The sequence below is a fragment of the Ambystoma mexicanum genome, chromosome 1q (assembly GCF_040938575.1).
Source record: "Ambystoma mexicanum isolate Mex_15411 chromosome 1q, UKY_AmexF1_1, whole genome shotgun sequence".
Classification (NCBI taxonomy): Eukaryota; Metazoa; Chordata; class Amphibia; order Caudata; family Ambystomatidae; genus Ambystoma; species Ambystoma mexicanum.
Window position 1 is genome coordinate 622,552,155 of NC_090922.1, and position 1,153,433 is coordinate 623,705,587.

At 46.8% G+C, this 1,153,433-nt stretch overlaps 1 protein-coding gene and 1 pseudogene across 4 annotated transcripts; one reads left to right on the forward strand and one right to left on the reverse strand.

The window, feature by feature from the left end:
* Positions 1–367,803: 367,803 nt before the first annotated feature.
* ANKRD45 (ankyrin repeat domain 45) lies at positions 367,804–875,986 on the reverse strand. 4 transcript variants are annotated; one of them, XM_069641185.1, is made up of 6 exons: positions 875,865–875,980; positions 848,121–848,376; positions 689,962–690,129; positions 487,995–488,089; positions 376,555–376,693; positions 367,804–368,183 (listed from the first exon to the last, which is right to left on the reverse strand). In XM_069641185.1, the coding sequence occupies exons 1-6, from the start codon at positions 875,976–875,978 to the stop codon at positions 368,152–368,154; spliced, it is 804 nt and encodes a 267-aa protein (XP_069497286.1). In that variant the 5' UTR covers positions 875,979–875,980; the 3' UTR covers positions 367,804–368,151. The 4 variants fall into 4 exon arrangements, with proteins under 4 accessions (XP_069497286.1, XP_069497288.1, XP_069497289.1 ...); XM_069641187.1 differs by lacking the exon at positions 875,865–875,980 and adding an exon at positions 875,767–875,833; XM_069641188.1 differs by lacking the exon at positions 875,865–875,980 and adding an exon at positions 875,701–875,784.
* A 26,430-nt stretch (positions 875,987–902,416) lies between these two features.
* On the forward strand, positions 902,417–902,564 carry LOC138565156 (5.8S ribosomal RNA; annotated as a pseudogene).
* The last annotated feature ends 250,869 nt before the right edge of the window (positions 902,565–1,153,433 follow it).

Consider the following 1,153,433-nt stretch of genomic DNA (forward strand, 5'->3'; position numbering starts at 1 on the left):
TCGGACTACCCAAAGACATCTAGCCCTCTATCAGGCTTGCTTTAGCACGGTCTCGATACAGCGTCAGGCCGTTTGGGTTTTGCGTGCTCCCATAACCCTTGTGGCTTCTCCAGCCTGGTGTGTCAATGTCTTTCGATTTTCCAGGGCTTGCTGCACCGGAAAACACGATGGAGCCTGCAGAGGAGGTGCTGATTTGCACTGTGGAAATGATTGAAGCTACTCATCAGGCATCACAGAAGAGGATTACTAGGTCATGCCCGCAGAAGATCTATCAAGAATTTAATCTGGAGGAAGACGGTAAGAGCTCTGAAAACTTTTTCTCTGTTAGAGGGGAACTTGCTCCCATTGCGGAAGGTTGTCTGCTCAGGGCTGATGGCCGAGCCTTAGATGTCTGTGCCGTGCCTTGGCCCAAAAACAATTGACCACATTGTGGCATCAATACAACCAGCTAAGACTGGCCAGCAATTGCATACTCTTGGTGGTGGGCATGGAGGGAAACCTCAGCCCTAGCAATCAGCAGCACCTCACTCGCAGCGAACAATCTGTTGAACTTAAGAAAGGCATGGGCGGGGAAGAGGCATTGACAAACTTGCCTCAAGAATCACCCTTTGCACCAGTTGACAGTTGTCCCAAAATCAATACACTGGGGAGTCAGATCCAAGGGTTACTCATAATGCTCTTTGTTAACCGTATTGACCTACATACTTCCCTGCACCTATAATGCTTCATACCTTGTCTCCTGCAATAGTCGACTGCTCGTTTGAAAGCAGTAATATCGATGAGGAGATTGTGGAATCTGCACCGGAGGATGTTGACGGTGGCAAACCTAACAACAGTAGTGTCAGTTCAAATGGCAATGGAAGTTGCTCCTCTACAGTGATGTTTGGTATTTTTGAAAACCTGCTGACTACACTGGTGGGAAAATGTGATAATTTGGCAGAGAAACTAGATTTAGAGGCAGAGCTACTAAAGGGCCTTTGGCATCATTATAACTCCATTGATACTAAATGCCATGACCACACTAATATGTTTGAAAACAATGTTCACCACTCTACAGACATGATTGCCCTATTTGCACAGCCGACTTCTCAGGATAGGTGCAATGGTGGGGTTATCAAGGGAGATAAGAACATCACTACAAATACCTTACCTAATGTTGTACGCACAGTAGCTAGTAATGGACAGTGTACCGTGAAGAATTGGCACAAGCGCAAACCTAAAAAAGTGACCAAACAGGCTATTATGTATCGGAACATTAAGATAAATAAGCTTAAATCACTGGCACATCCAGATGGGAATATGTCCACACTAATCGCTGCAAACAGAATTGATAGTCTGGGTGACCAATCACACAATGAGATCATTACCCTGTTGGGCTCTCCATGAATAACAGGGGGATCTCGATTGCTCGATCAAGACATTTAACACAGAGACTGGGTAGCGTGACTAATATTTCCTTCCCCATCGAAGATGGAGGCAGTGTTGCCACTATGGACTGTCCCATGGAACATCCCGATAGTGATAAAGTAAATGTGGACAATAGAAAGCCAACTAGGGGTAAGTATAGGGATTGTCGCGTTGTGACTAACACTGTGGTCAAAGCTGATAAAACAAGGTGTGGATCAGTAAGCGAGAAAGAGCTGGGGAGGACCAACAAATCTTTGTAAGAAATAAGAATATCCGTCTTTACACTAAGGCCCAAAAACACAGAAGTAACACGTCCTCTGGACAAATGAAGAAACAATGTGCAAAAGAGTGTAGCAATGAGATATTATCTGACCTTGATGGTCTATTTCATTTAGCTGACAGTCCAGAGGTCCGTACTGATGCATCGTCACAAACGGTGTCCAGTCATATTTTCGAATACAATATTTTCGAAAGTCAAAATGTCGAAAATATTTATTCGAAAATAAAAATGTCGAATTACAAAAATGTCATTTTTTTTCGATTTTTTTTCAAATTAATGTTTAAATAAATAATTAATAATAGTTTATTAAACATAATTTTTTTAAATAATTAAAGGTATATCCATGGTGGGTGGGGGACATGGGGAGGAGGGGGGTTGGGGTAGGGGTGTGGGATGGGGTTTTATAATAATTTATTATTTAATTAATGTTTTATTACATTTCTTTTTAAAAAAATTAAAGGTATATCCATGGAGGGTGTTGTGGGGGATGGGGAGGAGGGGGGGGGGGTTGGGGTAGGGGTTTGGGATGGGGGGTTGGGTGGGGGGACCCCCCATAAAAAACGTTAGTATTTGTGACATTTTACATAGTTATTTTAACATTGGTTTTTCGATTTTTTTTTCGACATTTTATTTTCGAATTAATGACTTTTTCTATTATATGTCTGTGTTTTCGACATTTTTGAATTCGACATTTTTGAATTCGACATTTTTGTAATTCGAAATTATGTTTTCGATATTATGACTATAAACCGTCACAAACCATCCCCTGCGCTCAACCAAATGGATCTAAACAGAGCCAGAAACCAAACCAGCAGCAAAAAGGTAGAAAAAGTAGGGTGCTTAAAGTTAGTAGTTTGTTTGGTACTAGCAAGGAATACTACATCAGTAGAACGAGGTTCCTAGCATTGATCCACAGGGTAATTCCTCTCCGCTGCATTAGCAATAATGACATACAAATCGTGGACAATGGGAAAGATGTAAACTTCAAATCGAATCCTTCATTGATTACGTAATGCAGTAAGATACTGCATTATTGAAGTTAGGCTATGAATGCTCCTCCATAGAGGTTGAGGACCCCCTCATCATTGGGCATAACTTAACATCTTGCCTAAGCAGCCAGGTAAATGTACGGGTAAAGGAAAATGTCCAACTCACGGATAGGGAGACAAGAGAAGTACAATCTGCTGGCAGACAGAGGACTAATGTTGCACTGCAACCTCGACTTAATGAATAAGTGACATGATTCTTGCGACCAACAACTAAGCAGGGAGGAGGACGGTTGGGAATGGTTGCTTGAAACATTACGTCAGAAACTGTCCTCTTGCTCCTAATCAATGTTTTCTTTTGCTATCATGGCACGCTAGGGAATGCAAACACCTATTTGCACAAGGGGGTCATTTTGAGGCTATTCACAGTTTCAGTATCATAGCCCTACAGGAGACATGGCTTGTAACTCTGCTTGTTGTAGATGGGTGAACATTTATTTCTAAACCGGCTACCCAGGGACCAAGAGGTGGGCCAAAGGGGGGACTTGTCTTGGGGGTTAAACATCCACTCCAAATGAATGAAGTCAACACCAATCCAAACTACCTACTGGCAGGTAAAATAAAACTAGCTGAAAAAGATGAGGCTGGGCACTCTAGGAAAGAACTTGTGATAATTACAGTATATGACCCCCATCTACAACTGAGCATCATAATATCTTCAAGGAGCTAAAACAGTATTTACTGTCCGAAATGGGTTTTTAACTGGTAAATGTATGTGGTGACTTAAATGTCAGGATCCCTAAAGATCTGGTATACAGTGGCTTGCTTATGCTGATGACGTAGCCCTGTTGGACATAACACTGAGGGGATTGCAGGCTTTGTTGAATAGTTTATTTAAATATGCAGTGCTCAATTCACTGAAGATCAACATTAGTAAAACCAAGATCATGGTGTTCACCCCAAAAAAACGCATTACTAAAGGGTGCAGGATGTGGAAGTGGACATTGACCGGTGACCCAATAGAGAAGGTGATCTCCTACAAATACCTGGGAGTGACCGTTGATTCAAAACTGGACCGTAATTTACACTTTCAACAGGTCCAGCTCAAAACTACATAGATAACGGATGCTATCAAGTCTCAAGGATATTCGGTACAGATCTTCATTAAGTTGTACCTCTCCAAGATTCTGCCAATCATACTATACAGGGTTGAATTCTGGGACTAAAGATGATCTCGAAACTAGCGCTACTGGAGAAATCTATCCTGCAGAGACTCTTGTGATTGAGCAAAAATACAACAGCAATTTATTTTGTTGGAATTGAACATCATGTGTATTACTGCCAAGATTAATCTATGTTGTTCACGGATGTACTGGAAAATAATGAATGCATTCCCAGGTACTTTGCAGTGGTTCCTGAGGGACGTATTGATGAATAAGAAAGCTTTTATGAAAACTAGCGTTGTTTTTAGACTTGCTGACAACTCTAGGCTGTGGATCCTTGGGTTTCCTCATTATATCCTGACGCTACCTTAACAAGGGTTTCAGAACAGGATGCTGGAAACACTACATGGACTACATGCACATAGCAGAGAGCAAAATTCTGTGGATCTTGCAAGCAAATCTTCTGCAGAATTGTACGTAACATACTTTCTTGAGCGTGTAGGTGCACCACAGTATGTTATACATTTCCTAGGCAACTATTACATCTGAGACTATTTAAGAGTTAAATGCAATGCTGTTCAAATGTACAGACAACAAGGAGCATACTTTGGGATACTGAGGGGTGAAAAGCAGTGTCGATTATGTGGTGAAAATTCCCTTAATGCTAAATTGCACTGCCTTGAGAGCTGCCAGGAGCAAGTGCTAACTTGGTATAAATATGAACAGTACAATATTAACAGTATTTGGGACATCTTCATGACTGGAAATAATGACGCATGTATCTTTTATTTGATGCAACTTTTGAAAACAATAGAAAGAATTCTGAGGACCATTAATTTTTGACAACTTTTCTACTTTTGTGAAATTTAAATTTAATGTAAATTACAACTGCGTATTGGAATTGTATTAAGACAGGGGTGCACAACTGATTTTGACAGAGGGCCGAAAGTACCTTACATGAGGGCTTTAGTGGGCCGAAAAGTAAATGTGGGCGGGGCGGTAGGCGGGGCGCGGCAGGAGGCTTTTTAAACCCCCAAGTTGTACTAAACACATGGAAAAAGAATGTTTTTGAGGGGTAACGATTTTTATTTGCATTTCAAACTTACATTTTGTACTACACATTTTCCATTGTTATAATTTATTTCTATTTAGTTATTGTATCTCGCCTGTTTAATTAACTTATATATATTTTATTAACCCTAGATTGGACATGCCATTATTTTGGACTGCTACAGTTTGCTATTTGGGTTGCCCAAGAGGAGTATGGCCTTCGTTGAGTCAGGTTTCCTCAAAAATCCAAAGATGAACATCTCCTAACTGTGCTTGTTTTAGCTTTATTATTGGGTTCACTCTTGGAGTGCAACACTATGCCCCATGGCCCCCTCACCCCAACCAAACACTATGCCCCAGGGCCCCCTTACCCCCAACCAAACACTATGCCCCATGGCCCCCTCACCCCAACCAAACACTATGACCCATGTCCCCCTCACCCCCAACCAAACACTATGCCCCATGTCACTCACCCCCAACCAAACACTATGCCCCATGTCCCCCTCATCCCCAACCAAACACTATGCCCCATGTCCCTCTCACCCCCAACCAAACACTATGCCCCATGTCCCTCACCCCCAACCAAACACAATGCCCCATGTCCCTCACCCCAACCAAACACTATGCCCCATGGCCCCCTTACACCCAAACCAAACACAATGCCCTATGGCCCCCTCACCCCCAACCAAACACTATGCCCCATGGCCCCCTCACCCCAGCCAAACACTATGCCCCATGTCACTCAACCCCAACCAAACACTATGCCCCATGTCCCCCTCACCTCCAACCAAACACTATGCCCCATGTCACTCACCCCCAACCAAACACTATGCCCCATGTCCCCCTCATCCCCAACCAAACACTATGCCCCATGTCCCTCTCACCCCCAACCAAACACTGTGCCCCATGTCCCTCACCCCCAACCAAACACAATGCCCCATGTCCCTCACCCCAACCAAACACTATGCCCCATGGCCCCCTTACACCCAAACCAAACACAATGCCCTATGGCCCCTCACCCCCAACCAAACACTATGCCCCATGGCCCCCTCACCCCCAACCAAACACTATGCCCCATGTCCCTCACCCCCAACCAAACACTATACCCCATGGCCCCCTCACCCCCAACCAAACACTATGCCCCATGGCCTCCTCACCCCCAACCAAACCCCCCACCCCATGCCCCCTCACCCCCAACCAAACCCCCACCCCCAAAATCAGCACACACAAACCAGCACCAATACAGACCCAGACCCCCACCCCCCAACTCAGCACACACACAAACATGCACCCATAAAGACCCGAACCCCCCACCCCCCTAACTCCAAACCCCCCACCCCCCAACTCAGCACACACACTCTCAAGCATGCACCCATACAGACCCGATCCCCCCACCCCTCAACTCAGCACACACACAAACATGCACCCATACAGACTCGAACCCCCCAACCCCCCAAATCAGCACACTCTCAAACAAGCACCCATACAGACCCGAATCCCCACCCCCCAACTCAGCACACACACAAACATGCACCCATAAAGACCCGATGCCCCCACCTCCAAACCCCCCACCCTCCAACTCAGCACACACTCTCAAGCATGCACCCATACAGACCCGAACCCCCCACCCCCCCAAATCAGCACACTCTCAAACAAGCACCCATACAGACCCGAACCCCCCACCCCCCAACTCAGCACACACACAAACATGCACCCATACAGACCCGAACCCCCCACCCCCCAAATCAGCACACTCTCAAACAAGCACCCATACAGACCCGAACCCCCCACCCCCCAACTCAGCACACACACAAACATGCACCCATAAAGACCCAAACCCCCCACCCCCCCAACTCCAAACCCCCCACCCCCAACTCAGCACACACTCTCAAGCATGCACCCATACAGACCCGAACCCCCCACCCCCCAACTCAACACACACACAAACATGCACCCATACTGACCCGAACCCACCACCCCCCCAAATCAGCACACTCTCAAACAAGCACCCATACAGAGCCGAACCCCCACCCCCCAACTCAGCACACACACAAACATGCACCCATAAAGACCCGAACCCCCCACCCCCCCAACTCCAAACCCCCCACCCCCCAACTCAGCACACACACTCTCAAGCATGCACCCATACAGACCCGAACCCCCCACCCCCCAACTCAGCACACACACAAACATGCACCCATACAGACCCGAACCCCCCACCCCCCAAATCAGCACACTCTCAAACAAGCACCCATACAGACCCAAACCCCCACCCCCCTACTCAGCACACACAAACATGCACCCATAAATACCCGAACCCCCCCAACTCCAAACCCCCCACCCCCCAACTCAGCACACACTCTCAAGCATGCACCCATACAGACCCGAACCCCCATCCCCCAACTCAGCACACAAACAAACATGCACCCATACAGACCCGAGCCCCCACCCCCCAACTCAGCACACAAAAAACATTCAAATCAAAACATTCATACACATCCGACAACCCCCCACCCCACCCCCGCATCTCAACATACACACAAAATACATTCAAATACAAACATTCATACACATCCGACACCCCCCCACCCCCGCATCTCAACATACACACAAAATACATTCAAATACAAACATTCATACACATCCGACACACACCCCCACCCCCGCATCTCAACATACACACAAAATACATTCAAATACAAACATTCATACACATCCGACACACACCCCCACCCCCGCATCTCAACATACACACAAAATACATTCAAATACAAACATTCATACACATCTGACACACCCCCCACCCCCGCATCTCAACATACACACAAAATACATTCAAATACAAATATTCATACACATCCGACACACCCCCTACCCCCGCATCTCAACATACACACAAAATACATTCAAATACAAACATTCATACACATCCGACACACCCCCCCACCCCCGCATCTCAACATACACACACAAACATAAAACAAAACAAACCCGACACACAAACACAAACAGAGCACTTACCGGAGACGTGCTGGAAGGCTGGAAGGCAGGTAAGCTGGAACGCTGGAATCGTACTACGGCTGGCGTGGTCCAAGGCTGAAATGCCTTCCGGCATCAAGCCTTATGGACCACGCCAGCCGTAGTGCTGGCCCTCCATTGGTGCAGCACACACGCATTACGTGGCTCGTAGGAGCGACGTGGTGCGTGTGTGTGCTGAGCCAATGAGGGCCAGTGTTTTGTCCGGCCCGGAAGACAACAAAGACTTTCCTAATCCTCCATTAGGAAAGTCTTTGTGCCTCGCGGGCTGGACAAAAGAGCATGGCGGGCCGCAACTGGCCCGTGGGCCGTATGTTGTGCACCCATGTATTAAGAGTTAACTTATTATGGTTAAGTTGCTGTTTCCATAGGAAGAGCACTTTTTGGGCGGCTTATAACTCTGCTCCCCCTTGACGAATCCACACCAAACTTTGTAAAAAAAAAAAAAGTGTATGGGCCACTGTGATTTCTTTTGCAAATTTTGTTGATGCTGGGTCCTGGAGGGGAAAAGTTATAGGTGGGGGTCCCAAAACGTCTTTTTTTCCCATAGACTGAATGGTGGAAAAACTTTGCGCACGTCTACAGCCCAAACCGCTGGATGGATTTTCATCAAATTTGCGGCAGGAGCTTGGTCCTGAAAGCGTGCTTTTGTAAATTTGGTGCCAATCCGTCCAGTAGTTTTCTTTAAAACGACCAAAAAGTATGTCTGAAAAAATTAGTGATATCTATGTCTGCTCCATGGACACACTTCCCTGTTCGCTCCACGGACAAGATATCGATTGGCTAAGGGGCTCGCGTCATGACCACGGACACGCAACGTGTCCTCTGATTGGCTGGAGTGAGGCGTGAGTGTGTCAGATTGTTTGGATGCGCCCGACATCTTGGTTCTGCCGACAGCGCGGCGCTGTCCAGAGGCGTAATGCTGTTTCGGGGAGTGTTTTGGTGTGTCAGAGTGCTTGGGGAGGTTCAGAGAGTAAGAGATGGGTGAAATACTGTATTTGTTTAGGCGGCAGGTGCTAATGATGTATTTGCCATGCCCGCCCTGTCCAGGATGTTTGTAATTACTGAAAATGAGGGGTCTCATAAGGATAGTACTTCCGTCCGTGCTGTGCGCAGGCAAGTTGAAACTGTTCTAAGGACACGCATGGTGTTAGCGAATATTAAAATTGAGTACTTGCCGTAGTTAACATTTTTGTTTCTATGGGTGTGGTACTGACTTATAAGCCGCCATGGGTGCAATATGCTGCGGTGGTTGTGGCCAGGGCCTAGAGTCTTGGGTGCATGGCCGTAGGCCATAGGCCGTAGGCCGAAGGCCATACTCCCAAGACTCTAGGCCCTGGCCACAACCACCGCAGCATATCACAGCAATAGATACACCCGTAGTATCGAATATCGATCAGGTGGTTGTGGGGAGTGCCTAGAGTCTTGAGTGCATGGCAGAAGGCCATGCACCCAAGATTCAAGTTATAAGCACTGCAGTTATAAGGCACCATGAGTTTTATATAGTGCGGTGGTTGTGGGCAGGACGTAGAGTTTTGGGTGCATGGCCGCAGGCCGTAGGCCATACACCCAAGACTCTAGGCCCTGCCCACAACCACCGCAGCATATCACATTCATACATCACACCCATACAATCAAATATCTATCTGGTAGGTGTGGGCAGGGCCTAGAGTCTTGGGTGCAAATTGAGTATATGCTGCAGTTAAAATGTTTCATTCTATGGGTGTGCTAATGACTTATAAGCCACCATGGTTCTGATATGCTGCAGTGGTTGTGGCCAGGGCCTAGAGTCTTGGGTGCATGGCCGTAGGCCGTAGGCCATATACCCAAGACTTTAGGCCCTGGCCAAAACCTCTGCAGCATATCACATCCATAGATACAGCCATAGAATTGAATATCTATCAGGTGGTTGTGGCCAGAGCCTAGAGTCTTGGGTGCATGGCTTAAGGCCATGCATACAAGACCAAAATTCTAGGTAGTAAAGTTATAAACCACAATGGGTGTGATAAGTTGCGGCGGTTTTGGCCAGGACCTACAGTCTTCGATGCATAGCCGAAGGCCATGGACACAAGACCAAAGTTATAAGCAGTGCAGATATAAGCAGTGAAGTTGGGTGCATGGCGTAAGGCCATGCACCCAAGACCAAAGCTATTAGCCCTGAAGATATAAGCTAACATGGATTTCATATACTGCACTGGTTGTGTCCAGGACCTAGAGTCTTCGGTGTATGGCCGAAGGCCATGCACCCAAGACCATAGTTGCAAGTACTGCAGTTATATGCCACAATGGTGTGATATGCTGCAGTGGTTGTGGCCAGGACCTAGAGTCTTGGGTGCATGGCCAAAGGCCAAAGGCCATGCACCCAAGGTTGAAGTTATAAGAACTGAAGTTATAAGTCAGCATGGGTGTGATGTGGTGCAATGGTTGTGTGCACGACCTAGAGTCTTAGGTGCATGGCCACAGGCCATGCAACCAGGACCAAAGTTATAAGCAGTGAAGTTATAAACCACCATGGTTTTGATATGCTGTGGTGGTTGTGGGTAGGACCTACAATCTTGGTTGCATGGCCGCAGGGTGTAGGCCATAGATTATACATCCAAGACACTAGGCCCTGCCCACAGCCACTGCACCATATTACAGCCATAAATCAGATGTATAGATTCGAATATGTATGAAATGTGTGAAATTATTCTTACTGTTTAATTTGTTGAGATTCGATATATTTCTTACATGCCTTTAGTACTTGGAGGAAATATTCTTTTTCAATTTCTGTGATAAAAGAAAATAAAAGAAAAGAGCATGTTAGTGTTTGTATTTTATAAAGACTTATTACATTGTATAATAGACATTTTAGCTTTTTTTACCTTCATATTTAGTTTACAAACCAGTGTACTGTGCATTTTGCTCAGTTTCTGTGTTTGTTTTTCAAATCATTTGGTCTGGGGGAAAACAATCCTTGTTGGATTAAAGAAACCCTTTCTTTGCTATGCTACAAACTATTTCTTTGTTTCCTTTGAGTGTTCATTTGTTGTTTCTGATGAATGTTCTGTATGTTGGCTTGTTGCAGATTTTTTAAACAGTTAGATACCTGTTGGCGTATTCTAACTGTGTTTTTTTGTAACAAATCAGTGGTATTTATTTATCTGTGAGGTTGTTATACAATCTTGGGCAGTTAGATACCTGTTGGCATATTCTAACTGTTTATAGTATTTTAATTGAATTTTTGTTAATGTTGACGTACACATTAGTTATTAAATTTTGGCTTTAAGAAGATTAAATACGTGTTTGTAAGATTTGCTGGTAATCTCTGCTTTAGAGCAATGCTACTATCATTACATTCGAACCATCCACATTTCTTTTTAACATATGCAGTGTAGTGACCTGCATTGGTTGTGGCTCCTGCGTGGTAGTTTATACCTATTGTTGTGAAGGTTTTCTTACCAAGTGACACTTGACCGTGTGTGAATCCAGTCAGCTTGCAGTTGTTTTTGGTACCATTTGCATTGTAACGTAGAAACATTAGTATTATGTAGTTACTATGTGTTTGCATCAGTAAGGTGGAGCGATTATCTGAATTGCAGATAGTACATAATCTGCCATGGTTTGCATTTTGTAGAAGTTGCTGATATGGAATGGATTCACAATTAGGTATGGATACATACACACATCGCTCATTAGGGATTTGTTCCTGTGTCACATTGTTACAGAGAGTGCATGTATGTTTCCACATGTATGAAATCTGGAAGATTTCATTTATAGGTTTTTTTTTGTTTTTGAGTACTTGTAGTAAGTACATTAGAAATTCTTGTGGATCTTCTTGTGAGTTTACAGTGAATCTCCCCATTCCAGCACAGTAGTCCAATTCTTGTCTTATTTCGTGAACACTATACGTTTTGTCAGGATTGTTTGTTGCGTTTCTATGAAGGACCAACATTTGCAAACACAATTGGTCTGTACTGTGTAAGTAAATGTTGTTAACAATTGGTGGAAATTGAAATAGAATATTCTTTGCTACATTTGCGTAGCAACTCACACCAGTTTCATTTGAAAATTTGAATGGACCAGATAGTTCTGTGTCCGAGTGATTTTTTTGGAGTTTCTGTTCCTTCTTTGAAGAAGTACCTGATTTACTGTAACGCTCACCTGATATCCACGGGGACGCCACTCAGCCTGTCCGGACTTCCGACCACTTTGAATCCTTCCCTGGACTTTGCTCAACCAAGCACTGGGCCTGTAACACAGGATTACCAGAGGTCAATTCCCTATTGGTCTTGCTTGTCTGACCCCCTTTCTTCCGTGGGTCCCAACCTTCCCCCGGTTCTCTCCTAACCTTGTTTTTTGATGTGGGGCACTCTCCGTCCTGCCTTCGGTGCAGGGGTGCATTGGGTGATGCGGGCTGGAGGGTGCCTAGTTGCTTCACTGGCACGGTCCCGGCGGACGGGGCTTGCTGCGACTTCGGCCCTGTCGGTAAGTGGAATGAGCCTTACAAAAGTTCTGATGGCTCTAGTCCCTTTAATACTGTGTCTTTCTTTCCTTAGGTGGTGAAGGTCTTGAGGATGGCGACGCGCTGCTGAGGTGGGTAAGAGTGCAGAGCGCAATGCTTATTGGCTTCCTTCGCACTAACCAATGTTTGCCTTTTCCGTGTCCTTTTAGGTGCCGCAGTAACCCAGCATGGAAGCGAGCTGAGGAGATGAGCGGCAGTGAGTAAGCGCGATATGCGGCGCCTCTTAAATGTTTTTGCACTAACCTGATGTGTCTTTTCCCCTTTTTCAGATCGGCAGGATGCTCCGGAACAGAGGTTGTCCGATCGACGGGAGTTCAGGTAAGGATCAAACTCTCTTTGCAATTTTGAGAGAATTGCTGAATGCTTACTAACGTCTTTTCTTCAATTCTTCTCCCCTTTTCGTAGGTTGCGGCGGGCCGAGATGGAGATGACTCTGCCGTAGGAATCCGCAAGACTGGGAAGAGCTGGACAGAAGTTGGATGCTCTTCAAGGTGAGTATTGGTAATGATGTTCTTGTTCTTGCAGGTGCGCTGGCGCTGAAGAAAGAAGTGGGCCTCTTTTAGAGATCCGAGCACAGTGAGTGTCACGCTGCAGGTGCAGAGAAACGCAAAGCATGTTTCTCAGGCCGGGCGTGGTTTAAATAGTCTGTAGGTATCCCAGGTATCCCTGGGCTGAGCCACACCCAAAAGGCTTGACTGCTCATCCAGTTCAAGGAACTGAATTACATGGGGGCATCCATTGGCCCATAATACATTGCATGTCCAATGCTAAGTGGATCTCAGGACTGTGTGTGAGATTGGTGCCAAAGGCGCCAAATCTGAGTCCAAGTAGGTCTCTGGAGAGATGGAGAGGCCCTTAGGGGCCGACTAGGTGATCATGACTTGGCTCCAGCCTGATGTGCCGGGGGGCTCGGGGCAGGAATCGTGACATTTACTTTCACTAATAGGGTCTTGTTTGCTTGTGGTAATTGATGAAGTATTAGCTTCTTTTGCTTTCTTTGAAGGATTTGCAGTCAGATCCTGTTGCATTTCTGTTTGAATTAGTTTTCTTTTACAATGTTTTCCTTTTTCTGGAACAGGATATGATTTCAGATGGGGAGTGTAAAGTGAACGCAGTCTATTGTATTCTAAAATGCAAGGAATATCAGCCTTCACTTTACTTGCATCAAAGTTGATTAGAAATAGACCGTCAAGTGTACGTAAGCGTGATAGTGCTTCGTAGCTCATTCCTTCTTTAAAGACTGTGTTTCCAATATCTATCAATGCTTTGTCTAGGGTAAGACCTTGGGATTTATGAATGGTGACTGCATATGCAAAAGTTAGAGAAAATTGTTCTCTACGTACATACATGTCTTTGAAGAGAAGGAATCAAGCTGTTGAGCGCCCTATCCTTTTTACTTCTGAAAGTTTGTCAAAGAGAATATTGACAAACTGAATGTTGTCACGTGGGTATGTTTGAAAGCAAACAACTGTACCCAGTGCCCAATTAACTAGTCCTTGCTGGACATCAAGGTTACGTTTAAGCATTACTCTACAATTTAAGGATAATTTTAATATTTTTTCCAACTCAGCTGTGTTGGAGATTGAATTTTCTAAGGTATTTAGTCTTGCTGTGGCTTGCTGACACATGGGTAATGGCATAGCATGTACGTCCAGTTTGTCTGTGGAGCAAATTTCAATTATTGGCTGCATTTCTTTTTTTTAAATTGTTTCATTGAATTTGGAACAGCTTGCATGAGTTGGCATTAAGGCCATACAATTGACATTTTTGTGTGCTAATTGTTCCATAACATCAGTAGCACATGGGCATGATGCCATAAAGTGCATGGATGAGCCGGTTTTTTCAATATTGCTTGTGCTTCTTGAGATAGTACACCAATTCTAATACTTTTTAAAATGTTGGCGTAAGTGAGGTCTGCAGAGTGACGCATGTTTTCTGTTAATTCTCTGTATTGGAAATGTTGCCAAAGGTTGACATTTCCTATGCTGCCAACAGTTTTACAGCAGAGTTTGTGTCCTAAGTTTTTAAAAATAGGTTCACCTTTCACTGGTGTCAATTGTAGAAGGTCTCCGAAAACGATAATGTGTTTTCCTGCAAAGAGTTCTTCGTATTTTGTTTTAAGTACTTCTTGCAATCTAAGGTGAATCAGAGCCAACATTAGGTTGGAGACCATGCTCACTTCATCTATTAGTAGCATTTTTATTTGTTTTAATACTCTGCGTAGTTCCATTGCAGCATCTGCAGAAAGTTTGTAATAGTCTAATTTGTTTTGGTGTTCTACTTGAAGGAGTAGTAATCGGTGTAAAGTGTCACCACCTATGTTGCAGGCAGCTAAACCTGTGGGGGCACTTACAACAGCTGACAGTTTGTTGTTTGTCAATTGTTGAAGGAACTTGCTGATGATTTTGATTAAGAATGTTTTGCCTGAACCAGCTTCACCACTGACGTACAGCAGTATAGGTTTGTAATTTTGGCAGGTACATTCTTTATTTTCGTGTTGTACACCATGTGCAATTTCTTTTGTTACTTCTTCAAAAATGGTGCTCTGGTCTTTGTTAAGTTTTGATTGTAGTATAGTTAAGTCTTCTGTATCTTCTTCATAGTGACACATGGGGCCTCATTACGAGGTTGGCGGTAAGGCAAAAACGATGCCGGTATGGTAATACCGGCATCGTTTTACCGCTCTGTTGTATTCCCACCCGCAAACCCGGTATTAGCGGCACCCTAAATAACGGTGCCGCTAATAGCGGCATAGGCGTGTACACGCGCCCCTTCAGGGAGCAAATACCGGCATGCTGGTAATAGGGGGAAATTCCAACCCACGCAGACATGTAAATACCGGCATCGCGAAGCCGGTAATCACGGTCTGCACGATGCCGGCCATACAGGCATCGCGGACCACCCGCAAACAGCAATCAGGATACAAGGCAACTGCCACAGGTGCACACAATTCCCACAGGTGTAGTCAATGGAGGCAAGGCCAGTATAAAATGAGCACACACACACCACACCCCTTCCAACACCAAAATGCTACCACTAGCTGTTGCAATCATGGCGCTGGAGGACATGCCCATACTGCTACAACTACAGCAACAACAGCAACAACAACAACAACTACAGCAGCAACAACAGGCAGCACAGAGGAGACGCAGGAGGAGAAGGAGGGTGAGACAGGCCCAGCAATTACCACCAGCGCAGCCACCAGTGCCTCGTAGGCAGCCACCAATCCCTCGCACCAGACCCAGCCCATTTAATCTAACCCCTGAGCAGATCCACACCCTGTACCGGTTGGACTGTGACACCATCACCATCACAGTGAACATGATACAGAACGACATTGCCAGCCTCATAGAAATTCGCACTGCCATCCCCCCGCTACTAAAGGTGGTGTCTGTGCTACACTTCCTGGCCAGAGGCACCTACCAACACACAGAGGGGCACCTGCATGGTATTTCACAACCACTATTTTCACGCATGCTGAACCAAGTGCTGGATGCCCTCCTGAAGCACGGAAGCACCCACATATCCCTACCACGTACTGCCCAGGAGATAGCCGAAACCAAAGTAGGCTTCCATGCACTGGCAGGCATGCCCAATTGTGTTGGTGCCCTCGACTGCACCCACGTGGAACTGGTAGTCCCCCATGCCATAGAGGCGGTGTACCGCAATCGCAAGCTATTTTATTTTCAAATCTATTTATTGGCATTTGTTATTTATTACAAACATAGGAAAATTACCATTACTGCCATCAAACAATAAATCACATAGCGTCTCATATTATTAACGTTTACAACTTAACATGAAACTTTAACTATCTCCAAACGTTTGTTTCTTGAGAGGCCGGTGCCGAGTGGGGGTACAGTGGGGGATTAGGACCTTCAGGGGGGGGAAACTTCCCTTGGCAGGGTTCACATGATGTAGTGATTGGGCTGCCTCGAGGACTCCAGTTCTATCCATGGGACTTCCTACTGTGGGTCTGTGGTGGTTCATGGGGGCTTATCGTCGGAGGGGTAGAACAAGGGGTCTGTGAGTCCCTTCCAGGTGTCTAAAGTCATACTCGAGGCATCTGTGGATCTAGCCACGCTCTCCTCCCAGGCTCTCGTTTCTGCCTGCACCCATCGTTTCAGTTCTCTGTGCCAGATTTTCTGTTGTGGTCCCGATGGTTTCTTCCAGGACATTGCAATTGTCCTCTTAGCCAGAATACACATAATGTCCATTAGTCTAACTAGATGCTTTAGCTTTGCTGGTCTGGGGTATGTGCCGAGTAGGCACTCCGCAGGAGTCCATTCGTATCTGGTCAGCCCCAGATTTTCACTTGTCTGCTGTATTGAAGACCACAGGGATTGTGTCCTGGCACAGCGCCAGAATGCGTGAAGCAGGTCCGCATTGTCCATTTCGCACCAGGTGCATTTGGAGCTCTGAGTTTTATGGAGTCTGGCCAGCCTGGATGGGGTTAGGTATGTCCGATGCAGAAGGTTCAATTGTATTTGTCTAAACCTATGGTTTCTAGATACTGTTTTAGGAAATGTCAGAGCCCTTTCCCATTCTCCGTCTGTTAATTCTCGGCCTATGTCAGCTTCCCATCTGGATTTGAGTCCAGCACTGCGTGGGTTGGGAGTGTCATTTAGGTGGCTATAGATCTGAGACACTGGTCTCCCTCCCTCTCCCAGTTCGTACAGTAGCGTGATCAGGGGGTTTGTGTCTGGTTCTTCTGGCCATGTCGACCATCTGGCACGTGTCGTGGATCTTAATTTTTGATACCACAGACACTGGCCTGTGTGGACCTCATTTTGTTCTTGAAACGTTTCAAATTCTTTGAACTCCCCTTCCGTGTATAGGTCCCCCCATGAGTATATCCCTTTCTGTTCCCAGAGTCTGAGTTGTAGTAGGTCCACGGGGGATTTGCATAAGTCCGAGATAAGCGGGATGTTCGGGGAGTATTGGTGTTTGACATGGGCGAGGGATTCGGTCCTACGCCAGATTTTGCGTCCAAGGGTGACCATTACGGGGGCATTTCTTATCAGGTGGGTGGGGGCCCAGGGAAGTTCTTTAATGTACAACGGGGAGACGAGTGGCTGCAGGAGAGGTGTCTCCGATGTGGCATCGTCCGCTAACCATTTGGTGACAAAGCTAAGCTGCGCGGCGGCCAGGTAGTATTTTTCAAAGTTTGGGAGTTGGATTCCCCCCTGAGTATACGGTAACGACAACGTGGTAAGCGCTATCTTACGTCTTCCCTTCCCCCACAAGAAGTCTCTAAGCATACTTTCCAGTAGGCGAAAGAAGGGCGCTTTGATGTAAAAGTGTACGTTCTGAAATCCATACAAGAATCTAGGAAGGACAATCATTTTAGTTATGGAGGCCCTGCCCATCATGGATAGGGGGAGTTTCGCCCAGAAAGCCATAGATTTCCTCAAGGTCGGGAGAGCAGCCTTAGTGTTGCGCTCATGCATTTGTTCGGGGGAATGCATTATGTGTATGCCTAAGTATTTGAACGAGGTGTGTTCCCACTGTATTCCCACCGAAGGAAGCTCTGATGTTTCCTTTCCCTTAAGGTTTGCCAGTGGGAAGAGACAGGATTTGGCTCTGCTGAATTTTATTCCGGAAACCTTCGCGAAATTGTCTAGGACATCTAGCAACGTAGGCACATTGTAGTATGGGTCCTTGACAAATAATAGAACATCGTCCGCGTAGAGGGAGATAATGTGGTCAGTGTCTCCCAGCCGGATCCCAGCATCAAAAAATTGCTTTCGAAAGTAGATAGCAATGGGTTCCAGGCCTAGTACGTAGAGCATGGGAGAGAGGGGACAACCCTGTCTGGTTCCTCTGCATATGTTCCAGACCTCCGATACGTGCCTCCCAGTTTTTACTCTGGCTCTAGGTTTCGTGTATAATATCTTGATCCACCTAATGAACCTCGGGCCGAAGCCGAACCCCTCCAGAACCGCCAATAGCCACTCCCAAAAGATCAAATCGAACGCCTTAATGGCGTCCAGGGACAGTAGTGCATATGCTTCTGTGCACGCTTCAGTTTGAGCAATGACATGCTGCACTCTGCGCAAGTTCATGGTTGTGTTTCGGGCTGGTATAAAGCCGCATTGGTCTTCGTGTACTACTTGCCCTATAACTCTAGCCAGTCTATTTGCTAACACCGTTGTCAGGATTTTGGCGTCGTAGTTGAGCATTGCTATCGGACGGTACGAGTCACACCTGTCAGGGGGTTTATTAGGCTTAATTATCGGGATCAGGAGGGTCTCTCTCATGCTATCAGGTAATATCCCTGTCTCGTGTGCTTCTTGAAAAACCTCGTGTAGCAGGGGCGTTAGGGTGGGCTCGTACGCCTTATAAAACTCCGTGGGCAGACCATCGCTCCGAGGCGTCTTGCAAGTGGCTAGCGATCTAATGGCTTCTGTGATATCCTCAGTTGTGATGTCTGCATCTAGGGCCTCCGATTGCTCTGGGGGCATCTTGGGGAGTCCTATCTCTTCAAGGGTGTCCATGATTTTTTCTATGGGGATCTGGTCGCTATGAGAGTAAAGGCGTTCATAGAAGCCCTTAAAGGTATCGTTTATGGCTTGTTGTGTCTGTGCTAGCCCCCCTTCCTCGGTTTGTACCCCGGTGATATTGTGCCTGGGGTGCTCTTTCTTGCAGAGCCAGGCTAGCATTCTGCCTGGTTTGTCCGCCTCCGTGTGTATTCTATTAGTTTTGGTGGCATAATCAAATTTGGCGAGCCTATTCCAAGCTAAGGTAGAGTTAGTTCTAAGTACTTTGAGGTTGTCTTCCCTTTGTTCTGTGGCAACCGGGGCTGCTTCCAATTGTTCTATTTGTTGCTCCCAATGGGTCAGCTCGCCCCTGAGTTGTCTTTTAATGCCCCCTGCCTTTGCTATTATTTCCCCCCTCGTCACTACTTTTAGGGCGTCCCACATCGTGCTTAAGCGGTCTACGCTTCCGGTGTTTCTTTCTATGAAGGATTCTATGAATTTGTGCAGGTCTTCTCTAAATGTTGGGTCTCCCAGGGCATCTATCGGCATTCTCCACATTGGAATAGGAGGTCTGGGGCCAGTGTGATTCCAGCCCACCAGGAGTGGCGAGTGGTCGGAAATGGTTCTGCCCAGATAATGGGCTTCTTCTATTTGTGGCATATGCTCATTGCTTCTGAAAACGTAGTCCAATCTGGTGTGTAGACCGTGCGGAGCGGAGAAATATGAGTACCCTCGAGCGTCAGGGTGACACTCTCTCCAGGTATCTGCCAAGTGTAACCTATCGACTAATAGGGAGAGAGCCGCTGTAGCCGCTGAGGGCCCTTTTGGGTGCGGGAGGGACCTATCGAGTATCGGGTTGTGGACACAGTTGAAGTCTCCCCCCCAAAAAAGGATTTCATGCCGATATGGCGCAATCTTAGCGTACATGGAGTTTAGGTACGATGGGATGTGGGTATTGGGGAGGTAGGAGTTCACTATGCAAATATCTGTTTGTTCTAGTCTGCCCCATAGTATTACAAACCTTCCCTCTGGGTCTGACTCGGTCTTAGTTATCTGGAAAGGGAGTTGTGGGTGAATCCAAGTGTATACCCCTCTTGCATACCTAGAGTACAAAGTTCCGACCCTCTGGCCTCCCCAGTGTTCACTTAGCCTCTCTAGGGATTCAGCCGTGCAGTGTGTCTCTTGCAATAACGCTATCTGTACTCTCTTTCTGTTCAAATAGGACTTGACTCTATTCCGGCGTAGGTATGAACCCAGACCCCTCACATTCCAGGTCAATATCTTAATATTTGTTTTAGCCGCCATGATATGGTAATTGAGTAACACTCACAGTTGTCCAACCCCTCTTGGCCTCGTTTGTCCTTCCGTCCTGTCTTGGTCTTCTCCCCACCTGTCCTCTCGTTCCGGGCCCAGATCTTTCGTTGGTTGGAGATTTTCGAACTTGTGTAGATCCCATTGTGTTGAATGGGGAAAAACTAAACAAAACTTTCCAAACTGACCCTAGCAGCTGCTTATAACTTGCAGCGCTCAGGGGCTCCTGAGCCTTCCAGGCCACTCCTGGCCTTCCGGATCAGGTTGTGTGTGAGCAAACTGCTTACACCTTTTCTGGTGGGGTGGGTTGTTTGTCCGCCGCTTGTATGCTCCGCCGATCTCGCGTCCAGTGTTGCAAGACTAGTAGTAGGACCTACATAATGGTTTGTTCGTCTACGGTTCATGTTCATTTCCTTTTGTTTTCTGTGGGGATTGCCCATTGCTTGCGTTCACCGGGGGTGGGTGGTCATCCCCGGTCTGAGTTCAATGATTCTTCCTTGTCGTCCGCCAGATTGTTATGCTCAAGCCACATGTTAGCTGCGGCTGGGGTCTCTAGGAACGTCGCTTTCCCTTTATATAGAATCTTGAGACGTGATGGGTATAAGAGCATATATTTCAAGTTGAGCTTCCACAACCAGGCTTTTATTGGAATGTAAGAGTTTCTGGCTCGTTGTACTGCAGGGGTGTAGTCCGGGTATATAACTATTATGGCGCCGTTTCTTTTTATCTCCCCGCCTTCTCTAGAGAACCGCAGTATGGTTTCGCGGTCTCTAAAATTCAAAATCTTTGCTATGATTTGACGTGGATGAGATCCAGGTGGGGGACGTTTCTGGAGAGACCTGTGGGCCCTTTCGACGGAGAATCCCTGGGAGAGGTTTGCCACCCCTATTTCTTGCTGTAGGAGCGTTTCAATGAAGGTCGTCGGATCTGGGCCTTCTAGATCTTCGGGAACCCCCAGTATGCGAATGTTATTGCGGCGCGCCCGACCTTCTGCGTCCTCAGAGCGGGCCTCTAGCCTTGCTACCTTTTGCTCCAGATCTCTGACCGTCGTCTGTAGATCTCGGGTGTTCTCAACATATTCCTGCAGGGCAACCTCGGTCTCCGTAACTCTTTCCGTTAGGTTGCGGGCGTCCTGCCGCATGAGCTGCATATCTGACTTCACCTCTTCAAGCCGTCCCTCGAGTGATGTGCGGAGGGCAGCTATTGCTTGGAGGACTTGCGTGTGTTTGAGGTCCTCCTCTTGTTGAGGCGGATCGTCAGGGAATTCTCGATCTTGTTGTGATGACTGCCTTTGGGGTCTGACTGTCGTAAAGGAGTCCATCGTGACTAGTTTCGGCTTGGTCCTGGGGGGAGACATCTCCTGGTTTGAGGTCTACAAGTGCAACCCCCTGCAGAGTGCAGATCTGTCGACGACCCCTGTATCAAGAGTTTTGTGTGGGCTACGAGGGAGCTATGGGCCCAGGGATCCCACCCTAGTTTTTCGGTTGTTTCCGGCAGCTGGTGTCTGCACAATTAGGTTTCAAAATCTTGACCAGTGGCTGTGGGCTCAGGTTGTGTGGGGAGCCTTGTTCTGGGAGTCGCTGTGGTGCCAACAGGTCCCGGGCTGCGCCTCCGATGAGCTGCCGGCAGGCTGATGTCGTCCCACCACCTATGGGTCAGGCTCCCAGGGGCTCCCAGTCACTGTAGTAGTCGCCCTTCTCCCTCTCGGGCCTTAGTGCCGTGAGTGGGTTCCTACCGCTGGGGACTGCCTCCCACGAGTCTTCTCGCGTATCAGGCAGCCTCTAGGGCGACCGCAGCCCCACAGGTCCAGGCCAGTCCTCCTCGCAGGAGCCGGTGATGGGCCCCAGGGCCGACCGAGCTTTGCTCCCTCAGGCTCCTGGGGGACCGTATGAGGCGTTTTCAGGTGGTCCCGTTAGGGAGCGTCGTGAGGGGGGACCCGGCCCCGCTTTTTGCGTTAGTGAGGGGCCCGCCGCCTTCTGTACTGTTCCCAGTAACTCGCTCAAGTGCAGGCTGTGAGCGTGGACAGTCTCACCTTCACGCCGCCGGGACTGCTAAGTGCTCCCAGTTCCAGCGTCCGCGGCGGACACGACCTCCTCCTGACTGCGCCCATGCAGCGGTTCCTCCGACTTCCGCGGCAGTCACCGGCGCCGGTCCCCCCTGTCGAGTATCCACCGGCGGGGCAGGGAACAGGCTCTTCCGCAGCGGCCACCCCAGCCGCAGCGGTCCGCAAGATGGCCCAGAGGGCCGAGGCTGGCTTTGCCCTACTCCACGGCGGGCGCCGCCATCTTGGAGTCCCAGGGGGCTCGGCTTCGAGCTTCCCGTTTTCCGTCGTCCGCACTCCGATTCAGCCCAATATTGTTGCCGGGTGTTGGCAATCGGTTCCCCCACGATATTCTGGCCTCAGGTCGAGTCGTAGACCTTAATTCAGCGAAAGTAAAGCATTAGTTTCAGGATCACGGACGGAGCTCCGTGGAGGTCTGTCTTTACGGCATGCGTGCTGGCCACGCCCCCTCGCAATCGAAAGCTATACCACTCCATCAATGTGCAAATGGTATGTGACTCCAGCAAGATCATCACCCATTGCTGCGCCCGATTTCCTGGATCCACACATGATGCCATGGTACTGCGCAACACCACGCTACCCCGTCACATGGAGCGCCATGCTGGACCACGTGCCTGGCTGCTTGGTGAGTTGCACAACTGTCCCATGGCTGTGCTGTGGGGTACTGATGTGTGCAGATGCAGAAGGGGGGAATAGCGCACCTGGGTGGGAAAGGGGGGGAATAGTGCACCTGGGCAGGAAAGGGGGGGGATAGTGCACCTGGGTGGCAATAGCCAGTGAGTGGAGAATGCATGCACAGCTAAACACTCCTCACCTGAACCAGCCAAACGGAACATGACACATCACTGGGCCACACATCACAAATAATGCATATGGATGACAACAAGTAAGAGGCAAAACCAGGCCACCATGGTGAGGGCAAGCAATGCATGACTGAACAGGATGGCAACTGTGGCAATGTGGCTAGTGTGACCATGCATTGTGACATATAGAGCATGAATTGGAGGCGAAACATTGTCGCATTACCACAGCACATCTGCCTCAGCATGCATGATTACACCCTGCATCATCTATTTAACCCCATCCAGTGTACCACACCTCATTACAGTATACATTGCATCTAGGTGACTATTTTGTATACGTACAGGGACATGTGCATGCCCACACCAAATAGCTGCCGCCATGACTGTGCTCCCTGAAGGTGGCAGTTCAGAGTGACACACACCTATTTGTATCTGCATGCAGGTGATGGAGGATATCCCTTGAGGCCGTGGCTACTTACCCCTCTGCGGAACCCGCAGAACAGCCATGAAGAGGAGTACAATCGTGTGCACACTCGTACCCGTGCTGTGATTGAGCAGACCTTTGGCCTGTTGAAGGCGCGGTTCCGCTGCCTAAGCAGGTCTAGTGGGGCACTCCTATATAGGCCTGAGAAGGTGGCAAAGATCACCATGGCCTGTGTCATGCTGTACAACATGTGCGTCCAGAGGAATGTACCTCTGCCACCTGACATTGACATGCATGGGCCGGGTGAGGATGAAGGGGATGGAGACGAAGGCGAAGGAGCCCCCCTGCCAGTACGTAATGCACGGGATAGCCATGCTGTACGCCAAGCACTAATCCACGAATACTTCTGAAACGCAGGGACCATGAAAGTAATGTGCCAGTGACACACTGGCTGCATGTGGACATGCACACTTGTTCAGTTAGAAGTTCGCCACTGTACACCATCACACATTAAATGTACATGCACAAAATGAAGTATGTCCAGCCATTGATTTTCTTGCAAACAACTGGTGTATTTTTCAGACACGTAATAATGTAAACATTCCCCTCACAACCCCCAGTGAACTCCCTCACCCACCCTAGAAACCCCAAAAATACCCCAGTGAACTCCCTCACCCACCCTACAAACCCCAAATGTCCCCAAATGTACACCAAACACTGGTCCCTTGACCAACGTCCATTTGTCCAATGGCATTGTCTGCCCACTCTACTTCTTCGCTATTTTTGGATCCGGGGGTGCCATGTCCAAGCGCCGTGCACTCCTCCGCGGCATCTGCACGGGGCTTGATTGGGCTGAGGTCGAAGGGGTTGTGGCAGTGGAGGTGTCAGTGGCTGGTCCCATGCCTGCCCCAAGGTGTGGGCGCTGCATTTGAGGCAGGTTTGACATCAGGGCTTGCGGAAGTGCCCCCAGACACTCCCTCAGGGCAGTTGTGGATGCCTCAACGGCAGCAGTGTTTGCAGCGATGGCTGTAGCGATGGCCCTCATGGAGTCATTACCATCGGCAATTTGTTGCCGCATTAGTTCAAACATCGACTCCTATTGTGCCTCAACCCTCGACAGGCAGCCGGGTGGTGGCACCCAGGGTGGTGGTAGCCAGCGTGGTGGCAGCCAGGGTGGTGGTAGCCAGTGTGGTGGTAGCCAGGGTGGTGGTAGGCAGGGTGGTGGTAGGCAGGGTGGTAGATGGCACTTGCGTGGGGCCCATGTCCAGGAAACGGTCCTCCTCAAAGAGGCATATGTCAGACTCTCCGAGGTCCGAGTCGTGGAGGCATGGATCGTCGCTGCTCTCGGCCTCTGTAGAGGGAGGAAGGCTGGTAATGGGGCTTGGGGTGTGTGTGGTGGACACGACTGTGTCACCCTCGTTCTCCACATCAGCATCCGCAACGTCCGCGGTGGTTGGCGGAGCGGGAACGGAAACGCCTCCCACTGTTGTAGGTGGCTGCTGCTGGACTCTGGCTGCAGGTGTTTCCTGCTGGGTTTCTGCCCGGTGTGGCACACTGCCTGTTGGTCTGGGCAGTTTCTGGTGCTGGGGGTAGGCGGTGGCCCTGGTCCCTTGCCATGAAGTAGATGCACTTGCACCCCTGTCCTTCCTGCCATCTTCCTCATCGGTGGCTGGGGGATAGAAGAGATGCAGGTCATCAGTGATGGTGTCACATGGCAGTGATAATCTATTGCGCTGTGATATGTTCATACATTCATGCATCCAATTATTACAGGGGTGTGGCATTTGGTGTTCTGAGGGGGCATGTGGGCAACCAATGCATGGCTGGTGGCATGGCATTGGTATGGTGTCTGTGTGGTGAGTTACATGGGCACGGTCGAGTCATGTTGCACATGTGTTGGGATTGGGATTGGCACTCAGCATGCATTTATGTGTGGCAGGGTGTGGCACACATTCTTGACTGGATATGTTGATGTGGGCCTGGGACATGCATTGCCTTGCCTAGTATCACTTCCTTGTCACTTGTGCCACATCATGGTTTACCCTACAGGGATGTGATGGGTCACTCACCTTCTTCTGGGGATGATGCGGCACCCACCTCCTGCTCACCGAATCCCTCTATGGACTCGGGATCTATGAAGGTACTGGCTGTCTCCTCCCATGGGATCAGCTTCACTGGTGAGTGTGGTCCCCCGCCTGTTGCCATGGTGGCCCTCCTGTTGTCTGCCAGAATGTTCCTCACCCTGTGGCGGAGGTCATCACACCGTTTGCGACAGTCGCGCACAGTCCTTGGGGTGGTTCCCACTGCCGACACCCTATGGGCGACCTCCTGCCAGACTTCCTTCTTTTTGATCTGGGCTGCATGCTTCATGTCAGTACACCTGATGATGTCCGCATGCTGGGCCAGGGTGTCAGCGAGCATATTAAGCTCAGCGTCTGAAAAACGCTGTTTGCGCTTCCTGGGGGTCATCTTCCTGGTTGCCTTGGACATCCTGGTTATTTTCGGCCACAGTACAACACAAATGGACTGGTGGTTGGGGAGGATGGCAATGGATTGTGTTTTTAAAAATGGCCGCCGCCCCATTTCCTGTTCCTGCACGATGACGTAATTTCCGTGTCTGTTTTTTTGCGAACACGGTATTACCACGGTGGTATTACTGTGCCGGTATTTAGGGGTTGGTATGAGGTGATACCGCTATGGGCGGGTCCCGCGATGCCGGTATAGGGGAGTTAGAGGCCCTTTAGCGGCATGGCGGTATTGCCATTACCGGCATGGGGGAACGCGCGAGCTCGCGATCTCGTAATCACCCGCTATTAGCGGGTTCATACGAGCACGGACCCGCTCATTCCGGCACACCGGTAATGAACCCGCTTTTACCGGGCTACTCGTAATGAGGCCCATGGTGTTTTCCACTTCTGTCATAGCTAATTCTGCCTCATTTGCTATTAGTGGCTGTCCTAGTGGTTCTTGACTTCCTGTTACACAAGGTTGACTACTGTCAGAAGTGTCCTTATCTAGTTGGGCCTGGAGTTCTTCTTCGTGTTGCTGTTCATTGTGCAACATTGTTTTGTACTGCGTAAAGTTCACATAGGTGATAGCGCTTTCATTTGCTTTGAAAGCGTCTTCATAGCAGTCAAAGTTATCTAGTTTCTCTTCCTCTTTTCTCCATGGTTTAAAAAGTTGTAGCAAGGACATGTAATATAGTTCTTTGTGTTGAGGAGTTTTTAATGACAATTTGACATGATTAATCAAGCTTCGTTTGATAAGTTTCACTAAGCTGCCTTCACAATCTGTCACTCTATATCTACCTTTGCTTTCATCGGGTTTTATATTATTTTTGTATGCAAAGTTTTGGGCTATGTGGTATAGACACATGGTTTGCAAAGTGGTACTCCTGTTCAGGTAGTATGTGTCTATTAAAACTTTTTTAAAATGTCTTGGCTGTTGGAATCATTTTTGTCTATTGTTTCTATGTCTTCATATGATTTGAGAACTCTTTTTCTAGATTTAGCAGGACCAAGATTTGGCCATATTATTTTTCAGATTTTCCATACAAAGCAGTACCGGTTAAACGATCTGCAGCTTCATAGGCGCCATATTCTCTATGAGAGAGCATTTTTATATCTAAGCTGTACAATTTCTGAGATAGTGTTTTGTCTGATGATAGGTCATTCCAGAGGTCTTGCAGCTCTGTTCTTTCTGCTTTTGTTAAGTAGGCTGTAACATATCGTGCAACTGCAGTGGAATTGTCTGCAATGTACTGCACATCTATGTTTGCTTTCCATAAGAGGGCAATGATTGCATTGTAATCAATGATATATTTTGATTCTTCTGTTCTTTATGTAATACGTGTTCTTAGGTGATTTACCTTTAACATGTCGAACTGAAGACATGAAGTTGTTCACTTCACCTGTTTGTGTAACTGGTCTAGGGAAACCAAAGCGGCATCTGCTGTAGTATTTCCCTTTGCTTTTGTATTTGCGACGACAATATTTGCCACATTTGTGTCTTTGAAATTGTACAATTTGTCCATGAAGGTCACTATGTGTCCTTTGTGAAGGGATTTCACAAATGACATATTTTTGGATGAGCTATAAAACAGTGGCATCACTATCCTGACCAAATTTAGGTGCACCTTTAATCCATAAAAGCATGTGGATATATGGTGCTCTTCTGGCTTGGTATTCTTTTCTCCAAAAAAAGTGTTGCACTTCTCCGAGGGGAGGAACAGTTTTATTACAAATAAAGTGTAGCATAGCAATGAAATGATGGTGGAAATATCTCGAAACATTAACAGGATCTAGAGAGCAAAGTTCTCCAGGTGTTAGTATATCTATGTTGGTTTTGTTGTTGTTTGATATGCATAGGAAATCATGTAAATCTTCTCATGCATATTCTGCACAACTTAATGTAACAAACCAAGTGGGTGGTCCAAGGTTTCTGATCATACAACGTACATCTCCGTGCCGTCGGAACCAGTATTCCTTCGTACCACGCATGTTTGCAAACAGATTTGTTATGCTTGATTGTAAAACCTCATTTTTTCTTGCACTTTTTGTATTAATTGCATAGCTGACATATTTTGAAAGTGGGTTCCAGATTTCAATATGTGTGCAACTCCGTAACATACGGTTGCTAGTTCACTTTCAAAGAGTAGGTGGAATATGAATTCCACATTTTGTCTAAATCTGGGATCTTCAGAATACATTCGTAATGAGCGTTATTCTGATGCTGTTATCTGAGTGGGTCTATCATCCTATCTTCCTCCTTTGCCAGTAGGAAATAGCAGTGGAAAAGCATGTGCTTCTATACTTTTTTCCCATATGCTCATTGGTGACCCTTTGGTTTGTCGCATTTGGTAAGTTTCTAGTGCATCATCTATGCTCTCATTAGAGTGCAATGGATGAATTGTATAATGGTCCAAAAGACTGGATACTGCAGCAGGATCCAGAAGTTCAAACTGATCAGTTTCCGATGACTCTTGAATTATTTCAGTTGTTTCCCTTAAGCTTTCTTCAATATTTATTTATTTGTAGTATTCATCTAGAGATGATATCTTTCAGATATTGCAAGGCTTGTCTAACTTTATGTAAGTCCACGAGTTGTTGCCAAATTTTTTGTCTTTTGTTGGTACACCATTTACCAAGACTATTAAAGAATTCTCTATTGAACGATTCAATCCTAGAGTGTGTAGATTTTCAGTTAGATCTAATGGCAAATAAACTACTTTGCTACAAATGCCTTTCACCAATTCAGAGGGAGCTCATTTTGCTGTTTTTGGTTGAAGGCGTATTATTGCTTGACATGGGTGTACTGTTTGAATTATGATGCTCTTATACAAATTGAGTTGTTGCATGTGTTTTGGTAGTGGGAATAATTCCAAATTATTTGTAATAGCACGTGAAGGAGTTTGGTTGTTGTCATGTTTTGTAGTGCCGTAACTGCAACATATTAGGGGTTCACTTATTTGGTATTTGTTTTCTGCTAAAAGGTAGAGAGCTAATTCAAACCATTTGGAATCTTCATTGTCTTCTATTGTGTATGTTACGGCTATAGTTTCACACACACACATGGCTTGGTACTACAGCGGATGTACTTTTAAATTTTAGTATTTCTTTTTTGTATGTGTGTAATAGAAGGTTGCCATGTTTAGAATTGTTGCTAGTCTGTTCTAAAACTATTCCATTTTGTAAGAGGCCTTCACTTACAAAATATTTTCTCTGGATACGGTTGATTTCGTCTTGTAGGTATTTGGGTGTACCATGCAGAAGAGTGTTATTTAAATTGGCTAGTTCTAAAGCTGGACTTTTAGCACTGTACAGTTTATACATACACTAGATTTCTTACATTTGAATGATATGTTGATATCATTTTGATATCATGGAGGGTGCTTTTGCAAATAGGTCCTGAAATGCAGGCTAATGAATGTCCTTGTAGTCCTGTGTATTTACGCACTGGACAGGTATCCATATTTTGCAGCACTTTCATTTTCATTTTGTCTTTACCTTTCACGTACTGATTGAGGAACTGGCGTAAAGATTTGAAAGATTTGTTACGAATGTTACACATTGACGTGCACAGCCATTTGTATACTGGACGGTCTGGTTCAGTTGAATGGAGAGGTAATTCTGAGTTTTCTGGGGATACTTTTGTAAGCAGTGTTTCTTGTTCCATGATGGTATTATTGATTTTTTCATATCCTCATCTACTGCTATGGATGGCAATTGTGTTTGTTTGATTTTGTTTGTGTGCTTCTTCATTACAATATGGTTCTGTGGTCGTTGTGTGACTCCATTCACCTCCACAAATATTTAAGAAGTTATTTTTGTTGACATTCCATTTATTGAGAAGTTTCTTTTGTAGTTTAGTACTTAGTTTTGTTAGTGGTTTCATCCTGTTTAACACTAAAATAAATAACTTCCTTTTGAGAAGGATTGCACTGTCTACGGGAGCTTCTAGGATTAATTTTCTACGGTAAGTTTTAAGGGGTGAGGATGATTTTGCTCCTCTTCTTATTAGATTTTGAAGGACCCTGTGGCGGAACATTTTAGCTAAAATACTTTTTTTTACTATGGTTTCTTGCTAGTCTATCAGGATTTATAGGAGCGGTGTTAGCAGTAGTGGTAGCCAAATTCTTGTAAAGCATTTTCTGTTTCGTGCCACATTTTGATAGAGGAGGCAAAGTTTCTGTAGTTGAAGCTTCCTTTGTTTCGCTAAATGACTGCATTAGCTGTTTTGTTTGAATGTTTTGTAGAAAATCTGGTAGAGATGGATGCTTACTTTGGACACTTTTATTTTCATTTGCTCTATTTCTGCATTCCTTTCTACGGACTTGCTTTTTGGTAGGCATTCTTTGGGGTCTGTTGAAAAAAAGAAGGTATGGGTTGGTCTGTTTTACAATGTATGTGTGCTGTGTGCATGCGTGTATGAGTTTGATGGGGAAGATGTTTGTGGTGCTGTGTAAATGTGCATTGGGCAGTTACAATGAGTTGGGAAGGCTATTTTTCTGTTTGTATGTTACTACACTGTGCTTCAGATGAGAGTAGAAAGTGAGCTAGTGGTGACGAGAAGCATTAATAATAAACGTAATGGTATAAAATGAAAACAGCTATTTGTTTTGTAGTACTAACTTTCTAAGGCTTGTGTATGTTATTTGTGTTCCAAAACCACAGGGATTTGTGTGCCACTCTTCCTGTTAATCTTTGTTTAATAAATGGGGATTTGTGGGCAGAATGGTTCAGAAATCGATGTTTTTTTTTGGTGCGCAAATTACATAAATAACCCACATATTCTCTTTGAGGAACAGTAAGAATATAAAGGTAGTACTGTACTTACTTTTTTTGTGGAATGACCAGGTTTCTTCGGATATGTTGTTTGTAGTGTAAATGCTGTTGATTTTCAGGAGAGTGGTCTTAACTGCAATTGTAAAAGGAAGACGTTAGTAATTTTGTGTGTTTAAAGCAGTGATGTTAATGTACATGTTCATTTTTCAGCTTTCGTGGGATTATTCTCGTTTGATACCTCAACACAGTGTATGCGTGCTTTTCATTTGACTATGTGCAGCCTTTATATCTTATTTGCAGTATGTTAGTTGAAACTGCTTCGCAAATGAGTAAAATTTTAAGTTCATGAAATTCCCTTGTTTTTTTCAGCTGTGTTGTACATAGCAGAGAGGTTTGGAAGTGATAGGTCGTTATAGTAGATGGGAAAAATTTGAATACTTTCATATTATAAGTAGAATTGCGAAAAATCGGGAGCACCTGAGAGGGAGATGTCACCACAGCAATCGAGAACGTTTATTTTTCTCATACGATCGCATTGGAAGTAGCATTAATTTAGGCGGAAGACAGTAAAAAATGGTGACATTTATTAATGGAAAATCGAGTTTTGCATGTAAATCGGGAGGGTTGGTATGTATGTATAGGTTATGCGGGAGATAGTAAGACATAGTGCGATTTTTCAATGAAAAATCGGAAGTCTCGCACTTAAAGTGGAGCGTTGGTTTGTATGTATTCGCTAAGCAGATTTAGAGGCATTCATTTGGTTAAATGGAATCATAAGAGTTGCACATGTACTCTGAATAAAATATGCATACATTTACTTTGTAATCATGCATGTGGGTATGCATGGAGCTGTAAGTAGAAATCCTCGACACTTGCACAGTAGTTTTTGTACTAGGTGCTTTGCAATGAAATGAGACTTGTATTCAGAGTGATCAACAGTACATTTGAAGTGCGGAACTCTGATGACGGAGTTAGATGTAGAGGTCTTGGATGTGATTGGTGGATGGTTGTGTGACTGCATAGCTGTGTCCAATGAGGGAATGGATTTGCGAGTGATGTGGAAAGGGTAGAAGGGCTGGCTAAGAGTTACGTGCCACACGGAGACCGCTCTTGTCCGCGGGTAGGGCATGCCACATACAGGGTTTTACAGCAAATCCAGCATGGAAAGGGGACTGTAGGCATCAGCCAATCAGATGTTGACATTGTTGATTTGTGTAGAAAGAGAGTGTGTGTAGTGAAGATGGCAGAGGTGGAGACAGTCAGAGTGTTGGTGTGCGGAGATATTTTTGTCCATGGTTTACAGCACTATTCAGAATGTAGGCATGTGGCAACCAATTTCGATGAGTGGAGTTGGTATGGAGCGCTGCGACTAATTGCAATGTAGAGGCAATTCTGCAAGTTTGCAGAGATATGCGTAGGATGACCAGTCACCATGTGGTAGTTTTGCACTATGGTGCTTGCCATTTGGGCTACATGAGTTCACCTACTTTGTTGGGAGATTTGGAACAGTTGGTTCAAGCAGTCATTAACATCTTTCCAACTGCAAAACTAATTTTTTCTGGCTTACTCCCTAGAGCAAAATGGGACAACAGTTCTGTTTTTTCTCCTTGTCAAAGTATTGGTAGGTGTGCCATCAATCGCGGCATGCGTGCTTTCATGTTAAGAGCTGGTATGTTTCTCTGTATCCAGAAGAACATTGTTTCCAGTAATGCGGCTTATTTTGAAGCAGATGGTGTTTCTTTATCTTTTTTGGGAAATGCCATGTTCTTTTTGAATGTAAGGCTTGCTTTGGAGAAGCTTATGTGATGATTGTAGGAGTAAACTAAGAAGAACCCCCCCCCCCCCAAAATACAAAATAACAGGTGTCTATCAGGCATCTGCAAAAAAGAAAAGGCTCTTTTCAGAGCCCACCTTAAAGGGGAAAATGGGAATACTATTTAAATGTACAGTCGTCACGCTCAGATCCTCTACATGTCCGCGGAGATTGCAGTAGTCTGCAGGCAGCGCGTATTACATACAGGGATTCTGGGGTGGAGAGGCATGCAAATGAGAATGAGCAGAGCTAGGGATTGGTCAGTAAATTTCAATGGCTGTGTTGTGAATGGTGAGATTTAGTGAGAACGTCTTTTTCCTGAGAGGAGAACAGACAGCTATGGCTGTGTGTGCTCGAAAACAGATTATCTGGATTTTGGGAGACTCCTGGATACATTGGTTGAAGGTGCGTGCAGAACGTTGCAGTATATCTGCAGATCTTGGATTCCCTCATGTGGAAGTGCACTGGCATGCAGTGCGTGGAATGAAGTGGCTGGACTTGGGACCTCTCTGTGCTACTTTACAGACAGAGCATCATCCTGATATAATTATCATTCATTGTGGAGGAAACAGTTTAGGGCATGTCTCTGGAATTTCTTTGCAATTTGCAATGAAAGAAGGACTTGAGAACGTCATTGAAATGTTTCCAAATTGCCAAGTAATTTATTCTCGTATTGCACAAAAACAAATGTGGCTGCATTCTGCTTTGTTTGGTCCACAAATGTAGAAAGCGAGGCACAATGTCAATAAGGCTGTTTGTGCCTTTCTAAGAGATGTTGGCATGTCCTCTTCTCACAATGAAAATATTATCTTTCGGGGCACATTCATTTTTCGCAGAGATGGAGTCCATCTTACATATGCTGGCAATCAGATTTTTCTTCGAAATGTACAAAATGCATTGTGAGCTTTTTTGGATTTCTAGTCACCTATTTTGCATTACATTTTCATGAATTCAAGTTTTTCAAAGACACAAAACACCACCAAAAGGCTCTTTTCAGAGCCACCACTTACTACCAGAGAAAAGTGCATTGGTTTTGCTGCGGTTGCACCCTAATATTTTGTGTCTCCTAGGACTGTCCACTGACTTTTTGAAAAATGTGCGGGGGCTAACACCTTTTACTTGATAGTTCCATTTTTAAACTGAGAAAAGCGCCTCTGAAAAGAGCCTTTTTTTAAAATGTTGGTTGTTTTATATTATTTTGGATTTTTTACACACAACACACTAGGAGAGGAAGGGAAAGGAGGGTAAGGAAGGGACACCAAGCACGGGGGTAAGAAAGGACAGGTGGAGAGAGAAAGATGTAGGGTGGGCCTTATTTAGGTAGGTAACAGTTCTTCTGGTGCTCTGAGACCGTAGTCTCGAAAGCACTTCGAAGACTCTCCCCCCCTGCAGAGTACTGCGTTGCAGTACATACACAATATTGTGACCCTCGAAAGGTAAGGGTCAACAGCATTGCGAATAGCCTGTGAGGCAGCTGGAGGAATGCGCTCTCCCACAGGAGTGTCTCTTGTGGTGAGAGGATCGGACACAGAGGATGATGCGGAGGAACTCAACCTACTATGTTCTTTACATGGTACCGCCTTGCGAATGTCTGCACTGTGGAACAAAGTCAGGTGTCGCACCAGGTCTCCCACGACTCAGCACCAACTTGCACTGTTTACAGGTGACCAGGTTCGCACATGCTTTTGGTACGTTACCAAAAACGGTAAACAACCGCCACACCCACGACTCCCGGCGAGTGCTGGTAGTAGGGAGTTCCTCCTCCTCATTCTCTTCATCCTCTTCCTTCTCGCTCTCTACATCCTCACACGTATTTCCGTCTGCAGGCCCTTGGGGAGGTGGTGGCGGTGGAGGGTTTGGGGGTGGTGCTGAGGCTGATGTAGCAACAGCAGCCATGGATGCGATTAGGGTTGGTGAGATAATCTGCGCTACAGCACTAAAGGCAGCAAAACTCAATCAACAATTGCCAGAAGTACAATGAAGAGGAGCTCGGGGGTGTGGCCTTTTATAGGGGTGGAGGGGTGCGCCTCGTGACCATATTGATCACTCAAAAGCTTTGAAAAAGTTCTAAACAATATGTTGAAAGCTAGGGCCATTGTATGGACATGTGAAATGGTGATTTTGTATTGTAAAATAATTTGGCATGTCTGCATAAGTTCTTTTGAAATGTTGCGGAAGTGGACAAAGTGCGCAAATTAGGACACACGCTCAGCGTGGGTGCGGTCACATGATGACGTCGTGAACACATCCGCGAAGGAAATGGGTGCCCGCAGGACACCACATGCACAGGAACGGTCGTGTGCATGCGCGCGATGTGTTCTTAGGACATTGTTCGGATCCTGAAACTAATTAAAAGTGCGACACAAGTGAGACGGACAGTTACGGACAGGCGCAATGTTCGCAAGACTTACGGGTGTGGTGCGCATGTGCGTAGATGTTCTTCTGACTGTATGGCCAGGTATAGTGTCCTTAGGACACCTCCATTTTGGTTGGCTACGGACATGCCGGACATCGTGCCTGTTCTACGGACAGTTCCATCTTGGCTGCGGACGGTACGGACAGGTATAGTGTCCTTAGGACACTCCCATTTTCTTCATTTACGGACATCCCGGACACCTGGTGTGTTCTAAGAACAGTTTCATCTTGGTAGTGAACAGTACGGAGAGGTATAATGTCCTTAGGACGCCCCCATTTTGTTGATTTACGTACAGCTTGGACAGCTGGTGTGTTCTAAGAACAGTTCCATCTTGGTTGTGAATGGTACGGGTAGGTGTATTGTCCTTAGAACATCCATATTTTATCAATTACGAACAGGCCGAACCGGCGCGCTGTCCGCGGACATTTGAACTCTTTTAAAAATGTAAAAAATTAGACCCAAACAATTCCTTTAAAACTAACAAAACATTTTTTTTATTAAATACATATACAGCAATTAAGAGAGAGAGGGGGAAGCAGACACTGAAACAAATATAAGGGAATTAGGGGTTTCCACAGACTGGTTGAGAGGGTATGAAGGGATGGAAGTTTCATCAAAATGTTTATGTTGTTCTTGAGGGTTTGGGGATAGTTCACTGGGAAATGGAGAAGGAGGACAGGTACAGGTAGGACAGTGATATCTGATTTTTCCTTTCACATGGTCCTCCACAAATTGCCTTAACCGATTAAAATTCTCTTTTAACATGTCCACTTTGTCTTCTATGCGTTTCAAGGTGTCTTGCACTGTGTCTTTTGGTGGATTTTCTTCAATTTTTACCTGGTCTGTTAAAAATAAATATATATATATTTTAAGTACCCATAAAGTAATGACTATTAATTTGCTTATGCAGGGAGGTGTGTACCATTATTATCACTATCTTCCGACATTTCGCCATGTGAAAAATTCTCCTCCAGCCACTCCAAAGTACTGCACATTTCTGTCTGAAAACAACAGAAATACATTATTTGTTCTGCACCTCATACAAAAAGTATTCAAACATATAAGAAAAATTAAGTTCACTTACTACTTTCTTGTAATTTGTCTTTGTTGTGTTGTGTTCGTCTACTGTCGCTCCAAGCTGTACAGTTTCTGTGAGGTAATTATGTTGGAGGCATATCTTTTTTTGTTATGGTATAATCCATTCCATTCTACATGGTAATTTAATGGATGGGTTATGTGTGAGATGTGTAGGTTCGAATGGTTATTTATTACTACTTATAATGTGTTTATGTGCTGCTTTTTAAACTTGTGCATTTTTTATATGGCATGATAGAAGGATTTCAGATACCCCCTGACTGTTTGGGTAGTGTTGATCTCGTCCGCGCCCGTCCGCGGACAGGCGCTCAGTCCGTGCCCTTCAAATATCATTAGCGAGGGGGTTCAGTATGTTCTATGTTACATGTATATAAAGTAAGGGAATCATAGTAAATATCTCCCAAATTCACATGATGAAAGTGTATATTCAGTAAAAAAAACTTTGTTAAAGGTATGTTATGATTAAGTTGCCCTAATAAAGAACTATGAAATTCAGTAAAAAAAACTTTGTTAAAGGGACGTTATGGTTAAGTTGCCCTACTAAAAACCTGTGAAATTCAGCAAAAAAACTTTGTTAAAGGGACGTTATGGTTAAGTTGCCCTACTAAAAACCTGTGAAATTTAGTAAAAAAAACTTTGTTAGAGGGACGTTATAGTTAAATTGCGCTACTAAAAACCTGTGAAATTCACGAAATTCACGAAGTAAAACTGAAAAAAACCCTGTAATTCGCCAGTTATGGTAGGCTAAACAACCATAACTCGCCCCACCACCGTGCACTGCTAACACTAACACCCAGGACATCAAAGATGACATCACAAATGTAAAACACCACTCTTGCACTGGGACGACTGAAGAAGCCAGTCTACTCAACAGACATGACCAGGCAAAGTCAGGCAGTTGAAGTTAAGCATGCCCACCTGCAGCCTATCAAACTCTCAGGAGAGTTTAAAAGCAGCAGAAACAGAAAGGGAATTGAAAGAGTAGCAGGGCGAGTTGGGAGAGCAGCTGAGATGCCAGAGTTTTCCAGGACCAGCCGGTGGAGGACGGGATGCCAAGACGCTGAAGTACTGCAGAGTGAGGCAGCGAGAGGAAGCGTGGCGAGGGAGCTGTGTCTCCAGGAAGCCGGAGAAGTACAGAGAAGGGAGCCGGAAGGCGTGTTCATACCTTTTGAAATAATTAAGGAGAAATTCTTGTTCCCCTGGGCAGAGTGGAAAGCCCGGGAGTGTCTGAGAGCCAGGCGGAGAGACCCTGACCTCAGAGGAAAAAGGCATTGCAACAGAATCAAGCAGAAAGCTAAGAACACAACCAGTGAGTTTCAGACAATGGGAAACCCGGTATGTGAAAGGTGCGAGTGAATAGATTGTAGCAGAGTGATCCCGTATATGTAATACACGTTTTGTAGAGTCTCCGAACAATTCTAAAGAATGAAAAGTGATCGAATGGAAAGTTAAGGAATACTAAGTAGCACAGTGGTCACGTGTCAATAAAGATACATTTTCAAAGGTCTCTGTATGAAGTAAGAAAGCCTTTTACAAGAAGGGGAGCTAGAAAGTGAAGAGTGAGCAAAATAGCATTTAACAAAAAGGGAGCTATGCGAGAAGGTGAAGTGTGTGCAAAATCTGCATGAAATACCATTAAGAGTGAAATTCCAGTAAATGTAAAATGAAAAATATAAGAATGATAAATTATGTATTAAGAAAAAGAAAGTGTTAAAGAAATTGAAAGCAGAAGAAAATCTGGTGAAACAGTGATTTATAAGAAAAAGCGAAAATTAAAGAAAGCCAATGAGAAAAGGTGACTAAGTTGAAAGCGAACGTTTAAAGTGAATTATATTTAGATAAAAGTGAACTTTAAGGAGAGGGCACATCTAAAGCCCAGGGCACCTGTTTGCCCGACCTGTAATGGGTGAACTGTGCGGTCTGACAACTGCACCAAGATCAGGGGAGACCCCAGCAAATGTGTGAACTTTGTAACAATTTGAAAAGGAGCAAGAAAGGAAAAGCCATTGAATATGGGGAAGGGATCCCCTAAAGAAATCAGTTGAACTTTTGTGTTTGAAAAGTGGAACTTTGCAAAAACAAGAGGGGTTTTGAGCTTGGGCAAGGGAAGCCTGAGAAACCTGTTGAAGTGTGTTAATCAGAGGGCTTTAAGTTCGGGAGAGGGAATCCGGAGAAGCCCATTGTACTTTGTGAACTAAAGTACTGTGAACTTGAAAGTGAATCTTGAGAAATCTGTGGAACTTTGTGAACCTGAGTACTTTGAACTTCGGGGGAGCTATAGAAGAGCTCCATTGACAAGCTATTTTTACGTTTGAACACTAATTTAGTTCATCAAGCTATTGAAGTCCCCTACACATTGTTAGTCTTTAGAAGTGAGGGCAAGCACATGTTTTGCCACAGACAGTATGTTGCTATGGACTGCCAAGACTTAGACGTCCCTTTACTTTCTTTAGGTAGGGATTAGTGTCACCCACCTGAGTTAGGGCAAGTTAGGCGTTACACCATCCTAAAAAGAAAAAAATAAAGGTTTTAAAACTATACTTCTGCTGTCCGTATCATCTCTTGATAACATGCCTGTCTCACAATATATATGAATTGAAATGTGTATTTTCCACACATCTTCTTGCTGTGCCACACTTATGTGTGAACAAAGTTTCACAATCACATGTGTTGTGATCCAATTAGTTTTGTTTATTGGCCCTTTCCGATTATACGTGTTTTGGCATTGACTATGCCTTTTTCAAATCAGGGCATATCCTTCAGCGTTATTCATATATGCATGTTTGTAGAGATGTTGAGCTAGTACTGGGGTAAATCCCAACTGCTGAAAATGTTTCTTTCTTGCAGCTCGCGTCGTGTGGGTTCCACAGTGATATCACAAAAAGCTCCTCAAACCAAAATATATGAATTTAATGCCACATTTTCAATTATCATTGCTAGACACCTGGCTGTTAAAGCAGTTCAGTTAATTCCTGTGTTGTCTTGTTATTCCTCAACTCGTCCCTGATCTTACAAAACATGGCAAAGTTGAAACACATGCAAAGTTACTAGCTGACAATGAAAAGAATGCAGCAACTGGGTGTTTTTCTGATGTCAAGAGGCGATTTCTAATATAATTTGCAACTAGCAAGAGGTTGTACTGTGCTCAGAAAAAAAAACATTATACACCAAAGATCTTAAAGCATGATCACACTCTGGCAAAACCTGAAGGTGTCTCACCCGCTAGTCACCCGAGATCTGTCGTCCAGGTGGTCAGGATACGGGCATGGGAGTGGACCAGTGGGGAGGATCACCTGGGCGAGGGGTCTTCAGGAGTTGAAGTGGGACACTGATGAGCGAGACGCGGTACACCATTCCCTGGAACACCTTTCCCCATCCTACTCTGTAGGATATTTAGAAGCTCTACCACCCCCTTCCCCTGCCCCTTTTCCGACACAAACACTTTCTTACACCATAACAGACAATGGACTAACACCAGAGCCGTTTACCTGACATGTCCCAACACACGGGTCAGGCAGAGTCAGGCAATTGACCATAACCACGCACACCTGAGAGCCCTTTACCTTCCCCACAGGGATAAAAGGCAGAGCACGAAAGCATACTTCGAGCAAGGCCAAACACACGAGGAAACAGCTACACTGAACTGACAGTTCAACCGGAGGAGAATGGCAGCGAGACCTGGAAGGACGACGAAGGGGAAACTATCCTTGCCCTTTTCACCTCAGACCTGCAAAGCCTCAGAGAGGGAAATCATAAGACCGAGAGTTACAGCTGGAGTGTGGAGGAGAAGACGTCAACAGTGTACAGGGGCCTCCCACATTGATAGCACAGGCGGGGAGGCATGCTGGCTACCGTGGTACCATCCTTGACTTCAGAGGCAAGACCAGCCAACGGGTTCAACACAGCCGGTGAGTCGGAGGAAGCTGATAGCAAACGACGTGAGTTGAGCTCAAGGTTGCAAGTGATAGCATTTGATGAATGTAAGAACTGAAACAAAGAACTCGTGTGTGTTTGAATTTTTGTGAAAGTCCAGAGAAGGGCCAGCTGCAGAGTCATCAGGCGCCGTAGGAGTGCTCAGTTGAAAGACTCTCACTGGTCTCTTTTGTGTTGAAAACTGCAATTACTAGAAGGCCCTAGGAAAGGGCAACGTGAGATGTCAGAGTGGTCCTACAAAGGTCACGTCAAATCCTATGTACAATCAAAAGTCTCTGACCCGTGGTTGAGAGAGAAAGCTAGGAGAAGGGAACCCTGCTTTCTGAGAAAATTCTAAACTGTGAAATAAGGCAAGCGTAAACCCGACAGAGGGATGCTGCAAGAAAGCTAGGAGAGGGAAACCCCTGCTTTCTGATGAAAATGAGCAAAACATGAATTGTGTTAAAGAAAGGCCGTAGTGAACCCGATGGAGGGAGACCCAAGTTGCAAGTTTGAAATATAGCAGAGTGAACTGTGAAATTGACAAGAGTGAACCCGACCGAGGGTTATCCACAGTGAGACGTTGTCCAAAAGGACATTAAAGGCCTCATTACAGGTCCGGCGGTAACCCTGCTGGTGCTACCGGCAGGTTGCCGCCGGTTCTGTAATATTTTACCAGCGCCTGACTTACCGGTGCCACTGGGAGTTTACAACTCCAGCAGCCCGAGAAGTCAAGCACCGGGAAAATGTAAGTCCCCATTCCCATAGAGTCCAACAGGACTCTATGGGAGTGGGGACACAGAGGCACTATTGCTAACGGTGCTGGTGCTTCCGTGAACGGGCTGCCTACCATGGCCGCTGCGCCCGGCAGGGTCAGACCTGTTGGGCACAGCGGCCATGCCAGGCAGACTCAGAGTTTGCCATCCTGGAAACAAGGGTGCCGTGAGCTTACCAGCACCCTTGTTTCCGGACCGGCAAACTCCTAATAAAGCCCTAAGACTCTACAAAATTGCAAGCTGCATTTGAAAGGCCATAGTGAACCTGGCAGAGGGAGGCTCCAGTTGCAAGAAAGATCCGGGCCCAACGGAGGGAGATCCTAGCGGCGAAGAGCAATCGCCCAAAAGTACAAGATTACTGAAGGAACATTTTGTTTGTTTGTTGTTTTGATACATCAGGCCTTCCGGTGCAAGAGACTTTGCAGAGAAGAGGCTTGGCCCTTGAAGATTGTGATATCTTTGAACTGGAGTTGTGAACCTTTTGTTGGAGAGGCCCAGGAGTGATATGATATGATATTTAATTTATATCATGCTCATACACAAGTGTTTCAGAGCGCGAGTGTGCTGTGCTCAGATGTCACACCTTGTCCATGCTAAAAACGTGGGGAAGGAAGACCCAGCCATACCATCCTGACTTATCATTTTGTAAACACAACTTTCTTTTCTGGTGAACATTACCCCACACTCTTTTTGTAACTCGGTGGTAAGGATTGGCAATAGGTTTTTTAGTATAAGCCCTTTTTATTTGCCAATACGCCACTAGAATTGCCTTATTATTATTTGATGGTCGTAGCTTGCTCCCATCTTAGATTTAGGTTTAGCTTAGGCCTTTTCTCACCCATTATAAAGTTTAATTAACACCCTTGAACTGTGATCACTTGTGTCTGTCTGTCTTTACTGTTGCCACCATGAGTTCCTTACACAACATGTTCCACCACTTCCATTACTGTGCCACTGATGAAATGGTCAGTTAAAAGGTATCAGCCAATTTGACTGAATTTAGGCTGTACGAAATGATCGTACAACCAAATATTCAGTGAAATGGGCCATACGATTCCATTATAGCGAACAAGGGGAACAGAGGTTGCGAGGTGTCCCCCCCTCTTCTTGCTTGCTATAATGGGAATGAGTGTTGCAGTGGGGTCCCCTGCTTCCTGGACACATTGGACTTTAAAAAAAAGTAATATAAAACAAAGTAAGGGACCCTGTGGCATCAGTTCCGACCTGCGTTGCTGGGACGGAACTGACACCTCAGGGTCAGATGTAAAACAGACGGTGAAAGGTAAGCGGGGGAGGGAGGTGGAGATGTATTGGGTGAGAGGGAGGGAGCGAGGGAGGGGGGACGATGGATTGGTATGATTTTGCCTGTGGCAAAGTTGGGGTGGCGGCGAAATTGACTACGGTCAAATCCACCGCTAGCAGTTATGCCAAGGTCAAAGCACACCAATCCAATTACAACAGTATGTAAATGTGATTATCCAGTTGGTATTTCGATTACACACATTACATACTCACAATTTCACCCTTGTTGTACAAATTCCTTTACCGATTAGCTCTTGTACATTTGACAAGCTTCTTTTCTATTCCGTAGCCATCTGTAACTCGCACTGTGTTTGTTGTGGCTGTATGAAATCTTTGAGACTGCTCACTGATCAAATCACACCAAAATATGTAGTTATCCCCACACCCTCCAACCAACCAAAGGTGGCACTGTTAATGTAATGGCAAGCAGTGAACCTACTGTGAAGGCATCATGAAGTTAGACACAGACAACAGACTTAAACTTCAAATAAAAAATATTTATTAACTTAAATGTTAGGATGGTGGAAGACCTAACTTGCCCAAGACTAAGGTGGGATTTCCCTACCTCAATGTAACTAAGGAATGTCTGAGTCAAATAGTTCAACTTAAAAGTCTGTCTGTGTCCAAAACCTATCCTTGCCCTCACAGCTAGAGCTAACAAGTGTGTAGGGATGTCAAGGTTAAAAGAAACAGTGTTCAACTCAAAGTGCTGCGCTTCTTCCAACTCACATCTTTCTCTCAACTCCCCTTCCTCAAGTTCAGGACAGTTCCGCAAAATGTCTTAGGGTTTGCCTTGTTCAGTTTCAAATAGTTCCACAAACTGCTCAGGGTTCCCTTCCCCAAGTTTAAAGTAACAGTTCAAACAAAAAGGGTCTTTAGGCCCAGTCCACCAACGGTAGTTAGAATTCATCAAGTCTCAGGGTTCCCTTCCCCAAGACTTCAACGTAGCAACAAACGAATGATTCACCTTATTCTGGGTCAACCTGATTCACTTGTTTCGCAGTGTCCTTTACCTTTCACCATTCAGGACTCTCTGGTTTAGTCACAGTTGTCAGACCACACAGTCCACCCATTACAAGTTGTGCAACCAGGATCCCTAGGCTCCTCAGCCCACACACACACGTTCCTTGTCATTTTCTCCTATGTACCAACTCATATTCACTTGATTCCTTTTATTGGTCTCTTCGCTTAATGTGTAACTTTGAACTCTTCTGGCTTCTCCTTGATAGCCTTGTGGCTCTGCCACCAAGTGTCACACACCTCTTGCCACGGGATCCTTGCCATATTGCATTCATTTATTAAGGTTCACTGTTTGGCTTCCTTTATCCTTTAATTTACTTGACTTCAAGGTTTGAGTTATATCATTGCGTAACATATATTCAATATTGTTTATTTTCAGTTTGTTGTTCAATGTACACTTATATTGCTTAATTATATTAGGTATTACGATATGCACTTGTTGATTTCAATGTCAGATTTCTGCTTAGTTTGGTATTCAATAAATATTTGTTTGCTTACTTTCACAGACTGTTGTTCCCTTGCAGTCCTATGGGAGCACTCCATTGTGTTAGAGTGCCTTCCTGACACTCACCAGTCATCGGTGCCTCTCCCCTGTGGTTCCCACGCCTTCCTCTAGACATTTGAAGCAGTGACATCCACTGGTGTGAGCTCCGCTCGCTCGCCATGTGTTTCCTTCCTCATGTCTGCACCTCCGGTGCTTCTTGATGGAAGCGGACGGCATCCTCTGTGCTTTGGGCTCCCCAGCAGCTCATGCTGCTTGCACTGGGCTTTGGAGGCTCCCAGGCTTGTGAGAAATACTCAGCCCACTCAGATCAGGTCCCACAAGTCTTCTGGGATAACGGCTGGCGTCCTGGCAATTTCTCAGGTCCCACCACAGCTGCCTCCTCACAAGGGTCTCCTGCTACTCGCGCTGACACAGGTCTCCCTGTTGCTTTCCCTGTTGCTCTTTTACTTGCTTGGAGTTGTCTCTTTTTATACACCTGCAGCCTCTTGACAGGATGCAGGTGTGCATGCTTCATTAGCTCTGCCTTACCACAACTAAAGGGACATGCCCCCTGGAGCGCTACGGATTTGTTTGATATTGTGCATTGGTTTCCAAAGATACGAGAAGCTCCTGTGAAGTTTCAAGGGGATTTTCAAGTCATAATAGATTGCTATCATCTGTGATGAATCAGAGGTGATCATCCCAAGGACCCTGGCCTGGGACCCTTCTCATGTGGGCAGAGAAAGGCAGACGTTTCCTGATCCTGACCCTCGGCGTGGTGTCCTGCGGGAGGATCACATGGGAGGATCACATCGGAGGGGAATTGGGGTCAGGAGAATTGAGAGAACCCGCTAACTAACTTCCCTAGTGATCCCACGTTCTTAATGGCCTATTGCAAAATCAAAGACTGAAGAAGTTGCAGCAGCAGTGAGTTGGGTGGATGCACTGGGAGAGACCGGTGAGTTGGCCTTTGTTAGGTGACCCCGAGCGCTCTGTAATAAACCACTGTCTGCTTGAAAACTTTTGGAATAATGACCTAATGAAAGAAAGAATTTTTGGCACAATACTCCTATTGAGAGGAAACGAGAGGAGAAAATTTGCAGCTATCATTGCCCAAGTGAAGAGGGGATAATATTGAGCCCAAACTGTAACCATCATGGCCAAAGTAAAGAGGAGGCAACATTTAACCAAGATTATTACCCACATTTCCAAAGTAAAGAGGAGGTCATATTTAAGCCAGATACCAACCAGCATTGTCTAAGCTCCTGTGAAGTTTCAAGGGGATTTTCAAGTCATAATAGATTGCTATCATCTGTGATGAATCAGAGGTGATCATCCCAAGGACCCTGGCCTGGGACCCTTCTCATGTGGGCAGAGAAAGGCCGACGTTTCCTGATCCTGACCCTCAGCGTGGTGTCCTGCGGGAGGATCACATGGGAGGATCACATCGGAGGGGAATTGGGGTCAGGAGAATTGAGAGAACCCGCTAACTAACTTCCCTAGTGATCCCACGTTCTTAATGGCCTATTGCAAAATCAAAGACTGAAGAAGTTGCACCAGCAGTGAGTTGGGTGGATGCACTGGGAGAGACCGGTGAGTTGGCCTTTGTTAGGTGACCCCGGAGCGCTCTGTAATAAACCACTGTCTGCTTGAAAACTTTTGGAATAATGACCTAATGAAAGAAAGAAATTTTGGCACAATACTCATATTGAGAGGAAACGAGAGGAGAAAATTTGCAGCTATCATTGCCCAAGTGAAAAGGGGGTAATATTGAGCCCAAACTGTAACCATCATGGCCAAAGTAAAGAGAAGGCAACATTTAACCAAGATTATTACCCACATTTCCAAAGTAAAGAGGAGGTCATATTTAAGCCAGATATCAACCAGCATTGTCTAAGCCAAAGAAGGAACATTACAAATAAAAGGGGAAACAACTTTCTTAAAGATAGAAACCTAAATAAGAGATATTACCAGCAACTACCTAATGTGATAGTAGGAACCCAAAGGTTGCAGGAGAGAAGCCCTCCTTGTGGAAGGTATCAATGGGGAGAGGAACATAACCCGCATTGCATGTGGCAAACAATTCAGTGGAACAACCAGCATCAATGGGTGTTGTATCCTTATGGAAGAAGCTGTGAATTTCAATGTTGTTGAAAGTCAAAGACTTTGCTAATATTTGTTATAAGCCTCACCACAGAGTACTTGTAGTAGTGACAGGAGTTTTATCCTGGCAGGCGAGTATACCAGGAAAGGGATTGTTAGTGGGTGGTAGACGTGGCAGGTTAGTGGACCAGGCAGAAGATATTGAAGTACTGCATTGTGGTGGAAAGAAAGTCACTAATGTGTTTAATTAACTGTGGTAAAACCATCCTGATGAAAACATTGTTGTTTATAAAGAAGAAATGTGAAGTAGTTGTCTTTTACAATGAGGAGAAGTCATATTGAAATATTCACTGAAAGTGTGAAGACAATGGGCCTCATCACAGCCTTGGCGGTATTCCAGCAGTAATTGTGCTGGGATACTGCCAATGCAAATATCGTTACTGCAACTTGCTCCGGCGCTATTAGCACTGGATCCCGAGTTGTGGTAAGGCTGTAATTCCACATTTTGTTCAGAGTCCATAGGACTCTATGGGGCTTTTCGGAGCTATTACTGCTGGTGGTAATAGCGCCAGAGGTAATAGCACCAAAAATGGGCCAAACGTTGGCACAATCACCAACAGCCCACAGCTTGAGGTAATTGCCCCGACCGTCCCTGAAACTCATGATTGGGCAGAGCGGTAATGTGGTGGTCATAACATGACCACCACATTTTTGCCACCCCGCCCAACCCGTGATGAGGCCCAAAGACTTTTTAATTTGACAAACAAGAGCTGTGGAAAACCTTATTCTTAAGAGTGATTTAAGACAATCCAAGTGCCGAGTTCAACCCTGAAGGAGGGAAGGAACTTTGTGTTGCCCTTGAAGCAGAACTTGACTATTGACTATTGAAAATAACTCTACTAATTGGAACTTTTATTTGGAAATTCCTGCATTAACCAGTTTACAAGGATACTTGGTTATAAAGTTTGTGTTTGAGTATAACTGTTTTGTTGAATTTGAACAGCCATATAAATACCCGTATGATATTGTTGTATGTATAAGTGTGAGGGATAGATAGATTTTGATGTTAGAGTGTTTTCCTTTAGTCTTAGTTTTACAGGCAGGGAAATCCTTGTTAGATTAGGAAAAGCGAGGCTGATTGGTCCACAATAAATGCGTGTAATCAAGCGAAGGGCAAATACCCAGCAGAATACCTTGAACGCATAAAACAAGGTTTTGAACAATACTCTGGGATTGTTGATGCAGCTATTATAGCACCACAAGCTATAGTGCCTCAGTTTGTCATGGGTTTGCAACCAAAGGTATCAGAAGGAATAAAAATGTTGTTAAGAGGATGGGAAGGAAAAGGTTTGGTAGAAGTTTTGTTGGCTGCACAACACTTTCATGAAAAGGTTGAAAGACAGAAAAAGACTACTGAAGCTAAGCTTATGGTCTTAGAAATACAGAATGTGCAACCTTCCCAGGGAAGGGAAGGGTTTTGCCCCATGCCAGGAGGGTGCGGGAGAGGATGGGGAAGAGAGGAAGAGGCACACCTCAATTGATCAACCGGGGCAAAATACTGAAAGGTATTATATGAACAAATTACATGAACATGTACAGTGATCAGTGCAAATATTGCAAAGAGTTCAGACACTGGAAAGCTGAGTGTCATCATTAGCCCCAGTATGACGGTTGAGGCAGACAGCCAACTGCGCCAGGTGAAGTAAGTAGGGCTCAGCCTCCTCCACCATCACTTCAGGTCAATAGTTAGGATTGCCAAGGGGATTCCGAACTTGTTGCATCACTCATATTGATTGATCCTAGTGCCCCGTAAGTTGATTGTGTTATTGCTAGCCAAATTATTTCATGTTTGGTTGACACAGGAACATCTGTCTCCACATTAAAAGCTTATGAGTTCCCACAATTGGTGCATTCCGATGAGATTGTTAATGCTTTAGGTATAGGGAATACACCAATACCCCATCCAGTGTCTTCTCCACTCATGGTTATGATAGGTCCCATTTCGGACTAACATGCATTTCAGTTCTTGTTCTCCAGTGAATCATTTTGGATTAGATTTGCTATGTATGCTAAATTACTCCATCAACTTTCCCCCTGATGGGGTATACTTTGACATTCCGGCTTATAGAGAGAGCATGAGGTGTTGGCTGAATTACAGGAAATCACTCATTTAAATCCTGACGACTGGCCCATCACTCCATGTTCGTGGCAGGAACTGCTGGACTGAGTCCCTGTCAAGTTATGGTCAGCGTATGCAAATGACGCTGGTTATATGGTTAATGTTGAACTAGCTAAAATTACTTTGAATCCTACCAAGCCTCTGCCATGTGTACCCCAGTATCCCATTTCCTGACAGGCTGAAGAAGGCACATGTCCAGTAACAGAGCAGCCTCTCCAACAAGGTATTATCGTACCAACTTGCAGTCCCTGCCATACTCCAATTTTGCCCAGAAAGAAGTCAGGTAAAGATGTTTATCATTTTATTCAGGACTTACATGCATCCAATGCAGCCTTGTTACCAGCTTTGCCTGTTGTACTTAACCCGGCAACGATTCTGTCTTGTATTCCTTACAGAGCCAAATATTTTACTGTTGTGGATTTGTGTTCTGCTTTTTTCTCTATATCTATTGTGAGAAACCTGACAGTGTTCTCCCACCTACTCCTCCGGGATCCTCTATTCAGGTATCCAGTGAAGGGCCATTGCTTTTGGATCTCGACCCTGGGGGTGGACAAGCGAGGGAGGATGACCTGAGTGGAGGGTCACAGGGGATTGGGAGGAGAACACCCAAGGGTGAGTGATGGTATTCTCCCTCTCCCCATTACACCTCAAAACCCTCTACATCAGCTTTTATGGGATATGTCCAATCCCATTCCATCTCCCCTCCCCATTTCCAACAAGTACTGGGACGAGGAAGAGGCAACTGGGAGCAGTCCAGATTACCCATGCACATAACAGTGAGAAACGGAGGGAGGCCTACCACATTACACCACTCGGCTGTCCCACTAATAGAGTCTGGCAAGGTCAGGTAGTTTACACCTGACTCCACTTGACTCTCAGTTAGGGTATAAAAGGTGTGGTTCTGCCCAAGAAGTTGAGCAAGCTGGGGTTGCTGGCTGGGTCGTGGAGGCTGCAGCACGAGAAGCCTGGAAAGACCAGAGGAGAGCGGGATGCCGGGACGCTGACCCTGTGTGGCTGGAGGGTTGCAGCGTGGTGAGGGACCCATGTCTCCATGGAATTGGAGTGAGGCGAGTTGCTATAGACTGGCCGTGTCCAGGCCATTGCTCGTTCTACTGGGATGTTTGTCATTCCCAGGGGCATCTGAGGGGCAGGTGGTAAGACCCTGACCTCGACCCACAGAGCCCAAGAAGCTGCCCACCAGTGCCACGCTATCCGGGTGAGTCTTGTAGCAGGAGAGAGAGAGGAAACCAGTGGCGTACGTGTGGCTGGAGTGGGAGCAGCAATTGGAAAGTGGAAGGGGCACGGAAAAAGGAAAGCAAGGAAAACAAGGTGCGTGAGCGGCACAAAGGGGCAGAAAGTAAAGAGAGGGTACATGCGTCCCGAAGAACTGAAAGATTGAAATTAAAGCAAGAGAAAACAAAGAGAGGGTGCAAGCAACCCAAAAGCAGGAAAAGGAAAGTTCAAGAGGCACGATAAAGCGAGAGAAAGGTGCAAGGCTGCACAACCAAGTAAAAAGAGTGTGCCAGGGCCACGATAAACCCAAGAGGAAGGTGCAAGAGGCACGGAAGAGTGAGAATAAGGTGCAGGTGTGCACAGTGAAAGGAAAGAAAGGTGAAAGTGAAACCAGAACTGAGTGGAAAGGGCATCAGAGGAAAAGATGCCAGAAAATATATATAAAGTGTAAGGAGTGGGGTCAGAAGTCAGAGTGGCCGCGCAGGGGAGGAGCAAATGCCTGATGTTTTCGAAAGTCTCTGACACTGACCCATGGAAAGAATGATGTGTTAAAAAAGGAACATCCTGACAAGGTGAACTTTTGTTTGAGACCAGAGGGGCCGAAGCTTGTGGAAGGGAACCCTGAGAGGCCCACAGGAGACATTTTCTGAACTTTGGGGGAGAGGCCTAGACTTGGGGAAGGTATCCCTGTGAGGCCTTACAAGAACTGTATTTTTGTTTGGAACTTGAAGGAATGAAGCTTGGGAACGTATCCCCAAGAGAACCAGAGACAATGGGACCTCTTAGTGACTTACTGCAAGAGCCCTACGTGGAAGGTTCTGAGGACAACCCTTTTGAGTTAAAAAAAAGTTTGGAAACTGGCAGAATCACACCTAATGGTAAGGCTACCTGAAACCAGTCTTGGTTTCCATTCCTTTTTTTCTGAGCCACCATTTTTTCTTAAAGAAAACCCCTGATCACATTTTTTGTAAGAGTGAAGGTAAGTTTAGGTTTAGATACAGACAGACTTTAGTTTTGGATTTATAGACATTGACGGCCCTTAGAAATATCAGTTGAGGGAACAATCCCTTTAGAGTTAGGGCCAGTTAGGTATTACACCAATCCAAAAAATGTTCTAAATAAATGTTTTCAAACAGTTACTTTTTAGTCTATTTCTCTCTTGATACCATGCCTGCCTCACACTATACATCCTGACAGTATCTGTTCACATTTACCCATAAATCCACACAATATACGTTCACTAGGCTTCCAATGGTATAGATATATACCCCTACTTTATTCTCTCAAATCTTAACGAAAGATCTTGACTCGGTCCAGTTTCTAGGAGGGTCAAAGCTAGTACAGTATGACAGCGCTTGCTGAAAAGGGTCACAAGACATCTAAAGACAAGTTACAGTTTTGTCTGTCCCGAGAGCAATACCTGGGCCATGAAATTTGAGCTGGGGAAAAACACTTATCCCAAGATTGGATTACCGTGATCCAGAAGGTCCCTAAATCCCAGTCTAGAAAGCATATGACAGGGTTGCTTGGGATGGTCAGTTACTGCAGAAATTGGGTCCCAGGATATGTAACTATAGTTAAGCCCCTTTAGAACCTCATGCATGATTCAATGTCTGGGCCCCTGCCATGGTCACAGGAAGCAGAAGCTGCCTTTGTCACCATTAAGCAATCACTTGCAATGGCTCCAGCTTTACTTTTGTTGGAATATAGTAAACCTTTGTAATGTTTTGTAATGTTTCACAATGAGCGCAACGGGTTTGCTCAAGGTGTTTTGACTAAGTTAAACAGTGATAAACACCAGCCCGTGTCATACCATAGCATAGCACTAGATGAGGTAGCCGCGGGGCTCCCAACTTGTCTGTGAGCCATCACTGCTTCTACTGTGTTGATAGAAAATACTGTTTCACTGGTACAAGATCATCCCATTATGATTGCTGTCCCCAATGCAGTATTATCACTACTGCTTAAAGGGAAGACACAGCATGTGTCGAATTCCCGTCTCACCGGGAATGAAAAGTTGCTTATTTCTGCAGCAAATGTAAGTTAGAACTGATGTTCAGTCCTGAATCCTGCTCCTTTATTGCCAACACTGCAGGATGGGGAACCCCATGATTGCCAAGTATCAGTTGAAACTCTCATGTCGTCCTGAACTGATTTGCCAGATGCAGCCCTGCTGAACCCCAATCTGATTCTCTTCATAGACAGGCCTTGTATCCGTATCCCAGAAACTGGGGAATTAGACTCTGGTTATTATGTATGTACTCCCCATGCTGTTTTAGAAGCATATTGATTGTCTGTGGCCAAATCTGCACAGGTTGTCGAGCGTGTGGCCCTTGTTCATTGCTGTCACCTGTGCCTGTACCTTGGCCTGGGACAGATAGGTTACGATCTACACTCACTCCAGATATGCACACACGGTTGTCCATGACTTTGGTATCCTTTGGAAGCAACATGGGAATTTAACATCCACAGGAACTGCTATACTGAATGGACAATATGTGGCAACTTTATTGAATGCATTGTCACTTCCTACAGCTGTAGGTATAATTTTTTTTACATAACACATTTTCTTGGTTTTATAATATACATTACAACTGAGGACTCCAAAGTAGTCAAACAATAACAGTACAACACAACAAGAGGTTATTTGATTCATGCAACTTGCTCAATACATACAATATGTTTGTTTACTTCAGCAACAACACATCACAATACTCCGCTTCATACCTGAAATAGGTTCGGTGACAAGGCAGATTACTGAGCCTCCTCCCATTTTTTACAGATCTCCCTGGCTTTTTTTGGACAGCCTCGGGCCTTATACACCCTCTGTTGTATAGCTATACAAACGTTTACATCTGCAATCCATTGTTCTACCTGCGGTAACACATCAGATCCCCATAATTTAGCTATATTTCTCTTGATCAGAGCGGTTACGGTTCAGAACAGTGCTTTCTCATATCATGACATCTCACCTTCGCCTTCCATTCCCAGTAGCAACAATTTGGGTTCTCTAGGTACTACATGTCCCATGACTCTCGTGAGCAAATCACAGCACTGCTGGCACTATTGACGAATAAGTGGGCACTCCCATAATATGTGAAAAAAGGTTCCCTCCTCCTGTCGACATCTCAAACAGTTGGGATCTGCACTCTTGCCCCAACGATAGAGCGCTACTCTCGGATAATACACTCTGTGTAGTATCTTGAGCTGAATGAACCGGAGTCTGGATAAAATGGCCGTTTCACGTGGCCGTAACCCATTGTTATGGTAGGATATCACCCACATCCCTTTCCTATTTGGCCTTAAAACCCAACAACTCTGGCATAGCAAAAGAGGTCATAACACTATACATAGTAGAGGTAACCTTGTTGTCAACCCTTTCCAACACAAAATGTTTCTCTCCATGGGGGTGCAATCTGGCATGTTAGATAAGACTGGAAGATTTTTTTGTAGCGCGTGTCTTAACTGTGTATAGTGGTACCTTTCATGTTCAGGGAGGCCGAACTTCACCAGCAGATTTTCAAAAGGCATTATTCTCCTTCTATCACATCCCCCACTTTTGTTATTCCTTTTGTTACCCAGCACGACCATCTCGGCAACTTGCCCACCTCAGATAGATTCCCATTCACCCACAGTGGCTGAGCTGGAGTTACCTTTTTGTCCCAACCAACAAACTTGTGTATCTCTGCCCATATCAGCGTCGATTGGGCCACCATTTTTCGAGGGATTAATACACCCAGTTTCTGGTAGAGCCCTTCCAGTGGGGGCGGTTTTTGTCGCATTTCTATCTCGGCCCTTACATGTGGAAGTAATTTGTCCCTGTGTAACATGTCATTGCCCACTTCCATCTGACTTGCCCAATAATAAGTCTGTAGACAAGGAAGCCCAACACCTCCCTCCAAGATCGATCTTTGAAGCATACCGAGCGCTATTCTCGGGTGCTCACCTCCCCATAAGTTTCCGTAGTATACATTCAATTTGCGGAATACTTCCAATGGGACATGCAGTGGGGCGTTCTGTAGGACATATAAAAAGCGGGGCAGTGCCATCATTTTGAACAATGCTGCTCTTCCCAAGAGGGTCACTGGTAAGGACATCCAGTGTTGTACAGCCTCTTTGAACCTTTCCACGATTGGCTGCAGGTTGAAGTTCATATATTCATCCAGATGTTTGGCAATGAGTATGCCTAGGTATTGAAGTGGGTTCTCTCAATTCGATACGGGCAATTATCTGGGATTATGTTCTCCATCTCTCTAACTGGGAAGAGTACAGATTTGGCCCAGTTCACCCTCAGCCCACGAAAGGATCCATATTGTTGCAGGATAGCCGTCACTATGGGGCAGGAAGTGCACGGGTCTCTAAGGTAGATCAGTAGATCATCCGCATATAAAGAGACTCTGTCTTCCCAGTCTACCGATCCTCGGAAACCTTTCCAATTCTGTGAATCTCTCAATAAACACGCTAAGGGCTCTATAGCCAATGCAAAGAGCAACGCTGACATGGGACAGCCTTGTCTCGTTCCCTTATCCAGCTTGAATGGTTTGGATGGCCAGCCGTTGACCCTGGTTTCCGCCTCTGGGGAGCTATATAGCAGTTGCACCCAGGCCATGAATTCTGTGCCAAATCCCATCCGACGCATTATCTCCCATAGTTAGTGCCTCCCAGTATACTGAATCAAACGCTTTTTCAAAGTCTGTTGCCAATAGTGCCAGGGGGGTCTCGGGAATCCTGTGCTCTTTCTAGTGCTGTATGTAATCTACGTATATTCATCTGTGTTGACCTTTTCGGCATGAAACCACACTGGTCTAGGTGCACTAATGACGTAATTACTTTCTGTAGTCTAATCGCTAATATTTTGGCCAATATCTTCGTTTCACTATTTATAAGGGAGATTGGTCTGTACGAGCTACATTGCTCCGGAGGCTTGTCGGGTTTAGGGATTACTATTATGCTGGCCTTTATAAGGTCAGCAGGTAGGTGGCCCTGTTCCTTTGAGTGCCTGTACATATCTAGTAGGTATGGGGCTAGTTCACATGGGCCAATACTCTTCAATGTTTCTATCAGGAAGTCATTTGGGCTTGGGGTTTTAGCGTTATGGATTGTGACATTGCCGCAATCAGTTCTTCTTCCTTAATGTCCTTTTCCAGGAGGGATTTTTGTTCAGCACTCAGGGTTGAGAGGGTTATCCTATCTAATATAGAGGTGTCCACAAGGCCATTTTGGGGCTTATACAGTTCGGTGGTGTAGGCGGAAAAACCTTCAGTAATATCTTTAGCTGTTAAGAGCAGATTCGGATTCGCATTCCTCTGTCTGATCACCCTGACCTGGTTATGTCCCTCATCCCTACGTTCCAACCAGGCCAACTTTTTGCTTGCCGTGTCCCCTGTTTCGTAAATTCGGGCTCTCATTGCCCTATGAGCTTGTTTGGCATTGTCTAACGCCACATTTTGTAGGCGTTTTTGCGGCACGACAAGCGTTCTATGTGTATCGAGTCGATCTTGGGTTAGATAGGCCTCTTCCGCTTGTTTAACTTCTAATTCCACTGCAGCCAACTACTCCCCATGTTTCTTCTCCGTAGCCGCGATCCAGGAGAGAATTTGTCCCCGGAGCACTGGCTTGTACGCCTCCCACAGCACCCCAGGGCTATCTACTGACCCCACACTCAGCTCAAAGTATGACTTGGTAACCAACTGTATATGCTGTTTGAGTTCCAGAAAACCCAGATAGTAGCTATTAAGGTGCCATGACCTGGGAGGGAGATGTCTTGACATTGCCACTTCCATTATTAGGGGGGAGTGATCCGATATACCTCTTGGAAGGAGCTTTGCTATATTTGCCCTGTGGATGCTCGTCGCTGGGAGAAAGAAATAATCTAGCCTTGATAGCGAGGCATGCACCCCAGAATGGTATGAACACTCTCTTGCATCGGGCTGCAAGTCTCGCCATACATCTCTCAATCCCGTTGCATCAGTGAAGGTGGGAAGTTTAGTATGAATTCTGGGGTTTCTCCCTCGTGAATGTGCCAATCTAGTTCCACATTCATCACTTCATTAAAATCACCCCCTAAGATTAACAGATCAGATGTGCCATTGGCAATCAGCAGGGTGATGTCGTTTACTAATGCTGTTAATTGCGCGGGAGGAGAGTTTGATTCCATAGTGTTCGTACAGAGAACGTGAATCTGCCCCCTGTGTCCTGAGTCACTGTAGAGAGGGTGAAAGGTAGTGATTTCTGTATCAGTATGAGTACACCCCGGGAGCCCATAATGAAGCCAGCATGTATTGCAGTGCGTTAGTTGGTACGCTTAAATAGGTTACAGGTTGTGCCCGCTAAGTGGGCTTCAGTGAGAAATGCTATGTCCGGTGCATGTTTGTTCAAGAATTGTATAACTAATCTTCTTTTGAGACTGTTACCTAGCCCGTTCACATTCCAGGTGAGGAGCTTAAGGGCACGGTCTTTGTCACTGGGCGTGTTCTGCCTATGTATAGTGGGTTCAGGACCGTGCTCTGCCATGTCATTTAAATATCATTATAATTGTGTATTCTCGGTGTGTTGCAAATTTAGGAAGACCTCCACGAGGAAGTACATGGATACATGCCTGAAGAATTACATTCCACATTCTATTCCAACCTTCTATTAACACTTTTAAAGAAAAACCTACACAAACATTTCCTTTCCACCTTCCCAGTGTCCCAGTGGGTTGGGGGTGTGGTTTCTTCCGTTCCAGCTGGCCCCTCAATTTGTGACCATCCATTTTGATCAGTTTTGTTCATACGTCTTCGTATGAGAGGCTGTCCGCACTCTCGTGGCACAAGGGTTGTAGGTTATGTTTCACGTCGACATTTCACATATCATTCCTCCTCCACACACGGCGGTATGTCACGCTCCTGCTCCTTTGGGTGTCCAGCCGGGGAATTACGTACCGGGAGGGCTCTAGGGATCCCGTTTCTATTGTTCCGTGTTGTTCTCCAGTCGCCCTCAATGTGCTGTTCTGCCCACTTTCAGGTTTCTTTCGGGTTCGTAAAGTGGACTGTCGTACCTTTGTGGTAGATCTTCAATTGTGCTGGAAACACTAGGCCATATTTTACATTCAGGAAGTGCATCTGTTTTTTAAGGTAATCGAATGACTGCCGTGCCTTCTGCACCTCGCTGGTATAGTCTGGAAAGAAGGCTATCATAGATCCGTTGTAGGTTATCGTGCCTTTAGTACGTGCCATTTGAAGTAGCGCATCTCGGTCTCTGTAATTTAGGAAATTTGCTATCACAGTGTGTGGTGGTGCACCGGGTATCAACAATCCAGTAGGCACGCGATGAGCTCAATCTATCGAGAAGAATTTAGAGAACACTTTTGGATCAAAGATATCCGCGAGCCATTATTCCAGGAACAATTCCACACTCGGTCCCTCTGTTTTTTCTGGCAACCCTAGGATCCAGTGTATATGTTGGGGTGTAGTGGGACCCTCTTTTTTGTTATAGGGTGGGCCTATGTCATGAGGGTGGGCTTAACAGGATATATGTATAAGGACTAAGGCTATCCCTCCCTTTAGACACTTACAGGGGTTAATCACCACACATTTAACAGATATTAGTATTTAATCTGTACATGTATTACAATAGATCACCACAATGTCATTTCACAAAAAGATTCTTTATTTTCAAGTATTATATAATAAAACCTACAGGAAGAAGTTAACATCTCTAGACATGTAGTACCAAATTTGTGCTTTTTTCGTGCCCACAATGGTTCATCATATATTTACAAACATGTCTTGTTACTTAAGATGTGGCTCAGACACTGTGAGAGGATTAGTATTGTGTAACTTAGAGTATAGTATAGTATATAAATCTTGTAGCACAAATTTGGTAAGACTCTTCCAGCACTGCTGGAATGAAACAGTTAACATCAGAGGACGAGGCCACTGCACACAATCATCAAGTATGTCCATGTGCTGAAGCAGGATCTTCAGTTTCTGAATCTTTTCCACATGATGAGGTTGCTGCGTTAGCTATTGCTAATACTCCTTCACCAGGCGGTCGAAGCCGTGCAGGGAACAACCCTGATTCTGGGCTCACTACTGGCATACCATCTTCTGTGTGTGACTGCCCTGGATCTTGCAATGCAACCCCCAAAAGGTACGCTTTGCAATCCCGTGGAAAGGTCCTTGAGAACCAGTAGCTCTGATCTGGGTGGCCACTGGTCAGGTCACATGGCCTTGGATTTTTCCTTTCAATGATGATGAATCCCCTAAAGTGGCAGTACACTGGCAAAGAGTGGGGGCCAACACTGCCGGCTCACCAATACCTGCAAGTTATGGCCCCTGCTGGTATCATCTGCTGGTCATTCTTTTCGTGTTGATGACCCTTGTATGCACATTGCTGTGGCATTTTGGATATATGTAGGTGGACTAAAGGATTTCTTCGTTCTGTACCTGATTTCTGTTGGAACTCTTGAAGAGTGACATTCACTTTGCTGTAACTTCACGTAGTCAGTAAAACTTTTAAAGTTCTTTTTATATCACTGATGTCCCATGCATCACCTGCTCCGATGAACTGGATGGAACTTTGATTACAAGCTATGAACTTTTGTGTAGATAGTACACCCCATGTCATGAAACTGAATATGTGAGGATTGCTCAAAGTATACACTATGTCTGGCTTTAATTCAGTTATCGTTATTATTGTCAGAATATTGATATATTACCATTTCACTGTGACTTCTGCTTTGCCCACATCCTGTCACAAAATGTATGGTCCCTCAGCACATCCCTGGGTTCACAGTGAAAGCACTTACCCAGACCTCTCTTGCTGTATGCCTGTATATTTGATCTCACCGACTGCTGGGTCTGTGCTCACCTGCCTCATGATCTGTCATCAAAATGTCCTGTCATGCCCATTCCCTTCCAGTGGGGGGGGATATTTGCCTGGATCTTAAGTTGGTTACACAGTCCCAAGCTCCAAGGACAGGGACTCCCACTTTCACACTTCAATGGGGGGCTGCTTAACACATTTAATCAAGGAGTGGGAAAACATCACCACCGATGAGTGCTCGACACAGTGCGCCAAGGACACACCCTGGAATTCAAACACAGGTGTCCACACATTCCTGCAGTGGCAAAGAGGGAGCTGCACATGGAACAACTGCTGCACGAAGTGCAGGCAATGTTAAAAAAAGAGGTGATAGAATACGTTCCCCCTCACTACCAAGGCCATACTTTCTAGTCCAAAAGAAATCAGGAGGATGGCACCCAATCCTAATGTTTCTAAAGTTCAGGATGGTCACATTACAACAGGTACTCGACCAGCTGGAAAAAGGGGACTTCATGGTGACACTAGACCTGGAGGATGCCTATTTTCACATTCCCATACATCCAAAGCACAGAATGTATCTATGCTTTGTGGCCTTGGGGCATCATTACCAATTCAAGGCACTTCCCTTGGGGCTAAAATCTGCACAGAGAGTGTTCATGAAATGCTTGGCATCGGTTGTGGCCCACCTGCTGTCACTTTCAAGGTTATCCTTTCCCGAGTCACTAAACACTCCCTCCTCCTTCTCCTCACTTGTATCAGAAAAATCTGTGCTATATTCTTCCTTCAGGGTTTTCCTCCAGGCATTGCAGTCTCTCGTGTTTTTTTTATGAGGATGTGGCTTACCCCAAAAGAAGACACTGTTACAGTCGTGAGCTGATTGCAATCACGTGACCCCCTTCCGGAATAGCAGGATGCAGAAAAAGCTGAATGGTGCAAAAAAAAAAAAGGAAGTAGTGTAGAAGCAGCTGAAGACTCTGCAGTGATAGATAGCAGGATTGGCAAAGGAGGCACCGGATGCAGGAAAGATACTCTATAGGACCGGTGCTGGAGGCTACGCAGTGAATGGTAGCAGGACTTGCAAAGAAGGTACCGGATGCGGGTAAGAGACTATGTAGGATCGGGGGTGTCCAAGAAGGAAGAATGAATGGGACAATAGGCTGGAGAGAACAGAGTAAGCTCTCGATGCACCAGTAAGGCAGGCACAGAGAGGAGGGGAAGAAGGAGGGGTGCCACGTTGGACGCGGACAAGGGAGTTGCACAGGGAGAATTGCAGCAAGCAAGAGGCTGGGAAAGTGCCGGGAGAGAAGCGCACAGCAAGCAAAGGATACTCAGAATGAGTAGAATGCATAGAGCACTAGCGTTAATGGAGCAGCAAGCAAAGTACAGCAGTTTCAACGCGGTGATCGGACGGAGCAGAAGTGATTATAGACCTCAGTCATTCTGTGAACAAGGAAAGACTAGACTGCGCACTGACAAACGTGCAGAACGTCATGGAAATTCTGTTCTGCCGGCTCCAGATGAGGACGCTACAAGAATTCCTTGATGCCAGGTAGCTCCAGGTCACAGGCAAGTGGACAGACAGGACTGCTCTCAACTAGGAATTCAGACAATCCATTCGTTGGATGGGGGTGCTCAGGCACCTCACCCAGGGGGCCCCGTTTCAAGCTCTACCGTTTCAAGCACCAGTCACCACAGACGCCTACCTGGATGGATGGTGGGCCCACATCCGCCAGTCTCATGCCAGGGGGCTCTGGCGTCCGGAGGAGAAGACCCTGCACATCAACATCCTAGAGCTACGGGCCATGTTCTGGGCTCCAAAATCCTTCCTGCCATTTCTGCAGGGGCAAGTGGTGAGGATTTTCACAAACAATATGACCACAATGTTCTACATCCGGAAGCAGTGCGGAACCCGCTTTCCATGGAAGCACAAGCCCTGTGGCATTGGGCCATTCTTCATTCTTCAGGGCATGCTCCTCAACCCTTTCCTCCTGGCTAGCATCAAGAACATTATTGTGGACTCGCTCAGCAGGCAGCTGCGATCCTGCCACGAATTGGAACTACAGCAAGCTCAGACATCATGTCTTTCCAGCATGTGGGCATTCCCCAGATCAGCAGCGAATACGAAATGCCAGATGTTCGCCAGCAGATTTCCCCAGCTGGGGAGCATGGGAGACGTGTTCTCTTTCATGTGGGAAGGCCTCTTCCTTTACTCCATTGGGACAAACTCACAGGTATGCCAGAGCGATGCTGGGAGTCAGCGGACTTTGGAGAGCCCAACTCCCTCCCCAGTACACACAGAGGGCTCCGTCAATGGCAAGTTCAAACTGCGGTTTACTACAAATAAAACCAACAGGGATCGATACAAGAACACAAGTTGATTCCAGTATGTCTCAATGTCTCCTGGCTCGCAGGCCAGTTTTACTCTAAACACATGTCATCACTCTGTCATTACTTGGGCCTCTCTCCAAAAACGTATCGGTATGAGGGATTGGCCACCGGGAGTCTAATAACCTATATGGTCACCTATAGGTGTTATTCTACTGGCTCTCGCATGTCAGGTGGCTGGCCTGTCCCATCGCATGACGTTATCTACTACATTGTTGCATAGTAGTGGGCCTACCATTGGTTCATTCTCTTTGCCCTCCATCCCTAAAATACTAAACTGTGATTGGTCAGCACTGCTTCCCCCAGGCCTGGGACTTGAACGGTTCTCAGCGCTCTGTGCACCTCTTCAAGGTGATTTGAACGACTATGTGTCTGTATTGCAACTTGTGTACACCACCTTTTGCATATGAGAATGTGCTTTGTTCATTGCAACAAATGTCGCAGCCTGCGTCTGCTTCTGCTGGAATCGGCTCCCTTTTCCTACCACGGAAGACTGTCCATTGTCCTCTTTGGTTGTACCACATGTTTAGAGACCACAAATTCGAGCTCTGCAGGTCCTAATTATGAGGATTTATTTCATTTTTCTGCAGCTGGTCCCTTTTTTGTCTGCAGATTGGAATGTCTCTTGCTATCTGTGAACTTGGCTGTGGGACTCGTCTCACGCTTCTTGCTCCCTGTGCAGCTGAAATAGCTTAGTTCGTCTCTTGCTGAATGATTTGAGGCCTGCTGTAATTTTCCTAAACCTTATAAGGCGGTTTCTACAGTGTCCATGTTATACTACATTCCCGATGGGTTTGCTATACGTGGTTTGATCAGGTTTCATATATACTCCTGTATGCTCACGCGACTATGGGCTTTAAGCATCAGCAAGCCCACTCAGGATCTCTTGTGCTTTTCGGTTTCTGTGTTAATGCATTTGGCTAATGACAAAATAATAAAAGCAATGACAGTATGTATATGTATCTGTCCTCTAACCATAGCACTGTGCAATAATGTTCTTCATGTTTGTGTGATGCAGTGCAGACTGCATGTGTGCTTCATGTCTAACGCTGTTGTGGTGCCTCTAATGACATCAGCAACATGGCTCCTTGGTGCTTAGACCAGGCTGTCCATATAGGTGTATCTGACCACGGCCTCTGGTTCTTCGCCCACACATGGATAGATTTGTACTGCACCTGGCCTGTATGGCTGACTGAGAGAGTGTATTAGACAATCATTGGTGCATTTGGGATTTGTCCGTATTAGAACGGGCAGTTGCAGGCTTTTCTGGCCTTCCATCGTGTCATGAACTTGGTGGGGGAGGTGGAGTGGTCTTAGGAGCCTGACTCCCTCTTCAGTCCCCCCTCTGGTTGACTTGTTGACCACATCCTTACGTCAATCCTATAGGTATTGGCTGCCATATCTTCGTTATTCCTCTGAGGTGTCCATAGTAATTCACATAATCATCGAAAATCCATTCCATATAACTGCACACTCCTTTGGGGTTGCACCACGCCCACTTCCTTCATAGTACTTTGCATGAAATGGGTTGTCCAGCTTTATTGTGCCAAGTGGGAACAACTCACAGGTCGCTATTCTCTCTCTCAGCTTATTTCTTTCTGCCACAATCTGGCCCTTTGCTCCTCCTATGTTCACATCTATCAGGACCTGCATTCCAAAAGCCTCCTCCGCCATCTTCTGACACCTTGCTATGCAAATCTTCACCCCACACATTGACACCCCTGCCAGTATCAGTGCACCCATTATTACTTTTAGTCCATCTGACAGCCATGACGGCATCCATGACCATAAGTACGCTATCCAGCTCTGGTCCTTTCCTGTCCCTTTTGCTTCTTCCTCCATTTCGGCATGCATCTGGGATAGTTGAAATACAGCATCTGACAAGGTACCATTGTCTTCCTCATTGGCAGGTATGAATGGGCAACAGGAACCCCCCAATTTTTGCGCAAAATCCTCCTTCCATTGCTTTGAGCAGATCCAGAACGTATCTATTCTGGAGCGCCGCCAACCTCAGTGCTTGGAGCTCTTCCTTTATTGCGTTGAAACAATTCACTGTGGAGTTGATCGTCACCATCAGTTCGCAGCGGGTAATCTGCAGCCATTTCGCATTTGTGTATGCCTGTACAGAACAGATGGTATGGTTGCTGCAAAGAACATTTGCATCCTACTGAACAACCTGTGTTCTGCCGGAACTTCATCTAGTGCTGTCTCTGATGCTTCTGAAAAGTAGTTACCTCCTCTCTTTACTCTGCTCAATTCAGCGAGCTTCTCGCTCTTGGCTGTTTGATCCCCTTCCACAGATCTCTTCTTCCTTTTGTTAGTGTGCATCTTCGTGAACTCATCGTGCTTCACATCTTTTCATGGCACGACCAATGACGGCATATTGATGTGTACCAACGAGGAAACTCCTACCTAATTGGGTGGCAGCTTCTTGTACACCTTTGATCCGCACATCCAGTAGTGGTCCATCAGTACTGCTGTGCCTGTCTTCATTGCTGCATGGTTTTCTATTCTTCTGCATCTGACATTTTCTCCAACTTCTTCTTCACCGTTATTCTGATAACAGAGTGCTGGTGTCTTCAGGGGTATTATCAGCATTGGTCTAGCTTCATTCTCCACCCATGCCAGTAACTTTGCACTTGCGTCCCACTCTTTCAGGCACTTGTCATTTTCTTCATGTACCTTGTTCACTGGTGTTTATGCTGGTGTCAGTGCTTTGTTTCCCACCACTCCATCCTTCCATCTGTCCTCTGTGTATATTTGGCCATACACAAGTATCTTCAGTCTTTCCCAGCATCCAGGCTCTCCTCCTGTCTCTTTCACTCTTGTCCACGGACATGCCAATTCCTTCAGTAGTATAGGGCCTCATTCCGAGTTTGGAGGTAATCACTACCTCCAATACCGGTAGCGAGCCCGTCTTCGTTCAATGGGAATTTACCGGTCTATTCCGACCTTTGCGGGATCGGTAAGTCCCCATTGAAAAAGCCATTCCCCATTCCCATTTGAGCTCCCATAGGGCTCAATGGGAAGGCGCTTATAACGGTACCGCAAATTGCGGTACCATTATTAGCTCTAAAGTCCCTTAACGGGTCCCGTCCTTAACGCCTGGTAAAACCAGGCGTTAAGGAAGGGACCCGCTAAGGGAACTCGGAATAGGGCGCAAAGGCATTACCGGCACCAGTGTCCTTACTGGTGCCAGTATCCCTTTGCGCCAAACTCGGAATGAGGCCCATAGTCTTTGTTTCTCCTTTGTAGGGCCCATCAGTGATATATTGTATCCCTTCGTCTAACTGCCAGTAATTGTTCACCATGTCTAATGTCTTCATGCAAGTTTCTTCATACGGGAACGTTGGTCAGGACATCCACCTCTAGCTTGCTGTTTTCCCCTGGAATCTTCCTTGAGTTGTCACCATCAATAGGTACATCAAGCACAGCTCTCCCCGGTGGTTTCCTTACCTCCGTGGGTCATGTGCTTTTACCACGTTATTAGACACTCGAGCAGTGTCACTGAGATACATGTTTAACCCCTTCATGTCTGTGTCAACACTGTGCTTACCTCGCCTTACCATGTCTGCAGTGCTCTCTTGTCCACCTATCATGGTTGTTCTACCTGCTTGGTTTGGGCGAATGTTAGTAGAGGATACAGCGGTAGCACTAGCAACGAAGGAAATCCTCCAAAATATAAACATGGCAACTACACTGGGAATAAGGAGACACAACAAGATAATCACATTTTTTATTATTTCACTCATCTTGACCTGTGCTGCTGATCCTTGTGCAGCCTGAAGATATAGTTGCCCACTTGAAATGCGCAAAGAAATGCATTATTGTTTTAGCATTGTGAGTAACTCTTTAAGCCCTGCATACTAAATAGTCATTAATAATGAATACAAACACTTCTTCCCACACTGCCCTCGCTGCTGAGTCTCTCAGTGTGGCGAGAATAGGGGGGTCACCGTGTTTGAGTTCTGGGTATGTTTGGGCCAAATATTCTACAAAGGCAAGATAATACACTCCATGAGATCGTGCTGGAAATCTACTGAGTCTCCTCACAGTGTTGACAAACTGGTTTGAGAAAGTATCAGGGTGATGGGCAGTGGGCAACATGAACAATCATCAACTGTTACATCGGCTTTCTTGTTGAAAGTGTGTACAAAATAAAATAAACAGACTTTGGGCCTCATTACAAGTTTGGCGGTAGCCTTGCCGGTAAAACCGGCAGGCTGCCTCCAAACTTGTGAATTTTTCCAGCCCCTGGCAATGGGGAAATACAGGGCCATTACAACCCTGGCAGACCCTGTATTTCCCCATTGCCAGGGGCCGGAAACTTTTACTCCCCATTCCCATTGAGCCCATTAGGGCTCAATGGGAATGGGGAGGTCGGATGCATTGGCACCATTCAGAATGGTGCCGGTGCATCCGACATGCTCTGCTCATGGGTGCCGTTCTGCCCGCCAGGTACGACCTGGCGGGTGAAAAGGCACCCGCGAGCAGAACTCGTAGTTTGCCAGTCCGGTAACTACAGTACTGGCAAGCTTACCGGTACCGTAGTTACCGGACCGGTAAACTTATAATGAGGCCCAGTGTCTCCTTCGTCTAAATCAATTACCAGTCCAATCCCTAACTCTGCTGCCTGTGAGCGAGTAACCATTGGGTGTCCTCCACTCTGCAGTGTAAGTTCATAATCGGCTTGTTGGTCTCCTTGCTGCTGATTATTGGCCCTGTTGAACGTGTTGCCAGGTAAGCCCGCTGCTTTGTAGGGCTTGATATCAGACAGGTGGTTCCAGACCGCCCTCCCCACGAGCCTGACCGCACGGTCTGCCACCTTCTCCACGGTGTGAGTACCAGTAAACCTTGGTGCATTACTGCAGCAGATAAAATTCCACAATAGCACTAGGTCCCCCACATTTACTTGTCCCTGGAGTTCTGAGTCTCTTGGTGCTTAGTCGCCGTTGCTCTCTCTGCTGCCTTGTGGGCCCCCCGGTGTCATATCTGGTGAGAGATAAAAGAGTTACTTGCAATCAAGGAAGTAATGTATTCGTACATCTCTTGTACTAACACATCTGCACTACTCCCACAGTATTTCAGTGCTCTTGTGGTGGAGCCAGTGGGAGTTGCATGCTCTGTCCTGTAACCACCTCATGGAGCGTTAAATAGTGGCCGGACCCAGGCTTATTGCGCAATGCAAACAAAGCAAGAGGTAAGCAGTGTAGCCAACTTTTGTTTGTGCTCTGCTGTGTTTTGGCTATGGCCTCCTTCAGGAGACCGTTCAGGCATTCACACATTCCATTTATTTGCGGGTGGTGCGCACGGGCAGATTTGTGTTGAATGTCCAGCAACGTGGTGATGTGCTTGAACATTTAATTGGCGAAGTAAGGGCCATTGTCAGACCACAGGGCCTCACACATGCCCCATCTTGGGAACACTTACTGGGCCAAAAATGTGGCCACCCTGAGAGCATCTGGGGGTGAACATGGACCTGCCTCAATCCACCTGGCGAATGAGCACATAACCACTATCATGTAGGGGTATCCTTGGCACACTTGGACCATGTCAACGTAGTTGACATGTAAATGCTGAAATGGGCCTACTAGCTGTGGTATGGCTCCTCTCACAACTCTCAATGTGTGCCCTGCTGTATATTGCTTGCAAGTCAAGCAATGACTTACAAATTTAGCCACGTGTTCCACCAAATTAGGACAGAACCATGTTTCTCCAAAGCAGACAGCAATTACCTCTTTTCCTTTGTGTGTTGGGTGGTGCAATTGTGTCAGTGCAGTGTTCAGTAATGCTAGTGGCATGACCACTTTCCTGTGTTATTCTGCCACCATAGGGCATCTGTTGGTGATACTGTACATCCCCTTTTATTCCTCACTTCTTTCTCCTCTCTGGGTGCAGCTCCCTGCAACTCCATAAACTATGTTTCTGGTAATGCATTATACCCCTCCTTCAGTACCATGTTCCTGACATAATCTCGAGCATTGGATGCTGTCTCCATTTCTAATAGCTCTCCAAAATATGCTGCGCATTTAACTTTAAAGTCTGCTGCTTCATTTCCCCTGGAGATAAGCTCCTACCCTCGAGTGTGTGCTTGGCACTTCACTATTGCTACCTGCGTAGGGTACTCAATAACATAAATCAATTTTCCCAACAGGAGTGCGTGTTGTACCGTTGACCCATCTGCCCGCCTGAAACCTCTCCTTGTCCATCTCGCCAACCCTGTGTGTACAGTTGACATCACACAGGCAGAGTCAGAGTAAATTGTCACTTTCTGTGCTCCAATGCTAGTACTAGGGACATTAGTTCTGCTGCGCGTGCTGAATAATGGGATGGTCGTCATCCACTGGCTACTACCTCACTTGTTCCATCGTCTCTCAACCTCACCACTGCAGTTCCTGTATCCCTAACCCCACCTGTCTGGTCGATTGTTGACGACCCGTCAATCTACAGCATGTCTCCACCTGTAATGCTCACCTCGTCTCTGCGGAGGCGTTGGGGCACGGTTGCAGCCCTCCCTGAACTTGAAACACCCCTTCAGTCCTCTCCCTCAGTAGAAAAGCTGTGAGCGGTGGTACATGGTGATACTGCTCCTGCGTGGGGATAAGAGTGTGTGAGTGCGCCAATCTGTGATTTTTGTACCTCTCGAACCCTTCACCCGAAAGTACGGTTTCTGTGAGCATATGACGGCCCATAAAGCTCACCTGTGAATTATGGAAAATAAGCTCTCCGTCCTGCTACTTCTGGCAGGGACAGGTCCCTGGGATCTAGTTTCTTCAATGACCCCTGATAAGGATTAGTCCAGACCAGCTGCGACTATGCTTCTCCTTATGATTGGTAAGTCTTTATTGAGCTCTGGTGATGCTGTTCATACTGTTTAATGTCTTTATATGTTGCTCCTATTTATGCCTGTAATAATGTCTCTCTTCTGTTTTTCTTCCCTTAGATGGAAATGCGGCCTAAATGCAGCTGTGAGACGCGGCCGGATGGAAGATGGATGATACCACAATGTTGGACAGCAGGTAAGTGATGGTTTAAGGAAAAACATGAAGTATGGCGAAGCACAACCTTAAACTGACTGTTTTTTATGTCTAACCTTGTCTTCTGTTTTTCCTTGCAGGCGCTGCTGTCGACGATGGAGCGTGTCGTGCTGCGGTGCCAAGATGAAGATTTTGGCATTCCGGAAAGTGTAAAGATGAATACTTGGTTCACCGAAGAGATGTACAGGTAAGAACAGCTTCCGCCAGTTGGTGAGTATGCTGGCAGGAAGCAGGATGTCCAGAAAGCAGGATCTTCAAAGGTAAGTCTGACCTCAGGCGACAGTGAGCGTTACGCTGCTTGCAAGTGCAGAATAACGCGAAGCATCTGTCTTGAGGATCGGGGCAGCTGATATAGCTAAGATTGTGGGCACGCCCATTAGGGCCGGCTTACCAGCCACACCCTGTCACTCCTAGAGAGTGAGGACGTGCAAAGGCAATCCATTAGCAGCCACATCCAAGAATACACTTGGGGCTGTTTAATGGATGGAATGTTCAAGGTTAATGCATCCTGCTTAATGGATGGAATGTTCAAAGTTAATGCATCTGAAGTGCTATGTCCATAATAAAAGCTTTTTGGTGTTAAATGGATGTTCTTGTTTACTTTTGTTCATGACCCTGGCGCCAAAGGCCAGTGTCCACCCAGGTCTCCTGTGAATGCGACCCCTGCATGCCTGTGCCCCTGACTTAATGACCATGACAGCACTCCCCCTCAAGGCCTCTGTCAAGGGTGGTTCTCCTCCCAGTCATGGTTTGGTGGGATTATAGCGATGGAACTGTCTGATAAAACGCAGAGCATGGATGTGTTCACTGGGTTCCCAAGTTCGGTCTTGAGGTCCGTAACCTTTCCATTCAGTTAGGTAATATAATTTTGATCGAACTAAGCTGTGTATTGGACTTCATTGGTTTGAGGAGAGAGACATGAAATACTGGATGAATTTTCATGTGAGATGGTAATTCCAATTTCATGGCGACAGGATTGATTATGGACTTTATAGTATAGGGGCCCAGGTATCTTGGGCGGAAAGCTCTAGGCCCCTTCAGGGGAATATATTTGGATTCTAACCACACCTTTTCTCCAATCTGGTAGGTGGGAGCTTCCTTCTGATGTCGGTCAGCGAACAGTTTTTGTCTTTCCTTAGCCTTGGTCAGATGCTCTGTCGCCTCCTTAAGAGCCTGAGTGATGGTTTTGTGCAAGTTTTTTATGGCTGGCATTTCCAGGGTATTGGGTGGATCAAATACTGATGTCCTCGGATGTCTTCTGTGCACAGTGTAGAATGGAGTTTGCCCTGTGCTTGTGTGAACTGAGTTGTTGTATGCATACACAGCTATCCAGAGTATATTTTTCCAGGAATCCTCAGACTGTTGCAACATACACCTGAGGTATTGCTCTAAAGTTTGGTTGGTTCTTTCAGTTTGCCCATTAGTTTGAGGGTGATGGCTTGTGGACAACCGGAGATTGATTTTGGCAATCGCACAACACTTTCTCCAAAAGGCAGAAACAAATTGCGTTCCGCGATCAGATACTAATATTGATAGAAATCCATGCAATTGAACAATTCTTTCTAGGAACACAGAAGCGAGAGTTGACGCATTTGGGAGTCCCTTCAGAGGGATGAAATGGGCCATTTTGGAGAATAAATCCACAATGACTAATATGGTGTTGTATCAATTGCAGGGTGGAAGATCCGTGATGAAGTCCATTGACAGGGTATGCCAAGGTGCTGGCGGTACTGTTAAGGGATGAAGTAAGCCAGCAGGGTTCTGTTTCTGAGACTTGTGTTGTACACAGACACCGCAGGTTTCAATAAAGTGGGCGATGTCTTTTCGCCAGGTTGGCCACCAGTAGTTTTGTTTTACCTTAGCCTGAGTTTTGGCTATTCCTGGGTGTCCTTCCACTAATGAATCGTGGTAATTTTTGAGGATTTGCTTTTGCAGTTCTTGGTCTTGGACATATAATCGTCCTTGGAAATACGGTAGATTGTCTTTGATGGTTTACTGGTCACCTTTTAACAGCCATTCCTGTTGTGTTGATTGATCCATCGGGGATTGCAAAATTGCAAACTGGTTCTTTGGTCATCCACACACGTGGTGGCAGCTATTCTGGTTTGAATCCTTTCCTCAGGAATTATGGCCACGGGGTTGGATGCTGTAAAAGCCTCTTTTTCTTCACTCATGCGCAATAGAGCGTCTGCTTTCCCATTGCGTACTCCAGGTCTATAAGTGATAATAAAATCGTATTCCGCGAAAAAGAGAGCCCAATGAAGTTGATGCGAGGATTGTGCTTTGGCGGTTTTCAAGTATTGCAAGTTACGGTGGTCCGTGATTACAGTGACCCTGTGTCTCGCCCCAAGAAGGTAATGTCTCCAGGCCTTGAATGCTGCTTTAATTGCCAGTAATTCCTTATCTGTGATTGCGTAGTTCAACTTGGGGGCTGAACATTTGCGGTACCAGAATGCGACGGGGTGTAGTTGTCCTGTTTCAGGGTCTCGTTGTGACAATACTGCTCCCATGGCTATTTTTGAAGCATCTATCTTAACTATGTAAGGTAGGCCTGGTCGTGGGTGTCGGACAACTGGTGCTATAGTGAATGCTAGTTTCAACTTCTGGAAGGCTTCTTTAGCTTCTGTCGACCAATGGAACTTTTGATTTTTCTTTACCAAGGAGGTAATTAGTGGCTTGGAGCGCCATCGATGTGGCTGCTCCCCTAAGGCCAGCCACGAGAAGCCCGCCATAAGAGCCAAAAACATGCAGCTTCCCATTATCCAGCTGGGGCCCTGCTAACACCCAGGGCAGTCGGAACACCCAAGGCACTACTAGTCCAAAGATGAGAGCATAACGCTCATGCTAGACGCAGCAATTCCGTCAGATCTCCACAGCACCGGACGGCGCCAGAAATCCAAGATGGCAGGCGCATTTCCACCCGAAGAGTAGAGGCAGCACTAACAGACTCCATGGCGGCCACCGCACTCTGAAGCCCCGGAGATGGCCACCCAACACTAGCGGATGTGGACCTGGGACCCAGGACCTCCGGAGACATGCAGCAACAACGCCAGACCTGAGCCGAGGGAGAGGAGCCCATGCAATGCCCCCGCACAACACCAGCAGTGAACCTGGCCCCGGCGTGGTGCCCAGCGGGGTCCGTGGTGCCCCTTTGGGCTGGGGGGACCCCCGCAATGCACTCTGGGCTGGCTCGCAGCTCCCGCGTGGTACGGCTCCTCTCCTGTGCTGAGACCCAGCATCAGCGGAGGAGGCGTCGCGGACGGTGCACACGCAGGTAGGGTCCGTTTTGGGGTTAGGGGTGGGGGCTGAATCACACCTGACCCGGGCCCCCACCGGAGGAGATTGCAGAACACGTTCCGAGGGTGGAGCAAAGAATTTGGTACCCTCCATTCTCCCCCACTGGCGGCCCCTGGGACTGCTTTCGGACCCTTCTAAGCATCGGACCGCGCCACAGAGCACGAGCGAGCACAAAGCCTGCATGCCCAATTCCTGGGGCGCCCCGGCCCATACCATCACGCAGCTCCTCTCCCCCGGCCAGGGGAGCGGTGGAACCACCTCTCCCTCTCCCTCAGCAAAAACGGTGGCCCCACTCCTTGCCCACCATAAACTGTGGCAGCCTCAGTCTGGCAAGCAGTGAAGGCCCTGCTGCACCTAATTCTGGAACCACGGCCCCTAGCCTGAAACCCCCACGATTTCAGGAACCCACAGCCACCACACAACAAAGGCAAGCAGATCCGACAGGCAGCTACACTACCCACTCAGGCCCTCCAGGCCGGTGGTAGTTCAAACAGTCTTCGGTGCAGGCAGGCTGTGCACCAGAACCGGCTACTCCGCTTCGGGCCCCTGCCCTCCCCTCCGAGGAGGAGGCACTGAGCCCGCATTTTTCCTAAGTCGGCACATACTTCGGCCATCCACTTCCAGGGGCGCCCTGGCCCACCTCCCCACTCAGGCTCCTTCCCTCAACCTTGGGTCTGAGGGGATCCAGCAGACCTCTCGCTTCACCGAGGCGTGGTGTCTTCCCTACGCTCCTTGCTGGGAGCATATAATCCACCTAAAGCCTCAGCGCTATCGGGGCTGAGCCTCTGCGCTTGAGAGCCCCACTCCAACAGACAACAGGACCAAGACATCCCGGCCTAAATTGGCGCCCCTGGAGTTAAATGCAAACCAGCCTCTCTGGCATCTCTTCTGCCCCACGAACCGGCACTATGTCCAAATAAACGAAAGCCAGCAAAAAAGCGGACATCGCCACCATGCTTACAGCACCGGACATAGGGAGAAAACCTGTCCTTGCCAAGCCTACCCCACAGGATCCCTAGGAGGAGGGAGACCCCCCCGGCCCACCAGGGGAGACTAACTAGCTTTTATGGCAGATATTAAGGCCGAATTTAGGTCCTGTATGACAGTACTCACCACCAAACTAGAGCAAACCGATTACAGGGTGACGGAGGTGGAGCAGAGGCTTGGGGAGGTTGAGGACCGCTTCCAAGACCAGGCAACTACGCTGGGGGACATTCAACAATCAGTTAAAGCCCTTCAGAATAGGTGTGAAATCCTGGAATTCAAGCAGGAAGACTTGGAAAATAGGGCCTGCCGCAACAACCTACGGATCCGAGGAATCCCATCCTCGGTCCCGGACAAAGATCTGCCGGAAAATGTGGGGGACTTCTTGCAAGCCCTTCTTCCGCAACTAGACAAACCCCAACTACTGCTAGACCGCACTCACAGACTGCGCCCAGGTCGGGTGAGGACTCGGACCTCCCTCCAGATGTCATCACCAGGGTCCATTTCTTCACCACAAAAGAGGCCACCTCCGCCATCAGCCGCTCACGAGATTAACTCATCTTTCAGGGCTCGCCTCTCCAGATCTACCAAGATCTCTCGCTCCTACCTCCCCAGAGGAGAAAAGCACTCCGACCCCTAGCCCTCTTCCTTCAGGAATGTCAGGTCCAGTACAGATGGCTTTTCCCAACGGCACTGCAATTTTCATACAATGGTACACTGTGGAGAATTAGCCAGCAAGATCATGCACCCGTCTTCCCCCAAAGAAGCCACCTCATCGATCTCAGAGGCGGCAGGGAACCTGGAGGCCGCCCTCTCCCCGCAACCCAGGAGGTCCTCATGGTCGAGGGCATCTCAAAACAACAGGAGGAGGTAAACAGACATCAGATTACACTACAGGAACCATAGCTGCACTTTCGGACCTGGCGCCCAGCCCTCTTCTACAGCAAATCGCCATTTCCGACCCAGCTGAAGATCATTACTATCCACTGCGGTGGGCTTCACCCACAGCCCATGCCCATTCCAAGGGACGTTCCACCTCTGTGTCCTTGGAAAGCCACGTTATTTCTATTGACTCAATTGGCCCACTTGGCTAGGGGTTCGGCCGTACCCACAATGTCGACCACCCCGCCAGTTAAAGAGTTGGCCTCCCGTTGGGGGCCGATGTTAAAACCCCAAGAGCAGGACAACACACATTGAACCCTCACCTATGACGGCGACTAATTCGCTCTCTTCTGACGACCCCCTAGATCATGGAGTGGATGGAACTTTAGCCAGAGAACACCAGACGTTACAATGCCTTTCGCTCAATCTTAATGGGCTGAACTCCCCCTCTAAGCGCAAGTCGATTCTACAGAAACTAAAAGACGAAGAAACTGGGGTGGCGATGCTCCAAGAAACTCACCTCCTTCCGGCAGACTTTGGGCGCCTACGATCCCGCCTATATCCACATCAGTTTCTCGCCTCAGGAGGCTCTAAGAAGGGGGGCAGGGCGTTCCTTTTTTAGGAAAGACCTAAATCTCCAGATCCTGGACTCAATTACTTGCCCAAAGGGTCAGTTTGTGGCAGTTAAATGCCTTGTACTGGGAGATCTGTATACCTTTGTCTCAGTGTACGCCCCCAATTCGGGGCAAGCAAGCTTCTATGACTCATTGGGCGCCTCCCTCTCGGGCTTTATAGAAGGCCAGACAATAATAGGGGGGGACTTCAACAGAGTGCCAGACCCCACCAGAGATAAATCCCACCCCCCCACACTCCCACCCCTGGAGACTTCACGCAAGCTGTTAGCCTCTTGCACCTATTCAGAACTTTGGAAGTAGTGGACTCATGGCGGGTACTCCACCCCACTGAGAAAGATTACTCCTTTTTCTCCTATGTGCATCAAAATTTCTCCAGAATTGACCTCCTCCTAACTTCGTCCCAGACCCTCGCCTACGCCAACGAGGTAACCATCGGCCCAAGGATCCTATCCGACCATGCTCCAATAATCATGGAACTCCGAATCCAGGACCCCAAAGCCAACTCCCCACGCAGATGGTCGCTCTACGACCTGATCCTCAATGACATATTAATCAGAGACAAGATTGCAACCACTATTAAGAACTTCCTCGAGGAGAACCTGGTTATAGACACTTCCCCCGCAAACAACTGGGACACAATGAAAGCAATGATCAGGGGAGCTATGATAGCACAAGGGGTGTCATTCCACCGGAATCCGCAACAAAACCGGCAAGCCCCGGAGAAGGAACTGCAAACAGCAGAGGAAGCTCAAAAGAAGAAAGGGTGGTCCCCCAGGACATAACGAGCCATCCGCACAGCCAGAAAGAAGCTAGAGGCCCACTACACCGAACATACTGCACAACTAATGGCCAAGACCAGGCAATTCTATTATGCTAAGAACAACAAGGCTAACAAGCTACTGGTAGCCAAGCTGGCCAAAACAAGAGGCACCAATACCATCACGGGGCTCTGCGATCCCCAGGGTGTGATTCAATACACTGAGCCAAAGAAACAACAACTGGCAGTGGACCACCTAACCCAAGTAATGAATGCACCTCCACGGGACCGATCCAAACAGGAGGAATACCTGCGGGGGGCAGCTTTTCCACGTCTGCCCGACCCAACGAGAGAGAGCCTGGAGGCACCAATCACGGACGAGGAGGATAACGAAGCCATCAAATCTCTTAAAACTCAGGCCCTGGGTCCAGACGTGTTCTCCTTGAGAGTCTACAAAATATTCAAACCCCAGCTGATTCTCCCTCTGGTGACACTCTTCAACTCATTCGAAGAAACAGGTCTGTGACCCCTTCAGCGCAAGACTCTACTACAATCTTCTTTCCCAAGCCAGGTAAAGACCTGAGAGACCCAGCGTCATACAGACCAATTGCCCTGTTGAACATAGACGCTAACCTCTATTCCAAGATCCTGGCCAATCGGCTATCGCACATACTTCATCCCAATCAAACAGGCTTCATTCTGAACAGAGCGGCAGGAGACAATATCCAGAAAACCCTGAACCTAGTAGACATCGCCCACCGAAACTCCCAGGCCCTCGCACTGATGGCCCTAGATGCCACCAAAGCATTTGACTGGGTAGACTGGTCATTTATCAAACTCACCCCAGAGGCCTTCGGCTTTGGTCCAGTGTTTCAGTCAATGGTACTGGCCAACTACAAATCCCCAAAAACCCTCTTGCGGATCAACGGCTCCCTATCAACTCCGATCCCCATGACCTGTGCGACGAGACAAGGCTGTCCGCTGTCACCCCTTCTCTTCGCTAACAATGGAACCTTTTGCCCAGAGAATCAGGCTGAACAAGCTCATCAAGGGTCCCCAGGTTGGCCCATCCCAACACAAAATTGTGTTATACGCCGATGACGTCCTACTGACGCTCTCAGAGGCTCGCACCTCAGCAAAGCACGCTCTGGCGGAAATAGCTAGCTTTGGGAAGGTCACCGGCTTCACCGTCAACTTCTCCAAATCAGTAGCCTTGGGCATCGGCTTCCACCGGGAGGAACGGGAGGCGCTAACCAGGCTGTGCCCAATTACGTGGAAGAGACAGTCCATCCCCTACCTGGGAGTTCACATTATGGCAAACCCAAAAGACACATACCAGGCAAACTTCCCCAGACTATTTCAAGAACTGGAAGGGGATCTGAAGCGCTGGTCCACACAGGAAATCTCATTAAGGGGACGAATCACGGCCGCCAAAATGAACTTGCTCCTGAGATTTCTCTATGCATGCTCCTCCCTCGCAGTAGCTGTCCCAGCACCAGCTCTCCAGGACCTGCAGAGGAAAATGCTGAAGTTAATATGGAGGGGCAAGAAGGCCAGAATCCCCCATAAAACACTGGTTGTTAGCTCTAGACTAGGAGGAGTGGGGGTCCCCGATCTTCGGGCTTATAGGGCGGCAGCACAGCTGGCACACATCCATGCATGACAGATAATCACAGACCGCCCCAGATGGGTGGAACTGGAGCAAGCTCAACAGCCGCTCCCCCTGTGATTCCTCCCACATATCCTGCCCTCCCTCAGAGAGCGCTGGAAGAGCCTCTTGTTGATGACCAAACACACGCTAAGCTCCTGGGACTGGGCTCTGAAACAAAAGGGAATCCCAAGAGGACAAAGCCCCCTCTCACCAATCTTTCACAATCCAAACTTCTTGCCTGGGACGAATCCCCATAACTTCCAGAACTGGATAGTCGGAGGCCTCGAGACCCTGGGACAGCTATGTGCCAGGAACATACCCCACACCTTCGAACAATGCAAGGAGGTGTTCCAACTCCAGGAAAGAGACAGATTTACATACTGCCAGCTCCGTCACTGGTGCTCTCATCCCCAAACCCTCCAGGCAGCCACTCGCCCCCTTACTCCCCTTGAACTAGCGCTTAAGGACCTACCATCTCGGGGCAGGATCTCGATCCCTATCCAGACGCTTCTTGGGTGACTTCCTAATTGCAAAAACTTAATGCATGGCCCAATGGGAGGCCGACCTGGGTCACCCGATTGACGACCAGACCTGGATGGATATCTGGACGTGTACCCATTCCTCATCTACCTGTGTCAACAACAAGGAATGCGCGTACAAGCTCATGCTGCGATGGTACTACCCCCCTCTTAGGCTACACCACATGAATCCATGAGAGGACTATTCCTGCTGGAGAGGGTGCGCCCAACCTGGCTCCTTCTTTCATATGTGGTGGGCCTGCCCAAAGATCTGGCAATTCTTGGAACGGTGCCTGTCAACTATCGAACAGATTACCGGGATTGCACTCCCATTGGAACCCGAAATCGTCCTACTGGGTCTACCCCCGCTCCGGAAATAGAGCAAAACTATTAACTCAATGCCTCCTGGCAGGCAAAACTGTGCTGGCCCTGCTTCTGGAAATCCCCGGGCGGCCCCTGTATGGCACACTGGTGGGGAAAACTTTGGGATATCCTGATTGCAGAAAAAAAGACCGCAGCAAGGGCGGGAGTCCTGCACCGCTTCCAGAATGTCTGGGCCCCAGTACTGGATTATGACCAGCGATTCCCCGCTTTAACATTTAAACCGATCAACACTCGATGGGCCCTGAAGGATCAAGATACCATCTGAGGGGGGAGGGCAGCGGGGGGATCCGCAGAACAGAAAACTGGGGGAGGAAGGCTCGGGACCAGAGGGGGGAGTTGGGAGGGGGAGAGAGAGTATGAGCTAAAGGGAACTGTCAAAAAAGGAGTAAAGTTGTCGTGCAATGCTATTTTTAAATTGTCCTGCCTTGGTTTAAAATAAACATGTTTTAAAAAAAAAACAAGGAGGTAATTGGATGTACAATTTGTGAAAACCCAGGTATAAACCGACGGTAAAAGTTGGCGAATCCGCGCACGCTTTGCACTCCTTTTGTGGATGTTGGTGAGGGCCATTGGGGGATTGCATCCACCTTATGTGTATCCATATGTACGCCTTGTGGTGTGAGCATGAAACTGAGAAACTCGTCCTTGGTTACATGGAAAAAATATTTTTCCAACTTGGTATACAGCTGGTGTTGTTGAAGCTTCTCTAAGACTGCCCGGACATGGCCTACATGTTCTTCCATGGAATTTGAGTAGATAAGAATGTCATGAATGTAAGCAAGAGCGCAAGTGTCCAGTAGTTCACGGAGTACATCATTCATAAAGAATTGGAACGTTGCGAGGGCATTGCATAGCCCAAAGGGCATGACCTGGTATTCAAAGAGGCCGTACTTTGTGCGGAAGGCCGTTTTCCACTAGTCTCCCTCTTTTACTCTTACAAGATGGTATGCTCCTCTTAAATCCAGTTTTGTTTAGATTTGAGAATGTTTCACTTGGTCCAGGAGCTCTGGTAAATTATATCGATTTTTTACTGTGATCTGATTGATGGCTCTATAGTCGATTCAAGTTCTTAAGTCCCTCTCCTTTTTAGGCACGAAGAATAAGGGGGAGGAGGCAGGTGACTTGGACGGGCGAATGAAACCATTTGCCAGGTACTGATCCAGGTAAGTTCTAAGATGCTGATTTTCCTGTTCTGTCAGAGCGTAAATTCGGCTGCAAGGGATCTGGGCTCCAGGTACAAGATCTATTTGACAATCATAGGGTCTGTACGGGGGGCAGAACGGTGGCTTGCTCTTCTTTGAAGACATCCTGGTAATCTTGGTATTCAAGCAGCAAGGAGCTGATGAGGCCCAACACGATTACTTTCTCCGGTTTCAGATTGGTGTCATCTTTTTTGTAACATGTGTCGGCACAATCATGAGGAAATGTCAGAACTCGTTTTCGCCAGTCGATCCTAGGATTGTGGGTCTCCAGCCAGGGCATTCCCAATATCATCTTGAACTGAGGAGCACCGATGATATCGAAAGTAATGTCCTCTTGATGCCCGTCCTGACACAGAAGCTTGACTTTCTCTGTATTGTGTCACCGGGCCGGATGATAGCTGAGAACCATTCACAGCAGTGACGTTTTCCAATTTCTGCTTCTGTCGGAGAGGAAGGCCTATTCGGAGAGCCAAATCTTGGTCAATGTAGTTACCCACTGCTCCACAATCAATATATGCCTCCAAGGCATGTATTTTTGATGGTTGCTTGTGATTCACCAAAAGCACTGGAAGGACTAGATGTGAGATCTGTATGGATTCCTTTTTCATGCTCGACAAGCAGGCCCCTACACTTGCCGGGCATTGGCGTTTCCCGAGTTCTGTTCTCCTTCTTCATCAGTTTTGTCTGTTGCCCCAACCGTTTTCTTGGGTGGTTTTACCGGGCACTCACAGAGGAAGTGACCTGCTTGTCCACAATATAAGCAAAGCTGTTGTTGTCTTCTTTTTTCCCTTTCTGCTTTGGTAAGGGGAATTTGTAATCCACCAATTTGCATTGGCTCAGACCGTTCATGTGGTTTAGTCTGATTCTCACGAAGTCGTATGTAAACTGACCATCCCTCTGATCTAGCTTGATCCATTTTCTGATTCTGCAACCTATGATCGAGTTGCACCGTCAAGTCTATATAGTCTGTACACCTCTCAGGGGGATTCACTACTTGCGCCAACATATCCTTAAGTTCTCCACGTAGCCCTCGGTAAAAGAGTATAGTCCTCTTCTCTTCTTGCCAGTTGGTCTGGGCTATGAGACGACTGAAGGTTGCAGTATAGGTTAATAGATCTTGACTCCCTTGTCTGAGTGACAACAACTCATTGTCCAGAGCTTGTCCTTGAGTATGATGGGCAAACAATTTCTCCATCTCATGTTGGAAATTCCCAAAGTTTCGGAGTAAAGGGTCATCTTGATTTACCAATTTACCAAAGGTATAGACAAGTCCGCTGCACTACCTCCTAAATACGAGAGTACAAACGCCACTTTGGTTTGGTCATTAGGAAAGGCTTCTGGTCATCACGAGAAATGAAGGCGACATTGGTTCATAAATACAGCTAACTTGTTTGGATCGCTGATGAAGCGTTCGGGAGGGGTTAGAGGCACTGCTCCTGGAAGAACCACCTGAACCAGTGTTGATTGTTGTGGTGTGGAAGAATGAGAAGAATGGGTCGCTCCAGGCAGTGGAACCTGTCCTGCTTGTGCTTGTAGCATTTGTCTTGCCAATTCGTCAGTTCTTTCTTGAGTTACAATAAGATCCCTCCGTAATGCATTGGTTTCCTGTCTTGAAGCATGTACTTCAGCCCGTAATTCCCCTAGTAAGAGGGCTAACTGATCTGTTTCTGAAGTTTCCATAATGCCCAGGCAGAGAGTATTAGAGGCTTCGCGTTCTGTTACGCTCACCTGGTCTCTGCGGAGGCGTTGGGGCACAGTTGCAGCCCTCCCTGAACTTGAATCACCCCCTTCATGCCTCTCCCTCAGTAAAAAAGCTGTGAGCGGTGGTACGTGGTGATACTGCTCCTATGTGATGGGCAGATGGGGAGCAGGTGCAAGGGGATCTAGATCACCTGGCCTAAGCCCCGCCCACCTGGTGCCTTCCTGCCTGCCGCTCTTTTTCACCACTTAGCAAGCCCCGCCCAACTGGTGCCTTCTTGCTTGCCGCTCTTTTTCACCTCTTAGCAAGCCCCGTCCACCTGGTGCCTTCCTGCTTCCCGCTCTTTTTCACCACTTAGCAAGCCACGCCCACCTGGTGCCTTCCTGCTTGCCGCTCTGTTTCCCTACTTAGGGAGCCCTCCAGCTTCTTTTCCTTTGCAGATGGGGAGCAGGTACAAGTGGATTTAGGTCACCTGGCCTAAGCCCCGCCCACCTGGTGCCTTCCTGCCTGCCACTCTTTTTCACCACTTAGCAAGCCCCGCCCAACTGGTGCCTTCCTGCTTGCCGCTCTTTTTCACCACTTAGCAAGCCACGCCCACCTGGTGCCTTCCTGCTTGCCGCTCTTTTTCACCACTTAGCAAGCCACACCCACCTGGTGCCTTCCTGCTTGCCGCTCTGTTTCATTACTTAAGGAGCCCTCCAGCTTCTTTTCCTTTGCAGATGGGGAGCAGGTGCAGGTGGATCTAGGCCACCTGGCCTAAGCCCTGCCCATCTGGTGCCTTCCTGCCTGCTCCTCTTTTTCACCACTTAGCAAGCCCCGCCCACCTGGTGCCTTCCTTCACCATTACCGTCTTGTGGCCAATGCTGGATTTGACTTTTATGGACTTCATTCATTCATGGTGTGTCACTCTTTCTCAACCCTCATGCTAGACTTCCTTTGCATCTTGTACTCATGGTGGCCCTGAATCATGCTGTTCCCATCTTCATCTTGTATCCTGGCTTGCAACATTATGTGTTACTACTGACTTCTGCAATTGCATTCGCTCTCCACTCTTGCTTCTCCACTCTTTTTGACTGCTTACTCTCTGTTCTCTACTCCTTTGCCTTCTCCCTTTTCCTATCTCCTCCCCTTACTTTCTTCTATGCACTTACTCTATCAGAATTGTCCCTGGACCTAATATGATAGCAACCTTGTCTGTTTTCTCCACCCTCCCTTTACTGTTTTTTCCCTCCTCACAACCCCTCCAGCACTATCTGAAATGTTGTCAGGCCTAGTATGATAGTCGCTTGTTTTGTTTCTCCCCTCCCTTTCTGCACCCCTCTCTCTCACCTTTTGTTTTCTCGGGCTCTACCAGAAATGTCGTCAGGCCTAGTACGGTAGTCGCCTGTCTGTTTCCATTTCCTTCCCACTCTCTCCCTCCCTTCCTTGCACTATCTGAAATGTTGTCAGTCTGAGTATGATAGTTAATTTCACATCCTTACTGTTCATGGCCTGTAAGAATGTGGTTGTATTTTCCCTTGTTCCCTCCCTTGCCCTGAAGCGCTTTGAAACACATTGTGTATAGGCGCTATATAAATAAACAATCATATCATATCATGTGGAGATAAGAGTGTGTGAGTGCGCCAATCTGGTATTGTTGTACCTCTCGAACCCTTCACCCCAAAGTACGGTTTCTGTGAGCATACGACGGCCCATAAAGCTCACCTGTGAATTAAGGAAGATAAGCTCTCCGTCCCGCTACTTCTGGCAGGGGCGCGTCAAATGGGATCTAGTTCCTTCACTGATCCCTGATAAGGATTAGTCCAGTCCAGCTGCGACTATGCTTCTCCTTATGATTGGTAAGTCTTTCTTGAGCTCTTGTGATGCTGTTCGTTCTGTTTAATGTCTTTAAATGTTGCTCCTATTTATGCCCGCAATAATGTCTTTCTTCTGTTTTTCTTCCCTTAGATGGAAATGCGGCCTCAATGCAGCTCTGAGACGCGGCTGGATGGAAGATAGATGCTACCACAATGTTCGACAGCAAGTAATTGATGGTTTAAGGAAAAGTGCGAAGTATGGCGAAGCGCAACCTTAAACTGACTGTTTTTTCTATGTCTAACCTTGTCGTCTGTTTTTCCTTGCAGACGCTGCTGTCGACAATGGAGCGTGTCGTGCTGCGGTGCCAAGATGAAGATTTCAGCATTCCGGAAAGTGTAAAGATGTGTCACGCTCACCTGGTCTCCATGGGGTCGTAGCACGTAGCCGCACGAATGATGTCTGCACTGGTGTAGCACTGCTTGAATGATGATGTCCTCTCCCTTGTTATCACCCCAGGATACTTTTGTCTGAAATGTCGAAACAAGATATTAGCTATTGAGTGGGGGTGGTTAGGTCCCACCTCCTTTAATCTCTGATGCCCAACTCCTCTTCTGTCTCACCTTGGAGTTTTGTGAGGTTGGCTCTCCGTCCTGCTTGTCTTTTTAGCAGGGGCGCAGTAGCACAGTCTTTCCCCAGACCTAGTTTCTTCACTGGTCCAGTGTGGCTGTCGCAGAGTCTGGAATATCTGGATTTAACAGGTAAGTCTCTATGCCAATGGATGCTTGGTATAGGTTCTCAAAGTCTTTATTGCCCCAGATTTAAACGTGTTTTGTCTTTTCTTTCAGGCGCAGTCTTGTGCAGAATTTGAGCAGGTTCCCTTCAGGTGAGTATTAGCACGAGTTAGTGGTGCTGAATGTATGAATAACTGTTTGTTTTCGTGCGCAACTAACCTGCTGTTTCTTTTCCTTCTGTGCAGGCGTGGCGTGGTTCCAGGACGACTAATGGAAGAACCACACCATATTATTCCGGAGGAATGCATACCCCTGGGTGAGTATTGGATGCCTGCACGGATGCCTTCTTCTCTGCAAGGACAGCGATCTGAAGATCAGCTGAAAGCGTGATCTATTGGATGAAAACTGCAGTTAAGGCCTTTGTTGCTGTACTAACTCATGTTCTCTTCTCTTTCTTCTTTCAGGTACTGATGGATGGAAATCTCAGAACGGGCGTGGCTGTAGAAGTTTGAGGATTGAGCAGACATGGTGAGCAGAATAACGCGAAGCGTGTTCTGCCTTCAGGGTGTGGCTTAAATAGCCTTGCAAGTAGTTCCAGGTAAAGTAGTCCCTTTACCACACCCTGCCTTTCAGGTAAGGTAGTCCCTCAGCCACACCCAGGGTATGCAGAAAGGCTCAGCCTCACTAGGCTGAATAAGTAGTCCCATGTAGTTCAATCCATTTTATGAGCCTGGCGCCAACGGCGCCAGGACTGAGTCCAGGAGGTTCTGGGACACTCCTTTGGGGCTTGATAAGCCCTTACGGGTGTCAATGACTGGGGTGGGCCCATCAGTTCCAGGGGTTTGGGAGCACGCATCATGACAGCACTCCCACTAAGGCCCCCCCCTAATGGTGGGTTCTCCTATTGGTCCCGGTTTGTTCGGGTGATTATGATGAAACCTTTTCAACAACCGTGGGGCATGAATGTGTTCGCTAGGTTCCCACGATCATGTGGTCCGTATCCTTTCCAGTCTATTATAGTTTTGATTTGACGATTTTTGAGTCCAGGATATCTTTAACTTCAAATTCACGTTCCCCGTCGACCATGATCGGTGTTGGTGGTTTCAGTACTCGGGTTCCCGGTTGCACTGGTTTCAAAACACGGGATGAATCCTCATGTGCAGAGGTAAATCCAGTTTCACAGCTACCGGATTGATGATGGCCTTAATGGTGTATGGACCTACGTATCTGGGATTGAAAGTGCGGGTTCCTTTCATTGGTATGTGCTTTGACACCAGCCAGACTTCATCTCCAATTTGATACTTTCGAGCTTCACGTCTATGCATGTCTGCCGATTTCTTGTATCTTTCATTAGCTTGTCTCAGATGGTCATTTGCTTGTTTGAAGGCTTGAGTAATAGTAGTGTGCAAACCTTTTACTGCTGGCATTTCCAGAAGTTGAGGCGGGTCAAGATTAGAGGTTCGTGGATGCAACCCGTAAATGGTATAGAAAGGACTCTGTCCAATGCTGGAGTGCAGGGAATTGTTGTAGGCGTATTCGGTTATCCATAAATGTCCTTCCAACTGCTTTCCGTTTGGTGTAACATACATCTTAGATATTGCTCTAAAGTCTGGTTGGTCCTCTCAGTCTGACCATCAGTCTGGGGATGATGGCTGGTGGAAAGTCTTATATCGATTTGAGCTAACTCTCAACATTATTTCCAAAACCGTGAGTTAAATTGGCTACCACAATCTTAAATCAGGATGGAAGGGAATCCATGTATTCGAACTATCTGTTCTAAGAATTCTTTAGCCAGGATTGAAGCTGAGGGTAAGCCCTTCAGTGGGATGAAATTAGCCATTTTAGAAAACAATTCCACCACCACCAAAATTGTGTTGAACCCATTACAAGGAGGAAGATCAGTTATAAAATCAAGAGACAATGTATGCCAAGGTGTAGGCGGAATATCCAATGGTTGCAGTTGACCTGGTGATCTCTTCTTTAGGGCCTTGTTTTGTGCACAAACTCCAGAGGATAGTACAAATTGATTGATGTCCTTACGCCTTGTTGGCCACCAAAAGTGTCGCTTGATCTTGGCTTCGGTCTTAGCTATCCCAGGATGACCTTCTACCAGTGATTTGTGGTAATTTGAGATGACCCTTTCCTGAAGTTCTTTGCAGGGTAGGTAGAGACGTCCCCGTAAATATGGTAAGTGGTTTGAGACTGAATGGTGAGCACTTTTGGTGGGCCAATCCCTCAGAGTATTAGTATCCATGAGATGTGTGATTTCCTCGTGAATGTCATCTAATGTTAGAGACGTTGTAATTCCTAAGATTTTTTCTCCAGGAATGATGGCCATTGGGTCAGGGTTGGTGGATTCCTCTTCTACCCCTATACGAGATAGGGCATCAGCCTTGCCATTTCGACAACCAGGTCGATAAGTAATCACAAAGTCGAATTCAGAGAAAACTAATGCCCATCGGAGTTGGCAAGTTGATTGAGCCTTCGCCACCTTCAGGTACTGTAGATTGCGGTGATCAGTGATTACTGTAATCCTATGCCTTGCTCCTAGGAGGTAATGCCGCCAAGCCTTGAAGGCCGCCTTGATGGCCAAAAGTTCCTTGTCCGCAATGGCATAATAAGTTCTGGTGCCATGAATTTCCGTGACCAAAAGGCCACTGGGTGAAGTTGACCCGTTTCAGGATCCTTTTGCGAGAGGACCGCTCCCATTGCCAAACTGGAAGTGTTGGTCTCTACCACGTACGGTAGGTCTGGACGCGGATGTTTTCGGATTGGAGCTGAGATGAATTTTTGTTTTAAGTCCTGAAAGGCTTTCTCTGCCTCCTCTGACCATTGAAAATGTTTGTTCTTTCGCAGTAGAGAGGTAATGGGATGTACTAGCTGCGAGAAGCCTGGAATGAAGCGACGATAGAAGTTTGCAAATCCGAGCATACTCTGAACTCCTTTAATTGAGGTTGGAGAAGGCCAGTTGAGGATGGCATCAACCTTCCGCGAATCCATACGTACACCATGGGGGGTTAGGACAAATCCAAGGAACTCGACCTCAGTAACATGGAAGAAGCATTTTTCCAGTTTTGTAAATGGTCTGTGTTGCCGAAGTTTGTCCAGAACAGCACGGACGTGTTTCACATGTTCTTGTTCAGATGGGGAATATACCAGAATGTCGTCAATGTATACTATGACACACACATCAATTAATTCTTGCAGGATGTCATTCATGAAATACTGGAACGCCGCTGGGGCGTTACAAAGGCCAAAGGGCATCACCTGGTATTCAAATAGTCCGTATTTGGTGCAGAAGGCAGTCTTCCATTCGTCCCCTTTCTTAATTCGTACCAGGTGGTAAGCTCCTCGGAGATCTAACTTGGTATAAATTCGGACATCTTTAACTTGATACAATAGTTCAGGCATTAGTGGCAAGGGGTTACATTTTTAACTGTAACTTGTTTCAATGCGCGGTAATCGATGCAAGTCCTAAGGTCTCCTTCCTTCTTAGGCACGAAGAATAAGGGTGTGGCTGCCGGGGACGGGCGGAGAAAGCCGTTAGCCAGGTACTGGTCTAGATACTTTCTTAGATGTAGATTTTCAGGTTCAGTGAGTGCATAGATTCGACCGCATGGAATCTGTGCACCATGTATGAGGTCGATCTGACAGGCGTACGATCTATGGGGAGGAAGAGTGTTAGCTTTATCCTTCTGGAAAACATCCTGATAGTCTTGGTATACCGGAGGTAGCGGGTTAGTCAGACTCATGATTGTTGTCACTTCCTTGACCAAAGGTTCCTTTGTTTGATAACAAGTACGAGCACATTCGACTGAGAAAGTCAGCCTCTTAGCACGCCAGTCGATGCAAGGATTGTGTGATTCTAGCCATGGCATTCCCAAAATTATTTGAAATTGTGGAGTCTTAATCATATCGAACACAATGGCTTCCCGATGTCCGCCTTGGCACAAAAGTGTCATCTCTGTCATTGAGTGTGTTACCGGACCCGAAGCAATCTCAGTTCCGTCGACAGTGGTGACTAAATCTGTTGTTGCCTTTTCGCAAAGAGGAGGATTCATCCTTGTAGCCAATTCTTGATCCATATAATTTCCAATGGCTCCGCTATCGATATATGCTCTGACTGCATGCATTCGAGATGGCTGTTGGTGACTTATGAGGATCATTGGCAAGGCTAGGTGCAAGGTGTGGGAGTCCTTCTTTTCGTTTGACAAGCGGACCTGTACGCTTGTCGGGCGAGGACGTTTTCCGACTCTGGCTCTACTTCAACTTTGCCGGCAACCCCAACTGCTTTCTTGGGTGGTTTTACGGGGCACTCTCGGAGGAAATGGCCGGCTGACCCGCAATACAAACACAACTGTTGTTGTCTTCTCCTATTTCTTTCTGCCTTGGATAACTGCCCTCGCACTCCTCCAATCTGCATTGGCTCAGCCAAGTCGGTGGTTTTGGATGCATTTTCGTTTGGGCGCACAAATACCTGAGTGTCCATTCTAGCTCGATCTGCCTTACGGTTCTGTAGTCTATGATCAAGCTGAACCACCAAATCTATGTATTCAGCACAATCACTGGGAGGGTTGACCATTTGAGCTAAAACATCCTTCAACTCCCCTCTCAAACCACGGTAAAACAGGGTTGTTCTTTTGTTATTTGGCCAATCGGTTTCCACTATCAGTCTATTAAAGGTTACGATGTACGTCAACAGATCTTGGTTGCCTTGGCGCAGAGACAAGAGTTCATTATCCAATGCCTGACCCTGGGAGTGGCGGGCAAACAACTTCTCCATGTCCAATTGGAACCTCTGGAAGTCTCGCAAGATGGGATCATCCTGATTGACTAGAGGTACCGACCAGTCCGCAACACTGCCACTGAGACACAAAAGCACAAAGGCTAGCTTAGATTGGTCACTTGGAAAAGCTCCTGGTCTACATAGGAAATGTAGTCGGCACCGATTTATAAAAACTGCATACTTTTTCGGGTCTCCTCTAAAGCGTTCTGGAGGTGCCAAAGGTACGGCTCCTGGAAGAACCACTTGAACTGGGTTGCTTGGTGTAGTCGGAACCGTTGACCCCAATCCTGGTAACGGTGTTTGCCCCGCCTGTGATTGAAGCACTTGTCTAGCGGGCTCATCGGTACGATCCTTGGCCACAATCAGTTTTCTCCTCAAAGCATTGGTTTCCTGCCGGGCTGAATGTACCTTGGCCCCGAGTTCCCCCAAAAGCTGGGCTAGCTGGTCTGTCTAAGAGGTTTCCATGACGCCCAGGTAGAGAATTTGTAAAAGGCTTCGTGTTCTGTCACGCTCACCTGGTCTCCACAGGGGCGTAGCACGTAGCCTCACGAATGATGTCTGCACTGGTGTAGCACTGCTTCAATGATGATGTCCTCTCCATTGTTATCACCCCAGGAGACTTTTTTCTGAAATGTCGAAACAAGATATTAGCTATTGAGTGGGGGTGGTTCGGTCCCACCTCCTTTAAGCTCCTGATGCCCAACTCCTCTTCTGTCTCACCATGGAGTTTTGTGAGGTTGGCTCTCCATCCTGCTTGACTTTTTGGCAGGGGCGCAGTAGCACAGTCTTTCCCCGGACCTAGTTACTTCACTGGTCCAGTGTGGCTGTCGCAGAGTCTGGAATATCTGGATTTAACAGGTAAGTCTCTATGCCAATGGATGCTTGGTATAGGTTCTCAAAGTCTTTATTGCACCAGATTTAAACGTGTTTTGTCTTTTCTTTCAGGCGCGGCCTCGTGCGGAATTTGGATGAAGAATTGACTCTTCCTAGGATGCTGAGCAGGTTCCCTTCAGGTGAGTGTTAACGCGAGTGAGTGGCGCTTAATGTCTGAATAACTATTAGTTTTCGTGTGGGACTAACCTGCAGTTTCTTTTCCTTATGTGTATGTGCGGCGTGGCTCGAGGACGGCTAATGGAAGAACCGCTCCAACATATTCCGGAGGAATGCAGACCCCGGGGTGAGTATGGATGCTTGCACGGAGGCGCGACCGATTGGATGAAAACTGCAGGTAAGGCCTTCGTTGCTGTACTAACTCCTGTTCTCTTCTCTTTCTTCATTCAGGTACCGATGGATGGAAATCTCAGAATGGGCGTGGCTTTAGAAGTTTGAGGATTGAGCAGACACAGTGACCTTTACGCTGCAGGAGTGCAGAATAACGCAAAGCGTGTTCTGCCTGCATGGTGTGGCTTAAATAGCCTTGCAAGTAGTTCCAGGTAAAGTAGTCCCTTTACCGCACCCTGCCTTTCAGGTAAAGTAGTCCCTCAGCCACACCCAGGGTATGTAGAAAGGCTCCGCCTCACTAAGCTTAGTAAGTAGTCCCGTGCAGTTCAATCCATTTTATGAGCCTGGCGCCAACGGCGCCAGGACTGAGTCCAGCAGGTTCTGGGACACTGCTTTGGGGCTTGATAAGCCCTTATGGGTGTCAGTGACTGGGGTGGGCTCATCAGTTCCAGGGGTTTGGGAGCACACACCATGACAGCTGAATACTTGGTTCGCCGAAGAGATGTACAGGTAAGAACAGCTTCCCCTAGTTGGTAAGTATGCTGGCAGGAAGCAGAATGTCCAGAAAGCAGGATCTTCAAAGGTAAGTCTGACCTCAGGCGACGGTGAGCGTTACGCTGCTTGCAAGTGCAGAATAATGCGAAGCATCTGTCTTGAGGATCGGGGTAGTTTATATAGCTGAGATTGTGGGCACGCCCATTAGGTCCGGCTTACCAGCCACACCCTGCCACTCGTAGAGAGTGAGCACGTGCGAAGGCAATCCATTAGCAGCCACACCCAAGAATACACTTGGGGCTGCTTAATGGATGGAATGTTCAAGGTTAATGCATCCTGCTTAATGGATGGAATGTTCAAGGTTAATGCATCTGAAGTGCTATGTCCATAATAAAAGCTTTTTGGTGTAAAATGGATGTTCTTGTTTACTTTTGTTCCTGAGCCTGGCTTCAAAGGCGCCAGGACAGTGTCCACCCAGGTCTCCTGTGCATGCGACCCCTGCATGCCTGTGCCCCTGACTTAATGACCATGACACCACCCTCAAGTGCGTCCTCATGTACTTTGCGAGTGTCACTGAATGCCTTATGTTTTCTGCGCAGTCGCGTCCATAGTCTCCTTCCTGTGGGACGTCTGCTAGAGAAATTGCTGAGTTGACAAGTCTGCACCTCACTACCTTCAATGAAGTGTTTGATAGTATCACTTCATACCCTGATGCTCTTTGTGTCGTCATTGTGCTCTTTGGCTTCTGCAGTTTCACAAAAAGGGTGTCCCCTGTAGTGGGGAATACTATTCCCTTGTCTGTAAATTAAATTGTCATGTTTAGTCTGCTCATATTGTCTCATCCCAGTATATTTACAGGTGTCTGTCGAGAGTAAAGTAAAGAAAGAGATAGATCATGTTCTCCTATAGAAAGTGAGATATTGTCTGTGAAAGGAACCACTTTCCGAGCCCCAGAGAATCCTTGAGTGTGAGTGTTCATGGCATCGCCTGACAATTTAAATGTTCCTTCCCAAATGCAGGACCCAGTCTCCCCTGTGTTTACTAGAAAGGAAAAGGTCTTGTCCACTATTGCCACCCCTTTGCAAGGTTCCTCTGCAGGGTTGGGTGTGATCAACAGGATAGGACACATCAAGCTCATCTATGGGCTGTCCTATTGAGGGTATAGGGACATCCCGTTCCCAGTAATGGAGTTGTTCCCCACCATGGTAACTCCTCCCAGTTGTCTAACGGGAACCGCTGCCACGCAGTCCATGTGTGCTACCGCATCATTGTTCTGTATCTGTGCCAATTGCTGTGTGTTCCCCTGAATCTGTGGTGCTTGTAAATGCTGTGGTACCGAGGCTTGCATCTGATGTACCCGTGGTTGCATTTGTCGTGCTTGTGCCTGCACTTGTGGCACCTGTTGTTGTGTGCTCTGAGTCTGTCCCTGTTGCTGCTGGTCCTGTGTATAATAATCATCCTGATCCCTTTGATATGGCTGCTGGCTCTGCGATCCCCAGTTCTGCTGCATTCCCCTGCTTCTACACACTCTCGAGATGTGCCCTATCTGCCCACATATCCAACAATGTGGTGGCTCCCTGCCCTGCCCATGGAACCCCCTGAAAAATCCCCTGGGCCCTTTTGGACATGCTGGCCATATCCCTGAAACCCTCCTGGAACGCCCCCTTGGTTGTGATATATCTGTGGTCCAAACCCATGTCCTCTCGACTGCCCCCCTCTTCCTCGAAAGCCTTGCTGTGTGTTCCCCTGCCCCATGAACCCTTCCCCCATTGGGAGTGTGAACTGCTGCGGCTGCAGCTGCTGCTGTGTCCCCTGCGTGGTTGGGCTAGTTAGTACAGCCCCTTCCATTGCGTACTTTGATAATTTTTTCTGTACTAGTTTTGCTTTGTCTATATTCATGTCCTCTGCCTTTTTCTTAAGCTTCTCTTGCCGTAGCCTACAATGGTGAACTACCATGAGCTGAATTTCGGGCCAAGCTTTTGCTTCCATTCCTACCAACTTCCTTAGGTGTTTCTGAACTGGCTCTGGCAGCCCCTGGACTAGTATGTGATAGAATATTGCTACTGTTTTGTCCCAAGGCTCTTGAGTTTCAAGGTGCCAAAGCTCTTGAATCTCCTGAATGTACTGTAAGGGGTCTTCATCTTCCCTCATTTTCCAGGACATAAGTGCCCCAATGTCTGATGTGTCTGGGTATTGTGTCCTAAGTGCTCGCCATACAGTGACTCTGCAGTTTGCGAACAGCGAACCATTGTGCGTCGTGTTTTGGGTCATCACTCCAGGAAACCCACCTTCTTCCATATGTCATCAGCAGCGTCCCTGAGTATCGCCACTAGTAGTCTCTTTACGTCTTCCACTGCTAACCCCTGTCTCGCTGTCATTCTTTCCATCTTGTAAATCCACTTCCCAGCCCCCTGCGTTTAACGATGGCAGCCTATGCCTCACATTTTCTTTATCAGAGTGTTTCCATGGTATATACTGAGGTTGCACCCCTCATCTCTCTAGTAAGGGCATCTGTATAAACCCTGCCTCCTCATGTGCGCTTCTAGTCATTCTAACCTGCCTTTTCTCGCTTCCGATGCCTGCGTACACGTCTATTGGTTCTGTTATGGGTATTCGCACATCATCATTTCGTCCCTCTGGGACCCTTACTCTGGAACACCCTATGGCCATTTCCCCCATGTTTCGTCCTGGGTTGTCTTTAAGACTGTCCACCTAGGTAGTGACGTCATTGGGGGTGCGCAGGTCAAGTCGCCAGCCGTGCCTGTTCGTCCATGCTGCCTCCTCCTGTTTCCTCTGTATGTGTCCTGTACTCCCAGGTCATCTGCTTGTCTGCCCCTGGCCCGTTAACTGGAGCCAACATGGCCCCCCCTCTCGTCCCCACTGTTCCATCCTTCGTTGTCAGACCACGAGCCCATGTTGCTGCAAAAGTCATCTAGGAAGCTCAGTCTCCTAGTTGTCATGTCAGTGTTGAATTTCATGTCAATGTCAAGATCCAGCAAATCATATCTGCTGCCTCCACGCCAGGCGCCTGGGCCTCGTCTGTCTCCTCCTGTGGTACTCCTGTCCCTTGAGGTTGTGCTATCTGGCTCTGTTTGCCTACTCTCCTCTAGTCTGCCGTTTCCCCTGTCCTCTGTCCATTCTATCCTTACAGCCCTTATTGCTTGCTCGTCCTCCTCCTTGTGTGCACACTCCTTTGCCAACCTGTCCACCTGTAACTTCCTCTGTTCTCTCTCAATCAGCTTGCGTTTTTCCTGCTCTGCTATCTCTCTCCACTTCTCGATCTCTTCTACTTCCCTTATCCTTCTACCCCATTGTTCCAGCTCCTCTCTCTTCCCTTCCCTGCGATCCCTCTCTATCCTCCCCTCTCTTTCTGCAACTGTTCCTTTTCCTTCTCTTTCCTCCTTTCTTTGTCTTCTCTTTCCAATTTCTCTTCTCTCCTCTCTCTATCCTCCTCTCTAGTCTCTCCTCTCTTTCCTTCTCCCTTCTATCTGCTTGCTCCATTATTTCAGCCCAATCTGATGCTTCACCGCTCCCGTTCATACCTTCCATTGCCTTAGCTGCTCCCACCTTCTCCCCCATCTCTCTTTCCTTCCAACTTCAGGATGATCTGTCCCCCTATCCACTCGTTCGTTGCTATGCTCCCTAGCCCTTCCTTTGCACCCTTCTGTGCCTCTCTGCTCGTCTCTCTTACACCACCTTGCTGTCCTGCATCTCTCTGCCCCTCCTCCTTAGTATATGGTGGTGGCTTGCATGTCGGATTCTAGTATCCCTATGCTGCTCTTAATACATGCAATGCTCTCACTTCTTGTAGTTTGTACATCCCTTGCTGATCATCTGTGCCATCTGAGGCCACACTCGGAGGGACATGAGGGGGAGCGGAAGGCGAGGTTGCAGACCCCGGCACCTCCTGCTGGCTCAGGATCAACTGACGCTTCGCAGCGTCCCCTTCTCCCTCCTGAAACATGCGCCACAACTCAAATATGGGCATGTAGCTTGCTAACATCTTCCCCTTATAGGCACTCTGTATGTGTGTCAGTAGTGATTGCTGCACGTCTTTGGAGAAACATCTGCAAGGTGGCCATGGCTTAGTTAACTTTCCATCGGTGCTTTTGGACCATTCTATGCTATATTTACAAATCTTCTCCCTATATGGTGGGAGTGTCTTGCACAGATGCTGTAGGGGTGTGTCACCCCTACACTTCCCCTGTTAAATTTTCTTGTTTATACCTGATCTCAAGTCGAGGGTTTCAACAACCCGCTGTTTAGGGAGAAAGGTACAACGTAATGACAATACTTTTCAGGTTACTACGGGCCTCTCTGGCTCCACAACTTATCAGGCGTGCCCCGCACACTGCCCCTTTACAAGCCATCACTGCCTCCTCAGGCACATCCACAATCTTGCGTATGGACCTTCTGCGCACCGCCACTAGTTCACCTCGTCTGCCAATCCCAAGTTTCCAATGCTAGCTCCTCACCGGCTCATGCTCTCTGTGTCCTATGTGCAAACCTATGGGTGACGTCACCAGTTTACTAAACAGGGTAATGCGGATAAATCAAATACCGCAAGCACACTATTATAGCCTGTGACGTCCCAAAATACACATACCCTACAGCTGTCTTCCTGCCTCCAGGCAGAGTATACCAATATCCTTTTGTGATCGAACTGTACCTGCTGCGTCGCCTAGCATGAAAAATGCCTCACTCCAGGAGACTTAACCAGTCGACTCACCTTCCGCAATCTAGGCCAGCTTCCCTTGCTAAACCTTATGGGGATACTATCATCGATGACCCGAGCTAAAACGCTCAACCCACAACAGGAAATCCACTATTTACATAACTTCTTTAATCTGCGCACTTGAGTCAATAGTCTAGGTTATTCACCAGAACCGTTTACCTCTAAACTCGAATGTTCCCTGGACATAGAAAAGGGACTTCTACCTCCACTCCTGTCCCTACTCACTTTGTCTATGCTAGACAACGATACTACACAATACACCACAATATTCAGTACCCTCCCTCACACCCAAAGTTGCTGTTCGCCTGGGTCTATACTTACACTTTGTGGTCTGCTGGTGCTGCTCGGCTGTCGTGTCCCCCTGAAAGTGCCCACTTCCCTGTCCTGGTCTGCCTGGACTCCACGCTGACTTTGGGCAGAAAAGCTTCCAAGCTGGCTCCTGATAGCCCTTCCACGGGTACACGTTCCCTGTCTTCTCGAAATATGTGAGGGTCCTGCAGCTTCTCAGGTTCTGCAGCAGAGGAGAATACTTTGTGCAGGGCTGGCGCAGCTAACAATCAGCTCTGCTACCAACTTGTTGGGACGAACTCCCAGGTTATGCCAGAGTGATGCTGGAAGTCCGCTAACGTTGGAGAGCCGGACTCCCTCCCCAGTATACACAGAGGACTCAGTCAACGGCAAGTTCAAACTGCGGTTTATTACAAATAAAACCAACAGGAATCGAAACAAGAACACAGGTGGATTCCAGTACGTCTCGATGTCTCCGGGCTCGCAGGCCAGTTTTACTCTAAACACACATCATCACTCCTTTATTACTTGGGCCTAACTCCAAAAACATATCAGTGTGAGGGATTGGCCATCGGGAGTCTAATAACGTATCTGGTCATCTATTCGTGTTACTCTACTGGCTCTCGCATGTCAGGTGGCTGGCCTGTCCCATCCCCATGACGTTGTCTACTACATTTTGCAGAGTAGTGGGCCCACCATTGGTTCGCGCTCTTACCCTCCACCCCTGGAATACTAAACTGTGATTGGTCAGTGCTGCAGCCCCCAGGCAAGGGACTCAAATGAATTCTCTGCACTCTGTCCACCTCTTCAAGGTGATATGAACGACTATGTGTCTGTATTATGTGAGAAACCCTGGGGATCTGTAATCCGGGTGGCCTGGACACGCTCATCGCTATTGGATCAAGTTCCTGGGGGTGGAATAGTGAGGGAGGATCACCTGGATGGAAGGTCCTCGGGGAGTTGGAATGGAACAACTTAGCACCTCATATTAGGCGACGGACTAACACCAGAGCTGTTACTTGACAGGTCACAATACAGGGGTCAGGCAAAGTCAGGCAACTGATCAGAATCACACACACCTGACGGCCCTTTCCTTTCCCTACAGGGATAAAAGGTGGAACAAGAGAGCACAGGACAGGCAAGGCGAGCACGGCAGACACCACAACAAGGTGACTAACACAGCGCTGCAGTTCAAGAGAATGAGAAAAGTGGTGGGAAGCGAGAGGGTGGCGAGGTAAGTAGAGACCTTGCCATCTTTGACCCAGGCCCACGGAACCTTTGTGGAGGAGGACATTCGACTGCAAACAGTAGCACAAGTGTCTTGCGGCAGATGCCAATGGTACATGGGGTAAATTTATGCTGATAAGCCGGAGCAGAGGAGGTTCCCACGACCCATTGTATTGGCCTTCACTCGAGGAAGAAGAAAAGCCAAGCGGTTCATCACAGCCGGTGAGTTGAGGGGACAACCAATAGGAACCGGGCTTTGATGATTGAGAGATCGCAAGGTGTCAAAAGTGAACCAAATGTGAAGAACTATAAAAAAGTGTTAAGGGGAAACCAGCTGAAGAGGGAAACCGGCACCACGTGGGTGCTAACTTGAGAGACTCTGGTCAATCTCCGCTTGAACAGAACTTCAAATACCAGAAGGCTGTAGGAAGGCTGCCAAGTTAAATCAAAGTGGTGATATGTAAGGGGCAAGCAAAATCCCTGTACAATCAAAAGACTTTGATCTGCAAGTTGGCTGAAAGCAAGGGAAGCAAATGCCCCATTGTGAATGAAAGTAAGGGGCGTGAATCCCATATACATTTGAAACCATCTGAAGATAGAGAAACGGCTATAGTGAACCCAGAAGAGGGATGCCAGAGAAGAAGGGTGAAGTCTAAAAGTCCCAAGAAAAAGTGTGTTGACAAAAGTAAACCCAGAAGACCGATTTCCACCACTATGAACTGTTTGAAAAGACATTGAGAAAACAAGGGATCTAAATCCCAACTGAGGAGAAGAGAGATCCATAGTGAACCGAGAGGAGGGAGGCTGAGATCTGAGAAGGGGTCCGACCAAAAGGGAGATCCGGGGTGCAGCTCATACCCAAATACTGACAATCGAGAGAGGTCTGAGCCCGAACAAGGGAGATCCAGGGATGAAGCCATCACCCAAGTACTGACAGCGAGAGAGGTCCGAGCCTGAACGATGGAGATCCAGGGAGTGAAGCTATCACCTAAAGTTCATTGAGGAATGAAAAATAAATACAAATTGTGTAATACAATAAGAAGGGCCAGCACCCGGAAGAGAGGGAACAAGGGGGGATGCATCACTCCACGTGAACTGTGATTAACGATTGAGAAACAATGGTGATGGGTCAGCGACCAGAAGCGGGGGGAACCAGGGGTGAACAATTACCACCCTAAAGAACTATCATTTGTTAAAGGAACTTTTGTTTGGTTGTTTTTTAACACATCAGGCCCTCGAGGGCAAGTGTCTTTCGGGAGAAACGAGACTTAGCCTTCCAAGAGTCTGAAAGCTGAAAAGAACTACTGTCGTCTCATGCTAGAGAAGTCCAAGACTGTACTGTGCTACACGATCCCACTGTACCCCATGCTCAAAACGTAGGGAAGGAAGACCCAAGCTACCACATCCAGACATATTATTTGAGAACACTTCTTTCCTTTCTTAAAAACGATCTTACACTCTTCTTGTTTTACTAGTTGTGAGGTTTGGCAATAGGTTTCTTAGTATAGGCCCTTTTTATTTGATTTTGACACAAATCCACGAGGACTGCCTTATTGTTTATTTGATGGTCAACACTTGCTCTCAACTTAGATTTAGGTTTAGAATAGGCATTTTTTCCAACATGCATACAACATTCATTGTTTAATAAACACCCATGAACTGTGATCATTTGTGTCTGTCTTACTTGTTGTCACCATGAGTTCCTCACAATTGTAACTTGTGTACACCACCTTTTGCATATGAGAATGTGCTGCGTTCGTTGCAACAAATGTCACAGCCTGCGTCTGCTTTTGCTAGGATCGGCTCCCTTTTTCCACCACAGAAGTCTGTCCATTGTCCTCTCCGGCTGTACCACGTGTTTAGAGACCACAAAATCAAGCTCTGCAGGTCCTAATTATGAGGGTCTATTCACCTTTTCTGCAGCTGCTCCCTTTGTCGTCATGGGATTATAATGTCTCTTCCGATCTGTGACCTTGGCTGTGAGCCTCGTCTCAAGCGTCTTGCTCCCTGTGCAGCCTGAAACAGCTTAGTTCATCTCTTGCTCAATGATTTGAAGCCTGCTGTAATTTTCCAAAACCTTATAGTGCGGTTTCTACAGTGTCCATGTTAGACTACATTCCCTATTGGTTTGCTATACGTGGTTTGATCAGGTTCCCTATATACTCCTGTATGTCCATGCGACTATGGGCATTAAGCATCAGCAAGCTTGCTCAGGATCTCTTGTGCCTTGCGGTTTCTGCATTACTGCATTTGGCTAATGACTAAATAATAAAAGCAATGATAGTATGTATATGTATCTGGCCTCTCACTATAGTATGGTGCACTCACGTTCTTCATGTATTTGGGTGTGTGTTTGTATGGTGCAGTGCAGACTGCATGTGTGCTTCATGTCTAACGCTTCTATGTCGTGGTGTCTCTAATGACATCAGCACCATGGCTCCTTGGTGCTTAGTCCAGACTGTCCATATAGGTGTCTCTGACCACAGCCTCCGGTTCTTCTCCCACACATGGATAGATTTGTACTGCACTTGGTCTGTATGACTGACTGAGAGGGTACCTCTCATTGTATTTGTCAATCATTGATACATTTGGGATTCGTCTGAAATAGAATGGGTGGTTGCAGGCTTTTCTGGCCTACCGTCTTGTCATGAACTTGGTGGGATGGTTTTAGGACTCCAACTCCCTCTTCAACACGTTCCCTCAATACCACTGCTGTCACGTGTGATCAGCATGCTCAAATGCTGCCGCAGCAAGATGATCCTCATCGTCCCGGTGTGGCTGCAGCAAATTTGGTACACAGAACTGCTCTGCATGGCGATAGCACCAGCTGTCAGCTTGCCTCCTCTTCCAGATCTCATGTCTAGGAAAGCGGATCCATCTTGCATCAGGACCCGACGTCACTGAACCTCACGACTTGGCTCCTGCAGCTCTAGTTTTTGGACACTATGACATCCCTGTTGACTGAAGGAAGGTCTTGGCAAAGGCGAGGGTGCTTCTACGCTCCAGTGTTACAGCCACAAATGGAAGCGATTCATGATATGGTGCAGAGTCCAAAGGATCTTTCCTCTCCAGGTTACAGCTCTATAACTTCTACCATACCTGCAATCACTGGCCAAGTCGGGCCTGGCTCATGCACCCATCAAGGTACATTTGGCTGCCATTTCCCAAAACACACAGGCGCCAGGCAGAGCGTTGTTGTGGTCGCATAGGCTAGTCACAGAGTTCCTAAAGGGCCTCTTCAGAAAGTTTCTGCCTGTCAAAGCCCCAGCCCCGGCTTGGGAACTCAACGTGGTGCTTATGTGTCACTATCCAAGCCCCTGACCCCCTCAGGTATAACAGCCCCCTGGCAGCAGTGGGGCTAAAGCCCTTCACACTGGCCCCAAGGGCCTTAAAACTCCCTCAGAAACATACATGGAGTAAGTAGGCTCATTAACAGGAATAAAGCAATACCAGTTTTGGACCTTAATCCCACATGGAGGCCTATTACACAGCTCAGTTCTTTAGAACCAAGCCATGCGGTCTAGTGTTTTGGGTGTGGCTGGGCCTGGACCTACTTGGCCTGGAACTACTTTACCTGGGCTATTTAAACCACACCCAAACAGCAGAACACGCTTCGCATTATTCTGCACTCCTGCAGCGTAACGCTCACCGTGTCCAGCTCCTGTTCATCTGCTTCTCCGGCGGCACGATCCTGAAGCCCTCGATCTGGATTCCATTAATAACCTGGAAGAACAAGAACAGCATTATCGAGCAAGAACACTTACCTGTGAAGTAACCGGTCTTGAATCCATCCTGCGCTTCGCTTACCTCGCCCATCTCCGGAGTTTGCTGCAACCTGCAAAGGTAAAGAAAAATGACAGCATTAATAACAATTCTTACATGGGCAAGCAGCGAGTCCTGGCAGCACCCTGCGCTTCTCTTACCTCGCCTATCTCTGGGTTTCACCGCAACCTGCAAGGGAGAAGGAACAAGGTCACCATTAACAAATCACTTACCTGAGCAACCAGCGCTTCGATCACTCATCACTTCGGAACATCACTGCAACCTGTACAAAGGGAAGAGAACAAAGGTTAACAATTAACACCAATAAACTGCGCAGCGCTCCATGCATCAATAACTCACTGTGGTCTTCGCCATCAGCGTGGCAACTCCGAGATTGCAACCATCCCTGTGAAAACAAAAAGAGACATTTTAGGGAACAGCGTAGTGGAGCAAGATACAGAGAAGACAGAGAAAATGGAGGGAAAGAAAGAGACAGAATAAAGATGAAAAGACATTGTAACTCACCTGGAAGACAGGAAGCAGAGGCGGAGTCACAGCTGGTCTGGACCCGACATAAGGGCACACGGACCAGTGAAGCAACTCGGTCCACGGAACGCCCGCACCAACCACGCGCCCCTGCAAAGAGACGCAGGATGGAGAGTTTAACGCACAAAAACCTAAGGTGCTACCCAATGTCTGGCACATAACCAAGCAGAGAGGGGTCCGGGATAGCGCTTAGACCTCCATCCAGTATCGTGTGGCACCCCCATGGATACCAGGTGAGCGTAACAGAACGCGAAGCCTCAATTAAAAACATCCACCTCGGTGTCATTGAAACATCAGAGACTGACCAACTAGCCTAGTTACTGGGAGAATTACGGGCCGAGGTGCACTCTGCCGGCAAGAAACCAACGCCCTTAGGAGGGAGTTGATTGTCACGAAGGACTGCACCGACTAATTAGCCAGACAATTGCTCCAAACACAGGCTGGGCAGGCTCTGTTGCCAGGAAGTATTCCGTCGATTCTAGCCACATCCGTCAATCCAGGGCAAGTGGTCCTCCCTGGGGCAGTTCCTTTGGCCCCACCGGAATGTTTTATGAGGGTCCCAAGAAAATATGCAGTATTCATGAGCCAATGCTGCCTCCATTTTATTTGTAGACCCGGAGCCTTTCCTAAAGATCAGTCGTGGGTTGGCTTTGTTCTGTCATATCTGACTGGCAGTGCAGCAGATTGGTCCATAACGTTAGTAAGCCAGGATGACCCACTCCTGTCGGATTTCAGGGGGTTTCAGCAGGAGATGGAGAAGCTATTCGCCCGACTTAGCCAGGGCCAAGCTCTGGATAACAAACTTCTGTCCCTCCGCCAAGGCAGCCAAGATTTGGTAACATTTATCGCCACTTTTAACAGACTTGTCGTTGAAACTGGGTGGCCTGAAGAGAAACGAACAACGTTATTCCATTGAGGATTACGGGGGGAATTGAAAGACATCCTAGCTCATGCGGTAAACCCGCCAAAAGATTGTGCAGAGTTCATCAACCTAGTGGTGCAACTGGACCACATGCTGCAAGATCGAAGGACAGATCGAGCCAGAACGGAGAATCAGACTGTGTATGTATGCTCAAAGAAGAACATTCCGCGTTCATCAGAAAACACTTCGGAACCCATGCAAATTGGGGGGTTATGGAGCCCATTAACCAAGGCCGAAAGAGACAAAAGGAGACACCAGCAATTATGCCTGTACTGCGGGAAATCAGGTCACTTCCTCAGAGAATGTCCATAAAACCACCTAGGAAGATAAGTTGGAGCTACAAAGAGAGAAGGAGGAGAACAAGAGTCGGAAAACATCCAGGCCCGGGAATCGTAGATGTCCGTTTTTCAAGCGAAGGAAAAGAGCCACAGACCTCATACCTTGCCCTGCCTGTGATTTTGATCAGTCACCAACAACTGTCTCGGATGCATGCTGTGGAGGCATACATAGACAGCAGAGCCGTTAGTAACTACACAGACCAAGGACTGGCAACAAGGATGGAGCTTCCCCTCTGTCAGAAAACGACAACTGAGAAGGTCACCACTGTCGACGGCACGGAGATAGCTTCTGGTCCTGTAACTCACGCAAAGCAAAATTGACCCTTCTGTGCCAAGACGGACATCGGGAAGCCATTGCCTTTGACCTTATCAAGGCCCCTCAGTTCCGGGTGATTCTAGGGATGCCATGGTTGGTGGCTCACAATCCTAACATCGACTGCGAGCCAAAAAATTAGCCTTCTCCAATGAGTGTGCTCATGCGTGCTACCAAGTGGAAATGCTAGCGTCTGACCCAGAGACACCTGTCCAAGATAAGGAGGTGTTGGTACTAGGTGTAACAAGTACACTACCAAGCGAATACCACGATTTCCAAGACGTTTTCCAAAAAGAACAGGCTAACTCCTCACCACAGGCCATATGACTGTCAGATCGACCTGGTACCTGGTGCACAGATCCTGTGTAGTCGAATTTATGCACTCACCAAACCTGAAAATCTCCACTTGAAATCATATCTGGACCAATTACTGGCAAGCGGTTTTATCCGCCCGTCCAAATCCCTGGCAGCCTCGCCCCTATTCTTTGTACCCAAGAAGGAGGGGGACTTGAGAACGTGCATCAACTACTGCACACTAAACCAAGTAACAGTTAAAAACCATTATTCTCTACCCCTTATCCCAGAACTGCTGGACCAAGTCAAGGATGCCCAAATTTACACCAAATTGGACCTAAGGGGCGCATACCATCTTGTGCATGTAAAGAAAGGAGACGAATGGAAGACCGCCTTTCGTACAAAGTATGGGCTGTACGAATATCAGGTGATGCCCTTTGGGCTTTGCAATGCTCCCGCCGTGTTCCAGTACTTTATGAACAATGTACTATGAGAATTGATCAACGTATGTGCCCTAGTTTACATCGACAACATCTTGGTGTACTCCTCTTTTAAACAGGACCATGTCAGGCACGTTCGCTCCGTTCTTGCAAAACTCCAACAGCACCAGCTATATGCCAAACTTGAAAAATGCTCCTTCCATGTCACTGAACTAGAGTTCCTTGGTTTTGTCCTCACTCCCAGAGGTGTCCGGATGGATATGCACAAAGTAGATGCCATCCTTAGCTGGCCATCACCGTCTTCCGTCAAAGGTGTCCAAAGTATTCTCAGCTTTGCGAACTTTCATCGCTGTCACGACCTTCGCCCAAAACCCCCTCTGGCAAACCCATTGGCCAGGTGGAGTCAGGACTCGGGCCTCTAGAGCCTGGCATCCTCTTCAAAAGCCCTCATGGGGCCAGTCCTGGCGCCTATGGCGCCAGGCTCATACACCATGAAAAACAATGTGCTTGGGAACTACTTTATTGTATTGTCAGCCAACATGGAGGCATCCACATAGCTTGGTTCCTGAGAACCAAGCGATGCGGTCTAGTGTTTTGGGTGTGGTAGACTAGGGACAACTTTACCTGGACTATTTTGTTGGGGCTATTTAAACCACACCCGAGCAAGACAACACGCTTCGCATTACTTTGCATCTTGCAACGTGACGCTCACCGTGTCCAGCTATTCCCTCGAACCCCGGAGAAGCAGAACCTGCAAGGAGACAAAAGGAACATCATTAGCAGCAGCATCTTACCTGCAGTCTTCATCTTTAAACACTCACAGCTACTGAGAACAGCTTCCTCGAATCTGCACGCCTCCCGGACAGAACGACCTGAAAGAGGAAGATAGAGGCAACATTAAAGAAAGCAGTAGAGACATTTACAAATTACAAACTGCTCAAAAGGCTTACCTTGCTGGTCGCCTCTCGGCTGGCACCACTCCGGACATTCCACTCGTGCTGAAGAACACCGCAACCTAAAAGGAAGGAAAATACAGGTTAGCAAAGGCAAGACTTCGCAGCGCTGCGCATAGCGCTTACTTACCGCATCATAGCGCTCTTAATGCGCCATTATTTACCAGCGGGACTCAACCAAGCCAGTTCGCGCACTGAAGCTCTGCATACCTAAGGGAGAAAAAAGAGACATTTTAAACAAAGAAAGGCATGCAGGATAGGAACAAAACTAAAGAACAGCAATAAAACCTACCTGAACAATATCAAACGGGCTGGCGTCTGTGAAGTAACTGGACTGCACTCGCCCATGAAAGACAACGCGCCCCTGCAAAGAAGGCAGGATGAGGAGCACGCCTAATTCTACCACAAGGTGAGGAGAGGGCGCCAGAGGGACTGAAATCATACGGGGGTGGAGGGAGGATACTTACTCCAGTCAGTCAGTCTTGAACACAGTCCTCCTGTATTTTCAGGCAGAACCTTCCCCGCAGACCACATCAGGGCAAAGCTGAGAAGCATACCAGCGAGTAACCCGGCTGGGTGGCGTCCCTGTGGATACCAGGTGAGCGTAACAGAACGCAAAGCCTACCATAACAAATCCACATGGGCACCATGGAGACATCAGAAATGGACCAATTGGCCCAATTACTAGGAGAGCTTCAGTCTGCCCGGCAAGAGACCTAATAGTGACCAAAGAATGCATTAAAGAGATTAGTAGGCAATACTTACAATCACAGGCAGGACAGACGCCTCTACCTGGAAGCAATCCAATGATGCAAAACCCTGCCATGCCACCCACTCCGGTACAAATCACGTTACCTAGAACAGTGCCCCTGGCACCACCAGAAAGGTTCTCAGGCGACCCACAGAAGTATGCGGCATTCATCAATCAGTGCCGCCTTCATTTTCTTTGTAGACCTGGAGCATTTCCAAACGACCAAGCTCGGGTAGCTTATGTCTTATCATACCTGAGTGGTAGTGCAGCAGATTTGTCGGTGCCGTTGGTAACCCATGACGATCCTCTATTACATGACTTTGGGGGGTTCCAGAGAGAAATGGAAACACTTTTTGCTTGCCATACCTAGGAACAAGCAGTAGACAATGAACTCTTGTGCCTCCGACAGGGGAATCAGCAGAGATGGGGCTTCCTTTGTGTTCTAAGCCAACTATGGACAAGGGAACCACTGTGGATGGGACAGAAATCGCTTCCGGACCAGTAACCCATTGCACAGCCAGAGTAACCTTGCTGTGCCAGGACGGACATCGGGAGTTTATTCCATTCGATCTCATCAAGGCACCTCAGTTCAGGCTAATACTAGGGATGCCAAGGTTGGTTGCTCACAACCCTTTGATAGACTGGCGGGCACGAAAATGAACCTTCCCCGGTGACTGCTCCCCTGCCTGCTATTACCAAGAGGAGAAACCCGACGTCTGTATCCCTATGACTCCCGGAGCGACAGTATTAACCCTGAGAGCAACTAATACCTTGCCAAGTGAATGCCATGATTTTCAGGATGTTTTCCGACAGGACCAAACCAATACATTGCCACCGCACAGGCCCTATGACTGTCAGATCGACCTTGTTCTTGGTGCACAAATCCCTTGCGGCAGGATCTACGCTCTCACAGAACCAGAAAACCTTCATTTGAAATCCTATTTAGACCAGTACCTTGCAATCAGATTTATCTGTCCTTCGAAGTCCCCCGCAGCCAGTCCTTTGGTCTTCGTACCGAAAAAGGAAGGAGACTTGAGAACCTGTATTGACTACCGTGCATTGAACCAGATCACAGTGAAGAACCGCTACCCCATGCCACTTACCCCTGAGATGCTAGACCAAGTTAAAGATGACCAGATTTATACTAAATTGGACCTTCGAGGAGCGTACCACCTGGTCCGAGTCAGAAAAGGAGATGAATGGAAAACCGCCCCTCAGTACTAAGTATGGCTTGTTTGAATATCAAGTCATGCCCTTCGGGTTATGCAACACTCCTGCGGCATTCCAGTATTTCATGAATGACGTCTTAAGGGATTTAACTGATGTGTGTGCCTTAGTGTACATAGACGACATCTTAGTATACTCAGCCTTGGAACAAGATCATGAAAGGCACGTTCGTTCAGTCCTCACCAAGCTCAGTCAACATCGCTTGTTTGCAAAGCTTGAAAAATGCCTTTTTCACGTCACTGAAGTAGAATTTCTTTGTTTTATCCTTACTCGAGGAGGCATCAGAATGGACCAGCACAAGGTAGATGCCATTCTTAAATGGCCTTCACCAATGTCTCTGAAAGGGGTACAAAGCATGCTGGGCTTTGCGAACTTCTACCGCCGGTTCATCCCAGACTTCTCTCAGGTTGTGCACCCAATCACAGTACTATTACGAAAAAACAATACAAAGTTTGCTTGGACCGAAGAACCAGAAGAAGCCTTTCAGGAACTTAAACAAAGGTTTACCTTCACTCCAATCCTGCGACATCCTCATCCAGACCTCCTTTATGTCGTTGAAACTGATGTGTCCAGTCTCGCAATGGGGGCTTTCCTTTCACAGAGAGACCTGGAAACCGGCCATCTACATCATGTGGCCTTCTGGTCGAAAAAGTTCTCACCTCCAGAGATTAATTATGCCATCACGGACAAGGAACTCCTGGCTATCAAATCCACCTTTAAAGCCTGGCGGCACTACCTTCTGAGGGCCAGACACACCATTACAGTCATCACAGACCACCGAAACCTGCAATATCTCAAAACAGCCAAGGCCCATTCCTCGCGCCAATTACGGTGGGCCCTTTTCTTCGCCGAATATGATTATGTAATCACATTTCGACCAAGAGTCAGAAACAGAAAGGCGGATGCCTTATCTCACATGGGCATAGATGAAATAGTATATACAACTCCAGAGCCAGTACCAATTATGCCTGAAGACAAACTCTTGGGTATCACGACAGCCTTAACACAAGCAGAACTATGAAAAGAAATCCAACGGACAATGAATCCTGATGCCTACCTCGCATGGCAAACTCAAGGAGAACAATATACCATCAAGGACCATCTACCCTTTCTTAGGGATCACCTATATGTACCCAAGAAGGAATTACAACAGCATATTATTTCAAACTATCATGATTCACTGATCGAAGGGCATCCTTCGATCAGTGCCAAAACCCTAGCTAAGGTGACAGAGAACTTTGGTGGCCTACCTGGCGTAAGGACGTCATTCAGTATATTCAGTCCTGCGGTGTCTGCACACAAAATAAATCACAGAAACAAAAACCATCTGGTCTCCTACAACCATTGGACATTCCTACAGTTCCATGGCACACTCTTTCCCTTGACTTCATCACTGATCTACCTCCAAGCCAAGGGTTCAACACCATCCTTGTAGTTGTGGACTTATTCTCGAAGATGGTCCATTTTATTCCTCTCAAAGGCCTCCCAAATACAGCCACTTTAGCAAAAGTGTCCTTGAAGGGCGTGGTTAAGCTACATGGCTTCCCTTCGGTTCTGGTCTCTGATCGAGGCAGCCAGTTTGTTTCAAACTTCTGGAAAAAATGTGTGCAATGGCACGGATCGACGTTCGGCTATCTACCAGTCACCATCCCCAAACGGACGGCCAAACCGAGAGAACCAATCAGACACTCGAGCAATATTTACGGTGCATGCTGCACCACGAACAAAGGAATTGGAAAGACCTACTATGGATAGCTGAAGATGCATACAACAATTCTTTGCATTCAAGCACGGGACAAATGCCCTTCTATACCCTTTATGGCAGACATCCACGTACCTCTGAACTAGACCTTCCAGCCAACTTGGAAATGCCAGCGGTAAAAACTCTACACACAACCATTACTCAGGCTTTCAAGGGCAAAGGAACACCTTATTCATGCCAAAGAAAAGCAAAAGAGATTCGCCGACCAACACCGGAAAAAGAACCCTGATTATCAAGTAGAAGACAAAGTTTGGTTAGCTGCTAAATTCTTACCCATCAAAGGAACCAGGACCTTTCATCCCAGATTCTTAGGACCCTATACCATTAAGGCAATTATCAACTCAGCAGCCGTGAGACTGGATTCACCACCTAATCTACACATCCACCCGGTATTCCATGTGTTCCTCCTGAAACCAATGCAACCCGGCACACGGATTGGTACACCACCTAAACCCATACTTGTTGACGGAGAACCAGAATTTGAAGTCAAGGATATCTTGGACTCTAAATACTCTAGGACCAAGCTATATTATCTCGTCGATTCGAAAGGATTTGGACCACAAGATAGATCCTGGGAACCCAGTGAGAATACCCATGCACCACGTCTAATCAGGAAATTCCATCGAAACTTCCCAACCAAACCTGGGCCAGACAGAAAGAACACCATGGCAGGGGCCTTAGGGGGGAGTGCTGTCACAACCCTCGCCCAAAACCCCCTCTGGCAAACCCATTGGCCAGGTGGAGTCAGGACTCAGGCCTCTAGAGCCTGGCATCCTCTTCAAAAGCCCTCATGGGGCCAGGCATATACACCATAAAAAACAATTTGTTTGGGAACTACTTTATTGTATTGTCAGCCAACATGGAGGCATCCACATAGCTTGGTTCCTAAGAACCAAGCTATGCGGTCTAGTGTTTTGGGTGTGGTAGCCTAGGGACTACTTTACCTGGACTATTTTGTTGGTGCTATTTAAACCACACCCGAGCAAGACAACAGGCTTTGCATTACTTTGCAGCTTGCAACGGGACCATCACCGTGTCCAGCTATTACCTCGAACCTCGGAGAAGCAGAACCTGCAAGGAGACAAAAGGAACATCATTAGCAGCAGCATCTTACCTGCAGTCTTCATCTTTAAACACTCGCAGCTACTGAGAACAGCTTCCTCGAATCTGCACGCCTCCCGGACAGAACAACCTGAAGGAGGAAGATAGAGGCAACATTAAAGAAAGCAGTAGGGACATTTACAAATTACGAACTGCTCAAAAGGCTTACCTGGATGGTCGCCTCTCGGCTGGCACCACTCTGAACATTCCACTCGCGATGAAGAACACCGCGGGCTACAAGGAAGGAAAACACAGGTTAGCAAAGGCAAGACTTCGCAGCACTGCGCATAGCGCTTACTTACCGCATCATAGCGCTCTTAATGCGCCATCATTTACCAGCGGGGCTCAACCAAGCCAGTTCGCCGCGCTGAAGCTCTGCATATCTGAGGGAGAAAAAAGAGACATTTTAAACAAAGAAAGGCATGCAGGATAGGAACAAAACTAAAGAACAGCAATAAGACCTACCTGAACAATATCAAACGGGCCGGCTTCAGTGAAGTAAGTGGACCGCACTTGCCCATGAAAGACAACGCGCCCCTGCAAAGCAGGCAGGACGGAGAGCATGCCTAATTCTACCACAAGGTGAGGAGAGGGCGCCAGAGGGACTGAAATCATGCGGGGGTAGAAGGAGGATACTTACCCCAGTCGGTCAGTCTTGAACACAGTCCTCCTGTATTTTCAGGCAGAACCTTCCCCGCAGACCACATCAGGGCAAAGCTGAGAAGCATACCAGCGTTTAACCCGGCTGGGTGGCGTCCCTGTGGATACCAGGTGAGTGTAACAATCGTCGATTCATCCCAGGTTTCTCCCAGATTGTGCACCCGATCACTTCTTTATTACGAAAAAACAACAAACTGTTCCAATGGACAGAAGAGGAGGAAAGGGCCTTCCAGGAACTCAAGAAAAGATTTACCTCAGCCCCGGCGCTACGACACCCCCGCCCAGATCTCCCATACGTAGTGGAAACAGATGCCTCCAGCATGGCAATGGGGGCTGTTCTTTCCCAAAGGGACCCCGAAACAGGCCAGTTACATCCCGTGGCCTTTTGGTCACGAAAATTTACTACACCTGAACTTAACTATGCAATAACAGACAAGGAACTCCTAGCAATCAAGGCAGCCTTTAAGACTTGGCGGCATTACCTCCTAGATGCCAGACATACCATCACAATAATCACCGACCATCGCAACCTACAATACCTCAAGATGGCAAAGGCTCAATCATCCGGTGAACTCCGATGGGCTTTATTCTTCGCAGAATATGATTACATAATCACGTACCGACCTGGAGTCAAGAACGGAAAAGCTGACACCCTATCCCGCATGGGCATTGATGAGAACGCATATTCAACCCCAGACCCGGTGGCCATTATTCCAGGTGACAAACTACTAGGACTTACAACAACGTTATCTCTGGACGAACTCCAAAAGGAAATTTGGCTCCTAATGAACACTGAGGCTCTACAAGACTGGACCACTCAAGGTGAACATTACACAACAAAGAACCAACTCCCGTATTTCAGAGGGCATTTATATCTACCTAATAAGGCACTACAAGAACAAGTCATTTCTGGTAATCATGACCCCCTGATAGAAGGACATCCAGGAATTGCCAAGACCCTAGCCAAGGTGAAAAGAAATTATTTGTGGCCGACCTGGCGAAAGGACATTACGCAGTTAATCCTGTCATGTGGCATTTGTGCACAGAATAAATCCCAGAAACAAAGACCTGCGGGCCTTCTTCAACCCCTGGAAATTCCACCTGCACCTTGGCTCACACTCTACCTCGATTTCATCACAGATCTGCCTCCCTGTCAAGGGTTCAACACTATGCTAATGGTTGTTGACCTATTCTCTAAAATGGCCCATTTCAGTCCGCTTAAGGGTCTACCAAACGCATCCAGTCTGGCAAAGGTGTTTTAGAGCAAATCGCACGATTACATGGTTTCCCCTCTGTCCTGATTTCTGACCGAGGGAGTCAGTGTGTGTCTAACTTCTGGAGGAAGAGTTGTGCAATTGCCCAAATCGATATCCGTCTGTCCACTAGTCAGCATCACCAAACTGATGGCCAAATGGAGCGGACAAATCAGACACTAGAGCAAAACCTACGGTGCATGTTATATCAAGTGGAAGAAAGCTGGAAGGATGTGCTGTGGATAGCCAAATATGCCTACAACAACTCGCTACACACCAGTACCGACAGAATCCATACTATCCGTATATGGAAGGCACCCACGTGCTTCCGAATTAGATACCCCTATGGCCTTGGAAATGCCTGCGGTGAAGACTTTACATACAACCATCATTCAAGCCTTCAAAATGGCAGCAGAACACTTGATCCAAGCCAAAGAAAGACAGAAAAGATTCTCTGATCAACACTGAAGAAAAGCCTCAGACTACCAAGTCGGAGATGAAGTCTGGTTGGCGTCTTGGCACGTGCCCATAAGAGGAACTCGAACATTTCGTCCCAGATATCTAGGGCCCTACACCATCAAGGCTATTATAAATCCAGTGGCAGTAAAACTAGCTATACCACCAAATATGCAGATACATCCCATAGTCCACGTGTCACTCAGCGTGTAACTCAGGTCAAAACACCACCAAATCCGGTACTGGTTAACGGAGAACCTGAATTTGAAGTCAAGGACAACCTAGATTCTAAACTCACCAGGTCCAAGTAATATTACTTAGTGGACTGGAAGGGATAAAGCCCTCAGGATAGGACATGGGAGCCTAGCGAGCACTCCCCCCCCGTGTAAGACGATTTCATCGGAACCCTCTGACCAAACCAGGGCCAGACGGAGGAAATACCTTGAGAGGGGCCTTAGGGGGGAGTGCTGTCACGATCCATGCCCCTGATCCTCTTAGGTATAACAGCCCCCTGGCAGCAGTGGGGCTAAAGCCCTTCCCATTGGCCCAAAGGGCCTTAAAACTCCATCAGAAACATACATGGAGTCAGTCCTGGCGCCTTTGGCACCAGGCTCATTATCAGGAATAAGGAAATGCCAGTTTTGGACCTTAATCCAACATGGAGGCCTATTACACAACTCAGTTCTTTAGAACCAAGACATGTAGTCTAGTGTTTTGGGTGTGGCTTGGCCTGGAACTACTTGGCCTGGAACTACTTTACCTGGGCTATTTAAACCACACCCAAACAGCAGACCACGCTTCGCATTATTCTGCACTCCTGCAGCGTAACGCTCACCGTGTCCAGCTCCTGCTCATCTGCTTCTCCGGCAGCCCCATCCTGAAGTCCTCGATCTGGATTCCATTAATAACCTGAAAGAACAAGAACAGCATTAGCGAGCAAGAACACTTACCTGTGAAGTAACCGGTCTTGAATCCATCCTGCGCTTCGCTTATCTCGCCCATCTTCGGAGTTTGCCGCAACCTGCAAAGGTAAAGAAACAATGACAGCATTAATAACAATTCTTACATGGGCAAGCAGCGAGTCCTGGCAGCATCCTGCACTTCTCTTACCTCACCTATCTCCGGGTTTCACCGCAACCTGCAAGGGAGAAGGAACAAGGTCAGCATTAAAAAAGCACTTACCTGGGCAAGCAGCGCTTCGATCGCTCATCACTCCGGAACATCACTGCAACCTGTTCAAAGGGAAGAGAACACAGGTTAGCAATTAACACCAATAAAAAGTGCAGCGCTCCATGCATCAATAACTCACAGTGGTCTTCACCATTGGCGCGGCAACTCTGAGATCGCAACCATCCCTGTAAAAACAAAAAGCGACATTGTTAGGGAACAGCGTAGTGGAGCAAGACGCTGAGAAGACAGAGAAAATGGAGGGAAAGAAAGAGACAGAATGAAGACAGAAAAGACATTATAACTCACCTGGAAGACAGCAAGCAGAGTCTGAGTCACAGCCGGTCTGGACCCGACATAAGTGCACACGGACCAGTGAAGCAACTAGGTCCATGGAACGCCCGCACCAACCACACGCCCCTACACAGAGACGCAGGGCGAGAGTTCAACGCACAAAAACCTAAGGCGCTACACAATGTCTGGCACATAACCAAGCAGAGAGGGGTCCGGGATAGCCCTTAGAACCCCATCCAGTATCTTGTGGCGCCCTCGTGGATACCAGGCTAGCGTTACATTATGAGGCACTTGGGGCATCCTTTTGCACCTTTGCACCAAGCTTCACTGAAGTTTCTTCCAGGGAAGACCGCTTTCCTGGTGACCGTCACGTTGGCCAGGTGGTTCACGGCGATCCATGCCTTATCCTGCAAACACCCATACCTATCCTTCCATGCTACAAAGGTGGTGCTGAGAACGCATCCATCCTTCATCCCAAATGTCCCTTCTGAATTCCATTTTAACAAACATTTGGGGCTTCCAGTCTTCTTTCCGAATCCTTCCTCACCCTCTGCAAGGTTGCTGCCTATGCTGGATGTTGTTTGTGCTTTAAAGTTCTATATGGCACGCACCAAGATTTTCTGGAAGATGTTTCAACTCTGTGTTAATTTGGTCCTGTGATTCATGGGAAGGCTCTATCGAAAGCCTCCATATCCAGGTAGCTCTTCATCGCTGCTACAACAGCATTTCTCTCTGGGTCCCTCTGCTGGACATTTGCAGGGATGCTACATAGAGGTCGACACACACACCTTCACGAGATTCTACTGTGTCGACAGGGATTCCAGGGAGGAGTTCAGAGTCGGCCAGGCAGTGCTGTGCAACTTGTTTGTGTGAGGTGAGTTTGTTCCAGGGGTTAGTGCACTGCTTCTGTTGAGCCTTGCCACCTCCTGTGGTTGTGTATATGTACTGTACTGCTGCGTAATCATATTCATGAGCATGTGAATCCATGCCAGACCCTATGCTGGAGCTGGTGAAGGAACCAGTTAGTTACCTGTAACTGTTGTTCTCCAGCATGGATCTGGCATGAATTAACATGCAGCCCTCCCTCATTCCTCGCTGTGGCTCTTCTGGGTTGATACCTGAAGATGGCTGCCAAGGGAGGGGCTTAGGGAGACGATTGCCATTGGATGGATGCAGTATCACCCAGCCTACAGTGATTGGTTATTGCTAGAAAGGCAGTTTTGATTTTTTTTTAAAGCAAGACTGTTTTCTTTTTTTACCAAGGATTCTCATCCTGACAACAGGGAATATTCATGAGCATGTGAATCCATGCCGGCCCCATGCTGAAGAACAACAGTTACAGGTACGTAACTTGTTCCTTATACCCAAAGGAACACATGCATTTCAATGGAAGGGGAGGTACACACTGGTCAAGAAATCATACTGAAACAAAGTTGCAAGCAGAGTCAAAGCTCCACTATACTAAGGCTTTGATACTAGCTACGTTCTTACATATTAGGACAGTGTTATCATGAAGGACAGCACACCATGATATATTTGGACGAGCTGAATATACTCCTTAACTATTCACACGCGGTCTGAGGCAAGCAAGCCGACTTTCAGTATGATTACTTCCTTCTAATAAAACATCTTTTCCTAAGAAAGTGGGAGCCTAAAACACACTTACATATGCTAAAAGGGAAACATGTCAGAAGCGAGGAATATGAAGTCGAGCATTTCTACACACAAGGCGAAGAGCTATCATTGCAAGAACATGCGCATTAAAGCACAGAGCCTCACTCCACACCAGCAGAAAACAATTCTTAAACATGGCAGGTTATAGTGCCTATTCAGTATTATAATGCAGCAGTATATTTGGGGAGTATAAATACAATTTTAAATTCTAGATTGCCCCCCCCCCAGAGTCCCCTCCTATAAGACCCTCAATCCATTCTCATGCCATACATCCTTAGTGGATCAAATTTCACATCCAGGCGTGCCACAACATATTATTCTTCAGCAGCATTACAGTAAAGTACTTGGGCAGCCTGTGAAATTTAATTGCAAGTTGTGCATGCTCGATAATAGAGACACTTGCAAGCCATCATTAAACAGGACAAATGTAGGATTATACCCAACGCTATGAGTAAAATCTGACCAATAGGCGTGCGCAGAGGTCCTAATAAACCAATAATCCAAGACTCAATGGGCCTCATTACACGGAAGGCGGTAAGGGTTAACGGTCACCGGTAAGGGTACTGGTGACCGTTAACCCTTACCGCCTTGCTACAAGGTCCCTTTCCGGGACCCGACCTTAACGGCTGGTGTTGACCAGCCGTTAAAGTTAGGACCCGCAAAGGGACCTTGGTGCTAATTACGGTGCCGCAATTTGCGGTACCGTAATTAGCTCCTTCCCCATTCCCTTGGGGCAAAAATGGGAATGGGGAAGGGCCATGTTACCGCCCCGCCAACCTTGGAATGGGGTGGTAATTCCCCTTTCCTCCATGGTGGTACCGATATGGTACCGGCGGCAACCATAGTGCTGATAGCACCATGGTTTACCGCCTACCGTGTAATGAGGCCCAATGTCCAGGAAGCATCAGGGCTAGTATGAAGGAGGCTTACATTGTGGCAAATCTGAGTAACCATATCAGTAATATTACTTGCATACCTGGGTATGTAAGTGCAGCATTCACTTTTCACAATTGCAAAGATGTCTCCTTGTGAGGCCAGAACAATATCTAGAGCCATACGATTCTGAAGCACTGTGGTTTGACTAGCCACTTGTTCTCGGGATAATACGGTCAGGGAAGATGATGTGGCATTTGCAATGTCCTCTACCAACCCTGACAATTAAGTACCGCAGTCTCTGTTTATCTTGATACCGTGGGCTGTTATGAGATATCCTACCTCAGCAACAAAATCTTCCCAGGTGGTGCATCTCCTGGGATAAGGCTGAACTGGAATAACAGAAGTATGGCACGGTGCAGGAAAAACATGCCCCATATAACAACTCTCTCCCCAATTAAAAGGCAACCAGAGGTATGTCTTATCTCCGCAAATGAAATATGTTCCAGAATATGTCGCATACCCGGATTGGGAGAATGAAAAATCGGGATCAAAGGCAAATGTGACATTGTTGATCACTGCAAAGTACCTGGATTGGTATAGCACACTAGACCAGTCACTGGGGAGGAAAGGTAAAATACTGCTCTTTTATTGCACACTTGATCTTGAGTAGGTACATTCGGAAAACAGTAAAACATCAATGAGATGGTACATCTCTACAACTCTTGAAACAGGATTTAGACCACATGCAGAAACATAGCCCAAAAACATTGCACAAATAGAACGTCCTCAACAGTCTGCCTTTGTTGCCTAACTAATCAGTCTGAGGTACCAGAAGTAAGGCTTGGAAACAAGGGTGGCATGTTTTTGGGTATAGACTTTTATTGCTCACAAAAGGTTGGGAAAAAGGCCTCTCTTCCCCTAAATCTAAGCGGGGTTTCCCTGCCTCAAAAGAACTAACGAAAACAGTCTGCATGTCCAAAAGCAAAGGTTTGTCCAAGTCACGCCCCCAAAACGTATTTCCTTCCCTCACTCTATAAGCTAACAAAATGGTGCAGCAATGATCTCACTCTAAAGAAGAGATTGTTCATGAAGAAAACATAAATGTTCTCAGCCAGTAGGCTTCAAAAGGATTAAAAAACAATGTTCAAGAAATAGTGTTTCAATATTAGAGGGTTGCTCCTTTCCCATAGACATCAAAAGGGACAAATGTCTTTCCAGACTCTTTGTATAAAACACAAAGTGGTCTTACGAGCAATACTACAACACACTTCTCACTCTTATGGTTTTTAAACCCCTTTTGTTCCAGCTTTCTATTTTGGGTACGAATCTCAGACTCGCAATACTTAAGGGGGTCTTGGTGGACTCTCTTGGCAAAACCCAGTTATTTCTTATATTCTCTTTCTTTCACATGTAGGGCTCCAGCCTCTATTATTTCAGATTATCTTTAGGGTCCCAGACCCTTTTATCTTTAGTCTCTCTTTTGGGTTTGGGCCCCAGACTCGCAATTCAACTTCAGGCTTGTTTGGTTTACTCTCCTGCCAGACGCAGCATTCCTTCTTTTCAAACGTCCCTGACTCCCTCCTGTGCTCTACTTCAATTGGGGTGTGGGTCCCAAACTTGCAATTGCTGTCCACAGTAGCCTGGTTCACTCTCCTGCCAAACTAATGTTTCTTTTATCTTGCGCTTATTTGTTATGCAAATTGCGGTACCGTAATTACCTTCAAGGTCCCTTTGCGGGTCCCTACTTTAACGGCTGGATAAGACTAGCCGTTAAGGTCGGGAGCCGCAAAGGGACCTTATAATTAGGCGCTAAGGGGTTAACGGCGCCGCAGCCTTTTATGGCGCCGTTAACCCCTTAGTGCCAGGGTCGTAATGAGGCCCAATGTCTCAACTCCCCCCCTTTTCTACACAAATACTGGGCCGAGGAAGAGGGCGACTGAGAGTAAAGAGGCTATCCCTTACCTATCTCATTGGACATGTCCCACTAATCAGGTCAAGGAAAGTCAGGCACTTGACTTTAAGTGCACACATTTGATACCAATTAGCTCTCCTCATATGGACAAAAGGCAGAATATAGAGAGATACACTCTGAGCAAGGTGGAACACGAGCAAGAACAGAACTTCTGGGGCGAAGATGAACCTACTGGAGCAGACTGACAGACTTAGGGACGAGAGCGAAGGGTAGAGATCCCCAGGAGTTCTTGCAGGAGGTTGTTGCCTCCAGAAGGCCGTGAAAGACATGTGGAGATGGCCAAATCGCAGACAAGAACACTGCATTGTGTTTCAAGGACGCCAGTGACCCTCTGTGGTATTAACCTTGACTATTGAATTAAAACGGCAAAGACAAGAAAGAAATGCATACAGCCGGTGAGTTAGCAAGCGACATGAAAGACTGGTGTGCGTTGAGGAAAGATTGAAGTTGCAACAATATATCGCACAATTGAAGGCTGCACGTGTGTGATGAGACGCAAAAGAAGGTGGGCCTGTGAAGAACATTGAATTAACAACAGCTGTGGAACCAGCGATACTGAGTAGTGGAGTGGTCTGGCGAAAGGAAGTAGCCCACTTGAAAGACTCTGTCAAAGGTGAAACAGTTTGTTTGTTATGAAGTAATAAAGTGAATGAACTACAAAAACGGGAAGTGATCAAAAGTAACCCCAGGAAAAGGGCAAAGAGTAAAAGGGGAACCTTGAGCTTTTGTGCTTATGACATCGAACTACCCAGACCAAGAGACACTGGGGCAAATGATACAAGAGTGTAAGCTGAAGGGAAAGTCGAAGTGGCTTGCGCTGAACTATAGCAAAAGCCAGGCACAGTCAAAAGTCTTCGACATTAGGAAAAGGTCAGAGCCCGACTGAGGGAGCCCAGAAGTTTAATAAGTTAGGGTAAGGGAACCTCTAAATGATGTGAGTTAAGCTTGGGGAAGAGAATCCCTGCAAGTGTTGTGCTTGGAAGGTCTGAGCCCCAACGAGGGAGACCTATGTGAACTTTTGTGCTCTGAAAGGTCCAAGCGCGACTGAGGGAGACCAGCGCAAACCTTTTGTTGAACTGTGTTTTGAAGGTCCGAACCCGACTGAGGGAGACCAGTGTGAACATTTTGTTGAACAGTCTTTTGAAAGCTGCAGAGACTTTAACATGGAAGGCCAGATGGGCCTCGCTCCACATTTTGAACTGCCATTTTCAGAACCTGAGCCAGAGTGCGTCATCCTGTATATGGGGACTGCCTTGCTCCGTGCTGTCCAACGTGGGGAGGAGAGCTGAATCAGTCACATTTATTATTTATATTCTATCACTGATTTTCCTTTGAATACATATTGTCCTTTATACCCTTTTTGTAGAAGGGATAGGGCAGGCATTAGGTTTTGCTTTAACATACTCAACTAGGATTGTTTTATTTATTATTTGATGGTCGAGACTACTCCCATCCTAGCTATAGTGCAAAGTAGGAGTTTTTTCAAACCCCGAAAATTGAATACAGGTTTTTATAAATTGTACCTTTTGTGTAAGTGTCATACGTGTGATACCATGCCTCCCTTACAGCTTGCAGAGGAGATCAATATCCCCTGTGGAATGCATGCTGACGGAGAAGCCTGAGGTGAAGGTAGGGAGACGTGTGTCTGAAGCGCCAAGGTGCTGCAGAGACGTTGCACTGAAAGCAGACAGTGACTAGCATTGTCAGAAGGTCTCCAGTGACAGGGTCAGGCTGCCGACCTCCAGTAGTCAGGAGGACTCCCTCTCCGTAAGCCTGAGTTGTTGGAGACCCAGGCGGAAGGGCATGTTGAGCCGGAAGCAGCTGCAAACAACTGACTGGGAGCGGAGAAGGGCACAAAAAGATAGCATACCCGGTGTGTCAAGTGAGGTTGAGGACCTCATTACAACCCTGGCGTTAAGGGGTTAACGGCGCCGTAAAAGGTGGCGGCGCCGTTAACCCCTTAACGCCTGATTACAAGGTCCCTTTGCGGGTTGGAGAATTTAACGCCTGCTTTTTGCAGGCATTAAAAACCAACCCGCAAAGGGACCTTGGTGCTAAGTACGGTGCCGCAATTTGCGGCACCGTACTTAGCGCCTTCCCCATTCCCATTGAGCCCTATGGGGCAAAAATGGGAATGGGAATGGGGAAAGGCCGTGGCGGCATGGGGAATTACCGCCCGCCAACCTCGGAATGGGGCGGTAATTCACCATTCCGCCATGGCGGAGTCGGTAAGTTACCGGCATGGACCATGGTGCTATTAGCACCATGGTCCAACACCAGGGGCGTAATGAGGGCCTGAGTGACTCCAGGACGCTGTGGTGCGAGCCGCGTGGTGAAAGAAGGTCGTCACTCTAGCCAGTGGCCGAACGACAGCAGAGGCAATGCGATTGCCGGTTCAGACATGGAAATACAGATGTTTGATGTGGTTTGTGAATACTGAACAGTAGTACAATTGGAAAGGCCGCGAAAGGGCCAAGAAAGCAGGAAACTTGAAAGTGAATGAGAAGCCTGTGAGCAGAGTGCACATTCCGAGAAGGCTAGTGAACTGGGAATTTACAATTACGTTGGTTTGGATATGAATAAACTGCAATTTTGAATACCAAATCAAAGGAAAGTAATGATGAATGAATGCCACGTGAGTGGAAAGCAGAAAGAATGTTCCCCTAATACAAAGAATCATAGGGCCTCATTACACGGTAGGCGGTAAGGGTTTACCGATACCGGTATTTTACCGGTACCGGTAAATCCTTACCGCCTTACTACGAGGTCCCTTTGCGGGTTGGGGAATTTAACGCCTGCTTTTTGCAGGCGTTAAAAACCAACCCGCAAAGGGACCAGTGGAGCTAATTACGGTACCGCAATTTGCGGTACCGTAATTAGCGCCTTCCCCATTTCCATAGAGCCATATGGGGAAAAAATGGGAATGGGGAAGGGCAATGGTGGAAGGGGGAATTACCGCCCCGCCAACCTTGGAATGGGGCGGTAATTCCCCTTTCCACTAAGGCGGTGCCAGTATTTTACTGGCATGAACCATGGCGCTAATAGCGCCATGGTTCACCGCCTTCCGTGTAATGAGGCCCATAGAAACTAAAGAAAGCAAGCATTGATAATGAAAATAAAGCACTGTAAATTGTACATATTGAGAGAAAGCAAGCATTGGCAAGAGCCAGAAGAAACAGAGGAACTCTACAAGTTGAAAGTTGAAACTCTGGCAACACTATGAGAAAATGTGACAATCCAACAAGTAAATGGTGGTAAAACCTGTGTTGAAAAGATCTGCAAGAATGTAAGTTCAATACCATTGTTGAGCTGAAGAAGTGGTGGAGCGACTGTGGAAAAGAAGCCAATCAGGTGTGCTGGTTGCGTGTCTTGTAATGGGTGGAGTGTGTGGTCCCACAACTGCGCCTGGACTGAATACATCCCCACCAAAGAGAAGCCACTTGACTCATTTATATGTTTATGGTTGAATATCCAGAGAAGCTTGTGCATTGTGAACTTACAGATTTGAACTTTATGATATTGATGAAAGAGCCAAAAGCCTGAAAGTTGGGAACAACACAGAGGAATTGCGTTGTTGTGAAACCAGTGAGAGACTTGAAAGTGTGGGGAAGGGAACCTCTTGTGATTAAAAGTGAACTATTTGGAATCCCTTTCCACCCTAGAGCTGGAAGAAACTCTGAACTTTTGTTTGACACTTTTTCATTGTATGCCGACATCCCTACACAGTTTGAATAAATAGGTGTGAGGGCAAGTATAGATTTTGGACACAGAAGGACATTTACTTTGGACTTCCTGACAAATGCTATACTTAGTTTTAGTTAAGTAGGGAAATCCCACCTTAGCATGGGGCAAGATAGGCCTTACTCCAACCCTTTTGAGATTTTAAATAAATGTTTGTCTCCCAAACTTTCCTCAGTTGTCTGCGTCTACTTCCTGATGCCTTCACAGTGTATTAGACCAAAGTGTTCTCAGACCCTCATTCGGTCCTTTCTGTGCTTTTTTCGACTTCCCCAGACTTCCTCTTCCTTCCCACCAGCCCGCGTACCTCTGTTCTTGGTTCGTGTCCTGGGGGCTTCCTTCCTGAGGCTCCCGTAGCACTAGTGCTTGTTTTAGCTTAGGTTTCTCATTTACAGCATTCCGTGTCCTTCTTTGCGGTCGGTCCTTGCCTCAGCAATGCTTTGGACACAGTAAGACGCTCTTGCATCTATTTGGTAAATGAGCTTCAGAGTAGACGGCTTCCAGGCTACGTTTGTTCTCTCTCCTTCCCCGGAAGACTGCGTCTTCTCTCCGTGTCAGTCTTGAGTCTCTGTGTTATGCTCTCCAGCTGGCAGCTTAACTTCTCCGGTCACAGCAACCCGGAGGGATATCTCTCTGTTTCTCAGCTTTACTGCATTTAAAGTCCTGTGTTGGGAAAGGGAGTTCTCCTGAAGCAATGAGATTCACAAAAGGACTAGACTGCTCTCTTTGGTTTACTGGAGTGATCCTTATCCTTGCAGTCCTCTTCCTCGTCTCAGTACATGGTCTCAGATATAATAAGTGAATACTGGTTTGCTTTCTACTCTGCATAAATGGATTAGTTGGATTTGTTTCACAGTAAAACATATCAGTCAAATCAGGGCAGATGAGAGGTGAATTTAATTCCTCACAAGGGGTAAAAGGACTTTAAATGGGATTACACCGCGTCTCCTAAAGATGATCATCCGCAGTCTCATAAAGGGGTTCCCTTCCCAGGTAATCCTCCCACTGGGCACCGCCCCCCAGGGGGGTAATTGTACTGTGGATGCACCTCCCTGGGCCCCTGTGAAAGGTCTCCCCTAGAGGAGAAGGGGCGATATCCTCAGATTCGTCACAGCAGCCAATTTAAATGAACATGTGGTGTGGTCTTTGTTAAAGTTTTTACTATGTTGTGGTCCCCAAAAAGTCACATTTACTTATCAAATCCTTCACTGTCTTTTGTGTATAATGTAATAAAGTTTGCATGTTCCTTAAATGAACTGATGTAGTATGTTTGAAATTCATTAGCTAACATATTAGCAGACAGCTATGTTGGTGGAAAGACATACTTTCTGAGGTGATCGTTGTTCTTGTACAAGACTTGTATTTTGTGTTTGCATTCTCTCAAAAGGATGGTACATAAGCATATGTAGCAGTGGCTTGTTGAAACGGCATTGAAGTCTTTTTGAATGATACAGAAGTACATGAAGTAGGCACACAAATTGTGAGGGTCAACCAAATACCAGAGTTACGCACAAGGATTCTTCTAGACCTCAATGTGCTGTATTCAGACACAATAAAGAGATCACATAAACAGTGCACTAGTGGGCTGCTGTCCGGATTAAACAAAAGCAAAAGTTAACTGAACATGTTTTCTTCAAAGGCTTTAATCAAGTGTGGCCAAAAGTCCAACATCGGAACAGCCAACACGTGTTTCAAACAACAACACATCAGTGAAATCATCGGTTCACACAAACGTATAAAAGGTCATATTGTAACAAACAGAATTAAATCCCATGACAAAATTGTCATTGCAAGGCATGTCCAAAAACAATGCGAGAAGAAGTAAAGATAGGGCAGTAACAATCATCATTTGAAAAGAGAAGGTTATCAACATGATAATGAATGCATACAAACAAGAGAGAACACAAGCATTGTTATTGAAAAATGACACAATTCAAATATATAATTTCAATGTGCTACAAGCAGGTTTCCTGTACAAAGAATTCTAAAGAATCTGTGAACCTACTGTAACCATACATGAGTTGAGAGAAAAATGTGCTCCACTCAGTCAGTGATACAGGAAAAATCAAAGCACCATTACCAATGGTTTGTGTTTAAGTGACTCAATATAGCCCCGCTGGGTGCTGAATGCAATGCGACAAAGATGTTGACCATCTCCAGGAGAACATGAACAGTCCTTGCTTAATTTAAACCTAGCTAGCAGGCCACATCCTTAAAGCTTTCTACCTGCTAACTTATGCTCGAGTCATGTTCATCACTGTATCTGCTTGAATTTTACCTACCTAGCATCTGTAATGCAGCCATGTAATTGATTCTGATTCAAGTCGCCTTTGCCTTGCGCAGTTGATGTAGCCCCTGCAACGCTGGGAGAAATCCTAGCTAGCAGGTCCCGTCCCTAAAAGCCTATTATGTTTTAGCCATGCACATCACTGTATCTTCTTGAATTACCTACCTTTGTGTCTGTGACGCAACCATGTAATTTGCAACCTGTAACTGCTTGCTTACTTACTAGCTGTAACTAGCACCTAAATGTCTGAGGGCTTTGTGTGCTGATATAAATGAAAACATGAATACAAAATAAATAAAACACCCTGAGTGGTCCCTGCCATCCATACCATCGTGCTGTAAATGGCATACCCTTAAACCAAAAGCCTATCTGTTGCTAGATGTGGAACGTTACCAAACGATTGTTCCACAGAACAATTCACCTCATCATTCATTAAGACCAAAGTCAGCACAATATTCTAAATTGAAAAAATACTGAGATTCCAGGCTCAGACGTCAATTGCAAAACCAGATGGGCACACCACACTCATAATAGAGAACTGCCGTACCTGATGTATTTCTTGAGTTTAAGCTCAAATAAGAAATAGCCAGATTAGGCAAGTGCACATCCTCATAACTGTTCGCTTCTAGCAAGTAATGTTCCTTTGAAAAAAGTAAAAAGATGAAGAGTCAAAGTGGTGCTAAGCAAGGACCGCAACATCCAAGATGTGGATAATCAAATCTCAAAAAACAAAATGATTATGGCGTTAGTGTTCAAAACAAAATCAAAAGACATACACCAGTTGTTGCCAACTGGTAGCCCTAAACTGCACTCTTAGGGGGGCATAGACCCCAAGATAATTTATACCTTGTGAGTCCAGTTCAAGTTCGATTGCGAAGTCTATCATTCCAATTTGGTATAATCCACATAGGTTAAACAATGTTCACTTAATAGATAGTCTATAATAGTCTCTATCAGTCTGCTTGTCTACAGACAGGAACCACACGGCTGAGATAACACAGGCATTAAGTAGAAAACAAAGTGTTTTATATTGGCAGCATAAAATGATACCACACTCTTAACATAGCCTCATTACGACCCAGGCGGTAAGTTACCGCCTGGGCCGTACCCTTACCACCATGGTGTAAACTACGTTTACACCATGGTGGATGGCGTATTTACCGCCCCATTCCAAGGTGAGTGGGGCGGTAAATCCCCATTTCCCATTTTACCCTTCCCCATTCCCATTTTTGCCCCATAGGGCATAATGGGAGTGGGGAAGGTGCTAATTATGCCACCGTAAATTACGGTGGCGTAATTAGCACCATGGTCCCTTAGCGCCATGGATTTTAACGCCTGCAAAAAGCAGGCGTTAAAATCACCATGGCGCTAAGGGACCTTGTAATCAGGCGTTAAGGGTCGGCGCCGTTTACGGCGCCGTTAACCCCTTAACGCCTGACACGTAATGAGGCCATAGTGTGGAGTACCGCTTCATCAACAGGGTAATTCATAGAATTTCGCAGAAAAGTGTCGCAAGCGGCTGGCGCAGAGTGTCCGCGTGCGATTGACTGCGCCAGGCACGTGCGCTAAAACCGATTTCCGCGCACAGCGTATTCATGGATTTTAGGCTCCCAAACCAGCCGTGGCGCAGAGTATCGCAGCGACCCTGCAGCAGCGCCAGTAACGTCCCCAAGAACGCCCTCGCGCAAGGAAAAGCCATCAAAATCGCTAAATCATCGCAAAGGGCTGCGCTAACCCTGGACCAGTTTACAGGGCTGCCAAACAAGGAACGCAAAGCGGGTAACGTGCATATCAGGGGTACGCGTGAAGTTATACACGCGATTAGCCAGGGTACGTGTATTACAGGGGTACGCGGGAAGTTTAACACGCGATTGGCCAGGGTACGTGTATTACAGGGGTATGCGGGAAGTTTAACATGCGATTAGCCAGGGTACGTGTATTACAGGGCTACGCGGGAAGTTTAACACGCGATTAGCCAGGGTACATGTATTACAGGGGTACGCGGGAAGTTTAACACGCGATTGGCCAGGGTACGTGTATTACAGGGGTATGCGGGAAGTTTAACACGCGATTGGCCAGGGTACGTGTATTACAGGGGTATGCGGGAAGTTTAACATGCGATTAGCCAGGGTACGTGTATTACAGGGGTACACGGGAAGTTTTACACGCGATTCGGCTGGGTACGTGTATTACAGGGATGCGATTTGGCCAGGTACGTGTATTACAGGGGTGCGCAGGAATTATCACACGCGATTTGGCTGGGTACGTGTATTACAGGGGTGCGTGGGAATCATCACACGCGATTTGGCTGGGTACGTGTATTACAGGGGTGCGTGGGAAGTCACACGCGATTAGGCTGGGTGGGTCCTCACAGGTGTTCCCTGTACACCCTCCACGGCCCCTGCAGGCAGCCTACAAAACAGGGGACTACCCTGCACACCTGCTCATGTCCCCCTGCACCCCCACCCCCCAGCAGTGCAGGGGCAGCCTCCACCAGGCCCCCACCCATGTCTCCCACCACCCCCACCCCCCCGCCACCAGGGGCAGCCTCCACCAGGCCCCCACTCATGTCTCCCACCACCCCCAGCCCCCACCATCCAGGGGCACCCTCCACCAGGCCCCCACCCATGTCTCCCACCACCCCCACCCCCCCCCCCCCGCCACCAGGGGCAGCCTCCACCAGGCCCCCACCCATGTCTCCCACCACCCCCACCCCCCCCCGCCACCAGGGGCACCCTCCACCAGGCCCCCACCCATGTCTCCCACCACCCCCACCCCCCCCGCCACCAGGGGCTGCCTCCACCAGGCCCCCACTCATGTCTCCCACCACCCCCAGCCCCCACCATCCAGGGGCACCCTCCACCAGGCCCCCACTCATGTCTCCCACCACCCCCACCCTCCCGCCACCAGGGGCAGCCTCCACCAGGCCCCCACCCATGCCTCGCACCACCCCCACCCCCCCGCCACCAGGGGCAGCCTCCACCAGGCCCCCACCCATGTCTCCCACCACCCCCACCCCCCCGCCACCAGGGGCAGCCTCCACCAGGCCCCCACCCATGCCTCCCACCACCCCCAACCCCCAGCAGTGCAGGGGCAGCCTCCACCAGGCCCCCACCCATGCCTCCCACCACCCCCACCCCCCAGCAGTGCAGGGGCAGCCTCCACCAGGCCCCCACCCATGTCTCCCACCACCCCCACCCTCCCGCCACCAGGGGCAGCCTCCACCAGGCCCCCACCCATGTCTCCCACCACCCCCACCCCCCCGCCACCAGGGGCAGCCTCCACCAGGTCCCCACCCATGCCTCCCACCACCCCCAACCCCCTGCAGTGCAGGGGCAGCCTCCACCAGGCCCCCACCCATGTCTCCCACCACCCCCACCCTCCCGCCACCAGGGGCAGCCTCCACCAGGCCCCCAACCATGCCTCCCACCACCCCCAACCCCCAGCAGTGCAGGGGCAGCCTCCACCAGGCCCCCACCCATGTCTCCCACCACCCCCACCCTCCCGCCACCAGGGGCAGCCTCCACCAGGCCCCCACCCATGTCTCCCACCACCCCCACCCCCCCGCCACCAGGGGCAGCCTCCACCAGGCCCCCACCCATGCCTCCACCCACCCCCAACCCCCAGCAGTGCAGGGGCAGCCTCCACCAGGCCCCCACCCATGTCTCCCACCACCCCCACCCCCCCGCCACCAGGGGCAGCCTCCACCAGGCCCCCACCCATGCCTCCCACCACCCCCAACCCCCAGCAGTGCAGGGGCAGCCTCCACCAGGCCCCCACACATGTCTCCCACCACCCCCACCCTCCCGCCACCAGGGGCAGCCTCCACCAGGCCCCCACCCATGCCTCCCACCACCCACAACCCCCAGCAGTGCAGGGGCAGCCTCCACCAGGCCCCCACCCATGTCTCCCACCACCCCCACCCTCCCGCCACCAGGGGCAGCCTCCACCAGGCCCCCACCCATGTCTCCCACCACCCCCACCCTCCCGCCACCAGGGGCAGCCTACACCAGGCCCCCACCCATGTCTCCCACCACCCCCACCCCCCCCGCCACCAGGGGCAGCCTCCACCAGGCCCCCACCCATGTCTCCCACCACCCCCACCCCCCCGCCACCAGGGGCACCCTCCACCAGGCCCCCACCCATGTCTCCCACCACCCCCACCCCCCCCGCCACCAGGGGCAGCCTCCACCAGGCCCCCACCCATGTCTCCCACCACCCCCACCCCCCCCGCCACCAGGGGCAGCCTCCACCAGGCCCCCACCCATGTCTCCCACCACCCCCACCCCCCCGCCACCAGGGGCACCCTCCACCAGGCCCCCACCCATGTCTCCCACCACCCCCACCCCCCCTGCCACCAGGGGCAGCCTCCACCAGGCCCCCACCCATGCCTCCAACCACCCCCAACCCCCAGCAGTGCAGGGGCAGCCTCCACCAGGCCCCCACCCATGTCTCCCACCACCCCCACCCCCCCGCCACCAGGGGCAGCCTCCACCAGGCCCCCACCCATGCCTCCCACCACCCCCAACCCCCAGCAGTGCAGGGGCAGCCTCCACCAGGCCCCCACACATGTCTCCCACCACCCCCACCCTCCCGCCACCAGGGGCAGCCTCCACCAGGCCCCCACCCATGCCTCCCACCACCCACAACCCCCAGCAGTGCAGGGGCAGCCTCCACCAGGCCCCCACCCATGTCTCCCACCACCCCCACCCTCCCGCCACCAGGGGCAGCCTCCACCAGGCCCCCACCCATGTCTCCCACCACCCCCACCCTCCCGCCACCAGGGGCAGCCTCCACCAGGCCCCCACCCATGTCTCCCACCACCCCCACCCCCCCGCCACCAGGGGCAGCCTCCACCAGGCCCCCACCCATGTCTCCCACCACCCCCACCCCCCCGCCACCAGGGGCACCCTCCACCAGGCCCCCACCCATGTCTCCCACCACCCCCACCCCCCCCGCCACCAGGGGCAGCCTCCACCAGGCCCCCACTCATGTCTCCCACCACCCCCAGCCCCCACCATCCAGGGGCACCCTCCACCAGGCCCCCACTCATGTCTCCCACCACCCCCACCCTCCCGCCACCAGGGGCACCCTCCACCAGGCCCCCACCCATGTCTCCCACCACCCCCACCCCCCCGCCACCAGGCCCCCACTCATGTCTCCCACCACCCCCAGCCCCCACCATCCAGGGGCACCCTCCACCAGGCCCCCACTCATGTCTCCCACCACCCCCACCCTCCCGCAACCAGGGGCAGCCTCCACCAGGCCCCCACCCTTGTCTCCCACCACCCCCACCCCCCCGCCACCAGGGGCAGCCTCCACCAGGCCCCCACCCATGCCTCCCACCACCCCCAACCCCCAGCAGTGCAGGGGCAGCCTCCACGAGGCCCCCACCCATGGCTCCCACCACCCCCACCCTCCCGCCACCAGGGGCTGCCTCCACCAGGCCCCCACCCATGTCTCCCACCACCCCCACCCCCCCGCCACCAGGGGCAGCCTCCACCAGGCCCCCACCCATGTCTCCCACCACCCCCACCCTCCCGCCACCAGGGGCAGCCTCCACCAGGCCCCCACCCATGTCTCCCACCACCCCCACCCCCCCCGCCACCAGGGGCAGCCTCCACCAGGCCCCCACCCATGTCTCCCACCACCCCCACCCCCCCGCCACCAGGGGCACCCTCCACCAGGCCCACACCCATGTCTCCCACCACCCCCACCCCCCCCGCCACCAGGGGCTGCCTCCACCAGGCCCCCACTCATGTCTCACACCATACCCCCAGCCACCAGCATCCAGGGGCACCCTCCACCAGGCCCCCACTCATGTCTCCCACCACCCCCACCCTCCCGCCACCAGGGGCAGCCTCCACCAGGCCCCCACCCATGCCTCCCACCACCCCCACCCCCCCGCCACCAGGGGCAGCCTCCACCAGGCCCCCACCCATGTCTCCCACCACCCCCCCGCCACCAGGGGCAGCCTCCACCAGGCCCCCACCCATGCCTCCCACCACTCCCAACCCCCAGCAGTGCAGGGGCAGCCTCCACCAGGCCCCCACCCATTCCTCCCACCACCCCCACCCCCCAGCAGTGCAGGGGCAGCCTCCACCAGGCCCCCACCCATGTCTCCCACCACCCCCACCCTCCCGCCACCAGGGGCAGCCTCCACCAGGCCCCCACCCATGTCTCCCAAGACCCCCACCTCCCCCCTGCCACCAGGGGCAGCCTCCACCAGGCCCCCACCCATGCCTCCCACCACCCCCAACCCCCAGCAGTGCAGGGGCAGCCTCCACCAGGCCCCCACCCATGTCTCCCACCACCCCCACCCTCCCGCCACCAGGGGCAGCCTCCACCAGGCCCCCACCCATGCCTCCCACCACCCCCAACCCCCAGCAGTGCAGGGGCAGCCTCCACCAGGCCCCCACCCATGTCTCCCACCACCCCCACCCTCCCGCCACCAGGGGCAGCCTCCACCAGGCCCCCACCCATGTCTCCCACCACCCCCACCCCCCCCGCCACCAGGGGCAGCCTCCACCAGGCCCCCACCCACGCCTCCCACCACCCCCAACCCCCAGCAGTGCAGGGGCAGCCTCCACCAGGCCCCCACCCATGTCTCCCACCACCCCCACCCCCCCGCCACCAGGGGCAGCCTCCACCAGGCCCCCACCCATGCCTCCCACCACCCCCAACCCCCAGCAGTGCAGGGGCAGCCTCCACCAGGCCCCCACCCATGTCTCCCACCACCCCCACCCTCCCGCCACCAGGGGCAGCCTCCACCAGGCCCCCACCCATGCCTCCCACCACCCCCAACCCCCAGCAGTGCAGGGGCAGCCTCCACCAGGCCCCCACCCATGTCTCCCACCACCCCCACCCTCCCGCCACCAGGGGCAGCCTCCACCAGGCCCCCACCCATGTCTCCCACCACCCCCACCCTCCCGCCACCAGGGGCAGCCTCCACCAGGCCCCCACCCATGTCTCCCACCACCCCCACCCCCCCCGCCACCAGGGGCAGCCTCCACCAGGCCCCCACCCATGTCTCCCACCACCCCCACCCCCCCCACCCCCCCGCCACCAGGGGCACCCTCCACCAGGCCCCCACCCATGTCTCCCACCACCCCCACCCCCCCGCCACAAGGGGCAGCCTCCACCAGGCCCCCACTCATGTCTCCCACCACCCCCAGCCCCCACCATCCAGGGGCACCCTCCACCAGGCCCCCACTCATGTCTCCCACCACCCCCACCCTCCCGCCACCAGGGGCACCCTCCACCAGGCCCCCACCCATGTCTCCCACCACCCCCACCCCCCCCCGCCACCAGGGGCAGCCTCCACCAGGCCCCCACTCATGTCTCCCACCACCCCCAGCCCCCACCATCCAGGGGCACCCTCCACCAGGCCCCCACTCATGTCTCCCACCACCCCCACCCTCCGGCCACCAGGGGCAGCCTCCACCAGGCCCCCACTCATGTCTCCCACCACCCCCACCCCCCCGCCACCAGGGGCAGCCTCCACCAGGCCCCCACCCATGTCTCCCACCACCCCCACCCTCCCGCCACCAGGGGCAGCCTCCACCAGGCCCCCACCCATGTCTCCCACCACCCCCACCACCCCCGCCACCAGGGGCAGCCTCCACCAGGCCCCCACCCATGTCTCCCACCACCCCCACCCCCCCGCCACCAGGGGCACCCTCCACCAGGCCCCCACCCATGTCTCCCAACACCCCCACCCACCAGCACTGTGGGGCACGTGGCCAGCAGGCAGTCAGGCAGCAGCAGGTGGGAGCGTGCTCAGGGCTCTGGGGGGCAGTAATTTGGCCTCCTGGCCAGGAGCGTGGTCTCTCGTGTGTGAACGCGTGGACAGCCTGATAGGGAGTGAAATCCCACACGTCAGCAAAGGCCCTTAGCGCGTAAACCCGTCAACAGCATATGCGCGCCTATAGTCACCTGCACGTGCAGGAAATTGTTGCGTGACACGTCCCAGTGTCAAAGCGTGTGATTGGTGAAAATGGATCTACACGCAGAAGTGACAAAGCGTGTGATTGGTGAAAATGGATCTACACGCAGAAGTGACAAAGCGTGTGATTGGTGAAAATGGATCTACACGCAGGAGTGACAAAGCGTGTGATTGGTGAACGTACACGCCGCGTAAGTGACGCTGTACGTGTGGGCCAGTATATAAGGTACATGTAGAACACCATTTCCTTGTACGTGCTTTTCGTGGAGAGCGAGTGGGTGAATTCTGTACTTCTTGTCGTTTCACACGCGATTTACTTCACGGCGTTTCCAGTTCGTATTCCCTGTTACCTCTGACAGCTTTTTCTCTTTTTTCTCTTTTACTGGTTTACCTGAGCCTGTTCCCTCAAACAGTGTCCCCTTCTACTGTTGTCCTGTCTTCTCAGACAGCGTACACATCTTCTTTTGGCGGGGGTTTAGCCAGCCAAACGCGCTCATTTTTCACGCTCTTTTACCTGGCAGACGGTGAGTCACGCACGTATCCAACTTCTGTGCTTGCCCCGTGTGTAGCCTACCCCTTCAGAGGTCATTCTAGGCTGCGTGTGACACGCATACGTTCATTCTTGTGTTACTGGGTGCCACAGCGTAGTGCAGGTTTTTCTTTCTGCACACGTGGTCTAGGAGGGGTTGCGTGCACGTCATCTCCCTTTTTTGGGCCTCCTGTGCGTTGCGTGACCCGTCATCTTTCCCCAGGGGTTACAATCAGCCGTGCTAGAGCACTAGGGTACAATTACCATCTGGTACCCAACCCCTTTGACCCCCAATTGCCCAGGACAATTGTCTACAGCCACTCCCATACGCACATTAATATCAGTGCCATGGCTGGTAGGCGAGGATTCCGTAAGGGTGGCAAAGGTGGAAGAGCCACAAGTGGTGGCCGTGGTGGATCCGGTAGGGGACGTGGTCGTAACTTGCAGGGTGAGCCTGTCCCCCCATGTGTGGAGGACCAGTCAAGGGCACCCATCATCCCCCCTCCCTCCCCCCCCCCCGTTGAGGCTGAAGTGGCTGACACCATCCATGCTCAGCCCTTGTTGGACCAGCCCATTGTGGCACCAGACCTGGCTGACTCCATGGCTGACTTCCAGGTCAGCAGGGCTACGACACGTGCGCTGGTGCACGTTGATGCCATCATGCCACGTGGATCTGGGGCAGCAAGGTCATCTGCTGCACCAAGGAGGCAGGGCGGAGAGGCTGCAGGGGCAGCTGCGGCTCCATCCACCCCAGCCCTCACACACCCAGCCAGGACAGTGTCGGTCCTAGTCCATGCTGCTGACATTCCCCCTGACACCATCACACTAGAGCCAATGCCTGCACCAACTCCCATGTTGAGTGTGCAATCCCACACTCCTGATACAGAGTCCACCAGGGCTCCTGCCCCTAGTGTCCAGAGCGGCGCAGGACACTCAGGATCACCACCACCTTCCAAGCGGAAGAGGAAGAGTGCTCGTCCGGCACAGGCTGATGCCCCAGACACGGCTACACAGTCCGGCCCGTCCAGGAAGCCCAGCTTCACGGATGACGAACTGAATGCACTTGTCGAGTATGTGTCCGGACATGACAACGAGATGGTCATTGTTGCAGGATCCAAGACCACACCTGCACAACGCCAGGCACACTGGCAGACTGTTGTGGACATCGTAAGTGCCCTTGGAATCGTGAGGCGCACAGCCAATGATTGCTATAAGCGCTGGAATGACCTAAAGCGCAGGGCAAAGAGTAAGCTGGCCTCAAGTCATGCCGCAACTCTAGTGACTGGAGGTGGGTCTCCAGTAGTAGACATGGAACTCACTCCACATGAGTCAGTCGCTGGGACCTACGTCACGGAGGAACAGATCCAAGGCGTGGGAGATCTGGCTGATTACGAGGCATTGTCCGGTGAGTGCAAATGCATGTGTGTGTCATCCATGTGCATGGTGTGTGTGTGAGGGCTTCTGTTCGGGTGCCAGGTGAGAGTGTGTGCGCCTGAGTCGTATGGGTCAGCCATGTGCTTCATGCAATCCTTCCTGCGCAGCTGCATTTGGCCATAGCAGTATCCCTTCTGCCAACAGTAGACATCTAGCACAACTGCACGCCAGTTGCCCTTGAAGTGTCACCTTGACCCAACATATTTGCTTCTTTTTCACTGTTCATTCAGTCAGTTTGTTTGCATTCCACCACTTTCACTAGGCATGTCGCTGTCCACTAGTCACATGTCTGACATGGCTATGGTAAAGTGGAGTGACTTTGTTACCTGGATATCATTTGTACACACATGTCCCTGTGCAATTTGACCATTTCAGACTGGCAGCTCCAGGTGAAAAATCTGACCTGTTAGAATTAGAAAAGCTATTACATGCGGGAACTGGACTGAATGAATAGGTGCTGCCCTCCTCTCCATCTTCACTCAATAGCAATGGTACATGCCATCTGTGTGATGGCATGTGTGTTTCACCTGCCAATCACAGGCCAATGTGTGATGCCACTGCCAGGCAGCATGCAAAAAATGTGTTCATCTTCCATCTTGGTGTCATCAGTGTGTGCCATTTGCCTGCACTTCATACGCAGTGAGGGTGCATGCATGGGAGGGTTTTAGTCATGTGGGACATGTGTCAATCAAGTACTGGTTCTCTTGCTTCTCAGCCCTCAATGTGTGCCATGGTGCTAATGCCTGTTTCCATTTCTTTGTTTACATGTCTTTGCAGGGGAAGACGCACCTGATACTGCTGGGGTTGTGGAGATGGCGCAGACCCAGGAGGTGTCCCAGGGCCGACCAACCACCAGTGAGGGACGTGGTGTGGTGGTGGGGGAGAACCCACAAGTGCTGCAGGTCGTGCTCTCAAGGGGTGTCTCTGGCTGCACCTCCCCCGAGCTGTACTCAGGTGTTGATTCGGATGAGACCTACGTGCCGTCGCAGGTGAGTGTTCCAGGGAGGGATTCTGTTCTGTCTCACCCACCTGCACCAGGGTCAGTACCCTCCATGGGGATGTCAGTGTTGGCAGCTACGCCTTCGGTGGTTACGGATGCAGGGTCACACTCCGCGACATCTGATCCTGTTCCTGGGCCAGCAGATCAGAGGGGGAATGCAGTCCTGCAGCCTCAGGCAGTGCCGGCACAGCAAGGCGCAGTTCGCCTTGCCCCAGACAGGTGTGGTGCCCGCCGACGTGGTGGCCGTACGCCACCCGGCAATACCGCATGGGAGCAATCCATTTACGGTATGGCTACCCAACAGGCTGCATCATCCGAGATGATGGCTCAGGCCATGGATAGGGTGGCCACTTCCATTGTCCCCCCAGAAAGGCTGATGGAGCGACTAGAGCAGGCAACTGACTCCATCTGCCAGTCACACAGGGAGGACATGTTGGGGTCCAACAGGGACAGGCGGGCGGCACTGGCGACTCTGCAGGAGGCCATCTCCATTGAGTCCCAGGGCCACAGGGAAGCCCTGAGGCAGGAGCTCCTACACCTCAGGACGACTCTTGTTGAGCTTGAGGCTTCAACACACCAAAGGACAGAACAGCAGCTGGAGCGTCTCACCCGTACGCTCTCAGCTGAGATGCAGGCAACGAGGGCGGAGGTCCGGGCATCCCGTGAGTTGTTGCATGGGGACCTCCGCACACTCATCCTCCAGAACCAGACCTACCACACCCGCATGCTTGCAGCCATGGAGGAGCAGACTAGGGCCTTGCGTGGGCTGCCTCCCATAGTGCAACCACCTCCGGATGCAGCTGCACAGGGTGATAATAGCGACAGCAGTGATACTCCCACAATAGGGTAGCCGTGTGGGCCATGAGCCCATGGAGGTGTTTTATCTTCCCAGGATCCACGCAGGTGGGTTCTGGTGTGCATCCTGTCCTCGGACCTCCTGGGTGGCCTCCCCAACCCCCCCGGGCCCATCAATGGCCATTTTTGATTGTTTCTTATTTTTATTTTTATTTTGATTTCTTTTATTCCCAATTTTTTTGGGACGATCTGTTGGCTTCGATCTGTTGGCTTCGATCTGTTGGCTTCGATCTGTTGGCTTCCGTGGTTCCTGTGGGCATACGCTGCATTGTGGCTGGGCACATGCAGGCTTGTAATGTATTTGGTTCAGATGCTTGGGTTTGAGTCACACACACCCCTCCTGCTTCCCGTTTCCATGGGCTTGCAAAGGGTGTGCCCAAGTGACAGTGAATTACACAGTGACGTTGGACTCCCATGAGCTGTGTGGCCAGTCTGTAGTCAATACTGTGTATACATTCATAGTGCATATTGCTGTTGTGTTGTACACTGCATGTTGCATTGATGTGTAACTCTTCTTCTGTGTCTACCTCCCAATTTGCAGGTCCCTTCCTCAAGTCCGCACAAGGACCTCTAGTCTGGAGATGGGGACCATGTTGGCAGCAGTGCACCTACAACTCTACATGGCGACAACACTGCACAGTTGGTAGTGGTGGGAGTGCAGGCATTTCCAGGTGGTGAGACTACTAATATGTACCATTTGTGATGTCATGTTAATGGTACTACGTGCTCAAGTATGTTGTTGGTCCGGCATTGCTGTGAGCATTTCAGGTGTTGCAGGTTTCTAATAGTGCCACTGTACATAGTGAGAGTGATGTCATGTTGTGGGGATTACTTTGTTTACCTGCAATTAGCATGACATGGCACGGTGTGTCGTGTGGCAGTGCTGGGGTTGGGTTGGCTGACATGGCACTGTCCTCTTGTTGCATTTTGCAAGTGGGTATTCATTTTAGCTGCTTCAATGTGTAACTTCACAAAACTGCATTGGTGGTGTCTGTGTGGGTAGGGATGCACACATTGTGACACTTCCAGGTGAACAATCTCAGGCTGACATGGTATTCCCGGTTCATTCTCCAGACATTCAGGATCAGTGTCAGGTTGAGTCATCATTGATTGTCAGATGGAATGTGCCAGGGCAGTGTGCACTCCACAGGGGTGTGATTTCTATGTGAAGTAATTAGCCACTAGCTGTGTACGGGCTGCCTCCCCCCGTGCCCTTTCCCCTCCCATGCGCAGCGGCTGTGCATGTGGTTGGGGATGTGGGGCCACCACCATGTCCACGGCCAGGCCCCGGCGTGTTGCAACGTTGTGCAGGACACATGCTGCCACTATGATCCTGCACACTACTGGGGGAGCGTATAACAGCTGCCCGCCAGAACGGTCAAGGGAGCGAAAGCGTGACTTTAGCACTCCGAATGTGCGCTCCACTATGCCCCTGGTTGTAATGTGGGCTGTGTTATATCTTACCTGGGGTGGCGTGGTGGGGTTCCGAATTGGCGTCATCATGTGGGGGCTGAGAGGGTAGGCACTGTCCCCTGTGGAGGTGGGGATTGGTATCATTGGTGAGGTTGTGACCTTGCTCAGTATCCAACATGCATGCATGTGCAGTGGCATACATACTCACCAAGCAGCCATGTATCGCCATGCCGCCCAGCTTCTAGGTCCCGGCTTAGGGTGGACATTCGGTAAATGAAGCTGTCGTGGGTGGAGCCGGGATAGTTGGCATATACTGAGGTGATGATTCCCTTGGCATTACATGCTACCTGCACGTTGATGGAATGCCAGTGCTTGCGGTTCCTATAGATGTGCTCAGATGCCCTGGGGGGACGTAGAGCCACATGGGTGCAGTCGATGGCACCTAGCACTTTGGGGAATCGTGCCACTGCGTAAAAATCCAGGGCGGCAGCATGCCTTTCTGCAGGTGTTCTGGGCAGGTATATGTGCCTGCGGACTGATGGGCGTGCAGTCATGATGTTCAAGACCTGGTGTAGGCAGCGTGACTGGGTGGCCTGTGACACCCCACCCACTATGGCACTTGTCCGCTGAAATGATCCAGTGGCTAAGAAGTGCAGTACATTGAGGACCTTCTCCAGGGGGCTGAGTGCTTGGGAGCACAGGGTGGGTGATGTGAGGTCATCCTCCCACTCAGTCACCAGGTCCAGTATGATGTGTGGTGGAAACCTGTACCTCCCATACACCTGGTCATCAGGCATCCCGAAAAGGCTGGTTCTGGGTGTGAATATTCTGGCCCTGACTATCCTCCTCCTCCTCCTTTGGTAGCCCACTGCCACTGCTGCTAGGAACGGTATGTTCATCCTGGCGTCTGAGCTTGTTATTGTTAAAGTCCGCAATTTTATGCTTTGCGCGTGTTCTAGGCGAGCGTGTGACCCGCGCACCCCTGGAATCCAGTTCCCAGTCCAATAGCGTGTGGAAATTCACACGCACCACGGGATACAGCGTGTGACCCGCGCACCCCTGGAATCCAGTTCCCAGTCCAATAGCGTGTGGAAATTCACACGCACCACGGGATACAGCGTGTGACCCGCGCACCCCTGGAATCCAGTTCCCAGTCCAATAGCGTGTGGAAATTCACATGCACCACGGGATACAGCGTGTGACCTGCGCACCCCTGGAATCCAGTTCCCAGTCCAATAGCGTGTGGAAATTCACACGCACCACGGGATACAGCGTGTGACCCGCGCACCCCTGGAATCCAGTTCCCAGTCCAATAGCGTGTGGAAATTCACACGCACCACGGGATACAGCGTGTGACCCGCGCACCCCTGGAATCCAGTTCCCAGTCCAATAGCGTGTGGAAATTCACACGCACCACGGGATACAGGTTCGCTGACGTACTTGCGTGTGTAAGTGGCCGCGCACCGATTAAATACACGTACATAGGCCAATCGCGTGTACGCGCACTTTTGTCCAATTACACGCGATGACACTCTGACGTGCAGTATCTCCACGTGTGCCCCGTCATCACGTGCTGAGTGGGGAACACCCGTGCGGGTCACGTCACAGACGCGCTTACGCGCTGAGGGACTCTGGTCCAATAGAATCGCGTATGCGTGCTGACGCGCTTACGCGCTAAGGGCCTTTCCTCGGATTTCACGCTGACGTGCAGGATATTCACGTGCCAAATCACTCCGTATCAAGCTGGCCACGCGAAAACACACGGAAGCCCACGCTCCTGCCCAGAAGGCCGAGTTACTGCCCCCCAGTGCCCCGAGCAGCCTCCCACGTGCCATCTGCTGCTGCCTGCCTGCCTGCCTGCCTGCTGCCACCGTGCCCTGCCATTTGGTGCCTGCACATCAGCCATCTGCAGGGGTCCAGTTGCTGTGTCCACCCCTGCTGGAACTGAAGACTCCCGACTGGGATTACATCGCTCCACAGCCCAGCCGCAGGACCCAGTTGCCCACCCACACCTGCCTCTGGGGTTGCCATGTCGGGCACTTCCACATCTGGCACCAGTGGCAACCCCAGTCCAGAGGGGCAGAGGGGCACCAGCTTCACTGTCACCGAAGTTGGTGTCCTGGTGGAGCATGTCCTGGGGCAGTATGATGCCCTCTTTGGATCGTCCCGCGCCAGCAAGGAAGGACGGCAGAGGATCTGGGCCGACTGTGTGGTTGCCATCAACGCGGAGGGGGTGGCAACCCGCGACGTCCTGAAGATCAAGAAGCGCTGGGAGGACTTGAGGTCCAGGACCCTTGTGAAGGCCCGGCGCCTCGTGGAGGGGGGCCGGGGCCGCATGAGTTCCATCCAGATGAGGGTCCTGGAACGCGTACGCCCAGCGCTCCACGCCCAGATCCTTGAGAGGGAGGCCCGTCTGGAGTTGAGCGGTAAGTGTCCATGCATTACTGTGTGAGACAGGGCATGTTGCGGTGTGCTGGTTCTATGATACTTGCCTGTATGTGTGCCATAGGCCATGTATGCATGTATGTGTGCAGGGACATCATGGTAATGCATGTGCGACCAGTGATGTGTGATGCACATGGTTGTTGCATGTGTTGAAATGCCGCATGGGGAGCCCTATTCAGATTTTGAACATGAGAGCATGCCAGTCTCTGTACCTGGACATGGGTGGGGGTGAGGGATGGGTGCTGATGCCAGGTACATATATGGTAGCCATGTCTGTGTGCCTGACCTGCGTGTCTGTGACTTGTGCATGCCATGGATGCATGACACATGTGTGTGACAATGCAGAGATTCAGTAAAGCAGCCAAATTACCCTTGTATCCGCTGTGTTTGGTGTGTTTGGGGCCAGATGGATGTGACTGAGGTGAAGTGTGTGCATGTGATGGGCATGAGCCATGATGCATGTGAGTTACATATCATTGAATGTTTCAAGAGTCCATTGGACATGCATGGAAATGTCCATGGCATGCACCATGCCTGTTACTGTGTGTGTTTTGCCTGGACTGACCCATGTGTTGTGGAGGGACATGATGGAAGTGTACTTTGACAGTGGTGCTCATCTGCTATTGCTTCCTGTCTAGGGGACCATTGTACAGTGCCCTGATGCTTGTGTTCTTTGTCTCCCTCTACGCAGCGGCTAGTGAAGAAGAGGGCGGAGACGGCGCTGTGGAGCAAGGCGGCGGGGATGCCCCCACGGCTGCAGCGGAAGGGGTGGGTGAGCCCCCACAGGGGCCTGCTACGGTGGGAGACGGTGAGGAGCCATCCAGGTTGGTGGTTTGCACAGAGGAGGAGGAGGCCGCCACTGGGGCACACATGGGGCCTGGTGGGGGCATCCCTGCTGGTGCAAGTGGTGCAGTCCAGGGCCAGGGGCAGGAGGCAGCACAGGTCACCGTGGAGGGGCCTGTGCATGTCGCTGTCCCTGACCCTGTGAGTGCACCACCATGCACCAGCAGGGATGCCCCGTCCCAGGCCTGTCCGCAGGTAGAGGGGATGTCCATGTCACCTGACTCCCCTCCACCTGCGGACGTGGGAACCCCTGGCCGTGCGGAGAAGGTCCTGATTGGGGTCGCGATGCGCACGGCTGTGATTCGTGATGCCGTGCGTGCTTCCCGGGAGGAGCACGCACGTCATCACGAAGTGCACCGTGCCGACGTGGCCCAATTGGGATCGGCCATGTTCGGGGGTTTCCTGCATGTGTTGGCCAATGTGGCGGCCCTCTCCTCCTCTGTGCAGGCTATCCACCAGTCGTTCTCCTTGCCGTCTTCCAGCCCAGATGCCACCAGGGCCCCCTGTGGACCTGCCCCGACCAATGCAGCCAGCTCGGTGGGGATCCCATCCCTGCCACAGTCGGGAGTCAGAGATCCAGCAGGGGTGGACACCAGAGCAACTGGACCCCAGCAGATGGAGGATGTGACGGCATCATCGGGCAGGGCACGTGCACGACGGCGTCGGTGGTTTCCATCAGCCTGGATGCCGTCGTGCTGGCACAGGCAGTTGCGTCGGAGGCAGCAGCAGGCTCAATGTGGGAGGCATCATGGCTCGGGGCCATCAACATCAGGGGTGCAGGCATCGGCCGGAGGGCAGGAGAACCCTGGAATGGGAGTGGCTTCCGTGTGGGAGAGGTTGTGCCAGCGGATAGGTGCGGAGCGGCAGCGGGCAGAGGAGGAACGGCTCACGATGGTCAGGGCGGAGGACTCCATGCGGAGGGCGCTGAGGCGGGCTGAGTGCCTCGAGGGTCTTCGCAGGGAGTTTGAGCTTGACACTGCGTTATCCCTGCGGGACCTCGGGGCCAGGGAACATGCCCGCCTCCAAGCCATTGACCAGGAGTTCGATGATGCCCTGGCCCATGACAACAACCAGTGAGCCGTCCGAATAGCCCGCTGCCTTTGTATATAGTTGTATAGTTAGGGTTAGGTTTCCTTTGTTTTTTTGAATTTTTTTTGGTTGCGATTGGACAATGCACCACTTTTTTGTATATAGTTCACTTTTTAGTAAGTAGTCAGTTAGGTTTAATTTGGTAGGGCTCATGGACCCAGGATGATCTTCTTCATTGGCTTATTTTATTTTTTCAGATTATTTTCTTGGACATTCATCTTGTTTAGTTTGATTTGCTTTGTGTTTTTTCTTATTTCATTTCCATTCTACTTGCTGTTAAATACATATTATTTTTTTAATCTTCAATGTGTCGTATCATCTCATTGCTTTCAGGCATGTCATGTTGGGTGTTTTGTCATTCACTTGCAGCCATTGTGTGTGACAGACATGTGTTAAATTGCATTATTTAAATTGGGGGTGTAACATGTAATTGCCTTTGATATGTGGGTGGGTGTGATAGTTGGTTGGGCCTTTTGGCAGGGGAGGATGGGCATTACTGACATGATTGGGGAATGTTGGGACCCAGGTGCAGGGGGGCATGGATTGGACATGGGTGGGGGCCTGCTGGCAGGTGCCCCACAGTGCTGGGGGGGTGGGGGTGGTGGTAGACATGAGTGGGGGCCTGGTGGAGGGTGACCCTGCACTGCTGGGGTGTGGGGGTGGTGGGTGACATGAGTGGGGGCCTGGTGGAGGGTGACCCTGCACTGCTGGGGTGTGGGGGTGGTGGGTGACATGAGTGGGGGCCTGGTGGAGGATGACCCTGCACTGCTGGGGTGTGGGGGTGGTGGGTGACATGAGTGGGGGCCTGGTGGAGGGTGACCCTGCACTGCTGGGGTGTGGGGGTGGTGGGTGACATGAGTGGGGGCCTGGTGGAGGGTGACCCTGCACTGCTGGGGTGTGGGGGTGGTGGGTGACATGAGTGGGGGCCTGGTGGAGGGTGACCCTGCACTGCTGGGGTGTGGGGGTGGTGGGTGACATGAGTGGGGGCCTGGTGGAGGGTGACCCTGCACTGCTGGGGTGTGGGGGTGGTGGGTGACATGAGTGGGGGCCTGGTGGAGGCTGACCCTGGTGGCTGGGGGGTGGGGGTGGTGGTAGACATGAGTGGGGGCCTGGTGGAGGGTGACCCTGCACTGCTGGGGTGTGGGGGTGGTGGGTGACATGAGTGGGGGCCTGGTGGAGGGTGACCCTGCGCTGCTGGGGTGTGGGGGTGGTGGGTGACATGAGTGGGGGCCTGGTGGAGGGTTCCCCTGGTGGCTGGGGGGTGGGGGTGGTGGTAGACATGAGTGGGGGCCTGGTGGAGGGTGACCCTGCACTGCTGGGGTATGGGGGTGGTGGGTGACATGAGTGGGGGCCTGGTGGAAGGTGACCCTGCGCTGCTGGGGTGTGGGGGTGGTGGGTGACATGAGTGGGGGCCTGGTGGAGGGTGCCCCTGGTGGCTGGGGTGTGGGGGTGGTGGGTGACATGAGTGGGGGCCTGGTGGAGGGTGACCCTGCACTGCTGGGGTGTGGGGGTGGTGGGTGACATGAGTGGGGGCCTGGTGGAGGGTGACCCTGCACTGCTGGGGTGTGGGGGTGGTGGGTGACATGAGTGGGGGCCTGGTGGAGGCTGACCCTGGTGGCTGGGGGGTGGGGGTGGTGGTAGACATGAGTGGGGGCCTGGTGGAGGGTGACCCTGCACTGCTGGGGTGTGGGGGTGGTGGGTGACATGAGTGGGGGCCTGGTGGAGGGTGACCCTGCGCTGGTAGGGTGTGGGGGTGGTGGGTGACATGAGTGGGGGCCTGGTGGAGGGTGCCCCTGGTGGCTGGGGGGTGGGGGTGGTGGTAGACATGAGTGGGGGCCTGGTGGAGGGTGACCCTGCACTGCTGGGGTGTGGGGGTGGTGGGTGACATGAGTGGGGGCCTGGTGGAGGGTGACCCTGCACTGCTGGGGTGTGGGGGTGGTGGGTGACATGAGTGGGGGCCTGGTGGAGGGTGCCCCTGGTGGCTGGGGGGTGGGGGTGGTTGTAGACATGAGTGGGGGCCTGGTGGAGGGTGACCCTGTACTGCTGGGGTGTGGGGGTGGTGGGTGACATGAGTGGGGGCCTGGTGGAGGGTGACCCTGCACTGCTGGGGTGTGGGGGTGGTGGGTGACATGAGTGGGGGCCTGGTGGAGGGTGACCCTGCACTGCTGGGGTGTGGGGGTGGTGGGTGACATGAGTGGGGGCCTGGTGGAGGCTGACCCTGGTGGCTGGGGGGTGGGGGTGGTGGTAGACATGAGTGGGGGCCTGGTGGAGGGTGCCCCTGGTGGCTGGGGGGTGGGGGTGGTGGGAGACATGAGTTGGACATGGGTGGGGGCCTGCTGGCAGGTGCCCCACAGTGCTGGGGGGTGGGGGTGGTGGGGGACATGAGTTGGACATGGGTGGGGGCCTGCTGGCAGGTGCCCCACAGTGCTGGGGGTAGGGGTGGTGGGAGACATGAGTGGGGGCCTGGTGGAGGGTGCCCCTGGTGGCTGGGGGGTGGGGGTGGTGGGTGACATGAGTGGGGGCCTGGTGGAGGGTGCCCCTGGTGGCTGCGGGGTGGGGGTGGTGGGAGACATGAGTTGGACATGGGTGGGGGCCTGCTGGCAGGTGCCCCACAGTGTTGGGGGGTGGGTGTAACGCTCACCTGGTTCCCCCGGAGGCGCGGGTCTTGATCTGGCGAGGATACTGTCTTCAGTGTTAGGCGCAGGGTTGGAGGGTGACCCTGCACTGCTGGGGTGTGGGGGTGGTGGGTGACATGAGTGGGGGCCTGGTGGAGGGTGACCCTGCACTGCTGGGGTGTGGGGGTGGTGGGTGACATGAGTGGGGGCCTGGTGGAGGGTGACCCTGCACTGCTGGGGTGTGGGGGTGGTGGGTGACATGAGTGGGGGCCTGGTGGAGGGTGACCCTGCACTGCTGGGGTGTGGGGGTGGTGGGTGACATGAGTGGGGGCCTGGTGGAGGCTGACCCTGGTGGCTGGGGGGTGGGGGTGGTGGTAGACATGAGTGGGGGCCTGGTGGAGGGTGACCCTGCACTGCTGGGGTATGGGGGTGGTGGGTGACATGAGTGGGGGCCTGGTGGAAGGTGACCCTGCGCTGCTGGGGTGTGGGGGTGGTGGGTGACATGAGTGGGGGCCTGGTGGAGGGTGCCCCTGGTGGCTGGGGTGTGGGGGTGGTGGGTGACATGAGTGGGGGCCTGGTGGAGGGTGACCCTGCACTGCTGGGGTGTGGGGGTGGTGGGTGACATGAGTGGGGGCCTGGTGGAGGGTGACCCTGCACTGCTGGGGTGTGGGGGTGGTGGGTGACATGAGTGGGGGCCTGGTGGAGGCTGACCCTGGTGGCTGGGGGGTGGGGGTGGTGGTAGACATGAGTGGGGGCCTGGTGGAGGGTGACCCTGCACTGCTGGGGTGTGGGGGTGGTGGGTGACATGAGTGGGGGCCTGGTGGAGGGTGACCCTGCGCTGGTAGGGTGTGGGGGTGGTGGGTGACATGAGTGGGGGCCTGGTGGAGGGTGCCCCTGGTGGCTGGGGGGTGGGGGTGGTGGTAGACATGAGTGGGGGCCTGGTGGAGGGTGACCCTGCACTGCTGGGGTGTGGGGGTGGTGGGTGACATGAGTGGGGGCCTGGTGGAGGGTGACCCTGCACTGCTGGGGTGTGGGGGTGGTGGGTGACATGAGTGGGGGCCTGGTGGAGGGTGCCCCTGGTGGCTGGGGGGTGGGGGTGGTTGTAGACATGAGTGGGGGCCTGGTGGAGGGTGACCCTGCACTGCTGGGGTGTGGGGGTGGTGGGTGACATGAGTGGGGGCCTGGTGGAGGGTGACCCTGCACTGCTGGGGTGTGGGGGTGGTGGGTGACATGAGTGGGGGCCTGGTGGAGGGTGACCCTGCACTGCTGGGGTGTGGGGGTGGTGGGTGACATGAGTGGGGGCCTGGTGGAGGCTGACCCTGGTGGCTGGGGGGTGGGGGTGGTGGTAGACATGAGTGGGGGCCTGGTGGAGGGTGCCCCTGGTGGCTGGGGGGTGGGGGTGGTGGGAGACATGAGTTGGACATGGGTGGGGGCCTGCTGGCAGGTGCCCCACAGTGCTGGGGGGTGGGGGTGGTGGGGGACATGAGTTGGACATGGGTGGGGGCCTGCTGGCAGGTGCCCCACAGTGCTGGGGGGTAGGGGTGGTGGGAGACATGAGTGGGGGCCTGGTGGAGGGTGCCCCTGGTGGCTGGGGGGTGGGGGTGGTGGGTGACATGAGTGGGGGCCTGGTGGAGGGTGCCCCTGGTGGCTGGGGGGTGGGGGTGGTGGGAGACATGAGTTGGACATGGGTGGGGGCCTGCTGGCAGGTGCCCCACAGTGTTGGGGGGTGGGTGTAACGCTCACCTGGTTCCCCCGGAGGCGCGGGTCTTGATCTGGCGAGGATACTGTCTTCAGTGTTAGGCGCAGGGTTCGTTTTGCTCCCGGACTGGGCCCCCTTCCCACCGACAGTTTAAGCTGAAGAGAGAGATGTCTGCAAGGGTAAACCAAGGTATTAGTGTTTGGAAGGTTCGGAAAGTTCCTAGCCCCTCTCGCCCTTTCTTTCCCCGTGGAACTGGGTTGATATTGCGCTTACCTTATATAGGTAAATGCCGGGCTCTCCATCCTGCGTCTTATGCAGGGGCGCTGGATCCAGTTGCTTCACTGGATGCGAGCTCTGCCTCTTGATAGCAGAGGATTTGCTGAGAGCGAAGACGCCGTTAATGCACAAGCGTGCCTTGTAAGTATTAAAGTTCCTTTTGCCTTGTTTTCTTCTCTTTCAGAAGTCTTAAAAGTCTATGTCTTTCCCTTTTCAGATGCTGTGACGATGAAGATTATCCTTCTAATGGCACGTAAGTAGAAAGACTGCACTAGCGCTGGAGAATGCTCCGTAATGTCTCTTTTGTCTTTGCAGGTGCTGAGGTGCAGCGCGAAAGATTGAAAGCGAGCATAACACAGGTAAGCAGTCTTGTAACTAAGCGTTACTAACCGATGTATCTTGCCTTGCAGGTGCCGGAATGCAGCGCGAGCTGAGTTGGAACGGGCGTAACACAGGTAAGCAGAACTTGTAGTTGAATATTACTAACCGATGTTCTCTCTCTTTGCAGATGTCGGATGCCGGAAGAGAAAGGCAGAAAAAGGCGCCTTGGATGCTGCCTTTGGATTAGGTAAGTAGATTCACTGCCTTTACTTAACCTAACCTGTGCCTTTGTTTTGCAGGAGCTGCAGAAGACTGAAGAAGACTGCAGATTGGATTCCAGCAGGTTATTTCGTGTTCACAGGATCTGGAGCTGGAGGTTTCCTGGAGCTGACACGGTGAGCGTCCTGCTGCAGATGCAGAATAACGCGAAGCACGTGAAACCAATCGGGTGTGGCTTAAATAGCCTTCTGTAGTGCTTAGGCGTCCCCTTCCACGGCCCCACCCAGGTAAGAAAAGAGTTCCAGATTTCTAAAAGAGTTCCTGTGTTCTGCTTCCAGGGAGTGGCTCCTGCTCCACCCAGACAGAAAAAGTAGTTCCAGGCAGAGAAGGATCAGGAGACCAGTTAGCTGGTAAGTAAGCAGCATGGTCTGCTACAGGTAGGTCCACCAAGCACTCTTATCCAATATGAGCCCGGCGCTTCCTGTGCCGGGACCAGTCACCATCATGAGCCTGTCGCCACTGGCGCCAGGACAAGGTCCAGAGGGTCCCTATAGGGACTGGCTGGTTCCTGGGATCAGAGTCATGGGCCTGCTTCCAAGGTCGTGGGGCAAGTCCTGACCCCTTGGAAGCAGAGATCATGACAGCACCCCCCCTCAAGGCCCCTCCCAAGGTTGACTTCTCCGGAGGTCTTGGTTTGTTAGGAAATGTCCGATGAAATTTCCTGATTAGTCGAGGAGCGTGTACATGTTCTGCAGGTTCCCAAGATCTTTCTTGGGGGCCGTAGCCTTTCCAGTCAATTAGGTAGTGTAGTTTTGATTTGGAGATCTTGGAATCCAGGATATTTTTGATTTCAAACTCAAGTTCTCCGTCAACTAGGATAGGTTCAGGAGATTTAGTCAATCGGGTTTCTGGTTGAACAGGTTTTAGTAGTGAAACATGGAAGACTGGGTGCATTTTCATGCGAGGGGGTAAATCCAACTTGACCGCTACTGGATTTATTATGGCAGTAACAGAGTAGGGTCCCAGGTATCTTGGGTTAAAGGTGCGTGGTCCCTTTAGGGGTAAATATTTGGTGGATAACCAGACTTGATCTCCTATTTGGTATTGAGGGGCTTCCTTTCGATGTTGATCTGCTCCTTTCTTGTATTGTTCCTTGGCCCTTTGAAGGTGGGTAGTAGCTTCCTTGAAGGCTTGGGTGATGGTTGAATGTAGGTGGTCCACTGCTGGTGTTCCAAGATCCTGAGGTGGATCCAGGTTAGAGGTTCGAGGATGATTACCATACAAAAGAAAAAACGGGGTCTTTCCGGTTCCAGAGTGGACTGAGTTATTGTAAGCGTACTCGGCTATCCAAAGGATGTCCTTCCAAGTTCCTCCTGTCTGTTGCAGCATGCAGCGTAGGTACTGTTCTAAAGTCTGATTGGTCCTTTCGGTCTGACCATCGGTTTGTGGGTGGTGACTGGTGGAAAGCCTCACATCAATTTGAGCTAACCGACAGCAACTCCGCCAGAAGTGGGAGATGAATTGACTTCCTCTGTCTGAGATTAAAACTGAAGGAAAGCCGTGCAACCGAACGATGTTTTCAAGAAATTCTCGAGCCAGGATTGCTGCTGACGGTAACCCCTTTAGTGGGATGAAATGTGCCATTTTTGAAAATAAGTCTACGATCACCAGGATTGTATTGTATCCGGAACAGGGAGGTAAGTCGGTGATAAAGTCCATGGAAAGGGTATGCCAGGGATGAGGTGGAGTTTCAAGTGGTTGTAAGAGGCCTGCTGGTTTTTCCTTAGGACTCTTGTTCTGGGCGCACACTCCACAGGACATGACAAAGTTTCTGATGTCTTTTCTCCAAGATGGCCACCAAAAGTGACGCTTGACCTTTTCCGAGGTCTTGGCCATACCCGGGTGTCCTTCCATTAAGGAGTCGTGATAACAAGAGATGACTTGAGTTTGTAAGCTGGTACAGGGTAGATAAAGTCATTCCTTGAAGTATAATAAGTCGTCCTTTACTGTGAAGTCTTCCCCCCGAAGTTGCCATTTTTGTATGTCCGTTGGAGTTACAAGTTGTTTAACCTGGGTTTCAATTTCTTCAATGGATTGCATGCTGATCAAACCCAGGATTCTTTGTTCAGGAATAATAGGTACGAGCTCGGGGTTAACCATGTGTTCCTCTACTCCGATTCGAGAGAGGGCATCCGCTTTACCATTCTTAATGCCTGGTCGGTAGGTGATTATAAAATCAAATTCGGCAAAAAATAATGCCCAGCGAAGTTGTCTGGAGGATTGAGCTTTGGCTGATTTAAGATACTGTAGATTACGATGGTCAGTAATGACAGTGACTGTGTGTCGGGCTCCTAAGAGATAATGCCGCCAGGCCTTAAAGGCGGACTTAATAGCCAACAGTTCTTTATCGGTAATGGTGTAATTGATTTCTGGGGCTGATAATTTGCGAGACCAAAACGCCACGGGGTGCAACTGGTTGGTTTTTGGATCTCTTTGTGAAAGCACTGCTCCCATAGCAAGGCTGGAGGCATCGGTCTCTACGATGTAAGGTAGTTCCGGGCGGGGATGTTTTAAAATCGGGGCGGAGGTAAATTTAGTCTTTAGCTCCTGAAAGGCTTGTTCTGCCTCGTTAGACCATTCAAAACGTTTGTTTTTTCTGAGGAGAGCTGTAATGGGTTGGACTACCCGAGAAAAGTCTGGAATAAACCTGCGATAGAAGTTGGCGAAGCCCAACATACTTTGAACCCCTTTTACAGATGATGGTGAGGGCCACTTGATTATTGCATCTACTTTCCTCGAGTCCATGTGAACTCCGTTAGGTGACAAAATAAATCCCAGAAATTCGACCTCAGTAACATGAAAGACGCACTTCTCTAATTTTGCAAAAAGTTTGTGTTTGCGGAGCCTCTCCAGTACTGCGGTTACATGTTTTCGGTGTTCTGCCTCAGAGGACGAATAAACCAGAATGTCGTCAATGTATACAACTACACACACATCAATGAGTTCACGGAGCACGTCATTCATAAAGAACTGGAATGCGGCCGGTGCGTTACACAACCCGAAGGGCATCACTTGATACTCGAACAGTCCATACTTGGTACGAAAGGCCGTCTTCCATTCATCGCCCTCCTTTATTCGCACCAAATGGTAGGCTCCTCTGAGGTCTAACTTAGTATATATGCAGGCGTTTTTGACTTGGTCAAGTAGTTCTGGGATCAATGGCAATGGATACCTGTTCTTAATTGTAATCTGGTTCAGGGCACGGTAGTCTATACACGTTCTTAAGTCTCCCTCCTTTTTTGGCACGAAGAACAGAGCTGAGGAGGCCGGGGACTTCGAAGGACGGATGAATCCGTTAGCCAGGTACTGGTCCAAATATTGCCTTAGGTGGAGATTTTCAGGTTCAGTAAGGGCATAAATCCGACTACACGGAGGAGTGGATCCGGGAATCAGGTCTATCTGACAGTCGTATGATCTGTGGGGAGGCAAAGAATTAGCTTGGTCTTTCCGAAAGACATCTAGGAATTCCTGGTATTCAGGAAGCAGTTGCGGACTCTCAGAAACAGTTGCAGCTAGTTTGGTGGAGAGCTGAGGGTAGCAGGTAGAAGCGCATTCTGGAAACCGGATTGTCTTTGCTCGCCAATCAATTTGAGGATTGTGTTTCTCCAACCAAGGAACTCCCAAGATGACTTGAAACTGAGGGGCCTTGATCACATCAAACACGATCTTCTCTTGATGCCCATCTTGGCTTACTAACGTTACTTCCATGGTGGTGTGAGTTACGGGTCCGGAAGCTATTTCCGTCCCATCCACGGTGGTAATGACGTCTTTCACCGTCTTTGGACAAAGAGATAGATTCATCCTGGCGGCCAGCTCACAGTCCAAGTAATTCCCGATTGCACCACTATCAATGTATGCTTTAATGGCATGCATACGATTAGGTTGTTCAGGACTCACGAGGACCATGGGCATGATGAAATGCGAGGTCAAAGAACTGGTTTTAACGCTCGGCAAGCGGACCTCTACACTTGCCGGGCGAGGTCGTTTCCTGGCTCAGAATTCTCAGTACCTTTATCAGACGCCCCTACTATCTTCTTCTTGGGCTTCACTGGACAATCTCGAAGAAAGTGCCCTGAGTTTCCGCAATAGAGGCATAATTGCAGTTGTCTCCTCCTTTCCCTCTCCTTTTGGGTTAAAGGTCCTTTTACACCCCCTATTTGCATGGGTTCCACGGAATCAGTTCCTTTCGTAGAACTTTGCGGCCTTGAAAAAGGTCGGGTTTCAAATCTGGATCGATCGGCTTTCCGATTCTGTAGTCGATGATCCAATTGCACTACCAGATCGATATATTCGGAACAGTCTTGTGGAGGATTTACCACTTGAGCCAGAACGTCTTTTAATTCCCCACGCAGACCTCTGTAAAACAGTGTGATCCTCTTATCCTCCGGCCATCCGGTTTCCACCACTAGTCTGTTAAATGATGCAATATAAGTCAGAAGATCTTGATTGCCCTGTCGTAGTGAAAGAAGTTCATTGTCCAAGGCCTGTCCCTGATAGTGCCTTGCGAACAGTTTCTCCATACTGGCTTGGAAGTCCTGGAAGTTATGGAGAATGGGGTCATCTTGAGACACTAAAGGAACAGACCAATCTGCGGCACTGCCACTGAGATAAGAGAGCACGAAGGCCACTTTAGCCTGGTCCGTTGGAAAAGCGGCGGGTCTGCACAAAAAGTGCAAGCGACATTGATTGAAGAACACAGCAAACCTTTTTGAATCACCTGAAAAGCGTTCGGGCGGAGCCAAAGGTATATTTCCTGGTAGATTGATTTGTACCGGATTTGAGGAAGCTGGAGGAGCGTGGCCCCCACTTGGGGTTGGTAGAGGAGTTTGTCCAGCTTGGGCTTGCAGCAATTGTCTAGCCAAATCGTCTGTTCGCTCTTTGGAGACCACTAACTCCCTCCTTAGGGCATTTGTTTCCTGACGTGCAGCGTGTACTTCCGCCCTCAACTCCCCAAGTAATTGGGCCAACTGGTCTGTGTCTGAAGTTTCCATTGCGCCTGGGCGGGAATTTTGTGGTGGTGCTTCGCGTTCTGTAACGCTCACCTGGTTCCCCCGGAGGCGCGGGTCTTGATCTGGCGAGGATACTGTCTTCAGTGTTAGGCGCAGGGTTCGTTTTGCTCCCGGACTGGGCCCCCTTCCCACCGACAGTTTAAGCTGAAGAGAGAGATGTCTGCAAGGGTAAACCAAGGTATTAGTGTTTGGAAGGTTCGGAAAGTTCCTAGCCCCTCTCGCCCTTTCTTTCCCCGTGGAACTGGGTTGATATTGCGCTTACCTTATATAGGTAAATGCCGGGCTCTCCATCCTGCGTCTTATGCAGGGGCGCTGGATCCAGTTGCTTCACTGGATGCGAGCTCTGCCTCTTGATAGCAGAGGATTTGCTGAGAGCGAAGACGCCGTTAATGCACAAGCGTGCCTTGTAAGTATTAAAGTTCCTTTTGCCTTGTTTTCTTCTCTTTCAGAAGTCTTAAAAGTCTATGTCTTTCCCTTTTCAGATGCTGTGACGATGAAGATTATCCTTCTAATGGCACGTAAGTAGAAAGACTGCACTAGCGCTGGAGAATGCTCCGTAATGTCTCTTTTGTCTTTGCAGGTGCTGAGGTGCAGCGCGAACAGATTGAAAGCGAGCATAACACAGGTAAGCAGTCTTGTAACTAAGCGTTACTAACCGATGTATCTTGCCTTGCAGGTGCCGGAATGCAGCGCGAGCTGCGTTGGAACGGGCGTAACACAGGTAAGCAGAACTTGTAGTTGAATATTACTAACCGATGTTCTCTCTCTTTGCAGATGTCGGATGCCGGAAGAGAAAGGCAGAAAAAGGCGCCTTGGATGCTGCCTTTGGATTAGGTAAGTAGATTCACTGCCTTTACTTAACCTAACCTGTGCCTTTGTTTTGCAGGAGCTGCAGAAGACTGAAGAAGACTGCAGATTGGATTCCAGCAGGTTATTTCGTGTTCACAGGATCTGGAGCTGGAGGTTTCCTGGAGCTGACACGGTGAGCGTCCTGCTGCAGATGCAGAATAACGCGAAGCACGTGAAACCAATCGGGTGTGGTTTAAATAGCCTTCTGTAGTGCTTAGGCGTCCCCTTCCACGGCCCCACCCAGGTAAGAAAAGAGTTCCAGATTTCTAAAAGAGTTCCTGTGTTCTGCTTCCAGGGAGTGGATCCTGCTCCACCCAGACAGAAAAAGTAGTTCCAGGCAGAGAAGGATCAGGAGACCAGTTAGCTGGTAAGTAAGCAGCATGGTCTGCTACAGGTAGGTCCACCAAGCACTCTTATCCAATATGAGCCCGGCGCTTCCTGTGCCGGGACCAGTCACCATCATGAGCCTGGCGCCACTGGCGCCAGGACAAGGTCCAGAGGGTCCCTATAGGGACTGGCTGGTTCCTGGGATCAGAGTCATGGGCCTGCTTCCAAGGTCGTGGGGCAAGTCCTGACCCCTTGGAAGCAGGGATCATGACAGTGGGGGTGGTGGGGGACATGAGTTGGACATGGGTGGGGGCCTGCTGGCAGGTGCCCCACAGTGCTGGGGGGTGGGGGTGGTGGGAGACATGAGTGGGGGCCTGGTGGAGGGTGCCCCTGGGGGGTGGGGGTGGTGGGTGACATGAGTGGGGGCCTGGTGGAGGGTGCCCCTGGTGGCTGGGGGGTGGGGGTGGTGGGAGACATGAGTGGGGGCCTGGTGGAGGGTGCCCCTGGTGGCTGGGGGGTGGGGGTGGTGGGAGACATGAGTGGGGGCCTGGTGGAGGCTGACCCTGGTGGCTGGGGGGTGGGGGTGGTGGGGGACATGAGTTGGACATGGGTGGGGGCCTGCTGGCAGGTGCCCCACAGTGCTGGGGGGTGGGGGTGGTGGGGGACATGAGTTGGACATGGGTGGGGGCCTGCTGGCAGGTGCCCCACAGTGCTGGGGGTTGGGGGTGGTGGGAGACATGAGTGGGGGCCTGGTGGAGGGTGCCCCTGGTGGCTGGGGGGTGGGGGTGGTGGGTGACATGAGTCGGGGCCTGGTGGAGGGTGACCCTGCACTGCTGGGGTGTGGGGGTGGTGGGTGACATGAGTGGGGGCCTGGTGGAGGGTGCCCCTGGTGGCTGGGGGGTGGGGGTGGTGGGAGACATGAGTGGGGGCCTGGTGGAGGGTGCCCCTGGTGGCTGGGGGGTGGGGGTGGTGGGAGACATGAGTTGGACATGGGTGGGGGCCTGCTGGCAGGTGCCCCACAGTGCTGGGGGGTGGGGGTGGTGGGGGACATGAGTTGGACATGGGTGGGGGCCTGCTGGCAGGTGCCCCACAGTGCTGGGGGGTGGGGGTGCAAGGGGACATGAGTTGGTGTTCATTAGTTCAAGGAGACATGTGCCTTTGCTGGGGGGCATGCCCATGGTGGGTGGGCTGCCTGCGGGACATGACCAGGGATGCAGGGTAGTCCCCTGTGGTGTGGGCTGCCTGCAGGGGCCGTGGAGGGTGTACAGGGTACACCTGGGAGGACCCACACTGTCAAATCACATGTGGAACTTCCCGCGCACCCCTGATATTCACGCGCCCAGGCTATTCGCGTGTGGAACTTCCCGCGCACCCCTGAAATACACGCGCCCCCAGCCTATTCGGGTGTGGAACTTCCCCCGCACCCCTGAAATAAACGCGCCTAGGCTATTCGCGTGTGGAACTTCCCGCGCACCCCTGAAATACACGCGCCCAGGCTATTCGCGTGTGGAACTTCCCGCGCACCCCTGAAATACACGCGCCCAGGCTATTCGCGTGTGGAACTTCCCGCGCACCCCTGAAATACACGCGCCCAGGCTATTCGCGTGTGGAACTTCCCCCGCACCCCTGAAATACACGCGCCCCCAGGCTATTCGCGTGTGGAACTTCCCGCGCACCCCTGAAATACACGCGCCCAGGCTGTTCGCGTGTGGAACTTCCCGCGCACCCCTGAAATACACGCGCCCAGGCTGTTCGCGTGTGGAACTTCCCGCGCACCCCTGAAATACACGCGCCCAAGCTGTTCGCGTGTGGAACTTCCCGCGCACCCCTGAAATACACGCGCCCAGGCTGTTCGCTTGTGGAACTTCCCGCGCACCCCTGAAATACACGCGCCCAGGCTATTCGCGTGTGGAACTTCTCGCGCACCCCTGTAATACACGCGCCCAGGCTATTCGCGTGTGCAACTTCACGCGCACCCCTGGAATACACGCGCCCCCAGGCTATTCGCGTGTGGAACTTCCCGCGCACCCCTGGATCTTCCCGCGCACCCCTGTAATACACATAGCCTGCTCCCCCAGGCCCGATCGCGTGAGGAACTTCACGTGAACCCCTGTGATGCACGTACCCTGCTGAAATCGCGTGTTAGACTTCCCGCGCACCCCGGTATACACGCACACGTATTTTTTGTCAGCGGGTGTCCGTGTTTGTGGGTTCCCCTTTGCACGGCATTTTTCCTGGAGGGCCACAGTATGGGACATTCATCATGGCAGTATATAGGTGCGATTTGTTGGCGCACCTTTTGGCGCACATTTCTTACAGCCGCAGAGACGCTACCGCCTGCTTTCTTGTGGCGGTCGTGTTTGTGCCTGTGCGCTGGTTTGAGCGTGCGCTTTTTTGCCCTATTCTATTCCATGAATACGTGTTGTAGGCGAGCGTGTGGGCGTTCCGCGCACTTGTGCCCTGTACTTCCCCCGTGACGCCCACGTTTTGGCAAGTTGTTCCCCATTCCGAGTGTTACGCCCGTGTTCCGCCTACTTTTGTTGCGTGCGCCGCGCTATGTGCGAATTTCGCTGTGGCCTGTGCGATTTTCGCTGTGACCTGGCGCACGCTGTTAGATGGCCTGTGCGCCAACGTGCGCCGCGCACTTTTTTATCGCACATCCGCTGGTTTTCTCGCGCACGGCCTTCCATGAATCGACGTGCGCTGCTTTTCGTGCGATTTTCGCAATTGCACTGCGATTTTCGCTATTCCACTGCGATTCGCACGTTTTTGCCCACTTGCGCCGCGCTAATTATTCCATGAATCGGCCTCCAAGTGTTTAAAGTCATACAGTTCCAGAGGCAATGTTAGTCATACAATCAAGCTGAAAACAACGCTCCCAGACAACATGACATGTAGGCAATAATGCGCCGTGGCTACCTCCAAAGTCGTAATGAGGCCCTTTGAGTCTCACTCACACCCCAAATCTGGCCCTCTGTGCAAAAAAAAGCGCATCCCGAATTCACAAATGGGATACGCTTTTAAATTAGCCGAAATTAGGGTAATCCCTTTGCAACAGGGATGGAAATGTTTTTTTTGGCATTTCACCGAGAAGGGCCCATCTCAGTGAAATGCAAGTATGTCATACAGTAGTATCAGGGGCGCGAGGGGCAGGACACAGCATCTTTCCACCACTGTCCAGTTCGTCCTTAAATGCTCAGGTAACGATTGAGAAAAAGGTGACTAGAGCCTTCTGGAAGTAGCGCAAATTAAACAAGCGCATTCTCTGCTCCTTTCCTTTGTGCAACATTTTGAGAATCTGGCCCTAGAAGTATCGTTTGACTCCTCTTTATCAATGCGCAAAAATTCACAATTTCAGTGTCACATCATGCCACCTGATACCCCTTTGACAGGTGAACCCATTCTTAATGCAAACCCATCTAGGAGATATTACACAGGCAATTGTAAGTTCAAGAGTTGAATATTGTAACTCATTATTTTTAGGAGAACCACTATATGTGACCAATCACTTTCAGATTCTTATTAAAGCTACTGCAAGAATCATTACCCACACAGTGAGTAGTCTACATATTCCTCCTATCTTAGGGAAAGAATATTGGCTGCCCATTTTATATAGAGTCAAGTATACACCCCTGACCCAGGTGCATAAGGTAATAAAAGGGACGGCCCCATTGTAATTCAAACCATATTATATTCACCCAATAGACCTACACGATCTCAGAGAAAAAACTGGTAGTTAGTCCAAAACTAAGCTATGTGCTCATGTTGGGGTCTTCTTTTTGGATACATGTAGCTAGCCTTTGAAATTCTCTTACTGCAGAACTTCAGCTAACTGAGAATTTGCTGGCTTTTAGGTGGAAAACCAAAACCTGGCTCTTCTATATCTTCCCTCGCTTGTTTTCTAGGCCTCTTCTGACCTATATTTTGAGGTTGTCATTCCATCTACTTCTCGATAAGCATTTTGATACCCGGCTGATTAGCGCCTGACAAATAATCAAATCAGAGTTTCAGTTGCTAGGTTCCATGATTCTAGTCCAGAGTTTGCCCATTGTTTCCTTCAGTCTACTTCAGAGTTTCAGTGTGTGAAGGGTCAGGAATGACAGTCGGACACAAGTTAGACATGTTTTTGGCTAAAGTCTTTTATTGATAAATTAAAGGGTTTGGGAAAATACCTCATTGTCCGTGTACTAGAAGTGTTTTCCTACCTAAACTCAAAATAAAGAGTCCGTCAGTGTCAGAATGTCCAAAACAAAACCGTCCTGTGTCCAAAGTACTATTCTGACCCTCATATTCTAATAAAATAAATCATAAGGTGAACAGGATAATGTCTTTAGCCTTCAATGTTTCAAAAGTGTTCAGAAATAAATAAATAATTCCAACATAAAGTCTCTCAAGGATATTGCAACTTAATCCAGAGAGTGTCTCCCTTCCCCTGGTTTCATCTTTACAATTTATTGACATTAATAGTTATGGTCTTTTCTCTTGTTCAATATCAAAGTCACATATATTTTTATCTTTGGACTTTCGGTTGTCAGGATACCTGTTATACTCTCCTGTCAGGATTTCTCTATTTCCCTATATTTCACACACTTGTGATTTGCCTGGTGTATTCTCCTGCCAGGGCTTTTTGTATTCACACACTTTTCTGTGCCTGGTATACTCTCCTGCCAGGGCTTCTTGTTTTCACATACTTTCAATTGCCTGGTGTACTCTCCTGCCATGATTTATTGTAGTTGTCCATTTCTACAACTCCACCTTCAATAGTTTACCAGATTAGCCCTTTTGGCTAATTCCTATAGTCCATAATATGTTGCCTCTTCAGTGTTTTGCTCACACTTCCAATCATTCACCGCCTTAGTATTGTGGGTTAATTTACATTGTCACTAAAGATTCCTTTGTGCTTTTAACTTCTTACTTTCATTATTAAGACATTATTTTCTCTCTTTATCCAACTTGTATTGTTCAATGTTTAACATATGGCATTGTTTGCCAATACGCCCGGTGCATCCTTCGTCCCAGCGTGGACTCACTGGCATTTCGTGGCACTTCCTGGTCTGTTTTCAGCTCGCCGATGACAGGTTTGGAATTCTTCTTCGCGCTGCTCGACTTTCGGTTTCCACATCCCCTTGGCTGTGGCTGGGCTTCTTCTCTCCTCGCACCTTTCCGGTAAGCTTCTTCTCATGGTTTTCCACACCAGCGAATGCTCAAGAGCACTGTGCTTGCTTCTGGCATTCCCACATGGAATCTTCTTTGTGTAGCCCTCTGCTGCTCACTGCATGAGCCGGTTGGCTCCAACGTTTTCCTTTTGGTTCTTCTGCAACACGGAGAGCTGCAGTCTGCTGCCACCAGCAGTCGGCCATTTCTTCTGGTGATCTTCTTTTAAACGCCAATAAACCCCGGTGCTTCCTTCATCCCAGCGTGGACTCACTGGCTCTTCGCGGCATTTCCTAGTCTGTTTTCAGCTTGCCGATTACAAGTTTGGAATTCTCTCTCCTTCGTGCTACTCGCCTTTCGGTTTCCACATCCCTGTGGCTCTGGCTGGGCTTCTTCTCTTCTTGCTCCTCTCTGATAAGCTTCTTCTTGGGGTTTTCCACACCAGCGAATGCCCAAGAGCACTGTGCTTGCTTTTGGCATTCCCACATGGAATCTTCTTTGTGTCGCCCTCTGCTGCTCACTACATGAGCCGGTTGGCTCCCACGTTCTCCTTTTGGTTCTTCTGCAACATGGAGAGCTGCAGTCTGCTGCCACAAGCAGTCTGCCATTTCTTCTGGTGATCCTCTTTTAAACGTCCCAGGCACAGGTGTATGCTCACAACAACTAGAGTCTTGCCTGTGCCCGGGGCTTCTTCTGCTCTGCATACCTCCGTTCCTCTTCCTTGTCGGGAGTGTTAAGGTGTTTCTGGGAAAGGTAGTTTCTCTTTACTAACTTGCACAAAAACATTGAAGGAATGATTCAATCATATTCTGAGGGCAAGTCAAAGTTTGATAGTTGTTCTGGAGATTCGGTTGAGAGAAAATCAGCACTCTCTCTAGAGCAGGGAAGGAATGGCAATATGCCTTTAGGATGTTAGGTATCGGGAGATTCATCCTCTAAGGGGAAAGGGGGATACCATGTCTCATCAGTGGACATCACCACTCCCGGAGGTTGTCTCCCCCCATGTGATCCTCCCTCATATAGCCGCCCCCAGGGTCACGATCAGGTAGAGGCTGCTGTCCCCATGCAACATGCGGGTAGGTCACCGCCGGAAAGGGTGTAATGATGCCATTGGATTCAATACAAGTGTCTAGTTCAGAGTTCTCTGTTCCTGATCTGTAGTTCAGTCAGTTCTTCCTTGATTCCAGTCCCTGAATTCCAATCTTGAGTTTTCCATTCCTCATTTCCAGCCCTCAGCTACATAGTTCTTAGTCTGCAGTGCTGTTGCTTTGCTTTCTCTGTCGAGAACATCATTTACTTGGACTTCTTGTTTAGTCTCAGATATTTTGGGAAGGTTTGTGTTAATATTGTTGTCCTCAATTGTGCTTATGTAATTCCTTTGTCTAGAGTTTGCCAGGTGGATTTTCCAGCAGGCAATCACATTCTCTGTATTGCCCATTTTGCCATATTTGTTAACATAGTGTTGGTTCCCATTTCAGTAGGCACTCACTGTTATGTTCCTGCTGGACCCATAAAGACTGCTGTCATGTGAGCATGGTTTACTTCTTCATGCCTGGAGGTCTAGACCCAGAGGTCCATACCTGCTGCTCCTGTCCACATGCATTCAGAGCGAGGAACTGTAATAGTAACTTGATCAGAAGGCTAGAGTTTCCCCTGACATCGTGTGAAACCGATTGCCAATTGTATACCCTCAGTGTGGACCAAGATTGTTTGTCTTTGCTGTATTTCATGCCCTTTTCTGTTTTCTGTTTGTTTATACTTAAAACCTACCCTCTGTGTGTGCTGGACTCTCTTCCTTACTGTTTCATCACCTTTGGTGTACCATTCCCCCTTGAAACTCTGACACTTATAATGTATGCAAAGTCAAAATAGGACAACAAATCTTTCTCGTCAAGATGTCAGTCTGCTTAGACTGTTATCTCAGGATACTTAGAGCAATGGATGGGTTTGATGTGTTCTGGTTCATAAGTGGGATATTCCACATGCCTTCTTCCTTTCACTGCATACACGGCAGGGATAGAGGAGTTTCACAATGCTCTACCTTGCCATAATGATTCCAGTTCTTCATCGGTTCTATGTTCAAAAACCACCCGATGATGGCAGCATACCGAACAGGCTGCATTTCTTGAGCTGATTTGGTGCGGCCTTCAATGGGTGAGAAAATTGCCATTTCTGGTGGGGGGGGGGTTTACAGCCACTTTTAATCTGGGGGCTTCTGCCCCTGAACCTCCTTTCACTTCCCTTTCCCGCCCTCCTCCATTCCCCGACACACACACAGCATGAAGCCTGTTTTTTAGGCCAATTTGGTGCATCCTTCAAAGGGTGGGAAATCGCTATTTCAAGGGGTTAATAAGTCAGTCTCACTACTGCAAATGCTCATTTGAATACCCCTTCCCCTCCCCATCACATACATTGTGCAACACACACACATGCATGCACAAACACACCCACACCCAAACACACAAACACACACACACACACACACACACACACACACACACATCGTTTGCAGATCTTCTCATGCCAACTCATTCTAATATTCACCCATCTCCTGTGACAAATCCTATGATGTCGTCCCTTCTTCCCAAGGGGGCGGTCCTTTCCATGAGGCCAGGGAGGGGAGGCCGCTACCCGATAGTCCCCCTGGGGGTGGTACTCAGCGGGAGGATATCACGGGGATGGATTCACCCTCTGGGATACAGATGAGCTATCTTGGAGGCCAAAAAAAACGTTTTCAACAATAGGATAGCAAATGCTCAGTAAGACACCAAGGAGCTTTTTAACATTTGAAAGGAGCAGGAATTAATGATTCACACCATTCCAGAAAGATCTATTAAAAACAATGTGGTTTGGTGTGACTTGAGGCAACAGGCTATGCATGACAAACTGCATAAAATCAGAGAAATTATCACAGAGAAAAATATTAATCTAGGGAGCAAGGAGAGTGAGAAAATAGATTAGGCCTTTGAGAGATGCCGTTGCATTCTCGTTTTTAACTTTACTGCAATTTCGACTAATGCATTGGACACAACAATTAAACAACTAAAAACTAACAAATGTAAAAAAGATGTACACACGGCTGTGATTATTAAAACCTGCCCTCCCACACTGCTAAGAGCCATCTGCAAGTTTATTAATGCCTCACTGAAAACCGCACCTGTCCCACAGGATTTAAAAAAGGCCTGGGTTATGCCCATTGTGAAAAAACCTGGTCTGTCAGTTGACCTGCCTAATAATTATAGGCCTATCACAAACACCGCCTTCCTATTGAAAATCCAAGATTGAGTGGCCTACGAACAAATACCACGGCACCTAAAAGCCAATCCTGTACTAAATGATCATCAATCGGGATTTAGAATGGGTTTTGGAACTGAGACAGCCCTCTTAGAGCTTCAATCCAAGTTACTTGCCAGCATGGATAAAAATGAAGCCTTGTTGTTGATGTTACTCGATCTTTTGGCTGCGTTTGACCAAGTGGACCATTCCATCATGTCCACCAGGTTGAAGGAGGTCGCAAACGTCTCACCATTAGCTACCCAATGGGTTACTTTGTTCCTCTGTAATCGAGAAAGCAGGGTCTTCTTTAGAGAGGCAGAATCTGTATCGAATAACGTTGGATGGGGTGTACCACAAGGTGCATGCACCTCACCTTGTTGGTACAATATTTTTACTGACCCGTTGTTTGCCAAATTGGATCATGAGGGCGTGATATTTGCTAACTACGCCAACGACACGCAATGTGTTATCCCCCTGACCGGATCTCATGATCAGGATGAAATAGTGATCAATAAGACCTTTGCTCTTATCGAAACTTGGATGATTTTCAATAAGATAGCCCTTAATAAAGATAAAACTGAGCTGATGGTGATTGGGTCACCTCATATGGTACAGAAACTGGGCTCTGCTTATGAAAGGTTTCATCTAGTAAACGAAAAAATCATTCCACTGATGAACGTCAAAACCTTAGGAGTAATATTTGATCAGCGACTCACTATGAAACCTCATGTAAGCAGCTTAGTGTCATTTGTGCATACTATATAAAACTGCTAGCTCACCTAAGACCGCTTATTTCCCAAGACAACGCAGAAACTATCACTAGAGCGATCATAGGGGCCAAGATTGATTACCAGCCTACTAATCGGTATTGATAAAGCTACCCGGAATAGGCTTCAGGTTTGTCAGAATGGAGCAGTAAGAGTGGTAATGAGGCTTAGGCGCAGAGACCATGTTACAGTGGCAAGACGTAATCTTCATTGGCTACCGGTCAGAATCTTAGTTCAAATCTTGACTATCATACAGAAGTGTAGACAGGCACAAATTCCCAGATATCTACAGCAATTGCTAGCCACAAGAACTTATGGCAGATTACTGAGATCAAATAATCAGAACCTCTTTGTGATACCTAAATGTAGATCTGTGAAAGTACCCAACACAGCTTTCTTTGCAATCGCTCTTAAGGCCTGGAACAAACTCCCCCCAGAGCAAAGAGGTGTGGAATCTACAGATATTTTCAAAAAGAAATTGAAGACTTATCTGTTTACCTAATCAATAAGACCCCCTGACCTCATCTTGAATCTGAGTCTTGTTGGCCCTCAAGTCCCAGGGTCCATAGCTGCGCATAATAAATCCTTTAAAGTAAAGTAAAAGGGAGGATATCATGGGCCAATACTGTATTTTCACCATTCTCCCACCTCTTTCACACCTTCTTCCTTACCTTCCTCCACTTCTACCAACTTCTCTATGTACTTATGCCACTATATCGAATATCTATGTCAAGATACTGTGATGAAGGAGCCCAGAACAACTGCTCTAAGAACTCGATTGAACATTCTAGTCATCACACCACAAGCAGCTTAAAGATCAAAGGACTAACAGAATGGTCATTCCCTCCCTGGAGGCACCGCGAGCGAAGTTCGAATACCGCAGACGGCGAAGCTGATCCTGCAGCTTCTGACTGGGAGAAGTTATGGCGCCCCTACCTGCTCTAGAGGAGACAGAGGAACTGAAGGGTCAAGCAGAGTCAGGCAATTGATCATAATCACTCACACCTGACAGCCCATTCCTTTTCCCACTGGGAAAAGGGTGAAGGGTGAGAGCACAGTACGAGCAAGGCAGAAAAGGCGAGCACGGTAGACAGAACGACAAGATGGTTAATACGGCGCAACAGTTCAAGAGGAGGAGAAAGGTGGTGGGAAGCGAGAGAGTGGCGAGGAGAGAAGCGATCTTGCCCTTTTTTGTCGCAGGCCCGCAGAACCTTTGTTTAGAAGAACTTTAGGCAGCGAACACCAGCACAAGTGTCTTGCGGCAGATGTCAATGGTACACGGGGCAAACATATGCAGATAAGCTGGAGCAGAGGAGGCTCCCGTGCCCATGGTACCGGCCTTGACTCGAGGAAGATGAAAAGCCAAGCGGTTTATCACAGCCGGTGAGTCGAAGGGGAGACCGATAAGAAACCGGGCTGTGATGATTGAGAATCGCAAAGTGGCAAGTTTGAACCAAGTGTAAAGAACTGTAAAAAGTGTTAAGGGGAGATCAGCAGAAGAGGGAAACCGGCGCAAAAGTTGTGGTTCTCTTTGTTATGTGGTTTTCACCCCCCTGTTTGGGAGGAGGGTGGAGGAGGTAGGTGGGTGGGATGGGTATGTTAAATGTAAAATGCTCGACATGTGCGACAGGGCGATCCAAGGTATACAGTCCCTAAAACTGTGTGTGATAGTGTTTTCCCCATGGGCCCGTCCTAAAACCATGGTTTATCTCCCACTATGGCCAGATGGCGACTGAGGTGTATGAGCTGGAACGTTATGGGTCTGGGCAATTATGCGAAGATACGCAAGAGCAACATAAAGCCCACATCCTATTCTTACATGAAACACATGTCCTGGCAAAGGGCTGTATAAGATTTGGCAGTAGCTGGGTGGCACAGCGTTTTTACACACAATACTCCACCTAGAACAGAGGCGTAATGATTCTTATTCGCAAAACAATACACTATGCACCCATCACCACTCGAGTAGTCCCCCTGGGGTGTTATGTGCTGACGCATGGCCTGCTCCTGGGCCTGGAGATTGTCATGCTCAAAATATATGGGCCTAATATAGACGACCCTGACTTTTTCACGTTGATAGCCGATCTACTTGCCGGTTATCCCTTGGTCCCTGTCCTCTGTGGTGGATATTTTAACACTATTGTAGATCTTAACCTGGACAGATTAGGGAACAGAACCCGACAACTGACCCGGGCTGCCCGGATCATACTGGATAGACTGTCTGTGCTTGGTGTGGAGGATGCCTGGAGACTTTTACACCCCCATTCCTGTGGGTATATGTCCTCCTCTTCCGTCCATGACTCCCACTCCAGAATTGATCGCTGGCTTGTCTCAGGGACTCTGATAGGCCGGATAGTTGATTCTGACATACTCCCTAGGACATATTCAGATCATTCTCGTATTACTCTACACTTGACCTGGGGTGCCCATCGGGCTCCCATATGCCTATGGAGGCTCAAACCACAGGCACTGTCGCACCCAGTGTTTAAATCCGAACTCGGGGATTGTATGAGTGACTATTTCAGAACAAACACTGTCACAGTGTATTCCCAGGCCATACTATGGGAGGCCTTCATGGGCTACTATCGTGGTATGGCCCTCACCAAGGGGTCGGGGATTCTTGGAGCAATCAGCCGAAATATTGAAAAGAGTGAGACCCTCCTTAAACAACTGGAGACACGTAAGGCCACCGACTCTGCCCCTGCCACCTTAGGTGAAATCAAAGAGCACTCAACAGCTTCTGAGTGCATGTAGAGAGGGAACTTAAGTTCCTCAAGGACCCGCAAATTCCAAGACAATATGGCGAGAGTGAACGCCCTGGGAGGCTGCTGGCTAGGGTTGTCCATCAGGAAGACGGCGGTCGACACATCCCATTAATTGAGGATTACATGGGTGACTTAACTCACATGGACTCTGGAGTTAACGAGGTCTTCCGGTCTTTTTATGCATCACTTTGCGCCAATAGTGATGTGGCAGCAGACTATGAAATAGACACGTTCCTTGACAGTCTCTCACTGTCGGTTCTCTCTGGCGACACCAGAGGTCGAAGTGGGCGGGAGCGGTTGGGAGCGGTGCTCCTATACTTTTTATTTTTCAGTTTCACTGTTCCTATACTTTTATTTTAAAAAGAAACTGTTCTGGAACGGTTTAGTTTTAAAATAAAAGTGTAGGAAGAAGTTGAAGCTTGCACTTCAGTGCACTGGACTGAACATTCCCTTAAATAGTAGGTGTGTTTGTTTGGGAGTTTGGACTGCGTGTGGGAGATGGCGCAGCAATGGGGTTTGTGGAGAGTGGGGCAGACGGGCGGGGAACATAGCTCCACTACTTCTTTTCGTACACTTCGACCACTGGGCGACACCAGGGACGCTCTCAACAGCCCGATCGGGCCAGAGGAAATATTACGAGCCATAGAGGCCCTGCCCGCTGACAAGGCACCGGGCCTGTATGGTCTCACTATGGATTTTTATAAATGCTTTTGATCCATCCTGGCGCCCCTTCTATCGGCCCTATGGGACGAGTCTTATTTGAAGGGGATACTCTCCCCACACTTAGGGAAGCGGTTATTACAGGGCTTCTCAAGCCAGACAAGCCCGCCAGTCACTGTGGCTCATACCGACCCTTATCGTTAATCAACAACCATGTTAAAATCTTTGCTAAGGTACTCGCCCTTCGACTCGCTCAATATATGTCCCACTTAGTGCACCCCGATCAGTGCGGTTTTGTCCCTGGTCACTGCACTGCTCTCAACCTGTAGCGCTTGTTTAATATACTGGCCCGTTAGAGGCGGTTGCCACTATGCTCGATGTGCAGAAGGCTTTTGATTTTTTCCTGGTGCTTCCTCTGGGCGGTAATCGAGAAGTGTAATCCGGACCCTGCTTCATCTCATGGGTGCGGCTGCTATACATGTTACCGGTTGCCAGGGTTTGCACCAATGGCTGGCTTTCCATGCCTCTAGATATCAGCAGAGGTAACAGACAAGCCTGCCCACTTTCCCCACTCATCTTTCCAGTAGTCATTGAGCCTCTAGCCGACCTGAAGCGACAAAAACACTCACACAAAGGGCTCTGACTTTTCGGCCCCTCCGAAATCATCTCTCGCTACGTGGGTGACGCATTGCTTTAGATCAGGTCCCAGAAAGGAACCTTGCCCCCATTATACAGGATGTCATCCACATTGGTAGGCTGTCCGGGCTTCGGGTCAACTGCTCCAAATCAGAGCTATTCCCCCTGACTGATGCCATCTCGGCTCCGACCAAATTCATGGGGTTCACCTGGGCCCCCAGCGAAATCTAAAATCTTGGGGTGGTGGTTACCAGGAATCAGGTCTCACTTTGCGATCGGAACTTAGGGTCCTACTTGCAACAGCTTAAATCAAAGGTTGGTGCTTGGGCCAAACTGCCCATAACACTTGTCGGTAAGGTGTCACTCCTTAAGATGATAGTGCTGCCGCAACTGCTTTATTGCTTCTTAAATGTCCCAATATGGCCTAGCGCATCGCTATTCATGGAACTCAAATCCGTCATAAACAAATTCTTATGGCACTTTGTAGCTGTGAGACGAAAGTGGACCACGCTTGTGAGACGATCAAGGTGGTATAGCAGTCCCCGATTTTGGGAAATACTGGTTACCATCCCAAGACAAATATGCTGCGTACTGGTTTGCAGATGGCCACCCCCTCCCACATGTCAGAATAGAGTGTTATGCGACTAGAAATAGGGATCTCTGCTTGTTGATTCTACCCCCGCTGTGGCGAGATCCGGGGGCACCCAGCCCAGCCGCCACTACTGTACTAGCCTGGGACAAAATTAGAAAGCTGACCAATAACCCTCATCCATTCCACTGGGACTTTCCACTGTGGAACTTCTATCCAGGATTCCCCAAAATAAGTGCATACATTGCAGACAGGTGGGCGACTGAGGGTTATTCTACCATGGGCAACATGTTTGATATGGGCTCTCTGATCTCATGACCTGACAACCAGGGGAGCAGTCCTCCCGCTTGCTACAGTATCTTGGGTTCCGCTAAGCATGCAAAAAAACATGGAGCGAATACCCCACGATACCCCTGGATGAAACACTGTTTGCATTCATGGCAGGCAGCACTGTGCCAGCGGGAGTGGGATCTGCATTATATAAGCTCCTTCAGGCCCGGATCAACTGCTTTCCAAACACCGAGAAGCATGGGTCGGGAATTAGGCACCGTCATCACCGACGACTGCTGGGAAGCTATGTGTAGGCGGACCCGCAAGGTTTCCCTCAATGTCAGATTCCTCCATATTCAATTTAAGGTGTTACATAGATTTCATTAACTCCTGCCAGGTTACACATTATGTCTCAGGAACACTCCTCTCACTGTCCCAGATGCCACTCACTCGAATCGGGTTACCTTCACATGATCTGGGCTTGTCCTAAAATCACTGGGTATTGGGATGGGGTATTTGCTATTTAAACCACAATGCTTGAATGTACTATTAACCCAATCACCTACCTGTTTCATGAATTCCCACCACTTAGCGGAGCCTATCGTAAGCTGGCCAGTCTATGTATGATCCTTGCTGTGTGCTCTATTCTGTTGCTGTGGCTGAGGCCTGCTACTCCCACCATACATCAATTGCTCTGAGATGTCACCGGGGCTTCTAAGGTGGAGGACTGCTGGACATCCCTACAACCTACTGGCTGTATTTCTCCAGACATAGGCCCCCCCTTCAGAACTTACCTCCAAAACATTGCTGCTGGGGTTGAGACGGGCCCTGACCCTCCCAACCCCCCTGATCCCCACTGAAGGCCCATACGTGAATTCATCGAAAATGTTTCACCAGCTGCTGCCCATTGTTCCAATGCCATACACTGCACTGTGCAGAACTTGTAGATGTTGTCACTGCCAAACTAATACAGTTTTTCTTCTTTCTTTTTTACCATGCTATGTATGTAATTGCCCTTGTTACCTTGTTGAGCACTCTGAACCAAGTGTAAAGAACTATAAAAAGTGTTAAGGTGAGACCAGCAGAAGAGGGAAACCGGCACCATGTGGGTCCTAACTCGAGAGACTCTGGTCCCCCTAATTTGAACAAGACTTTAGCTACCAGAAGGCCGAAGGAAGGCCGACAAGTTAAATCAAAGTGGTCATACGTGAGGGTCAAGCAAAAACCCCTGACAATTGAAAGACTTTGATCTACTAGTTGGCTGAAAGCAAAGGAAGCAAATCCTGTATTGTGAATAAAAGTCAGGGTTGTGAAACCCGTAAACATTTTAAACCATTTGAAGGTATTGAAATGGCTAGAGTGAACCCAGAGGAGGGATGCCAGAGAAAAGGGGCGAAGTCTAAAAGTCCCAAGAAACAGACTGCTGACAGAAGTGAACCCAGTAGAGGGATGTCCACGATGAACTGTGAAACGACATTGAGGAATCAAAGGAAGTGAAACCTGTACAGGAGAATAGAAAGCATAGTGAAGCCGGAAGAGGGAGGCTGAAATCTGAGAAGGGTCGGAGCCCGACTGAGTGAGATTCCGGGGGGAAGCGAATACCGAAATACTGGCTGTCGAGAGAGGTCTGAGCCCGAACGAGGGAGATCCAGGGAGTGAAGCTATCACCCAAAGTTCATTGAGAAAACAATTGAGATACAAATTGTAGAAATATAATGAGTAAGAAGGGCCAGTGCTCAGAAGAGGGGGACCCAGGGGAGAAAGCCATCACCCTACATGAACTATGATATGACATGATCATTTGTTTGTATCGCGCTCGTACACAAGTGTTTTAGAGCTCGACAAGGCAAGGGAGAGGAAACAGGGGAGAACAAAACAACTATCTTACTAGGCCCAGTGACATTGAGAACGCACAAGTGGATGGCAAAGGCAAAGGGCAAAAAGTGCATGGAAGGGGGAGAGTCGACAGTGTGGAGCAGAGGAGAACAGATAAATAATAATAAATACAAATATATAGATAATAGAGGCAATAAACAGTGGTAGTGCAGCCAGCAAGTGGCAAGTGGCAAGTGCTGTGTTTACGGCAGCAGACTGGGTAAGTCTAAATAAGTGCAGAAAAAGCAGAAAATGGGGAAGGTGGGGTACTGTATGGGTACAGATACAGTCCCCAGTGCAAACTGCATACTGTGGCTAAAAGTTGAGAAGAGTGAGTGCCCAGAAGAGGGGGACCACATCACCCTAAGGAACCTTTATTTGTTAAAGGAACTTTTGTTTTGTTGCTTGGAACACATTAGGCCCTCGAGGCCAAGAGACATTCAAAGGAAACAAGATTTGGCCATCAACGGTCCTAAGAGCTGCCATTAGAACTGTTGTCTCGTGCTGGAGAAGCCCGAAACCGTACTGTGCTCCACAATCCTACCTTGCCCCGTGCTCTAAACATGTGTAAGGGAGACCTAAGTTACCACATCCTGACATATTATTTGAGAACACTTCTTTCTTTTCTTGAAAACTATCCCACACATTTTTTGTATTAGTTGTAAGGATTGGCAATAGGTTTTTCTTAGTGTAGGCCCTTTTATTTTGAACCAACACCACTAGGACTGCCTTATTGTTCATTTGATGGTTGACGCTTGCTCCCATCTAAGATTTAGGTTTAGATTAGGTGTTTTTCCAACCCACATACAACTTTAATTGTTCAATGAACACCCTTGAACTGCGATCACTTGTGTCTGGCTTACTTGTTGTCAACATGAATTCTTCACAAGCGGTCCAACGAGCCTGAAATAGGAAGCAGGAGACATTCCCCTACTTTGTGGAACTGTGAGAACAAGCCTGAGAAAGGCCAGGGGAAGGAAGACATTTCCCTTACTTTGTGCAACGGTGCAAACAAGCCCGAGAAAGGCAAGTGAAAGGGAGACATTCCTCCTACTTTGGGGAACTGTAAAAACAAGCCTGAAAAAGGCCAGGGCAAGCAAGGGAGACATTCCCCTACTTTGTGGAACTGTGAAAAACAGCCTGAGAAAGGCCAGGGGAAGGGAGACATTCCCCCTACTTTGTTGAACTGCCAAGTGAAGCCTGAACAAAGCCAGGGAAGGGAGACCTTCCCCCTTTTTATATGGAACTGTGCCCGTCCAGAAGAAGGGAGTCAGTCTTCTGGACCAAGAGGACAGTAGACACCTTTAGTTTGTTTGCCAGTGTAAGGGATAGAAGTAGAATTGTGACACTGGATGGTGGACTCATTACTTCTGGACATTCTGGCATTTTCCTTAGTGTTTAGTTGAGGCAGGGAAACCCCTGGAGTTAGGGAAATATATGTCTTTCTATTTATTTCTTTAAGAATACAAGTCTTTGCCCAAAACATGCCACCTATGTGTGTGCCAGTCTCATCCTTACACACCCTTACATATGGTGTCAGGCGTGGGAAACTGATCCACCTGATAAATCATGGAGAACCCAGAGGTCGCCCTCCGAACATTAGGAACCTCCCAACCAGTCCATGCTAATAACTACTTAGGAACTACAAGGGACTGAAATCCAGTTACATGTTTCCGAAGAGAGCAGATATTCCCAATCAAACAAACAATTCTATAAAGGTTAAAGATTCCTATATACCAACAAAGACTCCTCTTCAAAGGAAGACCCTAAGCACACAGGGCACGACTCTCAGACTATGCGATTGGTCCCAAAAGCAAGATAAATCTCACCATAAGACCCAATAAAACTCTTCCTCCAATAGCTGGGTGTTAAACCAAGTTTAAAAAAGCCTAGCCTTACCACTTCTGGGAAAACTCTCTTGACTACTTCCTTGTCTAACACAAAGAAATACAAGAAGGGTTAACAGAAAGTATTCCGGAACACCAAGATACTGTTCAGACAGATTTCTGTAAGCCGATATATACTAGTGGTTCTTCTGAAGAAGAGATTTTTCTTTTTTGTTTTTAAACCAGAAGTATCTCTTTTGCCTCCAGTTCCCATGGGGGTACCCTTGAAAACCTTTCCATCATTAGAAGAAAAACCCCTATTACATTCTTGAACTACAAAATCAGTGCTTTGGAAGCATTGTTGGAAAGCTTGGTATTCCCTCAAATAGAGTCGGATGCACAGTTCCAAGAAGGACTAGAACAGGTGGTTATCGCTCAACAAAAGCCCACTCTTCCCCATGGGACTTTAGAACTGTACAGAACAGGGGGGACTTAGGACATTTTTTTTAAATGTGATTGTTTAGCTCAACAATGTAATTGGAGGGAAGAATTAAAAACTTGCTATCTCGCTCTCTTGCTGAGAGAAGAACTGAAAGCGTCTTATCAGACCGTAAATCCTTTGGGAACAACAGTCTTTGATGAGATTAAACAGGGCCTGTTACTTCAGGTGGGACGAACAAAGAATTTAACAGGGCCTGTTACTTCAGGTGGGACGAACAGAGAATTTCTATCAGAAATAAATGCTGGGAAATAAAGTTAAATCCTGGGTAAAACACTGGTTGAATTGGGGGCCTGAGTTCAGAATACTCTGTCCCTTTGGCTGGGAGAAAACACTTCCTGAGGTCATGGAAGCTCTAGCCTTAGAACAGCTTACCAACAACTTGCCCCGTCCTTACAGAGGGCTGGCTTGCAGGTGAATAAACCAACTGTGACTGCTGCGGGGGTCAGAAATGCGAGACGGACACAAAGGTATCGTTTTCTCACAAGTTGCTATTTTATTAAATAAGAAAGGGGTGAGACAAACACCTATCTTTTCCTAACCTAACAAGGATGTCAGCAGCGTAACAAACTAAGGCTAAAGAAAAAGGACCTAGTGGCCAAAAAGTATTTGACCCTCACACTAATATACACAACACAATTATTCAAGGTTTGTTTGACTGTCTTAAATTACACAAAACAACACATTGAGTCAAACTCAAAAGTCATAAACAGTAATCCTTGCGACTAGGGTTGGATTCCCTTCCCCTGGATCATTTCAGGAATATCTGGAACAAAGTTCAGTTTCAAGACCTTTCTGGATAAGAACAAAGTTCCATTCAAGGTAGCATACAAACTTGTTTCCATTCAATGTATCCTTTCACTTGGCAAAGTGAATATCTCTCTTCCAAAGACTTGTTTACAAATCAAAGCAATTGTTAATTTTTCCACAACCTCCTGCTTGATAAAACAAAAGTCTTTTCCTTCAAACAGAAATTCATAAATCAAATGCAAGTGTTCTTTTCTCAAAAGGCCAAGCACGTGTTAGCATGTCATACTTCTACTTGAAAAGAAACACTTTAGCCAGGATGTACAATAATGACTTTCTGAAATGCCACAGTTAAAGTTCAACAAGACAAGGTGATGGCATTGACACTTTTTCCCACCCCAACCTTTTATCACAACTTTAAGTCATCTTCTTATTCCTGGTATATTCGCCTGCCAGGACTAACTACAATTGGTCCCTTTGCTGGTATACTCACCTGCCAGGATAACACTCCTAGTACTTCAATTTGTACTCTGTGGTAATACTTGTTCCAAACTCTCCACACTAGTATCATAAATGAGGAGATTTGAACCAACATCTGCTTCTCTTGATAGTCTTTTGACTCTTTACAAAATGTGTTACATCTCTTTCCAAATTGATATTCCACAAAAGGATAATTGTTCTCTTGCTTGTCTTTTGGCTTTAGGCATTGCAGGTTGCCGTTCTCTAACCCTTGGTTTCTCATGTAAGAGGGCTTTGCTCCTGCAGCCTTTGCTTTATGGTTGTGCAACCTCTTGGCTGCTGGCAATGCAGGTTAACATTTTCTCCCAATTGACAGGTCTTTCTGGGAGAGTTGTGCCCCATTTGTCTTTGTATCACTCTATTACTGACTTGACAGTGCGGGTTACAATAGTCTCCTAATTGACATCCCTGGTTAGGAGAGTTGAGCCCAATTTGTCTTAGTCTCACTTTCGTCTCTGGCTTTGGCAATGCAGTTAACAATGTTCCCCTATTTGGAATCCCTCATTAGGAGCGTTGCACCCAGTTTGCATTAATTAAATTGTTCGGTAATCAAAATAAGCATCCTCACCTGCGTACACAAGGACTAGGAAGTTTATCATAGGTCTCTAGCAGTTATACACATTAGGGGAAGAGAAGTCACAATAAGCTCAGCAGTAATACCAGGGTTACCTGAAGAAATAATAATAGGAACCGATTTCCCCAAATTCAGAAAAATAATAATGGAAGTTAATCAGGTAATCTATGGTTTTCTCATTTTGACAACTGGGAAGAGGAAGAATTTTCCATTAATACTCCTCTTTGGAGCTGGGAAGATCGGAAAGGGGCCACCGGAGATGAAGAAAACCTCGCTTTACCCTATGTGGAAAATCCAGCAGCATTAGGGGAAGGGTATGTGATGAATCCAATGATGTCGTCCCTTCTCCCCAAGGGGGAGACCCTTTCCATGAGGCAGGGAGGTGAGGCCGCTACCCGAAAGTCCAACTGAGGGTGGTACTCAGCAGGAGGATCTCATATGGAGGGATTACCCCTCTGGGACACAGAGAGGATATCATGGGCCAATGAAGTATTTCCGCCAATCGCACATCTCTTTCACACCTCCTACCTTACCTTCTTCTACTTCTAAAAACGTCCCTATGTACTTATGCCAAACCTTTAATACCCATTGTACTGGAACGAGGAAGAACAGGGTCATGTCAAGATGCGATGACGAAGAAGAGGTGAGGAGCCCTGAACACTGCTCCATGAACTGGATTGAACATTCTAGTCATCAGACCACAACCAGCTTAAAGATGGAAGAACGGGTTTGTCTTGGAAGCAAGGTCCACGCTCAGAAACTGCTTCAGTATTAAGCGTGTTATAAAAAAACAATTATAATTATTTAAAAAAAGAAGGACTAACAGAATGGTCAGTCCCTTTCTGGAGGCAGTACGAGCAAAGTTCAAATACCGTAGACGGTGAAGCTCATCCTGCAGCTGCTGACCCGGACGTCACTAGAGAAGTTAAGGCGTCCCCACCTGCTGCAGACGAGACAGAGGAAGAGGCTGAGGGTCCAAGCGTGGAAGAGTGCTGCAGGAAACGATCCAGCAGGTACGCACACCTGGCTCCCAGGAAGTGCTGGGGAACTGCGTACCGCAGCACGCAAACAGGAACCAACTGCGAAGAACTGTCAGAAGACGCAGAGGAGCCCAAGGTCGAGGTGAGTGAATGGGAGCCCATACAGAAGGTACAGGGACATCCCAGGAACATCAAGGGGGCAAGGAAAAACCATATGAAGGATTCTTGGACCCGCAAACGAAAAAGCCAATATAAAGGGGTCTGGGACCCCAGAACAAAAAATGACTATAAAAACTGGGGTCTGGGACCCAAGAATGAAAAGTCAATATAGAGGGGCCAGGGACCCAAGAAACGAAAAGCCAATATAAAGGGTTCTGGGACCCGAGAACGAAAGTCAAAATAAAGGGGTCTGGGACCAGAGAACAATAAACCAGTGGGTTGGAGGCCCAACCAGAAAAAAACATATTGAAAGGGTTTGGGACCCAAGGCAGTACCTGCAGGGGAGTATGCCAGGTATGCCCAACAGAGCCAGTGGAGAGGCCCAACAAGCCTGAGAAAGGCCAGGGGGAGGGAGACATTCGCCCTACTTTGAGGAACTGTGAAAACAAGCCTGAGAAAGGCCAAGGGATGGGAGACATTCCCCCTATTTTGGGGAACTGTGAAAACAAGCCTGAGAAAGGCCAGGTGAAGGGAAACATTCACCCTCCTTTGTGGAACTGTGAAAACCAGCCTGAGAAAGTCCAGGGAAAGGGAGACATTTGCTTACTTTGTTGAACTACCAAGTGAAGCCTGAACAAAGCCAGAGAAAGGGAGATATTCCCCCTTTTTATGTGGAACTGTGATATCCAGAAAATGGGAGTAATTTTTCTGGACCAAAAGGACATTAAACCACTTTAGTTTGTTTTCAAGTGTAAGGGATAGAAGTAGGATTGTGACACTGGATGGTGGACTCGTTATTTCCGGACATTCCAACATTTTCCTTAGTGTTTAGTTGAGGCAGGGACCCCACTATTAGAGTTAGGGAAAGATAGGTCCTTCTCTTTATTTCATTAAGTATAAAGGTTTTTGCCCAAAAAAATTCCACTTGTGTGTCAGTCTCCTCCTTCAACACCCATACACTCCTCATGATCTTCTTCTGTCGCCTCTTTCTTCCCATCCGGTCTCCCACCTGCTTGCAAACTCCTTTCAACACTTCCTTCCCATATTGAGAAATCCATTTTGGCCCATGGGTACTTGTAATTCCCTACGCACTGGCCAGGGGCAACGAGCCGTCACTGTGGAAGGAAAGGAACTCTTTAAATGGCTCATTTTAAGTTTAAAAAGTGTACTTTGTACACCTAGCTGGCATTTTAAAAGCCTAAATTGTAGAATAGTCAATTTTCTGTAATTAAGTATGCTGAGTGTGGCCTATGGTGGCAGCATCTCAGAATGTAGCATTTTACATTTTGTGCTAAAAGGCCAAAGGACCACCTGGCTTTTTTCTGCTATGTTCCATTCCTTTGGGAGCTAAATCCCTCCCCCTCTTGCAAGTCTGTTCTGCCTAACTTCCAGGCACTAAGTGGTTATACGTGATTTTATTGTTGACCAAACTACTAAATAAATGTATAACTTAAAAAAAAAATAAGGACATACCTGTTACATTGCCCATATTATTTACATACATGTATATATCCACTTTTTCTATAGTCTGTTACTGCCATCTCGTGGACATTCTATGAATTACAATCTTGGTTTTGTGCTTTTTAAATGTCTTTTCACTTTTACCATATTATTTTTTGCCTACTTTTGCCTTGCTAATACCTTTACGGAGCGACACCCCCAACTCCAGGGTCCACCTATACCTATTTTTCGTGTCCACTGATACCTGTCTTTCCTCTTTTTCATCCACCCCTTTATATATTTTTTAACTGAAGTCTATTTGTTTTTTTACCACTTAAACCCAAACCTGCAATACTATTTCAGTATGTTTACATCCTGGCACTGTTTTTCACCCTCTTCATTTTTGTATTTCTTTGTTTTTACCCCTTTATTTATTGTGTCTCTATTTTTTTCCTGAAATGTAATCACTGGTTACTGCTCTAAGTCACCCATAGCTGGTAAGTGCCTTAGACAAATACAGCAATGTCGTAATTTGCTTTTTTGAAAAAATACAAACCCTATTTTAAAGAGTCTGTAAACCTTTCGTTCAAACTGTCCTCACCGTTTTCTCTGCAACTCAGGAGGAAGCTTTGTTGTTGGCATTGAAGCCCCACAAATCATACATTTGTACCAATTCGACCTTTATAATATCTTGTCTTACAAGCAAATGCATTTCAGGTTCGTATGTAAAGCTGGTAGGCGAAAATGATTGTTTTCTCATGGGTATCTGTAATTCCCTAAGCACAGGCCAAGGACCATAACTGTGTTAAGACAGGACTCTTGAAATGGTAACCTTTAGATTTAAAACCTGTACTCTGTACAACCAGTTGGCATTTTAAAAGCCTACATTTTGGAATCGTCCATTTTTTTATGTAGCATTTTACATGATGTAAATCTCTCCCCCTTCTGCAACCCTGTTCTGCTTGACTTCCAGGCTCCCAGTTATCCAGAGCAAGAAGGATGGTAATTGCCTTAGATAAATACAGAGATGTCTTCCTTTGCTTTTTTTCAAACATACTAGTGGTCATTTTGCTTTGTATGCTAATTGCATGCAGCGGACCACCAAAGCTTACACGTGTTGCTGGTCCTCTGCATGACATTTTAAACACTCACAAAGCAGGCTCTAATTGTGAAAAGTAAATGAAGGAAACTCGCCTTTACTCTTCACTTTTAATTTCTACTTTGAGAGAAATAAAACGCATCCTGCAAATCACGCTTTCAGGCAGTGTTTTATAATAGATTTCAATGGGATCCATCTGCTATTTACCAGTGTAAATGTAAGGCAAATTAAATTGGATTTCTTTGGTTTTACGCCTGCATGGCATGAAAATCTCATGCAGGTGTAAAACAGTGTGCTCTTCCAAGATGAATGAGGTAAGCAAAGTTGAGATGCAAATTCCATATTGCTGCCCTCCTATGCTTTGGAAAGGCACTAAATTGAGGCACGGAGCAAAATGAAAGCGTAAAGGTGCTTTTACGGTTTCCTTTTGTACTCCACTCAGTAGAAAATTACTCCCACTGACTTTCTTTTAACCATTCTTTATAATTTTCCTTCAAAGTTCCCTCACCATTTTCTCTGCAACTCAGGTGGAAGCCTTGTTGCCATTTCAGTCCACAAGTCATATATTTGTGCTAATTAAACCAGATATTTTGTCTAATGCCCAGAAAATGTATTTCAGATTTGCGTGTTCAACTGGTAAGCAAAAATGCATTCTTTCCCATGGATGCCTGTAATTTCCTAAGCACAGGCCGAGGTCCACAAGCCATCACTGTGTTTAGGGATGTCATTTGGGGATCACCAGGGGCCGCAGCTGCGACCCCTGTGTTCTCCCTTGTTACCCCTACAATCTCCCTTGCTACCTCTGTACAAAAAACCACACTGAAGCTATTAGAGTAGTTGGGGCCTTGCAGCCCCTGTGGTGTGGGGGTCCTGTCACACCAGATCTGGTGGTGCCCCGGTGCAGTACTCACCCATCAGGGTGAAGGCTGGGCCGAGGCTTGCAGCACGAGAAGAAAGCGCTCAGTAGGGGTTGGCGCTGACCATAACATGTGGCATGTGTCACATGCCATGTTCAGCTCCAACCCCCTTCTCCTCTAGTTTCCTTGTGGCTCATATACATGAACTAGGAAGCGCTCTCATTTTTCTGGTTCCTGTTTGTGAGCAGCACGGAGGAACCGAGGGTGGCCTGGACTGACGGACCTAAGCTGAAAAAACAGAAAAGGCGGATTTTTTTAATGAGATGTGTATTCTGCATGTGTGAAGTGCGTGCCAGATGTATGTATGTGCTATGGGTCCGTGAGTGGTGGGTGAATGAGATGAAATGTGATAGTGTGTGTGTTTGAATATTCTGGGTGGGAGTGCGTGTGCTTGTGTAGAGAAGGCAGTGAGAGCAGATGTAAGAGAAGGTTAATGAGTGAGTGACTGCTGGGTGAATGAGTAATAATGTGATAGTGTGTTTCAATGTTCTGAATGGGTACGTGTGTGTGTGGAGAATGCAGTGTGAGTGGCCGCAAGGTGTATGCATCAGTGAGTGGTGGGTGAATGAGTAGGAATGTGATAGTGTGTGTTTGAATGTTCTGGGTGGGTGGGTGCATTCCTGTGTGGAGAGTGAAGTGGACGTGAACGGTTTATGGGTGAGTAAATGGTGGTTGAGTGAGTAGGAATGTGAGTGTGTGTGTGTGTATATGTTCTGGGTGGGTGGGTGCCAGTGTAAGTGTATGTGAGAGAAGGTACATGTGTGAGTGACGGGTGGGTCAATGTGTATGAATGTGATTGTGTGTGTGAATGTTCTGGGTGGGTGGGTGGGTGTTTGCATGTCTGTGTGCGGAATGCAGTGTGAATGAATTTGAAAGGAGATGTATGGGTGGGTGAAAGGGGATGCCTGTGTGTGTAAGGCCTTTGGAGACTGGAGATCACTAGAGCATATTTGGCACATCCTTTATTGACTTTGCATGTTTTTATCAGGGGGCATGGGGGCAGGAGGCAAAGGGTGGCTGGCGGGCACTACTATTGGTGGGTTTGGGAGAACATGTGCAGCATTACAACTAGTAAAACCATATGTAATTCACAGTAGGTGCACCACTTGCCCTATGTGCAGGTGTGGGTCACTCAATACAGCAGAAAAAGACAGGAAAACACAGGCAACATGGAGAAAATCCATGCACATCATCATATGGGGACGCTGGGACAAAAACTACGATCCCAAGACCCTTCACAAGGCAAAACTCCATTGCAGGGCTACGCCCTGCCTGACCCTCATTCCAGGCCCTGCTGCCAGCAAGCTAAGTACTTCGGCACATCTGCTTGAATATTTTGACTTAAACAGCATGGGGATTTAACTACTGCAGGCTTGGGAAGGCTACCCATTGAACTTGAGGGTTTCTTTACTAACCTGCGACCCTGCTGCATAAATCATTACCAGTGGCGTAACACAAAATGTGGGGGCCCCCCTGCAAGCCATGCTGAGGGGGCCCCCCCAACTCAGCAACAAATCACAGGTCGCGCCACACTCTGGGCTGGAAGAGATTATCACGCTTGGCAATATGCACAAATGTGCTGTTGAAGGGGTATGCCACACACTGCACTAGGAGAAAGATATAAATATGTGTTTTAATGCAATATACAGCACACTTTGAGAAAAATTGGCTAAAAGGTTTGCAATGGTTTTGTAGGGTAACAACAATCCAATACATGCAAGTCACCAACAGTGCACAGGAACATTAATGCTTTGCTATTAAAAATGCCATGCCACAAAGAAAACATGTTGAACTGTCTGCACAATGTAGACCAGTGTAGACACATAATAACATTACAGTAAAGCATGCCAGGCCACATTTAGACATACCTAGACTGGTTGCACCAAAATGCCAGTCGAAGCAATAACACTCATCAAGAAGAGAACACACATTCAAGCCTGCATCTCTGTGGCCTCTAACAACACGGCCAAACTCTTTAAAATCTGCAAGTAACTGGTCAATCCTGTTGCAGTCTTTACCTCTACTGTTCCCTCCCAGGCCCTCTGTATGGCTCTGTTCTCTAATTTCTCCACTAAAACTCAGGACATTCTGTCCTCCATCTCCTCTTCCTCTCCCTCTTCCTCTCTTGGCCCCCCCTTTGGCCATCTCTACTTCTCATCTTCCTTTCTCCTCTTTCTCTGTGACATTAGGTGTCTAGACAAGTCCGATCTATGAAAGTGTTGTCCAAACAGGTGCTCCCCTGCTCCTCTAGAACCATCAAGGACCATATTGACTCCCTCGCTCCAGCCTTGCTTGATTTCTGCAATCACTCTGTTTCACTACTGGAACACTCCCCTCTCCCCTTAAGCACTCCTTTGTGCACTCACTCCTCAAGAAGCTGTCTGCCTTTCATGCCTGCCCGGCAAACTATCGCCCAATCTCCATCACTCATTTCCTGGGCAAACAGTTAGAAAAAACAGGCCATCTCCCAGCTTACTCGCCACACTGAATCTCTTGGTTGTCTCCATGACCATCAGTCTGGCTTCAGAGCTGCCAGAGGCATGGAAACTGTTCTCCTAAACACCTGTGAAGATCTGCTCTCTAACCTTGATTACAGCATTCCTTCTGTCCTCATCCTTCTTGATATTTCCTCTGCTTTCGACATAGTCAACCACGCCATCCTGATCAATCGACTCCATGAGAACCTGGGCATCATGGATCAGGCCCTTGAGTGGCTGACCTCCTTCCTCTTGGACCGCACCTCCCAGGTGCAACTTGGTCCCTTTCTCTATGCCACATCTCTCTATACCTGTGCTTGGTCCCTTTGGCCCCCTGATCTCTACCCTTTCCTCTTATGCGGAAGACACTTAGTTTTCCTTCAGGCTCCCTTCAGATTCCTCTCCTCTCTCTCTCATTCCTGACTATCTATCCGCGATTCAGTTTTGGTGTACCTCCAAAGATCTCGCTCCCTTAATTCCAGTAAGATGGAGATCCTTCTCATTGGGACCCCTGCCCCTGCTTTCCCTCTCGCACTCTGGCCGCCAGCCTTGGGCCCTCTTCCTTTGCCTTCCTGCAAGGCAATAAACTTTGTTGTCATCTTTGACTCCACTCTCTCTTTCTCTCCTCACATCTCAGGTGTCACCAAGAAGTCTCACTACCAGCTGCTCCACCTCAAAGGGAATCTTCCCTTTCTCACTTTCCCCCAGAAGCTCACTGTCTCCAGAGCCTGGTTCTCTCTTGGCTGGACTACTGCAACAGCCTCTTTTTCAACCTGCCTTTCTCTACTATCTGCCCTCTGCAACTAATCCAGAACAGGACTGCAAGTCTTATCCTTGGCCTCAAGCCCAGGGATCGTATGTCTCTAGTAATATGTAAAATGGGTTTTGTTACTGGGTAAGGCTAATTAAGCCAGCGACCTTAAATATTAATCCTTTCGGTCTGGTGTCGCGTTGGTGTGCAGGTTTAGGGAAGGACCAATCCCCTCCTTCCCTTGGTCTGAATATAGAAAGATTGGTACACACTTGGACTGCGCCAACCTCTTGAATGGATGAAACTTGCTCACACTTTATTTGCTATTGTCAAAACAATTTTTTATTTTCACTTGTTAATTAACTCCATTGCCGTTTTGTTCGTATGTCTCCAGCCCTGAAATCCCTCCACTGGCTCCCGGTTGCTGCAAGGATCAAGTTCAATACCCTTTGCATTGTCCACAAAGGTTTCTGGTCCCGGGCCCACACTACATCCAATGCTCTCTTCCAAAATACCTTCCCTCTCAAGCCCTTCGCCCAGCTGCCTCCAACTCTGTAAGGGTTAGACGCTTCTCAAGGAAGAGAGTGTGGGGCAGGGGTAGATCTCTCGCCTCTGCAGTTGCCTCCCCCTGGAAAGGCCTCCCTGCCCCTCTCAACTTGAGCCGGACCACCTGAAGATCTGGAAACAGCTCAAAACTTTCCTCTTCTCCTCTGCGTTCTCTCTCTCCCTCCCCTGCTGGCCTACCCAACCTACCTGTCTTCTGTACCAACTGGTTGCTTGGCTACCCTCAAGGTCTCACTGAGTCCAGACTCTTTTTTGAACACCCCTGCACTGCCTCTGGGCCTACCACCACTTAGGGGCTGTAACTGTAACCCTACAGTCCCTTGTTCTCCTGCACTACCCAGAGCCACGCTGCCCTAGCTGCACTTACTCAGAGCATTGCTGCCCTGTTTTTCCCTCCTCTCTCCCTTGCACTTCCCCCCTCCCTTTCCTCTTGCACTTCTTGTTCTCGCACCTGCACGATCTGAATGACAAAAGGCCTAGTAAGATTGTTTGTCTTGTCCTCCCTCTATCTTCCCTCCCTTGTTTTGTCGCACCTAGAAACACTTGTGTACAGGCGCGTTATAAAGGACTTATATCATATCATTTCATCACAGATGCCCAGAACAATATACGATGCCACAGTAAGAAACAGCTAGTCTGGTAACACCTAAATGCCAATTTAGCCAGGTAATTACACTTAGCAGGACTGCTTTATCATAAATGCCCAGTTATAAAAAACAAAAGTCATACCAAACTGAGGAATGACTAGACTGGCTGCACCAAAATGGCTCTCTAGCCACTAATACGACATATCAGGCCTGCTTAGCCTGGACATGGACAACCATTATGATTTGTCACACAATCCCACCCCCCAACACACATCCCCTCTCCCTCCCACACCCTCCCCGTCCCTCTTCCTTGTACCAGAGCTTACATATGAGACCCCTTGCCTCATAGGTAAGTAATGGGTTGAGGAAGAGTGGGACTAGTAGTAATGAAGATTACAGGTAGCTAAATCAGGCATTACCTCCATGTACCTCTCATACACAAGTACTGGGACGGGGAAGCATAGGGCTAGGAGCAATGAAGATTACCAATAAGTAATCAAGGCATTAAACACAAGCAGTGGTGCAACGAGTTGACTGGGATTCAGCACTCTCCCTAACCCCCTGAAATGTTGGGCTATGTTGACTCGACCTGGCTGACCTTCAGAGCAGTTGCCGGACAGAACAGGACACATGTTAAGCGGCACCTGGGTTTTGCTGTTAAGAAGAGCCCAACAATTACTAACATAAAGCATTTCACTTTTAGTACCTGCATTCAAATGCCACATTTTTTAGGCAATTGAAATCGTGATGTGGGTTTAGTACTTGCATGCCAGGGGAGTGATTGGAAGGGTAGAGAGGGAACAGGAGACCACTCATTCTCTCAGCAGTCCATAAGTGGGACCTTTCAACTTTAAAGGAGAGAGTTAACTGCTTGTAACATTGAAGCTGCACTAGGATAGTCTAATTAAAATGCGTAAAGAAATGAGATGCCCCGACACAAATACGTTTGCCCCTCCCCCACTGCCTGTGAAGTTAGCGCCTCTCCCAACATTTGAAGGATTAGCCCCACTGAAATGTAGGTTTTGTTGCACCCCTGAACGCAAGCACAGACACCATTCACGATATACACACATGCACACCCAGCAATCCATACATTTAAGTGTGCACTCTTTCACCATACAGGCACACCCAGGCAGCCAGCCGTACATTTAAGTGTGCACCCATTAACCATACAGGCACACCCAGGCAGCCATCCAAACATTTAAGTGTGCACCCTTACACCATACAGGCACACCCAGGCAGCCAGCCGTACATTTAAGTGTGCACCCATTAACCATACAGGCACACATATCCAGGCACCCACCCATACATTTAAGTGTGCACCCTTTCACCATACACTCACATACGTAAACGTCATGGGGTTAAGGGGAGCCCTATTACTTCAAAAAGAAATGATTTCCGTTAAGGACCAAACCATAACGGAAATAATTTCTTTATGAATGCAGAGTGACTTAAAAAATAAACTATTTCTTTTGAAGTCATAGGGCTCCCTCCCACCCCATGACATGGAGGCCTCCAGCCTAGGATCTTCCATGGCATGGGGTGGGGGATCTCTCGGACTTCAAAATGAAAGTTTCTTTTTGTAGTCACTCTGGCTTCATAAAGAAATAATTTCTGTTACAGAAATAACTTCTTTATGAAGGTATAGTGAAATCAAAAAGAAAAAAAAATTTTGGGGGGGAAAAATAATTATTTTTCTTTTTTTTTCTCTCCAAGTGGGGCCCGTGCAAGAACATGTGCTGGTGGGTTCACCCACACCATGGGGGCTTTGGGTGCCCCCAATACGCCAGTGCTCATTACCCAACGCATCGGCTCGTTCATTGTTAAACGATCTCTACAATCGTTGAATTATAACGTTTGCACGCATATCTGCAGCATCTAATTGTGGCTTTCTATAGACTTGCAGCGTAGCCACAGCGCTCACATCACCTGATCTCGCTGCTCCAGGGACCACGCAGAGAGCACTACGTCGCTCGGACTTCAGGAGAAAATGAAGCTAAGTGCATTTAACATATTGGTGGCATCAATAAGTGTATAGCCAACCATACTCAGTGAAGTAACTGGGACAACCTGTAAGTTGTATTAGTGAGAATTAGCAGACCTACAGGCAGAGTCTGTTTTCTTTGAAGTGCGTGCTTGTGAAGGCGTGCATGAGAACTAGTCATGAGAATCAAGCAAAAAGTGCTCAGCACATGCTGACAAGAGGCAAGGAGCATACCTTACCCTAATTCCCCCTACCCATCATTAACCTCTTCCTCTCCCTCTTTCCAGTTATCCTAACACCTGTGAGAAACCTAAGGGTATTCTCACATATAGACTGCGAGAATCTCCTATTCAGGTGGCCAGGGGAGGGCCATCGGTCTTGGATCCCAACCATGGGGGTGGACGTGCGAGGGCGGATCACCTGGGTTGGAGCGTCAAGGGTTGCTCTTGTGGGCGTACTCCAGGTGAGACACAGTATTCAAACTGGATGGCAGGCGAGGAGGAGTTAGTCCCGGGGTGAGTTTTAGACAGCAAGAGAGAAAGAAACCCTGTAGCATGCAGGTGGCTGGAATGGGAGGAAAAAGCAATGAAAGTTGCAAGCAAAGTGTTAACCGGAAAGCAGAAAGAAACTAAGAAAAGCCAGAGAAACATTGGTAATCGGAAAGCAGAAGAAAGTAGAGAAACATTGTTAATCGGAAAGCCGAATGGAAAGTAAGAAAAGCCAGAGAAACAATGCGCTGGTGGCGTGAAGATTAAGAAAGAAGGGGAGAGTGAAGCCAACTCGAAAGCAGGAAAGATGGCACGAGAACCCCAAAAGCAAGAAAGAGGGTGCAAGAGACTTGAAAGCAGGAAAAGGGCAAAAGCAACTCGAAACAGGAAAGTGGGTACGAGCAACCCAAAAGAAGGAAAAAGAAGGTGCAAGTGTGCACAAGCAAAGTAGAAAGAGTGAAAGAAGGTGTAGGTGTCCACAAGCAAATTGGAAAGAGTGGAAGAAGGTGCAAGTGTGCACAGCAAAGTGGAAAGAGTGAAAGAAGGTGCAAGGATGCACAAGCAAAAGTAGAGAAAGGTAGAAGAGAATTAAGAGCAGAGTGGAAAAGGCCCCCTAGGAGAAAGGTGCCAGAAGAGAGATTCAAAGTGCAAAGAGAGGGGCCAGAGGTCAGAGTGGTCGCGCAGGGGAGGAGTAAAAAGCCCTGCGTTTTCGAAAGTCTCTAACACTGCCCCATGAAAAAAATATGTGTTGAAAGGTACATCCTAACACAGTGAACTTTTATTTGAGACCAGAGGGGCCTGCACTTGGGGAAGGGAACCCTGCGAGGCCCACATGTGTTAAAAGGTACATCCTGACAAGGTGAACATTTATTGGAGACCAGAGGGGCCTGAGCTTGGGGAAGGGAACCCTGAGAGGCCCACAGAGACTTTTGAACTTCTGATAAGGTGAATTTTTATTTGAGACCAGAGGGGCCTGATCTATGGGAAGGGAACCCTGAGACGCCCACAAAGACCTTTTGAACTCTGCAGAAGAGGCCCAAACTTGAGGAAGGGAACCCTGAGAGGCTTCGAAGAAACAGTGTATTTTTTTGTGTTTGAGGCCTAGATTTGGGGAAGGGAACCCTGAGAGGCCTAAAAGGAATTATGTCCTTTTGCGTGAAACTGGAAGGATTGAAGATTTGGGAAGGGAACCCCAAGAGACCAGAGACATTTGGAACTTTATTGACTTACTGCAAGAGCCCTATGTGGAAGGTTCTGAGGGCAACCCTTTTAAGTTGAACTATTTTTTAAACCGGCAGAACTGGACCTGATGCTAAGACTACTTGAAACCAGACTTGGTTTACATTTTCTTTTGAGCAACCATGTTTTCCTTTAAGAAGACACCGATCACATTTTATCAAAGGGTGAGGGCAAGCATAGGTTGTGACACAGGCCGATTTTAAACATACAGACATCAACGTCACTTAGAAACATCAGTTGAGGGAACAAATCCCTTAGATTTAGGGCCAGTTAGGCATTACACCAACCCAACAACCTTCTTCAATAAAGGTTTTCAAACTGTTACTTTCGAGCCTGTGTCTATTTTGATACCATGTCTGTTACACACCCCTTACGCATCCAATCTGTGGACCCTAACAGTCTTTCCCCACAGGGGTTGCGGCCAACCTGTGATATGCTAGCGCAGGTGCCAAAAACCTCTGAGGGGAGGCAGGAGTGTGTACTGCCTCCACGAGAGAACCAGACTTGACAGAAATACAAACCCACGTGTCTCCTCAACTGAGTTAACCACTACACGGCAGAATTATTCTTCCCTGGGCTCGCGGGTGCAGGAATTGACTGTTCAAGGTACACCACTTCTGGCGCCAACAAGGCCACTGCTCCCTACCCCAGTGAATTTACAGGTCACGTCTGAGCCCCCATTACCCTTGGCTCCCCCCAAGCAATACCATGGTAATCCACGAAAGTAGCTACATTTATTACGTAGTGTCAGTTGCATTTTTTAACCAAACCAGCTGTGTTCCGGGCCACAGAGGTAAGAACAGCCTTTGTAATTTCCTATTTAGTCAGGGACACCCCTTCCTGGGCAACCCCATTAGTTCAAAAAGACAATGGGCCTCATTACAAGTTTGCCGGTCCGATAACAATGGTGCCGGTAAGCTACTGGTACCGTTGTTACCGGACCGTCAAACTACGAGGTCTGCGAGCGTGTGCATTTTTGTCCACCAGGTCTGACCTGGCGGGCGGAACGGCACCCGCTCACAGACCATGTCGGATGCACCGGCACCATTCACGAATGGTGCCGGTGCATCCGACCTCCCCACACCCATTGAGTGGAATGGAATTCAATGGGAATGGGGAGTAATAAATTCCGGCGCCCGGGACTGGGCAATTACCGGGTCTGCCGGGGCTGTAATGCCCTGGTAATTGCCCATTCCTGGGTGCTGGAAAAAAATGACTCCACCGTCAGCCACGCCAGACTCATAATGAGGCCCAATGCTATACTGTATACTGGACGGGGTTCCTGAAGGAATTTGGGAAAATATTTAATCGTAAGGCAGCATCACTAGTGAGAGACCAAGAAGTGTTCACATTACACCAGGGGAACAAGGATTGGTCACCTATGTGACAGCTTTTAATCGACTAGTGGTGGAAGCAGAGTGGCCCCAACAGAAAGGATTATCCCTATTATCAAAAAGGCCTTTGTGAAGAACTTAAGGACCTCATATCGCAGGTAGACCCGCAACCACCCGACTGTCCAGCCATGATGGACATTGCGTTACGTCTGCACCATTGCCAGAACGACCGAAAACAAGACCGTAGATGTTGGAATCCAAAGGCCAAACCAGCACGATTGGACTATCAGCGACTGGCAAAGGGGTCAGAAGAAAACTCAAGAAGGTGGGCCAATGCAGATTGGGACCATTCGAGGACCGCTTAACAAAGGAGGAGAAAGAGAAAAGACGACGGGAGAAGTTGTGCATGTATCGTGGCAAAGACGGGCCCTTCATCAGGGAATGTATGAACAAACCCAACAGAGCTTCTCTAAGGGGGTGGAACTCCAATGCTCACCAGTAGGGTGGTGGAACTGTCAAGCCAACAGAACAACAGCACCACAGTAAAGTATCTAGCCAACACAACACAGCCTACCATACCGCTTGTTGCCTTGCACGGTTGGCTACACCACCTCCATAGAAGGATCCCAGTGCCACTTATGTTAGATTCAGGGGCCATCTGCAATTTTATTGATAAAACATATGCACAAGAACTAGACTTGACCTGACGCCTGATGGCGCATCAGGGGGCAGTCTGAGCCATGGATGGCTCACCCCTCTCATCAGGACCTATCACCCAACAAACTGAACAAACTATTACTGTAGACGCCAGGGCATAAGGAAATGATCACCTTTGATGGCACAGCAGCTCTGCATTTCCGGTTTATACTTGGTCTTCTATGGCGGTACCTACATAATCCGGTTATTGACTGGGTTCAAAGAACCGTACACTTTCCAATCACACCATCGACAACCCATGGCACGCATGTAATGGACACAGAGACTACGCAGGTAGTTATTGGAACATTGATAGACCTGCCACCGGAGTACGAAGAGTACAGGGACGTATTCAGTAAGGCAAAAGCGGAAATCTACCACCTCACCGGCCCTTCGACTGCCAGATTGGCCTACGGGTGCATGCCATCTGGTGCGTGTGTGTGAAGGAGACGAGTGGAAGACCGCGTTCAGGATGAAATTCGGGCTGTACGAGTACCAGGTCATGCCATTCGGTCTCTGCAATGCACCTGCCACCTTCCAGCACTTCCTAGATGAGATCCTATGGAGGTACCCAGATGTCTTCACTGTCGTATACATTGACGACATACTCATATACTCGAATTCTAAAAAACAACATGTCCAACATGTAAAGGGCGTGTTGCAACGACTAAGGGAGCACCATCTGTTTGCAAAAATAGAACAATGCGAGTTCCACTGCACTACGGTAGAATTCCTGGGATATGTCCTGTCACCGGACGGAGTCAGAATGAATGGCAAAAAGATACAAGCCATACTTGGTTGGCCATCCCCCAAGACAGTGAAAGACGTACAGGCGGTATTGGGATTTGGCAACTTTTATCAGTGTTTTATCAATAATTTTGCTGAAAGGGGACTACCAATCACACATTTGCTACGAATAGGGGTCCAGTTTGCATGGATTCGACAGCAGAAGAAAGCTTCCAGCATTTAAAGAAAGCATTCACCACAGCCCAAGTCCTGTTACACCCGGACGCCCTTGCGACCTTTCACATTGGAGACAGACGCATCGAGTTATGCCATAGGGGCGATATTGTCTCAATGGGATCAAAACGGCCACTTACATGTTGCTTTCTAGAGACTCGCAGCTTACCCACGGCATTCACAGCACCTGATCTTGCTGCTTCCAGGTAACACGCAGTGTGCGCTAAGCCACTCGGACTGCAGGAGAAAACAAAGCTGAGTGCGTTTAACATATTGGTGGCAATAAGCAATCAGTGAATGTATAACCATACACAGTGATGTAAGTGGGACAACTTGTGAGTAGGGAAGGAAGGATAGCTCCGGGGCAACGTGTTTGTCTTGGAAGCAAGACAATGCAGCACAACAAAAGTTCAAATTCCGATCCCATGCTTAGAAACCACTCGCTGCACTCGCTGGTATTAAGCGCGTTATAAAAGAACAATTATGATAATTATAATAACTTAGGGCATTAGTGAACATTAGCAGACCTACAGGCTGTATTATGAAGGGTGGGAGCACACTTCTGGGACCAGCCCAAATAAACTCCCATCCCCTCTCAGGTTCGAACTTAATGCAACACACTATGAACTAATCCTGGAAGAAACTCAACCAACATATGGTATACTTGCATTTATTTGACAACACTCAGATAATATAAATTAATAGCAATTTTAGTAAAGTACAAAGAATACAAGTTATGAATCACGATTACATAGAGCACAAGGGCTTACGTTTCTAGGTATTCAGAAACCGGTATTCTGGAACACCGCCACAGCTAGGACCCACACCACTCTCTTGCCTGGCACCCCCTTCCTGGGACTGGCCTTGCCTCTCGCTGGAACTAGCACAGAGGTGGGATATGACTGTCAAGGAACCTCTGTAAGTGGGGCAGCTGTTAGTTCTGGGTGCTTCACACGTGCACAACAGCAAAGCCCTCGGACAAGTCCTTTACGATTAATGTGTGTCTGCACTCTTATTGGGCAGGCCTGTCAATCAGAATGATGCAACTTTCTAGAATTTTTGGGTGGTGCAAAACATGTTTTTGATGGAAAAATCCACTTCCGCACTGATCCAACCTGCTCTTACCCCTCCCACCTCCATGGCTGGGAAGCGTTCCTTAGGAATACAGCCTTATGTGCACCCGCCTGGATCAGTGTGCCTTCAGCTCTGCTTTCCCGTGCACCCCAGCGTCTGTTTACAGTGAACAGTGAAGCCTCTTGCTAAAGTGGAGGCTCAATACAAGTATTACGATTAACTCTGCAAGAAACTTCATGAGGGCTCATATTTTCTGTGATGGATATAGGTCACTGTGCTAGATGTTTAAGCGCTACTAAAGCTTTGCTAAGTCATTTTATAAGGCTATAATTTCAGCATTCAGTACACTCTTCGAATAAGCTATCAGTTCTAGATCCTAATGCTGCAGGCTATATGCTATATGGTTAGCTTCGTGGGTTTATGCACCTATGCATGTTTTTGTTCATTACACTGCATTCCAACCCCTTTCAAAGTGTGGACGGTAATGCTGGATTATTTCCATGATTTTGAAGCATATATGGTATGTTATAAGCCTATCAAATGCTTCTCTAGTTCAGCCATTCTATTGTGAAGGTAAGTCATTCTGCGCGACAACCCAATCAATGTTATAGCAATTCGCATTAGGGGTACAAACACCCACAGCAAGGGGTGCAGCACTATGTTTACTAGCTTTATAGAATTGGGAGACCAGCCAGTAAATATGTCCCGCCAGTCATGAACAGTGACAGATTCCAAATGGTCAGCTGTCTTAATTAGTTGGTCTTTATCTATTGTCATTTTACACTCAGCAGTAATAGCTGAGGTAGCTAAGACTCTAAAAGGTTTCAAGAAGTCTGAGCAAACTGTTTTATAGCGTAAAGCTGTGAGGTAATTATTCCATAAGGAAGAGTCCAGTTACGCATATTAGTAAGCTCTGCATGCAAGGTGGTGTGAGACCACTGTGTTAAAGAGTATAAAGTGTGGGCAGTGATATCTAAGATAGTCACAACCTCTACACAAAATACCCGAGGATTACCTTGTAACTGATAATTGTTAATAACTAATGTACGGTTAGTAACAATGCAAGCCTGATGCTGGCCAATCTGAAAAATGTCAGCTCCATTAATGTGGTACTGCATCCAGGTGCATTCACCTGTTATAGGATGCATACAGGGGTCCAGGAACCTTCCAGTCTGAGGGCACACCCACCCCTGGTCCCAGGGCACACACGTGTCACTATGGGTTGTGTAATTCTGGCTGTCCAGCCACCCACCCTCGTATTTGTGGAACCCACCAGGAACCATTTATGGGCAAAATTACAAAAGGGCACCATTTCTCTAAAGCATACGCAGTTCTACTAATTTGCATTAAGACTTGGTAGCTGCTATTTATACAATCAAAAGCAAGTGTTTTAATCCATATGTCTGCAGGCAAATGCAACTCTTTGTGCCAGTTTGCTGAGGATAGCCTTCCCCATTAAGATCGGAAAGCCAGCACTTGTTGATTTTCCACAAAATGCATCTAGTGTCCAATGCGGCTTTGTTTACCTGCCCTAAGGCTGAAAAGATGTCTTCATAGCTAAAATTCTGCCACCTCCAATTATTGGCTATACTCTTGGCAGTAGTTTTCAAAGCAGGATTCAATAAAGGGCCCCACTGCGCAGAGTTTTATCGGTGCACTAGCATCAGAACCCATAGCAGATGATTTATTGCCTATCTCTGTATCAAAAGCATTCCATGCTCCCGCCCCCACCCCTGCTGACCCATCAATTAATGAATCAAGTCCCCTGGCTACACGCAATTTAGTAATTGGCCACAAAAATGGACTCCATTTGGACCAGCTTGGTTGAAAAAGTGAAACATTCACTAATAATGGAAGCATGCATCACATTTCTGCAATTCAAATGTTGTCTCACTACTGGAAAAACTAGCATGCGTACTGTTTCAGTTTTCTGTGATTTAAAGAACCCTATTCGCCAATTGGCGTGTCTGCCATATGCAATATTAGCTTTGGCTACAAATACCATGTAATGGTTTCTTCTCCGCACAAATATACCTTTCACATTTAGTCAGGTTATAGTCTACAAAGGCTTGGCAGTCACAGTCTCCATAGTCCTTTGGACAAAAGAAACATGAAACATCAAACAGATTGTTAAAACCATTAACAGAAACATTTAGGTCCAAAATCTCATACACGCCCTAAATGTGTATCAGCGACAACAGATTTCCGACGATATGCCAAGCCAGCACCCTGGCAGTTCCGTATGGATATTGTTCTTTCGCAATCCTTTTACAAGCTGTGGTGCAGTTCTCATCATCATGCAGAACTGTGGCAATGGGTGTGGTGCATGCGATTCTCAGGGTCCATGTAACGTCCTGCATTACCTGTTTTTGACTGAGAATGCGTCTGCTTGACTGGTCAGGAGCACCCACAGCAAGAGTACATATATCCCCATTATGGAACGTTACGTTCTTGGTGTTAGCCCTGTAGCAGGAATATAAACAGGAATGTCAGAATTTTGCAACAATACAACATATGTACTTCTCACTCCTTTGCTTCACACCTCCCCAGCTTCAGGTTTATTTTTTTTATTTTTTATTTAAAATGATATAGTTTATACATACACTTTTCATTTACAAACATTTTTAAGAATCTTATACTGTCTGACTTAATATTTGTGCATATTATCTCAAATGCAGCAACAAAATCATAAAACAAGCGTCACCAGTAGATTTAGACAACATTGATATGCATTACTACAGTGGTTTGTCAAGATCCAGAATATGGCAAAGAAATTGCACAATGGTATATATTCGTTTTTTATCATGACCACTCAATATCATGGACCATCTGGAGTCGGCATCTGATTGCTAGGCGGAGATCTTAAACAACACTCCAAAAAGTCCTCTCTTTGGTGAGAGTGTTAGGCAGACCATGATGATATGATGCAGCGTTTCTGGCGCTTTCTGATCCAGACAAAAACGACAGAATTGGTCGGACATGAGCATTTGTCTTGTTTTCGCTAGTCTATACCGGGTTGGGATAGTGTTCAAGCGAATTTTCATAAACAATATGAATATGTTGATCCTCTGGAAAAAGTGACAAATACCAAGGAAGTTCATTGATGGCTCGGATATCACTGGCACATTGGAGATTCATGATGCACGTTGTTTTCTCATGTATTGTTTTAATCCAATCATTATGCTGGATTTTAACTTTAGCATGTTGAGGGCGATTTATAAGCATTTCTGCGGAGATATCTTCCTTTTTCAGTCGGAGTTCTAGCTCGTGTTTCCAAGCTTTCAATATGATGTTATTCATTGCATTGGGGATATAGCAAAGTATTTGGATGGCTGGCGTTTTGTCATTATTCATCAACTTACAAAGTAAGTCCAGTTGTTTCTATAAAACGATGGAGGTTAATGACTGAAGTGCTACTTCAAATCTTATTCTAGCAATTGGAAAGTTGTTAGGAAGTTTCGTAATCTTCCACCAGAGAGGCATTGATCATCGCTTCAGTCTCATATGTTATAATTGGTATAACTTTTTGTCGGTAATATTCAATAATGGCTTTAAGCGAAAACCTTCCGTATTGTCTATGTAACAGGCAGCCTTGTGTAGCTAGGGATAGCATCTTCCCTTCTATGCTAGTCACCCAATCCTTTTAGGTTCATTGGAATGCCGAGATATTTGAAGATGTTTACTTCTGCTAGGTCTTTGTCATCTAATGTAAATTTTAATCTCTGTTTTTTTTAATTGTGTGTTTCGTTAATTTCATTATTTTTGTTTTTTTTACATTGATTTGAAGTTCATTATGCTTCATCTAATCTTCCATCATTCGCTGAATGTTCTGTAGACCAGCTGGCGTTTTGTCTAGTAGCACGATCATCAGCGTACATCATGTACAGGATCGGCACAGAGTTGATTTTTGGAGGGTTCAGTATGTTGACTTTAATGTGATCTGCAAAGTCAGCAGTGAATAGATTGTAGAGGGTTGCAGCAAGGGGGCAGCCCTGCTTCATTCCATTCCATGTCCTTATTGGGGCGCTAGTGGCACCTTCTTTTGAAAGTCTGATGGTAACTGAGGTTTTAGAGTACAACAGTTTGATCGGCTCGATGATCTCTAAAGGACATTTCCAGGTCAGAAGTTTGTTCCACAGTTTTTGCCTGTTTACGGCATCAAAGGCCATATGGAGATCTACAAAGGCTACACATACCTTGGTGTTGTTCCGTATGGCTTCATGCTTTATTAGATTTAGAAGTAAAAGGTTCACATTGGTTCCAATGTTAACTGTAAATCCCGTTTGTCGGATATCAAACCTGTCTGTTTGGTTAGCCCACGCAGTGAGTTTTTGCAGTAGGAAGGTAGCAAACAATTTGCCCAAAGGGTCGAGAAGGGCCATAGGTCGATAATTAGACGGCTCATGCCTATCACCTTGTTTGAAAATCGGGATGAGCGTAGCTAATTTCCAGGTGGTAGGTAACTGCTGTCATCTATCAATTAAAGTTAAAAGATGATCCAACAGGTTCGCCCAGTTCTCAGGATCCTGTTTGATGATGGCTTTGGAGAGGCCATCTCGACCAGGAGCACGGGAGGCATTGTGTTTTATTATCATCTCCAAGAAGTCTTGTTTATCCCATACTAAATTCCATTTGTTAGAAAGGGAGGTTTCAGTAGGGATGGCATCTGAGGATCGAGCTTTGTATAAGACGGAAAAGTGTTGGATCCATCTGTTTTCAGGCACGTTGGACACAAGTTAATGCTGATTCTGAGAGTTGGTGTTAAGCAAATTCCACAAATCTCTCAGATTATGATTTTTGAATGTTGCTAGGATGGCTTTGGCATCCGTTTGTTGCAGTGTCATAGTATGAGTTTTTTCAAGTTAGAATAACTTTTTGTTTAGCTCTTTTAATTTTTTGAATATTCTCTGCAGTAATGTTTTTTCACCACTGGCGTAGGTTTTGCCGCAGGACTTTCTTTTTGTCTGCCAACTGTGGGTTATAATGATGTTTTTGTGTAGTTTTCCTGCAAAAATACCCTTTGTCCGGAAAGGGATCAGTAGCCAATCGTAATTCAGTTTATCAGTATCTTTCACGTTGGAAATGCATCAGGAGATTTATTAAATGTCTTTGGCTTATTCTCAGTCTAGAATTAACTCTAGCAAAGGTACAAGTTTTTTCTTACTCTGATTGGTCAGACTTATGCCACATATCAACATATGATGGTCGCTCTTCCTGGTTGGAATCGTTTCAAAATTCACTGTTAAGTTATTGACGCCTGGAGACACATAGATATAATCAATTATTGCACTAGAGTTACTTAGAGAGATTGGCCTGTCAGGATCAGATTTGTGATGATTATTTCTTTAGTCTATTGATGGGATCTTAACGAGAGATTGTCGTGAGCTACAGGCTGACCATTTGAAGCAAACATGTATATGTTAAGATCTCCGCAGATTATATATTTGATGTTCTGATATTTGGCGGCAGAACTGTCGATGGTCATGAAGATACCATCTAAGAAACTGTCGTCGTTTATGGCCACTGGGTTCCAGTAGAAGTTGAAAATCGCAATAAATCTGGTGCAAAAGATTCTGGTAGGAGATTGATGTGGTTGATTGGCATCCCTCTTAATCTTTATAATCGTGGTTTGAAATCACGGTATGATGTTTATTGTTTCAACTAGGCTCCAGTTTGGGTCAATTTTAATCATGATGAGGTGGCCGCAAGAGGCTCTTCCTTGCTTTCTTTGTATTGTGGGATTCAGAAATGTTAGGAAGCCGTCACAACTGGGCGTGTTAGTAATTCATGTTTCTTGGAAACATAAAATATTAAAAGATTCAAGTTCAGGAACTGGAAAATCGAACAGATGGGAGTGGCCTCCAGTATTCCATGAGCATAAGGACTAACTGGAAGTGTTTTGCGATTTTAATGGTTAAGAATTGTGATTCATATCTTTAATCTGAGTTGTGCAGTCTCTGTCGTATTCTCACCAAATGAAATGTTTAGTGTAGTTGGATCTCGAGCGGTATTGAGGGCTTGCTCACTGTAAATCTCATTCACCACTTGGGGCATTAACAGTACTCTTGGTCATAGATGTTCTTTGATGTTGAGTCTGACTCCATTGGTCTTCTCTGGTTAGATGCTCAGATTTGGGATTGATCGGTCTTTGTAATTCATGTGATTGATTTCCTGATTGTCGCAGACATGAGAATCCTAGCTTTGATGGAGGAATAGCCATCTGTAGAATCCGATTCATTACATCTATGTCGTGGAGTACAATCTGGACTTTATCTAGGTACCGTTCATCCTCAAATGTCATGATCTTGATATCCTCAGATCGAATTGTCTTGAGTTGGGGTATTGCGTGTAGAAGTCGGAGGACGTTAGTCCTATTGAGTGTTTAGGGCTCCTTTCTTTGGTCGACTCTTGCCAGTTTAAGAGTATAGTGCGTTCTCTGGATCCATGGATCGACAAATTGAGGTAACTTGTATGCCTCGGGCGCTCTGGAAGTCATTGGATCTTTATGTCGACCAAGCTGATCATTATGTGGGACATTGGTCTGATTTCTACTCAGTGAGCTCCAGGTGGTCATCGAGGAGTCATCTGCGTCATATCTCTCCTCCGAGGCTCCTGGATTGTCTAATGAATAATTTGAAGGTGAGTCTGAGATATTTTCACAAAACAGATTAGAGGTATAAGACGGGTCGGATGATTCAATAACATATTCATGAATTATTATTAGCAGGGATTCATTAGTGACTGATGAGATCTCCACTGGCTCCGGCATGTCCGTATGGGTGGAAAGATTAAGAAGCTCTTCTAGTTATGGTTCCGGTATTTCTTGAGGAGTTTTCACAGGACGAGTTGGAAAGTGCTGGTTGTTGGGGAGTCTCGTCTCTGAGATCTTATCTTTTCCTTCACTTGTAGTTTTGATTTTTTGTTGATTAGTTAAGGATTTTTGTTGAGGTAAAGTAATGTTTCTTAAGAAGGCCCTTGAGCCTGTTTGTTTGCTGATTGTTTTTTTTTTGTTGCTTTTCCTTTGGCAGGTTTCGATCCAAAATTGCTTTTATTGATGGAAAAAATTTGAAATGTATCAGCTTGTTTCAACAGGGGATTAATTACTGTTGTGACGCCTGGTGGATGGAGGAGAGAGGGGTTTTGTACCACAACTTGAGTAGCCTTTTCTGCTCCCACAGTGGCAGTTGTCTCTCCCGAGTCTGGACAATGAGCCGGCAGAGGGTTACGAAAAGCAGCAGTGGTATGCGTATTTGGCACTGTCTGCGTATGGGTTTTAATCCACGACATCACTTGTGATGTCAAAAGTAATTTCTCTGCTCGTTCAGACCTCGCCCTCTCAAAAAGTCTCGATTGCCATTGACGGGTTTGCTCTGCTCCGAAATCCAGTCGCTTTTCTATGTTGGTGATTGATGAAGGTCACAATATCAATCTGTTTCGTATGAATTAATGCTAATAATCTAGCTTGACCTTTGATGTTGTCATTGTTCATTTCATAAAGTTTTAAGAACGGAATCATTGATTGAGCCGTGATTGCTATTAACATGTTTTGTAAATCAATCATGTTAGTTGGAATCCTCTGATGGTATATTTCTTCGGGACCTTCACACTGACATTTGTTCTCTTGTGACAGGAAAAAATACCTTGAGAGAGGCTATCTGGAAAATGTCATAACGGCAGCACAAGAGAGATCCACCCAAAAATCAAGAGAAGAACTTTTGAGGAAGAAACCAGAACACAAGGAGACACCTTTTCTATACACTCTCAAATACTCTAGCCAGAGTCATCAGATCACCCGACTGCATGACTTGATTGCATACAAGAGAGGGAAAAACTTTAGGGATCAACTAGCAAAGGCAGAATGTACCCCAGACCAAGGACAGCTAACACTGAAAACAAAGAAGCTTGGAACCTTTGCGTGTCTACACTGCCGAAACTGTAATAACATCACCAAAGGAGACTATGTAAGACACCAACGAACAGGAGCCAGAATTAAACTGAGACATTATGCTACCTGCAATACTAAATCAGTAATATATGCACTGAGTTGTCCAGGTGGCATATATTATGTGGGGCAGACCTCACAGAAAATGAAAGAAAGATGCAATGAACATAAGAGTAACATCAGGACGAAGAATGACCGGTCACCAGTTGCAAGACATTTTACTGACAAAAGACATTCGGTAGCCCAGCTACGTTACCAAATCCTAGAAGTTGTACAAAGAGCCCCAAGAGGAGGAAATAAAGCTAAAAGGTTGGAAGAACATGAACTTTTTTGGATTGATAAACTTGACAGTACGAGTCCTTATGGGATGAATGAAGACTTCAATTTGGGAGCTTTCCTCTAAAAACGGAATCCTAACTTTAGAATATCTCAAAGGAACCATGAAGCTTTAATCCCACATGGCACACATTAATAACTGTGTACTCAACATCTTGAATACACACCATAAATTTACTAACATCAAATTAACACTTAGTTAACCGTTAACTGATGAGCTCTTTTGGCATCAATGAACAGCAACATCTGGTATAAGTAATATATACACACATGTTAGGGTTTGAATGTGTCTTAACCTTGGCTAGCAATAGAGGGTATTCTCATCTCCTATTGAGATTTTTAAAGATCATGAAGAGGGGTAATGGACACAACCAAGAAGCAACTTAACATACTATGGTATATAATGCATTTTGGTTACATGCATGCATTAAGTAAACTATACCAGTCATTTCATGTTACATTAATCTCAAAGTAATGCAGTTGCGAAGTACAAATGATTGTGATGATAACAAACATAATATGAAGCCTGGATGTTGTAAAGTGGAATCAGGAAATTAAGAGAGATTGTGAGCAGAGATGCCCTGAGGTCGTATTAATCTATACATCGTGATGCCAAAAATATAGTTCCTGAGATATTTCTAATCCACCAAAACTCTTTATTTCTGATCAAAGGACCACTACTGGTCTAGACAATCACTGTACTTCTTTATTTCACTAAGGATATTCAATATCACCAACATTAACGTTTAGTACCACGTTTGGGTTAGATATTCTGCAAGTTCCTGTAACATTCTAAATCTAATCCACTGGTATTGACATTATAGAGTATCATGAATGTACCCACGGGTGACGTGAGGACGTGTTAGGTGTCCTTCTGACGCCATTGCGGGCAGGCACCCTCACATAACGACATACAATGTAAGCCATTGATCATCTATCTTGATACGTCCTTTTTCTAAGAAATTATTTATTATCTGACTAGTTTTTACATCCTATACCTGATATTCCTGTCTGTGAGAGCAAACCCGCGTGATACGTGATGACGTCACAAATTATATGTTTACATGTGGCTTCATCACGCTCACGCACGAAAATACCATCTTAATTTCCTAGTCCTCCCGGCTTCCCGCGAATGCACTTGTTAGGTTCTATGTAAATGAAATGCAGGTGAGCTCAGTTCCATGGGGAATGTTCTTTTAGAATGTTTATTAATGTTTGGAGGGAACGTTCTTTTTAGATCAGTTGAGGGCTTGCTGTGGTTGTTACCAGACCGGTGGATGCCTTTCCTCTTGTCTCAATACTTACCCTTTGATCTGCACCGCTGTACTTTCAACATAACAACATAATTAAACGAAGTGTACATCTGAACTACGGACTGCGTGTCATATCTGTAATATTCGAGATGCACAACGTAACATTGGCGAAGAGGATGGGATCGAGCAAAGTGTCCCATCTTTGCTCGGAGGTAACGGCAACTACGATGTGTCGGGGTGCAGAGAACAGCAATGTGGAGGAACCTGGCAACTGCAGCTTCGATCGTGTGCGCAGAGAAGAAAACAAGTATGAGGTGAAGCGCGCATGTCAAGAGGAGCTGGCACTTCGGGAAGGCATCCACTGGGTCTGCTACCCGCCCCCTCATTCAAGTGAGGACTCCGCACAGGAGGGGGTGGATGGAGGCCATACTGGCCGAGTGATGGGCTGCGAGGCAGGCAACAGTGCTGCCTGGAGAGGAAGCCAGTGCACGGAGCTGACCGAGGTGTCAGGATGCGGTTTGCTTGAGTTGTGCACCTCGATTTCGTTTGAGTGCCAGACGTGCGGAGAGAGCGGAGTTTTGGCCGCAGTTCATAAGTCAAGCGTGAGTACATGCTTGATGTGGATTGATGACATGGGGAGTGTCCGTCTGCGTTGGGAGCTCCGCAGATGCGGATCGCCCAGAGTGTTATGGTGACGTCACTGGAAGGAACTTTAACTCCTTAATCCCACAAGAGTGATGGTTGGCCCGATGAGGATAGATTGCCTAATATGAATTCTACGGAAGCATGTTCCTTTGTTTCTAAGGATGTTTGGCCTTACATCACAGTTACCAGCGACATGAGAATGGATGTATCTGAGAGCTCATCAAGGGGCGAGCCCGGTTCTAACACGTGGCATGATTTGAAGAAAGGTCATGTTTTGCTTCCGGATGAGTCGGGCGAAAGTGAGGACACTGACAAGGGTTTGCCGAGGCGTTCTATGAAGAGAAACAAAGATATAGTGAGTGACAACAATCTTTTATGTACTGCATGTGAATTCTCTGATCAGGAGTGCAAGGCTGCAAAAGCTCAAGAGCCAGCAGGAGTGCGGCTGGACGATGCTCCAACTTATCTCAACTGGATTGATGACATTTTTGGAAATTTTACGGAGCCGCTCTCACGGGTTCATGATGACTCATTGACTGCTCAAGTATATCCTGTCATCATAGAAGAAATCAAATATTATATGTTGGCGTGGGTTGATGATTTCTTTGGGCATTTTAAGGAGCCTTTGAGGAAGAACATATTTTGTTAACTTGTGTTTTGCACCTAATAACGCTTTCTTTGCAGTAAAAAAAAAAAATAATAATAATTTTTTTTGGTTTTCTTTTAATTATTGAGTTGGGATTTTGATATTTGCACCAATCGCCTTCTTACAAGATGGGTGTTTTATTTTAATGTGTAATAGTAAAAGGTGCAGGTTTTAGTTAATCTGTTGACCTACGCACTACGTGCATTTTTGGAGTTTTGGAAAAGGTGCAACGGTTGGGTAAACCCATTGGCCTTCGCACCACGTGCATTTTTGGGAGTTTTGGTAAAAGGTGCAACAGTTGGGTGAACTCGTTGGCCTTCGCACTACATGCATTTGTGGGAGTTTTGGTAAAAGGTGCAACAGTTGGGTGAACTTGCTGGCCTTCGCACTACGTGCATTTCTTTTGGAGTTTTTGGGAAAAGGTGCAACGGTTTGAGTGAACGTGTTGACCTTCGCACTAGGTGCATTATGTAAAAGGTGCAACGGCTTTAGTGAACACGTTGATCTTCGCACTAAGTGCATTATGGAAAAGGTGCAACAGTTTTGTTGTCTTCGCACTACGTGCATTTTCATGTTTCTTAGGTAAAAGGTTCAAATTTGTTTTAAACTTGTTATCTTCGCACTATGTTGCATTTCGAAGTTTTGGGCAGACTATTGTCTTTTGCACCACGTGCATTTAGAAGTACTTAGGCGGTGAGATTTTTAGTTCTCACCTATTGTGTGGTTGGTTTGACATTGGAGTCAAGTTTGGAGTGATTGTGTGTCCCGGTTTTTGCCGTTTTGTGACGTAGGTCATCTGGATATGGATTTTCATCTATTTTGACAATGTTTTGTTGGGAGTATTTGCCCAGCGTATGTGAACGCACGTGTGTGTATTATTTTTGCGTCACACTTTTGTAACGTGCTCACCCCAGCATATTTATGCATTTTGATGTTGTTTTTTTAGGATGTCACAACGGTTGTTTATTTCTTCTACACATTGAGTTGGGATGGTCCTGTGTTACATCCTGTAGTTTTTGTTAGGACTGTTTTTTTTCTAGGGGTTGTACCGGGGTTAGGTTATGGGTTTAGCATGGACTGTTTTGGGGGGCTGGTTCCCGTATTGTGAGGATGTAGTGGTAATGGCCGGCCACAGCTCAGATGGTTATGGATACTCATATTGAAGGATATTGATGATATTGTGAAGGGTACAAGTGTTTGCTCTAATGAATTTGTTTTTATGCATTTTTCATCTGATTAATGCTATGCACTATACTAGATGAGTTCCATGTCAATGAAATGTTTATTATTCGTGTTGTACAGCTTGATGAATTTTTGCAATTTCGCATTTACATTGTTGTGCTTTATTGTTTCAAAAGTTAAAGGGGGGGGATGTGTTAGGTTCTAGGTAAATGAAATGCAGGTGAGCTCAGTCCCATGTGGAATGTTCTTTTAGAATGTTTATTAATGTTTGGAGGGAACGTTCTTTTTAGATCAGTTGGGGGCTTGCTGTTACCAGACCGGTGGATGCCTTTCGTCTTGTCTCAATACTTACCCTTTGATCTGCACCACTGTACTTTCAGCATAACAACATAATTAAACGAAGTGTACATCTGAACTACGGACTGCGTGTCATATCTGTAATATTCGAGATGCACAACGTAACAGCACTCCTGCGTAGCAGCGAGGATTCCTTTTTCCAAGACCAGCTAAGGTACATACAGGTTGTGTTTTCATCCTGAACAACACAGGCAACGAAATGATCCATAGACTTAGCCTTATAACATCCTTCAGTTTGGGTTACTTATTGGATATCTTTCCCTAGGTTAACCCCATGACAATCTCTAGATGGCATCACTGAGTGACTCCAACCACAGTGAAAAAGTGCAGGTAAGCCGCTGACTACTGCACTCGTAGTTCGTTCTTGAAAATCATTTTAGCAGTTAGTAAGATCTTTCTTTATAACTTATATCCATTAGGACCACTCGGCACCTAAGAGTGTGAGTTGTCACCAGTAGAACAATACATCCGCCACAGGAAAGATGCACTTCGTTCCATATTGAAATAATAAGGTGATTATTTTCACTCATAAAACGGATGTAAGAGTAATGTATTGACACATTGTGGGGAATAGGAGTAGTATACTCAGTAGTAACATATCTCTTGCAGACAAGTGGACCTTTGAAAGAGTATCGGCCTGACTATACCACAGTAATAATACCTGAAGCTGGTGGTAATCTTGGAGATGTCTCACTTAAAAGGTAGGCTAACTAACTTCTGAAGTATCCACAAACACGGCAATAATATGGTAGTGACCCCTTTATTTATAAATACAGCCATCACCTGAGCATATTGAAATTATCATTGTAGATGACTCTTGGTGTTATTAACAGAACCAGAGATTTGATTCCTATCATCGCTGAAATTGTAGTACTATAGAGGACCTTGGGGCACTGATGAGAGGTAGGGCACTGTAGAATTGGTGGATAAATGAATGATAATCGTTGATTTCCCAATAAGACTCTTGAGAGATATTGAATTATTTATGTTGTTTCCCCTAGATGCCCAGGAAGAATTTAAGAATATTATCAACTGATGTAAATTTGAAAAAGTCACGTTTTTAATCCTGAAGAAGGCAAAGGATTTCACGAAACGTGTTGATTTGTTGCACTAATAGTGAACATAATTATAGACAAAGTGATCAGTATATTACAATATGAAGGGAATATTGTAAAAATATGGACTATTGCAAATGACTTTTTTATGAAAAGTAACTGAGCTACAAGGAATGTAGCATGTGTGAATAAAACAGTGAACAATTTTGAAAGTTGTTGATCACAGATTATTTAATTATATGAAAGAAACGTTTTAATTTGACTTATTGAGCACTATTTATTTCCTTATAGACATTGAATAACTCGTAATTGTCTAATCTAATTAACTGTAACTAGTACATTGAAACTGCGTCATCTATTGTCTGTAATAGGACAGAAATTTAAATGCGCAGGGGACGCGAGGGTTCCACCGCTCGTGGACACCCTTTCTCTTTGCTTTTTTGAACATCACAACCCAGTGTCAGAGTTGTGTCTTTCTCCTCTGCACCTCCTTACTTTACCTAATTTCTCAAAAAGGCTATATATATATATATATATATATATATATATATATATATATATATATATATATATATATATATATATATATACACATTTAGATGTGCAGGTGTGTTTATTTTTTCTTTCATTTGTTCTCTTTCAGGCCATTCTCATGAGACAATAAAGGTGAAATCCCCTTCACGTGCAACTTGTTTCTCGGCGGGGAAAAAACATGTCTTCAGTTTCATATGTGTATTGCATTGGTGTTATTTTTGTATTTGTTTTTGGCAAATGCGCGTCAAGATTTGTACCAGGTAACCATTTGAAATTAACAGGAGTGGAGGTAACGGGAGAATCTTTTGCCCGGGTAAGGAGTAGGTTTCCAAAAACGTATTTTCTTTTTTCAAGATTACTCATTAAAGACTCGATTTTTGTAATGTCTAAGGAAAGGCGAGCCGCCCTGGTGTTTGGTCAGGGGGCGGGGGCCTTGCATAATCCTATTTTCAGAGGAGCTCTGGGCAGTATATGATTGTAACCATTTAAATTTGGCCAATTTGGCTTTGTCTTTTTTTCATAGATCAGATCGAGGGTTTCCATCGAACTTGCATTACAGGATTGTATTTGTTACTTGGGGAACGGCTGGTCAGATAGCACAGCGAGTAGAGCGCTTGCTTTGACATCTGTGCAGAGCCTGCTAATGCAGGTTCGAATCCCGGCAGGGCCAAAGTCAGCCTTTCATCCTTCCGAGGTTGATAAATGAGCATCACACATGTGGCAGCGCTCAGATACATGAGGGTTCGTAGCTATATAAATGCACAAACAAACGGCTGTCAGCACTAGAGCAAGATTAACTTCAATTGCCTGCTCAGTCTGCTGAGCACATTGGAGATTCATCTGTGGAATGCTCGAAACAGTCTAAGGTGCTGTCCCATGATAGGAACTGACTTGTGGTTGTAGGGGAGCATCGTTATTCTTCTTATTCACAGCTAGTTTCATTTCCTCGGACTGCACCCCAATGGGTGATGCAGCCGGGATGGCTTTTGGAAAGGGGTCACCGATTTGACTTTCCGGGTTAGGGTTGAGTGATGGGAGAGAGGAGTAACTCTGGATGGTAGGGGTAAGGGTCGGGCTGAGAAAGCCATAGATTTTAGACCTGGGATGGGCATTTGGACAGCTGGTCGTGGAGTTAGAATTTTCTGAGTTTCACTTGTCTCTGGCAATTTGTGGTTGGCACGGTCGCACCATGGGCTCTGTGTGCCACGGGGGTAACCCCTTTCTTGTGGTTGGATTTGAGGAATACCTGTTCAATGGTAGGTGGCATTGGTGTGGGAAGAGGGACAGTCAACGTTTTCACTCCGAGTTTCCCCCGCTGTCTGGTTCTTGGTCGTCATGTATTGGCAGAGTTCTGCACTTTGACAGTCGAGATAGAACTAGACCAGGAAGACATGCCATTGTTTATAGCACACTATGCAGCCTAGCAGTATCCCAGATCTCTGACCAGCAAGCTAGTGATCGTGTGTTAGAAGAACTTGGGATAAATAAAGTCAGCTGTTTGCCACGCGGGAACAAACAGGCACGCCCCCGCAGACTCCCATGCGCAGATCTTTAACACTTTATATAGCACTGCGGGTGGTAAGAGTTTGCTACAAAGACATTCAGGAAACTAACCGGCTCCCCAGAATCACGAGACCAGGGAACAGAACACTCCAAAGGGCCTCCAAGAGGATCGGTCACAGCAAGAGTAGAGAAGCCACCGCAGGCCAGCAGGCACCCCCGGCAGACACACCGGGCACACAACGGCGGGGGGGGGGAGTATCCGGAGGGAGAGTGCTCCACCAGCCGCGGTCACTGTCACGGAGACCACAATGGAAAGCTCGAGTTCATGGCCAACTCAGCAGAAGCGAGCCGGGTTTGCCAGGTTAGCTACAACAGCGATCAGAATGTATAAGTTTTGTTGAGCTTACCGCCGAAAATGTTCACAGAAGAATGTCCTCACTGGCAAGGGGGCTGACTGGTCGCAAGTCCTCGTTTTGGCCTCAGACGGGGTTTTAGTTGGTGGAACGAAAGATTAGACACATACTCCAGAGGGTGTGTCCCGGAGCGAGGCCGCGGAGCCCGGAGAGCCCAAAGACCCAAAGACTCTACAACCCGAATCCGCGGCCCGCTTTGCGGTGAGGCAGGGTTCTTGAGCTGGTAGGCAGTAGACAGAGAAAGAGGACAGTGATCCTTGGCAAAAACAGTGGAATCAGGCAGACCCAAAGACTCTGCAACCCGACTCTGCTGCCCGCTCGGTGGTGAGGCAGGGTTCTTGAGCTGGTAGGCAGTAGACAGAGAAAGAGGACAATGATCCTTGGAGGAAACAGTGGAATCAGGCAGACCCAAACACTCTGCAACCCGACTCCTTCAGGTTTCTTATTGGGATGGTGAACCTACACTTTTTTTCCAGTGCAACCAAAACCACCCTCCCGTCTCTGTGTGGTATCAGGGGCTTGTTTGTTTTCAATCACTTGGGGAATAACTGCCTGCTCACAAATCAATTGTGCAATGCGGCCATATTTGGTTAATGGTACCTCAGATGGACCTGTGTTGTGCAAGAGTACACAAATAGTTCCCTGGTAATCCGGTGACAATCACACCTCCCAGTATATCAATGCCTTTCTTTGCCAGACTGGATTGTGCAGCAATGTATCCATAAGTGCCAGTTGGCAACTTAATTCCAATGCCCAGCAATATAGATTGTGTTTGTCCTGCTGGTATTACATCATCTTCAAATGTAAAGAGATCAAGTCCAATACTGCCTGCTGTTGCTTGCACAGGCAGCTTGGCTCTTTTTCAGTCTTCCATGCAACAAGTGTTTTTGGAGTCTCTTGATTTTCACTTGTCAGTCTCACAAAGGCGGAGTGTGGCTGCGAGTGTGCAGTCTCTGGCAGTCTCTCTACTGTTTCTACGGTTGCTGTGGGTGGTGCTACTACCCTCCTGTACCTACAAGAACCCTTCATTCCGCGGAGCGGACCGCGGAGTGTGGCTGCGAGTGTGCAGTCTCTGGCAGTCTCTCTACTGTTTCTACGGTTGCTGTGGGTGGTGCTACTACCCTCCTGTACCTACAAGAACCCTTCATTCCGCGGAGCGGACCGCGGAGTGTGGCTGCGAGTGTGCAGTCTCTGGCAGTCTCTCTACTGTTTCTATGGTTGCTGTGGGTGGTGCTACTACCCTCCTGTACCTACAAGAACCCTTCATTCCGCGGAGCGGACCGCGGAGCGGACCGCAGAGTGTGGCTGCGAGTGTGCAGTCTCTGGCAGTCTGTGCATGGCTGCCATGGCGGCCGTCTCTGAAACTTCGCCACTTTTGGACATTGCCTCTGCTACCGTGCCAGACTCTATGGATCTTGAGGAGGGCCGTTTGCTTAGAAGCGCTCGGCCCCGAATTGCCCAAAAACAGCACCTTCACCCTCGAGGCGTCATGAGCCTCTTAACCTCGGATTCTTCACACTGCCAACTACAATCTCAAGCCCCCCCTCGGCGGCGGGCCGAAAGTAAAGAAAACAAAGATCCAGCCGCAAGAAAAATCCCCGCCACAATGGCGCGAGGAAGTCAGGCTGACACAGAAATTCAGCGCGATGACACACAGCGCGCCGCAGCTCCCCATTCACCTCCCGGTCCGGTGGCACCGCGACTCCCGTTGTCACTTCTGCAGCCGCGGATTCCTCCCTCACAGCTCCAAGCCTGGGATACCTCCGGAGGGAGGACCGAGGCCCGTGAGCGGGGGGGGGAGCCCGCAAAGTGCCCTTCAGCCGCCCGCAAATCGGACCCCATTCAGGGGGAGGTGCTTGAAGACGCCAAGGAGGCGGCTCCCGCTGAAGCATCGAGCACGGAGAGTAGTGGGGGGAGGGGACTTCTTCCCCCGCCCCCGGCAAAGCAAACGCCACCATCGCCCCTCCTCGTGGGTCAGAGGGAAAACAGAGAACTGAGAACTGAACAAAGTCCTCAAATTACTGTTGCCAACTCTCTGATACAAATTGAGGCACAAGTCCACTTGGGCTCGGACTCGCCAGCCCCTATTCTCCTGGAGGAAACCTGCCCCCGCCTTCCGGCGGACCAGAGGGGCGAGGCAACTCAAATTGTCAAACAACTCGATCCCATTTTACTTCCACTTGCGGGTATGAGCCCTTCCTCCTGCACAGAAACTTTAAATCCAAAAAAACGTCGCTGGAAGGAGGTGGAGGCACCTGATTCTAGAAAACCTCGTCTTCTCAGAAGAAAAGGCCTGCTGAAGCAAAAAACACAAAAAAAAATCTTTACAAGTCTAGCGTCGAACAAAACTAAACCTAGCGGCCACTCCGTTAAAAAACCATGGAATCCTGAGTCCATAAAGCCCTCAGTGGCAAGTCTAGTTACAGACTTTTTCCACGCCTTTGCTCCGGATTCGCGGAGCAGACAAGTGGACCTCACCGATGAGGAAATCTTGGAAGCAGTTAAAACGTGTCAACCCCCAGAAAAAACAAGGAAAAGGTCCCCGGCGCCAGATCAGCTGCCAAAGATGAAAGATGCCTCAAAGCCGCAAACGGCTCAAATCTCTCCAACTCGGCTGCCGCGGGCCCAATCCCCGAAGGAACCGTTTCTTGACCTGCCTGGCGAAGTCTTATCAGCTGAACCAAGTGACAAGGACGCAGTCGCCCAAACTACACCGACAAATTATAGTGGAAAGTCTCCTTTGGTCCTCACGGGAAAACCAGTCCTGGTCAACCAAACAAATACACTCGGCACGGTACATGGTTCTATTCATTCAAACAAGCAGACCAACAAAGATCTGCCGGGACGCTCAAGCCCAAGGCGGCCCCATTCCACTCACCCTTCAACAGCCTTAGACCAAAAGGTGGTGGCACCTTCAAAGGCTCGGATGCTTGAAACTACACCGCAAGTGCCATGCCAAGCATCTGCCGACATAAGGCAGCAATCCCCTCTGTATCAGGACAGCCTGTTGGCCGACCTTCAAAATAAACCGACTCACTCGGACAGAATCAGACGTGGATCCTTAGAGCTAGCATCCTCTCCTGTAGTAAGAAGACTTTTAAATGAGAGTCAAACAACAACTCCAAACCCGAAAGGCCCCACGCATCAACCAGTGTACCAAACGGACTCTCCTTCGCAAAACAAGAGGGACATTCTACCAATTATGTCAGCGGTCACCATAGCGCTAAATCCGTTTATTAAACTCTACGAGGGGATAAATGAGTCCTTAAAAGATCATACCTCGATTCAAGCAAAGATGTATTCAAAATTAACCTTTTTAGAAGGCTACATCACCGCCCTCGATGGCAAATTGTCAAGCCTGAAATCGGACGTAGTTAAAGGAAACAAGGCTTTCACGGAAGTTCACTCAAAAAATCAGATGGAAGTCGGGGCGGGTGGTCAAAATAGGCTGGTACAACCTCCTACCATAGCCTCCACCTCGGCTATTCAAAGGCCTACTACTGCGGTTGTAAATAGATTAACACCGGAAGAAGTAATTGACATCACAGATGAACAACCGTCACTGCCTCCTCTCCAACATTCTCCGGGGGGAACAGATGAATGTGCATATTCGATGTTCTCTCCAACGAGACCAGACCTCCACCCACAAAGAGGTGTGGTCCAAAAAATAAACAAAAAAGATAAACAAGCTACCTCGCGGATCTTTTCTCCAATCCTGAGAACAGAGGCAACTCAAAGTACGGCTCAAATTTCGGTTCTACCACCGGTTACACAAAACTTGAACAAAGCCTCTCCCCGTTCAACGGAGGAATTTCTGGCAGAGGCGGACATGATGAACCTCTCTCAGCATCTTGATGACCCTCAAGCCCAGCAACAACTGAAGGAAGGAAAGAAAGCATGGGGGTTTCGCGCTGCTGCTTCGCCAGTGGTTCAGGGCGCTTTGGCTGACTTGAACACTATTGAAGATTCATTAGAAGACGAATCATCCCCAAAGTTCAGCACCCTGGAAGATCGCAGGAAGAAAATACATCAGGGGTCCAGACACAAGCTCCCTAGTTCCCCTAACTTTCGAGTTGTGTCATTTGTGTCCCCCGGGGTCCAAGAGCGCACAAGGCGGATCCCCGGCATACAACAAGCGTGAGAAAAGGTTGGCGCTTCGGTTTGCGACTGGCATTCCACGTCACAAAGCTCCAAACATTCGAGTGGAAAAACAAATGACAGAGGGAAACACCCAAATTCCCACTTTTCCTCACAAACCGAACAATACCGAAAAGCCAACTTACACGTAAGAGCGTCTCCTATTAAGCTGGTCCAGCATCCCGAAAACAAAGACGACATAATCCTAAATAGAAGAGGATTACTTGCATTGTTCAGCCTCGTACCAGCTCTACGTGGAATTAAATCGTCTGACCTACAGTTAGTGGACCCTTACCACTCAAACTTCCGAGCAAAAGCCTATATTTACCTTGCCTCAACGAGTGCAAAAAAGGAAATCGTTCGAGCTGAAGAGGACTTGGCTTTCCTTGGTTTCATTTTGGAAAACCAAAATCAGAAATCTCACTCTCACCAGTCAGGAGACCGAGGGTGCAATTTGAGACGAAACGTCAAAGGTCGGGACAACGAAAACAGGAGTGAAAGGAAAAGTCACTCCGATCCCAAGCAAGTTTCTGAAAGCCACATTCAGAAGCCCCCAGCTTCCATCAACGCGTCTTCAAACCGAAAATCTGAACCGCTGGGTATAAAGAAAACCTTTGACTGCAAGGGGCCTTACTCGGCTAATTCGAAAGTGTCGTAAAGGTGACATATATACCCGATACTTCCACTGTTCCGAGTAACCCACACATTGTTCAGCTAACAAAGACCTCTCGGACAGCATCAATCAGCCAAAAGACAAACCTCAGAGTTTGTGGGCCTGGCTCCCAAAGGCTCTCACACTCAAGAAAAAATAGCAATGCGCAGGGCGGCCAAGAGGGCTTTCGGTCACTTTGACTGCCGACCCAACTCCACCCCCCCTCCGTCTCTGCTCTTGGAACACCCGTGGTCATTTGCACCTAACAATGCCGAGCAACGCAAACCTGGCTGCTTTTGATATCATTTGCCTACAAGAGACATGGCTCGAGAAATCGCCTGCTATGGACGGCTACAACGTCATTTTGGCACCAGCAAATAAAGGAATAATGGGCCGCCCGACATCGGGTCTTCTCATCGCCTACCGGCAGGGGAGGGGTCTGAAGATCAAGGCCACCCTCCTTTCCAACCTTTCAATCCTGGCAGTACTATTTGACTGGGCGGATCAACCAAATTGCGGGCCCTCCCAAACCGCAATTATCAACACCTACTGGAACCCAGCAGCCATAAACCAACAGTCATACTTAGCGACAATGGAAAATCTAGTAGATGAAATCCAAGCTTCCAATCAGGTCCCTTCGATCATCATTTGCGGTGACCTAAACGCCCACTGCTCGGACCACCGCACAAAGTCGGGCAAATCTTCTTCTTCGAATCCCGCCGCAAAAAGAGGGAGCCTGTGGTCAACACTGATGGCATCAAGAAAAATAGAAAATTTGGACTCAGTTTTCCCCAACGCTGACCATTCACCCACTTGGGAGCAAGGTGTTCACCACGCCACTATTGACTACATTTTTGCCACGCGCTACCTTCTTTCGAAGGTAAAAGACTTTGAGGTTCGCAAAACTAAAGTGAGCAACCATAACCAGCTCACCATGTCTCTGCAATCCCATTTTAATCCACCGGCACCGTATGTGGTAGGGGTTGACTCAAATTCACGAGGCAATCGCTTGAACCTGACAACGAAATCAGTCTCAGATTTGTCTGCAAAATATGCTTTGGGGCTACGTTCTGGCGAAAAAGATTTTTTGGACTACGTACCTCTTCTTCTACAATATAGGGCCAAATCAAAAACGTCGGCCCCATCACTTACTGCTCCGAGACATTCCTTTGATGCAACACTGGTTGCAAAGAGGCGTGAACTGCGCAGACTGAAACGGCGGCTTGGGTCCCTCCCACAAAATCAAGACCAACTAAAGTCAGAAATAAAGGCCTACACAAACTGGGTAAAAAACCACCGCCACAACTTGTACCAGCAGGACGCTGAATCCATGCTAAAACACTCTGCGGAAATAAAGCAAAAGATTTCTGGTCTCTGCTAAAAACTTTAACACCTTCTCTAAACAACACGACCATCAACGCCACGGCGGAAGCAAAATGGATCAGTCACTTCTCGTCCCTCTTTCAAGCTCCACTCTCCACAGGCCTGCCTGTTTCGAAATCGAAAAACGAAAATTGGGTGAAATTGGACGACCTGGCGGAAATCAGAGATCAAATTAAAAACCTGAAGAACTCCAGAGCGACGGGCCCGGATGGAATTTCGAACTTAGACTTGAAAAAAAACGCAGACGAATGGGCACCACTTATCCGGGCTATCTTCGCGCAGTGTGCCGCCCAGAAATCGCTCCCTCCATCATGGACGAGGGCGGTTATCGTCCCAATTTACAAGAAAGGTGACATCACCGATCCACTAAATAACCGCCCTATAGCCCTTTTGGATTGCATTGGGAAAGTCTACGGGAGCCTTCTTTTAAAAAGATTTGATGCCTGGTCAAAGTCGGCCCCTTGTAATGACAGGTTTCAAACGGGCTTTAACCCTTTAATTGCCAAGGGCGAGGTATCTCGTCCTTGGAAGTGCATACGCAGTGCCAAGGACGAGATAGCTTGTCCTTTTCGGCACCTTGTTTTGAGCGATCCCTGCAAAGCGGGGATCGCTCAAAACTGTAATCCAACCCCCGGGCTGTGTGAGGGGGGAGGTCCCCCCTCACTGCCAGGGGGCTGGATTACCTTCAGTTTCACGTCAGCGTGCGTAAAGCACGTCGGCGTGAAACCGTAAGGGATTTTCACTGCAGCAGCCATTTTGGGCTGCTGCAGTGAAAATACAAGGTGAGTCTTCACCTTTCTCCGCCTCGATCTCTGGCTGTATTTCAAGCTGGAGATCGAGGCGGGTATCATTGGAAAGGGGAGATTCTCCCCTTTACAACGATACCCATTGTGTGGCATTGCTGCCCGCGGATCGGGCGCAGGGCGCGCAATCTGCGGGCAGCAATGTCACTGGATCAAATGGAGATCCGTTTGTGATGGGGGGGAGGGGAGGCTGCTTACTAGGTAAGCGGCCCCCTTCCCCATGGCCCCAAAGCATGGGCCACAGCGCCAGAGACTCCTGGGGGCAGATGATCAATGCCCCCAGGTGTGAAAATAAAAATAAAAAAAAATAAAAAAATTCGAGGGAGGTGGGAGGGGGTTTGGGACCCTGGGGCCCACTGGGCCACCAGGAACAGAGGAACAAGTGGTGTCCCTGGAAAGGGGAGGTTCTCCCCTTTCCAAGGACATCCCTTATGAGGCATTGCTGGTCACGGATCGGCGCAGAGCGCTGATCCGTGACCAGCAACCACTGGACCACCAGGGAAACATTTGTGATGTGAGGGGGAGGAGGGGCTGCTTCAAGTAAGCAGCCCCCTCCCATGTGGCCCCAAAGCATGGGGCCACAGCGCTGGAGACCCCTGGGAGCATATGATCACTGCTCCCAGGGGTGGAAAAAAAAAATAGACACAAAAAAATAAAAGCCGAAGGAAGGGGGAGGTGGGAGGGGATTTGGGGCCATGGGGCCCACTAGGCCACCAGGGAGAGAGGAAAAAGTGGTGTCCCTGGAAAGGGGAGGTTCTCCCCTTTCCAAGAACACCACATATATGAGGCATTGCTGGTCACGGATCAGCGCAGAGTGCTGATCCGTGACTAGCAACCCACTGGACCACCATGGATCCGTTTGTGACTTGGGGGTGAGGGGGGATGCTTCAAGTAAGCAGCCCCTCTTCCCCCCCCCTCGGCCCCCAAAGCATGGCACATATGTGCACAACCCTGGGGGCAGATGGCTGATCATCTGCCCCCATGGAAGGGGACAAAAAAATAATCAAAAAAAAAAAACGTGATGGGAAGTGGGGAGGTGGTTTGGGGGCCCTAGCCACCAGGGATTTTTTCGGAAATGGTGTCCTTGGAAAGGGGAGATTCTCCCCTTTTCAAGGACACCCTTTGTGACAGCATTCCTGCCCACGGATCGGGCGCAGGGCGCGCGATGCACGGGCAGCAATGCACACTAGACACAAGGATGTCTTTGAAGGGGGGGGAGTGGGGGCTGCTTACAGTAAGCAGCCCTGGCCCTCCTCCTGGCCCCCAAAGCATGGGGGCACATGTGTACAACCCTGGGGGCAGATGGCTGATCTGCCCCCAGGGAAGGGGGCAAAAAAATAATAATAATAAAAATGGAGAAAAAAAACGTGATGTGAAGGGGGGAGGGGATTTTGGGGGCCCTAGCCAGCAGGGATTTTTTCGGAAATGGTGTCCTTGGAAAGGGGAGATTCTCCCCTTTCCCACAGGTGTCCCGACGAAAAAGGTACCTTACATGTGTGGTTGCACCTACCGGGGGCTCAAAAGGAAAAGGGTAACCCGCTGGTAACCCCAAGCTTTTCGCCACAGCACAATTTGTTCATGTGGGCAACCTACAGATTTGGGCCTAGGGTGTCGAAGCCAGCAAGGAAAACAGGGAACCCCATGCATTTCCCAAAAGAGGACACCCTTGGGAATTCGCAGAGGTCTGACTTGGCGCGAAGCGGCCCAGAATTTATTACCCAGAACCCAGACAAAGTGAACATTGTGTTTTTTCCCCACCAAATATCACACTTTGTCGGGGATTGTGGCTAATAAAAACTGGGGCAATTTGCGCAAGGCAGACCTCTGTGGATTCCCACGGGTGTCCTCTTGGGAAATGCATGGAGTTCCCTATTTTTCTTGCTGGCTTCGACACCCGAGGCCCAAATCTGTAGGTTGCCCACATGAACAAAATGGGCATTGGCAAAAGGCTTGGGGTTCCCAGTGAGTTACCTTTTTCCTTTTGCGCCCCAGGTAGGTGCACCCACACATGAGGAACCGTTTTTATTGGGACACCTGTGGGAACGCTGCACGGTAGGCCATGTGTTGTTGGGGGCGTGTTTCGATGGTTAAGCCGAGCGAAATGTGCGGAAAATGCGTTTTTTTCCCACATTTCGGACTTTGCGGGGGTGTCTGGATAATAAATTCTGCCGCAATGTGCGCAAATCATACCTCTGCGGATTCCCACAGGTGTCCTCTTTTCGGAAATGCATGGGGTTCCCTGTTTTCCTTGGTGGCTTGGACACCCGAGGCCCATATCTGTACATTGTGCCGGTCGGCAGAGAGTCTGAAATTCCGGTCTGAAAACAGGCTTGGGGTTACTTGTGTTTTAGGCTTTCCCCTTGGCGGCCAGGTAGGTGCACCCACACATGTGGGGTACCGTTTTCATCGGGACACCTGTGGGAACACGGGATGGTAGGTCATGTGTTGTTGGGGGCGTGTTTCGATGGGTGAGCCGAGCAAAATGTGCGGAAAATGCGTTTTTTTCCCCACATTTCGGACTTTGTGGGGGTGTCTGGGTAATACATTCTGGGGCGATTTGGGCAAATTATACCTCTGCGGATTCCCACGGGTGTCCTCTTTTCGGAAATGCATGGGGTTCCTTGTTTTCCTTGGTGGCTTGGACACGCGAGGCCCATATCTGTATGCTGTGCCGGTCGGCAGAGCGTCTCAAATTCCGGTCTGAAAACAGACTTGGGGTTACTTGTGTTTTAGGCTTTCCCCTTGGCGGCCAGGTAGGTGCACCCACACATGTGAGGTACCGTTTTCATCGGGACACCTGTGGGAACGCGGGACGGTAGGCCATGTGTTGTGTTTGTGTGGTTTTCATAAAGTTTTGACCCATTTGGTGGTGCCCTTTGTCACACAACCCTTTCATTTCCCAAATGTGCCCTACATTTAGTCGCTGCTTTAGGCACCATACACTTTTGTAACCTGCACAAGTCACCTACCCTTGAAAAGGTCTGCCTGTGCTCTTTCAAAAAATGTATGCTTGCCGTTCCTCACCACATTGGTTTTCCCGATTTACACATGCTAAGTGCGTCTGTTCAGGCCGTGAGCGTAAAACTCCTGTGTACCATGGCTCAGTGTTTGGCTTGTGGTATTGCTTGTTTTGTAAAACACTACAAAAAATGTGTGCTTTCCTAACTGCAAGAGTCGGGGGAATGTAGCGGAGCATTGCTTTTCTCAAAATTCATAGAAGCCATTGCCGTACCAAGCCAACCATGTCCAACACATACCTTTTTTCGGTCATTTTCCCGCTTTTCCCCCAATCTATGGCATTTTCCCCTACCTAGTGTTTGCCTGACCTACGCAAATCACCCCTTCCTAAACTTGGAATTTTGTCTACTTTTCAGAAATATATGCCTTTTCGTCCTCCAATTTGTCTTTCCTGCCCTTTTCTCCCATTCCGTCCATTCATGTCCAATAGGCAAAAATGGCCAAAATCGCCTACCTCTCACAAAACGGTTAATAATCACATCAAAATATTTTTTTGCCATTTCCACTCAACCTGTTCTTGAAAGCCAGGAAATTGAGGAACTCAGCACAGCAAACCATTTGTTCCTAGCGCTTACAAGGAAAAAAACACAGGCTTCTTTGTGCATCATTTTATTGGCATTGTTTGAAAAAACCAACATTTTCGCCCTTTTTGCTTATTTTCTCTCAACCCCCTACAGCAACCTAGGATTCCTGGGTGGCGTTACAACCGCCTACAGGTGGGAAAAAAAGGAGCCAAATTTGGCCGACATATCTCATGTAACAAAAAAGTTACAAGCCATTGAATGGCCACATACCGAAATCACCAAAAAAGGCCCTGGCAATGGGGAGAAATACCCATGGCACTTAAAGGGTTAAAAGAAATGTGGGAACAGCGGCTAACATACTTACCATCAGTGTACTGAAAAGCAAGGTCTTGGAGGGCAAACCAAGGATCTTTGTGGCCTTTGTCGATCTCTCCGAAGCCTTTGCCTTGGTTGACAGGCAGCGCCTCTGGTACAAACTCGAAGGCTGGGGGTGCCCTCAGGAGATTCTGCAACCAATCAAGGCTCTCCACTCAGAAACCACCCTCAGGGTCCGATTGTCACAAATGGGCAACTTGTCATCTGAAATCCAGACGGGTCGAGATCAAGGCTGCCCCCTAGCTCCAGCACTGTTTCTGGCCTATATTGGTGATTATGGTATCTCAGAAGATCCGTCAAGGACTTTTCCGCCTTCCCTGTCCACAGCAAAAATAAGCCACCTATTGTATGCTGACGACCTCATCCTACTCGACCAGACCCAGATTGGCCTCCAGAGGCAATTATCAAACCTCCTGCGTTACTTGTCTGAGAACAACTTAAAAATAAACAAAGAAAAAAACAAAATCTTGTCCCTGGAGTCCGGCCAGAAAAAAAACGCAGACAACTTCAAATGGTATCTGGAAGACTACGTGATCGAGAAAGTCACAGTATACAAATACCTTGGAGTCCTGATAGACAGCACCAAACAAGAAAGTTCAACGCAGGCAAACCTTCAACTTAGAATAAAGAAGTTGACATCTCAAGGAAAGGCGATTGACACAAAATTCGGTAAATTTTCTTGTACCCCTGTGATCGAATTCTACAGAAAGAAAGTCATCCCCTCCATCACTTACGGAGCCAAAGCCATGCCTCTGATTCCAAGTAAAATCTGGCAGAAACTGGAAAGTGTGTTTTGGAAAGGGGTCCTGTCCCTTCCAAAATCAACGTCCATAGCTGCTATCCGGAGAGAACTGAGCCTAGTGTCTCTAAAGACAACAGTTGACATTAGTTCCCTGAGACTGTACCGAAAATGCATCATGGATGGGAGTGATGATATTTTCGGTCTCCTAAATAAGGAGTTAAACTCTGGCAAGGTGCAAATGCTGGCAGTATGGAAGGAAGCAAACTTGGCTTTACTCAACTCAGTCGTCTGCTCGGAAGCCGACCTTACCTCACATCCAACTAGAGTGTTCAAAAAATTGAAAGAGCTTGACTGGATTCAAACCCAGGAGTCTGCTTCAAACAACAAACTTCTCCAGCACTTGCCTCCAACATTCCGTAAGCTCAACGAGCCAATGAAGTACCTTCAAAAATTCCCCAATAGGGGGGCTCGGAATGCCCTTCTAAGGATAAGGATGAACTTGGTGGCCACAAACGAAATTCGCAAGATTAGAGGTTTATCTGATACGAGCGCTTGTCGCTTATGTGAAAATAAAACCAAATCCATCAGACATTTGCTTCTGTCATGCCCAAAAAACCAGAACCTGAGAGGGGCTTACTTGAATCATCTAATTGTGGAGGATCGAGGGTGGGACGACGACACCTGGTGGAATAGACTGATCAGCGGAGACAGAATAACCTGGCTCCTGGCAACCGTGAAAATATTGGAACACACAATGAAAATGACAACCGCCACAGGGTCCCACCCTGGCTAGTTATCGTGCAATTTACTGCTTCGGTTCTTTTTGTAAAATTCTTTTGAATATACACAAATAAAAAAAAAATAATAATAAATAAAGGCTGTCTTTTTCCCAAAGGACGATTATTCATTTCAAACAAGGCATGTGCTAGATGCTTTCACCACCTCTTGAGAGTGTGAGTCTGAGTCACTTTCCTTCTTTGCTGTTTCAGTAAACCTTTCATTCTTTCAATAAGTCCTGAGGCTTCTGGATAATGTCTAATGTGTAATGTCCATTTTATGCCTTGCTCCAAAGCACATTGTGTTCTGCAAAATGGCTACCTTAGTCAGATTGGATTTAATCTGGAACGGCATAATGTATTATGAGATAATCCATCCCTTGTAAAGAAGCCCGCTGATTGGCATGAGTGACTGGCTGGGCCAACAGCAATCCTCTCTTCAGAGCGTCTTGAGGCTTTCTTTCAAGTGGATAGCACTTTACTATACAGCCCATGGGGCACTGGGCTGCAGCTTGCTTGGCATTGTCCATTGAGATGGCAGTTGTCTCTTCATTGCCCATTCATAAGTTACTAATTGCCCCAAATGTGTCAATGTTTGATGTGCCCACTCAGCCATTGCTTGTAGCACTTCATTTTCTTCAGGGGTTGTTATTGGACACATTTTTGCCATTTTATCTGCTTCATTATTAAACCGCGCAGCTGGCGAGGTGTCACAGGGCATGTGTGCATCTACATGTCCAATAAAGATATTGGGGGTCATTCCAAGTTTGGAGGTAAGTAACTGCCCTTACCGGCATGGAGCAAATACCGTGTCTGTGTAGGCAACAGCCCGCTAATAGAGGGCTATTACGACTTCGCGGGCACGAGCTTTGCGCCATGACAGTAAGGGCATTACCGCCATGCCGTAAAAGGCCCAAAAAAGGCCCTTAGCGGCATCATGTAAAGGCATGAATCAATACGGCATTCGCGGCCACCGCTAATAGCGGTCACCGCTAATAACGGTCACCGTAAATAAGCGGAATCGGAAATATCGTCATCGCACAGGAACAGGAAGGAGCACAGCTGCCATCTTTAAAAACACAATCCATTGCCATCCTCAGCAGCCAGGACCTATAGGATACTGCTGTGTGTGAAATCCTAAACACTACAACACCACAATGCCCAAGGCTGTGAAGAAGGGCGCCTCCTGCCAGCGCAAGGAGCGCTTTAATGAAGATGAGTTGACCATGCTAGCGGAGACCCTGGAAGAAAATGCAGATGTCGTTTTTGCCCTGAGTCTCAAGAGGGAGGCCGTAATCCGTAAGAAGGAGATCTGGGCACTGGTGGTGCAAAAAGTAAGCACGGTCGGTAACACCCCCCGCACAATAAAGGACTGCAGAAAGAAGTGGGATGACTTGCGTCTGCGAGTCCGCAATATCCTCTCGGCCAACAGGAGCCAGGCCATGTCAACTGGTGGAGGAGCAAGCTCTCCCATAAAGCTGTCCCGGTGGGAGGACATATGTGTGAGCCTGATCGGCATTGGAGGCCTTAGAAGGGGTTGGAGACATGGAGTGTGGTGCCATGACATCGGCGGATGGAGGTGAGTGTCCTAAGAAAACACTGTAATGCAGAGTCTGATGAGAGTCCTCCAATATGTCTGTCCAAAGAGGCAAGCCATGGCCCAATACACACACATTCCCAGCAAAGTTGTCGGACGCACCACAGACACATGCAGATGCCTGCAGCAAGGCAATGCCGTACCTAACACAAACCACACTAAGACATTAATGGCATAAGTCACACTGCATGCAGGCCCCAACAAATATGCATGTCACATACCATACGTCTGCCCCAACATGAGTGACCTCGACGTATGCCTGCATTACCCACACATGTAGCAAGCAACTTGATCATCCAAACTCAAATGCCTATTACCCTCTATTGTGTAGATGAGCAATTATACAAATGTATGCATGATGCCTATGAAACCATCACTCATGCCGTCCCTCTCTTCGACTCTCACAGGCTCAGACCATGACAGCGAGGCGCAGGACTCACCCCCACAGCCAACCACACCCCGGAAGAGGGCCTGGGATGAGGCCAACAGGATTTCGACCTCGAAGGCCCAATACAAGGCTTGCCATGCACCACCAAGGAAACCACCTCAAGATGCCACGGCACTGGTGCCGCCAAGGGCCGTCGAGACGGAAGCCGCAACCCCTGTCACACTGCCACAGGACACAGGTGAAGCTCCACACTCAGCAGAGTCCAGGTCAGTCGAGGAGGCAGCAGCCACAGCACCCCTGGCTGAGGAGGTTGCGCAGGAAGAGGTGTGGGTGCCAGTGGAGGACGAATCCTCCGAACTGCCCCGCACACCAAGTCCAGCACCATCCACCCAGATAACATCTTTAGAGCCTGACCACGCCACTACCCCAGAGCAGTCTGGGAGGGAGTATAACCAAGGGGCCATGAGTCCCATAGTGGAGCCCATTGAAGTAGAACATGACACCCAAGCACCCTCCACCTCCACAGGTGTACCGGCGGGGTCACAGCGGCATGAGGAGCTGACTGCCCTTGTGCGTCAATTTGTGAATGACAATGCCCAATGAAGGCAGGAGTGGCGTGAAAAAACTGCCTCTCTGGGCAAGATAATTGCTGATAACACTGCCTCCCTTGGCAAGATATTTGCAGACAATACAAATAGACTGTGCGAGGAGGTATCCGCCCTGCGGCAGGTCCTCAGCCGCATCGCTGATGCTATGGAGGCTGAACGTACAGCACCCCAGATGGAGCAGACGGCCACACATCCTCCTCCAGCTCAACACAGACCAGCCCACTGCGCAGGTCGGCGCGCATCCTGCGCCGCCCAGACATGCCGCCACCAGGTGCAGGGAGTGGCAGGAAGTAGACAGGCAAGCCTGATGAAGGCAATGGATACTTGTTTGGACATGTGTGGGGGAGTTCTGGGGGGATGGGGGTGAGGGTGTGTTGGGGAGTTATGAGGAAGGGGGAGGGGTGAGGGTGTGTTGGGGAGTTATGGGGGAGTGCAAGGGGGGTGAGGGTGTGTTGGGGTGGTATGGGGGAATGGGGGAGGGTGTGTTGGGGAGTTTTGGGGGGACGGGGGTAGTGGGTGGTTGGTGCACATTCTTCTTCATTATAAATTTCAATACACCCGTTGTGTAAAAAAAAAAACATCTTCAGTGGACATTCATCATTGCGCATGTGTCATTTATTCATATACAGTGCATAGTGTACATGTACTCCCACACCCAGTGCCCTCTGTCAAAATATCATGTCACCCTCTGCAGCCATGTGTGTCAGACATATTGTGCTATTACTGAATGACGCACATCACGTCCCTCCTGTGCATCGCCACTGCGATGATGTGCAGCCACATCTCCACCCGGTGGTAGCAGTTCAATATCAGGGGGCAGGGGCACGTTCCGTCGGATACACATATTGTGCAGCATTACACATGCCATGATGATCTTGGCCACCTTCTCATGCCTGTAGAGGAGTGCCCCACTCGACCGGCTAAGGCAGCAAAATCGTGCCTTCAACAGGCCAAAGGTCTGCTCAATGACCACACGGGTACGGGTGTGGGAACGATTGTAGTCCTCCTTGTGCCTGTTCTGTGGGTTGTGGACAGGGGTGAGGAGGCACGGCTTCAAGGGATAGCCACTGTTACCTGCATGGGAGGCAAAAAAAGGTACATGTCAGTCGAATCATGATGGACAGCTGTACTAGTCGCACATGCCTGCAGATTATCATTGGTCACATGCACATGTCCCTGGTTGTATGCACTCTATTTTCAGGTCCTCATTATGTCCTGTGCCATGGGCTAATGGTGTGGGCTGCATCTTCAAGATGATACACGGTGTGCACCGCCGTCTAGTTGCACATGCATTGTCTACACATACAGCTGTGTTCATGTCTAATTTGTGATGTGTTGTCTTCTGTAGGAATTGCTGACTTGGAGCGTTGGCAGTAGGCTCTGCAATGTTAGGCATTCAGCGCTGATTTCTGCCATGGTGACATGTTGCATTCCTGTGGTTGTGGCGGCCCTGTGACAGACTGTGGATTCCCTTGGTGTTTTGGTTCAATGCACTCACATGGATGCTTGTCCTGTGTGGTGATTTGCTGGAGACAGCAACATAGTGCATATTCACTGCATGTTGCTGGATGGTGTTGCGGAGGGTGAGGTCCGCTGATGAGTGGTGCACGTTTAGTGGGATGTGGGGGGGTTTGCTGTTTGTCGTGTTGTGATAGGTGTCGACCTTACTTCTGTCCTATGGGATTTGGATGTCATGTTCTGTTTGGGATTCTTTGGGGCACAGTGTTTAGTGATGTGAACATCATGCTGTCACATCAACATTGACACCATGGTGGTGTGTGCATCTCTCCTCCCAAATCAGTGCCATATGCCTTTCATGCAACTTACTAAGTAGGCAGGCACGTCGTCCAGCATGTCGCTCCATGTAGCGTGGTAGCGTGGAGTTTCGCAGGACCATAGAGTCATGAGTTGATCCGGGATATCGGGCACAACAATGTGTTATGATCTTGCTGGCATCACATACCATCTGCACATTGATGGAGTGGTATTGCTTGCGGTTGCGGTACACCACCTCCATGTCATGCGGGACCACCAAATCCATGTGGGTGCAGTAGAGGGCACCTATGCAATTTGGCATGCCTGCCAGTGCATGGAAACCAACTTTGGTATCAGGAATCTCCTCGGGAGTCCGTGGTAGGGATATGTAGTCCCTTGTGTGCTTGAGGAGGGCATCCAGCACTTGGTTCAGAATGCAAGCAAATAAGGGTTGTGATATGCCATGCATGTGCCGCACTGTGTGCTGGTAGGTGCCTGTGGCAAGCAAGTGGAGCACCAACACTACGTTGGGTAGAGGGGGATGGCAGTGCGTATTTTAATGAGGCTGACAATGTCTTCGTGTATCATGTCTACGATGATGGTGATGGTGTTGCGGTCCAGACTGTACAGGGTGTGGATCTGCTCCGCGGTTAGGTTGAAAGGACTGGCTCTGATGCGAGGGATTGGGGGCTGCCTGCGTGGTACTGCTGGCTGCACTGGTGGGGCATGCTGGGCCTGTCTCACCCTCCTTCTCCTCCTGCGTCTCCTCTGTGGTGCCTGCTGTTGCTGTTGTTGTTGTTGCTGGTGTTGCAATGCAAGCATGTCCTCCAGCTCAAGTATTGCTACTACTATTGGAATCATCTTGGTGTGGGAAGGGGTGTGGTGTGTGGGTGTGCTCTTTTTGAACTGGCCCAGACTCCATTGCCTCCACCTGTGCTGATTGTGTGCATCTGTGGTAGTTGGGAACACTGCACATAGCATTTTACGATTGGTTTGAGATGCCGGTATTACCGGCATGCCGGTATGCTCTATTGACGCCTTCATGATGCTGGTATTTGCTTGTCCGCCTGACTTGTGATTTCCTCCCATTAGTGGCATGCCGGTATTGCCAGTATGATGGGCCGCGTGCCCGCACCCATGCCACTATTAGAGGCACCGTTATTAACGGTGCCACTAATAGCAGGGTCTCAGGTCGGAATAGCCCGGAGCAGTAAGCGATGCCGGTAATCCTTTACCGGCATCGTTTTTACCTTACCTCCAACCTTGGAATGACCCCCATTGTCTTTTCCCCCTTGCACCACATTTCTTCCAAGATTCCCCCCCCCCCTCATATTGGAGTGTTCTTGCCTTGATCTTCCACTTGACTTGCTGCCATGCCGGCGCCCTATGAGTCAGGCCTTCATACGTAGCCCAACTGTCTGTCTATATGTATGCAGTCTCTATGTCTTTCACCTGATCAATCACGGCGGCCACTGCTTGAGGCTCACCACACTGACGTGAACCCCCTACTCCTTCCCTCTTTAGCGGTGTCTCTCAATGGGGTTGGAAAGCAACTGCTTGCTAGCACATCTGTCCTTTTTCATACTTAGGAGAAAGAATGGGTAAGTCCCAGGGTTTTTTGTTCAAGGGGGATTGAGCACTATTGGGACTATTTATATAGTGTTAAACAATGAGAAAATGCTCAATTACCTCTCTTTTAGTCTACCTTATAAGGTGGTCAGATAGAAACTTAACAAAAGGATAAAATTATTTACCCTTATATCATATGTATTGACAAAAATTTGTCATGCCAGAGAAGTACACATAAAAACACATTTTAATCAACAATTAAACTCAGTACATAATGTGGTATATGCTTTCCACAAGGCATTACCACTATTTCAATTTGTAAACAACAATTTTTTTGACAAAACAATTTGAAAAAAAACAAATTCTCAATGCTTCAGAATTTGTGCCAGTGGTGGCTGGGGTTAGTAAGTGACAATCGTATTTTCAATATACAAATAAGATATTGGTGCCAGAATTTTATACAAAGGAGCAGACTATCAGAGTAAAGATGGTAATTGAAAAAGAAGTTTTTTGTAGAAAAGACAACGTTGTTAAAGGTGTCTGTGGGAAGTCTACATATGTTTCGGCTAAACAGAATCTAGTGAACACCTTCCCTGGTGTTCCGCTGTTATTGTTAAAAGCCCTCTTCAGGACAGTACCTTGTTTAAATGGGATGACGATGCATTCAAAGGCTCCGGTCCCCGTTTTATCAAATGTCAAAGGGAAACTATAAAACAAAGAATAAATTGAAAGATTATTTTATGAATTGTCTAAAATTATGTAATAATTTAAAAACGGAAAAGTGTTAAAAGGACTTTCTTAGGCAACGTTCATATGTCTTCGGATTCTTTAAGTTCCTATATACAAAAAGTTTCACTGACCTTTTGGTCTTATTGTTGGTTAGACTAAAGTTTGTCAATTTTCTTCAGGCCCTTGATTCCTGATTACTTATTTATAAATTCGAGTAACTCATCCACTTGGTTGCTTTTGGATCTGTTTCCTTTTCATTTCTTGGTGGAGTTTTAATGCATGGGACCTATAGTCACAGACACATGGGGAGAGGCAAGCATTTGAGCAATATGTTGAAAACTTTGTTATTAGGTGGATTGCTTTTGTTTCAGAGATTCTAATGTTAGCCTACCTCTTTGCAGTCGCTTCTTGCACGTTTTTTTATGTGTGCCATTTCTTTAAGGGGACCGATCTCTTGCCCAGCGTTCAGCGGCTTTGATGCTGTGCTGTCATCCACCTGCAGATGCAATCAGATACATAATCTTGTAGTTCTTTTATCCCCAATGCGTGATAGATTATTGAATGGTTTTCGTACATAATTGGCTGTTTTTCCTTATCGTGCCTATCAATGTGGTTATCTGCATAATGTGCATAGTTTCCCTCTTGTGGATTCTTAATCTAGATTTAAAAAGTCACGCATGCTCCGGTGTCGTTAATTTACCTGTTTTCTTCTTGCTTTCTTAATTGCTGTGGACGGGCGTTGTTGTGGTTCCTGAACGCATCCACTTCCGAGTCCGAGTGATTCGTGGATGCCGCACAGCCACCGCGATTGTGTTTTTAAATGATCATGTAATCGCGAAATTGCGTGATGACATGTTGTAGAAGCGGCGCGTTCGGGGACGTCGAATCTTGGAGCCTGCTTCTTTCGACATACCAGTTTTCGAATCTATCTCAATTCCGCCATCTTAGAGTGGTGTTGGTTGGCATCTATGTCTGTCATTGTTATTCTGACAGTGGTGTAGGGATATGTTAGTTTCCAAATCTATCCCAATTCAGCCATCTTGGAGTGGTGTAAGTTGGCTTCTATTACCGTCATTGTTATTCCGACAGTAATGCAGGGATGGTTGAATAATTCCGTGTGTCATAAAGATTATACAGAAACTTGTCAAAATATTAATTTCGTAACAACAAGGTTCTAAATGCATTACGAATGTAGTGCTCTGGTGATTTCTCAAAAACAGACTGAAATCGATACTATATAACCACGAGTTCAGGCTCAGTGAAGCCATTTACTGTAATAATCATAGATGGATAGATTACAGTAAGCCTGTTGCATGTTTTATCTACAAGTGTTGTTAGGGCCCTTTCGAGAAGTGTGTTAATTAAAAGAAAATTCCCTATTCAACTGCTGAATTTAAACCGTGTTTAACGGTATCTAAGTCAAAAATCCATTTTTGTTCGCATTTGCGGAGAGCCAAATCTCTGTTTCCTCCTCTTTTTGATGCTTGGATAGTTTGAATTATGAACCAAAACATTTTATTGGGTTTGTGTTTGCACTGCATATAATAAGCCACCAGAGGTTTGTTAGGTGTTTGATTTCTGATATTACATGTTTGTTCTCCAATCCTGATCTTAATTTGTCTTTTAGTTTTGCCAATATAAAGTAATTGGCATGGACACTGGATGGCATACACAACCCATTGGGAACAGCAGTTTGTAAATGTTTTGAAAAGCCAAGGTTTGCCATTTAGTGTCATGTTGTTCAAATTTTTAGTTAGAGGGCAGACTGAACAATTGCCACATCTGAAATGTCTGATTACAGCTGGTAAATTCCACAGTGTTCGTTGTGTATCAAATTGTTTGTTTTCTTTGGGATATGTATGCACAAGATTATCTCTTAAGTTATTCTGTCTTTTGAAGGCGAATCTAGGTGGTGCTGGTGAAAAATCCTCCGTTTTTATAATGTGCCAGTTTATTTGTACTGATTTCCGTAGATGATGACTTATTGGACTGAAAGTTGTCACACAGGTCATTTTTTCCATTGTTGTTCGTTTGACAGGATGTAGACAAATCTCTCGATTTTGATTTTTTGCCCTTTTGTACGCCACATTTATTTGTTTTTTGGGATATCCCCTTTGTTTGAGTCGTTGTTTCAATTGTTTTCCATGTGTTTCGTAATCTTCCAGTCGGGTGCAATTTCTTCTGACTCTCAGGAATTGACCAATGGGTAGATTTGCTTTTAAACTAGCTGGATGAAAGCTTTGATATTCCAGCAAAGTATTTTGTCAGTTTCCTTTCTAAAAACATTGGTGATTAAGGTGCCATCATTTTGTGTTCTAATTTCTAAATCTAGAAAAGGGATCACTTCCATACTGTGGACCATTGTGAAACTGATGTTGCAGTTGCATTGGTTAAGCCATTGATGGAATTCTGCAAGGAGGGACACCGAGCCTCTCCATACTATGAAGCAGTCATCTATATATCTGTGCCAAGCTTTGATGTTGATAGTGTAGGGATTGTTACTATGGTAGATAGAATTGTTTTCCACATGGTCCATATACAGGTTGGCTATATCTGGTGCGAATGTTGCACCCATACTTGTTCCATGTTTTTGGTTGTAAAAAATGTCCTCATATAGGAAATAATTTGCCGTAAGAGCTAGCCTTGCGCATTCAAGAATGAAGGCGGTGGGCACAGTCTTGTCATTCATGTTTCTTTGATTGAGATATTGTTCTAGAATTTGAAGACATTCTGCTTGTGGAATACTGGTATACAGGGCTACTACATCAAGCGTGACCAAGATATCACCATTTTCGATTTGTATATTTTCCAAAGTATTAATCATGCTGGTAGTGTCTTTGATGTAAGATTTCATTTTTAGCACCCAAGGTCTTAGAAACCAATCCACGTATATGGACATGGGTTCAAGAATGGAGTCTATTGCAGACACAATTGGTCTTCCTGGCGGTTTTACACTATTCTTATGTACCTTTGGCAACAGATAGAAGGATGGGATTGGAATTAATCAGGAACAATTTTTCATCGTGATCTATCCACCCTTGTTCCTCGGCATGTCTCATCAGACTCGATATTTCATCTTTTAATCTTGATGTTGGGTCACCCTGCAGTTGTTTATAAAATTTTTGAATCGAAAGTTGGGACTTTGCTTCCTCGTTGTAAGCTTCTTTGTTCCATAGGACGATGCCCCCACCCTTGTCCGCAGGTTTGATGACAAACAAGGTGTTAGTTTGCAGGTCTTTAAGTGCTTGTCTTTCAGATGGACCAAGATTGTCTTGTTGGAAGTTTTTCTGTGATATTAATTTTTTAGTTTCATCGATAATTTTATTTTCGAAAGCTACGATGGCTGGATTTATCATTGCAGTCGTAGGGCAGAAGGTGGATTTTGGTTTCAGGCCAGTGATGCTTTTTTCTTTTTCTTTATCGCTGTTGGTAGAATTTCTGAAAAAATATTTTAAGCGGATGGTTCTGAAGAATTTTTGCAATTCAATTTGAGTTTTAAAATTGTCTGCTTTCTTAACTGGGACAAAACTCAGACCTCGACTTAATACTTGCTTTTCCCCCTCAGTCAATACATGTGTTGAAAGGTTGAAGATGGGTATTACCAATTCTGGACAGGTCCGTTCCAGTTGCGTGTTTGCATGCGTGGGGGGCCTTGAGTTCTGTTGCGACCCCCTCTGCCCCTCCCTTGAAAAAACTGTCGTTTATGGTTTTTTCCACCACGTGATGTATTTGCGTTTGTACTATTGTCAGAGTCACTGCTTGTAGTGCTGTTAGTGGTGTTGGAGAAGGTTACATATTGTTTTCTTTGGTATCCATTTCTTGTTCTTTGTGGGCCTGTTTTGTTAACGTTGTCATAGAAGGTCTCGACCAGGTAGGGATAGGTCTTTGTTTCTTTATACATCTCTATGTCTTTTTTCAGTTTCCAAATTTTTTTGTCTATCGGTTTTTTGAATTTGTTCATTTCTTCCTCTATTTTCTCCAGTTTCTGCTTAATTTCTGTAATGGTTTTGTTTGCTTGTATTTTTTCTTCCAAAAGATTGATTTCTGCTTGTTGTTCTTTTGCTTCTTCTTGTGCGATCTCAATAATCAAAATGAGCCAGTCTCTTGAGCACTTATTTCCCACGCCGCTAAATTTACCCTTAAACTTGGCGTTGTCTATGAAGACACAGGGAATGTTTCTGACCTGTAACCCTTCCGGGATGATACCGGCTTTAAGATATGCCAGCATGAGCTGGCCGTGGGATTCCGTCCTAATCAATTTCTTTTTCTTTTGTGTCAAGATTTCAAAGTCACTGCATGCTGTAGTGGGCATTGAAGTGGTATCTTCTAGAGTCATAGTTAATGGTAGATTTATTATCTTTTGATAGTATTCGTCCGTGAACAATACTAAATTAACAGTATCCATATTAATGTACTGTGAGTGTCTCAATTGGGCTGTGATTACCAAGTGAGGAGCTGTGTGAACAATCAGCCAACTCGATTTTACCCAACAACTGCCGGGTTGTCCTATATAGGAGAAAGAATGGGTGAGTCCCAGGGTTTTTTGTTCAAGGGGGATTGAGCACTATTAGGACTACGTATATAGTGTTAAACAATGAAAAAATGCTCAATTACCTCTCTTTTAGTCTACCTTATAAGGTGGCCAGATAGAAACTTAACAAAAGGATAAAATTATTTATCCTTATATCATATGTATTGACAAAAATTTGTCATGCCAGAGAAGTACACATAAAAACACATTTCAATCAACAATTAAACTCAGTACATAATGTGGTATATGTTTTCCAAAAGGCATTACCACTATTTCAATTTGTAAACAACAATTTTTTTGACAAACAATTTGAAAAAAAACAAATTCTCAATGCTTCAGAATTTGTGCCAGTGGTGGCTGGGGTTAGTAAGTGACAATCGTATTTTCAATATACAAATAAGATATTGGTGCCAGAATGTTTGACAAAGGAGCAGACTATCAGAGTAAAGATGGTAATTGAAAAATATGTTATTTGTAGAAAAGACAACGTTGTTAAAGGTGTCTGTGGGAAGTCTACATATGTTTCGGCTAAACAGAATCTAGTGAACACCTTCCCTGGTGTTCCGCTGTTGTTGTTAAAAGCCCTCTTCAGGACAGTACATTGTTTAAATGGGGTGACGATGCATCCAAAGGCTCCGGTTCCCGTTTTATCAAATTCAATGGGAAACTATAAAACAAAGAATAAATTGTTATTACCATTCCACCTCCGTGATTGCTGGAATCACCGGGGCATTACAACCCTGGTGACCCGGTAATTCCGGAGGCGGAATTCTGTTAATTCCCATTCCCATGGAGTCCCACGGGACTCCATGGGAGTGGGGAAGTGGAAACACTGGCATCATGCTGTAATGGTGCCGGTGTTTCCATGTCCGCCTGCAGGCGGGTGGTGTTAAACCCGCCAGGTCATACCTGGCGAGAGTGACACCTCCCGCCTGCAGGACTCTTAATCAGCCAGTCCGGAAAGAATGGTGGTGGCGGATTTACCACCACCATTCTTTCCGGACCGGCAGGCTCGTAATGAGGCCCAATGTTATCAATATGGTGCGCTATGCGCACATCATGCTGCTGCACCATTTTCATGTCTCTGGCAACCAATCCATGACACAGAGTGGGACTGTGCAAGTACCCCTGGGGCAATTTAGTGAATGTAAATTGTCTGTCCCCCCAAGTTACTGCAAATTGGTCCTGGGATGTCCTGGGATTGAGCATCAATAGCAATAAAGAAAAACACATTAGCCAAATAAATTACCACATGCCATTCATCTACTTCTTTAGTGAGTTTCTCAACCAATGTAACAATGTCTGGCACAGCCACAGTCAATGGTGGCACCTTTTTGTTCAATGCTCGATAATCAACAACCATCCTCCAAGAGCCATCCGGTTTACGTAAGAGCCACAAAGAAGAGTCATATGGACTAACTTTTGTCTCATTATGCCCGCTTTCAGTAGTGATTCAATAGTTTCATCAATCTCTGTGTGCCCTCCCGGCAACCTTTACTGTTTCATGAACACTGGCTCTGCAGGTGGAGATAAATGCAACGGGGTCCATTTAGCATGCCCAACTAGAATAGAATCCATGACTCTGGGGGAATAGGGCTAAAAGCCTGTTTCACTTTGTCAATACAACATGAGTGGTACAAAAGGGCGCCTGTCTCTGGGACTAGATCTCTTTATTAACTGCATCTTAGCGACAGAGCCACCCCTTCAGTCAGGGACTTCCCATTTACCCGTTTGACAAATCAGGGGTAACCTTTTGCTTGCACTTTGGGCTTCAACACTTCTTCCTCTGAGGGCACACTTGGATTGGTCCTTTCCTCCCCTCATCCCCTTCATTTTTCTATTTTTCAAGCAACACAGATGTCAGTTTTGCATCCATGTCCTCTTTTGGTAGCCCTGCTTTAAGCAAGTCAACTCACATTTGTCTGCGCGTTACTCTAATTATGTCAGCTTTGTCGTTACTTTTTGAATTTTTGCCAGAATTATTTTCAGAACTCTCTCCTGATACAATTAAACATGCAGGTTTTCTCTCATCCAAACCTTCTAATAGCCCAAGCAACAGTGCAACCTCACTGATAGCTCTGCCCTGCACTGGACCTAACAATGATAGCAATGCCCCTTTCATATGGCCAGGAGCGTTCCGCAATAATCAGGCTCTCATGCGTGCTGTATTAGTTCCATATCAGGTCCCGCAGAATTTGCTCGGCACAGTGTACATTGTAATCCCATCCCCCTAAGTTGATCTGTAGCTTCTAGCAATAAATTCTGTGCACCCCAAGTTTCCCCCATGTCCATTGAACTTGCATATAACGTTAAAGCAGTCTGAAGCCAATTAAATAATGAATGTGTTCCTTGCTGTCCTAACACTCCTCGAATGATCTGCCCAACATTACATTTGTATTAACTAATCCCATTTTTAAAAATCCTTCTGGGCACAAGAATACTCCATCGGTCCCACTATCCCATGTTCTGAGCAACCATTTAAAAATTGGTTCTCCTGCTCTCTGTCTGAATAGTTTAGCAATCTCTAGAAGTGTCGGGTTTGTCAATTCTTTCAATCTGTTTGCTTGATTCCCCTTCGTTCTCACCCGTCGTGGAGGCTGAATCCGACTGGTTGGAATCCTCTGCAGTGGCGTCCTTTGAATGTCATAAAGGATTTCCCTTCTTTTCAAAGACATAGGGTCTGTTCCGAGAGGACGCCATACTTTCCATGTTATAGACAAAAGGAATTAATGGCGTTACCTCTGGATACAGGCCAAAATCAGGGAAAAAGCCAAAAAGGCACAAAACCCCTGGAAGGTGATGTTCTCCAATGGTATGCGATATGGTAGTAAGTTGGTATAATTCCAGATAGGACTGTAATGCTTATGAGATCCGGCAGCAGATTGGACTGCAGAGATGCAAACAGTGAGAACTCAGTAAGCAGGCAATGAGAGAGGCTGGGAACGGAAGGTAAACAGGCTGGAAAGGGCTGCAGAAACGAGTTAGGAAGTGGCAAGTAAGGCAACAAGGGCAAGGGCCCGTTTCGGAAAGAGAGAATGGACCTCAGAGTGGAGGCAGGCAACAAGGAAGTAAAGCTGCTGTAAGGACGGCAAGGAGGAACAAGGAGGTAAAATTGTGCGCATAGGAAGAATACTCACAAGCATTGGTAAACTCAATGCGGAAAAGTTGAAATGCAAGGAAGGGGGCAGGAGTTGATGGATAAGTAGTGATGATGCAAAACGGGAGAAGGACTAGACCAACCGTCACGTTCGACGGGCGTGACATAACAGTCTATGGCAGCTCCTCCATCGGTCCCAGAATCTCCAGGCAGGAGGGCAGGAGTGTTCATGACAAGAACCTCCATCTCAGTGTAATCTCGGACGATTCTAGTATTGGGAATGTTAGCTCCTCCAGCTTGGACTTTTGATTTATTTGTAATTAATGGCCGTGCTGGGTAAGCACCTTTTTTCTGAGAACTCTCCTGTTCTTCCCCTTCAGTATCTCCAATTTCCGCTAATCTCACCTCTAGCCGATCATCCCAGTCAAAAGTCTCCTCCAACTCACTGTCGCTTATGTCGCCTGACCATAAATTTGGGTCACAATTATCTTTCCTAATCAGTGCTAGAATTCTTATCTTTAAAGGAGTACTTTTTACCTGCCTGTGTTTGGGTGTAGCAACACACAAGGCTAGAGAAGCACATTTAACTTTCATAAGGTCAGCCCTTTTAACTGATGATTAGAGCGTTTCATGCATAATGTTTTGTGGCTCTTTTTGCAGGGAAATCTCATCACTTAATTTTCGAATCTGGGCATCCTTAATGAATTTGTTCTCATGCCTTTTTTGGAGTGCCTACAGGAACAACCAAACCACATTGCCTGCTGCATTCTGCTCCCTTTTACTCTTCCTAAGCGGTAAGTCAGCCAAGCATTCACTGATTACCGCAGGGGAAACATCATTCTCCAGAATGTCCCATGCCATCGGGGCAGAGAGCCTAGGCAGAAAATCTGCCACGCATGACCGTGCATTTGTTGCTGGCCCTCCGGGAATGTAACAGAGGACCCCACCTTCATCAGTGTGCTCAACTTTTCCCTGGTTCTTCCAGAAGGGCATAGTGCTCACAAATCCGCTAGAACTATGCCAAATGTATTATGACGAGTGTGAGCTCACTTCTGGGACCAGCCCAAATACACCATCATCCCCTCTCAGGTTCGAACCTTATGCAACACACTATGAACTCATTTTGGAAGAAACCCAACCAACATATGGTATACTTGTATTTATTTGACAATAAGCCGATCATATAAATGAACAGCAATTTTAGTAAAGTGGGAAGAATGCAAGCTCACAATCATAATTACATAGAGCAGAAGGGCTTATGTTCCTAGGTATTGACAAACAGGTATTCTGGAACAACTTCACAGCTAGGACCCACACCACCCTCGCGCCTGGCACCTCTTTCCTGGGCCTAGCATTGCCCCTCACTGAAACCAGCATGGAGGTGGGATGTGACTGTCTAGGAACCTCGGCAACTGGGGCAGCTGTGAGTTCCGCATGCTTCACACATGCACAACAGCGAAGCCCGCGGATGAGACCTTTACAATTGTTGTGTGTATGCACTCTTATTGGGCAGGCCTGTCAATCAGAGTGACACAACTTTCTAGAATCTTTGTGTGGTACAAAACGTGTTTTAGATAGAAAAATCCTATTCTGCACTGATCCTGTCATGATCACAAAGGTCCCTGGCGCAGGAGTGGATTTAACCAACCACCCCCGCAGTGGTTTGGTGCCCGCAAGTCAGAGCTTATGCAGACATTCGTGACCAGAGCAGGGAAGGAGGATTAGGGTCTTATTGATTGAATGGGTATGGGGGAGTTAGGGTAACTAGAAAGAGGGATAGGTAGATTTTTTGGGTAGGATTGGGGAATTTTGGAGAGGGTTTGATTCTTGCGCACCTTTTTACCACCCACCAATCAAGGTGGTTCTAACATTCCTTAAGTACTGCTGCATGGTTCATAGAATTGCAACAAAAACTGACTTGCTTCACAAATGCTATACCAACAGAAAACTGGACGAAATGCAGGTAGTGCCAGTTAACATTCCACTGGCGCTACACATGTACACATATCTCTGCTGTATATATTTTTCACTGTATTTTGCTATTGCACACGTTACTTTATTGCATATCATATTGTATATTTCTGTAATTTCTGTACATGCCTAATTCTGCACAACTGTATATATGTGTATATTAGTGTATATTTCTGTAACATTGTAAGCTTCGCATTCTCTTTCCTGCTGCGCCCTGCTGCCTCTGGGTATGGAGCGCATTATAAATAAAGAATCAAACAAACAAACACATAATATGCATGCACACTTAGCTCTTGAGTAGTCCTAGTCCAGAGGTGTGGTCCTGTCGTCTCCAGTCGAGAGCTGTCAGTCTTGTGTCGTATCCTTTGCTTTTTGGGCAAGGTCCAAACTACAAAAGAAAAGTACATAGTTACTGCGTGTTCATAACGTTTGCGGTCATTCTTCCTTCATGCCACACTCGTACACCCACACACATTCTCGGGATTGCTATTAATGTGCGCTGCCGCATGTGGCCCTTTACCCCAATTTAGTTTTTTGCCAAGTGGGCTGTTGTCCCTAAACCCTTGCCGGCTAAATGCTGCTCAATAATGTCTGCATGAGCGTCGCTGTGCATGGCTTGCAGTATGTGTTTTGCCGTTCCGTCTCTTTGCGGCTTGCGTTTATAGAAGGCAGACAATACACGTGTCTACGCGTATCTTAATAAGAAGTTTCAGCTGTAGTGCGGAACATAAACCAAGCAATTAGCAACTGGTGCTCCGCCAAAGCCGCGGCTACTTAGCTTTGCATGCAGGCGCAGGGGCGATTGTACGGGCAAAATTGCCCCCCTGCGCTTCCCTGCCACCCCTCGGCGATGCTGCAGCACTTACCTGTAGCGAGCAGCGGGCCGGATTGCTGGTCTGGTGGGGCGGGGCCCCTCGCATTTGTTTTCGCCAGAGCTGCTCTGCGTATGTCCTTTCCCCTTGGATTCTCGAGCACAAGCCCCGTGCCTCGGGACTTGCGCATGCACGATAGCGCACCCACCCCGTCTGCTTCCTGATTGGCTGCCTATGCCCAAAGCATGCTGGGCATTGTAGTTTTGGTGTGCTTTAAGCCTACAGAGAGGACAAAGCAGTCTCCTGTAAGGCAGTACACCCTTCCACATAGGTTTCAAGACTTTAGCAGTGTTTTTGGTAAAAGCATGACTCAAAGTACCTAAAAATCTTTTGCCTTTTACTGTTTTTGAATGTTTTGTCCATTTTCTTTGCCCCTTTCCCAGTCCATCCCTGACAGATCCAACCGGCTCTTATCCCTCCCACCTCCATGGCTGGGAAGCATTCCTTAGGAATGCAGCATTATCTGCACCCGCTTGGGTCAGCATGCCTTCAGCTGTGCTTTCCTGTGCAACCCAGTGTCTGTTTACAGTGAACAGTGAAGCCTTGCCGAAGTGGAAGCTGAATACAAGTATTGCGATTAACCCTCTGCAAGCAACTTCATGAGAGCTCATGTTTTCTGTGATGACCATAGCTCACTGTGCTAAGCATTATTAAGTAATTTTATAAGTCTATAATTGTCAGCATTCAGTATTCTCTTCAAATAAGCTATCAGTCCTAGTTCCTAATTCAGCAGGCTATATGCAATATGGTTAGCTCAGTGGGTTTATGCACCTATGCACGTTTTGCTCATTATACTACACAAGCAGAGTCTGTTTTCTTTGAAGTGTATGCTTGTGTCTGTGAAGGCATGCATGAGAACTAGTCCTGAGAATCAAGCAATTAGTGCTCAGCACATGAGGCAAGGAGCATACCTTACCCTAATTCTCCCTACCCATCCATAACCTCTTCCTCTCCCTCTTTTTGATTACCCCAACACCCTATACCCATCTAATCCATGGACCCTAACCCTCTTTCCCCACGGGGTTTGGGGCCAGCCTGTGTAACTACTAGCGCAGGCACCAGAAACCTCTGAGGGGAGGTAGGAGTGCATGCTACCTGAACGAGAGAACTGGACTTGACAGCTTTACTGGTATTTTCGGGCAAAGCCAAGTTCATGTGTGTCATCACCTGGATAGAATGGCATTTTGGTACAGCCAGTCTAGCCATTGCTTACTGTGGTATGACATGTATTACTCATCTTTGATAAAGCAAGCACGGTAAGTAGTATTACCTCGCTAGACTGATGTTTTGGTGTAGCGGCCTGTGTATTTCTTACTGTAGCATGGCTTTTTATTAACTGAGCATCTATGATGAGGCAAGTATGATAAGTGTTCTTATGGGTCTATACTGGCTTACATTGGAACCAGTTTGGACACATTTCTTATTGTGACATGTCACTTTTAATTGCCAAACCAATGTGTGTATTTTCTTACATAGGAGTACTGGCATATATTGGCAGAGCCAGCTTTGTGCCTAGTGCCAGTAATGATACTACAAAAAAACATCTCAAAGCGAACATGAATATGTACTTATATGAGAATACTAGCATATGTGGGTGGAGCCAGCATGCACATGTTTTTAATACTGGCATATACTGAAGGCACCAGCATGAAAATGCATTGGGAAATGCACTTCAGCATTTTTGGTGACTTACATCTATAGTACTTTTGTTCCATGAGTTACTCTACGCCCTACACAACCGATTGCAAACTGTTTGGGCTCCTACCCAAATTTTCACAGACAGTGTGCTGTGTAATCCACCATTTTAACCCATTATTCTAAACATTTTGCATTGGGAGGGGGAAGAAACCCCATGCCCCCACCAAACATGTTTTAGTTAGTTCGGGCCCCCTCGCTATGCTCGGTCGCAATCGAATACTTGTGACAAATATTTATACCCTCCAATCAACAACTCACCAGCAACCATTGGTGGCTAGTATATTATGGGACCAAGCACCGCCACCTTCTTTCGATGCTAGATGAAACATTTAAGCTTTGATTACAAAACATGTTTACTTCTTTAACTTCGAGTAGTGCATGCCCCTGCAGCGACATAATGAACATGGACATTGTGCACGTGTGGTTGTCTGGGCTGGCCGGGGGTGTGGCGTGCCTTGGGCTTTGTTAAGGAGCTTGGGGGGCGCTTGATGGCTTGTAAGGGTGGGCAACCCTGTGCTACGCCACTAATTGGACTCTGCTCACCTTGAACGCATTCAAGTGTGATGTGAATGGTTGAGAGGGGCTGCAAACTCGACCAGGACCCTGCTCCGGTTCAATACTGTTTAAGAAAATAAGCGTTGGACACAGTGTTGTCTCTTGTGTTGTTCTGTGTATATTTGTCAGTTTGCTGTTATGTTTCGCAGGATAAAGCTATTATGACAGATTGAAGATGTATGATGCTTATATTGTTCTGTAAATTAAGTTGTGACGCTTTACTGTGAGACATTGTTTACTTTATTGGTAGTTGTTGTTGTTCATTGCAAACTTAATAAAGTGTTTTAAAAAAAAAAAAAGAAGTGAGAGCGCCATGGAGAGACCCACCCCTCCCACTCAAACTCCTTCTTGGAAAGGGCTTTGTAGAAGCTTCATTCACGGGCCGGTCCTGGAGGGGTCATTGAATAACATGCCTTGCACAGAGCTCTGAAAATTGTGCATTTTATTTATTTATTTTATTCATTGTGCATTTGTATGGCAAGTAAATTGTGTTTCAAAGCGCCCACAGGGTAACAGGGAGGGAAAATGTGAATGAAAGGCAAATGCACTGAGCACTATCTGGAGGGAAGTGCAGCACCCCCTCGCACAATTTACCCCATTAAAAAAGACTGAAGGAGAGTCATGTATCAAAGCCTGGGACATTAGGATGTTATGTTCGGCTCTGGGTTGTTGGGGACATGTGGTTTCTTGTCACATAACTTAAAGATAAATGCACACGAGACAGATGGCCCCCAACTTACACCCACACAATAGGCTTCTTCTATCGTAGTGGTTGCTGCCTCATAGATACATTTATAACCAGGGAATTTTGTTGGTGCTAAATCCTGGTCAATGATTTAATTTTCAGGCCTTGCTCGTGCAGCATATTTTCCCCTGGGTAAACAGACAGTGCACGTCTCCCCAGGTCATTGTTTTTTTTGGCTTGTTTAACACATCAATGTCACAGATAACGAGTGCTTCTGTGTCCATTGATCTATAGATGTTGCATAGACTAGCTGTAGCCTGTGCTAGAGATTTTGGATACCCTGTTACAAGTACTGCATTATATATGTAGGCTCCATGTTGAATCAGGAAAATAGCATTCCCCAAACGTGTGATCATGGACAAATCTCACCTCCCTCTGTGCCTCGTTTCTTATATCTGGCTGAAATGAGAGCGCCTAGAAACACAGGTGTTAGGGGCATCTGAACGTCGTGTGCCATCACTTCCTTTGATGCCACTTGTGGGTGGGGTCAAATGACATCACTTCATGTGATGTCACCAGAGGTCAAGGGTCATGTGACTCTGAAAAGTGCAAGTTTTAGATTTAAAACCTGTGCATTGTAAAGTCAGCAGGCATCACTGGAAACCTACATATTGGAGTTGTTACTTTTTGTGAGTTAGTATGCTGTGTGTAAAATGATGACTTCACGAGAGAATATAGCATTTCACATTTTATGCAGCAAAACCAAAGGGCCAAAAGGCTTTTTAAAGTAAATATTCAAATCATAAGTGACCTGGAGCCAACATGATGGTAAGTGCCTTGGAAAAATACTTAGATTTCCTTCATTGCTTTTTCTGAAACTATACTCACTTTATTTTAATTATGTTCTATAGTTTTCCTCCCTGCACCATTGTCTATGCAACACAGTTTGAAGCCTTGTTGTTGGCATTACATCCCACACATTACACATTTGTGCCAATTCAGCCTTTATAGTACAGTAGTCATTCAAAAAGCTCATTATCCATAACCATTACATTCAGTGGGAAATATATACTTTATACCAATATTTAGGTTGCCACTTACAAAATATTTAATACATGCATGATCATGTGAATGTAAGACCAAGGTGCAAGTGATACAACACTGAATATTGCCAAATAGTGTTAAAGATATCCAGAGATTCTTTGCATTTGTACTTTTTATAGGTGTTCGTACTGGCTATTATTTAAGTTTGGTGTTTCAATGTACCTAATTAAACCTAATAAAATATATATGTTTTTGTGCTGAGATTTTACATAGTATCATCTGATTAATCAATTTCGAATTTATAATTAAAAACTGTTAATTCATACATCAACTTCTTTGCTATAAGCTTCCATATGCGATGTCACAGCAAATAGATTATCATACTTTTCTAACAAACAGTTTAAAGTAAAGAAAACGGAAAAGGAAAAGTCATATTCATAAAAGAGCATTCATTGACTTATCATAGCAAGGATGGGATCTTGTAGGGATCTTAATACAGCTAGAGTTAATGGAATCTGTTCACCATTATACATTTCCGACCAAATAAAGTCATGAGTTAACAGTCTAAAATCTTCAAATAGTTTGTGCACATTAACATTGTCTTAGTTCCATAAGGACTGGCCACTCAATCTGTATATGTTTCAATGTTTCTATTACTGTCAAGTTTTTACAATGTCTACAGGCTCTTTTATTTACATACACATTAGATCTTGCTCCTATTACATCTTGCATAGGCCATACATTTAGCCTCAATCTTAGGAATAAATATCTATACCTCGGATCTGGGAATTTTAGCATGTATAACTTCATTGTATTAAGTGCTTTATTCACTACAACACCATTTCGAAAGCTCTTGTACTTTAAACACTGAGTTCTAGTCACCTGCCAATCAGGTCATCACAATTTAGACTTTGCTTTCTCTGGCTTGGTAATTAGTAAATCAGAAGTTATGTCAGCATTTTCCATTTATTGACTGGCAATCTTTATCTAACGCTTCACACAGATTTTGATTTGGATTCCATAATACATTTTCTATACATTGATAACATTTTCCACTCTACTATTATACTCAACGATAAAAGTCCTAATTCGTGTCTGACTATTGTAATTGGTTGACTCAGAGGGAGCTTTAATACACTTTTCCAATACAAACCTTCAAGTTTGGTCCAGTACCACAATCCTTGATAACCTTGTGATTCAGCAGCGTATGTAAAATGGGGATTTTTTTTGGTTTATAATAAATATTGAGAAGTTTAAATGAAACTTGTCCATATTTACGATGGATCAGTCTTGCTTGAGAAATAGCTGTCTGTATGTTTTTATTTAAATCCGTATGGTTGGCTAATTCAGTTTTGTTATTATTTACCATTACTCCAAGATAGCGATACTCGTTCACCTTACACACTGGGCTGTTATATATTTTCCAGTTAAAACCAACTCTTCTTTGCTTAGATTTAGATGGATTAAAAGTCATAACTCTAGTCTTTTCTAAATGTATGGATAGGGCCTTTTTTTGGCATACATCTCAAGTGCGCTTAAAAGGTTTTGTAGCCCTATCAGAGTTTTTGAGTTTTGATGGCCAACTTGGGGCGCAGAGAAACTGGAAACCTCTGCCTAGACCTCCAGGCCTGAGGTCCAGAAAAGTGGACTGAGCCTCCACTTGCATCCCCCCTTCCGGTGGAGAAAACAAGACTACTGGGTGTGGAAACCCACCTAGCACCAACTGTCCCAAGACTGAGAAGAATAGGCCTTGTGAAAGCAGAGAACGGGCCCAGTGTACATCCCTGAGAACGTGAAAGTAAAATCCCTCCTGCCTCTGTGTGGTGAGGGAGGAGGAGCGGACGGATCCCGGGCCTGCGGCACACCCAGACAAGAAAGCGAGGGGGCTTACAGGAAGCTTTGGTCCCCGGACCTGAATTGAGAAGGAGCAAGGTGGTCGTTCCCTCCCCCCCCTACTTGAAAGGAAGGATGATCTGTGCAGACCGAGTGGCGAGCTGAGACGCCTCGTGGAGACGGTACACAGTGCTGTGCGCCTGGAGAGGAGGCGGTGCGTACATCGCTGGCTTCCGGACTCCCGCCCCCCGCCTTGATCCCTAGGTGAGCTGTACCCGACGGGGGGGCTGAGGGAGGTGATGCGACACCCCCCACCGGCAGGAGCACTCCGATTCCGGCAGCCCATCACCCGCCATGGCCACCGTTACTATGTGCCTGCATGTCACGCGCTTCCCCAGGCAGAGGCATGCGGGGGAGCGACCCAACAGTGCGCTGCAGGCCGCGGGCGGACCGCATTAATCACCAAAAAACTCAACAGCACCGTCAGCACTGTGTGACACACCACATTGGTGAGCTGTTTCTGTCCCTGATATTGAGAGCTGGGCAGTTTAAAGCTCCGCAGACCTCCGGACTGCACTCACATCTGGGGCCATAAGGATCCAATATTGGCTCCCCACCGACACTCCGGAGCCCACACGTCTAACGAGAACGGTTCCCAAAGGGTGGAGAAACAGCAGTCTATTGGCGGCCCCCCAGTCAACCCCCAGGAGGGACGAGAACTACTTAACCGGGAAGTCCGCACTGACCAGGATACGCCTTCTATAAAGAATTAAACATAGGGTACCTACTGACCATCAGGACAACACGGAACCCAGGTCAGTGAAAGGGTTGGGGCCGCAGTTTTGAGGCGTGTGCCCTCCTCTGAGCCTTTGACCAGCGGAAAATAAAACCGAGTAAGAGTGCACCCCAGGAAGAGAGAAGCGAGGGTCCCACTCACAACAGTTCCTGTGGAAGTGAAAAGCCCCAAGAAGGAGCGGCTAATTGGCTTAGGCGGAGCATAGAGGCAAGACAAGCGACCAGAAAGGGTGGGTACCCAAATACCCCCCAACCCTGAACTGCTTCCTTGTGGGGGGACCACTCGCCACAAGACCTCCGAGGACACAATCTGCTCAGAGGGGCGGGACACCGCCTGCCCGCTGGCTTTGTGACCCCAATGTGGCGTGTGCCCCCGACATAGGGCGTGTGCCCGCCAAGGGACCAGCGGGACAAACCCCAAGAACAAGAAGAAGCCTGACTACAGGTTAGCCCACCGCACTGAGGGCTTCGACACTATACGAAGAGGTGAGGGAGCTGCAAGAAGAGAGCAGGGGGTGACACACACGCGCTGGAATTTGAGTGCATGGAAATAAGGCACAAATTGGCAGCATACAGATATACCCCACTTTGCACCAAGCCCGAGACCCTCCACAAACCCAGCATGGCGACCTCAAGATCTGACTCTGCGGCAATCAAGGGAGACGTGGTGGCCTTACTGGAGGAAATCAAGAACATGAGGGTGGACATTGGCGGGAAGGTCATCAGAATTACCCAGAGGATCGACAAGATGGAGGAGAGACTTGACGGCATTGAAAACATTCAGACCTCGTTGTCCATTCTTGAAACGCAAATGGATCAGAGAATAACCGAAATGGAGACCCGGGAAGAGGAATTCTGTCTAAAGATGATTTGGAAAATCGTGAAAGACGCAACAAGCTAAGACATTTTGGTATCCCGGATAGAGGAGAGTCTGAACAGGACCTGAAAAGGACGCTCCATGAAATGGTCAAGCTCTTATTTGGAGATGATTCCATTGATTAACCCAAAATTGAAAGGATACATAGAGCAGGAGGTGGTGTCGGAGGCCCGAGGACCCTTCTAATCCAGTTCCACAACTACGACGACAAGGCCAGAATCTTGGAGAAAGCAAAACGCTGTGGTCCAATCACCCTTGAAGCAGCGAGAGTGACGATCTTCCAAGACCTGTCATCACTGATGCTGGCTCTCAGATGGATGTGCATGCACCTCACAAAGTGGTTAAAGGAACAAGGAGTCTGCTATTGCTGGGGCTACCCTTTCTCACTAACATTTGAACTGGAAGGACACAAGGAGAGGCGGAGAACAGAGAGGGACATAAAAAACTGCATGGCTGAGATTTTGGGCAAGCAAGAGAATGGGCAGAACCAGGACGGAAGGCGAGACGATGACAGACAGTGGCATGTTCAAGGACGCATACCAGGCTCCAGGAAATACAGGAGAATGAATGCCTCCCCAGGGGCCGATGCTTGAGAGACTTTGGGAGCTTTGGTGCACTGGCTTAACGGAAGGTGGTATCCCTTACAAAGCTGGAAGTCGAAGGTGCAGAACCACATGTTAGTTCCGGGGGCTAACCCCCGAGGTGTAGCCATCTTGGGAATGCTCCAGAAATGACAGAAGCAGATTAGGCTCCGGGGGCACTCTGGAGAGAGTCACTGGATCCAAGGTCCTGCGGCTGCACAAACACCCTGTTATGTGTTGCCGCCCGGACCTCAAGTAGATACCGTGACATTGGGCTAGACCGGCGCTCGAGAATCCAGGTACTCAGGAATGGGTGCTGGTGGGCGCCCTGGACCTCTGCGGCCTAGGTGACTTATCAGCTAAAGGGGCATGTTCAGTGTGATAATTGTTGGGAAGTTGGGGAATGGGGGGACTGTGTGATGTTTTGGGGGGGATGAAAGGGGCTCAATGCTAATGTGATTGTTTCAGGAAGGGACTGAGAGGTATTCAGTCTCCACTGGTGGTCTGATCTTGGCCTGGTGATGTTAACCGGGCAGTATCGGACGCCTTTATGGGGGTTGGGAGGGAGGGAGGAGGGTAGGGGCGAGGGAAAAGAGTAGGAACGGGATCTTCTTCAGGCATAAAACGAACGGTGATGTGTGTGCTGAATTACACGCTTGGAAGCCGGGGCTTATCAAATGGTCGACAGGTGTACTGAGGAAGAAATGGCGGTGGACCTAGGCCCTCAAAGGGGGAACCTCCTCAGGGTGGGAACACTAAATGTTAAGGGGTTGAACTCCCCCACAAAAAGGTCCTTAGTGACCAGGGAGTTTCGAAGAGCAAGACTAGATGTTTCTCCAAGAAACCAAATACGCACGTGGGGTAGAACGTAGGATCCTGGGTCCGAGATTGGGGTAGAACATTGGGGCTCGGGCCCCCTGAGGAAAGCTGGAGTGGGGATTCTCATCAGGAAAGGATTGAATCTGGAGGTGACCAAGGTGTGGGCAGATGTGGAAGGTAGAGCTCTCGTGATTGTGGGCACTGCGCAAAAACTGACCTTCACACTGGCAACAGTGTACTCTCCTAATACGGGTCAATCCAGATACCTGCAGAGAACGCTCTCGAAAATAATGCTGGAGGCCTCTGGTCATGTAATCCTAGGGGAGGGATTTCAACCTCTGGGCCGACATCAAAATAGACAGACGAGTGGGTAACCCCGAAACTTGAGAACCGTTGGATAGGGTACGGGCCCGGGTCATGGAAATGTTAGAGGTCTATGGGTTACGGGATGCATGGCGGGGTTTCCACCCACCTTTTACTCGTCACCCCATGGTACCTTCACCAGGATTGACTATTTCTACGTCACGGGTGGTCTGTGGGAGGTGGCGATGGACTCCGAATTCTCGCCGATCACCAGGTCTGATCATGACATAGTTACGGTTGATCTGAACTGTGCATGCCTCCCGCACAAGGGATCCAAGTGGAAATGTAACAAGTCATTGTGGAAAGACCGAGATGGAGGGGGAAATAAGGGAATACTTCAAAATGAACAATACGGGAGAGATACCAAGGACGACGGTGTGGGAAGCAGGAAAGGCAACATATCGGGGGATCCTGATCAGAGAGGGGCCCAATAAAAAGAGAGTGAGGCATTTAATAGAAGGCAGACTGAGGAAGAAAATCGCACATCTGGATAGAGTGGTACGAAACGCCACACAGGAGAGGGAGAACAAGGTCAAGGAGGCCAAACAGAAGAGGGAGGAGCTCCAAATTCTAGAGGAATGTCAGATAATCCAGAAACTACAGCTTCTCAAACAGCAGTTTTACGAGAAGAGACACAAGGTGGACACTCTGTTGGCTGCCAGACTAAGGGGACAACGCGCAGAGAGATCAGTGACGTTCATAGAGGGGAAGGAAGGTGCCCAGAACTCAGGGACATGGGGAATCCCAGAAGCATTCGCAACATTCTATGAGACCCTATATACTTCTGAGACTGCCCATGTGCCGGGGAACATAGATGAATACATGGAAAACGTGGAGATGCCGGAACTCTCCCATGAAGAGGCTGACGAACTGGAATCAATGCAGAAGAGATTAAGAGGGCAGTGAAGAGTCTGCCTCCGGGGAAGGCCCCGGGAGAGGATGTGTATACAGCGGGTTTCTATATGTCTTTTCTCTCTTCTCTCCTCCCCTTCATGCTGGAGCTGTTCAATGATATTCTCGAGACGGGTGTAGCCCCTGATTGTTTCTTGCGGGCGCTCATCCTAGTGATCCCCAAGGAGGGTAGCGACCCCAAAAAGTGCTGATCCTACCACCCCATATCGCTACTAAACATCGACGCCAAGATTTACACTTGCAGCGAGACTTGAAACATACATGCCTCATTTGATATACTCGGAGCAGGTCCGATTCATAATGGGGAGACAGGGTGCAGACACAATGCGAAAGACATTGCATTTGATCCACAAGTCCCGAAATATGGAAGGGGACCCGGTCCTCTTCTGTGTAGACGCAGAGAAGGTGTTCGATAAGGTGGAATGGGGTTTCCTGGAGGCGGTCCTGGGCAAAGCGAGGCTGGGTACTAGGTTTAGAAGGGGGTGAAAGGCAGTATATACATCCCCTAAAGCGTTGGTCATGGTTAATGGTGATTGTTCCTGATGGTTCGACCTAGGTAGAAGGTTGCCCCCTCTCTGTGATATTATTTGCCCTCTCCCTTGAGCCCCTGGCCCATAGACTCAGAGGAGACCAACAGGTAGAGGGACTTAGGGTGGGCAGGAGAGAATACAAAGTGGCTCTATACGCGGATGGCCTGCTCTTACATGTACAGAGCCCTCTGACAGCCATACCAAGGGCAATCCAAATGATTGGACAGCATGGGGAGCTGTCTGACTTCAAAATCAATAGGGCCAAGTCGATTCTAGTCCCATTGCAGAAACACGACCAGGAGGAGACTAGTAGATTCACCCCATTGGTTCTAATGATGGGAGGTGATACTTTTCGCTATCTGGGAATAAATCTCACGAGGGACCTGGACGACCTATATGCTGCCAACTTTCTCCCCCTTCTCTCAAGTTTCCGGGCCGATCTGTCATGGCCACTGGTCCAGGGCCATTATCTTTATGACCTACAGGGTCCCCATGGACCCAGTCCTGGTGCCTTTGGCACCAGGCTCATTTGCACACTTCTCTTCAGTCTCTGGAGCTCCATCTTCAGCGCGCACCTACCTGATTCCAACTCTGAAGCTAATGTGCGCATCTTACCTGAGACCAGCCACACCATCGCTCGAAGCACTGCTTACCTGATTCGAACTCTGAAGCTACCGCGCGCATCTTACCTGAGAGCAGCCATGCCATCACTCAAAGCGCTGCTTACCTGATTCCAACTCTGCCACGTCCATGCGCATTTTACCTGTCTCTGCAAATTCAACGCCTGCAGCACCTCGCATCCTTACCTGTCCCGAACGCCCAGCAACACGGGAGACATCTTCTGGCTCAGCATCCTTACGGATCCATCCATCTGGCTGCCGACAGGTACTCGGATAACCGCTCGCCATCAACCACCGTCTGGCCGAACCTGCAAGGGAGACATAACGCACAAGGTTAGCAACTGCATAAACTTTTAACGCTTGGTCGTGCAACTTTCAAACCTTGCGTACCATCTGGAAACCCAACTTGCCTTCTAGTGGGGTCTTCTAAATCCCCTCATGCACCGTTTGAACTCCCTTCCATCACCGCAACCTCGCAGGGCCATCTTCATACCTATAGGGGAAAGAAAGGACATTACAACATAACGAACAATAAACATTGGGGAAAAATTCAACACAAAAGACACAGACAATAATCACTGCTACAAAAAATGTACGTTCAAGGTGGATTGGTCGCAGCCGGTCTGGGCCACCACGCACACGGCCCAGTGATGCAACTTGGTCCTTCAACGGTGGCCCTGCTGAGAGAAAGCAGGACGGAGAGCTCATCATTACAAAACACCAGGTGAGGTCATATGGGAAAACGCATGCTCAAATCATTCTGAAACGAAGGGTTCGAGGGGGAGCGCAATTCCACCGCAGCATTCTCATTGCCTCTTACCTTCTCCTAAGGGCATTACCAGCAACCAATGCAGTCCATACTACCGCAGCTGAGGGTAGAACCTGAACCAGAGGAGTCCAGTCCTAGGAGGGCTCCAACCGTGCCCCAACGCCCCCGCAGAGACCAGGTGAGCGTAACACGATCTAGAAAAATGGCAAAAACTCACCATATCCTGGCTTGGTAGACTTAACTGTTACACTCACCTGGTATCCACGGGGTTGCCACACAATACTGGATGGAGGCCTAAGTGCTATCCCGGACCCCTCTCTGCGTGGTTATGTGCCAGACATTGGGTAGCACCTATAACAGGAGAATGGAGGGTTAAGATACTGGTTCTGTGATGGGTGGACTCCCACCTCCCTCTGGTTCAAATCCCCTCCCTTGGGGTTATTGCTCACCTTAGGTTTTTGTGCGTTTATACTCTCCGTCCTGTGTCTCTGTGCAGGGGCACGTGGTTGGTGCGGGCATTCCGTGGACCTAGTTGCTTCACTGGTCCCTGTCCCCTTATGTCGGGTCCAGACCTGCTCTGACTCAGACTCTGCTTGCTGTCTTCCAGGTGAGTTATAATGTCTTTTCCGTCTTTATTCTGTCTCTTTCTTTGCCTCCGTTTTCTCTGTCTTCTCAGCGTTTTTCTCCACTATGCTGTTCCCTAATAATGTCTTTTTTTATTTTCACAGGGATGGTTGCGATCTCGGAGTTGCCGCACCGATGGCGAAGACCATGGTGAGTTATTGATGCGCGGAGCGCTGCGCTGTTTATTGCTGTTAATTGCTAACCTGTGTTCTCTTCTCTTCTTTGTACAGGTTGCTGTGATGTTTCGGAGTGATGAGCGATCGAAGCGCTGCTTGCCCAGGTAAGTGCTTTGTTAATGCTGACCTTGTTCCTTCTCTCTTGCAGGTTGTGGTGAAACCCGGAGATGGGCGAGGTAAAAGAAGCGCAGGGTGCTGCCAGGACTCGCTGCTTGCCCAGGTAAGAATTGTTATTAATGCTGTCCTTGTTTCTTTATCTTTGCAGGTTGCGGCAAACTCGGGAGATGGGCGAGGTAAGGGAAGCACAGGATGGATTCAAGGCCGTGTATCTCACAGGTAAGTGTTCTTGCTCGCTAATGCTGTTCTTGTTCTTCCAGGTTATTCATGGAATCGGGATCTAGGGCTTCAGGATCGGGCCAGCGGAGAAGCAGATGAGCAGGAGCTGGACACGGTGAGCGTTACGCTGCAGGAGTGCAGAATAAGGCGAAGCCTGTTCTGCTGTTTGGGTGTGGTTTAAATAGCCTAGGTAAAGTAGTTCCAGGCCAAGTAGTTCCAGGCCCAGCCACACCCAAAACACTAGACCGCATGGCTTGGTTCTAAAGAACTGAGCTGTGTAATAGGCCTCCAAGTTGGATTAAGGTCCAAAACTGGTATTGCTTTATTCCTGATTATGAGCCTGGCACCAGAGGTGCCAGGACTGACTCCATGTATGTTTCTGATGGAGTTGTAAGGCTCTTGGAGCCGGTGTGAAGGGCTTTAGCCCCACTGCTGCCAGGGGGCTGTTATACCTGAGGGGGTCAGGGGCATGGATCTTGACATTAACGTAGTGAAGATGGTGTGTCTGCCTAGATTCTTGTACCCGTTCCAAATGCTCCCGATTCGTCAACCGAAACCCTTCTTTGGTGAGGTAAAAAGGGTAATCATGAGGTTTCTTTGGCAAGGAAAGAAGGCTAGAATATCATATGAGGTCCTAACATTGCCCAAAGACAAGGGCGGTGTGGCCTACCGGACCTGCAGAAATACTATGAGGCGGTGCAGCTAAGAGTTCTTGTCCTCAACCTGAGAGGGCAGAAAGGATTCCAATGGGTAGACCTAGACAACCTCACCCTGACCCCAGCCACGGTTGCAGAATAGCTATGGGTCCCGAGAAGCAAGCTCGTACGTAGAATTAGAGACCACCCGATATTGGGCACCATATGGGAGATCTGAAGGGAGGGGGTAGACATGCGGGGGATCACTTCATGGCCATCTCCCCAGAGTCACATCTGGGCACCGGGAGTTCGAGAAGACATCCCTAATCACAAAAGATTTCAATCCTGGTTTGAAGCAGGTCTGGAGAGAGTGGGTCAACTCTGGAGGGAGGGGAACTTTGTTACAATTATAGAATTAGAGGAGGCATTGGGGATGGGCCCCCTACCGGTCTCTCCCTTCTTTCAGCTTAAAGGAATCTTTACGAGGGACAAATGGAATGAGAACATCCAGAGAGACCTTACCCCCTTTGAAGGGCTTCTGGATAAAAGGAAAGACTCTAAGGGCCTAATCTCCACCATGTACAGGGCTTTGATAGATGCTGGGAAGGGGTCACCTGTAAATCTAAGACTTAGATGGGAAAGAGATCTCGGATCCAAAATAGATCCCGACTTGAGGGGGAAAACATGCAAAGGAGCCTCACAAACATTGATAGCAAGCCAGTACAAAATACATGCCATTAAGCTTCTACACAGATGGCAGTATGATCCATATAGACTGTCAAAGATGTTCCAATCAACAAGTCCTCTATGCTGATGCCAATGTGGTGAGAGGGAAGATTATTGGAATACGGGGTGGGGATGCCCCCTCATTAAGGTGTTTTGGGATGAAGTCTTTGGATGGATCAGTTTATCCTTTTTGGAAGCTTTAGTTTCTATATTTGCCAGAGCAAAGCCTCCTTTTAGGCACTGACACCGCATAGCCGAAGGACCGAGTGTCACAGCAGTACTTCAACAATTGATTTAACAGTTGTATTTCTCATTGATTGGGCATCCAACTTATTTAATAGATCAGTGTGTAAACTCAGCTTACTATCCAGGGAGCCATATAGTTTAGCTAGTGCTAATAACGCAGTATTCATTGCGATCTGAGTTATTTCTGCACCCACACCATGAGCTCCAATTGGATTCGGAGGTCTACGCAGAGTAGGTTGTGCATTTGAGGCAGAAGAAGATGAGAAAATTTCCACTTCAGACTCATACACAATTGGGGATTGGGACAAATTAATAGGATGTGGGTTCAGTACAGGAGATGGACACTCTTCAGCTACAGGGAACCGGGTGCCAGGAACTAGCAAGGCATCCGTTTTATTTAAATTTGAAGTTGAGCATGGCAACAGTTGCAAATCAGTAGTAAAAGTACAATCAAGCTGCTTAGTATTTGGGGTCAGAGGTTTTTCTGTAATTGGAGTTCTGTCTTCATTGGTAATGCCACAACTAATAGGAAATTTGTCAGTCATGTGTATTTGTGCTATAGTAATTCTTTCCTTGTCTATAGTAACAACACCCGATATAAGGGAGGGTACTGTAACGGTTGGCAGTAAATTGTGTTCAATCAAGAATTGGGCAGCGATCAATGTCAAGTCAGTTAACTTATTACAATTTATCAAATGATCATTGTTTGAGGCCCTATTGCCAAGTCCAGCGAGCCACATGTTTTTTGTTCTGTCGCAGAGTCAGTAATGGTTGAATATTTCCCTAGACTACAGAAGGTTCTTATATCTGTTGTTGGAGATTTAGCCCATCTTCATTTTTGTAAAGTGATTGATAGTTGTTTTACCAACTTTATTTTACATGTTTCCACAGCTGTGGTAAAGTTCTCAGCTAATTGAAGCAATTTTTGATTAGTTGGCATGGTTGACTTTAGGCTGTATCTGTAGCTCATTTCACCTAAACACCCTCCTACGTTCCCCCCACCCTTCACTATGATGTTTCACATCCTTCTTCACCTTCAGATTTGTTTGAGGCAATACAAACAAATACAAAAAATACAACTGCGTTTGTGTCAAGTGGACAAGAGAGGATTTTACTTTATACCCACGAGGTGAGTAGACATGTTATTCTTGAGCGTGTCTGAGAGGCGAATGCAGTCGCCACTGAAGAAGACTTAAAAAAAGAAAATGCAAGCCTGTTTGGCAGACAAACAATATGTTCTATGAACCTACAGATGCTTTTGAAGCCAAAGGCCATTTTATTCATGAGCATGTTTGAGAGGCGGAGCCATTCGCCAGTGAACAATACTTATAAAATGCAGACCTGTTTGGCAAACAATAAACCTACAGATTCTTTTGAAACCAAGGATGACACGGTGCATAAGACCATAAAGATCTTCGGTCTAAAATACTGTGTCTAAAACAAGATGCAACAACTCTTTGAATTTAAAATGGATTACAACACAGGCGGACAGTGCTAGGAGTAACTACCATTAAGCAACACCAATCATCTGAAGGAGAACGAGGCAGTGGAATTCTGGATCGCAAAATTGATACACAGAGAGTAGATGTGAGCAAATTATGATTACATAAACAGATTAGCAAGTAACGCTTACTATTCACGTTAGGGAGCCCTCGCCCTTTGTACCCTGCAAACAGCACTCACGCTGCACTCCTGTGATGCGCGCGCGCTCATGCACACGGTGGGGTATTTTTATGCTGCTTACAGATAAAAAAAGGGGCAAAGCTTCAGTTGAGCCAGGAAATACTATAAAAGATAGATACACAGTATCAGTGGTAAGAATTACAGTCAATAGAGAGTTTTTGAAGAGTTCGTAGGCTCTTGAGCAATGTCACAGTAGTGAGGTACGCCACCTGATTTTAATCCATTTTATCGCACACAGTGAAAGTCGAACAGCGTCTCACAGCCTTCGAAGTAAACAGACCTCACGGTGCACTCCTGTGATGCGCTGGGGCTATTTTGATGTTGCTTCTGGGTACAAAAGGGGGCAGAGCTTCAGCTGAGCCAGGAAACACTGATTTGAACGCAGTTTATCACACAAAGTGAAAGTCTAACATCGTCTCACAGCCTTCACAGCAAACTGCACTCACGGTGCCCTCCCGAATAATAATAATAAATGCTGTTTAGATGTTGATGTTTCAACTCGTAGAGCCTCATTACGAGATTGGCTGCCAACCCTGTAACATTGAATCCGGCGCCTGACTTCCCGGTGCTACTGGAACATTACAAGTCCTGGCAGCGCGGGAAGTCAGGTGCCGGATTTTGTAGCTCCTCATTCCTATTGAGTGCAATAGGACTCTATGGGAGTGGTGAGATGGAAGCACCGGCACCATTGCTAACAGTCGCGGTGGTTCCGCAAAAAGTCTGCCTACTGGGGCCGCTTCCCCTGGCAGGTCAGACCTGCCGGGTGCAATAGCCCTGGCAGGTAAACTAGTAGTGTGGCGGTCCGGAAACAAGGGTGCCAGTAAGATTCCTGGCACCCTTGTTTCCAGACTGCCACACGTGTAATGGGGCCCATAGTCCTAAAATCAACCCAAGGAGATGGTTTGGGAGAGTTAAATAAATAAATACAAAGAGGGTGGTGTGCCAGTTTGAAGCAAGTGTAACATAAGAAGGCGTGTGTTGGAGGGGGTGAGTGAGGAGTGAGGAGAAAGTGACTTGGAGAGGAAAGGATGTGGGGGAGAATAGTGAAGGTGGCCTGGGAGCAGGAAGGAGGAGGGGAATAGCATCACATGAAGGTGGAGGAGATAGATACCCTAAAGGTTTGGAAGAGAAGTACTCCAGAGTTTGGGGAGAGAGATACCCTGAAGACCGGGGAAAGCAAGATCCCAGAGGTTGGGGAGAAAGACCCTGCAGGTTGAGAAGGAAAGAAAAACCAAGTTGGTTGGAGAGGAATCGGCGTGCAGGAAAGACTAGTGAAACAAAAAGAGGCTGCCCTGGATCGGGAAGGACTGGAGGGCTGGAGAAGCTATAACAAGGGGGTTGTCCTACCCTCTATGAATCTAAGAGGTGTACGAGGGGAATTCAGTGTACACTGATTTTTAGACCCTAATGGGAGCACATACATTATGGGCAACCATTATAGAAAGCAACAGGCTTGCTGATGCCAAACACATGACTCAATATTATATAAAAAAGAATGTTTTAATTTAGCTTTTTATTATTAGTGCGCTAATGCTTTTTTCTTTGTGCAGCATATTTAAAGGCATGGTCCAGTAAAAAATGTTATTGTCCCTACGGGTCGGCCATGTTTTTTTAAGCCTAAGTGGCTCAATTTTAGAAAACTTTCCTATGGACCTTACCCGAGTTTTCGTCCATTAAACGCATGTGAAAACAGGCACCAGGGAGCCGCCATTTTGTGATAATCCTATCACTTGCTCCATCGCCCTGGTTGACCTGCTTCTGCGGCACTAAATCAAATCCCCCGCCCCTGAGCCTGACATTATCAAAACATTCATATTCCCCGCCTCTCTCCGTGACGTTTCTGTGCTGCGTAGGCAAACGCGCCCAGTCGTCTTCTACGCGACTCTACACAGAACCCGGAAACCAACACAGACCATCTCACAACACAGCGTGCCACAATTCGGAATATGAAACTGTACTTTAAAATCAAACAGCAACACGGTACATTTGGTAAAGTACATTTATTTGACATTAAATGTTTAGAGAATATTCAGCAATTGCCATATGAACTCCGAAAGCCATTTATTTTCTTTTATCTGTATCTGCAAATCCGTCTAAGTTAATATTGAGTCACGCGCTGTTCCTTTATGGTACACAGGGTGTTGCTTTTCGTTAAAAGAAGCACTTTGGAAGCACGGTGAACCGAAAGGCTGTTCCTAGTCCACCGTAAAGGTTGATATGTTGCTTCTAGATAATAGTACAGCGTAAGGGCATGTGGGCCCTTGGCGATCGTCCCATATTATGGTTAACGTGCTCCAGTTGTTCACACGAAGCTGCAGGTGTCTATTGAAGAATCCGTCTGCCGGTGTCTCAAACCGCTGACAGAAGCAGAAGGGGAGCAAATACCTGTTATGAAAACAAAAAAATTATAATTAGTCTCGCCAGCCGATCTTCATTAATATTACTCATTTTATTTATTACGCCCGATCAGAAACTATTTGCTTGCAAGGATAGTTCAATGGAGTATGTTCGGCTCTAAAATCAATGCGAAAAGTAACAAAATAAATCGAGGCCAACACACAATGAGAAACGACAGTTAGTCTACATGCGTGTGGAATGATATGATATATGATATGGCATTTGTAACGCGCCTATACACAAGTGTTTCAAGGCGCGACGAGGCAGGGGGGGAACAAGGGCAGACAGACAACGATCCTACTAGGCCAGGTGTCTTTCAGATCGTGCATGGGGAAGGTGAGAGGGGGGTAAAAGTGCTGTACATGGTTAGTAGAACACAAGATAAATAATAGGGCCAGCTGGTGGCAAGTGCAAGGTAAATGCCGGGAGAAGGGGCTGAAGGATACAGAGACAGTCCCGTAGTGCAGGTAGGCAGTGCAGGGAAAAGTGGCTGGGCCAAGGACCAAGATTGGTGAGACCAGTGGACCTGCATGCCCATGTGCCCACTACGAACACGTTTCCCTTGCTTTTCCTAGCTCTTCATTCATTCATTTATTCATGCATCCATTCATTAATTCTTCATTCCGATATAAAAGCGTCTAAAGATTTACTCACATTATATTTGAAATTTCCATTGTGTCTCTGCGTAATGCAGTCTGTAAATCGGACCGTGCTCTTGACAACGATTTTTCGCATACTGAACTAAAATGAAACTCGGTCTAGTTTCTGAATTTTCTGCCTTATCGTCTCTTACGTTATTGCTCACCCCCTTCAAATGAAGTTCTTTCGGCATGGTCCCTGTCTCAAGGTCAAAAAACAATAGACCCTTATACTTCCAGTGCGACTTGTGGGCCTCTTCTGGGCGCGAGCTGAAAATCAAAGCCGCTGTCCTTCGCATTCTTTATTTGCAACATCCCGTAGTAAAGGCATCTGCGAGAACTTGAAGTTTAGAATCTCTCTATGTAGTGCGCCACAATGTGAAAATGCGAACTGGCTTCTCTCCCAAATGCCACGGCCCGCTTGGCGCGTTCTAAGGCCCCCAATTTTGTCCCCGTTGTCTGCGAGCTTTGCAGCCCAAATGGAGACATTTAATTTTTGGCAGAAGGTTAGGGAAAGTATAAAGTACCACAGGAGTTGAGTTAAAAGTGAGATTTATTGTTTGTTTGTTTGTTTTATTATTTGCAATACGCAAGACTCCCCTCCGTTAACAGTGCGCAACAGTGCACAGCATTTACATTTACATGATAAAAATATATACATACACATATATGAGGTGAATAGAGAGAATTCAAAGATGACACCCAGCTTGTTCGCCACCCATGATGGTGAAGGTAGGGGTTAGGGTTACAGGTACACTGTACAATAACATTTATTTACAAAAAGACAATCGTATTGCAATTATTTAAACCGGGATTTGTACTTCACAACCAGCTGTGCTTTTGGTGGACATGGCACAGTTGCAATGTTCGGTGGCAATGGATCACTGCTCTGCACAGAAACGTCCAAAATTCCATATCTGTGCTTCTCTAACACAGCAACAATAAGGCCTTTCACAAAGTCGAACTGCATTTCATCATAGACTGGTTTGATCACCCATTGCTTACTTCGTTTTGAAAACACCGTTATTGTAGCGAGGCATCCTTACTTTACCCCTAGTCCTAGACTGTTCACGTCCGACATTGCTGTTATGGGCCGAGACCGCTAGTAGAGAGCGATGTTTCATGCCCCGAAAGCTAAAATGCAAGCGCTTTGGCCTGTACTTTAGGCACATATTGTGGAACACCTCCAAATCTCCTGTGTGACAGAATTCTGTCAGTCCTCTCAAATCTCTTGATAGAGTTTTGTCGAAAACAATCTTCTCAATGGCTTTGTGTGTCGGTGAAGATGGAATCAACCACTTCTTCTTCCTTGCCTCCTCTGGGGACAAAGGGTCATGTTCACATTGGTGGAAATGTAGGTTTTCTGACCAGCGGTGAACGTTGGTACAGTCGTGCATCAGTGACCACCATTTTTCAAGTAGTATTTCCACAGACCCTTCACAAGTTTTTGAGCTCCACCAAAGATGGTTGGTGATAGACTGGGACCACTGCAAAATACTTTCAAAACCTTTTTTTTTCCTGCAGCCGAGATTTTCTTACTGATTGATTTAGCAAGATGCCATACGTCAAATTGATGATTAATAAGCGGGAACTGCTCTCTCATTGTCTTGGCAATTGAAACGTGTCTGTCCGTGGCTATGAGGTCGATGTGCATTCCCCTTGATTGTAGATATTCCACTGATTTTATAAATCCTAGTTTCTCCATGGCCACTGAGGATGTACATTGTGTTACCTGCACAACCACCAAACTCACAATTGTCTTACTATCCATGTCCTGAAAGTGGTAGGTGCAGTACTTGGCAGAAAATCCAGGGCTGTCGCACTGTCCATCGCCGGCTAGCCTGAAACGTTTCCCTTTGAATGTACTTGCTAGAGACAATTCTTCAATTTTCCAAGCATCACTAATGGCCGGAAACAGATAATCACGTTGGTATATGTAGTACAGCGATTTAGAAATGAAATGGAGTCCCACAAACTGAAAGAAAGCCTCTAACTTTCTAAAACTGGAGCCACTAAAAAGTGATGCAGCTGCACACAGTAGATTGCCTGCTGGCATTTTCCCCAGCATCGTTTGTGCAGACCATGAGAACCTATGATTTAATCGACAGGCGGCATTTATTTTGACGTTACTGCCTTTTATTTGACGAGTTACATTAATCAATGGCTTCCCACATACTTTCCCTCTAACTGAATGCCCACATTTCAGCATACTTATAATTTCCATCAAACAACTGTCGAATACAATGTATTTGCTCTCTTTCATTAGACTGTCATCCTGCGTCAACGTTGTTTCGGCCTGTGACGTTGCAGAGATTTCAACACATTGGAAAGTAATATCGCTGCAATCAAGTTCTGATGCGTCTATGGATGCTGCGGCTGGTTCATTCTCTGTCATTTCGACATCTGCTACTTCAACATTGATGGGAGAACACAACAATGTCGACATGTTTTTGGGTGGCAATTTTTTGGCGGGTGTAGATTGTGTGGATCGATCTGCAACTACTTCAGAGCTATCTTCAATACATTCAATATCATCTTCTTGTGGGTGTGCGGTCGCACTGTAGCAATGGTCCAATGCAACTTTGCTGTATTCTCCAAACACAGTTAATTCATGTTCTGGCCATTGGACATGAGTATCTCGAGCCTGAACACGCCTCGCCTCAATTAATAGTTCCTCCATAGTGTACATGGTCTGGCAAGCAACATCTCTCATCCGCTTCACTGTCTGTGTATGTATAGTTCTGACACCCACGGGTAACTAGAGGAGAGATTGGAAAAGGGATGTTCAGTTTAAACACAAGATAAAATGTAGTCCAATTGACTGGAAAAAAATATACAATAGTCCCCAGAACAAACATTTTTTTAAAGTTATTAACTGTTTGTAACTAACCTTTTTTTGGTTATTTTTCTTTGCAACTTTTTTGACTCGACCTTCAACATCCGCACGCTGTAGCTCCGATTCGTTTCCACATGTCCTCCCTTCCTCTTGCACTGCAACGACTATATTTTCTGTATCCGCATAGACAGCACGGAATGAGGCTCCATCGTCTCCCTGAAACACAGTACTTTCATTACTATGTATCAAAATATTGTTAGCATAAAACACACGTGAGGACGAACACACAGGTACATCTCAATAGCCAAACACGATTTAAACATTGTGTGCAACTATCAAACGACAAGTATTCGACCAGTGATGATCTATTTCGATGGAGCTGTCAGTAGCCATACCTCTGGCTCTGCATGGACTGCCATGAATGGTTGTATTGGAGAGGAGGCATCAGCATCTCCCTGAAACACAGTACTTGCATTAGTATGGTTTTCAATATTGGAAACATAACACACACTTGGGGTCGACGGCACAGGTACATATAAAGAGATAACCACAAATGATGCATTGTCTAAAACAATCAAGGAAAATATAAATATGCAGATTTCATCGACTTATTTCTCCGATTCCTTTACATCTGCATCATCAAAATGGGATGTTGTGATTGTAGTGGAAGCTCCGTCGTCTCCCTGAAACACAGTACTTGCATTAGTATGGTTTTCAATATTGGAAACATAACACACACTTGTGGTCGAACGCACAGGTACATATAAAGAGATAACCACAAATGATGCATTGTCTAAAAGAATCAAGGAAAATCTAAATATGATCACATTTCATTGAGTTATTTCTCCGATTTATTTACATCTGCATCATCTAAATGGGATGTTGTGATTGTAGTGGAAGCTCCGTCATCTCCCTGAAACACAGCACTTGCGTTAATAGGGAAGAAAGTATAGCAAATGGAATCACGTTATATGATCACGCATGATGGAGCTGTCAGTATCCATACCTCGTGCTGCTGAAGAATATCTATGGATGTTGCAAATGTAGTGTGCACTTCCGAAAGCTGTTGCGCTGATTCGTATACGCATGGTCCCGCTTCCACTTCCCCTGGAATTTCTTGAATGTCTGGCTCCGCATCAAGTGCAGGGGTTGACGCTCCAGCAACTGCCTGAAACATAGTACTTGCATTAGTGAGGATTACAATAGTGAAAACATAACACACACCTGGGGTCGACAGCACAGGTACATATCAACGGCTAACCACGAATGAAACATTGTGTAGAACAATCAAACAACAAGAATTCCAGCTCTGATGATGACGCTCGATGGAGCTGTCAGTATCCATACCTCCTGCTGGTGGAGAACATCTAGAAATGTTGTAGATGTGGCGGACACTTCAGCATCTCCCTGAAAGACAATACTTGCATTAGTATGGATAACACTAATTATAACTGAAAACAAACACCATTGGACGATAACTAAGGTGTATATCAATTGGAAAGCACTAACCAAACATTCGGTAAAATAATAAAACGATAGAATAAAACTATTACTTGACATGCATAAAACAAGTCTGTAGCGGATTAGCCTAGTAAGATTACTTGATACGCGCTAGAAGTGGTTGATAACTGCGACCACGTCAAGGATGTAGAATGTTCTTGCTTCAGATTCAAGGGATAGTCAAGAAGTTGTAAAGGTAAATTAATGATTGATAATGAAATGCCAATATTAAAAATAGCCATGTAAGGCGACAGCATACTTGAAAAATGCTCAATACAGCACAGTTCCCTGTTCCCATATATATATATTTCGTTTGTGGGTTATGAAATCGAAAAAGAATATATTGATAAATGTCATTATTCAAAAAGCTATACACTCATATCAATATCGAAATTATTACAAGGGATAGAACACCTACAATATCAATCAATCCATTCGGCTACCTACACACTACCGCAAGGCCTAAAGCTAAATCCGGACACTTGACTCACCGGTGGCGCAATGTGGAAGAATAGAGTGGGAATAGCGTTTTCGAGCAATTTCCGTGTCGTTCGCTGTTTATTCTTCTTTGTTACCCAAGATGTTGTGTACATGTCCAAGGAAAAGTGCCGGCTGCAGATGCGGTATCGATCACCCCTCTTGTCCTGTAAGACTTGTTGGCCTCTACTTTCCAGCTCATCCAGTGGATATCCGCAATGTCTGACCCATTCTCTTATTCGATCAACAGTTTTCGGGAATACATGCATTGTAGTGCCTTCAGATTTCGCATGGGTCTTCGTAGGGCAACCGCTAATCGAACAGGCAGGCATTGTTGATAAATCTGAAAAGTAAATATCGACATTATTATACAATCTTCATGAATAAAGATTTGATACAAAAGTAAATGAATCATGCAATGATCAATGCAAGGTTTGTTTTGGTCGCCGGAACTATACCAGTTCATTATGTGCGGTTTAGTATTTGCATAAGTTGCAGAAATGTATAAATGATGTGACTAAAATCTGAACATGTGACTCGTCCCTTGGATGTTCTGTCTTGCACGAGAAGGAAACATGCTTACATTATAGACTGGACCCCCGAAGGATGCAATTCGATGACAATAGACAAAGATGAAAAATATCTATTGATAGCATAGCAATGGAAACTCAAGTCAATAGCAATGAGACCAATGCACATAGCACTATTGTGTACTCTACTCGCAAATAGATAGAAATTTAAAAATCTGCGAAATATGACTAGGATACATGGCCTTACCTGGACCAACAAACAGTTGGATTCAGCAAGCAGAGCAGTATGTTGCAGGAGAATAGGTGGGTGGCCACAGGTAGCACACTGATGGGTTTGCTCTAAGCGGTCACAGAAGTTCACAGATAGCACGACGACCAGCAGATTAGCGTAGATCTCAGTGGTTGCCAGGTAGCACGTTCAGGAGTTGACTTGCAAAGCACAAAGATGTTCTCATGAGACATATCAAGTGGTTTATAAAGTATTAGAAACAGGGGTGTGTTTGTGAATGAATGACGTATGTATGTCGTGGTCTTAGGGGGGCGGCCTGCTTCAAGGGGAGGCCTGGCTGGAGACACCGGGTCTGAGGAGGCCATGTGACCGATGGCCCCTTGGCGTGGGATACCTTTTGAAGTGTACATGTAGTTTGGCACCTTGGCATTTCGCGCCCCTGACAGCGCGCATCCACTGGCGCAAACCGCCTTTGACAGAGGGTGGGTGGGATGGAGGGGCCTGGGGCGTGCAGATAAGGCACAGGAAGACTGCTGAATGGAGACACACTTATGTGGATTGCAGGGGGGCGGCCTGCTTCAAGGGGAGGCCTGGCTGGAGACACGGGGTCTGAGGAGGCCATGTGACCGATGGCCCCTTGGCGTGGGATACCTTTTGAAGTGTACATGTAGTTTGGCACCTTGGCCTTTCGCGCCCTTGAGAGCGCGCATCCACTGGCGCGAACCGCCTTTGATAGAGGGTGGGTGGGATGGAGAGGCCTGGGGCGTGCAGATAAGGCACAGGAAGACTGCTGAATGGAGACACACTTATGTGGATTGCAGGGGGGCGACCTGCTTCAAGGGGAGGCCTGGCTGGAGACACGGGGTCTGAGGAGGCCATGTGACCGATGGCCCCTTGACGTGGGATACCTTTTGAAATGTACATGTAGTTTGGCACCTTGGCCTTTCGCGCCCCTGACAGCCCCACATGCCAGCGCTCATCCACGGGTGCGAACTGCCTTTGATAGTATATCGTTGCTTATCAATAACAAATGCCACATACCGGAGATTCTTGTGAGCACAGACCCACACTTCAACCGGTGTATTATAGTGGTCAAGACCCTAAGGCCTGTATAATCCAATGGTAATTGTTAGTATAGATATATGTGTGACTTTTATAGAGACATAAACTACTGAAAGACCTTGAACAAGTGTTATTTAGTGCATGCATTATCGAGAATATGTTATGTTAGCTTAGATAGATAGTGACCACCCTCCTTCACAGCGACCAGACCTTCACCCATTCGGAGCACAGATGTCTGACGTCCATCCTTGAATGGAGACACACTTGATTCATTTAAAAAATCGAAACAACCGTTGTTAAAATATATGTGGTGTTTTATTTTGTATCTTATTTTCATGACACAAAAATACAAGACTTTAAAGATTATACAGACAGGTTGCAGCACAGCAAGAGAAAATCCCCTGTACTGACCGCTGTCACTCGGGGACGTTTCTCTTATGGCACGAACGGCACAGGCGGGTATCACTCTTCGAACGCGGTGTCCAAGCCTCCCGTTGAGCCACCATGTAAAGGAACGATAGGCCACCAGCCTGTACCACCTGTGAAAAGGAATGAAACAAACTGTTTTTAAATGACCAAGATAAGTTTAATAAACGTTTGTTGTCAATGAAAATTCTTGTAACTAATGGCATTCTGCACGGACAAATGCTATCTAGACAATGCACACTATTGAACGACTTTCATGCGTTCTATGATATGAATATATAATTTTGGATATAGTAGAAGACCATGAAATAGGAGTGGCATGACAAGCAGAGTATACTTACTCGTTACTCGGATTACGAGGACGAACAGTTGCGCGAAGTTCGTGCATAAGCACCATCATTATTCTCAACATGGCCCGTGTGAGGCAGGCTGCCCTGAAGTCTGGCAGCTCGGTGATGCATTGCGGTCGTGGCTCGCCTTCCGAAATGTAGGCCAGGCATCCCGAGTTTTCTCGGCAGCAGCAGTTCTCGTCCTCGGTTGGCATTAACTCGCACTGATTGCATGTGCACCAGGTGGAGACGCCGTCCATGCGACTAGGCCCAGGCTCTTCATCTGTTGAATCGTCCTCCCAACTGCCGTCCGAATCCCCATCGTTTTCGCGTGCTTCCCTTTCCAGTAGTTCCTCCTCGCTATACTCGGGCTCGTACATGTAGGGCATTATTGTAGCCATTGTGTGGTAAACAAAGTAAAATAATTTACAGAGATGATACAGGTGTTCACACGGGCTACAAGCGGCAAAGGTAGCTGACCAGAGCACAGAAACGAGTCACAGAATACTCAAAGTAACACAGAGAGAGGAATGGAATCGAAAATCTGCTGCTGTGTGTTGGGAAACAGTCTGTTTATACTTATTGAGGAAAGAGGCGTCCTGCCATTTCCATGGCGACACGTCATTAGCTGAGACGCAGCGATTGTTGACACGAGACGTGCTTTGGCGCTGGGAAATGGGCGGTACGAGTCTGCTGATGACAGGCTCAGGGGCGGGGGATTTGATTTAGTGCCGCAGAAGCAGGTCAGCCAGGGCGATGCGGCAAGTGATAGGATTATCACAAAATGGCGGCTCCCTGGTGCCTGTTTTCGCGTGCGTTTAATGGACGAAAACCCGGGTAAGGTCCATAGGAAAGTTTTCTAAAATCAAGCCACTTGGGCTTAAAAAAACATGGCCGACCCGTAGGGACAATAAAAATATTTACTGGACAATGCCTTTAAGTTATTTCTTTGCATAACAATACACGATATCCATTGATGAAAACAAACACATAGTTGAAAATTCACTATGGCAAAATTGCAAATGGCATGGGATATTGATCAATCATTTATACATGTGACCAACAGCTTGTAAATAAAGTGTCCCATGTCATTGGATGTGAAGAACACACTGTGAGAGTGCAAGTAGAGGAGACGGTGAAGATAGGTCTCCTATGCCCGGCTAAAGTCTGACCTTATATATATATATGCAGGAAAGACTAGACAGGTAGAGACAGAGAGGATCAAGCAAGCAAGTACACAATACATCTGGTGGACCAGTGTGGAGGGTGGAGGGATGAGCATGCACTGGAGCATGGCAAACGTTCTAGGAGTCCAGCACAAGGAAGTAGTACAGAGAGGGGAGAAGGTTAAGCCCATTTAGTGAGACCAACAGGTGGCCAAGAGGCGGGTAGCACCAGCATCAGAGGTAGTTCCTCGCACCAACACCACAGCCTGCTGACTAAAAGCAGAAACAAAACCAACACGACTTGGTAACCACAATACTCTTATCATTGCTGGTCCTGATTTGGAGAGTAGCTGGGACTGGCCGCTGGAGCCTTCTCCATCTGCAGTCAGTAAAGAAGATGACAATAGAACCGGTGCGCACTAGTATTAACTCACCTCAGACTGACAAGACAACGACCTCCTGGTGGACCATGACACTGAGACGGTTTACACCTAGAGATAGTGACTTATTACTTACTTGTTGTCTAAGAAGAAGCCACCTTATCATTTATTTGTTTTCCAAACCTAGTTGAGTACACCCTACTATTTCCTAAATTGAGCCTTTTTCTTTTGCTGGTTATGTGATGAAGTCCTGTGCATGACTCTGAGGACCACAAGGGAAGTGACTCAGGGGACTGGGTGACTTGCAGTGCGAGTGGATGATGGGCCTAGGGGTTGGAACAGGAAGGAATGCTTGTCCCTATTTTTAGGTTCCTGTCTGTGGCAAAGGATGGTCATATTGCCATCACCAAAACCCCTTTCACAAGGAGGAACCCTAAAGTCCAAACTGCCCTTCCCAGAACATTCCAAGAATCTGGCTACCTGACTTGCTGTGGCCCATTGGTCCACAAACAAGGTTTTCGCTGGTCATGCCCGGGTGCTGATCCCACCAAGTCTGCAGATCTATTTGGGCCTGCAAACCTGTTCGTGGTGTTTGCAAACATGTGGATTCACCAAATAGGCACAGCAACTACCAGGAATCTAAAAGCAGGCTTAAAAGCACTCCTCAAAACACTCAAACGGTATTTATCTGCACAATAGCTACACATAGGCTTACTCCACTCCTGGGAAGCTCTCCCTGGCCCTTCATATACAAACACATAGAATCCAAGATGGTCACCAGACTAGAAAGAGGTATATATCAACCTCCTCAGCCTCAATCAGTGGCATACCGACTGCATATGCGGGGGGCAACTTGCCCCCCCAGTGGCTATTTTAGAGCCAGACCAGGACATTTGGCAGTGGGACATCTCCCCCGTTCAGCACCTACGGGAAAGGTGTCCCACTGCCAGGACAATGAGGGTGCCGGGCATGGTGTTTCTGCTCAGCGCCCTCATTGTTCTGGCACAGAGCATTACAATGAGAGCCATTAGACATTGATGGGAAACCGGGGGCATCATTAGTAGGGACTTTCGTCCCTTAATAAATGTGAATGTGGGTGATCAGAAGTGTGAAGGGTGCATAATGCTGCATGCTTTAAGAAAAATTACTATGGGCCTCATTACGAATCCGGCAGTAGCTGTGCCGGTAAAACCGGCAGGCTGCTGCCGGATGCATGGGATTTACCAGCTCCGGACTTCCCAGAATTACTGGGGCATTACAGCCCCGGTGATCCAGTAATTCAGGAGCCGGCATTCTGTAAATCCCCATTCCCATGTAGTCCCATAGGACTACATGGGAATGGGGAAGTGGAAACACCGGCACCATGTCGTAATGGTGCTGGTGTTTCTGCGTCCATCTGTGGCCGTGTGGCGTTACGCCTGCCAGGTCAGACCTGGCGGGTGTACCACCACACGGCCAGAGAACTCGTAGTTAGCCGGTGTGGGAAACGGTGCCGGTACAGTTTTATCAGCACCGTTATATCCGGACCGGCTAACTTGTAATGAGGCCCATGACTTTAAAACCGAAGAGGAACTTTTTAGGCTCACATTAATCTGCATGATGCTATTGTGACTTTACGTGCAGGAGGGGGAGAATACAACTAAAGCCATACTCTTATTGCTCAACATATTTCTATGACGATGTATATAGTGTATAGTTAGTTTATTATGAAAGGCTTGTTTATTATGTAATGTGGTTTGCTTCCAAGGCATTGCTGTAAATAAAGTATTATTTAAGCACATGAAATTCAAAGCAAAACTTTAATAAATATCTATATCAACTACACCTTACATTGTCCACATGCCAGTTTCACCATTTAACCAAAGTGTGTGATCCTGGGCTAATCATGTAATCGAACTATGTCTTATCTGCTGCTCTGTAAGGTATTCACTTCATAGCTTATGTTAATATATCATGCTATTATAAAACAAAAAAGCCCAATGACTATAGAGTTGCTCCATATATAATAATACTGCAATTTGGGTATTTTGCACCACAAAGTAATTTGCCACTTGGCTTACTTATGGCAACTTATTCTAATGCCACTTCCCATGGTCCCTCCAAGTATCAAAGACTGATGATGCTCCTTGCAATGTCCTTTTCTGTGAAGTCACTTCTGTTGGTGAAATCCATATGAAAATTAGGAGGGTTGCATGTATTTTGACCCACAGAGCTGTAATAGATGAGTTTCCTACATCTGTAATGGCCCTGCAGTTTTATTTGTTTCTTATGTGTATGTGTTGAATGCCATCTGTCACTAATGTTACCAAAAAAGTTGATTGGGTGAGACTGTATGGGATCGCGCGCACAGCATTTGGGGGGAAAAGTAACAGGACTTTTTTTCGTGGCCAGCCCTCCCACCGCCAAACTGTTGCTATGCTGGATACTCCCCTCACTTCAATCAAACCCACTGTGGCTTTAAGAAAAAAGAAATGCAAGCCCCCATCCGTTGGGAATCACAGGTGCAGACCCTCACCCTGAGTTCCACCAAAGTACAAAAGCCATGCAGCTTAGTCTCAGAATGTGCAAGCCGAAAGGGGTTTGAGAGAGTGTGGCAGAGAGGGTAACATCTGGAGGAGACAGTGAAGAGTAGGAGGAGGTGATTACAGGAGGAAGTGGTGGTGGGAATGTGGAGAAGGGGTTACTATCTGGAGGTGGTGGTGAAGAGTTGTGAAAGGGGGAAACATCTGCAGGAGGTGGTGAGAGTTGGAGGAAGGGATAACAGACAAAGGACTGTGATGACGAGTGGGAGGAGCTAATTAAAGTGGCAGGAGGTAATAACATCAGGAGGAGGTGGTGATAGTCTGGAGGAGATAGTAACAACTGAGGAGGGTTGTGGCAAAATTAGCAAGAGCAGGAAGGAACAAGGAGGCCATGCTGGCCCGAGGCAGATAGCAGAAGCAGCGGGAGGGAGCACAGAGAAGAGTGAGAGGGGAAAGATGAGCAGGGTGATCAACCAAGTATTTGTGTCCCAATAAAATAATTTATTTCTTGGCTGGAATATATTGTAAACCGTTGAGCAACATCCAGTTATAGATCTTATCTAGGCAGTTGGACACGCTGGAAAGATCGTCACTTGGTTCCGCAGTCTTAAGGTATACCTGGGTGTCATCTACATAAGCATGGGCATATGGCATAGGAAATGGGGGTGGGGGGGCAGGGGTGATAAATACTCCCCCATCATGTTAATCAATATGATTAATCCCCTCCAGAATCTGCAGCTACTGAAAAGAAAGGCTGTTTATTTTTCAAATTGCGAAGCATGGTCTTCTTTTTAGAAACCTGCATTTCTTTTCCCAAGTGCTAGAATTGTAAATATACTGCGCTTTCCTTCCTTTGACTTGCCCATTAAAGTCACTGTTCTGTGGAGTAGGGGGTGAGTGGGTGCATAGCTGGATGCTGTCGCACCCTCTCCCAACTTCCTGTCAGAGGCTGGAGGGCAAATCTGAGAAATCAAAGACATTCTTCAGAGCATCTTTTCAAAGATAGTGAAAAGATTTTAATGTTAAGCCCACAAAGTCACCAAGAAATGTTTTCTTAGTATGATTCAGAGTTAAAAGATATTAATGTGGCTTTCATCCCCGCCTTCACTCTGGCCTTGTTGAGGGCTGTGGGCCTTTACCGGCCATGTCGGCCCCCCCCCCGTGTGGGTGAAAGCCATTTGCACACTAGGATTTCACTGAGATGCAAATGGTTTTCTTTTTTTTCCCAGTCGGGAGATGAGCTCATCACCAAGTACGTGAGCCCATCTCCTGACGAAAAAAAAAGAAGGTAAAAAAATGGCCCTGTATTAAAATGGAAAAGGGACTAGGTCTCTTTTCTTAGGACGGCAGCCAATAAAAAATATGTTAATAAATGGCTGTCGTCATCCGAAAAGGGACTTAGTCCCTTTTCTTTTTTATGCCGGGGGTACGGGTGGTGATTATAGAATTGCACCCAGGAAAGACAGATTGCGATTGGTCAATCTGTTTTTCCGTTTGCAAATATTCTAATAGAATGGCTGTAATTTTGTAATGTATTAAAAGCAAATACAAGCCATTCAACCCCTTCTTGCCCCTACCACATCCACTGATCTTTGACAAAAGCACAGACGGGAGTATTTTTTCTGTACCAAATGATTTCAGATTGGTCTGCCCCCATTTACTGTTAATTGCTTTATATAGATTTAGCAAGGTGAGAATTGCTCTCCTGTTAAACACATACAGGTTTTTTTTATGTATGTGATGGGTTGGAGAGGAGACCTGTGCTTTTGTACCAGCAGGATACAAAAACGTCACACTTTAAGAAAGAGGGTGCTTTATTAGCAGTTCATGCTGAAGGCTTGAGCAGAAATGTGTTGCAAAACTGCTATTTCAGAGTTTGCCACAGAGAGAGGATGTGACCATTGTCACTGTAAGAAACATTTTTAAGAAGAGGGGTAACTTTTCCTAACCATTTTGGTTGGGAGGGCTAGGTAAATGGGCAAAGTTTCCTCTAAAAATCACAACACAGGTACAAACCAGGTACAGAATGAAAGAACAGATAAAAGACAGATGCTTGAGTAAAACGTCATTCACCACCTGAACAAGAGGAGTCTTGGCTGAGCTGCAGTTTCCCAACCTGAACCTGCCTTTCATCTGAAGGAGTTTTTCAGTCCCCAGCCCTGGAAATGATACTTCTTGGTCCCCTTTCCTACTGGACCTACTTGCTTGCCTCTGGTGGAGAACTGTTTCCTTATGACTTCGCCACTCACCCCAGAGCAGGGATGGTACCAGTGCCTCTACATTTTTTCAGTTAAAATGTGTCATGGAGTTTTGGTGGCAGAGAGCAGGTGCCCCACGGGTTGGAAGTCTTATAAAACAGAAACAAACCCCTTTAATTTGGGACATTAAATGTGCTCAGCATGCTCATTGCAGACCATCACCTCCTTCTGGTAGTCTCTAGCCATGTTCTTAGCGCCTTGTTGCCTTTCTATTCAGAATTCCCCATCATTAGCACTTTGCTGCCAAAGAGCAATCAATAGCTTTTCAGGGGATATTTAGTGTTTCAGTCCCCTGCTGGCTTCCTTTCCCGTAATAATACGCAGCTATTAATAACCTAGCTGCATTCTTTTAACTATTATAATTTAAATTGCTAATGGATTTTAGCAGTTGTAACGCTGAACATCCATATCAGCCCTGATCTTTAACTGGCCCTACCCCAGAGCCACCTGCCAGACTGACCCAAATTCTACTAAACCCAGCTTTGCAACTTTGCTCATAAACACACATAAATACACTCAGCAAATGTGTGCTTGGACAATTTTGCTGGCAATTTACTAAATTGACATGATCTAAGTGGTAAAGTAGCTTAATGGGTTGATGCACCAACTGCATTCCATCTCATCAGAGCCAACTCAGACTTTCATCCTACTGAATGTGATCAAATGAGTGCCATTGTGTGGGTCTTAGAAACATTTTTTGATTACAAGAGTGCTAGGAAGCTGCATGATTGTGTCAGGAAGTGATAAAAACAATGTCATTTTTTGAATATACATACTTTTATTTTTGGCTAAAAGTTGGACAAGCAAAACCTATTTAAAAAGCGTGAGAAAGGCTTTTCCTTTCGATTTGTTTAGTAAATTGAAAGGAAATGTGTTCGGAGATGTGTTTAGCATAAAGGACCTCCTTTAATTATAAAATATGAAGCAGGTACAACATTTGCCCAAATGTGCTTTGGCAATAAATATGCTACAACTGACCAGGGAGATCACAGCACTGCACATTCACAAACACCAACACCAGCTAACACAAGCCGCTTGCCACAAACACACACAAACCTCTCCAGCATTCTGTATACACCAATGCACTGCACTGCACACCCACATTGCCCCGCACTGCACATACACCCTATTCCATGGCACATCTGCACCACCTAGCACTGTGCATACACACCTCCCCAATGCACTGCACACCCCATAGCCAAGCACTGTACATATGCACCACCCCACTGAACTGCACACCCACAGTGCTCTACACTCACACCATCCACTGCACGGCACACATGCACACAGCCCCAGCACTGCTCTGCAGTCCCATCATCAACACAATTAATGAATATGCACAGCCCCAACCCTGCTCTTATCACACTGCCTCCAGCCCTGCACTCACACAGCCCCAAATTGCATGTAGTCTCACAGCCCAAAAATTGCTGTGCACACTGTGAGGCAGGCATGGTATCACAAGTTAGACACAGACACAAAGATACACGTTTCAACACCTTTATTAAGCTTTGAATGGGGCTGGAGACTTCCTAGCTGGCCCTAATTCTAGAATGGGAGTAGTCTCAACCATAAAAGTAAAATAACATAGTCCATGTCAGTCAAACAAAGAAAAAGTCTATGTTAGAAACCTATACTTTCCTTCATGCTATACCATAACTAAGAGTGTGAAAATGTATGAGAAATAAACAAGTGTATCAAAAGAAAGTCAGAATGGAAACAATGTTGTTCACAACTCCCTTGCTGAAGTTTAAGTCAATGGGGCTCTTTAAGAGTTCCTTCAAATTAGGTAGTAGGCACAGTTCAAAGGATTCACACAAGTCTTTCAGGCTTCCCTTGCCTGACTCGACATTAGTTCAATATGTATCACAGTTCTCTTCAGGCTTCCCTCGCCTATTACACAAAACACAATTCTTCTCAGACTTCCTTCGCCTGGTTCCCATAAGTTCTCGCAGGCTTCCCTTGCTTGGTTCACATAACAAAGTTCTCTCAGGCTTCCTTCTCCTGTATCACATTATCAATATAACACAGTTCCGGTATAACAATATTTCAAGCCTAGGCCTTCCAAAACTTTAACTTCTTTCACTTCATCGTGGGTCTCCCTTCCCCAATCTTCTTGGGTGTCAACTCACTTTCGCGTCGAAGACTTTCGAAACTGCACACCCCCACTTGGGCCTATGCATGACCACTTTGACACAATGCATCTTGGTTATTGTAGTTCCTTATATTTACACATGCTCTTCTTAGCACCTTGGTTTCATGTCCGTCCTCTTGGTGCTCTCTGGAAGTCTCACTTTCTTCATACTTTAAACATTCACTTTCTTCATTAACGAGCCCTTTCAGGATCACAGCTTATTTCCTTATCAGCCTCCCTGTTCAACTTGCTTCCATCATCCATTTAACACAATCAGTTTTCTGCTCCCTTTTCTGAGGGAGATTACAGTTCAGAGAGACCTTTGATAATGCGTCTTTCTTTCTCCGCAGGACCACTGTGCTACTTTAAAATTTCAAAACAACAATCACATTTTTCTCTTCCCGCGTCTGCCGTCAGACGCATCGGCTTGCTCCCCACAATGTTCATATTCGTGTCTTCACTAATTGGGCTCTGCCTTAATTCAAGAACTCACCGGCTGTGATTAACTGCAACTGGTTCTTCTCTGCTATCGCGCACGAGGTTAGGGTCTCTTCCCTTCTCTTCTCAGACCTTCCCGGCTCTCCTGTCGCTCTGGGGTAATGAGTAATCTTCGGGCACATCAAAGAGAGGATTCCTCCAGCTGCTAGGCTTTCCTCTCAACACCTCTTTGGCTTCTTGGAGTTACGACTCCCTCGCCTTGCTTTCTCTTGCTTGCAATCTGTCAGCGTCTCGGCCATCCGTTCTCCGCAGCCTGGTGTTCAACAGCCCTTGCTCAGTTGTGCCTTCTCGTACCCGATCACGTTCTGCAGGTTTTTCTGTGCTCTACCTCTTATACTCTTTGTAGCCGTCAATGAGTTGTGGGTGTGTGTGATTGTGACTGAGTGCCTGACCCTGCCTGGTCTCTTTAGTGGGACAGGGCCATTGCACATTACCAGTGGTAATCTGCCTAGTCTCAATCATCCTCGTCTCAGTAGCTGGGCTGACAAAGAAAGGAGTGGAATTGTGGGAGTTATAGTATCCCATAAAGGTAGAGGGAATTGGGGGTAAACAACTGTCAGGAAATGGGGGGTACTATGTCTCACCTTCTGGTATTTCTTCCACACTCCCCAAGGATCTTCTACCCAGGTGATTCACCCTTGCTTGCCCACCCCTAGGGTCAGGATCCAATAGCTATGGCCCTTCCCTGGACACCTGAATAAGGGATCCCAGTGATTGAGTAGTGAAACACCCTCAGGTTTTTCATAGCCCATTGTCTCCAGCACTCACATACAGACTCTTTCACTGCACACAGGCTCACACACTGCCCATAGTATTGTACTGTACACATAAATCAACCTCACCACCACACACATTGTACCCAGCAGTTCATTGTAGTGTACAAAGACACACTAACCCCAGCATTGCACACACATACTGCCCAAACACTGCACACAGAAACTGCCCCAGCACTGATTTCACACAGCACTGCTTCAACATGGTCTCAGTACTAATCTGCATGCACACACCACCAGCCCAGCACTGCATTACACACACCACATTGCCCAAGTACTGCACAGACACCATACACAGTACTGAACACTGACCCCCCAAGGCTCTGTGCACACATCACCCTCAGAACTGCACTGTGCACACACATTCTTCCTTCACCGGCATCCACACAGCAGCAGAATTGGATGCCTCCCCTGGACCACAAGGCTTCATCCATCATTTTATTTGCAGAAGACCCTCAGTTAAGTCCAGCAGGGCTTTATGTGAATTTGCCAGCGCTTCTTGCACACCAATGACTTTTTTCGGCTTTGGCTTTCCTGTTGTTTTTACCTCTCCTACCTCATTTACACCTGAGCAGCTTCAGTGGGGGTGTGGTGCTCATGTGCTGTGCTTTGTATTCCAATATGGTGGTCGCCATATTCAACAACAGGCTGCCTCACCAGCCCGGTCTGACTCTGCTCGGATTGTCATCAAGAGCAGTCTTAAGGGCAATTAGAGAGCCGGAAGGCTTAACCGGCTCCCTCTCCAAGGCCCACCACTAAGGCCCCTGTCTGTGCCTGTCTGTGCCTTGAGAGGGCTCAGAGGGCCCCCCATCTCCTCCCTTGCAGCACCTTATGCTCTACCACCTACCACCTCATGGAACCGTTACCCAGCATGCAGCTGGCAACTTCCAAAAACGTGTAACTCTCCTGGAGCCTGGTTCTCCCATTGCAAAGCACCTGTGAGTTATGTTCTACTACCTGTTGTTTACTCACTAACCCACCAATATTGAATGACGTTGGCGCTCCTGAATTTGGTGATGGTGATCTATGGGATTCTGGTGCAATTGGACATAAAAGACAGTCCACACCATGTTGAACCCTGTGGTCCCGGTTCCTTCTGCTCTTATTCTGAGCATCTGAATCTTTGAACTGTGAAATTCTATATCGTAACTGCAACAGAGTTTTCTTTTCTCAAAAAAAAATGTTTTCTATTTTTTTTTTACTGATGTTATTCTAACTTGGTGTGTATGTGCCTTGCATCTAAGGTTTTGTTTTAAATCAATAGATGCTAAAAAATTGAATTGAGCTGTGCCATAAGCCTTTTATTTTCCTGCTGTTGCACTTATGCCTTCTATACCTCCTTCATTCTACTACTTTATGTGTTGTTTGGGCAATTTCAAATCAAGGTGTGTTTAACAACTGTAACTCCTCCCTCCCCCCACACACATTTTGCACTGCATTCGTGGACTGTGTGGACAATTTTGAATATAGGTGTGCTACCAACTGTATGACCCCCCATCCTGTACCCAAGTGTGTTTTTTACTGCATCTGTTGCTCCTTTTCAGCTACTAGACCACTTGGTGAGTCTGTGCTCTTGCCATGCAGTCTCCCCTTCTATCTTTCAGCCTATCTCTCTGCTACCCCTATGGCACTCACTATCTCGCCTACCTATTCTAACTGCTTTACTATCAACTATCCTCCTTCTTACATGAAGTCTGGAAGAAACAAGTTTGAAAAAAAGAGTTCCTGACCACCAACCCTGGTCTACCCATTGCAGACACCTATGTCACCACAACTTCCAGACAGATTGTCACTAATATCCTCTTTTCTGCCCCCTCTCCAGATCTCTGGACCCCTCATCCTATCTCTACTCTCTCCTCTCCTATCCCCACCCATTAATGGTGGCACTAGATGGGACATACTCTTAGCAGGCTTCTCATCATCCAGGTGTTTCCTTAATGTCTATCACAATGGCCCTATCATGGTTCTGGTTCCTCAACCCAACCTCCTCCTATTTGACTGGTGCCTGCCGTCCCTCAACTTTCTTCCTGCGGCTGCTACTCCTTCTGCCTCTCCCTGCTCCTCTGACTGGGTCACCACGCCCCTGTACCCCTCCTCAGAAAAACTTCAAAGGAAGAGACCTGCTTGATCTAGCCACGCTTAATACTCGCTCTGCTATGAAACACTCTGCTCACATCTTCCTCCTCCTTGAAGACATTGGGCCTCATTACAAGTATGCTGGTCTGGAAATAGCGGTGCCGGTAGCACTGTACCGGCACCATTTTCCGGTTCGGCACATTCCAAGTCAAAAGTGCGGAAACACTGTCACTGCAAAGTAACCCCCACGGTGCTACTGCACCCGGTAGCAATGTGACCATAAACAGCATAACGAGTCACCAGACGTCCCTTAATTACCGGCACGGTGGTAATACAGGCACATTCAGAGTTCTGCCTACACAGAAACACCACCATAGAAATGGTGGTGGAACCTTGACCACTGTGCCTGTACTACCAGAACCGCAGACCAGGTGTTAAACAGTACCAGGTGAGCAGCAACAGGCCCCAGGTGGAGTAAATTAGCCCAGCTGCACACCATTTACCACTTGGAATGTACAGAAGGACCACACCCAACACAACCATGCTTGCAGTCGCCGTGGCAGCAATGGGGCAGGGGAACCTGCAAGGAGCTATTGAGGATGAAGCAGCAGAGAGGCAGAGGAGGTGGCATGGGTGCAGGTAGCGAATGAGGAACCAGTTGGCCATGCCTAACATCAATGTGCAGCACATAGCACCCCACAGGCAGCCACCAATACCCTGCATCAGGGCCTCACGCTGGAACCTGACCCCAAGAGAAATCCACACCTTGTACTGGCTTGACAGGGAGACCATAATATCTATAGTGACCCTCATAAATGACATCAGCAGCATGATAAAGACGCGGACTGCAATTCCACCCTTGCTTAAGGTGGTGTTGGTACTGCACTTCCTTGCAACCCGGCACATACCAGCACGCCGTGGGTGAGCTGCATGGGTTGTCACAACCCTGTTTTTCCAGGATTCTGTTCCAGGTACTGGATGCAATGCTGTGCTATGTGGCAGACCACATTGCCCTACCCCGCACCCCCGCAGGTTAATGCCACCAAAGTGACCTTCCATGCCCTTGCAGGCATGCCCAATTGCATTGGTGCGTTAGATTGCACCCATGTGGAGATGGTTGCCAGACATGCCATTGAGGCAGTGTATAGAAATCGCAAACAATTCCACTCCCTCAACGTGCAGATGGTCTGTGATGATGAACTCCTCATGACCCAATGCTGTGCATGTTTTCTGGGATTGACACATGACTCAGTGGTCTTGTGGAACTCCATGTTGCCAGGGTACATGACACGTCACATCAGAGAGAGCACTTGACTGTTGGGTGAGTAGAATGACCAATGCTTGACCGGTGTGTAGTGGGGGGTAAATAGGCACTCACCAGAGTGAACCTGGCTTTTGGGTGACTAGACCGACCAATGCTTGACCCCTATGTAGTGAGGAGGGGGGTAAATAGGCACTCACCAGAGTGCACCCAGCTTACCGCTGCATGAGGTCCATAACAGTTTTCCATGTCACAGGAATCCGTGTATTGGCTAATTGAAATTCGCCCTAACCATGGAGTGGCACACTATGCATGTGACGTACATGGAAGTACATGGAAGTATTGCCACCAGTGACAAAGTAGCAAGTGGTCCCATGTGCACAATGCCTATTCGTCCCGCTGCACACCTTGACTCTTGTGCGCTGCAGAACGCAGATTGCTAGCACCATACAAGACATGAGGCTCTTAGTAGGCACAAACACACCATTGTGTACATTGAAAGGAATAAGACATGTAGTAGCATTGTAGGCCATATCATGACTGCAGACATTGAGCAGGCCAAACAGTCTCAGTATGAATGAGTGACCAAAGGTTGGAATATAGAAAGGTTGTGACATTCAAATTTAGCAAAATGCATTGGGTCATCTGTGGCATGTACTATGTTGTGTGCTAACCAAATCGTGAGAATGTGTAAATGCTATCATCATAGACAACACAGTTCGACCACAAACATCCAATCACCTTTCTGTCACTCTCATGCAGGGGATGCCGGATACCCCTCACGCCATGGCTGATGACACCCGTTAGACGACCACAGTACAGGCCTGAGGAGGCCTACAACCGGGAACGCATTCGTACACGGGGCATCCAAGAACAGACTTTTGGACTGCTCAAGGCCAGGTTCCGCTGCCTGAGCAGATCCGGCGGAGCACTAATGTATAGCCCCATTTAGGTTGCCAAAATTGTCCTGGCATGTGCCATGCTGCACAATATGTGTATTCGTCAGAACATTGCACTGCCCCCAGACATGGACCCAGCAGATGAGGAGGATGGGGATGACGACGATGATGGGATGGGAGTGCGACCCCAGTGGGATGCCATGGATGGTCAACATGCACGGGATGAACTGATCCACAGTTCTTTTTTAGCAATCCTCACAAGCACATGGAGCACAATTTCACACACGTAATTTGTAGCACTTTCATAAAATAATTAATACACACACAGAAGAAGAATATCCACTCGTCTTTCAGATGCACAACCCAGTGTATTATGATTAAGACAAAAGAAAACAGGTGCAACAACAATACCCTCCCAAACATACCCTCCCACCTCCCAGGCCCTAACTATCTATCCCAACTATGGACCCCTCCTCCCCCTCCCAAATGTACCCTCCCACCTCCCAGGCCCCAACTATCTATCCCAACTATGGACCCCCCTCCCAAACGTACCCTCCCACCTCCCAGGCCACAACTATATATCCCAACTATGTACCCCTCTGCCCCTCCCAAACATACCCTCCCACCTCCCAGGCCCCAACTATCTATCCCAACTATGGAACTCCCCTCTGTCTCCTATGTGGAGCAAGTGTCAATGAATCAGCACTACTTCCTGCCACGCTTGACGGCATGTTTGTCCCTCTGAGCTAAGCCAGACAGGCGCATTGATCTTCTCCTGGGGCTGCTTGCCTGGGAGCTTGCAGTTGTGGTGCTGGTGGAGGGTATTGGGGTGTTTTGAGGCGGTAGGCGTGACATGATAGCCTGTAGGGCCAGTGCCATTATTTCAGCAATGTTAGATTGAGCACTATTGCCCCCACAGACCCTCTGTGACATGAGGACAGTGGCACAGGTCGAACGCCCAATGGCACAGGCAATTCAATAGCCTGGTTGCTCTCCCTCTGAAACCATGACTCCTCTAAGTGGAGACGCGCATTGAGCTCCCGGAGTGATGGGTTGGGCGAGTGCATGGGACTTTTGGGGCTGAATGTGCTCCGTACATCTGGGGTCTGCTCAGTGTCCTTGCCGCTGTTTCTGCCTGCCTCAACAGCTCCACCCCAGCACTGCTGTCTGTACAATGAGACTCGGCCTGGTGTGGTAGTGGTGCTGCACGTCCCAGTGGGAATGCACATGTGGCTGCGTGTGTCACGGGGGCAGCAGGTGGGACAGCCAGAGGTTGCATTGACTCAGCTGCAGGCACTGTGCGGATTGTACATTGGGCTGTGGGTAGTGCCATGCATGTCTTCCTGTGTGCAGATATTTGGGATGTGTTGCAAAGGTGTGGGGGGGGTGGCTGGAGTCGATGTGTGACCTGGTTGCCTGACCAGGATGTGTGAGGTGTTTTCATGGTAGTACTGTCAGGTTTATATGAGTAACATGAACTCCACAATCAGTGTGTGCCCATGTGTTTGTGCAGGTGAGGGCGTACTAGTGTTGTGATGAGCTGGCAGTGGCAGAACGGCAGACACACATGCAATACTTGTGACCAGGATGCACTTTGTCGCCTTCGTGTGTTATGTTTTCTGCTATTGTCATTTGGGCCTGTTGAAGAGTTGTTCTTCTGTGTGGGTTAGGGCTGAGTGCCTGTAATGCTCATCTGGTTCCCACGGAGGCGCGGCGTCAAAGGCGCAGAACTCTGAAGATGGACAGGAAGGGCCCCTCTATTCTGGCTTCCCTGGCTCGTTGGATACCCTCCTGTGCGTGAAAAGGGAGTATTACCAACTGAGGAACAATGCTCAAGCCTCCCACTCCCTTCCAACCCTCCACGATACCTCCTCCACGATTCCCCGTGAAGCCTCACCTTAGGGTTTGGAAGGATGAGCTCTCCATCCTGCTTCTGATGCAGGGGCGCGTTGAAACCCAGTTACTTCACTGGATTGAGGATTGATGGGAGTTCAGGTAAGCTTGACTGTTCAGGTAAGGCGCTGTAAAAGTTCTGTTCAAAAGTTCAAGCTTAATAATGTTCGTTGTCTAATTGCAGCAAGCGCTAATGCTTATGTCTTTTTCCCCTTAGGGGCCGGGGTTCGGAGTGCCGGAGATATGGCGTCGACCCGAAGTGAAACAGTTCTGGATGAGCGCTCAGGTAATGTCTTTGCATTCGCTCATTCAATGTCTTTGTCTTTTTTCCCCATAGGGGCCGGGGTCCGGAGATGCCAGGAAGCGGCAGGACCCGAAATGCAGTGGGAATAATCCAACAGGTAAAACTTAAAAGGAAACTGAGCTTTCCTTATTCCTTTTCTCCCTCTCACCTTTGTTCTTGTCTTTTTTCCTCTAGGCGCCGGGGCGTAGCTGAATCCGGAAGATCGCTGCTGAAGATGGAAGCGCCTTGCAAAGGTGAATAAAATGCAGCGCTGCAGCGATCGAAACGAAATGCCTTTAAAATGATGTCTTCCTTTTCAGGGCCGTTGGAGAAATGACTCCGGGATGCAGATTTAGCAGGTAAGGGCTTTTCTTCACCTATTCTCTTCCTTTCTCCCCTTGCAGGTGTTCCAGGGTGCTGGCAGGCGTGGCTGAAGTCAGGATGCAGGAGCTGACACGGTGAGCGTCCAGCTGCTAGGTGCAGAACAACGCGAAGCATGTGTGGCTGTTCGGGTGGGGTTTAAATAGCCTTGGAAGAAGTTCCTGGTATGTATCCTTCCACCAATCAGGTATGTATCCTTCCCCGACCACACCCGGGTGGTGAAGTAGTCCTACAGGTTAAGTAGTCCCATTCAGGCCTCAAGAGGGCCTGGATGAAGCAGCAAGGTCTGCATCAGGTAAGTGTGCACCCAAGCACTTAAACACATATCCTCTTCTATGAGCCTGGCGCCTAAGGCGCCAGGACTGGGGTCCGCTATGAGCCTGGCGCCTAAGGCACCAGGACTGAGTCCAAAGGGCCCCGACTTGGGCCCGCTGAGACTTCCCTGGGGAAAATGATGTCTGCCTCTGGGGTTGCTGGGCCCGGCCTGGCTCCTTAGAGGTAGGCATCATGACAGTACCCCCCTCAAGGCCCCTCCCAAGGTCTTTTCCTCCGGGGGTTTTGGTTTGTGCGGGAATCTTCGATGGAATCTTTGAATTAATCGTGGTGCGTGAACATAGTTACTGGGTTCCCAAGATCTTTCCTGAGGTCCATATCCTTTCCAATCAACAAGATAGAAGAGTTTCGACTTAACTATCTTGGAATCTAAAATGTCTTTCACTTCGAATTCTAATTCTCCATCAATTTGGACAGGGCCTGGGGGCTCAGACAGTCTGGTTCCAGGTTGTACTGGTTTTAGAAGAGATGCGTGAAAAACGGGATGAATCCGCATGTTGGATGGTAAATCGAGTTTAAAGGCCACTGGGTTGATAATAGCTTTGATGGGGTAAGGCCCAATGAATCTGGGATTAAAAGTTCGCTGACCCTTGAGGGGTAGATGTTTAGTTGCTAGCCATACCTGATCTCCTACTTGGTAAGGAGGAGTTTTACTTCGGTGCAAATCAGCGTTTTCTTTATACTTTTTCTTGGCTTGCTGTAAGTGGGTTGTAGCTTCTTTGAAGGCTTGGGTTATTGTGGAATGTAGGTGATTTACTGCAGGCATCTCCAGGGTCAGAGGTGGATCTAGGTCAGAGGTCCGAGGATGGTGACCATACAGGGTATAAAAAGGAGTCTGTCCGGTTCCAGAATGCACTGAATTGTTGTATACATATTCTGCAATCCAAAGGATGTCCTTCCAATTCAACTTGGATTGGTGTAACATGCACCGCAGATATTGCTCGAGAGTCTGATTGGTTCTCTCGGTTTGTCCGTCGGTCTGGGGGTGGTGGCTGGTGGATAACCGCACGTCTATTTGTGCTAGTTGGCAATATTTCTTCCAAAAGTGGGAGATAAATTGACTTCCACGGTCTGAGACTAATATGGAAGGGAAACCATGTAACCGCACTATATTTTCCATAAATTCCTTGGCCAAGGTGGAAGCTGACGGCAATCCTTTTAAAGGGATAAAATGGGCCATTTTGGAGAATAGATCCACTATTACGAGAATCGTGTTGTAACCACCACAAGGAGGCAGGTCAGTTATAAAGTCCATTGACAAGGTGTGCCAAGGTGCTGGTGGAATGTCCAAAGGTTGAAGTAGGCCGGCTGGCCTTTTCTTTTGACTCTTATTTTGGGCACAGATTCCGCAAGACAACACAAATGACTTTATGTCTTTTCTCCAAGAAGGCCACCAGAAGTGGCGTTTGATCTTTTCTTCTGTTTTCGCGATACCGGGGTGTCCTTCCATTAATGATTCATGATGACGGGTAATGACAAGTTCCTGCAATTCTTTACTTGGCAGAAATAACCGCTCTTGAAAGTAGGGTAAATCATCCTTAACGGTGTAGTGAGGACCCTTTTGACTCCATTCCAGTAAGGCAGAAGAGTCAAAAAGCTGTTTTACTTGCGCTTGGATGTCCTCAATGGTTTGCAATGAAGTCAAGCCCAGAATTCTTTGTTCCGGTATAATTGGCACAGGTTCTAAACTCGAATTGGGTTCTTCCATGCCTATCCGGGATAAGGCATCTGCCTTACCATTCTTGCAGCCAGGGCGATAGGTAATTACAAAATCAAATTCCGCAAAGAATAAAGCCCATCGGAGTTGTCGCGAAGATTGAGCTTTGGCCGTCTTTAAATACTGCAAATTTCTGTGGTCCGTAATTACGGTGATGGTGTGTCTTGCACCGAGAAGATAGTGACGCCAAGCCTTGAAAGCTGATTTAATAGCCAGTAGTTCTTTGTCGGTAATTGCGTAATTGAGTTCAGGTGGAGAGAATTTTCTGGACCAAAAGGCTACAGTGTGTAGTTGGTTAGTTTCTGGGTCTCTTTGCGACAGGACAGCTCCCATGGCCGAACTGGATGCATCGGTTTCCACGATGTAAGGGAGATCTGGGCGCGGGTGCTTCAATAGAGGTGCAGAGGTGAATTTGGTTTTCAGGTCCTGAAAGGCTTGTTCAGCCTCAAGAGTCCATTCAAAGCGTTTATTTTTCTTTAGGAGAGCTGTGATGGGTTGAACAGTTCGAGAAAATTCCGGGATGAACCTTCAATAGAAATTGGCAAAGCCAAGCATGCTTTGCACTCCCTTCACAGAGCTAGGAGATGGCCATTTGAGAATGGCGTCCACTTTCCGCGAGTCCATTCGGATTCCTTGAGGTGTCAGGATGAATCCGAGAAACTCCACTTCTGTGGTATGAAAAACGCATTTTTCGAGCTTGGCAAATAATTTGTGCTGGCGCAATTTCTCAAGAACTGCCCTAACATGGTTTCTGTGATCAGATTCTGAGGAGGAATACACCAGGATGTCGTCAATATAAACGATGACACAAACATCGATAAGTTCCCGAAGAACATCATTCATGAAGTACTGAAAGGCGGCAGGTGCGTTGCACAAACCGAAGGGCATTACTTGATATTCGAAGAGCCCAAATTTGGTGCGGAATGCAGTCTTCCACTTGTCGCCCTCTTTTATACGTACCAGGTGGTAAGCTCCTCGGAGATCGAGCTTGGTGTACACACGAGCATCTTTTACTTGGTCGATAAGCTCAGGTATCAGGGGCAAAGGGTAACGATTCTTAATCGTTATCTGATTTAGGGCGCGGTAGTCAATACAGGCCCTAAGGTCTCCTTCCTTTTTAGGTACGAAGAACAAAGCGGAAGAGACTGGTGACTTTGATGGGCGAATGAAACCATTGGCCAGGTATTGATCCAAATACTGGCGCAAATGCAGGTTCTCAGGTTCAGTAAGAGCATAAATCCTACTACAAGGTAGTTGTGCATTGGGTACCAAGTCGATTTGGCAATCGTAAGATCGATGGGGAGGTAAGGTGTTAGCCTGCTCTTTCTGAAAAACGTCTTGGAATTCTTGGTATTCAGATGGTAGCTGTACAGGGGTGGAAGTTACAGAGGCTAGACCCATAGCTGGATTCCTTGGGTAACAGGTTGGTTCACAATCAGGAAAAGTTTTCTTCTTTGCTCGCCAGTCTATTCTCGGATTATGTGTTTCTAACCAAGGGATTCCAAGAAGTACTTGAAATTGTGGGGCCTTGATCACATCAAACACGATTGCTTCCCGATGTCCGTCCTGACCCACCAGAGTGATTTCAACTGTGGAATGCGTTACAGGCCCTGAGGCTATTTCGGTTCCATCAACTGTAGTAATTACATCTTGGGTTACTTTCGGGCGGAGAGGAAGCTTAATCCTGGAAGCCAATTCACGGTCTATGTAATTTCCAATAGCTCCACTGTCTATGTATGCTTTTATAGCATGCAACTGCTGAGGCTGTTTTGGGTTCACAAGCACCATTGGCATGACAAAATGCGAGGTCAAAGAGTTTGTTTTCAAGCTCGGCAAGCGGACCCCTACGCTTGTCGGGCTAGGTCGTTTCCCGAACCAGGTGTCAATAACTCGTTATCAGTGGCTCCAACCACCTTCTTGGGTGGTTTAACTGGACAACTTTGAAGAAAGTGACCGGAAGTTCCGCAATACAGACAAAGTTGCATTTGTCGCCTTCTCTCTCGTTCCTTCTGCGTTAATGGTCTTTTAACACTGCCAATTTACATAGGTTCGGAAACGTCAGTACTCTTGGAGTTAACGTGGGTCTTGATAGGTACTCTGGTTTCATACTTGAGCCGATCTGCTTTTCTATTTTGAAGTCTGTGATCAAGTTGAACCACTAAGTCTATGTAGTCTGCGCAGGCCTGGGGTGGATCTACTATCTGAGCTATAACATCCTTAAGCTCTCCGCGCAGGCCTCGATGAAACAATGTGATCCTTTTATTTTCAGGCCATCCGGTTTCCACAACTAGTCTATTAAAGGTGGCGATATAGGACAAAAGATCCTGATTACCTTGTCGTAAGGATAGCAGTTCGTTGTCAAGGGCCTGTCCCTGCGAGTGTCGAGTGAACAATCTTTCCATGCTGGCCTGGAAGCCCTGGAAATCCCGGAGAATGGGATCATCCTGATTTACCAATGGAATAGACCAATCGGCAGCACAGCCACTGAGGTAAGATAGTACAAAGGCTAATTTGGTCTGGTCGTTGGGGAAGGCCCCGGGCCTGCATAAAAAGTGTAAACGGCATTGGTTCATAAAAACGGCATATTTCATGGGATCCCCCGCAAAACGTTCCGGCGGGGCCAAAGGCATGTGTCCAGGTAGATTGATTTGTACCGGGTTATTCGAACCCATTGTTGTAGAAATATCTCCGGAAACAGGTAAAGGAGTGTGCTCTGCCTGGCCCTGCAATAACCTTTTGGCCAGATCATCAGTTCTTTCCTTGGATAGGATTAGTTCCCTTCTGAGAGCATTAGTCTCCTGGCGGGCTGAGTGCACTTCTGCCCGTAATTCCCCTAAAAGATGGGCCAGCTGATCTGTCTCGGAAGTCTCCATAGCGCCCAGGTGGGAAATTGTGGTAAGGCTTCGCGTTCTGTAACGCTCACCTGGTTCCCACGGAGGCGCGGCGTCAAAGGCGCAGAACTCTGAAGATGGACAGGAAGGGCCCCTCTATTCTGGCTTCCCTGGCTCGTTGGATACCCTCCTGTGCGTGAAAAGGGAGTATTACCAACTGAGGAACAATGCTCAAGCCTCCCACTCCCTTCCAACCCTCCACGATACCTCCTCCACGATTCCCCGTGAAGCCTCACCTTAGGGTTTGGAAGGATGAGCTCTCCATCCTGCTTCTGATGCAGGGGCGCGTTGAAACCCAGTTACTTCACTGGATTGATTGATGGGAGTTCAGGTAAGCTTGACTGTTCAGGTAAGGCGCTGTAAAAGTTCTGTTCAAAAGTTCAAGCTTAATAATGTTCGTTGTCTAATTGCAGCAAGCGCTAATGCTTATGTCTTTTTCCCCTTAGGGGCCGGGGTTCGGAGTGCCGGAGATATGGCGTCGACCCGAAGTGAAACAGTTCTGGATGAGCGCTCAGGTAATGTCTTTGCATTCGCTCATTCAATGTCTTTGTCTTTTTTCCCCATAGGGGCCGGGGTCCGGAGATGCCAGGAAGCGGCAGGACCCGAAATGCAGTGGGAATAATCCAACAGGTAAAACTTAAAAGGAAACTGAGCTTTCCTTATTCCTTTTCTCCCTCTCACCTTTGTTCTTGTCTTTTTTCCTCTAGGCGCCGGGGCGTAGCTGAATCCGGAAGATCGCTGCTGAAGATGGAAGCGCCTTGCAAAGGTGAATAAAATGCAGCGCTGCAGCGATCGAAACGAAATGCCTTTAAAATGATGTCTTCCTTTTCAGGGCCGTTGGAGAAATGACTCCGGGATGCAGATTTAGCAGGTAAGGGCTTTTCTTCACCTATTCTCTTCCTTTCTCCCCTTGCAGGTGTTCCAGGGTGCTGGCAGGCGTGGCTGAAGTCAGGATGCAGGAGCTGACACGGTGAGCGTCCAGCTGCTAGGTGCAGAACAACGCGAATCATGTGTGGCTGTTCGGGTGGGGTTTAAATAGCCTTGGAAGAAGTTCCTGGTATGTATCCTTCCACCAATCAGGTATGTATCCTTCCCCGACCACACCCGGGTGGTGAAGTAGTCCTACAGGTTAAGTAGTCCCATTCAGGCCTCAAGAGGGCCTGGATGAAGCAGCAAGGTCTGCATCAGGTAAGTGTGCACCCAAGCACTTAAACACATATCCTCTTCCATGAGCCTGGCGCCTAAGGCGCCAGGACTGGGGTCCGCTATGAGCCTGGCGCCTAAGGCACCAGGACTGAGTCCAAAGGGCCCCGACTTGGGCCCGCTGAGACTTCCCTGGGGAAAATGATGTCTGCCTCTGGGGTTGCTGGGCCCGGCCTGGCTCCTTAGAGGTAGGCATCATGACAGTGCCTTGGTGTGTGGCTAACATGTAGCCATGCTGTACATGCAACTGTATATGGGTGTCCCTGCATGGGTTTGTGTTCTGCAGTGTGCAGGGACACTGTGCCTCATTATGGGTCCTGTATTAACCATGCCAGTGCTACCGGCACCTTGCTACTGGAGGCATTGCCAATGTACATATGCTGACTTAACAGTGCAACTGGGATGATCTAAGTCCAGGGACCAGGAAGTCAGGCGGCAGGATGTTCTTGATTCACATTCGCATTGAGTCCCATACAGTCCCATTTGGGTGGGTAGGCATTTGCAGTGTCAACGTTGTTGACGTTGGCAGTGATTAAATGGCAACTCAGCATGCCAGGACCGCAGCACCCGCCACAGACAGGCATGTTGGCTGCTGCAGCCCTAGCAGCCACTGTAATGGGCCCTCCTCATGTGTTTGCTGGACCTGTCACATGTGTGGCGGTCTACTTATATGAACCATAGTGTCAGTTCACATGCAGTCATGTGTGGTGCATTGTCATGTGGTTGTGTATGGGTCATACTTGGGGTCAGGGCATGTGACTTGCTTCGCACTGCATTCAGTGAGGGGGGGCATGGGAGTACTGGGTGTGGTTGGGGTGATGTGGACAGTGCTATGGGCCTATATGTGCATTGATGGTAGAGGGGGGCAGGATTTGCTTGAGTGAGCTTTAAATTTGTGCACTTTCAGTACTCACCAGCCTCGACAGGTGTACCAGCTCCTGCCTCTGCTGCACTGACTCCCTCGATGCCCGCCAGATGTAGTACACTGCTGCACTTGTCCTCCCATGGAAGCAGCTTCAGGGGTGAGAGTGGTCTGCCACCAGTGGATGTCCATTTGCACTGGTGTGCAGTCAGAAGGTTCTGCAACCTTAGCCGGAGGTCATCCCACCGCTTGTGGTAGTCTTTTATGCTCCGTGCTGTCACAAGAACCCACAGCTGTCACCTTCTGGGCTTCTTCGGCCCATATAGCCTTGCGACAAAGTTGCGTGCTGCGCCGCTGATCTGCGGAGAAAAGCTCCCCTGTATTGGCCACTGTGTGCTCCACCAGCATGGTGAGCTCTGCCTCACTGAAGTGTGGCTTCTGCTGGAGGGTTTGGGGAATCCTTGAAGTCGTGTCCCTGTATGTGTTGGGCCACTCACTAAGGCTGGAGGGCTTCTGGTACAGGGAGATTGCAGTGGATTGTGATTTTTGTAATGGCCTCCGGGCTCTTTCTGGTTCTGGCGATCACGTTATTTCCGGTTCTGGTGTTTCCGGCTCCACATACGCAGTGCTACTCGGTCTGGCATGCATGCGGCAGAGGTGGATGCACCGCCATAATTGGTGACGGTACATCCGTCTATACCAGTGTTACCGTAATTAGGCTGTCACCTGTTCCGCGGATAAGGGATGCATGCACCCGAAAAGCCGTAATCCTACCTCATTTCCGGCACCATGCAATGGTGGACTCAGTAGGACCGCCATCACGGTAACACCAGATTTTTAACGCAAGACTCATAATGAGGCCCATTGACTTTGATATCCTCGCTCTTATAGAGACATGGTCTAATGCCAGCTTAGTCACTGCTTTTTGACTCCCTTCTTCCTTATGGTTACAAGATCATCTCTAAGCCTTGCCCTAACCGTTCTGGCGGTGGGGTTGCCCTGATCTTCCCTGAGTGGGTCCCTTATTCCCTTGTACCAACCAAGCTATACTCCTCTTTCGAGAGCCTGGTCTGCAAGCTGGTCATCTCTCCTACCTCCTCCCTGACCATTGCCACTATCTACAGGCTACCAGGCTCTATCACCCTGTTCCTTTCTGAATAGGCTGATTTCTCCTCTTTCCTGACATCTTGCTCTAAACTCCTTCTACTGGGTGACTTCGACATCCACCTTGACTGACTCCTCAAGCACGGCACTCAGTCTCTTCTGTGACCTCTGCACCTCACTCTCCCTCATCATTCTCCCCTCTGGTCCCACCCAGTCAGCTGGACACACCCTTGATGCCTTTATCCACACCAAGCTTTCGCTCTCCTCCCCACTCGCCACCCAGCTCTCCTGGTCAGACCACTCCCTCCTCTCCTCTCACCTGGGCCCTCTCAATCCTCTGACTGCGCCTCCGCCAACTCTGCCAACCTCATTCACGGACATCCACCTAACGAAACGAGGGTCAGTTACTGCCTTTGCATCCACCTTCATCCAAACCTCACTTCCCACTGCAGACTATACCTATGACTCTGCTCTCTGCAACCTCTACCATGCCATCTCTAATACTGTCGACATTCTTGCCCCTGTCCTGAGGATCCACCTGAAACATGCCACAAAGCGGAACACTTGGTACAACTCTGATCTAGCAAATCTGAAACGCAAATGCAGTGCTGCAGAATGGAAGTGGAAGACCACAGGTTAATCTTCTGACAAACTGGCCTGTCACCTTCTCCAAAGGCAATATTCTCAGCATTTGTTCTAAGAAGAGGGCCCGCATCCAGGCCTGAGTCTCTGGACCATCCAACAACACAGATGAACTCTTTAAAATCTGCAAGGAACTAGCCAATAATTTCTGAAGTCTCCACCTCGCCTCTTCCCTAGCAGGCTCTCTGCACGACACTGGCCACCCACTTCAATGCAAAAACTCAGGACATCCTGAGCACTCTTTCCTCCTCCACTTTTCCCTCTAACACCCCTGTCGCCCTTGGCCTCACATCCTCCCTCAGCCTTTCTATCCTTCTATCACATTGGACGAGGTCACTAGGGTTGTCCACTCTATGAAGGTCTCCTCCAAGCAGGTCCTCCCCTGTTCTTCCAGAACTATTGAGGACAATATCGGCTCCTTTGCCCTTGCACTTGCTGACTCCTGCAATCCCTCTCTTGCTACTGGCTCTTTCCCCTCTTCCCTCAAGCACTCTCTTGTGCATTCTCTCCTGAAAAAGCCTTTCGCCGATCTCTTGTGTCTGGCTAACTACCGCCCCATCTCCATCACTCCCTTCCTAAGGAAACTCCTGGAGAATCTGGTCTTCCCCCAACTGGCCCAGCATACTGAGCTCATTGGTTTCCTACACGACCATCAGTCTGGATTCTGAGCATCCAGAGGCATGGAAACTGCTCTTCTGAACACCTGTGAAGAACTGTTCACATCTCTTGACACTCACTCTCTCACTGTTCTCATTTTATTTGATCTTCCCTCTGCATTTGATACGGTCAACCACTCCATCCTCATAAAACGGCTCTATGATACCCATGGTATCTCGAAGCAGTAACTGGACTGGCTGACCTTCCTCACTGACCATCCCTCCCAGGTCATCCTGGGTTCTTTCTCCTCTCTTACCTCTATCTCCACCTGTGGCGTTCCCCAGGGCTCTCATGTCTCGCCCTGCCTCTTTGACATCTATCTCGCTCTGCTTGCTCACCTTATCTCTACTTTCTCCCCTCACTTCCAGTGTTATGCAGAAGACACCCAACTCTTCTTCAAACTTCCCTCTGATGCTCTCACTATTTCTTCTACCATTGCTGACTGCCTATCTGCTGTCCAGTCATGGTGTGCTCCAATGATCTCTGCCTCAAAGCCAGCAAGACTGAGATCCTTCCTATTGGAACTCCCACTCCCTCTTTCCTCCCTTCACTCCAGCCATCCTCTATGGCTATCCCCCTTCTCCTGCATCTGAAGCCAGAAACCTTCGAGTCATCATCGACTCCTCTCTCTTTCCTCTGTCACATCTTGGACCTTGCCAAGAAGGCCATTTTCTACTCCACTTCCTCAGAGGTATCCTTCCTTTCCTCACTTTTCTCCAGAAGCTCGATGTCTCTAGAGCTCTGGTACTCTCCAGGCTGGACTACTGCAACAGCCTCTGACTTAATCTACCCTCTTCCTCTCTAAGCCCCGTCCAACTTGTCCAGAATAGGGCTGCAAGACGTATCTTTGGCCTCAAGCCCAAGGACCGTATCTCTCCAGCCCTAAAATCCCTCCACTGGCTCCTGGTTGCTGCAAGGATCAAATTCAAATCCTTCTGCATCATCCATAAAACTGTCTGGGGTTGAGGACCAATCTACCTGCTCTCACCAAATACTTCCCTTCCAGATCTTTATGATCCTCCAGCTCCACCTCTCTGTGTGTCAGGTGCTTTTCTAAGCAGCGATCTGGTGGCAGATCTCTCTCCTGGGCTGGCTCCCTCCTTTGGAACAGCCTCCCCCTTTCTCTCCGTCTTGAGCCGGATCTCCTCAAATTGCAGAAGCTCCTCAAGACTTTCCTCTTCAACTCCTCCTTCCCTCTGTCACTCTCATGCTTACACTCCACAGTCACTGACATTGGTGGCCTGGGCCCCTAAGCGTCCTTCGGGGTCCCAGCCTTCTGCCCAATCGCACCCAGCCTTCTACCTCATCCCAGCACTTGCCTTCGGGCCCCCACTAGCTTGTGTTCTCACAATCATGTACTTATTATTGGCAGGTGATCACTCTGTACCAAGCAGTCTCTGCCAGGCACTTACTGTTGCACAGAACTTGGCACTTCCCTCTGTGATCTCCTAGCCCTTATCCCCTTCCCTGTCCCTTCTCTCTCTCGCTGCACTTGCACGTTCTGAATGTTCACAATGCCTAGTAGGACCGCCACTTTCCTGTTCATCAGTTTATTCTATTTGCCTTTGTTACCATGTTCCCTCCCCAATGCCCTGTGGGCACTTTGAAACACAAATTCTTGATGTATAAGAGACTTACAAATGCACAATAAAATAAATACACAAACACAACATTCCAGCAGTGCACTCCACATGTCACGGCTCCTTTGGTTCTTATGCAGAGCTAGCACAAACTCCTGCCTCCCTGTAAGGTCTTGGCGTCTGCATTCCAGAAGTACACAGACTACAGCAACCCATCGAGGAAAGAGGGTTAGGGTCCACTGGATTGGATGGATACAGGGAGTTAGGGTAACCAGGAATAGGGCAAGGTTATGCACGGGTATGTGGGAAGTAGGGTAAATGCTCCCCCACTCCTTCTGTGCCTCTTTGCTGCGAAGGATGTTGATACTTCTTGCCTCTGCACCTGAGGGTGCAGACATTCACACTCTGTTCACTATATTGCACTAAATGTCCACACACGCATTACCCAAACAACTTGAGGGGGAAGAAACCTTGCATTAGCCCATGCAAGTTACATTGGTGTTATAATACTTACATTACCTCATACTGATTCGGTTGGTGTGCTGAGAAACCAGGTACAAGCAATTGCATTACCTCATAATTATTACATTGTGTACAGCAAAACCGTACACATAATACCATGAGCTTTGCATTACCGCATGCAAGGTTCACTGGTGCGTTGGTATTTATCCCTGCAATTACCCCATGCAAGGTACATTGATGTGTTGAGGTACATATCCTTGCATTACCTCATGCATGGTACACTGGTGTGGGATATATTGACCCACTCAACAGTTTTTCACCACATTACCAAGCTGCATGTGCGCAAGAAACATCAAATGGCTGAAGTAGCTCCTGTGCGCACCAGGACCTCAAAACTGCGTTTTTGCAGCAACAAAAAGATGGCTGCACCATCCTGCCAAGCACACTTCAGGCAGGATGGAACCAGGGGACACACTGAAGGAGCGTGCCTGCATGTTCTGAAACATATAAAGGGAATAAAGTGAAAAGGCAGCACTGCTTTGCTGAAAACCCAAAATTCCCCTTCAAAATGAAACTTTTTCACCCTTTAAAATACTGCTTTGATGCTAATTCCATCTGTTCTGTCTCAAACTACTGTGATTAAAAAGGCCCTGCCATGCCCAGGATATCGCATTGTGCCTCAGCAAAACCTGGCATGATTTCTGAATGACAGGCCCTGTCAAACCAACTCTGAGAGAAATCAACAAGAAACTTCACTTTCTGCTGTGCACGGGAAACGCTTTATTTTGTGCTATAAAGTGTCAAAGGAATGAACCCTGCAAAAGAAATCATAGCTCTATGCACATGTCCATTCCAGGAGACCTTTGCCTTGTACAGACTGTTGTGTACAAGAAACTAACTATGGCTGCAAGGCAATATTGTGAAGTCAGATGGTAAAATCGAATTTGAAAGGAAATGCTAGCAGTTTTCAACACATGTGTAAAAATGGGCTTTTTCAAAACTAAAGGAGAAAAATGCCCATTTAAAAAGTAAACTGTTGAAGGAAAGCCTGTCATTACCTATCAATGTGAAGGGGTGCATTGTTGGTGATAATACACATAGGGGCTATTTTTATTCCACCAGTTTGTTTTTTTAAGTCAGGACCCAAAATAAGAAAATAAAGATTTTAAAACACATGGGCTGAATTTGCAAGCTCTCAAAAAAACAGTTATTCCAGTTGCCAGCCCTGAAACTTCCCCCTAGGAAGGGAGACACACCATAAACTTTCAGGACACGAAAGTGATAATTGCCAGCTTGAAAAACTCTGAATGGGCAAGGACAAAGAAAGTTCACACGCTTGTCAGACATTCGTCTGTGCTCCAGGCTAGGACAATAGAAGTCCTGGTACACTAACCTGTCAAGTGGAGGGGGCCAGAAAACCTTAATTAAACTGGGAACCCAACCCCACACAGGGCTGAAGTGACAGTTGGTTACAGCTGAAAAAGAAAAAAATGGTCCAGTGCAGGACAAAGGACTGCCATTTGCTTTCAAAGACTATTGTAATGCTCACCTGGTATCCACGGGGACGTCACTCAGCCTGTTCTGACCTCTTACGACCTCGAACCATTCCCTGGAGGGTATTCGACTGGAGACTGGGCCTGAAACACAGGATTGGTAGAGTTTAACTCCCTATTATCTCTGTGTGCTTGAACCCCTTCTTCCCCGGGGTCCAACCCTTCCCTTTGATCCACAGCTCACCTTATTTTCTTGGATAGTGTGCTCTCCATCCTGCTTTCAGCGTAGGGGCGCGTTGATTGATGCGGGCTCGTTGCTGCCTAGTTACTTCACTGGCAAGAGTCTGACAGGTAAGTATAATGGGTCTTTTGAACAGTTCTCTAACTTCATTCCTTTCCTTCCTTTGATGATGGCCGGCTTCCGGGGATGGCGGCGTGCTGCTGAGATGTGTAGCGCTGTAGGTGAGTGAGCGCGTGATGCGCAATGCGCCCCTTTCGTATTTGCATTGAACCGAGTTATTTTTCTTTGTCTTTTAGGTGCTGCAATGTTTTCAGCGTGGATGCCGGTTATGAAGAACAAATGCGGTGGGTAAGCGCGGTATGCAGCGCCTCTAGATGTTTCCACGCTAAACTGGAGTGTCTTTTCCCTCTTGCAGATGGATGAGAAGTTCCGGAGACAGAGTTCCCCTACAGCGGCTGGGATTCAGGTAAGCGTGTGAAGCTCGTACAGTATTTAAAAATAAGCAAAGATTTGCAGAATGCTTACTAATGCCTTTTTTCTATTCTTTTCCCTTTTCCTTAGGAAGCGGCGTGCCGGGATGGGAATGATACTGCCGAAGATGACTGCAGAACAGAAGGAGCGATGAATGATGGGTAGAAGCGCCGCAAGGTAGGCTGTTCCTAGCGGTGTTCTTGTTCTTGCAGGAGCTGAGCGCAGAAGAAAGATGCAGGCCTACTGGAGACCGATCCAAACACGGTGAGTGTCATTCTGCAGGTGCAGAAAACGCAAAGCATGTTTCTCAGCCTGGGTGTGGCTTAAATAGTCTCTGGGTATCCCAGGTGTCTCTGGGCTGAACCACACCCAAAAGACTAGACCGCACATGCAGTTCTGGGAACCGAAATATGTGGGGGCATCCATCTTGTCCCAATCAATGCACTACAAGTCGAATCCCCAATGTTATCCTATGGGAGTGAGTGAGTCTGGTGCCACAAGCGCCAAGTCTGACTCCAAATGGGTCTTTGGAGGGATGGAGAGGCCCTTGAGGGCCATGTAGGTGATTGTGGCCTGGCTCCAGCCTGACATCTTGGAGGGCTGGGGACATGAAGGGCAGGAATCATGACAACTATTTTATAAACAAACTTTAAAGACTTTTTATCTCTTCAGCAAGACGTAAACATGTAAGATTTTCGCAGTGTAAAAGTGAATTTTTGGGCTTTCTTTTAAGACTTGGTAGAATTCATTGACACCTTGGGGACAGAAATGGCAAAATATGGCAGATTACGAGAAAAGCATCCATGTTGCAAATGCACATTTTTGTACATACATCCCTTATGATAATCCACACCCATGTATAAAGTTATAGAATGTTCAGTAATATAAATCCCATTGAAAAGTGTGAAAAACTGGTAGAAGGGCCAAACAAGGTCTCATAGACTGGAGGATTGGACTGCAATGTGCTGCACCAAATATGTACCCTGTGTATATAATTTGCTAAGAGACTGCAATTGTATAAATGTATGTTTGTGGCAAAATCGGATTTTAGTTAAAGTAACTAAGGGAGGTTTTTGGACATTGTAAAACTCACATCATAAATCTGACATTTTCCAAAAATCCACCCAGCTGAGAGCGAGGCAGAGACTATCACCCTTGTCCAATCCCGTTGTTAGAGGCGTGTTTAGTTAAGCCTGCCTCAGTCATATACTTTGAGGATGTCACTAGGAATTATGAATAAAAGTCCCTGACAAGACACAGACACACACACTTCCTGATTTTCCTGCGCCGGCGTCCTGTTCCTGTTCCATCAATCCTGATTCGAGATCCCAACTGCAAGGCCAAAACATTGCTGACCCTACTCCAGGGCCCACTGCAAAACCAAGCAAAAAGGGTACACTGCGTGAAGGGTTATAACTGCAGCATAACTTTTGATATTCACGGGTGGCGTTCCTCTTTTCTTAGCCATTAAATCTAGTTTAAATGAGATTTGCCTTTCAATTTTAAAGCCGATTCCTCTACCTTCCATATCTCTCTTATTTTACCAGCTAGAGACTTACTTTCACTTCCATATTGTACCCAAGATATATAGCTATCCCCCAACCAAAAAAACCACACTCCAAATCAGTTTATTTCACCCGTTCTTATTAAAAAACCGTTTGGTTAATTTTAGGCAGGAATCGAAAAAATGCAACTGTCACACATGTCATTTTGCTGCAATCTTTTTTAAACTTGCCACTCATTTTCGAACTGTATGCTTTTGGTAATCCATTATTTGTGATTATTAGTGGCTTTGCATTGTGGCTTTAGTGAGGAATTATATTTGCTTCAAGGTTTTTAACACACATTCATTATTTATTTGTCCATTTCCGAGTGTCTTTTTATAACATTGAAAGTGGTTCAAAATCTGTTTTACTCTCTTATTTGGGTAGGGAAGTTCAGATTTTGATTCTGTTTCTTGCCTCTTATTCCTAATTACCTGCTGTGTCTGTTTATCCACTCAGATTTGATTATTTGTGGGTTGAGGGAACATTGCAGGGGGAAATTCTAACTTGGGTGCTATCTTTCCTAAGTCAAAAAGTGCTCCGATTCCGCTGCGCTGTGTATACGTTTGACTAGCAGGTCAAACCCAGTGCATTGCTCACATTCTCATTATAAATATCACCCCATTGGTGATTGCTGCCCCATATTAACCCCGTAAGTGTCAAGGACGAGGTATCTCATCCTTGGAATTCCCTGCAGGGCGCCAAGGACGAGATAGCTCGTCCTTTTTGGCACTCTGATTTCAGTGATCCCTGCAAATCCCCCCTCACTGCCAGGGGGCTAGATTACCTTCAGTTTCACATCGGGCTGCTGCAGTGAAAATGATAGGTGAGTCTCCACCTTTCTCCCCCTCGATCTCCGGCTGTATTTGAAATACAGACGGAGATCGAGGGAGGTGTTGTTGGAAAGGGGAGATTCTCCCCTTTCCAACAACACCTTTTGTGAAAGCATTGCTGGGCGCGGATAGGGCGCAGAGCGCTCGATCCGCATCCAGCAATGCCCACTAGACACCAGGGATGTCTTTGAATGCAGGGAGGAGGTGGGGCCCTGGCCCCCAAAGCATGGGGGCACATATGTGCAGACCCTGGGGGCAGATGGCTGATAATCTGCCCCCAGGGAAGGGGGAAAAATGAAAAAATGCAATGTGGATGGGGGGTGGAGGGGCCCTAGACACCAGGGATTTTTTTTGCTCCCGTGAAAGGGTGGTGGCCCTCCCCCTCCAGCACCAAGTGGAAAGGGGGGCCACCCCTTATAGCCCTCCCTGGGGACAGATTGCTGCCCCCAGGCAGGAGTACATGAGGTGGCCCCCCATCCAATTGGGGGGAGGGCACCAGGAATAAGTGTGCAGGCCCCACAAAGGATGGGGCTTGCAGGTTAGGGCCCACCTGGGGGCCGATGGCTGATCATCTGCCCCCAGGGAAGGGGGAAAAAAGAAAAAAAAGGGGAGATTTGGGTGGGAGTGGGGGTCACTAGCCACCATGGATTTATTTTATGGAAAAGGGGGGTGGCCCTTACCCCTCACTCCAAGGGGAAATGGGGCACCCCTTGTAGCCCTCCCTCGGTTCAGATATCTGCTCCTAGGAAGGGGCATCTGACCCCAGGGAGGGCTGCATGAGATGCCCCCCCTGCATTTAGTGTGGGGGGGAAAGGGTCACCACCCATTACATTAGAAAATTACCTGGCGGTTTAGGGTGTCCTTCAGCCCCCCTAAAGTGCAGCCTGCCATTTTCAATGTTTTTCTTTGTTTCCCAAACTTGCCTTGGCGCAGAGGTGGCACATTGGTGTGTCAATCTGGCCCCAGGGTGCCCAAACCTTACTGTCCCACCCACTGGGGGGCCTGTCCCACAATTTTTGGTGGCCCTCTCCCCCCCAACCCAATATAAATACAATAATACCAAATATCACACTTTGTCGGGGATTGTGGCTAATAAAAACTGGGGCAATTTGCACAAGGCAGACCTCTGTGGATTCCCACGGGTGTCCTCTTTTCGTAAATGCATGGGGTTCCCCGTTTTCCTTGCTGGCTCCGACACCCTAGGCCCAAATCTGTATGGTGTGCCCGTCTGGAAAATCGTGAAATTCAGCTGTTTGAAAAGACTTGGGGTTGGGACTGTTTTCGGCTTTCCCTTTGGTGCCCAGGTAGGTGCACCCACACATTTGATGTACCGTTTTCATCGGGACACCTGAAGGAACGCAGAACGGTAGGCCATGTGTTGTTGGCGGCGTGTTTCGGTGGGTGAGCCAAGTGAAATGGGCAGAAAATTGGTTTTTTGGCCACTTTTTGGACTTTGCCAGGGTTTCTGGGTAATACATTCCGGGCCGATTTGTGCAAGTCAGACCTCTGTAGATTCCCACGGGTGTCCTCTTTTCGGAAATGCATGGGGTTCCCTGTTTTCCTTGGTGGCTTGGACACTCGAGGCCCATATCTGTATGGTGTGCCCGTCTGGAAAAATCGTGAAATTCAGCTGTCTGAAAAGACGGGGTTGGGGGTGTTTTTGGCTTTCCCCTTAGCGCCCAGGTAGGTGTACCCACACATGTGAGGTACCTTTTTCTGTGGGAATGCAGGATGGTAGGCCATGTGTTGTTGGCTGCGTGTTTCGGTGGGTGAGCAGAGTGAAATGTGCGGAAAATGGGTTTTTTCGGTCACATTTCGGAATTTGCCAGGGTTTCTTGGTAATAAATTCTAGGCCGATTTGCACAAGTCAGACCTCTGCAGATTCCCACAGGTGTTCTCTTTTCGGAAATGCATGGGGTTCCCTGTTTTCCTTGGTGGCTTGGACACCCGAGGCCCATATCTGTATGGTGTGCCCGTCTGGAAAAATCGTGAAATTCAGCTGTCTGAAAAGACTTGGGGTTGGGGGTGTTTTCGGATTTCCCCTTGGTGCCCAGGTAGGTGCACCCACACATGTGAGGTACCATTTTCATTGGGACACCTGTGGGAACGCCGGAAGGTATGACGTTTGTTGTGTTTGTGTGGGTTTCATAACGTTTCGAGCCATTTGCTGGTGCCCTTTGTCACACAACCCTTTAATTTCCCAAATGTGGCCTACATTTAGTTGCTGCTTTAGGCACCATACACTTTTGTAACCTGCACAAGTCACCTATGTTTGAAAAGGTCTGCCTGTGCTCTTTCATAAAATGCATGCTTGCCATTCCTCACCACATTGGTTTTCCTGATTTACACTTGCTAAGTATGTCTGTTCAGGCCATAAGCATACAACTCCTGTGTACCATGGCTCAGTGTTTGGCTTGTGGTATTGCTTGTTTTGTGAAACTCTACAAAAAAGAGTCAGGGGAATGTAGTTCATAGAAACCATTGCCGTTCCAAGCCAACCATGTACACCGCATACCTTTTTTTGGTCATTTTCCTGCTTTATCCCCTACCTAGTTGTTGCCCGACCTGCGCAAATCACCCCTTAACAAACTTGGAATTTTGTATACTTTTCAGAAATGTATGCCTGTCTGTCCTCTAATTCGGCTTTCCTACCCTTTTCTTCCATTCCGTCCATGCATGTCCAATTGTCGAAAATGGCCAAAATCGCCTACCTCTCACAAAACGGTTGATAACCACATCAAAATATTTTTTTTCGTTTCCACTCAACCTGTTCCTGAAAGCCAGTAAATTGGGGAATTCAGCACAGTAAACCATTTCTTCCTAGCTCTTACAAGGAAAAAACCACAGGCTTCTTTGTACATTATTTTATTGGCATATTTTGAAAAAACACAAAATATTCCCCCTTTTTGGTTATTTTCTCTCACCCCCCTACAGCAACCTGGGATTCCTGGGTGGCGTTACGACTGCCTACATGTGGGAAAAAAAGGGGCCACATTTGGCCAAGATATCTCATGTAACAAAAAAGTTACAAGGCATTGAATGGCGACATACCGAAATCACCAAAAAAGGGCTTGGCACTGGGGGAAAAACCCATGGCACTTAAAGGGTTAAAAGTGCATGATTTCTTTTGAATTTTAAAATGAATAAATATTGTATTTTACCAACCAGCCTGGTTCATGGTCCATTGTGACCCGGGGTATTTGAAAGGGTGTGTGATATGAGTGGTGTACCATCTCAATATTGAATCAATATAAAAAGATAAGCATTTCAGTCGTGCGCTGCATACTAGGTCGAGACCAAAGTGTGTGTCGCCTGATTGAAATCCTTAACACTGGTGTACTAAGTATCAAACAAACATAGCACAATGAGCAGCAAGAAATAAAAATGACTTGGCACTAGCTCGTAGAGGGTTCTGTCCTGTGCTGCTTTTGTTTCTGAAATGCCCCCCCCCCACAAGCAAAATATGAAAATAAAGATCACAATCAGAATACATTCGAAATGCGATGAAAGTTTGTGATCAGTACTGCTTTTCTCATCGTGAGAGGTTGACCACTTCTCAGAGTTAGTATAGCAGTGATCTGAGCGCCGGCAGAAAAGAGTGTTCGCTGCAAACAGGAGCTGACATGCACACAGAGCGGCTGTGCTGCATTACTTATCTTTGTATGGTCCAGGGCCTGGTTGGGTTCAGGCGTGGGCTTGGGGGGCATAGGCTGCTGCCGGTCCCCTGCTGCATCTGCAAGGAAAGCAGGCATGGCATCTGCATTGATGTGCCTTTAGTTTTATTTTAATACCAGTGCCCAGCGTATTCCTTAGTATTGTGGCTGACATGATACTAGTTCCCTGCTGTTTCTTGACCCACACATATCCCTGCAGCTCACACTGCCCCAGGACAAGACATATTCTTCCCACTGCCCCACACACACCTACAGGATATGTGTTTGCGGGCTAACGGACATACAGAGGCTTGGGCTTACTGTGCTGGTGGTCATAATGGTATCTTGCTTTACTGTGATAAATGCAAATAATGGAATTTGGCCTCACTGTGCTAACTTAGTACATTTGAATCTGCTGTGGATTTTGATAACCAGGCATATTGGTATCTGGCCTTTCTGTACAAAGTGGGCATAATGGAACCTGCCATTGATGTCCAAGTTGGGTGCAATGGGATCTTTCACTGCTATGCTTTCTAGACATCAGGGAGCCTGGCACTGCCTCCTAATTGGAATGATGTAGATTGGCAATCCTGTACAAATCGTGCATCGCCTTGACAATGGTGTGGATAGCTGGGTATTGAATGGTAGTGGTGCAAGAACCTGTTTTATTGAAGGCAGTGGATGGTAATTGTTTGCCTACCTTGAATTTCGATACGAAAACCTTGAAATGGTGAGTGGCAGGGCTTTTGATGTCATTACCTGGTATAGGGTAGCAAGATATGGTACATGGTGCGAGTACCAGAGAAAATCATGACAATACCTGACAAATTGTGGTACTCTCTGGGGTCATGATAGAAATAGCTGGTAATTAGCGTTAGTGCCTAGAGTTATGATGACAATGCCTATAAAATGCTTAAAGATGAGTCAAAACGGTTGGCTTCCTCAATACGTGTTCTAAGTGGTGTCTAAAGTATTACAGCAGGCATGGGAATAGGCAAATGAGTAATTGGATCTGACGACCTTTACTGTGCTCATTATTAAAAAAAATGGGGTTCTTATATCGCGCTTCATGTCGGAGTCCAGCCCTTAAGCGCAGGAGCATGTTTTGAAGCTGTGCTGCTCAGCGTTGTCTTCCTTCCAAGACAGAGCGTTGCCCCTGAATTATCTTCCATGCCCTAGTATCTGTGACTCCTCTCCCGCTCTTAAATGCCCCTCCACCCAGATACTCTTCTTTTTCCACCACTCTAAATCTAATTTAACAACTCTCCTCCTGTCTACTCCGTTCTTTCACACTCCCCCACCTACCGTTCTCTTCCATTCAACTCTTCCACCAACCAGTGCAAGACTCTGAAATGATTGTTAAATACCCAGAAATCAAATATTTCCTTCTCTCTGGACAATTAAAAACATTATCCAGGATCAACAAGTATTCTTCAGTCTCAGAACAGGTAGACATTTTTTGGAATGATCCTTCCCACAGAAAGAGCTTTCTTTGGCACAGGTGAAGCCACTGCAGAGCCTCTTAACTGGTCTAGCTTTGTCCTGTAATGCTGATAGATGCTTTAGGGCTTTGTAACGACTGAAACCCTTGCTACGTTCAACAATGTCTCAGAAAAGACAATCATATTGCTGTGTGCAATATGCATAAAGATAACATGGATCAGGTAGAAATATAAGCAATAGCAAAATAATGTGTCATGCATAGTGAATGCCACAACAAGCCTAACACATGTTCATGATCCTTACTGACTATGAAATAATTGGCTCTTTTTACTATGTAGTTATTCTTCCAAAGAGTGAAGGAGAGGGCAAACAGCGGTCAAGGGGATGGGTCTGATAAATGGAATTTCATGTTTATCCCATTTGTTGTATTTTATATACTTGTATTTCTGACTTCTGGTTCTTTATACCCTTGTAAATGAACCAGTGTGTGTTATGTAGTACATTTGAAAACAATATATATATATATATATTGTGAAACACAACCTATTTTGTGGTTCAGGTTATTGTTTATGGATAAGTGAGATGTTTTATCAATACCCAGATCAGCACACACCACACTCTTAAAGTTGCCCTTTAATGTTGGTGACAGTGTGAATGATGTATGCTTGTGAATGCTGTGAGGATGGGTCTGCCTTTATCTCCTCTCACTCACCATGTGTTATCGCCAGCATTCTGAGCGAGCTTCCATCAGTAGTGCCCAGTTAGTGCTCTGGGGCTCTAGTACTCTCATCTTCCCCAGAAGTGTAACCCCATGCAAAAGAAATCACACTATGTGGGTTCCTTCCAACTATGCCACCTTAGAGCCATACCACACCGGCAGTGTGGCTTTCCCCACCAATGTATTGTCAGTAATATAAGGCTCCAAAGTATTTTTGGTAGCAATACCTCAGAAGGTACATTTTAAAAAACGCATTTGGACTATTTGATTGATGAATCTAAAATTGATTTTTTGAGACAACCGTAAGCTTCTTCCTCCTGCACCCAATGTTACAGGAGTCCAGCAGCACAGAAACATATCTCTGAACTTTAGTTTCTCATTTGGAGGAACTCATTCAAATATTGATGTTTACCTTCTTTTTGCATAAAAGACAACCAATTGTGATCCTCTGTAAAACATTCAAGTCCAACACATCAGTTAAACAATATAACAATATCAAATCCCCCTTTAAAGAACTTTGTTTCCTTAAAATCCCTGTTGTTAGATTTGAAATGTTTGAACATTTGTTTTAGCAGTGCAGCCATACTGTATTTCTAACTGTGCTGATAGAAATGACAATCATCTTTACATGAATTGCGAGAAACCTTCAACTTATTTGAAGTGTATCTGTGTTTTTAAAACTACTACTAGGTGTTCTTTATTAAAATAAATTTAACACATGCTTATAGGGGTTTTAACACTTCAGCACTTAGCCCTATGGCAGTTTGGATTGCGTCTGTAGCAAAATCCCAAGGTGTCCCCCCTCCCCACCCCCAGGATTAGGAGCGTCTCCTATGCCCCTGTATATAGGTGTGATAGTTAAGTCCAGAAATATTTTAAGAAAAGAGCCATCAGCAGCTGGACATAGATGTTAAACAACAGGGACAAAAGTGTGCTCCACAGTCCACGCTGGTAGGACTGGAAAGCAAATGATCCAGTTTGATGGCCTGGGAAATTTGTGACAGGGTCAGTGGCCTGACCCTGTCCGGTGACACCTGGGACCCCTCCTGACCTGGGACGGGGGTGCTACCTGGACATAGGTCAGAGGCAGACCTGTTCTGGGGGGATTGGGAGGTGGCTCAGAACTTAACCCCCCTCATGTGCCATCCGTGGTAAGCCCAGTTCCATCCTCTGTCTCACGATATCTCTCTGTTCTGTTTCTGGCCAGTGTTCTCTCTTCTGTTCATCAGGACCAAAGGACCAATCATTTAATGCAAAGGCAGCAAAATAACCAAATGAATTGGAAAACAGAAAAGCTACAACTAACACAGACTACGAACATTTACCACCAACAAACAGTGTCCAGCACACCAGAAAAGCAAACAACTCACAGAGGTGAAAGAAAAATGTACTTCCAGACCCACAGCAAGCCAGAGAAACAGCAAAGAACGCATGAGAGATCGCAAACAAAACCATGCTGGAAAAGGGGGAGGGACTTAAGAGTTTTTTTTCAAAGCTTTTCACCCTTGTAACTAAGCCCCTTGGGAAAAGACAGGCACAGAGCACTGGAGTCAGTGGAAGGGGAAGGGGAAGGGGGTGGGTGGCCAGAACCAGTAAGAGCACAGTATATAAGGGGAGTGAATGGAAGACAGCATGGTAGGTGTACGGCTAAAGTCAGGAGCTGTGAAGGTGGATGGAGAGCAGAGGAGAGTGCTGAGGAGTGGATGCAGAGTACAAGTGAGGTACTGATAGTGAGAGAAAGTAGTACCAGTTTGTGAGATTGAAGCAGTGACTGGGTGTTTTGTGAGAGTGAAGGTAGTAGTGAGGGAAGAATGGAAGACAGAATTAGGGGAGTGAAGATAGCAGATAGGAGTGGATGCTGGGGGAGAGCAAGGATAGTAAAGAGCATTGTAGCCGAGGGGCGTGAGTAGAAGTGTGTATGAGAGAAGTGGGGAGTGCGTGTATTAGGTAGGTTGAGAGAGGGCTTTGTAGAGAAGGGCGAGCAGGGTACCATATCCCTGGAAGGAGGGAGCATGGCACCATATCCCTGAGTAGTGTTTGTGTTGGGGTGATAGTTGCAGTGTGGGGGAAGCAGTAGCGTGAGGATGGCAGAGGGGAGCGGAGATGGAGTGAGAGTGATGTGATTTTGAGTAGTCCACACATCATTTATATCCTGCTGGGGCCTGTGGGGGAGGGGGTAGAGGTTTATATTGATGCGTTTTCCCTCTGTATGTCTAACTCTGGGTCCTCCTCACAGTCATTCTCACATTCCTCAGGGTTCCTGCCTTCATTTTCTGTACCCATAAATGGTTACTCGGTTGAACCATCACTATACAAGAGCTTCCCGTTTATATGTTCTGCTGATACCTCAGAGAAGATGTACAGACCGCAGAGCCTCACAGTGGGGACAGGAGATGTATGTAGGGCCTCACAGGTGTCTCCAAGGCCTGGTGGTGGCAAGCAGCCCCTCCAGACTCCACCTTTAAAGCCAGGAAGTATGCAGGGGATAGCGGATGCTCCCTTTGAGGTCCCCATTGGGGCGGGCAAGAGCCACCACACAAACTGGCTGTTCCAAGATCCAGCCCCGATTCTAAAAAAGTGACAGTGCCATGTTTTTATATAGCATGTCTGGTCAGATTAATCCTGCTTCTAGGAGCGATAATCAGTGTTTCTATTACCCAATATATTGGTACTCAATGTATCGATCTTGGGAAGATGAAAGAAAAAGCCAGCCAATCATCTGGTGCTTTAAAATTAACTTTTAAGGTTTTTAAAAAAGCACCCTTTTTTCAAAATGTTTCTGAGTAGGGATTCCCAAAGCATACATATATGCGTTGGGCATGCTTTCAGTACTTTCTTGGACCAGACAATATAGGGCCATTTTGATCAAAATTTCCAGGACCACTTTTGGTTCTCATGTGACCCTTGCAAACAACTTCCTAAAGAGGGACCAGACCCCACATTCCCTCACTTACCCTGCTGAACCTAGGGAGCACAAAGGGCCCGGTTCTAGGAAGGAATTTTCTTCGTCTTGAAGCGAAAGGACCCCTGCCTAAGATTAGCCTTTCATGATGAATCTCAGCTGAGGTATGCTGTACGTGAATGGAGACTTAATTTGTTGTGAAACAGGGCTTCACTACAGGGTGATTAATATTGTACAGGGTGATGGACAAACCCCTTATCAGTTAAATGGCTCCCTGAGTTCAGAAGGGTGATCTTGCACTTGACTTGAAATATTCCAACCTCTCCAAGTTCACAGTGGGATTACTAAAACCCAGGAGCATGTCCTTACTAGGATTATCTGGCTAGGCATATACCAACATATCCAGAAGTTCTTCTCTAAATGCCCCGTGTCCCAGAAGACCTCACACCACAGTGTAGGCATTGATGTGATGGAAACCCTCATTCTATCAAAGTCACGGAACCATTATATTTTTGTCATCCTTGACTAAGGCACCCATTACCCTAAAGCCATTCCCATGAGAAGCAATACCAGCGAAAGCAGAATCAAGCATTTGATGCCCAACTCATTCTAGGTAGTATTTCCTAATAAGATCCTTACCTAGTAGGGAACACCTTTCATATCCTCAGTCACGACCGAGCTGAAAAGGCTCCTACAGAATCTTTCGCACCACCATTCATCACCCCTGGGCGTATGGCTTAATCAAGCGCTTTAACCAGACCTTAAAAGAACTTTCTTCAGAGGTTGGTCTCTGAAGATGCAGGGAACTGGGATGAGCTACTTACCTGGTTCCTACTCACCACTAAGAAAATACTGCACCTACCAGCATGATTCTCCCCTTTTGATTTGGTTTACAGCCGGGAGCACCATGATATCTGGATATCCTAAAAGGGTGGGAAGCTGGTGTTGAAGAGGGAGCCAAATATGGGGAATTCATCCAGGGCACTCAGAAAATACCTATCCACCACCTGGACCAGCAGGAGAAGCAGAAACTCCTTTGTGACCGGGGATTGCAATTCAGGTGATTTGAAGTTGGCGACCATCCAGGGCACTCAGGAATAACTATCCGACACCTGGACCAGCAGGAGAAGCAGATATACCTTTGTGACTGGGGATTGCAATTCAGGTGATTTGAAGTTGGCCACCTAGTGCTCACACTGTCGCCTAGCTTTGAAAACAAAGTTACTGCCATATGATATTACCCTGGTACTAAGAGAGTACAGCAATGGGGTCAACTCAAGACCAGTCAAGTATACCACATGAACTGGCTGAAATTGTGGAAGAATCCAGTGGAACCCTTCATGATGGCCTGCTACTCCTGACCTCAACTGAACCATTGGCTCTAACAGAACTGATCCCTGAAGATCATCCAGCACAGCAGAAAAAGGATCTCTGGCCCTATCTGAACAATTTTTCAGATGTTTTCTGGGAGGGCACATGGTTTGGTCCATCAAATTGAGTCCATTCCAGGAAAGTCTGTCAGACTTCACCCTTATTGCCTGTCTGAGGCAATCAGGCAGGTCATTGAGAAGAGGCGCAAAAAGGTGCTCCAACTCAGGGTCACCAAGCTGTCCTAGAGGCACTGGTTCTCGCTGATTGGTCTGGTTTCCGAACTCCATGGAAGCTGGTGCTCCTACGTCAACTTCCTTAAGGTTAATGAGCTATCGAACTTCGATGCCTACTCCATGCCAAGGGTGGATTAAATGTAACAAACTGGCCCACCCAAGTATATTTTTACTCTAGAGCTCAAAAAGGGACATTGAGAGGTCAGTTAGCCCCAGAAGACCAAGAGAAGACAACCTTTGTCACCCTCATTTGTTTGTACCAATTCAATGTGTGCTCCAACCTAACCAGGTATATTTGGGGGTCTCATTGACAATATTAGTTACAACCCTACATGGCATAGTTCTGCATACCTATTCATCCTCCAGATAGATGAGTCACAGGTGTGATTAGGAGCTGTGTTATCCCAAGTCAGGAATCCAGGTCAAGCAGCCCATGTTACTCATTACCAGGAAGCGCCAACCAGGGGTGAAAAATCACATCATCATGGAACCTGAGTGCCTGGCCATCCATTAGGCCAAATGCTTAATATCAGCAGCATTTAATACCCCTAAATTACATAATTTGGCCTGGTATGAAATGATGCTACAGTGGTATTATATCCCTAGTAAATTACACAGAATGTATGGCTCAGCTTTTTCCGAGTGCTGGGGGGGTTGCAAGGGGAATGGGGTTTGGAGACATATTTGGTGGGGGTGTCCTAAAATTAAAGGGTTTTGGGAGGAAGTCATGAGACATTTTCAGGAAATTGTCCGGAGATCCTGCCTCTCTCATTAGCAGAGAACCTATGTAGACTGATAGAACCGGAGCGATATACTATTTCAAAGCCACAGAAAAGTGCATTGGTAACCTTACTAATAGGGACCTGGATGATAATTGCAAAAGACTGTAAACTAAAAAGCCCACCTACGGTGGCAAGCTGGCTCCATACACTCTGGGACATAGTAGCGATGGAGTGGATCTTATATACGATCCAAGGGGATGCAGAGAGATTTCAGAAGGAATGGGGAGAGACTATTTGCTTCTTGAAAAGTGACTTTGTACAACAATGGTGTCCACAAAATGTGCGGGTGTTGGATATTCAGTGACTGGTTTAATACCCGATGTGCTCCATTGATAACAAATCTTATGCTCCCGAAGGTGTATGGTTCGGACATGCGGTCCCTCAGGGGGTTGAGGGAGGGCGCGGGGTGGAGTGGTTGTGGTGGGGGTGCTACTTAGAAAATGTTTTGACAAATGCCAATAAAGAAAATTTTAAAAAATGACATAATTTACACCAAGTATGGTTGGCCTATACGGATGACTCTTCTTTTTGATTGCACCCAGGTGGGTCTCCAACATTTACTCAATGCCTTTTCTGGTTTTTCGACTAGACACTCTTTGACAGTGAATCCCATCAAAACTAAAATGATTCACTGTGCAAAGTCTCGGAAAAGGATTGGGTTTACATGGCAACTAGGCTCCGAACCTGTGGGTAAACGTAGGTCTTTGATATATCTGGGCTTCTTAATTGCTTCTAAGGCTTATGTTTCGCAGATCTGCTCCTGGATTAAGAGTTGCACGGTTGCCTTTGCTACACAGACTCAGAGGATTGACTCTAAATATGGTAAATTTACCTTGAAGTCTACTATAAGGTACTATGAGAAGTCTACTATGAGGTACTATGAAGGGAAGGTCGTCCCTTAACTGCTGTATGGGATAGATACATACCTCATGGAAGTACTCTAATATTTGTCTGTGGTTGAAGCCCTGGTCTGGAGAACTGTTTTGAGGTCACCTTCTTCTATCCCAGTTACAACTTTAAGGTACAAGTTGGGTGTTGCATGTCTAAAAGCTAGAGCTCATTGGACAATTCTATCCTTTGAAAAATTCAGTGTCTACCTGATAATTCCTTGTATGTGGGCTTTAAAATGATGCTAGAGGTGAGAGGCAACACCTGACTGCCTTAAATGCATGATCTTTGTAGCAGTCTTTTGTAGGAGATGGGTATCTCGATCCAAGATCTTATTTATTATCCAGCCAGAGTTAAATGTAAATTGTATGAGATAGACTGGATATGTACTATTGAGATCATGCACACATACCCCTCCTTAGACCATCTTTGGGAGGATCATAAGAAATTGAGGTCCTTGGCACCATTTCTGGCTATCTATCTGGATAGACTTACTTGGTCAATATTTCTTAGTTTTTGGTGGAATTTGATCTTGACAAAACACATCTTGGTGAGGTATGCTATGATGCTGCTTTTCCAATGAATTGCATTTATTTTGATTGAATATGTATTTTTATATTAATTGATTCATGTTGGTTGTAATATTGTCCTTTGACTGTTTTCATCTTTTTGTACGTCAACATATTTAATCGATGATTGTATACAAATGTTAAAGGTTGATTTTTTTCTCAACCAAATAATAAAAACAAATTTAAAAAAAGAATTATGCCATTGAGGCACTAGAAATACTGGTTGACAGGGCAGACGCTTACGTTGGGCACTGATCATGCATCTTTGGCTTGTCTAGACAAGGCCAAAGATATCAACCAAAGGTTCATGAGGTGCTTCCTGGCTCTACGGTCTTATACCTTCTGGGTAATCTATCAAGAAGCCCACTAGCAAGCCAACAGGGATTACTTCAGCAGGTACTCTGCTGAGACACCTACAGGTGTCGGGTGCCTCCATAAGCCAGTGGATGAGGATCCGGGGGGCAGAATGTGAAGGATCACTTTCCATAGGTCTCTGTCACATGGCATGGGACAGGCACAGTACCACCACCAAAACATATTACCAAGAAGGTAACTTAAAAGTCCTGCTCCCCTTCTCAGAATAGCCCAGGGAAATGACTAGCTGACTCTCTGGGGTTCTATGGGTCCACAGACCATATTGTTGTGGTTCCCATGTGGTTCATGGACCTGTGCAAGCGGGCCAGACCAAGAATTCCACAAATGTGTAGATTTCTCAAACAGGCTCAAACACCTTGGGGGAACCTGAAAATAGACTTGAAACCACCCCCACACCTCCCAAACGGTGTTTACCTGCTCAGCAGCCGAAGCCAAACCCATGTGTGCTCCTCTCCCTGGCACTCCATACATGGAATCAAAATGGCCATATATAGGTTTAGGCCGATCCTAGAAACCTCAATGGATCCCAAGTAAAGTTGGATGCAATCAATCCCCACCATCCAACAGTTGGGAATCACAAGTGCAGACCCTCACACAGATTCCCGCACAGCTCCTCATATTAGTCAAACAGCTCAGTGTGAGAGTGTAGGTTGTTACAGCAAGTTGTGATTGGCAGTTGCAGGAGGTTGTGAGAGTTTGGAGGAGTGTATGACATCTGAAGGAGTTGGGGAAGTGGTGGAGGAAGTGGTTAGAGTAGGGGGAGTTGGTGAGTCTGGGTAAGAGGGTATAGTTTGTGGAGGTGGTTACAATAGGAAGAATTGGTGAAGCCTTGGCGGTGGTTACAATAGGAGGAGTTGGTAAAGCCTTGGAGGAGGTGGCTAGAGTCTTGAGATGGTAGTAGCAACTGAAAGAGGGGGTGGTGAAAAGCAGGAAAGAATGAAGAGGACAGGCTGGCCGCAGGTGGGCCGAACAGGTGGGAGGAGGTATACGAACCCAGTAAGGAGCTCAGTGAAGTGACGAACCTAGAAGAAAGGTGGACTAGGGGCAGAATCCCGAATGTGGTCAAAGGGTCTGGATAGTAGAGGTGTAGCAGCGACTCCTGGTTCCTGCTCCTTGAGAAGCTTGAGTTGTATCTATGGCTAGTACAGGCGAAACATAAGTGCATCGACCAGGGGTGCAAAGAGCTGACTTGGACTTGGCCTTATTGGAAACCCTTGTTGTTAGTTAGCTGTAGGTATTGATTGGTTATTTATAATGTGCCTATACAGAAGTGTTTCAAGGCGCAACCAGGCAGGGAGGGGTAAAACAAACGATCTTACTAAGCCTAGTATCATTTAGATCGTGCAAGTGCACAGACAAGCAGTGCAGGGGCGAGGAAGGGGGAGAAGTGCGCCCAGTGCAACAGTTCTCATGGCTAAGTGCAAGGAAGGCAGGGCCTCCAAGGGGAACAAGCCCCAGAAGTGCAAGGAAGGCCAGAAGGCAGTGCAGGAGGGCCCGAAGGCAAGTGCTAGGGACTGGCAGGGGGGGGTGGGCAGGTGTCCTATATGACCCAGAGGAGCACCAGGCAGCCAGTCAACGTAACTGCGTGGGAAGGATAGCAGAGGGAAGGCACAGGAAAAAGGAGGTGGGGAAAGGTTAGGAGGGGAGAGGCAGAGAGAAGGAAGGTCTTGAGGAGCTTCCGGAACTGAAGGAAGTCGGCTCAAGGCAGAGAGTGGCCAGGAGGTCATTCCAGAGGGAGGCACCTGCAGAGGAAAGAGATCTACCACCCAATCTCTGCTTGGAAAAGTGACACACCTGCAGAGAATTGGAAGTAGACGAGCGGAGGGCTCTGGAAGGAAGGTACTTCAGAAGAGAGCATTGGAGATAGTACAGGCCCCGGACCCAGAAAGCCTTGTGAACAATGCAGAGGGTTTTGAACTTGATCCTTGCAGCCACCTGGAGCCAGTGGAGGGATTTCAGTGGTGGAGAGATGCGGTTCCTGGGTTTGAATCCAAAGATAAGTCTTACGGTCCTGTTTTGGATGAGTTGCAGAGGGCGGAGGGTAGAGTTAGGTAGATTGAGAAAGTGACTGCTGCAATAGTCAATCCTAGAGAGAACCAGAGCTCTGGAGACAGTGATCTTCTGAGAGAAGGTGAGAAAAGGTAGACTACCCCTGAGGAGGTGCAGTTGAAAGTGGGACCTTTTGGAGATGTCCGTGATGTATGGAAAGAAGGTGAGAGTGGAGTCCAAGATGACCAAGTTTTTTAGCCTCACAAGACGGTGAGGACACAGGGCCAAGGGAGGCTGGCCAGAGTGTAAGGGGGTTAAGTCGGAGCAGGGGTCCCAATGAGAGGGATCTCCATCTTACAGGCATTAAGGCAGAGATCAGTAGAGAAGTACATGCCGAATAGCGGAAAGACAGTCGGGGGTGAGCGAGGAGGAGGGGGTCGAGGGTAACCTGAAAGAGAGCTGCGTGTCATCCGCATAACACTGAAAGTTAGAGGAAAAAGTAGAGATCAGACGGGCCGCGGGGGCCAAATAGAGATTGATAAACCAGCGCAAGAGGATAGATCCCTGGGGAACCCCACATGTTGAGCGTGTGATGGAGATGGGGAAGGACCCAAGTTCAACCTGGGAAGGTTGGTCCAAGACGAAGGAGGATAGCCACACCAGAGTCTGATCCGTGATGCCCAGGGTATCTCAGAGATGGGTGATCAGGAATTGGTGGTTCACCATGTCAAAAGCAGAAGAAAGGTTGAGGAAGATGAGGACTGAGGGAGAGTTGGAGTCAAGGTTAGAGAGCAAGTCTTCACGGGTGTTTAGGAGACCAGTTTCTGTGCCTCTGGCTGCTCTGAAGCCAGACTGATGGTCACGGAGACAACCAACAGATTCAGTGTGGCGGGTTAGCTAGGAGTTTGCCCAGGAAAGGAGTGATGGAAATCGGGCAATAGTTTTCCGGGTTGGAGGGGTCGGCACAAGGGAGTGCTTGAGAGGAGAGGGTAAAACTCCAGTGGCAAAGGAGTGGTTGCAGAGATCGGTCAAGGCTGAAGCGAGAGAGTCAATTTTGTCCTTAATGGTTCTGGAGGGGCAGGGAGACACCTGTTTGGATGAGACTTTCATAGACCGGACTTGTCTGGAAACCTCATCAGGTGTGACAGGAGAGGAGATGGGGAGGAGGGGAGAATGGGCAGCCAAGGAGGGCCTGAGAGAGGTGGAGGGACGGAGGGGAAGTAGATGAGAGTGAGGGTAGGATGTCCTGAGTTTTTGTGTTGAAATGAGAGGCCAGGGCCAAGCAGAGGGTCTGGGTGGGTATGGTAGAGGAATATACTGCAGTATGATTGGCCAGCTCCTTGTAGATGTTTAAATGTTTGGCCGCGTTGTTAGATGCAGGCTTAAAAGTAGACTATTTTTTTTTAGAGAGGATGGAGAGTCGATATTGCATTTAGAGTAAGCGGCAGGCCAGTTTGTCAGAGGGTGAACCCTAAGCCTGCCATTTCCATTCAGCTGCTCTGCACTTGTGTTTCAGGGCGGCCAGGTCAGAGTCATACCAAGAGTTGCACTTTTTGGCTGGCTTCAGGCAGATCCTCATTACAGGGACAAGGATATCAAGAGTGTTAGAGATGAAAAGGTGAAAGTTGGAAAAGGCTGTGTCAGGATGGGAATCAGCTGCAGGAGTAGGTGTAGAGCAGGTGGAGACAAAGGCTGCCACTGACACTCTCTTCATGGGTCAGATGACTGTGAAGGAGGGTGGCAGTGCAGGGTGGGCCATTGCCAGGGGACCAGGAAGCTTCAAGTGAGAGGAGAGAACAAAGTGGTAAGTCCAGGAGAGAGGAGTAGTGAGAGGGTTAGAGAGAGCGTGGTCAGAGGAGATGAGAGCATCCAAGGTGTGTCTGGCAGAGTGGGTCAGACCAGTGGGTAGAATGGAAAGGGAGAGAGAGATGCAGAGGTTGCGGAAAAGTCCTGAGGAGTCAGGAGAGTCCAGGTGAATGTTGAGATCCCCAAGGAGAAGAAGCTGGGAGGTAGGTATGGGACCCAGGAAAGCCCACATCTAATTAGCTGGCAAGGAACAACAATCCTGTTGGTAAGAGAGGGTGGGACACTATATTCAGTTATCTAGAAGACTTTTCCTGTTGATCAGACCTGGATGTTTTGTCTTTATCCTGTGCACTTCAAAATAAATAAAGACTATAAACACCACTTCCTGAGTCCATCACCTTGTGCTTCCCACCAAGGTTAGTGTTGGCCCTTTTGTGAATTTTCACACATGGTACAGTAGCTTTCTGATCCACTACTGTACCCAATCCAAAACCATCTTCAAAAAATTAAACAAACATAAAATGCAAATTTGCAAAAGTAATGCCTACAGTATCCAAAAAATTCCAGGTTTTTCCAAAGCCAGTCTCTAAGATCTCCTCGAATGATGTGCTAATGGTATTTACTGTCTGCAGACATTATGTCAAAAACTGTGCATTATTCTCAATGATCCCTGAATATCCGGTAGGCGACAGTAACTCCGTTATAGCACCTGTTATGGCAGGTAAGGGCCAGTGACACAAGGGTGTAAACGAAGCAAAAGTGCTTAATGCAGCACGATTATCACCATTAGCAGTTGCAAGTTAAAAAGGCAATAATGTGAAAAAAAATTAAATGTACTTTAGGTCATGTGGTTGTCTTCATTGACATATCCATGATGTCTTAGTTATTTTTCAGCTAAAACTAATAAAACCTATATCAAAAAAGGAAGAAAAAAAGTGTTAAACATAGAAATCCAGTTTACTTAATAGCATTGAAATGTGGGATCCCAGTCCCCAACACTATAAGTGTAAAAGCTACAAGCTAGTAAACATAGCTTTCATGGGGGTCACAGGTTTTGTTTTGTTTGAAGATGGCTGTAATGTCACAGCAAGTGCTTATGAGACATTCTGTTCTTTGGGACAGAACCTGAGATTTGCCTGCTTAATTCAACCTGGGGCTTGCCTGACTAATTCAATTAGAAAGCAAAAGGTGCCAGAGTGCATATGCAGCCATGGCCCTAGTGGGACATGCATCATGCACAATCCTAACCATCAGTCCTACCACTTGCACGAATTGCAACCTAATTGGTGTTCTAATAGGCAGCACAGTTCCTGGATTCGAAGGAATTCGTTTTTTGCCTGTTTTGGAGAGCTGGATGACATAGGTCACAGAAGGGGGTAGAAAGTGAACTGCATATAGGCCGTGGAGATAACATCGCAAAGGGCTGATGGCAAGAACTGAATAGAAAATTATTTGTTAGGTTTTTATGGCCGGATTGGGTTCTTAGATGCAAAGTGTAATTTCCCTGGGAGCACAAAGGCTTGTTTTTTTGATGACCAGAAAGATCTGGTTACATGGAGGGTTAAATTGAGGGCTGATTATGAGTTTGTAGGGAAATAAGTAGAATGTACGCCAAAGGCTATGATTTGAATGGTAGTAGTAAATATGATTACGTGCAACAATGCAGGCAAAATGGTATTGGACGGATGGAGCATCTGGAAGATAAGGATTTTTACTGCTGCTTCAAATTAATGCTTTTTATTTTCTCTCCCTCCCCATGCTTTAAAGCGTTTATGGAAAGCCTTGCCCAATCATCGTTTGAGTTAAATGGGTTTCTGTCACATGGTCTGAATAATAAACTAAGTTAGTCATAATGATAAATGTATTATGTGGCGTACGTCATGACTGACGAGGGAAGATCATCACGTGTCAAAAGGGTTGTACTTTGTGAATGTATCCAATGGGGTTTTATAGCTAGGGAGAAGAAATTACTTGTACTAGAGTTAACCAATGGGGGTTGGGGAATGACGTAACAAAACATTTGTGATTATGCACATTTTCTACCTGGGTATATAAACTCCAACTTTGTTGTCATCCAGAGAGAGCCCAGTTAGTTTTCAGCTCAAAGGAACTGACCAACTCCTCCCGGTCGTTAACATGCAATAAACATGCTTTTCTGACGAATAATGCACGTGTTTCTTTGCAGAAGCCATTCTTTCACATTGGAATGCTTGAGTTACTTTCTTTTAATTTGGTGACCAACAACGTGGTGTCCAGGCTTTTTGCGGTTGGTTGTCCTTCTGCTCACTGGACTGCGGCTCTCATCTGTGGAGTGATCAGGTTTTCTGTACACAGTAAAAGAAATGGAGAACATCTATCTTTTTACATGAGTGCATTCTGGCCAGAAAAAACAAGGGGGAAGATAAAAGAAAAACTTATTTTTTTATTTCTGGGATTGTACAAGGGTGGTGTAGAGTCAGAGAGGCTGAGTTTTGTTTGGAGTCGGCAGGTTAATTGAATTGCATTAAAGTGAGCGATTTTACGTATGAGTGTGAATGAACCGTTTCATGTTGCAAGTCTTTTGTATTTATATTTTACCTAGTTTGTTATTTTAGAGGTGTGAGGTAGTATCCCCACCAGCACGCCCATTGTGAGTTTTGCCCCAATCTCCTTCAGTTTGTGTGTCTGGTTGGCTGGAGCCATCATCTAAGAGTGAGGTGGCATCTTTATAGTAAGTCCACCCATAGATACCTTTCTGGAGTATACCCTTGGCACCCCTCATTCTGTATTGACTGTGCAGATGGAGCCCTCACCTCGCTTTTCTTGATTAGTCAAAGAAGGGAAGGGTATCTTCCTGTAGTCAGGAAAAGATGGTATTGTAGTAGAAAATACCATACTAGTGATGAAGAGAGCAAGAGCAGCGGTGTTGTAGTGAAAAACATTGCGCTCCTATGCATGAGTGAAGGAGATATCTTACGGATTTGGCCGGCTTTGTGATTTTTTGATAATATGCTGTCTTTTGTGTAAGCGTGAGAAGTATAATTAAAGTGAATAGCTAAGTGAGGTGTTTGTGGTATGAGTCAGAATTAGATGAGTGATTGTTGAAGGGTTTAAAAGTTGGGGGAAATAATTGGCTTTGTGGGGGAATTCTAGTATTTTTGGTGTGCTGCAGGATCGGCTTTTGTGAAAGGTTTATTTGTTTTAGTAAAATAGAGATTGTACAGAGTCTAGAAACTAGAGAATAAGGGCCAGTCATTTCGGAGAGATAAGGACATTATTTTCAAGTTGGTGCCCTGAAGCCTATCGGTATGTGGTGCCTCGATATAAGTATTACAATAAATAAGTACTACAGAGAATAGGTACACTGAATTAAAATACAGGATGTTTTAACCTTTGCACAAAGAGGGCATGCATGACAGGGGTGCTTTGGGGAACATGCAAACCTATTTTGATGGCAAACTATAAGGGGAAGGTATTGGAAAATATGGGTCCTGATTCAGTGATCATGAATATCTGATCACAGATATTCAGTGATCATTTTTCGGCTATTTCTTTAATTATTACGAAATGTTAGTATAAGTACCCTTAAATGACGGGGAAAAGGCTATTATGAAGATAGGCCCATTGCTCCAAACGGTTACTCATGTATGCGTAGGTATTCAAGAGGGGCATAGGTTTAAACAAACATACACATGCATAAGGGGGCGCACACACACACAAACACACACACACATATATACGCATACACACAGATATACTCGTAGCAGCACACTTATGCAGACATATTCGATAGTGTGGGTATTGAACCAGTGTCACAATGGCGCCGAGTTGGTTGTTAGTTTCCTTTATCTTAAGGTGTTCTCTAATCTTGAAGTCCAGTTCTGTGTCTTTAAAGAAACACAAAATAAGTTCAAATGCTCAATGTTGTGGTACATACTGGTGATTTTAAATGGCACAGATTAGCTGACGCACAATTTGACTCACATAGGGTCTTTTTTTAAGGCATAGTTGTGGGTGCAGGGTTTGCTGTAAAAACCCATATTGTGGCATATGACGACATATTTGCATGCCACATATAAGGGAAACAAGTTACAGAAAAGGCTGGCCGTTTTAGAATTATCGAAAATGTGCCAGAGTTGAGAAAGAAGATCCAGCTGAGAGGAGTGGATGCTCAATCTGCATAGAGGGGAGGATGTAATGTCTGTGGCTCCCCTTTCCCCACCTGAAGATAACAGTTTAGATACAGAGGAGAAGGGATTTTACCCTTAAAAGGAATTAAAAGCAGCAGCGGGGTATGCTATTGCAAAGTACGCGTCTCACGCTTATAGCATCGAGGATAGTGCAGAAGAGAGCAAAAGTAGAGAACGCAAAGATATATCAACACACGATGAAAGTAAACAGTGTGATGAGAGACACGCCAGACAAATGGAGATAGAGGAAAATGCAGGGAAACAAAGAAAGGCTAAAGCTAAGGGAATAACAATAGCAGAGAATGAACAGATGGGAGGACAAATATAACGTAAGCTAGACGATAAGGGCATTGATGGGGTTCGAGAAAGAAGAGTGGGAATAGCAAGAAAAGGAAGCGGAAAGAGCATACAAAGAAGAGGGGGAAAAAGAATGCAAACGAAGGGAACAACGAAGAAGATATGAGGCAAGGAAAGAAAAGTAAAGATTAGAAAAGAAGAAACAAGAAATAGAAGCTCAAAGAATGAAAGTACGTAGGTTGCAAAGAAGGAGAGAGGGAGAGGAATTGAAGGGTAAGAGAAGAAGAAATGAACAGGAGTAGGGCATTAAAAGATAATGAGATAGAATATTCATGTCATAGGAGCATAGTGCCGATTGATGCATGAGAACAATTAGAGGAAGAGAGAGGGTCACAACAGCCCCGCATTGAGCTGCAAGGAATGCTGAGATCAGCATGGGCTGATGGGCAGGACACATAAGACATAGTGCAAAGACTCGGGAATGACTTGGAAAGGTATACAGGCAAATGATAGATCAAGATGGACATGAAACCAAAGAGAACACAGAGTTGGGGCATAATGATGTCAGACAAAGAAAGGGAGGAGAATGAAAGGGCACGGAGAGGGCGCATGCAGATTTTTAAAAGAATCTAGCATAGACAAAAAGGTAAAATGGTCAGATTTAGAAGACCCCAAAGAAAGAACACAACAACCAACACCATATACTGAGTGACCACAAGCACGATTACGCAGTACAGGGGATGTATCCCCGCCATATGTAAACAGATTAAGATTACTGCCAGGAAGGAGACAAACGGGTGAGGTTAGCTGCGCCTTGAAGACAAGGAGTGTAGGCAAGTAAGATTATGGACCGGGATTTTCACAATTCCCATTATTGGAGAAGGGGGGAGGACGACCACAACATATACCTTGGCCACAGAATTTAAGATGTAAATTGCCGAGTTTGACTTCTGGTGCGGGAAAATTGATTTATGAGTTAGAGAGAATGACGCTAGCTATAGGTGATGTAAAAGGCTTGCTAGCAGCCATTCTAGGGGAGAGAGCTGATGACATTAGGAAGCAAGCAGGATACGTATGTGTGACTGCACAAAATAGGACACACAATTGAGCAGCATTTTTTAAATAATTGCAGGGCAGACATATGGCAGGTGCTCAGAGTGCAATATCCCGATACATCAGACATGGGCGCGATCATGACTAGGAAAATGGGGGGTGGGGTGAAGATCCTGTTGCTTACATTCAAGATATTCAAGATAGATGGCGGCAGGAGACTCGTGAGCCATGGGATAAAACAGTAGCATTATTTTAGCATATTGTGTGTCAGGGACTGCCCGAGCCAGTGCAACAGCAATTGAAGAAACAGGTGGGAATGGAAGCGAAGCCATTGCCAGAAATACAATTTACAATCATGCACCCATGCCGATTAATGCAAGAGAATAAAAAGAAAGCTGAGAATAGAAAGCAGGAGGAAACGAAGTTAGTTCAGAAGAAGTTGTCAGAGATAGCCATAGAGGGAGCAGTATTGACGAGTAATGAAGCATGGGTGACGCAAGAGATGCAGTCAGGACAGCAAAATAATGCAGGGTATCCCACGGACCAGAGTGGGTACAACTTTTGGCCAAGAGGAAGAGAGAATGGGTTTAGAGGAGTAGGAAAAGGTGGATTTCAAAATCCTCAGGGAGGAGGATTTAATGATGGACAACCGCAACATGCTGGAATTGTGGAAGAATGGCACATATAGCTAGGACATGCAGAAGCAGCGTAGTCTTGCAACAGAATCAGCAAGCTCCAAGAGGGGTTGATGGGTTATGTTCCACAATATAATACAGAACCACAGGAATATTATGGAATATTATGCCCAAGATCATACGCAGGTCCAGACATATGTGCTGCAAACCCCAACAGATGCAGCCAGCGCCGCTGCAAATGCAAGTACCACAAGGGCAATCACAGCAAGTACCCATGCAAGCACAACATGTACAAACGCAGCAAGCATAGAGCAGGCTATGGTACCACAATGGAACATGACCCCAGGAGCTCAACAGGCACCCTCACCCAAATTTGGAAGTGTGACTGTAAAATCCTTTCACAGGTACAGGGATGAATTTATACCCACAATAGGACAGCCCAGAGAGTGACCTGATGTGTTCAGTACCATCAGTGACACCAGACACCCAAGAGGAACCAAGGGTCAGGGTAACAATAGGACGCAAGACATTTTCATTTGTAGTAAACACTGGAGCCACTCATTCTTCTGTCCGCGAGGGAAAATACCCAATGTCAGGTACTGCAATGAGTGCTCAAGGATTCTCTCCGGTAATGAGTTAGTTCCTTTTACAGATGAATTGCCAATCTCTATAGGAGAACACAACATGTTAATGTCATTATTATATCCTAGGCAGATGCCAGTTAACATATTAGGACGTGATCTGATGACAAAGCTTAACATGATGATATCTTTTACTGACAAAGGAATAGTGTGTTCTACTCCAGGGATACACTTTATAAATGTGGGAGAGTTTATACTAGCCTTTACAGGCTAGAAGGCATTACGAGGAGTCCCTTTAGATCCAGAAGTATTTTTGTATGGAGTGACGAATGTTTTATTATCATGGTTACCCATATTAATAGCTAAAATATTGAGAATACCTTAGACCAGAGATTCTCATGGACGATGATGTATGCAGATTATCCCCTTAGAGTTAGAAGCAGCAGTGGTCTGAGATGAAAGGGTGATGCTTCATCGGACGGACGATGAAGGAAGAGGATGGAGGACAGTGATAGCCCTCAGTGAAGGATATAGGCTGACAGATTTGACAGACGAAGAACTGTTCAGAGATGATTACTCTGACGATGAACTAGTGTTTTTATAAGGCTCACTTATTGGATTTAAGTAGAGATTATAGAAATACTGCAGAGAATGGCTTTGGTAAAAAGAAGTCCGTCATTCTTTCAGGAAGACTTAGAGAAAGTGCCATATATTTTATGGACCACAAGCCCATATGATGTGGGTCTATTAAAAGGGATAGGTGCAGTTAAAATTAAACAAAAACCAGGCACCCTTTTACCACGAGCGAAGCAATATCCCCATTTTCAGTGAGATGGATGAAGGTATATTTGAGATCATTTCTGCTTTAATGAAGCAATGTGTTATGTATGCACGTAACCCCACGTGCTGTTTATTTAGTTACATGTTTAGTTCATTTAGGTACATGTTTGGTGTATATACATATGTACATAGTTTGTATGGATTGTAAATAGTTCTGTCAGAGGAGTAGTGATGTATTAGCATTCCAGCATGGAATTGGAACCAGAAGGATGTTAGGTTTTGAAATGATTAACTGATGGCCCTGTTGTAGAGGTTGGGGCTGCTGCACGCTGCTTGAATAAAAGAAGTTGTGTCCTGAGACTCGCCGGCTCCTTTGTGGTCTGTGCGGCATAATACAAGGCATATTAGTTTCATTAGATGCATCATGTAACACAGTTGTGTACCCTGTGAGGAAATCAAAGGGCGGGCCATGGAGATTTATACAGCTGAGTTTCCTTTAGCTCCAAATCCTGCGACAATACTGTGCAACATCCGATCTACGGCCAAATATTTCACAATTATAGATTTGAAGAACGCGTTCTTTTCAATTCCCCGTCAAAAAGACTCACAAGATTTAACTTCCTTTTTGTATAGAAATACCCACCTGAAACATACTCGTTTGCCCCAGGGGTAGGTACTATGAGTACCTTCAATTTTTAACAGAGTCCTCCAGATGGACTTGGGTAACGTCCAACTCGAAAGTGCAATAATTCAGTATGTGGATGACGTTTTGGTGAGCAGTGAGACAGAAGAAAGATGTGGCGAAGACTCAGTAAAACACATGACTATACTATCAGAGAAAGGATACAAGGTAGACAAGGAGAAGTTACAATATTGTCAGGAAGAGGTCTTGTACATAGGACAGTTGATCTCTCACAAAGGGAGAAAAGTGACACCCGAGAGAGCAGAAGCAATCATGAAAACTATCACTTAAAACAGGGAAATGCAATAGTTTCTAGGCTTATGTAACTATTGCAGGGCCTGGGTTTTCGATTACAGTACATATATTCAATCACTTTTAAAAGGACTTAAAGAAGCACAGGCGGACAAGAGTACAATAACATGGACAGATGAATGATATGAGGAATTAAAAAAGGCAATCAGTACAGCCCCTGTGTTGGGATCCCTATTACAATGAAGAATTGTAGTTATTCTCCCATTCAAATGGAGAAGTTATGACTGAAGTCCTCACACAGAAAAGTCATTAGAACATGGACACAAACCATTGTCCTATTATAGTGGGATTTTAGATCCAGTTATGAAGGCACACTATCCCTGTGAGCAATCTTTAGCTGCTGCTGCATTCACAATTGAAAAGGCTTCAAGCATAACAACGGGGTGCCCAAGAATGTCATTTGTAGAACATGCATTATTTTCAATTGTAGAGAAGCCCAATAGTACATTGACCACACAAAGAGCATCAGGGTATGAGGTGATTATTTCCAACCCTGAAATTACAATTGTTAGATGTAAGACAGTAATTCCAGCAATATTTATAGCAGAACTGTTAGGAGAGGATGATTTGTTTTTTTAAACTCTTTATTGATTTTTAACAACACAAAAAAAACAAACACCAAACATACATCATACTACATCTGGCATTACATGTTGGGTTCGCACTGTGTCGTCCATCTTCTTTGGGTGCTGGCTTGGCCCTCTCAGTCTGTCCCCAATGTTTAACCATTTATTGTCCAAGACTCTTAGGTCAGGTCCCATCCAACGTCCTCTGGCTTCCCTCCCCGCTGTGTGCCCTCACCCGCATTGCAGTCAGCAGTTCACTCTTCATCCGGCTCACTAGGACCTGTTGTGCCATGCCCTTCTGTGCTCTCGAACAGGTCTTGTATGAGGGAGTTCCATGCCAGTAACTTGGCCCTGCTCTCACCCTCTCCCCTTTGGTCCACTCTGATGTTTCCGCTATTGTCCATTTCTTCAGGTCTGCCCACCACATTTCTATCGATTGTACTGTACTTGTGTTCCATGCCATCGCTATGCGGCGCTTCACCAGTATACACATTAGGGCTTTCATTTTTGCTATATGTGTCCTTTGTTTGCCGCCCCTCGGGAACAGCCACAATAGGTAGGATTCCAGCGACCACGCCTGCATGTGGATCCCTCCTGCCGCCGCCCTGTTTTTAACCATCTCCCAAAAGTTAATTATCACCGGGAAGGACCAGAACACATGTAGCATATCCGCCTTATCTGTCGCATAGCGTGGGCAGCTATGGGTCTGTTTGTTTGCTTAAATCTCGCATTCCTGAAGACTTTCTTGGCATACCGAAGTGTCCTGCTCCACTCCTCATCAGTGAAGGTTCTGTGGAGTTCCTCCTCCCATTTTTCTCTTGCCGGCAGCTCCCTCTCATTGTTGCTGCGCAGGGGCTGTTCGTAGAGTCTGCATACTGTGTGTCCTTCCTCCGACACATAGTACCACGCGTCCAGTTCTCCCTCATTGTCTTCCCCCTCAGGTAATGTCCTCCACCTCGCCTGGATCCTCCGGACCATACTATTATACAACAGAAATTGTCCTCTGTGTACGTCCTGCTCCTCCCTTAAGGTCGGAAAGTTGACTAATCCAGCGAGGGGAATTTGTCTGGAATAGGGGTCTTGTGTTCCTTGTGTTCTCCACACTCTCCTCCACAGGGTCAGGCCCAGTTTAACCATGTTAGGGAGTGGCTTGGCTAGAGCTTCGCCTATCCATAGGAGTTCCCTCAGGTAGCAGTGTCATATTGCTGGCTGAAAAAGCAGTATGTCTATGGATGTGTCATCCCCGAGCCACCTTACCACAAATTGGAGTTGTCCTGCCAGGTAGCAACGTTCAAAGTCCGGCAACCTGATCCCAGCCCATTCATAATCCCTCTGCAGTGTGTTCAGCGCTATCCTGTTGCTCCCCCCCGCCCGACAGGAATTCCCTTGCCATTGTGTCTAGTTGTCTAAAGAAGGGCCCAGGAATTTTGTGTGGGATATTAGTAAAGTAATATAGTAGGCGGGGCAGTACCGTCATCTTCAGTAAGGCCGCTCTTCAGTAAGTGGGAGCGTCTTCCAGAACTTCATTGCTTTCCCCATTTTGACTAGGGCCGTCTGTGTTAGCTGTATGTGTTGCCATGGTGCTGTGGTGTATGCCCACTCCCAAATAGCGGAAGGTGACTGGTGTCCATGTGAGTCCTACATTTGGAAACTGGTCAGGGGCAGCCCTCCTCAGGCCCACCAGGCGGAACAGCAAAGATTTCTCCTTATTAATTGTGATTCCCGACAGTTTGGCAAATGCTCTCAGGGCTTCTAGTAGGGCTAGCATGCTTTCCCATGGGTTCCCGACAGAGGAGCATGTCGTCTGCGTATATCGAGATTTGGTGTACCACCCTATCTATATCTATTCCAGCGTCCTTGTACTCTGCCCTGAGGAAATCTGCGAATGGTTCCAAGGCCAATATGTATAGCATCAGGGATAGTGGGCAAACCTGCTTTGTGCCCCTGCCAATTGTCCACCCCTCTGAAATGTGTCTGCCGTTTTCACCCTTGCTCTAGGATCCCCATAAAGGAGCCTTATCCAACGGAGGTATCCCTCCCCTATCCCAAAGTGGTTAAGCGCTCCAAGGAGCCAGTCCCAATTCAAAGAATCAAATGCCTTGATAGCGTCAAGTGACGCCACTGCGCAAGCTCACTGTTCTAGATTTGTGCTATCTACTACATGGTGGAGTCTGTGCAGATTCCATGTTGTGTTCCTCCCTGGTATAGGAGAGGATGATTATGTACATGATTGTACAACGTATACTGAGAATTATAATATTACCCAGGCTAGAAAATATGCCCTCAGGAGTGGGTGGGGGGAGTTGTTTTTATTGATGGTTCTTTAAGAATTGATCAGACAACTGGAAAGAGGCACACTGGATCAGCAGTGATAAAGCTGAATTGAGAAGTTGAATTTTAGGTAGTGACGAGTATGTGCTGTCTTAGAATTATTCAGCACAGGCTGCAGAATTAGTGGCACTCATTGAAGCGCTGAGAGGATGAGGAACTGACGCTGTACTCTGACTACGCTTATGTGACATCAACTGTGCATGCAGGTTTGTCTCTCTGGAAAAGGAGGAGCTTCTTCCGTGCAGACAGCACTCCAGTGCAATTTGCAGACCTATTGGATAGGCTTATAGAAGCATTAGGTCTTTCAGTGACCCTAGCAGTCGTAAAATGCTCAGTGCATTCCAAAATAACAGATTTAATTTCCTGTGGAAACAAAGCTGCAGATTTAGAGGCCAAAAAGGCTGCCTATTATTTGCCTATGTCAAGTTTGGAAATAGAAGATGTTAAACAAATGACAGGACGATGCATGTTGGTAAAGGAGGGCTTTAACATGCTGTCTCTTGTCCAGTTAATTGAGATACAAGGTCGAGCATCACAAGAAGAACAGGATTAATGGAGAAAACAGGGGTATTCTTTATCCCCCACTGAGGCAATTTGGAGACAGGATAGCACTGGAAAGCCAGTTAAGCCTCTAGCATTATTGAGAGTAGCGCTGGAACAGCTTCACTACCCAGCACACACAACTCAAGAGTCTTGCTGCTGCAATTGCTTGGTTCTCACCCAATCTATTAGAGCATGTGGCACAGTTCATTGTAAATTGCATCGTGTGCCAGAAATGTACTGGAGGGTACACTTTGAGAACAGTAAGAGGAGCAATTCCAAGACCCAATGGCCCATTTCAGCATCTATCTATAGATTATATGGATATTCTGCAGACATGCAACGGCTACAGATATATGTTGGTCGTAGTGTGTCGTTTTTCTAGATGGATCGAGGCAGGTCCATGCACACACCCTGATGCCTCAAGTGCCGCCAAGTTCCTTGTAGAAGAGGCGTTCCCTAGGAGGGGAGTGTGCGAAGTTTTGCATCTGACAATGGACCGCATTTTGTAAATGAGTTGCTTAAGCAGATGATTCTTCTATTCGACATCAAACATACGTTTTCTTCTGCTTATCACTCACAGGCGAATGGCGTCTGTAAGAGATTAAGGAGATTATTAAAGGAACGAATAGCAAAGCTTAGGATAACTTTAAAAAAGAGATGGCTACATTGTCTGCCCCTTGCCCTAAATGCTCTGAGGAATCAGCCTGGCTCAGATCACCTAACTTCTCATGAGTTGGTGAATGGCCACTGTTTGAGAACCCCACTTGCTCCTCCAACTAGGGTAAGAACTGATGCCCACAGTGTAGCTAAGGCATTAGGTGTTGAGATGCATGATTAACTAACAACAATGATTGCAAGTATTTCTTTCCTGTCTCAACAGATCAAGAACCGAAGGGAGGGGTCAAAAAGTAGTGACAAAGATAATCAACCTCTTGAAGCAGAAGAATTGCTAAAACCCCTAAAGTCTATATCCGGGCGACCAGTTGCTGGTGCACAAACTTGTATGCACCTGGAGCAGGCCCTGCTTTGAGGGGCCATATGAAGTGGAAGAAGTTAGTCACACTGCTGTGAAATTAAGGGGACGGAGAGCGGGGCTACCTCTACACGACATCGAACCCTATAAAGGGGAAACATCGACCCCTCCTGCATATGCCCACAGCGAAACAAGAGAAGAAGTTCCGCGCATGCAGACTTGTTCAATAGCCAGAAGCAAGGATAAAGACAATGAGTGTATCAGTTCTTTAGATTAGGGATTGACATTCTCCAAATTGATAACGAGAAAATAGACTTAGAGCTATCCTAGAGGTTTTTTTAGCTGGGATCAAAGAGACAATGATAGAAGAATTCGGAGTCTAAAGAGTATAGAAGAGCATCATCCATCGTTTATGCTACCTATTATAGTAACAATACACACAATTTGGTATGCTGTTTTTTCCTACATATTACACTCTTATCCAGCCCTAATACGAAGAGGAGTAAATATTACTACGTTTTTTTTTCAGGGATCCCAGGAATAATTGTATTGTTTGGAGAGTGATAATAGCAATTATGTTACAGTTTCTGATATAAAACCGATTAAAAAAGATTACAAATATGCATATTAAAGTAAACACAAAATGGAGAGGTTTCAACATTTCTGAGATACACTACCATCCAGAAAGTCAATATTTTTTCATGGAATATTGATGGTGACATAATTTGGTATTATGATTTGTTTTATTCTCCTTATTATTATGACATTTCGACATGTTATAAAAAGTGGTACAGATGTGGAGGGTGTTAATGAAACATATATTATTGGCCCCACTAAAGGTACAGAACTTGTTTTACAATATAACTAGGGTTCTATTTCGATATAAAAGGGATTTTTAGAAGAACCATGAAGGTATAAATACGTATCTTGACAATTCGATTAATTTAAAAAATAACCTATGGTACCAGCACAAGAAAGAGGTGGACGAAAGAATGTCAAATGAAAGCTGTTATGTTTGTTCCCTAATACCGTATGCCATGAATGCGGCAAGAACATTTATTGCAAGAGAAATGTCTACATATGATGCAAAATGCCTCAGTCATCTAGCAGCATGCACAACCAGAGGACAATTTGAAGCAAAATGGGCAATGTTACGATGGCAATCAAAAGTAGCATTTCCATATGAAGACACCTATGTGAGAACAAGAAGGATGGAAAATGGACTGGGATGGACAAACAAGAAACGTATGTAACCATCTCAGATTGGAGAACCAATAGAGGTTGTCCAGATGAAGAAGCTGAATTGCTCAGACATAACTGAAAAACCAGGAGAGCCAAGATGCAGAGAGAGACCTCAGCTAGTGATATATGGACGTGTTTTCACTAGTACTGGATGGGAAGAAGGACTATTGGCTTGCTATGCACACTTACTGAACATAGAATCAGCAACCACAGTGCAGATAGTGAGTGACAAATGCCTAGGATCCTGGGCCAAGTACTCAAAGTTACTCACATGGGTCGACAATGAAGCAGGACCTGTATCTATAATACCACTAAGGAATGCAACAACATGCTTCAGGAATAATGGCCTGATCCTGGTTGGAGAAGAGGATGTGGACAGATAATTGAAGTCCCAGGAATTCATGGAGGAACTGCAGTACTGATGGACCGATATTGGGCCTGTGGATCCAGGGCCTACATGCAGTTGCCCAAGAATTGGAGAGAAATATGTTCCATGGTGATACATTTTCCAGCATTGGTGATCCCCCAAAGTGACCGCCAGATTGATGAATTTACAAAGATGGATGAGCAGCTGAGGATGAAGAGGTCGCCTAACTTCTTCGGCAGAAGAGCGAGAATTATTTCTCAGCAAAATCAATGGAGGCCTATGACAATACTCTAGATGAGCATAAACTGTTCAGCAATACGGCAATGATAATGACAGCTATATTCTTGCCATGACTTCAAGCTGCAGTAAACGACAAGTCACTGCAGATTACAAGATAGGAACTTCTGCAGACGATCAATGCGACAATAAAAGGATTCAATGCAATCAGAGAAGAATTAAGAGCCATCAGGCTGATGACCCTCCAGAACAGATATGTCCTAGACATGATTACAGCAATGAAAGGAGGCGTGGGCACCAAGATCGGGCCTTCTTGCTGTACGTTCATACCATCTCATGATGGAGGAAATGGAACCCTGACAGAGGCAATAACTATACTGACTACCCGGTTGATAGAAGAGGGCGTGGCTTGGCGGCCATGCAGTAGGAGGCACGACTGAGAAGCTCCTTCGAGATCCTGAAGAAGATCCGATCAAACTGGTACCAAAACGTTGGTGATTTATCTGAAAGTGACAGAATAGACGTCAGAATATCTGCAGAACATTCGCTGAGTCTCCTGAAGGAAATCAGAGGTCAGATCGCAGAGAAAAGGCAAAAGAAGAAGCTGCCTGCGCGAAACAAAATGGCGGGTGCGAGTAGCTGAACAGCCGTGGAGAACGCCAGAGCCTTGTGAGCGAGGAAACCACAGGTGCGTAGCTGCGGGCCGGAGATAAACAACATCCAGCTTGATCAGGGGTCTGCCGGAGAGGGGATCGACGATCGGCACAGGCGACCCAGCAACGAGCCCGGCCACTCATAAAGACACTGCAGCGGTGAGAGCAGAGAGAGCATGCCGGGGGCCCCATCCCCGATACAGCGTGGCGGTCCACGGACTGTATCGCCCTCCCGCAAGCATCACAGCCGCAAGGCGGGAAGAGGCAGCAGTAGGAAGGGGACCCGCATAGACCAGTAATCGGCGGCAGACAGCAGGTGCACACACGGCCGGGAGAGCGGACTCTAACTCGGCAGACAAGATGCCGGAACATCCGCATAACAAGCGAGGAGTTCCCCGGAACAAATAGGCGCTCTGAGCCCGGGAAGAAGGGGAAGGGCCGGCCTGAAAAACAGGCAACACCGGGGGAGTGGAGGACCAGCCGGAGCAGCAGCTGGAGACCCAGGAAGGGAAACCGTGCGCACAGAGGGGACACTCACCGATAGTGGGGACATCCAGGAATCGATGGCCCCGGGCACTGTCGGATCGGACCAAGTGAGGGCCGGACTGCACCAAAGTGAGCCACGACGATATAATGCCAAGTCGAAAGACAGAGGGGAAGGCAAAGCAAACCAGCATAGAAACGATCACTACACCACCTGGAAATTAACAACCTGCCCAGCCTACTACGGCAATGGCCTCCTCAGCTACTGGACAACAAGCAGGAAACACTACGGAAGGACCGATCCTGGAAGCTATAGCCACTCTGCAAACATCCCTTGAAGCCAAAATGGATGCGGCGATAGGGGCCCTCAAGGCATCCTTAGAGAACAAACTGGACACTGTCATGGTTGACATGGGCCTTCTTCGGCAGGATGCCAGAAACTTGACAGAAAGAGTAACAATGGCAGAACAGCAAGTGCAGCAAAACACCACGGATGTTGCGGCCACACAAACACAAATGTCGGAGGCAGTACAGAAGGTCAAGATCCTGGAACAGAGGGCCGAGGACGCGGAAGGAAGGGCACGAAGGAATAATATTCGCATAATCGGGCTTCCGGAGGGCGAAGAAGGCAGAGATCCCACAGAATATGTCGAAACTATGCTGCTCCAAGAGATCAGTGCCGGATCATTGTCCCAGGGCTTCGCGGTTGAGAGGGCACACAGGGCATCGACCAAAAGACCACGGCCGGGTGCCCCCCCAAGAGCGATGATCACCAAGATCATGAACTTTAGGGATAGGGAGAAGATACTGACATTCTCAAGAGAGGGGGGAGAGATTATAAGGAATTCCTCTAAGATCACTATTTACCCCGACTATGCGGTCATGGTCCAGAAACAAAGAGCAAAGTTTGGTCCAACCAAAGAGCGTCTCAGGACAGCAGGATTGCGATACATGCTCTTATATCCTGCCAAACCTAAGGTACTACACCAAGGGAAATCATGGTTCTTTGACTCAACTGAAGAAGCCCACATATAGATGGACCAGCAGGGCCTCCCCCAGCAGGGACGGAGAAACTTGAACAATAATGAGAATCAGCCCCGGTGAAAAGGAGCACCGACCCCCAGGAACAAGACGTCAAGGTGATTTGACCAGGCCAGATGTATAGCACAAAGGAGCGACTCGCTCTAACCCAGCTGGGATGGCACAGGAAAACCACCCCCCAATAAAGAAAGTTCTACAAGTTCGGATGTCAGTTTGGAGGCATCACGCTGCGGCGAGCCAGTCCCTCTTCCAGGGACAGAGCAAGAGAAGCGGCGAGGCCTGAGCAGGGGGAGGGTAGCTGGGTGTTAGTTTGAAGGTTATGGTTTATGTGTTGGTTGGCTGTAGGCAGGGCCGGCTGGCCACGCCATCAAGGGTGGAAGGAACAATGTATATGTACATGGAACAGCTCGAGTGAGCGGGTATCTGGTCGACAGGCCGCAAAGTAACAAAGGAAATCACCCCAAGCGCAGAGGCAAAAACGACATGGGGGAAAGAGGCACGGCCCGAGGACCGGACTGAAAGAGAAGAAACGGGGAAAAACACAAATGGAAGGCTATGGGACAACGCAGCCAGAGTAAACAATACAAATATGGGCCCTGACGAGATAACTATAGCAACCTGGAATGTGCGAGGACTTAACGCTTATGTCAAAAGACTCAGGGTGTAAGCCTGGCTGAACAGAATGAAAGTCAAGATAGCAATGCTACAAGAGACCCATCTGACAGCGGATAAACAGGTGAGGGTGAACAAGAAATGGGGAGGACAAGTATACAGCACAACATACTCGACATATGCAAGCGGAGCATTAATATGGATTGCACCGGGAGTACCGTTCCAGCTAATAAAGCAGGAAAGTGACCAGGAGGGGAGAATGGTGCTGGTGCACGGGATGCTTGAAAGCAGGGAAATATGTTTGATCAACACCTACGCCCCAAACCACGACGCCACTGTTTTCTTCAGGAATCTAGCGCCCAAACTGGCTCAGTACAGGGGAGCCACGTTTATCTGGGCCGGAGACTTTAACTGCACCTTGAACCCGCTTCTCGACAGGTCTGATTACAAACACAGGAAGCCAGCACCCCCTGCCAGGGAGCTCCAAAAGACCCTCACATGATTGCAGTTGGTGGATGTCTGGAGGCAGGTACATGGAGACGGGGGAGGGTACACACATTATAGCGCACCCCACGGGGTATTTACATGAATAGATTACCTATTCACGGGCAGTGACTCTCTGATAGAATTCACGGGAATCGACATTGAACATGGGCGCACACCTACAGGAAAACCCCAATACCAACATGGCGCTTCCGAGGAGAAGCACTAGGAGAGGGCGAATTTGAGGCATATCTGCAGGAGGTGATAGAAGATTATTTTGAACAAAATGAGGGGAGCGTGGAGAGCAATGCCACGCTCTGGGACGCTTTCAAAGTAGTGATAAGAGGGGTGGCAATTGGGAAAACGGCAGGGTTGAAGGGTGCAATCGTGGCTGACCTGGACGAAATAGAAAGGGAGGATAAAACAGAGGAACGAAGGGCGGAAAGGGTGGGCCGGGAACCCAGGGAATTACGGGAGCTCAGAACGAGATGCATAGTACTCTGGGAGAAACTGGGGAAGCTGAATTATGGGAAATACTTACAAAGATTGCACGCAGAAAGGGATAAACCCAGTAGACTACTAGCGTGTCTTACCAAACAGGAAAACAAGAGGGACCCCATAGCAGTATTAAATGATGATACAGGAACAGAGGTTAGGAATCAGGAAGATATAAATAACCTAATCGCCAGCTTCTATGAGCGGCTTTATGCTCCTAATCCGGAAGTGGAGCCGGAAGACATCCCAGACGCCCTAGCAGAGATTAGGTTACCAAAGCTAACAGCAGACCAGGCCCAACTATTGGACGCCCCGATTACCGTAGAGGAAATTGAAATGGTGATCTCCGAGCTCGCCTCGGGTAAAACCCCGGGCCCGGATGGGCTCCCAGGGGAGTTCTATAAGACATATAAAAGTACCATTGCCCCAAAACTGCTAGAAAATATCAGGAGGCATACGAGAAAGCACAATTGCCAAATAGCATGTCGGAAACGATAATAGTCCCGATCCTTAAGCCAGGGAAATCCCCAGTAGAATGCACGTCATATAGGCCGATCTCCCTCATCAACCAGGACACCAAAATACTTACAACGGTACTAGCGAACCGTCTGAAATCGGTTATATCCACGTTGATCCACTCAGACCAAACGGGCTACGTCCCAGGGCGAAACACGTCATGGAACCTTGCAGATTACACTATGTTATAGAACAGAGGAATCAGAGATGAGGGGAATGCGCAGTAGTGTCATTAGACGCCGTTAAGGCCTTTGATTCTGTGAGCTGGAAGTAGTTGCTGCGTGTCCTCGCCCACTTTGGTTTGGGGGAGGGATTTCTCAGATGGATTAGACTGCTGTACAGGGACCCTAGAGCAAGAGTAAAAATGGGAAGGCATATTTCAAAAGCTTGGAGAATATACAGAGGAACCAAACAAGGCTGCCCACTGTCACCAATGTTGTACATAGTGGATTTGGAGCCGTGGGCAGTCTTCCTCCGGGCAGAGTATGGGGACACAGGGATAGACATAGACGGGGTGGTCCACCAGATCTCGCTGTATGCGGATGACATCCTTCTTTTCGTCGAAAATCCGTGCGCCAACCTAGCCTGCCTACTGGAGGCAGCGGACGCATACGCCAGACTCTCGGGGATAGCCATCAATAGGGAGAAATCGGTCTTATTCCCCTTGGCCGACTTAAAACAGGTCCCCCAAGACAGACTCCCAGATATGGGGCTAGCTTGGGCTCAGGGCTCCTTCCGATATCTGGGAATAGAGATCCACCACAACACTGCAGAGTCACACGAATATAACACACAGGCAGCCCTAGATAGAATACAAAAGGCCATGGGTTTCTGGGAGACACTCCCATTGGGGATGATAGGGAGAGCGGCCATCCTAAAAATGGTAGTACTCCCACGGCTATTATACTATTTCACGAACATTCCCCATGCCATACCCAGAGCTTTCTCCATGAAGTTGAACACAATAACACGGAGGTTCCTATGGGGTGGGGAGAGGTGAAAAATTGCCATGACAACATTGCAGAGGGACCACGAGGAGGGGGGCATTAGAGTACCAGACTTCGAAAGATAGTACCTGGCAGGGCAACTGCAATACGTAGTTAAATGACTGGGAGAAGATTAATCAATAGACAAAATACTCTTCCAACCAGCACTGAGATCCTTTTACCTACGGGAAATCCCATGGATAGACACACCTCTGCTCAAGACCCTACCCCACACGCTTAGGTTAGCAGCAGAGCTCTGGTCGAGGGCGTGGAGACTCCAGGGGACCAAAGACCCTTGCTCGCGGCAGATTCCACTAGCGGGAATAATAGGCAAGGACACAAATATACTTGCAATGTATAGATCCCACTGGGAAGCCAAAGGAATAGCGCAAATAGGAGATTTGAAGAGGGAAGAACGATGGGCGGAGTTCCGAGATATGGTGGAAGAATATGACATACACAAAGGCCAATTCCTCCTATATAATAGAAAGATGCTGACAATCAAGAAGAGGTGGCTGGAGTGGCCAGAACAAGAGGATACAGGAGGAGAACTAGATGCATGGTACGATATATCGGAAGGGTTGACACACAACCTCCAGGCTATATGAACAGTTGCTAAAATCTAAGAATTCACAAGTCCTACAAACAAGAGGGAGATGGGAGGACGAACTCGGAAGACCCCTCAGTGATCATGAATGGACTAGGGCGCTAAGATACCCCAAAAAAGTATCAAGGAACGCAAGGTTCAAGCAAGCACAATTATATACTACACATAGGGCGTACCTCACACCTAAGAGAATGAATAGGATGAAGCTGGGAGATCACCGCACATGCCCCCACTGCCCGGAAGAGGAAGCGGACATGATACACATGTTCTGGACCTGCCCAGTGATACAGGTCTTTTGGGATGGAATCAGAAGCAAAGTGGCGGGAAGTGGACTCCAAATACAAACAGGAAATCCTGAAATGTACCTGCTGGGCCTCTTCCCAGGAGGAGGCAAGAATAGGTTGCACCTCGCAAAAATGAAAGACTTGATATGCATAGTAGCCAAACGGCGGATAGCAATGGCATGGAAATCGAGAGAGGGCCCGAGGATAGACTCATGGTGGGCAGATTTTCAGAAATGGGCGATGACTGAAACGACGGTGTGGATGAGGGCGGTACAGAAAGGTGAAGGGGAAATGGGACAAAAAATAACGGCATGGAACTCACTGATGCAGAGCTTATTTGAACATAGGGAGGAGAGCGGAGAGGAAGAGCCGGGAGGGGAGGAGGAGCAGTAAAGGGAAAAACACGTCAGACCTCCAAGCATGGGTGGCCATTAACTAAGACACTTTCAAAACCACTACAGGGAAAGAGACAGCTTAAAGCGAAGTGATTCCTTGCTTACTCGAAGACGGAACAGGTGGAGGAATACCCGTGCTTGGGGCCGACAGCCAGCTTTGTTTTGTTTATGTTTGTTTATGATGTGTTAGTTTGTTTGTTTGTAATGTTATCTAAAAACCCAATAAAGAGTTAAAAAAAAAAACTATACTGACTACCCTGCATACAAAAAAGGAGGCTGAAGTTGATGAGACAACAGGAATTGATTGGTTTTGATCACTATTATCGTGGATTCAAACCTGGCTGGCCAATGCTGATAAAATACTTGGAGCAATACTAGTGTTTGTGTTACTAGCATTCTGTCTCTGTAACGCTCACCTGGTATCCACGGGGACGTCACTCAGCCTGTTCTGACCTCTTACGACCTCGCACCCTTCCCTGGAGGCTATTCGACTGGAGACTGGGCCTGAAACACAGGATTGGTAGAGTTTAACTCCCTATTGTCTCTGTGTGCTTGAACCCCTTCTTCCCCGGGGTACAACCCTTCCCTTTGATCCACAGCTCACCTTGTTTTCTTGGATAGTGTGCTCTCCGTCCTGCTTTCAGCGCAGGAGCGCATTGATTGATGCGGGCTCGTTGCTGCCTAGTTACTTCACTGGCAAGAGTCCGACAGGTAAGTATAGTGAGCCTTTTGAACAGTTCTCTAACTTCGTTCTTTTCCTTCCTTAGATGATTGCTGGCGTCCGAGGATGGTGGCGTGCTGCTGAGATGAGTAGCGCTGAAGGGGAGTGAGCGCGATGCACCCCTTTCGTATTTGCATTGAACAGAGTTCTTTTTCTGTGTCTTTTAGGTGCCGCGACGTTTTCAGCGTGGATGCTGGTTATGAAGAACAAATGCGGTGGGTAAACGCGGTATGCAGCGCCTCTAGATCTTTCCACACTAACCTGGAGTGTCTTTTCCCTCTTGCAGATGGATGAGAAGTTCCGGAGACAGAGTTCCCCCAGAGCGGCTGGGATTCAAGCGTTTGAAGCTCGTACAGTAATTAAAAATAAGTGAAGATTTGCAGAATGCTTACTAATGCCTTTTTTCTGTTCTTTTCCCTTTTCCTTAGGAAGCGGCGTGCCGAGATGGGAATGACACCGCCGAAGATGCCCGCAGAACAGAAGGAGCGATGAATGATGGGCAGAAGCGCAGCAAGGTAAGGCTGTTCCTAACAGTGTTCTTGTTTTTGCAGGAGCTGAGCGCAGAAGAAAGATGCAGGCCTACTGCAGACTGATCCGAACACAGTGAGTGTCACGCTGCAGGGCAGGTGCAGAAAACGCAAAGCATGTTTCTCAGCCTGGGTGTGGCTTAAATAGTCTCTGGGTATCCCAGGCGTCTCTGGCCTGAACCACACCCGAAAGACTAGACCGCACATGCAGTTCGGGGAACCGAAATATGTGGGGGCATCCATCTTGTCCCCATCAATGCAGTACAAGTCCAATCCCCAATGTTATCCTATGGGAGTGAGTGAGTCTGGTGCCACAAGCGCCAAGTCTGACTCCAAGTGGGTCTTTGGAGGGATGGAGAGGCCCTTGAGGGCTATGTAGGTGATCGTGGCCTGGCTCCAGCCTGACACTTGGAGGGCTGGGGACATGAGGGGCAAGAATCATGACAGTCTCATAAGGGTTAGCTTGGGACAATGTCAGAAGACGGCCAAAAAAAGCAATTGGGATGAAGATCATGATTGATATAGACTCTGGAACCGGTGAGCAGATGCAAAATGAGAGAAGTACCCATGAGAACATAAAGAAAAGTTCTCTTGCACCTCCAGGAACCAAGTTTAACTACCCCTAGGATCATTATAAATATGTAGGACGTTGGATCTTCTGTACACCATCTGGAGAGTGCCGTCACATGACCTGGAGTGTGGATGAACATATAAAGAATGCAGGTCACCTGAGAGGGGTGACAAAGATATGTGTTCCCAAGAAACGATTGTATGAAGAAATGATAAAGGAGAATGAAAAAGAAGTATGAAGATGAAGACAAATGATGAAGAGAGGATGAAGACAATGGAAGAAGAGAATTTGGTCGAAAATTTGACCAGAGGTGGGAATGTAGAGGAGCAGGTGGACGCTTCCTCACTAGTTCCCACCCCCTCACTGCCGTCATACTGGAATAGTCAAAGAAGAGCAGTAAATGGGACCCCCTGTATTGTTCCAATACCCCATTGAGTGTATGAGACATTATGCAATCAGACAGCCATACAGAATGTATCCTCGCATTGAAAGTGTGGAAGAATGCTGCATGGAAGAATGTCAGTATGCACCTATGGACATCATGGAATGTTAAGTGAAATCAGACGAGGGAAGAGTGATACTAACTATCCCTCAGATCAATGTGGTCTCACTAGATAGCGCTGCTGTGTCGCCTGTCTAGGCAAGAAAAAGAGCCCATAACATACTGAGGGAAATCACGCTAACACAAAACAAGAAAAGACAACACAGAGAAGACCAAATAACAGCAGTCTTCAGTCACTCACCACCGGTGAATATATTGAGGAAAAAGGTCAAGACACTTTGGCACATTTTAAATGTTGGACAAACTTCTCTGGAGGTCCCGATTTTTGCATAAAAAGAAGAAGGAATATACGGGATGCATTGTTGAACACATACAGGGAAGATTCCGAAGGAACTGAAGCAGACCAGACTAAGGGGTCTACCAAAAGTAGTGGGACACATCCCATGTGGACAATACTATGTATGCCCCTTCACGAAACAGACAACAGAGATAGATATAGGATGGTTGTCACCATGGGAACAACAATTGTTTACGAATAGTAACACAACAAACTTTGTGTATATGATCAAATGCCCATGTAATAAGAGCTACATTGGCATGACCACAAGGGCCATCAGAGTCAGGATCTGTGAACACAGGTCCAATATAAGGAGGAAACGTATCAGAGCACCACTGGTGGAACACTATATCAATAAAAAACACTGAGAATTATATAACATGGACAATCCTTGAAAGAATGAAGGTACCGAAAAGAGGTGGCAATATAGGAGCAATGCTCCTAAAAAGAGAGCAACTGTGGATATTTCGGCTTACCAGTCACAAGGATGGCCAGAACTAAGACATTTGTTGGCAAACATTGGCTACCCTACGAGTGATAAAAATCACATATGCACCACTTTAACATGGACATTTAAGACCAAAGAAAACAACTTATGTGCCACTTCACCATACATGTGGAATCCTGAAAGAAAAGCGCAAAAAATAAAAAATAAATACATCATAATTGGACAGAATTACATAGCATGACAAATGTGTAGAAACACCTATTGTAGGATGTGTTCCCCATTACTAAACAAAACACTGAGCCCTAATCGCGTCCAACAAAATAGCGGCTATCTAATCTCCTTGTCCTGTAATTACTACATTGACCAGCATGCATTGAGGAATCAGTGACTGTGCCTGCCCTAACCACATCTATTAGTATGCTGATACACGAGTAAACAATTGGTGGATTACGACTGAGCACCCACAAGCCCACACAGTTAGGCATAAGTATGTGGCCCATCCCCAATCCACAGAGTTGCATACGCCAATTTGAAATGATTAGGAGATCAATTATAGCATTATCCTAATATAAGTGAACCATGGATAACAACAGAGGACAAGTGAACAAATGAAAATCCATTTCCCGCATTGCGAGCGCAATGAAAACACAGAAAGAGGACAAATGCAAAGGTAGGGAGTCCATCGAGGTCACGTGACTCAGCTGATGCCAAACATATTTGTAGCTTGAGTCGTGCGTGCCCCAGAACGATTCTAACACACAACTAGAGTAAATGAGGGACAGACCTGTGCAATACAAGCAGCGAGGAAAGGAAGAGGAATAAGAAAACCTTGACTAATCTTTACAAGGTAAGTATGTGGTCACAATGGTGATTCTAGAGCAGGGGTCCCCAACCTTTTGTCAGCAATGAGCAACATTCCACTGTCAGATAAAATGCTGAGCAACTTCAGTACTTTGATGATGTAATTTATCGGCATTCAGTCGGTGGTAAAATGATTGGAACAAATCGTAAATGTACTGGGCTCAATACTGCTAATAGCACTGTTGATGTCAGTGATTAACAGTAATTTCACCCAGGTGTAAACCTAGTGCAGGCAATTCATAATGGCCTTAAACATCATTTGACATTATATTGGTAAAGCAATACAATCTTTAGTAAATTAATTGGCAAATAGTGCATTTTTAATCACTAGGCCAGCAAAATTATTAAAAAACATTCCAGGATGTAACATATTTGAGTGCTTGGAGTTCTCTCGCAGGAAATGTTCAAGCGATTTAATGCCAAATGTTTTTTAAGCATGTTTCAACACTAGCATTTACTCAAAAATATAAAGGTGTATTTTGGTGCTGAAAAAAACGTAGATATACCACTAGCTACCCACCTCTAACACACCGAAAGGTGGCTACTTGTCAGAAATTTACCTCACAGTAGGAATTTCATAGGATTATATCCCCCACCATAGACAAAAAAATGTGTTTAGCATATTTTAATTATTATATCAAACATGGTAAAACAACATAAAAAACCTATTTCCAGCGTTCGTTATTTGTAGAAACACAAATGGGCAGAAGAAGCAGACACCAAAACATTTGCAAGTACAATTTGCGTGATGTTAGTAATGGTGTATTTTGATCGCATTTTCAATTATACAACAACATGGTATAATAGCGTCAACATTTGAATATGTTTCTAGGGAGAAGGACAACACTGTTGCAGTTTAAAGCTCGTCAGTAAAGTCCAACGCCCCGTCTTCAGGACGCGATAGGTTAAAGAAACACGTTACACTGGCAACATGGCGCGTATGTGTCAGTGTAGTGACCTAAAAAGATAAATAAAAATTGTTTTACTCAAACATGATAAAAACGGTGATGGTGGTGTTTGTGTGCATACAAAACAAGTAGCCAGGTTGCTAACCTTAAAAGTGATTTCTTTTGGTGTGATGGGCAAAGCGATTGCATGAATCAATTTAATTGAGGTGGCAGACCAGTCCGTTTTAAGAATTCAAGCTGTAAATCAATACGTACATTTATTTAGATTTTTGTTGAAACAAGTAACATATTGAACCAACAATAGTTACATTTTGATATATGAATCAATCATATTTACCACTTTATGTGTAAGGCAGGGATTTTTGTTTCAAATACTGCAGAGAAATTTCAGTGGTGTACCGAGTTCCTATGGTATTCCGGATACTACATGTCCCACAATGCATCACGGAATCTAAAAGAAATGCGAAAAGCCTTGCAATTTCACAGCCTTCACCTGATTTGCGTTTCTTTCAAGCATTTAAGTGGCAGGGAGTAACACTTACTTGGCCATAATTATCCCCAAGGCTGTCTTGCATTGTTATATATTGGGTTAGATATTTTAAACCGCTCGCGTGTCAGTGAATGGCTCTGTGTGGGAGACAAAGGCACCAGAGAGTAGTATTAGACTCTCTGTACGTTTTTGAGCAACAATCAAGTGTGGCATGGATTTCAAAGCAGGCTTACCTGTCGTGTGTGCATTCGCCTTCACAGAATCGCTTTACCCCGTGGCTTTTTCCTTGGTTGAATACTGGTGCAAGCCAAATGTCATTCGTTGACATCGAAAGAGGACTGCCAAGTCCAGTCCATTTGTGTGTGTAATAGAGGAAGGACTTCCCTCAGTATTAGAAAGGGGTCGGCCATTTTTGAGTGTATATGGATCCTATGAAGGTATACTTAACACTGCAGTAAATAATGATCTGCTTGCTAGTTCTCAGTAAGGGGGTGTGTATAGTGTGTCAAATACATTTTTTCTTATAGAGCAAATTTGTGCACACAATGGTTATGCATTATATGACAATTTTAGACAAGGCATCACCCTCCAGCAGACATGATAGACATAAATGGCAATGAGATCATATTTCATTAACCCCCCACTGGTTATCTGAGCTATTAGTGGATAAACAGACTCCACTCTATGGCAATATTTAGACCGGACTGGACTGTATTGAGATTATAAATCAATTTTTGCTCCATTTTTTTAAGGAACAGATCTCTATTCCCTCCCCGTGGGTGAGCTTTAGATGTCTCAATAACAAACCAAAATATATCTTCGCATGTGTGTTTCGCTTGTAAATAATGGGCCACCAATGGTTTATCCGGAGTACCATTCCGTATGGCTGAGCGATGTTCGCCAATTCGTAATTTCGCTGACCTGATCGTTTTGCCGTTTTGCCTATATAGATTAACCCACAAGGGAATTTTATCCCATAGATCACCCATTTAGTCAGGCAATTTGAGAAGGATTGGTATTTCCATAGCCTGTCATACAGATCAATCTGTTTCAAATTCTTGGTCAAATGGCAGACTGAACAATGTCCGCATGCATAATGACCACTGACTGGTGGCAGACCCCATAATGTAGATAGAATGGGTGTCTCAATGTTGTTAATAGGGTAAGTGTGTACTAATTTATCCCGCAGATTAGGCATCCGCTTGAAGCCAAATCTAGGACAATTGGGTTGAAAATCATCGGTATGAATGATTTTCCAATTTTTTAGTATCACCCTTCTTAGGTCATTACTCAGGGGCGAAAAAGATGACACATGTAATTCTATCATCTTGTGGTTTTGTATGTTTCTGAAGGATCACTTCGCGATTTGCGTTACGTGCTCTCTTCATAGATCTCTTGATTATTTTCCGAGGATATTGTCTCTGTTTTAGTTTTTCGCTCAAGAACTGGCTATTGATTTTAAAGTCAGCCAATTCACTACAGTTCCGTCGGATTCTAAGAAATTGTCCGTAGGGTAAATTTTCCCATAGACTAGACAGATGGAAGCTGCTGAACAATAAAAGCGTATTCTTGTCTGTGGGTTTTTTGAATAATGTAGTACCCAGTTGGTTTTCTTTTTTGAAGATTTTCAGATCAAGAAAGGCTATATTGTCAGTGCTTGATGACATGGTGAATTTGATGGTTTGAGTTTGGCTGTTGAGCCACATTAAAAAGAGATCTAGTTGGTCCTGGCTTCCGTGCCAAAGCATGAACACATCGTCTATGTAACGATGCCATGAACTAATGTGTTCATAGAAGGGATTAGTTGCCGTGTAGATGAAATTAGATTCGTAGTGATCCATGTATAAATTTGCTAAGTCTGGTGCAAATGTAGCACCCATTGAGGTCCCTTGCCTTTGTTGGTAAAAGGTTTGATTACACAAGAAAAAGTTTTTTGTCAGTGCCAGCCTCACGCATTCGATGATAAAATTGGATGGCACTGTACGGTCAGCTCTTGTCTCTAAATATTGATGTAATACTTCAATGCAGTGGTCCTGGGGGATGTTAGTGTATAACGACTCTACATCCAGGGTGACCAAGATGTCATCGGCCCCTGGGTGTAGACTGGCAACGATGTGTATCATAGCTGTAGTGTCTTGCACATATGATTTCATCTTAGCCACAAATGGTCTCAGGAAGGAGTCTGCATAGATGGACAAGGGCTCCAACAATGAAGCCTATAGCTGAGACAATCGGGCGACCAGGTGGATGAATCGCATTCTTATGTATTTTGGGTAATAAGTAAAAGGCAGGAGTGGTCGGATTGGGTCTAGTCAGGAACATCAGCTCATCCTTACAGATCCACTTTTGATCGTGTGCATGTTTCATAAGGCTCAGAATTTCTTCAGTCAATCCCGTAGTAGGGTTGCCCACAAGTTTCCGATAACCGAGTTGGTTATCTAACTGTTTTTCAATTTCCAGATTGTATGCATTCACATCCCACAGTACGATACCCCCCCCCCTTGTCAGCGGGTTTCACTACAAAGGAGGTATTGCTTTCGAGATTTTTTAGAGCTCTTCGCTCTGCTTGTGTTAGATTATCTTTTTGTTGGTTTTTGTTTTTAAAAAGATAAATTTAATTCTCTTATTATTTTGTTTTCGAAAGTGAGAATTTCTGGAGAGATCATGGCTGGTGTTGGTGTAAAAGACGAAGGACATTTAAGTCCTGATATATTATCGTCTGGAGTCAGCCCCTCTTTCGGATTGTGGAAAAAATACTTGGGCCTTATCAGTCTGAACACATTTCTCATCTGTGCCTCAGTGGTAAATTTATCGGCAGCTTTGGTTGGAACAAAGGATAGTCCCTTACTTAAGACACTGGTTTCTGTCTCAGTGAGATGGTGGGAACTAAGATTGAAAACCGGGATTACCAGTTGTTCTGTGGCGGTTGCCACTGTCTGGTCGGCATCGTGCGATTGCCCCATTTGTCTGTTCTTCCCGCGTTTCCCCTGTCCCTGAAAAAACTGTGGTTGGGCACCTCTTTGCGCTAAGCCTCCACGGCTAGTAGAGGGTTGTGCTGTAGAGGAATCAGAGTCACTGCTGTTGGATGAGTTAGAGAAAGTGACAAATTTATTTACACGGTTTCTATCATTGGATGGACCCCTCCCTCCCACTTGGTTGGCATTTTGTTGTTGAAAAAAGGTTGGGTTTAGATAGGGATAGGTGGACTCTTCCTTGTAGTTAAGTATATCTTTTTTTAACTTCCATATCTTTTTGTCCAAGGTAAATGTTTTACATTTTTTAATTTCGTCCTCTATATTTCCCAATAGTATTTTTATGTCTGGAATGGCAGATTCATCATGAATTTTTTTCTCTAAAGTATCCAGGTCTTCTTTTTGTTTCTTTGACTCCTCCTCAGCTGTCTCAATGACTAATATCACCCAGTCTCTGGAACATTTATTAGCTACCCCGCTAAAGGTGCCCATAAATTTCGGATTATCCAGAAAGACGCAGGGGATATTTTTGACCTGAAGGCCCTCTGGGATCACTCCGGCCCTCAGGTATTCAACCATAAATTGGCCGTGTGATTCAGTGCCTATCAGCTTTTTCTTCTTTTGGGTCAGGAGATCAAGATCATTTGTGTTTTTTGGAGCTGTTACTGCTGTTGTTGGTCCTGGGGATGGACCTAAGATTGAAGGTAATTCCAAACATCTTTTGTATAAATCCTCTGAAATTATATATAATTAACTTTTTCCATGATGTGAATTATGCTCAACCGACCAAAAGGGTCGTCCTAAAAGGGATAAGCAAGTATTGTGAGCACAAGGGTTTCCTCAATTTTTTAAGGTGGCTGTGGTATGTGAGGAGAGATACAGCAGAAAAAAACATACATATACCACTAGCTACCCACCTCTAACACACCGAAAGGTGGCTACTTGTCAGAAATTTACCTCACAGTAGGAATTTCATAGGATTATATCTCCCACCATAGACAAAAAAATGTGTTTAGCATATTTTAATTATTATATCAAACAACATGGTAAAACAACATAAAAACCTATTTCCAGCGTTCGCTATTTGTAGAAACACAAATGGGCGGAATGAAGGTGAGCCCGCATGTGTAATATTGTGCTCACACTTGGAGTTTTGTATTTTTCACTATGTGCGCTAAATGAATGTGCGTTTATAAAAGAAAAGAGGCTTTCCTTTTGATGGCGATACTTGCAGATGCCGAGACTAGCATGAGTTGTTGAGAATGTCCATATAGGGATAGTAATTGTAAATTAGACAGAGGCCTGTTTAACCTGACAAGAGCTTGTTTTGCAGAAGGATTGTGCTTGGTCCATGTGTGTCGAAATGAGCTGAGTCTAACTGAAACTGTCTGCAGGATGCGGGTGGGGGGAAGGAATGAGTAAGCACAGCCTCGTGCACAGAGATAAGGACACAGAGGTGCACGAGAGAGAGCGAATAACAGATAACAGGAAACCACAATAGCAGATGTTGAACTGTTGACCGTTGATGCAAAGTCATGACTGGGAGGAACCGCCTTGTGGTGGACATAATCTATGTGCAGCAATGTATGACAATGTAAAACAGATGGGTATAAAAGGACCACGATGTGCAGGGGAAAGGGCGGCACTTTGACGACTTGCTTTGCGAGACGGTTGAACTTGTGGCCCATTCGCGAATGCTTGTGTGTTAATAAAGCAATTTTTACTCAACTCTTTTCTGTTTGAGTTTTTATAGGGTCCCTCTTGTACTGGTTATGGTGACGGCGAGAAATCGCACCCACAATTTTGGTGTTAGAAGTGGGATGCGAAGGAGCGACAGTCCGTCACTGGGTGAGGAACGCCGCGGCGGAACCGGAGAAGGAATTGATCACGGGCCCCAACAACTGAATCCGCACCTTTGATTGCAACCAACGCGTCATCCTTGTTTTTCCTGCTCCGTCGGCGGTGGAACAGCAGGCTGTCGCCCTTCGGGTCCGGAACACTCTGGCGGGACCCTTAAGATAAGTGGTATGGACGGATGCATGATGGAATAAGGAAATAATGATTCAGGGTTTGTGAAGAGGACGGTGGTAAGTCCGTCTATGAAGAAGTAATGTTGAAATGATGATATGATATGTTAGATACGCCAGGAGGATGTATTATTATTGTTAGCCAATAGGTGCATATTTGGGAAAGGTGAGTGTTTTAGGCAATTGCGGTATACCGCCAAGATGGGTCAAACGGCTTCCCACAAGGGAGGTATAGGCAAGAGACACTATGCCCCCCTTGAAGGAACCCCTGCATTTGATATGTTGATTAAACATGGATTGAACTTGACATTGTTTTTAAGGGAGTGGTCTGAATATACAAAAGATTCGATTGAACATAATTGGCCAGATACCGGGTCCTTTGACATAGACCGCATATCCAAAATAGAAATAGAGTTAGTAAAAAGACGCGTTAGACCCGCACAGTTTGAGGCTATACGACTATGGAGGGTAGAAGCAATGTGCAGGCGCAATGCTCAGAATAAACAAAAAGCAAAGGAGCAGAAGAGAACGGTAAATCAAAAATTACATGATCTAGAGATAAAAGAGAAGGGTGAGAGGCTAGATCAGTTGGATAGACATATGATGATTAAGAACAGTGGGGGTATGTATCCTGCCGTGCCGGTGCCTCAATATGAAGATGTGATAGGGCTAGAAGCAGAACAAACAACGACTGAATTATTGTTTCCAGGAGCTACAGCTCCACCGGCAGACAGTGAGGGTGAAAGGGTGGAATTCCCAATGAAGTATGGAGACCCAGATAGGTTGATAGACCATAGGAGAACGACTACTGTAGAAAAGGATAGAGATGGAGACTTGCAAATCCTTAAGACCGGGCTGTATGGCACACCCCTCAATGACAGCCTACGGGACCAATTGGGGCGTTTGACACCTTTGGAATTTAGGACAGTGGCCACTAAACTATATACCTTTCATGAGGGTAACTGTAAATTGAGAGGACAGAGTACTGCGGATCTGCCCTCAGCATATCAGGACGCTGTCGCGTTACTACCAGTGACTGCGTCCAGTGTTCAGTTATGGGGATGTATGTCCGACATAATAGCGGAAGTCATAAGGGGAGGTGTTGAATGGGAGAAGGAAAAGAGGGCATGGGAAAGAGAGGTGAGGGAAAGAGAGGCTAAACTCAAAGATGCAGACCAGGCGGGCCAAAACGTAGCTAATCGTATGATAGCATCCATACACTCGCAGTCCATGTCCACCCTGGTGAGTCTGATGGAGGGCCTTGGCTGGCCTATACAAGTAAACGTAATTAAATATCTTCTTATTAGGGTGGATGATATAGAAGAGGAAAAGGAGCCTAGATATGTGTCCCAGTGGAATAGGATTAGGACGGAATTGGATAAGAAACTGCTATCTAATATAAGAGTGGATGATTCAGGGGCGGAAGAATGGAGGATGGCTAAGGTGGAGAAACTATTAAAAGATTATAAAAAAATAAAAGAGAAAGCTCTTAGTCATCAATCCTCTGTTTCGCCACCAGCGCAGGCCCCTGTGAGTGAACAAACAAATACGGAAAAGTTACTATTAATGCCAATGAGAGAGTGCCAACCCACCATAGAGGCAGCCACTGGTAACATGATGCGCACCTATGTGTATGTCCCTTTATCCCGAATTGAATTAATGCATATCACCAAGTCCATCCCCGACCCCCGTATAGACCCGGCAGGATTCTACAAATAAGTAGGAAAGTTATTCAGACCAGGGTTATTTACCGTAGAGGATGTAGATAACATATTGTTAGCCATTGTCCCAGAAGAAATATGGACCCCCTTTAGTGCCAAAGACAATGAAACAATAAAATGGAAAGATGTAATGGATGCGAGCAAAAATAGAAAACTGCATGTGGAATATCCTGAACCCCTAAGGGGCATGGCATGGCAGTCCTGAGGGCTCTAGAAAAGGTGTTACCCCCATTTGATGTGAATGTGGAGAAACTGTCCGCTGTGATACAAGGTGCAAGTGAGGAAGTAGCACAGTACTTTCTGCGTTATGAAGCAGCATTCAAAGCACACAGTGGGCTAGAGATAGGGTCTGAAACGGGCCAACGGTACTTTGCCACAAACTTTGTAGAGGGGCTCCACGGGCCAATTCAGGAGAACATTAGGAGGGCAGAAAGTACATGGATGACTAGAAACCCCCGGGATCTCCTCGAAATGGCTAGGTATTACGAAAGAGGGGAAAGAGTGAAGGGACAACAAAAGGCACGACAAGAGAAGGATCTAAAAACCAAAGTGTTGATGCAACAGTTGCATCAAGGGCCCCAAGGCAGGTATAACTACAATAATAATGGCCCGTCACAGGGCTATAGTAGCAACATGATAGGGGGCCAAGGGACAGGTAGAGGTACAGTGCAAGGAGGTGCGCTATATGGGAGGAGGGATGGGCTACCCCAAGATGTATGTGCCTTCTGCAAGAGACCCGGACACTGGAAATCCCAGTGTCCCCAGAGTGGTGGGAGAGGAAGGGGCGTACGGCCCCCTTCACAGACAACATTTGCCCCAGGAAATAGGACTGGTGGGTACGGCAATCAAGACAATAGAATGTTTAAACCCCCTCAACCCAATGCCTTTGACGGACAAGCAAGAGGAGATGTTCCCTGGCCGGCCCCGCCTCCCCCCAATCTACTGTATCAGCCACGACAAACGACACAAGTACAAGGTGTATGCCAGGGTGAAGAATGTGGAGAAGGGGTATACTATAACGATGATTTTCAGGATAACACAAGCGATATGTCCTGAGGATGCCGGAATGAGATAGCGGGAGTGGTGCAGGTTCCTATAGACCAAAGGGGGCCTTATGCCTCTATTAGGATCGGCCCCCACCGAAACTTGAGATGTCTGGTAGACACGGGAGCTGGAAACAGTTCCGTGAATATCAGAGCCGTCCCCGCTGTCCCATTATCGGATAAAAGCAAGGTATCAGTTGGATTTGGGGGAAATCCAATAAAGACTCCTGTAAGTGAAATAGTAGAAGCGGAACTTCATGGGGTAAAATGGGAGAATGGGTGGCTGTTGACCAATCACTGCCCAGAAAACTTGTTAGGTATTGATGCATTAAAAACGCTAGGGGCCACAATATATTGCTCCCCCCAGGGAGTGAGAATGACCATAAGCAAACCTATGAGTATGATAGGAGTAATGCAAACCCTGCCCCCGGAACTCCAAGAGATCCCGAATGAACTATGGGCCACTCATGGGAATGATGTAGGAGTGTTGGATGTTTCCCCAGTAGTAATCAAACTAAAGCCCGGTGCCAGGTTGCCCAGGATAAAACAATATCGCATATCACACGAGGGAGAGCAGGCACTATATCAAATAGTACAGGACATGATACGGTTAGGGGTGGTAGAGCCAACAAATGATAGCCCTTGTAACTCTCCGATCCTTCCAGTACACAAGAAAGGTGATGAAGCCGTACCCTATCGTTTTATTATTGATTTGAGAGAAATAAACAAAATAGTAGAACCCAGATATCCAGTTGTCCCTAATATTTCAAGTGTACTCACTTTAATTCCCAAAACAGCGAAATGGTTTACGGTAATTGATTTGAAAAATGCCTTCTTCAGCATTCCTATTGCCGAAGAAAGCAGGTACCTGTTTAGTTTCACTCTTCGAGATAGACAGTATCGATTTACTAGAGCCCCGCAGGGATATACAGAAAGTCCCGCCATATTCAGCCAAGCACTAAAAACACAGATGGATAACCTAGCCCTACCCGCTAACACTGCTCTGATACAATATGTTGATGATTTGCTATTATGTGCAGCCACCGAAGAGGAATGCCATTATGTGACCAGATTGGTGCTAATGCACTTAGCAGAGAATAAGCACAAGGTAGCCCTAGCCAAAATGCAGTATGTAAAACAAAAGGTCCATTATTTAGGCTTTGAGCTGTCCGAAGAGGGGCGAACCCTGTCTACTGATCGCATTGCTTTGATACAGTCCATAAAAGGTCCAGACACGGCAAAAGGTCTCCGAAGGATAATTGGTGTTTTATCCTACTGTAGGCACTGGATTCCTGAATTCTCTGTATTGATCCAGCCCATGCTAAAAGCCTTAAAAGAAGTACAAGAAAACGGCCCATTAGAATGGACACCTGAGATGGAAAAAGCCGACAGCTATGAAAGATGTTCTATGCCACGCACCGGCCTTAGGCACACCTGATTATACTAAGAGATTTTGCCTTTTTGTTGATGAACAGGAAGGTTGCGCTGTGTCAGTCTTGACACAGGAACAAGGGGGTAAACAGAGACCATGTGCATATTTTTCTAGCACTCTGGACTCAGTAGCTCGAGGCCTACCCCCATGCATGAGAGCAGTAGCTGCAGCAGCGACAGCCCTAAAACAAAGTGCAGGTATCATCCTAGGGAGTGAAGTAACAGTAAAGGTTCCACATACGGTAGATGTTCTTCTGAATAGAGTGCATACACAGCATTTGACTACAGCTAGACTCACACAGTATGAGATGATCCTGTTTGCCAGTAATGTAAAAATTGAACGGTGTAACACTTTGAATCCAGCGACACTGCTTCCTTTGCCCACCTCACCTGATGACATTAGGCATGATTGTGTGATCCAAATGGAAGAACACACTAAGGGTACAGCAGACCTGCAAGACACCCCGCTGGTTGATAATGAGGGTATATTATTCTGTGATGGTTCCTGTTTCAAACTGCCAAATGGGGAGACAACAGCAGGGTATGCAGTAACTACAGGGGAACGGTTGATTGAGAGTGGGAAAGTGTGTGAAAAATCGGCCCAGGCAGCAGAATTGATTGCGCTAACGAGAGCATTAGTGTTAAGCAGCGGTATGAAAGTGACAATTTATACTGATTCAGCCTACGCGCACGGGGTGGTTTCCAGTTTTGGTAAACTCTGGGGAGAGCGTGGGTTTTTAACCTCCCAAGGTGATACTATTAAACATGCCCGATTGATTGCTGAATTATTGCAAGCCCTTACGCTGCCCAAAATGGTGGCCGTAGTGAAGTGCTCAGCGCATAAAAAAACACTGGATTATGTCACGCAGGGAAATTCTTTGGCTGACCAGATGGCTAAACTAGCTGCCACAAGGGACACTCGGTGGGAAGCCCGACAGCTCGTAGTGGGGAGGGATGTGACTATGGAAGGGACGAAGGAGCGCGTAAAGGAAATCCAAGCAGATGCAACCATTGAAGAAAGACTATCTTGGCACAAGGATGATCAATATGAGGAGACGGTAGATGGGCTATGGGCACATACCAAAACGAACACCTGGGTACTACCTGATGCATACTTACCTGTGATAGTGAGTGTGGCTCATGGTCCAACTCACGTTAACGCAAGGACTATGGAAGAAGTTTTGAGTGCTGTGTGGTACAACAAAAGATTGGGAATGTATTGTCGTCAATGGGCAAAACAATGTGACTGAAATGGCCGGATGCATTGCCTATTGCATTATTGAGTATGCGTACTATGCCTAAGCGTACACATGGTTTATCTCCTTTCGAAATTGTTATGGGGCGTCCACCAAGTATTGGGACCCCCATATCACCTAAGAGATTGTCTGAGCAAGCATGGCCTGCATTACAACAGTATTGTATTGGGTTAACTAATAGACTGATTTCTATTAATGCACAGGTGAACGCAGTAGCTCCATCTCCTCTGATAGGAGAAGGTCACGACGTGCAGCCCGGTGACTGGGTTGTTATAAAAGCCTTCGATCGCACCAGCGGACTGCAACCCAGATGGAGGGGCCCGTTTCAGGTGCTCCTCGCGACACAAACTGCGGTAAAAGTTGATGGCAAACCGCACTGGTACCACGCAAATCATATTAAGAAGACGCTGCCACTATTGATTCCTCCAGAAAAAGGAACCGACAAACCGCAGGTTGCAAGTGTACTGCCAGATGCCAGTGACAGGTGTGCCCATCGCCTCCGATCCCGTGACGTGTATGTGCCAAGCAACGTGTAAGGACACTGTTTTGAACTTTGATCATTAGGGAGATGAACATTTGGACTCTCTTGTTGGTTTTAGCAGAATTGTGCCTTACTGAAGACGACGGGCTTGTAGCCTGAAGGGCCTTCGGCGTTCCCTTCCTGGGACAGGCACTACGAGACGTGGGACAGATCGGATGAAGGTTTTCGGTGAGACCTACCACTAATAGAGTAATAAGGACTCTGGTGCTTTAAATAGGGGATATTGCTATATCGCTAGGTTGCAACTGATATACGCTGTATACTGAGCCATATACTGAACTATGTCTACACCCGTGTATGCTGGTTTAGTCCCTGAACGGATAAGTGTATGCTCCTCAAACACAGAAGGTAAGAGGAAAATACCAGTTTGTACCACAAGAGGCAAAATTTTGTTTTCTGTATGCACGATAGTAGTACTAATAGCATTTGCCATAATATTCTGGTATCTGGAACATCCATCTAGATATGAATTAAAGAACCTGTTGCCCGAGTCAAATGAAACAGGGAGAACAGATTGGGTCAAGAGCAGGAATCGAGATGCCTATGACCAACACGACCCGGAAGACTATGCTAAAAATGAATACGTGAAGATAATAAACACAACATATGGGGTAGTGAATAAAACTGATTGCTGGATCTGCACCCACATGCCCCGACATAGCAGTGAAGGCATCCCAGTGTACGCATCGCCAGTTACTGAGGATGCCGGGTGTACATTAAATTACATGAGAATAGTGTCAGCACAGCAATACATGATACCGAATACCGCTTGTTATGTTAGAGGAGAGAACAAAACCCTTCTAAAGGAAAAGATACGCTATAAAATCAAAACTGAGGGAATCGGGCTTGCATCTGCTATGGTACAGATAGTAAGAGAACCTCCTCCCCCTATCACCATCACACAAGAGTTTAGGCCAAAGAATATATGTTTTAAGAGGAGCGCAAGAGGTAATCAAAGAATGATCTCGGGGTGCAGTCAAATGGTGAATCTAAATAACTACACAAAGGGATTGTTACAGATTGAAGGACATGCCTACGTCTGTAACAAGAGGGCTTATTTGTGGTTAGCCAAAGATTTTGTTGGGGTATGTTATATAGCCAGAATAATGCCGGCTGTGATGGTATATGCCCCGTCTACTCTGCATAAAGAAATACACAGCAGAAATAAACGAGCAGTAAACCCAAAAATTCCTACGTATCAACCTACAGGATGGGAAACGTTTATAGATCTGATGGGGGTCCTGGTTCCTCCAGCGGACATCTTTATGAACAGTCAAGAAATCCAAAAGCTAAACAGGGCCCTTGAGTTCGTAATCGAAGAATCTGCAGACCTAATGGAAAACATCACTTATGAAATGAAAGCAATTCGGCTAGTGGCTCTCCAAAATAGGTATGTCTTAGACATACTCACTGCAGAAAGGGGCGGAGTCTGTTTTTTGGTGGGATCCCAATGCTGTGTTTACATACCAGAAGGGAGTACAGGAATCCTGGATGGAGTAAACAAACTGCATAAAGTGGCGGATAGCATCCACCAGGAGGAAGGGTCAGGAGATAGCTGGTGGATGAAGCTCCTGAAAGAAATTGGATGGCAACTTCTTACGCCTATACTGGTTCTAGCGGCAATAGTTGTAGGAATTTGTCTCTGCATCCAATGTTTCCCGGTATGTGTGTCGTGCTGTGTTTCCATGTGTTCCTCCACCGTAACACGCCTAAATGCAACAAACAAAAGCCATGTACAACAGGAATGCCTGGACATGGGAGGCCTGGAGAAGATTATGGTATACACATTATGTGATGATTAGAAATGCCTAAATTGATGCTCAAGTGTGAGCAAAAGGGTGGATTGAAGGTGAGCCCGCATGTGTAATATTGTGCTCACACTTGGAGTTTTGTATTTTTCACTATGTGCGCTAAATGAATGTGCGTTTATAAAAGAAAAGAGGCTTTCCTTTTGATGGCGATACTTGCAGATGCCGAGACTAGCATGAGTTGTTGAGAATGTCCATATAGGGATAGTAATTGTAAATTAGACAGAAGCCTGTTTAACCTGACAAGAGCTTGTTTTGCAGAAGGATTGTGCTTGGTCCATGTGTGTCGAAATGAGCTGAGTCTAACTGAAACTGTCTGCAGGATGCGGGTGGGGGGAAGGAATGAGTAAGCAGAGCCTCGTGCACAGAGATAAGGACACAGAGGGGCACGAGAGAGCGAATAACAGATAACAGGAAACCACAATAGCAGATGTTGAACTGTTGACCGTTGATGCAAAGTCATGACTGGGAGGAACCGCCTTGTGGTGGACATAATCTATGTGCAGCAATGTATGACAATGTAAAACAGATGGGTATAAAAGGACCACGATGTGCAGGGGAAAGGGCGGCACTTTGACGACTTGCTTTGCGAGACGGTTGAACTTGTGGCCCATTCGCGAATGCTTGTGTGTTAATAAAGCAATGTTTACTCAACTCTTTTCTGTTTGAGTTTTTATAGGGTCCCTCTTGTACTGGTTATGGTGACGGCGAGAAATCGCATCCACAGGAAGAAGCAGACACCAAAACATTTGCAATGTACAATTTGCGTGATGTTAGTAATGGTGTATTTTGATCGCATTTTCAATTATACAACAACATGGTATAATAGCGTCAACATTTGAATATGTTTCTAGGGAGAAGGACAACACTGTTGCAGTTTAAAGCTCGTCAGTAAAGTCCAAACCCCGTCTTCAGGACGCGATAGGTTAAAGAAACACGTTACACTGGCAACATGGCGTCTATGTGTCAGTGTAGTGACCTAAAAAGATAAATAAAAATTGTTTTACTCAAACATGATAAAAACGGTGATGGTGGTGTTTGTGTGCATACAAAACAAGTAGCCAGGTTGCTAACCTTAAAAGTGATTTCTTTTGGTGTGATGGGCAAAGCGATTGCATGAATCAATTTAATTGAGGCCGCAGACCAGTCCGTCTTAAGAATTCAAGCTGTAAATCAATACGTAAATTTATTTAGATTTTTGTTGAAACAAGTAACATATTGAACCAACAATAGTTACATTTTGATATATGAATCAATCATATTTACCACTTTATGTGTAAGGCAGGGATTTTTGTTTCAAGTACTTTGGTGCTGCCTCACCCATCCCTCCAAAGGGATTGTCAGGATCTTAAGAGGCAAATTGTGAATTTTTAGAAGAACAGGATGAATAACACTGGACAGAACATGGTGGAATGTAATGGTAATTTCAACCAGACTTGTGTGAGGAGAGGGTTATCCACCTAAGGAATCTAATGGAAAATAGTGCTTTTCGTAGCACTCAAGGTCTACATTGAATACAAGTGATTAGGAAAAAAAACATTTTTCTGGTCAATTTGGGTACTTTTTCCCCAAGCAATCCCCTGGGAAATATAGTTGTAAGTGGTGCATTTCTAAGCATGCTAGTGGGTTAGTAAAATTGTTCACAAATTAGAACTTTTTAAGACCACTTTACAGAAGGGGTGGGTTTCTTCTTTCCTAATGTAGACATGATCCATTTATGGTGGTATACCTCACTTGTAAAGTGCACTCCCTTGACATGGGGTCAGCCTGCACTTCGCAAGTTCAAACCTGTGGCTGGGTCGACTTAGCCATTCATTGATCGAGGTTGATGAATTCAGTATATTACATTGGGTAGTATCTGATCTTAAAGAATTTAGAAACAGGAAGAATCTAGCAAGAAACGCTATATTAAAGTAAAAATAATTACTATGTCACTAAGAAATTATTTTCAGTAACTTAAGTGAATTGTAGTTGGTAGCTACACTAATTATTTGTGCACAATTTGGAACTCATTCCCCTAAGCAAACCATTAGTCACATGCCAGATAAGCAAAGCATCATACACTGTGAGTGTTCTCACCAGGCACTGCAATAATAGTAGTAGGTAACATTTGTGCAAATTATGATGCATAGGTCCCGCAAACACAAACTTCATATGTAAAGAAATTGGCATAAGCAAATTGTTTAAGAAGGACATTTTGAGCATGCATGCCACTTATTTGCCCAATATGCAGGTACCAGCTGTATAAAGGCACAGAAGTTGGCAATTGTCACCAGAACATAAACATGGGCATATGGTTCGATTATTTTTCCCATTAATGCACTTCCTTACTGTAAAGAAGAACCAGAAATGAAAATGTCATGACAAACATTATGTAATCAGTGTGGAACATTCTGGACAGAAAGATTGCATTTCGGCAACATACTCAAATCATACTTGTACAAAAGAAGCTTATTGGAACTCCTTTGATAGTTGGGCATTCAAGTCACTTATTTTCTTACTTATTTTCGTACTATTCGGCAACTAGCCCCTTTACTGTCTACCTGAGTGCAGCAGGGGAAGGCTCAGTTGGCGGCAACATTATCTTCGTAGATTGTGTACTTGATCCAGCCAGCAATGCACCTCATACTGTACTAGAGCTCCAAGTGGCATTGACATTTTAGAGTGCTAAAACAGGTATTGTCTCAATAAGGGTGGGTTCAGTGGGGAGCCATTATACCTCTGATTACAGAGTAGTACAATGGGTGTTCACATGGATGGCCAGGCCTGCCTAGTTTCTGTGCTTCAGGTTCTCTTCAATCACTGGGCACCGTCTCACCTGAATCCCCAAGAGATTAATTTCCCTAGCCACCCTCTTACACCCTGCACCCATCTGGCCTGCCTCAGACTACTCTACTGATGCCTCCACACCTAATGCTTCAACAACTAACAGTATGCCATGTGTGTTAAGGAGAGCAGGCTGATTGGCTAGCCTTACCGTGAAGTTCTCGCTCAGGGTACACTGCCATTGATGTCCCATTCCTGAATGTCCTTCTTAGCCTCCACACAATGGCCCAGAGCAACTGGCGAGCAACATTTCCGCGAGCTACATGTTGGGGATCACTGCGGTAGAGGGATAATGGCACTGGTAGAGCTGCCGGCCCCGTTATCCCTCTACCAACCCATTACGAGGTCTGCTGGTGGGTGCTGCTAAGACCTTAGCGGGATCGACTAGCAGAACAGGATGCTAACAACTGGCCCATCATTAACGGGCCCGTTGTTAGCATCCTCCCCATTCCCATTGAGCCCTATGAGGGCTCAAATGGGAATTGGGATGTACCGGATCCGGGTTCCTGGAATGGGGAAATGTCGGGCCCTCCAAGGTCGGAATGGCCCGGCATTTCCCCATTCCAGGAACCCGGAGGTATTTAGAAGAGGGAAGAGTGATGCCATAAAGAAGATATATGAATCTATGCTGAAACGATATGAGAATACTTAGGAGTGACGATGTAACTGAAGCACTAAGAGAAACTAAGAGAAACATGTACCTAAAGCTAAAGAAATCATGAATACAAAGAAGATGAAGTAACTTACTGGTCAATAACTGTAAATACACAGTAGTGCAAGGTAGAAAGGTAGAAAGGAAACATATAGAAGCTTGCTATAGAGGAATATATAACGTGGCTAGGACAGCCATAATAGGAAAACGGACAAATTCAACCAAGCTACCTCAGAAGACAAAGAAGGCTGTACAATCAGGAGACAAAGAAGAATAGTCCCGTGTGCAAAACCGATGATGAGTCAATTTGATTACTTGATTCACAAAAGTACTTGCTGGCAGGTTCAAACCCTAACATCTGCCTATTTCCATCATGACGACTTGGCTTACCTCTTTACCAATCTTGGTTGAGCTTTATTTGATTTATCTTCTCCCCGTGGGACCCTCAACCAGGTACTCTTGTTTGCTCAGCGTTTCCACCGACCTCTGGACATTCAGCACTCATCTCTCCACCCACGTACCTGTTTCTTTGGTGTGCACCGGTCGGGAGCGTTTGGGTGCCTTCTGCGGTTGGTGGCTTCTCTGCTGCTTGCCTCTGATTCGGTTTTCGACCTGCGTTCGGGTGCTCGGATCCAGCTGTCTTTGCCGCTCCACCCACGTCTGAGTTCTCAAGTGTAGCTATCTCTACTGCTCGTTTCCCGCTCACTTCTCCACCCACATCAGGGTGCTCAGATGTGGCTGTCTTTGCCGCTTGTTTCTTTCTCCTCGGATCTCCCTCTTGCCTTCCTTCCCTCTCAGCGTTGTCACCTTCATGGGACTCCTCCAGCCAGCGTCCCTCCCAGCCATGCTGGATGTGGTTTTTAAATGTCCCAGATCCTAGCAATTGTTCCTAACAACTAGACTCGATCTTGTGCTTTTCACATTCATTGATCTTCATTGCTGCTTTCAGCTTTCTCGTCACAGTACTTTCACATGCATAGAAATGGTAGTCATTGCCTTGTAACCTATGCACAGATTCTTTTTTTTGTATAACCAAACTTTATCATTTCATGTCAACAACACATATAGCTTACTTTATCTGCACATAATGTGTGTTACATTTCCTTCAGTTTCTCAAACTACGTCTGTAACCAGTAACGCCCCCAGCCCCCACCAGTCCTCACGGCCAATCCTTACAGTCATGCTGTGCCTATTCCAGCTCATTCCTCTTCTTCCTCCAGAATTACCAGTGTCTGTAGTCTCTTCGGGATGCATAGGTGCATCGTGTCCCTGATTGCGTCTTGTACAAAGGGAGACCAGACTTTAGTGAATGCCCTCAATGTCCCTCGTATCGTTGCTGTCATTTTTTCCACGTCTATAGTGTCCCAAATTGCATAGTACCACTGTATAGTGGATAGGGTTATCTAGTCATTGCAGCGAATGAAATAGCATTGAATGCCTTACCATAGAAAAAAATGCATCGAAAAAAGCATTGAATGCATTCTTTTTTAAAGGTAAAGTGTTTATTTTAATTATAATGGGTTTTAAAGGTTAAACATGGGGGACTGGGTGGTGACCCCCCCATTAACAAAAAATGAAGAAAATAAAAAAAATGCATTTGCTGCTTTTTTTCGATGCATTTTTTTCTATGGTAAGGCATTCAATGCTATTTCATTCGATGCAATGACTATAAACCGTGGATGGGGGATCCTTCTGCTTCCATTGTCTCTCTATGCACCTTTTCGCAGCCATCATTAAATTAGCCCACAGTCGCCCTGCATTCCCCCCTACCCTTTGTTGTTGGTCAAACGTGCTGCTTAGAATTACCTCTGAGCCCTCAAATTCCCTATTTCCAGTATCTCCCGCATTTTGGATTTTACCTCCTGCCAGAAGTGTTTCAATCACTGACATCCCCACCATATGTGCATCATCGTTCCCTTTTACCCACACCCCCTCCAGCACTGATCCGATCTTGTGGGTATCATTTTATGAAGCTTCTCTGGTGTGTAGTGCCAGTGATGTATGAGCTTGTATTGTAGTTTCCGTTATTGTACCGAAGTATACGTGGTGTGCCATTCCATCATGACTCTGTCCCATTCCTTGTCACTGAACGCGTTCCCTTTTATCCTTTCCCATTTACCCCTCACCTCCCTTCCTTCCGCATTCTCCCCTTTCATTAGGATTTTATATATTGCTGATACCAGTCCCCTATTGCACTCTGCAACAGTATCAATTTTTCCCACTCTGTGTGTTCCCTCGTGGCTCCTTCCATTATCGGGGGGTTCCCTGCCCAATACCTCAGTTGTTGGTACGCAAATCTATCCTCGTTCCCGAGACCCAGCTCCCTTTTACAATCTTCAAACTCCCGAAACCGTGTCTCTTCATAGAGATCACTAATCACCCTCATCCCCCCTTCCATCCACTTCTTGAATCTGCCATATTCTTTACCCGGTGGGAAGGCGGGGTTCCCAAATACGGGCATGTGTGGGGACAGCCACGGTGACAGTTGGAGCCTTCTGTTAACCTTTTCCAAAATCTTCAGAGTGTTGCTCGTGATTGGGTTTTCGAGCAGTCTCGCCAGCCTGTCCCCCTTCTGCAAACCCATCACCTTCCATAAGTGTTCTCCTGCCATCGCTTGCTGCATGTCCACCCATTGCTTCCGGCTCTCCACCCTTCCCCACTCTGCCAGTGCTCTCAGTTGAGCCACATGATAGTATGTGATTATGCTTGGGCACGCCGCTCCTGCCCCCTGTTCCTTGCTCCTAAATAGCGTTTTCCTCCTTATTCTCGGCTTCTTCCCACCCCAGATAAAGTTCATAATACACTCTTGGATGTCCTTCATCAGTTTCACTTGAAATAGGTACAATAGCCGAGGTAGAACATTCATCTTAATCACTGCTATCCTTCCAAACCAAGATATATATATATAGTTTCTTCCATCTTGCTAAATCAGACTTCAGTTGTTTATGCAGCAGTTGGTAGTTGGCCCCTACTATCTGTTTGAAGGACGTGGTTAAATTCACCCCTAGATATCCGACCGGTCGCTTTGCTCACTTAAAGGGATTATTTCCCCCCAATTGGCTCTTTTCCGGTTCTACTACCTACACGTTCAGGATTTCCGATTTCCCAAGGTTAACTTTAAGGCCTGACACCTCGGAGTATGACCTTAACTCTTCCATTATTGCTGGCAGGGATCTCCTTAGCTCTGTAATCATTAGGATTACATTGTCCGCAAACAGCCCTATTTTGTATTGTGTCCCTGCCCACCTAAACCCTCGGATCTCCTCACTCCCCCTTATCCAGTGCGCGATGGGCTCCATCGCTAAAGCGAAGAGGTGTGGGGAGAGCGGAGACCCCTGCTTTGTCCCCCTTCTTATCGAGAATGGGTTCGTTAATCCCCTGTTGACTTTTACCCTACCTTGCGGGTGCTGGTAGTTCGCCTGTATCCTTTTTAAAATTGTGGGTCCCATTCCCACCGTCTGTAGTGTTTGTTCCATAAGGGTCCAGTTGGCCTGATCAAAAGCCTTCTTGGAGTCCAGCATCATCAGGCATATGGGACCATTACCCCCTCTCCCCGCTTTGTCTATTATGTGTAGAACCCTCCTTATGTTGTTGAACGTATTGCGCCCCTGTATGAACCCCATTTGATCCTGCTCTATGAGCCCCAGCAATAACCCTTCCAACCTTGCCGCCAACACCCTTGTGTATATCTTGGCGTCCACGTTGAGTGCTATGGGTCTGTATGAGGAACACTCATGGGGGTTCTTCCCTGCCTTACTTAGGGATCAGGGAGATATGCGCCATGTTCATGGACTCAGTTATTTCCCCTGTATCTCTAAAGTGGTTAAATAGATTTGTGAGGATTTGGGCAAGAGAATCCATGAATGTTGTATAGAACACTGAGGTTAACCCATCCTCCCACGGGCTTTTATTTGCCTTCGATCTTGCTTTTGCCCTCTGTACTTCCTCCATCTGGTCCCTCTGTTCGGGTGTTAGCCTCGTCCCTTACCATCCCACCAAGTATTCCGCCTGCTTCCCTTCCTCCACTGGGTACTCCGGTAAGGTCCCCATAAAAGTCCCTCACAATGTGCCTCTTAGCTGCCTCTGCCCCCTCCCGCTTGCCTCCCTTATCCTTCAGTGCCTCCATAAATTCTGTCTGCTCTCTAGCCCTCAGCTGCCTTGCCAGCGTTGTCCCCACTTTATTGCCCTGTTCATAAAACCTTTGTCTGTTCCTCAGCAGCATGCTTTCTACCACCTTGTTCGTTATCTGCCTCAACGGACCCCTTGCATGCGCCAGTTCTTTGGCCACTTCATTTGTACTCTTTTCCTTATGCCTTTTTTCAAGTTCCTGTCTTTCTTTCTGTAACCTCTCCTCTGCCACCCTCCTCTTCTCCCGCATCTGCTTTGCCGCCCCTATGAAGAATCCCTTCATATGTTGTTTGAACGTGTTCTATCTCTCCCCCGGGCTTCCCCGATCCCCTTCATATTCCCGTATCTCACTCTCAATCTGTTGCTTCACTTCAGGGTCCCTGATCAGGTAATCCTCTAATCTCCATCCCCCTGTACCTCTCTTGGGTGTTATCCCCCTCCCACTCCAGCGTGACCGGGGCATGATCCGAGATTGTCATGTACCCTATACGTATGTCACTGGTAGCTTGAACCACCCCTCCCCCCCCCCCCCGATTGCCATCACAGTCTATTCTATAGGTTTTGTGGACATGCGAATAGTAGGAATAATCCCTCTCCTGTGGATGCCTTACCCTCCATACATCACTGAGCCTTCTTCTTAGAGTCTGTCAACCAGCTGTCTGGACATAGTCCCCATTGCGTGTCCCCTTAGTCCCCCCGACCTGTCCCACACTGGATCCGCGGCCAAGTTGAAGTCCTCCGCTATGATCATCTCTACTTCCCCAAATTTACTTTCAGAAATCCCCCCAGGAAGCCTTCTTGCCCATGGTTGGGGGCATAGACTGACGCTCATGTATATGACTGGCCCTTTATTCTCTCTGTAATCATTATAGATCTTCCTTCCGTGTCCCTCCTAACCTTGGTCCCTTCAATGTGGATGCTTTTATGGATTAAGATTGCCACACCTGCGCGCTTAGAGCTTGCTGCTACGGGATATTGCTGTGTGTAGTTCCCACTACGTAGGTGCCCCTCATCTTCTTTCAGTAGGTGTGTCCCCTGCAGACATACTATTTTTGGTCCCTCCTTATCCGACTCTCTCAGGACTGATACCCTTTTGCTGGGGCTGTTCAACCGCCTCACGTTCCAAGTCCTTAGTCTATACATCCTGCACCGGTTGAGTTACCCCTTGTATCATCTGGCACTGTACTAATCATCTTCTCGAATGAGGCCTCACCCCCTTGCCCCTTCCCGCCCTTCGGACTGGTTATATGATCCCCTCCGGTAACTGTCCCTGGATCCTCGTCCAGGTTCATGACGTGGTCCCCCTTGGTAAACCATAATTGGCATCACCCCTCCCCCCCCACCGACTGCCCACTATTTCTTACCGAGCATCAGGCTATGCCAGAGTTCTAGAGTCATCTATACTGTAAGCACCAGCTTCCATTTCAGTCTTCGCTCTCAGGTCTTCCTTGTCTTTTTCGATATCCATCCCTGCGGTCCCGATCGGGCTCCTGTCGTTGTGGCTTTCTGGTGGTCTCCCAAATTATCGCCTCCTGTCTCCTTTGAGGCCATCCCAGTGCTTTCAATTCGTCCTAGACCCAGGTGGCTACCTTGTCCTCATTGCCCATGCAGAACTGGATCCGTGTCGGAAAGAGCCACCTATACCTCAGCTTCTTATTAAGCTCCTCTGTTAGAGGCGTGAAGGCACGTCTCCTCACTAGCGTAATTTGGAACAGATCTTCATACACCTGCACTTCATGTCCTCTCACTTGAAACTTGCCCTTTGCTCCGTTAGCCCCCATCAGTTGAGCCTTGTCCTTATATTTGTGCATTTTGACTAAAATGTCACGTGGTCTTGCCTATGTGTCCATTTTCCTGCTCCCCACTCTATGCACCCTCTGTATGCCCATACTTCGGGCCACCTCTCCGTCCACCAGAGGCTCAAACGTTTCTTGCATGCAGGCCTCTAGGTGGGAGTACTCGGCTCCTTTCCCCAGGTTTTTGACCCGAATGTTGTCCCTTATGGACCTGTTTTCCAGGTCTTCACATTTCTCTTCCAGCACCCTCATTCTGTCCTACATTTGTCGTTTGTTGCACCCATTCGGGTCCTTTCGCATCCAAATCTATCAGGCGTTCTTCCATCGCCATCACTCGCTCACCCAGTGAGTCTATGTCCATCCTGTTAGTATTCGCTTGTGATAGATCTTCCCGTATGCTCGCTCCCTCTGCCTTTAAGCACAGAATATTTAAAGGTATCCTCAACAGCTTCCATGGGTGGATGAAGGGAGTTATGACAATATCCCATTAAGGCATGCAGAATGGACGGGGCATCTTTAAAAGGGAAAGGGGTATACCATGTCTCATCCGATGATGTATCACTCCTCTGAGGTTCACCTCCCCCCCCCCCCCCCCCAAGTGATCCTCCCTCAAATATGCGCCCCAGGGTCAGGATCAGGCAGCGGCTGACGTCCCCTGGCCACATGGGGAGAGGCTTGCCACTGGGAAAAGAGTGGTGGTGACATCAGATTCATCACATACCCTTCCCCAAATGCTCTGGCTTCCCACCCAAGGGCTCCTTTGGTTTTGACTCAGGATCTCCTCTGAGAGAGGGGTTTATACCTCAAATTCAGTTCTCCACTGCCAGATAGGGCTCTCTGATACAAATCCTTTTTCTTCTCAAGAATCAAAAGGCGAATAGGAAAGGGAGGATTTGCTAACCTTCCCTAGAACATCTTTTCCTTCAAGGAGACCTGGTAGGGGCTCTCCCACCTGAGGGTGAGTTTTTTATGGACCGGGAGATTCACCCTGGTTGGTTCTCATTTTTTTTGTACCATCTGCAAGGCTTATTGGTTAAATTGAGGAATGTTACTTCCTTTAATCAACTGTGCAGGTAGATTAAGAATCGCAGCCACTGTAACATGTAGTTCATGTATCTGGATGACATTAGGGATGTGCATCGGTGGGTGGTTCTCAATGTAGCCATGGACCGAACCTATTCTCCGTTTCCCAATTTTGTTGCATCCCTGGGGAAGTAGTTCTGTCCTGATGGCACACCCCTTACTTTCAGTATCCAATTGGGCGCAGGCAGGTTTCTCATTTAAGATGGCACAAACTTTATATGTGGTTTTGCCTCCAGTTTGTGTACAGGGGTGGATGTTCTCCCTGATTTTATTTACTTTTCCCTTAAGGAAATGTCTCTCTGAGTTCTTTTACCATTCTACTGTTTTCTCACTAGACTGGATACAGAAGACATTCGCTTATGATGGCCCATCCCTTGTTTTCAGACTTGGCTCATCCTGACCGGGTCCCTCCAATCATTAGTATATTATGAAATGTAGCCCTGGTCGATGAGTAATGCATACCCGGATGATCACTGTCTCTGCAAAAGAAGCAGAAGCATTGGTCCAAGATAGTAGACTGGGTATACTAGATGGTATCATTTCATCTGACTTGCTGCTTTTAAGTCCTTCTGATATTTTTGATTCCTGCGGGTCCCTCAGGGTTGTTTCCGGGATAGTTGTCTCTTGCTCTTTCTAGTGAAGGGAGAATACTCCTGAGGGAATTTACATTCTACACATGAGGGATTTAATTCATCTCGTGTAGAAGATGATAGTTGGGAAGGAGGTATTTCATAAACTTTTCTTTCTATTTTGATGGTTTCTTGTTCCTTAGGGGGAATGGACAACCCTAATTATCTTGAATTTGGGAAGTTTCGTAGTCCTCGATCTCTGAAGGACAAGAAATCACCCCCAAAAGGGTGCCAAATCGGGAAGGCTGTTATCGTTAACAGGGATTGTATTTAGAATTCTGGTATTTTGGAGGGTTGGATGAAATACAGGTACTGGTTGTCCGAATGCCTTAATGTCACCCAGGTGTCAAGTTTTTTTCTTGACCTCAAGGCCTAAAAAATGTTTTCCTGACATTAAGGTATTGGGAGGTTTGTTTTTTTCCCTCAAGTACTCACCCAGGGATTGTTCATGATTAACTTCCCCGTCCAAGAGATATTTTGTGGGGCTCCCCTCTCGTCCGATGGGTTCTCAGGGTATCCTCCTTTAACCTCCCTAGCGGTCTCATGGGAGGAAGGTCCCCACAAGGTCTCATACACTAGATTACCAATCAGCTCACCCATTCTGATTTTAATTGGGGTTAAAGAAAAATTCAAAAGAGCACATTTTAGTTTGCCTCCATAGGAGAGGAGGGGCAACATCTTTAGCTCCTTCGTTTCCTGAGGCAAAATGTAAATGGCCCAGCCATTGGGGAAGCTTGCCTGCAGTCCAGATGGGAGTATACCTTTATCACTTTCAGGTATCCGACAAACCTGGGGGCTAAAAAGATGATAGGTGTTCCCTTCCACTACTTTCCTCTTTGTAAAAAATAGCCTGATATGTGAAAGATTGGAAAATAACCCCATTCTAAAGTTTGAATGTGCAAGGGGCTTAGGTTTTCTCAACAGACTCCGTTTTCTTGTACTTGGTTGCTTTCTGTTTCTTGGGTTCTTTGCCTGTTGTACTCTCCTGCCAGGACTTTCTCATATGCTTCACTTGCAAACTTGACTTTGCCTGGTATACTCTGTGAGGAGTCAGAAATGAAAGCCAGACACAAAGTTGTCATGTTTTTGGTTAAAGACTTATTAACATAGACTCCTTGGGAAAATGCCTCTTTGACCCTGTTCTAAGAGGAACTTCCCTACCTAAATCCAAAAACTAAGGATCTTTCTGTCAGGATGTCAGAAATCAAAAGCCGTCCTTGTGTCCAAACATTCTATCCTGACCCTCACACTACAAACAAAAATAAAGTAAAAAGGGAAATGTCTTCAACCTGATGTTTGCAAAAAAAGTGTTCAAAAATATAAATAGAATAGCTCCAACATACAAGTACTCCAAGGTAACAGAACCTTTGTTCCAGAGGGTGCTTCCCTTCCCCCTGGATACCTCAATGGTATTGCAAGGTCTCTTGGTCGAACAGGTCTTTGTGTCTATTCGTGGCCCACAACAATCCTTTTGGGTACAAAGCTGCTTAGCCTTGTAATTTCTTCTTCAAAAAGTTCCTACTTAACGTGAAATTCATCAAGAGTAACAAGCCTTAATTCCAAGGGTTTACTCCCTTCCCATGGATTCTTCTCCAACATAAAAGACTCTTTCTCGGGAGCTCCTATAGGTTTTGCCACTGCCTGGTATACTCCCCTGCCTGGACTATTTAAGCACCTGTGATTACCTGGTATTCTTTCCCACCAGGATTTCTTATACTTTATAAACAGTTCCTCTTTTACTTTCACAATCTTTTATTCAACAAACACTATCCTTTCTTGGGATCTTTTTGTAGGTTAGCAGTTTCCTTTTTATGCACTTCCAACTGTCTGGTATACTCCCTTGCCAGGACCTCTTATGCACTTGCAACTGCCTGGTATACTCAGTTCTATGTCACTTTTCCGTTTTTTGAAGGATGCACATAAAAAAGACAGATTTATTTTGGTTGATTTTGTGCAGCCCTCAAAAAGTGCAAAAAGCACATGGCAGATGTTTTTTTCTTTTTAAGATTCAGAGGGTTGGTTGTTTCATTGTTCGCCTTAAGTTTTCTGCATATCTGCACTCTGTATACTCATATTGTTGGGGGTCATGTTTGTATTCTGCTATTTTTGGCTCGCAAACAATGTTCTTATTATTTCTGTCTCTGCAGCTTTACAATGTTCAAACTATGTATGGCGCGGTCGGCGAAACGCCCCGGGGATTCCCACTTTGCTGGGGTTGACTCACCGCCTGTGTGTGGCATCTCCGGTCCTGTGCGTGCTTACGTGGCATAGCTTTGCCGCCTGCTTTCCACTCTGACATCTCTCCGGCTTCTCTCGCGGCTCTGCTCCTGCACGCCTGCTTTCCTTCAAGTCTCAATGAGGGTAACGCTGCTTCCTCAAGCTGCCGAATGCCCAGGAATCTTCTCGTGGTTCCTGGCGTCTCTGTGGCACATTCTACTCGCACAACGTTACTTTCCCTTTCTGCTGGTGAGCCCCTCTGCTCCGCTACACCGACACATGCCTCCAGCCTCCAAGCGCCTCTGACGGAGATGCAACGTCTTCTCCCAAACAGCTGCTTCCAATAGTTCGGTTTCCATTTTTAAATGTCGTGTGTACCAGTGCTTTGAGAACTAGCACGCACATAGAGCTGCTTGAGGCTCATTTCCTTCATCCTCCTCGTCCCAGTACTTAGGTGGTTGTAGGAATTGGAGTCCTTGGAAAGTCTCTCAATAGTTCCATATGAAAAACCAGTTCTATAGGAACGGGAATTAGAACTGAAAAAGGTATTCTTGGAACTTTTACTTTTTACACTAGGGATGGGAGTTTGGCCTGAAGGGTGTTGTGAAAAAGTTTCTCTATTTTCCCTAAAGGGGAGAACAGATGCATGGCAATAGGCTATTAGGTTATTGGGTATCAGGGGGTCTTTTTCATAAGCAAATGGGGGATACCATGTCTAATCCAATTAAGTCATGACATCTCCCCGGTAGGTGTCCCCTCCCATGTGATCCTCCCTCATATAACCGCCCCCAGGATCAGGTAGCTGCCGTCCCATGGCCACATGGGAAGAGGTTAACACTGGGGAATCTGTGATGACTACATTGGATTCATCACAAGGACATAATCATATGCTTCACTTGCAAACTTGAATTTGCCTGTATACTCTCCTGCCAGGACTCTCATTCGTTTCACTTAATACACCAGAAAACTTGACTGTGCCTGTTTTACTATCCTGCCAGGGCTTTTTATGGGACTTACACATTTGATTACTAGATTCACAAAAGTACTTGCCGGTGGTTCAAAACCTAATGTCTGCCTATTTCCGTTACAATGATTTGGCTTCCCTCTTTGCCAATATTGGTTGTGCTTTATTGGGTTTAATTTCTCCCCATCATTCTCTCGACCCGGTACTCTTGTTTGCTCAGGGTTTCCCGTGACGACATGGACATTCAGCACCCATCTCTCCACCCGCATACCTGTTTCTATGGTGTGCGGCCCTCAGGGAGAGGTGCTTCCTCCTGTCCGGTCGGTAGCGCTTGGGTGCCTTCTGTGGTTGGCGGCTTCTCTGCCGCTTGCTTCTCGTTCAGTTTTCCACCTGCGTCCAGGAGCTCGGATGCAGCTGTCTTTGCCGCTCCACCCATGCCCAAGTTCTCGAGTGCGGCTATCTCTACCACTTGTTTCTCGCACGGTTCTCCACCAATGTCTGGGTGCTCGGATGCGGCTGTCTTTGTCACTTGTTTCTTGTTTGAATCCCCACCCACGTCTGGGGAGCCAAATACGGGGATGGCCGCTTCTGCTGCTTGCGCCTCACTCTGGGATATTGTTCCCCTTCCACAGACAAAGCAGAGCTTTACCGGAAGGTGTGTCCAGGAGGTGGTCCTCTTCAGATTTCCCTCTCGCTCTTGCCTTCCTTCCCTCTCTGCATTCTCGGCTTCATGGACCCCTCCAGGCAGTGTCTCTACCAGCCATGCTGGATGCAGCTTTTAAATGTCCCAGCACCTATCAATTGTTCATAACAACTAGACCGCATCTTGTGCTTTTCACATTCATGGATCTTCATTGCTCTTTTCAGCTTTCTCGTCACATTACTTTCACATGCATGGAAATGGTGGTCAGATCCATGTTAACCTATGTACAGCATTTCAAAAGATATCCTCAACAGCTTCCATCAGTGGATGAAGGGAGTCATGAAAATATGCCACTAAGGAATGGGGAGTGAAGAGTTATCCCTAAAAAGGAAAGGGGGCTACCATGTCACATTCAATCATGTATCACTGCTGTGATGGTCACCTCCCCCCATGTGATCCTCCCTCATATAGCCACCCCCAAGTTCAAGATCAGGCAGTGGCTGCCGTCCTCCGGCCACAAGCGAAGAGGTTTCCCTCGGGAAAGGAGTGATGACATCATCAGATTCATCACACTTACCAGAGTCTGCTCAAGATGTTCAAGGATCGAGCCAGGTGCGTGGCCACCAGAAAACGCCTGTTCTGTAAAGCCCATATCCAAAGTTCCTGTGCTAAGATGCAAAGTCTGGTTGATCAATAATCCCTGGCTTGTTCAAATAAAACATATCCCTAGTGTTGTGCATTAGAATTCACACTGTGGCACACTTTATCTAGGGTTCACCTCATGTATAGCCTGGCACAAGGAATCTTCATCAAGCAAGAGTACATAAGTCCCAGAAGCCTCTGAAACTTGATGGCTGGAACCATGCTTGCTTGACTGAAGTGTAAGCCTAGCTTTAGGAAAGCTTCAATGTTATCATTTGGGGGAAATACTCTCCTTGTTAGAATCCTAAAGGAATCCAATGTAACAAATGCACTGGGTAAGGATAGGGAGTGATTCCTTTGACTGGACAGATATCCCAGAGGAATACACCAATTGCAATGTTCTGTTCAGGGAGAGAATGGCTGATTGTGGGGAAGTTGCCTGAAGGAGCTAATTGTCCAAGTAAGAGTAAATATGTAATTCCTCCAGGTGCAGAAAGGCTGCCACTGAGGACATGACCTTCATGGGACCTGGGTGATGAACAGACCCCAAAAGGTAGGGCCTCGAGTTGAAAACAGCCTCAGTTAGTTGCAAACCTGATGAAATTTTCAGTGCTGGATAAAAATGGGATGTGCATATAAGCATATTGAAGGTTGACTACACACAGCCAGTGCCCCTCCTCCACCACTCTCAGAATCTGCAATGGAGTGATCATTTACAACTTAAAGGAAGAAGAGTGTTAAACTTTGAGAGATCCAGAATCTTGTTTAACCCCAGCTTGTCCTTGTTTGCGATCGCAAAAAATCTGGAGTTAAAGCCCTGTAGCGTTTTGGCTGTGGGAATGCCCTTTAATCATCAGCAACTGGTTTCTTAATCTCTCCAAATAGATTTGAGGAAAGCAGTTTGGGCAGGTGGGGGGAAAAAGGTGATTTAGAGGGGGGTAGAGGGAAATCCCAGGTGATGACTGACCAGACTGGGTCTTTGGAAAATGATTTCCATATTGTCACGACGAAAGCCATGTGGCCATCTACTAAGGTGGTGTGTTGTTTGAGTGCAACCCATTAGTTCTTGGTTCTTTGGGGTGGAAGGGATGCCTTTGTTCTTGTTTTTTTGGCACGAGCTTAGAGAATGGAGAGTATCTATGCTACCATCCCTCCTGTGTCCTATCCTGGAAGCCTCAGAAGACCAGATAGGGCCTACATCGATCCTTAATAAAGAATGTGCTATTGGAGTATGTTTTGAAATGGACGATGGCGACTTTGCTGTTAGAGAACGGACATTTTCTTCAGTTTGCGTATCATCTGTTGATGAATCGAAAAGATGAGTGCCATCAAATGGTAGGTAGAGCACATTATCCTGAACATCTGGTAGCTACTTAGTACTCTTCAGCCAAGAAACGATCATTATGTCACAGTTTTAAAGTGTCCTCTTACATTAACTAGAATGTCTAAAGACACCTTTATGTCCATCTTTATGATAATGTCTATCCCCGTCAAGAATTGGTCCCCCTTGTCCGACCAGCAGAAAATGTGCAAAGTTGGTTATTTGTCACCTGAAACCCAAGCTGTAAGGTGCAAAAACTCTGTCCACATAGCCTGCCTTAAACAGAGAGCACTGTTCTGGTAGATCTTTTTGCCCTGGAGGTGCTGAGCCTTCCCGTCTTTACCAGCCCCGGTTACACTTGAGGATCAACTGGAAGACAAAGAACTCCTAGACTGCGTTAATGCCTCCATTACCACAGCCATTTAAGGAGGACCACTGCTGCTCAGATACAGCTTTCTCTTCCATCAAGAGCTTGAAAAACTATGGTCTTCAAAGGAGCTGGTGGGGCAATTTCAGACTAAATACATATCCTTGTGTGGATGAATCGAAGTGGCCTCCAAGACACCAGAGGTGGTAGAGACTAGTGAAGGCCTGCGAGACTGAAAACACTACTCCATGGGGATGCTCCAAAACACTCCACTGTTCATCCTGAGTTATCCCGCTGGAGCCACTTTTCAGAGAAAACTCTGGAAGAGTATAATGAAGCACCCCCTTCCAGGGTGAGGATATGGAAGCTGCCCCACCGTCATCCCATGCAGGGAAGCCTGTGAAAAACGAGGTGACCCTTTCACATGACAAACTCCATAAATGCTGCAGGCGGCAGTGTGTGGAAAAGTTCTTCACAGTGTGTGGTTCTGCGTGAAAAAAGAGATCATCTTGTGAGAACGTCACTCAACTTACAGTTGGACCAGAAATGGTGTAGGCCGAGGCACACAAGGCAGAGATAGTGTGGGTCCATGAGCGTAAAAAGGCCTGTCACATGATACAAACGTTGTACACACCAAAGTACAATTTCCAGTTCAATATTTCTGTGTCACATCATGTTCTTGTCCCTGAACTCCAGGACAGAATGCCTTAAAAGTATGGAGAAAAGGGAGGGGTGTTGGAGTAAACGTGTGTAGGGAAGAAGAAGTCATACGTCCCCTGCCCATTTTGCCTTCCACATACTCGATCACACAATTCTTGCAGACCTGTGTGATTGCTCTCTCCCCCCTCCCCCACGTGTTTCTATTTCTGGGCAAAGTATGGAATGATCCGGTCACAGCCCCAGCAGTCTCGTTGCTGCGGAGTTCTGAACTTGAGTGCTTTGTCTGGCACTGATACTGGGCTGCCAGTGTCATTGATATTCACATATACTGCAGTATTTTCTTCTTGTAAGCAGGTACTAATGTTCCCAATTTGATAAAAGTTATACTTAAGTAATATAGCACATAATATCAAATTAATGTATCTCAGCAACTCAGTGTTGCCAGTGCCCAAAGGCCACTGTACAAACTCAAATGACTGGGGTAGTGATTGGGCAGTGAGAGACGCTCTACCATAAAGGCTTTATTTGGGCCTACTTGGTCGGAGATCATTACCAATCAGAACCACACATCTTCTAAACCACTGGCACCCAACTCCACCTACTGGAAAACAATCAAGTAGTATATCACGCTCGTACCCCCATTCCCAAGGATCTCGGCTTCAAATGTGTATGGTCCCACTGCAGATACATTTACTTGCCAGTAAATTGCAGCTGCCCCCAAGGGATTCCTCTAGGCTACTTAGAAAGACCAGTTGTCTTCCCCCAGTCATAACAGGTTTTGAACCCATAACTGGGAGTTTCCATATTCTTCATTAACGGCATCAGGTGGCTGCCATGGTGCTGTATTCATGCCACTGCCAAGAGGACTACAAATGAAGTCTATGTGCTGCTGCTGTTTGGCATCTTCTGAGGCTCTGAAGCAAGGGAGGGCATGCACGGGTCTGGGACTTTTAATTTCTTATTGAGGTGTTCCTCCTTAAGTATTGCTAAAAGAAAAGTCAATTTAGAAATAAGGGGAGGGAAATTGGTGTTGTTTCCATTTGAACATAATCGGTGGGGAGCACAATTGACAACCGTCTGGTGAAGTAATCCCTAGTCCAGTGTTCTCATTTCTTAGGAAGACAGCGGGGAAGCTTTGAAAAAGGTAATATGTTAAAAAGTGTCTCCCTGATAAACAGATATATGCTATTTGCCTCAAAATCTACACACCTATGTTCCTCATGCCCTCCTATTTTTCACTCTGCCATTTAAAAGCCAAAAGGTGCATTATGGTTTAATGTGTGCACTTTATTCTTGCTGTGACTGCCCAACCTTTTATCTACGTGGGGCAGGGAGAATCACTGGTGATAGAAGATGCAGTCACCTGGGATCTGTGCTATCACAGCAGGCAAGAAGATTGGCAATCAAGGAGGGTCTGATGGTTCTGTCTGATTTGCCGTCATTTTCTACACTGTGGTGGTTACAGCCCACAAGGAAAACTACAAAAAAAAACACAAAAAGAAAAAAAACACATGACAAAAATGATATTACTACCATACATGTTGGCATGCTTTATTCACAACGGTCACCAGGAAACTAGGGCTGTTACTCATGGAGCAGCCAGTTTGACCATTAGTGCAGTCCGGTCTTCATCCATGCTGACGCGGTTTTGGTAGTTTTTCCAACCCAAAAGTCTCCAGATGCTGTGAGCAATAACATGATCATGTAGTCTTGCACGTATATTGTCTTACATTACGTGGTCCAGTAATGTTTCAGAGGCCCATTCACAGGGTTTCCTTTATCGGGAAGATCTGTATGTAAGACAGCAAAGATTCAGGGAGGAAAACACAAGTAAACAATTGGACCTGCAACAGTATTCCCCCTTTTTCTTCAGTGTTTGCTTTTTTTCCCTGTTTCCGGACCTGAAAGTAGAAACAAAATGTAAGCAAGCGGAAGAAGACCGAGGAAGAGACTTACGGGCCTGTACCCACACTTGGCGGCCCACAGCACGATTAGAAAGAACATGAGCATGCCTATTTATCAGCACGACTTGGGTACACCTCACACAACAACCCTGCCCATGTGCTTGATTAGGAGGTTTCAAAAAGTGCAGAACAAAGCAGCTCTAATGTGGAGACAAGGCTCTCCCTGCAAGTATACGTTTCATCTTGTGCAATTTGATCTTTTATTTAAAGTTCACGTTGGACATAATGACCTTGAAAAAACGTAGTGTAAACTCGCCTCTATCCAAAGACACCTTGAAACTTACTTTTCACTTTGCACGCTATTGTTCATGTTGCATGTTTCTCAGATTCCCACGCATCCAACCCCAACCTTCCACAATCACTAACCATCATCACCTCTTTACCTTATTAGTTTGTCTTACTTGGTTCATCTTGTATTTGTAACTCTCTGTTTACCACTTCCTCTTTCCCCTTCTTTGCAAACTATAGTCTGGAAACCTCTGGTGGGGGCACAGTACGCCTCTTTTTTTCAGACAAGCCTAGTGCACTGAGACTACTACAGTGGTGATTTGGCAGAGTGTAAAAACTTCATAACATACAGTATGCTATGTAATGTCATATAGCAAGTGTGTGGTACGAAGGGATAGTACACCAGCGGAGAGGCATGGGACTCCTGAGAGGAAGCATAACAGAGGATGACCCAGACAGAGGTTGAGAATAACTGTGAAAGAGTGCTTGGTGCTATATTTCTAGATGGGCAGTGGGCTGGATAGTATATCCCTGAGAAGTGTGCTGGGCACTATGAGGACGCCCCATGCTTTAAGCCTGGTGATGGAGCTGGAATAGCCTTGGAGCTGGGTGCCACCACCAACTCCATGATGCAGGCCCTGGAAACGGCATACAGAATTTCCCAATGGGCCCAGCTAACCACCAGCTTTAGGTACATGCCCCATGTCTAGGGACTATTGCAACCCTTGACTGCCAGAGTCGTCAGATCCACCTCAGAAGTTAGTGAGGCTGAAGAACTTCCTAAAAGTTAGCCTGCCTAAGGAAGAGGGGTGAGTTCTAAAGGGCTGCTAAGAAAAAAGGGAGAGGATGACACACTTGTCTGCCCCAACAGGGTACCCGGTGAATCTGTTTTAACACTAACAGTATCCAAGGGTAGGTGACTGTGCATTACAGGTCCCTATGGAGCAAGGAACGACTGTGGCTCGAATAGACCCCTTGGCAGTCCTAGAATCTTCTTCCCTTATAGTGTGGAGTCTCCTTGCGTAGGTCATCAGGCCATTTCAGGTCTGCTTTAATCAGACCATTTCAGGTCTGCTTTAATCAGACCATTGCCAACTGTGATCTGGGAGAGATTTCTGGGGAAAAGGGCTGTAGTGTTTGACATCGGAAGGAATTGTGTTGATAACAATGTAGAAAATCATGATTTGAGTTTCACAAAGACAAGTGGGATCAACAAACAAGTGTCAGTGAGGGTTCCTGTCAACATTCTTTTATGTCAGGAAAAAAACAGGATGAATGTTTTTATAAGGCGACTTATCAACAATGAATTCACCTACCACCCCTCATTTGTTCTATTTTGCCTCTCCCTTCCTTTCTTACCAGGGAAGTAGAACGAGGTATTCCCAGGGCTGTTAGGTTGAATGTGAAAGTTTGACAGGGAGGGACACTATTCAAAAATTGGCATTACATGCTGATGACTTGATATTCTTGGAGCAAGTTGAAACCTCGATCCCAGCCCTAACCGCAAACAATCACACGCTTTCGGGAGCTTTCAGGTTTCAAGATAAACATGACTAAATCCATGGCACTGAACATTTTGGAATTTCCTGGAGCAAATTGACATAATATGTGATGCATTCCCATCTAAGCGGGCAGAATCATCCGTGGAGCACTTGGGGGTCCGGATCACACGTAAATATAGAGATTTGTATCAAAAAATATCCCTTCATTATGAGCACAGGCTGAGGAATTATTGGAGAAATGAAATTTCCAGTAAACATTGTGGCAAGGGAGAATAGCGACAGTAGAAATAGCATTGTTCCCAAAACCTCTGTACGCATTAGCGATACTGACAGCACCTAAGTGGTGAAGAAAATGCAAGGGGCTAAATTTACAGTGTCGAGAAAGGTCTTAACTTCCTTAGAGCAAGTCGTCAGTGAGAAACAGGCCTATAACTGTCGACTAAGACTGTTCTGGCCCCCTCCCCCCACCCACCCGACGCACAGACCAATTCTTTTTATTTGGATAATTTGTATAGTTAAGTTGATTATAATTTCTATTAAGAATTGCGATTTTGATATATTACACTGATCAATCAGTTTTGAATGTTTGGAAAATTGGAAATAAAGCTTGCTAAAAAAAGAAAGTTTGACAGGGGCCTTCTTTATGGTACATGGGAATACAAAAACGGGGCCTGTCACTGGGTGGACTGCTACTGGTCTTTCGTTCCCACCAACCAAACAAGGGCAACCAGGATGGATTATCCCTGGCTTTCAACACAAGTAAACCAAAAGAAAGTTAGTCTCCTTAAATTCCAACAAAAGCAGACCAAAAGAAAGTTCTTAGGCTTTCAACAGTAACATAAATCTAGGCTCCCTCCCAGCAATCCGTAGCAGGTATTCAGTAATTCATAATCTGGGGTGTTTAAGTGTACCATGTACTTCTGTCCAAGTATCCGATCATCATGGTTAGTGTGAAGGGTCATGAATAAAAACTCTGACACATTCGATTTGTGTTTTTGGCTATAGATTTTTATTGCTGTTAGTCTGCTCGCTGTTTGCTTTGCATTTTTAGTCCTATGATTTTAGCGTATCTACGTATTTCCTGAAATCTAAGATGTGTTGATTGTTATTACTTGGGGAACTACAAACCTCAGCATTCTTGTAGTTCTTGACGTGCATTTTATTTATTTATTTTGTATATGTAGAGCACAGTACAGCCCACAGGCAACTAGTTCCCTGGTGCATTAGTGCCGACATGTTAGGGACTAGATGGCAAGTGCCGGTATTTAAGCAGTTCTCGCTTCACTCGGCTCAATGCTGTTAGTCTGCTCACTGTTTGCGTTGGATTTTGATTCATTCTATGATTTTAGCGTATCTACTTATTTCCTGAAATCTAAAATGTGTTGATCGTTATTGCATTTAAACTTTCTCCTGGTAGCATTGCACTCAATCCTGTTTCACATCATCCTACCTATTACGTAGGGAACTACAAACCCGAGCATTCTTGTAGTTCTTGAAGCACATTTGATTAGTGCGCCTGCGTGCTAGGAACTAGCTGGCTCAGCGTCCAAACCTTTCTTGCATCTCAGGTATATGAATTTTGTTCTTACTATGTCATCGGTCCACAATACATTATCTCTTCTGAGTAACGCGGACCCCTCTACGTATATACATGAATGTGCACTGTACCGTAGAAGGCTCACAGATATACATTTAAAATACCTTGCGACTTCCTTTGCAACTACCTCGGATAGGCTCACTGCTTCCCACACGCCCTCTGTCCGTGATTCAGGAAATTCGATATTGAAGCAGGCTCTGGACAGGGTGTCCTAGTTGCAGCTCCATATTTCAGATACCATTTCCACAACTGGCATTACAGAGTTAGTTACCGTCACTCCGGATCCAAATAGTTCCTGCATCGGTAACCTCAAGCCTCTTTCGAACCCAGGCTGTCCCGTACCATAGTCTCTATTCTAATTTCCAGCAAAATATTTCCAAAATCTGCTCCAATCTACAGCACACTACCATGCGTCTATCTCTACCGAACACGCGGTCCCTACTAAAACATGGTACCGAGATCTGCAACCTTATCTTGGAGACCGGCTGTGATGTTATGGCCATTACGGAATCATGGCTCACGCCGGACACTCCATCCTCAGCTCTATTAGCCATCCAACTTGAATTCACAAATCGGAGAGCAGATCGTGCCAGCCGTAGAGGTGGAGGAGTGGCTGCCATTATAAATAACCGTTTCATCTCATGTGAATCCTCACACCCCCTTAGATGGCTGTGAAAGCCTTTTATTCAAAATTAAGCTGAATGAGAATAGTTCCCCGACTATTATTATCATATACCGTCCACCTGCAGACACGTCATCCTTTGAGGAACAACTCATTAATCTGCTTACGTCAATCACCAAGGCAAACACGCCTGTGATTTTCCTTGGTGACTAATTTATGGGCAAATGATGTTCTGGGTAAGGCTCTCGTAACCGGGACTAATGTCCGGCAGAGGGACCCCCAGTACCACCCTTGTTTCTTGCATAATTTAAGTAACTTTGGGTCTCACCCTAAGTCACCAGGGAAATCCAGACGTGGACCCTTGCTCACTATTCTTAGAGAGGCACAGCTCCACCCTACTGATGAGGTCCAACCAGACCGAAACACGTGTCTGAGGTTGCTGTTGGTACTCTTGTTCAGAGGAGAATTGCCTAGCATTTCGGTGTTGGACTGCCCCAGGGCATGACAAAGACTGATATGTTTTGGATATTTTTCATTTGTGAAAGAGAGTGAGCTAAAGAATCTGGGTAAGGCTCTCGTAACTGGGACTCATGTCTGGCAGGGGGACTTCCCAGGAATCCCCCCCCCCCTTGTTTTTTGCAAATGATGTTAGTGTCAAACAAGCGGCCTCCCATTTATCAGCACTGAATTCCACTGGTTTCAATCAGACACACTCTGCTGGTGAATTTCCCTATCTCAATAGCAGCCACCCCATCCCACCTGAAACCCACTGCTAAACAGCCTGTCACCATAAGGCATTTAAAGAAGATGACGCCACAATTCTTATCGTCTCAGCTTTTAACTAAACGTAGACCAGTGGATACCTTTTAATAATTCGAATAGTTAGCCTACCATCTCACCAACACCATTAACGCAATTGTGGAAGACCTTGCCCCAAAAAAACGTCGATTGGTGAAATCTAAAACCAGCAAAAGTACTTAGTTTAATGATTCCATTGCTGAACTACGTCATTGAAAGAGGAAAGCTGAGAGAGAGTGGTGAAGGAATTCTTCTCCTCTCTCACTTTCTATATAAAAAATCTGTTCTTAATCTGAAGAATGCAGTAATTGATGCTAAATCTCAGTCTCAATGACAGGATCTCTTCTGCAAAATCTAATACACACAAGTTATTTGTAATTCTTAAGGAAAATCTCCACTTGAAACGACATTAGTGAAGGACTCAGCCTGGTGTCAAGTAATACACAAGGAGTTCAACCAGAACATTTTGGGACACCTACAATCCATAGCAGCTCAGCTAGATCCTGATCATTCCTCAATGCCTAACTCTTCCAATGCCACCAATATTCCAGATCACATCCTAAGCAAGGAACATGTTCAAGTTTTATTTCAATTCAAGCAATGCTCAGAGCAACACATCCTTAAAATTGTTGCAGGAATGAAATGAACATCCTGCTTAGGGGACAGTTGTCCTTCCAGTATCTTTAAGGCCTGTATGAATAAGCTTGTACCATGGGTGACACATCTGGTCAACCGGGTCCTGGCAAAGGGCACCTCCATCACCTGTTTGCCCTGGGCGCCCCAGCCAGGCCCCCCAAAAGCTATCCGCAGACAACTCCAAGTAAGAAAGGAATATTTTGGTGGCATAGCCAGTGCAGCATTTTTAACTTTTGACACAGTCTTGTATCTGCCGAAACTATTGTATTACCACAGTAGTTTCTTTAACCCCTGCTGCACTCATGATTTTGCCATTGTGTCAAATTTAGCTTCATTTTTTAAGTATAGCCACTGTGTTGAATTTTGCTGCGTTTTTTTTAGTATGCCCACTGCTTTGAAGTTTTAGTATAACCTCTGTGTTGAATTTAACCGCATCTCTATATATAGCCTCTGTATAAATATCAGCTGTATTATTTCTGAGTATAGCCACTGAATTTAGCTGCATCTCTGAGTACAGTGTGACGAATCCCGGGAGGGGGACCCTTCCCCTGGGGCCAGGGAGGTGAGGCTGCTACCTGATAGTCCCCCTGGGGGTGGTACTCAGTGGGAGGATCCCCTGGGTGGGGACCCCTCTCTAGGAGGAGTGAAAACTGTCGAGGGAGAACACGGTATGCACATCATCATGCTGTTAGACATGAGGTATCCAGCTCTATATGTAGGACTCAGATACACCCATCCTCTATTTCTTCTCTTGCTTGCACTAATGTCCTTATACATAGTAATTATGTTTATCAGGCAAACAACACTATGACGAGGAAGAGGGAGAGAAGAGTGAATATGGATAACTTCAAAAGTACTGTCACGAGGAAGAGCAGGGCTATGCAGAGCCCTATACGGATCCGATACTAGCATGCTAGCTATTGGAAGTTAGAATGCAGTCAAGACCAACACTCACAAGGGTCCCCCCCTCCCACCCCAAGAGTCTGTCCTGCCCCAGAGCACCTTCCCGCCGGGAAGCCGAATGCCGAGGAATCCCCTTGGCAGACCTGGCTGCCTGGAACAGAGAGGCAGAGAACTGCATGGGGGGGGGAAGCATCACGACTTACATGTTTGTGGGATCCGGGGTCGGGTGGCAGAAGCAAAGCCACCTGAGTGGTCCAGGCAAGACCTGATGCGCAGGGATAAACCAGCGTGATACAGCTGCTGAACACTGAATGAAGACCGCAAGAGCCGAGGGGAAGCTGTCTGGTGTTGCTGAGGACCGGAACCCTTGCAGACCAAGTACAAAGGTATGCAGAGGGGGACCGGGAAGGCACAGGGATACGGAGGAAGTGCAGAGCCATCTTCCTCGTCCCAGTGGGACTGAAGAGAGACAAGTTGGCATACCACTGGTGCTCCGAGATCAGTTTGTGTAGTGGCACTTGTACTCACCCAATATCCATGTCCGTTGGCCTCTGTGCCCTTTCATGAATGAAGGCAGTGTGCTGTTCCGCAGGATGATGGCATCGTGGGTGGAACCAGGAAAGCAGGCACAGCAGTGTGAGATGACGAGGTCAGGATTGCACGTGACCTAGACATTTAGGGAGCGATACTGCTTCCTGTTGCGGTATACCTCTTTGGATGCCTGGGTGGCCACCAATGCCACATGGGTGCAGTCCAGAGTGGCAATCACATTGGGCAGCTGGGATACTGCATAGAAACGTGCCTTCATGGCATTCGCCTGTGCAGGGGTGGTGGGCAGGGAGATGTGCCGGCTGATGTGGAGCAGGGGAGCTGCCAGCACCTGCACAAGCACATTTGAAAATGTGGGCTGGGACATGCCATGCAGAAAGCCCATGGTGTGCTGGTAGGTGCCAGTTTCTAAGACCTGTAGGACCGACACAAGCTTCAGTAGCAGGGGTAAGGCTGTCCTAATGTTTATCCTGCTCTCTAGGTTATCAAAGGCTAAATCAGCCGAAAGTGTAAATACAATCTATCTATTTCATCATGGATCGGGTCAGTAGCTCAGCAATGGTCAGCAGGGTGAAGGCCTAACCTGGTGGAAATTGTGCGCTCGGCTTGCATGACATCTCTTGCTCCTCCTCTCTGCGCCAAGTGCTGCTCTTCCAGCCTATGCAGCTAAATGTGGAGCAGGAGTAGCTGCATGCCCCAGTTTGTAAAATCTAGTAGCAACATAGTGTTGGCCTTATGTACCCTTCCTGAGTGGATTGGGTGCACCTGTATCTTAATTCCCATCACCTGTATGCAGTTACCGCCACCTTCTAGGTGGAGGTAACTGCATTTTCTGGGGGTGGAATTACCACCCATTTTTGGCAGGATTTCGATGTTATTTTAACTTGTAATACGGCGGAAATACAGTTTTGAATCTCAGCAGTAATTGCGCCATATGTTGGAGCTAATTCCGCCGGTACTAATTCTGCCGGCGGAATTAGCACCGACTCCTAATTCAGCGGTATGGCACAAGTGGCAGTAATTACATTTACCATATACCGCCAAACTCATAATGAACTTCTAAACCTGTGAGTGCCTTTTTTTGTGAAGCCCCGGTTTCACAGAAAGCTAGACCCGAAAAACCTAAAGTTTACAATGCTGCAAATGTTGGACACAACATTGCTTCCAAACTGTGCATTAAGTAGGAATATTACTGTTTGATCCATGTCCTTGGGCCCACCACTTTTTGTGTACTTTCTTGAAGAAAATATCTAGGTCCATGATGCATAAGTTTGCATAACCATGATAATCAAAATAGGCAGGTTCACACACAAATCTTTTAAGATGAAAAAAAAGTTGAAGAGACCCCGAGTTGTGCACTTTTCTGGTGGCTGGCCCTTCCTGTCCCTGGTACACACATGATGCAGTTTATTGAATAAACCCCACTTCTCTAATACAGTAATTCTCGGTAGCTTTCCCTTCCCAGATACTCACGTGGTGCGTTCAATTTGTTGAATATGGGAAGCATGGTCGTCTCAAGTTGCTGCTTCTGATCTAGTACATCCTGAATCGTGGGATCCTTTACATTCTGCATCCAGTCAAATTTGGCTTTGCATGCATTTAGTACTGTGTTCTGTTGTAAAGCACAAAACAAGATACACATAAATGAAAGAGTAACTGTAAGAAATTTTAAAATGATGGTTGATGTAAAAGTATGTGCATCATTAATATCCACCAGAATGGCACTATCATGGCCCCGGGCTCACAGCCCAACCTCCTCCTTGACGGGCGTCTTCCGTCTCTCATTAACTTCCTCCCTTCTCCTGCCATTCCCCTGGCTGCCACACCTCTGGCCTGTTCGCCCCCCACCGACTGATTTACCCCGCTCCTGTACCCCGCCTCAGAAAACCTTTAAAGATGGCAACCGGCTTCACTTAGCCACCCTCAACTCTCGCTCCGCTGTCAAACATTCTTCTAACATTAGTCATCTCCTTGAAGACTTTGACCTGGATGCCCTCGCTCTCACGAGACGTGGTTCATTGCCAGCTCTGTCACTGCTTTTGACCCTCTCCTTCCTGAGGGCTACAATAGCCTTTCCAAGCCCAGATCTAACCAGGCTGGGCGCGGAGTGGCCCTTGTCTATCCTGAATGGGTTCCCTGCTTCCATCATACCTACTCCTCCTTTGAATGTCTTGTCTGCAAGCTTTGCATCTCTCCCACCATCTCCCTCACTCTTGCTACCATCTACAGGCCTCCTGGGCCGATTCCCTTCGCCCCCCCTCCTCTTGGAGTTGGCCGACCTCGCCTACTCTATGCTGACCTCTTCCTCTAAGCTTCTCCTCCTTGGAGACTTCAATATCCATCTGGATTCTCCTGATGCAGCCACTCTCCACTTCTGCGACTCTCTCTCACTATTCTTCCCTTTAGCCCAACCCACTCAGCAGGGCACACCTTGGATGTGCTCATCACTGCTGAAATCTCCCGCTGGAACCCTCTTTCTACTCCCCTCTCCTGGTCTGACCATTCTCTCCTCTGATATTGAGCTCCTCGACTCCCCGGAAAACCTCTTCCCTAACTGCCAGTCTCCTTCTCTGACACTCGACCGATGAAGCAAGTGTCAGTAGTTGCTTTTGCCACCTCTTTCACTCCTCCCTCACCCCTACCATGAGTTCTCACACTGACTCAGCTGTTGCTAACCTTCACCTCTCCATCTCCAACACTCTTGACATCCTTGCCCCTGCCATGAGGATTCATATGAAGCCTGCCTCCAAGTGCAATAGTTGGTATGCTTCTTGTTGAAACGCAAATTCAAAGCTGCGGAACGGAAGTGGATGGTTTCTAGCACATCCTCTGACAAACTTCCCTGTCGCCTTCTCCAAAGACAATACAGACTCTCTATCCGCTCCAGGAAATGGGCCCATATTCAATCCTGCATCTCATTGGCCACAAACACGGCAGAAATTTTTAAAAAATCAGCAAGCAACTTGCCATTCCTACAGCAGTTTCCCCTTCTCCTCTTTCCTCTCAGGCCCTCTGCACAGCGCTTGCCACCCATTTCACAACAAAATCTCAGGACATTCTATCCTCTCTCTCCTCTATGCTCTATGCTCCTCCCTCCCCTGCCTGCATGCAGGCCCCCCCCCCCGTTCCCCCCTTCTTTACTCCTTCTTACCCATAGCACCGAATGAGGTCACCAAGACAGTCTGCTCTATGAAAGCCTCCTCCAAACAGGTGCTTCCCAGCTCCTCTAGAACTATCGAGGACAACATTGCCTCTCTCTATCCCTCCTTGGCTGAGTTCTGTAACCACTCCTTTGACATTGGCTCCTTCCCTTCACCCCTCAAGCACTCCCTTGTGCATCCGCTCCTAGAAAAGCCGTCTGCGGATCCTTCCTGCCCGGCTAGCTACCGCCCCATCTCCACTACTCCCTTCTTGGGTAAACTCAACGTTTATCATCTCCCAACTAATCCATCACACTGAATCTACTGGCTGCAATCATAACCACCAGTCTGGCTTCAGAGCAGACAGAGGCACGGAAACTGCTCTCCTGAACAACTGTGATGACTTGCTCTCAAACCTTGACTCCAACTCTCCTACAGCCCTCATTCTCTCTATCTGTCCTCTGCCTTCGACACGGTCAATCATTCCATTGTCATAAATGGGCTCTCTGATACCCTGGGTATCACGGACCGGGCAATGGATTGGTTAACCTCTTTCCTCTCTAATTAGCCCTGCCAAGTTCAACTGGACCCCTTTCTCTCCTCTTCCTCACTCTCAACTTGATGCGTCCCTCAGGGCTCTATCCTCTCGCCACGGTTCTTCAACATTTACCTTGCCCCTCTTGATCTCTACCTTCTCTCCTCATTTCTAGTGTTATGCTGATGACACACAGCTCTCCTTTAAGCTTGGCTCCTCTTCTTCCTCTCTCATTCGCGATTGTCTGACCGCTGTTCAGGCATGGTGTGCTGCCAATGATACTAACGAGTATACGATAGAGAGCTTTCTCATTGGGACTCCTACTCCCTCCTTCCCTCCTACACTCTGGCCGCTGTGAGAAACCTGAAGGTGTCTCCCTTGCTAGTCCCCGGGGATCGGTCATCTCTATTGGCTCCCGTTCCTGGGGTGGACCAGTGAGGGAGGATCACCTGGAAGGGGGTCCTCTGTCGGGGAGTGGGACACCGACGGGTGAGATGCTATATCCCACTTCTTTCAACACCTTTTCGCCATCTTACCACGCAGGACATTCAAAACCACTGCCCCCCCGGACCCTTTTTCCGACGCGAACACTTTCGCACGACACATCAGAGTACGGACTAATAACACAAGAGCCATTTACCCGACATGCCGTTGATCAGAATCACACACACCTGACGGCCCTTTCCCTTCCCCACAGGGACAAAAGATGGAGCAAGAGAGCACAGTACGAGCAAGGCAGACTGCACAACGAGACAGCTATCCAGACCCGGCAGTTCAAGAGGAGGAGAAAGGCAGCAAATATCGAGAGGCTGATGAGGAGAGACACAACCTTGCCCTTTTCGACAAAACTCTGCGAACCCTCTGCTGAAAGAAATGTGAGACCTAGGACAATAGCCCAAGTGTGCTGCAACAGATGTCAATGGTACACAGAGCGTATCGACGCTGATAAGCCGGTTGGAGGGAGACTCCCGATTCCGTGGTACCGGCCTTGACTCCAGTAAAGTGGAAAAAGTTACACAGTCCTCTTTTTGTATCCAATGAGGTAGTAAGTGAGTCCCTTTTCACTGTTCGCAAACAGGAACAAGTCCGGGAAGGAAAGGAAACCGCCAGAGGAACGGATACGGAGAAGTGAATCTAAACACAGAGGCACGCTTTAGAACAGGCAAGTGGAATGCCCCTGATAAAAGGTTTGAATTAACAATCAGCGTGGTACTCACGATTACTATAAGAATAGCAAAAGTTATAGGTGAATGTGTACAATGCTAACAAATAATATGAAGCCATTCCCGGGAAGATGGCCAAAAGATAAGGCGTACAAAACGCACAAATCTATTACAAGGGAGAGATGTAGTTTCGGATCCCCAAAAGCAGGGAGAATAAAATTGACAAGATAGAGGCGGAATGATGCCAAAAACAGAGTGTTAGCGAAGGTAATATGGGGAAATAGTGGACGTGCATGATCTGATACGGTATGATGTCATTCTAGGGAGATCCCTTGGATGAAAGAATAACTACTGATTGAGTACAGAAAGTACAACAGTAATCCGCATGCAAGGAATACCGGAGAAAATACTAATCCGATCCTAAGGAATTGTTTGCAACAAAGGGACCCATACTGGGTGAGTCTTGTGTAGTGGAAACTGATTTACAATTAGGAGCATGATCCATTGTTTTGACACATATTGGATGACTGATTGGTGCCTGTGCCCATTGTGTTGCAGGAAGAACAGGCAAGAGGGAGATATACCTGCTGTGCTTCTGGATAATTTAATCCATGCAACGTAGAAACAGAGTTAAAATGTGATCCACATTGAATTTCAGGTACATGTGGACCGAGTCGTATGATTATATGTACTCATGAAAGATAACAACGAACTTAGTGATTATTTTGTATTTTCTACTTTGATAGGCCCGGAGGGAACAGATCACTAGCTGGACCTCTGGAGGGATTTATTCCAATTAACCTCAGCTTGCATCTCTTACAAAATACGTGGAGGTGAGTTGAGGTGTGGGCAACTAGGTATACAGTTGCATTCACACAATTGTAGTGCTTATAAAAAGAAATATGGATGACAAGATGAATGTATAGGATTTACAGGAGTATTTATGTGTTTCATGTGGGTGGAGTGGCTCATATCAGTCTACATCAAAGATAGAATAAAGTCTTTGTACAACGTCCTGAAGAAGGTCGAGCAATTGAGGGCTGCATCTGTAGAGCCCGCAAAAAGACTGAAACACAGGTCGACGATAAGAAAACTGCTCAAAATGAGATTTATCAGTGAATAACATCTGTATCTATGAGAGGGTTGAGAAAATGTATAACAAATATTATAACAGTGTCTAAAATTGATAATGTCACTGATAAACTGAAAAGAGCTTTTGCTGCTAAAGTGTATAACATGGGAATAAAAGACTGACTGAGAATAGTATATGTGCGAGTTGTATTGTGAATGCGAAAGATGTTAGATGATTAATGATCATTAGAAATTGGTAAATGAATTTTGAAAATTGTTTTTAAAACAGAGTTTTTTAAATTAAATTGAATAAAGAGTTTTAGAATAAACTATCAGATTATCGCTTGTCGTCCTGTACTCACTGGTTAAAACCTTATATAGTTCATTGCTTTAAACATACATTAACATGTTTTCAACTTTAAATATGGGTCATTTCGCTCCTGCAAACATTTTTAGCTATTTAAAAACAATACATATCGAATAATATATATCAATTTTAATGGATTTTAAACAGTCAAGATGGGATCTGATTTGAAAGTCTAGGGCAAGGTATACCCATAGGCCCTCTCGACACCGTACATTTGTGTGCACCTGTGTTTTTTGGTATTTATTTTCTAGTGTTTGGTAGGTTGCTCCTTTGTATTGATGTTTGACAGAATGGAATTCAATAAGATCGATAACCTAACTGAAAACCGAGCAGAAACATTAGGCTTTAGCTATGAGGAAGTGACAAGGATAATAAATGTAATCAAGATTACCCAAAAAGACACAGGTTTGACTACTACCCCTGAAACGACAATTAGAGAGATTAATAAGGAGGGAAATAAATCTGAAGCTACACCCATCAGCCTTAAAACAATACCATCAAGCACAAAGGATTTCTAAGCGATTGAGAATCTCACTCCAACCAACTTTGTGCAATGAAAATCCTAATTCTGTGAAGAAATGGAGACACATTTTAAATAAATCCTCATTAGACTTGATTTTACTAACATTTGAAGAGCTGTCCTATTCTATCCAAAGACTAGATACAGAAGAAAACATTGTTTTCCCCTGATAATGTTCTTTCTACTGGATGTTCCTCCCACGTATTCCTCATCTTTGATATATTCGTATTTTGCTTTGCAGCTTCACAAAACTTTTTCCATCAGCAGAAGGCGCTGTGTGTAGTCGACTCGTAGCCTTCAACAGCTTCCATCCCGCTCTTGGCAGTGACATTGACACCAGTATAAGTAGCATGTGCGGCGCCTGTTGCCTCAGTTCATGTTTTTCCTCCCTTTCCATTGCACATTAGTCTCAAATGAGACGAAACAAGACGTTGAAAGAGAGGAAGGCATAACAAAACGGAAATTCACTCAAGGATTGAGGGGCAGGTTGGGAGGGCGATGAGGAATACGTGGGAGTAACATCCAGTAGAAAGAACATTACCAAGGGTAAGTAATTTGTTCTTCTAATGAATTGTGTCCTCCCGCTTATTCCTCATCTTTGATAGACTCCCACAGCAATATGCAGCCGGAGGTGGGAAAGGGAGAATTTACTCCGGATTTACACTGTGAAGAAAGCTTTGTCAAATTTAGCCTCCTGGCCGGATACAGAAACCGGCAAGTAACTTTGTGTAAAGGCATACCATGAAGACTAGATTGCAGTACTGCAAATTTCCTGCACCGTCATCCCTCTTTGTAAAGTGGAAGAAGTAGCTACTCCTCTAGTGGAATGAGCTCTCAGACCACCAGGGACTTCCTTGCCAGCCTAAGTGCAACACTTGGTAATGCACAAAACAATCCATCGAGACAAGGTCCGTTTAGTAACAGCCTGCCCCAGTCTGTGACCTGAATGACCCACAAAGAGGTGTTCATCTTGGCTAAGCTTGGAAGGATGCGGAGGTGGATAAAAAGATGGTAAAACAATGTTTTGTGCCAGATGAAACGCTGAAACCACTTTATGCAGAAATGAAGAACAAACCCTCAACACAACTTTAGCTTTATAGAAGATAGTAACAGCGGCTTGCAAGACAAGGCTTGAAGCTCACACACCCTGCAACCTAGGGGTGAAAACTGTCAGAAAGTCTTCAATGTCAGCATACTAAGTGGACACGAATGACCAGACTCAAAGGGAGCTGCCATCAAGAAGTTTAGCACTAAATTAAGACCCCAAATCAGAACAATAAAAGAAGTCGGTGGGAAGATGTTGGTCAGTGCCTTCAGGAACTGGAGGACAACAGAATGTTTGAAATAAGAGCCTTTTTCCGACAAGCGCTTGAAAATGGAAAGCGCTGCCATATAGCCCTTTGCAGTAGAAATCTGCAGCTCCTGATGGGCTAGATACAAAAAGAAAAATAACACTGATGGTGTGTCACATGTAGAAGGGTCAATATCCTTGTCCCTACACCAGCTGCAAAACTTGTTACAACGGCAGCGGTGTAGAGCTTTAGTTGCTGGCCTCCTGACGGAAAGCAACAGCTCCATTGCATCTTCCGGGCAATCCAAATCCCTCATATCAGAAACCAGGCGTGAAGGTTCAGAGTTCTGATTTGTGTGTGGAGAATGCGACCTCACTCCCGAGTTAGCAAATGTGCTCTTTGAGGAAGACGAATCTGAGGGCAGATGGCCATGTCCAGAAGTTCCGGGTACAACATCCTCCTGGCCCAATCCGGAGCAATCAGGATCATGGAGTTCCTGAAAGTCCTCAACTTCCTAATGACATGAGGAATGACAGGGACTGGTCAGAATGCGTACAGGAGTGGGAATCCCCACTCCACCATGAACGCGTGCCCCAGAGCTCTGCGCTGAGGAAATGACCTGGAGAATAACAGGTCACACTTTGTTGATGCTGGATGCGAACAGATACACTCTAGGGGTTCCCCAAAGGGTGAAGATCTCTAGAAGGACTTCCTGAGCCAACTCCCACTCGTGAGAGACTATTTTGCCTGCTCAGAGCGTCTGCCGCCATTTTCTCTTGTCCGGCTACGTGAACCGCTGATAGAGAGATTCCTTCTTGCAGTGTCCAAAACCAGAGCTGCATTGCCTCTCTGCACAGTGGTAGTGACCCTAAACAACCTCTCTTTTTGACGTAATGATGGACACTGTGTTGTCTGTCATTATCAGGATGTTCTTCCCCTGCACAGAGGATAGAAAGGTAATCCGCACCAGTCTGATAGCCCTCAGCTCTAAAAGGTTGATGTGTAGTCTGGATTCCGATGGAGACCAACGACTGCTGATTGTCAGATCATTTGCATGAGCTCCCCAACCTGTGTGGGAAGCGACGTTAACTACTGTTATCTCCACCCATGGTTGCCAAAAGGGTTCTCCCTTCATCACATTCTCCTTGCACGCCTACCACATGAGATCCTGTGCAACCTTGCTTAGGACCTGAAGAAGGCCCGTCATCCTGCCGAAGAACTGTGACCATTGGGATCTGAGGGCCCTCTTAAGGGATCTCATCCTCAGAAGGGCCTCTGGGACCAGAAAAATGCAAGCTGCTATAAGACCGAGCAACCTCAGAAAATCAAAGGCCAGTAGATGTTGGGCATTCTGAAACTTCATGGCCATCTGCAGAATATGCTGAGCCATCACCTTGAGTGGCGAAGCTTTCCCTGAGGAAGCATCCAGGACAGCTCCAATAAAATGAATCTTTTGTGAAGGTATCATGTGGGACTTCTTGCAATTCAGAGACAAGCCCCTTTTGTGCAGGGAGTGGCAGGTGATGCTGAGATGTTTCAGGACCTGTTCGGGGAAACAAGTCCTGTTCAACCAATCGTCCAGGTATGGGTAGATGTGAATCCCTCCCCTCCTTAGATCCGGTGCCACTAAATAAGTTGCCATCAACTTGGTGAAGACCCTCAGGCGAAGGTGAGCCCGAAATTGAAAATGAGAACTGTCAGTAGCGAACCTGAGGTACTTCCTGTGCTTGGGATGTATGGGCACATGGAAGTAAGCATCCTGAAGGTCGAGTGACACCATCCAATCCTGGGCCTGAAGGATTTGAGAAGAACAAGTTACTTCTTACCTTGTAACGTTCTTTCGATGGGATGTTCCTCCGACGTATTCCTTATCTTTGATAGATCATCTCCCAGCTTGCTGGCCTCGGACATTTTTTTTCAGTAGAGGGTGCTGCGCAATGACGTCCCTCGAGCCGATGTCCCTCGACGGCCTCCGTATCGGCGCCGACGTCACCACGCGTATAAATAGACTTGCGCAGCGTCCGTTGCTCAGTTCCGTTTTGACGTTAATAGTTGTTTTACATGAATTGGTTATTGACCTTGAAGGAGCGTAAGCTGCAACCACAAGGGAAGTATTACTGCGGGGATGGATGGGAGGGGCGATAAAGAATACTTCGGAGGAACATCCCATCGAAAGAACGTTACAAGGTAAGAAGTAACTTGTTCTTCGAAGGGATTGTGTCCTCCGACGTATTCCTTATCTTTGATAGACTCCCATAGCAGTGGTGTGCAATTGGAGGTGGGAGTAAAACACCATGTTTCCTTTTAGGAATGAACCGACTGTAATACGGCTTTGCCAAACCTAGTCTCTTGACTGGAGGAGGAATCCAGGTTGTAAAATCTTGTGAAGGTATGTGCGGACGACCATGTGGCAGCCGCACATATGTCTCGAACCAGAACCCCTCTTTGGTGGGCCGAGGAGGCTGCAATACCCCTAGTTGTATGAGCCCTAAGCTTTTGAGGAGGCTCTTTCCCTGCCAGTTTGTAACATTCCAGGATGGCCAAAATAATCCATCTGGAAATGGTTTGTTTTGTTATCGGTAGTTCCAACTTGTGCCCTGAGTAGCCCACGAACAGTTGGTCTGCTTGCCTAATCCTAGCAAGTCTGCTGATGTAAAAGCTTAGAGCCCGCCTTGGGTCCAGCCTATGTAGCCTTTCTTCCTCTTTCCCCGGATGGGGAGGCGGATAGAATGAAGGTAATTTTCTGAGTGATGTGGAATTCAGAAACCACCTTTGGGAGGAAATTAGGCTTCACCTGTAGGACAACCTTGTCTTTATGAAAAATTGTATGATGGGGTTTACAAGATAGAGCTTGTAATTCGCTCACCCTTCTAGGAGATGTTAAAGCCACTAATAAGACAGTTTTAAGGGTGAGAAATCGTAGCAAACAAGAGTGGAGTGGTTCGAAAGGAGTACCCATCAGGAAATTTAAGACTAAATTTAAGTCCCATAAAGGAACCTGGAAAGGTTTTGGAGGGTAGACATTAGTTAATCCCTTTAGAAATTGTATTACTAAGGTTAATTTGAAATACGAAGGTTCCTCCGCAGTGCGCTTGAAGATCGATAGCGCTGTGAGATAGCCTTTGATAGTGCCAACTTGAAGGCCTGAATTTACCAAGTAGAGTAGAAAGGATAACACCGTTGGTGTACCACATGATAAGGGGTCGATATTCTCTTCTCTACACTAGCTGTAAAACTTGTTCCAACCGCAGCGGTATAAAGACTTTGTTGCTGGCCTTCTGGCCGAAAGCCATGACGTCATCAGAGAGGTCCCAATCCTTGTATCTCAACCTTTCAGAAGCCAAGCGTGAAGGTTGAGGGTTCTGATGTCTGGATGGAGAACCTGACTTCCCTTCTGTGAGAGAAGATTCTCCTTGAGTGGAAGACGAATTGGAGGGCAGATGGACATGTCCAGAAGGTCCGGGTACCACGTTCTCCTGGCCCAGTCTGGGGCAATTAGGATCATGGTTCTCCGGAATCTTCTCAACCTCCTGATCATTTGAGGAATGACAGGAACTGCTGGAAACGCGTACAGGAGTGGAACTCCCAGTCCACTACGAACGCGTCCTCTATAACTCTCTCGGGGGAAATTCCCTTGAACAAAACAGATCACACTTTCTGTTGGTACTGGTGGCAAACAGATCCACTTGAGGGGTTCCCCAAAGGGCGAAGATCTCCTGAAGGACTTCCTGAGCTAGTTCCCACTCGTGGGAGACTGTGCCCTGCCTGCTCAGAGCGTCTGCCGTCAAGTTCTTCTCTCCGGCTAGGTGGACTGTCGATAGAAAGATTCCTTCGTGGATTGCCCAAAACTAGAGCTGCATCGCCTCTCTGCACAGTGGTAGTGATCCTACGCCTCCTCTTTTGTTGAGGTAGTGCATGGCCACTGTGTTGTCCGTCATTATCAGGACATTTTTCCCCTGTACAGATGGCAGAAAAGCTTTCAGCGCTAGTCTGATTGCTCTCAGCTCTAACAGGTTGATATGTAGTCTGGACTCCGATGGAGACCAACGACCGCTGATGGTCAAGTCGTTGGTATGGGCTCCCCACCCCGTGAGTGAGGCATCTGTGACTACTGTTATCTCCGGCCATGGTTGCCAAAACAGTTCCCCCTTCAAGATGTTTTTCTGGCAGGCCCACCACTGAAGGTCTCGAGCCACCTTGTCCGGAATCTGAATGAGGTCTGTCATTCTCCCTGAGAATTGCGACCACGGAGTCCTCAGTGCCCACTGAAGAGATCTCATTCTCAGGCCAGCCTCTGGCACAAGGAAGATGCAGGATGCCATGAGGCCTAGCAACCTCAAAAAGTCGAAGGCTGGGAGACGTTGGGCATTTTGAAACTTGGTGACCATCTGCAGAATATCTTGAGCCCTCACCTCTGGTGGCGAGGCTTTTCCCAGGGAAGTGTCCAGGGCCGCGCCAATGAATTGGAGTCTCTGTGATGGTATCATCTGTGACTTCGTTAAATTGAGGGAGAAGCCCAGTTTGTGAAGGAAGTGGCGGACATAATTAGCTGGATCTGAGCTTGTTCTGAATACAGATACAGCTCTGATCAGCCAATCGTCCAGGTAGGGGTAGACGTGGATCCCTTCCCTCCTTAGACTTACCGCCACTACCGACATTAGCTTGGTGAAGACCCTCGGGGCGGAGGTCAGCCCAAATGGCAGAACTCGAAATTGATAATGAGAGTCGCCAATTGCGAACCTCAGGTATTTCCTGTGTTTGAGATGGATTGGCAGATGGAAATAAGCATCCTGGAGGTCCAGAGATACCAGCCAGTCCTGGAGCTGGAGGGCCTGAAGGATCTGAGAGAGAGTTACCATCTTGAACTTGTCCTTCCTGAGGAACTTGTTCAATTCTCTTAAGTCCAAGATAGGTCTCAGTCCTCCGTCTTTCTTCGGTATAAGTAGGGGGAGTACCAGCCCTTGTTCCTCTCCGCTACATGTATCGGTTCTATGGCACCTTTCTCTAGCAGGTCTACAATTTCCTGCAAGAGGAGCGGATCTGGAACTCTCAGAGAGCTGTTCCCCGGTGGTTGACTCTGAGGGATGCGTAGAAAAGGCAGGCAGTAACCTTGGGCAACTGTCTCCAATGCCCAAGCATCTGACGTAATAGCCTGCCATTCCGTCAGATGTTGAGTTAACCTGCCCCCTTACTGGTGTTTTGTGAAGAGAGTCCTCAGAGAGGTTTGGAGGCGGCTGATGCAGATGCCGAGGGTAAAGAGGCACCTGCTGCGGCTTTTGTGTTTTTACCCCGTCCACCTCGGGTGAATTTCTTCTGACCCCTTTGAACCAGCTGTCCTCTGCCCTTTCCGAATGCGGAATAGAAGCGAAAGTACTTACCTCTGCAAGAGGTTCCTGAGGGGCGATATGGTGTCTGACGGATTGCAGCTCCTAAGGATTTTGTTGCTGCCTTTGATGTTTGTAGTTTTTCTAAACTGTCGTCCGCCTTCTTACCAAACAAAGAAGAGCCGTCAAAGGGCATATTCAAGAGTCTGCTTTGCACATCTGGAGCAAAACCAGACTTTCGCAACCAAGCAAATCTTCTGGTTGTTGTACTTGCCGCCATGGCTCTGCTGATACTGTCGGCAGAATCGATGCCAGTCTGAAGGGATTTGCACATTGCGTCCTTACCATCCTTAATGATGTTGAGAAATGCTTCCCTTTCTTCTCCCTCCGGGAGGCAATCAGCCGCTGATGAAGCACACTCCCAAAGTGTGTGGCTGAACCTTGCGAGCGTACAAGTAGCATTGATGGATTTCAACGCCATGCTACATGCGGAAAATACTTTTTTGGCCATAGAGTCATATCTCTTATCATCCCTGTCCTGTGGAACAGTAAGGTAAGCCGATTTACTACCTGCTGAAGTAGCTGCCTGAACAACCAGACTCTCTGGAGTTGGGTGTTTGTATAAATATTCAGGGTCAGCAGAAGACACCCGATATTTAGCTGATAGTTTCTTGTTAACTGCCGGGATCACCTCAGGTGTTTCCCAGTTTGCCAATATTCTCCTTTGTAATGCCGCATGAAATGGCACTACAGGATCCTCCTGTGGACCTTTGACCAAGATGTCTGTAAGGTCGTCTTGCTGAAAAGCAGGTGTGGGTGTGGACCATCCCATAAACTCGATTATCCTTGCCATCAAGGTTCTATAAGGGGTTTCAGGATGTTCCCCTGGGTCTGGTGTGGCAAATTCCACTTCTGGGGAAGTGTCCAACCCACTTGCTTCCTGTAGGGTTTCATGGAGGTCTTTCAACCTACTTTCCTCAGAGGTAAATTTCTCTAGTGCAGGAGTTGCAGATCCCTGCAACTGAAAAGGCCTTTCCTGATCTGAATCCTCTCCTTCTTCATAAATAGATGATAAGATCCTGGAGTGGTCAGGTCTTGAAAATGGTATAAATCCCATTTCCAGAGCAGAAGGAGCCAGATTTGTCACGATTGGCTTTTAAAACGTCAACGTCGACGACGCAGACGTTAAAGGCTTCGAAGCATTCGAAAAAGGCGTTGAGAAAGGTGGTAGAGGCCTGGAACTCAAGAGTATCGGGATTCTACTCGAGGTTGTCGATGACATTCCCGTGCTCGAGGCTCTGGGTATGGCCACTGGCTGTGAGGTGGCCGTGGGTTTGTCCTTTCTAGGCGTCGAAGACGGCGTCGACTCGACTGACCTGTGCATCGAAGAACCCTTCGATAACGGCATCGACGACGCCGATCTATGAGTCGATCTGCCTTTACTCGAGGGTTTGTGACGCTCTCGAGTGGCTTCTTTCGCCGGGTACTGCGACTCGCGGCTTTTTGATTTTTTTGGTCTTTCACCCAGGGTATCACCCTCAGCAGTCTTCGAGGGGGTCGAGGCCGCTTTCTCAAAGACGCTTAGCATCTTTTTCCTGAATTCCTCCCACTCAGCCTGGGAGCTATGTTTTGTGGGACAGGAGACCCTTTTTGGGGAAACGGAAGAAGACGAAGACGAGGAAGGGGATCTTCGACGTCTCTTTTTTGAATGCTTAGATCTCGAAGAGTGATGGGATCTGCTTCGAGATCTAGAACGAGAATGTCTTTTATGATGGCGAGGAGACGAATGTCTCGACTCCGCCGAGGAAACTTTCGAAGAAGTTTTAACTGCCTTACCTCTCTCGAGCTTCCCCTTACGCTCCTTCAAGGCTTTCGCCGTCATGGACATGCAGTCCTCGCACTCTGAACAATGGTGCTCGATTCCCAGGCACCACAAACAGATCCTGTGAGGATCCGTCAACGACATTTTCTTTCCACAGTCTCGACATTTTTTGAAGCCGGACCGTGGAGTCGTCGGTTCGGGTGAGGAAGCCATCGAGTACGAGTCGGTATTTACGAGGAATATATCGATATATTTGACTGAAGAACTGAGCAACGATATTCCGAGGCCCCACTAAGCGCGGAAAAACGGAACAGAGCAACAGACGCTGCTCGAGTCTATTTATACGCGTGGGGACTTCGAGGGACATCGGCTCGAGGGACGTCGACGTGCAGCGCCCTCTACTGAAAAAAAAAATTCTGAGGCCAGCAAGCTGGGAGATCTATCAAAGATAAGGAATACGTCGGAGGACACAATCCCTTCGAAAGGGTGACCTTGTCCTTACCGAGGAACTTGTTCAAGTGTCTCAAGTCCAAGATGGTTCGCACTGCTCCGTCCTTCTTGGGAAATAAAAAGTAGGGGGAATATCATTCTTGATTCCTCTCTGCCGCAGGTACCAACTCTATTGCACCTTTCCCTAACAGGGTAATAACCACCTGTAAGAGGAGTGGATCTGGATCCTTCAAAGAATGGCCGCTTGGTGGGAAATTTGGAGACCTCTTCAAAGATGGAAGGCAGTAACCATGGGCTACTGTTTGCAGGGCCTAAGCATCGGAAGGAATGCTTTGCCAGTCTTCCAAATGCTGCATCAGGCTGCCTCCCACGCAGTCCTGTGGACAAAGGCCTCAGATAGGTTTTGGTGGTGCTGTGGCTGCCGTGGATGGCAAAGAATGTTTGGGCAGCTCTACCTCCACATCCTCGGGACCCACAAGGTAGTCTCCTCTGTTGCCTCTGAGTTTGAAGTTTCTCCAAGCTACCATTGGCTTTTGATCCAAAAAGCTGCAAGCCATCGAAAGGCATATGTAACAGCCTTTCTTGCACATCCGGGGCAAAATCTGATTTGTGCAACCATGCAAACCTTCTCATGACAGCACCTGCCGCCATGGTACAACTAACGCAATCCATGGTGTCTAAGCCAGACTGTAAAGACTGACACATGGCATTTCTACCATCTTGAATAATGCTGAAGAACCCTTCTCTTTCCTCACCCTCCGTAATGTGTTCTGCTGCCATTGCCACAACCTCCCATAAGGTGTAATAGAATTTTGCCAGGGCACAAGTAGCATTACTAGCCTTCAGTGCCATCCTGCATGCCAAACATACTCTTTCCTAGGGCATCTAACCTTTTGTCGTCCCTATCTGGAGGGATTGTGGGATAAGCAGCAGCCTTTGAAGACAAAGTGGCTGCCTGAACTATCAGACTCTCTGGAGTTGGATGCCTCACAAAGAATTCTGGAACAATTGCAGAAGGTCTATACTTCCGATTTAAGTCTTTGTATACTGCAAGCGTAGTATCAGGTTTTTTCCAATGTTCTACTACTCGGTTCCTCAGTACTGTGTGAAAGGGTAGAATTGGATCTTTTGGAGGACCCTTGTCAACGATATCAGTGAAGTCATCCATTTCATAGTCAATAGCAGGCCTATTCCATCCTAAATGTTCTGTTACTGAATGACCTGTATGCAGCATCAGCATACCCAGTCACATCTGGCGTGGCAAACTCCATCTCTGGAGACGTATCCGGACTGCTGGCATCCTTCTGGGCGTCCATCAGGTCTTTAAGTCTCGATTGCTCAGAAATCAGATCCTCTGGAACATTTAGAGTGCCATATTCCAGTACAGAGGACTTCTGTCCTCCACTGCTTCCTACTCCTCATAAATAGAGCTCATCGATGTAAAAAAGTCCTTTTTTGGCAAGGGCTTAAAAATCTTCTACTGATCTGTCGAGGATGTGGATGGCTTTGACGTAGACGGCCTGGAGGTCGAAGAGCACGACGCTGCTTCCTTCGACGGAGCTGCGGAGGAAGATGATGGCTTCGACTTGACTCTAGGTGTAGAGTGTCTCAATGCTTCTTGAGGAAGCTGAGAGCTTACCGTCCGGGCTTTTTTAACACTAGTTTTTATTAGCATTTGTTAAGGGTACAAGACAGAACAGTGTTTTCAATTTCAGAACCACATAATAATCAACATTGTTAGTCTCCCCTAACACCCCTCCCCCTGCATCCTCACCGATAGCTCACCACATATCCCTTTCCCTTGTGTAACAGAACCCCAATGGCCCCTACCCCCTGCCCCCCAAGCCCCATCTTAAAAACATGTCCAATAGTGCAGAAACTCATTTACCTAGGTCTCGGAGGAACTGTCCTTTTTGTGTCTCCACTGGCATGCATCGGCCCCCTCCAAGGCCCCCCTTACCGATACCACAACTGCTGAAGTGCCTATGTGACCTGCTGGGTTCTCCCCTTCCAGGCCCCATTTCAGCAGTAGCGCACTCCCCTCTGCACAGAACTCATTCAGCCTATCGTACACTATCGCAGTCAGTTTCTCCATCACCATCATCCTGTGTACCTTCCCCTTCCAAACATCTTTCGATGGTAGTGTTTCATTCTTCCAGCTCTGTGCTATAGCCAGTCTCCCCGCTCTCAGCATTGCTTCCCACTTCCTAGGAAGCCTGTATTCCTCACTGTCCTTTGCCGGGACCACCAAGAGCATTTGCAAAGGGTCCAAGCCCAACCTGATTCCCGTTACCTCCTCCATCCAGCTCAGCACCTCCTCCCAAAACACCTGCACCTTGGGGCACCACCACCACATATGGGCTAGAGATCCCCACTGCCCACACCCCCAGCGGCACATTGGAGAGGCTCTTTCGAACATCCTGGACAGCTTCAGAGGGTCCCTATGCCAACCCATCAACATCTTAAAATGATGCCCCAACGTGGAGGTGAACAAACTGCCCTGAAAGGCCACCTTGTAGATTCGTGCCCATAGCTCCTTATGGATCTCCTCCCTGCCAGGTCACCCAATACCTCTGGAATGTTTGCCTCCCCTCCAAGCAGGCCTCGTTCATTGCTTTATATAGTCTAGACAAGATAACCCTTCTTGTGTCAGAAACATCTACAAACTTCTCCACAGCATTAAGCCCTCTTGCCACTGAGCCTCCCCACTTTGGATCCGTTAATAGGTCCTTGATGCTGAGGTACTCAAACACTGAAACCATATCCTTTCCCAGGTCCGAAAAATCCCTGTCCTTAAACAGTTGTCCCACCCATTCCTGCACCCAGCCTGACAATTTCTGCGAGCAGGCAAATCCCTGACATCCGAAGCGAAATGGGGGTCCCCACACTGAGGACATTGGGGAGGGCCACATCAAAAAACTATGGTTACCCTTGTTGTCGCGCCATATGGACCAAAACACCCCCAAGGTAGGGCGAGACATGTGATGTTTCGGGATGGCCCCCGGTGGGGACCGGAAGTAGTCCCTCACCTTCAGTCGGTGAGCTGCCAGTTCTTCCTAATAGGTCCAATAGGTCCCCAGATCGTCCCTCATATGCTCGAGCATCAATCTCAGCGGTTCCGCCTTGTAGTACAGTCGCATCTCGGGGAACCCAAATCCCTCGGGAGCGTCAGAGTCACCATTTTTACCCTCAGTGTCTTATTACCCCAGATAAATCTACGGAGTTCTCCTATGACTCCTAGAAAAAAACCTCTCTGGCAGCTGTCTCGGGATGTCTGTAAATAAGTATAGCAGTCGGGGGGGGGGGGGGAAGAGTACATTCATCTTAATAGATGTCATTCGTCCGTACCAAGTCAGTGTAAGAGGGTCCCATCTTTTCAGATCTGTCAGCCCTGTACAGAATGAGTCATAGTTAGCTGACACCATCTCCTCCAAGTCCCTAGTCACTTGAACGCCCAGGTACCATTATGCCCTTGTCATCAACTCTCATGCCCTGGTATCATTTCTTGGAATCGAGAAGGGACTGTGCTTGAGAATATGCATAATGCATGATTTCCCTACATTCATTATTAGCTTCGCGAGGCTGCCACATTCCATGATCTACGTCATGAGCGCTGGAAGTGAATGCTGGCCATCGGTGAAGTATCCCAGTATGTCATCTGCAAAAAGCAATAGCTTGCACTCTATCTCCCCACTGCCCATGCCCTTGATTTGCCCATTAGAGCAGATCGCAATCGCCAGCGGCTCCATCATTAAGGCATAGAGTAGCAGGGAGAGGGGGCACCCCTGTCTTGGTCCCCTGGTCAGTGTGGAAACCTCAGAGTCTCCCCCATTGAAACAGACTCTAGCTCTAGGCTTGTTATAGAGCTCAGCTACCCATCTCAGGAAGTTCGGACCGAATCCCATCTTCTCCAGGACCTTCATCATGAAGGGCCATTCGACTCTGTCGAAAGCCTTCTCAGAGTCTAGCGATACCAAACAAGCATCCAGGTTGCCATCCTGTGCGCCATTAATCAAATGTATAGTCTTTTGAATGTTGTCGGAGCCCTGTCTCCCTCTGATGAAGCCCACCTGGTCTCCATGTACCAAATTTGGCATTTTCCCCTCTAGTGTCATTCCCAGGACTTTTGCTAGAAGCTTTACGTCACTGTTAAGGAGGGAGATGGGTCTATAGGAGGAGCACATACTTGAGCCCTTCTCCTCTTTCGGGGTAGCTTCCATTGTTGAAACCAAAATCTTCGAGGGCGGTTCTTCCCCCTGCAGACCTGCGTTGTACACCTTCACTAAGCATGGGGCGAACAGTGACCTGAACAGCCTATAAAACGCGACGGTGTAACCATCTTCCCCGGGGCTGTTCATGCCTTCATACCCTTAATGGCAATCAAGACTTCCTCCACACTTATATGGCATTCAAGGTTCTCCATTCCATTCCATCCTGGGGAAGCCCCGGAATGGGTAGACCCCTCAGCATCTGCATTCAACAAGTTGACAGACATGAGCACAGAAAGAGCCTTTAATGAGTGCTAAGGGCTGGTACCAAGTGGTACAGATCAATGAAGCCATTAGCACCCCATACAGGAATTTGTTTTTTGGTATGGGAAATGGAAAGTAGTTTTGCATGTAAACAAATTTCTTTTTAAGTATGGCTACCATGGAAATGCAAAGGGAACTTGCAGAGCACCCCTTTAAATTCTCTTGGCGGCCTTGAAGCAGTGAAGGAAATCGGGCACGCACCCTCGCAGGTATGTCTACTTTGGGAAGGGAGGATCGGTGGCAAATAGGGCAATGCTTTAGAATATCCAAATAGATTGGATCCAGCTCCCCAAAAGTCTATCCTAAGAGTATTGTCTAGTGGTAGTGGATGTGTTTCCCGGGTGGGTGGCGGCCTATTGCTGCATAAAAGCAGGCACTATTGCAGTGAAAAAAAGATTACTAAGCAAAACCGAATTACTGCATTTTAGAATTTAATTATTTCACATATTTTAGATATTTTACTCGCCTATATTTGAAGTGTTATGTGTGGGGGTAAATGAAATTAGAGTTTCAGTGAAATAGCTAGGAGTGTTTGATACATGGGAAGTCTTTCTTCCACAAGTCACGCTTGTGCGATTTTGCCAGTGTTTAAGACTGTTTTAAATAAAACCAAATGACTGCAATTTAGAATTTAATTGTTTCACAACTGATAGATATTTTACTCACCTATATTAGAAGCGTTTTTGTGTCTGGGTATATGAAATTAGAGTTTCAGCTTTGTTGTCACATTACTTACACATGCATGGAAATGGTGATCAGTTCCTGGTAACCAATGAAGAATTCTGAAAAGGCATCCTCAACCACTTCCATGGGTGGAATCATAACAATATGCCATTAAGGAATGGGGAACGGAAGGGGTATCGCTAAAAGGTGAAGGGGGATACCACGTCTCATCCGATGATGTATCACCCATCTGAGGGCCCTCCCGAGGTCCTTGTGTTACAGTTAGCGCGCAATGGCTATCGTTTTTGTGGGTTGCGCGAGACACTCCAACAAACGCTCTGTTCCTCTTCCTGGTCTGATGCACTTGGTCCCAGCTAAGTGGGTTATATGATGATTTCCACACAACTGAGAGCCCAATTCTGGACACCGACTCTTTTGCTGCAGTTAGTCTCTCTACTCGCTGCAATATGTTAACCTGTGTCCACATCACAATTTACTCAATGCAATATGTTAACCTGTATCCACATCACAATTTATTCACCTTCCTCTTAAGAGATGAACAATGCCCTGTCTGTGCGATACCTGAGGGAGTTCTCACATCTACTCCCTGGGGATCTCCTACTCAGGTGGCCAGGGAAGGGATCCCAACCCTGAGGGTGGAATAGTAAGGGAGGATCACCTGAGAGGAGGGTCCTTGGGGATTGGGAGGGGACATCCAAAGGGGAGACGTGGTATTTCCCCCTTCATATTTCTGATCTATTCTCTGGGAATAAAGTCTACTTCCCATTCCAAATTCCATTCTAACAGGAGAGCAGAGAAAGAGCAACCATGGTCAAGGTGGACTTCCTCTAATAACGTTTTTCCTCCTGAAATTGCAAAAAGTACTAAGAAAAGGAAGATGCCTCCAAGAGTAATACAGACTACCTATAGGAAACACCACTATATTACTGGGACGAAGAATAGGCACCCTGGAGAACACAGGGCCGACGGTCAGGCATGTCCCAGTAATTGGTCAAACTGGAATCAGGCAAACCAGGCAAGTGAATCACACCTGAAACCCCTTGAGAGGGTTCAGGTGTATTAAAGGTGGAGCACGAGTGAACTTGGGGAGTGAGCAGTAGGAAGGCGAGCCCAACCAGTGAAAAGCCAAGGGAGAACGGGACGCGGAGACGCTAAAGGACTGCACGGTGAAAAATAGTGCAATTGCGTGGCGAGGGAGTCGTGTCTCCAGGGAGCCAGTGAAAGTGGGAGAAGGGAACTGTGGAGAGAGTCGGTCCCTTCGTTGTGGCCAAGCAGTGCAACTCTGACCTCGAATACAAGAAATCTTATCAACCAGTAATCTACAGAAAAGAGCGGTATAACCAGTGAGTTTCTGAATGCAAGAAACCCGGTGCATATATGAATGTTGCTGAGATACATTGTCTTGGAGTGGTCGCATGCAATCAGCACATTCTCGGATGCCTCTGATCAAAGCGGAAGAAAGAACTGAAACAAATGCAATGTTAGAAGGGAAGTGTTTGAATGTTAGAGGGGAAGTGTTTGAAAACAATGCATCAGAGTGGTCACCTAAGAAGAAACATTACGTGTTCAAAAGTCTCTGATCAACTAAATGCACTGATAAAGTAATATGAACTGTCAATTCCATGAAAAGGAGAACAAAAGCTGTGAAATTGAAGCTGATGGGAGTCAGTGAAGTGTGAGCAAAATACTGAAATAACAAAACTAAGATGAACAAGTAGAAGTGAAGGCTGCGAATAAAAGCCAGCAAAGTGAAACTTGGAAAAGAGAGTCAAAGAAGTGCGAAGACAGACACATCATTAGTCAATGAACTTATGAGTCTTAAGTTGGTTGCGAACCGCCAAACCAACCCAAGTCAAGGTGGCTGAAAACTGGGCAAGGGCAACCGGTTGCGTGAACTATAGTGGGTGGGCTGTGCGGCCTTTCAACTGCACTTAGATCAGGAAGCCCCAACAAATCTAGAAGAATTGCAAAAGCAACCCGGAAACAAGATAAAGCTGAATCTTGTGAGATCATTTTAAGAACCAGTACTTTATGATATGTTTGTTTATTTATTTATTTATAATGCGCGCCAGATCCAGGGGGTATCAGGGCGCAGCAGTCACAGCAAATGCACGGCTTAGGTTACAATGTTTCAGATAATAAGCATAAGTACATGCTATACACAGAAAAAAATGCAGATATACTTATACAAGTATATATACAAATATACAACAGTCATGTGAAAAGGTACTACGGAGAAGGTATAGATACAATACTGAAGTGTGACACAAAGCATAACAAACAGGCCTACAAGTCAGATGATTTGAGCAAGTTAATGTAGTTGCATCTGAAGATCAAGCAAGGTAGATCCTCTCTGCTAGGGAGAATTCTCTGTAAAGGCTAATTTCCCAAACCTAGTGAGTCCCCCAGCAGCTTTGCTAGATTTTTGGGGTTTATTTTTTTTCTCCTGCTAAGAGTGAGACTCTTTTTCTCCCACTCTTAGACATGATTTGAGGTGTTCCTTTGACATTGTATGTGTTCTATGGGCTATGGGGTCATTTACCCCATAGGGGTTCATGTGTTTTTGATATGTGGGTTACACAGCACCCTCCGTGCAGTAACCCAGGGGTGTCGTAGCGACTCCCAAACCTAGACTCCATATCCTGGGACTGACTACTGTCTCCCAGGGCATGTAAAGTCACCATTGGTGAGCCGCCCGGCTCACCACTTAGCATGTTTGAGTGACGGGTAAGCTGAATGAATGGGGGTTTTCTTCATAAAAGCAGGGCTTTGGGGACTGGAACTTCAGAAGTCGCCACAGGACCTAAAGAATCCGAGGAGGGAGAAGCCGAGCCAACCTGCAACAACGACACCACCGGTGGAGCCCTGCTGAACCGTCTCACCACTTTTCCCAACGACAGAGGAGATCTCCAGTCCGGAGAGTCTTCTTCCTTTGACTGGTGGGGATAACCAGTTTGCCCCTCTTTTTGCCTTCCTGGACCATCTCGTGGCCGCGTTGCCTGTACCAAGCACCCCGGCAACCAGAATACCACGGTTTACCACTACCGCGAAGAAAAGGGTAGTACCTTGTAACCGGAAAACTCTGCGGCTGGTTTCTTCCCTGGCAGTGCAACGACCTTCATCTTTCCTCCACGTCGAGACCTCCTCTTCCTCTGGACGAAACACCAACTTGCATCCGCTGCCAGGAACAACTGCCCCCGCTGGAGCGTTCTTCCCATTTCAGGTACTGTGTCCCGCCTGGCTTCCCTTGCGACAGATCGTTCGGGGTGACAGTAAATCCTCGACTTTCTAACCTGGGTTGGCCTGGGGCCTGGTAACTAACTTTTCCTGACTTGATCTCAATCTTTTGTGAACTATCACATAGACTCTTTGGGCATAACCCCACTGTGTGATCCTGGACACATTTTAGCTTGCTCCAAGAGTGGGCCTGGCATTTGAACTTCCTTGCTCTCCAGTAGACTTTGCCTAACCTGCCTCACTGTGGTTCTTTGAAAAGTATTGAAATTGTGTGCTTTCATAACTCTGCCTTTTCCTCCCTTTTTATATAACTTATTAAAGTGCCATCTTAGGTTAAGCGCTCACCTCTGTCTGAAAATAAGTGGTGTTTCTCACTATGACTTGTCTAATAAGTAATTAGGGTTGTATATGTATAATAGTGACTGTGTGTTGAATTTACTTACCTCTTTTTGTGCTAGTGTAATTTACAAGTGTCTTTAAATAAATAATTATATACTTTTACACCAAAGCTCTGGTCAGTGTTTGCTTGTGCTACTGTATCTCTGTACCTATTGTGTATACTCTATATACAGCCTAACTCATCATGAAAGAAGTCTGACTGCTCAGCCACAGCTACCAGGTAAATCTGGGTGGTACAGACTGCTATCAATTGGGTTTACTGGTGTCTAGTCAATTGGTCGACAGACAAATGGTGGACAGACAAATGGTGGACACAATTTGGTTGACAAGTCAAATGGTCGAATTTTTTTTCGAATTTTTTTTCAAATTTATATATATTTTTTAGGTTTTCGTTTAGGGAAAAAAAAGGGGTTTTTAGCCAAAAAAAGGGAGTTTGGGAGGGACCGGGGGAGACCCCCCCCAAAAAAAAAAAAAAAAAAAATACAACCATTTGTCCTGTCGACCATTTAGATTCAACCAAATGACCTAGAACCGGGTTTACTGCCAACCACCTGTAGTCCTAAATCTTTTGCAGTGGTCCCTAAGGGAACTGCACAGGTTTCTGCCTAACACTCTCTGAGCTGGTGCGGGAGAGAGTTCCAGAGTTACGCAGCTTTCACAGGAAAACTGCTGCCGCCTGCCTTAGCGAACTTGAATCTAGGGATGGTAAGGCAGTTGGCATTACCAAGTTTCGTAGGTCTGGAGGAAGTTCTCCTATGGAATCTATCCGTGAGATAAGACTTTAAGCTTGGGGAAGGGAACCCTGAGCTCCTTAGGAACATTGTATACTGAAACCAAGTGTGCTTTGAACTTGGGGAAGAGAAACCCAAGCCCTGAAGGAACATTTGAAACGTATACTTGTTGGAACTGTATCCTGAAGTTGGTGAAGGGAGCTAGAGACTGCTCCAGACTTTCATTTTGATCACTTTTCAGTTAGAATAACCCTGCACTACATTTCAGTAGTAGGCGTGAGGGCAAGCATAGGTTTTTGACACAGACTTGGATTTGGACTTAAGGAAATAGTCTTTCCTTAGTTTCTTTAGGTAGGGAAATCCTGACCATAGTTTTAGGGCAAGTTAAGCATTACACCCATCTTGATACTTAATACAGATTCTATTGTTGAATTCACAATCTGTTACCTGTGTCATCTCTTGATCCATGTCTGTCTCACAGTATTCACACCTTTCCAGTCCCTTATGCTTGTTTGCATCACTGAAGTAGCCCCCCCGCACCATGAGGTGAGGCTTTTCCAGTCTGTGCACAGTTACCTACTTTGACTTTTATGCTTGTTTTCATGACCAATAAAGGGTTTTTCCCGTTTACTTGGCTGTGCGTCCCCTGGGCAGAGCCAAGAACCTGTTTCTAGTCCGTGGTCATGGTAGCTGCCCAGGGGACTGGAAGTCGCTCTCGTCCACAGGCATCGCTACCAAGTGTAAAGGTAAGATGCAATCTTGACATACAGCTCCTTGTGACAGACGGCATCTCAACAGCGTTCTTTTCCATGCGAAGCACATCAGGTCCCTTCTGTTGCTTAGTATTAGTTAGTGTACTCCATTGTGCACTTCCTAGCGGTGTCTAATTGTAGAAGTTTTCCCTGTAGTCACGACTTCAGTGTGGAGATATTTGCTGCAAACATCTTGTTTCAGGCAGTTCCTTTGCCAACCTTTTGGCTGCTCTAGGGACAGTAAATAATATCTTCTTCCATTCATATATAATTCTCATTTTCACTGGAAAGAGTATGGCATATTTAATTTCTGTTTTGCGCATGACAGGCTTGACCTCTTGGAAAGTCTTCCTCTGCACTTGCACCTTAGGAATGAAGTCAGGGAAGATCTTGATCGTCGCCAACCTGGATTTCAGGTCCCCTTTCTCTCTGGCGGCTCTGAGCAGCAGTCTCTATTGCATAATGTTCTTGCTATTATAGATCGTTTGGGGGCTCCCGGCGGTGATCTCGGGCCCAGAGAGCGATGTGCTCTCTCCACCATGAAAAAAGACACAATCAGTGGTCCTTCCAGTGTTTTTCTAGTAGTAGTTTTTCTACACATTTCTCAATGTAGTCGTTAACTGTTACACCCAGTATTTGTAGATGGGTACATTTGAACTTCCCTTCTGGGTCATCGGTCTTTGCTACAACCTTCTTCGCCGTTTGTTGAAGGTGTGCCACCTCGTTTTGTAATTTCATCTTCCCTTCGCCAATTCTCTGCTCCGCTTCAGACATTCTACCGCACAGTTTTTCAATTTGTATTGCCAAAATATAAACTTTGCAGGTGAGGGCATCTATTTTTGTACCCAGCGTATCTGTGCTGTCCTTCAGGGCTAATACGGTTTGATTTAAGAGAGAGACATCCAGTATAGTAGATTCTGAGGGAGCGTCAACTATTGCTGGTTGTTGTCCTGTTTTTGTGAATTGATCCATTTCAGCCTGTTTTTTAGGATTCACCATGCTAGCAGTCTTCGCATGGAAGTATAGTCGTTGCAATCAGGTGAGAGTCTCTGGTGTTGCCGGATGGAATCACTGTATGCCCATCCGTGAACACATTTGCCTGACTCCAGTCACCCGTGAAGTGGGTCCTTATTTATAGAGCTGGCAGCAAAAGGACCACACCACCTCTTCAGCAAAGCAGTCTCCTGTCACCTGTTATGTTATTGTGCATTTGTGTAGCCCCTTATATACCACTGGTATGATCTCAAAGCGATGTGGGTTGAACGCCCTCAGAAACCGTAGTGTAGGTCAGTGGAGAGAGTAGGATAGTATACAGTGCTTGGGTGCACTCAGTATATGTGCAGCCAGTATGTTGTGTACTTGCATTCCATTCTGAGTGGCGCAGTAGCTATGGGAGGTCAGAAGAATGTGTGCAGCAAGGCCGTTGACCTCGGAGTCTGCATTCTGGCGGCAGTGGCGTTTGCGTATGATATCATGTGTGCAGCTAGGCCGATATTTTTGTGGGGTATAGCTGCGTACTAAAGACTGTTGAAGTGTTCATGGAGGTGAGTAGGTATGTGTGCAGCTAGGCCAAATTGATCGAGGGTTATAGCTGCATTCCAATGTTTGTTGGTGTACAGGAGAGAGCAAGGATATTGATATGTGCGAGTGTGTGTGCGGATTGTTTGGAGATCCATGTTTCTGAATTCCTTCCAGTGTTCGCTGAGATGACTGTGTATATTCTAGAGGAGCATTGGTTCCTCGAGAGAATTCTCCGTCTAATTTCTCGCCTGCTTCAGAGCATCTTCACATGAGGGGGGACAGAGTCAGTCTGTTTCAGAAGCTCGGTTATATATGCTGGTGTGCCCATTTTCCAGATCCTGGGTAATATATATTTTTTTTTTAATTTGTTTTTATTTTTTCAAAACCAAACAAAACCTCACACAATACAATCATTTCAACATATATAATTATCATTAAACCATCACCTTGCACAGTGTAATTCCCCAACCTCCCCCCTCCCCCCCTTAAACTAGAGCTGGCTCATTAGTGTCATCTACAGGAGCATTGTCAGGTAGCGCAGTGCTTATGCGCTCATCATCCGAGTCCTCCGATTCGTTATCACCCTGGTGAGGGTTGGCCATAGAGGCCACCAATTGCCGCCAGGCCAGCAGGGGCCCTACTTCCTCCACACACCCCCTAGTGACCGCTTCAAACCAAACTACGGATTCCGCTTCCGCCCATCTCAAGAGGTCCGCCCACCATAGCTCCACCCTGGGTCTGTGGGCCGCTTTCCAGCTCATAGCAATGCTGCGCTTGGCCAGGACATAAGCTAAATCCTTCATCTTGCTTATATGTTTCAAGCCCCGGGGCCTGGGGAAAATCCCGAGCATGCACGACCAAGCCGATCCCACGTCCAACACCACTCCCCCACCAGCCAGTTTCGTTTTAACCTCCTCCCAAAATCTGTGCACCTCCGGACAAGCCCAAAACATATGCAGTAGCCCCGCTTCCACTTCCCCACATCTGGGGCATTTCTGGGTAACCGAGCCACCGAACCTCTCAACTTTCTTGGGAGTTAGATAAGCCCTATGCGTGACATACAGTTGAAGTTGTTGGAGTCTCGCAGATCCTGGGTAATAGTTTGCGGCAGGTGGGTAGGTATTCCTGTCATAGTCTATGGTTTAGATTGTGGAACTGTATCGCATTATTTTTCTTCTGGGACCTGCAAGTCCTCAAGAGCTCCTCGGATTGGAGGGCGTAGTGCATATCTGCAGGAGACTAGAGTACTTCTCAGAGCCAACTATTACTGCAAACTGCACCACCGTCTCATGTCCCTCTGGGGAGTTGCAATCAGTGGTGCCTTAGACTCAAGCCCCCACCAAGGCCAACCTTCGCTGTATTTGTATTGTAAAGGCGAGTGCTTGGATCACAATATTTTGTTCACATAACCCAAGTTTTCACTATTTGCCTTATATTACGAGAGTTTACTGCTCTCTGTGCGTCTGTCGCTGGGTTCTGTTCTGATCTTGATGGTCGTGCAGATTAATGAATACCTCCGTCCCCAAGTACCACACAGGCAGAATGGCCAATCGCTGCCTGTGCAATCTTTGAGGCCACAGGTGAAGTGAGCTGTCAATCTGGAACCAGGAACGCCGGAAGGACCGCCTGAGCGCTGTAATGCAATAAATGGTTATCAAACAAGGTGCAATGATGATAATGTCATATGAAAAAAAGTTGTAATAGGGCTTACCTAAGTGTAATGTAAACAGGGCCGCAAATGATGGGACATATCAGGGGATCAACAGCAGAGTGAATGGGTCGGTATCCAGTAGGCTTGGATGACAGTTCAACACCTGGGTCAAGATGAATTTGCACAAGAGTCCAGAATCCGAAAATGAGATCAAAAACCAATGGTTACAAGGCCAAAAAGTTCCAGGCAAATGGTAGTCCGTTATGCAGTCCGTTGAGAGTATCCGGGGTCAATACCAGTAGAAACAGGTCCAGGGCAATGGTAACAGATGCAAGGAGAAAGACGAAGACAAATCCGTGAAGCAGTCCGTGGTCGTACAGCCTAAGTATCCAATGAGATTCAAAACACCAAACAGTCCTTAAGAGGCAGCTGAGAAGCACTGACTTCGTGGCTTCCGATGCTTTTAACTGCTAACAACAGTCACATGATGCGCATCATAGAAGTGTAAGGAAAAATCACGTGCTAAGAGATGATGAATGCGATTGGTAATCATTCACCTCACGTGACGCTTGAATCTCCGTGTTCCTTGGTGGCAATGCAGAAGTTTCCATGGAAGTTGCCACAGCACTGAGGGTCGAAAAACTCCCGGAGTACCAGTCAGCGCTCTGCGTTGTCGAGCAAAAAGCCATTTCTTGGCGCCATGATGAGAGGCGACTGTCGTGCCAGGTAGGTACGGGCTGATCTGTGTAATTGTGGATTGTTTAGCAATGCGTGGACTGGGAGACGTGACAGTTCCAAGTTGGCCCGTGCACGTGTCTCTGGGCGTATCCAGGGGGGGGGGCAGAGGAGGAGAGCAGGGCTTGTGTGGTAGGTGTCGCTGCACTCACCGCCTTATGTATCTGCTGCGGGGACACTTGCACCAACCGCAAGTTGACAGTTTCTCCTCTTGTAGCTGAGAAGCAACGTCTCAAGTTCCCAACGCTGTCTTCCTGCAGGAGCAGATGCTAAGTCATCCAGACCCCCAAAGCTGGTTTCCTCAGCAGTTTGTCCTTTACTACTACTACTACTACTACTACTACTACTACTGAACTGACCAGGCCGGGGGGAAAGGGGAAGTGGATAAAACAACAAACGGTCAGGTCTCTGCAACAGCTTTCAACACCTGGCCCTCTCTGTCTTTGTTGAAAAACTTGCAAATTAAACATCCAGGTTAAACATCTAGATACTTCAAAACTCTTACCTTAATATTTAACTCTTAATTCCCAACCTTAACGGACTACCTCCACCCTATTGACAACACTTCTGCTCTCTTTCTGCTGATGTAAGAATTTCAAATGTTCTCTTACTTGTTCACTCTTGTCACCATTGACTGGCAGATCAATTCTTAATAGTTCTTGCTTACTTGGTAGTCACTTTTTAATCAATAGTCTTTTGTAGTTCTGTTGCTTAAAGTCTTCTTTCTCTTCCTTTTCTTGTCTTTTTCTTATTATTATCAGTCTTTTAAACTATCCTCATTCTGACATGAAAGAACTGCTAACATTGCTTTAAACAATTTTTTCTAAGAACTGGGATCCATGGCGTACTGTAACTGACAGAATCTCGTTTCTGTCTAGGTTTCAGGTAATATGCTTATCCCTCACACAGAGCCGGAATACTTCTGTGAAATTGACAAGATTCTATTCAGTGAAATAACATCCAAATGTTGCACTGCACTTTCACTCGCAGCCACGGCGCAGCGTGAATTTGACTGAAAATGTATTCAATACTACGAACAAACGCTACGCTAAATCAGCTGCGTATCACTGAAGAGACCGGGTCTCACACTCAATAGGAAATGAGTCTCTATGGATGCACTGCGTTGGGTGCATCCATAGACACTTAATGGTCTTTCGTATGAAAGAAACAACAAAACTATATACACTCGGATGCACATGCACTGGGCCTCTGTCAGCTGCTAGGAAAAGCACGCTACGCGGCTTGCGACTTCTCCGCAAGCTTTCTTTATCTCAAACTCAGCCACAGTACTGCTGGCCTCGCCTCACATTCCACGTTCCTTAAGCACTGGTCTTAAAAAACAGATCCTCATAACTTGAGTTTAGTTTTCTTGCGCAGAACTCATTTTATCAGAAAACATTGTACTGTTGCAAATATATATATTTCTTTTTCCTGGCACTTATCTTAAAAATGACTCTTCCTCTGACTTCCACTCTTGAATTACTGGATGGCTGCAGACTTCATGAATCCTAAGGTTCTTGGGAGCTTCCTATAGTCGAGTCCTCTCTGGTGTCTGGCTTGCATGAAAGGCAGTTGAGGACCCGTCCCAAGGTTCAAAACTATCACACCAGGCTCTCTGCCAATCACTGCTGTCCAGCAGCCTCACCATCTTGGATGGTGACAGAATCAGATGTGTGCTACTATTTTTAAAATAACATTCCGTTTAGCAGTCTAAACACCCTGTAAACCTAGAACCATGCCCCCTGTGCCAAACCCCTAGTCTCCTGGAAACTGAAGGTTGTAAGGGGATCCTGACAGTACCCTCCCCTTAATGCCCTGTCCCAGGGTCTAATTTCTCAGGTCTCAATTGATGAAATCTTCTAACCAAAATTGGAGCGTGCACATCCTTCTTATTCACCCAAGATCTTTCCTCCAGACCAAAACCTTTCCATTCCACCAAATACTGCAGTCTTCCACGCACAACCCGGGAATCCAGGATTCCCTCTACCTCATGGTCTTCTCCCGATCCCTTGATGCACACTGAGCCTGGAGATTGCTTCAATCTAGTACCTTCTCTACAGGGTTTCAAAAGGTTGACATGAAATGTGGGTTGTATTTTAAGACTGGAAGGTAATCTCAATTTAACATTCACTGGAGACAACACCTGCATAATCTCTAAGGGGCCAATATATCGTGGACTAAACTTGTTGTCACCCTTAAGAGCTATATTCTGACTGGATAATCAAACCAAAGCTCCTGCCAGATATTTTGGCGCAACCCTCCGCTTGCCGTCAGCAAACGTCTTGTAGTTAACCTTGCTCTTTTGTAATGCCTCCATTGCCCTCTTGATATTTTCCCTCATGAGTTTCAGTATTTCTTCTACCTCAGGCACCTCCATCTCAATCAGGCTCACCTCCCTAAGGAATCTTGGTTGAAAAAAAACAGGGACATAGATGTTGATTCCTTGAACGTATTGTTATAGCAAAATTCTGCTAACCATAATAGCTCCACCCAACCCTTACCAGATCTTAAGTAACATCGCAAATATGTTTTGAGTTCCTGATTAACTCTTTCAGTCTGACCGTTGGCCTAAGGATGGAAACTGGTAGTCAAATTTACTTCAATCTTTAATTCTTTACAGAACAACTGGCAAAACATTGATACAAACTAAGACCCCCGATCAGAAATCACCTGTGAGGGAATACCATGCAACCTTACAATGTTTTGTAGGAAGGCTTGAGGTAAAGAGGTGGCTGTAGCCGTCCTCTTAATAGGAATAAAATGACCAGCTTCAGACAACAAATCCACCACCACTAAAATTGTGGTACATCCCTGATCAAGAGGGAGATATACTATGTAATCCAAGAAAACCGTACGCCAGGGACGTGGTGGTACAGGAACTAACAAACGGGCAGGCTTTAGATTTTCAGACTTCACTCGAGCACAAGTCTCACATGTACTCAAAAATTTTAAAGTATCATTTTGCATTCCCTCCGACCAAAACTCTCTACGAAACAATTCCAGAGTCTTTCTATAACCTGGATGTTCAGCCAAAGGGGAATCGTGAACCTGTCTCAATGCTTCCTCCCGTAACTCTTGACGGTAAAAAGAATCTAAATTCCACAAATGGCAACCCTCCTTTTATCAGTCATGCTGGATCCTCTCTCTCCCAGTCACTCATTTGCTTTTCAGACATACATATATGAACCCGTTTCTCAAAACTCTCACTCTTTTGAACATCAGCAATCACAACATTTCTTTCTAGTAGTAATGGAACTGGTGTGAACAGATCTTTTTTGATGATTCCTGGATAACATCTAGATAAGGCATCAGCCTTACCATTTTGGCGTCCCGGTTTAAAAGGTAATAACAAAATCATACTCGGCAACAAACAGTGACCAGCGCAATTGGCACACTATTAAAGTCTTGGCTGAAGGCAAAAATGTCAGATTTTTATGACATGTGGGTAAAGTCACTCAGTGTCGAGCGCCTAATAAATAGTGCCTCCACTCTCCAAATGCCGCTTTGATAGCCAGAAGCTCTCTATCAGAGATGGTATAATTCTTCTCCGCAGCCGAGAATTTCTTCGAATAAAAAGCTACTGGATGATGTTGTCCAGTTACAGGATGCCTCTGTGACAATACGGGCCAATAGAGCCACATCCAAGGCATCCGACCTGCACAAAGAACAGTTGCTCGACATCAGGATTTAATAAAAAGGGTCCCGTGGTAAACTTCCTCTTCAAAGATGAAAAAACTTCCTCCGCCTCTCCTCCACTAACACATTTTGTTCCTTTCTTCAAAAATTGAGTAATGAGTGTCACCACTTGGGAAAAGTCTTGAATAAATCTTCCGTAAAAATGTGCAAACCTAATGAAACTTGAATGCCCTTTACACAGGTTGGAGTGGGCCAATCTACAACTGCTCAAATCTTGCCAGTATCCATTTCTAACCCAGCCGGTGAAATCACAAACCCCAAAAACTCTACCTTAGGCGTGTGAAATTGACTCTTCACGAGCTTAGCAAATAAATGATTTTCTCGTAACTTCAACAAAACCTTCCGCATACGTTCTTCATGTTAACTCTCTTCACGTGAAAAAATCAGGATGTCATTGATATAGATGACCATGAAAATATCAAGATATTCCCGCAGCACCTCATTTATAAAAAACTGAAATGCTGCAGGAGCATTACAAAGCCCAAAGGGCATCACCTGGTATTCAAACAGGCCAAAACTGATCAACAGGTATTCAAACAGGCCAAAACAGGTGCAGACGCTGTTTTCCACTCATCACCTTCTCTTATCCGCACTAAAGGATATGCCCCTCTGAGATCCAGTTTGGTAAATATCTTGGCACCTTGTATCCTTTCCAGCATCACAGAAATCAAAGGTAATGGATATTGGTTCTTCACAGTGATTTTGTTAAGGGCTCTGTAATCAATACATGTTCTCAAGGTCTTGTCCTTGTTGGGAACGAAAAATAAGGGTCATGCCGCAGGAGATTGTGAGTGACGAATGAACCCATTAGCCAAATTCTCCTGTGAATACTGCTTCAAATGTTCTTTCTCCTTCTCCGTTAACAGGTAAATTCTGCCACAAAGAATCAAGGCGACTTCTTCCAGGTCAAATTTGCAGTCATAAGGGAGATGTGGTGGCAACTCACAGGCTTCATGCTCAAAAAACATCTTGCAATTCCCGATAACATTCAGGCAGTACTTCCACAATATCCCCTACCACATGCTCCACAACAGCTCCCCTAGCCAACGTCTCCCCTAAACTCTCCTTCTCCAACGGACCAACTTCTTCTCCTCCCTTAGTACACTGCTCAAGACAATATTCATACTTAAACTCCGCTGTTCTCTTAGCCCAATCAATCAGAGGATTATGGAGGGTTAAGCAAGGCATTCCTGAATAATTTGTAACTGAGGGGCATCTATTAACTCAAATGTAATTTGTCCTTCTGCAATCTTTAGTCCCAACACTTCTGTCATCTGAGTAATAAGCCCTGAAGTTAGTTGGGTCCCATGAACTTCTCTAACCTGTTCCGGAACTTCCTTAGCTACTATTGGGACTCCCAGACGGATTGCCAAATTTCTATCCATGAAGTTTCCTTTGGTACCGGAATCTAACATACAAGGACCCCCACACGCAAAACACCCTTCCAATGCAAGGATAAGTTCAGGATAATATGAGGCACACAGGTCTGGATAGTGTTGGCCACCATTTGACCTCTTCCCAAGGATGCCGGAAATCTTCAAGGAGTTTGAGGACAATTCCCTACAAAGTGACCGCTATCCCCAAAATACAAAGATTTTCTTTTCGCCTGTTCTCCTTCTCCTCCTCAGTTAAAGGTGGCCTACACTGTCTCTCTCGCCCTGGAACCTTATTTTCCTTAGAAACTGATTCTACCCTGGGCCGTTCACTCCAAACCCAACTTCTCTTCCGCTCTAAATGTCTTTCAGACAACCTAGCATCCAGCTTCAACACCAACGCTATCAATACCTCGCAAGAAGTTGGTTGTTCCACTATTACTGCTAAAGCATCTTTTAGCTCCTCCTGCAAACCCCTCTATTACAGAGATGATCTCTTTTCTTCGGGCCACCCACTTTCCAGCACAAGAGCCCTAAATTGGGTAATATATCTTTACAGATCTCGACTACCCTGCTTCAACTCTAAGTTTACTGTCCACACTCTGGGTCAGGGTTCTATGATCAAACATCTTACTAAATTCAGCCTTAAACTGTTGCCAATTCTCCAACTCTCTGACTCTTCCACCCACTAAAGGCACTGACCACGCTGCTGCCTCCCCAGACAGATAAGAGATCAAAAAGGCCACTTTAAAGGTTTCACTTGGAAATGACTCCAGTCTGCACAAGAAATGCAACTTACATCGCATCAAAAAGGACCTACATTTTTGTTGATCACCGGAAAAACGCTATAGGGGAGGTCACTAAAGATATTGCTGATGAACCGCCTATTCTTCTCCCTGCTCCAACTTGTCTTCGGGACCTAGCTACCTCCTTCTCTGGATACAAAACTGGAGGACACTCACCAGGACTCCAACCAGAAACACTAGGTCTCTCTTCTTCAGTAACGCCCAGACTCAACTCCTTTATTTTATCATGTAACTCTGTAGTCTCCTTCCTAGACTGCTTAACATCCTCTCTCATCTCCTCTAACATCTTCCCCAAAGCTTCCAAAGATAAATCCGAACCTGACTCCATATCTGCTCGGGCAGGTATTGAACACGTGGGCTTTTCATTCTCTCAAGTTCCCAACGCTTTCTGCCTGCAGGGCAGATGCTAAATCCTCCAGCCCCCCCCTACCCCCCAAGCTGGTTTCCTCAGCAGTTTGTCCTTTATTACAACTACTGAACTGACCATGCCGGGGGGGGGGGGGGGGGTGTTAAGGGGAGTGGGATAAAACAACAAACTGGCAGGTTTCCTTCAACAGCCTTCAACACCTGGTCCTCTCTCTGTCTCCGTTGAAAAACCTGCAAATTAAACATCCAGGTTAAACATCTAGATACTTCTAAACTTTTTCCTTAATATTTAACTCTTTATTCCCAACCTTACCCGAGTACCTCCGCCCCTTGCTTGGAGTATTTCTTGGGTTATGAATTGACTTCATTTCTGCTCTCTTTCTGCTGATGTAAGGATTTCAAAAGTTCTCTTACTTGTTCACTCTTCTCACTGTTGACTGGCAGATCAATTCTTAATAGTTCTTTGCTTACTGGGTATTTACTTTTTCTTCAAGAGTCTTTTATAGTTCTGTTGCTTAAAGGCTTCTTTCTCTTCCTTTTCTTGTCTTTTTCTTCTCATGATCAAAGTCTTTTAAACTACGCTCAGTCTAACATGAAAGAACTGCTAACATTGCTTTTAAGAATTGGGATCCACAGCGTACTGTAAATGACAGAATCTCCTTTCCGTCTAGGCTTCAGGCAATGCGCTTTTCTCCCACACTGAGCCGCGGCGCTCTGTTAAATTGACAAGATTCTATTCAGTGAAAAAACTTCCAAATGTTGCACCGTGCTTTCACTCGCAGCTGCGGTGCGCCATGAATTTGACTGAAAATGTATTCAATACTCAAAAGAAGCGCTGCGCTAAATCAACTGCGTGTCACTGAAGAGACTGGGGCTCACACGCAATAGGAAATGAGTTTCAATGGACGTATGGCACAGCGTTGGGTGCTTTACTCTAACACGAGTGATGCTTTGAATACACACGCAAGAAAAAACCTTTTTACTTAACAGTCTTTCGTATGAAAAACAACAAAACTATGTACACATAGAAGTACGCGCGCAAGGCCTCTGTCAGCTGCTCGGAATGCATGCTACGCGGTTTGCGACTTCTCCGCAAGCTTTCTTTATCTCAAACTCAGTCACCGTACTGCTGGCCTCACCTAACGTTCCTTAGGCACAGGCCTTAAAACACAGATCCTCATAACTGGAGTTTAGTTTTCTTGCGCAGAACTCATCTTATCAGAAAAAAATCACAATGGTTAAGTTGCACTAATAAAAACCTATGAAATTCAATGAAAAAAACGTTGTTAAAGGGACGTTATGGTTACAGGTAAAACCGAAAACCCCCAGAAATTCTCTAGTTATGGTAAGCTAAGCAACCATAACTCGCGCCATCACCGTGCACTGCTAAGACTAACACCCTGCAACTGTAATGAGGGATGAAGGTCATTGGTCCCCTAGGTTCCCAAAGCGTTTTTGAAAAACTACTGGATGAATTTCCAGTAAATTAACAAAAGCATGCTTTCGGGACCAAGCCACCGCTCCTGCTGCAAATTTGGTGAGAATCCGTCCAGCGGTTTGGGCTGTAGGCGTGAGCAAAGTTTTTTCTACATTTAGTCTATGGGGAAAAAAATTAATTTTGGGACCCTCCCCTATAACTTTGCCCTCCCCTTGACGAAACCTCACCAAACTTTGCAAAACAATTCAGAGTAGGCCGTATACCTTTTCTGCAATGTTTGGCAAGGATTCGTCCATGGGGAGCAAAGTTATAAGCCGCCCAAAAAGTGCTCTTCCTTTGGGTTTAGCAACTTAACCATAACTACATGGGATTACTGGACAACTTCATGAATCCTAAGGTTCTTGGGAGCTTCCTATAGTTGAGTCCTCTCTGGTGTCTGGCTTGATTGAAAGGCAGTTGAGACCCCTTTCCAAGGTGCCAAACTACCTTACCAGGCTCTCTGCCAATCACTGCTGTCCAGCTGCCTCATTATCTTGGCTAGGGCCAGAATCAGATGTCTGATACTCTTGTTAAGGTAACATTCCATTTAGCAGTCTAAACACCCTATAAACCTAGAACCATGCCCCCACCTAAAACCATGTCCCCTGTGCCAAACCCCTAGTCTCCTGGAAAATGAAGGTTGTAAGGGGAACCTGACATGGCACAGGATCATTGCAGGAGGAGAAGTGCTCCATTTGGGCAGCCTGCCCCTGGGTTTCCAATCTTCTGCAGGCCCGACGATGTGAACGTCACTCCCCCTCCTCTTGTAACATCAGAGGTTTGCCAGATGACCTCTCACCCTTTGTGTTTTCCTTTTGTCCGTTTGTTTCCCCCCTGATTACTGCATCGGAGCACCCCGTCTCCACCGTTCAGGACCCAGCACCAATTGTCTGCCGTTAGGCCACCCACACCACAGCGAATTGATTGGTGTTGCACCACTGCAGAACGGTCTTGTGCCGTGATAGCACAATCTGTGAGTACTCCAGGGTTTCCGATAGGGTTATTACATTGTATGGATGCACCGCGGGAAGAAAGATATTTTAGAAGGATTTCGGTGCCGCCTGACAGAGCCTTCTCAGGCAGCTGCCATCTTGTAGCCAAGCAACAGCGCCCCACCTGACCCTGGTAAATATGGTTTCTTTTTAATAGCTAGTTATGTATTATTACTGGTCATTAAGAGGGAAGAATGTCTTCCATCAGAGGATTTACTGCCGGAATACTGCCAAACCCATAGGGAGGGCCTCAGTTTCAGTCTCAAAGTTTCAATCAAATGTCTTTACACAAAGCACTGTCCTTGTGTATAACGTGTTGGTTAAAAGTATAAATGTCTTCTCAACAGTTCTCTCTTCCCTCTCTCTGGGAAAAGACCAACTAGTCTTCCTCTATACTGCTTCTCTGTTTACCACTGTTTAAATCCCTCCAGGATGTCTTCAGCTTTTTACCAGTAGTAAAAATCCCCCCAGGATTACTTTGTATTTAGTTTTTGTATCCCACCTTTGGGGCATTGGGACTCCCCAAAGTCCAGTGTCTCTGTGGTAGGATTATTGGTTCTCAGTCAAACTACTCTTATGCATGTGCTGGCTTCCGCAGCCTTTATACGAAGCACACGTATAACTTCCACTCCCTGATTCACAGGACGTGTGTCCATACAATTCTCTCACTCTCTGCTACTGTGAACGGCTACCCCAGCCTTCAAAGACAGTGTTAACTTTTCTTTCAGTCTGATTCACTTGTGTCGCATACCCGTCCCACTCTTTCAGGCTTTCACACTCACGGTCGACTGATCCAGCTTTTCGTATGCAATATTCGGAATCTCTAACTCCATATTACCTGGGTCTTGCGCCCATTCCAGTGTCCCAACTTCTCGTACCAAGAACAGCTTTTGCAATCTTTGGCCCCACAAGTTACAGCGTTCGCTTCCCTCTTTGTGCTCGCCTCGCTAGCACCAGCACTGGCCGCATGGCGCTCGGGGACTCTGGCTCCTTGCTTTCCTCTGGTTTCGGCACTGGTTGCTGGGCACCCAGCCCACCACTGTGCTCTAGTGGTTGCTCCACATGGAAAGATGGTTTGCTTTCTGTCTAGGCTCCTTTCCTGACCAGAGCCTCCTGCTCGGTCAGTGTACCCGCTTCATAGCCTCCAGCTAGCGGGTCTCTCTTGCTACGCCCCCACTGGCTCCACGGAGCTCTTGTAACGCTCACCTGATTCCCACGGAGGCGCAGGTCTGGCTTCGAGTGCTGATGCTTCTTCAATGGTGAAGCGCAGGACTCTGAAGATGGACAGGAAGGGCCCTCTACTCTGGCTTCTCCGGCTCGCAGGAATATTCCCCTGTGCGTGAAAAGGGAGTATTACCTACTGACTGAGTTATGCTCAAGCCTCCCACTCTCTTCCAACCCGCCACGATACCCTTCCACGATTCCCCGTGAAGTCTCACCTTAGGGTCTGAAAGGACGATCTCTCCATCCCGCTTCTGACGCAGGGGCGCGTTGAACCCAGTTACTTCACTGGATTGAGGATGGATGGGAGTTCAGGTAAGCTTGATTATACTGGTAAGGCGCTGTAAAAGTTCTGTTGCAAGTTCAAAAGTTTAAGCTTTAAATAATAATGTTCATTGTCTTTTTTCATGGATTTAAATGAAGATTCCTTTGGAGACTTCTTGCAACAAAGCGCTGATGTTGATGTCTTTTCCCCATAGGGGCCGGGGTTCGGAATGCCGGAGATGGCGCCGACCCGAAGTGAAACGTGCAGTTCCAGTAAAGATCTGGTAAGTCCTAGATGAGCGCTGAGGTAATGTTTTTGCATTCGCTCATCTAATGTCTTTGTCTTTTTTCCCCATAGGGGCCGGGGTCCTGCTTGGAAGCAGCAAGACCCGAAATGAAATGGGAATGACCCAACAGGTAAGTCTTAGAAGGAAACTGAGCTTTTCCTATTCCCTTCCTTCTCTCACCTCTTATTCTTGTCTTTTTCTCTAGGCTCTGGGAAGTGGCTGTGTATCCGGATGATCGCTGCTGAAGATGGAGGAACCCAGGAAAGGTGAGTGAAATGCAGCGCTGCAGCGATCGTAACGAAATGCTTTTAAAAAATGATGTCTTCCCTTTCAGGATCGTCGGTGATGTGTCCGTGGTGCAGATTAGCTGGTAGGTCTCTTGTCTCCCTTTGCAGGTGACCCAGGATGCTGACAGGCGTGGCTGAAGTCCAGATGCAGGAGCTGACACGGTGAGCGTCGAGCTGCGAGGAGCAGAACAACGCAAAGCGTGAGTTGCTGATCAGGTGTGGTTTAAATAGCTTTGGAAGAAGTTCCAAGTGTGTATCCTTCCTCCGATCAGGTATGTGTCCTTCCCCGACCACACCCGGGTGGAAAGTAGTCCCACAGGTAAAGTAGTTCCTATTCAGGCCTCAAGAGGGCCTGGATGTGGCAGCATGGTCTGCATCAGGTAAGTGCACATTAAAGCACTTGAACACATGTCTAGCTTTATGAGCCTGGCGCCTAAGGCGCCAGGACAGAGGTCCAACATGAGCCTGGCGCCTAAGGCGCCAGGACTGCGTCCAAAGGGCCCCAGCTTGGGCCCGCTGGCACTCCCCTGGGGGAAATGATGCCTGCCTCTGGGGTTGCTGGGTCGGACCTGGCTCCTTGGAGGTAGGCATCATGACAGCTCTGTCCTTCCAGGATGTGTTCACAGAGGTGTGTATCGCGGATGCTCCTCCCTCCGTAGGAGTCATGCACAAAGTCTTCCTCCGAGGTCTCTCCCCATTCACAGTTCTTGTCGTCTCTAGGTACATCATCACAATCAAAAAAGGTATGTCGTCCTTCCTATGCGCCAGCCTTCAGATGGAAGTCAGCATTACCTGAAGCCAACAGGGTGGAAGGAGGATTGCTGCTATTTGCAGTTAAAATCTGAGAACAACCAGTTCTTTCACATCCCATATGGGCGCACAATATAGTCCATTCAGGGAGGTCCTCATTGGATTGGGAGTCCTTGTCCCTGAGAGAGGGTCTCTCACAGCGAGGTCCCACTTGCCCAGACCCCTAGGGAGAGTTTTGCAGAACAGGCTCATCTCTCTAGCCTCATAGGCGGTAGCTATCCTCTGAGGAGAAGGGACGAAATTGTACAGATTTGTCACACAAGTTATATATTATTGCTGGTCATTAATAGGGAACAATGTCTTCCATCAGTGGGTATGTCGGGGTGAATAAATGAGGGCAAATAGAGAAGGTAACTCTGCACAGGAATACACATGTAGTACACATGCAGAACAACAAATGGATACCCGGCTGTTAGTTGGGACGTTATGAAGATAGCATATGTAAAAATAAATGCCAGTATTGCCAATGTTACAACACACTCGTAATGGCTTTGCCTCAATATTGCCAGTATTTGCCCCTGTAAGGACACATATGTGATGACTTTGCTCTAATATGCCAGCATTTGCCCCTGGTAGGATAAACAGCATTTGTACATGTATAAATATGTAATAATGTCTTACAATAAGCAAAGCAAAAACAAAGAGGTGATGGCTGGAAGGTTTAGAATTAATCTTAACCACTGGCAATGCTCTGGGCAACCCTCCAGACCACCGTTCTTCGCCTGCCAAGCCATTACAGAAGGGAAATACCATATGCAAATCAGGCTTGGCCCCACCCCAAAAGGGGCAGTCCAGCCCGAACTGCTAGGCCACATCCCCTCTGCACGAGACCACAAGCATCCCCAAACATGTTTCGCCCTTGTTGGGGCTCATCAGTGAGGAGTAGCTTGGGTCTCTAGGCCCAGCAGGCACGGGACCCACGTCTGGGCATACCCGTCCCACTCGGGGTGACATAGCAAAAACAAAGAGGTGATGGCTGGAAGGTTTAGAATTAATCTTAACCACTGGCAATGCTCTGGGCAACCCTCCAGACCACCGTTCTTCGCCTGCCAAGCCATTACAGAAGGGAAATACCATATGCAAATCAGGCTTGGCCCCACCCCAAAAGGGGCAGTCCAGCCCGAACTGCTAGGCCACATCCCCTCTGCACGAGACCACAAGCATCCCCAAACATGTTTCGCCCTTGTTGGGGCTCATCAGTGAGGAGTAGCTTGGGTCTCTAGGCCCAGCAGGCACGGGACCCACGTCTGGGCATACCCGTCCCACTCGGGGTGACATAGCAAAAACAAAGAGGTGATGGCTGGAAGGTTTAGAATTAATCTTAACCACTGGCAATGCTCTGGGCAACCCTCCAGACCACCGTTCTTCGCCTGCCAAGCCATTACAGAAGGGAAATACCATATGCAAATCAGGCTTGGCCCCACCCCAAAAGGGGCAGTCCAGCCCGAACTGCTAGGCCACATCCCCTCTGCACGAGACCACAAGCATCCCCAAACATGTTTCGCCCTTGTTGGGGCTCATCAGTGAGGAGTAGCTTGGGTCTCTAGGGGATGCTTGTGGTCTCGTGCAGAAGGGATGTGACCTAGCAGTTCGGGCTGGACTGCCCCTTTTGGGGTAGGACCAAGCCTGATTTGCATATGGTTTTTCCCCTTCTGTAATGGCTTGGCAGGCTGAAAAACGATGGTCTGGAGGGTTGCCCAGAGCTTTGCCCGTGGTTATGATTAATTCAAAACCTTCCAGCCATCACCTTTCTGTTTTGCTAAAGTCACCCCGAGTGGGACGGGTATACCCAGACGTGGGTCCCGAGTCTGCCGGGCCTAGAGACCCAAGCTACTCCTCACTGATGACGCCCAACAAGGCTGAAACATGTCTGGGGATGCTTGTGGTCTCGTGCAGAAGGGATGTGACCTAGCAGTTCGGGCTGGACTGCCCCTTTTGGGGTAGGACCAAGCCTGATTTGCATATGGTTTTTCCCCTTCTGTAATGGCTTGGCAGGCTGAAAAACGATGGTCTGGAGGGTTGCCCAGAGCTTTGCCCGTGGTTATGATTAATTCAAAACCTTCCAGCCATCACCTTTCTGTTTTGCTAAAGTCACCCCGAGTGGGACGGGTATACCCAGACGTGGGTCCCGAGTCTGCCGGGCCTAGAGACCCAAGCTACTCCTCACTGATGACGCCCAACAAGGCTGAAACATGTCTGGGGATGCTTGTGGTCTCGTGCAGAAGGGATGTGACCTAGCAGTTCGGGCTGGACTGCCCCTTTTGGGGTAGGACCAAGCCTGATGTGCATATGGTTTTTCCCCTTCTGTAATGGCTTGGCAGGCTGAAAAACGATGGTCTGGAGGGTTGCCCAGAGCTTTGCCCGTGGTTATGATTAATTCAAAACCTTCCAGCCATCACCTTTCTGTTTTGCTAAAGTCACCCCGAGTGGGACGGGTATACCCAGACGTGGGTCCCGAGTCTGCCGGGCCTAGAGACCCAAGCTACTCCTCACTGATGACGCCCAACAAGGCTGAAACATGTCTGGGGATGCTTGTGGTCTCGTGCAGAAGGGATGTGACCTAGCAGTTCGGGCTGGACTGCCCCTTTTGGGGTAGGACCAAGCCTGATTTGCATATGGTTTTTCCCCTTCTGTAATGGCTTGGCAGGCTGAAAAACGATGGTCTGGAGGGTTGCCCAGAGCTTTGCCCGTGGTTATGATTAATTCAAAACCTTCCAGCCATCACCTTTCTGTTTTGCTAAAGTCACCCCGAGTGGGACGGGTATACCCAGACGTGGGTCCCGAGTCTGCCGGGCCTAGAGACCCAAGCTACTCCTCACTGATGACGCCCAACAAGGCTGAAACATGTCTGGGGATGCTTGTGGTCTCGTGCAGAAGGGATGTGACCTAGCAGTTCGGGCTGGACTGCCCCTTTTGGGGTAGGACCAAGCCTGATTTGCATATGGTTTTTCCCCTTCTGTAATGGCTTGGCAGGCTGAAAAACGATGGTCTGGAGGGTTGCCCAGAGCTTTGCCCGTGGTTATGATTAATTCAAAACCTTCCAGCCATCACCTTTCTGTTTTGCTAAAGTCACCCCGAGTGGGACGGGTATACCCAGACGTGGGTCCCGAGTCTGCCGGGCCTAGAGACCCAAGCTACTCCTCACTGATGACGCCCAACAAGGCTGAAACATGTCTGGGGATGCTTGTGGTCTCGTGCAGAAGGGATGTGACCTAGCAGTTCGGGCTGGACTGCCCCTTTTGGGGTAGGACCAAGCCTGATTTGCATATGGTTTTTCCCCTTCTGTAATGGCTTGGCAGGCTGAAAAACGATGGTCTGGAGGGTTGCCCAGAGCTTTGCCCGTGGTTATGATTAATTCAAAACCTTCCAGCCATCACCTTTCTGTTTTGCTAAAGTCACCCCGAGTGGGACGGGTATACCCAGACGTGGGTCCCGAGTCTGCCGGGCCTAGAGACCCAAGCTACTCCTCACTGATGACGCCCAACAAGGCTGAAACATGTCTGGGGATGCTTGTGGTCTCGTGCAGAAGGGATGTGACCTAGCAGTTCGGGCTGGACTGCCCCTTTTGGGGTAGGACCAAGCCTGATTTGCATATGGTTTTTCCCCTTCTGTAATGGCTTGGCAGGCTGAAAAACGATGGTCTGGAGGGTTGCCCAGAGCTTTGCCCGTGGTTATGATTAATTCAAAACCTTCCAGCCATCACCTTTCTGTTTTGCTAAAGTCACCCCGAGTGGGACGGGTATACCCAGACGTGGGTCCCGAGTCTGCCGGGCCTAGAGACCCAAGCTACTCCTCACTGATGACGCCCAACAAGGCTGAAACATGTCTGGGGATGCTTGTGGTCTCGTGCAGAAGGGATGTGACCTAGCAGTTCGGGCTGGACTGCCCCTTTTGGGGTAGGACCAAGCCTGATTTGCATATGGTTTTTCCCCTTCTGTAATGGCTTGGCAGGCTGAAAAACGATGGTCTGGAGGGTTGCCCAGAGCTTTGCCCGTGGTTATGATTAATTCAAAACCTTCCAGCCATCACCTTTCTGTTTTGCTTACAATAAGCAAAGACATAGATTAAATATATTTACTGGTTATGTGGACCCTATATAAGCACTCTGTTAAATTAGAGCAAATTCAGAGATGGTGACATCACCCTCTTAAAAGGACTGCAATTTGACAGAGCACTTAAACAAAGCTCTTTGACCAAGTAAACACCCTTGAATGCTTAATGTGTACAAGTATTATATTAAGCATATACAAAGTTGTTAGGGGAATGTTTCCTTTCTGTAACTTTTCCTCCACTGATTTCAATGCAACCTCTATCACATCGGTCATTCATTTTGTATCCTAACTGCTTTTTGGATAAGCAAGGCCTTTGAGCCCCACTCCCATTCTAACCCCATATTATGGGGGGGCACCGGTTAGTCTCCACGGCTAAACTAAACAGGTGTTGGCTCGAAGGTTTAGAATAAATCTTAACCCCTGCCATTGCTCTGGGGAACCCTCCAGATCATCATTCCTTGGCGTCATCACCACTTTTGTTTTGCTTAGTCACCCTGAGTAGGACGTGCATGCCCAGACGTGGGTCCCGCGCCTGCTGGGCCTAGAGACCCAAGCGACTCGTCACTGAGGAGGCCCAACAAGGATGACACCTGTCTGGGGATGCTTGTGGTTCCGTGCAGAAAGGATGTGACCAAGCAGTTTGGGCTGGGTGGGACCAAGCCTGATTTGCATATGGTCTTAACTTTTGTAATGATTTGGCAGGTGAAGGACGATGGTATGGAAGTTTTCCCAGAGCAATGTCAGAGGTTAAGATTGATTCTAAACCTTCCAGCCATCAATTCTTTTGTTTTGCTTACTACCCAAGGCTGCCAGGGACAAGGTGTTGGGGGTGGGGTTTACACCATTTGATTTTCTGTGTTTTTAAAAAGCTTTTTGACACAATCCATCAGTCCTTTTTTCATTTTGCCTGACTAGATTTATTATGCCTTTTTGATATGCATGAGACAGGCTTGTGGCAGTGAGCAATGTTTCGTCTTTTTTCGGGTGCGTTACTGTGCACCATCATTTTTACAGTGACAACATTTTGGGTACTATATGCTCAAAATGGCTGCTCCTCATGATTTTAACTCCTGTCTTTGCCATCTTGCTTTGGGGCTGTCCTCTTGCCCTTTGAGCTTGCAAACACCCAGATATGGGTATGCACGTTTGCGGGATCCAACCTTGAACTCCATGTCAGCTCTTTCTGAGACTGAAACTGCGATTGGGATACACAGTGCAGCCAGAGTTTGTTTGTTTGTTGCGCAGATGTGAGGCAACTGGCTGTCTATGATTGGACAGCCACTCCTGTTTGAATGGTGCAGGGCAATCCACCAGTCTGGATTTCCAAATAAGAGTGTCTACAGTCGACTGGAACCAAGATACCCAAGGAAGAAGATACCACAGAGAAGAGCCGAAACACTGCTGCAGAGAGAACCAGAGTTGCCAAGTCAGCCATTGGCGATCCTCTGGACCATCTTTAGTGACCAAGAAAGACCTTAATTTATGCCTTCTCCCCTAGACTAGTGGGCCAAACCAGTCTTGTGTCCTGCATTCAGTGGACTTTGGAAGTGCCCCAGGAGCCTCCTGGGGTCTGATAATCAGTTGAAGGGGCATCAACTCTGCAGCAGACACTCTCACATTTAAGACTAGGGGCCTCATTAGGACCCTGGCGGTCCCGCAATGAACGGTGCCGGTACGGGACCGGCACCGTTCATTACGGGCTGCCTTATTACGAGGACTGCTGCAGGACCCGTTAAGGAACACCTGGTCAGACCAGGCGTCCTTAGCAGGTCCTATTACAGTCCAGGATGCTAACAACAGGCCCGTCATTTTAGCATCCTTCCCATTCCCATTGAGCCCTGTGAGGCTCAAATGGGAATGGGGAATGTTTTTTTCCAGAGCACAGAAAAGGGCAATAACCGGGTCCGCCAAGGTCAGCATGACCCGGTTATTGCCCTTTTCTGGGTCCCGGAAAAAAATTATTACCGGCGGCAGCCGTGCGCTTAATAAGGGCACGGCTACCGCCAGGGTCCTAATGAGGCCCTAAGACTTTGAAGATTCACGATTTTTGACCCAGGAACATTGTCACATGCAGCAGCTTCACTCTACTGTGAAGTGGACATGTCTGGAGCCTGTATAGCATCACTAAGACCCAGGCCTGCCTGACCGTGACCGGGGTCACGTCTCCCACTCACAATGCCCCGTGTGTCCTGGGAGTAATCCTACTCCGTGAAAGTCAGCATGGTCATCATCCAAGGTTATCTGTCCTTCCAGCTAGTGGCGCCCTGGAACCACATCTGCTCCAGGAGATCCGAACTTTAGCTAATCAGAGCCAAACCCGACACCGAATTCAGGCCACTGGACCTGCGACCCCTCGTCCACCTGTAACCAGACGAATGGCATGACAAGTGGGCACCAACGATTGGTACTAACAAGGGCCGGTAGTTTAGTGAATCGGAGTTCAGGGCTTTAGTGTACAAACCACTTTTTTTGCCCCACTAGCCTCAGAGATTTCCTGGGCATAAAGTTCACTCTCAAACTCTACCCTTAGCTGACCATGGGAGGCCTGGTTGGTAATTCTCCCATGTGTGCCCCTCAGTGCATTGGAATCGCGAGTGACCCATTTTTCTACAAAAGTGTTCCTTCAACTTTGAAAGAACTTACCTGTAGGAGTGAGACCAGTCTTGTTTCTAGGAGACATTTGTGGCTTTCTAAACACCTATCCAGGTACATAGCAATCAACTTTCCTTATTATAACACTGGGACTCTAACGTACCTGACTAGGGCTGGACCTCTTAAGGTTACTCATTGAAAGACTTTTCTTCGCCCCTACTTCACTTGAAACAGGTGTGATACTACTCTGCATTATTCTTTAGAACTGTGTGCAATTGTAAATGTTTGTGTAGTCCCATTTTGGGTTATTTATTGTGTTCATATATATATTACGATAAATGTGTGTACAATTTAGTATCCTTGATTTTTCTGTGTTAGTGTTTTGGCCCAATAAATAGTATAGGTTTTATTTACCTGTGTGGACCTCAATTACTTGACTATCCCTGTGTAGTTAATTGTTCCTACATACCAAACCGCTTACTTCCTAAGTCTAAGCCTTACTTCTCAACCTATACTACTCCGGGGGAGATTGCTTAGGTCAAGTGTGTAAATCCATTGCTCATCTATTAGGTTGACCTTCCAAAACCCAGTGATGGTTTTGAAAATGCCTCCTAACAATTGTTTAAAAATCTTCAGTTCTTTGTAGTGAACTGAGGCGTTTTTACTATGTCCACATAATGTATTGGTGCTCAAACATGAATTTTTAAGCACATTTCTCACCCCATGCTCCTTACTTACCTCTACATGCATATTCGGGGTATGCTGCCTCATCATTAATAAGGTCCTTCCACCCATAGGATTCAAAGGTAGCTGTGATTTTACCATTGAATCCAATGGCTAGGAGGTTTTCAACATCTGTGGGAAGAAAATAGTGCACATCACAAAATAAGGCTCAAAAGCTTTGCTGTTGGCACCTAAAAATTAAAAAGACAATGGGGGTCATTACATGTTTACCGGTATCCTGCCGGTAATTCCGGTGGGATACCAGCAAACGGTATTACCACTTCCTGCTACCTGATATCTGAGAATTACCAAGCTATTACAGATGGTGGGAATACCGGTAAATCCCATTTACCGGTATTCCCACCATCTGTAATATTGGAATCCATGGAGGGGATTGCCGGTATTACTGCTAACAGTAATACCGCTGCTGGTAATACCAGCTGTATTTTGCCGGTGGGGGCCTGATCTACCTCCAGCTCTTGGCCGGAGGTAAACCAGGTAACCCCCACCGGCAAACGTGTACTCCGCCGGTCCAAAAAAGTGCTGGTATATGGAAATACCAGCACTTTTTTTCCCAGACTGGCAGAGTCCTAAAGACCCCCAATGTATTTTGATGGACCGTTGTGCATCAAGCACAATAGGGGTGAATATGAAAGAAGACTACACATGAACGCCCGTGGAATAACAGGGTAGCCATGCTGGCTGGCACAGGGAAGCAGGAAGGATTACAAGACATTGTATATAAATAGTGGCAGGGCCCATAAGGTACCCCAGTGATTTGTGTGTAGAGGGATTCCCAGAACTCAAATAGATGGAGGGAGGATGTTTAAGTGAGAGACGATGCACATTACCAAATGAAGTGGAAAAGTGCAAGCAGGAGGCAGACTAGGTTGATAAAACCTTACTTCTACAAGGTAATGAGAACACTATCATGCTTATGTAATGAAGTACTCCTTGTTCGTAAGTGTAATTAAAAAAATATAAAAAAGTGTCTGCTTTATTTGCTTTAGGCTTTACTTTTTCTGATGGCGATACTCTGGCTGTTTCCTTGCATTGTAAAGTAAATAAGCAGGCTCTGTTACCTGGTGCAATCATTTCCCAGAACACCGCGTATTACTTCTTGGCGGTGCGCTCCCTAGGGCTCTTGTTGTTTTGCTACCATGCCCTCCATGCCTTAACACACCGCCAATCACCTGTACTTTCATGTGAAGTCCTTCGCCTGGGCACCACCTTATTCTCAAAGCACTCTCTGGACCATCTTGCCGCCACTCTTCTGTATCTATGCCTCAGTCTTTCTTTTTTCAGGTCTCCTAGCTTGTCCCTTTCTGCTGTGTAACTTTGCATTTGAAACCTCTCCAGTTCGGATTACCAAGAAATGATTGAATGGAGAAATGACTGCATTTTCTTATTTATTTTTTTAATAATGTGGAGGGAGACCGCCCCCTTTCACCTGCCCACCTCTCTCCCCTACCCCTAACTATTACCTTTATCCCACCCACACCAATATGTTATTAAAATGTCCCAAGATTTTGAAAACAAATCAGTAAAAAAAATTCGGTCATTTCTCCATTTCGTAATTTTAAATTCGATCTTTTCTACAGATTGCTCAAATTCTCATCTCATTGATGGGTTGTTACATGACCTGTTCCCACTGGCCTCATTCGTGTACTGATATCTGGATCCTTATTAACAAACATTCTCAGATGTTTAACTCAAGTTATCTGGAACTAGCGTTCTAAAAGCTCTTGCCACCATCTTGGATATCAATACTATTTCTCTATGGAGCTACCCGGTGCAGGGTGAGTGCACTGTGGCTTACTAAGGGCAACTGCCTTTATTTCAACCCCCACTAATGCTTGCATGCAACAAATACGCCCACCCTAATGTGCGTTTGTGATGACACAGGAAGGCACTTCGTTATAGTATTTTGAAATCTGCCACCAATGTAAGGGGCAAGAGTTTACATAATCGTGCAGTATAGGACTTGATACTTCTTCACAATTTCTGATCTCAGTGCGATCTCATTGTTCGAATGGCAAAAAAACATACTGTAATATTACAAGAAAATGGATCATTAACAGATCACGAGATTAGAAAAAGAACAGCAAGAAAGTAACTTTAGAGAGTTAAATAGATTAAGCACCAAAAAGATGGGTCTGCACGTGGAAGATAAAAGTGTCTTGCTTGGAAGTCATTATCTGTGCAGAGGGAAATGAGGAATATTAAGACACCAACTACAAAACTAGAATACCAAAAATGTTAAGTTTGAGCCAATGTGTATTTAAAAGCTGTATAACCCTTGCTCAGGTTTCTAACGGTCTGCCAGAAATGTGGGAAACCAAAGACACCACTTACAATGGTTAGAGGGTTTATAGACTCCATGAAACCAAAAATCCCTTCTGTATTTAAGGTTCACCATTATCCCTGCAGATAAGCATCATTACCCTTAAAGATAAGTGGCATATCAGCCTCTTTGACACCCTAAAATCAGGCTAATACTCCCAAACAGTAACACAAAAAAAGGATGCACAGAAGCCTGGTGGCTGATTCCCCCTCACAGAGCTCTATGGGTAGGTTTGATCAGTAGCAATAGCTAAGTAGTCCCTAAGACTTCAAAAAATTGAGGCGCACGGTTTCATTGTATGTGTCAAAGTCATGCATAAGACTTTTACGCATTAGATTTAAGTTACAACTTATTTTCAATAATTTGTTTGGCGCAGAGGAGGGGCAGATTCTGCCTCACCCTTCCCTTTCAGTCATACAAATTCTCCAGTATTAGTCCCAGCATTTATTTTCTTGCTAGTGCAAATGGTGTGGATCCCTATGGAATACGCCTGCATTTTACACCAGAAAAAAGCAGGCGGATTCCATAGTAAACACTAACATTGTAAACGCCCAAATCGATTACGGTTACCGCCACTTGGTCCTGTGGGTTAAAAGTGCTGGCATGGTGGTGTAAATCACCATTTTCAGAACCCTTAGGACTCCATCCATGTTTTTTTAGCAAAACTACCACCGGCTGTAGTTCTGTCACAATAATTCCACTGAAAATTGGCAGTAGGGAGCTTTTGATGGAGGTAAATCCGACCCCCTTCCACAATCTCGTAGTTCCGCTGAGCGGAAATGCAGCGGTAACTGAATTCCCCCCGCATTCCTGCCGATTTTTCCCATACCGCTGACCATTTAATGAGGCCCGGTCTGCCATGAACAAATGACAGGCAGAGTTTACTCATTTTGCATTGCAGTGTGAAAACGTGTGGCGTAAGAGTACACCACCTTTTTACAATCCACGTTTGCACTCTGCATGCAAATGTGAAAGATTACATGGAGATTACATGGAGAGGGACCTAGCTTCACAAAAGTGTAAACGTAGTATGTCCCCTCCACGTAATTTACACAGGATTAAAAAATTAGCTACTGAGAGTCAAATAGTCCCACTTCAAAATCATCTAGCACCTTGTTAAACATGATGTCAACCAGTCTAACTAAAAAAAACAGAAATGCTTTAAGGTCAAGAGACAGAATATTTTAATGGTATGACCATTAAAAGGGGAGCTGGTGCTGCCAATTGAAAGAAGAAGCACAACCCTTGCATCTGTGCATCTGTGGTCCGAATTCTGCGCATCACGTTTGAAGAGGCCACAGCAACCCAGACCAGAGCCTCCATGGGAGCCAGGTGAGTGTTACAGAACGCGAAGCCTTCCTACAAATTCCCACCCAGGCGCTATGGAAACTTCCAAGACTGACCAGTTGGCCCAACTACTGGGGGAATTACGGGCCGAAGTACACGCCGCTCGTCAAGAGACTAATGCTCTCAGGAGGGAAGTGATTGTAACAAAGGAAAGAGCTGATGACCTGGCTAGACAGCTTTTGCAAGGTCAAGCTGGACAAACTCCTTTACCCGGTTCCGGAGGGAACCCCGCTCCTGTGCTTTCCAGTAACCCGGTGCAGATTAATCTACCTGGAAACATGCCGCTGGCCCCACCCGAACGCTTTGCTGGGGACCCCAAACGATTCACCGTATTCATGAATCAGTGTCGTTTGCATTTCCTGTGCAGACCTGGGGCCTTCCTTAATGACCAGACCAAGGTAGCCTTTGTATTGTCATATCTCAGCGGCAGTGCTGCCGATTGGTCAGTTCCACTGGTAACTCCTCAAGATGACCCGATTCTTCGTGATTTTCAAGGATTTCAAGCAAGCATGGAAAGGTTATTTGCTCGTCACTCCCAGGGGCAGGCTCTAGATGACGAACTTCTATCTCTGGAACAGGGCAATCAAGACCTCCTTTCCTACATTGCAACCTTTAATAGACTAATTGTGGAAACTGGGTGGCCTGAGGATAAAAGAATCACGTTATTTTATCGAGGTCTACGCAGAGAACTTTAAGATGTCCTGGCCCAAGTTGTAAATCCGCCCCAAGAATGCTCAGAATATATAGACTTAGTGGTCCAATTGGATCACAGACTGCAAAACAGAAAAGCAGATCGGTCCAAGTTTGAGACCCGGGTGTTAGTCAAGACCCACGCTAACCTCAAGGGGGCTGAAGCCTCTGAGCCAATGCAAATCGGAGGAGTTAAAGGACCTTTAACGCAAAAGGAACGTGAAAGAAGACGGCAGATGCACTTATGTCTTTATTGTGGATCCTCTGGACACTTTCTACGAGATTGCCCGGCAAGGCCGCCCAGGAAGGTGGTAGGAGCCGCTGATAAAATCCATGAAACCTCTGTATCGGGAAACAACCCCGCCCGACAAGCGTAGGGGTCCGCTTGCCGAGCTTGAAAACGAACTCTCAGACCTCGCATTTCACTGTGCCAATGGTCCTCGTAGATCCGGAACAGCCTAAGCGGTTGCATGCAATAAAGGCATACATCGATAGTGGGGCTATAGGAAACTACGTGGATCGTGAATTGGTCTCCAGGATTAACCTTCCCATGCGTCCTAAAACCCACAAAGATGTCATCACCACAGTTGATGGAACCGAAATTGCCTCGGGACCGGTAACACATTCCACAGCTGAGGTGACACTTGTAGGTCCGGATGGCCATCGGGAGGCAGTTGTGTTTGATGTAATCAAGGCTCCACAGTTTCAGCTTATTCTCGGAATCCCTTGGATAGAGACACAATCCTCGAATTGATTGGCGAGCGAAGAGAATAACCTTTCCGGAGTGTGCACGAACCTGCTACCCAGAAAATCTGAAGATCAGTCTAGCGTCAGTAACCTCTGTCTCCATGTAACTACCTCCGGAATACCAAGACTTTCAGGACGTCTTCCAAAAGGAACAGGCCAACACGTTACCTCCTCACAGATCGTACGATTGCCAAATCGATCTGGTGCCCGGTGCACAACCCCCTTGTAGCAGGATTTATGCCCTTACTGAGCCGGAGAATCTGCATTTGAGACAATATTTAGATCAATACCTAGCCAATGGTTTAATTCGCCCGTCAAAGTCTCCGGCATCCTCGGCTTTGTTCTTCGTGCCAAAAAAAGAAGGCGACCTTAGAACTTGTATCGATTACCGCGCATTGAACCAGATAACTGTTAAAAATCGTTACCCTCTGCCTTTGATCCCTGAACTCCTTGACCAGGTGAAGGACGCTTGCATATACACCAAGTTAGATCTCCGGGGGGCTTATCTGGTACGAGTAAAAGAAGGCGACAAATGGAAAACGGCCTTCCGTACAAAATATGGACTATTTGAATACCAGGTGATGCCTTTCGGGTTGTGCAACGCGCCTGCTGCTTCCAATTCTTCATGAACGATGTCCTTCGGGAACTCATCGATGTCTGTGTTGTCGTGTATATCGATGACATTCTGGTGTACTCCTCTTCGGAATCTGATCACAGAAAACATGTCAGGGCCGTCCTTGAGAAATTGCGCCAACACAAACTGTTTGCAAAGCTGGAAAAATGCGTTTTCCATACCACCGAGGTTGAGTTTCTTGGATTCATCCTGACACCTAAAGGGGTCCGAATGGACTCACGGAAAGTGGATGCCATCCTCAAATGGCCATCACCTAGTTCAGTGAAAGGTGTCCAAAGCATGCTTGGTTTTGCCAATTTTTATCACAGGTTTATCCCAGAATTTTCACAGGTGGTGCAACCCATCACTGCACTCTTGCGGAAGAAAAAACGTTTTGAATGGACCGAGGAAGCTGAACAGGCCTTTCAGGAATTAAAAGCTAAATTTATGTCCGCACCTATTTTGAAACACCCGCGTCCTGATCTCCCATATATAGTCGAAACCGACGCATCCAGCTTAGCCATGGGAGCTGTCCTGTCTCAGAGAGACCCCGAAACCAACCAACTGCACCCCATAGCATTTTGGTCCAGAAAGTTCTCGCCGCCGGAGATAAATTATGCAATCACCGATAAGGAATTATTAGCCATTAAGTCCGCCTTTAAGGCTTGGCGGCATTATCTTCTTGGCGCCAGGCATACCATCACCGTGATCACTGATCACCGAAATTTACAATATTTAAAAACTGCCAAGGCTCAGTCTTCACGACAGCTCCGATGGGCTTTATCCTTTGCTGAGTTCGATTTTGTAATCACCTACCGTCCCGGCTGTAAGAATGGCAAAGCGGACGCGCTATCTCGAATTGGAATGGGAGAAATGGACACAAACTCAGATCGTTTGCCGATAATTCCCGAACAAAGAATCTTGGGGATAACCACTTTACAAACCCTTGAAGACATTCAAGCACGGGTAAAACTATTCTTGGACTCTTCAGCCTTGCAGGATTGGATCAAAAGGGGGTCTGCCTTTTGTTTGTTTGTTTGTTTGTTTATTTATTTGGTAATGCGCTCCGAGCCCGTGGGCATCTGGGCGCAGCAGTACAAGAGGGCTCGAAACTTAGTTACAAAGTCTGACACAGGCTGTTACAGAGGAACAGTGGTTGGTTACAGTAGGTGATACAATGCATATAGAATATCAAGTTTAAGCGCAAAGAGAGCAGCATTATAACAGGTTGTGCCGTTACCACTAGGGTGAGGGACGTTGCATGTCGTTGTTGTGCAGCCATTTGAGAGCGTAGGATCTGAATCTTGTGTAGGGTAAAGGGCATCTAAGGTCGGGTGGGAGTGTGTTCCATGATTGTGCAGCTCTAACTGGGAAACTTGCACCGCCCGCTGTGGTAAGTTTGAATCTGGGGACTTCCAGTAGGAAGGAATTGGCAGATCTCGTCAGTCGGTTGGAGGGTCTCCAGTTGATTCTTTCCGCTAGGTAGGGGGGTGCTTGATTGTTGAGGCATTTAGAGGTGAGGGAGATAGTTTTAAGAAGGATTCTGTCCTTTATCTTTAGCCAATGGGCTTCAATCCGATGTTTGGAGATATGGTCTCTGCGTGGGATGTTCAGAGCTGCTCTAAGAGCGTTATTTTGCAATCTCTGGAGTTTGTCAGTGACCGACTTGTTGGCACCTGAGTATAAGGCGTTGCAATAGTCGAGTCTAGACATGACAAGGGCATTGGCCAAGGTGAGGCAGCTGGCACTGGACAGGAAGGGTCTGGCGGCACGGATGAGTTTACACGTGTAGGTGGTTGAGGCGGCGAGGGAGTTCACTTGCTTTTTGAGGGTGAGGGCTGAGTCAAGGTAAAAACCCAACGTTTTGACCTCGCGCATAACCTTGATAGGATTGTTATCAATGTTAAATGAGGTGTAGTCCGGGGTGAGTTTGGATAGTTTGTGGTCTGAACCGAGGAGCAGGATTTCAGTTTTATCGTCGTTCAGGCAGAGGCCATGTGTGGCCATCCATGCTTGAATGAGGATGTAAATTTTGTTCACCAGAGCCAGGTCCACTTCGTAGTTGCCCGAAAGGGGTATGAGGATCTGGGTGTCATCTGCGTAATTAGTGTAGGTGACGCCCAGACTGTCCAACTTGTCGAACAATGGCTTGGTGAAGATATTGTACATAGTGGGTGAGACACAGGAACCCTGTGGGACTCCACATGTGATTTGGATGGGGTCAGCACAGGTAGTTGAGGAGAACACTCTCATAGTCCGGTTGGCTAGAAAGGATTGGACCCAAGCTATAGCGTCTCCTGTGAAGTTGGCAGCCAGCTTGAGGTGGTTGCATAAGACTGCATGGTCCACCAAATCAAAAGCTGCTGACAAGTCCAGTAAGAGTAGCAGCGCTGTTTTCCCATTATCCTTAAATTCCTCAATTTTGGTTTTGAGGTCTATCAGGGCAGTTTCCGTGCCATGGAGCGGGCGGAAGCCCGATTGGCGCGAGCCTAGTAGATGATAAGCTTCTAGGTACTCTTGAATTTGGAGATAGGCTACTCTGTCGATAATTTTTAGTAGGAAGGGCACTGTGGTAATGGGCCTATAGTTAGTCGGGATAGAAGGATCGAGGGTTTGTTTTTTGAGAAGGGGGAGGACCCAGGATTCTTTTAGGTTGGCTGGCACTGTGTTAGATTTGAAGGATGAGTTAATGAGCTTTGAGATGAAAGGGGCTAAGTCTCTGGCAGCGTCCTTTATTATTTGAGCTGGGCAGCTGTCGCCCTTACAGTTAGAGGGCTTCAGTGAGAGGATGGCCTTTTCAGTGTCGATGATGGAGATCGGTTTAAAGCTAAAAGGGGGGATAGTGGTAGGTTCAGTTACTGGAGGCAGTTGTTGATCAGTGAGAGAGAGGGCGTCTTTTTTGTTCGTTATTTTAAGTTGAAGGGTGGAGATTTTGTTAGATAGGGCATTCTGTATATTAGCGCACCATATCTTGTCCTTTGGGACCGTGTCAGATGGTTGGATAGGGGATTCCATTTCCCGGAGGATGGCAAATAGTTCCTTGGTATTCGATTTGGCATTGGTAATTCTGTCATTGAATACATTTCTTTTGGTGTTGATGATTTCAGACTTGTAGTGTTTTGTAGCTTGGGTTAGCTTGGCTTTGTTGTTGTTAGTGGGCGAATTACGCCAGATGGTTTGGAGTTTTCGTTTCTGCTTTCTAAGGTCCTTAAGGTGGGGGGTGAACCAGGCGTTGAGGTGGGCTTCTTGCTTAGCCTTGCGTAATTTTGCAGGTGCAATGGTGTCTAGTGCGTGAGACATAGCTTTGTTAAAGGTGTCTACTAGTGTATCTGGGTCTGTGTTGTCCTTCAGACCGTTAATAGTGGGGAGGAGGAGGGGGATAAGTTTTTCTGTAGTAATATCTTTTTTATTTCTGGTGGGGAGTGGTTGTATCATTTTGATAGTCTTGGGACTGGGGAGGTCAAGTGTGGCAGTGAAATTTATTAGAAAGTGGTCGGTCCATAGTTGAGGGGTGATGGAGGTGATGACTATGTTACAGTTGAGTTCTGAGACCCAGTCAAGGGTTCTGCCTTTAGCATGTGTAGGGGAGAGAATTTTTTGGGTAAGGCCTTGGTCGTTTAGGATAGCTGTTATAGAAAGGGCATTTTTATTGCCCGATTCATTGAAGCCGATGTTGAAGTCACCCATCAGCAACATTTGCGAGTGTTTTTGGGTATTGTTCGCTATGAGGGTAGTAAGGTCATCTTCAAAGGTTCCCAGGGGACCTGGGGGCCTGTAGATCAGGTGAATGGCTAGCGTGCGGTTATTGGAGAGTTGCATTTTTGCTGAAAGTACTTCGCAGGAAGCGCAGGGGTGTGAGGTGGTGAGTCGGATAGGCAAGGTGGTTTTTGCGATGATTGCTAGGCCACCGCCTTTAGCATTAGGTCTGTCTACTCTGTGGATCTGGTAGTTGTCAGGTATGGCTAACATCAGTGAGGGTCCTGCTGCCTCATGGAGCCAGGTTTCTGTTACGGCAAGGAAGTCAATGCTACTGTTGTTCAGTATGTCAGCAATTTCAATTGCATGTGCTACCATGGATCTGGCATTGATAAAGGATCCAGTAAGAGTTAGGGTGTTGTTGGGAATGGGATGACTTGCGAGTCTTTTTGTGTGCTTATTTTGACTCTGGAGTATCTTTTGGTAGGGGTGAGTAGGAGTTAGGGTTGGAATTAAAGGTGTCGTAGCTAGAGTTTGCTTATCCATGTGTGTCTGTAAAGATGGAAGTCTAGCAGTATTGTTCGTACTGTTTCTTTTAGGTTCGTAAATGCAAGGTAGCCTTGCCCTGAGTCTCAGGTTTCTATCGATGGGGGGGCGAGAGCTGAGGGTAGCAAAGGTCATGATTGTAGCTAGGAGGGTCGAGGAGGTCAAATTTCTACACATGGTAGTTAGTGTGGTCCGCAGATGCACTTTACTTTCCTTGTTTGGTTGAGATGTCTGGCTAGGGTGGCACAAAAAGTATAGTGCAGGTGGCTGGTTGAAGCTGGGGCTACGCCTAGTGGTAGAGGGCGTGATATTCACGAAGCACAGTGTGGGCTAGAGTGCATGGTCTGTTAATGATGATGGGGCACAACACAATCAAGGTGGTCCGTTAGCGACCATAGGGCACAACACAGTTCAAGTGGTCCGTTAGCGAACCATGAGGCGCAGCACAGTTCAAGTGGTCCGTTGGCGACCATAGGGCACAACACAGTTAAAGTGGTCCGTTGGCGACCATAGGGCACAACACAGTTAAAGTGGTCCGTTGGCGACCATAAGGCACAACACAGTTCGAGTGGTCCGTTGGCGACCATAGGGCACAACACAGTTAAAGTGGTCCGTTAGCGACCATAAGGCACAACACAGTTCAAGTGGTCCGTTGGCGACCATAGGGCACAACAGAGTTCAAGTGGTCCGTTGGCGACCATAGGGCACAACACAGTTCGAGTGGTCCGTTAGCGACCATAGGGCGCAACACAGTTAAAGTGGTAGGTTAGCAACCATAAGGCACAACACAGTTCAAGTGGTCCGTTAGCGACCATAGGGCGCAACACAGTTCGAGTGGTCCGTTAGCGACCATAGGGCGCAACACAGTTAAAGTGGTCCGTTAGCAACCATAAGGCACAACACAGTTAAAGTGGTCCGTTAGCAACCATAAGGCACAACACAGTTCAAGTGGTCCGTTAGCGACCATGAGGCACGACACACTAAGAGAGACCATGAACACCTAGGTGTAAGTAGTACCAATAAAACTAGGGTCTAAGTACGAGGACACAGCAATAGTAGTAATGGTGGGTACGGGTGTGGATCAGATTATACAAACATGAGACAATTCATTAGCAGAGCAATGGGGGGCAAATTTGAATGCATAGGTTCATGGGTACCTAGGTCAGGTTTATCAAGAGGGTAGGTGCAGAGCAAGGGCATCTAGATGCGAAAAGGCACAATTAGGTAGCCAACAGCAGTGCAACACAATTTACTGGGCACAGTATAATGTTTTCTAGGTACAAAGTGGCAATTGGGCAGGCATTGCAGTCTGTGACAGGAGATGAGATGGGACGTATCCAGTTATATAGGCAGCAATTAGTTAGACAAGAGCGTAAGTAATGCGTTGTAAATTAAACGCTTCTAGGCAGCAGGTGGCTTACCTGGGGCAGCACGGGCAGAGTTTGTGGCCCCTGGCTCCTGTGGCTCCAAACAGGCACACAACAGGCCTTAGAATGGCCTTTGGGTTGGCCGGCGATCCGCCTGCCGGCGGTTCCTACGAATGAAATCGAGGTTTAGCCTCGATTTCGTGCCGCGATGCGCCCGGCATGGGCGAGTCAGGCACTTGTGGGGACAGGGTCAGGCAGGCCCTGTTCAGATGGCGCGCTCTCTTCCTGGATCCTCTTCCCTCCTCGGATCCTCCTCGGGTCCTCTGCTGGGCTGGGGGGCTGGGAGGGCTCCTGCCCTCACCCCTCTAGGTGGATGTTGGGAGTGGGGGACCTGGGGCACACAACAGGCCTTAGAATGGCCTTTGGGTTGGCCGGCGATCCGCCTGCCGGCGGTTCCTACGAATGAAATCGAGGTTTAGCCTCGATTTCGTGCCGCGATGCCCCTTTTCAATCAACAATGGCTTACCTTACTTCCAAGGACGTTTATTTTTGCCAGAAAAGGAATTGCAAGAACTGGTTATTTCCCGTCATCACAATACTCTGATGGAAGGACATCCTGGCATTGCCAAAACAGAGGAAAAAATTAAACGACAATTCTGGTGGCCGTCCTGGCGAAAGGATATTAAATCTTTTGTGATGTCCTGTGGATTTTGCGCCCAAAACAAAGGTCAAAAAACAAAACCTGCCGGTCTTCTTCAACCCTTAGACATTCCACCAACACCTTGTCACTAGATTTTATCACGGACCTGCCCTCTTGTAATGGATACAATACTATTCTGGTTGAGGTGGATTTATTTTCCAAGATGGCCCATTTTATTCCGTTGAAAGGATTACCTTCAGCTTTTGTTCTTGCCAAGGAATTCCTCGAAAATATCATCCGTCTGCATGGATTCCCGTCCATACTAATCTCCGATCGGGGAAGCCAGTTTATTTCTCATTTTTGGAAAAAGTGTTGTCAACTGGCACAAATCGACGTAAGACTCTCAACCAGCCACCACCCACAGACCGATGGTCAGACGGAGAGAACGAACCAGACCCTTGAACAATATCTACAATGTATGTTGCACCAATCGGAGGGTAATTGGAAGGATATTTTATGGGTGGCTGAATATGCATACAATAACTCGATACACTCTGGAACTGGTCAGAGCCCCTTTCATACCCTATATGGACATCACCCTCGTACTTCAGACTTGGACTCACCTTTGAGCCTCGAAATGCCCGCAGTGGACCATTTGCATTCTACGATTACTCAAGCCTTCAAGGATGCTACTGCACACTTACAACATGCGAAAGGGAAATACAAAAAGAATGCGGATCTGCATCGAAAGGAGGCGCCTCCATACCAAATAGGGGATCAAGTATGGTTGGCTACCAAACACTTATCGCTCAAGGGACCTCGGACTTTTAATCCAAGGTATTTAGGCCCTTACTCGATCAAAGCTATAATTAACCCAGTGGCAGTCAAGCTAGATCTACCAGCTAACATGCGGATTCACCCCGTTTTTCATGTGTCGCTTTTGAAACCAGGAACCAGAATAATAAAGCCACCAGAACCAATCCAGATAGATGGGGAGCCTGAATTCGAGGTGAACAACATTTTGGACTCTTAAGATCTCAAAATCAAAACTTTTCTATCTAATTGATTGGAAGGGGTACGGGCCTCAGGAAAGATCTTGGGAACCCAGCGACCACGTACATGCACCTCGGCTAGTAAAAGGGTTCCATCGGAATTTCCCGAACAAACCGAAACCGCCTTGGGGGGGGGGGGGGGGGGGGGGGGAGTGCTGTCATGATGCCTACCCCCGGAGCACCAGGCCAGGTCCAGCACCCCCGGGAGCAGGCATCACGCCCCCGGGTAAAAGCCCAGCGGCCCTTTATAGGGGCTCTTTGGACTCTGTCCTGGCACCGTTGGCGCCAGGCTCATGTTGGACATCAGTCCTGGCGCCATAGGCGCCAGGCTCATAAGGGGAAGTGTTTGGTGCACTTACCTGAAGCAGACCATGCTGCACACTCACCTGATGCAGACCATGCTGCATGAAGAACCAAGCCAAATGAGGCTTAGGAGGAACTATTTTGTTACTTGCGTGGGGCTGTGGAAGAATACTCACCTGGAACTTCTTCCAAAGCTATTTAAGCCACGCCCGGACAGCCACACGTGCTTCGCGTTGTTCTGCATCCCAGCAGCTGAACGCTCACCGTGTCTGCTCCTGCACCTGGACTCCAGCCACGCCCGCCTCGAACCTGGAACACCTGTAAGGGAATAAGAGAAGAGAAAGGTGAAAACCAAGAACTTATTCAACCTTCTTACCTGCATCCGGAATCTTCACGCCAGCATTCCTGAAGGAAGACTTCCATTTAAAAGAACCGCGTTGCTCGCTGCAGCGCCGCGCTTCACTCACCTGTTCCCGAGACGCCACCCGGCTCCATCGCGGCTCTCAGCACCGGTCGCCACATCTCTGCACCTAGGGGAGAGAAGAAGAGACAAAAGGTGAGCAAGGGAACACGAGGAAAGCCGAATTTTCTGCCATATTACTTACCGGCTTTTCTTGGTGAACCATTCTACATCTCGGGTCTTTGGCAGGCATCGCACCCCGGCCCCTATGGGGAAAGGACAAAAGACATTACTGGGGAACTATAAAGACATTTAGAGGGGTCGCCCTCATCACTAACTCACCTGATTTTACCACCAGCAATTTAACCCCTCAACGCATCACCTTTGTTCTGCACCTGAAATAAAGGACAGAAAAAACAACATAAAAGGAGGCTCACACTTGAACTTTTGCATCTTCATACTTACGGCGTATCGCTCAGAAAAGTCAAGTGGATGTGCCAGCGCGATTCTGAAAACCAGTGAAGTAACTGGACGAACGCGCGCCCCTGCACCAGAAGCAGGATGGAGAGTTCATCCTTCCGAACCATAAGGTGAGCTTAAACCGGGGGTTTTGGAGGAAGTCAGAGAAGAAGGAAGGGGGAAAGGGGGGAGCAAGCACACTACTCAGCAGACAGTTACTCCCCTTTCTCATCTGCAGAAGGATATTCCTACGGGCCAGACGAGCAAGATTTGGGGGTCCTGTTCAATCGGTGGTCCGAATTCTGCGCATCACGTTTGAAGAGGCCACAGCAACCCAGACCAGCGCCTCCGTGGGAGCCAGGTGAGCGTTACACTTGCCGGCTGCACTACCACTGTTTGTTGCCTTTATTATTTATTATTTTTGATCTGTTTCTCCTTTGCTCAGCACTTTCCACTTCTCCCCCCTTCCATGCACTTTTCCCCTCCCCCTCTCCCATGCACTTGCGCATTTTCAATGTCACTGGGCCTAGTAAGATCGCTATTTTGTTCTCCCCTGTTCCCCTCCCTTGCCTTGTCGCGCTTTGAAACACTTGTGTATGACGAGCGCAATATAAATAAAACATCAATATCAATCTGGGAGATCCTCCATACACCGCCTGCAAGGCCAGCATTGCAGATGAAGTTTCCCTAGCCCTCATCCCCTAGCCTCCTGACAGGTGCTTTCATTGTTGGACATACCTTTAGCCGTTGGGTCTCTGACAAGGGTCAGTTTGCTTCTTCCAAGCAGCAGGACCCAATGGTCTGGGCTCCTCCCCTCTTCACTGGCCTTATACCTTCCATACAGGCTCAACCGATTCTATGTCAAGACCGGAAGCTCACATTATTCTTCTCTTTCTTTTAATCATTTATACAAAGAAAGCTCAGCAGCAAGGTATTTATGCACTTACAAATAACAAAACTCATTCTGGAAGTGCATTGACAAAAATACATAACACAAAACTACTAAAGTTCATAACATCCATAGTATAAGGGAAAAACTTCAAATCCCATGATGCTCCAAAGGTCATCAGTGTCCATAGTCACGCGGTAGTGTCCCTCCAATGAGTGTACAGGTGCTCCCATTAACAGTCCTGAACAAGAAAAAACTTCCTCTTTCTTTGCTGCTGACAGCAAGAGATAAGTCATTTCTTATTCAGAACTGTTTAGTCTTTACAATATTTATCTTTTTTTAATAACCTTGATTCGCATGAGCGTATTGATTATATATATGATTTTCGCTATATGGGATTTACTATGTTTGACTGTCTCCTCCTCATTGTACACCGACGCCAGCTGCTTCCTGCTGAGGTCGGTGTCGATGCGGATAGAACAAACGTTTTGTGCGTGACAGATATAAATCTGTTTATTGTTATCGCGGCCTCTGTTACACCGCCGCAGCGCCGCGTTACATTTTATCCGCCTTCCCGGCCCGGAATTATATGCGCGGGCTCCGGGGAGGACCACACAACCCCCAGCTGGGTGCGACGCGCCGGTGCGGCACCAGGGGGAGCTCCCGCTCTCCCTGGTCCTTTTCCCGAGCTCTGGCGCTCGTACAAGCATTTCCATCATAATAGTCAACGGCAAATGCGAGTGCGAGCGCCGGAGAAAGCCTTTTATGTCATTTCATCAGAAATATTTTTTTTAAATTAAAAAAAGGAAAAAAGAGGATCGCTAGCAGCATCCATAGCAAACAGCTTGGTCTGTTCAGCTCCCATTTGCCAGACAGTGAGTGGAGGTGATACTCCTACACCATTATGAGTATTATTTAACTATTTAACAGATCTGGCACAATAAGGATCTAGGCCAGTGAGAGAAGGTGGTCAGCCCAGAAAAAGAAAAAAAAAAAAAGAGGGGTAAGGTGATTTTAACATGGCACCACAATACCACCCTCAATCAAATCAGGAATGGTCAGAGAGAGAGAGTACTGTTATATAGATGAAGTGGCAATGGAAAGGAGCCTACAAAAGGTCCTAGGATCCGCTGTTGAAAACAGCGTACAGAAAGCTGTAACAGGTTTGCTTCTACCAAGACAGCAGCGCTTAGAAGATATGGAAGCGCATGCGGGGTGCTTCTCCGAAGGGAGGTAAAAAGACCCAGAAAAGAAAACACCTTACCCAAGGGGGAAGTAGTCCGGCTCGTAAGAGCAAAAGCTCTGTGACCCGCCCCCTCCGAGCCAGTTGATGCCTGCCACTGCTGCACTATCTGGCACCTTCTCCAGGCTGAAATATGCCTTCATGACCAGGGAGGTAACCCCTTCCTTTGAAAGACCCTCTATCCCCGAGGAAGGAAACAGGGGTGTTGGACCCTCAAGCCCGGAGGGAGACAAGCAGGGCGCAGAAGATGAAGCAAACCCGGGATTATATAATGACGAATCATCACACACTTCTTCAGAAGAAGATACCGAGATTTGGGATTCAAAACCCTCAACCTCTGGGAGTGCGGCAGTCCCCATCCCCAAGGGAAACAACAGGGAACAACGTCCTACCGAGGGAATGTCCGACCCTGAGGATTTAATACATCCTAGGTCCACCGACTGGGAGCCATCAGTCAGCATAACGGAATACAGGTTTAGCAGGCTACGTAAGCCTCTAGAAAAAGAAACCAGAGCAAGACTCAGGGCTGAATGTCCACACCCTGAGATACCTCATAAGGTAGCGATGACACCGGAATTAGATTCCAAGATGATCGCATTCATGGCGAAACATGTGAAAGACTGTAGAAAGGGGATAGACAGAGCTTGGAAGTCATGCCAGGATAACGTTGCAGGTCCTCTCGCAAAAATATTAGATCTGGCAGAAGGAGCCTCCACCTCCTCAACTCCAATCGATCCGGTCATTTTCTCCGGGTGGGCTCAGAGAGCCATCTGCTTGCTGGGAAATGCGAGCTGCGCTATTTCTACCGAGCGCAGAAAAGGCATACTGTTCAAAATTGACTCGAATTGGCGAGCAAAGAGTCTGGCGCCGCCACGCAAGCGCTACTCTTTGGTGATCCTTTTATGAAGGAGATGTCCAAGTTCATAGGTATATTTATCGCTCTGGATAAAGCACAGGCCTCTATCAAGAAGGTTTTCTCATCTAAGGTGTTCACCAGGGCCGGTCGAGGTCGCTCTTTCGGCCGTTATGCCTTCGACAGAAGACCTCAATACCAACATCAGAACACCTGGCAAGACCGTGCCGTCACCTTCTTTCCCTCCAGAGGACGTAGCAGAGGCCGCTACTGGAGGAAAGGACCGATTAACGGAACTCAACAAGCCTCAGGTCAGTCTAGCGATAACAGCACCAGCGCCGCTCACGCCAATTGGCGGGAGGATAATATTCTTTTCAGAAGCCTGGAACGCTTTCAGTGATACAGCGTGCAGACTGCGACTAGAGTTCTTCGTGCAACCTTTTCAGTCCAGTCCCCCGGCCCCAATAATTATGTCAGAACTAGATCAGAGAGTGTTAGACAGCAAAATTCACAGTCTATTGCAGAAGAGAGCGATTCGGCCCTGCTCGACCCCGGGCGGGTTTTTCAGTCCAATTTATCTAGTGCGCAGGAAGGAAAAGGTAAGGCCTGTAATAAATCTGAAAGCACTCAACGAATTCATAGAATATTGGCATTTCAAGATGGAAGGCATCCACATGCTCAGGGACCTTCTCAGGCCGAGCGATTGGCCCGTGCTTCTAGATCTCAAAGACGCTTACCTCGCGGTGCCCATCCATCCGCGACACAGAGTATCTAAGATTTTCTTGGGATTACAAAGATTGGGAATTTACAAGTCTACCTTTCGGTCTCTCTTCAGCTCCCTGGGCATTTACCAAACTATTGAGACCCGTAGTGGCGCATTTAAGAGAGCAAGGCATCCGCCTGATAATTTACCTGGACGACATTCTCATGGCTCAATCTCGAGAGCTAGTGCAGGAACAAACCAAGCTAACCATAAGCTTGCTCCACAGTCTCGGCTTCCTCATCAACTGGGAGAAGTCGGTTCTTTGTCCTACCAGGAATCTGTAATTTCTCGGGTTCATTGTAGACACCCAGAATTCGCAGCTTCGATTTCCGGCTGCCAAGATACATTCAACCAAAAGAGAAATTTGCAGGCTCCTACAGAGGGATTCGATCTCGCTGCGGGAGCTAGCGAGAGTAATAGGCCTTCTAGCCTTGTCCATTCATGCAATCTTTCCAGTTCCCCTGCATTACCGGGAATTGCAAAGACTAAAAGGACAAGACGTGAGACACAGTCTCTCTTATTCTCAAAGACTGACACTATCACCTCAAGCAAGGACAGAGCTAAATTGCTGGCTTTCGCACATGGAGGCCTGAAACGGCAGAGCCATCTTCGGTTCCGCTCTGGATATCATCATAGAATCGGATGCCAGCCGTTCCGGATGGGAAGCAAGATGTGGCACAGCGGCCACTGGAGGGGCTTGGTCTCCGCAGGAGCTAGATATGCACATCAATGGTATAGAGCACCTCGCAGGATCTTTTGCAATACGCTCCTTCGCCAAAGACAGTGAGCTGTTGCATTTTACTAAAGATGGACAATGTATCTGCCGTGAGATACATAAATCATCTGGGTGGTACCAGGTCTTGTCCATTAGCAGAACTCTCCAAAGACTTTTGGCATTTCTGCTTGGACCATCAGATATCAGTCACGGCAGAATATCTGCCGGGTCTCAAGAATGTAATCGCAGATTGGCACTCCCGCCATTACGCCGACTCCAACGACTGGAGTCTTGACAAGAATGTATTTCTCCGCTTACAGCAGCACTGGGGCCCGCTATCCATAGACCTTTTTGATTCTCGGCTCAACACACAACTCCTTCTGTTTTACAGCTGGAGACCCGACCCAGCGGCCTCAGCGACGGATGCATTCCTGCAGCCTTGGACACAGCGGGTACTGTACGCGCTTCGCCCCCTTCTCCATGATAGCGAGGACCCTGGCGAAGGTCCGTCAGGACAAAGCAGAACTAATCCTCATAGCCCCAGTATGGCCTTCTCAGATCTGGTATCCAGTTATTCGGGAACTTTCCACGGACTTTCCAATCCTTCTACCCCGGTACCAGGATCTCCTGTTAGATCCGTGGGGACAGGCTCACCCCCTGCTAGTTTCCGGGTCTCTGACTCTGGCAGCTTGGAGGATTTCAGGACAAGATGGAGAACTCCGGGCATGTCCAGCAAGGCAATTCATCTCATTGAAGAGAGCTGGGCCCCTGCTACACGCAAACAGTATTCCAATTCCTGGAATACATGGAGGTTATGGTGCCAGGACCAGGGCTTGCATCCAGTTTCAGCGCCTTTAGAAGAGATCCTAAATGTTTTAGCCTCTTTAGTAGAGAGAGGCCTAGCCTACAGAACAATAAACGCATACCGATCGGCGATTTCTGTAGGTCACAATTTATACAAGGGGCTCCAGCTGGAGAACATCACCTAGTTTGCAGATTGTTAAAAGGTATCCGCTTTACAGTACCACCTTCGTCCCATTACAATAAACTTTGGGACGTTAATAAAGTGCTCAATCTTTTCCTTTCATGGCCGGTTAACGAAGAGTTATCGCGTACGGCACTCTCCAGCAAGCTTACTAGCTTGCTTTGTTTGGTTTCTTGCAGGAGAGTATCGGATGTTAGAGCTCTAGATCTAGAGGGTAGGTCTTTTTCTCCTGACGGTATCGTCTTTCACATAAGGAGGAGAACCAAATGTGATTCAAGGGTGATCTCTTACCCTGGTTTTAGAGAACAGCCCAAGCTTTGCGTGGTTCAGTGTTTAAAAGCTTATGAGAAAGTAACAGCTCCGCTCAGATCCTCTCCAAACGGGCAACTTCTCATAGCTATTCGCAAGCCCCATAAATCGGTTTCAGCCCCTACTTTAGCTCGCTGGGTGCATTGGACGCTAACCCAAGTGGGGATAGATACACTCCAGTTCGGAGCCCATTCAGCAGGGGAGCCATGGCCTCAAAAGCCTTTCAGATTGGCATCCGCCTGGAGGACATCATGAAGATGGCTGATTGGGCAGGCAAATCAATATTTAAAGAATTGTACTTGAAACCAGTAGAACAACCTGCTTCGATAGTGGTAAGTAAGCTTTGAAAGAGCATTATGTGAGCCTCCGGTCTTGACATAGAATAAAGATTTTCCATAATAACTTACTAGAAATTCTTGATTCTATTAAAGACACGGAGGCAAGCATTATCCCACCCTTCAAAGAAAAGCATGCTGTGTACTGCCTAGGAATGACTAGCATTGTTACAATCCGTTTGTCTAACTTCTTATATTGTGTAACAATAATAAGATGCTTTTCTCTCCCACCCCTTCAAGGGAACTAGAGTTGTTATATGCAAGGGCTAACATATTTTATTTTTCATTGACAGCCTCTACAGACAAGTCCACCTGATTTACGTGTCAACGGATCCTTATCTGGTTGAACGAGTTTTAGAATTCTATCATCAAAGACAGCAAGTTCGCAGCCTCGAAAGAGGAAGTTATTTCTTGTTCAGGACTGTTTATGGGAGCACCTGTACACTCATTGGAGGGACAGTATCACATGACTATGGACACTGATGACCTTTGGAGCATCATGGGATTTGAAGTTTTTCCCTTGGATGTTATGAACTTTATATGTACTTTAATAGTGTTGTGTTATGTATTTTTGTCAATGCACTTGCAGAATGAGTTTTGTTATTTTTAAGTGCAAATACCTTGCTGCTGAGTTTTCTTTGTATCAATGATTAAAAGAAAGAGGAGCATAATGCTTGCCTCCGTGTCTTTAATAGAATCAAGAATTTCTAGTAAGTTATTATGGAAAATCTTTATTATTGTGGCATGCCACAAGTTGAAAAACTCTTCCATTAATTACCTTCTGCATTTTGAACATCCTGGCAGACTACAGGTTGTGTTAGCTGATCACCTACATGGAAAAAAGACACAGACAGATCGTCTGTATGGTCCTGCGCGGAGAAAGAGTAACAAATCATCCCACTGGCCCTGGTGAACTGGGCCCATTAATGGTTGAATCTTGCAATCCCCTACCCCCTCGCCCAGCCACTGTGCTGAATTACAGCAAGAGGATTAGAGAGTATGTTTGTCTTCACCTTAGAAGGGGGCTTTCCTATTGCTACACTGGGCTATCACCTCTGTTGATGGGATCTTCATCTTGATGAGAATGGCTTCCTCTAAGGATGTTATTATGGGACTTCAACAGTTAACTGTGGGTAGTGATGGAGTAAGGTGGCTGCGAGGCGTTCTCATTTTGGCTATAGACGTTTATTTAAATAAAGCAAATAACCTGTCTCTCCTTATTCCTAGAGGGGTTTTCCCTACCTCAACACAGAATAACTTGGGTACTCGTCACGAGGGAAGTCAAAAACCAAAATACTGTCCTCTGTCCAAACCAACTACTCCATCTCTGCCACTAAGAAATAAACCAAAAAGGATTCAATGAACTTCTTATCAAAGTCACTAGAGGACTGGCCCGCCTCTGATTAAACAATCCAGTCTCAGGCTGACTTAACAGCCGTCTCTTGCAATAGAGTCTGATTTACTAAATATACTTGGACCATGATAACGACTTTTCTGGTCGTGTTCTGGAGGCTATTCTTTGATAGGCCTTTAAAAGTCTCTTTATTTTCTCCCAAGATTTTCCAAACAACAGAATTAAGGCTTTATGCACGCTTCTTATTGCTGGCACTTTATGAGGGCTTTTACATCTTGAAGTTTAGGGATATTACTCCCTGACAGTTCGTGGTCCTTTTGGTCTCTTTCCCATGTGTTGGTTTTCTCACTGTGACGAGGGAGTTATCTCCTGAGGCACTGTTGGAGTTATGGTTTTCCTCGTCACTACTGTGACAAGGGTGATTACTCCTGAGGCACTCTTGAAACATATGTTTTTTTGTGCAACTACTGTGACGAGGGGGTTACTCAGAGGAATGCTTGACTCTTGGTTCTCTGGGCATCACTATTGTGAGGAGAGAGATCACTTGACTCTTGGCTCCCTGGGTATCACTGCTATGATGAGGGAGATCACTCCAGAGGCATACTTGATTCTTGGTTCTCTGGGTATCACTACTGTGATGAGGGAGTTCACGCCCAAGGAATACTTGACTCTTGGGGCTCCCTGGACCCCACCGGCTTTCCTGCAGCTCCTGTTACCTGTATATTCAGTGGGGATAAAATACCAGTTCCTCCCGGGGTCTCAGGTCGCTGTTAGTTCTGTGCATTTAGCACATATTCCTGCTTTCCTCCTCTTTGGTATATGCAGATCCAGAGTCGTTGCTGCAGGGGTCTCAGCGTATTCTATGGACCACATGGTCCACCTCAGAGAGACCACACCACCGCTGGATTCTTCCTGCTTCTGCAGAGAGTCGGGTTGAGCCCTGGTCGCGCAGTTCCTTTTGGTTTCTCCTTCCGAGACCGACTGTCTCTCGATGATTCGGCAGAGTGGGTTCGAAAATCCTAGGTCCTGCAGGATGGACACCAGTTTCCCTCGCTGCTCTTCCTGGGCTTCAACTCCTCTAGACCACCTTTGGCCCCAGTGTAGCGTCAATGTTTGTTGCCAATGCCTCTGAAATTATCCTCCTACTAGCCACCTCGTCACAGTTCTTCGGTAATCTGTTCTCTACTGTTAGTCTGTAGGTTTCTTCGATTCTTCTTTGTTTCAGTCTTATATGCCGCTACAGATGAGATAGTAGAGACTTCACAATAACACACAGTAGTAGTTTCAGGTTGGGAGCGAAAAGGAGTTTATAAGGCCATATCTTCTGGGAGCAAGGGTTTAGGGAGGTCTTTCAAGGGACAGGAGTTCTTATCCCCATGAGGGGAGCCTCCTGCTTTTTACCACCCCTAGAGGGACTATTGGGTAGCGGCCTCACCTCCCTAGCCTCAAAGAGAAGGAATCCCCTCTAGCGAGAAGTGACGACATACCGTGAATCGTCATAGTAGCCTGTTTGGATCATCTCTGCATGAAGGCCGGAGGCACTCCTTTCTGTTTAGACCTATTGCCTTCAAGCACTCTGCTTCACTTTTCATCTTGTGGACCTTGACATCTGCATGGGATCAATAAGGGGACGTTGCCAGCAATGGCAGTTCCAGGTCTTCTGCCACATGTCAGATCCCAAGTTTATGAACTACAGCCAAGACATATCCATGTGATGAAAGGTGTCTGCTGTTGCATTTCTGGTTTGAAACACTGTTTCCTCGCTCTGTCTCTCTCATGTGACATTGTTCAATTCTCTTCTTTCACAGAATGAACTTCACCAAATGCTCTACAGATTCCCAGAAAGATCCATCAGAGTGGCCTATGATGTTTGTGGGGTTTGATGCTTTCTGAGCTGTACATTTCAACAGGCATACCTTTTACTCTATGGTGTTTATCCTTTTGTGCTTTGCGGGTCTATATACTGTGTTTCCTGGACACCACACAAATGAAACAGCCTAGGAAACAGCACTCGTAGAATTCTGTCAACAGGCTAGAGGAAGGGTGTCCAAGCCCAGAAGAATCAAGAGGAGAAAAATGGCACTGGATAGGCAAGCAGGTAGGTGTTGGGTGACGCTTGGGGCGGACAGGATGTGACCTTAGGTGGGGGGACAGACCAGGTGCCGGGAAGCTGTTAAGACTGATCTGGAAGGTTACAAGTGGGCATGTGGGGCCTGGGAGAAGGAGCACCAAAGGGGGCTTGGCCAGTGGCAGAGGCACTAGTGAGGTGGGCTGTTCGGGGGTGAAAAGAAGAAATGTGTCCTGGTGGCCCGTTTAAGGCTGTTATGGTGTGGGAACAAAAAAAGAGCATCTATTTTTCTAGCAACCTCAAACTGCCAACCTTTACACATTGAACCCATTTGTCTTAGGTTGATGAGGAAGGTAGCAAAGAATGTTTGTTACATTAGGCTGAGACTACCACAGTCCCAGGATATGAATTGTCTCGCCCAAAGAGAGGGGTTCTATCGAGTGGGCTGCATCTTTTAGTTTGCCTCTGGTGTGATGCACTGAGGTTGGTGTCTGGGATTATTCAAATGTCCTAGTGTCAAGTTTAGAATGTATGGATCCAAAGGGACCAAAAACACAGGATAGTTTTGAAAAATGACTGCGCTTTTCCCACTCGTCTCAGCTTTGGGTATGAGCTTCTTTGTAGCTCGTATCTCATTGCAAATGGTAATATCATCCAGTGTCAATGATCCTGATTGTGCAGAGGTTGAAGGAGATGGTGAAAACTCTCTCTTGTCTGAGCTTGATGTGCACTGAGTTTGGCGGTGAGGATGATGTGTCTGGTGTAGGTGGAGTAACACGCTGTGGTTGCAGAGAGTGGCAAGACACATAAGATCTATTAGGAATCTGTCTCTCTTATGTTTCACAGAGCTGTGATTTTCAAGCCCCCTTTCTCTTCCAATGGCCTTTTAGGGCAGGGCTAGATCAGGCTTTTAAGCCCTTGGGCACTGATCTGCTGGAAGGTCTGCCTCGAGCTATAGAGTCCTGGACTTCAGCAAAGTTGGTCTCATTGACATTGGTCTTTTCTATGACATAAGGCTGCTCCATGATAGCAACAACCTGCACAACTATTTGCTACATGTCACGTTTCTCAACAATGAATCCCCACAATTGTAAGTTACTAAAGAGTTATGTTATGTTACTTTGCATTTATATAGCGCCTTATATACCATTGGTATGGTCTGAAGGTGCTGGTAACTAAAGCCCTCGTAGGACAAGGCCACAATGTGGAGTGACGCAGGTGCGCAAAAGACGCTGCCCGATAACACATAGCACGCTATGCCATGGCCACGCCTCCGAGCCTTTAAGAACCGAGGATTGGACCCTCTACAGCAAAGCCCTCAGGATAAGGCTGCGGTCTTGAGCGAAGCAGGTACGCAGGAGACGCTGTCCGATTGCACTTAGCACGCTATGTACACGCCTCCGACCTTTAAGAACTGAGGTTCGGACCCTCTGCGACAAAGCCCTTGCAAGACAAGGCCACGGTGTTGAGTGATGCAGGTGTTTGTTGGTGATCGGGTAGCAGCGCAGATTGTGAGCGTGGACGACCGCCCCCTCCTTTCTGTGGCCGCACAGTAAGAAGGCGCAGGGAGCGTTAGATCTGCTACACTCCTCACCCCCCGCATGCTCTCTCCCCTGTCTATGTGCACTACCTCACAACTTAGGCTGCGTGCACTCCATCGCAACTTAGGAGGCGTGCGCTCCCTCGCACCGTAGGTTCACCACCCAGCGTTCCCCTCCTTTCCTCTCGCTTCAATCGCTGCTGCACTGTCTTTCCTATTGGTTGTCACCCCTTGCCTGGTGTTTCCCTGGCCATTCCATTCTTTTGTTTCACTACTGTACCTTGCTGTTCATTTCTTTACTGTATTGACATTGTGTTGTTCTCTTCGGTCTTGCATTGAATTTCCGTCTTTCTCTACTTCTACGTTCCTTGTGTTCTATGATTTGTTGTAGGCTTTGACATTGTGTTGTTCTCTTCCGGTTTTGGCATTCCTTTCCAGTGCCTGCATTCTTTACTTCTAGGTTCCTTGTGGTATTTTGGGCTATGTTGAAGGTTCTGTATTGCATTTGATTCGTAGGACTGCTGTGTCTTCTTCTGTGTTGTGCTCCCCTCCCTGCTGTGTCCCTCCATTGCCCTTTCCTCCTGTCCGCCCCGTGCAACCCCCACTCTGCTTGGGCTCCCCTCTGCCTTCTGCCCACCCCCCTCTCAGTCAGCACCCTCTATGGTGCTCTGTGTCTCACCTATCTTCTCTAACTGCTATTCTATCAACTATCCTATCCCTCTCTCCAAGTCTGGCAGGAAGAAGCTCAAAAGGAACTTCCTGGTCTCCAACCCATGCCTCCCTATCACTGATACCTACACTAGTGCTTCCTCCAGACAGGCCCTTACCGAAATCCTCTGTCGTTCCCTCTCGAGGCCTATGGACCCCCATATGGTCTCTGTTATCTCTCCTTATCCCTCTTCTCCCATTAATGGTGGCACCCGGTGTGAGGCCCTCCTGGCCCCCTTCCACTCCTGAGAACATCATTAATTTCTACTTAAATGGCACTGTCTTGGTCCAGGGCCCTCGGGCCAATCTCCTCCTTTTTGATAGACGCTTCCCTCGCCCATCAATTTACTTTCTTCTCCTGCTATCCCTACCTACCCCTCTCCAGCTCCTCTGCCGCCTCGTTGCTCTGCCACCTGTCCAACACCCTCTGACAGAATCTGAGCGTTCAGATGTGCGGCTCACCTGTGTTTTCTTACGTGTAGATTTACTTGGGCTTTTCTCCTTGCGTGGTTTCTGTTTGGTGCAGGTCTCATGAAGAAAGGGGTGTGCCTCCCCAGACGCTACCCTACCAGATGGGAAAACACTCTGGCAAGGGGACTTCTGGAACACTGCCAAAACAGGAAAAACCTGAGAGGAAAAAACCTGTAGACTGACCCGGCAGCAGCGGCTCGAGGAAATCAGCTGATCAAATGGCTGAATGGAAGAATCACCAAGGGAAGGAAGGAAACACCACAGGAAAACCAGGAGGACAGAGAAGAGGAACGGGGAGTGAGAAGGCGCAGCAATCAAGGAACAAGGTAAGGTAGCGCTGAGCTAGGTACCTGCATACCAAGCATTGAGACGCGCTTAGCTCCGGCAGTGTCTGACTAAGAATCCACAGGCGCCGGTGAATGAGCTAGGAGACTAGAACATTACACTAACTTACAGAAGTAGACATTGGGTGCCATCTTGGGTGGTAGAATGGTGCTGGCGAATCGTGAACAGTGTCTCCAGGCTGCCCACAAGGACCAGGGTGAAAAGATAAGACACCCTCTGCTGCTTCTTCAGCCACCCTGTTGCCTCCTTCCCCCACCACCATTCTGGCACTCTCTTCTTCCTCTCCGACTACCCATCTCTTCCTTCCTCCTCTGCCCATCCTCAGGCACCTCCAACACTTTTGCAGGGCGTACCTCTGCCCTGTACCCCTCCACGAAAATCCTTCAAAAGGTGGCAACCTGGTCCACATTGCTACTTTCAACTCTCGCTCTGCTGTTAAACATTCCTCTGACATCTGCCAACTCCTGGAAGAACTTGATTTGGATGTACTCGCTCTCACCGAGACTTCGTTCATGGTGTAACGCTCACCTGGTTCCCCCGGAGGCGCAGGTCTTGATCTGGCGAGGATACTGTCTTCAGTGTTAGGCGCAGGGTTCGTTTTGCTCCCGGACTGGGCCCCCTTCCCACCGACAGTTTAAGCTGCAGAGTGAGATGTCTGCAAGGGTAAACCAAGGTATTAGTGTTTGGAAGGTTCGGAAAGTTCCTAGCCCCTCTCGCCCTTTCTTTCCCCGTGGAACTGGGTTGATATTGCGCTTACCTTATATAGGTAAATGCCGGGCTCTCCATCCTGCGTCTTGTGCAGGGGCGCTGGGTCCAGTTGCTTCACTGGATGCGAGCTCTGCCTCTGATAGCGGAGGATTTGCTGAGAGCGAAGACGCCGTTAATGCACGAGCGTGCCTTGTAAGTATTAAAGTTCCTTTTGCATTGTTCTCTTCTCTTTCAAAAGTGTTAAGCCTGTAAAGTCTATGTCTTTCGCTTTTCAGATGCTGTGACGATGAAGATTATCCTTCTAACGGCACGTGAGTAGAAATACTGCACTAGCGCTGGAGAATGCTCCGTAATGTCTCTTTTGTCTTTGCAGGTACTGAGGTGCAGCGCGAACAGATTGAAAGCGAACGTAACACAGGTAAGCAGTCTTGTAACTAAGCGTTACTAACCGATGTATCTTGCCTTGCAGGTGCCGGAATGCAGCGCGAGCTGAGTTGGAACGGGCGTAACACAGGTAAGCAGAACTTGTAGTTGAACATTACTGACCGATGTTCTCTCTCTTTGCAGATGTCGGATGCCGGAAGAGAAAGGCAGAAAAAGGCGCCTTGGATGCTGCCGTTGGATTAGGTAAGTAGATTCACTGCCTTTACTTTAGCCTAACCTGTGCCTTTGTTTTGCAGGAGCTGCAGAAGACTGAAGAAGACTGAAGATTGGATTCCAGCAGGTTATTTCGTGTTCACAGGATCTGGAGCTGGAGGTTTCCTGGAGCTGACACGGTGAGCGTACTGCTGCAGATGCAGAATAACGCGAAGCACGTGAAACCAATCGGGTGTGGTTTAAATAGCCTTCTGTAGTGCTTAGGCGTCTCCTTCCACGGCCCCACCCAGGTAAGAAAAGAGTTCCAGATTTCTAAAAGAGTTCCTGTGTTCTGCTTCCAGGGAGTGGCTCCTGCTCCACCCAGACAGAAAAAGTAGTTCCAGGCAGAGAAGGATCAGGAGACCAGTTAGCTGGTAAGTAAGCAGCATGGTCTGCTACAGGTAGGTCCACCAAGCACTCTCATCTAATATGAGCCCGGCGCTTCCTCTGCCGGGACCAGTCATCATCATGAGCCTGGCGCCACTGGCGCCAGGACAAGGTCCAGAGGGTCCCTATAGGGACTGGCTGGTTCCTGGGATCAGAGTCATGGGCCTGCTTCCAAGGTCGTGGGGCAAGTCCTGACCCCTTGGAAGCAGGGATCATGACAGCACCTCCCCTCAAGGCCCCTCCCAAGGTTGACTTCTCCGGAGGTCTTGGTTTGTTAGGAAATGTCCGATGAAATTTCTTGATTAGTCGGGGTGCGTGTACATGTTCTGCAGGTTCCCAAGATCTTTCTTGGGGGCCGTAGCCTTTCCAGTCAATCAGGTAGTGTAGTTTTGATTTGGAGATCTTGGAATCCAGGATATTTTTGATTTCAAACTCAAGTTCTCCGTCAACTAGGATAGGTTCAGGAGATTTAGTCAATCGGGTTTCTGGTTGAACAGGTTTTAGTAGTGAGACATGGAAGACTGGGTGCATTTTCATGCGAGGGGGTAACTCCAACTTGACCGCTACTGGATTTATTATGGCAGTAACAGAGTAGGGTCCCAGGTATCTTGGGTTAAAGGTGCGTGGTCCTTTTAGGGGTAAATATTTGGTGGATAACCAGACTTGATCTCCTATTTGGTATTGAGGGGCTTCCTTTCGATGTTGATCTGCTCCTTTCTTGTATTGTTCCTTGGCCCTTTGAAGGTGGGTAGTAGCTTCCTTGAAGGCTTGGGTGATGGTTGAATGTAGGTGGTCAACTGCTGGTGTTCCAAGATCCTGAGGTGGATCCAGGTTAGAGGTTCGAGGATGATTACCATACAAAAGAAAAAACGGGGTCTTTCCGGTTCCAGAGTGGACTGAGTTATTGTAAGCGTACTCGGCTATCCAAAGGATGTCCTTCCAAGTTCCTCCTGTCTGTTGCCGCATGCAGCGTAGGTACTGTTCCAAAGTCTGATTGGTCCTTTCGGTCTGACCATCGGTTTGTGGGTGGTGACTGGTGGAAAGCCTCACATCAATTTGAGCTAACCGACAGCAACTCCGCCAGAAGTGGGAGATGAATTGACTTCCTCTGTCTGAGATTAAAACTGAAGGAAAGCCGTGCAACCGAACGATATTTTCAAGAAATTCTCGAGCCAGGATTGCTGCTGACGGTAACCCCTTTAGTGGGATGAAATGTGCCATTTTTGAAAATAAGTCTACGATTACCAGGATTGTATTGTATCCGGAACAGGGAGGTAAGTCAGTGATAAAGTCCATGGAAAGGGTATGCCAGGGATGAGGTGGGATTTTAAGTGGTTGTAAGAGGCCTGCTGGTTTTTCCTTAGGACTCTTGTTCTGGGCGCACACTCCACAGGACATGACAAAGTTTCTGATGTCTTTCCTCCAAGATGGCCACCAAAAGTGACGCTTGACCTTTTCCGAGGTCTTGGCCATACCCGGGTGTCCTTCCATTAAGGAGTCGTGATAACAAGAGATGACTTGATTTTGTAAGCTGGTACAGGGTAGATAAAGTCGTTCCTTGAAGTATAATAAGTCGTTCTTTACTGTGAAGTCTTCCCCCTGAAGCTGCCATTTTTGTATGTCCGTTGGAGTTACAAGTTGTTTAACCTGGGTTTCAATTTCTTCAATGGATTGCATGCTGATCAAACCCAGGATTCTTTGTTCAGGAATAATAGGTACGAGCTCAGGGTTAACCATGTGTTCCTCTACTCCGATTCGAGAGAGAGCATCCGCTTTACCATTCTTATTGCCTGGTCGGTAAGTGATTATAAAATCAAATTCGGCAAAAAATAATGCCCAGCGAAGTTGTCTGGAGGATTGAGCTTTGGCTGATTTAAGATACTGTAGATTACGATGGTCAGTAATGACAGTGACTGTGTGTCGGGCTCCTAAGAGATAATGCCGCCAGGCCTTAAAGGCGGACTTAATAGCCAACAGTTCCTTATCGGTAATGGTGTAATTGATTTCTGGGGCTGATAATTGGCGAGACCAAAACGCCACAGGGTGCAACTGGTTGGTTTCTGGATCTCTTTGTGAAAGCACTGCTCCCATAGCAAGGCTGGAGGCATCGGTCTCGACGATGTAAGGTAGTTCCGGACGGGGATGTTTTAAAATCGGGGCGGAGGTAAATTTAGTCTTTAGCTCCTGAAAGGCTTGTTCTGCCTCGGTAGACCATTCAAAACGTTTGTTTTTTCTGAGGAGAGCTGTAATGGGTTGGACTACCCGAGAAAAGTCTGGAATAAACCTGCGATAGAAGTTGGCGAAGCCCAACATACTTTGAACCCCTTTTACAGATGATGGTGAGGGCCACTTGATTATTGCATCTACTTTCCTCAAGTCCATGTGAACTCCGTTAGGTGACAAAATAAATCCCAGAAATTCGACCTCAGTAACATGAAAGACGCACTTCTCTAATTTTGCAAAAAGTTTGTTTTTGCGGAGCCTCTCCAGTACTGCGGTTACATGTTTTCGGTGTTCTGCCTCAGAGGACGAATAAACCAGAATGTCGTCAATGTATACAACTACACACACATCAATGAGTTCACGGAGCACGTCATTCATAAAGAACTGGAATGCGGCCGGTGCGTTACACAACCCGAAGGGCATCACTTGATACTCGAACAGCCCATACTTGGTACGAAAGGCCGTCTTCCATTCATCGCCCTCCTTTATTCGCACCAAATGGTAGGCTCCTCTGAGGTCTAACTTAGTATATATGCAGGCGTTTTTGACTTGGTCAAGTAGTTCTGGGATCAATGGCAATGGATACCTGTTCTTAATTGTAATCTGGTTCACGGCACGGTAGTCTATACACGTTCTTAAGTCTCCCTCCTTTTTTGGCACGAAGAACAGAGCTGAGGAGGCCGGGGACTTCGAAGGACGGATGAATCCGTTAGCCAGGTACTGGTCCAAATATTGCCTTAGGTGGAGATTTTCAGGTTCAGTAAGGGCATAAATCCGACTGCACGGAGGAGTGGATCCGGGAATCAGGTCTATCTGACAGTCGTATGATCTGTGGGGAGGCAAAGAATTAGCTTGGTCTTTCCGAAAGACATCTTGGAATTCCTGGTATTCAGGAGGCAGTTGCGGACTCTCAGAAACAGTTGCAGCTAGTTTGGTGGAGAGCTGAGGGTAGCAGGTAGAAGCGCATTCTGGAAACCGGATTGTCTTTGCTCGCCAATCAATTTGAGGATTGTGTTTCTCCAACCAAGGAACTCCCAAGATGACTTGAAACTGAGGGGCCTTGATCACATCAAACACGATCTTCTCTTGATGCCCATCTTGGCTTACTAACGTTACTTCCATGGTGGTGTGAGTTACGAGTCCGGAAGGTATTTCTGTCCCATCCACGGTGGTAATGACGTCTTTCACCGTCTTTGGACAAAGAGATAGATTCATCCTGGCGGCCAGCTCACAGTCCAAGTAATTCCCGATTGCGCCACTATCAATGTATGCTTTAATGGCATGCATACGATTAGGTTGTTCAGGACTCACGAGGACCATGGGCATGATGAAATGCGAGGTCAAAGAACTGGTTTTAACGCTCGGCAAGCGGACCTCTACACTTGCCGGGCGAGGTCGTTTCCCAGCTCAGAATTCTCGGTACCTTCATCAGACGCCCCTACTATCTTCTTCTTGGGCTTCACTGGACAATCTCGAAGAAAGTGCCCTGAGTTTCCGCAATAGAGGCATAATTGCAGTTGTCTCCTCCTTTCCCTCTCCTTTTGGGTTAAAGGTCCTTTTACACCCCCTATTTGCATGGGTTCCACGGAATCAGTTCCTTTCGTAGAACTTTGTGGCCTTGAAAAAGGTCGGGTTTCAAATCTGGATCGATCGGCTTTCCGATTCTGTAGTCGATGATCCAATTGCACTACCAGATCGATATATTCGGAACAGTCTTGTGGAGGATTTACCACTTGAGCCAGAACGTCTTTTAATTCCCCACGCAGACCTCTGTAAAACAGTGTGATCCTCTTATCCTCCGGCCATCCGGTTTCCACCACTAGTCTGTTAAATGATGCAATATAAGTCAGAAGATCTTGATTGCCCTGTCGTAGTGAAGAAAGAAGTTCTTTGTCCAAGGCCTGTCCCTGATAGTGCCTTGCGAACAGTTTCTCCATACTGGCTTGGAAGTCCTGGAAGTTATGGAGAATGGGGTCATCTTGAGACACTAAAGGAACAGACCAATCTGCGGCACTGCCACTGAGATAAGAGAGCACGAAGGCCACTTTAGCCTGGTCCGTTGGAAAAGCGGCGGTTCTGCACAAAAAGTGCAAGCGACATTGATTGAAGAACACAGCAAACCTTTTTGGATCACCTGAAAAGCGTTCGGGCGGAGCCAAAGGTATATTTCCTGGTAGATTGATTTGTACCGGATTCGAGGAAGCTGGAGGAGCATGGCCCCCACTTGGGGTTGGTAGAGGAGTTTGTCCAGCTTGGGCTTGCAGCAATTGTCTAGCCAAATCGTCTGTTCGCTCTTTGGAGACCACTAACTCCCTCCTTAGGGCATTTGTTTCCTGACGTGCAGCGTGTACTTCCGCCCTCAATTCCCCGAGTAATTGGGCCAACTGGTCTGTGTCTGAGGTTTCCATTGCGCCTGGGCGGGAATTTTGTGGTAAGGCTTCGCGTTCTGTAACGCTCACCTGGTTCCCCCGGAGGCGCAGGTCTTGATCTGGCGAGGATACTGTCTTCAGTGTTAGGCGCAGGGTTCGTTTTGCTCCCGGACTGGGCCCCCTTCCCACCGACAGTTTAAGCTGCAGAGTGAGATGTCTGCAAGCGTAAACCAAGGTATTAGTGTTTGGAAGGTTCGGAAAGTTCCTAGCCCCTCTCGCCCTTTCTTTCCCCGTGGAACTGGGTTGATATTGCGCTTACCTTATATAGGTAAATGCCGGGCTCTCCATCCTGCGTCTTGTGCAGGGGCGCTGGGTCCAGTTGCTTCACTGGATGCGAGCTCTGCCTCTTGATAGCGGAGGATTTGCTGAGAGCGAAGACGCCGTTAATGCACGAGCGTGCCTTGTAAGTATCCTTTTGCATTGTTCTCTTCTCTTTCAAAAGTGTTAAGTCTGTAAAGTCTATGTCTTTCCTTTTTCAGATGCTGTGACGATGAAGATTATCCTTCTAATGGCACGTGAGTAGAAATACTGCACTAGCGCTGGAGAATGCTCCGTAATGTCTCTTTTGTCTTTGCAGGTACTGAGGTGCAGCGCGAACAGATTGAAAGCGAACGTAACACAGTCTTGTAACTAAGCGTTACTAACCGATGTATCTTGCCTTGCAGGTGCCGGAAAGCAGCGCGAGCTGAGTTGGAACGGGCGTAACACAGGTAAGCAGAACTTGTAGTTGAATATTACTGACCGATGTTCTCTCTCTTTGCAGATGTCGGATGCCGGAAGAGAAAGGCAGAAAAAGGCGCCTTGGATGCTGCCGTTGGATTAGGTAAGTAGATTCACTGCCTTTACTTTAGCCTAACCTGTGCCTTTGTTTTGCAGGAGCTGCAGAAGACTGAAGAAGACTGAAGATTGGATTCCAGCAGGTTATTTCGTGTTCACAGGATCTGGAGCTGGAGGTTTCCTGGAGCTGACACGGTGAGCGTCCTGCTGCAGATGCAGAATAACGCGAAGCACGTGAAACCAATCGGGTGTGGTTTAAATAGCCTTCTGTAGTGCTTAGGCGTCTCCTTCCACGGCCCCACCCAGGTAAGAAAAGAGTTCCAGATTTCTAAAAGAGTTCCTGTGTTCTGCTTCCAGGGAGTGGCTCCTGCTCCACCCAGACAGAAAAAGTAGTTCCAGGCAGAGAAGGATCAGGAGACCAGTTAGCCGGTAAGTAAGCAGCATGGTCTGCTACAGGTAGGTCCACCAAGCACTCTTATCTAATATGAGCCCGGCGCTTCCTGTGCCGGGACCAGTCATCATCATGAGCCTGGCGCCACTGGCGCCAGGACAAGGTCCAGAGGGTCCCTATAGGGACTGGCTGGTTCCTGGGATCAGAGTCATGGGCCTGCTTCCAAGGTCGTGGGGCAAGTCCTGACCCCTTGGAAGCAGGGATCATGACAGCTGGCCAGCTCTGTCACAAATTTTGACACTCTCCTTCTTGATGGCTACAAGAATCCTTTCCTAAACCAGAACCAACCGTCCCGGCAGGGGTGTAACCTTGATTTTCCCGGAGTGGATCCCTGCTTCTATCATTCCAATGCAGGACTACTCCTTTGAATGTCTGATCTGCAGGCTCTCTATCTCTCCTGGCCTCTGTCTCACTATGGCCACTATCTACAGGCCGCCTGGCCAGGTCGCCCTCTTCTTCTCTGAGTGGGCTGACCTCTCCTCCTCTATCCTTGCCTGTACCTCTCAACGTCTCCTCCACAGAGACCTTAACATCCACCTGGATGCTACTAGCCCCTCTTCAGGGCTCTTTCGCAACCTTTGCAATTCTCTTTCCCTATTCTTCCCTCTGGCCCATCTCACTCTGCAGGACACAATCTGGATGTTCTGATTTCCTAAAACCTCCCCCCTCTAACCCTCTCACCACTCCTCTCTCTTGGAGTGACCACTTTCTCCTTTCCTCCCACCTCTCTCTCTCTACCCCTCAGGTCAAGCCGACCTCAGCACTGCCACCTACCTTCTCGGTCTTCCGACCCATGAAGCGTGTGTCAGTTTAGGCTTTCTCCACTACTTTCTCTCCTCCTCCTACACCTCATCTCTAATACGCTTGATGTCCTTGCCCCTGTCATGAGGATCCACCTGAAGCCAACATCCAAGTGCAACTCTTGGTACGATTCCGACCTCGCCAACCAACGCAAGTGTAGGGCGGCAGAAAGGAAGTGTAGGGCAGCAGGTGCACCCTCTGACAAGCTGGCCTACCGCCTGCTCCAAAGGCAGTATAGACTCTCTCTCCTCTCTAAGAACAGAGCCTACATCCAAGCCCGCGTCTCTGCAGCATCTAACAACTCGGCTGAACTTTTCAAAATCTGCAAGGAGCTGGCCAATCCTGTTGCTATTCCTGACTACTCTGTGCTCTTGTCAGAGTGCCGCTTCCTGGACATTGTTCATATCACGCCACCGTCCTGGTTGCGTGATCCCTGCACTGGTCTGCAATCGGAGCTGCTCCTTTCTGACTTTCGTCATCCCTGCAGTGGTGTAACGGGGCACCCTGCAGCCAGCGCGGTGCGGGGGGCACCGCCCGCACATGTCTTGGGGGGGAAGGGTCACTTGGAGGAAAAAAAAATGAAAAATAATATCCCCCCCAAAAACGAATTTCTTTTTTTCTTTTTGTATTACTTTGCCTTCAAAGTGACTACAAAAATAAAGTTTCTTTTTGAGGTCCAGGGGTTTCCCCCACCCCATCGCATGGAAGACCCGATGCTGGAGGCCTCCATGTCATGGGGTGGAGGGAGCCCTAGGACTTCAAAAAGAAATGAACAAGTTACTCTCTTACCTGGTAACGTTCTTTCGATGGGATGGTCCGACGACGTATTCCATATCTATGACAGTAATCACCACAGCTGTGCTGCTTCGGAAAATCTTTCGGCGTCTGCGTCCTGCGTTGATGACGTCGATACGCCGCCCTCGAGGACGTCCTCCAATGGCCGAAGTCACTGGATGTTATAAGTAGGACGCACGACGCCCATAGCCTCAGTTGTAGTTTTTTTCCCAGAACGTGTGGCACCAGTCTTCTGCCAGTCTGACCACACAAAGCTTTGCGGAAACGTAAGCTGCAATCGCATAAGAAATTCTGTAGCGGGGAAGGCAGGGAGGGAGTGATATGGAATACGTCGTCGGACCATCCCATCGAAACAACGTTACCAGGTAAGAGAGTAACTTGTTCTTCGAGGGGATTAGGTCCTCCGACGTATTCCATATCTATGACAGACTCCCAAAGCAGTACCAATGCAAGGAGGTGGGAAAAGAATTTAGAAAACAAATGTAGAATGCCCAATCAAATTGCGGAGTAAAGGACCGCATTGCAAAAGGCCAGATCCTGCCCACAGATGGAATCGAGGGAGTAGTGGCGTACAAAAGTATGTACCGAAGCCCAGGTGGCTGCATCACAGATGTTACGAATAGGAACACCCCTCTGTAGGGCAGTAGAGGCAGCCATACCCGTGGTAGAATGGGCATGTAAGCCGACCGGTGGGTCCTTACCCGCCAAGCGGTAACACTCAGAGATAGCCAAAATAATCCAACGAGACAAAGTCTGTTTCATCACAGCTTGTCCCAAACGCTTTCCAGCATAACCAATGAAGAGTTGATCGTCCACTCTGACCCGGGACATGCGTGAAATATCAAAGCTTAACGCTCTCCTAGGATCAAGGCTATGGAGCCGGAAGAACAACCTTCTGGCCTAAATGAAATTCCGACACCACCTTTGGAAGAAAGGAAGGACAAACTCTAAGGACAACCCTGTCCTTATGAAACACAGAGAAGGGTGGCTTAACTGAAAGTGCCTGTAACTCACTCACTCTGCGAGCGGAAGTGACTGCAACCAAAAACACAGTTTTAAGAGTTGACAGTCTCAAAGGGCATGAATGCAAAGGCTCAAACGGAGCACCCATGAGAAACTTGAGAACAAGTTTCAAATCCCAACCGGGCACCTGGAAAGGTGACGGAGGGAACACATTAGTGAGCCCTTTCAGAAACTGAGAAATTAAAGGAATTTTAAAATAGGAAAACTCTTCAGACGAGCGCTTAAATATGGACAGCGCTGCCAGGTAACCTTTAATGGTACCCACTTGAAGGCCCCTGTGAGCCAAAGAAAGCAAAAAAGACAGAACCATGGGAATGTCACCTGCAAAAGGATCCACATTCTTAACCCTGCACCAGTCGCAGAATTTACGCCAAAGGCAACGGTACAGGGACTTTGTTGCTGGCCGTCTGGCCGAGATCAACACCTCCATCACGTCTTCAGGAAGGTCCCAATCCTTATACCTCAACCTTTCAGAAACCAAGCGTGAAAGTTGCGAGATCTGACCTCTGGATGGAGAACCTGACCCCGCTACCGTGAGAGCAGATTGTCTCGGTAGGGAAGACGTCGTGGAGGGCAGATGGACAAGTGGAGAAGGTCCGGGTACCACGTCCTCCGTGGCCCACGCCGGAGCAATGAGGATCATCCGAGAACCGAACCTGCGTAACCTCTGCAGCACTTGCAGAATGATGGGGACTGGAGGAAATGCGTACAGCAGTGGGAATGACCACTCCACCACAAACGCGTTCTCTAAGGCTCCTTTCGGAGGAAATTCCCGCGAGCAGAACCTCTCGCACTTCCGGTTGACACTGGAGGCGAAGAGATCCACTTGAGGGGTCCCCCAAAGGGCGAAGATCTCCAGTAGAATCTCCTGAGCCAACTCCCACTCGTGAGAGATTGCGCTCTGCCTGCCAGATGAACTGCCGAGATCAAAACTTCCTGCTAGATTGCCCAGAACCAGAGCTGCATCGCCTCCCTGCACAGAGGAAGTGACCCTGCCCCCCCCCTTTTGTTGAGGTAGTGCATTGCCACCGTGTTGTCCGTCAGGATCAGGACATTCTTCCCTCACACAGTCGGCAGAAAAGTCTTCAGGGCTAGCCTGACGGCCCTCAGCTCCAACAGATTGATATGGAGTCTGGACTCCGGCGTAGACCAACGGCCGCTGACTGTCAACTCGTTGTCATGAGCTCCCCATCCCATGAGGGATGCGTCCGTCACGATCATCACCTCCGGCCAGGGTAGCCAAAATGGAGCCCCCTTCATCAGATTGTCTTCAACGGCCCACCACAGAAGGTCCTGGGTGACCGAGGACGGCACCGGAACAGGGTCCGACATCCTGCCGGAGGATTGAGACCACTGGAGATTGAGTGCCCATTGCAAAGATCTCATCCGCAACCTGGCCTCCGGCACCAGAAGAATGCAGGATGCCATGAGGCTGAGCAATCTCAAGAACTCGAACGCTGGGAGACTCTGGGCAAGCTGAAACTTGTGCACCATCTGCTGAATGTGATGACCCCTCACCTGGGGAGGAAAACACTGCCCCAGGGATGTGTCGAGCACTGCTCCCATGTACTGGAGCCTCTGAGTTGGTGTCAAATGGGACTTCTTTAAGTTGAGGGAGAAGCCCAGCTTGTGGAGGGAGTGGCAGGTGACTGACAGATGATCCAGGACTTGCTCGGGAGAGCGCGCCCTGATCAACCAATCGTCCAGGTAGGGGTAGACGTGAATCCCCCCTTTCCTGAGGTGCGCTGCCACCACTACCATGAGCTTGGTGAAAACCCTTGGGACGGAGGTCAATCCGAACAGCAGGACCCGAAACTGAAAGTGCGAGTCGCCAACCGCGAACCTTAGGTACTTCTTGTGCTTTGGATGTATCGGCACATGAAAATAAGCGTCCATGAGGTCGAGAGACACCAACCAGTCCTGAAGTTGAAGGGCCTGGAGGACTTGAGAGGGAGTAACCATCTTGAACTTGTCCTTCCTGAGGAGTTTGGTCAAACCGCGCAAGTCCATGATGGGTCTCAATCCCCCGTCTTTCTTGGAAATCAAAAAATAAGGGGAATACCATCCCTTGTTCCTCTCCGCTACAGGCACCAGTTCTATGGTGCCTTTCTCCAGCAGGGCTTGAACCTCCTGCACAAGGAGTGGATCCGGACTCTGCAACGAGAGATTCCCCGGTGGATTGTCGCGAGGCCTCTGCCAAAAGGGAAGACAGTAGCCGTGGGCTATGATCTCCAGAACCCACACATCTGAAGTAATGGCACGCCATTCGACAAGATGCTGCGCCAGCCTTCCCCCAACCGTCGAACCATGGGACATGGCCTCATGACTGAGCTGAAGCAGCTGCGGCATTGCCTGAGGGCAAAGAGGCAACTGCCCATGCGGCCTTGGCACCTCGAGTACCCTGCTTTCCACCTCTGGCACTCCTACAGTGGCCCCTTTGACTGGTAGCTCCTCTTGCTTTACCAAAGGATGAGTAATAATGAAAGGAACCTCGCCTCCATTGCTGTCCCCTAGGACGAAAAGGCAGAGGTTGGCGAACTGCAGCGCCCAACGACTTCGCTGCAGCTTTGGAGGTCTGCAACCTCTCAAGGCTCTCGTCAGCCTTGCTGCCAAAAAGATGTTCACCATCAAAGGGCATGTTGAGGAGCCGGGCCTGCACATCAGGAGCAAACCCCGACTTCCGCAACCACGCAAACCTGCGTATTACTGTGCTTGCTGCCATGGACCAGCTGACACAATCTGCCTTGTCCAAACCCGACTGAACGGCCTCACACATGGCATCCTTGCCATCCTGGACCATAGCAAGTAAACCATCCCGTTCGTCCCCTTCGGGAACATGTTAGCCGCTAAGGAAACACAGTTCCACAGAGTGTGCGTGAAACGTGACAAGGCACATACGGAGTTCGCCGCCTGAAGAGCCATACCCCCTGAAGAAAACACTTTCTTCACCCAATCATCAAAACGCTTGTCGTCCCCATCAGGAGGGATGGTAGGATACGACGCCTGCTTTGCTGGGGCCGTAGCCGCCTGCACCACCAAACTCTCCGGAGTGGGGTGCTTGGTCAAGTAGCAGGGGTCGCTACTGGCTGGGTGGTATTTTCGCGGCAAAGACTTGCCCACTGCTGGGAGACTCTCCGGAGCAGTCCAAGCCGCCGCCTCCCTCCTCTGTAGAGCCATATGAAACGGCAGTACCGGGTCAGTTGGTGGACCAAGGTCGAGGATATCCGTAAGGTCATCCTGAAGAAACTCCCCCGGGGGAGCAGACCATCCCAAGTACTCGGTGACCCTCGACATAAGGCGCCGGTACGAGGAGGCGGCATGAGTGCCAGGCCTACAAAACTCCACCTCCGGAGAGGTGTCCAGCCCACTAGCATTGTGCAGGGACTGCCTCAGGTCCTCAAATTGGCTATGGCCCGAGAGAATCTCGCCTGGCACCGTATTAGGAACCATGCCATCATCAGAGCCCTCATCCACCTCTGAAATAAACTCAAGATGGCGGTAAGAAGGCACAGAATGTGAACCAAAGCCATGCCTGACCTTGGCCAGAGCCTTTCTAGGGGGTTCCACCGAGCCTCGGGGTACCCCTGCCGACAGCCTTGAAAGGCATCTAGGGCATTGAGTGAATCGGCGTCAACACCGAACGCGGCACCGACAGCATCGATGGCGTCGACACAGGCCTCGAGGTCGGAGCCCCGAGCGTGTCCTTCGACAGCCTGGGGGCCAATGGCGCCGACGACTTCTTCGGAGGCGGGGCCTAGAAAGAGTCCGTCGACCTCGGCGCCACCGGCGATGTCTTCCTTGAAGACATCACAGGTTCACACGGTTTCGAGCGCGTCGAGGACCTGGACTGGGCATGACGAGAACGATTCCCCTTGTCCGAGCGGGACCTCTCCCGAGAATCGTGCCGACCACCTGAGCCTGAAGGCATGCAAGCGGTGTCTCTCGACGGATCACGACCGACCCCACTGGGAGGCGCGGACGGACCGGTGCCCTGCGATGCGAGAATCGCAAAAAATTTTCCCGAAGGAAGCCCATTCCTCCGGCGTCGTCTGCTTGGTAGGGTAAGCGACCTGCCGACGGGCAGAGTCCTCAGAAGAGGACAGGGAAGGCGACCAATGACGGCGCTTCCGGGAGTGCCTCAAAGAGGCAGAGGAGTGGCGGGACCGACTCTGGGACCGAGACACACTGGACTTCCGACGACGCGGAGAGTCACCTCTCGAATCGTCCGTCGAAAGCCCCGCAGACCTCGACTTCCGTGGCTTACACACCTTACCTACCGATAACTTCTTCTTGCGCTCCCACAAGGCTTTAGACGTGACCGACTGGCAGTCCACACAGTTATCCGTGTCATGGGCCTCCCGGAGGCACCAGAGGCAGGCGTTGTGCGAGTCCGTAACCGACATCTTGGACCCACAGTCACCGCACTTCTTAAATCCCGGACGCGTGGTGGAAGACGAGGTAGACATCCTTCACGAAGAGGAAACTTCACAAAACGAACAGGTTCGAAGAACCGAAAAACAACAGAAACTCCAAAGAGTCGAGGCGCACAGAGATCTCCGAAGCGAACACGTTTGTGGAAAAAACAGAACTGAGGCTACGAGCGTCGTGCGTCCTACTTCTAACATCCAGTGATGTCGGCCGTCGGAGGAGGTCCTCGAGGGCGGCGTATCGACGTCATTGACGCAGACGCCGAAAGACTTTCCGAAGCAGCACAGCTGTGGTGATTACTGTCAGATATGGAATACGTCGGAGGACCCAATCCCCTCGAAAGTTTATTTTTGAAATCACTCCTGCTGCACTGGTTCATAAGCACACGCAAACACTCCGATCCCATATCATTATGCTTACTCTCTACTCTACACCATCACACAACTAGATTGCAGATATACCCCTGATCAATTCGGCCTAGCTTTTCACATACAAACATTACCCCATGAACACCTCATCACTAATAAAACGCAGCTATCCCATGACATTCTGGCCTAGCTGCTCACATAAGCGTCCTAAAGGCCTAACGCTGCCAGAACCCAGTCTGGGTGTCCACCAACCAGACAGCACACATTCAACTGATCTCTTCACCACCACATCTAACGCTAGGATGCAGCTACCATCTGGCAATTACATCAGCTGCACAAATAACTGGCGCGCCCATGCACCCTACGACACCTTCTCTCTCTACTGACCTGGACTGCGGTTCCCGAGGGTGTTCAACCTACCAGCGCTTTGAGATCATAGCAATGATATACAGAGCGCTATATAAATGCCAAATAATATAACGGTCTCTACCTCTCCTGTTCCCCCCCCCCCAGGCCCTCTGCACGGCCCTGGCTTCTCATTTCATCACTAAAACTCAGGACATCCTGTCCACTCTCTCTTCCTCCTGTTCTTCCTCATCTAGCACCCCTGGCCCGTCTTCTGCAGTCTCCCCTCCTTCTTTCCCCTGCCCAACCCTTACAATGTTTCTAGACTAGTCCGATCTATGAAAGTCTCATCAAAGCAGGTTCTCCCCTGCTCATCCAGAACCATCAAGGACCACATCTACACCCTTGCTCCAACCTTGGCCGATTTCTGCAATCACTCCTTTGCCACTGGAACCTTCCCCTCCCCCCTTAAGCACGGCTTTGTGCAGCCCCTTGCAAAGAAGCCCTCTGCAGATCTTTCGTCTCCGGCTAACTATCACCCGACTCCATCACTTCTTTTCCTGGGCAAACTCCTGGAAAAGCTGGCCATCGTCCAGCTTAATCTGCTTACTGAATATGTTGGTTGTCTCCACGACCACCAATCTGGCTTCAGAACTGCCAGAAGCAAGGAAACTGCTCTTCTGAACACCCGTGAAGACTTGCTCTGTAATCTTAACTCTAATCTCCCTTGTGTCCTCATTCTCCTCGATCTGTCCTCTGCTTTTGACACGGTCAACCATGCCATCCTGCTCAATCGTCTCAATGACAACCTGGGTATCACTGGCCTGGTTGACCTCCTTTCTCACTGGCCGACCCTCCCAGGTCCAACTGGGGTCTTTCCTCTCTTCTATCTCTCTCTCAACTTGTGGTGTTCCCAGGGGTCTAACCTTTCTCCCTGGCCTTTCCACCACTACCTGGCACCTCTTTCCCACCACATTGTTACATTCTGCTCCAACTTTCAGTGTTATGCGGATGACACCCAGCTCCCCTTCAGGCTCCCCTCAGCCACCTCTGCTCCTTCTCTCATACCAGACTGGCTGGCTGCAATTCAGGAATGGTTTGCTGCCAATGATCTCTGCCTTAATGCCAGTAAGACCGAGATCCTCCCCATCGGGACACCTGCTCCCTCCTTTCCTCTCTCTCACTGGCCACCCACCCTGGGCCCTCTTCCTGCTCCATCCTGTGAAGCTAAGTACCTTGGTTTCATCTTCGACTCCACCCTCTCCTTCTCTCCTCACATCTCTGACGTCTATAAGAAGTCACACTATCAGCTGCACCTCCTCAGAGGTATTCTGCCTTTTCTCACTATCCGCGAGAAGCTCACTGTCTCCAGAACCCGGGTTCTTTCCAGCATGGACTATTGCAACAGCCTATTTCTAAATCTGCCTGTCTCGACCTTTACAACGTATCCAGAAGAGGACTACAAGACTTGTCCTTGCCTCAAGCCCAGGGAGTGTATCTCTCCAGCTCTGAAATCTCTCCACTGGCTCCCTGTGGCTGCAAGGATCAGGTTCAAGACCCTTTACATCGGCCACAAGGCTTTCTGGGGCCTGGGACCACACTACCTCCAACTTTCTCTTCCTAAACATCTTCCTTTTCAAGCTCTCTGCTCATCCACCTCCAACTCTCTTCGGGACAGATGGTCCTCCAAGCAAAGAGTGGGAGGCTGATCTCTTTCGTCGGCTGGGGCCTCCCTCTGGAACAGCCTCCCTTCCTCTCTCAAACTTGAGCAGAACCACCTCTGGATCCGGAAACAACTCAAGACCTTCATTTTTGCTCCCACTTTCTCTCTTCCTCTCCACTGCTAATGTCCCCGACTGCTCTGCGCACTGGTCACCTGGCCACCCACTGAACTCTGGCCCAGGCTCCTGCATGTCCACTTGCCCTTGCACTGCCTCCAGGCTCCCCCAGCAGGTCTGTATCTGCAACCCTACAGTCCCTTCTCTATGCACTTATGAGCCAACCTCCGGCTGCACTTATTGAATTACCTGAACTTCTCCCTTCCACCACACCCATGGCAATTCTCCCTTCCCTCTTCCCCTCACTTGCGTGATCTGAATGACACTTGCGTGATCTGAATGACACAAGGCCTAGTAAGTTTGTTGTTTTGTCCTCCTTCTGTTTCCCCCTCCTTGTCTTGTCACACCTAGAAACACTTGTGTACAGGCGCATTATAAATTACATATCATATACTTGATGTCTGAAGGGTCTTTGAGATCTTCCACCTCAACAATGATAATAAGCATCTTACTACAAGCACCCCATCTCTACAGGAGACAATGACATAGGAGGCCTCTAATATCTATAAGGGCACTCTTAGGGTATCAGATGGGGGACATCTTGGCTTGGTGTATGTCCTCCTAGCTCAATGGCGAGAACTAGAGCCTTCTGAGCTGGAAGTTGAGGAGCGCTAAGAAGGGCTTATGTATCTTACGTATCTTGCCTCTCCTGTTCCTCAGCCTATGATAAGGCATGTACTGACCAATTGGAATATCCTCAGTGCAAAGTTGTATGGAAATCAATAAATACAGTGTGTGATCATGCTATTTTGACATTTTACCCTGGATTTTACCCTGGAAACGTGGTTACTCAGCAAAGAGGGCTAGCATGCTGGCTAAATAAGCAAGCCCACAGAGAGAACAGACAACAAACCTGCATGTGTGCTGTAAATCTCAAAATATAAAGTGATCTGTGAGAACCATTAGAATTACACCATTTTATACTGAAAAAATAAATACAATAATACAAGCCGATTGTCCCTGTAATGCATGACTCTGGTTCTCTGGGTGCTGGTACTTAAAGAGACCAGGACTTCCTGCTGTAAAACCAAGAGCTGTCATTCTTCTATTACATTTTTTTTTTTCAGTTGAATCTAGAACCTGAAGCAGAGAGACCTTCAGAGATACAGAGGGGGGTACAAAGAAGGGGTTCTCAGATGATGGCAAGACAATCACTGAACCTGAATGTGAATTTTGGTTAGTCTGGGAGGATTTCATTGTTAACAGCAGCTGATGACGGTCCTATCACCTCCACAATGTTTTGGAGGGGCTCATGGATTAGTGTATTTAGGTTTTTGAAGCCCATTATGCCTGACTGGTACACCTTCCATGTGTATGTTTTGTTGAATTTGATAGAGGGCCTTCTTTCGCAGGGAACCCAGTTGCAAAATGCAGTGAAAGTGGTTTCTGAATGCGTGCTGCGGCGGGTCCGAAGAAGGAGTCGAACACTCAGAAGACATATTTCAATTTCTTTTAATGAAAAGTAGAAGACCTAACTTCCATCCACCCACAGCCTCCAAGCAGTTCCTAAGCCGAGCAGCCATATCGGGGCAAGACAGATCAAGATGTAAAATAATCTGCGTGTCGTCGGCATAGGAATAGCAGAGGAAACCGTGGGAGCGGATGAGAGCCAGGACAGGCTGGATGTAAATATTGAACAAGATAGGTGACAAGGTAGAGCCTTGTGGGACTCTGCATGACAGAGGCACTGGTTTGGAAGAAAAGGGAGAGAGAAAGATAGATTGAGTGTGACCAGAGAGAAAAGAAGAAAACCAGGTAAGCACCTGGCCAGAAATACCTGCGGAAGATAATCGGGCAACCAGAGTGGGGTGGTCCACGGTGTCAAACGCTGCTGAAAGCTCTAACAGAATCAGTGCCCCTACGCCACTCTGGTCAGCCAGACAAGCAAGGCCATCTACCATAAATACAAAAACAGATCCTGTGCACCGACCGGGGCGAAAGCCAGATTGAAAAGGGTCAAAAAAGAGAGAAGATTCAAGAAAATAACTCAGTAAAGGAAACACCAAGGATTCGAGCAGCATTATAGAGAAAAAAGTGAAATAGGATGGAAATTAGACAGAACTGCCGGATCCAGAGAAGGTTTTTTAACAGAGGGATCAAGAATTGATATCAACCAAAATATCTTTAATAACAGAAAGACGAATGGGATCGAGGGGGGAAGCAGATTTTAGTTCATTAATAGCAGACAGAACGGCTAATGGGGAAAAAGTTGGAAAAGTGGATCAGTTTGAATTCGGAATGATATTTAAGGAGGGCTCAATAGACATAGGAAGATGAGGGCAGGACCCAGCGTTCTTGCTCCGAATGGTGGTGATCTTTTTGTCAAAAAAGATTGACATGCAGCCACAAAGATCCTGTGATGGAATAATATTTTAATGTGACTGAAAAGATGAGGATAGAGACTGAACTAGACTAAATAGCGCCTTAGGTTGATTAATGGCAGCTTCAACCTTCCTGCTAAAATAAACTTGTTTAACAGAGAGGATGGCCTTCTGATATACCCCTGTGGCTTGGCGAAGAAGGGCTTTGTCAGGTGGCCCCTAGCTAATTCTCCACTTCCTTTCCACCTGCATGCGAGATAGCCTAAGAGATTTCAGGTCATCAGTGAACCAAGGTTCAGATGAACGGGTCTTTAATATGCAGCGCTTAATAGGAGCAATAGAGTCAGTTGTCTTAGTGAATGCAGCAGACAGAGTGTTCAAATTACAGAAATCGGACAGAGCGTAGTGAGAGACAATTTGAGTGACAATCTTGATCAGGCAGAATGCCAGCTGAGCTTCCTGGATGGTCGTCCAGGTTGCGGCGACAGAGTGGTCGCTGACTGCACTGAGAATGGAACAACATGATGGTCAGACCAAGAGATAGCAAGAGCCGGAGAAACAGAGATGGTAGTTACCGGGGCAAAAATAAAATCAAGGGTATTACCCAGCCGATGGGTCGGATGTGAACCGGATCAAACTGGCAGTCTGAATATGTGGTTCTAAGGAGGAGGGTTGTAGTATCGATCTTATCACCCGCCAGGCACTCAAGCCGGACATGTGGAGGGGGGTCCCCATACCAATAGGATGCAAAATGCGCATGGGGAGAGAGCCAGTAGTTCTCAAAATGAGGAGCAGCAAACTGGCTTCTTTCATATGGTTGCGCCAAATCTGCCCACTTTTTCCAGGCCGCACCTGCATGCACAGGAACTGCGAAAGGGACCGGTGAAGTGTGTTAAAATATACCTTACCCGGCCACAGCGGCCCATTAGTAAACAGGTACAGTAACTTGGGTAACATGATCATTTTCACTAGAGCTAATCTCCTGGCCAGCGAAAGCGGAACATTCCTCCATCTCTTCGCTTTGTCCAAAATGTATGTCTCCTGAGCCCCATAGTTTCGGGAGAGGAGGGACCTTTTTTATCTCTAGCTACCTAGATTCCTAGGTATTTGATACCCCTGGGGGCCCACTGCAGAGGATATGCACCCTGTGGCATGGCTGCTCCATCGGTCAAGGGGAATAGCTTGGATTTGATGTAGTTAATCCGAAATCCTGAGTGCTCCCACAATTATTCAAGCTATTTCACTGCAGATTGTGCCAAGTGACACTTTAGAGTATTTGGACAGAGACCTGCTTTCCTCAGAGCATGGGTAATGGAGTACAGATGGTGCAATTATTCTGGCCAGCTGTTGTTATGTATGATGATATCGTCGAGGTAGGCCCCACAGAAAGCAGAGTTTGGTTTCAAAACTTTATCCTTAAGTCACTGAGAGGTGTCAGGTGCTCCATGGAGTCCGAAGGGTAGCACCTCAAATTGGAAAAAGGCCCTACAGTGTTAAAAAGGCTGTCTTTTCCCTATATGCCAGATTCAGGGGAATCTGCCAATATTCTTTTCGTTAAATCGAGAGTAGAAATATACTTGGGTGTCCCTAGCGTCTCGATTAAGTCGTTGCAGGGTTTTGGAGAGTTGTCAAAATGGATATGGAGTTCAGCTTTCTAAAATCTATACAGAAGCACCACGTATCAGGCTTGGCTAGTTGGACAATAGGGGAGGACCAAGGACTCTCAGAAGGCTCGATAAGGTCAGCCTTGAACATCTCCTCTATCCTCCTGTTCAAATATCTTTCTCCTGGCCTCAGGGATCCTATGTGGTTTGAGGTTAACAGTTTTTCCATCCGGGGTATGGATGTAATGAAAAAACGATTAACCCTTACGTGTTTATCTGAAAACACCTCTGTAAATTGAGCCAGCCAGTCGCCACGGTCTTTCTGAAGGGATGATGGCAACCCTGGGGGAATCAATTTGTTCTCAACCTCTGAGTCGGTGAGGAGGGCGGTCATAGTGACATACTAGGGTCTACTTTCCACTCTTTCAGGAATTTACATGATAAATCTGGGTTTTCTGATGCCCATCTAGTTGTGTAATCCGATAATCTAGGGGACCTTTTTTTTCTAGGGCCTCATCGGTCCGTGCCACTTAAGAGATCATTTTATTGTTCGAAGTTGGCAGGAATACTAACACGGATTGCTTGAGAGAAAAGGGCCAGGTGACAGCATGTTTATTATCTGTGTTCTTTTGTTGTTCTTGAGCTTGACCCAAGTGTTTCTTGGCAATTTTCCTTGCTGCAGCCATATGGGCTTTTAATTTCTGGGCCATTTGTGAGATGGGTAATATAGCCTTGTCTCTCTCCTCCCAGGTTTCCTTCAACATTTCCAAAAAATCCTTGTGTTCTCTTCCATATAGTAATTCACAGGGGGAGTATCCCAGGGATCTCTGAGGCATTTTCTTGAACGCGAATAGGGTCCAGGGTATCATTAGATCCCAATTGTTCCCATCTGTTTCTACCAATTGTTGTAATATTTTGATTAAGGTCTGGTGAAACCGCTCTACTAAGCCATCGGTTTAGAGGGTGGTAGCCTGGTCAGTAAGGATCTCCTTTGGGAATCCCACCTGGGATAGGAGGAGTAGTAGGTGTGTCAGTATTTGTTGGCTTGCGTTGTTGCAGAGAAGAAATGCCTCGGGATACCTGGTGGCACAGTCTACATTCATTATAATATAGAGATTCCCTAACTTTTTCAGGGGACCTATTATGTCTATCGCTATCCTAGAGAATGGGACATTGATAACTGGGAGGGGACATAGAGGTGCTATCAGAACCAGAGAGGATGCTGTCTTCTGGCAGATGTCACACACCAGTACATAGTTTTTAACATCTGCAAATCCGCCCGGCCAATAGAACCAGTTTATCACTTGACTCTGTTTTTCCTACTACCTGATGGTCAAGTGGGCATGGGCCAATTCTAACAACTCCCTGGTCGGGGGGCTCTGGGGAACCACCATCCGACTTTGGCCTGAATCCCCTTTTGTTAAGTCGCCTCTATACAGTGAGCCTGTTTAATGAACAAGAAAGCTCTGGGTTAATTATGTCTGGCTTCCTCAGTAGTTGCCCTCACGAAGGCCTCTTTGAGGGCTGGATCATTAGTTTGTGCAAAAGCCAAGTCTGGAAGGGGGGCGGGGGGATTTCTTCTACTTCATCCTGAGCTGTTTCTGCTGTGTAGACATCAGATTCCCAGACAGTGGCGTAGTACAACATTCCCATCCCGCTGCGAGACATGCCAAGGGCCCCACCCAAGTTCTGCAATAAATAACGGGTTGCGCCACACACCGCACTGAACTAGACTACTATGCCCAGAATTACCCCTACGTCCCTCTTCCTTGTCCCAGTGCTTACATATGAGGCACCTTGCCTCATATTTAAGTACTGAGATAAGGGAGAGTGGGACTAGGCATAATGAAGATTACAGGTAACTAAGCCAGGCATTACCTACATGTCCCTCTGCCTCATCCCAGTACTTGTGTATGAGGCAAAGGGCCTCATACACAAGTACTAATACGAGGAAGAGTAGGGCTATGAGTAATGAAGGACTTAAACACAAGTGTACACAGCATTTACCATACAACTCACACACACCCAGCCACCTGTACATGTATATTTGCACCCTTTCACCATACAATCACACACACACGCAGACACCCCGCCATACATCATGCATTCACACACATTACATTATATACATATACACACACACACACACACACACTTCCATGCCTGCACACACATTTAAACAAAATACATTCTCTTACCTTTTTTAATCCGCTGGTCAGGGAAGGAGGCCTTCAACTTCCTGCAGCAGCCAGGGAAGTTCCCGACATGTGTAGATGATTTGGAGGCCTTCATGTCATGGAGTGGGAGGGAGCCCTATGACTTCAAAAATATATATATAATTTTTTGTTGTTCTGTCAACTGTGATTAATCTGATGATGCCATCACTCCTTTCCCAGGGATAACCTCTCCTCATGTCGCCAGGGGACGGCAGCAGCTACCGGATCCTGACCCTGAGGGTGGCTATATGAGGGAGAAGGGGGGAGGGAGGGGTGATAAGACATCAGGTGAGATGCGGTATCCGTGCCTGTCAAGGGATCATAGACCCCCCCTTCCTACAACCCTAAGAATAATCCCTAACCTAATGGACTCATGGGTTGTACTTACCATTCCTCATGTCTTAATGGCATACTGTAACACTCTCCCTCAATCACTTACCAGACCCACTCTTAGTATTCCCCAACCTGACGTAAAGGCCAGTATATCAATTACTGAGATGAGGAAGAGGCAGGGAGCAGTAATGATCACTCCCAATAAGATCTCATACCAACTTCCTCAACATCATATAAAGAACAATATGGTAACCACTGAGACGAGGAAGAGGGACAGACTAATGAAGATCACTAAAACCGGTAAACTCACACAGCGGTCTAGTCTTTGCAGATTATTCAATCATGCCGGGAAGTTTAAAACCAGCACAGCTGACAGCAAGCAGAGTGAGCTGCAGACGCTAGGCTGCACAGCGACTTGCGCGGATACCGACCAGTATGCTGGGGAAGAGGACGCACCGGGAAACAGTGTCGAGGCTGACCCAAACAGCAGAAGAGGAAACAGGAATGCAGTCTGCTCACTGCCAGAGAGCGCAAGGCAGCAGGAACCGCATATAGCAGAGGCTAAGGCGCAGCAGCTGACAGGGTGCACGCCGAGCTAGCAACAAGGAGAAGAATGAAGCAGAGAAGCCTGAGGGACATTACAAGCAACCAGTAAGCCCAGGGAAGGCGGAAAGGTTATCAGGTTTCCTAAAGGTGTGTGCCGCTTCATAGAAACAACACAGGAACAACGTGAAGAGGTTTTCACACCCGTAAGCCATGCCACAAATGGGCCGCTGAGCCCATATCCCGAAAGACAGAATTGAGAAAGAAAGACAAATAAATATGAATGGACTTGGAAAAGGTACAAAAGCCCACTGTATGGGAAAGAGCTATTTTGAAATGAACAGTGTTAAACCAAGGAACAATACAGCAACATTGGACTAATATTGTGTCATGGCTAAAAGGGAAAAGTAACGGTGTGAAATACCTGGAGAGTACAACAGGTAAAGAGCATTGTTTAAAAGTCATTGTGTGAAAGCCCTGGCAGTAGAGCATACCAGGCAGAGTCAAGTGTGTGTAAAGGCTAAAGTGTGAAGTGTGTATAGAAGGAAATAGAATCTCAAAGACGAACAAGTTACTTTCTTACCTGGTAACGTTCTTTCGATGGGATGGTCCGACGACGTATTCCATATCTATGACATGTAATCACCACAGCTGTGCTGCTTCGGAAACTTTTTTCGGCGTCTGCGTCCTGCGTCGATGACGTCGATGCGCCGTCGTCGAGGACCTCCTCCGACGTCCAACGTCATCCGATGTGATAAGTAGGACGCACGACGCCCGTAGCCTCAGTTGTAGTTTTTTCCCCCAGAACGTGTGACATAAGTCAACTGCCAGTCAGACACAAAGCCTTGCGGAACGTAAGCTGCAATCGCAAAAGAAATTCTGCAGCGGGGAAGGCAGGGCGGGAGCGATATGGAATACGTCGTCGGACAATCCCATCGAAAGAACGTTACCAGGTAAGAAAGTAACTTGTTCTTCGAGGGGATTGGGTCCTCCGACGTATTCCATATCTATGACAGACTCCCAAAGCAGTACCAGAGCAAGGAGGAGGGAAAGAATTTAGAATTAAAATTTAGAATAGCCAATCAAATAGCAGAGCAAAGGACCGCCTTGCCAAAGGCCAGATCCTGCCCTCGGTTGGAATCGAGGGAATAGTGACGCACAAATGTATGTACTGAAGCCCAGGTGGCTGCATCACAGATGTTGCGAATAGGAACACCCCTCTGCAGGGCAGTAGATGCAGCCACACCCCTGGTAGAATGGGCCCGCAAGCCAGCCGGTGGGTCCTTACCCGCCAAGCGCTAACACTCCGAGATGGCTAAAATAATCCAGCGAGACAAAGTCTGTTTCGTCACAGCTTGCCCCAAACGCTTCCCAGCGTAACCAATAAAGAGTTGATCGTCCACTCTGACCCGGGACATGCGTGAAACATAAAAGCTTAAAGCTCTCCTAGGATCAAGCCTATGGAGCCTCTCCTCTTCCTTACCAGGATGCGGAGGAGGATAGAATGCCGGAAGAACAACCTTCTGGGCCAAATGAAATTCCGTCACTACCTTCGGAAGAAAAGAAGGACGAACTCGAAGGACAACCCTGTCCTTGTGAAATACAGTGAAGGGTGGCTTAACTGAAAGTGCCTGTAACTCACTCACTCTGCGAGCGGAAGTAACCGCAACTAAAAACACAGTTTTCAGAGTTAACAGCCTCAAAGGGCAAGAATGTAAAGGCTCAAACGGAGCACCCATAAGAAACCTAAGAACAAGGTTTAAATCCCAACCGGGCACCAGGAAAGGTGACGGAGGGAACACATTAGTGAGCCCTTTCAGAAACTGCGAAATTAAAGGGATTTTAAAGTAAGAACACTCTTCAGACGAGCACTTAAAGATGGACAGCGCCGCCAGGTAACCTTTAATGGTACCCACTTGCAAGCCCCTGTGGGCCAAAGAAAGTAAAAAGGACAGAACCAAGGGGATGTCACATGCAAAAGGATCCACATTCTGAACTCTGCACCAGTCGCAGAACTTACGCCAACGGAAACGGTACAGAGATTTCGTTGCTGGCCTTTGGGCCGAAAGCAACCCCTCCATCACGTCTTCAGGGAGGTCCCAATCCTTATACCTCAACCTTTCAGAAGCCAAGCGTGAAGGTTGAGGGATCTGACCTCTGGATGGAGAACCTGACCCCCTCCCGTGAGAGCAGATCGTCTCGGTAGGGAAGACGACGTGGAGGGCAGATGGACAAGTCGAGAAGGTCCGGGTACCACGTCCTCCGAGCCCACGCCGGAGCAATGAGGATCATCCGGGAACCGAACTTCCGTAACCTCCGCAGCACTTGCGGGATGACGGGGACTGGAGGAAACGCGTACAGCAGCGGGAATGACCACTCCACCACGAACACGTCTCCTAAGGCTCCTTTTGGAGGAAATTCCCGCGAGCAAAACCTTTCGCACTTCCGGTTGACACTGGAGGCGAAGAGATCCACTTGAGGGGTCCCCCAAAGGGCGAAGATCTCCAGGAGAATCTCCTGAGCCAACTCCCACTGGTGAGAGATTGCGCTCTGCCTGCTCAGAGCGTCCGCCGTCACGTTTTCGTCTCCGGCCAGATGAACTGCCGAGATCGAAACTTCCTGCTGGATGGCCCAGAACTCGAGCTGCATCGCCTCCCTGCACAGAGGAAGTGACCCTGCCCCCCCCCTTTTTGTTGAGGTAGTGCATGGCCACTGTGTTGTCCGTCAGGATCAGGACATTCTTTCCTCGCACAGTCGGCAGAAAAGCCTTCAGGGCTAGCCTGACGGCCCTCAGCTCCAACAGATTGATATGGAGTCTGGACTCCGACGGAGACCAACGACCGCTGACTGTCAGCCCGTTGGCATGAGCTCCCCATCCCGTGAGGGATGCATCCGTCACGATCGTCACCTCCGGCCAGGGAAGCCAAAATGGAGCCCCCTTCATCACGTTGCCTTTCGACGGCCCACCACAGAAGGTCCCGGGCGACAGAGGGCGGCACCTGAACCGAGTCCGACATCCTGCCGGAGGACTGCGACCATTGCGTCTTGAGTGCCCACTGCAAAGATCTCATCCGCAGGCGAGCCTCTGGCACCAGAAGAATGCAGGATGCCAAGAGGCCGAGCAACCTCAAGAACTCGAAAGCTGGGAGCGTCTGGGCATGCTGAAACTTGTGCACCATCTGCTGAATGTGAAGAGCCCTCATCTGGGGAGGAAAACACTGCCCCAGGGAAGTGTCGAGCACTGCTCCGATGTACTGGAGCCGCTGTGTTGGCGTCAAATGGGACTTCTTTAAATTGAGGGAGAAGCCCAGCCTGTGAAGGGAGTGGCAGGTGACGGATAGATGATCCAGGACTTGCTCGGGAGAGCTCCCCCTGATCAACCAATCGTCCAGGTAGGGGTAGACGTGAATCCCCCCTTGCCTGAGAAGCGCTGCCACCACCACCATGAGCTTGGTGAAAACCCTCGGGGCGGAGGTCAATCCGAACGGCAGGACGCGAAACTGAAAGTGCGAGTCGCCAACCGCGAACCTCAGGTACTTCTTGTGCTTGGGATGGATCGGCACATGGAAGTAAGCATCCTTGAGGTCGAGTGACACCAACCAGTCCTGAAGCTGAAGGGCCTGGAGGACTTGAGAGAGAGTAACCATCTTGAACTTGTCCTTCCTGAGGAGTTTGTTCAAACCGCGCAAGTCCATGATGGGTCTCAATCCCCCGTCTTTCTTGGAAATCAAAAAATAAGGGGAATACCATCCCTTGTTCCTCTCCGCTACAGGCACCAGTTCTATGGTGCCTTTCTCCAGCAGGGCTTGAATTTCCTGCGCAAGGAGCGGATCCGGACTCTGCAAAGAGAGGGTCCCCGGTGGATTGTCGCGAGGCCTGTGCCGAAAGGGAAGACAGTAGCCGTGGGTTATGTTCTCCAGAACCCACACATCTGAAGTAATGGCTTGCCACTCTACAAGATGCTGCGCCAGCCTTCCCCCAACCGGCGAACCATGGGACATGGCCTCATGACTGAGTGGGAGCGGCTGCGGCGTTGCCTGAGGGCAAAGAGGCAACTGCCCGAGCGGCCTTGGCACCACGGGTACCCTGTCGTCCACCTCTGGTAGCCCTGCGTTGGCCTCTTTGACTGCCAGCTCCTCTCGCTTTACTGAAGGACAAGTAATAGCGAAAGGAACCACCCCTCCACTGCTGTCCCCTAGGACGAAAAGGCGGAGGTTGGCGAACTGCAGCGCCCAACGACTTCGCTGCAGCTTTTGAGGTCTGCAACCTCTCAAGGCTCTCGTCAGCCTTGCTGCCAAAAAGGTGTTCACCGTCAAAGGGCATGTTGAGGAGCCGGGACTGCACATCAGGAGCAAACCCCGACTTCCGCAACCATGCAAACCTGCGTATCACGGTGCTCGCCGCCATGGACCTACTGACGCATTCAGCTAAGTCCAAACCCGACTGAACGGACTCACACATGGCATCCTTACCATCCTGGACCATGGCAAGGAAACCATCCCGTTCGTCCCCTTCGGGAATATGTTCAGCCGCTAATGCAACACAGTTCCACAGAGTGTGCGTGAAACGAGACAAGGCACAAATGGAGTTGGCCGCCTGAAGCGCCATACCACCAGAAGAAAACACTTTCTTCGCCCAGCCATCAAAATGTTTGTCGTCCCTATCAGGAGGGATGGTAGGGTACGACGCCTGCTTTGCCGGGGCCGTGGCCGCCTGCACCACCAAACTCTCCGGAGTGGGGTGCCTGGTCAAGTAGCAGGGGTCGCTACAGGCTGGACGGTATTTTCGCGACAAGGATCTGCCCACCGCCGGGAGACTCTCCGGAGCAGTCCAAGCCGCCGCCACCCTTCTCTGTAAAGCCATATGGAACGGCAGTACCGGGTCAGTTGGGGGACCAACATCAAGGATGTCCGTCAGATCATCCTGCACAAACTCCCCTGGGGGAGCAGATCATCCCAAGTACTCAGAAACCCTAGCCATAAGGCGCCGGTACGAGGAATCGGCATGAGACCCAGGCTCAGGCCTACAAAACTCCACCTCCGGAGGTGTGTCCAGTCCACTGGCATCATGCAGTGACTGTCTCAAATCGTCAAACTGACCATGGCCCGAGACAATTTCATCTGGAACCTGACTAGGACCCAGGCCATCAGAATCCTCATCCGCCTCTGAAATATAGTCCAGGTGGCGAAAAGAAGGCACCCGAGAGTGCTTGCTCTTAACCAGAGCCTTCCTTGGGGGTTCACCCGTGCCACGGGGTACCTCCGACACGAAAGGCGTCGAGCGAATCGGCACCAGCGTCGAGAGAACCGGCATCGGCGCCGAGAGGATCGGCGTCGAGGAAATCGGCGTCGACGTCAGATGCAGCGCCTCCAGCATCGGCGGCATCGACACAGCCCTCAAGGCCGGAGCCCCGAGCGTGTCCCTCGACGACCTGAGCGTCGACGGCTTCGACGACTTCCTCGGAGCCGGAGCCTCGAGAAAGCCTGTCGACGCCCTCGACGCCTCAGACGTCGATGTCTTCTTCGAAGACCTCACAGGTGCACACGGTCTTGAACGCGTCGAGGACCGGGACCTGGAACGGGTACGTCGAGAACATGTCTCCTTGTCCGAACGGGACCTCTCCCGTGACTCGTGCCGACCACTCTTGCGAGCGGTGTCTCTCGACCTCTCACGACCGACCCACTCGGGGGCGCGGACGGCTTAGTACCCTGCGACTCAAGAATCGCCAACATTTTCTTCCCGAAGGAAGACCATTCCTCTGGCGTCGCACGGCTGGTGGGGTAAGCGACGTGCCGGGCAGAGTCCTCCGAAGAGGACCTGGAAGACGACCGGTGTCGGCGCTTCCGAGAATGCCTCAAAGAGGCTGAGGAGTGGCGAGACCGACTCCTAGAAGGAGACCCACGAGACTTCCGACGATGACGCGGAGAGTCACCCCTCGAATCATCCGTCGAAAGCCCCGCAGATTTCGACTTCCGGGGCTTGGACACCCGACCTACCGACAACTTCTTCTTACGTTCGCGTAAGGCTTTGGACGTGAGCGACTGGCAGTCGATACAGTCATCCGTGTCGTGGGCCTCCCCGAGGCACCAGAGGCAGGCGTCGTGCGAGTCTGTCACCGACATCTTGGACCCACACTCCCCGCACTTCTTGAAACCGGGACGCGGGGTCGAAGACGAAGTAGAAGACATCTTCACACGAAGGATTTTCACAAAACGAACATGTTCGAAGAACCGAGAAGAACAGAACTCCAAAGAGTCGAGGCGTGGAACCGAGAAACACGAAGCAACACGTTCGCGGAAAAAACGGAACTGAGGCTACGGGCGTCGTGCGTCCTACTTATCACATCGGATGACGTCGGACGTCGGAGGAGGTCCTCGATGACGGCGCATCGACGTCATCGACGCAGGACGCAGAAAAAAGTTTCCGAAGCAGCACAGCTGTGATGATTACATGTCATAGATATGGAATACGTCGGAGGACCCAATCCGCTCGAAGCATGCCTTTGAGATTGTGAAGTGCTAAAAGAGTGAAGAAGAGCCTGGCAGGAGAGTATACCAGGCAACCTGCAAGTCTGGAACCCGCACCTAAATTGAAATACAGTAAAGAAGAGAACCCCTAGGAACTCGCATGCCTTTAGGATTTTTACAGTAGAGGAAATGTGAAGAGAAAACCTGGGGAAGGGAGTAATTTCCCAGAACTGTGAAGGAGCTTGATTATTCTTTGTTGGAACTTTTTTTTTTATTTGATTATGGTTTGAACAAAGAAAACCTTTACAAAATTGTAATGTGAAAATTAACACTTAGCAGAATACATTTTAAAAACAAATTTACAAGTTCACTAACCACATGAATAAGGAAAGATAGCATATCATGGACCTAAAAACTAGACAGGAACATAACTTACATCAAATAAAGTACCTTCTTACTACTGTTCCATGGAATTGATAAACCTCAAGATAAAATTCCATACTAACATCCAGCGTACATATTGTTTAGCTAAGGCAAAAATAAAATCTATCAAATATATGCCAAAACCATGGGCAGGGAATGGCACATTCAAAGGTACTTCACATTCCATCTAGGACTCTGTTGTTGAAATTCATAAAATCAACTGCATGTAATTTGTTATGGTCAATACACACCACCTATAATTACAAATAATCTGGTACAGTTAATGTTAATGCAATCTTCCAAAAACATTGCCTTGTGCCATCCCACAAACAGTTGATTATCAATACTACAGACATTATCTCAGGGAGGAAGGCAATAGAAAAGGCAAGAGTAGCACATTCAGGGTACAGCTATATTTATATCTGGAGCTATGGGGTGTACATTCATACAATCACTCCCATTTGGGTTATATTTGAGTTGGATCAGACCACATCTGTCCATCAGAAATCAAACCACAGCAGTTTTGAGCCTCACTGTATAGCCATGTAACATTTGCCACCATACTGAGTCAAGCACAGTTGTAACTTTAGTTGTTGTGGAATCTGGGGTAAGCAAGCTATTCCCTATAACTGTGAACATTTGTCCACTTGGAACTTTTTGGTTGGATTTACATCTTTATGTTGAACTTGAACATTTGTGCCCCTTGAGATCCAGAAACAGTATCCTTTGCACTTTAGAGTTAGTTTCAGAGCGTGAGGGCCAGAATAGGATTTCAGACAGAGGATTTATTTTTGCTTTGGACATCTTGACGAAGGACAGACCCATTTGTTTTCGTTGAGGCAGGTAAATACCTTCTAGATTAGTGATAGAGCAACATTTTCCAACCCCTTTATTAATCCAAATAAATATTTCTAGCCAAAACCACACATCCTCTGGGACCAAATCTCATTCCTGGCTCCTCACACTTCATAAAAAAATTATTTCCATTACAGTTCAATAATGGAAATATTTTTTTTATGAAGACAGAGTGACTTCAAAAAGAAATAACTTCTTTTTGAAGTTGGAGTGGTCCCCCTCCCAGGACATGTGGCAGCAGGGCCCCCTGTACCGGCCACCCTCCCCACCCCCCGCTACGCCACTGTTCCCTGGGTTTCTTCTAACTATTTAATTTCTTGTGGTATGGGGAATAAAGATTTCTCTATAATCCCTTGGGCAATTTTTTCACCTTCTTTAATAGTATAGGGATGACTTCTGTGGATGTGTAGTAGGACTTTAATGTCTCCCCTAAAGTCAGGGTCTATTAGGCCAGCCATGACGTCTAAGCCATGTTGCCAGGCTAATCTCGACTTTGAGGCTAGCCGGATATATGTACCTTTATGGGGTCCCACAATAAGTCCTGTGGGTATCAATCTTCTCTCATTGGAAGGAGTCACGATTTCCTCTGTACTGTGGACATCGAAACCTATGGACTCTTGCATGGCCACAGTAGGGGCTCTGGCTTTATGACTTACTTTAGTGAACAACATGGGTCCCCAACGTCTATCAGTTGGTTGACATCCCACTTCTAACACCTTAATGTGGCAGGTCGGAAGAAGGAGTCGGACACCCAGAAGGCATATTTCAATTTATTTTAATGAAAATTATAAGTAGAAGCCTATCTTTCCCTATCACTAAAGAGTACCCTACCTATCTAAAGAAACTAAAAGGTGCTGGTAATTTGTCATAAAGCCCAAAAGATAATATGTCCTTCGTACAAAACTATCCCATCTGTCCCTGTCACTAATATTAACCAACTTAAATAGAGCAATGGAATGATTTGCCTTCACCTTGTCTCTCCTCCAGTTCATTCAATATTGTCTTGAATTATACACCCTCTTGGTAGAACCGATAGTCTCTGTGACCCACTCTTTCAGCACCCCAAGAACACTTTTCTTTCTCGTGCTTTCCGTGGTCTCCTTTTTTAGAGATTTTTTAAAGATAATCTTTCTTGATACCCAGCTTATTATTTGTTGCTTCCTCCCAGGCCTTACCTTCGGTGATACTTGATAAGGGGTTGCCTCTGCCACTTTCTAAGCTTCTATTCTCATCATTCCTCAGTTTTATAATGTCTCTGAGCTGACTGGTTACGGCCCAGCCATATTGGTTAAGCGCCTCTCTTCTAGGCTTTTGACTTCTTACTTTACTTTTTCTGTACTGGGACAAGGCGACAGCATCATATAATACATCTCATCCCTCTCTCGTCATTCGTCATTTGTCTTCAAGTCCCTCTAATAACTTTATCCCTGCTTTCTAGTTCATGTGACTGGGACAAGTTTTCTCGGAGTGATAGCGATAGCCCACGTACCTTCCGCTTCTCCCATTTCCCCAGGTCCCTCTTACTAGGTAGGGGCCGGTGGTTGGGGTTGGCTCACGCTCCAGACTGTTCGCTCTGTCAGCTTCTCGTCTTCACATTCTCTGGTCCGCGTTGGACTCCTGTGCCGCACTGGTGCTGCTGGTTGGAAGTGAACCTCACTTCCTTCACAGGTGGTATCAATGTTGCTCTTGGTAACCACTGCCCACCACGTCCAGCTTGTGATCACACCACCACCGGGTTGCTTGCTTCTTTCTCGGTCGGCCTGAGACTCTTCCTGCATCGGCGCCAGCCGGTTCTCCAGCGTCTCGGGCTCACGTTATCTTACTTTCCACACGTCGCAGACTCAAAGACTAGCTTGCGCTACTGCCTGTGAAATTATGTCAGTGGGCTTCCCCTGGGAATCAGGTTGTTCCCTCCTCGGCACAGTTAAATTCGCAACTCGCATTAAAGAGACATCTTCCTTTTTCTCATGCATCCTCACATCTACTCCCCCTTTGGTCCTCTTCTCAGGTGGCTAGGGAAAGGCCATTACTCTTGGATTCTGACCCTGGGGGTGAAGAAGTGTGGGAGGATCACCTGGGTGGAGAGTCCTTGTGGAGTGGGGACAAGGTGTTCTCAGGTGAGAAGTGGTACTCCGCATTTCCCTTTCAGGGAGAACCCTATATCCCAGAGGCAGTTATGGGGTATTGCTATCCGTGGTCCACTAACCAGGAGCATGCCCAGGGATACTACTACTCTAAAAGCACCAGAAAGAGGGGGAAGAAGAAAAGGGTTAAGGAAGAGACCTGGTATCCCTCTTCTACTATGGAAGAGAAACCTAATTCTTCCCTAGCCTTTATAGGGTACTGCAAAACGTCTCGCTCATTTTCCAACAATTTTCATCTGACAGTACTGAGACGAGGAAGAAGCAACTAGGAGCAGTGAACACTAGTAACCTGGTTCACCACTCTAGTACTGAGACAAGGAAGAGGCGACATAGTAATGAACACTAAACTAAAACACATTTTACCACTCTAGTACTGGGACGAGGAAGATACCTGCAGAATACTGTGAGAGTCAGGCATGTCCCCTTAATTATGGTCAGGCAAGCCCCATTGAAAATGCACACCTGCAGCCTGTCAAGTGGTTGCAGTTGTATAAATGGAGAACCAGAGAACAGCACAGGGAGAAACAGGGAGGCCTGTGTGGGAGCGACCAGCAGGGGACCCTTACTGAGAGGGGGGCCGCTGTGGTGGGACCGGAGAAAGATCCAGGACGCTGGCCGTGATCCCGTAGGACCTGGGGAACCCAAGGCGGGAGAAGCTGTGAGGCTATCACAATTGTGGCAGCTTCCATATGCCAATCCTAGCAGCTGGAGCTGCGGATTACCAGGAGAGAAGAGGGGATACCATCTGCGTCCTAAGATATGTTGGCTTGTGCAGCTGGAGTGTGATCAGGACTCGCAGGAGCCGGTCTGTTGACCGGAGAAGTAGAAGGAAGCAGCGGGAACCGTCGGGGAGGACCCTGAGGCCTGGTGAGTGTTGGAGAGAGCCACACTAGACTGTGGCGCTCCTGGCGGGCTGCAGATAAGTATCGAATGAAATGAAAACTAAGGTGAATTATGCATCTCAAATACTGAATCAAGTGAAAACTTGCGACCAAGCTGCATTATGCATATTAAATACCGAACAGAATTAAAACTAGAAACAAAGTCGAATTATACATATTGAATATCGAACTGAAGGCAAACTTGAATTTAAGCATATTGAATACTACATTGAACACAACTTTATGGGCAAAGCAAATGGCACATGATAGCCCATGGGAAAGTGCCCATGTGAAAGCATCATAAGGAAAAGAGTTCAAGTGCGTAAGAAAGCCATACAAAGGTGGGGCACCTGAAAGTGAACTTTATTAACAAATACAGTGCAGCAAGGCCAAAGACTGGCAAGAGGGGTGTGACATGTGGTGGCAAAGCCAAGTGACTAACTAGGAGATGCCATAGGAGTGTAAGCTTGCACATAAAGTCAAGAGGCCAACAAAGAGGAGCTAAGTAAATGTGACTCTGAACACAGGGGCAAGTACAGAAGAACATGTAAGGGCTGAGGAGCCTAGGGATCCTGGCTGCACGACCTGTGATGGGTGGACCTTGTGGTCTGATAACTGCGCCTAGACCTGTGAGCCCTAAATTGTGAAAACTAAAGACATTGTGAAACAAGTCAAGAGTGGTGTTGAACCTTTTTGAAAAGACTAAAGCAAATACCAGTTGTTACGTTGAAGTCTTGGGCAAGGGAACCTTGAGACATGATGAACTGCAAGCATTGTCTTGAGGACGGAGCCTTAATACTCTCTTCTTTTGAACCGTGTTGCATTAAACTTGGGGAAGGGAACCGTGAGCTTTTCGTTTGAACTATGTTGCCATGAACTTGGGAAAGGTAATGGTGAGACTTTTATGGAACTTTCTTGAACTTGGGGAAGGGAGTTGAGGCAGCTTAGAGCTGGAAGAAGCTCAGAACTTTGTGTTGATCACTATTTCTTTGATTATGTACATCCCTACACGTTGTTTAGCTTTAGTTGTGAGGGCACGCATAGGCTTTGGACACAGACAGACTTTTAAGTTGAACTCTGACTCAGACTTGCCTTAGTTTAGTTGACGTAGGGAAATCCCATCTTAGTATAGGGCAGATTAGGGCTTCTACCATCCTGACATTTGAGTTAATTATTTCAGTTTGAACTTTGAATCTGTTGTCGGTGTCCTGCTTTATGATGCCTTCACACATGCCATTGGGTTTATTCTTGCATTGCCTTCAGGTCAAGACAAGAATGCCACATTCGTAGGCTTATCAGGTAGTTGCATGTATGCAATTAAATGTGTTGGTATAGGGAGTTCCTCAGAGGAAGGAGTGTCATTGTCCCCAAAGGAAGCGTCTCTCCCAGTGAGGTGCCACTTGCCTCAACCCCTAGGGAGGGTTTTGCGTCGCAAGCTCACCTCCTTAGCCTCACAGGGGTGGGAGGGCGGGGGATGCTCCCCCTTCGGGAGGAGAAGCAAATACCACGATTCATCACAGTGGTTGTTTTGCATAGCGGAACTGTGGTACACATTAGAGGCTGGTGTAAAAACATGTTAGGCAGTACAGGCCCAGCACCAATACATGTGGGTGCAAGTTTATTAACTTATGCTGCTAGCAGAATAATCTGTGACAATTTGTAAATGCAATATTGTGTCATTATGAGCAAGTGCTTTTTGTGAGCAAGAGGTCAACTAAGCAGCTTATAGTCATTTGGGCTAAACCCCATAACCGCACACACTGGATACCAATAGATGTGTAAGGGCATAGAGAGAGTTAGGACCAGCTGTGTTAAAGCATGTATGTAAATGGGAGATCCTTATCTGTCATTCCTGTTTACTTATTCATGAGTGCAAGTTAATCTATTTCTTTAGCTTGGAGTGCTTTGTGAGGGTCAAGACATAGTCCACACATCATCTACTCCATCCATTTCATCATTTCCTCCTCCTTCTATAACTTTACATTATTTGCATTCACGAAGGAGTCCTCTAGTATCCAGAACTGACTGGATACTAAAGAACTCCTTACAATAAAACTAGTGGCATTAGCCCAAATATTAAGGACATGATCCAAATACACTTTCAATGGATATTGCCAGGGGATGCAGAGGGGGGCTTGTCCAGTCCTGGCTTAATGATATATCTGATCCTAGCAGATCTTAAACAGGAGTAGGGCTCAACTACATTCCATTTCATTTCCACTTATAGTGTGCAAGGGCTTGGCCTTGGATTTCCTTCAGTTACCTTGTCTTCTTTGTTAAGCCTTCCATGCACCTTTTCCGGATCTGCAATGGTGGCCTGGATTTGTGTGATGTACAACCTCAGGGTCAGTTTGACCTCTGGAAAAAAAGAAAAGGTATGTCAGGCCCAATATAACAAGCTATGTCATGTCTTGCCACTTGTTGAGTATCCTCTGTATTCTTTGCTCTAAGATGTGCACTGTTCTGGTGATAAACATTAATGTTACTGTTGTCACCCTCTTAAAGCACCCTACCAATACTCTATGGCATCCAAAAAGTGGTGTATCAACATCTGGTTGTCAGTTTTCATATAAATTAAACTTCAAACTCAGAAAAAAACACCTCAGGCCATGCTAAGATTTTAAGCTTGTGAAATTGTTGAATATCGTTCCTTATTTACCCTCACCCTGCTCACATTAATGTGATAGTCAAATTTATCAAACAATACAAATCAAAGCAGTAATGCAAGTAAGTAGCATGTGCCAAATAATTTTATTCATAAACATTTTTCTTTTTTAATTACTAGTAATTTAATATTGCTGGTCACTTATAGGGCTCAATGTCGTCTATCAGAGATTATGTAACTCTGCACAGGAATAGAACTGTAGTATGAGTGAAGAAAAAGATATAAATGCCTGGGTGTTAATAATGTGTGTAATGTCACTGAAATAACACACTCATGATGGTTTTGCCAGTATTTACCCCTGTAAGAAAACAGTGGAATGGATTAATGCATATAACGGGAAACACTCCTGATACATTTTTCAGGCCCCTGTCAATTGTACCACAGAAAGGCTGAGGATTCAATCCTGTGCTGACATCACCCTCCGCATAGATATTTGGCGATTCAGGCCAGATAACATCTTCCACCCTATAACTTTGGGCAGGCTTTATTCTTTGAACCTACCCGCATCCTGCAGAAGGTCGCATTAAGTTTTTGGGCTCCTTTGTAGCCTTTTACGACGACCAAAACATATGTCGATTTTGCCAAATAAGCAGAGTGCTATTTGATTTGTACATGAACATCAATATAGAATGGAAATAGGCGTTAGGAATTGGTTTACTGTTTGAGTATTTTGGTCTTCTTGTATAACCCATTTGTGTAGATACGTTTAGTAGTGGTGTATGTGAATGAATGATGATATGAATGGTGGAATATATAGTGTAGATGTCAATTTTTTTCTATTGAAGTGAGATAGTGTATAAATCAATATTGTGGATATTGTATATAAATAAATATATTTTGTGATACTGATAAAATGAACAGTGTCTATATGAAGAAAGGTTTCAGTCTCATTTGCCTTTGCCCTGATATTGCCAGCATTTGCCCCTTTAAGGACATGCCTGATATGTCTTTACTGAAATACTGCCAGTATTTGACGCTCTAAGACACACAGGTGATGGTTTTGCCCAAGTATTACCAATTTTCCCCCTATAAGAACACAAATAATATGGCTTTGCCCCAGCGTTTACCAATTGTGGAGACACCAACGGGATCTCCCCCCACGTCCCCCGCCCCATGGACCTGGTCTGGGAACCTTATCATATGGCATGGGGAAGGCAGGCGCTCCGTGATCCCGACCCTGGCTGTGGTGCACTGTGGGAGGATCACATGGGGGGGTGTAATCAGACCAGGAAGAACCCCTTTTTACCTTTCCCTGTAACCCCACCCTTTTGATGGCTTTTTGCCCTTCTAAAGAAGTGGAGAAACTGTATTTTCCCACACTGGACTGCATTTCCCAGAAGCCATCAGGGACTGTGACGAAGAAGAGGGCTAAAGGGGACTGCAGGAGTCCTTGTCAGACAAGAAAGCCTAGCAGCTTGTGGCAGGGTGAGCCAATTAGGCCCAAGAGCCTGTACCTGAAACCAATTAATCCACCTGGGGGCATAAAAGGCTGCAGCAGAGAGGAACAGTAGAAAGAAGCTGGAGCAGGAGCTGGAAGGTCGGCAGTAGCAGAAGCAGAGCACAAGGCTGGAAGTTCACAAGGATGTTTGGGCACAGAAGGGACGCTGCAGCAGAGGAAGGGCAGATTTCACCTGCAGGCTCCGAGTTGGTCCTGTGCTCACAAATCCTGTTTGGCTGTGGCAGCATTGGAAGAGACTGGAAGAAACAGGTAGTCATTCCAGATACGCCTAGTTGCAGTGAAGGCAGAGCTGAAGTCGTGCATTCTCCCAAGTCCTGTGTGCAGAAGCAAGCAGAGGGAAACTGGAGAGTGGAAGACTCTCCCTTAATGATGCCGGATCGGAGATAGCCGTGCAGCAGAGGGGTGTGGATCCTAAGAGTGCCCGCAGCAGTAGCAGGATAAGAAACCAAGCAGGGAAGCAGAAGCAGCCCACAGTCGTTATAATTGTGGCGTTAGGAAAAGGAAGCTCCAGACTCCAAATTAACAGAAATATATTCCTGGTAACTGTAACCAGCTTTATTTGCACTTGCGTATACAACTAAGCAAGTAGAAGTTGTTCGTAGAAGTGGGACGTCTTTCTAATAAGGGACATGTAACATGCGCTACTGTTAAGAAGCTGAAGTACCTGTGTGTAATGAAAGCATCTCTTTTTCCCATTACTAGAAATAATTTGTTGTTGAGCGGTCGCATAGCTCCCAATACCGAGGTGAACGCTGCCGGTTAAGCTATTGAAGCAGAACTGACTTTCCCGAAATGTTACAAGCATTGTTAAAAGTGGCTGCACATGCAACAGTGTTTCCCAACACCTTGGAAGCAGAAAGCTGGGCGAAAGGTGGGAACTTGCATCGTTTGAAGTGGCAGTTCAAGAGTAAAATGAAATTGTGTGCCTAATTTCTTTTACATTAAGAAACCCACATCTTGTAATATACTGAATACTAGCAGTGGCAGAAGCTGAACCAAAGTACAAGCATTACCCAATGCCATAGATTAAAGGTTGCTAAAGTGAATCCCGCTCAATTAATAACGATATTCCATTATTCTGAAGCCGTTGTTATCTGAGAGTCTTCTAATATTAAGGTGACAAGGTTACCCAAAGCTGTAAGAGTGGCATAACAGCTTTGGGATAACCATTGGAGAACAAATGTACATGAAGCTGGAGAAGGGAGCTTGGTCCTTGTTAAAAGAAGTTTTTTTTAAATCTTCTTGGCTGACCACGTTTGAATGGAGGAGAAACAGTCTGGAAGCTAGCGGCAGATTGCATAGTAGCTGCAAGACAGAGGGGAAAGGCAAAGGGGCTGCCCTTTCTTGCAAACAAGAGAGAAGAGTGCCTTGCCAAGCAGTAGAAGTTGAAGAAGTCCTGCTGAAGTTGGCTAAAGTTGAAGTTGCAGTAGTAGCAGTACATTTTCCTAAAATTGGAAGTTGCTAGAGCAGCAGTAGCACTGTGGTCATCAACCTTTCTTGTCAGAACTGTATCAATTGAGGTAGAAGAAGCAGAAGTCAACTGTGGGGTAAGGGAGCATGCTTGCACAGTACTATTAGTAGAAAGGAGTTGCTGAAGAGAAAGCAAACCTTAAGGAGAAGTATCCTGACAAACTGTGTGTGAAAGACGCCGCAGAAGTTGAAAGCAGAGGAGTTGATGTAAACAGTCTTCATCTTTACCCCTTTCTTTCCTGGAAGGAAGTCATCCAGGTATCCCCATTGGTGCTGTTATTTTCTTTGTGGAACTGGGAAGGAGAATCTTTTTCATCAATCAGAGAATGAACTGTTACCAGTGGATTTTCTATTCATTTGAACTTTTGTTTCTTTGGAGGAAACCGACTTTGGGACATTCTTGGGGGAGCACAATCCACCTAGGACCATTAGAAGTCATCCAAGACACTGGTTGCTTGGTATCCTTTTTAATTTGTTGTTTTCATGCTGCTTTGAATGTTTATGTTGTTTATAGTGAGGATTAGTTTTGTGAATGTTAGGAGGTTTCCATTAGATCCTAGAATGGTAGGGAATTCCCTGGTAGAGTAGGTTTAGTTTGTGTATAATAAAATATTGAATATTGAGAAAACTAAACCCAGTCGTGAGTCTCACATTACTGACAGCGGTCAGTAATGTGGTACTCACGACTGGGTTTAGTTTTCTCAAGATTTTCCCTATAAGGATACACCCGATTTACCTTTGCCCCAATATACTAGCATTTCTCCCTGTAAGGATGTACCTGTGATGGCTCTGCCTCAAAATGCCAGCAATTGCCCATATAAGAATAACCCACATCTTACATTATGCACAGACATAGTAGAAAGACGTCCGTTTATCTCAAAGAAGTATGCAGACAGTGACATTGCACCCGACCAAAGTGAGTGACATTTTCCAATCAAGATATATCAACAACTGACATACCAAACAGAGCAATTGACGGATAAAAAACAATCTCAGAATGGCCCACCCTGAAGGTAACATTACCATATAACCTCTCAGGTAGAATACTAAGAGAAGTTAGACTGAGGTCCTAAACAAACAGTTTCCCTTTGCACCATGTACAAGAGCACATTTTGTTAAGATACCCATTGATTTATTCAAACGTACAAGAAAATGCAAACTCAAAAAATACTTTGCAATGAATTGTCTGCAGAGTTATACTATAGGGCAACCTTAAGCCATTTATGAATTCTTAAAGCAAGACATTGAACATGTGGATCTATTTGTATTTCTAACGGATGTGGGTTATGACGAAGTCCCGCGTTTTGGACTGGGAGATGGAGCTGAGGTGACTGGGGACAGAGGGTGTGAGGTTTCATTCTTTACTCTGAAATGTAGGGATTGGAGGAGGCAGACCAAGGATCCTCCAGGCTCCATAGCCTATCACCAGTCTTTGTGAATACAACCTGACACTAACTGGTAGGGATCCATGGGAAAGGTAAAACAGGAGGTTACCAGGAATGTGAGCCCCAGAAAAACAGAGAGGTGGAAATCCGATATATACTCTCTAAGAAGCCACCCTGCAAACACAAAAGACAGGTCTCCTAAGGATAGACATTTAGTGGACCTATACCATTCCAGACCCCTACTGCCCCAGGAGCAATAACCCACGGTGGACAGTCATAATGTCGAAAAAAAAATGTCGACAGACAAAAATGTCGACAAAAAAATGTCGAAAAAAAAAATGTCGACTTTCGTTTTTTTTAATTATATATTTATTTTAGGGGTTCGGGACTAAAAAAAAGGGAAAAATTTAAAAAAAAATTAAAAAAGGGGGGCTGGGGGGGAACCCCCCCATTTCGAAAAAAAAATGCATTGAAAAAAAAAGTCGACTTTTTTTTTCGACATTTTTTTTTCGACTTTTTGACTGTCGACATTTTTGTTGTCGACATTATGACTATAAACCATAACCCACATATAAGAAACTGCACTGTTGTGGCTGTGTCCATACCAGAGGTGAAAGACAAAAGACCTACTTGGATCACTACAGTAATTTGCAGTTTATATGGCTCACGGACAGTGTCTCAAAATCTGTAGTATATATGACTCACCTATAGTGTTTTCAACATTAAATACTTTACAACAGAAAATGCTAATATTACTGAAACTAACAAATACATTTCTTTCTTTTTCCTTTCTGGGTCATTGTACATTGGTAATTTTAGTTAAAGTGTGTTTAAGGTCTTTATAAGATTATATGTCAAGATTAAAAAAAATAAAGAATATACAGATTTGAGCTGGCAAGGAATCCGCATGGCTTCCCACCCCATTAATGCTCAGGATGTTTAGCAGTGGCTCAATAAGTAAAGTTACACATTGGTGGTTAACCTGCACAACATGTATGTACCTGCACAGAAATTGTAGGGAAGGATTCCAGTGAGACCCTCAGGGCAACAGGTCTAGCCTGTGGTAACACTCAGACAAATGTGATAACCAAACTGGTGGACAGCTCTTATCAGGCTCAGGCTGTGATCCTGTGTGTAACTGTGGAAGCAAGGATGGACAGCTGACTCAATCTGCAAGAGACATTCCACAAGCAAAGCTAATTTGGAGACACAGTTGATCGTGGTTCATTGAGGGGGGATATCAGGAGCAGGCCCACACCTGCATAAAGAGTTCTAGCAGCTTATACCTGGTTTGGGAGAAGACAAAATGAGTCATAACCAGACAGAGGTACAGACTAAAAGCAGAAACAAGGTAGAAGGAAAGAGAAATCAGAAGGGCAAGCAGGAGGAGAAGAGGAGAGAAGATGGTCCGGTATGAGGAGGGGAAAACAAATGATGGCAAGGAGGAAGTGGCAGAGATCTGGAAAGAACAGTGCAAAAGAAGGAAGAGAAGATAAGAAATGTATGAAAAAATTACCTTCATTGCCTTTCAGGTTACTGAAGTTCAAAATGTCCCAGACTCTAACATTGATTCTTGTAGCTCCATTCTGGCTACGCCAGATAAGGTTCCCAGATCTCGTGGAACTAGCAAGTACTTCCATGTAAGATCTCCTATTATCAGAGTGTCTATTGACTCAACAGAAGGGGCAGGTGCTTCACCCCTCCCCTCAGTTGCTGAACTTGAAAGCTTGGCTCCTGAGGGACTAACCTTTGCTCATCTTCATTTATCAGAACAGAACCTGAAGATGTCAGCCTCCAGGAAAGATTCAATAATAAAACAATATTGTAGCAAATGGCTGTGTTTCTGCCATTGGGCTCTAGACCAAAGCCTTAATCCTTCTAAAGGCTTCAATTGATAATGTTAAGTCCTTTATCTCCTACCTAGTGTCTACTGGAGTTAAAGTCGATACTTGCAAACATTACTTGTCTGCTATTGGAGCCTATTTGAATAAGGAGAAAACATTATTTTCTCTGTCAAATGAAGCTATTTGTAGACACTTCGAATGCCTTCTTCGTTTGCATCCTCCTTTTCGCGAACCTACGCCTCAGTGAGATCTATACATTGTCCTTTCGGCTCTAATACACAAACCCTTCAAGCCTATAGCCAACCACGATCTAGAGTTTTTAACTTGGAAAACAGCCTTTTTAATAACCATTAAATCAATTGGAAGGATTTGAGAGCTTCAAGTTCTTTCTTCAAATTAACCTTATTTAATTTTCCACAAAGATAAGCTTATCCTTCATACGTCACCCTTCTTTTTACCTACAGTAGTTTCAGATTTCCATTTAAATCAGGAAATGTTCCTTCCTGTTTCTCATCCCAGACTGCATGCTTCTGTGGCTGAAGAAATACTACATAATCTGGACGTTGCAAGAACTCGCAAATTTTATTTAGAGGGACCAACTCTTCTTTACTTATGGTGGTCCTTCCCCTGGCAGTAAGGCGGCTAAAGCTTCTATTGTCAGGTGGGTTGTTTCCTGTATCGCAAAGGATCATGACATGAAGGGGCTCGCAGCTCCACAGAGACTTTGGGCTCATTCCACAAGAGCCAAGGCAGCATCAGTAGCCTTTATTAGGCATTTCCCCATCGCAGACATTTGTAGTGCTGCTACTTGCGCTATTCCTCTTGCTTTTTGCAAGCACTACGCTATGGATGCATCCTGCAGACAAGATGCCAAATTTGGCCAAGAGGTGCTCTGCAACTTGTTGGCTTCAATTGCGTACATGCGGTCTCCACCCTTACTAATTTTAAAGCTTTTTAGTCTGGTGCCAAACATCTGGGAAGCAGGGAGAGCCAGGACGTAAACGAAATGAAATTAAAGAATTACCTTCATGGTGATTCAGGTTCTCTTAGACCAGGCTCTCCCACCTTTATAACGCCCACCCAAGCCATCCCCTCTTGTAAGCATATACTTAAATTCAACGCCAGTGTCAAAACCAGGTACTGGGTGTGGAACGTTGGTGACGTAGGGGTTAGGTGTGGGACTTGCGCGCGGTGGGACGCATGTGTGACATAGCCTCACCAACTTCAAGGTTCTTAAAGGGCCAGCTATCATTTGTAGCCAGCTTTTTCCAGTCTGCCTGCAAATGCAGGCGTACCAAACCAATTGGGAAGGAGGGAGAGTCAGGATGCAAGAGAAAATAAGTATGGACGAGAGGGGGAATCAAGGTGTTGAAAAAACAAAAGGAGGTGAAGGAGAAGAAGGAAAGAAAGTTAAAAAAGAGAAGGTTAGAACAGTGGACAGCAGCAAGAAACAGACAGGGAGGAGAAAAGAACAAGAGCAGAGGAGACCAGAGAAATGAACTACATATTGAAGGAGCGGGAGGGGGAGCAAATGGAGAAAACTTTTTCAAACTAGATTATTCACATAGGGAGGTCCGCTGACTGTTTTTCCACATGTATTGTTTGTCTTGTCCGTTTGTGGTGGTTTCCATGTAGCACCTGGATGCCTATGGGCTTTGGCGCTTTAGAAATATACAGATAGATAGATAGATAGATAGATAGATAGATAGATAGATAGATAGATAGATAGATAGATAGATAGATAGGACTGGAAGCTATGAATGAAGACAAGGAGGTGAAATAAAAAGTGGAAGTAGAAAGAAAACACATGGACAGTGGGATGGAGAGAGGAAAAGAAGAGTAAGGAGGAAGACAACTAAGAGGAGTAGTGAAGGGGCTTTGAGGAGGAAAGCACTTTGGAGCGGTGGGGGGAGAGATTCAGGGAAGCAAAGAGAAGGAGAGAGTGTCTAAGCCCAGAGGCATCCAAAGAATAGGGCACCTACTATCTCACTGCTGGTGAACACTGTAGCATAGTATGCCACCAGCACCCCCTCAGCCTGCACCTTGCAACTCAGGCCAAGGAAGGTCTAGCACCACTGCCTACAGGCATTGCACATTGTCCTATGCCCGAAGGGCACCTCAGGCCCTTAACTGGTGAAGTGTGGCATCAACGAAAGACATCCAGACGAAGACCATGAAGGAGGACCCAGACAGTCAAGCCAAGAAGCAAGTGTTGGGCACTTAACACCTCAAGGACTGTCAGTGACTGTCACTTGACTGCCAGATGTCAGAGCCAAAAAGAAGGAAAAAACGGTGTCCACGGGCTGTGGAGCACTTGCGTCCCATGCACACTCGGGTTTTGTAAATAAACAATCTTTGTAGAGATGGTAATCCAACGTTAAATCGAGAATTTCAAAAGAGATTAAAGAAAGCGGAAAATCCACCTATGCTTTTCAGACACAAAATTCAAATTCACATATACGGCCTTCACAGAAGTTTTTTTTTACTAATAAGAAATTATTAATCAGTTATATTTCATCATTGTCTCTTTACAATATTTCATTCATATTGTAAATTAGTATTGTACACGTTATCTGTTGCATAAGTCACAAAAGAATTGTATACATGGTAACCAATGGGGACATTCATAAGCTCAACGCTTTTTGGGATATAGGATCCCTTCTTCAGGAGCGTGATTTCATTCTAGTCCAATTTATCCTTTTCAATTCATACACTGGGTTAAGAGGGAGAAGATAAAAGAAACAGTGTAAATTAGATACTGTCTTCCAAAGAGGGATATTCCTTATTTGATAATCTTTAGGGGTTATATGTTCATACCTCACATGGGTGCCAACTGGAGGTCATTGGAAGTATCCCTACAGCTGGGTTCTTCGAGCAAAGCGAAACGTCACGCTATGGAGGGGTACCTTAAGGGAATATGCATATTTATATGAGGCAATGTCCCTGGATATAGAGTGCAATTGTAGGACTCAATTGACAACTTATGGTTGTATGGCGAAATATAGACCACGGTCCTACTTTAGATAAGGTAAAGGGGTGCGTGGGATCGTCTATGGAGAATCCAGTGTGGTCACTCTTTCACAGCAAGCATGTAAACGGGCACCAAGCACGCACTATTGCATTACTTGATACACCGTCTGTTGAAACAGTGATGAGCCCGTTATGGATAAATGGTAATACATTGAGGTGCTAAGTAATATATCTCACATGCGTAATGAGAAATAAAGGTCGTCATCCTACCTGAAAGTAAGTTTAATAATGGAATCGGACAGTAATCTATTCTCCCTGCCTCCTCGCAGAGGCTGCAGTATTTAGACTTCAAGCGAGGGTTCCACTTTTGTATGCGTTTTCCTTCTATGGTTAAACATACGGAAAAGTATCAGAGCTATGCTAAAAAGGGGTAGCGGATGCAACCGCATGTATCACGCAAAGAATAAATCATTACCGCAATGTTAGTCGGGAGATCTCTTCAATGCCAACCCGTTCGCGAGCAGCCAGACGCTGTCTTTACGATAGGAGAAGCGTGCAGTCAATGGCCAGTATATGATGCTTTCCATAGCGATTTGAACACTCCGCCAGAGCGGTGACGTCACATGTAAACAAGTGACGTCAGTGCATGGCGGGCGTGTACATCAAATGTAATTTTGGAAAATATATCTTGCTCAAGTTGGAAAAAGACTTCTTTAAGTATGTCAGTTCAGCTCATACAAGTGATTAAACACATGTGAGTTATTAAAAATATGAGGGGCTAAGTACAATAGATATATTGAGGGTACCCATTAATGTGCTACGTTTAAAGCGCATGTCCTTTACTTAACCATGAGGGATGGAGAACATCTGGCCTTGGACCACAATCGTGATTCACTCAGTTACCTGAAGACTATTTGATTGGTGCATTTTTCAAAGCAGACATAAGGGAACTATTAAGGTTTGAGATCTACACAATGTAACTACACGTTGCAATGGAATGCACAATGATAAATTATTTTAATTGACAGGATAATCTATGTTACATAAGCCTATAAACACAAGAACACAACTGGCACAAACTACTTTACATATACCCAACCTTATAGCTAGTTGCAAACCTATTACACAAACTTAACAAATGGTACTATGATGGCCTCATAAATTCAGACACGTGGAAATGTTGGAAAAACGATCCAACATTAGCCACAATCTACTTCTTGCCAAAAATAGATAAAACAGGCACACCTTTTCCTACTTGCTGCCTTATAAAGAGTGGTATTGGGTCATTGACCAAACATCTCTCAAATTACATTGATAAACGTCTGACGCCTTTAGTACAAACAATGCCATCATGCATCACCGCCATTGAAGCTGTTTTGAGCAAACTACAGAACGTCAATTGCCAACATTTTGTTTATATTTAATATAGCTGCATTATACACCAACATTGACTATAAATTTGGCATATGATCAGTAGTTCCAATTTAAAAAGAAATCTGTTTCTAAATGCAGAATGCCATGACTCTTGAAATGTTACACTGCACTCTATTTTTAGTTTTCAGCAACATTTCTGCATCCATGCAAATTAAAGAGACTGCCATAAGGACAACATATGCCCTTGATGATGCCAGTGAGCATATTGGAGACATACTATGTTTATAACCAATCGCCCAAAGCATTCTGGTCCTGATTTCAATACTGGGACAGATGGACAGTGTAGTCATGTCTCGCTAGCTCTACACCCAATTTAATTCCGATGTATCCGAAGTATATGCATGGCGCAATAGCGGCTTGCTCCCTTTTCCCTATGTTGATGTTTGCGCATATCTTCTCCTTACTTAAAAACAACTTGTAATGTATTCTATTATTATGTACTGCATAAGAACTATATATCCGAATGTATTTCAGAATTGAAATGTGCTGTATCCCAATCATCACTTTTTCACATTAGTCCTTTACCATAAATCAACAGTCCGTTATACTACCACCAGGTATGGCACAGGAGAAGCAGAGTCTAAGTGAAATGCGCCGATACCTTCTAAAACTGACTGGCACAGCACTAGAATCTCTGCCCGCCTCTCCCCTGCTAACCCATCATGGACACCAAAAGACCACTTAAATCAGACGACATTCCCCTCACCCAATTCCTGCCACCATTTTTCCACAAACCATCTATGCCCAACTCCACTTCCTGGTTCCACCGCATGCTTCACAAACTCGTTAGCCATTAGATTCAACATGCTTGGGAGCCGCACTAGACCCCCCCCCCATTTTAGCAAGCGCCCCAGATCAACAGGCACCAGAAACAAACATCTAGGTCAGAGATCCTGACATACCTCAAAATACAAATGTCTCAAAACTAGCTTACATTTCTCACACACCTTCGTGCCACCTTCTCAGGCTCCACCCTGCGACCCAAAGGTCTCCATGGCCACCCAGCCATCTAAACGCATTACTATAACCAAAGTTGAGCCAGGTCCTCTACAATGTGCGCTTATAAATGCTAGATCACTTCCAGCACATACGACTGAAATCCAACCCTCATTACCAACTTGGATCTAGAAGCTATAGCCATTACCGAAACATAGCTCCATGAAGCCTCAGGACCTGCCATCTCACTAGCCCTTCCACCAGGTTACACTATCTTCCAAAAAGACAGACATACTGCTAAAGTTGGGGGAGTAGCCCTTATAGTCAAAGAGACTTTAGCAGCTAGATAAACCTCTTCTCATCTAGGTGAGAATGTGTACTCCCTCTCAGTCAATATCTCCCTCTCTCCCCACACCACCACTGATATTCATACAGCCTACTGTCTACCAGGCCCACTAGCTGACTTTCATGACAATTTAATCCATCTCCTGGGGGATAATCTAAAAACCTCCACTAAAGCCATTCTTCTAGGGGATTTCAATTTGGGCTTTAATGACTCTAAAGATAAACATGCCAAAGCCCTAGCCAAAGGTCTACTGGAACTGGGCTTCCAGCAGAAAATAGACAATTCCACCCATTGCAAAGGGCGCACACTTGACTGGGTAGTAGACCACAACCGTGGTGTGGATATTAGCTCCAATACTCCGTTCTCCATGGACGGACCACCACCTTATCCACTTCCTCATCCCCAACAGGAATGCTGCTAAAACTCTTTTGCCTGTCCCACCTGCCTTAGTCAGAAGTTCACACAACCTAACCAAAGACAGGATCCTCCCTTACCTAGACATTCCAGCCCTGCCGCTCCCACTCTCCTCAGACCCCTCTGTGCTAGCAGAGGTTTACAGCACCATGCTCAGTAAAGCAGTGGATGCCATTGCTCCGCTAGAGGTAAAGAAAGCAAAAAAAAACAAAAAAACAAAAAAACAAATCCAATTCTTGGTTCTCTTCCGAGCTCAAAGAACTACGTTCCCTCAAATGCTTAGCTTTGAGCAAATGGCAAAGACACCACACGATTCCTCACTAACCGCATACAAAACTCTGGGAACCAATACAAAAAAGCTATCGTCCTAGCCAAGTCTGCACCCTACAACGATAGGATTTCTAACGCCACCTCTGAATCAAAGGAGCTGTTTTCCATTTTTAAAGAATTGGCTACCACGGTCACCAAGACACAAGAAGTCAAAGACGAATCCTGGAGCACCAATGTACAAGAAGCCATGATTAATACATTTGAAATCTTACAAAAGAAGATCAAGGATCACCACAACTACCTTTCAAAAAAACACGTGACTGCCTGCTTTACTGCCAGCACAGTCACTAAGGACAAAACACTCTTCTCCTTCAGGGAATTAACGGAGACAGAGGTACTGGACATCATCCGGAAAACCAAACCGTCTAATTGTAAAGCCGATGCCTGCCCAGTCAGTCTTGTCAAAGACTGTGCGGACTCATTAGCACCGTTCTTGACATCCTTCATTAATGCTTCCTTCAACACCAACAGAGTCCATTCATGCCTTAAAGAAGCGTGGGTTCACCCACTACTAAAAACAACCAGCTAGACCCTGAATCACCCAACAATTACAGACCTATCACCGAAGTCCCATTCCTGCTAATAAATGTGGACAAAGTTGCCTACACCCAAATTTAGCAGTTCCTGGAAGCAAATAACATCCTGGGCAAGAGGCAATCTGGGTTCCGCCGGGGCATGGGACAGACTGCCCTATTGGATCTCAAGATCCAACTAAGTGTCATAATTGACAAAGGCCAACCAGCACTTCTCCCCATACTAGAATTGTCGGCTACCTTTCATCTCGTGGACCATGATAGCCTGTGTAAACATCTCATAAATGCTGCTCATTTCTCCACCGAAGCAACAGCATAGATCTCCTCGTTCCTTAAGGGGAGAGTTTTAAGGGTCTTTGTTAGGCAGAAACCTGTGCAGTTCCCTCTGGGACCACTGCAAAATATTTAAGACTACAGGTGTTTGGCAGCAAATCCACTTGGTAGCAGTCTGTACCACACAGATTCACTTGGTAGCTGTGGCTGAGCAGTCAGACTTCCCTCAAGAAGAGTTAGGCAGTATACAGAGTATTCACAATAGGCCAAAAGAACACAATAGAACAAGCAAACACTGACCCGAGCTTGGTGTAAAAGAGATATAATTATTTATTTAAAACCACATCTAATAAAACACACAGGCACTAATATTAAGCAGTTCAAAAACACGGTCACTAAAATATATACACTCCCTTAAAAGAATATTAGACAAGTCTTTAAGTAAAGCCCCACTTATTTTCAGACAGCGGTGAGCGCTTGACGCAGATGGCACTCTAATGATTCAGTTTAAAAGGGAGAGAAAGGCAGAGTATAAATTGAAACAGATCCCAACACTTTCACAAGAACACAGCAAGAGAGGAAGGCAGAATCAAACCGTGAAGTTAGAGTTCAGAAAGCCGGATCCACTTTAAGAGGATCAGAACAAAATGTGTCCAAGGTCACACGGTTGAAAAGTGCACAAAAGTCTCGAAGAGGTTCAGAAGGAGTTGGACCAAAAGAAAGGGACCAGTTAGATGGTCAAGGCGGCCAGCCCAGTCCAGAAGGTTAAGGGGTTATTATTACGGTGTAGCAATATTTAGAAAGGGAGGCCTGGCGGACACAGTACCTTAAAGTGGTGAGAATACTCCAGCGGGGGCAGTTGTTCCTGGCAGCGGATGCAAGTCGGTGCTTCGTCCGGGGGAAGAGGGGATCTCGTCGGGGAGGAAGACAGGAGTCCGTTGCACTGCCAGGGAAGAAACCAGCCGCGTTCTCAGTTAAAAGGAGCGGTCCTTTTAATCGCGGTCCATTTGTAAGTGGCTTGGCACCGGCAATTCGACCCCAAGACGTCCTGGGATGCGAGGAAAAGAAGGTAAACTGGTTGTGCCCACCAGTCAGGGGAAGAAGACTCTCCAGCAGGGAGATCTTCTCTGTCGTCGGGAAGGGGCGAGTCGGTTCCGCAGGGCTCCACCGGTGGTGTCGTTGTAGCAGGTCAGCTCAGCTTCTCCCTCGTCGGATTCTCAGGTCCTGTGGCGACTTCTGAAGTTCCAGTCCCCAAAGCCCTGCTTTTATGCAGCACACCCCCATTCACTCAGCCTAGCTGTCAGTCAAACATGCTAAGTGGTGCGCCGGCCGGCTCACCACTTGGGCCAATAACACAAGAGTGCGACTTGAGTTACCAAGGTAACTCAGTCCAGGGTGCCTAAACCCCCTCCCACACCCCCTGTGGTACCCAGACAGAGTGGCACCACTTTTGGAGGCTTCTGTGGAGAAGCCCGCCAAAAGTGGAACAAAGGGCTCGACTTGGGTTGGAGTCACATAAGAGAACACAAACGCCATTTTAGAATCGAGTTCTGGCAAAAAATACCAACCGGTGAATTAATATTAAATAAATAAACCGGCGGTATGTTCGAGGCTATGAGAATTAAATAAAGTTGGTAGCCTTGAACAATGGGAAAATCCCATAGGGATATATTCGCAGTCGAATATAAAAAGTAGTATCCACTGCCACCAGCCAAAACTCGATCAGGGGGGACGGAGACGTGCCCCCTCGACTAACAGACCCCGGGGCAATCGAATTGCCCCGACCAGTACGTCCACAATATGATGGTTTGTACTGGTTTCTGTTCATAATTTGGGACTAGTAAAGCCAATGGTGACTTTACATGCCCTGGGAGACAGTAGTCAGTCCCAGGGTATGAAGTCTATGGTGGGGTGTCACTATGACACCCCTGTGTCACTGCACGGAGGGTGCTGTGTAACACACATAGTAAAAACACATGAGACCCTATGGAGTAAAGGACCCCATAGCCCATAAAACACATTAACAGTCAAAGGAACACCATAAATCATGTCCAAGAGTGGGAGAAAAAGAGTCTCACTCTTGGCAGGAGAAAAAAAAACAAACTCCAGAAATCCAGCAAAGCTGCTGGGGGACTCACTAGGTTAGGAAATTCAGCCTAAACAGAGAATTCTCCCTAACACTCTTCTCGGACCAGGCATGTGCAGCACCCACCACCATACATTGTGGTGTCCCGCAAGGATCCTGCACGGCACCTACACTGTACAATATCTTTACCCTACCCCTCTTCAATGACTTGGATGATCGCGGCATAGCATACTCTAACTATGCCGACGACACCCAAGTCCTACTCCCTCTCACCGGCTCCTATGAACAAGACGCTGCAGCCTTAGACAACATCTACGCAGCCATTCAGACATGGATGACAGCAAATGGTTTATGTCTCAACCGAGACAAAACAAACCTCCTCCTTGTAGGTTCCAAAGACACGCTTAACAAACTTGACCTGCAATACCAGACTTTGAACATTGATAATACACCTATTGCAGTGTCACAAGCAGTCAAATCTCTAGGTTTTTATTGACTCTCCTTTGTCAATGACAATGACACACCAAGGTTAGTGCAATTGCATCCTCCTCAGCGTTCACCACAAAAATCATTAACGCAGTCAAACCCTACTTGTCAAATACTAACCGCCTCACAATAGCCAAGGCTACAGTTGGGACTAAACCGGACTATTGTAATGCTCTGCTCCTGGGTACTTCTACTAAAAACCTCCATAGGTTACAAGTTGCTCAAAACAACACCCTTAGCGCTGCACTGCATCCTTAAAAGGAAACATCTCTCACAAGCTAGGAGAGAAGTACACTGGCTACCAGTCAAAGAGCACATTCTTTTCAAAACCATGGCCATCACACACAAGTGCATCTCCCGCACTGCCCCCCTTACTTATCAGAAAAGATTATTTCTCTCACATCTATCAGACCCATTTCGATCACACCTCTCTAACATGATGTACATCCCCGCCTTCAAAAGAACTAAAGCGGGAGGGTCCAGTTTCCAACATCTAGAGCCCAAAAACTGGAATGCCTGCCACAGCACGCAGAAATGAAGCATCATACACAATTTTCTGCAAAGCTCTGTTTACTTTGCAATTGTCTATAGCTTGTATAAACCTCAACATTGTACCACTGTAACCACGGAACATACTGCCAACCCTTTCCATCAACTTGTATATATACTGTGTGTTTGTATCATCATTGTATTCTATTGTCTTCACTGTCATTTCTCTGTACTACTCTCGCAACTAAGTAAGACTACTGCAACAGCGCCACGATGCCTAAGGGCCGTTTGTGCGCTTTACAAATGTAAATAAATAAAATAAATAAAAGTATATAGAAACTACTCTTGTGATCTGGAATGAAATTTCAAAACTAGAATTCTTCCATACATGGTTAAATTATAATCCCTCCAATATTAACCTGAACATTGCTTACAGCCCACGCTGTATTTGCTTTCTTGACTTCAAACTGTGTGCAGACCAAGACCCCTTACATACATGTCTTTTTTTTTACAAACCGGGTGTGCCAAAAGATATTGCACACCAAAAGTGTACATTCAAAAAATATTGCTACAATTATTCATTAGGGTGAATTCCTACGAATTTAGAGAACTTGTAGCAATGATGACGTTTTCAAATAGGAAATTGTAAACAGAACTAACAAACGTTACAAGGTGGTTGTAAGCAACCGATTATGGACATCGCGTTGAGAAAAACATAGCTAACAGAAATAAGTAAGGATGATAAAATTAGATTCATTATAGGATTTAACAACGAAAGTTAGAAAACTAAAAGAAATGAGGACACTGGCATCTATAACACATTGACTCAAATCTAAATGAATCCTTACACTGAATCCTTTAATTACCTCTCCCAAAGCCACAATCTGAAATCAATGTGGGCACCAAGTTGTCTATTAACACCCAAACAATGTCAACAGCAAACCGTGTACTCCTTATACTTGGTAGGTTCCACAAATGTAGGCACCACAAGATGTGTGTAGGGGAAAATGGTATGTTGAGAGAGTTGCTTAGTGCAAGAGGGTATACAACCTAAAAGCATTCTGGTTTCGGAAGGAAGAACTACATGAGTGATTATAAAATCGACAGAGATTCCTGGACTTATGTTGCAATGTTATGTTTACTTACATCGTGTTTACTTATATTAACTGATGGTCAGGTTATTTTCTTGATTGAACCCCTAGTGCTTCATCCCATCTCAAGGTGACAATGCCCATGGCTCTGAACGAGCAGCCTGCGTGCAGGTGAGGCAGCAAGCTTAGCCACAAACCCTTCTGCAAGCATCTTTCAACAATGGTCAGTTTAAAAGACAAAAGACTTCTGGGACAGAGGTAAACATTTCACCAGCCAGCCATAAAAAGTGACTCACCTCCTCAGTTCTCCAAATGCACACCGCACACCATTTCTTTCTTACCAAGAGTCAATTACCAATAGCCGATGGCTAGTTGCGAGTACACATTTTGAGGCCTGCTCTGGGTGAACACTGTATTTTTCTGGTTATCCCCTGGTATCCTCTCACTAAAGTAGTTCTGACATCCGTAGGAAGAGACAGCGTAAGGGTTAATCAACAGACCCTCAATCGCAAAGAAAAACGAGACCTTCCATCCAGCATTACAGAATGTACATGAGGTTTATTTTAGGGACAAGGGATATTTGGGGAAAAAGAAGTAGACCAGTGACAAAGAGGCTAGTCTTTGCTTGAATGATTGTTTATTTATATAGTGCTTATACACAGATGATGTGCTTCAAAGCGGGAAGGTGACAAGGGAATACAGTAATCATTGTTAGGCCTTCAAGATTCCAAATGATATAAACAGAAAAACTAGCATACTAGGTCTGACGACATATCTCCTAGTGTAAGTGCATGAAGTGGTACAGTTCAGACCAAAGCTCGGGAGGGGGGAGAGATAAAACGGTGGGGGGAAACAAACTAAATGGTCCTAGTACATTTAGGTCATGCATACATACAGATGGAGGTGCAGAAACGGGGGGGGAGGGTGAAGGGGAACAAAGAGTCCGGTCCAGCAGGGCCCTGGGTTAAATGCAGAAAGGTTGCCCTGCTCAGGGAGCATAAGCTGAAAGTACAGTAATGTTGAACAAAGTGCCACAGCCAAGTGCAAAAGACGGGCAGGGGAGCCTGGGACCTGTAGGCTCTGCAGGTGAACCAGGCAACCAATCAGTAGAAACTGAACAGAGTTAGGGAGGAGAGGAAGGTGGAGGGAAAAGAAAGGAAGTTAGCAGGCGAGAGGGAGAGAGGAGGAGGAGAATAGGAAGGTTTCCGGAACTTAAGGTGCTCCGGCTCAAGACGGAGAGAGGCCGGGAGGCTGTCTCAGAGGGAGGCAGCTGCAGAGTATAAAGATCTACTCCCAAATCTCTGTTTGTGAAAGCGGCTCACCCATAGAGAGTTGGAGGACGATGAGCGGAGGACTCTAGAGGGACAGTATTTAGGAAGAGAGCGTTGTAGATAGTGCAGGACCCAGCTCCAGAAAGCCTTGTGGATTATGCAGAGGGTCTTGAACTTGAGCCTTGCAGCCACGGGGAGCATTGGAGGGATTTCAGCGCCTGAGAGATGCGGTCCCAGGGCTTGATGCCAAGGATACGTCTTGCAGTTCTGTTATGAATGAGTTGTAGAGGACAGGGTGTAGAAGTAGGAAGATTGAGAAAGAGGCTGTTGCAATAGTCCAGCCTAGAGAGAACCAGGGCTCGCAAGGTGATGAGCCTCTGGCGGAAAGAGAGAAAATGTAGAATATCTCTGAGAAGGTGCAGTTGGTAGTTGTACTTTTTGGAAATGTCCGAGATGTGAGAAGAGAAGGAGAGAGTGGAATCGAAGATGACCAAGATTTTTTGCCTTATTGGTAGGTGAGGGCGCAGGGCCAAGGGAGGCAGGCCAGTGAGAAAGCGGGAGCAGGGGTCCCAATGAGGACGATCTCTGAATTACTTGCATTCAGGCAGAGATCGTTAGCAGCACACCACGCCTGAATTGCGGATAGACAGTCAGGGAAGAGCAAGGAGGAGGAGGAGGAGGAGGGCGAGGGTAGCCTGAAAGAGAGCTGCGTGTCATCCGCATAACACTGAAAGTTAGAGGTGAAGGTAGAGGTCCTGTGGGCCAAGGGGGACATGAAGATATTAAAGAACCTGGGAGAAAGGTTAGATCCCTGGGGGACCCCACAAGTAGAGAGAGTGGTAGGGGAGAGAAAGGGCCTGAGTTCAACCTGGGAGGGCCAATCAGAGAGAAAGGAGGCGAGCCACATCAGGGCCTGATCTGTGATACCCAGGGTATCACAGAGATGGTTGAGCAGGATGTTGTGGTTTACCGTATCGAAACAGAAGAGAGTTCGAGAAGAATGAGGACAGAAGGAGAGTTGGAGTCAAGATTTGAGAGCAGGTTTTCACAGGTGTTCATAAGAGCATTTTCCGTGCCTCTGGATGCTGTAAAGCCAGACTGATGGTCATGGAGACAACCAACAGATTCAATATGGAGGGTAAGTTGAGTGAGACCCAGCTTCTCCAAGAGTTTTCCCAGGAAAGGGGTGATGGAGATCGGGCTGTGGCGAAAGAGAGGTTGCAGAGGTCGGACTGTTTTTACGGCTTGTTGTTTCCTCTAGACAGCAAGTCCAAAGAGGAGTTTGAGTGGCTGGTGTCTTCTTTTATTTTACCCAAACCCACTTTTCCCAGACGCCCAATGTAGGTACTTATTATCGAGTAACTGCAGGTCTTGGGCTTAGGGAGAAGGGCCGAGCATAGCAGCTCCTACAGTGGACCAGAGGAAAATGCAATATACTATACAATCGGTTCTGTAGAGTAACATTGTTGTAATGAAAGATCTCTAAACTGCAGGAAAGCCATCAGGTAAGTCCCTTTATTATTTTACAACTTTACATAACAGGTAAGTACATGTACGTGGACCCACTCACCATCCAGGTCACTCACTCAATGGTCACTCCAAAAACACTAAGGGTAGGGGCATTCCACCTACACTCACATTCTATACATGACCTCACACATACACTTTGACATTATACATTATACACTGTGGCGAGCCAGAAAAATGAGTCGGACAAGTGAATGCTATATTCATTTTTTTTTTTTTTTTTTAAACGCACTATCCGTATTGCTATGATGGAAGTGCCCCAACTAATAAACTAAAGCTAAGGGTGAACGTTAAAGTCCAAAGTAAAAAGCCTGAATCCTAACCAAATAACTGGCTCTACCACTTTAGAAAAACAAACAAAAAGAGAAAAGGACCAGGACAAGGACTCTGCCTTGACCTTCTCCAAGCAGATTTTCATAAAGTTAATCAATCCTGTAGTACTTCTTCCCAGGAAGCAGGATTCTGACTAGATTCCCAAAGTTCCAAAGAGTTCTTTGGAAAGTTTATCACATTTTGCTAAAGTTCAATACTTTCATGTAATACGGTTATCATGCCCCTCCATAGGCTGTATATATCAGCCTCTCAAGTCTTGACATAAGGTTTCCTTCTTCTCACACACAGCAAGGTTTCTTTAATGTGGCTACACCATTCCCTCCTTGGCGACTGCTTGGGTTTCTCAAAGTCCTCTGGCCCTCGGTCAGGTTTACTCGAGTAGGCCCGTAACCTCTTCCCCCAGCCTTGATTATCAATGTTCATACCTTTCAATTGCATTCTCTTTTTGGGAGCATTTGCTTCCTTTTGGCAGCTCGTCTTTGCAGGAAATGTATTTCTCGTGCGAAGCTCGGGATTCTGGGCTCCCCTCTGCAGTCTGGTATCAGTGTCAGATTCCGGACCAACCACGGCTTCCTCGTGGTCACGCCACCGGGTGTGATGGTGGCTTTGCGGTCTCTCTCCTGACCTTGGCTTCTCAGTCAGTCAGGACGCCAGCCATCCGGCTAGTAACAAGTGTTTCGTTCACTCTCAATGCTACTGCTGGCTCTGTGGTGTAGCGTGGCACCGCCCCTCCAGGACATCTTTCTGAATGCACTTCTTGTGCAGAGCTCAGTGTTCCATGCTCTCCTCTGTAGTCTGGTATCAGCGATCAGCGTTGGTTGTCGGGCCCCAGGCTCACCAAAGCTTCCTTGTGATCACGCCACCAGATGAGACGGCTGTTTCTCCATCTCTCTTCCGATCTTGTCTTCCTGGTCAGTAAGAATACCAGCCTTCTGACATCCTAAGAGATACTTGCTCACTCTCCAAGCTACTGCTGGCTAGGCGGTCTAGTGTGGCTCTACTCCTCTAGGACGTCTTCTCGTCCAAGGGTCGCCTCTGCATAGGAGTCACTCCACTTGATTTAAAGTTCCTCTTGTTTTTATGCCTGTCATCTGAAACAAAGGAGGTGCGTCCTTCTTCTTGGACTGTGGCACTCAAACTAATTGGAAGAAATATCACTATTCGGAAAATTTAAATTAGCATCCCAAATAAAAGGGGTGTGCTGCTGTTCTTTGACTATGGAGTTCAGGCGAGATCCATCATTACCTGGAGGCAAAGAGATAGAAGAACTGTCACTGTTTGGTGGAGTCAAAACAGAAGTAACAACAGTCTTTCCAATTCTCATGTATGCAGACAATTTATTTCGGACTGGGAGTTCCTTATCGAAATGGGAGTCCTTGCCCCAAGAGGGGAGTCACTCCCTGCAAGGTACCACTTGCCCAGACCCATTGCGAGGGACTTGCTGAGCGGGCTCACCTCAATGTTGTCATATTTAGACAGTCTGACACAGCAACTTGCTATACAGTTGGTACCTCTGTAGGGTGAATTTGTCATGTTCTCCAAATTAAATTCAAATTAAAGTTTTCTTTTTAAAAAGTGTAGTAAGCAATAGGTCTTTCTTATTATTCATTATATGGCCACGACTGTGGATAGACATTCAGGTACAGGCACTTTGATATCTGTGGAATGGCGGAGAGACACAGGTCAGTGTCATTGTTGCCTCCAATGTACTGGCAAATGCAAAACGAAATCAATGGCTTTTACTAAGACTTTTGAGCTTGCTGATCAACCCTTTCCTGCCCCTACCGGGCATACAAAAACAGGTACCAGTGTAGTAGAGGCGATAGATGAGCAATGGGTACAATTTGGGAGTATTTATATACAAGCAAACAGCAGGATTTGAACGAACCTAACAATAAAGTCACCATCTATCAGTGAACTCTGAGCAGAAAAAAGGGATAGTGTGCCTGTGTGTGTTGTGGACAGGGTATGAGGTGCCTGTGCTTCAAACTGTATCCAATGACCAGGAGACATCTAGTAGCAAAATGATGGCCAACATCATCTACTGCTGTATACGCCATTAATTGGAGATATGTTTGGGGCCAAAACTAAGGAAAGATGCACATGAAATTGTCATTTCTGGCAATAAAAAAAAAAGAGCGATATATCCAGATGCCAATCTCAAGAACACTACAATGTCCTTTACAGAATGTTGCTGCTCTCCCATTATATGGATCATCCTGGATATAAAACCTCTGGCAGAGAAGTGGATTTGTCAAATGATCTCAATGTCCCCACTGCCGCGTCCTACGCAAAACCATTGCCCGCGCCGGCAAAACTAATGCCGCTCGTTACCTCGCAGACCGAGGGATTAGCTCACACTCCCCACTTCTGTGCTCATCTATTTGGTACGGCCTCAGCGACCGACTGTACAAACATACAGCCCCAACTCCCTTTATACCACGGTTTGAACTTGATCGGCTGCAGCAGGTGAGCGCCATCTTCACTCCGAACGCAAGCAGGGAATTTTAGAAATACCAATCTAAAAATAACCAGTAAGACAACGTACCTCTCTAGCCCCAAAGCACCACACTTACCAAATCTACCAAAACTTCCACTCACGCAAGCGCCCATACCCCCATACAGCAATAAACCGATTTTGCCGCTCCTATGTCCCACCCACATAACTACCTCTCGCAGGAACAATAGATTGTGCTAAAGATTCCCAGTAACTATACCATCCCTTCCTGCCACCTTTAACATGAGCCAGAACTCAGCACTTAGGTCCTGAAGCTGATCCCCGCTCCACTCAACAAATAATAGCTCTACTCCAACCGCCCATCTGGGGTACACAGCAATCCTGACACCCAACACCTGTCAGCATACCAAGCCACCTGCATCCCACACAGCGACCCACCACCCTACCATCGCAGTGAAGAGGCCTGACCGCCTCACGCCACCAACCAGCTCCAAACCACATAGCTCTCAACCATTTGTCTTGCAAAGGCGGGTGAAATCACCCGATTTTGTTTCTGGCGGGTGAGACGCCCATTGGAATGAATGGGCGTGCAGGAGGCCTGGCGGGTGAGTCAGCCCTTTGCAAGGCGGGTGACACCCGCCAAAAGCGGGTGAGTTGAGAGCTATGAAACCACCTCCAACCAGGAGGTTGCTCAGGCTTAGCCAGTAAAAGAATTCCAGCCCACCCACAACCAAGCTAGCCGCCAATAACCCAACCACTATTGGCCAAGACCCCCTCATCCTACGTGGTGCTCTCATTAACGCCAGATCCCTCCCCGCACATGCACTGGAGATTAATTACCTCATTGTATCCAATCATGTAGACATTCTAGCTATCCTGGAAACCTGGCTGCACCAAGCCTCAGGCCCAGCTCTATCCCTAGCCCTACCAGAAGGTTGCACACTACTTAGAAGCAACAGAACAGACTCCAGAGCAGAGAGTGTCGAGCTCATACACAGAGACTCACTTCAAATCAGACCAATAAAGAGCTTTATCAAAGCCAACTGCGAGATTCTCTCAGCTAAACTTACAGCATCCCCTAGAGACTCAATCACACTGCACATCTTGTACTGCATCCCGGCTCCCCTACAACCTTCGAGGAAGAACTCACGCACCGCATCACAGACAACATCGAGCCCTCTTCAAGAGTTATACTCCAAGGAGACCTCCACCTGGCTCTATACGACCCCATGGACACTACTGCAGCACCAGAAGCAAATGTCCTCACATATCTGGGCTTTACTCAGCGAGTTACGAACCCAACACACATCAAAAGAAAGATCCCTGGATTGGGTAGATGACCTGAACAGCCACATCACGACCAGCTCCAATACCCCCCGCCCTGGTCGGACCACCACATCATCAGCTTCACCTTCCCGTCGTTAAACTCACAACCACCCAACAGCTTTAGCCTACCTCCAGCGCTCACCCACAGCACCAAAAACATCACAGAAGACTCTATATCCCCACTGCTATTGGACTTGGATCACAACGTCTCAGAGGACCCTCCTGTCCTGGCAGACCTGTACTTCAGTATTTTAACCAAAGCTGTCAACTTGGTAACTGCACTCCGCCACAGAAAGGCTAAGCTCAAAGCTCACATTAACTCATGGTTCTCCCCAGACCTACTAACCCTGCGTTCACAAAAAAGGCAGGCAGAAAACCTGTGGAAGAAATATCCCAACCACACTACCAAAACCACCTTCAGTCTCAGTAGTATAGCGCAGCGGCAATGTGCTCGCCTTGGAAGCAAGACGGCATGGAGCCACACAGGTTCGATCCCCGGGTTCGTGCTTAGAAACCTCTGGTTATTAAACGCGTTATAAATAACCTATCATATCATAGCTAGGGTTTATAAATCACTAATTAGAGGATTGATGTGTCCTGAGGAAAGCCTCACATAGACGACCAACCAATATAAGAACAAGGACAAGTCGTTTTGCAAAACAAACACTGAGGTTGGAAACGGATTTACTCCTGTCGACACAACAAAATTGGGGGCTCTAAATCTAAGCAAAAAATACATATGCTAGTTTCAATTCACCCATGTGCTACTAACATCACTTATGATACAAACTGTCATGTGAATGAATGTAAAGATCAAAACTGTGGATTTATTGTCTCTTTTTACCAGATTTTTTTTAGATGTTGTCAAGATTTGCAAATGTGTACTACTGGTCTGTTTTATGACTGAGTTATACATAATAAATATATGAGATATTTTTGTTAAAATGGAGCCTCCCATCTCTTTAGATTTGCTAAAAGATTGATGGTGTGCCTGTACACTTATATGGTTTGAGACGCATTTTTGTTTCCTCTGGTGTGGATACTCGAAAGGTAGCTGGTTGGCATTCTCTCTGTTTATATATTGGGTTTATAAACAGGGCATCATCAGCGCTAAAGCTGCAGCCTACAACTCCAGGATAGCCAAAGCCAGCTCCAACTCGCATGAGCTCTTCAAAATCCTTCTAGAACTAGAAACCCCCCTCCCACCCTCCAAATACCATAACCAAGGATAAGGCCTGGTGCTTCAGCATTCAAAAGACCATGAGCATGAAAACCATCACTGTACAGCACAAAATTGAAAAGAAAAGGGCAGCCATCACCCCCACCTCCCTCCGAGCCAACTCAACAACTAACCATTCCACACCAGCCTTCAATTTTAAAGACGTCTCTGATGGAGATGTTTCCAACATCCTCAAAATCCTCAAAACCTCCAAATGCAATGGCGACATCTGCCCAGCCCCTGCCATTAAAGAATGCTCAGAATCAGTTATACCATTCATAACAAGGTTCATTAATGCATCCTTCACATCTAGCCAGGTTCCCACTAGTCTAAAATAAACTTGGGTTCTTCCATTACTGAAGAAACCCTCCTTAGACCCCACTGCCACCTAACAACTACAGACCCATCACCACAGTTCCCTTCCTCCTAATGATTCTGGATAGGGCTGCTTACCTACAAATACAACCCTATCTAGAAACCTACCATATCTTAGGCATGCGCCAATCTGGCCTTCACCCAGGTCACGGCACAGAATCAGCACTCCTAGACCTCAAAATACAACTTGACTCATTCAAAGACGAAGGCAAACCGGCCCTCCTGTTCCTCCTTGATTTATCTGCCACCTTCGATCTGGTAGAACACGACACACTCTGCCATCACCTCATAGACTCAGCCAATTTCGCCTAGAAATCGGCCGCCTGGATAGCTTCCTTCCTAGAAAACAGAATCATGAGAGTCTTCTTGGACACTGCACATGCTCCACCCATCCCCATTCCCTGCGGTGTATCCCAAGGTTCCTGCGTCTACCCATTTCTCTACAATATATTCACTAAACCTCTTCTTTCTGACCTCCTGGACTCCCTCTGTATTTCCTACACCAGTTACGCTGATGACACCCAAATCCTCCTCCCACTCACAGGCTCCTTCCAAGAAGACTCCATCACCATCAACAAAATATATGCCACCAATCAGTCTTGGATGGCTTCCAACCATCTATGCCTGAATGACGAGAAAACGGAGATCCTACTAGTCGGCTCGCCCACCATGCTCAAGAAACTCGGCACAGAATTCTCCTCCTTCTGCATAGATGGTATCCAAATCCCTGTCTCAACTGTAAAAACGCTAGGCGTCCATCTAAATGCCACTCTCTCCCTTACCAAACAAGTGAAAGCCATTACGTCCTCATCCGCCTACACAACTAAGCTCATCAATGCAGCAAGACACTTCCTCTCTCCAACCAACTGCTTAACCATAGCCAGAGCTATCATTGGAGCAAGACTGGACTACTGCAATGCATTATTTGCAGGAACCTCCAACCAGAACCTGGCAAAACTACAGGTTATTCAAAACAGTGCCCTACGAGCAGCCTTGAACATCTTTTTTTTATTATTTGTTTTTGGCTACTAACAAAAAACCTTTTCAAAAATATTTTAACAACAAATGCATTTTTCCATAAAATATATACAAAAATATTTAATCTCTCTACACAACTAATACTGTCTATATTAAAATTATAATTCTCTTAGATCATATTTCAACGTTTAGTTTGTTTAATTTCAAATAAAATCATTCATTTTTACAGTACAAGTTTGATATTTAAAACGACCACTGCAGGATTAGTTATGAGTTTGAAAGAGCCGATGTCCATTAGACCACATACTTTAGACAAGAATAGTACCACCGCCAATTTTAAAAGAGACCGATTTACCATGGAGCATATTCCACAAGATTACCTCTGGGAATACTACTTCTGTGTTAGACACACATTTACCGAAATGCTCTAGTCTTGTTACAGACAGGGACTCCCATTCCAATAGTAAGTGTCTAATGGATTCCTTGACAATTTTACTCCTACAAAACCGGCATGGGACATGCACCCCCAATAGGATCCTGAATCTCAATGATTTCCCCTGTTAGCAATACATTAAAGCGAAATCTCATAATAGCATGTCTCCACACTCTGTCTAGAAATCTAATCAGATATGGGTCCAAATTTAATAGACGCTTCCAGTTTGTTATCAGTTGCGAGTACAACAATGAATTGGAGACTTTCTCCATTGTTTCAGCCCAATCATAATATTGCAAAAGGCACTTCACCCGCTGTGGATTTGCTACCAGAAGTTCAATATTCACTCCTATTTTGTCTAATAACTTTCTACAACCTTCTTGCATTGATAATAACTGAGAATTCGAGTTACCTGCCCTTAATTCATGCCCTAGAACTGAATAATCAGCCCTGAACATCTCCAACAGAGACCACATCTCCGCAGCAAGGAAAAAGGCCATTGGCTCCCTATACGAGAAAGGATTATTTTCAAAACTCTTTCAATCACTCACAAGTGTCTCTCAAACACAGCCCCCCAATACCTAGTCCGGACAATTGGACGATCCAACTCATCCAGACCAGTAAGAACCGCCCAGGCACACCGGCTAGTACTTCCAAAGGTGAAAAGGATAAGAGCAGGAGGGGCCAGCTTCCCTACAGTAGCATCTACCCAGTGGAACGCCCTCCCCCCTGAACTAAGGGCAGAAACTGACTACCATCCCTTCGACAAGGCACTCAAAACTTGGCTCTTTGTGTAAGGACTGCCACCCACAACACTTTGAACCATAATCTGTCAAGGCTCACCACTAGGCCTCCCCCCGACACTATCTTGCTAAGCTGTAAGGATCTTATCCCTTTAACCTGTTATGCTCCCTTCCCCTAATTTATTGTCCTTTGCTGCCAAGATGAATTTAACAAGTCTGAAACAGCACCCTGATGCCCTCGGGCGTGGGCACTTTACAAATGCAAATAAATAAAATAAATAGTGTTGGTAAAACAAATGTAGCAACTGACCTGACCAACCAAGGTTGAAAAGGTGAGTTATTGTAACAGGCTAGTTTAGCTAAGTACATACAGGAGACAGTAGCTAGCTGTGGTTACTTTTAGAAACAGTTCTGTTAAATCGGAAAAATTCTTTGGTCCTCATTATAAATTAGCTTGGTGCGGTAATAATGTTCCAGTGATAATGTTTACCGCCACGTTATCGCACAGGCCGACTACAAGTTTGCAGGTGGGGCATCTGATTTAACTCCAGCTAGGAGCTGGAGGTAAGTCAGGCGCCTTAGTAGCAAACATCGCTGGTATTACCGGCAACGGTTTTACCAGCAACCATCCCCATGGATTCAAATAGCGCTAGGATACTGGCAAACTTGTAATGAGGTCACTTGTCTGAATTAAGAGGCAGGAGAATCACTCCACCGTTAAGCATGTGGTGTATTATAGTTAAATTCATATATGATGGCCATCTGAGCCGAAGACTTACAACAGATGTCTGCAAAAGAATTATTATTGGTGATCTGAAATAGGCACAGATGTTGAGTGGATGTTAATGGACTGTGTTGCATGTGGTAAGAGTTACAGGGTGCAGAATATATACAACCACCAGAGATGCAACCAGCCCAAAATGTGGGGGAGAAAATTACTCTATACATTATTGGCCTCATTGAAAGCCTGGGCAAAGACACTAGGTTTGCGTTAGTCGTGTTTTATTATACTTTGAAGCAAATGGAAGTTGAACTCGTATGAAAGGTGTGGGAAACCTGAAGGTGTCTCCCTGACTAGTCCCGGGGGACCTGTCATCCAGGTGGCCAGGACACGGCCATCGCTATTGGATCCAGATCCTGGGGGTGGACCAGTGAGGGAGGATCCCCTGAATGGGGGATCCTCAGGGAGTGGAAGTGGGACACCGATGGGTGAGACACAGTATCCCCATTTTTACAACACCTTCTCCCCAACCTACCACTTAAGACACTCAAACACTCTACACAAACACTTTTGAACACCATGAAGGACGACGGACAAACACCAGAGCGGTTTACCCGACATGTCCCAACACAAGGGTCAGGCAAAGTCATGTAATTGATCAGAATCACACACACCGGATGGCCCTTTCCCTTCTGCACAGGGAAAGGTGTAGCACAAGAGCACAATACAAGGAAGGCAGACCGCACGACGAGAGAGCTAACTCAGCACGGCAGTTCAAGAGGAGAAGAAAGACAACGCGAATTTAGAGGGTGACAAGGAGAGACGTGACCTTGCCCTTTCCGACCAAGGCCTCTGAAACCTCTACGGAAGGAATCTTAAGACCGCAAACAATAGCCAGCATGTGTTGCAGCAGATGTTAACGGTACACAGGCCCTCCTCCTCGCTGATGATCAAGCCAGGGAGAGATGCTTGCTACCAGGGTACCGACCTTGACTCCAGAGTCAAGCAAAGCCAAGCGTTTCATCACAGCCAGTGAGACGAGGGGAGAGCCGATAAGAAACCGAACTGTGCTGAACAAAAGTAGCAAGCGGCTAACTGAAGAAAGTACAAAGAACTGCTAATACAAGAGGGGAAAACAAGCAACAGTGGAGTCGGCACCACGTGGGTGCTCACTCAGGAAACTCTGGGCGACTACCCTACTGTTGAAACTACCGTTACCAGAAGGCCTAGAGAAAGGGATCAACGTGGTCATACAGGGGTCTAATAAAATCCTCTGTACAGACAAAAGTCTTTGACCGGTAGATGATCGTGAAGCTAAGGGAAGTGCATCCCGCATCGTAAAGAACCGTTCAAGGAATTGTATGATTGGCAAAGTTGGAACGAGTGAACCCGACAGAGGAATGTTCACAGTGAACTGTTTAAAAAGACATTAAGAATTGTGAATGTCACAGATGAGATTGTGTTGAAAGCCGCAGTGAATCCGATGAAGGGAGGCTAACATTCGAGAAGGGTCTGAGCACGGAGGTCTGGGACCCAAGGGTGAGAAGCAATCACCCGAACGACACATGAATATTGCAGATAAAAGTGTGTGAATACAAGCCATGGTGAACCCGACGGAGGTAGGCTGAGATTCGAGAGCGGTCTGAGACCGGAAGAGGGGACCCAGTGGTGAAAAATCATCACCCCACCGACATATGACTGCAATAGAGAAATCTTGTGAATACGAGCCGGAGTGAACCCGACGGAGGAAGGCTGAGATTCGAGAGGGGTCTGAGCCTGGAAGAGGGGGTCCCAGGGGTGAGAAAGCATCATTCAAGTGCGAACAGAACCAGAAATATTTGTTTGTGTTTTTGTAAAAGGGAACTGTTTGAGGATCCGAGTCCGGAAGAGTGCGATGCAGGGGTGAAAATATATCAACCAACGTACAAGCGGAAAGGAACTTTTGTTTATTATATTGGATACATTAGGTCCTCGGAGGCAAGAGACTTTGTAGAAAAGAGACTTAACCACTGGAGGCCCGATAGCTCACAGTGGAACTGTTAGCTCATGCTTGGAAAGCTCGAGCGTGTGCTGTGCTCCGGAATCCCACCTTGTCCCGTGCTCAAAATGTGGGGAAGGGAGAACCCTGGCTAACACATCCTGACTTATTATTTGTGAACCCTTTCTTTCTTGTGAACATTATCCCACACTGCTTTAGCATTTGATCCACCCTGCAGAGCTCCAAAAATCTTCAAAGAACCAGCCTTGGAGGCATACACAATGCTGCGGTCTTAGAACGCTGCAGTTGCTACAGTGTGTATAAGGACTTATTCACGCTATTATTTGTATGGACAATATATGAGCTTCTAAGGAATTTTGTTCTAATCTTTTGGGATTGCAGATTACTTACAGCAGATTTACTGTAAATGTTACGTGTTACACTGTACGGAGAATTTGGGCTTCATAGAAATATCAGGATAGTACCTTTGAGCATATTGTCCTGCTTGATGGTGAACTACAAATTCCAACTCTAATTACATTTTTTCCTACCCATAGGCGCTGCCGTTGCTAGGAGCATGTCCAAGCCCCGCCCCCAGTTTACGGCACCTTCTCCGTGCCTGTTTTCGCTTGTTCTCGCTCCGGGCAGCGTGGCAGTACGCTGATATAACACAGAGTACTGAGGAGAGCCGCGCTGTAGAGTCATCAGTAAGATACCATATTCTTGCATATAGTGTGGCTTTAGATAGGCAAAGCTAGTTCCTGGGCCCAGAGACTGGTAATAACCTTTGTAAACTTACTGACTGCCTCACACCGGAGAAATGGCGGGGCACAAGCCCATGCGGGGGCGAAAACGACCCTACACAAAAGTATCCGAACCAGGGAGGCCCAACGAGAGAAAGACGCAGGGATAGCGCACCGGGCAAAGAAGTCACACACATGTCCAAAGCCAAGGCGAGGCAGGGGTCACAGGCTGCAGCGACAAACAAAAAAGGAGCCAAGCAGGTACAAGATCTGACACACATTTGGGGAACTGGAAACGCAGGACAAAGACAACTAAATAAACAGAATAGTAAAGAAGCAGACCCAATAGAGCGTAGCGAAGAACTAGACATGGCCACTCGGGAAGACATGAAAACATGGTTTAAAGAATTCCAAGACCATTTCATCGCCTCAACTCAGTCACAATTCGATAAAATGAAAGGGGAACTGAAGCAGGCAGTACAGGAACTAAAAAAAGACATTGAATCCCTAGAGGAGAGGACAGACAACCTGGAAAAAGACGGTCCAGAACATGGACGAGGAGGCGACCCTACAAGCTGAGGCACAAGACCGCCTCGTACGCCTGGCGATGTAACTTGAATCACAATGCGAGGACTTGGAAAATAGATCGAGGAGATCAAAAATTTGCATCAAAAATATGCCGGAAACAGTAGAGGATAAAGATCTCCGCTCAGCAATGCAACAAGTATTTCATGATATTCTGGGGGATGTTCCCGGGGAAGACATCTGCATCGATAGAATACACAGGGTAGGCCCCAGGAGAACAGGGGATCCAGGATCCCGTCCCAGAGACGTCCTAGTGGCCATGACTAGCTACACACAAAAGGAACAGATATTGAGAAAGGCCAGGACTCTGGATCAAATGAGAATGAATGGCAGAGAAATACTACTGTTCCAGGACCTGGCTCAATCCACGCTCAGAAAGAGAAGAGAAATGAGTCAATTGACCAAAATCCTATCAGAAAAACAAACCTGGTACAAATGGACATTCCCCTTTGGCCTTCTATTCTCATGGGAAGAAAGGCAACATCGGATCACAACATGCGAAGAGGGCCTCAGGATTATGGGATGTCAGGAACTCGAATCTGATCATACTAAAACAAGAGAACCCCCAAAATAACAGACAACCAAGGGGATGGCAAACAGAGAAAAGAAGGACAAGACTCCAATCACGCAATCCAGAACAAAATTAACGCACCAGAACCAGTAGCTCCAATGCAGACTAGGAGGGAGTACAAACACCGGCACGAACATCCTAGCAAGGGCCAGTGCCGAAAAGTAGGTGCGGCAGAGCCACAGGACATCAGTGGAATTCGCACCACAAGCAGGGTTTAGGATCCCCTGCGAATAATGACCCTGAGACTTTAGAGGGCATGGAGCAAAGGCACCACACCGGAGCAACCATAGGGCCCAGAGCCCTCCTCAGGGACAATGTTGGGGGGGAGGGGGGAGAAGGGAGGTCAAGGGGAAGTTCGGGGGGGGGGGGGAATACTCACACTCCGATTTAAATGCACCCCATGGCAACCCACAGGAAGGTCCCAATAAGAAAACCCAAGTTCACGTGAAAGAATGTGGCTGAAAATCCTAACGTTTAACATTCGAGGGCTGAACACACCGGTGAAGAGGAAGAAAACTGAACACTTCTTACAAAGGGAAAAGTTCGACATAATATCGCTCCAAGAAACCCACATTCAGAAAAAGAGGAAAAGCCTACTCCAGATAAAAGGCTACAAACAAATCATCCAATCCAACGATGATGAGAAAAAAAAGGTGTACTCATAGCCTTCGCCAACCATCTGCAGGTCCAAATCAAGGAGACATTAGCGGACAAAACCGGCCGATACATATTTGTGAAGGTCCAAATAGACAACCGTAAACTAACCATTGCAACCCTTTACGCCCCGAACACGGGCCAGGAAGGATTCATCAAAGCAACAATAAACTCACTAGAAAATTTCGTGGAGGGAGAGGTGATCCTAACAGGAGACTTCAATCTAGCGTGGAATCTAACAGAAGATCGTTCGAATCCCAAAACCTCCCAACAAGGGGCTCTGTCGCACACACTCAGACAGACTATGCAGAATCTGGCATTAGAAGACGTGTGGAGAAGACTCAGAGGATCTACTAAAGGTTACACGTATCACTCACACATACACGATACTAGTTCTAGGATCGACTACATATGGGCCACAGCAGGCCTAGTCGGGGAAATACAGGACATAGAAAAAGGCACAATCTCACCATCAGATCATGCCCCACTATGGATTACCCTTCCTAAACTTCGAAAACAATCAGGCCTATGGCGCTGGACTTTCCCTAGAGAAATGATTCAAGATATAGCGACAAAAGAAATAATCAAAGAGAAAATTGAGGAATACTTTGAGAATAATGTTACCCCGGACGTCTCCCCGAGCACCACGTGGGAAGCCTTCAAAGCGGTGACATCTAATAGCGTGAAAAGCGCAAAAAGATAAACTTTTACACAAATGGGAAGACGAGTTGGGGGTCAAACTGGAAGAATTAAGGGAAGAAATGACCAAGAACACCTCAAGGAAAATGAAGAGAGCTTACCGTCACATCCAGAGCCAGATAGAACTGTTAAGAACAAAGAGAGCTGAAACGCAACTACTTCACACCAAACACTGGTACGCGATGAAATCGAATAAAGCAGACAAGCTACTAGCACGACAACTCAAAGGCAAACGGCAAGAATAAACATTGAAAACTCTGACGACGGACAGGGAGTTAAGAGAACACAAACGAAGGATATGAAAGAGGTTTTCCGAGAATTCTACCAGAATCTGTACACGTCACAGCATCCGAGCAAAGAGGCACAAGCAGCTTTTTTGTCGGGGATAACATTACCCACAGTGGCTCAGGGAGAAAAGGAAACTCTTGATCAACCAATCACAACAGAGGAGGTGCTGAAGGCAATAAGAGACCTTCCTAAGAATAAAGCTCCAGGGCCGGACGGTTTTATCGCAGCGTTTTACAAAACATACGCGGAAACTTTATCGCCCTATCTAACTATGCTATTTAACACCTTCAAGTCAACGCGCAATATAGCAATTTCCATGAATGACGCCAAGATTCTAGTCTTCCATAAGAAAGGGAAAGATCCAGGAAGTCCGGGCTCATATCGACCAATCGCCTTAATCAATGTCGCCGCCAAACTCTATACAAAAGTCCTAGCCAACAGGCTGGCACCCCTGCTCCCCAAATTAATTCACCAAGAACAATCAGGCTTCATCCCCAACAGAAAGACCCACGACAACATAAGACGAATAATCCACCTTCTAGAAAAGACCGGAATCATGGAAATCCCATTGGCAATAATAGCAATGGATGTTGAAAAAGCATTCGACCGGTTAGAGTGGTCGATGCTTTTCGCTATACTACGGAAAATGGGCATGGGGGAGGATTTTATTGGTATGATCCATGCAAATTACAACTCACCGAAGGCCAGGATTGCAGTCAACGGCGAACTCTCGGACCCAGTCATAATAGGCAGGGGAACAAAAAAGGATGCCCTCCATCGCCCCTACTTTACGCAATCTTCTTGGAACCCTTTTTAGCGAAGATCAGAGCGGCCCCGGACATCAAGGGCATAGAAATGGGAGGACATACGCACAAAACGGCGGCATACGCAGACGACATGTTGCTGACCATATCAGATCCAAGCAACACACTACCCCTCCTTATCCAGCAGACAGACTACTATGGAGCGATATCAGGGCTGAAAATAAACAAGCAGAAATCGTCGGTAATGGCCCTGGCGGGAGACACAAAGGGAATATACAAGACAACTAAAGACCTAAACCTACTAAAGGCCGAAGGAGGAGTGAAATACCTGGGAGTAACCCTGACCCCTAAGATAAAAGACCTCTATAACGGAAACTACCCTAAACTTATGGAAGAAGTAAGATCCGACCTAAACAGATGGAACCCTCTATCAATATCCTGGTGGGGCAGAATAACGGTCATCAAAATTACGATATTGCCCAGGCTCCTGTATTACTTCCAAGCTCTCCCCATCCGAATCCCGGCAACATTCTTCAAGACCCTCTCTAAAATCATTACAAAATACATTTGGCAAAACAAAACACAGAGAATGTCCCAACAGGTGCTTTCTGCACATAAATCAGATGGAGGAATGGCGCTCCCCAACTTCAAAAAATACTACGAGGCGGCACAACTGTGGGTCCTACATGAATAGATCACAGACAACTCAGAAAAATGGTGGGAGGCACAGGACGGAGCCGTCGCAAGATCAAATCTGCGCCACCTTCTATGGAGGAGACCCGAGCACAGACATCACAACATCAAACTTAGCAAAGTTATGAACACCACCATGGAAATATGGAACAGAGCAACCAAGAAGGAAACCCTAACGAAGGATCCCGCCCCCTTCACGCCACTTTTCGACAAACCAGACTCCCCCCCCCGGACTGGTGAAAGGATCCTTCAGGAAATGGCGCGAGGCTAACTGCACAAAGGTGGGCGATATGATAGAAAGCCAACAGATCAGAACCTTTTCAGATTGCCAGGAGCTGCTGGGCCTCACGGAAAGGGATAGATACCAATACGAGCAGCTCCACCACTGGCTTTCAACACCAAGAATAACAACAGCATGGACAAGGGACCTCACCCCATTTGAAACATATATGTTGACCCAAAGGGGGGGAGGGGGAAACATTTGTTTCCGCACTCTACAAATTTATAAACGCCCAAGAAGAAAACATCACGTGGCAGTACATGAAAAAGTGGGAAGTAACCCTAGGGAAACAAACTGATCGGGACCAGTGGACATACGTCTGGCTAATAATCCCAAAATGGACATGTGCAGTTCAAACGAGGGAAGCCTGGACGAAAGTGATGGTCCAATGGCACTAAACACAGGAGAGAATTCACAAAATGTTCCCAACAACGCAAGGGAAATGCTGGAGGGGATGTGATTCCTTGGGAACCTGGAGACACATCTGGTGGGACTGTATAGTACTGCAACAATTCTGGACTGAAGTGAAAGCACAGATACAGAAAATCTTCGAGGGCGCGGCCAACTTAGGAGAGGAGATATGGCTGTGTGGTATGTGGGCCCCCCCCCCCCCCCCCCCGAGATAAGTCCCTTACGAAAACTCAAAAACAGAACTTTATGCGCTTCCTAATAGCAGCATGGCTAGCCATTGCGCAAAAATGGAAACAGAACCCCCCCCCCCCCCCCCAACAACACAAGAATGGCTCAGGAGGATCTAGAACTATGTAGCCATGGAGAGGATCACCTATAACCTTCAAGGAGACAGACAGAAGTTCACTACAGATTGGGGAGACGCCATAGACTTCCTACAAAGCGATTATATTCTGCAATGGTGCCCACACAACATCCGCATTCTTGATATGTTTACAGCTTAAAATGAACACTTCCAAGGGTTGCAAAGACAATACATGGACATTAACCGGAGGAGAGGGAGGGGGGTGGGTGGGAGGGGATGGTGGGACTGTGTTGTGTCCCGATGTTTAAGTTTGAAGAAATGGCAATAAAAATATTTTTTAAAAAACAAAAACTTACTGACTGAAGCAGAGACTGACACCAAATTTCCACTAGCAATAGAGATAATTGACAGCTCAGTATTCCTTCACATTACGCTTCTAGGCCTTTAGTTTAATCTAGAAAGCGGGTCCAGCTGCATTCCAGAAATTTGTTTAAGGTAATCATGGTTAATGGTTTGAGGAGTGGGAGAAAGTTGACCGTTAGGCTTGTGAATGCGCCGGCTGAGCTAAACATTCCCACCATGAATGCTCAGAGGGTGGTGTTAGGATTACTAAACTCATCTGAACTTCAAAATAGCGGGGAGGAAGGTGAGACAGCACTGGACGGTAACGAGAGCATAGCTGACGCAACTCCTAAAGATAATCAGCACACCTCTGTACTATAGTCAGAAAGCTGTCCTCCAGCTCTTGATTCAAGTGGCACCAGTAATGGGCATGAAAAAGCAAGCACAACTCTACCCAAAAGCAATACACACTCGCACGTTGGGGTCTCCCACAAATCATGCAGAAGTATTGCCAACCTGACGGATGAGGCGATTATTCCAAACAAATCTCCCAACTGTCAGGCATGGATGTGCCAAATGCTAGTACCAGCCAAGTTGTAAACAACAGGACATGTACAAATGCAATTCAGAAAACCCCTAGGAAGTACACTGTTCAAGAAGCCAATGATTCGATTCAAGGATCATGGACGAGTGAACATGAAGAATCCAAAGAAATTCTCGATAGAGAGGCAATTAGAAGAGAAATGGGCCTAGAGCGATTCAATAATTACATAGCAGATTTTTCCATGCTAGCGCCCGTGGTAGAAGTGGAACTAGCAAAGCGCATATCGCTCTCCAATGATCACTCCACACCCATTACTCTACGGAAATTTGGAAGGGAAAAGGTTTACCTATTTAATAGCCTGCCTAAACTAGCAACTAAATTGTTATGCGACTTGTAGTGGGATGCAGACCAAAAAACGGATAACAACTGCTTAACAGAGTCTTCTGTTCAAACGCCCATGATATGTAACATCAATACAAAAGATGATAAAGATCCCGAACTCCAATTCAGGACAGAGCAGGAAAGGGTACAAAGTCCCTTCAGTGGGAAATCACCTGATGTACAGACGCAAGCTCCGAAAGAGACCTTACAGGAGGAGGTTACATTACCTCAGGAGGATTTTCCGGTCATTTCACGAATGCTCAATCTCTTAGACAAAGGCCATGATCGGACCCATTGGGAAATGAGAACAATCCAAGCTACTTTAAATGAAATCATTGGCAAGGTAAATATGATAGAGGGTCTGCTATTTGTGTGTGATGCAATTGCTGCTCTTACACATCCAATTACGAAAAAGGAAAGCATGATAGCTGCATCTACACAAACAAACTCATATGCAGATGTGGTAGCAGGGAAGCCGCCGCAAATTTGGGCCCCTATGGAGATACAAGAGCCACTCCTAATGCAAATACTGGCTGATAATTCATGTCAAATGAAGGAGCTGTCAAACCAGGTCAATATGTTGCTCTCCTCACATCGGCTGACTAACAGCAATAGACCATTGGAGGAGAGAGCAACTGATCCCGATTGTAGCCATAGTCTTGCATTGCCCGATAGCCCCACTGCTCTGACTGATCTTATTGATTTGTCAGAGGAAGGGACTCATTTGAAAGTAAATAAGGCTGAGTCTATCAATGCAACCACAAGCAATGAAGCCCTTCAGATAATACTGAGATGCAAACAAAAAAAATTGATAGCTAGAGCTGACAAACGCAAAGCTATGGGTAAGAAAAGCCAAGGTAAGACTGAGAAAAAAACGAAAAAACAGGATGAAGGTTGATCATCATAACTCATACCTGAAAGCGCTTCAAAACATCTCTGAATGCAATGTTATAGATCTTCAACAGTTGAACAAAGAGTCAAAAGCCTTATTAGATCTAAATTAACCTAATTGGCGTAGTGAAAAAACCCCTAACTTTACACCAAAAAAGAGTGATGAAAAACTATCCATCCCTCCATCAAAAAGGGCACCAAATCAGCAGACCAATGAGAGTCGGGGCATAAACTCGATTGTTGTCCCCTTTCCTGCTATGCAAATACAGCCTGTTTTATTGAGCTTCTTCCCTTCAAGAGGATTCAAAAGAACCACTAGAGCAAGTAATGATGGGTCACATAGACTTAGATCGATGAGTGAGCGGCCACGCCCACCAGATGTACCATGTGAGCAGAGTGCAATTATGTCTGCAGTGGGCCCATGTTGTGAAATATCCAAAAGTGAGCCTAACTTAGGAAGAGAACTACTGAAAAATATTGTACGGGCACTCCACGATACAGCGAGGGTACCGGAACCTGGGAGTGACCCTATTGTTAATGAAAGGGATTCATTGAGGTGGTCCATAGATACACCAACTATTATGGGATGGGTAAGTGATCGGGCGAGCAATGGTGATGCAAGACTAAACCGAGCATACATGCTTAAAGCTTTTTCAAGCTATCCCTGCTCTTCGGAATATCGGATCCGACGACATGGATTGGGTTAAATTGGCATCCACGAACAATAATGATCTGTGGTCTAAAATCTTGCGTAATCATGAAAATGATCTGGACACAAAAAGATGACTTTACTTATATTGGCCTGACCCTATTCATATTTAAAACCGATGAAGAAGCAACCCGTTTTTTGGAAACCCTGCTGTTCAATGGAGAAGCTGTCGGAGAGGTCTCTGACAGAGTTGTAAATTACTATATTAATGAAAATATAGTAAAACAACTAACAACATTCCTTGAAGCAGTTAAGGGACCAACAGCTCCGGTCAAACAGAGAGCTGAACCTGCATGTTCGCAATCGGCTGAATCAATTTAGCTGTGAAGCAAGCTTCACGATCCTTCGATGGAACTCATGTGGACTGAACAATTTTTTAAGATGGTATACGCAACATGATAATAATGATGTAATATTTCTCCAGGAAACTATGTGCACGGCCTCGTTTCAAATAGAAGGCTATCAAGCATTTATACAGCCTGCGAAACGAACTCTAGGCCGCCCCATAGGCGGGACGGCCATCTTAATCAATGTTGCATGTCAAGCAATGTCCATAGTGGCGTGCAAGTCCGATTATATTTTGGCTGTAGAGTTACATATAGGTATCGATCTCAAAACCTGCTTACTACTGGTATGTATTTACTGGAATACAAATAACATCCATTTAAGTCAGCCACATGACAAGCTCAAAGCTATTTTCAAAGATGCTTTCTCACAGAACCCCGCCATAAAAATAATTGCCGGGGGTGACTTATACGTGCTGCCTGAAGTTTGTATAGAACAAAGGGGAAATTATTCCACCCTTGCCGTTCGCAACTGGCAGAAATGGATCAACTTCTTTCTGGAATGGGATACACAGATGGCACATATGGGAGAAGGTCTCTAGCCTTATACATGGTCCCGAGGCAGCAGGTCCTCTTTTATTGATTACTTATTCATATCTACACAATTGTACTTTCATCATAAACCTGTTTCCATCTTAGCCACTGCATGTAGTGATCAGTTGGCTATACAATTGGTTATAAAGCTTTCATATAATAAATATAACCCGACTGCCATTATTTATCTGTAAGATGGACCCCAACTACCTGTGTGAGATTTCTTACAAGAATTGGGTCCGATGCAGAGTTCTGTCGGGTCATTGTGTACGAGGGACGTTCTCCTTTGGAAATAGAAGAACGCCTCAATCGACGCAACCAATTCCATCTGAGAGCTATGATAGTAGAATCCAAGGGGAGCTCACGTCCACCTGTACCCTGTCGACATTACTTCATCTTAACCTCGCCCGTTTGAAAAAAGAAGAAAACGATTCTGTTAGATATGTAAGGAGGCAAATGTTACCCCTTCGAGAGGCAATCAGAATAATCAAACAATCCTACAAAAATAAAATTAAGCATCTAAGAAAAACACTCCTAAACACAGATAACCAACAAATGATTAATCTACTTCTAAATCACGACTCCCGACAGGTATAGGCAACGCACTGCACGATCACTTCGCAATCTGAAAGGCTGATCGAACCTGCTGTCCCTGCTCAGGTGTGGACAGCGTACAAATACACAAAATATCGCTTGCCTGAAATATTTAAGTCGCGCTGCAACGTGGTGTCTGAATTTACAGGTGGCGAAAGGTCCCCTTGGACTACTGGGAACATAAGAGATGCAATCCAGCTAATGAAGAACTCTAAAGACCCTGGTCCTGATGGGCTCCCTGCATGCCTATATAAAGCAGACCCAGAGTTCTGGGCAGAAATATTGAAAGTGAAGTTTGACAACATCTACAGCTGCGGATTAATTCCAATCTCTTGGCGTTCTGCGACAATCATACCTATATACAAAAAGGGCCCATCTAATAGTCCTGCAAACTTTAGATCTATTGCTCTTACGGCTGTATCATCCAACATTTTCTCCATTCCGATGCTAGAACAGACCCAACGGTTTATAGAATAACACAATGTGCTATCCCATTTTCAAGTGGGATTCCGAAAATCAATGGCATTCCGTTAAATGCAACCATCCTTAAACATCTTCAAGCGCAGACTCACCAGTCTAATTCTGGGCCAGTGTATATGGCATCACTAGACTTAACGGCATCCTTTGACTCAGTAATTAGAGCTGTATTATGGGGAAAAATACTTGGATGGAGTTTCCCTAAAGCTTTGGTGACAATGATTGCAAAATTACATTAAAAAACCAGCTACAGGATCAGACTGAACTGTGAGGGAGCGCTTAGCGACAATGTAGACACTGCTGCAATTGGAGTCAAGCAGGGCTGCAATATGGCGGCAGTCTTGTTTAATTTGTATTTATCAGACTTGGACAAGGATTGGAGTAATTTAGTAATATAGCCTGCAAGACTGGGTTTGTTAAAACTTAACTGGATTGCATTTGCCGATGACCTGTTTTTTTCCTACAAAACACCATTTGGGCTTCAGCACAGACTTGATCAATTTGCTGTGTTTGCCCTGAATCATAATCTCGAGGTAAACCTGACAAAATCAAACATTATAATATTCGCTGATGGCAGGCGTAAATTTACAAAATTTACCTGAACAATCAGTGTCCTGATTGCTAATGCGCCCGCAATTCGATACCTAGGCTATACTCTTACTGGCAGGTATTCGATCAAGATGTGGAAAGATCTGCTGAAGTGCAAATTAAAACCACTTACATCTCAAATGAAAATCATTAGGCGCAAATATTGCATGTTCTCTCTCCTTTCCTTAATCCAATTTTACACTCTTAAAGTAGAGACGGTTTTTCTATACTGCTTAGATATATCTGGAAGTGAGATTGATGAACATTTAGATGTTATGCAGGGTTGTTTATGGAAAAACATGCTAGGCCTCCCACACTTGATCCCAAATTCCATTATATGCCATGAGATAGGTTTACTCCCTCTATCAGCAAAAAGAAACTGGCGTGCATTGATGAACTATACCAAAATAATGAATCCGCCTAAACACTATACCAAACTAATGAATCCGCCTAAACACTCTATATGAGGATCTATATCGGATTTCTAAAGAGAACAAAGTGCGGTCTATTGGAATATCGTGTGATAAACTAAATGGTATACTCGAAGAAATTAATGTCAGTATAGAAGATTTATGTGCATACTTACCTAGCTGTAAAAAAATAATTTCAAGAATATTATTGGTGTATACAATCCGATAAAGTAGGGACTAATCAGTCCTTTACAGAATACAGAGATCACCGTAGAAAATGGGGTGACAGAATAATGTACTAATCCAATTCCCACGTCCCAATGCTAGAAGAATGTACATGCGATTCAAACTCAACCAATGACCCACATTGGATGAGATTAAACATTGGAAAACTTTAGGGTGGGGTTGAATTGAATGGTCTGTGTCAATTTTCCAACAAGTGCAATTGTGATGAATCGTTGAAGCACCTTGTATTATATTGTCCTTACTTCAAGAAGGAAAGATATAGGATACTGAGGCTTTGAGTAATGAAGGACCATTTACCCGTGAGTCCATATGGAACCGAGGTATGAGAGGACACAGCAAGAGTCTTAATTTAGCCTTGGTAGAATTGCTCTACTCAATTGACGAGAAGCTTTGTGCAAAGCTGGAGGAATATGAAAGAATTTGATGAAATTAAAGATAGGTCGAGTGATCAATTGGAGCCGCAAACTGAACAAACCCCTGGCACAATATGTAGTATTTATCCGTGCAGATGGGAATGTAACTTGTTGAAATGAGACGATCAATAATTTTATTAAGGAAATATATTTTATTTTAGTGACACTTGACGAGCAATAAAAAACAAAATGTATGATATGATTTAATAGTTACCAAACTGATGAATTGTAAATAGGAATGTGTACAAACGAATGAAAATGTCATTCATCACAGGTGGAACTATGTGAAGAGATTTTATCTTTATCATTGTAATTTTTTTATCATTGTTAAAAAGAGAAAATGGTTATGCTCTTGGATCTGTTTTATAAGCATATATGTTGTAATGAAACACATACTTTTCTTTTTTGTAAATGTTTTTAACTGTGATAAACCAAACACAAATAAAAAAATAAAAAACATCTTTAACATTTAGCATAAGGATTGGCAATACATTTTTCTTAGTATAGCCCTTTTATTGGACAAGACGCCACTGGGACTGCCTTATTATTATTTGATGGTTGGAGCTTACTCCCATCTTAGAGTTAGGTTTAGATTAGGCGTTTTTCCAACCCGCATATACAGTTTAATAAACACCCTTGAACTGTGATCACTTGTGTCTGTCTTTACTGTTGCCGCCATGAGTTCCTTACAAAGGTCGCCACAGGTATAGTGATAAAATGTATGCAACCGTTTTTTCAATGAGAAGGTAACCTGAGCATTGTGATATCGGGGAAAGGCATCCAATTGACTTCTAAGAAGGTGGTACATTATCTCAAAGAGAGATACCCATCATCTAGGTGAATTGCTTTGAAATATCCTCGGAGCAACTGATTGGTAGCCAGAACCAGGAGAAGGAAAATAAAGGATGATTTGTTATTCCTGTTGAGCAGGTTAAATTGTAAATTACAGCTATTTCGGCATTGTATAGCAATAGCCCACATGTGGCGACAGTCCAAACATCTGTGATAATGAGGGGTAGGATGTTGGGGCCCAAACTGTGTCAGTGCTGTATGAATAATCAGGGAATGAGGTTGGTGAATGTGAACAAAGTTTCAGAAATGGTGAAACAACATCAAGAAGTGTTATGATGAAAGAGCATGTGGTAGTAGGTGTAAGGGGCATCAGTAGAGTGCATGAATCCAGAAGGTTGGTGGAAGGATAAGCTGTAGAACCGACATACGGGAAAGGCGGTGCGAGTGGGTCAAGGTTTTGTGCACTGGATGACAGTAAAATATGGAACAAGGGTTATATAGCTATAGCAATGGATAATTAGCCTATGCTGAGTCTTTTGGTGTGATGATTGGAAAGATCATGGTTATGGTAGAGGTAAGACCTTAATGTTATTAAGGATGTATGGGAAAGCAAATTGGTAGATGGACTTTTGGGAGATACTCCTTTCTTTTATCATTTACTCGTCAACTGACCTATGTAACTAAGAATAAAGCCCCAACATCTTTTCTCCGTAAGCCTTCTTCATGCTCATTGGGAGAGGCAGCTTTTGATGCCAGGGTGGGGCAATGGCTCTGGTGGGGGCACCAGGATTCTAAATGATTAATGACCGGTCATGACAGGTGAACATTTTCAGTGGAGGTGCCCAACTGTATCCCTAAATTAAACCGCGTGTAGAGGGGTCCAGGGTGTGTTTTCCCCAAGAAAGTCTTTCAAATAATGTGTTGAAATGGTACATTACTAAGTTAAATGAATTTTTATTAATGGGGTAAAAATGTACAGCTGGTTCTCTAGTGAAAAATATGAAAACATCTAGTAAATGCCATGTCATCAACAGTGCACAGGATCATTTTTAGTCACTTGGAGGAAGCTGGGGCCATCCACAATCAATCCATGGCAATAATAGTCACAGTAAATCATTTATGTGTGGCTGTGGCCACAATATATCTAATCAATTCATCTTTTGTAACTCACTTAATACCGGGGTCCGGTCTCTACGCGCAGGACCGGGATATGAACGTATGTTTCTCTGCGGTGTCTTGCTTCCAAGTAAAGCGTGTTACCCCTGAGCTACCCTCCCCCTGCCTCACAGGCCCATGCCAGTAATGGTCACTGTAAATCACTTTCATGAGCTGTGGTAACATTCTATCTAAGACAGTAATTGTGGCTTTAAATTATTTCTGTGAAGCTTTGGCCACAGCCTACACCATATGTCAATAATGGTGACTGTAAATCACTGGTATGAGGCTCCGGACAAAGTTTTTGCCAGTAATGGTTAATGTAAATTACATTCATGAAGCTGTGCCCATAATAAACATCAGCATTAATGCCCTGCCCCCATGCCATACAAACACACATGCACAAATTGCATTCACACTCACATGTACACACACATACAAACACACACACTCACTCTGACACCACCATACACTTGCGCACACACACACACACACACACACACCCTGTGACGAATACAGGGAAATTTCTCCTGTCCCTCCAGGGGGAACCCAAACCCTGTGAGGCTGGGGAGATGAGCCTGCTAAGCAAGACCGTGCCTAGGGATCTTGGCAAGTGGGAGCACACTGGGAGTGACTCCCCTTTAGGGCACAGTGAATACCATTCTGAGAAGGAACTCCCTATGGAAGGAACCCTATCTGCTTACATGGGAATCATTTGTCCTGCACTTACTGGGATAGTAATTTGATTTCCTTCTCTTTGGCATTAGGCAATGCTGGTCTTTACACAACCCAGGAAAAGAAGCTAAACGCCCCTTTAAGCAGGAGCAACTGAATAAAGGAGACGAAGAACCCAGAGAGAAGCAGAGAAAACCTTGCGCATAGGAGAACCTCTGATGAAAGTACATCCTGTAGGGGCAGAGCGCTGTGGAGCCACAGAGCCAGCAGCAGCATGGGAGCTGAGAGACAGAGACCAAGGTTGGCGTAGCGAGCAGTGGAGTAACTGCTGCTGGGACAGAGTCACGAAGACTATCCCGCTTGGTGGCATGACCACAGCACACCCATGGTGGGCCTGGAGCCCAAGAACTAATCAGAGATCAGGCGTTTTGGGAGGAACTCCACTCTGTTTGCATGTGCGGAGGCGGCCGAGACCGGCAGATTGCAGGCGAGAGAAATTGAGAAACCAGAGAGCTGAGGAAGCGAGAACAGGGGAGGATGCTCTGATGCAACGGGAAGCCCTATGAACCAGCCGCACACTTGAGAAGGTAGCAGAGTGGTTCAGGGACGGTGAAGTCAACAGGAACGAAACAAAGTGATTGCTAATGTCTGTTACGGGAACCTGAGAAAACCCAAAGTACGAGCCATGGTAAGGGCTATGAGACTTGTACATAAAGAATAAAGAGGGCCTAGACTGCCCCATAAGAGACATTGTGAAAACAAGTGTTGAAAGGCAATCTAGAGGATTCAAATTGATGAGAGATTAGACGAAGAACACCCACAGGGCTGAAAAAAGGGAACAAGAAAGAGCCCTATTTATAAAGAGATTAAGACTTTGAATGTGTGTCAGGAGTTACAGAATCTTGTGAGGATCTACCTTTACTGACTTTAACCACTGCCAAAATCTTATGAGAAACCCACACAAGGAGGATTGTGATTTATTTGTACTGAACCTTTCTTTACCCTTTTATTGGAGTAAAGAACTTTGCCCCGAGAGGAAGCCTAGTGAGCTCGCCAAAGGGAGAAGCGGACCAGAAGTGCAACATTCTGGTGCTTTTCTGTTACTTATCCATACTGGTAGGGCCAGTTAGACGTAGGTTTTTGGACAGAGAACATTATTTTGCTTTGGACGACTGACAAGTACTCTTAGTTTATCAGGTAGGGAAAATCCTCTTTAGCAATAGGGACAGCTATGCCTTTTTCTTATTATTTGAAATGTCCTCAGTGCGTCACACTCCTACTTCTGGTTTGTCACAAATGGTGTTATACTTGGGATGTCGACCAACCATATCAAAGTTGGGGTCCCTTGCTATTTACCAAATTAAACGCTTGAGCTAAAAGTCCCACAGTAGCCACATTATAGAGGACATCCCAATCTCCATAATGAAAAGCGCCAATACTGATGGGGCTTAGCCTCTCTCCTCCACTTGGTACGAATGTTAGGTTAGCCTATAAATTGGGACTCGCCTGGTGATGTGCCCTGGACGTCATGGTGTGTAGACCTAGACTATAGAGAAGAAGTAAGAATCTTCCTTCATAACTATGGGTCTATCCCATATATGGTCAGGGGGGGGGGAGGGAAGACTATAGCACAAGGGATTTTAGAGCAAGCCTTTTCCTCTATTCCCCAAAAGGTGGAGGAACTGACAGGAACAGAAAGAAGCTCACATGGGTTTGTGGAAGCTGATCTCCCTAAAGAAGAGATCGAACCAGTGGAAGCAAACTATCACACCCTTATTTGACCTTGCCTTTGTCCAAAGGAATGATCTTGCCCTGATGGTGGCCTTCGACAGGACTACATTGCAAGAAAATTGACAAATTCAGGCTGGACCTTTTTCTTTCTCAAAAAGGGATTACTATATAGAGGGCATCAAAAGAGTGCTGGCCTTCCCCGGACCCAGTTGATAGCCCCTCAAAGTCATCAAAGGATAGTACTTCAGCTCGCCCACTCCCATCTGACAGCCGCCCATCGAGGAGTTGGGAAAACACAGAGACAGGTAATCCCCAGATTCTTTTGGCCTGGGGTGTGTGCGGATGTGAAGAGCTATGTTATGACTTGTAATAGCTGCCAGAAAACCGCAACTACTCCGGTATCACCGTCTTCCTTACAACCTCTCCTGATCATTGATTTGTCTTTCTCATCCATAGCCATGGATATAGTCAGTCATTTAGAAACATACAAATTTGAGAAAACGTTTTTTCTGGTAACAGTAGACTATGCCACTCTGCATCTCGAGGCCTTCCCTTTTAGGAATAACACAAGGCAACACATTTTAAAGCATCTGTTACCCTTACTATCCAGAGCCGAATTCCCAAAGGAAATCCTTACGGACCAAGATACCATCTTCATGTCCCAGATTATGCAGAGTAAGGACATACTCCACATTAAAACATTACGTACGGTATATCATTCTCAGACTGATCGATTAGTGGAAAGGTTCAAGCAAACCTTGCAGAGAATATTGCATAAACTAGTAGAAACAGATGTCCATAATTGGGATGTCATGATTCCCTGGGCTCTCGTCACTGTCAGAAAAACACCTCAGGCATCTCTAAACTTCTCTCCTTAATTATTATACGGAAGGATACCACGATATGTACTGGACATGTTGGAAGAAACCTGGGAAGAAAAAAGAAGCCTCTCTGCCCATTTCCCGAACAGCACAGAAATTCAAAGAAATTGTGAAGAAGCATTTAGGCAAAGCCCAAGAACATCAGAATGATAAGCTGCACCCCAGTCGTTCTCCATGCATGAACCCATCTTGGTTCTCCTGCCCTGGTACCTCAGGACAAGATGATCTCAAAGTGGTATGGTATGGTCCTCAAAGTCCTAGAGAGAAAAGGTCCACCAAACTATTTAGCGTCAAAACCAGATAGATGTCAAAAGACACAAATATAACAGATTAACCTACTTAAAGAATGGAAGATCGACCCAGTAGAGGAAACTACTGTGACCATGGCCATCCTCCGCACCGATTCAGACCTAGAGAACAAGTTAATACCTAGACATCTCCCACTCTCCCAACAAGAAGACCTCAGTGATTTATTAAAACAATTTCCCAAGGTCTTTTCAGAACAACTTGGTAGAGTGAGCAACTTTTCCCACTACATTCAAATGCCTCCCAGACAAACAAACCTGAAAATCATTGAGACCGAAATCAATGAAATGCTCAAGGCTGATATCATTGAACCGCCCAAGAGTTCTGTTGTTCTTCCATCCTTTTAGTGGCCAAATCAGACAAATCGTGGAGGTTTTGCATTGACTTTAGGAAACTTCGATCTCCACTGTCGATAATTACACCATTCCACGAATTGATGAGCTCATTGAGAAGTTAGGGTCATCTAAATACTTCTCGATCATTGACTTAACCAAGTAATATTGGCTGGTGACTTAATATGCTGTGGATAAGGAAATAAATGCCTTTTCTATACCCCAAGGTTTATTCAAAATAAAGTTCTTCCCTTTGGCCTGCATGGAGCTCCTGCCACATTTCAGAAGCTGATGGATAAAGCTCTAAAACCATACTCTAGCTTCTCTGCGGCCTAGTTAGATGACATTGTGGTTCACAGTAAGAAACACATGCACCATATGTGATCTCACATGCTCTGAGGAAAACCGGACTGGGCGACATTCTACCAGGATGACATTTTAGTGTGGGAGACGGATAGGAAATAAGATGATGTTCGGCTCAGAGAAGTTTTGAGAAGGTTAGGAGATACAGGGCTTACACTCAGTGCAAGTTCAGGCAGAGTAACGTTGACTACTTAGGGCATGAGTTATCAGAGGGTGTGCGGCCAAAACCGATACACGATAGGGCAATAGATGACCTGCCTCAGCCTTCAAATAAATCTACCTTCATTTCTGATTTCTGGGCCTAATGGAGTAATGCTCAAAATTTGTGAAGAACAGGCCAAGTGGTTCTTGTTCTTAGATCACCATGTTTTTTGCAGAATATTTTCAGCCGAAAAAAGCTTTTTTAATTTCCCTTCCCTATTATCTAGTCCCTGTTCCCCCCACTCCCCTACCCCTTGCACCCCCTTAATCCCTTGAGTTTTTTCGGCTGAGAATATTTGGGAAAAAAATCCTGCCGATGTGATGTCGTCGTACTGGTCAAGTAAAACGGGCAGTTTGAGAGAACTTACGAAGAAGGGTGCTCTGTTTGTGTGGTTAGGACTGTGCATTAAAGAATTTCAGAAGATCAACAATGACATTGTAGAGGTGCTAGTGTTAAAGAGCTTCATGGAGGGGCGTGGCTACAGGGCCATGTGAAAGGACATGTTTCCAGACGAACTCCTGCTGATCCTGAAATGATCAGTGCAAAAGTTATACAGAATGATGCCTATGACTGATCAAATTAGGTGTGCAGACCTATGAAACTGTACTGCAACCCTGGAGTGCACATTGAACAGATTGACACCGGGATTCCAGCATAACTTGTCTCAAGAAGATTGCACTTGCTCGTGGACGTAGGGACAAAGATGGAAGCCAGCGGCAGACAACGAGATGAGTGCAGAGATAAGCAGTTTCGGAAAGACTGCTGCATATGGATGTGCTGGGAACCGAAGCTAACAAAGGAAACTAGAGGTGGCAGGGAGGAGCAGCGATTCCTCTGCACCGGACAGCGTGGGTTGCAGCGGGAGCCCAGTAGCAGAGTGGGAGAAGAGGCGGCTCTTAAAACAGCTGGAGGGTGCACACAAAAGGACGTGAGCAGGTATACCTGGACAAGAACAAGAAAGAGGACCCAAGATTGGAGTCCTCCCGTCCCTGCACACTCTGGGTGTACGCAATAAAGGCATACAGTTTTAGAAATACAATGTAGCATAGAATGTATGTAATACTTAATAGGAATTATATTCTTAGTAGTTCGAAAAAAAACACTTAACTAGTGCCAGTTTAAAGAGTAAAAGGAGAGTACACTCCCATTTATTCGTAGGGGATGTATGAAGCAAAGGCAATATGGAGTACAGCGCATTATTTACCTCATTAACAACAACTATAACAGAAAAATCCACTGTGTTTGGCTGATGCGTTTCGAGGTCTGTCCTCTTCTTCAAAAGCCTTTGTGGAACTGGTATTCAGTATAGTGTAATTAAAAGCAGCACAAAAAATAGAAGAAAGAAAGTCTCATTAGTTCTAGTCACACCAAACTAGTCAAATCACTATTTATAATCACATGAGTATCAGAAATGTATAGATGTAAATCTCGTTAGTTCTAGTCACACCAAACTAGTCAAATCACTGCATACACTCACATGAGATCTATATCCATAGTAACAAGGACAATGTGTTAAGACCCATCAAATCTATCTACTAAAAAACTCTCGAATAGTGCACATGATAGCAAAAAACATGTTACAAAACAATTAGTCATTTGTGGGGAGGTCTACTAGTAATCTCAGATATGGAGGGTGGTGGACCCAAATTCCAATAGGAGATGAGGAGTATATATGAACACTATTGGATGACGGAAAAGAGAAGTAAATGCAGTGTTAGAAGAAGGAAGACAGCTGGGACTTACAATTTATAAAAAATCTGAAGATAAGCCGGTGTAAGTGTGCGATTGCCCTCTGCCCATATGGAGTATGTCTGAAGGAGATCACTTATCGAAAAGCAGGAAACGAGGAAGTACTGGCTACCTGTAAAAAAATGTGTATACAGGGGATCACCTAAAGTGTTGCAGATAAAATGGTAGGTAATGTCTAAACTCAGGCAAATGGGTGCTCGGTAATGAAGTTAGGAAACTGACCTTGTGCCAGTCAGCGCTGGATCATGGAGTCTCTCTGGGTGTGGGGAGCCTTCCACATGGATCTAGAGTCGACACGTAGCTGCGTCTCAAGCCTTCATCAGCTTAAAGGAACCCAGTATCAACGTCAGTGGAAATCCCGCTCTGTAACGACAGAGGGCACGTATTGAAGGCAATATGTATGTCTGTGGGTTAAGTGTAAAGTGAATAAATCAGAGGGGGAAGTAAGAGTACCTGGAGTCTGCGAGGTGGATAGTCAGTAGCGTCCTGCTACGAGAACAGTGTCCATGGAGACTAGGGAATGTCACGAAACTTACGGTGCAAGTCTAAGTGTACAGGAAAAAGCAGAACAAATGCGAAAAATAGAAGGACTACGCTCGTCACAAGAATATGGCAGACATCTTGGAGAAGGGTCTGTATCATCCAATACCAATAGTGGCATATATAAACTGTCATACAAAACGTTGGATCCTAGTTGTAACACCACGGTTGGGTATATTTTGGAGAAAGAAACACTAACATAAGTGTTCAAAGTCAGTCCATTCTCAAGTTGAACAGTGTAACTGATAAAATCCTCCAGTGTACTGCTGACACTGCCACTCCCTGAGCCACTGCGTTCCGAAGTTCCGACCTCACGAGATACTTCCCGCCTTGGAATATCTCGTCCTGATGAAGGCCACACCATCAGAGCTCATCCAAGCTCACTTTCTGGCCGAAACACTGTCGTGTTGACTGTTATATTGTCTGCGTTGTACTGGTTCAACCCCTCATTGTTTTGATGTATATGTGCTGACTGTTACATGCTATCACCTCACTAAATCCACTGGTCTCCTTCCAAAGGACCACTCAGTGGATGTGTAAGCAGTGAAAAGACGTTACAAATATTTGAAATTTGTCACTCACAAACTGGTTACTATACCTTCAAAATGTGTAAATACTGTTGTATCTTGTGTTACTCTCAATCAAGTGTATCTAAAAACACGTAAACTGCAGTTTTATTAAAAATCTAACTGCAGTACGCAGAACTGTCCTGATATATTTTTGTCAGAAGTCATTCACAGTTACTTGTACACACTCACCAAGGTGTAACCCCCGTAGGTGTGTGTTCACCCTTCGTTAATCAGCCAGGTACCCTATGACCTTGCTCAATTTTGCTCTTTAATACCTAACCAAGACACTACTGGATATTTTAGGAACTTATATACCAAGTTAAGCTCATATATGGACGGGTCATTCATCTGAATAGGGGACTTCAACTGCACCCTAGACCCAAGTCTAGATAGGTCGGATGGGAAGGCCGGTAGCCACGCCCCGGCGACGAAGGCCCTGGGTATCTTGTTAAGGGATTCTCAATTGGTGGATGTGTGGAGAACACAACACCCAAAAGAGAAGGGATACTCACATTATTCTGCCCCACAAAACTTGTATACTAGATTAGATTATACATTTACTGGGCAGGAGTTAACACAAGAAGTGACACGGATAGAATATAAGGCTATGGTCCTTTTGGACCACACACCACTGATGGTAACATGGCAGAACCTACCTCCCAGGGCGAGAATCCCGGCATGGAGACTCAGGGCCGAGGCATTGAAAGACACAGTGTTTAGAGAAGACCTGAGGAATGGGATATAAGAGTACTTTGAACACAATACTGGTAGCGTAAAATCGGCAGGGACACTGTAGGAGGCATTTAAAGTGGTGGTGTGGGGGGGAGGCGATATCGAAATCAAAGGGGCTGCAAGGTGGCATAACACGGGACTTACACAATGCAGAGAAGTGTTTGGAAACAATGATGCGAGAGGGCACAGAGTCCCCTGAGGAGACCAAGATTATATATCGACTATAGCAAGAATGCAGGGACCAGTGGGAGAGGCTATGTAACTGAAATTATAAGAAATATGCGGAGAGGCAACATGCGGAAGGAGAGAAACCGGGACGGTTACTAGCTTGGTTATATAAAAGCAATCTGCCCTCTCCTTCGTCAATGTGGTCTTCCATTGCCTTAATGAGCGTCATCACTTTTGACATCTGTTGACCCATTGTGTGAAGCCCGTCCTCTGCCTCAGAAATGCGATGTTCCGCTTCTCACGTATGGGAGGACAATTTTTGGAGGTCATGGCGCAGAAGCGGCACATCCGCACTGATGCCGTCCATTTTCCTTTGCATGTATGAGCGGTTCTCTTCCATTGCAACAGTATCTCATTGCGATGCTTGATCCATGGGAGCAGTGGTAATAACTGTCGCATATTGATCCATTTTGCTCTGGGTGGGGGCCTTCTTCAGTTTGTCCATGACCATGGTGAGTGTGCACCTAGGAAGGGCAATGCTGGCGTTTGATGTACGATGTCAGCGTGAGCGCCCCAACACCACATAAACAGTCAATTAACGGGGCATCAGCTGTGTGTACTGGAAAGTATTACGGCCTTCAGTAGAGTGGTGAGCAGTGCGACGCGTGCGTTCTCAGGTGATCCAATACAGGGCCTGTGAGGGGTCTCGTGGGCGTGCTGCTACCCAGGATAGGGGCTTCTTTCTACAGGCAGGATAGAGCAGGTATAATTGCAGAACCAGTTTCAACGGGCCGCACATACTGTCTTACTATTCCAGTAATCAGATGTGTTGGTCGCATGTTGCAAGCCACCAAGTATAGCCCATTTCCAGCACGTACTGTGGTCAGTTTCGAGTGTAGGTCCTTTCCAAGGCCTAGTCTCTCGCTCAGCACAACAAAGCAGTCTGGGCCCAGTGAGCCCCTCACCCCAACCCCGCAGTAGTCCTTACCGGGTTAGTGCTGTCTTCTCTCCCATCGCAACCTGGCAGTTGTACTTAGTCGCCAGATCGTGGACTCCTTGCCTCCCCGACTTGTTTGTTTTATGGGGATCCAGACATAGCGGAGGTGTGTGTTGGGGTCTCCGTGGGCATGTTGGAACCCTGGGCAGGGGTTTCTCTTTATTTCCCGGATGTAGCAGGCATACCGCGGGGTCAATGTCCAGGTCTCTGACTATTTTATTACACAGGCCACAGTGAAGGGCCGTGCTCCAGCATGCAAATCTGATATAGCACGCCGTTTGGTCTAGGAGGTTGCTCAAGTGTTATTCCACGGAGGTCCCCGGCTAATGTTGCCTCGGGGTTCCACCTCTCTCCTAGCGGGATCAAGTGTCCAGGCTTTGGTGCGTCCCAAACTTCAGCTTGCCAGTCGATTGCCCGGGTGAACGCGAAGTTCCTTTCAGCCGCAACCCAGCAGTGGCACTCTATTCGCCTGGACTGGCGTGCCCACTGATTACTATGACCCGTACACTCAGAGGTTCGGGCTATGTTGTGTAGCGTTCTCACTTCCCGAACACGAGCTGTGAAATGCCGCCTAGTTCGCCACAGAAGGCTGTCCATGCTGTTTCACCGGCCGGGCCTCCATGCAGCTCTGCAAGTCAGTGGCAAGATAGCGGCCCGTGCGGGCTGATCGCCACGTCCAAAAGAAAGGTCCTCCACCCCTGATTTCAGCAGGAGACGCACAGTTTGTTTCACTGTCGGGTGTCGCTTCACCTGTTGCAGGGTTGTACACCGACTGGTGGGCAGAAAAACAGGATAATGAGTAGGATATATTCGTCTCCTACAGAGCTGCCGGCAAACACGTCCTCACTCTGTCACCTCGCAACAGCGCCCCCCCTCAAGATCTCTCTGTTAATGGTGAGGGTGCTTTCTGGTAGCAGATCGATAATAACTAATCTCAGGCTTTGATCAGAACCCTGACCCTTTAGCTGAAAAAAAATGTATTTGGTCATAATTGGCCAAATGTCTAACAATGTTAACAATGTTAAATGGTAATGATGAGCGGATCATGTGTGCAACAAGCAACATAATCTATTCCATTAAGTGCCCCTGTGGGCTGTACTACGTGTGTCAATCTAAACGCTCAGCGAAAATAAGATGCAACAAAAATCGATCCTGAATATGGAATCATAAGAATTCTACGGTAGCACATCATTGGGATGACAAGAAACGCAATCTATCGCAAAATAAAGTTCCAAATCCTAGAAGTGATCAAGAAGAGAGAGCCACATGCCAATATTCAAAAGAGACTAGACCAAAGGGAATCCTTTTGGATAGACAAATTGGGAACTGTAGCCCCTTAAGGGCTAAATGAAGAGATTAATTTTGCTTGCTTTCTGTGAATAAAAGGCCTAGAAGATATGCCACAGCATGAATATGATTCATGCTGCATGAGGAGCTCTGAATGTATGCATGTTTAGTCTATTGTCCTGACTTTTTCTATATTTCGCTAACTCTCAATCTAGAGGTTAATGGTTAAGTTTACATCAAACGTTACTGGTTCTTTGAAGAAATATCCCTAGGAGTCGAATTACAATGTGATTACGATACATGCTGGAAGGCGATTTATTAACACATGCATTTAGATGAGCTGTTGATTTTTTGTATGGAATACGAAAATAGGCATATGTTATTCTGAGGGTTGGGTACAAGTTAAGTGTAAAGAATACATTTAACGTGTCTGTAAAGACAGGTTATGCTGATCTAACAGCAGCCGATTCCCGCACGCTGCGGCGAATACGCAAGCATTTTAATACTGAGTGGCATCCCCGATGCTTGAAAACAAATGCACATATGGACAGATATAGATCCCTTTTTATGAATAATACATCTTCACAGCACAAATATACTGTGCTTTAAGTGTATACCGACGTTTCTGTATGTCACTGTGGCGACTACACGTCCCGCCTACCCGTTTCCATGGGGAGGCGGGACACGAGGCGTGTCCGTGATGGCCGCTTCCGGCCTACGGGGTTGCCTGGGGAGCCGCCATGGTGACAGATAAAAGCAACGCAACCCCGCACGCTCGCGTACAGAGGTTCGGCACTGGTAATGAAGACAGAATATACAACAGGTAAGTGCAGGAGCACTGTGCGGAAAGTCAGAAAGGAATGGTAATCGATCAGGACATTAAGTGGTATGTACCTATGTTTCAGGTAGATCTCCGAGCTCCATAATTATCAGATAAGGCGGATGTACACACAGCACATGAACGCTAAGGTAATCTCAAGCGCATTAGTTGGGGAAGCACAGGGTGATTTTACATTTGAACGCACTAGATGGTGGAACTGATCGCAATTCTTGTTCTGTTTTCTTTACGAACAATGACACGAATAAGGCACAACTTTGGGAACACGATGCAGGTATGTACATTTCATATTGTTATGCTTTGTGAAACAGCTTGATACATTAAAAATATACTATTGTTGTGATCTATGAACGAACAGCCCTGAAGATGGTGCAAGACACCGAAATGCATTGGCAAAAGCATAAACATGTTCATAAGAGACCATGAGTCTTCTTTTTTTCACCTCAAAAAAATCGTGTGAATAAAGAACAAAAAAAACTAATGAACTATCTCAATTACTATATAAGTGTAACGGATATTTAAAGTATACGAAAGAAATTAGCTCTAACAGAGAGCAACAGTGTGAGCGCTGGGACTTATTGGGTGGTTTCCACCCGATTTTTCGTTTTTGGCAATGATTAGCGTCAGGTTCCCCTTTGAATGGCCCTTTATACTTTTTTTGGCTAGAATGAAGAAACCAGTACATTCTGTCAGCGTGGGTTCTTCCAACATCCACGCTTCCTGGAGGGTGATGATGCCAAATTGTCTAACAAAGCCCAACCATTCCCATCTAGTATTTTGTCACGCAATCCATCAATGTTCCATGAGATAAAACTCAGCCCAAGGTCATCGAACTGTGCACGATCAAGAGCTAACGCTGAGTCGGGGCAACATGGCTTGCCAACTAAAGATAGGGTTGCAGGCAAAGTCGTGGTGTTTTCGCCGCACTTTAAAAGGGATTCAAGGAATGCCGGAATTAGATCAAGAATACAAGGGGGGCCAGTGGACGTTATGCATTCCCAAAGGTTACGACTGATTAACATAAACCAGAGCTTCAAGCAAAGTATCATATCGGTGACACTGTCTGGCCTGAACATCCAGAAATACTTTGATGCCAAAGCACATCAGAAACTCCCTGCATTGTATCATGCACAACCTTAAATGTGGATTATTACCCAAAACGTGCATTGCATCCCCCATTCCCCACAGAACATACAATTAGAAGATGTGCAGAGAGGAAAAAACCATGAAAGAAATATCAGTCACTCCCAAAATTGTGTGTAGTACACTGAGCAGAGAACGTTGGAATGAGTTTGACTTGCGTTTTACCCTAAAATGTTGAGAGGAGGTTAAGCAGTCTCCTGTCTTCATGGGGAACAGGGAGTGCAATTTCTGCCGGTCTTGAGGCCACCTTAGCTTCACTTTGGCTGGCGAAAGTTGGAACCGTTAATTGTGTGCTCTTTGCTGTGTCCTCGATGTGTTGGTGGGGTTCAATGAGGCTAGCCCTTGCTTAGCCATAAAATGTGTTTGAGGGCTCTTCAACCACTGCTTGCTTATAGCAACCAGAGGTAAGCCTTCAGGAGTAATAGTCTTGCAACGTCCCACCGTCTCTCCAGCAGGAATATTTACTGGAGGGAGAGTTTCAGCAACTGCAGATGTTATCAGTCCCAAGATCGGGATTGTCAGTGGCAGAGGGCCTCACCAGGTCATCCATTGGGTTTGTCACAAAGTACATAGTAAAATGGTTAGTGGTGTTAGTCACACTGTGCCAAGGGGTTGCCGACCTGCACACCTGAGCTTTAGCCAAGGGTGATGAATGCACACCTGCACTAACAGACGGAAAGCAGAATAGTTTCTCATAATTCTCAATAAACGTTCCAGTAGAGGCTGTTCATTCACTTTGCTATGGAAGAGACCAATGTCCCAAGCAAAGCTGTAAATTCAGCAAGTTTGGTGGACAAGAGTGCTACACGTGCCATAATAGCAACAGCAAACTCGCGGTTTGCCACATCAGAGCAAGAAAAAACAAGAGCTGGGGACTGGATATAATTGGGTGCATCTACTGTCGTATAGCCCTGTGGCAATGGGCTGGAGTTCGTCACCTGTGACAACCCCAGGCTCTTTTCAGTGCACTGCTGTTTCATCTGCAAGTGCAATTCTGGGGAGGGCGGAACCTCCGTAGGTCGATGACCAGAGCTTGGAGTCGTGATCTCCATAATTAGTGCCAAATTTTCTGGGATCGTTCGTATCCGTTCACCAACAGGGGTGCTGGTTTTAAACCAGTTAATACCTTGCGGGCTCCGGTTCTTCTGGCAATCAAATGGAGTGGATGTATAGTCCTGCCTGGGAGTATGTAATACCACCTGGGATGAGGTAGGCCAGCCATCTATCAAAGGGCTTACATCCATCATTCATGCAGCTGGCTGCAAACCAAGGCATCTTTCTTCATAGATCAGATCTATTGCTCGCTCCAATGTTTCCAGCAGAGATCTATCGGACCAGGCCCCCGAGAAGCAAGTCCCATAGTTGATGCAGGGTTGTGTGAACCTTCAGTAGTGGGCCCTTCATGCCTGAGGTCCAGGGTACCGGAATGTAAAACCAATGAGGTGCCAGGGAGCAAGTCACAAGGGGGAGTTGCCAGGCAGTAGGCCAATCAGCAATGTTCCATCTACTATGGGTCCACTGGCCCCTACCACCCATCCTCCGATGGTAGGTCTAGGCCATTGAGTGGATCAATATGCTCCCTTAAGGCAGGGTTGGGGGCATGCAACGCCTGACATAATTGTTGCGGCATAGACAGAAATAAACAATTGGAGCAGGTCTTCTGAATCTGAAGGTCATCAATAGGGAAGGCCAACAGATGGGTCAAAGTTTGGAGCCTAGCTACACCCTCCAAGGGGAGGGCTAGTCTGGAGCATTAATGTAGGCATTGTTGCCGGCAGCTTGACTTCTAAGAGCCCACTTAAAGGAGAACTGCTTGAGCCCCCTTGCAGCTAATATAGGCACAGGTATAGCTGATCTCAACGTCCTGGCGCCTTTAAGTATTTTAGCAGATTTCACACCGATCCCAAGACGAGTCAAGATACAAATGCCAAATACTGAGGGGCAGAAAAAAGCAGGAGGCTAATTGAAGTGAGTCTAAATAAACAATAGGCCAGGCAACCAACAGAGGTGGATGGGAGAGCGGATTGTCACCATATGGTCACAATGTTGTAGTGCGCCTAAAGGTGGTTACAAATGCAAAGGTACGGTGGATATCATTCACATAAGTGCTCTCATCCGCAAGACAAGCCATAAAACCCATTTGCTTCAAACAGCTTTGGGCTGTGGTGTGTTTAGTGGCTGGACGCTCAGAGCAAAAGAGGGAATATAAAATCAGTTACTGGTAGACTCACTGGAAAAAGAAGAGCAGGAGAGCAGAGCAGCAAACTAAACATAATTCTAACTTCTGGCATAGACGGCCCTGATTCTCCATGCTATCACAGGCGTCTGGCTCTGTCTGGCTCCATCACTGCTGCTGTCACTGCCATGTAATCAATCACTCCCTCTAGGCAAACCAGATCCTTCTCAGTAGCTAGAAAAACAACAGCACACAGCTTTCCCTCTCACTGCCTCATCCAGTGCTCATATGGTACTCTGTGTTGGGAGCTCCACGGACCGCTCGCTGTCTCGCTCACGGTGCACCTCAGAAGAAGGGACCCAGCAGCACATAGATGCCCATTGTCAAGCCCACCATCAAGCTGCATTGACTTAATTCTCACTCACTGCCGCTTCCGACAATTGTAATTCAAAATTGTCCAGAATAAGGTCACCCGCACTACTGCTATTACTTCACGATCTGCCCGTCTGGGTAAGATATTGGTGTGAATGCAAGGACAGTCTTAAGGGTACCGACACCACCAAAGATCATTCACCCGACACTGGAAGCACCATGGGATGATGTAGCGATGGACTTGCTGAGTCCATTGAATATTAAGGGGGCAAGTGATGTTTATATGTTAGCAATAATGGCTCTATTGTCAAAATGGATTGAAAAGTATTCTGAGAAATGTCTCGTCCAGAAACATCATCAGGTTATTGAGCAAATATTTTTGAGGGAAGGTACACCCCTTAAAAGGCTGTCAGCCAATGCCCCATAAATGGTTTCCAGGAAGCTAAATTAATTCTTTGACAAACATGTGATCAAACATGTTACCAGAGCACTTTTTCACCCCAAAGCCAATGGGTGTGCTGGAAGGTTTAACAAAACGGTGATGGATGGGGTTAGGATGACACGTTGCTGTAGGAGGCGATTGGATTCATGCCTTGAATGAATGGGTGTTTCAATATCGGATTATGCCCAGAGATGTCAGAAGCTTATCACCATTCGAGTTGCTGAGAGGGAGAAAGTTGAACACACGTGTGCCCTGCGTGGTTAGGAAGAACTAAAATGTTAAACATTGACATGAGCAATGTGATAGAAAGAATAGGAATAGTTTGACATTAAATAAAAGACATGATGAAAAACATTGATGTAGAGAACTAGTGTGCAGACCTGGCACTGAAGTCAAAATCAAGTTAGCCAGGCGAGTGAGGAAGGGTGAATCCAAATATTCCCAGAGGTTGTGGTGAAGCATCTCGGAAAAGCTGTCAGTCTGCAAGGGGTATGTATGTGGAACAGGAGTATATATATAAAAAAAAAAAAGAAGTCCATACTGTAGCATGTTCACTCCCTTATTCACAGACTTGTTGAAGGTGGTTATGAAAGAGAAGGTGGTGTGTTGTGTTTTACAATGCTTGTGTGTTTTCATGACTTATAAATTGTTATCTTTTGTTGGTATGCATTTAGAATGTCAGTGTGTTCAATATTTTTGGAAGCTCTAGGAGAGAATGTTATGTTTAGAAGTTCAGACAGTTGAGTGGCAGACCAGAACAAAGACTCAGACAATTATGACTCATGGTTCAAGGGTTTTATTAAAAATAAAACTATCAAAACGCCTAACTTGCCCTATTTTATATGAGGGAAGTTCCCTACCTAGCAAATAGCAAAACAAAAACTAAGGATGCATTTTAAAGTCCAAAATAAAGTCCTTTAATCCGAATCCTATCCAACGAGCTGGTTCTACTACTTTAGAAAACACCCAACTAAAAGAGAAAAGGTAAGGCTTTGTACACTAGCCTCAGAAAGGCTCCTGTATGGACCAATTTACACCTGGCTTGTTCTCAGTCTTCAAATGTCCTTTTTCACAGCAGGATATTCTTCCCCGCCTTGATACTAGGTTAAGGAGAATATATATATATGTATATATATATATGGTTCAACATGGTTGTTCAAAATTAGAAATGTCTCTCTGGCTTTCTCAGAGTTACTTCAAAAGTCTTTGTATCCCTTTTCTTCCCGGTTTCTAGGGTATTTGCTCCGTCTGGTTTTTCAGGCTCCTGTAACCTAGCTAGTTTCCCATCCATTAGTCACAGTGTTGATACTTCTCTCAGTCCCCCTTTCATAGGGTTATTTTTACACTTGGGTTTCTCAGGCTCATGTTACCTGAACATTTTTTCCCAGTGGTTTTTCACAGTACTTGTCTTACTCTTGCTCCCCCTTTCATAAGGGATTTGCACACTCAGGTTGCTTGGGCTGTTGTAATCTGGATAATTTCCCCATTCATTAGTTACAAGGCTTGTATTTCTCTCAATCTCCTTTTCATCGGGTTTTTGCACTCTTGGGTTTCTCATGCTTCCCTAACCTTGATACACTTTCCAATCATACCTTGTAGCTGTAGGTTTTTTGTTGGGGTTCTCAGGCTCCCGAAACCTTGTCGCCTTTCCTTGTGGCTATGCATCTCTGCAACCACGGTCTGAAGTTCGCAGAGTTCTGGGATTAGAGCTCCCTCGTACAGTCTGGTCTCAGCGTCTGTTGCCAGACTTCAAGGCCACAACAGATCCTTCATGGTCGCACCACCAGACAGGGCAGAGATCTTTCCGTCTCCGCTCCTCTTCCGACCTGGGCTTCTCGGTCAGATAGAATGCCAATCCACAAGCGTTTGGTTAGCATTTTCTTCCTCCTCCTTGCTCTGCCACTCCAGGACGTCAAGACTGTGGAGGCTCGCCTCTGCGTAGTAGTTCGCCTGCCTCCGTAGGAGTTCCCCCCTGCTTTACAATCTGTCCTCTGCTTATACCTGTCACAGGGACAGCTGCAACGGTGTCCTCCTTCGTTGACCAGGGCGTTTAGGCTGTGTTCTGCATTGCCTGCAGTCAAGAGAGGTAAAGAAGGATTCTTGTGAAATCCATTTGTTGTGGGAGATCTAAAACTCGTTTCCATATTCATATATGCAGTAAAGGTGGTCTGAACTGGGAGTTAAATTCTGGAATGGGGTTCCTTGTCCCCGAGACGGGAAACACTCTCAGTGGGGCCCCACTTGCCCAGACCCCTAGTAAGGGCCTTGCGTAGCGGGCTCACCTCCCTAGCATCAAAGGGGGTGGCTCTCCTCTGGGGTGAAGAGACAAATTGCTCAGATTCGTCACAGTTGGAACAACCAGGGGTAGAGGACTACAGTTGCATTCCTATGAGCTATGAGGGGTCAGCAATGAGAAGCAGATACAAAGCTGCAATGTTCTCAATATTCACCATATTTATTGAAAGAAAAATGGGTTTGGGAAAACGGCCTATCTTGCCCTAACCAAAAGAGAACATCCCTGCCTATGAAAAGAAGACTACAAAAAATAACCTTGCGTCCAAAAATGCACACTAACATACAAAATAAAAAGGTACAATATAGTTTTTATCGTCACTTCAACTAAGTTGTGCAAACACCATACATATACAGTTTCAAAAAACCAACCTTTGTCTGCAGGATTTAGTTTCCCATCACCTGAACTGTTTCAGGAAAAGGAATTTGAAATACTCTGGGTCACCAAAGTTCCATTAGAGGTAATGAAAATGTCTCTTTCCTGGATATTCTCCTTAAGATGGCAAGGCAAATGTTCTTTTTACAATATGGGTTGAAATATACTGAAAGGCAGTCTTTTATTGTCTTTAGGCTGGCCAAAGCAAAAATGTTCTGTTTTTAGGCTTGATATAACAAAGTTCTTTTTCAACAAAACATTGGAATTCCTGGTGTACTCCCCTGCCAGGAATATCCTCCTTTTGGCTCACACAGATCCCCTGGTGTACTCTTCTGCCTGGTATCTTTCCCCAAAGAAGGTTCAACTGAAAACTCTCCATATCTTGGTTTACTCTCCTGCCAGGAATATTCACCTTTTTTATTATCATATTATACAGTTGGCTGAAGAACAACCTTGACTATAACCTCAACAACATCAAAAAATCTAATTTCAAAGATAAAATATATGTTGTAGAGATCAATAAGGTGAACAATAATAAAAACAACATATAATATCAAACCTAGGTCACTACATATGCCGGACAGTATAAATGATAAACAGAGCGCCATTTTCTCATGACAATATGTCCAATAAGATTGCTATCTTCCGCCAGAAGATGGTGAAGAATACAATACACGCTTTCTGATTTACACTCATGGACATGACCCACATGGCGTCTGCCGAAGACATCCTCAAAAGACCTGCTGCGTTTAAGGGATTCAGCTGAAGGTTCTGGAGAGAAGGGCAGCTAGTCAGGAGGTGTCTGACAGACTGTAAACACTCTTCCCAACATAAGGGACATTGCCTACATTCCCTAGGTGTATTAGACCAAGCCCCCACTATCTCTTTAGTCTTTACGATATTGAATTTCAATTTTAAGTAATCCCAAACCAAACTGTTTCCCACAAAGTTTTGGCTGTATCGCAGTATAGATTCCCGATCCTGTATATATTTACACAAATGACGCTGCAGAATTTATTATGGCCAAGTTAACAAATGATTGTTCTTGACTCTGCTCAACTAGTATCTCTTTCATGTACCTTTTGTATTTAATAAGCGGCCAACACAATGCATGCTCTTGAGCCATGTAGAGCCATGGAGGTGCAGTTGACCAGATTTTAACTAGATTGCTGAATGGCATATTTGCTCTGAACAAGAGTACTTCATGCAATAAACCCATCGGTGTGTGAGCTGGGGCATTTCCCAATTTCCAAAAGCAGAGTCAAGCAACAAAGATGTAACTTTGCCTGAATTGGCACACCATTACATTCCAGATAAAAGTCTCTTTAATAAAGTGTGCTCCAATTTAAAAATCTCAAGGAGATTTGCAAAAATCCATGTTTTGCAAAACCCATGTTTCAAACCCGTACAAAATAGCGGGTAGAATCCTAGCATAGTACAACAGGATCAATGCCCCAAGAAAATATCCCCTGCCCTTGTGAGTGAGAGAACCAATAGAGCCAGCTAGTATAGCAGTTTTTAATTTCACTTGTTCCAAATGCTGTGCTCCACGTAATTTGTTGTCCATATTAATACCCAAGTATTTGTACTACTTCAACTGCTACCCCGTCCATGGGCCACCTCACCGTTTTTGCAATTTTATGCATTGGGCTAAAAACCATAATTTTCATTTTAGCAATGTTCACAATTAATTAATTATGGTTTGTATACATTTTTTAATTGTTCAAGGACGACTGCAGACATCCGGGGGTTAAGTCCAGTAGGGCAAGGTCGTTCGCGTAGCCCATCCATTGCAGTGGCGTGTTACCTAATTTTGGGGGAATAGAAAGCAGGTTAAGAATGGCGTCTCCCTGGTGGCAGCAGCCATGGAGTAGGACGGCAATCCTCGCAGCTCATCTGTTGTAGATCCATTCCAGAAACCAACAATTAATTCTAGCCGACCACATAAAAAGACGGCGAAGTGAGGGTGCAGGGACTTGACTGATTGCCTCTGCGGGCTACTAATCGCTAGACAGTGGCAACACATGCGCTGATATCGCTGGAATCCTTAACCGGCGAAGAAACAAGATGGCGCCCAAGGCATTCAAAGCAGAGCCGCATCTACCCGCGTAAGTGAGGGACAAGCAGACACATGCTGGCCGGTTTGCCCCCCAAAAAGCCTCCGGTACACAAGCTCTGGATTTCGTGGAAGACGTACAAGGAAGTTGCCAGATAAGACAGAAGCGCCAGCACACACAAAAGGTGAGAGCGCGAGGGGCGCTGCCCCACACTAATTGGGAACAGCAGACTATGAGCGCATTGGGCAGTACACATTCATATTGTAACCCCCTAAGTTCGCTGCATACCATAGCACTTAAGGCCAGCTGAGCCACGCACCAAAATGCCTGCCACAAAACTAAAGAGAAATCCGGCAGCAAGAACGCCGGAGCCGGAGAACAGCGGAACAGGGTGACCGCGTAAACCTATGACCAGCGAGAGACAATGACAGAAGCCTGTGCTCCACATACAAGTAGCACCAAATAACCCATTGGGCCCCATCTTTGAGAGTTCTCTGCTGCCTGCAACTGCGTAACCGCAGTGTGTTCCACATTACATAACGTGCTCCCTCAATTGATTAAGAGCACCATTGTGGTTGATCCGCCATTCTATGACTCCCTGGAATAGGGAATGAACTCGCACTGCCATCAAAGATTTGGAAGCTGGATCCCCCCATCCCCAATCAGACACACCCACTTGTTAAATAACGCTCTCGAAACGCTACTCTAGCTGAAAGTAACATACACGACCTGTGGCCACACGCACAAGCTCCAGCCTAACAGACAGAGGGCCGCATAATAATATTGCCCAAATAATAAGAGATTCAAAATCCAACAACCTGCTAGTTTAAGTCTGGACACGCCACAACAGGTGGTAGCAACTAACAATCTCGACCAGAGAGCAGTTCAATTCTTGGATCACCTATATTCCAAATGCCCTCAAAAGCATATAAACTGAGAGGCAACCAAACAACCATGGACGACTACACCAAAAACCGACATGGGTACCTATGGAAAATAAGGATCCCCTGTCACAAGGGACAGATGGAAGTGCTGTAGGAGAAGAAAGCCAGATCCTCGCAGCTATAGCGGAACTGAAATCCACCCCGGAGTCCAAAATAGATGCTGTATTATTATATGTTGGGCTACTGCGCCAAGACGTCCGGTCGTTGGCAGAGAGAACCACGACCATAGAAACGCAGTTAAGCAAGAACTCTTCAGATATCTATTCACTCAGATGTACACGTGCTGCAACAGAAAGTCCAGTTGCTGGAAAACAGAGCAGAAGAGTCTGAAGGCCGAGCGCGGAGAAACAACGTCCGCATTTTGGGCCTGCCATAGGAGAAGGTGGCACCGACCCTACATCCTACATTGAGAACTTATTTCTGCATGAGATAGATCCAGGTAATCTAACACAAGGCTTCACGGTGGAGAGGGCTCATAGAGCTTTGACCAAGAAACCACCCCCAGGCGCCCCACTGAGACTGATAATAGCAAAAATATTAAATTACAAGGATCGAGAGAAAGTCCTGGCCTTCTCAAGAACAAGTGGCACGTTACAAAGAGCATCCGCGCAACTGGCGATTTATCCAGATTACACTATACAAGTGCAGAAGCGCTAGGCCCAATTTTCATCTGCCAAGGAACGACTCCATAAGGTAGGCTTGAAATACATGCTTACTTATTCGGCCCATTTGGAGATTCTGTACAAGAATCTATCATTTTTTTTTTAGCTACCCAAAGAAGTGCAAGCATGGATGGACACGGAAAGAGTGGGGTCACCCGCGGACTGATTCCAGTAGTTTAGGAACAACAGGGTAGGGTACAGCAAGACCCCGTCACCGAGCAAAAATTGACGAGGCTGAATCTATTTAAACAAGCCCGCAGAGGTTCGAAAAGCACCCAATGACAAATCCATCATCTACTAAACTGGCTATTTACCCAAGACATTCAATAACTACCTGCATGGCAGGACCGAGCCCACATCCCGGAACATTGCATCTGATAGTGGGCGAACGCCCCCCCAACTTCTGCTACCCCACCACCCTCCTCCCTCTAGCGCACTAGTTTGAAGGGCTCACCCACTGCGTATTGACCTTGCAGTCCCGGTACTGGAGAAGAGGGCAAGAAGCGGACACGCCCGAGACAGAACTTTATAGCTGGGCATATGTTTAAAGTTGGGGAACCAACGTTTGCCTACGTTAACCTCTAAAAGCAGGAATGATTATGCACAAAGTAGCAAGACTACTGGCGTTGGAAACTATAGATACAGCAACACTACAGAAGGTGTCATGATGCCTACCCCCGGAGCATCAGGCCAGGCCCAGCACCCACCGGAAGCAGGCATCATGCCCTCGGGTAAAAGCCCAGCGGCCCCTTATAGGGACTCTTTGGACTCAGTCCTGGCGCCTTTGGCGCCAGGCTCATGTTGGACATCAGTCCTGGCGCCATAGACGCCAGGCTCATAAAGGGAGGCGTTTTGTGCACTTACCTGATGCAGACCATGCTGCACGCTTCAGGCCTCCCCGAGACCTGAAAGGGACTATTTTTTCATAGGGACTATTTTTTCACTCGGGCGTGGCCAGGGAAGGATACATACCTAGTTGGGGAAGGATACATACCTGGGACTTCTTTGGAGGCTAGTTAAGCCACGCCCAGACAGCAGCTCATGCTTCGCGTTGTTCTGCTTCCTGCAGCTTAACGCTCACCGTGTCTGCTCCTGCTCCTGGACTACAGCCACGCCCGTCTTGAACCTGGAAGACCTGCAAGGAAGGAAGAGAAGAGAAAGGTGAAAACCAAGGATTATTTCAAGCTTCTTACCTGTATCCGGAATCTTCTCGCCAGCATCCCTGAAGGAAGACTTCAATTTAAAAGCATCGTGTTGCTCGCTGCAGCGCCACGCTTCACTCACCTGTCCTGTCCTCGAGACATCTCCCGGCTCCATCGCGGCTGTCAGCATCGGACGCCACATCTCTGAACCTAGGGGAGAGAGGAAGAAACAAAAGGTGAGCAGAAGGACACACAGAAGGAAAGCCTGATTAACAGCCATAATACTTACCAGCTTTTCTTCCACATTTCGGGTTGGCGCCGCCCCGTTCGCAGGTACCGTACCCCGGCCCCTATGGGGAAAGGACTAGAGACATTTCAGAGGAATGATAAGGACATCTAGAGGGATCACCCTCATTACTACTCACCTCGGCAGGTTAACCCCTCGACGCATCGCCTTCATTCTGCACCTGAAATAAAGGACAGATCACAGGTGAGAAAGACAGCATAAAGGGGGCCTCACTTGAACTTTCATACTTACGGCGCATCGCTCAGGAAAGTCAAGTGGATTTTGCCAGCGCCATTCTGAAAACCAGTGAAGTAACTGGACGAACGCGCGCCCCTGCACCAGAAGCAGGATGGAGAGTTCAACCTTCCAAACCATAAGGTGAGCTTAAACCGGGTTTGGAGGAATAGAGAGGAACGGAGGGGGGAGGGGGGGAGGGGGGGAGCTAGCACACCATTCTGCAGACTGTTAATCCCCTTTCTCATCTGCAGAAGGATATTCCTACGGGCCAAGGAAGCACAATTTGGAGGTCCTGTCCAATCGGTGTTCCGGGTCCTGCGCATCACGCTAGAAGAGGCTGCAGTAATCCAGACTAGATCAGCGCCCCCGTGGGAACCAGGTGAGCGTTACAGAAGGGCAGCCAATGCCAGAGTTTGACCAAACTATTAATAGAGGGCATGGTAAGCCCAGCCCCATCGCTGAACGACAATCAATGGCGTCCAACCTCCAATTGTTAACCTGGAACATCCGGGGTCTTAATAGCTACAACAAAAGGAACAGGGTACACACATACTTGTGTAGATACAAGATAGATATAGCCCTACTGCAAGAAATGCATCTCACAGCAGATGGGCAAAACACGATCAGTAAGAAGTAGGTTGGACAACTAATAGGCTCTGCATATTTGGCCTATGCTAGAGGGGTCTTGATCTGGATAGCACCCTCAGTTCCCTTCAGAATAGTCCAAAGTAAAACAGACAATGAAGGAAGAATGGCACTCGTATATGGGCTCTTAGAAAATATAGAAATCTGCATTAACAACACATACGCCCCCCAACTACAATACGGCATCCTTTTTCCAATCACTAAACCACAGATTTAGCCCCATTAGGAGTGGAACCCTGATTTGGGGTGGCGTTTTCAACTGCACACTAAACCTGACACTGGATAGGTCAGACGACAAACTTAAGAGGCCGGCTCCCCCAGCCAGGGCCCTACAAGGACTCCTGAACTCGTTTAGTTTGTCAGACGTCTGGAGAGAGCTCCATCCACATACTAGACACTACTCGCATTTCTCTCCCCCACACGCAGTACAGACTAGGCTAGAATATCTTTTCACTGGGGAAGAAACAGTCAGAGTTTACAGAGGCAGAATACAAAAGTAGAGTCCTTTCAGACCATGCCCCACTCCATCTGACATGGCAATATGCTCCTCCCAGGTCCCCAATCCCGACGTGGAAACTCAGAAGCGAAGCGCTACAAGATGTTATTTTTAAAGAACACATTAGAGAGGACATCACATAATACTTCACGCAGAATAAGAAGAGGGTCCCCAAACAGAAACAATATGGGAGGCATTTAAGTTAGTCATCAGGGGAGTAGCAAAGGCCAAATCGAAGGGTACACAAGCAGACATCTGCAGGGAATTAACATCAGCCGAGAAAGAACTGGAAGGCATAGAACGAAACTACAAAAATCAACAGGACATTATCTCGAAAGGTTATAGCACTGAAGCAGAAATGCTTGAGATGTTGGGAAAGACTAGCCAGGCACAACTACACTAAATACATAGAGAAACAAAATGCTGAAGGGGACAAACCTCGTAGACTTCTAGCCTGGCTATACAATAGTGATGTAAGCCGAGAACCCATATGCTCCATACACAGTAGCTCTGGAACCACATATAATTCACAAGTGTATGTCAACAAGACCTGCTTTGAATTCTATCGTTCCCTATACCAAAACAATACCATCGTCCCGCGCGAAGACACAAGGAATGCTCGACCAAATTAGCCTTCCCAAACTGGATAGCGCCACATCAGAAAGTTTGGAAGCTACCATTGCCCTGGAAGAACTAACACGCACATTACGTTCCCTACCACGGGTAAAATTCCAGGCTCAGATGGCCTACCGAGGGAGTTTCACAAAGAAATGTATGCAAATCTTGCCCCACCTCTACATGATATCCTCACCCAAAGTGTTTGACATAAGGTTAAAAGCCCCTACCCTGAGAGAATCAATAATTATACCCCTTCTAAAACCAAACAAACCGTCGACAGACTGTGGGTCCTACAGTCCCCGGTCCATGCTAAATCAGGACAGCAAAATACTTACGGCATTACTAGCCAACAGGCTCAAAAAGGTTATTCATAAACTAGTGCACCCCGATCAGACAGGCTATTTGCTGGGCAGGAATATAACGTTGAATCTACATCACCTGCATCATGTTTTTGATAACACCAAATCCTAGGACTCACACTGTGCGATAGCTGCCCTAGAAGTTATCAAAGCATTTGACTATCAAATGGGAATGGCTATATGCCACACTCAAGCGTTTCGGGCTAGGACAGACATGCATACGATGGATACAACTAATATACACTAAACCGGTCGCTAGAAAAACGGGCAGGCACTTCTCAGACCCCTGGGAGTTAGAAAAGATGAAGACAGGGGTGCCCGCGCTCTCTCCACTACTTTACATCCTTGCCATGGAACCAATAGCAGCGTACCTTAGACATGACCACAAGGATGCAGGAATCAACATAGACGGGACGTGTCATCCAATATCTTTTTTTTAAACTTTCTTTATTGTTTTTTTCCAACAAAACAAACAAACCATGAGACCGAACGTCAGTCGTACTGTGAAAACTGCACCCTTCCCACCCACTCCTCCCCTCCTCCCCCCTCGCCCATCATGTTGAAAAGAGTAATTGTGCTAGAGGTTATCAACTAGGTGGCGCCGTTGCTGGGGCACTGGCGTTGTGTGTCAGGCTGGTATTTGAGTCCTGCGGTGGTTCCGATTGTTGAGAGTCAGCAGCGTCGGTCATTGAAAGTAGGTATGTGATGTACGGCCCCCATATGTCCGGAGGGCGTGCGTGTAATGGCATAGTCTTGGTGTCATCCAATATCTATGTACGCAGACAATACATTACTATATATACAGAACCCAAAAGGACAATTTGCAATAGATCCTAGATGTGCTAGCACGGTTCACAGCACTTTCAGGTATCGCGATTAGTACAGGCAAACCATGTCTATTCCCGCTGGAAAATCTGGCTGGGAAGACGCAGGATAGTCGGCCGGTCCTGACACTACAATGGAATACCGAAACATTTAAATACCTGGGGGTACATATATACCAGGAATCCGAGTGCGAACACAAGACCAACATATTGAAAGCCCTAGAGAGTATACGGAACTCCATGAGGTTTTGGACACGGTTACGGCTTTCTTTGATGGGCAGGGCAGCACTACTGAAGATGGTGGCCCTCCCCAGATTATTGCATTTCTTTGTGAATATCCTGTATAACATCCCCAAACCCTTTTTCAGAGCACTAAATACCTTGTGTAGGGAATTTCTCTGGCAAAATAAAAGAAGTAGAATAGCTCAGACCACCCGCCAGAGAGAATACGAAGAGGGAGGTATAAGGGTGCCACGGTTCGAACTATACTTTCTTGCCAGGCGGCTACAATTTGTGACGGGCTGGCTAGCGGACAAATCCACCCATGACACTCACTTGCTCCAACCAAGAATAGCACATTTTTCCTTGCGAGAACTATTGTAGATGAAACCGCCTGAGTTAGCCAGGGCCCACACCTCGTAACACTGGCTATTCAACTCTGGAATAGAGCGTTCAAACTACTCCAGAGACCTGACCCATTCTCCACCCATATTAACCTGGTCTCTGTAATCCCAGACAAGCCACAGATGTGGCTGAACATACACACATACTGGGAAACATATGGTATAACCACGATAGGTGACCTAATACAAAGTAACTCCTTCTTACCGTTCCAAGAACTCAAGGATAGCGCTGGCCTTGATGTGCATCAAGGTCAATTTTTACAGTACCACACTGACACGAGCGCAACAGCATGCAGATGGCCAACTTACAGAGAAATGGTTGACACAAATTCGATAGCGGAGCTCATGTGTGAAGTGGCAGAGAGTGGACAAACAGTGTCTAGGATATATAATACTAAACCTAATCTACTGACTTCCAGGTTCCATTTCTTTCTTCGAGGAAGACATTACAGACCTACTTACGTTAAACAGCAAACCTGGCTCTCAAATTATCTTGCTTGGGGATTTCAATCTAGGCCTTCATGACCCTAACGACTCAAACGCGTCTTCAGCGGAAAATGTGATTTCCCAGCTGGGCCTCAATCACCGCATCTCGGGGCCGACACACAACAAGGGCAGAAATCTGGACTGCCTAGCAGATCTAAACTGCACAACCACTATCATTCAGAATGAACATCTGGCATGGTCAGACCACCACTTCATTTCCTTTTCTATTCAGGAGAGAGCACCACCTAATCCCAGCGCTACCATTGCCCCACAAATACTCTCCAGAAACAACCGGAACATTACGCTTCAGAACATATGACCTCACCTCCACATTATCATGGTCCCTTCTAACTACACTGACCTAGACTCATAGAAATTGGTTGACCTTTGCAACGGCACCCTTGAACTAGCCATCAATCACATAGCTCCTATCAAACTAAAAAAAGCTAAACCGGAAGCCCACCTCAATAAATGGTTCACATCTGAAATAAAAAAAAAACCGCAATGCCAAAAGATCTGATGAAGCCACTTGGATAACATTGCTGTCCACTCCTAGTAAGGTTCACTTCCGCTGCTTCCACCTATAAATCGGGCATCCTCAACACCAAAAAAGAAACTTACAATAACAGAATTCTAAATGCTAAGTCAGGCACTAGGGAGCTCTTCAGTATTCTCAGGGAATTGGAGACCCCAGCCCAACCAACTGAAGCATGCGTTAAGGATGTGGACTGGTGCACCAAAATACAGAAAGCCTTATCTGACAAAATAATGTTACAAATCAAAATAGAGACAAAAAACCTAGTCTGACCAACAGTTCCAACTCCAACATACTAACAGATCCTCACCCGCCAGCCTGCCCTCCCTTCTCCTTCTCTCCAGTTACTTTGAGAGAAGTGGAAAGCATCATCCTGGGCCTGAAACCTTTAAGGTGCATGGGAGATATCTGTCCTGCCCAAGTCATCAAGGAAGGTGCCAAAGATCTGTCCCCCTTCAATGCCGCCATAATTAACTCCTCTTTTAACACTAGTTCAGTCCCCAACCATCTCAAGGAGGCTTGGGTCCTGCCACTCCTCAAAAGAAATTGAATCTAGACCCTAACATACCGACCAATTACAGGCCCATTACAACCGTCCTTTTAAAAATTCTGGATAGAGTGGCCTATGTCCAAATTCAGAAGCATCTGGAGGATAATAACCTACTAGGGCTCCGACAATCCGGATTTAGACCAAGACACGGCACAGAAACGGCTCTCTTGGATCTAAAAATCCAAATGGATGAGGCCAAATATAAAGGCCATTTGGCCATCCTTCTGCTGTTGGACCTATTGGCAGCGTTCGATCTAGTCGATCACCAGATCCTCACTGGACATCTAACCATGGACGCTGCTTTCTCCACCAATGCTTCCAACTGGATCCAATCATTCCTCACAAACCGAACAACCAGAGTCTTCGCACTGTCTGCTTCAGCTGACCCAGTACCCATCTACTGCATAGTACCTCGGGGCTCTTGCGTCTCCCGATGCTCTACAACATTTTCACAAAGCTCCACTTTGATCATCTTGATAACTTGGGTGGTCACCTATACGAATTACGCAGATGACACCCACGTTCTCATTACGCTGACTGGTTGCTACGAAAATGATTCCAAATTGATAAACAATATTTACCTCGAGATTCAGGCATGGATGGCTGTCCACAGACTGTGCCTCAATGATGACAAGACAGAGCTACTGATCATTGGATCCCAAGCACATCTAAAACTCGACCCACGTATGTTTCCTTTAACATCGATGGAAATACTATTATAGTTGCAAAGAAGGTCACAACAGTAGGCGTCTATATGGACACTACTCTCTCACTCAAGAAACAAGTGAGTGCCGCTGCCTCAACAACAGCGTACACCAATAAATTGATCAATGCCTGCAAACCCTACTTGTCTACCAAAAGCTGTATCACATTAGCCAGGGCACTTATCCTATCGAAGATGGACTACTGTAATACTCTTTTCTTAGGCTCTTCAGAACGGAATCTTAATAGCCTGCAGGTTCTTCAGAACAATGCCTTAAGATCAGCGTTAAACATCCCCAGATCCAACCATATCTCAAGCATTAGACGGGACTCACATTGGCTCCCTGTGGGTGACATAATTTCTCTCCGCACACTAGTTATCACACACAAATGCTTGTCTAATACCGCCCCCAAGTAGCTGGCTGACAAATTCTCAAGAAATATATCTGGCAAACCCACAAGATCATTCTATTCTCATTGCCTCACCATCCCAAGGTATAATCTCAAAACAGCGGGCGGAGCTTGCTTTCCATTCCAGGCCACCAAGCACTGAAACTCTCTCCCACTTAACATCAGAGCCAAGCCTTCCTTCTGGTCTTTCAGAACTAAAGTGAAAAACTGGCTCTTTGACAAAAAACCCTAATCGGCCTAGGATACCATCGACCGAACGCCACTGAACTCATTTCCGTAAACACAGCTCATTGTGTACTACAATATTTATTGCACTGCTGGTCAGACTGTAAACACTGGCAATAACATTATGCCTTTATTTGTTCAATTTGTAACTCGACTATCATGTAACCTCTGTCGATCTAATTCATGTACTCTTTATGTATGCTTCTGTAACTGTCATAAGCCTCAGCGCCCATTTACCTCAGGGTTGGGTGCACTTTATAAATAATAAACTAAACTAAACCGGGTTGCCCTAGATGCAGGCCAAAGAGGCAGGCATGTTACACATGTTCTGGACCTGCCCGGGTATACAGGGTTACTGGGACGAGATTGCAACCAGAATGAGCAGAGGACTTATATTAGACACCCTATCCCCAGCTGCAGGCTTATTAGGTAAATTGGCACGCCCGAAGAACACACGCTATATACATAAGATGAAAGATCTTGCGTACATATTAGCCAAGCTCAGAATTGCCATGTCCTGGAAATCCCTTAAGGGCCCCAGGATAGAATACTGGTGGCATGATCTACACAAATGGGCATTAGCCGAAAGAGTAGTATGGCAGCGAGCAGTGCACACTGGTTGGTCAGGATCCGAGGAGGATATTGTGTCTTGGAATGCACTGACACAGATTTTGTTTGCCCTCAAGGACACACACACTCTGAACCAGTAAGCCTAACTGTAGTAGCACCCTTGTGAATAAAGGCATGTATGCACCTTAGGAGGAACTCATACACTTTCACAGCTCTAGTGTAGCAGGCAAACTCATTTAGATAAAGGGAGGCAGGAGGGATTGGGAGGGAAAGGTGCAGGTATTGTTTTTTGCAGGCTCCACTGTATGGTTGGACAGCATTATTATAAATGCATGCAATCGCACATAGCGCTTGCACAGTGAATGGGTTGATTGTAACAATTATTCACAAAAGACAGTTTAAAAAAAAAACAAAAAACAATGGTGTCTCCCAAATTGGACAGATAGAAATTAAACAGCATAGGTGCTAAAATGCAGCCTTGCTTAAGGCCTGTTTTGGGTCCGTATCCAGTTAGTTCTCCTGCCAAGTTCATCCAAGCAGACCTTGACCCTAGTATGGTCGTGAAGATGGATGATAGTTTTTAATAAACCTTGGGGGGGTGGGGGGGGTCCCAGTCACGCAGCTTACTCCATAACATACTTCTGTCAACAGTGTCAAAAGCAGCACACAAGTCAATGAAAGCCGCGACTACCAATATTTTTTTTTCAACCATATATTTTATTAAGCATTCCTAGTTATGGTTACAATGACATTGTATCAGCATTTTCAGCACATATAAATCACAAGACATGATATTTGCAAGTGGGGGGGGTCTCTCTTGTAGCGTCCGTTGCTGTGGGGACCCTCTGTCTGTATTCTCCTGGGGCCTCAGATTACCTTTGCTCCTTTCCTCTTCAGCAGCTCTTTATTGGAGCCATCTTGTCAGCGGGGGTCTCCTGGTTATTCCTGACTATTTTTCTGCATAGTCCATAAACGGTGACTACGTGTTTCTGAATGCGTTCATGTTCCCTAAGCGGATCACCAATATTTTTCCGTCACTACGATTTCCAACATTTGGACCACCAGATTGGTATGGAGGGGCGCCCTGGGCTCTTCCGTAGCCGGGCCAATGCTACTTTGGCAGCTGTTACTATGTGCGTACACAGACGTGCCAAGTGTCCAGTGATTTCCCCCATTTCTCCTAGGAGTACTATTCCCGGGTCCCATGGGATAGACAGCCCTGTAATCCCTTTGATCTGTTCCAACACCCCCCTCCAATAGGCCCCCGCTTTTGGGCAGGCCGATAGTAAATGGAACAGAGTTCCAACCTCTGCACAACCCCTCCAACATTCCTGAGGGATGTTTGAATTGGATTTGTGGAGTAGTTCCGGGGTCACATAGTATCCGTAGCAGACCTTATAGCCCCTCTCTCTATTTGAGATGCATTGGGTGCTTTTATGTAGCCTTGTCCAGATTCTACCCCAATCCTCTATGTCTATTGTACGCCCCAGGTCTCTTTCCCAGCTTCGCATGTATTGTTCTTTTATAGTTGGGTCTATTTTGTCTAGTAGGCAGTAAAGTTTAGCGATTATCCCCCGCTGGGCTGGTGAGGTTAGAGTTCGCTCCAATGCCGTGAAATCCCTCGCTCCGCTTTCCCCGACTACTTTCTGCGACATCCAGTGTCGGAGCTGGGTGTAATAGAATAGGTCCTTCACGGTCACCTTGAACTTGGCCTTGCATTCCTCGCATGTGCATGGGTTTCCTCTTTCTAAGAAGTCTGAGATCTTCTGCAAGCCTCCCTCCCTCCAAGCCCTGAAACTGTGGGGGTGAAGTCCCGGTGAGAATTCTGGGCTATTCCAGATTGGCGTAAGCGGGCCTAGAGTACCTGTACAACCCCATTTGCGTGCTGCCCATTTGCAGTTTGACCGCGTGTTTTACGTTGCTGTGAGGGGGGCCTAGATTTGTCTGGGGTTTCGTAGTCGGAATGTGTGGAAGGTCGGCCAGAGGTGGGGAGGTCCATTCTGTTTCTGTCTGTTTCCTGCACAGCTGGTCTGTGTCTTGCATCCATGTGAATGCATTTGATAGTTGAACTGCCCTCTTGTACCTGGACACGGGGACTCACAGAACAGCTGGGGGAAATTGCACTGGTAGATTCGCAAAATGTGATTAGGCAACTGTACTCCCAGGTATCCCAACAAGTCCTTCACCCACAGGACCAGGAACAGACTATCACGGTCTTCCCTTTGGTTCCTTGTGAGGTTAATCACTAGAGCTGAGGATTTATCGTAATTAATCGTGAATCCCGAGACCCTGCCCAATGCCTCGATCTCGGTCCACAGGGGCCCCAGAGAGGTGTCCGGTTGAATTATTTTTAGAAGCACATCGTCTGCGTATTGTGCCGCTTTATACTCCTGTCTCCCTACCTTGAGTTCCTTGATCTTAGGGTTTTGTCAGAGCTTCTCCGCAAATGGTTCCATCGATAAGGCAAACACGAGGGGAGATAGGGGGAAGCCCTGTCTTGTTCCTCTTGTAATGTTTATGTTCCCCGGAGTTGTGTCGATGGGTTTGATAATTGGCCATCGTCCAGGTTACAAAGTTCGGACCTCGTTCCAGGTGTATGCGTGTGTTCCTGATGTATCCCCACTCTACCAGATCAAATGCCTTATGTGCGTCCAGCGAGATGGCTAGCATTTTTTCCCCCCAGTTTGTCGGCACTTTCTACGAGATCGATCGTACGCCTGATGTTATCATGCGTCCCCCTTCCCGGGATGAACCCGGTCTGATCATGGGCCATTATATCTGGTAAAAACGGTTTCAATCTGGATGCCAGCACCTTCGACAATATTTTCCCATTGTTGTTCATCAACGTTATTGGTCTGTAGGAGGCTACGAGTTCCGGGTCTTTCCCTGGTTTGTGGGCTAGTATTGTTAATGATTTGGCGATTTTTCTTGTGACACACACCGTGGTCAGGAAGGAGTTAAACAGTGAGGCTAGGCGTGGGGCTAGGATGGATTTGAGAATACGTTTTGTAAAATGTTGTCGTTAGCCCGTACGGGCCTGGAGCTGTGTTCTTCAGTGATTTTATGGCCTCCTCTATTTCAGTCACTGTGATTGGGGCTTTTAGGTGGTTTAATTGGTCTCGAACGGGGGGGGGGGGGGCAGTGGCGGTTCTCAGGTATTGCGTCTGGGGTTCAGACGGTATTCTGGGTCCTGCCATAATTTCTCTATGGTGTGCTTCTAGGGCTTCCATTTTTTCTTTATCTTTGTATAGTGCTTTGCCGTTCCCTCCCATCAGCCTCACTATGTTGTTTCTCCTATGGACCTTATGTAGCTTGTATGCTAATATGCGGTTCGCTTTATTGCTTTTGCTACAGTAAAATAATTTGTGTATGCCAATGATTTAGCCGATCGGTCTGCCCAGGGCATTTCTAATGCTATTTTGGCTTTTTTCAGTTCCCTTTCAGATCTCCTGACATGTCGGTTTTTAAATTCTTTCTCTAGGGCTGTTACCTTCGCTTCTAGATTAGATGCTTGAAATTTGGAGACCCTGTTCTGTTCGGCGCTTGCACTAATAAGTGCCCCCCTCACCACTGGCTTCATGGCGTCCCAGATTATGTCCATGGCTGTGTTTGCGGTGGTTTTTTCTGCAAAATAGTAAACTAGTGTTTCACCCGTTTCTCTTTTGATAACGTCATCTAGCAAATGGGAATCTCTAAGTTTCCAGTATCTTGGGCGGTCAGGGGCCAGAGGATCCGCTGATGCGCAGATCAGCTGACACTGGCGCATAGTCCAAAATCATTCAGGTTTGTAGTTCAATCAACCTTTTCCAGACAGTGGAATAGAGCGCCCGTGACCAGAATCAAGCCGATTCTTGAGAAGCCTTTATGTACGTAAGAGTAATGGGTGTAGTAGCTAGAGCTCTCATTGGCTAGTCTTCATGCGTCCACCATTTCGGTTTCCCTGAGGAGCTTGGCTAGGGCTAGCGCGCGGGGTAATCAGCCCTGGAAGGGGGAAGGTGGTAGCATCTTGTCCTTCCCTGGGTCCGGGACCAGGTTAAAACCTCCCCCTGTAGGGAGAAAACCTTCTGAGAATGTCAGCAGGATCAGAATGAGGTTGTCCAAGAATTTATCTGGGACGCTGTTGAGGCTGTATATGGCTGCAATGGTTATCGGCTGTTCAAGTAGGTGGCCTTTCATTAGGAGATACCTGCCCCCCGAGTCCCTTTTTACTGAGATATTCGTCAGTGGAATTTTGTCACTCAATATTGCCACCCCCCCTCTTTTTCTCCCCTGGGGCGGCAAAGAATGCTTTTTAAAATCTCTTAAATCTGATTCACCTCTTGTCATCTAGCAACAGGTGTGTCCCCTGGAGAAGAACAATGTCCCTCACCAGTTGATTCAGTCTATGCTCCACCGATCTACGTTTCCTTGGGAAGTTTAAGCCCTGAACATTCCATGTGATTATTCGAATTTCTTTCTCGTTATCCGATCCCATGGCGTCTCCTGTAGGACTTCGTCTCGGGCAAGCTTAGGCCGTACCAGTTTTGTGGACCCTCGATTGTCATGTTCCGAGTGAATGTGTATGCATGGATGTCATTGTGATACTAGTTCTAATTTTGTGGGGGATCAGGATTCTAACTCCTAACCCTGCCCCAGAACTTCTCCCTCCGCACCTCCCTCCTGCCCCCCAACCCCTCGTACCTTTAGGGTAGAGACCAGCCTCACCTAACGGGGTCATTGACTGCACCTCGCCACCTAACAATTGAGGCCAACCGGGCCTGTACGGTCGTCCGCTGGATGCGGTAGCGGATCTCTGGCCGTTGTTCTCCTTTCTGCATTGTTGGTTTCTCCCCCGGTGGGTTATCAGAGGGGCCAGTTTCTATTCCCCCTTAGTCCCCTCAATCATTCACCTCGAATTTCCCAATTCCCCAGAATGTTCAGTGTATTGGATTTTATTGGCCCCTGTTGGATAAATTACCCCAGGGTAAGTCCACTGACCTTAAATAGGCTTATACCTCCAATCCGGATCAGTCTGGATTGGGGTTATTCCGCGAGGGCCCTCGGATCCTGCGTCTTCTGTTGCCTCTTGTCCAAGCTGTTGTCGGTTGCTTCTAGACCTGATCTTGTGTTGTGGCCTCTGTTTCAGATTCACCACTTTCAACTCCTCTCCACAGGAATATTTCTGCTTCTTTCAGGGTGAGAACCTGCCTTTGGGCACCTTCCCAGGTGAACGTCAGGGAAGTTGGGTAGCCCCATCAGTACGGTATCTTCCTTTCCCGTAGCCAATCCGTGAGAGGTTTGAGCAATTTCCTCTTCAGCAGGGTTGAATTTGCCAGGTCTTGGTATAACTGGATATTAGCATCCCTGAACGAGATCTGTTGCGATGATCTTACCTCTTTAATGATTTCTTCGTTCACCCTGTAAAAGTGGGTCCTCGCCAGGACATCCAGAGGGGAGGTGGACGGTTGCCATGGGACCGTTCTGTGTACCCGATGAATTTCCAGCGGGGAGCTGTCTGACTGGGTCAGGATGAATCTGAACAGGTCGGCTGCACATCTCTTCAGGTCTGAGTCTGGGATTGAAGTGGGGACACCCCGGAGGTGGATGTTGTTGCGCCTCAATCTATTTTCTACATCTTCCTGTTTTGTTTCTAGGGCTTTGCCTCGCGCCTCTAGGGCAGCCATCCTGTCCAGACCTTTTTCCATTTCGAATGCCTGGTCAGATAAGTTGTTTTCAAAATCTGCCGTGCGGGTTTCTACCACTCCTACTCTTTTGTCTAGGGTGGCTATCTTCTTTGTAACTTCCTCTGTCCCCCTCTGGATCTCCTTTGTGAGGGCTATCAGTAAGTCTTTAAGATCCGACTTTGTGGCGGATTGGGCCTGCTCTGGGAGATCTGCGGTGTGGCCCGTTTTCATATTTTGTCCCCCGGCCTGGTCTCCTTTCTTGTGTTTCTCTAGGGTGGAGCTACTCATTGAAGTTGAAATGTCCACCTGTTTGATCGCTTTTTCCACTCTTGGCCATCGCTTGTTGCTCTGGATGGTGGGGCGTGTGGCCCGGGGACAGGTTGCTGTACTCTCTTGGTCTTTCTGGGCTTTGTAGTGTCGCTTCTGGAGGCCGTTGGAGTGGGTTGATAAGGTTCGGTGGTTTTTAGGATGCTTGGAGTTGAACAGGTACCGGAGCTAGTCGTGAGCACCCGGTGTGGCAGGTTCAATCTGTGTATCAGCCCCCCCTACCTCCTCACCCCTGCCCTTGGGGGTGGGCAGCCGTGTGGGTGGGGAACCCCTTCTTTGATGCTAGAGGGCCCTTAACGCCTGTTGATAGGAGCGGGCTGTTCCCCACACTGGCTCTCAGTATTTCGGTGCCTCTGTTTCCTCCTGAGGGTGCTTCAGTGCCGTGCTCTCCGTAGGGGAGGCTATTTTAGCCACTGCTTGTAAGATTAAGGCTCAATCAGGGGAATCCCATGTTCTCTGCAGGCTCAGGGAGCTTTATGGCTGGAGGTTGTGTTCTCTCCCCTCCCCCAGGCGTCCCTTATTCCAGCTACCTTGGCTCAGGGTAACCAGATCATACAGAGTCCAGAACTCCCCTGATGCAGGCTGGATTAATTGTGTGGGAGGTGCGGGGGGGACTGCAGCCCTAGATTCTCTGGGACTGCTGCTTTCCTTATCTGTTTTTTCCACCCCACTTACAGCGACAGCCAGTTGGTCGCTTCCTAGAGGGCCTCTGAATTCCTTTGCTGGTCCGGACGTCGATCATCTGTGTCGGCGTGGGGATGCTCTTCTGCCCCTGCTCCGATAGCTCCGGATACTCTCTGCTGCCTGTATGCAGCGGGCACTTCCCGCCGGTGCTCCCTTGAGTCACTCCTGACCCCCGTCAAGCTGGTCCCAAGCTCCTAGTGTTTGCCACTGACAGGACGCCTCGTCCCCGGGCTCCGCCACCCCAGTGGCCGCTCCCGTCTCCGACCAGCCTCTGCTAGGCGATTTCGTGTCGGCACCAGAGAGGGCTGCTTTCCAGCTTCCCCCCGACTACAGGGGTGACATCCGCTACTCCGGGTCCGCTCAGCCGCTGTGGTTTAGACTTCCTGGGGCTGCGGAGCCCGCACTGAGGTGAGCCTGTAGCAGATCTGCTATTGGGGGTCGGCTGTGCTCCCCACGGTAGGTCCAGGCTTTCCGTCCTGTTTCCGATGAGCCAACACAGGGCATCTTCAGTGTTTCTGGGGTGAGTCGCTAGAGCAATGGCCAGATATGCCACCAGCTTGGACCGCGTTAGGCATTGGTGCCTCTCATAATTTTGCAGCTCCTCCTCTCTGCTGCAGGTGAAGAGCTCCGGGACAGAGCAGCCGCCATTTTCCTCTCAAGCTTTTGGGTCGGGCCTTGGAACATACACCGGGCTTTTCCCTCTGATGCCAGTGTGCTAACAGCACGATTCTTGGCCAGATCCTGCTCCGCCTGTTCCTCACTCTTACTGCCAATTATTGTGAGTTAATGGAGCGTTACGCCGGCAGGATCACTCTCGGTGGACATCGCATACCAGGAGCATCTACAGAGCCATACCACTTGTGGCAGCTCCAAGCCACGCCCCCGAATACCAGTGTTTTACGTATCGTCCACGACTGCTGTATGATGGTAATCAGGGTCAGACTGTTGACAGTGGTATTTGAGCCATTACAAAACCTGGTTTGGTTAAACGGGATGATGTTATGAGTCTCTACCCAATCTTCGAGCTCAGCCAGAAGGACTTGAGCAAAGATCTTTGCTTGGGCATCTAACATTGCTAGAACGCGATAATTGTGTGGATCAACGTAATTTCCTTTTTTTTTCTAAAAACAGGGCTGATTATAATGTCCCGCCAAGATGTAGGAATAGATTGAGTTGCACTGATCCAGCGGAAAGGCAAGGCATTTGTCCATGTTAAAGGATCAATCTTAATTAGTGTACTGCAGATCCCGTCTGTCCCAGGGGCCCTGGAGGACTTACTGGCCATTATGATGCCATCAATGTCATAAGTAGTTTTCGAAAAATGTCCAACTAGTGAAAATCTCAGCCATAGTGGAATTTCCCACCTTGCCCCCCATCACGAAAATCAGCTTTACGTGGGATGCCCAGTTCGTCTCCGAGACACCATTGATGCCTCTGGTCTTTACAACGTTTCCATTTATAATCTTCCAAAACACAGTGGAATTTTTAGTAAGAGACGAGTATTGCAGTGCATGCCAACGGGAGCTTTCGATCGGAAATTTATATTGTTTAATCCACTTATAGTAAGTGTTTTTAATGGCTTTTGCCTCACGGGCATGATGTAACGAGTCTAGATTCAAATCAGTCAAGACTCTAAGTTCTCTTCGCAAGACACTTTTCACCCCTTTAATATCTTTACTAAATATATGTTGGTGAGATTTGCTGGAACCAATCCCCGCTCTACGATAGCAGTTGGGCATTACTATGGAGCAGTTGTTGATCTTGTCCATACGAGTTTCGAAAAGAGTTATAGCGGTAGCTTCGTTAGTATGCTTTACTTCTATGGATGAATAACCCTCGAGTAAACGTCAAGTGTTTTAAGAGCCACAGCAGACGCCCGCCCAATCCTACTGTCGCTCCAGGAGATCCGATTCAACAGTGCATTAACGTTCAAACACCCAGTAGAGATAGGACTAGGGGGCTCAGATTTCAAATTCAGGCAAGCAACTAAGGGATAGTGATTGCTTTCGTGATGTTGGCAAACGCAATTATCTCTAATAAAAAAGGGGGGAATTGGCAACAAAAATGTAGTCAAGTATGCTACTACTTTTTTCCCAATTCGTTTACATTTTGGAGGAGTGTCAGAGGGATAAGTGCCATTTACCATAGAATACAGTGCTGACAGGCCATCTCTAGTCTAACGGTTTACAAAGGAGACGAGAGTAGATCCAATTTCCCAACCTATGGGGGAGATCTTGTGGAATTCTTGCATTAAAATCTCCACAGATAACAACAGAGGGGGGATTGTGTATATATATCAACAATTAAGATGTATTTTCTGTACATGTGAGCAAGTTCCTGTGGGAGGATTATTCTACCAATAAGGATGTACTCAGATGCACAGGGGACTTCCAGAAGACCCAGTGGTTTCTTGGTGTCCAGTGCTAATCCTCCGTTCTGACGGCCCCTGGGCCCTTGAGTGGCTTAGAAGGTATTTCACCTGTCCATCACAAAAGGTTTCGTGAGCGAAGTCTCCTGGAGTGCGATCACACTGAATTTGTCAATGTGGTCCAAAAAGCCATCCTGTTCAAACAAATGACAATGGCTACGGGTATTCCAACTTAAAAATAAAAAATAACTAAAATCCCGACTAGGTTCGTGATAACCCCTGTCCCGCTCCACCATACTGGCTAACCATGCCCAATGTAACTCAACCCCATTTGTCCCATTTTCAGATGAGAAACCGCCTAAATTAGTGCAGTCACCTGCCTTGGGTTCTTCCATTATGTTAGTTGGGGCAGTGTTGTGCAAGGGATTAAGCGGCTCAGGACATCGCCTGCTACCCCCATTAGACCCTCCACTAGAATTACTGAATTTACACCTCTGAGTAACATCAACCTCAATGAGTGTACATTCATAACCCAATCTGTGAAAAGAGGAGCAATGATCAATTATATATGCAAGAGCACCATTAGCATAAAAAAATACTATAGAGGTAGCGTAATACATTTTTTTGCAAATGTCCACAATATAGATGTCATTACTACTAATGAAGCAGTGGGGAAAAACAGTGTGTAGAAGCTCCATCAGCCGAGACCGATTTAAGAAAAATCTTTCACCATCACAGGAAATGTTTTGGATTTTTAGGGCCTTGGATTTGACGCCATGTGTTGGGGTCACAGGTGCTAGTAAAGTGTTATGTACAATACTTCCCACAATACTTCCTGTGTCCGTCTGGCATAGCATATCCCCCTTTTACTCACACAGATCTTCTGGTGTACTCTCCTGCCAGGTATCTTTCAAAAAGGTTTCACTACCTGATGCTCTTATTAGGTCTCTCCGCAACATTCACATTTGTCTTAAATGTTCTCACAATTGCACCTCCTCAGTGGCACAACCTTATGGACTTCAGCTAGCACTTGCACCAAATTCCCCCATACTGGCATCCCTTATATGAGGGTTAGTTCAAGCTTCTTCTGTCAACCTCTTTTACAATGTCTTTTGGCAATGCTTGTTCCAGGTTTCTCCGAACTGACATCTGATGTCAGGAGAATTGTAAAATGTTTGCCTCTGTTTTTCTTATAGTATCGTCGTTTGGCTTATGGCAATGCTGGTTCCAACTGACATCTCATCAGGAGGATAGCACCGTGTTTGCCTTCTTGTTCTCTCTATAATGCCTTTTAGTTAATGGCAATGCTGGTTCCCCCAATTGACATTTCTTATCAGGAGAATTGCACCATGTTTGCCTTCTTGTACTTTACATCTACTTGATCAGTATTCAAAACCTTCACTTCAAAGTGTTTTCGCATTGTAATTTTCCAAGTTTCCCCATATTGGTATCCCATATAAGAAGAATTGCACCACTTTTGCTCTTGTACATTAAATCTACTTGGTCGATATTCAAACCCTTCACTTAATTGTCTGTGTGCCTGTCGTAACGCCCCAGGGTTACCATTTCCACTGGGCCAACTCACTGGTATCTCCTGGCGTCTCCGACCCATAGCACTTTGCAGCGGCACAGTCTTGCATCGGGAACGGCTTTGGTAGCCTGTCAAACCCTCTCTCAGCTCCTCTGCCTGCCTCGTGGTTCCTTGTGGGTAAGGTTTCTGCTGTTAAGTTTGACAGTGCCGTGGCTAAACCTTCTGTGGCTGCTGATGCCTTTGCATAGCTCTCAACCATTTATGTCGCAAAGGCTGGTGAAAACACCCGATTTTATTTTTGGCGGGTGAGAGGCCCATTGAAACGAATGGGTGTGCAGGAGGCTTAGCGGGTGAGTCAGCTGTTTACAAGGCGGGTAACACCCGCCAAAAGCATGTGAGTTGGGAGCTATGCCTTTGCGGTAATTCCCTTCCTTCAGCCAGGTTCACTCCTGTGCGTCTGCCCCTTTCTGCGGCTCCCCTTCCCGCTCGGCAGCCCAATCTGACTTCTCCACCGTTTCCCTCTCTTGTCTGCAGGTGTTTCTCTGATTTAAATGTCCTGCGCAGTCGATTTAGGCCGTAAGTTAGTCTTGGTATTACTGTTGATTCTCATTGACTCTTTACTGCTCTTCTTCGTCCCAGTACTTACAACTTTCTAGGAAGTTCTTTTGTTGAACACATATCTACATAAGACTGATCATCAACATCCGATGTCAAATGAGTTTTAGAGGGGTTATGCACATGTAAACGATGAATAATGTTCTGCTTAAGATTTTTAACAAAAGTAGGTTTTAAGACCTCACAATTAAATGGTTCTGAATAATGGTATCCAGTGATTTTAACAAACAGAAAATAAAGAATGAAAATTTTACGAAACAAAAAACAACGAAAGAATACTGATTTTAACAAATATATATGTGGGGGGGCTAAATCTGGTGCGGGAGGGTTGAGTGGGGATTTAAACATGGGGAAATGGTGGCCTTGAAACCCAAAAAAGATATTTTTTTGTTGTTTTTGTTACGTTCAAATTTCATTCTTTATTATTAAATTTGTTAAAACCACATAGATACCTGAATAATGACAGCAGGCCATTATAATCTCTAGGATTAGGGGTTCTTCTTCACAATCAAGGGAAGAATACCACGTCTCCCCTGTTGGAGCCATCCATCATCCCCCCGCCCACCCCTGACAGCCATCTCCTACCATGTGATCCACCCTCAGAATACCACCCTCAGTGTCAGGATCAGGTAGCGGCTGCCTTCCCCTGGCCACATGGTAGGAGACTTAAGGGCAGGGATCAGTGATGATTCGCCGTAATTCATTATATATATTAATAAATAATGTACTTAAGTACAGGAAGATTGTCTCTTACTTACCACTATAGTACTGTATGTGCACATTATAAAAACAGTAAGAAACAAAATGTTAAACTTTCCCAATGTGTGCGATATGTACACGTTTCTGTGGATGTTTTAATACTTGACTTGTGTAAGGTTCTTGAGGACAAAATGGTGTTGGGACGTTTTGCCAGAGAATCAAAAACTAGATGAATTCTATGGCAACACTGTGTGTATACACTTGTCGAAGTTAGGGCGTGGGGGCGAGACCAGATCTGAATCAAGGAGGAGAAGGACCAGAACAGGATGAGGGAAGTAGTTTAGAGGGAGGTCAGGGCAATAGGAGAGAAAGGTGACAGAGCCCTCTTAAACTCATCTATGAAAACTGGGTAAGGCAAACCAAGTTGACAGTGTCTTACGGTTGAAGAGAATCTCTACTTTTACCTACAGCTTGTGGAGGAGACATAGTGACATCCAGCGGCACTACAAGGTGACCTGGAGGTAGTTGATCCCACCAACAACCTCAAACAAGCAGAAAGAAACCTGAAGAGAGTATGATTGAGATTCAGTGACATGAAGTTACCCAGAACATTGTGAACTTTATAGGGAAACCCTCATCCTGTTGGATCTATTGAGAAAAGATTGCCCTGACACCTTATGTTTTTAGTTTGACCCAGGATAGAACATTTGTGTGTTAAAGAAAATCTGATTTAACCTAAGAATTGTTCTCAACCTCTTTAAGGGTCCAACTCAGCTATATGGCACGGCCTAAGACAAAACATAACAGTACTTTGCAATTTACTCTTCTGCCACACCAAGGTTGACCTGCCTGTAAATGGGTATCACAACCTAGAATCTATAATATGTTCAAAGTTAAGGTGGGTTCCATGTTCAAGGTGGCTGGTGGAGAGAGGTGGGGGGATGCTAGATGTCAAGCTGGACATCCCAAACGCTCAGGTCAGGTCAGGTGTTGGTCGACTCAGCAATTCACCACCTCACAGCCCCAGGTTGATAAATTGAGTACCACGAGTTGGTGAAAAATAATGACACTGATTATGATTAGAAGCTAGGGTAATCCGACATAAACTAAATTATTATTATACATTCATTCCCCTATGTCTCCAGCATGTAGTAGTACAGGATGGGTACATGTTCAATAGGCTTGGGTCTTCACAGATGCAGAACATGCCAGCAATTTCACAACAAACCCTCACAGCATGATCAGATTAGGGAATATATCCTTTGTTAGCAGTTATCAACCTCGGAAACATAGTAAGCAGAGCAAAGCAATATACAAATCTTGCCCAGCCTAGCTATGAAACACAGAAGAATATGAGGTTTTGCTTTACAATTGCCAGAACATGAAATTTCTAATCTACCTCCTTCCTAATGGAACATGGAAGTGAGAATTTACTATCAGATAATAGCTTGTTAGCAGCTTCATGTACTTGAGAGGCTCAACCCCCTTATACTCAGTGGGCACTTAATGTGCTATTCCTATCCAAACTCTGCGGTAACTGTGTACACTCACTGGTCTTCGTCAAGTATCCCTTGTACCTTAAAAGATGTTGTCTATTCTGCAGCCCGCCTAGTCATGGTACACATAAATCTGATCCCATTATACTCTTTGAATTTGTAACGCTCACCTGATTCCCACGGAGGCGCCGACCCGCTCTGGACTGCTACAACTTCTTCCACGGTAAAGCGTAGTGCTTGGAAGATGGACTGGACTGGACCCCCAAACCTCGTCTGTCTGGCCCGTAGAATAATCCTTCTGTAGATGGGAAAAGGGAGCTAACTGTCTGCTAGATTGTGTGTGAGATTCCCCCCTTTTTCCCCTTCTCACCCTCCTCGAACCTTAGCTGTGCCTTCCGCAGACTCTCACCTTAATTTCTGTATGGACGAGCTCTCCATCCTGCTTCTGACGCAGGGGCGCGTAGATTTCCAGTTACTTCACTGGATCTCGGATTTGGCGAGGGTTCGATGTCTGCTTGCCTTTACCAAAATGCTGCCGTAAGTATATAGTTCAAAAGGTCAAGTCTTATTTGTCCCTTGGCCTTTGTTTAATTTTCAGGGACTAGGTGAGGAATCCGTGTGGAGGAATGGATTCTCCGAGGTAAGCTCAGGCGAGTACTTTTAATGAAGGTGTGCCGTAGTGCTTTGCTCTGACACCTTAATGAGCGTGTCTTATTTCCCCATAGAGGCCGGGGTACGGAAAAGCCAGAAAAGCCGCTCCGACCCGAAAAGGGAACGGAGGTCACAACAAAATCCAGGTAAGACTTAAGGTGAGTATTCTGTCCTTTTGCAATTAGTTCGTTGCTCACCTTGTTTTGTCCTTTTTCTCCGTAGGTCTTGAATGCGACCGATGTCGCCTATGGGTGCTGAAAAGGTTGCCGGCGCCACGTGAAGGTAAGTGGAAGCGGCGCGGCAGCGTGAGAAGCGGAGCGCTTCTAACTATTGTCTTTCTTTTCCGTAGGTGCTGGGATGCGGCCGATGTCGCCTATGACCGCTGAAGAGCTAGACAGCGCCACGTGAAGGTAAGTGGAAGCGGCGCTGCAGCGAGCGATGAGATGCGTTTCTAACCCTTGACTTTCTTTTGCAGGATCGACGGAGTGAAGAATCCAGATGCTGGATGAAGGTAGATAATGTCCTAATGCTTGCCTTTCTCTCCTTGCAGGTGTTCCAGGTGCTGGCGGGCGTGGCAGGAGCCAGGATGCAGGAGCCGACTCGGTGAGCGTCCTGCTGCAGATGCAGAATAACGCGAAGCACGTGTGGCCATCCGGGCGTGGTTTAAATAGCCTTGGAAGAGCTTCAGGTGAGTGTTCTTCCACTGGCCCCACCCGAGTAAGAAAAGAGTTCCTGGAAGAAAATAGTTCCTCCCCAGCCTTAGTTGGCTTGGAGCTTCAGACAGCATGGTCTGCCTCGGGTGAGTATGCAGCATGGTCTGCCTCAGGTGAGTTCACCCAAGCATTACCATATGTTCTGCCATGATCAGCCTGGCGCCTGTGGCGCCAGGACAGATGCCTTTTATGAGCCTGGCGCCAAAGGCGCCAGGACAAGGTCCAAAGAGCCCCTATAGGGGTTTGCTGGGTCCTGCTTGGTGAGTATGAAGTCTGCTTCCGGGGACGCTGGGCCTGACCTGGCTCCTCGGGAGCAGGCATCATGACAGAATTTGAATCCACTGGCTGTCCTGGCTTTTAACCTTAAACTCACGACAACTCTCTTATCTCTGCAACAAACTATTGCTAAAGGTCAAAAAGATGAGGCGAGGCGCGCACTCCAATTCCTGGCCAATATACTACCTGAAGAAAGAAAAAATATATAACTGGGTTAAATCCCAAAAGTGTCCAATTCACTGTTAGTTCCCAATTGTTGCCAAAATGTTCACAGGGTTGGATCCCTTCTGCTGCATTTGTGCTGCTGTTCTTCTCCTCCTAGCGCTTTCGTGTCCCAACACTCTTCAGGGAGGCTGTGTTGCCTTGCTTTTCAGGTGAATCCAATTAAATTGCTAATGCAGTCTCTAAGGATTATGGGAGCTGTAGTGAAAAAATGTTGTTTAGTTCAGGTGCCCAAAGAAAGCCTCCCCTCCAGGAGCACACATCTTACCCTTAGCAGGGGGAGGGAGGAAAACCATAACTATGGTTCGCCACTGTAGGGAGAACCATATGTGCTCCTGGAGGGGAGTCTTTCCTTGGTTACCCGAACTGAACAACATTTTTTCACTACAGCTCCCATAATCCTTAGAGACGGCATTAGCAATTTAATTGGATTCACCTGAAGAGTGTTGGGACACAAAAGCGCTAGGAGGAGAACAGCAGCACAAATGCAGCATAAGGGATCCAACCCTTTGAACATTTTGGCAACAATTGGGATCCAACCCTGTGAATTGGACACTTTTGGGATTTAACCCAGTTATATACTTTTTCTTTCTTCAGGTAGTATATTGGCCAGGAATTGGAGTGCGCGCCTCACCCCCCTTTTTTATTGCTAAAGGTCCACATACTGCTAGGAGTATTTTACTCCTTGGTTAGACATTTTGCTGATCAGTAAAAAGGAATATGCTACCTGCAGAACTTCCACAATGCCCTTAACAAAATGTATCAAATCATCCAAGCATGGATGGCGCAACATGAACTTTGTGTAAATGACGCTAAAACAGAACTCTTAGTAGTAGGGACACAATCCTATCAAAACAGACTGGATAGCAAGTACAAATCCTTTACCTTAAATGGGAACCCCATCACCGCCCTGAAGGAAGTGAAAACGCTAGGGGTCTATCTCGACTCTTCACTCTCCCTAACCAGACAAGCCAATGCTGCAACAGCCTTTGGCAGCAGCCTACACAGCTAAACTAATTAACGCTTGCCGACCATTCTTGACACCAAACAGCTGCATTACGCTAGCTAGACCCCTTATTCTGTCCAGACTAGACTACTGCAATGCCCTATCCGCAGGATCCTATACAAGCAACATAAAAAAAGTCCAAATTATACAGAATAATGCCCTAAGAGCAGCTCTTAACATCCCTAAGAAAGAACACATCTCTGCCGCCAGATGTAATGCCCACTGGCTACCGGTCCAAGACCGTATCAAATTTAAAACCCTGTCAATGACACACAAGTACATCACAAACACAGCCCCAAAATACCTCACCAAAAAATTCACTAAGACTCACTCCAACAGACTACCCGAGCCATCACCTCCCACATCCTCACCACGCCCAAATTCAAACAAACTAAGGCAGGGGGCTGCATTTTTCCAGTAATGGCCGCCAAACAATGGAATTCCCTACCACTATCACTCAGATCCAACCCCTCGCTCTGGTCCTTCCGTAAAAAACTCAAAACCTGGCTCTTCACACAAGATACCTAGCTCATATTGTCAGGCTGTGACACCTTTTACTGCTAAACCTTACTATGCGACGTAATCTTCTCATCTATGTACTGCAACCAGCACCCAGATACCCTCGGGTTAGGCTTGCTTTACAAATGGAAATAAACTATTGCCTTTTCCATTCTGCACAAACTGCTGGAGGGGCACCTTCTCCTGACCGATCTCAAGCCAAAGTAGGGGACTATAAATCAAACTCCTTGTTCCTTGACTGCTTCTCCGACATCCCACCAACCAGATTACAAGGTGTTCCTTATTCGACTACTACATTGTTAACTCTGTTGTCTGTGCAGTGCTCGAATGATGAACTGGCAAACCTCCTGATATAAAAATACATGTATGAATAAGTAAATAAGGGAACAACGCTCCGTTGCTTCGCAGCTAGGTTCACGCTTCAAAAATCCCCAAAATCCATACAAAGGAACTATGGTGATGGTTACCAACGTCTATCCATTGAAAAGTGTTTGAAAATGTTGAAAGAAAATAATGTCAACTGTCAAACTTAAAGAACAACTATTAAAGATTTATCCTAGAGACAGACCTACAGATCATTACTTGAACAGAGTGCCAAGCTTTTGGTTGCTACATTAAAGAAAAAGGAATCAAAATATCCAATTTGTGGTTCTTAACCGCTGTAATTGTCTATGTAAATCCATAGGGACCACAATCAAACACATTTACCATCACTGCTACATTGAGAACCCCCCAAAAAAAAAAGAAATCACCCCCCAAAAAGTATATTACAAATATAAAAGAATGTTGATCAGATGATGTATGAATTTAGTCTTGTCGCTAGTGAAGTGTAGGCAAATGAGATGCATCCAAAGTTAAATTTCCACAAGATAAGTAGTGACATTTCACTACCTTCACACATGGAATTCATCCAGTAACTGATTTTTTACTCATTTTTTTAATTTGTGTATTTGGTTAACAAATAAACATTAACACATAAAATTAACATTAACATTATGAAATGCATACACTGAAATCCAAGTTATATAAATAGTAAATAGCAAAACCTCTTCAATCATAAAAAAAATACAATCTATCACAATGCAGATGATTGAAATCATAGTTAAAATTACAAATACTACCAATCTAAAAAGATCCAATAGTCTTGTCAGCTTTTGGAATCTAATATAGGGCCAAGGTGCTCCCACACATTAAATACAGCATTTAAAAAACTCAGCATAAATCTGGGACCAAAATTGATCTTCACCAATATTCTTGATATCACATACGTGCAGAGAATAGTCAAGACCATAAATAATTCTTAGCGCACTACATTGTATTAATAAATGCATCAAAGTTTCAGTCTCAATTCCACACAGTCTGCAATTACATTGGTGTAAGGGTAAATTAACTTTCCGACATAACCGTTAAAACAGCCACATATTAAACCTTTACTTCATAATAACTAATCTAAGATAATAATCAAGTGTGTTGATAATAATATCTGATTTTCATATCATCTAGGTAGTGTACTGCTAAAGGAAAAAATATCCACAAATAAGTAGGCAAAGGGTAATAATGGACCAAGTGGGTAGGAATCTTCAGGAAAAGTATAGAGGAAAATTGTATATTTGGGAGATAAGACTAATCTTTAACATCTGTTTATAATCGCTGCAAGACAGAATAGCAAAGAACGCCTTCTCCCCATCCACTGCAGTATCTCCAGCACCAAGCCATGGGTGATGATGCCAAAAGCACTTTTTTTTTTCTCTAAACGTACAGCTATTACTAGGAAAACACTTCCTAATGTCCTGATGTACGGCATCCTGATTATGATCGGTTCTTCCCGTCTTGAAACTGTACATGTCCTTCATATTTTTCTCTCCATACTTTTTCGTCCTGGGGAAAAGTGGCACCCATCCATTTTTATCAGACTGCAGCTGTATATTCTAAAACTCTCCAACACTTTGCAAGAACATCCGAGTTGCTGCATTAAATGGGTTTCTCGGATTGAGTGGACTGTCCACGCAGCAAAAACCTGATTTACCATAAAACATCAACAGGTTCTTCCTAGAGCCAGCAAAAGAGTTAAGTTCTTCATGGTTTGTGATGTCACCTGTGATCACCACTCCCCTGGCAACCAGCATCACTGGCTCTGAAGGACTTCGGCCTGTTGTACAGTGCACTAACAGATGCAAATGCGATCCAGGAGAAGTTATTAGAATCAAAAAGGCTATTCCTGCTGATCCTCACGTGTCAGCTCTATTTCGAAACAGGTCACAGAAACATCTAGAGAAAAGCAATGTTATTCTGTGCCCTGTATCTATATCTAACAGCAAACATCTGGTCTTTCTTCCTTACACAAGAAACTTTTTCGTATACCACACCTCCAGGCTGGGCCAGAATAATTTTTGAAGATCTTGAAAAACGACATCACCCAACACAGAATCAGGAACACAGCCTGCTCAATCCATTGAGCTACCTGTACTGGCCTGCAAACAATAGGGAACTGCTTGAGAGCTTTTTCTACATCCTTTTGTTTCCAATCATCGTCTTCGGCCTTGGGATGGTTGGCTGGTGTGTAAACATTGTCTGGATGCGCCTGTGGAGTTCCAAACAAGAGGTGAACACAAGAAGATATACTAGAGCTTGTGATAAGGTAAGTAGTGTCTCGTTAAATTATTCTATTGAATCCCTCATCAGGCTCCCCACTCTCAGACTCACTGAGACACTTGGAAATTGAAAAGGATGTGCACATGTATCATTTGTGGAATACAAGCCCCTAAGTTCTCTCAGCAACTGAAGTATTGTCTGGATATTGTCTGGGGAAGTATGTCTTTACTTCTTCTCCATTCACTTCACCATACATTCACTTTGCCACATTTACCTCTTCATGTCTTTACTTCTTCTGTCTTTCACTTCTTCTAAACTTCTTCTAATCTTCACTTTGTGATTACATGGAAGACCCCATGTAACCACCCTTCTTTTCTAACCCATATTCTTGCCCCTATACACCTTGACCTGTACCCTAATCTCACAGCTAACCTTACCACATCCACTGCCACCATGACACTGTGAAGATACAGAACAAGATAAATAGAAGTAAATGCATGAAGAAGTAAGTGTAGAAGATGTTTTTTTAGGCAAAGTAAAGGCAGGATACCTTTTCTGACAGTTTGTGAGAAAATGACAGTTTCACTTTTTATGCTCCCTTTTGTTCGCACATTTCCTTTTACATTTGGGCCTTGTTGCGATTTCAGGTGCCATTTCTGTGCCTTCAATTTTAACAGTATGTTTGGTGCTTTCCTCATCCTACTGGGACTAAGGCTGGAGGAGACCTTCCACATATGATAAAAGGAAGCTGTGTTTTTCCACAACTACAGCATATTGCTTCTTTGGGGGGCATTTTCAAAATAACGGTGAGCAAAAATCAAGTGAGCTTTGCCGTTAAATAGATACAAGAAAATATAGCTGCAAAAATACTCCCACACACTCTCCTCAATTAGTCATTGCATTAACAGTGGTAATTATTTCTGCTTCTTGGAAGAGTTTGTAACTTTAATTCTCTGGTTCTCCAGCTCTGAACTGGCTCATTTTGGGATCAGTGTGCCGATGCTGAGATATAGAATGAGATATTTTAAATGGTCTTTGGCCATGCCCTAGCACACTTAAACCACCCAACGCAATGGCAGGAGCCATGGTCAGTGGCAACTTTACCGAGGCATGATGTCCCGCCATGTCCTGGGCCACTACAAGTCATGAAAAGGGGCCTGTGAGCTGTCGACCGTGTAGCCTGTGGGTTGGACCGCTAACCCGGTGGCCAAAACTGCCATTTTCTTTTTTATGGGGACATAATTCACAGCTACAGGGCTGCAATATTTCCTATTCAAGGAAATGATTGCCCACTTTTGGCCCGATTTCAAACAAAATGCTGGATGGATTTGGATATTGACAAAGTTATAGGCATCTCAGAAATGTCTCTTTCTATGGGTAGTCCAATATAACTATAACACTATTTCTGGCCCTGTGTTATATATATCTGCTTGGATTTACATGCTGTGCATAGGCCGACATCTAGTGAAAGCTGCAGAGTATTACAGTTTGTTTTTCGAAACTCAAAAATGGGTGTCGACACAGGGCGTGCCAGTAATACTATCCCTAGTGTGACGCCCACTGTACCCATGATCCCTCACGCGTGTAGGACCCTCAGATTGTATTTTTTCTGACATGAGGTAGCATGAGGAGTAGCACGAGTACAGATTATCCAAGCAGATAGATAGGAAGATAAGACTACAAGCATCCATGCGCCTTCTCCCAGAGGGGAGAAAGGGCGGGTCGCATGTGAATCTAAGCAGATACAAGCATCAGAAATACGATTACGGTGAGTAATGTATCGCTTCTGAGGCTTGTGGAATCTGCTTAGATCACATGCTGTGCATAGATTAGCAAGCAGTGTTAGAAGAAGGAGGTGGGATGTGAGAAGGGTCCTGAGCAAACAGATGTCTTAGAACCGCTTGTCCCACTTGAGTATCTGTCTTGGAATGAGTGTCAATGCAGTAGTGCTAAGTAAAAGTGTGAATAGAGCTCCAAGTAGCTTCTTTGCAAATGGTGTCAAGGGGTACATTTGCAATGAAAGCCAGAGTGGCCCCAATGCCTCTTGTAGAGTGGGCTCTTGGCGTAAAAGGCAGAGTCTTTTCAGAAAGGGAGTAACATAGTTGGATACAATTGACTATCCATTTGGAGATGGCACCTTTGGAGACGCGATCTCCTTCTCTGCCTGTAGCTACGGAGACAAACAGTTGGACTGTTTTCCTTAGTGGTCTGGTCTTGTCTACATAGTAGAGGACTGCTCTTTGCACAGCTAGAGTGTGTAGTTTCACCTCAGCAGAGCTTTTGGGTTCTTGGAAGAAGGCCGGAATCTCGATGGACTGGTTAACATGGAATTTAGAAATAAACTTAGGTGAGAACCTAGGGTGTGTTCGTAGAACCAGTTTATTCTTATGAACAGTAAATAAAGGATCCCGCAGTGACAGAGCCTGAATTTCACTGACCCTTCTTATGGATATAATGGCTACTAAGAAGGCAGTTTTATAGGTCAGGTGTTTGAGACTGGCTTTATGCATGGGTTCAAATGGTGGGCCCATGAGCTTAGCAAGCACCACATTAAGGTCCCAACCAGGTGGTGGGTTTGACATTGGAGGGTGGAGTCTCTTCACCCCTTTCATGAAGGCTTTAACCACCGGTACTTTCCACCACGAACCCTTGCTGTGGGATGTGGTGTAGGCTTACAATATTGGAAAGAGTGCAATCAACTGGGTTGATTTGCTTATTCTGGCACCAGATAATGAATCTTTTCCATTTATCAAAGTAACAGTGCCTCGTGTTAGGTTTCCTAGATTCATTTAGGATGTCGATCCATCTCTGTGGTAAGTTGAGATGTCCAAACTCTATGATTTCAGGAGCCTAGCTGACAGGTTCATTGAGCTGGGTTGAGGATGCACTGTTTGACCTTGGTGCTGGAACAGTAGGTTGTACCAGCACGGGAGTCTGATGGGTTCGCACACTGCTAATCTGTGTATGTGTGGGAACCACGGATGCCTCGCCCACATGGGAGCAACTAGGATGAGCGTCATCGATTCCCTGTGCATCTTGTTGACCACCTTCCTCATGAGAGGGGTTGGTGGAAAAGCGTAGGCAAACATCCCTGACCAGTTCATCCACATGGCGTTCCCCTTGGAGTCTGGCTGGGGGAACCTGTATGCGAATCCTGGGCATTGCCTGTTTTCGCTTGTGGCGAATAGGTCTGTAGTGGGGAAACCCCACTGTGAGAAGATGTCTTCTACGACTTCTCTGACTAGACACCATTTGTGTTCTCTTGGGAGGGGATCTCTGCTCAGAGCATCCGCTAGCGAATTGAGATCCCCAGGAAAATGTTGAGATGACAGGTAAATGTTCCGTCTGAGTGCCCATTTCCAAATTTTCTGGGCAAGCTTGGACAGATTTGGTGAACGATTCCCTCCTGTTTGTTTAGGTAAAACATTGCTGTTGTGCTGTCCGTCAGGATCTGCACTGACAGGTTCAACAGGTGGGGCTCGAACGCCTGAAGCGCTCTGAATACTGCCAGAAGCTCTAGCAGATTGATATGATTCTTGGCTACTGTGTGAGACCAGAGACCCTGAGCTGTGTGGTGGAGGAGGTGTGCTCCCCACCCTGACAGGGATGCATCTGTAGTGACTACAGCCTGTACTTCTGGATCGTAAAAGGGTTTCCCCTTTGACAGGTTCTCTCTTGTCCACCAGTGAAGACTTTGTAAAAGTGTTGGCGAAACGACCACTAGATCGTCCCACTGACCACTTGCCTGAGACCACTGTTTCGCCAACCATTCTTGCATGGGACGCAGGCGCGCGTGGGGGACCAGGTAAATACATGACGCCATCATGCCTAGCAAACACATCGCTTTACGCTAGGGATGCAACGGTATAACGGTATACCGTTAAAGATACCGTGAACAACTTAATTGAACAATAATAACCGTCACGTTGTTTATACCGAATTACCGTTTATACCGTTAAGGGTAGCTTTTCAATCTGATTTGGAAAGGCTGCAGTAAGCAAGTGCTGCGCAGTCTTGGCCTTGCACTGTTGGATGTGCCGTCTGCCAAGGGGGCCTTGTTTGGCAGACAAGAGCATAGGGAAAGTGAGGCCACATTAGTAAATGCAGCTTTGCTGCTGTGATCGCTCTTTCTCTGTGATCAGTAGAGTCGGGTCAAAGATCAGCCGACTTTGCACAAGTTTTGTTGAAAGCTGCCCAGTGCCTCAACCTTTGTGTTCCCCATGCAAAGCTGGTAACAATGAGCTGAATAACTTTCTCTATTAGCATACCGGAGACTACAGTTCATAGACTCCACCAGACCTGGATTTCATGGGCAAACTAGAACAAAGTTATTTTGTTTCAGGCATTATTTATTTGAAAGGCAGCTTACAGATTTTAAACGTTTTCACACAGTCGTGCTGCTCCGCACTACAGGTCAGATCTTCTATGGTGATTGTCCCAATTTTGAATTTGCAATTAGCACGACCACAGGGACATCACGAGGGTGAGCTGAGGGCCTGAACTGAAAGTGAGCATTTTATTTTTCCTTTTGTTTGTATGTAAACAAATGTAATAAAACGTTCAGTGACTTGCAAAACAGTCGAAACAGGAGCACTTTGCTTAGCAACCACTCAGCCAGCAGGAGCAGAAATTATCGATTCAGCCTTGCCCGGCAACGTGTGCCATTAGTTCAGTAAGTTAGGGTCCTACTGCACTGAGTAAACACACATTGGAACAGCTTTTGCTCTGGCTGTGCAAATTGTAAAAAACAAAAAGGACGGCCAGTGAAGTCATGCATATCAAATTACTCTCCTCAAGGTTTAGATTCAAGGAATTTAAGTTTCTCATGGTTATGGATCGGATAGCCATCCAGTTCTGTTTTAGCTTAGAATTCTGGGATTTGTAATTTTCCCACCAAGATGAAAGATGGGGAACTACACATCCCATAATTCAAAGGGGGAATGAACTGGATGCCCTTCTGATGCATTTCCACAAACAACATTAGCTGTCTAGACCAGGCAAGGACTGGACCTTACGGCAATAGGCCCATGGCTGAACCAAAAATGTGAAATGCTTGTGTGGGCCAGTTTTTTGGGTCGAAGTGGGCCAGTTTTTTGGTCAAAGTGGGCCAGTTTGATGAGTGACTTCACTATGCGGCTAATAGTTTTGACCACTGTTGCTGAATAAATATTCTTTTAAATGTACAATTTGCATCACATTTTATCAAAAATCTCCCCCTTGGGTACTATTCAAACAGTGCTGCAAAAGGAATGATTTCCCATTTGCAACCGTGGGCCACTTTTATGTTGGTGCCCGAGACAATTTTATTCCCCAGTCCGACCCCGCTGTAGACTGTGTGAACACTGGGCCAATCAGTGCTTTCAGCTAGTAAATAAACTGCCCCCCACCCCCCACTGTCCTCTGTGTAGATTTGCACATTGGCACTAGAGTTGTTGCTTCGCTTGATCCTTCACCTACCTGCCTTCTGCATATGGCACTGGACTCAAGCAGGCAGGACAGATTCTACATTCAATTTGAAGTATCCAGAGTAATGGGGGTGAAATATTTCTTAGGTCAATTCACCCATGAAAGCATTACTCCCTCTGAACTCGCCTTACAGGGGTCCTAATGCACTCAGACCTTGACACCATCTTTAAGAAGGTAAATGAACATGTATTGCAAGAATCAAGAAAGAAATCAACAGCGCCCACTGAACGCTGTGCCTTTAGGATGACATGGTCAGACTCCGACATCAGACCTTCATAATACACCAGGCAGATGTTAAAGAAGCTATAGCGATTAGATCACTATGCAACCTTTCGGTGTGTGTGTTGGCTATGACATTTTGACAAAAGAAACACAATGACATGGGCTTTCAGACCGCACATGAGTGACTTTTCTCCCTTTAATGGAATAAAGAGTTGTCAAAACAAACTTTTTGCGCAGTGAGGAGTCATGATGCCCATGCCATGTGGTTACAAAAAAAATGCAAGTCGAGGCCAATTTTCAAAGCGATGACCTGTGACGGAGCAGCAAGCTCATTGCTCAAAATGTGCATTACAACACTTCCACTAGTCACTCTTTCATTCAAGGCGATCAACGAACGAGTGACCGCCATGAAAGACCAATTCTGCAGACGCCTTAGATTCCTGGAAGATCAGCTAAATATGTGCAGAGACAAGTTTCAAAATGCTACCTTGCTACAGCAGGAAAATCCTGCCTGTGTATTCGTAAGTCAACTAAAACGCATTAACTTAATGGTAAGTTAAAGAACTTCAAATGCAAAAAGGCAATGTAAAAAAAAAAGTTTTTTTGGTACAAGTAGTTTCAGTTGGAGCAGTTTTTAATGCCATTCCATAAACCACATGTATGTTGAAAAGCCCAATTCTGGCCCTGGGTGCCTGGTTTTGTTTGTGATGATAAATCTGACAATTTATGACCTTTTTAACAAAATATTTGTTAAGATTAGTTAACTCAATCTGCTATACCACGATAACCATGATATACCGTCATTTGGCAAGAAGGTTATCGTACCGTCATAAAACTAATACCGTGACACCCCTACTTTACGCACCCTTATCTGGCGACCGGGCTGATATAGAGGAATTTGCAGTAGTAGATTCCGAATTCTTTTCTCTGATGGAAAGGCCAACCCCTTGAGTGTATAAGACAGCTCCTAAGAACTGTTTGGAGGTGCTTGGCACCAGGCTTGATTTTTTCTCGTTTATGGAGAAACCCAATTCGAAGAGGAGGTGATCGTTCTCTGAATGTTTGATCTGCAATTACTGGGGTCTCCCCCGTGATGAGCCAGTCGTCCAGGTAAGGGTACACTGGGATTGCCTCCCTGCGTAGGTGTGGTGCCGCCGCCGCCAGTACCTTGGTGAATACCCATGGAGTCGAGGCTATACCGAAGGGCAGCACCTTGAACTGGTAGTGCTGACTGTCCACCTTGAAACGCAAGAATCTTCTGTGCGCTGGGAACATGGAAATATGAAAATAGGCATCTTTCATGTCCAATGTCGCCATGTAATCCCCCTTTTTTAGGAGGGGGATTACCTCTTGGAGAGTAGTCATGCAAAACTTTTGGGGCTTGACATACTTGTTTGCAGGGTGCAAGTCTAATACTGGGCGCATTGTCAGGTCTTTCTTTGGCACAAGGAAGTAAGTTCAATAAATACCCTTGTTTACCTGGTTGCCCGCCCGGGGCAAGTTCTATCGTGTCCTTTGCTAGAAGATTGACGATCTCCTCGAGGAGGATCTTCTGGTGGTCTGAGGAATGTATTTTTTGATGTGTGTGGTTTCGGGGACGCTCAAGTAGGTAATGCGTCCCCCTACTGGGAATGCGTGAGAAGGGACCCTGAACGTGGCATCACTGTTTTGCGGGAGGCATGCCGCCTCTGCTGTGGCTGCCTCTACCCTTACCACGGCCCCTCTTGTTTCCTCTGGTCTAACTCTGGTTAGACTGCAGGTTTTTACCCCATGATGTAGCCTGCCCCTGTGAATAGTTGGAGCCTCTTTGTGAATTTTGGCCGCGTGGGTGATGAAAATTACTATTGCCTCTTTGATTAGGGGGCTTGTTGGTCAAGTGTCCCAGGGATTTCAGAGTGTCATACTCATCTTTGGCATTCTTTAATGCGTCCTCTACCGCTTTACCAGACAGTAGATTAGGCTCCACCGGCATGTCGATTAGGGATGCTTGTGTCTCGGGTTTAAACCCTGGCTGTCTTAACCAAGCATGCCTCTTAATGACAGTGCTCTCTGCTATTAGCCTGCCGGCGTTATCTGCGGCAACAAAGGTTGCCTTAAGGATGCAACCGGACACGGCTCTCCCCTCCGACGCCACCTGGGCCAACTGGCCCTTTAAGGGTTTGTTCCGGTGCGGAGTCGATGAGGGCAGCTACTTGCTCCCACTAGTGGCAGTTGTAACTATCCAGCAGAGTGGTGGAGTTGGCAACCCGTAGATTTTCTTGCTCTCCTTGTCGGGGGAGCCTCAGATGATGATAGAGGCGTTCCCGCCCTCTTCCGGGTATTAGTAACTACCAGGGAGTCAGGCTTCAGTTGCCCCCTTATGTAAAGCGGGTCTGATTGGGCTTCCCTGAACAATTTTTCGACTCTAGGGTTTACTGCACTGGTGAGGTTAGGATTGAGAAGGGAAGGATCAATTCTCTTTTGAATGGACTTGAGAATTGGAATGGCCTGAGCAATGGGTTTCTTTTCTCCTACTAGTTCCTCAGCAAAGTCCCTCTCCTCCTGTGCCCCTGGTTGTCGATTGGAGAGTCGGTGACTTGAGGATCTTTGCCTACCGGGGAGTCTATTCTGTAGACTTCTGGGTCATCTTCCTCCTCCTCTTGGTCCTGGTCATCCCCATAATAGGCAAGCAAGCAGAGGTTACAGATGGCGTGTTTGTCAACCCAAGGATACTTGCGGTTGCACTTGGGGCAGAATTTGAAAGGGGTACCCTCCATACGCACCCTGTGGCAGCGGGCTAGTTTGTGTAGGAAAATATACACAAGTGTAGAGTATGTTAGCACCCCCCACTCTCCCTACTTGCAGGGCCGAGGCCAGAGGCTGAAGGCAAGTGTCCCCAAACAGCACGATCCTCCCCGCAATGAGAGACAATGAAGGACTCTCCCAAAATGGGAATAAGGCCAAGACAGAGTGCGGGTGAGCGTAAATGGGAGTTTATCAATCAGAATAGGGCATGCAAAGAACTCTGCAAACTCCGAGAGCGCTCTGTCTGACAATAGCAAAGACAGGCGTATATATTTACAGAAAACGTCATCAGAACCTACATACTATAGGGGGCACAAGTTCATTGGGATTGGGTGGCGACGACTAACTATATGTGCTGCTGCGGCGTGGTTGGTCTTGGCTGGAAGACGTCACTGGTCAGCCTCGTGGGTTGGGCTGGGCCTGGCAGGTCGGCTTGAGTTCATCCGGGCGGTGTTGGTGTGCCAATGCGGCCTGTGGCAGAGATGAATGCCTTTCCTGACTTATTTGCCCTCGGCCATGCACACCGCAGTCATTCAGTCATTACAGTGTTATTCTCTTTAGTAAATCTGTCAATAGGTTATTTTACAGGTTAAAGCAACACAGGAGGAATGCACCTTGTGAGGGGTCTGGTGGCCGTTTGTCAGAGCATGATTACCTGTGTCCTGTTGACCGGTATCATAGGTCGAGGGGCTGGGTCCTGGGGCATGGGACGGGTGGTACATGTCTTTCTGTCTTGTTAGAAGTTATTATGAATGGGCCGCTGTATATTACCCCAGCGTTGGGTGTCTCGATTACACGAAGTCATAGGTCTTAAGATGATCTGGTGGGTTGTCGGGTTTACGAGGGGGCGCTGGTGGATCTGTGTATTCAAACAGAGGTTTACTGCCGTGTTGTAAATAACGGAGGTGGCAGGCCGTGGCCTTGGATGCTGTAGCGGGACCTACAAATCTTTGAAGCGGCACCAGCCTAGTTGGGGGAGGTGGGGCAGCGCGGCGCAGGCCTCAGCTCTCTTGTCTGGCAGACTTCGCAGGGTGGGAGGGAGAATAGCCTTGCGCATATTTACAAAGGTATTTTTCCCGTGTGTTGCCAACTTTTAGGTAAAGGACATTTAATAACATCTGAACACTCTTATAATATTCACTTAGATCACTCGAATACATACATTTCAACTTCATTAAACGTTTCTTGGGTACAGTCAATCTGAGCACCTTGTAACTTGTATTGCATTCTATCAACTACAGCATTTAATTATTTATATATACATTTGCATTACGTGAGGTAGTGACCTGGTTGGTGGGACACAGAGAATGACGCCCGCCACCATGCGTGACGGGAATGACATATAAGGGTTGAGATGTCTACACAAGACTAGAGTGTTTGCACGTCTTTCTCATAAGCCTCATGTATAGTTGCATGCATCCTCCTCTGTAGTCTAGCAGCATTAGTTCAGTTATAGCGAGGGGCCGCGGGGTGTGGGTCCTTCATTGCTGGTGTCATATAAGCATGCGCTTCTACAATCATTACACAATTTTGCAGGTTAAGTAGTTTTTAACATTCATACTTGGGTTTTTTCTGCTTTTATCGGAAGGCCATGCTACAGTTCTCCCCATCGCCCCGGCCTCGCTGACCGGGTCATGCTGGGAGCAGTAATACATTGTGGAAGGTGAAATGTTACAGTGTTAGTATTTCGTGCTAGCTCATGTCCGTCTTGTTCGTGGGAACGCGCTCACAACGGATCTGCCAGGGTGCTGCGGCGACAGGGATAATTGAAACTCTCCAAGGGTGGGGGCCGCGCCACGGTGCGCTGAGCTCACACCATCTTTACCAGACAAAATGGTTTCTGGGCCTAGCTGGATTTTAATACATGTGGGCAATCGATACGTGTGGGCAATCAATACGTGTGGGCAATGTCTCCAGCGGGTGAACCCTCCATCACCTGGGCCCGGGTGGCATGAGGGGACGCCCAATGAGCCATAGCCCTCACCTGGGGAGAAAACGCAGGCGAGGGGGGTCTCCTGGACCAGTCCTCCCCTACATTTCCCCCCTTTCGTTACTTAAGTAACAAATTCTTTAAATCTTCTATCCTCCTACATTCTGCTTCGTCCACCACGGCCTCATCCCATGCAGGAGTTCCTTTTATGGGCATCCATGCTCTGCACACCCTCCTTAAGCTCTCACCGCTCCTGGCGTATTCATCTGGGGTACACGTTAGATATATACATCCACCATCTCCTTCCAAATCTACCCAAACTTCCTCGTACCATTCTAGTATACGGGCTCTTTGATGGTGGTGTGCCACAACTTATCTACAATATCCTTATCGTGGTACATAGGCACTAGTTGGTACCTGGGTGTGTTATCTATCCCTGTTTGTACTTGTGCTTCTTGCATCGTTTTTATTGTACCGTGTGAGTTGCCCATTGTCACCATCATCATTGCGCCATTGGGCGCTGCGTTAGCACAACATCGAAGACCCACCTGGCACAGACAAAAAATGACAAGGAGGAACACCACAGCTGGCATCAAAAATTTCACAGTCATTCCAAGCCACGAGGGGACCCAGGAAAAAATATTGTCAAACCACGTACTATCTTCCGCTCCACCTTCCATCTTCATTCTTTCACCTAGGTTGTGCACTGCTTCGATCACATGGGACAGGGAGCCATTTTCTGCGTCTTCAGAAGGTACGAAAGTGCAGCAGGCACTTCCTATTTTTCGGCAAACACCTCCATCCATTGCCGTCAACAGGTCCAGGACATACCTGTTTTGCATAGTCATCAGTCGTAGAGCTCTTAGTTCCACTTTTATGACGTTAAACCCCTCTTCAGTGTCATTCGCCAACTGGATCAGCTCCCAGCGTGTTATCTGGAGCCATTTTGCGTTTGCTCTTGCTTGAACATTTGAGATGAGTGAAGCAAAGAATGTTTCTGCAGAGCTGAATAATCGATACCTGTCTGGGATCTGTGCCAACAATTCAGATGACGCCTTTGATATGTAGTTTGATGCTCGTCTGTTTCGGGTCAGTACTTCTTGTTTACCTCCGGAGGACAGGACATAGATATGTGATTTTGCAGTTGGCTGGACCGCACTTTGTTGCACGCTTCCTGGTGCCCTTCTGTTCCCGTTAATGTGGCTTTCTGGGATCACCATTAGGGCCGAGTGCAGAGTGGCCATTGAGCAGCTGCCACTCCATGACTGGGGGAGGTGCAGGTATGCCTGGTTACCGCATACCCAGTATGTGTCCATTAGTGCCGCTGTCCCTTTTCTCAGATCTGGGATGGTGAGGGTCTTGTTGCAATTCTTGTTCGTCCCCATGGACGTTCTCCCTTCTCCTTTAAAACACAGTTCATAGTCTATTTCGCTCTGCAGCTTGAAAGGCTTTTCAATGGGTGTAACCCAAGTTAATTTTGAAATGTGTTCCTTCCATACTGGTGTGCACGTTTCTTCTATCCATTGCAACTTCTCTGGTGCCACACCCCTCAGTGCTTCAGCTTTACACATTACTTCGTCATCCTTCCACTTGTTGTCAGAAAAAAGTGTCCCTTGTATTACAAAAAATGGTTCCTTGAGCCATACCACTCCTACTGTCTTTGGATAACAGGTTTTCTCATTCTGCAGCATTGTAAAAGTTACTTCATGTGCCTGGAAGGTGTTCTTAATTCTGCATAGTGTGAGATGAAGGAGACATTGGGCATCCACAATAGGCAATTCTTTCGGTAACAATACTTTGGGTGTGCCTGAAGCATGGGGAATGAGGGAGCAGACATAGCAGCTCTCGTTTGTTGTTTGTTTGGCTGTTGCACTCATGTCTGCATACCACCTATTGGTTTGGTCGAGGGTCTTCCATCTTATCTAGCCCCAACCCATAGTACTCATCATACTTCCTCCTCCCTGCTTCCCTTTTCCGTCTGTTATTCTTGTTCCTTTGGTGCTTCCCAGCCTCCTGAGCAAGGGACAAAACAAACCCCCCTTCCTCCTTCCCGCCCCCCTTCACCCAGTCATCATATAATATTTCATGTGTTGCTTTCATTCTTTTATTTTCCTCCATTCTGTTATCCGATGATGTGTCTATGGCCATGGGGGCAGGTTGGCTGGTAGGGGTGTTATACAACCAGGATATGGCGGAGGGGTTTCGGTCGTTTAAGCTGTGAGCATTGTAATTAGACATCTCAGGTGGGGACAGTGTGTTATTTTGCATTTTACCCTCTGGCCCTCCATTTTGTGAGATGACAGCATTGGATGGTGTAGTATAATAGCCCCATACAAGTTTAGTTCCGTCCCATACCAAGAAATCACCTTCCTTTGTATTGACATTGACACTTGCAGTTGTATTGGTCCCAGTAGTCGTATTGTTCCCTCCCCCCTCGTTCATCTCGATAGAGATGAACGCTATGAACCAGTATGTAACCAGACCAAACATTAATGTAAAAAACAATATAATGCACGCAGATAGTCCACATTCTTACGAATATCTGCATTTCTCAGTTAACCACTCTCTAATTCTAGTAAATCTATCCGTTGCAGGCTGCCCGTTAGATGCCATGGTAGTTCCTGTTCGAGATATAAAAGTGCATTAAGTGCATGGATGTAAACATTTTGTTGGCACTACCAGTGCCAAGTATATATTGACGGGGAATGGAAGCGGGTAGGGTTTCAGGGAAGGGTATTGACAGACAAGGTAGTAAACGGGTCATACATTTAGTTACATCAGTAATTAGATATAAGTTCACATGTAAAAAGAAACTCTTTCAACGAGGAAAAGTATCATCTGTTTAGTCCAAATATATTTGTCAGCTACTTTTTCATTCACGTTCATCACTGTCATACGCACAAGCTTATATTCAGACATTCTTCTCCACATCTATGTTTGCTGTTGTCTGTGACTCCTCCTCTACCTCCTCCTGTACAGTGCTGTACGCTCTTCGTACGTCGGTCAAATGCACCCAATACTTCAGGCCCTTCACCTTTACTGCCGTAGGCGTGCAAAACACGACCTCGTATGGGCCATGAAATCGTGGTGCATTCCACCGACGCACAAAACTCCTGACATATATGAATTCGCCTGGCATCAGCTGTAGCTGTGGCTCAGGCTGTGTAAAAGGCTCTGTTGTGTTTCCCTCCTCCCTCGTGAAGGGCGGAGAAAGCTGCTTTGATATTGCGCGCGCAGCCCGTGTTAATTTCTTCAAATAATCTGTGAATTCCTCACCCAATATTGCGGCGCTCCTGTGTGCATCTGAGTGTTCGCGCAGTGGGGAGTGTGCTGTGTGCATTCGTCTCCCAGTTACGATCTCGTGCGGGGACAAATGGTGGTCTTTGCTCGGCTGGTTTCTTAGCTCAAAAAGTGCAAGGGGTAAACAGTAGATCCAGTTCTTTTTTTAATGAAAAGCATAGTTTGGATAACCTGCCTTTTAACAGTCCGTTCATCTTTTCCACTACGCCGTTACTTTGAGGATGATAAATCGAGCACAACTTATGTTTTATACCTAATAATGTCGTCACTTCCTTGAAGAGCTCATTGACAAAATGAGTGCCGTTGTCTGAGCGAATTACGTCACAAATTCCCCAGTGCGGGAACACTTCCCTCACTAAGAACTTTGCAGCGCTTTTGGCGTCAGGTCGCGCGCAGGGGCCTGCTTCTACCCACCTTGAAAATGGGCATACAACCACGATCATGTAACGTGCCCCATTGCACCTTTCTCCCATGTCAGCGTAATCAATATGCAGCTCTCTGAATGGACCATTGGGTTTTGGAATTGTTCCCCTGAGCGTACGTAGTGTCATACCTGAATTGTATATGTGACATGTTGTGCATTCTAGTGTCAGTCGAGTTATGTGCTCCTGGAGACAGGGCACGAACCATTCTTCCTGTATTTCTGCTGCAATGTGCTGCTTAGTATTGTGTGCCGGGAAGTGTAGTTGTTGGAATGCAATTTCCAATAATTTTACTGGCATTACCACTTTTCCTGAGTTATTTTGTCGCCACAGTAAATCGGTCGCCGATTTGCTACATCCTCGTTTGGTCCACATTAATTTCTCATCTACACTAGCCCCTTCCTGTAGTTCTAGTATTTGTGATATAGGCATCATATTGTAGCCTTCTGCGAGTTTCTTCGTTTGTTTTGTGTTGCAGCATGTACTCACCTATTTCATATTTCTGAAAGTAGGAGGCTTCCTTGGCGGCAGCGTCCTCTGCCGCGTTTCCCAAAGACACAACATCTGTGTTGGATGTATGGGCTTGGCACTTCACTATTGCTACCACTGTGGGGTCTTGCAAGGCCTCAATCAACTCCTTTAGTAATTCTGCGTGCTGCACTGGAGTTCCATCTGCTCGTCGAAACCCCCTCCGCCCCCATCTTGCCAAACCCCCATGTACTGTTGTTGTCATGTAGGCTGAATCCGTGTATATTGTCACTGCACAATCTTTAGCGGCATGTAGTGCTTCTATGAGTGCAATCAGTTCTGCTGCTTGTGCGGAGTAATGTGATGGGAGGCGGTATTGTACTAGTGTCTCATACTCACCGTCTTCTAACCTCACCACTGCCATACCCACATGTTTCTCTCCTGTGTCCTTGTCAATTGATGCTGACCCATCTACGAAGTAAACTTCCCCTTCACTTAGAGCATCCTCACACACCACTGGGTCTTCCCCTCTGTAAGTTGCACAGTCATGTTCCTGCATGTCCTTTATCGTGCAAGCTTCTGTGATAAATGTGACCGGGTTCACTGTTTTACATCTCACCACATGGATATTGGCACTGGATAGTATTATTTCATAAGCAGTCGCCCGCTGTGTTGTCAGTGTACTCTTTGACCTTTCTAGTATTGCAAATAATGAGTGTTCCACAAGCAATGTTACCGGGCATCCCATTACTATCGTGGCACTTTTCTCAATTGCGAACGCGGCTGCAGCCAGTGATTGCTCGCACGCGAAATGCCCTTGCATTACGGCATCTAAAGTGCCACTATAGTAAGCCAAAGGCTTGTGTCCTAGTGACGTCTTCTGTGTCAATACGGCAGTCATCAGTGTCCCTTTGCAGTGTGAAAATAGGTAAAATTCTCGTCCATAGTCAGGGTTTGCGAGTACTGGGGCGCTTGAAATTAAATCTTTTAATGCTTGGAAAGAGGAGCTCATCTCTTCCGTCCATTCCATCTTTTTGTTCTCCTGTTGGGCCACCTTTAATGCTTGTAATAGGGGTCTGGTGTATGCCGCATAATCTAATATCCATGCTCGGCAGTAGTTGCACATTCCCAGGAATTTCTGCATGTCTTTTACTGTTGTGGGTTCTCCTACGGATCTTATGGCTTCTACTCTGTCGGGTATTATTCTCTTCCCATCTTTTGAAATTAGCTGTCCCAGGTATAGGACCTCTGTCAGACAGTACTGTAGTTTTCCCTTGTCCACTTTGTACCCCTTGTTGGCCAGTAAAGTCAGTAGTGTTATGGAATCTTTTCTGCATGTCTCTTCGTTTTGTGCACAGACGAGTAAATAGTCTACGTACTGAATTATGGTGCTCTCAACTGATAGGTTTCCTAGGTCTTCATGTAATACGCGGTTGAAGATGCTCGGGCTCTCACAGTATCCCTGTGGTAATCTACAATGTTCGTATCTCTTTCCCCCTAGTGTGAATGCTGTCAAGTATCTACTTTCTTCAGCCAAGGGGATGGAGAAAAATGCGTTTTTCAAGTCAACCACCGTGAAATGTGATGCCTGTTGTGGGATGCTGCATAGTATCGATGCAGGATTCGGGACCGATGGGAACTCTTTCTGTATCACATCATTTAAGGGACGTAAATCCTGTATCATTCTCCAAGACCCTCCCTTTGCTTTCTTGATTGGGTAAATGCAGGTGTTGCATGGTGAATTTGAAGGCACTATGATCCCTTGTGCTAGTAGTGCATTTATTGTCTCTTTTATCCCTTCTTCAGCTTCACGGGATAATGGGTACTGTTTCACTCGGGGTAGAATTGCTCCCTGTTTCAATTTAATTATCACAGGCTGTACTCCATGCAACAGTCCTACATCATGGGGGCCTGTTGTCCACAAATTATTTGGTATGAGCCTCATGTCATCATCTGAGAACGACGGTGGTGCTCCCACCACCGCCATTAGTTGAACGGGGATTTCCCTTGCTTGAATCATTATGTCACAAGGCATTGCTATTTCCATCACTATTTCGCCATCCCCCTCTGCATCTGAGAAGAGATCCTCATCTATTAAGTCTCTTAGGGCGATGTTTGCATTTGTACACAGTACTGTCCGCCACTCACATCCATCCATGTCAATTCCAATCACACAGATCCTTTTCGCTGATACCTGCACAGCGTGCAAATCTAACGACACCACTGACCCTGGCGCTGTATCGGGGCACACTATGGGACGGAAGAGGAACTCCGCTGGAATCCTCCAGTCCATTCTCCTCAGCTCTGGGATTATGAGGGCCAGTGTTCTTAGCCCATCAACAAACATTTCCTCATTGGCTGGCAATCCTCGTATTTCCTGTGTAGTCTTGAGGGCCTGTACTACCAACATTGCGCGCAATGGGCATATTCCGGGTGTTGAGCACACTATGCCTCTCTCAGTGAAAGATATGGTCATGTTTAGTTTACTCAGGAGATCCCTTCCTAGTAAATGTATTGGTGAGTGTTCGTAATACAGTAAGGGTGTTTTTACCGTTTTACCCCCCACTGTTACATCCAATGCTTCTGTGTAAGGAACTTCAATTACAGCCCCAGAGAACCCCTGCGTCTCTAACTTCCGGTTAGATAACGGGAACCGGCCCTCTTTAATGCACGATTTCTCCGCTCCCGAATCCACCATGAATATAAATTGCTTGTCTCCTATCTGCGCTCCTACCAATGGTTCCTCTGATGCATCGTAGGTGGTAGACAGGACTGGACACGCAAGTGTTCTCTGTGGGCTGTCCTATGCGGGGTGTCTCATTGCCCCCCCTTGATTGAAGACGCTCCCTGAAACCACCGACACGCCACTATAGGGTGCTGGTGCGGGGGCCCCATTTGCTGTTGTGGCGAAGGGGTTGCCTGGCGCGTATTGCATAGCGTCATTGTTTTGTAGGTGGTTCTGTGTCCTATACTGATACCCTTGTGTTTGTTCATCGGGCCTCTGTTCTGCGTTTCTCTGCTGTTGTTGTCCCATCGGGAGTCCGTATAGGCTCCCTGGGTGTGGATGACCATAATTCTCCGCCTCCTGGAACCCATTGTTTTGTCTGCTTCTGCACTCCCTGGAGTAATGTCCCCATCGTCCACAGTTCCAGCAACTCCCCTGGGGGCCTCTGGGACCCTGCCATCCATTTCCTCCCATTCCCCCGTACCCCTGTCCACCCCCTCTCCGGCCCCTGTACCCACCTCATCCCCCTCGAGGGGTCCACTCTTGCCACTGCGGACATCCGCCTTGCTCCTGCTCGTTCCACTGCCGCTGTCCCGCTCCAGGCCCAGCCCAATTAGTTGCCACCATTCCTTGAATTGCTACCAGCCCCTCCTCCTCTTCATCTCCCTCCCTGCTGTGTGGGAGCGCGGCGACTGCTGCTGCGACCTTCACCAACTTTGTCTGCACTAGTTTCGCTTCGTCTGCCAATCTTTTCTGCGCCACCTCTTTCTCCCTTTCTTTGATCCTCTTACAATGGTGTACTATTATGCTTTGGATCTCAGGCCATCCCTTTGCTTCAATACCTGCTATCTTGTCAAGCGCCTTTTGCACCTCTTTTGGGAGTCCTCTTTTTATAATGAAGTAAAACAGAAATGTCGATTGATACCAGGGCGTGCCCATTTCTGTTTTCCACATCTCTTGGACCCGGAAAATGTAATCCATAGCATCTTCCCCGTCATTCATTGTACACTGCATTACTGACTGCAGGTCTGGTGTGTCTGGAAACGTTTCCCGCAGGGCATCCCACACCCTCGCACGCACTGTGTTAAAGGAGGCCCCATCATGACGATCGCAATCTAATGTTACTCCCGGGAAACCGGCTTTTGCCCACACTCTATCGGCCTGGTCCCCCACTGCTGATACAAGCAAGCTCTTCACATCACCTATTGCTAGGGGTACCCCGGCAGTGTGTTTCTCAAATGCATATATCCACTTGCTCGCCCCTCCTGATAGTGGGGGCAATAACTTCAATAAATTGGCCTTGTCCATTTGAGCCCATGGGATGTAGTTAGGCCTCCCTCCTCCCCTATGTATCAGCGGGAGCTGTAGCTTCCCTTTCACCGTGGCATCTGTTCCCGTCTTCCCTCCTGATGTTCCTAAAGAGGCCATTTTTCCCACCCTGTTCCTTAATCGCCCTGTCCATTCATCATCCAGTGTTCTTATTGAACATGCACCATCCACTCCTTCACTTCCCCCTCCCATTGCCATACTCAACCTATCGCTTTCTTCCACATCGTCTCTTATATCACATAGTAGTTCGTCTCTGCCCCCTATAGGCCTTTCTTCGTCATCGGTACACCCCCCTCCCATTCCTAGTTCAATTATTCGTGTTGGTTCTTCTTGAATTCTGAACAGTATCTCACCTTTTTTCCACCCTTCCTCAAGTGGTCTAATTTCGCTCTGTGCTCTAGACGTTTGTTCTGATCTTACTGCATTGTGTGCTGTTTGCTCACATATATTTTTTATCCTCGAGAGCTCATCCTTGGCTATTGAGAGCCTTGATTCCAGATCGTTTGTTAGCTTTTCTATGTCTACCCTTTGTGTACCTACAGTTGGCCTTTGGGGTGTAGCAGTGGTCGGGGGAGGCACATAAGTGGGGTCGCTGTACCCTTCCGCGGGCACAGTCTTATTTATTATCGGGTACAAACTTATCACCTCCACGGGTGGTTCTACATTTGACAGTTCCTTATCTCTCGGTATCATGAGTGGGTTGTCAGTGGTGGATGGTAGGTCAGGGTTTGTTACCGGAGCCTTGGGTGGTGGTATTTCTTCAAATAATCTCCAGAGGTCTAATATTTCCCTCCTGTTGTGCAGCTGCTTTCCTTTGTATTTTATGCAAATGCATGTGGCTACCATATCTAGAACGCTTTTGTCAAAGGACCCCCCCTCGGGCCATATCTGGGGCAACCCCTCTCCCTTCAACTCTTATCCATTGGTCATGATATTTCTTAATCCGCTCCGCGTACCCCGGTAGGTTCTTGCAAATATGTGATAAGGGTGTTTCTGCCCCCATACTTTGGGTTCTCCTGGCACTTGCGTGTCCCTGTGTATGCAAACTATCGCTCTGTGAGTCCTCGTGTTCTATGTGTTATTTAATAGTGGGCGTTCCAGTATTCCTCCCCCTTCCCGCACTCGACGGCAATGATCGTACACAATCTTTATTCTACTTTTTCCCTTTCTTTTTGGGGGCACATACAAGAGCAAACCGTCAGTAATATCGACCAAGTTAATCCAAAAATCAAAGAGTTACGCACTCACTTCACCTTATTATTCTTGTTTTCGTAGAGCTTCGTCCGACCACACTTACCATGGCCATTCACTCGTTATACATGTACAACACCTTACACACCTACACCACCAAACTAGCTCTTCAACATACACGATGTGCGCACACCTCACTGTACCACTCCATTCACAACTCACCCTGCCCTCCCTTTCCTCCCTGGCCGGCTGTCCCTGTCCCCTTACTCAGATATTCGTATGCACAGATATATATATATATATATATATATGTATTCAAATATTTAATCCTCACTCTTACAGTGGGACTCCCTGTCTTCTTATTTTATATCTGTGATTTCAAACTAGGCTTACTTTTAGTCCTTACCCCCAACCCTGAAGAAAAGAATAGAAAGAGTAGCAGTTACTAATATATTCTCCGTGTCCCCCTTTGCCAGACACTTAACTTATTTTTCACTTCTTCATATATTCCCAGTACTAGTCAAGATAGCACTATGCGGCGCCGTCTTCCACCCCCTTTCGGAGCTAGGTTCCCGTCACTTTTATCTCTTATTCACTTCTTAATCCTAATGGCCATATGCAAAGAATAAGGCAAAGAAAGTTTAAAAACGGTCTTTAGTAGACCCCTGTGCTCCCCCTTTCTACCCGTCCACGTTTTATCTCCTGAGTTTCCTCTCCCCACTCCCTTTATGATCGCTCGCACTCAGTACTCACGTGCCCGTCTTGAACCGATAGTCTCCGAAACTGGGTCCGTCCAGGCAGTGTTGCCGTCTGCTCAACAGTCAGCCCCGGCTCCGGCGAGCGGTACTCAAAGGGGATTTTTCAACCGGGATCCCGTACCCTCTCTCTGTTGAGTGCGCACCTCTTAGTGTACCGGTCGCCGTTGGCGGGCGGCTTCCCAGAGCCGGCGCACCGTGCGTATCCCTTTTCGACCGGAGATTCTCGTGCCAAAAGGGGACGGTTATAATGAGTTAGGAAGAAATAAATATCACGCTATCGGGGTCACCACTGAAGGCAAGCGTCCCCAAACAGCACGATCCTCCCCGCAATAAGAGACAATGAAGGACTCTCCCAAAATGGGAATAAGGCCAAGACAGAGTGCGGGTGAGCGTAAATGGGAGTTTATCAATCAGAATAGGGCATGCAAAGAACTCTGCAAACTCCGAGAGCGCTCTGTCTGACAATAGCAAAGACAGGCGTATATATTTACAGAAAACGTCATCAGAACCTACATACTATAGGGGGCACAAGTTCATTGGGATTGGGTGGCGACGACTAACTATAGGTGCTGCTGCGGCGTGGTTGGTCTTGGCTGGAAGACGTCACTGGTCAGCCTCGTGGGTTGGGCTGGGCCTGGCAGGTCGGCTTGCGTTCATCCGGGCGGTGTTGGTGTGCCAATGCGGCCTGTGGCAGAGATGAATGCCTTTCCTGACTTATTTGCCCTCGGCCATGCACACCGCAGTCATTCAGTCATTACAGTGTTATTCTCTTTAGTAAATCTGTCAATAGGTTATTTTACAGGTTAAAGCAACACAGGAGGAATGCACCTTGTGAGGGGTCTGGTGGCCGTTTGTCAGAGCATGATTACCTGTGTCCTGTTGACCGGTATCATAGGTCGAGGGGCTGGGTCCTGGGGCATGGGACGGGTGGTACATGTCTTTCTGTCTTGTTAGAAGTTATTATGAATGGGCCGCTGTATATTACCCCAGCGTTGGGTGTCTCGATTACACGAAGTCATAGGTCTTAAGATGATCTGGTGGGTTGTCGGGTTTACGAGGGGGCGCTGGTGGATCTGTGTATTCAAACAGAGGTTTACTGCCGTGTTGTAAATAACGGAGGTGGCAGGCCGTGGCCTTGGATGCTGTAGCGGGACCTACAAATCTTTGAAGCGGCACCAGCCTAGTTGGGGGAGGTGGGGCAGCGCGGCGCAGGCCTCAGCTCTCTTGTCTGGCAGACTTCGCAGGGTGGGAGGGAGAATAGCCTTGCGCATATTTACAAAGGTATTTTTCCCGTGTGTTGCCAACTTTTAGGTAAAGGACATTTAATAACATCTGAACACTCTTATAATATTCACTTAGATCACTCGAATACATACATTTCAACTTCATTAAACGTTTCTTGGGTACAGTCAATCTGAGCACCTTGTAACTTGTATTGCATTCTATCAACTACAGCATTTAATTATTTATATATACATTTGCATTACGTGAGGTAGTGACCTGGTTGGTGGGACACAGAGAATGACGCCCGCCACCATGCGTGACGGGAATGACATATAAGGGTTGAGATGTCTACACAAGACTAGAGTGTTTGCACGTCTTTCTCATAAGCCTCATGTATAGTTGCATGCATCCTCCTCTGTAGTCTAGCAGCATTAGTTCAGTTATAGCGAGGGGCCGCGGGGTGTGGGTCCTTCATTGCTGGTGTCATATAAGCATGCGCTTCTACAATCATTACACAATTTTGCAGGTTAAGTAGTTTTTAACATTCATACTTGGGTTTTTTCTGCTTTTATCGGAAGGCCATGCTACAGTTCTCCCCATCGCCCCGGCCTCGCTGACCGGGTCATGCTGGGAGCAGTAATACATTGTGGAAGGTGAAATGTTACAGTGTTAGTATTTCGTGCTAGCTCATGTCCGTCTTGTTCGTGGGAACGCGCTCACAACGGATCTGCCAGGGTGCTGCGGCGACAGGGATAATTGAAACTCTCCAAGGGTGGGGGCCGCGCCACGGTGCGCTGAGCTCACACCATCTTTACCAGACAAAATGGTTTCTGGGCCTAGCTGGATTTTAATACATGTGGGCAATCGATACGTGTGGGCAATCAATACGTGTGGGCAATGTCTCCAGCGGGTGAACCCTCCATCACCTGGGCCCGGGTGGCATGAGGGGACGCCCAATGAGCCATAGCCCTCACCTGGGGAGAAAACGCAGGCGAGGGGGTCTCCTGGACCAGTCCTCCCCTACAAGGCCTTCCGAGGCCCAAAGTCCGTCGTACAGCTCTCGACGATTATTTCTTCTCCGGGCCGGCGTCGAACTTCGAACCTTGATGATTCGACGTGGGAGTGGAAGAAACGGGGAAATATTATTGATTTTTAGCAAAATATGGCTGAAAGCCATGGAACTCCACGGAATGCTTCCGTCAAGTATGGCGGAAAAAAACAATCTGAGGGTCCTACACGCGTGAAGAATCATGGGTACAGTGGACGTCATACTAGGGATAGTATTACTGGCACACCCTGTGTCGAAACCCATTTTCGAGTTTCGAAAAACAAACTGTAATACTCTGCAGCTGCCACTAGATGTCGGCCTATGCACAGTATGTGATCTAAGCAGATTCCACAAGCCTCAGAAATATATATATACATACATATATATATATATATATATATATATATTGTTCATAAGCAATGGAAATTAAATGGATACAATAAAATCACCAATGGAACTTCCTCCAAGTCAATCCTGGAGATGTACAAAAACCCATACCTAAGCAAATGAATATCAGGTATCCTATACATGCCAGGGACCCTTTCTATTCATCATCACAAAATAATTTTGTCCAACATTCATGCTTTTTTTTTTATACCAGGAAAGACAGAAATCATGATCGTATCCAAAGACCAAGAGAACGAAACCACCATCCCATGGCCCACGGAAATGGGAAACGCACCAACACCATCAAAGGTAGTAAAAAATCTGGGAGTCCTAATGGACAACACCCTAACCGTGGAACCACAAATAAATGCAACAGTGAAGAGATGCTTTTTCCTCCTCCACACGACAAGAAGAATTCTACCTTTCCTCTCCTTCACGCACAAAACACTCACTATCATCGCCCTAATCATGTAAAAAAAAAAAAAAAAAAAAAAAAAAAATCGACTACGCAAACAGCCTCTACCTCGGAATACCAGAATACCTCCTGAAGAAACTGCAACGGATCCAAAATGCAGCAGCAAAACTACTCCTCAAACTATCCAGAAGCGACCACATCACTCCAGCCCTAAAAACACTACACTGGCTCCCAGTAAAACATCGCATCACCTTCAAAGCAATGTGCATAACGCACAGGGCAATCAGCGGACAAGGAGCAGAATTCCTACAAAAAAAATAAAAGTCTACAAACCAACGAGACCCCTCCGATCAAGCAATGAAATCCGCCTGGAACGCAAACCATACCTTAAGAAAAAACTTGGAGGCACCTCCTTCTACCACCTAGCCGCAAAAACCTGGAACAACATCCCAAAAGAAATAAACACTGAAGATCACATAAAATTCAGGAAATAACTAAAAACATGTCTCTTCAACACCACAGACTAAATCTGGAAACCAAAACCAGAAAAAGGATGACTAAACCGGAAAGGAGACGGACATCCCCGACCTGAGAGGGTAACTCACACAGCACCTGGACGGGTGACACCGGATAGACTGGAACACAGGCGGTACGCACAGAGACTGAGTCAACTACCCCAGACAATCCCACCAACAATTCGCCCGCCCTTAGTTACCGCCAGGTACCACAGTGGTAGAGAATTCTCGAGATATTGGCAATCAACACACCACCTAAGAGGCTGACACTGGCAGGTGCACTGACCACAGGAGTATGAAGGGAGGATAAGGGGAGTTATGAGAGAGCATGTTAGAGGTGGGGGCCAGAGGAGTAAGGAACCTATATGCCAGTCGGACCCAGATCTGGACAGAGCCGCATCAGGGGAGACCACGCAAGCCGAGCGCCTCAATTCGGGATAGAGACGCAAACTAACCAACCCTACTAACAATTTCCCTTTATGCATGCACCTCTCAAACTCCAAACCAAACACAACCAAACCTACAGCACAACAAACCGCAAAAACTTCACTACACTGCAACAACAAAACAAAAGCACACAGTCTTGCAAAACAGTACACGACTACCGGCCGCAAACACCCCAGGCGCAGCCAACGGACTCACCGGGCTGAGGCCGCCAACAGCACATCACTGCTCTCTTGCACTTTTCCTGCTTCCTCCAACTAACTCAACCTCCCCTCCTCTTTCAGAACCGCCAGAGGACCACTCCGGTGGTGATAGTGCGCGGTACAAATGTCCTTTAACATTAACAATACTGAAGCCCACGGTAATTCTAGTCTTTAAATGCACTTTCACACAATAAGTCTTGATCACAATACATCCTTTTTTTCCTTAACAGAATATAAATACTTTCTCGGTCCATGCACCCTCACATGGTATGTTATGCTCCCTGAGATTTGTATTACACCCCTCAGTCATTTACGAGACTATGGCACTGAAAGCATTTTGTGCATGATTTTTAGAAAAACAGTCAACAAAATATAAATATTAATGGTATTTGATATCATATAAGCTTGGCTAATAAATCCGAAAAGAGTATACGCAGAAATGGTAATCTGTTAAAGTGCATTTTCTAAGAAGAATCGCAAATAAAAATAGCCATGAAATTGACAAAAAACTTCTGTTGTGTGCTAAAAGGAAAATGAATGGGCATTAATTTTGTAAGCAACATGAGGAATAAAAAGCTCCAAGTGTTTTTACCACACATTTTTCACAGCAACATTTTGTGCTGCCGATTTTCTACCAGTTTTTTAACTGCAAAATGTGGGGGAGACCCCCTCCAACCCTTTTCTCTCAAACCCCACATCCATCCCCCACCACATACTGCCTTACCCAAACAACCCTCAGGCAATGTTTTGGTAAAAAATAAACAGTAGCGACTAGCGACAGTAAACAAAATGACAGCAGTGAAAATCTACAGTAAAAAGACTGGGTACTGAATAGAAAAGGAAGCGAGGTGGTTTTGTGTGCCAAGAGGAATGAATGAGCTTGACATACATCAGGCATTTTGGAGTACGTTCAATGAGCTGTACACATAGTTATATTGCTGCTACAGTGTTGATATTTTGTCTTCCCCATTTCTCGCAAGACATTTACCTTTCTGTTTTCATTTTCCTTCTATTTTTATACATGAAACATTAGCTGAGCTACATACTATAATCGGTATCATATTTCACAAGTTCCGGAGTATATTTGAAGTGCCTACATTTTCATTTTCGCGCCTGTGTTCTGCTGTTCATTATTTTGTGCTGCATCCGTATTTATTGATGCTGCCAAGGGATTCTGTTCTTTTGCACACAAGATGTAATAAAATGAGTTTTACAGAGTTGCCTAGAGGTGCAGTCTGGGCAGATTGCTTGGTGTTGTGCTGGTGAGAGTCTCTCTTCCCCTGCAGCAGTCGCGTGAGCAAGGAAGATACAAATTCCTTCTGACCCACGTAGCGCTGCGAAGCTGTGTAGAGGTGCACTCTGGGCAGATTGCTTGGTGTCGGTGCTGGTGAGAGTTTGTGGCAGCAGTCGCATGATCAAGGAGAAAGGAAGGACGATGTTACAAAATCCTTCTGACCCGCGGAGCAAAACTGCGTAGAGGTGCATAGCGGGGGCATCCCATTGCTGCGCCTCCACCCCTCCCACTCCTTATCCTGCCTGCCACATTCATACTCCCCCCTCCCCCCCTCCCAGTGATGCATTCCCTGGAATAAAGATCCAAACACAATTTAAAGTTGGAAATCACAATGCCACAGCAAGTTTTATTTGCATAAAGTCAAGGAGTTAACTTACTGCGAAGCCTGCTTGAAATACCTTGGAGAAGTACTTCAAGTACCTCCGAAATTCCGGGTTTGATTACCCCTATGCTTCACTAGACAACGTTAACTTGGACGGCAACGATCTCTGTAAATTACCATGGCAACATTCTCCATCAAAATCGCCTTACGTGATTAGCCATCCCGTTTAGACAACAGTACCTTAAGCTTTGTAACATTAATGTTTCAGTGGTGGCTCCGGTATCGTGGGCTGCCTGCTCCCCCCCACCCCCCCCACACACACACAATCCCAGCCCGTGCATGTGTTACTTCATTTCAATGGACTCCGCATGCAATGGAGCTGACGACGGAAAAACGTCCTCAAAATGGAGGAGGCAGCAGGGTAACCCCTGCGGGGTCATGCCGCCGGGAGCGGGGACCCTCACCCGGAAGGGCAAAGGACAAAGGGGCTGAACGGCGCCAAAAGCCGAATGGTCCAAAAGCCCGCGAAGGGCAAACAAAGGGAAAGGGGCGGGGTTTGCGGGATATAAGCAGGCGGGACCAGGACCCAGGCATCTCGCTCTTGCACTGGGACCCGGTCGCCGCTACCCGACAAGCGCAAGGAATTTCGTGGAAGAACAGCCCAGCTGATCAGGAGCCGCGGCAGGTGAAGGCGCGCTCAGCCCGGGAGCAGGAGCGGAGCTGCAGGGACCACGAGGAGGATCCAGCGGACAGGACCGCACGGCCGGTGGAGGACAGCCGGCGGGTGTGGAAGAGCAGCCCAGCTGATCTGGAGCCGCAGCGGGTGAGGGCGCGTCCAGCCCAGGACCAGGAGCGAGGCAACAGAGGCGGAGCTGCAGGGACCGAGAGGATCCGGCGAGCGGGACCGCACAGCCGGTGGAGGACAGCCAGCGGGCGTGGAGGAGCAGCCCAGCTGATCAGGAGCCGCGGCAGGTGAAGGCGCGCTCAGCCCGGGAACAGGAGCGAGGCAACGAAGGCGGAGCGGAGCTGCAGGGACCACGAGGAGCCAGCGGACAGGACCGCACGGCCGGTGGAGGACAGCCGGCGGGTGTGGAGGAGCAGCCCAGCTGATCTGGAGCCGCAGCGGGTGAGGGCGCGTCCAGCCCAGGACCAGGAGCGAGGCAACAGAGGCGGAGCTGCAGGGACCGAGAGGATCCGGCGAGCGGGACCGCACAGCCGGTGGAGGACAGCCAGCGGGCGTGGAGGAGCAGCCCAGCTGATCGGGAGCCGCGGCTGGAGCGGGCGCGCGCAGCCCGGGAGCAGGAGCAAGGCGACGAAGGCGGAGCAGAGCTGCGGGTGAGCCCGCCCAGCAGCAGCCGGAGGACAGGTGGGAAGGCAGAGGGCCGGGGGCGAGGAAAGTCGCTCGTGTCAGGGCAACCCCCCACCCCCCTTGTTCTTCTCACACACTGACACCGACGCCCTCCCTCCAAAGGGGAGAAAGCAAATAATGGATCTGGCGACTTTCATGGAGATGGCCAGGATGGCAGCAGCAACCCATGGCCCAGACTGGATGTCCAGGATGGTGGCCCAACCTAGCCAAGAGGGGCGCAGCCAGAGGGTGGAAAACTCTCCTCTGATGTTTCAGGACAGTGGCAGCGAGGCCACCGTGGTCGAGGCCGAGATCCACAGCCTTGGGGAAGAAGAAGAAGAGGAGGAGAACCAGGGGAACAAAAGGAAGAGGACAATGACGGCCAGGGCCAAAGCGAGCAAGGAGCAGGCCAGCAGCTCCAGGAGACCACGACAGAAGGGGAGGGCGCAGGAGGATGCGGCCTTAACGGCTCCTACACCTGCTGAGGCTCCAGGGAATGGGGTGTGCCCACCCAGCGCTCCAGCGACCAGAACGGTGGATGTCGCGGGTGGAGGAACAACATCCCTGGAGGCGGTAAAAGGTATGGTGATGGAATGCATGCAAGCATGGGGAAAAATGGGGCAAATGCCGAATGTTGCGTCCAGTGCTGGTTTGGTGGTAGGGGGAGTGTCTCAAGGAGGTATAGCCACGCAGCCGGGGGCGTCACAAGGGCTGGGAGGGCCGTGGTGCAGCGGTAGCACGCAAGGCTGGGCACAGTCGGGTGGACTAAGTCAGTTGCCTCAGATGAAGGGGATACCGCCCGGGGGTTTCTTAGCTGTCGGGCTGCCTAGTGTGGGCCCACCTATGGTAGGCGGGCAGCAGGTGCAGATGGCGGGGCTCCCTTGGGGTCAGGAATGGACAAACCAAGGCCCAGGGGCATCAGTAAGCACTGGGGGGGTCCAACAGTTGGCTGCGGGGTCACCTGCAGGGGTGCAGGGGATGCAGAGTGAGGCAGGGCCTGGAGCGGTCTCGACAGGGGGGCCGGGTGCGGCTCAGCTGTCAGCAGTGGGCCCGAGCAGCGGGGAAACAAGGGGGTTGTGGGGCCAAACAACCCAGTATGGGAGGCCAATGCCAGGGTTCGCACCCATGCGGGCTACGGTGAATTCCTTGGTGTGGCACATTCCGTGGGGGGTCAAGGAGAGGTTGTGGAGGAAGGAATTCATTGACATCTTCGACTTGCTGGGGATTGTTCCCACGGGGGGGGCCTTAAGGAACTGTCAGAAAAGGAAAAAGAGAAAAGGGACAGGGAGGCCACCAAGGTGGAGCATTCCATTAACAACTGGCTGAAGGCTTACAGGATGTATATGTCAGTAATGTTGGAGAGGTACCCGCAGGATGCACTGGCAATGATAGCATATGAGCAATACGTGCACGATTTGTGGCAGAAATATGGCGGTGAGGGATGGTTAGAGTATGACCGGGGCTTTAGATTAAAGAGGCAGATATGGCCGGCAATGTCATGGGACGAGATGGATGTCGGGGGGTACATGGACAAGGTGGTCCCCTGCAGGGAACCCCAGGAGGAGCCGCTAGGAGAGAAGTCTCGGGGTGGGAGAGGCAGAGGCGGGTTCTCGCAACGGGGGAGAGGGTCCTTTCGCGGGCCCCCCTCCTGGGGGTACCGGGCAGCAGCCTACCAGGGGGAGCAAGAGGTCTGCTGGAGGTTCGCAGAAGGGTATTGCTCATACGGGAAGACATGCAGGTACAAGCACCAGAGGGGCGGTGGTGCGGGCCCCCGCAAGGCCACCCCCGGAGAGGCTAAACCCAGGGAGGGTGGGAAGCAGAAAAATAAAGGAAACATTGAGTGATGTGCCGGCAAAACAAGGCAAGGCGGGGGAAACAGGGATTGACGTTTGTATGAGTAAAGGGGCATTGCCTACACCAGTTAGCCTTCGTGCCATGACTCCCTTTCTAAATGAGTATCACAACAAGGCCGATGCAAAATTGCTATGGCAGGGGTTCAGGTGGGGTTTTAGGATCCCGGGGGCGGGTACGCAAAAAGGAAGGGAGGCGGCCAACCTGCGATCTGCTTTGGAACAACCCGAGGTAGTGGAAAGGAAGGTTGACAAGGAGGTGGGGCTGGGGAGGGTGGCCGGCCCATTCTCTAGGCCTCCTATGAGCAACCTGGTGGTATCGCCGCTAGGATTGGTACCAAAGAAGGAGGAGGGTCAATTCCGCCTGATACACCACCTATCCTTCCCCGAGGGTCAATCAGTGAACGATGGCATCCCGGAGGAACAGCGCAGGGTGCAGTACGCCTCCCTGGAGGATGCGATACTAATGGTAAAAGCGGCAGGGGAAGGGGCATTGTTAGGGAAGGCAGACATAGAATCAGCCTTCCGACTATTACCGATCCATGAGGATAGTCACCACCTGCTGGGTTTTAAGTTGGGGGACAAATACTACTATGACAAATGCCTCCCCATGGGGTGCGCCATTTCCTGCTCATATTTTGAGGCATTCAGTTCCTTTCTCGAGTTTACGGTAAAACGGGAGGGAAAATGGGGGGGAATGTTGCACTACTTAGATGATTTTCTCTTCGTGGGGAGAGATGGGACGGAGGAGTGCAGAGCCCTGATGGAGATATTTCAAAATAGAATGGACCAGCTAGGGGTCCCCCTGGCACCAGGAAAGACCGTGGGTCCAGCAACGACATTGACATTTCTGGGGATAGAGATCGATTCAGTTAAGGGGGAATGTAGGCTCCCGCAGGACAAGGTACAAAAATTGAGGGGATTGATTCGGGAGCTGATGGGAAAAAACAAAGCGACCTTGCGGGAATTGCAAGCACTGGCGGGAAACCTCAATTTTGCAGGCAGAGTGATACCATCGGGGAGGGCTTTTGCCAGAAGTGTGGAGCTGAAAACTGTGGGTTTACAACATGCCGCACAACACGTCCGATTGGGTTCAGAGGTAAAAGAGGATCTCAGGATGTGGGACAGCTTCTTGACAGGTTCCAACGGGGTGGCAATCTGGAGGGCGGACTGGACAAGCAGTCAGAGGCTCAAATTGTTCACGGATTCATCGGGGTCCCTGGGTTTTGGGGCTATCCTGGGTGACAGATGGTGCGGCATGGCGTGGCCGGAGGAATGGCACAGGGAAGGGGTCACGAAAGATATCACACTACTAGAGCTGTTCCCCATAGTGGTTGCATTTAAATTGTGGGGCGGGCAGCTGCAAAATTCTAAGGTCACACTATGGTCAGACAACTTGGCGGTGGTGCAGATCATTAACGCAGGGTCGTCCAGTAACCCGAGGGTGCTGAGGCTCCTCAGGGAACTCACCAGAAGTTTGTTAGAATTAAACATTGAGGTTAGAGCACGGCACATTCCAGGGGTGAAAAACACGGCCGCTGATTGTCTGTCTCGTTTGCAGTGGGAGCGGTTCCGGGAGAGCTGTCCCGAAGCAAGGGAGGAGATGACTCCATTCGAGGTACAATGGTGGGGGATGATTGGGGCGATCTGACCGCATTGGTGGAAACCGCCCTGGCGCCCGGTACAACCAAGAGGTACAGGGCTTGTTGGAATCGGTTTTCACAGTTCCAGGAAGAGGTATTAGCAGGGGACTCCGGGGAGAACCCGGTGAGAGCATTCATAGGCTGGTGCTGGAAAACAGGGAAAACCCGGGCGTGGGTAGGCTATCACCTGGCGGCCATAGCACATCATGCAAAAGTGCGCGGGGAGAAGGACCCCACTAAGGAACATTACGTCATGCTGGCTATGAAAGGCTGGGCGAGGCAAAGCATAACAAAACCAGATGAAAGGCGGCCAATCGATATTGGGAAATTGCACGGTTTAATTAAATGTTTGGGGGAAGTATGTAAGGAGGAATCAGAGCGTGTGCTCTTCTCGGCTGCTTTTACGGTGGCATTTTTTGGGGCGCTCAGAATCGGCGAACTGGTGCCGGAAAACAAAAACGGCAAAGGGAATGGGTTCTTGCGCGTCAGGGACATCCAAGTGGGGAGCGCTCAGGTCATCATTTATGTGAGGAGGTCGAAGACGGATCAGAAAGGAAAGGGGGCGGCGCTGACCATACATGCCATTCAGGCAAGCAGGGTTTGCCCGGTGGCGGCAACGGCAAACTTTATGCAACAGAGGCGGCCATCAGGGGCAGAAGCACCGTGGCTCACGCACAAGGATGGGTCCGCGCTAAGCCGCTTTCAGTTCAAGAAAGTGATGTCACTAGGTCTGGAAAAGATGGGGCTGGCAGGGGGCCAGTTTGGGACACATTCTTTTCGGATTGGGGCCGCCACCTCAGCATCAGTCGGGGGACTGGGGGCGGAGGACATTAAGAGATTGGGGAGATGGTCATCGGGATGTTTTAAACGTTATGTCAGGCCAGAGAAAGTATAAAGATAACCATGCCGTTCCCTCCATGTCATTTAACAGCAGTGCACCGAAGGAAGCTACGCAGAGTATGGGTGGTGGGGCACTCATTCATCTCAAGGGCAAAGGCAAGCTGGAACCAGCAACAAGAGATCTTGGCAGCAGGAGAATTTAAGATCTTGTGGCACGGGGTGCCTGGGATGAAATGGGCCCAGCTGAAAGGGCAATTGCAGAGACTGCTAAATAGGCAGCAGAAGCCGGATGTGTTGGTGATACACTTGGGAGGGAATGACCTGACCAGCCTAGGGAGGGGGGTCTTGCTGAGAGACATCACAAACTCGCTACAGGGAATATCGGCGCAGGTGGGGGAGACCGAGATCATCTGGTCCGAGGTGATCCCTCGGGCGCAATGGAGAGGGGCAGAGAACCATTCAGCGGTAGAGAAATCGAGAAGGAAACTGAACGGGGCAGTTGCCAAATTCTGCAGGGGCAGAGGTTTCCATCAGATCAGGCATGGCCTGATTGAAGGGAAGAACCCCGAATATTTCTTGGCCGATGGGGTGCACTTGTCCCCAAAGGGAATGGAGCTCTTTTTCTGGAACATTTGCACCAAATTGCTGGAGTTGTGAGAAGGAAGATGGAAGGAGGGAGCCAACGGTGGGCGGGAACCCACCGGTTGGCGTGGCGGTGTTTGGGCAACCAAGCACAAATGATAGACTCCGGACGAGCCAGAAGGAAACGGAATGGGTCTTCGCCCTTCTGGACCAGCGCCTCTTGGGGGCCTAAACGGCGGGGGCGTCTGGTAGGAACAAATAAGGCTCAGCTTCCCCCCCAAAACAAACGGCGCTCTCCCCACCCACGGACCCCTGCACGGGCAGGATAGGAACAGGTACAATGGGTCGGGGGAGTTGGGGGCCTACTATACCAAGTATAGGGGGAAGCTAAGGAAATCCGGCAAGCATGCGCCACACGTACGGAATGAGGTCACTATTGTGTACAAATACTTCTGTTGTCATGGAAATAAAACTGCGGCCAATTTTGCCAATTGAAATCTTGTGTCATGCCAATTCATGGGGGATAAAAACTGTATGCATGCACAAAGATAATTGGGAGTGAAGGCAAATGGACGGCTGCAGGGGTTATGGAGCTGACGACGGAAAAACGTCCTCAAAATGGAGGAGGCAGCAGGGTAACCCCTGCGGGGTCATGCCGCCGGGAGCGGGGACCCTCACCCGGAAGGGCAAAGGACAAAGGGGCTGAACGGCGCCAAAAGCCGAATGGTCCAAAAGCCCGCGAAGGGCAAACAAAGGGAAAGGGGCGGGGTTTGCGGGATATAAGCAGGCGGGACCAGGACCCAGGCATCTCGCTCTTGCACTGGGACCCGGTCGCCGCTACCCGACAAGCGCAAGGAATTTCGTTTTCCGCCCGCCCACCCACGAAATACAAGGAGGAGGACACTTGGGCATCGCTGTCGCAGGGCGCCCAGGTCAGGGGATGACAAGTTGGCGGTGTTTGGGCAACCAAGCACAAATGATAGACTCCGGACGAGCCAGAAGGAAACGGAATGGGTCTTCGCCCTTCTGGACCAGCGCCTCTTGGGGGCCTAAACGGCGGGGGCGTCTGGTAGGAACAAATAAGGCTCAGCTTCCCCCCCAAAGCAAACGGCGCTCTCCCCACCCACGGACCCCTGCACGGGCAGGATAGGAACAGGTACAATGGGTCGGGGGAGTTGGGGGCCTACTATACCAAGTATAGGGGGAAGCTAAGGAAATCCGGCAAGCATGCGCCACACGTACGGAATGAGGTCACTATTGTGTACAAATGCTTCTGTTGTCATGGAAATAAAACTGCGGCCAATTTTGCGAATTGAAATCTTGTGTCATGCCAATTCATGGGGGATAAAAACTGTATGCATGCACAAAGATAATTGGGAGTGAAGGCAAATGGACGGCTGCAGGGGTTAGTGCCTGCCCAACGAAGCGTACCGCACGATAGCTGCACCAGTTTGAAAACACAGCACCCTCCACAAATAACATTTTAATTGTGCTGTGCGGGGTTGCACTGTAACTAATGGGCCCAACAAACAGTTGTGATAGAGGCAGAATGGTCCACCCAGCCCTCGCACCAAGCCACTGGTTAACAACACTCTCAGCATGGATGATACATCTCAACAGGATAAAACAAACCCGTGGCTGCAGGATTGATGCCCCCCCCCCTAGAGCAAAACGAGGTCAAACCCCCCCCCCCCCAAAATTGGCGAAACCGCCGCCGCGTGCGGACTGGCCGGGAAACAAAGCAACACGCCAACCGCGCTTAAACCCAGACAAGCCCATCATTGACCTTTTACACATTTTTTCCAAAGCAAGCAAGTCATACATTCAAGTGTCCTACCCGCCCTTGTTAGAAATCAACCCAGTGAGCGCAAACTGCCGCACCCCGAATGCTTTGCGGCCAGTGGCCTTCGACACTTGCCTGTGCCCCTTTGTAACCTGTCTGTGCCCGGCCCCTCGATGCCCCCCCTGACCAAAATACTCCACTCCCTTCCTATGCACCCACTGCTCGTTTGCCTTGAAATGGGGCTGACATCCCCACCGCATAATCTTGATGCCATGTGCGTGCCCGTTCTACCTTCCGTGAAGCGCGTTGGTCTACCTTCTCCCCGCATCTCCGACCTAAATCTCGCCCTGCCATGCACCGCCTGCCCCATCACTGCCGCCCCGTCCTGGAGTCCCTGCGCAACCTTGCACCCCCAAACACCTTTGGTCCCGCCTGCACCGTGCTCCCATATTCAACATCACGTGGCGGCCCAACTGGTGAACACTACTGCCTTTCCTCCCCATTGCATTAACCTGTGACGCACCTTCTTAGCGCAGCCCCCCGCGGCTGTTCCCTATGGGCCTTGTGCCGTTCCGCCCTTAATATTCGACCCAGCACCAACAACTAAATGCCCGGTGACCCATAGAGGCCCACTGCACTACCCGCTCCCCCTGAACCGTAACTCTTGTAAACCCAGCCCGTACCTTTACTGCCACTCTTCAACGACCCTAACGCTTCCGATTGGAACGGACACCCCTTCTGGAACAAGAGGCTTCGGTGACTCGAACTCTGGAAACTTCTCCGCCCCCCTGGAACGACCGCACCTGGATCTCAACGCAATTTTGATCCGATATCCTGTAGAATGCCGGAGACCGAGAGAGAAAGCCGCCAGCATGCAGGCTTTTATAGCCCCTTCCTCTCTCTTGGTAGCTCGCCAACTCCCTCTTCCGGTGTTGGTCACGCCCATTTCCAGGGGCAGGCCCCCCCCCCCTTTGGGCCCGCCGTGTTTCCCCGACGGAGGGGGGGAGGCTGGCCAGGAAAACCCCACTAAGGGGCGGCGCCCGCCATGCCTCCTTCGTCATATTTGCCCGCCAGTCTGGGCAGTCCATACAGATATGCTATTGTGTTGGTGCCACTCGGCTGTCACATCTGCTGCTTGTAAGCACATTGGTTGATTTATTACTGAAAGCGCTTTTTGGAGGTGAGATTCTAATCCTGCACATTCACATATGTACGATTTCAGGAGCAGCAAACGCAACATGTCCACCCAGCCTAATTCTAATACAGACGAGGAATTGTTGGCCGTAATTAATCTTCTGATCAGTTTGTTACTACACCATTCGGTGTTGAGATGTTGACTGGTCCTTCCACCGGACTCACATCCAAAGTGTCTTTTGTGAAAAAGCCTAACAAAAAACCTCCAATCAAGATCACCTCATTCTTTCCCACTAAAGGAGAGGTGACAAAGCTGCAAATGGGGCAGTCTCCTCTTTGTCGGCTCTCTACCTGTCTTAAAGGAGTTATTTACCCAAGGAGGATGACCATTGACCCCAAATATGGATATGAATGTTCAAAGTGAACATTTTCTGGATTCCCCGCTGGATATGGGGCAGTGATATGCCCTGGACTTTGATTCATCATTCACCAGCCCTGGGCTCTGAGTTTGTACCTGGAGTGCATGTGGAAATGCCACCAAGGCCACAGTATTTTAATGAGCCTTTATCTGCCACTGTTATGTCAGCAGTTCTGCCCATGGTTGTGGGAAATATGCTGCAGAACAACTCTGATCCTCAGCGGGGGTCTCTCGGCAGGCCTGCAACAACGTTTATTGAACTCATGCTCAAGAAGAAGCTCCAGTTTCATTTTAGGGGCAGTGGGTAGTGTATGTAATCGTGCTGCCAATATCAGCTCCCCAAAATTGCCAAAGATCTCTTGCTATCATTAAGAATGGTGGTGTCCCTTTGAAGCTTCGCCCACTAGGACCTAGGGCTCTGTTGACCACTGACAAACGTATTGAGGGCCATAGTCTGGAGGTTAACTACTTGAAAGTGTCTACCAGAAAACAGGTCTCTTGTTCTTAATCGTGCAAACATCCTTCGTTTACTTCTGTAAGTTCTCAATTTGGTTTGGTATTTCCTTGCATGACCTTCACAGCGTGGAATTCATGGACTTATACAGAACAGATGGGTCTGTTCTCTATCTTTGCTCTAAACCTAAATCATCTTGCAAGAACGTGAATTTCTACGGACATTTGCCTGTTGATCTCTCCCCCTATGTTGAGACAAAAATATCGGACGTTGTTAAAGGGAGTCAGAGTGAAACCACTTTAGGAGATGAAATACTTGCTTTAAAGGAATAGTGCGCTCAAAAATATTATTGGTTTAAAAGATGGTAAATAATTAAAAACAGATTAATAAAGTGGAGATGAAATACTTGCTTTAAAGGAATAGTGCGCTCAAAAATATTATTGGTTTAAAAGATGGTAAATAATTAAAAACATAGATTAAACATCTTTTTAAAGAACGTTCCTATGTAAACGTTTGAGCAAACGAGGCTCAAAGCATTTGCATGGTGGCATCCATTTTGGTGATTTGAAGCAGCCTCCTCTGCATGTTAAGCTCTGCTCTTGCGGCACTAATCAACCAGCAAAAGCCCCCTACTGGGAGATTATGCTTACTGCAGCCCGAGCAGACCTGAACATGGAGAAGAGGCTGCCTTCACTTTCATTTTATGTTTTCGGTGCTCCTCAAGCCCAGGGAAGCACAGAAAATGTAAAATGAAAGTCAAAGCAATTATAGATACGTTGCCGGCTGCTGGCACAGTTTTCATAATTGCTGCCACTTTCTTTTCTAATTAGAACAATTGTAACAATCGAACTGCGCCACTTAATATAGGGTCTGCCTGTTGGCTATGAATGAATCCAAAGGAGAGCCTTGGATTCATTCATAGCCGACAGGCAGACCCTATATTAAGTTTAGAATTACAACTGCAGGATAACGAAGTTACGTTTTTGACTCCGGATTCGGAGCATTTCATTTATAAACCTTACTCATTTGTGACTCAATTTGAACAAGACTACGTGCCTTAGAGGAAGAGCTATGCTCGAAACACGTATCAGGCTGTTCATTGCATTATTAAACAACTGTACACTTGTACTTTCTGAATCATTTGGTGTGTCGCAGTTCGATTGTTACAATTGTTCTAATTAGCTTTCACTGTGGGTGTTGGGCAAGGCACTCGCACACCAACAATTGACCGCAGCTGCTTAACTCCTTTAGAATTACGGCGCAAGCGCTGGGATATTTTTGCCCAATTCTCTTTTTCACTTTCTTTTCTAGTTTACCGTGCGCGGGAAATTAAAGAAGAAAGTTGCAGCAACTATGAAAACTCTGCCGGATGCTGGTGAAGTATTCATAATTGCCTGGACTTGCCTACAAGCAAAGGCACAACAAATATAAATACAACAAAGTTGTATTTATGATTGTGGTGGCTTCAGCTTTGAGTCTCCTCGGCTGGCCGGGGGAGCCGGGAGACAAAGCGAAAGCCAGCGCAGTCATAAATGCAACGTTGTTGTATTTATAAATGCTGTGGTTTTCTTTCTAATTTCCCTGGGCTCCTCCGAGTCGGGGGAGCACGGGAGACTCAAAGCAAAAGCCGCTGCAGTCATAAATACAACGCGGTTGTGTTTATAATTGCTGTGGTTTTCTTTTTAAGTTTCCTGTGACCTGGGGGAGCCCGGGAAACTTAGAAAGAAACCCACGGCAATAATAGCAGTGATTTGTTAAGAAAAAGAAAAATAAGCACTTACCTGCATGCAGCCTTCCTTCCTGCATTCTCTGCTCTCTGGCAATAATGAAGCAAAAGCCACCTACTGGTAGCTTTGGTTTATTACAGTTGGCTGGCTTTTGCTTCATTAGTGCTAGAAGGGCAGAGCTTAACAGAAGCACAGGAGGCTCTTCCATTAAACAAAATGGATGTCTCCCAGTGCTTAACATTTTCGAGATTGAGCCTCATTTGCTAAATACTTTATATAGGAACTTTGTTTAAAAATATTTTTTATATATATATATATATATATATATATATATATATATATATATATATTTGATTATGGGCCATCTTTTTGGCCAATAATATTTTTTAGTGAACTATCCCTTTAAGGTTGATAGTAGGTCTATACACTGACTAATATTCAAGCATGTCTGAAACAACAATGGATCTTTATCTCGTCATATTTCGACCTCCAGAGGAGTCAGGCAGGGATGTGTGTTTGCACCCTGCCTGTTAAATTTATATATGGCAGATCTAGGTGACTACTTAAAGCTGGCCTTCATTGTCTCCCCAAAACTTCACCACATGAGACCGTATTGGCTGGCTTATGCTGATATTCTCATTTTTGATTTCACGCCTGTGGGCTTCCAATTTCCGCATTCTCTGCATTTGTGGATAAACACACTTTGCAAATTAATCCTGCCAAAACAAATGTCATGCAATGTTCGAAGGGCAGGAAAGAGGCATATTCTATTCGAGCCAGTTGGTAAAGCGGACTCGCAAATTTATGTGTGTTTTCGGCTTTTCTGTAAACCTTGTTTAATCAAGCTTCAAGAGTGGTTAATAAAGAGGCATGCTCTGGCCCTTGCTAATCAATTGGTGAGGGTTGACTCCCGATATGGTAGATTCGCCCTGTAGTCTTGTATAAATTACAATGAAAACAGATTGTTCCTAGATATTATACGGAATGGACATTTATCCTTTATTGGTCTTGGGGTATTTGCCTACACTTGAAACCTTGATTTGGAGAAGGACATTACATCTTCCTAATTCAATCCCTGTTCATGCAATAAGATTTGAGTTGGGTATTGTCTCCTCGAGGGCCAGGGCTCACTAGTAGATTTTGTTGGTCTCCCCAAAAGATTTTATGTCCTTTGGATGGTTCACTGTTCGACAATTTGAAGTTGATTTGTGAAGAACAGGGGAGTACTTGGTTGGGTGACGTTCATAAATTGTGCTGTGATCTTCTGATGGAGTGTATTAGTACATGGACAGACTTAGTAGATAATCCGACAAAGGTTGAGAGGTCCCTATTTAGTTATGACTGGATTAGAACCATTGAGGCAATGCATTTGTATACATTTCTTAGCCATCTCCAGTTAGATCACAAGAAACTAGAAACACTAACCCCTTTTTTGGCTATCTACCCAGTCACGTTCATAAGACATACATTCCTTTGTTTTCGATGGAACCTGATTAGGACAAAACAGACTATAGTAAGGTTAGGGTATACTGAAGATCGATCAGGCAGGATACCGATTTTTGTAATGTTGAAAGTCAATGTGATACCTTTAAACATTTGATGTTATTTTGTCCTGCTGTACAAGACTTAAGGTGGAACCATCTTAAAAATGAATTCGGGGATGTTTGCATTGGGTGATGAAGAACAGATTTAGTCCAATTGCTTGGCTAGTCACACTACTTCTACAGTCATTGCAGTCATTAATGTTTTGAAATCTTTGAAATTGGAAGTACTCTGTAATAGTTCCTGTAACAGCTATAGGACTGCCTTATTTATTTATTTTTATTTATTTATTGTGCATTTGTAAGAAACTTATACAGCAAGAAATTGTGTTTCAAAGCACCGTAGTTTCTGTTTTAAAGAGAAGGTTTTCAAGTTGAGTTATCTGTTTAAGAGTTTTTAAGGTAAAATGTGTTAATGAATTTAAGAATATTGGACTGTTTACATTTTATGAATTTGTATTTTATGGATTCCTTTTCTTCTTTTTGCTCTCTTTTTCTTTTATTATATTGTTGTATTGAGTGCTTTTCTTAGCCAAATAACATTAAAACAATTTTTTTAAATGTGTTTTAAGAAAAGGAAACAGTAAGGAAATAAAGTTAGCATGTGACCTTTGCTAGTAAGCAGCTGAAAGAGGAATGCATTTTTACCAACTGGTTCAAGAAAAAAAAAAAGGAGTCAGAAAAGAATCAGCCTCTTCATCCACTGAGCTCATTGCCACACATCAATGTAATTAGATGGGGCATGGCTAAAACATTGCCTTTTAAAAAAAAGTTCCCAGTTACGACAAATGAATATAATTTGACATGTGATTGAAATAAGAAGCCAGGTAAACACTACAAAGCACTATAGCCCTCTAAAGTGTGCCACCCTACTCTGCAGTCCTCTACACCATTAGTTTATTCTTATGCAAATGTTGCTAAGTTGACAACTATGAACCAACACTAAGAACGCACTGAGCAGCTAAGTATATCTTCTTATCAGAGCAATAGTTCCAGAGTCCGGATCATGTGTGTAACAGTCCAATTTGCTGAGCATGCCCCTGCGCAGGATCACTCCACCACATATACTCAATATTGCCCATTTTAATGGATGTAGGAGATCTCATAGGCTTTCTTACAAACTTTCTCACCAGAGTTCTTCCCCGTATCACCATGAACACCACTTGTACAAACAATTGCATTTCCAGTTAATCATCCACAATCACTCCTCTGCTTTTTATGCATCAACTTCTCCTCAAAAGGACTCAGTTGCTGTATTGGTCCAGGTTGTATCTGATGTCATGTATTGGTTTTTTTACAGGAAATACAGACTCTTAGCACCACATCTTTTAAGCTCTATTGAAACTATTTTAGACATTTGTTTTAGCTAAAGTCCCAGAACCACTCAACAAAAATCTATTCAATATAAAAAAACAAAACCTCACATTATCCCAGAGTATAGAATTACAAAAGAAAATATCTGTTTTACTGGTATTGAAATATATCAAAACATTGAATAAGAGACCCACAGAGTGAAAGAAATTAAAAGAAAAATAACATCAAATCATGCAGTGAGTTGAGTGAATGATCCATCTTACTGCCCCTAGGAATAATGTTGATTTGGCCGCTACCCGATGTATTTCCCAGATGATAAGCAGGATCTTGTAGACTCTGCCTCTCCTCTGACATGGTAGTTTGCGGCCTCTTGTCAAGAGACTACTCCTGCATAAGCAAACAGAGGACTACAAGTCTCAACATCCAGTGGGACACATGGAAAGTGGAAGTAGAAAGCCACTTAACTGGCAAGCCATAGAAAACAACAAAAAAGGTGAAATAGGAAAGTCTTTAGGTCATAAGATGCCAAACCGCAGAGCTCGCTGCACCCATGAGTGATCGGAAACACTGAACGTGAAAATACAGAAATTCACATACCCTCAGAGGAAACAGCATACTTCTGGGCCCAGAGCCCAGACAGCACGTGATTTACTCAAAAACAGGTAGGAAAATTGGCCCAGCTTCAGAGATAAAATTAGGGTACTGTGGACCGTGGAACACCACTGAGCTGCATATCAGGGCTTCTAAATTGGCACGCAGGACTCCACCTCCATTTACAACTTCAGAGCCAATCCTTAACAGTGAGAGAAAATGCACAAGGCCAATCCAAAACACAGACCACTCTGGGTAACTGAAACCGTGCCAGCTGACATGGGCATCCCTCAGACTAGAACTATACAGACAGCTGGAACAAGCCACAAGAGGGCGGACAATGGCAGAAAGCAGACGGGCGGCTTTGGACCCTTCTGCTGAAACCTATTCAGAAGAAGCTGTCAGGAATGGAACAGAGACTGCATGTTTGAAGGACGTTTGATAGTAACGCAGGCAACAGAATAAAGGTCACACTACAAACAGAAGTGAGAATCGGAAGTGTGAAGAGGGTAAGAGTATCATGTGGCTGAAAAGGACCAAAAAATTAGCAGGCGAGAAATAACTATTTTGCTGAGAAACCCAAGGTATGGGAGGGACCCGAAGTGAAAGCTTAAAACTCAAGGTCTGAGAGAGACCTGATGTGAATACTGAGAAACCCAATGTCTGGAACGGGCCTGAACTGAATGCCAAGAAATCCAAGGTCTAGGAGAGACCTCAAGTAAACGCTGTGAAACCCAAGGTTTGGCGAGAACCGACGTGAATGCTGGGAAACCCACAGTCTGGGAGAAACCTGTGGTAAACAGAAAATGCAAGATCTAAAAAAAGGCCCAATGCAAATTATATAATATAAGGCACAGGGGAAGCGTGAGATGAGAAACCTGAGAAACTTGAAACCTGGAAAAGGTATTAAGAGACAACATGAAAGCAGGGAGACTGAAAAGGGGTCCAGTATGTGTGCAACTCCTAGAAGACCCTTCCCAGAAGACCTTTACTGTTTTGTTGGGTTAGACTAGAGTCAAGAGTTTTGAGAGTAGGATTTCAGAAGTCTTTTGATGGCCACTTCTTGGAACATTTGGGTTATAGTTTAGAGTAGCCGAGGCTAAGGATTGTTAAGAATAGGATTCAGGGGATTCCAAGATAGCCGCCGGCACGGAGTAGACGTGCCGATGGCACTCCCAAGCCCAGATAAAGTAACAGCATACCCACCACCCCGCCAGAAAACCCAGAGAAGGAGCAGATAGAAGCATTATAACGCTTGATTACCCGAGAGGAAGTGAGTGGCAACAAGGAACGAGAGGAAATCTCGCTTCACAGGCGAGGAAGAATCAAAACAGCAGAAGGAGCGCGATGTGGCCAGGCAGAGAGGCGGCAAAGCCGGCACCCAGGCACCCCGATTGTAAAATTGGGACCTAGGGAGGAGCGGATAGTCATGAGCGGGACAGAACAGCGTCTGGCAACCAAGGCAAAGAAGGAGCCAGGCAGAGCCCCACAGACCTAAGACAGCGGCGAGCCAGTGCGGACCGCTGCATAGAGGAGGTGCAGAGAGCAGAACTTCTGAGGAAGCGGGAGGAGAAGGAAAGGACCCCAAAGTCCCGGTATCCCAGCAGAAAGAAGGCAGTGAGTCCAGCTGGGCTCCCGAAGCACACGGGGAGGGGTGGTTGTAACACCAACCACACATAGGACACGCAGGCACCCAGGTGCAACAGGGAGGCTCCCCTACCGGGAAGAGCACAGTCGGTGTGAAAGAAAAGGAGGCAGAGCCCTCACCCCTCCCCCTTGATACTGAAACGAGCAGGGGAACAGAGCGACACCCCACGGAACAAGTGGCTGATGTGCCTGGCAGTGGAACAGAGGGGAGAAGGAAGCGGACAGCTCACCCCCAACGAACACACAGTGAGAGGAAAATGCTATATATCGCCCGGCAGACTAAGGAACAAATATCCCATAAAGTAAATACTTTACAGTGGGAGCACGCCTAGAAGGGGGCATCAGGAGGGTGAATTCAGCGCTATACCGTCTGGGCCAGAGAGAAGCTGGGGGAGTGGACAAGAAAATTATAAACCTAGCATTGGCAGAAATAGGAGAAATAGACCCTAAGTGGAGAGAGCCAAGGAGAGAGACAGCCTAACAAGGCTCCGAAGCAGGCAACCCTGGAAAGCGAAGAGGGACACCACCCAGGAGAGGAAGAGAAGAGCACTGCACGCCACGATCAAGGGGGAACCTAGAGGTAGGCAACACAAGAGAGGCAAATTGGGCTTCCAAGACACGGTACACAGAGCAAGAGGAGGGGAGAGCCCTGCATTAGGTGGAGAGAGGAAAACTGCCCTGGAGTGGCAGAAGAGGAGGCACATACGCTTCAGCCCACGGCAGGGGAGCACACCACAACGACCCATAAGGGCAGCCCCATCGACGGCAGAGACCCAGAAGAGACATGACCACAAAAACTAAAGGAAGAACAGTAAAGACGGGTCAGACACCGGGGGGTGCGCCGCAAACCCTCCCAACCATGTGACCCACACAAGAGGCCAAAGACAAACCCAAAAGCAACCAAGAGGGGGCGATGGGAAGCAGGACCCCATAGGACATAGAATCAACAATCCCCATGTCACGACAGGACCTCCGGGGGGAAATGCTCACCCTTCAGGCCACACTGGCTAAGACATTTCAAGAGCAGTGTCAGCTTATGAGGTCAGACCTAATCTCAGCCCTAAGGGATATACAACAAGAGATAGGGAAACTGGGCGAGAGAACGGACCTCCTGGAAAAGGTATTACAAGAGGTGGATAGATAAACAACAGCAAAGCTATAGAGCGATTAGATGCAGCCACACAGAATCTAGATTTCCAAATGGAGGATATGGAGAACCGATCCCGAATGAATCAACATTAGGCTGAAAATGCTACCAGAGTCGGTGGCGGACAAAGAACTAAAGGGAGTACTCCAAGGAATTTTTGCACAGCTCCAGGTGGTAGGGTCCCCAGAGTCTATCGAGCTAGATCGAGTGGGAAGAATTAATCGAAGCCAAACCGCAAGACCAAGAAATGTGTTGGCAGCTTTTACTAGGTATGCCCAAAAAGAAGCTGTCTTGCGAGCAGCAAGACAGCAGGAACCGGTGATGTACAAGGCAACAGATTGCGCTATACCAGGACCTGGCCCACAGCATGCTAATAAAGAGACGCCCAATGGCCCCAATACTTACAGTGCTCAATGAATGGGGAATAAGATATAAATGGACCTACCCCTTTGGTCTTGTCTTTGAGTGGGCAGGAGTGCAAAAACGCATAGTTTCAATGCAAGAAAGGGTTGACATTTTTGCAAGTGGACCTGGACCCGGGCCAACAGGATGGCAGATCATCAGTTACAGACAACAGGTCAAGACCTAGACCATAGGAATGGACCACGGTGGGCGAAATACTGAGAAGGAGAACGACGCTGCGTAGCCCACCGCACAAGGAGAGAGAGAAGACAGGGGCAGAAGAAGGGGAGGAGCGACACTGAAGACCCCAGGAAGTGCGAAAATAGGGGTGGTGAATCATAGGGGATGGAAGAGGAGCAGGGGGTTGGGGGGAGTAAACACCTTGGAGTTAGAAAAGGGTGGAGATGCCCAAGAAGGGAGAGAAGAGGTTAAACGAGGGACAGGTACACCCTCTGGAGGGAAAGCAGAATTTCAAGACGGAGAAACGGGAAAAGGCAAGGTTAAGTTGGGGAGGGGGAGAGTTCTGGGGAGGAAGGAAGTAGATAACATGAGAGACGTATGGAGGAGGGGCAGGGCAGGAAGAAGGGGGAATACTAGCAGGCAGGACACATACTGGTCTATACATTAAAATGGTCTACCCATAACGTAAGAGGGCTCAATTCTCCTCTAAAAAGGAAAAAACTAGGAGAGACTCACCAGGAAGGAGGGGCCAGATGTCCCGGGGTAACAGAAGATGGACCTTCTGAAAAAGGACCAGGGAGACTAAAACTACGAGGATTTGATCAGATATTTCACCCCTCAGCCTTGACTAAGACAGGGGGGGGTGCCCTAGCTATTAAAAATACATTGGACTTTAGGGTGGCAGAAATTTGTAGGGACAAGGGAGGCAGATATATAATAGTGAGAGGTGTACATATGAAAGCGACCTACACCATTGCATCACCATTGCATCAATTTATTCGCCAAACAGGGGCCAAGAAGCATTCTTGAAGGGATTTCTAGGAGTACTGGAGAAATTTGCGAGGAGGCACATAATATTCATGGGAGATTTTACTATGGCGTGGCATAGGGGAAAAGGACAGATCAGGGGGAAGCGGAGTAGGAGGAGGAGTAGTGGCATCGGCTGAAGTGCAGGATAGAACGGACAGAGCGAGGTTGCGGGGTGTGAGGAGGGGATTGAAAGGAGACACACAAGGATATACCTTCCTCTCGAGTGTGCATGGCACACAATCGTGAACTGACTATATCTGGGTGCCCGTGCCGCTGCTGGGCAGGGGGAGAGAAGTGGAGGTGGGATCCCTTTGGGATAGGTGACCACAAGATAGTCTATGATAAAAGCAAGGGATCTGGGGATGGAAATACCCGGGAAGCTTGTTTAGGGATCCGGTGATAAGAGAAGACATGGAAGGGAAGATAAAGGATTTCTTCGAAATTAATGATAACAGAGACAGGGGAGAGCATTAGATGGGTCACATTCAAGGCCATGATGAGGGGGGAGCTCATTGCTGCAAAAGCCTGTAGGGATAAACAGCTGAAGGCATTAAAGACAACTGGAGGCAGAAGTCGAGGCAACAAGGAAAGCAATGGCAGAAACCCCCACAAGGGCCACTCTTAGAACCTACAGGCGGGAGTTTGGACAACTCAAGGTTCTCAGAACAAAAAAAGCGGAAGGGGCTCTGCTCTTTGTAAGGCAAAGTTACTACACTAAAGCCAATAAGGCGGATGCACTACTAGCACGTCTATTGAGGGGAGCGGGGCAAGAAACTCTATAACAGCTGTAAGCGCCCCCCTTCCCTGTAATAGATGGGAAGGGGGGCACCTTACGTGTACTAAGGAAATACAAGAACACCTAGTGGGATTCTACAAGGATTTATACACGTCACAAAACCTGAGCATCAACAACAGGTAAACTTCCTTGAGAAACGTAAGCTCCCCCACATAAGTAAAGGCGCCCAGGATTCACTGAGTCGGCCAATAACGGAAGATGAGGTGAGGAGGATGGTAACAAATCTACCACAGAACAAGGCGCAGGGGGGCCGGATGGATATACGGAAGCCTTCTACAAGACATTCGCCACGGCATTCATCCCGCATCTGACGCAGCTTTTCAACACATGTAAGAACTCGGGCCACATTACCCCACCCATGGAGGAGGCAGAAGTGACCTTAATCCCGAAAACCTAATAAGGATCTCACGGAATGCACCTCATATAGGCCCATTGCCCTCATAAATGTAGATGCAAAAATGTATACCAAAATATTAGCAAATAGATTGGAGGGAATCTTACCTGAGCTAATCCACCCAGACCAGGCAGTATTTGTGGGGGGAAGACAGAGGGCGGACAATATCAGGAGGGTGGCACATCTAGAAGAAAAGGTGCGGAAAACAAACACTCCTGTGGTCCTTTTAGCACTAGATGTGGAAAAGGCATTTGACCGGGTGGAGTGGTCCTTTCTGTTCCAAGCTATGGAGACAATGGGCCTGGGGGGAAGACTTCCTCAAAATGGTGCAAGCAAACTATTGCGAACCGGTAATGCGTCTGGTGATTAACAGGGAGATGTCGCGACCCATCCACCTGGGCAGGGGAACAAAGCAGGGGTGTCCACTTTCCCCATTGTTTTACGCAATATATTTGGAGCCTTTCCTTCAGGCAATATGGGAAACTGAGGAGATACAGGGCATAACCTTTGGGAGGCAGCAAGGCAAAGTCGCAGCCTTTGCAGATGATATGATATCACTCACCAGACCCCAGGAATCTATCCAGGCAGTGAGGGTATTACTGGAGAGGTTTGGGGAAGCATCAGGCCTATGTATTAACATCAGCAAATCGGAACTGCTGAACCTCACGCTAGCAAAAGGAGACCGGGACGCATTGATGGCATCAACACCATTCGTGTGGTCACCAGGGGGGTGGGGGGAATCAGATACCTAGGAATCCACCTTACATCAACCCCAGCAGGATAGTACGCAGCAAATTACCTGCCATTACTGAAGGGGATAAGGAAGGAATTTTAGAGGTGGAGGAATCTTAGAATATCCTGGATAGGACAGATGGCGGCAGTAAAAATGGTTGTACTACCCCGAATCTTATACTTATTTCAGGCGATACCACAAATACGCCCAGCAAGTATCTTCCGGGAAATGAGGAAAATGACAAATTAGTTTATATGGGAAGGTAAGAAGGCTAGGATTAATAGGCGCCTGCTCATGTCCCCTCGGAGGGAGGGAGGGAGGAATGGCCCTCTTAGACATCCAACTATATTATGAGCCAACAAAATTAAGGGCGATTAGGGAATGGTTTCGAGGGGGGGGGGGGGACAATGGGTTGCCATGGATCGGGTAGTGGCACAGGGGGGGGGGACAATGGGTTGCCATGGATTGGGCAGTGGCACATGACATGACCTGAGAGAGGTGCTATGGCTCCTGAAGCAGCATAGACCTAAAACACAAGTATGAAAATACCATCACGGGGCTAGTTGCAGATATGTGGGATAAGATGGTGAGAATGCGAGGGATCACAACCTTCGCCTCCCCATTTACTCCCATCTTCCATAATGGCGTCTTCTCGCCATGGGCAGAAAAAGGAGCGTTCAAGCAGTGGAAGGAGGGAGGATGCAGGGTGATATGGGATCTGTTTCAGGGACAAGACACCCGCTCCTTCATAGAGTGTAAACAGGAATTCACACTGGGGGAGGGGGAGGGACTAAGATATGCTCAATTAAGACATTGGGTACTAAACACAAATATTAAGGAGGCGGCCACAAGAAAGGTAACGGCATTTGAGAGATTTCTATTGATGAATGATGGCTCTTAAAGGGATGATATCCAACTTGTATAACATTTTAGAAGACACCAACCCTAGAAATAAATGGCCGTATATGCATCGGTGGGAGAAAACACTGGGACAGGAGATTACGAAGGAAGAATGGGGTAAACTACAGAGAAAGATTCCCAAGTTAGCAAGAGCATCTCAGCTACAGGAGACCTGGTACAAAATCCTCTACGGATGGCACTATACACCTGCCCGCCTACACAATATGTACCCGGGCACGCCCGCAGAGTGTTGGAGGGGTTGTGGCAGGGAGAGCATTGCTGAACACAAAGTAGAGATGCCTCAAGATAAAGCCCTTCTGTGTGGGAAACTGTGGCCCTGGAATGGGCCACTTACGCAATGAACAATAATCTACAGAACTTTGCGAAAGACTGGGGAGAGATTTTGAACTTCCTCAAGGATGATTTTAGCATATAATCCTGCCCCAGCACCTCAGATTGTCAGACATGCACTGAACTCCTTGCACTGGATAAATGCGGTCAGAGAGCTGAGGGGACCCAGGTGATAGGAGAGGAGAGAATGGTTGGCGGTCAGGATGTCCTTTTTGTGTTTTTTTCTTCCAGACTTCGTAAGGGGAGGGGGTAGGTGATAGTGTAGCAGTTAGAGAAGATAGGAGAGATGGTGACTGCCATCAGGCTGGTAGAGGATAAAGGAGTGATTGCACTGCACAGTCCTAGCCCAAGCTCACCAAGTGGCCTAGTAGTTACAGTGGGACACAAAATGCAATGCAGCAGTGGGGTGCAAGATTTTAAAAAGGCACACACACCCAAATTTGAAAATCAAAATAGGCACAGAATTTAGTGAAGGTGAGAAGAGGTAGTAGATGTGAGCCAGGGAAGGCAGATTCCAGAGGGCACAGTTATGGTTCTGATTGTGAGTGGAGGAGGCAGTTCATTAGTTCAGACATCACTCACAGGTCGAGGTGCAAGGGACGAAGTTTGTGTGTAATGGCCGGCTGCATCATGTGGCTGCTTCATTGTTTGCAGGACTAAGGAAGGTGGGAGCCCTTCTGGTCCTATTTGGCCCGGACAGGCACAGACAGGGCTTTAGCTCTGGGCCTTTGCTGCACCACAGATTGGCCAAAAGCAGAGAAGCAGCCAATCGGGTCGATGCAGCTGGTTGGCTCCGAGACCCCAGAAAGGGTCAGCCATCTTTGAAATGAGAAAGTCTGCCTTGGTGAATAGACAAATAGCCATAAAGGAAGGCAATACACCTTCAAAATTACAGCCACAATCTGCGCTGGGCAATTAAAGCTGAAATTCGCCTCACGATACGATTTGCGGTCGTGTCATGCGCTCATCGACGCAGATTTGCAAAATTTCTTTTTCTTTGTTCCAGATGTCACCAACGCAATAAAAAGCCCAACCAGGACATACCTTTGTAGTTTCCATGCAGACGCTGCTCCACCAGCTTAAAAACGATTGTGGGGTGGTGGTGAGGGGCATGATGATACATCCCTGCCTCCTTCAGAGGCAATGTCGGAGTGCGGCATCCACAAAAGGACTAGCTGTGAGCCTTTGCTGGAGGGCAAACTAAGGTGGTCAACTCCAATTACAAAAATTGGTTGATGGGATACAGAATATTGCTGTTACAAAATGGAGGCCGAGAAAATGCTCGATTGTCTGGAAAATAACAATTCATCTGAATTTTGGAAACATTAACAATGTAGTTAGGAAGGCTAATGCACAAATCTCTCCTGTTTCTGAACTAGACTGGGTCATGTTTTATGAAAGAGCTTTCCACGATGAGCCAGGTGATCCAATTATTTTTCTTGGGTTACTACATAGGGAGGAATGTTTGTAGAGTTTCATCTAATCAGGAGTCTTTTTTTTTTTTTATAACACACTTTATTGGTTTTGCATTTTAAGAAAGTTAAGGCATTACACAAAGCATTAAGGCCATAATTGGTCTCTAGAGACTTTCCTTAAACTCTCACACATTCAAAACAAAACGAAAGCAAAAAACAAAGTGGGTCTAGAAAGGTTGTTCGCTGCTTACACAGCGTGTCCATCAGAGTGTCCTCAGTCACCATCGACCGACGTCTGACACACGGTCGTCTGCAATGTTCACTAAGCATCTTCCCATCTTTGCCATATTTTATCCGCTTTCTTCGGGCAACCTCTGGCTGTGCACACTCCACGCTCCATCTTCACACATATATTTAGATCAGTGATCCATTGCTCAAATTGTGGGCTTATTGCAAATCCCCATAGTTTTGCAATATTTCGTTTGATTAATGCTGTGGTTGTTTGAGACAAACAGTTTCTCATACCAGGACAATTCCCCCTCTTCCTCTATTCCAAGCAGCAAGAGCTTTGGGTCTCTATGTATCTCTTTCCCCAATACACTAATCAGGAGTCTTTTGAAGGTATTTTGGGCAAGATTAATTCCCCCATGTCCTGGGCCCAAATAAAGTTTCCAAAGCCTTGTTTAAAAGTGCCCAAAGAGATTGGTCAATCATTTTGACTATCCTATTTGAGCAGATACTGAAAAGTCAACAATTTTCAGCGTCGCGGTCTGTGGCACATATTGACGATCCTGGAAATTATAGACTAATATCGATTCTCAATGCAGACAGCAAAGTCTTTTACAGATGTTGCAGCAACATGGTGGCAAAGTGGGTCATCGAAGCGTTTGCCTCACCTAAAATGAACTTCCTTAAAGTAACCTGGCTGAGCTATGCCGACGATTTTCTTATTTTCAACAGCAGTGAAATTGGCCTTCAAGGGCTCCTCATCGCTTTTGGTAATTTTGTTTCCGACCACTCTCTAAAGATTAACTATAAAAAAACAAAGCTATGCAGTGCACATCAAAGATGATATTTAGTTCATTGAAATGGAATTTGCAAAAAGAGGCTTTGGAACAAGTTGAGACCTTTATTTATCTGGGCTTTCCTAAAGTGTCAGAACCACATACATCCCAAGTTAGAGAATGGCTGACTATGCAAACTTCTGCCTTATCAAATCAAGCGATTTGGGTGGATGCTCGATTTGGTACGTTTTCCCTACTTCCCATGGTCACATTTTATGAAGGAAAGGTCCTCCCTAGGATTTTGTATGGGACTGAGGTACATTTTCTTGGGGAGTTGGATGTTCTGGTAATATTGGAAGGCTCTTTCTGGGGCAGAGTATTACATCTTCAGAATTCTGTTCTCCTGGCTGCAATCTAATAAATATCAATTGAGTATTAACTCTATGACGAGTAGCGTTAAATGGTGGCTTCTCACACGTTTTAGGAAAATCATCTGCCTCATAACCAAGTCTTTATATTGTGACCTCCAATCCACTAAACAAATCATGACAAGGACCCCGCTGCCAATAGCTCCATGTCCATGGATAGCTGAATCAACTAAATGTAGATTCTGTGGTTTGAACGACTCAGTGGAAGATCTTCGACATTTGGTGACTGTCCAGCATTAACAGGGAAGAGATTGGTAAATTTTCGCAGATTTATTGATGGCCAAAACCCTGTTGGTAGCAAAAGCGTTTGGAATTACTATTTAGCAGGAAGAACTACTTTGATGGTGTTAGCTGTGGTGGGTTTTATAAAAAAAGTTTAGAGCTGAACGATTGTTTTACTGTATGAATTTATTTATTGAAAGTGTGAAATTGAGTGTATAATTTAGTGTGTTTTATCTTTCTTGGATTTCAGGGATTAGATAGTATGTCCATTTGTAATTTTATATACTTTGATAGAAGTGTTAATATTGTTGCATTTATATATATTTTTTATTAAAGGCTGAATAGCCGAACAACAATAAATAAAAATAAAAAATAAAATAACTCGCATTACGTTTTCGAGTCTTCTGTTGATCCCTCGGTCTGTGACAATACTGAGCAGCTTTCTTTCATCGGTCACTCACCTCTAGAGTTCCCATGTGCCGAGTTAGGGCCATTAATCATCGCAAATGATACGCTACTGTCCCAGTTACCATGCTCCATTATAAAGTTCCTTTGCAAGGAAGCACTTCCCTTTATAGAAGTATTGTGCCAGTAGTAAGTCTCCATTGGGCCATAATTGTTCAATTAACTAGGTCCCACTAAAGCAGTTATTCTACTATTAGTCCTCCCCATGTAGACCGTTATTGTGCTAGTCATCATGCCACACTGGAGTTATTGCACCAGTAATCATGCACCCTTTCCCTCGCATTATGCCAGTTTTATCACGCACCATTTAGAGTTAACTGTTGCAGTAATTAGAACGACCAGAGAAGTATTCAAGCATTAGCTAAAATCGCTAGATCCCCCAAAGTCGGGCCATCTTGGTCGTCGGGTGACCAGAAGCTCAACCTAAAGGCTGTGATCACAGCGAGGGCTGTTAAGGAGGGCACAATGCACTTAATGGCCACCAATGCCCACCCACAGGGGGATGTAACACTTAGCACCCATCGAAGGCCGATGGAAGGTAGGCAGACAAAACAAGAGAGAGACAGAAAAGAACAAAACATTTGAGCTGCACACACCAAGTGGCTGGGAAGCTAGGAATGAGTGATGGCACATTGAAGGGAAGGACAAACACAAAAGGAAGGAAGTGCCTAGGGAAATAGGAGGTGGCTGACATAGAAAACAAGCAATGGCAATGCCAACAGTTTTGGCTTTTGTGTAAGCATGGGAAAGGCATTTGCGGTGCACTGCCATAGTGAGAGCATTCGGGCTCTATTAGAGATTAGTGTCTGGAAGTCTGAAATCCTAATCTGCTGCACTGCTAGTAACATTCTGAAAAATGTGTTAATGCACAATTAATCAAGACCACTTTACACAGGTATTGTCGCATTAGGCTTGCCAGTATGCACACATATTGCAAGTTATGCATCCATTAGAAGGTTTTTGTGATGATTATCATTAATGACGTTACTTACTGAGCGTTTATGTGTTTAAATTTCTTTAAATGGAACAGGAACCTTAATTCTTACATTTAGAAAATCCAACGAATTTATGAAACCTTCCATAACAGATTTCAGTGCAGAGCTATGAAGTTTGATCTAAACGGTTCTTCTCTATCCTCAGCGTCTCAAGCCAACTGTGCCATCACGGAAAACGCACCATTGCGACCCCAACGCCGATCTAGACAACACTCTGTGCCATATGGTGGCCATTTCGTCACGCATGAGGCGGCAACTGGAGTCATTCGAGAGACAAGCATACAACAATCGGCAGAAAAAGGTGATGCACAACATGATGATAGGCTCTGTGTGGATGATTGGTTTGATTAAACAGTAATTTTCTTTCCAAAGGATGAACGCTTTCATTGAACCTCAGAAAGACCACAAATAACACAATTAGACACCGTGCTACTTCTGAAAGCTCAAATGGGCATTGCCTGCTAAATATAAAATGAGGAGCATATTTGGGAAGTTTACCCCAGGAATATTTTACAGAAAATCAGGTAAATCCTGGAGCGGGGTGTAAAATTCATGAACTCATTTTGTACCAGTAGCAATGGTTCTCACAGCCCAAAAATCCACCTGCTTATTAGATTAATCTGCCATGTCATGGGGCTCCAGTGCCCTTCACCCTCCTCACAGAACTCATGACTATTCCTTGTCCCTCACAATCTAAGCTCAAAAACGCGTGACACTCACTTCGTGTTTCCTCCCATCAATGTATTTATTCATTCACTTTAAGAAATATGTTTTATTAAATTACCTTCATTTTCTGAAATTAATTTATTCACAGTTGTTTAGTATATACTACAGATATAATTTATCATATGTTTTGTGATCTTTTTTGTTTAAGGTTCCATTTTTCAGCTTTTACTCTATTGACGCATTACACAAAAGCGCAAATTAAGCATTTTCTGTCATTACATCAAATAAATGCATTTCCCATTGTTTTATACCACAGCGGCTGGTCGTGCCACCGACATCCCAGTCACCATGTTGTTTGGAGTCTTCTCCTTCTTAAGAGTGGTGGCTGGTGATTTTTGTAAACTGGTAGGGCCTAAATATTTGCTCCAAATGATGTAAACCCAAGCCACCATGTGTGGATTGGGGAGTGGGGGCAGACAAATAGTGGAAGTGAAAGTTCATTTAACAGACAAAATCTTTCGGGAACATGGCAGCCGGCCAGAAGGGTTGGCAGTTTGGAGAGCAAGCCTGGAGGTGAAACCAGAGTGCTGTGCGGAATGCCTTTGATCCCTCCTACCCCCAGAATATGTGCTTAGCCCCCTTTGTTGTAGGGGGATGGGGAAATCAGGCAAAACAGTATGACATCACAACCTTGGCAGAGCTGCAATTCTCTCAATGTAATGTAAAAAGTGGATAGCTTGTAATAGTGTAAAGGGGATATCCTGATGTCACAGCCATCTAGGGATACTTAGGAGGGTAAAAGGCGTAACACTATTAAGATGGTACTGACCAAAGAAAACGAGGGGATTATACAGCAAAAAAAAGAGATGTAATGCAATGTTACGTAAAGTGGTCATGCACAGTGCATCTTCTGCCATTTTGGCAGACTTTTGGCACCTACAGTAGGGTGCAGGAGAACAGGTTGTAGTCGATTAGGATAACAGGTTGGCGAGGGATGTTCAAATGTTGTCTCAGATCATTTAATGCACATCACCTGTGGTTGTTTTAATTAATAAAATATTTTCATGAACTTGGTTATACATTCCCTGGCATTGCTAAAGACGGGTTGCTGAAATTGCCAGCCTGCCATGGTGGATGATCGAATACAGCAGAGTACTCTTCAGTATGCCAGGAGTTCAGCTGAATTTGCCAGCCTGACAGTTTACACATTTACACATTGCCTAGTCGTTTCAAACTGCACCAGTTATTCGCATAGTGTCAATTGCATGCCAGATGCAACACTGCATTTCCTCTGCCAATTCTAACTTAACATGCCAGCCTCATCTGCGTGGCTGGCTGCAACAGATTGCCTGTAGCATCACCTGTCAGTAGCGCAGGTAAGAAACAGACAGCGGAGACAGCGCTTGTCATGTAAGCCTTTACCTTATCGTGCCTCTTCCATGTATCATATGCAGGACTCAAAGGAACCTGCTGTGCAAAACCAAGGGCATGTAAAGGCACTGCGCATGCCTGGGCAATATACATTCCACAGAATAGCACCCAGTGTCTGCAGGCAGACAGTGATTGCGCCCTTTGTGGGTCAATGGGCTTGGGCAGGTCTGTGTTGTTCTGCACACAAAGATGGGCTACCAGCCCCCGTTCACTACAGAGCAGGCTCTACTACGGTCTCATCTCCTCTGTCATAGGCGAGGTGCCACCTCGCACAGACTAACCGCCACTGCTTTTATATATCATTGAATGTCCAAACGATGGAGGCAAAAGGCAGTTTGTCAAAAGAAAAACACCCCAGTATACCTATCAAAGAAAACAAACGCATGGGCATTTCAATAGCTATACTACCATTTTTGTGGATGTCCTTCATGATCTCTTTCCTTGATTGTCATAGTTACAAAGCAGATAAAAGTCACTATTTTGGTGGCTTCAAGGGTGTGTTTGTGTTTCATATTGCTGTAGTAATTGCTTTGATCAGATATGTATATAAACACACACACATGTCGCAGGACTTGCCCAATGGCGTTCTGCCTCCGTTTGTTGCTATCCTTTGTTTTTTTTTATATACTAATAAACTCGTATCTACCATGATGTGAGTTTCCTATATATATATTATTTTGCTTTGGAGATGTGTGCTTGCCCGCGGGGAGTGCCATTTTGTTTCTCCTCTTTTTCTTGCTGATATACATATACACACTTTAAAACATGTTTTGTTTCAATTTCAATAATAATAGACAAAGAAGAAACATCCTTGCCCCCAAAAAACACTTCTGGTATCTTCTGGTATAATAGCCATAAAACCTATTGACTGTCGTACATTTTACCTGTAGAGGTCATTAAATTCACCCCATATTTTGTATTTTTTATTATATTGTATTGAGATACTGGTTCAAAAAGAAACCATCAAGTGTGTGGGTGCAGAGGTAGATGACAGGCACAGGAGTGGTACGCTTGTTGGCATAAACCTTTATTCAAAAGAAAATAAGGGAAAAAACCTACCTAGCCCTATTACTAAGAGGGGTTTCTCTGCCTCAAACCAAATACCAAGGACTCTGTCAGAATGTCCGTAAAAAGTATATAGTCCAGTGTCCTGTGTCCAAAACCTATTTCTGTCCCTTATATCTTAACAACCAAACGAGAAAGGTGGTGGGTCTTCCTGATTGAGAAGAGTGAATTAGAGTTCCAATCAGGGTTCCTACTCGGGCGGGGGAAAAGTTCCAATATGTACCGAAACAAAGTTCCAAATGGTGCAAAATAAACAAAGTTCCACAGTAGCAAAGTTCTCTGGCACAAAAGGAAAGCAAAATTCCAACTAAAAAATGTTACTGCCAAGAGAATGGTTATTTTCTCTTGGTTTCAGGTTTCTCACTGTGGTTTTCCTGGCTTTCTTTAAGCTCCTTACAATGTCAAGAGAGTGCCTTCTCTTAACTTCTAACATGTAGTTCTCACAACACCAGGTAGGGTGTTTCCCTTCCACTGGTCTCTTCCCCCACAACACCAGGGAGGGTGCTTCCCTTCCCCTGATCGCTACATCTCTCGCGTTGTTCCACCTTGCTTTCAAACCTTTGGGATACGGATCTCAAACACGTAAGTTTCTTTCGCGACAGCTTGGCAGACCTGGTTCACTAGCCTGCCAAGTACTGTGACGTGATGATGTCATCTTCATTGGGATTGGTCCCAGACCAGTCTGCCTTGCTTTCTTTCTTGGGGCTCGGAAAGGGTACTTTGCATCCCCGGGCTTCCCTTCCCCTGTTAACTAGGTCATGGTATCCCACTGTTCCCTTCTGCCCCTCTCAACTGTCCCAGTCATCCCTATACCTTTGGGGTCTCTCGCTGTAATCTCCGATTGGTCTTGGGGTCTTTCTGCTTCGATTATAGGCTTCTGCAGTCTTCCCCCACTTTTGCGGTGTGTTGCAGCAACTCTGCAGCATGTCGTTCCCCTGGTTCCCCCCAAAGGAGGGTTAGGCTCTGTCAGGTCTTTTGACAAGGGTTTTTCCTGGGCTCCCCAGTCTTCAGCAATTCCCCCGCGAGCAAAGGGACCCCTCCTTCTGACAGAGCCTCTGGTCCAGAGGTTCTTTTGTTTCTACGTCTGCTTCTACTTCAACACAGCATTCCTTCTCCTCGCTCCTCCAGGAAGAGCTTCCGAGTGCAACTTCCCTTTTATAATGGCTCTGGCAAATAGGACTTGGGAAAACACTAGACTGCTAAATGTGGTTCTTGCAGGTAATCCTCGTGCCTCCATACCTCTCCCTCGTCACAGTACTGCTCTTTTCACTCCCTTGTGAGTCATTGGCGGGGGATCTTCCTCGTCACAGTGCTGGGAAAGGGATGTTTACTTAGATAACTCCTATTGTTCCTAGTCCCAGCATTTTTAAATGGGACAGATTCTTATGAAAAGGGACTCCACCTAGTGAAAAGGGGACAATATCCACAGATTTGTCACAAGATACAACAACAAACGAAAGTATACATAAAAGTCTTTATTATTCCGATTTGATCATATTTAGAATCCAGTCCATTTCATTAATACGCATGTGCATAAAACATTCTTTAAAAACAAAGACATTTTTTACAATAAGTAGCACAAAACACTGAATACATCCTATATTCTTTCATAGTTATCCATTTTCTCTTTTCTTTGATAAGAAACCTTTTGTCTCGCAGTTGGTAAAATCAAATTAATTCACCCAATCTTCATGGGAAGGTTGTCCAGTATTTTTCCCCAGTCTTAATATTTGTTTTTTCACAACAATTGGAGCTCTGTATTATCCACTTTTTCTTAAAACAGTTAGGCTCGGAACTTTAGCCAATAATCCCAATACATGAAAAATACATGAAATAGGAGTTCTAGGAAAGGGGAGGCCTAACACTATATCTACTTGATATAGCATTTCCTTCCAAAAATGTTTCACCTTTTTGCAAAACCAAGCAAATGTACAGTTGTACCCCCACAGTTTTACAAGACCAGCAATTATCCATTGGCATCAGCTTACAAGGAGACCAATACAAGTAATCCATTATGTTTCGCTGTGTATATCTCAAGTCCAAATCCAATTTCCATTATGATGGCCCAAACAGATTTGTTTGCATTGTTTTTCTAAAATCATCTGCTGTAGATCGCTTTCCCAATTTCTTTTTTCCCTTAAAATTAGATAATCAGGGTCACGAGTTCTAATCCTGTATATAGTCAATGCAGATAGCAGGGTCAAAGTCGAAAGTCTATACATTCCTGGTGCTTCATGTAAATTAGTCTTTAATACTTAAAACAGAATATTGAACAAGTCTTGTAGTTGCCTATATCTTGAGAATTCAGTTTATATTTAAATTTGCGAAATCCAAAATCCAGAGGTTTGCTACCTTTCAAAACTTGACCGATCGCCCAGATCCCTGCCCTCTTCCAATTTTTCCATGAAAGAATAAGATTATGAATTTGTATTGCAGGGTTCTTTGCTGGTGTTGTAGTAACTTTAAACATATTCTTCATCCATAACGCACAATTCAGAGGTATCGGATGAATACAAGCCTTTTCGATATTTAGCCAGCTTAGAGTCATTTTAGTATCCGTTGCTATCCAGTAATGTAACGTATGTAATGAGTATGCTCTATGATATTCTCTTATCTTGGGAAACCCAAAGCCACCCTGATCAACAGACCCTTGAATCCATGGGAATCTTCGCCTTCTTCCCACTTTGCCATAAGAAGGTATTAAAAACTTTGTATATCTCAGAAACGAGATGATCAGTAAGGGGTAATAGCAACATGCAAAAAATGTACAATAGTTTATGGAGAATCGACATTTGGATCAATCCTATTTTACCACAGTGTGTAGGGGGCTGAAATATGAGACAGACACAAAGGTATCACTTTTTATTTTTTTTTAACCTTTATTTTTCAGCTTGGCAACTTCAAAACAAAAAGAAGCAGGTGTCATTAGGAAATGGTGCATTCATATACCGAGGACACAGTGCAGGTACAGCTCACACTTACTCTCCATATTCGTATAGCTGCGGACATACAGTTGTGTGGAGAGGGGTGAGAAGTCGCAATTCATAAGGAGGTCCGGAGGTCCAAGGAGGAGGGGTGGGGATGGGGGATTCAGTATCCGAGTCAGTGTATGTGGAACTCATGTAGGAGCGGAACCTCGACCAGATGGCTCTAGGCCTAGAGTGCGTTGGTTGCTGATTGGTCCAAGATTCTTCAGTGTTTCATGGGAGGGACATGTGCAATGACAGCATGCCATTAGGTATTTGGGAATTAAGGACTCTCAGCCTCACAAGAAGATGAATACTGCACCTCTCACAAAGGAGTCACCACTTCCTCCAGACAGCCATCTCCTCCCATGTGATCCTCCCTCATCTCCTGCTTATCCAATCTTAATTTTGATCCCTGAAAACCCAGTCTGATTTATATTGGGGAGAATTATACCTTAGTCTTCTGGAGTAAATCTTGGCTAATAATTGTACATGCACACTAGGGGGGGCTCTGCTCCGCTGGCGCCTTCAGCACCCAACCTCCCTCCCCCAGTGACTGATGCACCTTGAACTTAGTGGCTTTGTCGCCTCTTACGACTACTCCATCAAGGGCTTGCTTGGTTCGCACCTTCCCCACCACCCCCCCTTCGGTTACTTGTTTACCGGGTTTATTTGCTAGCTAACAGAACTTGGAAAAAAGAAAACACTGGATCTACTTGGAAACCTCTTTATTTACAGCACTTCTTTCCAAACAATATTTTGCATTGCTTCAGAACTTTCAATTTGTATACATGGTTCTGTATAAGACACTCAAAAGATGATTTATTCATGTTAATTGTCATTCAAATCGAGAACAGGTTTTCTTGAGGATGCAATGTACCAGGTGACACAGGTGATTACATGGGATACAGACAAGAAATAAGATGAGCTCTAGACGTAAACAAATAAACATTATTTTACAAAGCTAACATTGCATTTATGATACCTACAATCTTACATTAGTTTATCATTTTAAAACACAATATGAGTTTGAAATTCAAACAGTATTCCATTAAAGTTCCATAAATGTATAAAGGAACGACACCAAACCCACATTATACAATAACCTCAATTTAAAGTATTACAAAATGTGTTACATAAAATCGTCATATCATATTTTATATGTAGAGTAGATTTAACAAAAATATTGGTCTATAAAATTTGCACAATCTGTGTGATTTTTCCCAGGTTGAGAAATTAAAATAATTAAAGCCGATTGTGTTGATGCAGTCGCCAAACCTCTTAGTATTATTTCTAAATAAACCTTTCTGAGAATTGGGAAAAGCTCTTGACTAAATGTTCTATAAAATCCAATGGGTAAATCATCCAAACCTAGGCGTTTACCCCCTTTCATGAGATTCATAGCTTACAATATCTCTTCCAAAGTTACTTCTTTGTCAAGGAGTTCACACGCCTCAACCTTCATTTTTGGAATTTCTACATCTCCTAAAAAGGCCAATATTTCAGACTGTTACAAACATTTTTCTGAAGAACAAAGATTTTCATAATAAACCCGAAACACCTCACAAATCTCTTCGTTTTTCCTCCTTAGTATATTTTCCCAGTCTGTTATCATTAAAACGTGTCTCTTAACTTCATTGTCTTTTAAACGATTTGCCAACAGAGAACCCTCTTTTTCGCCATGTTCCCAGAACGCCAGTCTTGTATAAATAAAATGTTGGTATGTGTTGTAAATCAATTTATAATCAAGTGCCTGTTTTGCCCTTTCAACATTTTCTCCATTCAGCACTATTGTATCATGGTTACAGACGTTTTCAGCTTCCCGGAGGTCCTTCTCCAATAATAATAATTGCCTTTCTTTGAGCTTTTTTCTGTATGCTTGTCACGCCACTTTTTGGGAGACCAGGGTCCGTGGCACCCGCTTCCTCTCCCATCTCCTGGCGGATCTACCCGCGCTTTCGCGCTCGGGCGTTCGCCGGAGGGAGAGGTGCTGGGGCCGGTGCTGGAGGGCTGCGGCGCATGCGCGGGAAACCACCGTCTCGGTTCCGCGCATGCGCCGTGGATTGGGCCTCCGCTCTGGGAAGGGCTTGCCTTCCAACCCTCATTCTGGGTCCGCCGGCGCTCGGAAACGAAACGGCTTGCATTTCAGGCCTCGCGAGTGCCGGCGGCCCATAAGAGGAGCCGCGAGCAGTTGCAATTCGCGTCTCAACGCGGTTGCTTCGGTCGTGTTGCTCGCTCCAGCCTCTTTTGGTTCCTGCTTCCCTGTGCCTGGTTTGCCTAGCACCAACCTGCTTCTTGCTCTCCCTGCCTTGTGGGTTCCCTGCCTGCCTGGTCCCAGTTTCCACTACCTGCCTGGGCCCTCCTTGCTCCTGTCTGTTCTTGAGCCTCCCTGGGGTCCGGGTTCCAGTTCCCTGCCTATCCCTGGGGCCTCCCGCTTTCTATCCTGGGCCTCTCCCTGGGTCTTTCTGGGCTAGCCTCTCCTCTTGCTTCCTGGGGGCCCTCGTTCACTGTCTTGGGACATAACTTAGGGATCCCTACTCTTGGTGGTCTCCCCTTCCGATCTGGTTCCCTCTTCCTGTTTGGTCCTGCCTGGTGCCTCATCCTTGGATCTACTATACCTCGAGCAGATCCGTCATTCCTAACCAGTTACGTGACTCTGCTGGAACTTGTCTCCCCGTGGATTGGGAGCCTTTTCCTTGTACTCATCTGAGAAGTAGCCCGGACTATCTCGCTTCTTCACTGGATCACAGACCTCTGGAAAAGACTCTTTGGACTTCACCAGTATCGAGTAACCTTCCATCAGACTGTGGCCTCTCCTGTCTGTGCTTGCTGTGACGCTGGGAGTTGGTCCATTCACCACCCTGTGTCATTAGGGTGGTGGAGAGGCTGGTTCCCCGAGTCACATGCTCGTCAATCCACTGGATGCAGCCTGGCGGTCCCAACTAGAACCACTGTCAAGAAAACAGGTACTCAGTTCTCACGCACTTCTCTGCTTGACAGATTGAGACGCCTGCCTTCAGATCCAGAAATGGAGGATTCGCAAGAGATGCGGAACGAATTACAAGCACTCAGGGCGGAGATGAACGCCTTACGCCAGGAAAATCAGACTCTACGCCAAATGATAACCCAAGGGGCGATGAGTACCTCGCAAGTTGAAGGATCCTTGGCACATACAACACCAATCAAGTTCGATTGAGATCCACGTCGAGTCGCTGAATTTTGTAACCACTGTAGAATCCATTCTCTTTTCAGGTCGACACACTTTAACAACGATAAAGCCAAGATTGGCTATATCCTGGGGAATGCTCTGGCCTGGGCGACCCCGTTTGTAGTAACAAACAGTCCGATTCTGAATGACTTTGCGGCCTTTGAAAAAGCATTCCTTGAGGTTTTTCAGACGCCAAACCTAGCCTTCGCTGCGCAGAATCAACTGATGGATTTAAAACAAGGGAGTGTCGACATAATAACATACATCAGTCGTTTCCGCCTATTGGCAACTGATTCCCAATGGCCTGAAATTACACAAAAGACTCTGTTCCGCCGTGGGCTTAGAGAGGAGTACAAGGATGAGTTACTCCACATTCCAGAACCAGAGTCTCTACAACATTTAATCGATCAGGTGCTCCGAATTGATCAGAGACTGGCAGAACGAAAGGCCGAGAGACGTCGGCTCGAGAGAAGCTCTCCCAGAACGACCAGTTTACCAGCCGGATCGTTTGGTTCCACGGAGTCTGGGCCAGAGCCAATGCAATTGGGTGCCATGAGGGGTCCGTTATCTGAGGAAGACAGGAGATGGGAGAGGAAGCGGGTGCCACGGACCCTGGTCTCCCAAAAAGTGGCGTGACAATGCTGCATAACTAATTATCTTACCACGAATTGTAGCCTTCAAAGCATCTCGAACGATAAACAAGTCTACATTTGGGTCTACATTAAGCAATACTGTCTTATTCATTTTTAATGGTTTCTATGAAGGCAGAGTCAAGCAATAATGATGTATTTAGTCTCCATCGATTTCTACCTTTTTGATCCGTCATGTGACTGTCTATAACCAGATCACATTGGGCATGATCCAATATTAGTATATTACCAATGTCAGCAGAGATCGAGTCTATGAACACACTTCTGGATACCAAAAACAGATCAATTCATGATGAGGTTCCATATGGGGGTGAGAAAAAAGTGAACAGTTTTTCTGCTGGATGTAGTCCTCCATACAACTACCAAAACCAAAGTAGACTTGACAAGCTTTTCCTAATTTAATTTTCTAAATAGGCACCGCCTTTACTGGATTAATCCAAAGTATTGTCTAGCATGGCAATTATACATAAACATAGAAAAAGAGCTTCACCATTAATATGGTTGCAGAAGACACCTTCATCTCGACCACCGGAACACTGCTTAGTCCCAGAGCAGGTAGGCAGAGAGATCACACGTACTAACGGGGTATGGAGCAGTCCTCCCTCTCTATCTGTCTTCCCAAGAGGAATACCTCTCTTTATGGGGGGGGGGGCAATCCCCGCCCCTCAGTGGTTACCAGACTGCCCTTGGCCGAAGAGCAGAAAATAAGCATGTGGAGCCAAGAGTGAAAAATTCCAGCTAGAAGTGGAAAAACACAGCTTCTCTTCCTTGCCTTCTTTCCCAGTACCCCTTATCAATGCACCTGCAGAATGCTCAGACTCCCTTTCTGGCTCGTCCTTCGGCAGACAATACAAAAACTATTCTCCACAGTTAATTTACGTGTCGTGTGTGTTTTCTCTCTCTCTCTCTCCTCCCACGCCCTCCATAACCCAATGGGTGAAAAGATGATTCGCAAAACGTACAGAACTCCTCCACAAATTTGGAATACATGAAATACAACAACAAACCAAAATAACTAAAACCCCAAAAATCCAAATAAAAACATAACACAATGCCTCAGGAATCCATGCAAAATCACTGACCCCACCAATTCCGTCCTGATCTTGAGTGACCTGGGCAATAAGATCTTTCAACACACCAATATATTTCTGAATGGAACGGGAATGATCATCCAAATTAAAACACATCCCCTTCCACGGCATCACACCCTAAATTATGCTTCAAAAACAAATAATCAATAGCAGCCCCGTTTTGCAAAATGGCCTTTCCAAAATTTCTATTATCTAACAACAACTCTGCTAAAGCTTGTTAAATCTTGTTAAGCCAGACCCCAAATCCCCACTAATGAAATGGCTAATGCCAAAACCTCAGCTTTAGACAATAAATGCACATCAGAATTACAATCAGGTGACAGGGCGGTATAATGAATGACTCTCGTAGACCGCCAAACAGCAGGCTGTAAGGGAAACATCATTAAACCAAGACGTGTTAAAGCACAGGGCTCACCCGAAATAATAGCAGGGATATATGAATAGGTATAGTGCCCTGCAATTGCGTGATCTCAACCCTGCACTTGCGCAATCTCAATGTCATCTGCCCCAGTAAGATCGTTGTCTCTGTCTTCCCTCTGTTCCCCCTCCCTTGCCACGTTTTGAAACACTTGTGTATAAGTCACGTTATAAATGCCATATCATATAGTTGCCACAAGTAAACAACAAATCCGTAGGAAGTTTCACATGGTTCAGGTGACTAGCAGTTAAAACAGTATGAGTACATAACATGTTACTTTCAACACAAACACTTATAGGTCGCGCACATAGGCACTGCTCAAAACCAGTTCTTCCCTCATTTTTGTTCAAATCCAACTGTTGACATCCACCGATATAGTTCAGATCACAAGTCATATGATAGCAAACATCAGCAGGAGCAGCATCGTGGATGATGATGCAAGCCATGTTCTTCGGTCTGAGTCCGCACAGAACTTACAATACTTATATATGGAAAAAGAACTCTGTACGTCAGAATCCTCTACCAGAGCATCCTCATACAATACCCTGAAAAGGTGTTGCATGGTAGACATTGGTATAGCCACAAGGCAAATTGAAATCAGATTTGCGGAATCATGTACATCCGTCAAACAGAAATGTGAAATGTTTAACACTTGTCGTGCCAGCTAAACCCATATATTCTCAGGTTGCCCACAAAGGACATAGAAACTGCAGAAGGGGCGAGGCATCACGCTTACGCCCTCGTCGTTTCCTCAAAGCACCGCAATACGCTGTAATGGACGCGTCCTCCGGTGCAAAGGTGGTAGCAGTCCTCATCCAGATTCCAGACTACATCTGTAGAATGGAGACATTTACCATCTCTTGCAGCATGTCCCCGGACCCTCCCGAAGACACTCCACCTCGCACCACACAGACAACCAGCACACTCAGGATCTAAAAAAATCAGAATTCAAGAAGAAGTTATCAGTGAAGTACATCACTCGCGCAAATAACATTTGTCAGCGGGAATATGAGTCCATTTCTTTTTTTCAGGTTCCATCACAAGAACCACTGGACCCGCTCCTGATGCTATTACATCTGCCGCGGCGGGCGGTCCATTGGGCTTTTCCACCCATATCTTGGCACCCAGAACCATTGTATCTGATGAACCAAAACCCTTGTCCCCACAAGTTGTCACTACCGTAGGCGGCTCCCCTTTTTTCACCATTGACAATTTTATGGGTACCAGTATCAGCTGTGCCACCCTATCTACCTTATGGATGGGCAACATTTTATCCACTATTCATAAGAATTAGCTTGATTTCTCCTTGATAGTCTGCATCCACAATCTCTCACAACACCTGAAAACCTCTCAGGGCTAATCCAGATCTAGGGGCAATTAATCCCATATGGTCAGGCGGAATTTGCACCCCAATCCCTGTCTCAATCACAGTAATGCCACTGGGCTCAAGTCGGATCTCTTCCCTCGCATGCAAATCCACCCAGGGGACATTTCCCACTATAAAAGGGTTTCCATAGCTCTGTAAGGTCTGACTTGTAAGGCTGGCATTACCATAAGAATAAATTGAGTCACCATTCGCAATGGGACGGTTGTTAAGAATCTGAAACACATCCAACACATGCTCTCGCCACCCTTTCAGGGTGCCCTCACTAGTTTTTCTGCAACTGTTCTTTTAACAATCCATTAATTCTCTCAATTAACCCCAAAGCCTCAGAGTGATATGAGACATGGAAGATCCATTCAATACCTTTTCCTGACAATAGTCCAAAACTAGCTTCCCTTTGAAGTGTGACCCATAACCACTTTGAATCGGTAAAGGAACGCCATAATACACAGCCACTTGATCTAACAATTTGATAGTGTTCAATTGGGTGGCTCTTTTGCATGGCAACACCATTAAATAACCAGAATACGTGTCCACAATAGTACAGGCATATTGACATCCTCGGCTAATGGGCATGGGACTGATGTAATCGATCTGCCAAATCTGTCCGTGCAATTTACCCCGCTTCAACGTGCCATGAATTATATGTGGAGTAGATCTTTGTTTCTGGTGCGGACACACGGGACATTGTAAAACCACGGTTTTCACAATCTCTAATGGAAGGCTAATTCCCCTGTCTTGCGCCCACCTGATGGTAGCTTTTTCTCCGAGATGCCCACTCTTCTGGTGGGCCTATTTAGCAATCCCCTCCAAATCATCGTCCTCAGCCCTCGTGTCCATGACCGAAATATTGACATGTTCATCTGCAACATAATTGAACCACTGTTCTAGTAAATCTGTTGCACAATGTGCGTCTAGATGTTACACAGTTACTGCAGTATGCATTAGCATTTCAACGATGTCTTGCCACAGTTCTTTTCCCCATGTTTCTTTGACATGAATTTTCCTTTTATTCTTTTTTCAGGTAGGCAGCCACCCAACCAACCCATTCGCAACGGACCATGCGTCAGTGTAAATGTAACACCACCCAGGCGTCTTGTTAGGGAGAATTCTCTGTTAAGGCTAATTTCCCAAACCTAGTGAGTCCCCCCAGCAGCTTTGCTGGATTTTTGGGGTTTATTTTTTTCTCCTGCTAAGAGTGAGACTATTTTTCTCCCACTCTTAGACATGATTTGAGGTGTTCCTTTGACTTTGTATGTGTTTTATGGGCTATGGGGTCCTTTACCCCATAGGGCTTCATGTTTTTTTGGTATGTGGGTTACACAGCACCCTCCGTGCAGTAACCCAGGGGTGTCGTAGCGACCCCCAAACATAGACTCCATACCCTGGGACTGACTACTGTCTCCCAGGGCGTGTAAAGTCACCATTGGTTTTACTAGTCTTAAATTGTGAACAGAACCAGTACAAACCATCATATTGTGGACGTACTGGTCGGGGCAATTCGATTGCCCGGGGGTCTGTTGTTCGAGGGGGCACTGTCCAGTCACCCCCGACCGAGTTTTGGCTGGTGGCAGTGGATACTACTTTTTATATTCGACCGCGAATATATTCCTATGGGATTTTCCCATTGTTCGAGGCTACCACTTTTTAATATAGCCTCGAACATAACGCCGATTTATTGTATATTAATATAAATTCACCGGTTGGTATTTTTTGCCGAAACTCGGTTCCAAAATGGCGTTTGTGTTCGCTTCTGGGACTCCAACCCAAGTCGAGCCCTTTGTTCCACTTTTTGGCAGGCTTCTCCACAGAAGCCTCCAAAAGTGGTGCCACTCTGTCTGGGTACCACAGAGGGTGTGGGAGGGGGTTTAGGCACCCTGGACTGAGTTGCCTTAGCAACTCAAGTCGCACTCTTGTGTGATTGGCCCAGTGGTGAGCCGCCCGTTTGAGTGACAGCTAGGACTGATGAATGGGGGTTTTCTGCATAAAAGCAGGGCTTTGGGGACTGGGACTTCAGACGTCGCCACAGGACCAAAGAATCCGAAGAGGGAGAAGCTGAGCCGACCTGCAATGACGACACCACCGGTGGAGCCCTGCTGAACCGTCTCACCACTTTTCCCGACGACAGAGGAGATCTTCATTCCGAAGAGTCTTCTTCCTTTGACAGGTGGGGATAACCAGTTTGCCCGCCTTTTCGCCTTCCCGAATCATCTCGTGGCCGCCTTGCCTGTGCCAAGCACCCCGGCAACCGGGATACCACATTTTCTCCAATACCGTGAATAAAAGGGTAGTACCTTTTTACCGGAGAACTCAGCGGCTGGTTTCTTCCCTGGCAGTGCAACGACCTTCAGCCTTCCTCCACGTCGAGATCATCTCTTCCCCTGGACGATGCTGCGACTAGCACCCGCTGCCAGGAACAACTGCCCCCGCTGGAGGATCCTCTCCACTTAAAAGGTACTGTGTCCGCCTAGCCTCCCTCGCAACGGTCTGTGTGTGGTGACTCTTAAAGCCTCGACTTACCACTTGGGTTGGCCCTAGGCTGGCTAACTGAACTTTTCTAAACTGAACTGATTCCTTCCTGAACTCTCTACAAGACTCTCCAAGCCTTTTAAACTGTGTGATCTTGGGCGCATTGGTGTTCTACTCTCTCCAAGAGGGAGCCTGGCCCCTGAACTCTTTGCTCACAAGTAGACTTTGATTTTCCTGCCTTGCTGAGTGCTTCTAAAGGATTGTGTTGTGTGCTGTTCCTAATTTCTGCCTTTTCCCTCCCTTTTTCTTAAACTTATTCGAGTGCCATCTTTAGTTAAGCGCTCACCTCGGTCTGGAAATAAGTGGTGTTAACTAAGACTTGTCTAATAAGGAACAAGGGATGTATATATAATAATAGTGACTGTGTTTTTGAACTTACTTATAATATTAGTGCTAGAGTGTTTCTAAGTGTGTCTTTAAATAAATAATTATATACTTGATACCAAAGCTCTGGTCAGTGTTTGCTTGTGCTACTGTATTTTGGTACCTATCTTGTATACTCTATATACTGTAACTCTTCTTGAGAGAAGTCTGGCTGCTCAGCCACAGCTACCAGGTAAATCTGGGTGGTACAGACTGCTACCAATTGGGTTTACTGCCAACACCTGTAGTCTTAAGCCTTTTGCAGTGGTCCCTAAGGGAACTGCACAGGTTTCTGCCTAACACGTCTCTTGCTTTAAAGCCTGATACACGGCATACAATTCTGGGAATTGGCTACTCTTCCCCTTTTCAGAGGTAGTGAACAACTTTTTCGGTTTAGGATTATATGCGACAGCTTTCCAGTGTTGCTCAGTTCCCACATATTTTGCTGAACCATCAGTAAACCAGGCATGTTCAACTTGCTCACTCGTTAATTCTCCATACAGAATACCCCATTTGACTGGAGATTCATCGAAGGTCTTTCTCTCCTCGTGCTCTAGACCCACTAATGGAAACTTTGCCACCTGCTCATGGAATTTCGCCACTTCACCCTTTCCTATTTTGGCACGATCTTGAATGTACCATTTCCATTTGATGATACTGGCCTCTTGTGCATGCCTTATTCAATGTGTTTTAGGGGAGCTCAGTACTCACTGCATGATCAGTATTTCCGGTCGGATCAATATATCACAACTCACCGTCATTTGTTCTGTATCCACAAGTGCCCATTAACATGCTAATAATTGTTTCTCAAAAGGAGTATATCCGTCACCAGCATCAGGCAACTTCCGACTCCAAAATCCTAAGAGCACCCCCGCTTCCTGTCTTGTTTTTGCCACAAACTTCAGTTTGCATAGGTATCCTGTACGGATACATTTAGCTCTACCTCCCCGTCCCTCAATGGCCATAAGTCCAGCACTTTCTGTATGGTGTCATTGGCTAGTTTGAACGCTCTTTCTTGCTCTTCACCACAATCAAAATTTAATTTCTTGTGTCACTTTGTAAAGGGGCGCCAGTATCTGCCCCAAATGTGGTATACTTTGTCTACAGAATCCCAACAACCCAATAAACTGCTGAGCTTGTTTATTAGTTCTGGGAGTGGATAACTCAAGGATCTTTTCCTTAGCATTTGGCACCTTTTTGTGATGCCCAATATGCCACAGAATTGCAGTCTGTGCCGGACCTTGGGTTTTGGCCTCATTAATTTCTCACCCAAGTCCTTCCGTAGTCCTTCCATGATAAGATTTAAGTGCATTCGTACGCTATGCTCATCCTTTCCCTGTATCAAAATGTCGTCAATGTAACGCACAATTTGCACATCAGTTTTGCACAGAATTTTATGCAAATGTTCTGCCACAAGCCGGTGACAGATTGTCAGGTTATGCATGTACCTCATTGGCAGGCGTTGCAAAGTATACTGCCTCCCACTCTAGGAAAACACAAACTGCTCCTGACATTCATCAGCAATCAGCAGGTTGAAGACATTAGCCAAATCTAACACTGCATACCAGGTACCCTCAAACATTTGTACATTTTCATCAAAGTCACTGCATCACGGACTGCAGGTAGTAATGGAGTATAATATTTATTCAACTTGCGATAATCAACAGTCATCCGGTAACCTCCATCTGCCTTCCTAATGGGCCAGATCAGATTGTTACAAGCCGTGGTTACTGGGCGTAATACACCGGCTTCTACATACCCTTTAATGGTGTTCAAAATTTCCTTCTGCCCCCAAGAATTTGATATTGTTTCATGGACACCCTTTTAGTGGCTATTCGATCCTGCACTGGGGGCATTTCCAATTTTCCTACCATCACCAGAGTACAAATTAGAGCACTCACCCCAAACTGATAAAGTTTACCTTCCAATCCGAGGGTTAACCCCTCTAAAAGGTCAAATCCAATAATATATTCAGGTATAGGAACAACCAACACCTGTTAGGTGTCCCTTTTCAAGCTTCCAATTTTCATATCAATTTTAGTTTCCCCCCCAAACCTGTGATCGTAAAATGTCTTCACTTAAGGCATGAAGGATTCCCACGTATCAATGAGGCCTCCGCCCTGGCATCAATTAAGGTGCGTACCTCCTGTATGTTTCCTGACTGCCAATATAATTTCACCTTTACATGAGGACCTTAAGTGGGCAGCTGTTGCCAGAGTTTGACCACTATCCTATTTATACTTTGAGTGTATGCGTTTAGACTCCATCTCCACCATCGCACTCACCATTTTCCTGAAATCCGTGTAAATTGGCTGGGATTGTGGGGACATTCCAGAGGATTCATCGTCTCCCTCCTCAGGAGGGGGTGGTGAAGGAACCTAATCCCTTCTGGTCTTATGTACCTCCTGTCGCTTCACTTGTTTATAATGCTCGTTCCCATCTAGTCCTCGCTTTTTATACCATTGATACATTTCCTGTGTCTCGATCCCATCGATGTCTTCCCTGGACACTCCATTTTTTAGCAGTGCCAACAACATATCCTTTCTAGATAAGCGAGAATCTCAGCTGTCAAACCTCTTCCCGGGAGTGCGTCTTTCACTTCGCCCCTCCCTTTCTTGCTTGCAGGGTTGTTCCTCTGCTTTTCCCCATTCTCTTAGGTCTGCCAATTGTCTAATAGCATCTACCACCTAATCGGTCATTTGACCAGTCATTCCCACCAAAAGGGTCATCATGACATTCTTATACACCAGTGGGGCAGTTCGAATGATGGTATTTTTAGCAGAGATAGATAATGCTGCGGAGTGAAGGCTGACGAGTGAAGGGCAGTCTGTGGCAGTCCTGCAAGTCTTTTCTTCGTGCAACCTGAGGAGGAGCCTGTTTTGCTGTGTGTTTCTATAATTACCCAACACGGGCGCAGAGCGGGCCACGTAGTGAAGGCTGACGAGTGAAGGGCAGTCTGTGGCAGTCTGTGTGAGGACTGTGGATCAGCTGGAGTCTCCAACGGCAGTAAGGACTCAATTGAAAAGGTATTGGGCTCCTCTTGTGTCACACAATCTGCTCTGAACTTGCCTTTCTTTCTGTATCCCTTTCAAATGACTTCACTCACCTAGTTGGAAAGTATATTGTCCCTCGTTTAACATCTAAAAAAACGTACTGCGTTGATTGCCTTTGGTATTTTCTCTTCCCCTCCACTACGGATCAGCTGTCGTGTGGGGACTGCAGGTAAAAGAACTTTGACCCACTCGACAAGACTGCCGATTGAAAAAACATTAGCAGTTTCGCTTGAGCAGCTCGCGTTCTTACAAGTCGGGGCTTGTGGGTGGTGCCTACTCTTTGTTTGGCTTGGCGCCGGGCCCCTCTGCTGTGCTTCCTGTGGTCTTTAACTTCAGGAAATTACCTACATTATTTTTTTGTTCAAGTCGACATCTGGAACATTGGATATAAAGGTCTGTGACCGGTGTTTTCTGCTATCTGTGGTAATGAGTATAATATGACTAAACTCTATAATTTGCGCAGTGCATCTGTAGGTGAAGACCCTAAATCAAACAACTGATGGAAATCAGGCGAGGGCCATAATTCCCATTTTAGAGGAAAGATTGACTTTTAAAGATTATCAAACAGTGGGTGGGGGTTGGGGGGTTGTTTCTATCCCCAGAAAGCATTTTTCCCCAATGACAAAGACCGGGGAGCTCTACAATGAGATGCCCCCAAACTAGATTAAAGGATAGGTTGGAATCAACCCCGACGCACCAACTCATTAGAAACACTCTCAATTCAAATTTGGACCACACATTGACTGCAACAAAGATGAAGAATGCAATTGTGAATCATTTTTCAATAACAAAAGCCAAGCAAACAGAAGAGAGTGAGAAGGTCATGCCTATTAGGGATCAACAATCACATCAACTTGGTGCGGAGGAGATTGAACATGAAGGCCCTACAATAGAGCTGCTAGATGATGAAATCCTAAATGCAGTGTCTTCCATGCCTGTTGATCTATCCCTTGAATTGAATGAGATTCCAGTTACAGTTGGGATTTCCGACAGGATTGGACTGGGCAAACATTCTACCTATGGAGAGATACGGCACCTACTGGAGCTCACATAACATTAGAATTAAAACATGACCAACACTTGGGTTGTCCAATAGAAGCTTTAAACTTTGTTTTAAGTTCTCTAGTAAAAGTTTTCGAGAACTTAAAAATTGAGGTGCAGCAATACTCAGGAATCCTATGGAAATTTCCAAGGATATGGAAATCAATGAATCTAACTTGGTGGCTTTAACAAAAGCGGTTAACGACTCTGTGGGCAAACTACTTGCCGAAATCCATTCAAATTCTAAAATTCAATCAGAAAAGACTGATCAACTATCTGATCAGTGGAGGGAGATGAAGGAGGTGATATCTATCCTGGAATACAAATGTAGGAGAATTAGCAAAGGGCGCTCCACAAGATAGATCTCCTTGTGCGCTACAAGCGACTTCCCTGTCTCCTGATGAAAATATTGGGAATTATACTCCTTTATCAGCTTCAGTAATGGATGAATTTGCTCAGCTTGCAAAATTGGCTGAGCAGTAGGACCCTCGCTTACCAACGACTGGCTATTTGGAAGGAAATGAGATTCTAGCTCCCATGGAACCTATAAGAAAAGGAGATAAAAAAACAAATGGGAAGACAAATAAGAGACTAAAAAAATGACCAAGGTACAAGATGAAAAATCCCCCACAGAAGAGAGGGATATAAGAATGACTGAGGGTCCCAAACCGAGAATAAAAAAGGAAAAACAAAGCACTGACACAAATAGATTTATTAAGAATCTTAAAAGACAAGAATTGGAACAACAACAAATAAAAAAAGGAAGGTTATCAAATCAGATTACAAGAAGATTGAAGGCAAAACCTTCTTAAATGGAGTCAAAACATCTCAGCCTGTGACCCCGGTTCTCGCTATAACAAAGGCTAAGATAGGGATCCAGACAGACTCAAATCAACCACCTCGAAAAATTGCTCCAAATTTTTTGTCTGCCAAACAAAAAGCTGAAATGACAAACTAAGGAAATAGATCCCCACAAAGTCATCGATTCGACAAAAATCTCAAAGGAACTTCTAGGATTTCCCCTTAAAAAAAAATTCTGCTGCTCAAGACGGTCCAACTATGGATAAAGTCGAGGATCTAAGAGAGATAGAAATTGCTTTGGAAACTTCAAATATTATAAATTATAAAAATAAAATGCTTCCTCAAATAAGGGGAAAATCTTATAAGCAAAATCAGGACTTAACTTTGTTTTATCAAGGTCTATTGAAACCCTTTCCAAAAAGTCTCCACTGAATATTCTGTCAATGATATATCTCTTAACAACTGATATTGATCGGGTTAATTTCCTGTTTTCGCCAAATACAAACGTTACGGAAATCAGACTGAAGTCGAGATTGTGCTTAGAAGCTATTCTAGGTGCTGAAGATGAATGGGTCAAAAGGGGTTTCATGATATCAAGGAATCCCCCTCTAATGAATGAAACTACAATATCAAAACCTCTATCTCAAGACTCTAGTAAAATTCAGGGGGAAGACGGTACCATCTACACCAAATGTTTGGGACATGGTCCCAGAGATTGTTTCACAGATCATTCTTAAAATTTAGCTATTCTCAACCGAAGCTCTAACCAATGATCTCATTCGCATTTTATCTTGGAATAGTAGAGGTTATAACTCTTTCTGTGGAAAATCTATGAAGTGCTACATTTTTAACAATTTTGACCTGATTCTTTTACAGGAAACTTGGCTTCAATTCCCTTTTGGATTAGATACGTTTTTCCATACATCATCAACTTGCAGTTGCTAATGGAAAGGGCCACCCGGCGGGGGGTTTGTGTATTGCATGCCGACAGAGGGTTTTTTCAGCCTCGAGATGGTTATCAGATGAGATTCCAGGTACATTGATGATTAGGGTGGAGAGGAAGGAACAAAAGTCTAAGTTTAACTGGCTGACAGGAGGCATCTACTGTAATCCTGCTTTGTGCTCTCTTTTACAATTTATTCAAAATTTGATGGATAAAATGTCTGATCGTATGTCCCTCTTTCCAACTAATGAAATCTTAATTATGGGGGACTTGAATACACAATGCATGAATACTGGTTCGACAGATTTGGGAAATTACAAATCAAAGACCAAGAATGGCTACCTATGGTGTGACTGAATGGGGGAATTTGATCTTCAGATGTTGAATGTAAATTTTGAGGGAGATATCCCCCCCTTCCTTTACTTGGAATCGGGGTATCTCCTACTCAACAACTGATTATATCTTTACTTCTAAGAGGATTTTTGATAGCTGTGTTGAGCTAAAATCTGTTAATGTAAAGTGCAGTGACCATACAATGATGAAAATGACTTTTGAATCAGATTGGGTTGAGCAGGTTTCCTATTACAATCAGGAGCTCTCTGTTAATAACTTCGGAAATCATTTGGTTAGATAATAAAGGGGGACGAACACTAAATGATAGGCTAAGAAACAGGACTAGCAACCTAACACATCAGGAGTTGTCGGAGCTGTGTAACCCCTCTCATTTTGTTGAATTTCTATGGGATCTTGGCCCTTTCAGCAATAAGATCCAAAATATGCATCATCCTCTTAAAAAGCCTTTTGACTCTGAAATATATGAAAAAAATAAAAGAACACAGAAGGCCATATTGAAAAAACAACTTAAGACAAAATAAAGTAAGAGGAGGCTGTTAAGCTAATCAACAAGAGCTATAGAAACTAGGTCAGATACACCCAAAATACTATTATTGAAGAACAAGCTTGGGTGGCTCATTTCACTAAGATCTATGGCCAGACTGATACTTAAGAACAAAAAAGTATATTATCTACCGAATGGGGATTATCTTTTGATCAGGAAGATATAATAGCACTCATTAAAAAAATTTCAGTCTCACATGCCCCGGGTCCATATGGACTCAGCAATGTGATCTTAAAGCTTAATCCAACTTTGTGGGCTAGAATTTTGAATCTATTTGATAACATAATCCAGTCAAAGAACATCCCGAAATCATGGAGACAATTTATTATTATCCCGATCTACAAAAAAGGGGACCTCTTGGTGGCTTCCAACTATCGGGCAATCTCTCTCCTAGATGCAGATGGAAAATTATTTGGGGGATTAACATTGAGAGACTTGGAGGTTTGGGCAAAGACCAGGGGGATCATTTTGAGGCAACAGACAGGCTTCAGGCGGGGCCAATCAACGGCTTTGAATGGTATCGTCTTTACCTGCCTGACAAGGAGGTCTCTCAAGAAGAATGGTACTCCCCTTTTCGGTGCCTGGATTGATTTATCACAGGCATTTGACACTGTAAATCGAGACCGGTTATGGAGAAAACCGAGGAAGTGTGCAACAACACCCAGCATTTTTTGATGAAGACAAGGAGAAAGTGCCAACCTCCTTATGGACTACAGACCCCTATGACGTAGGCCTATTGAGAGGGGTGGGAGAAGTTAAGATTAACTTAAACCAGGAGCAATTTTACCTTGAGCAAGGCAGTACCCAATGTCTCGGTGAATGAAGGTATTTTTAAGACTATCAGCTATGATGCAACAGGGTATCTTGGTGACATCAGCGTCACCATGTAATACTGCTGTGTACCCTGTGAAGAAATCAAAAGGGGGTGTCGTGGCGTTTAATTCAGGACATGAGGCCAATTAACCAGATTGTAGAGGCAGAGTTTCCTCTAGTTCCAAATCCTGCGATGATTGTATGTACTATCCCCACAGAGGCATGATATTTCACAGTGATTGGCTTGAAAAATGTGTTTTTCTCAATCCTGTTGCATAAGGATTCTCAAGACCTTACATCATTTACGTTTTGTCAGACTAAGTTGAAAAGTAAGAGAAAAGAGGAGAGTATTATAAGTACAACAATGTTTTTCTCTCATAACCTTAGTTGTCTGTTCTATTGCATTCCGTATGTAAATATCTACGAATTCTAGCACCACAGATTGGTAACTCCATATTGTGCTCTCAAACCTAATGCACACTGTTACTGTTTGCTTATTGTTATTACTCAATCTAATTATTTGATGAACATTAGTTGGGAAAGTTATATTGCATTTTTCTTTAGCGCATACTGTTTGTATATATCTATTTTATTAGACCATACAGTGCTTCATGCCTCATTTTAACTCATGATATTCCTGTCTACTTGGAATGCGTTATCCTTACCATCGTTTTCTTGTTTTGGTCTATTGCTTCACATGTGTTTATTTTTCGGGTTAGATCCCTGCAAATAAAATATGCGTAGAAATGTATTTAGTAACATTTAAAATTCTAGCCTATTTCCATATATTCTATGCGCGTATATATTGGGCCTTAGTTCGTGAGCGTGTTGTTTTTAGTATTTTGCATATCTCCATAAGTGTCGGGTCATATGCGCACTGCTTAGAATAATTTTCATTATCCCCATCCGTCCGTCCGTACACCAGTTTCAAGGGATCTAGTGTTGTTCCACGCAATCGCGGGTTGGATCGTTTAAGCTCCATTTCATAAATAAGTTTGGGCTTCATTCCTGAAACAATATGCTGTTCTAACCATATCTATTGGGTTCAGCACATCCTAATGCTAACATTCACATATCTGTTAAGATCCGATAAAGGCAGACGGTCTCTTACCGTCTCTACGTGTTCTGTAGTCTCATGCGTCGGATGTTAGGTCGCCAAACGGCATTGCCATTTGCTATATGTTGTCTGATGTTATCATGGCAGCACTCTAGTGCGTGTCCCCATCTTTCACTGATGGTGATGTATACTGGGTTACCTGCAAGTGTGGGCGCCATCTTTTGGGCATACTATCTCTTATGTATCTCGTTAATCAATGAGCGGAGTGCCCCAATTCAAATGCGATCTCGCATTTAATATGTTATTTGAAGACTATTGTTTAACTTTGGGGAGCTCCATTTGCTAAGTATTATATTAAGTTTTTCTTGGGTTTTTGTTAACCATGGCGCATGCTATTTATGAAATGTAAATTCACACTAACTTTACATGACCATTGTACCTGATCTTAAATATTGCCCTTAAAAATGGAATAAGAGTACCTCTTTAGTATAACTTTTAGTGTATGATAGAATGCCTGGTTTGACATTATCAATTCTACATGATATGATTCAAGTCTCTCCCTCTGGATATCTAGTTGTCTGACCTCATATTTTTAAGTCGGTGCTTGCTGCATGCAATTTCTTATGATAATGTTATTATACATGTTCCATCAATCAATTAAAATTATTTCCCAATCAATCTCTAGCTATATTCAAATGTTTTATCTTAGTTGTGTTATGCAAGTTTCATCAACTAATTACAATCCTTTCCCAATCAATCTTATCATTTGTTCATCCTAGCAGTTATTAGGTCATTATTAGGACCACATGACTGTATGCCACCTACAATTGTTTCTTAATGTCAAAATGTTCGACCAGCATTCCTACAAGAACGATACCATCTCATTATCTAAGTTAAGACCCATAGCTGTTGTGTTTAGTTTGCATATCAGTCTTGCCTCGGCCTGTCTGAGTGCTCTTTCTTTATTTTCCTCCTCTTTTAACAATTGTGATTTTCTGGAAGCCAATACATTTGATATCTGATTTTCTTTCCATTTGGTGTTTGGCTTGCCAATGTTGGGTGATGGGGAACCGCAGCTCTTGACTTCCTATCTTCGCCAAGTGTTCTCTGATTCGTATTCTTAATTCTCTAATGGTGCTTCCTATGTACACCTTGTGGCATACACATATGATGCCGTAAACCACGTATTTTGTTCTGCAATTTGTTCCTTGCTTTATTGAGATCTCTTTGCAGTTTTTGTCACAAAATGTGCTGGTCTTTTTGTGAGCAAACCGGCACATGGTGCAAGTGCTGCACTTTCTGAATCCAATTTTTTCAGTTGGTAGCCATGTGTTTTCCAATGGGCTTTTTACGTCTGGCAGTAGTGAGGAATTTAATTTGTTCCTGAGTGTATTCACGCTTTTGAATATTATTTTGGGTTTGTCATCCACATAGTCTCTAATATTCTCATCTAACTTGAGTAAGTACCAGTGTTTTCCCAGGATTTTGTTGATAGTCTGATGGCTACTGCTGTATTTAGTTACAAATCCTACTTTTGGTTGTAGTTCAATTGTCGTCTTCTTACTGATTGGTTCCAGTGTCTGTTTTTGGGTCAGTTCTTTGCTTTTCTTGTAAGCACGTCTGACACATTCCCTTGTATATCCTCTTTGAAGAAATCTAGACTTCAAAAGTGCACACACCTTCTCAAAATGTTCTTGCTTTTAGCAGTTTCTTCTCGCTCTAATGAACTCTCCTGTGGGTATGTTCAATATTGTGGGTCTGTGGATCTATAGAAAGGACTTCTAGAAAGGAAACAGAGGTACATTCAACACTCCACGCAAGTAGTTGCCACCACAGACCCACAATATTGAACATACCCACAGGAGAGTTCATTAGAGCACTCATTAGGGACTCACGGCGTAGGGGATTAGTGAGCAGACATAGCAGCTCTCCCCAGTGGTTTCTTTACCTGCTTTGGTCATGTGCGTGTACCACATATAGACACTCGAGCAGTGTCAGTGAGATATAGGTCCACACATCCCATATCTGTTTCAGCACTGCGCTTACCTCTCATTACTTTGCTTACAGTGCTCCCCTGTCCACCTGACATGGTCATTCCACCTTCTGGTGTTGGGGTAATGTTAGTAGAGGATGCAGCGGTAGCACTAGATACAAGGGATATTCGCCAGAAAAGTTACCTGTGCTGCTTGGATCCTAGTGCAGCTTGACGATATCATTTGTCCGCCTGAAATGCGCAAAAATGAGCGTTAATGTATTAGCATTATACTAGTTCAAGCCCTGTAGATCTTGTATTCTGTCATGGCAAAAATGAATAGTTGTTTGCACAAAGCCTTAATTCTAAGGTCTCCGAGGACTGCAAGGACGGATGGGTTTCCTCTTTCTAGTAACCATTGGTTGTCCTCTGCTCGGCAGTGCCGATTCCAAATTATTCTTCTAGTTTTCTTGCTGAAGATCATTGGCCCCGTCTATTTCGGTGCCAGGTGAGGCCACTGCTTTGTAGGGCTTGATGCACTAAGGCGATTCCAAACGTTCTTCCCAACTACTTTGACAGCTCTCTCAATTATCAGTTCCACTGTATGGGGCCGGTGAACCTTGGCGCATCCCACTTTCGAGAATAATTCCTCAAGAGAATCTGGTCTCCAGGGAATATGGGTGGCTGCTTAGTAAGTCCTCATAGCTTTCGATGCTGTTGCTTGCTTCTCTGGCTTCGGGCCCCTCCCGGTGTCTTTGCAGCTGGCAAGAAATAAGAGGCACTATCAATCAAGAATGACATATATTCATACATTTCCTGACCCAATACCATCAGCCACATTCTCAGCATCCTTGATTGCTCTAGTGGGAGGAGCCAGTGGAAGTCAAATGCGCCGTCCTGTCACACGGTGGTCGGACTTGGGCTTGTTGCGCAGTGCGAACAGGTCTAGGGTGAAGCAATGCAGCCAGCTTTAAGTTTTGGCTATAGCTTTTTTAAGCAAGCCATTGAGGCATTCACACATCCAGTTTGCTTGTGGGTGATAGGCACATGAGAATTTGTGTTGGATAACCAGCAAGGTTGTAATATGCTGGAACATCTCATTGGCGAAGTGAGGGCCATTGTCAGACCGCAGGACCTCTCACATACCCCATCTCCCGGACCAGGATTATCAATGCTCCAAGGGCATCAGGATGAGAACAAGGACCGGCCTCGATCCAACGGGAAAATGGACACACGACCACTATCATGTAGTGGTACCCTTGAAATGGACGCACTAGACTAGGTATGGTTCCTCTCACTACCCTTAATGTATGGCCTACAGTATATTGTTTACACACCAATTAATCATGAATTCGGCCACGTGTTCCTCCAAGTTAGGACAGAACCATGTTTCTCCAATATGGTCGGCATGCACCTCTTTCCCTTTGTTGGTTGGATAGTGTAGCTGCGCCAGTGCTGTGTGCAATACTGCAAGTATCATGAACACCTTCCCTGTGTTGTTATGCCGCCATAGGGCGTCTGTTGGAGACACTATACATCCCCCTCCTTAGCCACAGTTCCTTTTCCTCCATGGTGCATCTACTTGCAGTTCCATAATTTGAGTCACAGGTAATATGTTGGACCCCTCTTTTATTATCATAGTTCTTGCATAATCATGCGCGTATGATGAAGCCTCCATTTCTAGGTGGCGCATTTTGCCTCCACGTCTGCTGCTTCGTTACCCCCGGAGATAGGATCCTCCCCTTTTGTGTCTGCTTGGCACTTCACGATTGCTATTCTCTCTCGGAGATCCATGATGTCTACTAACCTGCCCAATATGAGTGCGTGCTGCACCAGTGACCCATCAGCTTGTCTGAAGCCACTCCTCATCCAACGTGATAGCCCGGAATGCACTTTGGATGTCACGCAGGTTGAATCTGAATAAATCGTCACTTTCTTCTTCCTGCTGCGCTCCAATGCCAATGTTAAAGCCACTAATTCTGCTGCTTGTGCAGAATATTGTGATGGCAGGCGTGTGCTTGTCACTACCTGGCTTGCCCGTCCTCTCTCGGTCTCACAACTGCAGTCCCAGTATATCTTTGCCGGTTTATAGTCATAAAATCGAAAACAAAAGTCGAAAGTCAAAATATTGAGAAAAGAAAATTCGAAAAAAAAGTCACATTTCTTTTCTATTACGTTTTACCCCCCCCCCCTTTTTTTTTACACGCGAGAGGCAAAAAATAAATATCATCTGGTCAATTATTGAAGACCCGTTAATATAAAGCACATCTCCCCCCTCAAATGCAGTCTCCTGTACTTTGCAAGTGTCACAGAATTCTTCTAGGTTTGCTGTGCAGCTTGTGCATAGTCACCCTTCTGTAAAGCTTCGGCGAGAAAGGTTGCTGGGTTGACAAGTCTGCAACCTCACTACATTGTGAGCTGGGTTAGATAGTAACACTTCATATGCCGAGACCATCTGTGTTGTCAGTGTGCTCTTCGATCTTTGCAGTATTGCAAGGAGAGCATGCGCCAAGTAGAGTGTGGTGCTGCATCCCATTGTAATACTCGCTGATTTGTCCACTGCAAACGCGGCTTCAGCCAATGCTTGTTCGCATGGATAGTGTCCTCTCATTACTGGGTCTAATTTCCTGCTGTAGTAGGATAGTGGCTTGTGCCCCAAACTGGTCTTCTGTGTTAGTACTGCGGTCATCACTACTCCGTTGGAGTGTGAGAACAGAAATAATTCATTTTGATAGTCTGGGATCCCTAACACTGGAGCTGTGCATATGGCTTCTTTCAGCTTGTTAAATGCCTCAGTCATTTCTGTTGTCCATTGTATTGTCTTCTCCTCTATCTGTGCTTCCTACAGTGCACTTAAGGGCCTAGTGTAGGTGCTGTAATCAAATACTCATGCCCTGCAGTAATTACATAGCCCCATAAACTGCTGCATCTTTCTCACTGTTGTGAGTTTTGCTGTCCTGCGTATTGCCTCTGCCCTCTCTGGTGTCACTCGTCGGCCGTTTTAGATCATCTGTCCAATGTATAACACTTCTGTCTGGCAATACTGTAGTTTGGCCTTGTCCACCTTGTATCCCTTTTCTGCTAGTACTGTCAGCATATGTACTGAGTCCTTTCTACACTGTTCTTCTGTCTTGCTGCAAATCAATAGGTCATCTACGTACTGTATAACCGTGCTTTCCATTTGTATGTTGGCTAGGTCCATTTGAAGGACCCTATTGAATATGGAAGGTGATTTGCAGTACCCTTGAGGAAGTCTTGTATGTTTCCACTTCTTATTTCTATCTAGAAATGAAGTAAAGTCTTGTGAGTCTGGATGTAATGGTATAGCGAAGAATGCATTCTTTAAATCTATGACTGAAGTAGGCAGCTGGGGATGCTGCACAGAATTGTTGCCGGGTTTGGAACTAAAGGATATTCTGCTTCTATAACATGGTTAAGAGGGTGCAAGTCCTATATAAAATACCATGATCCCACCATCGCCTTTTTGACAGGGTACACAACCGTGTTGCATGGTGATTCTGATGGCACTGGGATGCCCTGCTTCACTAGTGCTGCAATGGTCTCAAATACCTTTGTCTGCCACTCTTGAAAGTGGGTATAGTTTGACTTGTGGCAGAATGGCCACTGGCTTTAGTTTTATCTTCAATGCTCCAATCCCCTTCAGAAGCCCCATATCATAGGGACGTGTGGTCCATAAGATGCTGGGGACCTTTGCCAAATCCTCCTCGAGAAAGGTTGGCGGTGCTTTCAGCGACATTGCTGTTCTCTGTGGCACTTCACTGTAATGTAGTCTCACCCAATATGTGATGCTCATTTGGAACCCTATCTTGTGATCTGATCTGTTGTCTTTGAATAGTTCTTCGTCTGTGACTGTAGTCAACCTGTACCCTTCCGCTATGGCGATCATTGTTCGCCATGGTCGCCCTGAGTCATCTATCCTCTGCACTGCTATCCAGTCATCCCCCCACGATTACTGCCTCTATTTCTAGTGGCACTATCGTCCTTTCTTTCTCATCTAATGGCATCTCTGGCCTGAATAAGTACTCGTTTGGAAGGCACAACATTTTCCCATGAATCCCTGGAAGCAATGCTATTAGAATTTCAGTCCCATATTCAAACAGATCCTTGTCCACTGGCACCCCATCCTGTACCCTTCGCCCACAATAAGCTTGAAAGATTTCCCTCACATTTAGGTGTATCACCAGTGTGGAGCATACTATCCCCTTGTCGGTGAATGAAATGGTCATGTTAAGTCTATGATGTCTCTCCCCAGTATATTTACAGGGTATCTGGTCATTGCATCGAATGCCATTCCATCGAAATTTTTCCATCTGAAAAATCTCAATTTTTTGGGGGGTGTGGGGGGATAAAGGGTTAATTTTTGTTTAGGTGCATTTTTAAGTGTAAAAAACAGGGCTTTGGCGCCACCCTCCCCCCAAAAAATGTGCATTCGATGCAATTTTTTTAGATGGAAAAAATTCCATGCAAATGCATCTTGATGCAAGGAATTTGATGCAATGACCATACACCTATTTACAGGTGCCTGTCGATAAGAGTAAGGGAAAAGATAGATTGTGCTCCCCTATCGAAAGTGCAATATCATCTGTAAAAGGAACCACTTCTGTCGCCCCAGAGAACCCTGGAGCATTCATGGCATCACCTGACATACTATATTTCCCCTCCCTGATGCAGAATTGGTCGCTCCCGTTTCACCCCTGTGTCTACAAGAAAGGAAAAAGTCTTGTCACCTATCGTCACCCCTATATGTAGTTCCTCCACATAGTTGGGTGTAATCGATAAATTGGAACACATCAAGTCCGTCTGTGGGCTGTCCTGTTGAGGGTATAAGGACATTCCATTCACCAAGAATACTACTGTAACCCCCCCAGGTTCCAAATGGGAGTCGTCATGGAGTCTGTGCATGCCATTGTCCTGTCGTTCGGTTGTTTGCTGCTCTGTGTCTGCGGTATTTGCTGTGCCGTGTATGCATGTTGTGTGTTACCCTGCATCTGTGTTATTTGTGGTGCCTGCGAATACTGCTGCATAGGCGCTTGCGTTTGTGGTGCCAGTGGCATGGGCTGGTGCGTCTGTGGGTATGCATTCAGTGTTTGTCCTTGTTGTGGTGTCTGGCCATGTGTGTAATACTCATTCTGTTTCCCCTGGTATGCTGGCTGGTACTACATTCCCCCATTCTGTTACAACCCTCTCCTGCTTTTGCACACCCTCGAGATCTGTCCTATCTGTCCACACACCCAGCATTGGGGTGGCTTTCTCACTTACCTCTGGAACCCCCATGAAAACCCCTCTGGGCCCTTGTGCATTTGATGCCCATATCCTCGAACCTCTCACCCCCCGTTATCCCCAGTGGTTCTGCTGCATCTGATGCCCGTACCTGCGCCCTCTAGGTGGTCCCACTTTTCCTCAAAACACATGCTGTGCAACCCCACACCCTATGGCGTGGGGATGCACATTCCCAGTACAGTACTGGTACTGAGCGAGACCTGGCTAAACAAAACCTCTGGACCCCCCCTTGTCTTATCGAGAATTCTCAATATGTGCTAATTTCCCTTACCTTTTGAGACCCCTAGCAACTTTGCTGGATTTCTAGGATTTTATTTTTTTACCTGTAAAGAGTGTGAGCCTTTTTTCCCCACTCTTTCATGTATTTTGATGTGTGTTTTACATTTGTGTTCTTTGGTTATGGAGTTTTAAAACAACTCCGTAGGCATCATCTTTTTCTGCTTGTCACACGGCACCTTCAGTGCAGTGGCACAGGGTTGTCTTTCAGACTTCCCAAGGTTTAAATAACTTCTCTGGGACGGACTACCTTCTTCCAGAGCATGTAAAGTTAAATTGACTTTACTAGTCTCTTTAAATTTACTGACCCAGCACAGCTATATTCCTATAGAGTCCTGGAGGAGTTGCCTAGCTTCCCCTGAGTCAAAACACTCATGTAGCAGTAAAATGTTACCCGTTACTACTTTAAATGGCTGGTGGCAGTGGTTTAGATGAATCTACCATGATTTTTCCCGACCGCTAACAACGGTAGTTAAAAATCGGGTCAGCCATGTTTTTCAATATGGCGCCCAAGACCCATTGTAAAAACAGACTCTGGTCATCTTTTTTCACCATTTCTTTTAGGAAAGGTCCTTTCTCTGCGCGCCAAACCAGGTTTGGTCCCTTTGTTCGTTGGCCTTTGGTGGGCTTCAGTGCTGAAGGCCTCCTCTGGTGCCTGAGTGTCTGGGGTGGACAGGATGTGAGGGAGGTGCCCAAAACTCCCTGTGCTTGGTCTCCTAGGAGACCTGAATGCACTCTGGCGTGATTGGCCAGCTGGCTGTCCGGCAAGGACAGCCACCCTGCTGTGTGAGTGACAGCCAGGCTGGAATGAATGGGGGAAAACTGTTTAAAAGCAGGTCTCTGGGAATTGGAAAGCAGAGTCGACCACTGGAATGAAAGAACCGATGAGGAGAGGAAGGAAGAAGACTGCTGCAACTCCTGGATGACCGGTGAAGCCCTGCTACAGGTCTGAATTGCCTGAAACTCGGACGACAGAAAAGCCCTTCAAGGTTAACTTCTTCCCTTGAGTTTGGTGGGAACAACCAACTCGCAAGCCACCTGGACACCGTCCCCATCTGGTCGAATTTTCATTAGAGTGCTGTTGAAAACCAGATAGCCAGAGGGAAGGAAGCCAGCATGTGGACTTTAAGGCATTCACACCTTAAACCGACGTCTTGCCACAGCTTTTGGCCTCTTCCCTGGGCAGTGCAGGAACCTCGTGACGACCTCCTTGTCCCCATGACTGAAGCTCCGGAACAGCAAGATCTGCTCAAACTGCCAGGAACAACTGCCTCAGCTACAGCTTTCTTCATTGACAAGGTACTGTGCAAACGCGGTCTGGAAATCTTTTCGGCCATCGAGAAAGTGTGTGAAACTTTCCTCAACTATGAAGGCTTGTCCTTCCCTAAACATTTGTCAAACTTTTCGCCTAGCCAAATCCTTTAAAAATCTGTGGCAAAGACTTAACCATTATATACTAGAACAGTGATATCCTTTACAAAAGACTCTGAACCATTGACTTTGGTCCAGGCCTATTGAGAAGAATTGCTGGTTGTATTTAACTGAAACCCTTTGCCCTGCCTATTAATGTATTTGGGCTGTTTATTCTTATAACCTTGTCTTTTCCCTCCTTTATTTAGTATCTTAAGTGCCACTTTGCTCCCACTTCATTTTGGAGCTAAACTTGTTCATTTACTTACCGGTTGGATTTTTGTGGTGTATTAGTGTGTGAGCTGCTTTTGCTAGTGTAATGTTTTCTAAATTACTGAGTAAATAAATGTATATTCTTTCTTTTACCAAGAAACCTTGAGTAAGTGTTTGTTTGAATCACTGTATTAGTTGGTCCTTTGTGTAATATGTTCTACTGCTCATTTAAACTCTTGAGATAAGTCTGGCTGCTCACCCATCGCTACCACTTTACTGTGTAGTACAGGCTTGTACCAAAGGTGAAATTGTGCTTACACTTGTAGTCCTAATTGCCTGTAGTGTTCCCAAAGGCTACTGCAGGTGATTCTGCCTAACACCTTGTCTTCGCCATCCCTAACGGCTATACCTTCTACCGGCAAGATCGCTCCTCACAGAGGGGTGGAGGGGTAGCTGTCATTGCTAGGGAGTCCCTCTCTATCAAGAGGATTGAAGGGGAACATGGTAATAATTGCAATTACCTTCTGCTCAGTCACCGACTTCCAAGAAGCCCTACTTCGCTCACTCTCTGACAACTTGAAAAAAACATCCCAAGTCATGCTCCTGGGAGACCTTAATCTAGGCCTCACTGACCCCAACGTTGCCCACGCTACTGCCTTGAATAAAGCCCTATCCACTCTAGGCTTTACCCAAGCCATCTCTAAACCCACCCGCATTAAAGGTCGCATGTTGGACTGGGTGTCCCACCACAATTGCTCTCTGCTGATCACGGATATTTCCCCCCTTCCTTGATCTGACCACTATTGACTTAATACTTCTAAAGGACCCCCTAAGCCAACAATCCCTCTCCCTGCAGCACTCTCAAAAAGCTCTTGCCAGCACACCAAGGAGAATATCACTCCCTACCTCACGCTGCCTGCCCTCATGCCCCCTTTTTCCAAGGACCCTGAAATTCTCGCAAGCACATTCAAACTGGTCATCACCCAAGCTGTCGATGCCATTGCTCCTCTAACCCTAAAGAAAGCAAAGAGAGCTAAGCACTCTAATGCCTGGTTCACTCAAAAGCTTCTTGAGCTACGTTATAAAATAAATTTTAAAAAGTAGTGCTTTCATCTTGAAAACCAACCCCAATAACGCCTTGAAAGTAGCCTTCGAGGCTATCTCCAAAGAGTATAAAACTGCCATAATTAAGGCCAAAGCTGCATCCTTCAATACGTGAATAGCCAATGCTAAATCTGGGACAAAAGAGATCTTTGCCATTTTCAGAGAGTTGGAAAATCCCTCCACCCCGCCTCCTACTCCTTTGAAGGATGGAAACTGGTGCAACAGCATTCAATCTGCTATGCTTGATAAGCTTGACACCTTGCAAACCAAAATCCTATCCCATCAAAAGGCTCTCACCCTCCTTATTGCTAACAATCACAGTAACCTGGTCCCTGTAACTAACTCGGGTCTATCCCTGACCTTAGCATTTAAGGATATGAGTGAACCTGAAGTCATTGCCCAACTCAAATCCCCCTCCAATTGTAAAGGGGACGCATGCCCAGCCCAGCTCATTAAAGATTGCGCTCCCGGCCTAGCCCCCCTCATCACTGCATTCATTAACGCCGTGTTCCAGTCTGGCCATGTCCCAACTGGTCTTAAGGAAGCGTGGGTACAACTGCTCCTTAAGAAACCCTCCCTCGACCCACCGGTCCGAGGGAATTATAGACCCATTACCACTATCCCTTTTTTGCTGAATGTTTTGGACAAAGCAGCCTACCTGCAAGTCCAAAAATTCCTTGAAGACATCCACCTTCTTGGTCTTCGGCAATCTGGGTTCCGGCCACGACAAGGCACGGAAACGGCCTTGCTAGTTCTTAAAAATGCAATGGACGACCACAGAGACGCAGGCAAACCCGCGATCCTTCTGCTCCTTGATTTATCTGCTGCTTTTGATCTGGTGGATCACAAGACCCTCTGCCACCATCTCTCCACTGCGGCTCATTTTTCCCAGAGGGCATGTGCTCGGATCACCTTGTTTCTACAGGACAGGGCTATGAAGGTCTTCACTGACTCGTCTTGCGCCAATCCAAGTCACATCAAATGTGGTGTCCCACAGGGCTCGTGCAATGCACCCACCCTCTACAACATTTTTACGAGGCCTCTATTTAACATCCTGGACGCACTGGGCATCTCATACACCAACTATGCTGATGACAGCAAGTTGCTAATCACCCTCTCGGGTGATTATATGTCTGACTTGAACACCCTCAACTTCATTTACTCAACAATCCAATCCTGGATGGCAGAAACTGGTTATGCCTCAACGGCGAGAAAACCGAACTTCTGTTAATTGGTTCCCCCTCCACCCTGGGTGAATTGGACAAGCAATACAACTCCTTCACTATTGATAATATCCCTATCACTGTGTCCCAATCAGTTAAGACCTTGGGTGTCTACCTGGACTCTAACCTTACTATGAATAGGCATGTTAATTCCATTGCCTCTTCCTTAGCCTACCACTCCAAACTGCTTAATGCAGCCAGACCCTTGCTGTTCAAACTGAATTGCCTCACCATTGCTAGGGCAATTATTGGGCCCAGATTGGATTACTATAATGCCCTTTTTGTAGGGACCTCCTGCAAGAATATTGCTAAACTACAACCAGTACAAAACAACACTGTTAGGGCTGCCACAGGCATCTCAAAAAGGGAGCACATCTCTGAGGTAAGGAGACGGGTTCATTGGCTCCCTGTTAAAGAAAGGATTGTTTTTAAAACCCTCACCCTGATGCACAAATGTGTACATGACCGTGCACCCCCTTACTTGGCTGATGACTTATGCGGTAGGGCAGGGTACCCTGGAGTAACCACCCAGGACACTATGCATGATGGCGCGCCATTTGCTAACTGCCGAGCGCCCATGTGGTGAGCACTCCAGACACGTCAGACATTGGTGCGATTATGGCACGCAAAATGAGGGAAGATGAAGACCCCTTACACTACATTCAGACGATTCAAGAGCTTTGGCGCCTTGAAACTCGAGAGCCGTGGGACAAAACAGTAACATTATTCTACCACATATTATGCCGGGGGTTGTCGGAGCAAGTGCAAAGGCAACTGAAGAAATTGGTGGGGAGGGAGGCAAAGCCTTGGTCAGAAATGCAGCTCACTATAGTACACTACTGTAGGTTAATGCAAGAGAGCGAAGGAAAGGGGAGCTGGCAAAGGCAAGTACTGACATCAAAGACATCGAGAGGCCCGATAGGCAGATCAGGCTGACACAAGGGGTGAATGGGGAGATCAGGTTCACACAGTTGCCCTTACTGAAAAAGGGAGTGGGGCAACCTCAATACGTACCATGGAAACACAGACAAGGAAAACCTGAGGTGTAGGCTACCCTCATCAACTACGGGTGCAGGGAAATGGATATATGAGATGGAAAGGATGACAGTGGGACAGAAATTAGCAGTGGGGATGTAAAGGGGCTACTCGTGGCAATCCTTGCGGAAGCCACTGATGACTTATGGGGTAGGGGGTAGGGCAGGGTACCCTGGAGTAACCACCCAGGACACTATGCATTTACAAATCTTGTCCTTATATAGTGGAAGGGCCTTACATAGCTGCTGTAGGGACGTATCCCCCCCAAACCCGCACTTCCCTTGATACATTGCTTTTATACTTACTTGACCTAAGTCAAGGCTTTTGACACACTTATTACACAAGCATAATTAATATTTTCAGCTCAGATTTATGAATATCACGAACATCAGTTCTCAACAATTCTTCTCGAGCCTTTCTGTTCCCAAAACAACCGGTTGCACGTGCTCCGCGCACGCCCTTCTGCCACTCTCTGCCTCCTCATGCACACACACCAATCTCACGCATGCACCTTCTATGCACTGCCATCAAACAGCCTCCTCAACACCAACTTCTATAATCTCCTGTCTGATACTGCACTAGCCTTTGAATTCGGGCCCAGGTCCCTGCCCGCCCAGTTGCACTCCCACACTGCCACCTGGCAACCCCTGCACTTGATCTGCAACCCTACAGTCCCCTTACCTGCACTTATTGGACACCTACTGTCTGCACTTAACCCGCGCACTTGCCACCTGCTGGCCACACTACTTGTTGTGCTTGATCCCATGTCTGGCACTTGCCCATTCTACCCCGCATTCTACCCCGCTCTTGGCACTTTTTCCCCTCCCCTCTCCCCTGTACTTGCACATTCTCAATGTCACTAGGCCTAGTAAGATCGTGGTCTTTGTCCTCCATCTGTTTCCCCTCCCTTGCCTCATCGCGCCTTGAAACACTTGTGTATAGGCGCGTTATAAATGCCATATCATATCATAACTCCTCGTGCTCTCCGAGTCCTATGCACAGACCTGATGGGTGGCGCCATCACTTCACTAAACAAGGGAGTGCTAGAGATAATTTACAACGCTCACAAAGCTAATGTCCCATTACACAAACATTTACACAACCCCAACATGAACCCACAGCTGTCTTCCTGCCTCCTAACAGGGGATACCAATATTTTTTGTGTTCAATCTGTACCTACAACGTCACCTTGCAGATAAAATGCCTCCTTGAGACTTAACCAGGCGAACACCTTCCGCAATCTAGTCTAGCTCCCTTTGCTAGGCTTACCATCATCCATGACCCGAGCTAAAATGCCCAATCCACAGGGAATCCAATATTCACATAACTTCTGTCATCTGTGCCCTTAAGTTAATAGTCTAGGTTATTCACCAGAACCTTTGTCCTCAAGACCAAATGGGCCCTAACCACAGAAATGCCATCTACCTCCGCTCCTTTCCCTACTATGCTTCACAATACTCACCACTACTAGACTTACTCAGCAATACTCCACAATACTCATCACCACCCCGTCTCCACCATTACTTTCCCACTCCCCCTAGTCGCTGTGTGGCTGAGTCAATACTTACATGCCATGATCCACTGATGCTGTTCGGGTACTAGCTCCCCCAAAGCTGCCACGCCACCCTTCTGCTTTGCTGGACTCCTCACAGGCAGCATATTTCCAAGCTGGCTCCTGATGGTCTTTGTACAGGGGTGCACACCCCATCAGACTTTGTTCCCGCGAGGCGCCCTGGAGCCCTTCAGGCGCTGTGGCGGAAGAGGCGGCTTATGCTGAACGGGCGTAGTAAACCATCCTCTGCTACCAACTTGTTGGTGAGGTCTGGTATGCCAGAGGTCTGGGGGTTACCACAAGCTTACCCGTTCAGCTCCCAGGCCCAACAACCCTACCCCCAGAACAAACAGAGGACTCAGCCAAGGGCAAGTTCGATTGTCGTTTATTACAAAAACTGACATGTATCATACAGGTCATTCAAAAATCTCCAGAGATACCGCTCCCAAACTTGCGTCAAGTCTTTTAGTTGCAGAGTGTCGTCACAACATCGGCCCTTCCCCGAGAAACCTATCCCACTTTCTGGTTGGATGATCGGAGTGGTATACAGCATAGTTTGCCCCTATGGATCTCGGTTAATTGGCCCTCTCATACCAGGTGGCTGGCCTACCCCTTACCAAATAAACAATTACATTGTTGCAGGGTCACAGGATTACCATTGGCCCTTGCCCTCTGCCATCCACTCCTGGGTTTCTGTCCCCTGATTGGCTGGAACTTGTCTCCCCATGCCTGGGATCCAGCTCTGTTCTCAGAGCTCTGTGCACCTCTTCAAGGTGATGGGAATGACTATGTGTTCCCAATGTATCTGTTAGCAGTACCACTTTTGCCTCTGAGAGTGTTCTCCGCGTTGCAATGTTAACTTGTTCATGTTTCACTTCATGTCTGTGTTGCTGAGGACTGTTAGTCTTCCCACCGCAGGTGAAGAACCATTATCTAGCCGGTCGAGGACCACGAAATCAAGCTCTTCTGGTCTGCAATTTATGAGGATTTATTCTGCATTTCTGCAGATGGTGCCTTGCCGTTTTAGGTTTGGAATGTGCTGCTCAACTCTGACCTTGGCTGCGAGCCCTGGACTTCCTGCTCTGTGCAGCCTGGTTCTGCTTCCCCTCATCTCTCGTCCTGCAGCTTGTGGCCTTATGTGATCCACGTTATACTTATACTATGATTTCTACACATCGATATCATTCTATGTTTCCTATAGGTTAGTCGTATTTGGTCCTGTCAGGCTCCTTATGTGATCCTGTAGTTCCATAGGGTTAGTTGCCATAAGCATCTGCAAGCTTGCTCTGCATCTCTTTATTGCCTTGAGTTCAGAGTTTCTGCACGTGGCTAATGAGAAAAACAATAAAAGCTTTACACAGTATGTATATGTATCTGTCCTCTATCTAGAGAACTGTGCAAGCATGTTCTTCGGGTATTCACGTGTGTGTTTGTGTAACATTGTACATGGTTGCGAGTGCACTTCATGACTAACGTGGCTATGTCGTGGTGTCACTAATGACATCAGCACAAAGGTTTCTCGGCATTAGTCAACGTCATCCATCAAGGTATTTGGGTCCATGACCATTGATGAAGCACCTGTATCCATAAACACAGTCACTAGATAAGGTTTGAATGGCTGTCGGAGAGAATATATTTCTGCATATGTGTCAGTCACTGGGCATTCCAGGGACCCTCGCTTCAAAAGGAACTTCAGAGGGGCCTGATGCATTGGTTCAAATGGAGATCTCGTGAGCTTAATCAAAACCACATTCATCTCCGAAGCAGGGGCAAGAGCCTTCACCAATGGAGAAGTCCTGAAGTGGCCCTTGAGGAACTCTTTGACGAACCTGTACGACCACAGGGAGAGCTTACCTGACGCCTGTGTGTACTGGGATATGGCAGCCAGATGAACTTTGATGGAGGCGTGAGCCAGCCCAGCTTTAGCCAGTGAAAGCAGGTACGGGAAGAGCTGCGGATGTGTAATCTTCTGAGTCCTGCAACACACCATGAAGCGCTGCTATTTGTGACTGTAACAAGACAACGTAGAGGAAGCACTGGCCTTGGCCAGGATTTTCTGCCACTCCAGTGGCAGGGAATAGTGCCCAAATTCTAGGGCTGCAGGAGCCAGGCCATGATGCTCAGCAACGCTGTGTCCTGGTGCAGTATTGTTCTGTTTAATCTGGAGAGAAGGTCGGGAAGCAGAGGCAGCCGGATGGACAGAGCCACTGACAGATGGAAAAGGTCCGGGTACCAGACGTGCCGCAGCTACACCGGCGATGAGGATCATCCTGCAATGGCATCGTCTGACTGTGCTGATCACACGCAACAGGACTGGAATCGGGGCAAAGGCGTACAGGAAGAGCCCGTCCCACGGGAATGAGAAGGCATCCCCCAGACTCCTGGGCTGAGGATATCTGCTGGCAAACCTACAGCACTTGGAGTTCGCAGCCGTCGCAAAGAGGTTGATTTAGGGAGGACCCCACTTGCCGAAGAGATGAGACACTAGCGTCTGTTGAAGTTCTCACTCATGGCAGGAAAGCAGCTCCCTACTGAGTGAGTCTGCAATGGTGGTCTTGGTGCCTGCCAGGTGAAAAGTTGTCAGGGTCCCATACTATTCACGGTTGAGACACTCCATCTGGAGAGGTGGACTGTCTAAGATTTAAACACCTAACTAAAGGGAGAGTTTAGTTGTGGAAATGGCCTGGGTTACAGTGACAGATATTTCCTTAATGTATCCTTCAGGAAGCCTTCGTTTCCCCAGGGCAAGATGGAGGTGCTGTGCAGCAGCGTTGATTGGCTGAGGCTGCGTGTGAGGTAGTTTGGAATTCTTTTTAGAATTCTAAACTGCCTTTCATTCAAGTTACCATCAGAGTGGGTCACAGCTTTAGCAGCTCCAGCAATAGAGACATTTATCCTGTTAAGTAAAAGTTTGTTTCTACACTAGAAGAAATTCCTGAGAAAGCACTTGGAGGAACAGAAGTTAAATCTGCAACTACAGAAGAAAGAAGCTAAGTGAACTTTAACATTTCTGATTTAGTGTTACAGAAAGATATTACTCAGTCAAATGTATAATTTGTTTAAGGAATGGAACTGCAAGTGAAAGTTTGTGTGTAAGGCCATTTATTGTAAGTTTTTCAAACGCTAACAGGCCAGGAGTATTTGATTGTTGCAGCCGATTGCCACACGTTCATCTAACTAACCTAAGCGAGCGGGTAAATAGAGTCGCTTTTGTTTCTTTAACAAACGTACTAGAGTAAGTTAAGTTTGCATGAGTAACTAACTTTTTTTTTATTCACGTAGCGTTTCGTTCCATCGTGCTCCGGGAAGATTTTTTCCCCACCCCCCAACGGGCTTCTGAGGAACGGACCCGTGGTTTTGAAGTGTGCGCATGCGCAATACAACGTTGCTAGCCAAAACACTGTCAGCTGATCTCAGGTCAATTTCAAAGCACATTACGTCTTCAACTGAACGTGGCAGCGACGCCACAGCTTTTCAGTCTACACATCAGCTGTTCAAGTTATTTTTGGTCTAAAAGGCAAACAAACTCACGAAGTGAAGCGCTGAGCTCACATTGGGCAACCAGTTTATTTCTACCTTTGTTAAGCCGAAACTTCAGTTATCGTTGCGGTAAGGACACGCACGTTGCCTCAAGTTTGAAAGAGTTTTCAGAAAGACTTTGCTAATTGAGCTATCAATTTTAAAATAAAGACAGTGAAGTTGACAAAGACAATAGTTCAGAGGCTTTGGCTGGAAAGACTTTTTTGATTCAAAAGCAGAAAAAGACTAAGCAATAAGATGCCAAGCAGTAAAATGGTGGAAGACTTAAGTAAAGCAAGCACCACTTCTTCCTTCAACATATATAGGGCTTATCAGCCAAATAGCATAGGCAACAGGTTGGAAAGGGAGGTTTGGGAGGGAAAGGAGCGCAGAAAGGATTTGAGAAGACGCAGAACAATAGTAGTGTGTTTGTAATTATCATGTAGGTACTCTTCTGAGCAATCCAGTCATGAGGAGGTCGGGTTCAGAAGTCCAGGGCTTGAAGAAACCTGTGTTTGTTATTTTCTCCACTTCCCGTTTCCCCTTGGGTTTGCCAGCTTGATAGTTATTACTCAAAGACTGCTGGGTCGGCAGGCTTAGGGGGTCTGGTGGGCTATTGTCACTCCTGCAGGAATTCCAAAGCTGGACCTGAGCGAGTCTGCAATGGTGCTCTTGCTGCCTGCCAGGTGAAAAGGGACAAGGAACATGTCCTGAAGAATGGCACAGCGCCACAGAGATCGGGGAGCAGGTTCCGCCCTGCTTCCGGGTGTTGACCATGGTGGTGGTGTTGGCCATGATCGTCACTCTTAACCCTGAAGCGGAGGCTGGAACAACTTGAGGGCTCAGAAGACTGCTTGAAGTTTGAGAAGTTTATGTGCAAGTCCTTCTCCTACGGGAGCCAGAGACTTCTGCCGTGAGAATGTCCTCGGTGGGCTCCCCGATCCTCTAAAGAGGCATCCGTGATGACCGTGGCCTGGTACGGGGCAACCGATAGGGGGCTCCTTGAGTCAGATGCAGACAACACCCACCACTGCAGAGCCTGCAGGAATGCCCAATTGAGGGCAGTCTTGTCTGTCCAAGTGCCTGTAACCTGCTGCCACCTGGCGTCCAGGAATACCGGGAGAGGCCACATCTGGAGCCTGCAAAAGGGAACCATATGGATGCAGGAAGACATCATGCCCAACATGGATTTGATGGAGCGGACTATTGCGACGGATGCCGATGACAGCTACTGAACCTAACACAGGACGGCCTTCACCATCTCCTCCGAGGGGGTTGCCAGACATTCAACTGTGTTGAGAGGGTGCCTAGGAACTGAGCATTCTGTGATGGCACCACACAGGACTTCAGTTAGTTGATGGAGAATCCGAGTGAAGTCAGAAGGCGTATGGTCTCTGCCGTGTGCTGGGTCACCAGCGCATGAGAGCAGGAGCAAATGAGCCAGTCGTCCAGCTAAGGGTAGACGTGTATGCTCTTGCTGCACAGGTGCACCGCTACTGGGGCCAATCATTTTGTGAATAATCTAGGAACCAATTTCAGGCCGAAGGACAGGACCTTGAACTGAAAGTGCCTTCCCTGAATGACAAAAACGCAGGAACATTCGGTGCTTGCGAAGAATGGGGATGTGCAAGTATGCATGCTGCAGGTGGAGCATTGCCAGAAAATCCCCTTCCACCAGCATGTGCTGCAACTTGACCATCCTGAACTTCTTGGACTTCAGGTACTTGTTTAGGCGCCGTACGTCTAGGAGTGGCTGCCACCCTCCTGACTTTTTCCTCACTAGAAATTATCTGGAGTACACTCCAGAGCCCCAGGGGCGCTTAGGGACCAGTTATATTGCCCCTTTATGCAGCATGGTCTGAACCTCCTGTAGTGCTGGGTCATGAGAAGTTCTGGACACGCTACAGGAGGAATGTAGGGGAATCTGCTTTGAAACTCCAAGGTGTGCTCTTGCCAATGAACTCCCAGCATCCATTTGTCCATGGTGATCTTTCTCCACTGCTTGACAAAGTTTGATAACCGGCCTCCCACTGGTGTGCGAAAGTGGGAGCGTTGGTCCACGGCCAAGTCAGGCCTGCTTGGGCATCTGCGTCCTGGACGGAGGAAAACAGCAACGTTGGCCTCCACCGCTGTAGGCCTGGCCCAGTCCCTGTAGGCTCCATGGGTGGTGGAATGGGATGGATGTACTCCTTAGGAGGAGCTGGAAAGTCTTCCCCCATGGGGAACGAAATGACTGCCTCCTTTGCTGCAGGGTCCCTAGAGAGCATGCGGTCTCCATTTTGATGGTTTGCAGAGTCTCATCAACTATCTTCCCAAAAAGGTTGTCCCTGTCAACGGCATGTCCACAACCTTGGTCTGCATGTCAACATGGAAGTGTATGGCCTTCAGTCAACCATGGTGCCGGAGAGCCACACCATTCCCCATCTGGCAGAACTCTGCGTCCTCTATATGGCGTGATCAGATGCCACTTCTCCTTCCTGGAATAGTGTAGAAAGTCCAGGACGGGACAGAGCTGGTAACTAAGCTCCTTGTCGTAACGAGAAAGGATGGTGAGGGCGTTGGAGCCCTTGATGGTGGATGCTGCAGTGTAAATGAAGCGCTTGCCAGTCACATCCAGCTTCTTGCCCTTTTGGTCCAGAGGCAGCGTGGACAAAGGATTGGACAACCACTTCCTGGAAGCTGCCAACACTACCGAGTACAGAGGAGGCTGAGACCCGAGATACCCATGTGCTGGATCTGGCACCTGGTAGTTCTTCTCCAGCCTGTCACGCTTTGATGGTGTGATACTCTGAGTCTTCATAATAGCCAACCGGTCTTCTCAAAAGTTGTCCACCAATTGGAGCCAACGTTTGGAAGTGAAGCCCTGGCGGCTCGTCAACAGCTGGTACATATCTCCCGTGTGAATTGCAGTGGTATCAGTGTCAGTGCCAGTGTGTGCAAATTGGTTTCTCCTCCACCAGAGGCAAGCCCCCACCACGGTGTGATGGGGTACCTACAGGATGCCTAGGAGGCATGTGAGGACTCCTGGCTGGTCTGGGCAGACTCCTGACCAGACCAGGCACGAGAGCAGCCGGCAGCCACTGTTAAATTTCCACCACAAAGTATGCAGGGTGTTCAGGATGTGCAGTGACATATCACTCGGTGTCACTGGGGCAGGAGATGGGCCGACAGCTCTGGGAGGGCCAAATGGCTGGAATGGCTCACAAAGTGGTGATAGCTCATGCAACATAGGCCCCTGGTTTCCCCCATGGTCTGAATAGAAGTCTTCAGGAAGATCCCCAGAGCTGGAGTAAATATGCAGCGATTTTCTAGACTATCCCACGGAAACACTGCAAGACCCCTTGGTGGGTCTAGGAAGGAACTACGTCGGCGGAAGCAGGTCCCTCAATCTACCTGAATCCTTCAGGAAGGAGGCCACGATAGGGATCTGCAGAACAAGTGCCGCTGAAGACTAGGTCGTGGTTGGGACCGCCGACGGTGACCCCAGAGGTAAAGAGACTCTCAGCATGGTCGTCATCGTGAAAGTAGAGATGAGGGTCGCTGCCAAACCTTTTGTCGACGATGGAATATTTCCCGATTTCGTCGATGGAGTCGCAGACAAGGTTGTTAATGAGGAGCTTGTGGATAAAACAGTTGTCAACAGTGCAGTAGTCCTGGTGGATGGGGCTGTCGACGGGGCCCAATTCACTGACGGCGATGAAGACAGAAGAGCCGCAGACGGGTCTTCAGATTGCTTTTCGATTACTTGTTTTTCGATGGGGCCAAGGACTTCCTCGCAGACAGAGGACACCCAACAAAACCGGTAGGCTAACCGTCGACGGATATGGCGATGGTGACCGGCCGTTTCCCGAATCTGGTCCTGCAGCTGCAGCTACTGTTGAGGGAGCGACTTTCACCTTCTTTTGGATCTCCCCAAGAGGAGCATCCTGAAAGGACCTCAACCTCTTCTTTCCTGAGAGGAAATGCTCATGGGACCTGCCGGTCCTGGATGAGGCATGACTGCCACCAGAGGCTGCGTCACGTCAGAGGCCTTCTCCTGATCAAGCCAACCCACTAACCTCCTGTGACAATGTTTCTTGGTCTTCGATGAAAAACCACAGCATATGTTGCAACTTTCCACATCCTGATCTGGGTGAAGACAAAGGCACTTGAGGTGCCGATTCTCGATGAAGAAGTTCTTCAGGACGCAGGACTCACAGGCCCTGAAGAGGCTCTTCTTAGCCACATCGGACATGGCCGAGGTAAGATGTAGGCCCAAGCCTTGGCCTGCTGGAGTCACGGAGAGGAGCTCCAACGATGAAAAGATGATCTTCACCGACAACAGATGTCTGCTGCGGGTAGTCGACGCATGACGATTGATGAAGAAAAAAATCTCAGAAGAAGAACAAGTTACTTTCTTACCTGGTAACGGTCTTATGGGATGTTCCTCCGACCTATTACACATCTATGACAGTAAGCAGCACAGCTGTGGTGACTGTCATAGATGTGGAATACGTCGGAGGACACAATCCCTTCAAAGTAAAACTACTGCAAAAAATCCATGAATTTCGAGGAGCAAAGCATGAGGAATCCCATCACTAGAAACGTGCAGTAAAATCTGAAGATGGCCAGCAGGGGTGGTGCTTAGGAGGACACGTGTCATTGGCTGGGGGCAGTGTGACTCAAAAGGACTATGATTGGTTACAGAGGAGATTAGCAGTTTTCAGTCAAAAGCGAAACTGCTTTCTTTTTACTGAGAATTCCTAGCCTGACAACAAGGGCCTATTCATGAGCAGGTGAATCAATGCAAGACCCATGCTGAAAAAGCAAAAGGTCCAACTGGAACAGAGAACAGAAGCGGATGCACCTGCAGTCCCACCTTTGACACATTTCAACATTGACTTTACAATCAATGAAGTAGATTTCAACGTCCCAGCAGATTTTGCTACATTTCTTAGTAATAAAAAACAATCCACAAATGCATGGACGAGGATAAACGTAATATGTACTGTGATGGATTGCCATCTGGCAAGGATATATACAGCTCTAGCTTTTTTTCCATTAATACAATGATGCAGGTAATTCCATCTCTAAAAGGGTAATCTGCTGATCTGATTCCACTCTCCTAAACTCCATCCCAAAAGCATTGTGTGCATCTGTGTCCTGCTACATCAGCATCCAGATTTGCAGCACCTCCTCTACCCGTGGCACAGAGCAGGTTCAAAGGGCACAGTTGCCCATTTGACAGCTGCAGTGACAGCCAATACTCTGCAGAGCTGGGACTGCATTTAAGATATACATCCAAGTAGCAAAAGTATGATGATCATTAATAGCCCATGATGGTGTCTGGGGAACCTCTAAGAATAAAGCTATGCCTGTGTTAAGGCACGGCGTACAGCACTACTTATGATCATTACAGCCACATCCAATTTGATATCACACATGCGTCAGCTCCTGTAAGCCAGGCTCAGCCGTGACAGGTGATGTGTATTCATTATAGACAAGGCTCCCCCTGTCCACTGACAGGACTGTAGCCTTGGGGATTGCCTCTCCCTTTCCCCAGGTTCAGCCACGCCACAGGAGGCTGGCCTGGGAATGGGAATCAAAGGACACACCCATTCACAAAGGGATAGGCCTTACACCATGGTGCTGCATATCTAAAGGAGTTTGATTCTATTGAGAAGGGAAGACGGCAGGTTTAGTGTAGCCAGCGAGAGACCTGTACGGTTTGGGGAAGATTCTGCCAACTTGTTTCCATTTACCGCCCTCTCTTCTTCCGATCCCCTCCACTTCCTCTACAGCAAAGCACTTTCGATGTGATGTCAGAAGGGAAAAATCCACTTCTTTCAAGAACAGGAATTGTACCACTAAGTCAGAATAGCTTCAGTTCAATCATCTGCAGGCTTTTGCTTTAAAAGTAGGGGTCCCCCACCACTTCGTTGAATCATCCTGTAATCATCTTTTGAATCAACTTTTCAAGAAGATTTCATTGGATCTCTGTTCGGAGTTGAACTTTCAAATGTCCTCTGTATGTGAGGTAAAGTCCGAGAGTCCAAGGCAGCAGTAAGCTCTGTCCCCTAACCATACGAAGGATCCCCTGGGGTTGAACTGTTGCTGGAGGTACACCTACCTCTCTGCCAGCCACAGTGGTACCAAGGACCGCACTGTGTTGAAGGACCCCTGCAGTTGTGTTCCAGCCTCCCCGATGTTTGGGAGCATGGGGAAAGGACACATCTTGCCCATAAGCCCCTGAATTGGCACACACAGTACCCCAAGAGCCATGACAGCTGGGATCCTAGTGGTTTTGCCATTGAACTGCTTGTAGCAGTCTCTTTAAGAGCTGCTCAAAATATTCCACCCATCAGAACCCTATGGGCTGCCTTTCGCACTCTCCCGATCTTCAAATCGCATGCACAGCACCAAGATGTCTGGTTTGGCGCTGCCGAACCGCCAGGAACTGCAAAGGTTCTATTGACTATTAACTGTCCCCTGGGCCAGATCTGGGACCTACAGACTCGTTAGGTCTGCCCGAATAAAGGGCCCCATAATATTAAAAAGGGAAGGTTTGAACTAAAGTGGAAATTCTCCAGGAGGTGGTTATTGCTTGAGGAAACTAAAATAAAGTGTCTCTCGTGGGAGCATTGGCCCAACAAAACCTCTACAGCTATGGTGTCTCAGGATAATACAAATGAGACCAAACAAAAAGGTTCTCCCCTTCTCATCAAGTCCCGGGATCTCCTGGTGAATTATCACAATAGGCTTATAAATCTCAGGTTTCAGGAATCCGGCATTGGAAGTGTTTTCCCGAAATTGTGTACGATTCATGGTATTTTGTTTATTGCCATTTAAATGTTCCATTTGCAATTAACAGGTTTTTCATTTTTTGTATTTTTATTTTTGGTATTCATTTCCATTACTTTTTCTGTTTGGCAGTGAATGTAATATCTGGATTTTGTCCTAATTTTTACAATTCAGATGAACCTTTCTTTTGGTAGAGAATTCTAGGTATTTTCTATTTTTTCATACCTTCCCTTTAAAAGGAAGAGAAACCCCTTTTCTATCAAATTGGTTTGTTAGTATTAGCATTGCTGGTTGATTAGAAGAATTATTAATCTATTTAAATTATGAATAAGTGGGTACATGCAGGGTGGGTTTATAAGACTCTAAGGGATGAATAGAAGTGTTCTTGATATGTTTTTTTTCTTAGTTTGTAAAGGTAATTTCAGCTCCTGGTGAAGGTTTACTGAAACGTGTGTTTACTTCAAATGTATTGGGCACAAACTACAATTTCCCACAGCGTGAAGCAGTTTTTACTTTTGGGTATGCTTCCTCCCATCAATATCCAAGGTTTGGTCTTGAATATTGTTCTGTTTCTTTACATGGTGCCAAAGCACTACAGTAAGGGCAGCGCCTTGATATATTTTACATCTCTAATTGACTTGAATTGTGCAACGTTCTGAGTGCAGGGTCAAATTCAGACTGCACATTCTTCCTCTGGGTACCTACCTGTGCAGTCGCGGGTTTAAGGTGTAGTGCACTCTTCTTCATGCTTCTTAGGATGAGGAACCCCATCCCATGTCTCTGCTCCAGACTGGAGCCAGTTGGCGAGCTTTGTAGATTGTGTTCTGCTGAAGCTGGCCGTCAATCAATGTCTGAATCTATAGAAAGATATGAGGTGGTCCTAGGATCTTATCATCAGGTTCTCACTAGAAGTCTCTCCAGCTCTCTCAAATGTCTGGCTATCCAGGTCTCCAGCACATTCATGCTCTCCTTATCATTGTGCCTCAAGTTCGCTCCTCTGTCCCCCCCCCCCCTCCAGGTGTACTTTTTCCTCCTTGCTACTGTTCTTCCACCTTTCTGCGGATGCATAGTCCTCCTCCTGCTACTTAACAATATTTCACTCCTCTGCACTTCTCTCTGACAACTTGGTCTGTACACTTTTCTGGTTCCTCCACTTCGCCTATACACTTCATTCTTCCACCATGTATCCCCTTAATTTGTTTCTACTACATCATCCGTCACCTCCTTGACGTTCCACCAAGTTTCCCCTTCTTTCTATTACCGCCTTCTCCTTCTGGATGTTTTGTAACTCCTCCACCTCTTTTAACAGCTCTGCCACTAACTCCTTATCGAATTCTTCCATCATCTTTTTAAAAAAAAAACAATTTCTATTACCTTTTTAACATTTAACCATACAAAATATTAACAATGCTCATCGTTTAGAACTTCTTGTGTGTACAGTTACATGTCACTTTTCCTCCCTGTGTCCCCTAAACCCCCCTGGCCCAGGCCTACACCTCGCTTCGCTTATCTATTGTGCGCAATTCCAAGAGTCTGTGACTATTGCATTCTTATCATGGCCCGGTCTCCACCTGTGCTGTATCCAGTGTTGATATTGTGGTCACTAAATGTCTCCAAGCCCCCAGCGTTCCCGCTTCCGCCTCCCCTGCTTTCCCCATCACCTCTTGCCATACTTTTGTTTCCGCCTCTGCCCATTTCTTCAGTTCTTCCATCATCTTCTCCTTTCTTGTCCACTTCTCTCTGGCTAGTAATGCTTCCTTTTACTCCACCCCTCTAGGCCGTGCTATCCCCAGCCTTTGGGGCATTCTCTTTCAGCTCCCTGGGTCTTTCTTTTCCCAGCTCTCTCATCTGTCTGAGTCTCTTTCAGTCTACTATCTCCTCCTTTGTCTCTCTTCAACCAACCTGTCTTCAGCATTGTCAATGTGCCTGACCTGTGCTCTGTCTTTGCCACCGGGGCTAATAGCATTCGTCTTCCACTACTGCTCTTCTGGGGAAAACCTCTGGCCCATGTTACAGTAGGCAGAACATTACATGTGTGAAGAGGCAGAATTACATTCACAAGGGGTCTGACCTACCCTGCTCGACAGGATTTTTCCTAAAGTAACAATGGATTTCTGTCGCAATTATGCAATATTCTCGCATTATATGTAAATGGTCTGTGGCATGATGGGGCTGATGAAGAGAGCACATCTTAAGTGCTCATGGGCATCTCCTGATTTGCTTCCTTGCAAATATTCTTTTAGTCAGACTCCATCTCAATCAGATGCAAGGAAACAGTTCTTGCTAATTGTATAAGCGCCTAACAAATGACCAATAAATAATTAAGTCTCTCCATCCCCTTCATTCCTGTTCCACAATGTTTCCTTAAGAAACGAGCATTTCGACACCTGCTTCTATCTCCTTCAAATCTTAAAGTCTTGACTGCAGCCAGAAAACACCTGATTTGGGAACGGAGTAAGGGGATTAGGTGAAGGGCATATGTTTATGTTGCTGTGAAAATTGGCGACAAAAATTATGTGACAAGCTTTTAAAGCTATCTTCATTTGGAGCTCATATGTTCTCTGATCATTTTGAAAGAAAGGATGACATTTCTCCCCATTACAGGTTTTGGTGAACAATAGTATGTCCAACTAGAAGATACAACATTACACCTCCTGTAGAAACAGTTGATAACTTATCATGTGAGTCAATAACAGATGGTGCTCCTTAATCTTAATACTGAACTTTGGCTCTCAAGACAAATTCTTTTTTCTTGCCTCTAATAAAAAGGGGTCACTATTACATTGTTTAATGGTATACCTTTCTTTGGAGAAGAGTGAAAGACGTGAACCCACCGGAATTCTGACTTTTGGTGACTAACAATTGGCATAAACAAATGTGCTGCAGGCATATATATCAACACACTGTTCTTTTCAACCAGCTTTATGATTTGTTCCTTTCTAGATGATATAAGGTTATGGATGAGGTTTAACTTCTTGTACACCGCCAATGTAGCAAATGTAGCAAAATATTTCTACTTTATCTTTGACTGACAGTATTTGACGTTACAAAACTTTGAGTGGCATGATTATTGCTATAATGTGTTTATTCTCTTTTTCTTCTTAAAGCACACCTTACTGCCAGACAGGGAGCGATGCCCGACGTGCCGCCGAACCGTGCTCTCCCCTCACACTGACTCTCTCTTCACTGCCTCTCACACTTCCAGACTGTTGCTGGACCCGGACATCAGCCATGCCCCCATACCATCTGCGCCAGTTTCCTCTCTTCAAAAACAAGGGCACCATAAGAGACGCAATTAAGAATGACTAGAGCTCCTACATGGCCTGTAACCTGAGAGCGGGAGAAGCCTGACCTGTCGTCATGACACATCCCACTACCCATACACCATGTTGTATCTGACTCGCTCGTGCAGACACTGGGCCGCTTCCCAGTGATGTCACAGCCGCTGTGCTTTGAAAAGATGGGTGCATTAAGGCGATCCCAAGTCACCGGGAGTGGAGTAGAGGCTTGGTCTTCCACACCCAAAGACCTGCCAGCTAAAAATGCCATTAGAGTTCTTGCTTCAAAACAGATGATGCACAATAAGCTGGGAGAAGGCATGTATGCCTGCATGTCAGTGTAATAGTACTTGTTTCTAAATGTAATCTTTTTATTTATTCCATTTACTGTACTGCTTTCAAATTTGCATATATTTGTTTATTTGGGGTTTGGGGGTGGGTCCTCCAATAACCAAGCAGAATTATGTGGTTAACAAGCAACATTGTTTGTTAAGTGTTGTATCATAAATTCAGGGTCTGATTATCTGTAAACAAAAATTGTGTGGCCATTGTGGAGTGAACTATTTAGTTTCATAATAAATATGATTAACAATTAAATAAATACACTTTTGAATGCACAAAAAAGTAAATTGTAAAATCTCCAATTGAGTGAACTGTGATCTCACTGTACCAATCACATTCTGGAGTATATTCCTGTCCTGTGAAATGAGGAAACCACTGCAGTTAATGTCTTGCTCACCTTCTAAGTCCAAGAATTCCACACAGTCCATCTTGCCATATCGGAGGGCGACATCACGTGCCTTTTCACCCCGGAAGTTCATGCCCACAATGTCTGACCCCTGCTCCACGAGGGTCTTCAGGGTGTCCAGCTGGGCCCAAGCGGCAGCGCAATGTATGGGTAAGTAACCTGGTGATATCAAAGAGAAAAATATATGTCTGTACACTAGTGAAAATAACCAGGTGGTGGACACCGAGAGCAACGGTTTCAAAAAGGACACTACGGAAAATTTTCAAAATGATTTCTCTATGTATTATCTTCGCTGTAGGTAGATGAGGGGAAAACGTGTACAGAAATGGTTAAGTAAATTCCCTCATAACTTAAAAAGCTATGTGAGAGCAGTATTTAGGTCAATATATAGGGTTAACCTCAATGACAGGGTTTAATGTTCACCATTAATCAGTACAAAATCACAGTTCTCATGTATGAGCTTTCGATTAAAGCTGGTAAGGTCCTTGCTGGAATTGTAAAAAGGAGTAGGGCTTTAACTCGCACATGTCCTTGGTATTCCAGAAGCTGACCTCATTCTGGGATGATGTTCTGCAAAGAATAGAACTGATTATGGGAACATCAATCCCAACAACTACCATGCTTTGTATTTTGAGGTCCTTTGCCTGGGGCTGGGGCTTTCAGCTGCAACAGTATCAGAGCTCTGATTATTGCACAGATTTACAGACTTTGGAAATAAGTGCTCGGCCCAAAAGTGATATTGTTTTTGTTTACATTTCTTTATTTTACAACTCATAATGAATGCAATGAGCATCCTAGTACATACCAAGATTACAGGGAATTCTTGCATATTAAGAAAACAGCATACGCATGATTTTGCATTCTGTGCCCATAACTGTGCATTTTCAGTATACATCACATTAGATTACAAACTCTGAATACAATCCAAGTAATTTCAACCATACGATGGAGTATGAGGCCTCACAAACTCCACAGGCTCCAGCAAATGGTTCAGGAATTTTTATTGAACACAAATTAAGATCTTCAAACTTGTAAAGAATTGATCTGGGTTTAGGGCACACTAGTGGATGTCTCCCTTTCATCTTACTGTGTGCTCCCACCTCCATAGCCGAGGCGTCCCTAAATCGCGGACAGATTGTTAACTAGCAATCAGAGACCTCTACTGTGTAAAAAGGAGGTGATGTTAGGGCCTAAAGGCCTTAGCCTTCTCTATTTGGCTCCCTCTGGGGTTGCCTATCCTAACACTACAGATTATGGAAGGATGTTTTATCGATATTGTATCCAGCTCCTTTCTCTCTCTCTCCACTCCCTCTCTCTCGCTCCTATGCATGTTCCTTCTCTCTGCTCTATTCTTGCTCTTCTGCCTCTACTCTTATCTCAACCCACACCCCCCATCTGCCCCTCCAAGGTTCACACTCTCTCCTCTTTACATTTGTCTTCTATCCTTTCTCCTCTCTACTTACCCCTTTTTTCTCTCTCTTCTTCCTTCTCTCTCCTCTCCCAGCCCTGCCCCCTCCCATCTCTCCACTTCTCCTGTCCCCTTTCCCTTCTCTCCCGGTCTCTCACTCTTAACACTTCCCCCACTCACACACAACCCACCAAACACTCACTAACAGCCCACCACTTTCTAATACCACTCTATCTCGCTAACACCTCACTTGTAACAGACTCCGCACAAACTCCAAAATCTGCTCAACTGTTCATCCTCTACCTGGTCTCTCTTGGTCCAACACCCCTCTCCACCTGACCTCATCCGAACACAATTCAGTCTGTCTTTCCTTTACTGGCCTTTTAAACTCCTCCCTTCCTGTCCTTCTCCTTCCTCTTTATTGGTCTGCTGTCTCACCTAACCTTAAGGGCCAAGCTGTGTCTGCCTTTCCCCCCTGGGATTAGTTTTCACATTGCAAGTCTTTAAAATCATCTTTAGGCCCACCCCTTTTCATGGGTGTGGAATTAAAAAAATCTACTTGTCACTCTGTGGGTCCAGGTTTATTAAATATGGCCCACTGTCAGGAGCAGTATTTTAGGACATGGCGGCTCCAAGATGTGCTTGGGTCACTGAATGGCAGTTGCCATGGCGCCTTGGGAATCACAGTCCCCAGAGAGCAGTGCATCATGTGTCACTGTATTAGACTGTGACACCCTACCAATATGGGGCTGAGCGGCTCGGATGCCTGAATCCTGCAGGATTTAGCTCTGTCTACGCCGCACCGGGCTCCTCGATACGTCGGTTTCCTGTGACAGAACTCTGAATAGCATTTCTCGTGACACTTTTTTGGCATTTTGGACTTTGGCTTGCTGTTGTGGACTTACCTTCTCGGCTGTTTTTACCTCTGCATGTCTATTACCTGTGTATGACCTGGCCAACATGGAGATCGTGCTTTTGTTCTTACTCTGTGGTTTGTATACCTCAACTTGAACCCTGCTGACTTGTCTAGAATTACTTTGCGTTATCCCTTGCATCACCTCCCTTAAAACCATGGGCCTTTCCAACTGCTAAACTCAACGAGGGAGAAGAACAAGTTACTCTCTTACCTGGTAACGTTCTTTCGATGGGATGGTCCAACAACGTATTCCATATCTATGACAGTAATCACCACAGCTGTGCTGCTGCGGAAAATCTTTCGGCGTCGGCGTCCTGCATCGATGACGTCGATACGCCACCCTCTAGGACCTCCTCCGACGTCACTGGATGTTATAAGTAGGACGCGCGACGCCCGTAGCCTCAGTTGTAGTTTTTTTCCCCAGAACGTGTGGCACCTGTCTTCTGCCAGTCTGACCACACAAAGCCTTGCGGAAACGTAAGCTGCAAGGAAGGCAGGGAGGGAGCGATATGGAATACGTCGTCGGACCATCCCATCGAAAGAACGTTACCAGGTAAGAGTAACTTGTTCTTCGACGGTATTGGGTCCTCCGACGTATTCCATATCTTTGACAGACTCTCAAAGCAGTACCAATGCAAGGAGGTGGGAAAAGAATTTAGCAAAAGAAATTTAGAATGCCCAATCAAATTGCGGAGCAAAGGACCGCCTTGCCAAAGGCCAGATCCTGCCCACGGATGGAATCGAGGGAGTAGTGACGTACAAAAGTATGGACTGAAGCCCAGGTGGCTGCGTCACAGATGTTACGAATAGGAACACCCCTCTGTAGGGCAGTAGAGGCAGCCATACCCCTGGTAGAATGGGCCCGCAAGCCGACCGGTGGGTCCTTACCCGCCAAGCGGTAACACTCAGAAATAGCCAGAATAATCCAGCGAGACAAAGTCTGCTTAGTCACAGCTTGTCCCAAACGCTTACCAGCGTAACCAATGAAGAGTTGATCATCCACTCTGACCCGGGACATGCGTGAAATATAAAAGCTTAAAGCTCTCCTAGGATCGAGCCTATGAAGCCTCTCCTCTTCCTTACCAGGATGTGGAGGAGGATGAAATGCCGGAACAACCACCTTCTGGCCTAAATGAAATTCCGATACCACTTTCGGAAGAAAGGAAGGACGAACTCTAAGGACAACCCTGTCCTTATGAAATACAGTGAAGGGTGGCTTAACTGAAAGTGCCTGTAAATCACTCACTCTGCGAGCGGAACTGACCGCAACCAAAAATACAGTTTTAAGAGTTAACAGTCTCAAAGGGCAAGAATGCAAAGGCTCAAACGGAGCACCCATCAGAAACTTGAGAACAAGGTTCAAATCCCAACCGGGCACCTGGAAAGGTGACGGAGGGAACACATTAGTGAGCCCTTTTAGAAACTGAGAAATTAAAGGGATTTTAAAATGAGAACACTCTTCAGACGAGCGCTTAAATATGGGCAGCGCCGCCAGGTAACCTTTAACTGTACCCACTTGCAAGCCCCTGTGGGCTAAAGAAAGCAAAAAAGACAGAATCATGAGAATGTCACATGCAAAAGGATCCACATTCTTAACCCAGCACCAGTCGCAGAACTTTTGCCAATGGCAACGGTACAGGGACTTAGTTGCAGGCCTTCTGGCCGAAAGCAACACCTCCATCACGTCTTCACGGAGATCCCAATCCTTATACCTCAACCTTTCAGAAACCAAGCGTGAAGGTTGAGGAATCCGACATCTGGATGGAGAACCTGACCCCCCTCCCGTGAGAGCAGATCGTCTCGGTAGGGAAGACGACGTGGAGGGCCGATGGACAAGTCGAGAAGGTCCGGGTACCACGTCCTCCAGGCCCATGCCGGAGCAATGAGGATCATCCGGGAACCGAACATTCGTAACCTCTGCAGCACTTGCGGGATGACAGGGACTGGAGGAAACGCGTACAGCAGTGGGTAAGACCACTCCACCACAAACGCGTCTCCTAAGGCTCCTTTTGGAGGAAATTCCCGCGAGCAGAACCTCTCGCACTTCCGGTTGACACTGGAGGCGAAGAGATCCACTTGAAGGGTCCCCCAAAGGGCGAAGATCTCCAGGAGAATCTCCTGAGCCAACTCCCACTCCTGAGAGATCGCGCTCTGCCTGCTCAGAGCGTCCACCGTCTCGTTTTCGTCTCCGGCCAGATGAACTGTCGAGATCGAAACTTCCTGCTGGATTGCCCAGAACCAGAGCTGCATCGCCTCCCTGCACAGAGGAAGTGAACTTGCCCCCCCCTTTTTGTTGAGGTAGTGCATGGCCACTGTGCTGTCCGTTAGGATCAGGACATTCTTTCCTCGCACAGTCAGCTCCAACAGATTGATATGGAGTATGGACTCCGACAGAGACCAACGACCACTGACAGTCAACTCGTTGGCATGAGCTCCCCATCCCGTGAGGGATGCGTCCGTCACGATCATCACCTCCGGCCAGGGTAGCCAAAAAGGAGCTCCCTTCATTAGATTGCCTTCGACGGCCCACCAGAGAAGGTCCTGGGTGACCGAGGATGGCACCTGAACAGGGTCCGACATCCTGCCGGAGGACTGAGACCACTGGAGCTTGAGTGCCCATTGCAAAGATCTCATCCGCAACCTGGCCTCTGGCATCAGAAGAATGCAGGATGCCATGAGGCCGAGCAATCTCAAGAACTCGAACGCTGGGAGACTCTGGGCAAGCTGAAACTTGTGCACCATCTGCTGAATGTGATGAGGCCTCACCTGGGGAGGAAAGCACTGCCCCAGTGACGTGTCGAGCACTGCTCCGATGCACTGCAGCCTCTGAGTTGGTGTCAAATGGGACTTCTTTAAGATGAGGGAGAAGCCCAGCTTGTGGAGGGAGATGCAGGTGACTGACAGATGATCCAGGACTTGCTCAGGAGAGCGCACCCTGATCAACCAATCGTTCAGGTAGGTGTAGACGTGAATCCCCCCTTTCCTGAGATGCGCTGCCACCACTACCATGAGCTTGGTGAAGACCCTTGGGGCGGAGGTCAATCCGAATTAATGGCAGGACCCGAAACTGAAAGTGCGAGTCGCCAACCGCAAACCTCAGGTACTTCTTGTGCTTTGGATGGATCGGCACATGTAAATAAGCATCCTTGAGATCGAGAGACACCAACCAGTCCTGAAGTTGAAGGGCCTGGAGGACTTGAGAGAGAGCAACCATCTTGAACTTGTCCTTTCTGAGGAGTTTGTTCAAACCGCGCAAGTCCATGATGGGTCTAAATCCCCAGTCTTTCTTGGAAATCAAAAAATAAGGGGAATACCATCCCTTGTTCCTCTCCGCTACAGACACCAGTTCTATGGCGCCTTTCTCCAGCAGGGATTGAATTTCCTGTGCAAGGAGCGGATCCGGACTCTTCAAAGAGATTCCCCGGTGGATTGTCGTGAGGCTTCTGCCGGAAAGGAAGTGTAACGCTCACCTGGTTCCCACGGAGGCGCAGATCCTGGCTGGACAGTTACCGTGTCTTCAATTGAGAAGCGCAGGACTCGGATGGTTCTCTGGACCGGACCTCCTCTTATGGATTGTCTGACTTGTAGAGCAAGGTGTATGCAGGCGGAAGAAAAAGGGATTAATGGCTGGTTGTTGGTTGAGCTTCTCCTCCTTATTCGTTTTTTCCCTGAGGCCCAAAGTCTGAATGAGCTCTCACCTTAGATATGTAAATGCTGGGCTCTCCATCCTGCGACTGATGCAGGGGCGCTGGGTTCCAGTTACTTCACTGGGACTGCTTTAAGTCTCTTGTAGCCTCAGAGGTTTAAAGCTGCTGAAGAAGCGATGCCGTCGTTTCTGCACGAGCGGATGCTGGTCGGTTTGAAAGTTCGAGAGCACCTTTTAATGAAGTCTTTGCCTTTGTTTCTTAGGTGCCGAAATGCTATATGCTGAGCATACGGAAGCACGTAAGTATGAAGGTCCGTGCACGTGGAGGAGCACGTAAGTAATGTGCTTGCTGACAAGTTTATTCGCACCTCTTAATGTCTTTTTCTTGATTTGCAGGTGCGGAGATGCAGCAGAAGAGGAGATGGCGAGGAGCGCACAGCTCCGGTAAGTGAAAATATAATTGCGTCCAATTCCCCCCTTTTCTGCACTAACCGGAGTTCTTTGTCTTGCAGGTAGAGGCCGCGGGATTCGGAAGATGCCATGGGTTCAGGTAAGTAAGCGCGGCTGCTAAAGCGTTGACCAGAGCTTTGTCTTGCAGGTAAAGGCCGCGGGATTCGGAAGATGCCATGGTTTCAGGTAAGTAAGCGCGGCTGCTAAAGCGTTGCCTTTTGCTAACCTGATGTTCCTTTGCTGACAGGTGCAGCCGGAGACTGGATCCCTGGATGGTAAGTGAAGATCTGACTTCTTGCAGATGCAGAATAACGCGAAGCACATTCTTCCAATCGGGTGTGGTTTAAATAGTGTTGAGGTGATTAGGTGTCTTCCTCCTCAGCCTCGCCCAAGAGAAAAAGAGTTCCTGTGTTCCAGAGTCAAGGAGTGATGCCAGCCCCACCCAGGTAAGAAAGTAGTTCCAGATTCGGAAAAATAGTCCCACCCAGGAGAAGGCTGGGGCTTCATTTTGCCAGGACTTGTGAAGGTGAGTATGCAGCATGGTCTGCTACAGGTAAGTCCACCCAAGCACCTTTATCCAAAGTATGAGCCCGGCACCTCTGGCACCGGGACTGGTGATTCTTATGAGCCTGGCGCCAACGGCGCCAGGACATAGTCCAGAGGGCCCCGATAGGGGTCGGTTGGGACCAGGGGCGGGGGTTGTGAGCCTGCTTCCGGGGATGTTGGGCTTGTCCTGACTCCTTGGAAACAGTGCTCATGACAGCACCCCCCCCTCAAGGCCCCTCCCAAAATTGTCTCCCCCGGGGGTTTTGGTTTGTCGGGAAAAGTTCGGTGGAATCTTTTGATTAGGCGAGGTGCGTGGACGTATTCAGAGGGTTCCCATGATCGTTCTTGAGGCCCTTAGCCCTTCCAGTCAATCAGATAGTATAGCTTGGACTTGATGATCTTGGAGTCCAGGATGTTTTTAACCTCAAATTCGAGATCTCCATTAACTTGAATAGGTTCTGGAGCTTTAGTCAATCGGGTTCCAGGCTGCATTGGTTTTAGTAGAGATACGTGGAAAACTGGATGTATTTTCATGTGGGACGGCAAGCCCAATTTGACAGCCACTGGATTTATTATGGCGGTGACAGGATATGGTCCCAGATATTTTGGATTGAAGGTGCGAGGTCCTTTAAGAGTTAAATGTTTAGTGGATAACCAAACTAGGTCTCCAACCCGGTATTGGGGGGCCTCCCTTCGATGTCGGTCTGCTCCCTTTTTATACTGTTCTTTGGCTAGTTGAAGATGGGTCGTGGCTTCCTTGAAAGCTTGAGTGATAGCAGTGTGTAGATCTACGGCAGGTGTTCCGAGATCCTGAGGTGGATCAAGATTGGAGGTTCGAGGGTGAATCCCGTATAAGAGGTAAAAGGGACTTTTTCCGGTTCCTGAATGGATCGAATTGTTATAGCCATATTCGGCGATCCAAAGGATGTCTTTCCAATTACTTTCCGACTGTTGCAGCATGCAACGTAAGTATTGTTCCAGAGTTTGATTTGTCCTCTCGGTTTGCCCATCGGTCTGGGGGTGATGGCTGGTTGAAAGTCTCACATCGATTTGAGCTAGACGACAGCAATTTCGCCAAAAGTGCGATATAAACTGGCTTCCCCTATCTGAGATCAGAATTGAAGGGAAACCATGTAACCAAACAATGTTTTCGAGGAATTCTCGGGCCAGGACTGAAGCTGAGGGTAAGCCCTTCAGTGGGATGAAGTGGGCCATTTTAGAAAACAAATCCACGATTACTAAATTGGTGTTGTATCCGGAGCATGAGGGTAAATCAGTAATGAAGTCCATGGAAAGGGTATGCCAGGGGTGTGGCGGGATGTCTAGTGGGTGTAAGAGGCCTGCTGGTTTTTCTTTCTGACTTTTGTTTTGGGCGCACACCCCACAAGACATTACAAAGTCCTTGATGTTCTTTCTCCATGACGGCCACCAGAAGTGTCTCTTGATCTTTTCTGAGGTTTTGGCAATGCCAGGATGTCCTTCCATTAAAGAATTATGGTAGCAAGAGATTACCTGTCTTGGTAAATCAGTACCAGGTAAGTATAGTCGTCCTTGAAAATAAAGCAAATCCTTAGACACGGTGAAGTCCTTTCCTTTCTGTTGCCAATTCTGTAGATCTGAAGGAGTCACAAGTTGTTTGGCCTTTGCTTCGATATCTTCGATGGATTGCAAGGAGACCAGGCCCAGGATTCTTTGTTCGGGAATTATAGGTACGGGTTCAGGATTGACCATGTGTTCCTCCATTCCAATCCGGGAAAGGGCATCTGCTTTGCCATTCTTGTTGCCTGGACGATAAGTGATTACAAAGTCAAATTCGGCAAAAAACAGAGCCCAGCGAAGTTGTCTGGAGGATTGAGCTTTAGCAGTCTTCAAATACTGTAAGTTGCGATGATCGGTGATCACTGTGACTGTGTATTTGGCTCCAAGGAGGTAGTGCCGCCAGGCCTTGAAGGCGGACTTAATAGCTAGAAGTTCTTTATCAGTGATGGTGTAGTTGATTTCGGGTGCCGAGAACTTGCGGGACCAGAATGCCACAGGGTGTAACTGGTTAGTTTCTGGATCCCTCTGTGATAAAACCGCCCCCATTGCCAAGCTGGAGGCGTCGGTCTCAAAGATATAAGGAAGGTCCGGGCGCGGGTGTTTTAATATAGGTGCTGAGATAAACTTGGCTTTTAACTCCTGAAAGGCCTGTTCTGCCTCTGCTGTCCACTCAAAACGTTTATTCTTTTTTAAAAGAGCCATAATGGGCTGAACTATTCGTGAAAATTCCGGGATAAACCTGCGGTAAAAGTTGGCGAAACCTAACATGCTTTGTACTCCCTTCACGGAAGTTGGTGATGGCCACTTGATGATAGCGTCAACTTTCCTCGAGTCCATGTGGACCCCGTTGGGTGTCAAAATGAAACCTAAAAATTCGACCTCGGTGACATGAAAAACACACTTTTCAAGCTTGGCAAAAAGTTTATGTTGGCGAAGCCTTTCAAGAACAGCTCTGACGTGTTTCTGATGATCTGCTTCAGAAGATGAGTACACAAGGATGTCATCAATGTAGACGACTACACAAACGTCTATAAGTTCTCTAAGAACGTCATTCATGAAGTACTGGAAGGCGGCCGGAGCATTGCAAAGGGCATCACTTGGTATTCAAATAGTCCATACTTGGTGCGAAAGGCCGTCTTCCATTCGTCGCCTTCTTTGATCCGTACCAAGTGGTACGCTCCCCGAAGATCTAGCTTTGTGTATATACAGGCGCTTTTAACTTGGTCAAGGAGTTCCGGAATTAGAGGTAAGGGATACCTATTCTTTACCGTGATTTGGTTCAGGGCACGATAATCTATACAGGTCCTAAGGTCACCTTCTTTTTTCGGCACGAAGAACAGAGCTGAGGATACTGGAGACTTTGAAGGACGGATGAATCCGTTGGCTAGGTACTGGTCCAGATACTGTCGCAAATGAAGATTTTCAGGCTCGGTAAGGGCATCATTTCTACTACAAGGGGGAGTGGATCCCGGTATCAGGTCTATCTGACAGTCGTACGACCTGTGGGGAGGTAGAGTATTCGCCTGCTCCTTCTGAAAAACGTCTTGGAATTCCTGATACACTATAGGCAGTTGCGGACTTTCGGATGTTGTCGCTGCTAGTCCAATATTGGGTCGAGGATAACAAGTGGGGGCACACTCTGGAAACCGTATTGTCTTTGCTCGCCAATCAATTTGAGGATTGTGTTTCTCCAACCAGGGAATCCCCAATATTACTTGGAATTGAGGAGCCTTGATCACATCGAACATGATCACCTCACAATGTCCATCTTGACTTAATAACGTCACTTCCGTGGTGGTATGGGTCACTGGTCCAGAAGCTATTTCCGTACCATCCACTGTGGTAATAACGTCTTTAATTGCCTTAGGACAGAGGGGTAGGTCCATCCTGGAAGCCATTTCGTGGTCTACATAATTACCGATTGCTCCGCTATCAATGTATGCTTTAATAGCATGCAAACGATCCGGTTGCTCTGGATTCATGAGGACCATTGAAACTATGAAATGCGAGGTCAAAGAACTGGTTTTAACGCTCGGCAAGCGGACCTCTACACTTATCGGGCGAGGTCGTTTCCCGGCTCAGGCCTTTCGGTATTTTTATCAGAAGCTCCCACTGTCTTCTTTGAAGGTTTCACTGGGCATTCTCGAAGGAAATGTCCTGAATTTCCACAATAGAGGCATAACTGCAACCGTCTTCTCCTGTCGCGTTCTTTCTGGGTTAAAGGGCCCTTCATGACCCCTATTTGCATAGGTTCTACGGCTTCAGCTCCCTTGGTGGAATTCTGTGGTTTGGAGAACACTCGAGTTTCGAACCTGTAGCTGTCTGCCTTCCTGTTTTGCAATCTGTGATCCAATTGGACCACTAAATCGATGTATTCAGAACAATCCTGAGGAGGATTCACTACCTGGGCTAGAACATCTTTGAGTTCTCCCCGCAGACCTCTGTGGAACAGCGTGATCCTCTTGTCCTCGGGCCATCTGGTTTCAACTACTAGCCTATTAAATGACGCAATATAAGCCAGGAGATCCTGATTGCCTTGCCGTAGGGAAAGGAGTTCGTTATCCAAGGCCTGGCCCTGGGAATGTCTTGCAAACAGTCTTTCCATGCTGGTCTGGAATGCTTGGAAATCGTGAAGAATCGGATCATCCTGTGCAACTAGAGGAACTGACCAATCAGCAGCACTGCCGCTAAGATATGAAAGCACAAAGGCTACCTTAGTCTGGTCCGTCGGAAAAGCAGCTGGTCTACACAGAAAGTGCAATCGGCACTGGTTGATGAAAACCGCAAACCTTTTAGGATCACCGGAGAAGCGTTCAGGCGGAGCCAAAGGCACGTTTCCGGGTAGGTTGATTTGTACCGGACTGGCCGAGGCTGCAGGAATGTAGCTCCCTCCTGTAGGCAAAGGGGTTTGCCCCGCTTGTGATTGTAACAACTGTCTGGCAAGATCATCAGTTCGTTCTTTTGATACAATCAATTCTCTCCTCAGGACATTCGTTTCCTGGTGGGCTGCATGTACCTCTGCTCTTAATTCCCCTAATAGCTGGGCTAGTTGGTCAGTGTCTGAGGTTTCCATTGCGCCTGGGTAGGAAGTTATTGGACGGCTTCGCGTTCTGTAACGCTCACCTGGTTCCCACGGAGGCGCAGATCCTGGCTGGACAGTTACCGTGTCTTCAATTGAGAAGCGCAGGACTCGGATGGTTCTCTGGACCGGACCTCCTCTTATGGAATGTCTGACTTGTAGAGTAAGGTGTCTGCAGGCGGAAGAAAAAGGGATTAATGGCTGGTTGTTGGTTGAGCTTCTCCTCCTTATTCGTTTTTTCCCTGAGGCCCAAAGTCTGAATGAGCTCTCACCTTAGATATGTAAATGCTGGGCTCTACATCCTGCGACTGATGCAGGGGCGCTGGGTTCCAGTTACTTCACTGGGACTGCTTTAAGTCTCTTGTAGCCTCAGAGGTTTAAAGCTGCTGAAGAAGCGATGCCGTCGTTTCTGCACGAGCGGATGCTGGTCGGTTTGAAAGTTCGAGAGCACCTTTTAATGAAGTCTTTGCCTTTGTTTCTTAGGTGCCGAAATGCTATATGCTGAGCATACGGAAGCACGTAAGTATGAAGGTCCGTGCACGTGGAGGAGCACGTAAGTAATGTGCTTGCTGACAAGTTTATTCGGACCTCTTAATGTCTTTTTCTTGATTTGCAGGTGCGGAGATGCAGCAGAAGAGGAGATGGCGAGGAGCGCACAGCTCCGGTAAGTGAAAATATAATTGCGTCCAATTCCCCCCTTTTCTGCACTAACCGGAGTTCTTTGTCTTGCAGGTAGAGGCCGCGGGATTCGGAAGATGCCGTGGGTTCAGGTAAGTAAGCGCGGCTGCTAAAGCGTTGACCGGAGTTCTTTGTCTTGCAGGTAGGCCGCGGGATTCGGAAGATGCCATGGTTTCAGGTAAGTAAGCGCGGCTGCTAAAGCGTTGCCTTTTGCTAACCTGATGTTCCTTTGCTGACAGGTGCAGCCGGAGACTGGATCCCTGGATAGTAAGTGAAGATCTGACTTGTTTTCACAGGCTGGAGCAGAAGATATCACTAGAAGACTGGAGCTGACTCGGTGAGCGTCCTGCTGCAGATGCAGAATAACGCGAAGCACATTCTTCCAATCGGGTGTGGTTTAAATAGTGTTGAGGTGATTAGGTGTCTTCCTCCTCAGCCTCGCCCAAGAGAAAAAGAGTACCTGTGTTCCAGAGTCAAGGAGTGATGCCAGCCCCACCCAGGTAAGAAAGTAGTTCCAGATTCGGAAAAATAGTCCCACCCAGCAGAAGGCTGGGGCTTCATTTTGCCAGGACTTGTGAAGGTGAGTATGCAGCATGGTCTGCTACAGGTAAGTCCACCCAAGCACCTTTATCCAAAGTATGAGCCCGGCACCTCTGGCGCCGGGACTGGTGATTCTTATGAGCCTGGTGCCAACGGCGCCAGGACATAGTCCAGAGGGCCCCGATAGGGGTCGGTTGGGACCAGGGGCGGGGGTTGTGAGCCTGCTTCCGGGGATGTTGGGCTTGTCCTGACTCCTTGGAAACAGTGCTCATGACAGGAAGACAGTAGCCGTGGGCTATGATCTCCAGAACCCACACATCTGAAGTAATGGCACGCCACTCTACAAGATGCTGCGCTAGCCTTCCCCCCCAACCGGCGAACCATGGGACATGGCCTCATGAATGAGCTGAAGCAGCTGCGGAGTTGCCTGAGGGCAAAGAGGCAACTGCCCGAGTGGCCTTGGCACCTCGAGTACCTTGTTTTCCACCTCTGGTACTCCTACGGTGGCCCCTTTGACTGGCAGCTCCTCTCGCTTTACCAAAGGATGAGTAATAACCAAAAGCAACCTCCCCCCCCATTGCTGTCCCCTAGGACAAAAAGGCGGAGGTTGTCGAACTGCAGCGCCCAACGACTTCGCTGCAGCTTTGGAGGTCTGCAACCTCTCACGGCTCTCGTCAGCCTTGCTGCCAAAAAGATGTTCCCCGTCAAAGGGCATGTTGAGGAGCCGGGACTGCACATCAGGAGCAAACCCCGACTTCCGCAACCACGCAAACCTGCGTATTACGGTGCTTGCCGCCATGGACCTGCAGACGCAATCTGCCATGTCCAAACCCGACTGAACGGCCTCACACATAGCATCCTTGCCACCCTGGACCATAGCAAGGAAACCATCCCGTTCATCCCCTTCGGGAATATGTTCAGCCACTAAGGAAACACAGTTCCACAGAGTGTGCGTGAAACGAGACAAGGCACACACGGAGTTGGCCTCCTGAAGCGCCATACCCCCTGAAGAAAACACTTTCTTGGCCCAACCATCAAAACGCTCGTCATCCCCATCAGGAGGGATGGTAGGATACGACGCCTGCTTTGCTGGGGCCATAGCCGCCTGCACCACCAAACTCTCCGGAGTGGGGTGCTTGGTCAAGTAGCAGGGGTCGCTACTGGCTGGGCGGTATTTTCACGGCAAAGACTTGCCCACTGCCGGGAAACTCTCCGGAGCAGTCCAATACGCCGCCACCCTCCTCTGTAGAGCCATATGGAACGGCAGTACCGGGTCAGTTGGTGGACCTTAGTCAAGGATATCCGTAAGGTCATCCTGAAGAAAATCCCCTGGGGGAGCAGACCACCCCAAGTACTCGGTGACCCTAGACATAAGGCGCCGGTACGAGGAGTCGGCATGAGTGCCAGGCTCAGGCCCACAAAACTCCACCTCCGGAGAGGTGTCCAGACCACTGACGTCGTGCAGGGACAGAGGCAGGTCCTCAATTTGGCTATGGCCCGAGAGAATCTCATCTGGCACCGTATCAGGAACCATACCATCATCAGAGCCCTCATCCACCTCTGAAATGTATTCAAGATGGTGGTAAGGGGGCACAAAATGGGGAACAAAGCCATGCTTGACCTTGGCCGGAGCCTTTCTAGGGGGTTCCACCGTGCCCCGGGGTACCCCCGTCGAAACAGCCTTGAAAGGCGTCAAGTGAATCGGCGTTGATGCCGAACGCGGCGCCAACAGCATCGACGGCGTCGACACAGGCCTCGAGGGCAGAGCCTCGAGCGTGTCCCTCGGCAGCCACAGGTGCACACGGTCTCGAGCGCGTCGAGGACCAGGACCTGGAACGGGCATGACGAGAATGATTCCCCTTGTCTGAGCGGGACCTTTCCCGCGAATCGTGTCCGACCACCCGAGCCCAAAGGCGTACAAGCGGTGTCTCTCGACCGACCCCACTCGGAGGCGCGGACGGGCCAGTGCCCTGCGATTCGAGAATCGCCAGCATTTTCTTACCGAAGGAAGCCCATTCCTCCGGCGTCACATGCATGGTGGGATAAGCGACCCGCCAACGGGCAGAGTCCTCGGATGAGGACGGGGAAGGCGACCGATGACGGCGCTTCTGGGAGTGCCTCGAAGAGGCAGAGGAGTGGCGGGACCTACTCTGGGACCGAGACCCACTGGACTTCTGACGACGATGCAGAGAGTCGCCCCTCGAATCGTCCGGCGAAAGCCCCGCAGACCTCGACTTCCGTGGCTTGGACACCTTACCTACCGACAGTTTCTTGCGCTCCCGCAAGGCTTTGGACGTAAGCGACTGGCAGTCGACACAATCATCCGTGTCATGGGCCTCCCCGAGGCACCAGAGGCAGGCGTTGTGCGAGTCCGTCACTGGCATCTTGGACCCACAGTCCCCGCACTTCTTAAAGCCCGGACGTGGGGTGGAAGACGAGGTAGACCTCATGAAGGATATACTTCACAAACAAACAGGTTCAAAGAACCGATACAGAACAGAAACTCCAAAGAGTCAAGGCGCGCTGAGTTCTCCGAAGCGAACACGTTCATGGAAAAAACTGAACTGAGGCTACGGGCATTGTGCGTCCTACTTATAACATCCAGTGACGTCGGCCGTCGGAGGAGGTCCTCGAGGGCGGCGTATCAACGTCATCGACGCAGGACGCAGAAAGATTTTCCGAAGCAGCACAGCTGTTGTGATTACTGTCATAGATATGAAATACATTGGAGGACCCAATCCCCTCGAATGGACTTGTTTTTGCATGCTGTGTTTTTCTGCTGTGTTTTTGGAATGCTGGAGTTCCCTGGAAAACTCCATGCTTTGTGTGCCTTAGTAGCATCCTCGTGCCATGCGGGTTAGGCCCACCGCAAACTATTTTGCATCTGTTACGGCAATTCTATGGCGGGTGGGTTCTTCAGCGTTTAGAGCGATTTGACCTCAAGATAGAAGGTATCCTTCTCTGATACATTGTTCTAAATGCCTTTTTCCAGGTAGTTGTAGCGGAAGGAGCCCATGCGCATATAACAACTTGGAAAGTTAATACTGACCTTCCCCCTGTTAAACCCACGTTTGGTTATTACAGTTGACAGCGAGCCATTCCTCCCGCCTTTTGATCCAAGCCCTCTGTATCTTTGTGGTTCTTGCTTCACAGGTGCTTTGCTCATGTGAGGAAAGACATTTACCCCCAGGTCGGTTGAAGGGCCCCCACTGTGGGTTACATTCGGGCAGTGAGCTCCAACCATGACACACACAGGCACAACATGCAATTCTAGAATTGATAACTGTCAAATTTTCCAGATAGATACATGCTTAAGACATTAATGCAACACAACATGTTAAGCTGTAATTAAAGCAATACAGCATGCTCAGCTATAACTAAAACTTGGTTGGCAGAGGTGTGTGGATTTACACCACACTTAAAAGTAAATAAACGTATGGCTAAACGTATGGCTGGACAAAGTTTGGAACATCCTAGCCATGGAAAAACTTACTGCCAACACGAGGAACTCTCTTATGGCATTCATGGCTGTTTGGGCACCTTTCTTGATACACTTGTGCATAGGCGCATTATAAATGCCAAATCATATCATACCTTGAACTATGTACAGAGGGACTTCAATGTGTTCACATGCCTAACTCAGCTTAGAGTCCTTAACTTGGCTGGCTTGCCCTAAACAGAATCAGCTAATCTCCTTTGGTTTATGAATGTCCCCCAATTTGAATTGACTTGAATTGATGTTGTGTTGCGATAACAGATGTGTTGTGGGTCTCCTTAATTGGGGGTGGGGGGAAGGAACTCACAATGTTAAGGATGGTCTCCCAATATATCGCTACGGGATCCGGTAAAGGTAGTAAAAAGACTAATAAATACTCCAAATAGCAGGACTTTTAATATAATACCAATGCTAGTAGTAGCTGTGGCAGTACAGTGGTACTGGTGTAATCAGTGTCATTAATAGGAGTATTGGTCGTGCAGGGTCACTAGCACTTGCACTAGAGTCTGGAACCTTTGGCTCTCCAGATGTTTTGGACAATAGCTCCTATGATCCCTCACAAATTACTATATTGTCTAGGTCTGATGGGATGTGTAGTCCAAAACACCTGGAGACCCGAAGATCGCAGACCCCCGTTATACATCTTGGAATAAAATGACTATTGGTAGTAATAATATTCTTGATAAAATGTTCAGCAGTATAGACAGTTGTGCAACTTCTAGAGATAAACACACTTAACAGTGATGATAGTGGTTGTAGCAACACACCTAATATAGCTATGAGAGTTAGTGCTGGTAGAGGCAGTAGTAATGTCAGGCACACTTTAGGAACCAGTAATGGTAATACTACTGATAGCAGAAGTAACATTTGTTGCAACGGCAGTAATACTACTCATAATACTGTTCTGTCTAGTACCAGTCTTAGCATTGAATGCTTGAATTACTACCACCTTTGGGTACTTTGAAAGTGAGTCTATTTCAATGCTCTGGTATGTATGCTTCTGAGGGTGACCCATCTTGCTCAAACGCGGTTTTGTGAGAGTTGTGGAAAGTATTTTGCTGCACAGGCGAGCTTTGACCATTGAACATAGAAAGTCAGTCAATATCCCAATTGGGAACAACCACAAAAATTCCAAGAGGCCGTTTCCCGATTACCTGACTACCTTGGACAGGTGGAAAACTCCACTGTACTTATTATTTCGCCCACGTGATTGCTTTTCATACCGTAATGGTACTTCCTGAGATATACATGGTGTTGCAGATGTCGAATCCCAGAGGAACCAGCAATTATGCAAATGCCTTTGGAAGCACAAAGGTATGACAATTACAGACGCTGTGGATTGAATCTCACGGTCTCCAGAGCTCTTGTCCTCTCTAGGCTGGACTACTGCAACAGCCTCTTTCTAAATCTTCCTGCCTCTACTCTCCAACCTCTACAACTTATCCAGACCAGGACTGCGAGACTTGTCCTTGGCCTCGAGCCCAGGGATCGTACCTCTCCAACTCTGAAACCTCTTCATTGGCTCCCAGTGGTGGCAAGGATCAGTTCAAGACCCTGTGCATTCTGGGACTGCACTCGAACTCTCTTTTCCTAAACATCACCCATCTCGAGCTCACCACTCATCCACCTCCAACTCTCTGAGGGAGAGTGGCTTTTCCAAGCTGAGAGTTGGGGGCAGACCTCCATCTATGGCTGGGGCCTCCCTCTGGAACAGCCTCCCTGCCTCTCTCAAACTTCAGCAGCACCACCTTCAGTTCCAGCAGCAACTCAAGACCTTCCTCATCACTTCTGTTTTCTCTCTTTCTCTCCCCTGGCTGATGTCCCGACTGCTCCACGCACTGGTCACCTGGCTACCCTCTGAGCTTGGGCCCAGGCTCCTGCATGTCCAGTTGCACTTTGCACTGCCTCCTGGCTCCCCTAGCACTTGTGGTCTGTATTTCTCTGCACTTATAAGCCACACGCTGGCTGCACTTTTGATATACCTGCACTTCTCCCTCCCTTCTCCCCCCCCGGCACTTCTCCCCTTCCACTTCCGTGCGATATGATTGAAACATAGCCTAGTACGATCGTTGTTTTGTCCTCCCTATGTTTCCCCCTCCTTGTCTTGTCGCACCTAGAAACACATGTGTACAGGCGCGTTATAAATGCCATATCATATCAAATGCCCGAATAGACTCCCAAGGAGGGCAGGCGGAGGGGGGGGGGGGGGGGAGGGACGGGAAGGGCAAGAAGTTCAATTTAATGTTATGTTTTGCTGTTGGAGGCTGGATCGATCCAGCGGTTGTTGAGAACATCATAAAATGTAATAAAATTCTACCTTTAAACAAACAGAAAAAAGCAAAAGAAGTAGGGCCTAACATAGGTAAAATAAATGCAGAACTGAGTTGGAGAGAAAAATGAAGTAGTTAAGCTACACAAAGGAAAACAAACACATTATTTTTTAATTTCTAAATAAAACTATTGGAGTGCGGCAGCAGAGTACGGCAGACGCTGCAGACTGACCACGGAGATCCCTGTATTGCAGTCTTTCCACCAGGTCTACCGTGGGAAGGTGGAGTTAGCTGTTTGTGCTTAAAAACAGTGGGCGGCAGCAGAGTACGGCAGTTGTAGACTGTGCCGGCTGTGTTGTATGTTCGAAGAGGAGCCTGCTTCCATCGAGACGCCTGGAGGCGTGGGCGCAAGTACGAGATTGACTCGCAGCCTGAGACCAAAAGAACACGTTCTTTATTCTGCCATGGAAGAACAAGAAGTAAAACAACCTGGCTCCTCGACATCACCTTCGACGGAGGATCGCGCACCGGACGACTTGCCCTCCGGTGGCGGGTTGAGCCCGATTTCGAAGCCGTGTAAGGGCAGGACGGAAGACGTCGAAGGTAAGAATAAACCTGCACCTTCCTTACCCACCTCACTATCAGAGCCCTCTGTGGGTGTGGATCCTTACAAGCGTGTCTTGCGCTCATTGAAAGAACCGGTCCAAAGTAAACTAAAATTGGTCTGCTAAAAAGCGAACCGCAAGGCTGACTCTATCCAAATCCCCCACAGACATTTTACCTGCCAAGGCCCAAACAAAAAGACCAAAAGGAGGGGGGGGGGTCCCGTGGCCGATGAGGGGGTAAAAGAGATGAAACTACAGGGACCCACAAGGGGGCACGAAACAACGAGATCGCGTTTGCAGGGCTGCTCGGAGTTAGGAACAACACTCTTAGAGCCACCCGATTCCTGCAAAAGAGGGACCAAACAAGAGGCGGAACACAGAACAAACTCACCTGCTGACTCACCTATGGCCCAAGATCAGCCCGGCCCCATTCTCATTGGAGACGACGAACGGGTTATTTCTCCTAACTCCGATACCATTCCTGGGGCGGAGACAAATACGTATTTGAGTACTGACTCTCAGAAAGAGGTTGAACGGCAAAACTGTGGATGGAAGAGCGAGCAGCAAAATGCAAGTACAACGCCAGAAAGAGGTTTGTCCAACGTGGAAATGGAATCAGACTGCCCCCAGCAGTGAAAAGACTCTTATCTGGAGCAGCCACAGACAGGCCGGTGGATGAGTGAACCACTGAAAGTCCAGTCAACCTCAGCAACTTCATCGCCCGTGAGGGTGGAAACAGCTCGGCCAGACACGGTGGGGCAGTTAGTTACCGTGGAAATACACTATCTCCAATAAGGACTACCTGCAAAACTTGTCAGAAGCTCCACCTGCATTAGAGCAAACTCTCCTTGATCCACTTAACACACAAAAAGGGTCAAGCATATTAGAAGAAGAATTAAGTCCTATGCCCACGATAAAAAACGGGCAAGCACAACATTCCTCTCACAATACGCCTCATGTGGAACCAGTGGACACAGGAAAAGTACCGAAAGATCCGGGCGAAGATCCTCTAACAGAAAGAGGGCAAGATAAAAATAGCCTGCAACACACTCCACCAAGAGCGGAATCTGTAGAGAGGGAACCATCTCTAACAAACCAGCTAAGCAAGACAAAGGTAACATTGAAAGCTAATAAGCAACAGAACCCTAAACCAGCGATCAAAACAAAAAGATATAATGCAGGCAAAACTGCAAGCACGACTGTAGGGAAATCCAAGATAACCAAAAAGGTGGATCTCAAAACTGTTCTGTTGAAATTGGCAAAAGCAGACTCTTCGGACAAATTCTTTGGGATAAGAGATGCTTCTAATATGTCTAGAGCCGATGAAATATCAGATGCCGAACTATTGGATAGTGTGATACAAACTGGGGAATTGAATTTAGCATCGTCGAAAGAAAAAGCCAAACCTTTGGCTAAGCCCCCAGCAACGACAGTTTCACCAAAGGATAAAAGTTCAACACCAATTAGATGGCACTTTAAGAAAGTTCAGAACTTGCCTCTGGTGGAAAAATGGAAACAAGTATCCCCCATCACCTGTAGGGATAACTTAACGCCACATCTTTGGAGTAGTAACGAACAGCCCAATAAAATGCAGAACACAGGCCCTATGGGTTCAACTCACATGTTGAAGGAAAAAGAGGTTGGGACATCGACAAGGGTGGGGGCAACCTCTGAGGCACCAACTCTGAAAATTAGAGAGGTACCCCAAATTCAAACATCCTCAGTTAGGACCCTGATTGCACCTCAATGAATCATGACCCCTTTAAAAACAAACAATTTCAGTGGGAACACAGATCAATAGAAAAAAAGACCTGAAGGATTCAACACCAAGAAACTTGAATAGAAGTGATCTGACGCCTTTAGCCAAAACTTTACTACCTCCCAACATGCCTGTATCAAACAGGAGAATGAGCGACGTTGCTCTAGCAGAGACAAAAGACACACAGCAAAAGAAGTCAGACTTAATGTCCATCATGTCTACTGTAACTATAGCCTTAGCTCCATTTAATAAACTTTATGAAGCACTGAACGACACCATACGGGATCAGACCTCGCTGATTGCATTAATGCATACAAAGTTAAACTACTTAGAGGGCTATATATTAGCCAAAGACGACAACATCCAGAAGACCAAAGACCTTTGCATAGAGGACAGGGCCAGAGATCTCTTAAGATCAAACAGCTCAATGATGGGCAAAGATAGTAATGCCTCCTGTCCATGTCCTATAACACAGAATGGAAAAGTGGTAAAAACAGTACAAATAGGCACACAAACGCAAAGGGAGCTGTAGAATGAACTGCCTAAGCCTGCGAAAGAAATAGATCAAAACTGCCAGGCGACAAAGAGAAGACCAAGGCGAACAGCAACATCTTTTCCTTTGGCATATTTACTCATCAAAAACCACTTCTGGACAAAGAGTCAGCACTAAAAACCTTAAAGTCTGCAACGGTTATCCCTGGGAACAAAGGAGTTGCAGTGACAGTGCCTGTGGAAAATTCTAACCAGAAAAAAAAAATCAGTAACAACAACAGCATTAACATGGCGGATGAAGTCTCAGATTTCTCAGAAGAAGTCATGGATTGGAGTATATAAACAGTGGAAGAGTCAGAATCTGAAATTAATCCGGCCCGAGACAAAAAGAAAAGTAGTGACTCTAGACTTGATGAATCTGGGGGTTGAACCAAGGAAAAAGATATGTATAACGGAGCCTGCATCACCTGTCGATACAACTTCGCAAACAAAGAGGGAAAGGTCTGATCAGAAGTCAAAGATAGGTGAAGCAGAAGGAGCCAAGAAGCTGGAAGGGAGAAAACCAACATGCATAGATCACAAGGGGTCCGCAAAGTAAGACCTAAGAAAAAAAGGAGAACTTGTCAAAAAGAGTGGGCAAAGAGAGAAATTGGATTCTCCCATACCTAGAAAAGGGAACACGGAGGGGACGACTAGAGTAACCCCTGGGAGATGCGACAGATTGTTGAAAAGCAAAAAAAAAGACCCTTTTCCCCCCAAGATGGGAGCGAAGAAAGGTATCTGATAGGAATAAAAGACCAGCTACGCCTTAGGTACCGAAAATCAAAAGTGCATGTATTTTCAGACTGAAACGTACACGTGGTGTGAACAATGATCTGACTTTAAACAGAACCACAATAATGAATTTATTGAAACAGATACCTAGGCTGCGTTACATACAGAGCGCTGACCTATGGATAGTGGAACCCTGTGATACAGGACGAAAAGATTGTTCCTGCTTACACATTTGTTCACAAGTAATAAGAGATATGCTCTTGAGAGAAGAAGAAAGTTTAGCAATCCTGGGCTATGATATGAGAGAAATTAAGCAAGAAAAAGAGAAAGTCGGAGCGGAAATAAATGAAACACTAAGAAATAAAGAGAAAACACTCAGATTCAAACGCACAAATCCTGGTGAATCACCGGGAAGAGAGAGAACATAGGGGACAAACACCATGAAAAATCAGCCAGACAAGACCAGTGAAGAACCGGAAAGCAACCATATTCACTGAAACCACAAAAGGAGTGGCTTTAAGAGACGAGAAGGAAAAGACAACAGAAGACCAACTAGATCCAGCTAGGCGACCAAAGGGACCTGCTCAAAAATTAAAAAGCACTTTGGAACAAACACCTGCATTGTTCAATGATAAGAAGCATTTTACACCACGACGAAAGGACACTAGCAACAAATCCCCAAAAATATGGTCATGGACATCTTCCGCAGCCCAGTCACACCAGAAAAATTTGCAACCACAAACGGTGCTGAGGGATCTAACAGGGGACCCCATGTCAAAAGTCTACGCGCTTCCTGTAATTCAGAAGAATTATATTAACATGGCCTTGTAGAACACAACACCAGAGGTTTTGGACATTTGACTTTAAAGCGTGACGTTCATTTGGGCCTATTTGACACCCTTTGTCTCCAGGAGACGCGATTGCTCAACAGACCACAGATGGACGGATATACGATAATCAAATCAACTGCAGGAGGGGCTCGGCTGGACGTCCAACGACAGGCCTACTGACGGCAATACGCTCAGGCAGTGGCCTGGAGGTGGCAGAACTGATCCACTCATCCTACTTATTCCAGGCTTTTATAATCACCTGGAAATACTTAGACGAAATGCAAACCAAGGAAAAGGAGGAAAGGATCCTTATGATTAACGCATATTAGAACCCCGAAGCTATCTCGGACAAAGCCTACCTGGAAACCATGGACACTTTGAACGAGGCAGGTTGTTAGAGAAAACAATGGCGGTACAAGACCAGCACAATTTGCACTAGCTCCGAACAAAAGCTAACGCGGGGATTCCCTCATGGCAACGGGCAGGCCAATCTGGAACCATCGATTATATACGTGTCCAAAGAGCTTCTAAGGCTGATTGACTGTTTTAGAGTAGAAAAAACTCTACACAGCAATCACAATTTGTTAATCACAAGATGGGCTGCCCCTCAAAAACCTCAACAATGTTTAGATCATGAACTAGAAGTGTGTGGGGGAGGCACACGCCGGAAACTCACAGTGAATTCAATCAAACAATCTCAGGAAGATACACAACAGGCAGCTACAAAAGCACAGACAACTCTAAAGATCATAAGAGGGAAGTGGATTATACCACTCTCTTAACAACATATGCACAGAAAAGAAAACAGAACAAAACGCCACTCAAAAATCATCTACATACGTATAACTCCGAAGTGGTGATAAGAAGACGAATTTTGAGAAAAATAAAGAATGTTAAAGAAATCTGACACTTTGGAAAATAAAGTAAGATGGAAACAGGCTCAAAAAGAATACAAGCCCTGGATACTCCAACAGCGCCGATGTCTATACCAACTGGACTCAGAAACAATGTTAAAAACAACATGTGGCAGAAAAACCAAGGAGTTCTGGTCACTGATAAAAGGAACAAAGACCGAGTAACAATGCACTACAAGATAGTGTTGGTAATACACGGTGGGTGACACATTACACCCACCTATATGGTTCAATAGTAAACGAAACACACGGGACAACCCCCATCTGTGAGCCGACAAGCAGGGAGCTTACAAACTTGGAGCATTCCCTGTGATGAGGAAGAGATTGTGGCCAAAATTAAGAAGCTAAATAATTCAAGGGGTCCCGGTCCCGATGGGATATCAAATAGTGATTTAAAACAACACCGTACACATGGGCCTGTTTCATCAGCAAAATCTTTAAGAACTGCAATCAGGAACAAGCCATTCCACCATCTTGGCAAAAGGCAATCGTGGTGCCCAGCTTCAAGCGAGGAGATAGAGAGGATCCGTGTCATTATCGCCCTATATCACTCCTTGATGTCATCGGGAAAATCTTCGGTGGGCTGGCCTTGGAAGCATTTCAAACCTGGCTTAAGACAGAGAATTACATCTACCCATTTCAGACAGGTTTTGTTAAGAGCGCAGGAACGTCCACCAACATACTCTTGCTCAGCACAATTAAAGCAAAGGTTCTCTAGGGTGGCCTGACAGTTTACATGTCTTTTGTTGACCTGGTCCAGGCATTTGACCAGGTCAACAGGGAATTGCTATGGAAAAACCTGGAAACCAAGAACTGTCCTGTCTCAATATTGGGCCCGATCCAAGCCTTATACCAGGATACAACTATGAAGGTAAGACTTAGTCAAGAGGGCCTTCTGTCTAAAGAAATCAGCACAGCCAGAAGGGATAGACAGGGTTGCCCAGTAGCCCCAGCATTATACAATGCATACACTGATGACTGCACAGACACTGAAGACGATGTCAGAAGTTTTCCACCAACGATCGGAGGAACTAAGGTTTCACGCCTTTTATACGAAGACGACATCATTCTGATGGACCTGACGCCAATAGGCCTCAGTGGCAGCTGAATAATTTGGTGACTTATCTGAAGCAAAACAACTTGCACCTGAACACAACTAAAATGAAAGTGATGTCTTGGGAGGAAACTGCAAGAATGAAACAAGAAAAGGTAAACTGGTTTGTAGAAGGTTTAAAACTAGAAAAAGTTAATACCTTCAAGTACCTGGGAGTCATGATGAGTAGTAGCCCTGTAGAGACAGCAATGCAGGACTCACTGTGGACAAAACTAAAGACCCTAACGAACCAAGCAATGGCAGTCGATAAAAAATATGGTAATTTTCCCTCATTGCTGTAATTAACTTTTACAAGTCCAAGGTGGTACCATCTATGCTGTATGGGACTGACGCAATGTTTCTACTACCTGAAAAGATCTGGATTCAATTTGAGTTATTTTTGGAGGAAAGTATTGGGCTTGGCACAAACTACATCTATGCCTCATCAGACGAGAATTATGTCTCTCATCATTGAGATCAATCAAAGAGAGATGCACGCTGATGTTGTATCGAAAAGTGCTCTTAAACGCTAAACCAAAAGGCACTGGAGCTGGTCAGCTTCGAAATGGAAGCTGGTAAAAACCGAGCCCTGACAGAGGGAAAACGCAAAACGTCAGCCTACTGAAAGACCTAGATATTTCTGCAGAACTACTTCTAACAAATCCGGACAAGGTGACTAAGAAACTGTTTGATAATCACCGGAGAGAACGCGAACAAGTACTGTTTGACCAGATCATTCCCTATGTCGCCCCTGAAAGTAAACAAAGTTAGAAGTTACTTGGAAAAGTTTCCTGACAAAAGCCTAAGCAGGACCTTTTTACGATTCCGCCTGAATCAACTAAAAATGAACGAAATATTATTCACAAGGAAATTGTCATCCTCTGATAAGTGTAGATACTGCAAAGACTTGGAAAAGGTGGAAACAAGCAGACATCTTCTGCTACACTGCGAGGGGACTCAGTCCACGAGAGCAGCATTTCTTGGCAAAATACTAACCTCTTTCACCACATTCAGTGAAGACAATTGGTGGACGGCGCCGACAATTGGTGATAACAGCCGTTGTAGTTATCGGAGTGGCAGCTTTTATGAAAAACATTGATCTGGAGCAATTTGGGAGATGAAGACACGAAGGAACTTCCATTCGCCGGTTTTACATTTCCAGTGCTCTCGCTTTTCTTTTCTTTTTCCAGTCCTCAATCTTTTGCTGCCTTTTTTTGTTCTTCTCCTAAAAAGGACCGGATTGTACAGGATTAACTTCGTTCTTATTTTTGAAAAAATGTTTTATACAATTAAATAAAAAAAAATAAAAAAACTATCAAAACAGATCACACTTTCTAGCACATCCATGAAATAATCTGCAGTTGGAGGATGTTAGGTATTTCATTTTCAGTTCACTATGGTGGGTGGAGTGAGAAAGAGGTACATTGAGCTTTAAGGTCAGGTTGGTAGGTTTGATCCTTAGTGCAAAAACTGAGAATGTCGTACCCTGCGTCTTGTTGAAAAGAATAGAAGGATGGCATCTGCACAAAGATGAAACAAGCTTTACATTATTAGCACTGATCTGTCACACCGTTTTAGCATGACCACTACTACAGATGATGTGCAATTAATTGAAAAAATGAGGTGGTGCATGAATTCTCCAAGTAAACAGCTGCAAATAAATATAATTGCCACCTGAAGAATCTGCTCAATGCCAATAAACTATCACATGTTCTCATCACTTTTCCCCAGGGGGTAATCCTTCCCTATGAGGCTAGGGAGGTGAGGCTGCTACCCAATAGTCCACCTAAGGGTGGTAAATTGCAGGAGGATCTCACAAAGAGACTCCCCTCATGCTCCTCCTGTTACATGGCGGAACTCCCTTACCCTTGACTCCATCTCACAATAATATCTGCTATTGTGACCATTCTTCCCTTCGTTTTAGAACATCTAATGCTATATATTTCGGAAGTACGGAGAAGAAGAATGCTGAAGGAGTCAAAGACTACTCAGCTGGCAGGTACTAGGAAGAGGAGGCCCCAAGGAGGTCTAAAGAATACATCACAGAAAAAAGGACTTTCGTACTACGCTAGGAAGGAACCAGATGAGAGGTATAAAGAGAGATAAAGGACTGACCAGAGAGAGAGACAGGTTTGCATCCTGGAGAGCCTGGGAGTTTCAAAATACGAGAGGACCGGAGGGAAGGCTGTGCAGAGGATGCCAGCAGCAGGCCGAGGGAGTCCTTTGTGGTTGTAGCAGAATCAGACTCCACTGTGAGTGCTGGAAGAAGCAGTGGTGGTGTGACCTCAATGAGGTGGACTGTTTGGTCCAATAACTACGATGACACTGAAGCTGACTCAGAACAGCAGAAGTAAAGGAGAGAAGCCAGGGAGGTCGCCGAAACGGATCACAATCCCTGGAAGATCAGTTGACGTGTGTCAGGTCCTGCCCTTGAAGTTCCCCATGAGCTTCTGAAACCCACAGACCCACAAAGATGTTGCACGCTCAACTAGACTGAAAATTTGGCTGAGTTCGAAACACCCTGAGGGAAAGGGGAAGTGGATAAAATAAACTCACACTCTGGATCCTCCTCTTGAAAGGGAATCTGCATGGATGACAAGAAACAAACAAGATAAGTGTTTTTGCCTTCACCTGAAGTCCTTTACCCTCAAGGCACCAAGAGGGTGAAACAGTACCCTTCTGCGGAATGCCCAGAGGACATTTTTTCTCACTTTTAAATCGGTTAGATCACAAGCTCGGCTTCTAACTTTCTTCTTAGCTTGCTCCGGTGATAAAAGAATCTTGCTCAGTTTTTCTTTTTTTCATAAGTTCAACTGATGAATGCTGGAGATACTTTCATAGAGGATTGCCTAACTTCCAGCCTCTCACCTTACTATTAGTTTTCTCACGCAAGAGTTTGATTTACTTCCCGTCTCTTCTTTTAAACTTCTCTAGTGTTTAAAATTGAACTTTTTCCTCCTAAGTTATTGAATTTTAAACTCTAAAATGGCTTCAGCCAAAATCTTTTAATGTTCCTGGTCTAGCAGACTCTGAATCCTGCCAAAAATTAAAATATACTTGTTTATGCAGTTACCCTATTTCCTAACCAAAGAAATGGAATTGGTGTCTTTATTTACACTGTAGCCGCCGTGCCTCCGCTCAGTCTGGGATCCAAAAAGTAATTCACCACGGTCCCTCCGCTAAACAAACGCTGCGCGTCTCACCTCACAAAATGCTCTATGCAAGCTGCCTCCACGTCCTCCCCGCACTCGCCACATGGAACCCGCCGCTGGATGGATTCCATGTGGCGAACCTGCCCAGCAATCTCTGCCCGCTTCAGCACTGAATGTGGAGTCCGCTGCTGAACAACAACCGCCACTTGATCCAAAAGGACTTCAATTTCTGGAAAGCAGATAATGGAAATTAAAAAAAAGTTCACCAACGTCAGATTCCTAGTTATTCAACTAATGCAATCTTTTCCCCGAAACCTGCGGAAATCAGAAGATGGAATTACGCGAATTGCGTCCCACTAAAAAGGAAACTGCTGCACTGTTTATATTCTGCAGCTACGTATTATGCATACCAGCCTTCCTGCTAACTAAACCAACTATGCATAGAAGCATTGATGCCTAAGGCCCATCTAGTGTTTTCATGACATAAGGCTTCACTCCACACCAAAATAATATTTATAACCCAAAAGGTGATAACTAATATATTTTACTATTTAAACTATTTATTACTGGAATGTAAAATCATGCCCTTTGTACCTCTGTCATCCAATCAGAATTCAGTTCCTTTACTCCATCTTGGCCAGGGCAGATCCCAACATTCTGAATGGTACTAGTCAAGGCCCAAACCAAACTTGAAGCACATTTTCATTTAACTAAATTCCAGTGTAAAAATACATATAATACATAATGTCTGCCTAACAGGGGTGCATGCAAACAATTTCACGTGAAGATTACCAGGGAACCGGACAACGTGCCGCAGCACACATGATGGTAAAGCGAGGCACGAGAGACCCAGTGGTGATGGAGGAACATTGAGTTGTAAATCGGGAGTAGTCTCCCTCGTCCCAGTGGCAGCAACATGACTCTTGGGAAAAGGAACATGAAGTTGTGCATCGGGAGTAGTCTCCCTCGTCCCAGTGGCAGCAGTAAGGCTATTGAGGAAGGGAACATGGAGCTGTGCATTGGGAGCAATCTCCGTCATCCCAGTGGCAGCAACAGGGCTACTGGTGAAAAGAACTGTGTATTTGTAAAGAAACCACCGGTTGGGGGGGGGGGGTCTGCACTTCCGCTCTCTATATGGTAGATGGGAGGCACAGAGACCCCTGCCAAGATTCATTAATATTGGTAGTTGTAGTCGAGCAATCAAGGCCTAGCTTCTCAGGAGGTGATGCAAGCTGGTTCTTAAGTACAGTGTAGTCCCCAAGCACCCACAAAGGAATGTCCACACACTGTATCGGTTACAACACAGTCTTTATATAATTAATGTTCAAAAGGTATATACAATATCACGATAACTCACTTTGTACTCCGAAAATCAGCAATGGTAAATATACACAATTTCTAAAGTGGTACCACTAACGTTATTAGATCTCATTAAAGTGCATACGGTCAGAATGACACACAGATCAGAATAAAGAGGAAACCAGCAGTAGAGAGAGGCAGGAAAGCAAGATGGTTGAGCAATTAGCAGAATACTGGCCCTGTACCACTAGAAACAGTTGTGTGGCGATCCCCCCCACCTGGACAACCTGTAGAAGAACGATACAAGCCCAGTCCATATATTGTTCCCACTAGACTTTCCAATAGTTCTGCAACCCCAAAGTACCTTGGCGTTGTAGCGTTCCGCATCAGGGAATCAATGGCCCTTCTTGAGTGCCCTCCCTTTCAGGCAGGAGTCACGGGTCGAACATCCAATGGAGAAGAGGTTGAGCTACGACGGTGAAGTGGCCGCGTCGTTCCTAGCGGTGCTCGTAGACGGGGGAAGCGTAAACGTCCTGCAAGTAAGAGGCGTGCGGGGCACCTCGGTGTCGATAGTTCTGGACCGCAAAGAGTTTGAAGAACTGTGGCCCAGCAAGGGCGTCGAGTCATCAGCGTCTCTCTGGTCTTTGGGTGGCGGGAAACCCACCGGCGGTTGACGGTCAGGCCTTCTCCAGCAAGATACAGCAGCGACGATGCAGACAAGAGCGTCCATGGATCAATTAAATTCTTAGGCAAGCGGGAGCACGGCGGCTCCGGTCAGCGACGGCGGTCGTCCACAGTGGCAGACAACAGTCCGGACGCTTCTCCTTGGAGTTCCGCAGCAATCCCCGTATCGGGTCGGCAGCCTGTAGAAGGTCTGTCTACCAGGGAGCTTAGGCAAAGATCAGCTGTGCACAATGGTCCCTCGTAGCTCTGGAAGAGGGCGCCTTACCAGGTCCTCTTTGGGTCAGTTCTTAAAGCACAGCAGCTTTCAGATTGCGAAGGAGAGCAACAGCAATTCTTCTCGTCCAGCAGGGTTTCAAGATCAAGCTTCATTTACTCCAGTTACTCGTCGCAGTGGACTTCAGCTTCTGAACACGATTCCTAGAAGTGAGAGGTCCCCAGATACACTGTTGATCTCCCATTCATTCCGCTGGGTCATACTCAAGCATCCAATCACGACTAAGGGCATTCAGGCAGGCAGCCAATCAGGCACACGGTGCATTCAGGCCATTCACTTCTCCCCACTCACAGGTCATATGTATTGGGACAAGTACCCAGCCATTCAACACTCCAAGCTGCATTCATACCAGTTTCGGGCAGGGCTGTCTCAACCATTGTGTCAAACACCAGATACTAGACAGCCACAACATAGAATGCATATTTGTCACACACTCCATTCACCCAGGTCCCACCCACAGGCGTACCCACAACATACGGTCGTTGAGAAGGCTCCAGCCAGTCTGGTCGGCACTTCCCCACACTACCATATACGGAACTTCCACCCAACAGCCAGTCAGGGGGAAGGGACAGAGGCAGGGCTTCCCGGGACTTCGGGAAGATCAAGGTAACAGGCGATGGAAAGCAAGAGGCCATGGGGGCCATTTTGTCTCCATCAGGAATCTACCGATTCCAATGACAGGGAATCCGATTCCATCCCAAAATGGACGCCGATCAGGGCACCCGTTAATTCAGCACGGAGCTGCCACCGGCCCGTACCCTGCTCTGTGGGTCACACACAGGTGCCCAAAAACATACACTAGGGTATCCCATGGGTCTGTTCACCAAACCAAAAGAGAGAGCTGCACCGCCAGGAGTCCCACATAATATCCTGCACGGAGAAAATGACAGAACACATGATAAAAAGCAGTAAAGGACAAGGATACAGAGGCCCTGTCCCTCCGATGCATTTCCAGCATTGCAGTATTGTACCTCAGAAGTGATCTCCCTGATCCAAGTAACTCCATGGACATTACTGATCATGTTGGGAGTTGTTGAAAGATGTCAAGGGTGAGGTTACCAGTATATGCATCAGGAGTGATCCCCCCCAGTAACAGTAGTGGGTGGAGAAATGCTAAAGTTAAACTGACTGTAGAAGCCAAAAGAAACCTGAGTAGATACATTCCTCAGAGGAAGCAGGCTTGTATAACCTATAGGAGGAGCTTTCAAGGATGCCAAGAGAGAGCTACAAGAATTAAAGACAAACTTGGAAATTAGAGAAACTGAACCAGGAGAAGCTAGGCATTCTCCTGGTAATTTGTGATTTAAAAACTGCCAGAAAAGGCAAGAACTTTGCGAACCAGGAGAAGAAAGGCATTCTCCTGGTTGTTTCCGATATTGAAGAACTCACTTCTTTGAATGTTGTATTTGGGCCTGAGGGGCTATCTTTTCTTGTCGCCAGGAGAAGGGGGCGGGCGATTCTCCTTTTATTCTTTATGTTTTGTTCTTAGTGGCAGGGCTAGTGTTTGGACAGAGCACAGCAATATTGTGTTAGACATTAATCTGGACGACGAGCACCTTAGTTATCTTTTCTTTAAATAGGGATTCCCCTTTAGAGTTAGGGAAACTTACATTTTGGTGTAGTCATTTCTAAAAATGTCACCTCTGTGTCCGACTCTGCACGCCACACACGGTGTCAGGAATGGGATGTGGATAACCCGACAAAGAGTTGGCCCCACATCATGTTTTCGACTGGTATAACATCCCAGTAAAACGGGAAAAGATCCACTTTCCAACAGCTATTGTCCTTCAACAGCCTGAGTTACATAAAAACTATGTTCGCCATAAGGTTACCGGCCCTAGGTTGGGACTTGCCCTCATCCCCCTAACCCCAAGACAATGCTGCCTGTTAGAAGGAATGTGGAGGAGAATAGTTACCAGCTCCCGTGTCCCGCTGATTGTTGGATACCCGATACAGAGAAGACTATACTCTCTCTCTAGACCTTTGGTTAGTTGGCCTGACCGGAGCAGACATCTATATAGTACCGCGTGACAAGTCTTGTCGGAAGGGCGGTTTTAGGGCGTAACCCCTTCTTTCTGGTGGGGAAGACCTGAAAGCTATTTTGTTGAATTTTCCTCTAACCCTATTCAGATTCAGAGGAGGGACTTATTAGGATAATCAACCTGTGAGGTCCTCTGGGAAAATCTACCGCAGGACAGAGAGTAAGCCACAAATGACCTGGACATATCTCATGTCAGGAAAGAGCCCCCAATTAGTTTTGTAGTCTGCTCCGAGTTGGTGGCAGAGCTAGTCCCTAATCATGATATAAATAGGAAGGAAGATATCATTCCCTTAAGAAAAGGAATTCCTTCTAACTTTCACATACCCAGGTCGCGGTTTCTCATTTCACTCTGGGGCTCACGCATCCTTGTCTAGTATTGATTACTTTTGTATTCCCCAACTTGATACACAGATTGGTATCGGCTACGTTTTTGGCTACAGCGATTTCGGATAATTCCCCGCTTTTGTTGTAACTCAATAGTGACAAAATTAAACCCAAAGCAAAGTGGTGTTTAAACAGCTACTATCTCGGCTTCCCGAATTTGTGGACAGAATAACCTCTAAGATGACTGAATACTTCACCCTCAACAAGTGGACAGTCCGGTAACGCTTTTGGAGGGATATAAAACTGTACTTAGGGGGGAAATTATGTGACTGATAGCAGCGAAATGGAAACCCCAATCGCAAGTGATAAAGGATGCAGAAACTAGCAATCAAGGAAGAATTCCTTAGGACAGGGTCTCGGGCATCACACAATTTTCTTCTCAGAGCTTGGGAGGCACTTTGGAACTCCTCACTGGACAATGCATGATAGGCACACTGGGTTAAACAGGGCCAAATGTATGAGTCAGGTGACAAGGCGGGGAAAATGCTCACCTGGCTGGAAACGAGGGACGAAGGGAACAGGTATGTCAGGGAAATACTAGATAATGAAGGTAGGAGGGTCACTGATGACATGGGCATAGCAGAGGCATTCGCTCATTATTATGAGGTGCTCTATGAGGCTCCACTGGAACAAGTCTCGCCCATAGGAACAAAAGTCCTGGGTAATATTACTCTTTTCCGCCTACTGAACCAACAGAATCTAGATCTGGAAGCCAAGATTAGCGAGGAAGAGATGGCCACTGCCATCTTCCACCTCCACTCAGGTAAGACCCCAGGTCTGAATGGTTTCCCAGAGAGACCTGGAAGAAGCTAAGTGACCTCACTGTTACACTCTTACACAATCTATTCTGTCACAGCAGAGAGAGTGGTGCATTACCTCCAGATCTCTGGTGGGCCTGTATCGTGGTCCTCCCCAAGAAGGGCAAGCCTCCTGAGTCATGTTCTTCTTTTAGACCTATTTTTATCATTAGTGGGGAGGCCAAGGTTCTGGCTAACCGCCTGCTCAGGATAATACCTTCCCTGGTTCACCTGGATCAATTTGGATTCATACCGTACAAAAAAACCTTGCATGAATATCCGGCAGCTCCATCTAGCGATAAGTCAAGCTTCAGCATTCAGGGCCTGTTGGCTCTTCTCTCAGTCGACCTTGAAAAAGCTTTTGAATCAGTTACAAATGTTTGAGGGAAATCAAGCTGTGTATGGGCTTTGGGGATACTTTCCTTCATTGGGCTTGCCTGCTTTACAAATCGCAGACTGCAGAGGTTAAGGTTAATGGAGTGACTTCTATATCCTTTCCCCTGGATTGTGGGACCAGGCAGGGGTGCCCCTTTTTCCCTTGCTGTTCACTATGGCTATAGAACCCTTAGCAATACAAGCAATACCACTAAGAACTAACCCAAACTGGGTGGGTGCTCTTGGGGCTGTCTGGTGGGAGGACAGTCTCCTTATATGCTGATGACTTACTAATATATATTTTTGATATTTGATTTATATTGCGCTCGTACACAAGTGTTTCAGAGCGCGACCAGACAAGGGAGTGGAAACAAGGGAGAACAAAAACAACTATCTTACTAGGCCCAGTGACATTGACAGCGCGCAAGTGCATGGGAGAAGGAGAGCAAAAAAGTGCATGGAAGGGGGGAGAAGTGGAAAGTGTAGAGCAAAAGAGAAAACAGGTAAATAATAAATAAAGGACAACAAACAGTGGTAGTGCAGCCAGCAAGTGGCAAGTGCTGGGTTTAAGGCAGCAGACAGGGTATGTCTGATAAGTGCAGGAAGAAAAGGGGAGGGGTCTATGTTATGTTAAGACTACTTGTAAAGCGCTGCACAGTGTTAAGAAAGGAAGAAGGCATACTATGGCAAAAGGGAAAATGCACACAGTTGCACTGTGAACAACTCTGAATCTAACAACGTGTATATAATACCCAAGTCTTGTGTATATATGTAAACCCAGGAATGTCAATAAGGTAAAACAGTATTACCAATCTAGGAAAAGGGATGTAGGGTAAACACTTAGGACCTCCTTATGGTTGAAAGGAAAAGTCGGCAAACTCTTTACCCACTATGCTCTTACAGATACTGACAGCGCTAAACCCACGTAGCGGGCAAGCAAGGACAGATTCTGTGAACTGACAATCTGTAGAATACTGAATAAGGCAATTATAAACAGTACTCACGAGGACCGGAAAGACCACTTGAATGTCAGTGATTACACGAACCCTGTAGATCAAACAGGGACCCAGAAGGCTGTAAAAGCAAAGGGTTAAAGATAACAAAATACATAAACCCTAGTAAAAGGCAAGTCTGAATTGTGATAATAAATCGTGAGGAAAACAAAAGGGGAACACTCTGGAACTTGTAACAACAAACCCACACCTAATAATCAATGGAAAATGAATGCAGAAATGCAAGGGATAAATCGTGAGGAAAACTAAAAGGGGAACACTCTGGAACTTGTAACAACAAACCCACACCTAATAATCAATGGAAAATGAATGCAGAAGTGCAATGGAAAAATCGTGAGGAAAACTAAAAGGGGAACACTCTAGAACTTGTAACAACAAACCCACACCTAATAATCAATGGAAAATGAATGTAGAAGTGCAATGGAAAACATGGAGTGGAATCTCAATAAATTGGATCAGGAGCAGGGAAAATGATATCACAAAAGGAAACCTTTCCCACCCAATCCAAGGAGAAAAGGCAGTAACTAATTCTACGAAAGTAAATAATAATACATCATGCTTTTCAGTAACCAGGGCAGCATAAAGGGACAGAAAACACCGGCAAACTGGGCTGCATCAATTAGTAAAGTACAGAGAAAGGCTGTCTGCAGACAGAGAAAGACAGAAAGGGAAATTCAGAAAGCATAAATCAAATAAGCGCATAAATCCGCAATCCAGGACAGAGGAACAAGATACAGGAACTAGTAACTGGGCAGAAAGCTAGGAACAGGAATAGGAACAAGGCATGGAACTAGGAACAAGGAACTGGAACTAGATACAAGGCACAGAAACTAGGAACAAGGAACAGGAAATAGATACTTGGCTCAAAATCTATGAACAGGGTACTGGAACTAGGTACAAGGCACAGAAACTAAGTACAGGAAACAGGGACTAGTCACAACAGGAACACTGCTACAATGACCAGCGCCGGACTGAAGCAAACTGAGGTTTTTAAAGCTGCTTAACGAGCACACCCCCAGGCGTGTTGCCTGCTGCACCTGGAGCCACAGGTGTTGCCTATCCTCCTCCCAGCCTTGTGCTGCAAGGGAGGAGATGATGCAGTGAGCCAGGCATTCTGGGAAGCAAGAGGTGAAGCAGTGAGCCAGGCATTCTGGGAAGCAAGAGGTGAAGCAGTGAGCCAAGGCATTCTGGGAAGCGTAGTCCTTTGATTTGAGTAACATGCTGGCTGCCAGGGAGGAGATGAAGCAGTGAGCCAGGCATTCTGGAAAGTAGGAGGTGAAGCAGTGAGCCAAGGCATTCTGGGAAACATAGTCATTTGATTTAAGTAGCATGCTGGCTGCCAAAAACCTGGAATGGATCCGGAAGGGAAGTAACTTGGAAAATCAGGTTTAAACGCTCCCAATTCATCAGAGCACTGTAGCATAGGGTTCGAAGGAAATGTCCAGTAAGGAATAAACCCCAGAACATGCCCCCAAGTGGCGGGGACGGGAACGAAGGGAGCGAGCCGTGACAATATACCCCCTTCCACGGCCGACTCCAGGCGGCCGTTACTCGCACAAAACATCTTCCTTCCATGACTGGAGCGCTTCGTCTTCGGAGGTGGCACAGACGAAAACAATGATCCACGGGCAGAAGCAGAAGGACTGGAATGAATAGAATCAGGCTGCAGTCTATAAGAGTCATAGGCAGGTTTTCGGTAAGGAAAGGACTCATGGGTTGAAGAAAGGCATGAAGGACTGGCAGGACCCGAAGCAGAGTCGGAAGGTCCGGGAAGCTTAGTCACTGGAAGAGGATATGCATACATCTTTGGGGAGAGAGGCAGGCTGGTGCTACATGCCTTAGACAACGGTAGAAGTTCTGTTAGCCTCACTGCCGAGAGTGGACACACAGGAGGTGAGGAAACAGCAGGTTTCAGGAAATGTTTATGTTCGGAAGAGGAAGCTGGCGGCTGAGGTAGAGGTTCGGATACTCTGTCATCCATCTGGGTAAAAGTTTGTGGTTGAAAGTGACAAAGATTCGCCTGCATAAGTTCCATGCCTTGGAGGTCTGGAGATCCAATGGGTTGTACGAGGCTGGCACTCCCATTGACAGTCATGTAGCCAGTCAAGTAGCCACCTTGTTGCACGTGGGATACAACCGCAGGAACGTTTGGCATACTGATAGGAGTGTTAGACACAGTACTTGGAACATCAGGCATACTAGCAGCGGGAGCAAAAACAGGCACATCTTGAACTGCAGCAGACTTTCCCCTCCTTCGGCTACTAGCACCCAACTGGCGCTGCAGCTGGAGGGCCGTGCCCGTCCCTTCCCTCAGGCTCATGTGGGATCCGGCAACAAAAGGGTTGTCAAGCGGTTGATCAAAACCGGACTCCAAACGCGGACCGTCCAGCCCGCTATCTTGGTCGGCTACTCGTTCGGTGACTGGGCCGTGGTGGATGGCATCCGTTTCTCTCTCGTAATACTCCAGGCAAGTCCAGCGGCCTCGCATGTAAGGCCCTCCCGAGTCGTGAGCCGGCTTGATGTTTCTGAAGGGAGAGCTGGCAGAAGTCTCAGACTCAGATGTAGCATATGCGGGAGGTGCTAATTCTACAGACAAGCAGTTGGGAGAATTAGCTTGTGTAAAAGGCAGGCCTTCTGGTGATCCTCCTGAAGCATAGGATGGGCAGATTGGATGTTCATCCGTAATAAATGGCTGGGATTTAGGAGGTAGCTCTGAAGTAGATGAATCTGCAACATGATCAAACAGAGCAGACAGGTTCACCTCCGATATTGGCAGGGAGGCTGAGCAGGATACAGGTCTTTCATGAACTGAAGCCAAACTAGCAGTAGGCTCTGGGACCGGAGACAGGCACTCAGGATGTGCTACCAGAGGCTTCATGGTTGAAGGATAAACTGCTGGATGAGTCACTGTATCTGAAAACAGGCATGCCAGAGGAAATTCAGAGGCTGAGGGCATGCAAGCTGGAGCCGTCTCGTTAGCAGAAGACAAACTTGTCAAGGTCTTTGGCTCTGACCACGTACATGGTGAAGACTCTTGAGTGACTGGCAGATATAGCAATTGTTCATTGATTGAAAACACGTTTGACAATGATGACTGCAGAGCCGTGGACTGGGTAGTCGAAGAGTCAATAGTTGTAGAAGGACAGACTGAAGTCCCAGAAGTCGACAGACATATTTGTGAATCAGGAATGGAAAGCACCTTTAGGGCGGTTGACTCCATGACACCATTAACCAAAGACTGAGCTGGACCCATGCCGCACCTTTCCTTAGTGGATGACATAGAGTCATTTCCAAAGTCTCTGTTAATCAGGATTCCGTCAAGTGTCCATTCCTTTGTCTTAACTTCTGAAGGTGGCAGATTATCTATCAACAGTTCAGGAATCGCTTGCCTGGTCCTTGTTTTAGTATACTGTGGAATGAGTCCATCAAAACAAGAAATATGTACTGTCTTTGATTGTTCATTGTGACAATATTTGGCAGAAGGAGGAGTGAACACAGAGGTAGCATCGTTTTCCACATCAGCTTGAATGTTTACTTCAGTCTCAGCAGCTGGATCAAGGGCTGAACCTAAGCCTACAGTAATGACTGATTCTGTGTACGCATCCATTGTGGATTGTGTTCGGAATACAGAAGCATGTATGTGTTCAAACTCTGAATTATGACTGACTGCTACAGAGGAATTCTTAGGCAAAGGAGTGACTTGTAAATCTTCTACTAACAGCAATTCCTGACAAACGGTAGAACAATTGTCAGAATCTGTGCTCTGAATAAGTGCTGTGCAAGAAAGAGGACTCTCACTCCCAATAGGTTTTTCATATTGACAAGTATCATGACCTACTAAAACCTCCTCACTCAGAGATTGAACAGTATTCACTTCATCAACGGATAAAGTTTGAGGTGTAGTCAGAAACAATCGTAAAGTTTTATTCTCCTCTAGTAAACTGATGTATTCTCGTCTTAATTCCTCAAGTTCAACTCTTAACATGCCCAGGCTTAACTGTACATCCCTATCAGTAGTCACAAGGGAAGGCATGGTGGCATCGGGGCTGGAACCTGCCCTAGTCATCTGGACGTGTACTGATTGTACATCGTCATTTACTGCTTGCAGGTCTTGCGATCTATACTCTCGCTTACCGACTTGGTCTGTGTTACCCTTAAGTAATCTGACATCAGACCTCTTGACATTAGGGACTACAGTAAGTACTTGTGCAGAGGAGTAAGCAGTTGACTGAGGGCTGAAAACAGAAGTTATGTAATGAACCCCTTCATTCTTTATGTTTGAATCATGAAACTGTTCAATCTGAGGTAAAGCACAACCGGAATCATGGGGTTCAACAACAGATGTACTCGTATTTAGTAAATCTAACAGTGTTTTATTTTCCGCTGCTAAGGCTTGTGCGGACATATCTGAATCAAAATTAAAGACAGAACTAGGATCAGGCAATGTATGATGGGCCAGGCTGTGGGAAAAATATTTTGCACGTAAATACCCATTTGTGTCGAGGAGTTCATTTAAATCAGGATCAGTGATTTGATTATCACAGGCAAACGTAGTCAAAGCTTTATGTACACATTTTTTAGTAGCCTTGCTGCCTTTCTTTCTTAATCTGGCCGTATACAAACGGGAATAAGGGCTGGTCATTCTGTTAAGAAAGGAAGAAGGCATACTATGGCAAAAGGGAAAATGCACACAGTTGCACTGTGAACAACTCTGAATCTAACAACGTGTATATAATACCCAAGTCTTGTGTATATATGTAAACCCAGGAATGTCAATAAGGTAAAACAGTATTACCAATCTAGGAAAAGGGATGTAGGGTAAACACTTAGGACCTCCTTATGGTTGAAAGGAAAAGTCGGCAAACTCTTTACCCACTATGCTCTTACAGATACTGACAGCGCTAAACCCACGTAGCGGGCAAGCAAGGACAGATTCTGTGAACTGACAATCTGTAGAATACTGAATAAGGCAATTATAAACAGTACTCACGAGGACCGGAAAGACCACTTGAATGTCAGTGATTACACGAACCCTGTAGATCAAACAGGGACCCAGAAGGCTGTAAAAGCAAAGGGTTAAAGATAACAAAATACATAAACCCTAGTAAAAGGCAAGTCTGAATTGTGATAATAAATCGTGAGGAAAACAAAAGGGGAACACTCTGGAACTTGTAACAACAAACCCACACCTAATAATCAATGGAAAATGAATGCAGAAATGCAAGGGATAAATCGTGAGGAAAACTAAAAGGGGAACACTCTGGAACTTGTAACAACAAACCCACACCTAATAATCAATGGAAAATGAATGCAGAAGTGCAATGGAAAAATCGTGAGGAAAACTAAAAGGGGAACACTCTAGAACTTGTAACAACAAACCCACACCTAATAATCAATGGAAAATGAATGTAGAAGTGCAATGGAAAACATGGAGTGGAATCTCAATAAATTGGATCAGGAGCAGGGAAAATGATATCACAAAAGGAAACCTTTCCCACCCAATCCAAGGAGAAAAGGCAGTAACTAATTCTACGAAAGTAAATAATAATACATCATGCTTTTCAGTAACCAGGGCAGCATAAAGGGACAGAAAACACCGGCAAACTGGGCTGCATCAATTAGTAAAGTACAGAGAAAGGCTGTCTGCAGACAGAGAAAGACAGAAAGGGAAATTCAGAAAGCATAAATCAAATAAGCGCATAAATCCGCAATCCAGGACAGAGGAACAAGATACAGGAACTAGTAACTGGGCAGAAAGCTAGGAACAGGAATAGGAACAAGGCATGGAACTAGGAACAAGGAACTGGAACTAGATACAAGGCACAGAAACTAGGAACAAGGAACAGGAAATAGATACTTGGCTCAAAATCTATGAACAGGGTACTGGAACTAGGTACAAGGCACAGAAACTAAGTACAGGAAACAGGGACTAGTCACAACAGGAACACTGCTACAATGACCAGCGCCGGACTGAAGCAAACTGAGGTTTTTAAAGCTGCTTAACGAGCACACCCCCAGGCGTGTTGCCTGCTGCACCTGGAGCCACAGGTGTTGCCTATCCTCCTCCCAGCCTTGTGCTGCAAGGGAGGAGATGATGCAGTGAGCCAGGCATTCTGGGAAGCAAGAGGTGAAGCAGTGAGCCAGGCATTCTGGGAAGCAAGAGGTGAAGCAGTGAGCCAAGGCATTCTGGGAAGCGTAGTCCTTTGATTTGAGTAACATGCTGGCTGCCAGGGAGGAGATGAAGCAGTGAGCCAGGCATTCTGGAAAGTAGGAGGTGAAGCAGTGAGCCAAGGCATTCTGGGAAACATAGTCATTTGATTTAAGTAGCATGCTGGCTGCCAAAAACCTGGAATGGATCCGGAAGGGAAGTAACTTGGAAAATCAGGTTTAAACGCTCCCAATTCATCAGAGCACTGTAGCATAGGGTTCGAAGGAAATGTCCAGTAAGGAATAAACCCCAGAACATGCCCCCAAGTGGCGGGGACGGGAACGAAGGGAGCGAGCCGTGACACACAGTCGCCCAAGGGCATCATGCCGCAGGAGAGGAAAGGAGAACCCCGAAACACAGCCATCAGCAATTATCCACCATAATTAGAAAAGGTATGTTTTTAAAGTCTTCCTAAAGGCCAGATGGTTATAGATCATTTTCAGTTCAACTGGCAGCGTGTTCCATAGCTGAACTGCTGTGATGGAAAAGGCACGTGTACCCAATCAGGAGCAGCAAAATGATGGTACACAAAGCAAACCCGCCGACTCGGATCTCAGACAGCGTGTGGGGAGTTAGCGAAAAATTTCCGACCCAAGTATTCTGCTCCATGTCCATGTAGCGCTCGATGCACAATACAGAGTGCCTTAAATTCAATACATTGGCCCACTGGTAGCCAATTGAAAGACTATACAGTAAAACCAATGCTAATTCAACACCACCTGCCTTAAATGATTCACCTTGGGAACTGACATTTGCAAAAGATGAGATTACAGAGATAATCATAAAAGCAAAAAACTCTAGGGCTCCGGGACTGGATGGTCTTACAAATTTCACTATCAAACAGCATCCGGAGCTGTGGGCCGATATATGCTTGGAACGATTCGTAAGAACACATTTACAACGCCAGACCCCTACATTGTGGAAATCCACCATAATCGTGCCCATTTTCAAAAAAGGGAACAGAGCTTGCCCCAAAAACTATCGTCCAGTGGCACTGTTGGACGTTTTGGGTAAAATCTACGCAACAGTACTCCAAAGAAAGTTGATTGAATGGTCCATAAAAGCGCAATGTGTAGATGAAAGACAAGCTGGTTTTGTTAAAAATGTTGGATGTTCATTAAATCTCTTAATTTTGAACTTGTTGAAGATGGAGGCCCTACGTTCAAATCCAAAAGTCTACTTGGATTTATTGACTTCTCTTACGCTATCGACCGAGAAATCCTCTGGCAAAAACTGCAATCCTGGGGCTGCCCACTTGGCCTGCTAGATGCAATGAAAGAGTTGCACACGGGAACTTCGATCAGAGTACGCCTAGATCAATCAGGCACCTTGTCAGCAGAGATTAATACCCACAAGGGGGTGAAGCAAGGATGCCCCCTAGCTGCGGCAATCTTCAGCCTCTTCATATCAGACATTGGTGTGGCTATAAATTCTGCGTGATCCTTTCCACCTAAGTTACACACGTCACACGTCAGTTGGTTGCTATATGCGGATGACTTAATCATACTGGACGTAACACCAATCGGGCTTCAAAGAAAGCTTGAAGTAGTGCATAAATATGTGACCCTGAATCAACTAGAAATTAACACGACAAAATGTGAAATCCTGCTGCTTGAAAATTTAAGGACTGCCGGTCTTAAACGAAATAAAAAGATTGCTTGGAAATTGGGAGAAGAAAGCCTGCACATATCAAGCAGTGTGAAATATCTAGGCATGCAGATAAGCGCCAGTATTTGTGATGGCCCGTGGGTCGTTGAAACCAAGCGAAAATGTTTGCAATTGGCCTGTCAAGCATGTCTGTTGCAAGAAAGATTTGGGAAGTTCTCCTTAACACCAGTACGGAACTTCTTTCAACAAAAAGTGTCTCCAATGTTATCTTACGGAGCAGAAAATGCTTTGGGATGTTCTCATACGCTCTGGTCCATGTTGGAGAACACGTTTTGGTCAAAGGTGTTAGGCTTACCAAAGGGCATGTCAACGGCTTGTATAAATTATGAGCTAGCCTTAATATCCTTACATGCCAGAATTAATTGGAATTTGTTGGCCTTGTATCGTAAAACAAGAGCACGAGAGAAAATCCTGCCATTCCAAATCCTGCCTGGGACATCCTCGGCTGGCTGTAACATCGTTTCAATGTGGGTTATGCGCTGTGAAAGGTTGATGGCAGAGCCTGATATCAATCTGGAAACCTTACACGATAACCCGAACGCAGCAAAATAAAAAATTTGGCGTGCAGACTGGGAGGCGACATGTGCCGAGAGATCTGCGAATAGTCTGATGGTTAATTCGCCGATGGAAGCAAGGGGCTTTAATGTGCTACATAAATATATACAGTTGTTTCCGGACCCCAATGTAAGGAGACTTTTTTTGCTGTTTCGCTTAAATGCCTTCAAAACCAAAGAATGGCTCTGCACATGGACTTGCAATGCAGCTTTAGACACAACCTGTCGATTTTGCACAAGTGAAGTGGAGTCCCTCAAACATCTGGTGCTGTTCTGTAGCAAATTGAAAAATGTCAGATCGATTCATTTGGGTCCTTGTAGTGAACAACACCCATCTCTGTGTGCCGACGATTGGTGTTAGCAGTGATAGAACCATGTTAAAATCAGTGACAGCTTAGACCCAAGGAATGAAAAACAACAAAAGGGACCAGGCCCGAGTATGGGCAAGCAAATCTCAGAGGACTCAATGGGCTATGATGAGAAGAGATTAAAGCTCTGTAATATTTTAAAGGGCTGAGCATGGACTGGTAGCAACATGGAAAATGTAATGTGTTATGATGTGATGAATGATTTGTAATATTTTAAAGGTTTGTATTGAAACCAATAAAATTAATAAAACATTTTGTTAAAAAGAATGTGCCGTAGGACTGGGGAAATATGAACACCAAATGGTGACCCGTCGCTACCCAAGCTGAAAAATTTTGGGAGGTGCTGCAGTTGAAGGAACAGCCCCTTAGGCTGTACAAGATGGAGAAAATTGCAGTAATCGAGTCGACTGGATACCGTTGCAGCCACCACCAGTGGCCGCAAGGGAGGTGGTATAAGATGAAGGACTTGCCGAAGGATTTTCAAGTGGAAAAACCCTGTCTGACAGACAGATGATATCTGGACTTCCATCAATAGAGTGGCTGTCATTTTGACTCCCAGATTCTTTACCTTCGCAGGAGGCACAGGAAGAGGACCCAGGGAGGAAGGTCAAAATCCAAAGTGAAGGGTCAGGAGGAAAACTCACCACCAGCACCTTAGTTTTGTCCCCATTCAACTTTAGCCAATTAAGACCCATCCACTCCCCCACGGCCGTTAGGCACTTATGAAGGGATGACGACACCTCAGTCCGATGAAGATCTAACCGGATCAGGATCTGGGTGTCGTCAGCATACAAATAGCACCTGACGCCGAAGGAGCGAATGAGGCACACTAAGGCCCAGATGTAATGTTAAAGAGAATGGGTGATAGAGCAGATCCCTGAGGGACACCACAAGTGCAATAAGAAGATTTAGAAAGAAAAGAAGAGAGCAAAAGGGACTGAGATCTATCCTTGAGAAAAGAAGAGAACCAAGCCAAGACTTGACCTGATATGCCAAATTGAGCCAGGCGGGATAACAGGGTAGGATGGTCAACTATGTCGAAGCCCACTGACCGATCTAATAGTATCAGGGCTCCGACACCTCCTGCATCAACCAGCCTGGCCATGTCATCCTGCAGAAACTAGGACCCTCTTGGTACCCCTGCCGGGCCGAAAGCCAGACTGTGCTGGGTCAAGACAGTCAGAGAGCTCAAGAAATGAAGACAGCAGGGGAGACACCAGTGATTCCAAGAGTTTCATGAGGGCAGATAAGAGAGAAATAGGGTGGAAATTAGCTAGAATAGAAGAGTCCAGCAAAGGCTTTTTTTTTTTTTTACAAGTGGGATTACTGTTGCAGCCTTTAACTCAGATGGAATAAACCCTGTTTGGCAGGAGGCATTAACTGCCTCCGTGATCACCCCTAAAAGGTCTGGTGTAATCTCCTTCAAGACCATTAATGGCACCACATCAGAAGGTGCACTGGATTTAATATGGACAAGGGCCTTAAGAACTGACTCTTCGGTCTCCAAGATGGCCGCCATAGAGGGAGGACGTGTGTGAGCTGAGCTCCGTCTCCCCTCCCGGACCGCAGCAGAAGCCAGACAATGAAGCAGAACTATCAATGAGAATACTGCGAGTAAAAATCCCCTGAACCTGCTGATGAAGCCGACGGAGCCCCCAGCACAGACCAGAGTGGATCGGCAGCCCCCAGAACCGAGGAGCCGTCAGTTAGAGGAATGAGGGGCGGCACGAAATGGAAGCTGTTCCCGCCTAGTGCAATCCACACGGTGGAGGACCCCAGAAGCGACTCAGCAACGAGACCGCCCATCGGTGGAGAGGGGCATCAGAGATCGGGCCCCCAGCGCCTCCGGAACAGCAAACCCACGCCAAGAGGACGCTCCCCCTGCAGCAGCCCGGGCCAGAGTAAATACCCCGGGCGGCCCCGCGGGGAAACGAAGAGACTCGCCGCCCGAAACCAGCCTTCAGATAGCCAGCGGGACGGGGGCAGCGAATAAGGAGAGCCCCGCGTCGATCGGCAGGGGTCGGTGGGGAACAGATAGCAGCCCCTCCCCCGGACCGCCGGAGTGGAGACCAGGCGCCGGAAGAAGCACATGGGCCGCGGCCCGGGGGAATCTCTACACGACGGCGCAGAGGGCCAGCAGCCATATACGTGCAGCGTAGGGGCAAGGGGGCCACGAGGAACGGCTAGAAGTACAGGCACCTTAGGCCCACAAATGCACATCATACTGGACCCACCCTCCCCCTGCCCTCCTCATTATATGTACACTTTGAGAGAAGCACGGCCTGAAGCGAGGCACACGAAGAAGGGGACATAGAAGAGCGAAGGACGCAGGCAAAGCACAGAAGTTCTCCATGGGTCCAGCTGACGTTGACCCGAAAGAGAAGCAGGAAGAACCCCAGTCCTAGGAAGTCCCGGTGGTGTGCCAAGATCTCTCAGAAGGAAACAGGATGTGCGAGAGACCCAGAGGATGTTAGCACGGATTTCTAAACTTTGACCTGGTGGGCAGAAGTTTAGGAGGCCAACCTAGTTTAGTGGAACCTTATGGACAAGCCAGACCCATCATGGTAGCTTGGCAGGCGGTCAAGACTAAGTCTCAGGAGGGGTGAGAGTGATCGGAAGCCCACAGTGAGCACACACATGTAAAACTCCACAGAATGCGCTTAGACAAGTGTATATACATTTATTGTAGGCCTTATAATTAAACACAAATAAACCATACTAATATAAAACAGTTACCACACACGCCTTTCACTATTTACATTTCGCTTAATGCAGTAAATTTGAAAACACACCCACAACCTGTAACAGAAGGGTAGGCAAGCACATATAGATCATTAGGCACTTCAGAATCAATCCCTAGCTTAAGCAGTCCAGCCCTATGAAGCCTTGTGCTCAAAATTACAGTAGTGCATTAAAAACGCAAAGAGAGCGAAAGCGTGTCCTCTTCAGGGAGCTGTAGCAGTTCAGGAAGGTGGCTTGAGGTAATGAAGAACGGTGTCCTACTATTCAAGGAGGTTCTACCCTTGCAGGCAGAGCAACTTTTGAGTTTCGGGAATAGCTAGGGAGTGCAGGCTAGCCCAGCTAAGGGGAGTATCCTTTTAGGGATTCTCGTGCGTATAGAACAATGGCTGTGCCACGGGCCACCGTTAAGTGATGCAAGTACTCACTGACCCTCGACACAATCCGGGCCAAACCTTGCCAGTCTAGGCCAGGTCTCTTGTAGGTTCAACCCCTGCATTTGCACATCGCTGAGGGATGGGATGATCGTCCGTGGCGGGACAGTAGCCTTTTCTCAGCTCACGAAAAAGAGGACAGTTCCAGTGCAGCATGTCTTAGGGCACAGGGGTGCAGGCAGGCAAGGCTCCTACAATGACCATCACCACAGCAGGGCGACACAGGGACAGCAAATGCTCACGGCGTGGCACACTCTTAAATCGCGACCCTGAGGAGAGGGCCCAGGACCACAAGCTAGCGATTCCCCAAGTCTTGAGTGTCAACTCAGGACTGAGGTGCTCCTAGGTGATACCCCGGGTTCGAGCCGGTCAGTTTGCTGGATGGCCCAGGAACACTTCTGATGAGGCTCTTTTGGAGGGTAATCAGGAGGTGCAGAGAGTAGCTCCACTACTCCAAAGGGTCAAAGTGCCCTTGCAGGCCTTCTGTGATCGATACAAAAACAAGGGTCCAACGGGGCAACAGTGGGCTCAGGATGCCAAACCTTCCAGCACGTCTCCGGCGGTTCCACAGGTCTGCTTCCACGTTTCAGGAGACTTGGCTCCTTCTAATGTTCGGAGTGAACTTCAGTTAATTGACCTGGAATGGATGCAGAGCCCCTTTCTCTTATCCAAGATTCGGTTTGCGCTCAAATCTGGGATAACCAATAGAAGATCTGCTCTCTTGCATCCACACCAGGCGCTGGCCAATCACGGCCCACAGTGGTTCCAGTCATTCAGGCATACCAGACATACTGGCACCAGTAGTATGGATTGGGACCAGACAGTCTGAATCCTCTTCCTGGGCACTAGCACACGTGACATGCAGGAGCATGCTAAAGTTGCAGTTTTCACGGGAGGATGCGTGTCCAAATAAGGAAAGTCTGGGTCTGCTCGACCTGGAGGAATGCAGAGGGACAAAATGACCAAAGGACAGACAAAAGAATTTGTGGCCCAGCTATTTTCGGGACTGGCCACAGCCTTGCAATATAGTTCATTAAAAAGAAGTAAAAATACTATAAAAGTAAACTGCTGCCGCCAGTTCATCCTAGGCACACTTGTACAATCACCAAAAATCCTTGCAGGGTGTCTAGGGCCATAAAAGAAAAGGACCCCTAAGCGTGGTACTGTAAGGTACTTGGCACATAGATAAAAAGTTACCAAGAAATGGCAACATAGCCAAAGACAAAGGGGAACAGTTTCCCAGTACTGAGAGTCTGAAGGACATGTCAATTTCCCCATAACAGATGAGCAAAGGCCCAGAGGAGCGCAGCTGACGGCTGTGCTCCACTGGAAAAAGTCAAGTTAGGTTAGCCAAACAAAAGCAAAACGTTTGGGGTGTCCATAAATGGAGGGGAAATTGCACAGAAGGAAAATATTTCCTAACAGAGGGGACACAGGGTTGGAAGAGAGATGGGTCAGGGACCCTTACATTGGTATACCCAGCATCCAGGGAGAGCTTCCTCGTCACAGTGGTGACCATAAGCCCACTGACCACCAGTGTTGGGTCGATGACCCCAATCAGTACAAACCAAGCATTTGAGGAGAGCTTCCTCGCAGTGGTGACCATAACCCACTGTTAGGGAGAATTCTCTTATAAGGCTAATTTCCCAAACCTAGTGAGTCCCCCAGCAGCTTTGCTGGATTTTTGGGGTTTGTTTTTTCCTCCTGCTAAGAGTGAGACTCTTTCCCTCCCATTCTTAGGCACGATTTGAGATATGTCTTTGACTTATTGTGTGCTTATGGGCTATGGGGTCTTTTGCTCCATAGGGTATCATCTGATTTAGTGTATGTGTTACACAGCACCCTCAGTGCAGTAACACAGGGGTGTCATAGTGACCCCCAAACATAGACTCCATGCCCTGGGACTGACTACTGTCTGCCAGGGCATGTAAAGTCACCATTGGCTTTACTAGTCCAAAATTGTGAACAGAACCAGTACAAACCATAATATTGTGGAAGTACTGGAAGGGGTTAATTCGATTGCCCCTGGGTCTGTTTGCAAGGGGGCACTGTCCAGTCCCCCCCTTGTCGAGTTTCTGGCTGGTGGCAGTGGTTACCACGCAAAATATTCCACCAGAATATTTCCTATGGGATTTTCCCATTGATTTTAAACGCACCACTTTTGTGGTGCAATCTTAAAGATACCGCTGGTTTATTTATTTAATATAAAATCACCGGTTGGGTCTATTCACCAGAACTCTTTTCCAAAATGGCGTTTGTGTCCTTCTTTGTAACTCCAACCAAGGTCAGGCCCTTTGTTCCACTTTTTTGCGGGCTTCTCCACAGAAGCCCTCCAACTGGTGCTACTCTGTCTGGGCTCCACAGGATGTGTGGGTGGGGGAATTGGCACCCTGGACAGCGTTGCCTTAGCAACCCAAGTCGCACTCTGTTCGGATTGGCCCAGTGGTGAGCCGCACGGCTCACCACTTAGCATGTATGAGTGACAGCTAGGCTGTTGAATGGGAGTTTTTCTGCATAAAAGCAGGGCTTTTGGGACTGGAACTTCAGAAGTCGCCACAGGACCCAAGAAATCCGAAGAGGGGAGAAGCTAAGCCATCTGCAACGACGACACCACCGGTGGAGCCCTGCTGCAACGACCTCACCACTTTCCCGACGACAAGAGAAGATCTTCTGCTGTAAGAGTCTTCTCCCTTTGAGCTGGTGGGGAGTCTTCTCCCTTTGAGCTGGTGGGGACAACCAGTTCACCATTCGCCTTCCAGGATGTCCCTTGGTCGAATCGCCAGTGCCAAGCAACCCGGCACCCGGATAGCCAAGCTTCACCACTGTGACCGCAAATAAAATGAACGCAACTTTTTAACCGAACGAACTCTGCGGCTGGTCTCTTCCCTGGGCAGTGCAACGACCCCAGGTTTCCTCCTCGACGAGATCTTCTCTTCCCCTTGTCAAAACCACGAGCTGCACCCGCTGCCAGGAACAACTGCCACCGCTGGAGCTTCCTCACTCTTTAAGGTACTGTGTTCCGCCTGACCTCCCTTTCTACGGATTGCTCAAGGTGACCCTTAAATCCTTGGCTTTCCAACTGGGCTGGCCCCCAGACCTAACTTTATCTTTCACATCAAACCAACCTCCTTTGAACATTTCTGCAAAGACTTGAGTGCTTTTTAAACTGTGTGATCTTGGGCACATTTCGCCTTGCTCCGTTTAAAGTGGGCCTGGCCTATGAACTTTGGCTCTACAGTAGACTCTGCCTTCACTAACTTGCTGTGGTCTTAGAAAAGTGTTGGGAACGGTTTTACTTTCATGACCTGCCTTTTTCTCTCCCTTTAACTTAATTATTGGAGTGCCATCTAAGTTACACGCTCACATCCGTTTTTACAAATAGTGGTGTTTTGACCTAGACTTGTCTAATAATTATTAAGGGAGGTGTGTATACTTTTTCTGATTGTGTATGAACTTGCTTTGATCTATAGTGCTTAGTGTATTTCCTAAAGTGTGTGTTAAATAATTATATACTTTTGAAACCAAGCTCTGGTCAGTCTTTGCTTGCTCTACTGTGTTTTTAGCCCTATTTTGTATCCTCTGTATACTGCCCGACTCATCTTGAGAGAAGTCTGACTGCTGAGCCACAGCTACCAGGTAAATATGGGTGGTGCAGACTGCTACCAATTGGGTTTACTGCTTACTCCTGTAGTCTTAATCTTCTTGCAGTGTTCGCCAAGGGAACTGCACAGGATTTTGCCTAACACCCACTGACCACCAGACACAGGTCAGAGTCCGTAACTATTGGAAACCAAGCATCCAAGGAGAACATACTCATCACAGTGGCAGTAAGAAGGCCACTGATCACCAGAGAAGGGTCTAGGAGCCCCAACATAAGGGAACTGAGCAAACAAGGAGAACTTCCTCGTTACAGTGGCGACCCGAAGTCCAGTGATACACAAAGAAAGATCTGTGACTGTGCCAACACCAAAACAGAGTGGCAAATTGTACATCAAGCTGATGGTGAGAAAGAACTTTCTAGACACAAGGGGAAGGGAATCATCCTCCTGGAGAAGGAGCTAAAGCTATTGGAATATACTCCAAGGACAGCAGGGCTGGGGGTCATTCCTCCCTGGCCTTGCTGTGAACTGTGCCAAATAATACCAGGAGTAGGGAGTCATTCTCATGGCCAGGAACTAGGAGTTGTGTTAAAGAAGCCAGGGGAAGGGATCCACAACTAATCCAATTTCTGCCTGGTGAGTCTTAGATAAATCAAGATAAAGGAACAGTCTCAGAAGAAATATCTAAAACCACCACCACACCTCTCATGCCAATGAAGTAACCACATGTACCTGAAACCTAGAAAAAGAGAACAAGAAGTAAACCGTAACCAAAATGAAATATGTCATGCTAAGTGAAGATATACATAAACCCCAACAAAGTGCTCAAATATAAAACATGTAGTACCTTATGTAGAAAGTCTGATGGTAAGTCGACCGGAAGTTGCTTAAAGGGAGCTATGCAATATAAAGACAAATATAGAAGCAGTAAATCAATAACCATAATACTGGGAGAAAAAGGAAAAGAAGAGCTTGAATCTGAGTGCAGTCCCCTTTCCTGTTTTTGTGCTTGTTGTGAAGTGTGCCAAGTAATAACAGGAGAAAGGAATCATCCTCCGGTTCCCGAACTGGTAGTTGTGCTAGAGACGCCAGGGGAAGGGAGTCATTCCCCTTGGCTTTATCAGAAACTGTGCAGAGCTACACCGGGAGATGGAAGTCATTCTCCGCGACGTGGAATTAGATAAAGGCTGCGTAAAACCTGGAAGCCAGGGGAAGTGAGGCATTCCCGCTGGCATTTTTGTTGCAAGTGAACATTCTTTTTAACAGTATCCGAGTATCAGGAGAAGGGACACATTCTCCTGGAGAAGGAATTTTCTGTTAAATTATCCTTTAGTTGTAGTTTGAGGGATAGAAGTAGGTTGTAAAACAGGACGGTGGAGTTCGATTTGACGGACATTCTCACTGACCCTTTAGTATCAGTTTTGAGACGAGGACAAGAAATAATAATTCAGCTGTGGCACGACACTGGATCGAAAAGAGGCACGACATCTCACAGATTTGTTTCCAGGTTGTGGAGGTGGTGACTAAGAGGACACTATGATAATCTGGCTCTGAAATTGGACCAAAGAGAGACATTTTGGACTGAGCGGTTAGATTCTATGGCCCCAAACGGGATAAATGAAGAAATCTATTTCCTATGTTATTTGCGAAACAGATATTTTTGATATGGCATTTGAGATTATTGTTGGGATTAACTGCATTGAATGATGTCATATTTATGTGAAATTATGAACTGCTTGTAAGAATAATTAGGCATGAAATGCCACATAACATACCTTACCTAGTCCTTCATTTATAACAATGTGAAATAAGCTGTTTGCATGGACAACTGGGTAAGAAATGTCACATAATCACATGCAACACCAAGGGCAGCAAGCTAGATTTGTCTACAAAACCTAAGAATAGATGGAAGTAGGATGAAAAATACCGAGATGCATGGCATGTATTTAGAATGTTGCTATAAGTGTTTATGTTAAGAACAGACTTTACACCATACTTAACTCAGAATTTAAGAAGAGGTATATAACAACGCTACTACAGATTTGTATAAAATGAATGAAACCAGGATGCATGCTACATATACATCCTTGTGCTGTAAACGCTTTATTGTTAGCAGACAGAACTGCCCAGCTAAACATACATTTAGGGTAAACGTTTCCTTGAGAAACAAGGGCGCTAAATATATTTAAACAATTGTCTATCATCAAACAGTTGGTTAACGGGCATCTGTTTCCAGTTGATAATGATAATCTTTTCACTACAGTGCACGCTTCAGGAGTGATATTCCGGTTCATTTTTTACAAACAGTGTTGGTAATACGGTCAATAGTATCCACTTGGAAAATGTCATCCCCACATAAATACACAAACAAAATGGTGGTGAGGAAATCCATGTGTATTGCCCACAAAGGACGTGACATCCTTGCACAGCCAGCGCCACACAAGTGTGACATCATTGTGCACATGACGTCATGGGAAACAAAGAAAAACATGCACAGGTAGGGGCGGGACAGTAATAGCTGTCGTCGCTTAAGATTGGTGCGTTAATTTGCGCTGAGCCACAAGAGGTAAATTATGAACTATAGCATGAAGAGATTATGTATGAGAGCTAATTGATTTGAAAACATGATGGCAAGCAGAATGTGCTTTTATTTGTGTACCTTGCAGGGCGACTGTCATTTATACACTGGCTTCTAGCCAGTACACGTGAAGCACAGATGAATTATAGATGAATGAGTTCTTCAATGTTTGTGTTACTTTATAGACCATTAGCATATGGTTAACTTTGGATTTTGTGTATTTTTTTCATTTACAGTTGACTCTAGGAAAGAGTTACACAGAGGTACCAAGGGGTTATTATGTTTAATAGATTTGAAGTTCATGAGGGTGAAAATATATTAATGATACTGTTTTGTGTTTTTTCCCTTTCATTCTATTATTTTTATTCTCTTTGTTTGCCTTATTGAAACAAGGGTTCCAATGTACGAAATACATTGGCCAAGATAGACATGTGTATTAACACTGCTCCACTCAATCAATATATTATTGCACAGCCAAGCTAGTGGCTGTGTAATTATGGTTAAGATGCTGTTTCCATAGGAAGAGCACTTTTTGGGCGGCCTATAACTCCGCTCCGTCTGGACGAATCCTCACCAAACTTTACAAAAAAAGTATATGGGCCACTCTGAATTTTTTCGCAAAGGTTGGTGAGGTTTGGTCCAGGGTGGGGTTAAAGTTATAGGGGGGGGTCCCAAAACGTCTTTTTCCCCATAGACTGAATGGGGGAAAACTTTACGCACGGCTACAGGTCAAACGCTGGATGGATTTTCACCAAATTTGCGGCAGGTACAGGGGTTTTGTCCAGAAAGCGTGCTTTTGTAAATTTGGTAACCTTCCGTGCAGTACTTTTCATAAAAATGACCAAAAAGTAGGTCTGAACAAATTAGTGATATCTATGTCCGCTTTGCGGTCACACTTCCCATGGACAAGATAACGATTGGCTAAGGGGCTGGCGTCATGACCACGGACACGCGACGTTTCTGCCGATTGGCTGCAGCGAGACGTGTTCTGCATCAGATTGTTTGGATGCGCCCAACATCTTGGATCCGCGGATAGGAAAGGTTCAGACAGTAAGACATGGGTGATCAATGCATTTGTTCTGGCGGTCGGTCTTCATGATGTATTTTCTATGGCCACTTTGTACGCACAGAAAATGAGGGGTCCAATAACGGTAGTATTTCAGTCCATGCAGTGCACAGGCAACTTGTAACTGTTGGAAGGACACGGGTCGTATTAGCGACCATTGAAATTGACAACATGCCGTAATTGCATTACTTTTCCTATGGCTATTGTATTCATTAGTACGCCACCATGGGTGTGACATGCTACGGTGGTTGTGGCCAGGGCCTAGAGTCTTGGATGCATGGCCGTCAGCCGAAGGCCTTATTTCCAAGACTGTAGGTCCTGGCCACAACCACCGCAGCATGTCACACCCATGAATACACCCGTAGTATTGCGTATCGATTACCTGGTTGTGGGGTGTGTACACTCTTGGGTGCATGGGCGAAAGCCATGCACCCAAGAACAAAGTTATAAACACTGGACGTCCAAGCCACTGCACACCTTTCCCATGTAATATCTATGGACATACAGCTAGGAGTGCAGCCTCTGGCCAGAAGCACTGAAGGATACCACACCTATAGAAAAATGGCAACTACCACACATCAATGAGGTGGTGTGGGGAGACCCTGCATTCTTGGGTGCATGGCTGAAGGCCATGCACCCAACAACAAAGTTATAACATCTTCACTTACAAGCCAACATGGGTTTTATCTAGTGCGGTGGTTGTGGCCAAGATGTATACTTTTGGGTGCATGGTTGCAGGCTGTATGCCATACACCCAAGCATGTACACACTGCCCAAAACCACTGCAGCTTATCACATTTATACTTCACACCCACACAATCGATTATGTATCTGGCAGGTGGGTCCAGCTCCCAGAGTTTTGGGTACAAATTCAGTACATGCTACATTTACAATGTTTCCTTCTATGGGTGTGCTACTGATTTTTACGCCACCATGGGTGTAATAAGCTGCGGTGATTGTGGCCAGGGCCTACAGTCTTGGGTTGAAAGCCCGTAGGCCGTAAGCCGGACGCCATACTTCCAAGACTGTAGGTCCTGGCCACAGCCACCGCAGCATGTCACAGCAATGGGTACACCTGTAGTATTCATTATTGATCAGATGGTTGTGGGGAGTGTGTACAGTCTAGGCTGCATGGCCTATGGCCATGCACCCAAGAAGAAACTTCTAAGCACTGGAGTTATAAGCCACTTCACATCCATATATTGAAATGTATGGACATACACCTAAGATTTTAGGCCCGGCCCACAACCACTGCAGCATTTCACAGCTACAGAGACACCCCTAGTATTGAACATCACTCAGGTGGCTGTGGGGAGGTTCTGCAGTCATGCGTGCATGGCCGCAGGCCATGCACCCAACAGCACAGTTATATGTAGTGTACTCACAAGGCACAATGGGTGTGATATGGTGTGGTAGTGCATCACTCAGGCAGCTGTGGGGAGGGGCTGCAGTAATTGGTGCATGGCCGAAGGCCATGCCCCCAAAAGCACATTTGTACGTAGTGTTGTATGCCCCAATGGATGTCATATGGTGTGGTAGTAGTGGCCAGGATGTAGAGTATTTGAACAAAGTAATACGCACTGCAGTTGTAAGCACCTATGGATTTTATAAACTGTATACCCATTCATTGATAAATCTATGGCCTCACAATCACGTCTGTAGCCTGTGGCTACAAACTACTGCAGCATATCACAGCTGTAGGTACACTTGTACTATGCAACATCATTAAGATGGTTGTGGGGAGGGCGTAGCAACTTTGTACGTAGTGAAATTACAAGGCACAATGGTTCCCTTATGCTGTGGTGTTTCTGCCCCGGACCCAGAGTGTTGCCTGCATGCCCAAAGGCCATGCACCCAAGACTGAAGTCATAAGCAGTGGGGTTATAAGTCAATATGGGTGTGGTGTAATGCGGTAGTTGTGTACACGTCCTAGCGTCTTGGCTGCATGGCTGCAGACGATGGTCCCAAAAGTTAACTTAAAAGTAGTTCATTTACAAGGACCATGGTTTTCATATGTAGCGATGGTTGTGGGTAGGAACTATTCTCTTCGTACCTTGGTCGTAAGGCGTAGGTGGTAGGTTACACAACCAAGATGCAAGGGCCAGCCTACAGCCACAGCAGCATATTGCTACCATAGATTTGACTTGTAGGTTCGCATGTGTACAAAATGACTGCTAATATACTTACGCCTTACTTTTTTCAGAATCCATACATGTTTAAAATGCCTTTAGTACTTAGCGGAAGTATCCTTTCTTAATTTCTGTGATAAAAGAAAAAGGTATGTTAGTCTTTGCATTTTATGAAAACTTACTACATTGCATAATAGACAGTTAACTTTTTTTCACCCTCATATTTAGTTTACAAACCAGTGTACTGTGCTCAGTTACTGTGTTTGCTTTTCTAATCCTTGGGTCTGCGGAAAAAAAATCCTTGTCGGATTAAAAAAAACCTTTATTTGCTATGGTACGAACTACTTCCTTGTTTCCTTTGAGTGCTTCCTTCTTCTTTCTGATTAATGGTATGTTTGTTGCCTTGCTGCTGATTTTTAACAACAGTTAGATACCTGTAGGCGTATTCTAACTGTGCATTTGTTCTTACAGATCTGGGATATTAATTTGTGTCGTTGTTATATCCTCTTGGGCAGTTAGATACCTGTAGGCGTATTCTGTTTGTAGTCTTCACACAACTTTTTGGTAATCTTAAAGTACACATTATTTATTAAATTTTGGCTTTAAGAAGATTAAATACGCATTTGTAAGATTAGCTGCCAATCTCTGCTTTAGAGTAATGGTGCTATCATTACATTCGAAACATCCACATTTCTTTTTAATGTATGCAGTGTAGTGACCAGCATTGGTTGTAGCTCCTGCATGGTAGATAATGCCTATTGTTGTAAAGCTTTTCTTTCCAAGTGACACTTGACCGTGTGTGAATCCAGTCAGTTTGCAGTTGTTTTTAGTACCATCTGCATCATAACGTAGAAGCATAAGTATTATGTAGGCACTATGCGATTGTATCAGTAAGGTGGAGCGATTGTCTGAATTGCAAATAGTACATAATCTGCCATGGTTTCCATTCTGTAGAAGCTGCTGAAATGGAATAGATTCACAATTAGGTATGTAAACATACACAAATCGCTCATTTGGGATTTGTTCCTGTATCACATTGCTACAGAGAGTGCATGTATGTTTCCACATGTACGAAATCTGGAAGATTTCATTTACAGGTATGCTTTTGTTTTCCAATACTAGTAGTAAATACATTCGAAATTCTTGTGTATCTTCTTGTGAGTTTATAGTGAATTTCACCATTCTAGCACAGTGGTCCAATTCTTGCCTTATTCCATGCACACTGTACGTGTTGTCAGGATTGTTTGTTGCATTTTTATGCACTAACATTTGCAAACACAATTGGTCTGTACTGTTTAAGTAAATATAGTTAACAATTGGTGGCAATTGAAATAGAATATTCATTGCTACATTTGCATAGCAATTTACCCCAGTTTCATTTGCAAATTTGAATGGACCAGCTAGTTCTGCATCGGAGTACATTTTTAGGAGTTTCTGGTCCTTCTTTGAAGACGTACCTGGTTCACATTCCCTAATAGGTTCTTCTTTGTTTGTGGGAATTGATGAAGCTTTAGCTTCTTTTGTTTTCTTTGAAGGATTTGCTGTTGGATTCTGTTGCATTTCTGTTTGATTTAGTTTTCTTATACCACGTTTTACTTTATCTGGAACAGGATATTGTTTCAGATGGGGGCTGTACAGTGAACGCAGTCTATTGTATTCTAGAATGCAAGGAATATCAGCTTTGACTTTACTTGCATCAAAGTTCATTAGCAATAGACCGTCAAGTGTACACAAGCGTGATATTGCTACGTAGCTCATGCCCTCTTTAAAGACTGTGTTTCCTATATCTCTCATTGCTTTATCTATGGTAAAACCTTGGAATTTATGAATGGTAACTGCATATACAAGAGTTAACTGCATATGGCCCTCAACCCCCCCCCCCCCGCCCCCAAATGGAGGGCCCCACCTCATGCAACCCTCCCTGGGGGCAGATGGGGGGGCCCCACCTCATGCATCCCTCCCTGGGGTCAGATGCCCCTTCCTAGGAGCAGATATCTGCCCCCAGGGAGGGTTGCATGAGGTGGGGCCCTCCATTTGGGGTGGGGGGGTTGAGGGCCACCCCCCCGTTGCAGTACATCATTCGCTGCCAATTTAGGGTGGCCCTCAGCCCCCCCTAAAAAGCAGCCTGTGAATTTGTATTTTTTCTTTTGTTTACCCAACTTCGCTTGGTGCCGATGTCCACATTAGTGTGGCAATCTGCCCCCAGGGTGCCGAAACCCTACTGCCCCATCTATTAGGGGTACTGCCCCACCTTTTGTTGTGGCCCTCTCCCCCTCACCCCAAATGGCTGGGGGGGGGGGGGGAACACCTCATGCTGCCCTCCCTGAGCTTCCTAGGAAGGGCTGCATGATGTGCCCCCCCCTCCGTTCGGTGTGGGTGAGGAGAGGGCAGCCACAAATGGTGGGAAAGGACCCCCAATAGATGGGGCAGTAGGGTTTGGGCACCCTGGGGGCAGATTGCCACACTAATGTGGCCATCTGCACCAAGCGAAGTTGGGTAAACAAAGAAAGAATGGAAAATGGTGGAACGCTTTTTAGGGGGGGTTGTGGGGCACCCCAAAGGGTCTGGGAAGTTTCTAATGGGATGGGGCATTGACCCCCCCCACCCACCAACGGCAATGGAGTGGGTGCCATGTCATGCAGCCCTCCCTGGGACCAGATATCTGCTCCTAGGAACGGACGCCTGAGCCCAGGGAGGAGTGCAGGACAGCCCCGCCCATTATCTGCCCCTGGGAAGGGCTACATGAGATGGGCCGCCCCACTAATTTGGCCATGTGTGGGTTCCCACGGGTGTCCTCTTTTGGAAAATGCATGGGGTTCCCCGTTTTCCTTGCTGGGTTCGACACCCTAGGCCCAAATCTGTAGGTTGCCCACATGAACACAATGGGCAGTGGAAAAGGCTTGGGGTGACCAGTGGGTTACCCTTTTCCGCCCCGGTAGGTGCACCCACACATGTGAGGTACCGTTTTCATCGGGACACCTGTGGGAACGTGGGACGGTAGGCCATGTGTTGTTGGGGGCGTGTTTCGAATGTGCGGAAAAAGCGTTTTTTTCCCCCCACATTTCGGACTTTGCGGGGCTGTTTGGGTAATAAATTCTGGGCCGATGTGCACAAATCATACCTCTGCGGATTCCCACGGGTGTCCTCTTTTTGGAAATGCATGGGGTTCCCTGTTTTCCTTGGTGGCTTGGACACCCGAGGCCCATATCTGTATGTTGTGCCGGTCGGCAGAATGTCTGAGTTTTCGCTCTGAAAACAGACTTGGGGTTACTTGTGTTTTAGGCTTTCCCCTTGGCGGCCAGGTAGGTGCACCCACACATGTGAGGTACCGTTTTCATTGGGACACCTGTGGGAACGCAGGACGGTAGGCCATGTGTTGTGTTTGTGTGGTTTTCATAACGTTTTGACCCATTTGCTGGTGCCCTTTGTCTCACAACCCTTTCATTTCCCAAATGTGACCTACATTTAGTCGCTGCTTTAGCCACCATACACTTTTGTAACCTGCACAAGTCACCTACCCTTGAAAGGGTCTGCCTGTACTCTTTCAAAAAAATGTATGCTTGCTGTTCCTCACCACATTGGTTTTCCCGATTTACACATGCTAAGTGCGTCTGGTCAGGCCGTGAGCATATAACTCCTGTGTACCATGGCTCAGTGTTTGGCTTGTGGTATTGCTTGTTTTGTAAAACACTACAAAAAAATGTATGCTCTCCTAACTGCAAGAGTCGGGGGAATGTAGTGGAGCATTGCTTTTCTCAAAATTCATAGAAGCCATTGCCGTACCAAGCCAACCATGTCCAACACATACCTTTTTTTCAGTCATTTTCCCGCTTTTCCCCCATTCGATGGCAGTTTCCCCTACCTAGTTGTTGTCTGACCTATGCAAATCACCCCTTCCTAAACTTGGAATTTTGTCTACTTTTCAGAAATATATGCCTTTCTGTCCTCCAATTTGGCTTACCTGGCCTTTTCTTCCATTCCGTCCATGCATGTCCAATTGGCAAAAATGGCCAAAATCGCCTACCTCTCACAAAACGGTTGATAACCACATCAAAATATTTTTTTTCCATTTCCACTCAACCTGTTCCAGAAAGCCAGATTATTGGGGAACTCAGCACAGCAAACCATTTGTTCCTAGCTCTTACAAGGAAAAAACCACAGGCTTCTTTGTACATCATTTTATTGGCATTTTTTGAAAAAACCCAACATTTTCGCCCTTTTTGCTTATTTTCTCTCACCCCTCTACAGCAACCTGGGATTCCTGGGTGGCGTTACGACCACCTACATGTGTGAAAAATAGGAGCCAAATTTGGCCGAGATATCTCATGTAACAAAAAGTTACAAGCCATTGAATGGCCACATACCAAAATCACCAAAAAAGGCCCTGGCACTGGGGAGAAATACCCATGGCACTTAAAGGGTTAACTGGATCTAGAGAGCAAATTTCTCCAGGTGTTAATATATCTATGTTGTGTTTGTTGCTGTTTGCTATGCGTAGGAACTCATGTAAATCTTCCCATGCATATTCTGCACAACTTAGTGTAACACACCAAGTTGGTGGTCCAAGGTTTCTGATCATACAACGCATGTCTCCGTGCCGTCGGAACCAGTATTCCTTTGTACCACGCATGTTTGCAAACAAATTTGTTATACTTGATTGTAAACCTCATCTTTTTCCTGTACTTTCTGTATTAACTGCGTAGCCGACATATTTTTAAAGTGGGTTCCAGATTTCAAAATGTGTGCAACTCTGTAACAAAGCGTTGCTAATTCACTTTCATAGAGTAGGTGGAATATGTATTCCACATTTTTGTCTAAATCTGGGATCTTGCGAATACATTCGTAATGAGCGTTGTTCTGATGCCCCAATCTGAGTGGGTCTATCATCGTATCTTCCACCTTTGCCAGTAGGAAATAGCAGTGGAAAAGCACGTGCTTCTATACTTTTTTCCCCATTTACTCATTGGTGAACCTTTGGTTTGTCGCATTAGGTAAGTTTCTAGTGCATCATCTATGCTTTCATTGGAATGCAATGGATGAATTGGGGACTTGTCCAAAAGAGTGGATACTCTAGCACGATCCAGAAGTTCGAATTGTCCAGTTTCTGATGGCTCTTGACTTATTTCAGTTGTTTCCCTTAAGCTTTCTTCAATATTTATTTCCTTGTAGTATTCGTTATTGTCTTTTAGATATTGCAATGTTTGTCTAACTTTATGTAAGTCCACCAGTTGTTGCCAAATATTTTTGTCTTTTGTTGGTACACCATTTAACAAGACTATTAAAGAATTCTCTATTGAACGTTTCACTCCTCGAGTGTGTATACTTTCAGTTAGATCTAATGGCAAATAAACTACTTTGCCACGAATGACTTTCACCAATTCAGAGGGAGGTAATTTTTCTGTTTTTGGATGAAGGCGTATAATTGCTTGAAATGGGTGAACTGTTTGAAATATGATGCTCTCATACAAATTGAGTTGTTGCAGGATTTTTGGTAGTGGGAACAATTCCAAATTATTTGTAATAGCACGTGAAAGAGTGTGGTTGTTGTCTAATTTTGTAGTGCAGTAAATGCAACATACTAGGCATTCAGTTAGTTCATATTTGTTTTCTGCTAAAAGGTAGACGGCCAATTCAAACCATTTAGAATCTTCATTGTTTTCCATTTTGTATGCTATGTCTATATTTTTTGTGTTCCTTTTGTAAAACGTTCTGCTGCAACACACACACACATGGTTTGGTACTTCAGCCGATGCCCTTTTAAATTTTAGTATTTTTTTTCTGTATGTGTGTAATAGAAGGTTGCTATGTGCAGAATTGTTGCTACTATGTTCTAAAACTACTGCATTTTGTAAGTGGTTTTCACTTCCAAAATATTTTCTCTGAACATGGTCAATTTCTTCTTTTAAGTATTTGGGTGTACTATGCAGAAGAATATTATTTAAAATGCCTAATTCTGAAGCTGGACTTTTTGCATAGTATATTTTATACACTAGATTACTTACATTTGAATGATGTACCGATATCCTTTTGATATCATGGAAGGTGCTTTTGCAAATAGGCCCAGAAATGCAGGCTAATGATTGTCCTTGTAGTCCTGTGTATTTGCGCACTGGACAATTATCCATATTTTTCAGCACTTTCATTTTACTTTTGTCTTTACCTTTTACATACTGCTTGAGGAACTGACGTAAAGATTTGTTTGGAATGGCACACATTGATGTGCACGGCCATTTGTATACTGGACCGTGTGGATCTGTCGAATCATGAGGTAATTATGAGTTTTCAGGGGATACTTTTGTAAGCAGTGTTTCTTGTTCCATAATGGTATTATTGATTTTTCCATACCCTCGTCCACTGCTATGGATGGCAATTGTGTTTGTTTGATTTTGTTTGTATGCTTCTTCATTAAAATATGGTTCTGTGGTTGTCGTGTGACTCCATTCACCTCCACAAACATTTAAGAAATATTTTTGTTCACATTCCGTTTTTTGCAGTTTCTTTTGTAGTTTGGTACTTAGTTTTGTTAGTGCTTTCATCCTACTTAACACTAATATAAACAACTTCCTTTTGAGAAGGATTGCACTGTCCACGAGAGCTTGTAGGATTAATTTTCTACGGTAGGATTTAAGGGTTGAGAATGATTTCAGACCTCTTATTAGATTCTGAAGGACTCTGTGGCGAAACATTTTTGCTAAAATACTTTTTTTACTGTGGGTTCTTGTTACTATATCAGGATTATTAGAAGCATTGCTACCTGTACTGGTAGCCGATTGTTTGCCAAGATTTTTGTGTTTTGTGACACATTTTGATGGAGGAGGTTAAGTTTCGGTAGTTGACGCTTCCTTTGTGTTGCTAAACGACTGTATTAGCTGGTTTGTTCCTACGTTCTCTACAAACTCTACTACAGATGGATGCTTAGATTGGACACTTTTCTTTTTATTCTTCTAATTCTGCGTTCCTTTCTACGGACTTGCTTTTTGGTAGGTATTCTTTGGTGTCTGATGAAAAAAAGAAGGCATGCTTTGGTCTGTTGTACAATGTATATGTGCTGTGTGCATGCGTGCATGATTTTGATGGGGAAGCTGTTTGTCGTGGTATGTGAATGTTCACTGGACTCTTACAATGATTTGGGAAGGCTATTTTTCTATTTATATAGCACTACAATGTGCTTCAGATGACAGTACAAAGTGGCCTAGTGGTGACGAGAAGCATTATTTGTAAACAAAATGGCATAAAATTGAAACTGCCATTTCGTTCCTAGTACTAACATTCTAATGATTCCGTATGTTCGCGTTCCAAACACACAGGGATTTGTGAGCCATTCTGCCTGTTATTCTTTGTTTAACAAATGGGGATTTGTGAGTAGAATGGTGCAGAAAGTTAACAAATACTCTCATTGAGGAATAGTTAGAATATAAAGGTAGTACTGTACTTACTTTTTTTTTGCGAAAAGACCAGGTTTCTTTGGATATGTCGTTTGCAGTGTAGATGCTGTTGCTACCCAGGAGAGTAGTCTTCACTGCGATGGAGAAAAACAAAATTATTCACTTTGTGTGTTTAAAGCAGTGATGATACTGTACAAATTAATTGTGCATCATTGTCAGAGTATTCTCCTTTCGTATTGCAACACAGTGCATGTGTGCATTTCACTTCACTATGTGCTGTGTTTGTATGTTTTTGTAATGTTATGTTTTTGTAATGTAAACTTGAGTTTCGCGCTAAATAGGCATGCCTGTATCGTATGTATAGGTTATGCGGGAGACAATAAGACGTAGTGCGGTTTGCCAATGAAAAATCGGACATCTTGCACTTAAAATGGGAAGCGTTGGTATGCATTGCCTATGAAGATTTAGCAGCATTAATTTGTTTAAATTAAATCATAAGGGTTGCACATCTTCTGATTAAAATATGCATACCTGTACTCTATACTCATGCATGTGCGCATGCATGGAGGTGTACGTAGAAATCCGCGACACTTGCAGTCGTTTGTGAGGTAGGTGCTTTGCAATGATATGCGACTTCCATTCAGAGTCATCAATAGTAAATTTGAAGTGCGCAATGTTGCTGACGGAGTTAGATTTAGCGATGTTTAATGTGATTTGTGGATTTGTGATACTGCTTAGTTGTGTCCAATGAGGGACTGGATTTGCGACTGATGTGGAAAGGGTAGAAGGACTGGGTAAGAGTTACGTGCCGCACGTAGACAACGCTTGTCCGCGGGTAGGGCGTGTCACATACAGGTTTCTACAGCAAATCCAGCATGGAAAGGGGACTGTAGGCATTAGCCAATCAGACGTTCACATTGCTCTTTTGTGTCGAAAGACGGTGCGTATACTGAAGATGGCAGAGGTGGAGAGGGTCAGGCTTTTGGTGCTTGGAGATATTTTTGTCCATGGTTTACAGCACTATGCCGAGAGTAGGCATGTGGCACACCATTTCGATGTGAGAGGAGTGAAGGTGGTGTGGAGTGCTGAGGCTGATGGCGATGTTGCGCCAATTCTGTAAGTTTGTAGACAAATGCGTATGATGATCTCTCCTCATGTGGTACTTTTGCACTACGGTGCTTGCCATTTGGGGTACGCGAGTTCACGTACTTTGTTGGAAGATTTAAGAGAGTTGGTTCAAGCACCCATGAACATCTTCCCAACTGCGGAAGTAATTTTTTCCGGTTTACTCCCTAGAGGAAAATGGTACAACAGTTCTGTTTTCTGTCCAGATGAAAGTATTGGGAGATCTAACATCAAACGCGGCATGCGTGCTTTCATGTTACGAGCTGGTATGTTTTTCTGCAGCCACGACAACATTGATCCCAGTAATGCAGATTATTTTGCAGCAAATGGTGTTGCACTGTCTTCTTTGGGAAATGCCATGTTCTTTTGGAATGTACGGTGTGTTTTAGAGGTTCTGTAATGGTTGTAGGAGGAAAGTAAGAACAAAAAGTAAAAAAATAAAAACACAAAATAACAGGTGTCTGTAAGGCATCTGCCCAAAAATAAAAATATAAAACGGCTCTTTTCAGAGCCCACCTTCAAGGGGAAAAGGGGATTATTACTTAACTGTACAGTCGTCACGCTCTGATCCTGTACTTGTCCGCGGACATGGCGGTAGTTTGCAGGCAGCGCATATTACCAACGGGGATTCTGGGGTGGTGACGCATGCAAATGAGAAGGAGCGCGGCTAGGGATTGGTCAATACAGTTCAGTAGGTGTGTTCTGAACGGAGAGATTTAGTGAGACCGTGACAGAAGACCACTCAGCTATGGCTCTGTGTGCTCGAAAACAGATTATATGGATTTTGGGAGACTCATGGATACATTGGTTGAAGGTGCATGCAGACAGTTGCCGTCTATCTACAGATCTTGGATTGCCTCATGTGGAAGTGCACTGGCATGGCGTGCGTGGAATGAGATGGCTGGACTTGGTACCTCTCTGTGTTACTTTACTGACAGAGCGTCATCCTGATATACTTATCATTCATTGCGGAGGAAACAGGTTAGGCCACGTCTCTGGAATTTCTTTGCAATTTGCAATGAAGGAAGGACTTGCACAGATCATGGACATGTTCCCCAATTGCCACATAGTTTTTTCCCGTATTGCACAAATACAAATATGGCTGCGTTCTTCTGCATTTGGTCCACAAATGGAGAAAGCGACACGCAATGTGAACAAGGCTGTTTGTGCTTTTCTAAGAGATATTGGCATGTCCTCATTCCACAATGAAAACATTATGTTTCGGAGCTCTTTCATTTTTCACCGAGATGGCGTCCATCTCACATATGCTGGCAACCAAATATTTCTTCACAATGTACAAAATGCATTGCGCCCTTTTTTGGAATCACACTAACCTATTTGCCATTCCGTTTTTTCCCAATGTACAGTTTTTGAAGCAGACACACCACCACCAAAGGCTCTTTTCAGAGCCACCACTTACTCGCAGCATAAAGTCCATTGGTTTTACTCCGCGTGCACCCTCCATTTCTGTATCCTACGACTGTCCGCGGCCTTTTTCAAAAATGCGCGGGGCCCTACTATGGTCACTTGCTAGTTCTACTGTTAAACTGAGAAAGGCGGCTCTGAAAAGAGCCATTTTTTACATTGTTTTTATTGTTTTCCACTTTCCTGCTTTTGGGCACACGACACACTAGGAGAGGAGGGCAAAGGAGGGTAAGGAAGGGACACCACCATGGCGATAAGAAGGGGCAGGTGGAGAGAGAAAGCTATAGGGTGATCGGGTAGGAAGCAGTTATTCTGATGCTCCGTGACCATAGCCTCAAAAGCACTTTGAAAACTCTCCCCCCTGCAGAGTACTGCGTCACAATTCATACACACTATTGTCACCTTTGAAAGAAAAGGGTCAATAGCATTTCAAATGGCTTGTGAGGCAGCTGGAGGGAGGCGCTCTCCCACAGGAGTGTCTCTTGTTGTGAGAGGCTCGGACACGGAGGATGCTGTGAAGGAACTTAATCTACTACGTTCTTCACATGGCACCACCTTGTGAACGTCTACACTGTGGAACGAAGTTAGGTGGTGCTTCATGGTTGTAGTACCAAAGCTGTACACACCAGGACTCCCGCGACTCAGCACCAACTGGTACTGGTTACACCTGACCCGGTTTGCACGTGCTTTTGGTACGTTCCCACAAACTGCCACACCCACGACTCCCGGCGAGTGCTTGTAGTGCGCAGTTCCTCCACCTCATTCTCTTCTTCCTCCTCTTCCTCGATCTCTACATCCTCACCCATATATCCCTCTGCAGGCCCTTGGGGAGGTGGTGGAGGGTTTGGGGGTGTTGCTGAGGCTAATGAAGCGACAGTAGCCATGGATGCCATAACAATTAGTTTTTCTATTGGTCACTACAGCAGTAAAGGCAGCACAACTCAATCTGCTATAGCCAGAAACACAATGAAGATGCGCTCGGGGGTGTGAACATTTATAGGGGTGGAGGGATGCGCCTCATCACCATCTTCATCACTGAAAAGCGTTCCAAAAATTTTACACACCATGTCCACAGGTAAGCTATTGTTTGCGATATGTGAAATTATATTTTTATACTGTACAATAATTTGCCTTGTGTGTATAAGTTCTTTTGTACTTTTGCGGAAGCACACAAACTGCGCAAATTAGTCCACACGCTCAGCGTGGGTGACGTCCTGAACACATCCGCAACAGAAATGGGTGTCTGCTGGACAGCAAATGCAGACTAACAAACGTGCGCATGCGCGCAAGTATCCTACGGACAGTATTTGGGTTCTCAAACTAATTCAAAGTGCGACACAAGTGAGACGGACAGTTAGGGACAGGCGCAATGTTTGCTGTACTTATGGTTGTACTGCGCATGTGCGTACAAGATATGCTCACTGTACGGACAGTGTCCTTAGGACAACTCAATTTTGTTTGACTACGAACATGCCGGCCACCGCGCCTGTTCTACGGACGGTACCATCTTGGCTGCGGACGATACGGACAGGTATAGTGTCCTTAACACGCTCCCATTTTGCTCATTTACAGACATCCCGGACACCTGGTGTGTTCTACGAACATGTTTTATGTCGTTTGTAAGCGGTACGGCGAGGTATAATGTCGTTAGGATGCCGCTTTGTTTCTTTACGCACAACTTGCACAGATGGTGCTGCCAAACATCAATTCCATCTTAGTTGACATTAGTACAGGTAGGTGTGCTGCCTTTACAACATCCACATTCCATTCCTTACGGATAGGTCGAACAGGCGCGCTGTTCGCGAACATTTTAAGTCTTTTAAAAAAAACATTTATTACTCAAACTAACTACAACTGCTATACAAAAACATTCTAAACAAGCGCACACACTTCATTCCAAAGAAATACCGGGGAAGCAGATACTGACACAAATATAGGGGAATTAGGATTCAACACAGGCTGGTTATGAAGGGAAGATTTGTGAGGGGAAGAAGGGATGGATGTTTCGTAGAAACATCTATTTTCTTCTTGAAGGTTTGGGGATGGTTCACTAGGGAATGGAGAAGGGGGTGCAGGTACAGGTGGGACAGTGATAACGTACTTTGCCTCTCAAAGAGTCCTCCACAAATTACCTTAAACTTTTCAAATTCTCATTCAGTGTCTCCATTTTCAGTTCAATCCTTTTCAGCCTGTCTTCTTCTGTGTCGTTTGTTGCCCTTTCTTCTTTTCTTTCCTGGTCTGTAAAAAATAACTATATATCTATTAAATGCCCATAAAATACTGGGCATTACTTTGCATACGCAGAGTGCTGTATACCATTGTTACCACTATCTTCTGACATTTCCCCATGCGGAAAGTACTCTTCAAACCACTCCAAAGTACTCGTAATGTCTGTGTCAAAACACCAGAAAGGTATTATTTCTGCACCACATGCCCAAAAAAGTACACACACACACATAAATAAATGACCTTCACTTACTATTTTGATGTTATTTCCCTTCGTCCTACTGCGTGCCTCCACTGTCAGTCTAGGCTGCAGAGTTTCTGTGAAGTAATTACGATGAAGGCATCTTTTTTTTAAATCGTATCATCCATTTCATTCTACATGGTTATTAAATGCGTTGTTTCCATTTCACACGTTTAGGTTTTCATATTTATTTATTAATACTTATAATGTTTGTGTCCTTTTTCTACATTGAACATTTTTTGTGTAAGAGAATAGTACATTTTCAGATACCCCCTGCCTCTTTGGATACTGTTGACCTCGTCCGCCCCCGTCCGCAAACAGGCACTTAGTCCGTCCCTTTCTAATATCAATAGGGAGGGGGTTCTGTATGTTGTATGTTACATTTATATCAAGTACGACCATTATACTACATATCTCCCAAAATCACATGACAGTGTATATTCAGCACATCAACTTCATTAACACAATGTTATGATTAAGTTCCCCTTCCAAAAACCTGTACAATTCACTACAAAAAAAACTTTGTTAAGGGGACGTTATGGTTAGGTTGCCCTCCCAAAAAACCTGTAAAATTCACTACAAAAAAACTTTGTTACGGGGACGTTATGGTTAAGTTGTCCTACCAAAAACCTGTGCATTTCACAAAAAAAAAAACCTTTCCACCTCCCCATTATAGTTCAAATTAAAACCGAAAAACCGCTGAAATTCACCAGTTATGGTAAACTAAGCCACCATACCTGCCATCACCACTGTGCACTGCTAACACTAACACCCAGAACATGAAAGATGGAATCACAAATGTCATTGATGACATCACTGACATCACATGTTTAGCCCCTTTGTTTTCGTTCACTGCCATACATATATATGTCCATTCAGTAAAAAAACTTTGTTAAAGGGCTGTGTCATTGTTTCAGGAAAGGCTGATGCATATTTAAGTTACACTACTGGACTGAACCTTTATACAAGCGTGCATACTTTATGTTGCCTAATGAGATGTACCCAATCATAAGGTTTTCCAAAATCAATCAAATGTGTTCTAAAAAAAAGAAAGAAAGTTCTGGGCTGTCTTATTCCAATATCCTTTGTGCCCAGGCTGGACCCCGCAGGATTGGGAAGAGAACTCCGGTAATTCTCTCCCTAAAGGAAAGAAAACAAGGAAAACTGGCAAATGTAATCATTTCTATACTGAAAATCAACATAACTATAGAGTACCAGTCACCATTCATCAGAAAACAATTTGGGCAAAACTAGAAGGCGAAGGTAAAGGTTGCTCTATACACCCAAAGTTCCTACCCATAGGGTGGAAGAGAATCCAAGAAAATTAGGTTCAGGGCATACATGGGCACACAGAGACTTACCCGCAAACAAGAATACCTGTAACCATCTTGGGGAAGGAGCTGTGGATTACAGCAGCAGTAGTTCCCAATCTACCAGTCCAATTGGTTATAGGCAGTACTGTCCCTCAGTTTAATCAGTGGGTGTCTCAAATTGCCCAAATAGAGTTTAAAGTAAAATCCCTAGAGGGTATTAATCAACACGCCATCAATAGAAAATCTCTCATAAGAACTCTAGAAAACCAGTCCTCAATCTTAGAAAGGGAAGGCAGTTTCCCAAAGAGAAGGGTATGTGACGAGTCACAGGTTCTCGTCACTTCTCCCTAAGGGGGAGCCCTTCCCTATGAGGCTAGGGAGGTGAAGATGCTAGCCAATATTCTCCCTAAGGGTGGTACAATGCGGGAGGACCTCACAAGGAGAGGATAGACTCCCCTCATGAGGACATGTTTTCCCGTTTCATGGCGGAACTCCCTAATCCTCTAACCCTTGAGACTCCATCTGACAATACTACTATCTGCTATTGGGACCATTCTTCCCTTCCTTTTATAACATCTAATGTTATATCCTTTGGAAATACTGAGAAGAAGAATGCTGAAGGAGTCATAAAGAAAACTCATCTGTTGGGTACTAGGAGGAGGAGGCCCCAAGGAGGTCTAAAGAATGCATTACAGAAACAAACAAAGGACTGTCATGGGGAGGAACCAGCTGAGAGGTATGCAGTGATAAAATCGTGTCAAAAATGTCACCTGTACAAAATATCGTGGCATAAATGCTGTGGTTTGACCCGTTAAAGGTGTACCCCATTACACCATTTAAGGGGAGAGGGGGGGTGGCAGGGGTGTCCCCCGCATCCTTTGCATGGATTGCGGCAGCAAAACCACAGCCTTTTTGTCACAATATGTTGTGTCCACAGCCATTTTTGCTGCGTTTTAACACATGGAACCACAGAGAGCTATAAAGAGAGAGATGAAGGACTAACCAGAGAGAGAGACAGGTGTGTAGCATGGAGAGCCCAGGAGTTTAAAACTCTGAGAGAGGACTGGCGGAAAGGCTGTGCAGAAGACGCTGGCAGCAGGCTGAGGGAGTCCTTTGTGCGTCGAGCAGGAGCAGACCCCAAGGCGAGTACTGGAAGAAGAACGGCGGCATGTTCTCAACAAGGCGGACCATTTGGTAGTAGCCGGCCAGAGAGCTACTGGGAAGGAGGGAGCGGGTGTGCCGATGAGGAGAATCTCAGTCTTACTGGCATTAAGGCAGAGGTCATTGGCGGCACACCACTCCTGGATAGCAGACAGACAGACCGAGATGAGGGAAGGAGGGGAGGAGGCCGAGGGTAGCCTGTAAATGAGTTGAGTGTCGTCCGCATAGCACTGAAAGTTGGGGCAGAGAGCAGCAATGTGGTGGGCAAGAAGTGCCAGGTATTGGTTGAAAAGACAGGGAGAGAGGTTAGACCCCTGGGGGACACCACAGGTATAGAAAAAGATAGCAGAGAGGAAGGAACCAAGTTGGACCTGGGAGGGTCGGTCGAAGAGGAAGGAAGTCAGCCACGCCAGAGCCTGGCCATTGATACCCAGGTTATTACAGAGACGGTTGAGCAGGATGGCATGGTTGACAGTGTCAAAGGCAGAAGAGAGATCAAGCAAGATGAAGACGCACGGGGTGTCAAGTCAAGGTTGGAAAGCAGGTCTTCACAGATGTTCAGGAGAGTAGTTTCCTTGCTTCTGGCAGCTCTGAAGCCAGACTGATGGTCATGAAGACACCCAACAGATTCAGTGTGGATATTAAGCTGGGAGATGGCCAGTTTCTCCAGGAGCTTGCCCAGGAAGGGAGTGATGGAGATGGGGCAATAGTTAGCCGGGCAGCCGGGGTCAACAGAGGGTTTCTTAAGAAGAGGGTGCACAGGGGAGTGCTTAAGGGGGGATGGGAAGAATCCAGTGGCGAAGGGATTATTGCAGAAATCAGCCAGGGCAGGAGCCAGTGAGTCGATGTGGTCCTTGATAGTTTTGGAGGAACAGGGGTGAACCTGTTTCAACGAGACTTTCATAGATCGGACTTGTCTAGAAACCTTGTCAGCGGAGAACAGGGGAAACACAGAGAAGGAGGGAGGTGGGGTGGGTGCAGAAGGGCCAGAGCAAGAGCAGGAAGTAGGGGGGGAGGGGATAGGAGGAGAGTGAGGACAGGATATCCTGAGTTTTAGAGATGAAGTGAAAAGTCATTGCCGTGCAGAGGGCCTGGGAAGGGACAGGAGAGGTTGAGCCTTGTTTCAACCTAGTTCTGTGCATCCTGTCGAGTTCAAGTGGGGCTTCGTCTGTTAAGGTTAAGATGAAGTGGAATAGGTCCCACGTGAAGCGTTCCAGTTCTGCGTCTGTTACTGATGTTGGGATGCCCCGTAGGTGTATGTTGTTGCGCCGGGAGCGGTTCCCTGCGTCTTCCTGTTTGAGTTCCAAAGCCCCACATGTGGCCTCCAGCGGTGAGATTCTATCTACCCCCCTTCCCGATTTCGAAGTTTTGCCCGTATAGCGTGGTTTTGATCTCTGTTCTGCTTTTAATTTTGCCTATGCGTTTATCTAGGGTCGTGATTTTGCTCATCACTTCCTCAGTGCCCTTCTGATACTCTTTGGTTATGGCTGCCAGCAGTTCTTGAAGATCTGTTTTGGTCACTGCTTGCGCAGGGAGACCGCTTACGGACTCTGGGTTCACTACAGGGGCCATGGCTTCACTCCGATCCCCCCTCTTTACTTTTTCTGTGGTGGAAGATGTCAGCAATGTGGATATATCTGTTTAGCCGATTTTATTTTTGCCGTTCTTCCCCCCTCTCTCTTTGCTTCTGCAGGCTGAGTCCTTCATTTGCGGTGCACTCCACACTGCTTTGGTGTGGCGTGTGTGCGCAGGGGCAGTTGCTGGATCGCTTTTCCTCCTAGTAGCCGATGCTGAGACTATGCCATGGGCGCCTTTACTGAAGTGCGTGGTACTCTTTCCCACAAGGGCTTTTGGAAGTGCTCCGCAGATGTCTTGTTGGTACTGACCTCCCTGCTGGAATGTCTGCTGTGAGGCTGAAGAGTGTTAGTGGAGCTCAGGCTTCCATGCTTGCTATTGTCTTTAATCAACCCTGCCTAGGCTTCCTTGCAGTTGGGTGAGCTTTATTTCCTTCACTGGGGGTTGTGGGCGTCTGCTGCCACTCTGTCCGCTGTGCTTCGGGCTAACGCGGGAGGGGAGCTGCTGAGCAGGGGACTGTTGAGCCCGGCCGATCCCACCTTCTGATGGTGTAGGCGGTTTAGAGGAGAACAAAGGCAGAGAGGTCGCTTCTATTGTGCGTATCCCAGGGATTGTGGGCTGAGTAGGAGATGAGTAGTGGCGCTAGGGCTGCCTGTGCCGGGGCTAGCTGCTGAAACTGCTGCTGAGCGTGGGTGTGTGGCTTCCCAGCAGAAGCTGACCCTCCGCGTATTGTAGCTCGCTTTCCCTAGGTGTGGGAGCAGAGAAGCCAGAGGGGACCTGCTTTGCTTCGTTTGCACGGCACGCGCAATCCTACCTTCATGCCACTCACCAGCGGCACATCGGGATTGGGGTGGACCTCTCTGGGCATCAGATGAAAAAGAGGGGCATCTCTTGTGGCGTGCGGGTCGCTGCAGGGTTTCAGATGGAACGCCGGAGCTTCCTGTGCAGCTTTGGTGTCATACAGAGGGGTTCCCTCATTGCGATCCGTTGGTCTGACGCAGCTCCTCCTCCAATTTTGTTGGGGTCGGGGCTGCCAACGTAGTCAAGTCGCACATGCAGCTGCTGGATGCTAGATAGTGGATCCCATCACCTGGACCTACGCTCTCACCCCGAGGCGTTGGGAAGGCGGATTCAGGGCCGCCGTTTTGCCTACTTGGCTGGGTGCGCAGCGAGCTCCTCTTGTCGGGGAGATCTCCCGATTTAGGACATCATGCAGGACGGGAGCATGTCAATGCCTGCTGTGCATTTTGCTTGCCGATCCGCTCCATTTATTTGTATAGGTGAACTGTTTTACTGCTGTATTTCGGTTAGTTGCGTGGCTCGAGTCGGGAGCTCCTACGAAGCCGCTCTGACCGCCATGGCTCCAAGCCACGCCCCCCACTACGTGTTTTGTGTGAGGAACCAGAGGGCATATTCCCATCAACTGCCCTTGGATCCTCTTCTCAGCTCGCCAGGGAAAAGACATTGCAATTGGATCCTGACCCTAGAGGTGGAGATGCAAGGGAGGATCACCTGGGTGGAGGGTCCTTGGGGAGCAGATATCCGCAGGCGAGACATGGCATCCAACAAGAACCAACCTTGCCCTCCCCCCTGCCTTTATAGGCTGTTGCAAACCATCTTCCCGCCTTTTTCCTTATTCAGGCCATTATAGTACTGGTCCAACGAGGAAGAGGCGACTAAGAGTAGAGCATACTGACCTGCCATTTCACCACTCTGGTACTGAGACGAAGAAGAGTCCTGAGGACTGTTTTCCCAATAACTATGGTCAGGCAATGAGAATTAAGACCTCACTCCTGCACCCTGTAAAATGATTGCAGGTTTATAAAATGAGAAAGAAAGTGATACGGGAGGAAGTGGGGGACAAGATCAAGGGTTTGTTTGAGAATTATAGTAGCTCAGACACGAGGGAGCACACGTGGGATGCATTCAAAGCTAGAAAGGGGGGGGGGGACTTTATAGCGCTGAGGGTACAAAAGGGAAAACAGACGAAGGCCTTAGAGACCCAACTAGAGAAAGAGGTGGAGGTGGCATGCCAAAAAGTAGGGGATACCCCCACAAGGAAAACACTCAGGGCATATAGATGTGCAGTAGGACAACTGGGGGTTCTAAGACTAAAAAGGCAGAGGGTGCACTGTTCTTAGTGAGGCAGAAATACTATGCTAAAGCCAACAAGGCTGACGCTCTCTTGGCGTAGCTATTGGGGGGAGCAGGGAGCCAGAATGCAATTATAGCAATAAACAATGAAAAGGGACACGGTCTCACCCGAATGGAAGAAATTGGGGACTGCCTTGCCAGGTACTATGAATCCCTATACACTTCCCAAAACCCAGGGGTCCAAGTGCAAATAGATTTCCTGGGGAAAACACAGTTGCCCAGTGTACCCCCGGCACTCATGAGCTGTTGGGACAGGACATAAGGGAGGAAGAGGTAAGGTAAAAAGGACCCTGACTGCTGAGCAGCCAGAAAGACACTGAGGCCAGAGTGGGACGCGACAGGGTCTGGAGCAGAGCAGAGCCCATTGCTGTGTGTTGCCTGTCCGTTGCATGGCGTGTGATGGGTGGACTGTGTGGTCCGACAACTGCGCTTAGACCAACAAACCCTTCCTTGCAGGAAACCAAGGGAAGAGGTTAATGCTGGTTGGCCAAAAAATTGTTAAAGTGATAAAAAAAAAGAGAAGGCAAACAAAACAGGTTGATTTGACTGTGAACTTGAAGCCTGGGGAGCTGCTTTCTTGGGAACTCCGAGATCTTTTTGTGTGAAACAATGGCTAACTTGGGGCAGGTAATCCCAAGGCCATTTTGTGGAACTGTGTTGAACTTGGAGAAGGAGCCAAGAAGAGGCTTGGAGCCGGAAGAAGCTCAGAACTTTAGTTTGAACACGGTTTCTTTAGTTGTTGGAATGCCTACATATTATTTAGCTTTAATTGTGAGGGCAAGTATAGGTTTTGGATACAGACAGACTTAAATTGAACTTACTGACTCGGACTATCCTTCGTTTATTTAGGTAGGAAAATCCCACCTTAGTATAGGGCAAGTTAAGCCTGACACCATCCTGACATTCCAGTTAATAAATATCTTTTGTTTGAACTTTTAATCTGTTGTCCGTGTCTTGCTTAATGATGCCTTCACATATGTTAGATCTAAAAACCCTGCGGTAGGCTTTGGTAAGGATTCAATTTAGTATTTCTCGCTTAAGAATTGATACATTGGATCTACCGCAATGCAAAGTTTGCCAGAGCGGGATTACAATGCTCGATTCTACACTTGGTAGCAATACCTGTGTTTGGTTTTCTTTCTTTATTCTGCTCCTACAGTGCAACGAAGGGTCTGATTCACATAGCGTTTTCCAATGGTATTGTGCCATTATAAAATGCTTCTGTGAATCAGGCCATAAGTATTTTCGGGCATCCCGCAAACTTTAACAAATGTTTCCCCCAGCAGCACTGGATGAGGGCTAAACCTATCCAGACATTTCCCAGCCTTATAAAATGTTGCAAGCCATTTCCTTGAAGGGAAAGGAGTTGTTTACCTCAGTGCTAGTTTGGGTCTGACTGGAGGGAGATACAGGCTCTTTATGGCAGCTCTTTCTTTCGCGGCCCTCTGGCTCCAGTGGCGTTTGGGGTGCTCAAAAGGTGTCCCTAAGGCTAAAAATGACGGCCCCTGCCCTGTGGGCTTCATCAAAATTCCCACCCCTAATTGCGGTCATGGTGTGTACCACCTTTTCCCTTTTGACCAACCATCCCAACAGACGCCCTACCTTATCTTCCTCATCATGTGTGTTGAATACTTTAACCCACCCAGCCAGCCCTCCAGATAAGGTGCATATAAGGGCTTTTTCCAGATTAAAATATTGTAAATATGCCACATTTAATTTTGAATTTTTATACCATTTACACAGACTGGCCCACAGTACTTGTGTGAATTCCCCTTTTCTTTCTTTCCAGTAGATGGCGCCGGAGCACATCTTTAGCAAATCTCCCAACGTTCTGCAAAAATCTAAACCAAAAGTTTCCAAGTAGATTCTACCGGGAAACTTTCCCAAGGACTACACTAAATCTTCGCTCTACCAACTAGATCCTGGCAAAAAAGAGGCACAACAGGACACATTTACTGCCGATGTAATGATCATAACAAAGTAGAAAATTTGAAATATCTACTATTGGATTGTCAGGGTTTGGTAAAGGACAGAGAACTTCTTTTGGGACACCATTTCTCAGAGTACCCATCATATACTATAGAGGACTGGTGGACGACTCTGATGAAAGGAAAAAAGGACAACAATTGTGATAGCTGTGGTCTCTTTCTTAAATAAGATTCTTCCGCGTGAAGGGATCCAACTTGCATGATAAATGAGGACAAAATAAGAAAACTTTAGGTGCTGTTAAAAAGAATAAATAATTCTCAGACCCGTGGACTCCATTCCAATAAACCTATAACGATAAATGGAACACTGAATTGGAAAAAGTTTGTAAAATTTTAATTCTATTAAATCAAATAATATATTTTTTTTAATGCTAGCTTTGTGTGAACGGAGCAGGGCATTTAGGCGCCGCTGTTTTGCCACAGGTCCCATTTTGGCGCGCCCGATTGGCTGCAGCCCACAGGGCGCAAGGACCTTTAGGCGCATACTGGTCTGTGTTTGCGCTTTGGGGGTTTCACTTTATGTTGATTTTCATTGTGTGTTTTATCTATTTATGTGCTTAACTTTCACGTAATATTCAGCAGTCATATGCATCATGATGATGGTTGCAGATACATCACGGTGCCCCCTGAAAACCACAGCGTGCGCCCTGAAAGCCACAGTAGCGCTAGAATTGAAGGAACCAATATGGCGAACGCTTTAACGTTGAGTGTTGCCATGTTCCCACCTAGGAAGGGTTAGAGTCTTTTGCATGACAATATGTCCCTCTTTACATTTTGTTTGGGACATGATTAAAGGCAGGACTCGGGACCAGAGGCGTTGCTAGGGGGGGGGCTTAGGGTGCTATAGCCCCGCGTCTTTTGGTTGTAGCCCCGGATAAAAGCTCAGGGACTACAACCAAAAGACTATAGCTAGCCCCGGATCCCACCAGTCCCGACATCACATCTTGTAACTAAGTGTAACCACAAGTAATAGTGCCGCGATGCCCATGGGCTGCCTGTGCGCTATACAAATGTAAAAAATAAAAAATAAAATAAATTAGCTTAGCCCCTTTTCCAGACCTAGCAACACCCCTGCTCGGGACCAAAGAAAAGACTAGCAGATCCCAAATAATGGAGGAGTTATTCACCAGGGAATGATTTAAAGTATATTTTAATGCAAACTGGTCATCCACTGTGCCGTACAGCGCAGGCAGTTCAAAGACCACAAGTCGGGGTAGCCTATGCTCCCCTGTAATAGAGGCATATTTTTCCAAAATGGAATTTCCTCCTTTGGACCCAAAATAAGGGGGCTGTCTATGTGGCCCTTTCATTGTTAGTGGTTATGTCAACACTAGAGATGTCAATGTCAGACTAAGCAGTGTAGAGGCATTTTACGAATGCAGAGGCGAGAGGTGGCCTCCCTTTTCCTGTCTGAGATAAAAGTAGCCATTAAACCCCTTCCTCCCTTTTAAGGCTCCCTCCCATGATGGGACTTAGGTCACGTGCCTCCCTTCCCAAGTAAAGTCCTTGCATTACCCATTCTTCAAACAAGTGGCCCCATGGCAAGTGTCGAGCCTTCAGCAAGTGTTGCTATTTCAGCGGTTGCCAGACATTTGGTCGAAAAAAATTGGTCGACCAGACAAATGGTCGAACCAATTTGATCGAAAACCAAATGGTCGATTTTTTTTTTTTTTTTATTTTAACCCTTTTTCATTTTTTTGGGGGGTCCCCCCCCCCCCAACCCCCTTTTTTTCTCTAAAAACCCCTTTTTTTACTAAACGAAAACCCGAAAAATAAATATATAAATTAAAAAAAAAAATCGACCATTTGGTTTTCGACCAAATTGCGTCGACCAAATTGCAGTCGACCAGTTTTTTTTCGACCAGTTGACTGGACACCATTTCAGCTTAAGTCGCACTGAATTCTGTGGCTCAAAGTCCGTCATTTGTTCAGCAAATGTAGAACTGCAAATCCCAGAATGGCAAGCGGTATGAGCTTAAAGAAACACGATCGATTGACTAGATTCTCCCATATATACACTTATACATCTAATACATTTAGGCATTGTTTGCATCATTGAGGCATAATATGTAAACTGTTGCCTTCCTGGAACTTAATTGCCATGTGTGAGGAGTTTATTATATTGGTGAGAAACAAAGCAGGGACCTCTTGGCGCTGGTATGTTTTGGTGCCGGGATGTTATGTTGTTATAGGCATTGTACTGATACCGAGGATTATCATACTGGCTGGCAATATGAAGACACTGTGCACACTGGGAATACACTGCAGTTGTTTGAAGCTTGCATTTCTGGGCCCCCTTCAGGGCAGGTACATATTCTTGGCAATGGGGCCACCATAATGACCAGATTTGCACTATCGTAATAACACGATTTGCTTAGTTCGTGTGCTCACTGGGGCAAATGCTGTCATTGTCAGAGTGCCAAGACTAGCCCACATTTGGTGAAGTCGCTGTGTTTTAACTAGCAATGCAGGGGTAAGGACCCAAAGTGCTTTGCTCACACCGTTGGTACAAACAAAGGAATTGCACAGGTGTAAAGACAGATGCAATATTTGAGATTTGCGTCGCTGTAGACACTAGTGTTAACCCCAGGGTTGATCAAAGTGGTGAATGTGGCAGTGATTCTAAGGGTGCATGAAGAAAGTCTGAAATGTGGCCATTTTACTGATAGTAAGACAATGAATGCATGCGAGTGAAAAAGATTCCGCAGGAAAGGAATGTCGACCCCGGACTGCCTGAAAACCAACAGTATACAGAGCATAGAGGCAGGGACTAGGTCACACGCGTTTCTCGAGTGTCCAGGGCTTCCCTCTAAACCCCAGTTCCTGCATTAACCTAGACCAGCCCACAGGACCAAGCAACTCCCAACCGCTTCCAAATGGGAGCATGTACACCCAACTGCCTACTACCTATGACATAAGTAACCCTTAACCCTAACTGTATATTACACAAAATATCACAAACGAGCGAGGAGCTCTGTGCCTAAAGAGCAGAAGGCAGAGGTATTTTATAAAAATCAAAATGTACTTGATGGGGGTACATTACTTCATAAAAATACCTGAATTATAATGAATAGCCTCCTTTCGAAGGTATTTGCCTTGTTGTGTTAGAAAGGATGTTATTGATCTCACAACTCAACGATTCTACGGTGACTAACTGCAAGAACTTTTAATGATTACAGTTGCTATTGAAATAGTTTATTATTTTTTTCTCTTGGATTGAGCTGGGAAGACCATTGCAGAATTTGAACGGTGTCCTCGAAAGCATCGCGCCGGCAGTGAAACGAGTGGAGCAGGACATTTAGGCAGCCTATTTGCCGCCCTGTGAGCAGAGAATTATTTCCTGCAAATGCCAGACGTTAACAGGCTTTGTGCAGCACAGTACCTGTTCCCGTGGCACATTTGCAAAAAGAATCCATTTACCTTTTGCGGGAGGGCGTTTGACGCGGCTGCAATGTCAGCTGCGTCTAAACGTCCCTCGTGCCAAATCGCTGGGACCCAATTGGCTTTCGGACCACTGTGGCTGTGCCAAAAGGGGCTTTATGGCCAAAGTGGTGCCTCAAACCGGCAGGCATCGAATAAATCACGCCAAAAAAGGGCTGTACCGTTCTGTGAACACTGCTGTGCCATTGAGTTTTATGCGAATCAGCCATCTTCAGTAATACATGCAGGGCCTTTAACCAGACCACTAAGGGTGACCCTAGCAAACCCATTCACAGCCCTGCAACACTGCACAGTACAACTAGTCATACAAACCTGTGCATTTACAGCTGACTTTTAACAGTGCAGTACATCTCCTCAAAGGACGGCCAATTACAAAGAGTCAGACCCGACAGGCCTCACAAGTGGTATCTGCAAAACGTCCATGTGATGCAGATGCTTGAACATCAATAACAGGTGGATTTAGCCACTGTGTGACGGTTTCTCCCGGAGCTCACATGGACAGCAAAACAGCCCCTCCTCCTTCCTATAGGAAGAGCCAATCTTCCAGTAAAGTTGTGTGAACAGTTAACTGTTAAACACAGGCCCTTCAACCACCTCTAGTTTACTTTAATGTGGATTACGTGAAATGCTTTGTGACAACAGATCTCTTTTGCTCAGTACGAAAGAATAGAATGCTTACTATACTCGGTGGGTGCAAGTATTTATCTAGGCTGCAGCTCTGAAAGGTCAACGCTTTCCTTGTCTGAGAAAACACCACGGAGCCCCTATCACTCACAAAGAGAAGGGGAGAACACAACTAACAAAACAGGCAATTTCTGAAGGGGATTAACATAACAGTTAATTAAAATATCATTTAAAATGGAAGTGGATCACATTGCAGTCTAATCCCAATTACGTCATGTCACTATCAGGGAGCATCTCATTTTCATAAGCTATAATATAAATTACTTCATAAATAGAGAACACTTAGACCAAAGAGAACTTTTTATAATTTTTTTTTACATATGTGTAGTCAGCCCTACAGATAAGGGGTGTATCGGCCGCTTTTACTCCCTAAAAATAGGCAAATACTTCCAAAGAATAAAAATAGGAAGTACAAATATTCCTAACAAAAATGGGAAACAGACATATGACCTTGTGCCCCTGCTTTCGCTCACAAAGCTCCATGGATATGTTTGCACCAGCAGTGCACGTAGTACCACCAGAAGAAACTGCTATTATTACTGCGTGATTAGAATAAGTAAACGTGGATATTTTAACTTGTATGAATAAATAGGTGCAAAGAAATAATTATTACAAAAACATTTTTTTCCCCAGTTAAAAAAAACATTTCTACCCGCTTATAGAATAGACTCATTGGGAACTGGACTTCTATTTTTACTCACAAAAAAATAATTTAACTCACAACTTTAAAAAATAGGGAGTAAAATACTCCCATGTCAAAATCTTATCTGGTACACTGCACCCAGGCTTTCATTTGTTTCAAATAGTGTCTACCACAGTCTGTTCCATTCCATGTGCACTTCCGGTTGTCTTTCTTCCGGCCTCCCGAGCTCCATCACTCTTATTTTCAACCTTTTTAATTCCAGTAACAATGTTCTACTGACCACAATCAACAAGAACATTCAATAGCCCCTCACCAATACATTAAAAGCCTCCCAATCTGTCCTCATCGCATACACGTTGCCCACTAGTGATTTTGATTTCCTCTCCCAAGAAAGTTCTACAGGCCAAGTCCTCCAATCTGCACACAATAAATCTTCAAGTTGCCCTCTAAATGTACATATGATCAGTAATGGTGCATAAGCAAAGAGTCCTAACCAGATAGTATGCACTACTGAGCGTTTGAACAGCCTTCACCCTGGTCAATGTGAAGTCAAACCTTAAATACTACACATTGTGAGAAACCAGAAGGTGTATCTAACTAGTCCCCGAAGATCAGTCATCCAGGTGGCCAGGACACAGCCATTGCTTTTGGGTCCAGTTCCTGGGGTTGGATCAGTGTGGGAGGATCACCTGAGTGAGGGGTCTTTGTGGAGTGAGACGCATGATGGCGAGACGCTGTATCCCCCTTTTAACACCTTTACTCCATCCTACCAGGTAGGATACCTGGGAACTCTAACCCCGCCCCCTTCCCTACACAAACACTTTAACACAGCCAGCCCGCTCTGGGTGAAAACAGACTCACACCCAAGCATTGTACCGGACATGTCCCACTACTATGGTCAAGAAAAGTCAGGCAATTACTGCTAACTCACCACCTGACTTCCATTAAGCTTCCCCACACGGAGAAAAGGCATGCTCAGGCCGATGCAAAGGACACGAAGGAACAAGGAGAGAAAGGTGGCAAACTGAGAAGGGAGAACAAAGAGGGAGATACCCATGACCTTTCCGGCAAGAAAACATTACTTTCCAGAAACCTTCATATTAAAAGGCGTAAGGCCAGGAAACCAGACTGAAGAATCCTGCATTGTGTGTCGGAGATACCCAGGGCCCTCCTGCATGACTTCAGAGCAGCAGCTGCTGTGGTACCTTCCTTGACTCCAGGTTCAAAGCAGCGCCAGAGAGATCAACACAGCCGGTGAGTTGGGGAGACCGATGCAAGACCGGTATGTGTTGAAGTCATGGTTGCAAGCAGCAACATTGCATGAAGAGCGCAAGAGCCAAGAATATTAACGTGTGTGATGAGACGCAAATAAAGCTCAATTGTCAATGGATGTTTGAACTTTAATATGAATCAGAGAAGGTACGAGACAAAGTAACAGAGTGGTCTGGCACCACGGCTGTGCTCAATCGAAGGTCTGTGTGTGTTGTCCCTAGCCAAAAAGTGGCAGAAACAAAAGCAATAAACTGAAACTTATGGATGAATGAATCGAAGTGGTCTTGCGATGGTTTAAGAAAAATCCATCGCACAGTCGAAAGTCTTCGAATTTTGTTAGCAAAAAGAAAGCAAAGAAAGTGTGATTATAAGATCCGAGCCTGATCGAGGGAGACCCATGGTCCGAGCCTGATCAATGCGAGACCAATTCTGAACTTGTGTTTAAGGGGGTCCAAGTCCGACTGAGGGAGAGCTGTGATGAACAGTAAAAGTCAGAGAACTTGTGAATGTGAAAATCCTGAGAAAGGAACTTTGGTACTTGTTTGTTACGCCAGGCACTCTGCAATAAGAGACTTTTATTGGGAAAGAGACTTTGGCGCAGAAAGCCCATATACCTATATTTGAACTGCATCCTCGTGGCAGAGAAGCCCGAGTATGTGCGAAGCTCGAGTGTGCCACCTTGTCCCATGCTGAAAACGCGGGGAAGGGACGCCAACTGCTCAACTATCCTGAGATATTGTTTCTTGAACACTTTTCTTTTGCATACTTCGTTTTCCCAAACCATTTGTATTTAGAATAGGTCGATTAGTATAGGCCTTTTTATTTTGACAGAGACTCCACTAGGACTGCATTATTAATATTTGATGGTCGTAGCGTGCGCCCATCCTTAGATTTAGGGTTAGATAGGCGTTCAACCAACCCACTGAAGTTCAATAAACACCCTTGAACTGTGATCGCTTGTGTCTGTCTTCACTGTTTGAGACCATTCCTTCTTTGCAACATGCACTGCTGAATAAAATGCGAATTCCTCCTTTACATCGTGCAGAATCCACCATACATTATATAACGGCAATCCTTGGATAACTATCAACACTGCTTTAGTGGCAGTCTCTAATGGTCTACTCCCCCCACCCCTTAATCTATTCTGTCCCGATACACATCTTTCACATTATTAAAATTCCTATCCCGATCAGCATATGAACCCAATATCGGACATAAGAGTACACTTGTCCAAAGTAGTATTCTGGGAATCCCCACATACCTCCTATCATCATCCGTTATTATGTAGCCACCTGTAATGGGTAGGACTCAGGCATATATATCATAATGACCCTAACATTCATAATATGATGATATGAACACTTTCTCCTTCTATTTAAATTGTACCTTGGAACATTCAGCTGCAAATAAGCTTGTTTCCTACAACATGGCCTCTGCTATCTTCCTTTATTGAACTATGTGAAGATTTGACTTTTCTTTACCACTCTATTAACGCCTCTAACATTCCAAATTACCAAAATGTATTCAGCTGGATCTATAATGTGGGTAGCTTGCTCTACAGCATCAATGAACACTGGTGCCGACACACAAACAAGATGAGAATCTAATAGATACCCTCTGCCAAACATCCTCCTTTCAACCTTGCATCATATCCCTACCCATACAGTTGCAGCAACAGTAGTAACAGTTAAACTGTCAGAAATGGACACCCTTACCGCACCCAACGCCAAACTCAATACTAAAAATAATTGAAAAAACTCATCAACACAGTAATGTACCCGCAACTAGACCCCAGAGTTTGTATCCCAAAACACCTGTGCATCTAGGCTGACACCTGATGCTAGTTTATAAACTGTATGTACAAGGGTTTCGGAGCCCCTCTACTGAAAACGAACAAGAGTCCAATACCCTGTTCAATTGAATTTCTCCCACTCAGGTGGTGCAAGGGGGGGGCTGTTACAACCACGTTTTAGCTCACTGTACCCTTCACAGAGGAGAACCACCATGGGTTACTTACCTATGGTAAAGTTCTTTCGACTGAATGTTCCTCCCACATGTTCCTTATCTTTGATATTTCCAATATCCAGCTTGCTGCTGCAGACTTTTTCAGTAGAGGGCGCTGTGTGTCGATCACTGGTCGAGTTGATGTCGCTCGGCGACTTTCGGTCGTGGCCTCAAAGTCATCACGGGTAAAAGTAGCTCGCGCAGCGCCCGTTGCACAGTTCCGTTTTGAAGAGCTAAGCACTGTCTTGAATGGACGGTTACTAACTTTGAGGGAGCGCAGACTCTAACCACAAGGAAAGTTTTACTGCAGTGAAGGATGGGAGGGGCAATAAGGAATATGTGGAAGGAACATCCAGTCGAAAGAACCTTGCCATGGGTAAGTAACTTGTTCTTCGAATGGATTGTGTCCTCCCATGTATTCCTGATCTTTGATACACTCCCAAAGCAGTAATATAAGCAGGAGGAGGGAGTAAAATGTAAGTCATTAGGTATGCACAGAGTGCAGCACTGCCTTTCCAAATTTAGATTCTTGGCTAGTGGAGGAATCCAGACTATAGTATCTTGCAAAGGTGTGTGCAGACGACCATGTGGCAGCTGCACAAAATATCCCATATTGGTACCCCTCTTCGAAGAGCTGACGAAGCTGCGACACACCTGGTTGAATGAGCCCTTATATGTTTTGGAGGGTCTTTACCGGCCAATTTGTAACATTTTGCAATTGTTAAAATAATCCATCTATAGATGGTCTGTTTGGTGATGGCGAGGCCCAATTTATGACCCATGTAACCCACAAACAATTGGTCACTTTATCTCGGTTTAGCAAATCTGCTAATGTAAAAACTCAAAGCACGCTTTGGATCGAGTCGGCGCAGCCTTTCTTCCTCTTTTCCCGGATGCGGAGGAGGATTAAAAGACGGTAAGGTTATTTTCTGAGTGATGTGAAATTCAGAAACCACCTTGAGGAGGAAGTTAGGCTTCACCTTTAATACCAATCTGTCCTTGTGAAAGACAGTGTGAGGAGGCTTGCAGGATAAAGCCTGTAGCTAACTCACCCTTCGGGCAGATGTTACTGCCACTGAAAACTGTTTTGAGGGTAAGAAGTCTTAATGGGCATGAATGAAGAGGCTCAAAGGGAGTACCCATTAAAAGGTTTAGGACAACATTTAGATCCAACAGGGGACTTGAAAAGGAGTTGGGGGATAAACATTAGTTAACCCCTTCAAGAACTGTATTACCAGAGGTATTTTAAAATAGGAAACTTCCTCAGCAGTGTGCTTGAAGATGGAAAGCGCTACTAGGTAACCTTTGATGGTACCAATCTGAAGTCCCAGATTTGCTAAAGGCAACAGAAAAGATAACATCACCGTTGTATTGCATGAAAAAGGGTCAACATTCCTATCTCTACACCAGCTGCAGAACTTATTCCAACGGCAGCGGTATAAAGATTTGGTTGCTGGCCTTCTGGCCGAAAGCCAAACCTCCATTACGTCGTCCGGGAGGTCCCAATCTTTGTATCTCAGCCTCTCAGAAACCATGCATGAAGACGGAGAGTCCCGATATCGGGATGGACAACCCGACCCTCCTCTCGCGAGAGAAGATCCTCCTTGTGGAAGACGAATCGGAGGACAGATGGCCATGTCCAGAAGGTCCAGGTACCACATTCTCTTCACCCAATCCGGGGCAATTCGGATAATGGTTTTCCTGAACCTCCTTATTACGTGAGGAATTACGGGGACTGGAGGAAACGCGTAGAGGAGTGGGAATTTCCACCACAAACGTGTCTCCTAGAGCTCCTCTCAGGGGAAATTCCCTTGAGCAGTATAGTTCGCACTTCTGGTTGGCATTGGTCGCGAACAGATCCACTTGAGGGGTTCCCCAAAGAGTGAAGATCTCTTGAAGGACTTCTTGAGCTAGTTCCCATTTGTGAGAGACCATTCTCTGCCTGTTCAGAGCATCCGGCGTTGTGTTCTTCTCTCCGGCTAGATGAACAGCTGATAAAAAGATTCCTTCTTGTATTGCCCATAACCAGAGCTGCATTGCCTCTCTGCACAGTGGTAGTGACTCTACACCACCTCTCGTTGAGGTAGTACATGACCACTGTGATGTCCGTCATTATCAGGACATTCTTTCCCCATACAGAGGGCAGAAAGGCCTTCAGCGCCAGTCTGGCTGCCCTCAGCTCTAAAAGGTTGAAATGTAGTTTGGACTCCGATGGAGACCCGTGACCGCTGACGGTCAAATTGCTGTTATGGGCTCCCACCTCTTGAGTGAGGCGCCTGTCACTACGGTTATCTCCGGCCATGGTTGCCAAAAAGGTTCTCTCAAGATGTTCTCGCGACAGACAGGCTCACCAGTGAAGGCCCTGTGAGAGACTGTTTGGGAGTTATAGGAGATCTGACATCCTTCCTGAGAACTTTGACCACTGGGTCCTGAGATCCCATTGGAGAGATGCCATTCTCAGGTGAGCCTCTGGCACCAGAAAAATGCAGGATGCCATGAGACGAACAACCTCAAAAATCGAAGGCTGGAAGATGTTGGGCATTCTGAAATTTTGTCACCATCTGCAGAATGTCATGAGCCCTCACCTCTGGTGGCAAGGCTTTTCCCAGGGATGTATCCAGGACTGCGCCAATAATTTGGAGTCTTTGTGATGGTATCTTGTGGGACTTGAAGTTAAGGGAGAAGGCCAGCCTGTGGATAAAGTGGCACACATAATTTAGATGATCAAGGGCTTGCTACAGGGAATTGGCCCTGATCAATCAATCGTCTAAGTAGGGGTAGACGTGAATCCCCCCTGTCCTGAGACTTGCTGCCACAACCGCCATTAGCTTGGTGAAGACCCTCGGGGCGGAGGTTAGCCCAAATGGCAGAACCCGAATATGATGGCGAGAGTTGCCAACGGCAAACCTCAGGTACCATCTGTGCTTGTGATGGATTGGCACATGAAAGTAAGCATCCTGAAGGTTTAATGATACCAACTAATCCTGAAGTTGGAGGGCCTGAAGGATCTGAGAAAGGGTTACCATCTTGAACCTGTCCTTCCTGAGGAACTTGCTTAAGTCTCTTAAGTCCAAGATGGGTCTCAATCCTCCGTCCTTGATCAGAATTAGAAAATATGGGGAGTACCAACCCTTGTTCCCCTCACCTACATGTACTGGTTCTATAACACCTTACTCTAGCATGGTTAAAATCTCCTGCATAACGAGCGGATCCGGAACCTTCAAAGAGTTGTTCCTCGCTGGATGACTCTGAGGTGTTTGTAGGAAAGGCAGGCAGTAACCCTGGGCAACTGTCTCCAATGCCGAAACATCTGAAGTAATTGCCTGCCATTCTGTCAGATGCTGTGTGCACCTGCATCCTACTGCTGTCTTGTGATGTAAGACCTCAGAGAGGTTTTGGGGTGGCTGACGCAGAGGCTGAGGGTAAAGCAGCCCCTGCTGTTGCGGTCTTCTGACCTCTTTGAGCTGGCTGTCCTCTGCCTTTTCCGAATTAGGAATAATAGCAAAAGGACCTACCCCTCCAGGGCGCACCTCTGGGGTGGTTTGGAGTTTGCCTTATCGCAGATCAAAGGGATTTGGCTGCTGCCTTGGAAGTTTGTAGCTTCTCCAAACTCTCATCAGCTTTACTCCCAAATAGATGTGTGCCGTCAAAAAGCATGTTGAGAAGTCTGGACTGTACGTCTGGGGCAAATCCTGACTTCCGCAGTGGTTGCGGATTACCGTACTAGCTAACATGGCTCTGCTGATGCCCGGTTTAGAGGGATTCGTGCACAGCGTCCTTTCCATCCTTGATAAGGTTCAAGAAACCGTCCCATTGCTCCCCTTCGGGGATCTGGTCAGCCGCCATTGAAACGCAATCCGAAAGTGTTGGGTAAACCTTGCCAGCGTGCATGTGGCATTAGCAGACTTTAACGCCATACTACCGGCAGAGAAAACTTTCTTGGCCATGGCATCATATTTTTTGTCATCCCTAGCTTGCTGGATTGTTGAATAGGCATTTTGTTTGCCAGACGAGGTTGCAGCCTTTACTACCAGGCTTTCTGGTGTTGGATGCTTTGAAAGATATAAAGGGTCCGAAGATGATGCACTATATTTAGCTGTTAACTTTTTGTTAACTGCTTGGATAATCAAAGGTGTTTCCCAGTTGGAAGATACCCTTTTATGTGGAGCTTTGTGAAATGATACAATAGGGTCTTCCTCCTGTGGTCCTTTGTAGTGTATGTCAGTTACATCATCCTGTTCGAAAACAGGTCCAGCCCATCCCATGTACTCCATCACTCTAGTCATAAGCGGTCTATAATTGCCTTCAGCATGATCTCCTGGATCAGTTCTACTGAATTCAACTTCAGGGGAAGTGTCAACGCCACTTGCCTCATGCAGAGAGCCCTGCAGGTTTTTTTTTTATTCGGGATCCTTCTGACACAAGTTCTTCTGGAACAGAAGCTGTCCAATATTCAAGTCCAAAAGGTCTTTCCCAATCAGATGTTTCTGCATCCTCATATATTGAGAAGAGGGTTTTTAAATATTCTGAACTTGGTTGAGATGTGCAAGTCCTTTCAAAGGTGGAAGAAGGTGCTATAGACGTCATGATTGGAGCCGGAATCGTCTAAATCGTCGATGATGACGTCAATGGCTTCAACAAACTTGTCAACGGCTTCGACTTCTCCGAAGTCATCAATGTAATCAACACCGATGTCGACGTCTTCGTTGAAAGCGTTGTAGATACTGTCGTGTACGGCGTCAAGGTGGTCGACACGCGAGGCGTCATTGGCTTCTCCTTCGATGAAGGCGCAGAGGGCGTCGAGGATGCACTCTTCGGCTTTGCCGTATGGGTCGATGGTGATGATTTCTTGTGCGTCACAGAGGCTTTCTCTCGACCCGAGGGTTTAGCATGCTCTCGAGTAGTTTCCACAGCCGAGGTCGAGGACACACGGCTCCTGTGCTTCCCAGGTGTTTCGTCTGGGCTATCACCTCTAGTGTCTTAGAGGGGGTCAAGGCCACGTTCTCGAACACCCTTAACATACCCTTTCTGAATTCCTCCCACTGTGCCGGGGTACTGTGTTTCGAGGGGCAAACAGCCCTCACGGGAGAACTAGACAAAGAAGTGGATGGCGACCTATGTTGCCTTTTCTTGCCATGCATCGAAGTCGAGGAATGGTGCGATAAAATTTGAGAACGTGATCGGGAGTTTTTTCTATGACGAGGAGACGAAGGCCTCGACTCGTCGGATGATTTGCGTTTGAATGGGGTAATGGATTTCTGAGGATACCGCTCCAATCTCCCTATGCGCGCCCTCAAGGCCTTGGCCGTCATCGACATACATCGCATTCGGAACACGGATGCTCTGCCCATAGGCACCACAGACAGACCCTGCGTGGATCCGTCATGGACATCTTAGCCCAGCAGTCGCAGCATTTTGTAAAACCGGACCGAGGAGTACATGGAGCCGATGAGGAGGCCATCTTGTTGTGTAATTTCACAGGAAATTCGAAGAAATTCGATGAATTCACGGAACCGAGCATTACGTTACCGAAGCTGTGAAGCCCAGAAAAACTGAACTGGCCAACGGGTGCTGCGCAAGCTACTTAGACCGGTGATGACGTCAACATCACGACAGAAGCCGCCGAGTGACATCGACTCGACCAGTCATCGTCGCACAGTGCCTTCTACTGAAAAAAGATTTCTGAAGCAGCAAGCTGGATATTGGAAATATCAAAGATGAGGAATAAGTGGCAGGACACAATCCATTCGAATACCATTTGCATATCAGTCTTGTCCCACCCACAAGGGCAGTCCAGCACCCTCACTGTGCAATTAGTGGTGAGATACTTGCATATTGTCTCAGGGCTATGTGCATCCTGTGCATGCACATGGGGCTTCATCACATGGCATGTGCCTCTACAATGTCTGTGCATGCTGTGTCATTGGTATCCTGCATTATTTTGTCTTCACATGCACCCTGTTAAATTGCAGCAGGTGTTTCCTGGTATGTCTCTTGGTGGCATGTGTTCCTGTAGGTGGTTTTGTGGCTGTGTATTGCTCTCTTGATGTGGCAATCTGGATTTCCCATCTGCCTTCCCTACTCTTCTGGAAACAGTGGTGCAGAATTGCAGGGTGGGTGTACATGTGGCACTGGCAGGGCTGCAGTTGTGCGATGCAATGTTGCCATTTGTTAGGTATTGCTTTGGATCATGTCTGATGCATTGTGCTACCTGTAGTCATGTGTGTTTTGATTGCTGCTGTATGCGTTTGTCTGCATGTACATCCTGGTGTGTCCGGCATGTGCATGCTCCCTGGGCTGTACTCTGACTTTGGTGCCAGGGCTGTCCAGGTACTACATCTGAATTTACTTGTCATGCCATGCTTTGTGTCATTCCTCACATCACACCCCAATTCGGACAGGTGCTTCACAGTACAGAATGTGGGCTGTTCCATGCCGTTCATCATGGACACAGAATGCTGGAAGGTGCCAGTACTGAGGAATTGAAGTACTGACACTAGCTTGAGCAGTGGGGTCAGGGCTGTGCAGATGTTTATCCTGCTCCCAATGTCTTCCTGTATTGTACTGAGCAGATCTGTAATGGTATCCCTTTTCAGACGGTACAGAGTCACCAGCTGGGTGTCAGTGAGGGTCCAGGGTGAGGGCCTGAACCTGGGGATGGGTGCACGTCTTGCTTGGGCTGTCCTCCTCCTCCTCCTGCTCCTCCTCCTGCTCCTCCTCCTGCTGCTCCTCCTGCTGCTCCTCCTGCTGCTCCTCCTGCTGCTCCTCCTGCTGCTGCTCCTACTCCCCGCCCTTAACTCCCTGTGCCCTGGCCTGGTTGTTCTGCAGTAACTAAAAATGGAGTCAAAAAGGCGTACGCCTCCCGTCTATACCCCAGTATTTTAACACATAAATAACAGAAGGTTAATTTCTTAAAAACGTTATTCGTGACGCTGGGTCCCTAGCAAACAACTTTGTTTAGCCCTATATGTGAAAAATCTTGTGTCCAAGCATTACCAACCCTAGTTAGTGCTAGTGCGCCGACTACAAAGGGATGTCGAGATCCCGACCCTATCCTCTCTAGATCACTTTCCTATGTCTAAAAGTAAGTGCAGACAATGAGGGGGTCGGTAACTGTATTTAATATTTCCGTCTCCAGACCATGTGTCTTATCATTAAAATCAAAAAACACAATCTATGACAACTGGTCAATAGAGTAATATAAAAAGCTCATTTTCTCTCCACTATCCAGTGCATACAGGGAAAATGAGTGACAATACCTGAATACATTTCTTATTACGAGCCCTTATCTTAGTGTGTAAGGGTATCGGAGTCTGGGTTATTGACCAGTACTACTTTGACAACAGTCAACTGGTTTCAGCGGGATTTATAAGTGGCCGCTTTCTTCAGGACAAAATACTTATAAATATAGTATTCATTTAATAGTCTTCCATTCTATCAAGTTTTTGGAGGATATCTTCAGGTGTCCAAAAAGGGGCTTATCGGATCAATTCCTGATTTCTAAAGGACAAAAACAAAAGAGACAAAAGGGACTATTATCAATCTCAAAAAGTGCTTCTAAAACTTATATGGCAGAATTAAATTAATAGTGATTCCGCCTTTTAGTGGGTAGAGCTCCTCTTACCTCTATGTCAAGTCTCTTAGTCGTGCCTGTTAGGTGCTAAGCGTATGGCAAACTCAAAAACACATGTTCTTGGCAGAGGTCTGTACGAAAAACGGGAAATAGATGCTAGATCCCATTTCAAATATCAAATTTCAGAAGGAGGCTATATATAGCCAGTCTGTCTATTCACCCGTCTTCTCCGCTTGGTGTGGATGGTGGCAGATCCTCAATCCCTTCTTTTTCTCCTCCGGGTGTTATTCTGTAACTGAAACACACCTCCTTAGATCGGGATGTATGCCATTGTAATCAGAATAATATCACTCTGCTACTCAATAGGGCACTCCACTGGCCTCTCTAATGTGCCGTGTCCGCCTGCAACTCGTGCATTCATCGCACGGCTAAGTTTGTATGAAAAAAGCCCAGCTCGGGTTTCAGTTTCGTGTTTTTACTTCTACTATAGCTCCCCAGAGCTTCCCTTAATTACAGGATAAATCCTGTGATGGTATCTAAATTCTTGCATGGGGGTATATTTCAAATTAGAACGCAGCACGTAAACGCGCTTTCTTTTTCAGTCGCCTCTCATGCCGCGATCTGGGTACAGCGCCATCTTAAGTTGTTCTCCATTTGTTATACTTGCGTTGCGCTCACGTGATTGTTTCTGCTAGACGCACGAACTACAGTTCCAAATATGATTAGTAATATGATTAATCCCGGCTTCTAAATAGTTTAATGAAGCGTATTTAGGGCATGTCATTTTTTAACAATCTTAAGTTGTTTTCCATTTGTTATGCTTACGTCACGGCCACGTGATCGTTTCTACTTCACGTGCGGACCATAATTCCAAACTGAATTTGAAAAGTGAAATATGATTAGTCCCGGCTTCTCAACATTATAATGAAGTGTATTAAGGGCTTGTTATTTTTTACAGACATGTCTTGCTCGCAAACTCAAATTCATGCAAACTACCGATGTGTCCCGGGTGGTGCTGGAAATTGTGTTTTTTTCATCTCGCATAGTGTGGAATGTAAGTTTTTCTTTGTCTCTTGTCTCATAGTGCATATACTTATCTCACGGTTCGCCACCTCTTCCAGATATGAATATGGGCCATGTCTTAGTCCCTGAGAGGTAGTCCCGTTATGGGATTTGGAGTGCAGTTTTACCTCAAGAGTTGAATTCACGTATTAATTCCACATTTATCCCAAATGGATTATCAAACCTATGTTATACATACTTATGTAGCCATGTGTCTGTACAGAACAGTGCCACATGTTACTGTCTCACAATATATCTTATGTTTAACTCGAGGATATGGGCTAGTATAGTAATATTTGATACTGTGGTAGCTGTCGGCGAGTTGTGGGATGGAGATGCGATTGTTTTGGAAAAAACGGGAGAGAAATATAATCCTTCTACACTGGGCAGTTTTCTCAACTATATATTCATAATACTGCCAGAGCTTGCCAGCAAATTTCTTCATTTAGGCCTGTCAAATGACTGTGTCCTATAAATCCATTGTTGTTCCCTTCTCAATAGTAGAGCTGATAGATTCCCACCTCTCTTCGATATTTTGACCTTTTCTAATATGGTCCAAGTTAGGTCATTTTCAGTATGTGCCATTTCGATGTAATGTTCCACAAGTGGGGCAGTTCTTTTTTTGGTTCTAATATTAGATCTGTGTTCCCCAATACGTATCTTTATTGCTCTTGTCGTCATCCCAATGTATTTCTTATTACAAGGACACTGGATTAGATACACTACATTAATGGCATTACAGTTTGTAAGGTTTCTTTGTTCCCATGGATATTTCAAACCTACATCTATAGCTGTAGACCGTCGGGTAAATTTACATACAGAACAATTACCACATGGTGTATGACCAAGAGGTCTCGGTATATTCCAAAGTGTTGTTGTATCGTTAGAGGAGGTTATTTCTTTGTAAGTATGGACCAAAGAGTCCCTTAGATTTTTTCTCCTCTTTATGGCAAAAAGTGGTTCAGCTAGTTGGTTATCTTCAATATTTAACAAATGGCAGGCTTTTCGAATCTCTTTTTTCAGGCGGTTAACAACTGGAGAGTGACTAAATACAGCTGTCATTGTATTATCATCTCTCTTTCTTTTGCCATGTTGATTGAGGGTTATTTCTCTTGGTATATTTCGCGCCCTCTTTTTGGCCGGTTTGATTATTTTATGTGGATAGTTTCTATCCTTTAGATTATTGGAAAGTCTTTCTGCTTGCTGATCGTATTCAGTTTGTGTGGTACAGTTCCTCCTAAACCGAAGAAACTGGCCAAACGGTAGATTTTCTTTTAATGACCTTTGGTGGAAACTGGTATAATCCAGTAAAGAGTTTCTGTCAGTTGGTTTTTGAAACACTATAGTCTCAAATGTTTGGCCTGCCCACGTAATTTTTAAATCAAGTAACGTGGCTCTTGTTTTACTTGCCTCATGTGTGAATTTTAAGAAAGGATTCAATCCATTGATCCATTCAATGAAATTATTCAAAGTGACGACATCTCCATCAAACAGCAGGAATACGTCGTCGATATAGCGACGCCAGCTCACAATATTGTTAGCAAAGGGGTTGGTTTCAGTATATATATGTTTTTCCTCAAAATCTGCAACATATAGGTTTGCTAAGGGGGTGCAAATTTCGCACCCATGGCTGTTCTGGCTCTCTGTTCATAATAGCATTCTCCATTCAAGAAGTAATTCTTGGTCAGGGCCATTTCTGCCAGTTGCATTATTAATGGGACAGGCATGTTGGTTGTTTTTGTTTGCAATACACTTTCAATGACCTTCAGAGTTTCCCCTTGAGGATAAAGCTCCTCTATATCCATGGTCACAATGTAGATATCTTGGCTCTCAAGTATAAGGCTGTTCAGATATATCAAAATAGCTGTATCTTTTGTATAGGAGCGCATTTTGCTTACCTCTTCCCTTAGAAAGAAGTCAGTAAACTGGGACAATGGTTCTAAAATAGAACCAGTTCCAGATACTATTGGACGTCCAGTTATTGGCAGGATTCCTTTATGTATTTTAGGTAATGCATAAAAGGCGGGTTGCCTAGGATACTGTGGGCTCAGGAAAGCTACTTCCTTTGGGCTTATATGGCCTTCCGCCTCTGCCTCTTCAATAATTGGATTAATCATGTTTTTGAGTCGTTCTGTTGGGTCACTTCCAAGTTTTCGATATGTGGTCCGATCTTCTATCAAGGTATTCACCATACCGTCACAGTCTGTTTTATTCATAAAGACGATAGCTCCCCCTTTATCTGCGGGTTTAATAACTATATCCTCATTCGTTTGTAGTTCTTTAAGGGCCATGTTCTCCGTCTTAGTCATATTATGGAACACACTGGAGCTTTCCTCTGTTTCAATTTCCTCCAGTTTAAGGATCAATTTTCCAAATGTCTGAGATTCCACAGTTATTGCATGTGGTGGAGGGCAGTATGTTGATTTATTATGTAATCCTGTTACATCTGATGGTCCTGTGTAAATGTTTTTTGAGAAGAATTGCTTCAAACGTATTTTCCTCATTAATTGTGTAATCTCAATTCTTGTCTGAAACGGATAACGTGAGGAAGTCGGTACGTACAAAAGGCCTTTTTGGAGGACATTCAAGTGTATATTTGAAAGGGTAAAGGTGGAGAGGTTGATTACCAAAGTTTCTTTCATAGGTCTCTCCTGATCTATTCTTGTCCTTAGAGGTCGATCTGAGGGTAGGCGTTCTGCTGGTACCATCCTCTCCCTCTGTTCCTGGTGACCCTGGGTGATTGGTCTTGCCACCACCCTCTGGCTCTGCCACGTCCTCTTGGGGCCTGAAAAGCCTGAGTCTTTCCACCTCTATCTTGTTGTTGGTCCTCTAACCAGACATTGTTGTTAGTTCTACCTGTGTCTGGTTGTTCTGCAGCCCGCTCGACAGCGCATATCTGCAGCTCTTTCTTTCAGAGCCAGCACAGGTGCCATTTCGAGACGCCGGTCCCACTGCTGCTCGCCTAGACTCTGTGCAGAGTGAACGAGATGGAAATTTCATCCGAGCCACTCAGCCCTGATGACTTCGCTCCTGGCTCACTTGTGACTCGGCCCTCCTCCTGTTTTTGGCTGATTTCATTAATTAGCTCCAGGTTCGACATTCTCGGACCTCCACCGGACCTCGCACCCAGCTCCAGGGGTCCCTTACCTGCCGCCCATGGGCCGCCCGCCCGCCCGCATTCCGGCGGCCCTCTCTACCAACGCCCACACAGGCTATTCCTGTTTCTCCATCTGTCATATGATGAAACCCTCTGAGTTCATCTGCTCCAACTGGACGCACGACCAGTGAGTCTCCTGACTTTTTTGGCCCCCGAAGAAGGCTATCATCCATTCTGCCAAAACGTCAGCAGCACATTTACCCAGATTCTCAATGGGCTTTTACTTTGTGCTGCATTTCCATTTCTAACATCATACCCAGACGTAGACCAAATATGAGGTCAGACTTTAGCCGGGCATAGGAGACCTACTATCAACGTCTCCTCCATTTGCACTTTCATCTTGTGTTCTCTATACCCAATGGCATGGAACATTCCACTTACAAACAAGTTGTCTGTTAAATGTATAAGTGATTGATCCACACCCCATGCCATTTGTAATTATGTCATAGTGAATCTCTAACTATGTGTTTGTTTTCCACAATGGACATCATGTAAGGTCATGTATAAAAAACAACCTAAATATTTTGCATAAAGAAAAAAGCATCAGCTAACTAATAATAAAAAGCTGAAATGTTTATATGAGTTTGAGATATGTGTTTGGCAGCAGCAAGCATGTTGTTTCTAACAACGGTTGCCCAAATTGTACAGGCACCCAAAAGGGTCTAAAAACCAGTGCGCACCCCTTAGATTCATAGAGGGTAGGACAACCCCCTTGTTATAGCTGCTTCCAGGCACGGCATGAGCAGCTGCATGTCCCAGATCAGAATGGCTATTGGCAGCATGGTGTTGGAAACAGTGCTTGAGGAAGGGAAGTGCCTTTTGTACTCCTCTTAAGTTGATTGGGATCACCTGTGGCTAAATTTTTAGCACATGGGTACATTACCTCCAGGCGGAGGTAAAAGTCGGCAGTATTAGCGCTGGTTTTCAGTGCTAATACCACCATGCATGGACTTGTCATACGGCTGTAATTGCGCTTTGTGTTACTGTTGCTATTACCTTTGTCTGTTAAGGCGCTGGCTGCAATAGCACCGGTAGCGTTTGTGGTTGCGGTATTTGCGCCGGCGGAGCAGTATTGGCGGCGCTTATTTCGTTATCGTCACTTTTAAGGGTTACCGCCCAACTCGTGATGAGGCCCAAAGTGTTTTCTGTGCCATATGTGACACAATCCTGATTCACCGCTTGAAGATATGTTTATAAACTTTGCTGGGTAAAGAGACATGTGTCTGGGCTTTGAAACTTTTTTTCTGCAATTTGGCACTTCAAAATAAAAAAATGTATCTTATGTTTAGCCCTCGAAGAAATTCTTTAACCACCATGAAGGTCACCCTGCACATAGCCGGAGAATATCAATAACTTGGATAACTGGACACAATGAGGAATTCAGTTTACCGCTCAACCCGTGATCCAGCGGTAATACCACTGGACGGGTGGGCAGTAACGCAAATACAGCTGGGCACCATCCCAGTCGCGATACCGTGATGAGGTCTACAGTATTGCTCCCTTTCTTTCAGTGGTTTGGAGGTCCACAGCTAATTCTTTTTGAATATGGATTCTCATCACTATAGCCACTGGCTGCACACACATAGGTGATTTGACCTCTGGTACCTTATGCATTTTTTTTAAAGGAGATATGTTTTTAGATGGGCCACAGTCAGGCAGGTCACGCACACAAATATATCTTCTCAAGTGACCCTCTGTGTCTTCCACCATCCATTCCAGGTACCTTTATGTCATACCCAGCCTGTCCACCTGAGCCTTAAGGTCTTGCACTTAAGGTCTTGCACTGTGGCCTCGAGTTCATTCACATGCTCCTCAGACTCTGGCGCTTTGTCCGCAACGATTAGGTCTCCTCTGATTAGGGACACGTCACCCCCAACACTGCTTCAATCTTGTCAATCAGGGTGTTTTTAGATTCTTTTACCAAATTAAGAAAACTGCCTATCAAGATGTGTTCCCAAGCTTTACTCTGCTCAACGACACCCCGTCACTGTGCACTGGCTCCAGTATCCTACTTAATTGATGATGTGAACTGATCCATCTTTGTTGACCACTCATTTGACTGGTTCTGTACAACTGGCTGCTGCTTTTTCCTATAGTCATCCTTCTAAATACACCAGCCCCATAAACATCCAGGACTAGTATGCCTTAACCTGCTTTTAGAAACTAATGCAAGACCACAATCGCTTTCACATATCGCCACCGCATTAGTATTTGCATAGGAGCCCTACAGCGCAAAATCCCCTCCCCTGCAGTTAGACGTTACCAGACTCCCCTATCCAACCCAATTTGGATGCATGCACGAGGATGCCTTCACCCGCCTCTCATCTAGGACCGCACTGTGGGCTTCATCACGAGTTGGTCGGTATCCGGACTGGGATACTGCCCAAGTGTATTTGTGTTACCGCCCACCCGTCCGGCAGTATTACCGGCAGATCACGGGTTGGGCGGTAAACGTTATTCTTCATTCCCCATTGGGTCCAATGATTGGACCCAATGGGGAATTTTGAGCGCAATTACTGCGCAGCATTTTCCCAGCACATTTACCCCCACTTTAGAGATGTAAATGCTGCCAGACTCATGTTTGGGCGGACCCTTAAATGCAGCGGTAATAGTGTTATTGCCGCCTTTAAGGGCTACCGCCCAACTCGTGATGAGGCACTGTGCCTGGTGTAAAACAGTAGGGCCCACCATGTGGAGTACAAGCCATACACCCTGCCAACCAGCTGCCCCCAAATCGGCACTCACACTTTCTGATACCTTGGTAGATGGTTCCCACAGCTTAGTCTTGGTACAATATTTGGCACAGGATTGCTCCACAGAATCCCTCGTTTTAGGATGCCTTATGTCCACGGTGAGCCCCCCTCCGACAATGAGGGACTTTGACGTGAAGTTAACAGTCTCTAGAGGTTGTATGATAGCACTCTTGGAGATGGTAGGCAGGTTACAATGCTTTAATTCCTGGAAATATAATTGTTGCTTTCACTCAGTGTTATATTAAATTGGTGCTGCGAACACACAGGCCATTTTCTGTCCTCACTCTCTCAGTCACTCCCATGCATGTGCTTGCTTCTCTCGACATCAGATCTGTGGTGTGCTGGGAAACATGCGCATGCACGCGGCGTGGCATGGGGTGGAGCTCTGGCTTAAAGGGACAGAGATGATGTTGCATCATTTCCCTTTTTCAATTTAATAATAGTGACACGATATGAAGGCACATTTTTCTTCCTTGAGGTTTAGCTTGCAATATTCGGCTAACTGGTCGTTCCTCTTATTCCTTTTGTGTTCAGTTCACAACTTCTTGTCAGCAATCCTTGTGCTCTGTACTAATGGGTTACAATGGTTTGTTAACTCAAATTATGATCTTTCCGGTCTTAGTGTTCAGAGCAATCTCCTCCATCTTGTTGTTGCTGGGTACTGGTTAAGTCTCATTAGGTTTTCCACGATAGTCCTGTCCATACCCTTCTGATTCTTCCCCTCCACTTTCAAAGCCTGCATCTCTATTCCTCTGGTATATTGTAACCCTATCCATGTTCCATGAATGTCCTGTGACTATTGGGTTGTGATGTTGGAAGGTGTAATGAGTGAGGAGCCGTGGGCAGGTGGTCGATCTGACCCAATTGGGTCCGGACACTGCAGGAAAGGCTGCAGGAAAGGCTGATAGGAACTGATCATCTAGTTCCCCGGTAACCTTTGGTCTGCCAACCTTCATGTGTAAAAATCCCTTTCCCCCTCTGTCTACAGAGGGAGCAGTGCCTATGGAAAGAATAAGGCCTGCAGAGTCACTCCCAAAAAGTAATAGTTCCAGCTATGAACCAAGTCTGTTTACTCAAACTAACACAAAAAAGGGGGGAGGGGGCGTGGGATGGGCGTTCCTACATTTCAAATGAATAAGAGATGTATCTTAAAGGGGGCAAAGGGGTATGACCAGCAGCTGAATATATCAACGACTCGCCGTCCAGCTGGGCCTGAGGGACTCAGATATCGAGATCTCTTGAGTTCCGTGACTAATAAGAATGGTTCTAAAATAGAGCAATGTTAGGGAGAATTCTCTGTAAGGCTAATTTCCCAAACCTAGTGAGTCCCCCAGCAGCTTTGCTGGATTTTTGGGGTTTATTTTTTTCTCTCCTGCTAAGAGTGAGATTTTTTTGCTCCCACTCTTAGACATGATTTGAGGTGTTCCTTTCACTTTCCATGTGTTTTATGGGCTATGGGGTCTTTTACTCCATATGGTCTCATGTGTTTTTTTTATGTGGGTTACACAGCACCCTCTGTGCCGTAACCCAGGGATGTCGTAGCGAACCCCAAACATAGACTCCATACCCTGGGACCGACTACTGTCTCCCAGGGCATGTAAAGTCACCATTGGCTTTGCTAGTCCCAAATTATGAACAGAAACCAGTACAAACCATCAAATTGTGGACGTACTGGTCGGGGCAATTGGGTCTGTTGTTCGAGGGGGCACGTCTCCGTCCCCCCTGATTCAGTTTTGGCTGGTGGCAGTGGATACTACTTTTTCTATTCGACCGCGAATATATCTCTATGGGATTTTCCCATTGTTCGAGGCTACCAACTTTAATTATTTAATTCTCATAGCCTCGAACAGAACGCCGGTTTATTTATTTAATATTAATTCACCGGTTGGTATTTTCTGCCAGAACTCGATTCTAAAATGGCGTTTGTGTGCTCTTCTGTGACTCCAACCCAAGTCGAGCCCTTTGTTCCACTTTTTGGCGGGCTTCTCCACAGAAGCCTCCAAAAGTGGTGCCACTCTGTCTGGGTACCACAGGGGGTGTGGGATGGGGTTTAGGCACCCTGGACTGAGTTACCTTGGTAACTCAAGTCGCACTCTTGTGTGATTGGCCCAAGTGGTGAGCCGGACGGCTCACCACTTAGCATGTTTGATTGACAGCTAGGCTGAGTGAATGGGGGTGTGCTGCATAAAAGCAGGGCTTTGGGGACTGGAACTTCAGAAGTCGCCACAGGACCTAAGAATCCGAGGAGGGAGAAGCTGAGCCGACCTGCAACGACGACACCACCGGTGGAGCCCTGCTGAACCGTCTCACCACTTTTCCCCGACGACAGAGGAGATCTCCAGTCCAGAGAGTCTTCTTCCTTTGACTGGTGGGGATAACCAGTTTTGCCTTCTTTTCATCTTCCTGGAGCATCTCGTGGCCGCCTTGCTCGTGCCAAGCACTCCGGCAACCGGAATACCAAGGTTTACCACTACCGCGAAGAGAAGGGTAGTACCTTTTAACCGGAGGACTCCGCGGCTGGTTTCTTCCCTGGCAGTTCAACAACCTTCATCTTTCCTCCACGGCGAGACCTCTTCTTCCTCTGGAAGAAACACAGACTTGCACCTGCTGCCAGGAACAACTGCCCCCGCTGGAGCTCCCTTCCCACTTAAGGTACTGTGTCCCGCCTGGCTTCCCTTGTGACAGATCGTTCGGGGTGACAGTAAAGCCTCGACTTTCTGACCTGGGCTAGCCTGGGACAACCTAGCTAACTTTTCCTGACTTGAATTTCATCCTTTTTGTGCAAACTATCTACAAGACTCTTTGGGCATAACCCCACTGGACCCCTTCTGCTTGCTCTCTCCAAGAGTGGGCCTGGCAATTGACTTCCTTGCTCTCCAGTAGAACTCTGCCTATCCTGCCTTACTGTGGTTCTTTGAGAAAGTATTGAAACTTGTGTGCTTCTTTAACTCTGCCTTTTTCCCTCCCTTTCTTTTCTTTACAACTTATTAGAGTGTCATCTTATGTTAAGCGCTCACCTCTGTCTGAAAATAAGTGGCGTTTCTCACTAAGACTTGTCTAATAAGTAAATAGGGTTGTATATATACGATAGTAACTGTGTGTTGAATTTACTTAGCTCGTTTTTGCTAGTGTAAACTACAAGTGTGTTTTTAAATAAATAATGATATACTTTTACACCAAAGCTCTGGACAGTGTTTGTACTACTGTCTCTCTGTACCTATTGTGTATACTCTGCATACTGCCTACCTCTTCTTGAGGGAAGACTGACTGCTCAGCCACAGCTACCAAGTGAATCTGTGTGGTACAGACTGCTACCAAGTGGGTTTACTGCCAAACCCCTGTAGTCTTAAATCTTTTGCAGTGGTCCCTAAGGAAACTGCACAGGTTTCAGCCTAACATTGGTGGCAGCGGTGGGATTTGTATTGAGTATACATTTTAGTGTGCTTAAAGATACCTTAGTGCAACTAACCACAAAGCTTAGCACTAAAAGAAGTATTTTCTAAAACCTGTCAACTATGGAAAGTTATAGTCAAGAGTCCCTTGCTACAAAAACTGCTGATTGTTTAAGAGTTCTCTGTAAGCATAAGAATCTCCTGACTAAAGGCAAGAAAATGGAGCTAATAGAAAGGTTGTTAGCAAACCAAAGTCTGGATGGTGGTTCAGAGGAACCTACCACTCCAGCAACTGTAGATAACAGCAATGATATCGATATGAATGTTAGTATTGATAACTTTGAGTAAGAAGCAGAAGTGGAAGATGTTAGAGTTGTCTCCCCTGGGCCTCTACCTGGCCTGCCAGCTGTGCCTACTGGACCCTTACCAGGTCCCACACTTAACCCTCAATATATGGAACTAGAAAAAATGAAGCTTGAATTAGAATTCAAAAGAATTAATGCTCAAACAGAATGGCACCAAGAACTAAGGCTCAGAGAAATGGAGCTCAACCATGAGCTAGAAATGAAAAAAATGTCTGTGGAAAGTGCTTCTCTCTCCGAATCCTCTAGGAGTTCCAGTCCCAAAAGACCCCAGATGCCTAAGGAGTTGGTGGGTATGTATGAGCCAAAGTTGGATGTGTTGGACTGGTTGAGTTTGTTTGAATATAATCATGGGCTCCAGAACATTACAGGAAATTAGTTACTTTCCTGGTTGTTCTCTAGGCTCCCCCCTGTTGCAACTGATGTGGTAATGGAGTTGGGGGAGGAGGATACGAAGGATTATGAATGTGTGAAACTAGCTTTGATAGCTAGATTTGGGAAGACCCCTTCCCAGTACCTTAAGAGGTTTAGGACCCTCAAAAATCATGATGGTACCCCTTGGGCTACCTGGGTGAGTGAAACTTTGAAGAACTTAGATGGATGGATTAAGGGTTACAAGGTGAACACTTATGAGGGAATGAAGAATCTTGTAATGTGCGAGTCAATTTATGATGCCTGCTCTCCTGAGCTCAGACAGCACTTGGCTGATTCAAAGGAATTAGATTCCAGGAAACTAGCTAAGGCTGCTGACTTGTGGGTTGCCAACCGGGCTACTCACAAGGACTCTGGGGTAACTCAGAAAAAGGATGAGGGAAAGCAGCCAAAAAAGGACTCCAAAGAGAATTCTAATAATTCCAATCCCAAAGAGGGCCCCAAACAGAACAATAAGGGTAAACCACAAGGGAAACCAAATCAGAGTAGTGTACCCTCTGGTGGTAAACCAGAAGGAGGTCAGAGCAAGCCACCATTCCAGAAAGCATTTGATAAAATGTTTTGTTTGTGTCTCGCCTGACCATGTGAAAGGAGATCCCAGATGTAAGGGTAAACCTTCACGGGTCCAGCTGGTCTCCTTAGCCTTCGCTCCAGAGGAGGAAGTACAAATGGCAAGTGGAAACTTTCTACTGCTGGCCGATGAACCCATTGGAGTCTCAGCCAGTGTTTCTTTAGTGTCTCTGGGTCTGTGGGAACAACCGAATTTAGATGTCTATAACTCTATCCCAGATAATACTAAAGAGTATTAGAAGGACAGTGTCCGGGTGAATGGTCAGGAGACTCCTGCCATTAGGGACACTGGGGCCAGCATAACTGTGGTGGATAAATCTTTTTTTTAGGCTGAGGATGTTGCTAAGGCACCCAAACGCCTCACCAAGTTAGCTGGAGGGCCTCTGCAGATGCTCCCCCAATTACCAGTTCTCATCCAGTGTAATTACATGACTGTGAAGATACCTGTCAGCATACAAAGTGAGGTGCCAGGAAGGGTTCTGCTGGGTAAAGACCTGAAAACTCTTGAGTAGTTTCACATACCCCCAGACCTCCTAGTAAAAGGTTATAGGAGCTCACCAGACCTGCAAGGGAGAGAACCATGAGAGGTACTCCCCAGGAGAGGATGAAGAAAGATATCACTCCTACACCACTGGAATTACAACTTGCTATCACTGAACGGAAAGGAGCAAAGGGGAAACCCAAGACTTCCAAGAAACAGCCAACAGCAAGCACTCCAGTACTTCGAACAAGGACTTACCCTAGGTTGTCCAAAGTTACAACTGTACCTCCACCTCCAGCTGAGGCTGAGAGGGAGGTACAACCCTGTATGGTAGAACTAGACTCTGAAGAAGAGCTAATGGAAGGCCAGGAACTCATTGGAGATATGGATCCTGTTGACCATCCTGAGCTGCAGTCTTTACTGGCAGAAGGTGGACCCAACAGGGCAGACTTCAGTAAGGGACAGAGAGAATGTCCAACTCTGGAAGGTCTTTGCCAACAGGCAGCTTCTCAGGCTGATGGGCAAGAGCCTGGGAAGTATAGGTTGCACTGGGAAGATGGCCTCTTCTACAGTGAACCAACTGAGTCTGCACCTGGAGACTACAAGCGGCTTGTAGTACCTCAAGAAAACAGACAACAGTTCTTGCAACTAGCCCACGAGATTCCTTTGGCTGGTCACTTGAGTTTCAAGAAGACCAAGGAAAGGCTCTCACTCTACTTTTATTGGCCAAAAATGGGGGCTGAGGTAGATAAGTTTTGCAAGAGCTGCCATACCTGCCAGACGTCTGGTAAGGTTGGGTCCAAGAATGTGGCACCTTTAGTGCCTCACCCAGTAGTGGGACTCCCATTTGAGAGGGTAGGGATTGACATTGTTGGTCCCCTTGATCCCCCAACCTCCTCAGGCAACAGGTTTATCCTTGTTGTAGTAGACCATGCTACTAGGTACCCTGAGGCAATTCCTATGAGGACTGTTACAGCTCAGGCTGTGGCTAAGGCCCTCCTTGGTATTTTTACCACGGTTGGGTTTCCTAAGGAAGTAATCTCTGACAGGGGGTCAAATTTTATGTCCCACTACATGAAAGCCATGTGGAAAACCTGTGGAGTTACTTACAAGTTCTCTACCGCCTACCACCCTCAGACAAATGGGTTGGTAGAAAGGTTCAACAGAACAATGAAGAGCATGATAGGTGCTTTAGAGGATCCCCTTAAAAGAAAGTGGGACCTTCTATTGCCATGTCTTCTCTTTACTTATAGATAAGTCCCTCAGGAGGGAGTAGGTTATTCTCCCTTTGAACTTCTCTATGGCCATCCAGTCAAAGGTCCATTGGCCCTGATTAAGGAGGGGTTGGAGAGTGCTCCTTCCCCCAAGCCAGTCAGAGTGACTGACTATGTGATAGGTCTCTGAAGGAGAATGTCACAAATGATGGCAGAAGCTAGTGATAACCTGAAAGCTGGACAAGCATTGGCATGACCAGAAGGCTAACATGGTTGAGTTCACTCAAGACCAGCTAGTTCTAGTTATGATCCCAACAAGGCAGAGGGCCTTGCAAGATAAATGGATGGGAGCCTTCAAGGTTGTGGGTAAACTTGGAGAGGTGAACTATCTGGTGGACTTGGGCAATCCCAAGGAGGCTCCTAGAGTCTTCCACACCAACCGACTAAAGGCGTATGTCTCCAGACCTGAAGTAGGAGCCTTGCTTCTAGCTTCAACAGAAGAGGAAGAAGAGAGCAAAGCTCTACCTGATCTCCTCAGAGGCAGCTTACCCTTGGACGAAAAGATTGAAGGAGTAAATCTCTCTTCAAATCTGACACCTGAGCAACAAGAAGAGTGCAAAGCCATGTTAAATCAGTTTGCCTCTCTGTTCTCACTTTCACCAGGCTTGACCCCTTGGGGACAGCATGATATACTCACTGGTGACTGTCTGCCAGTCAAAAGCAGAGGATATAGAATGTTAGAAAATATAAGGACCCACATCAAAGGGGAGGTCAAGAAGATGCTTGATCTCAGGGCAATAGAGCCCTCTACTAGCCCATGGTCTAGCCCAGTTGTGTTAGTACCAAAGGCAGGATCCAAAGAATTGAGATTCTGTGTGGACTATAGAGCTCTTAATGCAGTCACCAAGACTGACGCCCACCCTTTGCCAAGGACTGATGAGTTGGTGAATAGGCTTGGTTCAGCACAGTTCCTCAGCACATTTGACCTTACGTCAGGCTATTGGCAAATAGCCCTGACAGACCATGCCAAGGAGAAGACTGCATTTTCTACCCCAGTTGGCTTATACCAATTTAAGGTTATGCCTTTTGGATTGAAGAATGCACCTGCTACATTCCAAAGAATGGTGAACCAGGTTCTGAATGGGATGGAGGACTTCTGCATGGCATACTTGGATGACATTGCAGTATTCAGCCAAACCTGGGAAGAACATGTGAACCACTTAGGATATGTTTTGCAGGCTCTTGGACAGGCCAATCTGACCATAAAGGCAAGTAAATGCCAAATTGGTCAAAGTAAGGTGGTCTACCTTGGGCACGAGGTAGGAGGTGGAGAAATAAGGCCTTTGCTCAGTAAGATTGAAGCTGTGCAAAATTGGACAACACCTACTACTCAAACCCAGGTGAGAGCCTTCCTAGGCCTCACTGGGTATTACAGGAATTTCATTGAGAACTATGGGACCATAGCTTCTCCACTGGATGTGATCTCCTCTCCAAAATTCCCCAAGAAGGTCAAATGGAATGAGGAATGAAATCAGGCATTTGAAAACCTGAAGAAAGCTCTTTGCCAAGCACCAATACTGAGAGCTCCTGACTACCACCAAACTTTCATTGTGCAGACAGATGTTATGTTATTTATGTTATTTTGCACTTATATAGCGCCTTATATACCATTGGTATGGTCTGAAGGCGCTGGTAGGTTGAACGCCCTTGGGAACCGAAGTTCTAGTCAGTAGAGGGAGGAGAGAGGGTCCAATAGGTGCGAGTGCGCATCTGGTATGTGTGCAGCTGGTGCGAAATTTCCTGTGGAAGCTGCTTCATAGCGGTAGGTGTGGTGGCTGAGAGGTCAGGAGTATGTGTTCGAATCTGGCAGGAATTATCCAGACCGAGAGTGGCAGCGTAAGGCCTGAGGAGAACGCCTGGCTGGGGGTGCGAGACCAGCAGTGATTACATAGAGTGATGTGGAGTGAGCGGCGTCAGATGTTGATATGAGAACAGTTATACCGAATGGTGTCATAGTATCTCTGTGTTCTAGTTGGGTGGTGGTGTAAGGAGAGAGTAAGCGTGGGGTGTTATATGAGGTATGATCTTTTAAAGGATCCATGCATTCTAGGTATAATATGGACTTCATGCAGTTAAGCGATTCGTCCGTTCTGCACATTCGTCGGCCCTCCACCCGTCTTCTCGCCACACACGTCCTCTCGCTACACATGTCGTTTCGCCACACACGTCCTCTCGCCACAACACGTCTTCTCTCCACACATGTCTTCACTCACTACACCCGGCCGTCCTCCACACCAGGCCGCCCTCCACACCTGGGCGCCCTCCACACCCGGCCGCCCTCCACACCCGGCCGCCCTCCACACCCGGCCGCCGTCCACATCCGGCCGCCGTCCACACTCATGGGCCCTCAACACTCGTCCGCCCTCAACACTCGTCCGCCCTCAACACTCGTCCGCCCTCAACACTCGTCCGCCCTCAACACTCGTCCGCCCTCAACACTCGTCCGCCCTCAACACTCGTCCGCCCTCAACACTCGTCCGCCCTCAACACTCGTCCGCCCTCAACACTCGTCCGCCCTCAACACTCGTCCGCCCTCAACACTCGTCCGCCCTCAACACTCGTCCGCCCTCAACACTCGTCCGCCCTCAGCACTCGTCCGCCCTCAGCACTCGTCCGCCCTCGACACTCATCCGCTCTCGACACTCATCCGCCCTCGACACTCATCCGCCCTCGACACTCATCCGCCCTCGACACTCATCCGCCCTCGACACTCATCCGCCCTCGACACTCATCCGCCCTCGACACTCATCCGCCCTCGACACTCATCCGCCCTCGACACTCATCCGCCCTCGACACTCATCCGCCCTCGACACTCATCCGCCCTCGACACTCATCCGCCCTCGACACTCATCCGCCCTCGACACTCATCCGCCCTCGACACTCATCCGCCCTCGACACTCATCCGCCCTCGACACTCATCCGCCCTCGACACTCATCCGCCCTCGACACTCATCCGCCCTCGACACTCATCCGCCCTCGACACTCATCCGCCCTCGACACTCATCCGCCCTCGACACTCATCCGCCCTCGACACTCATCCGCCCTCGACACTCATCCGCCCTCGACACTCATCCGCCCTCGACACTCATCCGCCCTCGACACTCATCCGCCCTCGACACTCATCCGCCCTCGACACTCATCCGCCCTCGACACTCATCCGCCCTCGACACTCATCCGCCCTCGACACTCATCCCCTCAATAGGTCGGTGTGATGGTGCTAGTTTGGAAGCCGGTTGGTTTTAGGAGAGGAGCCAGGTTTTCAGTAGTTTGCGGAAGGACGTTAAGTCCTCAGTTAGGCGGATGTGGGGTGGGAGCGAGTTCCACAGGGTTGGAGCTTGGGCTGAGAATGATGTTCCGCCTATCCTGATTGAGTTTGTCTTAGGAATAGTTAGGAGGCCGGCTGAGCTTGATCTTAGGGTGCGAGAGGGATGATATGGTATTAGTTTTTCTTGAAGATATTGAGGTCCAGTTTTATGCAGTGCTCGATGGGTGAGGCATAAGATTTTGAAAGCCACCCTACGGGCTACTGGAAGCCAGTGCAGTGTCTTGAGGGCTGGGGATACGTGGTCTCTTGGACCTAGCTCAAGCAGCATTTTGGCTGCCGCGTTTTGTGCTCTTTGGAGTTTATTCAGCTGGTAGGCATGGATTCCGAGGTATAGGGGGTTTCCGTAGTCCAGTCTGGATATAACGATTGATTGGACGGCAGAGACTCTGTTCGGAAATGAGAGGTATGGAAAGATGCGCCTGAGGGTTTTAAGGTGGTAGTGGCAGGACTTTGAGACATTATTGACTTGGCGCGAGAGTGTTAGGCCGGAGTCTAGGGTGCAACCAAGATTTTTCACTGTGTTGGAGGGTGTCGGTGAGTTGCCCATGGCGGGTGGCCAGGGAAGAGGGTGCGGAAGAAGATCGGAGTTGCCGCACACCATGATTTCTGTTTTGGCGGGGTTTAGCAGGAGGTGGCTTTGGGTCATCCAGCGGTCAATGTTAAGGAGGCAGGCTGCCAGGTCGGGTCGGGAGTTGGGCTTCGAGTTCAGGAATTTTAAGATTAGTTGGGTGTCGTCAGCGTAGTTGTAACATATGATGTTGTGTGAGCGAATTATTGGCGGGAGGGTGATCAGGTAGAGATTGAACAGCAGGGCAGATAGACATGCTCCTTGAGGGACTCCCGTGTCGACTGGTCGAGCTTGGGAGGTAAAGCTGGAGAGTGTAGTTATTTGGTGCCTGTCTTTGAGGAAAGAGGCTATCCATTTAAGAGCGGTTCCACGGATTCCTAGGGAGTGGAGGCGGTCTAGGAGGATTGAGTGATTGATCGTGTCAAAGGCAGCGGATAGGTCAAGGAGGATTAGTGCTGCGCATCCTGCGGCGTCTGCTGTCATTTTGAGGTCATCCCAGATCGACGTTAGGGTGGTTTCGGTTCCGTGACGTGATCTGAAACCTGATTGAGCAGGGTCTAGGAGGTTATTGGCTTCGACAAAGGCATTTAGTTGGGAGTAGACGGTTCGGTCAATGAGTTTGGCAAGGAACCTGGTGTTTGAGATTGGGCGGTAGTTTTTGACGTCGTTAGGGTCGAGCGAAGATTTTTTTATTAGAGGTTTGACGTATACCATTTTGAATGTCTCGGGAAATATACCGGAGGAGAGGGAGTCGTTTATGATAGATCTTGCGTGCTCCCCTGCGCAGGTAGAGGCAAAAATTCCTTTAAGAGTTTTAGCTGGGCAAGGGTCTAGTGGCGATCCAGATGGTTTGCGGGCAGATAGAAGTTTGAGAAATTGCTCTGGTGATAATGGACTAAAGGATTCGAACGTTGGTTGCGTTGAGGTCGCAGGTGAGGGGCTGGCCGGTGCGGGCGGCTGAGTGTCAGTTGGTTGTAGGAGAGCCAATTTGGTGTTTAGAGTTTTAGTCCTTTCGATAGCCGTGGTGTAAAAGTGGAGGGAGAGTGAATCACACAGTGATTGTGACGGGGTCGGGATGGTTGTGTTACAAGCTGGATTGGTGAATTCTGAGATGATTTTGTGGAGTTCTTTGCTTGGGTTTTTGGAGTTTAGGATTCGGGTGTTGTAGTGGGCTTTTTTTGCTTTCCGGATTTCGGCCTTGTACTGATACAATTGTCGGGCCAAGGTGGTCTTGCTCTCTTGGGTTTTCTCTTTCCGCCAATTGCGTTCGAGGTATTTGTAATGCCGTTTAGTGGTTTTTAACTCAGGAGTGAACCATCTGGGAAAAGGGCCAAGGCGTGATGATGGTTTGCACAGGGGAGTGAGTCGTGTCAGCGATGCATTGAGCCATGAGTCAAAGGCTTCAGGCGTTAGATGGTTGTGGGGACGGTAGGTAGGTGGTCGAGACTGGAGGAGTGCCTCGGCTAGGTCAGGGGTGATTTTTAGTTTTTTCCAGCACATGCGTAGGTTCGGAGGCTCAGATGTGCGTATGGGAAGGGGGCTGGGAGAGTGGATGGTGAACGAGAGAATAAAATGATCGGACCAGATGATAGGGGTGGGGGGCTTTAGGTGAATCAGGGTATTGGAGCTAAAGATGGCATCGAGAGTGTGTCCTTTAAAGTGAGTCGGGCCGTTTATGTGGGGTTGGAGGTTAATTGCATCTAGACCGTCAAACAGGGCGTGGGTCATAGGGTTGGTGGGGTTGTCGAGCCATATGTTGAAGTCTCCAAGGAGGGTGAGGTTGGGATGATTGATTTGGAGGGAGGCGATGGAGTCACAAAGGTTGTTTGCGAAATGACTATCGTAGCCAGGAGGCCTGTAGATTATTAGGAAGCTGTGTGAGAGCGACGGGGAGAGGGATAGTTTGACGAGGAGCGATTCACAGGATGGAATGGAGGTTTGGTTGTCCATGATTGTGGCACGGAAGTGAGATTTGAAGACGAATGCTATCCCCCCTCCTCTGGACGGACGGTTCAGTGGGATGAGGCAATAGTCGGGTGGAAAGGCTTCATTAGCGATTGGGCCGAAGTCATCAGAGAACCAGGTTTCAGTGATGAAAACTAGGTCCGGTTTGACAGAGGTGAGGAGGTCAAAGATGCAGTGTCTGTTTTTAGCTACAGAACGCGCGTTAAAAAGGATACAGTTTACATCTGCAGGCAGGGTTGGGTTTGGTGCTTGGGTGGGGGGGGCGGAGAGGCTGGAGGGAGGGGGTTAAGGTTGGTGATGCTAGGGAAAAGTGGGCGAGTAAAGAAGTATTTAGGCTTCGGGCGTGGTTGGGTGGTTGCTTGTGATAGGTTGATCGGGTTCGGGGTGGGGGATTTGGGGAAGGGGAGTGGGCGTTTGGGAGTTTCAGTTGCAGTCGAGGAGAAATCGAGGGAGAGGGGTTTCAGGAAAGGAGAGGCCACGGGGGAAGGAGGAGAGTGTGGGAGAGAGGTGCAGGGTCGAGATAGGGGAGGCGACGAGAGCTGAGAGGTTGAGGGGGACCAGGAGTGTTTCCTCTTTAGTTTCTTTGCTGTAACTGGTGTGTGAGAGAGGGTAGGGGGGTCAGAGGGGGAGAGGGAAGCGGCTTCGGTTCTTGCTAGTGCAAGGCGTGCGGTTTTTAGGGATGGGAAATGGTGCGGTCGGCCGGTGAAAGTGGTAGGGGTATGGGGGCAAGGAGGGGGTTGGGCGAATGGAGGGTCGGGTGTGCTAGATATGATAGTAAGGAGGGCGGGAGTGGGCATAGTGGGCACTGATGGCAGGTCGGCGGTGGGGTTTATGGGATGTGTGGTCTTAGGGTGGGTTGCTCGCCATCGTGCACCCCTGGCTTGGTGTTTGGAGAGGGTGGTGGCAAGGATTGCGGACGACGGTGGGCTGATATGGGAAGGGGGGGGCGGGAGGGAAGGCGGATCGGGGAATGGAGGTGGTCCACGGGAGTCGTTTCTGGCAGGAGTGGGGGGAGTGCCTGCACTCATGATTGGTGCGAGCTTTGGGTTGATTTAGGAGGGTTTCCGATTGTAGTTCAAGGGTTGATGATTAACGCTTTTTTGGGAGACTTTCGGGTTCAACTGGTCGACGACTTATTTGGTGCTTTCTGGATACAATTGGGAATACTTCTAATGCAACTTTTCTTAGAGAGCTGTTGGGAGCAGCTTCTAGATGTAATTGGGATTACTTCAAATTCAGCTTTTCAGGCTATTGGGCGCAACTTCTAAGTACACTTCCAAGTTCAACTTTCTCAGAGAGGCTATTGGGCGCAGATCTTAAATGCACTTGTAGATGCAGTTAGGACATTTATAGTTGAGTTTTTTCAGACAGGCTATTTGGGCGCAACTTCTAAATGCAATTGTGTATACTTCTAATACAACTTTTCCCAGGGAGGCTATTGGGCGCGACTTCAAAATGCAATCATGTGCACATCAGATTCAACTTTTCTCAGAGAGGTTATTGGGCGCAGCTTCAAATTCAATTGGGAAAATGTCTAGGTGCAATTATGACACTTCTAATTCGACTTTCTTAGAGAGGCTATTGGGCGTAACTTCTAAAAGCAATCGTGTACGCTTCCAAATTCGGCAATTCTCAGAGAGGCTATTGGGCGCAACTTCTAAATGCAATCATGTACACATCAGATTCAACTATTCTCGGGGAGGCTATTGGGCGCAACTTCAAAATGCAATCATTTACACATCAGATTGAACTTTCCTCAGAGAGGCTGTTGGGCGCAGTTTCTGAAGGCAATTGGGAACACTTCTAATTCAACTTTTCTCAGGGAGGCTATTGGGCGCAGCTTCAAAAAGCAATCATTTACACATCAGATTCAACTTTTCTCAGAGAGGCTATTGGGCGCAACTTCAAAAATCAATCATTTACACATCAGATTCAACTTTCCTCAGAGAGGCTATTGGGCGCAACTTCAAAATGCAATCATTTACACATCAGATTGAACTTTCCTCAGAGAGGCTGTTGGGCGCAGTTTCTGAAGGCAATTGGGAAAACTTCTAATTCAACTTTTCTCAGAGAGGCTATTGAGCGTAACTTCAAAAAGCAATCATTTACACATCAGATTCAACTTTCCTCAGAGAGGCTATTGGGCGCAACTTCAAAATGCAATCATTTACACATCAGATTCAACTTTCCTCAGAGAGGCTATTGGGCGCAACTTCAAAAAGCAATCATTTACACATCAGATTCAACTTTTCTCAGAGAGGCTATTGGGCGCAGCTTCAAAAAGCAATCATTTACACATCTGATTCAACTTTTCTCAGAGAGGCTATTGGGCGCAACTTCAAAAAGCAATCATTTACACATCAGATTCAACTTTTCTCAGAGAGGCTATTGGGCGCAGTTTCTGAATGCAACTGGGAACACTTCTAATTCAACTTTTCTCAGAGAGGCTATTGGGCGCAACTTCAAAAAGCAATCATTTACACATCAGATTCAACTTTCCTCAGAGAGGCTATTGGGCGCAACTTCAAAATGCAATCATTTACACATCAGATTCAACTTTCCTCAGAGAGGCTATTGGGCGCAGTTTCTGAATGCAGTTGGGAACACTTCTAATTCAACTTTTCTCAGAGAGGCTATTGGGCGCAACTTCAAACAGCAATCATTTACACATCAGATTCAACTTTCCTCAGAGAGGCTATTGGGCGCAGTTTCTGAATGCAACTGGGAACACTTCTAATTCAACTTTTCTCAGAGAGGCTATTGGGCGCAGCTTCAAAAAGCAGTCATTTACACATCTGATTCAACTTTTCTCAGAGAGGCTATTGGGCGCAGCTTCAAAAAGCAATCATTTACACATCTGATTCAACTTTCCTCAGAGAGGCTATTGGGCGCAGTTTCTGAATGCAACTGGGAACACTTCTAATTCAACTTTTCTCAGAGAGGCTATTGGGCGCAGCTTCAAAAAGCAATCATTTACACATCAGATTCAACTTTCCTCAGAGAGGCTATTGGGCGCAGTTTCTGAATGCAACTGGGAACACTTCTAATTCAACTTTTCTCAGAGAGGCTAATGGGCGCAGCTTCAAAAAGCAATCATTTACACATCTGATTCAACTTTTCTCAGAGAGGCTATTGGGCGCAGTTTCTGAATGCAACTGGGAACACTTCTAATTCAACTTTTCTCAGAGAGGCTATTGGGCGCAGCTTCAAAAAGCAATCATTTACACATCTGATTCAACTTTTCTCAGAGAGGCTATTGGGCGCAGTTTCTGAATGCAACTGGGAACACTTCTAATTCAACTTTTCTCAGAGAGGCTATTGGGCGAAGCTTCAAAAAGCAATCATTTACACATCTGATTCAACTTTTCTCAGAGAGGCTATTGGGCGCAGCTTCAAAAAGCAATCATTTACACATCTGATTCAACTTTTCTCAGAGAGGCTATTGGGCGCAGTTTCAAAGCAATTCTAGATTCGACTTTCACTGTTGGTGCCTTGTTATATCAGTGGTAGGGTAGTATGGCGTGAAGTAATTGCTTCTGTCCCCTTCCTTGCCACACTTACTTATTGTTGGCTTCTTGCTTCTCCTGCGGATACCTGCAGATACGATCTGGAGCCGCCACCGTAGGAGCCGTCCTTTGCCTCGTGGTCCTTAGCCTAGGGGGCTGCTCGGGCAGAGGGCTGCCCTGGGAGGGTCGTTAATGGCCAAGGTAGGATGGTGCTGGGACCAATCGGTGCACAGGGGGAGGGGCAGGAGGCAGGGAGCGGGCACGGACAGGGGAGGGCTGGGAGAAGGAATCAGGAAGCGGGATACTGGCGAGGGAAGGGGCCTACACGGACGATTTCTTCAGGATTTGGCCGCAATTTCACACAATGGCAGGGCTCAGGAGGCACTCACCTGCACCAGCAGTGGAGATGGCAAAGAAGGGGCAGGCCTGTGCAGCCGAAGCTAGGCTCGAGGGCCTAACACACAATGGCCAATCAGAGGAGGTGGGCGGGCACAGGGGAGGGCTGGGAGAAGGAATCAGGAAGCGGGATACTGGCGAGGGAAGGGGCCTACACGGACGATTTCTTCAGGATTTGGCCGCAATTTCACACAATGGCAGGGCTCAGGAGGCACTCACCTGCACCAGCAGTGGAGATGGCAAAGAAGGGGCAGGCCTGTGCAGCCGAAGCTAGGCTTGAGGGCCTAACACACAATGGCCAATCAGAGGAGGTGGGCGGGCACAGGGGAGGGCTGGGAGAAGGAATCAGGAAGCGGGATACTGGCGAGGGAAGGGGCCTACACGGACGATTTCTTCAGGATTTGGCCGCAATTTCACACAATGGCAGGGCTCAGGAGGCACTCACCTGCACCAGCAGTGGAGATGGCAAAGAAGGGGCATTAGATGCTTCTAATGTAGGTATAGGTGCAGTCCTTAGCCAACTGGATGAGAAGGGTAGGGAGCACCCCATTTGCTTCATCAGTAGAAAACTGAAGGATCCTGAGACAAGGTGGGCAACAATCGAGTGAATGCTTTGCTATTGTTTGGGCACTGAAGAAGTTTAGGCCATACTTGTATGGTTCTACTTTTGTCATTCACTGACTGACCACCAACCCTTGAGATGGTTAATGCAAACGAAGGGAGAAAATCCAAAACTATAGAGATGGTCTATCTGCCTACAAGGTTTTGATTTTACCATTGAGCACAGGTCAGGGTGTCACCATCAAAATGCTGATGGACTCTCTAGGATGTATGTCATCGACTAGAGGTATGAGGTTCATCCAGGAGTGGATTAAATCCTCCTGTCCCTTAATCTGGGGGGGCGGGGACGAGTGTTGGGGAGAATTCTCTGTAAGGCTAATTTCCCATTTTGGAATTATTTTTGGGGTTTATTTTTTTCTCTCCTGCTAAGAGTGAGATTCTTTTGCTCCCACTCTTAGACATGATTTGAGGTGTTCCTTTCACTTTCCATGTGTTTTATGGGCTATGGGGTATTTTACTCCATAGGGTCTCATGTTTTTTTTAATGTGGGTTACACAGCACCCTCCCGTGCCGTAACCCAGGGGTGTCGTAGCGACCCCCCAATATAGACTCCATACCCTGGGACTGACTACTGTCTCCCAGGGCATGTAAAGTCACCATTGGCTTTGCTAGTCCCAAATTATGAACAGAAACCAGTACAAGCCATCATATTGTGGACGTACTGGTCGGGGCAATTCGATTGCCCCGGGGTCTGTTGTTCGAGGGGGCACGTCTCCGTCCCCCCTGATTCAGTTTTGGCTGGTGGCAGTGGATACTACTTTTTATATTCGACCGCGAATATATCTCTATGGGATTTTCCCATTGTTCGAGGCTACCAACTTTAATTATTTAAATCTTATAGCCTCGAACATACCGCTGGTTTATTTATTTAATATTAATTCACCGGCTGGTATTTTCTGCCAGAAATCGATTCTAAATGGCGTTTGTGTTCTCTTCTGTGACTCCAACCCCAAGTCGAGCCCTTTGTTCCACCTTTTGGCGGGCTTCTCCACAGAAGCCTCCAAAAGTGGTGCCACTCTGGGTACCACAGGGGGTTTAGGCACCCTGGACTGAGTTACCTTGGTAACTCAAGTCGCACTCTTGTGTGATTGGCCCAAGTGGTGAGCCAGCCGGCTCACCACTTAGCATGTTTGATTGACAGCTAGATTGAGTGAATGGGGGTATGCTGCATAAAAGCAGGGCTTTGGGGACTTGAACTTCAGAAGTCGCCAAAGACCTACCACGACGACACCACCGGTGGAGCCCTGCGGAACCGACTCACCACTTCCCGACGACAGAGAAGATCTCCTGGCTGGAGAGGCTTCTTCCCCTGTCTGGTGGGCACAACCAGTTTACCTTCTTCTCTTCGGACCCCAGACCGGCTTGTGGTCGAATTGCCCGTGCCAAGCACCCCGGCAACCGGCTAGCCACTTACCACTGGACCGCGAATTGCAGGATCGCTCCTTTTACCTGAGAAACTCTGCGGCTGGTTTCTTCCCTGGCAGTGCAAACGACTCCTGTTTTCCTCCCCGACGAGATCTTCTCTTCCCCCGGACGAAGCACCGCCTTGCACCCGTGCCAGGAACAACTGCCCCCGCTGGAGTATTCTCACCACTTTAAGGTACCGTGTCCGCCAGGCCTCCCTTTCTAAAGATTGCTACAAGGTAATAATAACCTCTTAACCTTCTGGACTGGGCTGGCCACCTTAACTGGTCCCTTTCTTTGGTCCAACTCCTTTTTGAACCATTACAAGACTTTTGTGCACTGCAACCGTGTGACCTTGGACACATTTCGTTTTGATCCTCTTAAAGTGGATCCAGCCTATTGAACTCTAACTTCGCGGTTTTACTTTGCCTTCCTCTCTTGTGGTGTTCGTGTAAAGGTATTGGGACCTGTTTCAATTTATTCTCTGTTTTTCTCTCCCTTTTAAAAACGAATTATTAGAGTGCCATCTACGTTAAGCGCTCACCGCTGTCTGAAAATAAGTGGGGCTTTACTTAAGACTTGTCTAATATTCTTCTAAGGGAGTGTATATCTTTTAGTGACCGTGTTTTTGAATTGCTTACTATTAGTGCCTGTGTGTTTTTCTAGCTGTGGTTTTAAATAAATAATTATATCTCTTTTACACCAAGCCCTGGTCAGCGTTTACTTGTTCTATTGTGTTCTTTTGATCTATTGTGAATACTCTGTATACTGCCTAACTCTTCTTGAGGGAAGTCTGACTGCTCAGCCACAGCTACCAAGTGAATCTGTGTGGTACAGACTGCTACCAAGTGGGTTTACTGCCAAACACCTGTAGTCCTAAATCTTTTGCAGTGGTCCCAGAGGGAACTGCACAGGTTGACCGTCCACAAGCCCAGCAGCGCTTCGAGGGATCCCTGGCAGGGTCCCCGTCCTTTCCCAGAGAGAAAAGCTGTAACGCAGGCCAGCCAGAATTACAGGATGATTGGAGGTGATGTCTCTGGCCTTGGGCATCTGCCTCGCATGTGAGTCGACCGTCCCCAAGTCCAGTGGCAGTTCCGGGGGGCCCCAGCAGGGTCCCCATTCTTCCCTGGAGGGAAAATCTGCAAAGCAGCCCAGCCAGAGCTCCAGACTGGGCTTCGGATGGTCGACCCACATGGGAGACGGGTGCTCAATGCCTGGGTCATCACCCCCAACAATCCTTGAGCTGTGGCTGGGTTGTGTTAAACCTTCTGCCTCTGGGAAAGGACGGGGAGACTGCAGAAGCTCCCTGAAACTGCTGCTGGAGTTGTGGATGGTCAACCCACATGAGGGACAGCCACTCAAGGCCAGGGACATCACCCCGACATCCTGGAGCTCTGGCTAGGCAGCATTACAGAATTTACCTCAGGGAATGGATGGTGACCCTGCCGGGGCCCCCCTGGGACTGCTGTTGTACTTGTGGACGGTCGACACTTTTTCTTTTCCTCCCAGGTAGGTTCACCGACACGTGAGGTACTGTTTTCATCCGGACACCTGTGGGAACGTGGGAAGGTAGGACATGTGTTGTTGGCGGCGTGTTTCAGTAGTTTCCAGGTGAGAAATGTCTGAATATTGTGTTTTTTCCCCTAAATTTCAGACTTTGCGAGGGCTTGTGGGTAATAAATTCTAGGGCGATTCGCGCAAGTCAGACCTCTGGATTCCCACGGGTGTCTTCTTTTTCAGAAATGCATGGGGTTCCCCTGTTTTCCTTGGTGGCTGCGACACCTCATGCCCAAATCTATAAGTTGTCCACCAGAGCAAATCCCTGCAAAATCTGCTCTGCCGAAACACTTGGGGATACTATTCCCTTTGCGCCCAAGTAGGCGCCCCCACACATCTGAGGTAACGTTTTCATTGGGACACCTGTGGGAACGCAGGAAGGTAGGACATGGGTTGTTGGCGGCGTGTTTCGGTGGATTCCAGGTGGGAAATGTCTGAAAATTGTGTTTTATTTCCTAAATGTCAGACTTTGACGGGGCTTGTGGGTAATACATTCTAGGGCAATTCGTGCAAGTCAAACCTCTGTGGAGTCTCACAGGTGTCTTCTTTTCAGAAATGCATGGGGTTGCCCGTTTTCCTTGGTGGCTGCAACACCCCAAGCCCAAATGTGTGGGTTGTCCACAAAGCCAAATCCAGTCTTCCCCAGGGCATTTGATGTACCAGTGGTTCCCCATTCCCTTTGCGCTCAGGTAGGTGCACCCCCACATGTGAGGGACCGTTTTCGTTGTGACAACTGTGGGAAGGTAAGGCATTTGCAGTTTTTTCTTGGTTGTCTTAACGTTTTCATACATTTGCTACTGCACTTGTTACACAACCCTTTCCTTTCACAAATGTAACCTTCATTTAGTCGCTGCTTTAGGCACTGTACGGTTTTGTAACCTGCACAAGTCACCTACCCTTCAAAAGGTCTGCCTGTGCTCTTTCAAAACATGTATGCTTGCCATTCCTCACCACATTTGTTTTCCTTATTTACACATGCTAAGTACGTCTGTTTAGGCCGTCAGCATAAAAATCCTGTGTACCATGGCTCGGTTTTTGGCTTGCAACATTGCTTGTTTTGTCAAACATTACGAACAATTTGTGATTTCCTAACTGGAAGAGTCGGAGGAATGTAGCGGTGCATTGCTTCTTTCAATATTCAAGTCATTACTTTACAGGTCCAACTATGTCCAGCACATACCTGCATTGCAACCTCCTGAAACTCAGCCCCAATTACAACAGCAACTATACCCATTGCTTGAAGCTTAAAAACCATTGGTTTCTACATAGATGCCAACACCAACCTCTCTAAACAAATCAACATGACTGCCTCAGCCACTGCCTACACAGGTGAGCTGATCAGGGCCTGCAGACCTTTACTGTCCTCTAACAGATGCCTCATATTAGCCAGGGCACTTAAACAGTCCAAATGGGACTACTGCAACGGCTTGTATTTAGGCGCAAACAAATCCATAATCAACAAACTGCAGGTTCTCCAAAACAACGCACTAAATATTCCCAGGAGAGAGCACATTTCTACTATTAGAAAATCTTGCAAATGGCTCTCCATACAACAACAAAAAAAAAAGAAAAGAAATCGACCTAAAAACTATTTGCCTCACCTACAAAGCCCTCAACCACCAAGCCCCTCCATATCTCACTAACAAGTTTACCATGAAATCATCTACCAGAATCACCAGATCCACTAACACACTATGCCTGGTGGTGCCCAGATACACCCTAAAAAGAGCCGGCGGAACCAGCTTCCTGGTTCTAGCCTCCCAAGTTTGGAGTACACTTCCACTGGGTATCAAATCTATCTCAACCTTTCAATCATTCAGAAACCATGTCATTAGCTGGTTACTGAATAAAAACGAACACTACCTCGGGTCCTGTGGACACCACATACACATTCCCTAGCATTCACTCTTAACTGCCTATGCGTTTGAAGGTATTATTTTTGTATTATACCTGTATACATACTATATAAACTGTCTAAACTGTATAAATTGTTTAATTCTGCATAAACTGTCCCAATGTATAAACTGTATCCTGTAACCATAACCTTAAGCGCCCATTTACCCCTGGGACAGACGTGCTATATAAATAAATAAACAAACATAACTTTTTTAGCTGTCATTTTTCCATTTTTTCACCAAACTATGCGGATTTTACCTACATAGGTGTTGCCGGGCCTGTGCAAATCACCCCTTCCTAAACTTGGAATTTGTTCTACTTTTCAGAAATGTATGAATCTGTCTTCCCATTCAGCTTTCCTACCCTCCTCTTCCATTCCGACCTTGCATGTCCTATTGGAGAAAAAGGGCAAAATCGCCTACCGCTCACAAAACTGATGGTTACCTTACAGAAATATGTTTCTTTGGTTTCCACTCAACCTGTTCTTGAAAACCTGGAAAATGGCGCATTCAGCACAGCAAACCATTTGTTCCCATCTCTTACAAGGGAAAAACCACAGGCATTTTATGAAGAAAAAAAAAAGAAAAAAACACAAAATGTGCTCCCTTTTTGGTACTTTTTTCTCACCCACATAGCGGAAACTAGGATTCCTTGGGGGCGTTATGACCGCTGGCATGTGGGAAGAAAAGGGGCCAAATATGGCAGAGATATCACATGTAACAAAATGGTTACAAGGGATTGGATGGCAACATACTGAAATCACCAAAAAAGGGCTTTGCACTTAGGGGAGAGTTGGGGGGGGCGGGGGGAATCCACTGGCAGTTTAAGGGGTTAAGATGCAAGACTTTAATAAATCATTTTTACTGTAAACCGAGGCATCTAAGGTAGGGTTGGGTGCTGTACTGTCACAAAAACAAGAAGCAACTGAACGTCCATTATTTGCTTTTGATACTGGCACTTGTGTGGTGGCACAAAGGGCAAGAGGCGCTATCTGGAACTGCGCTGAGTGTCTGGACTTCCATTGAGGGTTATTGTCCCGTCTGGTCCTGGCCCCCCCAGCGACTGCAGTACGGGTTGGGCGAGTCTGCTGTTCGCACCTATAGCTTACTTCTGCCAATCGCCTTTTATGACTGCGAGCTGCGTCCACTATTGGCACTCTTCCCCTTCTTGCCGGATGTAGGGGTAGGGGTCTAAATTGCTGGTCCTTGATCTACTGTCTCCTGGATCTGCTGGTAACAGGGGTCCCTGCCATCCCTCTGTAAGATCGATTGGGGTACAGCGGGGAATACAGTGCCTAGAATTTATAAATGGTACCGGCAGAAAGCAAAGCTCCATAAATACGTTCACTAAATCCACCTCAAAAGGCTCAAGCTGATTTTTTGCGGCTCTACCTCCTCAGAAAAGGCTGCAGACCTATGTGAGCCTTGAGAAATGCACTGCATGACAACCAGCATGCAGTAGGGTTTCTCTGCTAGCCATACCAAGCTTGATGACATCAATGGCACAATTGGCTCCATCAAATTGTGAATTGAGAAGGCGGATCTATGACTCACTGAGGCAGAAAACAGAGTGGGAGTGGTGGAGGATGATATTGCCTCGCTGAAAGCTGATGTAGCCACATTAACTAAACTAGTTCAAATCGTTATAAAAAAATATGTTGAACTTGAATCCAGATCGCACTGCAACAATATTCAAATTATTGGCATCCCTGAGAACAACCTGGATGGCTCTATGGAGGATTTCATGCAACACACCATTTTGACCCTACTTGACAAGCCCAACCTGTTGCCGCAGTTTACTGTGGAGCATACCCACCGATCCCTGGCGCCCATGCCGAGAGAGAGAGAGAGAGAGAGAGAGAGAGAGAGAGAGAAAGAGAGAAAGAGAGAAAGAGAGAAAGAGAGAAAGAGAGAAAGAGAGAAAGAGAGAAAGAGAGAAAGAGAGAAAGAGAGAAAGAGAGAAAGAAAAAAAATATCCTACAGGGGGAGCTTCTCGTGGGTTCCAGTAAGATAATTTCACCCAGAATGTTCTGAAGCTGTGCAGCACGAAAGGAAAACGTTTCTGGCAGTGAAAAGGAGGCTCAGTGAGCGAGGTATGAAGTACTCCATGTTATATCCTGCCAAACTTTGTATTGAACATAGTGGCAATTTCTTACACTTCCTGAGGAGGACATGACGTTTCTAGATGAACGCTCTGCCGCACCATGAGGCACGTTGGCCACCATTCTACTTCTGGCATGTGGCGTTTAAGCTGTCCACTATAATGTTTGTTGCAGCTTGGTTAAGGCACGAATGCAGGTGCCCGTATAGATGGCTGCGACTACATTATATGTTCACCTTTGGTCCTCATTTCCCATCGGTTTTACATTTTTCACATTTTTAAAACAGGAGAAATATTACTGTTCAACACTGCATATTCCAATGGCTGTTGTAGAGCCCTGGCCGGCTCTCGTGCACAGGTCGCGCAATGCAATGTTACAATATTGGTTCGTTTTTTTGAGGGATTCATATTCCAAATTAGGGGGAAATTATGGGGGAGTTACATGGTGGGGTTTACAACGCACTTGGTAACACCAAAAAAGCACTATTGATTTGCAGACAATGTTTGGGGAATGACTGGAGATATGCTCTCTGGGGAGTGATTCACGGGAGGGAGAGAATACTGGCACTACTTGGCGGTGAATGATGAACTAACTTGTGAGCTGGAATGTGCGTGGGCTCAAGAACCCTATTAAACAATGGAAGCTTATGCTTTGCATTGAGCGCCACAAAGCTAAACTCTTGTTCCTCCAGGAGACCCATGCTCTGGCTTCTGGGTACGAGGAATTCACCTGGGGATTGGGAAAACATAGGTTCTACACAAAAGTACTCCATGCAATCCAGAGGTATAATGATATCGATTCATAGCTCAGTGCCTTTTAGTCATCTACATTGACCCACTGGGGTATGGTCTACAAGATTCTGGCGGGGAGAGAAATGATCTTGCTTTGAATGTGCATGGTCCGAATCTGGACGACCCAGAGTTCCATACCAAAATCATGGATATGCTGGCTCTCTAACCCCTGATACCCGTTATTGTGTGGAGGGGATTTCAATACCATCAAATGCCGAACTGGACAGACGAAGGCTGAGCAAGTGCTGCGCGACAGAATCGTTGATTTGTGCATTGTTGATACGTGGTGAGCTGGTTACCCGTGTGATCGCACATACTCATTCTCCTCCGCATGACACGATTCCTCTTCTTGCCTAGACATGTGGCTCATCTCGGACATCCTGCTTAGCGGGGTTACTGCTTTGCGTATATTGGCCAGGACATACTCTGACCATTCCCCTGTACTGGTTACCTTGCAGCTTGATGGGCTCCCCAAACCTCGTTTTAATTGGCGATTTAAGTCTCAGGCATGTGAGCAGTCAGAAATGGAAGCCGGACACAAAGTTGTCATGTTTTTGGTTAAAGACATTTATTAAATAAAAATGGTTTGGTAAAATGCCTCTCTGGCCTTATTCTAAAGAGGAACGTCCCTACCTAGAAACCAAAAAATAAGGATCTGTCTCTGTCAGGATGTCAGTAACTGAAAAGTCATCCTTGTGTCCAAAACATCCTCTCCTGGCCCTCACACTACAATCAAAACAACAAAGGGATGCAAGGAAATATCTTTAACTTGATTTTGGCAAAGGTATTCAAAACCAAAAGTATAAGCACGACTCCAACAGAAATGTTCTACAAGGTAAAGACCCTTGGATCCAGAGGGTGGTCCCCCTTCCCCTGGATTCTTAAACAGGACGGAAAATATGTCTCTTTAGCTAATAGTTTCTTTGTGCCTTCACTGGACTGACACAGTTCTTGTTTAAGCAATACATACTATAGCAGTCTTTCTGTAGTGTTGCTTGTAAATTTGAAGATCACCTTGTTAAAACTGATATAATATTGTTTCGTCCTCATTGTATATGTTGGCCTATGCCCAGTCGCTTTGCGAGGAAATCCGTATTGCAAGGTCGCGACCTTAAGTGAATCAAGCCTCCATTTTAAGTTGAAGCCGCCATTTTAGTTTATCGTGCAAAGTCACCCTGTGGCCTAAAATGGCCGACCTGTGTTCTCTTGTTCTTGCTTTAACCTCTTCAACCTCTGTAGGAGAGTTACTGTCCAACCTGCCTGTAGGCTACATGTTAGGGTCATGTAGACCTTGTCCTTTGTTGACCTCGGGATCAGGGGATTACTTGAATCGGCGATGTTAAGCTACAAGCATACAAGAACAATAACGCTATCTAAACACGACATGCGAAAACATCCGTTTGACCTGTATTAAAGCAATGTGTAAAGAGTGTAAAGTTAAACCTAGAGAATGATAGTGTGTTAGTAAATGTATTAAAAAGTAAACCGCGTGCACGAGATGTGTAAATTAGGAACGAACCTGGCACCACCCTAGCCCAGTACATGATTAACTTGTAGGAGGCTGGACATCGTTATAAAGAAACTGTATAAATGCGCTGATGTCCAGCTAGCAATTCCCGTTCACTGCTCACATTGAACCCTGCTGATGGTCTCTGTGATGTACTGACGGCCAAATAGCTATTTGTGTACTTTGTTTTGTAAACTGTACAGAATTGGAATAAAGATTCTGGGAATCTTTACAAGCCCGTGTCAGTGTATTTCTCTTTGCATGGTGTAAAAGCCTCAATATTGTATCTTCTGATTCCACAGATGGCGCCCGAATAGGGACCCTCAAGTTTGACTTTGTCGCGTTGAAGGTTGGCTCGGCTATCGGACTGGGATCGGACGGTGCGAACAAAACGGCCACTCTGGACGAGAAGTGAATTCCTCGGCGGAACAGCACGATCCGATCCCTGAACGGTGAGCTGTAGCACGAGAGGACGTCTTGTCGAGGGTCCATATATCGAGGTGGGTAAATTTGCCGAAATCACCAGACACGTGGGTCCTTAGAATTGTCCTTAGTAACCCGATCAGGCCTCCCAGTCCTTTGGTCAGGTGAATCGTGACCAGATTCTTAATTCAACCCTGACAATTTGAATTTGGCGCATTGTACTCGTGAGCACAATTATTTGACCAGGTAACACCAGAACTCTGATGTGCCTGGGAAATTGTCTGCCTGCTTCAGGGCATTATTCCGCAGCGACAGACAATCTTTGGAAGATAGCCGTCCCGCACCACAGGAGGGGTCGCCGGCATGTACTATGTACTGTAAGAAAGGCTTTGGTATTATAGCATTTAATGACATTTGGCACAGACAGACCAAACATAACTCTAATCTTCGGTGGCCAACCAATGTTAGCTTTGAAATCCCTCGTATAGAATATTTAGAGTCTGTATTGGTAAAGAAAAAGGCTAGACCTGCAGCATTTGACGCATTGTACAGTTGGAAAATAGAAGCTTTACAGCAACAAAAGAGTAGAGAGAAACATATGCGTCGACATATGACAAGTGTCGAAAAGGCAAGGCTATATGATCAAAATAAACAATTGGAATCAGTTAGGAATGCGGAATGAGCGTTTCAATTAGGCATTCAGAAAATCTACCCTTCGAAAGATTTTCATACGTCCGATGAATTGATTAACAACGAAGGCCCGATGCCTCTGCACCAACCCGTACGTCCCTCCTCCTGGTGCTTTGCCCCTTCCTGTTGTTATTCCTCCTCCTATAGTTCCTCCAGTCTTCCCTGTTGTTCTTCCCGTTGTTCCTCTAGCCGCCGCTCCTTTGCCTGCCCCCTTGCCCACACCTGTTGACATTCAGAATGTGCCTACTCTTCCTCTTCCAAGTGATTCCGTATCGCTTGTAGTAAACCAGGGAGCGGGATCAAGGGTTGTGACTCATAATACTGTGTCCCAAGATAAAAAGAATGAATCGATTGCTTGGGCTAATCATTGTATGGAGAAGGGTGAACAAGCTGATGTTTTTTCCACATTCGAAAATTTAAAAGGTATTCCTGATAAAAATGTTTTTATTGAAGGGTTAGGAATTCAATTGAGCATAATGTGGAATAGATTAAACGATGTAGATCTCCCACAAGGGTTACGCGATTTGAATGCCTTAGCGTTGTCTAGAGATACTGCGGAGAAAGTATATGAGCACGTCAAGAGGATTTTTGTATATAAGAAGGAGTTGGAAGAGTTACAGAATGAAGAAGTAGATGATGATAGTTTAGGTACTATGTTCTTACAGAAACGTTTTTCTCCTCACCGTGAATTGATAGGTGAGGAAGCAGGAATTTGTACAAAGGATGCGATAAGATGGATTTCGGATATGTCGATAACTCCAGATGAAGTATATGACACGTATGGTCAGTATACGTTAGAAATGCAAAAGAAAGATTTGTTGTCCCGCAGAATTGTTGAGTGTTTATAAGAGAGCCTTTTCGATGGATACCTCTTCGACTGCCTTAGTGCTTGATTTGGCTCTGTTGCTTAGTAAGCGTTCGGAGCTGCCTACTTCTCGGTTGCCTATGAGAGAGGTCCCTCCGACATTTGTCCCGAAAGTTGAGATTGCGGCCAATGCTGCACAAGGAATACTCGCGGTGGACATTCCTGCACATTACGTATCGCAGTTTGTTCACGTCCCGTTCTCAAGACAGGAAGTGAACACTATAAAGCAATCTATTCCTGATATAAGAAAGAATCCGACGGGGTTCTATATAGAAATAGAGTCATATTTACAATCATCGGTATTCACCTTAAGTGATATTGATTTATTATTTCCCGTGCTCCTGCCAGTTGATTTGTGGAAACAGATTAGGACTGTAGATGATGTACCTGGGTTAGGAGATACATGGGATAACATGGTTAGGATCGACAGAGAAAGACCAACTGGCGAGCGACCGCCTCAAGCGATATTAACTTTGCCTGATAGGATTATTGTAAAATTAAAAACTATAGTTTCTGAAAAAAGAATCATTTGGGACAAGCTTACAGCCTGTGTCCAAGGAAAGTCTGAGGGTGCAACCGATTTTTTCAGATTTCAGTGGACAAGACAGGCACAGAGTCAGGGAAAAGGCGGTTTGTCGACAAATTTGTACGTGGATTGCTGCCTGACATCCAGTTACAGATTATGTCCTCCGAAAGCGCTTGGCAGGCAAAGTCTCAATCAGAAGTACTGCACATGGCTCAGTACTATGAAAATCGTGTAAATAATGAAAAGGAAAAACTGGGTGACCTAAAAACAAAAGTCCTATTACAACAGATTGTTAGAAACCCTAGAGGGGATAATCAATTTAGAGGTCAGTATGTTCCACAGGGAAGTACGCCCCTGGCGCCGGTAACCATTAACCAGTGTGCCTATTGACGACAGGAAGGTCACTGGCGCGCACAATGTCCGGCCTTGCAGCAAAGGTCATTTGGGAACATGGGTAGACGATCCAGAGGTCGCCCAGGTGCAGGGGGCCCTGGCAGAGGTCAGTTTGCACCAGAATCACAGCAACCTCCTTCACAGGATAGACAAGTATCGAGTGTGGATAATAGAAACATTTTTGATCACCCTTCTGCCGCGTACCTCTCTGAAGAGCTTCCTTTTGACGACATTCTGTTTCGCTAGGATTGCCCGAAGCAGGATTTGGAACCGATGCCTATTCCCGTTCATCAGAAAGGTCCCTACGTTGAGATGGCAGTGGGAAATGGGAAGCATCTATTTTTAGTAGATACGGGAGCAGAGAAATGTTCCATTGACCATTCATGGGTTCCAAACATTCCCCTGTCGGGGCAGTCCAACGTTTCCGTAGGGTTTTCAGGCACACCTGTAGTTTGTCCGGTCTCTTTGCCGGTACCGATAACACTGCGTCCCTTCACGGAGCAGTGTCCATTTCTACTTACTACAAACTGTGGGAAGAATTTGCTGAGGCTAAATTTGTTGAAGGAATTGCATGCAGTAATACATTGTTCCACGGGCGGAGTTCGGTTAACAATTTCACCTCAGCAATCACTTGCCTCTTAGTTTTTGACTCGACCTTTACCGCCAGAATTCAGTAATATTCCGGAATGCGTATGGGCAATTGATCATAATGATGTGGGCATTCTTCAAATTGAACCTGTTAAAATTATTCTGAAACGGAGTAAAATTGCCTCGCATCCCGCAATATAAGATCTCAGTTGAAGGTGAACAGGCTTTGAAATGTATAGTCTCTGATTTTGTACATCGTGGAGTAATTGAGGAAATTACCGGTAGTTTGTGTAACAGCCCGATTTTGCCAGTATACAAAAAAGGTGATAATGCGATTCCCTTTCGGTTTATAATTGATTTGCGTGCCATTAACAAAATTGTGGCTCCTTGATTTCCTATTGTACGTGATGTTACAACAATACTAACCATGATTCCGGCTTCTGCCACTCACTTTAGCGTTGTTGACCTCAAAAACGCGTTTTTCAGTATTCCCATACACAAGGATAGCAGGCATTTGTTCGCTTTTACCCTAGGTGGACGCTCATTCACATTCACTCGTGCACCACAAGGGTACACTGAAAGTCCAAGTATTTATAGTAGGGCGTTAAAAGAGCAGCTCGATACCCTCGAGTTGCCTACTACTTGCACGTTACTACATATGTAGATCTCCTCTTGGCTGCTGATTCTGAGAGTGCCTGTAAAGAAGGAACCGTGTTGTTGCTTTGTCATCTAGCAAAACATGGCCACAAAGCTTCACTCAAGAAATTCCAATATTGTTGTCAGGAGGTCGCCTATTTAGGCTATCTCCTGTCAAAGGAGGGAAGAAGGTTGACACCTGAACGAATAAAAACTATTTCTGGCATGTCTGTTACAAATACGCAGAAGGAAGTTAGAGCCCTGATAGGTATGGCTTCTTACTGTAGATTGTGTATCCCTAACTATCCGTTAACGATTAAACCAATGCTGGCTTTGACAAAGAAGGACATTTCTTTGCCATTGCCATGGACTTTGGAACACCAGACAGCATTTGACTTGCTCAAAACTGCGCTGTGTTCGGCACCGGTTTTAGGAACTCCAAATCATGAAAAGGCCTTCGTGTTGTATGTGCATGAACATGATGGATGTGCTTTGGCTGTGTTAACGCAGGAACATGGAGGGCAGAATAGGCCGTGCGGCTATTTCTCATCCATCCTTGATCCTGTTGCATGCGCTTTGCCGAGATGTTTGAGAGCTGTCGCTTCTGCGTCTGTAAAACAGAGCGAGGGAATGGTCCTGGGTCATGCGTTAACCCTAATGGTACCTCACTCTGTAGATATTTTATTGAATAGGACTCAAACGCAACACCTCACTTCTGCACGATTGACAGGATACGAATTGATCTTGTTTGCTCCGCACATTCAAATTCAGAGGTGTTGTGTATTAAATCCGGCTGAACTTTTACCTGTCCCGCAAGATACTGTTGATGGTGACGAAATGTCACACGATTGCCTTTATAAAACAGAACAAGAGACTAAAAGGTAGAATCGATTTGAAAGACACGCCTTTGAATAGCCCACAAGGAGAGCTATTTTGTGATGGCTCTTGTTTTAAACTTCCGAATGGTACATCCACGGCTGCTTATGCCGTCACTACTTTAAGCACGATTGTGGAAACCAAAGGAATTATGCATAATTACGCGCAGGCCGCAGAAATTATAGCGTTAACTCGAGCTTGTGAACTTTCTGAAGGGCTTACAGTAAATATATATACCGACAGTCAGTATGCTTTTGGGGTGGTTCACAACTTCTTTCCAAAGTCTACCGAATGAGGTTTCTTGACCTCACATGGCACGAAAATTCAGCATGGCACTTTAATAGTGCAATTACTTTCAGCGCTCGCACTCCCTGTTCAGTTAGCCATTATAAAATGTGCAGCACATCAAAAGGTTACAGATGATATAGGAAAAGGGAATGCTTTCGCTGATCATATAGCTAAGCAAACTGCCACTGATTTTAGTTCAGAAATGTATGCTGTAAGAGAAACTGTAATATTTGCACTTTTGGTTAAAGTATCGATTCTGTAAAAGACATTCAAGCAGATGGTACTATAGAGGAAACCAAGAAATGGGCCGAGGGTGCAGGAAGATTGGATGATGATGGGTGTTGGGTGGACAATGTTGAAGGAAACTGGTTACTCCCCGACGCCTACATTACAATGATGGTCATTATGGCTCATGGTCCGACACATGTCTGCGCGCGTAAATTGACCAAAATGTTACACAGTGTATGGGTCAATGATAACATTTTCAAAATTGCAGAGCGCTTTGTCCAGGGGTGCATGGTCTGCTTGCAGCACAATGTAGGAAAAGGTACCTCGACTCCTAGAGGAAGTTTTGCTCCACCTTCCGTTCCATTTGAAGTTATCCACTTTGATTTTATTGAGATGGAACGTTGCAACAATCTTAAATATGTGTTGGTTGTCATTTGTGCATTTAGCAAGTGGATTGAGGCCTTCCCTGTTAGAGATGCAACGGCCATAACCACGGCAAAAACTCTGTTGAAAGAGTTTTTCCTAGGTTTGGGCTGCCGAGAGTCATCTGGTCGGATAATGGGCCACACTTTATCACTGCCGTAATCCTACAAATATGCAAAGGATTGCAGATTGATAAACGGTTCCATTCGGCCAGACATGCCCAAAGTGCCGGATTAGTGGAAAGGCACAACGGCATTATAAAGAACAAGCTCGCTAAGACGTGTGCCGGCACCAAGTTAAAGTGGCCAGACGCCTTAACGATCGTGTTGCTGTCGATGAGAACAACCCCTCAAACTAAGACTGGGCTCTCTCCCTTTGAGGTGGTAATGGGGAGGCCTGCTAATATTTGGGGTATGTCAAAAAGTCGCTCGTTGCGGCATATAGAGAATGTGCTTCTTTCAGATTACTGTAACCAGTTGACTAAAAATCTGTTGTCAATTTATCACCAGGTGCGAGAGGCATTACCTGTACGTTACGAGGGTCCTGGTCACAGTCTACGACCGGGGGGACTGGATCCTCACGAAAGTTTTCGAGAGGTCGTCTTGGCTTGCACCTCGGTGGAGGGGTCCCTACCAGGTCCTGCTAGTCACCCAGACTGCTGTGCGGATAGCGGGTCGTAAGAACTGGATCCACGCAACACACACCAAACGGATCCCGCAGCCCGTGCCATACGATACAGAAGACACATAATCCCTTTCCACTGCTGTAACCAACGTGCCCGAAACAGCAACAACTGACAAGAGAGTATCGGAGACCGTTCCAGAATTCGTAAGGCCAGACAAAACGGCCATCTTGTCTCCGCACTCTCCAACAGTGGTAGTTCCGGATCAATCATTTTTTGATCCCATTTCCGTTCACTCGCCACCTCCAGTGGGAAGTGACGACATAATGTTATCCGATCCTTCGGCACCAGAAATTGTGAAATATAATTTACGTCCAAGAAAATAGACGTACGGCATGGTTTGACTGTGCGATTGAGGAAATCATTTGAGGGCTTGCCTTTTGGCCCGACTGTACGAAAGGATTCTGTTGGCTAAGGGGTGTGGGAAAGACATTAAGAAGACGCGCGACTGGAGTCGCCAGCAAACGAACAATTGGTGTTTTTTCGATTGAAGACTACAATGCCTGCACCCGCTACCGCTCGTACCAAACTTTTAGATAAATATGTGACTAGCAGAGACAATGATCAAGCATGTAATGGGACCCCGAAAGTATATTGTTGCCTTTTTGTGATAATAACTGGGTTTTTAGCAACTATTGGTTTTGGGTTATGGTATCTGGAGGAAGCACATCCCCTAGAGGACTTTTTACCTGTTGAAAATGTATCTGTTTTCCCCACTCCTTCCGTGCAATTGCATACCTTGTCGCCTAGAGATTCTTCGCATAGACGGAATTATCAGAATAATACTCTTTTGTTAATAATGAATGCCACTCATGCAAGACCAACTGCTGGATCTGCTCACATCTACCGCAACATGGGGATAAGGGGCTAGGTTGGTATATTCATCCTTTACCGTTGACAACAGCTTGTTATGCTTCTCTTAGAGCACTATTCTTTGGCCGATGGAATGACAGCGTCTCAGGGAACTTTGATGGTACAAATTTGAATAGTTTTGAAAAACATGTTTTGATGCCCCTGGGATGCTCGCTTTTTGCAAATAGGAGTAAGCCAACTTTGCTTCCGTTAGGCCTTCTGATAGATTGTCTCGTTCTTTTCAGTCTTTGATTTCTTTCAAAATGGCTCCTATAGGCAATAAGGATGCCACGCCTCCATCTTATTCTGTTAACCATAGCCCCGATTCAGTATCCTTCTGCATACAGAGGAATGGAACACGGTCAATGGTTAATTTTAGTGAAAGCGCCAACAATGCGAATTTGACTAGTGAGAACAGACCTCTGTACGTAGGTGAACCTGTCCATTTTGTTTGCGGTAATGTGGCATTTCCATGGTTGCCCAGGGATTGGCAAGGAACCTGTTATTTAGGGATTCTATTACCTGGGGTATTTATTGCCAGTACTGCAGAAATTTCGAAGACTCGTCCACGGCGAGGTGTGAAGGAGGATACTCCAGCGCAAACTCTAGGAGACATCATGAAATCCTTTGTGCCATTTTTTGGGAAAATTACAAATTCAGAAGATATCAGGGGACTAGCGAGAGTATTGGAGAGAACCATCAACCGGACCACTGACATCCTTTATAATATGACTTTAGGACAGAAAGCGATAAGATTAGTAGCTCTTCAGAACCGGATGGCATTAGATGTCATCCTGGCAGAGCGTGGAGGAGTATGTAAATTAGTGGGCTCCGCTTGCTGCGTTTACGCACCAGACTCCTCTCCAACGATCTTTAGGGCTATCCAAAATCTACATGTTCTTAGTTCAGAAGTGCATGTTCCTAAGGGAAACTGGGAACTTAGTGCATGGTTTTGGGACCTCCTACGGTCATGGGGATGGAAGTTGTTTTCGGCCCTGCTGATTATCTTGGGTAGTTTTCTGTTCCTTTGTTGTTGTATACAGTGTCTCCCTGGTATATGTTCAGCATTAGGGGGGTGTTGCGCGCAAGCAACAAGTGTATTAGGGCATAAAATATACGCCCCAGATAAGGTTTCCAAGAAGTATGTGTTGAAAGAAACTCTAGTGTCTGATCTAATGGCAATAGATATGTCTGACAATGATTCAGGGTGTATAGACGTTGAAATGTGGAGTTAGTCGCAAAGCGATTGAAGGTAGTTTAGCGCTTGGCATAGGCCAAAAGGAGAGTTTGTTAAAACTGATATGATATTGTTTCGTCCTCATTGTATATGTTGGCCTATGCCCAGTCGCTTTGCGAGGAAATCCGTAATCCATGGATTAATGCAAGGTCGTGACCTTAAGTGAATCAAGCCTCCATTTTAGGTTGAAGCCGCCATTTTAGTTTATCGTGCAAAGTCACCCTGTGGCCTAAAATGGCCGACCTGTGTTCTCTTGTTCTTGCTTTAACCTCTTCAACCTCTGTAGGAGAGTTAATGTCCAACCTACCTGTAGGCTACATGTTAGGGTCATGTAGACCTTGTCCTTTGTTGACCTCGGGATCAGGGGATTACTTGAATCGGCGATGTTAACCTACAAGTATACAAGAACAATAACGCTATCTAAACACGACATGTGAAAACATCTGTTTGACCTGTATTAAAGCAATGCGTAAAGAGTGTAAAGTTAAACCTAGAGAATGATAGTGTTTGTTAGTAAATGTATTAAAAAGTAAACCGCATGCACAAGATATGTAAATTAGGAACGAACCTGGCGCGACCCTAGCCCAGTACATGATTAACTTGTAGGAGGCTGGACATCGTCATAAAGAAACTGTATAAATACGCTGATGTCCAGCTAGCAATTCCTGTTCACTGCTCACATTGAACCCTGCTGGTGGTCTCTGTGATGTACTGACGGCCAAATAGCTATTTGTGTACTTTGTTTTGTAAACTGTACAGAATTGCAATAAAGATTCTGGGAATCTTTACAAGCCTGTGTCGGCGTATTTCTCTTTGCATGGTGTAAAAGCCTCAATATTGTATTTTCTGATTCCACAACCTGGCATACACCCCTGCCAGGAATCCTTATACAATTTCAGATGCCTGGTGTACTTGTCTGCCAGGACGACTTATGCGTTTCAATTGTATATACTGTGAGGTGCTTGTTATATTGCTCTGTGATAACATTTGCTCAAACTTTTTCCCCACACTGGCATCTCATGCATGTGTACTTGATTGCGGTTTACCTTTGTACTGTGCCTTGTCTGCATTTAAACAGACTTCAGGTATTTTCTGCATCTGCAATCTCGTACCATTCAAACATTTGTTGGTGCGCTTGTCGGAACGCACTGGGGTCCCCAGCAGCTTTAGGTAGACTCACTGGTTCCTTCCAGCGTCTCCGATCCTGCTCACGCCTTTGAGGTGTGATTCCTTCACGCGCTTTCAACTTTGGAGTGTGTGGACATTCTTCCAGTTTCCTGCGCGGCGCTGCGGACACACACCAGCTTTCCTTTTTGGGCCGGACTGGAGAATGCTGTCTCCGAGTGGATGAACATCCAGGAGCTCCTGCGCGGCTCCTAGCGTCTCCATGGCCCTGCCTGCTTGCACACTGTGTTTCTTCTCCTGTCCTGGCAGCCTTTTCTGTTCCACCACACTTGTGCCTCGCAATTGTGACCCTCAGCATGGGGTTCAACGTCTTCTACTGCACTGCTCGATTCAATAGTGCGGTTGTCATCTTTAAATGCCCCGCGCACTGAAGACTTGGAAAAACAACTAGCATGCATGTTGTACTTCGAGCTCCTGTAACTTTGAACAAACTCCTTCATCCTCCTCCTCCTCATCTCAGTACCGGGTTGGTTATGGGAGTTGGACTCTTTTCTCAGAGGTTTCACATAAAGGCATATCACAAACAAAAGGTGTTGTGTGAGTTTTGGGTTCTTGGGTCAAAGGTGGGGGCCTGACCAGCAAGATAATAAGCCGTTAGGAACTTGGTTATTGGAGGGTCTTCCTCAGGGGAAAGGGGGGACACTGCATCTTGTCCAATGAAGTCCAAACATTTACCCGGTGGCTGTCTCCTCCCATGTGATCCTCCCTCAAAGAACCACCCCCAGGGACAGGATCAGGTGGCAGCTGTCGCCGTCTGGCCACATGGTAGAAGATCACGGCGGGGAATCCGTGATGACTCCATTGGATTAATCACACGCATTATTGGATGTTGCGTTTAAAGCCAGCCGCCATGACCATGTAATGCTTTACTTTGAAACAAATGTGGGATCGGTTTCATCAGTGGGCACTCTATGGGAAGCCTTCAAGGCATATATCCATGTCATAGCGATGTCCACAGAGTTTGGAGTTCTCAAGACAATTAGGCAAGATATTAGAAATTGTGAGGAGACTTCAAGATGGCCGCCGTGGAGGGAGGACGTGTGTGAGCCGAGCTCCGTCTCCCCTCCCGCGCCTCGGCAGCAGCTTGCTTTGCACAGAACTCTCGAATGACCCGGAATGGGCAATGAGCCCTTGACATAAACGCCGGGAATCCACCGATCCACCGTAACAGAAGTGGAACGACACCTCAAGCGCATAATCCCGAAAGCGGACGCATTACGACGCGGGAGGTTTTCCCGCCGACTACAACAGTCGGAGTATTCCATGAGAAGCAGCGAACGGAGCGGGAGAGCTCACCCACCTCCGACTCCCCCTCAGCCGGAGAATCTTAACGGGGACCCGCGGGGCTGAGATCACGCGTCGGGCCATGTCCTGCGACACCCCACAGCCAAGACCGGTAGTCGGAGGAGAGTTTCGCCCGCCCGGAAGAAGGGAAGCGAAAAGGAGACAGCGCCCCCCCACCCCCTGGAACGGAGGCGCAGACTTGGGGTTCAGGCCCATGAGTACGATTGCTCCGGTACGCCCTCCACCACCCCTCCCCCCCCGCCTCCCTGCCAGGAACTGACCAGACGAGGGAGAGTGCCCCCCCGCCTGTCGAAAGCATCAAGAGACGGGCAGAGACGGGCAGCATAACCAGGGCAAGACGGAGGAAGCCGTCAATAAAGGAGACGGGGGGAGTTCTCCTTAACAGTAGGGTGAATTGAGGGCCCGCGCTATCATCAGGAAGCCCTCCCGGGCGAAATAAGAACTTGTGTGGCCCTTGGCGCTATCCCGCTGGCCCTCAATCATCAGGAGGCAGGGGATCCGATCAGAGCAGGACCTTAAGCGCGTGGGACGGACACTCATGCAGGAAACCCGGAGTGCCGGGATCTGAAATATCGTGAGGCAAGCCACATATGGTTTAAACTCGCTCAGGCCCAGATGTCAAGGTCAAGAGGGAAGCAAGGACACACAAACCCATCGTCCCAAACTCACAAACAAGACCAGAACCTAGTTCACCTCTGGGGGGGGAGACAAAGGAAACCCAGATAAAGCAGGAGCGCATAGAGCATCAAAAGGCAGCCTGGCAGTAGACACTCCCCACGGCGAGATGGCCACGAAGGAAGATCTAAAAACGTGGTTTGGGGAGTTCCAGTTGCAATTCATGGACTCAATGAATTCACATCTAGATGCCATGAAGAACGAATTTAAATCAGCGCTCCAAGAATTAAAAACAGAAGTTGCAGGACTGGGTGAAAGGACAGATACCCTGGAGAGAGTGGTAGAGAACATGGAGGAAGAAACGCAACAAGTGGCAGAAACGCAGGAACAACTGGCCCGTCTAACGCATTATCTGGAGATTTAATGCGAAGATTTGGAAAATAGATCGCGAAGGTCAAACATAAGGATCAAAAACATGCTGGATTCGGTCGAGGACAAAGATCTCAAGTTGGCGGTGCAGCAAGTTTTCCTAGATATCCTCGACCTGCAGGAGGAAGACGAAATACCGATCGATCGAATACATAGAGTGGGCCCGGGGAGAACGAAGACCCAAGGTGACCGCCCGAGGGACGTGCTAGTGGCCCTCACGAGATACGCTCAAAAGGAGCAGATCCTAAGAAAGGCCAGGGCGATGGACCATATCCGAATGAATGGAGAGGAGGTACAATTCTACCAGGATATTGCCTTATCAACACTCCAGAAAAGAAGGGACATGGCCCAAATAACAAAGGAACTCACCTCGCGTCAAATTAAATACAAGTGGATGTTTCCATTTGGACTATTATTCACATGGGATGGAGTGCAAAAAAGAATTACCACTAGAGAAGAAGGTCAGACAATTTTGAATCTACAGGATCAGGACGATGACTCCCCACACGTAAGCGGCACAGTCCCCTCGGCAAGGAAGAGCAGGGGGGAGTGGAAAATAAACAGAAGGGAGAGGCACGCCAGCAAAAGGAAATGAAGACCAGAAGTGGGCAGAGAACGGTGGAGCAGAAGCACAATAAGGCGGAGCGCAAGGAGACTCGGAATCGCCAGCAGAAACTGAGAGTCAGATACTACAGGTGCCGGGAGGGGGAGGAGTGAGGACCTGGGGGTATCAAGTCATGTGGAAGGGTTTAGGAATCCCTTCAAAGTTATCCCTGAGAGTGTTGGAGGGTATGAAGCACACGGCGACACGCCTGAGCGATATTAGAGTATCATGCCATCCTCAGGGCAGTTGGGGGAGGGAAGAGGGCATCGCGCCAGTTGGGGTTTGCGCTAGTTTGGGAGGGGGGGGAGGGAGTTGGGGACAGGGGAAGACCGAGCATAACTCAACAACAGGGTATGGGAGAAGCGGAAGTACAACAAGCCTAATACCCCGCAATAGCCAATGGGGATAAAGATTCTGACACACAATGTCAGAGGCCTTAATTACCCAGTCAAGCGTACAAAAGTTGAACACTATCAGGCAGGGTGCATATGACATCGTAATGCTTCAGGAGACACACATTAAAGACCGGGATAAGCAGAAGGTGCAGCTTAAGGGTTTTAATCAAATACTCCAAGCGAATACACAAGATAAAAAAGCAGGGGTTCTCATAGCGCTTAAAGACTCCTTACATGCTCAGGTAAAGACTATATGGAGAGACAAACAGGGAAGGTGCCTAATAGTCACTCTAATAATCGAAGGTAGGCCCCTCACATTGGCCACAGTATATGCCCCAAATAAAGGGCAGGAGGGCTTCTTAAGAGATACCCTGAATAAAATAGAAACAGCAGGCCGCAGGGGACATTATATTGGGGGTGGGGGGCGACTTCAATATGGCGTGGGACCCATCCCTTGATAGATCTGGACCCAGACAACGAGAACAGGGCACCCCATCCAAAAACTTAAAGCAGAAGATTACGCACTTGGGGCTGTCTGATGCATGGCGGAATGGCAACCCCAAACAGAAAACCTCTTACTATTCACACGTACATAACACTGCTTCGAGAATAGACTACCTATGGGTCTCAGTGGGGCTTCTTGGTAAGATAAAACAGATTGCGATGGATCCCATTACACTCTCTGACCATGGTCCGCTGTGGGCAGTTATTAACTGGTCAAAACACCACCACCGGTTGTGGAACTGACGCCTCCCGGAGGACATCATTAGAGACCCGGTGATGAGCCAGACGCTGAGAGAACACATCCTAGAATACATGACCAACAATGATCTCCCCAGAACAAACAAAGATACACTATGTGACGCCCATAAGGCGGTCATAAGGGGACACCTCATAGCGCTTAAAGCTCAGAAAGAGAAAGCTCATTGCCAATGGGAAAATGAATTAGAAGGGAAAATAGGGGCGATACAAGCAGAACTGATAAAGTCGCCCACCAGGAAACTCATGAGAACGATGAGGCGTGTTCAGGGGCAGTTGGAAACACTCAGAATGAAAAAAGGAGAAATGGCTCTACTTTATACGAAACATTGGTATTATGTGAAGGCAAACAAAGCAGACAAACTGCTAGCTAGACAGCTGAGAGGGAAACAGCAGGCCCAGACGATGCGAGCTCTGAAAGATGAGTCAGGTCTACTTAAAACACAGACAGAGGAGATTGGAAGGATTCTAGGTAGATTTTACCAAAACTTGTACTCCACTGACCATCCGAAAGAGGAGCTGCAAGAGGCCTTTCTGGCTGGGGTTCACCTCCCTGGCCTGACAGAAGAGGATAAACAGGCCCTGGATAGGGACATCACCATAGACGTGGTCAATGCAGCAATACAGTCCCTCCCGAATAACAAAGCCCCGGGTCCTGATGGGTTTACCGCCATATACTATAAGACATACGAGGATATCCTTGCCCCGACACTTGCATCCCTGTTCAACACATTTGGGAGGGGAAGGGTGATGTGACACAGACAATGAACGAGGCAAAAGTGCTGGTATTTCATAAAAAGGGGAAAGAAGAACAACTCCCCACAGCTTACCGCCCGATAGCCTTAATTAATCTGGATGCCAAATTGTACACAAAGATTCTTGCGACAAGAGTGGGCCCAATCCTCCCTAGGATAGTCCATCAAGACCAGTCAGGTTTCGTCCCAAACCGCCAGACCCACGACAACATAAGAAGGGTCCTTCACCGTGTCGAAAAGATTGGCATTAAACAAACCCCGGCAGCATTGATAGCCCTAGACGCTGAGAAAGCGTTTGATCGAGTAGAATGGTCTTACCTGTTTCGGGCTCTTCAGAAAATAGGAATGGGCAAGAGCTTCATAGACAAGGTTAGGGCCAATTACAACTCCCCGTCCATCAGAATAGCGGTAAATGGGGGGTTGTTGGACAGGGTATACCTAGAAAGAGGGACGAAACAAGGGTGCCCGCTTCCCCCCCCCTTCTATATGTCATATACTTGGAACCACTCTTGGCGAGAATAAGGGATCGAACAGAGGTGCAGGGTATTGAGATGGCGGAGCAGGAACATAAAGCGGTGGCCTATGCAGATGATATGCTGGTGGCCATAGGGGACCCAGCGAAATCCCTCCCACACTTAATGGATATCAGAAAGATTTGGAGAGATATCTGGGTTGAAAATAAATAGGCAAAAATTGGAGATGTTGATACTGGCAGGGAATAGAGAGGAAATTACCACTGCGGCCACAGATTACCAACTGAAAATAGCCACCACGGGCATCAGATATCTAGGAATTACTCTCACTGACCAAATAGACAAATTGTATGCCCACAACTACCCTCAAATCCTAGAGAAAGTCAAAAATGATTTGCTAAAATGGAACCCGTTGATGATTTCCTGGTGGGGGAGAATCACGGCAGTGAAAATAACAATTCTCCCCAAGTTAATGTACTTGTTTCAGGCGCTCCCGATAAAACCCCCCAGGCTTTCTTCAAAGCACTCAGAAAGGCGGTCTCTAAATACGTCTGGCAGAACAAAACCCCAAGAATTTCAATTGCTGTATTGACAGCTCATAGAAGGGAGGGGGGGGGGGGGGGATGTGCCATGCCACACTTCAAGAAATACTACGAGGCGGCCCAGCTCTGGGTATTGAGGGACTGGATCACGGAACAGGGGGGAGAAAATTTGGGAGAGGCAGGATAGGTCGGTGGCAACAACATCCACCAGACACCTCCTATGGATCAATAGACAGTTCCGACACGCTAACACCACCATTAGCGAGATAATGAAGACGGCAATGGGGGTGTGGGACGCCGCCATGAAACATGAAACCCTGACCAAGGATCCCGTCCCGTTCATGCCAATGTTTGGAAATCCTGAATTCCCCCCGGGAATAGAAAAGGGATCTTTTCACAGGTGGGTCAAAGGGGGGTGCAAGATGGTGGGAGATATGCAACTTGACCGACAGATCAGGTCTTTCGAGAACAGCAAAGCACTATTGAACTTAACAACAAAAGATAGATATCAATATGAACAGTTACATCACTGGTTGAGCACTCCACGTATGAAGGAAGCAATGACTAGGGAACTGACCCCCTTCGAGACCTAGATCATGACGCACACTGGCTCTCGCAGGTTTGTCTCCAACACCTACAAATGTATAAATGCACTAAAGGAACCTACTGCTTGGCAATATATGAGGAAGTGGGAGAAAACCCTGGGCTACGCACTCCTCAAAGAAAGGTGGGAATACATATGGGGTCTAATGCCAAAACTGACAAGAGCCATCCAAACGAGAGAAATGTGGGTGAAAATGATGGTGCAATGGCACTACACCCCGGAGAGACTGAACTTGATGTTTCCTAACTCTCCGAACAAATGTTGGAGAGATTGTGGTGGGAAAGGAGATTGGAGACATATCTGGTGGGACTGCCCGAAGATAAGCCTATACTGGGGAGAGATCAAAAACCAAATGCTTGGGATGTTCCCGGGGACAGAAGACCTAGGAGAGGAAATATGGCTAGGGGGCTTTTGGGATCCAAAGGACAAAATGCTAACTACTCCGCAGAAAAGGAACTTTACGGGCCTCCTCATAGGTGCGTGGCTGGAAATCGCTAGCAACTGGAAGCACAAAAACCCACCATTGGTAGTAGATTGGACGCAAAGGATTTGGTCACATCTGGCATTGGAACTAATAACATCCAAGGAGATCATGGGAGATTTAGAAATGACTGGGGGAGGGGTACTAGAACTCCTCCAAAAGGACTATAAAGAACAATGGTGCCCACACAACATAAGGCTATTAGACTTATTTACGTGAAGGAGGAAAAGGACTCCCTTGATAAGACGTATACGAACTGAGTTATGTATGCTCGGGGGGTTTGGGAGAGGAGGGGGGGATTGTTTATTGTTTGCGGTGAGTGAATGATGCACAACCGTTGTATGGAATGACATTGAGCTAATAGAAAACCAATAAAAATATGTTTTTAAAAAAAAAAAAAGAAATTGTGAGGAAAGACTCCACCGATTGGAGCAGCAGCAGTCTGCTCACCCTCCCTCTTTCACAGGTAAAGGAAGCACTGGACAACTTTAAAGAATGCACTGAGGGAGCTAACGTTTTTGGATGCAACAGTGGTGGTGGCAAGGAGATATGGGGAGGGAGAGAAGCTGGGTAGGTTGCTGGCTTGCGCAGCTCGCCAGGTGAGCGATAGTTGCTGCATTCTACTTATTAGGACTGAATCTGGCTCATTGGTGCATACATTAACCGAGGTGAATAAAGTATTTGAAACCTATACTGAGTTGTATACGAATAAAGACAATTGCTTCGATATTGACAGACAGATTCTTGGAGGGTCTCCCACTCACAAAACTGTCGCCAGATGCTAGTGAACAACTGGGTCTCCCCATCTCGCAGGAAGATATTGCTCGGGCAATCAACGCTTTGCCTCCTGGGAAGGCCCCAGGACCTGATGGCTTCACAGTTTAATTCTATATACATTTCACGACTTCCCTAGTACCCTATCTTCATAAAGTATGGGTGGAGGCCATTGAGCTACACAAGCTACCCAAATACTATGAGAAAAGTGGTTATCACAGTATTACTAAAACCAGACAAGCCCACTGATCAGTGCGGCTCCTACCGCCCTCTCTCCTTGATAAATTTAGATATGCACATTTTTGCTAAGATTTTGGCTTCTCGCTTGACACCATACATGCCGCACATCATTCAACCTGAACAAGCGAGATTCATACCTGGTCGCTCCACAGCACTCAACTTGCGCTGTCTTTTCAATATTCTAGCTCAGATAGGTCTGGAAGTTCTGGCCGTGGCTGCCACGCTTGACATACAGAAGGCCTTTTATTCGGTCTCATGGCGTTTCATGTATGCAGTGTTAGAACAATTTAAATTTGGTCCCAACTTCGTGTCATATGTGTGGCTGCTTTACAACTCACGGGTTGCAAGCGTTTTTTCTAATGAGATGCTATCAGCTCCATTCTGCATAGCCAGGGGCACACACCAAGGGTGTCCGCTAACACCACTGCTATTTGCTATAGCTATTGAGCAGCTGGCTGATCTCATTCGACACAGACAGACACCGAGGCAAAGGAATGATCAGTGAGCCTTAAGTCATATCCCTTTATGCGGATGATGCTATAGCGTATGTTGGGGACCCGCACATTCACCTGAGCCTGATCATGCGCAATGTCCTCGCTATTGGGGACCTTTCTGGCATTCGTGTAAACTGCATGAAGTTCACATTTCTCCTCTTACGGACGCAGTAACTAAACCCTGCGATTTACTCAGCTTCTCATGGGCTCCATCTGAAATGTGATAATTGGGGATCAGTGTAACTAGACGTCACACTACCTTACTTGATTGCAATTATGCCAAGTACCTGGCACACCTCGCGCCTAGGCTTCCGGCTGGACGCGACTGCCATTGACCATTGTGGGTAAAATTGCAATTCTCAAAATGGTAGTCCTCCCAAAACATCTGTACTGTTTTTTTTTTTTAAACACACCCGTATGGCCTGGCATGAATTTCTTTAAAGAGCTGGAAGCTACCATCAATGATTTTGTGTGGCACTCTGGCACGATGCACCTCAAGTGGGACACCCTGAACAGACCTTATGGGCAAGCGGGATTCGGTGCCCCAGAATTCAAGTTGTACTTGCTGGTAGCACAGGTGCAGTATGCTGCTTTTTGGTTCGCACGGGACATACTAACACCACATGTCAAGATCGAAAGCTATTTAGTGGGAGGTTGTGATCTTAGATCTCTAGTGATGTCCCCCACTTTGGCTGACTCATGCCCATTTGACCCTGCAAGTACTACTGCCTTGACTTGGGATACAATGTGGAAATTGTTGGGGGTCGCTCATCCCCACTTCAGTGACTTTATGGAACTGTATTTTGAACTTTCCCAGGGTAGATGCCGTTACTGAGCGGCAATGGGCTCAGGATGTGTTTCATTATTTGGGGAACATGTTTCTGGGTGAAAATTTCATCTCTGCTAAGGATATACCCGCACACAGTATAAACATCACAATGACTTCAATACATCATAATTCGCTAAGCATTTAAAAGGATAGTGGGCGGGTTTCCCGGTTGAACCCGAGAATGACTCTTTGCTTGGGTATATCATGGCTACACGTGGGTCTCGTGGTATGGTTTCTTCATTTCATAGGTTGGCCCAAGACCAAGTCTTGTCGCGCTTAACCAAGCCTTGTTCCAGAGCAGGGGTGATGACATGTGCACACATACCCGAGAGGTCTCTTACAACTCCTGGTTCCATCTAATACATCTCAAATGTATTGCACAGGTATCACTACACTCCAGCTCGACAAAAACTCATCTCTCAAGCAAGCGCAGGTGGATCCCCTAGGTGTGGTAAGGACAATGCTGGGTATTCTCACATGGCGTGGGGCTGCCCTAGACTAGACGCATATTGCAAGGTCATCTGTGGTATTCTGAATGATATGACCACCAGTAGGCTGGATGCTACTCCAATGCAATGCCTTTTCCATGTATTTGAAGATATAACAGGGCGTACACGTAAACTTGTGAGTCCAGGTCTGTTAGTGATGCAATGTTTGCTGTTGCACTGGACTAATATACCTTCAGTGGATCAGTGGCTGCTCACCGTGGCCTGGGCTAGTGATGCCGAAGACCAGTGGCCTTCTATACAACGAGAGGGGAACTGCTCGAAAGACATTGCAGCCATTCAAAGCTTACCTGGCACGAATGCAAGAGACTTGACAGATTGACTAAATATGGCTATGCTTGGGGTCCCTGTGCTCACTGTCCAAATGATGCCCCTCAAGGTTCGAACCCAAGGGGTCGAGGAAAGTGGGTCCTCACCAGGAGAGACTCCCCCGTAGCGAACAAGGACTCCTGTTCCTGTGAGGAGCTCTCTAAAGCAGTACAGATAATGGCCTACATGGGACTCTCTGGAATGGCAGGAGGTTTCAAGCCTTAAGACCTGGATAAAAGAAAAGTTAGCATAGCATATGCAATAAGAGAGCTTGTCTCTTTAAATGAAAGTCTCCAATCCATGGGGACGAGGACATTGAAGAGCGAATGCATACTGAATGAGTAGGAAAATGAGAGGGAGACACGACACGTGAGCAGAGGACAGACCCTACCAACGTCATAGCGGAAGGAGGAGTGGAAGGGAAGCACTGAGCCCATGATGTTCTAACCTGTATTGAATCAAGGTAGAAATGCTGGAATCTATGTAACCCGACAAGAAAGCTAGAGGGGAGGACGCGAGAGATGCAGCAGAACTCCGAAAGCAGTAGCAGAGAAGGATAGAAGTTTAGCAGACGTGGTGGCATGGCCGCAAGGAAGTTGTGGTGGGCCATGGGTTTGGGGTACATCGCTGAGACCTCGGCGACAAACAGCCTGGCTGGGTGCCAGAGCACCGAGACAGAAGGAGAAAGAAGTCCGGAATGCAAACGTGGTTATCAGAAAAGGTGGTTATCGGAAAAAGTGAACCGATAACCAAGCAAGACAGAAAAGATGTTCCCAGAGGTGAGCCAAGTCCATAGATGTCTCCCGACGTTGAAGGAGGTAACAGGGAGAATGGGCGGCCAAACAGGGATTATTACAGTTGGGGAAACTCGTCCCAGTATATATTTTGAAGTTTGAAAAAACTTGATGAACTATGAATGCAGGAAAGTGAGAAAGGGGAATATGAAAGAGCCTGGAGAATAATACATTATTAAGAGGGAGAGACGACATATGGATGTACTAACTGACAAAGGTACAAAATAGAGAATGGATGTGATGAACAAAAAGCCAGAGAAACCGACAGGATAAACCATATCTCAGTCCGAGTATATGATATTAATGAGACCTGTTACTATCCAAGAGGCCCATTTCTTTACATAAGTGATATTTTGCAAAAATGCTTTGAGACTGTTGATAATCAGAGGAACCCAAAAAGCGCCAAGAAACTGAATATTCAGAGGGGGAACTGAATCAAGAATCCCCTGAGGCTACTTCAAGAGTTGATATAACAAGTAACCAGAGAATATATGAAAATTAATTATTGAAAGAAGAAACAGAGTGGTACAAGAAGTACAATTCAGGAGATGGGAGTCCGTCTGCTGACCTTGGTTATTACTCTAGTGTTCGGGTCAGTTAGCTTAGTGTTGGACGTCTGACAGTTTATTTTAGACATTCACCGACGACTGACGAGCACCCTAGTTAGTTTCCTTTAGGTAGGGAACATCCCATAGCAATATGGAGAGATGGGTATTATTCTTGTTCTTTAATAAAAACCCTTGAAATTGTCCAAAGAGTGTCTGTGTCCTTGTTCAGATCTGCCATAAAACCTAGCCAGCAAGCAACAAAGGTGCTGCACAGAAAGAGGGTGAATAGAAAGAGAGAAGGACAAAAAGATAAATGCTATCGGAGATTCAAAAAGGTGTCAAGGTGGTCCTTGAAACCTAGAATAACCATATAATGTATTTTCTCAAAGGTGGACAGTCTCGTAAATTCTTTTTGTACTCTTTTCAACTACCCCTTTGGGAAAGAGCAAGGGGAAAACAACATGAATGAGGTTTTCCAGCCTGATTCCTAGAGCTATAGAGTTAATTGTAAGCTGAATACCTTTTAACACCCCAGATAAAAGATCAAAGCAAGGATGGTGGAAAGTTACCTTTCATCGCTTAAGTAATTAGTTTGGGTGCACTCTAGAAAGTTGAAACTAAATGAACTAGCAGCATGATAAAAGGCAGCCTGGTACCATTTCCTCCCTTGACCAATAGTTATTTTGTATGTATTGATTCATCTAGATATGTATATAAGGAAGCACTGAACATGAAGCAGTTCACTTTCTCCTGTTCTTGCAACTTTTCTGCATTCCCTAGTGTATGGACTTTTTCAGAACCACTATTGGTGTAAGATAATGTGGGACGCACACCTTGGTGCACTTGCAAAGGTTTGACACAAAAGTGTGAACTCTCTCTTGGTATGAAGGGTGAGCAGTTCATTTAAGTGTTAAAACCTCAGGGATTTGGTGAATGGCAAGCACTAGATTGTCTACAAAAAGGTACATAAAAAGTATGTTATTTATTAAGAATACACTAGCTTGATGAATATGATACAAGAAGGTAAGTAAAACAATTAATACACATCTATGCAATACACAGTTTGGTGATCCAAAGTGTACACACACCAAACTTTAGTATTCACCCATTTCAAATGACCAGACTGTAAATGTGCGGAAGGTGGGGGTGGGGGAGGCTGTTAAAACAATATCACATACGCATTATATAATAAGGCAGCACCAACACCCAAGAAAAAGCTCAGAGTCCAGCTCTATACTAGCAACAATGTTCAGAAAGTGCTTAAATGTTCTCCCATAGGAAATAAAGGCATTGTGTGCAGTAGTAGTCCTAGGGTCAGCATAGTAATGTTTAATATGGTAAAGTTAGGTTTCCTATAACGGGATGTGACAGCTCCCTACACCTATGATCCAGGGGGACCTCAGATGGGATTGCCAGACTCGGGTTCCACCACCACAAGTCAGGTCAAGTTAGTTGCTGGAGTACACATGGTGCCTATATGAATGAATAGGGAAACGGGGTGAAGGGGGGGGGGGGGGTGGGGCGGTTTTAAAATAATTCAAATTAAACAAAACAGCAACCCCATGTACATATGTACATTGTGGTCTTTGGGAACATCTACTCATGACATTGGTTCTGCCATTGTAGGCCCAGGAGTCCGAGGACAGTGTCTTCTTCTGGTGACAACTTTGACACCTGTGTCTGGCGATTCTTGCCACTGTCAGCAACCTTTTAGGAATGGATCAACAGCTTGCTGGTCTTTCCTAAAGCACTGTGATGGCTCCATAATTGTAAGACCCTCAGGACACCCCAGACTCAGTGAGTAGTTAGAGTGACCCTATGCAGGGTCAGCAGGCATGAAGAAGCAGGACAGGTGGACCAGGCTCCAGGAAGGCTCCTTTCATGAACAAAGAACTGCACCAGCAGAATGATGAGATTTCAGTCAGACTACAAGAATGCCAGCAAAGTTTCTAGCTGTAGTGCTAGTTAATGTCCATGCAATGGCATAGTCTCTACTCTAGAGGATGCAAGTCCGGTACAGGCTCAGCGACTATTGCAAGTTCCAGGGGATGAGAGAAGAGGAGCCCCAGATCTGCATACTTTTGTCCACAGCTGTGTCCTGTGAACCACCCTTACTACCCCCCAGTTAGGCACAATGGTTTAAAAGAGGAAGGCACCATGACAGTCTCCTCTGTTGATGTGGAGCACAGCTTTGCCTAGCAGTGGATGGCCTGACCAAAAGGGGCACTAGCAGCAGTGATCTAGTAGCCTTTTGGGTTCTCTTAATTGGAATCTTGGCTCCGGTGGTTGACTGCAGAATGGCTACATCATGGTAAAAATATATGGGGGCACTGTAGCACACAGTAAATTGGCAAGAGGAGCTACTACTTACCTCAGCCTGCAATGTTCTAATGGAAAATGTAACAAATGCACTCAAAATAAAATAAAGGGAAACAAGGTTTCCCTGCACCACTCTCTGTAATAAGTAAGGTAGTCCTACTTTAAAAATATTAAAATGGAAGACAGAAGCCCCCCTGCACTGCCATCCACAAGGATTGAACAGTGCCCCCAGACAGGTGGGTTATACCTGGAGGGCAGACTGAAAAAGACCCCCCCCCCCCCCCCAACCTTGCAAAAATTAGCCTGGGATCAGGCAAACGATCTGCCTACTTAACACCTGGCTGAAAGGTGGTATGTCTGAGATTTTCTCTTCAAGGAAGCATCTACGCTTTTGTGCCTGTAATTTGGGTATTAAGACATTTCCATTAACACATTAACATTGTGATTGTGAGCGCATCCACAGAGTCAAATTCTCAATATATGTGCGGTTATGTGTAACATTATCACTATTGGCACTTACATTCCAGCTCAAAACAGATCCTTCATAGCATCTGATTTTACAGTACTTTGCCTCAGCTAGATGAAATTATACAGTGAAAAATGTCTAAGCAGGGGTGGTTTTACAGTAATCAAGTAATTTTTTTTCAGAATATTCAATGAATGGCACCCATAAGTTTCTATACTTTTCGTAGTTCCCCACACTTAATGCTCCATTAAAAGAATGTCCCAGATTTGTATCAACCACATATGAATGATTCAACCCTCAGGGTTTTTCCAATTGCATGTGATACTGAGTTTGAATGCTATCATTAGATGAGCGATAAGTGTTGCTTGGGGACCTCAAATGGGAATTATGACCTCCCTGGTATCATCTAGCAGTATAGCCTAGTAGATCAATAGGTAGTAATTTCTTTAATCTCTTTAATTTCTTTAATCTGTGATAGTACACCTCCTTCCAAAAATATCACACTTTACCACAGCAAATATATCAGTGAACCTTCCTCATTCCATCCTCTCCAATATTTTGGAGAGTAGGGCGTGTGCATCTTATATAGCCTATGGGCCACTCGATACCACTGGTAGCATAATTGAACCACACATTCTTTATCAGTTGTACATCTCAAGGACGGCTGCATAATAGCCCAAATTCGATTCCAGGATTTGTCATCGATAACTTTCCCCAAATCTTCTTTCCACCTAACCATATATGCCTAGGTCCCTAAGGGTGAAATCTGCCTAGTAATTTATACAGTGCTGAGACATTACCTCATTTAATACCTGTTTTACGGTCAATGGATTCCCTTCTTTATACAACTGCTCCAAGTATATAAGCCCTCCAGTGATCCATTCCTTAAATCTCTTTAGATTTGCCCGGTTGGAAATCTGGAGTATCCTAGATAGGACTCATCCCCGTTGGAGCACCCCATCTACGAGTAGCTCTATTCCAGTAGTATATTGTGTTTTTGGTCAAAGTAGGTATGGGAAAATCTTCCTTATGGGTGGTTATATTCGCAAAAGGAACCTGGGATAGGGGGTGGGGGACATTGCCTGCTCTATTTGTTTCCATCTTGGCCACAAGTCAAGGCATGAGATTTCTGCGCCGCACGGTTAGATCGATGAACATTCGGGACCCCCATGCCTCAATTTCATCGGTCCCCTCAGGATAACCTTCCTAGGTATACGTACTTTCTCCCCCTCTCCCCCATGTAAATTTAAAAATCTTTGTCTGCAGCATCTGTACGTTGGAGTCAGGGATTTTAACTGAAGGTGCCCGGCAGTGATATAGTATCCTATGGATCAGGTTCATATTCACTGCAACGATCCTACCAAACCATGGGATTTCCTGTTTATACCATCTATCCATATCCTCCATAAGCTCCTTAAATAGTGGCGGAAATTGCATTGATACATTTTATCCATAGTAGTAGGGATATCAACTACCAGATAATCTATTGCAACTGAGTTGCACTTCATCTGACAAAGCGCTGAGAGGAGCTTTACATCTAGCAGAGATAGGGAGATATTGAGGCCACAGGATTTGGAATAGATGATTATAAACCCGGATGCTAGGCCAAAGTCTCTCAGCTCATTTATCAAAGTAGTCAAGGAGGTGGGAACCTCCTGTATAGTTAGCATGACACCGTCCACATATAAGCGACAGTTTATACTCTTCCGTTCCCAGTTTTATCCATTTAATCATCATATTCCCTGTAACCTTCTTTGCTAATGGTTCCATAGTTAAAGTAAAGATTAACTGGGGTAGAGGGCAGCCCTGTGTGGTCCCTCTTGTGATTGTTATTTTTGGGATATCATTCCCATTCATTCTAATTGATGTTGTTGGCGTTTGGTCATTTGCCTGAGTAATCGTATAAAGGTAGGGGCGAATCTAAATGCCTCCAGTAGTAGTTGAATATAGGTCCAGTCCACCTTGTCAAATGCCTTATGGGCATCTAAAGATATTACACCCATTTCAATATCTTCTTTGTTTCCAATCTCTATAATATTGAAGATCCTTCTTTTATCATAATGGGTGTTCCTATCAACTATAAATCCTATTTGGTTCTCATCAATCAACCCATGAAGTGCTCTCATTGGTCTGTAAGCTAATACTTTAGAATCGATTTTTACATCATTATTCATTATTGTGATTGGCCTGTAGGATTCACAACACATATGATCTTTATTCGGTTTTGGTATTAATATAGTAGTAGATTCCTCTGTTGCTGGAGTTATTCTACCTGTACCCAAGATTAATTAAATAGTTGCGTTAGTGGGGGAATCAGTCGAGTTTGGAATTTCTTACAGAAAGCTGTAGTATATCCGTCAAGAGTCCAGGTTTTAATCCTTGAAGGATTTGATGGCCTTCGCCACATAATTCATCTGAATAGGGGTTTTGAGATCCTGATTAATATCCGGTGAAATACGAGTTAGTTCAGCCTGGGAAATATATTATGATTGGCCCTCTAGGTTAAGGTGATCGCTAGCCATCAAGACAGTGAAATATTTCCGGATAACCTCAATCATTTCATCATCACCATAGCATATTTTATTCTCATTGTCTTTAATCACCTGCATATTATTTTGTGTTTTGACCTTTAATCCGATTTGCCTTATTGCCTTTCACATAATAGTATTGCTTAGTTTTAAGTATATCTTGTGCAGCCAAGTATCTGCTAATTTAGCATTTGCTCATTTCAGTTTACGAAACTCTTTCCGCAATGCTGTAAATTTGTGTTCCTCCTCATTTTCCTGACTTCATTTTCTAATTGGGTCTGAATTATTTTGCAAGCTCTTGTATAAACTGACGTGTAATTCATCATTTCCCCGCTCACCACCACTTTCATAGCATCCCAAATTATCTTAACTGGGTGATTATTTGCATGAATTTCCTTAAAGTACTTAGTGACAGTGTTAGAGATGCCATGACACAGGACGCAATCTTTCAGGATATGATCATATAACTTTCAAATTTACAAATTGGAAGGGGACTGTCAAGCAACGGATATGGTTGCAATGATGGGCGCTTGATATGAAATTATACAGGGTTGTACATGAGCTCCCTCAATGCATGGGAATAGTGAAGCAGCCGATAGTACGAGATCAATCCTAGAAAATCCCATAAGGACATAAGAAAAAAAATGTAAAATCCCTAGCGTCTGTCATGACCACTGTGAGGGGGCACAAGTTGTGCCACAAGCAGGCTCCCACTAGAACCCTTAGGGCCTTAACACCACTGCAAAAGGGCTCCTGGAGCCAGTCCTAGCGCCTTTGGCACCAGGCTCATATGTAGGAAGGAAGGGCTGTTCAAACTAGGTCCCATTTATGTACATGGGCCTTTAAATCCAACATGGAAGCACCCACACAGTCTAGTTCTAAGAACCAAGCCATGCGGTCTAGTGTTTTGGGTGTGGCAGGCCTGGAACTACTTTCCCTGGTACTACTTTACCTGGGCTATATAAACCACACCCTGACTGCAGAACACGCTTCGTGTTATTCTGCAACCAGCAGCGTGACGCTCACTGTGCCCAGCTCCTGGTCTTCAGCATCTTCCTGTAATCCTGCAAGAACAAGATTATTCTGTTTTACCTGAGAAAACACTAGCCAGCACTCAGCATCTCAACTGGGCTGCAATCTGTGGAAACCGAGAGAAGAAACATAACTCACCTGTGAGTACTAGCTTAAGGACTTCCAGCGAACCGCTACCACAGCTGCTGTTCGAACATTGTGACCTGCAATAACGAGAAAGGGAAAAACAATATTAGAATGCGCACTTCCAAAACATCGAATTCCATCAGTCTTACCTGAATTCCACCGCGCTACGCCACGCTTCCATCCGGAGCACCACAGCAACATCTGCAAAGGAAAAGAGACATATTCAGGTTTGCTTTCAATATTAAACAACCGCACAGCGCTGTACTTACCTTAACGGATTCCGGGGGCCTGTTTTTCATCGCGCTCTCATCCACTCGCAGCACCACAGCGGCCTGTGAGGAGAAGAAGAAAACACAGGTTAGCTTTAAAAGACAATAAAGGCGCTGCGCTTCACGCTTTCTCTTACCTAGAAACGCGCCTCTCCATCCGGCATGCCAGCATCAAGACCTTCACACCTGAAAAGAAGGAGATAAAGACATTAACGAATTCCCACCATAAACAGAACAAAGACTTACAATTAACAAACCTACCTGCCTACCAGCAGATTCGGGGTCACAGCAGGCCAGGGCCCAAGGAAGGCGTACTGCACCAGTGAAGCAACTCTGGCAGCTCGCCAACAAACGTCAAGCGCCCCTGCACAAGAAATGTAGGACGGATAGCTCACCCTACAAATAACTAAGGTGAGAAAAGAACCCAGTGGGAAGGGAATCGGTCAGAGGGAGGTGGGAGGTTCACCCATTAGAGACAGCTATCACAAATCCTCCCTTCTGTAATTGCAGATTCATTATTCAGCACTGGGCAACTATGCATCCAGGGTTCCAGATCTCAGAGCCTTCAGGACGCCCGCGGGGATATCAGGTGAGCGTAACAGCGTCCCCATTTAAGAGCCTCCACACATCTACCAGCCGAATTTCCCTCAGAAGCCTAGCGAAAGAAACTGCATTTCTATAGTCTAATCTAGTAGCTAGAGTTGTTATGTCAGCATCTGGATAAGGGACCAAGTTAAAGTAGCTCCCAGTTATTGTTCGACCTTCTGCAAATGCTGCTGCTTGAGGGATGAAGGTGCTTATAAACTGGTTGTCTTTACAGATTGGTCCATATAATGAAATCAATGTGATCTGATGACCAAGCAGATACCCCTTTAAACAAATGTATCTTTCCTGAGAGTCTTTTAAGATTATAATTTTAATGACAGGCCATCAGAATAGCAACCCCCATTTTCTTCACCCATTCCACCAGAGGCAAATAATTGGTGCGCATTTTTCTTATGGGACATCCTATGTTCATCTGTCTTTAGTAGCTGTGTTTCCTGCATACATACGACTGCAGCCGATAGGTCCCATATAGAACCGATTTCCTGTTTGCGGGTTCAAACCCTGCACATTCCATGTAATAATGCAAATGGCGTCAATCCGTGCCCCGCTACGTGAACTTGCCATACCTCTTATGCGTGATCATCCTTTTTAAAGGTTTGTACTTTCAATCATGAGCCTTCTTACCCCAGCTATGCATTCTAGTTCTATGCATTCTAGTTTAGACCGTATCACAGTAAATCTTCCCAAACATACATAGGTCCCCACTCCCACCATTACCCCGTTCAAAACATTCTAACCATGTAACCCAGAACTCTGCTAAACAGGGATTACACACATGTAGGGGGGTGAGGTCCGGCATTCACAGTGTTTTTCCGCCTCTTTTAGACAATCAACTAGAGCTTTTCCATCTTCACTTCATTTGTATAACATAGCCAGAAATGGGTCTCTTAATTGAGCGATTCAGTGTCCTCAACGGTCTTCAATTTAGATGTTAATTTCCTTTTCTTTCTTTTGTGGGCAGGCCTATTGGCCTCCAAGACTTCACAATCTGGACCCAAAGAGTGGATGGTGTAGGTGATCTTGATATCATCCTGGTATTCTTCTCACCTACAATGTTTTCATCATCATCCGATGACAGGAGCGGTTCCTCTTCCTTCATCATCTCTTCCCTTTAATATTGAAGAGCAACGTTGTTGGCTATCCCCACCTTTACGCAAAGTTTTTCTCTCGCAACTGTTCCATCATTGGATGCAAAGCTCTTGTCTTTGTTAAGGTAGACAAAGCGCGATCCTGAAACAAAGATATTTTGGCATCTCTAAATTTTATTGCAAAGAAATGTACTCAGGTTACCACATCAGGAGGTTCTGCCTTTTGAAGTTGCACCCTTGGACGAGTGCACCGAGTTCTGTCTAGGTCTTGGTCAGCTTCTTCCGCCATTTGCCATTTTAAATAAATGACTAATTAGATGCTTCACAAATTCGGAGAGCTCCTCCTCATGGATATGGCCAGGGATCCCCCATATACGCACGGTATTTCTCCTGGAACGAAATTAGTGTTGTCCTGCTTCGCCTCAAGGGCTTCATATTGTGCTTCCGGTACTTGATTTTGTGTGACCATTTGCTGATTTCATAGGTTTGTTTGCAGCCTCGTCCACCAGTTTGTCCAAGGCGGTTATTATATAGGATAATTCAGCAATGCTGTTTTCGATTTCTTTTTTAATCTCACTCAGGAGCAGTTGGAGATCTGCCTTAGTTTCAGCTTGAGTGGGTCACTCCTGATGTGTATCCTTCACTTGAAATATTGGCAATGCCATTTCAGCCTTTTTAGCTTTATCTTGGGGATGGATCATTGTGGCAATATCCGCATACATCCCCGCTTTCAGTGTCTTGGCCGTGTTGCAGATGTGCCCTTTGTGATTTATCTCTATAATCTTAGTACAGAATTTGCCTTAGAGAGTAGGCACTATTGATATTCCTCGGAAAAAGCCTCTCAGGAGGTTAAAGGTTTTTTTGGGTGTTTCGCGCAGTCAGGCTTACCCTCGCAGAGAAGTGGTGCTACCTGTGCTAAATAAGTGTATCTATATTGAATACAAGCTTCTTTATTGCCTTCACTGCAATTCCACCAGGGCCTCATAGTGCACTGAGTACCACATGCACTCTAAACCCAAAGCACAGCAATCCCTGCAACAATATAAAATGGGAAACCTATGGCGATTCCAAACATATCCAAATATATCCTGTTGTCCATTTATTAAATCTTTGTGTCTTTAATAGAATGTTTCCATACCAAGTGGTAAAAGGGCAAGTGCAAGCAGCACTCATCCATTTATCACATAGGCCAGAGAAGTGCTTATGGCGCCCCGGGGAGCTACAACCTCTTTAGTATTGCATTGTTTGGGCGTGGTGGCGCCCTGTGAGTGAAGCCAGGGACGGCACCTGACCCGCGCCCTATCCCTCCGCTTACCGGGACTTATCAGCACTCTCCTCTGTTTTTGTTGGGGACCATTTTCAAAGCCTCCACAATCAATAACCATCTGGAAGGAGCTTTTACCCAACCTCATCCCTTCCCCGCTGAAGGCACTCAGGGAGCCATATCGCTGAATGGCTCATCAGGCCATGCCCCCGTAACTTGGGTATTGTAATGTTTATGCTAACCTTTTTTCATTTCTTTTTAGTTCCATTTTTATTTGTATAATATGGGAAAATACATGATATTCTTACTTTCTTTTTTTACCAGTGTCACTGTCCTCAATTTGTTTTTCAAATGACGAGTCTCTTAATAGCCTGAATCCCTCACAACTAAAATGCGAATGAGTTGGGGTGAGAATTATCCAGGCTTACCACCCTTGAATTAGTTGGGAAAGGTATCCAGTGATTATACCTAATAAAAAATAAAGAATGAATTCATAACTAATAAAGAACAATGCAAGAATACTAAAATAAAGAAATATATATATGTGGGGTGGGGTGGGGTAAGAGGTTAAATCGGGTGGGGTGGGGGTTGGGTTTTTAAACATGGGGGAAAATGGGGGTGCCCCCACCAAAAAGAAAATATATATATTCTTGTTTTTGTTATTTTAGGGTTTGTTAAAATGTAATTCTTGATTTTTTTGGTTAGTTAAAATCACATAGAACCAGACCCTATGCACTCTTGAATAACTTTGCCTGATGCTTAAAAGCCTGTATCAGTCCAACAGGATTGGCAACATCCACTTCGAGGTGACTCAAAAAGAGAAGCTAATCACTATCACAAAAGCCAGACAGATTCTGCTCCTAGCACCACCTTCATACCTATGCATGACTAATTGTAGGGGGACTTTCTTGATCACGGGATGGTCAAGCAGGACACTGCTACTCCCGACTGGTTATGGGAACCTGACTTTAATGTAAACTGACCCAATGGTTCTACATATAGACAGATAACAAGTGTCTTGGTTTTTACTCGCCACAACTCTAAGTCGATCTCAGTAGGTCCAATAATTATTTGGAGACGTTCTAGCTCACCCCCCACTCTCCAAGCTACCTATGATTGAAGACCATGAATGCTCGATTTACGCAACTCAGCAGTCATTACATTTACAGATATGGATCTGCTCTATGCAAACCTTTTCATGGCTCTATCATGTGGTCCATCAAAGCTCCTTCCCCAAAACCATCCGGCTTAATGTTTGATTTAGATCAGGACTTTGTGTAAAGCACACATCAATATGCACTTTTTATGGCGTTTATTGGAAAAGCAACTTTCATTGTGAATAGATTAAAACAAAATACAAATAAATACAAAGTATACCTCTGGGTGTCGGTTGGTTGAGGTCCACTCCATGCTTTGCCAGTTCTCTGACCACTTCACTGCGCCCAAGCATGCAGGCCAGGAACAGAGGGCTCCTCCCGACAACATCTTGTTCTGACAGTAGCAGTTTGACCTTTTCTTGGGCAGGATCTTCTGGGTTATCAAAAATCTTCTGCAGACCAGGCAAGTCACCAGCCAAAGCACAGGTAAGGACAGGATTATCAGTTTGTTCTGGCCCCATGGTGTCCATAGAATCCTGCACACATTGGATAGATTGGGGGTTATTAAGATATGACCCGTCTACCTTGCCAGACCTACTTGGGGTATATCTTGGGGCACTGAGGAAAAACATATTGGGATCGACAGTAATGACGAAAGCTAAGCATGTACATCAGATAATTTATGGGGGAAAACAACAAATACATGAAGGTAATATTCGTGAAATATCTTAAAGACATAGGAAGTGCAGAAGCATTGTTTCACCAGAGGTGAGTACCACATAAATCCAAAGGGAAGCTACGTAAATGGTGCAAGGTTTGTACCAGAGGTTTTAAAGAGAGATGCACACTCTTAAAGAAGGTTCTAGTGAAAATAACAAATGCATTAAACATATGGATTCCAGAATGCCCCTTTGTTTGATGCTGGGTTGGGTTTAGAGGTCTATGGTGAAATGGATTGACAGTATGACCAATAGATTCAATACTTACAGAGTATACATGTATATAGGAGAAAAAACAAGGATTGTGTATCAAAAGTGACAGTTTAAAACAATGTGTAAAGAGGAGGTAGGGCTCATGGGCAACATAAGAAAATTGTTCACGGGAAGAGGTAAAGCCATAGAATGCCGTTCTAGCAGAAGAGAAAGGAAAAATAAGTGGCATAATTACAAAGGGCCTAGGACAGGTATAGAGGAGTAACTGTGTGTGTGAAAAGACCGCGCTGTAGACTGAATATGGGATTTAGTGTTACAGCAGACAGAAATGGGCTTGATAGCTAGCTGGTCCTGGCCATCCTTTGCTGTCATCAATGGGCCTCATACAAGTTTACCAGCATATGGTAAAAGTGCCAGTGATACCATTTACCAGCACTTTTACCGGACCGGCAAAGTACAAGTTTGCCAGAACACAGTTGCCATAATTCCCAGCGCCAGTATCACCTCATCCAGAAATACCAGCAAAGAAAGTACCTGATGGCCCCCCACCCTTCGCCAGTCATACCGGCACAATGGTATCACAGGCATATCATGAGACAGTATTACTGGCAGATATTTGCCGGGAATGCCGGCAAAACCAAGGCGTAGATAACAATACTTCAGAGCAGCCGGTAAATGGACTCAGGTGAAGGAAATTAGGCGCCAGATGCAGGAAATTAGGCAAGAGGTGAACCCAATCCACCCAGGTTCACCTGTATAGAAGAGTACAAAAGGGCCCTACCTTCCACAAAAACCCATCCCAACACAACCATGCTGCCAATCACTGCTGCATACATGAAGCTGGAGGGGTTGCATGCCAACATACAGCTGCAGAGGCTGGAGTACCAGCAGAGGCAATAGGATGCCAGACAGAGAAGGAGGAGGAGGATGATGATGAGGATTATGGGGATGTAGGTGGCAAGGTGGAGGCGTGCAGCGATCCCTCACACAACGGCCACACCCTGGGCCCTCATTGACCGGCAGATACTAATCCTGTACCACCTAAACAGGGAACCCATACTTGACCTTCTGACCCACATCTAGGACGACATTGGGAGCAGGATCAGCATCCGGTCAGCCATACCACAGTTGGTAAAGCTGGTGCCGGTCCTGCACTTCCTGGCCAGTGGCACATTCCAGCACTCTGTAAGCCAGCTGCACAGCATTTCGCAGCCTGCCTTCTCCAGCGTGCTGGTGCTGGAGTCCCTCCTCCGCCATGTGGGCCTGCACATGGCCCTCACCACCACCCATACACCATACAACACCATCATGGCCTACTTCTATGCAATTGCAGGCATGCCCAATGTGGTGGCAGCATTGGACTGTACGTATGTTGAGCTGGCAGCCGCCCCACACCTCAGAGGAGGTCTGCAGGAAGCAGAATGAGTTCCATTCCCCGAATGTCCGGCCACCTGTGACGCCGACCTTACCATCACACATTGCTGTCCCCGATTCTTTGGATCAACCCACGACGCAAAGGTCCTCCTGAACAGCATGCTGCCAGCCTGCATGGAATTTTGCAGAAGACAAAGGACCTGCATGTTGGGTGCGTACAAGAATGCACCCCTCCACCTACAGACACCCAATATGCTATGACAGTGAATTGGCAGACATGACCATCTAGGGTCATCAGGTGCATGTTCTGGGGCACCCCAAGATCCTGGGTTGCAAGCCTGCAGATGACATGCGGCAACAACAAAGACCAAGGCCGAGGAACCATCACAGGGAACAACACAGTCCAGGGATGCACACGTAACCGTGTCTATCCAATGACGCGTCTATAACCAAACAGGTGGCGCAGGCCCACACACACTTGCCATGGCCCTGGGTCTCGGGCGGTGTAGGGCCCACATACAACAATGTTGCCCATGGCGTAGATGTTAGATGAGGCACCCAAACAGACCCCCAAACATAGGATGAGAGACTGCCAAACAACTACTGAGGGACACCACCCTGCCATCAGACCTGGCATGCACTCAGTCCTCAAGTAATGACACACACACCATCGTGGATACCACGTAGGCCATCTGCACATGGAACCCAGACTCCCATCAGGTGCCATGCATGGTAGCCATGCACAGGTCCAGATCCCCCTTCTCCCCCCCGATGGCAAGCCACCCTCACAATCAGATACCAAATTGCAATGCGTGGTGGCCGTGAGCAGGTGTTACCTCGTCAGACTGCAACCCACCCACCTCCAAACCCCCGAGCAGTGCAATAGGCATGCAAGGACTGGAACGTGAAACAATGTGGCACAATGGGACATGCAAGCATAGACTGACCATTGAGATGCTGCTATCACAGGCAACACCACTGCTGAACATCATTACTTACACCTGTGCCCTTGTAGGTGACTGGATACCCGCGGTCCTTCGGATTCTTGAAGGCACGTTTCAGATGACTACACCGGTCTGGGGGTGCGCTCATGTGCATGCCAGAGAAAGTGGGGCAGATAGTCCTGACTTGTGCAATGTTGCATAACATCTGCATCAGGCGCAACATACTCCTAACCCCAGATCTGGAGATTCCTCCACCAGTGGAGGAGGATGATGATGATGATGATGATGCAGCGCCAGCCGGGCCCATGCACGTGCGCATAGAGGTATAGGGTGGGCGCATGGCCTGCCAAGAACTACTTAAGGACTTTTTTTGCGTTTCCCCTCCACTCTGCACACCCCTTGCATCTTTGTAGTTATCATGCACCATCACAGTAAACACGTGTTTTGAAAAAAGTAATGTCCCGTCAGTGCTTCAGGTGAAAACGATGAATTTAGTACCAACGTGAATGCAAACAAGCCCTACAACCCAAACACCCCTCTCCCCAACACCCCTTTCCCCAAACACCACCTCCCTCCCTTCCCAAAGACCCACTGCCCCCTCTTCAAACACAGCCAGTGAAGCACCCAGTCAGTGTTCAGCGTCACTTGTGGCCCCTCTTTGGCATGGGGCTCTTTGCAGACTCCATTGGGGACACAAGTTGCTGTGAGAAACTCTGCTGGGAGCTCTGGGTGGTGGTGATCGATGTCGGTAGGTCAGACCCCTGGCCTCTCATGTGTTCCAGGGTCAATTGCATAGCATGGCCTATGGCCTCAGCTGTGGCAAAGGCAATCCTGTTGCCCTCACACTCTTTGGGCAAGGGTGAGGAGGCATGGCCTCAAGACATGGCACTCCTGCAGCTGGAGACCTGCATGCCTTTCCACATGAGTCTCATCTCTTCCAGCTGCTGGCATGCAATTCCAGTGAGTTCAGTGTGGCGAACCTCAATTGCATGCATGCATGCATCAAGGGAATGTATGCTGGGCAGTGGAGAGGGGCTGTGTGGTGTTGTGAGGCTGAAACATGCTGTTGGGTATGACATGTCGTCCACTTCCTCATCAGTGGTGTCCCTGCCATGATGGCCTGGTGGCTGTTGTTCCAGTGGTGGTGGGGACGCTACAGGAGGTACAGTGGGGCTACTGACCACAGGATTGGTGATGGCGGCAGCCACATGCACTTCTGCTGCGTCACTTCCAGCGGTGGGTGGCGATGATGATGGTGGGGCTGCCGCAGCTGCAGGTGGCAGGGCCGATGGTGGCTGCGATGGGCCAGAAGCCCTGCAGTTCAGCCTTGGCCTCCTGAGGAGTGGTGTGGCCTTCACAGGTCTGCCTGCAGCAGCTGGGTCTGACGATGACAGTCCGGCGCGCTGCTGTCGGATGACTATGTGCCTGTTGGGGAGAGATGAGCATGCTGTTAAGTCTTCTAGGAGGCATGACTGTGGCTTGCATCACACTCATGCTACACTGTGTGTCCTGCTCTTGTCATGCAGCTTCTTTGATCCGTTTGCTCCGATGTGTGCTTCTACATGTAGGTGGTGGCAGTGCACATTGGCTGTTGGTCTGCCAAGCTAGCGTGTTGTGTGTGCGGTGGGCCTGATTTCTGTCCTGTTCTCCACTGGCACACATGGGCGCTTATCATGTGTCCATGTGTGGTGCTGTACATTTTGGCAACAGTGCTTGCGCATGGCTACATCTACCCGCATCCCATGGCATGTATTTGTGAGATCTGGCCATTTTCTGTGACTGACACGTGTTGGACCTGATCCCTTGCCCTTTAGTTGTTTCTCTGCCTGGGAATGCATATATTTGGACTGAACATTCATTTGCAGGATGGAGCCACAACTCTCCTACCAGAGCATGAGGTTTAGGGGTGCCACCATCCCTCCTCCTGTGGCAGCAGATTCCCTCCTGTGTGTTGCGATGAGGTTGCGGACCCTCAGACACAGGTCATCCCACGGCTTATGGCAGTCCCTCTGTGTGTGGGAGGTAGTCCCCCACAGCCCTGACACTTTATGCCACTTATTTTCCAGATGGCAGTCAGTGTCTTGGACTTCTGTACCAGTGTGTCGGACAGTGCTGTCAGTTCCTAGAACTTTGGTTTCCGCAGGCCGATGTCAGGGACTGTGAGGATGAACTGAAGGACTCCAAGGGTGTGAATTCAGAGAGCAATGCACAGACTCTGATACAGAGAGGTACGGCAGGAACAACAAAACATACAGTGCAGTCTGTAATGGGTTGCGGTGAACATCGTGGAGCGATGGAAATGGGCATAACAGGGGAATCAAATCAACCCATGTCGTCGGTGGGAAAGGAGAATAAGGAATTTCCACAATGCGGTTCAATAACAGAGCCTTTTCATGGTTTACGGAAGACTACCAATCCCAGCATACCCTACCTACTTCACTAATTGTACATCAGTCTGAAAACCCATAAAAACAGAAACGGCAGGAAAACACTGCACTTGCCTTACATCCATGAGGGCTATGCATTCGGAACAGTGGGGACCCAAAAGGGGGGAAAAAGACATGGTGAACAGTGGGAGGAAGGGGGAACACAGAGGAACGGGGAAGAAAGGTGGGTGGGTCCACAACCAGAGTCAATGGGATTAGAAAGACCTGTGATTGAGAGGGGGCCCGGGGGGATATTCAAAACCTGCACTAACCTCTTCCTGGGCGTTCTCTTTTTATCTAACGGACTGCAGAATGAGGAGTGGATCGAGGATGCCGCAGGATTTTAATGGGCTTACTAGTACGGTGAGCACAAGAAGGCGGAGATGCCGTACTCACGCCCTGATAGCAATCAGCACCGGAGAAAGCCAGAAGAAGCCGTGCATGACTTTGGTTGAACATTTCTTTTCGTTTAACAAGAAGGTGAGCTCCAGAGAACGAAGGGGCTTGCGCTAACGTCCTGAGAGGCAACAGGACACTGAGCCACAAGAAGGACATGGTGTTTTCTTATTTTCTTTTAAACTATTCTATTTTCTTTGGACACTGGACGGTAAGCACCTGGCCACAGAAAGGCTGCACTCACGTCCGGACAACCACAGGGCTAACGTTCAACAAAGTTGTGGTTTATTGTGGACCTTTATTATCAATAAGAACCCGAGAAGTGTAAATCAAATAAAGGTGATTGTTTTACGTTCCACAACGTGTCCTGCCTTCTATTTAACAGTGGTGGCAGCAGTGGGATAGAGAAACGCCCAACCCATATCGAAAAATGGAAGCTGTCATTAAAGCTTTAGCTGAAGGCCAGCAGCAATTACAACAGCTGATACAGGTACAAGGGCACCAGGCACAAGCAGACCGCCAAGCCCTTCAGCAAGCCATCCAGGTACAGAGCACAGCACAGGACAAAGAACGAGAAGCACTAAGGATCCTGGGGGAGCGGTGGCCGCCAACAGAACCCCCTCAGCCATCCCTCCTATGGTCTTGCAGAAATATCAAGCAGGGGATAATCCCAGTTTTTTGAGTGGATTGCTAGAGCAGCCCAGTGGCCCCAGGAGCGATGGGCATTTTTCCTGGCCCCTCTGCTAACAGGAGATATGCAAAGGGCTTATCAAGCCACGAATCCCACAGGGGACACACTGTATGGGGAACTTAAAAAAACAATCCTGGAAAGGCTTGGGATGAACGAAGAATCCTATAGGATAAAGTTCTGAGAAACCCGGTTAAGACCTGGGGAGAGCCCTAGACAACGGTTTTACTGGATTCAAGACCTTGCAGAGAAATGGCTACAACCAAGCACCACCACTATAGGTCAGATAAAGGATAAAATGATGTTGGAGCAGTTTGTGGAGGCCCTCCCTAGTCCCATTCAGAGGTGGGTCAGACAGCACCAGCACGTAACAAGACCAGAAGCAATAGATGTGGCAACAGGCTACCAAAAAGCCGGCACACCCAGGTCTTTTATGATATCACCAGTAAAACAGATGTCTGAGCCCACTACAGTACGACACAGATCTTTCCGGGCACACACTTCTGAGCTTTGATTAAGACAAGAACCCAAAACGACAATGGGAAGCGGTATCCCAAGACCACAAGCCCCGCAATGTTTCGAGTGTGGAGAGTGGGGCCACATCGCCAGATTTTGCTCCAAGAAGCCTAAAACAGAACCCATGGAGATTGGGACACTGCAGTCACAAGAAATCAAAAGGAAACGGTTGCCATATGTAATAGAAGTGACTGTAGATTGAAATCCGGCGCAGGCTATGATGGACAGCGGAAGCAGCCAGAGAGCTATCTAGCCACATGTGAGCAACACAGACAACAACAAGGTGAGGAAAATAGAAGTAAAATGTGTGCATGAGGATATAAAGGAGTACGCCACACGGGACATCACATTGGGGCAGCAGTAATACCCACACTCCCAGCACCCGTGCTAATAGGCACAGACATACCTAAGTTTGAGAAATGGTTGCAAGAAGCCCCATATTCCACAACAGAACTCGAAAGACATCCCACCAGGATATACCTATCACAAGCTCAGAAAAGATCAAACAAGGCAGAAGGCCAAAAGCAATGTCAAGACATAGCCCTAGTGAATTGGAAAGTGGAAGAACATATACCATCCTTACGTACAGAAACAGGGTTAGATGATACCCTTAAAAGGGCCAGAGAACAAGCCCAGGGGATGTCAAACACTCCAGTTACAACTCCTCATTTTAAAGAAAAACAAGGCCTGCTATACAGGTTGACTAGAGGCCCTGACAACCAAGAGAAATAACAGCTGCTGGTTCCACAATCCTACAGAGAGAAACTGGTGCCGTTAGCTCATGATCACAATACAGGGGGACCATTTGGCTGAAAATATGACGTTAAAAAGATTACTGGATGGCCACCAAAGGGGGTGCGTGGATAAAGTCCACCTCCACGTGAACTCCCGGATCATAGGTCCTTGAAGAGGGTATGAGCCCCCACTTCAGACCCCCCCCCCCCCAACATTGAGATTCCTGTCCCACAAGGTGTGTAAACCTCCCACCCCCATTGGTGCAGGGAGAAAGAGCGAAGAAAATCCACTCTAGAACACGGCAGAAACGACCCCTGAAGAGGAGATCGAAAGTGAAAGTACGCCCTGCCTCCAGGCAGCATTGTATGCTTTGTCAAGATGAGGAAGTGAGCGTAGTTGTTCACCCCTGGGTCCCCCTCTTCTGGGCGTAGACCCCTTTCTCAAATGTCAGCCTCCCTCAGTCGGGTTCACAACTGCTTTCCTTCCCAGGGGGGCAATCTTCTTCCCCGGGTCTCTCTGTTGGGCTGGAATTGCTCTCAGGGTCTCCCTCAGTCGAGTTCGGACTCCTCTTGTGTAGTATTCAATATAACAAAAAGAAAGTTCCTTTCTTGTGGCACTTTAGGGTGATGGTGGTTCACCACTGGGTATCACCCTAACTACCATATGAAAGGAATTTTAAGTTGTGCGATACATCAGGTCCTCGGGGGAAAGAGACTTTTTGGTGCAAAAAGACTTAACCGTTGTAGAGTCTAATAATTGAAAGCGGAACTGTCAGCTCGTGCTGGGAAAGCTGGAGCGTGTGCTGTGCTCTGAAGTGCCACTGTGTCCTGTGCTCAAAACGTGGAGAAGGGAGACCCCTGGCTAGCACATCCCACCTTATTATTTGAGAACACTTCTTTTTATTGAAAACCCTATGCCACACTTTCTAGATTAGTTGTAAGGACTGGCAATCTTTTTTTTCTTTTTTTTTTTACTATAGGCCCTTTCACTTTGACCAGATGCCACAAGGACTGCCTTATTTTTCATTTAATGATCGAAGCTTGCTCCCATCTTAGATTTAGGTTAGATTAGGCGTTTTTCCAACCTGCATACTGTTTAAAATAAAGACCCTGGAATCAAGATCACGTCTGTCTTTACTGTTGCCACCATGAGCTCCTCACATGTCCCACATGCTTAGGCAACCCCTTAGGCCATTTCTGCCAAAAACTGATACTGCTACATGGGAATTATTTAAAGATTATCGCTCGTCACATTCAGAGCTCGTTCACCCGGCGGCCATCTTGCTCGGGCTCTCGAATGGCCCCCAGAGAACATTTAATTTTGATGGACACTACGACAACTCACTAAAGTTTTCCTAGTTTTAGGCAGGGCATGCCCCTTAAAAGTAGGGAGAGATAGCTTTCCAAAATGAATTAATAAACGTTTGTGGCCCACAAGTTGAGCTACTCTTGGCCTCTATGCGGTGAACCTCGGCTTCTGAGCCTCTCACAACGGTGCGTCAAGGAGCTTTCTTGCTTCCTGCTGCAACTTGCTTCCTCTCAGTTTCCTTACCCACGTCGGGAGTAATGGTTCTCGATATTTCTTGACACTTGATGTTTTCAAACATCCAAGCACCTATTGGATCCTTCAACAACCAGAGCGCATCTCTGGGTTCCCGGCTTCAGCGCTCTTTCATGCTCCAGTGCTCTTCCTCGTCTCAGTCATTCTACAAGGGTATGAAAGAGCCTTGTTGTCAGTTCAGATGGAAAGTATATTGCAGTATACCATAAGGGATTGGGAAATTAAGGGGTTGGCGTCATACCCTGAGTGGAAAGGGGGATAATATGTTCCAGATAGCCAGTCCACCTCACTCCCATGTATATTGTCTCTCCCATATGGTCCTCCTTCAGATGAATATCTGTGATAATTTCGAGAAAGAAAAAAACAAATAGAGAAATTACCTAATTTTTGGGACCGACAAATGAAATGTACTTTTTGCTTTTTAAACTTTTTTTGTCTAATGCGGGCAGAGTCCCCCTGTAACTCCACCCTAATTTATACCCTTACCCCACTCCCACCTATTATTTACCATACCATACCACACGTATACTAAAATACCTACTATTTTTGGTCAAATAAATTAGGTCATTTCTCATTTTTTTTTTTTTGCATTTGGTTATTTGTACGGATATGCCCTCAGATAGCCCGCGGGGTCAGGATATGGTAGCGGCTGCCTTTCCCTGGCCATATGAGGAGAGAGATTCCCCAGACAGGCAGTGACGACAACGCTAGATTCATCACAGCCCTTAAAATTGGTACAAGGTATTTCCTTCTGTGCTGTTTAAAAACTAGACAAAAAAAAGAGGAAAGTGCATCACAGCTGGAAACGTCTGAGGCTAATGGAAGACAATTTGCCCTGAAGTTAAACAAAAGAACCTCCTTGCGTGTCTCATGAAACCAACTACAGTAGTTGTCCGAATTATACCCGCGTTCGTAATCAAGGAAGTGCTTTACGGTTTACCACGTTCTTGATTAAAAAGATATTTGAGTTTAAGATTGGCATATTCGGGACAAAAGGATTTTATATTGACTGAAAGAGCCAGAGGAGATGTTAAGAATAGTTCACCACGCCCCATCAGAACACACTCATTTCTCACATATTGCAGCCAAGGACTGGTACATTCAGTATCAGAGAAGAACAGGTAGTGCAGGATCGAGCGGGTCAAAGGCTGCTCTCCATAGTTTGGTCCAAAATGTCCATGGTCTCAAGTTAATTATGTCAGCAATAAAACCAAGGCCAGCATCCAAGTGCAGTAAAAATGTATGAGCACCATTCAACACTCAAAATAAACCATGCAAAAAAAAATCATGTTCTTAGCATTGAATTGCTGTAATTGGGTTATCGCCCCAAACTTCAGCAACACAACTAGTAACTGCCACAGATTTTGCTCGATAAATCAGATCGAATCCATAGTACTCCCTCCTAAAGACTTGCTAAACTGCAAGATTGCTTCCATTACCGTGGGGCATTTTCTATAGCGCAATTAGAAGGTTGGTTACCCCAGTCCAGTTATTTTTTAAAGGCAACTCCAAGATAGGTAAATGATCGACCAGGACAATTTTGTGACTCCAGCTAGTATTGTGGGTAGCTTGTCTTTAAATCGACCCATAACGTTTGATTTTTTTAAAGATTTGGGAGGAGGACTCTTGCAGCCATAAAATCGGCAAATCCATTTACTAACTGCTGCACAGCTCTTGGGATGGGAGCAATTAGGACTTGGTCATCGTCATATGCGAGTGCGCACATGGGAGTGTTACCTTTTCTGCCATCTTTCTGGCCCCTAGTAAGACTAACAGGGCTGACTAACATCTATTTCACTACTTCCTTCTTTATCATTCAGTATCTTTTTTTCTTTCCTTTTAGGGAGCGTCGACTTGTAGAAAAGGATACAGGGGTCTCAAAATCCTTCAATATCTCAATCTCGCTTATTAGCTATTTTGCATCTTCCAATCAACTTCATTATTGTTGCTCTTTTGCCAATTGTTTCAATGCTGGTTCAGAAAATATTGGAGGGGGGCATCTGGCTTCCTATTTGGCCATAGTTGCACAAAGTTATTAGTTTGTGCTATTCTACTGTCCAACAAATGTGATCAGTGTAGTTCTGCTAAATAAGACTTTGTCATACTTATTTGGGGGAGACAGAACATACTGGTATCTTCGTTAACACCACATGAAAATAAGGGGGAAATAGAGCAATTAAACAGTTGCAAAACAATAAAAACAAATCTAAATCTATGATGAGACAATGTTATAACTACAAGATGAATCACTAGCTATATGTTTTCTTTCTTTTTCTGTGTGGAATACCCAACTGACTTAGTTTGCGTTGGCAAGTCCTTTCCCCATCCCTCTAGGCACCTTATCTAAACATTATTATACAATTAATCAACTACATATGCTAATGTAAAGTGAAAGTGTTACGTGCAATTATGCAATGTCTATGGCCATTATTCCTGTTCTGCAATGATGCGTCAATGCTTGCTCCAGTGACAAAGTGCTAAATTCTTATTACCACTAAGGGCTTAAGTGGAGTCATTATTAGAAAATATGAGGGGCCTGGGGAACGCTCGATTGACTTGGTGGGAGGCTGCAAGTCTGTCTCCCACCCCCGATTTCCAATTGTCTAAAACAATATCCTCAGGCCACTGGTACACAAATCGAACAGGAGGTGGGCGTACCGGATCCAATTTATGTTTATATTTGAGTTGCAGATGTGACTTGCTGCAAGTCTAAAGTTAGGCAGGCTGTAACTGTATTTATCAGATCTTCTATATAGGGATACATCAATCTTTATTAGGTATAAAATATTTCTCCCACTGGGCTTATGTCTGTAGTCGGTCAACTGCCAAACAGCTGTAAGGTTACTCAGACACTCATGGTCACGCAAGTAGTAGTAGACTTCGCTACAGGAGCCATTAGAATACCAGATAGCATAAATTAAAAACAAGAGCATCATTATCTCCTCCGCTTTGCTGTGGTGTCCATCAACAAACATGATCCAGGGTCCAGTGCAATCCAGTTTCCGTGCAGGCAGTCTAGATTGATTTAGTACACTGCTCATGGTAAGTCGGATGTTCAGGGCGAGAATATTGCTCAATGCCTTGTCATTAGGTGGGAGGCGGGCCTCTCTTTGGGCCCAATATTGGGCTAAGCCAGGTTCAGCATAGCATAGCAACACAACACCTAGGGCTTTGTGATAAGAGGCTAGCGGGGGCCCAACAGGGACCTTTTGGGGATCTGCATGGCCACTGCTGCTTTTCCGCAGACACTCACCACTAAAGCATTAAATAGGTTTACCATGGGGTATAAAGTAAAAGCATCCTATTCGCTCACTGCTGTTGCAGGAACTGACATTCACCCCTATACTAGTGTTAAATAAGTTTAGCGTGTCCCGCAAAGCAAAAGGCTCCACCTTGTTGCTCACTGCTGTGGGAACTGCTTGGCCGCTGCCTGGCAATGCTCACTCCCAGAGCGTTAAATATAGTAAGCATGGGGCTTAAAGTAAAAGGCTAACACGCTGTTTGTTGCCCGCAGATATAGTATTCAAAGACCAGAAAATAAGGGGCCTGGTGTACGTTACAGTAGAGGACACTCTGCTAGGATGGCAACACAAAGACCCAGTTTAATTTCTAGACTGCAATGCTGAGGAACTAGTTATGACAGTAAACATGTAGTGGTAGTAGAATGCAGACATACTAAAAGAGTATGCAGACATTTTCAAAGATTCCTTAGGAGCGTTAAAGAACTTCATAGATGAGATCAGAATATGAGAGGCAGCAGTACCTGTCAAGCAGAGAGTCAGACCGGTTCCCATCACCTCGATTGACACATAACTTACTGAGACAAAAAATAAGAGAGACAGTTGAGGCAACAGTGGTTGAGTCCTGTCATGATTAAGAGAAGAAATGGGTCAACCTCAGAGCACTCAACCAAGGGTTAGTGAGCAACAGCTTCCCGCTACCGCACACAGCCGAAATTATGCAGTCGCTCCAGGGAGCGAAATTTTCTTTAAACTAGATCTAACAAGTGCATATAACCAGGTAAAGCTACACTCAAAGTCGAGAAAGCAAACAGCATTCGGAACAAATGTTGCCACGTACCAGTATAGAAGAATGCCATTTGGGTTGTGTTCATCAGCCTCTGTTTTCCAAAGAATAACGTTAGAAAAATCATAAGGGAACATGACATGACCCTGAAAAGGGTACTAAAGAAGCTAAAAACTCAAGGATTCAACCTAAAATAGGGAGACATGCAAAATAAGCAGAGACAAGCTAGACTTCTTAGGGTATACCATATCAGTACCAGGACTGAACAGAAAGAAAGTTTGATGCAAGCAATAAAACATGCCCCTGAACTCCAGAACAAGTAAAAATTAAAGTAATTCATAGGGAAGGCATAGAATAATGCAGCATGAGTAAAAGACTTTTCAGACAAGACGAATGTCTAAGGAAACTGTTAATAAAAGGGGAACAATTTGAGTGGATGGCACACTGCAAAAATATGTGATCAAATACAAGCCAAATCGCAGGAGCACCCAGTATAAAGCGGTTCAACATCAACAATGAAACCACAATAGCCGTCGATGGCAGTGTCTCTGGCGTTGGAGCCACACTCATGCAGAGAGAAGGAAAGGAAGTGCACACCGTGGCATTTGCGTCAAAAGCCCGAACAGACACAACACTACTCAGTCATAGAAAAAGAGATGTTTGCCTGCACATAGAGTTTGTTGTCTGTCCAGAGCTTGTATTTTCTCCTCCAGAGGTAGGTTCCGAAATCATTTAAGGCATACGTGAACACTTTAGGGACCAGAAATACAGGAGTACAGACTCCTAAATTAGCCAATCAGCCTGCAAAATGCAGAACACCACATTCAAAATAGAACACATCGTCGGATGGCAGAACTAATGAGCAGAGTGTCTCTCTTGACAACTAGCAGCTCGAGAAGGAAATTCAACCTACATAAGAGAAGAATGCATGGTAGCCCAAGTGATGGATAATGCAAAACCAGGGGGGAAAAGCCATAGGATCCCTGATAGTGATGGAGAATGGAGTACAGTTTACAACTGAAGAAATGAAGAGGTACCTGGGGAACCACATCAAGCAACAGACACCCACCTTGTACCACCCACAAGGACAGGGACAAGTCAAACGCGTGAAGAGGTACATTAAAAATAAGTATACAGGCTACAGACAGAAGAAACCTGGGCTGCAAGGAAGAAGAAAAACAAAGGCATAGCAGTACAAACAAGACCCAACAGCGTGAGTGTCACTGTTCATCATGATGAGAAAAGGAAAAGCTGGAACAAAGTTGTCTCTGCCTGGGTACCCTGAAACAATGTTACAATTGAAGAATAGGCGCTGTGAGACACACTGGGTAGGGCCAGCGCTGAACAAAAATTCAAATACAAACTAAAATAAGAAAATGTAAGCACAGCCAAAACCAAAGTGAAGAAATTACAACAAAGGAGTAAATACATACACGATGCCAAAAAAGCAGGAAAGAACCAGACCATAAATCAAGGAGATTGGGTAAAAATACGAATGCCCCACAAGGACAGACAATGGGGGTCATTCCGACCCTGGCGGTAGGGGGTTAACGGCACCGGTAAGGATGCCGGTGCCGTTAACCCCCTACCGCCTTATTACGAGGTCCCTTAGCGGGTCCCACCAGGGCCGGCTGGTTTTACCAGCCGGTCTTAGTGGGACCCGTTAAGGGACCATGGAGCTAATAACGTGTCCGCAATTTGCAGGCCCGTTATTAGCTCCTTCCCCATTCCCATTGAGCCCTATGGGGGCTCAAATGGGAATGGGGAATGGTTTTCGAAATGGGGACATACCAGGTCCGCATAGGTCGGAATGTCCCAGTAAGTCTCCATTCCGACACCACGGACCCAGACCAGAGTTTGGAGGCAGCTGCCTCCAAACTCGGAATGACCGCCAATGTCTCATTTCTATGAATCAATACAAGTGGGGAAAGCACAAGAACACTGTATACAAACAGATGGGAGAAAATAAAACAGAGAGGGCCCTGCAAGAAACAGACAAAACACAGTAGAATACAGAGAGAGAAGAGAGTGTCAGAACAACAACTAAGAATGAATAGATGAAGTAGCACTTTAATAGGTGAGAATGAAGGGCAAAGAAAACTTGAACACACACTCAGGAAGAACGAAAGCCACACACAGGAATCGAGGGATGAAACTATCAAAGAGAAAATGGAACACGATAAGCAAATGCAGGGAGAAATCAAGATTCCCCATGGATCTTGCAGAAGCAAGAAGCTGCCTGAAAGATATAAAGACTTTGTAGTGGACTAATTTGTTGTATACAAAATGGGATAATGCAGTGACATGTACGTCACGCTTCAATCACTGGGAGCGTGAGGTGTGCGCGGGGTGAAGGCAGGAAGGGGGGGTGAACAGCCTGTGCAGAGGCAACACAGTCTAAAGACGCTCAAATCGCTGCAGCATGCTCCTATGTGGCTCAGCAGCATACATACTTGTATTACCAAATAAATATCAACACACTCAGCAGATTTTGGCACTCTTTATTTACAATAGCATTCCATACCTCTACGTCACTATTCCTTGTCCCAGTACTTACTTGTGAGGTCCCCGACCTCTATCTTAGGAATCCATTCCATCTTTTTATTAACACGCATACCTGTCCCACCCCTTCCCAGTAGTGTTGAATCGCGCCTGCTGAATGCAATTACAAATCTTAAGGAAATCGCTTTAGGCGACATCGATAGAATTGATCTTATTGATCAATTCAGAACAGATCGTGTAGTTATTAATTTCCGGTCAAGGCTGATATTTGATGTGGCAATTAATGAATGGCACACTGTGGGTGGACTTGGTTTTGATTTAACACCTTATTCGGATATGGGTTACAATTAGGATCAAATGTACGACAGAAATCAAGACATGCTCATGCAAAATTAAATTGTGGTTTGTCTGGACCATTTTAGGGGTCGTGACCATGTGATCCAGGTTTTAAAGAGTGATATAAATCTGGTAGAACAAATAAGGGATTGGTCATGGATAACGGAGCTTAATGCGCCATGAACCAAGGGCAGGCTATCCAATTACCCTAATGTTAGCTGCGCCCATTAACTTTTTTCTCCTGGAACATTCGTGGTCATATCCATCTGTTAACCAACCCTGCTGTCGGCAAACCTGGTTTATGAAAGCTCTGGTATTGGATGGCTATGCTTCCCATTTTCAGGCAGCCAAAAAGGGTGTTCAGGGTCGGCCCTTTGTCGGTCTACTAACAGTTGTGAAATCTTGCAGATTTGTATCCATTGTAGAATGTATACTTGTTAGCTCAGGCATTTTGGCAACCCATATCAGGTTCACTGCAGAGTGTGATTTAGATATTTTATTTGTCAATGTCTATTGGCATGCTGGTCTTTGTAATCTGAACGTTTTTATTGATCATATCTTGACGTGTGCCAACGATTGGTTTGACAAATGTGGATGGTTAAATTCTTTTCTCTGGTGACATAAACGCAACATGCATGCTTCCAGATGCTGTACAGGGATTATTTCCAAAGATGACTGGGAAAGAATATTATGGGTCTATGTGGCTAAATGTCCTCGGTGGCATGGGTCTCATTATGCTGAATGGCTCCATAGCCGGTGACATTCCAAGCAAATGTACCTGGTCCAATGGTACCTCGCAATCAACACTGGACTACATTTTTGTTAGAAAATGTCTTTTTGAGAAATGTAAATCTCGCAACATAAGCTCTTCAGAATTTAGTGATCATTGTCCTTTGGTTGCTGAATATAAAACTGGAATATTAACATATAAGGGGCAAGAGACTACTTCTTGTGGTCTAAGGGTAAAGGTCTCCGGTAACACATTGTTCTGGAATCCTAGTACTGTACAACATGTGAACAAACATTGCCACAACAGGCCTCTCGCCTACTATACAGGACTCTCAAATCTAGGTGTGTTTTTCCTTCCATAGCCATACCGTATTGTGAAACCTAGGCCTCTATCTCCCACTATACAGGGTTCTCAAACTTAGGTCTACCCCCATATCTGCCTATTATATTGTGAAATCTACTGTATTGTGAAACATAGGCCTCTCTCCTGCTATACAGGACTCTCAAACCCAGGTGTGTTTTATACCGTAGCCAAACTGTATTGTGAAACCAGGCCTCTCTCCCACTATACAGGGTTCTAGTTAGATGTATCCCCCATATCTGCCTATTATATTGTGAAACCTACTGCATTATGAAACCAGGCCTCTATCCGACTATACAGGACTCTCAAATCTAGGTGTGTGTTTCTTTCCGTAGCCAAACTGTATTGTGAAACCTAGGCCTCTCTCCCACTATACAGGGTTCTAGTTAGATGTATCCCGATATCTGCCTATTATATTGTGAAACCTACTGTATTGTGAAACCTAGGCCTCTCTCCCACTATACTGGACTTCACAAACCTATGAGTGTTTTCTCCAGTAGCCAAACTGTACTGTGAAACCTAGGCCTCTATCCCACTACACAGGGTTTTCAGAGTTAGATGTATCCCCCATATCTGCTTATCATATTGTGAAACCTACTGCATTGAGAAATCTAGGCCTTTTCTGCCTATTATATTGTGAAACCTGTATTGTGAAACCTAGGCCTCTCTCCGACTATACAGGACTCTCAAATCTAGTTCTTCTTCTCTGGTAGCCAACGTGTATTGTGAAACCTAGGCCTCTCTCCCACTCTAGAGGGTTCTCAGAGTTAGATGTATTCCCCATGTCTGCCTATTATATTGTGAAACCTAGGCCTTTTCTGCCTATTATATTTGTGAAAGATCGCTCCAGCTGAACAACTTCGAAACCTACAGCATGTATACCTCACACCACCTTTGTGGACACAGGCAGAAGGCACTGCCAAACATCCATGCACCGTAGAATGCAGCTATGCCTATGCTCATCCGGTCTAGCAGTGTATATAGCCGTCCTCACTGAAACACCTAACGTACCTCAACACCTCTGCCACGAGCATACAGCGACTACCAACGAGAAGAAATTTGGTACAGCTGCCCACACATCGACCCTCTCAACAATAGCACTCTATCGCAAACCACCAATCATCGCCCACGCACGTGACTGACTTGGGCTGCTTAGTCGAGCCAAGCCAGGAACCTAAGTCCTAGTACGGGCGAAAATGCACACATGCATCCCCTAATCTAAAACTCTTAGAGCTTCCAACATATTGACTACGGTCACCGAGGGCATTCCAAGCACAAGGCACATTGAGGCCATACAAATGGGGAAAGAGCGCTATATAAATAACCAAATACAATACAATACAATACAATATCTAGGTTTAACCTTGCTCGAATGGCAGTATAACACCTTATCAGTGGACAACTATGATATATTCATAGAAGCGCTTATTAAGTATAGTTTTCCGATTGATAAAATGTGAGTGAGGGATCCCGGAAAGTAAAGTAACATGTACACTGCTTCGACCCTGAAGTAGTCCAAAGAAAAAGAGAACACAAATCAGAGCTGTTATTAATGCTAGGAATCTATCACCACTAGAAATGCGCTGTAGCATCAAAAAAGTGAAGCAGGCCTGTAAAAACGGGCTGCAGGAAAATAGTGTTTTAATATGCCAGCGGGATGCAGAAAGCATGTTGCAGACTCTGCGAAACAAAAACTCCAAGGCATTCTGGAAATTAATAAATGATCTTGAGAATGTACAGCAAGTTGTCCAGTTGAACCCTGTATCCGAGCAGGATTGGGTAACACTACAAAAACCTATTTACACTTCCAGTGGGACAAGTTGTAAGTAAGACTATGGGAGTCATTTTGCCCAATAATGACTGGAAATTGCACATAAATTGTGGTCAGATTGAAGAAGTAATTAGGCTCATCAGTACTTCTCGGGCCCCACGGGGCGAACAAATGATCAATGATCAAATGATCAAATCTTCTGTTCAAGGGGAACCCAGGGACATAGGCAGTAATGTTGTCTATACTTTTTGAATTATTGCAAGATCTTATTGATTCCCAAAATCATGGTCAACTGCCCACATTCTGCCCATATATAAAAAAGGCCAATGGCAGGATCTGTGAAATTATAGACTTATTGCCATACTGGATGCAGACAGCAATGTCTTTAGGGCCTTGCTGTTGAATCATCTAGAGGAGTGGCAAACCAGAACAGCTTGGATCCAGACATGGCAGACGGGCTTTTGAAAACATTTAGTAACTTCCCTAAATGGATTTATTTTGAAAAGTAGAACGAGTCAAGCTTGGTTAAAAAAATATGATTCTGTTTATCTGGCAACCATTGATCTCTTGGCCACAGTTGATGCAGTCGATCAGAGATTACTATGGGCAAAATTAAGTAAATGGGGGATCCCTGAAGGACTCTTGCGCCTGATCATTGGACTATATGCAGAGTCCAATGTGCAAATTAGGTTAGATCAGAGAGGAACCCTCTCTCGTAAGATTGCAACTTTTAGAGGAGTCAGGCAGGGTTGTGTTTGGGTGCCCTGCCTGTTTAATGTCTATATGTCCGATACAGCCGACTTTTTAACCCGTCACATTTTCCACTCCTAAAATGTGCAATTTGAAACCTACGTGGATGACTTATGCAGATGATTTCCTCATATTTGATTATACGCAGCTTGGGATTACAACGCCTGATTACTGCTTTCTCCGATTTTGCAACTTCTCATTGCCCGAATGTAAACCCTGACAAAACCAAAGTCATGCACTGTAGTGCTAGGAAGAAAATCTCCAAACCTCGATTGCATGTCGGTTCTAATGCGATTGAGCAGGTTGATAGCTTTTTGTATCTAGGATTTTAAGGAATGGTTAAAGGTTTGTGTAGTAACACTTTCGAACCAGCTGTGTAGAGTTGACGCAAAGTATGGGAAATTCTCAATGGTACCCAACTGAGGTTTTATGAGGGGAAGATGGTCCTGAAAATGTTATATGGTATTGAGATCCGGACCTCTTGGGTTTTAAATACATTTTTTACCAGTTTTAGAAGGATTGATATGGAGAAAAGCCCTTATGGTTTCAATCTGCGTGTCATTGGCAGCTATGAGATTATCCTTTTATTATAAAATGTTATGCCCAAAAAAGGAATTTTTATTTTCGGATCTATTGCCCATTCTGAATATGAAGAGGACACATATGTAAGTGAGTTTTCCATGCTTTGCTAAACCAATTTCCCTGAGTAAGCCAATGCAGACAGTGATTTGGCCTCCAAAGTGAAAGGGAACGTGAAGCTGGCCTATTCAGAGCAGACTGGGTTGCCACCATAGATGGAATGCATGCTTACGAGTCTCTGAACTATTTGAGTGGTGAACATAAAAAAATCTAGTGTTCTTGCCCAGTATGTTGCCATATACCCTGACAAGAAAACTAGACGCTATTTTTGTGATTTAGGTGGAACCCAATATTGACCTGGGATGTTTTGATATTGATATTTTATTTGTATTGCGCTCATACACCAGTGTTTCAGAGCGCAACGAGGCAAGGGAGGTGAACAAGGGAGAAACAAAAACAACAATCTTGGTCAGATAGGGCAAGTGTGATGAATCAGTAATGATTCTTCCCAGAAACCTGGCCTGGGAACCTTCTCATGAGGCCAGGGAAAAGCATACGCTTCCCGATCCTGACCCTGGGGGTGGTGTACTGCGGGAGATTCACATGGGGTGAGGGGGAACAGGCAAGGAAGACTGGGAACCCCCAGTTTAACTTTTCCCATGACCCCACACTTGTAATGGCTGCTTGTACAACAAACAAAGTTGGAAAGTCTAACTTTGGTGTTGAGGACTTCCATAATCCCATAAGTACTGGGACGAGGAAGAGGGCTGAAGAGTCATGTTGTAGTAGTAGTCAGGCAATTAAGCCTGATGGCCCACACCTCGGGGAAGCTGAGAGGCTTAAAAGGCCCCCATGGGTGCAGGCAACAGAAAGGAGCAGAAACTGTAGCTGGAGTGTATGCAGTAGTAGTAGAAAGAAGAAGGCACAGTGTTGGCAATCCAGGCAGAAGTGGGAGAACCGAAGGGACACTGGGACTCTGATGCAGCATATTTCACCTGCTAGTCATGTGAGGGTCCTATTCCCCCAAACTCTGGGGTGCAGAGGCTGCGCAGCGGAAGGAATGCAGGAAGGCTGCCTGTCCCCATGTGAGCCTAATTGCAGAGATTGCACAGCAGGAAGCGTGTCATAGACCATGGTGAGCAGCTGTCGTGAAGCCATGGGTCTCAGGAGCAGGAAGAGCTCCTTAATTGAATGGCCAGACCGGAGACACCTTCAGCGAGGAAGGTTGTGGGTCCTAATTGAAGCCAGAAGTGAGAAAAATGTTCAGAAGCCGGTGAGTTAATCCGGGTGTTCCGATTTCTTGCGCGAGTACTGCCGGCAACAGTAGCCAGTTTAGCAATCACACACGTAAGAGTAGAAGCGATGCAAAGTTGTTTGCTGAGTCTTTACTTGAAATGCAGCACTCGCGTGTTATCGGGTATCCTCTCTTTCACGCACGTGAATAGCAAACGCCTCAGAAAGCAATTGTAAAAACTTTGTAAAACACATGAAAAAGTGGTAGTGTGTCCCTAATTAAGATTATGGAGGAAGAGTGACCTCTGAATCTTTATGAAAGCCGTCTACAATTGCTAACAAAGAGAAGTCAAGTGGTTAAACAGTGTTAGTTGGAGAGAGCAAGCATTGCCCAGGCCAAGAGTGAACCAGCTATTTCCCCAATTGAGACTGAACCCAGACTTTGCCAAAGCCAGAGAACAGTCTAAATACTACTGTGAGCCAAATAGAATATTAGCATTGCCTAAGATACAAGTGTGCAAGCATTACCTGATGCCAAGAAAGTGGCAACAAGGCTTCTGGGTAATTATTCTGGCAGAAGGATGAAGGCAAGGTTGGGAAAGGGAAACATTTTTTGAAGTTGTCACAACCGGCATTGCCATAGGAAGAATAGAGAAGTGTGTCCTAAAGGCAAGCCTAAGTTGTTGTTAGTTGCAAACAGACAAGAAGGCAAAGAGGCTGCACTTTGGAAATGGTATATTCAGAGGGCGAGTGCCTTGCCCATTTGAAGGTGTTGGAAGCATCTGAAAGTGAATCTTCTCATAACCAAACCTTGTTTAAAGTCACAAGGTACTGAAGCTGTGGTGGTGTCACAAAGTATTGTAGTTGTGGTGGTGTATTCGGTTATCAGTAGATTTCATACTACAGTAGTACAAACGAAGATGAAATGCCATGTGAAATGCTATGAGGCAAAGGAGTGGGCCCGCATAGTAAACTCTTGTAGAAGTTGTTGAAGGGAAAGTAGAAGTGCTGTGAAGTCATCCTGACAACGATAACTACTGTGATTCTGAATCTTGTAAAGAGAGACATAACTTAATCAAGAACTGTGTTTCACTAACATTTACATAAGTTGGATTTCCTTTGAATTGTGAGAATTGTTCTTTGACAAAGTATCTTGGCTGGGAATGACATTAATCCTATTTTGTTGAAGTGGAAAGTCATATCATCAAAGGGAGAAACTTTTATGTCATTGGAACTTTGGTCAACCAAACTTTACTTTGACATTGAAGACAACAAGAACCAAACTGAGACTGTATGAACTATGTGGATGTCCTGGTTTCGTTTTGTTGAATATTGGAACCGAGTTCACCTCGAATCCTGGGGAAGGGACGTTCACCCAGGGTTACTAAGAGGTTAGCAAGAGAGACTGAACATCAGTGTTGATATTTTAATTTCCATATATTTCCTTTTTGTATTTGATGTTTAAGTCTGACATCCTGTCTTAGAGTATTGGTAGTCAGGGAAATCCTTGTCAGAGCAGGCGTAGTGAGGCGTTGGATAACATATTAAAATTTTGTAAAATGGCATATTTTCAACAAACATCTAAAAGTTGTCCGGCTTGCATTGCTGACCCCTCACACATGATGCAGCTGAGCATGTACTCTGTCATTTTGTAAGGTGGAAAATCAACTTGAGACCTTGAAACAAATTGTGACATGCTGTGAAGCAGCGCAGGGTAAAATATCAATCTATTTTAAGAGTTTTTTGAATCTATTCAATCTAGGCAATGAGGAGATTGTTTGGCACTGTGGTCTGGCTGGTTGGAAAACATCAACAGTGCTGGCCGTAGTTGCTTTTATGAAATGTTTGCAATTGGGGCCGTCCAACTCTGACAATGCACTTTTAAAACGGTATTGCACATTACAAATTGCAGTGCATTTTAGAAACTGGACGGTAGATATGCTTGGTTATTTTTATTTTAGCATGTTTGAGGAATCCTAATTTTTTTAAAAAGAAAACGTTTGATGAAGTTATAGATGAAATGTTGATATTCCGAAGCTATTACCTTTATTGTTTTTATATGTTAATGTTAAAGATTATTGGATAACCATATAACATGATGGAGAGCAGAGTATGCTTACAAGGGGTCTTCAGGTGGATAATATCCTGTTGAGATTGGTGGGTAGCTAAATCGATGGCGGCTGAGTCTGGGATCCAGTGGACAAAAAGGTGGATTCTGCCCTGAAGAGGTCTTACATGTCTTTGCGGGCCTCAGCGTATGCCTCTTACACAGCTGAAACTGTTTTGGGTGGTTTTCAGAAGTTGGCTCAGCTTGTGGGGGAAGGGACGGACAGTGCTCCTCTTTTACAAACCATGCAGTCGCAGGTGAAGCTCCTGTCGGATTTGGCATATGATGGGGTTTGTGCTGCAGTAGTGACCATGGGAGCGGCAGTGGGGGGGCTGCCGCCATTTGCAACTAAGACTGGAATTCTGATGGGCATCAGAAGGTGGTGGCCATGAAGAATCCGTTCAGGAGCAAGATGGTTTTTGGTGATTCACAAGAGGACAAGATCCATCGTGTGTAAAAGTAGACAAACAGGCTGACAAGCTACGCCATCGCTCTGAAGTAAAGCCCATGGCTGGAGGTTCTGGCGGGCGCAAGAGTTTTCGCAGTCATACTATGTGCCAGAGGAGTTATTGGAAGCCAACGGGTGGAAGTCGGTCTAAGGTGGGCGGGGGTGCAGAAGTCTGAGTAACCCTTTTGTTCCGGCCGCTTCTTAGAAGTCCAGATGCCAAATGTGTTGGAGCCAGGCTCCTCTGGTTCTGGCCTGCTTGGAGGGCTGTGTCTTCCGAATTGTGAGTGTACAGGATTATTCGGTGGGGATACCAGATCAAGTGTTTTTTCACCTCTGCCATGCTTGGGAGCTTTGGCGACTGCTCTTCCCAGAAGGACAGAGTGCAGGCTGGCCAAAACAGTATCATCGAACTGTCGAAGGGGCGATCCAGGAAGTTCCCAGGAAGGAGAGCGCGATGTGTTTCTACTCTGTTATATTTGTGGTGTCCAAATCCAATGTCAAATTCTGACTGGTCATGGACCTCAAGAGGCTCAACAAGTTTGTGCAGACTCTGCATTAAAGATGGAGAGCCTGCAGAGGATCCTCCCATTTGTAGAGGAGTTGGATTGTTTGGTGTCCCCGGATGCGTACTTTCACGTGCTGATTCGGAGGTCACATCAGAAGTATCTGCGATTTCTCTTCCTGGGCAGGCATTTCCAGTTCCAGGCCCTTCCCTTCGGCCTGAAGTCAGCTCCCAAGGTATTTATTAAGATGTTGGATCCAGTGGTGGCTCTCCTCCATGCCAAGGGAATACAGGTATTTCCGTATCTGGACGACTGGCTGATCAAGGCTTCTTGCAGGAGACAGTTGCCTGTGGGTTATTGAAATCTCTGGGGCCTGATCAATTGGGACAAATTATGTTTGTAACCTTCACAGGATCTTCAGTATACTGGAGCCCGCTTCTAGATCGCACAGAGGCAGGTTCTACTGCCGATGGACTGGGCAGTCCGCCTGAGCGTCTCTTGGGGCTTCGGCTTAACAAGGACTGGGTTTCGGTGGTGGATGGTGCTTGTTGGCTCACCCCTCGCCAAACATTGTTACTACCGATGCCAGTGGCTTCGGGTGGGGAGCAGTGTTGTGCTCAGGGGCGCAGGACACCTATGCAGGCTTCTCATTCGTCCAATTGGAGAGAGCTGGTTGCGATCTTCCTGGCTCTGGAACCATTTTCCTGTTCCATCCTGGGGTCAGCTGTTCTGATACAGATGGACAATACATCAGCATTGGCACATGTCAATCTACAGCATGGTACTAAGTCACGTCGACTGAAGTCTCTAGCGTTCCAGTTGGGGTGCGGGCGGAGAGCAACCAGCTGTCATTACGAGCAATTCATGGCAAGGAGTGGGAAACGTCCAGGTCGATGGGCTGAGCAAGATTTTCCCTTCGTCCGAATGCAACTTGTGCAGGTATGTGTTTCGCTTCATCAGTCGGAAGTTTGGGACGCGGGTGCTGGACCTTTTTGCATTTCCGATGGATGCTCCACTGCCCCGGTTTTGCTCCAGGTTCCCGTCTCCGGGGTCTTGGGGAATGGGTGTGTTGACATTGGACTGGCCACAGGCACTTCTTTATGCATTTCCTGCAATTAAGCTGCTGAAGATTCGGGACTCATTCGTGAGTGGTGGTTCTGGTGCCGTTGGTGTGGCAGAGGCACTCCTGGTACCCTCTTCTTCCCGACCTGGCTGTGGCTCCGGTGTGGTTTCTGCCTTCGTTCCTGTGCCCGGTCTGGGTGGGGCTGGGTCCTTCTGCCTTTTGGATTTTGAAATTGGAGGGATTCAAATTTGAAAGGCAGGGTGTGCACACACAGAGCTTAACTCTGCAGTTGGCAATGGTGTTTCAGAAGTCCAGGCGGCCCTCGACTCTGAAGGTATACGAGGCAGACTAGGAAGTCTGTGTGGACTCTGGGCTGTTCCGTGCCCTTGATTTTGCAGTTCCTGCAGGATGGCTGGGGCATGGGTCTGGCGCTGATCCAGGCTTTCAGGAAGCCCTGGGTTCTCAGTTCCAGGTGTGGACCATTGGTCTCCCAGCTGTTGAAGTTTCCTGTTGGCCAAACCCATAGCGTGTTCTGGTGTTCCTCCTTGGGACTTACCCTTGGTTTTGCGTGCTTTTCAGGACTCTCCATTTGAACCTGTGGATTCTATCGATATCAAGTTTCTCAAATGGAAGATGCATGCTCTCAGGTGTGATCCATGTTTCCGGCCTAAAGTCATTTCCAAGTTCCATCAGGCACAGGCTATTGTGCTGCTGTCCTCCTTTCCCAGACCCACCTCTCCTGAGGAGGAACGGTGGCATAAATTGGACGTGAAAAGGTCTTTCTTGGCCTACCTGGACAGAACTGTGTCTTTCCGACAGTGGAATCGTCCGTTTGTGACATTTGAGGGTTCGAAGCCTGACGGCGTTGGTAACTTTGATTCGCCATTGGATAAGACAGGCTGTTCCCTTAGCTTATTCTGGGGCGCATTTCTCTTTGCCGGCTTCTGTTCAGGGTCATTCTACCAGAGGCATGGCAGCATCTTGGGCTGAGGCACAGGGAGTGCCCATTCAGGACATACGCAAGGTGACAAGCTGGGTCGCCCCATATAAGTTCACAGACACTATTGCCTCACTGTGCGCATGCAAGGTTCTTCCTCCTATCGGGGAGGGGTGTTGAATGCTGGTGCAGCTTATCATGGGTATTTGTTGTGGTGCTTGGAATAAAGGAGGTGATGCAACTGCACTCTGGTTGTTTTTGTGTTCATGGATAATTTTTTCACTGCTGTCTTTGGTATGCTCACAAGCAATAACTGAGACGAGGAAGAGGTACGTGGGGATAATGACCTGATGACCTGGTTACCTTACCATTAATCTTCATTACTCCTAGTGCTACTCTTCCCCACCACAGTACTTACAACCCTGTTTGCCTGCCCTGCTACGGCGTAAAAAACCTTCAATGTGTTAGGATGTATTGAAACTAACATATTGTGGGGGAGTATTGTACTCTCTGGGGAGGGGTGGGACAGGTATTCACAAGTACTGTGGCAAGGAAATGTAAGACTAGGAATAATGAAGATTACCGTTAAATAACCAGGTCCTTTACAGGGATCTCATATGCAAGTACTGGAACGATGAATATCGATAGGCTTATGGTTAAGACTGTTAAATTCACCTTCAAAAACGTATAGCCCAAAAGAAACTGTAGTAGGTTTGTGTGTCCATGAAACATCTGTACGAGTACATAAAACCTGCACCATACACATTTCAAAAGGGAGTTCATAAAACCTGCAGTGGGTAGGCGGCTGCTGGCCCATTTGAACTACCATGCAAAGTAAGGTAGGAAAAACAGAGCGGTTTGAAGTGTGAATGTCCGAGGAATCGCCCCCTCCGTGCACGTTCATTGGGAGGAAATTGAGGAGCGAACAAAAGAAAAACGCTTACTTTTCAAAGACAGGTTAATAAACGAACATCATCCGACACCACATTTAACACCGCATTCAGCCCTACCTTGTATCAAACTCTGGCATTAGGGGCGTGAAAGCTACGTCCGTCGTTGGCCTGACAACAATTTCAGACACAAAAAAAGGACTAAATGTACAACTCACCCTGGCGGCCATTTCGAAATGAAGCCGGTGTTGTATGATATTCTGCCTACCCATGGCATAATGAAAGTGTGGTCGGAAATCTTCGGGACCACGCCCACCGATACCTACAGCCATACACACAGGGTAGTGGCTAGTTCCCATCCGAGAAATGGACCATAGGAACGGCCCGCCTACTTTTCACGTGACTTTGTACGTCATCATTGTGATTTTTCCGGAGCAAAGAAGTGGCTCCAGAGCAATTTCAGTGAGGATTTAGGGAGCCGCAAGCGGGAAGGATGTGTATGCCGATGAAAGTGCAACCGGACTCTAGGTGCCTTTGGTTTGCAGTGGTTGTCCTGGTCATTTTTTTCGGAATACCGGGAACCATTGCTTTAAGTGAGATTGGAAATCGAGGGTGGACCCAAGTTAGGGGGTGTGCCCTAAGCATGAGCCCCCCTCTATTAAACGGGGGGTGGTGTGAGTGGCTGGTAAAAGTTGTAGCTGAGGCACACTGGCATTATTACCTTTGATGTGCCCATTCCCCCTCCTTTTAAACAAAAGGGGGGACTGGGCGCACCAAAAGGCGTGACACCAGTGTGCCCCAGCTCGCAGGTGTGGTGTCACGTGCCGGAGAGTAGCCGGTCACGTGACCGGGAAAACCCCCAGAAGTTAAAAAAATAAAGGTATCGCCGGAACTAGCGTCATAACACCAGTCCGGGTTTATGCATCCTAACAAGGTGGTCGTGTTTTCCTTAATGCGCAGCTACGCGCTGCGCCATAAACTTAAGGCCTGGGTTTTCCACGGTAAGAGGCTGTTCAGGAGGAGAGGAATTCACTGACGGGCCCATAGGTCAGTGCTCACCCTCTAGAACTTGTAAGACAAGATAGCTGCACCATGTGAGGACAGGGGGTGCTTCACTTACTCCAACACGACTCAATATGGAGAACTCAGTAAGTTGGCAAAGGGAAGTCTGTTTAATGACAAGTACATCAAACAGAAACAAATGGAAATCAGCAGCATTGCGATCACCTGTCTCGCTCCGACTTCCTCGAACTTCAGTTGAACAGCAATTCTTATAGGCAATATTCGTCATCATTGACATCTAACTCTACAAAAACTCATCATGCAATATAATTGGTTAGGAAAGGTAACTTAAGTATAGGTGTTATATCTGTATATGGTAACAGAGCATGTGGATTGGTTAACTCTTATCGAGTGGGCGTCTACGTCCATCCCGCTACATCACGCGTGATGGACGTCACTACAACTACAACGTCCTATTGGTTACATTATTTATAGGACCCTAGATTTAATGGTCCATTGTGATTGGGCAAGTTACACCCCTAAGCATAAATCTCCACTTTAATTAGCAGCATGCAGAATGGACACCCAGGTACCTAGTGTCCCAGGATTCACCCTGCCTCCTTTCCATCAATCAGTGTTTTAGGGCGATGTGTCAATTAGTTAGCTAAGGATGGCCTCGAAACTGTAGTCTCTTATCGGGAAAAGTTATGGCATCCTCGGGTTCTGGATGACATCAGGCGGTGGTACATCTTTGTGCCTGGCTGATCACGTGTTACTTCTCCATTAATCTGCTTCATTTTCCAGCGTTTCGTGTATTTAATTCTCCCTGTAGTCCCGCCACCTGCCCGGGGCCTCCTTATCTTGACCTTCATGAGGCAGGCTGGTATGCTCTGAAGTTTGAGTCTTATTAGCTGACGCTCTCCTCCCTTTCTCTGGTTGACCTCGATTTCTAGGCATGAGCCGCTCTTTGTTGAGTTTCAATTCCGCTCCTTCTCTTGCATTTGGCTGGGTTACGAAACTTGGCCTGTCAAGCCTCTGGCAGCCTGGGGGTATTTCTGCTTTTACAAAATGGAGTCGCACTTGTATAATGTGCCTTATTGAGGTAGATATATGGTTGGCGCTTGCCGCTCTAATCTTCTACTAAGCATTGCAAGCAGTATCGTTTCTTTTGCCTCTTGCGTTCCAAGTCTATTTACACACGTTTGACAGGTCGGTTGCTCCCATCTTGTCTCGTAGCAACGTTTCCTCATGTTTTAACATCGTCTCTTCTCTGTGTCCATTATATTTACTTTCATAGTTACTCACACTGGCGTGCTATCTTCGATAGCTGCTTTTGTTCATTCACGAGTCTGTTCAGGCCCTTGAGTCATTTCCACTGGCCTTCCATTAGGGCTCTTTGGGTCTCTTCATGGACCGTCTGTAGGTAGTCTTCATTTCGTATCAGCGGCTGGTACGGCTGTCTGATAGGGTACCGTGCTGCCCAGGGTTGTCTGGCTATGGGTGCTTCAACAGGTATGGATCTTCTGATGTATACTGGGCAGAGTCCCAGTGCAGCTCTTTGTTGGTTCATTTGCTCCTCATACGTCACATACCGTGGCAAGTACGCTCCTGGTACCTCGAAATGAGGGGAAGGGTTGCAGGCCATATCTGGGACCTCCTCTACAAGGCTTTTAAGATTGATAAAACGAATATCACATTGGCGATGATGGTGTTTAGAAGCGCGCGCGCGATATTTATAAACTGAACTTTCAATAAATGAAGAAAGCGTGAGGTGAAAGACTAACGGCAACATCGCGTATTAATACGCGTGTATAGTGAGAGCCTCGTTCTCACACCCCCAATGTTCTGTCTAACGTTTTGACTGTAAACAAAGCAGCGGAGCTTCAGGAGCCTCGTTGTCACACCCCAACGTTCTGTTAAACGTTTTTGAATGAATTTAAAGCAACAGAGTCTAAAAATAAATCAGCATTCTAACACGCGTGTGGATTCTTAGCCTCAATTTGATACCCCCAACGTTCTGAGCTTCGTTTCAACAACCGTGACAGCCTGAAATCATCAACAGGAACCTATAATTCACGATTCAATGTTTTTTTTATTATTAAAAGCCACAATATATGAATGCGAAGCATAAACTCAACAATCAACAAACTTTCCATTTATCACTGACTAAAAAGACAAAAGTGAAACTGTCAGTCGGACTATACAAACACCTAAAAGCACCAACCCCGGATATTGGTGGGTGAAATCTAGTCAGCCTGAGCTTATATCAAAACATATTTTTTTTTCTTTGGTTTTCTTCTTTTTTTGATGCTGCCATCAAAGTAAAGACTCAATTTGTAAACACCATAGCGTCAACCATGTCCAGCACTGAAGCCCTGCGAGGACTGGTGTGAGCTCATCAACTGGGAGAAATGCCAACCCAGACCACCCAGACCTAGCATTAACCACACTCTTGCCACCTTTTGACCCATTCACCACGGGTGCAACCATTCGGTGGGAAATTTGGTTACAACAATTTGAAATGCACCTGGATGCAAGAGAGATCACTTTAGCTAAGAAGAAACGCACATTTCTTCTACTGAACATCGGAGCGGCAGCACTACGCCTGTTCAATGCGACCCCAGACCGAGGAGATGAAAACAACTATGATGCTGCAAAGAACGCCCTAACCAACATGTTCAAGCCCAAACTCAATCCAGACTATGAACGCTTTCATTTCTGCGTGGCTAGACAGCGTGAAAAAGAGCCAGTAGACAAATTCCAAGCACGCTTACGTGAAATGTCAATCAGTTGTGAATTCCCCAACGAAGAATTCGCCATCCGTCTTCAAATCATAAATGGAATTTCATCTGAAAAACTGAGGAGGGCTATCCTGTCGGAGAAGAACGTAAGCCTGTCCCGAATCTTAGAAATGGCGCGCCTGCGTGAACAAACAGAAGACCAAGTGGCAGTAATTGAGGCGGCAATCCAAAGACTCCCGATTGACAACCCAAAACCAATGAAAGAGGTTGCTGCTGGACAAAACATCAAAATACCAGAGAACAGGGTGAGCGAAGAGGAAACATTAACAAAAACAAAATGTCACAAGGAAGAGACAAGACATGTAAATGGTGTCGAGGTCCGTGGCACAGGGGAGAATCCTGCCCTGCATGGGGATCGACATGCCGAAAGTGTAACCGGCTCAACCACTATGCAGCTGTCTGCCTGAACCCACCGAACAGAAGTGAAAGAGATCAAACACCGTGGCAAACTCATGGTCGCCGAAAGAAATTCGCCCACCGAGAAACATCTCGTCAACCAGGAGGGAAAGGAAGGGCGAGAGCAGTAGACCATTCCCAGAGATCACCCGACACCGGAAAGGGAAGACAGCGAAGACCGTGCATCCCCTGATAGAAAGGACCATGATAAATGAAGAAAACCAGCAAACAAGTGCACCGTATACACCTCATATCAGCTGTAGAGCCACAACGGTCCAGACAGCGGAAAAGACCATCGTGCACTGTCATTTCAGATGGAGAACCACTGCGCATAGTCATAGATACAGGCGCAACCGTCAATGTAATGCCAGTATCCGCATTTAAAAAACTTCACACAAAGCCCAAACTTCAAGAAAGGAAGGATTATATGCCTACGGTTGCAAGAAGCCTGTGCCGGTGCAAGGATCTTTCAAATCGAGTCTATGTTGTTGATGCTGGTTGTGAAACATTGCTAAGTTGCAGAACCGCCGAAAAACTGAAACAAATCCAATGCTTTCAATGTCCAGTGTAGAAAGATTGACGAGTTGCTAAAACAACATCACAGCGTATTTCAAGGCATTGGGTGTCTAAAGGACAGATCCATCAATCTCCACATTGACCCCACCATTGAACCAAAAGCAGTAGGCCATCGCCGAATACCATTCCCATGAGGGAAGCTGTAAGGAAAGAACTAGACAAACTAGAAGCGGCAGGCATCATAGAGAAAACATCACGGCCGATCCCATGGGTATCCCCCATGGTAGTTGCAAAAAAACCGAAACAACCTAACACAGTCCGAATATGTATTAACATGCGGCTTCCCAATGCAGCCATCGGAAGAGAACGCCACATTACACCGACCACAGATTAACTTATTGTTGACCTAACAGGAGCGACCATCTTCAGCAAACTTGACCTTAGATCTGGATATCACTAGCTTAAACTAGCCAAAGAGTCGAGACACATGTCATGATCACTGCTTCCAAGGAGTCAGGACCAGCCCAACGTCCTTGGAAGCAGGCCCCTAACCTTTATCCTAGGCACCAGCCGGTCCCCACTGGGACCTTTTGGACCTTGTCCTGGCGCCGGTGGCACCAGGCTCATCAAAGCCATCGGTCCCGGCACTGGAAGCGCCGGGCTCATAATATGTATAAAGATGCTTGGGTGGACTTACCTGCAGCAGACCATGCTGCTTACTTACCAGCCACATAGGAATCCTCTGTGAACAGGAACTACTTTCTTACCTGGGTGGGGCAAGCTCCACTCCCTGGATACAACACTGGAACTCTTCTGGAACTGGAACTCTTTTCTTACCTAGGCGGGGCTGTGGAGGAAGACGCCTCATCACTCCAAGGCTATTTAAACCACACCCGATTGATGAAACGTGCTTCGCGTTATTCTGCATCTGCAGCAGAACGCTCACCGAGTCTGTTCCAGCCTTTCTTCTTTCTGATCCTGAACCTGCAAGAATAATACTTACCATTCCTGTATCCAGTCTTCAGTGGCACCTGCAAAGACAAGAAACAACAGGTTAGCACGGCAACCTTCACACGCAGCGCTTTCCTCACCCGATCCATCGGCAGCGACCATTTCTTCACGCTGCACCTCCGCCTGTGAAGACAAAAGCATAGTTATTACTTACCGGCACTCCGCGAATTCCGTATTTCTTCAACGCTGCAACTCTGCATCTGAAAGACAAAGAAGAGACATTAGACAGGTATTTACTTACGCCCATCGCGCTCACCACAATAGAACGCCTGCAAATACTCCGGCGTTTTCCAGCATCTCTTCAGCACGAACTCACAGCTGCAAGGGAAAAGAGACAGTTAGAGCGCTTGCATTTACTTACGCATTTCCAAGCGCTTCATTCCAAGGCTCTGGCTCCAACTTCGGCTCTCTTCACACCATCTTCTATCTCAAGAGCCCTGCAAGACAAATAGGAAAAAGCATTATACAGAGTCCTGTTGTATATTAACGTGCCCACGCACCTAAAGACTGTAAGGACTAAAAAGGTGTCCGGAAACTCACCGCTCGTGCAGTTAACGACGGTAGCGATCCTCTGATGTCAAGAGGCCTACGTTTCACCAGTGAAGGAACTGGCAACGGCACCCTGCACCAGACGCAGATGGAGAGTCCAGCATTCACCTATCTAAGGTGAGCATGTTGACCTGGGGGCTCTACGGAGAAGCTAGGAAGAGAGAGAGAGAGGGACACTCAACAACCCAGATCATTAACCCCCATATTTTTTCACCTGCAGAAATCTCACTCTTCGAGTTCGACACACAGTGCGAAGAGGTTCAGCCCCAGAAGCCAATCGAGTCCTGCACATCACTTTTCGAGTCACAGACACCTTCCTGCCAAGACCAGCGCCTCCGTGGGAATCAGGTGAGCGTTACACACATCACTACATTCTCCTCCCACCTCGGACTGCGACGTTACAAACGGCTACATTTTGGAACATCATCAGCTGTGGAGGTATTCCAGCATGAAATTCGAAAAGTCCTCACTGGCCTGGAAGGGACGATGAACATTAGCGATGACATTATGCATCCAATGAAGGCGAACATCTCAAGCGCCTGGCAGCGGTTTTACGCAGGCTGGAAGAATCGGACTAACCCTGAACGCAGAGTTCGGAAAAGAAGAGTTACGTTTTTTCGGATACATTTTCAACGCACAAGGTGTGTCGTCAGATCCTGCCAAAGTCAACGACATCAAAAACACCAAGCCTCCAACATCAGTCACAGAAGTAAGGAGTTTTATGGGAATGGCGACTTACTGCGCGAGATTCATTCCAGATCTCGCCACCACTGCAAGTCCTCTATGTGAACTAACCAAGAAGGATCAAAAATGGGAATGGTTGCCTGTTCACCAACAAGCATTTCAACAGATCAGGGACACTCTATCAGCGTCTACAACAATGGCTTTCTTTGATATCAAAAGGCATACAGAACTTCTAGTTGGCCTAGGAGCTGCACTTACACAAATTGACAAGGATGAAAATGTGTACCCAATCGCTTTTGTCAGTCGGGCACTAACCAAAACGGAACTACACATAGAGAAAGAGGTCCTCGCTATTTTATGGGGACGCAGGCATTTTAAAGTTTACTTACTAGGAAAGCAGGCAAGAGTATTTTCAGATCACAAACCACTTATTCCAATTTTCAGAGGATCAGCACCTCATCCACCAGCACGTATTGAAAAGTGGATGCTTCAACTCCAGCCCTACAACATAGAGGTGGAGTACCGACCAGGGACAGACAACCCAGCTGATTATCTGTCTCGTCACCCACGACCCGCCACAGAAGAAGAAGAACATCATGCGAAGGAAACAGAGGAACATGTATGTCATGTGGTGGCCTGCGCCCAACCGCACGCTTTAACCCTGCAAGAGATAGCCAATGAAACTGAGACCAACACTATCCTAACCCACACCATAACCGCTATCCAGTCAAGAAATTGGAAAAACTTCCTTGCCTCCATGGCTCAACGCACTGCAGCGGCCCAGGTCAAACTTCAATCCCTTTTTGGAATTCGTCACGAACTTACTGTAGCTCCCGAAGGGGTAATACTAAAGGGCCACCGCATTGTACTACCTACCTAGTTAGAAGAGTGAGCCCTCAGATTAGCTCACAGCGGGCATCAAGGTGTCGTGAAAACAACAGCATACTTGAAATCCAGGATGTGGATGGCCAACATACAACAGAGGGTGATGGAGCTAGTAGGATCATGCGCAGCCTGCTAGGCCACCCGTAGAGCTGAGAACCCAGAACCTATTATTAGTACCCCAAGAAGCAGTAAACGATGGGAAGCTGTTGGCATCAATTTTTGCACAATTGCCAGAGAGCGTTACCTACTTGACGTAATTGATGAATTCAGCAGATACCCTGAAGTTGAATATGTGGCATCCACCGATGCTGAAAACTTGACTCTTGCATTAGAAAAAATATTTGCCATTCATGGCATACCATCAGAAATCAAAAGTGACAATGGGCCACCTTTCACCAGCCAAGAACTACGTCAGTTCTTTCAGGACCTGAATATACGGCACAAACGGATCACTCCATGGTGGCCACAGGCGAATGGTGACACCGAACGGTTTATGGGGTCACTCAACAAAGTGATTCGCATCGCCAAGGAAAAAGGATATTCATGGCTGAAAGCAGTGTATCATTTCCTGAGAACTCACAGGCAGACCACGCACTCTTCGACAGGAATCAGCCCAACAGCACTCATGTTTGGGGTACCCATACAAGCAGAACTCCCCATACATCCCCGATGGGTAGCACCTGAACCAGATCTTCCAACCATAGAGTCAAAAAGAGTAAAACGGAATGAACAAGAGAGCATTTCTCGACGAGCCAGCCATCGGGAGCTAATACCTGGAGACACAGTTATGGTAAAGAACCGAGCCACTCCCAAGAAGATGTCCCTCAATTTTGAATACCAGCCCTGGACAGTCAGTGCTGCGAATCACAGTTTGATTGCGGCTACTTGAGGAAGTGAGACTGTAACGAGAAACATTTCACACTTTAGGAAAGTACCATCTGAATTATGGGAAGAAAACCAGGAAACTGTGAGAGAAGGAACTGGATCGCCCTACCGACCTTTAAGTCAATCACCCTACCGACCACCAAGCCAATCGACACCTGGACTCTCTGAAAAACTCAGAAAACTCCCAGTCAACAAGAAGAAGAAGTCCAGCTCGAGAGCCCCCTGGCAGATAGCCCAGAGAGAAGCAATCCTCGATACCACCTAAGGGAAAGACCAAAACCATTGTCTCGTCTGCAAGGTTATGTGGTGGATGGGATCTACCAGCAAGTGAGCCTGCCCAGATAAAGCGGAGAGACTAGAATAGACTACAATTGTTTATGTTGATTATTACTAAGTATTGTTAAAACATTCTATGTTGGGGAGGAATGTGGTGTCACGTGCCGGAGAGTAGCCGGTCACGTGACCGGGAAAAAACCCGGAAGTTAAAAAAATAAAGGTATCACCGGATCTGGCTCCATAACGCCAGTCCGGGTTTATGCATCCTAACAAGGTGGTCGTGTTTTCCTTCATGCGCAGCGACGCGCTGTGCCATAAACTTCAGGCCTGGGGTGTCCACGGTAAGAGGCTTTTAAGATTGATAAAACGAATATCACAGCAGGTAGCAGGCAGTCCTTTCATTGAAGGAGCCCGCTTTAACCCCAGGCTCCTTGAATGAAAGGTCTGTACTTGAAACAGGAGGAGCGCTGGAGGGCACAGTCTCTCCTTTTGTTTTCCAGTAACTAGTCATCACCCAGCATCTGATGACGAGTTAGTTACCCGAAACAAAAGGAGAGCTAGGCAGTACAGCCCTCCTGTTTCGAGTACATAGACATCAGGCAGCCCGCACTGCACGGTTACGCCTGCTGCTTGCAGCTGTCAGTACTTTGGTTTCGAAAAATGTTTCTAAACCAAAGTGCTGACATCTTCAGGCAGCTTGTGTAACCGTGTACCCTCTACACCGGCTGCCTGAGGCTGGCCCGGCCTACTTAAAGCCCTGCCGGGAACGTTTCAGCAAGACCCTGGAGCATCCTACTTCGTCTTGTCCCTCGTCATTTTTCTGAGCAGGAACCGGGAAGGCACTGGCTGCCAGGCTGCAAGAGCAGCAGCAATCCGTGTTTGTTTGTTTTATTATTTATAATGCGCATCAGACCCGGGGGGTATCAGAGCACAACAGTTACAAGGATATGCGAAGCTTAGTTACAAGGAGTATGGTATAAGATACTTTACTTACAAAACATTAATTACAGGAATTACACGAATGGTCTATACAAGTGTTACAGACAGCTTACAGAAAAGGTATATACAAATGTTTACAGATAATACTGGGTAGGCATAGATATTTACAAATATTACTGACAATGTAAAAGAGTCGTGGTTACCACCGTGGGGGTAGCCAGTCGTGAGATGCGAGGAGGAATGCATTACATACAAGGCATAAATGTCGACTGTTTACAGTTAGCAGAATGTCATTGCTAGTTGCTATACAGGATTCAATATCATACATTTAGTGGTCAATGGATTTCAGCCCCGATGATGTTAGTTCTAAAATTTTGGTAAGATTGGTCTATTCTCAGTGTAGGAGGCAGGGAGTTCCATAATTTGGCTGCTTTTACGGGGAAGCTGTTGCCTCCGATTGTGGAAAGTTTGAATCTGGGGATGGACAGGCGATCTCTGTTTACTGATGATGGTCTCAGGGAGGTCTGTTTGTGGAATCTCTCAGCAAGGTAGATGGGGCAGCTTTGTTAAGAGATTTGTGGGTGAGCGACAGGGTTTTTAGAAGGATTTTGTCGTTAGTTCGGAGCCAGTTATTCTGACGACTGCTCTAGCAAATGTGATCTCTTCTGGAGATGACTAATGCCGCTCTAAGGGCATTATTTTGTAGGGTTTGGATTCTTCTGATGGTGGATTTAGTCTAGCCTAGGTAGAGAGCGTTGCAGTAATCCAGGCGGGACAGGATGAGGGCTCTGGCCAGGATGGTGCAACTACTGTTAGAAAGAAAAGGCTTGGCTGGCTGAGAATACAATTTGCATTTTCTTCGGGATACCGTGAACGTTCCTCCAAGACACCAGGCTAAGACGGGGAGCGGAAAATTACATTTACTTTAAATATCATGTTCAGTTATTCAACATGAAAGGTATGGAGGGCTAGGAAAATTAACAGGGACAGTTGATGGTGGTGTTTAACTGAGCAAAGTGGCTCCAGTGGGTCTGGAGGGAGGGATAGGGACATAGTGGTGTGGGTCTGGTGGGAGGGTTGAAGTGCAGTGGTGTGGGTCTGGAGGGATGGTTGAGGGACAGTGGTGTGGGTCTGGAGGGAGAGTTGGGGCACATGGGTGTGGGTCTGGAGGGAGAGATAAGGCACAGTGGGTCTGGAGGGTGGCATGGGTCGTCTAGGTCTTATGGGACATCTTGGTGTGGCTCTGGAGGGAGGGGATGGGGCACATTGGTGTGGGTTTGATGAGGGACATTGGTCTGTGTCGGGGAGAGGGATGGTTCATCTAGGTTGGGTCTGGAGGGCAGGATGGGGCCATCTTGTGTGGATGGTGGGATCTTGGTGGGGTCTGCAATGGATGGGGGCACATTGGTGTCGGTCTGGAACAGGTATGGGGCATCTGTTCTGGGGGTGGGATAGGGCATCCTGGTGTGGGTGGGATGGGGACCTCTGTGCATCAGGAGGGTGGGATGGGGACATCTTGGTGTGGCTCTGGAGGGAGTGGATATAGGCACATTGGTGTCGGTTTGATGGGAGGGTTGGGGCACATTGGTGTGGTTTTGATGTGAGGGGCGGTGCACATTGGTGTGGGTATGCGGGGAGGGATGGGGCACATTGTTTGGGTTTGATGGGAGGGACGGGGACATTGGTCTGGGGAGGGATGGGGCCAAATTGGTGTGGGTCTGGAAGATGGGGCACATTTGTGTGGGTCTGTGGAGGGCATATTGGTGTCGGTCTGGAGGGAGGTATGTTGGCATCTTGGCCGTGGTCTGCAATGGATGGGGGCACATTGTGGCAATCTGGAACAGGTATGGGGCCATCTGTTGGTCTGGAGCGTGGGATGGGGCATCCTGGTGTGGGTGGGATGGGGACATCTGTGTGCATTGTTGATCTGGAATGGAGGGACTGTGCATATGATGGGGCATGTCAGGGAATGATGGAGCATGTGGGTCTGAGTGAGGGCTGGAGCACTCTGTTGGGAAAGAAGAGAGGGCATCTGCGCGTGAATGGAGGGATGGGGTATGTATGTCTGGAGAGAAGGATGTTGGTTTATGGGAGGGGTGGGAGCATGTGTGTGTCGAAGGGATGGGGTAATCAGGTGTGGGTATAGAGGGAGGGCGGATGGCACCATCGGAGTGTGAGTCTGGAGGTAGAGGTGAAGCATATGGGTGTGGCTCTGAGAGGTGGAGCTTCTTGGTGTAGGTATGGAGGGACGGATGTTGGTGTCTGTGTGGGTTCAGAGGGAGGAAGGTGGCAATTGAATCTGGAACATGCGTTTGGAAGGAGAAATGGGGCATTTGAGTGTGAGTGTGAATTGGGGCTGGGGCACCTGCTTATGAGTGGGGGTATGAAGGATCATTAACAGCGGAGCAGCCACAGAGAGAGCCGCGGACCCGACCTCGGTTGCATCTCAGACGTGCACACCCACAGCCCAGGACACCTCTTGCAGAGCAGTCCGGGATGCGTGGGCAACCAGGCGCCGGGGAGCGGGATTCCCTTCCAGCGTAGGGGTGTCTGCAACCCAGCAGATGGACAGGGATGCCTGGCAGGGTTGGGTTAACCTGCTGGGGATGTCCCCAACCATGCACCGGAAAGGGAGCCCTGCGTGGCCCCCTCCTCACCGAGCCGGCCAAGGTGCTGGCCGGGGCGTACACTCCTCTCTCTGACCCGCCAGCGGGTGGGCATTGGTGGGCGCACCCTGGTCAGCAGGGAAGGCCAGAGTGCGGGCAGCTGGCAGCCAACGGAAACTCCACTGCTCTCAAGGGGCGCCTCCCCATGCTTACAGGGGCCCGGCACGCCAGGCACGAGTCCTGAGACATGGCGCAGCAAGCTTACTCGACGGGCGGGCATCGAGGTTCCAGCCGCACGTATCTGTGGGTGAGGGATGGCCAGTTCTGCTGGCACAGCGGGTGACCTTCCCTCTTGCCCAGGTACCTGGAGCTCGGCCCTGTGCAGCCAGGCTGGGCTTTGAAGACTCTAGCGGTCCCACCCGACCCCCTGTCTGTGCTGTCTCTGGCCTGCCTCGCCGTCTGCCCCTTAGCCCCCCCAAAAGGGGAGCGGAGGGGGTCGGAGAAAGATGAGTCGGTGGGCCGGTGGCGGAGCAGCCTGCCTCCATCCCCCTGGGAAGCGCTGTGCAGCTTTCCCGGGCTGAGTGCCTGGATTCATTTTTTTTAAAATCCACAATGGTCTCGGCCGAGCTAGACAGGGCCCTGGGCTGTCTCGTGTTAGGCAGAATTCTGTGCAGTGCCCTTAGGGACCACTACACACAATTAAGACTACAGGTGGCAATACAAGTTTTACCTTTGGTACAAGCCTGTACTACTATGTTAAAGTGGTAGCAGAAGCGGAGCAGCCAAGCCTATCTCAAGAGTATATGAGCAGTAGCAGGGATTACACAAAGGGACCACAATTACTGTGACTCAAGTAAACACTGACTCAAGGTTTCAGTTAAAAAATATAAGTACATTTATTTTTAAACCGTTTGTTATAAACACGACACTTCTATTAATTCAAAGCCACACGTAAAATATACTACAACCAACCAATTCACTTTGTACGGTATAACTTCATGGTAAGTACGCTATGTTTTATCGGACTAGTGTTGTGAACCAAAAGACGTTACCGGGAATACATTTGCGATCACTTTTTTGACAGTAATGACAGTTCGGTCTTACTAAAAAAACGCGTATCCGCGGCAAGAAATGTTACTGGGGCAAAAACACACTTAGCACCTGAGATAACCGGAGAGAGTTGGGGGCAAAAATCATAGGCAATACTTTTGTCAAGGCAGAATCAGAGAACACTCATGGACAGAAATTCAAGAGTCAATAGGCCGGAGCCAGTGTCAAGTGGAACCGGGTTCCTGTTGTCGAGGATCACACAGTCGGACAGTTCAAGATTCAACATAGCCAGGAGTACTTAGATATTGTCAACAGAGGAAGCAAAAGTTATAAGAAGGAGGGAAGACAAGGGCAAGCCTTGGAGGTGAAGAAAAGGGATTCACCCTAATTCCTCAAGCAGAACACAGTACCTTATTCAATGAAGAAGCTGGTGCCACAGCAGTTGTTCCTGGTAGTTTCCTGCAGATCCATGGTTCCTGGAGCTTCGATGCGAAGGAGGACATTTGGAGGGGCCTGCACCACACAGGGCTGAAGCCGACAGCAGCGACGGTGAATAAAAGGTGCACTCCTTAAAAACAGGAGAGGCTCTTCAGATGGCTTTCCGGACCACTACAGCAGGGTACAGCGATTTCGACCACGAAGAGGATCCTCTGGCTGAAGAAGATGAGCTGGTTATCCCCACCAGGCTCAAGGGAAGAAGACTCCGGACTGGATCTTCTCTGGTCGTCGAAGGGTAGATAGCTTAGGACTGCAGCAGGGCTTCACCGTGACGGGATAGTTGCAGCAGCCGACTTCTTCTCCGCTTCTCTTCGGTTCCTTGTAGTTCCAGTGGCAACTCTGACTTATAGCCCAAGAGTCCTGCCTTTTATGCGAAAATCCCCCATTCACACAGCCTGGCTGTCAATCACGCAACAGGGGGGTTGTCCAGCCCGGACAACCACCTCAGACAATCATGGCAAAGTGCGACTTGGGTTTCCTAGGATACCCTGTGCAGGGGGTGAGTACACCCCTCCCTCACATTCAGCCCACCTAGAAACTCAGGTGCCTAGAGGAGGGCTTCTTGGCAGAAGCCCGCCAAAAGACAGTGAACAAAGAAGGCAAACCTGGTTTGCTGCGCAAAGTAAAACACAAGAAGGACTTTCACAAAAAGAAATGGCGAATAAACCCGACCAGAGCCAAAAGAAAAAGTATTTGGTCAAGCGGGTTTAAGTTCGAGGCTTATATAATAGCCTAAAACAATACCACGCTTCTATAGTATAATCGCGGTAGAAAAGTTAGGGTAGATACCACTGCCACCAGCCAAGTCTAAATGTTAAAAGAGCAAAACAATGCTCTAGGAGGTACAGATAAAAAGGGCTATGGTTTAACCCTTTCCAGTACTCCATGTAAGATGGGGTGTACTGGATATGTGGTTAAATGACTAAGTAAAGTTAATGGCAACTTTACCCTTTTCTGGGGGACAGTAGTCAGCCCCAGAAATGGAGTCGGTGGGAAGTCTAAAAGACAACCCTGTGTCACTGCACTGAAGGTTCTGTGTAACACACAAAAGAAGGGGGCTACTGAAGTGGTGTACTCCAGAGTCCACAATCACAAAAACAGATGAAATACACATGGCAAAACACAGGTAAAAGTGAAAAAAAGAGGTACACTCTTACCAAGTGGAAAAAATAAACTCCAGAAATCCAGCAAAGCTGCTGGGCGACTCACTAGGTGAGGGAAATTAGCCATATAATGAGCATTCTCCCTAACACTTCCCCCCCCCCCCCCCCAGACTAAGGGACAGGAGGATTTAATCCACTCCTGGAGGGTTCTCATACCTCTAGTCGGTTATAAACATCCTAGAGAGACCATCAGCATTTTGGTGGCGACTTCCTGCTATGTGCTCAATGTTACAATCAAAGGTTTTCCTTTGTAAGCTATATGATCTACACACCCTTTGAGAGACATCTTTCTTTTTGAATCTATAGGGGATCTGGTTGACCAGTCCGTCAGAAGCTGGTATAACTCCTGAACCTGTGATAGGCTTTTTCAAGGGGTCCTTATAAAGGATTCCCTTAGATCTAGAGGGGCCTCCAGGGTTCCTCACCACCTCTCTTTTGGGAGCAGGTTGGGTATCAGGCATCTTGGTTGGAGGGGCTGGGGATAAGCAAGGTACATGCTTCCCCTTCCTCTTAAATCTAACCTTACCTACTTTAGGAGTTTTTCTCCTAACATTAGGATTTGGGTTGGAGTCTTCTGTAGAAGGTCCAATAGTCTGAAGTTTTTTGGCTTAGACCTTCCTTTTCTGGGGTTCCACCAGCACTGAGAATTACCAGTTCTCTTAGGCCCGGAGAGGGGTCCAGTTGGTCTATCCACCTCTTCCTCAGAAGCAGTGGGAGTCAAAGACTTTAAAACTGGGGGAACAATTATGGAGCAGCTTGGTTTGGGCTCATATTTCCCTAACATACTAGCCTGAACCTTTCCTGGGTTAGAGGTCAACTTACTAACACCAGGGCTTGTAGTGGGGTTCTCTGTAGAGGTTCCCACAGTCTCAGAGTGGTGCTTTAAGGTGGCCCCAGTGTCTCTCATGGCAGGGGTGTCCTGGCCATTGACAAGAACACTGTCCACACAATACTCCCTAGAGTTTTCAGGAATGGAGTCATACACATCTCTATGTTGTTTCTTACCCAGACCCTCGGACCTTAAGGATACAGTTGCTTGAAGAGCCAAAGGTTCTTCAGCAAACAAGTGAAAGAGGGCACTAGCCATCTGTACTTCTTCCTCTCGGGAGAAGGCTAAGGAGATAGTGCTGACCACTGCAGGGTTACCCTTGCATCTGGGATCTCCTCTCACATGGTCAGTTGATCCACAACTAAAGCATTTACCAAATGCTCTCTGGAATGACCTACCTCTGGTTTGGCACCAGGAGGTACACTAGCCCTATTTGGTTTCCCTTGTGGCTTACCCTGGTTATGTTTGGGGACCTCCTCTGGATGGGTGTTATTGGAATTCTCTTGGTGGTCTTTCTTTGGCTGCTTTCCCTCATCCTTCTTCTGAGGTGCCCCAGAATCCTTGTGAGTAGCCCTGTGACAACCCACACGTCAGCAGCCTTATCTAACTTCCTAGGATCTATCGCCTTTGAATCAGCCAAGTGCTGTCTAAGCTCAGGAGAGCAGACATCAAAAATAGACTCCAACATTTCAAGATTCCTCAAACCTTCATAAGTGTTCACTTTGTAACCCTTAATCCAACCATCTAAGTTTTTCAAACATTCACACACGCAGGTAGCCCAAGGGGTACTATCATGCTTTTTGGGGTTTCTGAACCTCTTAAGATACTGGGAAGGGGTCTTCCCAAATCTAGCTATTAATGCTAGCTTCACACACTCATAATCCTATTTCTCCTCCTCCCCCAACTCCATGACAGCATCACTTGCAACAGGGGGAAGCCTAGAGAAAAGCCAGGGAATCAGCTGATTCCCTGAGATACCTTGAATCCCATGATTGTACTCAAACCTTGCTAACCAATCCAAAACATCAAGTGTAGTCTCATACATACCAATCATTTCCTTTGGCATACAGGGTCTCTTAGGGCTGGAAGACGTAGAAGACTCTGGGAGAGAAGCATTTCCTACAGACAATTTCTTCATCTCTAGTTCATGATTCAGCTCCATTTCTCTGAGACTTAACTCATGATGTTTCATGGCAGTTTGTGCATCAATACGTTTTACTTCTAATTCAAGTCTCATTTCTCAAGTGCAATAAATTTAGGAGTAAGTGTAGGACCTGTGGGGGTCCCTGTGGACAGAGGTTGTGCTTTCTGAGTAGGCAAAGAGGTGTAGGGTTTCCTAACAAGGACTCATCTACTTCTAAAGTAACGTCTCAGAATCAGAAACATCAGTATCCAAATTTGCTGGAGGGGTAGGCCCTTCTGACCCACTCCGCAGACTTTGTTTTCCCATTAACTTTGCAATCAATTCAGATTTCTTTCCTTTACCAGAGAGACTCCTCTCCCTACACATCGTTCTCAAAACCTTAAAAGTGTAGTTCAAGAGACCCTCTTCAGTGCAGATTTCCATATTTGACATGCTTCTTATTTAAATCGAATTAGTAGTGTTAGCCTTGTGGTTAGTTGAACCCAAGCAATAGCAGCACTCTAAGTGTAATCACTCTACTTCCAAATCCTCACCGCTGTGCACCAGTGTTAGGCAGAATCCTGTGCAGTGCCCTTAGGGACCACTACACACAATTAAGACTACAGGTGGCAATACAAGTTTTACCTTTGGTACAAGCCTGTACTACTATGTTAAAGTGGTAGCAGTAGCGGAGCAGCCAGGCCTATCTCAAGAGTATATGAGCAGTAGCAGAGATTACACAAAGGGACCACAATTACTGTGACTCAAGCAAACACTGACTCAAGGTTTCAGGTAAAAAAAGTACATTTATTTTTAAACCGTTTGTTATAAACATGACACTTCTATTAATTCAAAACCACACGTAAAATATACTACAACCAACCAATTCACTTTGTACGGTATAACTTCAAGGGTAAGTACCCTATGTTTTATCGGACCGGTGTTGTGAAACAAAAGACGTTACTGGGAGTACATTTGCGATCACTTTTTTTTTTTTAAACTTTGGTTTTATTAGCATTTTCATAAACAAACTTTGGGGCACCAAACGCATTCACATGAAATCAAGTGACAGGCCCGAGGGCCTCCGCCCTCCCACCCCCCTGAAAAAAAAAAAAAAAAACCCACATCGGGGCTTTGAAAAACGAGCTTTCTTAATCTGGAGCTTGGAAGCGAGCATGAGCGTTGACTTCTAGTTTGGCCGTTTTCCGTCTGCCGGTTCCCGGGCCCTGGGCACCCACACCATTCCCAGTTCCACGATACGGATCAATGGGCATCCCATCCCCAAATCTGTTGCACCTCGTACCAGTTCGCTTGAAAGGAGGCCGAGTCATTGTTCACCATTGCCGTCAGTTTGTCCATCAAGAACATGTTTTTGACCTTCTGTAGCCATTCCACCTTGGAAGGAGTTTCTGGGCTCTTCCACTTTTGGGCGAGGGCAACCCTTCCCGCTCGTAGCATTGTTTCCCACATTCTAGGGTACCTCAATGTGTCCGTGTCCTCTGGGGGGAGGCCCAGCAGCATGGTCAGAGGGTTCTTGGGGAGCACTTCCTCCGAGATTTCAGCGATCCAGCCCCTTACCTCCTCCCAATATACCTGTACCTTCGGGCAGTGCCACCACATGTGTGCCCTCGAACCAACCTGGTCGCAACCCCTTGGGCATGCTGGGGATACACCTGGGAACATTTTTGACAACTTTGCAGGGTCTCTGTGCCATCCCTGGAGGATTTTAAAATTATGTTCCATATCCGCGGTAAATAAATTCCCGTGGAAGGCTATTTTAAAGATCCTGGACCAGGCGTCCTCCGAGATCTCTTCCCCTGCCAACTCGTTCCAAAAAGAGCGGAACCGCCTCCTCTCCCCCAAATTGACAGTGTTCAAAATTTTATACACCCCTGAAACCGCCCCCTTCCTGGAAGACGCTGTATCAAGAAACTTCTCAAAGGGGGTCAGTTGTCTCTTCAAGTCTTGGCCCCAGGCCTGGTCACATAGGATGCCCTTCAAGCGGAGATATTCGAAGATGGATAGTGACCTCTGACCAAGAGCATCCCTCAATTCCTCGTATGTTAGGAATTCTCCCTCCCTGAACATCTGCCCTGCCCATTCCATCCCCGAGTCGGACCAGGACTGTGCACAGCGGATCCCCCTACTGTCCAGCTTGAGGGGTTGGCTCCATAGAGAGGACATCGGGGACGGCCATGACGTTAAGTGTGCTGTCTGGGGGCCCTCCCGCCAGATTGCCCATAGAACGCCTAATGTCGGGTGCGACTTCAGTCTGTTCGGGATAAATTTTCGCGGGGCCCATAGAAGGTCCCGAACCTTTAGTGGATGGGTATCCATGTCCTCCAAATAGGACCAGTATGTGCCCAGCCCCTCTTTCATATGCTCCAGGAGGAGACGTAACTGGGCGGCGCGATAGTAAAGTTGGAAATCTGGCAACCCGAACCCTCCCTCCTCCCTGGGTAAAGTCAGGACAGTTTTTGCGGTTCTCGGTGTCCTACCCTGCCATATAAACTCACGGACCGCGTTTTGGAGGACCCTGAAGGTCTGGTCAGGGACGACCGCGGGAAGAGAGGTAAAGAGATACAACAACCGTGGAAGAATGTTCATCTTGACAGCCGTCATGCGGCCGTACCAGGACAGGATCATGGAGCCCCATCTCCTCAGGTCTGCCGTGATCCCCACCATCACAGGGTCGTAATTAATAGGGGCAAGATTGGAAAGGTCCCTGGGGAGGAGAACACCTAGGTATCGGATAGCGGTTTTCCCCACTGTTATCCCCTCCAACCTGTCCAGGGAGTCCATACCTGGGTCTAGTGTTCTCATGGGGAGGAGGACCGATTTGGATGCGTTAATTTTGAGCCCTGAGAAGCGCCCAAATGTGGTGATCAGAGACAAGAGGGGGGGAGCGAGAGCCGCGGGTCCACCAGGTAGGCCAGGATATCATCTGCGAACAGGGATAGCTTAAATTCCACCTCACCTCTCTTGATCCCCTTGATATCTCTATGAGCTCTGACTGCGATGGCCAGGGGCTCCATTGCAAGAACGCAGATTAGGGGGGAAAGCGGACATCCCTGCCTGGTTCCCCGCGAGAGGGAGAACGGATCCGATAGCCTGCCGTTCACCTGAACCCTAGCCTTCGGGGCCCTGTATAGTGCAGCCACCCAGTCCCGGATCTGTGGCCCAAAGCCCATTCTCTGGAGGGTGAGTGCCATAAATCTCCATTCGACCCTGTCGAACGCCTTTTCAGAGTCCAAGGATAGGACGCTCGCGTCAAGATCCGGCCTCTGTGCATGGTGGATCAAATGTATAGTTTTTCGAATGTTGTCTGAGCCCTGACGACCCCCAATGAAACCCACTTGGTCTCCGTGGACTAGTTTCGGCAGGACCCCCTCTATCCGCCTCCCAGTCACCTTGGCCAGGATCTTCACGTCAGTATTCAACAAAGAAATCGGGCGGTAGGAGGTACACTTCGAGGGGTCCCTACCGTCCTTGGGGAGCACCACTATGATCGCCTCCATCATGGAGTCCGGGAGAGACCCTCCCTCCAGCACTGCGTTGAACACCTTTACCAGATACGGAGCCAGGGTAGAACGGAACCTTTTGTAGAAGGCTACTGAGTAGCCATCCTCACCCGGTGATGTACCCCCCTTCATGCCGCTAATCACTCGCTCCACCTCATCCTCGGTCACTGGGCCCTCCAACCCCGCCGCCATTTCCCTGGAAAGGGCTGGGATCTGTATAGAATCTAGAAACCCCTCGATTTCCTCCTCATCCCCATTATATTCGGACGAGTATAGTTTTTCATAATATCTGCGGAATGCCTCTCCTATGTGGGATGCATCATGGCCTAATTTCCCCTCCTCATTTTTAACTGCTCTCACCATTTTACTTCTCTGGACCTCTCGCAGCTTCCAGGCTAAGATCCTGTCCGCCCTGTCCCCCTTCTCATAGTACCTCTGTCTGACCAGCTGGAGACTTCTTTCGGTTTTTTGGAGGAGGAGTTCCTTCAACTGGAGCCTGTAATCGGCCAGGGCGGCCATCCTGTCACCGTCTAAGGGCTCCGCAGGGGAGCCCCCTGGTTGAAATTGGGCAATTTTCTCCCTCAGGCGCCTTTCCTGGACGGCCCTTACCCTCTTTTCCCGGGCTCCTATTTTGATCAGGACTCCTCGCAAGGTGGCCTTGAAGGCGTCCCAAAGGGTGTGTAGTCCTACCTCCCCATTGTCGTTAAACTCAAAGAATTCAGTGATGGCCTCTAGTATCTCCTGCGCTAGTACCTCATCTTTTAGTAGAAAGTCATTGCACTTCCATCTCCCCCCGCGGTCACTCAGCCCTTCCCTCGCTATCGTAATCCTGCCAGATATAGATGAGAACAGGGATTCGTCCACCAAGATGTAATCTATTCTGGAAAACGATGTGTGGATTGCTGAATAGTACGTAAAGGAGGGGGTCTCGGATCTGGGGGTTGGGACCGTGTCTACCAAGCCTAATTTCGAATTGACCCTCTGGAAAGTTCGGGCCATGATTTCATCTGCTGCCCTGGGGATCTGGGGCCTGTTCTTTTCCTGTCCCGGATTGGGTCCAGGACCATATTAAAATCCCCACCCACCACCACCGTGCCGTGAACAAAAAGCTTTAGTTTATCCCTCATCTCCTCCCAGAACTGAGCTTGGCCTTTGTTTGGACCATAGATGACCGCCAGGGTGAGTGGGGCCCCCTGCAGGGCTCCCCGGACTAGCAGGTACCGGCCCCCCGGGTCTTTCAATATGGTTTCTTTTTCGAAGTTGACTCCTCTAGCTAGTAGTATAGCCACTCCTCGTTTCTTTCCCTTGTGGGAAGCGCTGAAGACCTCCCCAATCCCACCACCCCGCAATTTGGGTTCCTTCCCCAGAGGCCAATGGGTCTCTTGCAAGAAGAGGATGTCGAGCTTCGCTCTTCGGAACTCCCTACTAACCAGGGATCTTTTCGTGGGAGAATTTAAGCCCCGAACATTGAGGGAGCCCACACCCAGGGCAGGCAGACCCTCAGCCATAATTTAAGTAATCTTCCCTCACGATCAACGACTCAGTAATGCTCATTCCCGGATGCTCCTTGAATTGTGCTCTGAACTCCCCTCTTCCCCCCACCCTTCCCACCCCGGCGGACATGAAACGAAACCCCAACTGCCCCCCAACCCCAACTCCAAACTGAACCCCCTCAACTTTCGTGTACCCTCCCTCCCCCCTCCCCGGCGTCCAGCCAAATAGTTCTGCCAACACTGGCTTTTGGCCGAACCACCAGCCTGCCCCCTGCGGCCAGGCTAATCGCCCATGAAGCTGATCCTCTTGAGCCTCCCCAACCCTCCCACGGCTGCATTCCTTTTTATGAGACCCATATACTTGCTGTTCGTGGGGATGCAGTTAAAGAGTAAACCTCCGACTCCTCCGAATGCCATTTTAGATCATAACAGTTCGAGTCCGTTCTCAGTCCTCGGAATCGTTCCGCCCGCCTTCTTTTGCTGGCGATGGGGTGTTCATTTTCCTGAATTTACGCGTCCCGGTTCTCTTTCTCCTGTCCCTCGACGGGCCGGGGTCACCAGGTCCGCCTCCCCCTGGGCCCGATGGGCCCCTCTGGGGGTTCGTGTCCACCACGTATTCCTGGATCGCACCACGGATGTCTTCTTCTGTAATCAGGGTCGATCTTTGGCCCATGTATTCGAATGTCAGGGAGAAGGGATAGCCCCATCTGTAGCGTATCCCTTTATCCTTTAGCAGCTGCGTGAGGGGGCGGCACATTCTCCGCTTAGCCAATGTGTATGCGGAGAGGTCCTGGTATATGGAAATCTGGGCATTATTATAGGTGATTTCTCGGGCCTTCCTGGCCTCCTCCAGCACTTTAGTCTTTTCCGAGTAGTAGTGGAACCGGGCCAAGATCGAACGGGGGCCCCCCGCTCTGCCCCCTGCCCTGTGCACTCTGTCGAACGTAGGCTCTGTAGTCATCTCCTCCGCAAACAGGAGAGTAATGATGTCCTGCACCGCTCTGGTGACGTCCCTCTCCGTTTCCCCCTCCATTTCGGGCACCCCGAAAATCCTGAGGTTGTTCCTCCTCTCCCTATTTTCGAAATCGTCCATCTGGCGGGCTCTCTCCTCGTCCCTCTTTTCGAGGGCTTCTAGCCTCATGTTGAGTTGAATCTCTTGGGGTGCCGAGGTTGTTTGCTGCATCTCGACCTGGTGCAATCTGTCTTCGATATTTTCCACCCTTTGGTCAATTTTTTCAAACTTCTGTGCAATATCAGTGCGCATGTCTCTGATTTCTTGTAAGATTGAGGCGAAGCCCCTTTCCATGGCTGAGGAGGAGGGGGCTGAGTCTTCCGACTGGGCCATGGTTCTTTTCCGACTTGTACCTTTGTCACCGTTTTTGCCCTCCTAGAAGCGATATTCCTGCAGGGACTCCAGCCAGCTCATCGGGTGTCTCCCGTAGTCCACTGTCTGGGCCTCAATGTCCCTGGCGGGGGGGTGAGGCCGTTCTCCTGGGGACGTCCGCGGGGGAGCCCCCGGGACCGCCCACCGGGGCAGCCCCGTCCCGGGCTGGCACCAGCCGGGGTTGTAGAACGTTGCACGTTGTAGGGGGGCGGGCACACGCCCCACCGTCACCTGGCGGGGGCCTCACACCCCGTCCAAACTCCTCGTGGGGGGTCGGGGCCTTTGCTGGGTACCCCTTGGAGGGACGTCGGGAGCCCTGTAGCCCGTAGGGCTAGTATTGTGGATTTCTTTGAATCAGCAGGGGGGGAAGGGCGATCCAGAACCAGTGGTGGCCTAGCCGTTTGTCCGTGTCCTTTTATTTTGTTTCTTTCTTCTCTCCTCTCTTCTTTCTTATTTTTTTTTCTCCCCCCCCTCTCCCCTCTTTCCTTTTGATTCCCCCTCCTGGGGGTGGGGGTGGAGGGTCACCCCCGGGCGGGCACACGCCCCACCTGCGACCAGCGGGGGCCTCACACCCAAGTGACCCCCTGTCCATTGGTGCTATTGTGTTGGGGGGTGGGGGGGTGGCCCGTACCTCGGGCGCGCTCCGGGGGTCCGCACGCCCGCGGGGAGAGGTCCCCGGGCCTCCCCTGGCTCTGCTGCTTCACCTCTGCCGTTGGGCTGTGGCAGCCCGCGTTCGAAGATCCAGGGGGGAGCGGGGGCCTCCCACCCCCGACCCGCGCCGTCTGCCTCGATCACTCCTCGTGGGCAGGGGGGGAGGCGCCGGTCCCCAGAGCCCGCCTCGGGCCCCCGGACTCTGGGCGGGTCCCGCCGTCTTCTCTTCGGGGGCGAGTCCCCTGGACGTGTCTTGCCGGGCCGGGGAGAAGCACGCGGAGAGGCGGGGGCGCGTCCCCCGGACCGCGGCGGTGTCCTCGGGCTGCCGCCGACCCGGTCCCCGCCCCTGGTCGGAGAGAAGGGTAGTCGAGGGGGGGGGAGGGCGGGCCAGGCTATGGGCCTGCCAGGCCGCGGGAAGGGTCCGCCTCTCCTCCTGCTCCGCGGCCTTCCAAGCCGCGCTCCTCACCCGGTGCGGGGAGTCCCGGGTCCGGATCCTCCGTCTCCCGGGGGCCTCGAAGGCCGCTCCTTCGCCCAGGAGGTGCTCAGGGGGGGGCGCCCGGCGGAATCGTTGGAGTGGGCCCGCCGGGGGGGCCTGGGGGGGGCTCAATCCCTTGCCAAAGCCCGGCCACAGCGGGAACTACGCACTCAGGCAGCCATTGCCTGTGCGCCCCCTGGTGGCCTTCTGCGATCACTTTTTTGACAGTAATGACAGTTCGGTCTTACTAAAGAAATGCGTATACGCGGCTAGAAATGTTACCGGGGCAAAAACACACTTAGCACCTGAGATACCTAGAGAGAGTTGGGGGCAAAAATCATAGGCAATACTTTTGTCAAGGCACACAGAATCAGAGAACACTCATGGACAGAAATTCAAGAGTCAATAGGCCGGAGCCAGTGTGAAGTGGAACCGGGTTCCTGTTGTCGAGGATCACACAGTCGGACAGTTAACGATTCAACGTAGCTAGGAGCACTTAGATATTGTCAACAGAGGAAGCAAAAGTTATAAGAAGGAGGGAAGACAAGGGCAAGCCTTGGAGGCGAAGGAAAGGGATTCACCCTAATTCCTCAAGCAGAACACAGTACCTTATTCAATGAAGAAGCTGGTGCCACAGCAGTTGTTCCTGGTAGTTTCCTGCAGACCCAGGGTTCCTGGAGCTTCGATGCGAAGGAGGACGTCTGGAGGGGTCTGCAGCGCACAGGGCTGAAGCCGGCAGCAGCGACGGTGAATAAAAGGTGCGCTGCTTAAAAATGGGAGAGGCTCTTCAGATGGCTTTCCGGACCACTACAGCAGTGTACAGCGATTTCGACAACGAAGAGGATCCTCTGGCTGAAGAAGATGAGCTGGTTATCCCCACCAGGCTCAAGGGAAGACGACTCCGGACTGGATCTTCTCTGGTCGTCGAAGGGTAGATAGCTTAGGACTGCAGCAGGGCTTCTCCGTGACGGGATAGTTGCAGCAGCTGACTTCTTCTCCGCTTCTCTTCGGTTCCTTGTAGTTCCAGTGGCGACTCTGACTTCTAGCCCAAGAGTCCTGCCTTTTATGCGAAAATCTCCCATTCACACAGCCTGGCTGTCAATCACGCAGCAGGGGGGTTGTCCAGCCCGGACAACCACCTCAGCCAATCATGGCAAAGTGCGACTTGGGTTTCCTAGGATACCCTGTGCAGGGGGTGACTACGCCCCTCCCTCACATTCAACCCACCTAGACACCTAGGCGCCTAGAGGAGGGCTTCTTGGCAGAAGCCCGCCAAAAGACAGTGAACAAAGAAGGCAAACCTGGTTTGCCGCGCAAAGTAAAACACAAGAAGGACTTTAACAAAAAGAAATGGTGAATTAACCCGACCAGAGCCAAAAGAAAAAGTATTTGGTCAAGCGGGTTTAAGTTCGAGGCTAATATAATAGCCTAAAACAATACCACGTTTATATAGTTTAATCGCGGTAGAAAAGTTAGGGTAGATACCACTGCCACCAGCCAAGTCTAAATGTTAAAAGAGCAAAACAATGCTCTAGAAGGTACAGATAAAAATGGCTAAGGTTTAACCCTTTCCAGTATTCCATGTACGATGGGGTGTACTGGATCTGTGGTTAAATGACTAAGTAAAGTTAATGGCAACTTTACCCTTTTCTGGGGGACAGTAGTCAGCCCCAGAAATGGAGTCGGTGGGAAGTCTAAAAGACAACCCTGTGTCACTGCACTGAAGGTTCTGTGTAACACACAAAAGCAGGGGGCTACTGAAGTGGTGTACTCCAGAGTCCACAATCACAAATAAAGATGAAATACACATGGCAAAACACAGGTAAGAGTGAAAAAAAGAGGTACACTCTTACCAAGTGGAAAAAATAAACTCCAGAAATCCAGCAAAGCTGCTGGGGGACTCACTAGGTGAGGGAAATTAGCCATATAATGAGAATTCTCCCTAACATCTCGCCACAGGCGGTGCTGCCTCCCCGGCCTCTCCTGCACCGGCAGGGTCAGGCTAACGTCTGGAACAAAACAAAGTTGCCTGTGACTCTTAGCGGTGGATCAGTCGGATCGCACAGCGAAGAACGCAGCTAGCTGCGAGAATTAGTGTGAATTGCAGGACACATTGATCAACACTTTGAACGCACCATGCGGCCCGGGTTCCTCCCGGGGTCTACGCCTCTCTGAGGTTCGCTTGTACATCAATCTTCCCGGGGTTCCCTCGCACGGTTGCAGGATCCCTGGACCTGGCGCGCATGCTCATTGCAGGCGCGTACCGGCCCCCCCAGTTTCCCTGCCTCATGCGGGTTTTGGGTGGCCGGCGCGCCCCGGACATGGTGGCAGCGGTAGCAGGCCTTAAAAAAGCCTGGTGGACCTTCACCCTACCCCGGGGCACCTGGCCATGCTGTGTGCAGCTGTCTGTGCTGTCCTGCGGCTGCCGGCGCAGGATGGCCATGGAGCGTGGGCCCCGTGACCATGTTTGCTTCGGCCGCAGATCAGGACAGCGCATGCTCGGCTAGGGCAACTCCACATACGGGCCTGAGGCCAGCTGCCCCAAGCTTTGTGCTTCCCCCGACTATAGCCTCAGATCAGATGTGGCGACCCGCTGAATTTAAGCATATTACTAAGCAGAGGAAAAGAAACTAACCAGGATTCCCTCAGTAACATCCAGTGAAGAATGAAGAGCCCAGCGCTGAATCCCCGTTTAGCGGCAGGTGTGGGAAATGTGATATACAGAAGACAGACTCCCCGACTGTGATGCTGGAAATGCATTGGAGAGACAGGGCCTCCTTGTCTTTGTACTGTAGTCCTTTTTCGTGTATGCGCTGTGTTATTTTCTGCCCAGGAGTCCCCTAGTGTATGTTCTTGTGCACCTGTGTGTGGCCCACAGAGCAGGGTATGGGCTGGTGGCAGCTCCATGCTGAATTGGACAGGTGCTCTGAGTATCCTCCATTTTGGGATACCCAGGCCCTGCCATTGGAATCAGTTGATTCCTGATAGGAGACAAGATGGCCCCTGTAGCCTCTTGCTTTCTATTGCCTGTTACCTTCTTTTTCCCAAAGTCCTGGGAAGCCCTGACTCTGTCCCTTCCCCCTGATTGGCTGTTGGGTGGAAGTTCCATATATGGTATGTTTTGTGGGGCAGTCCAGGCCAGACTAGCTGGAGCGTTCCCAGTGACTGTATGTTGTGGGTACACCCTGTGGGTGGGACCTGGGTGAATGGAGTGGTGACCAATATGCACTTTATGGGTGTCTGGTTTCTGGTATGGAATACAATGAATGAGGCAGCCCTGCCCGAAAACTGGTATGAATGCAGTGTGGAGTGCTGAATGGATGGGTACTTGTCCCAATACACAATCCTTGTTGTGAGTGTCTGAGAGGGAGGAGAATGGCCTGAATGCGCTGTGAGCCTGATTGGCTGCCTGACTGCTGAATCCCATTCGGAGTGATTGGTTGCCTGAGTGTGACCCAGCAGAATGAATGAGAGACCAAACAGTATATCTGGAGACCTCTCACTGCTAGAAATCGTTCAGAAGCTGAAGTCGAAACTGATGCTTAACCTTGAAGCCCACTGGAAGAAGAACTGCTGCTGCTGTCCTTCGCTAATCTGAAAGTGTTAGGAATACGGATGGCCTTGCACGCGTTGTGTATCCGAAGAATTCCTCAAGGCAATAGGTCTCCTGTGTGAAGACAATTGTCGTACACACTAGGAGAGGTACTGTCCAGAAGATGGGAGCCAGTGGACGTGTTGGAAACAGGAAAACCCGGGAAGAACAACCTCTGTACCCGCAAACATGGCGCAGTATCTGTAGGACAAGAGGTACAGTTACCGGCCAAGGCCAAATTGAATACAATTTCCTCAAGGAATAACAGGAAGTGGAGAACAAACCTGTGCTTGAAACACAGATACAGGGACACAATCAAGAAATAACACGGAACCCCAAGTCGTCTCCTACAATATAAGGTTTGCAGAGTCAATTACCCAGAAAAAGGACTATAGGGAGAGCACATCAGTCAGAAACCTAATTGAAGGAAATGGGAAAGAACTTACCACTGTCCAGGTGATGTAAGCCAAGGCACTTCTAGTCTACCAGGGCACCAATATCGTGAAATGAGTCCATGAGAACACTAATCGTGGCCAGTCTCTAGTTCCCACAAAGCCACGGAGATCGACGGCACGAGGACGCCTAGTCCTAAGGTGGTCAGTTTGTAGTCCTCACAGGACCAATGGACACGACGACACAAGGACGCCTAGAAAAACTGATGATTCCTGTGGTAGACCAGAAGCGATGAGTGGAGTAAGTCTTTGGGTAGAGGTGGATGCGAACTCCCACGAAGTTACCAGGTACGTGTTTGCAGGCAGCAGTACTCCACATTGTAATGGGCAGTTTTTTCTGGTAATGCCCACGTTATCCAGAGGCACAGTATTGATGCTGGTAGTACATGGATGCAAAGGTGTGACAATGCATGTAAACGATCGTAGCGTCACAACAGGAGAGGACAAGACTATTGTAGTACAAGAAGAGGAGCTAGGGTTTGGCAATGTGCGGGCAGATCCAAAGACACAAAGGGCAGACAGACAGTAATCCAATAAACAGGCCAGAAGTCATAAACCAAGCAGGCAAGGACCTAAACAGAAGAGGATCGGGCAGAGCAAATCCAAAATCCATAACAGCAAAACCGAAGTCAGGATACCAAAGAACGCTAAACCAAGGCAGGAACACAGCACTCACAATTAGGAGCGCCGCGGCACAGTTCCGGGATATCTTAAGAGTCGGTGATCATTTGACGAAGCCCAACGCCATACGTGAGGGAAGCTTTGTTGCCGAGACCCAGTCACCCTAGTAACCTATAGCGTTCCACGAAATGAGTTCTGGCAGTCAAGAAGAAACGCCGGGCCAACGGCCGTGATCCGAAGGTGGAAGGTGATTTAACCCACACTGTACGTGTCATTCTGATATTTGTACTGTGCTTACTAGAAGTGTCAGCTGTCAACCTCTCAGTACAACATTTCCTGACAGAAAGCTGCTGTGCCTTCAAGGAACTGATCCAAGAGAGGACCTGGCTAGGAGACCTCTTCCCGAGCTACGAGGGACCATCGTGCACCAGCTGATCTTTGCCAAAACTCCCTCGACATCAGACCCTCGAAAGGTAGCCGGCCGGAGACGGGGACCGCCGCGGAATCACGAAGTGAAGCGCCTGGACATTGAAGTCCATCACCGTCGACGACCGCCGTCGCCGACCGGAGCCGCAGTGCTCCTTTGCCTAAGACATTTGATCCAAGGACTCCCTGTAATGCTCACCTGGTATCCACGGGGACGCCACTCAGCCAGTTTGCACCTCCTAAAACCTCAAACCCTTTCCTGGAATCTGTTTGACTGGAGACTGGGCCTGTAACACAGGATTGCCAGAGTTTAACGTTATGGTCTATGCTTGCTTGACCCCCTCTTCCCTGGGGACCAACCTTCCCCTTTGTCCACTCCTCACCTTGTTTTCTTGTGTAGCACGCTCTCCATCCTGCCCTTCGTTGCAGGGGTGCGTCGACTGATGCGGGTTCTATGCTGCCTAGTTGCTTCACTGGTGCGGGCTGGACGGACTGGGCTTGCTGTGACTTCAGACCGACCGGTAAGTAGAATGATTCTTATGAACTGTCCTTTTTGACTTTTGTCCCTTCTATAACGTGTCTCTCTTCCCTTAGGTGTTGGAGGGGGTTAGAGATGGCGTTGTGCTGCTGAGATGAGCTAAGCACTAACGGTGAGTGAGAGCGCAATGCGCAATGCTGCCCGCTCTTCCTTGTATTAACAAATGGTTGTCTCTGTGTCCCTTTCAGGTGCTGCAATATCCCAGCGTGGCTGCCAGCTGAGAGGATAAGGTGCGGTGAGTAAGCGCGATGTGCGGTGCCTCCTTATGCTTTCCGTGCTAACCTGGAATGTCTTTTCCCCTTGCAGGTCGATGGGATGCTCCAGAGCTGAAGTTACCCCGAGCGGCTTAAATTCAGGTAAGCATTTGACTCTTCTTACAGTTTTCAAGTAAGCTAAGATATGAAGAATGCTTACTAATGTCTTTTTCTTCTGTTCGTTTATCCTTCCCTAGGATGTGGCTTGCCCAGATGGAGATGACACCACCGTAGCTGCCCACAGGACTGGAGGAGCGATGGATGGAAGCTGGATGCTCTTCAAGGTAAGTATAATATTACTGCTGTTCTTGTTTTTGCAGGTGCGCGGGATGCGGAGGAAAGGCGAAGGCCTTCAGGAGACCGATCCGAGCGCGGTGAGCGTCATGCTGCAGGTGCAGAGAAAAGCAAAGTGTGTTTCTCGGCCCGGGTGTGGTTTAAATAGACTTCAGGTATCCCAGGTATCCCTGGGTTGAACCACACCCAAAAGGCTAGACCGCATACTTAGTTCAAGGAACTGGGTTATGTGGGGGCATCCATCTTGCCCACAATACATTACAAGTCCAATGCCAAGTGATTCTTGGAGTTGTGTGTGAGCCTGGCGCCACAGGCGTCAGGTCTGACTCCAAGTGGGTCTCTGGTAGGATGGAGAGGCCCTTAGGGGCCATATAGGTGATCGTGGCATGGCTCCAACCTGATGTCTCAGAGGGCTGGGGGCAGGAATCATGGCACTCTCTTGCTCATCCTCGTCGACCGCTTTCATCCTGCCGGAGAAAGTCAAGGCCGCCGGTGACCAGGGAGAATCTGCCCGCGGGTTTCCTGCCACCTGAAGACCGCAGAGACGCTGACGACTCGATGCCCTTGCTGGACCAAAGTTCTTCATTGACTCCTTGCGGCAATGAACACTCATCGTCGAGGTGCACTGCACGCCTTAGCTTGCAGGACGTTTTCAACCGATCGTCAATGAGCACCGCAAGAACCGAAGCTGCTGCCGCAACGACAGTGTTCCCCCTTTTTCCTCATAGGATCTTGACGATCTGTGGCTCCTGCCTTAAAGGGAGCCGCTCAAGAAGGATCCGTCGACGACCCGATGTCAAACTCTGCTATTCCAGGTACATTGGGGTGGTAGAACCATTTAGAAGGCAATAAGACTCATAGAAACAATATATGGACTGGGCTTGTACTATATCTTTATTTACACATTGCGCAGGTGGGGGGATCCTCATACAGAACTGTCCCTGGTGGTAGGGGCCCAGTATTCTGCCTATTGTTTTAACCAACCTGCTTTCCTCTTATGTCTATTGTTGGTGCACTTTATTAACTGATTTGTATGACATTTGAACTGAGTACAGTTGATGCATTTTAAAGGAATCAAAGTATAATTGTGGTACCACATAGAAATTGTAGATATTTGCCATTGTAGATTAGCCTGAGCACAAAGTGTCTTATTGTGATTGTTAATATAACATTTGCACCTTATTTATATAAAAACTGTGCTTTCACTAACAGTGTGTGGACAATGCTTTGTGGGTGCTTGGGGAAAAGACTGTACTTAAGAACCAGCCTGCATCACCGCCTGAGAGCTTAAGTCTTGATTGCTTGTCCAACGTTACCAAATAGAGAATCTTGGCTGGGGTACTCTGCGCTTCCACTCTGCCATATAGAGAGCAGGAGGGCAGACACCCCCCTCCAGTCTTTAGACCGCCATTGTGTGTTAGGCTGGTAGCGGCCTCTGGCACGCCGGGATCAGGTCTTCTTGGAGTCAGGTTGCTTGGGAATGCATCCCAAAGCATGTGGTAAACTCCATCGAAGGCTAAATACGGGCACAAGATGGATGGCTAACAAGTATCGTAAGGGAAAGTTGAAAAGAACTTTGAAGAGAGAGTTCAAGAGGGCGTGAAACCGTCGAGAGGTAAACTGGTGGGGTCTGTGCAGTCTGCCCACAGGGTTCAACCCAGCAGGCAGGTTGGTCGCCTGGAACGGTGGATGCCCTTGCGGGACTGCGGCCTGGGCAGACAAGGGCGCATTTCCTCTGGCGGTGCACCGTGACCAGCTGGGAAGGCCCCTGGGGGCAGGTGGCTCTCTGCTCTGGCATAGAGTGTTACAGCCCCCTGACAGCAGTTTTGCAGTGTCCACAGGGCCGAGGGAGATTAACTGCTGCTGTGCCCTTCTCCAGCAACCGTCCTGGCCCCTCTTGGGGGCGGCGACGGGAGACAGGGCTCCCGAAGCGACTGTGGTGGACTGCCCTCAGTGTGCCCCGACCACATCATGCCGCCGGGTGGGATGGCCCACAAGGGGCACCAGGGGTCTGAGGTGATGTCTGTTAACTACCCAACCTGCCTTGAAACACGGACCAAAGAGTCTAACACATGCGCGAGTCGGAGGGCCGAACGAAACCCTGTGGTGCAAAGAAGGTGAGGGCTGGCGTGTGCGAATTTCAGTGGGCTCCCGTCACGGTGGGCGCACCACCGACCCATTTCTCCCGCTCTGTCAGGGAGATGGAGCATGAGCGTGTGTGATAGGACTCGAAAGATGGTGAACTAGGCCTGGTGGACCCGAAAGATGGTGAATTAGGCCTGGTTTAGTTCCGTAGAGGTCCTGATGTGTACATCGGTCATCCAACCTGGGTATAGGGGCGAAAGACTAATTGAACCATCTAGTAGCTGGTTCCCTCAGGATAGCTGGCGCACGGAAACCCCAGTTTTATCTGGTAAAGCGAATGATTAGAGGTCTTGTGGCCAAAATGATCTCGACCTATTGTCAAACTTTAAATGGGTAAGAAGCCCGGCTCGCTGGCGTGGAGCCGGGCATTGAATGCAAGTGCCCAGTGGGCAACTTTTGGTAAATAGAACTGGCGCTGCGGGATGAACCGAAAGGCCGGGTTAAGGTGCCTGATGCCGACGCTGATCAGATCCCAGAAAAGATGTTGGTTGATATACACATCAGGATGGTGACCATGGAAATCAGAATCCGCTAAGGAGTAACAACTCACCTGCCGAATCAACTAGCCCTGAAAATGGATGGCGCTGGATCGTCAGGCCCATACCCGGCCGGTGCTGAGAGCTGTGACGACTAGGAGGGCTTCTGCAGTGTGCACGGAAGCCCAGGGTGAGGGCCCGGGTGGAGCCGCCACAGGTGCAGATCTTGGTGGTAGTAGCTAATATTCAAATGAGAACTTTGAAGGCCGAAGTGGAGAAGGGTTCCATGTGAACAGCAGTTGAACATGGGCCAGTCGGTCCTAAGAGATGGGCGAGCACCGTTCGGAAGGGACAGGCGATGGCCTCCGTTGCCCTCAGCGATTGAAAGGGAGTCTGGTTCAGATCCCTGATCCAAGAGTGGCAGAGACAGGCACCCTTGCGGTGTCCAGTACAGTAACACAAATGATCCCGGAGAAGCCGGCGGGAGCCCCGGGGAGGGTTCTCTTTTCTTTGTGAATGGCAGAGCACCCTGGAATGGGTTCGCCCTGAGAGAGGGGCCCCAGCCTTGGAAAGCGTCGCGGATCTGGCGGCGTTTGGTGAGCTATTGCTGGTCCTTGAAAATCCAGGGGAGATGGTGTAAATCTTGCGCCGGGTCATAACCATATCCGCTGCAGGTCTCCAAGGTGAACAGCCTCTGGAATGTTGGAACAATGTAGGTAAGGGAAGTTGTCAAGTCAGATCCGTAACTTCAGGGTAAGTATTGTCTCTAAGGGCTGGGTCGGTCGGCCTGGGGTTCGACGCGGGACTGGGCGCACGCAGCGGCTGGACGAGGTTTCTCACCTCCCCTGCCCCCAGAGGCAGTGCAGATTCTGAATGCGAGCCGGGCCCTTCTTGTGGATCACCCCAGCTGGGGTGGTCGCCTGTCTCCGTTCCCTTCTCGGGGTTCAGGGTTGACGTTCTGCCTCGGCCGATGCCTAGCAGCTGATTTAGAACTGGTGCGGACCAGGGGAATACAACTGTTTAATTAAAACAAAGCATTGCGCAGGCCCACGGTGGGTGTTGACGCAATGTGATTTCTGCTCAGTGCTCTGAATGTCAAAGTGAAAAAATACAATGTTTGTTTGTTTGTTTGTTTATTTATTCATAAAGCACCCCAGACCCAAGGCTATTAGGGCGCAGAAGAAGGAAAAGAGGATTGTTCAGCTTAGGTTACATTGCTGTGCGTTGCAGTACAAAATATCAATAAACAGTGCTGGCCTATATCATACAAATGAGCAAAAGGTAGCAGAGAGCATCAAGCAACAGTTATATAAAATATATACAATTATACAGATACAGATGTATATACAAATATACGCAGTAGTGGACAGTGTTGTGGCAGTGTGGTAGCGGGTCAAATGTCATGCTCCTTAATCCATTGGATGAGGTTAGAGCTGAAGCGTGGGTAGGGCATGTCTTCTCTTAAAGAGGGTGGGAGTGAGTTCCAGTTTTGGGCAGCTTTGACAGGGAAGCTACTACCACCAGTCTTCATACGTTTGAATCTAGGCACTTGAAGTAGGTTAGTATTGGCTGTTCTGGAAGGGAGGTTAGTGAATTGTCTCCGGAATCTGGAGGTAAGGTACTGGGGGGCAGCCATATGTAAGCATTCATGAGTTAGGGAGGCTGATTTGAGGAGAATTTTATCTTTGGTGGAGAGCCAGTTGTTGGATCTTCTCAAGTCAGATATGTGGGCTTTCTTGGGAATGTTGAGGACTGCTCTTAAAGCATTATTTTGTAAGATCTGGATCTTGTGGGTAATGAATTTGTTGCAGCATGTATAGGGTGTTGCAATAATCCAGTTTAGATAATACCAAGGCTCTTGCTAGAGTGATGCAGTTGTTTGTTAGGTGTAAGGAATGGTTTAGCTGCTCTAATTGTCATGCACGTGTAAGCGGTGGCCGAGGCCATGGAGTTTACTTGTTTTTGAAGGTGAGAGTTGAGTCTAGGTAGAATCCAAGAGTTTTCACTTCCTTGGCTGCTGGGATGTTGTTGTTGTCTATGGTAAAGTTAGAATATAGATGGCCTAATTTATTGAGATTAGCAGTGGTGCCCAGAATGAGGAGTTCCGTTTTATCATCATTCAGGCATAGTCCATGAGAGGCCATCCATGCCTGGATGATGAGCTATACTCTATTCACAAAGGCCAAATCCTTGTCATAATCTCCCGTCAACGGGATGATGATCGGTGTATCATCTGCATTGTTAGTGTAGGTGATACCCAGGCCATCTAGATCATCAAAAAGGGGCTTCGTTTAGTTTAGTTTAGTTTAGTTTATTCATTTGTATTGCGCACCAGACCCGAGGGTATGAGGGCGCATGAGCAGCAAGGTGATTCAAAGCTTGGTTACAGGATGCTTATACTTTACATTACATAATTATACATTACATTACATAATTACAGTGTGACGATGAAGGAACATGTGTACAGTTTGGCAGGAGAGAATGCAGTAGATGTATTTAAAGAATTACAAATATATACAAGTTTAGTATTACAAATTTACAGATTCTCTTAAAGCATGCAACGCGGAGAGCAGCCGTGTGGTGTTAGAGGTGTTAGTGGTTCGTGATCTTTAACCAATGGATGTAGTTGCGTCTAAAAAGTGAGTAAGGTTGGGGAGTTCTGAGCGATGGTGGTAGGGAGTTCCAGTGTTGGGGTGCTTTCACCTGGAAGCTGTTGCCACCCATTTTAGTGCGTTTAAACCTGGGGACGGTGAGCAGATTAGCATTGGAGGTTCTGGTGGGTCTGATGGGGCTGTGTTTGCATATTCTGTCTGCCAGATAGCGTGGGGCAGCATTATTCAGGCATTTGTGGGTGAGCGATGCTACTTTAAGCAGGATTTTGTCTGTTGTGCTGAGCCAGTTATGGGATTTCCTGATATTGGAAATGTGTTCCCTCCTGGGAATATTGAGTGCTGCCCTAAGGGCGTTGTTTTGTAGCGTCTGAATTTTGTTGGTGATTTGTTTGGTGGCTCCTATGTAGAGGGCGTTACAATAGTCCAGTTTGGATAATACCAATGCTCTGGCAAGTGTAGTGCAGCTGTGGGTGGAGAGGAAGGGTTTGGCTGCTCTTATGAGCTTACATGTGTAGGCCGTAGAGGATGCCATCGAGCTAACCTGTTTGTGGAAGGTTAGGGAGGAGTCGAGGTATATTCCTAGGGTTTTTACTTCTTTCGAAACCTTGATTAGGTTCCCATCTATGATGAAGTTGGCATAATTGTGGTCGAGTTTGGTTAGGTTGGACGTAGAACCAAGGATGATGAGTTCAGTTTTGTCATCATTCAGGCATAGACTGTGCGAAGCCATCCATGCCTGGATGATGAGATACACCCTGTTCACCAAGGCCAAATCCTGGTTGTAATCTCCCGTCAACGGGATGAGGATCTGTGTATCATCGGCGTAGTTAGTGTAGGTGATACCCAGGCCGTCTAGATCATCAAACAGGGGCTTTGTGAACACGTTGTACAGAGTGGGGGAGACGCACGAGCCCTGTGGGACTCCACATGTAATGGGGATGGGTTCGGCGGCGGCAGAGGAGGAGAAGACTCGCATGGATCTGTTGTTGAGGAATGACTCAATCCAACTGATGGCTTCTTGTGAAAAGTGGGCAGCTGAGTCTAAATGATTACATAGGATTTTATGGTCAACTAGGTCAAACGCCGCAGAGAGGTCTAGCAGGAGTAGTAATGCAGTTTTCCCGTTATCTCTAAGGTCGTCTATTTGGGCTTTCAGATCTATCAGGGCTGTTTCAGTTCCATGTTGGGGTCTGAAGCCGGATTGTCTTATTCCTAGAAGGTGGTTTGTTTCAAGATACTTTTGAATTTGTAGGTATGCTGTCTTGTCTAGTATCTTGAGCAGGAATGGGACGGTGGTAATCGGTCTGTAGTTGGTTGGGATGGACGGGTCAAGGGAGGGTTTTTTGAGGAGAGGGAGGACCCAGGACTCTTTAAGGTTACTGGGGACTGTTCCTGAGGAAAAGGAGGCATTGATGAGTCTGGTGATGAATGGTGAGAGGTCTCGTGCCGCGTCTTTAATGATTTGTGGGGGGCAGAGGTCACCTTTGCAGTTGGAGGGTTTAAGGCCAAGAATTATTTTTTCTACTTCGAGGGAAGAGACTTTGGAAAAGCTGAAGCGAGCAGAGTTAGGTGTGTGGTGTGAGGGTGGAGGGCTCGAGTGGGCGTTGATGGGGTTGGTAAGATTGGTGAGGGAGTCTTTCTTATTTTTAATTTTTGTTTGAAGGCCAGTGACTTTGTTGTTTAGTGCATTTTGGACACTGGTGCACCATTGTTTGTTTTTAACGCAAGTATCTGGGATTGTTACCGGGGTTTCCAATTCTTTCAGGATAGTAAATAATTCTCTGGAGCTGGAGTTGGATTGGGAGATTCTCAGGTTATAGGATTCTTGTTTGGCCGCTATGATTTCTTTTTTATAGTTGGCCGTTATTTTGTTGAGCAATAGTTTGTTGTGGTCAGTCGGAGATTGTCTCCAGACTTGTTCCAGTTTACTCTTTTCCAATCTAAGGGTTTTAAGATGGCTGGAGAACCATTGGTTGAGGTGCTTTTTTGGTTTGGATTTTCTAAGTTTCAATGGTGCAATGGCGTCTAAGGCTATGCGCATGGTGTTGTTATAGCCTTCTACGAGGTCATAGGGATTAGAGTCTTGGAGTTGGCTTAGTGTAGGAAGAATGAGTGGGATCAGTTTTTCTACTGTGATATTTTTTTTGGTTCTCGTGTGGATGGCTGGGGCTAGTGCCATGTTGGTTGTAGGGCTTGAGGCCTCAAGTGAGAAGGAGAGGAGGTGGTGGTCGGTCCAGGATTGGGGAGTGTTGTTAGTGATCGATACGGCACAGTTATAGTCTGCTATCCAATCAAGGGTTCTCCCTTTGTTATGGGTGGGGCTGGTTACTTTTTGTGTGAAGCCTAGTTCAGACAGGGTGTTGCTGATGAGAGTGGCTTGATTGTCTTTGGGGTCTTTGTAGCCTAAATTGAAGTCTCCTAAGAGAAGGCATTGTGAGGAGTTTTTTAGGTTGTCGGTAAGGATGGCATTGAGGTCTTCCTCGAAAGATCCCGGGGGTCCGGGAGGTCTGTATAGTAAGTGAATGGATATTGTTTGGGAGTTAGCGATGGGTAGTTTGGCTGTAAGTGATTCACATGATGGGTGGTGTGTGGCGGAATTGAGTCTGATGTTAAGGTGGGTCTTGGCAATGATGGCCAAACCACCGCCTTTAGCTTCAGTTCTGTCCGCTCGGATGATGGTGTAGTCAGTGGGGATGGCTAGCGAAAGGGCTGGGCCTGCGGCTGCATGAAGCCAGGACTCTGTTATGGCTAGGAAGTCTAGATCTTCAGCTAAAATGAGATCAGCGATGTCCGTGGCATGGGCAATCATGGAGCGTGCGTTGATGAGGGCACCTTTTATAGGTAGGGTTTTGGCTTTGGCAGGGGTGGGGGTGGTAGCTGTGATGAGCGCTCTATTGTTGGTTGTAGTGGAGTTGACGGGTTTAGGTTCGGGTTTTTTTAGCGTAAGGTTAGCGCAGGAGCTGATGGAGGTTCGGTGTGTGAGTATGGATTGTGCGGAGTCCCTGGCTCTAGGCTCGTGTATTTTTGGAAGTCTGGATCGTAATCTGGTCAGCCTGTCCGAAAGGCATGGGGGAGCGAGTAGGCTAAGCATGATTGTGGTGCTGGGCTCTGTGAGGGTGGGTGATGCGGTGCCTAGGCTGGTCAAGTTAAGGGGTGAGCTGGGCAGGCATGCGGAATTGGTGATGTGGAGAATGGTTCTCAGTAGTATAGAGTAAAGGCCCGGGAGGAACATTGTGTGAGGGGGGTAAGGTGCAGTGTGTGTCCTGTCTAGGGTTGAAATCTAGCAGTGGACAGTGCGGCCTGCTTGGAGTAGCCGAATACTACCTAATCCATGTAGTGCAAGGTTGCAGATTGGCATCTGACTCAGGTACAGGTAAGCAAAGTGGTCATAGTAAGCGTTTGTCAATTAGCACAGCATTAGGTTTAGAATTGTGCCAGTGTACCAATTACCATCTTGGATCAGAGTATCATGTATTCAGAATAGCGGCTGGAATGGGAATAGCACCTACGTTCAGAGTAACACTTAGTTCAAGATAACACCTAGAATCAGAATAACCCCTAACTTCAGAATAGCACATAGAGCAGATTAAGCACAACATTGAGTTTAGTGGCTATAAAAGTATGTTGAGCGGGGGCACATTGGGCTGCAGGTCAACAGATCTAGAGGCAGTTGGTGAGCAGATCAGCAGAACAGGGCAGATGGTCACAATGTGGTTAAAAATGGCAGCTAGAATTGCATAGGGTAGTCGAGCAGTAGTGAGGCACAGTGCAGTTATATGTGACAGGGATGATTAGCGACACAGTAGTCTAAATACGAATGAGCACCTATGTACTGGAAATGGCAGCAACTTTGGGCACAGATACAGCATGCAGTAAGGCCTGAGTGCACGAGAGTGGCAATAAGTAGCTTGTGGTAACAAAGCCTTTTCCAGAGTCTAGGCAGTTCAGTTTAAAAGCGAAGTGGTGTTTACCGTTCAGGTTGGTCTGGAATCCGGCAGGGGGTCCGGGCAAACGGCGAGGAAGGCTGAGGACAGGTGAAGACAGGTATTGGCCTTGTTATCCTGGGCCTTGCTGGGAGTGGGCCGGCTTCGCCTACCGGCTGGCGATAGGCTGCTTAAGGTGGCTCAATGGCCAATCGGATGCGAGGACAGTCGGATGTGCTCAGTTAGGCACTGGGGTTCCTTGAGACATGGCGGGCGGCCATCTTGGAAGTGTAAAAACCTTGTGGTGGCTAATGGTGGCAGGGGCAAACACAGCAGCCGAATTCGAGGGCAATTCAGGATGGATCCAGGAAAGGGAGACCACTGCTCCTGCAGGGTCCGGGGGAGCTCCTGCTCCTCTGGTGAAGGAGGGGGTCTGCTCCACGGCTGGGACAGGTGAAGATGTTGTACAGAGTGGGCAAAACACATGAGCCCTGAGGTACACCACAAGTGATAGGAATAGGGTCTGCGGCTGCTGAAGGTGCGAAGACCTGCATGGTTCTATTATCTAAGAAGGATTGAATCCAGCCTATGGCTTCTTGTGAGAAGTGGGTGGCAGAGTCTAAGTGGTGGCAGAGAGTCTTATGATCAACCAAGTCAAACGCCGCTGAGAGGTCGAGCAGCAGAAGTAGTGCTGTGTTACCATTGTCCCTCAGGGTGTCTATTTGTGCTTTAAGGTCAATCAGTGCAGTTTCCATTCCGTGTTGTGGTCTAAAACCTGACTGACGTACTCCTATGAGGTGGTTGGTTTCCAAATATTGTTGAATTTGGAGGTACGCTACCTTATCCAGAATTTTAAGCAGGAATGGCACTGTCGTAATGGGACGATAATTTGTGTGAATGGTTGGGTCAAGCATAGCTCCCAACCTTTTTTGTCATCAAGGCGGGTGAAAACACCCGATTTTCTTTTTGGCGGGTGAGGGGCCCATAGAAGTGAATGGGCGTATGAGGGACTTGGCGGGTGATTCATCCGCTTTCACGTCGGGTGACACCTGCCAAAAGCGGGTGAGTTGAGAGCTATGGTCAAGTGTTTGTTTTTTTAGAAGTGGGAGGACCCACGACTGTTTCAAATTGTTAGGAATGGTACCGGAAGAGAATGAGGCATTTATAAGTTTGGTTATGAATGGGGAAAGGTCCCTTGTGACATGCTTTATGATTTGTGCAGGGCAAGGGTCGCCGTGGCAATTGGAAGGCTTGAGAGTTAAGATGACTTTTTCAACTTCTAGAATGGATACTTTCTTAAAGTTGAAAAGGGGTTTAGGTAGTTCGGACAGGGTGAGAGGTGAGGTGTTCGAGGTCACAGGGGCCGTAACATTGTTAGAGTTAGAGGCGAGGAGGAGGGATTCTTTTTGTTGTTGATGTTAGCCTGCAAGGTCGTTATTATATTAGCTAGAGCACTCTGAATGCTAGTGCACCAGGTTTTGTCCTTGAGGCAGGTGTCAGGGGCTTGGATAGGTGTTTCTAATTCTTTAAGGATTGTGAATAGTTCTTTTGTATTGGAATTAGCTTGGGTGATGCGTGAATTGTACGATTCTTGTTTAGCAAGGATTATTTCTTTTTTGTATAGGAAGGCTAGTTTTTTTAGGTTGTTTTTGTTAGTTTCAGAAGGGCTTAATCTCCATATCTGTTCACATTTATGTTTCTCAAGTCTAATGGCTTTTAGGTGGGGAGAGAACCATGAATTAACATGTTTTTTCTGTTTGCATTTTCTGATTTTCAAAGGTGCTATGGTATCCAAAGCACGGTTAAACAGTGGGAGTAACTCTGACCCACTTAAGGTAGCCAAATGCCTCATCATCTAATTAGGGAAGCACATGAATGGATGAACTAGATTCCTACTGTCCCTACCTACTAGCTAGCAACACCACAGCCACAGGAACGGGCACTTTGAAGAGAAGTGTAGGCTAAGTGGGAGGCCCTCTGGCCTCTGGTGAAATACCACTACTCTTATCGTTTATTCACTTACCCGGTGAGGTAGGGACGAGTCCCGCGGGGCTCTCACTTTTGGCTCCACGTGCTCACCGCGAGCGACCTGCTCCGGGCACAGTGGCAGGTGGGGAGTTTAACTGGGGCGGTACACCTGTCAAACGATAACGCAGGTGTCCTTAGGCGAGCTCATGGAGGACAGAAACCTCCCGCAGAGCAGAAGGGCAAATTCCTCTGGATTACTATAGACAGGGTGAAAGGAACCTGTCTTGGTTCTCGCTGCACCCCCCTGTGCCAGGGGGGCGTGCCCCACGCGATGCCCCAGAATAGACTGGCCTGCTGGGGGCACTCTTCCGAGCACTCCATGGGATCGATTTGGCGCACTTGGTCCGTCTAGGGTTGGGCTGCCTGGCCAGCCTCAGCTGTTGTTTCAAGCAATTTGCTTCCACCCGCCTTGGGGCCGTGCCAAAGGTATCCCCCCCTCGGGGAGGGCTCCCTCGTGTTGGTGGCTCTCCCCTCTGAGCAGAGCTAAGGCCGAGCAGCCCGGCAGCTCCCTAGTGGTCAGATCATAGTGGATGGGGTCCCCCTGCAAGCCACGATGTGGCCCCTCCTCCACCAAGTATGTTTCTCCAGCAGTTTGCAACGCACGTTCCGTGGGGTGCTGACCCCTTCTGTCGCCACACTGGTGGCTGCATGCGGGCAAACCCCCTTACCGCTTTAAGTTGTGCCTGGGCCCATGTGACCGACCTGTCCACCCGACCCACACGCGTCGGGGGCGTTCTTTGATGCTCGGTTCCTGCAGACAGCCCCAGAGGGTGTGAAGGTCTGCTCCGAGGCCGGCACGCGGCTCCCCCCGTTGCCACCCTCCAGCAGGTGCGGCAAACCTGATTGTTCCTGCCAGTAGAATATGCTTGTCTGAAAGACGAATGGCTCATTAAATCCGTGATGGTTCCTTTGATCGCTCCATTTGTTACTTGGATAACTGTGGTCATTCTAGAGCTAATATATGCCGATGAGCGCAGACCTCTCGAGATGTGTGCATTTATCACACCAAGACCAATCCAGATTCGCCCGGCTGCTTTGGTGACTCTAGATAACCTCGGGCCGATCGTAAATCCCTCTGACGGCGACTATGTATTCGGATGTCTGCCCTATCAACTTTCGATGGGACTTTCTCTGCCTACCATGGTGACCACAGGTAATGGGGAATTGGGGTTTGATTCCGGAGAGGGACCCCGAGAAATGGTTACCACATCCAAGGAAGACAGCAGGCGTGCAAATTATCCACTCCCAACTCCAGGAGGTAGTGACAAAAAAAATAACAATACAGGACTCTTTCGAGGCACTGTAATTGGAATGAGTACACTTTAAATCCTTTAACGAGTACCCAATGAAGGGCAAGTCTGGTGTCAGCAGCCGTGGCAGTTGGATCTTGGGATCGAGCTGGCGGTCCGCCGCGTGGCAATCTACCGCCTGTCTCAGCCCCTGCCTCTCAGCACCCCCTTGATGCTCTTGACTGAGTGTTCTGGGGGTCCGAAGCGTTTACTATTGAAGTCTTCAAAGCAGGCCGGTTGCCTGAATACTTCAGCTAGGAATAATGAAATAGGACTCTGGTTTTATTTTGTTGGTTTTCGAAACTGGGGCCATGATTAAGAGGGACAGTCGGGGGCATTCGTATTGTGTCCCTAGAGGTGAAATTCTTGGACCGGCGCAAGACGAACCAAAGTGAAAGCTTTAGCCAAGAATTTTTTCAGTGATCAAGAACGAAAGTCTGAAGTTTGAAGGCTATCCGATACTGTCGTAGTTCCGACCATAAACAATGCCAACTAGCGATCTGGTAGCATTAGTCCCATGACCCACTGAGCAGCTTCCGGGAAACCAAAGTCTTTGGGTTCCCGGGGGGAGTATGGTTGCAAAGCTGAAACTTAAAGGAATTGACAGAAGCGCACCACCAGGAGTGGAGCATGCGGCTTAATTTAACTCAACACGGGAAACCTCACCTGTCCCGACACGGAAAGGATTGACAGATTGATAGCTCTTTCTCGATTCTGTGGGTGGTGGTGCATAGCCGTTCTTAGTTGGTGGAGCAACTTTCTGGTTAATTCCGATAACGAACAAGACTCCTCCATGCTAACTAGTTAAGCGACCTGCCCCAGCGGTCAGCTGCTAGGCCCTGAAGACCCTCCGCACATGGAAACTAAGGCACAATCACCATATACTAGTGAAACGACAGACACGAGGTTCGATTTTCCAAGTACTATGGTTTATTGCAAAAATATGCTCAGTCGGCCGACTGGGTCTAACGTCTTGCGACGTGTGTCACCCAGACCTCGTGAGACGCAAGAGAGCGGACATCATTCAAACAGTTACATATATAGCAAAAACAAGCCTTCAAGGCACATCAGAACCGCCCATAATGTATCTTCTTCAGCTAGGGTTCGGTGATTGACAATTGTGACAAATATGACACATTATGACAAGTTTCTTACACAATCTATTATACTTAGCATCAGTTGCAGACATAGGGCCTCATTACAAATCCGGCGGTAACCGTGCCGGAAATTCCGGCAGGTTACCGCCGGACTCATATTACCATTCCGCCTCTGTGATTCTTGAAATCACTGGGGCATTACAACCACGGTGACCCGGGAATTCCGGAGGCGGAATTCAGTAAATCCCCATTCCCATTAAGTCCCACAGGACTCCATGGGAATGGGGAAGTGGAAACACCGGCACCATCTAGTAATGGTGCTAGTGTCTCCACGTCCGCCTGCAGGCGGGTTGTCAGATCTGGCGGGAATGACTCCTCCCGCCTGAAGAACTCAAGATCAGCCGGTCCGGAAACAACGGTGGCGGCGGGTTTACCGCCACCGTTATTTCCGGACCGACTGACTCGTAATGAGGCCCATAGTTCTTTGTTATACAGAACATAAAGTACTTGTTAAGCAAGGATATCGTGTTCGCAAGAGAGACACATTCCAAAGCACTTTATCTACTAGTTTCTATTCGTGAACTAGGGGTCAGCTTCTTCTAAGGAAGATTCGCAAAGGAGGATCGCTAGAAGAGTATAAATCATGCTATAACTGCCTGTTTCTACAGCCTTAGTGAGACAGGCCGGCACCTGGGCCGCTGATTAAATGCCATTTCTGCTTGCTTTCAAGGACTCAGTGAGGGAGGAAAACAATGTATTTCTGTACTGTTTGGCATTCCTGTCTGGGCTGATCTTTCAACATGCAAGCTGTGGCCTCGTACTGTGTACGAGCTTTCAGAATATAATATGTTTTGCAAAGCATTCTGACAAAAAGGAAAAAGCAAATGGCGGATGTTACACAAGATGGACGCCCCATGGTTATACTGACGATTCTGTGTTTGTGATGTTGGTCATACGATGCGATTGGTTTTCGGCCAACATAATATACCCTCTATACTTGGTTAGGGTCGTTTCTGGACTTACAAACCCTCCTTTTGGCTGTAAGCCAAGAGCATTATCCATACATCTCATCTTCATCTGACCATGTATCTAATTCTGAACTATGCATGCTATTTTAATCATCATCTTCAATATTAATTGACATGAATTCCTTCATTGTTTCCATTTCATGATTTACACCCTTATTCAACATATGAGTCCATGTTTCTGTCATCGCATGTACTCATTTATTTGTAATTTCAGAGCAAAAGATTGGCAGGCAGTGTATGCAACAACAGCAGAACATGAGGATTCCAAGTAATGTTACTAAAATTGCAATCAGTTTCCATCCCCATGAACGCAGCAGTTCCTAAAACCATGTCCTTATATTCAGATTCCAACCACTTGTCAGGGCATGAATGTCAGAACTCGGGATGTGCAATTTCTTGATTGCTTCAAAAATCGTAGGGGAGGAGTCACTTTACAAAGACACAGCATGCTGACCCCAAGATTTTGAACACACCTCCACGATCGGCCAAAATTATATCAAGAGCCATTCTATTCTGAAGTGTCATTAATCTAACTGCCTTCTCTTCTAATGTCATGTTATATAATATATCGGTTGTTCCATTTATCGTTTTTTCTAACACCCTGGACAGTTTTCTTATATTCCATGAATTTATTGCTTGCCCCCTGAATGGTATAAATGATTTTGCTACGTCCTCTGCAATTAATCCTGTATCATCCCGTCGTGGCCTAGATCTGGATAATTTGGATATGTTGGACGTTTTGGAAAGGAATGCACTAGGAAAAAGGATCCCTAAGTAACACGTCCCTCCCCAATTTTTAGGTAACCAGGGACAAGCCTGTTTTCCACATATAAAATAAACAGGATCATCTACATATATTGGTTCTTCTTCTTTTTCAAGTACTGCCATATTCATGCATCTAGTGAATGTTCCTACTGAATAGGAACCCCTTTTTCGTAAACAAAATGGGACAGTACGTGGACTGTAATTGATAGTATAGGAGGGAGGCACAACGTCCTTATTCCCTACTGGATTCATGTGGAAAGTGATTACAGATGATTTCTAAGGCACAAAGAGTCTATCTACTGGTTTTACCATTGGTTTTTATTGTTTTTGCCCTGTTAAATATGGAACAACCCACTGGTTCCATTACTTCTCTTTCGAACTCTTCTATGTTTGTTCCATCCAATTGACCCGTATCACTCTTATTCCATTTCCCATAAAATAGTGCACTCAATGATGCATATCATGCCGTATTAAGCGGTAATGGCTGCACGTACCAACCCATTCCTTTTCCGCCATGCTGGGGTAAATGGGAGCAGACCCAACAATTCGTCCTATTCAGAATGGTTGGTGTCATATTTATAATCAAAAGCAATGTGTTATTATCATACCCTCTTCTGTGTCTCATTTCTAATGTGGGGAGAGTATAGGAGAGCATATGTACCGGACTGCTTGTGGCAGGGGGATTGGTAGCAGGCAAGAACGAGCTTAAAGGATGCACAGTTTCCAAATACCAAAATATTGGGATCAGTGTAATCAAAATGCAAAGTAGTGTTATAATTATTAACATATGTTTCCTACAGCAAATTCTTCTAGGTATTCTTTTAGTCTCTATCTCTATAATATCATCAGCGTTGGTGCAGGAGGGAGTAGGAGTAAGTATAGGCATTGTCTGCAATCTTTATCTCCGCTATGTTCGTCACAAAGAATTTCTTCACAGCAGCACACGTTAAACAGCAAAGCGTTCAAATAGCAGCAAAGCGCGCAGGCCAGTTCTCGTTAGCCTGCTTGATAAATGAGTAGCAAGCTAATGTAATTCTGCACAGTGCTCCAAAAACATCAGAGCAAGCATCAGTTGTGTTGGTACCATATGCCTCCCCTCTTGTCCGCACGGGCTCGCATCATCCGTTCACTTTCCAAAGGTAGCACCAGCAAGCCGTGTTTCCGAGCTTTCAATTTGATGCAGATTGATACAGCTCATACGCTCCACTTCCCTAGGCCTCCGATTCCCAATTCATCCATGTTGGGAACAGAGGCAAAACAAACACGTAGATCAGATCACTTCCGATTTTGAGAACGCAGGTTGTATCTTATCGCTCCAGGTACTGTGTGATCAATGAATAATGCATTTTCATTTCCGGAGGCAGGCTTAGTGTCAGCCTGTGATGCAATGAGTGATGATGCAGCAGCGGTCGGGCAAGGTTGAGGCACCTTTGGCCCTTTGATCCTTGTTGCAATCTCCCCAGGCCCTTTCTCGGGCTTAGGAAGCACTTGTAGCAGAGAACCGGCGATGGTGTCTTTGTGATCGAATGCAGCTGTTTCTCTTTCGGCGTTTGGATCAGGCAACTCTTTCAAAGGGAATGGAATTCTTTTCGTGTGCGTAGCATGGATCCATGCCTTGTGACCATCCACTCGAACTGCAGTCTGTGCTGCCAGGAGGACCTGGTAAGGGCCCTTCATCCTCGGTGCAAGTGAGGACTTTCGCTCAACATTTTTCATCAGCACCCAATCTCCTGGCTGCAGACAATGCCCCGGGCCGGTATATCTGACAGGAAGAGCCTACTGCACCTGCTTATGAATCAAACGCAAGTTCTGAGTTAACAGTTTCCAATAAGTGCTGAGCAAAGGGTATTCAATCTCACTCAGACACTTAGGCTGCGGGGCACTCCAAACATTTGCGAGTCTCCCCATACTATCTCATATGGGGAGAGTCCAGTCCTTGCCTGCACAGACATTCTCATACATAATAAAGCTAATGGCAACACATCAGACCACTTCAACTGACTCCCTGAGCATATTTTGCTAACTTTATTCTTCAAAATACTGTTCTGGCGTTCAACAAGACCGGCATTCATCGGGTGTCTGGCTGAATGGACTCGTTTATCAATCTGGCGGCCTGCACAAATTTGCAGTATCACGGCTGCAATAAAATGCGGGCCGTTAACTGACCATATGACACGTGGCAGGCCAAAATGGGAAAAGTACTCTTTTAGCATCACTTTCGCTGTGCTCATCGCTGTCCAATCTTTAAGCGGATAGGCCTCCACCCATTTGCTAAATGCACAGACCACTACAAGGACGTACTTGAAATTCTGACACCTTTCCATTTCTATGAAATCAAAATGGATCACTTCAAATGGCATAGAGGGGGGCGCAAAACTACCTACTGGAGTCGCTGTTCCTTTTCCAATGTTATGTTGCAAACAGGTCATGCAGTTTTGGGCTAGTCTGTCTGCTGTTTTTCTAATGTGCGGATTCTGCCATACTGTGTCTAGATACTGAATCTTTTTTTTTTACAACATATGTGTGTGGGGCTGTGGGCCATAGTGACCATCGCTGTTACATGGGCATTGGGCAACATCCATTTCTTACTCGTTTTGTCCACCCAGCAACCCTCTATGTCTAATTCTGCTGTACCCTCAGACCAAGCTTTTATTTCGTCTGCAGTTGCTTCTGTCTGCATCTCTTTAACTGTGGCAATTCCATTTTCTATCATGCAGGGCACCTCTTTTGACCTCTCAATACACATTTTTGTATGTAAATCAGTGGCAGTTTGTTTCACAATTTTGTCTGTAAAAGCGTTTCCTTTTCCAACGTTACATGTTACTTTTTTATGTGCTTCACATTTTATTATTGCTAATCATTTAGGAAGTGCAAGAGCAGGCAACAATCTTACTATCAAAGTGCCATGTTGAATCTTGGTTCCATGTGATGTCAGAAAACCCCTCTCAGCCCATAGTCGACCAAAATTGTGTACCACCCCAAATGCATACTGACTGTCAGTATATATGTTTACATTTAGGTTTTCAGAAATTTCACATGCTCTGGTTAACACCATTATCTCTGCAGCCTGTGCTGAATTTTTTGGGATTCTTTTGCTCTCTACAATACTCTTTAGTGTCGTGATGGTATATGCAGCGTTGATGTACCATCGGGTGATTTGAAACAAGAACCGTCGCAAAACAGTTCTCCATCTGGCTCTTTCTGTGGGGAATCTGTTAGATCAATTCTTCCTTTCGTTTCTTGCTCAGTTACCATTAAACAATCATGGGGGAATTCTTTTTCACCCGTTCTTTGATTGGGAGAGGGTATTAACTCAGCCGGATTCAAAGCGCAACACCTCATAATTTGAATATGCAGTGCAAATAGGACTATTTCATATCTCGTTAGCCTGGCGGATGTAAGGTGTTGCGTCTGCGTTCTATTTAAAAGAATGTCTACTGCATGAGGCACCATTATGGTTAAAGCGTGACCCAAAACCATCCCCTCGGTTTGTTTTACTGACGCGGCAGCCGCAGCAACAGCCTGCAAGCAACAGGAGTGCATGCAACAGGATCCAGCGCGGAAGAAAAGTAACCGCATGGTCTATTTCTCCCTCCTTGTTCCTGGGTCAAGACAGCCAAAGCACTACCATTGTTCTAATGCACAAATAACTTAAAATTCTTGCCATAATTTGGTGTGCCCAAAACTGGAGCTGAGCACAATTCAGCTTTGAGCAGATCAAATGCTTCTTGACATTCCATGCTCCATGGCAAAGGCAAAGCAACATCCTTCTTTGTCAATGCCACCATTGGTTTCACAATCATGGCGAAGTTTTGCAATCCACTGCCTACAATATGAAGCCATGCCTATTATAGTTCTGACTTCCTTCTGCGTTTTTGGAATAGGCATACCTGAGATGCTTTCTATCCTGTTTGGTGTCAGTCTCCTTCCCTCCTAGGAGGTAGCCCAAATAGGCCACTTCCTTTCGACAAATGTTTTCAATGAAGCTTTGTGCCCATGTGCTGCTAATGAAACTGTACTATCTTTGCAAATGTCTTCTGTGCCTGCAGCAATTAGTAAGTCATCAATGTACTGTAATAATACACAACCTGTTGGTAACTCTAGCATGTCTAGTTGTTATTTTAATGCTCTACTATAAATATTCGGGCTTTCAGTGTAACCTTGTGGAATTCGTGTGAATGTAAATGAATGTCCTCCTAGAGTAAAAGCAAATAAATATCTGCTATCCGGAATGCTGAAAAACACATTCTTCAAATCCACAACACTAAAATACGATGCAGATGCTGCAATCATAGTTAAAATGGTAGTCACATCTGGGACTAATGGAAATTGGGGATCAACAACTTTATTCAATCCGCGCAGATCAATTATGAAACGGTATTGTACATCATTACCTCCTTTCTTATATACTGGAAGAATTAGACTACTGCAGGTGCTACCTGAAATCTCTTCAATTACGTTTTATTTAATTAAATCAGAAACAATGCATTTTAATGCTTTTTCCCCTTCCACCGAGATCTTATATTGTGGAATGCGTGGTAATGTAATTTCTTCTTTTAAAATTTTTTTACTGGCTCTACCTTTAAACAGCCAACATCGTTATCATTCATTGCCCATATACAAGTTGGTACTCTACATTTTCGCCACAATTTTGTGTCAAAAGAAATGGGCAAGACTCAGTGAATGGACCTAGTGTTATAGGTACTGACTGTGACACTGGACTAATTACTGGTGTACCTGCAAACACTACTGAGACATTATTTCGCCCTGCCAGTGGTACATTTGGAACCAAGTGATGGTCAATTGAACATTTCTGTGCACCTGTGTCCACTAGAAAAGTGTGCTCCCTATTCCCAACCTTCATTTCTACGTACGGCCCTTTCTGGTCTACGGGAATAGATACTGGTTCCAACCTCTGTCTTGGGCTGTCCTAGTAAAACAATACATCATCAGATGTAAAGTTGCCAGAGTAGTATGCATTGGCCTAATTATCGAAAACATTTCCATCTCCCGTACTATTCTGCTGCTGCTAGTTTTGGTTTTGATTCTGGTTCTGGTTGTGATTCCCCTGGTTGTGCTGACTTTGTGGCGCTCTTGGGTTTCTATTCTGTCCTTGTGTTCCCGGGCGACCTCTATTCTGTCTTCTCGGGAAATTCCCGTTCCGATTCTGTATCTGCGGGCACTGTGCTCACCAATGGCCTTCTTGTCTACAATAGGCACATTGTTTAAGTCCAATTGGACCACCGTGCATGTTGAAAAAATTAGATCTGGTTTGTGCATTCCCGCCCCCTTTGTTATTATTTGCTACTTGCTGCATCAATACCCTTGTTTTCAAATTCCCTTTGTCCCTTATTTCTCTCTCCTTCTCTGCATTTACTCTATTCTCATAATATTGGGCCATGTGTCATTATTACATTTTTAATTTTTGGTAACAACCCCCGTACATACCTATCAACAAATAACCTCTTCCCGGGTTCAGTACTCAAATCTTGGCCACTGAAATCTGCGAATACTTCTTCAATTCGATTAAAGTAATCTGTCGCAACTTCATCTTTCCCCTGTACACAAGCCATTAATTTGTCTCAAACAATTCTTTTCTCAGGTATTCAAATTTTCAATTTCTGTACTATTCGCGCTGGTAAGGCCAACATGACCAGCGGCGGTTTCTCGCCAGCTTTTCTGTCTGCATTAATTCTAATCAAATTTTGCCATGTATCACCCAGAATATCAATGTCATCTATATTCCTAATCTGTTTCCATATGTCTCTACAGGAAGAATCACAGGAAATAATAGATCAATATCACTCATTGTAAAATCAGACGAATTCAAAACAGACTCAATTTCCTTATAAAATCCCGCCATATTTTTCCTAAGATCAGGGATCATTTGCTTAATATTATTTACCTCCTGTCTAGAAAAAGGGACATGCACGAACTGTGCAGTATAATGGGCTTCTATTACCTGTGCTGGATTTCTACCAGCGGCAGCAATCTCTACTTTCGGGACAAACATAGGGGGCACTTCTCTCATAGGCAATTGTAAAATAGGTGTTTCCTCATTTGTTCGTTTGCTAAGCAATAAAGGAGTGGGGGGTGGCAACTGAGGTGGAGGAGCAATGGGTAGAGGTGCAATAGGGTCAATACTACTTTGAGGAAGTTCATTTCTTCGTTCATTCAGAATTTTGTTTATTAGCTCATCTGATGTATGCAAATCTTTTTGTGGATATATTTTTTGTACGCCTAATTGAAAGGCCCTGTCCATTCTTCTTAGATCCTCTGTCACTTTAAGCTCATCAAGTTCTAGCACTTTCTCTGTGTTTGATTTGTGTCTATGTGCATGTTTCTCCCTACTTCTCAACCGGAGATTAGCTTCCTTCCTGCAGTCTCTTACGACATCGAATGCCGCTGGGCATGCTTTCTTGCGTAGCAATACTGATTCTAAGTGTTCTATGCGTGCCAATTCAAAAGTCTGTTCATTAGGCCACTGCAAGTCTGATACATGTCTGGTCTGCTTATGCCAAATTGCGTTAAATATTATTGCCCCTATTCCATACTTCACATACATTTCAAATGCTGGTGATCCTACAGGTGGCGCAACCTGGCCAGTTTCCAAAGATTGTCTACCACAGTGGAAAAATCCCACTAGACAGGAAGACAATTTCCTAGGCATAATTGATCTTTATTCATACCTTACCCTGGGCGTTTGATCTTGCAAGAGCAACACTCAATCTATATCAGGGTGATTAAGAATCCGGGCACGACTCACCTGATCAATCAGTTCGTCACTCAAGACGCAATTCGTCCGAATACAGACGCAACCAAGAATCGTCGTGACTGTGTATCTGGCTCAATCTGACTAGTTTCGGGACCCTCGCCTCGATGCTCTCTGGACACTGCTCGTCGATCAGGGACCCGCTGTGTACAGATCTGCAAAGGAGTCTCTCATCACTTTTACAGGGGAGCCCCGAACATCTTTTGATCCCGGCTTGATGGCCTCGTCCTTGATTCGTTTTTGCCTTCTTCAAACTTAACGTATACGATGGAGCAAAAGGGGGAGGGTCCCTATTCGGGCGCACATTTTTTGCTAGGCCCTGAAGACCCTCCGCATATGGAAACGAAGGCACAATCACCATATACTAGTGATACGACAGACATGAGGTTCGATTTTCCAAGTACTATGGTTTATTGCAAAAATATGCTCAGTCGGCCGACTAGGTCTAACGTCTCGCAACGTGTGTCACCCAGACCTCGTGAGACGCAAGAGAGCGAACATCATTCAAACAGTTACATATATAGCAAAAACAAGCCTTCAAGGCACATCAGAACCACCCATACTGTATCTTCTTCAGCTAAGGTTTGGTGATTTACAATTATGACAAATATGACACATTATGACAAGTTTCTTACCCAATCTATTATACTTAGCAACAGTTGCAGACATAGTTCTTTGTTATACAGAACATAACGTACTTGTTCAGCAAGGACATCGTGTTCGCGAAAGAGACACATTTCAAAGCACGTTATCTACTAGTTTCTGTTCGTGAACTAGGGGTCAGCTTGTTCTAAGGAAGATCCACAAAGGAGGACTGCTAGAAGAGTATAAATCATGCTTTAACTGCCTGTTTCTACAGCCTTAGTGAAACAGGCCGGCACCTGGGCTTCTGATTAAATGCCGTTTCTGCTTGCTTTCAAGGACTCAGTGAGGGAGGAAACCAATGTATTTCTGTACTGTTTGGCATTCCTGTCTGGGCTGATCTTTCAACATGCAAGCTGTGGCCTCGTACCGTGCATGAGCTTTCAGAATATAATGCGTTTTGCAAAGCATTTTGACAAAAAGGAAAAAGCAAATGGCGGATGTTACACAAGATGGACGCCCTATGGTTATACTGACGATTTCAGGTCTGTAATGCCCTTAGATGTGCGGGGCTGCACACACGCTACACTGAACGGATCAGCATGTGTTTACCCTTCCCCAACAGGTGCGGGTAACCCACTGAACCCCGTTCGTGATAGGGATTGGGGATTGCAATTATTTCCCATGAGCAAGGAATTCCCAGTAAGTGCTGGTCATAAGCTTGCATTGATCCCTGCCCTTTGTACACACCACCTGTCGCCACTACCAATTGGATGGTTTAGTGAGTTCCTCGGATCGGTCACGCCGGGTTCGGCAACGGCCCTGGTGGAGCGGCGAGAACACAATCAAACGTGACTATCTAGAGGAAGTAAAAGTCGTACGGGTTGGGTTAACCTGCCGGGGACGTCCCCCACTGGAGAGAAGGAGCCCCGAGCGGCCCCCATCCTCACAGAGCTGGCTGCTGCGCCAGGCGGGGGCGCACTCCTGCACCCTAACCCGCTAGCGGGCAGACATTGGGGAGTGCACCGTGTCGGCAGGGAAGTCCAGAGTGGGAGCAGACGGGAGCCGAGGGAATCCTGGCTTTTCTCGAGGGACATCTCCCCAGGCGGAAAGGGGCCTGGCTGGCCGGGCGAGCCCTGATCCATGGTGCAGGTGGCCATCGAATATTCTGGCCACCCACGGGTGACCTTCCCTCTTGCAAATATTTCAAAAAACCCCAGGTACCTGGAGCTCGGCCCTGTGCGGCCGGGCTGGGGTTTGAAGACTCTAGCGATCCCACTTGACCCCCCCTGCCTGTGCTGTCTCTGGCCCTCCTCTCTGCTCGGCCCCCAAAAGGGGAGCGGCGGAGGGGGTCGGGGAAAGATGAGCGGGATCGGGCCGGGTGGGCCGGCGGCGGAGTGGCCTGCCTCTGTGGGAAGCCTTGCCACTGTGCTGTTGCAGGCGGCGGGCAGGCTTCCCAGGCTGATCGCCTGGATTTCTATGGTTTTGTTTTAAAACCTTGATGGTCACGGCCAAGCCCCAAGTGGGAAACCTAGACTGGGCGCTGGGCTGTCATTCCGTGGCGGGCGGGACAGGCGGTGTTTCCTCCCCCCTGGCCTCTCCTGCACCGGCAGGTTCGGGCCGAAGTCTTTAGACCCTCTTGTCCTAGCTAATTTTCATCCCATTTTGCTTCTTCAATTCCTTCAATTTCTTATGAAGCTTTTTTTTTTTAAACGTTATTTTAATTGCCATTTTAAAGTTTTGAACATTAACAACCCCCATACCCCCCTGGATCACTGCGTTGCATATCTTCTGAGGCGAATGGACAGGGTATAACGGGTGGTAGTCCATAGTATATCCAATAGTTTTAGGGCCTCATCACGAGTGTGGCGGTATCCCCGGCGGTATTACCGCAGGGGCTATTAGCGTTACAGCCAAACCCCCTGGTGCTATTAGCGCCGGATCACGGCTTTGGCGAAACGGTAAGTCCACATTCCCCATTGGGCCCATTCGGGAATTCCCCATTGGTCCGAATGGGGAATTTTCAGCGCTACTACCGCCAGCGGTATTAGCGTGCGTTAATAGCACCGAATATCATCAAAATCACAGCGGATTTGCTCCCAGCTCAGAGCTGGGGCCAAATCCTGCCAAACCCATGATTTGGTGGACCCTTAAATGCAGCGGTAAAAGCATTACCGCCGCATTTAAGGGTTACCGCCAAACTCGTGATGACCCCCTTAGTCTCTTAGACATCATTGTTCACGGTAGTCTTTGTGCAGGAAGTTCAGGACAGCGTCTCACTCATTCTTGAATTTAGCGTGATCCCCCTGTATAGTGTTTGTTACCCATTCTAGTGAAGTGTAATGCCAAATTTGTGCTATCCATTCCTGTTCGCTGGGGATCGTGGTGTGTTTCCACTTTTTTGCAATTAGGGAAAGGGCCGCCACGCTTAGGGCCATATATGCTTTCCTCTGTGGTTTAGTCAGAAGTGTGTCCAGCACGTCACTCAGGCCCAGCATAGCTACTCCATATTCTCTCCATATTTGTGGACAAAGAAGGCTTTCATTTCTTTGTTGATCACTTCCCAGAACGGTTTTAGGATGGGCAGGACCACCAGACACGGAGCCACGTGCCTACTTCTTTGCAGCCCCACCAACACATCTGTGATACTGAGGGTTATATGTTATGTAGCTTCTCTGGTGTTAGGTGCCACTGCACCAGTATCCTGGTCCACATTTCCCTGATCTGCATCCCTCTCATCACTTTGGGGATTCGCTGCCACACTTCCCACCACTGTTCTTCGGAGATCGGGAGGGGCAGCGTGTCTGCCCATTGTTTCATATAGGGCCACTGGACCTGTGCCTCTGGCACGGTGAATAATTTGTACATTTTACTTATCATTTGGCTATCACCAGAATTTGTTAGCAAGTTCCTTTCTAGCGGAGTGAATTCTCTGGTGGTGGATTGTTTCATATCTCGAGAAGAGAGCCAGTGCCACAGTTGAGCATAGTGGTACCTATCCTCCTCCCGCAAATCCACGGTTTGTTTGCAGAGTTGGAATGATTTAACCTCCTGTCCCTCCATCATGTCACGAATTCTGTCTGCCTCTTCCCACCTGGCATTTGCTCCTTTCTGCAGCCTTGGGTAAACTGTGAGTTGCGGAATAGGGGACTGAACGTAGATGGGTAGGACGTGATCTTTACTTTTTTAACCATAGCATCCCATGTATCCCCCACCAGGGCTGTAATTTGGCTTCTGTACATGTTGGGGGGCCTGTCCACTCTTGGGCTCCACAGGACCTTGTCCAGGGGCCTTCCAACCACTGCCCTATCGCACCTTTGCCAGATGCTGTCGGGATTCCCATTGAACCAGTCTCGGATGACCCTCAATTGAGCTGCTCGGTAGTACATTTGAAAGTTTGGAACTCCCATTCCCCCCTCCCCGACCCCATGAGAGTGACCTTGACCCTCCAGCTCACCTTCTATCTTTTCCTTTGCCAGATGTAGTTACATACTAGTTTATTCAGGGTTTTGAAGAATTTTTGGGGGACTGCCAGTGGGAGACCCTGAAAGTAATATAGCGCTCTGGGGAGAATTATCATTTTAATGACATTGATGCAGCCCATCCATGATATGTTAAGGAGCCTCCTCTCTCCCAGCCAGGTCTTGATAGTTTCCAACAGGTGGGGATAGTTTGCTTGGTACATATCCTCTAGGGTACTGGTTATTGTCATCCCCAGGTATCGAAGGGATCCCTCTGTTCATGCAACTTTCCCTGTATCTGATGTTTCTGAGGGCGTGCCTTCTTGTAGCACCAATCTGTTCCGATTTTTGTTGGTCTTCAGGCCTGCCACTCTGCCAAATTCCCTTAGGAGTGCCGTTAACCTCGGGAGGGAAGTGTCCATGTCTGTTAGCACGACCAGGAGGCCGTCGGCAAAGGCCATTGCCTTATGGTCTCCCCCACCAAATGTAACCCCTTTTGTTCCCCTCTCCTGTCTAATTTTAGCTAGGAAGGGTTCGAGAGAGATCGCATATAGGACTGGTGACATGTGGCAGCCCTGCTTAGTACCCCTAGTGACCCTTATTTCCTGGGAGGCCCATTGGTAACTAGCCTGAGAAGTGGTGCTCCATAGTTGGCTTTGACCAGGCTGAGAAAGCCCGGGCCAAACCCCATAACCTCCATGGTAGCAAACAAGAATGACCATTCGACTTGGTCAAATGCCTTCTCGGCATCTAGTGCTAACACCCCGCCCTCAGGCCCGCCCTGTTTGACGCCTCTATCAGGAGGGATATTCACTTAATGTTGTCAAACATTTGTCTCCCCTTGACAAAGCCCGCTCGATCTGGGTGGATCATGTTGGGGATTACTCTATCCATTCTAGATGTTAGAAGTTTTGGAAAGATTTTGGCGTCAAGGTTTATTAAGGCAATAGGAGCTTGAGAGGGCTTGTTTCTTGTTTGGCTTAGGGAAAAGGATTACCTTGGCCTCCTCCATGGACTGGGAGATGCAGCCCGTATCGGAGAAGGAGTTGAACAGGGATGTCATTAGTGGGACTAATGTGGTCTGGAATGCTTTATAGAATGTGGTGGGGTACCCGTCCGGGCCTGGGGCTTTATTTGGTGGTAGCGATTGGATTGCTGTGCGCACCTCGTCTTCAGTAATGGTCCCTTCTAAAGCGTGACGCTGGCTCTGTTCTAATCTTTTTAGCCGGCAAGATTTTAAGAAGGTCTTTTGGAGGTCACTGTCCGGTGCCTCTGTAGAGCAGAGGCTCGTATAGAACTCGGTGAACACCTGCAGTACCTCCTCTGTATGTGTGGTTTCCTGTCCCCTCACCATCTCAATGTGGCGTATTGTACCTGCTGCCTCCTTCTGCTTAACCTGCCTGGGTAAGAGCCGGCCTGTCTTGTTTGCCTGGAGGTAATACTTCTGCCTCAAGAATAGGAGCGATTTTACTGCTTGTTTAGCTAGAAGGATATTGATTTGCCCTTTGATATGCCTGTACTCCCTCCTGATTGTTACCCCCTATCGGTCTCCATTCTCTCCATTACCCCATTTAAGTGCTTTTCTAGGTCCACCTGGAGGGCTTTCTCCTGTTTGGCTCGAGATGCCTGCTTTGCTATGAGCACTTCCCCCCCACCCCTCGCATGGTTGCCTTAAAGGTGTCCCATACTACATGTTCCTGCACCTCTGGGATCTTCTTTTCCCCAAAGAAGTCACAGATGGACTTGCGTATCTCGTCGCAAATTACTGCATCTCTCAGCAGATGGCAGGGGAACTGCCACTTCCAGAGCCACAACCTCCCCCATACTCCCCCCCCCACACCTCCTTCCCATTGGATTTCTAGCTGCAGGGGAGCATGGTCAGACAGGGCTATGGGGACCCTTTTCTATGTATCGTACTTGGCCAAGCAGTGTCACCGAAACCCAATATGTAATCAATTCTTGAGACTGATCGGTGCACATGTGAGTAGTAAGTATACCCCTTGGAGTCCCCTTTTAGTTCATGCCATGTATCCGCTTATGCCATTCTGTTTATGCTAGCTTGTAGTTTACTAGATGGGCCTTCAGCTGTGGGCGTCCAGTCCGCGCTTCTGTCTGTGGATGGGTGCCACGCCAAGTTAAAATCCCCTGTCAGTATTAGCTGGCCCGTTGTGAACTGGTCTAGCTTCTCCAAAACCCCCCTGCAAGTATCCATCCTGCCCTGAGCTGGGCTCGTACCCTGTGGCGATTGTGTGAGGTTTCCCCCACATTGTAGCTGGACGAAGAGGAATCTACCTTCCTTGTTGGCTTTTGTGCCTATTATTTGGACATCAGGTAGGTGTCTAAACGCTATGAGGACCCCTTGAGCCTTGCTCTTGTCGTTGGCCTGCAGAACCTGGGGGTTCCCTCTCAATTTCATTCTGTGTCTGTCTTGCTTACGGATATGGGTTTCCTGGAGCGTCACAATGTCGGGCTTGGTATCCTGGAGGAGGTTCTCTAGTTTCCGTCTCTTAGCCGGTGTGTTAAGTCCTCTAACATTGAGTGTTAGTATTGGATCCCTTTTCTGCTATCCATACCCTGGTACGCTCTGAGAGTAACCATGTTGCAGTGATCCCCTTCGGGCTGGACTTAGCTCAACTTCCCCAGGCTGTAACATTGTCCTAGGTTGCTGGGTCTCATTCCCATCCTGGAGAATAACTGTACGGGGAGAGCCATTCCTCTGCTCTCCCCTGTTCCCAAGATCCGTCACCATCCTCCCCCCGTCTTCCCGAGCTGACCATTAGGCTGACATTCCTCTTATAACCCCACTGGGTCTTGACCCTTGTCTCCTGATCCCTGCCGCTGCTGTTAAGTGGACAGCCTATTCAGCCTTGGGGCTTCGGTTGCTGCCCCCTTGTGCCCCGCAATTCTTTGCGTCTTGTCTTTGACCCCTCTACTCTTCTCCACTCTCATGGCTTCTCTTGGTGGCCTTCATGTTCTGGTCTCCTATTATGTCCTCCCCCTGCACCTCCTTCTTCAATATTCAGGATCCTGAGTCCCTCATCCACGTGGTGATGCAATGTTGGTGCCCTTTCCACTTGAAGACCATTCCAAAGGGGAATGTCCACTTGTATCTTATCTATGCTTTGGTAAAGGCTTTGTTCAGCCCCTTCACCCTGATGTTGGACCTTGTCGAGCGGTTCTCCAAGTTCTCTGCTTGGAGCTCCAGGTTGTATGTCGCTACCGCCAGCTTCTCCGCTAATACATCTATCTTCTGGGTGTCTTCAGTAAGTTCTTGAATGGCGTTTTCATTTGTATCAACCCTGTCACCCAATTCAACTATGTCGCCTTTGATTTCCTACAGGGATTGTGCAAGTTCTGTGCGTATTAGTCTTAATTGTGTCTGAAGGGTAGCTGTCATTTTGTCACTGAATTCCTTAAAGCACTGTTGCAGCACCTCGCTCGTGAACTGTTGCCCCTGTGGCAGCATTGGGGGTTCCTCCGACCCCTGCCTCTCTGTCACCACTGGATCCTCTTCCTCCGGGGCTTCCCCCTCCTTTCTCCACAGTTTTTGGAGGGTCCCTTCCTGTTTTTTTGAGATCTTGGCCCCGGGGGGTGGGGGGGTGCCTCTTTGGCCTCCTTGGGCTTGTTGCGCGACATTGCTGGGTGATGGCGAGTGCCTGCCTGCACCTTACGGTGGGGGGCTTCTCTCCCAGGCCTCTGAGGTTCCTCTTGACCCCGGGGTATTGGCCAGTTCTGTATGAAGGGGATGCTCCCCTCTACCCCCTATGCCCTGCAGGAGTCTAGCTCCCCTTTAGAGCCTGGGTTGGTTGGCCCTTAGGGGCTGTGGGGCTAGTATGCTCAAAGGTGACCTTGAAGTAGTCAATGTCGCGGTGTCACACTGGCCTCTTGCATGGCAGGGTTAGTTTTTATGAGGGTGGGCAGTGGAGCGGAGCAGCGCTCTCCTGCAGAGTTCAATGCTGGGGGTTGGGAGCTCGCCCCCCCACGTTCCTTCCCCGGCCAGGGGGATGCCGCAGGAGACTTAGTGCTGTCACCCTTCTATTATTTCAGTTTGCCTCTGATGTTGCTGAATGGTATGGGTTTCGGCCTTTGCCTGGGTCCGGGTATGCTGCGGTTCTCCTGCCATAGGGGGTCCCCTTCCAAGTGAAGGTTATGGTGCATTGGGGCAGATGCTTTCATAAACCTCCATGACCATGTCCTGTCTCTCGCCCAGGCGTCCAAAGCGAAGGGCAGAAGAAGAAAAGGGCAATTCCTGTTTGGACCTGTTCTCGCCAGGAGGACCCAGGACCCAAACCCCTGCCCAGACAGCAAATAAGTATGCACCAACATCTGTTTACTCCCTCTGTCCCCACAGGCCTTCCCCACCACCACCAAGCAACGGCAACATCAACTTCTCTGGTGCTGGGGTGAGGACAGGTGCTCTGTGACCCCAGCCCTTCCTGGTCCCCCGTGATGTTATTGTGAACCCCTCCCACCCCTTTTCTTGCACCTCATTATGCCCCCACCCTACTTGCCAGCTCTTTTCTGCTCTCTTCCCTTCTCCTTTCTGCCACCACCCCATCACATCTTTCACTACAGGGGTTGTCTCGATTCACTATTGTCTTACCATCACCGACCTGTTGCCAACACTTGGGCTTGACCTTATGGACACATTGACTTGGTGTTTCACCTTCTCAACTCTCATGATGGACCTCCCCGAGATCTCGCACTCAGGGTGGCTCTGAATCATGCTGTGCGCTTCTTGAGTCCTTGCCTACATTCTCTGTTCCCTGCAACATTGGCCCTCATTAGGACCTTGGCGGAGGACCATGGTGCAATTTGCACCATGGTCCATGGCGCAAAGCTGCCAACTCCGCCAAGGTGCTTGGCGGACTTACCGCCCCATGCCGACCTTGGCGGGGCGGTAAGTCCCCAATCCCCATTTTACCCTTCCCCATTCCCATTCTTGCCCCATAGGGTATAATGGGAGTGGGGAAGGCGTTAATTACGCCACCGTAATTTACGGTGGCGTAATTAACATCAAGATCCCGTAGCGCCATGGATTTCTCCGCCTGCAAAAAGCAGGCGTAAAAATCATCCATGGCGCTACGGGAACTCGTAGTCTGGCGGAGAGGTACGCCATGCACTACGCCGGCGTAAAACCCTCTCCGCCAGGGTCCTAATGAGGGCCATTGTGTTTTACTGACCTCTGCAACTGTATTCACTCTCCCCTCTGCTGCTCTTTTTCACTTTTTATTCTGTTCTCTACTCCTCTCCCTTCTCCCTCCCTTTCTTTTCTATGCACTTATTCTATCAGAATTGTCCCTTGACCTAGTATGATAGCAACAATGTTTTTCTCTTTCCCCCCTCCCAAACTTGTTCTCCCCAACCCCTCTTCCAGCACTATCTGCAATGTCGTCAGGCCTAATACGATAGTTGCTTGTTTAGTTCCTCTCCCTCCTTCTCATCCCTTCTCCCTCTCCTCTTGTAAAATTCCGGCTCTACCAGCAATGTCATAAGGCCTAGTACGGTAGTAGTCTGTCTGTTCTCATTCCTTCCTATCTGTGTCTTTGCACTTGCTGTATCCGAAATGTCACCAGGCCGAGTACGATAGTTAATTTCACATTCTTGTTGTTCATGGACTGTACGAATGTCATTGTATTTTTCCATTGTGCCCTGCCTTGCCATGAAGTGCTTTGAAACACATTGTGTATAGGCGCTATATAAACGATCATATCATAACGCTACTTATTGCTCCTTTTTCGGGTCTACCGGGGAGGAGTGCGCTCCCCACGGTGGAGTGGTCATGACAGCCATCTTGGAATCTTCTTATCAAGCTTTTTGAAGCCTTCGTCTGCTTTTTCTTGAGTAATCTTTCTTCTTCCATACTTCCCAATCCAGTTTTCGTCCAGGACGTGGCACAGAGGGGGTGCTGTTTTCCAACGTTGACGATGTGGTTTGGCTTCATTGGCTACCCATGGCCAAGCCCATTCAGGTCAAGGCCTACTGTCTAGTTCGGTGGTCGGTCAAAATACTGAAAATAAAATCTCGAACTGCAAAAATCTCGAATACAAAATCCCGAAAAATAAAATATTTTGAATTATGTATTTATTTATTTATATGTGTTTTTGGGGTCAGGTAAGTAAAAAAAAAGGGTTAAAATAAAAAAAAAATAGAAAAAAGGGGGGTTGGGGCCCCCCCCCCATTTCGAGAAAAAAACGTCATAAAAAAAATTCGATATTTTTTTTTTCGGCCTTTTGTTTTCGAGATTTTTGTTTTCGAGATTTTTGTTTTCGGTATTATCACTATAAACCGTCTAGTTCATCATGCATTTTATTGAACTGGGGCAGAATATCCACAGGCCAAATTCTGTCTGTACATTCCTGCTCGGCCACTCCGCTTGGCAAATGCCTGATGTTAAATATTGACAAAACTGCCTTGTACATACAAATTCATTATACATCCATATGAAAGTGCTGAGTACAAAATGCGTCGAAGTCAACGCAGAACCATATTACTTTACCAAGGCAAATCGTAAATATTGGAAATGCCCGACTAAAGTGCAAAGAGTATATCGGATTCAAAAAGTGCCAGGTGTGCTTCAGAAAAGTGTCAAGTGTTTCTGAGTTCCTTCCACTCTAATCACATTTTAAATTTTAGGCAATGTGAGTTGCTTTTTGTGTTATTTTAACTCGCGGTCCAATAAATCCATATTTCGAGTGACATTTTTAACTTGGAAATGTTCTGAGATCTTTAGTTGTCTATAGTTTACCCGTACTTGTTCACACTACTGCACCATTATGCAAAGCAAATAATTTATATATCGATAATTGCGTTACAAACCTCCGGCACTGTGTATCATCGTGCCCCTGCTGAAGGTGTGAAGTTGTGATATTTATTGAGCCCTTACAGGAAATATTGTGACAAGATTGTGAACATTTGCAATAATAAAGTTTACTTTTTCTTTTATCAAATTCTTGCAGCTTTTCATATGCAGTTATGAGAACAGTTTTTCCACAAATGTTTCACTATTCGGCTTCTTTTTCTTCTAGTCTCTCTAGGTAAAGCAGGTTCACTCTATATGGCTCCACCAATTGGATCTTTGTTTTTAAAAAGGCATTTGAATAATACTGTGTAATGTATAGTGTGTATCCAGTCTACACATGTATATGTACTATTTGTTGCTTTACAGTGTAAGCACTTGTCATAATAAAAACACTTCCATTACCCAAATGTCTATTTATTTCTTTAAGCAAATGTGTTATTCGTTTTTACCCTCTTAACTGCCAATAGTTCCACATGCCAAGCCCTTTTTTGGTGGTTTCGGCATGTCCCCATTCAATCCCTTGCAACTTTTTTGTTACATGTGATATCTCGGCCAAATCTGGCCCCCTTTCTTCCCACATGTAGGCAGTCATAACGCCACCAAGGAATCCTAGTATGCTGTATGGGGGCGAGAGAAAATAACCAAAAAAGAGCACATTTTGTGTTTTTTCTGAAAAAGCCAATAAAAAGATGTACAAAGAAGCTTGTGGTTTTTTCCTAGTAAGAGCTAGGAACAAATGGTTTGCTGTGCTGAATTCGCCATTTTCAAGGTTGAGTGGAAACCAAAAAAATACATTTTTATAAGGTCACCATCAATTTTGTGAGAGGTAGGCGATTTTACCCTTTTTCCCCAATAGTCCATGTGTGGACAGAGTGGAAGAGGAGGGTAGAAAAGCTGAATGGGAAGACAGAAAGGCATACATTTCTGAAAAGTAGACACAATTCCAAGTTTAGGAAAGGGTGATTTGCGCAGGCCAGGCAACATCTATGTAGGGAAAATGCCCATAGTTTGGGGAAAAATTGGAAAATGACAGATAAAAAAGGTATGTGTTGGACATGGTTGGACCTGTAAGGTAATGGCTTCTGTGAATATTGAGAAAAGCAATGCCCCGCTACATTCCCCTGACTCTTCCAGTTAGGAAATCACACATTTTATGTACTGTTTCACAAAACAAGCAATACTACAAGCCAAAAACGGAGCCATTGTACACAGGATTTTTATGCTGACGGCCTAAACAGACGTACTTAGCATGTGTAAATAAGGAAAATAAATGTGAGGTATGGCAAGCATACCATTTTTGAAAGAGCATAGGCAGACCTTTTGAAGGGTAGGTGACTTGTGCAGGTTACAAAAGCATACAGTGCCTAAATCACCAACTAAATATAGTTCACATTTGGGAAATTAAAGGGTTGTGCAACAAAGTGCAGTAGCAAATGTGTGAAAACCGAGAGAAAACAAATGTCCTACCTTCCCACAGGTGTCCCAACGAAAACGGTACCTTACATGTGGGAGTGCACCTACCTGGGCGCAAAGGGAAAAAGCTAAAGCACTGGTAAACCCAAGTGTTTTGGCAGAGCAGAGTTTGTGGGAATTTGCTCTTGTCGACAATCTACAGATTTGGGCCTCGGGTGTCGCAGCCACCAAGGAAAACAGGGAACCCAATGCATTTCCGAAAAGAATGCACCCGTGGGAATCCACAGAGGTCTGACTTGTGCGAATCCCAGCCTCTCCCCTCCCATATGAATGCAGAGCCGGAAATCACTAATGATCCCTCATTAGTGACATACTGCCCTACTTTCTGGGAGAGGGTGGTAGGGTGGGTGGGCCAATAAATGGCAGACAGCTTCTCTAAACTTGCATTTGGCAAGGGTCTCAAGCAGTGCTGCTGGCTTAATCTGGCTGACTGACAGGCAATGAGGATGGATGGCGCCACTTCTTCCAACAATAAATAGTACACACCTGCAGCTTCAGTAATCCTGCTTCAGATTGCGTCCATCAACTCTGGAGTTGCACGCTGGCACGAGGTTCCTGCTTTTCTATTCTTTTATTTTCAAAAGGTAAGTGGTATTTATATACATGACCAATAAATAAAGTGCCCAGAAACATGAGGAAAATTGAGGCATGTGGGCCTCTGTTCTATTTGATAGAGCAGAGGTCCTGACGGTCCTTGTTTCTCCTGCAGCAGCAGTGACCAGGGAAAGCGCCAGGGCATTTCATCCTTTTCAAATTAGAGGCGCAGGGGCATTTTAAACTTTTCACATGAGAGGGTCCTTCACTGAGTCTTGGGGGCTGGGGAGGAGCAACTGCCCCCATGTTGCCAGTCAGAATTCATTTAGCTCAGAGATGTATTCAGTCCTCTGCTCTTTTGTCCTGGTGCTTAAAACATGCGCTTTGCATTACAAGCTGTGTGCCGTAGACTGGTTCCACTCTAAGTGGGGGAGAAATGATGACTGTGGGGACTCCGTACAAGTGAATAGAACAAATACCCCATAGTGTTACGCTCACCTGGCTCCCACAGGGGCGTCGGTCGGACCCGGACTGCTGCGGCCTCCACCCACGTGATGCGTAGTGCAGCGATGACTGACTGGATCTGCCCTCCTAATCTTGTCTGCTTTGCCCGTAGAAATATTCTCCTACAAGTGGAGAGATAGATTAAGCCACTTGTGGATTCAAGTGATAGCACCCCCACTGTCCTTCCCACTAATCACCTCTGAAGCGCCCTCAGCAATCTCAGCTTATATTCTTGAAGGATGAGCTCTCCATCCTGCGAAGCACGCAGGGGCGCGTTGATGACCAGTTACTTCACTGGCCTGAAGATATTGGAAGAGTTGTAGACGAATCCTGACTCCAAAAGGTCCTGGCGAAGAGCCGTAAATATATGGTTCGTAAGAGTTCAAAATATCTGGAATTCACTCCTGTCCAATTCCTCTTTTATCTTGCAGCTTTGACCCAATAAGAAGATTGACAGCTGAAAGCGCTCCGGTAAAAGTCTGTGTTACCCAAAACTGTCCGGTAAATAATGCCAAGGGTTAAACTTGCTGCTTTCTCCTTATCTTACAGGTGCGGCATTAGAAGATGTGGCGTGCTGATGAATTATACCTCCGGCGGTAAAATCAGGTAAGCATATGGCGGCTAAAACAATTGTCTCTGTCTGTTCTATCTGCTCACCTTGTTTTTTTGTTGTCCCCCTTGGGTGCCGGGATTCGGCGATGTAAAGATGGAGACAGCGCCGGATCGAAGAGATGCTGCGTGGAACGGTGAGTATGGCGCGGCGCTGCTGCTGGCGATGCAACGCGTTTAAAACAAAGTCTTTCCTCTGGTTTGAAGATGAGATGAATCAGGAATCAGGTAAGAAATCAGGTAATACTCTTGTTCTAATCTTTGCTTCTTTCCTTCTTTCTAGGTGCTCCAGGTTCGAGGCGGGCGTGGCAGAAGGCTGGATGCTGCTGCTGGCACGGTGAGCGTTACGCTGCTGGATGCAGAATAACGCGAAGCGTGTGCTGCTCTTCGGGTGTGGTTTAAATAGCCTCCAAAGTAGTCCCAGGTAAGTATTCCTCCCCGACCACACCCGAGTAGCAAAATAGTCCCTAAGGTAAAGTAGTCCCTTCCAGGCCTCACATGGGCTTGGATCTTCTTGCAGCATGGTCTGCATCAGGTAAGTGTTCACCCATGAGCCTGGCGCTATGGCGCCAGGACTGATGTCCCATATGAGCCTGGCATCATAGGCGCCAGGACTGAACCCAGACAGCCCCTAGCAGGGGTTGCTGGGTTTTCTCAAGGCAACATGATGCCTGCTCCCGGGGCTGATGGACGTGGTCTGGATGCCTCGGGCTATGCATCATGACACATAATCCTCATTTCTTCTGCAGCAGCAGTGGCCAGGGAATGTGCCAGGGCATTTCATCCATTTCAAATTAGAGTCGCCAGGGAATTTCAAACTTTTCACATGAGAGGGGCCTTCACTGAGTCTGGGTGGAGGGGGGGAGCAACTGCCCCCATGTTGCCAGTTAGAATTTATTTAGCTCAGCAATGTATTCCGTTCTCTGTTTTTTGTCCTGGTGCTTAAAATGTGCACTTTGTATTACAAGCTTTGTGCCCCAGACTGGTTCCACTCTTAGCGGGGACGAAATGAGGACTGTGGGACTCCGTACAGTGAATAGTGAATTGTGAAGCGAGGGGTAAATCGGCTATGGTTGTGTCCGAAGGCTTACTGGAGGCAAAGTTACCATTTCTTTCGTAGAGGACCACCAAGTAATGCCTCAATGGTTTGTGGCTAGCACAAGTAGTCAGCAATGTCCTTTGCCTTTCTTTGTATTGTGCAAACTAACCAGATCTTCAAACCGGGACCCATAGGATATTGTAGAGCACCACAAAACATGTGGCGCACTATTGGAAGACAATGTTTTTTCCAGCACCTAATTTTTGCCCAAAAGCCTTGTGGTGCATGTGTGATTTTGTCACAGCTACATGTTTTGTATTTTTGTTTTCAAGTCCTACTGTACCTCATTTGGTATGCAAATGCAGTTATCAACAAAGCATATGAAAAGGCATTAATATGGGAGTTTACATGTTTTCATAGGTGAGGAACCAATTTTTGAAATGGAGCACTTTTTTTGCGCAAAAACGGTAGTGTCAAAAGGAAGGCAGACGCAGACATTGACACAGGAAAAAAACCTGCAAAAGCCAGGAAGTATGATGGCACACATTTAGACCTTGGATTTACTTCCACTGTGATCGGAGGTGAAACGAGGTTTCAGTGTGTGGAGCAACTTTAGCCAATGAGAGCCTGAAAACAACCAAATTAAGACACCACTTGGACACAAAACATGGGGATCTCATTGGCAAGAGCAGAGACTTCTTTGCTCGCAAGTTACAAGTCATCAGTCAGCAGAAAAGTACAGTGCAAAATATTGCTTCTACTCCAGCCAGTGCACTGAAAGCATCTTATGATGTTGCCTACCTCCATGCCAAAAATAAAAAACCTTTCACCGACGCTGAGAAAGTCGTTCTACAAGCAGCCATGGCAATGTGCAGGAGAATGGGTGCTGAAAGTATAGCGGACAAGCTAAAAATGATTCCTCTGTCAGACACCATCAGCCGACGTGTGTCTGGGATGGCAGAAAATATCACTGTACAATTAATCACACAGCTGCAAACTAGTCTCTTTGCGTTACAGTTGGATGAGGTAACAGATATATCCAGAGTGGCTCATTTTATAGCCTATGTTAGGTAATGTGGGGCAACCACAATATTGCAATACTTTTTGTTTTGTAAGGCCATTAAAACCAGGGCAACAGCATCAGAACTGTTTGCCATTGTAAATGATTTTATGAGCAGCCACTGTTTGAGACGGGAAGCCTGCGTAGGAATATGCACAGATGGTGCCCCTTCAATGTGCGGAGATAGATCGGGTTGAAGTGTTGGCAGTCACTCCACATGTTGCATGGACACACTGCATAATTCACTGTGAAGTGCTTGAGCCTCGGAATATGGACAATTAACTTTCTGATGTACTCAGTTCAGCTGTAAAAATAGTTAATGCCATCAAAGCACAGCCGACAAGAGTGCATCTCTTTGCAATTCTGTGTGAAGAAATGGGTTCAGAACATGATGGTTTACTCTTTCACACAGAAGTCAGATGGCTGTCCAGGGGAAGAGTGCTGCAACCTGTGTTTGAACTCTGAAACGAAGTGTGGCAGTTTCCTTTGGATGTGGGCACTGGCAAAGAAAACCATCTGTGTGATCCCTGCTGGCTTGTGCTCTTGACATACCTTGCTGATATTTTCGATAAGCTAAATTCCCTCAACATGTCTTTGCAAGGAGCCAGTGCCAATTTATTTACAATAAATAAAAAAAATGTGCCTTCAAGAGGAAGCTAGACCTCTGGAAAAGAACAATTGTTCTTTACCAGAGGTGGGGTAGCAGTTCTGTTCCCATTGCTTGCAGAAGCAATTGAGGAAACAGTACAACCTGCTGCATGTCCTAGAATCAATCACAAGTCACCTAAAAACATTAAGGTCCAGCTTTGAAAAATACTTCCCTGAAGAAAATGCTGGCATTAATGACTGGGTGATGCAGCCTTTTCTGGCAGAGGAGGTGCTAAATCTACCATTTGATGCCCAGGAGGAGCTGCTTGAGGTTCAGTCGGACACTACTCTGCAATCTGAATTCAGGAACATTGCAGTGGGTGACGTTTGACTGAAGGTAATCCTGGAGTATCCTATACTGGCAAGGTCTGCTATACAGTCTCTCTTATCCTTTGGCTCTTACTACTTGTGCGAAATAGGCTTTTCAGCATTGGCTGTACTGACAACTAAATACTGCACAAGGCTGGAAGTGGAGGACAACCTCAGAGTGGCGGTCTCAAAAATAAAGCCACAAATTGATTCACTTTCTGCAGAAAGACTGACCCCCCATTCCCATTAGTGCTTGCTCTGTAAAATCAAATTGCCTTCTGCTGAATATACTAATAGGAATGTACTTTGAGAAAATAAAAGCCCTACTGGAGAATGTTATGTTTACTTGCACGGTTTCCATGTTTGGATTGGATATGATTGTCCTAGTGTCTTGGAATGTCTCCCCAACAACATACCCCTTCAAAATTATGGCACCACGCATTCTGCAGCATCTCTATAAAACACATAGGGGTCCCGAACAATTTATTTTTTGTTCTGGGGGGCCTTGGCATAAAACGTTTGAAGACCACTGCTTTAGAGCCTGCAGCGATCTCACAACCCTGCAAGAAGGGATCACAGATGCATCGACTGCCGAACCAGCATTAAAACATTATCCGTGCCAGTCAGCATCACCAGTACTAACAGCTCGCAGTAGCACCACCCTGGCAGACTCAGAAAAGTTTGAAGACCTTTTTCCTCACATTAAAGAGCAAAAGCTCCCCGCAGCACAGCCTCAGCCCTACCAAGGCCTCACGTTAGGGCACAGACAGCTCAGTCTTAAGTGAATACTGACACAGCAGATGCCCAGACCTGCATTACGGTACACTTACAGACACCCAGTCCCTATGGTTTCGTTGCCAGCCTAATAGCAAATCATGAGCCAGAGAGAGCATAGCTCCACGGAGGAATCAGATGAGCCACAGTCCAGCCGAAGGCTGCACTCTTCCATGGGGCGCATGGTGCAGAAGGCCATCTGTGTTGGCTTGGGGCTGCTCAGCATGATGGAAGACTTTCTGGAGCTCAGGGAGCTCAGGTAGTACAACCTCAGAGAATCTGCATTATACGGCAAGGAAGGGGGAAGACACAAAGCCTGCAGGGCCAAGAGTGCCCAGACCCCCCGGGCACTACACGCAGCAGGAGTAGAAGAGAAAGGTCATGGGACAGCAAAGGCCAAGGCCATAGAGGGGATTTCTCCTCCTCGGATGAGCAAGATAAGGTAAGCTAGGCAGACCCCTCTGAAGTAAGCACAGAGGAGAGGGAAGATTTACCCTGGACATGGGGTGACTGCGCAAAGCAACAAAGAAATGGAAGAGACTCAGGGAGGAAGACCAGGGAGTGTTTGACCCAGACAGTCTCGTCCACCCCAGGTCGGCTGAGTTGGAGCCGCCAGAGAAAATCGCTGCATACCTGTGGAAAGCCTGCGCACACCCTTAGATAAAGGGGCCCGGAATAAGCCCAGGGCTGAATGCCCCTGGCCTCATCTTCCCGGCAAGGTGGCAGAGACCCCGGACATTGTAAAGCGCATGCTTACTTTTATGGGGCGTTACGGGAAAGACATCAGGAAAGACATTAATAGATCCTGGAGGGCATGCCAGTACAAGATGTTGGATCTGGTGCAACCACTCACAAGCATCTGGCAGCTGGCGCAGTAAGCCAAACAGCAGCAGTAGGACATCAACCCGGACGTTCTAGTGGGTTGGGCGCAACGGGCCATATGCCTCCTTGGTAATGCCAATTGCACCCTGCCTACCGAGCGTAGGAGGTCTATCCTAGTAAAGATTGATTCGAAGCTGGGGGAGCTTGCTTCGACAAAGTGGCGGGGGCTGCAAAAGGGAAGTTATTTGGAGACACCTTCATAGAAAACATGAGCAAGTTACCAAAGACTTATGCAGCTCTAGACAAAGGACAGACTTCCTCCTTGAAAAAGGCATTCTGAAGTGGAGTTTTTGGGAGGGCTGGCAGAGGCAAAGGGCTTCTCGACATACGCTCCTTCGGCTACAGGGTCCCTTCTGGCAGAGACTGGCGAGATTAGGATGACCGCAAGCCAATCAACTGCTTCCCGTCCTGGGGAAGAGGGAGAGGCTGGAGGCACATAAGGAAGTAGCAAGCCGCTAACCCAGGTGAGAGTCCTGCCCATGCTGCACAATGAGAAAACAGGTGCAAATATCCCTTAAGTGGGGGGGGGGGGGGGTGGCTCCCACAGTGCGCAGAAAGATGGCTATATATTACCAGAGATGTGTGGGTGTTGCAAGCAGTGCGAGGATTCTGTTTAGAATTCTATCAGCAGGCTATACAACCGCAGCTGCCCAGACCCATAGTGTTCCCAGCAGAAGACGAGCGCCTGCTAGGGGAAGAGATTGCGCAACTGCAGCGCAAAAGAGCGACCATGCCAGCGACAGACTGCCCAAGCTCCTTCGTGAGCAACATGTTTCTATTAAGACTGAAAAGCAAATTGCAACCAGTGATGAATCTCAGGGAATTGAATGCCTTCTTAGTGTATCATCACTTCAAAAGGGAGGGCATTCGCCTCCTGTGAGATATCCTTCCATCTGGAGATTTGTTTGCAAGGATAGATCTGAAGGTGAGTAGCCAGGTCTGTCTTGTGCTGTCTTTTCCCTAGGCGAGAGCTGGGACACTTGGTTTCTTTAAATCTGCATTGGGTGTATACAGGTCCAGCATGCAAAGAAAAATGCCAGAATTAGCTCAAGGAGTGAAGCATGACATTGGGCCACGTGACATTTTCAGTTTCTATGAACAACTTCATAAAGATGGCAATTAAATCTTCCTTTTAGCGGCTGATTGCAATGCACTCAAGAAAACAATGTCTGTTCATAGGGCATAAAGGGGGCTGAAGAGGGGAGAACCGCTTTTCAAGAAAGGGTGGAGTGGGGTGGGCGATAACACAACTAAATGAAACAGCATTGGCAAAGCCCATACTGTGTTCTACCTTTATAGGTAAGAATGCAAAAATATGTGGGCTCTACTTACCCAGTAATTCCAAACATGTCTGCAAGTTAATGTTTGCAGACAAATAACATTATTTATAAGCATAGAAAGATGTCTCTTCACTGCGGTGTACAGATGTCTTTTTACTATGTATATTACAAAAGTTATGTGCCAACACCAACTTGCAGACATGTTTGGAACTTTTAAGGTAAGCATGCTGCGAGGGGTCAGAAATGTGAGGCGGACAACTTTGTGAAGGTTTTTTCAAAAGATGCCATTTTTTTAACTCAAAAGGTTGGAAAAATGCCTCACTATCCCACCTTGATGAGGATTTCCCTGCCCATAACAAATTTACAGAAACACTCTAGCAAAAGGTTTCTGTCCCTCGCACTTAAATCTACACCAACTTAATAAGCTAACATATAGCAGTACAACAACAATAAGTATAATAGTTAAATGCACATAATATCAATGATTTCTCCTTCTAATCTGGGTGAAATCCCCTTCTCGAGATTTGGGCAGGATTTTCTTCAACAGTTCCAAAAACGTTAAAGAAATCCTGTATCGAAACGAAGTACCACTTCAGTTCTCTTTTGATTCCAACTTGATAAAACAAAGTTCCAAATTGTATTCAACCAACAATTCACAAGTGTCCGACAAAGATTCATTTCTTTAACTTATGACAAGGTACTTGTAATAACTTCTTTTCATTAGGTCAGAATATTTCTTACGTCCTTGGTTTCAACACAAAGGTCTTGTCCAGGATATTTCTGCACCAGTTCACAAAACCACTTGTTTGTCAATATTAAATGTTTCTCCAGTAGTTCATACAACATTTGCTTCAATGATATTAATTTGTCAGGATGATACTGCATTCATCCGCAAACACTTTAGTGCATGGACACTTCCTCTGTGAATATTTAAAGGCAAATAAAATACCAGCTGGCCTAGTAGTTAGGAACGGACCATGCCTGTTTTTGGAAGACAAGGAGTATATAACAAATTTTAGATACATCGCCACACAATGCAGTCGGGACCTAATGCTCCTCACGATTAATACAGCTCAAAGACTCAGCAGAATTATACAAAAAGACTTGGAAGCTGAGGAAGAAAGGTTCAGAACAAGCACCCTAATAACCAACGCGAGGGACCAACTTAGGGATATTACAAAACAATTTGAGGAGTTTAAATCCACAACATTAAGTAGAAAGACCAAAAAACTGCAAAAAGACATCAGAGAATTCAAACTAGAAACAATGTATCCATATATAACAGATAATTATGCCACCACAATAAATCAAGGAGGCATGCAGGACTCACCAGCACAGAGAGGGATAGGAAACCGGAGAAGGTGGGTCACTTTCTCTGGCTCAAGAAGTGGCTCATCCTCGGATGACCAGTCTAGGCACCAACAAAGACCATTCCAATCCAACTTCCCCTATCCACCTCCCCACCTGGTTCCATTTTTAGGCAGAGGAGGTCAGGGAGGCACCCCATGAGACCGCCGCAATGGGGGATGCAACATAGCTGAGGGAGGTTTGGAACAAGACCCTGCAGGAGGAGACTGAGGTATTGAATGAACCCAACAACCCTAAAAGGATTCCAATATTTAATTTAGCTAACATTGAACTTTCGCAGGCAGAAACGTCGGTTCTTACTAAAAGTCTATCCTTTGTACCAACAACCCAGGCAGACCGGTATGATTTAGAATTGGAGGTCTGCAGCTTCCTGCGCACAATGCAACTACATAACTTCTTTCAGGAGTATGTCTCTGAAGAAGGACAGGAGGACTCAGGACGACACAGACCTTTGACTTTCACGCTCACCGATAATCAAATTCCGGGTGATCTCCTCACCTTCGAAACATTTATCTTACATGACCACAACAAACTGCAAACCATTAAGATGAGGACCTGCCACAATTATCCAAAACCGAAAGAAACACACTCATTAGTCTACAAGGCAATAAGAAGATAATCATCAAACCCGCGGACAAAGGGGGACAGCATTATCATCATGTCCGACATACAGTACAAACAGATGGTGATGTTATTACTGAGCGACAGGGAAAGTTATAGAATTCTCCACAAAGATCCCACAAAAGAACTACAACAGGAAATCCAAGAAACCGTCAACTATGCTTTGCAGCGGGATTGGATCACTGACAGAGAAGCGGATTTCCTTATTAAAGCACAAGGAAGAACCCCATGCTTTTATGCCTTACCTGTGGAAAGCCTCCACCAGGACCCCCTCAGCCTCCCGGGGAAACCAATTGTCTCCTGCTGTGGCTCTATTCTGGAGTCCCTGTGCAAGTTTATTGACACATTTTTTAAAGCCCTGAGTATTCGCACAACTACATACCTGCGTGACACAACTCATATGATCAAGGTTTTTGAAGGGCTAGAGATCAAACCAGAACAACACGAGCTGGTGACAATGCACATCAAGTCCCTGTACACCAGTATTCCGCAGGAAGAAGCCATCAACTGCATCAGGGAGTGGCTTACAAGTGACCCGTTACAGACCAGGGTTCCAGGCTAATTTATTTTGGAATTGATGACTATTTCACTGTGCAAGAACTTCTTTGTGTTTAACAATCAAACATATCTGCAAATTAAGGGAATGGCCATGGGTGCGGCATTCACACCAAGTTTAGCAATTCTATATATGGCCAAGTATGAGAGTGACTTTATTTTCTCAGATGTAAACAGATGGAAACAACATGTGAAACATTGGTACAGATACATAGACAATGTTATTTTCATTTGGGAAGGACCTAAGGTGGAACTACAATCATTCTGGGAATCGATAAATTCATGCAGTGAGCACATACAATTCACGATGGAACACAGTCATGTGGTGATCAATTTTTTGGATCTAATGATCAGGCACAATAATGGAGTATTAGAGTGCAACCTATTTCGTAAACCTTCAGATCGTAACACTACTACAGCATACAAGCAACCATCCGACTCACAATAAAGAAAACTTACCTTACGGACAATTTTTACATATACGGAGGAATTGCACATCTTTGGCTGATTACTACAGACATGCAGAAAGTTTAACAACATGCCTGAAGACACAAAGATACCCGAAAAAACTGTTGAACCATGCAAACAAACAGGTGAGATTTACCAACCGGGACCACCTATTCCAACCAGAAGACATAACCACCAAACCAGTGATCACCTGACATGTGTCAACACACATGGAACTCATACTTTCAAAGTAAAGAAAATCATACAGAACTACTGCCCGCTCATTAACCTTAATTTACCAGAAGAATCCATACCACGGTTTGTGTACAAATGACCTAAAAACACCAGGAAATACTTAGTACACTCCCTATATCGACACGACACAATGAACACCGGTCTCTGGATCTTACATCCACTCAAAGGACACTTCCCCTGTGGAAGCTGCGTGGCATGCAGTTTACTGCAAAAATGCAACAATTCCAGATAGGGGCTAGACAATGGCTACTCAAAGACCTCACGAATTGCAAAACTAACCAAGCAATCTACTGCATACAATGTCCATGCGGTCTAAGATACATAGGACAAACTATGCGCACAGTCAACACCCGCATATCCGAGCATTGATCAAAAATCTGCTGCAAGAATCTCACATCACCTCTGGTGAATCATTACTTGGAAGCCAATCACACCCCAAATTATATTCTATGGTGGGTGATAGAAAAAGTAAAAGGAGGACCTACCATCCAAAGAAGCTCGCTCGACTAGGAATCCCGATGGATACATTGGTTGGCCACCTACAATCATGGCTTGAATTAGATCTTCCAGCCGGTGACACAGTGAAGGGACGCGCACACAGGGACTGCTATTCCCCGTCATCTTTACCGACAATGGATGCCTGGCCTACATTCATACCCAAGAGGAGAGTACCATCAACATCTATTGCTAGACACTATGGACAGACCCACTATGTCATCCTGGGATCATACGCCGATTTGTGACTATACTCTGACACATAGGATGGAAGCACGTTTATTATGTACCCAATAATTTATCAATATATATCACATAATATACATATACATATTATCCATGGAGGAGTCCGACTAACTGACCTGAGAACTCCATGTAATCCATGACCACGCATGGTAGGAACAGCCACCGATGACAGCAGGACCATGATCCCATGCAGACTGGGCATGACATTACATTTCATTACCTCCACGTGTCTCAATGCAACACCATGGGACAGAACGCCATGTAGTTAGGAGGTATTTCATGAGTATTCCTCTGATGGGCACTCCTATATTTGAGCTGGTACTGACTACGAGCCTCAACGAAGTCTTCACTTAACAATAATCTATAAAGTGCGATCCAAGACGGGACGGGCTATATGCTTGCAGTACTGTAGTGTCTAAATGGTTACGAGACCGGCAGCTGACGTGGCTAGTTTAAAAACAGTGCCATAGGCCCTGTCAGAGTTTGACACTTGAGGTCTTTTTTACTAAATACTGATTTGAGGTGGCCAGGGGCCTCTATGAAATTATTTGTAAAAATACCTTATCCATTGTGATCTGTAATAGGACGGACAGTGCGAGTTTAGCACTATATCGCTCCCATGGTGACGGAGCCGGCAATGATGCAGCGAGCCTGAAAACAGCGCCGTATGGCTGCTTTCCATGACGACACTAACAACAAGAGACACCGTGCATGATGCCCCTATGCAACTGCGAGCAGATGCCGGCGTATCAGAGCACACCATGCCCTAAACACATTAGGCTGAGTAGTGTGGGCTCGCTTTGCTCTTCTTACCAGATCCCTACCTAAATAATAAATCATAGACCAATTATGTTTATGGAAAAGTTGTAGGCCGTAGGCATTTTATTTTCTTACAGAAAATACAAAACAACAAAAATCAATACACTCCCATATGCTTTTGGGCACCTTGTGTCCAGTCTCGAAGTTGCTCAAGGCTCCTCCTGAGTCCTTGTTATCCCTGGGCCTTCGTTCCTGGGCACATGCCGCCTACGACATGCTTTGGACCGTGTACCGAAAGAGTACTCGGCGTTCCCACTTCTGCCTGCTCCTTCTTTTTGGACCGTGTACCGAAAGAGTACTCGGCGTTCCGGCTCCTGCCTGCTCCCTTCTTCTTCCGTTATTCTTGTAGGGTGGGTTGGGTGGCAAACGTTTTTCCTTCCCCTTATCCAGGCACTAAGAGCCTACCCGAGAGAGGTGAGCTCTTTACCTGGTTTGTGCCGCCTCTCCTTTTCCTGGCTTACTTATGCACCCAGGCCTTTTGTTCCTTCTTGGGGGCCGGGTTTCTTCCCGGCCCCTTGCTGTTATATTTCGCACCTTTCCTGGGCTTTTGTTTCTTGTGGCACCGTTCGGACGCCCCTCCCTACTGCTTTCGCGCCATTTCCCCCCACCCCGCGCCTAAACTCCTAGGCCCTCCATCGTCCCGCATTTCATGCGGCCCGGGGCCTGGGGCATAGGCTGAGTAGTGTGGGCTCGCTTTGCTCTTCTTACCAGATCCCTACCTAAATAATAAATCATAGACCAATTATGTTTATGGAAAAGTTGTAGGCCGTAGGCATTTTATTTTCTTACAGAAAATACAAAACAACAAAAATCAATACACTGCCATATGCTTTTGGGCAGCTTGTGTCCAGTCTCGAAGTTGCCCAAGGCTCCTCCTGAGTCCTTGTTATCCCTGGGCCTTTGTTCCTGGGCACATGCCGCCACACCTGAGCGGGTGTTATTCGCGCCCGTTCAGGTCCCCCCAAAAGCACCCTACAAACCCGTTCCTGGAGTGCACTAAAAATGTTGTCAGAAAAAAACCCCATCCCCTTCCTTGATAGGTGTACCCCATCCTGGTGAAACATGTCCGGATTGTTCCGGTGTAGTCCATGTTTTATGAAGTGTAACCCTGTGCTCTTGCAGTACTTTTCTACTGATTTATTTAGTTTCTTTCTGGCTATTTCGATTGTGTGCCTCCTCTGTGCCCCATACCAGACCCTTCTTGGTATTATTTCCGACATGAAAATCTCAGTTTTCCACCAACTGTGGGCTATGCTATGTAGCGACTCGCAAATGTTCCTTTGTAATTTAGCCCTATTTGTGCTCACCAGGGCGTTCCCCCCGAGGTGTATAACTAGGTACTCGGGGGGGGGTCCCTGAAACCTATCCCTGAAACCTATCTGGTCCGACAGCCTGTCGTGAATGTCCTCCCAGTGCATCCCCGGGAGGCCCCACCAGGATGTAATTGTGTTTTTGAAATGTAGTCCTTGCTTCACTTCCTCCAGCCACCTGCCTGCCCGGGTCACGAAAGAGTGCCCCACTATCCATGCCGATTTGTAGGGTCCAGCCTCTATGGAAACGGGGGAGATAAGCGTTTATATCAGTTCCTACCTTATGTATTTTTTAAAGCATTGCAACTTCCATCCCCCAATCCCTTTCACTCCTTTTGCTCCCAGGCCCCCCACCCATGCAGAGGTTGCCGCCCCTATCCTGAATGTGTGTGTTCCAAATTCAGCTGGATCCCATCCTGCTTTTGCCACCGCCTGTTTTAATACCGCCTGAAACTGGTACCTGCTGAGTGCGCTGCCGTCCCTATGTATTAATAGCTGCCCGTCGACCTCTGGTCGGAGATCTAGGAATTCTTGGGTGATGCATCTGGGAGAGTGGTCCTTCTCTCTGATGCAATTGAGGTCTATTGCTCTCCCCTTCCCCGTTTGGTCTGTTTTAGATTTCTTTAACATTATAGACATCCCCTTGTTTCCCATACTAATATCCCTCCCCTACCCTGAAAGCCCCGTAATATGCCAGCGCGAATGCTGCCCTGAACAGCGCGGTTTCGTACGTGCTGCTGCATGTATCTCGTAACACTTTTGACAGAATTATTAACTTCCCAAAGTTCACCGGCCTTCTACTATCTGGTTTCTTCCCTTCTAATTTAGCCCATCCTCTCATAGCATATTTTATTCTAGCGCTGTCGGTTGGGTCCGGTATGCCCGCCACTTTTGTGGTATATGCCACCACCGCTAGGTGCGCTGCCGCCCAGCTTTTCTTTTTCCCTTTTGGCAAATGCCCCTTCGAGAAATTAACACATTTTGTTGGTAGAAATTTTTTCCACCTCTTGCACACCTGTTTCCACCAACACATCTTTTACATGCTTTTCGTACTGCTTACCCGTTTTGTACGTTAGGGTGTTCCTGGTCAGTTTGTCAATGACCCGTTCCGTTCTCCGTGCTTCTCCCACTTCTTTAGAGTCGACCTTGTAGCCAACCGTGCTTTCCTTTCCAGTGCCTCCAATGGGACACATGCCTTCCGCGGCATGGGCGTTCTTTCCTTGTCGGCGTCCGGTCTCAGCTTCCTGAATCTCTCCCACTGAAAGCGAGAGATTGCATCAGCCACCACGTTTGCTTCCCCAGCTATGTACCTCGCCCTTATGCAAGTATTAATTTTTAGGCTTTCCAGGGTGATTGCCCGCATTAATTCCAACACTATTATGCATGACGCACTTCCTTTATTTAACACGTGCCCCACCGCCATGTTATCCGACCATACTGCCAACTCCTTGTTTCCTAGCTCTTCCCCCATGCGCAAAACGCGACCCATATTGGGAAGAGCTCCAGCAGTGTTATGTTTTTTGTCCATTCCACCACCTGCCATGTTTTTGGCCATTTGCCTGCACACCACTGTCTTCCCAGTATTGCGCCAAACCCAAGGCCACCTGCTGCATCGGTGAACAACACCCTTTTCCCTTCCTTGTTTACAGGTGAGCGCCATATCACTGACCCATTGAAGTAACTCAGCAATTCTGCCCACACTTCCAGATCTCTCTTGATTCCTCCCCCTAGCCTGACTCTGTGGTGCCCCATTGTAGCCCCTCTTGTTTTTAGCTCAATGCCTCTCTGGAACACCTTCCCCTGTGGTATGACTCTTCCTGTGAAGTTCAGCTTTCCTGCCAGCGCTTGCAGTTCTCTCACTGTCACTTTGTTTCTTCCTTGTAGTTCCTTTATTGTCTTCCGCAGATCCGTCACGTTGTCATCCGGGAACCGGCACACTCCCATGCTTGAGTCAATTTCGATTCCTTGGAATTGGATAATCTGCGTTGGGCCCATTGTTTTCTCCGCCGCCAGCGGAAAACTCCACTCGCTCGTTATCTCCACAAATTTATCCAGGGTCGCTTTGCATAGCTTTGAACCTGTGGGCCCTACGAATAAAAAGTCATCCAGGTAATGTACAATCATGGCCTCCCTCATCTCTTCCGTGACTGCCCACTGCAAAAATGAACTTACCCTCTCAAAATATGCACATGAGATGGCGCACCCGAAAATTCTGGTCTCTATTTCTGTCATAGCTGTATTCATATCTTCTGTTATTGTATCTATAATCAGCTTTGTACTCATTCTGCCAATGCTGCCTTCTCTGCTGCCCTCCTGTGCTTTGCTCCTTGGAATCCCATTTCTCCTTCAGCACATTAAATATGTAGAGATTAAAATTCTCCTCATTCCATCCCATATCCGGAAAGCAGTCCATCTCCTTTCTGAACTCGTGATCGTACTCCAGCCATGCGTCTCCCCCAAATGCCGCGTGTACCTTCAGCACCCTCTGCTGATACGCAACTAATGCTACCCCGTCTTCTGGGAATTTCTGTAATATAATTGTAGACATTATGGTAAAGGCCACCATCCAGTTGTCAAAATTCCTTAATACTGGCCCCTTTTTCAGTAAGCTTTTCTCGTCCTCCTTAATGTCATCTAGTGCCACATTCATCCCCCTCTTTTGACAATCTAACAATGTGAACATATCAATCAATTCCTTCCTCCATATTTTCTCCTTTACATTGTCATTTATATACCAAGCCATTGCCTTCATTGACCTGCCCTGTGCATCTTTACCCATGGTTGGTCTGCCATATTTCGCCATGAGTGGTCCCCCAACTTCCGCCGCTGCCACTGGTGGTACTGCCCCCGGTGGTGGGTCCCCTGCCACGGGTGCTGCTGGTGTCCCTGTTGGCACCACCGGTTGTGGGTTGGGTCCTTGCTGTGCCCCCCCTGTGTTTGGCCCTACTGGTGCACCTTGTGGCGCCGGGACTATTGGTGCCCCCTGTGGCGCCGGGACCAGGGTTTCCCTGGGTTCTGCCCCTGCCCCCCCTGCCCCTCTCTGTTTCTCCCTGCTCACCACCCCTCTCCATTTTACCCAAGCCCTTAAATGATCCCTCTCTTCGTCATCAATGCTCTCTTCAGTTGAAGAATTCCCTTGCGCTCCTCCCTGGCTCCCTTATCACGTCTGCTCTTCTTGCCATTGGTTCTGGGCGACTTACCCGAAACCGTGACGCAATTTTTAAACATTTTTATGATTTTATTCCCCACATCATTATTCACAGTACCTTTGTTTTTCTCTTTTCTTTTCCTCCTCTTGGTAGGTGCCTCTGTCTGTTCCTCCGATCTCCTCGACTCATCTCTCCCCCTCTTCTGTCCTTGCGCTACCTCGTCTTCTCCTTCGCTGCTGCTGGGCTCTATGAACACCAAGGGCGACATTGCCTTCGCCTTTTCTTCCTTCTGCATTATCTCCAGCACCCATTGTGCCCCATATTCTTTCTCTGCCTTCTTTGCCCATTCTGAGAATTCTTGGGCTCTTTTTGCTCTTCCTTCCGCCATCCTTTTTTTTTTTTTTTTAATTTTATTTTTATTAATTTTTCAACACAAACAACGATACAAACCAAACAGCAGTGCAATAAACAATATTTCAATAAACATTTAACCATTAGTGCGCACTACTCCCCTGATCCCTCCCCCCTCGCGAGCCATTTTCCATGTCTTGTTCCGCTTCTGTTGCACATGAGCGAGCATCGTCATCATCTGGATCTCCCAACATCCCTGTCCCGAATATGCAGGATATCAATGTCTTCCATGCCATCAAAGAGCCCAGTTCCTCCTCCCAAGACATACAACTCGCCTCTTGCCACACCGCTGTCTCAGCCTCCGCCCATTTCTGTAGGTCATTCCACCACACCTCAACCCATGGCTTGCTACATTTTTTCCAGCCCATGGCTATTCGTCGTTTGGCCAGCACATACGCTAAGTCTTTCAGTTTGCTTACATGTTTCTGCTGCCGAGGTCTGGGAAACCCACCCAGAAGGCATGCCCAGGCGGTGTCTATGGCAAACGTGACCCCTCTCTCTCTCAGCTTGCGCGCCGCCTCCCTCCAGAACCCCTCAATCACTGGGCACGCCCAAAACATATGCGTCATGTCCGCATTTTCTTCGTCGCATTTGGGGCACGCCTGTCTGCCTGCATTCCGAAATTTGGATATCCTCAGAGGGGTCATGTACGCTCTGTGCGTGACGTACAGTTGTATTTGCTGCAGTCTGGCATTTCGAGACACTTTCCTGTGGTACCCCAAAGCCCGTTCCCACATCCCCTCTCCCATTTCGATCCCCGCCTCACTCTCCCATTCCAATCGTAGGCATGCCAGTTCCTTCCCAACTTTCGACATCACCATCTCATACAGCCTAGAAATTTCATGTCCCCCTTCCGTTGTATCATATATCCCCGCCATCGTAACCTCCGATTCGTCTTCCATGATATTCTCAGGCCACAGTTCCCGTATTTTCTTCCCCAATCTGTGGTATGTAACGTATTGGCCTTCGTGCAATCCAATCTCCTCGCTAAGTTCCACAAACCTCTTAACAGCACCTTCCTGCCACACATCGCCCAATGTCACCAACCCCACCGATTCCCAGTAGGTCCTAATAATCTCCCTCAGCTGTCCATCCACCCCCGCCAGGGCAACCAGTGGAATTTGCGGGGAACACGGAAGTGGGTCACCCATCATTGTACATGCCCGTCTCCACACCTTCCACCCTAGCTTCACCATCGCCGGGTACCCTCTCGTGACAGCCTCGGGCAACCAAATGACCTCCTTTAAGAAAAATGGGGCACAATCTTGCCCGAATAGTCTGAGTTCTGGGGTCTCTTCGTCGGACAGCCATTTAGACACAAACTGTAGTTGGCTCGCTATGTAATACGCCTCAAAGTTTGGGAGCGCTACTCTGTTACGAGTACCATGCCACAGAAACTCTCTGCAAACCCCATTTATTTTAGTGAAAAAACCCTTAGGGATCATGTATGGGATGTTGCTAAAGTAATGTAGCAGCCTAGGCAGAACTACCATCTTGATCATCGCCCCACGCCCCATCATCGCCAAGGGCAACTTCTGCCAAAAGCTCATGCATGCGCGTATCTTCTCAACAGCCATCTCTGTGTTGCGCTTGTATTCTTCCTCCACCGTGTGGTAGATATCTATTCCCAGGTAACGGAATGTATTGACTGCCCAGAGCACCTGGAGCACCGGCAGCCGCTCCGTGGGAACACCCCTATAGCAGCCCAACGGGAAAATGTACGATTTCTGGGGGTTGACCGCTATGCCCGACAACCTCGCATATCTCCCCATCACGTCCAGGATATATTGTAAATTCTCCTCCGGATGACTCAAGTACAATAACAAGTCATCCGCATACAGGGATAACAGATGGTTTTCTCCCCCCACCTTAATGCCCGCGATATCATACTGCTGCCGCAGGTACAGTGCCAGAGGCTCCAGGGCCAAGATATACAACATCGGGGACCAGGGACACCCCTGTCTAGTGCCTCTACTAAGCTGCCATCTCTCGGATATAATCATGCCCGTCCGAACTCTAGCCAGCGGAGCGCTGTACAGCAGCTCCGCCCATCTAATATATCCTGGTCCCAGTCCGTATTCTCTCAAGGCCGCCAGCAGCCACTTCCAATTAACCGAGTCGAAGGCTTTAACAGCGTCCAACGACACTATCGCCATTTCCCCATCACTGTTAAATCCCACTTCAATCACCCGGTGGAGTCGTCTATGGTTTTGGGCAATGTTTCTCCCCGGGACATATCCCGTTTGGTCCGGGTGTACCAGTTTGCCTATCACCCTCCGCAGTCTGTTGGCCAGGACAGCCGTTAGTATTTTGCTGTCCTGATTCAGCATAGATATTGGTCTGTACGACCCACAACTATGCCCGGGTTTATTAGGCTTAGGGAGCGGTATAATAATCGCTTCCCTGAGCGATTCCGGCAACCTCCCCTTCTCAAACGCCTCATTAAGCATATCAAGCATCGGGGGGAGCACTTCCGCTCCAAAAGTTTTATAAAATTCACTAGGCAGGCCGTCCGTTCCTGGGGTCTTGCTAGTGGGTAGCTGCCGGACGACCGCCTCCAACTCCCCTAGTGTTATTGGGGCATCTAGTTCCTCTCTTTCCTCCGTGCTTATCCTGGGCAGCCCGATATCTTGCAGGGTCTCCAACATTTCCTCCCGGTCGCCGCCACCCGGGTCCCCATACAATGCTTTATAGTAATTTGCGAATTCCTCATTGACACCCTCCTGGGTATTTATCTGCTCCCCATCCTCTCTGATTATTGTCCTAATCGGGGGCCTCGGGGTTTCTCTTTTATATAACCATGCCAAAAGACGACCCGTTTTATCTCCTCCCGCATGTTGCCTTTCAATATACTTCTTGTAATTTAGATTACAGAGCCTCCCCCAATGTTCTGTACACTGCTGCTGCAGTTTAAGCACCAGTTCGTTATCTATATGCTCGCTCTTCAGCACCTTTTCCAGCTCTCTCTCCGCCTTCTGTAAATCGACCAGGGCCCCATTCTGCAAACCTTTCGATTTAGCAATCGCCACCCCTCGTACCACAACCTTAAAGGCCTCCCACAGAGTTCCCGCCGAGTCAACGCTGCCAGTGTTGGTATCGAAATAGCTAACTATCTCCTCCCGCATGTCTTCCCTAAAAGCCTGGTCTTTAAGCGCCTCTGCGCGCAGGCGCCACGTCGGAATCCGCGCTCTGGGGCGGCCATATTGCCATCCCACCACCATAGGCGAGTGGTCCGAGAGGACCCTCGCTCTATATTCCGCACTAGACACATCCCCCAAGACGTCCGACGTGGCAAAAATATAGTCTAGCCTAGTGTGCAGCCGCTGCGGGGCCGAGTAATGTGAGTACTGTCTCTCATTGGGGTGCTTGGTCCTCCACACGTCATCGAGCTCAAAGTCCCGCAGCAGCGTCCGCAGCACCCGGGCTGCCGGGGCGGGCCTAATCGCCTTATCGTCGGATCTGTCCATCCCCGGGTCCAACACACAGTTGAAATCCCCTCCCCAGAACACCGCACTCCCCACACACCAACTCAAGTTGATACTCATGGTCCGGAAGTACTCTGCCGTGCCCTGGTTCGGGGCATACGTGTTCACTACACACATCTCTCTGTTCTCGACTACCCCTCTCACCATAGCCAGACGCCCCTCAGTATCCACACGTTCCTGCTGCAGTTGAAACGGGACATGCGGCGCCACCCAGATCAGCACGCCTCTAGCATAAGCTGAGTACGCGGATCCTACCACCGTTCCACCCCACTTTTTCTTCACCAGCTCTAATTTGTCTCGGGTCAAATGCGTCTCCTGCAGTAATGCGACGTCTATCTTTTGTCGCCTCAAGTACAACATAACTTTGTTCCGTTTAAGATAGCTATTGAGGCCCCTGACGTTCCATGTTAACAATTTTAGCTCCCCCATGATGTACTGATATCTTGCACTCTCCCCCCCGACCATCCCCGCTCGTTCATGCTATCCAGAAGTCTCATCCAAAATCTTCCCTCAGGGCTCGCGATCCCATTCAAACCTCCCAACACTATATACACCCCAACTGCCCCCACCCCCCCCATTCCCCCTACCCATCCCCTCCCCCCCAACTCCCTCCCCAACTGTTGCCCAGCTCCATCCCGGGAACTCAGGCCCCCCCACATCTAGTTCCGGCTGTTACACACAGAGCCCAGTAGGGTAAAGTCGCCCTAGCGGCCACTTAACTAAGAAATACTAAACGGGGGTGAATGGACCAGCCCCGAAAGGCTCCCATGTACGACAACAATTACAGTGCAAACAGTGCATTTAACATCCAGTTCCAGGCCCGGCCTCCCCAGGCCATAGCAATAACTATAGTCAAGTCCCATAGTCTCCGGCAACACCCTCTCTCGTCGTAGAGCACTTATCTCTCATTGCCACCTTCATCCGCCCGGACCTCCGACTCCTGGGGGCTGCCCTGCATGTCCAGCCAACCCATGGCTTCCTCCGGTGACTCAAAAAACAAGGATCTATTATTGTGGATCACCTTTAATTTGGCCGGGTAGAGGAGCATATATTTCTTCCCTGCCTCTCTCAATCTTCTCTTGACCGCCCCGAAGTTCATCCGACTCCTCTGCACCATCATGGTGTAGTCTGGGTAGGCCGTTATAGTGGCCTCCCCCCTTTTTATGGTTCCTCCTTTACGAAAATGCTCTAAAATCCTTTCCCGGTCACGGTAGTTGAGGATTTTGGCTATCATCGGCCTGGGCGGACCGCCCGGTGGAGGCCTCCTAGCCAGTGCTCTATGTGCTCGCTCCACCGCAAAACCCTGCGACAGCGCACCCCCGGTGATCTCTTGGAGCAACATATTTTCAATGAAGTCCGTGGGATTATGACCCTCCAATCCTTCCGGGATGCCCACAACACGGATATTGTTCCTTCGGGCGCGCCCCTCCGCTTCTTCGGCCCTGTTCTCCAAGTTGCGTACTTTCTGTTCCAAAATATGCAGGTCGGCCTTGTGTGAGGCACAATCTGCCGTGTTGGCGCTGCCCTCCTTTTCCAGACTCTCTGTGCGCTCCGATAGGGCCTTCACATCCTGTCGAAGTAGGTTCACCTCCTCCCGAACTTCTCCGACTTTGAGGTCGAGCGCTGTTTTCAGGTCCGCCACCACCATTTCAAGCTTGGCCTCCCAAGCGCTTTTCAAGTCCGCTTTCAGTTCAGCGAGAGCAGCCAGCACGTCCTGATTTGGGCTAGTCGCGGCCATGGGTGGCTTCTCCTTGGTCCGAGCACTCTCTGGGCCCGTCGGTGTCTTGGTGAACTCGTCCAATGTGGGCTGTTTTGCTCTCTGTCTGACGGCCTTATTCGCCATTCCACTGCCGCTGTAAGCCGTGGGCCCGTGCACGCGACCCCGTCGTAGGATCAGCCACTATCCGAGTGTCCCCCAAAGGTCAGGGCCAAAGCACGTAGTCCGTTGCACCAGTCAGCTCAGGCGGGTCCTAGTGCCGACCGCCGACCGTCGCCGACCGTTTCCCAGGCCCGCGTTAGGTCATCGGTGCCCACAGAGACGCGCTGACGCTCTCCCAAAGGCTTATCTGTAACTCCACGGCCTGCACCGCCCACGTCGCCGCCGATCACCGCGAGGGTGTTCCTTTCAAAGCGTTTGTGTCCCTTCCATTGTCCGGTGTGGCCGCCATCTTCACTCCGTCCGGTCCGCGACTCCAGGAACTTCGATGGCATTTATCTACCGTTGCCGGGCTTGTGGAGGTTTCAGCTCTTCCATAGTTGTGCAGCTCATATTCATGGACAGGTACTCTCGTTTCTGGCCTGCGGGAGTTAGTGCCAATGCACTATTGCACAGGATGAATGTAGGATCTCCGGGAGCTCTCCCAAGAGCGCGTCCTCTCACATGGCTTCCAAGCCACGCCCCCCCCCTTCCGCCATCCTTCTCGTCTGAATTCTGTCAGCCACGCCTTCCTGCTCCTGCACGCCGTGCGCCCTCTGCTTCTCCTGGTCTTCTTCTACCGATCTTTCTCGCCTGTCTCGCCTGTCCGCAGCGAAAGTGCTCTGTTCACTTGTGTCCTTGTGGTCCGGCGCACTGCCCCCTCTCCTTATCTGTCCTCTGGCTGGTACTTCTGCGTCGCTCCTGCTCCAGCACGGCTGGGCAAACTCGTAGCCACTGCACTTAGACCGAATTAAGAGGATGTGGAAAATGCGTGAGCCCGCAAGAGCAAACGTTTTTCCTTCCCCTTATCCAGGCATTAAGAGCCTACCCGAGAGAGGTGAGCTCTTTACCTGGTTTGTGCCGCCTCTCCTTTTCCTGGCTTACGTATACACCCCAGGCCTTTTGTTCCTTCTTGGGGCCGGGTTCCCCCCCGGCCCCTTGCTGTTTTATTTTGCACCTTCCCCAGGTGCTGTTTCCTGCCCTTTCCTGGGCTTTTGTTTCTTGTGGCGCCGTTCAGACGCCCCTCCCGACTGCTTTTGTGCCGTTTCCCCCACCCCGCGCCTAATCTCCCAGGCCCTCCATCGGCCCGCATTTCATGCGGCCCGAGGCCTTGGGCACAGGTAGGTCCGATGAATGGGATATGCCTCACGTCACGCGGGTGCTTGGCCCTCACTGTAGGGACACCAGCAATTAGACACCGACAACAGTGTTTGCCGTGATAAGAGGGCAATCTCAGCCCAAGGAAACTAAATGTTGCCCTAGGCAAATATTGCTCTCTCTCTCTCCCCACGAATGCCACAAACCTAGCGGCACCCGGGTGTTTGCCCCTCATTGTAGGGACACCCGCACTAATCCCTGATAACAGTTTTTGCCGTGACATGAGGGCAGTCTCAGCCCACCGAGACAAGATCGTACCTTGGGCAATAAAAATGCTCTCTCTCTCCCCCCAGAACGTATACGAATGCCGGTGGCGATTGGTCATTTAACCTAGCAATTTCATTTTGCAGCAATTACCTAAATAGGAAGGAGTTGGAAGCACAACGGACACATCGGAGTCAGATGGAAAAATGATATGATATGATATGATATTTGTATTGTGCTCGTACACAAGTGTTTCAGAGCGCGACAAGGCAAGGGAGGGGAACAGAGGAGAACAAAACAATGATTTTACTAGGCCCAGTGACATTGAGAACGTGCAAGTGCATGGGAAGGGAAAAGGGGAAAAGTGCATTAAAGGGGGAGAGTGGAAAGTGCGGAGCAGAGGATAGACAGATAAATAATAATAAATACAAAAATAAAATAGATAATGGAGCAATAAACAGGGGTAGTGCAGCCAGCAAGTGTCAAGTGCTGTGTTTAAGGCAGCAGACTTGGCAAGTCTGATAAGTGCATAAAAAGAAGAAAAAAAAGGGGCGGTGGGGGACTGTATGGGTACAGATACAGTCCACAGAGCAAGGGGTGGCCGGGAGGCAGTGCAGAAGGGTGGCAGGGTGAGCAGGAACCCAAGGAGACAGAGGTTGGCCAGTTATACAGTGCCAAGAGAGAGCAGATCAGCAAGGGAGAAGGGGAGCAAAGGCAGATGCAAAGAGGAAGGTCTTGAGGTGCTTCCGGAACTGGAGCTGGTTCTCCTCATGTTTTAGAGTGGAAGGGAGGCTGTTCCAGAGGGAGGCCCCGGCCAAAGACAGAGATCTACCACTGGCTCGTTTCTTTGAGAAACGACTGACCCTGAGGGAGTTAGAGGTAGAGGAGCGAAGAGCACGAGAGGCGAGGTATTTGCCGAGGGATAGCTGAAGGTATTTTGGACCCAGGCCGTAGAAAGCCTTGTGGACAATGCAGAGGCTTTTAAATTTAATCCTTGCATCCACTGGGAACCAATTGAGAGATTTCAGAGCTGGAGAGATACGATCCCATGGCTTGAGGCCAAGGACAAGTCTCGCAGTCCTGTTCTGGATCAGTTGCAGAGGGCGAAGAGTAGAGGCAGGTAGATTTAGAAAGAGGCTGTTACAATAGTCCAACCTAGAGAGAACCAGAGTTTGGGAGACAGTGAGCTTCTGGGGGAAGGAGAGGAAAGGAAGAGTACCTCTGAGGAGGTGCAGTAGGAAGTTTGACTTTTTAGAGACCTCAGAGATGTGGGCGGAGAAGAAAGTGTGGAGTCAAGATGACCCCAATGTTCTTAGCCTCACAGATGGGGATAGGAGGAGGGCCAAGCGAGGCCGACCAGAGAGAGAGGGGAAAGGATGGAGAAGGGTTGCCGATGAGGAGGATCTCCGTCTTGCTGGCATTCAGCCAGAGATCATTGGCAGCACACCAATCTTGAATGGCAGTTAGGCAATTAGAGAAGAGGGAGGGAGAGGAGGTGGCCGAGGGCAGCCTGAAAATGAGCTGAGTGTCATCAGCGTAGCACTGGAAATTTCAGCATAGAATGGCAATGCAGTGGACGTGTGTTGCCAGGTATTGGTTGAAAAGCCAGGGCGAGAGGTTAGACCCCTGGGGAACACCAAAGGTGGAGAGGAAGATAGAGGATACAAAGGACCCCAGTTGGACCTGGGAGGATCGATCAGAGAGAAAAGAGGTCAGCCAGGCCAGAGCCTGATCAGTGATACCCAGGTTCTCATGGAGACGGTTGAGCAGGATGGTATGGTTGACCGTGTCGAAGGCAAAAGAGAGATCGAGTAGGATGAGGACAGAGGGAATTTTAGAGTCGAGGCTGGAGAGCAGATCTTCACGGATGTTCAGGAGAGCAGTTTCCGTGCTTCTGGCTGCTCTGAAACCAGATTGGTGGTCATGGAGACAGCCAACAGATCAGAATGAAGGTTAAGCTGAGAGATGGCCAGCTTTTCAAGGAGTTTGCCCAGAAAGGGAGTAATGGAGATTGGGCGAGAGTTAGCCGGACAGGAAGGATCAGCTGTGGGTTTCTTGAGAAGAGGATGCTCAAGGGAGTGTTTCAGAGGGGAGGGGAAGGATCCTGAAGCAAAGGAATGGTTGCAAAAATCTGCAAGGGCCGGAGCGAGGGTGTCAATGTGGTCCTTGATGGTTTTAGAGGAGCAGGGATGAACCTGTTTTGACGAGGCTTTCATAGATCAGACTTGTCTAGCGACCTCATCAGGGGAGAAGAGAGGAAAGGAAGAGAAGGAGGGAGGGGGGGTGGTTAAAGGTGGGTTAGCACAAGATGTCCTGGGTTTTTGAGATAAAAAGAGAGGCAAGGCCGTTGCGGAGAGCTTGGGAGGCAAGAGGAGGGGTAGAGACTGCAGCAGGGTTGGAAAGCTCCTTGCAGATTTTGAAGAGTTCAGCCGAGTTGTTAGATGCCACAGAGACAGAGGCTTGAATGTGGACTCTCTTCTTGATGCAGACAGAGAGTCGGTATTGCCTTTGGAGCAGGCGACAGGCCAGTTTGTCAGAGGATGAACAAGAAGCCCTCCATTTCCTCTCAGCTGCCCTACACTTACGTTTAAGTGTAGCTAGGTCGGAGTCATACCAGGAATTACACTTGGCTTTGGACTTCAAGTGGATCCTCATGACAGGGGCAAGAGTATCAAGAGTATCAGAAATGGAAGAGTAGAGAAGAGACAGGGTTGTGTCAGGATGTGAGTCAGCCAGAGGAGGAGAGGGGGAGAGAAGGTCACAGCGAAAGCCTCAACTAACACACGCTTCATAGGTCAGATGTCTAAGAAGGTAGGTGGCAATGTGGGGGTGAGCTTGGTTTGGGGAGAAGAGAGTGACAGATGAGAGGAGAGAAGGCAGTGGGTACTCCAGGAGAGAGGAGTTGGCAGAGAGGAGTTGGCAGAGGGATAGAGAGGGGGAGGGCAGATGAGATCAGGACATCAAGTGTGTGTCCTACAGAGTGCGTCAGGCCAGAGGGAAGGGTAGAGAGGGAGAGGGAATCGCAAAGGTTGTGAAAGAGCAGAGATGAGGGACAAGGGGAATCGAGATGGATGTTGAAGTCACCAAGGAGGAGGAGTTGAGTGGTAGAGGTCAGGAGGGAGGAGGAGAGGTCAGCCCACTCAGAAAGGAAAGAGGTGATTTGCCCAGGGGAGCGGTAGAGAGTAGCAACAGTAGGAGAGTGGCTAGGGGAGATTGAAAGCCTGCAGACAAAGCATTCGAAAGAGGAGTAAATCTGGGTGGGAATGATAGTGGCAGGAATCCACTCGGGAAAGATCAGGGCTACACCCCCTCCGGGCCGGGTGGATCTGGGTGCGGAGAGGACCATCAGGGAGGAGGGTGTCATAGCTCGGGACAGAGCTGGTCGTGAACCATGTCTCTGTAAGACCGATGACATTTAGCTCCAATTCTTCAAGGAGGTGGCAGATGTCCGGGGAGTGTTTGACAGCAGAGCGAGAGTTAAGAGTGGCAATATGAAGAAGGTTGCCGGCCTTAAAGACCTTCCGGGGAGGGGTACAAATCAGAGGGACACCCTGCGGAGTTGTGAAGGTAGCTTCAAGAGGGGCAGAGGAGGAGGGAACAGTGGTGATGGTAGCCAAGGAATGAGAGGAGGGGACAGCTGGAGATGAAAGGAAGTTGATGAGGTGAGGGAACCACCTATTGAAGAGGAAGAGATTGGCCTGAGGACCTTGGACCATGACAGTGCCGTTTAGGTAGACATTAAGGATGACTCTGGAGGAGTCAAATGAAGCCATGAGGACTTCCCAGCGAGTGCCACCGTTAATGGGAGAGGAGGAGACAGGACAGAGCACAGAGATCGTATGAGGGGTCCATAGATCTGGCCAAGGAACAACGAAGAGGATGTCAGTGAGGTTCTGTCTGGAAGAGGCGCTGGTATAGGTATCAGCAATAGGGAGACCAGGGTTTGAGGCCAATATATCCTTTTAAAACTTCTTCATTCCAGACTTAGTGAGGAGGGAAGGATAGTTGATAGAGAAGCAGTTAGGATAGATGGGGACAGAAAGCACCATGAGTGGGAGGAGAGGAGGCAGAGGGGGGAGTAAGCAAGTATAGCAGTATAGAGCAGTCACTGGGCTAGCAGGTAACAATTAATTGGCAAAGATTAAGCACAAAACACACCCAAGCTTGACTTTGCAGTTACAAGCAAAACACACACAAGTTTGACTTTGCAGTTACAAGCAAAACACACCCAAGTTTGACTTTTTAGTTACAAGCAAAACACACCCAAGTTATAAAACACACCCAAGTTTGGTTATGGGAATTTAGATGGGAGTGAGATGGTAAAGGTGAGTATGGAAACAGCTTCAGGTGAGCACATGGGAGGGAGGGAGCTAACCTCTGCAGAATGTGGTATGAAAGTCATAGTAGTCAATAGTCCAGGAGTAGCTGCCTAAGGGAGGGTTGGGCTGTAGCAGAAACAGGAGTCTCATTTAGCGGCCGTTCAGCGGACAGGGAAGCTGACAGGGGCCTTAGAAGTGGGCCTTGGAAGAAGTGGGGCCATATCAAGCCTGCCGGTCCCCAGTTGGTCTATTAGTATGGCCAGGTGGCCAATCGGTGCCCAGATGAGGGTGAGGAGGCCCAGAGAGCAGCCTCAGATCTTCCAAGGAAATGCAGCTGCCATTTTGAAAAGTGCAGCGAAATAAACAGCAAACAAAGGCAGAGACTGCTTGAGTGATCAAGAATGCAGTCAGAACACCATTGCCAGTCAAGGCAGGCCAATGACAATGATGTATGTAACAAAACAGCACATCAGAAATTATATTTTCGTTTTTAAATCAAAGTCATTTATTTCCCAAAAACACCTGTTGCATATCAGGTCTGCATTAGTGAATCAGGCAGCATACCTACATGAAGATGATAAAATAGCTCCAGCAGTGATTACAGGGCAGCCAAAATATAACCCTTTAAAGCACGCCAATTTCCAATTTCCAAAGCCTTACTGACTTTCTATCCCGTACAAAGACAGGCAGGGTTCCCCCACGAGAGGGAATGCTCGAATATATCTCCCCCGGCAAGTACAGACCATTTGATACTGATTAGCATACAAGAGCCACAAAAACTCATGAAAAATAGCCACAAGACCCACCCTTTCTCACTACACACACTCTTGCTTTTACCAGATTTAGTGTGGCACAATTGTAATGGCAGCCCCTCCCTCCACTTAATCGACCCCACAGGAGCTCCGGATCGACACACAAGGGATCAACTTCACCAGCATCACACGCCTTACAGCAGAGAGGTACATCTCCCATTTGTACAAGAAGATATTACTCTTCAAGCATCGTTGATCGCCGAGACTCTCATAGTTGCAGCACCCCTCCCGCTGTCCACCTGGATCCAAGGAATGGGATTCAGCACCGGTGGGTACGTTTTACCACCGGTAGCCAGAGGTTAATGAATTGCATTGAGTGCGTAGGAGGTCCAGGCACACCATGTAGTAGTACACTCCTACTCACACTACTTATTTTCCACAGGGTCTTGAACTAGGAGCCCTGATGAAGGCGGCACAGTACGTCCACAGGAGCACAGGAGCACGTAGCTCCCCAACCAACTAGATATGTTTGGTATCTCTCACGTTGGCTAAAGCAAGGACCGGACAACTTTCTCTGCACTAATATAGGCAGTTTACAGGATTAATGAATATTCCTGACAACCTTCTTTAGACTAACCAAGACAGAGTACAGGTTTCAACAGTCTCCTCTATCCTACTTAAGGGGAAGAAAATCTTAGGACCAATAACGTGTGGCATATACTATTGCTACAGTTGCCTAGCACCTGAATAAATCAATACAGGTGTTTGGAGACTGGGAGACAGTTGGCTAAATTGTTAGTTCAAGCTTAATAGAACCTCTCCTATACAAGAGAAGGTATTGAAAAAAGAATACAACCACTCTTTTTCTTTTTACTTCCATTTCTTATTTTGTACATTTGTTTGCACAATTTCTTTATGCATGGTATGTATTGTTTTGGGCTAATTAAATGTGCACATTTTGTGTATTTTTGTCTTACCTCATGCATATTTATGAGTAATTTTGTCAAGACTACTTTATGCTATTTTATGTATTTTCATTATTTGTCAAGGTCACAAAATTATAGGTTTTATATTAAAATCATGTTCAACTCTTATCTTGAGGTTTGTTTTGGACAGTTATTACATTTCATACCCTTTATATATACATCACCCTCTTATGTTTAGACTAGTTTCTTTAATTTCTATATTTTGGAGTACATACACATGGTTACCTCTGGGATCTATAACTCAGAAGACCCAGTACCAAGAAGAAGACAGCCATAATTGAAGGGTCTGTCCCAAAGCATACTTGCTTGTGAAACATACAGAGGTACCCCTTTATGTTGATGCCTGCTCTCCTTCAACAGTTCATACCACACTTGTTTCAATGATATTAATGAGTTAGAATTATTCTGCATTAATCCACAAAACACTTTAGAGGTTCTTCAACTTGTTCAATATTTTCAACCTCACCTCAGTACTTCAATGGCTTCTACCTGGCCCACTCCCCTTCCAGGCTTATTAGAACAAAGTACTCTGTTCTTTTGTACTCTCCTACCAGGTCAGAATAAACTACTACATGTAAGTACTTTTGTGGTAAAGGTTCAACTTAAACAGGTTCCACAAAACACTTTAGAGGTTCTTCAACTTGTTCAATATTTTCAACCTCACCTCAGTACTTCAATGGCTTCTACCTGGCCCACTCCCCTTCCAGGCTTATTAGAACAAAGTACTCTGTTCTTTTGTACTCTCCTACCAGGTCAGAATAAACTACTACATGTAAGTACTTTTGTGGTAAAGGTTCAACTTAAACAGGTTAGCAATGTCAATTGCTCCACAACATGAAATATATAAAACTCAAAAAGGAAGACAAGAACCACACTGATGCTGTACGTTACATCTGTGTGATTGCCACACTCTCTACAAGTAATGCTCCACTCCCTCTGAATCTCTTCTTTCAGAACAGCAGCCTTCTTGCCACTCTTGTTTTTCCCTACCAACTGCTGATAAGGATTCTGTTTCACATTCACACTTCTTTGGCTTTGGAAATGTAGGTTTAAGCAGTTTTCTCTCAGGACCTCTTTTCCATATGGGCAATAGTGTTTAACACCACTGATATTCTCAACTGCCTTCTTTTGGCTTGGGTAATTCAGGTTATTTCTTAATTTGCTGGGTATATTTTTCTTTTGGCTATGGCAAGGCTGATTTATATTTCCTTCTTGAATATGTGTCCTTTTTTGTTGCTGGCTCCTATTGTGACCCACGATGTCATAATCACACTCTTTTAGTATGGCATACGCATCTGTTTGCCTCGCTGCCTCTAGGTCTTCTGCTTTGGATTCCCTGTGCGGTCCGGCAACCTCTTCCTTGCGGCTTCCAGCGGCCAGCATCTGCCAATACCAGAGCTCTCCTGTCTCCCATAGCTATCTGGAGTTTGACGGCCTCCGGTGCTTGGTTGAAGATGGGACAAACTGCTAAATGGTGCACTTTCTGCTGCGCGACCTCTGTAGCTGAAAACTGAAGCATAGGAAACCCTCTCAGGACTGGAAATTACTTTCCACACCTCTGTGGTCCCAGTGCCTCTGTTCACAGATGAGTTCTGCTTCTGCTGCCACGTGGGGGTAGGGAAACTACCCCACCTGCTGCTACTACTCTGCTTCTCCTTCTCTATGGCATGCATCTGAGGGGGCATTTTATGCATCCTAGTTTCCTTCAGTCATTATGCCTAATTGACTGCAACTTGCAGTCTTGTTCCCCCGCACTCCTCATCTTCGTCCCAGTATTTTGTAAATTATGGTACTTGAAGTCCACAATGTCAAATTAAGCTTTTTCCTTGAATTTATCATTACTAAATTAATTTGTCTCGTTATACATAATCCCTAAAGGATTATCACAAGGATTCCATGAAGTATTTGGTTTTGCAGAAGAATGGGGGTTCTCAAGGATTAAATTGGTAACGTTTAAAGATTCCTCTCCCTTATTTCTTGGGGACTCGTGGGAGCTTTCATTTCTATAAATGTCAAAAAACTATAAAGGGTTTTCTAATATTTGACAGTTTATTTTTTAATTCACCCCATTCTAACAGTTTGATTGAGAAAATAAAAACTTTCTCTGACAGCAATACATTACTTATTCTGGCAGTAAGGATATTCCCTTCTGTGAGGAAGGCAAACATCCCGCAAAGGCCTCCTGGCCTCCTGGGACCCTTCTCCTCCCATGTGATCCTCCCGGCTAATACCTCCGCCAGTGCCAGCATCAGGAAGTGTCTGTCTTTCTCTGGCCAGCTGGGAGGAGACTTTAGGTAGGGTTTTTGTGAGGACTCTGCAGGATTCATCACAATGTTTAGCTGTTAAGTGGCTCCATGTCATGCGGGACACCTTGAGCCAACCATAGTTTTTCCCCCATTGCACACTGGGGCTCATAGTTTTGTTTTTCGTAAGGAATGCATAAAATAAGCAGTATTGCACAGCAATTCACGATGCAATGTGGCAACAATCACACATTCGGTGGGCTTCACCGGCCTGTAGCGGCTCGGGGCCCAAGTTAACACTGGGCCCAGGTGCCGTTACCGGGCCGGTGAAGCACACTGAGCCGGTGATTATTGCCATTTCAAACCAGAGGCAAACCCTTGAGGTGCTAATAGCAATTAGCAATAAAAAAACCTATCTGTGCTGCTTCTTTCGCAACGGCTGAGGAGAGTCATGCTTGTCATGGAAATGGAAGGTGGAGCTCAGCTCGGAGCACCTCTTCCATTTCCATGGCAGAAAGAAGAGGAAGCCAAGCAGTGCGGCCCTGGCAGAGGAGCTGTGTTACGGTAAGGAAAGGGGGCTGGGGTTGTTTTGCGGGACTTGTGATGGGGACAAACATCGGGTGGTAGACGGGTGCGCTGAGCGCTTTGGTTGCTCCGAACCCAGACTTGGATCAATAGATACAGCTTGTGTTTAGAGCAACGTACTACAACATGATTTCAGGGAACATAGGCACATTTATTGTTCTGTGCACCAAGCTGCAGGACAGCACACAGGGTCTACACAAAGAGAAAAGCAGAGACTCAGACTGCAGGCTGTCCCACAATACACATACTTTCAATTAGCACATTCACAGATGGAAACTGGAGGTAAGAGTTTGAAAGCTGTGTGGGATTCGGTCTGTCTCATGATCTGTAAATATTGGGAGGGGTTGCTGTCTTGATGGTACTGAGTGGAACCCTCCCTTTTCTGTCTTCCCCATCCCTTCACTTTCCCCTGCATTTTCAATTTCATTACTCTTGCTTACTTTTTAACCCTTTCTTTTTGTTCCCCTTCTGTGTTCACTTTTCTCTCTCCTTTATCCCTGACACTGGGATAAAGGGGCAACGCGCGCTGGTCTTGGAAGCAAGACCATGCAGAGCAACAGAGGTTCGAATCCTGGATCTGCGTTTAGAAACCAAACTCTGTATGGTATTAGGAGTGTTATAAAAAAACAATTAAGTAAATAACTTCCCCAATCCTGTGCTAATATCAGGTATCTCATCTAAGTCACCCTTCTAAATCAATTATTTTGTAATTATCCTCACATACTCTGAACTCTAGGTTCTGCTCAAACTGCAGTATCCCTGGATGTAATAGGCTCTTGTGTGTGTATGTAAAAGGCTACTGTGTGCATGCATGTGAACGTTTGTAGAGTGCATTCATGTGAAATCACCTTTGCCATAAGAATAAAGCTACTTTTTTATTTTTTATTTAAATTTTTATTGATTTTGGAAAAACAAGAGAAAAGAACATTTACCGCTTTCTTGGTATCAATGTCAAGTTACAACCATTAAAGTGGCAAATAAAAACGAGTATGTCTGTGTAATCTAAGACATTACATTGCAATTAACTTGTCAACCCCCTTTCCCTCCCACCTCCCTCCGAGACAGGTTTGGTACATTTGAAGTTTGTTGACATAGAGCATTTGCACATCGTGTTGGGACGCAGTTTGAATATTTAAATGTTTGTTAGTGCCTTACGACAGGGTCTTTTCGGGATTATCTGTTTTGTGAGTTCTGGTCTGTTATCGAGTATTACTGGCTTTTTGTTCCTCAATTATCAGGGTGATTCCTTCCTGGGTCGGGGGCATACAGAGCTACAAAGTCGCACCAAAGTTCTTCGTGTCGGGTGGCTCTCTCGTGGAGAGCAGCTGTGATTTTTTCCATCGTATATATGTTTGTGGCTACTCCGATCCATTCCTTTTTTGAGAGAGGATATGGTGATTTCCATTTGGTCACTATGCACGCTCGTGCTGCTAGTTGCAGTGGGGACAGTATTCCCTTTGTTCTAAATACTTCTTCTTCGTCCTCTTCTAGGCCAAACAGAACTAGGAGAGGTGTTGCTTTTTGGGCCATACCTTCGATCTGTTTAATCCAACCAAGTACTTCTTCCCACTAGATGCATACTTTAGGACAATTCCCACCACATATGTCAGTAGTTGGCATTTCTCCCGCATCCTCACCAGAACTTTGGACTATTGGCTTGGAACATTTTGGATAATCTGTGGGGATCATATTGCCATCTATGTAATAGTTTTATGGCGTGCAACTTACATTGTGCAGCAATCGATGTTCGAGATGCTGTTTTGCATATTGTGTCCCAGGTGTATTGATCGAATTCTCTTTTGAAGTCTTGTTCCCATCTATTTTTAAGTTTCGAGATTGGGTTTGGGCCTTCGTCGAGCAGTGCTCGGTACATGTGAGTGATCAATCCTTTAGTTGTGGTTACTGTGTCAAGGAATTTTTCAAAGGGTGTGAGTTCTCTGCATATCATCTTTGTGTGCCATTCTTGTTTTGATAGTGCGCCTTTGAGACGTAAGTAAAGGAAGACCGGGATTGGGTTCAACTGAAGGGCTTCCTCCAGTTCGGAGATCGTCATATATTTTCCGTCTCTCCACAACTGTATGACTCTCTCTAGCCCCACTTTGAACCAGAATTGGTATCTTGGATGTTCTGGGATCTCCTCTCTAATTCATGGGGCCCATAGGGGGTTTAGGGGGGAAGGCCATGTTGTTACATCTACCATTTCTTTCCTCTCCTTCCATATTTCCCACATCGTTCCCAGAATGGGGTGTTCCTGGAGTTTTCGTGTGAGTTTTGGTCTCGGGACACATAGCCATTCTGAAAGCGTGACCGATTCAAGTTATCGTTATCTAATTGGACTCATTGCAACTTTATCTCTCAGGTGGGGGATTAGTACCCTCAATTGAACCACTTGGTAGTGTAGTTTGAGGTCTGGAAGGCCTACACCGCCTTTCTCTTTAGGGAGTATGAGAGTTTCATATGATATTCTTGGTTTTTTCCTGCCCCATAGGAATTCTAGTATCGCCCTTTTCACTTCTCTGAAAAAGTTTTCTGGGACCTTCACGGGGAGGGGACCTGAAAATGGTATAAGAAGCGAGGGAGGCTAACCATCTTGATAGCATTGAGTCGTCCCATCCATGAGATCGTGAGGGGGCGCCATTTTGCTAGATCTGCGTGAACACGGCAAGGAGCTGTGGGAAATTTGCCTCGTATATGTCTGCAATGTTCCTAGTCAGATTAATCCTTAGGTATCGGAGCATTTGCCCTCCCATCGTCAGGCCTAGCTGGGAGAATTCCAAGAGTTGGTCTGGGGTGGGTTCATGTAGTGAGAAGAGGATAGATTTGGATCGGTTGATTCTGAAGCCTGAAAGTGAGCCGTATTTCTCGATGAGTTGTATAGCGCGGGGCAAGGAACTCATGGGGTTCTGCACATGGAGTAGTATGTTGTCGGCGTTAAGGCCAGTTTGTATTCCCTTCCATGAACATGCAGGCCCTCTACCTGTTTGTCAGCTCTGAGTGTTTGGGCAAGGGGTTCTAGGGATAAGGCAAATAGTATTGCAGAGAGGGGGCATCCCTATCTCGTGCCTCTTCCCAGGGAAAACTATCATGAGTATTCTGAGTTCACCATGACCGACGCCTGGGGTGAGGTGTATACTGCCTTTATTCCTCTCCGGAGAATCGGGCCAAGGCCTATCATGTTTAGTATTGCATCCAGGAAGCGCCATTTGACTTTTACGGGTGGAGTCAGCACCTTGTCTTCCGAGGATGAACCCAACCTGGTCAGGATGTATTATGGAGGGCATATGAGTTTCGAGTCTGGCTGTAAGCACTCGTGTGTATATTTTGGCATTGATGTTGAGGAGAGAGATGGGGCGGTAGGATGCACACTGCTTGGGGTCTGTGCCTTCCTTGGGAATTATCGAAATTAGTGCATCAGAGAATGATTTGGGGGCTGATCCAGTTCGGAGGATATGGTTAAATAGTTCGACCATAAAAGGGAGGAGGGGATCCAGGAAGGTTTTGTAAAACCCTGCAGTGTAACTGTCGTTTCCTGGCGCCTTTCCTGTTGGAAGCCTTTCGATGGCGTCTTCTTTTTCTTTAGGAGTTATGGGGGATTCGAGTGTGTCTATTATATCTTGGGTAAGCTTCGGTATGGTAATCTCCTCCATGTATTTGTCTAATTCTCCTTCTCCCTGTGTGGTTTCGGAGGTGTATAGGTTTCCATAAAAGTCAGCGAAGGCCTCAGAGATATTGCTGCGGTCTGTTGTCTGGGAGTTGTTTGTGTTTTCTATGGATACCACCCATCTATCTGCCCGTTGCCCTCTCAGTCTGGCCGCTAGTAGCGCGTCAGCTTTATCTCCTTTCTCATAACGTTTTTTTTTAGGAATTGGAGTTTACGGACAACTAGTCCTACCTCAGCCGGCAGAGTTCTTCCCTTTTCTGGGCTGCGTCTGCTATTCTTTCTTTCCTCTCGGCATCGTGCACGGAGGTCTAACTGTGAAATCTAGTTTCTGAGTTTATTTTCTATCAGGGTTCTCTCTCTCTTCTTGGCAGCCCCCTCCCTCATTAATATACCTCTCCATGTTGCTTTTCCTGCATCCCACACTGTGTTTTTGGACACTTCCTCCTTGTTATTTCGTTCAAAATATTCACAGATTTCCTTCACTAATTGTTCGTGGAATACAGGGTCTTTCCAAAGTGTTTCGTTACAGCGGCATTTCAAATTTTTGTGCGGAAGCACTATTAGGTTAAGGGTGACAGTGACCATATCGTGGTCCGACCATGTGATTGGGGCGATCGTTGATGTGGACATCGTGTCAATTAACCCGGGGTTGAGGTATATGTAGTCAATCCTTGTATATGTGGAGTGTGGGGTCGAGTAGAATGAGTATCCTGTTTGGTGGGGATGTGAGTGACTCCACTTGTCTTGTAGCTTGTATATGTTCATCATTTTGATCACTTCGGTACGGCAGGCATCGGGCGGTTCATTCGCTCGTGGGTTGCCAGCTTGTCTGTCAAGTGCGTGGTCTGCCAACATGTTAAAATCGCCTCCAAGAATCACTTCTCCTTCGGCCTCGAGCATCACTTTGGGGACCATGTGCTGTAGGAAGTGGGATTATCCAGTGTTGGGTGCGTAGATGTAGGCATGTGTAATGGTGGTATTTTGTAGACTTCCCACTACTATGATTGCTCTACCTTCCAGGTCAGACCAAGTTTTCTAACCTCGAATTTGAGTCCCTTTCTGACCAAGATGCCCACGCTGGCTTTTCGTAAGAGGCTGGTGCCCCAATATTCAAGACCAAACCTGGTGTATAGGACCCTACGTTCTTCCCCTCGTATGCATCTAGTCTCTTGGAGAAAAAGTATGTCGAGGTTGGCCCTTTTAAATTCTCGGGAGACTAATGACCTTTTAGTGGGGGAATTAAGTCCCTTGACGTTCAGGGTGCTGGTTTTGATAGATCCGGGCCTGACTGTTAACGTGTCAATTATCTGCGCCGTGGATGCTTTCTATGTGTCTGCTCTCTGGTTCCCATGTGTTTCAATGTCAACGTTCTGAGGTTGTTTGGTTCATTGTGTTCACCTGTCATGAACATTATAGCTTTTCCCCTACCTCCCCCCTCCCTCCCTTTGTCCATTTGTGGCGTCCGATCCCTCTGAGTTATCTTGACCCGATCTGTTTCGGACCACCAGTGAAGATCTAACCCCATTTGGTCCGTAGGCTTAACACTTCTCTTTTTAGTGAGCCCTCCTTGGTTACCCTCCATTTCCTCATTGTTCTGGAAGTGGTAAACACTTCTGCTGATAGTGAGTTCCCTTTGGTTCCCCTCCCCCTGTACGTTTCAGGTGCTTATTGTTTGTAAAAAAAGTCTTACTTTCTTTCAGGTGTGTCTGCCTTGCGCTTTCTATCGCTCGTGTCTGACCTTGAAAATGGAGCATTTTGCTTGAAGCAGGTTGGTGATTTCCCTTCTTGGGTCGACACTCCTATGTCTTTGATGTGGTATCAGGGATTCATTGTTCCGTGTCAGAGGGCGCGTTCAACCTCCTGAATTTACATGCGCCAGGGATCTTTTTTCGTCTTGGTCCTTTGATCTTCCACCTTGCCTCTCTGTTTCTTCCATCATCGGGGGCGGATCCTCCCTCCTGTCCTCTATCCACCCAGCGATGTCCTTTTCGGTTTTCAGGTTGTATCGCGTTGCCTTCCCATTCAAATGATAGTGAGAAAGGGTATCCCCACTGATATCTCACTGCCTTGTCTTTTAGGAATTTGGTAAGTGGGAGACATTTCCTTCTCATAGCCAGTGTAAGAGAAGAGAGGTCTTGGTAGTTGGTTATATTCGCTCCTTCCAGGGGGATGTGGGTACCCCTTCTGACCTTGTCGAGAACACAGGCCTTGTCTGCATAGTTGTGGAATTTGGCGAGTATCGATCTTGGACCTCCAGCTGTTCTGCCTGCACGGTGAATGCGGTCGAGTTTTGGCTCATCTATTGAGTCATCCCCGAAAAGTATTTTAATCACTGCGTGCAGCATTTTCTTTAGGTCTAGATCTGTTTCCCCTTCCTTTTCAGGAACCCCAAAGACACGTATGTTATTGCGTCGCTCTCGGTTTTCGATATCATCAACTTTCAGGTGAAATTCTTCTTCTCTCATTTCTATTTCTGCGATTCTGACGTCCCTTTGAGTTTCAAGTGCAGATAGGGAGGTCTGATTATGTTCTACTTCCGCCAACCTCTCCTCCATTTTGTCTATTCTATGGGTTATTTTGTCTATCTTTCCACTGATGTCTGCTCTCATGCTCTTCATTTCAGTTAATAGGTCAGCCATGTCTGCTGCCTCTGGTCCTGGAGTTGCCATAACCGTGGTGCGAGTGGGGGCAATCTGTGTTTGCTGTGGTGAGAATTTAGAGGGTGCAAGCTTTTCTTCTATGTTCATGTGCACCAAGTTCTGTGCACGTTTTGTTGATCTCCAGCGGGGTTTCCCTGCTTTTCGTTGTTTGTGGCTAGTGCTGGGTTGATTTTAGCACTTTGGGTCCGTAGGGACGTCTGGCAGTGGGGTCTTAGTTCTGCTGAATCAGACTCAGGATGTCTTCAGAGTGATTCCAGTACTACGTCGCAAGGTTACTGCCTTTTCCGAGCTTGCCTTGAGTGTACCAGGGTCAATGGGTTGTGGTACTGTATGTGGTTTTCGCTGTGTAGATAGAAGGTGGCGATTATCTCATTTTGCAACGGTGCGGGTTCCACATTATCTGCGCCGTACGTCCATTCCGGGTGGAGACTGATGCGTGTCACTGGCTGGCATTCAGGGGTCGAACCTCGTGCTTTTGTCAACATTTTGGATGAGGGGTCTGTGCGGGACACTCAGGGCACAACGGTGGGCGCGGCTTGTCCTCTATGGACTCCTTCTTCCTCTATGGGCCTGGCTTTGTGTGCTGGAGGCCGGGTGGTCCGCCTACGTGATTGTCGGTCTGGGTATCGGCAGTCCATGTGCTTACGTGGTCTGTCCCATGGACTGATCGAGACTCTGCTTTCCACACTTTCTGTGCCCAGAGGTGCGTGGTATGAGGGGTTTTATGATGAGTTCAGTACTAGAGTTATAATGGCTGGGCTCCCCCTGTTGTTGGTCTGGGTGTCCGGGGGCGCCTTAGGAGAGTCTATGCTTTACACAGGCTGAGGCCCTTTCAACCGCCGTGGGAGCAGAGCGGCGCAAGGCGTATCACTTACTTGTAAGTCTGGAAGGCAGTCACTGATCGTATTTCCTTCGCTCTGCCTCGGGTCTCTGCTTTAGCAGTCAGTGGTGGTGCTTTAGCGTACCCTTGCTTCTGTGGGGGTCCGGGGTCTCACGGAGTATGTTTAGGTAGTCCTGCGGGAGTTTGGACTACAGAGCACGGCCCGGGCGTCCTTGTGCTTCAGGCCTTTCCAGGCAGAAGGGTCTCTTTCCACGTCAGGCAGGTGTTCGGATATAATCAGGCGCTTCAGGGTGGTGTGCTGTCAGGGCCTGGGCAAGTCCTGCAGTGGCCGCTCCTCAATGTTGCGATGTTGTGTGGTATGGAGGCTCCAGGGGGTCCGTTGACCGGGTGTCCCGGTTTGCTCAGTGTCCCTGTTCCTCCGTTCAGAGGTGTCACCTTTCTGCCCTTACTTCTCTGGAGGAGAGCGGGTGACTTGCGTGGCCCCAATCCATGAAGTGCTGCAATCTTATTCCGCGGCCTGGCTGTCTCTGGAGTTTCACATGTGTTTCTTCTAGGGGCTCAGAGGGGCGTCATTTATAGATGCTGATTTTTAGGAAATCCTTCGCCGATTTTTGTCGGGTTTTCTCCTGCTGGGCGGGGGGCCTTCATGCAGAACTGACTCGTTTTCTGTCCACAGGGGGGTCCAGGAGTGGGGGCTCAGTCCACTTCACGTACCATGAGGTGAGAGGTTACACAGAGAGAGTAGTCATCCGTGCGCCCCCTGGTGGCCAGTCAATGAATCTACATGTAACGACAATAATTGGAACTGTAGCTTTCCACCTAACTCTCCCCAGTCCCTCCTTCAGTCCATAGTGTACCTCCGCTGCGCCCATACAGGAATAGGCCAAATTTGACAGTACACACAGTGAAATAAAAGGATTTACGCGGCATCACACACTTAGTTAATTGTGAAGCCGGGATTTGAGACCAATCTGCAACATAGGCATTTAACCACAAATCTTCCCAGCTTTAGTTGGTAGAAATTGGTGATTAGTTTTAAAGAACTGACATGAAACTTACAAAAAAATAATCTAACCTAAAAAATATATTGCTCCACATAGAAATATGTGAAACACAAAGAATTGGTTGTAACTTTCTTTTCCCAATCTTGTATGGAAAACTACAAGAAATAATATACAAAGTAATGGAAGGCTAAAAAACTTCCTCTGAGTTTGGAAATTTATTTTCAAGACTTAGACACAAAACAAAAGGCACTGCAGGATAAGGTCACCTTCTTGTAGTCGTTGTTTATCACAATTGGGCAGCTTTCAATTGCATAATATGTGAAGGAAAAGTGAAGTGGACACTTTTCAGAAACCATGGTTAATCAATGAACTATCCCTAAAAGGAGCTTCCCATGTAAATACTCTGCCAATAGCCTGGTGTGTTGTAAATATTTGCAAGGCCCTAGTGGGAAATCGAGTTGAATTTTCCTGGGAAGTGTTGTCTGGCAACATGTCTAACAAAGGCATCCTCTCATCATAGCTCTAGTTGTGCGGCAAGGCCCCAAGGCCCTTAGACCAACTGCGCTGGCAAAGGGGGCGCATGCCTTGCACTGGCCCTGATTGAAAGTTAGGCTATACAAATTTGCTGATCATATACATTGAATTGCTAATCAAAATATTTTTGCTTAGCAATCTCAATTAATTAATTTTGCAAAACAAATGTATGCATTGGTAATTATGTGCCTATACATCCCGTCATACAAAGCTAACACCCACTACTATCTCAAGTTGTCACACATGACATGGTCCCACTTGGCAATTATGAACATAGCAATTTTCAGGGTGAGCTATGTGTAACGTTGTGGTACATGCATCACGTGGGACATGTGTGGTCATGTGACCAGAGATGACGTGGTGAAGGAGGTGGCCGGGTGCGTGAATGCAAAGTAGGCCCGCAGGCTGACACTACACTATGGTGGTGTAGTTTGAGGTGAGATACGGTGGGTGGGAGAAGTGGAGAGCTAAGATGGGAGGCAGTAGGCATGAATGAGCTAGGAAGGGTTGGGTTAGGCAGAGGTCAGCTAGGGTGGGTGGGTTTTTGGGGATAGACAGTATTGAGGTACGGTGGTTGGACAGGGAGGAGGTAAGGAAGGTGGGGGTAGAGTGGGGTGGATAGTGGGGATGGGTTAGGTGGGTGGGGATAAAGTGGAGATGTTGGAAAAACAGAGGGGTATGGTATAGAGGAGTGAGGTACGGTGGATGAGTTCAAACACCAAGTGGGAGATGGTGGAGCTGTGTAAAGAAAATCTTGTTTTATCTGAGGAAAAGGAAACCGTATGAAGTATATATAAAGACTGATAAGGTGGCATACATTCGTACAGAGAGGCTGAGGCTGGTGCTACAAGAAATTGATGAACTTTGACAAACCTTTCTTTAAAACCATTTGTTTGGAAAGAGATCCCGACTTTGACAAACATTTCTTTAAAATCTATGTTTGAAGAGAGATCCAGGACTTGACAAACCTTTAATACTTCTGTTGTGGAGGGATCTAAACCAATGGGCTAGGCAACTGCCAAGGAGAGAGGCTGGTGCTCTGGCCTCCTCCTTTTGTTAAGTTTTCCTAATATGTAGGGCCAGTTAGCTGAATAGGATTTGGACTAAAGGCTGTTTCTTTTGGGACATTTGATGAGCACCATTAGTTTTTAGTTTATTAGGCACGGAACTTCCCTCATGGTGACAGGGCTGACTAGGCGTTTTCTTTTAATTTGAATAAACATACTTGAAACATGTCAGTAATTAGTCCAACTCCTTCTTCTGGTTTACAACATATGGTATCAGAGTGGGATGTCAATGACCCTGCAAAGAGTCAGGCCATCGTCCATAGCATATGGCCAATCCCATTGACCTCCTCCCACCTATAGAACATTGGGTAATAAAACCATTGCTAGGGGCAACTCCCAGACATAAGACAGCAGAGCAACCTGGGCATACTGGCCTCTGTGCTAAGCTCCCTGCTGATTAAGAGGAGGAAGACCTCAAGTCTCCTCCCTTGGCAAAAAATGTTGACAAAGGTTTTGAACCCAGAAGCGATACGACATTGCTCGAAGTCCTCCTGCAGAGGCTTATTGAGAATCAGACCCAGGCAGAGCATCGCCAACGGGAGAGTTTCGACCAACTGGGGTAGGAAAGAGTCACCAGGTTCTACCCCATGGGGTTCTACAACCGGACCATGAAGGAGAAGACCTCAGCACTTTGTTTACCAACCTCGAGAGATTAGCGGCACAATTCCAGTATCAATTCCAATATGTTCGACTCTTTTCGTTGCAATAAATAGAAAAGACTTGTCGACACATACATGCATAATAATCCTATCCCTGGGCTAGAACGATACCTCACCTGGATTACTAAGCCAGTGGAAAGTGCAACGAATTCCTAGATGTCATCACTTCTCCCCAGGGGGGAGCCACTTCCCATGAGGCCCGGGAGGTGAGGCTGTTACCCAACAGTCCCCCTGGGGGCGGTGCACAGCGGGAGGATCTCATGGGGTGAGACTTCCCCCTTGGCCGGCTGGTGGTGACGCAAGAGGGTTTTGAGACACATGTGGCAGTAACTTAATACCCTATACTAATAACAGGGCTAAGACAATCCCAGTGGGCTGAGAGAGAATGAGGGGAACACCCAAGGGAAGCGGCTCCCAATGTGGGATCATACTAGAAACCCTAACACTGAAGAAAAACCTCAAGAACGAGTTATCATGCATCTTCTTCATGGCAGTATTTGGCAGGCGAGTAAATCAAGTCTGCCCAGTGAACCATCCACAGAGTATCTAGTCATAGCATTGAATGCCAAAGCATTGAATGCCCTACCATCTGAAAAAAAGCATCTAGTGCAGTTTTTTTTAAGGTAAAGGGTTTATTTTAATTGTATCGTTTTTTTAAAGGTTAAACAAAGGGTTTGAGGGGGACACCCCATTAAAAAAAAGAAAAAAAATGCTTTTTTTAAAATGCTTTTTTTTTAGATGGTAAGGCATTCGATGCTTTGGCATTCGATGCTAGGACTATAAACCATCCAGAGAAACACAGGTCTGGGACGCACACCTAAGGAAAGAGTTAATCCATCTTCCTTGTGGCAGTACTTGGCAGGCTAATGAATCAAGTCTGTCCATGCAACAAAGCTGGGGAATACTGGTCTGGGACCCACAAGCACGGATACAAAAAGAAACCTGCATTTTCTTCCTCATAGCAGCACTTGTCAGGAGAGTGGACCAAGTGAGCCGTGACTGGGAAGTGAGCTGTGACTGGGGAAGCTTGGATCTGAGACCCTAACCCTTTTGTGAACTGTATTGCAGAGCATCATAAAGTGAGGCAAAGAGAACAGGAGAATGGAGGCAGTCCCCCTGGGCTCAAACGACTGTTTCCTAGTAGTGTGGCACTAGAGGAAAGATGGCAAAGAGCCTTGGGAAGAGAGTCATTCCCCCAGGCTGATGACAAGCTGCAGCCAAGAGAAGGGAGTCATTCTCTTGGCTGTTTTAACCAGGGGAAGCAAGTCATTACCCCCTAGTTTGTGTGACAAACTTTCAGATACAAAATGTTAGAAAATTGGCATATTGTTTTGGATTATTCTGACCAGGAGGAAGGAGATGATCTTCCCAGAGAAAACCATTGAAATTGCCTATCATATGGTGAGCACTTTGACCAGGGGAAGTGAGCCATTCCCCATGTGAGAACTGAGAGTGACAAAAAAAGGGTCACACAGGACACCGATCATCAATGGACAAAATGGTAAAGATTGGTAGATCTACTAAGTGAATCAAAGTTAAACACCTAAGGTGCAGGGGAGAAAAACAACAATCCTGACACATAGATTGTACATCCAGAGACAAAACACAGTTCCCAAGGGAGGGAACTCCCGTCCCCTGCACTCTATAATTGCCAAAAAGACAAACATTTAGCAGAACATATTCTCGAAAGGTTTTAAGACACATTCAAGGTAAGCATGCCAAAAAATCTTCAGATATTCTTCTTGTAAAAAATATATTTAATTTGTATTTATTCATAGAACAGCTGTACACTATGTACCTTCATCAGGAGCTAATCAAATGTAATCCGTGACTTCTGCAAAAACAATACATTAAATACTGTCAGTGAATCTGTGTGTCCAGTTTATTATATCAAAAAATCATTTTAATAGAAGTGTGAGTTTCACAATTCAACTTACCTCATATAGAATTACCAGATAATGTTCTTCAAAGAAGCAGAGTAATAGTCCTATTGATTATTTCAAGCAATCCCAATCATTTTCTTGCAAAAAGGAGGCCCTGTAAGGTCAAAATAATAAATAAAGAGAACCACTATTGGTAATTTCGGAATTAATATGTATGCACATTAAAACTGAAGGAGCCATGAAAACAAGGAAAGCTACAGTTTCCTGCGACTTGCAAACAAAATACTTTATTTGATAGATTCTAGTAGTAATCCTTAGAATCAAAGAAATGAAAAAATCCTAAGTATCAGTCATATCGGTGGGCAGGTCAACACAAGTTGGATCTATTGTAGTAAAGAAATAACTGTATACTTATAAGCTGGGATGATATGTTACTCAAGGAAGAATAGAACACCAGAATTTGCGTGGTTATTTTGAAAGGATGTTCCTCAAATTGTTGACCCAATGAGATCTAAGTTAAGAATTGAAAAGAATTCTCGATGTGTACTAACTTTGTGGTCAGAAATCAGAGCATAGATGGTTGGCGTGACATGTGTCATCCCTCTTACAGGTAGTAAAAAGTGCCTCACAGTGAAAACAAAAGCCAATGCAGGCGTGCCCATTTCAAAATGGCCATTTAAGTAGGTAAAGAAGTGTACACGTGATGACATCATCACGCGAATACGCACGACCATCAAGTGTCACTGTGATATTGAAGATATTGTTGGTAAACTGCATAACGTTATGCGAATATGGATTGTGATACAGGCATGGTATCAAGAGAGACACAGGCTCACAAGTAACAGTTTGAAAACCTTTATTGAAGAACTTGGTTGAGTTGGTGTAATGCCTAACTGGCCCTAACTCTAAGTGGTTTGTTTCCTCAACTGATCGTTCTAAGGGCCATTGATGTCTGTAAGTCCAAAACCAAAATCCGTATGTGTCTCAGCCTATGCTTGCCCTCAGTCTTAGATAAAATGTGATCGCGGGTCTTTTTGAAGATAGCTCAAAAGAAAATGCAAACCAAGACTGGTTTCAGGGAGTCTTACCATCAGGTGCAGTTCTGCCACTCTCAAAAATAGTTGAACTTAAAAGGGTTGCCCTGGGAACCTTACACACAGGGCTCTTGCAGTAAGTCAATAAAGTTTCAAATGTCTCTGGGTTTAGTGTGGGTTTCATTCCCCAAGCTTCGATCCTTCCAGTTCCAAAAAAAAGGACACAGTTCCTTTTAGACCTCTCAGGGTTCCCTTTCCCAAGTCTAGGCCTCAAACAAAAAAAAAGACACAGTTTCTGTTAGGCCTCTCAGGGTTCCCTTCCCCAGGTCTATGCCTCTTCTGCAGAGTTGATAAGGTCTTTGTGTGTCTCTCAGGGCTCCCTTCCCCAAGATCAGGCCCCTCTAGTCTCAAATAAAAGTTCACTTTATCAGGATGTACCTTTCAACACATAGAGCCTCATTCCGACTATGCTGGTATACTGGCGGTAGAGCCAGATTACAGGTGGCGTTGGTATGGTGTAAATTCCCATTCAAAGAGTCCCATAGGAATGCATTGGCCTCATTGCAAGTCCGGAGGTAACCCTGCCGGTGCTACCAGCGGGTTTCCCCAGGCCCATAAAATGTTACCGCCTCCTGACTTCCCGGTGCCACCGGAAGATTACAAGTCTGGTGGCCCCTGGAAGTCAGGCACCGGTAAAATGTAAGTCCCCATTCCCATATAGTACCAAAGCACACTCTGGGAGTGGGGACTCGGACGCACCGGCACTGTTATTAACGGTGCTGGCACTTCCATGAACAGTCTAGCTACCGTGGCTGCTGCACCCGGCAGGGTCAGACCTGTCGGGCACAGGGGCCCCGGCAGGCAGACTCCTAGTTTGCCAGTCCAGAAACAAGAGTGCCAGTGAGTTTACCGGCACCCTTGTTTCCGGACCGGCAAACTTGTAATGAGGCACCATAAGTGGATTCCCTGGCAATGCTGGTGGCAGTAATGAGGGCTTTTTTGGCCAGCAGAACACCTGGCTTACCTCCAGCATTTTACTGGGGGTAACTCAGGTTACCACCGGCAATGTTGTATTCGGGCGGTCTGGTAAAGTACCGGTATCCACCGATACTGGCACTTTTTTACCGGACCGCCAGACTCGGAATGAGACCCATAGTTCTTTCATGGGGCAGTTCCAGAGACTTTCGAAAACGCCAGGCTTTTTGCTTCTTCCCTCTGTGACTAATCTGACTTCTGCTTCCTCTCCTTACACCACTTTGAATCTTTCTCCTGGCACCTTCCTTCTGTGGTGCCCATTCCACTCTGCTCTTGTTTCACTACCACCTTTCTTTACTTTTGCTTGTTCACCCTTGCACCTTCTTTCACTCTTTTCCCTTTGCTTGTGCACATTCGCACCTTCACTTTTGCTTGTGCACTCTTGCACCTTCTTTCACTTTCTACTTTTCTTGCACCTTCTTTTTCCTTCTTTCAGGTCACTCATACCCACTTTCCTGTTTCGAGTTGCTTGCACTCTTTCCCCTGCTTTTGGGTCGCTTGCATCCTCTTTTCTGCTTTCGGGTCCCTCTTGCCTTCTTTCCTGCTGTTCACACCCTTTCCATTCACTCTTCCCTTCTTTCTTGGTCTTCATGCCACTAGCGCACTGTTTCTCTGGTCTTTCTTGCTTTCTTTCAGCTTTCCGATTGACACGCTGCTCGTATATTTCATTACTTTTACCACACACTCAAGCTACCCGGACGCTACAGAGTTTCTTTCTCTCTTGATGTCTGAAACTCAACCCGGTAGCGCAGCGCTGGCGAGCAGGTCCTCGGGATCAGTAGACTGAGGTCAGAATCTTACCACCTGCCCCGCAGACACCCTAGGAATGGCCCATGTCCCAGGGGAATGAGCACTGGCCTGGACATGGCCAACAGCCTGTAGCACACCTCTCTCTGGCTCCCTGGAGACATGGCTCCCTCGCCGCGCTACAACCCCTCTGACACACCGGATCAGCGTCTTAGTGTCCCGCTTTCCTCTGGCTCTTCTGGGCTTCTCTGGCCGTACCTTCCTGCTTCCTGGCTTCCACATTCGAACCAGCAACCCCAGCTCGCTCACTGCTTCTGGCAGAACCACAGCTTTTATAGTGTAGCGGAGAGTCAAGTGAAGTCAGGTGTGCAAAGTTGTAGTAAACTGCCTGACCTTGCCTGACTCTATTAGTGGAGCAGCCTAATGGTGTTATGTCGTAGGCCTCTCTTTACATCGCCATGTTGTTCCTATGTGTAATCCACATTGCTCTCGGTCGCCTCTTCCTCGCTCCAGTACATGTTGGAAATGGGGAGGGGGAGACGAGGCAAGATGGAAATTGATATTTAGGGATCAAACCATTATAAGGTGATTGACAGAGGAAAGAGGGGAGTCCTCTGGTCCAGTTTATATATACCTGGGGTGATTCATTTTCTCTCTGGCCTAAACCAAGGGAAGACAAATAGCTTAAAGCTATGTGTTGTCTTATCTGACCCTCCTCCTTGTCTGCTTTTGTTCTGACACAATACTTCCACCTCCCTCTTGGATTGGGGGCAATGCTACCTGTATATCACATGAAGGCTCCTGGGACTTCCTCCTCCTCGCCTGCCCTCCTGTTGGAATACTGTGTTTCACCTGAGGTACTCCCACAGGAACAACCAGGGACTCCCCTACCCAGGTGATCCTCCCTCGCTTGTCCACCCCCAGGGTTCATATCCAAGAACGATGGCCCTCCCCTGGCCACCTGAATAGAGGATTCTCTGGGTCTACATGAGAGACCCAGGGGTCTATGTTTCTCACAGGGTATATATCTACTCTGAGTCTAAATGATGGTACTCACATGTGAATAAGATGATTTAAACGTTATATGGAAAAGTGGAAGAAAAGCATGTATTATCAAGGTGTGCATGCGCGTCTGATAGACATAAATTATGCCTCAAGGATGGATCACACACACGTTAAATGTCCACATGAATTTATAGATCAAGAGGGTAAACCACAGATTCTGATCCAAGAATGGATATATATCCACCATAAAACTTAAGTCTATGGGGTTACCACATGAATTCAAACACAGGTTGACAAAAGTATAGTAAAAAGCACGTAATATCCAATCACGCCTATGTGTCTAGTCTAAAATTAAATTGTGTTTGATTGGCTGTGAAATGTCACCATAATTCTAGCGATCAAGCGGTTATACCACACATAGTTGGTCATGAATAGATATCATTCTACCTTCAATCCTCAATTTGAATAACGTTATTACATAAATTAGAAAATTAGAAAAGGCGCATGTTATCAGATTGTATATGCGCGTGTGATCACTATACAAGTAGTATCCACAGAATAAATCATGCATATGCTTGTAATCACTGTATAAACGGTACCATGGGTATGAATAGTGGTGGGAAGACCAAATTAGACATTGTAAGTGAGGGTATTCAGTTTAGAAATTGTATATCCCTCAAATAGTACCTATAACATAGGAATATATGTTTTGAGTTGAACGACCAAACTCACATTTTGAATGTTTACTAGTGCTCAATTGCATGGTAATGTGATCAAAAGATTTACATCAATTATACTTGAAAATTAACACATTTCTTTCAAAATACAGTATTAGTGCAATGGACAGCATGCACGCTGTTTAGTTGACCTATGGTTAACACAAGGTTTACAATTAAGAAGAAGAATTACACTTCTTATAAAGGAAGCAACAGATGCTGTCCAATTCAAGACAAGTGACTGGAGTGTTGTCATTAGGAGGTGTGCATCATATTTGTCCTCCGACACTAAGGTGGAAGAAGTTACGAATAAACTAACAATTTATGATTATACACAGGCTTGATGTTTAGTTGCCACATGGTTGACACAAGGTTTACAGTTAGGAAGAAGAATTATAGTTCTTATAAAGGAAACAACAGATGTTCTCCAACTCATGACAGGTAACAAATGTATTGTCATTAGGAAGTATATATCATATTCTTACCCCACACTAAGTGGAAGAAATTGCAAATAAACCAACCATTTGCGATTATGCATGTGGAAATAAACTATAATGGCTAATGTGAATTTCAAACCAAGACAGCCAAGTCAAACATAACAATTCTTACACAGAAATGTTATTCTATTGAATTCATGCGTTGGCTTGTATGTTTGTAAATCATAGAAATGGACCCAGATAGAAGTCCTTGTTCATGTCGAGGGGCTCCAACAAGTTCAATTCATATATCCAGAATAGTGTCCGTTTGGGAAATTATCTCATGTAAATCACCACCTCTTGGTGAAGAATGCAGTACTTCCAATCTGACGAATCTCATTTGTGCAATATTATGGCGATGATCCTTAAAATGTCTAAATACACAGGATTTATTATTAGCAGTCCTAATGTCCCTCTCACTTCCCGCCACCTCCTTCTCTTGAACTGCTGCGCCATGTTAGTCGTCTCATCGTTCTGTCCTGCTTTGTTTGTCTTTCTCGTCTTCCTCGTACTGTGCTCTCTTGCTCTACCTTTTATCCCTGTGGGGAAGGGAAAGGGCCGTCAGGTGTGTTTGGTCCACGTTAACTGCCTGATTCTGCCTGACCCTCGGGTTGGGACATATCAGGTACACAGTTTTATTACAAGTCCGTAAACCAATATTCATGTCGGGAAAGGGAGGGGTTGGAGTGTTGAATTGTCCTATGGTATATGAGGGGGAAGTAATGCAATTACCAGCAGGGAGTCAGTCAGTAGACCGAAAAGGGCAACATGGGTAAGGTTTGTGAAATGGACGAAAATGACTGGGATGGAGAATAGAACAGAAGGGATTGTGAGAATGGTAGTGTTTTGTCTGAACAGAAGGGGAATGCGGGAAATAATAATCAGAGGGACGGGAAGAAGAAGAATGGGGAGTATTCGAATGGAAAATGGTGAAACAAGGATTCTGGGAGTTATGCTTTACAGGTGTAACTGTGTTTGGGACCTTAGAGATTGTTTACATTCTGAGGTGTTGTTGACTCTGGCCCGGAGAGATCCAATGGGAGGAAGGGAGGCAGATGCAATACAGCCCATGAAAGCCTCAGCTATCTCACCCTCTTCTCCTTCTCTGGCACAATACCACGTCTCACCTGGGGCATTCCCCCAAGCATAACCCTTGGGTCCCCTATCCAGGTGATCCTCCCTCACTTGTCAGCCCCCAGGGTTGGGATCTAATAGTGCCAGCCCTCCCTAGGCCACCTGAATAAGGGTTTCCCGAGGTCTACCTGGGAGAACACCCTCAGGTTTCTCACAAAAGGGTCCACACCCAGGCAGTTAGAGAGCGTTTGCCTGGGTGATGGGTGCTAGTGGTTTTCCAACAAGCCATTTTTTGTAACTTATAACTTAATAAAGCTACTTACCGGTAACCTATCAGAAGTGCCTGAGGATCATGAGTGCATAATATACATACACTTACTAGATGCAGCACTGCAGAATATACAACACTGTACTAAAAGTAAACCCTCTATTTCCTTAGTTCTCCAATGCTCGGGGAAACTCTGCCAATCTCCTTGTGAGCACAAAATTGTACAGTAGCTGAGAAGATCAGCCACTTATCTAAAACGTTCCACCTCACATTGGGACCTTGGCCTTCTTTATGTTCAACAATACCAGTTTAAAAAAAACACTTTTACGCTAGCTTCTCGTTGCCCGTACGCTGACTGAATGCCGGCTTACACTAATTTTCGAGAATCATTTCCTCAACCTTGTCGGCAGTGTATTATGTTCCTGGCTGCCTCTCACAACCATTTTCTAGCTCGTTCACGTGACCCTCCTCTGCATCCGAACAACAGTCTTTTGTAGAATGTGAAATCCCAGCGCGTTCCACCATTCGCTACTGACAACTTGATATCATCATTTTTGACCAATATTCATGGTGCATGGAGCTCCCGGCCCCAGCCATCCAACGTTATGGCTTCTCTCCCCTGTGTTTTCCGCTGAGTACAGCATGGACCCACAGTTGCTCGGATCTGCGGGACCCCCGCTGGCGCCTTCTGGAGAATGGATACAGAGCACTACGACTACCGGAGCCTTGTCATAGCTCTGCTGACTACATTGCTTGATGACTGCCCACCCGCAGGTTAGCACTTGAAAAGCTCTTCTCTACCCCTTACCATGACCCTTCTGCTCCTTTCTTACTAAAGGGCTGATTTTGGGGCATCACATCACAAAGTTAAGCAAGACCATTCACTGCGGACCATTCCCGTTACCCACGCATTACACTGAGCTCTTTTTGTTCTCCTTTGCCATGGGGACACAAACACTGCACACTATACCCTTCTTCTTGATTTGCCCCAACCTGCTTACTTAATCGCCCTGGGTAGAACTTCTTCAACCCTGGGCGCTGGAACACTGTACTTCTCTAGTTAATGGGTATTGCCCTGGGGATTTCTTCTATACACTGGGTCTTCTACTGGGGCACAGCTCCCCTTTCTTCGTTTTCTTCGTCCTGGGTGATGGGACTTACTTGTTAGGGGCAGTGGTTCCTTTTTCTTCCTTTTCTGCACCCACTGCAGCAGACTTCTCACTTAAAGGGGTAGTTCGGTCAGAAATCTTACTGGCCCAATGTCAGGCATATATTTCAGATCATACATTGATCGTTCTTTAAACAAATTCCAGTTTGCAAGGATGCAATTTAACCGAGTTTTTCTCATTTTAACACATACAAAAATGACAGGTCGGGTTTCACCATCTTCTGCTGATCTTATCCGTTGATGCATCACTCTAAATTCAAGTGCTGTTGCAGCACTAATTCAGATCACCCGCCCCTAACGCTGACATCACTAGATGCTCACGCCCCATTTCACAACACCAATGCACGTCTCATGTCAATGCCCTCTGTGCGCAATCTATTCACGTGTCTCCATGGAAATGCCAAGACGCCTCGTTTGACAAGTGTAAACAAACCCTTTCTGATCACACAACGATGGAGTTTCTTTTTCCTTTGTGACAGTGTATTTCATTTTGAGCTTCCCTAACTTGCTTCTGCTCTGTTCAGTTATGTGCCAAGTACGCCACGATGAGAACCGGTACTTATACTGCCTAAAATGAATTAACTCAGAAGTTGCTTTTCATTTCTTATATTATGGACAAATGTGTTTACCAAACCATATTTAAACATGTGTCCTTGCAAACTTTTAAAGTATGAGCCTATTAATCTTGTCTTTTCACAATGTGTATTTGTAACATCGCTGTTTCATTGCTTATCTTTCTTTAACATTCAATGTTAATGGGAAACCTCTTTTCTTTACTGTATACAAACAAAACCATGTTTATTTACCTCACTATTGAGTCTGCGCTTCTCTACTATTCAGGAACAATGGCAACAATTCAGCTCTACCTGTACAAGACCGAATATTCAGAAGAAGAAATCCTTGAAAGAGAAAACCTCGAAATGATGTGGAATCTGATGAAAGTCATGAAAAATTAATCACTGGAGCCTGAACCCAGTCACATGGAACACGTTTCCACCTGGTGTACCTGCCATTGTTGTGAGTTTATGCCTTCTCTGGCCGAGAACTGCTATTGCAGAGAAAACGACACTGCTGAAGAAGACACACCACCGCTATGCGTTACCAAGCTGCATGACTTCGAGGCGGCTTGGCTTACAAGATTCATGTTGCGAATGAGGATGGTCCTTATGCACAAACTTCGAGCTACAGTTCGCCCTCGTAATCCAAGTAAAGAGTATGTTCCCCCTATATGTGTTGTGTGTTTGATGACTGAGGCAGCTAACATAATATATGTTGTTCCCCTACATCAATATAACTTCAGTGGATCACTGGCAAAAAATGTTTTCTGTACATTTAATAAATGACGCATACTATCCGGAAACCAAAGTGTTCATCTTTAGATTTTTCGTCAGAACAATTACATTTCTTTCACTTGGAAGTATCTCCCAAGCTGTTTTTGCTGGAATGTGCGTTCACATTTCTAAGTGGTCCCTTCTTGAAATCACAAGGGCTGTCAGTACTTTGCACAAAAAGTTACTTTTGAAATCTCAACAAATCCTTACATTTTACAAGGTAGTGCAAAGAGAGAAAAATGGGTTCATTCAAGTAAACTATTTCTGTATCTCTTACACCTGTGATACAGACCTGTGGAATATCGTGCCTTTACATGGTGGATTCACGGAAGACTGGGATTTCGGGTTCGATGAGTAATACCTGCCTTTGTGATTCGAGCCATTCGTGATGAATTCCTCAGTGACCACAGACAATACCGTGGATTTATACACATAGTACCTCGACCACAGCAGTATAATTTGTAGTGTCATTGCCATCCACTTTATCAAACTAAATAAAAATAAATAAAATAGTTAATCTGAACAGTGTTAGACTTTGTTTGTAAGTCCACAACACGTCCAAACATCTAAGCGTATCATAAAAGATTGGTGTGCTTAAACAAGTTTATTGGACTATTACGCTCTCCTCATCCACATCCATCTTCCCTCTGCTATCAATGGCTGTTCGCACTTGTGGGCATGCGCACGCAAGGGGGCTGGGAGGATGGGAACGCTCAAGGTGCCGAATATCATGTACACCACAAAGGGTTGTTTCACATGGGTACCCTTATCCACATGACCGCCCCAGACCCAGTGTCTCCAGACTCCCCTTTGAAGACCACGTCCCTGCAATCAACCTATGTCTGCGTCCTTTGACTGTGTTCCGGCCTATTGTGCTCGTCTTATCCACATCCATACCCCTCCGCTATCCACGACAGTTTGCACCTGTAGGCGTGCGCTCGCAAAAGGGGGCTGGCGGGATGGACACGCTCAAGGTGCCAAAGCCCATGTACACCACAAAGGGTTCTTTCGCATGGGCACCCATATGCACATGGCTACCCCAGATCGTTGTCTCCAGACTCCCCTTTGATGACCCCATCCCTGCAATCAACATATATCTGTGTCCTTTCACTGTGCTCTGGGCCTATTGTGCTTGCCTCATCCACATCCTTCCGCTATCAATGACAGTTCGCACCTGTGGGCGTGTGATCGCAAGGGGGCTGCACTGGCGGGATTGAGGAAGTCTAACATTGTCATAGTTGCCTGGTGGGTGTGAACGAACACGTCAGACGTTCACATACACACCCTTTATAAACACTGTGGGAGCTAACAAGAAAACATCTGTGAGATCGACAACGGATATCGCTAGCTCTCCACTTTTTACCTTGCTTGCTGAGTCAGCTCATCTGTCTAGTAACGGTTAGTAAACGTTTACTGTAGTGTCAACGTTCTCCGCTATGCCACTTTCTACTGCTTTATACTCAATGTACACCCTATTCTCATTTTATTTTATTCAAAAAGTCTACATCATTATCAACTGTCCTATGCATTTTTATCTCGGTAATTGGCACATATCATTACACAGTATTGTTTCCAAACGTAATCTTTCATAGTGCATGTTTTCAATGTATGTTTGCTTTAGGGGCCATTTTTTATAAAGTACATTTTTGGGGTATTATAAAAGGAATATGATATTTGATGGACTCACTTTGATACTTTTTTAATAATCACATTTATTTATATTTCTTTAACAAATCACAGGGACAACCGAAGAATGCCTTCTTGTATCGTTTTGGGTTGCACTAATAACAGCCATGCTAAAAGTCAAAGCACAGTCCTGCATGTATTTCCAAAGAATTTAAATTTAAAAAGAAAATGTCTCTTGAGCTACAGAATTCCAGTGTCAAAATTGAAAGCAGAGGGAAGGATGCCTTGGATGATGTGAGGGGCAATCTATTCCGCTTCTGCAGCATGCACTTCTCACAAACAATCACAGAACACTTAAAAGCATTGCACCAGACTCCTTCGCAAATTCCTTCCCAATGCAGTTCGAACTGAATTTCAGCACACGCTGACCCAGGTGAGTAGTGGACACAGAATTTTTAAATGTATTTTACCATTTTCTAAATTTGCCTTTATAATATGTCTTACAAATGACCACTCAATATATTGAAATAGTCTGTGAACAGGTAACATAATGAACATTTTTCAGTTTTTGGGGAATATTTCCATTGACACTTTATTACACAAGTTTCCTTTGTGACCCCATGTACTGTGGTTTGTACATTTTGAACTTTGGATTACTTTGTGTACCCCTTCTTTAGAGATACTCTAATAGGTCAGTAGAATGGGAGACTTTCCAAACACACACTCACATTGCGTCCTAATAGGTAATTTATTTTTAAATTACCATGTCTGTCTTTATGTATACGGCACTGATGGAAATTACAGACAGTTACCATGGAGGAAACCACAGACACATCCTAATGTTAAGGCCAAGCAACTTGCACGCAAACCTTTTTTATCGTGTTTGATGTGGTCTAAATTATAGTACTAATATCCATTTTGTATTGAACAATAGTATGAATATATACATCGATTAAAGGACCATGATTCTGCATCCACCACAATTCCAGAGTCAACAGCAACCTCACTCACCTTTCAACTAATTTTTTTAGGATATTCCTTCAGATGTGACTATACAAAATATTTATTTTCTCAAGTTCAACTTAAAACATATTGTTTATTGTTATGCATAATTGTCACCGTTGGATCCTCCTGGGGGCTATGGAAGGGGTGGTGCCTTTGATGCCATTAGAGCGCCTCCAAGTTTACTCACAAACATAACTGCAGTTCTAGTCTCTCCCGACTAGTCCATCTTTTCTTCTTATACCGGCATTTCAGAGCACCGCCGATGCGTTGCAACCCGCTTCATTCACCTTTAGGGGTAAGACCCTAGTCCTAGTGCCTCTCATTACTACTGACCCTTTTCTACCTGAAGCTCCTTCTCTGTGTTCTCCTTCCTTCTCCTCGTTGCCTGGGCTTCGCTACAGCACCCTTTCTCTTGTTTCCCTCTGCGCGGGGCTGCAGTCTCTCATTTCAGCTCAGCAGCTCCATCCCTCATTTCTGCTCTGCTGCCCTATCCCAGACAGAAACACATGGTTGTTCTTTCTCACGTTCCATCTTAACGGAACAAGTCAACACTGGACCCTCTTTCACAGCCCTGCACTCAGCAATTTCAGCAAGCCACTGGTTGCTCTTCTGTTTTCTGGGCTAGTGCCTGTTTTCTATCATCTTCAGCCTAAAAGCTGCTCCGAGGAACCACAGCTTGCTCCTCCCTGTCAGCTGATTCCACCACAGATTGGTCTTGAAGGATTCCTCTTCTCTCCACTGCCACACCACTCCCCAGTGCCAGATACGAGATTGCATAATAACATCAGAATCCGAGGGGATAGAAGTTTTTTTTTCAGCCCTTTGGCTTTTTCCCTTTGTTTTGCCCTTTTTTGGGTGGAAGCCCTATTGCCTTGACTGTTGGATTTAGCTGGCATAGTGGCTTCATATCGAGGTCGGGTAGCATCTCTTCCAGGACAGGCGATCTACTAGAAAGAAGGGAAACACCTTGACGTCTGAAGATACACCCAGCCTATCGAGTGAGGAGGATTAAGGTGAGGAAACTCCAACATCCACTGACAGCACTCAGACCAACCTTGACAATAATATTAGCTTTTGATACAAACTGGCTTGTAGGTTTCTTTGTCAATATTCTTTTACATGTAATTTTGTTGTTGTTGACGTTACCTCTTTATTATTACAATTACTGTTATATAGGCGGAGTCTGGAACTTCAACAACAAACTGTCCTTCTACTGCAACTGGTCTGGAGGATGAGGTATGAGAAGTGATCATTTATTGATTTATACTAATAGTTATTGATTAACAATATCTTTTTTACATTTAAGCGAACTTATTTTTTGATCATTTGCAATATTGTCAGCAAATTGCAAAGCATTAGATCAACAACCTTGATGTATTTATCCTAGACACACATGCAACAATTAAAGTAAACCTTCAGAAAAATGTACTTTGTCACTGAATAACATAGACCCTTTCACTATATGAATGGTGTATGTTTTTGTTAATAAACCTTAGCTGCTTAGCAAAAAATGGAATCGGTGAAACAAAATAACATTACAACGCATTAAAGGGGCCACAATTTAATCAATCTGCCTGATTCATGGAATTATTAGCGCCGAAATTGCAGATTTGCGCACCTTTCTGCCCGAAAATCCCCATACTTTAAACATGGATTTTCGGGCAGAAAGGTGCGCAAATCTGCGATTTCGGTGCTAATAATTCCATGAATCAGGCACAATATGTTTTGCAGGATGATCTCGCACCAGCTCCCTGCAACATCTCTGAAGGTTATTTATTCAAATAGAGGCAGAACAAGGGCACACTGTTGTCCAATATAATCGGTAAATATTCAGACAATCATTCATGTAGTTGCAAATAATTTCAAAGAAGTTTAAACAAAAAACGTAATTTAGTCTTGGAACAGACTATTGTTTTAGTTTTCAATATGTGTATTCAAACATACAGTCATACGGATACATTCTGTTATGCATTCAAAAAGCAAGATTCTTTCTAAATAACATAAAGAGTTCTATCTTTCACTCCAGTGTCTCGGGGATTATCTGATAGCTTGATAGGATTTTGAGTCAATGTTCTATTTAGGTTGATTCTTCCTTGAGAAGACAACTCCTATCTCTCATTACGCGTTTTGGGCTTCCCTGAGCCCTTCTTCAGATGTAGATAACAGATTTTTCAATGATTCATCTAAAAGTAATAGAAAATATGTTTCTGTTACTTGATGTGCTCATTACTCATTTTAACATTGCTCCTTTCAGTATTCTCAGCATTTAACAGTCACCAACCTCGGGATGTGTGTCAAATTGATGACACATGGTTCTGGGTTCTGGGAGATTCCATCTCACTTATATTGCTTGTACGCTCACTTTCGGTTACACCCCGTGTCCGTTCTGTAATGGAAGGACATTCTTAAATAAAGAGATTATTCTCTTTATTTCACAGTGCCTAAATTATGTTTTTTGTTGAAACTTCTTTGTGTCATGAACCGTCACCTACGTCCTTTCTGGACTTCGTGGTCCCTGACCCATAGGGGGTTGAATGCAGTAATCCTTCCAACATGGCCGCCTGATACGGAACGCTGCTTTCCAGTCCTTGCACTCCACGCTCTGCGTTCTACTAAACAGACACGCCCCAAAGCTCTGCGTGTCTCAACGCTACCGCTTGCTGTAGTTGGACGTGTGTTGCCGCAGTTCGCTCGGGGCTTTCTTCTGAATCCTGTTCCCGGTTCCTTGAATCCCCCTTCCTTCCTTCCTTTCCTCAAAACTTACCATTGAACTTCCTGGATTTTCACCCACGCTCGGGTCACGGCGTTCCGTGTCTCCGAGCTTGGACATTGTTCCTTCCTGGTCTCCCTCTTAGACATCTGAACGTATCCTGGAGTTGGATTGTCATCATCATGCTGCAATCCGAAGACCAGCACACGGGTTCATACAAATCCCGGACCGTGTGGAAGAAGTCACCAAAGAAGGTCTCAAGCAAACAACAAAAACAGGTGAGAAGGGGAGAGACTTGTGACACTTTGAAATTATTTGCAAATACATGAATGATTGTCTGAATATTTACCGATTATATCGGACAACAGTGTGCCCTTGTTCTGCCTCTCGTTGATCACTGGAGACCATTGTTGCTCATATATGTCAGTCTGGTAGTGCAGACATAACGAGGAGCACCTAAACGGATTTACCATATATATAGACTTATGAGAGACTACCAGTCCTATTGAATACAATTGAATGTGAGTGCACCTTCACATCCCACCCTTCTATTTTTTCAAATAGGTCTTTTGAATATGTTACATGGACACACTGTTCAACTTTATGTTAATACTAATTTAAACATTTTAATAGGATGATGAACGTATCATTTTACATAGTTTAACTGATATTGTAAGGTCGACAATCAGTAAATCAACTTTGTCTAGATGTACTTTGTGAGATCAATGATTTTAACATAAAACTGTTTAACAATTCAATCAAATGTTCTTTGAATTTGTTATGTACAGGGAATGTACTATTGGAGCAATCGAAATTGAAGAGACACATGGACAAGGGGTATACTTAAGATATTGTAAAATATCAGTTATCATAGATTTTAACTGTGATGCAATATTTAATATGTTTAATAGTTTCCATAGTGATATTTGGTTATATATGTACATATGATTCTTTAAGTGGAAGAGCACATTTCAAGGTTCATACAATTTCAAAATGCTGTTTTTCAACTTGGTCTGGTGGCCAGCAAATCCAATTTGACTGGTTCAAGGAAAATTCGGAAAACAAGGATACATAACAGAACGTTTTTTTTAAAAATAAGTTGTTTATCAGTTATTTCATGGATGTTAGATGTTCATGTTGTAATTCATATATTCTGTATGTGTACTATAAATTAAGCATTTTTTTCTATTAGTGGCCTAGGAAGAAGAGGAGCATAAAGACTCAAGCAACTACACAAACTAATGATGTTGCTTGCCAAACCGTTGTCACTTGGGAGCAGCTACATTTTGAGGCTCAGCATGGTCCTTGCAAGATTCAGTGTTGTGATGTGGATGTCCATTGGCCGGAATTTGAATTGAATGTCAGCAGTGACACATGGAAAGTAACCCTGGATCATTGTTACAGTACATGTCACCCAGAAGAAACAGAGAACACAGAAGAGGTTTCAGAATTTCTTGCAGAATCGCTTACACAATCCACACCATCTAAAAAAATACTATCTAAGAAACAGACAATGTTCCCTTTTTCCCAATACATGTGGACAAATCGGAAATATCACACACAGGAATAACCAAAGCATCTTCGCTACTGATTGACGATTGTGCTTGTGATGTAGACTTCACTCTTTTGCATGTTGAGGACTTATCCACCACCATGGAATCGCAAACCACTATACTTCTGGATGATTGGCTATTAAAGGAACCAAAATACATTGTATTTGACTGCTGCTTGCTCGAGATTATGAAAATGATTAAATGTGATCATAAATTGCACAGGAGGACTTGTGGGGAGTCAGCCATTGGTGAAGTTTACTCATGTAGTCAAAGACACCAACCCGAAGATCAAGGGTAGCTGGGTACACCACCATAACTCAAGTTCATGGTCTGCACAACCTATACTTGGTAAAGTGCCTGCTGGAAATGTACTTTATTCATCTGCTTTGTTGTTTAGCGGATCAACGTACAGTATAATTTCACGTTTTTCTAATTTTGTGGGAGTCAAGTTCCTTTCAAAACCCCAGTACTACATATATCAGAAGGATTTCATGTTCCCTGCTATTAGCCAGGCATGGACACTTGAACAGATGTCAATGGACAATGCTCTTGCTGGCAAAAGGCTGTGGCTCGCTGGTGATGTACAGCGTGACAGTCCAGGTTTTTCTGATAAATACCGCACTTGCCACTTACAAGACATGGAAACCAAAAAAATTGTGATTTCAGTCATTGTGCAAGTACCTGAATATACATCTTCTGTTACCATGGAAAAAAATTGTTTCATTAGTTCCATTCAACTTCTGCAAACCAGAGGAGTGCAAATAGACCTGATAGCCACTGACAGGAACGTTTCAATAGCCAAGACCATGCAAGCAGTTCCCAGACATAAAGCATCAATATGATGTATGGGATGTCACAAAATCAATTGAAGAAAAGATTACAGCTGCTGGAAAAAAAAGGTGTCAGAAAACATTTAAAATTGGTCACAGTCTATCAGCAACCATCTCTGGTGGAGCAAAAAAACTTGTGATGGATCTGTAGATATTCTGCTTGAAAAATGGCCTTCATTGATGCGCCATTGTTCTAACATACACTCCTGGAAAGAAAACGAACATTTCCACAAATGTACACATGGACCATTGAGCAAAGAGCAGTAGCGTAAAAAAAGGTAGTTGGTTCCAGGCTCCCCTCCTCACACAACACTTGAGAAGACTGTGTACAAAAGACACTTTCAAGAGACTTGAAGGGACTCTCTGACTCTGCCACACTGGAGATTTGGAGGTGTTGCATAATATGTATCTAAAGTACAGGCCTAAAAGCTTGCATTTTGTCATAGGCCAGAACAAGACTGGCTGTACTTGCACACAACGAGAACGTTGGAAGGGACAAAGCAAAAACAGCAGGAATTTTCAGGATGCCTTGTTACAACAAGGAGTTTACCAAAAGAAGCAAACAGTGTGTGGCAAAGTTTCAGCAGATGGATTTAGAATTTGTGAAAGATCTGACATTGAATGTGCTGGCCATGCAAACGCATAGAATTGATCCAGATTTTGTTTCCAGAGCCCAGTCTATGCCACGGACCATTGCAAAAGAGGTTTGTCCACCCAAATTTGAAATTGTTGAACGGTTGACTTCAAGATTCAAATGATGCGTGGCTCTCTTCAAAATGTTTAACAAAGCCAGTTTCACAGTGTTTAGAAACTGTTTTCATTGTGCAATAAATGGAATAGTATGTCACTTGAGATGCAATTGTTAAATAATGTATTTCATTGTGTAGTAATGTCACTAAATAGGCCTGAACATTTCTATTTTCTTTGATTTTTGTTTTTATTACGATCAATATAATTGATTTCTATTACAAAAATAAATGTCAGTCTGATTCTTTCAAGTATGTGACTCAAATCAAATCAAATGTAGAAGAGACAGGTGAGCTTAAAGCCAACAGTTACCAGGAGCTACTTTTGGCTAGCCAGGCCAATTAATGTAACAATATAAACTAGCTCCTTGTTCCCTAGTGGTAGCTCCTGGTGACCGGTTACTGCTGGATACCAAGGCATTGCTTGCAATTCCTGTTTATCCAATCCTAATTTTGAGCCCTGTTTGTAATGAACTCACAATAGCTGAAGAATCTAAGCAGAAAATTGGAGCAGCAGACATACAGAAACCCAATGTCTCCAGAGCTCCGGTCCTCTCCAAGCTGGACTACTGCAACAGCCTCTTCCTCAATCTGCCTAAATCCTCCCTTTGCCCCCTTCAACTAATCCAGAATAGGACTGCAAGACTTATCCTTGGCCTCAATACCAGGCACCGCATCTCTCAATCCCAAAAAGATCTCACTGGCTCCCGGTGGATGTGAGGATCAAGTTCAAGACTGTCTGCATCATCCAAGAGCTTTATGGGGCCAGTGACCCAACAACAATTGACTCTGACTCTTTCCCTAAACACTTCCCTCTTAGAGACCTTTGGTCATCTAGCAGCATTTCTCTGCAGATATGACGCTATTCCAAGCGCGAGTGTGGGGTAGATCTCTTTCCCTGGCAGGAAGATACCTCAATAATGGCCTCCCTGCTGCTTTCAGGCTTCTGCCTGATTTTCTTAAGTGTCTGAAGATTCTCAAGACCCAACTTTTCTCTTCTTAACCCCCCCCCGCTACTAACGCCTCTGTCGCATTGACTGGCTGCCTGGTCCCTTCTGAGCTCCACAGGGTACCAGGCCCTCCTCGCCTAGTATACCCCAGCAGCCTGTCTTCCTGCCCCCCCCCACAACTTGAAGTTGCCCTTCTGAGCTCCACAGGGTACCAGGCCCTCCTCGCCTAGTATACCGCAGCACTCTGTCTTCCTGCCCCCACCAAAACTTGCACTTGCCCTTCTGGGCACCCCTTGACAAGCCTGGTGGGGTATGCACCCCTACCAAGCCTGGTCCACCCTTGTCCTCACGCTTCGCATGTGGTCCTCACTCTCTGCTTCCCCAGGCACTTGCCCACCCGACCTCCCCTTAGCACTTGCCAAGCCCCATTGGCCCTCTTTTCCCCTCCTCTGCCTCCCCCTGTACTTGCATGCCTCCTATTGCCTCCCTCCCACCCTAATATTTTCTCTCCTGCCCTGACCTACATCTCTCTCCTTCTTCTATCCCCCCTGCACTTATTGTTACTGCTCTTGCGTGATCCGAATGACATAGGGCCTAGTAGAGTCATTACTGTTTTTTTCTTCCCTGCACCCCCTTTTGTGTTGTAGCACCTTGAAACACCATTTTTTGTATAGGCGCTTCACAAACAACCAATAAATAAATCAAATAAATGAAGTCTAACCTCGCTGGAAAGTAGGAATCGTGATAACTGGCTGCAGATTGCAATAGAACAAAGGTTTATATGGTTTATGCCATAGTGTTAGCAAACATTGAAATAACAGACGAAGGAATAGGTCTTGTCAATGTGCACTATGAACATGCGCCTGTGCACATTTACATCCTACTGTGGAGGCCCACATGTGGAGGACAACCAGGCATGCCTGCATCAATGCAGAAATGAATATGATTGCTGGAATAGATATACACAGAAGCCAGAAAGCCTTTCAAAACTGCTGTACTCATTCGAGGCATGTTGGAATGTTAGTGATGTAAACTCTTTTCTTTTTATTGTTGCTCATTGCATGTGTTGCCCTGGGTGCAGCAGTCCACTCGGCCTGATGCGACGTCACCCCCCCTCCCCGGTCCGTTCGTGCCATCTCTATATATTAACCCACCGCTTTTAATTCATCCATATCCATGAATCTGTATTTCATGCTGTAACCATCTCTATATGTCAAATATGATTACTGAATGTGTTTGTACATTTTACTCTGCACTGATGGTGGGTAGCGAATAGCTACTTAGCTTATACATACTTATCAGGTGTTGGGTACTAGGTGTATAGAGTACTGTTGAGATAGGTTGCATAGTCCTAACAGTGAAATTATTTAACAAATTGCCAAAGTCGCTGTATTGGGCTCAAGCCTGGTTTCCTGATGTGTATTTGAATTCAGTTTATTTTACAAAAGAAGTGGTCCACTTTGGCCCAAAAAACTGCCCCACACTATTAGTTTGGCTTTTTTCTCTGGCCGTGCCCTATTGAAGTATAGAGAAATTCGAACCTATCTGCACCTCGCCTAGGTTCATCTTTGAAAGAATACATAAATGATGTGGGACCTGGCAGGTTGATAACGTTCAAATGGAAGTAAATATTTTCATATGTGGGATACATTAAATGTTTTGTTCCACTTCCTTTTCCCTGGTTCTAATACAAGCACCACCTGATCATCACCGGCAGCAATTACGTTCGCCGGAGAAGGTGGGCCATTAGGCTTTTTAATCCATACTTTAGCACCCAGTATCATTGCATTTTATGAGCCAAAACCTTTATCCCACGGATGTTTAATATCGTGGGAGGATCTCCTTTCTGTACCGTAGGTCATTTGACAGGTACCAGTATTAATTGAGCCACGCGATCCCCTTTATGTGTAGGGAACAGGTTTTCACCACTGTTCATGGGAGTAACTTTAATATCGCCTTAATAGTCGGCATCTACAATCCCACCTAATACTTGAATGCCTTTGATGGCCAATCCCGATCTAGGGGGCAATTAATCCCATATTAATCCCATATATTCAGAGGGAATTTTTACCCCAATGCCTGTATCAATCACAACAATGCTTCTTGGATCAAGTCGAATCTCTTCCCTTGCATGCAAATCCACCCCAGCAGACTCAGGAGTGGCACGATAAGGAGCTAAAGCACCAGGGGATATTTCCCGGTAGAGCAAAGTTTCAATTGCCCTAGTTGGTTTTATTTGGAGGGCTGGTGTCATCATGCGCATCAGCAGAGTTTCACTGTTCGCAATGGGACGTTTATTGAGAATTTGCACTGCTTCTTGCACACGTTCTTGCCATCCCTTCAAAATACCATTGCCAGTTTTGTGTAACTGTGTTTTCAACAATCCATTCATTCTCTTAAATCAACCTTCAAGCCTCAGGGTGATAGGGTACGTGAAAAATCCATTCAATTCCTTTTTCTGACAATAATCTAGTACCACCTTCCCTTTAAAATGGGATCCATTATCGCTCTGAATTTGTAATGGAAAACCATAGTACATGGCTACTTGATCCAAAAACTTAATTGTGTTCAATTGAGGAGCCCTTTTACACAGCAATACCATCAAGTAACCCAAATAGATATCAACAATGGTTCATGCATATGGACATTCCCTACTAATGAGCCTGGGACCAGTATAATCAATTTGCCAAATTTGCCCAGGTAATTTCTCTCTCTTCATTTTGTGCCATGAATAATGTGTGGAATAGCTCTCTGTTTTTGGTGTTGACACATAGGACATTGTAGGATAACTGTCTGCACTATTTCTAAAGGAATACCGATTCCCCTGTCTTGCGCCCATCGGATAGTAGCCTTCTCTCTGAGATGTCCACTCTTCTAGTGGGCCCATTTGCAATCCCTTCCAAATCCTCCTCCTCAGCCCTCGCGTCCATGCCTGTAATGTTTGTATGTTCGTCTGCAAAAGAATTGGACCATCGTTCCAATGAATCTGTTGCACAATGTGCATCATGTGATATGCAGTAATATCTTGCCACAATTCTTTTCCCCACACTTCTTTTGCGTGTTTTTTCCACCCATTCTTTTGCCAAGTAGGCAACCACACCACCTGTCACGCCTCTCAGGAGGCGTTGGTCCCTTTGGCATAGATGGTCCCGAAGACGGGCGTCTTCCATTTTTCCTTCCAAGAAGGCGTTGTTATCTGACAGTAACGGTCTAGTTTTCTGGCCTTTGGAGGATTGGCAGACTCCGCCCCCTCTACAGCTCACTGCAGATCAGAGACTCGCCACAACGCGTGTACGCGTTGCTACTCTGCGCTTTCAACGCTCCGTGAGTACGAACCTAGGCTGTATCTTACTGTCTATGTATCTTTCACTTTTCTCATTACCACCGTGACTTTTGCTTTTCAATTCTCAGGGTAATTCGACCGCTACCCAAACTCCCAGCCTTCTCATTCCCTTGCCGTCCCTTCCTCGAAAGGTTTTGCCGAGCGGCAGTACTGATCTACACTGTGCAGTCAATCGGGGACAAAAATGCAGTGTTGGCCTTACAGACACTGCGAGATTCCTCTCCCGATCTCCGAGACTGCTTTCAGAATACTCCATCAATAATTGTCCTGTTTCCAGGTACAATTCTGTTAGATAGATTACACATATCTATTCCCTTTCACATTTCTAACATACTATTCGTCTGACAGGGAATTTGTTCCCGGTCAAATTTCACCAGCGCTCCATGCCAGAACTTACCTCTGTCCTTAATTGGGTAAATAAATACATTTTCTACATATATTTCTCTACTGTACCTTTTACCCAAATCATTTACCTTGTTTCCTTACCTCTTTACTTAGACATCCGAGTTCGACTAGAACTTCCAAGATTAAACCGCCGTATTGAATTCATCTGAAGCAGACGGTTACCTGAAGACGGAACAGGGCTTTATTCCCCAGAGGGTTTCCCTGAGATCCTTCTCCCCTTCCAGGCTTTTCCTGCCGTTAGGGAGGTGGAGAAGGAGTTTAGGGGGATTCTTGCATTCACTTTTATCCTTGTGGTTCCTTATCACTCAAGTCAAGGAGGAACAGAACCTTGGGTGAGTCCTGTTGTTAATTCCTTGCCTGATCAACGTATATAAGAATATAGATATTGAGGAAAAAGAACAATTGTAATTACACCACCAACCCGTTCGCCACGAACCATGAATCTGTGTGAAGGTAACCTCTACCGGGCATCTCCTGCTTTAAAGCCTAATAAACAGACAGCATAGAGCTCTGCAAACTGGCTACTCTTCCCTTTGCCAGAAGTTGTCAATACCATTTTCATTTTGGGATTGTACGCAACTGCTTTCCAATGTCTTTCTATGCCCACATATTTACCCGAACCATTTGTAAACCATGCATGTTCGACTTGATCATTAGTTAATTCTCCGTATGGGATCCCCCATTTAACCGGAGAGTCTCCAACAGTTAACTCTCCCTCTGGCTCAAAATCTACTAGTGGCACTCCTGCCACATGCTCATGTAATTTTGCCGCACAACTCTTCCCAGTTTTAGCACAGTCTTGTATGTACCATTTCCATTCAATGATACCAGCTTCTTGGGCTTGACCTATTCGATGTGTTTTAGGGGAACTTAATACCCATTGTATGATTGGTATTTCAGGTCGAATCAGCACACCATGACCCAACGTCATCTGTTCAGTATCAATCAGTGCCCAATAGCATGCTAATAGCTGTTTCTCAAATGGAGAATATCGGTCACCAGCATCAGGCAATTTTCGACTCCAAAATCCCAAAGGCACACATTTTCCCTCCCGTTTCTGCAATAAGCTCCAATTAGCATTTGCATATTGCACAGATACATTCAACTCCACTTCTCCGTCCCTTAATGGCCATACATCCAGTACTCTTTGGATGGTATCTTTCTCTTGCTCCTCACCCCATTCAAAATTGAATTCTGTACGTGTCACTTTGTAAATGGGCAACAAAATCTGTCCCAAATGTGGGATATGTTGTCTCCAGAATCCAAACAGTCAAATGAACTGTTGCGCCTGTTTTTTAGTTCTCTGGGTTGTAAACTCGAGAATCCTTTGTTTGGCTTTTGGCACCTTTTCACGGTGTCCATTACGCCATTGTATTGCCAGAAAAATGACCATCTCTGGCAGACCTTGTCTTTTGGCGTCCTTAATCTCCCACCCCTCCTTATGTAGACCATCTCTGATAGGTTCCAAGTGTACTCTCAAACTGTTTTCATCCTTGCCTTGAATCAAAATGTCATCTATGTAATGCACAATTTGTACATCTGGTTTGCATGGAATTTTATCTAAACGCTCTGCCACCAGCCGGTGACAGATCATGGGACTATGCATGTAGCCTATTGGTAGATATTTAAACGTATACTGCCTCCCATTCCAGGAAAATTCAAACTGTTCCTGGCATTTATCCACAATAGGTACGATGAAGAAAGCATTAGCCAAATCTAACACCATGTACCATGTGGAAGGGTATGTTTATTCAATTCACGATAATCCACTGTCATCCTGTAGCTACCATCTGTTTTTTGTTTTTTAAACATCTTTTTATTGGCATTTTTAAAGACAAGGTCCCAAACAGGTGAGATCATAACGCTGTCAATCTACATGTTTCTGAGCATCTTTCATGTTCTGTATTTCACATTTAGCATCCCAGTGGTGACAGAGCGCATTCAACTCTACACAGTCCGCTGTTGACCCCATCCCACCTCAGCTAACCATAACCCTCAATCAACAACATTGTTAACATTTTCATTTCCCTCCCCCATACCTCATCCCAAACTGTAAATTGCTCCAGTGCATTTGTGTCTATCGTGGTAGGGTGAAGATGTATTTTATGCCCCATTTCACCTTCGCTATTTGTCTCTTATTGGGTTGCCCGTCATGGTTATCTAGTTGGTGGTCTTTTCCCCTTACCCCCATTTACATGTATGGCTCGGTCAGTTCTCAGAATGTTATTGCTCTCGAGGGATTGAGTGTCTTCCGTCTCGCGATAGCCTCTCTTTCTATTCTGCAGGTTTTCGAGAGGAGTGCAGCTCGCAGGGCTGAAGTGGGAGCGGGTGGTCTTTGCCTTCCAGTGGGTGATAAGGAGTTTCCTTGCCGTAAATAGTATGAGGCCTATGAGCTTGCGCATCAGCCTGTCCTCATGCCAATCATCGACCTTTGACCCTAAAAGCATCACCTCAGGCGTGTATGCGACAGAGGCCCCATTAATTTCACCTATCTGTTGGTGTACTTCCCTCCAGTATGGAGATATCACTGGGCATTGCCAGAGTATATGTCCCATCGTGCCTGTGGCACCGCACTCTCTCCAGCAGTCGTTTGTTTGGGATATCCCCATCTGGTGTAGTAGGTGCAGGGGTGAAGCATAGTCGTGCAATATTTTATACTGAATCTCTCTGTTTCTGAAGTTGATGGAGATCAGTGTAATGGTGGTGTAGTATTCCAGAATGTCCGGCATCTAAATTGGAACCCCCAGGTCCTCGAACCATATGCGTACAAGTGTGTGGTTCCTTCCCAGGTTATTCAGGGATGCCATTTGGTCTACCAAGGCGTGGGTAGGATTTGAGATGTCACTCTATCTCAATTGCGCAGGGGGCTGGAGCCGGTGGGAGGGCTGGTTGTGCCGTGTGGCGACGTATAGTGGTGCATATTGTGTGGTATGTGAGCCAGTCACCTATGTTCAGACCGAGTTTCACACAGGCATCTTTGAACGTCTGCAGTACCCCCCCCCCTCGCTAATGTCCATTATTCTTATGTTGGCCCACTCATGATCCTGCGTGTAGTGAGTTTTGTGCTGGAGCCCGTGGGATAGCACCGCTCGGATGCTGGGCCATGGAGGTCTGTGCATGGTTTGGACCCCTTGTGCTGTCCTGAGTTTATACCATTGGTCGATTGTGGGCCCTATTATGGGGTGTTTTTTTATGGATGCCGGCAGCCTATTTGGTGGGATGGCCATGATCTCGGTTGGGTTAAGTGGTTTCATTAGCACGACCTTCATTGCTCGCCAGCTGGAGTCGTCTAATGCGTCAATCCAGTGTTTTATCCAGCACACCTGAGCTGCTTGATAGTATGCCTTAAGGGAAGGGGCCACCAGTCCTCTGTTCACCTTGGCTGCCTGCCTGCAGGACCGATAGGCACATTCTCGCCTTCTTCCCTTTCCAGATACATTTGCTAATGTCTAGTTCTTTCATGGCCTTGGGGTCTGGGATCATCGTTGCAATGTACGTTATCTTGGGAAACAAATTCATGTTAAGGGCGTTTAGCCGCCCGGCCAAGGAGAGATTTAGGGTATCCCAGCTTTGGAGGTCCTGGCATATGCACGTTATTTTCTGTGGGTAGTTCAGGTATCTGATGTTACCAAATGATGCACTAATGTTAATGCCCAGGTATTTGATATGGTGCATTTGCAGGGAGAATTGGGCTACCCTCCCCCAGGGTCCCACAGGAAGTCTGGGTGTAGTGGCATGACTTCAGATTTTCTCCAATTTATTTTATATCCCGCCATTGGTCCTATCTTGAGTAGGATCGCACAGATGTGCGGGAGGGATGATGGGCCCTTGCTGATGTAAAGCAGCATATCGTCAGCGTAGAGGGACACGCAGTGTTCCTCCCCCCCATGTACTATGCCTGGCCATCCCTTGTCTGCTTGGGACTTGATCGCTATCGGCTCTATGGATAGGGCGTAGAGCAGGGGTGATAACGGGCACCTTTGGCACGTACCCAATTGAAGTTCAAATGCGGGGGAGGTAATCCTGTTGGTTACCACAGCGGTGGTGGGGCCCGTATATAACAATTTGATCATTTGGACAAGGTGGGGAGGAAAGCCATCTTGTGGAAGGACTTTGAACTCCCATTGCATTTTGTCAAAGGCCTTTTCTGCGTCAATGGCCAGTATTAGGTCTTCGGGATCTCTATCATGTGTAGCAGTCTTCTGATATTGTCATTCGAATATCTATTTCGTATGAAGCCCATTTAGTCTTTATGGCTGATGTATGGGAGGCTGTTTTCTATACGTTTCACAAGGCACTTCACTAAAATGTTGCCGTATGCATTTGTAAGGGATATGGGCCTATAGGAGCCGCACTTTTCTGGGTTCCGCCCCCCCCTTGTGAAAGACTATTATGTTTGCAGCGACCATAGATTGGGGGAGATGGCCTTGCTTGATTGCCTCTTTGAAAACTTCCTCCAGCCGGGGTGTGATTTCTTCCCCTAATTCTTTATAGAGGTCGATTGGAAGCCTGTCGGGGCCCGCTGCTTTCCCCGCGGATAGTGCGGCTATGGCGGCTGAAATTTCCGCTGCTGTGATTTGGGTCTCCAAGGTGGCCCTGTGGTCGGGGGGAATTTTGGGGATCTTTATGGAGTCTAGAAAGAGTTCTATCTCTTGGGTTGAGGAAGCGTCTGATGCTGTGTATATCTCTTTGTAGAATTCGGTGAAGCGTTCGTTAATCCGGGCGTCCCCCACCAGTCGCTGTCCCCCCTTGTCCTGGATAGTTACTATTGTTTGTGTGGCTTGTCTCTGTTTTAGGGCCATGCCATTGACCTTAAGGGCTTGTCGCATTCAATATATTATGTCTGGGACTAGCTGGTGTACGATTTTTGGGCCCTATCTGCCGTCAGTTGACCTATTTTGGCACAAAGTTTGTTTAGAAGTGGTTTGAGCTGCTTGTTTCTGGAGCTTTTGTGGTCCTCCTCTACTTTGACGAGTTCAACCGTTAGGCGTGATACTTCCTCCCTCCACATTTTACACTTGTGCACCCAGCGTGCTATGCAATTGCTCCGCAAATAGGCCTTGTAAATTTCCCAGCATGTATGGGCTGTGTAGTCCTGTCCTAGGTTATGATGCCAGAACCGCTCAGTGTCTGCTACGAGCTGTTCCACGATGTGAGGTTAGTGGAGCATGCGTAGGTTTAGCCTCCACAGGGGTGGTTTACAAATTGTGCCCGGTAGGGTGAGGCGTAGGAGGACCGGGGCGCGATCCGACAGAGTGGTCGGGAGGATGGCGCATTCCGTCACCAGGTAGCGTGTGTTAGAAGGAATTAGCCAGTAGTCCAGCTGGGAATAGCTATCGTGTGGGTGTGAGTATAATGTGAAGTCTTGTGTTTGCCCATGTATATCTCTCCAAATGTGGTTAGATGAAGATCACGTTTTATTGCCTGTAAAGCTCCCATTTCTTGGGGTGCTGGAGCTGGTGCCCGCTGTGGCCGAACCCTGGTAATCTAGATGGAGGTGCAGGGCTCAATTAAGGTCTCCCCCTATGAAAGTGAGATTTCCCATATATTGTGCATAGGTCGCAAACATCTTCGTGAAAAATTATGGGGCGTCCGTAGTGGGTGTGTACACATTGTGGAGCGTGATGGTGTAATAGGCCCTCGGCTAGTATATATCTGCCCTCTGTGTCTGCAATGGTATATTTGATTTGGAACGGAACCTGCTTATTAACGAGTATGGATACTCCTTTTTTCCCATGGAGAGGAGAGTGAATCGTCTTACCCACCCATCCCCGCTGCAGCTTCCCTGATTCTGTAATTCCAAGGTGTGTTTCTTGGAGGAAAATTAGGTCTCCTTGGAGATCACGCATGCTGTTGAGCATCCTTCTTTGTTTGATAGGGTGACCCAGGCCCTGTATGTTAAGTGACACTAAGTTGATAGTGGGGGTCATGGGCTGTGTGTACATGTCTGGCTATTGTGGTTGTGTCATGATTTTGCCCTAAAGTGCAGTAGTGTAAGGTGACAACTTGGTATAGCCGCCATTGTCTTCCCCTGGGAACATGCAACTCAATCTGGCTCCAACGGAAGCTTTCCCCAACTCTTAACCAAACAACAAAATTCAAAATACAAACGTTGGGTAGGTCTAACCAGTCACCTTTCCCCAACACATGGCATGAATGCCAAGTGAGGAGGTTTGAGGGGGCCGATGAACACTGTGCCCCCCTCCCCTCGTGCCACACACGACTCGGGTGTTTTTGCCACTGTGTGTTCCTGACGAGGCAGCGGATGGCCTCGGAGCACCAGGGACGGTTGTCATGACTTATAGTTTGTGTGCGCTTGGTTTTCTGAAGGAAAGGCATCAGATGCGTCAAGCGCAAGGATCCAGAGGTCAATAGCAGGTCCGGTCCATCGTGGGGCCTGAGTGAGTGATCGTTGTAGAGAGTTGTTTTGCGGGCCAATGGCGTAGCCTAATGCTTTCAGCGCTTAGGTCCCCATCCTTTCGGTCGTCTATTTTTGTGCCATTTTCCACTTGTCTGTGGCCTATCTGGTTTGGGGGGGTGCCGATCTGGTCATTGAATCACCGGTGGTATTTGTTCAAAGTCTGTAGTGACTATGTTGCTCTGTTGGAGGAAGCACCACGCTGCTTCCGGGGTCCTCAATGCTGTGCCATTGTTTGTCGTGTTGAACATACCATGTTGCTGGGAATTTCAGGTAATGGCGGATGTCGGAATCTTCAAAGCTTCGAGCATAGGGTTGAATTCTTTGCATCTCCTGGAGACCTCTAGTGAGTAGTCATTGTATATGCAAATGTCTGCTGTTCTGATTTTGACGGGGCTTGCCGCCCTATAAACCTTCAGGATCGTCATCTTGTGCTGAAAGTTGAGAAGACGCATAGTTATGATCCGTGGGCGTTGATCCAGTGCTGGTTTCGGAATCAGTGCCCTGTGTACCCGCTCAATTATGAGCTCTCGAGGGTTCTCGATTTTGAGGGTATCGCGTAGGAGGTGGTAAATATGTCTCGAGGTTCGCTCTCTCTGCGTTCTCGGGAAGGCCCACCACCCGTCAGTTGTTCCTGCGGGAGCGATTTTCCTGGTCATCTATTTTCTCACCCAGTCTTTGGACCTCTCTGATTACCCCGTCTAAGTCAGTTTCAGTTGAAATCTTGTTGTCTTCTATTGCACTGATCCGTTATTCGTTGTCTGTGATGCGCTCCACCTGAGCGGCTAGACAGGTTTTTTACGTCTAGCAGATCGCATTTAATGTCCAGCACTGTATTGTTTGTTTCTTGAGTCAATTGTCCTATGAACCGCATTTCCGCCAGGATGGTCTGTAGCTGCATCCATTTTCATCTTGTTCCTAATGGACCTTCTTGGTTGGTTGGGTGCAGCGGGGGCAGCGACTTCCTTTTTGCATGCCAATCCTACCCATTGTGCCTGTTCCTCTTCGGGGTGTTTGCCGGGTTAGTGGGCTGAAGTCCCTTGCGTTTGAATTCTGCGCGGCTCTGCGTACTGTTGGGTAGTCTACTGCGCTTCAGCTAGTCCAATCACCCTTGTCTGTTGATGGGTCTCTCTTACCCCCGGGTTGATGTCGGTGTCTGTCACCACTTGCGAGATTGCTTCAGGTTTGCCCCCCTGATCTTCCATTGAGGCAGCAGTTTAGGAGGTGTAATGAATCCGGTGTGCGCTTGCCAGGCTGCGGCATGGTAGGGTTGCTGCCTGTGCGCTTGTGCTTCGTTCCTTCCTGGTGCGCCGCTTACAGAGCGATCGTCGTGCCCCGAGTTATGTTTGGGGGGGGAGAATTGCTGTGGGATTGCTTCACCTTTCAAGCGGTCTGCACGATCCCAGTGCACTGTGATGCAGTTAGTGGGCGATTGGGTATTCGTTTGATACCCCCCCTGATGTGCATAGAGCGGCTGCAGAGGTGTTCCGCAATGAGTCTGGATAGGTGCACTTGTGTCAGTGCGCCTACACGTGCACCGATTGCTTGGTTTCTCCTGTCGCCGCAGAGTGGTTGGGTTTCACCCCATTGTCATGATCTCTGCTTCCAAAAGGTCAGGGTTTTCCCAACTCCCTTGGAAGCAGATCCATAACCCAGGTTCCGAGTGCCAACCAGTCCCAATTGGGACCTTTTGGACCCAGTCCTGGCGCCAGTGGCACCAGGCTCATAAATATGCCCAGTCCCAGCGCTGGAAGCGCCGGGCTCATAATGCTTGGGTGGACTTACCTGCAGCAGACCATGCTGCTTACTTGCCTGCCAGTTGAGCCTCTGATCCCCTTCTGTTTGGAACTACTTTTCCTGTTGGGTGGGGCTGGAGCCACTCCCTAGATTCAGAACACTGGAACTCTTCTGGAAAGCAGGAACTCTTTTCTTACCTAGGCGTGGCTGTGGAAGGAGACACCGAAGCACTACAGGAGGCTATTTAAACCACACCCGGTGGATGAATCTTGCTTTGCGTTATTCTGCAACCTCTGCAGCAGAACGCTCATCGTGTCTTCTGCATCCGTTCCTGGGCCTAAGGAAAAAGGCTTACCATCCTGAATCCAGTCTTCAGCAACACCTATAAAGACAAGAAAGAACAGGTTAGCATTCCGGCATCTGAAAGGCAAAGGCTTACCATCCTGAATCCAGTCTTCAGCAACACCTATAAAGACAAGAAAGAACAGGTTAGCATTCCGGCATCTGAAAGGCAAAGGCTTACCTACTCTTCGTGCGCTCCGGAGGTCTTCACACTGCATTCCGGCATCTGAAAGACAAAAGCTTACCAACTCTTCGCACGCTCCGGAGGCCTTCGGCGCTGCATCCCGCATCTGAAAGACAAAACAAGGTGCATTTAAAGACATTGGGGAACTTTAATACTCACGTGCCATTGCTCCTTTCCACATCTAATCCAGTGGGCATTCCGGCACCCTGCAGCCGCTCCGAACTCGTACCTGCAAAATAAAAAGACAGTTAGAGCGCATCGTGAAGCAGGCAACAAGCGCTTACTTACGTGCTTCCAGGCGCTTCTATTCATCACACGGGCTCCATCTTCAACTCACTTCAGCCCGTCATCCGCCATCGCCGGAACCCTGCAAAACAAGAGACATCATTACTAAAGACTTTAAAGACATTTGAATGACTCGAAACTTACCGTTCGTGCAGTAAACGACGGACAGCAGTCCTCTGAAGTCAAGAGGCCTGCGCTACCTATCCAGTGAAGAAACTGGTTACAGCACCCTGCCCCGAGGCAGATGGAGAGCTCGGCATTCACTTACCTAAGGTGAGAGCGTTAACCTTTGGGGGTCTACAGGAGAGGAGAAGAGGAAAGAGATAGGGACACCCCAATAACCCCAGTTCATTAACCCCATATTTTCTATCTGCAGACATCTTACTCTACACATCAGGCATACAGTGCACAGAGGTCCAGCCCAAAGAGCCAACCGGGTGCTACACATCACCTTTGAAGATACGGTAGTCGCCCAGTCAAGACCGGCGCCTCTGCGAGAATCAGGTGAGCGTTACAGAACGCAAAGCCTACCGCAAAACTCTCGCCCAGGCGCTATGGAAACCTCGGATACTGACCCCCTAGCCCGGTTACTTGGGGAACTAAGGGCAGAAGTGCATGCAGCTCGTCAGGAAACGAATGCTCTAAGAAGGGAACTAATTATTTCCAAGGAGAGAACAGACAATCTTGCTAGACAAGTGCTACAGTCACAAGCCGGACAGACCCCGTTGCCCGCATCAGGGGCAAGTCTTCCTTCAACATCCTCTATGAATCCAGTGCAGATCAACCTACCTGGGAATGTACCTCTGGCTCCGCCCGAACGATTTTCTGGTGACCCAAAGAGGTTTGCAGTATTTATCAATCAGTGCCGGTTGCACTTCTTATGCCGGCCAGCAGCCTTTCCAACTGATCACGCAAAAGTAGCTTTTGTACTTTCGTACCTTAGTGGCAATGCGGCAGACTGGTCGATCCCTCTAGTTAATCAAGATGATCTGGTTCTCCATGATTTTCAAGCCTTTCAGCTTAGTATGGAAAAACTGTTCGCAAGACATTCACAGGGGCAGGCCTTGGACAATGAGCTTCTTTCGTTGCGACAGGGTAATCAAGACCTTTTGGCTTATATTGCATCTTTCAATAGACTAAACTCAATGGCCTGAGGACAAAAGGATTACGCTGTTTTATAGAGGTCTACGTGGAGAGCTCAAAGACGTTTTAGCCCAAGTAGTGAATCCCCCACAAGACTGTTCGGATTATATAGACTTGGTCGTTCAAATAGATCACAGGCTGCAGAACAGGAAGGCCGATCGTTCCAAGTTTGATGCTCGAGTATTTTCCAAACCGCCAACTCCTTCCAAAGGAGTAGACTCCGGGGAACCCATGCAAATAGGGGGTCTGAAAGGTCCTCTAACACAAAGGGAGCGGGAAAGGAGGAAACAGTTGCAATTATGCCTATATTGCGGAAACTCAGGGCACTTTCTTCGAGACTGTCCGGTGAAACCTGCCAAGAAGGCAGTAGGAGCTGCAGTTACCAAAGTTACAAACTCTGAGCAGGGAAACGACCTCGCCCGACAAGAATAGAGGTCCTCTTGCCGAGCGTGAAAACCAGTTCCGTGACCTCGCATTTCGTGATACCTATGGTCCTCATTAGCCCTGATAATCCGGATCGATTACATGCAATTGAAGCTTACGTCGACAGCGGTGCCATCGGCAATTATGTGGATCATGAAATGGTTTTGAGGATGAATCTAACTCTTTGTCCCAAGGCTGTAAAGGACGTCATTACTATGGTGGATGGTACGGAGATAGCCTCCGGGCCAGTAACGCATACCACTCAAGAGGTGACGCTAGTAAGTCAAGATGGACACCATGAGAAGATCGTGTTCGATGTGATCAAGGCCCCTCAGTTTCAGATTATTCTAGGAATACCTTGGTTAGAGAAACACAATCCTCTGATCGATTGGCGAGCAAGAACGGTCCAGTTTCCAGAATGTGTCTCTACTTGTCACCCTCCACCTGGTGTTGCACTGGCCGCAATTTCTTCAGAGACTCCCCAGTTACCTCCCGAATACCTAGAATACCAAGATGTTTTCCGGAAGGATCAGGCTAACTCTCTACCTCCTCATAGGTCTTATGACTGCCAGATAGACCTGATACCTGGATCTACTCCTCCTTGTAGTAGAATTTATGCCCTCACCGAGCCTGAGAACCTTCACCTTCGACAATACCTGGATCAATACCTGGCAAATGGGTTTATTCGTCCTTCCAAGTCCCCTGCTTCTTCAGCTTTGTTCTTCGTTCCAAAAAAGGAAGGAGACCTTAGAACTTGTATCGATTATCGCTCCCTGAACCAGATCACCGTTAAGAATAGATATCCGTTACCTTTGATCCCTGAACTCCTGGACCAAGTCAGAAAAGCATGCATATATACAAAGCTGGATCTTAGAGGAGCTTACCACTTGGTACGAGTAAAAGAGGGCGATGAATGGAAGACGGCCTTCCGCACCAAGTATGGGCTATTTGAATATCAGGTCATGCCCTTCGGACTTTGCAATGCCCCGGCCGCCTTTCAATATTTTATGAACGATGTCCTCAGAGAGCTCATAGATGTTTGTGTTGTTGTTTACATTGACGACATCCTCGTTTATTCTTCATCGGAATCTGAACATCGGAAACACGTGAAAATGGTCCTCGAAAGATTGCGTCAACACAAACTTTTCGCTAAGTTGGAAAAATGTGTTTTCAACGTGACTGAAGTTGAATTCTTGGGATTCATATTATCACCTGGCGGAGTGCGTATGGATTCAAAGAAGGTCGATGCAGTTCTCAAATGGCCATCACCATCCTCCGTAAAAGGTGTGCAAAGCATGTTAGGCTTCGCTAACTTTTACCGCAGGTTTATCCCCGAATTCTCTCGAATAGTCCAGCCCATCACTGCCTTGTTAAAGAAAAACAAACGTTTTGAATGGTCTACCGAGGCGGAACAAGCTTTCCAGGATTTGAAGACTAAATTTATCTCTGCACCAATCTTAAAACACCCTCGCCCCGAACTCCCCTACATCGTGGAAACTGATGCTTCAAGCCTTGCCATGGGGGCAGTTCTATCACAAAAGGACCCGGTAACCAATCAGTTGCATCCCGTGGCATTTTGGTCCCGCAAATTCTCGCCTCCTGAAATCAATTACACGATTACTGACAAGGAACTTCTGGCTATCAAGTCTGCCTTTAAGGCTTGGCGGCATTATCTTCTGGGGGCCCTACACACCGTTACTGTGATTATGGATCACCGAAACCTGCAATATTTGAAAACCGCAAAAGCCCAATCCTCTAGACAACTCCGTTGGGCATTATTCTTTGCCGAGTTTGACTTCATAATTACCTATCGACCTGGTACAAAGAACGGTAAAGCTGATGCCCTTTCTCGGATGGGAGTGGAAGAACACTTGATCAACCCCAAACCTGTACCAATCATTCCCGAACAAAGAATTTTGGGTGTAATCGCCACCGAATCCATAGAGGAAGTTAAGGATAAAGCCAGGCAACTTGTAACTCCAGCAAACATACAGAATTGGCATCTGCAGGGAAAGGACTTTGCAGTAAAGGACAACTTATTGTATTTCCAAGAACGATTATACCTACCCAGCACAGATTTACAGAAAAAAGTAATCTCTTGTTATCACGACTCTTTAATGGAAGGTCATCCCGGTATGGCCAAGACCTCAGAAAAGATCAAGCGCTACTTCTGGTGGCCGTCTTGGAAGAAAGATATCAGAGACTTTATAATGTCCTGTGGAGTATGCGCCCAAAACAAGAGTCAAAAGGAAAGACCAGCAGGCCTCTTACGCCCTATTGACATCCCACCTCGCCCTTGGCATACGCTTTCTATGGACTTCATCACCGATCTACCTCCATGCTCCGGATACAATACGATTCTAGTAATCGTGGACTTATTCTCCAAGATGGCGCATTTCATTCCGCTCAAAGGCTTGCCAACAGCAGCAACTCTGGCCCGAGAATTTCTCGAAAACATCGTCCGACTGCACGGTTTTCCTTCGGTTCTAATTTCGGATCGAGGTAGTCAATTTATTTCTCATTTTTGGCGAAGTTGCTGTCGGTCGGCTCAAATTGATGTGAGACTATCGACCAGTCACCACCCTCAGACCGACGGACAAACCGAGAGGACCAATCAAACTCTGGAACAGTATTTACGCTGCATGCTGCAACAAACTGAAAAAACTTGGAAAGATATCCTTTGGATAGCCGAATATGCCTACAATAACTCTGTCCATTCGGGAACTGGGAAAACCCCGTTTTTTCTTTTGTACGGCAGTCACCCTCGAACCTCGGAGTTGGATCCCCTCCAAGATCTTGAAACACCAGCAGTAGACTACCTGCATTCTACAATCACCCAAGCCTTTAAGGAAGCTGTTTCTCACCTTCAAAGGGCTAAAGAACAATACAAGAAAGGAGCAGATCAACATCGGAAGGAAGCCCCTCACTATCAAGTAGGGGATCAAGTCTGGTTATCCACCAAATATCTATCTCTAAAAGGGCCACGCACATTCAACCCAAGATACCTTGGTCCCTATTCCATCACTACCATAGTAAACCCAGTAGCGGTCAAGTTGGACTTGCCCCCGCACATGAAGATACATCCGGTCTTCCACGTCTCTCTATTAAAACCCGTGCAACCTCAAACCCGACTAACCAAATCTCCAAAACCTATCCTAGTTGATGGAGAACTCGAGTTTGAAGTCAAAAGCATTCTGGACTCCAAGATCTCCAAATCTAAACTATTCTACCTAATTGACTGGAAAGGCTACGGCCCCCAAGAGAGATCCTGGGAACCTGCTGAATATGTCCACGCTCCTCGCCTAATCAAAAGATTTCACCGAACATTTCCTGACAAGCCAAAACCCCCGGAGAAGCCCGGTTTGGGAGGGGCCTTGAGGGGGGCTACTGTCATGATCTCTGCTTCCAAAAGGTCAGGGTTTTCCCAACTCCCTTGGAAGCAGATCCATAACCCAGGTTCCGAGTGCCAACCAGTCCCAATTGGGACCTTTTGGACCCAGTCCTGGCGCCAGTGGCACCAGGCTCATAAATATGCCCAGTCCCAGCGCTGGAAGCGCCGGGCTCATAATGCTTGGGTGGACTTACCTGCAGCAGACCATGCTGCTTACTTGCCTGCCAGTTGAGCCTCTGATCCCCTTCTGTTTGGAACTACTTTTCCTGTTGGGTGGGGCTGGAGCCACTCCCTAGATTCAGAACACTGGAACTCTTCTGGAAAGCAGGAACTCTTTTCTTACCTAGGCGTGGCTGTGGAAGGAGACACCGAAGCACTACAGGAGGCTATTTAAACCACACCCGGTGGATGAATCTTGCTTTGCGTTATTCTGCAACCTCTGCAGCAGAACGCTCATCGTGTCTTCTGCATCCGGTCCTGGGCCTAAGGAAAAAGGCTTACCATCCTGAATCCAGTCTTCAGCAACACCTATAAAGACAAGAAAGAACAGGTTAGCATTCCGGCATCTGAAAGGCAAAGGCTTACCATCCTGAATCCAGTCTTCAGCAACACCTATAAAGACAAGAAAGAACAGGTTAGCATTCCGGCATCTGAAAGGCAAAGGCTTACCTACTCTTCGTGCGCTCCGGAGGTCTTCACACTGCATTCCGGCATCTGAAAGATAAAAGCTTACCAACTCTTTGCACGCTCTGGAGGCCTTCGGCGCTGCATCCCGCATCTGAAAGACAAAACAAGGTGCATTTAAAGACATTGGGGAAGTTTAATACTCACGTGCCATTGCTCCTTTCCACATCTAATCCAGTGGGTATTCCGGCACCCTGCAGCCGCTCCGAACTCGTACCTGCAAAATAAAAAGACAGTTAGAGCGCATCGTGAAGCAGGCAACAAGCGCTTACTTACGTGCTTCCAGGCGCTTCTATTCATCACACGGGCTCCATCTTCAACTCACTTCAGCCCGTCATCCGCCATCGCTGGAACCCTGCAAAACAAGAGACATCATTACTAAAGACTTTAAAGACATTTGAATGACTCGAAACTTACCGTTCGTGCAGTAAACGACGGACAGCAGTCCTCTGAAGTCAAGAGGCCTGCGCTACCTATCCAGTGAAGAAACTGGTTACAGCACCCTGCCCCGAGGCAGATGGAGAGCTCGGCATTCACTTACCTAAGGTGAGAGCGTTAACCTTTGGGGGTCTACAGGAGAGGAGAAGAGGAAAGAGATAGGGACACCCCAATAACCCCAGTTCATTAACCCCATATTTTCTATCTGCAGACATCTTACTCTACACATCAGGCATACAGTGCACAGAGGTCCAGCCCAAAGAGCCAACCGGGTGCTACACATCACCTTTGAAGATACGGTAGTCGCCCAGTCAAGACCGGCGCCTCTGCGAGAATCAGGTGAGCGTTACACCCATTCAGGAATGCAAGGTTCTAGTGGGGGGCTGACATGGTCCGGTGTAGTTCCTTATCTTGGCTTCCTCCTTCTGGGCATATGCGGAGTACGCTTGTGTGGGGCCCTCGTGCAAGAATGTTCATTGGTGGCCCCCCAGTTGCAGAGGATGGGGCCTGTCGGACCCCCAAATGTGCCTGATGTTGTGCAGGGCCTGGTGGGGTAATGATTTGTTGTCTTCCATGCCTGCTGCCAGCACCCACATTCTACGGTGACTTAGACCATGTCAGCAGCCGCGGGAGTGGCTGTCGCTGGCGGCGCGCATTTTCTGGGTGCTTTCTTTGTGGCTGCTCAAATCTCCACTTGAGGAATGGAGGGGCTTGGGCTGTTGTATCTGAGCCTTCTATGCGCTTTCCTGTGGTGCTCTTCGGTGGCCTGTGGTTGTTGTGTCCCACACTGTGCAGGCTTGTTCTGAGCTCACCCCTCCCTTTGCTCACTTTCTTGTAGCTTAGTGGAGTCTGTTGCCTACGGTCTCTTCCTCCGATGTACCAGCCCCAGGCATAGCGTCTCCGGGCAGGGGCCAGCTGTGCACTGATGGGGGCAGCACTATGCCGGGAGGCTGTGGGGAAGCCGTCCGTTGCGGGGCGGGTGGCCCCAGGTGGTATGCCTCTTCGGCGGTGTGGGGGCTGGTGTCTGCTTCCCCCGGCCATCCGCCGAGGGGCGATGCTGTGCTTCCCTACTCCGTCCAGTGGTTCCCTCTGGGGGGGATGAACTGTGGCGGTGCACCGTGGGGCTAGCCCGACTCCAGTCGGAGTGGTCGGTAAACCAGGGATCTGCTCATCTGCAAAGCGCTGTTGGTGCGAGTCTCCCTGCGTCCATGCACTGCCACGGGACCAGTCGCCCGTTAGCTGGGGGAGGTGTTTTGGCTGGCTTTATGCTGGGCCGCGTATTATGGGCGGTTTTGGGCTGCTAGTTTCAGTCTTGTTGCTCGGATTTAAATATGCTTGGTTTCTCTGGATCCAGATGTAGTGCCGTTCAGTACTCCTTCATTAACAGGGCGGTCAGTTTGTGGGATCTGCTATAAATGTGCGGTTCCGTTCCCGCATTTTCAGGAGCTCTGCTAGCCCGCGGCCACCTTGCGCCACACCCCCCAGCGGAAGAAAGATATCTGGTTTTTTGATAGGCCAAATAAAATTGTTCCTAGCAGTGGTTACAGCACGTAACACACCAGCTTCGACATATTCCATAATTGTTTCAGAGATTTCTTTTTGGCCCCCAGGAATCCGGTACTGTTTCATAGACACTCTTTTAGTGGCTATCAGGACCTGCACCGGGGGCATATGCAGCTGTCCACTTATTACAGGTGTGCAAGTGAAAGCACTTACCCCAAATTGGTATAATTTACCTCCTAATCCTAGGGTTAATCCTTCCAGAATATTGAATCCAATAATGTATTCGGGAAGGGGAACAATCAATACTTGATAGGTGTCTTTTTCTTAATGACCTATTTTCATATCAACTTTAGTTTGGACTGCAGGAGTCTCCTTGCCTCCTAATCCTGAAATGTCTTCCCTTGAATCGAGAGGGATTCCCATGTATCACGGAGACCTCTGCCCCGGTATCAATTAAGGCTCGGACCGCTTGAATATTTCCAGATTGCCAAAATAATTTCACCTTTACATGAGGTTGTCTGTCCACTTTAATATGGGCTGTTGTTACCGGAGTTTGACCCCCATCCTATTTGTACTTGGAGTGCATGTATTTGGATTCTCGTTCCACCATCGTACTCACCATCTTCCTTAAATCTGCATAGGTCGGTTGAGAGGTGGTGTATTCAGCAATGCTCTCCTCATTTCTCCTCTGTGAAGGGGTTCCAAACGGATCCTCCTCTTTCTTTGATTTCAATATTTCCTGTCGTTTTACTTGTTTGTAATGTTCTTTCCCATCTAAACCCCTTTCTTATACAATTGATACATTTCCCACCTTTCAATCCCATCGATATCCCCCTGCAGTACTCCATCTTTCAAAAGGGCTAGAAACATCTTTTCTGGATACGCGAGAGACTCGGTTATCAAACCGTTTGCCATGAGCGCACCTTTCCCTAAGCCCCTCCATCTCTCGCCCCTTTGGCCGTTCCTCCGATTTTTCCGATTCACCCAGGTCTGACAATTCCCTAATAGCATCCATCACCTCATCCGTTACTTTACCCGTCATCTCCACTAACAGAGTCATCATAATATTTTTGTATGCTGGGGGGGGAGATCGGATAAGGGTATTTCCAGCGGAAACTGATAGGTTTACTAACCCCAAATGTTCTAGAGTCTCCCCATTAATTGCTTCTTTCATATCGTGTTCTCTTACCCTCTGAATGGCCTCTTTTAACGTATACCACTTTCTCTCCCCAGTTGGCCAATCTGATGTAATTGGATATTTGTGATTACAACCCTGAGCTGCTAATTGCAGGAGGGACATTTGCCCCTCATCTCCATTGGCCTCACAAGGCAGACCTACATGTAGAATTTCTTGTATCTGGACTGCCTGGGTTAAGGTAGAAACCTAGGAGAATCTGTCGCATCTACCAGAATACCTGCTGCCCCTCCATCAAACAATCGGACCATCCATGCTAACAAAGATTCACCAGCTTTCAGTTTTAATTGAGTGATAATCTCCCCAACCGCTTGTTGCGAGTAATCCTCAAGCGCGGTGAGATCGACCACGCCTCCTCCCAGAACCATTGGAAGATGACCAATCCTTCTATGCACTACTGGTTTAACCGTTACTTCCTTTCGGTTAGTATATGCTGTGGGAGCAACCTCGGGTTTAGAACTACTATCGGTACCAATACTATCAAATACATCTCCGTCCCATCTATCTGGGTCCCAATCCATTCCTGTGAAGGCTATCACTGTTGCCACCTTCCGCGAATTCACACTTCCTTGTCTTATCCGATATTTATAACGAGCAACTCAGACTGCCGCCCGCTCAACAACTTCTTAATATTTATCTGCTTTATCATGATACAATTTAATTTGAAGTTGCTGCATCAATGCCATCTACATTTCAGCCGCCACCTCATTTTTCAATCTGTCACTATCCACTTGCAGCTCTACATTCTGCTGATGCATTTTTCGGAAAACATGCAACAAAATCCAACCCCTTCTTCCCAGAGCTGAGCACTCTTTCCCCTTTTTCCACGGGCACTTGCAATAGGCATTTTATCACTTCATCCGACTTGTGTCATGATGCCTACCTCTAAGGAGCCAGGCCGGGCCCAGCAACCCCAGAGGCAGACATCATTTTCCCCAGGGAAGTCTCAGCGGGCCCAAGTCGGGGCCCTTTGGACTCAGTCCTGGCGCCTTAGGCACCAGGCTCATAGCGGACCCCAGTCCTGGCGCCTTAGGCGCCAGGCTCATAGAAGAGGATATGTGTTTAAGTGCTTGGGTGCACACTTACCTGATGCAGACCTTGCTGCTTCATCCAGGCCCTCTTGAGGCCTGAATGGGACTACTTAACCTGTAGGACTACTTCACCACCCGGGTGTGGTCGGGGAAGGATACATACTTGATTGGTGGAAGGATACATACCAGGAACTTCTTCCAAGGCTATTTAAACCCCACCCGAACAGCCACACATGCTTCGCGTTGTTCTGCACCTAGCAGCTGGACGCTCACCGTGTCAGCTCCTGCATCCTGACTTCAGCCACGCCTGCCAGCACCCTGGAACACCTGCAAGGGGAGAAAGGAAGAGAATAGGAGAAGAAAAGCCCTTACCTGCTAAATCTGCATCCCGGAGTCATTTCTCCAACGGCCCTGAAAAGGAAGACATCATTTTAAAGGCATTTTGTTTCGATCGCTGCAGCGCTGCATTTTACTCACCTTTGCAAGGCGCTTCCATCTTCAGCAGCGATCTTCCGGATTCAGCTACGCCCCGGCGCCTAGAGGAAAAAAGACAAGAACAAAGGTGAGAGGGAGAAAAGGAATAAGGAAAGCTCAGTTTCCTTTTAAGTGTTACCTGTTGGATTATTCCCACTGCATTTCGGGTCCTGCCGCTTCCTGGCATCTCCGGACCCCGGCCCCTATGGGGAAAAAAGACAAAGACATTGAATGAGAGAATGCAAAGACATTACCTGAGCGCTCATCCAGAACTGTTTCACTTCGGGTCGGCGCCATATCTCCGGCACTCCGAACCCCGGCCCCTAAGGGGAAAAAGACATAAGCATTAGCGCGTGCTGCAATTAGACAACGAACATTATTATTAAGCTTGAACTTTTGAACAGAACTTTTACAGCGCCTTACCTGAACAGTCAAGCTTACCTGAACTCCCATCAATCCTCAATCCAGTGAAGTAACTGGGTTTCAACGCGCCCCTGCATCAGAAGCAGGATGGAGAGCTCATCCTTCCAAACCCTAAGGTGAGGCTTCACGGGGAATCGTGGAGGAGGTATCGTGGAGGGTTGGAAGGGAGTGGGAGGCTTGAGCATTGTTCCACAGTTGGTAATACTCCCTTTTCACGCACAGGAGGGTATCCAACGAGCCAGGGAAGCCAGAATAGAGGGGCCCTTCCTGTCCATCTTCAGAGTTCTGCGCCTTCGACGCCGCGACTCCGTGGGAACCAGGTGAGCGTTACAGAACGCGAAGCCTCACCACAATTTCCCACCTGGGCGCTATGGAGACTTCCGAGACAGATCAGCTGGCCCATCTTTTAGGGGAATTACGGGCAGAAGTGCACTCAGCCCGCCAGGAGACTAATGCTCTCAGAAGGGAACTAATCCTATCCAAGGAAAGAACTGATGATCTGGCCAAAAGGTTATTGCAGGGCCAGGCAGAGCACACTCCTTTACCTGTTTCCGGAGATATTTCTACAACAATGGGTTCGAATAACCCGGTACAAATCAATCTACCTGGACACATGCCTTTGGCCCCGCCGGAACGTTTTGCGGGGGATCCCAAGAAATATGCCGTTTTTATGAACCAATGCCGTTTACACTTTTTATGCAGGCCCGGGGCCTTCCCCAACGACCAGCCCAAAGTAGCCTTTGTACTATCTTACCTCAGTGGCTGTGCTGCCGATTGGTCTATTCCATTGGTAAATCAGGATGATCCCATTCTCCGGGATTTCCAGGGCTTCCAGGCCAGCATGGAAAGATTGTTCGCTCGACACTCGCAGGGACAGGCCCTTGACAACGAACTGCTATCCTTACGACAAGGTAATCAGGATCTTTGGTCCTATATCGCCACCTTTAATAGACTAGTTGTGGAAACCGGATGGCCTGAAAATAAAAGGATCACATTGTTTCATCGAGGCCTGCGCGGAGAGCTTAAAGATGTTATAGCTCAGATAGTAGATCCACCCCAGGCCTGCGCAGACTACATAGACTTAGTGGTTCAACTTGATCACAGACTTCAAAATAGAAAAGCAGATCGGCTCAAGTATGAAACCAGAGTACCTATCAAGACCCACGTTAACTCCAAGAGTACTGACGTTTCCGAACCTATGCAAATTGGCAGTGTTAAAGGACCATTAACGCAGAAGGAACGAGAGAGAAGGCGACAAATGCAACTTTGTCTGTATTGCGGAACCTCCGGTCACTTTCTTCAAAGTTGTCCAGTTAAACCACCCAAGAAGGTGGTTGGAGCCACTGATAACGAGTTATTGACACCTGGTTCGGGAAACGACCTAGCCCGACAAGCGTAGGGGTCCGCTTGCCGAGCTTGAAAACAAACTCTTTGACCTCGCATTTTGTCATGCCAATGGTGCTTGTGAACCCAAAACAGCCTCAGCAGTTGCATGCTATAAAAGCATACATAGACAGTGGAGCTATTGGAAATTACATAGACCGTGAATTGGCTTCCAGGATTAAGCTTCCTCTCCGCCCGAAAGTAACCCAAGATGTAATTACTACAGTTGATGGAACCGAAATAGCCTCAGGGCCTGTAACGTATTCCACAGTTGAAATCACTCTGGTGGGTCAGGACGGACATCGGGAAGCAATCGTGTTTGATGTGATCAAGGCCCCACAATTTCAAGTACTTCTTGGAATCCCTTGGTTAGAAACACATAATCCGAGAATAGACTGGCGAGCAAAGAAGATAACTTTTCCTGATTGTGAACCAACCTGTTACCCAAGGAATCCAGCTATGGGTCTAGCCTCTGTAACTTCCACCCCTGTACAGCTACCATCTGAATACCAAGAATTCCAAGACGTTTTTCAGAAAGAGCAGGCTAACACCTTACCTCCCCATCGATCTTACGATTGCCAAATCGACTTGGTACCCAATGCACAACTACCTTGTAGTAGGATTTATGCTCTTACTGAACCTGAGAACCTGCATTTGCGCCAGTATTTGGATCAATACCTGGCCAATGGTTTCATTCGCCCATCAAAGTCACCAGTCTCTTCCGCTTTGTTCTTCGTACCTAAAAAGGAAGGAGACCTTAGGGCCTGTATTGACTACCGCGCCCTAAATCAGATAACGATTAAGAATCGTTACCCTTTGCCCCTGATACCTGAGCTTATCGACCAAGTAAAAGATGCTCGTGTGTACACCAAGCTAGATCTCCGAGGAGCTTACCACCTGGTACGTATAAAAGAGGGCGACGAGTGGAAGACTGCATTCCGCACCAAATTTGGGCTCTTCGAATATCAAGTAATGCCCTTCGGTTTGTGCAACGCACCTGCCGCCTTTCAGTACTTCATGAATGATGTTCTTCGGGAACTTATCGATGTTTGTGTCATCGTTTATATTGACGACATCCTGGTGTATTCCTCCTCAGAATCTGATCACAGAAACCATGTTAGGGCAGTTCTTGAGAAATTGCGCCAGCACAAATTATTTGCCAAGCTCGAAAAATGCGTTTTTCACACCACAGAACTGGAGTTTCTCGGATTCATCCTGACACCTCAAGGAATCCGAATGGACTCGCGGAAAGTGGACGCCATTCTCAAATGGCCATCTCCTAGCTCTGTGAAGGGAGTGCAAAGCATGCTTGGCTTTGCCAATTTCTATCGAAGGTTCATCCCGGAATTTTCTCGAACTGTTCAACCCATCACAGCTCTCCTAAAGAAAAACAAACGCTTTGAACGGACTCTTGAGGCTGAACAAGCCTTTCAGGACCTGAAAACCAAATTCACCTCTGCACCTGTATTGAAGCACCCGCGCCCAGATCTCCCTTACATCGTGGAAACCGATGCATCCAGTTCGGCCATGGGAGCTGTCCTGTCGCAAAGAGACCCAGAAACTAACCAACTACACCCTGTAGCCTTTTGGTCCAGAAAATTCTCTCCACCTGAACTCAATTACGCAATTACCGACAAAGAACTACTGGCTATTAAATCAGCTTTCAAGGCTTGGCGTCACTATCTTCTTGGTGCAAGACACACCATCACCGTAATTACGGACCACAGAAATTTGCAGTATTTAAAGACCACCAAAGCTCAATCTTCGCGACAACTCCGATGGGCTTTATTCTTTGCGGAATTTGATTTTGTAATTACCTATCGCCCTGGCTGCAAGAATGGTAAGGCAGATGCCTTATCCCGGATAGGCATGGAAGAACCTAATTCGAGTTTAGAACCTGTGCCAATCATACCGGAACAAAGAATTCTGGGCTTGACTTCATTGCAAACCATTGAGGACATCCACGCCCAAGTAAAACAGCTTTTTGACTCTTCTGCCTTACTGGAATGGAGTCAAACGGGTGCTCACTACACCGTTAAGGATGATTTACCCTACTTCCAAGAGCGGTTATTTCTGCCAAGTAAAGAATTGCAGGAACTTGTCATTACCCGACATCATGAATCATTAATGGAAGGACACCCCGGTATCGCGAAAACAGAAGAAAAGATCAAACGCCACTTCTGGTGGCCTTCTTGGAGAAAAGACATAAAGTCATTTGTGTTGTCTTGCGGAATCTGTGCCCAAAATAAGAGTCAAAAGAAAAGGCCAGCCGGCCTACTTCAACCTTTGGACATTCCACCAGCACCTTGGCACACCTTGTCAATGGACTTTATAACTGACCTGCCTCCTTGTGGTGGTTACAACACGATTCTCGTAATAGTGGATCTATTCTCCAAAATGGCCCATTTTATCCCTTTAAAAGGATTGCCGTCAGCTTCCACCTTGGCCAAGGAAATTATGGAAAATATAGTGCGGTTACATGGTTTCCCTTCCATATTAGTCTCAGACCGTGGAAGTCAATTTATCTCCCACTTTTGGAAGAAATGTTGCCAACTAGCACAAATAGACGTGCGGTTATCCACCAGCCACCACCCCCAGACCGACGGACAAACCGAGAGAACCAATCAGACTCTCGAGCAATATCTGCGGTGCATGTTACACCAATCCGAGTTGAATTGGAAGGACATCCTTTGGATTGCAGAATATGCATACAACAATTCAGTGCATTCTGGAACCGGACAGACTCCTTTTTATACCCTGTATGGTCACCATCCTCGGACCTCTGACCTAGATCCACCTCTGACCCTGGAGATGCCTGCAGTAAATCACCTACATTCCACAATAACCCAAGCCTTCAAAGAAGCTACAACCCACTTACAGCAAGCCAAGAAAAAGTATAAAGAAAACGCTGATTTGCACCGAAGTAAAACTCCTCCTTACCAAGTAGGAGATCAGGTATGGCTAGGAACTAAACATCTACCCCTCAAGGGTCAGCAAACTTTTAATCCCAGATTCATTGGGCCTTACCCCATCAAAGCTATTATCAACCCAGTGGCCTTTAAACTCGATTTACCATCCAACATGCGGATTCATCCTGTTGTTCACGCATCTCTTCTAAAACCAGTACAACCTGGAACCAGACTGTCTGAGCCCCCAGGCCCTTTCCAAATTGATGGAGAATTAGAATTCGAAGTGAAAGACATTTTAGATTCCAAGATAGTTAAGTCAAAACTCTTCTATCTTGTTCATTGGAAAGGATATGGACCTCAGGAAAGATCTTGGGAACCCAGTAACTATGTTCACGCACCACGATTAATTCAAAGATTCCATCGAAGATTCCCGCACAAACCAAAACCCCAGAGGAAAAGACCTTGGGAGGGGCCTTGAAGGGGGGTACTGTCATGATGCCTACCTCTAAGGAGCCAGGCCGGGCCCAGCAACCCCAGAGGCAGACATCATTTTCCCCAGGGAAGTCTCAGCGGGCCCAAGTCGGGGCCCTTTGGACACAGTCCTGGCGCCTTAGGCGCCAGGCTCATAGCGGACCCCAGTCCTGGCGCCTTAGGCGCCAGGCTCATAGAAGAGGATATGTGTTTAAGTGCTTGGGTGCACACTTACCTGATGCAGACCTTGCTGCTTCATCCAGGCCCTCTTGAGGCCTGAATGGGACTACTTAACCTGTAGGACTACTTCACCACCCGGGTGTGGTCGGGGAAGGATACATACCTGATTGGTGGAAGGATACATACCAGGAACTTCTTCCAAGGCTATTTAAACCCCACCCGAACAGCCACACATGCTTCGCGTTGTTCTGCACCTAGCAGCTGGATGCTCACCGTGTCAGCTCCTGCATCCTGACTTCAGCCACGCCTGCCAGCACCCTGGAACACCTGCAAGGGGAGAAAGGAAGAGAATAGGAGAAGAAAAACCCTTACCTGCTAAATCTGCATCCCGGAGTCATTTCTCCAACGGCCCTGAAAAGGAAGACATCATTTTAAAGGCATTTCGTTTCGATCGCTGCAGCGCTGCATTTTACTCACCTTTGCAAGGCGCTTCCATCTTCAGCAGCGATCTTCCGGATTCAGCTACGCCCCGGCGCCTAGAGGAAAAAAGACAAGAACAAAGGTGAGAGGGAGAAAAGGAATAAGGAAAGCTCAGTTTCCTTTTAAGTCTTACCTGTTGGATTATTCCCACTGCATTTCGGGTCCTGCCGCTTCCTGGCATCTCCGGACCCCGGCCCCTATGGGGAAAAAAGACAAAGACATTGAATGAGCGAATGCAAAGACATTACCTGAGCGCTCATCCAGAACTGTTTCACTTCGGGTCGGCGCCATATCTCCGGCACTCCGAACCCCGGCCCCTAAGGGGAAAAAGACATAAGCATTAGCGCTTGCTGCAATTAGACAACGAACATTATTATTAAGCTTGAACTTTTGAACAGAACTTTTACAGCGCCTTACCTGAACAGTCAAGCTTACCTGAACTCCCATCAATCCTCAATCCAGTGAAGTAACTGGGTTTCAACGCGCCCCTGCATCAGAAGCAGGATGGAGAGCTCATCCTTACAAACCCTAAGGTGAGGCTTCACAGGGAATCGTGGAGGAGGTATCGTGGAGGGTTGGAAGGGAGTGGGAGGCTCGAGCATTGTTCCACAGTTGGTAATACTCCCTTTTCACGCACAGGAGGGTATCCAACGAGCCAGGGAAGCCAGAATAGAGGGGCCCTTCCTGTCCATCTTCAGAGTTCTGCGCCTTCGACGCTGCGCCTCCGTGGGAACCAGGTGAGCGTTATAACTTGCCTCTTCTATGCTAACATCCCATGTCTCACTCAACCCTGCACCACATGCCTACATTGTTTTGCAACTTTATCATAGGTGCTCTTAGTCCATGCTGGAATAGTTACCTTGGGACAGTTTCCACCTGTGGAACTCCTCTTTTTCCTAAATAGGGATCTCATAGTCTCAAATGGATGTTTCACTTCCCCTATGGTCAATCCTGTAACACACACACACACACACACACACACACACGCACCTTGTCTTATATATATATATACAACTACAACAACAACACAACAACAACATTTTTAATTTTTTGCCATTCCAAGTTCAAACAACCTTTAAAATGTTACCTAGCAAGGTTCCTTGGCATAAAAAAAAATCAGCACAAGAACCCTGCTCACAGCGCCAAAATGTTGTGCTTTTACCTGGTCCTGTTGGGGAACACCTCTGACTTACCTGTCCTCGGCCCTTACCGCACAATGAACTGTTGGACACAGACAGGCAAAAATAAGGAACATAACACCCAATAACTGGGCTCTTGTTATAGGCCGTTTATTTTCCATACACAGGTATATATATGTATAGATATGAATATAAACATACAATTGGTTATACACAAACATAGAAAAGAAATATCATGACTGTCAAAGCTGCTGCAAAGACATCTTCATCTTGGCCAGTACGACACTGCTTAGTCCCAGAGCAGGTAGGCAAAGATATCACGCGCAATAACGGGATCTGGAGCGGAGCGTCCTCCCACCCAGCGAGACTACATCACCCGGGGACCGAAGTTCTGACTCTCTTTTCGGCTTACAAGCCTCTTCTCTTATAGGGCTTTTCCCCGCCTCTTTCAGTTATGGCTGCCCTCTGCTGAAGAGCAGATCACAAGTAAAAGTGGCAAAGAGTGGAAAAAAACAGCCAGAAGAGCAAAAACCCAGCTCTCTTCTCCTTGCATTCATTCCCAGGACCTCTTATCACTGCACATGCATTGCGCTCCGACGCGCTTTTCAGTTCGTCCTTCAGCAGACAATACCATAGCTATTCTCCACAGTAAGTTCCTTCAGCAACAATATTTGCGTAACCTTGCTCTGCCTTCGCTACCAAGCTGCATGCCTACTCTGCTGAGCTTGCAAAGCCTATGACAGACATATGCGTTAATATAATGATGGAAAGTGAATGTCCAAGATGGCCGCGCACCTGTACTATGTTGTTTTAGCGCATAAGCATTACAGCGGCTAAGGTTAACTTGATTGCCAAGGGTCTGTATCCTTTGCACATCCTTGTTGCCAATGTAAGGAAGGGCTTCGACATCAAAAGGATTCAGCACAATTATGTTTATTGAGGGTCAGCTGATAACAGATCCCCATCACATCCATCACCAAGGCTGGCTGGGAACAATTGATCCAAATAATCATATTTAAAACAAAACATTCCTAATGACATAACACAACAAGAAACAGCATTCCACTTGGAACACAAGTTACATCACCCAGCACATGCAGCCAGTGCTTCATATAGAACTCCAACTATATAATGTATGACCTGGCTAACTATGTACATAAGCTTATATATAACAATCAGCATCCATCGAAGTCCGCCAGGAAAGTGGTGATGTCACCCGGCTGGTCAAGGAGTCGGCGATCCCCTTATCGGTGTTCGGATTACAGCTGGTGATGTTGTGATCCTAGGATTAGAAGAGGGAACGTATCATTGTTCCTTGTTGTGATGTGCATAAACTGACCTGAGGAAGCTGCAACAAGAAAGGGGCTGCTTCAATGCACTGAATAAGGGACTCTTATAGCCTGGGAACACAGTTAGGATCACTCGGCTGGTCGGGTCATGGTCGTTTGAGTGCACTGGTAACAAAGGACCTAATGTTCACACCGGAGAGAACTGTTCCATTAAAGTGGAATTCATTTGGACAAGTTTGTAACGTGCCGGGCTGAGAAAAAACAATGCTGATTTTAGGTACTGTGGCTTTTTGAGATCTACTATGGGCTAAAGGGTCAGGTGAAGTTGCCTGCAACAGAAGTTTTTCATTATCTTCATTATCTTTGCCTATCAGAGATTGTTCTGTATTTTGGTTTGATGAAGATGGGTATGTATTAGTTTGTTAATCCAAGGCAAAATATCACATGAGTAGAATGGCAAGGGGCAACGTGCTTTATGTGATGTGATGAGAATTTGTTGTGGTTCCAAGTAAAACCGGATAACCCTTGAAATTCACCAGTTATGGTAAGCTAAGCAAACATAACTCGCGCCACCACCGTACACTACTAAGGCTAACACCCACGACATCAAAGATGACATCACAAATGGCAAATTTCAAGGGTTTTTCGGTTTTACTTGGAACCACAACGTCGCTTTAACAACTTTTTTTACTGAATTTCATAGATTTTTAGTAGCGCAACTTAACCATAACGTCCCTTTAACAACGTTTTTTTTTACTGAATTCCATAGGTTTTTAGTAGCACAACTTAACAATAATATCTCTGACTTAATGTACAAGTAACATAGAACATACTGAACCCTCTCTACTGAATTTGATGTCCGCAAACTCTTTTAATGTCCGCGGACATATGCGGACAACAGCACCACTACCCAAAAAGTCTGGGGGGTATGTTTAATTGTTATATCATAACATATGAACATTTTACAAATTCACAAACCAGCACACATACACATTATATGTAGTAATAAATAAGAAGTGTAACCCATATATACATAACACATTAACCATTCATTTAAATACAATATGTTCTAAAATGGAATATACCAAAAGAAGAAAGATAGTCTTCCAACATGATTACCTCACAGAAACATACCAGAAGCTAGTAAGTGTACTGCATTTTACTCATATATTTGTAAACTTTCTGTATTAGATACAAAAAAGTGATATTATGTTTTTTTTTCTCACAGAAATGTCTAGTACTCTGGAGTGGCTAGAGGAGCATTTCCCACGTGAGAAAATGTCTGAAGATAGTGAACCTAATGGTAGACACTTTACTATATAAACCAATTAATAAATATTATTTTATATACATTTAACATATACTTTTTTTTGTACAGACCATACAAACATTGAAAATACTAAAGAAAAAGGAGTATTGGATAAGACTCTTCAGCACATAGAAGAATAAATTGACCTACTCATGGCAAATTTTAACAATTTAAAAAACTCTGTGGAGGATCACTTGAAACAAACAACTACATACCATTGTCCCATATGTACCTGTCCCCCCTCACCATATCCCAGTCAATTATCCCCATACCCTCTCCATGAACCAAAATGTTTTGATGAGACTTCCATCCCTTCTTCACCTCATATAAATCATATTGAAACCCCCAATTCTCCTGTTTTTGTTTCAGTTTCCGCCTCACCTTCTCTGTCATAAATTTAACATCCATATAAAATAAAGTAAAATTATTATATTGTGTCCTAATTCATTTCTTGTCTTTTTTTAAAAAGCAGTTCAGGTGTCCGCAGACAGCGCGGGTGTCCGGAATGTCTGTAAAGAAATGAAAATGGGAGCGTCCTAAGGACACTATATCTGTCCGTAATGTTCGCATGCAAGTTGAAACTGGTCTAAGAACAGAGCTGGTGTTCGGAATGTCCGCAATCACACTACCACAAGCGATGTCCTGAAATGTTCGTCAATAAACAAAATGGAGGTGTCCTGAGGACGCTAGACCTGTCCGTATTGCTTGCAGGCGAGTTGAAACTGTTCTAAGAACACAGGCAGTATCCTGAAATGTTAATAAATAAACTAAATAGGGGTGTCCTAAGGACGGTGTACTTGTCCGTATTGTTCGGAGGCAAGCTGAAACTGTCCTAAGAACACACACAGTGTCCTGAATTGTTCATCAATAACCAGAAAGGGGGTGTCCTGAGGACGCTAGACTTGTCCGTATTCTTCGCAGGCGAGTTGAAACTGTTCTAGGAACACAAGCGGTGTCCTGAAATGTTCCTAAATAACCAAAATGGGTGTGTCCTGAGGACGCTATGCCTGTCCGTATTGTTCGGAGGCAAGCTGAAACTGTCCTAAGAACACACACGGTGTCCTAAAATATTCGTAAATAAACAAAATCGGGGTGTCCTGAGGACGCTAGACCTGTTCATGCTGTTCGCAAGCATGTTCAAACTGTTCTCAGAACACATCAATTGTCCCGGGATGTTCGCAAATAAACAAAATGGGGTGTCCTGAGGATTCTATGCCTGTCCGTATTGTTCGCAAGCAAGTTAAAACTGTTTTAAGAACAAACGCCTGTCCGTAATTGTTTGTTTCACGTGTGACGCACTTTTAATTAGTTTCAGGACCCGAACAATGTCCGTAGAACACCAACGTGCATGCACAAAACAGTTTCAGTGTATTTGATGTCCTGCGGACACCCGCTCCCTTCGCGGACATGTTCGCGAAGCTATCATATGACCGCACCCACGCTGAGCGTGTGTTCTGACTGCGAACACTGTTAGTGTCCCCGAACAATTTAAAACTACCTCTTCAAGCAATCCACAATATTTTTCAATAATAACTCACCATAGCACAAGTCCCACATAGTAATCCTGAGTTTCTACATACTTTTTAAAACTTTTTTTGGTGTTCGATCTGTCCGCGGACAGCGCGCATGTCTCAGAACCGCGCACAAGCACCCCTATAAAAGGCCACACCCTAGAGCTCATTCTCATTGTATTTCTGGCTATCTTACAGTTCACAGTGCATTTTCCAGCCAACTTTCCAGATTTTAATCGGAAACCTGATGGCATCCATGGCTGCAGTACTGCCACCTGGTGCTACATCTGCCTCAGCACCACCCCCACCCCCTCCACCACCACCACCTCCCCAAGGGCCTGAAGAGGTGAACAGGAGTTAGGATGCAGAGGAGGATGAAGAGGATGATGAGAATGAGGTAGAGGAACTCCCTAATACCAGGACTCGGCGTGAGTCTTGGGTGTGGTGGTTATTTACCATTCATGGTAATGTTCATAAGGCGGGTTTGAACCGAGCCACCTGCAAAGAGTGCAAAATGGTACTCAGTCGCGGGAGGCCTGGTTGATACAGCTTTGGGACAACTACCATGAAGCGACAACTAAAGTCATTCCACACTGGGGCCATTCGCAAGGTCGTCCCTTGCGAGGCGCGTAGTAGGTTGACTTCCTCTACTTCATCCTCCGTTTCCGATCCTGTCACTACAAGGAACACTCCTGTGGGACAGCGTATTCCTCAAACTGCCTCACAGGCCATACGCAATACTGATGAACCTTACCTTTTGAGGTTCACAGTTGTGTGTATGTACTGTGACGCAGTACTCTGCAGGGGGGAGAGACTTCGAAGTGCTTTTGAGGCTCTGGTCTCAGAGCACGAGAAGATCTGCTCACTACCCAAGTAAATCCCACTCTACATCTTCCTCTCTCCACCCGCCCTTTCTTATCCCTGTGGTTGGTGTCCCCCCTTACCCTCCTTTTCCCTCCTCTCCTAGTGTGTCGTGTATAAAAAACCCAAAAAAATATTTTAAAAAAAGGCTCTTTTCAGAGCCGCCTTTCACAGTTTAAAAATAGAAGTGAAAATAAACAAAGCAGGGCCCTGTGTATTTTTTGGAAGTCCGTGGACAGTCCACGAACATCTAAAATTTTGGGGTGCTGCTCTATCATAACCATTGCAGTTTTTTCTGAGAGGAAGTGGTGGCGAGCCTTTTGGTGGTGTTTGTTTGTGTTTGCTAAAAATTTGAAATGCTCAACACCTACTACAAAATGGATGCTGTAATTCCAAAAAAGGTCGCAATGCATTTTGTACATTTCTCAGAAGAATCTGATTGCCAGCATAAGTAAGATGGACTCCATCTCTGCGAAAAATGTATGTGCTACGAAACATAATATTTTCATTGTGAAAAGAGGACATGCCAAAATCTCTTAGAAAGGCATAAACAGCCTTATTGACCTTGCGCTTTGCTTTATCCATTTGTGGACTAAATGAAGAAGAACAAAGCCACATTTGTCTCTGCGCAATCCGTGAAAAAATTACTTGAGAAATTGAAAAATGTCCATGACCTTCCCAAGTCCTTCTTTCATTGCAAATTGCAAAGACATTCCAGACACATGTCCTAAACTGTTCCCTCCACAATGAATTACAATTATGTCTGGATGTTGCTCTTTCTCCAAAGTAGCACAGAGAGGCAGCAAGTCCAACCACTTCATTCCACGTACTCCATGCCATTGCACTTCCACATGTAGGAATCCAAGATCTATAGCTACTCCACAGCTTTCTGCATGCACCTTCAACCAATGTATCCACGAGTCTCCCAAAATCCAAAAAATCTGTTTTCTGAAACACACAGCCATAGCTATCTGTTCTTCTCTCAGCAAAACGAGTATCTGAGAAACTCTCTCCTGGCACAACACACCCACTAAACTTTACTGACCAATCCCTTGGTCTGCTCATTCTCATTTGCATGCCTCCCCACTCCAAAATCCCCAGATGTAACACGCGATGTCCGCGGACTACTGTCATGTCCGCGGACATATCGTAACATGGACAGTCCTTCTACCATTTCCATTTCACTTTCTGTGCTATTCCCTCATTGGATATAGCTAAGAAGTCACACGACCATCCACCAATCAAATCCAAGACCTCTACATCTAACTGCATCATCATAGATCAGCACTTCAAATGTACTGTTAATCTCTCTGAGTACAAGTGTCATATCATTGGAAAGCACCTTCTACAGGAAATACTGTACAAGTCTCCAAGATTTATACTTGCAGCTGCATGCATATCCATATGCATGAACACAAACTACAGGTATGCATATTTTCTGTATAGTACATGTACAATTCTTATAGATTCATATAAACAGATTCACTGACTTTTAACTTGTATAATCCATACAATGAATTTACTGTCATTTTTTCCATCTCCTATAATCAACTGTCACTTCCAAACCTATTTGCTATTTAATTTCTTTTGACACACCCATTTGCAAAACATGTTGAACTAACATATTTAAAGTACAATATAAAGAGTTAACATATTCTAACAAAATTGCATGCACACAGTATGTTCAAATATCAAACAGCAATACTTGTACAAAAACACAAACATTTATTTATTTATTTTTATTAATATAGCGCGCAAGCAGCCCATGAGCATTGAGGCGCTGTTACTTGCAAGAGCTTAGTTACAGGAATAGCGGCATTCAGTGTTACATTATGAATTCCACAAGGCATAGAACTGATATTTTGGTTGGTACAGTTAGTCATTACAATACAGTTTATACAATACAGCTTATGCATTAAGAACTTATGATATGTATTCAACTGGTGCGACACATCTTATGTGAATAAGATAGTTTTCATGGTTTCGCGGAAGGCGCTTAGGGTCAATGTCAATTAAAAAAATCAATGTCTAAATTAAAAACAGTGCTATATACAAACAAAATTACTAATTTGTTTCCTTTACAATTGCAGTGAAGACCATTCTCCTGAAAAGAAGCAGCCAAATTTGAAGTACAAAGAACAACTGAGAAGAAACCTGCTCATTCCAGAAAAAAAGTAAGTTGAATACCACCATAATATTTGTACTATTACTCACACACTGGAAGGTTAATTCATGCTATTTCCGCCCCCAAAAATAGAGATTTACAGGCAGAATGGCGCACAAATTCCTATTTTTCGGTACACAAATGACCCAACTCAGCCCCTAGAATTTTGATATTATAGAACAAACAACTGTTTTAATTGTATATCATTAGATTTACTATTTGTACTTCTCCACACCACTAGCTTACTTTCTACTGTCATCTGAACCCCAGTTTAGTAGCATATAAATTCAAGAATACACAGTTGTAGTTGCCCAATGCATAATCACACACCATCACATACATCTTTATCATTTAACTCAGACACTCATGCACACAGCACACATACATTGCAGAACACCCCAACCCATACCTTCTTTATTTTTGTCAACAGACCCTAAAGAATGCCTACCAAAAATCAAGTCCGTAGAAAGCAACGCAGAAGAAGAGCAAATGAAAATAAAAGTGTCCACAATAAGCATCCATCTCTAGCAGAATTTTTTTTAAAAAGTTCAAACAAAACAGCTAATGCAGTCATTTAGCGAAACAAAACAAGCTTCAAGTACAGAAACTTTGCCTCCTCTATCAAAATATAAAACAAACCAGAAGACAATTAACAAAAATTCAGCTACCACTACAGCTAAAACTGCTCCTATAAATCTTGATATAGTGCAAAGTAAGCATACCAAAAAAAGTATTTTAGCAAAAATGTTCCGTCACAGAGTCCTTCAAAATCTTATAAAAACAGGAGAGAAATCAGGCACAACCCTTAAAACCTATCATAGTAAATTAATCTTAGAAGCGTTGATAGACAGTGCAATCCTTCTCAAAAGAAAATTATTTGTTTTAGTGTTAAACAAAATGAAGCCACTAACAAAACTAATGACTAAATTAAAAAAAAGACTTCTCAATAAACGAAATGTCAACAAAAATAACTTCTTAAGTATCTGTGGAGGTGAGTGGAGTCACACTACAAGCACAGAACCATATTGTAATGAAGAATCATACCAACAAAAGCAAACAAATACAATTGCCATACATAGCAGTGGATGAGGTTATGAAAAAGTTAATAATACCATAATGGAACAAGAAATACTGCTTACAAACATATCCCCAGAAAACTTAGAATTACCTCTCCATTCAACTGAATCAGAATGTCTAGTATACAAATGGCCATGCACATCAATGTGTAACATTCCCAAAAAATCTTTCAAGTCTTTACGCCAATTCCTCAATCAATATGTGAAAGGCAATGACAAAATCAAAATTACACTACTGCAAAACATGGATACTTGTCGAGTGCGCAAGTACACAGGACTACAAGAACATTCATTGGTCTGCATTTCAGGACCTACTTGCAAAACCACCTTCCATTATATCAAAATGATATCAACACATCATTCAACTATAAGAAATCTAGTCTATAAACGGTACTATGCTAAAAGTCCTGCTTTAGCACTAGCCAATTTAAATAACATTCTTCTACATGGTACAGCAAAAGACCTACTTGAAGAAATCGACTATATCCAGAAAAAATATTTTGGAAGTGAAAGCCACTTACAGAATGAAATAGCTTTAAAGCAAACTGAAACAATTCTATGCATGGCAACCTTCTACTACACACATGCAAAAAAGAAATACTGAAATTTAAAAGTACATCTGCTGAAGTACCAAACCATGTGTGTGTATGTTGCCGTAGAACTTTTTATAAAAGTAACACAAAAACTGTAGACCTAACATACAAAATAGAAGACAATGAAGATTCTAAATGGTTTGAATTAGCTCTATACCTTATAGCAGAAAACAAATACGAAATAACTGACCCCTTAATACTTTGCAGTTACTGCACTACAAAACCTGACAACAACCAAACTCCTTCACATGCTATCACAAATAATTTGGAATTATTTCCACTACCAAAACCCCTACAGCAACTCAATTTATATGAGAGCATCATAATTCAAATAGTGCACCCCTTTCAAGCAATAATACACCTTCAACCAAAAACAGCAAAATTACCTCCCTCTGAATTAGTGAAAGGTATTCATGGAAAAGTAGCCCATTTACCATTAGATCTAAAACCAAATGTGCACACTCTAGGAGTGCAACATCCCATGTAGCAATCTTTAATTATCCTAGTAAATGGTGTACCTACAAAAGACAAAAAAAATTACCAACAACTGGTAGATTTACATAAAGTTAGACAAGCCTTGCAATATCTAAAAGACAACAATGAATACTACAAAGACATTAACATTGAAGAAAACTTGAAGGATACCACTGAAATAATTCAAGAGACACAAGAATCTGGTCAATTTGAGCTCCTAGATCCTGTTACAATATCCAATACTTTAGACCATTATACAATTCATCCATTGCACTCTAATGACACCGTAGAAGATGCACTAGAAACATACCAAATGCGTCAAACAAAAGGATCACCAATCAGCACATGGGAAAAATGTATAGAAGCACATGCTTTTCCTCTACTCTTTCCTACTGGCAAAGGAGGAAGGTATGCTGATAGACCTATTCAAATAACAGCATCAGAATACCGCTCGTTACGGATGTATTCTGAAGATCCCAGATTTAGACAAAATGTGGAATACATATTCCACCTACTCTTTGAAAGTGAACTAGCAACTTTATGTTATGGAGTTGCACACACATTAAAATCAGGATCCCACTTTCAAAATATGTCAGCTACACAATTATTACAAAAAGTGCAACAAAAAGATGAGGTTTTACAATCAAATATTACAAATCTATTAGCAAACATGCGTGGTACAAAAGAGTACTGGTTTCGACATCATGGAGATGTACGTTGTATGATAAGAAACCTTGGCCCACCCACTTGGTTTGTTACATTAAGTTGTGCAGAATATGCATGGGAAGATTTACATGATTTCCTACTCATATCAAACAAAAACAAAACAAACATAGATATACTAACACCTGGAGAACTTTGTTCTGTAGATCCTGTTAATGTTTCAAGATATTTTCACCATCGCTTCATTGCTATGCTACACTTTATTTGTAATAAAACTGCTCCTCCCCTCAGAGATGTGCAACACTTCTTTTGGATTAAAGAAAACCAAGCCAGAGGAGCACCACACATCCACATGCTTTTATGCATTAAAGATGCTCCTAAATTTGGTCAAGACTAAGAGTTTATTGAAAAATATGTCACTTGTGAAATTCCATCAGAAGCAACAAATAGTGATCTTCATGCGCACATTTTACAATTTCAAAGACACAAATGTGGCAAATATTGTCGTCACAAATATAAAAACAAAGTGAAATACTACACCAAATGCCGCTTTGGTTTCCCTAGACTGGTTACAAAAACAGGTTAAGTGAACAACTTCATGTCTTCAGTTAGACATAGTGTTAAAGGTAAATCACCTAAAAATACATATTACATAAAAAGAACAGAAGAAGAAAAATATATCAATGATTACAATGCAATCATTGCCCACTTATGGAATGCAAACATAGATGTGCAGCACATTGCAGACAATTCCACTGCAGTTGCACGATATGTTACAGCATACTTAACCAAAGCAGAAAAAACAGAGCTCCAAGACCTCTGGAATGACCTGTCATCAGACAAAACACTGTCTCAGAAACTATACAGCTTGGGCATAAAAATGCACTCCCATAGAGAATGTGGCTCCTATTAAGCAGCAGATCGTTTAACTGGTACTGCTTTGTATGGAAAATCTGAAAATATAGTATGGCTAAGTCTTGGTCCTGCTAAATCTAGAAAAAGAGTTCTAAAATCAAACGAAGATATAGAAACAATAGCCAAACATGAACCCAACAGCCAAGACATTTTAAAAAACAGTTTACTGGACACATACTACCCAAACAGAAGTACCACTTTGGAAACCATGTGTCTATACCACATAGCCCAAAACTTCACATACAAAAATAATATAAAACCCGATGAAAAAAAAGGTAAATACAGAGTAACAAATTGTGAAGGCAGCTTAGTAAAACTCACCAAACCAAATTTAATTAATCATATCAAATTGCCATTAAAGACTCCTCAACATAAATAACTATATGACATGTCCCTGCTACAACTCTTTAAACCATGGAGAAAAGAAGAAGAAATACTAGATAACTATGACTCCTATGAAGACGCTTTCAAAGCAAATGAAAGCACTATAACTGATGTAAACTTTACACAGTACAAAACAATGTTGCACAATGAACAGCAACACAAAGAAGAACTCCAGGCCCAACTAGATAAGGACACTCCTGACAGTAGTCAACCTTCTGTAACAGGAAGCCAAGAACCATTCTGAGAGCCACTAATAACAAATGAGGCAGAATTAGCTATGACAGAAGTAGAAAACACCATGTGTCAGTATGAAGATAAAGACGACTTAACTATACCACAATCAAAACTAAACAATGAGGAATGTAGCATTTTTGAAGAAGTAACAAAAGAAATTGCACATGGTGTAGAACATGAAAACAAAGAATGCACCTGCCAAAATTACAAACCTATACTACTGTACATCAGTGGTGAAGCTGGTTCTGGCAAAACATTCTTAATCAAAATCATCAGTAAATTCCTTCAACAATTGACAAACAACAAACTGTCAGCTGTTGTCACTGCCCCCACAGGTTTAACTGCCTACAACATAGGCGGTGTCACTTTACACCGATTACTACTCCTGCCAGAAGAACACCAAAACAAATTAGACTATCACAAACTTTCTACAGAAGCTGCAATGAAACTACGCAGAGTATTAAAACAAATGAAAATGCTACTAATAGATGAAGTGAGCATGGTCTACAACCTAATGTTGGCCTTGATTCACCTCAGATTACAAGAAGTACTCAAAAGAAACTACGAAGAGCTCTTTGGAGGAAAACACATTGTTTTCGGAGATCTTATTCAATTGACACCAGTGAAAGGTGAGCCTATTTTTAGGACACAAACTCTGCCGTAAAACTGTTGGCAGCATTGGAAATGTCAACCTTTGGCAACATTTCCAATACAGAGAATTAACAGAAAACATGCAGCAATCTGCAGATCTCACTTATGCCAACATCTTAAAAAGTATTAGAGTTGGTATATTATCTCAAGAAGCACAAGCAATATTGAAAACCCGGCACATTCATGCACTTTATGGCGATAATGCATGTGCTACGGATGTTATGGAACAATTAGCCCACAAAAATGTCAATTGTATGGCCTTAATGCCAACTCTTGCAAGCTGTTTCAAATTCAATGAAACAATGTTAAAAAAAGAAATGCAACTAATAATTGAAATTAGCGCCACAGACAAACTAGACATACATGGTATGACACTACCCATGTGTGAACAAGCCACAACGAGACTAAATAGTTTAGAAAATTGAATTTCCAACACAGCTGGATTGGAAGAAATATTAAAATTATCCTTAAATTGCAGAGTAATGCTTAAACGTAACCTTGACGTGGATCCAGGACTAGTTAATGGAGCACTGGGTACAGTTGTTGGCTTTCAAACATACCCACGTGACAACAACATTCAGTTTGTCAATATTCTCTTTGACAAACTTTCAGAAGTGAAAAGGATAGGACACTCAACAGCTCGATTCCTTCCCTTCAAAGACATGTATGTACGCAGAGAACAATTTCCTCTAACTCTTGCATACGCAGTCACCATTCATAAATCACAAGGTCTTACCCTAGACAAAGCATTGATAGAAATTGGTAACAGTCTTTAAAGAAGGCATGAGCTACGTAGCACTATCACGCTTACGTACACTTGACAGTCTATTTCTAATCAACTTTGATGCAAGTAAAGTAAACGCTGATATTTCTTGCATTTCAGAATACAATATACTTTGTTCACTATACACCCCATCTAAAAACATACCCTATTCCACAAAAAGTAAAATGTTCTAAAAGAAAACTAAATCAAACAGAAATGCAACAGGATGTCACTGCTAATCCTCCAAAGAGATTAAAAGAAACTAATACTTCATCAAGTACCACAATCAAAAAAGAACCTATTAGGGTAAGTAAACCAGGTACTTCTTCAAAGAAGAAAGACAAACTCTAAAAAAAAGCACTCAGATGCAGAACTACCTGGTTCATTTAAACTTTCAAATGTAATTGGTGTAAGTTGCTACGCAAATGTAGCAATGAATATTCTATTTCAATTACCACCAATAGTTGACAACATTTACTTACACAGTACAGACCAATGGTGTTTGCAAATGTTAGTACTTCATAGAAACGCAACAAACAATCCTGACAACACATAGAGAGGCCGATTCATGGAATAATTAGCGCGGCGCAAGTGGGCAAAAACGTGCGATTCACAGTGGAATAGCGAAAATCGCAGTGCAATTGCGAAAATCGCACGAAAAGCAGCGTACGTCGATTCATGGAAGGCCGTGCGCGAGAAAACCAGCGGATGCGCGATAAAAAAGTGCGCGGCGCACATTGGCGCACAGGCCATCTAACAGCGTGCGCCAGGTCACAGCGAAAATCGCACAGGCCACAGCGAAATTCGCACATAGCGCGGCGCACGCAACAAAAGTAGGCGGAACACGGGCGTAACACTCGGAATGGGGAACAACTTGCCAAAACGTGGGCGTCACGGGGGAAGTACAGGGCACAAGTGCGCGGAACGCCCACACGCTCGCCTACAACACGTATTCATGGAATAGAATAGGGGAAAAAAGCGCACGCTCAAACCAGCGCACAGGCACAAACACGACCGCCACAAGAAAGCAGGCGGTAGCGTCTCTGCGGCTGTAAGAAATGTGCGCCAAAAGGTGCGCCAACAAATCGCACCTATATACTGCCATGATGAATGTCCCATACTGTGGCCCTCCAGGAAAAATGACGTGCAAAGGGGTACCCACAAACACGGACACCCGCTGACAAAAAATACGTGTGCGTGTATACCGGGGTGCGCGGGAAGTCTAACACGCGATTTCAGCAGGGTACGTGCATCACAGGGGTTTGCGTGAAGTTTCACACGCGATCGGGCCTGGGGGAGCGGGCTACGTGTATATCAGGGGTTCGCGTGAAGTTCCTCACGCGATCGGGCCTGGGGGAGCGGGCTATGTGTATTACAGGGGTGCGCGGGAAGATCCAGGGGTGCGCGGGAAGTTCCACACGCGAATAGCCTGGGGGCGCGTGTATTCCAGGGGTGCGCGTGAAGTTGCACACGCAAATAGCCTGGGCGCGTGTATTACAGGGGTGCGCGGGAAGTTCCACACGCGAATAGCCTGTGCGCGTGTATTTCAGGGGTGCGCGGGAAGTTCCACACGCGAATAGCCTGGGCGCGTGTATTTCAGGGGTGCGCGGGAAGTTCCACACGCGAATAGCCTGGGCGCGTGTATTTCAGGGGTGCGCGGGAAGTTCCACACGCGAATAGCCTGGGCGCGTGTATTTCAGGGGTGCGCGGGAAGTTCCACACGCGAATAGCCTGGGCGCGTGTATTTCAGGGGTGCGCGGGAAGTTCCACACGCGAATAGCCTGTGCGCGTGTATTTCAGGGGTGCGCGGGAAGTTCCACACGCGAATAGCCTGGGCGCGTGTATTTCAGGGGTGCGCGGGAAGTTCCACACGCGAATAGCCTGGGCGCGTGTATTTCAGGGGTGCGCGGGAAGTTCCACACGCGAATAGCCTGGGCGCGTGTATTTCAGGGGTGCGCGGGAAGTTCCACACGCGAATAGCCTGGGCGCGTGTATTTCAGGGGTGCGCGGGAAGTTCCACACGCGAATAGCCTGGGCGCGTGTATTTCAGGGGTGCGCGGGAAGTTCCACACGCGAACAGCCTGGGTGCGTGTATTTCAGGGGTGCGCGGGAAGTTCCACACGCGAACAGCCTGGGCGCGTGTATTTCAGGGGTGCGCGGGAAGTTCCACACGCGAATAGCCTGGGCGCGTGTATTTCAGGGGTGCGCGGGAAGTTCCACACGCGAATAGCCTGGGCGCGTGTATTTCAGGGGTGCGTGGGAAGTTCCACACGCGAATAGCCTGGGCGTGTGTATTTCAGGGGTGCGCGGGAAGTTCCACACGCGAATAGCCTGGGCGCGTGTATTTCAGGGGTGCGCGGGAAGTTCCACACGCGAATAGCCTGGGCGCGTGTATTTCAGGGGTGCGCGGGAAGTTCCACACGCGAATAGGCTGGGGGCGCGTGTATTTCAGGGGTGCGCGGGAAGTTCCACACGCGAATAGCCTGGGCGCGTGTATTTCAGGGGTGCGCGGGAAGTTCCACACGCGAATAGCCTGGGCGCGTGTATTTCAGGGGTGCGCGGGAAGTTCCACACGCGAATAGCCTGGGCGCGTGTATTCCAGGGGTGCGCGGGAAGTTCCACACGCGAATAGCCTGGGCGCGTGTATATCAGGGGTGCGCGGGAAGTTCCACATGTGATTTGACAGTGTGGGTCCTCCCAGGTGTACCCTGTACACCCTCCACGGCCCCTGCAGACAGCCCACACCACAGGGGACTACCCTGCATCCCTGGTCATGTCCCGCAGGCAGCCCACCCACCATGGGCATGCCCCCCAGCAAAGGCACATGTCTCCTTGAACTAATGAACACCAACTCATGTCCCCTTGCACCCCCACCCCCCAGCACTGTGGGGCACCTGCCAGCAGTCCCCCACCCATGTCCAACTCATGTCCCCCACCACCCCCACCCCCCAGCAGTGCAGGGTCACCCTCCACCAGGCCCCCACTCATGTCACCCACCACCCCCACACCCCAGCAGTGCAGGGTCACCCTCCACCAGGCCCCCACTCATGTCTCCCACCACCCCCACCCCCCAGCCACCAGGGGCACCCTCCACCAGGCCCCCACTCATGTCACCCACCACCCCCACACCCCAGCAGTGCAGGGTCACCCTCCACCAGGCCCCCACTCATGTCTACCACCACCCCCAAACCCCAGCCACCAGGGGCACCGTCCACCAGGCCCCCACTCATGTCACCCACCACCCCCACACCCCAGCAGTGCAGGGTCACCCTCCACCAGGCCCCCACTCATGTCACCCACCACCCCCACACCCCAGCAGTGCAGGGTCACCCTCCACCAGGCCCCCACTCATGTCTACCACCACCCCCACCCCCCCCCCAGCACTGTGGGGCACCTGCCAGCAGGCCCCCACCCATGTCCAATCCATGCCCCCCTGCACCTGGGTCCCAACATTCCCCAATCATGTCCGTAATGCCCATCCTCCCCTGCCAAAAGGCCCAACCAACTATCACACCCACCCACATATCAAAGGCAATTACATGTTACACCCCCAATTTAAATAATGCAATTTAACACATGTCTGTCACACACAATGGCTGCAAGTGAATGACAAAACACCCAACATGACATGCCTGAAAGCAATGAGATGATATGACACATTGAAGATTAAAAAAATAATATGTATTTAACAGCAAGTAGAATGGAAATGAAATAAGAAAAAACACAAAGCAAATCAAACAAAACAAGATGAATGTCCAAGAAAATAATCTGAAAAATTAAAATAAGCCAATGAAGAAGATCATCCTGGGTCCATGAGCCCTACCAAATTAAACCTAACTGACTACTAACTAAAAAGTGAACTATATACAAAAAAGTGGTGCATTGTCCAATCGCAACCAACAAAAAATCAAAAAAACAAAGGAAACCTAACCCTAACTATACAACTATATACAAAGGCAGCGGGCTATTCGGACGGCTCACTGGTTGTTGTCATGGGCCAGGGCATCATCGAACTCCTGGTCAATGGCTTGGAGGCGGGCATGTTCCCTGGCCCCGAGGTCCCGCAGGGATAACGCAGTGTCAAGCTCAAACTCCCTGCGAAGACCCTCGAGGCACTCAGCCCGCCTCAGCGCCCTCTCCGCCCTGACCATCGTGAGCCGTTCCTCCTCTGCCCGCTGCCGCTCCGCACCTATCTGCTGGCACAACCTCTCCCACACGGAAGCCACTCCCATTCCAGGGTTCTCCTGCCCTCCGGCCGATGCCTGCACCCCTGATGTTGATGGCCCCGAGCCATGATGCCTCCCACGTTGAGCCTGCTGCTGCCTCCGACGCAACTGCCTGTGCCAGCACGACGGCATCCAGGCTGATGGAAACCACCGACGCCGTCGTGCACGTGCCCTGCCCAATGATGCCGTCACATCCTCCATCTGCTGGGGTCCAGTTGCTCTGGTGTCCACCCCTGCTGGATCTCTGACTCCCGACTGTGGCAGGGATGGGATCCCCACCGAGCTGGCTGCATTGGTCGGGGCAGGTCCACAGGGGGCTGGAAGACGGCAAGGAGAACGACTGGTGGATAGCCTGCACAGAGGAGGAGAGGGCCGCCACATTGGCCAACACATGCAGGAAACCCCCGAACATGGCCGATCCCAATTGGGCCACGTCGGCACGGTGCACTTCGTGATGACGTGCGTGCTCCTCCCGGGAAGCACGCACGGCATCACGAATCACAGCCGTGCGCATCGCGACCCCAATCAGGACCTTCTCCGCACGGCCAGGGGTTCCCACGTCCGCAGGTGGAGGGGAGTCAGGTGACATGGACATCCCCTCTACCTGCGGACAGGCCTGGGACGGGGCATCCCTGCTGGTGCATGGTGGTGCACTCACAGGGTCAGGGACAGCGACATGCACAGGCCCCTCCACGGTGACCTGTGCTGCCTCCTGCCCCTGGCCCTGGACTGCACCACTTGCACCAGCAGGGATGCCCCCACCAGGCCCCATGTGTGCCCCAGTGGCGGCCTCCTCCTCCTCTGTGCAAACCACCAACCTGGATGGCTCCTCACCGTCTCCCACCGTAGCAGGCCCCTGTGGGGGCTCACCCACCCCTTCCACTGCAGCCGTGGGGGCATCCCCGCCGCCTTGCTCCACAGCGCCGTCTCCGCCCTCTTCTTCACTAGCCGCTGCGTAGAGGGAGACAAAGAACACAAGCATCAGGGCACTGTACAATGGTCCCCTAGACAGGAAGCAATAGCAGATGAGCACCACTGTCAAAGTACACTTCCATCATGTCCCTCCACAACACATGGGTCAGTCCAGGCAAAACACACACAGTAACAGGCATGGTGCATGCCATGGACATTTCCATGCATGTCCAATGGACTCTTGAAACATTCAATGATATGTAACTCACATGCATCATGGCTCATGCCCATCACATGCACACACTTCACCTCAGTCACATCCATCTGGCCCCAAACACACCAAACACAGCGGATACAAGGGTAATTTGGCTGCTTTACTGAATCTCTGCATTGTCACACACATGTGTCATGCATCCATGGCATGCACAAGTCACAGACACGCAGGTCAGGCACACAGACATGGCTACCATATATGTACCTGGCATCAGCACCCATCCCTCACCCCCACCCATGTCCAGGTACAGAGACTGGCATGCTCTCATGTTCAAAATCTGAATAGGGCTCCCCATGCGGCATTTCAACACATGCAACAACCATGTGCATCACACATCACTGGTCGCACATGCATTACCATGATGTCCCTGCACACATACATGCATACATGGCCTATGGCACACATACAGGCAAGTATCATAGAACCAGCACACCGCAACATGCCCTGTCTCACACAGTAATGCATGGACACTTACCGCTCAACTCCAGACGGGCCTCCCTCTCAAGGATCTGGGCGTGGAGCGCTGGGCGTACGCGTTCCAGGACCCTCATCTGGATGGAACTCATGCGGCCCCGGCCCCCCTCCACGAGGCGCCGGGCCTTCACAAGGGTCCTGGACCTCAAGTCCTCCCAGCGCTTCTTGATCTTCAGGAAGTCGCGGGTTGCCACCCCCTCCGCGATGGCAACCACACAGTCGGCCCAGATCCTCTGCCGTCCTTCCTTGCTGGCGCGGGACGATCCAAAGAGGGCATCATACTGCCCCAGGACATGCTCCACCAGGACACCAACTTCGGTGACAGTGAAGCTGGTGCCCCTCTGCCCCTCTGGCCTGGGGTTGCCACTGGTGCCAGATGTGGAAGTGCCCGACATGGCAACCCCAGAGGCAGGTGTGGGTGGGCAACTGGGTCCTGGGGCTGGGCTGTGGAGCGATGTAATCCCAGTCGGGAGTCTTCAGTTCCAGCAGGGGTGGACACAGCAACTGGACCCCTGCAGATGGCTGATGTGCAGGCACCAAATGGCAGGGCACACTGGCAGCAGGCAGGCAGGCAGGCAGCAGCAGATGGCACGTGGGAGGCTGCTCGGGGCACTGGGGGGCAGTAACTCGGCCTTCTGGGCAGGAGCGTGGGCTTCCGTGTGTTTTCGCGTGGCCAGCTTGATACGGAGTGATTTGGCACGTGAATATCCTGCACGTCAGCGTGAAATCCGAGGAAAGGCCCTTAGCGCGTAAGCGCGTCAGCACGCATACGCGATTCTATTGGACCAGAGTCCCTCAGCGCGTAAGCGCGTCTGTGACGTGACCCGCACGGGTGTTCCCCACTCAGCACGTGATGACGGGGCACACGTGGAGATACTGCACGTCAGAGTGTCATCGCGTGTAATTGGACAAAAGTGCGCGTACACGCGATTGGCCTATGTACGTGTATTTAATGGGTGCGCGGCCACTTACACACGCAAGTACGTCAGCGAACCTGTATCCCGTGGTGCGTGTGAATTTCCACACGCTATTGGACTGGGAACTGGATTCCAGGGGTGCGCGGGTCACACGCTGTATCCCGTGGTGCGTGTGAATTACCACACGCTATTGGACTGGGAACTGGATTCCAGGGGTGCGCGGGTCACACGCTGTATCCCGTGGTGCGTGTGAATTTCCACACGCTATTGGACTGGGAACTGGATTCCAGGGGTGCGCGGGTCACACGCTGTATCCCGTGGTGCGTGTGAATTTCCACACGCTATTGGACTGGGAACTGGATTCCAGGGGTGCGCGGGTCACACGCTCGCCTAGAACACGCGCAAAGCATAAAATTGCAGACTTTAACAATAACAAGCTCAGACGCCAGGATGAACATACCGTTCCCAGCAGCAGTGGCAGTGGGCTACCAAAGGAGGAGGAGGAGGATAGTCAGGGCCAGAATATTCACACCCAGAACCAGCCTTTTCGGGATGCCTGATGACCAGGTGTATGGGAGGTACAGGTTTCCACCACACATCATACTGGACCTGGTGAGTGAGTGGGAGGATGACCTCACATCACCCACCCTGTGCTCCCAAGCACTCAGCCCCCTGGAGAAGGTCCTCAATGTACTGCACTTCTTAGCCACTGGATCATTTCAGCGGACAAGTGCCATAGTGGGTGGGGTGTCACAGGCCACCCAGTCACGCTGCCTACACCAGGTCTTGAACATCATGACTGCACGCCCATCAGTCCGCAGGCACATATACCTGCCCAGAACACCTGCAGAAAGGCATGCTGCCGCCCTGGATTTTTACGCAGTGGCACGATTCCCCAAAGTGCTAGGTGCCATCGACTGCACCCATGTGGCTCTACGTCCCCCCAGGGCATCTGAGCACATCTATAGGAACCGCAAGCACTGGCATTCCATCAACGTGCAGGTAGCATGTAATGCCAAGGGAATCATCACCTCAGTATATGCCAACTATCCCGGCTCCACCCACGACAGCTTCATTTACCGAATGTCCACCCTAAGCCGGGACCTAGAAGCTGGGCGGCATGGCGATACATGGCTGCTTGGTGAGTATGTATGCCACTGCACATGCATGCATGTTGGATACTGAGCAAGGTCACAACCTCACCAATGATACCAATCCCCACCTCCACAGGGGACAGTGCCTACCCTCTCAGCCCCCACATGATGACGCCAATTCGGAACCCCACCACGCCACCCCAGGTAAGATATAACACAGCCCACATTACAACCAGGGGCATAGTGGAGCGCACATTCGGAGTGCTAAAGTCACGCTTTCGCTCCCTTGACCGTTCTGGCGGGCAGCTGTTATACGCTCCCCCAGTAGTGTGCAGGATCATAGTGGCAGCATGTGTCCTGCACAACGTTGCAACACGCCGGGGCCTGGCCGTGGACATGGTGGTGGCCCCACATCCCCAACCACATGCACAGCCGCTGCGCATGGGAGGGGAAAGGGCACGGGGGGAGGCAGCCCGTACACAGCTAGTGGCTAATTACTTCACATAGAAATCACACCCCTGTGGAGTGCACACTGCCCTGGCACATTCCATCTGACAATCAATGATGACTCAACCTGACACTGATCCTGAATGTCTGGAGAATGAACCGGGAATACCATGTCAGCCTGAGATTGTTCACCTGGAAGTGTCACAATGTGTGCATCCCTACCCACACAGACACCACCAATGCAGTTTTGTGAAGTTACACATTGAAGCAGCTAAAATGTATACCCACTTGCAAAATGCAACAAGAGGACAGTGCCATGTCAGCCAACCCAACCCCAGCACTGCCACACGACACACCGTGCCATGTCATGCTAATTGCAGGTAAACAAAGTAATCCCCAAAACATGACATCACTCTCACTATGTACAGTGGCACTATTAGAAACCTGCAACACCTGAAATGCTCACAGCAATGCCGGACCAACAACATACTTGAGCACGTAGTACCATTAACATGACATCACAAATGTTACATATTAGTAGTCTCACCACCTGGAAATGCCTGCACTCCCACCACTACCAACTGTGCAGTGTTGGCGCCATGTAGAGTTGTAGGTGCACTGCTGCCAACATGGTCCCCATCTCCAGACTAGAGGTCCTTGTGTGGACTTGAGGAAGGGACCTGCAAATTGGGAGGTAGACACAGAAGAAGAGTTACACATCAATGCAACATGCAGTGTACAACACAACAGCAATATGCACTATGAATGTATACACAGTATTGACTACAGACTGGCCACACAGCTCATGGGAGTCCAACGTCACTGTGTAATTCACTGTCACTTGGGCACACCCTTTGCAAGCCCATGGAAACGGGAAGCAGGAGGGGTGTGTGTGACTCAAACCCAAGCATCTGAACCAAATACATTACAAGCCTGCATGTGCCCAGCCACAATGCAGCGTATGCCCACAGGAACCACGGAAGCCAACAGATCGAAGCCAACAGATCGAAGCCAACAGATCGAAGCCAACAGATCGTCCCAAAAAAATTGGGAATAAAAGAAATCAAAATAAAGATAAAAATAAGAAACAATCAAAAATGGCCATTGATGGGCCCGGGGGGGTTGGGGAGGCCACCCAGGAGGTCCGAGGACAGGATGCACACCAGAACCCACCTGCGTGGATCCTGGGAAGATAAAACACCTCCATGGGCTCATGGCCCACACGGCTACCCTATTGTGGGAGTATCACTGCTGTCGCTATTATCACCCTGTGCAGCTGCATCCGGAGGTGGTTGCACTATGGGAGGCAGCCCACGCAAGGCCCTAGTCTGCTCCTCCATGGCTGCAAGCATGCGGGTGTGGTAGGTCTGGTTCTGGAGGATGAGTGTGCGGAGGTCCCCATGCAACAACTCACGGGATGCCCGGACCTCCGCCCTCGTTGCCTGCATCTCAGCTGAGAGCGTACGGGTGAGACGCTCCAGCTGCTGTTCTGTCCTTTGGTGTGTTGAAGCCTCAAGCTCAACAAGAGTCGTCCTGAGGTGTAGGAGCTCCTGCCTCAGGGCTTCCCTGTGGCCCTGGGACTCAATGGAGATGGCCTCCTGCAGAGTCGCCAGTGCCGCCCGCCTGTCCCTGTTGGACCCCAACATGTCCTCCCTGTGTGACTGGCAGATGGAGTCGGTTGCCTGCTCTAGTCGCTCCATCAGCCTTTCTGGGGGGACAATGGAAGTGGCCACCCTATCCATGGCCTGAGCCATCATCTCGGATGATGCAGCCTGTTGGGTAGCCATACCGTAAATGGATTGCTCCCATGCGGTATTGCCGGGTGGCGTACGGCCACCACGTCGGCGGGCACCACACCTGTCTGGGGCAAGGCGAACTGCGCCTTGCTGTGCCGGCACTGCCTGAGGCTGCAGGACTGCATTCCCCCTCTGATCTGCTGGCCCAGGAACAGGATCAGATGTCGCGGAGTGTGACCCTGCATCCGTAACCACCGAAGGCGTAGCTGCCAACACTGACATCCCCATGGAGGGTACTGACCCTGGTGCAGGTGGGTGAGACAGAACAGAATCCCTCCCTGGAACACTCACCTGCGACGGCACGTAGGTCTCATCCGAATCAACACCTGAGTACAGCTCGGGGGAGGTGCAGCCAGAGACACCCCTTGAGAGCACGACCTGCAGCACTTGTGGGTTCTCCCCCACCACCACACCACGTCCCTCACTGGTGGTTGGTCGGCCCTGGGACACCTCCTGGGTCTGCGCCATCTCCACAACCCCAGCAGTATCAGGTGCGTCTTCCCCTGCAAAGACATGTAAACAAAGAAATGGAAACAGGCATTAGCACCATGGCACACATTGAGGGCTGAGAAGCAAGAGAACCAGTACTTGATTGACACATGTCCCACATGACTAAAACCCTCCCATGCATGCACCCTCACTGCGTATGAAGTGCAGGCAAATGGCACACACTGATGACACTAAGATGGAAGATGAACACATTTTCTGCATGCTGCCTGGCAGTGGCATCACACATTGGCCTGTGATTGGCAGGTGAAACACACATGCCATCACACAGATGGCATGTACCATTGCTATTGAGTGAAGATGGAGAGGAGGGCAGCACCTATTCATTCAGTCCAGTTTCCGCATGTAATAGCTTTTGTAATTCTAACAGGTCAGATTTTTCACCTGGAGCTGCCAGTCTGAAATGGTCAAATTGCACAGGGACATGTGTGTACAAATGATATCCAGGTAACAAAGTCACTCCACTTTACCATACCCATGTCAGACATGTGACTAGTGGACAGCGACATGCCTAGTGAAAGTGGTGGAATGCAAACAAACTGACTGAATGAACAGTGAAAAAGAAGCAAATATGTTGTGTCAAGGTGACACTTCAAGGGCAACTGGCGTGCAGTTGTGCTAGATGTCTACTGTTGGCAGAAGGGATACTGCTATGGCCAAATGCAGTTGCGCAGGAAGGATTGCATGAAGCACATGGCTGACCCATACGACTCAGGCGCACACACTCTCACCTGGCACCCGAACAGAAGCCCTCACACACACACCATGCACATGGATGACACACACATGCATGTGCACTCACCGGACAATGCCTCGTAATCAGCCAGATCTCCCACGCCTTGGCTCTGTTCCTCCGTGACGTAGGTCCCAGCGACTGACTCATGTGGAGTGAGTTCCATGTCTACTACTGGAGACCCACCTCCAGTCACTAGAGTTGCGGCATGACTTGAGGCCAGCTTACTCTTTGCCCTGCGCTTTAGGTCATTCCAGCGCTTATAGCAATCATTGGCTGTGCGCCTCACGATTCCAAGGGCACTTACGATGTCCGCAACGGTCTGCCAGTGTGCCTGGCGTTGTGCAGGTGTGGTCTTGGATCCTGCAATAATGACCATCTCGTTGTCATGTCCGGACACATACTCGACAAGTGCATTCAGTTCGTCATCCGTGAAGCTGGGCTTCCTGGACGGGCCGGACTGTGTAGCCGTGTCTGGGGCATCAGCCTGTGCCGGACGAGCACTCTTCCTCTTCCGCTTGGAAGGTGGTGGTGATCCTGAGTGTCCTGCGCCGCTCTGGACACTAGGGGCAGGAGCCCTGGTGGACTCTGTATCAGGAGTGTGGGATTGCACACTCAGCATGGGAGTTGGTGCAGGCATTGGCTCTAGTGTGATGGTGTCAGGGGGAATGTCAGCAGCATGGACTAGGACCGACACTGTCCTGGCTGGGTGTGTGAGGGCTGGGGTGGATGGAGCTGCAGCTGCCCCTGCAGCCTCTCCGCCCTGCCTCCTTGGTGCAGCAGATGACCTTGCTGCCCCAGATCCAAGTGGCATGATGGCATCAACGTGCACCAGCGCACGCGTCGTAGCCCTGCTGACCTGGAAGTCAGCCATGGAGTCAGCCAGGTCTGGTGCCACAATGGGCTGGTCCAACAAGGGCTGAGCATGGATGGTGTCAGCCACTTTAGCCTCAACGGGTGGGGGGGAGGGAGGGGAGGGGGGGGATGATGGGTGCCCTTGACTGGTCCTCCACACATGGGGGGACAGGCTCACCCTGCAAGTTACGACCACGTCCCCTACCGGATCCACCACGGCCACCACTTGTGGCTCTTCCACCTTTGCCACCCTTACGGAATCCTCGCCTCCCAGCCATGGCACTGATATTAATGTGCGTATGGGAGTGGCTGTAGACAATTGTCCTGGGCAATTGGGGGTAAAAGGGGTTGGGTACCAGATGGTAATTGTACCCTAGTGCTCTAGCACGGCTGATTGTAACCCCTGGGGAAAGATGACGGGTCACGCAACGCACAGGAGGCCCAAAAAAGGGAGATGACGTGCACGCAACCCCTCCTAGACCACGTGTGCAGAAAGAAAAACCTGCACTACGCTGTGGCACCCAGTAACACAAGAATGAACGTATGCGTGTCACACGCAGCCTAGAATGACCTCTGAAGGGGTAGGCTACACACGGGGCAAGCACAGAAGTTGGATACGTGCGTGACTCACCGTCTGCCAGGTAAAAGAGCGTGAAAAATGAGCGCGTTTGGCTGGCTAAACCCCCGCCAAAAGAAGATGTGTACGCTGTCTGAGAAGACAGGACAACAGTAGAAGGGGACACTGTTTGAGGGAACAGGCCCAGGTAAACCAGTAAAAGAGAAAAAAGAGAAAAAGCTGTCAGAGGTAACAGGGAATACGAACTGGAAACGCCGTGAAGTAAATCGCGTGTGAAACGACAAGAAGTACAGAATTCACCCACTCGCTCTCCACGAAAAGCACGTGCAAGGAAATGGTGTTCTACATGTACCTTATATACTGGCCCACACGTACAGCGTCACTTACGCGGCGTGTACGTTCACCAATCACACGCTTTGTCACTCCTGCGTGTAGATCCATTTTCACCAATCACATGCTTTGTCACTTCTGCGTGTAGATCCATTTTCACCAATCACACGCTTTGTCACTTCTGCGTGTAGATCCATTTTCACCAATCACACGCTTTGTCACTTCTGCGTGTAGATCCATTTTCACCAATCACACGCTTTGACACTGGGACGTGTCACGCAACAATTTCCTGCACGTGCAGGTGACTATAGGCGCGCATATGCTGTTGACGGGTTTACGCGCTAAGGGCCTTTGCTGACGTGTGGGATTTCACTCCCTATCAGGCTGTCCACGCGTTCACACACGAGAGACCACGCTCCTGGCCAGGAGGCCAAATTACTGCCCCCCAGAGCCCTGAGCACGCTCCCACCTGCTGCTGCCTGACTGCCTGCTGGCCACGTGCCCCACAGTGCTGGTGGGTGGGGGTGTTGGGAGACATGGGTGGGGGCCTGGTGGAGGGTGCCCCTGCACTGGTGGGAGTGGTGGGAGACATGGGTGGGGGCCTGGTGGAGGCTGCCCCTGGTGGCGGGGGGGGGTGGGGGTGGTGGGAGACATGGGTGGGGGCCTGGTGGAGGGTGCCCCTGGTGGCGGGGGGGTGGGGGTGGTGGGAGACATGGGTGGGGGCCTGGTGGAGGCTGCCCCTGCACTGCTGGGGGTTGGGGGTGGTGGGAGGCATGGGTGGGGGCCTGGTGGAGGCTGCCCCTGGTGGCGGGAGGGTGGGGGTGGTGGGAGACATGGGTGGGGGCCTGGTGGAGGCTGCCCCTGCACTGCTGGGGGTTGGGGGTGGTGGGAGGCATGGGTGGGGGCCTGGTGGAGGCTGCCCCTGGTGGCGGGGGGGGGGTGGGGGTGGTGGGAGACATGGGTGGGGGCCTGGTGGAGGCTGCCCCTGGTGGCGGGGGGGGGGGTGGGGGTGGTGGGAGACATGGGTGGGGGCCTGGTGGAGGCTGCCCCTGGTGGCGGGAGGGTGGGGGTGGTGGGAGACATGGGTGGAGGCCTGGTGGAGGCTGCCCCTGCACTGCTGGGGGGTGGGGGTGGTGGGAGGCATGGGTGGGGGCCTGGTGGAGGCTGCCCCTGCACTGCTGGGGGTTGGGGGTGGTGGGAGGCATGTGTGGGGGCCTGGTGGAGGCTGCCCCTGGTGGCGGGGGGGTTGGGGTGGTGGGAGACATGGGTGGGGGCCTGGTGGAGGCTGCCCCTGGTGGCGGGAGGGTGGGGGTGGTGGGAGACATGAGTGGGGGCCTGGTGGAGGCTGCCCCTGGTGGCGGGGGGGTGGGGGTGGTGGGAGGCATGGGTGGGGGCCTGGTGGAGGCTGCCCCTGGTGGCGGGAGGGTGGGGGTGGTGGGAGACATGAGTGGGGGCCTGGTGGAGGGTGCCCCTGGATGGTGGGGGCTGGGGGTGGTGGGAGACATGAGTGGGGGCCTGGTGGAGGCTGGCCCTGGTGGCGGGGGGGGGGGGTGGGGGTGGTGGGAGACATGGGTGGGGGCCTGGTGGAGGGTGCCCCTGGTGGCGGGGGGGTGGGGGTGGTGGGAGACATGGGTGGGGGCCTGGTGGAGGCTGCCCCTGCACTGCTGGGGGTTGGGGGTGGTGGGAGGCATGGGTGGGGGCCTGGTGGAGGCTGCCCCTGCACTGCTGGGGGGTGGGGGTGCAGGGGGACATGAGCAGGTGTGCAGGGTAGTCCCCTGTTTTGTTGGCTGCCTGCAGGGGCCGTGGAGGGTGTACAGGGAACACCTGTGAGGACCCACCCATCCTAATCGCGTGTGACTTCCCATGCACCCCTGTAATACACGTACCCAGCCAAATCGCGTGTGATGATTCCCACGCACCACTGTAATACACGTACCCAGCCAAATCGCGTGTGATAATTCCTGCGCACCCCTGTAATACACGTACCTGGCCAAATCGCATCCCTGTAATACACGTACCCAGCCGAATCGCGTGTAAAACTTCCCGTGTACCCCTGTAATACACGTACACAGCCAAATCGCATGTGATAATTCCCGCGTACCCCTGTGATACACGTGCCCTGGCTAATCGCGTGTGAAACTTCCCGCCTACCCCTGTAATACACGTACCCTGGGCAATCTTGTGTTCAACTTCCCGCGTACCCCTGTAATACACGTACCCTGGCTAATCGCATGTAAAACTTCCCGCATACCCCTGTAATACACGTACCCTGGCCAATCGCGTGTTAAACTTCCCGCGTACCCCTGTAATACACGTACCCTGGCTAATCGCGTGTTAAACTTCCCGCGTACCCCTGTAATACACGTACCCTGGCTAATCGCATGTTAAACTTCCCGCATACCCCTGTAATACACGTACCCTGGCCAATCGCGTGTTAAACTTCCCGCGTACCCCTGTAATACACGTACCCTGGCTAATCGCGTGTATAACTTCACGCGTACCCCTGATATGCACGTTACCCGCTTTGCGTTCCTTGTTTGCCAGCCCTGTAAACTGGTCCAGGGTTAGCGCAGCCCTTTGCGATGATTTAGCGATTTTGATGGCTTTTCCTTGCGCGAGGGCGTTCTTGGGGGCGTTACTGGCGCTGCTGCAGGGTCGCTGCGATACTCTGCGCCACGGCTGGTTTGGGAGCCTAAAATCCATGAATACGCTGTGCGCGGAAATCGGTTTTAGCGCACGTGCCTGGCGCAGTCAATCACACGCGGACACTCTGCGCCAGCCGCTTGCGACACTTATCTGCGAAATTCTATGAATTACCCTGACAGTGTTTATGGAATAAGACAATTGGACTACTGTGCTGGAATGGTGAAATTCACTATAAACTCACAGGAAGATCCACAAGAATTTCTAATGTACTTACTACAAGTACTGGAAAACAAAAACATACCTATAAATGAAATCTTCCAGATTTCATACATGTGGAAACATACATGCACTCTGTGCAACAATGTGACACAAGAACAAATCCCCAATGAGCGCTTTGTGTATGTATCAATACCTTATTGTGAATACGTTCCATTTCAGCAACTTGTACAAAATGCAAACCATGGTAGATTATGTACTACCTGCAATTCGGATAATCGCTCCACCTTACTAATACAAACACATAGTAAATACGTAATACTAGTGCTTCTCTGTTACAATGCAGATGGTACCAAAAACAACTGCAAGCTGACTGGATTCACACATGGTAAAGTATCACTTGGTAAGAAAACCTTCACAACAATAGGTATAATCTACCACACAGGAGCCACAACCAATGCAGGTCACTATACTGCACATATAAAAAAAATGTGGATGGTTCGAATGTAATGATAGTACCATTACTCTAAAGCAGAGATTACCTGCAAATCTTACAAACGCTTATTTAATGTTCTTAAAACCAAAATGTATTAACTAAACTGTTCTTAAACATTAACTAAACTTCTATTAAAAAACTATAAACTGTTACAATATGCCAACAGCTATATAACTGCCCCAAGATTCTACAACAACTAAACAGATAAGTGAATACCACTAAATTATTTTTCTTTTTTTTTTTTTTTTTTTTGAAACGTCAGCCATGGTATCACAACTAAGAAAAAAAAAGTTGGACAACCATAACTTTTGTTACATAGAAGACAAAACTGTTCTTCAAAGGGACGTCTTACAATCAAGTAACTAGATGTACTTGCAGACGTATACAGCCTCCAAGGTTACATTTACGTACCCAGAAATTTTGTTGGTTAGTGGGATCATTAATCAATTAATAATTGATTTTGCCTCATGACTTAAGAAAATGGAGTCCAAAAAGTTAACAATGGCACATGTGAGTTGGATGTCATGACCAGAAATTGCCCGACACCACCAATTGGCCATGTCGTTGTCCAGAGGAGCATATTTCCCAAGATGACATTGTCGTTGGGTTTTCACCCCGGCACATGCTGTTATTAAATGATAAGACGATTCCCTGGCGGTGCAGCAAAATCGGCATATGTTGTCGACAGTGTCCTTGATTTTGCGTTGCCACAGCATTTCTTTAGATTGAATGGCGTTCAGCCGAAACTTCAAGAATTTTTCACGAAATTGCGAGTTTGGACATTTTACTAAATATCGACAAGGTTTGTTCAATTTATGAACTGTGGTATCTAATTTCAGCGTGGATTTCAGTTTGTTGCGAAGTTCTAAATTGCAAATCCACGACCAATTGTCAAATTTGATTTTTGCCAACTGTGGTAAGTTAATTAAATCATCGATTGATATGTCAGCACTATGTAGATAGGTTGCCAGGGCAGTTTTCCAGGCACGAAGTAGATGGTTGTTGGTAACTACATGTTTCTCAGCCAGAATTTGGTAAGCAGGGGACGGTGCAGCTACGCACATTTTCCTCCAGGCAGTCAATGATTTCCAGATTACAACAGAGTGTAGAGAGTTCAACGATAACTCATAGCGGATCGCAGTGATGGATACATAGTTTGGAAGTCTTAAGACACGCCTCCAGAATATTGCCTCAAGTTTATGCCAGCTCTGAGCGGCCAAATTCCATCCGGCCTCCGCTCCAAAGGCGATTGCTGGAATTACCTTTTGGACATAAAATATCAAAACTGGAGATAGACTAAATTTTCCAAATTCTCTGTTTATCTTGGCGCCTTGAATTGCGAACTGGTTCATCCGTGCGATCAGATCTTGCATCCAGTCGTGTTCGTTGATGGAATTATTGAACATGATGCCAAGATAGCGGATGGACTTCACCAATGACAGGGTGTTATTCTCAATGGTCCATTTAAATGCTTTGTCTTTCCGTGATGTTGTTGTGCCGATAGCCATTATCTTGGTTTTGTTGACATTCAGGTTTAGGTCATTTTGTTTTAGATAGTCGCTGAGATTACTCAGCAGCCGTTGAAGACCTATCTGGGTACGATCAATTAAGACAAGATCATCCGCGTATGCTATGCAGTTTATCGGTGTGGTGTTAATTTTTGGAGAAAAGCACTGGACTCGTTTTAGGCAGGCTGGGATGTCTGCAATAAAGAGCTTGAAAAGCTCGGCTGCCAAAGGGCAGCCTTGTTTCACACCCCTATGTGTAGGAATTTTTGGTGACAAGTCGCCTTGGTTGTTGAGCCTTACTTGAATTGATGTGCCAAAATGTAAGGCTTGAATGGGTTCCAATATAGATTTCGGACAATTCCAGGCTTGGAGTTTTGTCCACAGCAGGTCACGGTTGATCATGTCAAAAGCTTGGCGTAGGTCAATGAAAGCAAGGAATAGTTTTTTCCCTGTTTGCAAAGTTTCCAACTTTAAAATAGTTAGTATGAGTAAGTTGATTTCAACACCTACGCCCTTGGTGAAACCTGTTTGTCTGATGTCTAGGATCCCTGCGTGCGAAGCCCAACCTTCAAGTTTCTGACGAAGAGACGAGCCCAGGATTTTTCCGATAGTGTCGAGTAAGGCTATCGGGCGATAGTTGTTTGGAATCGCTCGATTTCCCCGCTTGAATATTGGAACCACGATTGCCTCCAGCCATGATTCAGGCATTAGTTTTGTGAATTGAATAGTTTTTAACAAAGCTTCTATCATAATGGCCCATTGCCGGGCGTGTTTTTTCAACATGATGTTAGTAAGCATGTCAGGACCTGCGGCATGGGAATTCTTCAGAGTCATGATCATTTTCTCTATTTCGATAGCCGACATGGTTACCTCCCAGACAACCCCAGAAAGCACGAAGTCTGAGTTACGTTCTTTTTCAGGCAACTGGTACACTTCAGAAAAGTGCTCTACCCAGGTTGCACTGTTGATTTCGTTGGATATGTAAGTTGAGCATCGGGAATTGCCAGAATTTAAGATGTCCCATATCTGACGGGTGTTTTTGGTTACTAGTATTTTCATCATTGCTTCAGCCTTATTTTGGTCAATGATCATTTTATGCGATTTCAACCAATGACGATAAACCTGACGCCTTTGTTTAATTTCTTTCCTGAGTGTCTCGGCCATCAGGGGTGATTTTAAGAGCTTTTTCAGCTGTCGAATGTCAGCTCTCATCGTTTTCTTTTGTGCCGAAATGATTGTGCTTGACACATGTTTGTGAGCTATTCCCATTGATCGGGCAGCGATGATGGTAGACATCATAATGCTGACCAGAGGTGCGTAATTGACGTTTTGATCTGCATAAAGATTATATAGGAGGTCGGTTAGTGCGTGGAGTTTTGAACCGTTTATTCGTAGGCGATTTCCTGCTGCATTTACTGTGATAGGTAGTCCATAATGTCCTTCGAATAGTGCCCACTCAAGGGTGCATGAGAGACGTAAAAGATCATGATCACTATTCTGCATTTTGTCAACCTTTAAGTTTGTTATCTTGGCCATCATGTTTAACGACACCCAAAAGTAGTCCAGGATACTATGAGAAGTGTCACAGTGCCAGGTTGAGGATGGAGGATCGTCTCCTTTAACATTTCCGTTCACCAAGTGGCAATTTCGATTTTGTAATGCCTTCATCCAGGCCTTGCTTCTGCAAGATAACTCATGTTCGCCAAGGGGTAGATATGTTTGTCGACTCGTGTCAAAGCCAAACCAAGTACAGTTCAGGTCCCCGCAGCAGATTATTGACAAGTTTTTGTATTTTATTACAGCGTTGTCTATGAGACTAGTAATGGCCTTCAGAAATGTGGCAGTACTGATTTTATACGGATTCCAGTAGCCGTTAATAATCAGGAGATTGAGCCGCTCGTCTATGGTGCCTGGGGTCGATTGCATGTGAATCCCCTGGGTAAAGGGGTTCGGATTTGAGACTTCCATGAGTTTCCATTGGTTGGTTATTTTGGTCATTGTTAATAGCCCAGAGTAAGGGCGACCTTGTGGATTTTTTACGGCAGGGTTTAGATGAATTTCAAAGCCGTCTTTCGTTGGAGCCTCTACAAGCCACGTTTCTTGTAGACAAATTATGATCACATGCTGAAGGTCAACTTCGAAGTTGTTAAAGAGGTGTGTAAATCCTCTCGTATTCCATGATAAGATCTCGCTCCGAGGTTCACAATCAGATGGTTGTGGCTATTGTTTCGTGTTGCGGGAGCGGGGAGATTGATTTTCCCTTGTTGACTTTCGACTGTTCTGAAGATTTTGATTGTGTCGTAGTGAGATTGCCGCAAGTGACTGCCTTATCTCTTTGCAGCTTATGGAGACATCAGCCTTAGATGAAGGCGAGAAGGAACGGATGTTGGGACTCATTGTGGGTGTCGGAGGTTCGGTCGAGATATCAAAGCCAAACGCCAGTAACTCATCAGAGGCACGCAACATAGTGTTTCGTACAGAGGCAGAAGGAATATGCAAAATGACCTGGTCAGCCGTATGTTCAGTTGGATATTCGACAATCTTGATGTCGGCTGATTCGATTGTGCGTAGCGATGGAATGCATTTGAGTAGTCTCATCACATTTGCACGATTGGGATTGACGTCGTTTTCGTCGTCTTGAATGTTTTGAAGACGCAATTTCCCAATTTGTATAGTCGAAGAGGAAGAGAGATTTTGGTGAACTCTAGAGACATGGTGCACCTTCTTGCTTTGTTGGTGTTTGGTACATTTAGGGTTCCATCTAGATGAGTGTTTGGAAACATGTACAAATTGATCGCTCACCCTGTGGGTTTCGTTGCCAGTACGTGAACACAGAGCCGTTGACGCTGGTCTTCGGTTTACAGTGGATTTAGACTGATCCTGAACATCAGGAGGAAAAGAACGTATGCCGTCAATGGCACTCACGTTGTGTCTCTCGAGTGAGTCTTCCTGTTCAGAGTAAGTAGAGAGATTACAGAGGTCTATTTCAGGATCACTCTCAGAGCTTTCAATTGTCTCACTTGCAGACTCGGTTCTTCGTCTTTTCAATGCGGGATGAACTGGTGCACGAGTTGGTCTTGCAGTTTGTGCAGATGTGGCAAGAACTTTGGCTGCGTCTTCTTCCGGTTTGGTTGTTCGTGTGAACAAACTCAATTTTGTCGGCGAAGGTAAATTTCTAATGAATTTTTTTTGTTTGTTGTTATTGTTTTCTTTCGATTTATCAATGACGCCATGTGAGCGTTTAGAGTTTATCTTACTGGTGGCCGGTAGGCTCTTCACTTTTTTAAAAGGATTGGCTGTAGAATCAGGAAGAGAAAAGGTTATTGCTTTCGCGGCTCCCGTGAATATGCCAATTGAGCTTGGCATCCCCTGCGAAGTCGAGATCGCGGAAGGCGGGTTCCTGTCTTTAGGAAGAATTGCTGCGGATTGGGCCGTGTCAGAGACCGCTCCTTTTGAAGTCATACATAAGGAATTCGTTTCTTTTTCAATGTTGTCCTTACTTGATTTCAGATTTTGTTGGGAGTCGACGAGATGCGACTGACTACCTGTCGAAATAGGCGTCACAGTTGAATGATTAGGTTGCCCAATTTGAGACGCAGTTGAGGATACCAAGAGATTCTTTCCCAAGTTAGAGATTTGCCCCGAAGCCAAGTTTGGAAGAGCATTTGACTCACTTTCTGTAGGAGACTCTGTTGCTAGAGGTTCTAGAGTTTTAGTATGCGGTGGATATTGCAATACTGAGTGTGAGAGGACGGCGTCGACATTGTGCCGCATCCACTTTAGGGCTTCCAAGAGACCTTCCGATAAGGTGTCGTTTTGGCAGTGATGGCGTGCAGCTAAGTCTGTTAGTCGTTCCTGCCACCGAGTCGTAAGATCGGCTTCTCTCGAAATCTGATTTTTCAGAAAGTTGTTGAAGTTTTCGGTTTTCACCATTTTGACAGATAAGACTGCGATTAGCGCTGTTTGATCTTTTAAGGCGTCATGAAGTGATTCGTAGAGTTTTGTGAAGGGAATCATTGCCATCGATGTCGCAGCAAGCACATTGTTGTACAGCTGCGTGGCTGCTGCTGCCGAAAGACTGGGTTTCTGAGATGACGATGAAGAGCCATCTACACAGGAATGTAAGCTCGAGGAAGTCGCCTCATATGACGCTGCTTGGGCGCTTGATTGGACTTTTTTCAGATGATCTGATAAATGTTTCTTCGAAAAGGAGGGACGGACTCGAGGAGTACTTGTAGATGTCAGATTTGGTAATCGAGGACCTTTGGCAACACTTTTGTTTGCAGACACGTTGGTATTTATAGCAGGCTGTTCGACGGCAATGTCAGGTAAATTGCTGCTCAGGTCAGCCCCATCGCTGTTTAATGATGATGAGTGGTCTTGCCGTGAGAAGTTTCCCTGAGTGACCAAGTCAGCTGATTCTGTTGAGTTTAACTGTGGCTTTGTACGAGAACAGGTTTGATGACGTTGATCATAGTAAGTCAGCAGCCTTTCTTTTGCGGCGGCATAATCTGCATCAAGTTGTGCCAGAAGTCGTGCCTCACGTCCTTCCGTACTTGGATTTGTATTTGTTTTTTTTCTACTATTGTTCTCGCACTGTGTTCCTGTAGTGTGAGATTTGTTGGAATTGTGAGGCGGCGCGGTTTGAATGTCCTTAAAATGATTGTTGTTTAGACCTTTGAGGGTGTCACATACTTGATGATTGGCAGATGTTAAGAGTTCCTTGTCGTTGTTTACTTCGGGTACGAGTTTAATAATGGTCTGAGGCTGTTTCCTTGGTACTGTTGACGTTCGATTTAGAGTGGAACAGTTTGTAAGGGAATGCATGTCAGGTGGGTCGCATAAGTTGCGAGTACTTGCTGTGAGTTTTGAATTTAAGAAATCATTGTTTGACAAGCGAGGAGTTGGAGAGGCCGAATTTAAAGACGTGGTACTGGAAATGAGTGGTTTTTCGCTCTTACTAGATGTTGCGAGACACTGTGAGGCAACAATTGGAATATCAATATGGGGTGTATACGGTTCGGCCGAAGTGATCACAGTTTGAGGGTCGGCTTCAATCATTTCGACGTCAGTCACGTCAAAAGGCGAAAAAAAGACTTCAGGACTATTGATCGACGGAGTGGGCGATTTATTGACTCGTAGCAATGGGACAGGATAGCTGAGTAATGCAGCTGCTATAGAGTTTTCTTTGCTGCTAATGTGATCATTCTGCTTGTTAGAGTCATCGAGTAGAGAGACTGACGCCGGCAGACAATCAGGTGAGTGAACAGAAAAGAAAGTAGAAGTTGGAATAGAAGGCTGTGACGGCTCTTCGTGGAGCACATGTGACTGATCACGAAGATGGATTGCGGATGCCTTATTTGCAATAATCGCAATGATTTCTGCATCTGGTTGAAGGATGTCGTTTACCTCGACTGGTGCGAGGGATATAGTGGCAGGCATTGTTATGTCGGTGACAGCAGGATTGTGGAGCGTGGATATATGAGGAGCTATAGGAGTTTCTAGACACATAATTGCTTCCACAGGGGCAGTAAACCCGTCTCCCCGCTCGCTTACCTTTACTGTATGGGAGCCACTTGTCACTTTCATTGCAGACCACGGATTTAGCATCCTCCGATGCTGGAGCGTTTTCTTCCTTGTTTGTGGACCTGAGTTTGCAGTCATCAGGGGCGCCGCTCCTCCGCTCACCGGCTAAACAGCAGAAACAGTATAGTCAGATGCGTTGCGCTTGTCTCCGCGTTCGGGCTTAGCGCCGCAAGGGTGAACTGGCCCTGTGTTTATGGGCTGGCAGTGACACGTGAGCAGTCACGTGATCGGCACGATGCTCCGCCTCCTCCTGGAAGCAAGCGTCCGGCGAGCGCGAGTTTTAAATGAACTCCCAGCGCAAAAAGTCATGCAGCAACACCTGGTATTTCTGTTTGTGATAGCAAGGGCAAAGCAAAGAAAGTCTTCCACTTCTAGAGAGCGGTTCACGCCGCTCAGCTGCACTGGCCCTGTGTTTATGGGCTGGCAGTGACACGTGAGCAGTCACGTGATCGGCACGATGCTCCGCCTCCTCCTGGAAGCAAGCGTCCGGCGAGCGCGAGTTTTAAATGAACTCCCAGCGCAAAAAGTCGTGCAGCAACACCTGGTATTTCTGTTTGTGATAGCAAGGGCAAAGCAAAGAAAGTCTTCCACTTCTAGAGAGCGGTTCACGCCGCTCAGCTGCACTGGCCCTGTGTTTGTGGGCTGGCAGTGACACGTGAGCAGTCACGTGATCGGCACGATGCTCCGCCTCCTCCTGGAAGCAAGCGTCCGGCGAGCGCGAGTTTTAAATGAACTCCCAGCGCAAAAAGTCGTGCAGCAACACCTGGTATTTCTGTTTGTGATAGCAAGGGCAAAGCAAAGAAAGTCTTCCACTTCTAGAGAGCGGTTCACTAAATTATATCAAACAATAAACAGTTAGAATACGCCAACTGGTATCTAAGTACCCCAAAATTTTACAATATCCAAACAGATAAATCAATACCACTTCATTATAATAAAAAATAGACTGTTAGAATATGTCAACAGGTATCTAACTGCTCCAAAAATCTGCAACAAGCCAATATATAGAGCATTAGCCAGAAACAACAAGTGAACACTGAAAACAAACAAACAAATAGACTGTAGCATAACAAAAAAAGGGTTTTTTTCTAATCCAACATGGATTTTTTTTCGCCCACAGACCCAATGATTTTAGCAACAAACACAGAAACTGAGCAAATTGCACAGTACACTGGTTTGTATTCTACTAAATATGAGGGAAAAAAAAAATGTTGGTTATTCAATGTTATAAGTCGTTACAAAATACCAATACTGACATGATCTTTTCTTTTATCACAGAAATAAACAAGAAACACATGTTCTCCAGTTACTAAACCAAACAGTAAGTATATTATATTAAGTACAATCATCACAGCAAATGACACCCATAGTGACTTATAACTTTGGTGCTTATAAATTTGGTCTTGTCCATGCACCCAAGACTATAGGCCCTGCCCACAACCACCACCGCATATCACACCCATAGTGGCTTATAACTTTGTTGCTTATAAATTTGTTCTTGGATCCCAAAGTTATAAGCCACTATGGGTGTGATATGCTGCGGTGGCTGTGGCCAGGGCATAGAGGCATAGAGGCCATATGGCCATGCGCCCAAGACTCTATGCCCTGGCCACTACCACCGCAGCATATCACACCCATAGAGTCAAACATTTTAACTATGCCATATTGGCACTTCTAATGTCCGCGGATATGATGAGTGTTCTTAGAACAGTTTCAACTTGCCTACGAACAGTAAGGACAGGCATAGCGTCCTCAGGACGACCCCATTTTGTTTATTTACGAACATCCCAGGACACATAATGTGTTCTAAGAACACGTTCATCTTGCCAACGAACAATACGGACAGCGTCCTCAGGACACCCCCATTTCATCCATTGACGAACATTTCAGGACACTGCATGTGTTATTAGAACAGTTTCAACTTCCCTGCAAACAAAACGTGCAGGCATACCATCCTCAGGACATACCCATTTTGTTTCTTTTCAAACATTTCAGGACACCGCGAGTGTTCTTAGAACACTTTCAGCTTGCTTGCGAACAATACGTACAGGCGTAGTGTCCTCAGAACACCCCCATTTAGCTTATTTACAAACATCCCAGGACACTTCATGTGTTCTTAGAACAATTTGAACTTGCTTGCGAACGGTACGGACAGGCATACCGTCCTCAGGACACCCCCATTTTATTTATTGACGAACATCCCAGGACACATGATGTGTTCTTAGAACAGATTCAACTTGCCTGCGAACAAAACGGACAGGCTTACCATCCTCAGAACACACCCATTTAATTTATTTTCAAACATTTCAGGACACAGCGAGTGTTCTTAGAACACTTTCAGCTTGCTTGCGAGCAATACGTACATGCGTAGTGTCTTCAGAACACCCCCATTTCATTTATTTAGAACATTTCAGAACATCAGCGGTGTCCGCGGACAAAGCGAACACAACAAGGGGGTGTACCACCTAAATAAATACAACATTTAACCCATCTCTTACTCCCCCACCCTCCCCAAACACTTTTACACACCAACACACTCAACTAAATAGTATTTTTTCCACCAAGTTTCACCGCGCTGTCTGCGGACGTCTGCAAATCCACGATGGCGGGCGTTCCCGAAAATCTGGCGCGCTTCACGCTCTTCACCGTCCAATCAGTGAACACGTTGCATGTCCGCGGACATGACGCAAGCCGGTTGGCCAATCAGAACACTGTCCGCAGAGCGAACAGGGAAGTGTGTCCGCGGACTGAACATAGATATCACTAATTTTTTGTGACATACTTTTTGGTCATTTAAAAAAGAAATTTGCATAAGAACGCTTTCGGGACCAAGCCGCTGCTCCTGGTCCGAATTTTGTGAAAATCCGTCCAGCGGTTTGGCCTGTAGGCGTGAGCAATGTTTTTTCCCCATTCAGTCTATGGGAAAAAAAGAAGTTTTGGGACCCCCCCTATAACTTTGCCCCCCTTGGACCAAACCTCACCAAAAAGTAACTTAACCATAACTACACAGCCACTACCATGGCTGTGTAATTACATGGCACAGTAGTGTAGTTATGGTTAAATTGCTGTTTCCATAGGAAGAGCACTTTTTGGGTGGCTTATAACTCCACTCCATCTGGACGAATCCTCACCAAACTTTGCAAAAAAAGTATATGGGCCACTCTTGAAAAGTTTGGTGAGAAATCATCCAGGGGGAGGGGAGTTACAGGGGGGTCCCAAAACGTCTTTTTTTCCCATAGACTGAATGGGGGAAAAACTTTGCGCACGGCTACAGGTGAAACCGATGGAAGAATTTTGAGGAAATCTGCGGCAGGTACAGGGGCTTGGTCCACAAAGAGTGCTTTTGTACATTGTACATGCAGTACGTTCATTTATAATTATGAAAAAGTAGGTCTGAAATAATTAGTGATATCTATGTTTGCTCCGCGGTCACACTTCCCTGTTCGGTCGACGAACAAGAAACCGATTGGCTAAGGGGCTGCCGTCATGACCATGTCAGGAAGCGTGGGGTCAAGGGGGGTACTAGGGTTGTAGGAGCCACCTTAAGTAGATGTCACCTTTGCCCTCTTTGCAGATGTACTTGGTGTTGTACTGTGCTAAAGCCAGGGAAAGACAGAACCAGGAAGAAACTACACTTCCCAGCATGCCTGGTCACAAAAACTACAGCTTCAGCTGCCCAGGACCTACATTCAGGCACACGGAGCCTGCAAAAGGGCGGGCCGACGCCCAAACCAACGCCCAAGCGTGTGCGCATGCGCACAGGAACTCCTGCGCATGTGCGAACAACGCAAATTCGTTCGCGCTCAGCTTTTCCCCGGAATGGGCGCATCTCAGAGGATCTCTGGGCGGAACAATATACGCGGGGCCAGACCTCGCCTGCAGAAAGCTCCTGCGGCCCCCGCGAGATAAAAGCTAAGTTATTCTTGTTATCCCTAACCTGTTTGGCAATCGGAACAGCCGCCCGCGAGAGGGAGGGACCCTGGTAACCCTGCAAAGACAATCCAGGGAGGGAGATCAAAGGGAGACCCGCACCCTGGGGGGAATCCATTGTTGCAGCCCAGAGCAGAACACTAACAGCATGTGGCATCGCCTGACTAGCATGTGCTTATACTAATTAGCGACGGGCGCAGTCTAGAAAAAAGCATACTAATTGTTTCCTTTTCGGCAGGCGCCAGCGCTGCTTCTTGTGGCGGAAACATCTGACTACTGTGCGAACTTCCTCTTCGTGAATGGACACGAACAGCCTGAGCTAAGTGCTGATTTTTATTTATGTTTGGGTTATGTTGAAAAGGCAGAGCAGTTGCTCGTATCGGGAGAGAAAACGTATTGCTTATTTGTTGTGTATCTTTTATGTTAAAGCAGATTGGTGTGGGGCATTATTTTGGTAACAAGGGGCAAACTCAGTGCTGAACCATAACTTAGTGCTGCGCCTCGGGTTAACCCAGAAGAGGCAAGGGGCACGTACAAACAATGTTTCAGAGTGATTAAGTGCCAAGGCACATGTGAGAGTGTGAGTGTGTGTGAACCAAAACTGAATGTTTGTTGCAAAGTAATCAAGAGAAGCCCACAGGACGGGAGCTCAGGAGCATGTTTTCCCTTTAATTCACCCTACTTATCCACCACCAGATTCCTAACCCTCAATCCGGTTTACCTAACTCCCCGAAACCCATCCAATCCAAGGACCCTAACCCTCTTTCCCCAAGGGGGTCACGGCGGCCTGTGTTTTGCCTTAAGCCAGGCGCCAAGACCGCCGAGGGGAGGCAGGTGTTCGTGCTGCTTCCCCGCTGGAGGAGTAAAACGGAATCTGACAGACCGCGTACACGCGACATCTCCGTCCATTGGCTGCTGTGAGACGTCTTCTGCGTCAGATGGTTTGGATGCGCCCGACATCTTGGATCCGCGGAAAGCAGAGTAACAAACAGCGTACACATGTTTTTTTCATTACCCTATTTTGCTGTGGCACAGAGCACTGGGAAAGGTTCACACAGTAAGAAATGAGTGATCTATGCATTTGTTCCTCGGCCGTCATGATGTAATTTCTATGGACACCTTGTACGTACAGTAAATGTGGGGGATAATAACGATAGCACTTCAGTCCATATAATGGGCAGGACATTTGTAACACTTGACTGCATGTAGTGGATAGGAAATTTGTAATTCTTGAAAGCACACGGGTATAGGAAACAACATTGAAATTGACAACATGCTGTGACCGTATTGTTTTTCGTAATGCCTATTATTACAATCATTAGTACGCCGCCATGGGTGGCACATGCTATGGTGGTAGTGGCCAGACGCTACAGTCTTCACATATGGGTGATTAATGCACTTGTTCTGGGGGTCGGTCATCATGATCTAATGTGTATGGACATCTTGTACGCACAGTACACTTATACCTACTTAATGATGTATGTTCTACGGCCTCCTTGTACGCACAGAAAAGGAGGGGTCCAATAAGGGCAGCATTTGAGGCCGTGTATTGCACGGGGGAGTTGTTACATTTGTACAGACATGTCTGGTGTTAGGGAACATAGAAATTGTCTACATGCTGTGAATACATTACTGTGTCCAATGCCTATTATATTCATTAGTACGCTGCCATGGTTGGCACATGCTGTGGTGGTTGTGGTCAGGGCCTAGAGTCTTGGATGCATGGCTGTCGGCCGAAGGCCGAAGGCCTTACTTCCAAGACTCTAGGACCTGGCCACAACCACTGTAGCATGTGTAAACCATGCAAACACCACTTGTGTTGCATTTTCATTGCCAATTTGTGGAGAGTGCGTGCAGTGTTGGATGCATGGCCAAAGGCCATGCACCCAAAAACAAAGAGGTGGTTGTGGGGACATCCTGCACTCTTGGGTGCAAGGCCGAAGGCCATGCACCCAATCATACACTTGTACATACTTACTGTTTCTAATGCCTATTATTATATTCATTAGTACGCAGCCATGGTTGCCACATGCTACGGTGGTTGTGGCCAGGGCCTAGAGTCTTGGATGCATGGCCGTCGGCCGAAGGCCTTACTTCCAAGACTCCAGGCCCTGGCCACAACCACCATAGCATGTGCCAACCATGCATACACCCCTTGTGTTGCATTTTAATTGGCAAGTTGTGGAGAGTGCGTGCAGTGTTGGTGCACCCAAAAACAAAGAGGTGGTTGTGGGGACATCCTGCACTCTTGGGTGCAAGGCCGAAGGCCATGCACCTAATAGTACACTTATACATACTTACTGTTTCCAATGCCTATTATTATATTCATTAGTGCGCTGCCATGGTTGGCACATGCTACAGTGGTTGTGGACAGGGCCTAGAGTCTTGGATGCATGGCCGTCGGCCGAAGGCCTTACTTCCAAGACTCTAGGCCCTGGCCACAACCACCATAGCATGTGCCAACCATGCATCAACCCCTTGTGTTGCATCTTCATTGGCTAGTTGTGGGGAGTGCGTGCAGTGGTGGGTTCATGGCCGAAGCCCATGCCCCCAACAAGAAAGTGTTAAGTACTACACTTGGAAGACACTGCACACCCATCCCGTGTAAGATCTACAGACATATACCTAGGAGGGAAGCCTCTGGGCAGAGGTACAGCAGGATAACACCCCTATAGAATAACCCCCACTACCACACATCATCGAGGTGGTTGTGGGGAGACCCTGCAGTCTTGGGTGCATGGCTAAAGCCCATGCATGCAATACTGAAGTCATTAGCAGTGGAGTTCCAAGTTAATATGGGAGTAGTGGATTCTAGTCGTTGTTTTCGTGCCCTAGTTTCTTCACTTCATGGCTGCAGACGATGGTACGAAAATTTAATTTATAAGCAGCTACTTCACAAGGACCATGTTTCACATATGCAGTGATGGTTGTGGATAGGGCCTGAACTCCTTGCAACTTGTTTGTAAGGCGTAGGTGGTAGGGTACTCAAAGCAGACAAAAGGTCACCGTACAGGCACTGCAGCATATTACTACCACACATTAGGTGAGTACATTCCCATGTGTAAAAAATGCCTGCCAATATACTTACTCCTTACTTTGTTCAGAATCCAGAAACATTTCTTTGTGTTTGGTTTACGTACTTGGAGGAAGTATCACTTTTTCCATTTCTGTGATGAAAGAAAAAGGTGTGTTAATGTTTGCAGATTTTCCACATTTACCACATTGCTTAATAGACAGTGAATTTTTTTTAGACCCTCATTTTTACTTTACAAACCAGTGCACTGTGCATTGCGCTCAGTTTCTGAGTTTGCTTTTCTAATCCTTGGTTCTGGGAAAAAAAATCCTTGTCGGATTAAAAAAAAACTTAATTTCTTATGCAACTAAGTACTTCATTTTTTCCTTTCAGTGCTTTCTTCATTTTTCTGATCAATGTTATGTTTGTTGCATTCCTGCCCATTTTTATCAACAGTCCTGTAGGTGTATTCAAACTGGGCATCTGTTCCTACAGGTACTCATTCATTTGTGTCGTTGACATTTCCTATTTCCTGTATCTTTTCCATTAATGTTTTCTTTGTTGCCTTCCTGCCCATTTTCAACTACAGTTGGATGCGTATGGGCGTATTCTGCCTGTACATTGGTGTCCAACAATCTGTGATAATCATTTATTTGTGTCATTCTTCCTTCCTGTTGGGTAGTTAGATACCTGTGGGCGTATTCTAACTGTTTGTAGTCTTTCACTTACTTTGTTCACAATTTTGAAGTGCACAATATTTCATAAATTTTGGCTTCAAGAACATTAAGTACGCATTTGTTAGGTTGGCTGGCAACCTCTGCTTTAGAGTAATGGTGCTATAATTACATTCAAACCATCCACAACTCTTTTTAATGTATGCAGTGTAGTGACCTGCATTGGTTGTAGCTCCTGCATGGCAGATTATTCCAACGGTTGTAAAGGTTTTCTTTCCAAGTAACACTTGACCGTGTGTAAATCCAGTTAGTTTGCAGTTGTTTTTGGTGCCATCTGCATTATAACATAGAAGCATAAGTATTATGTAGGCACTATGTGATTGTATCAGTAAGGTAGAGCGATTGTCTGAATTGCAAATACTACATAATCTGCCATGGTTTGCATTTTGTACAAGTTGCTGAAAAGGAATGTTCTCACAATTTGGTATGGAAATATACACAAATCGCTCATTTGGGATTGCTTCCTGTATCACTGTTACAGAGAGTGCATGCATGTTTCCACATGTACGAAATTTGGAAGATTTCATTTACAGGTATACTTTTGTTTTCCAATACTAATAGTATGTACATTAGAAATTCTTGTGGATCTTCTTGTGAGGTCATAGTGAATCTCACCATTCGAGCACATTCGTCCAACTGTTGCCTTACTCCATAAACACTGTATGTGTTGTCAGGATTGCTTGTTGCATTTCTATGCAGTACTAACATTTGTGAACACAATTGGTCTGTGCTGTGCAGGTAAATATTGTTAACAATTGGTGGCAATTGAAATAGAATATTGCTACATTTGCATAGCAACTTACCCACTTTCATTTGTAAATTTGAATGGGCCAGCAAGTTCTGTACCTGAGTGCATTTTTCGGTTTTTTTTGTTGCTTCTTTGCCGACGGGCCTGGTTCACATTCCCTAATAGGTTCCTCTATGTTTGCGGCAATTGATGAAACTTTAGCTTCTTTTTTTTTTTGCAGAATTTCCTGTTGCATTTCTGTTTCATTTACTTTTCTTTTACCACGTTTCACTTTATCTGGAACAGGGTATTCTTTCAGATGAGGGGTGTACAGTGAATGCAATCTATTGTATTCTAGAATGCAAGGAATATCAGCTTTGACTTTACTTGAATCAAAGTTTATTAACAAAAGACCGTCAAGTGTACGTAAGCGTGATAATGCTACGTAGCTCATGCCTTCCTTAAACACTGTCTTTCCTATATCTATCAATGCTTTATCTAGGGTAAGACCTTGGGATTTATGAATGGTAACTGCATATGCAAGAGTTAGAGAAAATTGCTCTCTACGCACATACATGTCTTTGAAGATAAGAAATCGAGCCATTGAGCGCCCTATCCTTTTTACTTCTGAAACTTTATCAAAGCGAATATTTACAAACTGAATGCTGTTATCACGTGGGTATGATTGAAAGCCAACAACTGTGCCCAGTGCTCCATTAACTAGCCTTGCTCTACGTCAAGATTACGTTTAAGCATTACTCTACAATTTAATGATAATTTCAATACTTTTTCCAACCCAGCTGTGTTGGAGATTGAATGTTCTAAACTATTTAGTCTTGTTGTGGCCTGCTCACACATGGGTACTGTCAAACCACGTACGTCTAGTTTGTCTGTGGTGCTAATTTCTATTATTGCTTGCATTTCTTTCTTTAGCATTGTTTCATTGAATTTGAAACAGCTTGCAAGAGTTGGCATTAAGGCCATACAATTGACATTTTTGTGCGCTATTTGTTCCATTACATCAGTTGCGCATGCATTATCACCATAAAGTGCATGTACATGACGCTTTTTCAATACAGCTTGTGCTTCTTGCAATAATACACCAACTCTAATACTTTTCAAGATGTTGGCATAAGTGAGATCTGCAGATTGCTGCATGTTCAGATAATTCTCTGTATTGGAAATGTTGCCAAAGGTTAACATTACCTATGCTACCAACAGTTTTCCGGCAGAGTTGGTGGCCTAAGGTTTTAAAAATCGGTTCACCTTTTACTGGTGTCAATTGTAGAAGAACTCCGAAAACGATAATGTGTTTCCCAGCAAAGAGTTCTTCCTTATTACTTTTAAGTACTTCTTGTAATCTGAGATGAATCAAAGCCAACATTAGATTGGAGACCAGGCTCACTTCATCTATTAGTAGCATTTTCATTTGCTTTAATGCTCTACGTAATTCCATTGCAGCTTCTGCAGAAAGTTTGTAGTAGTCTAATTTATTTTATGCTCTCCTGGAAGCAGTAGTAATCGGTGTAAAGTCACACCGCCTATGTTGTAGGCAGCTAAACCTGTGGGGACGGTTACAACAGCTGACAGTTTGTTTGTCAATTGCTCCAGGAACTTGCTAATAATTTTTATTAAGAATGTTTTCCCTGATCCAGCTTCCCCACTGACGTACAGCAGCATAGGTTTGTAATTTTGGCAGGTACATTCTTTATTTTCGTGCTGTACACCATGCACAATTTGTTTTGTTACCTCTTCAAAAATGGTGTGCTGATCGTTGTTAAGTTTTCCTTGCTGCACAGTTAAGTCCTCTGTATCTTCTTGATACTGATACATGGTGTTTTCTACTTCTGCCATAGCAACATCAGCCTCATTTGCCATCAGTGGTTGTCCTAATGGCTCTTGACTTCCTGTTACAGAAGGTTGACTACTGTCAGAAGAGTCTTTATCTAGTTGGGCCTGAATTTCTTCTTCCTGTTGCTGCTCATTGTGTAACATTGTTTTGTACTGCGTAAAGTTAACATTGGTGATAGTGCTTTCATTTGCTTTGAAAGCATCTTCATAGCACTCATAATTATCTAGTATATATTCCTCTTTTCTCCATGGTTTGATAAGCTGTAAAAGAGACATGTAATATAGTTCTTTCTGTTGAGGAGTTTTTAATGACAACTTTGCATGATTAATTAAGCTTTGTTTGTTAAGTTTCACTAAACTCCCTTCACAAATCAGTCACTCTATATCTACGTTTACTTTCATCGGGTTTTAAATTATTTTTGTATGCAAAGTTTTGAGCTATGTGGTACATACACATGCTTTCCAGAGTGGTACTCCTGTTCGGATAGTATATGTCCAGTAAATTGTTTTTCAGAATGTCTTGGCTGTTGGCATCATTTCTGGCAATAGTTTCTATGTCCTCATATGATTTTAGCACTCTTTATAGATTTTGCAGGACCAAGACTGAGCCATACTATGTTGTCTAATTTTCTGTACAAAGCAGTCCCGGTTAAACAATCTGCTGCTTCATAGGCCCCACATTCTCTATGAGAGAGCATTTGTATGCCTAGGCTGTACAATTTCTGTGATAATGTCTTGTCTGATGCTAGGTCATCCCAGAGGTCTTGAAGCTCTGTTTTTCTGCTTTTGTTAAGTAGGCTGTATCATATCGTGCAACAGCAGTTGAATTGTCTGCAATGTACTGCACATTTATGTTTGCATTCCACAATAGGGCAATGATTGCATTATAATCATTGATATATTTTGATTCTTCACTTCTTTTTATGTAATACATGTTTTTAGGTGACTTACTTTTAACACTATGTCGAACTGAAGACATGAAGTTGTTTACTTCACCTGTTTCTGTAACTGGTCTGGTGAAACCAAAGCGGCATTTGGTATAGTATTTATCTTTGTTTTTGTATTTTCAGTGACAATATTTGCCACATTTGTGTATTTGAAATTGTAAAATCTGCCCATGCAGCTCACTATGACTCTGTTGTGAAGGGATTTCACATGTGACATATTTTTGGATAAACTGCAAAATAGTGCTATCACGGTCATGGCCATATTTCAGTGCACCTTTGATCCATAATAGCATGTGAATATGTGGTGCTCCTCTCGCTTGATATTCTTTTCTCCAAAAGAAGAATTGCACTTCTCCAAGGGGAGGAACACTTTTATTGCAAATAAAGTGTAGCATTGCAATGAAACGATGATGGAAATAACTTGAGACATTAACTGGATCTAGAGAGCAAAGTTCTCCAGGTGTTAATATATCTATGTTGTTTTTGTTGCTGTTTGCTATGCGTAGGAACTCATGCAAATCTTCCCATGCGTATTCTGCACAACTTAGCGTAACAAACCAAATTGGTGGTCCAAGGTTTCTGATCACACAACGCACGTCTCTGTGCCGTCTAAACCAGCATTCCTTTGTACCGTGCATGTTTGCAAACAAATTTGTTATACTTGACTGTAAAACCTCATCTTTTTCTTGTACTTTCTGTATTAACTGCGTAGCTGACATATTTTGAAAGTGCGTTCCAGATTTAAGAATGTGTGCAACTACATAACATAGTGTTGCTAATTCACTTTCGTAGAGTAGGTGGAATATGTATTCCACATTTTGTCTAAATCGGGGATCTTGGGAATACATTCGTAATGAGCGGTATTCTGATGCCCCAATCTAAGTGGGTCTATCATCGTACCTCCCACCTTTGCCAGTAGGAAATAGCAGTGGAAAAGCACGTGCTTCTATACTTTTTTCCCAAATACTCATTGGTGACCCTTTGGTTTGTCGTATTTGGTAAGTTTCTAGTGCGTCATCTATACTTTCATTGGAATGCAATGGATGAACTATGTAATGGTCTAAGAGAGTGCATACTGTAGCTGGATCCAGAAGTTCAAATTGTTGAGTTTCTGATAGCTCTTGAATTATTTCAGTTGTTTGCCTTAAGCTTTCATCAGTATTTATTTCCTTGTAGTACTCATTGTTGTCTTTTAGATATTGCAATGCTTGTGTAACTTTGTGTAAGTCCACTAATTGTTGCCAAATTTTTTGTCTTTTTGTCCTTTGTTGGTACTCCATTTACCAAGACTATTAAAGAATGCTCTATTGAACGTTCCACTCCTATAGTGTGCACATTTTCCGTTAGATCTAATGGCAAACACACTTCTTTGCCACAAATGCCTTTCACCAATTCAGAGGGAGGTAAATTTGCTGTTTTTGGATGAAGGCGTATAATTGCTTGAAATGGGTGAACTGTTTGAATTATTATGCTCTCATACAAATTGAGCTGTTGCAGACTTTTTGGTAATGGAAACAATTCCAAATTATTTGTAATTGCACGTGAAGGAGAGTGGTTGTTGTCTAATTTTGCAGTACAGTAACTGCAACATATTAGACGTTCAGTTACTTCATATTTACTTTCAGCTAAAAGGTACAAAGCTAATTCAAACCATTTAGAGTCTTCATTGTTTTCTATTTTGTATGCTATGTCCACAATTTTTGTGTTCCTTTTGTAAAACGTTCTGCGGCAACAAACACACACATGGTTTGGTACTTCAGCCGATGACCTTTTAAATTTTAGTATTTCTTTTCTGTATGTGTGCAATAGAAGGTTGCTGCGTGCAGAATTGTTGCTACTATGCTCTAAAACTGTCGCATTTTCTACATGGCTCTCACTTCCAAAATACTTTTTCTGAATACGGTCCATTTCTTCTTGCAAGTATTTGGGTGTACCATGCAGAAGAGTGGTATTTGAATTGCCTAATTCTGAAGCTGGACTTTTTGCACAATATATTTTGTACACTAAATTTCTTACTTTAGAATGATGTACTGATATTCTTTTGATATCATGGAAGGTACTTTTGCAATTAGGCCCAGAAATGCAGGCTAGTGAATGTCCTTTTAGTCCTGTGTGTTTTCGCACTACACAAATATCCATATTTTGCAGCACTTTGATTTTACTTTTGTCTTTACCTTTTAAATATTGATTGAGGAACACACGTAAAGACTTGAAAGCTTTATTTGGAATGGCACACATTGAGGTGCATGGCCATTTGTATACTGGACGGTGTGGTTCTTCTGAATCGAGAGGTAATTCTGAGTTTTCAGAAGACAGTTTTGTAAGCAGTGTTTCTTGTTTCATGATGGTAGTATTGATTTTCTCATACCCACGTCCACTGCTATGGATGGCAATTGTGTTTGATTTTTTTTGTATGCTTCTTCATTGAAATATGGCTCTGTGGTTGAGTGACTCCACTCACTACCACAAACATGCAAAAAATTATTTATGTTCACATTCCGTTTCTTGCTCAGTTTCATTTGTAGTTTGGTACTTACTTTTGTTAGTGCTTTCATCCTTTTTAACACTAATATGAACAACTTCCTTTTGAGAAGGATTGCACTGTCCACGAGTGCTTGCAGAATTAACTTTCTACGGTACGTTTTAAGGGGTGAAGATGACTTTGGTCCTCTTTTTAGTAGATTCTGAAGGACTCTGTGATGAAACATTTTTGCTAAAATAATTTTTTACTATGGCTTCTTCTTTTTTTTTTAAACTTGTTTTTATTGTTTGACTTGACAACACACTTGAAAAGACGGGGCAAAGGGCGGCCACATGGCAGCTAAAACAACAAAAGTAAATATACATAAATATACATCAACAGCAACACACGACTGTTCAACTGTGGGGAAGTGGAGCGGGAACACATAGATCCAACTAGATATCAGCATTTGAGTCAATCAGACGTACAGATGAACATGTTAAACACATCATTATACATTTTTGGGAGAGACACTAGCTGAGCATGAAGGAGAAGGCAAGGAGGCCATGTAATCACGGAAGCTTTGCCAGACATCTATTGGCCGACAGTGCGGATGTTGCATTGCACTCCAGGTTTCCTCAGTGTCATGAGCCCACATAACTGATCTAAGCCATTGTGAATACACAGGCGGTCTGGCACGGAGCCAGCATAACAGAATGCAGCGGACCGCCAGCAGCATACAGAGACCCGCAAGCCTCCTAGATTTCCGGCCCAGCTGGGGGAATTCATGAAAGAGACAATGTAGTGGGGTAGGGGCAATGGGGTGTTCCAGCATGTCTGATAGCGTGGAGCAAACCTCGATCCAGAATTGAGATAGGAGTGGGCAGTGCCAGAGCATATGGATGTAGGTTGCTTGTTCCGTGCCGCATCTGGGGCAACTGGAGGGGGAATCTGGGAACATGCGGTGCAGTCTCTTAGGTGTGTGATGGTATCTATGCAGGATCTTAAACTGTATAAGCTTAAATTTTGAGTTATAGGAGACATCTTGAGTGCGAGCACACATTCGAGACCACCTCTCATCACTGATCTCCACCTCGAGGTCGACCTCCCAACTGTGCTTCAGCTTAGTGAAGGCCGGGACTGCTCTAGATTGCACCAGTGCATATAGTCTTGACACTTTACCCCTAAAGGATAGGTAAGAGCAGAGTTCCGCAACTAGGGAGTCATCAGGCGGTATTGTGGGAAAATCAGGGTATCTGAATTTGAGATTCCTACGAAGGAAGGAAAATTGTAGCCATGCAGTGGGCCGGCGCTTGAGGGATGGGGGGAGGTCCGCCCACTCAACGAAGTTGCCTTGTTCGTATATATTGTGGAGCGACAGGAAGCCAGCTTCAGCCCAACGGGTCACAGTGGATAGCGGGGTAGGTGAGACATCCGGGAGGAAGTTCCAAAGCGGTAGGTCTCCATGGAATGGCCGTGCTGTGGTAACCAGGGCCCAAAGTTTAGTAAGAGCTAGGGAGGTGCATGTCACAGGATCTGTCGAGTCAGAGTCAGCTGGTATAGGCTTAAGAATGAGGGAACCCAGCACTCGATCAGCAGCAGATAGCTTCTCGAGTCGGACATGCGGGGGGGGATCGGTGGTATTAAACCAATGGGAGGCGAATTGTGATTGAGCCACCACTCAATACCTCAAGAAATCCGGTGCGCCAAAACCCCCAAATTCTTTCGGGGTGGTAAGCGTAGAAAGTTTAAGCCTAACCGCACCTGAGTGCCAAAGGAAGGTGTTTGTAATGTGACGTAGTGACTTAAAGAATGTATCGCCTGGCCATACGGGTAGATTGGTGAATCGGTATAAAAGTTGGGGTAATACTACCATTTTAAGAATGCTGATCCTACCTGCTAGTGAAATGGGGAGCTTGGTCCAATTAGACGTCTTACCGGACAGGGCCGTTAGATAATTCGAGTAGTTGTCCTCGCGCAGTCTTATTATGGATCGGGACACCTCGACCCCCAAGTATGTGAAACTAGATTGAGACCAGGAGAAACCCAACAGATCCGGGGGGGGACACGTACAATCAGTAAGCGGGAACAGTGTGGATTTGGAACAGTTCACTTTTAATCCCGATATGTCACCAAATCGGGCGACGTCCGCAAGGATAGGAGCAAGGTTAATGTCTGGTGAACGGATGTACAGCAGAGCATCGTCTGCGTACAGAGAAACTATGTCAGCCTGACCGGCCGTGCGTAATCCCCTATGGGCATGTGCCTGGCGAATCATGTCAGCAAATGGTTCGATGGCGACGGCAAAAATTAGTGGAGAGAAAGGGCATCCCTGGCGCGTCCCTCTGGCTATCTGGAAGGGGGCGGAGCATCTGTCCTCAGTACGGACTCTAGCTGAAGGGGAGGTGTAAAGCAGCTTAACCCAAGTTCGGAAATTGTGACCAAACTTACATTTCACAAGGACCCGCCACAAGTATTTCCAAGAGACCGAGTCGAAGGCCTTCTGCATGTCCAGAGTGGCTGCTACCGCCTGCGTGGTGGGGCTGACCCTGCTGATCACATTAAAGAGTCTTCTTAAATTTAAGGATGTGGACCTTCCTGGGACAAACCCTGCCTGATCCGGATGAATAATGTGGGGCATAATAGGGGCTAGACGGTTGGCTAACAGTTTAGCGTAAATTTTAACATCGCTGTTAATCAACGAGAGGGGGCGGTATGAGCTGCATTGGGAGGGGGGCTTGCCCGGTTTGGGGAGAACCATTATCAATGCCTCCCGAAGAGAGGGGGGGAGTATACCCTTTTCGCAAGATTCCCCCCAGAGGCACAACATGTGCGGGACCAATAGTGACTTGTATTGCTTATAAAATTCAATGGGCAATCCATCCGGGCCAGGGGCCTTACCAGACGCCAGTGATTCAATAGCTTCGGTAATCTCCTCAGACGTGATAGGTCTCTCCAGAGAGGCACCATCCTCGGAAGATAAAACGGAGAGAGGGAGAGAGTCTAGGAAGGAATCTATTTCCGAAATGGGGGGTCATTGGCCTCGGAGTATAGAGATGTGTATAATGCAAGAAATCCGGAGTTGATGTCCTGTGGGGACAGAGCCATGGAGCCGTCCGATCTTGCTATGGCCGGAATATTGGGAGCACCGAGTTCGCGACGGAGCAGCCTGGCTAGCATACGGCCGGGGCGTTCACCTTCGCCGTATCTCCTCGCCAAACATGGGGACTCTAGGAATTTGACCTCTCGCTCTGCAAGGGCACGAAAGTTATCTAGTTCCGATCCCAAGGCCGAAAGAGTGCTTGAAGAGTGGTTAAGAGCGTATTGAGCCTCGAGACCGGCAAGGGTTGATTCACTAGCGGAGATGTCAGCGCGGATCCTCTTAAGAATGCCACTTCCCTTGGAGATAGCCACACCCCTCGTATATGCCTTGAATGCATGGCGTGAGTTGTCACCGAACCAGTGTTGAATTCAAAGAACTCTTCAATGGACGATTCGAGTTCAGCCGCAAAGGTCTGGTTAAGGAGCGTGCGGGAGCTTAACCTCCACTGCCTTGGTCTATTGGCGTCAGGACCCCAGTTTAGCGAGATGACGACAGGTGAGTGATCAGATAGTGTTCTGGGAAGGATAGCCTGGTGAGACAGTGACCTAACTAACCTGTCGGTGATGAGCCATCTATCTATTCTAGAGTGGGAATCGTGGACTGTGGAATAGAATGAGTATTCTCGGGCATCAGGGTTTATTAACCGCCAAGAATCAACCAGTGTCAGACGTGGAAGAATAGTAAGTATGGTGTAGGCCGCTCTGGAGAGTTGGCGAGGCCGCGTGCCCGATCTGTCTAGGGTAACGTCCAATATAGTATTAAAGTCTCCTCCCCATATGATCGGGATCAAGGGAAAGCCTTCCAGGAGCGAGGCTAGGTGTAAATAGAAGTCCGGATCGTCAACGTTGGGACCGTAGATGTTTAGGATGGCCACCTCTTGGCACTGTAGTGTGCCAACGAGCAGGACATATCTGCCAAGGAGGTCTATACATGAGTGATTGCACACAAATTTCAAACTTCTGTGTATCAGAGTGAATGTGCCACGGCTCTGGGTAGAATAGTTAGTATAATATCTTTGGGAACCCCACTGTTTTGCGAACCGGTCACATTGTTCGGAGCGGGCATGGGTTTCTTGTAGGCAGCGAATTTTGACCCCGTGGCGTTCTGCGTATAATTGTATCTGGCGCATTTTTTTATGATTGCCCAAACCACGAACGTTCCAGCTCATGAACGTCAGGACTTCACTTGCCATTTAATTGGGAATATTGATACAGTAACAGGAGTGCGTTGTCAAAAAAGAGAGAGTCTGTAGATCCAGACATGGAGGGATCTCCAGCCGTGTGTGTGATGTAGTGCTGTACAGCATGTGGTGCCCCTAGTGGTTGCCAAGTCATTTTCAACAATAACTACCCCTCCCCCCATTCCCCCCACCCACATCCCTCCCAAAACTCGAGGGAAGAAACCCAAACCCATTAACAACAACACCAACAAAATACTAGGCATCTACACCTGGGGGGCTGCAAGTCGGCCTAGCGATGTCATGCTGAACCGGGGAGAGCATAAGGATAATACACAGTGCAATAGTAGTAAGTAAGAAAACATAGTGGTGGCTCACGGGAGCCGTATGGCTACAGAATATCAGGATCGGAACGGCTTAAGGTCTAAAGTGCCGTGTAAGCAAACAGATCAAACAGCAAATCAAGGTGAATGCAACAGTTAAGGGTCCCTGGTAGCCAGACTGAGGCGAACTGAAAATCCCTTGTGATCAAGGTGGGACCAGGGCCCAGACAGTCAGGTCCAGGTGCCCGTGGTCGACAGTACCACAGTCTTTGTGCCGGGGGCCCCGCAGGGGGCCAAGGCCGCCCAAGCACAACAGAGCCGTTTATAAACAAATGATGGACCCTCAAGGGGCGGCACTGGAGACAGCAAGAGCAAAACCGGTGATCAAGAGTTACCTGAGGTCATGGATATCATAGGGGACCTGGCGGTAGTGACCCCTTAACTGACAACGTCATGTGCAGGGGGGCCACCACGGGGTGCCCCATGCTATAGGAGCGAAAACAATCGTCAACCGGGAAAGTGTTCATCAATGAATTTCGATGCCTCCTCTGGGATGGTGAAGAAGAAGGTCTCATTCAAGTGTTCAATCCTTAATTTCGCCGGAAAGAGCATGGAGCATTTGACCCCCAGGTCGCGAAGTCTCTTTTTTACAGCAAGAAAGGTTCTGCGCTCCTGTTGAACAGTGACCGAGAAGTCGGGGTACAGATGAATTCTTGCCGGGCCAAAGCGCAGCTCACCCTTGGCTCTGGCTGCGCGAAGCAATGCGTCTCGATCCCGAAAGTTTAGGATCCTGGCAATGATGGGTCGGGGAGGCGTGCCCGGTTTAGGCTTAGCAGTGAGAGAGCGATGTGCTCTTTCGACCGCAAAGTGTGAGGAGAGCTGCGGGGCATCGAGTACAGTTAAAAGGATACTCCGGAATGCCAATGATACGCATGCTATTACGCCTAGAGCGAGATTCCAGGTCATCATTCTTCCTCTCCACCGCTGAGACACGATTAGTAAGTGTAGATACCGCAGCCCGAAGCAACAGCAGGTCATCCTCCGCGACATCCACCCTGGTCTCAACCTCGGCGACCCGGCCGTCCGTTCTTTCCATATGAGCTTTAATAGACGAGATGGTACCACTCATGTCGTCCAACTTGGTGTGCAGTGCGGTAAATCCCTCCTTCATGTACTCAAGCATCCTCTGTGAGTCATCTGAGGTTGAGGGTGTCGAGACCATGGGTGTCTCCTCAGGCGGATCGGGGGAAGCCTTGGACGGAGTTTTTGCAAACATGTTGAGCGAACTTTGTTTCTTACCAGCTCCAGCCCCCTTGGTCATGGTGATGACGGAACCACGAGTAGCGCCACCAGGGGAGCGCGTGTCCGTACCCACAAAGACGGGGGGGGGCCCGGCGAGGGAGGCAGTAACAACAGGAGATGTAGAAATGGAGCTGGGACCGGTCCACCCAATCGGGGCCGGTAACTATGGGTCAGGACCGCCTCCCTATCCAGAAGGGAGGCGCAGCCCGACAGCAATACGGTTATTTACGTGGGTGTGCCCACCGGGTGTGTGTAACTGCAGGGGGGGGTCAAAGGGTCCCAAGCAACCGGCTGTTGTATTAAGACCTTAGCTACAGGCGGAAAACATCTGCTAGAATGATAAGGCTGAACCTGTAGAGCCCTGCATACACGTTGTCACTGCAGGCAGTTGAACCAGGTTCCGGGCCTCCTAGATTAGTGCAACCCCCAGGGACAGCTGAATTAACGTAAATATGGGGGAGCTCAGGAGCAAGGGACCATTATCCCCTAGGCGGGTGATGCGTGACCAAGTAGGGGGGGATGCCAAGTATGTTCTCACCGAGCCCTGAGGAGAAGGAAGCACAGCATGTGAGGAGATTCCAAAGTACCAAGGTATAGTGCAAGTCTGGGCCAGTGCAATCCGGCCACCAAAAGTCCAGCCTTAATTTCTCCGACTAAGGCAGATGCCCAACACATACCTCGGGGAGATGAACTTGTTGACAATTTAATCACTGCAAATACATGAGTTCTTTTGGCGCCTTGGCTGGATAATGGTAGGTTGCTCTGACTGATGAAGTAAGAGAGAGATCAAAGGCCACCTGGGCCGCTGTCGTGAGGGAGCTGGGAGGGCAGGGCTGAGTTATGCCCCACAGCCACGCCGCCGGCACGGCCCACGCGGAGTCGGGAGAGGAAAACAGGGGAGATGGGCGAGCCAGCCGGGTAGACTCACGGGGCCAACAACGCCACAAGGAAGTCCTCAGGGATCGGCCGTGAAGGGCCGCTGCAACACCAGGGCTCGGCTCAATAGGCCCTCCAGACCAGGGCGACGGGCGGACCAGCAGGGCCGGCCGCCGCAGCACCGCGCCCCCCACCAGAGAGGAGAGCCGCGCCGGGAAGATCAGGCACCCGCCGGCGGGTCACAGTGTAGAGCCCCCCCCGTGCCCTCCTACCTGGTCCTCGAAGCGGCCAGCATGGCATCAGCAGGGGGGCAGCAGAGGAAGGGTAAGCATGCGGCGGCGGCACCGGGATCACAGTGACGACAGGTGTTCCTCCAAAGCTGGGACCGGAGGCCCCAACGCCGCCCGGCGTCTCAGAAGTCTGCAGATGGAAGGCGTGGTGGCAGCAGCCGGGCGAAGCGCCGGAGGGGTCCGGAGAGACTGTCCGTGGCCGCGTAGGGCCCGATCTCAGAGGAGGACAGAGGAAGGCACAGCGCCCCTCCCCCCCACAGAGGCCCGCTGCGCCGCGCTCAAAGTTACGTGAGCGAGTCGAAGGCGCCGGAGCCGCGGGCCGGGGAGGTTAAGTGCCGGCGTCCGCATTCAATGCCGGGCGCCGCACCAGGATCAACCAGCAATGCCGGGGCACCAGACTCAGCCAGGGGATAGCGGATGGATTCACACGTCCGCTCCGCGAGCGTGGGTTTGCACAAGTGCACTGGAAGGGTGCTGGGACGGGATCTTCTACTCTCCCGGCTCAGAGCTCTGACATCAGGCGGCCATCTTCGTTCGGCGCAACAGCGCCCCCCCTACTATGGCTTCTTCTGACACTATCAAGATTATTAGGGACATTGTTAGCTGTACTGGCAGCTGTTTCGTTGACATCATTTCTGTGTTTTGTGATACTTTTTGTGGGAGGACGTACAGTTTCGGTAGTTGAGACTTCTTTCATTATGTTACCCAATTGCATTACGTGGTTTGTACCAAGATTCTCCCCTAACTCTACAACAGGTGGATGCTTACATTGGGTTCCTTTATTTTTATTTGCTCTAATTCTGCGTTCCTTTCTACAGAGTTGCTTTTTTGTAGGCATTCTTTGGTGTCTGTTGTGAAAATAAAATATTGTTTTGTCTGTTGTCCAATGTATGTCTACTGTGTGCATGTGTGCCTAAGTGTGATTATGAAACTCTTTGCCATGGTGTGTCAACGCACAGTGACCTCTAACTATAATTTGGTAAGGCTACTTTACTGTTTGTATAGTAGTACAATGTGCTTTAGATGAGAATACACAGTGCCCTACTTGTGCCGAGAACCACTATTAATAACCAAAATGGCAAAAGCTTGCTACTGCCACTTATTTTCACAATCTAACCGTCTACGGATTTCCCATCTCATTTCAGTACCAAGCACACAGCCATTTGTCACCCATTCCACGTGTTAATCTTTGTCCTACAATTGGATATTTGTAGGCACAATGGTTTACAAATGAATGCTTCCTTTGGTGCCCAAAATAAACAAATAACCCACGCAGCCTCTTTAAGGAGAAGTTACAATATGAAGGTTGTACTGTACTTACTTTTTTGTGCACGGTGACAAGCTTTCTTCAGATATGCCGTCTGCAGTGTAGATGTTGATGATTCTCAGGAGAGTAGTCTTCACTGTGAATTAAAAAAACAATATGAATTACTTTGTGTGTTTGCAGCCGTCAAGATACTGCAGCCTTCACTTGTACTTCGTTCGTCATACGATTCAACTTTCATGTTTCTACCCAATCCACGTGCACATTTCACTTCTCTCTGCGCACTCTTTATATACTACTTTCAATATGGTACTTCAAAGTCCTTCAAAATATCTATTTTTTTTAGCGGTTTGGAAATGCCTTGTTCTTTACAAAGTGTAGTATGCATAGGAGAGAGGTTTGTAAGAGATAGGGCAATGTAGTAGATGGGCAAACTTTTTGTACTTGTTAATGCAAAGCACGATATCCAAAAATCAGGCGACCCTCCGAAGGACATGTCAGCACCACTATCGGAAGTGTTTACTATTCTCATACCATCACATTGCAAGTAGGATTACTGTTGCCATTACAGAGGACAGAACTGCGACATTGTCACACACAAAATTAAGGTCAACCCTAAATTTATACTTCTCAACTCACATGCTTTTGGCGGGTGTCACCCGCCTTGTAAAGGGCAGACTCACCTGCCAAGCCTCCTGCATGGCCATTCCTTCCAATGGACGTGTCACCTGCCAAAAACAAAAATAAGCTAATTTCACCCGTTCTTCACACAAAAATGGTTGAGAGCTATGCCTAAATAGGCATGCTTGCAACGTATGTACAGGTTATGCTGAAATAAGTAAGCAGTCGTGCCAATTGTTAATCAGCATTCTTGCACTTTACTAGGGGTAGCGTTGTTATGTGCTTCCTATGGAAATTTACCGGCATTATTTTGTCTATTTTAAATTATCAGGCTTCCACATGTACTCTGATTAGAATGAACATACCTGTACTCTATTCTGATGCATGTGGTCATGCATGGAGCTGAACGTAGAAATTTGCAATCCTTCCACAGTAGCTTGTGAAGTAGGTGCTTTGCAATGGTATGCGATTTCCATTAAGAATCGTCAACAGTAATTTTGAAGTGCGCAATGTTGATGACGGAGTTAAAATTAGCGAGGTTCTATGTGATTGATGGCTGATTTTGTGCCCACTTAGTTGTGTCCAATGATGGACTCACTTTCGTACCGCTGTACAAAGCAGTGGAAGGACTGGGTAAGAGTTATGTGCCGGACGTAGCCAAAGCTTGTCCACTGGTACGGCGTTTTACATACGGGTTTCTACATCTAATCCTGCATGGAAAGACGACTGTAGCTATCAGCCAATCAGATGTTCACATTACTCTTTTGTGTCGAAAGACGGTGCGCACACTGAAAATGGCAGAGGTGCAGAGGGTCGGGGTTTTGCTGCTTGGAGACATTTTTGTGCAAGGCTTACACCACTATGCTGAGAGTAGGCATGTGGCACACCATTTCGATGTGCGGGGAGTGGAGGTGGTCTGGAGCACTGACACTGATGCCAATGCTGCAGCAATTCTGCAAGTTTGCAGAGACATGCGTAGAATGACCACTCCTCATGTGGTCATTTTGCACTACGGTGCTTGCCACTTGGGATACCTGACTTCACGTTCTTTGTTGGGAGATTTGGCACAGTTGGTTGAAGAAATCATGACCATCTTCCCAACTTCCAAAGTTATTTTTTCTGCTTTACTCCCCAGACTACAATGGACCAACACTTCTCTTTTCTGTCCAGATCAGAGCATCGGGAGGTGCATCATCAATCGCGGCATGCGTGCATTCATGCTGCGAGTTGGTATTTTTTTTGTAGCCACAACAACATTGCTCCCAGCAATGTGCATTACTTTGAAGGAGATGGCGTTGCACTATCCTCTTTGGGAAATGCGATGTTCTTTTGGAACATAAGGCTTGCTTTAGAGAAGGTTTTGTAATGTTTGCAAGAGTAAAGCAAGGACAAAAACTACAAAAAAATGCATAAAATACCACATGCCTGTACGATATGTGGCCAAAAAAAAAAAAAAAAAACGTCTCTTCTCAGAGCCTACCTATAAGGGGAAAAAGGGGATTAGTAATTTAATGTACCGTCGTCACGCTCTGCTCCTCTAGATGTCCGCGAACATGCCGGTAGTTAACTGCCAGCACATACACCACCGGAGACTGAAGGGTGGAGCCGCATGTAAATGAGAATGAGCGGAGACAGGGATTGGTCCAAAAAGTTCAGTAGGTGTATTTTGACTGACATACTTTAGTAAGACCATCTTCTTCCTCACAGGACACCACACAGCCATGGCTTTCCATGCTCGAAAACAGATTGTCTGGATTGTGGGCGACTCATGGGTCCATTGGTTGAAGGTGCATGCTGAAAACTGCAGTTTATCTACAAATCTCGGATTTCAACATGCGGAAGTGTACTGGCATGGCGTGCAGGCCTGAGATGGTTGGACTTGGTACCTCTTTGTGCTACTTTGCAAAGAGAGTGTCCTCCAGATATACTCATCATTCATTGTGGCGGAAACAGTTTAGGCCATGTATCTGGAATTTCTTTACAATTTGCAATGAAGGAAGGACTCGAAGGAAGGACTCGCGAGTCTCATGGACATGTTTCCAAATTGTCAAATACTTTTTTCCCGTATTGCCCAAAGACAAATATGGTTGCGTTCTTCTGCATTTGGTCCACAAATGGAGAAAGCGAGACGCAATGTGAATAAGTTTGTGTGTACCTTTTTAAGAGATGTTGGTATGCCCTCTTTCCACAATGAAAACATTTCGTTTTGTAGCAATTTCATTTTCCGCAGAGATGGAGTCCACCTCACATATGCAGGCAATCAGATGTTTCTTCACAATATCCAAAATGCATTGCGCCCTCTTTTGCAATCACACTAACCTATCTGACAATTCGTTTCACCCAATCCACTCCTCTTTAACCACACAACACACCACCAAAAGGCTCTTTTCAGAGCCACCACTTACTCCCAACGTACACTTTATTGTGTTTGCTGCGTTTGCACCCTCCCTTTTTGTCCTCTACCACTGTTTGCAAACTTTTGCTAAACTCTGCAGGGCTCTACGGCCTTCACTTCATAGTTCTATTGTTACACTGAGAAAGGAGGCTCTGAAAAAAGCCTTTTCTGTCATTTTTGTTGTTTTTACATTCATTGACTAACAGCACTCCACACACTAGGAGAAGAGGCCAGAGGAGGGTAAGGAAGGGACACCAGCCACGGGGATAAGAAAGAGCAACTGAACAGATAAATATTAAGGGTGATGTTTATTTATTTAGGTAAGGAGCAAATCTACTGGTGCTCGCTGACTGCAGCCTCAAAGGCACTTCAAAGACTCTCCCCCCCTGCAGAGTACTGCATCACAATACGTGCACACTACTGTCACCTTCGAAAGGTAAGGGTCCACAGAATTGCGAATGGCTTGTGACGCAGCTGGAGGGAGGCGCTCCCCCACATGAGTGTCTCTTGTGGTGGGAGGATCGGATTCCGAGGATGCTGTGGAGGAACTCAACCGACTACGCTCTTCACGTGGCACCACCTTGCGAATGTCTGCAGCGTGGAACGAAATGAGGTGGCGCTTCATGGTTGTCGTACCAAAACTGTACGCTCCAAGTCTCCCGCGACTCAACACCACATCGCACTGGTTACACTTCACCAGGTTCGCACATGCTTTTGGTACATTCCCATAAACAGAAAGCAACCGCCACACCTATGACTCCCGGCGAGTGCTCCTAGTGCGGAGTCACTCCACTTCATTCTCTTCCTCCTCTTCTTCAATCTCTACATCCTCACCCAAATATCTCTCTGCAGGCCCTTGGTGAGGTGAGGTGGTGATGGTGGTGGGTTTGGGCGAGGTGCAGAGGCTAATAACCCAACAGCAGCCATGGAAGCCATAGTAATTCCTTTCCTTTTCGTCACTACAGCAATAAAGGCAATAAAGGCAACGCACCTCTATCTGCTATAGCTAGAAGGACAATGAAGATGCGCTTGGGGTGTGTGTCCTTTTTAAGGCTTGCAAGGGTTGCCTCGTGACCGTCTTCATCCTTACTAAGCGGTACACTCAATTTTACACAGCAACTCCTGAGGTGGCCTATTGTTTGGGATGTGTGAAAGTAAATTTTTTCCACTCCACAATACTTTGCCTTGTGTCCACAAGTTCATTTTTAGAAATTCAAGCTCATGAATTGTGAGCTTGAATAGCTCAAAATTTTACATAGGAAGTTTTAAAACGGAGAATGCTAGTATTTTTTTTTATGTTGCCTATCTATTTTTTAAATAAAATTTTTTACTAGACCATCCCTTTAACACGGGCTGGTTATGAGGGGAAAATTTGTGAGGGGAAGAAGGGATGGATACTTTGTCGAAACGTCTATTTTCCTGTTGCAGGTTTGGGGATGGGTCACTAGGGAATGGAGAAGCTGGGCAGGTGCAGGTGGGGCAATGGTATCGAACTTTCCCTCTCACAACGTCCTCCACAAACTCCCGCAAACTTGGAAAATTTTCGTTCAAAACATCCATTTTCAAATCTATCTGTTTTATTCTGCCTTCTTCTATGTCTTCTGTTGCCCTTTCCTCTTTTTTCCTGGTCTGTTAAAAAAAAAAAAAATGACCACAAATTAAATGCCTATAAAATACAGGTCACTATTCTCCATATGCAGACCAATGTGTACCATTGTTGTCACTGTCTTCAGACATTTCCTCCTTCGGAAAATACTCCTCCAGCCACTTCAAAGTACTAGCCATTTCTGAGTGAAAACAACTGAAAAAAACGATTATTACTGCACCACATACCAAAAACAACCACACCCACTTTAAAAAAATGCCCTGCTCTCACTCTTTTGCTGTAATCTCCCTTCTTCGAAATGCGTCCATCCACTATCGTTCCAGGCTGCCAAGTTTCTGTGAAGTGATTACAGTTATGGCATCCTTTCTTTTTTTTTTGGTACCATCCACTTCATTCTACATGGTTCTTAAATGTATCATTTCCATTTCCTACCTTCAGGTTTCATATTAACTTATAATACAATATCTTTATGCCCTTCTTCACCGTTGACACTTGTTGTGTAAGACAATAGTACATTTTCAGATACCCCCCGTTTCTTCGTGTAATGTTGATCCTGTCCGCCCCCGTCCACAAACAGGCGCTCAGTCCGTCCCTTTCCAAAGTCAATAGGGAGGGGGTTCTGAATGTTCTATGTTAAATGTATGGCAAATACATACAGTATATTACATATCTCTCGAAATCATAAGATTACAGTGCATATTCTGCTCACCAACTTCATTGCCACAATTTCATGCTTAAGTTCCACCTTCCAAAAACCTGTACATTTCCCTACAAAAACACTTTCCTAAGGGGACGTTAGGGTTCAGCTCCCCTCCCAAAAACCAGAGCAATTCACTACAAAAATAACTTTGTTGAGGGGACGTTATGGTTAAGTTGCCCTAACAAAAACCAGTGAAATTCACTACAAAAAAAACTTTGTTCAGGGGACGTTATGGTTAAGTTGACTAACAAAAACCTGTACACTTCGCTAAAAAAAGTAATTCCTCCTCCCCTTTATGCTTCAAATTAAAACCGAAAAACCCCTGAAATTCGACAGTTATGGTAAATTAAGCCCCCAACCCTGCCACCAACCCTGTGCACTGCTACCACTAACACCCAGACCATGAAAGATGTCTTCTCAAATGTCAATGATGACATCAATGACAACAACAGTTGTTCAGCTCCTTTCTTCACCTTCCCTGCCATACATATATATATGTACATTCAATAAAAGAATTTCACTAAAGAAATGTTACACTTCACAGTGCAACCAAACATCACTGCACATTCCCCCATTATAGTAAGCTAAGCAACCATAACTCGCACCATCTACATGCATTGCTAAGACTAGCACCCAGGACATCAAAGATGACATCACAAATGCATATTTTATCGGCTTAGGTACTGTCCATTGCGCGGAGTGCTTGCTACTGTATTGCACCATGAAGTATTGGTTTTGTGCACTTAAAAGAGTGGTGGGAGCAGGGCCACTGTTGCGAAGATTTTGTGGTTGGGCTGGCAGTAATACAATGCTATGTGAATAGAAGTGGGTAGGGGTGCAGGACACTGATATGTTTGTGGATTCTGGTAACTGTTACATGTCTGCATGCAGCACTGTATTATGGTGCAGGAGTTGGGTAGAGTTGTCGCTGCCTATGTTATGTTTGTGGATTGTGGTACCTGCCCACATTTTGCCTGTATGGCTCTGTTATGTTCTACTGGGTGTGGGCAAGGCCTACACTGTTGGGTGCATGGCGAAAGGTCATAGGCCATAGGCCATGCACCCAAGAACGTAGGCCTCCAGCATAGCCACAACATAATGCAGTCATGCAGTTTTAAGTCTACATCTCTCCGAGGGTGGTGACCTTTAAAGATTGGGTGTGGAGGACACTTTAGGCGTGGTAGGACAGCAGAAGTGAGGTGATATGCATACATTACCATATGGTGTAGGTTATTGCACATGTTGCACATTAGGGAGCCACAGGTTAGCATTTGCGTTTGCTATGGTTTGCCCTTTATAACACCCTTCCTATAATACATTTGTGGATTGTGGTACGTGGCCACATGTTCGCATTCATGGCTCTATTATGTTGTGGTGGGTGTGGGCAAGGCCTACAATCTTGGGTGCATGGACAAAGGCCGTAGGCCGAAGGCCATGCACCCGAGAGCCTAGTCCTTGCCGATAGCCACCACAACATAATCCAGCCATGCAGGTTTGACTCTGCATCTCTCTGATGGTGATGACCTTTGAAGAATGGTTGTGGAGGGCCTTTTAGACTTGGTAGAACACCCGAAGTGAGGAGAAATGCGTACATTACCATATGGCGTAGGTGATTGCATGTGTTGCACATTAGGGAGCCACATGTGAGCATTTGCGTTTGCTATGGTGTACCCTTTATAACACCCTTGCTGTAGGAAGTGCTTTAAGATATTGCGCCATGAAGGGAAGTCCTCAGCATCACACTTTTAAAATATGGACAATGTACACAGCCAGCAAGAGCAAAAGATTAGGTAAAAACCCAATCATACAGCCGCTCTCTGAAATCCCAAACTGGGTTTTGTGTTAGTTGTAATTTTACTATGTACAATTCCTGTGATCCAATCTTGGAAAAAATTCGAAAGTCAAATATATAGTGGTTTTTCAATGTTGATTTTATCCATCAAGTAGAAAATCTTTAAAGAAAGGAGTGACAAGTAGCCACTAATAATGTTCTTCGTGAGGAAGAGATTGCCATAAATCACTCTATCCGTAGACTTATATTGTGCCAATGCATTTCGGAATACAACAAATTCCTTCAACAGGGCAAGTCTAAAACATAACATTTAAATGCAATTGTGCCAACCATCACATGGTTAATATCCATATAAAATAAATCCCATATTTAGAACAACGTAAGTATATAAACATCAACATGAACAGTCATCATCCAAATAGTTGAAGGTAAACACATACCCGACAATGTAATGAGCAGGATCAGAAGGCAGGTCAAAAAATAAAATAAAAGAAGCAAATCAGATCAGTACAAAGGTAAGTAAAGACGTCCTATAACAAAATGGAGGGAATTGGGTCCATTACCTGATGTAGGTGAGTAATGGCGAAATCTATGTTTCAGAGGCCAGGCTGCTTCACCGTGTGCGGCGAGCAGGTACTGTAAATGGTAAAGTAAATATATATTAAGGACCTATCAAAAATGTAGCTAATCGCTTAACGAGAGAACAAGCGTGGATTGTAGCTTACCATATGTAGAGAACAGAGCGGAGAAGTTCTCTCTGCGTCTGCCGAAAGCAGACTGTCCTCGTTGCATCAGCGCATTGCCGAGCAACCTGGTTTTATAAGACACGTGATTAAAGGCAGAATGTCCTCCTTGCATCGGCGCGTTGCCGAGCAACCTAGTTGTGTAAGACATGTGATCACGGCTTCATGAAGAAGAGCACGAGCCGCGATCCGTGTCTGTGAACAGGTCAATGAGCTTGAATATGATAAAAATACCTAATCTGAGGACCTCCTGGGTTAATAATGATAAACGTCATCACCTAAAAATCAAAAAGGAATTGGTAGTCTGTCATCCATGGACATAGAAAAAATACTAAGAGTGAATAAACTCAATTGGATAGCAGTAATGGCTGTTTCATGAACACCTCAGATGAGGCTAGGTTGTTATGAACGTGCCTAAATTGGATGAATAGAGCCTAGGGAGCAACCCTATGGCTGTACCTTATATTGATAGTATGTGCCTTAATGCCGCTAGTGGTGTCGTCCTGACAGACGGCACCTCGGGTCCTGGAGGAGAACTCCAGGATGCGCAGCATGCAGGACATTTTAAACGTGGGAAACATCTCTTATTCATATACATTCGAGTGACCCTCAACATTCAGGTCATATGTGTACTGGTGTCAATCTAAACCAAACGATGCAAAATACAATAAAAGAAATACAATAAAGGAAAACAATTAGAGAAAACAATTAGAGAAAACAGTGAAAGTTGATCTCCTCATTTAATCCATTGGGTGCCAGACTGCCAAGTTTGTCAATCCAATATGTCTCTCTGCGATTCAAACGTTGGCATAAATCCTCATGAGGGCTATTCTTGGTTAGAACTTCCAAAATCACGAATTTTATTTGTGACACGTTATGTCCATTGGCCATCCAATGCCGTGCCACGGCTGAATTGGTGTTTGCATTGCGAATACAGGATCGGTGTTCACCCCACCTCAACTTGGCTGTTCGGGTTGACTGTCCCACATAAAATTTCCCACAAGGGCATTTAATGCCATAGATGATATTACTGCTGTCACGTGTGGCAAAAGTCTTTAGCATAATCTTCTGCCCCATCCTTGGATGGTTAATGGAGTTCCCTTTAATAACAAAGTTACAGTTGACACACTGTAAACAAGGAAAAGTCCCAGTTCGCTGTGTCATAGGTTCCCTTGATGTAGGTTTTGTCCGCACAAGTTCATCTCTTAGGTTCCTACTGCGTTGGTATGCAAAGATTGGTTTTTCACTAAAAATATCTTGAACTCGGATGTCATTCTTGAAAATCTCCCAATGTTTCATAATAGTTTTCTTGATTTTGTTACTTTGCGTAGAGAACTTACATACAAATACCAGTGCCTTTAATTCTCTCTTATTTTTGGGATTCTGTTCTGATAATAGAGTCTCTCGTGATAAGGCATCAACTCTGTCAGATGCCAGATCGAGTTCATTCTGCTTGTATCCCCGGGCCAGAAATTTTTCTTTCATTTCCATCTGTTGCATTCTGTAGTCTTCAGGGTCACTCACTATTTTCTTGACCCTAAGTAATTGACTGTATGGTAGATTCTTCAGTAGGCTCGGCTGATGGAAGCTGAGGCGGTGTAGGAGATTATTCCGATCTGTCACTTTCCGAAACAATGAAGTGCTGTAGCTAGTAAGTTGCTTTCTGACTTGCACATCAAGGAATGTTATAATTTCATACGAGAGCTCCCTAGTGAACTGTACCCTCTGGTCAATGCTGTTTAGATACACAAAAAATGTTTCAAAAGACTCTCTGGTTCCTTTCCAAATTCCAAAGATATCGTCTATGTATCTCGTCCAAATCCGGATATCCTTATTCCATTCTTGTTTATTCAATACATGGTCTGTTTCAAATTTATGCATGAAACTGTTGGCATATGAGGGTGCCATGGTGGCTCCCATTGAAGTCCCTGCAGTTTGTAGAAAGAATTGATTGCCATATTGAAAATAAGAGTTCTCGGCAATAAATTGTAACAATGCCAGTATGAATTCCTTCTGGGCACGTATCTCAGGTGCTTTCAGTAGCAGCCATTCTACAGCCTCTATCCCCAGGTCGTGGAGACATTGGGAGATTTTCAAGAATGACATCCGAGTTCAAGATATTTTTAGTGAAAAACCAATCTTTGCATACCAACGCAGTAGGAACCTAAGAGATGAACTGATGCGGACAAAACCTACATCAAGGGAACCTATGACACAGCGAACTGGGACTTTTCCTTGTTTACAGTGTGTCAACTGTAACTTTGTTATTAAAGGAAACTCCATTAACCATCCAAGGACGGGGCAGAAGATTATGCTAAAGACTTTTGCCACATGTGACAGCAGTAATATCATCTATGGCATTAAATGCCCTTGTGGGAAATTTTATGTGGGACAGTCAACCCGAACAGCCAAGTTGAGGTGGGGTGAACACCGATCCTGTATTCGCAATGCAAACACCAATTCAGCCGTGGCACGGCATTGGATGGCCAATGGACATAACGTGTCACAAATAAAATTTGTGATTTTGGAAGTTCTAACCAAGAATAGCCCTCATGAGGATTTATGCCAACGTTTGAATCGCAGAGAGACATATTGGATTGACAAACTTGGCAGTCTGGCACCCAATGGATTAAATAAGGAGATCAACTTTCACTGTTTTCTCTAATTGTTTTCCTTTATTGTATTTCTTTTATTGTATTTTGCATCGTTTGGTTTAGATTGACACCAGTACACATATGACCTGAATGTTGAGGGTCACTCGAATGTATATGAATAAGAGATGTTTCCCATGTTTAAAATGTCCTGCATGCTGCGCATCCTGGAGTTCTCCTCCAGGACCCGAGGTGCCGTCTGTCAGGATGACACCACTAGCGGCATTAAGGCACATACTATCAATATAAGGTAGAGCCATAGGGTTGCTCTCTAGGCTCTATTCATCCAATTTAGGCACGTTCATAACAACCTAGCCTCATCTGAGGTGTTCATGAAACAGCCATTACTGCTATCCAATTGAGTTTATTCACTCTTAGTATTTTTTCTATGTCCATGGATGACAGACTACCAATTCCTTTTTGATTTTTAGGTGATGACTTTTATCATTACTAACCCAGGAGGTCCTCAAATTAGGTATTTTTATCATATTCAAGCTCATTGACCTGTTCACAGACACGGATCGCGGCTCGTGCTCTTCTTCCTGAAGCCGTGATCACATGTCTTACACAACTAGGTTGCTCGGCAACACGCCGATGCAAGGAGGACATTCTGCCTTTAATCACGTGTCTTATAAAACCAGGTTGCTCGGCAATGCGCTGATGCAACGAGGACAGTCTGCTTTCGGCAGACGCAGAGAGAACTTCTCCGCTCCGTTCTCTACATATGGTAAGCTACAATCCACGCTTGTTCTCTCGTTAAGCGATTAGCTACATTTTGGATAGGTCCTTCATATATATTTACTTTACCATTTACAGTACCTGCTCGCCGCACACGGTGAAGCAGCCTGGCCTCTGAAACATAGATTTCGCCATTACTCACCTACATCAGGTAATGGACCCAATTCCCTCCATTTTGTTATAGGACGTCTTTACTTACCTTTGTACTGATCTTATTTGCTTCTTTTAATTTATTTGTTGACCTGCCTTCTGATCCTGCTCTTTACATTGTCGGGTATGTGTTTACCTTCAACTATTTGGATGATGACTGTTCATGTTGATGTTTATATACTTACGTTGTTCTAAATATGGGATTTATTTTATATGGATATTTACCATGTGATGGTTGGCACAATTGCATTTAAATGTTATGTTTTAGACTTGCCCTGATGAAGGAATTTGTTGTATTCCGAAATGCATTGGCACAATATAAGTCTACGGAGAGAGTGATTTATGGCAATCTCTTCCTCACGAAGAACATTATTAGTGGCTACTTGTCACTCCTTTCTTTAAAGATTTTCTACTTGATGGATAAAATCAACATTGAAAAACCACTATATATTTGACTTTCGAATTTTTTCCAAGATTGGATCACAGGAATTGTACATAGTAAAATTACAACTAACACAAAACCCAGTTTGGGATTTCAGAAAGCAGCTGTATGATTGGGTTTTTACCTAATCTTTTGCTATTGCTGTTTTTCTGGGTTTGGGTGTCTCCAGGCCTTTTTCAGCCAGCTCCTGTACATAGGACCTAACTTCCTAAAAAAGACTCATTGCACCAGAGTCCTTTGAGAACGCCAGAAAGATTCAATACCCCTGTGGTGCCCACTCAAATTTGCTTCCAATGTACAAAGCCACCCACATGCCGTTCGCCACACCTAACGCAACGTCATGCAGCCATGCATGCAAACATGTGGCCAGGGTGAAAGTTGGCAGGCTCCATTGCAGATGGGGAGTGCATTGCACATAACATGAGCATTTAAACATAGGGGGCCTCATTAGGACCCAGGCGGTAAGGGGTTTACGGCGGCGTAAACAGCGCCGACCCTTACCGCCTGATTCCGAGGTCCCTTAGCGCCATGGAGGATTTAACACCTGCTCTTAGCAGGTGTTAAAATCCATGGCGCTAAGGGACCTTGTTGTTAATTACGCCACCGTAATTTACGGTGGCGTAATTAACGCCTTCCCCACTCCCATTATGCCCTATGGGGCAAAAATGGGAATGGGGAAGGGTAAATGGGTTAATGGGGACTTACCGCCCCGCCAACCTCGGAATGGGGCGGTAAGTCCGCCAACCACCATGGCGTAAACATAGTTTACGCCATGGTGGTAAAGGTACGACCCAGGCGGTAACTTACCGCCTGGGTCGTATTGAGGCCCAGGGTGTACTATGGTGTGTTGTGTGTGGTGAGGCCCTGGTGTCATGGATGCATGGGTGGAGCCCTTGCACCGACAACTATGTGGCCTGGTTGCAAGTAGGTTTGACATTGTTGCATTCTGTGTGTGGTTTGTGAACATTGCATACATTGTTGGTTGCATGGGTCTGGTGAGTGTTAGCACATCCTACCGTTTTTAGTCCATGGCTGGAGCTTATGGCGTGGAACACTCCTGCAGTGTGTCCACTGAGTGCTGTGTTGAAATACTGTGTATAGAGAAGTGGATAGGGTTGAACTGGATATTTTATGTGCTTGGGTAGTGTGCATTGCGCAGATTACCGACTACTGTACTGCACTTTGAAGTATTGGTTCTTTGCACTTACTGGAGTGGTGGGAGGAAAACAAATATTGCTTGCTCTATTTAGTGGTGATGGTTGCTGCTCTGGGTGAATCTGGATGCTGAAAGCGTGGATACTTTTGCAGAACTTTTAACTGGAGGTGTTTTCAAATCACACGAGACATGTACTCTGAGTGTGTAACAGTACATATGGAGTGCTGTACAGAAATGATAGTGGTCGATGCAAACGTCTTGCATGTGAATCCTGCATGCCCGTGTGACTATTTGATAGTACCTAATGAGGGAGTGCTGCAAAAACAATAGTGGAAAGGGAAGGACAGTCCTTGCTTTACTGGGGTGTGGCCCTCGCTGTAGCTGGGAAAGTGCACGTTCCACGTTCTGCCCTTCTCAGTATGGTGGGCATGGAAATGAAACTGTCGGGATTATCCAATCAGGTGTCGAGGGTGTGCTTCACAGGAAGGGGTGGTACTATTTCTTCCCAATACCCTGTGTAGTGAAGTTGGCAGAGATGGAGAGACGAAGAGTGCTGATCGTGGGTGATGCCTTTGTGCAAAATCTGCACAGGTATGTCGTGCAAAGAGGCATTGCTGTTAATTGTGAGTTGGAAGGAGTGGAGGCTTTCTTGGGCACTCTTTGTGTACATTTTCGGCTGTATCGTTGACCTTTGCAGATGTCTGGCCTCTGTCGGTACTATTGATATTGTCGTTGTGCATTATGCTGAACATTTGGAATACATGTTGTGTGCACATTTGCTCCGTCATCTAAAGAAGTTGATGAAAGCTGTGAGGCAGATTTTTCCTACTGCCTAGGTGGTTTTCTTAAGCATGCCACCAAGAGGAGCATGGGACCATGCCGGTGTAATTTGTCCCCAGCCAGAGGTCGGAAGGTGTCTTATAAACAGAAGCATGTGTCACTTTATGTGCTCTGCTGGGATGTCCTCCACCGACTATGACATCATTAATGAGCGTAATTTGCACTGGTTCCATGCAAATGGCATTTGTTTGACCACCATTGGCAATGCTGTGTTGTTTTACACTGTACAAGAAGCGTTGAAGAGAATCCTGTAAAATTGTAAGGAGGAAAAGAAAACAGAAACTGAGATTAAAGAGCAAAAACAAACAAGGTTGTGTGAAAACACATAAAAAAGGCTCTTTTCAGAGCCACTACTACAGACGAAATCCCCTACCCTGGTTGAAATGTATCCCTCCACTCCTGGCGATGTGGATGAATCTGGATGCAGAAGTCTTGGATAGTTTCACAGAACTTTCTACTGGAGGTGTTTGCGAATCACCCGAGACTTGCACTCTCAATGTTTAACGGTACATATGGAGTGCTGTATAGAAATTATAGTGTTGGGTGCACAGGTCTTGCCTGTGAATGGTCGATGCATGTGTGACTATTTAACAGTACCCAATGAGGTACTGCTGGATAATAAATAGTGGAAAGGGAAGGACTGTTCCTGCTTTACTGGGGCATGGACCTCGTGGTACTTGGGGAAGCGCATGTGCCACAGTCTGCGCTTCTCCCCATGCTGGCCAATGGAAATGGGACTGTGGTGATTATCAAATCAGGTACTGACGGTGTGGTTCACAGGAAGGGGCGGTAATACTATTTTTTATTACTCTGCGTAGTGAGGCGGGCTGACATGGCAAAACACATTGGCCCTCATTACGACCCTGGCGGAAATCGGAAAACGATGGCGGAAATGCAATACCGCCATCGAATAGCGCTCGGTGCGACTATGACCCGTCACCGCAAAGTACGAAGCCATTAGCGACACCGTAGTGAACGCCAACGCTAACTGCACCAAGCACGCGCGCGCCATGCGAAACCGCAAACACCACCATGGCGCAAGGGTACGCCAATTCCGACCCTAGCGGACATGTACCTAACGCCATCAGGCATGGCGTAATGTACCATTCCGCCATGGTGAGAAGTACGGCATCGCGAATCAACCGTAAACGGCCCCACTGAGTGCCTGTACACCGCTCCCTGCCCACAAAGTACAACTCCCCGTAGGTGCAATGAAGTCACAATGCAACCATTGAAATGTACAAGTCACCCATGCATGGCAACGAACAAAAGAAACACAAGAGGGGCCAATGGGAGCTGCAGGGCACAGATGGCACGAATACAGAAGCCATCCCAATGGACATGACCACAGTCCCCTACCAAGAAACGCACGCAAACACAGGCACCTGTGACCAGCAATATTCCGAGAATCACATCATTCCACCAGTCCACCTGGCTGACCGGCATCTGTTACACAAAACCCAATCCCCCGCCCCTGAGCATGACAACATTCAAACTGTCATATTGGCAGCCCCCATCCCTGACCTCACGGGCTTAGTAGGCAAACGCGCCCAGTACAGTACCACGCAACTAAACTCCGAAGCTGGAACCCAATGCAGATCTCCTCACAATACATCGCCCCCCAAATAGGCATATGCCACATCACTTGCAAAGAAAAACGCTACACGGGCCAAATCAGAATAGAAATTTTATGCACATCAAAGTCACCAAGCCCATACAGCCATCAGGCCATGAACTCCAAAACACTAATCACCATTGTGGGCTGCATCCGCAAGAAATGACCAGCCACTACTTGTGTGTCGCCCTGTTCCCCCATGGTACACAGAGCCACATTCACGTACGAAAAGGCAACATGGAAGCGCACAGAACCGCAGGGCCGTCCCAATGGGGAGGCACTAGTCCAGCTGAAAGGCCGAAATGTTGCTCCGAGCCACCAGTACTGCGTAAGGGCATGTGGGCCATTGGCGATCGTCCCATAAGATCGTAATGCTGCTCCACTGATTAACACGAAGCAGCAGGTGTCGGGAGTAAAACCCATCTGCAGGAGTGGCATACAGATGGCAGTGGCAAAAGGGGAGGAGATACCTGTCAACCAAAAGAAAAGAAAAAGAACAGAATGGCCATCAGAACTACATTCCAACAACTCACTTCAATGATCACACGAAATCCACAGCCATATGCATGCTAGCCCACTCCAAAGGATCATCACCACCCCAAAACCACTTGCGACTCATAACCATCTATATCGAGGTGCAAACACCATCACAAACGAGTGTACCTGTGCATGCGTCTGTCAAAACAGAATCCATCAGATGGGAATGTTAACGTGCATGGACACAAGTGTCTGAGGGCGCGTCGAGACAGGGAGGGCTCAACAAGGCCAGATAGACGATGGTCCCACTATGGCAGCCCTGCATCACATAGCGTAGGGGAGGCGGATAGATCCCAAGAAGCCCTGTACATGGCAAACTCTGTATCAAATCACCTGCCCATGCACCCATTCATCATTCCCTCATCCCGGGATCAAAACGCCTGAATAATTACTCACATAACATTAGAAACATCCATTGAGTCTGTGCGTTATGCAGCCTGCAAAATCCACAGTGCCCCAGCCCGTAATTCCAGTGTTGTGAAGTAACATGTATTTGGGAACGGCCGGCCTCATCGCCCACGTAGCTATTGCGCATCCCAAACTATTCATATCAATCATTGCTTCCTCGCCATGGGCCCTGTCTCAAGGACATTGAACAATAGAACGTTATATTTGCAGTCAGACCTGTGGGCATCTCCTCGCCGCTAGCTGGAAACCGAAAGCGCCGCCCTTCGAATTCCTCATTTGCAACATCACGTCGAAAAGGCATCTGTGGCCGTTTGAAATCACTAATTATTCCATCGAGTGCGGCTGTGTGTGAAAATGGCAACTGCCTTCACCCACAAATGGGACGCCCCGCCCGTCGTTGCAACTCGGTACAGTGATGCATGAGGGCCCACCGTTACTCGAGTACTACGTTCCACTGACCCTTCACAAGTCTGTTCGCGACTGCACAGATAGTATGTGAAACAATGGGACCACAGCAGAATGAACATATCAACCAATCTTACACGGCCATCGGGTACAAATACATAATTGCAATAGCAAGATGCCATTCCCCGAATTGCAGCGTTGTGCGCGGGACGTGCTCGGCCAAAGGGGAGAGCAGTTTGCACAGGTGGAATTAATCACCACAGGTGGAGGCCATACAGCCTGAAAACACATAAATTGCACAGCCAGTCTCCTCCCACAACCACACCGAAATGCTACCGGCAGGACTCGCGATGTTGGCCCTGGGGGACTTGATAGCACTGCAAGTGCTCCAACTCCAAGAAGAAGACGAACACCAACTACAACCAGCCGCACGGAGGAGACGCAGGAGGAGGAGGAGGCCAAGGCAGGGCCAGCAAGGCCCACCAGCACAGCCACTACCACCACGCAGGCAGCCCGCAATCCCACGCCTCCGAGCACATCCGTTCAACCTCACTGATGAGCAGATCCACACCCTCTACCGTCTGGACCGGGACACCATAGCCGCCATTGTGGACATGACACAGGCTGACCTTGTCAGCATGATAGATAGCCCAACCGCCATCCCACCCCTACTGAAGGTGGTGTCTGTACTCCACTTCCTGGCTACAGGCACCTACCAGCACACAGTCGGACAGTTGCATGGCATTTCTCAGCCACTGTTCTCACGGACACTATTTCAAGTGCTCGATGCCCTCCTGCAGCACGCAGACGACTACATCTCTCTACCACGCTTGGAGCAGGAAATTACCAACACAAAAGTGGGATTCCATGCACTTGCCGGCATACCGGGTTGCATTGGTGCCATCGACTGCACCCATGTGGAATTGGTCGTCCCACATGCCATGGAGGCCCAGTACCGCAACCGAAAACAATTTCATTCCCTGAATGTACAAATGGTGTGTGACTCCAACAGGATCATTACACATTGTTGTGCCCGATTCCCTGGATCAACCCATGATTCTATGGTCTTGAGGAACTCTACATTACCACGCTACATGGAGCGACACGCAGGGAACAGATCCTGGCTACTCGGTGAGTCTCATTACATGCATGATTATGTGGGGTATGTGATTTGGCAATGACCTGGCAGGAAGGGGTGGGGGGTGTGCGTACGTATCAATGGCATTCCACATCATACGTTTCTCGTCCACATACAGGTGATGCTGGATATCCACTGAAGAGATGGCTCCTCACACCAGTCCGGAACCCACGGGACCAGCATGAGGAGGACTACAACCATGCCCACTCACGTACCCGTGTAGTCATTGAACAGGCATTCGGCCTACTGAAGACTCGTTTCCGCTGCCTCAGCAGGTCTGGCGGGGCACTCCTGTACCGCCATGAGAAGGTTGCAAAGATGGTGATGGCATGTGTCATGTTCCACAACATGTGCGTACGTAGAAATGTGCCCATGCCCCCTGACGCAGAACTGCAAGCACCTGATGATGGTCATGATGAGGGTGGGGATGTGGCTGCACCTCATGGAGTCTGCGAGGCACCGGAGGCCCGTGACATTCGTCAGCATCTCATTGATGCATGCTTCTAGTACTCACGCCTGGTGGCTGATACATGGACACGGGACTCGTGGCACTGCGTGTGTCTGGGACATGCACAATATGGACTGTACGCCTATGATGGCCTAGTACACAAAGATCAATGTCCACACATCTCATTGGTTGATCGTGCACTTTTTATGGCATATGTGATGTCATGTTGAACACCCTATCGACCCGCCACCCAAGTGAGCCCAACACACCCCCTCCACCCTCCTACCTCCCCCCGAACACCAGTGTCCAAAGATGCTCATTGTCAGTGGGCTGTCGCTATTGCAAGCCCCCTCTGCGGGTATCAGGGGCACCCCTGCCTGTGGAGCGCAGGTTCCTTCCAGATCTACGTTGGGGGCTGCCCTGGACGGAACTTGCAACGGATGATGTGTCTGCCTGCTCACGTCCATGCATGTCCCTAAGGGTTTGCGAGAGCTCAGTGAGCACACGGCGCACTGCGGCAAGTTCGGCACATACGTCTTTGGACGTCGCATGCAGTTCCCCCCTCAGGCTCTCGGTGCTTCTCTCCATTTGGACTCTCAGGCTCTCGGTGCTACTCTCCATTTGGACTCTCAGGCTCTCGGTGCTACTCTCCATTTGTGCCCTTAGCGTCTCTGTACCTCTCTCCATTTCTGCCCTAAGTGTCTCAGTTGATGTTTCTATGTCTGCCTTAGTGCCCCCACATTCATCGGCATGGTCCTTGAGGAGTGTGGCCAGTTGCTGCTGTTGTACGATTAACTGGTCGAGGGACTGTTGCCTCTGCTGGGCCATGGCCATTTGCGGGGGTGCCACAGAGGGGCTGTTGTCCTCATGTTGCCTTGCCACAGGGCTTGTGGGGGATGGCCAGTCGTCGTCTTGTGGGTGCCCCTGCGTGGTATCCTCATGTTGTACGGGATGGGACAGACAGGGGGATTGGGACAGGTCATGGATGGATCTGACTTCGACATCCCCGTTTTCTGTGTCCGAGCATGCTGCCATCAATGGGGTGTCACCTATGGTGCTGCTGCCACCAGAGGCAGTGCCTTCTGTGGCATCCATTGGGGGGACCTGTGGTGGTGGTGTTGTGGGCATGCTGGCTGCTGGGGTGCCTGTTGATGTTCCCTCCTCTGTGCTGCCACCTGATTTGTGCTGCTGCCGTGTCTTGATGCGTGCAGCTGAGGTGGAGGGTCTCTGGCCGTTGGTCTTGGCCCTCTTTGCAGGTGTGCTGGTAGGGGTGTCCTGTAGCTCGTCGTTTGGATCGGACCCTGTGGTGGAGTAAAGGAGGGCGAGGGTTATTGATGGGTCTGTGGGAATTGGAATGGCATTGTATCACATGCTTTGGGGTGGTACCTGAGGGTGATTTGGGTCGGGGCCTTGGAGGTGCTTTAATTTGTGTGTGGAGTGAGGGTGCAGTTGTTTGGCAGCCTGCAGTTAGGGTGTGCCTGCTGCACGTGTAGTGCGTGTATTAGGGGTTTTTAATTATTTATGTATTTATTGTGGGTTTTAACGTGCGCTATCAGGCCGATGTGTGTGGACGTTCTCCTGGACATGTGTTTCTGTTGCACTATGTGGACGCATGGTACTTCACATGGATGGACTGTGTGGATTTGGCATTGTTTTATCTGGCCCACCTACCTGAATCTTCGGATGTCTGCACTCCTTTCTCCATCCCTCCGACTCCCTCTATGCTCTCCATTCCGATGGTGGAGGCACAGATTTCTTCCCAGGGGGTCAACTTGATGGGTGATTCAGGACCTCCCCCGGTGGCTGTGGCAATGTTGCGGTTGGCAGAGAGTATGCTGCGGACGCGTATCCGCAGGTCGTCCCATCGCTTGCGGCATTGCTGTGGGGTGCGGGGTGCGGTCCCCACCGCACTTACCCGCTGTGCCACCAGAGCCCATATGGTCTTCTTGTTTGCAAGTGCCGTTCTGGTCATTTGCGTGGAGAAGACGACGGCAGCATTCTCCTGGAGGGTCTCTGTTAGCACGGTGAGTTCCTCACGGGAGAAGTGGACCTGCCGCTTGCGGTCGCACGCTTTCTTCGCTACTTTTCCCATTTTTCTTGGTTTCTCTAGGGTGGGTGACGGGTTGGGGTGTGTTTCAGGGTAGTGATTTTAGTGGTTGTGTGGTTTTAGTGGTTTTATAGGTGTACGGCGGGATGTTTCCCGTTCCGGGCCCATGTTTTTACTTCCGTTTCCGTATATTTCCGGTCACCGTACTTTCCGGTAGGCGCACACTGCGGTGACCGCTAAGAGGGGTGGCGGTATAGCACCTAGGGCGCCGTACGGCGGCGGTGTGGGCCGTTTTGGGGTCATTTCCGCCATCGCGGACTTTGCACTTCCGCCGTGGCGTGGTGCTCGTGCCCGATGGGTCGGAATGGGCCGCACTTTGCTCCTTCGTGCAATGGCGGAAACGCTATTTACGCTGTGGCGCTCCGGTCAGTCACTTTCTGCCAGGGTCGTAATGAGGGCCATTGTGTTGATTTTGGGTGATGCCTTTGTGGTAGATCTGCAAAAGTATGCCCAGGAAAGACACTTTGATGGCGATTTTAGTTTGGAAGGAGTGGACGCATTGTGGTGCGCTGTCCACGTCCACAGTTTCATCATTCTGCTTCAACTTTGCCAACAAGTGGGCAGTTTTGCTACAGTTGATGTTGTCGTCGTGCATTATCGCAGCATGCATTTGGGTTACATGGCTTGTTCACATTTGTTCCATCAAATGAAGAGGTTGATGAATGCGGTGAAGAGGCTTTTTCCCACTGCCAAGGTGCTTTTCTCAGCCACACCACCAAGAAGAGTATGGGACTATCCTAATGTATGTTGTTTCCAGCCAGAGGCTGGAAGGGGTCTCATCAACAGAAGCATGTGTGATTTTTTTTGTCCACTCGTGGGAAGTTCTTCTGCAACAATGATATGATTAATTCTCGAAATGCAGAGTTTTTTCATGCTAATGGCATTTCTTTGTCCAGCATTGGTGATGCTCTTTTATTTGCCCATCTACAGGAGGCGTTAAAAAGTTTAGTGTAAGTGTCACGATTCATGCCCCTGACCCTCTCAAGCAAAACAGCCCCCGGCAACAGTGGGACGACAGCTCTTTAAAGTGGCCCCAAGGGCTTTTAAACACCATAAAAAGAACACTTGGAGCCAGTCCTGGTACCTCTGGCTATTATCAGGAATAGGACCAGTATCAGTCATGGGTCTAAACCCAACATGGAGGCCTGTAGCACAGTCCTGTTCCTAGAACTGAACTATGCAGACCACTGTTTTGGGCGTGGTCGGGGCCTTCAGGTGTGGCTGGCTTTATAGACCACGTCCAAGCTGGAACACACGCTTTGCGTTATTCTGCACTCCTGCAGCATAACGCTCACTGTGTCCTGATCCTGCTTATCCCCTGCCCAATCCTGAAGCCCTCAATCTTGACGCCATCACCGACCTGGAAGAAACAAGAACAGCATTACTAACAACACTTACCTGGGTAAGCAGCGGATCCTGAAACCATTCGCGCTTCGCTCGCTTGCCACTCCGGAACCTCACCGCAACCTTCAACGGTGGAAGAAACAAGAACAGCATTACTAACAACACTTACCTGGGTATGCAGTGGATCCTGGAATTATTCCGTGCTTCGCTCGCTCGCCACTCCGGAACATCACCGCAACCTGCAACAGTGGGAGAAAGAGGAGAGAGAATAAAAAACAGCAGATTAGCAACACTCACAATAAATCCAATAACAGCGCTGCACTCCACGCATCATCACTTGCCTGTAATCTTCGCCGTCTGGCGCTGCAAGCTCATCTTCATCCGGCTTCTCGTCACAAACTCTAACCGCAGCCATACCTGTGGGAACAAAAGACATTACTAGAGAAATCGCATAGTCGGAAAAGGCAACATCAAAAAGAAGGACAAAACGGAGAGAAGAGGAAGGGACAGATTAGAGACTGGTAAAAAGATTATAACTCACCTGAAGACAGCAAGAAGAGTCAGAGTCATAGCCAGTCTGGACCTGACACAAGGGCCCATGGACCAGTGAAGAAACTAGGTCCAACGGAACGCCCGCACTCACAACGCGCCACTGCACAGAGAAGCAGGACGGAGAGCTCTACGCTTATCAATCCAAGGCGAGAAATAACCCCAGTGGAAATGGAACTCGGGATAAGAGGGAGGTGGGAGTTTCACCCACCAAGGACCCAAACCTAACTGCTCCATTCTCCTGTCATAGGCGCTACCCCCCACCAGGCAAATAACAAAGCAGAGAAAGACGAGATAGCGCACAGACGCCCCATCCAGCATTGTGTGGGGCCCCTGTGGATACCAGGTAAGCGTAACAGTAAGAATGTGAGGAGGAGAAGAAAACAGAAAACCCTATAAAAACCGAAAATAAAGGTGTTTCTCTAGAAGTATCTAAAGAAATAATAATAATAAATGGCTATTTTCAGAGCCACCACTAACAACGAAATCCCCTACCATGGTTGCAATTTATTCCCCCACGCCTGTACACAGCACGAAAGTCACATCCGGGGCTTTTGAGGATGGCAGGCATGGAAATGGGACTGTGGAGGCTAAGGAATTGTGCAATAATATTTCTGGGTGTGGTGTCTACTTAGAGGAATGTTGTACAGAACTGATAGTGTTACATGGAGAGCTCTTTAATGTGATTGGTGGATGCGTGTGTGACTATTTAGCAGTACCAAATGAGGGGGTGCTGGGAAGAAAATAGTGGAAAGGGAAGAAGGACTAGTCATGCTTTACTGGGGCGTGGTACTTGGAGAAGCGCATATGCCACATACTACCGTTTTCAAAATGCTGCCCATGGAAATGGGACAGTGTAACACTCACCTGGTATCCACGGGGACGTCACTCAGCCCGTTCTGACCTCTTACGACCTCAAATCCTTCCCTGGAGGCTATTCGACTGGAGGCTGGGCCTGAAACACAGGATTGGTAGAGTTTAACTCCCTATTGTCTCTGTGTGCTTGAACCCCTTCTTCTGCGGGGTCCAAACCTTGCCTTTGATCCACAGCTCACCTTGTTTTCTTGGATAGGGTGCTCTTTGTCCTGCTTTCAGTGCAGTGGCACGTTGATTGATGCAGACTCGTTGCTTACTTCACTGGCAAGAGTCTGACAGGTAAGTATAATGAGCCTTTTGAACAGTTCTCTAACTTCGTTCCTTTCCTTCCTTAGATGATGGCTGGCGTCCGGGGATGGCGGCGTGCTGCTGAGATGAGTAGCGCTGAAGGTGAGTGAGAGCGCGATGCACGATGCACCCCTTTCGTATTTGCATTGAACTGAGTTTTTTTTCTGTGTCTTTTAGGTGCTGCGATGTTTTCAGCGTCGATGCCGGTTATGAAGAACAAATGTGGTGGGTAAGCGCGGTATGCGGCGCCTCTAGATGTTTCCACGCTAACCTGGAGTGTCTTTTCCCTCTTGCAGATAGATGAGAAGTTCGGGAGACAGAGTTCCCCCAGAACGGCTGGGATTCAGGTAAGCGTTTGTAGCTCATACAGTATTTAAAAATAAGCGAAGATTTGCAGAATGCTTACTTATGCCTGTTCTTTTCCTTTTCTTAGGAACTGGCGTGCCGGGATGGGAATGACACCGCCGAAGATGCCCGCAGAACAGAAGGAGCGATGAATGATGGGTAGAAGCGCCGCAAGGTAGGCTGTTCCTAACGGTGTTCTTGTTCTTGCAGGAGCTGAGCGCAGAAGAAAGATGCAGGCCTACTGGAGACCGATCCGAACACGGTGAGTGTCACGCTGCAGGTGCAGAAAACACAAAGCATGTTTCTCAGCCTGGGTGTGGCTTAAATAGTCTCTGGGTATCCCAGGTGTCTCTGGGCTGAACCACACCCAAAAGACTAGACTGCACATGAAGTTCTGGAAACCGAAATATGTGGGGGCATCCATCTTGTCCCCATCAATGCACTACAAGTCCAATCCCCAATGTTATCCTATGGGAGTGAGTGAGTCTGGTGCCACAAGCGCCAAGTCTGACTCCAAGTGGGTCTTTGGAGGGATGGAGAGGCCCTTGAGGGCCATGTAGGTGATCGTGGCCTGGCTCCAGCCTGACATCTTGGAGGGCTGGGAACATGAGGGGCAGGAATCAGGACAGACAGTGGGGATTATCAGTACTGACAGTGTGGTTCACAGGAAGGGGCGTTAATACTTTTCTCCATTACTGTGCGTAGTGAGCCAGGCTGACACAGTTGCCGTTACTTGCAAAGGTAATGTAGCATAGTAGAAATTGCTCCAAAATCAATTACAGCTGAAAGCTCTATGGGCTGCTATGCTGTTCTGAAAAGCTACAAACAGAATACGAGCAGTTCTGCAGTGTGACATTTTGTAGGGCTTGCTGCAGAGACCTTGCAACCGGCAAAGAGGTCTACAACGTTGAACCAAATATATACATGTGTAATGGCACATTGTGGGGTGTTTGTAAGCGTGTAGTTTCCCAATAACCCTTTGTAGATTGCAGAACATTGTACTTTTACACTGTCCGAGGGTCCGGATCGTGTCCGCGACATAAGGGCTCACACGAAGCATGGGTGCGGTCGCATGCTGATGTCGTGAATGTTCTCGATTGCGACGGCTGGCCGTAGGACTCATTTTGGGCAGAATACTTTGTGCGCATGTGCATAAGTGTCCTATACACACCGTTGGGATCTCTAGACTGATTAATAGTGCGACAAACATGCGCAGACCATTTTGGGACACTCTGGGTGTTTGTGGGGTATAGAAGGTGGGATGTTTATGTGTACAGCTACCTGTAGGACGTGGGTGGCTGCCTCCACCTACTTAAAGTTCATCACAAGTTTCTTCGCATATGCTGGCCAGGGGCGGTTTTACCAGGAGACAGAAGAGATAAACGTCCGCTCCCACAACTAGTTATAGGTGGTTCACAAGATGCGGACATGCGGTTCGTGCTGGCGTGGTACGGATGCCTCCATTGTGATTGCGGATGGGCCGGGCGGGTGCAGTGTCCGTAGGACACCTGTCATGATCTCTGCTTCCAAAAGGTCAGGGTTTTCCCAACTCCCTTGGAAGCAGATCCATAACCCAGGTTCCGAGTGCCAACCAGTCCCAATTGGGACCTTTTGGACCCAGTCCTGGCGCCAGTGGCACCAGGCTCATAAATATGCCCAGTCCCAACGCTGGAAGCGCCGGGCTCATAATGCTTGGGTGGACTTACCTTCAGCAGACCATGCTGCTTACTTGCCTGCCAGTTGAGCCTCTGATCCTCTTCTGTTTGGAACTACTTTTCCTGTTGGGTGGGGCTGGAGCCACTCCCTAGATTCAGAACCCTGGAACTCTTCTGGAAGGCAGGAACTCTTTTCTTACCAGGAACTCTTTTCTTACTTAGGCGTGGCTGTGGAAGGAGACACCTAAGCACTACAGGAGGCTATTTAAACCACACCCGGTGGATGAATCTTGCTTTGCGTTATTCTGCAACCTCTGCAGCAGAACGCTCATCGTGTCTTCTGCATCCGGTCCTGGGCCTAAGGAAAAAGGCTTACCATCCTGAATCCAGTCTTCAGCAACACCTATAAAGACAAGAAAGAACAGGTTAGCATTCCGGCATCTGAAAGGCAAAGGCTTACCATCCTGAATCCAGTCTTCAGCAACACCTATAAAGACAAGAAAGAACAGGTTAGCATTCCGGCATCTGAAAGGCAAAGGCTTACCATCCTGAATCCAGTCTTCAGCAACACCTATAAAGACAAGAAAGAACAGGTTAGCATTCCGGCATCTGAAAGGCAAAGGCTTACCTACTCTTCGTGCGCTCCGGAGGTCTTCACACTGCATTCCGGCATCTGAAAGACAAAAGTTTACCAACTCTTCGCACGCTCCGGAGGCCTTCGGCGCTGCATCCCGCATCTGAAAGACAAAACAAGGTGCGTTTAAAGACGTTGGGGAACTTTAATACTCAAGTGCCATTACTCCTTTCCACATCTAATCCAGTGGGTATTCCGGCACCCTGCAGCCGCTCCGAACTCGTACCTGCAAAATAAAAAGACAGTTAGAGCGCATAGTGAAGCAGGCAACAAGCGCTTACTTACGTGCTTCCAGGCGCTTCTATTCATCACACGGGCTCCATCTTCAACTCACTTCAGCCCGTCATCCGCCATCGCCGGAACCCTGCAGAACAAGAGACATCATTACTAAAGATTTTAAAGACATTTGAATGACTCGAAACTTACCGCTCGTGCAGTAAACGACGGACAGCAGTCCTCTGAAGTCAAGAGGCCTGCGCTACCTATCCAGTGAAGAAACTGGTTACAGCACCCTGCCCCGAGGCAGATGGAGAGCTCGGCATTCACTTACCTAAGGTGAGAGCGTTAACCTTTGGGGGTCTACAGGAGAGGAGAAGAGGAAAGAGATAGGGACACCCCAATAACCCCAGTTCATTAACCCCATATTTTCTATCTGCAGACATCTTACTCTACACGTCAGGCATACAGTGCACAGAGGTCCAGCCCAAAGAGCCAACTGGGTGCTACACATCACCTTTGAAGATACGGTAGTTGCCCAGTCAAGACCGGCGCCTCTGCGAGAATCAGGTGAGCGTTACAGAACGCAAAGCCTACCGCAAAACTCTCGCCCAGGCGCTATGGAAACCTCGGATACTGACCCCCTAGCCCGGTTACTTGGGGAACTAAGGGCAGAAGTGCATGCAGCTCGTCAGGAAACAAATGCTCTAAGAAGGGAACTAATTATTTCCAAGGAGAGAACAGACAATCTTGCTAGACAAGTGCTACAGTCACAAGCCGGACAGACCCCGTTACCCGCATCAGGGGCAAATCTTCCTTCAACATCCTCTATGAATCCAGTGCAGATCAACCTACCTGGGAATGTACCTCTGGCTCCGCCCGAACGATTTTCTGGTGACCCAAAGAGGTTTGCAGTATTTATCAATCAGTGCCGGTTGCACTTCTTATGCCGGCCAGCAGCCTTTCCAACTGATCAAGCTAAAGTAGCTTTTGTACTTTCGTACCTTAGTGGCAATGCGGCAGACTGGTCGATCCCTCTAGTTAATCAAGATGATCCGGTTCTCCATGATTTTCAAGCCTTTCAGCTTAGTATGGAAAAACTGTTCGCAAGACATTCACAGGGGCAGGCCTTGGACAATGAGCTTCTTTCGTTGCAACAGGGTAATCAAGACCTTTTGGCTTATATTGCATCTTTCAATAGACTAATAGTGGAAACTCAATGGCCTGAGGACAAAAGGATTACGCTGTTTTATAGAGGTCTACGTGGAGAGCTCAAAGACGTTTTAGCCCAAGTAGTGAATCCCCCACAAGACTGTTCGGATTATATAGACTTGGTCGTTCAAATAGATCACAGGCTGCAGAACAGGAAGGCCGATCGTTCCAAGTTTGATGCTCGAGTATTTTCCAAACCGCCAACTCCTTCCAAAGGAGTAGACTCCGGGGAACCCATGCAAATAGGGGGTCTGAAAGGTCCTCTAACACAAAGGGAGCGGGAAAGGAGGAAACAGTTGCAATTATGCCTATATTGCGGAAACTCAGGGCACTTTCTTCGAGACTGTCCGGTGAAACCTGCCAAGAAGGCAGTAGGATCTGCAGTTACCAAAGTTACAAACTCTGAGCAGGGAAACGACCTCGCCCGACAAGAATAGAGGTCCTCTTGCCGAGCGTGAAAACCAGTTCCGTGACCTCGCATTTCGTGATACCTATGGTCCTCATTAGCCCTGATAATCCGGATCGATTACATGCAATTGAAGCTTACGTCGACAGCGGTGCCATCGGCAATTATGTGGATCATGAAATGGTTTTGAGGATGAATCTAACTCTTTGTCCCAAGGCTGTAAAGGACGTCATTACTACGGTGGATGGTACGGAGATAGCCTCCGGGCCAGTAACGCATACCACTCAAGAGGTGACGCTAGTAAGTCAAGATGGACACCATGAGAAGATCGTGTTCGATGTGATCAAGGCCCCTCAGTTTCAGATTATTCTAGGAATACCTTGGTTAGAGAAACACAATCCTCTGATCGATTGGCGAGCAAGAACGGTCCAGTTTCCAGAATGTGTCTCTACTTGTCACCCTCCACCTGGTGTTGCACTGGCTGCAATTTCTTCAGAGACTCCCCAGTTACCTCCCGAATACCAAGAATACCAAGATGTTTTCGGGAAGGATCAGGCTAACTCTCTACCTCCTCATAGGTCTTATGACTGCCAGATAGACCTGATACCTGGATCTACTCCTCCTTGTAGTAGAATTTATGCCCTCACCGAGCCTGAGAACCTTCACCTTCGACAATACCTGGATCAATACCTGGCAAATGGGTTTATTCGTCCTTCCAAGTCCCCTGCTTCTTCAGCTTTGTTCTTCATTCCAAAAAAGGAAGGAGACCTTAGAACTTGTATCGATTATCGCTCCCTGAACCAGATCACCGTTAAGAATAGATATCCGTTACCTTTGATCCCTGAACTCCTGGACCAAGTCAGAAAAGCATGCATATATACAAAGCTGGATCTTAGAGGAGCTTACCACTTGGTACGAGTAAAAGAGGGCGATGAATGGAAGACGGCCTTCCGCACCAAGTATGGGCTATTTGAATATCAGGTCATGCCCTTCGGACTTTGCAATGCCCCGGCCGCCTTTCAATATTTTATGAACGATGTCCTCAGAGAGCTCATAGATGTATGTGTTGTTGTTTACATTGACGACATCCTCGTTTATTCTTCATCGGAATCTGAACATCGGAAACACGTGAAAATGGTCCTCGAAAGATTGCGTCAACACAAACTTTTCGCTAAGTTGGAAAAATGTGTTTTCAACGTGACTGAAGTTGAATTCTTGGGATTCATATTATCACCTGGCGGAGTGCGTATGGATTCAAAGAAGGTCGATGCAGTTCTCAAATGGCCATCACCATCCTCCGTAAAAGGTGTGCAAAGCATGTTAGGCTTCGCTAACTTTTACCGCAGGTTTATCCCCGAATTCTCTCGAATAGTCCAGCCCATCACTGCCTTGTTAAAGAAAAACAAACGTTTTGAATGGTCTACCGAGGCGGAACAAGCTTTCCAGGATTTGAAGACTAAATTTATCTCTGCACCAATCTTAAAACACCCTCGCCCCGAACTCCCCTACATCGTGGAAACTGATGCTTCAAGCCTTGCCATGGGGGCAGTTCTATCACAAAAGGACCCGATAACCAATCAGTTGCATCCCGTGGCATTTTGGTCCCGCAAATTCTCGCCTCCTGAAATCAATTACACGATTACTGACAAGGAACTTCTGGCTATCAAGTCTGCCTTTAAGGCTTGGCGGCATTATCTGCTGGGGGCCCGACACACCGTTACTGTGATTACGGATCACCGAAACCTGCAATATTTGAAGACCGCAAAAGCCCAATCCTCTAGACAACTCCGTTGGGCATTATTCTTTGCCGAGTTTGACTTCATAATTACCTATCGACCTGGTACAAAGAACGGTAAAGCCGATGCCCTTTCTCGGATGGGAGTGGAAGAACACTTGGTCAACCCTAAACCTGTACCAATCATTCCCGAACAAAGAATTCTGGGTGTAATCGCCACAGAATCCATAGAGGAAGTTAAGGATAAAGCCAGGCAACTTGTAACTCCAGCAGACATACAGAATTGGCATCTGCAGGGAAAGGACTTTGCAGTAAAGGACAACTTATTGTATTTCCAAGAACGATTATACCTACCCAGCACAGATTTACAGAAAAAAGTAATCTCTTGTTATCACGACTCTTTAATGGAAGGTCATCCCGGTATAGCCAAGACCTCAGAAAAGATCAAGCGCTACTTCTGGTGGCCGTCTTGGAAAAAAGATATCAGAGACTTTATAATGTCCTGTGGAGTATGCGCCCAAAACAAGAGTCAAAAGGAAAGACCAGCAGGCCTCTTACGCCCTATTGACATCCCACCTCGCCCTTGGCATACGCTTTCTATGGACTTCATCACCGATCTACCTCCATGCTCCGGATACAATACGATTCTAGTAATCGTGGACTTATTCTCCAAGATGGCGCATTTCATTCCGCTCAAAGGCTTGCCAACAACAGCAACTCTGGCCCGAGAATTTCTCGAAAACATCGTCCGACTGCACGGTTTTCCTTCGGTTCTAATTTCGGATCGAGGTAGTCAATTTATTTCTCATTTTTGGCGAAGTTGCTGTCGGTCGGCTCAAATTGATGTGAGACTATCGACCAGTCACCACCCTCAGACCGACGGACAAACCGAGAGGACCAATCAAACTCTGGAACAGTATTTACGCTGCATGCTGCAACAAACTGAAAAAACTTGGAAAGATATCCTTTGGATAGCCGAGTATGCCTACAATAACTCTGTCCATTCGGGAACTGGGAAAACCCCGTTTTTTCTTTTGTACGGCAGTCACCCTCGAACCTCGGAGTTGGATCCCCTCCAAGATCTTGAAACACCAGCAGTAGACTACCTGCATTCTACAATCACCCAAGCCTTTAAGGAAGCTGTTTCTCACCTTCAAAGGGCTAAAGAACAATACAAGAAAGGAGCAGATCAACATCGGAAGGAAGCCCCTCACTATCAAGTAGGGGATCAAGTCTGGTTATCCACCAAATATCTATCTCTAAAAGGGCCACGCACATTCAACCCAAGATACCTTGGTCCCTATTCCATCACTACCATAGTAAACCCAGTAGCGGTCAAGTTGGACTTGCCCCCGCACATGAAGATACATCCGGTCTTCCACGTCTCTCTATTAAAACCCGTGCAACCTCAAACCCGACTAACCAAATCTCCAAAACCTATCCTAGTGGATGGAGAGCTCGAGTTTGAAGTCAAAAGCATTCTGGACTCCAAGATCTCCAAATCTAAACTATTCTACCTAATTGACTGGAAAGGCTACGGCCCCCAAGAGAGATCCTGGGAACCTGCTGAATATGTCCACGCTCCTCGCCTAATCAAAAGATTTCACCGAACATTTCCTGACAAGCCAAAACCCCCGGAGAAGCCCGGTTTGGGAGGGGCCTTGAGGGGGGGTACTGTCATGATCTCTGCTTCCAAAAGGTCAGGGTTTTCCCAACTCCCTTGGAAGCAGATCCATAACCCAGGTTCCGAGTGCCAACCAGTCCCAATTGGGACCTTTTGGACCCAGTCCTGGCGCCAGTGGCACCAGGCTCATAAATATGCCCAGTCCCAGCGCTGGAAGCGCCGGGCTCATAATGCTTGGGTGGACTTACCTTCAGCAGACCATGCTGCTTACTTGCCTGCCAGTTGAGCCTCTGATCCTCTTCTGTTTGGAACTACTTTTCCTGTTGGGTGGGGCTGGAGCCACTCCCTAGATTCAGAACCCTGGAACTCTTCTGGAAGGCAGGAACTCTTTTCTTACCAGGAACTCTTTTCTTACTTAGGCGTGGCTGTGGAAGGAGACACCTAAGCACTACAGGAGGCTATTTAAACCACACCCGGTGGATGAATCTTGCTTTGTGTTATTCTGCAACCTCTGCAGCAGAACGCTCATCGTGTCTTCTGCATCCGGTCCTGGGCCTAAGGAAAAAGGCTTACCATCCTGAATCCAGTCTTCAGCAACACCTATAAAGACAAGAAAGAACAGGTTAGCATTCCGGCATCTGAAAGGCAAAGGCTTACCATCCTGAATCCAGTCTTCAGCAACACCTATAAAGACAAGAAAGAACAGGTTAGCATTCCGGCATCTGAAAGGCAAAGGCTTACCATCCTGAATCCAGTCTTCAGCAACACCTATAAAGACAAGAAAGAACAGGTTAGCATTCCGGCATCTGAAAGGCAAAGGCTTACCTACTCTTCGTGCGCTCCGGAGGTCTTCACACTGCATTCCGGCATCTGAAAGACAAAAGTTTACCAACTCTTCGCACGCTCCGGAGGCCTTCGGCGCTGCATCCCGCATCTGAAAGACAAAACAAGGTGCGTTTAAAGACATTGGGGAACTTTAATACTCAAGTGCCATTACTCCTTTCCACATCTAATCCACTGGGTATTCCGGCACCCTGCAGCCGCTCCGAACTCGTACCTGCAAAATAAAAAGACAGTTAGAGCGCATAGTGAAGCAGGCAACAAGCGCTTACTTACGTGCTTCCAGGCGCTTCTATTCATCACACGGGCTCCATCTTCAACTCACTTCAGCCCGTCATCCGCCATCGCCGGAACCCTGCAGAACAAGAGACATCATTACTAAAGACTTTAAAGACATTTGAATGACTCGAAACTTACCGCTCGTGCAGTAAACGACGGACAGCAGTCCTCTGAAGTCAAGAGGCCTGCGCTACCTATCCAGTGAAGAAACTGGTTACAGCACCCTGCCCCGAGGCAGATGGAGAGCTCGGCATTCACTTACCTAAGGTGAGAGCGTTAACCTTTGGGGGTCTACAGGAGAGGAGAAGAGGAAAGAGATAGGGATACCCCAATAACCCCAGTTCATTAACCCCATATTTTCTATCTGCAGACATCTTACTCTACACGTCAGGCATACAGTGCACAGAGGTCCAGCCCAAAGAGCCAACCGGGTGCTACACATCACCTTTGAAGATACGGTAGTCGCCCAGTCAAGACCGGCGCCTCTGCGAGAATCAGGTGAGCGTTACAACACCTCCCTTTTGCTTAATTGCAGTAATTCCCGCCAGGACTGTGCACCGCTGAGTCATAAGGGGATTTTAAAAACAAAGGAAAAGCCACATATACACTCAGGACTGTTTACTTGCTGACTGTCACCGAAGAAAACCACCTGGCCTAGATATGTCAGTGAACCAAAAAAAGAGGGAGCCAGACATGTGATGTCATCAGTGATGTCATCAATGACATTTGTGATGTCATCTTTCATGTCATGGGTGTTAGTTTTAGCAGTGCACAGTGGCGGTGCGAGTTATGGTTGCTTAGCTTACCATAACTAGCGTATGTTGGGGTTTTTCTGTTTTACCTGTAACTATAATATGGACAGGTTGGTATTACTACAGAGTAACTGCAATGCCCCTTTAAAAAACTTTTTGCACGGAATTTGATAGGTTTTTCTTAGGGCAACTGAACCATAACGTCCCTCCTTAAACAACGTTTTTTCACTGAATATATATATATATATATATATATATATATATATAACATGGCCATGTAGTTATGGTTAAGTTGCTAAACCCATAGGAAGAGCACATTTTGGGCGGCTTATAACTTCGCTCCCCCTGGACGAATCCTCACCAAACTTTGCAAAAAAAAGTATATAGCCCACTCTGAATTTTCTTGCAAAGTTTGGTGAGGGTTGGTCAAGGGGGGGCAAAATTATAATGGGGGTCCCAAAATTTCTGTTTTTCCCCTAGACATAATGGGAAAAAACTTTGCTCATGCCTACAGCCCAAACCGCTTGATGAATTTTCACCAAATTTGCGGCAGGAGCGGCGGCTTTGTCCCGAAAGCGTGCTTTTGTTAATTTGTTGTAAATCCATCCAGTAGTTTCTTTTTAAATGACCAAAACGTAAGGCAAAACAATTAGTGATATCCATGTCCGCTCCGCGGACACACTTCCCTGTCCGCTCCGCGGACAGGAAACCGATTGGCTATTAGGCTTGCGTCATGTCCGCGGACACAGATTTTTGGAAACGCCCGCCATCTTGGATTCACAGACATCGGCCGGTGTCCGCGGACATCGCGGTAAAAACATATTAAAAAACACAACATTGCACTTGTTAAACTTATCAAATAATCTCTGAGGAGGTGAGGGGTGATGAGGATGGGATGGAATATGGCAGCAAGAAGAAAAGAAGCAAAAAAACTGGTGGTTTTTGCCGTGAAAGTCTGTGAACAGTTCAGATGTTCGCGAACAGTCCTGAGAAGTTCGGGGACACTGCAGATGTTTGGTGCAGTTTTTGGATGGCATATAACTTTGGCACCAATCAATGAAACTGCATGCAATTCTGGACTGACCTGATCCTGAATGTGTTCGCAGAGTTTGTTGGGATTCTGTCAGGAGGGGGCAAAATTAAAGGGGGTCCCAAAATAATGCAAAGGCTTATAAATGAGGTGCCATTTGATGAATCTACACTTAATTTGGCAAACTGATAATAGATCTAGATGTAAATGTTTTTGCGAAGTTTGGTGGGTTCTGTAAAGAGGGGGCAAAATTAGATGGGGGTCCCAAAATATTGTAAAGGCTTATAAATGTGGTGCCATTTGACAAATCTACACAAAGGTTTGCAAAAAGTTTATAGATCTAGATATACATGTTTTTGCAAAGTTTGGTGGGATTTTGTCAAGAGGGGGCAAAATTAGATGGGGATCCCAACATATTGTAAAGGCTTATAAATGTGGTGCCATTTGACAAATCTACACAAGGTTTGCAAAAAGATTATAGATCTAGATATAAATGTTTTCGTAAAGTCTGAATGGATTTTGTTTTTTGACAAGTGTCATAATGTAGGTACAAAAAATAGCGATTTACCTCTGCTGAGGTGTAGCCTGTGGCCATGGGCAGTGGCCAGATTGTCCGGGTCATGGAATAAGGTTATGATCCGGACAATCAGGCTACTGGCCATGACCACGATGGACAACACATGGGGTTAAAGTGGCCATATCCACCTGGGACTGGCTTTGTGGTAAAATTATTCGAAATTGGGATTTCATTTTCGTAAAAAGAATCACTTTGGAAGCACGGTGAACCGCAAGGCTGTTCCATCAACTAGGCACTAGTCCATCCTAAAGGTTGATATGTTGCTTCTAGCCACTAGTACAGCGTAAGGGCATGTGGGCCCTTGGCGATCGTCCCATAATATGGTGATCGTGCTCCAGTTGTTGACACGAAGCTGCAGGTGTCTGCTGAAGAATCCATCCGCTGGTGTCTCAAACAGATGGCAGTGGCAGTAAGGGATCAAATACCTGTTATGAAAACAAAAAAATGATAATTAGTCTCGCTAGCCGAACTTCATTAATATTACTCATTTTATTTATTACGACCGATCAGAAACTATTTGCTTGCAAGGGTAGTTCAATGGAGTATGTTCATCTCTAAAATCAATGCGAAAAGTAACGAGATAAATCGAGGCCAACACACAATGATAAACGACAGTCTACATGCGTGAGGAATGATATGATATATGATATGGCATTTGTAACGCGCCTATACTCAAGTGTTACTAGGCGTGACGAGGCAGGTGGGCAACAAGGGCAGACAGACAACGATCCTACTAGGCCAGGTGTCTTTCTGATCGCGCATGGGGATGGGCTGTACAAGGTTAGTTGAATACAAATTAAATAATAGGGCCAGTTGCTGGCAAGTGCAAGGTAAATGCGCGGGAGAAGGGGCTGAAGGATACAGAGACAGTCCCTGAGTGCAGGGAAAAGTGGCTGGGCCAAGGAGCGAGATCGGTGAGACCAGTGGACCTGCATGCCCATGTGCCCACTAAGAACATTTTTACTTGCTTTTCCTAGCTCTTCATTCATTCATTTATTCATGCATCCATTCATTAAATCTTCATTCCGGTATAAAAGCGTGTAAAGATTTACTTAAATTATATTTGAAATTTCCATTGTGTCTCTTCGTAATGCAGTCTGTAACAATGATTTTTCGTATACTGACCTAAAACTGAAACTCGGTCTAGTTTCTGAATTTTCTGCCTTATCGTCTCTTACGTTATTGCGCACTCTCTTCAAATGTAGTTCTTTCGGCATGGTCCCTGTCTCAAGGTCAAAAAACAAGAGACCCTTATACTTCCAGTGCGACTTGTGGGCCTCATCTGGGCGCTGGCCTTTGCATTCTTTATTTGCAACATCACATAGTATAGGCATCTATGAGAACTTGAAGTTTAGAATCCGTCTATGTAGTGCGCCTCAATGTGCAAATGCGAACTGGCTTCTCTCCCAAATGCCACGGCCCGCTTGGCTGGCGCGTTCTAAGTGCCCCAATTTTGTCCCCATTGTCTGCGAGCTTTGCAGCCCAAATTGAGACATTTAATTTTTGGCGGAAGGTCAGGGAAAGTATAAAGTACCACAGGAGTTGAGTTAAAAGTGAGATTTATTGTTTGTTTGTTTGTTTTATTATTTGCAATACGCAAGCCTCTCCTCTGTTAACAGTGCGCAGCATTTACATTTACATGAGATGAGACATGAGAAAAATATATACATACACATATGTGAGGTGAATAGAGAGAATTCAAAGATGACACCCAGCTTGTTCGCCACCCATGATGGTGAAGGTAGGGGTTAGGTTTACAGGTACACTGTACAATAACATTTATTTACAAAAAGACAATCGTATTGAAATTATTTAAACCGGGATTTGTACTTCACAATCAGCTGTGCATCGGGTGGGCATGGCACAGTCGCAATGTTCGGTGGCAATGGATCACTGCTCTGCACAGAAACGTCCAAAATTCCATATCTGTGCTTCTCTAACACAGCAACAATAAGGCCTTTCACAAAGTCGAACTGCATTTCATCATAGACTGGTTTGATCACCCATTGCTTACTTCGTTTTGAAAACACCTTAGTGTAGCGATGCATCCTTACTTTACCCCTAGTCCTAAATTGTTCACGTCCGACATTGCTGTTATGGGCCAAGACCGCTAGTAGAGTGCGATGTTTCATGCCCCGAAAGCTAAAATGCAAGCGCTTTGGCCTGTACTTTAGGCACATATTGTGGAACACCTCAAAATCTCCTGTGTGACATAATTCTGTCAGTCCTCTCAAATCTCTTGATAGAGTTTTGTCGAAAACAATCTTCTCAATGGCTTTGTGTGTCGGTGAAGATGGAATCCACCACTTCTTCTTCCGTGCCTCCTCTGGGGACAAAGGGCCATGTTCACATTGGTGGAAATGTTCATTTGCTGTCCAGCGGTGAACGTTGATACAGTGGTGCATCAGTGACCGCCATTTTTCAAGTAGTATTTCCACTGACTCCTCACAAGTTTTTGAGCTCCACCAAAGATGGTTGGTGATAGAATGTGACCACTGCAAAATACTTTCAAAACCTTTTTTTTTTCCTGCAGCCGAGATTTTCTTATTGATTGATTTAGCAAGATGCCATACGTCAAATTGATGTTTAATATGTGGGAACTGCTCTCTCATTGTCTTGGCAATTGAAACGTGTCTATCCGTGGCTATGAGGTCGATGTGCATTCCCCTCAATTGTAGATATTCCACTGATTTTATAAAACCTAGTTTCTCCATGGCCACTGACGATGTACATTGTGTTACCTGCACGACCACCGAACTCACAATTTTCTTACTATCCATGTCCTGAAAGTGGTAGGTGCAGTACTTGGCAGAAAATCCAGGGCTGTCGCACTGTCCATCGCCGGCTGCCCTGAATCATTTGCCTTCGAATGTACTTGCTAGAGACAATTGTTCAATTTTCCAAGCATCACTAATGGCCGGAAACAGATAATCACGTTGGTATGTGTAGTACAGCGCTTTAGAAATGAAATGGAGTCCCACAAACTGAAAGAAAGCCTCTAACTTTCTAAAACTGGAGCCACTAAAAAGTGATGCAGCTGCACACAGTAGATTGCCTGCTGGCATTTTTCCCAGCATTGGTTGTGCAGACCATGAGAACCTATGATTTAATCTACAGGCGGCATTTATTTTGACGTTACTGCCTTTTATTTGACGAGTCACATTAATCAATAGCTTCCCACATACTTTCCCTCTAATGGAATGCACACATTTCAGCATACTTATAATTTCCATCAAACAACTGTCGAATACAATGTATTTGCTCTCTTTCATTAGACTGTCATCCTGCGTCAACGTTGTTTCGGCCTTTGACGTTGTGGAGATTTCAACACATTGGAAAGTAATATCGCTGATATCAAGTTCTGATGCGTCTATGGATGCTGCGGCTGGTTCATTCACTGTCATTTCAACATCTATTACTTCAACATTGATGGGAGAACACAACAATGTCGACAGGTTTTTTGGTGGCAAATTTTTGGCGGGTGTAGATTGTGTAAATTGATCTGCAACTACTGCAACTACTTCAGAGCTATCTTCAATACATTCAATAACATCTTCTTGTGGTGGTGCAGTCGCACTGTAGCTATGGTCCAATGCAACTTTGCTGTAGTCTCCAAACACAATTAATTCATGTTCTGGCCATTGGACATGAGCATCTCGAGCCTGAACACGCCTCGCCTCAATTAATAGTTCCTCCATAGTGTACACGGTCTGGCAAGCCACATCTCTCATTCGCTTCACTGTCTGTGTGTATATAGTTCTGACACCCACGGGTAACTGGAGGAGATATTGGAAAAGGGATGTTCAGTTTAAACACAAGATGGAGTGTAGTAGAATTGACTGGAAAAAAACATAAAATAGTCCCCAGCAGAAACATTTTTTTAAAGTTATTAACTGTTTGTAACTAACCTTTTTTTGTTTTTTTTTCTTTGCAACTTTTTTGACTCGACCTTCAACATCTGCACGCTGTAGCTCCGATTCGTTTCCGCATGTCCTCCCTTCCTCTTGCGCTGCAAGGACTATATTTTCTGTATCCGCATAGACAGCACGGAATGAGGCTCCATCGTCTCCCTGAAACATAGTACTTTCATTACTATGTATCAAAATATTGTTAGCATAAAACACACGTGAGGACGAACACACAGGTACATCTCAATAGCCAAATACGATTTAAACATTGTGTGCAACAATCAAAGGACAAGTATTCGACCAGTGATGATCTATTTCGATGGAACTGTCAGTATCCATACCTCTGGCTCTGCATGGACTGCCATGAATGGTTGTATTGGAGAGGAGGCATCCGCATCTCCCTGAAACACAGTACTTGCATTAGTATGCTCTTCAATATTGGAAGCACAACACACACTTGGGGTCGACGGCACAGGTACATATAAAGAGATAACCGCAAATGATGCATTGTCCAAAAGAATCAAGGAAAATCCAAATATGATCACATTTCATCGACTTATTTCTACGATTCCTTTACATCTGCATCATCTAAATGAGATGTTGCGATTGTGGTGGAAGCTCCGTCGTCTCCCTGAAACACGGTACTTGGATTAGTATGGTTTTCAATATTGGAAACATAACACACACTTGGGGTCGAACGCACAGGTACATATAAAGAGATAACCGCGAAAGATGCATTGTCCAAAAGAATCAAGGAAAATCCAAATATGATCACATTTCATCGACTTATTTCAACGATTCCTTTACATCTGCATCATCTAAATGAGATGTTGTGATTGTGGTGGAAGCTCCGTCGTCTCCCTGAAACACAGCACTTGCGTTAATAGGGAAGAAAGTATAGCAAATAGAATCACTTTATATGATCACGCATGATGGAGCTGTCATTATCCATACCTCGTGCTGCTGAAGAATATCTATGGATGTTGCAAATGTAGTGCGCACTTCCGAAAGCTGTTGCGCCAATTCGTATACTTGAATGTCAGGCTCTGCATCAAGTGCAGGGGTTGACGCTCCATCAACTGCCTCAAACATGGTACTTGCATTAGTGAAGATTACAATTGTGAAAACATAACATACACCTGGGGTCGACAGCACAGGTACATATCAATGGCTAACCACGAATGAAACATTGTGTAGAACAATCAAACGACAAGAATTCCAGCTCTGATGATGACGCTCGGTGGAGCTGTCAGTATCCATACCTCCTGATGTTGAAAAACATCTAGAAATGTTGTAGATGTGGCGGACGCTTCAGCATCTCACTGAAAGACAGTACTTGCATTAGTATGGATAACACTAATTATTACTGAAAACAAACACCAGTGGACGATAACTAAGGTGTATATTAATTGGAAAGCAGTAACCAAACATTCGGTAAAATAATTACACGATAGAATAAAACTATTACTTGACATGCATAAAACAAGTATGTAGCGGATTAGCCTAGTAAGATTACCTGATACGCGCTAGAAGTGGTTGATAACTGCGACCACGTCAAGGATGTAGAATGTTCTTGCTTCAGATTCAAGGGATAGTCAAGAAGTTGTAAAGGTCAATTAATGATTGATAATGAAATGCCAATATTAAAAATAGCCATGTAAGCCGACAGAATACTTGAAAAATGCTCAATACAGCACAGTTCCCATATATATATACATTGCGTTTGTGGGTTATGAAATCAAAAAAGAATATATTGATAAATGTCATTATTCAAAAAACTATACACTCATATCAATATCGAAATTATTACAAGGGATAGAACACCTACAATATCTATTAATCCATTCGGCTACACACTACCGCAAGGCCTAAAGCTAAATCCGGACACTTGACTCACCGGTGGCGGAATGTGGACGAATAGAGTGGGAATAGCGTTTTCGCGCAATTTCCGTGTCGTTCGCCGTTTATTCTTCTTTGTTACCCAAGAAGTTGTGTACATGTCCAAGGAAAAGTGCCGGCTGCAGATGCGGTATCGATCACCCCTCTTGTCCTCTAAGACTTGTTGGACTCTACTTTCCAGCTCATCCAGTGGATATCCGCAATGTCTGACCCATTCTCTTATTCGATCAACAGTTTTCAGGAATACATGCATTATAGGTCCTTCAGATTTCGCATGGGTCTTCGAAGGGCAACCGCTAATCGAACAGGCAGGCATTGTTGATAAATCTGAAAAGTAAATATCGACATTATTATACAATCTTCAAGAGTAAAGATTTGATACAAAAGTAAATGAATCATACAATGATCAATGCAAGGTTTGTTTTGGTCGCAGGAACTATACCAGTTCATTATGTGCTGCTTAGTATTTGCATAAGTTGCAGAAATGTATAATTGATGTGACTGAAATCTGAACATGTGACTCGTCCCTCGGATGGTCTGTCTTGCACGAGAAGGAAACATGCTAACATTATTGACTGGACCCCCAAAGGATGCAATTCAATCACAATAGTCACAGATGAAAATAAATAGATCTATTGATAGCATAGCAATGGAAACTCAAGTCAATACCAATGAGACCAATGAACATAGCACTATTGTGTACTCTACTCGAAAATAGATAGAAATTTAAAAATCTGCGAAATATAACCAGGATACATGGCCTTACCTTGACCAACAAACAGTTGGATTCAGCAAGCAGAGCAGTATGTTGCGGGAGAATAGGTGGATGGCCACAGGTAGCGCACTGATGGGTATGCTCGAAGTGGTCACAGAAGTTCACGGATAGCACGACGACGAGCAGATTAGCATAGATCTCAGTGGTTCCCAGGTAGCACGTTCAAGAGTTGACTTGCAAAGCACAAAGATGTTCTCATGAGACATATCGAGTGGTTTTTAAAGTATTAGAAACTGGGGTGTGTTTGTGAATGAATGACGTATGTATGTCGTGGTATTAGGGGGGCGGCCTGCCTCAGGGGAGGCCTGCCTGGAGACACAGGGTCTGAGGAGGCCATGTGACCGATGGCCCCTTGGCGTGGGACACCTTTTGAAGTGTACATGTAGTTTGGCACCTTGGCCGTTTGCGCCCGTCACAGCCCCCCCATGCCAGCGCGCATCCACCGGCGCGAACCGCCTTTATATCAATATACAGTATATCGCCTTTATATCAATGATAGTATATCGTTGCTTATCAATAACAAATGCCACATACCGGAGATTCTTGTGAGCACAGACCCACACTTCAACCGGTGTATTATAGTGGCCAAGACCCTAAGGCCTGTATAATCCAATGGTAATTGTTAGTATAGATATATGTGTGACTTTTATAGAGACATAACCTTCTGAAAGACTTTGTACAAGTGTTATTTAGTGCATGCATTATCGAGAATTTGTTATGTTAGCTTAGATAGATAGTGACCACCCTGCTTCACAGCAACCAGACCTTCACCCATTCGGAGCACAGATGTCTGACGTCCATCCTTGAATGGAGACACACTTGATTCATTTAAAAAATCGAGACAAACGTTGTTAAAATATATGTGGTGTTTTATTTTGTATCTTATTTTCATGAAACAAAAATACAAGACTTTAAAGATTATACAGGTCAGGTTGCAGCACAGCGAGAGAAAATCCCCTGTACTGACCGCTGTCACTCGGGAACGTTTCTCTAATGGCACGAACGGCACAGGCGGCTATGACTCTTCGAACGCGGTTTCCAAGTCTCCCGTGAAGCCACCATGTAAAGGAACGATAGGCCACCAGCCTGTACCACCTGTGAAAAGGAATGAAACAAACTGTTTTTAAATGACCCAGATAAGTTTAATAAACGTTTGTTGTCAATGACAATTCTTGTAACTAATGGCATTTTACATGGACAAATGCTATCTAGACAATGCACACTATTGAATGACTTACATGCGTTACAATGATATGTAGATGTAATTTTGGATATAGTAGAAGAACATGAAATAGGAGTGGCATGACAAGCAGAGTATACTTACTCGTTACTCAGATTACGAGGACGAACAGTTGCTCGAAGTTCGTGCATAAGCACCATCATTATTCTCAACATGGCCCGTGTGAGGCAGGCTGCCCTGAAGTCTGGCAGCTCGGTGATGCATTGCGGTCATGGCTCGCCTTCCGAAATGTAGGCCAGGCATCCCGAGTTTTCTCGGCAGCAGCAGTTCTCGTCCTCAGTTGGCATTAGCTCGCACCGATTGCATGTGCACCAGGTGGAGACGCCGTCCATTCGAATAGGCCCAGGCTCTTCATCTGTTGATTCGTCCTGCCAACTGCCGTCCGAATCCCCATCGTTTTCGCGTGCTTCCCTTTCCAGTAGTTCCTCCTCGGTATACTCGGGCTCGTACATGTAGGGCATTATTGTAGCCATTGTGTGTTAAACAAACTAAAATAATTGATAGCGGTGGTACTGGTATCTGTTCACACGGACTACAAGCGGCGAAGGTAGCTGACCAGAGCACTGAAACGAGTCACAGAATACTCAAAGTAACACAGAGAAAGGAATGGAAACGAAAATCGCCTGCTGTGTGTTGTGAAACGGTCTGTTTATCCTTATTGAGGAGAGAGGCGTCCTGCCATTTCCATGGCGACACGTCATTAGCTGAAGCGCAGCGAATGTTGACACGAGACGTGCTTTGGCGTTGGGAAATGGGCGGTACGAGTCTGCTGATGACAGGCTCAGGGGCGGGGGAATTGATTTAGTGCTGCAAAAGCAGGTCAGCCAGGGCGATCGGGGAAAAGATAGGATTATCAGAAAATGGCGGCTCCCTGGTGCTTGTTTTCGCGTGCGTTTAATGGACGAAAACTCGGGTAAGGTCCATAGGAAAGTTTTCTAAAATCGAGCCACTTAGGCTTAAAAAAACATGGCCGACCCGTTGGGACAATACACATTTTTACTAGACCATGCCTTTAATATGGTCATAGGGTTCTCTTTTCACCTTCTGCAGGCTACCTTTGAAAGGATCGAAGAGGGGCCCAGTACGGAACCCCACCTTCCCTTTCAATGGTGCCCATCTTGGAAAAGGATTTTCCTTCGAGGCGTCCCGGTGTAGGAAGAAAAATCCTTTTTTTAGCACCCCGGGTTCCCACTTTGGGAACCTAGGGTGCTAATGGCCTTCATCCCCTATTACAGGGGCTGGAATGGGGGGATAATGGTCCGGAGACCTCGTTATCCACCCTCGCTTCACTTGGGCTGGTAACTTGGGATGCCAGGCCGGTATCCACCGTTCCATCCCTGGAACGGGGGATAAACGTCACAATATCGCCATTAGCATAACACAAAATGCAAATGGAAATGTTGAAAAATCTTATTGAGTCTATGTACTTTACTGAGAAATATAAAGTAGATGGAGTCTATACGTTTTTTTTAGTTCTATTTTTTAACTGTTAAAAGCTGGCTCCTAAAGGAACATTTATTTTATTGTTTTTGGATAAAAAAATGTTTTGGCTTAGAACGAAAGGTGGGGAGGGAAATGAGAGAAGAGGCACCAAACACTAATATGGAGGGGCAGGTGGACAGGGGAAAATGTTGCACGTGTGTTATTTCTAAGGTAGGGGGCAGTGCTTCTTATGCTCCTTAATTACGGCAGTGGTGGTGTCTCTTGGGGAGGAGGGATGGCATTAGCTGATTCCAATTTAAGATAAATAGCAGTTTTGCTAAAAGTATGTACTGTGTACTAGATTGTTAATGGATGAATAGGAATAGGTGTTAGAGCTGTGCAAGGGAAATTTTGAAGTTGAAAGTTCCTAGATCAGTAGAAAATGCAGTTCCGAACTGTTCGCGAAGCACAGATCTTATTGTGAGGTGCGGACGGGTTCTCGGACACGTCATCATGCCGCGCGCCAGCATATGGTCATGTGGCACTGTCCGGAAGGTCCGCAATGAAGTCAGATGTTCGTAGACGTTATGGTTAAGTTGCACTAAAAGGATATGGGCTGTTTACGTGAAGTGCTTCTTCAGAGCAAAAGACTCTTAGGAGTTAAGACAATATGTTCATGAAGATATGTTGTGGGTAATTTTAGTGACGTGGTCAGTGTGGAACAGTGTATGAAGTGGGTGTGCCAAAATTAACCTGCTTTGAGGAATTTCAGGGTTATAGCTGTGTTCAGCTATGGACTTTTAAGTTGTGAACTGTATCACCATTAAAAGCTAAGAGACTTTCAAGTTACATTGTTGAGAGTTAAGAGTGTGAGTAAGTTTAACATGTTTAGACGATATCAATGTTAAAAGTTGTTTTTAGCTGTGGAAGTTCAGGACAATGTCAAAATGTTAAAATGTCATTGTGTAAGTATTTTAAGTGTGGGCAGTGATCACCCATTGAGCAGTGTTTGAGTGAAATATGTTAGTATGGTATGGGACTTTGCCTCCTGTGTGAGGTATGGTTACTGGATTTGGGTGGCTCAACACATATTGTGTGTGTATGTTATGATGTGGCACTACTCTTCCGGTGTGAGGCATGGTCACTGGTACATATGGACATAGGAGAGTGGAAGACCTGGTGAGAGAGATGGAAGGGGGGGCACCTTCTGACCTGTGAGGATAGCCTATGTGTATTTTGACAAAACGTAGGTAGATAGGGTGGTACGTCTTCTGCCAAGTGAGATTAGCTGATGTGTGGAGACACAGCCAGAGTAGTTAGGGGGGACGAACTCTGCCATTTCTGAGATGCACCTCTCACTAAAATGGTGCATTGTGTGTTTCCCCATATGGTTTTCCTCATGTGGATCTGTGTGTGAAGGATGTTTATATTTTGTGAGGAGAGGCGATGTGTTGTAATGTTGCTTTGTTGTGATGTTGTGTGATTTGGAAAAGAAGTGAGATGTGTTGTATTGTGCTTGGCATGAACGCAGGTGCTTGGTGACGTAAGAGAGAGTGTTGGTGTGTCAGAGAGAATGCTTGGAGTGAAGATTCCATACTATGTTAGTTGGAGAGCTCCTGCCTGGGTGATGGGAGCCAGTGGCTATCTCTGAAGTTATCTCTGTAACATCTTTATATAAGTGACTGAAGAAGAATAAAGTAACTAGTGCTGGAACCTACCTGAAGTGCTGAGGATCCTACTTTATTTCCTCCTCTATTGGAAAACGTTACCCATGCTTTTGTGGATTTGATAACCTCTTTTCAGCATTATGTCAAAATTAAAAGTACTTGTTACATTCCCGACTATTGCTTTTTTTCTTCTTCAAAATAAACAGTTTTATCATTTTTGTGAAAAGAAACAAAGGTTTTGTATCTGTTTGTGGATGTGTGGGTTTACGTTCCTGGTTCTGCATTAGAACACGTTATGACGTTGGTGATGACAGGGTACATTTGGCTATGCTGCCCACTAACGTCATTAAAATAGGTGGAGCTCATCGTGGGCGTCTAGTGATGTCAGCGTTAGGGGCAGGTGATCTGAATAAGTGCCACAAGGGCACTTGAACTTATGGCGATGGATCAATGGAAAAGATTAGCACAAAATGGTGGTGCCCAACCCATCATTATAACGTGTTAAAGTGAGAAAAACACAGGTAAGTTGTACTGGAATTTTTAATTTTAAGAACGTTCGATGTATTCTCTAAAATACATGCCCGAACGATTGGGCCAATTTAATTTCAGACCAAATGACCCCTTTCAGCTTCTTATTACACGTAGGTTTGTTTTCAGGCCTCACAGAAAGACCAGCTTGTCACCAGTGAAATAAAGCATGATCCTCAGGCACTTCTGGTAGGTTACTGGTAAGTAGCATTATTAATTTCCAATAAGTTACATAAGTTGGCTTGTAGGAAAACTACTGGCACCCATCACCCATGCAAACTCTCTCTAACTGTCTGGGTGTGGAACCTTTACACAAAACATTCTCTCACTCATACCACAACATTCTCTCTTACATCACCAAGCTCATACATCCATCCAAAGCACTACACAACAATAATACTCACCCTGCTTCCTTTACCCTTGTGCCCATACAAAATGGCATGCCACAGTAAATAAATATGTCCAGACTGGCCCACCAATGTGAGCCGATATCACCTAAGAACCTTTATCATGTTGCCTTTGCCCTTAATGCCCAGTAAAAAAATGACATGCCAAGTAAAGAGATGTGTTCAGACTGACCAACCAGTGTGGGCCAATACCATGTAGGGACATTTATCATGTTACCTTCACCCTTGATGCACATACAATGCCAAGAAAATAAATATGTCCAAACTGGAGCCCCAATTTGGCCAAATACCACATAATAACACTCATCATGCTGTCTTCGGCCTTGATGCCACTAAGAAAACATATCGCCTCCCAATCAGAGGCCTTCTGCCTGGCCCAGCGCACACGCTTCAGCATCATTCATTATATATATATATATATATATATATATACACACACACACACTCTATTGACATGTGCACCGTGCACCTAAACAACATACACTCTCCCACCCACGCACTGGCAAACCCAAACCCTTGAACACACATGCTGTACATACATAATTTGTTTATTTTGTTACCTGCAGCCCGGCTCCAGTCGATTCAGCCTTGGGCACGCTTGCAATAAAGGGCCTCCGGCTCCTGCACACCATACAACATGAAGCAGGAAGTGTCTCCATCACGCTGCCACTCAGGCACTGGAAGTACAGGGAGGAGAAAGCGCCCCCCCCTCGCACATCCAGCTGTGAAGTACTCAGTCTGCATCCCCAATGGACCATGCAAGGCTGTTAAACCAGCCCTGCGGTATTTCCTTAGCTGCTTGTGACAAGCAACTGGGGAAGCGCTCAGTGCTTTCACTGGGCTGGCTTGGCTAGTCCATAATGAATAGCAAGGTCGACGCCCTGTCTCCCATTATGGACGATCCATCCCAGGTTAAGGGAGCCCCCATTGGATAACAGAAGAATTAAACAAGAAAAACATTTAATGACATAAACTTTATTCGAATTGTACTGCACAATTAATTAAAGTACATGGTACATATTAAAATAAAATGGCAATACAAGCAAATATAAAACGAGTACATGTTTAGCATGATTCAGGCAAAGAAGTACAAAGTGTAAACTTGACTCAATCTTTTTGGGCAGACCAGGCAGCAACTCTTTGTAAATTGGGCTTGATTGGACCATAATTTTAATGTATTACGGCTACATTTATGGTGTGCTCTGACTCTAGCCAAGGCCCGCCGTTCAAACAAATACATAGTAGAGTTTAGATATAGCTGGAGGGCCATTGATGAGATGGAATGATATTCCGAAATGTTCCCGCTAGGATACAGACGAGCCGCTATGTTGCACCTTATGTTAGTGCCCAGCATCGTAATTAACTGTTTGATTTGTAATTTATTGAAAACAAAACTGGAAGAACACAGATATGCACATGTGTGGTTTCAAACATTTTTGGACATGCTTGCATCACAGGATTGGTCCGAATGAGGCATAGGATGTTCTAAAATAATATTGGACAGCACACATTTAGGGTTTGAATGGGAGGATAGCCAAAGCTCCAGGGATGCACTCATTTAAGAATGTAAAATCGATCAAATGTCTAATTAAATGTGTAATTCAAAACCAGGGACGCAACAAGGCAAACCTAATATCTTTCGGCACAATTGTTTTTCAACTACATGGAGTTTATGCGCCACAGATCCCCAAGGACCTAACCTGTGCTGTTTAAATGATCAAAATAATGGGCACTGGTTGGCGCCTGTATGCAGTGCCACATGCATGGAGCGCAGCAATACTTTGCATAATCTTTCTGGCTGCAATACTCGGATGCGCCAAGCCCCTTAAATTATTATTAAATGTGACCCCCAAATACGTTTAAGCGTATTTCTCCAGGATCTGACATCAGTGCATGTGATAAAAATGAATTTCCGTTTGCTTTTTTTTCTTTTTAAGAGAAACTTACTACCACAGGGTTGCGTTCATTTCTACTGGCCATAAAGTTCACGGATATGGTAAGAGGTTTTTGAAGAGAACACAGTGTCCTGGCAATAAGGGCACGATCATCTGCGCATGACAGAACAGGGGTTCTTTTGGAGCCAAAACACGGTACATCTACTCAGATAATTCATAACATAGCTTTGCTAGTTGACGTCCCAACCAGATATTCTGCTTCTTGACCCCCCTTTCCCCCCAGCCCTCTCTGTGACAAAGGTTCCATTCATTTTTTGGTGGCTGTTCCAACAAAATGCACTAAAATCAAAAATAGAATCTTGAACCTTGTATTCAGTCTGTTATGGCACAACATCACTTCTTTGTCCCCCACCGGTACCTATCGCAGAACTCTCAAGTTTCCTCATGCGTCATTAAGATATTACGCATGTTTTTTTTCCTTTGTTTTGGGACTTTAAATCCTGAATTTATAATGAGGAAAAGCAAAACGACTAGTTACATAATGCAAAGTAGGACCAGCTGCAGGACGGATCTACACATGCATGGAATGGGGAAGTGTGAGATATCTGCCATTGTGCGCAGATATGTACAGCACGTGCCATACACAGATTGTGAAGGGCTTATGAAGCAGCCTGTCAAAGGTCCTGTGCTTCAGCAAGAGTCTGAGGTTTCAATGATGTATCCAACACGGCCACTGTATCCTGTACACTTCTTTAATGGCTACGTATCATGGCAAGGCACTACTCCAGTTAGAGCTCCAAGCAGTGCTTTAAAGGAATAGTGTGCTCAAAAATATTATTGTCCCGAGGGTTCAGGCATGTGTTTTTAAGCATACGTTGATCGATCGTACAAACATTTCCTATGCACCTTACCGTAGTTTTCCTCTTTTTTTTTTTTACACATGCGAAATCAGGCAGCAGGGCGCGGCCATCTTGTGATAATCATATCTGTTGCCGGATCGCCCAAGGTGGACTGCCCTGGCGGCACAAAATCATATCCCACAGCCCTGAGGGCGACTTCACCAAACCTAGTGATATTCTCTGCCTATCTCCATGACGTTACTGGGCAGCATAGCCAAACCCCCCAATTCATCACCTAGGTGTTAATGTTAGTTGACGCAGAAATTGGAATATCAACACACTTAAAGGCCGATTCATAGAATTAATGTGCGCTGACATTTTCAGTGCAAGCATGCGAAAGCGTGCGAAAGCGTGCAAATCGCAGTGCCAGTTCGAAAATCGCAGCGAAACCCGTGCACAGTGATTCATGGAAGTCCGTGCGCGTGTAAATCCCAGGATGTGCGCCAAAATTCTGCGTGGCGCACACGTCTCCAAACAGTGTGCGCTACGCGCACAGCGAAATCGCACATAGCGCGGCGCACACAACAAAAGTAGGAGGAACAGAGGGCGTGACACGCGGAATGGGGAACAACGTGTGAAAATGTGGGCGTCACGGGGGAAGTACAGGAGACAAATGCGCGGAATGCCCACACGCACGTTCAAAACACGTATTCATGGATTCGAACGGGGCTAACGCGTGCGCCAAAAAAGACACGCTAATCCTGAAACACGTACGCCAGCAGAAAGCAGGCGTACGTGGACCCGCGCAGCATAAAAGTGCGCGCAAACAACAAACAAGCTCAGACGCCAGGATGAATATACCGTTCCTAGCAGCAGTGGTCGTGGGATACCGCAGGAGGAGGAGGAGGAGGATAGTCAGGCCCAGAATTTTCACACCCAGAACCAGCCTTTTTGGGATGCCTGATGACCAGGTGTATGGGAGGTACAGGTTTCCACCTCACATAATACTCGACCTGGTGAGTGAGTGGGAGGATGACCTCACATCACCCACCCTGTGTTCCCAAGCACTTAGCCCCCTGGAGAAGGTCCTCAATGTACTGCACTTCTTGGCCACTGGATCATTTCAGCGGACAAGTGTTATAGTGTGGGGGGGGGGTGTCACAAACCACGCAGTCACGCTGCCTACACCAGATCTTGGCCATCATGACTGCACGCCCATCAGTCCGAAGGCACATATACCTGCCCAGAACACCTGCAGAAAGGCAGGCTGCCGTCCAGGATTTCTACGGGGTGGCACAATTCCCCAAAGTCCTAGGTGCCATTGATTGCACCCATGTGGCTCTACGTCCCCCCAGGGCCTCAGAGCACATCTATAGAAACCGCAAGCACTGGCATTCCATCAACGTCCAGGTAGTATGTGATGCCAAGGGAATCATCACCTCAGTATGTGCCAACTATCCACGGTCCACCCACAAAAGTTTTATTTACAGAATGTCAACCCTAAACCGGGACCTAGAAGCTGGGCGGCATGGCGATACATGGCTGCTCGGTGAGTATAAATGCCACAGCACATGCATGCATGTCAGATACTGAGTAATGTCACAACACCACTAATGATACCCATCACCACCTCCCCAGGGGACAGTGCCTACCCTCTGAGCACCCACATGATGATGCCAATTCGGAACCCCACCACGCCACCCGAGGTAAGCTACAACACAGCCCACACTGCAACCCGGGGCATAGTGGAGCGCACATTCGGAGTGCTCAAGTCACGCTTTCGCTCCCTTGACCGTTCTGGCGGGCAGCTGTTATTCGCTCCCCCAGTAGTGTGCAGGATCATAGTGGCAGCATGTGTCCTGCACAACGTTGCAACACGCTGGGGCCTGCCCGTGGACATGGCAGTGCCCCCACATCCCCAACCACATGCACACCCGCTGCGCATGGGAGGGGAAAGGGCACGGGGTGAGGCAGCCCGTATGCAGCTGGTGGCTAATTACTTCATCTAAAATCACACCCCTGTGGCGTGCACACAGCCCTGGCGCATACCATCTGACAATCAATGATGATGACATAAGGGACAGTCAACTGTCACAACCATACCAGCCTGAGATTGGTCACCTGGAAGTGTTACATTGTGTGCATCCCTACCTACACAAACACCACCAATGCTGTGTCATCAAAAGACACACTTCTATGCTGCTAAATTCATTACCCCCTTGCAAAATAAAACATGACAACAGTGCCATGTCACCCAAACCCTCCCCAGCACCACCACCCAACACACCATGGCATGTCATGCTATGTGAGAGCAAACAAAGAATCCCCAAAACATGACAAGTGTCACAAAGTACAGTGTCCCTAATGGAAACTGGCCACACACAATATGCTCCCAGTAATGTAGAACTAACAACACACATGACCAAATACTTACCAACAATACAATGCAGCTACACAACCTCAAACATAGCATAAACATGACAGTACTAAGTTAAAGTAGTGGTAGTCTTACAACCTGATTATGCCAGCACATCGACCACTTCCAACTGTGCACTGCTGCTGCCACGCAAATGTGTAAGTGCACTGCTTACAACATGAACTCCATCTCCAAAGTAGACGGCCTTGTGAAGACATGAGGAATGAACCTGCAAATTAGGTGGAAGACATGGATGCACAAGCACATATCAATACACCATGCAGTGTACAATACAACAAAAATATCCACTAGGAATGTATACACAGTATTGACTACAGACTACCCACATAGCTCATGGGAGTCTAACGTCACTGTGCAAGTCACTGTCACTTGGGCACACCCTTTGCAAGCCCATGCAAACGGGAAGCAGGAGGGGTGTCTGTCTCATGAACTCAAGCATCTAACCCAAACTCAGGACAAGCCTGCATGTGCCCAGCCGGAATACAGTGGATGCCCACGGGAGCCACACAAGGCAACACACTGTAAAAAAAAAATATATATCAAAATAGGCCATGTGGGGGCCAGGGGGGCCACCCAGGAGGTCCGAGGACAGGGTGCGCACCAACAGCCACCTGTGTGGATGTTGGGGAAAAAAAAACACCTCCATGGGCTCATGGCCTGCACGGCTATGCCAATGTGGGAGAACGGCTGCTGTCGCTCTCATCACCCTCTGCTGCCGCCACAGGAGTTGGTAGTGCTATGTGAGGCAGCCCACGCAAAGCCTTGGTATGGTCCTCCATGGCAGCAAGCATGCAGGTGTGGAAGGTCTCGTTCTGGAGGATTATAGTGAGGAGATCCCCATGCACCACCTGACGTGATGCCCAGATCTCCTCCCGAGTTGCCTGCATCTCAGCTGAGAGCGAACGTGTGAGCCGCTCCAGCTGCTTTTCTGTCCTCAAGTTAGTGGAAGCCTCAAGGTCAACAAGAGTCTCCCTGAGGTGATGGAGTTCTACCCTCAGGGCTTCCCTGTGGCCCTGGGACTCTATTGATATCGATTGGTGTAGAGTCCCCAGTGCCGCCTGTCTGTCCCTGTTGGACGCCAACATGTCCTCCCTGTGTGATTGGCAAATGGAGTCTGTTGCCTGCTGTAGTTGCTCCATCTGCCTTTCAGGGGGGACAATGGAAGTGGCCACCCTCTCCATTGCTTGAGCCATCATCTCAACTGATGCTGCCTGTTGGGTTGCCATACCGTACATGGATTGTTCCCATGCGGTATTGCCTGGTGGCGTACGGCCACGGCGTCGGCGGGCGCCATACCTGTTTGGGGCAAGGCGATCTGCACCTTGCTGTGCCGGCACTGCCTGAGGCTGCAGGACTGCATTCTCCCTCTGATCTGCTGGCCCAGGAACAGGATCAGATGTTGTGGAGTGTGACCCTGCATCCGTAACCGCCGAAGGCGGACTTACCAACACTGACATCCCCATAGAGTGTTCTACCCCTGGTGCAGGTGGGTTGGACAGAACAGAATCCCTGCCAGAAACACTTACCTGCGAAGCCACATAGGTCTCATCATCCGAATCAGCGCCTGAATAGAGGTCTGGGGAGGTGCACCCAGAGACACCCCTGGACAGAATGGTCTGCAGCAAGATTGGGTTCTCACCCACCACCACACCACGTCCCCCACTGGTGCCCGGTCGTGCCTGAGATCCCTCCTGGGTCTGCACCAGCTCCTCAACCTCAACAGCATTAAGTGCGTCATCCCCTGCAAAAACATGAAAGACAAAAAATGGAAACAGGCATTAGCACCATAGCACACAAATAGGCCTGACAAGCTACAGAACCAGTACATGATGTACACATGTCCCACATGACTATAACCCTCCCATGCATGCACTGTCACTGAGTTGGAAGGGGAGGAAAAAGGCAGACACTGATGACACCAAGATGGAAGAGCAACACATTTGCTGCATGCTGGGTAGCACTGCCATCACACATTGGCCTGTGAGTGGCATGTCCAATACACATACATGACACATGCCATCACACAGATGGCATGTACCATAGCCATGGTACATTCCACAAGTACATCCATATGTCAGTGAATGAATACTGTCAGCCATCCATGTGAGATGGATATGATGAGATGAAAAATGCTACATAGTGTGACAAAATAGGCATGTGCCACACACTGCAACACATCCAGTGTACAAAAATACAGTGGTTGCAGGCCGATGTACACATCAATGGTTGTGCACTTCAACATGATAGGAAACAACTATCATGTTCCACATTCAAACAGACCCCAAACATTTATGTGATCAGGCCAATACTCAATCAGCCTGAATGGTCAAATCATTCACCTAACAAGGTAACACATGTGGGCCAATGTGGGGTTCATCAATGACAGAAGCATGTCACAAATGTGACAATAGGGCTGAGGAATGCGTAGCAAAAGTGGGAGAATTGAAACAATCAGCCTGAACGAACACTGAAAAATACAAACAATGTTGTTGCAAGATGCCACTTCAAGGGCAACTGCCGTAATGTTGCGCTAAATTACTACTGTGGGCAGAAAGGATACTGTCACATACAAATCCAAGGCTGCTGAATGTTTTGGATGAAGCACATGGGTGACCCATACCACTCAGACACACACACCCTCACCTGGCACTCAATCAGAACCCGTCACCCAAACAACATACACATGCATTACACACACATGCATGGGCTTTCACCGGACAATGCATCATAATCAGGTAGTTCTCCCACACCTTGGATCTGTTCCTCTGTAATGAAGGACCCAGCAACAGACTCATGTTCAGTGAGTTCGTTGTCCTCTTGTGGAGACCCACCGCCAGTCACCAGAGTAGCGGCATGATTTGAGGCCAGCTTGTTCTTTGCTCTGCGTTTCAGGTCATTCCACCGCTTGTAGCAATCATCAGCTGTGCGCCTCACAAATCCAAGGGCACTTATGCGGTCCGCGATGGTCTGCCAGTGTGCCCTATGTTGACCAAGTGTGGTCTTGCACCCTGCAGTCACCACCATTTCGCGGCTATGTGCTGACACATAGGCCACAAGTGCATCAAGTTCCGGATCATTAAAGCAAGGCTTCCTTGAGGTACCGGAGTGTGTAGCCGTGTCTGGGTTCTCAGCCTGTCGTGCCAGAGTACCCTTCTTCCTCTTCTTTAAAGGTGGAGCAGAGCCAGAGTGGCTTACGCCACTCTGGTCAGTAGGGGCAGAATCACTGGTGGACTGGGTAGTAGGAGTGTGGGAATGCACAATTACAATAGGTCTTGATGCAGGCATTGGTTGCAGGGTAATGTTGGCAGGGGGAACGTCAGTTTGATGGACCTGGACTGACACTGTCCTGGCTGGGAGAGTCAGAGCTGGGGCGGATGGAGCTGCAGCTGCCCCTGCAGCCTCCCCACCCTGCATACTTGTGGCAGCAGATGACATAGCTGCCCTGGATCCACGTGGCTTGGTGACAACAACTTGCACCGCCACATGTGGCCTAGACTTTTTGACCTGGAAGTCAGCCAGGGAGTCACCAAGCCAGGTCAGGTGCCACAATGGGCTGGTCCAACAGGGGCTGAGCTGGGATGGTGTCAGCCACGTTTCCCTCAACCATGGGGGAGGGCATGGGTGTCCCGGATTGTTCCTCCACACATGGGGATATAGGGGCACCCTGCAAATCCCAGCCACATTCCCTACCGCGCCCACCATGCCCACCTTTTGAAGGTCAGCCACGTGAAAAAATGAACCCACACTACGCTGTGGCACCCAGAAACACAAAACTAAGCGTACGCATAATACACGCAGCCTACAATGACCTCTGAAGGGGAACGCGACACACGGGGCAAGCACAGTTGCTAAGTATGTGCGGAACTCACTGTCTGCCTGGAAAAAGAACGTGAAAAATATGCGCATGTGCACGTTGGCAACACCCCCGACAAAAGAAGAATTGTACGCTGTCTGAGGAGACAGGACAAAAGGAGAAGTGAACTCTGTTTGAGGAAACAGGCTCAACAAAAATTCAGAAAAGAGCTGTCAGAGGTAACAGGGAGTACGAACTAGAAACGCTGTGAAATAATTGTGTGTGAACCGACAAGAAGTACAGATTTCACCCACTCGCTCTCCACGAAAAGCACGTACAAGGAAATGGCGTCCTACACGTAGCTTTTAAACCGGCCCAGACGTACACGTCAGATACGCGTGTATGCGGGCGCTTTCCTCCAATTACACGCGATGACACTCGGACGTGCAGTTATTCCACGTGTGCTCTGTCATCATGTGCTATAAGGGAAACACCCGCGCGTGTGATGTAACTTACGCGCTTACGCACTAAGGGCCTTTGGTCCAATGAAATCATGTGCGTGTGCTGACGCGCTTATGCGCTAAGGCCCTTTCCTCGAATTACACGCTGACGTGCAATTTTTTCACGTGCCAAATCACTCCGTATCAAGCTGGCCACGCGAAAACACATGGAAGACCACGCTCCTGCCCAGAAGGCCGAATTATTGCCCCCTTGAGCCCCGAGCACGCTCCCACCTGCCATCTGCTGCTGCCTGACTGCCTGCTGCCCACAAGCCCTGCCATTTGCTGCCTGCACGTCAGCCAGGGATGTAGTTGCTGTGACCACCCCTGCTGGAACCAAAGACTCCCGACTGGGATTCCATCGCTCCACAGTCCAGCCCCAGGACCCAGTTGGCCACCCACTCCTGCCTCTGGAGTTGCCATGTCCAGCACAACAACATCTGGCAGCACTGGCAACCCCCAGCCAGAGAGGCAGAGGGCCACCAGCTTCACTGCCACCAAAGTTGGTGTCCTGGTGTCCTGGTGGAGCAAATCCTGGGGCAGTATGATGCCCTCTTTGGAAGTTTGCGCACCGACAATGAAGGACGGACCACGATCTGGATGGACATCATGACTGCCATCAAGGCGGAGGGGGTGGCAGTCCACGACTTACATCATGTCAAGAAGCGCTGGGAGGACTTCAGGTCGAGGACCCTCAACAAGGCCCAGCACCTCGCTAAGGCAGCGGATGCCAAGGGGCGCCGGGGCCAGCTGTCGAACCATCAAATGAGGGTCCTGGAAGGCATATGCCCAGCGCTCTACGTCCAGATACTTGAGAGGCAGACCCGTCTGGAGTCGAGCGGTAAGTGTTGATAGTGCGCTGTGCGTGTTGTGGTGTGCCATAGTGTGCAGGTTGCACATGTGTTTATGTAGGGCCATGTAGGGATGTGTATGAACATGGGCGTGAGTTTGCCACATGTGAGTCCTCTCAGTTGTGAGACACATTGATGGTGTATGTGTTGGTAAGCATGCTGGGCAAATGCAGGTGTGGGAGCACACGTTTGAATTTCTGTATATGTACATTGGCATGGTTGTGGCATGGATGGTGGTTCATAATGCATGGATCTGCACTGTGTACATGTGCATGTATGTGTATCTGACAAGTGTGCAACTGTGATGCAACATGGATGCACGTGACACTGATATGTAGAAGGATGAATGGCAGATGTGACATGTATGGCGATCTCATCACTGCAACAGTTGGAGGAGATGTAGACATGCATGTAAGTGTGGTGGCGTGTGTGCATGTCTAGTGCACTCCTTGTGTTTCATGTGATGTCAGGCTCACCTTTGGCTGTTCATGCTGTTGTATGTGTATGGATGGTGTATGCCTGGTGCAATATTGCTGTTGAAATGTTCATGTGTGTGAGTTAAAATGACATGTGTCTCATGGAGTGTGATGCCGTGTCTGAAGTTAAACATTGCCACTCATGTGCAACTCTCATGTGTGTATCAGTCCATTGTACAGTGCCCTGATGCCTGTGTTTTATCTCTCCCTGTCTGCAGCGTCAACTGAAGAAGAGGGCGGAGAGGGTGCTGTGGAGCACAGCGGCAGGGATCGTCCCGCCAGCCGGAGACGCAAGGCCCGGCTCCCCTCCCAGATTGTCATCTCGTCGGGGAGTGAGGAGTCTGGTGCCGCGTCACAGGCCGCAGCTGCCGAGGGTATGTCCAAGAGGCAGAGGTTGGAGATGGACTCTTCGGCAGCAGAAGGGGCAGCTGACACCCCACAGGGTCCGACGGAGGAAGATGGCATGGAGTCATCCAGGTTGGTGGGGGGTTTGGTGGAGGAGGAGGCCGTGGAAGGGACACACACGGGGTCTGGGGGTGGAGATTCCACTGGTGCTAGTGGTGTAGTGCAGGACCAGGGACAGGAGGCAGCACAGGCCGCCGCGGAGGTGCCTGTGTGCAATCCTGTCCCTGATCCGGTCACTGCATCATCTGGCACAAGCAGGGATGCCTACGTCCAGACCCGTTTTCAGGGTGGGGATGAGCGCACAACAACTGGCCTTCCTCTCCTTGCGGACGTGGCTATCCGGGACGGTGTTGAGCCTGTCCTGGCCGAGATAGCGTTGCGTCAACGGAGCATGCGAGGTGACGTGCAGTTTTTTCGTGAAGAGACTGCACGTCATCTCGGGTGCCTCTTTGACCGCGTTGACCTGCTGGGACGGGTCACCAGTGCTGGATTCCTCCGTGTGCTGGACCTCCTTGCGACCCCCTCCTCACCTGAACCCTCTACGCACCAGTCGTCCTCCATGCCATCTTCCCACCCATGTATCATCTGGGTACCCTGTGGAGCTGCCTCTGACCCTGCGGCCAGGCTGGTGGAGGACACATCCCTGCCACAGTCGGGAGTCGGACGTCCAGAAGGGTGGCCACCTCAACAACTGCACCCCAGCCGGAGGAGGATGTGCAGGCAGCAAGAGCCAGGGCACAGGCAGATGCACAGCAGCAGCAGCAACAAGGTGGGAGCCATCATGGCTCGGGGCCTTTGACATCGGAGGGGCAGGCATACATGTACCCTGCTCCAATCGCATGTGAAACTTCCCACGAACCCCAGTAATACACATACCCCACTCGCACAGGGCCAATCGCGTGTGAAACTTCCTGCGCACCCCCAAAATACACGTATCCTGCTCCAATCGCGTGTGAAACTTCCCGTGAACCCCAGTAATACACGTACCCCACTCACACAGGGCCTATCGCGTGTGAAACTTCCCGCGAACCCCAGTAATACACATTCCCCGCTTGCCATGCTGGTACAGGGTTAGCGCAGCCCTTTGTGCTGGATTGGGGATTTTGATGGCTTTTCCCTGCGTGAGGGGCGTTCTTGGGGGCGTAAATGGCGCTGCTGCAGGGTCGCTGCGCCACTGTGCGCCACGGCTAGTTTTGGTATCTTAAATCCATGAATACGCTGTGTGCGGAAATGGATTTTAGCGCACGTGGCTGGCGCATAGATTCGCACGCGCATACTGTGCACCAGCCACGTGCGCCACTTGTGCGTGAATTTCTATGAATTACCCCGATAATCTCACAACACAGTGTGTCCCAATTTTGAATATAAAACTATACTTTTGAAGGAAATAGCAAAACTGTACAATTTGTAAAGTACTTTTATTTCACAATAAACTCTCCGCGAACATCCGGCGATTGCCATATTCAATCAAATGGGTAATTCTTTTCTTTCTTCTCGATCCACAAATGTTTATCATGATTCACGCGGTGTTCCTTTTGGGTATAAGAAGCGCATTGGACGCACCGTGAATCGCAAGACTTGGGCATCAGCTTTGCGCTAGGCCACCATAAACGACTTCAGGTTGCTCCTTATTGCTGGTACCGCGTAAGGGCATATCGGCCCGCGGCGATCGCCCCAAAAAAGCATTAGTGTGATCCAACCATTCAAGTTTATTTGCAGCCATTCAAGTGTATCTGCTGCAGCCTGTTAAAAAACCTGTCAGTTGGTATCTGGAATCGATGACACTCGCAGAAAGGCAGGATGTAGCTGTTGGCAAAACATAACAGAAATGTGTCTCAGTAGCCAATCTTTATTACAATTTATCATTTTACCCATTAATTCGGCCCTGTGTTAAAACTAATGATGAACACAGATGTGAAACAATGGGAACACAGAGAAAACTACTTTGAAAGTAGTCTACAATTTGCTTCAGAGGTTAGTGCTATGGAGTATGTTCAGCTCGAAATGGGATGCAGAAGCTGACGCTACAATTCGAAGAACACATAGACGGCATTTTAATTAAATATTAGCGTTGAATTAGGCGTTTGTGGAACCTGGGGGGAACCCAGTGGTGGACTACATGCATCTCGATGCTGGACTGCCCATGTGCCCGGGATAAAGACAAGTACACACACAGGTTGTATTTGCGTGCCGTTGCAATATGCCACAAAGAACAACCCAGTACAATGTAAGCCAGCTATCACAGTCACCTGTGTCTCTGCAGCAGCAATAGACGAGCCTCCCTTGACCCTGAGTCTTCACTTCCCCTGTTTCACCCGGAGGAATACCTGTCAAATACAAGGTGTACACTCAGACTTGAATTCACCTGATTCCCCTGGGCCTGTCCCCTCTCTGGGCTAGAAAGTCCTTCGCACAAGTGAACATTGCGTGGAGAATGTTGAGTTTCCTTAATTGTCTGTATTGTCTTTGTTTGCCGGTATTTTTGTGGGCGAGTAGCGCTGCATGTGGAAGCTAGCTGC

Coding starts and splice junctions, on each gene's coding strand:
- ANKRD45 (XM_069641185.1), bottom strand. CDS start 875,978: ATGGCTGTAGGTATCGGTGGGCGTGGTCCCGAAGATTTCCGACCACAC. Junction 690,130..848,120: donor CAACCAACCGACACCCAGAG/GTATACTTTGTA, acceptor TGATATCACCAG/GTTACTTACCCATACATTGC. Junction 368,184..376,554: donor CAACAAATTGAACGCACCAC/GTGAGTATCTGG, acceptor TTCTACTTTCAG/GTCCGGAAACAGGGAAAAAA.